This window comes from Passer montanus, unplaced genomic scaffold, assembly GCF_014805655.1.
Source record: "Passer montanus isolate IOZ18808 unplaced genomic scaffold, ASM1480565v1 scaffold122, whole genome shotgun sequence".
Lineage (NCBI taxonomy): Eukaryota > Metazoa > Chordata > Aves > Passeriformes > Passeridae > Passer > Passer montanus.
Genome location: NW_024358945.1, coordinates 101,074 through 1,254,506, shown reverse-complemented (window position 1 = coordinate 1,254,506; position 1,153,433 = coordinate 101,074). Strand labels below are relative to the sequence as shown.

The window sequence follows — 1,153,433 nt, the reverse complement described above, 5'->3', positions numbered from 1 at the left end:
CCAGGGGCCTCAGCACCCTCCCAGGGAGGAATTCCTTCCCAATATCCCATCCAAACCCACTCTCTGTCAGTGTGAAGCCACTCCCCTGTCCTGTCAGCCCCTCCCTTGATCAGCTGGAAAGCTAAGGAATAAACTAGATTCTGTGAGTATTTTACTGCCTCATCCATCTCAGACCAAGAGTTAATTTTCAGAGATTTCCTTAATCCCAGAAATCATAATTTTCCAGTCTGTTCTAGATGTTTGAAGGTTTACAGCTCAATGCCACAACTCAGAAATTGTCTCAGCACGTTGGTGTTTCCCCTCTTCATTCCAGCCATACATCTATTCTTTGCATAACTGCATTTTTTTTCACCAATTCTGACTGTTCTGAGGCTTCAGGTGCCTTCAGTCCCCTCATTTTAGCAACTGAAGAATTTTTTGGACATGATGCCAGAGAACAGTCAAAAAATATTTGAATTACCTGTCATACAGGTAGTCAGGGCTAATATAATATGAGATTTTCTTATGGGAAAAGTAAGCATAGCCGGTAAAATGCATAGAAATAAAATTTGTATTTAATTTGATTTCTTGTCATCTCCATATATCACATTTTCCTTTTCTCTTGCTGCTTCACTCCCACCTATTGTCTTAATCTGCAAATTACTTTAGTCTGAGATATTTCCTGTGTGTTAACTGCATTTCATTGGCTGCCAATTCAGTTTTCTGTTTCTGCACTTGCATTTGTATTTAGGAAACATGATGAAAATTAATATCATAATTATACCATTCAAGCAAATCATATGAATTAAATCTGTGTCTAGCCAGCCAAAAATATCTGTGGTTGCCATTGGAGTGTGCATTTTTTTCCTTCTCCAGCAGCATCATGAGACAACGTTGTGGTTCAAGGCCAGCCAGCAGCTGAGTACCAGAGTGCCCCATCCCTCTGGGAACTCTATCCCAGACGAAACCTGGGCAGACAGAGGGAAAAACTGCTCCCTGTGTCACTCCATGGGCAAGGACTCCATGAAGGAACAACACCCAAAATCTTCTCCTTTTTAAGCACCACCTTTTAACTTTCTCACTAAATATTTAATCTGATTCCCTCAGAGCTCTTGCAGAACTGTGGCACAGTTCACCTTGAACAAAGGCACCAAACCCACACACCTTTTGTGCCTGCCCAGCTGCAATATCCTTTTTACCTGCACATTCCTGTGTCCCAGCACCACAGGAAGGCTTCTCCTGCTCCCCCGAAGGTCTGCACAGTGCTGCAGCTTCCACAGGGATGTTCCATGGACTGGGCTGGCACCCTGCTCCTAATCCTGCCCCAGAGACTCTGGGGGCTCCACATCAGCCCAGAGACCTCACTGGCAGGATCACACCCTCACCCACTTTGCAGAAGGCATTTGGGCTCTGCAACTTCCTAATGGAATGAGCTGCAAAGAAATTAATGGAACACTGCTGGAATCTCCCCCAGAGCAGCTGTTTGTTATCAAACAAACCCATGCCTAACCCACCCAAGCCATTAATCACTCCCAGCCTCCAATGTCAGACTCCCTAATGGCTTGGGCAGCTGCTTTGAGGAGTCTCACATCATTTCCTGCCAGATTTATCTCTAAAGTACAGCCAGGGTGCTCGAGAGATCAGCTGCTTGTCCCACACACCTTTTTAACTGCAGAAACTCAGGACTTTGTGCTTCACTAAATCCAATAAGACAATGTAGTTGTTTTATTGAAGAGTATCAGGTAAAATCAATCAGGTTAAATTTGAATTATTTCTTGCCCTGGGATCTGAGCAAATTTCTGTCCAGGCTATTTTCATATTCTCATTTAGTCTGGACTCTGATTTAATTGCTGTAGTACAGACCCCTTTTATTTCAGAGGGGCCTGCTTGGATTTTTTCAGTTCTAACCTCTGAGTTCAGACAAATCATAACAAACCTTTCTTCCTAGGAAGTAAACAACAACTTCATTGAATCTGATGCCACTCTAATTAATTATTAAAATAACATCAGTTTATTTGTGGGATAGGTGACTGTAAAAAGCAATGTCCATGTGTTAGGATTTTTCCTTTGTCAGTTGCACAACTGACAAACAAAGTAGAAGTGACAATTTTGTGACTGTTTGCAGTTAAAAAATGTGTCTGTCACTTCTGGAATAATAATTGGAGAAGAATTAAAACTTCTAGATAAGAAAGCTGCTCTGTGTCTAAAGAAACCCTCTAGAGAAAGCTGTGACATTTAAACAGCTAGAAATGAAGAGATGGCATTAATGCTTCCATAGAAGCAACCACCCCTCTGAAGAGAAAACAATCAAACCCAGCTACTTTAGTGTGCTACTTCAGATATTTCAGCTGAATACTCATGCTGTATACAACTCTTTGGCCAGTCCAAGACCTTTTGAAGTTACTCACATTCTGCCATTAGCTACAAAGGGGAACTAGATTTGCCTTGCACAACAACCAAGGGCTGCAGCTACTTACAGGCAAATGAATTCATGGCAGCTTTGGTTGCAACAGCTACAGCATTTGGCAAGATGATTTAACTGTGTTAGTGACATGTTCTGGTAAGGGCCAAATTCACACACTTCACATCTAAAGGGTAATTAACCCCCAAAATAACAGAATTACAGGATCATAGAATGGTTTGGGGTGGAACAGCTTTAAAAGTTGGTCTGTTGGGAGGAGAGGGAGGTGATGAGGAGGTTGTTGGGTGCATGGTGGGAGTGGACACCTCCCACTGTCCCAGGCTGCTGAGCCCCTTCCAGCCTGGCACTGGATTAGTTCCAGGGATCCAGGGGCAGCCCCAGCTGCTCTGGGCACCCTGTGCCAGGGCCTGCCCCACTCATAGGAGGAATTCCTTCCCAATATCTCATCCAAACCCACTCTCTGTCAGGGTGAAGCCACTCCCCTGCCCCATCAGCCCAGGCCCTTGTGAATAATCCCTCTCCCCCTTTCCTGTGGGCTCTCTTTGGGCCCTGCAAGGCCCCCAGGGTCACCCCAAAGCCTTCCCTTCTCCAGCTGAGCATCCCCAGCCCTTCCTGCCAGCAGAGCTCTCCATCCCCTGCCCACCCTGAGCCTGCTCTGGGCCCTGCAGCAGCTCCAGCTCCTCCTGGGCTGGCCCAGCCCTGCAGGGGCTCAGCAAGGGGCAGAACTCCCTGCCCTGCTGCCCACGGGGCTCTGGATGCAGCACAGGACACAGAGAGGCTCTAACATGCCATACAAAAAAGACTCCTCTGAGGAGAATGAGGGTGGGACATCTGTAGTACATCCAGCTTACACATTTACCTAATGCACACACATTAAGACAGTGAATTTTATAAAGATATTTATTGTGCAAGAATGATTTTCATGCTCATTTACAATGAAATAATTAGTTTTAACAAATAATCATGCCATTGCTTAATTTGAACACTAAACAGAATATTTACATTCAAGTTTACATCTTTGTTCAAGTTCCATGTACAATGTTATCAGAATTGGGCAAGAATGCATCTTCAAATCAAAGGCTTTTTTGTTGTGGGTTTGTTTTTGGTTTTTTTACAATATAATATCATCACCTTTCAAACTTTTACTGGAAATGACAAATTTCCTGTCTTTGCAGTGCCCTGATTTCCCAGCTACAGCACTGGAAAAGAACAAAAAAATAAAAACCCCGAACACAAAAGGAACCTGCAGGAACCAGTGTCAGACACATAAATCAATCTCCAATTAGCCAGACATTCAAACAGGAAGGAGGCTGCAGAATAACCTCTGCACAACTGATTTTTGGGGGACTGTTTATGTCATCCTTGAAACAGATCCGGCCTCAATAAAATGAAGCTCAGGACAATTCTTTCACTAAGTTTTAGGTAACAAAAGACCTGCTTTGCCAACGCTGAAGTGAACATCTTGTACTAGCACCAGACACACCCTGGAATTTTTTGTGGTGGTCTGGGGTTTTATTGTCCCACCACAGGGATGCCCAGGATCACAGCTTTGTGGTCTGGCAGATTTTTAAAAACAACTAAAAAAAACAAACAACAACCCCCAGCTGCCAAATAGAAAAAAAATCAACAAAATAAGAAAAAAATACTTTCAATGAGCAGAAATTCAAACTAACTTTTTGGTACTGCTTTTTCCTCTTCACACTCTGTGACGTAAAGGAATTTCAGAGTCCAGCACGTTTCCTTGGCCTGCACACAAATCTCTCCCTTCTTCAGCAAAGGTTCCCAACACAGACTTCCCAGGCACCTCCCTCCCACCCTGACCTGAGCTGAGACAGACAACATTCAAACTCAGAAATGGCTCTGAGTGACAACTTATCAGGGTCCCACTGAACAGCTCAAAAATAGAACAGGATTTTTCCTTCCTTCCACAGTTCCATGAGATGCCTGCTATTCTGATCCATGTTCTCCTCTGAGTGCTTCACCTGCTGCCTGGTTTCACAGAGCAGTAGAAGAACCAGAGCACACCTGCCAGCTCGCTGCTCTGACTTACCTAAGTTATACGACAACAAAGAAAGAGTGATTGTCCTGGATTTTGGCTGTGAATGTCATGGAGAGAGACTGACTTTGAAGATGCAAACCTAACCATTCCCGCGTTGTAAATAACCTGTATATCCAGCAGGGACGCTGCCCTTGCTGTGCCTTCATGTGGTGACATCTCCAGCAGCCCCCGTGGGCTGAGCGGCGGCCGCAGGCTGCGGCGGCAGCACCTCCAGCTCGGACTCGCGCACAAACACCACGGCATCCCCACTGACGTTGATCAGACACTGAGCCTGCAAAAGACAACGCCCGTCACCAAACAGACACAGATTTTGTGTCTGCTCACAGCTGCTAAATATAACTGCACAGAAAAATCAACAGGGACAAGGACAAATTGTTAGAATTTATCGGTGAGGCAACCTGTGCCGCATTTTCTTTTCTATGTGCTCACTTGTGTGCTACCTAACATGCAGATGGACTCCTGGGAGACCACCACAATGAAATACCTGGACATCTGTATCTGCTTTCCTTACTGTTTTGAACATATTTAATTTACTGAATATTCTGTTATTGTCTTCACAAATCAAGGTTTGTTCCTTTATGTACAAAATGGAGCATTTTACATCAGCAACTCCAGGTACTTTCTCATGGAGTTAGGATGGAAATCTTACACTGCAACATCAGATATACCAAGTAAGTCCTGCAATTTAGTTATTCTAGCAAGTTTGGCTCTTTTATCCATCTGGGTATTTATGAAGCATCCTAGTAATTTTGTGTTAATACAAGAACACTCTTGGATTCTTCAAACATTATCCAAGATATCAAGAAATGTTGTGCAGCTATGGCTTTACAGCACTGCTGTTCTTTTAAGACTTAAAATGTGTATTTGTGTTATACTAACCACAACAGCCCTGTCATTTCCCATCCCAATGTACCTGATTTTTGTTTGGGTTCTCCATGAAAACACACTGCTTCATGATGTATGACACAACTGCATTCCCTCCCAGAGCTGCAACGTGGGCTCTCACCATGGCAAACACTTCAGCAATGAAAGCGTGCAGGAAACCACTGACACCACCCTCCTAGAAAGGAAAAATACACATTACATATGATATTAGTCTAGCTACAAGATGCTGAGTACTTCTCTTACATATTTATCAGCTGGAAATTCAGTGAATCCTAAATGGTGTGGAGAACTGAAAAGCCATTCACTGTTTGAAGGGTCACAGTTACAAATCAGATGCAGACAGACCATTCACGGGGGCCTGGAGTGACAGGACAGGATGGCATAGCTTCAAACTCACAGGTACAGATGGGATATTGGGAATGAGGCATTGTTCCCTGGGATGGTGAGGCCCTGGCACAGGGTGCCCAGAGCAGCTGTGGCTGCCCCTGGATCCCTGGCAGTGCCCAAGGCCAGGCTGGACACTGGGCTGGAGCAGCCTGGGACAGTGGGAGGTGTCCCTGCCACGGCAGGGGTGGAACAAGAGGGTTTTAAGGTCCCTTCCAATCCAAACCATTCCATGGTTTATGAAATTCTTGGAAATTCCCAGTGAGGAGTGACCATTACCTTTGATCACTGCAACTTCATGTAGGTTAATGACTGTCACTGGTTCCCAACACTCACTAACGAAATGATCCCCCAAATAAGAAGTAAGCAAGGGATAGAGCAGAGACCTGAGCTATTCAAGCTGTTCATTGTTTTTATTTTCCCCCCTTGAAGTGCAAAGGAACTTCTAGCCATCGCATTTCTTTTTTTTTTTGACTTGATGGTGCTTGTGGGGCATTTTTACTTCTATTTGCAAAAGTGAAGAATTTAAATTGATGTCTAAGGAGAAGGAAAACAACCAAATATAGATTTTCCTAGAAAATCCTTATGAAAGAATGTAAGCAATTACATTGTGAGGAAAAAATCTATTGCAAACAAACCAGGCAACTAACCAAAGAAATAAAAATCCATGAAAATGCTGAGAAAAACCGATCCATACAGAGCTCACAGTTGGTTTAAAATACATACAAAATTTCAAACTTCCAAGATGACCAGACTTCCCACATGACTCTGTGTATGTGCCACTGGAGAAAATGGAAGAGGCAGGCAGAAGAAGAGATTGAACTAAGCTGAATTTCTAAGGGCTGTGCTCATTCCTACAAGTATCATGTGCCCGGAACAGACTCATAAAGACATAAAAAAACCACATCTTGGATGACAATTTACAAACAAAAAGAACAGGTATAATTTTATCAAATCCAGCATAAAGCTGGAATCAAGTCAGCTGCAACAAGAAATCAAAATGCAATGCAAGTTCATAATTCTCATGGAATTTTGATTTTGTCCAAGTTTTTCACAGGTAGAGCAACTGATGGGAAAAAAATATGAATTATAAGCCTAATGCAATAGTGGATGGCAAGAGGTAACAAAATGATTGTAAACACCCATCTGTAAACAGCAGAGCCTAAGAACAATGGATGAGTCTGACTTGAAATTATCATTAATGTTTCATTCTATCATTGATGTTTTATTCTGGTATATACTTCAGCACTACCACAAGCAAAACATAAAGCAATACAGAAAAATGCTGGTCATTACTTTCTTGCAGGACCTGAAGCACACTGCTGGAGTTGGATATAATGATTGCTCTGTTCTGACTCCATTGTAACTTGAGGCAATCCTGTAGTAAGAGTAGTTTGTACCTTAGCCTGTGTAGCTGAAATAATTTAAATCAGCTCCCCTGGGTGCTGGAAAGAGCACAGTGACAGCATCCCAGGGACTGTGCAACATTCCAGCTCCAGGAAGGAATCACACACTTGAGTGCCCTATTCTTGCTGGGATCTGCTATCACAGATACCAAAGCTCACCAGCTATTGCATTTGTACCTGCAGAATCTGCACTTAGTGCAGGACTGTCCTGTGACCATTTCCCTGCTTTGACATCCATCTGAAAACACTGTCCTTTTCGCACAGGGATTTCTCAAGTTAAAAGGGCAAGTTAGAAGTAACTTGCAAGATCTAAACAAAATGTTTGTCTGATCCAAGTTTCTCTAGAGAGTTCACAGCCCATTTTCAGGAAGACTGATCATTTTTATTAACATCTGCTCTGTAATTTCAGCAATGTGTAATTAGGAAAAACCAGCAAACACTTCAGCACTGACAAACCAGGCAAGAGGTACACTCTGTGGCCAAAAGCAAAGATACAGCTACTTCCCAAAAGGACAGGAAAATTATAAGGAACATGGCTTGCATTTGGACATGCTCAGAGGATTATTTGTTCTCCCAGTGCAGATGGAGATCAGGGTTTGAACATCACCTCTAAGCTGGTTGTGTGGTCACGGACTCATTGTGTAACTTTTGATGTTCAGCACACAAAGTTTAGTTACAGAGAATGCACAGAATGTAATGTTAAAAATCAGCATAACATTATCTATGATATGGGCAATGTTATTTTAACCAAAGAATTAACCAAATACACTGTGAAGTTCCTCACCAAGCTCGCTAAATGAGAGAAGAATATATGATTTATTTTCTTCTTCAGCATTTAATTTGGGTTCAAGTGATCCCAACTTCTACCACTGTTGGTCAAAGACACATTTTTTCCATACACTTCTGTTTAAGAACTCACTGGTTTAGTGCTCTATCCAATTCAATAGCCATGGCAATTGTTAACTAACCCCTTGCTAACAGTGCCAAACACAAAACAGCCTCATGTGCTCCATGACAAGAGCAGCACAAAGGAACTTGCTCTGCACTCAGCACCTTCCCCCAAGTGACACAAGTTCTACTCCCTGGCTGTGCCACACTCAACTCAAACCTCTGATTCTTGCAACTAGCAAAAAATTGTTTCCTGACACAAAATGAATCCTTTTCACGCAGCTCACCTCACGTAAAGAAGTGGTTTCTCGTATAAAAAACATGTTGATTATCCCAAGGTATTTGGTTATCTTCGCCCCAGGGAGAAAGGAAAGAGGTGTCATCTTAACAACTGAGACAGTGGAATTGGTGCCCGATGGGACAGAACGGTGCCGCAAGTATCCCTCAGCCAGTGGACTTGCTTTTTCAAGGGAAGTAGCTGAAAAATGGGAAAAACCAGGAGAAAATAACTATCAACATCCATCATTGTTGCTCAAAACACAAAAACTCTTCTTTATGGTTTTCCAAATAGCTTGGTGACAACATTCAGCTGCCTGTGATGCTCAGCCATATACGTGAGAAAGGAAATCATCATGCAAAGCATGCAAGAGGAGACAAGAAGCTGAAATGGCATTTATTGAAAGAGTGGCATTCCTGCGAAAGGAAAACATTGAGGCGAGCAGCTGCACATACAACCATCAGTTATAATGTGAAGGTAAAGGAAAAAGTGCCAACATTTTCAAACATGTATTCTGCTGGAAGAACAAATTATAGAAGTGTGAAAGTTGTTGTGTTTCCCCAGTGCAGCATTTTCCATTAAAACAGGTATTAATCTCTGCTAATTTAAGCAAGATAGTCAGACCTGTGGCCAAAGAACTACTGAAAACCAACTCACCACTTGCTAATTTAGTGACCATTGCCTTGACTGTCCCCTTGGTGATTGCTTCCTGTTTCTCACCCCCAATTTTCCAAGATCATACATACACCTACATCCATGCAGTGGATGTTATACAATTAGTAGGCGTACACATGTACGGAGAACTAATTACAGCAAGACTTTATTTTGCTTTTTATGCTACGGTTCATCAACCCTACGCGAGGTTACAGAACAATGCCAGCAGTTTTCACCCTGGGGAATTCATTCCTCATGTGATCTGCAGTGCTACTGCTGGGCAGGGCACTCCACTAAGTCACCACTGGGAAATCAGAGATATGTCTCAGATTATCAGAACGTGGTAGAAACAGCCGCCTACTTGTCTTAATTGATCCGCGCCTTATGGTCTGAGCTTTCAGTTTAATGAGCTCTATCCAGCTGTTGCATCTGTCTGCAAAGGAACTGTAATCAACTGACGTTGCTGGAAACACAGACAGAAAAACAAAAGAAAAAAAACACAAAAAAAATATATGGATGATGTCTCTTGCTCATCTCAGTGCTCCTTTCTGAGGAAGCAGTGATTCCTGACTGAGAGAGAACAACCATCCGCCTGCAGGTCTGGCTAAAAGGAGAAGTTACAGGACAGGTTTGGACTTGTCCAAACCAAAGTACCGATTTCTGGTGATGTCCCAGCTCTGAACCAACTGCCTGAGTGGGACTTCAGCACTGAAAAAACATGCAAATACAGTCATTAAGGACTTACGCTAGATTAGTTTTTTTTATGATCTTAATTTAGGCTGCAAGTTATGACTTTTTAAACTTTATTTAAGCCTTTTTTAATTTTAATTGCTTTATTTTCCTTACAAAGAGCTGCTGATCAGGATTTAAATTTCACAAATGTCTTTAACTAACCTACAGAGTGAAAAAAACCCCAACCCTTTGGTGATGAGGATAAGAGTCACAAACTGAAACAACACCTCTGTTTTAAACACAAATGAATCTTCCTTACAGAACAGTCTTCCTTGCCCCAACATCCTCCCTCCAACACCCCTCCCACTGTCATTACCATAAGAAGTAAGACTTGTTTCTGCTATGACTTTTGGTATTAGTTGCAGGGGTGTTTGCATATCTTTAAAAAAAAGGGGGGGTTGCAAACACCGTTTCTTCATTGTCCTGAAGAAACGGGAGGAACACATGCTAACTTCAAATCAACACAGGCAAAACAGCTCTCTTCCCAGGGACTCATTTTCTGCCAGATAAAATTATATCAATGTACCTGACAGAGAGGCTGTTATTATTAACAAATTTAACTTTAATAATTAAAAATCACATCAAAATATTAGGATCTCATTAAGCCACACCAGAGCATGCACCCTCAGTTAAGTAGTAAACACTTCCTGGAGTAAGACACATCCAAAAAGAATATACCAATACCCCAAGAACGCTCATTCTGTTCTGGCAGATGGCTAAATTAAGGAAACTCACCTCTCTGAGCAGCAGGAATACCTGTGTGGGAGCTTGCACCCTCCAGGACTTCTAACAAAACAAAATTAATTGCGTTCAGATCATCTAATAAGCAGAGTTACAGGACAACAGCTTCCAAGAAAGATGGGGGGGACTACTTCCAAGGGCCTGGAGTAACAGGACAAGGGGAATGGTTTCACACTGACAGAAAGTGGGTTTGGATGGGGTATTGGGAAGGAATTCCTCCCTGTGTGTGGGGCAGGGCTGGCACAGGGTGCCCAGAGCAGCTGTGGCTGCCCCTGGATCCCTGGCAGTGCCAAGGCCAGGCTGGACACTGGGGCTGGAGCAGCCTGGGACAGTGGGAGGTGTCCCTGCCATGGCAGGGGTAGGAATGAGATTAATAATTGGTCCCTTCCAACCCAAACTACTCCATGATTCTGTGACCCCTATAAAAGATTTTAGAGTCAATGAGAAAACCCCACACGCTATATAGTATGCTGTGTATTTTGATAACAGAGTTAGTATAAATAATTCACTTTACTGAATCTACCTTGCAATTTTAATATGTTTATTCATCAAAGGTCACTACTATGTAAGACTGTAAAACAGTATTTTCAAAACAACAATCCTACAGAAAAGTATAAATATATTAAATAGCCTGTTAAGTAAATGTAACTACAACGAGGTTGTGAAGAAATGACAGATGGAATAATCTTCAGGCTGAACTGCTCTGCCTACAGCACGATGTGGGATGTGGAGAACAGCAGGAAAAGGGGTATGTGGGAACAGGCTGCCCTCCCCTGGTCACTGCCCAGCACACACTGAGCACAGCCCAGTAATTGCTAGACATGCTAGCAGAAATTTCCAGATAGCTTCTCTTTTTGAAAATAAAACATGTAGCAAATTAAAAGTTAAGCATTAAGAAAAAAATCAGTAAGAATCTTTTTGCTGAAATTAATCTGGCCTCTGAAAATACAAGGAAGTGCGGTAGGCACCTTTCTTTACATAAAAGTAATAGCAGGAAAAGAAGGGAGCTCAAACATTTACAGTAACTCCCAGATATTTAATTTCATCTCAGTAACAATTTTGGTAGATAATCCAACAAGGGAGAAGGAATTAAAGACAGCTGATTTCAATGAATTGAATTTTTAATGGAGTCATAGAAGAACTGTGACAACCATTCTTGAAATGCAGCTGTCTCTCAGGTGAAATAAAGCAGCTCTTTACCAGCTACAGTGTGCTGCACTGTACAGATTATTTACTATACAAGTTTAGGCTCCTTCACTTACAGGAAATCTGCATGCAACCAGTATCTGGTAGATAAAGTATTTCCTATCATGAAAACAATGAGATTAATTCTGTGAGGCTGAGAAAACATGGAGGTCCTTTATAAGGGCCATTTACAGTATGGGACAAGCCAAATTGTTAGGTAATTGATAGTTATGTCAGATGACACCCAACACCCAGTGGTATGCAGCATCTTCAATATTCTAAATGCAAAGATGGCAAATATAGACAGAATGATCAGCCAAGCCACCTTCTGTGACTCTCAAAAAACTTCACAACAGGAGTAAATATACCCACTATGCTTAGGCAGCAAAGCACATTTAAAGCCTGTGAAAGTACAGACATTTTAAAGCCTCTACAACTATGAAAGAGCAGAACTCAAAGTCCATAAAAAACAACAGTTTAATATTCTTCCTCTTAACTGACCTTTAGCTGGAGAGAATGGTTGAGAAGAAAGGGGATCAGAGCAAAGTTCCAAGGGGAATTGTAGCTGTTCTTCATTGTCTGTAGATGCTGCAACAAAGAAAACATGGCCAAGTGATAATTAACCCCCAAAACAAGATTTGCCAGTAATTACAAGCAGAGTCAATTCAGTCAGGTCTGACTTGAAGAGGTATTTTCAGCATGTGCAGAAAGTGATGCAGTTCTGCAGAAACAGGTGTGTGACAACAAATCCAGCTGCAATTTTGAACAGAGCTTGTGCTCCACTGAAGAGGATTTGAAGGTTTTAGGAGAAAGATGAAGTCCATTCATGCATTTTTGTTTTGATTCTTCTGTTGGATCTACATCAGCTATTATAATAAAAATTAGCACTTATTTCACATGAAACACTTCACTGTACTGAAGAAGTCAGCTATAACTCATGTTTTAGAAACATGTGGCTCTGTTTTACTAATTCCAGTCTGAAGAACTGGGTATCCTCAGAGTTCTGTCTGAATTCCCACTTCAGACTGCACACTTCCATTTCTAGCATAAGATGGTACTTCATTAGCAAGGTGACATATGCAGATCACAGCAGTCTCTTCCATCCCCTCCACGTGCTTCATTGAGCTCCAAAGCTATTACTGACCTGCTTAAGGATTTTCAGAAGGTGGGATTTTTTTAGCAGTATTACAAATACTTTATTTTCCACCTTCTTCAAGTATAGACAAAATTTCTACTTGGAAGAACAAGTATTCCCTGATGATTTACACATGTTCCAAAATACAACAGAAATAACATCTGTTACACCAACCTTTCAATCAAAGTAGTATCACAGAAGAGGAAAGTACTATAGATTTGTTGATTATGTAAAATAAATGCATAATACTTGATAAGTAAGTCATCCTGCTGGAGGTCAAGTACATGAGAACTCTAAAAAACCTCTATGTGTTGAAAGACCCTCCCTGAAAAATGTACCTATTTTCATACATTTCATGATCCTTGTGGGTCCCTTTCAACTCAGAATATTCTGTAGTCTGTGATCTGTACATGTAACAAATTAAAATCCAGACTCATTAGGCATGGGGGATAAAAAAGGAAAGATGCCTCACAATATTTACCTCTTTGCTGTGATTTTTCTGTAGGTGCTTTGTTGGCTTGTAGTGCTTGGTTTTTGTCATATGTGATGGCAACAGCTGTGACTGCAATCTGCAGATCAGAAATATTTGGCATATTAGGAAAGTTCATCTCTTGTGCAATCTGAAAAATAGTTTTACAAGCAAGCAGTTCTTTGCATAGAAACATAATAGGGAAAAAAGCCATGTAAGAATTCACCAGGCATAGCAGTAAATGAAATCCCAGCCCAGCTTAGCCAAGCAGCAAACATTACCTAGGGCTGAAGCTGAAGGCAGCAATTCCCTTACCTGAACCAGCTCATCCTCTGGCAGAGCCACTGTGAAGTTCACATGGCAAAGACAGCAGGGAACCATGGACCGCAGCTTAAAATACAAACTCTGTGGAAGACAGCATTTCATTCGGTGTTACTTAGGGAAAAAAAGTGGTTTATTTCAGAGAAATCAGGGATCAAAACTCTTTTCACAGTAGAAGTCATCTAATGATATTAAGTTTTTCTTGAAGAAGAATTACATGTGTGCAAAGTCACGACAGAATGCAATTTACTGCGGAGCTATCTTTCTATTTCTAGAGAATCCTGCTAGTCAAAGCACTCCTTCAGGTTCCACAGGCTCTGGAAATCCCGGATATACTAAAACAGGCTGAACCTATCTTTACAGAAACTCATGAGCTAATTACAGACACTTTGCAGTCTATTTCCAAAATTATGAGGCACATGTTATTTTCAGTATAGCTGAATTTTACTTGGCTCCCATTTGAACACTTAAAGTATTTGAAATAAAATTCTTACCTTCAACAGATTCTCACAGAGATCATTAAAGTTCTTATTGAGTGTTTGATTTGTTGGGTTAATGTTGCTTAATCTGGACACTCTAACTGCTGTGAACATCTGAATTAGAAACAAACATGGGGATTTTTTGCCAACATATGCAAATATATTTTATCCACTGTCTTAAACACAAATTCATAAAGAAGCAAAATAATGTAAAATATGTTAATATATAGGTTCAATAAGTAACAAAATAAGTTAGCAAAGCAACACAGTCAACAATCTGTTCCCTTTAAGAGGCTTCAAACCTATCCAAACCTTTCAAAAAGCCAAAACTTCGAAGTTTAAATTTACTGTAATTCCATATTTCTGTATTAGCTTATTTGTTACATGACAGCATTAAAAAAACAACAAAAGCCCAGGTTCTCATACCTTATTGTTCTTACCAAAAGACTACTTTTATTTCTGTCACAAAGGTTTCCTTTGAGTTTAGCTTTCAAAATATATATTTAAATTACTACAGCATATTTCAACACAGTTTAGCAAAAAGTTTCAATTTTGAATAACCTTACTTGAATTTCTGGTGTCCAGTTATTTATACCAGGCATAATTTCTGTGTTGCAGCTGTAGAAACCTGTGGAAAAAAATATTTGTGAAAAAACCAAAATCTATTTTATACACTGCAATATAAAAATACTTGTAAAGGAAACATATGTGACAAGGCTTCGCAAGTATTTTCCCTCATGTGGTTTTGAATACTGAATAATACACCAGAAATAAGATGAACATTCAAAAAACAAATACAGAATCTCGTAGGAGGAGCCAACACCCCAAATCCACAACTGCTCCACCTATTTCTTAGATAAACTATGCACCAGTGAGGAAATTTTTTAAAAAGGTGTGATATGAAATGTTATAAAGCCAACCTTTAATAGAGAGCACAGAAAAGGCTGTAAAGGAACTACTGTAGTGACTGACTGCAAATGGAAACCAGAATTATAGTGCCTAAACAGCAGAGTAAGTTATTAACAGCAGGTCAGCGATTCTGAAATCCTGAAGACAGAGTTAAATAAGCAGAAAAGAGGCTAATATGGTAGGACCTATATAAAAGCACAAAATGAGCTAGAAAAGAAATTTTGTAGCAGCTTACAGAGGGTATAAATATTAATGGGCTGTCTTTCAGAACATCAAAAGCAGAAATTCTGTTGAAAAATCAAAGATTTAGAAAGGATATGCAGAAACAATAGCATGAGAGCAGAAAACATGCTTTTCTTTTTACAGCAGTGTAGAGCTTTCCAGAACAGCAGAAAACCAGTCCTTTGTTTATTTATCTTGAACAAGTGTCTGAAGGAGATACTGAACAAAAAGGCAAAAGAAAGATTCCTATAAATCACAGAACAGGCAAAAGATCAAACAGCTCTGTGACACTGAAGTGTCAGCTTACTCCACTACCAGAGAGCATTGCTTGATCTCCAAGTAATGAGGTGCTAGTCACTGGTCCTCCTGCTCTCCTCAGTGCAGGTGTGTGTCACTGCTCACCTCAGTGCAGGTGTGTGTGTGTGTGTGTCACTGCTCACTGCTCTCCTCCGTGCAGGTGTGTGTGTGTCACTGCTCACTGCTCTCCTCCGTGCAGGTGTGTGTGTGTCACTGCTCACTGCTCTCCTCCGTGCAGGTGTGTGTGTGTCACTGCTCACTGCTCTCCTCCGTGCAGGTGTGTGTGTGTCACTGCTCACTGCTCTCCTCCGTGCAGGTGTGTGTGTGTCACTGCTCACTGCTCTCCTCCGTGCAGGTGTGTGTGTGTCACTGCTCACTGCTCTCCTCCGTGCAGGTGTGTGTGTGTCACTGCTCACTGCTCTCCTCCGTGCAGGTGTGTGTGTGTCACTGCTCACTGCTCTCCTCCGTGCAGGTGTGTGTGTGTCACTGCTCACTGCTCTCCTCCGTGCAGGTGTGTGTGTGTCACTGCTCACTGCTCTCCTCCGTGCAGGTGTGTGTGTGTCACTGCTCACTGCTCTCCTCCGTGCAGGTGTGTGTGTGTCACTGCTCACTGCTCTCCTCCGTGCAGGTGTGTGTGTGTCACTGCTCACTGCTCTCCTCCGTGCAGGTGTGTGTGTGTCACTGCTCACTGCTCTCCTCCGTGCAGGTGTGTGTGTGTCACTGCTCACTGCTCTCCTCCGTGCAGGTGTGTGTGTGTCACTGCTCACTGCTCTCCTCCGTGCAGGTGTGTGTGTGTCACTGCTCACTGCTCTCCTCCGTGCAGGTGTGTGTGTGTCACTGCTCACTGCTCTCCTCCGTGCAGGTGTGTGTGTGTCACTGCTCACTGCTCTCCTCCGTGCAGGTGTGTGTGTGTCACTGCTCACTGCTCTCCTCCGTGCAGGTGTGTGTGTGTCACTGCTCACTGCTCTCCTCCGTGCAGGTGTGTGTGTGTCACTGCTCACTGCTCTCCTCCGTGCAGGTGTGTGTGTGTCACTGCTCACTGCTCTCCTCCGTGCAGGTGTGTGTGTGTCACTGCTCACTGCTCTCCTCCGTGCAGGTGTGTGTGTGTCACTGCTCACTGCTCTCCTCCGTGCAGGTGTGTGTGTGTCACTGCTCACTGCTCTCCTCCGTGCAGGTGTGTGTGTGTCACTGCTCACTGCTCTCCTCCGTGCAGGTGTGTGTGTGTCACTGCTCACTGCTCTCCTCCGTGCAGGTGTGTGTGTGTCACTGCTCACTGCTCTCCTCCGTGCAGGTGTGTGTGTGTCACTGCTCACTGCTCTCCTCCGTGCAGGTGTGTGTGTGTCACTGCTCACTGCTCTCCTCCGTGCAGGTGTGTGTGTGTCACTGCTCACTGCTCTCCTCCGTGCAGGTGTGTGTGTGTCACTGCTCACTGCTCTCCTCCGTGCAGGTGTGTGTGTGTCACTGCTCACTGCTCTCCTCCGTGCAGGTGTGTGTGTGTCACTGCTCACTGCTCTCCTCCGTGCAGGTGTGTGTGTGTCACTGCTCAGCCCAGAGCAGCTGCAGGCACAGCACTGCAGGCACAGCACTGCAGGCCATCTGTGCCAGCTCCCCAGAGCAGGCACTGCCCACCAGCTCTCAGCAAGCACACACCAGAGGCACCTGCCTTGCACCACCCACCCTGGGCATCAGCAAGATCCCTCACCAAGGTCTCCTAACAAACTAACAGTGAAGCATTATCAAATGAAATGTAAATATAAGACTAGGAAAAGAGGGACAAAACTGCTTCATTTTCACAGTGGAAACATCTGTAATTTTGGATTTTGTGCTTCAAACACATTCATAACTTACATGCAGAAGAGGATAAAACAAGATGATGGCTGAGGGCCTTAATTTAGGGCAATAAAATCAACTGTAGCAGAACTGGATTATCAGTGAGGAATAAAAGACTTGGTGATAGTAACAGATAACTACAAGGACAGTTCTGAGCTTGACACGAGAAGATTAACACTGGTACCAGTTATTAGGAAGGAAACCAAGACATGGAAATTCACAATGACAAGAGAAAGGACAAGGACAAATCAAATGTCCAGAGCAATTTCTATATAATGGACACCTATATTTGCCTCTTATCCAGAACCAGCAGTTCTGTTAGGGAAGGTATGACATAGCCTTGCAAAAATAAATAGCATAAAGACAAGTGATACCAAGTAATATTTAGTTCTGTATTCTACTTTCATTACCCTGAAACCTACAAATCCATAATTCAGTCTAAAATTCTTCAGAAACAGTAATATTGTCAGTTGTCTTAGAACTTTTAAAATAATTTTTAAGAACACTAGTAATATTTTGTCATTTTGCAGCCTACAGCATAAATTAGGAAAATATGGTTGTAACTATACCAGAAGGTGGAGGAACATCTGTCAGTAAGGAATGTACATCTTCCATTGCATCTGTGTCATCAATCTGCAGAAAGGGAATAATTGAGAAAATCATGTTGCTGTGCCAGTAAGAAGTTTCCAAAAGAAATCAAATAACCTCCATTCCATTCAACCTTTAACACTCTTCTTTTAGATCAGACTGAGAGCCTTGCTACCTGCTGTAAATACTTCTGGTGTGTCTTTACATTTATCCTGTCCTACTGACCTGCAAGAGACCCACATTCACCTGTAACTCCCAACATTTTCTTATCAAGTGTTTTAGGAATGGTTTATAATTTAATTCCAGTATTGAAGGGTTTTCTGTCAAGTAATGGGTCTTCTTCTCCCTGTCCACGTAAAAGGGGTTGTCTTTCTTTTCCTTCAAAAAACAACCCAAAACTAAAGAAAACCAACCCAGATATCTTTACCTCTCATAACTGCCTTCTCAGGCTCTTTCAGCACATCCTTATCGCAATGAAATTTTCACTACTTTTTCCTATATAGCTCCAGTGAACAATGATTTTACTCTTGAAAGCTTTGTCAGGAGTTTAACTAAATTTTCTGTAATATTGTTTCTGATATCCAATTAATCATAAACCCAACTTGTCAAATAAGATAGTAGTAAATGATTCCACAGATAAAAAATAATTTTTTTCTAAAAATGCCTTACAAAAATCTTCAATTTTTTACAAAGGTATTTGACCCTTTTTGCAAAAGCAGCAGCCAATCTAAATTTATTATCCCAAACTCTCCCAGCTTGTTATTTTTTCACTGTCCTTTCACATCTCTGTTTTCAAACAAACAAACCCGTTAGAGTGCTCCCTCATTCTTCCTATCTACAACCTTTCTTCCAGATTATTTTCTATGAAGATGGTGATTTGTGAAGATGAACAAAGCCTTAGATGTACCTTAGGCTGCAATTACAGGCTGTATTTTGAAGTGGTTTTTAGTCAGTGATAGGTATTTGTACTGTCTGTATCTACAGGATTATCAAAACTCCAGCCCTTTTTTAACACTTGCTGGAGTATAAAAGACTTCAACACAGACAATGTTCAATAATCATATCTTTGAATTTTAGTGAATAGAGAGGTAACAGAAATCTATGCCCTTTATTTATCTGCAGGTGTTGCTCTTTTTGGTTGCAGCTGTAGAAAGAACTGGAAGGTATTGTCACAGGGTGTGAATCCTTAAATTGTGAAAAGCAATAGCCGAAATTCAGAAAATCTTTTATGTGCTCTCTTGGCACATGCAGTTTTTCAAATGCTTTGAATACAGCCCATTCTGGAAACTAATAACTCTGAATCTTCATCTACAAAGGTAAGAGCTTTGAAACAGGAAGAAAATACAATCTTTTTATTTGCTAAATATGAAGTGTGGCAACACAGAACCTCAGTGTTTATAAAAATAGATCTTGAGTTTTTGATTAGTCCGATCTGCTGCTCGGAGCAAGCAGAAGAACATTTCTTAACAGCTCTTAATTATTAATCTAGAGACTGCTACATATTCATGAACAGAAGGGCAATCTCTTTTCAGATACTCTGTAGACAGAGCTGTGCTCTAAGCAAACAGAGTAAAAAAAGAGAGACAAAGCAAAATTTAATACTTCACTTTTTCTATTGATACAAAAGGGAAAAAATCATGCACAATTTAGGAACTGTTCCTGGAGATGAGGAAGAAAACTTTTTTTAATACATATTTCAGGAGAAGACAAGTATGAACATGAGTAGTGAAAATGTTTATCACCTCCAAGACAAAAGCATCCTTCTTCCCATGTGAAAGGTCAAGCTCTGTAACTTCATCAGAGCTTTCTGACTGAGATCTCAATAGCCTGGAACGTTGTCTTGGCTCTGGAATGGGAGACCCAATAATTTCTTCAGGTAACTCCTAAAAACAATGTAAGAATTAAGAGATGTTCTGCCCAGCTTAAAAAAAGATCAACTCTACACAAATTGTTAACTATTTTAAAAATCAGCTCATTCTGAAAATCATTCTACTGAGAAATATATCTAAATAATACCAAAGTGATTTGGCTATGTGGCAAAGGGATCTGAAAATTCCAGCAGCTTCTAAAATCCAGTGAAAGAAGTCTGTATCTCTGTTAGTAAATGAACTTACATTCTGAAAGACTCAGTGAGAAAAAATGGATATACAGTGAATATATTGGAATCAGAATGCTTTATTTTTTAAGAATAAAAGATTTACTTACTGGAGGATTAATCTCATACAGTTCCTTGTTCTTTGCTATTGTATCATTTATTTTCTTTTGCATATGGGATATGTGCTGCTCATAGGTGCCATCATTTGGAGTCTTCCCAGCAATCTGAATGCCTCCAGGTGTTGGCAAAGCTGCTAAATACACACCTGTTGCAGACTTTTCAGAAGTCACAAAGAAAAAGACAAGTATATAAGCATGAATTGCTAATGTTTTCATACAAAGCTTTCCATAATGCTTATGCTAAAACAGCATTGTAACATGCAAACGACAGCAGCATGTCTTGCAAATAAACATATGGATCTCTCTCCTGTTTTATGAAACTTCACTATTCTTTTAGAAGACTCCCTCTTTTCCATTTTTCACAGTGGAACTCTAAAACTTCCCTAGAAATTCCAAACTAAAAATTAAGGCCTCTGCTCCAGTATGTTTTGTGTAAGCAAACAGATTGAGTTTTTGATGATCTAAAATTTGGCCAAACCATTTACATCATCAGTGAGGTTGTGATAACCCTATTTCTATTTACAGGAAACAGATAATGAAAGACAAAAGATGCCAGCCAGAATTACCCAAGCATCCCCTGATGCAGGAAGAAGCAGCATATTTCACTATTCTAATCTAGCATGAAAGAATGGGGTTAGAAAATATTGTTAATGAACATCTCCTGACTTTCTCAAATCTATAATTTATTTCTTCAGTTCCATCAAAAAAAGGCAACAGAACTTCCCCTCACTGCCAAATAACCAAAATATTTACTGACAGACTTAATTTACCTTATTCGTCATGGAACTGCAATTCAATGTGAAGAACAGGGATCTCTTTGACAGGACCTTTAAAGAATACCATCATTTTTCTACACTATGTGCCAATTAACTGTTTGAAGTGTCTCTTCCTCTCATCCCCTTTTTAATCATCTTGTCTTTTACCATTTTCAAGAGATCTGAATCTTCTTCTGCTGTCTTGATCAGTCTGTCCTGATTTTACAATAATTAAGATGCTTGGTTTTAAAATGATGTTTTGATGTCTGATTACTGTGAATCCCACAAGACTTGCATGTCTTCCTGAAAACATACTCCAGGAACGCAGAACCACCCCAGGATTCCAACAGTACTTACTGCCAAGCCCATCAGCATGTTTTCCCCCACAGTGATCTGAATTCTCAGCCCAAAGAGGGCATTCATTCCCCTCAGCTTGAGTTTGTTCATCAGCTGCGTGTGCACTTCGTACTCCATGAAGGGCAGCAAGTTACTGATGGAGGTTGCGTTTGCTTCAGCCTGAGCTTTCTTCTTCAGACGGCACAACCTGGCAACACAACCAGCACAGACAGAGCTCCAGTGCATCTGGGGAGGCTGAAAGGGACCACAGGCTATCTGCAATGCTTTCTCCTCACTCTATAACCTAACACAGCTTCTTTTCAATTTTCTAGATTGCTGCAACAGTACAATAAAATGCCAGTTCTTTACAAGAGCTTGTTGAGACAGTGCCATCTGGAAACTTCTATTTTCAGCTTTTCTTCTAAGACCCCCAATGCAAACATCTGTTTCTCTTGCTGCAAGCCTCAAACATTTCAGGCACAAGTACAGAAAATTACTACTGTAATTTCTAGTGGCAGAACTTTCAAAATTCCTACGAATACTGTTATTCAAGACACACATTGGAAGGGAGAAAATAATCCCAAAATCAAACCAAACCCCAGTGCCCTCACAGCTAAAGCATTAACCATATTTATCTGAAAAGAATAAAACAAAGAGCATAGCAATCCCATCTCTGACTATATGTTAGTCATCTCCACTCTTTGGGTTTAGTTCTACAAGCTGAAATTCAAAGCCCACACCAGTGCAGTGATACTTTCAGAGAGAAATGTTATTCAAGAACACAAGCCAACTGTATGTTTTATAATACAAGGTTTGATGACACATCAGATTTTAGCAACAGGAATTCTTTCAAAGGCCTCCCAAACTTTACTAGACTAAGGAAGTATTTTGATAGATACCTGGCTTGAATAAGACATCCCTTCCCAACAACTATTGCCTCTACAGGAAGGTCAATTGTGGTGAAAAGGACATCAGGAACTTTTTGCTTCCTGCAGTTGTAACAGTAAGTGAGGTGAGCAGGAAATGGCATGTTCAATTCATCGTATGGGATATGGCAAAATCCACAACCTGGTGGTGAAGCTTCTTCAATCCTAAAAATACATTATGGAGAGAATACTTAAAATATCTGCATCCTGGTAGCCACGCTCAGTAAGTGCACGTGTATAAACACCTGGAGAGACCTACTTAAATCATACACCACAACTGAACTCTGCTCCATTACACCAGCATGACAAGTGTTACAACATACCAACTACAAGAAGAAAAGGTTGCACACTACTTTGCTAAAACACTATCAATAAAACTTGCATTGATACTTCTTATGCAGGGATTGAGAAAAAGGACATTCAGTGACCAGCAATTCATAAAAAACTGTAACATCACTGAACTGGCTTTAAGCAGTGTAACTTCCAAATATAATCCTTGATACAACAGTTGTACAAAGAATTTGCTGTAACAAACACACCAAAAATTCTTTTTCTCATTGTGTCCAAAACCCCATAAGAGCAGATTACAAACAACAAACCAATCATCCTTCTGAGAAGCAGCAGAATAAGGTATCAGGTAAAATTAATTATTTCCTTATAACAGTCTCTCCCCTTCATGAGGAATACCCAGGAATGACCACTATAAAAATATAAACAGGGAAAGCACAAGCCAACTGCATCACTGCAAACAGATTCTCTTTCACATAAACAATTCTTCAGTGACTTTGAAGAGGTGCTTAAGCAAGTCTGTCAGATTTGGAACACTAGTTATCGTAAGACTTTGGCAAATAGATTTTGTGTTGAGCATGAGCTTTGTCTGTTTACCTGTTTTACCTCCCTCTGGCATTTCCAATCCATGCCAAGACTCTTAGCAGCACCAAAACACATATTTGAAAAAAGGTATTATTTTCTTTATATTATGAATATGATTATTTCTTCCTCTCCATCATATAGTGACTACAAAACCAAGTACTTCAGTTCTGGCTACAATTTTTAAAACTGTATCTACACCAGAAGACAATGGTCTTCTGCTGACAAAGTAAAAGAATAATAAATTCTAAATAAACCATGTTGACTGCTTATTACGGAAAACACAATGCAAGTGCTGAAGTGTAATGAATAGCTTTGCTTACAATTATAATTATTCCTTGAAATATTTGATTACTATCCTGAAGAATGCATAATAAATTACCAATAAGCATTAATTAATCTTTTTTCCCCAAAAATAACTTTGTGGCAATACTCATTCTTCAAATTTTATTTGCAAGAGCAGAAACAAAGGGGATCTTCATGTTTGGCCTTCAGTTTCATGATTTTGCTCATCAATTTCAACACACACCTATTCTGGAAAAATCAGGCATTGTATTTGTTTAATAACCAAGCTACTTTATCTCCCACACATAAAGAGTATTTAATGGAGCAGATATACACACATTATAGACACAGCCACTTTTGGCTTATGTAAGTTATCAAACATCTGTCATTTCTTATGGTGTGATACAAAATTGAGAAAAGAGACCTGAGGAGCAGTGAAGGAAAAAACTGAGTTATGATCTGTGTTAGTAGTCAAACATGTTACCTTATTGAGACTGTTAGAAATAAAAAGAGTATCTAATTGGGTGCAGAGCTCCATTACTCCTGTGGTGGTTGTTGTTAGTGAAAAGCAGTAAAGTGGTTGGTCCCGCATCCTGCACTGTAACACTGTAACCTACCCTAATAGAGAAGAACTATCTTGGCTCTGAGGAAAAAAATCAACCTCTCCCTTCTCTGACCCTATGGAAAAGAAGCCAGGCTGCCATGACAACCTTTGTTCCAAACAGCCTTCCATGGTGCCATCCTGAAGGAACCTAGGGTTCAGTACAGCTGCTGTGCCAGATGCGGACAAAATACAGACCTCTTCACTATAAGAGAAAAAAACAACAACAGAGTGAATTCCTACTACTTAGTGGCTGCTTTTATATCAAATTATCAGATTAAAAGGCTACTACAAGTGTCATTGAAGTTCAACATCACTAATTCTGTGCACTTGTGCAATTTTATCCATTAAAACTCACAAACAATCCTCTTCTGGTATTTAAACCATAACCACTGCATAAGTACAAGGTGAAGAAGGATTGAACAGAGACTTAAGAGCTTTGCGTCATGTTACAAATAATATAGCAACAGCAAGGCTAACCAGGTTTAAGTATGGTTTTCAGTTCTATGGCTAACAATGCAAAGAAATACAGCAAACCAACGAAACATTAAAAAAACCCAAGGCATAATTTTTTACCAAAGTAAAGGGGAAGTTGAGAGCCCCAGGATATTATTCAATTTTCAAAATGAAGTTAAAACTCAACACTGACAAGGTGCTTCTTGAAGGATAAAAAGTGGCAAAACAGTAAAATTTTACTAGGAAGAATTACAAAAATGGTACATTTTGCATATAAAATAACCAGCCATACTTAGGATTTAGCAGAGTTCAAGCTCTCAGGATGATCGCAGAGCTTTAGTAATTCTCAAGTTGTTAAATAAGAAACAAACCTCCAGTACTCAGTATAAAATACTATATTGAAAAAAATAAAGACAATCTTTCCCATTCATTTTCTAGAATGATACACGTGTCTTTTTTCAATTTGTTGTTTCTCTTTTCAAAATAATTTTTCACACATAACATGTCTGACAGACCAGTACTTAACACACACAGGCTTGTGCTTTAAGCATGGAATAAAGCTGAACTGGCAGTAAGTATGGGAACTCCAATAAATATTTTATCAATAATCAAACACTGCCACATTCAATTCCTTTAGAGAAATGCAAGCATCAAATAACCAATACCTGACTGCCTGTCTACGCTCTAAACATTCTTTCCCCATAGTTAGGGTAGAAAAAATAATGCAAACTATTTATGATTGTTACAAGAAGATTGATAAGCAAAGGAATAAATGCTTCATTTTGGTGTTATCATCCCTCAGTGATGGAGTAATTGAGGAAAATATGGCAAACCAAAACTTTTCCAACTTCTCTCCTTAAAAAAAGCAAATTTTTAGTGTTTTTACCTTAAAATATTTAGGCAAAATCAACTCAAAAGAAAATAAATTCAGATGTTTGAATTTGCTTGCTACTTCCCAAATGCAATTCAAAATAATGAACCAGAGTAATTTTCTGTTTAATATCAGCAGACACACCTCACTCCAGGGCAAGCTTTTTTTGGGCCTGAAATTTGAAATTTTCCACTTAAGTCCTGGTCTGCCAGTTGTTATCCAATAATGAAACTTCAATACATATACTTCTAGGAACAGTTGTAATTATTTAGGTAGATTAGGTTCAGAAAACTTCATGGGTAAATTAATATTGTTACAACAAAACAAATTGTAGGTTTTAGTTTAAAAGAAAAAATTGTAACATTCATTAGAAAAAACCTAAACCCCACATCTAAACATATATAAAAATACCTAATAATGAAATTTCATAATCTCACTTAAACTCTGTAAAGCAGTTATAGAATAGATGGTACCAACACTCATACTGGAATAGTTAACTTTTAACACACTGATAATAAAATGAAAAAAATTTCTGAGGCATTTTGAAAATCAAATCATCATCATGATTTACCAAATGCTGGTTGATTCACTGTAGCCCACTACAGCGTGACAACCCAATGCCTTGGCATGGGATTTTATTTCTTGTCTGATTTCTGCCCACCAGGCATCCCGTGTCTCTGGTTCATCTGAAAGACAAAGTGTAAATCAGTTCACTCTTCTGGGCTGTGCCGACACAAAGCTTCATGCAGTTAACCTGAAAAGCTGAGGTTTGCATATGCAAGTGCTTTGAATGTGGACACCTTCTTTCCTTCCTATTTGTCACACTTCAAGGAAACACTAATGGGACTTTTTCACTAATTAGCTTGTTTCTCCCCCAGAGAGCAGGTTCTCCCAAATTACTGCGTTCTTCTCCTTGTCCATATGACAGAGAACACTAAAATACTGTAGATACTGTTCCAATCTCTACCTGGTTTTAGTCCAAACCACACTCTCAGCTTCCAATACAAATGCAGTGTGTAACTTGCAACAAAGCATCACAGATACTCTGTAATGCTGAAAGACTAACAGTAATGAAACTGTATTTCTAGTAGTAAACTGATATTTTGCTTTGCTGTACACTTGGTATCTTTGAAATAACCTCAGTAAGTTTCCCTACTGGGAGCAGTTCTCTCTGCTAAGCAGATTTTGAAAATATTTGTTCAAAACCGTATCACTAATCAAATGGACAGTTCTGTGGCTCTCCTAACTGTGAGAAGCCATACAGATTTGAAACTACTTCTACAATTCCAACGTGAAGAAATACAGGATGTATGTTGTCAGTGCTTTTTTGAGTCAGTATCCTGGAAACTGCACCTTCCCTCCATGCCCACGAATAGATTTGAATTACCTTTACCTTCCTCAAGGTTATATATTAAATATATCCTGCCTGCTTTCTTGAAAGACAAGATACAAAAATACAAAGAGACCGTGCTGCTAGAGTAAGTTCATGCAGTCCATTTATTTTTTAACTGCTCAGCAATTAGTTCCCACAACTAAAGCTCTTGTCTTACAAGCTTTTTACATATGGAGCCAAAAAATACTGAATATACAACTAGAATTTGTCAGCTGTTTCTTGCCTGAGAACTTACCTGTTTCAATGAATGTAGTTAGCAACTGTGTTAATTGTTGATACAAAAAGGGAAAACCAGTAACAAACAATCAGCACTCGGATACTACCAAGGGTTCTGAGTAGAGAGATTCTTATGGAATTTCCCTGAAATTAACCCAACTTAGCACAGATACAAACTTCTGGCTACTGAGTTCTCCTTGCTGAATCATAATTTAAATATCAAAGTCAAAAACTGAAATTTATTTGGAACCAATTTTGTACTACCAGGAATATTTACCAACACAGTGTATGATAACCATGTTATCGTACACTTGGTTCTCTGACAACATGACAAACAAAAATGCAAGATGCAGATATACACATAATTTAAAAGTTACCGAAACAGAAATATTGTAAAGATGTATTCATTCATGACTTTACCTCAACTTTCCATTTAGAACTAGGCTCTAATTTTTCTAACTAAACTAATGAGTTTTTTCTAATTCAAAGGAAGAGCACAGAGGTCTGTATATTCAATTATACCTAACTTTAGATGGCAATGCTTGTGCAACTCACAGCACTGCACTGACCAGCAGCAGCCTGGATGCACAGACTAAATTTTATTCAACCTTTGCTTTAAGAAATGAACATTGAACAGAAAAAACTTTACAGTGAGAGTTCTTAGGAATGTTCTCTGCAACCAACAAAAACATACAGGTCAGGACACAAACCAAGGGATTTCTAAGAACTGTACCAATCATGTTCTGTAATCCAAGTTCACTTTAGCAGGTTTCAGTGCACTACTGGCAGGCTCTTGAGGTGCTGCACTTCACTCTCAGTGTGAAAACACTGTTTAAATCCTCTCAGTGACTGGGGAAAGAAATGCTTAAGGTGATACTCAGCAATCCTGACTCAGATTCCTGGAGCACCTGCTCTTCTCAGCTTTGGAATTCCTGAGTTTCCCACAGAAATCCTCCATCACACACAGGGCTGGAGCTCCCCAGCTCAGCTCTCAGAACCACCTGTGGTACAAAAAGTGGGAAACACCTTCTCTTTGCAGGTACCCCTCTGGACAGAGGCTGCCTCTGCTGCCAGCAGGGAACAGCAGCAGGGCTGGCTGAACTGAGGGAGAATCTCTGGAAATGGCTGGTAAGGCCAGGCTACAACATCTGACAAATTTAGAGTGCATGGAAGATGGGGGACCACAAGCACATTCTGTGAAAGTTCTTTTGAACTCTTTCTGGTGAAATGGACATGGATCTTGGGAGCAACTCCTCCTTTCCCCTCCAGTCATGGGCCAGAGATTGTTCTGATAAGCAATGTGTTTCTCCTTATTCATGAAAAGTCTAAGTAGCAGCAAAAGTGCTTCTCTGACCATGCAGAAAAACACCTGCTCAGTGAGACTGGATCACAGGCAGCTGGTTATAAACATTGACTAAAGAGCCACACAAATTCTTGTACTCCACAGAAAAACACCTGCAAAGAAGAAAATACACGTTTTTCTAGACAAAAACCGCCAATTTTCAAAACTACAACTTTTTACACCTTTTGGTTCCATCTGGCAAAAACTGCTTCTACTTATCAGTGACAATTCAATGTCAAAGTGCAAGAAAATGTGAAGTCATGATGAGGATTTGAGAGTTAGCAAGAGGTGAAGTGACTGAGGATGAACACAAAAAGTGCTGTGAAATAAAGGTAAGATTGATAAAGACAAGAATGACATTGAAAAGGAATGTAGCCACAGTGAAAACTGAAATGGAATGAGATGTTGAAAGGAAACAGGGATCCTTAAAGTGAACATAAAAGGTAGAAATAGTGACGGGTCCCAAATTCTATGCAAACATTTAGCTCTCCTCCACAAAAATTTATAGTTTAAATTATTCAACTTAAGAGACTTAATTTTCTCACCTACCATCTAGAAGGACACATTGTCATTATGGCAAACACACTGTTGTGAAGTTGCTCAACACTGTCTTGCTAAAACAATATTTAACCCTTTATTCTAAGAATCTGTTCAATAGCCTCACTAACAAAACTATTAACTACAGAAATGTAATGGATCATTTTCATTCTTTTGAGAGGTAAGAAGTATTTTCCAGCCCTTGTCTTCAGCGTTAACAGGATCAGACCCAATTCAAAGAATCTAACAACTTCTTATCGCACAAGAACAAATATTTCTATAAGTCATGCAGAAACAATTGTTTGTAAAGAAGACCATGACCTCTGCTTAAGATATTTGACTATTTTTTATTCCAGAAAGAGGCCAAAAATAATTATTATCTTTATATATAAATACTGTAAATTCACAGTTTATATGAACTTACCTTTGCGTATTAAAACACAAAATAATTGTCTACAATTAAAATCAAACACCATGACATTGCAATAATAGGTTGATACAAAACACTGAATGCAGTGCAATGTGTAGCATTCATATTCTTCTGACAAATATTTTCACAAGCAGCCTTTTTTGACACATGAGCCACACAATTTCACATGGGGATGCTGTCGTAGCATTTACAAGTTTAGTAAAGCTAAGGATTTACATAAACAATTAGAGGAGTTGGGGAAGCAGGATGGCATGTGTCCAGCACACTCCATGAGAGTGCCTGTTGGTTGTTTTGCTAAGGCAAAAGCTTAAGAACTAAGGGATTGCAAAGCAGATTCAGCAGACAGGAGCCAGAAACGGTGGGTACTTTGGCGCATGCTTGGATCAGGTGACAGTACAGACTGAAAACTATGGCAGCTCACTGAAATGGTTACAGAAAGTAATGGCCCTGGATTCTAGGTGGAAGCAAAAAGGCAAGCATACAGAGCACTCAGTCACAAGCTTTTCTAGCAAATGTACCGAGTAGTTTGGACCAAGGGTTTTCTACAACTCTACAACTTCTGACAGCAGGAAATTCCACTGCTAATTACGTCCCCTTTGTGGGAAACCAAAGGCTTAATACTAAACTTACTTTAATAAAATGTTTCCAAATTGGCAGGATATTTATAACCAAGTGGAAGCAAAGCATACTGTTTCTATGGTTGAGCACTTGAGAAACAATGCTGTCAAAAGTACAGCGTTCTATAAAAATCGTGAAAAACTCAAGCCTCCTTCAACTGAAACTTGTCAAACTGATTTTATTCAGCAGTTTTATAAGACACAAACAGAACTTCTGTACCTGGAATGTTCTTTAAGTTAGCTCTATCCACCAGCAGGTCACCCATCTCCTTTAGAATACAAGGTTGAGCCGTACTATCCAGGGGGCAATATCCTGTATGAATTGTTCACCTAGACACTATCACTTTCTCACTCATAAGAAGGGATTGCAAAGCAGATTCAGCAGACAGGAGCCAGAAACGGTGGGTACTTTGGCGCATGCTTGGATCAGGTGACAGTACAGACTGAAAACTATGGCAGCTCACTGAAATGGTTACAGAAAGTAATGGCCCTGGATTCTAGGTGGAAGCAAAAAGGCAAGCATACAGAGCACTCAGTCACAAGCTTTTCTAGCAAATGTACCGAGTAGTTTGGACCAAGGGTTCTCTACAACTCTAAGCAGAAAGGTTTGCAGGAAATTCCACTGCTAATTACGTCCCCTTTGTGGGAAACCAAAAGCTTAATACTAAACTTACTTTAATAAAATGTTTCCAAATTGGCAGGATATTTATAACCAAGTGGAAGCAAAGCATACTGTTTCTATGGTTGAGGACTTGAGAAACAATGCTGTCAAAAGTACAGCGTTCTATAAAAATTGTGAAAAACTCAAGCCTCCTTCAACTGAAACTTGTCAAACTGATTTTATTCAGCAGTTTTATAAGACACAAACAGAACTTCTGTACCTGGAATGTTCTTTAAGTTAGCTCTATCCACCAGCAGGTCACCCATCTCCTTTAGAATACAAGGTTGAGCCGTACTATCCAGGGGGCAATATCCTGTATGAATTGTTCACCTAGACACTATCACTTTCTCACTCATAAGAAGCAACACCTTTCCCAAGTTATTTGCTAGAGGGTCACATGTACAGGTTCTTTCAAGATTTAGCCAGAAGCTGCATTTTGATAGTCCATACAGATTTTTTGAAACTGGAGACAGATTAAGGAGAATGGCCTCTTGATGACACAGTTCACACCAAGAGTTGCTGTATCTTTAAAGCTGAATCCTTAGACAATCTGAGGAAATTACTCCAAAGTACAGACTGTCTGATTCACTTCAACCAGTTTTACGCTGCATAATTCAGTAAATATTTACATGTAGAAGGCAATACTCTGACAGGAGAACAATCATCCAAGGAAAATTTTCATGATCTATAAATGACTCATTGTTCTGTTGTTTCAAAAATGGCAATGGAGGTCAATATTCTTTCAAATTCAATCTTTGAATCTTTCATTAGGCAAAGCCATTAGCCACACATTCAATATTCCCTTATTTTTATATCTTCTTAATTAAAAACCTACTAACAGCTTATACAGAAAGATGTGTGGTATGCTTGTGTAGGTTTGGCTAGCTGGATTTTTTAACAGGCACCTTTGTTAGGTTTATAAGCAACCTTCCCTGGACCTTGAAGTTTTATTTAATCCTTTCTGCTTATCCTATTAACATTGACATTACCAATTTTCTAAAATATTTAGCAACTAAATAACTGTACAGAAACACAAATGCTCTGATCTGTAACGATTAACATAAAATTCAGGTAGCAAATAATTAAAGCTACAACAGATTAACCTAAAACTTCAAAAAAGTTTTCAAGCCACTCCTTGTTTAGAAATACTACTCCCTATATTAATCTGTAAGACTAGAAGATGTACAAATGAGAACTTTGTGACAGCGAGTGAAGGAAGTAGATTGTAGGGACATATCACAGGAAAACTAGGATACACTAAACTAGCAGGAAACAGTGTAACCACACCCAAAGGGAACAGGCACACTTACTGTTTACCAAGTTAAACCCCACATAAAACATCCAGCCTGCCAAATGTTACTGACAGCCAGAGCTCTGCCAGCTGAGTCAGAGAGCAGCACACACCTCACCTCCTCAGCCACACTGCTGAGGGAGCAAAACGAGACTCGAAAGCAGAAGGAATTCTTCAATTACTCAGGAGACTTTTTTAAGAATACTTAGATTAAACTGCATTTACAGGATGAGATGTTGGCTGGCTGATTAAACCAAACCCTTTCATCTGCAGGGCAGTTTTCCACTGGGTCAGTCAGGCCACATCACTACATGAGCAGCAAGTCTCCAAGAGAAACCATACAGAAAATTCCATATATCATTCCTTCAATGGCAGCTCACTGTTGAGGAGCGATAGCTTTAATCCCAAAATATACTCCAAGATGGAGAAGCAGAAGGGTTGTTCCCCTTATGGCTTAATACAGCCACAAGAGTGGCTGTAACTTTTAATTGTAGATAAAAGTCTGATAGGAAGAGCACAAGCTGAAAAGAGTATAATCTAAAAAAAAATCTTGTAATAATGTAAAAGCAGCAGTAATAATTTAGTGCAGAGCTAAAAGAAACAACCATGCGATACAACCTAATTTAAATGAAAAATATAACGTCAAAATATAAGGTATTTGAAGAAAAAAATTCAGAATCTATTAAAAATTAAACATATATTAAAAATCAAAACACTTAAAAATCAAGGTTTAAATTGCATCATACTTAGGATTATAAAAGCTCAAAAATACTGCCCAGAAACTAGAAAACATTAGATATAGGAAATAAATTTGCCTCTGGAAAATCATTTCCATGCATAAATATATGCCTTTGTTACTTCAGCTTTTAGTGATTATTTCAGTCATTCATCCTAGAATGGTGACTCAGCAGGTAATAAAGAAACTACTTATTCTATTTTGTGTCTCTGTTGCTTTGTCACCTTGGCACAATAAATACAACCTATTTTAAAACATGAGCAATCTTCAAAGAAAAGCTTGAAATGACTACAAAAAGGGGCTGTTACCCAGAGCTGGGGACACTGTGCTGGAGCAAGGCAGGCCTTTCTAAACCCCATTTTATCTGTTTTACTGCAGCAGGAAGGGGATGCCATTAGCTGGTATGCAGTGACGCTGTCTCTGAATTTCCTACTCCTTGTCTGCACTTCTCAGGAATGCAGAACCTCTGCATTCAATATTTCTGTGCACTCACAGCTGTTTATTCTGTCTTAAGACAAACTAGGCAGAGACACTTCTTTGAACTTCTGGATCCAAGGAGACTTAAAAACCAAACCTCCTGTGCCCCACATTTATTATTCATCAGCATCTATCAGTTATTCCTGTAATCCTGTTACAGTCAGCAAGGTGCTGGTTCAGGCAGAATCATTCTGGTTTTCTTCTACAATAATACACTTGGAGGCAGGCAGATAGTTCTACAACTGTATGTTTGCAACCACAGAAGCAAATACCAGAAGGCTGAAAAAACTCAATGCAATCCATGAAGGACATCTTATGAAGACAATAGTTTTTAGCCCAGCCCTGCATTTTAAAATTAGGACAAGTTATGTGCAAAAATACAATTTTTGCCAGACCAAGGTTCTCTCTCTTGTGTACTATTAATTCAAAACCAAAGTGTATTTGTGCAATAAGCAATGGCTTTTTTTGAGCACTTGTGCAAAGAAAAGTTTCTATTGGATTTCACACCGTTAGCCAGAATTTAGGGAGAGTTTTAAAGCAGTATGAACAGATGAAATAGCATTACTTAGGTAGGCAAAGAATTCTAAACAAGGATTTGAAATGCCAAGTTTATTTAGGAATCTCTAACAGAACATGTGAATACTGTTCTGTGCTCAGTGACAGTGACCACCTTTTCTTCAGTTACATAAATATCTACTTAGAACTCTCAAAAAAAAAACCGTACAGTCCCAATGAAAATTATTTCGTTACCATAAGGGTGTGTCTGCTTCTGGAAATAATATTCAAACCCCACTCATATTAACCATAGAAATTACTTGGGAATATTCACTCCTCAGGAAAGCCTGCAGAAAACTGGAGTCAGTTATTACTGGAGTCAATTATTATCACATCCCTCATTGTTTTCATAAAAAGCCTCTGACAACTGCTTTAACCTCCCATTTTCATTCAACACATACAGATGGGCAAGAAGCCAACCTGGAAATTCTCAAAGAAAAGGCAAGAGGTCGACCTCAAAATGCTGGGGCTTTTACTACTTGATCTGAAGGATAACCACATCAGACACCAACAGGCACATTCTGACATTTCCTACTGTGCTCCTACAACTGGGCCACACTTACACCCAGAAAGCAGCTTGAAATGTCATTTGCACATTCTCTGTATTTCTGTGGAAGAAAAACATTCAGTTACAGAAACAAAACACAGCCAAGCTTTGCTCTTGCATTTTCTCTATGCAAAACTAACTCTGGAGAATTTCACACTCCAACAACAAGACTGGATATCACACAGGGAGCTCAGGAGATGCTTAGGAAGTTTTTATCAGTCTTTTATCTTTCCATATTTCTGACTGCTGGAGCTGAAGATGCACTGCTGGAACAGCTTCCTAATGAGGAGTTTAAAATTCAATTATGTGAGTAATTATATATTGCTGTTGTGAAACAGCCATATGGAAAAGCAGCCTCTATTCAGCAAGTTCTTGCACTGCCTAACTTTGTGCTCTGTGTTTAACCTCAGTGCCAAACCTTTAACAAAGATCAGCCTCCTGGATTGAGGATTCCTTGCACGTTTTTATACTTGGAGTTCATTCTTTCCCAGAGGCAGCACCAGAAGCTAGCTATCTTCCACTGCATTATGTGCCCTCTTTTCTATCAATTTTTGCTCGACTCCCTACTTTCATTTTGCAAATTCATCTTCATATCCACCTTCTTGTATTTTATAAACATTTAAACAATTCTTCATTGAACTACATGCAATTCCCAGATATTTAAGCAGCTTCTTTTCCATTCATGAAATAGTCAGTCTTTACTTCCATGTCTGATTTTCAAGCACCTTCAAATCTCTGATGTTTCCCTACCACTGGATGCTCCCTGTTGTACTTTACATACAATTAAATTCCTGGCAAGACACAAGGAAAAAAAAAAAAAAAGCAATATCCTTCTGCACCACACAGTTACTAAGCAAGCTGAAATGAAGCCTGAACGTTTTCCAAAAGGAAAATAATTTTAGCCCACTTATGGTTGTGATTACATTCTGTGTCCAGCAGCACACCTAGCACTGCAAAGGCCCCATGCAAGCTTCCAGAACAGGAGTGCACCCTGCTCAGGCCCAAGGCAGCAGGGTTAACCAGCTCTCTACACACCTACTGACATACCAAGGCTGCAGAACACAGCGAGCTCTCAGGAGGGATTAACTCTACAGTTACTCTTTGGTTTACACCTCTCCACTCCAACCAACACCTCTAAAAAGCACCTCTGGTTGGGGAAAATGTTTTATATACACATAAATGCACAGTCATTTCCCTGTAATCTCTAAAAAATTTAGACAACAGTTTTGGATATACCATCAAGAAATGAATTCCTGACTTGCACTTCACGTCCAAATTGACATTGTGGATCGACTTTCTAGTCTAGTTCAAAGCATGTTTAGTGTCGGTACATAAACTCATTTACTCCATTATTCTAATAAAATTCTTTCAATAAAAACATCCACTAAAACTGGAAAAGCAACAATGAATTCCAACTTTTCAAGGTCATACACAGTACACAAAATTTTTGACACATTTTTAACACTTTGGATCAGACCATGCCATACCAGTCACAGACCCGAGAATTTCATAATAGTCTTTTCATACTGAAAGCTAATTTTAAAAGATTATCACTTTAGAACAAGCACAGAAAATCAACAAAGTCAGAAAAGCTCACAATCATAATATTAAAGGATGCTTACTGTAAAAGAAACAGCAAAAATGAGCCAATAGTTTTGAGCTCTCCCTATTTTTTAAAAATTTGCAGACTGAAAAAAGTCTGATTTTTAATAACTGCACATTCAAACTGAGTTTTAGAGCATGACACAGAGCTGCATGGCAAGAGTGAATTATCAAGAAGGAAGGTTTCTGGGGGAAGCGAGCCCTCAGAGGTCAGCTGTGTACCTTTTCATGGTGCCAGCTTCACAAACATCAAAGCCTGACAAGGCCACTGGCTGGGATGTTCTATGCAGGGAAGTCATGCCTGCCTCTCTTGCACAGCATGTCATCCTTCCACAGGGAAAACATGACAGAGCAGTCTTTGCTGCATCTAGACTGCACCAACTCATCCATGACTTCTACAGCTGTATGAGGAAGTTACACACTTTGATTACTAAAACTGCATTAAAAAAAGAATACTGGGGTTTTTTTCAGGCTGGGTAATGAAGTGATTAAAAAGTGATTCAAATAATTATGTTTTAAGTCCTGTAACTGGCTGCATTTTACAATTCAAGATTTATGAACTAACATATTCTGGGCTACATACTACTCTTCTCTTTAAACTGATAGTTATCTTTTTTTCTTGGATAATTTTTATATCTATTATTATCTATAATACAACTATTATTTTAGAGCTAGTATTAAGAACAAACACACTCATTGACTTCCTGAAATTAACAGGAGGAAAGCCTTTGTTAAAGAAAGTGCAAGCCCAGGCAAAACAACAAACTAACCAACAGTTAGTTTTGACCCAAATTGAACCAATAGGCCAAAATAAACACCCAAAACCCATTACATAAAAAAAAAAACCAAACCAAACAAACAAAATAAAATAACACCTGACATGATCCCAGCTGTGTAAGGAAGAACCCATTCTCTTAGCCTAAATTACTTCCTTCATGGATGCTGAGCTGAAAGTGGCTACTAAATAAACATCTGAACATTCAGCTTTCCAGATTGATATTAAATTATTCTTAACAATACTATTTTATACTAAAGCAATGTTTTGTAATTTTAAAGAGAGTCTTTAGCAACATGAAAACGTGACATTTAGGCATTTGATGATTAAACATATTTAAATTTGAAGCATTAACCTAAACATGCTAGAGCATTTCTAATAACTTCACTGAGCTGCCATAATTTCTGTCAGCATATGTAGTACTGAATGACTAATAAAATACCTGAATTGAAACTATTCCAGTCTAGCAGTTTGTATGATCTTGTGTTACCCATAATTCCGACAAAGGCTGAGTTCAAAACAGCAAATTAGTAGATCAGTTATAGCAGCAGAATAGTGAAAAAACTACCAACAAGAACACAATTGACAACACCACTCCACAGGAACTGGAAAGACACAGACAGCAGAGTTAATAAGAGGCTGAAATAGAAAGGGAAAAAGGAGCATGCTATAGCAATCTGGCACTAGGTGACTAAGTGGAAAATCAGCAGTTTTGTCCTACTGGCACATTCTTAATCCACCTGCAAATGTTATCTTCCATGTTTTCCTGATTCATGAATCTCCCAGTTTATTTGCTTCCTTTAATATTTTACAGACTTGTTTGACTCAAATGCTTCATGACCATAACTGTATCAGATTTTTTTTTCACTCCTCCACCTTCCCTCCCACAGCCACGTGCTTTCATTCCCCCTTTTTTCCCCACTATTTTGCAATGTGAGTTCCTAGGATCATGCATTTTACAGTCACTTGTCAGGAGCAATCTGCAAGTCTCACAGAAACACTGCAGCTCTGCAAACACACATCTCTTCTTGCCTTATGGCTTATACTGCTTCCAGTCAGCTGGTAAAAAGGAGGGAGGGCATAATGCAAGAAATTAGTTTTTAAATCTTCTGAGCAGAATTAATTTTTTTTTTTTACATTCTTACATCTATCACACAGTAAATTTTGCACATAAGAGACCTGTATCAGAAATCTGTTGAAAACAGAGAACCCTAAAATAGTTTTGTGGCAAAGAAAGACTCACATATTAATTATACTTTGACATTTCTTTTAATCTTCTCTTCACTGTGTAAATAGATCTTAGAATAGGAAAACAAAAGAGCAACATTGTGTACTAAAATACTTGAAAAGTAGGAGGATCTAATGTAAATTAAGTCTCGGATTTAATTTCATGTTGCCAGTTTACTGAACATTTACATCACCAACAATCTGATTTACCCGCCTGGAGAATTGCTTGCCTTGGGCCATAGGAAGAAAAGGAAAAGATTCAGTTTTTTGTACTTGTTAATGTATTTGTATATGTATTTGCACAGACTTCCTTTTATTACTCCTGACTAGTGCATGCATAATCACTACAGGTGCTATTTTTACTCTGCTCTGCATTTTTAAGTGCACTGTCAAGTCCAACTTTTTGCAAAGCATTCCTCATCTGGTCTCAGCAACTAAACCAACCAAGTCTTCAGAGGCAAAAGTCACTCAAAGAACTAGGACATGCAAAGCACACGTGTTCTCGTGCTGGGGTTCCCACAAAAACAATAAATAAAAATCTTCAAGTACTGTTCAGTAAAGGTTTCTAAGAACAGAAACAAAGCTGTAAAGGTTAAAAACCATGTTGTGAGCTGTAGCCATTAGTCCTTAAAGATTTCAAGGAGCTGAAAATGGGAAAACATTCATAGTTAAGGTCAAGCATTTAATCTTATTTTTGTTTGAATGGAAAAACTTGCATCAAGTTTTAATCACAAAAAGCAGCAAAAAATTAATTAACCCCTCAATAATTCAAAGCTAGTTTTCAGTGCAAAGTTACTGATTCAAAGCATTTTTATTACAACTTTAACTTGCTGGAACGTTTCTCACTAAAACCACGACATTTGAGTAAGTCATTCCCCAGGCCCCAGTGGCTCTCTGCAATGCACTGCTTGGGCTGTGTGCTGCTGGAACGGATCTGTCTGTCCCCAGGGGTCACCAAGCCTGCAGGGCAGGCCCGTGCCAGGCATTCCCATGCCAGGCAGGTATCCCCGTGTTCCCATGTTCCCGTGGCAGGCCCCGTTCCCGTGCCGACCTACCGGGATTGTGGATGCGATCCAGGAGCTTCACGGAGCGCGCGCTCACAACGCCCCCAACGTGGACCAGAAAGCCTGGTGGGAAGGTGGTCAGGGTGAAAAACGGGAATTCCTGTGGGCAGGAAGAACAAGCATTACAGGGCTGCTGCCCCAGCCGTGCCCAGTGCAGGACACGTGCACCGAGCTCTCCCTGCCCTGAACAGGAGCGAGGCAGCTCCGGGGCCAGAGGAGCCCCCCAGCCCCTGAGCACTGCAGAGCCACGCGTCCTCACGGACCCCCTGGATCAGGAAAGCACAGCTTCTGCACACTGAAACGATACTTTTCCCCCACAGAGCTGTTTCTCAGCACAACAGTGATAAATAATCAAAACTTTAGATATTTAGAGATTAACAACATCTCTATTGAACCACTTTTACCGTGGCTGCTAGACACCAGAATTCTTCTTTCATTAGCTGATAAAAAAATAAAATTTCTCCACTTTTAGGTGTTCTTGTTACAAGTGACTGCAGTTTGATTCTGAAGCACAGGGTGAAACAAACTGTAGTCTTGCAAGAATAAGGACAGTCTTACTACAGGAAAACACACCTCAAAAATATCAAAGGACTGCTCTGCTCATAAGCACTAAAAATAACAAGTAAGTATACCTCTTTTAAAATGAAACACAACAAGTGTACTTAAACACAAGTTTAAGCACAAGTTTTTCAACAAAGATAATTCACTTCCAGTTAATAAGTAAAATGAAGAGTTAACTTTCAGTAACTACTCCAGCTTTTCATTCATAAAAGGGGCAAAGTAAGTAATTATGGCAATTTTTCAGGACACATATGATGAAATAAAAGTCTTATTCAAAGAAGCTGAGCCCAAACCTAGTTTTTAATTGCTCCAGAGACATTCTGTGATATGTCTAATATATACATAATAGCACACTTATGGGGGAAAGGCAATAATTCATGTTCAGCAATTCCAAATGCAGAAAGCAAAAAAAAGATGAAAAATCATGCAATCATGTTTTGTCTAATCATAACTAATTCAATGGAACAAATAAACTCCATATTTTTATATGAGAGAAAGTACAGGACAGATTCCTTTCTCACATACTTGGAAAGAGTACAATTCAACCAAGCTTCTCCCTGCACAGCACACACGCTGCAGATTCAGTGAGGCTCAGATTGTTCCAGCAATACATGGCATGAAAAGCCATCTTACACTAAAGCCCAATGTAAGTTTAAAAATTAATACTTCAGGATTCTTGCCACCCTTCTTACAGGAACTCTGACAACTTTAAAAGCGTCCTACAAACTTCAAGTTCCCTGGATTTTCATTTGGCTTAAACCTTCAAAATTAAGAGGCAAACTTTGAAATCAGCAACCATAGCATCAATAACCAGAAGAAAAACAATCCCAAAAGCTAAAGCCTGCAGTTTTGCCTTAAGATGCAATTAACAAGCAGGAAGATTTCAGTCCAGGACTCTGCCAGCCTGCTTGACTGATGGGTCTCCAGGAGCAGAGATGGATTCTAGAGAGGGATACAGTGAAGATTCTCCCTAGGAGGTTCTAACAGATTGCAAAGTGCCTTGCAAGTTATCAGAATAGTCAAAATACTCAAAATACTTCCTTTTCCAGGACTGCAGAAATGAATAAAGGAGTTTTCTGAATGTGCCACCGCTATGAAATTCCACTAAGCCTTTACTACATTTACATTCTATGTATACACACTCACATTTACACCAGGCTGAAGCAAAGTTAACAATGCTCCATGCTCAAAAGCTTGAGCAAATCCAATGTTTTTTAATGTACATGGAAATTCAAAAGTTTTTCCACTTTCTGTTCCTTTTCATAACGCTGCGTACTGCAAGTAATTTTAACGTGTTCACACTTCCACTTTGCCTGATTTCCTGCACTAGAAACCAGGAGTAAAACTTCAAATAACAACTTGGTTTTATCTCAATAAATACATCAATACTGCCAAGCCTGTATTATGACACATGGTAACATAAGGTGTTCTGTCAGAACTTGCCACAGACAAATCTGGGTTACAGAATCTCTGTTAACAGAATTGTGTCAGAATGGTTCAATCTCTCATTCATTCTGACACAGATGGAACTCCATCCACTTATATGAAGACTTTTTTCTTTTTTCTATTTAATTTAGAGTTTTTAAAAAATTTGTTATTACATTACTCAAATACAAGTTCCAGCCTCAATTACACGTTGTAAACTGTAGTGTTCAAAATTATAAATCTACAGTTTTTTCAGGGCAAATGGAGATTTCAGGGAAAACGGAGAATTCAGGGAAAACCAGGTGCAGTTCCCACATTATAAATCCCCTTTATTACTGCAATTTGCAAAGGACTCCTTTACATCAAGGTGATGCAACCATGAAGTATTTCAGTATATGACAAACCAGGACGATTTCCAAGCTACAACTGAAGATGGACAATCATTTTACCCAATACCAATTCACTACTCCACTTCACAGTCACTGATTGCACAGGCCATCAAAGAACTTCACTTTAAATCCTTGTAACTACACAGAGATTCTATGAGTAGCTGTGTTTGGGGCAAGTTTGATAAGTTACAATCAAAGCGTCAAACACCTGCTCAGTACAAAGAGATTGCTCAAGCACCTGCAAAATGTAAAAACAGGAAGAAACCAGAATTTGTCCAAGTGGAAGTGAGGGACATGAAATACCATTGAGAGCAGCTTTTGTCCACTTCTACAAAAATGTAGGCTAATTTTTTAGGAGCAGAATAACATCAAATTTTCCTACTGATGGACATACAGAATGTTTGTGTTTTTTTAGTTAAAAACAGACAGGAAGACAGTTGTGCTGCAGTTACTCTTGCTGTCTACAGATGTTCAGGGAACTGTTTACAGTTATTAATGTACAATGTAACATGTACGTGACTTTTCCACAGCTGTATTTTCTACAGGTTTATTTTCAGGAAAGAAATTGAGGAATATTACCCTTTTAACCAACTCTGTTCAGTTTGCAGTTAGCGTTATTTAAGCAATAGACCAAAACCACATTTGGTTAAAAAAGCTGTTGAGACATGCAACTAAATCAACTTATTTTAAGGTACCTTAGATTATTCTGGTATATGGTAATGCTAAGACTCAAAAGAACTACCTGAGCAACCTGGGCTCATGGAATGTGTCCCTGCCCAAGGCAGAGTGGCTGGAATGAGATGACCATTAAGGTCCCTTAAACTCAAAGTGTTCTGGGATTTTATGATATATCTAATACATGTGAAACTGCACTATATATACTGAATTGATTCTTCCTTTTCCCAAATACATGCTATCTTAATTAATCCAGACAAGTAGATGTTTATGTGCACTGTTTATGTATGTCATACTAAAACAGACAAAATAACTTACAGATGTTATTCATTCCAGTTAACTCAACTTCAAGGTAACACCATAGCAAAACCACATCCTACATGACATTTTCAGAAGACAGAATGAACATTTCTTATCAATTAACTGTCCACATGCTTTGCTGCTACATCACAATCACCATCAATAACAGATTCAACATGCCTCCATCCCATTTTACAATATCTTTTTTCTACTAGACGATACACAGATCTTACCAAAATAATGTTCAAATAATTCAGGCTCTAAAAATATATTAAGGGCTCTTAATTTACTTTTTTTATTGTCTTTAAAAAGTTTCCTAAGGAAATAAAAAGATCAGCCATGGAACGTCTGATATGCTAGCAAAATCAAAGGTAAACAGAAAAAAGGCTTATTTTAAAGCATTCCATCAGCCAAATTAAAAAATTAAAAGCAAAAAGCCATGGATTTGTATTCATACCTAAATTAAAATGTTAACTAAAATGTATCAACATGCAAAATACACCGATCTAAAAAATGCTCTTAAAAACAACAAATTTAAAAAATTCTGCATGAACAAAATCACAAAGAAATCTGCAAAGCCTGACGAACCCCCCGTGTTTCAGCTGCTGCTTTGGCAATGCCCACCAGCAGAAGAAAGGGCTAGCAGAGCCACGCAGAGGTGCCACGTACCCGCCTTGCACAGAACCTGCGGGGCGACGCTCCCTTCGCCACGGCAACAAGAGACAGAAGAGAATCAGGCACTCACTGCCAGTGCAGCTCCCCACTCACACTGCACACCTGGGCCTGCTCCCAGTGACAAACTGCTCCCCTGTCACCGGCTCAGGGAGCCAGAAACTGCAATGAACTTACTTCTGATTTCAAATATACTCCTGTTTCTTCCTTCAAAACCTCATTATCAACATTTTGATCAAACCAGTATATAGCTTATAAAAAAAGTTACAATTACTCATTTCAAATGTGAACATTTAATTGAAACCTCTATTTTCATCATATAGTCTACTCAGTATAATGACAGATGGATTTTTACTCCAATAGAGGAAAAGTTTAAATCTATAAATGCTTTTTACTGCTTGGCAAGTAGTTCAGGTTCAAGTTCCCAGTTAAAGGCTTCCTTCTACTTCATGAAATAGGGCACAAGGTATCAACTCCATTCCCAAAACCTGAAACTTTTCCCAAACCCAAATGGGATTTTCAACTTGTTTAAAGCTATGCCAATGTTTCTGAATTTGGCTTCTGTAAAACCTTTATCATCATGTCTTTACTCAAGTGTTAAACTTAACATGCATCAGTACCTTTCAGAGACCACACAACGGTAATTTCTCCTGTAACTTCTTAGTACCACTGGAATTATTTGAGTGCTGTGCACAGTTAATTGCTCTACTTTTCCCAGTCCTCTAGTAATACATCGATATTTAAATAATTTCTGCATAAAAGGGCTATTAAACAGTCAATACTTGTAGTAAGTTCAGACCTAAAATTACATATTTTCAAACAGAAAGTAACAGCAAACATGAACTTACTACAATAGAAATTTTCACTTCAGTAGACCAGAAATTAAAGTATAAAATGCCTTACCCTTTGCTCCAGAGCTGACTGAGTCTGTTGTCTTAAAAGAGTTTTAAATGGCCCCCCTTCTTTTCCAGCACTCCCACTGCCCATTCCTGAAGAACATCAGTACAAATGACATTCAAAGAAACATACATTATAATTTGTAATCAAAGGGTGATTTCAAAATAGATAAAAATGAGCCATTGAAAACAGTCAAATTATCCCCATCAATTTAATTTTTAAGAAAAAAGCATCAAAATTTAATTTTGGTTTGAGTGTTGCTCTAGGTTTTCCTTTTCACACAACTAGCAGTGATTTTACTAAGATTTCTTCCTGCTGTCAACCTGAATTAAAATCAGCTTTAAAATATAAAAACTTAAAGATGTGGATTTAAAATTCTTTCTTATGACATTTTTTAAAAATTTTCTTATGACTTTTTTGCCTATGATTTAAATAGAGATCTAATTTTCACATTAAATTCTTATATAATCAGATTATTTGCCTCTATCAAAGAGTCCCTCTTTCAGACTACTGTATAGTTGTGTATCTCTCACTAATATTATTACAATATTTTTATTTAACAGAAGTAATAAAAACCTGGTTTTCAGAGAGTTTCAGGTAACTAAACCACCTTTCCTAACTGCAAGTAGGAAGAGACTGTACACATAATTACAGCAGCAGTTACATAATGCATGATTAGGAACAAGAAGAAAGTACAAAGGAAATGCATATCCTTTAATTTTAATATAAACTCTGAAAAGATTTACCAATTGTTTTACACTAAGAAATACTCATCTGATTCATTCAAATAAGCCAGGGGCTACTGCTGCTCAGCATTTAAAACTACACTTATTTGATGACTATATTGGCACACACATAACCTGCAGATTATCCGTAGACAAACACGGGACAAACTCCAATTGTGCACAATATGGTAACTCTCTCTTTCCTCCTTTCAGAGTTCCAGCTCCAGCCTCCCCTGCCCCCAGGTTTGTGCAGAGGAAGCAGATCAGGTCCTGGCTAGCAGGACGTGTTCCTGCAAGAGGTGCTGAGCTGCAGGTTATGTGTCTGACAGAGAGCTGGGGCTCCGTGCTTGCACAGCCCTGCAGCAAACACACGCCAAGGTCGTGCTTCTCCTAAAGCAAACACAGTGCTAGTGCTTGGCTTGGTCATGCCTAAAACACATCATCATTGCCATTCCTTATGTCTCAATCTGACAAAGCAAAACAAAGCCCCTAAGCAGCAGAGGAAAGCAGAGCGTAAAGAACAAAGCAGGATGAAATACAAACACCACAGTGCAAAGAGTTAGAAATGAAGCCAAGATTTGCTTTTCCAGAATTTGTAACTAATTCAACATAGTAATTCCTTGCTAGTCTTTTATTTCTGCTCAAGAATCTGGTAAGGACGAACAAGAGTGTAAATATACATTGAAGTGCAGTTATTTCTTTTTACCAGACTGGGAGATCTAGAAATAATACCAGACTTAATAATGTATGTAAATTCATTCCTAAATTCATTCATTCATTTTCAAGAGTTACTAAGCTACCATTACCAAGTAATTAGATATAAAACCACTACAACTTTCAATGAGTATTTTTAGCTGTTCTTGGATAAGGAAACAAAACTATTAGTATCTGTATAGTCCCATTAAACAAGATTAAATTGCTTTTACTATTTAGCATTGATTCTAAACATCACTGTCAGGGACTATACAAGACTAAATACAGACAAACATAGCATAAATATTACACATGAAACAAACTCAAAAAATACAAACTAACCAAAAGAGTTTCTACAAAAAAGCGAAGTAATACCAACAACTATTTAATTGAAATCTTTAAAAATAATCCATGTCAGTGAAATGAAAAAGTGGGCAGTAAAAATAAAAAGCATGGGCTTTGTTTAAAAGGTTAAATTAAAAAGCAGAGTTGGTAGCATCTGACAACCATTATTTCAGCAAATTATGAATGAACTCATGAGCAAGTGCAATGAGCATTTGCTCCATGCAAAATGCAGGAGCAACAACGTGAATGAATGGGATCACAAATAAAGTGAATTATTTCAGTCCAATTAGCAAAGGATATTTTTCAAGGGTAAAGAAGTAATTCTGTAGCATATATGACATTGTTTCCAATCCTCTAAGAAGTTCTGAAGGTGTTTCAAGCTTCTGGGGCAGAGGTGAGAGATGGAATGCATAGTCATGTAGCCAGCAGTTTTCAGAGGCTAACTGAGCAAACCCAGGGTTATAGAAGCATCTGTGTGTTAATCAAATAATAACATTTCCTCAAAAGTTTGTTTAAAAGGCCATAATAGATAGATCCTACCAGAAGCAGCCAGAAGCAGCTCTTCAGTGAAAGAAACACTTTTCCTCAGAACAACTGGGCTGACATGGCTAGAGTGTAGAGGTTTAATGCTAGAGCCCGAGAGGAGGAGACAGGACTTTTTAAGATGTGGGGAATCACAAGAGAGTGTAGGGGAGCTGGGAAACAGGAAAATCCTAGGTCCCTGTGGGGAAGGTGCTGTGGAGGAAAGTAATAGAGACAAAGATGTAGATTCAGAAGATGACTAAAGAAACGGACAAAAGAAATCAAAATGAAGCATTTTTGTTTTCTCTAAATGAATCAACACTTACTGCAAATTATTCCTTGACATACAAAGAAATGGAATGACAATACAACTCCACAATGTACATGAGAAGCGTGTTTTTAAAAATCATTACTTGATTAACTTTATTTTGAAATTAATTTTTTAGAGATATGGTAATTAAACACTTTAAATGTCAATCACAATTTGATAGCAAATAGCATGGAGTAAAACCCAAACAACGGAGTCTTTGCACACACTTCATCTGACTACTAGCATTATTTTGGTAGAGCAGGTTATTTTCCAAAGAGGTCATACATATATTTTATGATTTTCTAGAGTAATAAATCTTGTAGAATTCTAAGTTCCCATCAAGTAAAGGAGTTCCCGTCTTCCCCATTTCCTCCAAACATATGCCATGGCACATCAGAATGTATTATCTGATTAAAAAACACCATGCTTTTTGTCAGCCTGATTCAGTTCATTTGTAGTGGTATAAAATACATCCTTACCCACAGAATTCTAACTCCAAACCCAAATTCAGCAAATGCATTTATAGAGCAGAATGGATAACACAAGCACAACTGTATTTCACACAAGACATCAAGGTAATATTCTCCAGATTTGGAGCTATTGAAAATTAGATGCTTAAGCAGATCCAAGTTTCAGCCTGCAGTGTTTTGTCACTCATACTGGAAACTGTGGTATCTGCACTGTTTCTCCAGGTTAATCTCCACCTCAGACACGTCAGCACACTAACTACCTGGCTGAGAAATAAAGGAGAATATAATATACTGCAGAAATAGCAGAAAATACTTTTTTCACATCAGCCAACCTGAGTAATGGGTGTCTCAAACCTGGTAACATTTGATGTGCCACATGAGAAGTCTGCATTTCTTTAACTGCTAAGATAACCAACTTACACTCTGATATACTTGAACTTGCTAAAAGCCTTGGGAAATGAAAACAGTGGTCTAAACATATACAGTAATTGTTAAGAACAACATACTGAATTTAGTATGTTATGGAAGTGTCTTCTGCCTATCATCAAATTTTGGGTAAAAATAAAACAAATTACTCATGAGATGTTGTCCTTTTAATCTATTAAGATTCAAAATTGAGTTTGTCATAGCAAGATACAGCAGGTTTAAATGTAACTGGAAAATCCTCTTTGGAGAAGTTTCAGTAGCAGAGTTAAAAGCTGCCAAAAAGGCAGTGCTAATAAGCAAAACTATGCCCACAGTGTGCTTTAATACTAGAAAGATAGCCAAAAAATACCTCTACATATTTGAAAAATCCCTCCAAATGGGAGGCACCAATGGCAACCTGTTTCAGTTCTGAAGGAACTGACTAAAGACAGGATTTATCCACCTCCCTAATATTGCCAGGAAATACATAAGGCTGCTGCTTTACACCCTTCACATATTCACAGTGAGTTGCCACACGCCCAAATTCACAACACCTATATCTAGAAAGATGACCACTTATGTTACATTTAAATCCTTGACATGACATAGTCTTTACCATGGAAAATATGATCCAAGGAAACAGGTTTTCAAATATTCAGGAAGCCAAACACCTGAATTTGGGGTGCTCCCAAGTGATAAGCATCCAGTTACATCTGTAGGTCCTTTAAATGAGTGACCACCACAGGTTACCCAGAGGACAGACATCTTTTAAAAAGGACAAAAACTAAAATGTGCTTTTTTTGCTTGCTTGTTTTAAAAATGGGACAGAAGACAGCACTCAGAAAGACAGCTTGCTAACTGTGAATATTTTTAACACATCTAGGGAATAAACTGCAACAAAAATATTTATTACAACTCCATTTGGATGCAATATTCAATTTATCTGCTAGGCAAAATTTTTGAAAGGACTTCCATCAAGTAAAGTTGAATCAACTACCTTAATATGCTTAAAATTTGTCTAATTAAATGGAGCCAAGAATGTTCTGAGCTTCAAATACCACAATTTCAAACATTACTTGAAAACCAACCACACTTCTATAAATAATTCTACAAACACTTTGCCTTATATTAGCAAAATTCACAGCATTGGTCATATAATGAAAAATAAACATATAATAATTCTTTGAGTTTTGCTGACATTATTACTGTGATTCTAAGCACAGACTAAAAAATAAGGAGGGAAGAAAAAATGAGTTGAAGAAATTATGATAAAGCAATGGAAAAATAAAAATGCTTTTTGAAGATGGCTGGATTACTTCTAATGTAATTTAAGCTACTTCAAAAGTGTATACTGTGTATGTAAAGCTATTTCCACACACCAAGAGAATAAAAAGACAGTGGCTGCTACATTTCTAGTTTTGAATTTGCAAAAGGGAGTTCAAAATTAGATAAATGTATGCAGTAAACTTAGGGCACAACACAGCAGGCTTGAAGGCTACATAGTTTTAGTAACACCACCCTTAACATATCGTGGTGAGAAACACACTTCTATGATCTGTGATATGAAATGGAGGAAATAAGGAAAAGGCAATTACTTAGGACTCCCTTAATGCTCTGAGATGTTTTATTTTGACTTGAATACAGTTGTGTTACAAAAGTAATTTTCATGTTATCCAGGACAGTGGAAATACAGGCAGGATTGAAATTTTGAGGTGTGCTGTGTGAGGTCTCCAATTTTCACATCATTTTGATAACTTTAATGCCAAAAAGCAAAAGGGGTTGAATGAAAATATAAAAAGAGAAACACAAACAAAAAGTGGGTGGAAGTGCCTTACCAGTTTTGGGTGTCAAACTCAAATCTGTGTCAGAAGAAGAGGACTGTCGACTGTAGGACTTGGAAGGTGAAAAGGAATAGGTTTGGTTTTTCAGAGGGGTGGAGGGTCCTGATGAATATGTATTGGGATTGGGATCTTCATTGAAAGGAATCCTGCCAGAAGAAGGTGGAAACATATTCAGTAATCCTGTGCCAAAGGACCTGGCTGACAGCAGCATGATCCAAACACCAGGATGGGACTGGGGCAGGGCCAGCAGCTACTCCTTAGGTGCGAGGCTGGGAATGAGGCCAGAGGCAAAGAAATGCTGTTTTACCCTCTCAGCATCCTACAGACAGATGCTCGTCATCTACAATGAAACAATTAAGCCAAATGAAAGGCATGAGATGTGACAAAAAATTATATATATATATGCAAAATAAAAAAAATTGAAAAGTTTATGGCTTAAAAATCTGGTCAAATACACAATGCTTTGAGTTAGTTTAATAAAGAAAAATGATTTCAAATTATAGCTGTGTTTATACATATTTATACACTTATGTATATACACATATGCATTTTAAGGTAAAAAAAAAAAAAAGATATGTTTCCTTATCCTATAGCATCAGCAGCATGCCACAGCTAAAAACAGAGCAAAGAGGAGAATCTTTATGGGAACAACTCTATTGACAAACAGTTTATTTATGCACAGCTTGACTTACCTGCTCTCTAAAACCATCTCTTCCACAAATGGCACAGACCCTTCCTAGAACCACTTTAAAACCTACTGCATCTGAATTATGTTTGAAAGCAATTATGAGCTCAAATCAATGTTTCCCAGTTACATCACCTTATCTTTTAGTTAATTTCACAGGAAGCAAGAGAGTGCTAAAGTGAAGAGTGTGGCTTTGTGGAAGAGACTCTGAGGCATCTCCAAGAAACTATCCTGCATTTGCTCGAGCTGCAGCACCCTGGGTGCTTCTTCCCTGGTAACAGCAGGTGTGTCTGTGAGGAAAGGAGGGAGGAAAGACGGGCGGTACCTGCCTACCCTGCCTGCCTGCCTGCCCTTGGGAGCACTGTGCCTGTGGGCTGCCTCTCCCCAGCTGTGCAGTGTGAGCAGTCTCGTACCAGTGTAGATGAGAGTGGGAACAGACACAGAGAAGTTCTGAGTGAGCCGTGAGCCAGTAGCAGTGTGAATTGGGCTGTTGTGGGTCGAGCGGCATCCATGGCTCGGCGGGTGAACCAGCGGAGACCTGAGAGAGTTTGCAGCCAAGGCGGAAGAAAAGAAAACAATACATACAAACAGGTTGCAAAGTTATGTTATCAATGACTTCAGGGAGGTTTAGATAGAGGAGATCTCTAAGCAGACTCTAAGAATTCCAATTCCTAGCATGCAAGAGTCCAGATGAAATAAAAGGAGGGAAAGGAACGGCTTAAGCACTTGCTTGTGACTGCATCATTGATTTCTGGCAACAGGCCATCGAGTTAGTAAAGCCAAGAGTAAGAAGAATCAAATTAGTTGATTTTGCTGCCTTAGAGAAACACTTCCATTTTTTGAACTGAGACAATACCCATCACTGACTTGAACGTGGATAATTTGGGAGTTGGAAATTCCACATTTTGCTGCAGAGTGAAAGCCACTGGTTTATTTATGGGTGCTTTTTAAGTTCATAATTACCAGGTCTACCTTATTTGTTTTTAAACACCATGCTGTTGCTCTATGCTGCACTGTATCCTGAAGTTCTTTTAAACTTTAATTTTTTAAAATCAAGACAAGTCAAACAAGCTATGCCATGAAATAGGAAGCAGTAATTTGTAGAAGTCAGCTCATATTTTGCAAAATTTTGCAGAGCAATTGATGCCTGCACAACAAAAATGCCTCATCTCTATTGCAGTGACACAACAGTTCAAGTTAATGACAATGGCTACTTCAATGAATACATTCAGAAATACAGAATGTAATACACTGCTGGGTGCAGTTTTTCCCTTCCTGTATTGCTCTACCAAACAGAAAATAACTAGTTTACCCATGCAAAAAAGCAACAACAGTTGAAAGAAGACTGCAAGCATATTCCTATTAATTTGTATGCATATCAAAACACTGCATTCAAACTGTTTGGTGCTGCAGTACATATGACAAAAATCACAAAATTCTAATTCTCATCATTAAAAGATTTCTCTGCAAGTTCACTGTCTAGCTGTTTTGCCACAGTTCTTGTTGGACAACAGTAAAAAGCAAAGCACACAATAAAAGATGAGACCTCTTTGGGGTCATTGTCTAAATCACTGTCTAAATTCAAAATTTATCTTCTCTTATACGCTTATAAACATTTAAACTTGAACCAAAGTTGTATTTGTGAGAGGTCCTCACAAAGATGTTCATTGCACAAACACAGCATCAAAGAGAGCTCATTACAGTTAAACTGGTGGATCACAAGCCAAGGATATGTAGTACTACTGTTACATCAATACAAAGAAAGTCATCGTAAGTAAGAACTACCACTCCAGCTTCCACTGAAATAACTCATCCAATCTAAAACATTTCAGAATTGTGCAATAGAAAACTTATTGCAGACAAATAAAGCTACAAAAGAATAACAAATTCTGGGGAAAAAAAGAAATCACACTGGTTATGAAAAACTGAATGAGTATGAAAGGAAGGGAGGTGAAATTTCCCTACAAGCTACTAATTCATACTTACTCCTTCATTTCTTTGGATGGGGAGTTACATGCAGGTAAAAATGCTGATGTGTTACTTAATTTATCCAACGTGCAGGCTGTTCCTATGGCTCTCACTACGAGCCCAGACTCTCCCTCCAAATCAAAACACTGCAAATAACCAACAACAGCGTTTCCTCTCATTTCAAGCACCTTCAAGCCAATCTTCCTTTGCAATTCACCTACAAAACAAAAGGTAAAGAGCTCAAGGTTGCAGTGAACTTCTATTCTCTTTTGTGGTCTTTGACTCTGATATCTTTGAAATCTGTATGAATAGGCACGTGCAATTTCTTCATTTACCCATTTATTTAAGAATGTTTCAACTTAATTCCTATCTTTTGCCCCTCTACTGCAAACCAAACACTACCACTCCTATTAACTGCACACAAGGACTGAACGACTGTGACTGTAAGAAACTGGTCTGCCCTTAATACTTTTTAGGAGGACATAATAAAAATTGAAAGGTTCTGTGTAGCTGGATTGCCTTGGTAGTAACTAAAGTGGAAAATATCTCTTCTTACAAAAATGAAAGATTTCCAAAATCCTCACTGTCACAAAGGATGGCCTAACAGTCCTAATGTCACTGCTGCTGAGAAATCAAGTGGAATGAAATGGTCAGAGAATCACAATTTCCTGAGATGGAAGGGACCCACAAGGACCATTTAAGTCCAATTCCCGGCTCTGGTTTCTGCTGCTTTCTTGAAGTTTGATTCTAAAATTACCAGCACAGGTTACTCTTGTAAACTTCTGAACTGAAACCATGCCTGAACCAGTCTAAGGTTGAGATGGAGTATGAAAGCTTCTTTTTAACTTAACATATAATGACAAAGATTTGTGAAACAGCCTGGCTCACTCTCAGAAGTCACAGATTTAAAGATTTTTTATGTATGACCACCAATAACAATATTGCAGTAACACACATTTTGTTACACGAGGTGAAACAGTATTCCTGTGAAGATTTTTGGGTTTTTATTCTCTTATCTATGCCATGAATAAAATCTAGCAGAATACTTTATCCACCTGCACTATTTATGCAGAGCAAGAACTATACAAATATGGATTCTATAAACTAATATGGGGGCTATATTAACAAAAACGTCCTCATGTTACTTATAACAACAGTTTATTCCACTTTTTCCGTCACAGCATGCTGGCCTTCCCAATGAAGGTATATCTCAACAATCTTTTACGTTGCCCACTTATTGAAGATCACCTTCCACCAGCCCAGGTAGCTCAGAGCCCCATCCAGGCTGGCCTTGAACTCTTCCAGGGATGGGGCAGCCACAGCTGCTCTGGGCACCCTGTGCCAAGGCCTCCCCATCCTCACAGGAAAGGATTTAATCCCAGTATCCCATCCAAACCCACTCTGTGAAGCCATTCCCACAGTCCTGTCTGTCCAGGCCCTTGGGAACAGTCCCTCCCATCTTTCTTGTAGCTCCTTTCAGGCACTGGAAAGCCACCAAGGTCACCCCAAAGTTTCTCTTCTTTAGGCTGAATAATCCCAATTCTCCAATTCTTTCCTCACAGGAGACACCTGAGAAACAATGAACCAAGCCTGATTTAGAGATGGGATGAGTAACATAAGCACTGATGAACACTGTATCTGCCATAGTGCATATTTGTTCACATATTGCAAAAAGTTCAAAGAGGGTGAAGTTCATTACTTTAATTAAGTCAAAATTCTAGTGAGACTCCTCATATGGGTTAAGAACATCTTGGAAAAAGTTTCACAGGTTTTGACCTTGCTAAAACCAATCGGCAGCAGCATGGCCTCACCAAGAAGTGAAAAAAACCCCAAAAAGCCAGTCACACTGTCTATGGGTCAGAAATACAGAACAGTCAGGAGCAGAAGGGCTGTGGAGTGAAAGGAATGAGCAGAATGCCCAGCAGAGGGGCAGGGCAGTACCTGACATGAGCGAGATGAGCCTCTGGCGCGCCTCGTTGGACGCGCGCGGCGTGCGGATGCGGTCGATCCACTGGTACTCGGGGTCCTCGTTCACCACCAGCTCCTCCACGAAGCCGTGGATCACCACGGCCCGGTAGCACTTGGGGATGGACGTAGCTGGGACAGACACACAGCAAAGGGGTCAGAGACAGGGCTCTGAGCCGAGGACAGCAAGAAAAGCCTACAATTACACGTCAGAATGATTTCAGAAGTTTTCCGGACAATTTTCTGTGAAAATGTGACACACCCGGGAAGTTTTGCCCATGAAATCATGGAACCCTGTTAAGATAACTGTCCAGTGTACCAGTTACAGCATGTACCATTGTGAAAACTTCTCACTTGGGCCTCTTTAAAAGGATATGGACCCAAAATAACACCACGTGTGTATGCACGGGCACTGAAATGCAACTTATGGACATTAAAAAATCCCATCAGTTATTTACATTGTTTGGAAACATGAACAGTAAAAATGTGTTAAACAAAAGCAATTTGTGTCAATGCTGTCTCCACTAGGTTTATGCAATGAACTGGTAAGAGAACGGAGACAGAAGAGGCATAGAAAGGAAAGGAGGGAAAACATTTTTGTCCAAATAAGCTTTTTTCATCTACTTACTGCAAAAAAATTTGACTCCACAGGATGACTGCCTAAATCTATTTAAATCATTGAAGAGATCTACTTTCACCACCACGTTGATCTCCCCACGTATACCTATCAATAAAAAAAATGAAATACCAGAAGTTATAACAATATAACTGCATCAATACAAAACTAGCCATATAAATGATTTCCTGTTATTAGTAATTAATGCCAGAGGAGCAGGACGCCATAGCCTTGCCTCTCAGGTCTGCTGCAGAGACACTGGCTCAGAGGAAGCTTCTAGTTCTGCCAAGCCTGTGGGGCTGAAACAATGAAAGCAATGCCCCTCAAATGCCTATCTGCACCAAAGAGAACTTTATAAAATGGGACTGGGGAAAGAGAAGCCATCAGCCCCTTGATGCTGCAGTGGCCTCTGCTGCAGGAGGTGCTCCCTCTGCTCAATTTCCTCCCTAAAACAATTTCAAAACTGCAGTAAAGCTCCTCTCTGAAGTTCAACCCAAGGAGAAATATTTATGGTTCTTTGTAGAACCACAAAGTGGCACAGCAAGTGTTTGCAGAATACTTTAACTGTGACAAGAAATGTAGAAACAGTAAGGTATTATAGTTCTTCTAGACAACGATTAATTTTCAACTATGATTAAACCTTACTAGAAATAGAATATTTTCTAACACAGAACCATTCCTTTTTGAATTTTCTTTCCTGTTCTGAGCTTTTCCTTGTTTTTCCCCACCCAGTAACAAAATCATTTCACATAGTATAGGATCTGACATATTGAGGACTAAACTTCTTGAGGAGTCTGATCTCTCATGTCTTCAGAAGCCTTGATCACATCAGCATATGACACTGAAACAGCAGCACTGGATTTGTTGTTCAACTCAGACATTACAGCAATAAAACCAGCTGCATCTCCCTTCCAAAATGCCAACAGAAAGAAGCCTTCAGTTATAACAGAAAATGCCTCAGGGTTATATACTTTTATAAACAATCATGTTGAGGTGAAAGAAAAAAATTTAATACAAACTTATAAACATTTTTTATTTATTATTTTTTAAGAAAGCATCAATTAATGTTTGCCAAGGCTCAAGATAATTGAAATCTAATGCTATGAACATGAAAATATAAGAATTCCAATTTTACTTAAAAGCTGTGATAAACCAACTTATCTGGAAAAATACAGAGAAATCTAACTCTCTAACCTCCCAGCTGTACATCCTGAAACAAGTGCTTGCATAATTTAGCTCCAGAAGAAAATGTGTGATAGGAAAATGTGCACAGGATAAAAGGTAATTAAAAAACCCAATATTTTTGCAATATTTCTTAGTATCTGTTTGTTATAACTGGTTTAAGTGCAAAAAATACCATGCATCAGTTATGATGAGCATCCAGTGAATGCCACTAATTACTTTCCAACAATGAATTATAATTAGCTTTGAACATCATTAGGTCATTTAATTCACCCTGAATAATGAACGAGGGGGACAATGGCAGCCACAGAGATGTTCTGCACTAAGGTATCCAAGCAGCAAGTTAATTGCCCTAAACTGACATTGGCTCTCTGAGGCAAAAGCTGTTCCATTAAAATCAAAAGCAAAAATATCATTACCTTTATTTTCTCACACCTTCAAGACATTCTGATGAAATCTACCTAGCAGTGAGAGCACTTACTGCAGGGAAAAGGAATTTCATCCTGTTGAAGATATCTCACATCCTTGTCCCTTCACCTCAATGGAAGTTTATCCCAAATTCCAGGAAGGCACACTTCAAGTAACCCCAGCAAAATTACAATTGTTTAGCCAACATGTGGTAATTGGACAAATATGTCTGAGTCTTTTTTTTTTTAATCTGAAATTTGGAGTAACTAGTGAAGATTTTTTCCCACTTGTCACAAGTCCTATGGAAGGCATTCTGCCAAGCACCAGTCTTTACTGCCCTGCCAAAAATCTTCTCATGTCAGAAAATAAGGGGGGAAAAAAAAGCCAGGAAAGTAGTTTTCCAACTCCAAAGCTACAGTGATTACAAATTTCTGAAGACAGCTTACAAGATGACACGAAGCAGATGACATTTCAAAGAAGCCTGTTATAAATCAGCAAACCTTACCGTGAATGGTATCATAAATTGGAAACCAGCCCGAGATGACCGTGGCTGCCTCGCTGTAGAGCAGAGGGTCGATGTCTATGTACACTTTGCCAATGGCATCATTGGCACTGTACGTGTCGTGATCAAGAACTGTGATCTGGAGAGGCTCGTCCTGGAGCTCCTCATCATCCACCTGGAAAGGAAGCATTAACAGAAACCAGTGTTTAAAGATGTGCAGGGGAACAGTGCTGAGAAACAAACACAGAGGAGAAGAGAGTCAGTCATGGACAGTGACCTGACACAGATAATCCTGTAATGTCAGCTTCCTAAGCTAAACACTTGGTTTTATTCTTCAGAGACTGGTGAGATCCTGGAAACAGAGCTATCACTGGGAGAAGAACAGAAAAGCACAATTATGGAGATTATTCATCTTAAAATTCCACAATATTTTAAGTCACACTTAGAATATTGTCCACCTATCTCCATAATACACACTAATTGATAAATAAATAAAACAAGGAAGAAAGGAAAAGAAAGAAAGAAAATTTAAGATAAAATACTTCAGAGGAGTATTATGCTCTGAAGTTAAGATTATGGTGTTGCCATCACTGGTCAGTGGCTTAAAAGCAGATATTTTACACAGCCTGCAGTAAAAGTTCAGTAATTCTACACATGCAATAACCCATCTACAGACAACAACTATTTTCTTTTAGGACTAAGACAGCTATTAACAAATTTTTGTGTTCAGTGTCACAAAGCAAGAATTAAGTTTGCTAACTGCAATGGGATGACTCATCTAAGTGTTTGCAGAATTGTGATATTGCCTTAGAGCACGCTTAATTGAACCAGAACTACACATTCAAGTGTTTCAATAATTAATTTATTCTAAACATAATCCTCATTTTTGAAGTAGTAAAAAAAATGAAAGAAACATGTAAACACTTGTTCAGGGCATAATGTCAAAGGACATCAACAAATTAGATCCTGGAAAGCAACAAGCAATTACAGGAGAATGCTGAGTGTCCTCATTATTACATAAGGAAACGAGAAGAGAAAGTGTCCAGCAATTGTCCAAGCTCTTTATTTTGTAATCTTCACACAGGAATTTTCCGTTTTCTCCTTTGCATTATCTTTGCGACCAAATGTAAGACTTCAAACACCAATTAACTTTCCTTGCTCAAAATTAAAAAACCGCACAAGAATACCTGTACTTTCATATGTATGTATTTATTTACAGATAGTTGTACTGATAGCTGTACTGACAAAGGCTAACCCCTGCTGCACTTCCCCACCTTCACTGCAGCACTCTCTTTTCCAGCAGAACAACACTGAAGCTGGATCCAAGCTGGCAAGCTTTTATCTTCACAAACACTCCTGAGAAGCCAGAGACGCCCTCAGCAAACAAGGTCTGCCTGGAGCTGGGTCTGCTGAAAAGGCTTTGTGCATGTAAACACAAACACACTTCAGTGCTCCTGCTCACTCTCTGCTGGAAATGCAATTATTTAATTAAGGCAGCTAAACCACAGTGTCTATACAGTTACAGGCAAACTCTCAAAAAACACTTACTTCAAATTTGAACCACTCAGAATTCCACTGAGGATTAAGTGATTTGGGATACACGTCTGTCTTAAATGTTGTATTTCCAAATTTCACCTGAAAACACAAACATTCAATTAGCAATTACAAATATTAAGAGAAAAAAATTGAAACTCATTTAATTGACATATGCAAATAATTTCAAATACATATTTCAACAAATAATTTTCTTTTCACTGAATGGCTTTTAAATTCAATTTACATATATCAGTATCCATGTCAAGGACATTTCCAATCAATCTCTCTTTCTTCCTGTCATACTACTAAAATTGTTTCTTTTCCTCCTCAGTCATTTGAGAGACAAAAATGTCACTTTTATTGGCTATTCAAAGTCACTTTACATACACTCCTTGCCTTCTATAAGGAAAAATATTCTAAACGTTGATAGTTTATGACCTATGACTCTTCGCTCTAGGATTTCTAAATCAGCTTCACAGACAATTGATGAAATAAATAAAAAAACAAACTGGATTTGAGATATATACAGAGAGGACTACTAAAAATTGAATGTTTTCCATACTTTCACTGCTTATTGCACCTGTAACCACATAACAACCCACTTCAGCAGTACCCATATGGTCTCTGCAAGCGTCTAATTCAGGCTAAGCCCATTTGGGTTCTGTGGGGGCCTCTTGTTTCCTTTTTTAAAGTGAAACTGAATTTCTGTGATGCTCCATACATCAGGAAGCCACACAGCACCACCGAAAAGCCTTTATTTCACTGCAGCTTTCATCTCAAACCATTTCCCAACACCTGAATGCTGCCTGCACCTCATACCAGCTACTTACAAATACTCAAAGTTAGATTTTCAAATTTATTCAAGATTCTTAAGGAAAATAATGACTAGGCAGACAGAAAAGAAATGCTGGAGTTAGAAGTTTTGACAGCTTCTATCTTTTAAAAGGCTAAAGGCATTTTTGGAAACTAAATTTAGGCCTGGATTTGAACACTGAGTAGTAGTTCTGCTCAGGACAGCGTTAAGTGAGCACCTGGTAAATTTCAATAACAGTGACTATTCTGCACAGGTGCATATCTCCTAACACCCAGGAGATTTCACACGTGCTGCAGTACAGTGAAGTGATGGTAGCACTGGCTGAGCTACCAATTAAACACAGTTCTGGCTGCAGAAGCTGCCGGGATCCCAGAGCCCTGGGCTCCACCCAGCCTGGTTCAGGCGTTATCTCGGGAGTAAATCAGCTCCCCTGGAGCCCCAGGCAGTTATAACTGAATTCCCCAGAACTCCAGCTAGCTCACTGAAGCTGGTACAGACAATAAAACACCACACTGCTCACTGTGCCAAGTTAACAGCACATTTATGGAAGAAATTGTAATAAACATTCTGAGCTGGGGCAAGGATCATTGTGCTCATGCTAGTGAAGCCCAAGTTTTGCATAACCTGGGCCAAGTAAGGGCTCTTAAGTCTCTTCTCATTTTCTTTTCTAGTTCCAAGTTCATATTGCACTATTTACCAAAGAAATTTAATGTTAGTAAACAACTAGAACCTTAACATGTGCTTTTCATTCCATTTAAGGAAGAACACATTGCGAAGTTTTCAGCAATCTCACACAGAAAAATGAAACAATAGTTTCAATCTCAACTAATTTTGCAATAGATCTCACCTGCTGCATTGCCTACTCCATACACGGAAAGGGAAGTAACTTCACACTGCTCCTAATTAACAATCCCAAAAGCAAGGCCCCCATCTGCGTATTTCTGCACCCTTATCTGTGCCCAGGCACCCATGGCACTGCATGTCAACCCAGACAGGCAAACTGATCTTGATGAAAATGTCCATTTTCCTTTTTGCTACACTAGTATTTTACTACATCATTTCAACAATCTACTTTGCTACACTGACAGCAGGGCTGGGAACAAGTGACCCACAGAAGAGGAGAGCTGTTTCTCCTAACACAGAGTAAAACCAGGCCAAATGAAACTCAGGGAACTGCATTTCCTAGCCCTGTTTTTCCTCTCTCCTAGTAGCAAGCATCAGTTGTTGTAATTTTAGACTGGATTAACAGGCAGCCTACAAGAGAAGCTTTCAAAAATTAAAACCTGACCAGTGAAACAGCTGACAAAACAGTCATGTAATAAAATTATGTACTATTTCTGCTCCACTGAAAGGCTGAAATACATCCTCATTTACCACCAGCTTACTTTCCCATTAAGCAATGCCCTTAGAGTCTAACGTCAACCAAATTTTTAAGCAGCAAATTAAATCACGACTTATATACCCCAAATTTATTTTTATATTAATAATATAATATTTTCCAGAGTACACAGGCCTAGAAAGACATTCTGTCTTCCTTCCTTAATTCTAGTATCGTGCCAGCTTCAACCACTCAGTTGTGGTACACCTCAGTCAGTATTTGTGGCACAAGACACGCATTTCCATAGCACACCATTTTTAAATAGTTCTGATTTTTCTCAGAGCATAAGTCCCGAACCTATGGGATGCTTCTGAAATGTTCTAAGTCATTCATATTGGAAAAAAAGAATAAAAAAAGATAAGGATCGTGTGACGGGAATCATAAAAAGGTTGGTTTGGAAGGGACCCTAAAGCCCATCTCATTCAAACCCCCTGACACAGGCAGGGATGTCACCCATTGCTCAGAGCCCCATCCAACCTGGGCCTTAAATAACTCCACTTATTTTACACTTCAGCTTATTTTACACTTCAACTTATTGTACAATCCCTTCCTGAGAAGGGCCCTACATACTGCCTGCAAACTACGTGACTGCAAAGAAGGTTGAAGCTAGATACTCTGGGTGCAATGAAGTTATTTAAATACACAAATAATATCAAGTATTTGTTGACTAAAAGCCCCCCTTGAAAATATTTTAGCATTTCAAATGTTTTAAAAGGAAAGATGAACACTGGCCTCAAAAGTAAAGCCTGTACAACCGCTCATATATTCAGCAACATAACTGATTTAAAGGTGATTTGATTACTTCGCCATCCTCCTAGGCACACGTCTGTGTAACCAGAGGCTGGGTTAGGCTGGAAATGCCCCCTGCGAGCCCAGGCTGTGAGCGAGCACAGCCACGGCACAGCACTGAGCCCCGAGCGGCTCCGGGGACGGCGGCTGCACCGCCGGGCAGCCCGCTCGGATGAGGGATCAGCCTTCCCCGGGCAGCCCGCTCGGATGAGGGATCCCCCTTCCCCGGGCAGCCCGCTCGGATGAGGGATCCCCCTTCCCCGACCCCCCGTCCCCGCTCCCCTTCCCGGGCAGCCCCGCCGCGGTCCCGCTGCCCGAGCGCGGCCGGGCCCGGCAGGTGCCTCCCCGCGCGGGCCCGGCCCGCTCCCCCGCCGCCCACCTCCACGAAGGCGTCGGTCAGGTCGCTGGCGCGGTCCATCACCGGCAAATGGCGCCCCGCCACGATCTTGACCTTCAGCTTCCCCGGCATCTTCTTCCTCCCGTGTCCCCCCCCTCCTCCTCCTCCTCCCGCGGCCGCAGCGACAGCGCGACCGCGCCTGTGCCATGAGCGGCGGGCGCCAGCAGAGCACACAGCCCCCGGTGTGCGCTCAGTGGGGCGGGATGGCCCTGCCCGGCCGGGCACTCCCAGCTCAGATTCCCGGGCTCAGCTCCATGCCCAGCCCCTTCCTTCCCCGCGGAGCCGCACTCCAGCAAATCCCGCCCCACCCGTGCCGCTATTTGGGCTGTCCCTGGCCAGGTGCGGCCCCTAAGCCCGGCCTATTAAAGCCGCGGGACGGCCCTGCCCGGCTCCAAGATGGTGCCCGCGGCCTCGGGGCTGCCTGAGCGCCGAGCCATCGATGGTGGGACCGGGCCGCATCCCGTCCCCCGCCTTGTGCTCTCTCGAGAAAGCCGCCGCTGCCCCTCGGGATGCTCTGCCCTCCTCTGGAAGGAGTTGCTCCCATGGATACCCGCTCGGAGGGAGGCAGGAGCACGCGTGCATCCCCAGGCACTCGGTGTGAGCGTCCTGAAAAGGCTGAAATCAGCACCCCGGCCCCCCCCGCCCGTGGGTTTGCTTTGTTTTCTTAATCGAAAGACAAATATTTACCGTATTTGAAGGATTATGGGTAGATTAAGTGGAGTTTAGTTATCAGAAATAGGATTTGATACGGGTCCCGCAGCCAGGCTGTAACTTTGTGATGCCTGAAAAAGCTCTTTGTTCAGGCACCAGCGCCGTGGAGCTCGGCGAGGAGCGGAGAGCAGGGCCAGGATGGGGCTGGGGAGGTTCTCAGGCAGGGTACGGAACCGGGCTGCGGGAGAGCCGCGGGCGCCCGCTGGGCTGCTCCGAGCCCATAAAGGAGCCCTTGTGTTCTGGCTCAGCACTCAGTGCCGAGCCAAATAGTAGATCTGCTGGGATTATTCTCCCTTCTTTCTAATCTTACAAAAAGACTAAATAATGCTGTGGGCTGGAGTGTGATACACCAAACAAATCATGTGACTGGAATGCAGCAGGGTGTGGCGTAGGGAATTACGGTGTAGAGGATCTTTGGCTGCCTGCAGTGAGTGCCACCAACTTTGGGACCACTTTGTCTCTTGGGCTTGTTTGGAAGCTACCCTTGGAACAATCCAGACTGTGGCTGATATTCATCATAACCAAGTAAATTGCAAACAGGCTAAACACTTGTTTTTGACTCATCCATGCATTTTTACATGGAATACTGCAATGAGAGGGCAGGAAGAGACCGGGGTGCTGCACGAGCCAGCTGTGCCCATGTGGGCTGGATCAGCACTAGTGTGGCTGGCTGGGCCAGAGCAGGGACTGTCCCTGTACCTGGCAATGGCTTGCCACAAACCTGGCACTCCCGGCGGACCCGGCACAGGCCCGGCCCGGCTCGGCCCGGCCCGCCTGCAGCCCCGGCCGCGGCCGCCAGGCGGGGCTGTGCGCCGCTGCGCCCAGCTCCGGCCGCGGGATGGCGGCACGGCCGGGAGGGACGGACGGACGGACGGGATGGATGGGGGGCACGGCCGGGAGGGACGGACGGACGGACGGGAGGGATGGGGGGCACGGCCGGGAGGGACGGACGGACGGACGGGATGGATGGGGGGCACGGCCGGGAGGGACGGACGGACGGGATGGATGGACGGGAGGGACGGGGCTTGCACGGTGGGGATAGCTGCACCGAGTCCGGGAGCTGCCCCCAGCCCCGCTCCCCATCCCGAGTCCCGCGGTCCGTCCGTCCCTCCAGCACAACCCCCGGCTCAGTTCCAGCCGGCGCTCCCCTCCTTTCGCCTCTGAGCTATCGATGGTTGTGGTTTCTTTGCCACGGGTGGAACAACATTCCGTGAGTGAAAGAAACAAGAGGAAAGGTCCCAAACCCCGACATCAGGGCAGCTGTGAAGAGCAGAGACCCAGGAAGGAAATCGGGAGCACAAGGCATGCTGCTAATGTTAAGGGTTTAGTTTAGACCAGAGATGAGCTTTTGGAGTGGCACCTCCTGATCTCACCGGCTGAACTGTTGTTTTGGCTCGCATAACCGGGCTTATACAGCATATGGACCAAGAAGTGAGGCAGCACTACATCAAATACACCCTGTAGGTGTTTTAGGGCACTGGGGACGTGGCAGCAAATTAAGACAGGATTAAATAATCCACCAGAACTGTGGGTGGTGGGTCCTCAGCACTGCTGCACCCCAAAAATGGAGCCACTGGTGACTACACTACTTGTGAACACAACCATTCTTAACTTCCCTGTCACAGTAAAAACTACCAGCAGATGGGACTACAAAACCCCCCCAACATTCCCTGTTGTCCATGTTAGGTACAGCATTGTTTGGTATGTTTTCATTTCTGGTGCACTGTTGTAGAGCTCAAGATTGAGGGAATGTGAAATAAATTCTGGACTTCAAACAAGTAAAAACAACATTAAAGTAGACTTTGTCCTGTGTTCTTTATTTCTGACAAATTTGTGTTTATCTGCTGCTTTTGCTAACTGGCTTCACAGATGTTGTCTAGTGAACATCTCCCGTCCTCTGGGATTATGAAACACAGGGATTAATGCAATGCATATTTCTTTCTCGAAAGACTTCTGAGGATCCAGCTTTTTCAATGGAAGTTTCTGTTAGTTGACGAACTAGAAATCAGAAAACACCTATTGTGGACAGCCAGTTCCAATCTGGTTTTCAGGTACTTGGAAAGATGAATCAGATATGATTTAATGCAGTGCGGAATGTGCTTGGTGTATTAGACCTACCTTGGGGCTGAGGAGTTTCTGCACTGGCAGAAGGAGACCTGGCTTTCCATAAAATAGCATGTTACTTCCCACCTTTCCTGCCAATGGCATTCCAGTTCTCTAGGGCCAGCAGGGACTTGTGAAAGGTAGCAGGGACTCAGCTGAAAGTATACTCAGACCCCTAGAATTTATAAATTACCTGAGGCTTCCAAAATAGCATTAAGCTCCCGTTGGTTTTAGGCAAACAGAATGGATACACTGGAAACTAAAGCCATATGCATGCCAGAACTCCACAGAAAATACTGAAACGTGTTTTTCCATAATAAGGAAAAAATGAGATGTGATATCTGACTTTGCATTTCAGTATCTAGATTGTTCCTTGCTGAGGCTTTTCCCTTCTGCTTGGAAGTGATGCTTTAGTAAGTCATGAGAATAGAAGTCCTGTTTCAACTACTATGTACTAAAAGGACAGCATTGTCCTACTTGAGCAGGTGTTGTTATGTATTAAATGGCACTGTAACTCAACCAAACAACCAAGAATATTGCTAATTACAACATTAAAGACATTTTGTGTAGTACAGTGAATGTCAGAAAAATAGGAGAAGGTTTTTTTGGAGTCGTTTTGCCACTTAAAGGCAAAACTTCGTTTTCATTTTCAAGTAAGAGAGAGAGTTTGTGATAGCTATGCATGTTAAACCCTTAGTTTGGAAACTGACACTTCGGAGATAAGGTTTTCCTTGTAACTCCAGTCTCCTGACCCATCCCACCAGGGCAGGTTTCAGATATATTGGTTTTCCACCCAAGATGCAGATCAGAAGGTAGGGTCTAGGTTTTCCTCAGGTTACAGCAGGACTTGGGGTGTGGTGGGCTGTCCTCCGCCACAGGGAAAAGTGCTTTTGGATTATATTGCCTTGAGATGATTTAAACAGAAACGAATAAAAAACTTTTTGGAGGGGTTTTAGTTTGTTGAAGCACAGAAAAAAATGCTTTTACCTCTGGCCCACAGAAGATACTGGCTCTGTTTCTACTGCAGTTACAGTCATAAGTACCCTTTGAAAGAGGAACCTTTCAGCTACCATCAGCACAGGAAATTGCAGGGTCAGATTTTGGTTTCTGGAAAAATCCCTGTATTTCTCTGTAAAACTAACCACACATTTCAAATCAATCCAGCTCAAATCTGATGGACACCAATCCAAAAATATTTTAAATAATGCTCATAGGGGTTCTGTATCCAGAGTCATGGATCCTCAGTAAAGAACCTCTGCATCCCAGGAAAAATCCCAAACTTTCTTCTGCTCTGTGCTGTGTGTCCACTGCAAGGATTTGGGTGGGCAAATCCTGGGATAAGGGCAAACCCCCCGTCACTTCTGTTTGTAATAACCTGTGAGTGCCTGACTGACTCTGCAGCCCCAGTCCCCGTCATTAGACTGAATGTGTGAAATCCTCCCTCAGTAAAAGCAGCGAGCTGAAAGTGTCTCCCTGCAAGGAGGAGATGGGCTTCATTCAGCAAGGGCTCTGATTTACCCTGGAGGAGCTCTCTGCAGTTAGACTGCTTAAAAACAAGGCTGGAGCAGTATGAATGTCTGTTACCATCCACTGGAAGAAAATCCTGCTGCCACAAGAATCTCTAATATAGCAGTGTGGCATGGAAGCCTGAGCAGGACCAGTTCAAACTCAAATATGTACTTCATGTGGACTCTCAATTACCATTACACTCACGCTGCCAACTCTACCACTAAATTACCTAGTTCCACATCTATGTGTCTTCTAAATATCCCATAATGTGTGTGAAAAAAAGCTTACCCAAGGAACTCTCATTCCAATAATATTCAAAGTGATATTCCCATGAAGATCTAGTGAATTGAATAAAACCTAGTTGTTCTTTAAGGAAAAAAAAGAAGCCAAGAGTTATTCTCAAGGCTTACATTCAAGAGGGTAAAAATAAAACCCATATGTCATCGTCCTAAAATTATATTTCTGGTTTAGTTTTTTTTTATATATAATGTACACTTGTTTCCTGTATATAAAAGGAAATTATTTTCTTTGGAAATGAGATCTCAACACTTTGTATTCTTCTGAATGTGACACCTTTCCAGCAGTCTCCTCATGTCAATCTTCTGTGGATCTCAGCAGTTTGGAGTTTGGTCCATATCAAGCAGTTTGTGAAAATAGAGAGCCATTCAAATCATAATAATTATAATTCTGTTTCAATATACTGTTGCTGTCTGAAGGTCTCAATTTCCATCTAGACTTGAAAGAACTGGATAAAATACATATTCACTAACACAGGAATGAATGCAATTGCCTACAGGGGGAATCAAGCAACTGGATCCGATGCCACCTTCTCAGGCAGTAATTAGATCTCATTTCTTTTTCTAACAGTTCTGTGAGGGAAATAAGATTGCAAATGACTTGGTGCCTTTTATGAGTGGCAATGGCATAACTGGGATATCAGTTCACAGAGACTGAATCAGAACCATGTGCACATGCTCAGGCACAGATATTGAGTTACTCTAGAATAATAATAGCTACTCAGAGTCCTTCCATGTGCAGTGTCCCAGTTAATTAGTCAACACCTAGTAAATAATTTAATTAAATGCAGTTGTCAGCAGCAGTATTCATACCCTAAAAAAAAAAAATAGTCCTTCAGTGACACTTTCAGAATTTCTGCCTTTTTTCCTTTTAAGAGTCAAGACAAATGAGATATTTAATTGTGCCAATAATATGTATTACACTTCCACAGTTATTAAAACAGTTATATTTGCTGGTTATGTTACATTACATTTTGTTATGTTATGTTATGTTGGTATTTTCCTTTTTCCTGCCTAAGTGTAATAAATAGATCATTTATTCAGGTCCCACACCAAACGATGTACATATTAAAGAATGTCTGTATTTATATATTGAAATTGCTGTCACAATCAAAGGTGATGATCCTGCAATTCTGAAGTACTGTAATGCTCATTAAAGCCATTGTCCCTGTCTCATCAGCGACTGTGGCACAGGCAGGAAGAGCAGAGAAGTGCTGCTCCTCTGTGCTGCCAAGGAGATTATTTTAACTGTAATAGCTGCATGAACTGTCCTTAGAATAGTCTTCAAGATACTTCACAAGATATGCAAGTTATTCTCTGGTGCATTAAGGACATTAAATTGGATTATAATCTAAACAATAAATCTTCATATTCTAAACCATGGAGTGAATGAAGCTCTTAATAGCCATGTGATGCTTTTGCTTCATGTGTTCCATTTGAAATGGACATGGTGATGTGAGTTATGAAATGTTCAAGTATTAAATATATCAATATTAAATATATTTTAATATATTTAAATTTGATTAGATTTAAATTTGATTGATCCAGTTCAAATGTCCAGTTCCATTTGAAATGGACATGGTGATGTGAGTTATGAAATGTTCAAGTATTAAATATATCAATATTAAATATATCAAAATTAAAACTCATTAACAAAGCAAACTGCTGAGTTTTGGTTTTAGAAGCATGTAATGCCTCACATCCAGCTTCTTACAAAGGTGGAATTCAAGTTGGTGTCTACACAGTGATACCTGTTTGTTGTCAAAACATGATACAGAGGGGTTTGTGTTGTGCCAAGCCAAAGGAGACCAAAGAAGCTCAGGATCTGAATTCTGAGTCTTCTTATCCATGGCTGATGGGTTAATGGAACAAGAGGAATAATTCTAACAAAACAAAGAATCACTTTAGACCTGTTTTTATTCCTGAATGCAGTCCCACCTGAAGTCAGTAGGAAATATCCATCAATATCCAAAGCAGAAAAGTTCAAAGGAACTGCAGGATAACCCCACAAACCTTTTAAAAACTCTTAATTTATATATCTTTGTGGATTCATGTAAGTGAATTATCTACAATGGACAGAAGATAGAAGGATCATTCCTTATTATCCAACAGGAATTATACAGTTCACTTTCTTGATTATTAGCCATTTGAACAAACTCTATTTACCATCCTAATTCTCAAGTAAAACTCCTGTCCATGACAAGCTGGCCAAAGGAGAAACCTATCATTGGTGCTTGTTCTCTGAGTACTGATTTAATTCATACCAGGCAGAGCTGTCTTCAGTGCTGCGTTTGACCCTGTTAACAGAAATTTATGGGGCCTTTGAAATGCAAGGACAGTGGCTTCAGACTGCCTTCAAAGCACACAAATTCTCATTCCTCAGGCCTGGGCTGCCTTTCTCTGCTTTTATGTATGGGAGAATGATGGTCATCACCTTGGAATTATTTCTTGATAGCAGCTGAGGGAGATGCTGCTTTGATTTTCTTAGCCAAGATTATTATGAACAGCATGACTTGAGAAATACTTGCTAAATAAATTGCTTAATTATACAGATTTCTGCAAAATGACTGTGCATCTTCCTAGCACCAAAGCACCTAGCAGCTGGGAAAATTCTACCAAAATTAAAATTAAACTAATATTAAACCAAAATAAGGAGACACACTACTGTATTTTAAGAAGTAACAAAAAATAATCCCTCTACAGTAGGTACATGAGAGTTTTCATGTACACAAGTATATGACTGCCATTCTGTAAGAGCTGTATCCTACAATTTAGGCTCTTGGAATAAGAAAGATCTCCACTATCTTGCTGTTATTAATATCAGGACTAAGAACAGACCATCCTTTGCTAATTTTAGCAGTCTGAAAAAGGCAAGGAGGAATAAAAATATTCCAGTACATCCATCCTCATTTTTGAACACGTTCACTACATTTATGTCATAATTTTACACTCCCAGTCTTGAGATACTTCACAGATGGCTTTTCAGTAGTATGAAAACTTACTGGGCTTCCTGATCTTATTGCTGTGAGTGCTGAAGCCTCCAGTGAAGAAATGTATATAATCAGTTTGCAAAGGACAACCATTCCAAGAATTTGTTACAAAGCATAGCTGTGATCTGTGGGGGCCCAATTTTAAATCCAACAAATTAACTGCTAGTAGGTGGAGTTTCCTATTTTATCTGTGCCTTTCCTTTCCAGTGATTTATGCCAGAGATTATCTCAAAGCACTGTGTTAAGTTTGAGTGCCTCAAATCAATAGATTAATCACTTCATCAGCCTTCACTTAATTTTGGAGGATTGTTTTGAAATGAAGACAGATCTAATATTGTTTTAACCTCGTTTTTGTTTGCATGTGTGGGGAAACAGCTTGATAGCACTGATCTTCAAGTTTAAAAAAGCACAAAGTGTCTCAGATAACATTTGAACCGTTTTTCTTGAATACCTGCCATGTACAGTCTTGCCTGGCAAACACACGCACGCAGGGCTTGGTTTTGGTTTCTAGCTGCCTCTGAGATGGGAAGGTGTGAAGTGTCCCAGCGGATGGGCTGTACTGCAGGCAGGTTTGAGTCCATGTGCAGCCACTGCTGTGGGGCTGCTGCTTGGTGCAGTCAGAGTGCTGATGGCCAAGAGCTGAGCCAAGCCTGGGGAAGCTCTGCTGGGAGTGCCTGGTGTGTTATCCCCAAGGGGAACTCTCAGGGAATGCTGTGAGTGTTGGACACACACACTCTGTTCACTGCCACGACTCTGGCACTCCCCCGAGCCAGGAATCCTTACACACATGGGAGCAGGGGAGAGCTGAGAGGCAAAACATCTTTGGCAGTGATGCTGCCAAGGTGGGGAACCAGTGGAGAGGTGTGGAAAGGATGGTGACTCCCCCTGCCATTTTAGATACTTGCCTGTCCTTTGTAATCCATGTCTTCCAAGGTTTTTTTGCTCAGGGATTACTAGATAAGCAGCATAAAAATGGTTTCCATGGACACTTTTTGTTATCTGCTTGCAGCAGAGAAGTAACAGCTCAGTCTTTCAGATGCAGGTTTTGCAGCTCTGATCTTTCCCAGCCTCTAGCTGAGGCTGTGCTATCAGAGCAGGCTGTTAGAGAAGTTGTATTTCAAACCTCTCTCTGATACTGAGTGGCTCCCAGAGGAAAGGAAACCTTCCCCTCATAAACCAGATATGTGTCACTTTCATTTTCTATTCAGGGTAGTAGACATGCTTTTTTCACACAGCCGCTGGAAATGACTTTGTTATGTAGTAAAATGCAATCTTCACTCACAGCATTGTTAAATGGCAGTATCTAAATTGTGATGAACAAAATCAGGTTGTTGAAATTGGTGCAGCTAAGAAGTAATCTGGAAAAAGAATAATTCTGTTACAACCATATGGTCAGATGCACAGAAGTATCAAAACTCTTGGCTGGGGGTGGGCTGGTTGCATGCTGCGTTATGCTTCTCTGCATAACTCTCCTCATTCCAAATTGCAACAACTGAAAATATTGGGATGCTGAATTTAAAGTACAGCTCTGGCATTCCTGGGAATGTCTGGTATTCCTTACAGACGTTACACTACCCAGCATGAAAAAGCCTGCTATTTTTGATTCAGTCTCAAAGAGGAGAGAGTGATTAGGATTCTTGTGATTTAATTGTGCTTGTTGTTTGGTTGGGGTTTTGTTTTTTTATTTTGTTTTGGGGTTTTGTGTGTATGTGTGTGTGTTGTTGTTGTTGTTGTTTTTTAATTGAGACTTTTCTTGTCCCCTCTGTTCATATTTGAAGTCTGTTTCAGGACCTCTGTGCACAATTAGAAATTTCCAGCTAGAACTCCAGTATCAGTTTATGCCTGATTTATTTTTGGCACGCTAATGTTGTTTTATAGCCTAAATGTACATTGTGCCTTCGGGATACATCTGTGCATTGTGAGGAATGGTTCTGTCCACACACAGCTCTGCTGGTACTGGGTGGAACTAGCCAGGCTACAGCCTTCTCTCCAGGAGGGTGGGCATCTCCAATTACTTTAGGATGCCATTCTCCTTTATCCATACTTGTTTTCTTTTTCTGGTTTGTTTTTTAATGCATGAGGCCTGAATTGGACATGGTGTTTCATGTGAGGTCTCGACAGTGTTTGTACTACAGTCCCCCTACTTCTTTGCCTCTGGATTTGCAGGTAGTTCCTGCTGTACCTTTTCCAACACATCCTGGGATTCCCTGTGCCTGTTTGACAAGTGTATAACACGAGTGAAAGAGACCAGTCCATAAAAGCCGAGCAGTGCCCGTGCACAGTGCAATCAGAGACACGAACGTGCTCTGTGTGTGCTGTGCACACACGGATGCAGCTGTGCCTGTGCCTGTGCCTGTGCCTGTGCATGGAAAGCACAGAGAATTCTGCCTCTGGGGCCTTGGGCTGCCCCTGCAGCCCTGCAGGGCTGGCAGCTCATCAAGGCTGGTGGCAGGACGCTTCCCCTCAGATCTCCGCGCCAATGCTCAGCAGCACTTGTTCTGAATACTCAATGTAGGAAAAGGTTCCAGTGCTTACACAACACCAAACCAGGAAATTTAAAGTGTACTCAAGATGGTTACATGAATATTTTAGCATTCTTTTGAACACATCCACGATGCAATATATGGTTCTCAGTGCAAATTCCTGCAGAGGTGTGTTTGCAGGCCCAGTGGCTTTGCGCCACAGACACCAGAAGTAATCCAATGCCAGATGATATCAGTGACCCACTCCTCTATTACCAGCTGCATCCAAGAAGCAGAGGTTTCCAAAAACAGGTGAATGTATTTTAATATTCCCTAAAAATATACAGTGTGCAATAAAAAAGTTTGGAAGAAAACACTGCCTCCTGACTTTTGACAATTGAATTCATACTACATGAGAATGACATTTAATCACCCTTATCTTAATTGTCCTTACCTTGGTATGTGCAATAACTGCACTTATTATCATCAGCTCTAAAATTATTCAGCCACAAAATTTACCTAAAGTGCCCGAAGCACTATTTTCTATATGCCTATCTCAGCTAAAAAAATGCCTTTCTTTAATTTATTCTAAATTCACTTCACATAAATTTTATTGCATGAATTCCCTGTTTTGCTGATAAGGGTCACAAAAGTAATGACTGGTTTTTGGAAAAGGTTTCCATAGACTATACCTGTGGAAACAGCTTATCTTATTTTTTCAATGCCTGTTCTTCTTTCACTCAGCCTGTGTTCACATGGAGAAGCTTTTCCTCATGTAAAACTGGGATTACCTTTGGGCTTTTGTAGGAGAGGGTCAAAACCCCAAACCTTGTACTAATTACATTTCATTTTCTAACCTTTTTCTGATCTTGATTGTAGTTTCAGCAACTGCATCAAAAGTGCTTTGTTCTTGTATTTGTATTCTACTTTGTGATTGTTCCCATACAAAATTCAGATTTTGCAATGGTCTTTTGACCAAGTAAAACCTCTTATTTGTGATCTTTTCTATCCAAGAGAAGCCTCACTTTTTCTTTTTTTTTCTGTCTTTCTTTCTCTTTTTTTTCTATGAAAATATCTAGTGAATTATGAGGATCAAATGTGAACAGCTAACTGAGGAAAGAATGCTGAAAAACACCACAAAGACAAAAAGGGCAAATTAAAATACACCAGAGAGGAGCAGATGCCCAGAATATTTCTGGAAGCAGTTAAGGAGTTTGCTATATAGAAGAGTAAGCAAGGTAGATGTTATTATAGGGAAAATAGCTTTGGCCACAGGTTTAGGTTATGGCATCAACTTTGGTGATAGAAAGGTTTTCCTTCTTGGTGGAGGAAATGTAAATCCCTGACTGGCAGAAGGTGAACAAGCAATAAGCTGTGACCTGAATTTCGTCAAGGAGATTTTAAAGGTAATTTTTCAAAAAAAGTAGATGCTGAAAGTTCAGATATTTGGGTTTGTTCTACTTCCTTCATCACCCTGTGGTGCTGCCTTGTAAGGAAGATGTGATTGAGGCTGTGTCAGAGCTGGTTTGGGACACTTTAAGAAGCACACAGAAATTGACCTTGAACCAATGACTTTTTGCAACTTAGCAAAGCAAAGGAAAACAAAGATTTATTGAACTGGAAGTGATTGTCCCAGCTGCTATCTCACGAATTCCACTGGTGCACCACTGAGGGTCTGTGAACAGCACTGCAGGTTTTTATATAAACGCATCAATCTGGGCAATGAATCCATCAGATGACAGCATCAGTCACTCTGCCCTTCTAACATTCCTTCAGTACTCCTGCTTTTGTGTACTTGGGGTTTTTACCACTTGGAGCTTCCTGCTCCCAAAGACAGTGGGAAAGAAATACCTGTAAAGGTAGGTAGGGAGTTCAGTGTTCTCTGAATGGTTTGGAAGCTTTTTTGTCATAGAGTCATCATAAAAAGATCAGTGGACAGCTTTTAGCCTTTCTCTTACTAATACATTTTGATAACACCATCAACAACCACCTATTAATGGCTTCCCGCTGTTGCTTTCCACTGTAAGTAGTTGCTGGTGGGGCCAGAAAGATTATTTCCTGAAAAAAAAAAAAAGAAGAAGAAGGAGAAAGAAAGAAAGAAAGAAAGAAAGAAAGAAAGAAAGAAAGAAAGAAAGAAAGAAAGAAAGAAAGAAAGAAAGAAAGAAAGAAAGAAAGAAAGAAAGAAAGAAAGAAAGAAAGAAAGAAAGAAAGAAAGAAAGAAAGAAAGAAAGAAAGAAAGAAAGAAAGAAAGAAAGAAAGAAAGAAAGAAAGAAAGAAAGAAAGAAAGAAAGAAAGAAAGAAAGAAAGAAAGAAAGAAAGAAAGAAAGAAAGAAAGAAAGAAAGAAAGAAAGAAAGAAAGAAAGAAAGAAAGAAAGAAAGAAAGAAAAGGAAAAAAAAAGAGGAGGAAAGATTATTATCAGGAATGCTGTTAGAATGTAAAACACTTCCAGAGAAACTAAAAGCAAATCTCTCAAGTTCCCTACTTTTTTGCATTATAATGACTTGTAGCAGACATTCCAAAAAGCTGCTGACTGGCTGCTTTGCTCCCTGTAAGCATTCCTTTAATGCTGAAGATTAAATAAATACATTGCTACCAAGCATGAGCAAGTGATTTTTTAAAATTCTTATTGCTAAGAAGAGGGGGCTGGATTAGAAAAAAATCATTCCTCTGAGAAGTAATACCTCCAAAATAATCTTTCAGTGAAAACAAAAAAAACCAACCCCAAAACAACAAAAGAAAACCAAACAATACAAAACCAGAAAGAGTCTTAATTAGCAGAGCTAGCTGACATGCTGTTCTTTAAAAGTTAAATATGTACATCAGTTGGAGATAGGATATCAAATATCAGTAGGGAGAACAGCAGGAAACTTTTTCCACTGGATGAAAGGGAAAAAAAGAAGAAAAACAAGTCTCAGTTGCAGGAACAGCTGACTAAGCGCCTGACATACTCGAAATACAGCCAATTGTAACAAATACCGGGGAAATCAGTATCTTCTAAACAAAAATTCTCCTCACTTAGAAACTTCCAATCTAGATAAAAAGGGAACTATCTGAACAACCCTGAAGGCACAGACACATGGATCACAGAGAAGCAGAACGCTGCAGCTGCTTGCACAAGACTTTCTGTGCTCTGGGTGTGTTCAGCCTCCGCGGAGCGCGGGCAGGGAGGCCCAGCTGACACAGAAATGCAAAATTCCAGAGAGCCAGAAAGAATCGGAGGCACGGCTCCACACCTCCGGTGCGTGGGGGAAGGGGGAGGCCTGGGGGGAGCCGGAATGAATATTCTTTTCTTTTCACATGTTAAAAGCTCGGTGGATTCACAAAACCACAAACCTTGTGAGTGCGCCACATCTTCAAGTGCAGACTGCAGAGCTGGATCTGCTACACAGTCCAAAACATTTTACGGGAAGAGGAGCAAGGACCAGAATCCAGGAAAGCCAGTAAAGATTCTGTGTTGGCTCACACTGCAGTGAGACTTGTTTTCTTTCAAGATGTTTTGAGGAAACTTAAACTCTGAATTACGCTAGCACTGGGTACTCCTAGTAAGACACAATGTTCTTGTGGCAATTCTTGTATACCTTTCTCCTTGATTACCCTCCTGATTGCTTCATGCTGATGTCCAAGCTGCAGGAGCCAGGGAAGCAATTCTCCTCCCCTGCAGTCTCTGCGCTTCCTGTGGCTGTAGAACTCCGGAGCCCTGTGGAAGAGAAGATGGAGAATTAGGCAAAATTTGCCCCTTGACCTTTGGTATAGTTGCAATAAATTTGTTATATTTTATTTATTCTCTATCAAAATACTCTTTTACTTTTCCAAGAGGAATACATAGCTTTGTTGTCCTCAAACCTGAAATGTAATGTAACTAATGTTCCAAGATCTCCCTTAAGGAAAACATAAATGAAGCTGACTAATTTAGTAATTTTCTATGCTTAGCGACAGTTGCAAACAGACAAGTCTGTAAAAGATATTTACAACCTATGATTAAATATCAGGCTGCTCTGAGCTGTTCTTCTCTTGTGCCCACGATACTCCTTTTGCCAGCCCCCTGAGAACCAATGCCATGGGAGCAAATGAAATCTCTAAGGTGAATAATGAAATAATCCTGGAAACAATAATAACAATCTGTAGGGCTTTCAAAAGCACCCTGAGATGATGACCTACACATTTTAGGCTTCACCTGTACAGTAATTCCCAATTATAGGATTTGAAACTATCCTTGGTATTTAATGACCTAGTGAAATTCTAAAGTTGCTCCTTCTTGAACCATTAATGGAGGGCAGACACAAAATCTGGTCACATTAACCTTAATTTTGTAGGAATGGGCTTTGAACAAGGTTGGGAGCAAGACTTAGAGAGAAGTTGCACACAGGGGCACCAAAAGAGCATCCAGCTTGGAGTCTGCTGGACACACAGGCCTCAGCACACAAGTTGGAATGCTTATGGAAAGGATGTTGTGGTGCTGGCCCAGACTCCTCCTGGTCATCTGTCAATTTAATGGAAAGGAGCTGGTCATAAGCACAAGAATGCAGTGCAACTTTGGCATAATTTCTGGTTTGTTTAGTCCTTGACTTCTTGAAACTACCAAGAAAGTTGCTGGGAATGGTGTTTGTGTGAGGAAGACACATAAACCAGATTAGTAATTTCTTCTCTCATTAACACAGAATCGCAACAATTGCCCGCTCTTTCCCTTCTGTCTCTCATCTGCCCTCTTTGACACCCTTCTGTGCCTTTCACAGAATCACAAAATGGCTGGGGTTGGAAGGCACCTCTGGAGATCCTCTGGTCCAGCCTCTCTCCTCACCTGGAGCAGGTTGTACAGGATCAGGTCCAGGTGAGTTTTGAGTATCTCCAGAGAAGGACACCCCATGGTCTCTCTGGGCAGCCTGTCCAGTGCCCTGTCACCTTCAAAGTAAAGTTTTCCCTTTTCTTCAGACGGATCTGCCTGTGTTTGTTTGTGCCCACTGCCCCTTTCCCTGTCACAGAGCAGCAGCACGTTCTGCCCTCGAGAAGCACTGGTGATGTCCCCTCTGAGCCATCCCTTCTCCAGCTCTCCCAGCCCTTCTTTGGAGCTCCAGACCCCCATGGTCTCCACAGCCCTGCACTGGGCTGTCTCAAGCATTCCTAGCCCTTCTGGTCCTGGGGGGCCCAGAACTGGTCACAGCCCTCCAGAGGTGCCTCACTAAGGCTGGGGAAAGGAGGAGGACAGAAGCCCCCTTGACCTTCTGGCACTGCTCACTGCACCCCGGGATGCCACTGGCCCTCCTGGGCACAGGGACACAGTGCTGGCTCACGACAGCCTCTGGTCCCCAGGATTCCCTGGTGCTCCCTGCAGAGCTGCTTTCCAGCAGGCCATCCCCAGCCTGTGCTGGTGCTGGGGCTCTTCCCCCGCTGCAGGGACCCCATCTGCCCCTGTGGAGCTCTGCTGTGCCCAGCTGTCCAGGGTTTACAGACAGACAGCTCGGCTGCCAGGGGGATCAGCCACTCCTCCCCGCTTCGTGTCATCAGCAGTCGTGCTGATGGTCACCCAGGTCACTGGAGTGAGCTGAGCAAGGCTGGCCCTTGGGGACACCAAGCTACAGGCTTCCAGCTGGGCTCTGGTCACCAGCACCCGAGATCCGCCCCTCCGGCAGTCCGTGGGGTTTCTCTCTCCCTTCTCACTGAGTCAGGCTGAATTAAAGTGGCAGTCACTTACGTGTGATAACCACGCTCTCGGTCCCTCAAGACAATCCCCTACACAGTTTTTAATTGTTTTAATTTAGTTCAGCCATCTCCTCTCTGCCCCCCTCTATACTGTAAAATGGATTTAGAGATTTCACTAGAGAACACACAATGACATTCTGATAGTACCTTAGAAAGAGGTAAAACTATTCTAGGCTTCTTTTACAGCTTGCATGACATTTAAATGCATAGTTGATATTGTCCTTTTCACAGACTGTGTTTTAAATTGCTGGTGTTTATAACTTTCCGTTGTAGGAGGATGTTTGGTTAGCCAATAAAATGTTAGAAAAGCATACATTTCTAGAAAGTACAAAAGTCATTCAACTCCTCCTCCTGTATTGTTGCAGGAGATTTTAAATCCGCTGAAGTAGACTCTTTTTGGGTACTTACGCATTATGTGTACTTGTTGCCCTTGAGAAAAACACCAGGATAGGGTAAATCATTGGACACATGTAGAGTTCAAGTTTAGTCAAGGATCAGTCAACTTGTAACTACTTTTCAAATACAGCTTAATCTATTAAAATGAATACAGGCACTGGCCTTAATTATGATTTTGTGTTGCTTTGTTTAAGCCCTTATTTTTGGTACAGGTATTTTCTGAGTAGTGTAACTAAAATGAAGATATTTTTCTTCTTTCTTTTAACTCAGTGGCTATATTGCTTTATAAATAGCCCAAACAAACATACAGCATGCAGAAAACTGAGAAACTGCAGAATTCCTTTCTAAGCTGCTTGTTTTGATTTAGCACCTGCTTAAGTGCAAGCATGTCTTTGTTCCTGTGAGCTGGGCAGGTTTTATCAGGTTTGCCTCTGGCTGGAGTTGAGTTGAATTGGCAGGCCTGGCCCAGGGGCTAGTGAGTTTGCTGAGGTTTCCAGCAGGGTGTGACTGGGTCACTGCTCACACACAGCTCATGACAGCACAGAGGGAACCCACTGAGAGGCCCGGGGGGTAACCAAGGCCATTCACAGATGTCCAGGCTTCCTCCAGAAGCTTCTGAGACTTCCCTGTGAAACCCCGAGCAGCTGGAGGAGCTCCTGTAACACATCACATTGTGCACCACAGCACTCCCATGCTGGAAAAAGGGCTTAGGTGGTCAGGCACTAGGTTCTCATGTGGAACTGTCACATGAGTGACACCTGGGAGCCTATGGAAAATCAAGCTGGGAAACTGCAATGAGCCCTGAGCTTTTTACTCTGTCTCATATATCTTTCAAAATACACTTTAAAAAGCTATAACCTATTATTGTGTCAAGCAACTTGCAGCAGAGAGGACTTTTTACCATTTCAACAACATACCAAGCAGTATCCATCTTTAAGAAATTTCTAAACTGTCAAGATTTTTATAAAATAAACTATTTCAAACTCATCTTCCCCGAGATTAAAACAAAATCTGTTTACAGAATACAATAAGCATGACAGAATGATCAACTTTGTGTGTCAAGAGTTGTTGCTAGGATGCTGTTGGATGCTGCTGGGTGGATGCTAAGCCACCAGGCATTTAAAAAATTAATAAAATAAATAAATAAGTAAATATGTAAGAGCTGACTTACAGTTTTATATCCTGTGTACGGAGATGTGATTCATCCTGACACAAATAATACATGTGAGACAATGAACAGAAATGATATGCTTGAATGCACTGAAGAAATCCTGTGATCAAAGGACAGGACTGGAAGTCAGAAAATTGTGTCCAAGCCCACTGTCTGGTCTAATGGCAGATTTAAACCTTCTGATGACTCAGTTTTTTACTTGTGAGATTAGGACAATAAAAAGCATTTTGAAACACTACTATGCAAAAGGCCATTAAAATTAATTATGGCTAGAAGGGGTCCTATTTCTAGTCACATTTATGCAATGTGTCCTTCTGAAGCAATTACTGAATTACTGGCTCTGGAAAGCAGCCAGGTGAACTGCACCTGGGAAGTTAAAACTGGTTCTGATCCTGACGTTGCTCTTTATGCCTTTTCTTTTTTTTTCAAGCATTTATAAAGCATCCAGCACTGACATAAAGACCAGGTGAAAAGTGTAGGAATAAATTAAATGGCACAACCTGGTTCCTGAATAGCAGAAAAGGGAAAAGAGAGTGGCAGAACAAGGAGGATAAGCAGGTCGGACTGGTAGAGCACAGGCCTGGGAGAGAAGCAAAACATCCTGTTTTCTTCAGTTCCCTGCAGTGAACATTCTCTGAGCAGCCTTGGAATGAGTTGGTTTGGTGTGGTGTACCTGCAAACGTACCAAGCATTAAGAGAAAACACTTTTTTGGGGGTTTGATCTGGACACAGCAGATATTTGTGGGAAATAAAAGGTTAAAAGGGAAGGAAACCAGGTGAGTAGCTAACTATAACTTTATTGATTAAAATAACAGGAATTAAGAAAATAAGGAATTTTTAAAAATAAAAACCTAGGAATTAAGAATTGCCAATGCCCCATGAGGACAAGCCAAAAGGATGTGTTATCCCATGACCAGAAAGATGGGAGTGCCACTGCCTAAACATTCAAGGTTCTTTCATGTCCTATGTAAATATTTAGTATACAGAAGTTCAGCTCTCATCATTCCCAAACAATCTAAGCACCATAACTGCTCCAGCTTCTATGTTAAAAATACAGTGTATGGAAATCTAATCAGACTTGGGTAAATTCACAAGGCTTCTCAGAGTTAATAACTGAAACATTCTGGTGGGTGTATTTATTATTCTCAGCACTTGAAAGATGGAATCTCTGTTTAGGCCAGTTCTTGTTGAAATTAACATTTGGAAGCTGGAGCATTCAACCTTTTCATTTCAACAAAATATCTCTTTGGCCTTAATCTATAAATAAATCTTAGTTTATCATCTACCAAACTGCCTAAGCAGAAGAGAGGCCCTATGAATCACATGCTTGATCTGGTAGAGTGATATCATGCCTCTATGGCAATATTGACTTATAGGGCTAAACACTGTATGAAGGTGAGTGTCTTAAAAGGAAACTATTTTTCAAGGCATTTGAATTGAAAATATCCTTACTTTCAAAGAAGGAAAAGTGAAATGGGCTAATGGAAGAAATGGGTGAAATTTTCTGGCATTTGAAATTTGATTCAGACCCCGATGTTCTTTCCCCTTCAATGCTTGATAGAAAAATCCTATTAATGTAGAATAACAAACACTAATAACATAAACCCATAAACATAAAATTTTAATTTAAAATACAGCAGAAGGAAAAAAATAAAAAAAAATTTTTTTTTGAGCTCTCCCAGACAGATTCGTGGCTCTGAAGATTTTAAATACTTGGTCTGAATCAAAGTTTAGATGGAAAAGAATACTGAGATTAAAGATGCCCTGACCTGGGTCTGTTTCAGAGTAACAGCTCTCCAGGGGACAGCTTGACCACTGTTTACCTAGTTCTTGTGTCTTCGTCTAACTCAATTTAGTTCTTACAGAAGAACACCTTGGTCGGTGGGAAAAGCACAGAATATGAAAGGAGGCAGGTACTCGTAGGACTATTAGGGGGAGCATCAAAATATTTCTAAAAAAGATGTGGTTTTTCTTCTCCTTTTTTCCCCCCGCCGAAAATAACTTCAAGGCAACAATATTCCCAGCACAAAATAAGTGAGGGGAAAAATTAAAGAACGTAGCTGCTGTGTGCAGGGAGCGGCTCAAGGCAGGTGCGCGCCCTGAGGGGAGGCGCGGCGAAGGGTCCCGAAAGCCGGGACCAAACTAAAGACAAAAAATCAACCGCAGCACGCAACTCCGAGCCCGGCGAGGGCCGGGAGCTGCCCGCGTTCCTTCACGGCCGCTGTCCCGCAGCAGCCCCGGGCACATTCGGTGAATGCCCTCCTGGGCTGGGTGATCGAGGGGACAGCGGGGCTCCGCAGGGGACGGGCGGGGCCTGAGGGGACAGCGGGGCTCCGGAGGGGACGGGCGGTGCCTGAGGGGACAGCGGGGCTCGGGAGGGGACGGGCAGTACCTGAGGGGACAGCGGGGCTCGGGAGGGGACGGGCGGGCGCCTGAGGGGACAGCGGGGCTCGGGAGGGGACGGGCGGTGCCTGAGGGGACGGGCTGGCTCCGGAGGGGACGGGCGGTGCCTGAAGGGACGGGCAGGCTCCGCCCGGCTCCGGCTCCTCCCGCTCTCCCAGGCTGCTCCGCGCTGCAGCCGGGGAGGTGGAGCCGCTTTATCGGGAGCCCAAGTGGAAATTTCCCCGTCAGTAGCCGGCTCCGCCGCGGAGGGAGCACCAGCGAGGGCCGCCTACTCTCGTGTCCTCGTGTCTCGCCGCGTCCTGCCCGCTGTCATGTCCAACTACATCCACGTCCCGCCTGGCTCGCCGGAGGTGCCCAAGCTGGACATCACGGTCAGCGAGCGGGAGGGGCCCGGCTACCGCCAGGGCGCCCTGCAGCTCCTGCGCCGGCTGCGCCCGCACTGGAGACCCGAGGAGGTGACGCTGCAGGTACGGGGGTCCGCGGGCCCCTTCGCGCGGGGCTGCGGCAGCCCGGGCCGGCCGGGCGGGGAGCAGCGGGGGCGAGGGCGGGCGGCCATTGTGCGGGGGAGCTGCCGCCTTGTTTCCTCCCCTCCCTCCTTCCCCCGCTCGCCGCCGCAGCCCCCTGCGCGGAGCCCCATTTGCTGGGCGGCCCGGCGGCGGGGCGGGGCGGCGCGCAGCATCCCCGGCTGCCTCCTTCCTTCCCTCCCTCCTTCCGTCCTCCGCCTGCCGTGCCCTCCCCGCCGGAGCTCCGGAGCCGGGCCGAGGGAGGGAGCGGGAGCCGCTCCCGTGAGGAGGGGACGGGAGGCGCTGCCGGCGTCCCCCGCGCCGTGTGCGGCCGGCGGGGCGTGTTGGTGCAGCGGGGCTGCCGGAGCAGGCCGTGGTGCAGCCTGCTCGGGTGCTTCCCGCAATAAAAGCCGTAATGCATGTCTGTCTGGTGTTCGCAGCCGGGCTGGGTTCCGTTTGCAGCAGCCCCGCCAGGGCCCGTGCTCGCTGCTCCCGGCAGAAGCACCGCTGCTGCCTGCCGCTCTCTAGGTGAGCGGGCACTCGGACTTCTGACGAGTCATCTGCCGGAGGATGGGCTGCTTTTGTGCTTCTAGAATATGCTTAACATGGCCCCCGGGCTTAAAAACTCTAGCCAGTTTGCCTGGCTGAAGTAGCGGTTCAGCCTGTGGTTAGTTGAGCATTTTGTTATATGCTCAGCTGTGCTACTCAGTAGCTGTTATTACGCGGAGGTGTCTCATTTCAATGGAGTTCCTCTTCGGAGGGCTGCTGAACTAATTTGTATAGGAAAGCTGAGCACGTTGAGGTAATGGCATGTAATTTGACTGAAATGTTCTGATGTCTGGAAAGAAAAATGGAACTTGACACGTGGCAGTCCCATTGGCATGGAAATAAAGCTAATGAGCTTTTTCTAAATAATGTGTTTGAGGCAGTGGCCATAAGTTATGCACAGTCCCAATATTTCGAGGTGCAATGAAAATAGCTTTACAACGTGTAAAGGTAAACGAGCTTGTTAAAGTTCATGGAATATCTTGAGTTGGAAGTGGTCCAAAAACATAATGCAACTTGCTGCACCTTGCAGGGCTACATAAAGTTATAAATAGTTTTATTTTTATGGTTGTCTGATGACTGCAGGTCTCAGCAAAAAATTTATGTGTCTTTCATTTGGGATTGTTGAGAAACGAAACCAAAACATTATCTTGTTAAGCAGGGATGACTTTATCCTTTGGAAAAAGTGGTAGTAGCTTCTGGAAGAAATATGTTGCCTCCTTCTGCCACTCCCTTTGCAGGAAACAATTAACAGAATAAAAAACAGCAGTGCCATTGGTGGGGAGCAGGGTCTCTGTTGACCGGTCACACGGGAAGTGAAGTAGGAGCTCACTGTCTGTGGTTAGCGGTTTCTGTCGAAAGGATGTCTTGAGTTTCGTTTTACCAAGTTGCTTTAAGAACACAACTTTTCCTTTAGAACAGTGGAAGAGCATTCCATTCACAGGGCCCTTCAGTGGCCTTTTACTTTTAACACTCTGGCTGGTGCTGGGGCTGCGGTGAGCGTGTAGCAAGCAGGAGTGCTGTGGCTTGGGGCAGGCTCCAGCAGCAGTGCAGATGGATTCCTGGTGTGCCTGCAGAATGCACAAAGGTGCTGCCTCTTTCTGCCGCTGAGCAGGAGGATGCTGCTCTGGAGTCCTCCCTGTAGATGGGTGTGTTTAGCAGGGAGATGAGGGTGGGACTCCTGTGCTGCATGGAAAGTGTGCCTGACTAATCTGAAACAGCCAAGCGGACAAAGAATAGGTTTAATGATAGGACAAGGATAGGTTTAATGAACTGCTGCTTCTTCTGGTGAACTCTGCCATTTGCTACCTTTGCTCTTAGTAATTCTTGGGTCAGAACACTTAGTAAGCAGTTGAAGAGTCCAGAGTTTGATTTGAAAAAGTTAATTAACTTGTCTTGCAAAAATGTACTGTTATGTGTTAATTTGTTTAGTCAGCTAAACCACTTTGGAACTGTAGCTAGTGTAGGTTAATGCTTAATCCTTGCTTTCCCTGAGATTTATAAGTACCTGAAATCAGGAATATATTTTAACATTTAAATTTTTTTTTGCACCATAGCATAAAACAATAATGTAGGATGGGAGATGAAAATAGAATAATTTAAGCACTGAAGATTTGAATTTTTATTGTGTTATTTGTCAGTAAGGCTATAACATCAGTAGCATCACCTATTACTTTTTGAAATGGAAGCAGCTATACTGTAATGTATCTCCTTTATATGAAGCTACAGGTGAATTTTGTCCCTACAGGGCAGTACAAATGCTCAAGTTATCCCACATTGCTAGGGAGAAGCAGAATTTTTCTGCCTATACGCTCATCTTTGTGTACTTTGTGCAGCTGTCAGCTGAAAATGTCCTAGGAACTCTATAGAATGGGGTGCTTGATTTTCTAACTCCTGAACTTTGAGGTTTGCTTTCTCTGCTTTTTGCAGTACACACTTTTGGTTCTGGAATGGCTGTTTTTTTGTAAAAGCAATGTTGAGTTGGAAGCAAAGTTCTGGTTGGAAGGAATCTTTGGATATCTCTCCCAGACTTCTGCTGAGAAACTCACTGCTTGCTAAATTCAGAAACTGGCTGTTGTGAACATGAGAAATGGGTTTTCAAAGAAATTTCACTTTAAAATGCTCTTTTAGCTCAAAACAGGACTTCTGAGTTTTGTAAACTGCCTGAATTTTGGCAGTGGGTATTCCAGTTTTTATATTCTGCATGATCCTTAATGAAATAGAAAAACTTAATTGTTTTAACTCTTTACTCTTTTAAGGAGGTATTACTCTTCCTACGTAAAAATACACTCACAGATTGGATTTTGTTGCCTGCCTTACAAATTCCTTACTTTTCTCTTTTGTGGAGATTCAAGGAAGATCAATGTTTGCTTACAGTATGGGAGAATTAGTTACCACTTCAGTAGTGCTGATTCAGGATTCTTTTATCCCATGGCTGTGTGCCTCTTGTAAGTCTGGTGGCAGAGAAGGATTCAGTAGGATAATACACAATTTATTCTCTGCAGTGTAATGTTACAGTGCAGGAAAAACCATCAGTATTTCTTACCGTTCTGAAATAGTATTTAGTACTGAGAATAAAGGCTGCATGTCATTATTGGTGAAAAAGCTTAATACCAATAGTGTTAATTTATGCCATTCTTTGGGTAGACCAGGATGATATATGTGGGAAAAAAATTTTTTGAGGAATCATTCAAAGATCTAAAATCATAAATGTGTTAGGCTGGCAAACAGTGCTGCTGTCCTGGATGAAACCTGAGGAGAGGTGGAAAGAATCTGTTTTGCAAAGGGGATTAAATTTTTCATAAAGACACTCCATAACCTCCCCATGCTAATCCTGCAAGCAACTATCATTTCCAAATAAGTTGGATTAATTAGCTTTTTTTTTAATTCTGTGAAATATTTGGACCTTCCTTGTTTTTTAGTACTGTGGGTTTTTTGGTTTTGTTTGGTTTTTTTCTCCTAGATTTGTGTCTTTGCACTTATCAACACTTTGATGTGGTTTTTTTGGTTTTTTTTTTTTTTTTTTTTTTCTCCTAGATTTATGTGTCTTTGCACTTATCAACACTTTGCATGATTTTACTACTGCAACACTTTGTAATTTGCAAAGATTTGTTCCTGCAGCTACAAAATGTGAATGGGATGGACCCAAGGCTTATAAAAAATTGTACTTTCACCAGTGGAACAACCACCCACCTACTTCTATGTTTACCAGATGAGCATTTGTCTTTTTTTTTTTGATTTTTCATCCTGACTTGCACTCAGTGGCTTTTCTTCAGGCAGTATTTTCTGGCTGCTGATCTAATTTATTTGCTTGTGTTGATCATGATATTCTTTTTATAACAAACTGTCATTTGGTTCAGAGTTCTGAACTTGTTAGAATATTTTTTAGTTGATTTAAACAGACTGAGCGTGGGTTTAAAAGCATTGAAGTAATTGAAAATGTTAGTGTCTGGGAAACAAAGGAAACTGACTTTATTTTGTATCTCGGTGCTGTTAACATTTTTCAAGTGAGATGTTTATTGCTCCGCTGGTTTTGGCACATCACCCACTTCAGCAGAGAGAAAGCAGTTGCCACATAAAGAGGAAGGGCTGACTCCACAGAGAAGTGCTGATGGCTCCAAATGGAGAAGTGATGAGTGAGGAGAAGAATAGAAAAGTTGGGGCTGAGTCTGGGCTGCATTACTGATGTTTTGTGGAAAAACTGTAATTTGAGGTGTGCCTTGAACGCAGTGTCACAGTCAGGGGGAAATGCCAGCAGGATTGGATGTCCCTGGAGGCTGCGTTGGTTTCTCCAGACTGTGGAAGCTTCTGATGAAGCTTGACAGTCTCGATCCCCTGTTTCTGAAGGTTTGTGTGGTGTCTGTGTGGGGCAGACACTGCAGTGGCATTTCATGTCAGTGATGTGCCGTGTGTGCCTGATGTAGTTCAGCTGTGCAGGGTAGAGGGGTGCTTGTTGATGGCTGAGGCTGTGGTTACAGGGAATCAGTGTTTGTTCAGGCACAGCTTGGAGGAGTCCCTGTAAAGGGACATAACTTGTGCTGCAGGCTTGTAGCATTGGAAAGGAATAGTGCAAGACATTTTAGTTCCTGTCCCTCTGCCCCTCCCTCCCCAGCCCCCGGGCATTTCACGTCAAACTCTTCTGGGGGAGGAACAGCAAATTAGTTCTTGGATTTAGAATAAAGTGTTAGCTCCCTTTCCTATTAGGTTTTTTTTTACTATTATTATTTAAAAATCTGTAGCTGTTTTAATCAGCATCACAAAATTTGTAAAGCCAATTAATCAATTTCAAAATGTTAACTAGTTATCTGATGTTGACTGTTTTTAGGTAGAGGAATATTCTTCAGGAAAAAAAGTTGAAAAATAAATAACTTCCTTTTCTTTTTTTTTTTCTGGCATTGACTGTTTTTAGGTAGAGGAATATTCTTCAGAAAAAAAAAGTTGAAAAATAAGTAACTTCCTTTTCTTTTTTTTCCTGGCATTAAAAAAAAACCAAAAAACAAAAAAACCCACCAAACTCCTCCCCCCGCCACCAAAAGAAAAACCGCACCAAAAACTTTCACATATTGTCACTCATTCCAATCAAAACCAGCCCTCAACCCAAACCAACCCCCCCACCTTGCAGCTGAAGGGTGTGTGTTTGTGGCCCTGAGGAGCCGTGTGAAGGTTACAGCAGCTCCGTGTGCTGCAGGCACTGCTGTCTGTGCTGCTGTCCTGCACGCACCCCAGGAGCTCCGCAGGAGCTGGAGCTCAGCCTCTGGCTGAGCCTGGCACAGAGCAGTGCTGCAGACCTGCTTGCTTCCTGCTTTTTTGGTATTTTTAACACCAAATGGTCTCGCTCCTGATCATCTGACCCCCTAAATCCTGCAGACAGTGACTTCCACCTGCTGGGTGAAATGACCTGGAGGATGTGGCTGCAGAGCCTGGAGACCTCTGAATGAGGCTGGTCATGTGAGAATTTACCCAAGGCATTTTCCAGCAGTTGTACTTTGTCCTTCTTTTATGAATAGCTGCAGAAAGGCAGCTACAGTAGCTAAGAGAGAGAAAAATAACTAGCCTTGTTTCCAGGAGTTCAGCTCTTGACCTGTATACCTGTGGATGTGTCTGTGTAGACTATACTTTTCCAGAGAAAGCATCAACTCAGATGTACAATACAAAGTTAAGGTTTGTGAGCATTGAAGAAGCATGTTATTGAAGTATTTTCCTTTCTGGAGATCTTAAAGTCAGTCTGAGTTCAGCAGCAGAATCTGGGGAATTCCTGCTTGTTTATTCTGCAGTTTCACATCACTGTTGTGTTTTTATGGCATTGCAGTACTGTTTCCTGTGGATGTCATAACTCAGTCCAGAAGGGAAAAGTCAGCCCTTCTGAGTCATAAGTACTTTCTACTTTGCCCCATGACATTTTTGTTTCTGTCTGTTTGTTCTTGTTACGTGTGATTGCAATTTCATACTCATTTTTGTCATTCTTCTGAACACTTGGAACAAAGGGATTAGAGAGGAGCTTTTCATGGAACACCTGCTTATTAGATGGAAGATGCATCATATGCCCTTTCCAGGAATCCAATAACCTAATAGCAGTGCTTTTAGGGTAAGCTGTCTCAAAGGTGCTTCATGTCTTGCTTGTACCATGTGCTCCTCTCTGAGACTTGAGTAGCTGAAGCTTATTTGTGGCTTTCTCACCTTAAGTCTGCATTTCATTAAAGAGTTTCTTTTTTTCTAGAAAGCCTTGGATTCAAGCTAGATCTGATTGTGGGCAGTATAAATATAATTTCCAGAAATGTTTCTGCGTTTAGTTTTACCTTTGGATCACCTCATGTGGAAGTCTGTATTAAGCTGTGATAAGCACATATAACAGTAATTAACGTTTGTGAATTGCAGGCATGTCAGAACCTTGCTGCTGGAGTTTTTTTCTGTGTTGCATTGTGTTCTTAACCTCTATTGTCTCTGTAAATAAATATTTTTATTTGTTCTTAGAATTTTCTACTTTCATTGCATTCTGTAGATTCTTCCATCTTCTTCCACATGGCCTTGATGCTTCACTGATCATCTTATGCACATTGTCAGTTTGTTCTCTGCTTTTCATGCTCAGCTGATGTTTTTGCTATAGAACTCCTGTGTTGCTCTGCTTCATTTCAGGTTATGTTTTGGGCAAGGCCTTCTAAGCTGATTCTTTAAATGGTAAAGGCATTCTGAATAAAAGAGTGAAGTGACTATTATGTTCTTTTACTGGTGGTAGTAAACACTAGGTGTTGTCTTATGATGGAATATGGAAATTGTCTACTTTGAATAATGTTATTAGAAAAGTAAGTGAACCCTTCTGCCTTTTTAAGAAGCAAGGGCTAAAATGCTCCTGGGTATAAATAATTATTTGTAGCAGCATGTTACAAATAGATGCTAATCAGTAGAGTTCCTAAATTAACAGTTGAGGGAGTCCAATTTCCTTGTTGCAGATTTCTTTTTATTAGTGCTAATGAAACTTGTTTTAAGGGGATAATAGACCTATGACAGAAGGTGAAATGTGCCCAGGAGTTTCTGTACAACAGCATAACAACTCAAATTCTTACTGTTTCTTTGCATCAGCATTGTTAGCATATTTTTTTGTAGTATCACTTTCTGATTACCTTAGAGCTCTGTCTTTTTCATTGTACTTTTTTTTTTCTTTAAACTACTTTTTGGAAGTTTTTATCTAAGTATGGCAGGTAAGAGACTTTTTGACTTGAGCAGCTCAATGTGAATGACTTCTGCAAAGTGAACTTCATACTTTTTAAACAAATTAATTCTGGGTTTGTGTTAAAATGTATAAGGATCAGTACTTGTATGTTGATTTGCCATCTTTAGGTGCTTGTGTCCTGCTCTTGGCTCCCTAGTAGAAGGAAGACACATGTTCATTGAACAAGTCCAGCAAAGAAAGGTTCATGAAGATTACAGAGGGACCTGGAGAATCTTTCATATTTGGCTGGAAAAAAGGAGACTTGCAGGGATCTTAGATGTATAAATACCTGGGGAGGGGGACTGGAACAGACATTCAGACTCCTCTCAGAGCCCAGTGACAAACCAAGGCAATGGGCATAAAACATGGGAAGCTTTATGTCAACAAAAAATTTTTTTACCATGAGGGTGGTCAAGCACTGGAATGTGCTGCCAGACAGGTTGTAAAGGTTATAAAGTCTCCAGAATTCCTGGAGATTGCCCTGGGCACAGTCCTGGGCAGCTGGCTCTGCCTGGTCCTCCTGCTTGAGCAGGAGGTTTAACTAGAGGATCCCAGGAGGTCCCTTCCTCATCTGAGCAGTTCTGTGACTGTACAGATATGACTGGAAGGTTATAAATGGGCACATTTGTAGTAATTAGTGGTGTACAAGCATTTGAAGTGCCTTGGAGTACTGCCTGTTCAGACCCGTGAAGCGCTGCTCCAGCCCAGTATCTACGGTGCTAAGTGGAGCAGTTTTCTTACTTGCAGTGCTTAATGTTGTAACAGTTACTGTGAACACTGTTCAGGATTCTTCTTATTCATCCTGAGTTGCTAAAGTCATAGCTAATAGTAAGATGTGCCCATAAATTGTGAAGTCTTAATTTTGAGTCAGTCAAAGAGGCCTTGTAAGCAGCTTTATTTGAATTTAGGTTATCCTGTCTAGATGGAAGTTACGTAATTTGTTATACCTACTTCTTCAAGACTGAGTGTTTGTAACTGTTCAAGAAAATAGAATACCTTTGTATCTTCTGCATCTTTCCTCAGGAGCTTGAGCTGTTTCTTCTAATTTCTGATGACAACTGAAACTTCCCCACTTCTTTTCTGCGTTTATTGGTGAATCTGTTGACCTCATCAAATTAGGGGTGTTGGGGAAAGCAAGGCGTATGAGCTAAAACATATCTCCTGTGAAAGTCTTTGTCTGTTCCTAAACAGAGAGACTTGACCCAACTTCAGATTTTTTTTTTCTCTTTAGTAATTAAAAAAATTTGCCCCTAATTCTCAACATTTCTAAACCCCTGAGATTTGGAAATAATCTGTCACTTGTGTTTGAGTGATACTGCTTTTCAAAATAAAGGGTATATCTTGAAGCAGGGGGAGGGGAATAGAAGGCAAACTTCCTGAATTTTGTTTTACTGTTTTACAAAGCAAACAAAAAAATCCCCTGATTACCTTCTTCCCCCAGCCCATATCAAAACCCCACCCAAACTGTCCAAGGTTCTAAAGAATTGTGATGTCTGTAGGTATGTTTCCTCTTGTTGGTGTGTGTTTTTAGCAGAAGCACTTTTTCATTCAATACTATGGCTTAGAATAATGTCTGACAAAGGAGAGATCACTGTGTTTGTCAGTATTTTTGTTCTGGGCCTGACTTAGGGCTTAAAGCCAAAGTCATGTCAGAGGGTGCATGACTGGACACGAATACATAAGGAAATCAAACTGTTGTGGTTGAACGTTTAGTATTCTGAGCCTGATAAATAGGTTTCTTTTCTTCAGCTGACTTTCTGACCTCATTGCTATTAAGAATTAAAAAATGTTTGTTATCCAGCTTGAAGCTGCTTTTTGCTGCTTGCTTGTTTTACTGTGAGGATCTTTTGTGGGAGGGCTGAATTTAGAATTAGGATTTTGAGGGCACAGAGTGGAAGAAGAGATGACTGTAAATACAGAGAACCCACCACATTTATATTAAAGTATTTTTTTCATGGTATTCCTCTGTCTTTAAGATTTTATTTCCTAGCGCTCAGCCTGGTAAACCTTGGTGTTTTGGGAGCTAAGGGATAACTCGGCATTCCCTTCCTGCAGAGCTGAGTTTAGAGCGTTGTTTCTCTTGGCAGCTCTTCACCGACGGGATCACCAATAAGTTGATTGGCTGCTACGTGGGCGACACGAGGGACGACGTGGTGCTGGTTCGCATCTACGGCAACAAGACGGAGCTGCTGGTGGACCGCGACGAGGAGGTGAAGAGCTTCCGCGTGCTGCAGGCCCACGGCTGTGCCCCCCAGCTCTACTGCACCTTCAACAACGGCCTGTGCTACGAGTTCATGCAGGGAGAGGCCCTGGATCCAGAGCACGTCTGCAATCCTGACATTTTCAGGTGGGCTTTTAAACTCTTCCAAATCTCCCTTCATGGTGCGTTTATGAAGTTCTGCCTGGCCTCAAGGACTTGGAGCGGGGTTTGAGCAGAAAATGTGTATTTCTGTAAGCCTGCTCAAGGCTGATCTTCACGCTGCCTCAGTTCTGCTATTTCAGTGCTGAGCAGTGATCCCTGATGCCCTCACAGAACACCGTACTGATTAAAGGGCTGGTTGTTGTGCAAGAGCAAGAGACATCACCATCACGGAGGTCATTGCATGTGGTGGAGTTGTAGGGGGCTGGACTTGGCTAAAGTACTTCCAGCTCTTTCCAGTACATTCCTTTTGTGAATAGATACCAGAAAGTTCCACTGAGAAGTGATTTTTTAAATTGTTAGCAGTGAGCAGAAAGTGCTGATGTCATAAGATTTTAGTTTTTCATGCGTGCACTGAAATGAATCTGCCTAAAAATAGCAGCTAAGTTAAATCAAAACTTGGAAAAACAAGCAAGAGTAGGCTGTAAATGCAGGTGAAGTTTGTGTGCTGTAACTGAGCTCCAATCCTTCCCCCTTCCCTTCACACTGGTTGTGATCCTAGTGAACTTTTGAGTCTTGAAATGTGCTACTCTTGTTTAAACCCTTTTTCAATTCCTGAGCTGTATTTTTAAATTTTTTTTCAGTTAAATATAACATTAATTTAATTTTCATTTTTTTTTAGACTCATTGCTAGACAGCTTGCTAAAATCCATACTATTCATGCACACAATGGATGGATCCCTAAATCTAATTTGTGGCTGAAAATGGGGAAATACTTCTCCCTCATACCCACAGAATTTGCAGATGAGGAAGTCAATAAAAGGTGGGTATTTCCTTGTATTCTTTTCAGACTTCACATTCCTTCTGCTGGAATTTGTGTTTGTACAGTATCATCAGGCTTTGTATCTTGCTCAGAAGGCAGACTCCTTCTGAGACAGCTTAAAAATATTCTTAATGTGACTTTGAAATCATGGAGGCCCTTCTTGCTGTGTTGTTAAGAATGCTGTTAAGAATTAAAGAATGCTCTAGCAAAGTGGTTTTTATTTTACAATGCCAAATTCTTATAAAACTGAGTAAGCATGAATAGGTAACTTAAAATGTAGAGGACAGAATGGCCATTGAAGTGTGTACTGTGACTAGACTAAAACTTAGTGTTAATTTCCTTGGTATAGATACATAGTTGCCTGTACTGTTGTGTGTTCTTGGAGGAAGTACTGGAATGTGAACAGAAAGTGAATGAAATTCACATGGTAGTTCTTTTAAGCTCTGCACCTTTAAAATATGTGGGAGTGTATTCATGTCCTGCTCCTGATTCTTGGACTACTGTTGTGTTTACAGCACAGATAATCTTCAGAAGATTGTTTTCTGGGGAGGACAGAGAAAAATGATTGTCGTAATTTGACTGCTTTGTGCCTTGGGAAAGCATACGCTGATTTGGGAGAGGGTCTGTTGAACTGTTTGCAGGAAGAATGTAGAGAAAAGTACTTTAATTCAAATGCTTGCTATGGAACACAGAGCACTAAATGTTAACTCTGTTTCCTTATACCTGGAAAGGTTCTTAAGGGACATTCCGAGTCCCCAAGTTCTTCAGGAAGAGATGGCCTGGATGAAGGAGAGACTGTCAAATTTAGGATCACCAGTGGTGCTCTGCCACAACGACCTGCTGTGTAAGAATATCATTTATAACAAGAAGAGAGGTAGGTGTGAGTAGTGAGGGGCTTTGGCTGTGCTGTAATTGCTGTGCTGCATCAGTGGTGGTGTTTTACTCACTTGTTGAGGTGAACTCAGTTTGAGCTTGAGAGACCCAGTGTAATGGTAGTGATACCTGTGGTTAATTAGCTAATTCTCATCTGTATGCTACTGTATAGAGGAAGAAAATCAGTGTTCCTTGCTTTTCTTAATGACCTCATGAATTTGTTAATCCCCAGCTTGCCTGTATGCCTGGGCTGCAAAGTACGTAACTGAATGCTAATTCTATTCTGGTTGTATAAAGCTTTTGGGAAGAAAAGAAAATCATGCAAGTATAGAAGACAATATGAAAATTGTCTCCTGTAACATTTTTTTCTGGCATGTGATTGTGGGGAATACACTTTCTTAATGAAGAATCTTAATGAAATTAAATACTACATTCAGTAGCTCAATTTGTTTCCTGCATGACGTACACCGACAACTTGAAAGATTTCTTTTGTAAATACATGCTTTGTTTAAGCAGTTGTAGGCAGCACCCATCTTGGCAAAAATTAATTACAGTTTTGTTTCTATTACTATACATTTAACTTGTAGTTACTGTTATTAAGATCTGTTAAAGCTTCCATATAGACCCACAGTTTATTGGTTTTAGTGGTTTGGGGCTCAGCTACTAAGTGAATCAATCAGGAATTAAACAACGCAAACTTGTGACACTAAAATGGCCACTGTGCAGTAAAAATACACAATTTTCCTCCCATTTCAAATACCTGAGCTCAGCTGAATGTGACTAATCAGATTACAAGGTTTTCTCTTGAAATAAGGATGACGCATTCCTTCTAGTAGCTGCATATTTTTGTGCCAGTTGAGTAAGATTGTTGGTATGCAAGTTATGTGCCTTAACTCCTAAAGAAAAAGAACAAAACTAAGGTGGTGCTGGTTCTAGTATGAAAACTGGCTGTATGTGCTAACACATTTCTGCATCATGTGTGAATTCTGCATCACCATGTGAACTGAGGAAATAAATTCTTTTGGTGATTTGTATACAAGCTTCCCTCTGAGTAATGCCACCTTTGAAGGAATTGCTTTAAGTTAGGTATGCCTGTATGTGTGCATGCACCCTAACAATGCTATTAATGTCAACTTTACATTCTGTGAATTCAGTACCAAGCTTGAGAGGTTTTGCTGAGTTTCAGTGATGGACTATAGTTCTGCTTAAAAGAGAAAGGGGCTTTCGAAAGCATGACAGGTGTGCATAAGACCAGACTTGTGGTCTTCACACTTGGGGTTGTGATACTGCAGTACCAAAACTAAATCTGATTTTACCATGTGGGTTTTTTTAGTGCTGAAATGGAACACTGAAGCCTTGGGTTTTAGCATTCCACAGCAGACCCACTGAGATAAAAGTTATTTTTTTAGTCACTTTTCATAGCAGAACTATGCAACAAAAAGATCTGAGGAATTCCTTTAAAAGCTTCCCTGTTCTTGTCGATAAGCTTGAAGCACCTAATTGAAAAAACAAATGCTGTGTGCTTTTCTTTTTGTAAGCAGGATGGGGGAAAAAACAATGCCAGCAGTGCATCCCTTGTGAGCAATCCTACAGTAACAAGTGTGTGCGTGTTTAGAGCTTGGAGACTGGGTGGGGAGAGGGAGGTTTGTAAAGAGCTTAAGCTTCAAGCAAGCTGTAAACAGCTGGGGGAAACACTTGGAAATGTGAAGTAATAAATATATTATTAAACTTCTGTTTGAACACTGTACATGTACTGTGTTGTAAAATTTGTGCAATCTGGGTACAACAGGAACCATTTTCATAGTAACCAAACCTCAATGCCATCTGTAGAAAGGATGGTTGTCATTTGGAAGCTCTTTTTTATAGCACACTTTTTACAGAGCATCAGCAGGAAGCTCAGCTTTAACTGTAAAGAAACATGTATAACTGGAATTGTGTTCAGCAGAGCAAAAGTTTTTCTTGGTATAAAAAAAAATAATTGCAAGAGCACAAAATGTAATCTTTTAAAAGATTAGCTTCACTAGGAATGGCATCAAATTGTCTGAAGGTAGTTAACAGCTTTGGTGAATGCAGTACTCTGACTAAATTCACTCTTCCATCTAGAAAAGCTTCTGTGTGTCCATAAGATCTTGGTGACCCTAAACTGAAAACACGAGGACGTTGATTTTCTAGATTAACTACCGTATTTTTTTTTCTTTATTCCTCACTAAAATTTGTGCAAAACTGGTAGTATTGTCTGGCTTTTCAGAAGCTGTCACAAAGAAAACCTAATTTATTTGTTTTAGTAATACTGTATTTATAATTTACTAGTTGGGGAGATAATTAGACAAAGAAAACCTAATTTATTTGTTTTAGTAATAGTGTATTTATAATTTTGTTTTTGAATGCTTAATTTGCACATTTACTAGTTGGGGAGATAAGTGAGGATGTGTTTAAGCTACAGACTATCAGGACATACTAGGACTTGTGTCCAATGCAGTATGAGTAATTATGGCTTGTTCCTGAGCTTTGCCTTAGACTTGTCCTCTGCATTAAATTCACATAAAGTTTTCAGACTTGAAAGAAAAATCATAGTCATGCCACATACTGCTTCTAAGAAAAATCAGTCTCCTGTCCTTATTTATGAGCCTGGAAGAGCATGTTGAGTGTTAACTTCATTTAATGGAGTCTCACTCATCTGATTTGAATTTGTTCCTGCTGTGGCTGAGAGAACTCTGCCTCTTGCTGTTTTGTTAATGTCCATTCTCAGTCACTCAGGATATGGAAATCTGCAAGTGGTACTTTACATAACTTGTAATTATCACTGTCATCTACCCTTTGAAGGATATAGTTCAGCATTTCACATTTCTTTTTATTGCACTTTTGACATCAAGAATATTCAAAATATGCTTGAAGCTTGGTGCTGCTTATTTATAGACCTTATGTTCTGATGCTCCTAAATTTGATTGTTTTTGTTTTTCCAGCGTGACCTGGAAATTTCCAAAAATACCTGATATTTTAAGAGTATTCAAATACTTGCTATTCAACAAGATCCAACATCAGAGTACTTTTCTGTTTCTATGTGTGCTTTTTTTGCATATATGAAAATGAGCTGCAGGGAGTTGTGTGTAGGTAGATGGGTAGTTTTGTTCTGTTTATTCCCTCTGCCTACCTGATGTTTTCTATGATCTGTGGTAGGAGTCTGTGGGTGCTTAGTGCTTCTGAAGATGGAGGTATTTTTAAGGCTTCTGGTTTTGATCTAAAAACCTGTTTTGTTTTGCACAGCTCTTTTGGGTATTTATAGCTAAAATTATCCTTTGGGTGGGTGAGCTGTTTGTGAATTTTCAAGCATGTTCCTAGCACAGATCCTTGTCTTTGAAGCTGTTTTCCAGGGGCTCCGTGAGCAGTATGGGACAGAACTCAGCTCTGGTAGCTACAGCCAGGACTTGGGCAGGGGAAGTGCTTTCCCTGTGAAACCTTTGAAAAGGAAAATCAGCTAGGAGAAGAGGGTCCTCACCCTCCTACTTGTCAGATCCCTGAGGAGATCCAGCAGATGCTTTGTTGATTGCTGTTTGATCTATGTGAAAGTGCATTTCTGGGATATGGAATACAGTGAATTCCATTCTGTATGATCCTGTGTTTTTTTGTGGGGTATGTTGCATGTTGTCTGCCCTAGAGAAATGCCTGGAAAAAAGTCGTGTTTCAGCTTGAGATATTCCACACTCTTGACATGCCTATTTCTGTCAACAGCAGCAGCTTCTCCAGAGAGCTTGTTTGCAAATTTTCTCATTTCAATAAAGCACAAATACGCTTAGACCAGTGTCTCTTGCTCTCAGGGATATTGATGGGATGCACAATTTGTGGATTCCTTTTAGAAACCTTGAAACAACAGCTACCTGCTAAGCCAGTAATGTAAGCATAGCTTTTAGAAGTGGCTTTCTCGTCTGAACTGCAGTAAATCTTAAAATACACTGATTATTTAAACAATGACTGCAGACTTTCTTCTGCTTTTTCCAAAGGAGGGTAGATGAATGTGTGTGCACTTACATGTATAAGTACATCTGTTGCACGTGATTATTTAAACAATGACTGCAGACTTTCTTCTGCTTTTTCCAAAGGCGGCTAGATGAGTGTGTGTGTGTACTTACATGTATAAGTACATCTGTTGCACATTTTTGAAGCAGCAAACGTCAAAGTTTTCGCTTATAGTTCCACAGGAAGAACTTGCATATTTATTTTGAGCCATTGTGCAAAAATTAATTTAAAAGGTTGAGTTGCACAGTACTATGAGTCTGAAATGGATTCGTGTATGTGGAAAGCTTTTTTGCTTTGAACTTTTGTCTTGTCAAATGGGAGTTTGCCAGGTTTTCTCCATCTGCTACCCAAGGGCTGGGTATGTCCTGTTCCTGCTTTGTGAGGACAGTAGCCAGCCATATCTTGTTAGCTTCAATTTCTGCTTCTATGTAATATTCTTTATATCTGGAAGTAAGTTGTTTAAATGCAATTAAAAATTCATGATGACACATAGGGATGTTCTAGGTGAGATCTGCGCATGAAAAATTTAAGGGATTTATGTCTGTATTTTACTAGCAGGCTTTCACCTGCTGTGTTTGGATTTTAGGTAAGGAAGGAAGAGAACAAACCTCTCAATACAAGTGATATTAAATGTTTGGGGCGCGGAATGGGGACAGAAGAGCTCTTGTGGAGCAGAACATTAGCCAGGGCTGGGGTTTTAACTGGCTGGTGGCTTTAGAGGTGTCTGTTGTGAAAAGCAGCCCTGGAGAAGCAGTGGGAAGAGCAAGGCTGGGAATCTGCCAGTCAGGCAGAGCACAAGTTCATCAGTGACAGTAAGATCTTGCCTGCAGCTGCTGTAGGATTTGCTGCTTCAAAGCTCTAGAGGCCTTCAATTTTTTTCCACTGCCAGCAGAGTTTCCTGGAAGGAGCTTGCCACTTTGCAGTGCTGTTGGTTTGTTAGAACCTAGACATTTAGCATCATGACCTTGGTAAGCAAGCCTTTGTTTCAGTGGAAGTAAGGGTGAACTCAGACTTGGAGGATTTGTGGCTAAGTGATTATATTTGTGTTGTAGAGTTTAATTTCCATTTTAAGTGCTTAGACAAAAAGATTTGTCCATCTGGCAAACATAATTGTGTTAGGAGTTCAAGAATGGCAAAGATGAACTGCATAGCAAAGAACACTTCTAACAAACTTCTGTGCTAACTTGGTCAGGCCATTGGTGAAACTATTTTACTTGAGATGTACAATATTCCTAAATCTTTAGGAGGTAGTGTAGTAGGCACTTAAAATCCTTTGTCTAGGAAACATATACATAATGCACTTAATATTAACATTGTTCTTGATTGTCTTTTTAGCCTAGAGTTTTAAGTAATGTTAGAAGAGTTGTCATTATAATAGAATGTTTTTGTTAATTAAGTAATGTATGTAGCGATTAAAAAAATATTATAGAGAGGGAGAAGCACGCAATGGTGAAAATTACTGATTTCAGTATAACAGTGAGAAATGTAAGGTTTTCATTTTAGTGTTCTAGTGCAAACAGATGTTAGCCCATTGCTTAATTTTGTTTTTTTTTTTAGTAATTTTGCTGGTTTCCTGTAAAATACAAGAGTCTAGTTTTACCTGATCAATCTCATTTACATTTCAACTGTTCTGCGTGCTGTAGGCACTCTTGAGCAGCTTCAGTGCATTTTCCCCAGCTTCAGTGCAGGTGAACATAATAAGGAAACATTTGGGGCTGTGTTGTGCTGCTTTGTACATTTCAACTGTTCTGCGTGCTGTAGGCACTCTTGAGCAGCTTCAGTGCAGGTGAACATATTAAGGAAACATTTGGGGCTGTGTTTTGCTGCTGTATCAGCCCTTGCTTACACAATGCTACGTAGTTTGGTAACTTTGGGGACCTTAGTCTGATGGTTACTTGACGCTAGTTGAATCCAGCTTAAAAAAAGCAACAGTTACGAATAATCTTCCTGTTTCCTCTACCACTCTTACAAAGCAAGTATCAGCATGTTGCAATGTGTTAGTCCACTGTGGCTGCACATTTGTGTGATAAATAAACAGGACTGTTATTTTTTAAGTCAGGGAGAAATTGATCTGCTATTTTTACATAAAGTTTAACGAAAGAATGTGCTGCTGTATGTCTCGTTTTGAGAGTGAGGGAGGCCCTCATGTGGTAGAAGTTAAAATTGGAATTCTCCTACTCGGACTTGAAGCAGAGAGAATTGTAAGCTCTGAACTTAAGAGCTTTGCTGAATGAATATTTACCCTTAAATATCTCCTATCGTAGAAATCACAGCCTTACCCTGAAGTGTCTGAGCGCACACAACTGGGTATAAGTAGATCTGTGGTTGTTTTCTCCAAAAATCTTCCAAGGACACCAAAGGACCAGGGCTGGTACTTGATTTGATCTGGACTCTGATGTTGCTGCTGTTGTTTCTCACACAGGTGATGTGCAGTTCATAGACTACGAGTACTCCGGGTACAACTACCTGGCTTATGACATTGGAAATCACTTCAACGAATTTGCAGGTAAGAACTGGCCTTCTGAGGGAAGAGTGGACTGGTTTTTCTAAAAACCCCAGCAAACTCACTCTTGTTTTTGTATCTGGTTACATGCTTACAGCTCTCAGCTCAGGATGTGTTGGTGTGTCTCATTTTGCAGACCAGTTGTGCTCTTCCTTTGCAGATCTTCTAACCCAGAGCTGGAAGCATCATGTCCCGAGTTCTCATAGTTAGATAAGTTCAGAACACACAGCTTCTGTGAGGTGACAGCAGAGACAGCCCACTGTGGTGCAGTACTGTGCATGTTACACTAGCGGTGCACGTGTTGACAGTATTCTGTGGGATTCCACAGTGCCAAAAGGCAGGATTCTGTGTTTTTTAGTGGTTTGAATGTGTGCACGAAGTACTTGACCTGTCCTAAAACAAGAAGTAAACACTAAGACTATTCCATAGGGAAAAGGTGGGATTTTAGGAGTACGGTGGTTTTAGATTAATTTATTCACTAGTTCACATTTTTTACAGCAAATGCCCATTCCCCCTTACTCCATAAGAGAGAAATGACCTCAAGTATGTGCTGTACTATTTCAGAGCATGGGCCAGCAGGGAAAATCTACTTAATAATAAGAGCAGATGGAAAGCACACTGTGGTGAAATGAAGAGCCTTGATCTACCAGTTGCTTCACAGACCATGTTAAGTTTACATAACTTAAAAAAAAAAATCAGAGTGTGTGCTTGGTAATTTGAGTTGTATAGTTGGTAATTTAAACATTTGGAAAGCATGTTAAATTATTGAGAATTCCCAAATTCCCTGGGAGTGATATTGGAAGTGAACTGTGATCCAGGTTTGAGGCTCCCAGCTGAGTCCCTATAGCCTGTGACTAAGCACCTCCAGTATAGGAAGAAAAATAGGATAAAAATGAGTTATGGGCTCCTCATTCTACCAATGCCCTGTGGAGGAGAGAGGCAGACTCACAGCAAGTTTTCTTCAAACATGGGCTCAGTGATAACTGGGTATGCATCTGGATTTGGCTTGGGATATTGTGGCATATAAGTCTCTTTTCCTACAAAATACATAATATTTGGTCTATTTATGAGGGTTTTTGTTTCATAAAGCAGATGCTTTTTCTCAAAACCCAAGGTGTTGAATCCTAACGTAGAAGCAGACTCTATCTGGCTGAAAACATAAATTTGTAATGTGGAACACTGTGATTTGTATGTGGGAAATTCTTGGCAGCATGTAATTTAAGGTGAGGTCAAAGTAAAAATGGGGTTATTTGTTCACATCAATCTGTGCCTGTGTGTTGGGGTGGGAAGGGGCACAGTAGTGGACTACTAATGGTAGTACTAAAGGGTTTCTTGTGGTCTTTTTATGCAACATGGGGTTCTGATAGTGTTCTTGTCTTTTTCCTAGGAGTAAATGAGGTAGACTACAGCCTTTATCCCAACAGAAAATTACAGGAGCAGTGGCTGAGATCTTACCTCGAGGCCTACAAAGAATATAAAGGATTTGGCACAGAAGTCAGTGAAAAAGAAGTTGAAGTTCTGTATGTCCAAGTCAATCAGTTTGCACTGGTAAGTAACAAACACTTGATTAGAATATTTTAAATGATGCAGAGAAACCTGACACTCTGAACAAATGTAGTTGCTATTTTCCTGAATTTGATTGTAGTGACATGTAAAGAAAACTTCCATGAAAAATGAGACTTTGCTGTTTTATGGAAACTTGCTTCTCTGTTACATATTAGGTGTTCTCTGTAGAATATTCCTAGTGAAGGAGGCACTGCACATTCAGAAAACGAGGGGATGAGCTTTGAGTGAGGATTTCTGTTGGCTGTGTATTGGCCTGGCAAGTTTAAGTTTGCCACAGCTTATGGTGGGTCTTTATTGAGTTTTTGCTTGTAGTGGTGAGAAAACAGAAAACAAGGTAGTGCTTCATGAAGGCTTATAAGCTTTAAAAGCCTTTTTCAAAATAAGACGATAACATTCTGTTAAACTAGAATATATGGATTTCATTTTTAATTCTGCAGATAAGTAGGTCACTCTCTAGAGTCTCTTGCTGATCTTGTTTTGCCTGGATGATGTGACAAGAAATGTTACAGCAAAAGTGCTTGTATTTTTTTATTTCTGAAGAATAACATTCCCAGCTATTTGTAGGAGGAGTAAGGCTAAAGTAGCCACTTTGGCCTTATTTATTCCTCTTTCCTACTAATTCAACCACACCTCTGTTACTGTAATACCCTGAGTTTTCTGGCAAAAGCTACTGGCTGCAGTCAGGAAGTAGAGTTAACAGGAAGCTGATTATTAAACAGGCTTTAAAACCAACGGTTTGTGTGCTGCTGTTTTAAAATGTTAGTTGCTACTGTCAAATTCAGCTGGCCCACTCATTTAGGATACTTAGAGCTGCAGTTTAGCAGGCTGGTGGTCTGTTTGAAAATAAACAGCACTCCTCTGTCAGTTTCAAACAACGGCCATAGCAATGTTTAAGAGGATGGAGCTGTGTTTAGATAACAGGTCAGGACCTGCCTGTAGAGTACCTGTGATGCACAAACACCCTGTGACTCTTGTGTCAGTTCATGTGGGGAGCTTTGGTGAGGGAAAACTTGACATGAAGTTCATGGATGTTGATGTGAAGTGGTGAACTGCAGCTCTCTGGCCACGTTCTGTGAACCAGAGGTACAGGATTCACGTGGGCACACATCAGTTGCTGTTTTGAGGTGTTTTCAGGTGTGTCCGTGGATGTCCACTCAGTTCCTGGTCAAGTGTTCCATGCAAGCTTCAGGAAGCCATTTAGGTAATTCATGTGAGCCATCACTTACTGAAGTTCAAAGTCTGTCCAGAAGTGTCTTCCACAGGGACACTGTCAAGCTTCTGGCCATCACATGTTCATGTTGAAGTGTATTGACATCATACCATTAATATGATCCATACTTGGAATCTGAACATGAACAGAGGCCTCCAGGCTACTTCTCTCTACTCCTAATGGAAGTAAGTCTGGAACAGATGAGAAATTTGTGTAAATGCTGATGAATTAGAGCTTTTCTTAAAGCATTACATCTCCCTTTGTCCAAGCCAGCAGTGGCTGGAAAAGTGAGTGTAATTATACAGTCTAAGGGTGTAATTGAAAATTCAAAAGGAATTTCCTGTTTGCCCTGGAGTTCAATAAATGTGGAATAATAGAAATCTACAGCAGTAGAGGTGGTGGTTACATTTCTGTGCATTTTTTGAGCATGGTGTATATAGTCATACAACAAGCTACTTAATAGGTTACAGTTTGTAAATGGAACATTGTTTCTCTTGAAAAGCAGCAATCCATTGCTGCTTTCAACATGGGGAGGGAGCTAGACTCCAATGGATTTCCTTGTCTGCTTGTGAGTAATTTATTCTGTAATACTGCTTATAAATCTCTTTGGTAGAGAGATCAAATGACTTTACAAAAAGATTGGGGTTTGAGTGTTCTCTTACAGATGAAGTTTTGTCTCTGAGAATATGTTTGTGTGTTAGATTTAAGATAAGGTTAATTTTTTGCTGCTAATTTTTTTTTCTTTCAGGCTTCGCACTTCTTTTGGGGATTGTGGGCTCTGATTCAAGCCAAATACTCCACCATTGATTTTGATTTTCTAGGGTAAGTGTGCTTGCTGTGTACAATCATGAAATGCTAGAGGCTGGAAGGGGCTTGTGGTGCCATTTAGTCCAACACCCCAGCTATCAGAAACTGTGATCTGAGCAAAACACCTGACCTCTGTGATCATACGATAAAACCTTTCATTTTTAAGGGAAAACAAGGCAGTAAAAGCTGTCTGTCAGTGTTTTTTGTTGCGGAAAGTTCTCTAAATTGTGTGCCCCTGGGCTAAAACACATGGTTTACAAGGCAAGAAACATAATGTTTTTGGGAATCAAGTGTTTTCTGCTGGGGAGACAAAGGCATAAAAGGCAAGTTGGTCAGTGAGGTGTGCTGTCAGGTGCAAGACCTGCATGTCCAACAGTGAGAGTCAAAGATACAGTACAAAAGAGCTTGATTACCTACTGCATGGAGTGTTGATCCTGGAAGTTGCTGTTCTTGTTTTAAAGAGTCTTTGTACCGCCAATGAATATTAAGTTCTGTTTCAGGTAGATACCTGCATCTTTGGCCTTTTTAAAATGGTCTTTCATGGCAACAAGCAGAGGAATTAATTTCTCCATTGGGGACCAGAAAAGTGATACAATTGATCATTTTACCTGGCAGAAGGTCCCACTTGAGGATTTTTGCAGAGGCCGTTTTTCTGGGCTGTGTAATGCCGTTTTTGTGAGTAAGGACAAAGGTGACAATGTGCGTTCTGGTTGTCTCAGGCCGCAGTGCCTGGCAGCCACCGCGAGAGGGAGCGGCAGCACCAGTGACCATAACCCCAAAACCTGTCAGCGTTCTAATCGCCAGGATCACATTCCTCTGGCATTGCGCTTGTTGGACAGTCCATTAAGAACAGTTAAACACTACACCACTACCCTTGATAATCCTGGAGCAGCATCTCGTTTGCAAGCTGGGATTGGGGGGTGGTAGAGAAGAAGTTCTATAATGTCATTGCTCTGTTCCTGATTTCTTCCTTTGGCAGCTGCTAAGAGTCAGTTGTGAAAACAGGGTGCTGGGGTCGGTGGAATTTTGACTAGTCCTACTTAGCATGGCTGTTGTCATGTGAAGAGTTAGCTGTTCTAACCTGGAATGTCTCTCTCCCTTTGACCAGGTATGCAATTGTTCGGTTTAACCAGTATTTCAAAATGAAACTGGAGGTCATGACGTTAACCCTTCCTGAGTAATGAAGAGGAGGACTCTTACCAAGTGGATGGACAACCCCTGAAACTTTTCTGAGAACAGATACTGGAAAAAAAGCTAAACATTTGTTGAAGTGCTGTAATGCTCACTTGGTGGTTCTTGCTTTATAAATAATGCCTCTAGACAGTCCTTCAATGTTAAATTTATTATGAAGAACATACGTACTGCTGTTGATATAAAACGGATTAGAAACTTGCTAAATCTATAAAAAGTTGTAGAAATGGCAATTTAATCCTTCTTTGTAATTTAACATATGTTGTACGTGAATTATTTATTATATGTTTAACATGATTCCGTTGCTGCTTTCATCAGTTTCTGTTAAAGTTGGGTGCAGACAGTGAAGTTGTTCCAAAGGATTTGTTCAACAACTTAATTTATTGAAGTTGCATTCACTTATGCTGAAGAAGACATGTCAGAGACAGTTGTTCTTTTAGAGGCCTACGAGCAAAAGGAGTGACAGTAGACTTGTGAGATCTCTAGTGTGGTATAGCTAGGGAGAAGGGTTAGGATGATCTTTGTTTCTCCCTCCACCCCTTTTTTTAAAGGTAGCTTTCCATACAATGGTACTTTTCTTTTGCACAAGAATCAAGCAGCTTGTTGAAAGGATAAATAACATTTTGATTTTTTTTCATCTGGATTGGGCTGTAGAAATGTTCAAGTTCTGTGACCACAAGATTCTCTGAGGATATTGTACCAACTGCTGGTGATGGGCCTGCCATCCCCAACTTCCCTGGGAAAGCTGCTTGTTTATTACCTGTACTCTTAGAATCAAAAGACCACTATTCCAAATCTCTTCCATTTTGCATCTTGATTCTGGATTTGAACACCGTTCTGGTGTCTGTATCTGTTGTGCTCCAGTGGCAGAATGGACTGTTGGACCTGAGATAGGAGAGCAGAGGTCCTGTGGCACTGGGGAGCAAGACACAGGCTCATAGCTCCTGTATCGAAGACAACTTTCTGCTTTGTCCTCTTCTAACCTTGGACTCTTGAGTCTTAAATGCCTGGTCCTGTAGTTGTGCAAATTCTGGTATGTCTGGTGGTTCTTTTTTTTTTTTTCTGTCAGCAAATTGCTTTTCAAAGCCTCCAGTTTGAAGGAGAGTGTGGAAAAGTGTATGACTTTGGAAGTGAGGCTTTGATCATCTCACACTTTATTTCTTAAAGCTATTATACCAAGAGTGGTCTGGATTACAAAATGTTAACTGAAAACAAAATGTTTACCTACTGGAGCAATGCATAAGTTTGTGTGGAAAAGAGGCTTTAACTGTGAAAGGGAGGGTGGGGTTGGGGCAGGAGATGGGAAGGAACCCACAGCAGAAAGCTCAAGCCCAGCAATGCGGTTTGGGGCAGGCATGAGCTCGACTCTGATGATACTCTGACAAACTTTGCACTTTGGTCACATAAGTGCCCACGTGTACAAAGTCTGTGCATGTGCACGAGCACGTGCAAACACAAACTTAGCTGGGGAGTCTGTTGTACAGACTCCAGCAAAGATATTTATTCAAAATTGCTTTATGGCACCTGGCAGTGTGTGTATGTGTGTATAGCATGTACACATGTACATACACGTGTGCTTTACAAAAGCTTGTGATTCAGGACAAAGACAACTCATGTGAATGAAAAATCTTCACCAATAAAGACCATTTCCTATGGTATTCTCTTGTTTTACAAAAGCACCATTTAGGATTTGTTTTTCCTCTTGTTTATATTAATCTATGAATGTTTTCATTTTGTTTTTATTCAGTCAAAACCTTAAAAATCTTTATACAAATGGGAGAGCTGGGATTTTTTTGTAACTTGAAATGAGGTAACCGTTTTTGTTAGCTGGAGGCTACTATACTGGACAAACTCTCTTTTGATTTGAAACAAATAGCTTAAATAGACATTTATAATTTACTTTGTAGCAGTTATCAAGGATGTTGCTAGAGCTCATGAAGGCACTGAAGTCCTTAATCTTCTGTACTTTCTCCCTATGGACTTTATTGACATTTGATGAATAATACCCTGCTGTCTTGTATTTCCTTTAAGTTCAGCAAGATGTCCTTGGAACTAAGATTGCTGAAGATTTTTAAACTCTTTGTTGCTATTTTCTTCCAAGCAGCAGCTTTATTTCTGACAGTGTTGCTTTGTATTTATGAAATACTTTGAAAGAAGGCTGTGAAGTTCATTTGGTCTTGGGAAATCCAACAGCTGACAGATCCCAAGTTTCCCAATGGCTGGCAAAACACATTCCCTTTTCAGGTACCAGTACTACTTAGGTTTGGAGTTACTGTAATTTTTGTCAGTAGTATTTTGTTTGTATAGCTCAAGTAGCAATAACTGCAGGAGTGGAAGTTTGCTTCCGCAGAACCAAAGCTTTTCCTGAGTGCAGCTCAGTCTCATCCTTGTGCAGTGAATCCTGTGAAAGCACTTTGAGGCAGGTAGCAAATAGCCCAAGCTTTTCCTGAGCCACTTTGAAGGAGCACAAGGACCATCACAGGTTGCAGTGGTTGACTTTGCAGTACTGGTCAAGGCTTTAAGTTTGCACGTTGGAATTCACTTCAGCACTGCTCTGAATCTGCTTTCTCTCAAGAGAAGTGCAGGTTAAATCCATTTGTGATCACTCTGAGGAAATACTGTAAAGCATCTCCCAAAATGAAATGCCAGTTGCCTTGAGCCTTGTTCCACATCCGTTTGAGCTAGTAGCACTTGGATATCCTCATTTCCTGAGGAATATCTACAGGTGCATTCAGTTGGAAGTAGTAATTTGCATTGCAGATGGTAAGGTAGCTTGAAACTGTGAATACAGGACATTCTGAATGTAAGTTAGGTACTAGAAAACATGTAATTGTTTCACTTAATTTATCTTGGTCTCTGTAATAGCAACATGAACATATTGGAAGGAGGACAAAAAAATGACTGAGCTCTAGAAACATCCTGTAGTAGTTTTGACTGTGACTTGCCAAGAAGATACTCTGTTGCCTTTGTTAAGCTAAGGGCATGAATGCCAAAATTAATAATTCTTGCTGTAGTTAAAGCTATATTGTAAATATAAAGAGGATCATTAATCTGGGCATTCTTGCAGAAATAGCATCAAGTCAATAGACTGTAGTGGCCTGGTTGCTTTTGTAAAGCAGAATAGTGTGATTTTTTTTCCTTCTCATTTCTGCAGTCAGATCTGGCTAATCCAGACCTAATTTCTTAGGTCACTCAAGCACTAAAGGTTTCTGAACGGTCACTAGTCTCCTGTCACATAATTTTAAATACCTTCATTGACATTTGTTGATTTGCTTTTTAAAAGGACGTGAAATTTGCATTAACCAGGTCTGACTGTACGTGTATATACAACAGTGTAAATAACCATTTGTAAATTAGTGTGAATTGTACTCTATCTTGCATTTATGGACTTGTGTATTGCATTGTATTCTCTCCTATTTTGTAGAAATCTTGTTGTAAAGAAGAAATCTAACTCTGTGTGCAGACTTCTTTTGTTAAATTGATTTATAACGCAGCATAATACTTTCTTGTTAAGATATCCAATTATAGCCTTGGACACCCAGTGTCTTTTTTCCCCCATTAGCTTTTTTGAAATCTTGCTCTTGGGAATGATTCTGGGAATAAAGAGATTTATACAGTACTTAGATTAAGAGAAGATCTGTTCTAATAATAGGGCAAACCATGTGTCCGAGGTATATGCAGTACCAGTGGGATAGGGAAAGCTGTTAAAGTTGTTTCTTTAAACTTCCAAACATTTCCTATACATTCTTGAATGCTGTTGACTTCTAAACTGAGCGTGTTGGATTGAAGCACTCCTGAAGTGTGTGCTCCCATGGGGACACTGCTTGAGGTAGCTGTGATAGTCCCTCAAATGCTTTTGGTGGATATAGCCTTCTAATAGGATTAGTTGCTAACTTGTAAGTGCTTATACTGAATGCCCAAATCACTCATAGAGGTCTGTGAATTAATTACCTCAACTCTAGAACTATTGTACCCCTTTAGAGTATTTAAAACTTATAGCTGAGATATTTTCCCTATGTGTGATTCCTTCCCCCTCCACCTTGTGCCCACAATCCTATTTCTTTTACTGTAAACATGAATCTAAATCTTCTTTCCCATACTTGGCTTATCACTATTTCCTTTTGGACTAAAATTACATTCTGCTTGGTCAGTGCATGACTTCTCATCAGAATTTTTTTTTGTGTAAGAAGTCCCTTTCTGAAGAGGCCTTTAACCTTGGAAACACAGACATAACAAAGGTTAGTTTTTTCCCTGTGTTTCATCACTGTTGCCTTTCATCGTCTGTTGTGAACTCCATGGTGTCCTTCAAGCTCTCAGTTTATTCTTCTCACTGGTGTGTTGAATACCTCGGCTGGAAAATTCTGGTTTGCAAATCTTGATCTCCATCTGACAAATTGACCTTGATGCAGTTTTTACAACCTCTCAGCCTTACCTGTGTGACACTTGAGGTTACAAAGGTCCTGGGAAGTGAGTTTATCCAAGAAGTGCTAGTCAGGAGGAGGGATGTGCTAAAACTTTGTTCCAAACCGCAGTGACGCTGTGGTCTCTTGTTCTAGTTAGCAGAGCAGGTTGAGCATGTCACATGTGTCTGTGTATTGGGTGCTTGTATGTTGCTTGTTTTCATGTTTTTTTGTTATTTGTTGTGTGTTAAGATTGCTAAACTGCTGCACTTGGCAACTGTCTACTGTCATCTTCCACACCCAGCAGGCTGTAGTCATGGCAGTGGAGCAGAAAGCATTTTTTCAGACCTTAAGGGAAATGCAAGGCTGATGTGGAGCAGTCTTGCAGATGATTTTTCCTCCCTCTATGACTGTGAGTGGCAAACTAATTGTTTTCAATAGCTGTGAAAGATAGGAAAAACCAAGACCTTTGAGCTTGTGCAGGGTGGATGTTCTGTTAACCAGACACAGGGGCTCTCAGCAGTGAGAAATCACACCATTCCAGACGGAATGTGTTGGATTGAACCAGACTTTGTGGCTTAGAGACCTTCAGTGGGAAGGAAAATGTCTGAAGTGTTTGCACAGGCTGGTTGTAAGGAGGTGCTCCATCCAAGTGAAGTGCTGAGACACTGGATAAGGCATTGTTTTTGTAAAACTTTTTTTTCTTTTTAAGTGACTTTTACAGTTGGTCTGATCTGCAGAGATTATGTAATTAGAAACCAGTCAACCTGGGGAGAGAGGGAAGAAACTGTTCAAAAAATAATTTCTAAAAAAAGGAAGCACCTTTGTAGCTGATTAGTTTGCAATGCATTGTGATTTGGGCTTTTCTGTGTATTTAATAGTGTGGATGTTGCTCTGCACAGAATTCTTTCATGAAGGGTTTTATTGCTATTGGGAAATGTCAGAAAACTTGACTGGCATGGCCCTGAAGACCACTGGGACCTTAGATGGCCAGACTTGACCAGATGACCAAATTTTTGGTTCAGGCTTTCACACTCTCTTTCTGCAGCCTTCTGAAGTTGTCAAGCTGCTATCACAGTTTCCCTGTGCTGTGGAATTCAGTTCATGGACTTCCCCAATGTCTTTGATTTGGTGTTTATTGAGAGATGACACAGAGGGAAACTTCATGGAAATGAAAAGGAAAGGAAAACAAGTTACTTGAAATCTAGCAAGCCAACTTTGATGCTAAATGCTGACATAACTTCAGGTGCTGCACCAGCCTATTTTTGTGGCATTGCAACTGTGTTTTTCCTCTATTAAGTGGTTTTGGGTTTTTTCCCCACATAGAGACCCATGCAAAATGCAAATGAAAGAGACCTTGGAAGAGAAACATGAAAAATATAATATAAAATGGATAAAATACAGCATGAACTGGAGAGAAAGTATGTGTTTCTAAATTTTTGGTAGTAGTAATTCCTAAGTGTTGTCAGAAAATAAGTGTCCAGCCTTCAGTGTGTGAAAGTTCTTTTATTTTGTAGCAGATTTCCATTTACCATTTTGTATCACAGTGTGGTAGTTAATGCTGCTGCTTTGTACACAAGTGCTTTGGATAGTCTCAGCAGGGAGAATGTACCCAGTCTTTGAGGTGTGGCTTCAAGTCAGGGCCGTTGGTTCTGAGCCTCTTCACTAAAACCCCCTGAACACTTGCAGACACAGGGCCACAGCACATGAGGAATATATTCCATTTTGTGTCATTTTCTTTGTTACTGCGGATTTTTCAGTGTTCTTTTAAACACAAGTCCACTCGTGTCCTGTGAGTAAACTGAGCTCAATTTATAAAAGAGCCTTTGTCATCTCTAGCACTGTCATCCCCAAAGGAGTCCCCATGCCTCTTGTATGTTGTGGTGTTTAGGTGCATCATTTATTCATTGGAGTGAATTGTATTTCTTTTGAGCTAAATGTGATTGAAACTATTCTAAGGCCTTCTACCACTGATTAAATGAAGTAATGTATCTTTCAAAGAGATTTATATTGTGTAAATAATTTGAAATTGCAACAATAAAGTTGGTTTCTAATGGCGCTGTTGGTATATATTGTGATGATTTTGCTTTCCCCAGGTTTGAGAACTCTTGGTACAGAATTGTCAAGAGTTCTTAAAGGGTTGTGGCAGACGCCCAATGCATACCTCTCCATGGGATTGACAGTGCAGCTAAAAACACATATTTTGAGCCAGAATTTTGCTTGCACCAAGTGAATTGTTAACAGTTTTGCATGTTAAACAAGCTTGGTCATTGCTGAAATTTAATGTGGGAGACAGGAATGGATCATGGCTGTCAGGAGGCATCACTGCCACTAGGAAAAGGAGGAAAGCATGCAAAGTCAGGGCTGCACTGGAATTCAATTTATGCCTCATAAGTGCTGTTTCACCTCTGGGGGAACATTTTATAGGCTGATCCACGATGCCTGAAATAAGCTCTGTATCCATTGCTGGTGGCACTGGGCTGGATCAGCTGGAGTGTGCTCAAGGCCAGGCTGGATGGGGCTCTGAGCAACCCGGGATGGTGGAAAGTGTCCCTGCCCATGGCAGAGAATTGGAACTGGATGATCTAGGATTCCTTCAAACCTCATGTGATTTCAATTTAATAGGAAATAGACTGTGGCTGGGGTTACTATCCCTCCTGAGTTGCTGCTTGGAGCCCAGAGATGGGTGTTTCTCTGGCATCCACTGCCCAAATCCTCAGAGCTCCACAGGGAGGGCTAAGCTGTGGCTAATCATTGCTCACTGTTGTGGTTGCAGTGCAGAGGAGATCTGTGCTGGTGAGTTAATCCAAGGTAACCTGGAATCTTTCTTTTCTTCCCTAAGTAAAAATCCTTCATTGACAGGTTGGCTAGAGCATTCAGAGTAAGCTCAGGCTGAGATGGAAGCTGTCCATGGGAAGTAATGAAGAGGTTTTATGAGGCCAACCCAGAAAATAAGGTCCTGAGTAAGTTATTAATAATTCTTCTTTAGATAAAGAGCATAGTACAGACATAAAATAGGAGGGAAAACAATGGCATGTGTAGTGGACTCCGATAACTAGGATACTTAAATGTCAGCTGTATAAAGTATGCACTCCCAGGAGTTTTCCTGAGTGAATTCAAAATAGCACATTTAATCTTAATAACAATACAAAGCTGATTTGGGTTATTTAGGATGTATGTAGCATTATAGGTTAATATATTTGACATGAATACGTTGTTAATAGATACAATAATATCTATATATGTTTCCTTCCCATTTTTTGTTAATATTCCCTAGAACCAATAGGCAGTTTACCCTTATCCCGGTCTCTTGCTGTGCTGTTCAGAATTATGTTGCTCATCTGGCTTCTAGATTCTCAGGAGTGTGAAAGGATCAATGTATGAAACTGTTGAAGTAAAAGTCCTCACCTGAGAGGCCAAAGGTGATGTCTACTTGAAACTATTTTCTGGCTGACCAGGTGTTCTGCCAGTTGATGGGGGCAGTTTAAAGGACACGGATGCCAATGGAAAGAATGGTCTTATTTTACTGTGAATTTTAAGGCAACACAAAAGTGAAATGATAATTCAATAACACTACATGCTTGGCTTTAGCAGCAAGCAAAAGTAAGAAAGGTAATGCACCTCATCATTGCTGTACAAGAGAAAGGGTGGTGATTGAGAGAGATAGATACATCACCAATTGCCTAAATGCTCCATCATCCAGAGCCCACAGTGCCTGGGGAGCCCCATTTCACAGCCAGGACCTGCAGAACCCTTCCTGGCAATTGGGAAAATCCTACACAGTGCTTCCACCCAGAGGTGAGGTCTCCAGATTCACCCCAAAAGTGGGAGCAGCGTTTATAGGCCCAAATCAGCAAGTCCAAGTGGCTTGATTATATTTTATCACAGAAACTCCTGGAGCTGATGGCACACTTCCCAGCCAGCAGGGAGCAGGGCTTGGCCAGGGCCCTTGCCTTGGCTAGGAGGGTTTCCTGTAAAATACTCTACAGCCAAGTCTCTGTCCATGTCAGTTGGGAAAGGTCCTTGGAATGCTGCATTTCTCACAGATAACGACACAAGGTGATGTGAAAGTTTCCAAAGCAGTTGGTTTGGTGTTAAACAGACAGCATCAGCGTCTCAGTCATGTATTTTTAGCTGAACAATACTGATGGTGTCAGCCACAGTGCCCAGGGTCCATCTTGTAAGTCAGCTCTGGCTGAGGCTGCTGCTCGGGCTCAGCACATCCCCAGGGCAAGGTAGAAACGTGGCTTTTACTTCTCATCCTTCTTTTCTGTGGATGCTTTTTTCCCCCTGTGCTCTGGGAACTGAAGCAGGATGACAGACTCCAGCACTTACCCGCAGGTGGCAATGGAGCTGCAGGCTGTGTCTCATTGTTGGAGAAGCTTTTTCAGGACAGCTCTTTTCTGTAGTGCAGCATGTCATACATTGAGTTAAACAGGAAAAAGGGTATTCTTTTATCTCTCAATGAGTTGCAGCCAAGATCTGTAATTGCCTTGCTCTTAATGTTGCATAACTGTTAGCAAGACTCAAGCCAAGCATTAATGAATTTCATCAGAACTTCATTTTTTAATGAGCATCATTAATCATTAGTCATGTATGCTACAACCTACACTTTTCTAAAGTGGGGCTTTGCCAGTCCTGTTGCACTATAACAACAGCAGCATGTCCTCCCCAGACTTTATCAGTGAAGTAACAAGAAAAAACTGTGGAGAGGGGGAGACACACAAAACTTTTATTTGACCTTTTAAATACTTAAGCTACTCTCTGGAAGTTGTGCTGGAGCTTGAGCTTGTGAGCAGCTGCTGCTCCACTGTTCTCTGGGCTGTGGTGACAGTGTGAGAACTCTGAAGCTGCTCTGAGCTGCAGTGTTCATTCAGCCTCTGCATGTGGATTCACTGGGCTCCCCTGCCTTGAATTCACACAGCGCAGAATGCAGCGAAGCTTTGAAGGTATAACTTGAAAATAACTTTGGGAACATGATGTCTAGAGGTCTACTGGCAGGTCTTAAACCTTTGCAACAGGTTGTGTTGCAAAGCTGCAGAAGGAGCAGCGGGTTCCTAGCTGTCCCAGCACACTTGTCCAGATTTAGCAATTCTGGTGATCAGCAAGTGGCAGTGTTGTATCTGCACCAAACTCTCTTGAGCTCCTTGATGCTTCTTCTGCATAGAAGAGAGCTGTGTTAGGTCACCTCTGCAAGTTCCGTTGCCGTGCAGGTGCCAGCCTGGTAGAGCTGTGCAGGGAACAAAGGCTTTTCCTTGGGCTGTGTCCCAGGCACTGGCAGCTCCTCCCAGGCAGCCAGCCTCAGGGCAGGAGCAAATGGCCTCGGTGAGCCAGGACAGGCTCAGCTTGGACAGCAGGAAGGATTTCTTCACCAAAGGCTTGTCAGGCACTGCATGGGCTGCCAAGGGAAGTGCTGGAGTCGTCATCCTGGGAAGTGCTCTAGAGGTGACTCTACCAGGCACTTGTGCTTTAGTTGAGAGGGAGGTGCTCAGCCAAAAGGGAACTCCGTGGTCTTGGAGGGCTTTTCCCACCTTAATGGTTCTGTGACTCTGTGTCCGACCCAAAAGGTGCAGTCTCTCACTGCAGTTGCTGACTAGAAGCAAGATTTCAGAAACAGACTGAACCAAAGAAAACTAATGAAATAGTGTCTAATAATTCTGCACAAGGAAAAGCTATTTCCTCTATCTTATGCACTAGACCAAGAAAACGTTTTACTCTGGTCTTGACCTATGTGAATAGTAATGTTTGTGTTTAAAACAGAGTTGTCTGAGGTAGAGTTGTATAGGGGAAGGAGTAAAATTATGGAACCATAGAAGCGTTGAGGCTGGAAAAGACCCCCCAAGATCAATGAGTCCAAACTTTAACCAACAACCACCTTGTCAGTTGACAAATTAGAGCACTGGGTGCCAAGCCATCTCTTAATATATCACAGATAACATTATTAACAATAGTATCAAGGGATATTCATATATTGAAATACAGGATCTTCATTTGCAGGGGTCAGAAAGAAGAATGTCTCCCTGATGGGAAGAGCAGCTACCACTGTGGAGGAGAAGGGCAAGGAAAGATTTATGGGACAGGTAGTGGAGAAAATGGATTAATGAGAAGGTTCACTGACATGGGAGACAGTGGAGGGTTTAAAAACGGGGACATGAAATGATGAGGGACAAGATGAGGGACAGGAGATACTGAAGGGAGTGGCAAGCACATGCCAGCTCTGGTGCCAGGAGCTGTCAGCTGAGCCTTCCCCAGAGTGCTTGCTGTTGAGCTGGAGTGAGCAGGGCTTCTTGTCTCCCACTCTAACCAGTACCCATCATGTGTACATTAAACGGAGTAAAAGAAACCAGCTGGCTGGCAAATGTAATTTTCTTGCCATGGGAAACAATCCGAAATTGCAAAATGTTATCCCACTGTCACATTGTTCTGCAAAGAAACACATAGCATGCAATAAATTCATTTCTTCAAATAATTCAATATTTTATTTAGATATCTAATATTCGAGTCACGGATGGCAGATAAAATCTCTGACTTCCACTTCCTAGCTGTTGGCTGTATTTTTTTAAAATAGAGCATAGAGGGACAAGCATCATCTATGTTACAAATGAGCTGATATGCTGCTTACTTTGTGTGTAATACACCCACACAGGGAGAAAGTCTTCCACCCATGGATATAAAGGTAGAAGAAGCTCAGATTCCCATTTTACATTCAGAGAAGAACATAATAGAAATATAAATTGCAAACCTAGTTCTACACAATTAGTTTTGTAGCATGAGCAGGAATTAAACTGCTAGTGGAATTATATTGATCAAGTTTTAATTTCTTTCCTGATGAAATGGTGCTTGCTGAGAGAAAAATGTTTCTGCAGAAATGTTCTGTTTGCTGAAAATATCCTGAGGTCTTGGGCAGTGGAGGAGGCACCAGGGAAGCTCTGAATCAGTAAGGAAAGCAGGTATCCCTCTTGCATCTGTGTATCTTCCTGCCACCAGGGCAGTCATTCTAGATCTGCTCTCTTTTTCTATTCCTAAAATGAAGGTTAAAAGCTCAGTCTCATTAGATTTCATACCAAATTGAGTTAGAAAGGATTTTGTGAAACCATGTCCAGGACAGTGTTTTTAATCCTATCATCCACTTTCAACAACTGTTGACAGCGTTGATAATAAATTCCTGATTTTTGGCATAATTTGATTCAGTTAGAAAATCTTGGCTATCTTCAGATTACTCACCATGTTAAAAAAATTGATGTGTAGACTCCCATAGATTATAAATGTAGTGGATATTTAAAAAAACACTTATTCTGTTCTTTTCTGTAACTCAGGTTAGATAATTTTCCCCTTCTCCTGGGCTGAACCAAAGTAACTTGTGCCTTCAGTAAAGTTTTGATTTAAAGACATCCTGAAATGATGAGTTTATCATGCTGATAATTACCATATTTCTATTGTCACCAGTAAAAGAAATTGCTTTCTTTTTTCCCTCTGAACTTGTCTGCTTTAAACTCCTTTTTAAAACTCTGTCCCTGAAGAACCCCCAGTAACCTTTTCTCCTCATCCTCCCTCATCACTTTTCAGACTTGGATGGGTAAAATAACAAAGGGCTCTAACTGACTTATCCTTTCCTCAGTGAATTTTCCCACTCTCCCAGTTTTAAGTTGTGGGTGTCAGAGCAGGACACCACCTTCCTGCACTGGTCTCCCTCAGCATCTTTCTTGTTCCTCCCCTGCTTTCCTTCACTGCTCAGTTATTTATCCACTGGAACCCCTTGGTCCTGTCCTGGCAGGGCAGAGCTGTTTGTGGGGCAGTGCCTGGATTTTCCTGACTGGAACTGCTGATATTTGAGTCATGGGTCTCCCAAAGAGATCCCCATCACACCCTGATGGCCCTAGTCTCTGCTGCACCCCTTAGCACCTAGAAACTTCTCAGAAGTGTTTTTGTATTTATTTCAGGATCACAGGTCAGAATATTAAGTAGCACTGGCCAATGAACTATTCCAGTTCACCATACAGTTGACTCCCAGTAATAATTCACCACTGACACCTATTTTTGAGATCTGTGAGTTAGCCAGTTTTTAATTAGAGCTCAGAAAAACAATTCTTCTGTAAAAAAGAATTCTGTTTGTCAAAGTCCAAATGTTTTGCAAGAATGTGTCAATTTTGACAAATATTTTTAACAAGGAAAAGTCAAAACTTTTCATTTTTATTTTCTTGATTTATTTTAATAATATCAAAACATTTTTTTGATATAAGATAAAATTGTTTTGGCTTTATCATGTTTTCATTTCATTTTATTTCTATATTAATGCATCTTTAACATGTTTCATATTAAATACACCAGCTAACACATCTTTTTCACATAAGAGATGCTCAAATGAGATGGATAAACATTATCCAAATGAATTATTGGAAATATGTTCACTGTTCTAAATTAAATTGAAAGCAAATTTTAATCCACTACTGAATTTTGAATTCATAAGTTTTTGCTCTGATTTGGAAAACTTTCAGCTCCTCTCTACAGCCCTGAATTTTCCACAAGGTAAATTGGCAATCTTAAGCTATTTAACACCCTCTCTGGAAATGATAAGCAGTAACAGTGGTTTAGTTATAACATTTAACCACCAACTATCCAATAATATTTATCCACCAACTAAAGTGAGCTCATTTTGTCTCTTCATAATTGGAATAATATATGTTTTAAAGTTTTGGTTGTTCTTTTTCTTAATTTTTAGCAATTCAAGTTGTGTTCTTGCAGTTCTTCACCTCGCAGGGTGGTGGTTCAAGAGGCTGAGGCTGCAATCCTGACCCTTCAGGCCAGTGCTGAGCTTGGGGTCTGCAGAGGCCAGAGCTGGGGCTTGCACTGCTCTCCCCTCCTATAAACTGGCACGGGATCCCAGCCCAAGGCACACACTGGGCTCCTGTCAGCCAGCTCAGGAATGGATGGCCAGGCACAGTCCTGTCTCCTACTGCAGCTTCTGGCTGTCTTACAGGTTCTTCATTCCAGCTTCTGTGTCCCCTGTCTCCTCTCTTTCTCTGCCCTCCTCCTGCCCCTGCTGCAGCCCGGCTGAGCTGCCATGACAAAGGAATAAAGGAATAATCCCATTGCTGGGTGCTCTTGGGGCTGAGCCATCCCCATCTGACCCAGGCTGGTGCCCAGGAGCCCCAGGCACCTCTGCTGCTGCTGCACTGCAGGGCATGGCTGGGAAAGCTCCCATGGAACAGCTTTCCTCCCACACAAGAGCCTGGAAAAGCACAGTGAGGGCATGAGGGGCGCTCTGGAACCTGTGGATTGTAAATGACCAAGTGGAGCTAAGAGCTGACTGAAGATTTCACCCTTGCAGAGGAGCTGGGGCATCTGCTCACTAATGAATGTGTGAAGGAAGCACTTGCTTCTGTGGAGCTGTGGTGCAAGAGAGCCTGCTCTAAAACCAGTAATTCACCAAGGAGCCCCAAGAGAGGGGCCTGAGGGTGCTGCAGGGTGAGAGGTGGCTGTGCCTGGGCCCCCAAACGCTGGGCTGGGCTGGGCAGGGGGTTCTGCCCCTCTGCTGGGCCAGCCCAGGAGGAGCTGGAGCTGCTGCAGAGCCCAGAGCAGGCTCAGGGTGGGCAGGGGATGGAGCAGCTCTGCTGGCAGGAAGGGCTGGCAGGGCTGGGGATGCTCAGCTGGAGAAGGGAAGGCTTTGGGGTGATCCTGGTGGCCTTGCAGGGCCTGAAGGAGCTGCAGGAAGCATGGAGAGAAACTATTCACAAGGGCCTGGGGTGACAGGATGGGAAGGAATGGCCTCAAACTGACAGAGAGTGGGTTTGGATGGGATATTGGGAAGGAATTCCTCCCTGGGAGTGGGGCAGGCCCTGGCACAGGGTGCCCAGAGCAGCTGGATCCCTGGAAATATCCAGTGCCAGGCTGGGAGGGGCTCTGGGCACCCTGGGGCAGTGGGAGGTGTTCCTGCCCATGGCAGAGATTTGGAACTAGATGATCTTTAAGGTCCTTTCCAACACAAACTACTCTGTGATTCCCAGCAGGTGCCTAAACCTGATGGGGTGGGGGCAGCCAGCAGCTCTGTAACCCAACTGAAGGTGGGCATAATATGGAAAATAAGAAATTATAGTAGAGGTAAGAGAAAAATGGTCATGAAACTCCTCCCCCACCTTGTGTGTAGAAAAACAACAGCTTGGTCAAAGTGGAAAACTTGATGAAATGGACATTCATAGGGAAAATGTCTGTTTTTAATTCTGTGTCATGCACCAAGACTGAAATCTGTTACTGTTTTGGTTTTCTCAAAAAAAAAAAATTAACAAGTGTTTGATTTGTTTTTTCTTTAAAAAGAAAAAAAAAATATTTCAAAAGTACAGTTAAACTTTAAAACTCCTTAATAATAGCCACTAAGTATCCAGCCTGGTGAAATATTTGGCTAAGACATTGTGCATGCTATTTTCAGCTTCAGTATTTCAGCTTGTACACGTCCAAACCTTTTTGGTTTGAAATTTTGGACAAAAGCATATTTAAGAAAAAAAAAACATTCATTGCCTACTGTGTCAAGATATTTCGTTAAAAGTAACAAACTTTTACCTCAGCTATGGAACTGCTCTCCCTGTGTAGCAGTGACATTATACCCAAAAATATACTTTCTTTATTGTATAGTGGTGATGTTACTGGCAGTGACTAATCTCTCTAGAACTCCAAGTCCTCTCTCCATCTGCAGAGCTGAGATGTCACCTCTGAAGGATAAATAATCTTAACCCAAGCTGCTTTTGAAATACAAAAGCTTACAGTGTTCCTAAAATTTTTGCAGACATAGATACTTAGATCTAAACTACCATTTTAACTCGTTAAGTGACTCCTTAGTTAAATTAACAACTCCCCCCTTTCCTAATCAGTAAATCGTCTGTTTCTTATTCTGAGTCATGTTCCAAGTGACAAAAAATTGCTGCATTTTCTCTCATTAGCACTGCAGAGCAACAGTAGCAATGACTGACCTAGATGCTCTTTTGCTTCAGGAAGAGAATTTTACTAAACTTTATTTACATCCCCCTGCAAATTCAATAAATCACATTTTTGATAGAGAACCTAACTTTTCTTCAAGGACCTTTATTGCCAGTGGTGCATAAGGAAGATGCTTTGCTTACAGCACTCAGACAGTAAAGAACACTGATAGAACAGGAAAGTGATTGATTTTGATTCAGGTGCTTACAGAGTTTGGGACAGAGGCCTGAATTTTTGTGTTTAAGGCAGCATATTCAGTGCTGGTAGCAGAATACATGATCTTAGTGGCAAACTGTGCAGATGATAAATGCACAGTGCCATTTCTCTGGCTCTTTGTCTAAAGAGGACACAGGCTCTGCTTCTCAAACTACATTTCACAGAACTAGACAAAAAGATGCCTCACGAGATTTCCTGCTTCCTTTGTGTCCCAGAGCAATATCTAACAAATTCAAAGAAAGCAAAGAATGAAAGAGAATTAGGAAAACATTCAACCTGAACAAAACCAGCAGTCCTGTAGCAAGAGATACTGAAGAAACATGAGCAGAGAAGTGCAAGCAGGAAGGCCACATAAAACATATGAACCTCTTTATTGCTCAGTTTGTACTTTATCCTCACTATATGACCAGGTACATGCAATTCTCTTATTTTACTCAGGAGAAGCTCATCAAGAGAATGCTGCTGAGCAGCAAGGCTGTCACAGCACCACTCTGTCCACTGCTGCACCAGAGAGGGCCCAGCAGGCAGCCTGTGGAGACCACAGTCACCTGTCAGGTGTATTCCAGAAACTTCCAGGCTTCTGCTGCCTCCGAGCCTGTTCAGCCTGTCCAAGGAGAGCAAAACATGTGTGAAACAGTAATAAGGAATTAATTCTAAATAGAAAGTCTCCCTAAGGTCTCTGGGCAGTGTAGGAGCAGAACTGGTATTTTCAGATGGACACAGAAGAGAGGAGTTACAAATCACAGAACCACGGGATGGTTTGGGTTGGCTGAGACCTTTAAGATGATCTCATTCCAACCCCCTGCCCTGGGCAGGAACACCTCCCACTAAACCAGGTTGCTCAGAGCCCCATCCAGCCTGTCCATGAACACTTCCAGGGATGAGGCATCCACAACTTGTCTGGGTGAACTCTTTGAGTACTTCCCTACACTCTGAGTAAGGAATTTTTTCCTAACATCTAACCTAAATCTCTCCTCCTTTTGTTTAAAACTCTTCTCCATGTCCTACCACTACCTGTCCTTGTGAAAAGCTGCTCAGAGGACATTTTCAGTTCAGTCAATATGAAATGTTGATTACCCCTGTATGTAAGACCCTGCAGTTGTGAAATGTGGTGAAGAGCAGGGTGGGCACAGCAGCTTGTGGCAGACAGGGTGCCCTTGCATGCCCTGGGTGCTGAAGAACAGGGGTTTTCAGCTCACTGTGCTGGCTTCTCAGTAAAAGGATTTCACACCCTTCAATGAGAAGACTGATTGCATGTGCCTGAGGTAATTGAAAACCTGGTTTCATCTACAGCTTCCTTATTTCATGTCTCTAACTTTCTCAAATTTTCAGCATTTGGACTGGAATTTTCCATGCCAGCCTTGCACCCCAAGGTGATTATATGAAGATCACTATGATCAAAGAAAAGAGGGGGATTTTATGTTTCCTTGTTTGTTTTTGAGAAAGACTAGATTGCTTCTACATTTTTTCAAGGATAGCTCTGCTCCCTGGAGAACAACACAGCATTTTGCCTCCTATCCATGCAGACTTCTCTGGATTTAGCTTATTGGCAGTTGCTCACTGCTAAAGCTTGTTCAATGAGATGATGAGTTCAGTGTGCTCTAGGAGAAAATAGGACTGAAACCTGAGGCAGACTGGTTGCCACCCCCAGCCGTCTGCAGGATTTGGACAGGAATCTTCCTTCTACTTAATTTAGGATGTGACCCTGATCAAGCTTTTCAAACTAGTATTTTATTCCACTCTATCATGTAATCTATATAATCTTCCTCATGGAGCAGAAAAATCTCTGCATGGCTGAGATCTGACAGGCACAGGCATACCCTACCCAGGGGAGGGTAGGTGCAGGGAGGAAGTTTTCCCAGCAGACCCTGCAGGGCACAGCCAGTCATCCAGCTGGGTCTTGGGACACTCCAGTGACAGCAGGCTGGGCAGCTAATTTGGGAACACTGAGATAGCAGCAGTGTGTCAGAGCAGACAACATTATCTGCTTCCTATGAAAATAAAAAAAAAAATAGTGCAGGAAGAGGTCTAATGTGTCATACAACTTTCCCCTCCCCATTGCTCAGGGATTTTCTGAGCTGGAGACTTGTGGCTTTGTGTTACACAGCCCGTAATAGATTTTTCTCCATGAATTTGTCAAACTACATTTTCAACCATGTTATACTTTTGGCTTCCAGAATTATCTGTGTTTGAGCTTAATTATGTGCCACATGGAAAAGTGCTTCCTCCGCTCATTCCAGTTCTGTTGCAAGATAATTCATTTCGTGTCCTTAGGACTTAGATACTGAGAAGGAGCCACAAATCTCCCCCTCCTGTCCTTCACTGCAGCCACCAGCACATGGAAGATGAGGTTCCCTCTCCTCCAGGCTGGAGAGTCGCAGGGTGCCTCTGTTCCCCACACAGATATTGGTCTGGACAGGGATCCAGCTGTTGCTGCGTTATTTCTATATGTGCTGTGTCATTTTCAAGGGTTAAAACAGGGCTTTGAAGCAGACACAAGCACAGTCCTTTCTGTGCTCTCTGTCCTCCCTTGCCCCATGGCTCTCTGTGCCTCTTTTGCCTTTTCAGCCCTCCTGAGGATGTCCCAGTGGTGCTGTGCACAGTGACACCGAGCCCTTTCCTGAATGATGACTCCCTGCCCCAGTGCAGTTCTTGCTTTTCTTGGTGTCCATGTGCTTTTCCTGGCTACCTCATCACGCCCTCACCCAATAACTTCCTCCCACAGATGGACCTCTGGATTTCCGAGATGCTGCCCCTGCCAAATGTCTGTGCTGGCTCGTGTCCCAGTCCCAGCTGGGAGCTGCTCTGGGATGTTTGGGAGCTCGACTTGGCTACTGCTGCCTGTGAGAGGTTTCTGCTCTGTTGTCACCCTCAGCTTTGAAATGAGTCTCAAATGTTTCATAAATCCCCCCAGCACAAACGAGTTTTCCCTGGTACTGCCTCCCTCCCGCTCTGCTGAGGAGAGTTTCACAGCTTTGTGTATTGTCCTTCGAAAGGCACCGCTGTTTATTTTGTGTGTGCTTAGGCTGGAGCTGTTTCCTTTTCAGAGGCACAAATCAGCAGGCTGACTTACACTCCTTGATGGGCTGGTTAAGCTTAGCCAAGATCCAGAACTCAGTCCTGAACAGAATGGAATGTGACATTTTCTTTTCCAGCTGCTTCCCTGAGTTTAAAATGCCACACGCTTGTGAAGGAGAGTCCCAAAATAGAGCTGCTTATTCTAACCCTGGACAAGGCACTTTACCAACACAGGAAAAAAATGCGTTATTAATAAAATTCCCCTTTCCCTCCTCCAGGGTAAACAGGGTGTGTGTCCTCAGGGCTGCTCGGGCAGAGAGAACAAAAGCCCTTGAGCCATGTGTGAATGAAATATTGTGTCTGAACCCCCTGTTTCTGCTAGTCTGCCCACATGAAACAGTCACTGGCACTTAAATTCACAGCAGCACATACTCCAGTCATCTTAGCCCATGGCCCAGTGGCTCAAAGGAAGGCACTGGGCAACTGCTGGGGCAGGGCTCCGTGCTGGAGATGTCTCTGCCAGGATGTTTGCTGTTACTACTACCATCACTTCTCCTTGTGACAGGACAATGACTATTTTGTGCTGTGGTCTCCTTTCAAAACTAGAAAAACCCAGTACCCATAGAGTTGTTTTTATTTTGGGCAATAAAAGCTTGGACATTATGGTATTTTTGCTGAAGGAACAGTGTACAAGTTACTGAGCATCTTACAGTTCTTTAACCTGTGTGCAAAACCATACTCCCTGAAAAAATAAAATATTGGCAACAATTAATTCAATGCAGCTGGCAGTGTTAAAAATCCTACTCTACGTATTAAGTTTATGGTGTGCTGCTGCTATTGCTGGTTTCCCACATTCCAAAACAATACAACAATCTGTCTCCACGTTAAGCACAATAATGGTGTGAGGTTGCCATGACTAGGAGTGATTGTTAATCAGATCTCCTTATTATATATAATTACCTCACTGTCTAAGCAAGCAGCCACACAAAGTAGCTTAATTTTTGTTATATTTAATTCAAATCTGACAGTATTGCAAACTCTCAGAACACTGCAACAAAAGGACGTGGTATTCATAAAGTAATTTGTTGCTAATTTTGTCCAGTACCTTAAAAGGTTGATGGAACCAGGGGACCACAAAAGAATATACTGCTGTAACTGGGATTTTTATCACTTTCTAAATGACACAGTGAATGTTAGGGAAAAGCTTTGTGATAGTGCCTGAATGGGTATTGATGGTTGCTGTAGTGCTAAATGATGCATTGGCACCAAAATAGAGCCAAAAAAGAACAAATCATCAGTGACTTTTTCAATTTTACTCTTTCAGGGAGAAAAGCTCACATCAAGACTTGCAGAACCTGAATTGGCTGAAGGAAGCCTGCAGCAGACAAGCCCAGTTGTGTGCCATGTTCTCTCAGCCATCTCTGCAGCAGCCCCGTGACCAGGGGGCCCTGAAAAAGCACAAGAACAATTTTGTTCAGATCCCAGCTGTTCTTTTTACAAACCTGAAAAGCTCTGAAGGCTGGAAAACTGCTGGAAGGAGCAAAAAAACCACCAAACCCCCAGCTCTACCTCCTCCCCCCCAAAAAAAAGCCAGCCCAAAAAACTACATGGGAGGAGGGAACTACATGGTCCTTGTGCCCCTTTTGTACACCCAACCCACTTTTGTACACCCAGCTCTGCTGCTGATAGAAAAAGCTGCTCTTCTTCATTTGTGCATGGGGCAAGATCTTCCAGCTGCTTATGCAGGTGGGAAAACCAGGTCCCTCTGCTATCTGCTGTCCAAACCAGACTGAGTGCAGTGCACAATGCATGTTAAACCTTGTATGGGATGCTTTGGCTGGTGGTAGGGAGGGAGCTGGGAGCCCCTCTGAATACTCCATACATATTTCTCCATTTCAGGTTAATACACTTTGGGTCTGAGAAATGTGACTGACCTCTTTATTTGCCCTGTGGTTCAGGCACTCACAGACACCTAACACCTAAAATCTGGTGAAAACCAGCTTTTACTGGTGCACACACCAGTGTTTGTGGGACAGATTCCCAGGCTGGCCAAGCTCAGCTCTGTGGCACATCAACAGCTCAGGAAGTGCAGAGAGTAGGTGGATCTAGATTCCCTTTAAGCAGAGAGGGTACAGGGACTTATAAACACCATCAGCTGGTGGGGGTGGACTGGACTGAGGAGCAGTCTGGAAATTCCTGACCCTCTGTGTCCCTTGGCTGGCAGGGCTGAGCTCAGTGCCTGCTCAAAGAGCAGCAGTTGTGCTCCAAAAATCTGGGGAGCATAGGGTCAGGGTGGAGATGAGCTCACTGGTGGGATGTGGGCTCCACCCTCCCTTCTCCAGGCTGGGTGATAGCTGCCATGTGCATGACTGCGAGTGAGCTGAGCACCAGCAGTGACCTCATGGTCTTATTAATTCTTCTTACTTCATTTGCCTTTTTTTGGTTGAAGTTTTCATTTAGCCACCCAAAATTTTAATTCTCTCAGTATTTCTTAGGCCGCCCTTGGGTCTTATTATCAGAAAAAAAATAAAAGGGGAGCTAAGAATAATTTTGCTTACACTGCTAGGGTAGAGATCGGTCTTTGGCAGCAAAGATGTTTGTAGTTCTACTAATAAAAAATTACTTAAAAAAAGAAGAAGCAACCAATCAGATCTCATACAAAATAAGAGCTCATCCTCAACATCCCCTGTCTATCCAGGTTTGTTTCCTGGCAGACTTTTGAGGGGGCATCACACCTCACTGTGACATGTTTAGAGGGCATGTAGGGAAGGGAAGAGCCAAAAAACATCCAACAGTCCCTATTCACTAAGCTGTTTCTCAGGGGAAGAAGCAGCCCAGAGTGATGCATCTGAAGGAGTCTAAGGAAAACCCCTGATGCCATGCCTGCCCTGTGGCAGCAGCAGGCTGGGAGATGGAAATGATTATGCTCAAGCAGCAGAAGAGCTGTGCAGCAGGACCTTTGGAGAACCCTGGAATACACCCAGCAGGAATGTGTGGAGAGAAAGGGAAACACCTTCATGGGACAGCTGTGACCAGGGAAAGGGGATTTAGGAATTGCTTGCTTTATGGGGTCACCTGTTTTAATTGGAGTCTGTTAATCAATGTTCTCAAAACAAGAATTAAGGGATGTGTCAGTAAAAGTGAATGAGCAGCTTGGGCAGGTCAATGAAACTTCCATGAGTAAATCACTGGAGTTGCTTCAGTAGCATGTAGCAGCTCAGAAGTGACTTTTAGGGGCTGCACAGGTAATTGATAACCTGTGTACATGATACCCTGTGTAAGGTAACCTTGTACCTGTGTAACTGATAACCAGGAACACAGGAACTGCATTAATGGAGAAACACTCAGCCTTGCTTACTGGGCTCAGCACGGGTCACAGTGCAGTGTCTGAAGCCTGTCCTTTCACTCCTCTCCCTGGGCTGTGAGGAGACCAGAGCACCTGTGCAGGCACAGGGTTTGTGGTGCTTGGGGTGGGGCTGTGGCTCATCCCTGAGTGGCTGCAGCTGTGCAGCACAGGTGAGCAGCATTGCAGGGAACGAGCCATGGAGTGCCCAGGGGCACTGACCAACCACAGAGGGCACACAGGGCACACAGGTGCAGGGCATTGACTTGGGGGTATAAAAGGCTGGGCTGAGGGACAAAGAGGCCACACGCTGCAGTCCTCTGGAGTGGGATGGTGTTCGTGTGTGTGGGCAGGTGCCTGAAGCCTTCTGAAGAGGTTTGGTGTTCCTGTGTTTGGGGTGAAGCCTTCTGAAATTTTGTGGGGATATTCTGTGTGTTATGGCTGTCTTGACTGTGGCACAGCTGCACTTTGAGTCCTGTCTTTGGTTTTGGGACTGCAAAGTCCAAACTGCAAGGAAGACATCGGGGTGCTGGAGTGTGTCCAGAGAAGGCGACAGAGATGGGGACAGATCTGGAGCACAGGTTTTATGAGGAGAGTTTGAGGGAGCTGGGGGTGTTTACTCTGGAGAAAAGGAGCCCCAGAAGGGGCCTTTGTGGCTCTTTGCAACTCCTTGAAAGGGGCCTATAAAAGGAAGGAGGGGAGCAGGAGAGGGAAATCAGTCTCTTCTGCCAAGCAGCAGGTGAAAATGATCAGAGATAATGGCCTCAAATTGCACCAGGGCAGTTTGAGATTGGACATAAGGAAAAACTTCTACACTGAAATTTTGGTAAGTCATTGAAACCTGCTGCCCAGAGGACTTTTCAGAAGACAGTTTGATGTGGTACTTAGGATTGTGGTGTGGTGGTGAATGAGGGTGGTGCTGGATTAAAGGTTGGTTGTTAACCTCGGAGGTTTTTCCAGCATAAGTAACTCTGATTTTTGAGCTCAGTATGCCTACCTGAGAAACAAGGTGTGCAGCCATAGGGAGTGTGTTTGTTTTACTGGTTTTGCATTTTTAAATTACGTTCTAAACTGTAGATTTTCTTGTTGAAGCACTGAAAGGAGGTAGAGCTGTAAGGCAGAGGGTGACCATGCAAAGTCCTGCCTACAGCCATGAGGGGGAAATGCAGCTCTTAGGAATGGTGGATGTTTCTCTTTCCTGGTTTCCTAGCGAGTTTACCATTGCAGGAATATTACCCACTCATTTATGCTTCAAATTAAAAGTGCTAGCTGGAAATTTGGACCTTGATGTTTGGCTGCAATAAATCCTGGTTAAGAGGGGGTGCTTTATCTGCCTGTAAGAGGTAAAAAAGGAAAGTACCAGGTGTTAACTGCACTATAACATGCTGTATCTCTGCATCATTCAGGTGTCACTTTCCCAGCCTCCTTCCCAGGTGGAATTGTGTAGCTGTGATGGGAAGCTGGGACATGAGGCTGCTCTGGGGCTCGGTACAGAGGGCCACAGTCACACACAGAGCGGCAAATAACTCATGATGGGTTCACTTTTACCAAGTGAAGCTGTGCAGTTGTGTATGGAAAGGTGCTGGGATGAAATGAGTGCTGCCTAATGCAATCAGTACAAGAATAGCTGCTACTAATTTTCCACTACTATGACAGGAGACTGTGGAAGGAGGGAGGGATCCTCTTGCAGATGGGAAACCCTCTGACTCCCCCAGTTATCCCCCACTTAAAAGCTATCAATTTAGAGCTGTCCTGTGTACTGCCCCGTGAATTGAACAAGCCTTTTCAGTCTTTAATTAGGGGTGACAAACTCTTTGAACATCACAGCATTCATCTGTTCATGTGTGGAAAGCCTGGTATAACAAAAGAATTTAATCAAACTACAAGCCTAATAAAGACTACATTGCCTGAACTAAATGATGTTATTGCTGCTGCAGCTCATAGTTTTACATTTAAAAAAGCGGGTCAGAGTGTTCATTCATCTTGATTAGCAATGCCAACCTAATTACTTCTGGAGGAAACAGTAATTAGCTGGAGTCTCACCTCATTAATCATGACATTCTTCTTGCAGACTATTTTTATCTCATAAATGGCTTGGATTGGAACAAGGTGTATATTTGAATTCTAGTTAATTGTACACAGCTTGCTGCATAACATTTCACATTTTTATCATTTAACTGCTTCCTTCCTGTAAACCTCTCAGCTATTTTAGCAGGCTGCTCTTGTTAAACAAGAGGTGAAGGGCCCACATAAGATAAGTCAGCCTTAATTATGGGTGGAAGGAGATGAAGGTGTGCTCCAGCAGCAGGGAGATGGAGACCCTGCTTGCCCAGGAGAAGAAAGGCAGAAATCAGGGCAAAACTTCCATTGCACTGACACTTAGGAGAAGCCTGGGCCAAGATTTTCAATGGGAAAAATGATTAAATATGTCCTCATTATTAACACCAGCTTCCTGGGGATATCTCCATCACCTTGAAGTCAGTGCACCTGAGCTGCCAGTCACTTCTGCAGCATTGATTGTTACATGGTTTAAAAATGTGTGTTGTTAGCAGCTTGGTTTTGCATTTATTAAACCAATGAGGAAGCAAAAGCACTTTTTAGTCGTTTTGTTCTCTTTTTTTGTGTGTGGGAAGTTGGTTTTTAAAAAAGTTGCTTTAAAAGTCTTCTTAATTTTACAAATCATGATTATTTTTCTGAACTTTAAGGACTGGGAAAGAGAGAGAGCCTGGAAGACACAGTTCCAGATTTGGTTGACTAATAAAATTATTAGAGCCTCATTTTCTAGGGAGGATGGTTATGGGTGCATTAGTCTGGGAGCATCAGATGTTTTGGAGGTAGTAAAATAAGTATGCATATTTGTATATCTGCTTATAAGCTATATGCCAAGTGTGTCCCTGTTACTGGTCTGCTGTGAAGAAAGCTCTCCTACATGAGGCCGTGTTTTATATGTATTTATTTAAGGCTGAAATGAAGGGGTTTTCCCCCTTACCTACAATCTATCTTTTTAAGCAAAGCAGTATGTTAACCTGAAACAATGAGAGAAGAGTCACAAAGAAACATAGGAATAGTCTTTCATTTGTAACTAACAAATATTATCAGGTTTATACTTGGCATTTGTTGTATGCAATGTTTTACATATCCAGGGCACACAAATGTTAGCATCAGCTTTTAATTTGCTTTTAGTGAGTGATCAGCTGTATTTTAGATGTTCTGTGAGCAGCTTTCCTCTTGCATAATCAGGTACATTTACATTTCTACAAATGGAAACTAGTAGCTATTTTTAAGTGCTTCCTGCAAGAATATTTAGTTATAACTGCCCCACAGATTAAGCTGTAACCCAGCAGCCATTGGGGCAGTTCTGGAACCTGTAAGAAGACAGCAAGCATTCCTGCTAGTTTTTGGGAAATTGTTAAATTATTCTCATTTTAATAATTAAAGAAAGTACTCTGCATTTTTATGCAATTGTATTTAAAAAAAAATTTCTTGAAGTCTTCTTTCCTCTTTCAATTACCAGAAGTAAATGGAAAGCACATGAGGAGAAAATAAAGCGTCCCTAAAATTGAGCAAACACCTCTCCCTCCATCCCTTGACCTTGTAAAAATCCCAGGAAGGAATTTGATGTAAGAGACAAATCTAATTCCAAAAAGATGTCAAATTGCAATCGGGTCCACACAGTGACAAAGCAAAAGCTGCTGAACTTGTCTGGCAGAAGCAGCCCTGCTTTTTCTACATGCGAAGGATCTGCAGGAAAAGGGCATCTCTGACTCATGCATATGCTACATGTAAGTGACTTTTTGATATTCCAGTGACTAATTTACAAGTCTGTTTCAATAACTGGTATTGTTTCTAATGGTTAACTTTATTATTAGGATCCAATATGTTTGAGGCAGATATCTTTGATCACAGGTCCCAGTTACAGTGTTATGCTAGAGGCACTGCTTGTCAAGTGTTAGAAATGTAGGAGTTTTCCTAATGAGTATGTACTTGTAAATTAATAAAACCTTAATAAATATTTAATGGGAGTTGTAGGCTTGTTTGCCTGCCTATTAGTTGTGTAGACATCACTGATGTCTCATAATTTCAGTCATGGATCACTTCTAGAGGATTCCTCAAATCTGGAGAAAATTACTTTTCCACTTCTAATAGGCTAGAAGAAGCTCATACTGAGCTTTTGATATTTAAGTAGTACTTCTGACATCTCAAATGGATTTATAAAAAATTAATTAAGCCACTCTTGTACTTCTGATAGAGGCTGGCATTACCTGCCCATCTTTGAGGAGGAGCTGAAAGTGAAGTTATTTAAGGACAACTCTCTCAAATAAATGTTGTTAATGTGTGTAGGGCTCAGAATAACCAACCTTGTCTCTTGCTAGAAGTAAAATTGTCAGTGTACTTTAAACTTTGTGAGCTTAGAGGAGGAGACCAAGGTTCTTGTTATCAGGGCTGGCTTTCCAGCCATGAGGAGCAGACTCAGACTTCACTCTTGCCCTCTCTAGAGCAGGAATTTCACCAGAGACCCTTCAGTGCAAGGCTCGGCTGCTGTGGCACCAAATGGAACAATTCTGCTCCTGGAACCCAGAGGGAAGGGGGCTGAGCCTCCTGTGTGCCACTTCACTGGGGAAGGGAGGATGGCCAGGGTTTGGCTTTGTGCATCCTTGGCCCTGGGTGGTCTGTGGCACAGGGAATGCCCTCCTGCTCTCTGGAGCAGGCAAAGCTGAATTTCTGTGCCTTTGTGGGGCTGTGGGAAGGGCACAGCCCCCAGGGCAGCCCCTGGAGGCTGGCACAGCCCAGGCTGCTGCTCTGGAGGCTCTGGCACCTCCTGTTCCCCCGCCTGCTGTGCAGAGCTGCAAGGAGCCCTGGAGCAGGTCTCCAGCTCTTGTTTCAGTTTCCTGTGATTGATGTCCAGGCTCCCCTCTGTGGGGCATCACCTACAAAACCCTCCTGATAAATGTCATGTATCAGACATGATGTACAGGGTCTGGTTTGTGTGTGCTGGGTCAGACACCACGAGCTTTGTGTCTGCCCAGTCCTGGTACTGCATTCCAGCCCTGGGTCCTGCTCTTGGGGTTTCATCCTCTGTTTGCCTTGAAAGGGGAAACGTTTTAAACACTAAAATTTAATTGCAAGCTCCATAAAGTTATTCCAAATTGCTACTGCTTGGTGAGCAAAAAACAAAAATCCCATAGCTTCTGGACATTAAGTCTGAATGAGCCTGCACTTTTAAATACAAGTAAGGGACTTGAGTGGCATAACTTCTGTCACTGTCTATGCCCTTTGATAGCTCTGTCCTCCAGATAATCCTAAAATTAATTGCATTGCCACTGAGGTATTCCTGCAGGTCTTTTCTCTCATCCATTGCCATAGCTGAACAGAGAGCCAACAGGAACCAGAGCCAACTTCTGACCACTTATACATATATTTAAATAACTACAATTAATTTGGTTTTTCTAGTAGCATAAGGTGGATACAAATGGCACTGTGGGCAACTGGTTTGTGGGAAAAATAAAAGAATAAACCACAGTGCAGAGGCATTGGTGGCCATGCATTACAAACATGGATATCCTCCAGGGATAACCATGCACTGACATGAAGATAATCAGACTTTCAGTGTAAGGCACCCTTCTGGAAAAGACAAGTTATGAAGTATTTCTTCTTGCTGAGGACTAACTCGTGTTTCCTAATTTTATATTGGTTTGAAGTTATCTAACATGCATCAGAAAATACATGTAGTAAAACAGATATTTAAAAGTTTCTAACACATTTAAAAATAAAATCTAAGGCACAACCCTGTAACTGAAGGATTAAATCCTGCCCTAGCCAGTAAAAATAGATTAAAAGCATGGGAAACTATTTTAAGCACGGTGTTGGCTGTACTAGACAATTTTAGTTAGTTCTGTGTCTCAGCCTTCTCAGGGATTAGGATAGTCCAGAAGGCTGCAGTCAGTATGCCAGAAAAATGGTTTTGGCAGGGGGAATAAAATATTAAAAAATTTATAGAAAGCCAATGTTTATAAATAAAATGGACAGTAAACCTGTACCTGAAATGTGTAAGTGTGATAGAGATAAGCCTTGGAAACTGGTCACTGATTAAAAACCAGAAGTGTCTGTCAGTGGCAGCATCCAGTCCTGTTGTATGCAGTGGAAATTCTGCCCTTCCATCTTCTGGCCAGGATTTTTCACGTGGAATGGGCCCCCAGCTGGCCCAGGCTGCTGCAGCTCTGTGGTGTTCCATGGAGCTCTAACGTGGTTTAGCAACGTGGGATGGACCCGGTTTGAGGCTGTGCACCTCCTGCAGTCCTTCACAGCAATGTCAGCAAGTTGGATCATTCCAACTTTACAGGACAAAGGAAATAACTCAATCCCCTTGTTGCTATAATCCCTTTTATTGGCAATGGCAAAACTACTGGGCTAAGCTTCAGATGCCTGTTAGACTTATTTTTCCCTTTTAATTTTGTTAGATTGCTTACACGTGAGATTAAAATCTCCTGTTTTGTGAGGAATTTTCAGGTGATCTCAGATCCATGTGTCTGTAGCAGCCTGGTGTGGGAGCAGACCCTCACAGTGAGCACTTCTAGAACTGGCTGAGGTCTCCCTGCTGTGGTCTTCACCCCAGAGCAAGGTGCAGCTGTGTCCAGGGAGTTTGTGAGGGCAGAAAAGCTCACGGACACTGAGTTTAGGTTCATCCTGCTGAGTTATCAAAGTAACTGAGTATTAACATCATGGCCTCCAGAGCCTACAGCAGCTTGAAGAGAGGAATTTTCAATTCACATTTGAGAAGTCCCAAAGAACAATTGCTGTCCCTTTCTGGTGTGCACTTCTGTTCTGGGGGCTGATGGAAGTGCCTCATGTCAGGCAGAATGTGTGGAGGCCGTGTTATACCACAAACTGGCAGGGAAATTCCTGGTGACCTTTTCTCTTTCTAATAGTATGTCTTGGCTCAGGCTTTTTCTCTGTGGAGACATGAATATTTCCAGTTTTTCCAGGAAATGCAAAGAGGTTGGGCTTCTGCTGCTCTTGCTCTGTCTCATATGCAAAATCTTTGATATGTCTTTTCTTATTGTGACCTAGGAGCACCTCAGAGCCTCTGCCACACATTTGAATTTTGTCTTGACTTGGTTATTCTCTTCATTTGTAGACAGTGTTCTGTAATTATTCTTTGCCCCAGGGGTTTGTTTGTACTGAGTCACTGAAGCTGAGTGGCCCTTCCTTAAGCGTATTTTCTGTGCAGACATAATTTGCTCACTTAAATTATTAGTGTGTTTTTGCTCCTTATGTTTGATCTTGATTATAAAAAACGGCTCATTGTGGGCCTGAGTTGTAGATAATGCCTGGCATTGGTTAACCAGCTTAATTTAAAGAGTAATTTTAGACTGCTGTGCTGAGAGGTGGTGTGGGTTGGAGTGCTCCAAGTGAGCACCTTTTTCCTGGGATTTGGTGTGCTGGGGGGTGTGCAGGGCTGGGCACCCTGGGGCTGGTTGGCTCAGCTGCTGCCAGCGTGGTTGCTGCTCTGTGTGCCCGTGTTGGCACCATGAAAGCACTCGGAGGAACCCGTGGGACAGGAGACCTGAAGGGAAACACCCTGAATGGAGAGCCTGGGCAGCTCAGGGCCCTGCTGTTCCAGGTGCCTGCAGGTTCTGGTGGGACCCCCCTGGTGTCGCATGGGCAGCAGCTTTGCTTTCCTCTGCTGCAGGGAGGGCTGCCTGCTCCTGCTGCTGCCTCTGGGGAAAAAAAAACCAAAAACAATACAAACTTTTTCTTCTGGCTGGGTCACTTTTGTGTCCGGGTAGTGGTTCACTCCTTGAGGGGTCAGCCAGCTGCTGAGGGGAGATGGGAAATGTCTGGGAGCAGGTGAGAGAGGCCAGCAACACTTCTGGGGGAATGTTCCCCTCCAGCACTGCTGCGAGTTCCCCAATGAGCTCCAGGTAACTTCACCCCAAATTAGGGTGGGCCAGGCCAGCAGGAGCTCACCTGGGGGCTGGAGGTGCCTCTCTGCTGTGGGTTCTGCTGAAAGGTGCTCAGGGAAAGGAGGCTCAGGTCCTGCACAAGAGTGTAAATTAACCTCAGACAGCTCTGCTCTGGAGGTGCCTCTCTGCTGTGGGTTCTGCTGAAAGGTGCTCAGGGAAAGGAGGCTCAGGTCACTGAGGTCCTGCACGAGAGTGTAAATTAACCTCAGCTCTGCTGAGCTCAGAAGCAAATGTGAGCCTGGCTCCTCTGTGCCTGGTGCTGCCCCACAGCCTGGCCTCTGGGCAGGACAGGAGCAGAAACAAGGGGGAGTCTTGGCAGGTACGGGTTTGTGCATCCTGGTGCAGGTCTGATATCACACAATGTTTGTGTGCAAGGCACACGTGGTTTTCAGGTTTCAATTTGAGTTTGGGTAGCATTCAATAATCTCATTTTATTCCCATTTAAAATCCAGCTTAATTAAAATGTACGGAGTATTCCCACAATGAGTATTGTTTCTAAACTGTGTGTCTCTTTCAAATTCCCAGTATAAACAATCCTGTAAATAGGTAATTAAAGCCATCTGCTTCTTGGTAGCCTAGTTACCTTTGCAGCATCATTTACATTTCTCTCCGCTTTAACTCAGGGAATTAAACTGCCATAAATTCTTTCTTTAGTGGATAAACTCCTACAAAATAATGCTGATGGCACACAGTTTTTCTGGAAAAGACATATTCTATTGAATTCCTCTTCCAAATAAACTGTTCTTCACAGCCACAGAAAATTGTGCTGCCAGGTGATGGACATACCCATAAAGTGTAATCCAGTACAAGATACTTAAATAATGTGGTTACTGCCTGTGATCTTTTATTCCTTATTTTTCTATGAAAATGGTACTTTTTATCAAGTTATCAAAGGTATGCACTGATGTCTATGAACCCGTTTTGAGCTGAAGATCTGGCTCTTGTTTTAGGCCAGAAGAATAAACAGAAAGTCAATCTTTAGAATAATTTTTGGAGGTGAATCAGAGCAGAGCTCTGCCTGGTGGTCACCTCTGTGGGGTGAGAGGCACAGCAGCTCTGTGGCTGTGGAGATTGGAGTGCTCTGAGGTCACTGCAAAGGCCAGGCTACAGGGCCCAAGGTACCTGCTGGGACTCACAGCTTCTGGCAGAGCTGCAAATTAGTTTTTCCCGGTAGCAGAGGAGGAAAAATGTCTTCTGAGTCTTCTCCAAGTTATGCCGAGCTCTTGGGAACTTGTGTACGTTATTTCTGTGGGAGGAGAATCACTCTTCACTTTTTTCTCCCCTTTAAAAACAGCAAGTTCACTGCTGCTTGCTCACACGTGTAAGTTCTGAGCTGACATTGTAAAGTCTGGGGCACAATATTGCAATGTTCCACCTGACTGGTATGTTTTAAAAGCAGAATCTGCCTAAAAGGGAGTAGAAGGCACCTGCCATCCCCAATGACAAATGGAAAACCTGGTCCATAGTTCTCGTGGCACTTCCAGGCACAAAGTCAAGGTATTTGAGCTCTTTAGCCCCTGGAATTCTTTTGGGCATCCAAGCAAGAAACGCTGTTGCAAAATGTCCTATTAAGAGGGTTTTCTCTGGATGTGAGAAGGAAAAACAAAACAAAAAACCCCCACGAGAGTAGCCAGGTTCTGTCTGTGACCTTGGGCTTGCTTTAAAACTCGAGCTGGGCTTGCTGGTGAAGGGAGCTGATTGTGCACAGACATAGCAAACAGCTTACTGCCACTTTGAGTTTGTTCAGTAGATACTTAAGGCACCTAAAACAGTGTGTGAACACCTTTAGGAGAGGAACCTAGTACTGCTGGGTATGGTGATTTTCTGAGGATCATGACATGACCAGGCAGGCTCGATATGTACAGTCTTAGTCCCAAGTTATTAAAACATCCTCTTAAGTGAACAGAAATTGGGAAAGTCAGCCTAATTATGGGATTGTTTATTTTATAGAAATAGCCTTTTAATGGGTTTATAGAGTTGCATCACTGGGAGCTGAGACACATGTAGAGTATTATTGCATATCTGGACCATTAATCCAGCATTGTACAATGATAATCTACATTTGTCTTTTTCAGTTTTGAGCAGTTGAAGTTTGAATTGCATTTTGTTTGTGCTGCGGGTAATACAAAAGGGGCTTTTGGATTTGCCTTTTAAGAGCTTGTTCATAGTTCCTGAGTCTGTTGGTGTTTGTCCCACACAAGTTTTCTGTAAGAACATTCTGCCTTGCAGGCACATGGCATTTGGTGCAAGGAAAGCTGGTTTCAGCTCCAGTGGCTGTGGTTTAGCTCAGGAATAGGTGTAGAGGGAAAAGCCCACTAAGCTGAAAAGGTGAAATTTTCATACCAGTCTCAGGGGGAGTGACTGGTAGAGGGTGGGGTGTGTCCCAGGAGAGCAGGCACAGTGTGCTCTGTGTGTGCTGGAATTGCTGCTGGGATGGAGAGAGGATCTGGCCTGGGAGAAGCCCTCTGTGCAGGGGAGCTGCTGGTGGCCTGGGAGAAGCCCTCTGTGCAGGGGTGCTGCTGGGGGCAGGCAGCACTCACTCAAGGGCAGGCAGAGGAAAATCATCCCAGGGTTTTCTCTCCCTGCAGTTTTGGGATCCATATCCTAGAACTGAAATCTGCATTAGGAGATAAAGTTCTTCTTGCTGTCAGTGCAGATCAGGGTTGCAGGAGGGAGTCTGGGGGCTCTCCCAGCCCAAGCCTCTCCTTCCTCCCAGCGCCTGCAGGGACCAGCCAGGAGCACAGAGCTCCCCATCAGAAACTGCAGTGACAGCACAGGCACTGATGGCCTCAAGCTGAGAGAGGGAAAATCCAGGTGAGATACACAGGAGCAGTCCTGAGGGAGTGCTGAGGCCCTGGCACAGGAGCCCAGAGCAGCTGGGGCTGCCCCTGGATCCCTGGCAGTGCCCAAGGCCAGGCTGGATGGGGCTCTGAGCTCCCTGGATGGAACTGGATGATTTTCAAGCCCAGAGCAGCTGGGGCTGCCCCTGGATCCCTGGCAGTGCCCAAGGCCAGGCTGGATGAGGCTCTGAGCTACCTGGATGGAACTGGATGATTTTCGAGTCTCTTCCAACCTAAGCCTTTCTGCCATTCCATGGTTTTTGCCAGAGAAGGTGGAACTCTAGGAAAGAGCAGGTAGTTTCAGTGGAGGACAGATGATGGATGTGTATTCCAGGAACTACTGCTCCTGATGAAGAGGGAGGATTTAATGTGTATTATACATACATTTATATATCTTAATTTTTGTCAGAGCTGGTGGCAACTTCTTGTCATATTTGAAGCGGAGATACCACTGGAAATGCAGCCAGGGGTTTGGTTTTCTTAGGGGATATTGGCTGAAGTGATGCCATTTTGGGTTTAGCCTTTTTTCTTTAAGGTGTTCTGTGTTCTTCATGCATGTATTTGTAGCTCTATAGCCTATTGAATTAGTGGCTAATTTTCCATGCCCTTTCCCTGGGCAGAAAGACAAAAATTCCAGGGCTCCTGCGCTGCCTTGGTTGTCCCTGGCTGCCAGGGTTGGGAACAACCCTTGGAGATGGATTTCATGGACAAAGTCCAGCCAGTGCCAGGGGGGCTCCAGAGAAGGGGCTTGACTGGGAGGGAATTCCATCACCACTCATCCTGCTAACTGGTGCTTCCTTGTCAATTATACTGATTTGCTAAGAGGGTAAGAACTGTATCCACCCTGTGTGGGTGAGTTTTGTGGACATCTTTCCATAACTGCCCCTGAAAACCTTCAATGAGGATCCACTTTTATATTACCTCCCACACTGAAATTATCTGGAGCTTAATTCCTGGGCTGGAAAAGGCAACAGAAGAAATTAGTTGTTAAAACACCATGAAGATGAAAATTCCTTTATGAATCCAGTCTGTTTCCCCCCCAAGAGCACTGCTGGGATGGCTGTTCAGCCTTCAGCTGCTGTACATTAGCACAGCTACATGCTTCCCAGTGAGGCCGCCCTGCAGAAGATCTGGCTTCCTTGATCCAGTGATGCTCCCAACTTCCTGTGCATGATGCCTATTTAAAGATTGTTGTTTTTATAGCCTAGCCGAAGAATTTGTTTTCTTAAGGATAGCCACAAAAACACACGAGCCAAGTTCTTTGTTACCTCACTGCAAATCACAGTCCTTGCGTTGCTGTCAGTGGGTTTTATCTGTTGTCCAGCTGTGTTGCTGAAAAGAATTTGGTCCTGTTTGTCTGTAGGGTTTCCAGGGTGCACTTCTGCAAATATTTTTGCTCTCTATCCAGTGAGCATTTCCACATCAGTTTAGTAACCTTGACTACAGTGGAGCTGTGCCTGTTTACACTCATTTGCACTAAATTTGTGCAAAGGTTCTGGCTATTATTTAAAAAAAATAAATTATTAGGGTTTTTAACTAGAAAGGGGATAAATGGAGGTATTTTAAGTGGGAGCTCTGGCTTCTTTAAGGGAATTGTGTGATTAAACTCACTGGCATAATTGTATCATCCTCTGTAGGTAAGAGAAAGAGACACTTTTCCCAACGATATTCAACATAATTTTCCACCAAGGAGACTGTAGCAGTTTGCCAGGGTTGTCACATGCCTTGATGTCTTTGAATTTCTTCCTTGGAAGCTGCTGAAATCCTTCATGCAACTGCTCCACTTGGGCATGGTCCAGGAAGAGCTCTCTGCAGCTGCTTTGGTTGGTGCTGCAGTGGCTCCAGCACAAAGGGCAAATGCAGCCCCCTGCCCCTCAGGGACCCCTGGCTTTGGGCTGGGGGGGACAGCAGCCAGCAAGTGCCACGCTGCATTTATGGGACAAAGGAAAGAGAGCTGTAAAACCCTTCTTTTCTTTGTATTTGTTGTAGGGAGAGAAAAGCCCATTGCACATATCCTCCCTCACAGAAATGAAGTGCTAAAGCTGAAATCTTGGCACTTAGGAAAACAGGAAGGAGAGAGGCTGAGGTCCAGCACAGTGAGATATAAATCTTTGATGCTGCAAGCCTACCCTTGCTATTGCTTTTGGTCATATTTGTATGCTTTGAATATTTTTCTCTGGAGCAAATTCAGGGCATTAAAGCTTATCAATGTGTTCTTACGGGAGATAAGCTCCTTCCTTCAATTTGGTGAGAAAAACAGTGTCTTATTCCTAGGGCAGAGCTGTCAGGTAAAGGAGCACGATGGAGGTAAATGAGGTTTGTGTAGGTTGGAGAGGGCTCCCTGTTGCTGTAGCTGGGGTCGGGCTGGTGCCCTCCCTGCCTCCTGCACAGAGAAAAGCAAGGCACAGCTTCCCAAGGATATTTTCTGGGAATCACAGTGCAGAACCTCAGAGAAAGCACAGAGAAAAGCAAGGCACAGCTTCCCAAGGATATTTCTGGGAATCACAGCGAGGGACCTCAGAAAGAAAAAAAGCAATCCTTGCCTCAATTGCTGCTCCTCTTGTTGTGCTGATGTGGAATGTGCTCTGGAGGTTGTTTAACACAGGTGACCATTTCATCCACGTGTGTGTCAGGACTGTTGGGAGACGGTGACGAGGCTTTGTGCAGTTTCAGTTTAGATGTAGTGTAACACAGTATAGAATAATATAGAATAATAAAGTAATTGCTTAGCCTTCTGATGTCAAGGGAGCCCTCCTCATCATATCTCCGTGCCACAGGGGCTGCCTTGCCAATCCAACCCCCTGCCTCCCTTCCCCTCTGCCCTTCCCCTGTGCAGAGCTGTGCCATGGCTGGGTACAGGCTGACTGCTGTGAGGTGTTGGTGTTTGCTCCTCCCTGCATGGGAAGGGCGAGCCTGGGGCAGTGCAGAGCAGGGGCAAGGCTCAGGCTGGGGTGGCCTGTGTGTCCAGGCTGGGATGGCCCTGTTCCCAGGAGGGAGGCACACCAGGAAAGGCTTGGGGAGCCCATGAGCTGGGGGCTGCAGAGCCACTGAGCCCTCCTGGTGCCCCTGCAGTCTCACAGGGCTCTCAGCTGGGCAGGGGATGAGCTGGGGACAAATCCAGGCACCTGCAGAGGTGCTCTGGCATGGAGATGGTATTGGCTTTCTGCTCCAGAAGCTGCACAAGGCACAAACCCTGCCCACCACAGAAGAACCTGGAGCAGGAGGAGGTCTTGGTGTCCCTTGTCCTCCCTGGCACCACAAAGGGATTGTCTCAATATCTGGACACAAGTCTTGCTTGGCACTGCCCACGCTGCTGTTTCTGTGTGTGAGAAATTGAAAACTAAATTTGTTTCAGTTTTTCTGGTTAAAAAAACCCCAACCTGTCCATGCTGTGCTCTGATGAAGTGCTGCAGCATTTCCTCCAAGATGTGGCATGCAGGAGTGGGAGATGTCATGATTAGCTGTTTCTGTGTGTGAGAAATTGAAAACTAAATTTGTTTCAGTTTTTCTGATTAAAAAACCCCCACCTGTCCATGCTGTGCTCTGATGGAGTGCTGCAGCATTTGCTCCAAGATGTGGCGTTCAGGAGTGGGAGATGTCATGATTGCAGACTTCCAGGATTCCAGCCTAGCCCAGCTAGTGTTTAGGCATTCCTTTTGCAGAAATGAATAATCCCTGTTAATTAAGAGGATTCTTAAGTGCTTTCCTGAAATGTCTTGCAGGATCAAATACACTTTCTTCCCGGAGCTCTGTTTGGTTTTTGTTTCATTTTATTCTATCATTTATGATTTAAGAACAGTGCTTGAAAAACAGCTGCTGTGAAGACTTAAAGATCTCTATAATTCACATGTTCTAAACTCAGCAATTCTAGGATACTTATGTTCTTTTACAAGGCAGGGGGAGGAAGGGACATGCAAAACCTTTAAGATGCTAGTTAAAAAAAAAAAAAGACTTCAAAGGGAGAGGGAAAGATTTATCCTTTCATAGCTCAAGAAAAGTATGCCAGTTATGCAGATAATCAAGCATCTTCTCCACACTTTAAGAGTCTAGAATGTGATTTGCCTCTTTCAGTTACATCTAAACACTTTATAACTTGAAAAGCTGCAGTTGTGTTTTTAGATACATCTCAGGAAAGCTTAGAAGAGCTAACCTTAATTAGTGTATATGTGTTCTATGTGAGCTCTTGTGCTCTCTAGTTAGAATAAAATGGTTTTTCTGCCCATATGCAGGAGTGTTTTGTGTGGGGTCTGTCTCTGGCTTAGGCTGGCTCCCTCACTCTTGCAAGAAGAGCCCACAAACCCATTCCAGCTGTGTCCTGGGCTCCTGTGTGCCACTGGGAGGGACTGGGCAGCTCAGGCTCAGAGAGGCTGTGCCTGGAGGAGGAACAGAGTGTTGGGTGACTGTGGCCAGGGAGAGCAGTAGGGCTGAACAAGCTTTTTGGGGCTTTTTTTATTTTTTTCATTCTTCCTGAAACAGAAAGCAGCAAAATGTACTATAATCCTAGTCTTGACTGGTGAAGTCAATGGGAATTTTGCCCTTTTTTTTAAGGACTAGTTTCTCCTCCTTTGTGTGCTTGTCAGACAATATTTTCCTTGACACAAATATAGCTGCAGTTCCAAGTCTGAATATATAGCTTGTACAATGCTGAATACTTCAAGTTTTCTCAATTTGTAGTCATTAAAGTCTAGATATTGAAATTTGAACTTTGCTGAAGGTATTCTTACTCCTTTGTTATACCTTTTTCTGCATTTTTCTCTGCTTTACTGTTGTAATCAAGAGCAGCATGGACATTTGAATAAACAGGTGAACCATTTCCCAGCTAAAGCATCTCTTGCCTACCCCGTGAGCTTGTCCCAGTGAGAGGCATTCAGGGACAAGGAGAAAAGACATCTTCTTGTGCCTGAAACTTCCACCTCTTTGGGTTTTAGTATTTGCATTCCTTATCTAAATAAGAGATTTTACCTTTTGGTAAAATCTCACTTTGAATATATGATTCTAATTTGCAGCAGCAATATTTCTTTTTTGTTCCTGACTGAGGCAGTTCAGCTCCTCTTGCCACAGTTATTTTGCGCTGTTTACAGGGTTGAATTCTTGTCTTGTAACTAATATCTCCCAAGCCCATATGGTAATAAATATGTGCTAGCTCTTCCTTTTTTCCCTATTTTTCTTTACAAGATAAGGCCATCCCTGTCATCTTTCTGCAGACTATGCTCAAAGCACACTCTGTGCTCAAGTGTGATTATTTAAAAAACCCTAAAAAATTCTGAGAAACAACACAGTGTATGGAGGACAAGCACAGGTTCTGAACATGTGAATTGGAATCTTTTTTCCTGTTTCCATGCTGATGGACTATTGCATCTCAGACAGTTTAAGTGTTTTTATCATGACTTCACATTTGGTAGAAAGGCTTCAAACTTCTGAACTGCTCAGGGTGCTATGAATACTGATTTGTATACTTATTTATACAAACATTTCAGTGTGTAGAGACAGCACACACCACTCAAAGTTTCAGCTTCTTATGTACTTACCTTAAATTTAAAACCAGTGTGTATTGTTACTGAACTTCATAGTTACAGGATGAAAGCTTTTTTACATAATGTTAAGCCTAGATTATTAGAATTGGAGACCTGTTTTTTTTAATTTACTCAGCACTTATTCACATAATCAGTACTCAGACCTTTTCCTGTAGAGTTCAGCCCAGCCCATTGAATGGTTAGTTTCAGATGTTACCATTTTTCCCACTCACTTTTTGTTTTGTATGTTTCACCTTCAGATTGCAGCTAAAGGATTCCAGTACAAACCAAAAGGCATTTTTAAGATTGGATTGCTAATATTTCTATATTATTTATATATATAATATACTAATAATGCAGAGGCACAGAGAGGCTTGGGAAGCAGGCATTTTGGACCTGTTTTCTATATTTTCAGCTAACTCAGGATGCATCTCAGAACAGTTCTGCAAAAAAGGACTCCAAATTACCAGGCTGAAACCCCGACTGGATTCCTCTCATTGGCACTTTGTGGCTTTATTTGCTGGAGTTGATCCATTTTTGCTCTCACACCAAACTCTGATTTTCTTCCCTGTTTAGAATAGCTCTGGAGCAGTTGTGGGGCTGAGTGAGGCTGCTGTTCCCAGCCAGGTATTTGCAGTATTCCCTTGTCACTGTGCTTGCTGACAGGACTGTTTTGGGGCTGGAATTCCTGCCCTTCCTTGGTGTGACTGGCTGCCAGAAAACGAGCACCATATGCTGGATTTAGTTTATTAAAGTCTTTGGTGTGTTATCTGTGTCATCACTCCTTCCGTGGCAGATTTGTAATGTAAGATTATATTAGGAAATGGGAGAGCTGGAGAGCCCATGGAGATGGCAGAGCTGCTGCTCAGAAACAACCAGCAGAGAACTCCAGGGCCTGCAAACCTCCCCCATGGGGCTTTGTCCTTTCAGCTTTCTTTAGGTGACCATAGAGAACAAATCTTGTGCATCCTGACTACTTGGACACCCAGGGGGAAAAAAAAAAAATCCATTAGTAAGGAATAGGACTGGAGCAGATAAAAAAAAATTTTAGCTGAAACTAGGTGTAGTCAGTAGTGAGCTTTTTTTCCCTTGGCCTGACTCTAAAGGTGGAGTCCTGTATGCAACATTTGCTTGTCTCAGAGGTAAAACCCCCTTGTTTCATGTTTGTCTTAATAATGGATAATGTTCAGCTCCCTGGCTTGCAAAAATGTTATGCAAAACATTTCCTGTTTTCTAACTAGCTCTAGTTCTGAGCTTGGAGAAAGCTTTTGGCACTCCTCACCAGAGGAATTCAAACAGCTTCCCAGCATGCTTTTATGACCTGCTTAATACACAGGCACTTGGAAGCAAAAGTGGATGTAAACCAGGTTTTAGGGAACAGGCTTTACATATTTTTTTTCTTAGTTTGCCTGAATTTCAACAATTGATTTGCTTTCCAGAGTTTGTCACTGCTTAAGTCTTGCATTAACTACTGATGGTGGTAGCAAACTCTGCATTTGATTTCAAGCAGTTCTTTTAAGGTATCTTAAGTCTGTTTTCAGAAAATTAGAGACATCCACTTCCAAGACTTTTCAAAAATAAGGCACTGAAGGAATTGGAGCTCTGCAATGTGTGTGTGATACCCTGTAAGCTCTTGAGCTTGTTCTCTATCACAATGAAGCTGTTTTTGTGATAGAGTAATTCCAGTCCTGCTTGAACAAGAAGTACGGAAAATCTCAGTCTCATAAGGACCCAAGATTTGCAGTATTCCTGTGTTGATTTTCTGGAGAGAGCAGATGCTGGGAACGTGCCTTGTTAAGCTTTTAGATGCATATGTAGGAATGAAGAAGCCTTCATGCCTGGTCCTGGGCAGCATCCATTCATTGGTGGGTCATACATATGAGGGCAGGAATTTGGGAATTTCAGTGGAATTTGCAGGAACTCCCAAAGAGCCAATTGTTGGGCAGTCCTGCCCGTTACAGACCACATTTCTTCTTGCTTGTGAGCGATGGGTGCAGAAAGCACAAGGCTTTGCTGGCTCACCCTGGTTTTAACTCTGGTGTCTCTGCAGCACTCGTGGCAGTGCCCTCTGCACAATAACAAAGTGTTTGCCTTTTCTTGCTTTGCAGTCTGGGTGCTTTGCCACACCAGCCCAAGCCTGTGGTCCACCCCACGTGAGGCTTGCCGATGTGACTCGCTGGATGCCTCCAGCTGTGGTGAGCTGTGAGGCTGCACACACCATTCACAAGGCCAGAGCAAATAACCTATTAAAAGCTTTCTAGGATAAACATGACTCCCCAGCTGAAATTGGGGTTTGGAAACAGCCAGATCATTCTGGGCTGAGAATGAAGCCAAAGGTAGCATGAGCTGCAGCAGTGAAGCACGTACAGAACAGTGTGCTCCAGCTGACCACAGGTTATTCCCTTTGTGCCATCCCTAGAGTTTACAGCACAGCTGACCCACCAAGCCCCCAGCTGGGACTGATGCATGGATCCTGGATGTGGTTTGAAAAAGAGAAGGCTCCACAGCACTGTGGTGGGCCAGGGAGATGGGGTGTGCAGGGGAGCACTGGCAGGGCAGGAAGGGGCTGTGGCAGTGAGTCCCGTGCCATCCTGTGCCACTGCAGAGCCCTGGGCTGCATTTGTCCATCAGTCAGAGGCTATGGACAGCTCACAAGGGGCCTGGCATGCTCCACTGTACCCACTGCTGCTGAATGTGGCCCCTTGGAACCTGCTGAAGGCTTTGGGCTGTAGGATGCCTGCTGCAGAGGTCCCCTGTCCTCCAGCAGCCAGGGTCCCTGTGTGGCACTGGCTGTGACAGCTCTGTGCCTTGTGGTGGCTCTGCTGGACCAATTGCTAAAATAGGCTGTGACAGCCTTCTCAGGCTTATGTGCACACTGGGGACACAGTGTTGTGACCTCTCTGTGGCAGGCTATTGCCATTCCAGCCCATTTCAGTCTTTATTAGTTTTGTTTATGGTTTTAGTGGTGTGTTATTGGGCTGGGACTCTCCTAAAACTGCAAGCACCCATATCAGCCTGTACCTTCACTCAGGAAGCCCAGCAAAGGCAGGGAACTGCTCCCAAGCCCTCTGAGCACAAATAATTCCCCCTGAGCCCTGCCAGAGCAGTGGCAGAGGGGCCCAGGGACACCTGAGGAGTGACCTGGGGCACCAGGCCACCTCCAGCTTGTGGAGGCTGGTGCTGGAGGGACAAACAGGATAGGTTGTGATGGATCAATGAAGGGAGCAGAGAGAAAAAAAGTTTTTGTGACTGGTGTGGGCTCAAGTTTTGAGCCAGTTGCAAAATAATTCATGCAAATGTGGCAAAGAGGGGTTTGTCATTCTTGGGAATAATTTTCAGCACTGTGTGAGCACTCTAAAAAAAAAAAATACTTGAAGCTAGAGCAGATAGATGCTCTTTGAGACCATGAGTGATGCACTAAAAATCTTAATCCATGTCAGAAATTATACTCCATGCCTCTGTCGGTCAAGGAATCTCTGGGACCTCTTCTGAATGCTGTATGAGAAAAATCATAAATCAGCTGTGTTGGTGTAAAAACACTGCATTACAGGTGATGAGATCCTTTAAAATACAGAGCATGGAGCTTTCCTCTCTTGCTCTTTGAACACGAACCATTGGTGTCCATAGTGGATTTGGTGTCCTCCAGTTGCAAAACTTCTTGCAGTGGAGTGTGAGGGGGATTTTTTATTTTTTTCTTCCTGTAGCCACCCTCCATTCCCTCCCAAATAACTGCATTGTTGAATGCTAAAAGACCTGGGGTTTACAATGAACATCGTGTAAGATTTGTTATAAAGTTGCAGGAACAGGCAATATTTCAAAGTCCTCTGAGATTTAAATATTAAAAGCTCTTATGTGTAGATTCCTGCTAAGAATACTGGGATGTGCATTATGTTTTAATCTTTGATGGTGTATTTTTGATTATTAGAATGCTGATATTTTTAGAGGTCATTGTAAGCCTGCTGTAAAAGTGTTGTGCTGGAATTTAAATGTAAATTTGGGGACTGGCAGCGACTATCAGGCAGTAGCCTGATTTCTGGCCCCTTGGAAACCCCACTCTTTTTACCTTTTATTTTTCATAAAACTCCCTATATATGGGTAAGATTTACTTAATTTCAGCTTTCTAGCATCCAGCTGAAGGAGTCATCTGGATTCTCTCTGTAGTTAATGGAAAAAGATAAGCACCTCCAGACAGTGCCTTATCTCAGGAAGGTGAGATAAATCTGCTTTTGGAGATGTGTATCCATTCCTGCTGACAACAGAGGGATCCTGGAGAGGTAGCTCAGACTAGATGCCTATCTTTAGGTGGCTGAAGTCAGGTGGGATGTTTGCTCCTTATCCTGGATGGTTTTGAATCAGGCTTTGCAGCTGTGGACTGGCAGCAGGGAAGCAGCAGGGTACCTTGTCATGCCAGGGAAGCTGAGGGTGTTTCCCAGAGTGGGCTGGGAGGCCAAGAGCAGCAGCTCCCAGCAGGAGTGGGAAGGTGTGGCACTGCTTTTTGGGAATGCCTGCTCTGCTCCACGTGCAGTTCCAGGCTGGCCTGGGCTCCTCTCCCTGTGCCCCACACCCCTGGCAATCCCAGCTCTGCCTCTCCGGAGTCTGAGGAGAGCAGGGAGCACTGGCTGCCAGACACCCACCAAGCACAGCCGGAGTGCTGGGAGCGGGCAGGAGCTGCCTGTGGCCAGCCCAGCCTTTGCAGTGCCTGCTGGTTTAGGGACCACATCCTGCAGGAACCAGAACCTCCCCAGCCAGGACAGCCCTGCCCTCGGGCAGCTGGGGCTGCTCCTGGGGAAAAGGGCAGGATGGTTTGAAGGGATTGTGGTGGAGGCAGCTGCTCTGGCAGCAGGTGGCCAGTGGCACTTGTCACCAGCTCTGCCTGGCACCTGGGCACCACCCTGGGCTCCCAGTGCTCCCTGATCCCTGCCCAGCTGAGCTGTGCCGTGGGTGAGCCCGCCAGCCTGAGAGCTGCTGCACACACCTCTGGTGTTCTCAGTGCAGGAATGGACACAGACCTGTCCTCTTATTGATAGAACCAGACCAGGACACACAGGAGGGTGAGGTGTGGCTATGTAAGGACTGCTCCTCCATGTGTTACCATTCACTGATGGCTGAGAAATTGTCATCCCGGTGTCCCACAAAGAACACTCTTCATCTTCTCATGTGCTCTTTTCTTCATCAGGGCCTCTGCAAGCCAGCAAAGCTCCTGGAAACAGAGTTTCTTTCAAACTTACAGATATCATTTTGTAGTCACAGGAAATAGAGAGAAAAATAATTGAAAAACAGGAGTTTATAATGAACTGCCCCTTAATTTTTACTGACATGAAAGCAAGAGTAGCTGCCTTGCAGAATATAGAAACAATGGAGACCTTCCATCCTGCAGCATCCAATAATGCTTTTTTACTCCTCTGTACAAGATTTTAGTGGATCCTGAAAGGAGACATTTCAGAGGTGTGGGTTTTGTGGGAGTATCTGAAAAAGGTAAAAGAATACTTTAAAATGGAAGAGTTTAGGAAGGCTAGGTTTCAAACCTTGAAAACGTGAATTTCCCAAAGTGTGAGCACTCTAAAAAAAAAAAATCTTTGAAGCTAGAGCAGATAGATGCTCTTTGAGCATCTAATATAACATGAAACCCTATGTTCACGCTAAACAAATGTTGATTATAAAGATACCAAAGCATGCATTAGGAAATGAGTACATTTGTCAGTGACTGTAACATCAGACCAATAAATATCCAACATGACTGGCAGAAGGAATATATAAAAGTCTTCCTCTATTCCAAATTTCGAGATTACACTAGTAGTAGCATACTTGTCAGGATCACTTTTTTTTGTTGTTACCTTATTGATGTTGATGTCTGCACGATATGATGAGTTTCTTTCCTGTGCTCACTCTGTGCTATGAGGAGATAACACCGCGTTTGTAGCAGAGCTGCGAGCAGCAGCACTGGGTGAAAACACCACAAGATGTCACTGCTAACCTGGCAAAACGGCTGCTGTGCCGAGCCGCCAGACAGCATGCTATTAATTTATAATAAAAGGTATCTGACAGCTTTATTCTGATGAATTATGGGAATCCAAAGCACAATTCCAAGTCTTTGGTTTATAAATTGTCATTGATTTTAATGTTCTTTGTAAAGTTGTGGCACGCAACAAATTTTCCTGCCAGAAGCTGTTAAATAAATAGTCATCCTTTGCTCCGAGTGGTACCCTGAACTTGTTAGAGTGATGAGCAGGATGAATTGATGGTTGTCCATAAACCATTTATGACAGAACGCAGAGCAGCAATTCCAACAATTATTGAATGCATTTATTAGAGTTGTTTTTTTAAAAATACTCCACTGAACAGAGAGGGAGGGGCACAGGTAATACTGGAGCAGTTCGACGCTGCTCTTTGCCTGATGCCTTCTTGAATAACACGTGGCTGGGGCTGCCCCAGGATTTCTGAGCAGCACCTTTGCCTCCCCCTGAAATTATTTGATTTCCCAGCACAGGAGATCTGTCACTATGAGACTATATTTCCCACTCTCTGGAAATAGTAATTGTAAAGACAAGTTAATATTCCTTTCCAAAAATTAGCTACTAAGTCTTGTGTTTTGTTGAAAAACTTACAAAATGGTTATAATAATTGCAATTAATTTTAAACACAATTTTTAATATTTTTGATAGCATTATCTGTAGAGCCAAAGCTGTGGAAAATTTACTTTTTCTCATGTAGTGTCCTTTGTTAAAACTGACGACCACACGTAATTACCTTTGAGAGGGAAAATAACCCAAACCAGCAGATTGCAAACAAGCACATTTCCAAACCTTTGCCCTTTTTCTAGATCTGAAGTGAGATCAAATCCCTTTAGCAATTTAAACAGGTAGCAAAGTGTTGAAGGAGTTTGGACATGGAAGGACTGAAAGATTAGTTTAAAAACAAGAATCAGGTTGCTTGTATGATGCTGTTAACCCAAAATAGAAAGTGGAGGTGCTAGAAAGCTTACAAGTAAGCTTGGTAAAGTTTGCAGCACCATTTTGTAGAAGCAGGGACAGATCCACAGATTATATAAATTGATTTAGCTCAAAGTTTGGGAGAAAAAGTGGTTTTACAGCAGCTGAACACGGGGAGCTAAGTGTGTTCTGTCAGGTCACTGAAGCTGCATGTATGCAGAACTGCTGTGCTTGATTAAAGAAATTATACCCTTAAACTCTGGTATTTACAGATCCCCATTTTCTAAAATCTTGGCAAGATTTCAGTTCATATATGTAAAATCAGAAAAAGCCAAGTTCTTGCCTGATAGCTTTTCTTTTTGCAAAAGCATAACTGAACAAGGAATTTTCTGGGTTTTGCTTATTCGTGCAACTGTCATTTCCAGATATGGTACATCAGCCTTCAATTTGAATATATTTTGTCCAAGGGGCTGCCGCAATGTGAGTAACGTGTACTTTTTTTTTTAAAGAAAGTATAATGGAAAGTTGGGAACAGAAATAAAGAAACAATTAGAAAGTTTTTGTAAAGCTGGCTCCTACCGACAGCTTGTCTGGAAACATTATGGTCTGACATATAAACACTGTGTTTACTAACATTTCAAAATGCAGCCTATAATCTGTGTACACTTGTTATTTTATTAATGCTTTTTATTGCAAGTTACAGGCAAACACAAATGTTTGAATACAGCGTGGCTTGTAGGTACGGACAGATGTTGACACACTTAAAAAGCTTTTAGCTGGTTGGATTCAAAGTTTATTTAGGTTTTAGTTCTGCAAAGCCACAGCAGTGGGGGAGAAGGTTTGTCAGTACACATTTATGGGTGTTTTTAGTCCGGGGGAGGTTTTGGTGAGCGTGTATGAAAAGGGAAGGTTGGTGAGGGTTGTGTGAAGTGTTGCTAAGTGTGGTTTGCCTTTTCCTGGGAGGATCCCTCGCAGCCCTGGCAGGCACTGCAGGGGCTGCAGGGCCAGGGACCAGGAGATGCTTGCTGTTGTGGGGGGACAGGGGGGGTTTGCAGCGGTACTGAGTGCTCTGCCAGCAGTTCCGGGGTCTGTGACTGAGGGTGGCATTGTGCAAACCCTCTTGGAAATCCCTGTAAGAAATCACAGCTGATGCTCCCCATTTAACATCTGAAAATGAACCAAACAGAACCCTCCGATCCTCAGCTACCTCACGGCATAAGCAGCACAAACAAACCCCACGAGCAGGGGTGAGAAATCATTCCCCCACAGTGACAGTGGTTCTGGGGTCTCTGGGGAGTGCTGGGTCTCATTCCATTTGGGATGGAGCAGCCAGGCACACGGGCTGCTGGTGTGAGTCCTTCTTGCTCCTTGCACGCTGCTGGAGCTGGGCTAATTCACTCCAGCCTGAGCTCTGGCTCCCCCAAATGCAGTCACAGTTCTCTGTAAGTCTTTCAAGCTCGGGGAAAAAGCAGATAGAAATCTTTCTGTACATGCTTTCCCCTTGCTTTTGGGAAAAAAAGCAAAAAGAAGAATATATGAAAGGATCCCTAAGCCTCCCCAAAAGCTCTGAAAAAATGGTTCACACAATTTTTATGGGACCTCTGAGGACCTTGAATTTTTAAGTAATCTTTTTTGATGATTTTAGACAGACCATTAAGCTGAGGATAAAAGTCCCTCTGTTCAATATCTGGATACATTAAGCATTAGGCTTAAAATTTACAGCTTTCATTTTGACAAGAAAAATGGCATGTTTGGTCTCAAGTGCTACCTTGAACTGTTTTTCAACATTAAGACAGGTTGTCAGGCTGAGGGGAGGAGGTCTGGGCACCAGAGGCAGCTGCTGCTGCTCTTGCTGTGTGCACATGCAGGGATACAGAGATGCAGCATTGCTGCCTGTCAGGAGCTGCAACTTGAGATTGCTTTGGCTCTTTTAAAGTAAAAGGAAAATTATGCTGATCCAGGGGAAGGCAGAAAGCAAACGGGGTGTCATTTCTGACTGTAAAATGAGTGGTACATTCAAATATTTGAAAGAATCAAAACCAGGGGAAGATGGAAAATGGAGAATCATATTTCCAAGAAAGCTTTAGGGATTAGGGTAATAAGGAGTTTGACTTCCAGCTTCTCTGGTGCTGGGATTCCAGAATGACGTGCTCTTCTCAACATCTGAGCATCTTTCACCAAACAGCAACCACTTTGAATTTTGTCCTATGTCCGAAAGACACAGAAAAGCAGATATATTCATTGGCAGTGTCCTCAGCTGGCAAGTACAGCAAGATGTCACCAGGAACCTGATAGGGAGACTTTCACTGTGTTAATTCAAGGCACAGCCACTGAGCAGCTGGCCTTAATAGTGTTTTGTATGGGAGAAAAGCAGCCCAGGCCATTCAGCAGTGGAGGATCACCTATGCTGCCTGCAGGCATTTCTTCTTTTGGATTTGCCAATGTTAGCAGTTACTTTTGGTTTGGTGGATTATTAGGACCTTAAATTATCTAATTAATTAGATGGAAGGGCGGGGGCAGTGACCCCCCCCCTGTGCAGGATCATGTGCTGGTCTCTGGAAAGGTGCAGAACTGCCTCAGTTCAGGAGAGTGCCCATCTCACAAACCAGGTTTGCTGCACAACATCACATTCAATGACTTTGTGTTTTAGTGAGGCAAGTTTTGAAGAAAATTTGCCAAAATTTGCTTAATGGTAGTGGGTGAAGAGAACTCCAGGAAGAGATGAGCTTTCTGTTGCTTGGCTGAAGTCAGTGAGTTTAAGAGAACAAAAATGAATCCATTAATTGGTCATCTTCCAAATGAAAGCAGAGCTGGAAAATAAAACAACAGTAGAAAAGTGCCTCTGGGATTTTCCCATGCAAGCAGAGTTAGTAACTGCTGCAGCATCTATGTCCTGGTAATGGTCACAAATCTTAGGGCAAAAAGGCTTTGATAAGCAGTCCAAGAAAGATCTGAAGCACCTACAAAACTGCATCCTCTCTAGCTGCAGGAGGCAACACATGATCAGGCTGGGCAGAAGCAAGAGGCATGTGACTGCTCTGCTGGCATTAGTCTGCATTCATTGTCCCTGTTATTAGTAACTGCAAGCATCTTGTGATTTATCTGGTACTTGAGAAGAAGGACAGCAAACAAAAGGAGTTGTTGTTTGTTTATTTGTTTCTAGTTTTTTTCTTTGGAAGCAGTAAAATATTAACTCAGTGCAAGTACACTAGGCTGTTGTCTTCACACAGTCAAGAGAGAGATGACCTACCACCACAAATACCACTCACATGTTTTCCAGAGACATGAAATAGGAAAATATCATCTCTTGAGTCACAAGAGAGCTGAGAAAGTGAGCTGCAACAGGGTCAATTAAACAGGCTTAATTACCATGGATCTTGTGAGTACTTGCCACCCTTTGGGCTGAGGCTTCCAGCCTGACCCAGGATCACACACTGGGTCAGGAGTACTTAGAAATACTTCCATGCAAAAACTGCAATTTGGTGATCAATAATTCAAAGTGAGGAACACTCTTGCTGTCCCTCTCATTGCTAAAACATGACTGAAAATACCTAAATGATTTAAAGTCTGTGGTCTTGATGCACTGCTTCTTGGGCTGGGTGAAGTGCTCTGAGCTGCCACTGGCCTGCTTTTGGGACACAAAAACTCTCAGGAAAAGGGACTGGGGTGCTTTGGCCCTGTTGTCTTTCCTTTAAGTCCCAGAAAAATTATTGGGGAAGTAACCAATAAAATTCTTTGTGAGCAGAGAGAAGTTAAGAAGATGAATAGACACCAAATGGATTTGTCAAGAGAAAAATCATGTCAAGGCAATCTTTCTCCCTTTTGTGAGAGGCTATCATATCCTGTGGATAAAGGAAAAGCAGCAGAGGACATATTTTCACTTTCTGTAGGCTTTTGTCAGTGTCTTGTGACATTCTGATAAATAGCCTAATACTGGTGAAATTACTGTTGATGGAGCCAAAAATCAGTTAGGAGACCAAATGTACAGAATTATCAGGGGATTTCTGTCAAAACAGAAGGGTGGATTTAAGGGGTTCTGCAGGAGACTGTCCTGGGTGCAGAGCTAGCCAGTATTTCAGATGCAGTTTGGGTGACAGAGCACACAGTGAATTCCCATGTGACAGGGTGCTAGAGGAGGCTGAGAGCACACAGAGGACCTGGATTGGAGCAAAAAGTACCCCCTGTTAAAAGAAATGCAATTTGATAGGAAGGGGTTGACCACGAGTTCAGTGGGGGAAAGCCTTTGACAGAAGCTCTGTGGAGCAGGACCAGGACAGCATGAGTCAGATCTAAGTCCACAATGTCATGCTCTTGTGCAAAAGGCAAATATCATTTTGGAAAAGATCAACAGCAGCATAACCTCATGGCCCATGACACTTTTCTGCCTTTTTTGGCATCTGTAATACCTCAGCTTTAAGGCTATATCTGCTTTTGTGTAGTGCAGGTCAAGAAAGATGTGGACTTGCTGAGAAAATACAGAACAGTGATGGTGATCAGAGGCCCAGGAAATGTGACCTGTAAGGGGAAAGTAAATTAATTTCCTCCTAAGATATAAAAGCAATGACTGGGGGATATGTGGCAATGAGGTGCAACTGCAGAAAAGCAGAGGGACAATGCAGGAGAGGTTGTGGGAACTCCATCACTGGGTCTCAGAGAAAACATGAAGGGAAGAGGTGAGGAACCAGCAGGTTCCCTGGCAAAGGCTGGGACCACCACGTTGGGTGGAGCCTTCACAGAGACAGGATCTCAGTCGTGTCTAACTTTGTTGAATGTTAATTTTTAGAAAACATTTGATTTGATTGACTCATTTGAGGCTGCATGTCCTAGTTCACACAGGTAAAGCAACAGTCATCATTGTGTAACATTGAGAAATCAAGAGAGAGCTTATTTAATATACATGTATGCAGGGACTAACACAGGTAAAGCAACAGTCATCATTGTGTAACATTGAGAAATCAAGAGAGCTTATTTAATATACATGTGTGCAGGGACTAATAATCATATCTTATTTCTAGAAAGAAACCTTTGGGTCTGACACATGTGCAGCTGAAAGTTCAGTTTGGAAGTTTGACTTTTATATATCTAAATATTTTGGAGTGGAAAATAATGCTGAAGATTGTTGGTGTCATTTGCTCTGCAATACTGACCACAGGTGTCTGACTTATGCTTTTACTATGAGCAAAGACAGAAAAATGAGGATCCCAAATCTAAAGAGGGTAATATTTTAAAAAATCCTTCTAAATTCTGTCTTCAAAAGTGATCCAGGCACTTCAGAGTCTACACTCCACTGAATTTCAACTCACTTGTGAAAGCCTGATGGAGATGGGTTATCATCTTTGGATGGGAATAGCTCCTGCAGTCACTTTCATTGCAGGAGTTGTGGGAATGTTTGTGTTTGCCATCCAATTCCAAACTCACATTTGTAGGAGAATAAAGCCAGAGAGAGTGTGGGACAGCAGATGAGCCTGGCTGAGGGCTCTAAATCACCAAAACCAGTGGTGTAAAACAAAAAGGCTGAGCAGTCAATACTGTCCATCCACCTGTATCCTGCTGTTTGACAGTTTCACTCCAGGCACTGCAGGACAAGTGCCCCTGTTACAGAAAGGCAGGGGGAGGCTGGGAGAGGCTTTGAGCTCCTCAGGGCTGCTTCACAGGGCAGGGCAGCCTGCATAGAAAGCCAGGAAAAAGTAGCAGAAGTGGTAAACTCCAAAAAAAGTGTGGTAGGCGGGATATGAAAATGGTAGGAGCTGAAGGATCAGGATTTTTAACTGTGGATCTCCATCCCAAAATCTTCTCCACACTGAGAAGGGAAAATGGTTCTAAGTGAGATCAGCATAGAAGACAACATCAGAAATAGTGACAGGCAGGAAGGAAGGAAGTGGGAAGATGAGATTTTTACCTGGAGTATACTGTGTTGAGATGGAACAAAAATTCCAGCAAATTAAAAAGCAGGAGCAGGAAACTTGGAAAAAGGGGAGCTTTTGGGGAAGTCAGGAGGAGAGGGACTCAGGGCTGAAAAATTAGTCTTAGAAACATGTAAGTCAAAATGATTGACACGTAATTCAGTGAAATGGTTAATTCTCATCTGCCTTCACTGGGGTTTAAATACATCTTTGCATGTGTTTGTGAGTGCCCTTCCTGCACATTGTCACTGCTGTCTCTGCATGTGATGAACTGAACTGCTGTGAGTTTTCTAAAATCTGACCAATACCAAATTGCTGGAGCCAGGAGATAAATACCTGTCTCCCTTTAGAAACGTGCCAGCTTGTCAGGCTCCTGTTACAGCAACCAGCCCAGAACCCTGCTGCCTTTTAGGAGATGTGTTTGCAGAGTGGGTCTGTAGAACCCTGCACATGACAGCAGAAACAGCAGCACCTCCTTCTGTAACGTGGGTTTGAGTGGGGTTTGAGCAGAGCATTTCCTTTTCTTCAGGACTTTACCTCTTTTTCCTGATTCCATTGAGTGTAACCTCTTTGTGCTTTGGACAAAAAGCTGGGATTAGCTAGAAGAGTTTAAGTTGGCTGGCCATCGGTTCCAAATGGCAAAGAAAAACTATCTTCAAAGCAAAGTGCATTTCAATAAAAAAATTAAGGAAGGACTTTACTAAGGTCATGAATTAAGAGACAGAAAAGTAGCTGTGTCAACAATAATTTATTTTTAGTTTCTACCTAAATCCAAAGTATAGGAAAATTAAGGATCTGTAAGCTATGCCCTTAATGATTCAGAAATCCTTGTTGCACTGGCTGTGCAGTTTAGAGCAGCAGGACATGATGCAGGTCTCCATCTGAGTGATTGTCTTAACCACAGGTGATTGCATGGAAATCACACAACCACACCTATTGTAACTAAATAAGATTTACAGTGTAATTCTCAGGGAATAGGAAATAATGTTGTTTGTTTTATCTGTGGGTGAGCTGAGGAAATGGTGTACTGCCCATGGTGGCCCAGCAATTTGGGCAAGAGTCCTGAATGGAAATGAATAATGGTGATTGCTCTGCAATCCTCTTCAGTCACTGGGCAACTCTGCCTCTCAAAAATGCTGGGTAGCATCTTCAAACCAGTCCCAGTTTGGAATGTTTTAATGGGACTTTCAAAGAAATTTAAACATTCATAACCCAAAGAAATTAAAGTACTCTGGCAACTTTGAAATTCCAGCTCTCCCTCCTAAGGACAGCAGCTGTGTCATTCTTTTAAAATGCTGAAATGGAGTTTGTGAGTCTGGGCACCAACCAGGCTCTCAGAACCATCTCTGTTTCTGCCCACTAGAGGAGGATCAGGGCCATTGGGCATTTTTGGAGGAGACCTTTCATTAACCCAATATGTTTCATATTGCTTCAGTACTCTCACAGCAGCTTGCTTTCTTTTTTTTTTTTTCACCAACCAGGCTCTCAGAACCATCTCTGTTTCTGCCCACTAGAGGAGGATCAGGGCCATTGGGCATTTTTGGAGGAGACCTTTCATTAACCCAATATGTTTCATATTACTTCAGTACTCTCACAGCAGCTTTCTTTCTTTTTTTTTTTAAATTGGTATTGCATCTTTGGCATTGCCTATCTCATTGCTTGAGTGCCATGGGAATAGCTCTGCTGCTGCAAATAGTGACAGGGAAGATAGCAGCCTGTACTGCAGGGGACATCTCTGGTGACTCAGAGGCTCTTCCAGGCCAGGCTTCAGTGGGTGCAGTGCAGCCTGGCACAGCTGAGTTAATTCCATGGACAGTGGCTCGTGTTCCTGTGATCAGGAGCTGGAGGTCCCAGCTGCCTTGTCAGCACATGTATGTAGTTATACACATATTTTTGTTTGTTTGGCTCAGTAAGGCTATCAGAGTGCTCCTTTTTGTTTTAGTTTATCAGCAGCACCAGTAGAGAAAGCTCAGCTAGAACAGAGTCTTTGCTTGCTGGGCCAGCAGCTCTGCTCCTGGAAGGATGATTTTCCTGAAGAGAGGCAGAGGAGAAAAATTGCTCCTGTAGCAAAAATAGAGGAGAGATGAGTGAAGGGGTGATAATCCTGCAATCCAGAAAAGGTTCCTGGGTAGCTTTTTAAAAGAATATTAAGGAGTTAATCATTGGAAAGCTGGCACACGTGCTGGGTAAGGGAACCTGCTGTTGTAAATGTGTTCCTGAAGAAAGCTGCATTGGGAAAATGGTGTGGAACAGGGGGAAGCCACACCTGTGGACAGCCCAAAGGAAGCACACAGAGGCTGCACTCTGGGAAGGAGCAGCAAGCCTACCTGCACAAGCTCCACATTTGTGTGCTTCTCATTTTCTGTGCCTGCAGCTGCTTTTTATGACACATTTATGACTCACCCTTCTTGGGCACTGGCATCTACAGTGATGCTCCAAAATCTTGTTTATGAGAAATGGCCTTCTAGGCTCTGTGTCCAAATTTGTACCCTACCTGCAGCAAATGTTGCTAAACCAGGCCTCTTGCTGAGGAGCAGAAACTCCAGACAGGGAGATGACAAGTTTTGCAGGTGGCTCACAGGTCAGCCTTGGCATCCTATTGCTTGTGTTTCATCTCCCTATTTGGCATAACTTTCTTTTCTATTTTTCTCTTGCCTGTAAAATATTTAAGGGAGTTTTTCTCTTCAAGCAGGTTGAACACTAGAATGTCTTTTCTGTTCATGGACCAGTGAGCACTCCAGCTTGTCAGTATTCAAATTACTATCAAACTCTTTAGTACCTGTCTAATTAAAACAACTTACTTGCTGATCTCTTCATGCTAAAGCAATGGAATCCTAATAGGAAAAGCAATATATCACTTAGATCAAAAGAAAATTAGTAACTATAACTACCTCTCTTCTATTTTTTGCCTTTTTTCTTGAAGTGGGGGAGGAGAGTGGCAGGCGATTCCTGTTTTCAGATAAAAACATATGTTCTGTCACAACCTTCTTATTGATTCCCTGTACTAGCAAAATCCCTGCATTTTACTGTAGTGAGATGGAAATTTCCATAGCTGGGGAGAAGCCTAATTCCAGGGATGGAGCACGGGAGGGGAAGAGGAGGTGGGAAATCGAGGGAAGGGAGCACAGTGGGGAAGGGGAATGTACCCCTAGGAAGCTTGGGCTGAACATGGAGCTTTTGCAATTGCTTTGCTGACTAAAGGAGGATGCTCTGTGGAATTTCCCAGTCCTTTTGTTTGGTTCCATTAAACTGTCCAAGTATCCTTGGGGAAGGGGCTGTCTCAGCCTGTCTGCTACTCTTGGGTCATTGATAAAAATAGAAGAGAGAATACCTCCTTGTTCCCAGCCTATTTGCATAGTTCTTCCTGGAGCAGAATGGTCTGTTCTTCTTCCCCCAACAAAGGCTCCGTTTGTCTTGGGGTACTGGCTTGTTCCGTGAGCCCTTCCAATCTTTTCCCTTCTTTTCCTTTTTTTTTCCCCTTTCCCTGACCCTTTCTCTCACTGAGCTGTAACACACTTGCCTCTGGCTAGGAATATTAATGAGCATTTCTTTTCAAGAGCTTATGCAGATTCCACTTTGTGAATCAGCTGGCAAGAGGTGCTGTCCAAGCAACTTACCCAGAATGGTGCCCAGGGGCAGATCCTGTGAGTGCCTGGCATGTCTCATTCCCCAGCCTGAGAATAAAAGGTCAAGGAGTTGACTTTCAGTCTGGGGTGCCTTGCATGGCATGGAGGGCTCAGAGAGCCCTTCCTACAACAAAGGTTATTTAAATAACTCCAGTGTCTCCAAAAAATGTAAATCTGCAAAAAAAGGGGGAACTGGGCAGCTCAGGTGGTTCATTATTAACAGCATGAGCCTTTTCCTTTTGTTTGCTCAGATCTGCTCTGAGTCAGAAAAAACACAGAACATTAAAAGTGCCTGAGTAGGGTTCAGTAGCAGGCATGAAATTAATTTAGTTGGCTAAATGAGAGTGCATTTATTGTAGAAGATTCTTGACCACACTGCACACTTTGATTGGATATAAACAGACTTGGGCAATGAAAATGTAAAAATCCTGAGCAGAATGGCCCACAAAGGTGACAGATTCCTGCCTGCTGGAATGATGGGCCATTGAGAGGAGGGCTCTGGGTGGCAGAACAGAGGAATGCATACTGTTTTTTATTTGAATCCAAATTGCTCTTTGATAACACAAATCTGTGTTTGTCCTCCTGTAAGCTTGGCCTTGGTGGTGGCTCAGAACACTGGTCCTTAGGCTGAAATCTTTATTTCAGGTGGGTTTTGCCCACCACTCCCAGCCATGGCACTGGGCTTACATCAGGCAGCTTCTGGTTGGCACAACAAGTCTGAAAGGACAGATACCCAATAACCTGCTGGGAAATCTTTTATAAAATGGGGTTAAACCTGGTGCTAAGGGAAGGAGCAGTTTAAATTGCCCCAGATGTAATCCTTCTCACTAGGGTTCTTAACCCTGGGAGGAGAGGTTGGCATAATTTGACTGCAAAAAATGGGGTAGTATTTTGCCTGTAGGTGTACAAAGCATCATGACTTTGCCTAAGAAATAGAGAAGAGATTATTGCTAAAATCAGTGTTCTTAAAGGATTTGTATGGTTCCTGAACAGGATGATGTTCACATTTTTTGAAATATTTTGGTGGTTTTAACTGTTTGTCCCACTGAAAACAGAAAAATAGATAATTTAATTCAAACACAGCTGAAGAAAAGTAGAACTGGACTGTAACTGGTGGAGTTCCTCTTTCTCTCACATCCTCCCATCTCCCAACACAGGTCAGTTCCTCTGCAAACTCTGGGTTCATTCCTGGGCCTGGGGTACAGGGCTGATCAAATTCTCTCAGATTTCAGATAAACCCCTGCTCTGCAGTGCCGAGGAAAGAGGTGGTGACCCAAGGACTGGCGTGTTTGGCAGGCTGTGGAAAACTGAACTTCAGGTCTGTGTTCTGCAGGCTTCCACTCAGCTCTGGGCCACTTCCCTGATCTCTGTATGATGAAGCATCTCCCTCAAAATTCATGTTAATTGCATAAACAGGCATGTTCTGAGAATGTATAGAAACCTTCTGACAGGAATGGACTGACATTAGCAAAGTTCAAGGTTGAATTTCAGGGAAATTTCTATTAATGTGTCATCTCACACCCTACCCTGGAGCCAACAAAAATCAAACTTGTAGTGCTCAGTGTGTTAATGATCCCAAATCCCCAACAGGAATCATTGCCTAAGAAGTGGTATTGTTTGGAAGGGAGGAAAGGGAACTCTCTAAACCTTTGCAGTCCAGTGCTGGAAGCTGTTGCCATCCATTCAGGTGACCACTCCCCAGGCACATCCGCACAAAATTGCTTGACCTAAAGCTCTTTGGGCTTTTACACTTAACAGGTTTTCTTCTCTTCATGGCACAAGTCCCCAGTTGTTGTGGGTGACACTGGCCAAATGCCAGGCATCCAGGAAAAACTATTCACTCTTTTTATTTTTCTGCTGTAGGTGAGCAGAGGAGGGGGAAAAAACCCAAAAATGAAAGCGTGATGAGTTGAGGTAAAGATTGGGAGAAAACACTCTAGGGCAAAACTGGCTTAACTTAAAGGTTTTAAAGTGAATTTATTATTAACAGAGTCAGAGGAGGATAATGAGGAATAAAATCATTAAAACACTTTTCCCTCAGCCCCTCTCTCCCCATGAACAGCACAGGAGACAGGGGTGGGAGCTCTGGTCAGTTCTTCACTGGAAATCTTCCTTCAGCTCCCTCAGGGAGGGGAGTCTGCTTCTGCTGTGCCCTGGGGTCCTTCCAGAGGTAAACGAACATAAAAACTGATCCCACTTGGAAAAAGATTGCGTTATAGTAGAAGATACAGCAAAAAATGTAAGTAAAATGACCGAAACCATTATGGGAGTTCAGTGCAGAATGAAACTTTAGATATTGGCTGGAGAGGGGGAGATTTAAATACCAGTGGTGAGAATATGGAAGAAATATCCCTATTGTAACTGCCCCTTCCCAGAGCTGATATTTTTTCTTGTTTCACTTGAAGACCTTAATCTTTCTTCCCCATCTTCAAGATGTAGTTCTCTCAGGAAAACAGTTTTTCACTCCTACCTCAGATTTTCAGTTTGGTTCAGTTACTCATTGTGGAGCACACGCAGCATCTCAACTGAGAGGCAGTTTTGGAGGTGCTACAGATTTTATCTGTCAGCGTAACATATCAGAATGGCATTACTCTAAACGTGTTTCTTAGCATGACATAAATTTTCTGCAGCTGATTGTGACACTCGGGTCTGTAAAGTTATTGTTACTTTTTTCCATTTTGCTGAAAAGCTGTGGCAGGAAAACTGATCACTGTGATGTCTGGTAAAATCCAGGGCTTGTGTTTTAGTTTGATGTACACCCTAATGCCAATTAATGTCAGGTGAATCACACAATTAGAGATGGGAAAACACCTATTAGATAAAGGCAGGCCATGATTCCCCCAGTGATTTCTCAAGTGCTTTGTCTCTAGTTTTTAATTACCTGCAGTTGAGGTGTCTCTGGGGGGGCCTAATGTACCTTGCCATTAAGAAATGTTTGCTCCTATTCAGACTAAACTTTTCTGCTGCTTATTCTTATCAAATTACTTCTACTTCACTGCTTGCTGCTGCTAAACTATTGCCATTCCTCTCCCATATTTACTCTTTCCAGACTTTAGTCCGTAAACCAATATTCCCATCCTTTGTGTTATATGCCCATATCCCATTTCTTTCCTTTTGTATTATTCACAATCCAGGCTCCCCTCTTCCAGGAGCTCTTCCTGATGCCAGGCCCCCAGGCTGGAGTGGTTGTTGTGGGAGCAGTGCCCTCCACAGACACAGACCCCCGTGGTTTGTGGGGAGGTGCCACTCTGACTGACCCTGCATTTCTTGATCTCTTGGCACTGCTCTGTCCCACCCACTGGGGGCCAAGTGCTTAAAGACCTGAGTTATCAAAAAAGTTATAAAGTAAAAGTTATCAAACAGTTATAAAGTAAAAGTTATCAAATGCATCCTAGTTAGAAATATGTGAGGAAGAAGAGGCATTACAGAATTTGGGCAGGGTGAGTCAGGATGTCCAGCTAGGTGAGAAGCAGGGTAGGCACCTCCACACCTCCTTCCACTGAAAAAAACCCCACCATTTTAAAGCATCCTTTGTGGAAGATTTCAAGTGATCTTATGGCAGACTGGAGTGTTTGATAGTTATTTGTGGTTGAAAGGACAATTGTGGAGAGCCCTCTGCCAGTGTTTGCAAAGAGGCTCTTTCCTTCTCCGGAGCTCTGTGCTGGTCTGGAGCCCTTTCACTGCCCCAGGCCCTGCTGAGCTCTCCTGGTGCCTCTGCTCCCCAGGTGCTGATGCACTCCTTGGATTCTTTGCTGTGAATTGTTTACAACACAACCAACCTCCAGATTCAGGGCTGGAATCCTGAACCATCTCTGTAATTAAAAGAGACTCTGGTCAGCCCTGGGGTGACAGGTGAAGCTGAACACCAGCTAGTACTAATTCTTATGAATCTGCTCTTTTATGTCGTTGTTAATGAAGGATAAATGTTTGTGAGACATATTTCTTAATTTCTCAGATTCCAGGGAAGATTAGTATTTAGCCAACATAAAAAAAAAAACTTCAGGATAAAAAGGGAAATTGTTTTTTCCAGCTCTTCTCCTGGTAAGGAGGAGTGCTGTTTTGTCCTATTTTCTTTCTTTGCATTTAACCAAAGTTGCTATTGTTGAAAGTCATGGAAAAAAATCAAATTCTCTCCTTTCATAAAGTAAACTCTAAACATTCAACCCTAGTTTTCACCTCTTGCTGTAAAGGCTCTTTTCCAGACCATTTCCAAGGTTTAGTTAGAGAACAAAAAGGCAAAATTGTGCACATAGGAGACTGCAAATGCACTCTGTCTGTGAGAGAAGAGCAAATGATTGTTCATTAATGTAAATCTCTATCCAAATAGAGGTACCTTTTCATAGATCTTGAGAAACTCTTATCACAAATACAGTGCTTTGTTCATCTCTATGATTAATTTAGGAAGTTTTTTGCATGACTCTCAACAATAGCAACTTCAGGGAAATGCAAAATTCATCAAGAGCTGGAGGAAGCTCAAATAAAATGAAGGAGTTTTGGGTAAATAGCTTCACTTCTAGTCTGTGTCCTAAGCTGAAAGCCATCTCTGGCCCCTCTAGATTTGCTTGGTTTAAGTTGCTGTGTTTCAAAATTAAAGGTCTTAAATTGTGTTCGTTGGCCTGGTTTTGGATTCAGGCAGGTGTGCCTGTGTGCAGTGCTGTTACCTTCAATAATGCAGTGCAAATGGAGAGAGAATCCACTTCACTGCCTGCTTGTGGCTTGTCTTTCACTTGCTCCATGTGCTAGGTGGGGGCTGGATCTAAATTCTGCATCAAGACCCTCCTGGTCCTGTAGCACCCTGGGGAACCCTGTGATAAAATGGGAGTTCTGTGGCAGCTACAAATAAGTGCAGGTTCACTTCCTTGGTACTGAATTAAATATGCACCTGAATAATACAATTGGTACAGTAAACCTTGTAGTTTACACTAGCAAATAAAATTCTGAAAACGTGTTCCCTACACTTCCAACACGCCACCAAACTTTGTTTCAATAATGTGTGTCTGCACTGTAAGAGCTTTCAACAGAAAAATAGAAGATGGACTTTAGGTTTGTTATAGTCTGTATGTGAAATAACTTGGCTCCTGGACACCTGGCTCCTGTTACAGAATCAGTCACAGGATGGTTTGGTTGGTGGGAAAATCCAGGCTCATCTTGTTCTAGCTCCTTGTCATGGGCAGGGAGTCTTGTGCTCAGTCAGTGCTCAGAGCCCCATCCAGCCTGGCCTTGGCACTGCCAGGGATCCAGGGGCAGCCCCAGCTGCTCTGGGCTCCTGTGCCAGTGCTCCCCATCCCCACAGGGGGGAATTCCTTCCCAATACCCAATCCCAACCCACTCCCTGTCCGTGTGAAGCCATTCCCCTGTCCTGTCACTCCAGGCCCCTGTGAACAGTCCCTCCCATCTTTCCTGTGGGTTCCCTTCAGGTTCTGGAAGGCCCCAGTGAGGTTACCCTGAAGCCTTGCCCGCTCTTGGTTGAACAGTGCTGTTCTCTCTAAATGCTGCCTTTTACAGAGCAGTGTTTCACTTTCAGATGAGCTGTGCCTGTGTGCTGCAGTTGTTTGGGGCTGTCAGTGCCCTGTGACACCCAGCACAGGGGATGCCATGCAAACCCTGGGGCAGACTGTGATCCCAGCAGTGAGCCATGCACAAACTCATGCCCATGGGAAAGCTTCAGTGGAGAAGCAATGGGAAAGGCAGTGATTTGTTCACTCATGTCCAGGGGAAAGCTTCAGTGTAGAAGCAATGGCAAAGGCAGGGATTTGTTCACTCATGTCCAGGGGAAAGCTTCAGTGGAGAAGGGAAGCAATGGCAAAGGCAGGGATTAGTTCCCAGCTGCAGCAGCAGAGCTGGCTGTGCTGGCTCCTGGCTTCAGACACCTTCAGGGTGCAGCAGGGTGACACGCACGCTCCTGGATGGTGTTTTTCCCTTTGTTTTTAAGAATAGGTGTTGTATTTCACAATGACTTCCTCAGGGATAGTTCTACAATGTGTTCTGCAGTGTAAATTGCAAAATTTCTAGGAATATGCTTAAAAGTTATCAAAGTATCCCTGTCCATTTCCTGCTGGTACAGATACTTGGTATGTGCTGAACCCAATGGGTGGCCACGTAATTAATGAGCTCTTTCCAGGACTTGGTAATGGGCTCTATCCTTTTCTTCCTGGTTAATAAGAAAATGACTGGGCTTACAGAAAAATTCAGCTGGAGTTTTTCAGCTCTGGAGCTAAAAGCACAATTTTAAGTTCCCTTTTCATGTGACCATGAGTTTCAATGAAACACAAAAGCAGAATATGTCAGTCCAGCAATATGGGGTGTCACCTTTTATAATGGGAGACCAATGTTATTCTGCTTCTAATTCTTGTTCCAGGCCAAATTATCCATTAGGTTTTATTGTTCTGTGTTTTCCAGTATTATAGCAAGGCAGAGATTTGGTCAGGTCAGATCCCCTTGTTCATGCTTCTTAATGTGAGGAATAGCATTTATGTTGGGAAGGTCCTCATGTGAAGGAATGAGCCTCTTTTTCTGTAATGCCATTTAAAATGTTTCTTTCATAATTAGATTTAAATTTAGGTAATGAATTCAGGCAGAGTCCAGCTTGGTACACTCAAACAGAAGCCAGGAAGGGAATATTATTTGGGACGAATATCAGGGTCCATGTATAATAGTCAGGATGCCTGGGCTCTTACCCTGTTTACCCCAGTCTGCTGCTCTGTACATGTAATTAGTTCAAACAGCAGAAATCTTTATTACTGGGGCAAACCTGTCCTTTGTCTCTGTGGGTGGAAATTCCTGTGATTTCAGTGTGACTGCCCATTGCCTACCTGTGGGTGCATTTACTCCACAGTATCACAAGTGGGTGCTCAGCAGAGCCTTGGTGAGCATTTTTCACTCACTCTAACATAAAAGATGATACCAGGCAGTGGAACTGGCAGGACCTGCTCACACAGATGTTATTGGTGGTTTAGATAAACAGGAACACCGAGGTGCCAGATGTTGTGATCCATCCCTGGTGCTTGCCAAACTGTAATTCATATTCCATCAGGGGCTTCTGGTTATTTATTTCCCAGCCCACCAGAAGTTTAATTGACTCTTTCTCCACCTATTTTCCTTTCCCCCTCTGCTCTTTTTTCCTCTCATTTACTTTTCTTCCACCTTCATTAATATTCATTTTGGCCTGAAGCATGGAGAAATCCCATCAGTCACCCAGGGACCAAGTACCCGGGCCAGGGTATCCTACTTAAGGCTTAGTGATAGTATCCAAATAATTTTGCATTTTCCAGCTGAGAGGTGGGTGAGGGGAGCAGGTGGAAGCCTCTGCCAAGCAGCTCTCTATGGTGGATACCAGAATCAGGCAGGTAGCAGATGCCCAACCCGAACTTGGGTGTGTAATTAGCTGATTCAATATCCAGAAGAACAGGTAACTGTTGTGGTTTGTGAATCCTCTGCCAGGGCAGAGTTTACAGCTTGCAGATATTTCTCTGCTGAGGGAGGATATTGTGAGCTCTGAGCAGTAAAACACAGTTTTCTTAGTATTCAAAGAGTGGCTGTTTTTTTTGTTTCTTCAGGGATGTTCTTGGCATAGACCATCCTTGTTCTTTTCTTTGTTATTTCTTAGAAGTATTGTGAAAACTATTGATACAGTATGCAAATTCAACACAGGAAACGTAATGTTATATAAGTGTAATTATCCTTTTATTCCAAGTTGTTTTTATTTTTCCCTGCATATTTTAGTCCTATAAAAAAATAAACACAATTGTATACATTATCAAAAAAAGTCAGAGGAAGATGGTATAAAGATCAGAAAGTAAAAAGAAACTGAGGAATTGGAGAACCATTAAGAAAAAATACAGATATCACTGGAGAGGCACAGAATGGGACCATTTCAGGAGGGAAAAAGTGCCTGGCTGTTGCCATTCTGGGAGAACTAGGCATGGAAAGAAGAGAGTGGAAAATAAGATCAAAGCTCTAAAGCCATTTCTCCTCCCTTCTTTTCAGTGTCGTTTCATAAGGAGTGTGGGGAGAGGGGAAGGGGGCCAGGAATCCTAGCAACCAGAACACCATGGGTGCAAACACCTTTAACGTGCAGCTGCCAGCAAAGGCTCTGGGGGTCAGCTCACTGCTGCTGCTCCTGGGCAGGCAGGGTGTGCTCACAGCAGCACCATGGCTCTGTTCTCCTCACTTCCTAGGGTGGAAAATCTTTGTCTGCAGTATTCTGATACACAAATATTCCTATAGAATGTTGGGGAGTGAAAAGAAAACTGCCTGGATGTTAGTTTGAAGAAAGAGCTGGAGAAGCACAGGAGAGAGGGAAACAATGGTTTGTACAAGTCATTAGGGTTCTTTTTTAATACTCAATCAGGATTTCCCTTTCTTTTCTAAAATCTGTGTATTTTCTTTGACTTTTTTTTTTCCTCTCTCTGCTATGAATCTCTCCTCATTGTTTTTTTTCCAAACCTGGAATCTGGACAGAAGTCCCAGTAACTCCACTGAAGTCAGTGGACTTTCTCTGGTGGAAGAGATGAAATATCTTTTTCTCTTGATTGTCTTTGTTCAATTTGCCCCATTTTTTCCTGTCTCCCAGACATGGCATTCCCTATTGAACCACTTCTTCCTTGTCCTTTTTTTTTTTCTTCATTATTTTTCCTTTTTTCCCCCCTACCCAGCACTTTTCAGTAAATATCTCTGTTCTTCACTGCCAGTACAAGTGGCAGGCAGGTGTTGGTTCCTTCCATTCACTGGCAGGGGGAATATTTTATGGCAGAGCCCAGAACTGGCAGACAAGAAGCCCCCAGATGAAATCAGCCCACCACAAGCAGCAGTGGCAGTGATCTCAGTCCTGGAGCTGGCAGGAGGAGGTGGAGCCATAGCTCAGCACTGCACTCCATGCTTTTGGCCCTGTAATTTCTTCACCAGGGTCACGGTTTCAGGAATGGAACAGCAACACTTTGCTGGCAGTGGAAATGGACAGTGCAGTGTTGCTTGCTTTGGACAGGGCTCCAGCTGCACCCACAAATGCAGCAATAACAGCAGATTCTCATGGAAATGATTCCAGGTCAGTGTGGAAGGTGATTCACTGAGGCCAGTAACAGTTCAGCAGGTTGTAACAAAGAACAATGCAAGAAATTTCTGCAGGAATGACAAAATTGAAATCTGCTCTAAGTTTACCTTTTAAGGTCATGTAAACAGTGTTTTTCACATTGCTAAACCCCTCACATAATCTTTCAATCTGAATCCTTAAATTCCTTCTAGAATCCAGCCCCTATTTCACCCATAAAAATGCTTATATGTTCTCTAATTGCATGGAACTACTTGAGGCATTACAGGAATCAATCCACATACTTAACAACTTATCTTGTACCAGTTACAAATGTGTGTTGAGAGTATGGTGCAGCAGTGTTTGATTACCTTTGAAAGGATGACTGCTCCAGTGAGAAAGGATAGGACAGTCTTTGTCTGGAGGGCAGCAGACAGTTTCAGCTTCCACAAACAAAAGTGTGTCAAAAGCTAAATCTGGGGAGGCTGCACTCTAGAACAAAGTGATGGTGTGATTAGAACCTGCCTGCTCTCCTTGTGTTCTTGCTCCCAGTGGGGAAAGGTCTTCCATAGATCACTTGGGAAAGGTTAAAAAATTCCTGCCTTTTCCTGAACCAACAGCAGTGTGATAATATAACAAAGAAACAGTTTGGACAACATAAAAGTCTAACAGGGCTGAGGAGAAGGAGGCAGACTGAAAACAGATGAAAGCCAGGGTGGGCTTAGACTCAGCCACAGTTTTGTCTTGTGACGTGCTCATGGATAAGAGTCTGTGCTTTTCACTTTCTTCTGCTCTGCATTCCTGGGACAGAGCTGTTGTAAATGAACTGCAGCACAATGGGCATATGAGGGCACAACTGATACCTTGAAGGCACAATGCCTCCCAAATCCTCCTCCTGGATTCTGCAGAACCCTTTAGAAAAAACATGTAAAATTTTGGGTTCCTTTTTGATTTTCAGAATGCAGAAACAAAGGTGATCTGGGTAACTTCAGGATATGCAAGATTAGGTGTTTAAACAGAAGGTGAGGAAAAGAATTATTCAGGGGTTTTTGTGTTATTTTTCCTCAAAAAGGAGACTTTGCATCCCTGATTTTCTATGTGGAGAATAGATTTCAAGCTCTGATGGGCTATGGCACTCTAAGAGTAGCACAGGACAGAGCTGCTCAAGAGCCAGCAGTGCAGACCATGCCAGAGTTGTGTCTGGGGAAGAAAAAGGGGAGTGGGAGTCAATAACCCTCTATTGACAAACTTGGCCAGCACAGTCCCTAAGTGCAGGGGACATCTGGAGCACTGGCACTGGGGAAGAGCCCCCTGGATTACCTGTGCAGGAAGAGGGGTGCTTTCCAAACAGCTTCCCTGGCTCCCTTGCCATCAGTCACATCCACACAAAAAGCAAGGGGGAGCTGTTCAGATGTGATTTACTTGGTTGCAGGAATGGATTCTTGTCCATTAAATTGCTTGTGTGTCCAAATCAGGTCTTGGTGTGCTTTTAAGCCACTGACAATCTTCTTCATGCAGATCAAATCTCCCAGGCTGTAGTGCAGCTGATAGATATTTCCATGTACACAGTTGTTATGAGCATGATTAATGCTTGGATACACTGTTTGCATTTTCCAGTGCCATGTGTAGGATTTACAAAGCCCAGAATATCTCATGTATAGCCAAAGTCCAAATAAACTTTGGTTTCTCTGTTCCTGAAGAAGAAACTTTGACAATAGAAGAAACAATTGCTTAGAAACAGTATACACTTTCTAAAAGATGTGCTGGCCTACAAAATAATATGTTTTAAAAGTTTACACTGTTTTTACAATGCTTTTGGTGTTTTATGCAAGCTGTCATATAATGGAAATAATGACCTCAGGGACATGTGTTTATCTTGGGTTTAGCCCACTTAAAATACATTTAGCCTTTAACTGTTCCATAGGCCAAAACCACATCAAATGGGCCAAAGATGGAATAAACACACACACTCCTGAGGTCATTATCACTTCATTGTAGTTTTGCAGAAGAAAAGGAAAACAAGCACTCTCTCTTTGTGTTGCTTTTGGGACTCAGCATGCCCAAGCAATGGTGTATACACTAGCTTATAAATATTTTCATTTTAGGGATGTGCTTTGCTGCTTCTTTTTACTTTTTAATTTTTTTTCCCCCTGCCACTTATTAATTGTAAATTCTTCTCTGTTAATAATTTAATCTTGAGAACATTGAAAAGCTGGAATTGTAGAAATTAGAGCTGGAGTTGCCAGTGCAGTATTAATAGCTGGCATTCTCCACAAAGCGAGGCACAGATGGAAACGTTTGAAGAAGAGGAGGAATTAGCATGGAGAACCTACTATTCCTTTTATGAGCTGAGCCCTGGAATACTGGATGGGGTTTTGTTTGTGAACAAGAAAATGAACTTTGCACCCCAATGCTGCAAGGCAGTTACTGACCAGTACATGTAGACAGATCAAAGCTATTCCTATCACTCCAGAAAATGGTAGTGGAAAACAAACTCTGCCACCTCACTGTTAGGAAAGGCTTACTTTTTCTCTTGACCCTGTTTTTAACATGAATTTCATAGCTTACCCCATCGTGTTCTGGCATAGTCACTGTGGACTACAAGTGATGAAATTTTACTCATCTTTTCAGAAGCTTCAGTTTGCTTCCTAACCTTTAGCCAGGAAGGGGGAGGAAAAAAGATTTCTCTGAAACGTTCAACTTAAAAGCAAAATGCCAAATATTTGTTCTGTTGAAGTCATCAGCAATTTTAAAAATGTATTTAATATGGTGAGGATTTCACTCTTACACCCAAACAGTGCTTGGACCCAATGCTGTAAAATAGGAGCTTGTGGAAAGCTGCAGAAATTGTCTCTGCAAAGCCACCCAGAACAAGCTGAACTTCCATGGAAAAGAATGTCAGAAGTCCTAGGCTTTTTGCATTTTAGGCAAATTGTATGTTTGAGTGACTTCTTAAGAAATTTATTTAGGGTGTTTAAAGATGGGAACAGCATGGTTTGAGTTGTGGGTAGATGAGCTGACCTGGCACAGGGGAAGGGAGGTGGGGTGTGTGACTCTGTGTGTGTGACAGTGTGGCACTGTGTGTGTGACACTCTGTGTGTCTGTGTGTATGATAAAGGAGCTGCTGGCACTCCTGCCCAGGGCCAGCTGAGCATCCCCAAAGCTCTGGGCAGGCCAGTGGGTGCTGTTTGGCACAGCCTGCCCCAGCAGCTGCAGGGAGGTGGGGACATCCCCAGGAGTCCCTGCAGGCTGTACCTGCTGTGACCCAGGGCTCTGAGCAGGCACACACCAGGAGCAAACGTGCCTGCTGGTTTCTGTCACTGGCACTGCTTAACAGGGCACTCAGAGGGGCAGGGGTTTACTGACAGGTGACCCAAACTGCTCTCTGCCCTAGTCCATAAAAATGCCTCCTTTAGAGCTACTACCCACCCCTGGTTACTGGCCCTAATTCCTTCTGGAATCTTCATCACAGAGATGCTGGCACATGTGGTGTGTGTGGCACAGCTAGCCAAGGCTGAGTGCAGTGCAGTGCTCCCCTTGGAGGGAGAAGACCTCCAAGGGGACTTTTCCCTTTCAAAAATCAGGCAACATCTACTTTTGTGGTGGGTTTTTATGGCAGGGTTTTGGTTGTGTTGCTAGCACACTGTGTTGGTATCACAACTTTAGCTTTAGAAGAGCTTCAAAGCCATGCAATATCTGAGAAATTATTACAAAACACCATTCGAGTCTGAAAAGCATCACAGCTTGGCACGTAGCAGAGGAGGCAAAAAACACCGAGCACCAGGTTTCTACCTGCACCCAGAAGGGTGACAGATGTGGAAGGGGAAGGAACGAGGGTGTCTGTGACTGGGAGCAAGTTAAAGTGTGTGGGCAGGAATCTCTTACCCTTTCTTCCCTGGCAGTCGCAGGGCTGTGGGAATGGCTGTTTCACCTGGGGTGTGTTTGGGGCAGCTCCTGCTCCACAAAGGCTGCTCTCCAGCCTCTGCCCCTGCCCTGGCCTGACCACGGAGCTGGATCTCCCCTCCCTCCTTCCCTGTCCAGGGCTGGCATGGGCAGGAGGAGGGCAGTGTCCAGGGGCTGGGGCAGCAGGAGAGGAGCTGGGGACTCCTGCAGAGCTGTGGGAGGCTTTGGAAATGTCTTTACGTGTTGGACTCATTTCCATTCCCAAAATTCAGTGTTTCTGGCAGCACTTATTTTTAGTTTGAAGTTCTATTTAACAGTTTTTGAGATTGGGCAGTGTAGTAATTTAGCAGCCCTTATGTGAAGGAGAGAAGGCTGCAGCTTCTGCACCACGTTTAATATTTGTTTACCATTTAAATTTTGTAGCACGCTGACATTTAAATGTTGTTTGCTGTTTTTTTGACACCTTCCCTTTATTTGTGTATTTTTAATCTGTGAAAACATAAAAACTTGGTGCTTGCTATTTAGAATCTGGGGATTAGAGCTGACTTCTCTTTGAGAGTGGCCTGGGTGTACCTTGGACATGGGTGAAAAAACTGGGCTGGAGGTAACTGGAGAGTGTACCTTCCTGGGAGGTGATAATCAGTATTTTCTGACTTTAGCTAAAGTATGTATCAAGAGCTCTTCCCCTACCACTTCAAGTTTTTCTGGTCTAAAAGAAAAATGAAAGTAAAAATTGTTATGCTGTAGTAATAAAGGTTTTCAAAAAACTTACAGAAGCTGATAAACAGTTTTGTTCTAAAATAATTGTTTAGGGATTGAGAACTCATCCGCCTTGTCGCAATTCTGATACCTTATCTGTACTATGGAATGTTTTCACAACAAAACATGAAACCATATAGCAATGCAGTCATGAATCTCATCCCAAATGGTTAAAAGTATTTGCAAGCTGTAGAGCTTGGCATGGTTTTGGTTCTACAATTCCAAGTGAGACCAGGCAACTTTCAGAAGTGGAAAATGAGTTTCCATCATGATTCTTTGAAAACAAAAATTCCAAAGTATGAAATTCACTAGAAAAGGCACACTGAAGAAAATATTTCCACAGTTACCTGGAATGATCTGAAGGCAGAATTATTCAGGACTGTGTTTGTGAAAACAAAATCTCAAAGGATCTTAAGAGGCTACCAGACATATTCCCCTACAGGTGGTCAAAACCCCATAAGATCAACTCTTTTATTGTTTTTTTTCTTTTTTTTTTTCTTGACATATTATTTTCTGTGGAAATGATTATGGTGTTAGTGCTCTTTGATTTCTGTGCTGTACAGCAGCTCACCTCTGGACCATCTCTGCCTTCTCCCAAAGAGCAAACCTCCACAGTGTTCAGGAATTACCACAACCTGCATCTTCTGTGTATGAACAAATGGGTGAGAAACTGCAGCATGGCTGGCAGGATGGTGGCACTTCACTGTGGGCTTAGAAAAGGGCACATCAATGGTCTTGCATCCAGGATTTAACCACAGCTGCAGCAGCATTAGCTACAAAACTGAGTTTCAAATCTCCCATGGAAAGTTGGTCAGGGACAAACACATCAGTTTCTGGTCTGTGGCCTGGAACTAAAAATACAATTTCCTCTTCTTCCCAGAGGAAGCCTCTCCTGGTGCACAGAAAGGAATGGTCCTCTGTGAAAGGAACAAGGAAGTTGCATTAACTTTTATGATTTTATGGAAATGAATTTGATTGTCATGTGGTTTTCCACAAGGCAGTCCACATCCCAACACCAGAATCAGCTGGCACCTTTGATCATCTTTGGGGATGTGTTGTGAAAGTTTCACTGGGAATTCAGCTGTGTGGCCAGTGTGGAGTTTACAGGATCTGGATGGTTTATCAGCTTGCTGCTTTGAAAATTTATCCTGCTGTATTTTAAAATATGTTCTCTCATTACACAGAAATAGAGAGGATTTTTCTGATACTTTGAGATAGCAGATGTGGGGCTTTGTGTATTTTTGTTTTCACTGCATCTTCTTTTGATTAGCTGCTTATTTCTTGTTAAGCAATAATAGGAAAATATTTCTTCTGGGTTTTTTTCAGCTCCAGTCTTCTCTATGAACGTGAAAGAGGGAGAATTTTAAAGACCTGTCCTGTGAAACTGTTTTTTTTCTTTGATTAACATTCAAAATTCTGATGCTTGTTTTATCAAATTAATGTAACTTTGAAGAAAGGAAAAAGGCAATACTGATTTTTCATAATAGATTTTAATTAGGATGAGTGAGTCTCAGGAGTCCATCCCATGCACGTTTTAGATCTCTCTCCTCATCCCAGAATCACAACTCTAATTACCACCCATACAGATCTACTTGTATTCTGAAGCTATCAGAAAATACATAATGAAAGATTCTTCTTTTTAGCTGCATCCTCGTGACCCCTGCTGTAGTTCCTATGGCCATCAGTGCCTGCCCTGCTCCTGCTGTGGTTTTATTGCCTTGGTCAGAGGGGAGCCTGCTGGGTGCCTTGGGAGGATCTGTGCCCTCCCTCAGCTTCTGGCAGAACCCGTGTGCCTGGGCAGCCCTGGCATGGGTGGAAACTGAGCTTTCCCTTCTCTCTAGATCTACACCCTTATGGGAGTTTCTTTTTTACTGGTCAGATGCAGTGTTTTGTGGATTTTCATTTTTGCTGCAGCCCCGATTGCCAGGGCATCAGGACTGCAGAGTTTTGGTGCTGTGGTGATGACAGAGATCCCAGCAAGGAAACCTCAGGGTAACTTTTTGAGAAGGGCTTGCAGCCCTTAAGGGTTCAGTGTTTCCCGTTTTGGTGCTGTGGTGATGACAGAGATCCCAGCCAGCCCCCAGCAAGGAAACCTCAGGTTAACTTTTTGAGAAGGGCTTGCAGCCCTGAAGGGTTCAGTGTTTCCAGTGCTCTCTTGCAGTCTGCTAAAAGCACAGCGAATCAGGGAAGGAAATTGTCCATCCCAGTGAATTAGCAGCTAACTCTGACTGAAAGCCAGACTGAGTCAGGTGAAGTGCTGCTCTTCACAGAAAGAAAGAACGCTTTAAAAACTTTGTTCTAAGGGAAAGGAATGTAAGGAAATGGCACAAGATGTGAACCTTGAAATAAGCTTGTAAGCGGAGATTTAAAAAAAGGATAAAATGTCACAGGCAAAGACTGTCTAATCTGCGTTTTGGATTTGGCAGTTTTATATTGGTTGGCAGGAGAAATTAACGCATTAATGTGTTCACTTTTTTCATTTCAACTGATAGCTAGAAACAGGCAGTGACCACATTGCTATTCTTTATAAATACTTTTTTTCTTACCTCCATATATGCTGAACTGCTTTATGGCAAAAAGCTAAAGTTACCTACGTGTGAGCTTCTTGCCATGTGTTCTCATTCTGCAAGATTATCTAGGGTTTACAGTTCTGTGACAATATTCTCAATGCCTGGACTTTGGCCAGTCTGTGGAATTACAATTCTTATGACACTCTCATTCAGATTTCCACATTTTGTTTGCAAGTGGATGCATTTCAAGAGTATGGAACAATTCTGTATTACACCAGTTTATCTCCAGTCTCCATTTGGCACACAAAGGAGTTATTCCATAGACTTCAGGGGATTTTGCATAATTTTGGACTGCTCATGAGAACCATGGAGATATACATGAAAATAGATAAACACGAAAATGTACATATATACTTTTACATCACTTTTATGCCCTCTGAGGACAATGATCTATGTTCACCTCCAGCCAGCGTGGAAGAAATGGACTTTAAATTATTTTTTTAGAGGAAGTAGCTAGTGGAGAAATATGCATTCAGGAAACATTAATTAAAATTCTCTAGATGAAAATTTCAAAATGGACATTGAAAGTGTTGATGGCACCTTGCTGTCCAAGCCAAACTTCATTCAATTGTCTCTGTTTTCAAGGGAAATTACTTCACAACAGATTTGACTAGAGATTCACTAATATTCACTTCTTTTGGCACACTCCCAAAATCTTCACTACATCTCCAGAAAGTTGATGTGTATGTCAAACTCCTGAATTAGAGAGGTATGCTGAATGCCAGATGAAATTTATTTTTTTAATAATTTAAATTTAATACTAATTGCCTATGATAGGGCAGTCTGTATGATTCACAAGTACTTCAGGAATAAATGTGCTGCTGATACACACTGGACTTGGTTCCATTCATTTTTTCTTTCTTCTACTAACAAAAAGCAAAAGGATTGTCTTTTCTTATTTATTAATCCTCCTTTCAAAAGATTTTCCTGTCTTTTACAACATTTCTTGGTAGTTTCACATTTTTCATTGACTGGAACAGAAATAACTTGCTGCATTTAACTTGGGGAGTCAAAACAAGCATTGAGGTTGGCGGAATTATGGAGAAGATGCACTTTCCCTGAATATGTTCTTAGTTTTCTCTGTTAGCTGATTTAACAGTCTTGATAGCACCCATTTATGGATGTACTTGCTAGGCAAGAGGATATCCATAATTTTAGAGTCTTTTTAGCAGGCAGGTTTAAACTGTCTTTCAGGTTCTTTTTATCTCTGTGACTTCAGAATGTGACATGTACCATCAAATTCCAGCCCATTGATTTAAAAGTTCTCCTACTGGAAAGAAAACTTTCCATTGCTTGGTGGGGCTTGTGTTGTGCTGGGAATTTTGGAGGAAGCGTGGAAGGCAGGTGGGGTACAAAACCCGGGGTGATGAGCTCCTGGTGTCACTGCAGTGAAAGCCCTGAGTCTGGCTCTGGTTTTCCTCAGCCCAGGAATCCCACAGTGGGACAGGCCCTGGACAAGCTGGCTGCTGCTCAGGGACGCTGGCAGGGCCCCACAGGAAGGTGTTCCTTCAGTCTTTGTCACATTCTGTGCCTCTCCCCCAGACTTTGGCAGAGCGTGTCTGATAGCTATTAATATCTCTTATGTCATGCCTAAACTTTGACTTTGATTAGGTGTTTCATATTTGGAGGGTGTTGTGTTTATCCAGTGGCTTTGCTTGGCACATGTCACTGCCAGGAAGATGACTAAGTCACTTCTTACCCACAAGACCCCACAGACCACTTACTTTTACAGAACATATCTGAAGGGCTTGGCTGAGCTCAGCATGCCAGGGGAGTGCCATGAGACTCCTGCAGAGCTGGGGCTCCGTGTTAAAAACAGCAGCTTTTGACTCCCAGTCTTTTAAAGGACTTGTTTCTAGTATTTCTGGTAATTTCTGACTGCATTATGCTCCTGCTTCCTAGACTAATTATTAAGATAATTCAGAGCTTTGGGAGTTGGTTTCTGTTTGGCAAAGGGTTGCCAGCAGGTGACACAGAGCCAGTGTGCTTCCTCAGCGCCACTGCCATGAGTTTGGGATGCAGGGAAGAGCCAGACCCTCTGAGCAGAGGCAGCACATCCAGCTCACAGAAGGTTTTCTCTTTGCTGGTGCCTCAGGCTGGGCATCCTTCCCTCATCCTAGACCTGCAGTGCCTGTCCTGCCTTCCCTGCTCTCCAGAATCCATGCAGGCTGTGTGGGAAAGCTGTGGATTTGGAGATTGTTCATGGCAGTGTTTGCAGCCTGGGAAACCCAACTGGGTTAGCAATCCCTGCAGGGATTCCTAAATGCTCTTTCCAGTACCAGGAACTTACTGCTCACTGATTTACCTTCCTGTTCAGAGAGGCCTCCCATCCCCTCTGCTGCCAGGGCAGCCTCAAAGAGCAAAACTTGTCTCTCATCAATATTCAGCCCCTTGAGAAAGAAAGGGGACAGTTGGCATATCCAAGAGCACTTGACATATTGCCAGCATTTTTCCCCATGTGGCTTTTTGACCTGTGAACCAACACAACATGGGTTGTACTAAAATAAAAACACGTCCATTCCAGAAAGCTCTTGGCATTGTATCTTGATTTTATTTATGCTTTAATACTAACTTGTATTTTTATACTAACTTTTACTCTTGTAACTTGGGAATTATTTTTCATTTAATTGTAAAATGTCTAAGATACCAGATAAGTGACACATAAATATTATTGTTATGGATCTTTGTGTATTTCTGAGTACAAACTTGAACTTGCATTTGACAAGGAACATTTTGTTCTACCCTTTTGCACTGTTTGTTGGTAATTGCCATTTATAGAATTTTGTAAGGCCGGTTAACTCCTGGTTATAATGCCAATAAATGCACAGCTCTCAAGTGTTTCCTGCAGATGAGATGCAAACATAGGTGAGAGGTGAAGTTGGCAGAAATCTCATGGGGTTTCCAGGTTGGTTTTTGTCAGACTGGGCATTAATTGGTGTGTCCCCAGCCTGCAGCCCCTCTCCCCTGTGGTGCCAGAGCCCCCCAGTTCAAGTGCCAGCTTTGTTTTGGGTGGATTTTCAAATGGAATGGCATCAGAAGGCAGCAATTCCTTTGTGTTTTAAGAGATCAATGAGCCCCAAACCCAGCCTGGTTTTCACTTCCATTGATTTGAAAAAGTTTTCAAGGTTGAATTTGCCAAAAATAGTGACAGCTTACATTACCTGGAATTAATTCATGCTGCTCATTTTGCTGGTAACCAGGGGAGAGATACAGGCAAGTTAATGTCCCTCTGTCTCACAGTGATTCAGTGCAACCAGAAAACCTGTTATTTAGGAGATAATTTCAGTTTGCTGTTGAGGTTACAAGGCAGTAAATGGCTCCTTGCTGCACCCTCAGAGTTTACCCAGCTCATTTATGAGGCTATTTATTGCCCAGTGTACTTAGAACCAAGCTAAATTATCACTACAGTATCAAATCTACATTAACTCCCCTCCCTTTTAATTCATCCCTTCCTTTATTTCTTTTATATCTGTACCCACTACATACAGCAAAGTGCTTACTTCCTCTGTATTGCTTTTTCAAATAGAATCAGAGCAAATTATATTAACATCTTACATGTTAATTGTTGATGGTTTTTATTAGTTTCTTGATTTTAATTGGTTAAAATTTTGTAGGTGGTTTTTTTTTTCCTTGGGGGAAAAACTGTTCTCTTGGTACAATCAGTTTTGTTAGAAGCATAATTAATTGCTCATATGCAAAGTGAAGTGGTTCACTTATTCTGTTTTGGATGGCAACCAACTTGTAAAATCCTATTTGTATGAAAATTGTCTAAACTTAAGATTCCCTTATGATAGTGGAAAATATTCTTGTACCATTATGATAGTGGAAAATATTCTTGTCCATGTACCTTTGCTTTCTCTCAAGTTGGATAAACACAGCGAGTGTTGCAGGGTTGTGGTACTGTCTAAGTTTTACTGATACAAAAAGTTTCTTTTGTAGTTTGTAAGATTTTTTCTAAACATTTTATGTTGTGCTATCACTTGGTGGAAATTGTCTGTGTAGTTTTTCTTGTGTTCCACTTGCAGACCATAGTTTTAGAAGTTCATCTCCCTTGGTGTCTCTTGGTACCCCACAGCTTTGCTCCTTATTTAAATGCCTTTTATGGTGGGTGCCTGCCATGTACCTGGCATGGCCAAGTGATATCCAAAATATAACCAGACTGACAGGTGCTCTGGACAGCAGTCACGGAATGGAGCAGCAGCTCTGTGAAAAATCCATCTGGGATCACCTATCACTAGGCCCTAGCCCTTTATTTAGGGATATTCCAGAGCAGAACAACAACTTCTGAAGCAATAATGTTATTTTGGCTTTTACAGTTTTTGTTTTGTGAACACTTTCATTTTCACTTGGAAAAAAGAGAATTCTCTTCCTAAATCAGTTCATATCTGCAAGTGATTGCAGCAGAGCTGCAGCTGAAGCCCAGTCACCTTAAAAGCCTTCAACCTGTTTTAAAGCAGTTCTTAGCTGACTTTGGTGAGGCTGGTCTTGACTCTTGCAATTTATCCCTGACACCCAGCAAGTCCTGGAAACTCATTTGTAAAGTTTGGTCCTTATAAGAAGTAATTTAAAGTTATTTAAAGTCATGTGCTATTCATAATTGCACATCAGGTGGAAACAAGAATCAGACACAGGCTTTCAGATAATTTAACCCCAAAACAGAAGCCCTTTCCAAGGGGATCTGATGATGGTACATCAGTAACACCTTCCCAATGTCCAGACTTTCAGTATTCACTCATGGTTACAGTGGCTTTCTGTTGGGCTCATTTCCTTAGGTAAGCCCAAAGTGACTTGAATTTAGCAAATTTGTCTTTGTATTTTGCAGATTATGACGGTGCAATGTTAGGCAGAGGTGATTTAATGTCGAGCATTATTGAAACACCACTGGGAGATGCTCCTAAGGTGAATATGTAATGTCAAATACTCTAAGTGCCCACAGACAAAGCCAACATGAACTCTGTGTGTGTGTATAAAGGAGAGTAAACTGGAAACACCACAAGGGTGCCAATGTGGCAGGTTGTAACCCTTTATTTCAGCAACACTGACCTGCTAGTGTCAGACATGCACTCCATAGTGTGGAGCATACACAGCTTCAGTCACTTGGAGGCATATGTTAGCAATTACATTATCTCATTGGACTATAACTTTATGAAGTTACATTGAAATGTAACTGTAGGAATAATTCCAGTTGTTGTGGAGTTCTTTTTTTAAAAAGGAAGTGAAGAAATTGACTTGATGATTCATGGCAGGAAAGAGTGGGGGCTATTTATTTTGCTTTAATCTGAAAGAGGGTAGGTTTGCATTAGATATTGGAACATCCTTGGCTGTGAGGGTGGTGAGCCACTGGGAATGGGTTCCCAGAGCAGCTGGGGCTGCCCCTGGATCCCTGGCAGTGCCCAAGGCCGGGCTGGATGGGCTCTGAGCAGCCCGGGACAGTGGAAGGTGTTCCTGCCATGGCAGAGGATGGAACTCTATGTTCAGTGTCCCTTCAAAGCTGCAGCACTCTGCTTCTCTGCAAGGTGAGGGCTATTTCCACCACTGCTGACAAAGATTGTGTGTGCACCACCCAAAGAGTGAGCAAGAGGTCTCCAGAGCTGCCTCTGGAGGGGTGGGCAGGGCAGCTGCTCCAGCTCCTGCTGGAGCTCAGAGCATGGGTGTGACTGAGAGACAGCACAAGTGCAAGCAGAGTTTCACAGCCAGCTGTGGCTGGGGAGCCTGCATTCCAGAGCACGGGCATGGATGGTTTTTTGTCACGTCCCTGTAGTCTGTAATTAAATTTTCATTGAATGGCTGACTCTGACTATTATAATGTAATCACTTACAGCTCTTGCGTGTAATTCATTAGAACAATAATGAGTTTCAATGAACAGGCTCCCCACCAGTGATGAACTCTGAATGATTCCTACAATAGAAATTAATTTGGGAGGGTGGCAGACGCAAGGCAGATCATGACATGCTCAAGATCTGTGCATACCTAAGGATAAATAATAAACACCCCTCAGGCAAATGTAGAATGCTGCAGCTTTTTGTGAAATTGTCAGAGGATCTTCTCTGCATTCTGCTGCTTCAAAGCAAGAGCTGCCTCATCACTCGAGCTGTTGCATTTTTTGCATTTATTATTAGATTCTCTGCACCACAATTTTTGCTACTGAGATTTCCACCAGCCCTGCATCCCATTCAATGCTTTATCTCCAGATTGTCAGGCAGCAGATTTGTTGATGAATCCCACAGGTGACCAGGTGGACTGAAGTTACAGCCTAGTCAAACCTCAGACTAAACCCAAGGCCTTTTGCTTGGATAGATGCAAAGGAGAAAATTTCAACCAAATATTCTCAGGAGGTAAAAATACACAAAAGTTTACTGGGAGATTATAGAAAATTAAGTAACCTTGGCAAAAGAATAACTACAATATAATGCCACTTATCACAGCAAAGACTGAGCATAGAAACCCATTCAAGGTTCTGTGAGAAGAGGATCAGAAGAAGAAGAGAGGGAGAAAAACTGAAGGACAGGAAAAAACTATAAAAAACCAGAGCTGCCTGTTATCCTGCTTCTGGTTTTCCCAGGAGAACTGCTCCCTGGGTTCTGCATTTCCCCAAATGTAGAGAGCTGAGCAGCCTGCCAGCTGGGCAGGCAGGAGCCAAAAAATCTGAGTAGCATATTTATATTCAGATAGTTCTACCTTGGGAACATCTTGGAATTTTCAAACTAGAGCTGTTTATATGGGGGGAAAAAGGAAAAAAAAGCTTTCGGTTTTTCTGCTTTTCCATGTGTTGGGAGTTCCATTTTTCATGCAATCTCTGTGGTTGAATTATTAACACCTTGGCAACACAAGCTTAAGAAAAGACCAAGAATTACAACTAAATGAAGAGGCAAATTTCTTCATCTGGTTATCTTTGATTTTGCATGCAGAAATGGAAACAAAGTAGCTTTCAAAATTGCTTTTGTTGCAGAAAATTCTATTTGTAATGCATTTTTAAAGTCTCTGAAAAAAACCCCAAAAAGCTGAAAGATTCAGATTCCTACATATTTTGATTTTTTTTCTGTGGAAAATGGGAGTTTTGTACTCTGCCTTGACTTGATTCCCTTGAAGTATTAACCACAAGTTTCAGTCTTGCAGTGCAGAGAGCAGCCTTTCTAATGGGTGAGGAAGTCTTGGGAGGCAGACATGGGTTGAAATAATTCAGATTTCAGGTAGCTTGTGTTTCATGATGGCAAGAAAATTAGCATCCTCTACCTTTCCTTTTTGAGCTTTTCTGTGAGTAAAAGGGAGAAACAAAAGCCAGACAATTATTTGTTTGCCTTCTCTCTGTCTAACCAGGAGCTGCTCCAGTATTGTGACTGTGTGCAGAGCAGCAAATTCCCAGTACAAGTGCAAAAAGCCCCATGTGGGTCACTCTTTTGTGCAGTTCTGGAGCACATTTTGTGGCCAAATGCTGAGGCAGTTGAAGTGATGCTGAAATAAATTACTCCAGAAGTGTCAGGAGGGTGAATTCTGATGGTAGCTGATAATGATTAAATATTAGTGGTTAGTTATCATGGGCAGACATGGGCACATTCTTCTGGGCAGAGCTTGGATCCCTTTGCTGTCTGAGAGAGCTCACAGAAACCTGTTCTGGTGTCCCTGGACAGAGCAGATCTAAGGGGGAGCTGAAGCTTCCTGCAAGGCTGAAGATGTTTTCAGCAATACCCTACACATGAAACAGATTTTTTGGGTCTGAGGGTGGAACAAGGGTCAAGCAGAAGAAATCTCATGGTTTCATGTTAAGAGTAGAATTCAGTTCAATATTTCCCCACTCTACATATTTTTCTTTTTCAGCAGTACACTTTAATAGTTTCCGCACACAAGGTGTGATTGTTTTATGATTTTTCCTGGAAGTGGTATGGCACTACCAGCAGGGATTCTCCGGTGTCCCCATGTCCACCACTCTCAGAAATGCAAAAGTTTGCAGCAATAGGGGCTTCATACGACAACAAATCCCTTCTCTGACTGCAGCAAAGCCCTGTTATCTTACAGATGGATCAATAGAAATCAAGTGAACACATAAATATGCTGACTTCTTTCTGTCCTTCCCCATTTCATTCCCGTGTCTTTAGTGATTGTTTTCCTCCTTGATCTTGCAAGCAGGCAAGAAACTAACACTGAATTTTTGGGGGTGTTCCTGTGAGGGTTTATTCCATACACACTTATTACCATGGCTAAGACTTCAAACCACACAACTTTCACTGCCTGACTGGCTTTTCTCAGGTGTGAAGGTGCCCAGAGCCACCAGGTCCTCAGGTTTCCCTGCAGGGACTGAACTTCATCCCCCTGGTGCTCCCTTCAGGTTGCTGTGAAGGCACAGGGACAAAGATGCTTGCACAGAACTGATGGCTAAATGTTTTGTTGTTCTGAAATTGGGATCAGTTAGGGGATGAATTTAGGGAGAAATTCCTCCCTGTGAGGGTGGAGAGGCCCTGGCACAGGGTGCCCAGAGAAGTTATGGATGTTCCATCCCTCGCAGTGCCCAAGGCCAGGCTGGATGGGACTCAGCACCCTGGGGCAGTGGAAGATGTCCCTGCCCAGTGCAGAGGGCTGGAAGGTGATGATTTTCCCTTCCAACCCAGACCTTTCTATGATTCTATGAATTTTTATAGTTGAAAAATATGTATTTTTTCATATATCTTTGAGTGCCCAAGGCCAGGCTGGATTGGGCTCTGAGCATCCTGGGACAGTGGAAGATGTCTCTGCCCAGGGCAGAGGGCTGGAAGGAAAATGATCTTCCAGATCCCTTCCAACCCAGAAAATTCCATGATTCTATGAATTTTTTATACTTGAAAAATATGTATTTTGAGTCTGCAGTGCATCTCCAAGAAACAGCCCTATTTACAACATTCCATCTATCTCTGTAGGATCCTGATCTGTCCATTTGGGGCTGGACAGATGAGATCTTCATTTCAGAAAAATATTGAAGCAGATCCATAGGCCTAGGAGTTTCTGATCTATTTAGTGAAGAGAACACCGTAACTTTTCTAAAGGGTCAAGAAACAAGAAAGTAACCAAAAATCTTCTTGCACTTAATTCCCATAGATAATGTAAAACCAAAGAGTTGGGAACTAAAGCTCCATTTCAGGAATTCCTTCTTTAATTTTTCTGTCAAATAGATCTTTTGATAATGTTCAGAGAACTTTTAAACTACTTTATTTTCCTTTCAGGTCAATGTGAGGTTTGCCTAGTGGTCAGCTTTCTAAGCTATTGCACTTCCCACTTAAAAGGGAACATAAAGATCATTACATTGCAATTGGCACACATCAGGGTTCCCTCCTATTTTACCACCAGTTGAGATTTTAGAGATTTTTGAGCTGTTCAGGGGTTGAAAAGAAACCCAAAGAAATCATTTTATCTAGCTGAAGATAACTGATTTTTTTCACAGGAAAGGTAAATGAAACCAATGTATTTTGCATAATGAAACAGATGACAAACTGGGCAAACTGATCTATTAATGAGCTTCCTGTAAAGCAAGAATGCAGGAAAATGAGCAAGGAGCAGAAGAAATCACTCTGATCTTCACATTTAACAACCACTTCTAATCAAAGAGTATTCTAGGATGTGTGAATTTTTCAGCTCCCTCGAATGGTCAGCACTACTTGAATTAAAGAAGGTGTTGTAAGGTTAAAATGTAAACCTCATTACAAGCAACTTCTTCAGGTGTGCAGTATCATTATTTGGAGGGAAATTTATCAATTTATCTGTCAGGTGCTGAAGTGCTGTCAGTCAGAGATGGTGACTTGCAATGCCAGGAAAGAATCACAGGCAAGAAGAGGTGGCCACACAAAATCTGGCTCCTTCCTCCTCTGGGTGTTCATGGTCAGTGCTGTTTCTTCCTTTCAGCCACACGCTGTGTTGGCTGCTGGTTTCACTCCAGATGTGGCCACAGGTATCCTTCAGAAATGAGCTGTGGGTTTATCTGGGCTGATGTCTGTCTGCTTGTGAGTGCTTTTGTCTCTGTCCCTTCTTTTAGCTTAGCCATCTTCCGTCTTCTCAGGTACATATCAACTTTGAATTTAAACTGAAGCCACTGCTAGACAAAGAGAATGGGGCAGAATTAATTTCTAGTATAGGCTGACACCTTACTCCACATTATTTTAAAGGCCAGATCATAGGAAAGCATGAAGAAAAAAAAAATTATTAATCCTAGTTAGTATTCTAACAATTTAGTAGTAAATGTTTTATTGGTTTTTGCAATGTGATAGATTGTGACTGGGAGAGGAGGGGCTCAGTATCCCATTGAAAGGGAAAAGCAGCTGTTTAGGAGGACATGATATTTCAGCTCATTTTTATTTACTGGTTCTATTTAGAAGGCACAATGAGTTTTGCTTCTTGGTCCATTTTCCATTCAGAAAAAGAGAGGAGGTATATGAACAGTTTCTAGTTCAGGTTAAAGGTGTGGTTTGTCTTTTTCTCTAAGAAATTGTGGTTTTCCTTACTACAGGATAAAGAACAGCAGCAGCAACAATAACAAATGTTGGTTCTGGTAGTACCTGCCCTTAGTGATGCAGGGCTGGCTGGGACAAGGGGAGCCCCTTGCCCTGCAGGGCAATCCCAGCACCTTCACAAACTCAGAGAGGAGCAGCCCAGGATCCACCCTGGCCCCAGTGCAGGTCTGGGGAAGGCTGCTCCTGATGGGAATGGGCATGGTGCTCGGGTTTCAATTGGCTGAATTAGGCTGTGTTCATGTGTGGAACATGATTTCCCATCCCCATAACAGCCAAGTCATGCTCCTGCTGTGTGTCCTGTCCTCCCACAGAAGGGGAGCATTTCCTGCTTGCATGTCTTTAGTGTTGTAGTGTTTACTTCAGAAAGCACACAGTCAACTGAGAACATTTCAGAAAAGGTCACCTTTTGATTTTCTTTATGTTCCGGTGGTATGGATCTTTTGATGTTTTTATGTTTTTTTGGTTTTTGACTTTCTTGGTTTCCTTTAAACTCCCCAAGAAATCAGTTGTGCTTGTTTGGGTTTTTTTCCTAGAGTGAATTTCATGTCTGCACAGTTACATATACTCAAATATTCTCATTAGGGAATTATTATTTTTAGAATAATAATGCAAATTGAATCTCAGATTGGTCTGAGCCTCCAGCATAGCTGCATATTGAATGAAATGTCTCTACTCATAGGCCTGAATTTGAATATATCTTAGGCTTTGTATGTGCTTAATTCTACACAGGGAAGACCTCGTTGCTTGAGCGTGAAAGGAAATCAATTTTTACAGCGATTCTTGCATTAAAGACAGAGGTGTCAGAGGTCATTCTGGATCCATATGCTGCTATTGTTTATTCACGGGGATAAGGTAGTTCCTAAGTTAGAAGAGAAATTTGCCATTAGGATTTAATGCAGCAGCTCAAGATATAAAAGCCTAATGTCTCAGTGCACTCTGGGAAAGTGGGGAATTTAAGTTATTACAGAATCACAGCAAGGTCTTGGGGGCCTCTGTCACAATGATTTGGTGTCATCTGAGGTAAAATGGAAAGCAATTGTCCAGAAGAAGAACAAAAGCAATGAAACTCTAGTTAGCAATCTATACTATTTACACAAAGACCCAACCTAAATGGAAACTGAAGGTGAAGAATTCTGTATCTGCTTTGAACCTCAGTAGGAGTAATTATTTTTTTAAAGTCTAGATTTTTCTTTTTTTCTCTCCCATTCCTTCTTTAGATCTTCTTGTTTTGTTTTTACACTTGAAGAAAAAAAAAAGAATAAGAAAAAAAGCTATAACAATTCATTCATGTCTGTGGGGAATAGCACACAGGTCATAGACCAAGGAACTGTATTTCTACATTAGTGCTGAAACCCACCAAATGAATTAAATAAGCACTTGAAATGAAATAAATAAGGTACAACTTGCTACAAGGTTTCTAAAGAAGAAACCTTGCACCCAGCAGTGACTTTGAAGTTTTACTTTTTTTTTGTTGTTGTTGTGTTATTGTTACTGTTCTGTGCTGATGTGCTGGTGCTCGGAGTGCATGACCTCTGTGCAGTCCCTCGAGGATGTCAGAGATCTGAGAGCCATTGTTCACGTGTTCATTAGCTATGAAGGAGAAGGGACTGATCTAAGTGCAGCACAATGTCACAGCTCCCCAGATTCTGTTGTTGTTGCTGTTAAGGACAGAGCAAAATAACAATCTATAGCTGGTAAATTTCTGTCCTCTGTTTTTTGCAGAGTAAAATTAAATATCTCTGCTAAAGCACTCTGCTGAAAAATTAGTAACCAGGTGTATTTTGGGGGGGCTGATGGCAATAATGTTAAAAAACCACAGATAAATGAAAAGAGCTCTGCTAAAATATAATAGTTTTAATGCTGCTTTTACAAAAGTCCATTTCAAAACTAAAACCATTTTAGGAAAACACAGACTGGACCTAATTGTTCTTGATGTTTGTAATGACACTCTCCAAAGTGCTTTGTGAATATTCATTGTTGTACAGTAACTTATCTGCAATAATCATGCAGGACTGTTATTGCCAATTCTGCTGATTTCCTTGTAGTGAAATTGGCCTCACAACTCCCTTTGTGTTAATAATATTCCCAAAAACTATGGACATCGTGTGGCTCAAAGGATTGGGAATGTAAGTGGTATGGCAAACAGGGAGTATGATTATCCCTAAATTGTAGTTATAGTGTGAGCTACAGGGAGAGAGAGAGAGATTCTCCCTGCACAGCAATGTGAGATCCCCACCCACAGCCCCTGGGGTTCTCAGGGATGTCTTCAGCTCACACTGAAATCAACTCAGGCAGTTTTGGGTTCAGGGACAGGAAGAGGTCCCCGTGTCCTGTCTTTGCCATGTGGGTTTGCCCACAGCTCTGTTGGAGTGCCCTGGCTCCCAAACAAACCCCACAGTCCTTTGGTTTGCAGAGTTTTCTGCTAATTAAGGGAAATTTCGTTAAATTTTTGAACTGTGAGATGCATCACAAGGACTGGTATTTTTATATCTGTCTAGCTCACTGTCTCCTAATTCCTTTGAATGCACTTACTTCTTATGTTGCTCATTAAGAAAATAATCCCAATTACTCATTGTAAAGAAATGCAGAGGAAGTGTGGGGCTTCAGTACCATTTACTTGAACAGAAGGTAGGAAACATTAGTATCGATGCATTCCAGCACTTGCTAGCAAAGCACAACTAAATTTAGCAGCCAGAGATATTGATTTGATTAAAAATTGTTTTAAGACTTGTAAATGTCACTGGAACTTAGCAAAATGAACATTATTAAATCCTTCTGGTGATGGGGAAAACTAACAAAGGGATTTACAGTGGTTTCTGTAATTAATTGCTCTGTCATGATTTATATTAACTTACGGTACAACTCCATTAGCTCAGACCTGTCATCTCTGCTCAAGGAACCACCAAGTAATCACTACCACATTAAAGAATAAATTAGTTTTTGGCTTGGAGCCTAGTTGTAGAATGTTCCATTTGTGTCTGCTGTAGACATATGTACCTAATAAAGTTGGGAAGAATGAGTTAAACTATGTATATATCAATGTCAGCTGACTGTATTTTAGAGGAGATATGATCAGCATTGTTCATTAGGCCTAATGAATCATTTAATTTGTGTTGCTTGCCTCCTGTTTTGGTGAACACCTTTGGATGAACTATGAAGCAGGAGATGATTGAAAATAGGTAGGTCTCCTGAGATCCTCCTTCCTTCACATTCTGCGACCTGTGGTTGTAGTAATAACTTCATATGGTTTTTGTTAACACTTCATTACCCCAGACTTGGATAAATTATCCTCCTGCTTCTTCCCCAGTTGCAGACACATGGGTGAAGCCAAAGTCTTAGCTACTACTTACAGTAGATTATGGGATTTGTGAGGTTCTATCAAATTATCTCTGGCTTTGATAGTTTGAAGATGTTTTAAGTGGTTTTTCTGTTAGTGTGTTATGGCTTGCACAAGAAGCTGTTTTACATTTCCACATATGCTGTAATGCTCTTGGAGCCTGCAAGGGAAGTTTTCAACCAATTTATCCTTTTTTTCTTTCCCCCTGGATAAATGCTGGGTAAATCCCCTTGAGGCATATCAGCACGTGGCTGGGCAGGCAGCAGTGGCACTTTGAACATGAGGCTGGCTGCTCCTGCAGTGTCATGTGCTTAAACAAGAGTTGTGGGCAGGCTTCATGACTTGTGAACGGGGCATCACGTGTAACACCTCAAAGGGCTTGTTGTGCACTTGAAGCTTTTAGTCCTTAGACAAGCTACTGAAATTAAAAATGTGTCGTTTGTTAGCTCTGTTGTTCAAAGCAGCACATTATCCCTTCCCTCTAACCAACAATGGAAACCATGCTGACAGCCTTGCTAGTTTTATTGTTTCCTACTATTTATGGGGTGTTGCATGGGTCTCGGTTCTCCTTCCTGACCTCAGTGAGAATGTTGCCACTGGAGCTAAAATAAGGACATGAGTGTCAAAACCCTAATGCAAAATCCAGAGAGGTCTTAGCTGATCTTGTAGGTGGGATAAATTGGAACCTGAGCTGCTCAAGAAGGCCTAAGAGGCCTGCAAGCAAGAGCCAAGATGAAGGGAATGGCTTTAAACTGAAGGATGGAGATTGGATTGGACTGGAGATTGGGAAGGAATTCTTCCTTGTGATGGCAATGTGGCCCTGGCACAGGGAGCCCAGGGAAGGCATGGATGCTCCATCCCTGGGAGGGTTCAAGTGTTCCAGGCTGGCTGAGGCTCTGAACACCATGGTCTAATGAAATGTGTTCCTGCCCTTGCAGGGGGTGGGAACAGGGTGGTTTTTAAAGTCCTTTCCAACACAAACCATCCAGTGATTTCATGAATGTGCCCAGGCTTAGCAGAGGGAGGTGAGTCAGCGTGGCATCCCAAGCAGAGGGAGCCATTTGGCCATGCAGTGGAGAGGGGGCTGTTAAAGGGATGTTTTGATGAAGTGTCCTGGACACAGAAGTGATGGCTTGGGCTGATGTGGCATTCCTGCTGTCAGCTGCAGCTTGAGGTAGTTACAATGCAGCAGGGTCAGCTGCAGAGCACACAGACAGAGCTGCTAAAATACATGTGTTTTTGCAGGTTCTGCTGGACAATGATTGTAGGTAGTTTTAAACAATAGCATGTTTTATATTAATGGTAATTTCCTAATGTCCCAGAGAAAGTCAAAGCCATGCCTGGCATGTTCACAGAAGTGGCCAAGGCACAGATTTTTGTGAGCTCTCCATCTGTTGATGCCAACACAAGGACAGGAAGGAGTGTGAGTTTCAAACCTCCTTTCTATGAAGGGCTCTGTGCCACTCCCCATGTTTTCAGTAGAGAGCTACAGTAAAACTCAAACTTTTTTTTTTTTAATCTGTGAGTTTACCAGATCTCTTGGCACGATGACTGCTGTGCCTTTCTTTGAATGCCACAGCACAAGCATTAGGTTCAGTGGCAAGAGACACTGTCATTTCTAGTGTCCCAGACTGCTAATCTTTAAATATTGTTGTATCAGCCAGCTCTTTTCTACACATGCCATCATGACTGGCACTGCCAATCTACTATTTATGTGGATTATGTTCAAACCATCTGTTTTAAAATAATAGTAACGATCTCTTGAATAGAAATATGTGTGCTGACGTAAAGCACAGGGCAATGCTGGGGAAGTATTACAACATGGATGGACATTAATTTGCAAATGTTCAGTGGTGGAGGAGATATATATCTATTAAGCAGTCCCAGGAGGAAGAGAAAGCCAGGCCAATAACGCCCCCCTGTTATTTTGCTGGCCATAACTTGGACCAGAGTTTGTTCCAGTGTTTAGAGACAAGCCTAGTATTATTTTTCAGTTCAGACCTAGTGGGAGTTATTCAAATGGTGCAGTTGTGATTCTAATACTCCCCCCCAAACTTGCAGAAAGTACAGATCACTATCCAAACTTTGTGGTTTGGTCTCACATTTCTTAGGCAAGTTTTCAAAATTAGCCATGAAATGAGGTAGTGCTTTTGTACAAACTTGATGGAAAATGGGAGGTAGAAAATCTCAAGAGAATATCAGTTTTCAGGAGATTTCAGTATGTCCTGAATTCCGTGGGAATAGCAAATCTGTGACAATGGCTTTTCTTTTAAAGATCAGTCTAAACCTCTAGCTTTAAATCTAGTCTTCTAGACTTCTGGCTCAGACCCATCACAAAATATTTTAGCGCTTCCCTTTCTTGTGCCAGGCAAAATCAGGCGCTGTTGTCTAATTTGCATTTCCAAAGAACCTATAACTGCAGTCTCTCCAGTGGGTGTTGAAGTGCAGAGACATACAAAACCATTTTTGTTTTATATCTTATTTTACAAACCTCAGAGAATACAATGATCTGGTTTAGGTCAGCTCTTACTTTATGTGAACATGCTCATTTCTTAAGTCAGCATGGTTCTTGGCAGTACTTCTTTTCTGCTGAAGCTTTCCTGTTTAAGTTTGAGAACATATTTGCCAAGCCAGTGTCTGATGTGATCACAACAAGCCAAGGGGGCATGTTCTCCTCTCAGACACCTTCCAGTAACACCAGAGCACTTCCCACTTTCATGTCAAGGGAATCTATACTTGAAAGGGGATTAAATAATGACCACAGGCTTTGTCTGGGGTAATTTATAATCTTTCAGGCTGCCTTACTAGTAAGAACAAAAAATTCCTAGTGAATTATCAATACACACACCCGCTTTACCTATTGCTCTTAAAACAAGAGATTTAGTTTATCATCTGGGATTCTGTTGCATCACTTTACTGGCTCAGAACTCTTGGTGGGATTCTCCCCCTCTGCAGTCTTGCTCCAGTTCCAGACTGGTTACTGGTAGTGACTGAGCAGATTTGAATTCAGTGTATCCAGTGGTAAAATGTCACAGTGTGTGACATTTGCATTATCAGAAGTGCAGTTAGATGTGACTATAAAAGCTTTTGTCCCTTTCAGAAAGGGCAGTGCATGAGCCTTTGCAAGTCAGAAGCAAGAGAACATATAATCTTATGGCTTTCACATTCATATTTTAGTGTATGCAGGAATTGTTCTTGCAGGCAGAATAATTGATATTAATTTTGTTATTATAAATTATTATTCTGCAATCATTGCCTTTTAAGAATGGGCTGATGATTTATGCTTTCCATATAAGCACGGATTTCTTTAAATGAAAACAGTCAAAGCCCATCAGGTTTTGAACATATAAATTTAATCACTCATCACACAGTAATTGATAATCTCATACATAAATATGTCATATTACCTATTCAAAGATGCAAACCACATATGGTAAAAGGAATGGAGTCCACACTTAGGGTCTAAAGGATTAATCAACATTTTAAATACATTCCTTAGTGATCCTGCAGACCAATGCAATCTTTGGCCATGACCTGATACCAGGTCCTTTTCACTCTAGAGATTGCTCAACAGCAGCTTAATACTTTTGTTACATGATACTAAAATATAGGTTTTGCAAATGCTTCTCCTCTACTAAGACCAGCACTCCAACAGCTCAGAGATTAAGGTGCTGCCACCTGCCCAGAGCTCTGTCTTCTCTTTCAATCCCTTCATGAAATGACATTGTGTCTCTACCTTGCTCATTCTGCTCATTAGAACAAGCTTTATTGCCGAGAATAAAATAAAATCCCTGTGTAATCTCAGTGCATTCCCTTTGCCATCCCCATTCCCTCAACTGTTTCTGCTGTTCTAGTAAACAACCAGAGACAATGTACCTCCCCTAATTAACTCAATGGGTCCATTAAGTGTCTAAACTTGACCTGAGGAGCTCAGCAGCTGCTCAGAGCCCAAAGCCTGGGGTCATGGTGCAAGATTTGAGGCTAGCCCCTGGCTCAGTGCGGGGCATTTTGGCCAGCAACATTTCCAGCAGCAGTGTTATTTATCACCACACCACCCGCTGCAGTGCATCAGCAGCACCCAGCTTGGCTCAGCTCCTGTGGAACTTCCTGCTGCACAGCCTGGGTAGCCTTGCTGCTTTATCCCCTCCAGCCAGGGGTGCATCTTTGTTAGCACAGCTTCTGTCTCCAGGAGCTAAATTGCCCAGACCCAGACATTGCCATGCTCCACCCAAAGTATTTCTTTGTAATAACCTTTGTAATAACCTTTGTAATTTCTGTGTGAGCAACCTGACTGCTGCAAGTGTCACTACCTGCCAATTCTTCAGCTGGGCTAGTCCTCTGCACTGAGAAGGCAGCAGCTCTCTGCCAGGAAGGGCTGTGAATCAAATCAGCAAAATCAGCTGGGATCAAACGCTCAGATCCCAGCGTTCCCAAACATTGAACTAAACAGGGAACAGAAGCTGTAAATCATGCAGCTGCTCCTGAGCTTTGTGAAGGTATTCCTGCAGTGTTCTACCACAGCCTGTCAGATCAGATATTTTTGGACTTGATCTTGGAAAAATGAACTTAAAAAAATATTATAGTAATCTAGGATAGAAGCCTAAAACTAAAATAACTGGGAACACTGTGGCAAGGAGGCCTTTTAATGGTGTGTTTAATTGCTTTATATGGATAATCTTTGGCTGGTAGAGGACAAGGGGAAAAAAGTTTATACTGAGAGGCTTGCACAGAACCTCTGCAGAGCAGCTCAGAAAAAAAAAGCTACAAGTGGTCTGGCAAGTGACCTGGAAGTAAAACTGTGGCAAAATTACATGAACTGAAGCCTGAAAGGATGGAGGGAAATCAATGGGGAGAAGCTGTGCCCTTCCAAAGCAGCAGCAAACACAGAGACAATGGTACTGGGAAAAGCCAAAATAAGTCTGTGACTGCTGCATGGGCAATGGGAGCTGTGAGCAAAGAGTAAAGGATGGTGTAAAGCAAAGACAAACTGGCACTTATGGTGCTGTGGAAACCACTGCACCAAACAGGCTGGGAATGGCTCTGTGATGGTCAGCATTCAGAGGAAATGGATAACGGGGTTTGGAACTACACAACAAAGCTGTGTGTGTTACCTAGCTAGGATCTGCTCTTGGGCTGCTCCTGTGTAAGAGGGGTGGAGTGGTTCCATGGTTCCCAGAGCTCGTTTCTCCTCACTAAGCACTAAGTGCTGATCTGGTGGCACCCCCAGACCCAGCTGGGGGCCAGAAGGGACCAGCAAGGTTCCCCTGTGGGGGTGCAATGTGTGCAGGTGCACCAGCACCCTGGGACAGGCGCAGAGGGAGATGGGGCTGTCTGAGCAGAGGGAACATGCAGTAAAAGGAGTGAATGCAGAGTGAGCATGCAGTGCTGCAAACTTATCCCCTCCATCAGGATGTGCAGCTCTTCCTTACTGCTGTTATTAAAAGTGAACATATTTCTGACTGGCAGGAGAGTGAGTGCAGTACATGCTGCAGCTTTCTCTGAGGTGTTTCTGGTGTGTGGTATCACTGGCTAACCCACCTAAAAATTTCAAGGCTAATTTAGAAGTCACAAGTGTTTACAGAATTGGTTAGTTTGTGATTTTTGTGGATTTGTCTTTTTTTTTTTTGTGCATACCTTGCAAAATACTTGTAGGTTAAACATGCAAGCTTTTTGGTATTTTCAGAAACCCAACTCCAGCTCTCAGGGCTTGAAGTTTTGCAGCATCCAAAGCATTGTCAGCTAGGTTTGTGCCATTCCAGCATTCTGCCTGCCTCTGCCATCCTTGCCTGGGTTCAGGCTCACAGAGGCTTGTGGTGGCCAGCTGAGCTTTGTCGTGGCCATGGCACAGGTACCAGGCTCTGGTGGCAGCTCCACACCCACCCTCCTGGTCCTGTGCCAGGCATCATCTCACTGACTGCTGTGCAGGTCGCCACTTTGCCCAGCTGCCTTGGGAAAACAGTAATGCAACTTCTGAACCAGCTCTTGGTGTTATTTATTCATTTCCTCTGCGTTACAGTGAGAATGAGTGGACTTCAGTGCCTCATCTTGCCTGTCCCTTTATTTGCAGCTGCACTTCTGGCAGGGCGCTGTTCTTATCCCCCCACAAACTGCTGTAGCATCAGGCCTGCTCTTCTCTCGGGCACCAGCAATGGCTTGTCCCTTTCTCTGTCTCCTGGCCAGCAGTGACAGTTTCTGCTGGCTCTGTCTGCTGCCAGATCAGGCTTTACCCGCAGGGCTCCCTTGGCTTGGGCAGCTCTGAGCTCTGCCTCTGGCTGTCTCCCCTGGGCTGGGCTGTGCTCCAGCAGTGCCCAGCCCCAGATGTGGGCAGGGGCTCCAGGAAAGGAGTCTGGGCACAGACACCCTGTCTGTGCGTCTGTCTGTCTGTGTCCTCAGGGGCTGCGGGGGCTCGCTGCCCTTTGGGGCTAGCACTGCCCACAGCAGGGGAAGCGTGGGAAGGATGGGGAGCCAGAGGTGTGCCTGTGAGTCACCGTGTCCCCTGGGCTGCTGGGCCTGGCACGGCTTAGTCACTGCTGCTGGCTGGGGCTGGGCTCTGCCTCCCCCACAGCTGCCCCCTCCCAGCAGCAGCCTGCTGTCCTGCCCTGCTCTGGGTCACACCGTGCACACCCGCCCTGGCTGGGTGTTCCCTGGGGAGGCCAGGCTGGCCGGGTCCCACCCCGGTGCCCAGGCATCCCTGGGCAGGGGGAGCCTGGCCTCAGCTGCCTTGGTGCATCTCCTGCGCGCCGTGCTGCGAGCGCATCTTGTCAGGAAACTCGGAGCAAGCCGTGGGAGAATTTGGCAAGGGATGCTGGAGTGGAAAATATTAACAGTCTGTAAGAAAGTCTGGCTTGTGCTGCTGCAGGGAAATTGGCAGCTGCTGGGGGTGCAATTAGTGCAGGAAACTCCTGAGCTGCTGGGCCAGAGGCTGCGGTGGCAGCGTGCACTGGGTGGGAGTCACTGCAGCAGCGTCAGCTTGTGAGCACCAGGGACACTGGCCAGAGCCAGGCTGCAAAAGAGCACCACACTAACTGCTCCTCTGGCCCAGAAAAAGCCACGTTAGAAAAGGGAAACCAAAGTAAACCAGAGGGGGAAAAAAAAAAACCCATAAAGAAAAAAAAGATCCAAGCTCAGTTCTGTAAGGATGGCACCTTTAGGAAGCTGTGCTAACAAACTGGCACTGAATGGTCACACTAAGTGTAAAACACTGGGGTGTTTTACACTTGGAAACAATTGTGGATGGCTCCTCCCATATGAGAAGTTTGTGGCAAAGGTAAAACTGGTCTTAATATTGTAAAAGAGATATTTATCATAGGAAGAGTGATAGATTATGTCACAGCAGAGGGCCTGGGAAATCTGCCTGGCATTCCTTACTCCTGACAAAATTCTTGTGTCTTCTATGCAGCAAAGACAAACTCAGACTGAAGGAGGTGCTCAGGCAAACTGAGATTGTCTTAAACGGCTACAGAACACTTGCTTATTTTACTGAGAGAAATGAAGAGCAAGAAGAAACATTTTTCTTTTCAAGCCACCCCACCAGGAAGTCTAATACCAGGGGGAAAGGAACTACTTAAGCCAACACACAAAGTTAGCAGCCAGGCAGGTGATATGAACTGACCTAAGTGCTTGAAAGAAACATGAGGAGGATAAAAAGGGAGAAAAAGGCTTGTAAGTGCTGCTAACCATTGTAACAGGAATTGCTGTGCTGTTGGACACTGGAGCCTGGTGGGAGTGGCTGGAGCTGGGCAGGGCAGCTCCAGCAGTCTGGCAAAGGATGCCAGACCCAGCACCTTCTGAAGAAAAGGCTTGGATCTTTCCTGTCTGACATTCTTTGCTCTGAGGAAGCTCTCTTCTTCTCCTTTGGCCAAAGTAATTTGGCCTTTTCTGGTTATGTGGAAGAAATTGGTGATCATGCAATTCACCACTTTGTGAGGTACCCCCCTCGCCCTCCACACTGTGCCTAGGTGGGACTCAGTAGATAAGACCTGGATGGTGAAATCCCTGCATTTTTTGTTTGTTTTTCATTTAAGATGTAAGTATTTTAAGTAGCTGGTTTTGATTTATTTACATTTTTTAATTAAAAGAAAATTACAGATAAAAGATGCTATAGCAATCATCTTCCTACAAAAGCAAAATATTGCAATGTAATTAAAAGGACTCCTCAAATCATAATTAGATTTGAAATTTAATTATGACTAGAATACTTCATCCCTGTGCACAACTGACACCTTATTGATACATAACCTTTACTGTAATTTTATTACATATTGGCTGAGATCTTAATCTATGGACTAAATAAGATCATCAGATTTCTCTGAAGGCTTAGATTCAGGTGAAGAGAGCAGCATGTTGTTTGCTTCTGCACATTAGAGCAGAGTTTTGTATTTGTGCATTTCTTCACTTGGGCTCAGCTCCTCTAGACAGAGAGAGTTGGCTCGGCGTGTTCCATAACTGCAATACTTTGCTTTCAGCTATAACAAAAAGAAAAAAAAGAAAGGGACAAATGCCAGCAAGACAAAACTGGTTGAGGTCCTTTTCCATCCAACTTGCTCTCATTTGGTTGGCTGCTTCCTGTGGCTAAATCTGATTGTCACAATATGTCTGCATCTGCTCCACACACATTTTTCTTTCTCAAAAAGAAGAAAACTCTTTTCTTGTCTAATCCACTTCTTGCAGCCATCTCTGTAGATGAGATCTCAAGAGCAATGCAGTGTTGAGCAGGTCGCTCTCAGGTGGTGTTTGTCTACTAGTTTTGCTCAGGATTTTATCCATGTTAAAGATCATTCTTCTGTTAGTGATTGAGGTAGGAATGGGGGCCCTGGAAATCAGTCAGGTGTCCAGTTTGGGCAGCTGAAAGACAACATGAAAGAATCTCTGCTCATCATCAGTGCAATAACCAGACTGAGGATCCATGGATCTCAGTAGCTCCAGAAGGAAAAAAAAAAAAGCTGTTCAGTAGAAGAGACTAAAGTCCTAGTGTATGTCTCTAGTTCTGCACTAAAAACTTACAATTTGTTTTAACATTCCTTTTAATCAGCTTGTGAGTTGACATTTAGTCTACTTTTATAGAAAAGTTATGTTCATTTGAATAGAAAATACTGGAAGTGCCTATCAAAGAACATCAAGCTGCAAACTTTGGAGTAAATATACGTGCATATTCATCAAGCAACCAACACCATCCAAACGTGTCTGCAAAACATGAAGTGAAATGAGGTTGATTGATAGGCTGGAAATTATCAGCCTTTCTCCCCCAGCCGAATTTGGTGCAGATTAAAGAGAGTCTGGAGACAAAAAGCGTGGCTGACCATCTGTTTAGGTCATGTCATGTTCATGGGATGGCACTTGAGGTTTGTTGTCATGTAGGAAGGTCACCTGGGCAGGGTCTGGAGGGGCAGCACAGCCATGGAGACATGGAAGCACAGACCTCAAGAGCTGGACTGCCCAGCTTGGGAAGGAGAAGGGTTTGGGGTGCCACAATTGCCCCTCCCAGCGCCTGAAGGGAGCCTGCAGGACAGTGCAGAGAGACTCTGCAAGGGTCTGGAGTGGCAGCAAAAGGGGAATGGCTTCACACTGACAGTGGGTTTGGATTGGGTGTTAGGGAAACATTCCTTTCTGTGAGGGTGGTAAGACAAAGAACAGGCTGCTCAGAGAATTTTGGCTGCCCTGGAAGTGTCCAAGGCCAGGCTGGACGGGGCTCTGAGCACCCTGGGCTAGTGGGAGGTGTCCCTGCCCAGGGCAGGGGGATGGAGTGAGATGATCTTTGAGGTCCCTTCCAACCCAGAGCATTCTGTGGCTCAGTCTGCAGAAGGACACAAATGAGCTGTCCACATTATTGTGCCATAGTGGTGATGTCTCTGCATTAGTCATTACCTAAATCACCTTCAGTGAGGAACAATTTCAGCGTGTCAAGTAGTAACTATTTGATTATTATATCTCTCAATTTAAAGTTTAAGTTATCCACTAAACTTCTGCTGTTTTGTTGGCATTTCTTATGCCACAGACAACACTGACAACTCAGTCAGCATAGGACTTTTATTAAATGAAACAGAAAATTGTTAATATTATTAACAAGCTATTGCTACAATAATGCAGAAATAATTTCATTATTGAACTTTAAATGCCTGTGGTTTTAGCATTTTCTTCTTCAAATATATTACTTATGGTAAGTTCTAATAATTTGTATTTATTTTCATGTATCTCTCATATTCAGAGATATTGGAAGGTAACTTCTCCATCATATCTGGATAACATCCTAATGAGTTTCTCTTCTAGTACCCTAATTCCACGTTCCTACTTAGGCTAAACATTTAGCAACAAATACCAATTTTATTTTTTTGTCCAATGGTATTTATGCAAGCATGGAACACAGTTGTTGTCAGCAGTAGATCTGACAGCATTTTATGTAGATGGGTTATATTTTTGTTAACTATTTAGAAACTGGGCACTTCAGAATGACTCCCAGGAATGCACCTTCCTTTACTGTGCCTTGCCTAGGACCAGGCGATGACCTTCTAAAACCTCTTCAGGTTTGCCTTACTGCCACAAAAAGTCACTGACATAGAAGGAAATTTGCCCATTCTGTTCATCTTTCTTGCCTCATGGTGTGTGGGCATCAGTGTGAGGGTCTGGGTGAGGCTCCCATGCCTTCAGCTCCGTGTTCCAGACCACCATCTCTCTCTGCAAATAACCCACCTCAAACGTGAGGGCTGGCAGAAGGACCAGCTGGCTGTGACTTTAGGAGTCTCATTTAAAGACTTGCTCCTCTGCAGCAGGTGTAAAAACAATGGGCCTGAGATTTCATGTTGCAATTTAGAAGAATTATGCAATTTAAAATCATAAAACCACACATAGTTCAGGTTACCTGCTGGAAAGGTGTCAAAATGTAGTGTTGTTGCAAACTGACACAAATTATTTTCTGTGTTATATCAGATGAAGTGGGTTATTGGGTTATTAATTGTTTTTAAAATAGATTCCAGTGATTTGAAATGTTCAGCATGTCATTCCAGTTTAGATACTGATGTGAAAGGCCTTGTAAAGAACTTTCAGGTTGGAAGATGGTTACAGAATTTGGTTCATGTCTATGTATGCTAATCTCTTCACACCTGGATTACTTTGTCTGGTCATCTTTAATCCTCATTAGTCTCTTTCTTTCAAGTAATCCAGAAAGCTGAAGCAATGCAAATGCATTTGAGGTGAGCTATAATTTATATAATGTATTTATATAATAACTATAAATATCAAACAGCATACAGTAAAATGTAATACACTCAGCCAAATACAGGCTGAAATATTTTTCTCACTCCTTTTCATCCCAGCCACTCTCACCCAGGCAATCTTGCATTCCTGCCTTTCATATGAAAAGCTTTTTTTTTTTTAAATGCTTAAAAATAGGCATTTTGCCTTCCATCTGGTAGCAGCTGGATACTTAGCCTTACCTTGCCTTACAAAGTGCTCCTGAAAATGTGCTTTCAGTCACCTGTAATGCAGTGGAGAAACCAAGCCCATATACAAGAAGTGGCTCCTTGCTCTCAGCCCACCCTCAAGTCAGCGTGGTAACCACTGGGAGCCCTGCCCTGTGTTTCTTTCAGTGCTTTCTGGAAGCTCTTCTCATACCTGTTGCTGGATCTTTATTACAATATCTTCTTTTTGATTTGAGATAATCAACCATTTGAAATGCTGCTTTCGTAACCCTTTTGTATTGCCCTAATTGCAAGCTATTTGTGCTTTCTGTTGTCTCACAATCGCTCAAAAATTAACGAGTGTTCCTTCCAAAGAGAATGTATTGACCCTATTTTAGTCATGTTTCTGGCCTGCCACATTGCTCTTTTCAAGGTAACCTTGATATTGTTACAGACACACATCATAATTTTTTATGTGGGAACTATCTATATTGATTTGACTGTGGCCTTTTGTTCCAGTAAATCACAACATATTGCTGTCTCAGTTTGCCCCAATTTGGCTGAGTTTAACTGCAGTGGAATGGTTCTCTGGCTGCATTAGAGAGCAAACAGCAGTCATTTTGTTTAATGGTGTTGAATCTGGGGTGAAAGTGTTATACACAAAGTTACCTCAGGAGCTAATTAGAGGGCTTTTACTTTCGCAGTTTTTATTAATGACCTGTCAACGCCGTATAGTTCATGAAATATTCTGTACATCTACACGCTGATGATGTGACCTTATATACAGTAAGAGCACAGATAAGGTATCAGACCTTGACTGTTCTAACTCACAATTATGGAGTGGTTTTCACAATTTAAAGATACACTTTTCTGCAGAAATAAATTGGCTGAGAACCTTAGAAAAATATCAAACACATAACTAGAGGGGTACTCTCTTATACTACAAACAGATCTAGGTGAACTGCACTGGAAGATAAGATTCCCTCACCTCAGAAAATTCCTCTACCAGTGAAAGAGCCCAAGTTACCTTTTCTCACTCCTAATAGGAAATACTGATAAAGCTGGAAGGAGCTAGATCTAAATAATTGCAATTGTAGCAGCAGTCGTGATCATGATCTAGAAAACAGCTAAGCACATGAGTGCCAAGTTGTTTTCAAACCAAAGCAACATGTAAGGATTTGGGATATTTTGGTTTTATTTGTGTTCTTGTTTTTTGTTTGCAAGTTGTTTTTTGTTTTTGTTTTTTTGAGTTTTTTTAACATGGAAATCCCGAGTGACAGTATTATCAGTGTTTGGCTAATCTATTTGCAGGAAGGCAATTGATTTGACTTGTAATATTTGCTTTGTTTTTTTTTTTTTTTAAGACAGTGATATTGGAAAGATATCCTCAATAATAAAGCCAACAGACTTTGATTTTTAGCCTAACCCATGGGATCTATGCAAAGAACTATTCAATAATTACAGGTACATAAGGATCACGCATTTTCTGTGTTTAAGAATCACGCTTGGAACTGATAAACTCCTTCTTTGGAACTCAGAGGAAGCTGGGTCATTCTTTAAGTCTGATGGTAGATCTTGTTCATGAACAAATCCTTTAGCCATGCCAGGCTGATTCCTCTTCCTTCCCCCTGACAGTGTAGATTTTCACAGGGTTATGTGCTTGCTTCACTCAATTGCAGAGAAGATTAATTATTTTTTCCCTGAAAGCATCTGAAATTGAACATATGCATATGCTTTCCTTTACACATTCAGAACCTCTGGCTGCATTTTCTGGCTGAACAATTTAGGAGACAAGTTTTGATAACTCTTTTCAGTTAGACTTTGTTCCAGCGACACCACAGCAATTCTGAGATTTGTCTTTAATAGCTGCTTGTACAAGCTGTACTGCTGATGGAGGGAACTCTTCATTTAAAAACCAATATGCCAGTTCCTATCTACTCCTGCTCATCAAGGGATTGATCATTAACTTTCTCCTCTCTCTCTGGCCACACGGATTGTGTATAAAGATGTGGTGTTTACCTCACTACAGCCAGGATTCCTTCTTCAGGCAGTTCAGAGGCTGAAGCAGGCAAAGAGAGAATGATAGACCAGGTAGAAGTCTGCCCTTGTGGAAGGGAGAATGCAAGCCTAGCAATTATCTCCTTTTCAACAAACTTTATCCTCTGATTTTTTCAAACTGTGTTGAAACATGCCCTTGATTTGTGTCTGTGTCCTCTTCATTAGCACAGGTGAAAGAATTTACTTTTATGTACTGGCATCATCTTGGCTACAAATTCTTGTGTGATTTTGAGACTGCATCCAAGTCCCAAACAAGAGGGACTCTGACATAATAATGGTTTTAAAAGTTTTATTTATGCCAGGAGTTGCCCCTGTCTCATTGGCAGTACCAAATCTTGAGAGCTTTAGAGGGTGAAAAACACTTCTTCAGTTTCTTGTACTCAGGGCTTCTGCTGCAAACAAGAAGGAAAAGCAAGGTGGGGGTGGGGGGGGGGTAGAAGAAGAGGAGAAAGTATGTTAAAGGTGTGATTTACGTACTGAAAAAGTAGAAAGAGTGGAAAAAACTACAGGGGAGCAGTGAGCAAGATGTAACTGTGGGAGTCAAATGCATGGACAAAGTGACTTTGTTTCTGATCACATATTTCTCTTTCTACTCAATGTGATAATGTGTTCTTAGCTCCTGAGAGGCACACTTCAGCAGGAGTGCCATGAGAACTGAGACTGTTCAGGAGCAGCACGCCTGGCTGCTCACACAGCAGCACTTTTATGTAGAGCCACCACTCACTCCCACTAGTAAATCCTAGAATCCCTGTCCTGGACAAGGCAGCTGAATGCTCCATGGTTGTAACAAAAGCCCCAAGGTTTATTCCAAACACAGCTCTGTGTGTAAAGCTCCAGCCATCAAACGAGGTTGCAGTGGCCTGGTGTGTTTCCACGGAGGCTCTCTGCACACCTACTCCCAGCTGGCACGAGGAAAACTCCTGTTCTTCCACCCATTTCCCTGGGGTTTAACTTGGTGCATTTCAGCCACTGTGCTGTGACTCGAACTGTGCAATTCACTGCTCTGGCTCAGGCAGCAGTGGCCATTTGGCCATGAGCCCAGGACAAGGGGCATAACCAGCTGCAGACCTGCCGGGGTGCTCCAGGACACCAGGCACAGCTGTGGGCCAGGCTGCACGTGTGGTCCCAGCACACTCTGGGGTTAACCACTGGGAAGTTTTTCCAGGTTTCACAGAGAAGGAAGTTTTCAGGAGAAGTTTGAAGTAGAACACCAAAATTATTTTTTTTCCTGACCATGATTTTTTTTTGTTTTGATGTGGGGACAACCTATGTGACAAAGCATGCAAGTACTTGAAATTTTAATAGGCCAGACAGGAGGAAGCAACTCATTAAAGAAGAAGAGCTGATAGGAAGTGTGAGTGAGATCAGCTATGAGGTTATTCAAAACAACAACAGGTAGTTTTATATTTGCTATAATATGAAAATTATGCCAACAGAAGATGAAAAGACTGAGTGAAATGGTTAAAAGAAATAGGCTAGAAAATAATTTTTGCCAGGCATATCCTTAATGGATGGGAGGATGATTGGTTTTGTCAAGGCTAAGAAAATAATGTTGCAGTAATCAAGATGTGCTGTTATTAATGTATGGGAAGAGCTATATATTAGAGTAGTTGTGCAGAAAGAATCCACTAGAGAGAGACAAGACCTGAAGGGGTGGCTGTAGAGAGAGAGACTCAGCTCTAGGATGAAACTCTAATAACAGGTTAAGTTTACAGGTGAAGTATAGCTTTGCATTTATATTGGCTCCCCTAACAATGCTAATAAATCTTTGTTTATTATGCAACAGATATTTTTTCCTGCTCAAACCTGACTTTTGCCCTGAGGTTTACCAAAAATAGAGCATGCAAAAATTTATTCCTATTTATTTTCCCTTGCTTCCTTTGTCTTTTTATAAACATGTGTTTCTCCTTTGATCATAAACTACAAGGAACTTTCCTTTGTTGCTGCTCCTGTTGTGTAGCTCATGGGATGTGCATAGCAATGCTGACACCTCACATGTCACTCTCCTGGCTTGGTTGGATTCAGGGTCACCTGAAACTGGGTGTGACATGTACAAGAGCTTTGGGCTTGCAGGATCTGTCCTTACAGAGATTTGGGCTTGCAGAGCCTGTCCTTCCAGAGATTTGGGCTTGCAGGACCTGTCCTTCCCAGGGCTTTGGGCTTGCAGGACCTGTCCTTCCAAAGATTTGGGCTTGCAGGACCTGTCCTTCCAGAGATTTGGGCTTGCAGGACCTGTCCTTCCCAGAGCTTTGGGCTTGCAGGACCTGTCCCTTCCAGAGCTTTGGGCTTGCAGGACCTTGCCCAGGGAAGGGAAGCCCAGCTGAAGACAGGCCTTGGCTGGCTCCCAGATGAGAGGAAGGGAAATGAAGCATTTTAAAAGGAACAGATGAAATGAGGCATTTTAAAAGATTTCTGCAGTAAATATAGTTGAGTGCCTCGATGGCACCGTGAGGGAAGGATGTACAGGCTGTGCCAGGTCTGGGACCTGGTCTGGAACACCTGAGTTGCTGTTGGGTTTCCCAGCTCTCCAGATCCCAAGTCCAAAGGCATGGGAGGTTTTTGGCACAGCTCCTGGCACCTTTGCTGCCATGCTCTTCCCTTGGGTACCCACCTGGGTGCTGCTGTGGAGGTGCCCTGGCTCATCTGGAAGGAGCAGCCCCTGCTCTGGGCGGGCTGGCTCACACAGAGATCAAACATCATCAGCCCTGGTGCCCTTCCTGAGGTGCCCCAAGGACAATCTGTTCCTTTTGTATTTGTGCCAGTCCCACGTCAGTGGGGCTTGAGAGGTTTTAAACATTCAGACTGGGCTCTTGCCTGACCCCAGGACCAGAAAGTGCAGAAAACAGAGCAGTTTGAGCAGGATCAGGTTCAGGCAGCACTGCTGACAAGCACACCTTCCTAAAACTGGAATTAAAAGAGTGGCCAGAGCTGGAATTAATTTCAGCACAAACACTGAAGCGCCAAACATTTAACGCTGCTGAAATTCTATGTTAATATGAAATGTAAAAAGCACAACTAAATGAAGCAAAGATTTAGTTCTCTAGAATTTAATTGCTAAAAATGGAGGCCTAGAACTGCTTATCATGTTTGTGTGGATTACTTTCCATGAGTCAGACAAGCAGGATTTCAGCCCATGGGGGAGAAAAAGAAACTGTAATAACCATAAAAAGGTGTAGGACTACTTATTTATAGACATGCATATTAGAAATGCAATAAAAAGTGCCAGTACAAACTCAGTAGACAGGCTTCAAACACAAAAAATAGCCAGCTCTGAGTTGTCTCTGAATTATGGTGAGCCCTAAAGATGGCCTAAAACCAATTAACTTTTTTTTTTTTTGGTACGTTTTTCATGTTTTGAAAATGACCAAAGAGATCCCTTTGAAAATATATATTAAAAAAAAAAAGCTTCTAGAATTAAACCTTTTGTAAGAAGCTTCAGCCTGGAGCAAAATTTAACGGCTGAGCTATAAAGCACTGAAAACTTTCATAAAGGGGGTTCATAAAGGAACACCAAGTGACCCTAAAGCCAAGGAGGTCCAGCAAGCTGCCCTGCAGTAAACACAGGGCCTGGTTAATGTGGCTTTTGGGGTGTGTGACATCTGAGTGAGATGCAGTTGGCTCTTGCTCACTTTCAGCACCTCTGTCCAGGAGACAGAAATGACAGAGGGACACCCTGCAGCTGAGAGGTTTGCTGGGAGTTAGAGCTGGTACTAAATGAGGTTAATTAAATACTAAATGAGGTTATCAGCTGCCAGCCAGGCTTTGTTTTGCCATGTGGCTGTAAAGTGCCCAGCATGGATGGATGGTAAGACACTTATAATCCATGTTTCCTACTCCTAAGCCTCCTCTAGGCTAGGAATAGACAGTGTGGGTTGTGTGTACAGCTCATTTCCAGAACAGCTGCATTAAAACACAAGAACTACTGTTACTGCTGCTGTCACTTTACTGTCCAGCCCAGGCTAAAATCTAGGCCCTGATCCATACCTGATTAATAGATTTAAGTCAAATGTAGCATCTAGAAAAAATTCCATAACTGGGTTAAATAGAACTACCAGCATGCTCCTAGTGTGTGATCTGTATGAAGTACAGATGTACAGCAAAAAACTGTCATTAGTGCAAGAAACCATTTCTCTGTGTTTAATACAGGCACAAACACCTGCAGTGTGTGAGGCATTCATACAAGTCAGAGATACCCCTCACTGCTTGGAATTGCTCAGGCATCATCCCTGCTTTTGTAACACATTTTTTTTTATGTCTCAAGATGTTTGTGGTGGCTTGAGGACTACATTTTTAATCCAGAAGAGAGGCAGATTTATTCCAGGTCATTGCCCAGAGATGGCCAGTGAGAGATGCTCTTGCACCAACAAGACACTGTGCAGGGCCTTCAGCCTCATGCTCTGCCCCATCACCCTCTGCTCTCTGCCTTTTCTCTCCCGGAGCCCCAGCTATGCCTGGCCTGCAGGCTGGATCTCCCAGTGCAGTCAGGGCACAGCCACAGAGCAGAGGAGATTTTCAAGCATCCTGCAGTTAATTTTAAATTCCAGATCCTTGCAGTGGTCAGACTTGTTTCAGAAACAGACAGGAAAAGGGAGGAAAGGCAGATGTTTGTCAAGGATATATTTAGGAAGATGTTGCTCACATGTGAAAATCAGTTACACTTTTAAGTGTAACTTTAAGTGAGTGAGAGCCCAAAAAGCACATCCTTTCCTCTGTGTGTGTTTGCAGAGCACTGCTGTGTCCTCCACCTGCAGAATGTTGCTTTATGCTCTGACTCTGTGGTTATCAGTGATGTGCTGTGGGCTCACAGTGCTTTGTGGAGTGAAGCCATCCGTGCCCGTGGATGCATTGTCCATGAGGGTGCTGGTGAAAGGAGGGATGGATTTATTCAACTTTTCAGCACAATATTGCTGTTGTTCACTGCTGGGATGTGAGTAAGGAATGGCCTTTAGTGTAAACAGCTCAGGCACTGAGCTTAGTGACTGCTGTGAGGGGTTTTTTGAGGTGGGTTTTTCTAGTTCTTTGATAGATGAGTTACTAAAGCCTCTCTGTTTACAGTGCTTGCTGTGCATGTGGCTTGCATGAGTACCTGTCTGTGATTTGAAAGGTATTTTACATACACTTAGAAGTTTTAAGAGCCTGAACCACTCTTGCATTTTTGTTATGAACTATCAGCAGAGGAGTTTGAGGGAGCTGGGAGTTTCTTATAGCAGTAGAAATGGTCTTTGTCTCTACAGACTTCCCTCTGAACTCGCTGAGCTCCCGTCAGCAGAAAGAAAACAGAATAACAGCATCTTCTCCATTTCTCCAGTCTTTGGTCCTCCCCAGTGTTCAAAGGCTGGCTTTGCTCTCAGTGCTCCAGTGCTAACAGGATCCAGAGCTCAGCATGAGAGCTGCACAGCACTGGCATGGCCTAAGTTTGTTTCATAGCCTAGGTTCATAATGACCTCTGTGCTTTGACTCCTGCCTTGCATGACCTGGGCTGCAGATTGCCACTGTTTCCCTGGGCTGGGGCTAAAGGAGCCCATTGCTCTTGCTCAGAGCCAACCCTGCTGGATCATGGGGGGCTGTAAGAGCAGCAGGATCCATTTCATTGCTGAAATGCACTCCCACATCTGGGATGGGGCTGCAGTGCAGCAGAGGCCACACCACTGATTTCCTTTCCCCCAGCCCATGGGAATGGCAAGCTTAGTTATCTTTCACTGGAATACTTCTTGGCTGTGCTCTGCTCCCCGTGGTTAGCAGCCACAAATCAATACCTGCTGCCACGAGCTCTTGGCTTGTTCCATGCTGCTGCTTTACTCAACCACACCTTTAGCTTTGCCTTTTGGTCACTGTTTTTATGAGTTTAAAAAGTGAGCTGGTGTCTAGGAAAGCGAGTGGAGTAACAAGTGAAAGGCAAGTGGAACAGTTGAGAAGCAAGAAAAGAAAATATGTTCAGAGTTCTAGATTATTCCCCTGTCTTTCACTGTGGCCATGCTCCTGGAGATGGATTTGACCTTGAGGTAGCTACCTTCTGTTCTGCCTCCCCTGACCCTGAGTCTTACTTTAAGATTTCTCAAGGCTGGTAGAATGAATTCCTGGAGGAGCCCTCCTGTTCTGAACATCTTTGCTAGAAGACAAATCTTGTGTAGAAATTGCTTCATCATTCCCCAGTTCAAAGAATATATCCAGCTGCATGAGAGAAAAGTCTTTGCAGCCTCTGAACTCTAAAGCTTCCATATAGGAGTCAAATGTCATTAATGCAATTTTTAAATACCAGTGTGAGAACTCTTATTATGAGAATTTACTGCTGAAATGGTAGACAAAGGCCTCTGTTCAGGTAAATTGGGAATAAGCTGTTGAAACTTAAGTTGATTGCTCCAATACCTCTGACAGATTTGTCAGCATGGATTAATTGTTGTTCAGGAGAATTGTTAACCATACTGGGCACACATTTGAGGGAATGTTCAGAAGACAAAGCCAGAAGAAAGAACCCTGTCCCTAAGTTAAGTTTATGGTTTCCTGCCTCAAAAATGTACAAGTTTCTGAAGCTCTTTTGTAAGTTAAATCTTACATATAATTACTCACTTCTGTTGCTTGCAGTTCTGCTGAAGTTGATTTATGTGGACATTGTTACCAAGGCAGTGCTTTTTAACAGAGGTGAATGATTTTTAATGCATCTCCTATGTACAAGGCACAAACAGGACATTGTTTGTGTGAGACCTGTGAGTGTGCCAGTGTCCCCCACTGATCAATCATTAAAGCTGAAGTTTTTATTCCCCACATCACCTCTTCTAGGGCTTTTCAGTGTCCTGAATCAATACAGGGTGGATAAAACTGCATGAGGCAAGTTTCTAGATTACTTCATCACTATAGAATATTACTCACAATTTTTATAACCAGAAATAGCTGGAACAGGTCAGACAACATCTCTTTCAGTACACCTGAACTCCTGAAAATTCAAAGGCTTCTCAGGACTGGCCTGTAAATTCTAACAAAGCCCAGGCAACATTCTGTCTTGATTGTCTTTCTGAGATTTTTGTGCTTTTAATTTTGCCACTTCTGTGTTGGTTTTCCCCCTGTCTTCCCCCAGACTCCCTAGGATCTGCATCTCCTCATAGATATGAGTTCTCATGTTTTATTTCAAACCTGTGCAGCAAAGAAATATTGAGTCTGAAATCCTACACTAACCAGGTTTACTTTTCTCTGGCCATCTTATTACTCTTCATAGGTAGAAAGCATGTTTCTCACTGCTTTTGAAACAGAAGTTGGGGTACCAGACTGTGAATCTGTGAATAGTACCAGAGCTGTGTGGCTATATAACAACAACACCTAGAGTCATTCTTTACCTTGTCACAGCCTTTGGATGCACAGCTGCAGTCCCTCTCACAAGGGCTTTGCAGGAAAAGCTTAAGGCAAGAGTAAGGGACATACCTAAGGGAAGTGGACACCACAAATATTTTGGAATTACTGAGAATCAAACAAGATATAAAAAATATTTGTTACTGATCAAAGTTCACAGAATTCCTTTTATCAATTGAACATTTATGTGGTCTGTGCTAGGCAACTTTCTTTGGCTTCTGGAAAAGTGAAAGTACATCAAGACAATTCCTGTTTGTCAGCTCCTGTATCCATTTCCTTGCAAGGGGGGACAGGGAGGAGGTTCCCATGTGCAGAGTAGCAAAGGATTGGAACAGAATGAGTGCATTAGCCAAGACTTGCTGTTCATGGCTGTTGCACCTCATTCAGGGATATTTCTGTGGCTTCCTGTCCAGCTGCCCAGGAACACCAAAAGCACCTGCACTGTTACCTGCTGGCTGTAAGCAAAGGGCAGAAAAGGTGATATTCCTTCCTGTAATAAACTCCTGAGCTCTGCTCTCTGAGAGCAAATGCAGATTTCTGTGTGGATGTCACTGGGTCTGCACAGCAGTGGGCTCTTGTCCTCGTGCACTTATCCTGAGTTCAGAATAAGTCCCAGAATAAGTTTTGTGATGGCCTATGGGGGCAAGTAATTGGTGTTTGATAACCCTTGGTAACGCCTGACAACCTCAGGGACCACTGACCATAAAGGATTTGTCTCTGCAATTCCCTTGTACCACCAGAAAAGAGAAATCGTCTTGTTGTTCTGCAAACAATATATCAGAACCTGTCTTTGTGCTGGTTATGTCATTCTTTTACTGTACTTTCACAAGGTTTTCCCTTTTATTTTTGTTTTGCTACCACTGGAACATACACAGTCCCAGAGCTCTGGCAAAAAGAACCTGATGAAGGTGAACATATAAGAAAAATATTAGTAGCTGCACTCTTCTTAGCAGAGGTAATGGCCATTGACATTAATGGGAATTATGCATGTGTGGAGAGGAGTATGGCCCCTTTACTTCCCAGAGCCCTTAATATGTTTTAGTGAGCCATGGTGGTGTTCTAAATATCATGAAGCCCAAAGGAGAAAGGGAAAACAGCCTCTGGCACTGATGAGCTGGATTCATTGCTCCAACATAGATGGCTTTTCAGGAATATTTCTGTTTCTTCTCCCGTGGAAATAGTGGTGCATGCACTATTCATTGACATGAAAGAGGAAAAGGTAAGGGGAGTGCACAGAAAACTGGCAAAGGAAGTAAAGAGGGATCCAAGTTTTCAGATGTCAGACTGTCACAAAAACATGGAAGTCCATAATTAAGCATTGTACTCACACACACATATAATTTTACACATATAATGTTTTTGTCTGCCTTTTATTCAAATTCTACTCTAGCCCTGCTTTGCACTATGTTCTGTTTTGTGAAAATAAAATGTGAAAATCTACTGATAAGCCAAAATAATAATAACAACTTTATGGCAGTCAGGGCTATTTTTTTTAATTTTTTTTTAACCTTGATCGTGTTAAAATAGTGAACATATGTATCCTTGGCCTTAATCACCTTGTCAAGTTAAAGTGTATATTCAAGTTCATTTACATGACATATGATCTAATGCTGGAGAACAACAATGCCATTGTAGTGCTAATTGAAAACTGAGCTGAGAGCCAGAAGAAACCACTGGTCTGATTGCTGAGGGTCCCAGGGAAAGGGATTTATTCCCTCACCTGCAGTTGGTCCATAACACTAACATTGTTACCAACATCTGGGTCTAATCAGCACAGAGGCCTTGATATGCTGCTCCTGTGGCATATAAATTAAGCATTATGTTCATTTTAAAGGCCCCCTCTTTCAGTTTTTTAAGGACAAGATAGATTCATGGCTCCTCAGAGTCTAACAAAGTAGAAGCCACAAACAGAGTAAGTTACTGCCAGGTTTCTTAGGCCATACCTACCTAGCACACGCCACTTAAATAATGGGATTTTATGCTCAGCTCTAGTTCTCAAAAATGTATCTCCACAGAACGGCAATGTTCAGCTGAAAAACCATGTTTAGGGTAGAAAGCAGTCTTTGCCAATCCTCAGAAGTCAGTTTTCATGGTGATGTCTGAGCCACAGGGTGGCCACAGGGCCAGGGACAGCCCTGGTGGCAGCAGGGTTGGTGTCTGACCCCAGCCCCAGGAGGGGCTTGTCCCACAGTCTGCTGGCAGTTCAAACACCAAAGGTGCTGAAAGTATCCAGAGCAACTGGAAATTGTACAAAGAAAGGGAAAAAAACCCCCACAGGACTGAAAGCCAGGCTGCCCAGGCCAGGGGGCAAAATTTAAATCTTCATTGGTGGAGGACAGGCAGTGATTATTGTGGCTAATGCATCCCTTGGCTGTGTCTATAATTATCTGACTGGCTGCTTGCCTTTGTAGCTCCATGTGTTTTTCTGGGAACAATGGGACAGATACCCTTACAGAAGGAGGATTTTCCTAACATTTTTCAATATGTTCTTATCTTTAATATCTGCAAATGGTGAATGTAATTACATGGACAAATTTTGTTAGAAGACCCAGAACTTGACTTCTGATCCCACACTGATATTTTGTGGCAGTAGGCAGTTCACTTAGCTATTCTCTCTCTTACCTACTGTGCCTTTTGGGGATAAATAATGATGTAGAGGACAGTTTACCTAAGGTTTCAAGGTGGAAAAGTGACACAGAGGCATTATGGAGGCTTAGCATTTCACACTGATACAGGGTAATTGCATCAGTTGGTTGAAATCATGGAATGGTTTGGGTTGGGATGAAGATCCAGTTCCAAGCCCTGCACTGGGATGTGGGGTTCCATCTCAGTCACTACTGTCAGGAGGAATGCCCATTTCATGAGAACCTGCTTGTTGCAAAGGCACACAGTGAGCATTTTGTAACCCCTGCAGCCTTCCCTACCCCAGCAGGCGGCTGGAAGAGGGAGGAATTCCTTTTTTGCTTGTTGCAAAGGCACACAGTGAGCATTTTGTAACCCCTGCAGGCTGCTGGAAGAGGGAGGAATTCCTTTTCGTTACCAATAACTCCAGGTGGAATTTTTAAACTGAGGCATAACTTAAACCCAGAAGTCCTCAATGGAGACCTTGACACGCTGAAACAGATCCTCTGCCCCTGCAAATCCAGTTAGTGCCATTAATTCTGTAGAGCTGCATTTCAGCTCTCTTGAGGAAAAAGTGCATTATTTATGGTATGGCTGCAAAATCTGTCCCTTGATGTGCCACAGAAATGTGCTCTGGCCCTGGCAGCTGGTTTTGGTGGCACGCCAGCTCGCTGCTTTGAAGGATTTCCAGTAGCCAGAGGGGAATTTTAGCACCCAGTGCCTCCCTGCCCTGCTGTCCATTCCCAGGTCCCCAGTGGATTTGTCCCTGTCCCCTGCAGCTGGACCAGCCCCTGGCAGCTGCCCCGAGGTTCAGCAGAGCCAGGGGAGCACTCAGGGACCAGGGGGTGGCACTGGCAGGGGTGCTCTGTCTGTGCTGTCCTCGGTCCTGGTTCCCTGCCCTCCCCAGGAGTGAGCACCTGCTGTGCTCCTCTGCTCTCCTGACCAGCAGGAGAAACCTGAATTTCAGTTCCTGTGGCTTAACCGCAGCTTCCATTGGCAGGGAAACCTCCCGTGCTGCCCACGGGAGGTGCCTGCACAGCAGAAATGGGGCTGGGGTCCCCCAGTGGCTGTGGGGGTGGCTCTTTCTCTAGTGCAGCCTTTTAGTTCTCTCCATTGCTGTGCTATTGAGAGTGCCACTTCGACAAGTCAAATCCTAATTTTTGTAGCAATTGACTGGCCGGTTTCAAGAGGTGCTCCCTCATTAGCTGACTTTATAAATGGGAGAAGTCTGGCAAAGTTAACAAAACCAGAAAGACCAGAGAGATGCAATTTGTTGTTGATGCCACACAGAAATCTCATATTTGTATTGAATGCCGTAAAAATATTATAAGCAAAAAGAAACTTGTGTAACTCTTGGTCTGTAACTATGGGGAGATCTCAGGGGCCAGGCCTGTGTTTCCAGTCTGTTACAAGGGCATTACTAAAACTGTCATGCCTGACGGCATGACAAAGCCCTCGTGATGATGCGAGTAAAATAAAACAGCTGTATTGGAGAAATTGAAAGAATAATCAGGCTGAGGAGAAGGAATCTCACATCCCTTCATGTTTTTCAATCAAAGTGCAAAGGTCACAAGCAGGAAAAAAAAGGAGTTAAACTTGTGCCATTGGGAGGTCCAGATAATTTGATCATATTTGTTTTAATATATGAAATGTAAATAATATTATCAAATACAGGTATGTTATTATTTTAATCATAATATCTTACTTCATTTTATGTCATGCCTGCTAATGTGGTACCAGCAGATCTAATGAGCTATTTAGGTTTTTTTGCATTTCAAAGCATGACCTCCTAAAAATTAGGATATTTCTTTCATCCAGGATAATTTTGCTGAAAAACACCCAACTTTTCAAACATTAGCATATATTTGATGTAGAAAGAATGATTGGCCGTATCACAACAAATGAAATTATTGCAAAATGCATCTATAAAATACAGAAAAAAATCACAAATATTATTCTAGTACTTTGTCAGAACACTTGCAATGGCAATCTACAGCCAAGCCCCAGTTCTGCAAGTCATAATGTGAGATTCTGCTAGGCACAGTAGTGCACCTGTGTGGTGTTGATTGCAGACATTTTCCTGAGGTGTTTTCTAAAAAAAATAATATTTTTTTCATCATAGTTAAGCTATCTGACCCGCAGTAGTGCACCTGTGTGGTGTTGATTGCAGACATTTTCCTGAGGTGTTTTCTAAAAAAAAAATCATATTTTTTTCATCATAGTTAAGCTATCCAACCCTTTTTTCCCTCTTCATGACTCGTTCACAAGGTGAGGCTGTTCTGGCTCTGTCTGATGGGTGCAGTGGTGTAGAGCAGTTAATGTGCAGAGAATCTCACATCTCTCATGTGCCAGCCATCCAGTGGGGTGAGGCTCCAAAAGGAGCTGCAGTCATTGCAGAAATGTGGTTTGCATTCACCAACCTTTGGGTTAGGATCTGCTGCTGTCACTGACTCGCCCTTGAGGAGCAGAGCCTGGGCTGTGCACACTGCCATGAGCCAGGGAAAGCACAGGACCCAGCTTTTGCCCTCTCTGAGGATCACTGAAAGGTTTTAAGCATCAAAGTCAGGAACAGGAACACAAAGAGTGAAGTTTCATATCCATCTAAGGCTCTTAGCTCTTGCTGAATACTGTGGTGCTCAGGCATCCTTCTCTAGAGTTTTGAGAATTCTAGTTATTCTCCTGATCACTGCAGTGAGCCATTTTTAGATTCCAGTGCAAAGAAATTTATGTTCTTTAGTGCAAAGAAAAGCAAGTGAATGAAGATTTAAAAGTAAGTGTTGAGAGGTGTAAGCATCAGCCTCATTCATACATTCAAATACATATTCAGAGTTTCTGCAGGTATTTGCCCTCTTCTGAAAGTTTCATGAAAGGGATATTTCTATCTGTGTTCCATACAGATCAATGTCCATTCTATTTTAAAATATTTTAAGTTCTTCCATTGTTTACTTCTATGTTATTAACCACAGTGACACATTTTCAGTGTGTTCCAACAGGTTGGTTTTTTTTAAATACAGAAGATGACAAATTGCTTCGATTTGTAACATCAGTTGTCTTCAAAATGTCTTGATTTCAAACCAAGCAGATGATTAGAAGCTGAGAGATCATAACACTGATCACTGCAGTGTTTTTGCATTCCTCCCTTAGAACAGTGTCTGAAGTACAAAGGATGGCTGATCTAATGTACCAGTAAGAACAGAAGAAAGCAAATGTTTCCTCGTGATAATAATTCTTAAATGGTTTTTGCAGTCCCTCAAAAAGGCCATGCACCAGCCCAATATAGCAAATACTGCACGTTCTTCCTGCCAGTCTGTTACGTAGCAGTTTTACTTGCATCACACACTGATTTAATTGCCACATTAAATCATGCTTTCTAAACATCAGTTCACAGCAGGATCCTCCTCTGAAATCTTATCTCCTTTTTTCTTTGACCACGTAACCAATAGCGAAAATGCCTTTCCCCTTTGTAATCTAAATTCTGTTTTGTGTCCATAATACTGTTCCTGCCCGCTGCAGCAACTCACTACTCGCAGCAGTGCAGAAGGAAAAGTCCTTTTTTCCCTTGAATGTGCATATTCCTGGTGGAGCTTAAAAACTTCCATAAATCAATAAAGTAATTGCTGCATAATGACCTATTGTTGGTGAGCGTGCCCAGAATGATGTCATTGGGGGGTAATGGAGCTACTGAATCAAAAAAACGGCAGCTGTTCCCAATTTATTTGAGAGTCAGTTGGACAGAAAATTAAATAAACACATAGACAAGCAGGACAAGGGCAAGTCCTTGCACTATTCTTACGATTGTTTTAATTCAATCGCAGGAGTCAGCAGGCAGCTGATATTGTGGCCCAGAGTTTCAGTAATTGCCTGTCTCCTCTCTCAGTCAGGCTGCACATGCTCATTTCATCATTTTAAGCATTTGTGACTCATATTAAAATAAAAGAAAAAGTACCAATGAAACAAAGATGAAACTTAGCTCTTTTTCCCCCCCCCTCCCTTGTCAGCATAGCAGGCTATCCAGGAGATGTATTAATAGATAGGAATTTTCATTTCTTCCTCCATCTGCCTCTACGGGGTCCCTACCCTTTTTCCCTAGGATACGAAGGACAGTTTCCCTTTTTTTTAATCACTCGTCTGTCCTCTGGGAAGCCCCCTAAAGTTTCGTATTCGCTGGGGAGAGAAGAAATGCCACCCGGCTTCACTCTCTCCTCTCTGCTGTGCAGAGCAGCTTTGATGTGCTGCTTTGAAGCTGCTGGCTCCAGGCTGCACTGGGGAAGCAGCAAAGGCAGCTGAGCAGCGTGTGGAGGCTGGGAGCCCGTGTGTGTGCACGGGGGACCTGGGGCACCCTCTGGGCTCTGGGGCCAGGGCAGCAGGGACCACTCCAGGAGCAGCCCCCAGCACAGCCAGCCCTTCTCCTTTCCCTGCTCCCTGTCCTGCTGCTGGGCACTGAGGGCACACCAACATCCCTGGTGTTTCCCAGCTCTTGCAGCTTCTCGTGGTACCTCTGCCCCCTTTGCAAGCACTGCTGTGGGTCAGAGCATGGGGACATCACTGCTGACTCCAGCAGGGTTTGGTTCTTTGGTACTGTGCCTTCAGGTGCTGCTTCAACTGTTGTGTCTTTAAATCAGTTTCTTTTTATGTCAAAAGATATTTTCATGGACACTAAAAGAAGTTTGGGTCAGTGATCACTTGTCTGACTTGTACTATGAATTACAATGTCCATTCCTTCATAGCTGGATGCTTAATAAGACAGTTTTCACATTTCTAAACAAGTCTGGGTAACGTCCCTCTTTTTTTTTTTTTAACTTACAGATTGATTCTTTTGTGTGTGTATTTTCTGTGCCTGCATAACCAGACATGGTGAAGTTGATGTTTGCCTCCAAGATGGAGAAGTGCTTTTCCATATTTGTCACCACGGATCTCTTCAGATCAGACATCTCTTTGATCATTTTAACTGTGTTTTATATGCTTCATAATTTCCTTGCTGAGTACCTTATGTTGCATGTTACTCTATAAATCAATAAATAATAGCAATAATTAAAAGGGTGTTCTGCAGTAGGGAGCTAGATGAAAAATAGGTTATTCCATTAACCTTTTACCTCTGGAGACAGGAATTTCAAATTTGTGCAAGGTCATAGGAGCAAATCAGTTGGTCTCTGGTGAACTCCAGTCCACATCACCAAGCACTGCCTCACTTCTCCAGTCCCTCCTGACTGACAGCTTTGGGCTGGAAGATTTGCAGATTTTGCAGCTTGGAAGGCTCAGATGCAGGGCAATGCACCTACACCCACTGTGCCTTGTTCTCCAGAGAACCACCCAGGAAAAGGAAAACAATCCAAGCCCTTCCAATGCCTGTGGTCCCCACAGCCTGAATTAATACTGAAATATCAAAATTGCAACTGGTAAAAGCAGGAAGTGGCTTGTGCAAGGAGGAAGGTGGGGTTCTTCAGCCCTGTCCTATAAAGGAGATCCCAGAGGGCACAAAAAGCTCGTCACAGGAAAGTCAAGGGGGAGTTGGTGGTGTGCCATTGTACACCCAAGTGTAGACAACAAAAGTGTTAGTGAGGAGCTGTCTGTTCCATCACAGATCTCTGGCCACACAAACTCACAAACAGACCTTTACATTGTTGTTACTCTCATCTCCTTTTCCCCACTTCTGCCTTCCTCCATCAGTCGCTGGTGCATCTCTGTTGCCTGTGCTCTGAGTGGCCAAGTGAGGTGTAGCAGAAATAAATAACAGATATTCACAATCAGTGTCACAGTAATATGACTATTTTTTTCTGAGTTACTCTGAGAGAAGGAAGATGAATTATGAAGTGGAATCTCAGGCTTAAGATGGAAACTCATCTTTAAAGGTGGCACAAATTTTGGAAGAATGGTTTTTATGCTAGAAAATCTGCATTTTTGCCATTTGCTTGCTTGTTTTATACAATGAAATTAAAAAGGTATTTTTTTTCTACTACGTAATTTGAAAACAAAAAGGACCTGAATTATATTTTTTAATTTAAAAAATGAAGACTTCTAAAAGTTCTAAAGATTCTAAAAATTCTAATTTTTGACCAAGACATTTCAGTCTGTTACTTTGAGCAGTACATTTTGCCAAACCTCAATCTTTCCTACTATTTCTCATCTATCTGCAGGTCATTTATAGGGACAGAGACAGTGCTTTTGGATGACACCTGCAGGAGATGCCCCAGAGTGGACTGCGATTTTTGTCTATTCCTACTGCCAGGACCTCGCACACTAATTCCCAGCTGATTTGTGGTGAACACACTGGTATGTTCTTCAGTGAAAACTGATTTTTTTATGTGGTGGTGATAATGCTTTTGTTTGGCAGAGGGAAATTATTGAAATTCCCTTGGTGCAATACCTTCAGGGACTCAGCTCTTCCTCACATCTGTAGCTCCTGTTCCGGAGGGATGGCAGTGAGTGGGGAGGACTTCTCATTGCATGTTCTGTGTTGTGGCCATCCAAATGGCAACCTTAGGATGATATCCTTAGAGATAACCTGAGCAGACACCAGTCTCAGGAGGCTTTGTGGACAAAATCTACCAGAGAGACTCTGTGTGTTGCAGTTGTAGCAAATTGGACATTGTCTGAGTGAGGACACACAGCTTTTGTGCTGGGGCTGCTGTGGGCAGTCTGGTGAGGGCTCGCTGGGATGTGCAAGGAGCACAAAGGTTTGAGGTTCTAATTTGGAAGCTGAAGGGAGAGAATAAATTTTAGGAGTAGGAAAATAAGGATGACTGTGAAGCCTGCCTGCTGTGCTTCCACAAAAGTTATTTTCCTAAGAAACCAGTCCCAGCTTGAACAAGGAAAATTAAGGGGGAGCTGGTGGTGTGTGCTCTGGTGGCTCCTGTGCTCTCACTGTCAGTGCAGTCTGTGTGAAACAGGCCTCTCTCAGAGGTGAAAGAAATTCTCAGAAGGACCTTTTCACCATTCCTGAAGATGATCAGGTGCTGGGTAACACTGAGACTTCTCTGGAGAGTGACTTCCTAAGCTTTGTCAGCATATCTTTTGTCCAAGGTTTTTGTGCTGCTCTGTGCTTTGTGATCCCCATGGATGCAGGGGACTGTCGTGTTCCCCTGTGGGGACTGCGAGGAGTTCTTTTAAAAATGAATGGTCTGGAACAAATTAAGAGACAACCTTGCATCTGAAAACTGCTTATTGGTAACCAAAAATAACAGCAGAAGATGATATTTAGTAGCTCTTTGCAGCAGTTTCCTTTCTGAGCTGGGGGACTCCAGCCCTGTGTAGATCCCCTCTGCTTTGTGCCTCTGCCCAAAGGTCTCTGTGGAGCCCTAAGGGTGAAGGGAGTTTACTGATGGTGCCTTTCAAACCTACTTTGGGCCAAAAGGGAAAGCTGGAAATGGAGCAGTGCTGACAGAGAGTCTGGTGGGTGTAATGCCCTTTTAAAGAGTGCTTCTTACAGAAGCCAAAAGAGTTTCTCATAGTACTCGGGGTAGTTATTCTTTGCTGCCTTTTGCCAGGGTCGGGGCTGTATAGAGGGCAGCTGTAATATTTTTAGTATTTTTCAATATTTTTTCTTAATTTTTATGATACAGCTTATGCTCAGCCATACATGGTGGGACAGACTATACATTTTGTTTGCAGCTACAATTTTCTTTTTCCAGTGAGTTCCCTATGTATTCAGCCATCAGTGCAGCACATGGACAGCTTTTCACAGTGGATATGTGAGTCTAGCATGTTGGGTTTGCAGTCCAGGTTGATTAGCTGGTTCTTTGTGAGAAATAGGTCTGTTGCCTTGATTGTACAACAGCAAGAGGTTCATTTTGCCTCTTTTTTTGCATCCATGTGAAGCTGTATTGGTCCCAAATCTAGTGGTGAACTTCAGAATGTTTTTATCCAGACAAACTTCTCTGTATGTAAGATTTATTTATTGCAGTCTATCTGTGAGCTCTTCTTTTTGCCATATTTGCTTATTTTCTTCCCAGGTTAAAATTATGTACATTTAAACCAAGATTTCTCTTTAGTTTAAAACTGTAAATCCTGCATGTGAGATTTCTTGTTTGTTTGACAGCCTTGCCAACATTTTCCTGAAGAACTTGTGAAAAGGGACTGCAGTTTTGCATAAAGATGGGTCTGCTAGCAGGGGGTGTCTCCTCAACCAGAGCTTCTCAGGAAACCCTTCAACAGTAGCTTCATTTCCAGTTCAGCCTGAAACTGGAGAAAAGGCACTCCTTTGGGGAGAAACCTGGTGATGGGCAGCTCTGCTGGACTCTTGCAGTACGGGTGGAGAAAAGGCATCTCAGTGGCAGCACTTTCTGTGACACAGCCAAGCATTGGATCAAAGGCACAGAGATGTCCTGACAGTGCTGTGCAGGGCATCTGGCTCTTCCTCACCCTTAGGGCTCTGTCTGGCAGTCCTTATGCTGTCCCTAGAGCAGCAGTGCTGGTGAGGTATTTAGCACCTTTTCCTGCTGTCCCCAGCAACCCTGGTTTGAGATGTCCCTGCAGCTGCACAAATGCTGCCCAGCCTACCATCCTGTGCCTGCAGTGCCCTGTGGTGGCTACAGCAGCTCTTCTGCCCTGCTCCAGCATGTTCAGGAGGAGGGGGAGCAGTGCTCTTGGGGAGAGGGTGAATGGGAAGTGTTCCCTGAGCTGTTTTTCTCGTCCCTTTGGTACAGCAGCAAAGCTCTGCAAGTAGCACTGTCCCAGCTCCCTGAACTCCCCTGCTCAGGTAGGGTGCAGCTGGCTTGCCAGGACCATGGCCAGCAGATTTGGAATATAAACAGGGATGGAGACTCCCTAACCTCCCTGTGCAACCTGTGCCAGTGCTCAGGCACCCTCACAGCACACAAGGAAAAAAGGCACCTGACATCTTCTCTCCTTTTTCTTGCCCCTGGGGAATTGAAAGGCCACAGGCAGGCACCGGCAGGGATGTTGGGAGAGCCTGTTTGGAAAAGGTGAGCTGAGCTCACACCTCTTGATGATGACAGGGAGCCAAGTATTTAAAGATCTTATAATAAGACCTCAGAGTAACCAGCAAGCTAGAGGCAAGCTCCTGGGACCCTTATCCTGAGAGAAAGGCTCTGAAGCATCTGAGCCAGGGGCAGCTTCCTCCAGGTGTGCACATCTGGTCAAACAGCTTCCCAGTGGCTGGTGCAGATGGGGCTGGGAAGCCTGGCAGGAAAAGCTCCAGTGCAGGGATTGCTAGAAAGGAGCTGGAATGGGATGGGAATGAGATCCATGGGCTCATTTCCTGGAGGTTCTCCTGGAGGTCTTCAGTTTGGGATTTTTCATTTCCTTTCTTGTTCTGTGTGGTTTTTGGCTTCTTAAGATTACAGCATCTCTTCCATTACTGTAAGGACTATAAAATTTACTGTGCACATAAACACCCTCAAGCACTGTGTAGCCCAGACAAGGAACATTTCAAAAACTGATACCAAGTTATCTTTATGGTTAACTATGATGAACTCAAAATTACCATTTAAAGTCTTAAGCTAAGTGTTAAAAATAGTCAAATTTCCTTGAAAAAACATTTTAAGAGTAATACTCTGTATAATCACCCCGCATATGATACATCATCTTGAAGTTTCAGGAACGCTTTGGTTGAAATTTTAACAGCTCTCCTTAAGAAATGCTAAACAGCAAATACTCTTTCCAGAAATACCATCCACTGTAAACCTGTCAGACTATTACTTAGCTATTAACCTTTCTCGATGAAATTGTAATAGTGCTGTTTAAAAGAATGCTGAATATCAGAAATATTTCACTAATACATAACAGATGGATACCACAGCCAGAAATATTTGTACTGTAAACCAAAGCGCTAAGCAGTTTTACACTGAGAGGTCAAAGATGGGCAGGAAACAGTTTTCCCATCCCACAAAAATTTTAGTTTTCATATTTTCCTACTCTCATGAATATACAGAATATGAAAGAACCTGGAGCTTCCCACAATAAACTTTTTCTGAGTTTTTATTTGTTTGCTTTTTAATCCAAGCACTCATCCTCCACGCAGGCTGCATATTTGTTATTTACCACATCTTTCTTGGTACAGACATCCTGTCCTGAGAAGGCTTCAGACTGAACAGTCAATAGGTTTTCTTTTGGATCTCCATCTCCTTGACTGAAAACCACTTTCTTAGTAGGTTAAAGAGTAAAAGGAAGTGTTAGAGCAAAGCTGTGACCTAATTGATGACAGATTCCATATGTCACATACCTTTTATAACTCTCCATATGTGAGGATAACTGATTTTTCCATCCTGTTTACATTGCTGATTTCACTGTTGGACTTGGTCCTGGGTGTAACCTTCATTTTTAAATAAATGAGGTTTGGGAAAAGTTAGAGTTGCTGCTTTCCAACAAGTTACAAGTATGGGGAGTGGGACACTTGCACTTGGAAAATTTTTGTGAAGATGTGCTTTTTATTCATCTTGTATAATAGTTATAGCTGTTTCTTCATCTGAAGATGATGTTTCTGTAAAAGGATGGAATGTGTTTCCAAACAACGTCTTAGTTCAAAATAGTTCAGCACTTCTTGTGAAATGGAAGTGCAGCTGAAAAAGGCTCATTGTGTCTTCCATCGGGGAATGAGCAGGCATCCTGCTGAACGGTTCTGTCATTGAGCAGGAAGGTTGGGATGTGGGACAGAAGAAAGTATTATTGTGTGTGCACATAATAGCATATGGCATCCATAGCATGAGAAAGAAGTAATGCTGGTGATTTGTTTTTAATAACTAACTTTTTAAAAATAACTAACTTATTCTAATAACTAATAACTGGCAGTTTGTACAGAGTATCTCTCCTGACTGGCAATTACATGTACAAATAACACATTACCTTGAAATATATTCATTTATTCTGAATTGCCACACTGATTTCCCCTCCAGATTTATGGCCAGAGCTTTTAATTCATTAAAGCATGGCTTCACAAAAAATTTTGTTCTTCTCCAACAAGAACTGTGTCTCTTCTGTGCCTGTTCTTCATGAGGTGCAAATTCTACTTCGTGAACACTGAAATGATGAACTTAGAGGTGTTGTAACTTTCCTATTAATTAAAGGCTTTAAATCCAGACTGGCATCTTTATAAATATAACCAGACATTTACATAGATCCATGTTCAACTTTGTTGGTACCTTCCATACTTTGATTCAAGAATCACTAGATAAAATTGCACAGCCTATTCATCCAGTTGAGTTTTCATCAATAACCCTAAAATGTACCAATTCGTGTTAAAACATTTTACATTTTTACATAACCAGCTTGTCTTTATTAAGTATTTACTACTTGTACTGTTAATTAGTGGCAAGGATGTAATCTGCTTAATGTTGCTCTTTAAACACTTTGTTTTCGACTTTTTGTTTTAAAAAAAAGATTTTTTTCAATGACAAGAAACACTGAAAATTGCCATAGAGACTGTTCAGGATTTTAATGTAGCAGTAAGCCTGGATACAATCTTCCAATAGCTGAAAAAAATGAATTATATTATTTTTTAATTTTAATTTTTCTTGTCCTTTAAAACTCTAAATTCTTTAATTTCTTTGAACTAGGAAACCCAAGAAATATTTCAAGAAGAAACAATATAAGAGAAACTCAAGGAATATTATAATATTTATATATTATAATATATAATTTTTTTTAAAAGCAAGGAATATTATAATATTTATATATTATAATATATAAATTTAAAAAAAAATTTTATTTTTTATTTTAAAATTTATTTTAAATTTTTTATTTTAAAATTTATTTCAAATTTATTTTAAATAAATTTTAAAAAAATTATTTTTTAAATAAATTTTTTATTTACAAAAATAATTATTTTGTCCAAGAAAAATAGCTATTTGGAGACACTACTTTCCCCTGCAACATAGATACCTTTTTCAAAATGCCTTCTGATATCATTTTAAAAGACATCTTGTCAATATTTTTTCCCTTGAGTTATCTTAGGAAGACTTGTGGACTTATACCAAGTCAACCCGCTTAGAAAAAGCTGTGGTATGATTTTATTCTGAAAACCGACACTCTTGCCCTTCTCTGGCCACCTCTCAGAGGCTGTTAGGGCTCCCTTTATCTCTCCTTTCCAGGCCGGTGGGATGGGATGGGGTGGGAGGGAAGGCAGGGCTGCTTATTTCTTGCAGCTGCCTCCCTCCTTGGTTTCCCTTCTGCGAGGGTACAGGTGTACACTTCTGCAGGGAGCTTCCACAGCTCTCTTCTCTTCCTCCCTAGCAGAAAAATGAACAAAATGTCACTGCAGCACGGCCCATGGCACTGCCAGCAGCTGCAGCCTTTAACCTGATGCTGTAACAGGTACAGGCATGCCAGTTCCAGCTGATTGGCACTTTGCCTGTTTCCAATGTTTGTTATTAAAAATAATACAGTGTTTGCTGTGCCACACTAAATCCATGCAGAAACACATGCCCATGCACTGAACCATCCTTGAATTTCTAAGAGATTTGGCTATTCCAGACCAGCCTTGTTACCTGTGTTAATCTGTATGGTAGCCTAAGGAGGTCTTAAATTCTTGAATGTGGGTCAATTTTAAAGCAAATTTTCTTTGTGGCTCAAGAATGAAGTGCACAACCTTCCTGGAGCAGCATGGACTGTTAATTCCTTCTTTTTTCATGTACGTGTATCATTTCTCTCTTGTGCTTGGAAGTGCATACATATACAGACACTGTGAGATTTTTAGTTAATAGGGCCCTTGGCATTTTTAAGCCTTAGTCTTGACTAGACCTATTTGTTTTACTCTTCTTTCCTTCTGTTGCAGTTTGGTAAGTGTTTGAATTTAGTTTTAAAGCGAAGTTCCTTGTGATCATTCTGCATGAAGGGCACCACAGAAGTAACACAGGAATGATTGAACTGATTGAGTGACTGCACTCCCCCCTGCTATGTTCTCTTCACTGCTGCTTGAAAGGAAGAGGGATGGAGAGCTTTGTAGATGCTCTTTATAGGCTGTATGTTTTTGCTGGGTGGTCTTTCTGTCATTTCCGTACTTACAGCATCAAAATAATTAACCAGTGGAGTTAAACTCAGTGCCAGGATAAAAGATTAAGTGCATTTAACCAGACACAGAAACTTCAGGAAGTTAGAAGACAAAAGAAAGTCCTCAGACATTATATTATTGAAGTTTTGAGCAGCATCTTCTGGGATGCAGTGGGAGTAAACCTGGGACTGCTTGTAAAATGCAGTTTATTCTAGCTCTGAGTAAGAGACAGTGTGATGTGATTGTTAATGATAGCTGGATGGTTGTTTGGCCTTGATGACTCAAGAGTTGCCTTCCAATCTTATGTTAATGGACACATAAAAGAAATCTATTTCATGGAAAAATGGTCTCAGTTGGTGTAATAGAACAAATGGAACTTGCACTTTTATTGGAAAACCCTGCAATTTTTATCCATAAACTGTTGGACTGTTAGAATGATGCTCTCAATATTATGAACTCTGACTAAAATTTATGTTCAAAACATTTATGACTAAGTGAGCACCTCTGGAATTCCTCTGGAATTCTTCTGGCATCCCTCACACTGTTGTAGGTGGTTATCTCATCTGAATTGTAAATGGAGCAATTCTCAGGGAGGGCTGAGGTCAGATAATGCACACAGAGGATTGCCAAGTGAATCTTTGACCTGCCTGCTGAATCAGTAGTAGGCAAATATTTTGCTGAATAAATTATATCAATGGATCTGCAACTGCCAAGAAGGTACATTTCCAAGTAAAACACAAAATGAACTTCTGCTTTTTTATGGTTATTAAAACCAGTGGGGTGTTTGGACATCCTGCTAACCCGACCAAACTCTGTTATAGGAATTATTTTTCTGCTTGTGTTCCTCTAATTTCAACCAGGTTGTTCTCCTTGTTCTTCTCCCAAGCCAAGGGCTCACAAGTTTTGTGGATTGCTGAGCCACTTTTAGGCCTTTGCATGCCTCGAGTGCTTACCTGTGATAAACACATTTACCAGGTTTGGAATCCCTGGGGCAGCTCTGGGTCTGTACATTGCTGTGCACTGCCTGTTTGGATTTGAAAACCAGTGTTGGAAAGTTCCTGCATTGCTGGGACTATTGAGAAACAATCACTTTCTTTTGCAAGGCACCTATAATTTGTGATCAGCTGCAGCAGCCAATGGTTTAATATACTTAATTTTTGCTGTATTTTGGTGTATGGATACATATAATTTTTGTTGCTTATTTCCTTCTTTTTACAGAAGTGATAATTTTTCTTTATTAGTGTGTATTGTTGTTGCTGCTGTTATCCCTTGCAGCTAGGGCCCATCTTTAGGAGGAGTCACAAATGTGACCTGCTTCATCCCTGCTCTTTCCTGCCCTGTGATCAGGGCCATTTTCTGTGCATTGCCTCTGTTTGTGCTCTCCAGCAGGCTGACCATAACTGCACAGAGAGCTGCAAGGCCCACTTTGGTCCTCCCATCTCAGATGAGCCAAAAAAGGAGGAGTGTGGGAAGTTTGAGGCAGGTCTGTGACAGTGGGTAATGCTTAGTACCTATTTTTGAATCATCCTTTCCTGCCTGCTTGAATCAGACTTTTCCAAAGTCATCACTGTTAGAAATATTGGGCTGTTGTTACACCAGAGGCTGTGTCAGGTGTAAAATGAATTTTCTCTTGCCACATTCAGGCACAGTAATTTCTTTTGATGCATGACTGCATTTCCACTGCCACAAAGGGCCCAATCTTGCCTGGAGTATTTAATTGCCTCAATTAGTTCCTGATGCTTCAGACTGCCACGTGCATTTGATGGATTTGAAAGATTTCCTCATCTCTCCTTATTTCACACAGAGCTTGCTGCAGAATGCTGAAGTGTGTGCAGGAACCCACTTTGCTCCTGCACAAACTCCAGGTTTGTTCTTGGACATGAGTCTGTGCCTGGCCAAGCTCTGAGTAACACAAACAGATCCCCCAGGATGAGGAATGTCGTATAAATTCCAGGTGTTACTGCAGTAACAACATTTCTCAAATTAACAGATCAACAGCGTGTCAATAACAGTATCAGGTAACAATTGTCAGGTTCCAAGACAGCAGTGATAGTAGCTTTAAAATGGAAGTGAGTGTTATTTAATAAGCCTAACTCCTACTTCCTGACCAGCACTGAAAATTGCATTGATTTGAAGGACACTTATTTCCCAGCAAATTTTTTTATTAAAGAGAAAACAATGCTGCCTGAGAACAGCCTGGCTCTAGAAAGATGATTGTGGACCACCCAGACATAGCTTTTAGAAGGCCCAGTTTACTGAGGAATGCCAGAATATTATTTCCTGGAATTATTGAAGAAGAAATTAGTGTCTCTGCACTAGCGGTTGTTTGTGAACTTGAAATTAAAAAACAAAAAAAAAAAACAAAAAAAAAAAAGGGGAAGGAAGGATGGTAAATTAGTATTATTATATTTAAACTATGATTCTCCATTGCCTTTGCCAAATCTTTTAAGGAAAGTGCAGTGTTACAAATAAAATGCAGTCAGTAGAAAAAGCCACCCTACCCTGAGTACACCCATATGGCACACTGCAGTATAGCAAATATATAATTTTTATAGGAAAAAAGAAACCCAGACCACAGCAGCTGAATGATACAAGGGGCAGAGCTTACTCTTTTGTGAGGATATAGAGTGAGAACCTGCTCTGCAGACAGTGGAGCTGCTGCAGATGCCTGTGAGGCACTTGGCAGCCCTGGTGCACAAGGGTGGCACAGGGAGGAGGGACCCTTGGAGCTGGCTGGGCGCTGGGCAGGGAGCAGCAGGGCAGGAGGAAGGCTGGCATCTCTCACTGCTGCCTTGCACTTACAGCAGCGGCTTCTCTGGTGAGCTTCCACCTGCAGTGGTGCTGAGGAAGGGCCACAGAGGGTATTTGTTATTTTTGTTTGGAGGTTATTTGCATTGGGGGGGTTTGCTTATTTATAAATGAAAATTCCCTGCGTTTAGGAATACTCACCCTGCCCAGGCTGTCCTCAGTGGGCTGAGCCTGGTTTGCAGGAAGCCAGATCCTCCCAATCCCATCAGGTATCCAACACCTTTCCCTGAAGCTGCTTTATTCCTAGAATCATAACATGATAGAATGGCTCGGGATAGAAAAGACCTTGAAGATCACCCCTTTCCAGACCCCCTGCCCTGGGCAGTGACACCTTCCACTGTCCCAGGTCCCTCCAGCCCCATCCAGCCTGGTCTGGAACTCTTCCATGGATCCAGGGGCAGCCACAGCTGCTCTGGGCAGCCTGTGCCAGGGCCTGCCCCACTCACAGGGAAGAATTTTTAACCTAAATTTCCCCATTTCAGCTTGAACCCATAACTACTTCTCCTATCAATACTTCTACTACTTCTCCTATGAATACTATCAATAACTCTGAAGAAAATCAGAGTTATTGATAGTTGTTGATATGTGAGAATAATCAAAAAACAAAGATTTCTTTGTTTTTTGATTATTCTCACATAGCAACAACTGGTTAGGCTTATTCAAAACATTTACCTCTGAGGTGTCAGAAATTCCGGAAAAAATGTCCTGAGCCTCTTTTACACCTTGAAGTGCAGAGGCAGCCCAGCCATGAAAGATCCACTGTCACTGCTCACCCAGCAATACCTGTACCCAACCCCTCATAAATACCAGTTGTGGTGGTGTTAATAAATACCTTACCTGGTACATTTTGCAAGGCACACATCCCTAAAAACCTCAATACCAAAGGAAAGGATCATAATGCAAGCCAAAAACCCCAAACCAAACTGCACCCCTTCAGCCACCATCCAGTTTGAAATATTCATTACAGAGAATATGGGCAGGACCTGGCTGCAACAGCCCCCACCATGGCTTTGTCACTGCTCTGTGCGGAGTTAACAAAAAAAGGAAAAAATAGAAAGAAAAAAAAATCCACAGCAACAAACTTAGAGAATGTAGGAATCAGTCTCATTACGGAAGAAAGGGGAACTTTATGAAATATATTTACAGGAAAAGAAGGCGAGAGAAGGAAGAAAAGAGTACCATACCAACTCCACTAGGGAAATAAAAGAGACTACCACCCTTATACCAACAGAAAGAGGCATAGAATTACTAGAAAAACAACTATAAAGACATCGTAAATCAAACAGCATAGAGTTTAGAACATCAAAAACGCAGAAATTTTCATCTATTATTAATTATGATAAAAAATTCTATCTCAGAATATTTTACACAGCAGCTGTTGCCAAGAAAATCTACATCTTCTTGAGCTGAGAAACTTTAAAATCAGAAGCAAATCTTTGTGTAGCCAGTGGAGATAGCTTAGATATTAACACAGTATTTCAGTGTCTTATTTCCATTTTCCAGTCAATTAAAAACACAAATATGAAATACAAAAACTATTTTAATTTTATTTTGATCTTATTTAAATATTTAACTGAGCCCAAATATCCCGATGTCTATTTTGTGTGTGTCTGCATGTGTTATGAAAATCCAGTCATCTCTCTAAAATTGAGCTATGGCTGTTAATCCATGTGGATTAGTAGTTCTAAAAAGCAATTTATTTGTTGTTTTAATTCTTTCCCTTGCAGCAATCTTGATGTGGCTGAGAACTGCTTTTGGGCATGGAGTTGGAGTCAGGACTCACCAGATTTGCTGCCTCTTGAAGCCTGTTGGCACTGGCTGTGGCAGCTGCACTCAGTGACCAAATTGCTGCCATTACCTTTGCATTAACCTGTGTTTTCTAAGGAGCTGGCTCAGGTGCACAGGTATGGATGCATTTCCCACAGCAGGCATTGCCCAGGGAGCAGGGGCAGAGCTGCATTTTGTGCAGCTTGAGACTTGTCTCTGCTGCCCCTGCATCTCCACAAGGTTCTGTCAGGTGTTGGTTTGGGTTGCGCATTCCTCAGGTGGGGAACTCGATGGCTCCTTGGCTCCAGCTGTTGGCAGGGCTAAAGGAAAGGAGTGCAGTGGGCTATTTCAGCTGGGATCATCTCTTCTGAGTGTGCCTGGCCTCTTCAGGGCTGGTCAGGTTAGAGCACATGGACAGCATTGCCGCAGCCCTGTGTCTCAGTCCCTGCCATGCCTGGGGCACCTGAAGCACTCACTTCTTCCCCTCTGAGATGAGGATCTCTGGGGTTACAGCTGAGCTGCCCACCTCACCCTGTCCCTGGCTTTCAGTGAGTTTTCATGGCAGATGTGCTGCTCTGCACGTGCTCTCAGTGCCTGCCCTTCACCAGGGACTCATTTACACCCATTTGAGTCACAAACCCTGGCTCCTGCGAACAAATCAGTTATTATTTCTCTAAATAAAAGATAAAGCATACAAAAAAAATTTCTTAAACTCCAACTTGTTAAAACAGAATGCTCTATTTGACGGGGTGGGGGGGGGAGAGAATTTTCAGGGGAAATACCAGTTACAGCAAACAGCTATAGCCAAGTCATCTCTCGTGGTTAGTATTTGTCAACAGTGTAACACATTTGCATCAGTCAGGAAAGTCATCGAAGCTGTTCACTTGGAAGAATTGCAGTCTCTTGTTCTTGAAGCAGCAGTGAAATGACAACCTATAAAATGCTTGCAAAGATTTGAAAGGAAACATTTCAGGCACTGCCTGGAAAACGTGTGACTAAGGCTGTGAGAATAATTGTGATTTTTTTCAGCTAGAGTGCCGAAACTAAAAAAGAGGGAGGAAAAAAATAAGTTAGAGTCAAACCAAATGGAACTTCGTTTTTTGTTTTTCTTGCCAAAATGGAAATCTGAAAACATTTATTTAGTGTAAAATGCAAACATACATTCCATTTCATCCAAAACAAAAATGTTCATTTTAAAGCATGAGGAGGAGAAGCAAAGGAAATAAAGGACTGGGATCTGCCAGGTTTTCAGAGGTGACAGCTTTTTACCCAGCAGCTGGTGTGGGGAATGCTGTGTGTGTGTATGCACATGAAGTGACCCCCCAGCTCACTGTGGGCCTGGCAGCCAAGGACAAAACTCCAGTCTTCTTAATCTCAGTCCAATCCCTGACCTAAATTACATGTCTCTATTTTTTAATTGAAAGTTAACTTAAGAGAAGTATTTCACAGCCAGGGCTCTGCAGGGGCAAAAGGCTCTTGCCAAGGGCAGCTCTGTGGGGTCAGGATTCCCTCCCCATCTGCTGAGACCCTCAGGATGCTGAAGCCCCCTGCCCCAGGGGTGTCAGCTCAGCCTGTGTGGCTGCCCCCTCTCCTCTCAGAGCAGCTGCTGGAGGGCAGCTCCCCAAAAAGCCTTGGGATGCATTTCCCACAGCAGGCATTGCCTCTCCATGGCTTGCTCCTGTTCCTTGGCACAGGGGTTATTTAAGCACCTTGCAATACTTTAGCCTCTGAACAGCCCAGAGCAGCTGTCAGAAAGGATTTGGAGCTGCTTTCCTGGAGGCACAGGGAGGGCTCAGGGGTACCTGGCAGAGCAGTCTCTGCTCTCTGGCCTGGTGAGGTGAGTCGTGGGCAGCTCACATATTCAGTGTGTGTGCAATGAAACGAGCTGCATGAGACTGAGTTTGCAGGCACACTGTCAGTCCAACAGGACATTAATGAGGTCGTTAAACAGGTCCCATTGCAGGCACTCAGAGTATGACCCACTGCTCACAACCTCCTGAGCCTTGAACACCCAACCAATTTTTCAGCCAATAAGTTGTCTGTCTTTCTAGCTGTGGGATTTCAACTTGAACACAGGTGTACAGTGCTTGAAGTCTGGCTGAGTCGAAGTAAGTGGCATCTACTCCTCTGTACTTTTCCACAGCTCCAGCCATTTCATTGTAGGCAGCAGTCAAGCTGCTCAGACACGACTTACCTCACTGAGGGTTCTTTATTCAACTGCAACAGGCAGCAAAAGCAGAGCAAAATAAGCCAGACAAAGAGAAGGTGTCTTGTCCTGGACCACACAAAAGGTCAGTTGTGCAGCCAAGGACAAAACTCCAGTCTTCTTAATCTCAGTTCAGTCCCTGACCTAAATTACACGTCTCTATTTTTTAATTGAAAGTTAACTTTTAGAGAAGTATTTCACAGCTGAAAGAAAAAACCTCAAAACATGGAGCACATGGCAGATCCCCAGAGAGCACTAACAGCTAATAGAACATATTTTGCAACTGTTATATTGGACTAAATTCAACTAGGAATTGATTAGCTGTTCTCTTCAGAAATAAATGGCCAACATAATTTGGCCTTTACATTTCCTAGCCCATAAATGGCTTAGGAACTTTGAAAATTACACTTGGGTTAGGATAACAATAAAGAATGGAATGATCTCTTTTTATGGTGGAAGGAGGAACACAGTCTGTGTCACACCTAAGTGCCTACAGATACCTGACACAGAACTTGATAAGTGTAAGTAAATGTTGGCTTTAATTCTTTAAAGTTCAAGCTTATGGTCACTGCTAGTGAGGCTGGAGGCTGAGAGATGGGAGAGACAAGAGGGGGAATATTCCTCATGCACTGGAGTTCCAGGCTGTCCAGGGCTGATGCTCACAATTTTCATCAGAACTCTTCTGTCTCCAGCCCTTGTCAGGCTTTTGGCCTCATTTGTGAGAAAACTTTGCCCTGCTTCCTTGGCTGTCTTGAAACCCTGATATTTTTTTCAGTTGATTTGTGGATGGATGCTCTCAAAAACCCATTCTAAGGAGGCAGCTGAAAACTCTGACTCCTGACTAATGTCAGAGGATGCAAGATATTTTATAGAGAAATGCAGTTTGCACTGGAGAGCAATGTGCTTTGCTGAATAACAGCACAGAGCAGCCCTTCCTTGGTGGCTCTGAGCTCCTGTGTGAATGCAGCCTTGGGAGGGATTTCTGAGCTGTTGAGCTCCAGGCAGGAGCTGTAAGGGCTGGCTCATTTAACCTCAGGGCCCACTGTGAAACCTCAGCCTGGACTCTGAGCAGTTGTGGCTGGACTTTGTGAGTGAGCTGCACCACTTGAGTGATGGATGTACCAAAGGCCAGGAACAATTCCTATTCCATTTAGAGTGTGAAGAAACCACCCCTCCCATCTGTCTTTTAAACCTCTGTTGGTTTTTTTTTTCAGTTCTCAGGTAGCTCAGAAAATAACTGCATGTTTGTCAGAGGATTGGGGTCACGTTTTTGTGCTATTATTCAGTGATCATGGGAACCTCCATTAGGTACAAACACTTCCTGCAACTCCTATAGAAACTCCCTGTGCCATGGGCTGGCAGCATCATACTGCCTCAGACCATGATGTTCCACATTGTTTCCCAAACTTTTGGAAACCAAGCCCTGCTGCATTAAAAAAAAATAATTCTTCTCCTGCTAAATGATCACGTTGTTCAATACACACCCATTGTAAAGTACTCATCTTCTGTGAGCCATTGTCAGCTCCTCATGCCCCACAAGGGGATATGTCTCAGACTTTAGGAAACAATGATCTCTTGTGACTCATCTGCTTAAACCTCTTTTCATTATTTCCCACCATACACTTAACCACTTTCTATATATTTTTTGCTTGGCATTAAACATAATTGAATGAATGGTAATTTTTGATTGGTTAATTGATGAAAACTTCAGTGGTTTGAGTGGCTCTCAGGAGGCCACTGAAACATACTTACTGGTCTAGGAAAGACTGGAAAATGGGTTCTGCTGATTTTGGGTATAAAACTAGAGCAGTTCTCATTGCAGCAGGAATGAAAATTTAAAAAAACTGTTTGCTAATTCCTCCCACCTACACAGTAATGCAAGTTTCTACATCTTTCTTTCTTACCTTCTTAGGAGTGAGGCAGAGGGTGAATGTATGGAAAAAGAAGGTAAGAAAATCTGGAGAGGGGGAAAATTTGAGACAGAAATGCAAAAATACTACAAAAAAAGGCTTTGGTATTTCAAATCTGGCCTGACCAACAGTCATTAGAAATGTCAGGCATCAGTCTGTTCATGCAAAAATTTCCCACTCAGTGTGAAGAGGAAGAAGCTTTGCAGGATTGAGGAGCCCTGGAGCAGGTCCTGTCCCTCCTCACTGTGGAATTTGATCTCTGCTGAGGCTGAAGGAGCAGAGCTCAACCCAGAACCTGCTCCACCTTCTTGATGGTAAACCAAAACTTTTTGTGACCTTACTGTTGGGCAAAAAGAAAATTTTGGAGTTGGTTTCACACCACCTATGCAAAGTTTCAGTAAAATATATGAGTGTCTAGTTAAATTATGAGTCTTTTAGCACAGCAGCATTTCTACTGTGCAAAACAGCATTTTGGACCAAAGTCTGCATCTTCCTGCAAGTGGTGCTGATTTTATTCATCAGCTCTGGCTTTATCCCTAGTAATTGAGATGTTTTCAGTAATGTCTGCAGACAAGGAGGGCAGAGATGGAATCTCTGTGCAGTTCTGTGCTAAGTTTCCAAACTTCCTGCAGGCAGATCCATGCAGCAGTTTGGGGTGGAATTCCAGAGCTCTTCCAGTCCAGTGTCCTGCTTCAAACCCTTCTGTTTAGGTGAGGTGCTCAGGGGTGTGCCCACAAGAGTTTTTATTTTCTCAGAGGATGGAGATCCCACAGTTTGCCTGGCCAGTTGCTCCAGTGGCTGTTTGCTTTCATCTTGAAAAAGTTCTTCCTCAAATCTGCCTGAAATTTCCCAGGTTCTGCCTTGTGACCAGGGACTCTCTTCCTATGGAAGCTGGGAAATGTCTGGGTAATCTTTTAAATGTCTGGAATGATGAAAATGTAGCAAAAATGATGGCATGTACCTCTTACCTAATGAATCCTGCATATAAAATAAAGTGAAAATCTTTGTCATCAGCAGCAAAGCTTCTGCTAGACTCAGGAAGGAGGAAATTTTGTTCAGTCCCATTTGTGGCAAACCTTGGTTTGTTTTCAGATTAATTCCTGAAGCATCACAGTTGTGATGAAAAATGTGCTCAATTCAAACTTTCTATTTTGAGCCTACTTCTTCACCAGTGCAAGTATGAAAATGAGTGCAGAAAATAAGAAAGAAGATGTTGTGAAGTTCAGTGCCCTGAGCAAATGAGAGCTGCTAGCAAATGCTGGGTGTCTAGAAAGAAGGATTTTTGTTATGAAGTCTGTGTCAGAGAATGGTTGTGTCTCTGTTGCCATCACAAAGGTGCATTTCCTTCACTGTAACCCCTTCTAGGGTAGCTCTCGTTTTGTTATCATAAATGCCCTAACTGTGCAGGAGTAGTTTCATGCATAGGGTAGGAGTCCCTAAAAAATAGTTTGTGCTGTGGAAAGTTGTCAAGAGAAAATTTAATTTGGTCAGATTTCTATTTTATCTATGAAAGAAATTGAACGTGGAAAATCTTGTCAGATCATGGAGCCATTCCCATTGCAAATGGATGCAGAGAATGGCTCTGGTTTTCAGACAAAAATGCCTTTGTAGCTTTGTAGGGATGAGCACTGTGGCCTCTCCTTCCCTTGCAAGGCCTGGCAGCCTCACAGGCTTGGAGGAGAGGAGGGCTCTGTGGTGGGAAGGTGGAGAGGAGCCTGGCAGCCACCAGGAGCCCCTTGGGCAATTCAGTGAGGGGTGTGCAAATAATCCCACATCTTCCCCCAAGTTCTCCAGCACTCCCCTCAAGCAAGGAAAGGCACTTTTGCCTTTGCACTGGAGCCCATATAATTTTCATTTTCACCTTCATCCCATGCTCATCCAGATTTCACTGAGTCTTTTCTCGGTTTTAATGCCTTTTTTTTTACTTTAACCTTCTGCTGTGCAGCTGCAGTCTCACTTGCTCCTCAAAACAAAGCTGCCCCCTTTGCCTGGTCCTAGTCACACAAACAAAGGAAGACGGGAGAAGAGGCTTGTGCTAAACCCACTCTCCTGTTGCAGGGGTCTGATGTCTGAGGTGTTAATCTCCATGTTCTTTTGATCTGAGTAAGGATAATAGGTTGTTTTTCAATATTGTTTCTGGTTCATTAATATGTATGCTGTCTGCTCCTGTTTTTTATCCCCCAGAAAAGCCTTTGAAGATACCTTTGTAGCCTCTCTTCTGCTGCAGGCCTGACTTTGACTGTTCCGCTGCTCATTGTTTTCCTGCTTGTTTCATGTTCTCACTCCTCTGCAGCCTCTGCTGCTGCTGCTGCACCTCCTCCTGCTGCTGTCCAGGCACCTGCTCACTGAGTGCTGCCCTGGCTCCTTCACAAGGAGGGTCCCAGAGCAGATTCACTGGGATCCCAGCTCTGGCTGGCACTGCTGGCCCCTGGGCTCCCAAGTTTCTCCCACTGGACAAAGCCCCCACATGACCTGGGGTAAAGCCTGGCTGGTCTTGCTTGCAGACACATTTCAACCATGGTCACACTGCACCCCATGGAAGGATGAGACTCTCTAGTTTTAAAGGCTGCTTTGTGATGAAAAGAGCATTAGATCATTTGGTTGCTGTTTTTCTTTGGAATGCATCCTCCTACTCACCACCCTGTGGGCATCCATACTCTCTTTTGTTGGACTTGTTTCTGTTCATATGATTTCATGTGCTTTGGGGCATTTCAGTGTGCCTGCTGTTCTTTTTTTCCCCCCTGCCTTTTCTTCCTCTCTACTTCTCCATATTTTTGTGGTATATTTGGCAAAGCTGTGGGTTACACCCATGTTTCATCTTGTTGTTTTTGTCATTTATTCACCAGCTGAGCTCAGAGGAGGATTTGTTTTTCAGTAAAATCTGGGGACTTTATGTTTTTCTTTTTTGTCTTTTAATAATTTTATAGTTTTGTTGACTAGATCATAAGAAAATTGAACGGTTTGTCCATGGTCGCGCAGTGAGTCACTGCTCCTGTCAAAATAAGAATCTGCCTAGAGCTGCCATAGCTTGCACCTCCTCCTTCCAGCCATCAGAGAAACTTGTGTGACTTTGTCACAGATCTAGTGGCAGCTATTTTTTACATCTGGTTCTGTGGCACCAGCTGAATTCCCTGGGCACATCTCTTGACCCTGGTGTGTGGTAGGCAAGGGCAGGGCTGAGCTCTGAGATAAAGCAGATGTTGGCTCCTGGCCTCTAATGTGTGGCTTGATAAAGAGCTGCACGTCCTGGCCCTCCAGTGGAGCTGTGCTCCAGTCCTGGATCCACCTGGGAGAGAGTCTGGGACAGGGGAGAAAGGGGCTCTGAGCATCTCAGGGTTTTGCATTTATTTTAAATAGTTGATCTCATCACAAGCTGAGCCCAGAGCTCCCACTGTGGGAGCTGGCCAGAGCTGCTCTCCCTGCTCAGACCCTGGATCATGCTTGGAGGGCTGAGCCCTGCAGGAGAAGGAGCCCCCCAGTGATCCCCCTTTCAGTCTCCTATAACAGCAGAGAAAAGAGCAGCATTGCCTGCAGAGATGGGGGAAACTCTGCAGAAGGGATCTGGGAGCCTATTTTATAAAATAGAGGAGACAAGGTGGGAGACATTCCCAACATTCCCATTACTCCATCTCTTTTCTGGCTGGGAGTTCAGGTGCAGAGAAATGAAGGTTGTATCCAGGCATAGGAGGCCATTCCACAGGAGGGTATTTCCTTTTTCTGGACAGGTGCCCTCTGACTGACCTGCCTGACAATCTGTCCCTGCCAGAGCAATTGTCTAGAGGTGGTCTGCTCGTGGTACAAGCTGGCAGGGTGTTTGTCCTTCTCTGAGCCCGGGCTCCACAAAGCACAGCCTGGGGCTGCCTGTTCCACAGGGATTAGGGCCCAGGGAGGGCAGGGACAGGAGCCCAGGCTGGCTCCCTGCTGCTGCCTCCTGGGGCTGGGACAGAGCTCAGAGCTGAGCCCACCACCCCTGACTACCATTTCCAAGGGTAAACCTTAAAATACTCACAACATTTAGCCATGAAAGCCAAGAACAATAATAAAAAAAGACCCCAAACCAACCAACCAAACCAAAACCCAAAAAGCCTCCCAGAGAAAAACCAAGTGGAGAAGAGTACCAATGTACTCCATCATTTTTCATAGGCTGAAACACATTCCAGGTCTCCTCCAGCAGTCAAAATCTCATCTCTTGGGAGTGGAGAGCCACAGAAAGGTGAGACAAAGACATTAGAATATGGCAGGATATACAATAGAATTATCACAGGCCAAATGAAAGAGTAATTTAAGTCTTATTTATAGACTGTGGGTAACATTCCAATTTCTCTTCATCTTCTTTAAGCTTTTCACTCACTAATTCTTTGGAAGGAAGAATAATTAAGAAAAGGATCCACTTGGCAACTCATTAGTTTAAAATATTTCTTCTTTACAGATTTGGTCAACACCGCTTCCATAGTCTTTTGGAAAATTTTCTTCAGTTTATTGAAGAGACTTCAGTTGTCTCAAACCTTTTAATTTTAGCTCATTTAAATATATCAGCCAGTTTCAAGACTTGATAAAGATGAATGCAATTAATCTTAGAGGCCTCATAAATGTTAGGGAAAGAGCTTTTATTTTGAAAAGACAGCAGAGTCAAGTTAAAATCCTATCTGGTAACCCTCTGAAAATAGGAATGTGGGAATTTCTGACTGTAATTAATTTTGTATGGGGATTATAATGACTTACATTTACATACAACAAGGATTGCTAAAGAACTGGTGTAACAGAACTTGTGTGTGAGTGTGTTTGTGTGTGTATAGATTTTATACATATGGAATGCAGTGATATCATGTGGGAGTTATGTTTTATACTGGGGTTGGTACTGAGGTTCCATTTTCGTGGTCTGTCCCTCCACTAAAGAAATTAACAATTCATCATTGATCACCTGGTGTGACTTGAGGCTGTCCTGCCCAGGGCCAGGAGTTAGGCTTTGGTGACCCTTGTGAATCCCTCCCAGCTCAGAACATTCTGTGGTCACTACCAACAAAATCAGTGGGCAATCTAGACCTGGTGAGCACTTTTGTAGCTGAATGTGAGGTTGTCTGAAATGGCAGGTCCAAAAAGAAGAATTACTGAACACAGTAGATGGGTATCATTTGATTGAGTGCTAAAATATCTTTTAAATTATTTTAATTTTAAAGAAATAATGCCAAAAGCCATTTGGTTAGCACAAAACAGAAAGACAGTGGTCTTATGTTTTGGTTTCTTTTAGAAATAAAAGATAGGCTTCTCAAGAAAAAATATACTTTTCTTTCAACAACATCTGATAAGAATTCACAATATAAAGTAATGATTAGGAAGTGTCTGCCCCATTAGAAGCCATAATAAGATCAGGAAATCTCACCAGCCTGGGGTGGGAACATCCTTTCCCTCAACAAACCCAAAAAGGATCATGGATACTTCTGAAATGTTTATTTTCCCCTCTCTTAGGTGTTTCAAGTGGCAGATGATGCAGTTTTAGATTGCAGAGTGAAATCACTTGTTAATAATGACTTCCCCCATCTTGGGGGTGTGTGTGTGCATTTCTGGGCTCTGGGGCTGAGGGAGGCACTCGCACACCTTTCCAGCCCCTCCCTCTGGGCCATGCATGGAGTTCATATTTTCAGAGAAACACAGCAGCAGGACAAAGAATCAGGCTTTGTTTCTATTTGCTTCAGCCCAGCTCCCCACTTTAGCCATTGGTTTGAGCTGGGATATGCAAACCTGGGCAGGGAGGGGCTGGGCCAGGCTGCGGAGCAGAGCTGACCTTGGATGAGACACGGCAGCTCTGCTGGGAGCATAGCAATGTGTTACACTGAGTAACGTGCAGAAAGGTCTGGAGGTCTCTCCCCTCTCTTTAAGCATCAAAGATCAGATAATGTGTTTTCATCCCTCAACATGAGACATTCCCTGGCAGCCTTGGCAAAGGCGGGGAATTGTCTCCGGGATCCGCTGCTGCAGGAGGGCACGGAGTCAAACAGAGTGGCTGAGTCTGGAAATGGAGAGGAATAATTCTGTGACCAGCAATAAAATGTGTAGCTACAGATAGCAAAATAATGGTAGGGCCATAACCTGAACGTGGGGAGAGTCAGAGAGGAATTCCCCTCTACGCCACATGGAAGCACTGCAGATGTAAAGCGGGGGATTTGTGGGGTGAAGAGGTGGGATCACCTTGTCTCGAGGTGGCAGATAAATCAGAACTGATGAATAAGACCAATTAGTTTCTGACAGTATTTTTCTCAAAGTGCAAAAGTGCAAAGGAAGTTAAGAGATCCTGGTAAAGATCTGTTATGCAAATATTATTGGGGACACAATTTCTTTTTGTAAAAGCAGGGATAGTTTGAAGGCTGGAATTGTTTTTTGTGGGCCAATAACAACTTTGAGATGCTTGCTATTGTTTCCGGATTGTTTGTAGAAATCAGGAGGTGGAAGTGAAATCTTGGCTTTGCAACTTCCATGGAAGAGTTTTTCTGGCTTAGATGATAACCAAGAAAGAGAAACATGGCAGAGAGGATTTTCATCAGAGAATGGGAAGGGGATGGAGCTGGGGTAAAACGGGGACGTGGATGGGTGCTTTAGGAAAGAGGAGAGCCAGCTGCTGCTCAGTTTGCAGAGCTGTGTGGCACACGCCAGGAGGTGGGGATGGCTCCATCCAGCACCTTGCTGGTGTGATCAGGGGGGTTTGCTGCTCCAGCCAGGTGGTGGCTGTGGGGTGGAGTGGCCAGTGCCAATCTCTGGCTCCAAACCCCTCCCCAAACTAAACTTTCCTTTTGTTTCCCTCCCAGACCTCTTGGCAGCAGCTCTGGCTGCTTCATGCCCTGACACAATAGTGAGCACATCTTCTCCTGGTGCTCCGCTCAGATTTTCTCCTGTCCAGTGGGATTTGGCAGCAGAAATTTTATCAATGTGATAGTGTTGCCATCCATTTTCAGACCTAATTTCTTGGAGGGCTGCCTCCAAGAGCTGTAACATTCTGTAATTGTTCAGCACACCTGTTTCCAAATACCTCAGTGTAAAACTATTTGTTTTTTCCTGTGAGAAGACTATAGTACAAGTTCTGTTAAGTCTTTGACACCTAGCCAAAAACTACACCATTCATTTAACCTTGAGCATTAAAGGCTCTATTCACACACATAAAAAAAAGGGATAGTTCACAATTTTCCAGTCAGGTTTTAAATGGAAATAAGAGTGCATGAAAATCTCACCTAGTCCAGCGTTTAGTATAGGTAGGTATGGGATGATGTGTTGAAATTGAATGTACTGAAGCTGGAAGTAAATTAACAATAATAATAATAATAATAATAATATAGTCATTCTTTATAGCTTTAGAAAAATCAACAACTGCCTATACTCAGGAAGAACAAAGGAGAATGAAATAGCTTTTGATGACAACTCTGGTGACAACTAGTGGCTTATAACCTGGGGAAGACCACACAACTGGCCAACCCCATCAGAGCACGTGTCCTGATGTGAGGTTACAGAACACCCAGGATTGTCACTGAGTCTGGGCTGGCTGTGTGTCTGATGGAGCCTTCCCTTCACGCACCAGGGCTGCCTCAGAGGAGCTCAGTGATAAGTGAAATTATCCTTATATGCATATTGGGAAGTTTTTAGATCCTCCCATGCAAAGTTTTCACTTACACATAAGGTGGCTATTAGTAGTAGCAATACCCATAAAGTTTTCCAGCCTTTTCAATATTCAATCATGCTGCTTCATTTTGTCACCTCCTAATATAACAGAAGAAAAACTGTGTCTGTGAGGATTTACAATTACAGTCTCCCACATGTTAGGCATGCTGATGGCCCGAGGGCACAAAAGGGGTTAAATACCTGCCTATGTTTGCTCCTCCAATATGAAAAGAAAGTGAGTTAATTGGCTACCAGCATAGCTTAATTGCAGGAGTCGTTAGTGCAGCAGAAGCTAAACCAGGTTGCATATGAAATGTGCTTGTTAAACACAGGCATTTCTTCTGGCTGGGAGGATGACTACCCGTATACATTGCATATTTATATGTGCCCTGGAGCTCGTCCTCTTCCTCAGAGGAGGTTCTTGTAAGCCATCCTAAAACCAGTTACTTCACCCTGGGCGAGGTGCTTTTTCCTCTGTGTTCAGTAAACATATTGATATTTCAGTCACTTCTTGAGAACATCAAAGGTAAAAGGAATGAGGGGGTTGCAGATCTGCTGTCTTCTTAGAGCACAGACACCCTCCTGTTAGGTGCATAAAGAGCAACATGTATGCATATAGCTTCACCTTTACCTGAAGAAACCTTTCTTTCAGGCTGAAGACAACAGGAAAAAAAATGGAAAGGAGGGAAAAAAGAAAGGGAACAAATGTAAAACGTCTGTGGAAGGGTATTGATTATACTCCTGTTGCAGTCCATATTGAGCATATTGGGAGTAAAATGCCTTCCTGGCTGATCAGTGGGTAATGCACAAACCAAAAGGCGTTAGGAACTGACAGCTACATTCGCCTGCATAACCTGCTCAGGTGCTGTCCCATTGAGCATATTGGGAGTAAAATGCCTTCCTGGCTGATCAGTGCACAAACCAAAAGGTGTCAGGCTCTGACAACTACATTCTCCTGCATAACCTGCTCAGGTGCTGTCCTGAAAGCCAGCTGAGTAACTCAGCCTGATTTATAGTTTATATTGCTCAAATTTTTAGAATTAGCCTAAAAACTCTGTGCCTGGCAGACAAATTTCATTCTCAGGTGTTAGTAAAGTCAGTACGCCCTCAAGTATTGTAGCATAACCTCTCAAGAATTTTGCTGCACCACAGAATTTCAGCTTGTATTTTGTGCATCTCCACGAGTGGTGCACTTGGCTCTGGTTGCAAAGAAAACCACATGGAATTTGAATTGAGTGCCACCAGTGTGGAGTTGGCCTTTAAGAGAGATAAGAATGCATTTTGCATTTCTCTCCATGAAGTTTTAACTCAGATGATCAGTGCTTTAAAAATATCCTCATTGATAACGAGGTCATATCTTTTATAAGAAATTAGAGGGATGATCACAGACTTGCATAACATATTGCGCCTGGAGTTATTTTATGATACAAGATGCTGGGGGAAGGGCAGGTTTGAGACATCCTGCAATTATTTTCTTGACTAACCAAGAAGGAGTCGAGCTACATGGAAAATGCACAAGACAGCTAAACTCAGGAGTGAGGGCAAAGTTTGTGAGCCCAGCAGTCCCAGCTGACTGCACAGAATGTTGTGAGTGGGCCCATTGCATGTGGCCAAGGATGCAGCTTATTTGTCATACCTGCCTCTTTCTACTTTTCCACCCAGCAGAGACTCAGACACCGACAGAAAGTACAAAGTTATTAGGCTGAGTGCACATTCACCCCGTTCTGTCCTATTTTTTAAGCTGTCCTAAAAGATTGTGAAGTATTTGTCATACCTGCCTCTTTCTACTTTTCCACCCAGCAGAGACTCAGACACTGACAGAAAGTGCAAAGTTATTAGGCTGAGTGCACATGTTCACCCTGTTCTGTCATATTTTTAACCTGTCCTAAAATATTGTGAAATTATAAAATACAAGCTCATACCAGATAAAATGCACTTTGCATACAAATTATTTCAAATTAATAATACTAATACTAATAATAATATTGCAAATTATTATTTTTTTGTTGTTTCATGCATTTCAGAGCAGTGTTTTTCAGGACCAGTCCTTCTCAAATCTCTCTGTAGTAGAATGGAAGCCATTTAGTACTATTAAAGCCAAGTTCCATTCTGTTAAAAGGTCCTTTGGATGTCTCTACAGAGTCTGTGGGAAAGTAAGAGGAAAGCAGGAATCTTTTAGATGCATCTTGGCTTCAAGCTCCAAATGCTGCTGGAGATATTTTCTGATCCTTTGCATGCCTTTGTTTTCTAAATAAATGTAAAGTCATAATTGGAAAGTTTTCTTAACAAGCAAACAAACCTTTAGGTTGTTTATCCAAGAAAAAAAGTAAAAGGGAGAGAGAATAAGGAAAAAGGCTTGGAAAGTTTTGGTTGGAGGGTGGTGAAAGCTGAAGTAACTTTTTTAGCCCGAAACAGGTACAGGACTGCTCCAGGCTCTCTCTCCTGAGCCCCAGGAGGGGTGAAAGGGCTCCTCAGGAGCAGGGCCAGCCTGGGCTCAGCTTCCCCCTGGGACATCCCCATGGGGCCAGGAGTGCCAGTCGAGCTGGCAGCTCCTGTGATGTGGACAGGCACCCAGCAGGGAGCTGCCTGAGCTAATTCTGGTTTGATACAGCTCTTCTGGTACGTAAAACTCTGCTAAAAACTCCCAGTGCTATGGAATCAGCACTTTGAATCCTGGTGTGTCTGTGGAGAAACTGGTGTCAGCACAATGGGAAAAGAGCTGCAATCTGCTGAAAATCTACCCAGCTTGAGATGAAATTTTTTGCTCTCTGCTTTTATCAGATAAATCTTATGTAAATGTGATATAAATTTACACTGAGGCAGAGGATTTCTTACATGAGAAGGGTAATTGAGTCATCCTGCCAGCAGCAGATGGCAATACTTTGTGATGCAGTAGAAGACGGGGCACAAGGATGAAACAATGGAGGAATTGAGGAGACATTCTTCCCAAACCTAAACAATCAACACATGCCCTACGGCATGGACTTCACTCACCTCCCATAAAAATATGGAAGTTTGTTATCAGACAATGTCTTCCTCCCCTGTAACACATAATTCAAAACCAATCCAGCATTCTTCTCAGTTAGATTAGCTTCTATGAATCACAAATAATGATACTCAGCATTTTTCATCTTTAAAATGTCTTCCTCCCCTGTAACACATAATTCAAAACCAATCCAGCATTCTTCTCAGATTAGCTTCTATGAATCATAAATAATGATACTCAGTATTTTTCAGCTTTAGCTTATTTAATAACAATTTTTCCTTCATCCCAATGTTATGTGTTCATTGCTATATCCTGTAGGGAAACTGAGGCATAACAGTTATTGCTCCAGAGAGAAAAAAAAATAATGGACTAGAGTCAGATTTTAATGCTAATCCTTCTTGCCTAATTCTTGCTGAAAAGCAGCAATTAAAGCAACACAACAAGACTTAAGCATTTTGCTGTGATGACACTGAATTGATTTAAATTCCATTGTTCCAACAGGAACTGTAGGACTTCAGTCAGATCACCAAATTTAGCCCTGCTGTGAGCTTGTGCAACTCCCACATAAGTCACTGGGAGTTATGGCTGGTTTATACCAGGCCTAGACTTGGCACTGAGCAAACAGCCCTCATGATAATGAAGCGAGCTGATTTCAAGTGAATGCTAAAAATTCCTGGCAAAGTAACATTTCTCTCCCCCTGCCAAGTGTCATCAACATTATTTTTTGGGTGGATTCAGATCCCTGAGAGCAGAGTTTTCCATTACGTGTCCCTAATTGTTAAAGACTGGGCCTGCTAGAGTGCTGGAGAAGGAGTGTGTTTGGTTGTACTTGTTACCATAACAGCAGGGTGAAAAAGTGCTTTTCTCTCAGCTGGGTAAGCCACAGAATACAGTAGCAGCCTTCCTAGCAATGTCAAGGCATTAGACAGAGGCAAAGCAATCCACAGTCAACAGAATGAATGGAACAATTCACACTGTTGTACATAGATCTAGAGGTTAAACCCAAACACATGAGAAAGTGATGCTGGAAGCACTTGGGAACAGCTGGGCCAGATGAATAACTCAATTGGATGCCATGAGGAACAAATTAAACAACTGACTGGAGACCAGGCTGCTCGTGTGACAGACACTTTAATCAGGAAGTCAAAAGCTGATTGACAAGATGAAAAGCTGGATGACATGAAAAATGGAAACAGAAGGAACAACACAAGAAAAGGGCACCCTGGGTCAGCATGCTGACAAAAATAATCAAGTACGACAGGCCATAATCCAGTCTTCGAATGTTTGGCATGGTGCTAGTTATGAGAGTCTGCAGCCAAGAGGAAAGAAAACTATTATTAAGTGAAGGAAATTATCTGCCTCCCTAGAACTCACTGCTGGGTGTGCATCAGAGATTCTCTTTCTACCCACAATGCATTATAGATACACTAGAAATAGCTTATGTTGAATAACATGAAATAAAATTAAAATAAATCATGGATGTAGAAAAAAGTGCTTCTACAGCAATGTTAGAATAAGTCATTGCTTTTTCAAAAACCTACAGCTAAACAGGTGTTGACATGGAATAGGTGTGAAAAGTGAACTCTATCACAGTACATGGGCTGTTTTTTCCCTGAAATGTAAAGCTGAATATAAAGCTCAAACACATGAGAAAGTGATGCTGGAAGCACTTGGGAACAGCTGGGCCAGATGAATAACTCAATTGGATGCCATGAGGAACAAATTAAACAACTGACTGGAGACCAGGCTGCTCGTGTGACAGACACTTTAATCAGGAAGTCAAAAGCTGATTGACAAGATGAAAAGCTGGATGACATGAAAAATGGAAACAGAAGGAACAACACAAGAAAAGGGCACCCTGGGTCAGCATGCTGACAAAAATAATCAAGTACGACAGGCCATAATCCAGTCTTCGAATGTTTGGCATGGTGCTAGTTATGAGAGTCTGCAGCCAAGAGGAAAGAAAACTATTATTAAGTGAAGGAAATTATCTGCCTCCCTAGAACTCACTGCTGGGTGTGCATCAGAGATTCTCTTTCTACCCACAATGCATTATAGATACACTAGAAATAGCTTATGTTGAATAACATGAAATAAAATTAAAATAAATCATGGATGTAGAAAAAAGTGCTTCTACAGCAATGTTAGAATAAGTCATTGCTTTTTCAAAAACCTACAGCTAAACAGGTGTTGACATGGAATAGGTGTGAAAAGTGAACTCTATCACAGTACATGGGCTGTTTTTTCCCTAAAATGTAAAGCGAATGTAAATCTGTTGCTTTCAAGTTTTCCATAGGAACCTGTTCTACCTAAACCTAGGGACTGGCTGCACCTGGAGTCAGCTGCAAAATGTAAGAAAATCTGAAATTCCCTAGTAGTGGGCATTTAAGATATCCTGCACATCAGTTCAGTTAAATACCTCCCCAAGAGCAAGGGGCTGCAGCGTGGTAACTGATGGCTGGATTCAGCAGATTTCACTGGCTCAAGGTCCAGAAGAAAGGCATCCTGAACTTGGTGTCTGAAATTCAGAATTTGATACCCAAAATTGTAACTTTTTTTTTTTTTCAGAAGTTCTGAAGAGCTTTTGGCGAAGCCTGATTTCAAGCTGCTACTCCTGGAAATCAGCTTACCTGGGGACCTTGCTTTGCACATGGCCCTCCCACCCCAGGCACCACAAGGTTTGTGTTAATTGTTTTGGGGGATAAATGAAATCAGGTTCTGCTGCAAGTACAGGAGATTTCAGTCATTTTACACAGGCCTGAGAGGAGGGTTTGGTGACAAATTCAGCATGACTTTCTCCAAGCTTGGGATATTCATGAAGGGATGTTGGAACTTGAGCTCTAATCATGAAAATGACCCTACCTGGTGCGGGTGGCCTTGTAGAGAGTTTCTGTGCCTTGTGTGTATCATTGCACACTGAGGTTTGTGCTATTGGTAACTAAAGAAGAATTCATTGTGCTATTGGTAACTAAAGAAGAATTAGCCACAGCAGGGCCTGCCTCTGTTTCAGCTTCCAGCCTTTTGTCCACAGGGTGTGATATGTTGTCTCCTAACTGAGATAGTGACAGCTTTTTGTCACTGAAGGGCTTTTCTCTGTTTTAGAGAACAACATTAAAAATACTCTGAAAATCAGGCTTAATGTGGAACACTCTCTGCTGGGCAAAAAGCAACCAGTAAAAAAACACCATCAAAAACTGGTGGAAGAAGAGGAAGATTCTGAATTCGAGATTAATTTATTTCTGAGAGTTTTTGTACCTGTCTGCTTCTCCTTTTATTACCAGTGTCTTTGGGATTATCGTTGCAGTTTGGTGGCTTTTTGTGTGTCTCTGTGTTTTCCTTTTTTTCCCTCCCTTCAGCAGTGGTCTTCTGTTTCAGGGGCAGCACAGACCCAGGACCTGTTTCACCTCTTCCATGTTTGTTTTTCTAAACAACAGCAACAATCACTGGAACAACAAATCCTCTCCTGCTACTGAGCTGTGCCCAGGTTGATGTTTACCACAAACAATGGCATTATACTTCCTGGAAATCCCAAAACTGATGTTTCAGAGGATGTGGTAGGTTGGAAGATTGTGTTTTCTTCCTTTAGCTTTACCTGCTTTTGCCCTGGCATCTGCCTTTGTGATGTCTTTCTTTAAGGCTTTTAATTCTTGCTTGCGCTGTGATGTGTTGTAGAGGCAGGACATGCTGTGCTCTCCTCTAGGAACTTTGTATTTCTTCTTTTCTTGTTTTGCTGCTCTCCTACTCAAAGACAAAGGTCATCATGACAGGAAACACGGTATATTCTTGTTGCTGCTGGTGGTAAAAGCTACAAGAAATGAGCTTTGTTCTTGATTTAAATTCTGGTAGGCAGATGTTTCTGCATTCGAGAATCTTGCTGTACTTGAGCCAAGTGTTTCTGCTTTCTGCATGGAGAAATCAAAGACTGTTCATACATGGCCACGGTGTAGGAGGAGGGGCTGTGAGATGTTGCCCTGTGTCAGTCCTGACTTTCAGAGGAGTGAGATGAAAGAAGAGAGGAGGAAGGTTCTTGAAAGCAGGATTTATCAGCCTCATGAGATGAACACAGCAAAGCCTTGAACAAAATGTTCATAAAATTACTATGGCTGAGAGTCTGGTAACATTTTTCTGTAATAAAAAAAATCCATAAGCTGGACAGGCCATGGCCAGGTGGAAATGTGGCAGAGAAGAGGTGTCACAGCAGCACAGCCCTGCACACCTCTCCTCTGATTTACAGGGGCATCATCGAATCTAACTCCACAATGTGCAGTGAAAAATGTTCCATAATCAACATTTGCTTGGGTGAAAAACACTATTATCCTCTAAGCATGGAGATAGTTTGATATTTTAAGATCTTTTTTACATTTTGGCAGATAAGCAAGATGCAGCAGTCCATGATGAGCAAGGGATGGAGATCTTTTTGCAGTGGATTTGTTAAGTTGAAGTTTTACGTAAAAATTTTCAATTTTTTTTTCATTTTTTTTAAAAGATGTCTCTGTGTATCTACGTGTCTCTCTATGTATAGGTTTTTGTTGGCATTAGGCAGTTTTGTTAACATTCACCATGAGTGATGTAGGAAGACATATGTTTCCCCCCCAATAAAACACAGACACCTCTTTGTTAGACTGTATCCATAGCAGGGCTGATTCATAGCTCTCACAAAGCCAAGAAAAGAAATAGAAAATGTGTGTATCAAAGCTGAGGGAAGCACAAGTAGCCCGTGCCCTGCTCCCATTTCACTCCAGATCTCACTTCCAGAGTTTTTAAAGGAAGTTGTATTGCCTGTTTGAAGAATCCTGGTGGCCAGAGCCACAAAAGTGTTAAGTTTTCAGAGTCACCAGTGTTTGGTCCCTGCTTCTGGCTTTGGGTCTCTGGGCCAGGTCCTCAAGCAGCAGCATCATCCACCCCTTTTCTCCTGAGAACCTCCCAAAGCATCAACCTGCTGTGGCAGACTCCCTGGACAAAAAACAAGGAGTAAGGAGGCAAAACCTCCAGCTTTTGCAGAGCAGCCATGTGCATCACTTAACTTCAGTTTTAAACTCAATTTATGTGTTTTCAGTGGCTCAAGAAATGCTCCCAAGCTGGGGCTTCACCACCTCCCTCCTGCCACACAACTACACAGCATTCTTCATTTTCTGTGCAGTGCCTTCTTCACTGCTGGAAGGAGTTTGCCTTCAGTCTTGCATTCTTGACTTGAAGCTCTGGTTTTATTCTGCTAACTTTAATGTCCATGGCCTTTGTCCTGTGAGGCATTTAATTTAGAGCCACGCTCACTGTTTGATATCTTTGTTCTGCTTTTAATAACTATGTGCAAAGGCCTCTCCCTGTTGATATCCAGTTGTTCCTGGCTTACCCATCTATAAATATGCCAGGGCAGAGACTGGACAGTTTTCAGCCACAACCTCATAATACCACTCATGAATCATAAGCTGCAGGATTACAAATACCCCTCCCTAAGACACTGCAACCACTATGAAATAATTTTGAAACTCCTAGCAACATTATCACTTCAGTTTTCCTCTGAACTCGCCCATCTGCTTATTAGCTAGACACAGATCTGCTTACATGGGGAAATCAAAGAAAAGGAGGAAGTCTGGTCCAGAATTCAGGACTCTGCCTGGCTGAATGGACTGGCCCTTAGCAGGTGGCTTTGAGTTGGATGCAGAAAAGGGCTCAGGCAGCATAACATCCATCACTTGCTCAATATAAAGGCATCTGTAATTCTGTGTCAGGCTCCCTGCTGGCTTGTGAGGTGCTGTCCACACACCCTGGCAGGACAGGAGGTGTTCGAGGGGGGACCTGCCAGGGTGAGCTCGGGGAGCAGCAGGCACTGCTGAGGAGCCAGAGGGGGAAACACCTTCACCTGGAGGCACTGAACCCAGGGGCTCTCACCACAGCTGCACCTCAAGCCCTCCTACCAAAAATGCTGCCTCTGGGCTGCAGTAATGGAATGCTGATTGTCCAGGGGAAGGGGAAGAACAAGGGTGACTTCACAGGCCAGTAGTGATGGCAGCCTGTGAGAAGGATGTTAGAGAAGAAATCTGTGTCAGTCCCCACTGAAATGGCTTTTTCCATTTGATTTGAACACATATGTGTACACGTAATGTGAAGAGTGTTGGTATATTATGATATAATCTAATGGTAGATGGCCATCAGAGCAGGAACAAAGCTGAGGTCTCCTCCCTTTGGGAATGCCTTAATCACAAGGCAATGCAGTCATGCTTATTCCCTCACTTGTACTCTCTCTGGCCCAATGAATGCTTCATTAGTCCAAGCACACTGGAAGGGCTTCACAAGAAGTCTGCCAGAGCCCTCCCTGTGTGTACCGCATGGTCCCCTGGCTAGAGAATTCACAGTGGAAGGTGTGGATTCAAACCTTCCCAAGCAGAGGGGAGAAATAATTCTGAACTTACTAAAGCCTTGCTGGGTACCCCTTGCCACTGAGTTATGGGATATTTGGGAAAAATCCAGAGTTCCCAGCTTTTCTGAGGATGGTTTGAGAAAGCTTGATCCCAGAGGAATGCTCCAAAACTACTAAAGCCTTGCTGGGTACCCCTTGCCACTGAGTTATGGGATATTTGGGGAAAATCCAGAGTTCTCAGCTTTTCTGAGGATGAGAAAACTTGATCCAAGAGGAATGCTCCAAATTGCCATGTGAGCCCAAACCCCACTGCAGGGTGAGCTCCTCCAGAGCTCCATCCCATGAAGGCTTGGCTGTTTGCTGCTGTGAAAACTTGAAAACCAGGGAAGTCTAGAGCAGACCTTCAGATATGGAGCAGACTTGCGGGGAAAAAGCAGTCAACCTGAGTGCTTTGAACTGCAAGGACTGAGAGCCAACAGGAGATTTGGTGGCTAGAGCCTCCATCATTCACAGAGGCAATGAGGCAGGGTGCAAGCAGCTAAATCCTATCAGAAGTCTGCCATTATGCCATGGCAGATATTAATGCAGGGAACAACTGTGCACTGTAACAGATTGCCATCATTAGCCTGTTTGCTCTTTCTCTTTTTTGGTGTTACTGCCCTCATTAATTTCTGTGAGCACTTCTTAACTTGGAACAGGCAAATTTCAGCTTCCAGAGCTTCAAGAGTGGTCTCAGATAGCATGGCTGAACTCAAATGCCATAAAAGTGGGAACACCTGGTCAGCCAGTGGTAACTTCTGGTTGGTGTGTTTGAGAGCACCCAAGCTATGCTGTTAAACCACATCTGAATCAGGAAAAACTGTTTGTCTAGAGCCTCACTGTATCTCTAAGTTCTTCATTTGCAGAACAGGATAATAGATATTTCTGATTTCTTTTACATTTGATAGGTGTTTGAATAAATACACCAAGGGTCTTTTAGCAACAAGAATGATTTGGGGGACAAAAATTAACCATATAGTTCAAGCTGCTGTGGAAGGAGACTATTTTTTTATTGGGAATGGCCTTGTGCTTTGTGGAGATTTGTGTTCTCTGTGTAGAAAAGGTGTAATACCTTTCCTATGATGAGGACAAGCTTTCCCCACCTAATTTGCCACTAATTTGTGGTTCAAAAGTTTAGTCTGAGAATCCCTCCTGAGGTGCTAAAAATAATTGAAAGTGTGCCTGCCTCCACCACACTGCCTGACTGCTGCCAGCTGGGCTGCACAGGGTGTCCAGTGAGAGCAGGAACAAAGGAGCTGCCTGTTCCCAGGGGCTCCCAGAGCCACCAGAGGACTGGCACCCTCAGTCCCTCAGAGCAGCTGCTGGGCAGCGTGGACAAGCTGCCTGGCAGAGCTGTCCTGGAGGAACTCATCCTGTAAATAAGGGACAGGTCTGACTTTCTTCCAGGCTCTACCTGATGAGCTAAATACAGTAGAATAGAGGAGTACTGTCTCATCCCTGACAAGCTGAGGTCCTACATGAGAAGAAAAAACCAAAAAACAGCAACCAACCAACAAACCAACAGCAACAACAAACAAACAAACCCCCCAAAAACCCAAAAAACCAAACAAAAATAACCTTAAAAAACCTCCATCCTCTCTGATGGGGGTTTCAAGTATACTTTGAAAAAACACTTTACCCCATAAAAATCTGAAAGCATGTGGCCATTGGTTCCAGTGAAGGATCTAGAGGTTTGTCTGTGTTAGGAATTCACATCAGCAAGAATTCTGGCTGATGCAGAATGGTTACAGGGGATGTTACTGGCTGTGACACAAAGTCCTGCATTATTTTAAACATTTGCTGTGATTGTTTTGTCTTTGAATTGTCAAGTCTTTGATTGTTAAGTCTTTCAATCCCACCAGGGACTGAAACAAGCGGCCTGAGGGTGAGCTAAGGAAGATTCTACAGGTGGTAGGAATGCTGGCTTAGGTAAGTTACCTGCCCAGGTAAGTTGTCTTTGTTCCTGTTGCTGCAAACTCTGTACAAAAGGTGCCTCATTGGTGTTGTGCTTACAGAGCTTGCCTGGGGAACTGGTCTTTGTTTAAGTAAAAACTGCAGGAGTTATTTCTCCTTTTTGAGCACCAACTTGAGGTGCTTTGGGCCTGATTTTGAAAGGTGCTGAGACACCACCAGCCCCTGTAAGCAGTGGGTGCTGAGACTCTCAGGAGAGGATGGTTGGTTGAGCTTTACCTCTCCTGAAAGTTTTCCAGTTGGCCTAAAAGTTATTTGTAGAGTTCAAGAACCTTTCAGAACTTCAGCAGGTATATGGGGCCTACCTAGTTTCCTTCTTTTTAGCCCAGATTTGGCAGTTGATTTGTTCATCTGTTAGCATGGCCTCATATAGGCGTTCTTCAGTATTTTCTCAGTGTGAACCACCCCACCAGACAAAAATGTGCAAGCCACTTCCTCCCACAGAAGTTGTTTATGTGGAAAAGGAACATTAGGAAAGTATTTAAGGTATTTTTAGCTGTGTTTTAGTGGAAAGAAGGAGCACTGTGGTCCAGCTATATGGTGCTGGGAGCTGATGCACAGCCCTGCAGCTGCACGTGGGCGGGGATGGCCAAAGCCTTGGCCAGGTCTCATCCCCAAAACTCCCTGGCAGAGCCTTTCCAAGTGCTGAGGCAGCTCAGCAGGACGAGTGAGCACCCTGCAGCGGGGCCAGGGCAGCAGCCCAGACCCCTCAGCTCCCAGGGAATGGCTCCTGGCCCATCCCAGCCCCCTGAGGTGTCAGCCTGGCCTGGGGGTGCCTGGGGTCTGCAGAGCCAGAGCTGCAGCAGTGGGAAGGAGGTGACCAGGGTCCTGGGAGGGAAGAGGTGCTGGCAGTGGCATCATCAGAGAAAAGGCCCTCTGAGAAAGGGCAGAGGGCTGAAACAAGCAAGGCAGGCATTTTTTTTCTAGCTGTGATCACTCATCTGCATGTAATTTGCATTGCTGAAGGTTAGCTGCAGCAAAATCACGGGGATTTCTCAGTCAATATAAGTGATCTGTATATTTACATGGAGGTAGAGGTAGACTTTCCAAAGCTAAGAAACTGATTTATGCATTTATCTGAATGCAATTTTCCACCTCCACATCCTCCCCAACACTGTAACTACAGTAAAGTAGTAGAAGATCCTAGAAGGGGAAAATGGCACAGCAGAAACTGAAAATGGGTATTACACTGACAAACGCAATCATCCATCCTGGACCCGACTCCTAAAGTGACTCATAAAGTAGTTTCCCCAGTTCTCCCCAGAGATATCCCCTTTACAAGGTGGCAAGCCCTGGCTGCATTATTTCACAGCCCAGCACATTGTTGGAGGCAGTTTTTAAGTTAGTTTTTGATCACTGGGAGAAAAGTGCCAAGTGGTGGTGGAGTAACCCCAATAGTTCTCCCAACACGTGTTATTGCTTTTTATTGTCATTAACTCTTCTGAATTTTTAGATCAGCTGTTAGATCTGGGGAAGGCTGAACTTGTCTTTTTTTGATACATGGCAATGCTTATAGCAGCCTTGAGCGCCTTTGGTTTTCTGTTCTTCCCACAGGCAGTACCTGCAGCAGCCTGACATTAAATCCACAAATGTAAGACATTGCTGAGAGCATTGCCACGATGATATTTAGGCTCCCCAGCACAGATCAGGGAAAGGATTTTGATTCAGAGAAAGCTCACAAGAAATGTCCCCATTTGCCAGATTGCCACCACCTCTGGCAGTGACACCAGGGCTTCCCAGGGTGTCCTACCCAGGGTCACTTCCCAGCCCTGCCAACACAGCAGAAGAAGGCTTTAATGTACTGCAACAGCCCTGCCTTATTGCTTATGAACAGCTTGAGGGGCACCACTGGGTAATTGCAAAGTTCAGTGTCAAAAGATGCCTTCTGTGGGAAGTGGGAAGTGAAACCATCCCAATTCTGCATCTGTGGACTCTTCTCAGGGAAATCCTCTGCTGTTTGCCAAGTAGAAGCTGCTTTTCAAGGGAATGGGTTTCTCTTTCAAAAGGAGATGGAGGCTGAGAGCACGTGAAGGACTGCTACAAGGCACAGGTAAAAAGGCATTTCCTGGGGCTTTCCCTCACAATAATCCCTGCAGAGGGGAAGCAGAGTCTAGCAGCAGCTTTTTGGTTAGAACAACTATTTTGTTATTATAAACTCTGGGGAGAAGTTATAGGAGTTGATGGATCAACAGCTTTTATCAGGCTGCAGCAGCTCTTTCCATGGCTGTCTGAAAATGCAATCAACATAAATTGGACAGGGAGGGTGGGATCACATATTCCTACAAGTTAAATTTGTCAGCCTGTAATGCACATAAATGACATAAAATATAATTGCTTTTGAATTCGGGCCCCTTCAGGTTTCATGTTGATTGCAGAAAAAAAGAACCAGATGTTTCTTCAGCAGGAATCACAGAGGCAAGATAAATAGTCTCTGGGCCATGACGTTTTATAGGGTTTCCAAAAGGAGCCAATTAATTATTTAATTGTTGGGTGTGTTGATCATGTAAAATATAATTGGCCTAGGGCAAATGGCAGTCCAGCCCTGGGAGCTGGCTGACTGAGCTTACATAATACACTTTTTGCCAACTCTTTTTTCTGCTATGAAAACATTGTAAGATGAATTAATGCTACTTCATCTTTCTTCCATTCTCTTTCATAAATAGAAGAGTCTCAAAACACAGACTTTTCCTCCTTCCTGATCACCACCTTTCACTAGCAAGTAACTTGGAGAGAGAAGAGCCAGTAGCAAGCATAAATATTGTGATAGGAAAAGATAGCTTTGTTTAACTAACATCAATTTGAAGAGAAGGCAATCTGTTTGAAAGAGCCACATTTAATCCTCAGCCCTGTGAGGAATTCCTCATGGTGAGGACAGCAAAGAACCATTTCTTCCCCTGTCAGCACCCGTGGGGTGGGTCTGGAAACAGGAATGTGGAGCAGGATTTACTGGGGCACCATGGAAATGTAGGAAATTGAGCTGATTACACTGGGTTGAATTAGCAAGCTGATGCAGAATTTTCCTTTATGATGTTCTATAAGCAAATACACAAGAAATAATATGTAATTTCTTTAAATCAGCAGATACTTCTTAAATAATATTTGTGGTCTCCCAGGCTTTCTCTCTGTCCATGGATGTTCCTGCATTTGCTCTGTGGTAGCTATTTTCCTGTTGAGGGGCAGGAGGTAATTGGAGGGAGGACTGAAAGGAATTAGTGACTCATGTGCTCATGACTCTTCCATGCTAGCTTTCTTTTGTGCTTGTTCAGCAACATCTGCCATCTGGGAGTGACGTGCTGCTCCCTGTGCTTGCTGTGATGGGATCTTTGGGCAGCTGTGGGGTGCAAGTCCATTTGTCCAGTCATTGAGGAAAGGAACAGAGATAACACAAACTCTGATCCGTGCAAAAAGCAATTCCAGGTTCTTGAGATCTTCTCTTCCTTGCCGTTCCTGCCAGAAACATCCTGAAATATTTCTTTTCCTGTCTGAGGTCAGATCATTCCCTCACCTTTCCTCCAGTGTCCTCTGCAGACCCAGTGGTTCTTGCTGGATTGGATTTGTCCCGTAGCAAAGAAATGTGCACAGCCACCACCCCCTGAGGGTGGCCCAGCAGGATTGCCCCCTGAGCTCTCCCCAGGGCAGACAGAAGGTGTTTCCTGCCTGGCTTTGCCCCCCTGGTGCCGCTGTTAGAACAGCCCTGTGCTGGGTTCACAGCCCTCAGCTGAGCAGACTTCCCAGCAAGGTCCCCTCCCCTCATGTGCCCACAGCAAAGTGGGAGCTGTTTGCAGAGGACCCCAGCCAGGAGGAGGGTGAACAGGGTTTTATCCCAGCTGTGAGCCTCCATGGCCAGCCACGGGCTGAGCCCCACAAGTGACACCCTCAGAACCAGCATCTGACCCTGGAATGCACACCAGTGCCTCTTCTCCAGCACCCAGGGCACTGCAGGGATGGCAGAAGCCAAGGCCATGTTTTTTACTGGCTGATTTAGATCTGCTGTTTGCTGTCAGATCTCACTGCAGACACCTTGCTGCCCCAGCTCTGCCATCAAGGTGCTGAGCCCCCGGGATCAGGGCAGTCACAGCCTGCAGGGATTAATGCCAAGTTTAATCCTATTTGTGAAGTGAGCCCAGTGTGGGTACCTGGCCTTACCCAGGTGCTGCTCCCACCCTGGTCTGTGACACAGGAGCCCCTTGGCAGTGAAATTTTCAGTGTAAGGTCTCTTTCAGGATGCATTAAAAAATGGAGCTCTGCCTTCTCCAAGAGTTAAATGCAACTAAGCTAGGTTTCACTGGCCATGCACACACAATATGTCAGTCCAGCAGGCACAAACAAGGTGGGAGCTGCCTTCTAGATGGCTGAATTTTATTTTCCACCTAAAGGCCCATCATTGACCACATCATCTGCAGCTCTGTTGAGGAGGGAGCTGCTCTCCATTTTGCCCTATATATCATCTTACAGGGACATTTTCTTAGCTGGGAATTGCTTGGTTATTTGCCAGCAGACAAATCAGGGCAGGAAAGGGATAAATTGATCACATTCATCCAGCTCTGAAGGCAAAACTGGGATCCCAGCCAAAGCTGCTCCCATTACAAACCTGCCTGTCCACCTGCTAAAAAAGGTGTCTGAGGAGCAAAGGATATTAGAGTGGGGTGGAAGCAAAATATAATTCATATTGCTACAGCTAACCTTCCTCTTTAAATTATAGGTCCTGGTGAAGATATTATTTATGAGTTTTGAGCAGTAGTTCATGGCACTGGGACATTTTTCTTCTTTTCTACATATCCCTCTTCAGAAACCTCAAAGAAGTGGCACTGAGTTTACTAACTAAATGTCTCTCTGTACAACAGGACAGTAGGCATGGAGCCAGGGAGAAATATATCTCTCTGGAGTAATTTGGCTGAAAATGAAAGTCAGTCAAACAGGCGTGGATAAAAGAGAGGTATCAGGTTTAAAAACCATAGGTGGTTTTACCGTCCACAAGTAACAGCTTTTCACTCAGGTTTGGGTCACTAAAATTCATTTAAGTTAAGAAAATTTGCGGTAATTTGAATGCGAATTGATACCTTGAATTTTAGCTGCACGTGGTCAACTTTCTGGCTCTTTGTGGTGATTTGAATGATCACATTCAGCACTTAATACCTCTGAAGGACTGTGAAAAAGGAATTTGTTGTTACTAGTCCTCTGCACAGTGGGTACAAGGTGTGTGTCCAGCTGGCAGGAGATTGCACTGTGGACCAGCACAGTTCACTGACCTGCACACAGACATCTGGTGACCCAACAGCAGAGAGATATCTAGAAGGCACAGGTTTCACTAGAAACACTAGAATTTGCTCCTGTTAGCAGAGCTCCAGCCATTTGGCACAGTTACTTCATCTCCAGTGTCTGAGTGTGGAAACTGAGGCACCATGCTGGGAAAACACAGCTCTGGAGCTGCTGTGGCCCAGGGACAGAGCCAGGCCAGGGGCTGAACGCGGGCACCCAAATCTCTGCTCAGCTGAATGTGGGCACCCCAAACATCTGCTCAGCACCTTGTCAGAATTCCTTTTTGCAGCCCCTTTAGCTGACAGATTAATATGCTTTTCTGGGAAAGTTTAGCATACAAGATTTTCATGGTCTTAGCAAAACTCTAAATCTTGTGCTTTCACAGTGATTTTCTAGCAGTTAAAATGTTTATTTCCAAAACAGCCCATTGGGAATAGTGGTTCTGCTTCTTTGCCTTGCTGCTGGGCGGGCTCCCTGTGCCCCTCCTGGAGTTTTGCTGGAGTGCACTCAGTGATGCAGAATTTTGCAGGTGTACACTCAGTGATGCAGCCTGGATCAGGCCCTGGTGTTCTCAGTAGCACAAGCCCAGAACAGCACCAAATGACATGGCTTCACTTGGGCAAATGAAGTAAGGAATCTATTTGAACTGGGAATTAAAAGGAGCTATTAAAACATTCCCTCTGGTACTTTTATTTTGTTTACTCATGAGACCTGGCTTATGCCCCTCTGACTTGCACAGAGTCCATATTTGGAAAACTCTGAATTCGTTTGCATACTTACACTCAGGCAAATTTTAGAGATTTTTTTTTTTTTGTATACACAGTGCACTTTTCTTACTATTTCTCTTTTTTCTTAAACAGTTTAAATCAGGAGCTGCCTCTTTCATTTCGCTTTCAAAACATGACCAAAGAGGGATCTAAGTGCTTCCTTCAATTTCTTCAAGCTAACATTTCTCCCACAGTTGTTATTGCTCCCTGGCCATGCTGCCCCATCCTGCATCTCCTTTTGGAGGAAGGATGAAGCCCACATTGCCCTCAAGCTGCAGCAGGATGAAGAACCCCCAGCAGTTTAAATAAGGGCCAGCTCAGAGGAGCAGCCTCAGCCTGGCTGCTCCAGTGGGATGCTCTCCTGTGGGGCTGAGCAGCAGCTGCTGGGAACCTCTCCACATTTCCAGGACCCTGTTAAGGGCTGAAAGACTTTCTGGTGGCTGCCCCCAAGCCACTGCTCTCACCCAGAAACATTCCCCTGCCTGTGGGGGAAAGAAGAGCTGAAATCCTGAGGGGCTTATTGCTCAGGTGTGGTCTGTAAGCTCAGTTGTGGCTGCTCGTGCCTCATGCAAGCATTTCAGCTGTCAGAGATACCACAGCTGCACTGAACCTGACCAAACTGAGACTCCAAATCCATAGGAGTGGTCAGACCACTAAGTGGGGCTGTGCTTAGGGCTCTCCTGACCTGCAGAGCCCATCCTCTGCCATCTCCACAGACATCTGCCCAGCCTGGCTCCTCCTGGGCAGGGGACACAAAGAGGAGGGGGCCAGCTGTGCCTGCTGCCTGCCCCAAACAATTCCTGCTGGGGCTGGGCTGGGACACCGGCAGAGAGGAGAAAGAGGGGGCTGTAAGCAGGGCTGGGGCTTTAAGCAGGGCTGTAAGCAGGGCTGGGCTGTAAGCAGGGCTGTAAGCTGGGCAGGGGCTGTAAGCAGGACTGGGCTCTAACCAGGGCTGGGCTGTAAGCAGGGCTGTAAGCAGGACTGGGCTCTAACCAGGGCTGGGCTGTAAGCAGCTCTTCCTCCTGCTGTGCTCGTGGGCAGCCTGGCCTCTCACCTCCTTTGGAAGTGTCCCAGGTACTGCTCAAAGCAGACTTTGACCTCCAGATTTTTCACTATTGTTCAGCTTAACTTTTTTTTTTTTTTTTGTCTGTAGGGAAGAAGGGTGAGCACAGCTGTCCGAATAAAATGGTTTAAAAGAATTATTTGTGTATTGAGGGAAATAAGGGGAGCTGTTCACTGACTCCTGTCTTCAATTACATGTGGAAATGCACACAAGAAGTCACTCCATCCACACTGTGAGTATAAAGCAGCACTGCACTTAGTCCAAGCCAGGGCTGTGCAAATTGTGTTCTCAAATATGCTCTAACAGACTGCAGAGTAAGACTGTCACACCCAGACCAGTAATTCAATTTGGTACTTCTGTGTCTGCATTACAGGAGTTTCCTGTTGCCTCACAGTTCTGAGTACAGTTTTCATGTTGTTCTTTTTGTCCTGCAGAAAGTGTTTATGATTTCTTCTAAGGCTCACAAGGTTTGCCTTAACCCAGCCCTGAAGTGCAGTCAAGAAGGGAAATGTTCACAGCATCCCTGCCCTGCAGTCTGGGAGCAGAGATGGAGAGAGGCTCTAGTCCATCCAATGTCAAAAATGAAGTTTCTGACAAGCAGGGCATGAATTCAGCTCTTTTGGGTTTACACTTGTCTGCCAGGGTGAGCTGATTTTCTTTCTTCCCTTACAGTTTTTTTTACTGTGATTTATAGAAAATCTGATTATTATTCTTTAATAGAAAGTTCTAAACAGCTTGGTAGTTATTGTTTCTACAGAATCTAAAATAATGTCAATAACTTGGAACAAAAGGAGTGCCAAAGGAGCAGGAAAATACAGATGTAGATCCAAAACATGCCACCCTGGCTGTCTCTGGGGTGCGTGAAAAACTGGCAACAGGAAGATGGTTTTTGTTTCCTTTTTTTTTTCACAGCCTGGCATCTGAATTTCATCCAAGGAGAAAAGTAAAAAAGAGATAGAGATAAGCTCTTGTTGCCCATTCATCCTTTTTGTTTCCTTCTTGTTGGAAGCAGGGTTGGATGTAAGTGAAAAGACCATGATGAAGGTGGGAAAATACTTAAATGCACCAGCAAATGCCTCCTTGTCTGCTCCCTCTGTCTCCCTTCACCTTTATCCTATTTTCTCTCCTAGAGCAGTGCAGACCTTTAGCACAGACTCCCAGAGTGGGAGGAAGAAAAGCTGATGATATCATCACACTGAATCAGGGTTCAGCCTGTTTATTGCCTCATGCTTTTGCCAGGGAAATTTGAAATTACTTATGTCATGGAGGCTTCCACTCCTCCTCTGAAATGATCTTTTGGATGAAGTAAGTTATTATTCTTAGTTGTTCTTGCCATTACAGCCAGATTTCATTTAGCTTTGGCTGCCACTGGGATGGTGCTGGGGGATGCTCCAACCCCACCCCGGGGATTGTGGAGCTGAGGGGTCAGCTTCTTCCTCTGCTTCCCTTGCCCTCATCTTTTCCCAAAGCTGCTTAAAACCAGGCTTAACAAAGTTCTCATCTGTGCAAAGATGCAATAGGTGTCCCGTGGAAATGAGGCTGAGCACATTTCCCATGATTTCCTGGAGAACTTAGGCATCCTCTGCACTGATTCTTTCCACAAACCCGACTAGACTGTCATTTGCACTTTTAGATATACATGATATGTAAATCTTTTTAATACAAATTTGTGTGAGAAAGTGATAGGGAAAGAAATCACATCCCTAATAAGATCATTTACAGAGCTTCAGCAGAGGAGAAAACAGTGATTTCCAAACAAAGCCTCAATTAAGGATAAAAATAATTCTGCAAATAATACTGTATTTGCATGGGAAATATGCAAAGTACCATAATGCAATTCTTAATCAACTAGAGAGCTGTCAGACATACAAAAATAAGTTAATTCTGCTGTTAATATTGCTGCATGTTATAAATATTAATTGCATGCTATTCAACATTAGTTTCATTATTGTTTAGCAAGTGTTCTAACTCCCCCCACCTTTTAAGTTGTCAGATAATTGGCTTTTCTTCTGCTCAAGTCTGTTCTCACAAAGTGGATTCATGTGGCAAGGAAGGAAAATCTCAACCTAAAGCGCCAAAAAATGGTGTTTCCAAAGCCTCTGGGTTTGGCCTTTTCACCTGAGTTTGACAAAGTGTGCAGCAAAGCTGTGGCCGGGTGGCCAGCCTGGGTGTGGCTCTGGGCAGCTCCTGTGGCTCTGGCACTCTGTGCCCTGCTGTGCCCATGGGTGCCCCGACCAAAATTCATGCACTGCCTGCAGAGAGCCGACAGACTGCCTGTGGGAGAAGCTGTCTGCTTTTCTCATTAGCAGCAGCTAAGGGGGCTCTATCAGGGCCTTTCATGTGGTAAAAAGAGCTCATTAATTGCTTAATTCTGCGCTTGCTATTTATGTCATTATTTATGAATATTCTGGAATCTGACACCGGGGCAAATTCTAGTCTTAGTTAAATTAGTAAGTTAATAGTAAATTTAAAAAGTGGCTTGATTCACTATTGTTCTTTTGGATTTCTTCTAATTAAAATAAAACCCTAACCCATTACAGGGTTGTTCCCCATTATCACAAGTGCATGCACTACGTTACACTGCTGCTGTGCAAATTCCTTCACAGATATTCATGGTTTTGTATTGAAACAGGGTGTGAGGTGGATAAATACAAACCCATTTTACAGACATGAAAGTGAAAGTACCTAGGCATGCCAGAGAGCACCCTAGAGAGTCCCTGAAAAACCTGGGAAAGAAACCAGGATCCCAGTCCTTGCTGGAACCACCAACACATTTCCTTCGTCAGTTCCTCAGCAGATAAATTCTCCTCAGCCAGCCTTGTGCAGCCATAAACTTGGTCCTTCTTTCAAACACAGAAAATGCCATGTTCCAGGTCATGTGCATTTTATGGCATGGAGAAATCCAGTCGTCCCAGTGAAGAATGGTTCCTTTTGCACAAGTTTGGTCTGTAGAGATCTAAGCCAAAGCACTGGAAAAGTCTGGCAAAGAGCAGGCTCATGGCAGCCAGTGTGACATGGTGCAGGAGCTGAGCTCCACCCCAGGTAACAGGCAGCTTCAGCCCAATGTTACTGAGCACGAGAGCAGTCAGAGGAAAACATGGCAAAAAAGGTCTTAGTGTTCCTTTCCCCCTTCAGAACTGTGACATGATTTTGCCTTTGCCTTATGAGTCTGAGAGAGAAGAGTGATCCATATTCACACATGAAAAAATGCAGTGCTTTTGTCTTATTTTTTCCATCTCAGCTCTCTCAACATTGTAATAAGGTATTTATGTAACAGAGGGACAAAGCTGAGGCTCCTCAGGCTCAGTTCAGTGCTGCTCTGAAAGGGCAGGGCATCAGCTCCGTGAACAGCCTCAGAAACATGCCCAGAGTGAGAGCTCATCAGCTCTCATCGCTCATGCTCTCCTCAGTTCCAGCCCAAAAGCGTTCAGGCCAGACTAAAGCAGCTTCTCACTGCATCACTTTTATCATTTTATCATTCTAACAGCGCTGAGATGTGTTGGAGCAACATGGGAGGCAATTGAGGAAACACAGGGAACCCACTAAGTGTGATTTCAGCACCCAGAACACACAAAGTGTGGGTTTTAGTACAGAGAACACACAAAGTGTGGGTTTTAACACTATAAAAATTCCTCTCCTGAGTTCTTCATTGTCTTTGTACTTACAATTGAGGCATAGATATAATTTGCTTCTTCTTACTTTGCAGAAGAATTTATCAAGTAGATATTAAAGAAATGGAAAACCCCAGACAAGCAGGAAAAAAATAAATTAATAATAAAATGCAATTAGTTGCCCCCTATTTAATTAGTTGCCCCCTATTTAAACCCTGTGTGCTAATCCTTGTGGAATCAGATTTTACTTAGATTTGGGGTGCTGTGGCTTTAGTTTTGGTTGTGTTTGCTTACAGTGATGTGCAGGAACAAATGAAACACCTGTTGATGTGCTGGGAAACTTCTTTCAGCTCCCAGCTAAGGACAATGAAATGTTATTTTGCTTTCTCTGTCTTTATTTCTTCCCATCACATACTTTTAGCCATGTTTGCAAAAACTTTGAGGCAATATTGCTACAAATACATATTTAAGATTTGATTACTCATTCTCATCCACTATCATGTGCCAGACATGCAGCCTACTCTAACAGATTACTGTTCTTAAAGTTGTTACAGGAAGGTTAAATAAAATGTTGCTTTTATGACACTGAATATCTTTATGATGTTTTAGCTAAATTATAGGCTGCTTGGGGATGCCACAGATGTGGCAGGTATTTAAATCAAACTGGCTAGATGTCACCAGTCCCTCGGCCAATTCTCATGCTCCTGATTCTTGAGCACCTGCCATGTGCTGTGCAACACCTCGGGACCCAGCCCTGCCACACTTCCTTCTGCACACTCAGGGACACCAAGAAAATCAAAACATGCCAAAACTGCTCCAGGAGCAAAATCAAAGTCTGAACTGAAGCCACCAAAAATCCTGATTTTCCAAATTTCTGTCTGCTGCAGTCATTAGCCATCCTCTTTTAGGAGCCCCCTCACTAATTTATTTTGCTCTCAGAGTCTTGGAAAGAGACATGTACATTTCAAAGTGGCAGCTAACAGTGTGTGTATGCACATATTTACATTTATAAAAATATTGGTATCTATGAAAAAATAATTAAAAATCAAATATGTATCTTCCACCGCAGAAGTAGCACCACAAAATCAATGAATGACTGATGCTGCAGTTTTTATGGGAGATAAAGATAACCTCTGAAAACAGAGGTTAAAGAAGAGAAGGAAAGTTGAAAATCTTATTCTTTACAATAGAGCCAGAGCTGGACAGTGATGCTGAATGGGAAATTTTGACAAGTCCTTGGTGAATATTTCAAATTTAAATAAGAAGGATAGGAGTCTGAAATGTTTGCAGGTGCTTTTATTCTACTTGCTGCCTGCTGTAATTCCTTCTGTTAAAATATATAAATAAATGTGTACTTGACACACTTTAAGTGAAAATGGGATTTCTTTGGAAAGTACACAAGCAAGAAACTACAATGCAAGTACTTTGAGGAGTTTTAGGTCTCAGGTTTTGCAGAGTAATTCAAGCAAAAAGAGAACAAACTTATTTTAAATATTTTTAAGTCTTTATTTTTTTAGTGTTGCAATCTATTTTTCAGCATGTTTGAAATGTTTCAGGAGATGAAAGCATCTCATTCTTAAATCATTCACATTCTTCTACCAACCTCTTTTTTGTTTTTTAGGTATTCAAGGAAAATCTGTGCTGAAGCTGCTGGCTTTTAAAAAAGCTGTGTTATCAAGGTGCTGACAATAAATTGCAAGGTATGTTTAGATATACACTATTTTGAGGGTATAAGAACAGATCAAAAATTATCAATGGGTGCATAGACTGTAAGTTCTCTGCACCCCCTTTCAAACCTTTACCTTGTTGTATTGCTGTAAATTGGTCCCAGTATGTACTAAAAACAGGTCAAAAAGATTTAACTTATGTACTACTGTGCTGCCTTCAAATATTTGTGAATGACCTAGAGTATGTACCTGCCTTAGCCAAGAAACATAGAAATGTGCTTGGATTAAGAAGCTGAAACAAGAGGAACCTTTTTTGCCCCCTGAGCTGAAGTCACACCCAAACCTCCCATGAATGTTAATTCCTGCTTCACAGGGGGACCTTAAATCTGCTCTCAGGGTGCCAGGAGAGATAAAGGAGAACTCCACTTTTCTAGAATACCTGCCAAATTCAGAGCATGGAAGCACGGTGAGGATAATCACTCCATGTTTCAGAGCAGGAGAAAATTGGTTTATGGCCTGGAGATGATGCTTTTCCCCCTTGGCTGGGATGTTGCAAATTCCCCTCTCTGAAGTTCCAAGGGCTTGAGCGCTGGACATCATGAAAATTGCCAGGGAAGTTGTCAGAGCCCACATTTTAGGAGTGTTTGATGGTTGTTTTTCCCTTGGTCTGCACAGGGAAATAGCCCAAAAATTGTTTTGGCCAGCTCTCCTGAGTCACCCCACAGCTGCATCATTTATGGCAGGTGAAGAACTTCTGAGGGTTGTGTGCCAGCTGAGCTCCTATCCATCTATGGAACTGAAAAACCCTTTTTAGAGAATATTCTGCTTTGCTTCTCCCAGCCAGTAAGAGGTTGGACCCTCTTTGTCTCCTAAACCAGGACAAATATTTCAGCTGGGTGCAGTCAGAGGGTGAGTGAGTGCTGAGAGCTGCATCACTTTTGGAAGCCTTACCCCGAATCATTCCACCTGCCACATGCAGATTATTTCTGCTGAATAATGGCTGATCTATTTCCCCATCCTGTAATCAAATCAGTGCTCATTTTTCTAGTAGCTGTGAGGAAATCAGATACCTGTTTGCACAGAGAATCTTTACCTTTAAATACAATTAACAGAGGGGGAATCCAGCAACAAGGTGTTGACATGCAGTTGGAAACAGAGTGGATTTAATAAACCTGTGAATTTAATATGCACAGGAGAGTCTATCTGAGTATTAGGAAATTTTTTTTTTTTGCTGTGTGGGTGACTGAGCAGAGGAACAGTTTGTTCAGAGTCTCTATCCTTAAACATCTTCCCTCCAGACATGATTTTTGGGATGCTGGAGCAGGTGACCTCTGGTAGTTCATTCCAACCCCCCTTCTTTGATTCTGGGTGTCCCAGCACTGCTTTGAAATTATTTTTGGCATTGTACTGCCTTTCAACCAGCAGAGCTCTGTATATAGAGTAGGCCTTACTGATTTGATCTTCTCTTTACTCTTTGCCATCTGAAATATCTTTTGCTTTTACTTTGCTGTAGAAATCTGTGTTTAAAACAACTAAAATGTAGGAGCATCATTGTGAGGTTCCAGCTCATGGGAGAGAACTCTGTCTGCTCTGGTTTTATTTGTGTTGCTCCCCCACTGAATTTCATGTCCACAGACCCTGCAAGTTCATGTTCAAGCTCACAGTTTTCCCAAGCTAATTTAAAAAAGAAAAACTTAAAGGGGAAAACATATGCCATCCTCAGTTCTCTCTGAAGAATAATCTGTTGCTTTTTTGGAGAGGGCAAGTAACTCTTGCTCTAATGCAGCAAAGATGCATATTCCTACCTGCCATTAGAATGGCAAACAGAGAGATGAGCAGAGGCAGGGCTGGTGAAGCAAATATCCCTGACTATTTGCAAGCAAATTTTCTCAATTTCCAGCAGCTCACACTGCATTATCAACTAGCAAAGACTTAAGAAAGCAGAGCTATAAGAGCTATAACTACAATAATACCCTGGACTTGGAGCCTCTCATCCAGGACTGTGAAAACCCTTCAGGAAGGCAGGATTTGCCACTGGCAGAATCCAGAGAAGGAAAGTGGGGCACACACTTTGTGTGCCTCAGTCTCCAATGTCATGGAAACTCAGCCACAAATTGGAGAAACTTTGGGGTTTTTGTTTCCAGTCCCCTCAGCTTCCCTTGGTGCTGTAGCTGTGTTTACAAACAGGCACTGTGCAGATTATTGTGCTTGCTGAATGTCTGTCCTAGCTCACAATGAATAGGAAATTATCTGTGGAGTTACAAACAGTGGGTACAATAATAATGATGGCTAATTATGTATAATAGATCTGATCATTTATTGCTACAGGATGTCAGTGATAAAATTAATTTCAAAAAAGCCGATCAACTTCATAATCTTACAAAACAAAACATATTAACTACCTGTTACCTTCCTTTCATGGCTTGTTATTAATTTTCTATTGTTATCCAAATGCAGGACACAGCATAACACACAAACCACTCTTCTCTGATTAGGAAAGGTCCTTGTGTTTCAAGTAGGTACAGGATTATTGACTTGTACTAAACAGACTGAATTTTCAGGATAAAGGAAACACTGAAACAATGAAAAAGGGAGAAACGCAAGGAAAAAAAGCAAAGCTCCCCAGTAAGAAAATAAAAACAAGAAGATAACAATGTGATATTTAGTATTTCACTGCCTTCCAAAGAACCTTTTGTGCTACAAGTCCAGCACTTAGACTTGCATTTTTATTTCAACCCTTTAAACTTTGTGGGTCAAAGTTATGTTTAGTTGAGGACAACCTTACACAGTCAGGCCAACAGAAATTCATCTTTTTAAAGTGAGAAATCATGTCTTACAATTCTGCAGCTTCTTCAGGTCTGTATCTATTAAGCAGTAGACATCTTTGATTAAATTCAGTGACATTAATCTAAGAGAGTTTTTTCTCCTCTCTTTTTTTTTTTTTTTTTTTTTTTTTTTTTTGAACTGATGTCTGACAGCTTTTGTAACAAAGTTTTTCAGACAGGACTTCAAATTAGCTGTAATTTATAGCTGATATGAATAACGAAGTATTTACACAAATTTGCACAAAGAGCTGCCATTTCACGTTGAACATCTCTGCTTGTCCAGAAACACTTGGAAATGAATTTAAGGGAGACTTAGGAATGAGACAGAAGCTAATAGTGCAGGCTGGCCTGATTTGGCTTTAGTTACCTGATTAACTGTCTTTTTACTCCAGAGCGTTTCAAGTGAAAAATGTATTGGTAACCAAATTTGGACAGTTTTCCCATTTATGGTAGAAATCCTATTCAAATTAATCAACCTTTCAATTTGAAACAGCCTGATAAAAATTTAAATCATGAAAATGCTATTCTGTGTTTAGACTATTGTTCACTTGGCTTGTTACTGTGATCAAAAGTACCCCCTTTTTGTGACACTTGATCTTTTGAAAGCATGTCAAGACCTTCAGTCAAAGACCTTTCAAATTCAGAACATTTCTGTGGAAATAGTTATGTCTGAGCCAAATGAAAGCCTTTGCTCTCACACCTGTGCATTTGCCCAGAGGATGAAGTCCTGAGTGGAAGAGGAGCTAGCTCTGCACCCCAAAGCTTCTCAGCTCAGAGAGCACCTGAGCTGGGAGTCACCACAGGCACACCTGGGTGCAATTCCTGATCACACTGCTGCAGCAAAGGGCCTGAGTGCTGTTTCTCATCTCCATGGCTGTCACAGCACTGCTGTGCAGGGCCATCATCACAGGGCACTGTATGGCCTCACTGCTCATGAGAGGCAAACAGGTGGCTAATACAAACCTTCCCAATCCAGTGCCAGGAATAACCTTGTGTTTCATTGTCAGGCCCCTTATTTCTGTTACCAGTCCTCTATTTTGTCACATCTCTGTCAAAGCTTCACCCCGTTTCCCATTTCAAATGCACTCAGCACTGTGGAGACATTCCTATTCCTCTCCACAAAGTTCTCCATTTATTGATTAAGCAGCAGTTAATATGTTTCACTTGAGACAGGCAGATGAATGCTGGTGTTGCCCTGCTGTGGGTGCCCTTCCACGAGGGGATGAGCCAGAGGCTGTTCTTTGGGTGGGCTGTGCTGCTTTGCAGGCCATTCCCGTGCCTGGGGACAGTGTGGGGACAGTTTGGTTCCTGTTAGGCTGTTCTTTGGGTGGGCTGTGCTGCTTTGCACCCCCTTGCCTGGGGACAGTGTGGGGACATTTTGGTTCCTGTGCCATGTCCCGGGGCAGGAGCGGGTTTCCTGGCACACCTGAGGTGCTGCTTGCTCAGCCTGGCTCCACATTCCCTCTGCACTAAGAGCCCCCAGAGAAGGAAACAGGAGCCCATGGGGAAGCAGAGGGGCCGTGGAAGGCCAGGGGTGGCCAGCAGGGAGGAGGAAGGGGCTATGAGTGACCTGCAGGGCAGGCTGAGCATCTGCTCACCACCTGGGTGGGAACCTGCCTCTTGTCCCCTCCCTTTGGTGGCACTGTGGGGACAGGCTACCTTGCTGGGGTCACCAGCAGCAAGACCAGGATTTTGGGGAGGAGCAGCCTCTGGGGAGGGTCTTCAGGTGATGAGGGCATCACTGAGCTCCTGGGGTGAAAAGAGGGAGGTGTGAAAATCAGTGTCGTGGAGCAACATCTGGGATTTTCAATCTGTAGATAAATCTGCACTGCTTTCTGTCATAAATTTGCAGTGACAAATTATTATTCATTGTCTGCAGGGTACCCTGGGATTCTTCAAAGTAATGCAAAGTACCATTTCTGAGTGCATGGCTGGAAAAAAAACACATCTGAAGAAACAGTTCACATCCTAAAAAAATAAGCCTCACAAACTACAAAATGTGCCCTAACTTTGATGAGCATTCACTAAAACCACGTATTTGCCTCAGTTTCCCTCTGGAACACCTTACAAAAGCCTTTCAGCTGGCTCCAAAAACGCAGGCACGTACCAGAGCCGTGTTGTTCAGAAGGTTTGTTTATTTTAGGTTCAGTTGATTTGTTGCAGAAATATGCTAGACCCTTAATCCCAGTAGGAAATTGAAACTGTGAGAAAGACAAAGTCTGGCTGACCCCCTGCAAGAACAGGCAGCAAATCCTGCTGAGAAATAGCAGTAGCAAAAACAGGGGGAATTACCACAGAGTTTTGTCTTGGAGGATGACAACTGTTTAAAAAATGCAAGGACTGAAGGAGTAATTCTTCCACACCCTCCCACTTTGCCTGAATTAAGCGTGTGACAAATGGTGAATTGAAACCCGTACTGGTGATAGTGTCAGTGGGGGATCAGGATTAGACAGGAGACTGCCTCAATTTGTTCTGCCTCATTAGCACCGTGCCTCGCTGCAGGGAGGGACCCAGTCCCAGGCGTTCCCTGCGCCCTGCCCTGCTGGGGAATGGGAGCAGGGACAGGCAGGGGGCTGAGGGTGCTTCCCCTGCCCCTGAGTGCCAAATTCCCTGCAATTCATCATCCAAGGAGCTCCCCGTGGGGAAGGGGCCCCGATGCTGATGGATACACAAGTTTATGCTCCAAAAAAACATTTTCAGTGCCGTGAGAAAAGCACCAAGCGTGGTTCTCTGCATCCAGCTCCTCTCTGTGTTTGAGCTGCTCCCACTCACCTGGTTGCACCAGAGGCAAAATTCTGCTGGCATGTCAATTCCATGGATGTATTTGTCTTACCCAAGCTTAAACTTTAAAAATGGCTAAAGAATTGTTTGAAAAGGTGGGGTGGGTTTTTTTTTTTGGTACATGTGGAATCCAGATTTCATTTATATGACTTGTCTTTGGCACACCTTGGCAGGTGAGCTAAAAAACAGCCTCAGAACACGGCCAGGGCATTCTAAGGAAATGTATTTTCCTTCCTAGCTTATCCTGTGCTCCAAACTATATTAACAACAAGTTAGAAAGCAAAGGATTGGGATTTAGGAGAAAGGAATTTTTATCTGCATCCTCAGGATTTTTGGGAGAACCGGAACTTGAAGCTGGTAAGTGTTAAAATGAGTCAGAGGAGAAAAAAGACCTAAAAGAGCAGATGCATTATTAAGGCTACAGTAGGCATCTTGTAAGAGAAATAAAGTGGTAAGCATTTTTCATCTTTATCTGTTGAGAAGGCAAAGAGCAAGACTGGTATGAAACCCACTCTGGAGTAATGAAAACCAACCAAAAAAGAGAAATCCCCTTTCACCGGCATGGAACATACAAGCAAAAGGGTGGAAAAAAATTGAATTGAATGTATATGATCAGCTGAGCCACAAAAAAATCTGTACTCACATTGGTCCACAGGACCAATAGGATATATAAAAACCTCTTTTTCATCTGATTTTCAATACTCATAACTTTGTTTCCACTTCTTGTCACAACCAAGACAATCTTGGTCTATCTGCAGCTGGGCTATGCTTTCAAAATTGAAACTGCAAAGTTTCAAGAAAAGGAAATTAAAAGCCCTCCAACTAAAATCAGAAAATACAGACAGTGAGAAATCTTTATGGCACTAGAATCATCATTCAAAGCCAGTTCTTAAAGTAGCAAGAATAGCATTAAATGTATATCTAGATATCTTTTTAACCTTTGTACAGACAGCAGGAGCACTGCAAGCTACATTTGCATTTCATAGCAGGAAACAAAACCATCCCACAAAGATTTGATAAATCATCAGAGGAACAAGGAAGTGCCCTCACACATGCACATGTTTTTCTAAAATCACAGAGAATGAAGATAAGAGACACACAACCCAATCTCCATCTCAAAGGTTGATTGACTGTACCCAAGCCTGACTACCTCAAGAGCAGTATAACTGAAATTTGAAATATGGATTTGTTTCCAACAATTCTTCTCTCTTTCTTTATTTATTATTATTTTTGGACAATTGACTGTAACCTAGTTTTCAAATAAGAAGAAATTTTAAGACAATTCTTGCTATAGAGGTACAGTGGTGATGCAGGTTTACTTCCAGGGATATTTTGATTCCAGGGAGGAAGAAAAGTCTGTCATTCCTGCAAAGGATGTTGTGTAAGATGATTGCTCATTCTGGTTCAACTTTGTTGACTTCTGTGAAGGTGTAGCAGATAAAGGTTTGGACAAGTCAGGTTTCTTAAGTGAAACCAAATGAAAAATTTCTATAGAAACCTTATTTTGACAGAAGAACCAATTTCTTCAAGAGACATATACACACACAAAAAAAATTTGTATTCAATTTAAATTCTAATTTTAAAAGTCTATTTTTTTCCTATAGAAAATCAACATATAACAATTCTTTCTTTCTTATTTCCTTATTTTCTTTCTTCTTATTATTTTACTTTGTTTGACCAAGATTATTGGGGGGAAATGGCTTTGAAAACCAAGCCAGATTGTTTTGAATCAACTGACTTGGCATAAAACTGCATTTCTTCCCAATGTATTTCCCTTGCCAATCATAGCTTCAGTCCCCCCATTTCTTTTGGGCCAGCCTTCCTCACAGACCACATATTCCATACAGCAATAAAGGGTTTCATTGGCACATGGCTTGCCTGCAAGATAATTAATTCTGCGAGAGGAGGATCTGCATTTGCAGCGTGCAGCTCTGCAGCGCTGACTCTCCATATGGACACCCTAATTGCACCGTGCCTTCCCCGTGCCGAGCACACGGAGCTGGGCTCCACGGGAGAGAGCAGCGTGAGGGGCTGCTGCTCTCTGGGGCAGGGCTGCTGCTCCTGCTGCCTTGGCTCTGGGCTCCTGCAGGGATGGCAGAGCCCTGGGATGGGCTCACTAGCCTCTGGGCTCACTGGGATGGGCTCCCTGAGCTGGGCTCACTGCTCTGGGCTCTATAATGGGACATAAATCCACATCCACCTGCGCCCTGGGATGGGCTCACTAGCCTCTGGGCTCACTGGGATGGGCTCCCTGAGTGGGCTCACTGCTCTGGGCTCTATACTGGCACATAAATCCACATCCACCTGGTCTTCCTGCGCTGGCCTCTGCTCACCAGTGCTGCTCCAAACCTCCCAGCAGCTTCCTTGCTCTGTGCACTCTGAATTCCCAAATGCCTGCAGCCCATGGGGACAGACATCCCCACATCCCTGTCAGTCTGGGTTCTGGATTTGCATTTTATCCACCTGTCAGTCTGAGTTCTGGATCTGCATTTTATCCACAGGTGCCACACTGGGCCCTGCTCACCACTGACCCGTCTGGCCCGCTGGGGTTTGCTCCTGTGATTCCCAAGCTGTTCTGAGCAAGCCCCCGTGGAAGGCAGGGCTTTCCCTGTGCAAGCCCAGCTGTGGAAGCTCAGAGTCCCAGGCTCAGGCAATAATGGGCTCTCCTCCTCCTCTAGGCACTGCTCTTGTTGGTGTGCCCTGCTGAAATCAGCCCCTTACTGTGAGGAGGGGCTGCCAGGCCATCCCACGGGTGACCCAGCTCCCGTGCACAGGTCAGGCCACTTCCATTGCTGACTTGGGTTAGGTTTTCCATATCTGCTGTACCAATTGGCAGGATTTCTGGTGCTGCATTCCAGCCAGTACTATGCTGGAGCAGACCTCCTTGCCACTGCAGCCTGGAGCTGCTAGAGCTGGGGAGTTCAGAGGTGTTAACGGGGCTAGGCTCTCTCCTCCTTCAGGCAAATATTGTATTGAGCTGAGTAATAGCAAACTCAGTTTCATAAAGGTCTGTGTACAGTCTCCTGCATTCCTCCCCAAGGGTCTGGAGTCTGCCCTTGTCTCCAGAACCTTCTCCTGCTCTCCAAACGCCTCCAGGCTCCCTGGAAGCCCTGGTGCTCTGTGCCAAGGGACCTCTCTGCTCTCCCATTCCACAGGAGTGCTCCCGTTCTGTCCCTGGCACACACATTGTCCCCTCCAGGAGTCCTGCCTCTGGTTTTCCCTGTCACTCAGAAGGACACTGGCTGTGGGATCAGGTTTGGGGCTCCCTTGGCCTGCCTGTGCCACCCTTCGTGTCCCGAGCTCTGCCCTGTGTTCTCAGCTTGGAAAGGAGAAGTTCTCACTGATCTGACAGTCACTGCTGGCTTCTTTACTGCTGGTTTTCCCCACTCACGATCTTTCAGACTCCCAGCAGACCAGGCTGGCAGCAGGAACGTGTTCACACCTTATTGGGGAAGGACGTGGGGGTGGTGACAGACAAACAACTCGACAGATCCCTACGTGGGACACCGAGACAAGCCCCATTTCCTCAGAAAACGAGACCAAAAGTTCCCAAGATGTTGCTCATAATGTGTGAGTTTCTTTGTACATGCTAGGGACTTTCTTGAAGTTTGTGATTATGCTCATGGTATTTTTTTTTTCAGCCAGGAATCGATGCATACCTTCAGTGCAAGGAAAACGAACAAATTCCACAACAAAACATGTTTACTGCCCATCCTACACATGCAGCTAGACCCACACAATTATGAATTGTAAGGTGCTTCCAGTATGAAATTAGATCTCAAGTTTATATATCCATAAATGTCTGTATGTACATATCCACACATGTAAGATCTGCTGTGAGTTTATGAATAGAGTAAACCAACATTGCCAAACTTAAGGACAGCAGCCTGGTAGTGCAAAAAAAACCCAAACAAACAAAACCACCACCAAAAAAAAAGAACCCAAAAAATAAAAAAAGTGCCAACCCCCCCTCCCAAAAAATAATAAACAAAAAAAACCCCAACTAAACTCCCCACAACCAACCAACAACAACCCAAGAAAGAACCCCCAAAAAACTGCAGGCAAATTCCTTAGCATAATTTTTTCTCAGCTTTAGACCAGTGAAAGCGTGCAGCACAGCCCTGGGGAGACTTGATCAGATGGAGTAATTTGATACAGCACAAACATGCTATCAAATCTGAATTTTTTCTTCCTTTAAGTAGACCCTTTTTGTTGAAATAGATTGCAATGTTATGTTGTTTTATTGGAATAATCTACATAGTGAATATTACAGTTAGAAATTAGGGTTTGAAGCAAGAGATGCTCCGATAAATTAAAACGCCTTTTTCCCCCTCATTACAAAATTTGGGTATTCAGATTTTCAGCCTGAGGAGAAAAAAAAAAGAGTCTCCAGGAATTAATTTCTAATGCACTTGAAGAAATTTCGGTTCATGATTCATTCATAGAGAAAGAAACAGTGAAAACCTTTTTCCACATCAACTCTCAACTCCATTCATATTTATCAAGCAGCTCTTAATCCGTTTAATCCAGCCAGAGTGCCTGTGAAAGGGAGAGGTGTGGTGTGAAATGTGACAGCCACCAGAGCAGCAGGAGGAGTCTGCTCTGCACAGCCACCCTTCCCTGTGGCAGGGGCTCTGCAGCACTCCCTGCCTGCCTGCCTGTCTGTCTGTCTGCCTGGCCGCCTGTCTGTCTGTCTGCAGCTGCACCTCAGCACCAACTCCCCCGTGGCACTGCCAGGGCTGTCAGGCATGGGGCTGCTTGGAAGTGGGAAACCTTTGCTTTCACTATATATATATATATATAAAATATAGAATATATTATTTATATTTGTATAAAATAATTATGCATATTAAATATTATATATTATTATCTATAATATATATTACTTAAAATAATAATATTATATAATATATAAATCTATGATATACAAATAAATTAGAATTATAGGTTATAAATACGTTATATTATATTCTATTATACTAGATATAATATATAATATATACAATAATATATTCTATATAAGATTATAAATATATAAATAAACTATAAATAAAAAATTTTATATTATATATATAATATGTATTATTTTAACTCAATGTTGCTACTTCCCTTAAATTTGGACTTTGGAGGTCTAGTGGAGTGGCTTTGTCCCTGTGCCTGACCCATGACCTTTACATAATTGTTATTATACATATTATAATATTATATTTTATTTATATAGGTATATTATATATGATATATATAATATATAAATAGAATTATTATATACATGATATAAAATAATAGTATATATTTTATACATATGTACTCATATACCTATATACATATATATACACACACACATATATACACATATATACACATATATATACACATACATACACACATATATATATATTTAAAAATATAAAAATTCTATATTATTTTAACTCAGTGCTGCTCCTTCCCTTGGCTTTGGACTTTGGAGAATTTCATCCTTTCAGAGAGAAAAAGCTAAAAGTTATACTACTAATAGAGGAAACTCATGCTAAATTTGGATGCTTGCAGTGGAATTTTAGATTCTCCCAAGCCAGTGGAAAAAAAAAAATCACCTTCTGAGGCATCCAGATTCTAGTCCTGGCTAACCTATAGATTTGTTAAATCCTTATCACAACAGCAGAGAATCCTTTCAATGCAGTGGGAATGCCAGTGGCGCAATTCAGCGCTGGGAAGGACCTTTCACCTTCACTTCCCTTTGGCTTGGGGAGAGGAGGTGATGATGAACCCCGAGGCAGCTGCCTCTCCTCCTGTCTCCCTGCAGGGATGGATGCATTGGCTCTGCTGCTGCCAGGGCACGGGGGAGCATCCCTGGCTCCCTGCTCGGCCAGGGAAACCTGCACTCTGTCCTTCCCCAGAGCTCTGCCTCCTGGTGAGGAGGAGCAGCAGAGGACAGGGACAGAAAAAGGAGTCAAACAGAGCAGGTGAGGGCACAGCAGGGTTTGGTAGGGAAATGTGCTTTCTTCTCCCCCCTGGGACAATCCCCCTGAAGTGTGGAGAAGGAAAATGAAAACTGGGGCTTCACTTTATGTGGGGTGCAACGCCTAATGCTCATTTTCCAGAACTATGTCTGAACTCCAAGAAAATTTGCCTTCAGGCTTTTCTGTGGCCTCACATAGACAGGTCTTCCCTCCTCATTTCAGTGCTTTGCTGCTTATATTTTACCAAATTACACAGAGAAAGAATTAGTCTATCCACACTCAATGTCAGCTGATTCCAGTGCCCAGGTGTATTTTCTTTTGCAGGGAAGCAAACAATTCAGAGGTGCTTGGAGATGTTCACCTGGGCTGCCTTCCTGCCACCCCTGATGCAGCAGAGACCCACTGATCCTTGCCTTGTCTCAATTAGCCCAACACAGTCCCTCGGGAACACTTCTCATCTTCAAGGTGTTGCATTCACAAGAAAGGGAGAGGAGGTATCTTTGCTTGCCAGATAAAAGAAACTAATTAGATTAAGGATTTTTTTTAAAGTTCTCTAAAAAACAAGAAGTGGGTGTTAGTTCCATGCCATGCTACAAAGCATCAGCACGGTGACCTCATTTAATTATTCCCCTCATTCACAAAGCTCCTAAATCCACAAGATTTCTCGTATTTCACAGGGACATTGTAATACTCCAAAGACAAAAGATGATGTTTAAAAAGAAAATAACTAATTAGATGTCAAAGCCTCCTTTAAAAGATGATCAGCAGAAAATTAGTAGGTGATTTTTCTCAGATACAGACAGGAAGGGAATCCTGTTAACTCTGTACTTCCAATCTATGTATCCACTTGGAATATGAGAATTTCATCCTCAAGCTAGGCTGGGTTACATTAGGGAGGGGTTGAAGTCTGCCTGAGGGATGTTATTTGTATAGTTTGCCATACTTTTTTTTTTTGATATGTGGTAACTTTTCTGCATGAGTAGCTTTCCCAGGATAAATGCTGAAAAGAAATTTGGGTACCACTATATCAATTTCCCTGTATGCCTGCTACCTGTGCTCCTGCTTCCATAATGCTGCTGAATTTTTTGTTCATAATGCACAAATTTCTGCAGTTTTCATTGCAGTTCTGAAGCAGAGGGAAAGGGAACTGGAAAATCAGGTGGTACTAGCCAGTATCTTTCCAAGCACACACGTGTAAAGTGTGCACTTCCAAAACTTAAACCAACAAGCCAATTTTAAGACATAAAATCATGGAACCAATTTCCTCAACATTCAAGGTGTGGTTATGGCAGAAACTTGCCTGCTGGTGAAATATCACATATGTTGTCAACAATTCTGCAGCATGGTTGCAAGAAAAGTATTTTGTGTATTATTACATCAAAAGAGCAAAAAACTAGCTCTCGGTTTCAGGAGACCCTGCTAGGAAAACACCAAGAAAAGCTCCAAGTGGAGGAAGCAACATATAATGTGAATATATCTTTTCCAGGAAAAAAAAACAACCAAAAACAAGTGCTTGAGAGTAAGGACTTGTGAAGTGCTGGTAATACACTACATGCAGATACAAAAGTGCAAAATGCTACTAGATAGGAGATGATGACAGATCTTTGCTCTTGTCAGCAGAGAGACAGTGACTGTAGCAAGTCATTATCACCCAAGTTGTTACTGTGAAGTGTAAATAAAACAAAAATAGCAATGCAGAAGATTGTAAGATTGTTGATCCAGATTCTGGGTATTTGGAAATCAGCAACATAAGATTCAAGCGAGAAGCACCTTCATCATAAACTGGAAACAGAGTTTAGAGGAATGCTATGTTTTACCATGAAAAGAAAAAGTCATCCTGCATCCAGACAGCTTGTGTTAAACCTGACACAGATAATCTAGCACTAAAGACAGTCTAAAGCAGCCAATTCAAAAGAAAAATACCTTCAAGTGGTTCTGAGTAGAACAGCTTTACAGATGAGAGATGACATCAAAGTAGAAACTGTGAAAGAGTTGTTGTCTTCTTGATGCTGAGAATTCAATCACGGTTTACTAATTATACCTATTTCAGTCACAATCTTTCCTGCACAGCATTAGCAGAAGAAAGGCTTAAGCCCATCAACCATAATACTTCATTCACTTGAAGTTCTGCTGCCAAGATTTAGTTTATGCAGCTACCTGCTGAAAGGAATCCATCCAGCAGAGCACATTCCCCTGCTATTTATTTCTCAGTCTTTAAGAGGCAATGTGGAGCTTATTTGACTTGGAGATGGCAAATTTCGAACTAAAGAGGTTGATGCAGCCCTGTTTATTCCCAGGCTGGAATCAGGCTCAGAGAAGGAAGGAAGGGGCTGGTGCCAGGTCTGCCAGGTGTGTGGTGAGGAGGAGACAGCACTGCTCCTGCTCCCAAGGCAGCAGAGGAAACCCTCTGGGCAGGGCTTTGAAGGGCAGCATGGAGCCACAGGAGAGTCAGGAGCGTCAGCTGAAGGACACAGATTGGAGAGCCTGGTTTGGATGCTTCCTTGCTCACACACTGAAACATCCTTTGAATACTTCGACACCACCTTGAAATGCTGATTGTACTGATGGAATTGTTCCTTTGCTTGTGTACAAATGAGTCTTCTGGGTATTTGCTATTTGTTTATCCATCTCTACCCTAAGTGTGGAGAAGTCTTGGTATAGACCGATTCCCTAAAACTACCTGGGAAAAAAAGAAATCCAATCCCCAGTATATTAAATCCCTGAGGAGACAAAAAATAAAGATACCCAGATTCAAAGGTGTGCAGGGATATAGTATCAAATCAGGGGCAGCCTCTAAGTACCACAGTGGAGAAACTGAATAAAACTTGCTAATTTCAATTAAACTCAAGCACACTTTGAGGCACCTGGTATTCACTGAGCCTGAGCAGACAGTGAGTGGTACTTGCTGTTCCTGAGGAGAGTTGGACACACCAGGCAGTGCTAATTGGACAGGTTTGTCTGTCTGTCAGCTGCCTTGCAGAGCAGTGCAGCCTATTGATAGCTACTGATGGCACATATTGATTGGAGCAAGCATGCACTGATTTCCACAAGGGACTGCATCAATTATGACTTGTCTTCATAGAAATGTTATGAGCACATGTCCAAGCACAAACTTTGAATATTTCAGGCATCAGTGGTCAGACAGGTAAGATCTCAGGATGGGCACATATCCTTGGAATAGACAGGACCTTGAAATTTGACTGGTGCTCAAAGCAGAGATCTGGGGATGGGAGAGTCACTGGCCTGCCCATGTACATCCTGCTCCTGAGAGCTGGCTGTATGAAAAACTACTATGAAAAAACAACCACGGCAATTTAGGTACAGAGAAAAAAAATAAAATTCGGACCCTGCTGAAAGGATTCTCAGACCATCTGTCTGCATTTCTGTGAAATGAATGGTTAATAAGACACTTGCAGAGTGTGTCCTGTAATTAGCCTGCCCTGGCAGTGTGGAAGCTGCAGAATGGATGCACTTTTCATTACATCCTAGGAAATAACACAAAAGGTCTGAGAGAAACAGTGGAGGATCCAGCATGAGAATTAATGTTAAGGATGTAAAGCTGAGCACAGTTTCAACAGGAGGAAATATTTGGGTAGGGGGCATCACTAGCCAAGCCCTATTGAATTCTTTGCTAAGAAGTGTTGGAACAGAGCAGAAATAAGCTGTGCAACAAATGTTCTCCATTTCCCATGAGACCTGTACAGGTTTCAACTGGTGAGGACAAATAAGACATAATCAATTCCAAATTTCTGCACAGCATCACTGCCACAGTACAGCTTCATCTTGTCCTGTGTGTGCAGATTGGGCCATGGATGGAAACGAGTTCCACCTCAATTAGCAAGGCATGGTGCCACACTGGGACAGGGATGCAAAAGCTGTGCACAGAGTCTGGGTGCCTTTTCCTTGCTTCTGGTACTTGTAGAAGCAGAGGAAAAGCTGAGAGCCTTGGTATGAGATGTGAGGAGAGTAGGGTTACTAACACACCCTCTCAAAGCTTGGACAAACAGATTTCTTTCTGCATTTCAGACAAGATGCATGTGCTGTCTGCCAGTCCCCAAACGTGCAACAAGCAGCACCAGTGAATGTTGGTACCAACATTTTGGTGCCAGCTGGGGTAGAGCATTTGCAATCAGCTTCCCCATGTGCAGATTCCCTTTTCCAAAGGCACTGTGTGCCTGCTCCCAGGAGGAGTTGGAATAGAATCCTGTCTCCATTGAGCCCCAGAGCTGAGCTCTGCAGCCCTGGCCTGGCAGCTGATGCCAAAGGCAGCTGAGCCATCCAGAGCTGTCCTGGAGTCCAGGGGGTCCCTCAGCCCATGTCCCACCAATGCAGAAATGTGCTTGGGCTGTGTACTTAGCACAGCTGTACGAAGGAAGATGACTAAGAGCTCTCCAAAGCTGTTTTAATGGAGATTCAAAAGAGGAAGAGGTTGGTGCCTTCAGGAGTGTACACCTGCTGCCATGTGCATGGTAAACAGGGCACCCTCATGCAAGGAAATTATTGGTATTTGACTTTATTGATTCAGAAGGCTGAATAATTGTTTTGTTTAAACTATAGTATATTACATTATACTGTACTATTTTAAAGAGACACTATATTAAAGAGATATAAAAAATATTAAAGAAAAACTGGTGACTGAGATAGCCAGGACACAGCTTTGAGTGATTGGTTAATTAACGTAAACCACCATCACTAGAATCTAATTATTAAATTCTTTCAGGTAAATAATCTTTGTAATACATTCTACATGTGTCAAAAAACTAGGAGCAGTAAGTAGAGATAAGAGTTGTCTTTTCTTCTTCTCTCTGTGCTTTTCTAGAAAAAAACCTAGAATTATGTCTCACTCTGTTTAGAGAATGTGAATACTGCACCATGTGTACTCCTTCCAGTACCTCTGGTATTCTTAGCCAAGGGTAAAAAGACTCTTTCTTCATTACTTTTCCCCCACACTTTTCTTAAAAATATTTCTGAAGAATAAATTCATGCAAAATGAATTATAAGTAATTATAATGTATAATTGCTGGATAGCCATTAAGAACAAAAGTACAACCAGTAGACTACCAGTCACAGAAGAGTTAAATAAAAGTAAATGGATCTAGATTCCTTCAAAAAGGATTGTTAGAATTTACATGGCAATAGCAGCACGGCAAGCACAGTCCCCAGCCTTATCCATGGACTTATTTAGCAGAGATTTCCTGAAGACATTTGCATATAGAGTGTAATTAAGAGACAGTGATGTTTCTAGTTCAGGAAGAAGTTATGTTGGGTTGGTTTAAATTCTTTTTTAATTGAAAATTCGTCTGTATTTGCAGGATGCTCCCACAGCTCCTATTGGCAACACTTTTGAGGGTTGAGCTTGAGCCTTGGTGTTGTGTGTTCCTGGATAAATGCCTCCAACAGCTAGCACAGCCACTGCTGTCAACAAGGGCTTGGGTTTTTTCCCTTCCCTCTCCCTGCCCTCTCCTTTTTTCATATCTTGCACCGAGGAAAACTTCTCCAATTCGTTGGCAATACCACCAAGTGGAATGTTGAAAATGTCTGAGGAAGGAGTACAGGAAAGGAACATTCTAAATTCATTCCTAACCTGCAGTAACATTGCTATGAATTAATTTTTAAACCTCTGGAAACTTGTCTCACAAGTAATAATGGAGATGCTGTGAAAACCAATTTTCTCACTGGGGGTGGTCTACAGGTAAAATTATTCTAAAGGTGGGATAATACTAGAAAAACTAGTCAAATACTGAAACCAGGATTTTAAAGTCATATTTGACCTATTTCAAAACTCAATTTCTGCTAGATAATTTCTGCTAGATAATCCTTTGAAATGCTACAAAGTCTATCTAATTGCAATTTCTTGAAAATCTGATGTGCCTGACACCACTGGAATTTGAAATTTTGGGTGTTTATTTTGTATTTCATTCAAAGTAAGCTGTCTCACAGCCAAATGTATCATCAATGAAAATGGTGTGGCAAAGAAAAACAGCTATTGAATGCTGCTCTCCTCTAATTGCTTTCTCCAGCAGGTGGTGAGATTATTGTCTGCTGTAACATTATCTACTGTAAAATACAAATAGCACAGCTGTAACTTAATATGACATGAACATTTAATACTCTCTCCTGATGTTTTGACTTCTCTTTTTTTAATAATTGTGTGAGTAGGGGACAATAGATTTATGAGAGTAGGATTTAATTTAACAGCTACCTAAGTGAGATATTTTGCTTCAGGCATCCTCACTATCCCACACAGCAGAGTTTAACAGTGTACATTGTACTCTTTCACTGCAGGGCCAAGAACTGAGTGGCAGTGCCATGGTCTCCAGTTAGGGTCCCTTGATGTGATCTCTAAATATTACATCTAGAGTGACTTCCCTTTAGAAACCATGAGGTCACCAGGATCACCTCTGTGTCCACAGTTACACAAAGAGCCAAACCCCAAGAACTTCTGAACATGCCTGCACTGGAATCCCTGTTACTTCTTGTGCTTTGAAAATGGGACATGAGCTTTTTTGCTAAAATGATCATTATTCATAAGAACAGCACTGGTTTTAAACTGATTCAGAGCTCAGCGTTTCAGCCCTGGATGTGGGGAAAGAAGCCATCAAACAGCAGTGACAATAAAAAGAGATAAAAGTGTGCCTAGGCAGATTAAGGATCTGAAAAAAAAAAAAGAGTCAAGTTCATGAAGGGCTTATTCCAGCTTTGGTCCACCCAGATTAGTTACCCAGCTCCTGTTCTGAGTGATGCAGCTTGTTACTGAACCACGGTGAAAGAATTGCAGTGACAGAACTGTCCAAAGCTATCAGAACTCTAAAAATTCTGATGAAAACTCAGCAACTTAAACATGCAGACAGGCAAATTTCTATCCTCATTGTTTATGAAGGACACAGCTGTGAAATTCTCCATGAGACACCGATGGAAAGTTGTAATAATTGCATCAAAATTATTCATTAGTTACATTAGCTACCACTGCAAGCTTCATTCAAGGGGCATTGGAAAAGATGCAAAGTCAAACATCAATAAGCTGGGAAATGCCAGAATTAAGGTTGTCTGTGAAACTTCAGTTTAGCCCTAATAATGAGTATACCATATTAATTTTGTGTGATCTGCAATTATTTTATTATTATTGATTATGTGTATTATTATTATTAATATTCTTTTCTGTAGGTTCATTGCCTTGTTCAGTTCACAGCAAGGATTAAGTACAAGAATAGCCAAAAGGAACTGGATTTGAGGGCTTTCAGGACTGGGACCTGCTGCAGTTGAACTCAATGACGACAGTTTTCTATATTGCCACAGAAAGGTTCTTAGACAGGACTGTTAATTTTGTTGTGCAAGCATGGCTGGCAATAATTTGCAAAAAAAAAAAGATGGCACTGAAAGGGGACCCCTTGTCCTTCTTGCTCTTGCTGCTTTCCTGCTCCTCCTCTGGAGTTATGTGCCTGGAGTTATTAAGATAGGCACAAAAACAACTATTTTGAAAGAGGAGGCATAAACTTTCTACTTTATGAAAACAATAATCAGGACATTAATTGCCATTTCCCCACTGCTGCTTTCAGCTACCCCAGATTTCAGAAAGGCAGGTTCAGAATGGCAAATGTCACTGCCAGGCTGCACTTTGAGAGGAGCACCCAAGAAATGTGGAAATCCACGTGGAAATGTGGAAATGTGCACAGTGCCCCAGTGCAGGTGGGATGTGAGAACTGGTCACTAAAATGAGTCTTGTAAAGGGTCAATCTTGACTAAAAAAAGCCATGTGGCATTTTTGAATGGAGATAATGCTGTGAGCAGCTAGAGGTGAAGTTATGAGCATAATCTGCTTGGATTATGAAGATTAAATGGCTTTGACATACTTGTGCATATTACACTGGCACATAAGGTCAGGAAGCTCAGGACAGAAAGCATCGTCCTTTGCTGCTTACAAAACTGCCAGAGGCAGATTTCCCTGGGTAGCAGTTATGAGTCAGTAGCCTGGAGAGGGACAGGGAGTGGAATGGCACACACACAGAGAGATTCTGGCTGTTAAATCTCACAGGTGCCTCTTTGCAGGGTGGGCTCTTTACCTCTTTACCTCCCACCCTTTTTTCCAGCCACCCACAGCCTTTTCGTTTCTCTGCAGACACAGGGAAAGCTGCAGTGCATGTGGCTGAGGCTAGAGACTTTCTTAGCATTCATGAGACGGGAAAATTATCCCAGAGAGAGGAATTAAATGTTGAAAGGCCCAAGCAATAAAGTCATACCAGTCATAGGTTTGATTGGCTCCATGTAAGTGGGAAATTTGTGGTTGGGAAGAGGGTCTGAAAGGCAGGCACTGGATCTGCTATGCACTTCAAAGAGAACTCCAACAGCTTGGGAGAAGAAAGCATCTTGGAAAGACAGGAAAAATAGTGGAAAATTGAGGAGAATTAAGGGAAAACTTGAGGATATCAGCCAATCAAAACATTCCTGGGAAGGGTGTCCCTGTTTCCCCACGGGCACTGCATGCAGCACCCTGCAGTCTGCCTGGGCTGGCAGGGACAGGTCCTGTTAGGAGGCAGGATGGGAATATCAGGGACAAAAATGTTCCAAGTGGAGCCTTTAACTTGGATTTCCTATCACAGAGCAGCACAGACAGCAATCAGCAGCAGGAATATGGGAATGCAGCTGTCCAGGGAGCACGAGAGCCCCACAGGTTTTCACAGCTCCCTGCTTCAGTGGAAGCTGACAGAGACCCAGCTCTTGTGAAAAATCAGACTGCTTCTTACAAGTGCAACAAACTAATTTGAAGAGTCCATTTTTAGAAGACTGGCCTTTGTTTCTCCACCAGTTTTTCATTTCCCTGTACAACTTTAGCAGCAGAATAAGTTTAGCAGCAAGGAAAAATAAATAATTCTTAGCATTAGATGGGGATTTTTCCAGGATCATTTCAGTGACAGCTGTGTATAGTCCTAAAGAGTATGAGGGCATGAGGTCCAAACAAACTTTTGGGTTGAGACCAGCTGTTATGAATACTTTCTTGCTCTTTTTAGGAATAAAAAGAATTGATGTGTATATTGCACTCAGGCTGAGACTTGGGCTGCTTTTGTTTGCTTTTCATCATGTCCATGCTTATTCTCATTGTTATTGTATTGCTTTCAGCTTCAATAAACAGAGTATTTTTTTTTTTTTACAAAAAGCCCAGTGCCTCTTGTATCCTTTGCAAACCCAAATTCCTTGTGACTTGGCATAGCTCAAAGAACTGGAGTCTGTATTGCTGACCTAACTCAGATCTGCTGGTTTTCTGCTTGCTGCTTGCATTTCTCAGTGGTAGGGAAGTGACAGTAATGTATCTATAACTTGAGCTACTGGGGAGCTTTTTCATTCTGCTCTGAGAGCTGAGCTACCAAACGGCAAGTGGCAGAAACCAAACACAGCTAACAGAGAAAAGGGGAAAACATTTTAAAAAAGAAGGCATGGAATAAAGTAATAAGAAATGAAAAAAATATTAAATTCAGGAAAGAATAATAGAAGCAAATCCTAAAATAAATGGCAGGGTTTGATTGTGCAGTGCTGACTTACAGAAAGGTAACTGTCTGAAAAGTAAAACAAGTGGAGCAGATACACCTAAGGTAAAAATAATGTGCATACTTTTTGAGGAAAAGATGAACTAGAAGAAAACGACCCATCAGGAATGACAGAACTGTGGGACTTTAACCCTTTCAGTTTTTAGATTTTCTCTGTGTTGTTTTTTGAAGAGAAATCAGTGACAGCATGAGAGCAGTCGTGGAGGGAGGGGCTGGAAATGTTTGAGGACACCCAGGTGTGCTCCAGCTGTAATTCCCTGTGTCAGCAGGCCTTGTGCAGCCACTCCAGACTGACTGAAAACTTCTCTTCCACAATTCAAGTGCTTTCCTTCTGGTTCCAGGAAACCCCATAAGGCTGCTCCCAGTTACATGGGTAAAAACAGACTGGCCCATAGCAGGGGGAGCCACCTCACAGGAAAATATGCTTTTCCACCCACCAACTTTTGGTAGTAGCTTGTTTGGCTTTTGCCACAAATGTTCCAAGAGATTTTTAATCTTAATTCCTTCTGTCCTACAGGGATTTTATATTTCCACAATTGTTCTCCTTGAAAATTTTAAGCAGTACTCAAAATTAAATGGTCCTCATGTTTGTTTTTTTTTTGAGCAAAAGTCAGTCCTAACATGATAGCCAAATCTAAAGCAACTTTTCTAAGGCTGGAAGAATTCCACAGAAGATGTAAATGTTACTGCTGTTACTGTCAGCTGTCAGCTGATAGCAGTAGACTGGTGAGGAAGAAGCAGGCAAAGAAAAATTAAGGTAGTCTTCAGTCATAAACCTATCCTTTCCACACAGATCAATGAAAACAGGAATCATTTTTCTCACACAGGGTTTAGTTCCCATTTTCTGGGTGCTGACTGGCCACAGTTTGGGTACAAAGGGACCAAGTTCCAAATGAAGTCCTTCCCTGTACAAGGACTCTTCTGCAGTGAACTCTGCCTGCTATTATTCTAACAGTGATAAAAGAGGCCAAAAGAACTCCTACAATCCTGATATGAAGTAAAAGCCACTTACATGCCTCTGAAACCACTTTGTAGTGAAGATGGGCAAACTTTGCCTCCTTTATGGCTACTGCTGTATATATTTTCCCCTTCTCTTGCTGCAGAGTCTTGGCGTATCAGAGTGTAAATAAAAGCAACCTATCCACTTCCCCTTCAGATTTCCAAGGAAAGTTACAAGGCAATTAGCTTTGTATCATGAGCTCCATTGGCAGCAGGAAGGCAGCATCACAGGAACATTTGGTTCCCAGGAATTTGGATCTCCTCAGTGAGGGCCAGTGCCAGCACCAAGCAGGGTGCATGCCAGTTGTTCTCCACAGCTACAGCTGGCTGCCACTGCCAGCAGTGCTGGGGATGAGAGACCAGCAGCTGGCCAGGCTGACCTGGGGACAGGGCTGACAGCAGTGGGACACAGTGAGGAGGGATTTGTGTGGGATACAGGGCTGTTTGTGAGGAAAGAGCTGACCCATCACTCCCCAGTCCCACAGGGACACAAGTGAAAGAGGCATGAGCAGAGCTCCAGCACCTGCAGGGAGAGCTGAATTTGAGAGCAGGCTTGCACTGTCCCCTGGCAGAGGTATGACATCTGGAATCTACATACCATGAGAGTATATCAGTCCTTGGGAAACTACATCTTGTAGCTCTCAGTAATGAATCCTGCACAAAATTTGCCATCTTCTGTCTTGATCTCAGGATGCCCCCCCTGCAGTCTTATTTTCTCACAATGAGAGTGACATTTCTGAGACTGTCACAGCTCCTGAAATATGTCAGAACATTATTGTTGTAATAACTGCATCTCAATATTCCTCCTGCGTGGTCTCCTGGGATATAGAAAATACTGCCTAGGAATCCTTGTTTATTGTCTCCAAGAAAGAGCTGACCCATCACTCCCCAGTCCCACAGGGACACAAGTGAAAGAGGGCTGAGCAGAGTACCTGCAGGGAGAGCTGAATTTGAGGGCAGGCTTGCACTGTCCCCTGGCAGAGGTATGACATCTGGAATCTACATACCATGAGAGTATATCAGTCCTTGGGAAACTACATCTTGTAACTCTCAGTAATGAATCCTGCACAAAATTTGCCATCTTCTGTCTTGATCTCAGGATGCCCCCCCTGCAGTCTTATTTTCTCACAATGAGAGTGACATTTCTGAGACTGTCACAGCTCCTGAAATATGTCAGAACATTATTGTTGTAATAACTGCATCTCAATATTCCTCCTGCGTGGTCTCCTGGGATATAGAAAATACTGCCTAGGAATCCTTGTTTATTGTCTCCAAAGCAGCAGGGCAAGGTTGCAGCTTAGATGTATGAAGTGCCCATCTTTTGCCTTCAGTGTCCCCAGCAATTGCCTCAGCAGAGCAGCAGAGAAAAACATTAAAGAAATAAAAATGTCCTTGTTTAACTCTTCGGGTCACTTTTTGTACCATCATTATACCCAAGACACCACCATTCATCTTTGGCCCCCCTCACCCCCACTGCCTGAGTAATTGCTGCTTCTCATCCCTGAGAAGGGCTTGGAACACTTCTCCAGCTCTCTGGGACAAGGGAGGGTTAGTGGCTGCATGCAGCACACTCAAACACAGCAGTCTTTGTGTGGGCACCAGTGCCACCAGGGAGCTGCTGCTATTTCCCTTCCATGACACAGCAGTGATCCAAAGTGAGGCATTTTTGGGTAGACACAGCTAGGGCAACGCAGCCAAATGGCACTGGAGCTGTGCAGCTCAGTGCAGGTTTTGGGCCTGACTCAGTGCCTGGAGCTGGGTTTGTGATTTCCAGGGGAGCAGGGCTCCCCAAGCCTCCCTGAGCAGCCAGGAGCAGCAGCACTGTGCCACTTCTCACCAGCAGTAACTGATCCAGCAGCAGTTTAAAACAGCGTAGGGCACTGCCAAGGGTGCTCCTTGTGCCCTTAAATCCAGTTCCTCGAGATGGATGACATGCTAAGCACATGCTGTATCAAAATCCCCAGGGCTGTTTATTGCCCAGCAATTTATGGGGGCCCTGGCAGAGCCCTCGTGCAGGAATCTCTGGAGTGTGGGAAGGAGCAGAGACAAACAGCACACAGACTGCGCTGAGCAATTCATTGCACTGCTCTGCGCAAACCCGAGCACAGCATGCAGATAACCCTTTTATGGATGCTGCCTTATTGAACAATAATCACTGTAATGTTTCGGATATTTAAATCATATTTATAATCACACATTTTAACGCAGCATCCCTCATAAAGTTCTCAAGGCATTTTACAGGCCGCATAAAGCACGGGAAAATACAAAATTTAAAAATGCAGATGCACCTACCACAGGTGCTGGAAGTAGGCTAATGAGGTAGATATACAAAAGTCTAAGCTGACAGTTTAACAGTTTAAGTAGTGTATATAATAATTCAAACACATGTTAAGGTATCCTTAGTTATAAACCTGTTCTTTAACTAAATATTTGGGCTAGGTTGTATAAGTGCTTATTTTCAGTTTACAATTATGGTGAGAAACAGCAACATTTTTTGGTTCCTTATTTAGAATCTTGTGCTTAAAAGCTTTCATGGATCCCTAGCTGGAAGGTGAATCACCAGGGGAGGTTTCCAGTGTGCTTGCTGAGCAGGGCTGTGTGTAACAGCACCTCTCCAGAGAGGGCTGGAACCTTTCCCTGGCTGCATATTCCACGAGAGCATGAGCCACTTCCTCTCTGGTTCTGTGTGTGCATATGTGCACATCAATTAATTAATGACAGCATTCCACATTCACTGGTGCTACCCAGCCAAGGCTCAATTCCTTTTATTCTAAAACAGCCCCCGAGGATGTTCCTGAGATGGTGACCAGCCCAGCTGTGAAATGTGCAGTGAAATGATGATCCTTCAGCACTTTGCATACAGGCATCTGATGTGGACCTAGTTTGCCCAATTGTATCTTAGTTCTGATTATATATGTGCTGTTCTTCTACCAGACAGGCAGCAGCAAGCTAATTCCATCTCGTTGATTTACACTCTTTTTGGTAGACCACAGCATCTGAAAATCAGGGTTAAGTTACTGAACTCTAGTGGAAGTTTTTCTGAGGAAAAGGCATGTTTAATTCTGTGCCTGTTACTGTAGAAAATTCTGGAGGTAGTTGTGACTTTCTAGGTTTTTTTTTTTTTAAAATTTTAACATATTTCACTATGTCCAGAAATAATTTTTAATATGTTGTAATGTGTAAAAAGTGTGGGAGGGTTGGGATCTTTTTCTTGATGGCACTATGTGCATGTGTCTATATTCTCATGGCATATTTGTGGCTTGGATTCAAACTATAGATCAATTCTCATTTCTCTGCCTCGAGACATTTCCCTCTTCTTTTGAAGTTAGAACTTAAAAATTGGAATAAAGTGTCAGGGAACTTTAAATGAAAATATATGGTATTTTGATGTTTAAGGATCTCAAAAACAGTACTTGAGAGTTTGATGGGATATAATTAAGGAAACAAACAAAAAAACCCAAACAGAAGCCAAAAACCTTATGGGAGAAATAGAACAGAGAGAGTTCCTGTGGTGGGAAAAGAACTGGCTAATCAACAGTGTCTGTGGATAGGAGCATATTTGGAGGATTCGTGATTCTTCGTGATTTTTTTTTTTTTTTCCAAGACCATAATTCTATTTTTGCAAACTCACTCATGTCCTGGGAGATGGCTGAGGAAGCCCAGCAGCCCCCTGCCCTGGCTGTTTGCAGGCAGCAGGGAGGAGACCTGGCCAGAGCTTCCTCTGGACTGCAGCGAGCTCCTGGGTGGGAGCATCCTGCAGAGCCCCCGTGCAGGAGAGCCTGGAGCTGCTGGGCTAGCCCAGCCTGGCCTTGCCCACGCTCACAAATCCCCTCTAGAGAAGCAGAAGTGATGCTACAGCCATCCAAAGGGGCTGGAAGGGTGTTCCTGTGGCCAGGAGGGTGCAGCTGGCAGTGAAGCCCAGCACATCAGTCCCCAGCAGGGTCACCGAGCTCAGCCAGCTCTGGGCACCCTGCACAGTGCTGTGCCTCATTCCCCACCTCTGTGCCAGCCAACACCACTGCTGCTCTGGGGTAAACTGGGCTGAGCTCCTCTCACACTGCTCCCCATGCTTCTGTCGTCTCTTTTCCCAGTTTTCACCAGAACCAGCAAGTGAGGATGGTTGTTAGTGAGTGGCTTGAGCACACAGTGGGCTGTGGAGCTGCAGTCAGAGGCTGCCAGCCTCACCTAATGGAACAGCAGAGAGAGGGCAGCAATAACAGCTCCCCTGTCTGCTGCTCTATTAATAGAGGAGGCATCAATACTGCAAAATGACTGGTAATAAGAATATTTTAAGGATGGGGGTGAACCTTGGAAATAAATGAACTTTCATTGCTAGCTGGATTGCTGCAGCATAAATTAAATGCTTTTAGGGATTGTTTGTTTTGTTACTGGGCAGAAATATGGTCTCAAATGTTAGCTATTGTTGTTATTTTGTATTTTTCTGCTTTTTAAAATGTTTAGTCATTCTTTTTCCCTTTAACATCCATGTCCAAAAAACACACAGAACTTCTGACCTAGGAATATATTTATACAACATCACAAATCTTTTCCATGGCAACAGGCCTTGTCAAGCTGTCACAAGCACCATAATGACAGATTTCCAAGCAGTTCCCAAATAAATATGATTTTAGCATGTTACTGGATAAAAATTCTTTCCTGAGGTGGTGGCTAGCTCAAAGCACCTGGCCCAGGGAAGCAGGAAGAGTTAGGAGCCAATCCTGCACCATGAAAACAAGTAGGAGATTCATTATTCAGGTAAGTCTGAAGCCTTTCTATTTGGAAAACAAAGGAGGATAAAGGCTGGTTCTTCAGACTTTTTGTCACAAAATTAAACATGACTGACCTCCTAAAAGGACTCCTTGAATGAATAAAGAGCACTTCTCCAGAGCTGGAGGATATAGCTATGGCATAAAGGATATGCAGTGTTCCCACAGACAAGGAGAACTGCTAGAAATACACATGTACTTCTGAGTAATACTCTGGTGATGCTGTGTAAAATCTTATCACCACTAGAATTAGACCATGATTATACAGAAAAGAAAAACTACAACTGTGTATTAAACTCATCAAACTCAACTGGACCCTCCCAAGTCAAGAAATGTTTGGAGCGACAGCTGGCATGGACTCTGCAGTGCCCAGAACTTCAAAAGGTCCCAAAGAAATAAAGGAATTCAGAACTGGGATCTAAACTATCTCAAAGTCAGATTCTGCCTTTGAGATATTTTCTGCTTCTTGCTGGATTCCACTGGAGTCAGCAGCTAGTAGGAATAAGGAGCTTGGGAAATATTTTATTTAGAAATGAGCAGCAGCAATGACTTATGAGAAGTGGGTTCAGGCTGTCCCTCCCCTTGATATTTACAAGCAGCTAGATTTAAATAGGATATCTCTTAAGGAGGAACAGTTTCATCCTGGCTCCTGCCTCTGTCCTGGTACCTGTCCACGAGGTACCAGAGCATCCCAAGTGGTGCCAGATGCTGTTCCGTGTGTTTTTTCTTAGGAGTGAAACTGATTTTTGGTACTATTTGGTTTTTTTTAACTTCTCAGAACACCCTCCAATAGCCTTATCTTGCTCTTTTTCCTCCCCTTACTCTCTGCTTTATGCCTTCACTCGTGGTGCCTCCTGACACATTAAACAGTCTCCATGACCTCATCTGTCAAACATCCTTTCATTCACATCCAAAAATCTCCTAAAACCCACCTCTTCCACTAAGCTTTCCCCTGTTATAACTTAGAATTTAGAATTTTGTGTGTGTCTTTTTTTTTCTCCTTGTCTCTCTTTATTTTTCACATTGTAATAGACAGAGCTGTTAGTATCATCAGAACCCAAAATTGCCTGACATTTCCCATTACAAGACTTTGTTTTTAGTTGCTTTTAATTCTGCAGCTTTAAATTACTCAGACTGAATTTTTCCATGCCAGGTGTCTCAAGCAAAATTTTTCTGGAAAGTTTCAGCTAGACTGCTTTAGACAGTTCTGAAAATGCAATTAAGGAGGAACACCATGGTTTGGCCAGTGGAGAGAATTCTTGCAAGCACTTTGTTCAAAAGCACTTGGGTTTGGAGCAGATTTCAGGGAAGCCTTTGCTCTGCCTCTGTCTGTACCCCAGAAAAATGTCAGTCTGTGCCCATGCCCAAAATCTCAGTTAAAACTAAAACCTAAGGGGGAATTGTGGCTCTTTGGCAGCTAAAGCTCTAAGGCAGTAGGGACTGGAGTGGAAGACATGAGGAAATTCCAGAATTAAGGTTGCTTAGGTAGCCTGGACTAGACCCCACCTCGAGGGTGAGCTGCTGTGGCATTCTGTGTTTAATTCTGTGAGCCCAGAGAGGTTTCTGTCCCCCCTGTGCAGGGCACAGGACAGACCCCTGCAGCCTCTGGGGAAGAAGGGCTCTGTGTTTGCTGCATCTGAGAGGCACCAGGAGGAGGAAAAATTGTGTTTTACACAGTCAAACACTCCCTGGAGATTTGGGTGTTGCTTCTGCCCCTGCCATAAGAGAGGAGATTTTGAGGCACTTAGCTGGGCAGCTCCATGGGAAATAGTCAGCACCTAGAGTGGAGTGGAAGAACTATGGATTTTAGAAAAATAGGGATCTGATTGTATATATGAGGGCAATATGAATGTATACACTTGAGAGAAGTCTGAATTACAACTTCTGAGACTTAATTAGGTTTTTGTGTTGTGCTCTGTAGCTTTTAGCCTCTTTTCAACTAGAAAAATGGTGTATTAAACTGTTAAGCCTCCACGGCTTGTTAGATTGGGACCCCATCTCTCCAATCCCTGTCAAGATAAATCAGGTTAAGACCTGCATTTCTGAGTGGCACCTCTCACACCCAATATGCCCCAAAATAATGACTGTCAGGATCTGGACCTTGTTTGGGACAAAGCTGGGGCTCAGAAAGCAGCTCCTCCCAAGCAGCAGAAAACCTCAGCATTTTCACACAGCATGGAGCAGAGCTGGTACCAGCCTGCCACAGAGATGGGAAGGAAAGTCTCACTCTGCTCTGCAAATCCAGCACTGGCAGCGACCAGGGATGACAAGGGAGGATGCAAATAGGGTGTAATTCTTGTGTAAATAGGAGTCTGCTCTGAGGGCAAATGCTCATTTGAACAAAACCCTTGGGGAGGAAAAAAAAAAAGAAAAAGGAATATACTTGGTGCTCTGGCAGAATTTTATCAATCTGCAAACTTTTCCAAAGTTTTCCATGAAGCCCTGGACATGCTGCATACACAGCAAAGCAAAATAACAACTACTGGTGTTTGGTCAGAGCAATATCTCTATCTCAGTAGATACCAATTAGTTGCCAAAACCTACTGTGCACACATGACAGAGGTTAAAATCTCTCAGAAGGTTTTATTTCTGAAGCTGTTATCTTTTTAACACAATTTATTAGTCATATCCAGTTAGCACTTCTCTAGAAGTGAAATCAACATCATCACATTAAGAGCTGAGAGTAAAAAGGATAATTAACCAAACAACTAAACTGCTTCCTACAATTATTACTCAAATTCTTAGTAAAGCATTTATGTTTCTTAAAGCATAATCTGAGCATTCTATCTTGAAGTAATTCATTTTTATAGAAAAGTAGCAGGAAAATCTTCTAAATGGGTCAGATTCCCATTGCACTGAAGTCAGCTCCTTGTTTTAGGAAATGTGTGGATTGATGTATCCCTCACAGTCACATTTCTGTACAGGAAGGCAGAAGAGCTCACTCTGAGTTAAGAAAAGGTGAGCCTCATCCAGGAAGGCAGGAGTTTTATGAACCTTTGAATTTATTTCATGTTTGTTTTCTTTTCAAGATTTAATTACAAAAACAGCCTAAAAAGAATCCCCCAAAACTCCACCATCAAATCAACTCAGGGCTGCACGTCTCTGCTGCAGCACAAATATCCCTTGGAAGTGTTAGACGTTGTGAGGGGGGTGGATCTTTTTAAAGAAATGATTTTGCTGTGCTCGATGTGACCTTTCCTTGCCGGGCAGTTTTCCTTGTCTCTCAGGCTTGTTTTTGTTTTCCCGGGTGTCTCCTGAGCAGCTCGGTGCAGGCTGAGCAGTGCCTCAGACCCTGCAGCCTCCAGGGGCTCCTGGCTGGGAGAAAGCTGCTCCCCAGCCTTGTCCTGCAGTGCCACGTGCCTGCAGCTCTGGGAGCTGGGGTGGAGGGAGGCTGCACGTCTCTGCTGCAGCACAAATATCCCTTGGAAGTGTTAGACGTTGTGAGGGGGGTGGATCTTTTTAAAGAAATGATTTTGCTGTGCTCGATGTGACCTTTCCTTGCCGGGCAGTTTTCCTTGTCTCTCAGGCTTGTTTTTGTTTTCCCGGGTGTCTCCTGAGCAGCTCGGTGCAGGCTGAGCAGTGCCTCAGACCCTGCAGCCTCCAGGGGCTCCTGGCTGGGAGAAAGCTGCTCCCCAGCCTCGTCCTGCAGTGCCACGTGCCTGCGGCTCCGGGAGCTGGGGTGGAGGGATGGAGCTGGGATGGATGGATGGATGGATGGATGGATGGATGGATGGATGGATGGATGGATGGATGGATGGATGGATGGAGATGGGATGGAGCTGGGATGGATGCAGCTGGGATGGATGGATGGAGCTGGGATGGATGCAGCTGGGATGGATGGATGGAGCTGGGATGGATGCAGCTGGGATGGATGGATGGAGCTGGGATGGATGCAGCTGGGATGGATGGATGGAGCTGGGAGGAGGCATTGCCCATTCCTGCCTCTCCTGCTCAGCTGCCAGTGACTAAATTGTATACCCACATTGCACTTCTGCAGCTTTTGGGAACTTTTCGTCAGCTTTTCCCTGATTTTGGCACTTATTGAGAAGTTCTGATTGGCTGTGCTGAGATTCCTGGAATTTTTTGCTCACTATCCCCAGAAACAGGAGATGAAAAGCAGAGAATTCATTAACAGTGCTTTACAGATGGCAAGGCTGAGGAACAAGCAAACCAAAGAGACTTGTGCAGAGTCATGCATGAAGCACTTTCACCATCATCTCCTGATTCCTGATTCTGGGAGCAGCCTGAAGCTCCATGACTGCACACCACAGCCTGGGGCTGCTCTTTGATCAGGGTAACCTGGCACTCCTGGCAAGCACAGGGTGTGCTCCTTCTCCCCAAAGATGGCACAGGATCTCCAGCTGGGACAAACAGGACCCAGGGTCACAGTGATTAAGCCCAAAGACCCTTTCCCAGTGGGTTATCTCAGATGATGTTGTCTAGAAAACCACTCCACATCACACATGGACCAAAGGTCACACAGCTCTTCCTCTGGACCCTTCCCTCTGTCCCTGTCTTTGGTGACACCAGAGGTTTGGTGTCTGGGGGGAGCAGTGAAAGCCACAGACTCTGTGGAGCATCAGGGAGGAGCAGAGAATGTGACACAGCTCTCTGTGTCTCCTCATCTGAGGTGCCTCATGCACTGCCATCTCTCCACCTAAGGGGTGGAATATTTTTTCTGCATGACACAGTCTTCACTTCAACAGATTTCCAGACAGGAGAAGCCACATTTGTGCTGTGAGCTGGAAGTGCCAGGCTTTCGCCTGGGTAGACATTCTCTGGGAGATTTCTGTGATCCAGACACAATTTCTGTCTTCTTGTCTGGAACACCAAGAGTCTGGAGATGCCACGTAGCCATGGAGCAGAACAAATAGGTTATTAGGGGCTTGCCTCACATAAGCCATGCAGAAAAGACTTTGACTGTAATGAATCGAGGCAAAGGATGAATAAATGAAGGTCCAAGTCTCTGGGTGACCTACTCTCTCATATTTTTGCTTCAGCTTGCAGGAGCCCAAGTCCTGAACCAGCACATTGTGGGGAAGGTCTGGAGCACAATTCCTGTGAGGAGCAGCTGAGGGAGCTGGGGGTGTTTAGCCTGGGGAAAAGGAGGCTCAGAGGGACCTTGAAAGCTCCCTGAAAGAAGAGCCAGGTGAGGGCTGGGCTCTGCTCCCAGGTAACAAGGGACAAGATGAGAGTAATCAGCCTCAAGCTGCACTAGGTGGGGTTTAGGTTGGCCACCAGAAGGAATTTCTTCACAGAGAAGGTGATCAGACAGTGCAATGGGCTGCCCAGGGAGCTGGGGGTGTCACCATCCCTGGAGTGCTTGAGGAAAGAGGGGATGTGGCACTCAGTGCCATGGACACGATGGTGTTGCTGTTTTCCAGTCTGATTCTCTGATTCTGTGCACTTCTGTGATTTTCATGCCAGTGTGCTGTTACAAAGATGATTTTAACTGAATTTTTTAATGCATTTTTTAAGAGGACCTTTCTGCACACCTCACAGGCTGCTCCTGTGTGTGCAAAAGCCCCTTCCCTTGGTGCTGCACCTGAGCAGACACAGCCTCCTGCTGCCTCATTCAGGATGCTCTGTGCTCTGTTTCCCAAACCATTTCAGTGTGAAAAAAACCCCACATTTTCTCATCTTTCCAAGACATTCACCAGGAGAGGAAATCCCATGCTAAATTTAAGCATGAGACACAAGTGGGCACTGGCAGAAGATGTACATAGCACAAATGGAGCTCTCAAACTGCCAAAATTATGTCCACTCCCTATTTTCTGTGAGTCTGGCAAACACAGACCACTCTCACCTTACAAATATACACGTGCATGATATATTTTAAACCAAGATTTAATTTTAAACCTTGGTTTTTGGATAATTCTGGAGCAACATTGCAGATGGGCACTACATCACTAAATAGCCAAGCTGGAGGCTCCCTGCAGAAGAATCACATATTAAATGTATATGTGATTTACTGTAGAATTTTTCCTATTAATGCACATTATATTGACATTTACTGTGAGAATTCATGCTTCATAAACATGGAATTGTTCTGTTTTCTCAATTTGTGCCAGTTTCCTATAAATACAGAAATTAGGTAGCTATCACGAAAGCTATCTGATAGAATTCAAAAATAGATAAACAAAGAATAGCAATGCAATTTGGTCATTAAAATTCTAAAAAAACCAAACAAAAATATATCTGCCCATTATCCTTTTGATGAATCTGGCCTTTTGCCTCAAAAGCACCACTAATTTTGGCTGGCATAAGAGGAGCATTTGATGAATCCTACCCAATGTTTGCAGCACTGAACTAGAAATGCCAGTCAATAACAGCTCATTATCATTATCCAGATGAGAGGCAAATTAAACATGGGAACGCTGTTCTGCTGCAATGTAAAGCTTGAAATTCAAAACAGCACAAGCAGGAAAAATCTGGACTAAGATTATCTGCACAAACACTCAAGGATTATCATGGCTGGATCTGAATTTGCATTTTTTCTCAACATGCTGGAGCATCCTTGCAAAGATATAGGTGGAGCAGTACATAGTCCTACAGAATTCCTCTGTTCCAAAGAATTTTGCTAACCAAAACAAAAACTTTCTGCAGGAAAGACAGAATTCACCCAGGGCTCTGCCTAAAATCAGCCTTCTGCCTTGGTCACCCATCTTCCCCTCACTCTGGCAGCCACTTGGATGGCCAAGTTCCCAAGACTGTTTCAGCCCCTCCTGGCACATCTTGCTGGGATGCTGTCAGTTTTGCCCCTGAGTGACTCCACAGAACCCAACTCCCATTCCAGCCAAGATTTCAACCCCCAAATTCTTCCTGCAAAGCCTGAACTCCTCAGCACTTTGGGTGGGGGGAGAAGGACAGTGTGAAGCTCCCCAGAACTTTGCTCTCCTGCTGCTTTGGAGAGCTTGTGCCTCCAAGGGGGTGTCCCCAAATACCAGAGTCCAGGCACTCAACCTAAGCACACCAGCAGAACTTTGGGACAATTTAGAAACCTTTCTTTGGAAAGATTCTTTTGGAATCTGGCTGCTTAGAAGACCTTTGAGATGGAGGCTGTGCCTCCGTTGTGAACAGGGCAGGTGGGCCCAAAATGCACAGGACACATTTCATTTCCCCTGGCAGCTGAAGCATCCCTGCCCTGACAGAAACTGCCTGACAATTCGGGACATGAAGGTTTCACTGACATTGCAATGACCTCAGAGCAAACAAGAAATTACTTGGAGCCAGAGTTTAATAATCCTATACTTAAGAAAAAAAGAGAAATTTATACCAATTAAATTAATTTGGGTATGAGACCACATTTTACAGAAGTGTGAATCGTGCTAGGTTATGACTGGAGTTTTTTGGGCATGAATACCATACATTTATTTAAAAAATATTAATCTGGTTTCCCCTCAATGATTTCCCCTGATCATAGGTGGTTAGAACTCTGTCTGGGTGCACACGTGTGTGTGCATGTAGCCATGTATTTCATAGGCAAGTTTGTTTAATTTCTTCAATCCAATTCTTGGACCTGCTAAATCTAGTGTGGATATAGCTGGGTTGGTTTTTTTTAGTCAAGGTTTTGGATAAAATCCATTTTTCTTCTGAATAACATAATCCAGAGGTTAAAAAGTCAGTGGTAGTGGGCTTGCTTATGGCAAGTAAGGGAAGTGTTAATGTGAAAAACCCCCCAGATTAGGCTATAGGGTAAATCTAAATAAAAAAGACAGTCAGAGTAAAAAATGACAACACATCACTGTGGAAGATGAGAATCAATGCAGCTCTTTTACATGACAGATTTTCTATTCAGACTAAATATATTCTGTCTTGAGCATATTGTGTATTGCCCTGACATCATTTTGCCTTTATTCACATACTGTGGTAATGCTATCTACAGCATATAGACTCCCATTGACAGCATTTTGCCTCTCCTCAAATCACAACATTGTCTCTGCAGACATCCAGTGACATTGTTTTGCCTGTGTTTGCCACTCTGACTCACAGTGACACTGCTGCCACTGCCTTGTGCTCCCTCTCAGCAGGGCTCGGCACCAATCATCAAAAGTTGCAGCCAGGCTGCAGGATGCTCTGATAACACAACTTGGCTTCTAGTGATCTTGGGGGATCACAAAATGGGGCTCTCTTTGGCATTTATAGGTTTCTTAATTTGGGAACGCTCTAACAGCATGATTAGTGGGACAATCAGAATTTTACTAGTTCAGAGGGAGTTAATACATCTATATAATAACCTATAACTTTCTATCTGTCATTTAACAACTGTCAAGTCTTGCTGGCATGCTTAGACAAAAAGAAAAAGTTGTCAGCATGAAGTGACACCAGGGATCTGGTGAGTATCAGTGTTATTTTATCAGCTGCACCAGGAACCTGTGGCCAGGGCTGCCATGTGCTCTGCAGGATGGGATCTCTTCTCCCAGCTGTCCTGGCACATCTGTCCATGCAAATGGATGGAACACAAGCCTGGCTTTGCTCTGCAACAGGTGTGCAAAACACTCGGTTTAAAACAGGGTTTAAGATTAATTTTGTAGCATCTCACTGGGCCTAGATATTTGTGACAGATCTGGAATCCCTTCTGATACACTGAGTGAAAGTGCAGATGTGGAAAATGTGAATTTAGTGGATGCAATGCTATACTGTTATTTTCTAACACGTGTGAAGTACTATCACAGTTCAGGGATGTGTGCATCCATGGGTTAAAGAAAAGTCACATAATTTTGTTTTGAAAAGGCTTCTGGGGTTTTATAATGCATTGCCTCTATCTGGTAAACAGAAAGCTGGTGTTACTTCTTTTTATTTTCTCTAAGCAAGGAAGCCTTTTCAAGGCACAGAAACCATTTATCTGTCTTAGCCAAGGTGATTTCCACACCAAGACCATTGTCCCTGCACTGAGACTGTGATTGTGTGAAGAGTAATTGTGTATGTGCATATCTGTATACCTTTACATTGTTTCCAGATAAAATTAATGAAAAAAGCCCACGGTGAATACAAGGAAATGTGCTTTTCCTGCCTTTCAGAGAGGTATTAGTAGCTACTTCCTATTTTAGTGGATGGCTGTGCTGGTGGAAGCTGTGTCTGTCCATCCTCTGCTGAGCCAGTGCTCCTCATTACGTGCAGACAGTTTGCTCCCATGAAATGCAGCACAGACTGAGGCACCACCATCATCAGGAGCAAAAGGAAAACTTGTCATATACAATTCTGACAGCAAAATGGAAATGCTTGGAAAAGATGATTATCTATTGAAATATATATAGTCCAGAGGGCAAATGTTCATTCAACATATTGACAACAAACACGCAGCATCTTTTATGAATGCTGTCTCTCCAGTTCCCTCCGTGCCTTTGGATCTCTCAGCATATGTACAGGGCATTATTTCTCCTATCAGCCCAAATCCTGACAGTGTCAAGTGCCATTGCTCTGCAGACTTTGCAGATGCAGACATCTCACAGTGGGTGACAGCAGTGCCTGGAATTTGTGTTGTGCACGACACTTTGCTACTCTAAAGTTCAAAATAAATTTGTTTTGTTGTTATGGTTTTTTTTCCTTAAAACATTTCCATTAGCAAGACTGTTCTCTTTTAGTTCCTTTTCTAAGACTGGAAAGTTTTTGAATTAACTTTTCCATACAAAAGCCTGAAGCCCAGATGAAACAACATTGCACAGTAGTCGTTCTTTCTTTTACTGCAGCCACAAGTAACCGTGGCAGAAAATGATTAAAACAAAGTGAGACTGTCTGACTTTAAAGTGGGTTTAATTTCTTTATGAGCTTTTTCTATCATTTGATTCATAATTATTTTATTTCGTGCTCTCATCTTATGGGAACTTGTCAAAAAGCTTTTGAAATCTTAATAAGTAGGTTCACAGGGTCTTCTTTGGCCACAGCTTTCCTAACCTTTTCAAAGAATACAGAAAGGCTTTAAATTAAGCTGATCTGCAGGCAGCTAATTTTTGTAGTTTCAGAAAATAACTGATTTCTGTAGTTTGGGCTATTCTTTCAAATATAAACATTTAAAAAATAAAAGTGGAACAGCTTTTAATGCAATCTGTGTTTATTTATATGAGTTAATAAAATCGCACAATATAACTTAGTATTGTGTTCATGGGTATTGCTTTATGCTATATGCAAACCACGTTAATTGATGTTTTACATTGCTATGGCACTTGCTGTGCAGCCCCCAAGAACAATTCTTGGTTTTGCTAACACAGTATTTACCAAAGCTGTAAAAAACCCCTTTGGAGACACGAAAATGTGAAAGGTGATTGAAGAGGTTTATTTGCTCTGGTTGGCATTGAAGTGCATGGATTTGGACTCAGGATGCCATGGGAGAGAGCAGCCTGCTGCCTGTTTGGGAGAGCCCAGGTCTGTTCCCATGCAGCTCCTGGGAGTGACACTGCACCTCAGAGGAGCTGCTCCTGACACCACAGTGAAGAGAGGGGAGCAAAGCTGATACCATAGAAAAAAATTAATACATTAACCAAGACCTTTTTAAACTTAAAATCTTAAATTAACAAACCAAAACCACTCCAGACCTTAAAGAACATCTCGTTCCTCCCTCCCTGCCGTGGGCTGGGACACCTGCCAGAGGAGCAGGCTCTGACCTGCCCTTGAAAGGGGCAGCCTCAGCTGCCCTGGGCACCCTGCACAGGGCCTCAGCACCTCCCAGGCAGGAATTCCTGCCCAGTATCCGACCCACACCCACTCTGTGCCAGTGTGAAGCCATTCCCCTGGCCTGGGCTCCAGGCCCCTGGAAACAGTCAGGAAGAAGCAAACTCAAGGATTAGAGTGCAGAGCTATCCCAGCTGAGGAGGTACCCAACAGTGTCCAAGGGCCAGGTAAAACTGCAGCACACAACAATTATCTCTGCACTGAGGCTCGGAGCACTGGCTGAACCCAGGGCAAGAAGTGAGCTCAGACCTGGCTGAAAAGAAAAGTGACATTTTCCCATTAAAGCCAAGTGCTGAGGAGGCAGCCATGGGCCAGCAGGAAAAGGATGACACTGGGTGTCACTGCACACCTTTGTGCAGAGCAAAGAAGCTCTGGGGAAGGCCAGAGGCCAACTTCAAAATGTCAGGTCTACAGGGAGTCTCAATTTATCACTGCAAGGATAATTTAAAAAGAAAGAAGGAAAAGCCTCTTTTCTAAATAAAAATTAATAATAATTTAAAAAATCCTAAACCCAGGTGCAGCACAGCACAATAACAATAGTTACTTCAGAACAGACCTACATCCAACTCACAGGAGCAAAGGGATAGGGAAACTTTGCACACCAAACCCCTGAAGAGGATGGAGGTCACCTAAATCACTTTTAAAATGCCTGTTCACTTTTGATGCCATTTTCTATACCGTGGATTTTGAACCAGCAAGAGTTAAGTAGGCTTTTCTGAGATTCATTGTGAGCCTCATTGAAATGCACACTTGTGCTGAGCAGGGTTTGAGAGCTCCTGGAAACCTCTGGTGGCAATGATGTAACCTGACCTATTGCCTTAACAATTTTATGTGCCCCACCATGCAATTCATGCCTGGAACCACTGGCAACAATTACAGGAGCACTGGGTGAGATATAAAACCATGCAATGTGACAGCTAAATGGTAGTTTTATTTGTTTGTTATCTTGAAGGGTCCTTTTTTAAAAGCCACTTTGCACTTCCTTTCTGCATGGAGCAGCTGTCACACTCGGATCTGTGCTGGGATCCTCATCTGGGCAGGGGCTGCTGACATGTTTGACTTGTTTCAGTTCTTAGAACAGAAGGATGAAACCAATGCCCTTTTAAAGTACAACTTCCCTGTAAAGGCACCAGAGTATCTCATGGATAGCTCTGTTGGGCAGCTTCCCACCAAACCTTGATTGTTACGTCTGGAACACACGATCCCAAACAAATGGGTGCCCTGCTCGTTGGCTGCTGCTCAGAGCTCTCCTGCCACCCCATCTAAATAGTTTAAGTGAAAGGAATGGCCCAAAACCATGCTACCTTATACACCTTCTCTTGATTGACTGCAAGAATGTTTAAGCAAGACCTGTGTTTTACCACCCAGACCTCAGAACAGCCAGCAGTGCAGTGGGAGCAATGGTTGTGCTCCAGGTGAGGGACAGCCCTTTGAAACCCTCTGATTTTAACGCCACAAATAGCCAAGTGTGCCCAGAAACCCATCTGTGTGATAGCTCTGACTGAATGGCACAGTCCTTCCACAAGTTAAAAACCATCCATCTGCATTTTGGGTTACCAGAATATTCTGGGTACCTTGAGTCAGCACAAACTCCTGTGCCACAGAGAGCCATTATTCAAAGGATAAGTGCACCTGGATATCTCCAGCTATACACTATTGTGTTTAAAGTACTGCTGCTTTTCCTCCCCTTTGTCAAGGGCTCTGGAGTGCAGTGCCAGCAGATAAGGATTTGGCATCTCCAGAGATAAGACACAGACCTTTTCTAATTCTGCTCAGCTCCATGTTACGTGGTGAGGAGTAAATTAATTTTGCAGCTCCAGATCAGAGATCAGGTGAGTGGCAGCAAGACAACCACAGAATTTTTAGATCAAGGGATTCTTGCTCTTTAAATATGCACTCCATGAAAAATACAAGCGTTGCCTTCAGAGCAGTGATTCATGCTTACCCAGATGTCCTTATCTGCATCAGAAAATATGCCTGTCCTCCAAACCCTCCTGTTAGGTATTTACTGTGTGTTTCATGGCCTGGGACTGCAGCAGTTGGGCAGGGAAGGGAAGAGGCAGCCCATGGGCAAGCACTCTGATTAATTTGCATTAAACCACAGGATGGAGCCTGAACTTCTCCAGGCACATCAGCGTGCATCAATCAGCCTTGTTTGTTTGTCTAGAGTGAATGTTCAAGCTGAACACTTGAAACCTCCTCAGCATTGGAAATATTCCTTCTTGCAAGTAAGCCTCCATAGGAAAAAAATTGTCCTTTGCTGTTTTAGACTTCATGGTTGCCTCCCTGGGTCATAACAGAAAGCAAGAGAAAGAAATGCAGCCAGTACATGAGTAAACAATACTGAGAAAAATGCCCAAATATTACAGACAGACAGAGGGATTTACAGGAGCTGAGGCACTGGAGGCACTGATGGAGGTCCCCAGCCCTGGTACCTCCCAGACTGCTGACACAAATGTGCACCTCTCCAAAACACACATTGCTTTAGCTCTCTCCATCATGAGTTCAAGACACACATTGAGCAATCTCCCTTCCAGAAGAGATTGGTTCCAAAGTGGTGGTGGGGGTTTTTTTGTTAGTTTTTGGGTTTTTTATTTTTTTGGAAAGAGGAGACAATTTTTTTTTTGGCTATGGGGCAATGAGAGTGAGCAAGCTAAATTAATTTGAAAAACAAATTGTGTTAAGGGCAGGGGGGAGCTGATAGATAAGCAGCCATGGGAAATCCATCTAGAGGGAGGACAAACGAGCACAACTTGACTCTCATGTAACCCCTAATCTATTTATAGGGGGAAGAGTCAGGAAATGAAGTACCTTTCAACAGCAGTTTAAGTCAACAACTGAAATTAATTGCCTTCACTTCCAAACTACAGCACTTGTGCAGGCAGCACATGAACAGCCAATTTCACACTCCCAGACTCTGGCAAAACATTGCCAGAACAAGCTCCACCTGGAAAGGGAGACAAAGGCAGCCCTGCCTCTCCCAGCCTCTACAAGGATGCTGTTTGCAGGGAGAGCAGGAGTGCTGCAGGGCAGGGCAGGGGATGGGACAGCACCCGGGGCTGCAGCTGCAGCATGGGAGTGCCACCATCCACACCAGCCTCCCAGGCAGAGAAACCTGCTGCCAGGCTCTGCTCCCCCACACGGGAGCCCAGCAGGGCTGGCAGGGGGTGGGCATGGAGCTGGGACCCCGAGAGGTGACCCCAGCCCCCAGGCTCCTGCCAGCCCCCAGCACCTCAGCTCCAGGCTGTGGGGCAGACCAGGGGCTCACCAGGGAATTGAGTGAGCCACTTGGTTCCCCTACCTTTGGTGTATGGTCTATTAAAGCCAGAATTGCATTTCAAACCCCTTCTTCCTAATGTTTAACCCTTCTTTTGGACTGAAGGTCAGGAAAGTCATCAGCTCTTTGGATTTTTCTCCCTTTGCAGAGCCCGGTGGCATACCTGCTCTCTGAATGCTGTCCTGGGGGTATTTTTTTATTCACCAGGACATTTATCTCCTTCCAGTGTTTGAGATAACAAAGAGATGGGCTGCAAGCCAGCCCAGCAGCCAGGACTTGGGCTCTCCCCCTCACCCACAGCCCAGCTCTGGCCAGAGGGCCCAGAGCTTCATTTTCCACACGTGAAAACTGAGCCAGGGCCATGTCAGCCCTGTCTCCAGCCCAACTTTCACACTGTGTGTGTTTATTTCTGCAGGCTGAGGAAACACAGGCTGGACACAAAATAAGCTCTTTTTCATTTAGCTGTTAACTGAGACGTCTTTTGATTTCCCCTCAATCTGCAGTGGGAAGGAAAAGATTGTCTGTCAGGCCAAGTCTACCTCAGAACTACCAAGGAACCCTTAAAATAAATGCCAGTAAACATGGGGTATGTATATGTTTGTTTGGATGCTGTGTTTGTGAGAAGTTTTGAATTCTATCCCATTGTTTGTAAATATTCTATATAACTCATCTGTTTTTATGTATTAATTTGTATGTGTTCATGTATTTCTGGTAACAACCTGTTTCATGGAAATATTTTAATAAAAATCTGTGAACATGAGGAAAAGTAGAGCACAATACAGATGCACAAACACTCGCTGCATGACTCTGAGGAAAAAAAGTGTACAAGGAATTCACACATCATCTAAACAGAGAAATGCCTGACTCAGAGAGGCTGGAGGAGCCGAGTGTGTCAATCCAGGCTGAGCAGGAGCACTGCCAGCCCTGCTCACCCAGGGTGTCCCCCACTCCGGGGAGCAGGGTGTGAGCAGCAGGAGAGGGCTGAGGTGGCTGATGCCCCAGGGGAGCCCTGGGGATGCAGCAGGACCCGAGGAGGCTGAGCCCAGCCCAGCAGCAGGGGTTTGGAGGGCACTGCTGGGCAGAGGGAGCCTTTCCCAGCACGCTGGCAGGGGTGTGACACCCCAGCAGTGTCACTGCCCAGGGACAGCCCTGCTGCCCTCCAGCCTGCCCTGGTTTCTCCCTCGGGCGGGTCCAACCTGGCTGTCACACCACTGCCAGGCTCACTGGGCTTCATGTGTCTTTAATAAGTTTGCTAAGCATTTGGAGCCCCTCTGGTGCTAAATGCCAGGTGTCTTTTCCCCTTTCTGCAGGTGCACTCAGCGCAGTGCCCTGCTTTGCTGGCTGCACACAGAGGTGCTCAGTGAGAGGTGTGCATCAGCCCAGGGGCTGGAGAGCCCAGGGGCTGCTCTGCTGCTCCTTTTCCCCTTTCTGCAGGTGCACTCAGCGCAGTGCCCTGCTTTGCTGGCTGCACACAGAGGTGCTCAGTGAGAGGTGTGCATCAGCCCAGGGGCTGAACCAGGGGCTGTGCAGTCAGCCAGGGGCTGGAGAGCCCAGGGGCTGCTCTGCTGCTCCCTGGGGCACGGAGAGCAGCTGGGGCTGCCAGGAAAGCAGCCCTGGCCAGGCACAGCAGGACCTGCCCCAGCCCAGCACTCTGCAGGACTCTGCCTCCTCCCCAGCCCTGGCAAAGCCTGGAGGCACAAGCAGGGAGCCTTTCCTTGCTCTGCCCAGGTGATGTGGAAATCCCACATTGCCCCAGGCTAAGCCCCTCTGCCAAAGAGGAAAGCTGGGGGAGGTTCCTGGAGAGCTGCTGCTGCGGTTTCCACATCTCCCTCTCCACCTGGAGCTCAAACACTGCCAGGGGAAGGCAGGAGTGACCCTGAAGTTTATGGTGAGGAGTGTTTTGGAACACAATGGCAGATTTTGTAACGAAATGCCAGAGCTGTTTACACTTCAGAGAAAGTTTTGGACACAGTTCCACATCCAAGGTTAATAATAGTGTTTCGGGTGCAGGAGTCATGCAATAAGTGAAAAGTTGGCTCAGAAATTAATGATGAGAAATGGGGAAACAAAGAAAATAAGTGATATGAGATGAATTATAGCAGGAGGGACCATAAACTGACCAGAAACTATTGCATGAAGACAGAGAGGATAGCAATCACATAAAGGTTAAGAGATAAATACAAGTCCCTCAGCATGCTTGCTTTGCATTAATCTGTGTGTGTCATGAAACACTGGAGTGAAAAAGAAAAAAAGGCAAGGCTAAGGCTTTGGTCAATATAAGTATGTATCTGTTAAGAAAAAAAAACTATTTGAACTTTTGCCCAGAACTTAGAATGAAACCATCTGCACCATTTATGAGCTTCAGGCAGTTAGGTAATATTTTGTTTTGTATTTCAGCTCCTGGGTGATAACAGAGGTGACACATGAAGTGGTCCCACATCCCCTGGTATCACGGCACAGTCACAATACACAGAATGTGCCCACACAATTTCAGAAAGCTAAACCAAACACAGTAACACCAAACCTCTTTGGAAGGTTCACCCCAAACACAGCAACACCAAACCTTTTCAGAAAGCTTCACCCCAAACACAGTAACACCAAACCTCTTCAGAAGGCTTCGGGCAGCTGCCCACACACAGGAACACCATTCCACTCCAGAGGGCTGCAGCGTGTGCCCTCCTGGTCCTCCAGCCCAGCCTTTTATACCCCCAAGTCAATGCCCTGCACCTGTGTGCCCTGTGTGCCCTCTGTGGTTGGTCAGTGCCCCTGGGCACTCCATGGCTCGTTCCCTGCAATGCTGCTCACCTGTGCTGCACAGCTGCAGCCACTCAGGGATGAGCACAGCCCCACCCCAGGCACCACTAACCCTGTGCACCTGTGCCCTCCCTGCTGGCATTGCAGCAGAGCTGGAGGAGAAGAGGGATTGCTCACCAGTGCTTGAGTGGTGCTCACACATCATTTTTTCCTGGTACATAATGAGTTTTGCCTCCACTGAAACCCCAGCTATGGACATTTACACACATTCTCACATCAGGTAGTTTCTGGCCCTCTCACTATATTTCAGGCCCCATCATCAAAATAACATGGGGTTTGTGAAAAACTGTTTGAAAAAATGTTAGCCTTAAAAGGTAGAACAGGTGGATGTTTGAAAAGCAGCCACCTCCTACTCCCATCCCCCCAATCAACTTTAAACTTTAACTAAAATGCTTTTGGAAAAAAAAAAAAAAGTAGCTGAGAATGTAGAAAACTTTGTTTCTTTGTTTGCCAGTATGTAATTTTGTTAGAGGAGCTTCAACCCCTGCAGGCCAAGGCCCCAGTTCTGTGGTGTGTAAGTGCATGGGTACATTCCAGGGGGTACTGGAGACTCAAACACCACCCATGAAGACATGAAATGGGTAAAGAATGGAAGCCAGTAATGCTTTCCTGCATGATGCTCAGAACAGATGAATGAAGCATGAAATTTTTGTGCAGTAAAAAGCCCTGCAAAGATGTTTCTGTTTGGTTCTCTTGGAACATGTCTGTTGGAAGGGCAGGCTATCTGAGACACAGGGAAATGTCCCTTTTCAAACCTACATGCTGCTCTTCTTATTTCTGTATTTTTCTTTCCCAGAAGAGTGCCTTGCAGCACAGGGTTACCTTTCAGGCACTCTCACTTGGGAAGGAAGATAAAGTGGCCCACAGCACGTGTCCCTTACAGCAGGGTCAGTCAGGAGTTACTCCAGGGGCACCACACTTCCAGTGGTGTAAATCCCATCCAGGTGAGGCCAGAGTGATTTCAGAGCAACAAAGAATGTGACAACAGCAGCTTTCATCCAGGGACTACTGGTGGCCCCCGCCTCATGGGCTCTCAGGAATCAAAGCCCAGTGTGTCTGAGCCCATGTCAGCTCAGACAGGGAAATAAAGCAGCCTTTCTAGGCTGCTTCTCAGCATGATAACTCTACTACAGCATTACTCCAAGGCCCTCTGAGTAGCTGCATTTAATAATGCTTTACAGTAAGGTTCCATTTATAAACACTTCATTATTAATAAAGCATGGCAATTTGTAGCATGCATAAAAATTATTTATATTCATGTGCTAAGCAAGCCCATAGATTTAATAATATTGACGTCTCCTCACACGCGTTGTAACAGCTTGTCACAGCATCATCTGTTCAGCATTTCTTACTAATGCCTTTCATACCATGCCTTAGAATAATTTGTTAAAGGATGCAGCTGCATCTATTAAGCCTTTCATAAATATGAATAGCACATTTTCTAAAATGGCACCATATATTAAATTATTACTGGGCATTCTAACTGGAACCAGGATTTCTCTTTCTCGCTTTCCCCCTTTCCCCCTTTCCTTGTTTCTTTTTTTCCTTTCCTTTCCTCTCTGACCTCTGCTCCTTGTTCCTGGTGCAGCACCTTTGAGTGCACCCTGTACAAAATACACAGTTATGCTTTGCACAGTTCACTTTTCCACTTTATTCCTATTCAGGCAATGCCTCTTTTTATTTATTTTTTTTTTCACTATTTTCCTTCTTCTGCCAAGTAAGGTAAAATTGTAGTGCACTGAAATGTTATTAGAGATCAAATTCATAATTGTGAATTTCCTTCCTTTTGTAAGTTTGCCTCAGATCTTTAACATTTTTAATGCATTTTTTAATGTGAATTTCCATGCTATTTTAACTCATTAGTCATGGGCTATCATTTCTTCATGTAATTACTGTAATTTCATCAAGTGACATAATTACAGTAAATACTTTGAGTAATTACTATTCATATGGAAAAAGATATCTGGAGGTGTAATAATGTCATATAATAAAATATTTATGATGTGTAAAGACAAATTATGATGACATATTTACATCACATAGTGGCGTGACAACATTCCATATTTACCTTGGGTGAGGATAATGACACAAAAATAAGTTTCAGTGATGTCATCTCTTGGTAACGATTGCACAGAGTTGTTCAGCATCGAGGTGCAGCAAATTCAATAATTTCTGGAAGGTAAATCATGTTCCCTCACCCCTGGAAATGCCACTAAAGCCAGGGGTTGATCTGCTGCCAGCTGAGGGTGAAAGAAGGATTTATGCCTGCCTTACTGCAGAGCCTGGTCACAGCAGGGTGTGGGAAGGAAAGACTTCCAGCAGGTGGAAGGATCATGAAAGAGGAGCCTGAATTCCTGGCCCACCTGAGCTGTTCTTGGCAGAGGAGGCAGGACTTGCACTGGCTCATAACCCTCATTTTCTGACCCTGGGTCTGCACCTGCCTGGTGGAAAGGCTCCGTGCTTGGGGCAGCAGCTGGCAGACCCAACCTGCTCTGGGGCTCGGCCACCTGTGTGCCTGAAATTAGACAAAATTGTTACCTTTATTCACCGTGCATTCACAGCAAAGTGGTGCTTACCCTACCTCTGGCCTCCCAGAGACCTGAGGACAGCAAGCAGCAGAGAAAATGCAAGTTCCACAGCAAACAGCCAAGAAGAATGCAAATTAAACAGCAAGCAGCCGAGAAGAATGCAAGTTACACAGCCAGACGTGCCAGAGGGAGGCAGAACCTTTGTCCAAAGAAGGGGGCACATGTGCCAGGTGTGGGGCTGGCACCGTGGGTCACACAGAGACAGCCTTGGAGCTGCAAGGGAGGTGCTGCCTTCAGACTCGTGTGGAAGTCAGAGCATCTGTGTCTCTGTGCTAAGCCAGGGCCCCAGGAAGGAAAAAGGAAAAATAATGTGTGGTTGGAGACAAAATATAGATAAATCAAATAAAATATAGTGCATGAGGAGAACCCCAGCTGGCACAGATAATGCAATTTGTGCAGCTTTGCTGCTGTCAGCGTGTCCCATGCTTGTCTGTTAGGGACACCACACACACCTGATCTGCTCACAGCACAGGGATATTCCATTTTCCAGCTCTGTGTGGGCTGTGCCCTCTGTGTGAGCTGCCCTTGGCCTTTCCCTGCCACGTACAGGGTGGATGTGACTCCTGGCACAGCAGTGCCATGATGTGTCACCACCCCTCTCACACCTTGGCCCCAGGTCCCTGAGCAGCCCACACAGATATTTCATGCTGAGGATTATGACAGCATCATGGTGGCTGGAGGCACACTAAAAATAGAACCATTTACTGATTTCTGGTGAACTCTGAGGGTTACATGTCCCTGCTCTGCTGGGAAGGCTGGCTCAGTGGGGCTGTGCCTGTTCCTCAAACCTGGAAGAAAACACTGTAAAATTGGTGTTATTCTCTGTGCATCTGTGAATGCTAACAAAGTCATCTAGAACAGAGATAAAAAGTAAAAGAACTGGGTTTGGGAACAGAGAAACTCTTCAGGGAGATCTCAGGAAATGATGCCAGTGCTGTGCTGTGGATATTTGGGATTTGCCACGTTAGAATCAGGTGTCAGCAGTGCCATTTCTTTGTGCAGCAGAAGACCTGGCTGCTAAGGCCAAAAGCAAAAACAGCTCACTTTTTTTTTGTTAAAAAGAGAAATTCTGAGGATCTGATAGATGGCTCAGTGGGGCTGTGCCTGTTCCTCAAACCTGGAAGAAAACACTGTAAAATTGGTGTTACTCTCTGTGCATCTGTGAATGCTAACAAAGTCATCTAGAACAGAGATAAAAAGTAAAAGAACTGGGTTTGGGAACAGAGAAACTCTTCAGGGAGATCTCAGGAAATGATGCCAGTGCTGTGCTGTGGATATTTGGGATTTGCCACGTTAGAATCAGGTGTCAGCAGTGCCATTTCTTTGTGCAGCAGAAGACCTGGCTGCTAAGGCCAAAAGCAAAAACAGCTCACTTTTTTTGTTGTTAAAAAGAGGAATTCTGATGATCTAATAGAATTTTAGATCTGTCTTGCCTTTCTCTGGATTTAGCTTAATAAGTGCCAATGCCACCATTGGGACACAAAGCAAAGAGCTAATGCCACTTAAATATAAGCATATCCATATTATACACACACAAATGTTATCATAAATACCTGTCATTTCTGTTTGCATAAATGCACAAATTGTTATTTCTGTAGAATGAACTACTGCTTGGTTTACAACCTGCAGAGGTTTTGAGGTTTTGAATGGTGTCAGTAAGGCTCAGTGCACTGTAGCCACTGTTCAATTGCTTGCCAGAGCCCCAGGCTCAGCTGCTCTTATAAATCTTAAACCAGATCCTTGGAACTTGCAGACAAATCCAAAGACCAAGACCAAACAACCAACAAAAAAAAAAAAAAAAAGAAAGAAAAAAAAAGAAATTAGAAATCAGATGCTCAAGAGAGAATATTCTTGCCAGTAACATGACAGAGTCAAGTTAATTCAAAGTGATTCAAACAAGAGAGATGATTTATTTTTTTTTTTAGGATATTGCTGGCCAGTTCTGCATCCTGAATCTGATTGACATATGATACTACTAGGCTGAATGAAGACATTTTGCACATGTTTTTGCTTTAAAGAGCAATTGCTAGGGGTAACACTGGTTACTTACAACGTGGAGACAAGCCAAACTATCTGGAGTTATTCTGAATGAGAGTGGATTGCTGGCTATCTCATGCTTCAAGGTTTGCAGGACTGGGTGCATAATTCAGCATTCCTCACATCACCATGTGAGCACATAAACTCAGAGGGCTGCAGAAAGAAATGAGAAGCTCAGGTTCCTACCAGGTGTGCCATTCACTTCTGAGAATGGGCTTTTCCACTACAAGGACTTGAATGAGCTCCTCAGTAGATTTTATGGGAAGATCTTTGACTTTTGCAGTAATTTCACCACAAAAAGGAATGTTTTGATATAAATTTTTGACTGGGGTTTTTGGACTCCTGTTTTTCTAATACCCATCTCTTTCCACTGCTGCCTTTAAACATTTTCCTCAGAGTTTTATTATTTTTAGCAATCTATACCTTTCTGAATATACTTTCCATATTTTGGGATTTTGGAAAGATTTTTCTGAATGGAAGCTCCTCTGTCCCATGAGGTGTCGATGCAATATTGAGAGCAATAGCAAATTAGTTCATTAATTCTTAACAGCAGCCTGAATCTGTAGAGGCAAGCTTGGGTGGGAAAGTCCTTAAATCTGTCAGGATTTAATCCCTCCTTTTGTTTGTTTGCTTGGTTTTCAGGCAGCACAGCTGATCCTCCTGTTACAGCCTGTTCACACTTCTGAGTAGCTTCAGTTTCCCTCAGCCTTGCATCAGAGAGCTGAGCAACAAAATACTCCCCAAGTTCTGCTCAAAAAAACCAAAACAGACCAACAAAACATAGCTCAAACCCAACCCAGCTCTGTTTGAACTATCAGCCCATTTATCAGTGCACATGCCAAGTTCCCCCCAGCTGGGGAAGAAGAACCTGAGTTTCTGGAGCAGCCCCGTTTTCCTGAGGATGGCATGGCATTAGCACAGGGAGGGAGTGGGAGAAAACCCCACAAACTGAACCACCTGGTCCAAAATCCACCTGGCAATCCCACTAACACCTGAGACTGGCTAATCTAGGTTTCCCCACGTTCAGAATGAAGGTTTTCTAGCCTTTTCCAGGCACTGATTCTACCCTAAACCAGACAGCTCAGGCTCCCTCAGTCACCAATTCGTGTTTTCAGCAGTTCCGTGTGTGGTTTATCTCCACATCACTCGTGTTTGATCACTCTGTGCATGTGTGCATGGCAGTGCTCCCTTTTGGGTGCTTTTTGTCATGTTTTGTCACACAGGGCAAGCTGAGATGCCCCTGCTCTGAGCCAGTGAGGGCCCAGCACCTCCCAGGGATGCTTTTCCTCAGGGCACACAGCGTGTCAGAGCACCCTGCCTGAGTGTGCTCCTCATGTGGCAAGGCACATCAGCTGCTGAACGTGTCTCAGAGTGAACAACAGCAGGGAAACACGGGGGGAATGCAGAGAAACAGGCAGTGCAGAGATGGAAATAGCCTGCACCAGCCCCACTGCTGGTGGCCGGTGCCCACAGGGTGGGCATTGCCAAGAGACTTGGGAATAAATCCAGATCCTGGCAGCAGACAGTGCCCACCAGGCCAGCAACACTTGCTTCCAGTCCTTTGCAAACTGTGGTTTGTTAGCTAGCTACTAAAACTTTAAGAAAGTCTAAATGGCTGTAACTGAAACAAGGCAGAACTCTGTTTCAATAAACTTCAAAGTGGCATTGAGGGTTTTTTATGCATTGTATTTTGTGAAGGCATTTGCCTCCAAATTGTGTTAACAAAAATATGTTGTTTGACAGATATCATCTCAGCAGACAGGTTGCCTAATCTGTTTTATTGACAAATTGACTTATTATTTGATCAACTTGAATATAGTCTTCAAGATATACTTCCATTATAAAAAAGTACATGGAACAGAGAATAATGTGTTTAGTCCATCATCTGCTTTCAGCTGTCATTTAAACATTGGTGTGTCTGTAAGAAAAGAAAAAAGTTATCCAGTTGTTTTGATCATGCTGTCAGAACCATCTTTATTGTCTGGGGGGAATGCCCATGTAATTTCTTCTTCCTTGATACGATAATATCTTGACCCTCCTCATTCAGTCAGAAGAAAGCAGGTTACAATGGCTCTACCCACCACCTACATGAAGTTTCACATTCTATCAGAAGAGAAACAAAGCATCTCTGGGAGCCAGAATCACTTATACTTCACTTCCTCTGTCTTCTCTTTCAATGGGACCAGGAAACAAAGTGAAGTTTAAAGGTTTCCCTCACTGCAGTCAGAAATGCTTTTAAAAAAAATAAAATTTAAGCTGTTGTGTTGCTGTCTATTCATTAAGGGGGGGCGAGGGTGGGCTGTTGGTTATATTTATTTTTAAGTCAATAAGTTCCACTTGAAAAGTTTCAAAAGTATAAAGAATAAAAAAGAAGTAAGATCCGTATGGATTCAGGTAGCAAGGCAGATGTGGCAGCTTTAAGAGTGCTCCTCAGCACATTGTTGTGGGGACCTTTCCTGTGTCCTGGGTCTGATGGGGGAAATCCTGCTGATCCCTGCCTGTGGGGCTGATGCTCAGGCACTGAGGGAGTGAGATCAGACAAGACTGAAATCTGGACCTGCAGAAACAACCTGCTGCCTTTGGCTGTTTGCTCCTGAAACTTAACATCAGAAATAAATTCATACTTGGGAGCAAGGCAGCCACCAAAAAACATTCCTCCATTTAGTCCATTTCTGGGTGTCAGTCCCAATTTGTCTGTTTGCAATTACACTCACAGTAGGTGGATCAGCTCCACTAGAGATAATTAAAAAGACCCCATTTTGTGATAAAAAAAAATCCCTCTGGATTCCAGATAATTACCAGTATTGAAAATCTTAGCCCTTTAAAATCAAATGGAATAGACTTTTCATTGGGAAAGTAAGTGCACAAACTGAATTAAAAAACCCCTTAAGTTGTCAATACAAAGGAAAATTATTTTCTTTTCTTGTTTAACTCAGTGGGTAAATATATCCTTAGAGGGAAGCTGAATAGGCTTTTGATGCACAAAAGCTGGATTTTGATAACATGAAGCCCCTAAAAGAAGCCCCAAATCCAAACAGTTGTGTTAAAAATGTGGGAGCTCTGGAAGTGACAATCAGAGCCTGAGCTGTACCATCCCTGTCTGGTTTAGCAAAGCACAGATCTGACTAATGGAAACCTGGCCACAGAGAAAAAAACAAGCCCAAACCACCCACAATTTGCTCATCTTCGGGGTTTTTTTCTTCCTATTTTTTTTAACAGCAGACATTTAATGCCATGCTTGTCTGAGAGCTTTTCCTGTAGCTAATAATACTTTGCACTGTAGTGCCTTTAATCCAAAGATCTCAAAGTGCTTTGCAGGCATTAATGAATTAAACCTCATAACACCCCTTTGAAGTAGGCATTATTATGGCAGTCTTAGAGATGGGCTGAGTAATTTTCCTGAAGTTGTAGAGCAAGTCCCTGACAGAGTCAGGAATAGCTGCTGAAGTCCTGCATCTCAGCCGCTTCTACAGCCACCCTTCCACTCTCCCGGATTAACTCCCTTAAATCATTTTAATTTTAAATAATTACTTTGATTTACTCGCCGTATTTAAGCCGTGTCTCTGTTAAATACAAGGGGAGGCACTGCTTTATCTGGGGTGGGTGAGGCATTCAGCCCTGTGCAAGCTGTGCACTTACAGTGACACAAATCCCCGTGTGGGGATGCTCCTGGGGGGCACAGGAGGGGCTGGGCAGGGCTCAGCGTCAGCCCCGGCCTCAGGCAGCCCCACTCAGCTGTGCACAGCCCCATCAGCTGGGCTGGCACCAGGGACTGCCTGGAATCAGCAGCAGCATCACCCGGGGGGGACCGAGGACTAGAAAGGGTCCTTATGGCACTGCCCTGCCCATGCCAGCAGGGTACTCACATTTTGGGGCACCCCAGCCCTCCTTCCTCCTCCTACCAGCAGGGTACTCACATTTTGGGATACCCCAGCCCTCCTTCCTCCTCCTGATGGTGCTAAGACTGAACACACAATGGAGATCCAAACCAAGCCTAACTTCTGCCAAAAAGCCATTCAAACCTGAATGGCCACCCAGGGCTGGCAGAGTGTGCACTAAGGCTCAGATTCCTGCTCTTATTTAGGTTTTCAATGGTGTATGTTCCATTCTACTGTCCTTTAGGCCCAACTCTCCTGGAAGTCTCCCTGCACAGCTGCTGCAGCAGGGATGTGCTGCAGCTGGGGCCCAGCTGATGCTCACAGGGCTGCCCACACCACCAGCCTGCCCGAGTGAGGCCAAGGATGCTCCAGTGCTCGCTTCTTTTCCCTGTCTTTGTGGTTACCTCTCAAGAACCTCTGATTGCAGTGCCCAAGTGCCACTGTGACACCACCAGACACCACTGGAGCATCCCAGGGACTGAAAAGAACTCTTGGTGGTCTGAGGCAGCAGAGAAACATGTTCAGAGGGTTTTCTGTACCTCTGCAGCATGTGTTCTCCCCTGGCTGGCCCGACAGACGCTGCCTGCTCCTCTCCCACGTTGCTTTCCTGCAGCATTGCTGAATATTTATTAAGTGAGAGCTATTGACAGGCTCCCCTGCACCCTGTTCTCAGCGATGCCAGAGCCCAGCTCCGAGCTCCTGGTGAGGCACATACGCTTCCCTTAACCTTTCCTGCCTCCTGCGGGGGGTCTTTTCACTTTCCTACACACACAGAGCCCGCTCTGTTCCTTGCTTGGGAGGAATGCGCTAATTGTCACACGTCTTTCTTTTTAAAATAGTTTAATGTCATAATTATCCTCATTTTCTTCCTTCCTGCTGCAGGCAATTGCTGGAATGTTTTAGAAGTTTTTGAAAAAAAAAAAATTAGAAAAAAAAAAAACCCAGCCAAAACCCCCTCACAACTTGTCTAGGGAGAGAATTTGTACCACTCCCAAGGCTGGGCAATATCACTTAAGGACACTAGAAACTTTTTTTTCACCTCAGCTGCATACTTAGGGTTTAACTAGTTGTCATTCCTGGTTTTGCAAAGCCCAGCCTTATGCACACATATTACAGTTTAGATGTATCTGCAGCTTAGATTGTGTCAGGTTCTCCTTGACATTTTTCCACCACAGGTTTAGGGAACATTTTTGCTTCTGTCGGGTACCAGCCACACCAAAAAGGAAAACAAAAAAGAAAAGACAAAAAAAAAGAAAAAGAAAAAAGTTCTAAGTCACTCCATCTCTGTGTAGAGTGGTGAGAAGACGTCACCTGCTGATCCAGGTGGGCAGTGTGAGCCATGTCCCTCCATCACATGCTGCTGACAGTACAGAAAAAGGCATTTTGAGGAGTTAAACATTCTGACCTTTGCTGGCCTGAGCCAGCATCACATGGCTCTTCTGAAGCCCATTTCCTGGCCAGGTGCTCCTGGCTGTATCAGGGGGCTGCCAGAGCAGATCTCTGCTTTGCTCCTGGGAGCTTCCAGGTGCCCCCTCACTCACAGGAAGAGCAGAGGACAACCTGGCAAAGCAAAGCACTGGGGACAGGTTCTTAGGATCTCCTGCTTCCCCAAATATTGCCTTTTCCCTTTAGGAAATCTGGAAGCACAGAGTGGCATCTGTCAAGCCGTAGGCACTTGAGAGTAAGCACCCATCAGAATAACTTACTGTCAAAACCAGGTACAAATTCATTTCATCCCACTTGGTGCCATATGCTGCTGTCAAAACTCCATGAACTGTTTAGGCAGCATGTTGGGACATTCTGACTAACTCGGAGCTGAGCTATTTTTTCCGTAGCTCGGTGTCACTGTGCTTATAATTGGGTATTCCCTGAGCACAGCAGGCTCAGGGAGAGCCCAGCCTGGGCAGGGCCATGGCCAAGCCCTGCCCGTGGTGCTGCACACTGCCCTGGCCACCCTGCCCAGGACCTGCTCCTCCCTCTGCTCTAAGGCCAGGGGTGATTTTTGTGGCTGTGGCTTGATGAAAACCTTGAATCTCGGAGCAGAGTGGGGAGCTGAATCTAAATCTCATTTTCAGCTGTTTGGTTCTCTTTGCAGGAAGGCTGGCTAGCACGCCCTTTGCTGTAAGAAGTGGGAAACAGACCACAGGATAGGTAAAGAACACATTTGCTGTTTTATTGGTGCCTTGCAGGGCAGTAATACTGAAAAAGGGGAATGCAAAAGAAACAAAAAACCCAAAAACCAAAACCAAAAAACCCAGGATGGTGGCAATCCACATCGTATTTTTTTTAAAGAGTACATCAACTCCTGTTTTTTTTCATTTATTGTGGCATGAATGATAACATAAAACCAAAACATGAAAATATACAACTTATATTACACTATGTGTTATGAACAAAATATAAATCTATAACTCTATGTTATATTTACATAATTATTTCTTTTATTAAATTTCAAGTGAGATGGTAGGTTGCACATACTTTGTTTTAAGCTCCAGGCATTTGATTGTCTCTATTTCTTTTCTATTTTCATTTCACTTGTAAAATCCAAAACGTTAGAAGGAGTAAGAGCTTTAGAGCCAATGGAGCTATATAAATACTGTTTCAGCAAACCAGTGACAAAAAACACTGGGGAGTAGAGAAATCAGTCAGTAGAAAAAACGAACTTGACACGTTCTTCAATCTGGGAAACTGACAAGTTAAGATAAAGTCGAAAAAATGTAAATATAAACCAAGCTAAACAGACAGCCCATGCCCTGTGAATTGAGGATACACTTGAATCCACACTGAGTGAATGACAGAGTTATTTGCAAAATGGAAGGGACGGTTGTACCCAGCAGTGGTCAGGCACAGGGAGCTCCCATCCCGCAGCGCGGGCCCCGCACGTCCCGGACGCCGCGCAGCTGCCTCTCCTCGCAGCAGACGAGTTCTTGCTCAGGAAGACCTACATTTCCACCGAGTGTAATTATTTCTGATGGTACAAATGTGATGTCAGAGGCTTCTTCGGGGACAATAACAGCTCATCTCTTTGGATTAAAAAGAAAAAGCTCTGAAAATGTGCTGTAAAAAGGTTAAAGACAATTTACTTTCTAAAAAATGATTTAATTAAAGACAGTCTACTGCAGTAACCAAATCTTTGAAATAATGTCTTCGAAGAAAGAATTTCTTCCATGTGCATTCATAATAAGAGGATTTGGTTACAAAACTAATTAAATGCTATAATAATAGCTAGTGTTCTTTTCTGGGGGCCTGATTAATATAGCGGAACGGTTAGATAAAGATGTTAAATGCACTTAAAAATCCTATTTTACTAATATAAGGCATGAATAAATGGAAAAAAGGATATACTCTGTGTTATTTAATTGAGCTTAGAAGCAAGTGCCTCAGTTTTTTCCTTTCTTTTCCCCTTTTCCCCACTGCTGGATGTTCTTTCTCAAGCTCCCAAGATGCATGGTGGCTTCCCCCATCCAGGAGGAGGTGGCCTTCCACCCCAGGCAGCTCCCAGGGAAGAGGGAACAGAGCCCACCCTGGCACTAGGGCCTCAATGAGCTTCTAGGGTAATAAATCCTAATCTCTTCTAACCTGGTTTTTCTACGTGCTCCAGGGCATAGAGCCCAGTAAAAAAAAAAATAAAAAAAATAAAAAGAAAAAAGACAGGAAGATAATTTTCATAAATGCATATTTTGCTTTTTTGTTTTTTAGGTATTTTTTTTTCCCCCAGAAAATCAAGAGGGACAACAGTATCCTGTTTTCAAATCTGGTCTTCTACTGCTGAAGGACATGTGGGTGCTCATCCTTGGACCTCAGAAAACACTAGCATGGGTGTTAAGCACTTTGCTGGTTTGGAACCCCAGAGCCATTTATTTATGTCTTCATCTTTTGATTTTTTTTTTTTCCTTTTTAACATTTCTGCATGGGTTCCAACATGCCAAAGGTGGAGGAGGGGGACAGTGTGCTACAGCAGCCCCTTCCCCCAGCCCCAGGGCAGGACAGGTGGGGCACAGCCTCGGAGGGAACGAGCATGAACAGCCTGCCCTGGCTGGGGCTGGGGGCTCTGGGGGCACTGCCCTCTGTGCCAGGGACCCCAGAATGGGGACACCAGGCTGGGGACACCAGGCACTGCCCTCTGTGCCAGGGACCCCAGAATGGGGACACCAGGCACTGCCCATCCCTGGCTGCCCCCAGCCTCTCCCAGGAATTCAGGGCCAGAAGTTGGTCCCACTGAAGCCCAGGGGCCCCTTCCCCCTGAGCCTGGCCAGCCCAAGGCTTGCTCCAACCCCAGCTGGCGGCCAGGCACCTACCTGGAGCTAAAACAAAGTATCCTGGCGGCCTGAAGTTAAATTAAACCAGAGGGTCTCTCAACTGCGGTGGAAATCAAGCATCCAGCAAATGTGAGGTGAACCCACAAGAGTCAGAAGTAATTTGTTCACAAAGACAGGGAACAAATTTAAAAGTTTTAAAAAAATAAAATAAAAAGGAGCAAATATCTGTTTTCACATTGTACATAATAATGATATAAAAACAATTGTCTATTTTTTTTTTCCTTCTTATCCAAACAGAGTGCTTCAAAAAAATTGGCTCTAGATGACTGGTGTAATTAAATAACTAAAATGAGTGATGAGAGAGCAGAAGTTAATTAAGATTGAAAACAACACTCCCATTAATTCACTCCATCATAATAAACATCAGAAGTTGACATGGCTGGGGCCAAAATTAAAATAAAAGAAAGAGAAATGGTGTGAGCAGAAGAAGAAGCAATTTGTTTTCATATGTATATATATATATATTTATATATATATAAAAAGGTAAGGTGGGGAGGGGTATCCATTTTAAATAGCCTAACAGCTTCATTTGCTGCACTGCCAAATTAGAACAGAATAAAATAAAGTTAAAAAGGGGGGGAGGGTGTAAATAAATTATACATAATTTACTAATCTGGGAACAGCTGACCATTATTATTATTATTATAATTACCATTCAACACTAGCAAGAAGAGGCAGTTCAACTGAAAAAAACAAACCCCAACACAGTCATAAAATACAAACAGAAAAGAACCCTCTCTGACACGGAGGATATGATCAGCTACTCCAAGCATAATTTCAGAGCAAATCTTCTGAGAGAGAGAAAATAGAAAAGAATGTTTCAAAGCAGAGGTGGAAATCAAAACGGGGAAAACAGAGAGAAAGAAAAGAGATGTAGCAGGGTGCAACTGTCACATACCCAAACATGGGAGTATTGTCCTAAGTGCTCAATGGCATTTGCTTTTTGCTTTGCACGAGGTCTGCAGAGCCCAAGTTACACTTCAAGTGGGATTTCCAGAGGCAAAGAAAAGCATTCCCTCCTCCTACCTGTCCTGTTCATCGTCCTGCACCTGGCACCAAGGGCTGAACTTGCCTGACTGAGGGACTGCTTGCAAAGTCAGGGCTGCCAAACAGTGCTGAGCATGTCCTGGGCTGGGATCTCGCTGCCACCAAGGTGTGTGGGGCTAAATTTGTAACTTACAGGGGATAACACCAGCAGTGCAGCTCCCTCTGGGAGTAGGAATTTACCAGGAAACAACCCAGAGCTGGCATCCTCAGCTGAAGAAAGAATTAGGAGGAAGGTTTCTGCCTCAGCACGATGCCGAGACCTTCCCTTCCCTTCCTGGGCACAGAGCAGCTCCCAGACACCTTCCTGACCCTGTGGCTGCCCAAGGAAGGCAGATCTGCCCAAGCAGTGGGACTGCTCCACGACAAGACTGCAAATGCTGAGCGCAGAGAATGATTTTTCAGCTGTGAGAGGCAGCAGCGAGGGGAACTCAGCACTGCACTGGTCTGAGTTCTTGTAACCCCCCTTGGAATACAGAAATCTCCTCACAGTTATCAGCCTTCCTTCCCACACAAATATCCCACAAGTAAAAGAAGAATTTCAGCTAGTGCACAGGAGAGAAAGAAGTCAGTGAAAAAAAAAAATTGCCTTTTGATTCAGAAATAAGTACTCAACCACCCTGAAGGGACGAGTTCATCAGAACTGGGCCCGCTTGGTGGTAACTTAATTATGCTCAGCACCTGGTAACATTTCCAGCTGCTGGGTCCCGTGCAGAACAAACCACATTTTGGACAAGCCTTTTATGTTGTTTATGCTGCCACTTGAAGTGCAAACTAAAAGTAAAGGTTTCTTATAGACCAAGTTGCTTGGAGGGTGCAGGACTTGATTCTGGAACATGCTTTTTGCTCACGATAGTCCAAGATTATTCTTATTAGTACCATAAACACGCACACATGAAAATCCAAGACCATAAAATATTTTTTCTCTAAATTTCTTATGTCTCTCTCTCTTTTTTTTTTCACCTGAGAACAGCACCTACAGTTTCCTTTAAAAAGCAAAAGCAAAAGCAAAAATATATGTCTAATCTCACCAGCTGCTGGTATATCAGGTTCTTCAAGGGATTGTCTAAGATATAACACTGTCCTAACTTCAGACAGAGCAAGAAGCAAATGAAAAACCAAAGAAAAACAAAACAAGAAGAGACCAACCTAAGAAAAGCAAATTGGACTAGTTCAGCGCTTTAGTACAAATTTGGCACTTGCTCAAAGACTCAGTATGGTGTGCAACTGATGAAGAGAAGTCCTCTCTTGAAAGGAAATGCTTGTTGGGGTTAACAGAAAGACTCCCCACTTCCTTCCTTGCCAGCCACGCGCACAGGCACGCACACACACACACTTCTGACCCAGATTTGACAGGGAGGAGGAGGAGAAGGAGGAGGAAGAGGAAGAAGAGGAGGAGGAGGAGACAGAGGGGATTAAAAGGAATTTTATCTTTTTTTTTTTTCCTGTCAGGTGCATTACCAAAAAAAAAAAAATTATTTCTCTTTAAACTGTAGCACAAAACAACAAAACACATTCACAAGCCACTTGTTGGCACTGTGTACCTGAGTGAGAATTTCTAGAACATTGTAGAACAAACAGCCATAAAGTTTATTTGAAAAAAAAATAATAATAATAAAAGGTCAACGGGTAAGACTTCAGTGCTTGGGTATAGCAGCTGAATTACTGGCATTATTTTACCCATAGCTTATATCATTCTGTTGTTGTTGTCGTTGTCCTTGTTTCCTTTCTTCTGAGCCTTTTTCCTTCTGATGCAGGCTGATGTCTATTAGTCAGCTGATGTCCCAACTAGTTAAGACTAACAGTTAAAGTAACAGTCAGTGTATGAGAAAGTTAATGTGCTTGGCCACTGGCAAGGATAAACCAGACGGGCTTTATTGACTTTTGTTTTCCTTTCCTCCTTGAAGTCCTGCGGGCGGCGGGGCCCCATCAGTTGGCCTGGCCCGCCATGTGGTTTTCACTGTCACTGCCATAGTCTGCATCGGGGTCCTCCTCCTCCTCGTCGTAGTCGTCGTAGACGTCGCCGTTGGCCTCGTCGGGCTGCAGCTCCTCCTTGACGTGGGGCTCGTCGCCCTTGGGCCCGAAGGCGCCCGGCAGGCCGGGCAGGCCGGGCTCGGGGCTGCTGGACACGCTCGAGTGCTCCGAGGGCAGGTGCGGCGAGGGCATGCCCGCCATGGCGATGGCTCCCGGGTACACCACGCCCGCCGTGGCCAGCGGCAGCTGCGCCTGTTGCCTGCCAGGAGAGAGTGCAGGGTTGGGATGCTGCAGGGAGCCCCAGCGGGGAGGGCTCGGCACGGGCATGCACGGGAGTCCCTGCTCCAGCACTGGGAACTCACCGAGCGATGCTCACAAACTAACCCCAATCAATTCCATGGGAAGGAAACCCCTCTAGCTGCACCTGGGCTACACGGCTTCAGCTGGCCTGCTTGTGGGGGAAATGTCTTTGTTTCCATCAGCTTGGTGCCACCCAAAAATAAACATGCTTGCCAGCTGTGGTCCACCTTTAAACCTGCATATTTTGAAAAGCTTCCCTTAAAAAATCCAGCCTGCTGTCAGGAGTGGACATGAGTCCCAGTTAGTAGACATAAACTGCCAGTAGGAGAGAGGCAGCAAGATCTAGGCAGACTGCACAGGAAGGGGAAGGTGCTGCAGGAAAATGCCTCTGGGTGAGGAGAAAGCAGAGACAATCCTTACTCCACATTCCTTCAGGGACCTGCCCATTACCAGGGAGAGGAACAGTGGGCTTTCTGGAGCCAAGGTGAGTTTACAGCAAGGATCACTAAAGGCCTCCCACTGGAAGGTGAGTTTCCACTGCCCTTGTGAAAAGCAGATTCTCTGAAGGAAGGTGGGTAAAATTGGGAAAAGGCAGACTTAAAATGGAAGCGGGCACGATTGAAAAATAAATAAAAAGCAAGGAAACAACATGAGCATTTGAGAAAATCTCCTACAGGATGCCTTTACACAGCGTCTAAGCCTCGGAATCCTGTCTGCAGTAATGAAAGAAGAATTATTCCAGGCCACAGAAATTCCCTTTGCATCAAGAACACTAGCTGTGTTATACCAGTGTTTGTTTCCCTGAGAAGCTTCAGAGTCCCGACAAGCCCAGAGGTTTAAAATTCATGCTCCTTTTGTTGCCTTCCTGCATGAAGTAATTCCATTGCAGTAATTCTGCTCAGTACATGCTGCACATTGTAATGTCATCAGCGGTGTGTCCATCTGCACTGAAAAGCCTTGCCACAGGAGACAGGGCAGAGTCTCTTGAGATGAACATTCTTAATTAAGAATGAAACCCTTCCCTGTTCCCCTGCCTGCCTGTGCCCTGGCTGCACAGTAAGCCTCACACAGTACAGTGATCCTGAAAGACTTTCCTCTGCCAAGCAGCTTTATATTTGTTTGGAATTGCTTGCTGCATTTTCAGATACTTCCTGCCTGCCATCCAAGCAAGGCCTCCCTCCACAGAGCCCTTATTTCCACATTTCTGAAACAACCCAAGTTGTCTCAGCTGAAGATGCAGCTCTTAAAGTAGGGAGCAGATCTAATTTGCATTTTATTCTTAATTCAGTAGAAAGGCTTTTGTTTTCTGGAGTCAGCATCTCTGCAACAAGATTCAGCACACTTAAACTGGTTTTAATATTTAACAATAGGAACACTTTGCACTTAAATGGTGCTTTTCAGAGTGCTTTTCAAATATTGAATAATTTAAGAATAGTATTTTTCCACCTCTGTGGGATGTCCAGCCTAGAGGATCTTGCAGCAGTCCTCAGGTACTAATGTATTAGGGCTCTCAGCAGGCCATGCCTGACACGCTACCGCTGGAGATGAGGACACTGAAATAGGGAACACTAAAAAATACCCAGTCCTTCCCACTGGGAAGAACCTAGACCAGGAATGCAGTGTAGTGCTGTGACTGCTGACTGCAGCCACGGGCCACTCCGTCAGCTGCTGCCAGAGAGGTGTCACCCTGGGTCCTGCCCCAGTGCAAATTACCTCCAGAAATGTCTTGATTTCAATGTCAGCCCTGTTTGGAAAGCTGAATTTCTGTAGGCAGAATGTTACAAGGTTAATTTTTTTCCCTGTGATGAGGCATGCATGCTAACCAGATAAGCAGCGTTTTGGGGGCTCTGTTGCCACCTATTCTTTTTCCATAAGGCCCCCTCCTCTTTTTTAATCTCTTGATGCCGAATGTTGGCTGACTTCCCTGTGTTTGTTTCAGTGCTTACCACTGGGATCACTGGACCTGCCAGCACCACCGGGTTAAGCAGCTCAAATTTCTCTGCTGAGCGGCTTATTCTAACAATGCACACTGTAGCTGTTTAAAACACAGTCTGCTGACACTTCACAGCCACTGGATAGATGTTCTCTCCTTTACTGCTACTTCCAGCCATCAACTAAAGAGATGGGCAACCCAGTTAATACCAAAAGGATTCCAAACTCAGATGAAACAGGACACAAATTCCATTATTTCAGAGGGTCGCTCTTGTTGCTGGTTTTGCTTTTTTTAGGATCTCTGGGTAGCTTTTAATTTTCTCATGTGAATACAGAACTATTGTGGAATATTTGATTACTTCAGATTCTTTTTGATCTGCTGTAACTAACACCAAGGAATATCTGCAGAAGGAAAATATATGCTAGTCTTCTGGGCATATTTTATTCTAATCATATCAAACTGATCTGTTAGCTGTTTATCAGAACTAGTCTTAAAATTTCTGCTCAACAGAAAGCATTTAACTCGCTGGACTGTAAGACACTCCCTGGAAGGACAAATGAACAATGCAGACAAGATATGAATACAGCCTGGCATCAATCAACTGAGCCATGTTCCTATTTCAGCTCAAGCTCAGTGTGCTCAGCAGTCCTTTTGCAGACCACTTGCCACAGATCCTACTGAATGCAGACTTCCTTTTTTGGCTTTTGGATCCAGAGGCACTACCATGGATTCCTTCAGGTGCTCTCTCTCAGGCCTTGTAACAGTTGTAAGGCTTTACTAGCAGACTTATTTCATTAGAAATAAGTTTCATTAGAAAGAAGTTTCATTAGAAAATCTTAAAACCTTTTTTTTCTCATGATCAGAGTGAAAATGAGACAGTTGGCTGAGGTGTTAAGATGAGTGCAAAACAGAGCCAACAAAAAGGTTCCTGAAACTGCCCAACCTCCTCCTGGAACACCTTGCTACGAAGTACAGCTCCCATTTTCTGTTAGCAACATCTAACATTCTCACTAGTCAACTACGATTAAGAATTAAGAATTCCCCCTGACTGTTGCTAGTTTTGGGACGGAATGAGTGCATGGAAGGTGCCTTACCCGACGTTGAAGTACTGCCTCATCTCCTGGCGCCGGTTGCGCATGATGGCCTTGTACTCGCCGATGCGCAGCTTCTTGCCGTCCACGAGGCACGTGCGCTTCGGCCTGGGCTTGTACTTGTAGTCTGGGTACTTCTCCAGGTGCTGCTTGCTGAGCCGGGCCTGCTCCTCATAGTATGGCTGCTTCTCTAGGTTTGTCATAGCTTTCCAGCGAGATCCTGTCACCAAAAATTAAAAAAGAGAGAAAAAAAGAGATGAGAGGCTACTCATCCTCAAACGCCGCAAGGCAGGGAAACAAGTAGGTCACCCAGAAGAAGACACCTAAGGCCATTTGGCTTTGGGCTGGGAATCTGTCAGAGCTTCTAGACAGGGTTCTGGTCTTGCTTGTATTTGACTCATAAACCTCCTGGGAATGGCCAAGATGCAGAGAGAAATTCTGCACACTGGAAATTCTGACTCAATATGTTACTGAAATTTATCTACCTTCCAAAGCCTTTCAGGTGGGCAGTAAAACCACGATCCTGACAACCTCTGACACTCTGTTCCAGGAAACAAGGCAGTGTGTTTTGGAGGGATGGACACACAGTCTGCTCTGCTGTAGATACGTGCCTGTTCACAGCTCCTGCTTATGGGAGGCTCCACTCCATGTGCTGCTGTCTGTGATCCACGGCTGGATCAAGGCATCAGATCTGGATATACACAAGCCCACAGCCTAATCCTTCCTGACAAACCCCGGGTCTTCCTGGCTCCCAGGCTGGTGGTCAGGAGAGGAGCTGAATGTAAATGCTCTGCAGTCAGGTACAGGAGCCTGCAAAGACCCTAAAGCAATGCCTCTAAAAGCTATAAACCATCCCATATGTGTCAGGGGGGTTTTAACTCCAAGACCAAGTGCTGGGAAACACTGCCAGCCCCAACCTAAAGAATTTACTGCGTCATGAAGGGAAAAGCACTGGGCTACTGGCACTTCTCTCCCAGGAGCTGCACTATGGCTTCATTGCTGCCAGCCCTGTTTTCTGACTATGCCAACGTGGATATCTGAGATAGGGATATAGTAAAGACTTCAAAATTGTTTTTAACTGCCTGCTGAAAGTTATAAACTCATATTTCTTAAAGGATATAATATGGGAGCAGAAAGTAAAAGTTCTTGAATCAGTTGCCCCATTTTATTTTGCCATTAAATATAGAAGTGCTTCAGGGTAAGATACATTTCAAATAACAGGAATAGTTCAAGCTGTGAAACCTGTGGCCTAGAAAGAAAACTTTATTGGAAAATACTTAAGTTTCCCACTGGAAAAATGTTTGCATAGTTTCTCAGTTTAATGGGTTCATAATGCCATATGTCATACTTGACTTCCTCTTGTTCCTCATTTTTTATGGTCACCTCATGCTACTCCTCAGGCTGGTCTTATCCCACTTGCAGAAGAGGGAGCACAGTTATGCTTTCCCCAGGAAAGAAAATACTTTCATTCCCTCTAGAAAGGCCCCTTCTGATTATTGACACCATTTTCCCCATTACTCTTTGGATCTTTATTCCATTATGCAGTCTGGGCTTCCAGAGAGAAGAGCTGGTACCAGCTGACCTCACATCCAGAGATAAGCAATGTTCAAACAGCGATGTCTTTGTCCCAAGAAGGGGCAGTGGGCATGCCTTTCTCAGCAAACACTGCTTTGAAGTCAAACCCATCATCCTTCATCCTGTTTGCAGCATACAGCATGCAGAGATCCCCCAGCTAGTCCCAGAGTGGGCAGGAGTTTAATAACACTGATTTTAGCTTAGGCCCAGCACCATAACAGCCTGACTAGATGGCTTTTAGGGCCTGGACTGAAAGCCCTGCACGTGCCCTCTAATGCCACACAGAAGGAGTGTCTGTGCCTGGGGACTGCTGCCAGGCCTCTGGGATACACAGGGCAGCACCCCTGGGGCCAGAATCCTGCTCAGCAGCTTGGTCTCCTGCACAGAAATGATTCCCAGCTTTTCCTGGCAAAGAGAGTGGCTGGAAAAATGACACTGGTGTTCCTCCTGGACTTGGGGATGAATGACACAGTGACTGTCACAACAATGCACACCAAGTGATGCTGCCTAAGAGGGAGACACAGGCTGGGCCTGGGCTGAACAACGTTGAGAATACACAGTAAAGCAGATGAGCTCTGGAAGATGCCCAGATGTGAGGGTGCTTTCAAATTCTGCATGTAGGCACTGACACACTGGTGTTTCAGCAAAGAAAACCCTAAGAGTTAGCCTAAATCCAGAGCTGTCTAATCACAGACCTGCTGAAGTCCTAACAGCCCAGGGAAACAGCCCAGCCCCTTCTTCAGGTGCTGCATGAGGTGTTTTGTGTGAAAAGTTGACAAGCTTGGTCTTTACACAAATCTTGACATTTGCTCTATATGCTGTGAAGTGATCTGCAGTGCAAGGACTCACACATATTTTGAGACAGACAGATGTACAAGAAGGTAGAAATTAAGTTCAGATCTCACAAAATTACCATGAAAATGCTCTGTTCCAGCACAGTTTCTCTTCTGCTGTGCCATTTCCCTTGCTGCAAACCTGCAGTCAGACCTGGGCAGGCAGATTCCTACCCTACCAGGTGACAAGAAGTAGTGGGTAAAGGCACGAGAACAGGGCAAGCCTTTGCAGGATCAGGGCCATAGAATGTGAAATTTTGATGCATAATATCTGTACATACAGGTACACCTACAGTATTGATACATAAATGTCATTCATTGTATTTTTTCTTCCCGAGCCTGCACACTCAAATACAACAAAAATCCGGGTAGTTTCACCTCTCTTCCCAGCAAATTTTTAATAGCTGCCTTCTGCAGTGATGCTTCCTCTTACTACGACTTCATTGTTTTTACAAAATATAGTAAATATACTTTACTAGTATGTTTTGAAGTATCATACATAATTAAACAAACAATGCTGTCAAAATGAATTTTGTAAAAGGGCATATTTTCTGATGATCAACCATTGCTCTTTACATTTGATCATTTTCACTTATCTTTTTAGTAATTTACATAATCCTATCAATTATCTGAACCATCTTGATCTGAAATTTTGAAATTTTGAAGGGCATGTAACTCTGATCTTGGAATTTCCACCCACAGGGTAAGCTATGAATGAGTACCATCAATCAACATATTAGAACTTTTTAAAAATACCTTATATTTGGACAAAATATGCCTGTAATAGCTTTATTTGTCATTGTATTATGTGTCTAGAAACACACACACAGGCAGGCATGGGCACCTATGCACAGTGCCAAACCCAAGCCCAAACAAGGTATGATTGCAGAAATGTGAGAAACCTTTATTTTTATGGGAAGATTTGCAGTGTTGAGTGAGCTCCCTGCTCACATCTGTGCTGGAAAGCTTTGAGTGGGTCAAGCATGCAGGGCTTTCCTCCTTGACTATGTAACCAGAGCCCATGCCCCTCCCTGGATGCAGGCAAAACCACGGGCAGGGTTCCAGCACAATTCACCCTGATGTGGTGGCTGAAGTATTTAGGAAAAAAAAGCAAATTCAAAGACTTTGCAGCACCAAGATCAGCCCCCTGCCCCTCGCTGAGCTGGGGCAGTCAGAGCTGTGCCCACACAGCTGTGTGTGACCAGGAGCACATCTGGAGAGGGCAAACCTTGGAGTCCAGGGCAGAAGAGAGATGCCCTCACCCATGCCCAGGCAGTTGTGCTCCAGGCACACACGTGCAAGGTTCAGAGCTCTGCTCACTGATGATTTTAAGCCAACTTTCTCTGACAAGAATTTTCAGCTGTTTGCAATATTCTCTAACTTTCAGTGCATTACACTGACATTTTTCAACCTGAGTACCTGAATCAGGCTGATTTTATGTTTAAAAAACATTCTCACATAGACAAACACTTGTATAATGTATAGGTATGTGTACACATTTGTATAAACACAAGTATACATTCCAAGAGAATTTCTGAAGCTAGTAATTAACTTCATTTTTTCCTAAAATCTTTTTTCTCAGTGAAATTAATTAAAATATTTACCAAAATATCTAAACAATGCATTATTAAATTGACAGGGTCCAGCAGTCCCATTTTAGCACTTTTTTAACAATTTACTAAAAAAACCATTATCCACAAGTTTAAGTTGCAATGAACAGATGGATGACAAACGTATGCACAGATGAATTTAGTGACAAATCCGTGTATCTAATTTTTATGCTCAAAACATAATACCACAGTGTCAAACATAATCCCTAGAGAATTCTAGTGCTGGGAAGGGCACCTCCTCTCATTTTGCTATAAAAATGACCCTCAATTGGTGAGAACTCTATCTAAGTTACTCTGAGTGACAAGCTCTGTGACCTCAGTGTGTAGCAGTGCTGCTGGGAAAATGGGAAGGAAAAATTGTGGCTTTCTAATAAGGATACCTTAATACCTGGTTGAACTGTGAGCTTCTAATTGGTCACCCTGTGCCAGTTAACAGACAGCTCCCTGCTGACTTCAAAAGAGTGGCCTTTTGCAGCTGAGGGAAGAACTTTGTAATGTTTCTGTCAAGAAGGAAGATGCCAGGACATCCCTCTCTATTGCACACGTAGAATGAGAAAAAAAATCAAATGTGATGCTGTAAAGAAATAGAAACATCATCTTTCACTGTCTCAGACCTTGCTTTTCCCCATATCTGGCAGCAAAACAGAGAGTTTGGAGTCAGCTATACTGTCTGTCACCTCAACAGGATCTGTAATGAATTTGCACATTTTACTCCAACTACTGTATATCTAATCAGAAAAAGATGTCTCCATATCTCCCTGATCTAGCGCCAAATAGTAAAAGGTGATTCCTTATGTTAACAATTTCAGCAGAATGGCTTATTAAAACCAGATTTTAGGGTATTATAAAATGCTTAGAAGCCCTTTAAAATGTCAACCAGGATCCCCAGAGACTGCGTAAAATGTCAGCCCAGCTCAAGCGCCTGTTTTAAGCAGAATGAATTAGCAGCGTGCTGTCGGAGGTTGTTATCCAAAACAATCAGTTAAGAGGGAAAACATCAAGCTCTCTTTGTACTTTCTATATGAAAAGGGCCATTCAGAATGATCTTGTAGATTTCTGAAGCTGATTACTTCAAAACAGGTTTAACCAGGTCTACTCTCAATTTAGAAACAGACCAAAACTATTACTGCCCTGTCCTCCGGCTAATCACATCATACACCTCTGACCAGTATAATCACTTCTAACCAGTATAAGGCTCTATTGCCATCAACATAACCAATTTAGCCTTCTAATCCTGTTCCCATAACTAATCTAATCGTCTCGTACCACCCTTTAAATCATGGGTTAATATCATCACATCTGCCATCCGTGGCAATACATTTTGCTTCTCCAACCAATTTATCTCGTTCCCACTTGCCCCCTGCTAACTTTTCATAATACCACTCTAATCAAGGTAAGCCTCTGACCAGTCTAAACCTGGCATATTTACCAGCCCTGCTGCCATTAGAACTGCGCTGCATCTCTTGAGCAGCCTGCAAAACCAGTGAGATCTGCAGCACAGATAAACACCTTCCCTGCTTAGCCACTGCTTTGAGGGATGCTTAGGTCCTGTAGCTGTTTTTATTGGTAAAAAATACAGTATCTCTAATTTGGTCACAGATATATAATTTTTCTGCTGAGAAGTAATTACTGGCCTCATCGAGCCTCACTAGTCACCTACTGCACCATCCAGCACAACACAGAGGAGAAACCTTGACAGAACACAGTCCTGAGAATCTGATCAAACAGCGACAAGTTGGAAGAGTTTGGCATGAGATTCAGTAGATGATGCTCATTACAAATATTAATCAGGAGGTGAAGAGCAGACAATATGGAAATCAGGGTTTTTAAAAAGTTATTTTCAATACATGGAAGAATGAAGAACCTCTGAGTGTAGGAGATCAGGTTCAAGAACCTGAATGTGCACAAGTCTGTGGGGCCTGCTGAGATGCATCTGCAGGACCAGAGAGAACTGACAGAAGATCTGGCCAAGCCACTGTTCATCCTGTTGGAGAAGCTTTGGCAGTCTGGTGAAGTTACTGCTCTCTGGAAAAGGAGAAATGTAACCCTCATGTCTGAAAAGGAAAACCTGGGAACTACAGGCTACTCCATGTGCATGGCAAAACTGCCACTACCATCTCAATAATTACAAAGAATATTTCAGGCTGTGGTTAATACACACTGCTGGGCAGCACAGGGGAAACTCCTGTCACTGCTCTTGGTGCAGTGACTAAAGAACAAGAGAGAAAGAAGCAATTCTGCTCTGTCAGGCGCTCCGCTGAACTCGGTCAGAATCTTCTCCAGCTCTCTCTTACCTAGAATCTTGCTGATGTTGGAGTTGTGCATGTCAGGGAAGGCCTGCAGGATCTTCCTGCGCTCGTCCTTGGCCCACACCATGAAGGCGTTCATGGGGCGCTTGATGTGCGGCTCGTTGCTGCCGCGCCCTCGCGACTCCCGGTAAATCCGCGACTCCGAAACCCCCGCGCTTCCTGCAAGGCAACGGCAAAATGGTTCCAGCTCGTGGTGCAGCAGCAGCTTTCTCTGCCAGCAGTACCCAGGCCAGCTGCTGCATGCTCCAAGAGTCAGCATTCACAGCAGGTTAATGGTTAGTGCATTGTGTATGGCCTGGGTCAGTTATTCTATTAATTCAGTATCACACAATATATGCCTGATAAGGAGTTTTGATTGCTTTTAAATACCAAGTATTACACAGCTTTTCAAAGCCATCTTTTACTGCTTAATTACATAAACCAAATATATATACTTATCAATGCAGAATTACTTTTTATTTCCATCCTTTCTTGCTTACAGAATGCTGGTCATATTATGTCACCTTTCTTCCACTTTTCCATGACAGAGAGGGCGTGATAGATGACAACACTGGGCATTTCTTCTCATGCAATTCTCTAACTAGCAAATGAATATTTACATACTTGCCTGTTTTTGTGCCTACATCTCCTTAACAATATATGCAATAGCATATTGAAACAAAAAAACGTGCTTGCTGCATCAAACCAGTAAAGCCCCCACAGATGCAGAGCACACAGCACTTATGGAGGATCAGGTCTACACTTCATGGCTTCCCTGTGTGATCTCACTTACCCTACATATATTTGCCTCCTTTAGTCCCTTTTATTATCAAAAATACATTTTTGGTCCCATCTTGAGATCTTCAGTGGACAGAGGGAAGGTTAAAAATCATCTCCAGACTTAAAACATCCCACGATGAATCACTTCCTCCTGCCTTGTTTCATGGCCACTTATTGCTAACAGCTCATATTTCTCATGGGCTTCCAAAGCACTTGGATTCTCCCTTAGATCCCACTGACACACACACAAACCTGGAAATCAGGAAAAGCCATTTGTACTGACCGTCAGAATCTCCACTCATGTTGAAATCCATCATTGCGTGGCTGAACTTCCCATCTTCACTCTGCTTTACTGCCAGCTGCTGGGTCAGGGTCTCCAGTGTTGTTTTGTCCTATATGGGCAAGATGACAGGATTTGGATCAGGAAAATAATTAAATATTGTAACTCCAAAGTCTGTATGTTATTTAGGAGATTTACAGGGAATCTAGATAACTATTCACATGAGTTTACTGAGCCATGTATTCAAGAATAAATAACTATGCTTCTTCTGGAAGAGACAGGGTTACAGACTCTGCCATAAAGTCCTTTTCAAAACTTGCTCATTAGCTGGTGATAAGCAAACTCTGTAGGGTTGAAATGACTGGCATGATAAAACTGGCCGCACATCTGAAGAATACTTCAGCTCTCTGTGTTCCTGGGACTGCAAAGCTGGCCTGAAGTTTAGGTGACACATGCTCTTTTGCAATGCATTTACTGTAGCACTCTATTTCTAGCCTGCAATCCAAGTGCAGAGACATGGATGGCTTTGCTCTGTTTCTTTTTTAAAAGGCAGTATTTTAGGAAGCAGCCCATAGGGAAAGAAAAAACACCCTACAGTTCAAACTTACTCAGGCCTTGGGAAAGGTTCAGCCTGAATTAAGCATGATCCCTGGGCAGCAGTTTGTGTTCTTGTCCAGACTGTTTTGTCCAACCCTACTAACACCCCGTCCATCACTCATCTGGTCAGAACTAACTGTGAACCCTGGATTGCAACAGGCTGCTGTGTGCTGCCAATTAATCTGTCAGGCTGCAGCAGTGTCTAAAGACTGCCAGAACAACAAGCTAGGGCAATTAATTCCAATGTCCTCTTCAAAACACCTCGCTTCCCCCTGAATTGCTTGACTTTACAAACACAAAGGTGTTCCATTTTCCAACTGTTTTTGTTTTCCCAATGACTTCTGCTCCTGAGCATTCTTTCTTCCTGACAATCATATGTTTAAAAAGAAGTCTTTTAGGGAAGCAATACTAACATTTCAAAATCTCAGGCACTGTGCCTTTTGCAAAGCTAAGAAAATGAAATGATGTGGCATGATAATGAAGTGGCTCCAGTCGAAAAAATTCTTTTGAGCTTCTTCCTGAAAGGAAAGATTTCTGTTTCCTTGCTCTATTCTACTCCTGTTGGCTGTAAAAGATCAATAAACTAAAAAAAAAAAAACTTTCAGTTTCCACATGGCAACTGTTTCATGTAGCCTAATAATGTCACTGGGATGTGTTACATAGGAAAACAGAAAAGAGAACAATGTGAATACAGAAATGCTTCCTGCAAAGTGATGTCCCTGCATCTGCAATTCAAAGAATGGTTCAGATTCATGTAAGTCACTGCATAAAGATTTTCTCAGGAAGAGTTAGAAACAAGGCTAATCTGCTTAACTTTGTATTTTCACAGAGTTTAGGGAACATGAAGTTAACTTTCCTATTCCTCACATTCATTTTCACCACGAATCCCTTTCACACTCCTGGGGCTTTGTCTACACCCTGACACTTCTCTATGGAAAGCATGCAAGAGGAGTTCTCCTCTTGGTTTTTGCAGGAAAAGCTCATGCAACAGGCTCAGCCTATCCCAAGCAAAAGGGTTTCCATAACACTACCAGGCACAGCAGATCCAGAACGCTTGGAGAAGCTTCCAATAAGCACCTGAACTATTCAGGCATTTAGCTTCGCCAAACTCTTTGATCCAGCCTTTTAAACTCAGCTCTCATTTCCAAAGCAGACTGTCAGAAGTCAAAAAGTCAGGACTAAGTTTACTTTGTATTTCTTCCAAATTGATTGCAGATATTGCAATCAGGCTCAGGCTTGCCTGATCCTCTGCACCAGCACATCTCCTAGGAGGAAAAGCTATGAGAGTTGGGGTTGCACAGCCTGGAAAAGAGAAGGTTTTAGGGCGATCTAATTGTGGCTTGCAGGACCTGAGGGGAGCTGAGGAGACAGATGGAGAGAGACAATTTACCAGGTTTAGATTAGATGTCAGGGACAAATTCTTTGCTCTGAGGGTGGTGAGGCTCTAGATCAGACTGCCCAGAGTTAGCAGTTATGGACACCCCATTCCTGGAATTGCTCAAGGCCAGTCTGGATGGGGCTCTGAGCAACGTGGTCCAGTGGAAGGTGTCCCTGCCCATGGCAGGGGGTTTGGAGGTCGATGATCTTTAAGGTATCTTCCATTTCAAGCCATTGAAAAAACCCCAAACCCAACTGCCCCCCTCAAACCCCTGAACAAAACAGTATTAGGAGAGCAGAAAGAGATCAGAGCACCCTGGCAGGATGCAGAAGTCTGACCATAGGTCAGCAGCATTGTGATTTCCTGTCCTGTGCTCTTCCCATAAACACACAGCAGCTGATTTTCCCCAATCCTGACACAGAGCAACACTTTCACAATCACTAAATGTCTGAAAGGGGCCAAGCAGCAATCCCATGTGGTTTTGCTGGAGAGCATTCAGGTGGTGAGTTACTGCTTTTCATTTGATGGAAGTACCTATTTACCTTTTTTACAGAGTCTTTCTGTTTATGCACAAGTATTTATGGAACCTCCAAAGAAACAAAGGAGAAGATTTTTTTCTTCTCTGACCCCAAATTAACTGGCAACCTGCTGACATTGCTATCCCAGCCTCCCCTCACAGAATCACAGAATGGTTTGGGTTGGAAGGGACCTTAAAGATCAACCAACTGCACCCCCCCAACCCACAACAGACAAGGACATCTACATCATAACTTCAGACAAGAAATCCACAACAATTTGAAGTTCATACAAAACCAGGATCTATGTGTCACCATTATCATAACTCAAAACCAAATTACAAAGTTCCCAAAGCTGCCACCACTCTGCTGTGCTGGATTAGCTGCTCTAACAGCAGCAAGGTGAGGCCCCAGCCAGTGCCTCAAGTGGGTTTAAGCATCTTGGGCCCAGCAGAACATCCCTTTCTTTCAGGCAGGAAATGCTATTTACCCTCTGAAAAATGCCAGGTGGCATCTACTGCAGCCTAGATCTAATACTGCTGGGAACAACAGGCAAGGTTGGTCCAAACCCAGGAAAGAGTTGTGAAGAATTGCTTGTGAGACAAGCAATTCTAAAATGAGACAGCATAATGCAGCAAAAACAAACAGCAAGGAGCACTCCTGTCCTTCCAGAGAAGAAACATAGCCATCTCTTGCTAAACATGAAGGGATTCCAAATTTCTGAGTTTTCCATCAGACCTCAGAAGGCTGAAAGACATTTTTAAAGTATTTTATTTTTTATGATGGGCTTCCTAATCATAATTTCTATTGGCTTGTAGGAGGGGTTCTCTGGAGGGGGAGCAAGAGCTCTGTTGACTGGATCATTTAAAATTTTAATGGGTAAACCAGAGAAGATAATACTGTAGAGACCATTCAATCTCAAAATAGCCCAATTGTTCCAAGTGTAACTGGAGAGGTTTCATCAACAGCCACAATGTGATGAGAAGTTTCTAAAACTTTATTAATCAAAGAAATTAACCTGCCAGAGAAAACTGATTTGTACCACAACTCCTAGAAATGCTCTAATTATATTTAAAAGAACAAAAACACATACACACATGGAGTATGTCATGTAAAAAAAATTACAAGAAATGACTAAGCACCACAAGTCAGACTCAGTTTTGTGGTCAGCTGCAAAAGTTAGTTGGCTCTCTGTCATGGATAGCTGTCGTAGTTTAACAAAACACTGATCTAAAAATGACAAGAACTTGGTTGCAGTCTCTTTCATACAAGAAACATAAAACAAGAAGAGTCAAAACATATGTAGAACAGCCTGATGCTGCTTGCCAGAACTCCTCCCAGTACTCCATGGAAGTGAAGCAAGCCCTTGGAAGGCCTGAGAAACGCAAACATCCTGCTGGGTTTGCCTCCTGCCCTCCCTGCTGCTCCCAGCACTGCTCGGGGGGCACTGGGACCATCGCACCCGGCATCCCAGAGGGACTGCAGGCTCTTCCAGAGCCCTGGGCAGCCTGGCACAGCCTGATCCCTGCTGGGCACGGCCTGATCCCTGCTGGGCATAGCCTGGTCCTTCCTGGGCACAGCCTGGTCCTTCCTGGGCACTGCCTGGCTCCCAGCTCCCCTCTGGAGCCATCCTCCTGCCTGGCAACCCCTGTGCGCTCTGGCAGGAGCCATTTCCCACGGCACAGTCCAGGTTTGCACTTCCACTGGAGCAGGGCACGCTCCCCTGTGCTGCTCCCCTCACCCCAAACCTGCTCTCCCTGACACGAACACTTCTCCTCTCCGATGCCTGCAGAGAAACAGCCAATTCCAGACGAGTGTTCAGGACCATGGCTTCACCTTCCTGCTTTTCATATCCCAAGGGACTGAAGGGCTAGGCAAAAAAACCAAAAAAAGGTGGAGAGAGCCAAACACAGTTACCTAGGGACAGCAAGGAGAAACTTGCTGAACATCTCTTGCACCTAGGAATTCCACACAGACAGATGGACACAGCCTGCTACCTTTGCTCAGTGTCCATAAATTAAAATGAAACAGATGGTTGCCTGCTACTGTCCTTTTGTGTGTCTCACTTCTTCCCTTCAACTGCAGTTTGTCCAGCTATTTCCCATATCTCAATGCTAAAGGTGGTATGTTCAAATAGATTTCAGTTTTGAGGAGGTAGATTGATGAGCAGGACCTGTGACAGCATCTGATGTGGTTTGTGCTACTGAGACACATCTCCTTGCCCTGTAAACACCAACCCTTCCAACACATACCCTGCTCAATATGCACCAGATCCTAAAGTTTTGGGCTATGACTGCACAATAAAAGTTCACTTTATAACAGAAAACCACACTGAATTATTAGACAAGCTGGTGGCACCAGGTGTTATCCATTCAGCCCTGTGGTATTTTCCTCAGCTCTCCAAGAAGGTGAAGAGTCCTGTGCTCCATCTAACAGGAATGAAGACTTTGTAAAGGTAATTTTTCTGTACAACCCCTCTGCCTCTTGTGATAACAAACATCAGAATAGGCTAAAACTTTCACCCAGAGCCTCAGCAAGTGTGGAAAACATGAGGTAGGCAGGCATGAGGGATGGTGGAGAGCTGGGAGAACTCGGGGGAACAACTGGCAGCAGCGAGAGCTGTGCCCAGGGGTTTGCACATGATGGATTATTTGCATTCCAGACTCGGCTCCTGCACATCACTGCCATGGTACTCCAAACAGGTACTGTGCACACGGTCTGTGTCCCAGCCAAGCCTTGTGATGCCCAGATCCCGTTACTGGAAGAGAATTCCTGCTGTTTTCACAGGGATCTATGACTTGGATTTGGGTTTTTCTCTGTCATCTTGCCCAAGTGTTCTCCACTCATCACTGAACTACCCACAATATTTCACAAAGAAAGGCAGGATTATTAACTGCTTACCAGAAGGGAAACTGAGTCACACGTTATGGGATTTGCCAGAGGCTCCCTTAGTAAGGCTGATAAACATTTCAGTAACTGAAATTAGCACTCCTGGATCTTCCAAAAAAATTACCATCTCAAGCTTGTAATTTCTTTATGAGTGTGGAATTGTGACTCTTGCTGATGGCACATGGTACCAAGGAAAGCAAAATAAAAATAAAGCAGTTATAGATCCACCACTGCAATGGACCTTGCTTAAGCAACGCCTGCAGGGCTGTAAAACTCATAAAAAGCACATGCATAAATGATAAAATAGAGTGAGACTTTCAAATGTTGACTCAGTAATTGTTAAACCCCTTCTGGCTGCACAATTTTATAGTCTTCTACTGTACTAATGAAAAAGCAAGAAACAACAAAGAAGGGGTTTAGCCTTCCAATTATATAAACTCTGTGGACCACCAAAGAAGATGAAAGATTATTTATAATGTCACAGCAAGTTATCATTTGGGAGATTTTTTGTTGTTGCATCAAAGTTGAGTATGAAGAAACAATGCATTTACCACCCCCTCAGCTCTTTCAATCTTGCTTATCCGAGATCTCTATTTTTCATGGAATAATCCACCCACAGATTCTAAAAGCACTAGAAACAAGAAAATAAAAGAACACTCTTTTATTTGTGGCTTTTCCTGATTTTATGGTACTTCTTTCAGAATTCTGACATGCAGTCTAAGCTGGGGCTACATCAGTTGGTAGAGGAACCATTCCTTTTGGTTTGCAGTACTTGGTAAAACCCATACTGCCTCAGTGCTGCCTAGAAATCACTGCCCCTGCCTTGCAATCTACAGGGAGTGTCACACACACTCAGCAGAGAGGTTCCTCATGAGGAGTTAGAGGGAAAAGGTCAGGATGACCATGAAGACCTGGATATTTAATTACTGTTCTCTCAGGAACAGTCCCCAATTCACAGAGAGAATTTGCTGAAACTTGAACACTCATTTTTCTTTGCTGTGTATTGTGGATACAGGGCTTCAGTTTCTAAAGGTCCTCAAGTCAGTATCTTTAAAAGCACTGAAGGCATGACAGAGTCCACTGAAATAAAAAGAGGAAAATCTGCAAGGGTCAGGCCCCTAAGGTGGGTGTTTTTTGTGTTTTGGTTTTTTCTTTTTTTTTTCCCTTTTTCTTTTATTAAGTTCCATTTTGTTTTTTGGGTTTTTTTTTTTTTCCCTTTTTCTTTTATTAGTTCTTTCTTTGAGAAAGAATGAAAGAATGACTTCATTCATAAAGTGTATTATTTGGCCTGAAAACAAATGGATGGGAAGCAGCAATTCTAGAGGACACTGAGGTCCTGCTTTTCCCTCGTTACGCTCTCTTGAGAGACAGACCAAGTCAGGGCTTTCACATGAAAATGCACATAGGACTGGCCCAGCCCATTTTAAAGAAGGAATAAAAAGGAAAAGAAAATGAAAGCAGCACGATGAGATGCTGCTCCCTTCTCAGGAAAGTTGTTAGAGCATGGGCAGAGGCACTGACCTCAAGCAGATGCAGCTGTAATCTGCTGACTGCAAATAGGTTAAGAGTTCCATGACCCAGTTTCTCATCCAGACTGCTCCTTGGGCTGACATGGCCTGTAACTCTCTGTGAATTGTTCAGTCACTGCACCTTAATTTCCTCAGCTCCACAGGATGGAGACAGTGATGCTTTCCCACCACTGTGAGGAGTTCTGAGGTCTCTGGATGAAATGTGCCATGGAAATTTTAATCAGGGACTTCCCAGCGAGCCAGAAAGCTGGTACAGCTGATCAGCCTGGAAAGGAAACATCCACTGGGGGAGAGGGGTGGCACACTACAAATGAAACAAGAGGAAAATCACAACCCACACAGGATTTCCTGGGAAGGAGGGTCTGCATGCATGCAAAGAGAGAGCAAGAACACAGTCTCTGCTTTCCTGGCAATTGTTTAATCAACAATGGGTGACTCAACTGCACAGCAGCAATACAGCCATTACAGAATACTTTTCTCCCTAGAAGGAATTCGAATTATGAAGGTATTCAAGTTATGAAGGCTGTTGTACCTTTGCTTACTCTTCTTCCAGCCCTGCTGAGCAGGTCAGGCTGACCCCTCAGGAGCCCAAATGGACACAACTCACAGAAGAGAGAGAGGCTGGAGAGAGGCACTGAACTGATGCTGAGTCCACAAATGAGCTGAAAGCCTCATTTACTTGAGACATGTGATCACATAAAAACAATAAAACATCTCAGGAAGTAATAAGATCTCATGGCTGTGGGGCACAGCTTAGAACTTAAACCCAAGGACTCCAGAAGCTCCAAAGTCGTAACAAGAACTCCACATCACTTGTATGGTTTTGCTTTCAGGAGGAAGCTGATCCATCTTTATTGGGTTTCATAAAACTTCCACAAGAGCACAAACAGCTGCAGTCCCCCCTGAGCCACACTGGGCTGTGAATGTTCCCAATCTCTGCCCCTTGGAGTGAACAGAGCCTGAATTCCCATTTGGACTTCAGCACCTGCCTGGGCCTAGGGTTCTCCCCCTGCCTCTCTGCTGCTGCTCTCCTGAACCTCAGCTGGACTTTCACACTCTCACGTCTGTGGGCAGAACTCATCCCTCCCTCTGCAAGCTTTGTTTTTATTTGCTAACTCTGCCCATGCATCCCTGCCACCACAAGGCACTGAGGACACCCATAAATACCCACAGCTTGTCTCTGAAAAACAGAGCATTTAATAAATGATGGTCAGTCAGGAGGGGAAAAAAAACAGTGATTTAAAATGAAGAGCTAAAACCTTTGGGGGAATAAGAGAAGTCCTCCCTGCAGAATCTCTCCCTCTTATGCGTAGGCACTTGCTAACTGAGAGTTGTGGCACTGTGACAAAGGCAGCAAAACCAAAGGCAGGCTCCACTAAAGGAAAAGGGGGAGGGGAGTTCTTCCACTGGCCATCTGTGAAAACAAGGCATGTGGCCATTAAATGCAGAGGCTGTAAATATAAATATACACAAGTTCCACAAAGCAAATGGCAAAAAAGAGAAAAAAAAGAAAAAAAAAAGGGGGCAGGAAGGGGGGAACAGATAATAAGTGGATAAACTTTCAGCTGAAGTAAATCAAAATGTTTGTTGCTTTGTGTTGGACAAAACCAATTTTGACCTTTGCAGCGTGCAAGCCTGAGCTATGTTTTTAAAATTAAATTTGTGCAAAGTTTCAGGAGAAATGGCAGTGGGTACAGCAGCCCTGTTGAACAGGACTCCCTGACCATGCATGATCTCTTGAGGCTGCTGACTGGAAGTCTGGAAGTCTGACACCTGGGTGATGGATGGGTGATGACAGGATACCTGCTTGACTTGTGACACACTTTGAAAACTTTGTGCTGTGTGCTGATAGCACGGACAACGAGGACTGCAATCCCCACACAGGGATTTCTGCTGGCAAAGAACCCCAGTGAAACAAACCTAGACAGAGAGGAGGGTGATGTGCAGCTGTGAGGGTAGCACACTGACCTGGTCCCACACTGTGCACAGGGATCTCTGCCCACACTGCACAAGAGAACAAGAACATCCCACTGACCAGCTCTGCTGAAGTTTTACAGGCCAGGGAGGAACAGAGTGGGCTGCAGGGTGTATCCATCAGGCCTGCTGGACTTGCAGGGAGAAGTGTGCACGTGTGTACTATCTGTGCCTGACACAGCCTCTGCTGCTAGCCCTGAGAATGCTGAAGTAAAACTTTCCAGTAAAATACAACGGAGATTATTAACCTGGGCAGGTTTCAACTCCAGCAAAGTGATTTGGCTTATGATGTTAGCACTGTGCCTCTGGGGTAGTTTTCAGTGGGTTTCTCCTGCTTGCCCCAGGTCCCAGTTTCAATCATCACAACTTCCTCAGCCCAGCCTGACCCACGGCCTCTCAGTGTCTGCAGCAAGCCCAGGGCTCATCTGCTGTGCCAACCCTCCTCTTTTCTTCTCCTGCCTGCCCTTCTCTCCTGCAATTTTCTCTTGACTTTCTGGTTCAAATCTAACCATTAGGGAAAGGAAAAAAAGTTATTGAAGCGACATTCTCTACTGCAAGAAAAACTTAAAAGTCATGTGTTAAAACAGCTGCTCCATATGTGTTCAGTAAAGTGAGCTCCAGTGTTTTATTTCTCAAAGGCAGCAGGAGCTGCAGGTTTGAGATTCTTAATATTCCCCTTCTTCCCAAGGGGAGAGCAGGGCCAAAATCCATTTCAGCTCAGCAGATCACAGTGGTTTCCTAAGAGTTAACTCTGCTATCCCCATCCATCAGGCAGCCAGCGAGGCATCAGAGGGAATGATGGATGTAAAATTATTACAGGGCTGCCACCCGATATACTTCCTGCCATTTGTAACTAGCGCTGGAACTGACACACTTTTTTCATTATTAAACATCCACATTAAGTCAGCATTGGTCACTGTCATTCCACGTTTGGCACTTTCTTAAGGGGAAGAGGGAGAGCTGGGGAGGGAGTGGGAAGGATGGAGGAAGGAGGGGGAGACAAGACATCCTGAATCCCCTGCTCCATAAGCACCAGTAATGGGCTCCGGCTCGCAATGCTGCAATAAATATTGTTACAAACAGCTATTTAGTCACAAGCCAGCAGACAAGTACATGTCAGAGCCTTTTAAAAGGACACACTCCAAGCAGTGTAACATGGAGAACTTGCAGCACAGGTTCAGAGCCAGCCCCAGCAAGGGAAGGGATGTACTCAGCTGGAAGTGTGACCCCATCCCTACACACCAGAAAGGCTCCTGGGTGTCCTCACACAGCTGTCCAGCCACTGCCAGCACTCAGAAATCAGTGACAAGGAGGCAGAGGTGCTGCCTGTGTGCCCTGCTCCTCCTCTGTCCCAGGGAACATCCCTGAGCCTGCAGCAGAGGGGATCTCTGCCTGGCAGTGTGCACATTTGGGCTGCTGCCCCTGCAGAGGGCACGGCAGGCTGGGGTGCACACACTCTGCTGGCTCTCTGTGCTTGTGGACACCTCCCTTGCTGTTCTGGGGCTGAACGGAGAGGCCAGAGCCCCCTGGCTGATGCTGCCTGTTGTGCTGTTTACCCCAGGTAACACTGTTTATGTATGGTGTGTGTCAAGCTATAATTAACTGTAGATGACAATTACAAATAAAGCTATGCACTCGGGTTTCCAAGAAACCACAAAAACACACTCTTCTCATTTATACAAGGAAATGTTTCCAAGAAAAGTAATGTAAAAATATGTTTTACTGCATTTGCAATTAAAATAGGTTTTAGTAAAATCCGTGTTCATAGTGATGCTCAAAGTTTTTACTGTAATCCTCTGAAAATCAAATCCGTCAAGATGGTCCAAGTTGGATGCCCAAAAAGTGACTCACCCAAATCATCTTAGCCATTTTAAAAAATCTTTTCTTATGTATGACTCCCTTTACACAGCTTGTCTCTACTTCCACAAAATTCCTGTCTGACTCCTGCCTCGGCTGGCATGTCTGGCTGTCCACAGGGATCAACCCATCTGGGAACACGAGCAAGAAAACAGGACACATCTGAAGAGCCCCAAGAGCTTCAACAGAGACTCCCAAAGATGATTTCCAGCCCCAGGCCTGCCCAGCAACCCCTGGCAGAGAAATCCCCAGCAAGAGTCTCCCACAAACGCTGGGGAGAGCCCCCAGAGCCCCCCTCCACAGGAAGGCTGCAGAAGCAATTCTTGCAACAGAGAGCTCAACAGGGAATCAATCACAGGCCTCCAAAGTACACTGCCCACTGCAGCAAAGAAGGGAGGAAAATCTGGGATAGCCCCAACAAGTGTTTGTTGCCTATAAATACTAATGTGCATTTCTAAGTACTAATATGCCCAGGGATACATAGATACACATTAGGATAAAAGAGAATAATTACATCTTAATTTCACCCCCCGCCTCCAATTCTCTGGTCAGGAGGCAAAAGTGACAGACAAGATGTCACAAAAGTTCAGGGGCTGCCATTAAGTCCTGTGTTGGGACCTTGAGCTGCTGAAAAGGGAAACTCTGTAAAAAAACTACAGCACTATTTCTTGCCAACCAAATTCCCAACTATCTCATTCTCTGTCTCTGAAAACAGAGAAAACCAGAATAAAGTTTAATTTAAAATGGCAGCACTCGCTTTCCTCTCAAACCTTGCTCCTAGTGAGAAAACCTTAATGTCCTAGAGCAAAAAGACACAAACTTTAGAGAAGTTGGATCATTTGTCTGGATATGAACTTCACATATTAAAATAAATCACAGAATCAATTAGGTTGGAAAACATTTCTGAGATCATCGAGTTCCAATCAGTAAGCCCCAATAAAGTTGTGGCATTAATTGTATCAAAACCCCCAAAGCCTGCAGTTGCTTTAGAAAAATTCTCTATTGAGCAAACCATTTTTAATTCCTGCTACCTTGTAAAAGAACTCCTGTCTGCCCTCCACGAGCCTACCAGGAGGTATGAATTAGAGAGGAAAATAAACTTCAACTGAGGTTGAGGGTGTGAAGTGAAAACAGAAGGAATAAGGAGAATCCCAAGAATAGGCAAGTAACAGAATAAAGTGAATGCAGATGGTTCCACTCCTGTTACTTAATCAAAAGGCTGTGCAGAGTCACTAGAGCCAGCATAAAGTCATGTGTTAGAACAACAGCTGATCTGTATTAAAGAAGATTAACTGGCAATGCCATGGTGGAGGGCCTGGGATTATTTTATGTGCTTCTACTGCTGAACAAGCCGTCAGCACAATTACTGCCCTCCGATGTGAATGACTGATCTGTAACCACAGCTAAACAGCATGCTGCTTAGGGGCCTGGGTGCTTCATGAAGATGAATTTCCATACCATCAAAGTGCTTTTAATGGGCTTCCTGATCCAACCACAAGGCCTGCTTTGCAAGTATACAGAACTCAGGATGAAGGCTTCCTGTCCAAAAGGATTTGGTCGGTTGTCACTTGACAATTCCCAGCCAGCACAAGGAAGGAGAGGGGGGAGATAGGTAGAGTTGTCTCTGCTTTGGTGGATTAAAAAAAAAAAAAAAAGGAAAAAGAAAAAAAAGGGTACAGATGCTTTCTGAATGCAACCAACTGCTGTATCCACAGCTGAATTCAATGCGCTTAACAAATAAGGGCAATTTAGCTATGCTTGCGAGGAATAGCTGGAGTCACTTTGCATTAGCATCTGCCTGAGTGTTAAAGTCATCTCTACATGGGGAGCACAGAAAAGGAATTTCTGCTCCGAGCATCCTTTCAAGAATGCTTAAATATTTGAATATAAATTCCTTTGTGCTTGTGATCGCTTCTTCTTATATCTGACACTCTGCTTTTCCCTTTTCCCTTCTGGTGCTCTTCTCTGTGAAATGCCATAAATATGCTCTAGCCCTCTCTTTCTCTGTCCCCATGGCAGCACCCTGAGACAGAGGGTACTGCTCTCCTGAGACAGAGTGTATGTACTGCCAGATACCTACTACACTGACCTCTTTTCTCCTTCCCCTTCCTCTCCAGTAGTGCAGGGAACTGGAGTCATTTCTACACCACTGACACCCAGGACAGGCCGATGAAAACAGTGCAGCGGTGAGAGGCTCACACGTACACTTAACATTCATTACACAGGCTGCTGGCTTCTCACAGCTTATTGATCAAACTCCATCTAAAACCAGGCAAAATGGAAAGCCATCCAAATCAGCAATCTGCTCATTCTGGACAATATTGTTTGACTCGCAAGCTTCCCAGGATGACTGGGTTTCAAGTTTCTGCTAAATAGCTGATCATCTTTATTCAATCCATTTATCTGCCTGTCTCAGTGAACTGCACAAGACCTTACAGTAGAAGTGGGTTCAATTAAATGTAGCTGACACCAAATGTGACAACAGGAACCTTGTACTGCACAGCGATGGCTGTATCACCCCAGAAAATACAGCAGGAAGGAGAGAACAGGGAAAGTCTTGCTAAGCACACGATGCTGAGGCACACGCCAGAGCTGAGATGTGTATGCTGGGTGGCAGCACTGCAAGGACAGCTCACAATGAATGAGGCAGCGAGCACTGGCAGGTCTGTTTATCCTCCATAAGGCAAGGCAGGGCACACAGAGACATCAGGCACTTACTGCGGAAGGAAGCAAAGCACAGCCCCACGGACACGCACGGCAGTGAGAGCACACACATTTTACTAGAGAATATCCGCTTTGTTGGTATTTTGTATTTTTGTATCTTTGTTGGTATTTTGGTATAGCACAGCCTCACAGGCCAGTGCAAGAGCAGACAGTAGTGAGGCCCATACGTTCTGCTGCCTCCAAGTTTCACTGCAAATATTTGGTGCAGTTTGTGTTGTCAATTCTCTGCTTTTCAATTCTGTTCAGTCATCTAATGTGACATGACAGTGCTACATTGCAATGGTCACAAAATATCATATATGACGACCTCACAAGGCTAAATACCCAGAAGCTGAGCCTGAGTATCAGCAAAGCTTATGTTCCTAAAGAAGCTTGAATATTTCCAAATCCAGCTCATCTCACAAACACATGTAAGCATTTCCATAAAGCAAGATTTCCACTTAGACCCAGAGATTTCCAAGATCACCTTCCCTTAATATGTGTTGACAGGCTGGAATAGAGAATTAGTGGTCTCCAAAGTTCTCGTGAGGGCTTTAACTATCTCTGCCTCCTCCCCACTCTCCCCCAGGGGTCTCCAGGTCTCTCTGTCATGTCATCTTTTGGCTTTTCACTTTTTTTGAACTGTTCTCTTTTCAAAAACAGGGAAGGAAAAATAGAATAAGAAGAAGGAGGACGAGAAGGGAGGAAGAATCTGTTTATCTGTGGGGAGAGGCAAAAGATCACTCTGACCCCTTGCAGAAGGCATCTGGGAAACTCACTTTTTCTGTCCTGCAGTTATTGAGACCCAGGCTGTTGACCACGGCCACCTTCCCATCCAGCACCTGCTGCTCCCTCCGTAGCTGCTCCTTCATCTGCCGGGCCTCCTGGATGGCCTTGGTGACAGCATCGTGGTCATTTAAATAACCTGGGACAGGACAGAAGAAAGGACGTCTTAAAAACCAGAAAGTTACAGGAAAACACTTCAGCTTCCCTCAGTGGAATGCAGTTTATCATTATTAATGAGAAAGAGCTAAAAGGCAATGCCCACAAACCTGCCTGTGCTCTGTAATTCTGCTGTTGTTGTGATAGAGCCACCTGGACACAAAGCCTGAGAAACCTCGGTGCCAAAATCCTCACTGCTGCTATTTGATCCCATTAGTTTTAATATTTCCCTGACACTGCAGAGGTTGGCCCTGTGGTTTGTATGCAGCAGGATGGCACTGGGTACGAGTTAGGGGAAGCTTTGATCATGCCAGCAATCCCAAACTCTTAAAAACAGAGCGTTTCATTCTTCCCCTTCTCCAAACTTGTGACTGCATTAAAATAAACCACAGGTGGCGGTGGTTTGCTATACATATGAAATGCATAATGGCTGAGAAGAAAAACCTCATCCACTGAATACTCCCCACCACCACCTGTCATTCATAAATGTACAAGAAACCACAGCTACATGGACCTACATTCCCACTCCTATTCATGCTGCTAATAGTAGGTCAAATGTCCACTGTTTTGCTGCAAATTCACAGCCTAGGGCTTAGCCTTAGTAGTCACTGAATTATTTCCTTTTAAAATGTTACAAGCATCACCGGCACAGCTAATACTATTTAATTTTAAATGTGACACTTTGTCATTTTTTTCCTTTAGCGTACCGTAGATTATACTTATTATGATCTGCATGTCATTTGTAGGGTAGAATACTGATGGGAGACTCCAAGCCCCAGTCTATTTTTCAGATATTAAAGTAGAGGCTAATATCTATCAACCTCCCTCTCCCCTTCCACATCCCCACACGTGCACACACACACACACACACACACGCACGCACTCTTCTTTCTGTCTTTTAACTAGGGCATAAAAACGGCATAAAATGAATCTGTAATATGAAATTGCCCAGAAAAGGGACTTCTGTTTGTGACATGAGGCTAAATCTAACCAGATCCATTGGTGAATTGTGACAGATGGAGGGACTGTGAGACAGAAGGCAGGCACTAATCACACACAAAATGACCGGCTTGCCTCAACATGTTCCATGGATTCCAGCAAACTTTACACCCTAATCCATTTTTAGAACAAAAAACATCTGGGCCATAAATCCTCTAATCTGCCAAAACACGCTATTAAATCCCATGATTTGTTGAAAAACACTAAGATTAAAGAAAGGAAATATAAAATGGCTAACTGCCGTGTTAGGAAAGTGTTATTAATACTCTTTCTTTGTCTCAATTATGAATGTTCTGTTCCTAAAGAGCCTTGTCTAATCATGTCAGATTACACATCCCTGTTGTATTGCTAGACTCTTCTATCTGATCTGCTGATTGCCAAAAAACGCAGGACATTGTCTTGCTGCTTGAAACATTTCTGGGGAAGAAGCTGATGTCAGATTAGTTCAGTGCTGTGCTGCTGTCAGGATTTCAGCTTGGTCTGGGGTTTTATTGTTGGTTTTTCTTGACTGTGGATAGAGTGGGACTGATATTCCCATCTTCTCTGGAGGAGAACAGCTAGAAAGAAAAGTTCCTGTGCAGTTTGACTGTTGCTAATTGTACTAACAGCTAGCTTTTGGCTAAAACCCCAGGAACCCTGAGAGTTATGTACGAAATAACTTGATCCACATTGCTTTTATCAAATGACCCAGTTCGGTAATTCCCAGCCAATGGAATTCCAGTAATTCCAGTTTTCCCAGTGTAAGGAAGAATATAGCCTGCACCAGCACAGCTGATTTTTCTTTTTTTAATTTTTAAATTTTTTTTCATCTCCTTTTCACCAACTTGCCTGGTTTCTTCCCCAGTTTGCATCTGTTAACCTTTGCATCTGATCAACCTTGCATGTAGTCAGAATAAATTAAAAGGGAAGCAAATAAACAAACAAACAGCAGTATTAGTGCCGCTTTTGCTGCTGTCTAGGTATAATACTTTCAGTCTGTAACAGAGCCAAATTTGCCTAGGAGCTGGAATTCATGCCCTTCTCCAGACTATTTGGCTTTTCCTGAATACTGCTATCTTTGAGACAGTTTGGCACATGACAGTGAATAAAAGCAAGCACTCCTTATGTTTTTCAGTAGCTGCCAAGATGCTGGTGTGCAGGGAAATGATTAATATAGAAGCGAGTTGAATGTAAATTATTGTTGTTTAGGGTAGGTGGTGAATTATTGACAGAGAGGGGAACTGCATTACATAAAATGAACTTGGTTCCAAGGATTGCCAAACTAGCACAGAGATGTTGCAGATAATGGCAAAGAGCAGAGAGAAGTTGTTTCTGTTTTTAGTACACGGACATATGCCTGTTCCCAAAAAGAAATGCTTGGATTTAAAGTCATACATGAAGCCATGACATTTGTGACTGCTCAGTCTGTAGCACAGTTTCTGAGCTATGGGGATAGCTCTGGAGAGGGCTGTGGAGCTGCATGCCTGAGTGCAGCCCTGCTGACAACCCCTGAGGCTCTGAGTCGTGTCCCCCACACAAAGCTGAGCAATACACAGGCATTTCTCCAGCCAAGGGGCCTGGAGGGCTTCCAGAGAAGGGTTTGATCTGAAGTTAGTGGTGCTGAGAAGGGACAGCCCAGCTGCATGGCAGCAGGGTGGGCAGGCACACCTGGGACAGACAGCTTGTGCCTGGTGCTGACAGCTCCAGTCACTCCAGAGGTGGAGGGGCTGACAAGTGGCTGAGTGTGCCCAGGGGCTCTTTGTGGAGGGATTTATTTATCACTCAGGATGAGAAAGTGACCCAGCTTCCCTAACACGTCAGGGACCTTTGTGGCTTGGCTAAAAACCCTACCAAAGTTTCTCCTGGTGCAGCTCCTGTGGAGGGTGAGCTGGGATTTCAAGCTCACTTCAGGCTCACCAGGGTTTCCCCATGGCAATGAGCCCTGTTTGCTGTCCTTGGGCTGGACCTGACCTAGCAGTTAGCAGGAGATTCTGCAGGGAGCCCAGGAGCTTCTCCTTCCTGTCCTTCAGTGCTCTATTAAAGGATAAACCTCTGCTAGGAGTGTCCATCCAGCTCCTGCACCAGCTAAAGACAGCTTATCTTCCACATACAGCATGCACAGAGATACTGCTCAGCAACCTCAAAAAGTCACTTTCTATATTTGTAGCAGAGAGATATACAGCAGTGAACTCGATGTCATTAACAATAACTTAAATATGTTATCTTTTGCTCCACGGTTTTCCATGGTTTATTAATGGTATAACACATTAATTCTTCTTACAAGAGTGACCTTTAAAGCTCTGTTCATCCTCACAGCTTTTATCCAATTACATTATCACTCATTAAAGGTACAGCATTTCAAAATCTGCACCTTGTTAAAAGAAGTAAATTGCAGGGGTCTCAAACCTATGGAAAATACCAGGTGTGCAGGCAAAGAGGATTGGAGAGGGGAGAACAAGAGATGTCTTGCCACTGAAATGTGAGTCAGATGCTTAACTTCCCATGGAAATATGATGTTCCCTCTACTTAAGGACAAAAAATCTAGTGTGAAAAAATAAAATTCCATGCATTGTGCATGGAGAGCAGCAGGGTCAAGCAGACTGAAGATAAAATACATTACTATGCATCACAGTTAAAGAGTATAGGGTAAATAACAATACTGACATTAACAATTAGTAATGTGATATTTTAAAAATATTTCTATAATTGTAATGTGTCATAGCAAATAAATATGACTGCATAGCACTGCTGTATCACAGACATAGCTTTGATAGGTTTGACCTACAACTTCTTTTGGGGTTTTCTGTGCTACCCCTGAAAGTAGCCAGGCAGGAGATGCTTTAGAAGACAGCAGAAGAAGTACAGCTGCCTCACTCAATTCCCAAAACAGAGCTTGATTTACATAATGGAACCTTGATCCAGGTCATACTCAATTATTTCATGGAATACAACATTTCAGTTAGAAGGATCAGGAATGGGATGTGTACACATTTTCCTTACACACACAAAGGACAGTCCCTGTAACACATCAGATTTATGAAATTACCAGTAAGACTGTTACTATTTAGATCATCCTTAGGCAAAGACATAATTTTGGCTGGAGGAGGAACTATCACTATTTTCTGGAACAAAGTCAGTCAAGACTTTTTGCAACACAGAACAACAATTTGGGGTTTTCTAGAATGAACCTGATGATTGTTTTGCTTATTACACCAAGGTGAAATACTATTCCATTCAGCATTCGGATGGACTGAGAATTAAACTTGTAACTTTGGAAAGACGCAGACTTTTACCTTAAAGAGATGTTTCTGAAAGCTCATCCATCACTTTTAGATGACACAGGACAATATCATGGGTCTCCAGTGCCCATCATTCTAGGTCACTGTGTGTAGCGTGTGCCATTAAAAACCAGCATTTATCAGAAAGCAAAGCAGATTCTGAAATAACACAGGCCTTTGTTTTCTGAGCCTGTAAAAGTTAATATACCCATCCTGAAGGAAAGTCTCTGAGTTTGTGCACCCACACCAACCAGCTGCAGCAGGACGGTCCCCCTGGGCCAGCTCTGGGCACACTGCCTGGCACTGGCTGATAAAAACCCTTCCCAGCAGGACAAGGGGGACACACAGGGCTGGGGGGGACACACAGGGCTGGGGGGGACACACAGGACAGAGGAGGACACACAGGATGGAGAGGGACACACAGGACTGAGCTCACCTATTGTGTTGGCTCTGGCTGAAGGACTCGCTAATGTTGCTGGCACGGAGGACTTTAGTGAACTGGCCCCACTGTTTATTCTCAGAGCTGGCATGTGAGGAGAGGTGGGGGATGTGGGAGATTTGCCATCAGATGTCTTGGGTTTGGCTGAAAGGTTCAGAGGCTGGGCCACTTCATCCTGTGAAAGCAGAGGAGGAAAGAGGTTATCACCCGAGCGCTGCTGGCACAGCTCTGCCCAGCCAAGGCAGTGCTTTCAGCTCCCTTGCACCCCCGAACCTGAGAGCCTGGATCACACAAATGAAGATCAAATGTGATACCTCTTGTCACTCCAGTCTGGAACTGCAGTGACTGATAAACTGGAAAATGAGTGTGACATGATCAGAGAACATCATCCATTTGCACTATCTCTGAAGAAATTATTCCCATCAACAAGACATTTGCCTCTATCAAAATAAAGAGCAATTTTACAGTTACATTTTATTTTGAATCTTATATTCATTAATGAAGTAAAAACTGAAGACCATTTTCACTTAACACTCAACCACCACTAGCCAAACTGGGCAAACAAGTGAATGGGGGTTCACTTGGATTTTTTTATGGTCTTTTTTTTTGGGGGGGGTGCCTTCTCTTTGGTTTTTCTTTTTTTTAACTTGCATTTTCCCCTGAACTTCCCAAACTTAGAATTCTTGGTTTTTTTTTTTTGGGGGGGGGGGTGCCTTCTCTTTAGTTTTTCTTTTTTTTAACTTGCATTTTCACCTGAACTTCCCAAACTTAGAATTCCAAGCACAAAAACACCATAGGAAATAAATACTTCTCCTCGACCTTAACAAAACCTGACACAGTAACCTGGGTAATTCTGCACACACCCCTAGATGTTTTTATCTGGCGCAAAGCTGAACTTCTAGATTTCACAATTATTATTATTATTATGTGAAAACAGAAAAATTGGGTGACATTTTTTGCAGGGTAATGGTATTATTCTTAAACCTGGCTTGATTACAGACAAGAGTGCTATAAAAAACTTAAAATGCCAAGTAATGTATTTTTGTTCGACCAAAGCAAAATACAATAAAAAAAAAAGAAAAAAAACCCAACAGAGAAGGGAGGAAAGGATTTTCAACAAGGGGAACATTTTAGAAGTGATTTTAACTGACTTTTAAATAAGCAGAACTAATGGATGTGATATTAGATCAAATCATCACGTAATAGCTTGGCTCTTGTCTGACACTGTGACTTAGGAAAGTCATCCTTTAGCTACGAGAAGTGCTTCATCAGACAGCTGGGCTCCAGCTCCAGGCATGAAGAAACTGATTCTGGTCTCCCTAAACTGTAAGCACATTTAGTTTTATAGAATCATTCCTGACTTACTTACAACAATGCAAAGCTGAGTGAGATTAGACTCAGCTTTTGGTTTTTGTGGGGTTTTTTTTGTTTGAGTGTTTTCCTGTTACCACTGAAGTCTCTGTAACTATCCTGTAACAGTGGTTCTTCTCCACACAGGGGGCTGTGCTGCAGGAAAGAAGGAATTTTACAGCTGCCTATTGCTCATGGAAATATGGTGTAGATGTCTCCACACATAAAGACAATTCTGCAAAGCTCTGTCATGCAACTTTCCCATTGCCTCTGAGCAAAGCACCTTTGTTAGATTTGATTATATTTCTGCATTTGGCTATATTTCCAAAGTTTTGTGACAGTCATAGCAGATAAACATTATCAGAGGCATAGTGGACAAAGCTGTCATCCTGAAAGTGATGTTGAAGCCATCCTAGAGGCAACTTGTGCATAAAATAAATGGGAAAAAAATCAGTGCATAGAATTGCCTTAGGAGCCTACACACTATACTCCCAGAAGTGAATTAGGTACCTAGATGGCAGAGTTCTGTTATCTTCCCTGAGATTTAGGCTGCAGGGTTAAAAATGTCACCAGTAAAACTGGCAGTCGACATTTTTAGAAGGGATTTGTTACTTTACAGTAATACAAATCCATTGTAGTAGAATACAACAGAGAAAGATAAAATTAGAATAAAGTAAAATACCAGACAAATGGAAGAGGACTTGCTTTGCTGCTCCCCTGATTTCAATTAAAAAACAAAGAAGTCTCACAACAGTCCAACTCTAGTGTTGTCAAATCGGTGCTGAGGTAGTTGCATTAAAGTTTTGAGTACAAATGAGCCAACAAACCAACCAAAGACAGCAACCCCGTGCCAGACAAGGATCCCTGAACAGCAAAGCCATGTAACTATCTGGAAGGAAGGCAGCCTGAGAAGCAAAGTAAACCTGCCCACAGCCTGGTTTCAGCTCAGTCCAAGAGGTTTTGGTTTCCCTGCACGTTGGATTCTTGGCCTCTGCTGTAAGGCTCAGCAAAAGGGGCTGATCCGTGGCAGATGTGGAGTAGAAAGCTGCAGTGTGCTCCCTGCCCAGCAGAAATCTGACAGAGCAGCAGCTCAGGAGGAGCAGGCAGTCCTGGTGGGAATGGCTCTCACCCATGGCAAAGGCAGCGTGGGTTCCAACCCACATGCCCATCGTGACAGGCTTCTCAGCCTCATCCTCAGTCCTCCAGCCATCCTATCCCTATAAAGCTTATTTCCTTCCTTCCTCTTGCTCCTTCTCCCTATTCTCAGCTCTTTTGTTCCCTTTTTTTTTAACCTGGTGTGAAGGCAAGGTCCTGTCCAAGTCCACTACTCAAGGGTGGCTCTGATCTCGTTTAATGCAAGTTTTTTTATCCCTATTGTAGGCATCAAGCAATGAGGCTGTTTGTGTTGCAACCATTCTTGGTAGTAAGAATGCTCCTCTTCATTCAAGTCAGCACAGCCTTCTCTGAAGCCAAGGAATATAAGGCCTTGTGGAAATAATAGAAGTCGACAGCTCCAGAGCTGATAAATGTCATTCCAAATTGCCCCTTCATTCACTTTCATTGTGTGCTCAGGCTAATGGTAAATTAATCGGAGGTCACAGAAGCTTGGTTCTCATAAAGGAGGATAAGTAAACAATTTTCAGCTATTATATATATTTACAAAATGATACTACTTCACTGTTTGGTCTTCATAACATTTTTACTTCTGTTATTTCAAAGAGCATTCTCAAATCCTCGCTGGAAGTCAAATGCATTAAAAATCCTGCGTTGCATCACGATGTGGTAATAACTTCAGTCATTTCCTTTACAATAGTGGAACTACAATAATTTATTCCAAAGGACTCTAAAAAATATCTGGAGGACAAGTAATAACATACAATTGTGTTAAGTGTGAAGAGGACTGTTAGGATCTTCAGTCAGTGAAACATGTTACTCTTTTCCCTTTCTGCAGCCATAAATTCAGAATCCTCTGCTCTTCCAGCTTAAATCAAGAACTGTACTGTCTTCGTTATTGATCTGAGCCTGTGTAACCCAAATAAGAATTAGTTAGTCTACCTTTACTTTTTAACTATAAAATCTTCCAGCTAACATTCTGCCACATGACAGATTAGCAGAATTTTCCCAATTATGCCAGACTGCTCGGGCAAGTAAGAGACATAAAGATAAAGCCCAGATGTAGCATCTTCAGATAGACAGAATCTTTCAAAAGCCAGGAGATTTGATTTTATGCAGTGGATCACAGAATCCAGAATTACTCCCTGCACTCAATTTTTATTAGAGAAAGCATTGATTGGTCCCTGCCCTTTTTGAAATGCAGCTATTCTAAGATGACATTGATGAGGTGGGTTTCTTTCCCAAGCCAGGATTGTTTGAAGAGTTAAAGTCAAACATTTATTTATATATCAGCCAAAACATTAATGCTGAGACCAGAAGACGTTAATACCCAAAAGGCTTGTAATAATATAAACACAGATGTGATGAAAATAAAGTATGATCTTTATTAAAGGTTACGAAATGTCTCTTTAAAAGTAGCACATTTGTCTTACAAAACAAAATACACACACACACAAAATAAATGTAGAAAATAAAGCATAAGCAAAAACAGAGGAAGAGGGGCTAATAAAATGTACCCACACAAAGCAAAGCACTGGCAAAGAGATTCCCATCCCCTGGATCACAGCTGGGTCACAACAGTTGCTGCTTTAGGGAGAACTGATGTGCTCCCCAGGACTGGAAGACTCATTAACCAAAACTTGAATTCAGGGAACTTTAAATCCTTGATTTCCTCTAGGTTTTTTTTCCCCAGGTTGTATCTAGGTATTTGAGGAAAGAAAGAACCCTCCACCTACACCAGGATTTGGGGGGGTAAGTAAAATATTCAAGAGCTGTATTTTTGCAGCTTCACTCAGCCTGGATTAGTGTAACTCTGAGCTGTCACACTTCAAACTTCAGACACAGAAAATCTCCAAGTTCAAGTGCCTGACATGCCACACAAACAGAAATGCTGCTGGCAAGCTGAGCGTGGATCACACTGGTTTTATAAGGTCTGCTGGGTCCTTTGGAAAGGTAAAATGCTACAGGTTAACACAAAGTGCTTATTAACGTGGGAGGAAAGATGAAAGAGAGGGCAAAGGAAGGGATTTGGCCGCAGCCAGGCAGGGACAGCAGCAGAGCTCCAGACAGACCCAGGAATTCTGACTCGCAGTCACCAGCCCTGGAATAGCTGGCTGCAGTGATGTCTTTTCTAATCTTGCCATCATGCTGTCTCTATTTACTTCCTCCTAGGATAAAAGGTTAATTCATCTCTACGGAGAATAGATATGGAAAAAGAAGGGGATAAAATCTGATTTGGAGAAACTCTCTAAACCATTTATTAAAAATGGCACTATTTCAACACCAAGAGCTGAATAAAAGACTGATAGCCCACACGAATGAACCAGTCTCAGAGAATGAAAAAGGGGGGTGGGGCTGCTGGTGAAGAACCCAGACGATTCATTAGAATTTGATAATCTCACTTCCTTTCTCATATTTTAAGGTTAGTGCACTATTAAAATAGAGTTTCTGAATTATTGTACTGTCATTTACACCCGAGTGCTGGATCCCACTGTGGCACACGCTGGAGGCCCAGGTTGCAGGGTTTATTACAAAATCATGAACTGCTCTGGGTATCATCTGACTGGCAACACAAATGTGCTTAAATGACCTGGCTTAAGCACAGCCCAGCCTGCTCTGCTAAAGAGGCTTTTCATGACCTCTGGGAACACATTCACCACGTCTTGCTGCCTATTGAAATGACCTTGACAGTACAAATTACAGCCAAATGAGTTAGAAATAAGAAGCCAGGGAGGGGGGTTTCTACAAGATTGCCTCTGCCACCTCAACAGAAACAAAGCCTCATCCCCCCACCCTGGTTCTGTTTCCTGGAGATCTTAATTTCAATAGAAATGCAAAATATGGAGCACTTACTGGCATGTCTGGGGCAGAAGACAATGATGCTATTGTTGCCCACTGAACAATGCAGCCACTCAGTGGCTTATCCAGACTCCTGCTTATCCAAAAGTGTCTAACCAAAATAAGAACCCGAGGTACCACAGCAGAGATGCAAAGAAAATCCTCTGGAATCAGTGTCCCTCAAGACTACAGCTGCCCACACACTCATACAGACACTGGCAGCTTCCTTCACATCCCCTCCCCTGCTCCTGAAGCCACTCATGGTGGAACTATCAGCACTGATAATAAGAAGCCAAGAGGCAAAGGCAGTGGTGAAACATGTATAAATGAATCATGCTGCTGATATTATCCTCACTGATGAAATAATTGTATTAAATTAAGCAGGGGTGTTCACATGACAGGATGGGTGAATTAGATAATGCTCATCTGCAGCTGTACCTCCTCCTGCCACATTCTCAAGTTTTGATTAAGAATAATGTGTCCCTTCCTGCAAAGGTGGAAATTTCTCTAACTACGCAGAAAAACACATACGAGACATGAAACCAGGTATCTTGGTTATGACACTGTAATAAACACAACAGAATTATCCTTCACTTCATTGTATTCTTGCCCACAAGTTTCAGCAGCAAAAGCAGCATGACCAGGCTCTGGTTAGAAAGGAAAAGAAGAGAAGGATGAGGGCAGGTATGAGGAACAATGGTGTTCCTTCCTTCTGGCTCTGCACAGACCTTTACTTCTGTGATGGTGCAGAAAGATCTCTCCCTGGGTTTTTTTCTATACCCAGAGCAGCAATATCTAATTTTTATTTTTTTTAAATGATGCGTTGCTTTGCTTTTCCTGCATGAGTTTCTCTCAGGAGGCAGGTACTTTCTGGACTCAGGGCATGTTATTCAACCCAAGTTAGTCCTTCACTGACACTGCCCAAATACTCTTATTCATGGGACTCAAAGGGGGAAACTGAGCTGCCTTACACTAGTGACAAATACTCTTTTTGTTCTCTGCTCTGCATATAGGGAACTACTCAATGCATAAATTACTCCCCAAGGGTGATTTACACACTGGGAGGATTAGTGCACAGCCTCCATTCTTGTTCATGGAGAAAAGTGGTGCAGGAACACAGCAAGTGAATCTGCTCCGTAGCACCTGTGACAGAGAGGACTTCTCCCCCAGTCTTCCTCTGCAACAGCAGGGACTCTCAGTGAGGATATTCTGGGATTTCTTCCTCTCAGAGAGATCCCTAACATCCTCCCTTTTCCTTTTTCCTTACAAGTGGAGTTGCCAGGAAAGATGTCAGCCACCCTGCAGACTAATTTACTGCCCTGCAAACCCCAAGCTCTGGTTTTGTCTGCTCTGCACGTTGTCACAGTAAAACCAGAGGGCTGCTGGGTGGTTTTCACTTCGCATTTAGCAGCGCTGTTTGCCAAAGCAGAACTCCCCAACAGGTGCGGGAAGGACAGAGGAGGAGCATGCAGAATGGCCTGTCTGTGAGATGGCAGACTGCTCCCCTCCAGCCCACACCTCTGTGTGACACACAGCACTCACTGCAGCACCTCTCCTGCCAGGCACAGAACACACAGGCTGCGGTGACAGAGGAGAAACCACACAATTGTGGGATCACTTCAGTCCTCCTGCTGCCTCAGACGTGGGGAGGGGGATGTTTCAGCTGCGGGGCAGCCTCAAAGCAGTGTCTGGAGAGAGAACCAGCACTGCCCTCCCAAGTCTGTGTCCAGGGGTGACCTGGCACCAAGGCCTTCCCTGTGCAGCACCTGCTCACACCTCTGCTCACAGACACAGCTCTTGAAAGGTCTTCAGGGAAGGCTGCACTGGGACCTTGCCCTTTGGGGTGCTGTGGAGCACAAGGCAGACTGCCTGGCCAAGAGAACACACCAGGACGTGCAGCTGAGCAGAAGGAACAGCCTGGTACGTGTTTACCCAAAAGTCATTTGTTCAGTGTCACAGATCTTCAGAGACAAATCCTCCCAAGCACACTGGCACTCCTGGCTGGCTTTGGACTGTCAAAGTGCCCAACCATCCTTGTGAACTCTGCTGGTAATCTCCACAGACAAATAGCACAATGTGTTTGAGGAAAGCAGCCAGTAGGAGATTTCTAGGCTCATTTTCCTTGAACACGAGTTTTCAGTCCCACCAGCCTCTAGGGAAACCTGATGACTTATGGATGCTTATCCCAATGCGGATCCAAATTTCAGCATTTGTTTTCATCCACATAGAAGTAAATTACTTAGTCCTATCACCATTATTCTTCTAATTGGGCATTTGCTCTTCTGTTTGACTGGAACCAGCAGAAGTGAGAGTTGCTCACCACCTTGCTGAGAGGACTCAGTAAGAGGATTTTCAGTACAGCATGAAAATAAACTGCAGGAACAAAGAGCTTTTAGCATTTACTTGCACCTCATAATGGAAAACCTCCTTCCCATTCTGCATCTCTGAGTGAGTGAAAATTTAACTCAGCAGCCTCATATAGAGAAAAGCCTCAGTGAAGCTGAGCAAATCTCACCAGGCTGGTCCTGAAAAGAGAAGGGAAAGGACTCTTCCTATGGAGACTGCTTCTCCCAAACTGCCCCCACTGAAATACACAGCAACCAGTAAAGTACAGAAGGGGAAAAAAAAAAATCACTTCTCCAGTGTACCATAGGAATTATTAATTAATTAGAGCTCATAATTACTCTGACAGCTTCTGCCTTATTTTACAGCTGGGAAGAATAAGGCACAAAGTGGCTAAATGATTTGCCTAATCTCACACAGTGAGTAAACAGCTGAGTCACAAGGAAGAGCACAGCCACTCTTCCTCAGAGCAGTGTTTGGGAGTTCCTTTGATCCTGCACTGAACCTCCTAAAATGTCCAGCTGCTTCAAAAGAAGCTGCAGAAAAAGCAGACAGAGGTCAGACAGCTTGATCTGTGGTTATCTGTTCCTGAAGCTGTGCTGGGTAGAAACTGTAGTGCTCTGTGCCCCAGTTAATTTTGTTTTTTAAAATCCTTTCTGCATAATTCTGAACGTGTGGAGTTAATAGCATGCAAACCTCTTCTACCTATAACGAGGCTGTTTAAAAAATGGAAACAGGCATTGGACTGGATTTTGTTGCTGCCTAAACTGCACCTGGAGTCACCACCTTCCAAGGAACAATCCCCAGTAAATGTTAGGCAGAATGAACAGCAATAAAACGACAAACCTGCAAGGATGGGGAGAGACTTGGAAGGAAATAAAACAAGGACCTGCAAAGCCAAACAGCATTACAAACTGGTACATTTTAAATGAACAACAAGAAAACAGAAGCCACAGTGATCAAAGCCTCCCACCTCCTCTCTGTGGTGGATGACACCTTCGCTGGGAGCACACCACCACCTCTAACCCCACACCTGCAAAAGGAATTAATTTCAAAAAGAATACACACCAAAGAGAACCATATCAAAACAAATTAGCAACAGACCCCTCATCCTGCTGTGGTCAGGCAGGAGAGACAGGGATGCTCACAGTTGCTAACATTTAGGGGAAAAAAAGACAAAACAAAACCAATCCTCCCCCCACCCCTCAAAAAAACAAAAAAACCCAAACAACAAACCACCCAAAAAAACCCAGCTGTTGAAAACTTTAGAAGAAACAAGTCCAAAGACCTTGAAAGAAAAGAGATTTCAAACAGCTTGGACAACTGGCAGGGGGCGAAGAAATTCCTTTTCAAAAAACACCTGTGCTTTCTCTGACTTTGGATATCTCCATGCAGCCTAGGCAGATTTCTCACTAGGAGAGGCAGCAAGTACAGCCCAAGGAATATGTAGTGCAAAGATAATACACACTGTATTTATGTACAGATACACACAACTGCAACCAAAATGCCAAGATGTGCTTTGCAACTGTGGCCATGACTTGCTTGAAAATTTTGTTTTTCCAACTAATAGCTTGTATTATCAACACAAAACTCATCTGTCTTTAATATTTGCATGCTATTAAAAACATCCCAGACCACTACAATTAAAATGAATTTACACTCAATCCTGCTCGATATCTTTATGTTTCACCTCCTTTTAGCAGCAAGATGAAATCTAATCAGCAGCTGCAGAAACCGGAGGGAGTTTAAGGTACTCTAGGGAACTGAAAGCCAACACACAATTCAGTAAATACTGCACTCACAGAAGAATTTGTTTAATATTTGTACCCCATCCATGATCCCATATGTGGGGTCAGCTACTTGAGAGAACATCTCTTGGGAATGGCTGGGATTGCTGCAGCCATGCCTTTTGTCAATTCCTGATCCCTTAGGTCATGCCAGAGAGAGCCAGGCTCTGTTCCTACTTTACAGAAAACTTCCTCTGGGAATTTGAGTGAGCCACTCCTTACCCAGCCTTCTGTGCATGGCCACTAACATCTTTGTGAAGCCACCACAAAGTGCCACCAAATACAAATTCTAGTGTTTTACACAAGGCTCAGAAAGCAAAGGGTAACCCCTTTGTCCCAACTCTCACAAAACTGGGGACAAGACAACCTTTCACCTCTGAAAAGAGTTTATTCTGTGCAAACTGGGCACATCAGTGCCCAAACAAACATCAGACATGTTGCTGAAACTGCATGGCAACACCAACATTTGCAACCCTTTAGGTTTAGGAACTACTATTCATGTTATAGATTTCTCTCTCTCTCTCTCTCTCTTTATATATATATATATATATATATATATATATACACACACATACACACATATTGACCCTACCTATGTTCATTACTATTTGCTGCTAAATGCAGAATACAAGCAGAAGAGTGCTGAAGAAGTATTCAGCCCCCCTTGGAGCACAGACTTCAGATCCTATTCCTGCTTCACACCAGCAGAAATGAAATCACCACCAGGACCAGTACTGGGGCCAAATTGCTGGCAGGCACAATGAACTACTAATTGCTGGATTCATTAGTAAGACTCATAGTTTGTCCCCATGAGATGCTGAATACTTTCAGCTCCTTTTAAAACCTTGCATCTTAGAAATTAAAATTAACAACAGCAAACTAGTATTTTTGTTACACTGTAGAAACTCAGCAGGAATTTGAAGTCAGATCACAGGAAAGCTAAAATTCCATTATGTAAAATTAGGCAGATTTTTATCTACCCCTTCCCTGTTAATTCTGGAGAACAGGCATGCAACCACACACAATAGCTACTCCATGCTGTTCCTCAAGCCTAAACAATTGGTTAAAATAGTTTTTGTAATGCTGACAACTGCCTCACAAAATACCTTTAAAATCCCCCAGTACCACACTATTAAGACCAACCTATTCTTTTCAGGCATAAAACAAATGTCTATTTAAGAACACATCCAAAAGCATTTCCATCACTCAGCCAGAACACTTTTACCTCCCAGAAGCTGACACTGTCAGAGATGGAGACAGAGAGAGAGAAGAGACCTCCAGTGCACCTACTGGCTTCACTGAAGGCAGGGAATCCAGCTCTGGCTCATTTCCAGTGGGTTCAGCTGTGTCAAAGGTTACCCACAAGCTATTTCTTGATGATTTATAGCTGATGTCTACAGATCTCCTTTTATTTTAATGACGACTTCAATACAGACGTTAAGACATTCTTTGTCCTCACAGAAGAGTATGAGAGGGAAGTTGACATCCTAAAAAAAGAATTCTAAGAGACTGATTCGCTTTTTCTGAACAGGGCCAGCTCTGGGCAGTTTTCATATCTTATCCAGAAGAAAAAAAAAAAAAAAAGAGAAAAAAAAAAGGAAAAAAGCCCCCTTCACCCTTTTCTCCTATGCTAAAACTGCTGTGTTTCTGTGACTTATTCTGGGCACAAATCCTAGAGCACTGACTCAATGTGTATGTCACCAGTTAATTACCATCAAGACAAGACACTGGGGCACTTGGAAAGCACAAGATAATTTTATCTCTCCACCAGCAGTAACACGTCTTTACACAGCATTATTTGCTCTGCTTGAGCCCAGAGGGATTTCCAAAGTGAGCCCCAAAGATACCATCATGGGAACCCTGCCAGCACTGAGCCACCACCACGGGGTGAGGAGCAGCAGCACGGGAAAGGCAGGAGCAGGACACAGCACATCCACTGAGACTGCAGATGTCACTGGAACTGCTGAGGCTGCTGAGAGCTGGCCAGATGTGAGGTGGTTTTAACCTCAACATTCATCTGTGTGTGTAAGTGTGCACAAGGTCTGTGTGTGTGCATGTGCTGAATTGTCCTGACCCCACGTTTGGTCTGTGCCTTTACGGAAAGTGTTGAAGGTACAGACTACCCACTCATTTATGACAAATAATGAGCAAATAGAGATAAATTCATTAATTTCACAGTTTTAATTGCAGACTCTATTTTCTGTGGACATCTGAAACTAACAGGAGAGTACCCAGAAAAGGAAAGAAGGTAATTTTAGAGAAGACTAAGAGTATTGGATTTAAGCACAAAAAGGGGTCATTCTGATCTGCAAGCAAAGCAGAAAAAAGCCAAGAGTTGAGATTAGCAGAGCTCAAGACTGACCGAGGCAACCAAAAACCTAAATTCAAAATATATTAACTTACACCTGCAACCTGAAGCCTGTACAGCTCTTAGCATGGCTAAAGATAAAAATAATCAGTGACCTGGAATGACTGCCCTCCCTGACAGAGACACCTTTGGAAAGGAAGACACAAGAACCCACACAGCAAAAATGCTCTCCAGAATTGCTACAAACATGTTTTCTCCCTAACTGTACACTGAATTAAAGCTGCTTTACTAATCCTGCCACTGCATTACTCCCCTGTATGGTGCACTGCTTCACAGCTTTCTCTGGGGATGGACAAATGCACCTGGAAACTGCACTCTGGAGACTCCCTGTGCCCATTGTGCCATGGAGGTCTGACAGCATCAGTGGATGAGGACAGTGGTCAAGAGTGAAATTTAACACCACTTTCATATGGTAGATCCTGTCTCATCAGCTTGTCTGCCTCTGATGTTCTTTGGATACTCCTGAATTTTCTCTCTGGACACTACTGAAACACTTTTACTGGGAGATTCCACACTAGAAAGTCTAATTCTGCTGTGAGGTATTTATGTCTTAGCAGAACTGTCAAGATGAAATCTTCTATCATTTGAGACTGAAAATTAATCCCACTTTAATAAAAAAGTAACTCATAGATTAATTTTCTTAGCTGCTTTCTAAGCCTTTGAGATACATTTATACCAATCTCTAGGTTTCAGGCATGACAACATGAAGATTTTTGTTTAAATGAGATTCTTCCATACTCACAAGACTTCAGGACCTTGTACCTTCAGGAGGCTACATTGTAAAATCAAACTGCTTTGAAAAATATGTGTACTCTAAAGTGATGCTTTCCACATAATGTCTCTGAATCCCTCTTTTGCAACAGCTCATTTTACACTGAACAATTCAAACTGCATTCTGTACAACAAATGTGGAGAAACCTGAGTGAAACACTTGCCAAGCACTTCATACAAATCTAAAGTTAATACTAATCCAAAAGAAACTGTCTTGTTGAATTTGAAAATAAAACAGATTTTTCCACTCTGCTGCTAAATTTTGCTTCTCTTCAGATATCCAGAGCTAGCAGGGATTAGAGATTAAAATGTTTCAGATTAAAATATTTTTGGAGCTCCCTTGTTATGTGATTATCGTTCGGCTGTGGGTACAGGAATCCTTCTGCACAACGCATCTCTCTGCTGCTTACTTTGAGCTGCATGCTGGCAGAGCGTGTCAAGAGGAGCTAATTTCAAATCCAGCATGGAGCGTGGATACCAAGCACCCTTCTGCAGACAAAACAAGCAGTTTCTGGGAGCTGTCACACTGATCACACTGGGACTTCATTCCACCACCCCAGAAATTGCCCTCCTGTGCTGGAAGGAGTTGTACATTTGGTGAGAAGTGGCTCTGCTGCTGCCCACTCCACACACCTGCCAGCACAGCCCTTCTTCTGGCTACTGACACAGTGAAATGCTCAAACACTCGATCTGAAGCTGCAAAAGGGATGATTTAATTTCCTTTTAAGATTTAATTCCTGATGGGAAGTACCTGGTTCCTCTCTGGAGTACCTGGGAGAGTGAGAGCTCCCCGCTTGGTTTCCAGCTCCCTCCTAACCCCGGGACAGGTACATTGCTACACTGCCATCACCTGCCTGTGCTCCTGGAATAAACACATCCCTTGGTTCAGAGACTCTCAACAGCCCAGAGTCTGAAAAACAAATCTCTGGAATCAAGGATGACCTTTAATAAGAATTTCACATTCTGCAGAAAGGATACATTAATCTGATATTGGCATAACTCCCTGGTTTGTTATCTATATTTAACTCAGAGCTAATATTGGTTGCCCATCCTTTCAGGGCTGCTACACTCAGCAGCCCACAGTGAAGAAAGAACTTCGTGTATTTCTCCTCATGGCTCGTTCCCCTTCTCCAGCACAAAGACCTTCTGCTAAATATCTTTTAACTCTCCCCACAGACCAAGGCCACCCAAATGCAAGGAGTATCAGCAAAAACCACTGCAAGCAGAAAAATCAAATTTTTTCCCTGTTGCATTATGCAGCTCCAGATTGCATGCTCTCCTAAAGCCCTTTAATGCTATTTTTGGGACTTTGTGGACAACTGGCACCATCAGCTCAACAGCTCTCTCAGTGGCATTAAAAAACCCTTGACTCTGTGACACTGTTTTCTTATTTGGGACTAATCCAGTCTCTTCTTGCTCTTTCTCATCCAAGCTCTTCGTTCCAAGTGACAGAAGAAGGGCAGCTCTGTCAAGAAAGCTTCTGAGGAGTTAATGCTCAGGTATTTCTGAGTAACAGGGTAAAACACTGAGCAGAAACCCAGTGCCAGATCCCAGCACAGTGAACACTGAGGGGCTCTGGGAACTCCTCCTGGAAGTCTCAGTGCCTGCTGCAATAAATGCCTTGGCGCTCAGCATGAATGGGGATCATCTAAACAAAAATAATGAGAACTGCTACCTGCTGCCCACCCCACCAGTTTTATTTATTTATATCAGGTTCAGAAGGCATTAGCAGCAAAGAACAGCAGAGAACTAGTAAGGACAGTGAAACTAGTGGACAGAACCAGTAAGGAGAGTGAAACCAGTGAACAGAACCAGTAAGGACACAGTGCCTGTTTTTTACCCCTTGCTTCACAGCTCTGCTGCTCCCTGTCTGCTTTCTGAGGATCTCTCTCTCAGGAATAAAGCAGTCTTGCGCGAAACTTGTGTATCTCACTTTTGTTTTGCCATCAGAGATTTTGGAGGGTTTTTTTCCCTTTTTGTTGTATTTCCTTCTGAGTTTTCACTGTAAGAAGTGCCAGCTGAGCCTGACAAGGGTTAATTGCCTGGCAGCTCTGCGGGTGAGGCATGCTCCTGCCAGAGAGACAGGGATCAGGGAAGAGGAGCTGTGGACAGCTCATCCTAGGAGCCTCTCCACATATCTAACTTATTTTTAGGAAAGCAAGGAGGGCTGTTAGGCAGCAGAATGGTGTGCAAGGCCCTACACTGCTGCTGCTGTTTAGATGCTGCTATTAACACTGCTTTTATTGCTTGGAACCCATTTGCTATATTAGGAAAGCACCTTAAGAAGCTCCATTAATACTCATCATTTCACTGTGCTCCAGCAAATGGTTTAAAAAGTCATTGTTTATATGCCTGCATGTCATGTACAGGCAGAAGAGCAAGGAAGAGGAAAACAACTTCAAAGATTCTGTCACCAACTCCCCATTTTGCTACTTAGGATCAAAAGCATGGGCAGCAAATGAGAAAGGCTCCCAGGTAAAGAGATTATTAACCACAAAAATGGACCAGGAGACTGAAGAAAGAGCACAGCACACATGAGGGCTCAGTTCACAGCTCCCTACTCATCACTGCATCTGTACTGTAAACTTTCCCTTGATTATCTTATAGCTATTTCTGACCTGTTTGATGCTCTGGCAAGGGGATTGGGAAATGCAATCACTGAAAAATGTTTTGGATGTACTGATGTATAATATTCTACTGCTAATTGTTATTCCGGTGCTGAAAAGATTAATAGATTAATTTAGCAAGGATTTTTTTTTAAATCAGTGGCATATGAAGAATTGTGTCCAGCCTGGAAACTCTCAAAAATAGAAGAGCTTGCAAATGTTGGAGATAAAGTTCTGTAAATATAGCCCAGTGTTTTATCAGGGATGCTGTGTCTTGCATCACTTTAAAGGGAAATGCTGTCCTTCTAAAATTCCTCATTGCTCTACTGAAAACAGGGATGCCTTCCTTTCCTTGGCCAGGCACTCAGCAGCTGCTGAGCCCTCCAGCCACAAACAGGACAAGGACTGCCAGCAGTACATGGGGCCTAACATGTGCTGAGATGGGGTTAGCTGCAGACAGGTTCCTCTTCTCTGCTCTTCAGGGATAGGAATCTGTCCCCCTCCAACACAATCATGCCCTCTGATCACCTGTACACAGCCATTTTATTAATTTATATTGGATGCTGTCCATTAGCATGTTAAAAAATAGCAGCTCTGAGGGTACAAGGAGTGTGTGTGCCCCCTTTTCAGCCAGGCTTCTCCACACTCACAGCCATGTGGCAAGTGAGCAATGCAGCTGTGCACATAATGCTTTCCCCAAGATCTCCCCAGGACAGAATTCCACATTCTGCACCACCGTGTGAAAGGGAGAGATGAGAGAAGGGGAGACAAATGTACCCAACTTAACAGGGCTGCTTAGGGTGGTCATTGAAAATGAACTTCAAGTCAACAATTTGCCTGAATTAGAATCAGAGATATCATACAGATGAGTTTTATGGGCCTTTTTACTCTTTCAGGGCCTTTTTCCTCTTTCCTTCAGATGACTTCCTTTTCTTTTTTCCACTATATTTTTATAAAGAAAGCTTTCCTACCAAAACCAGATAGTCCCATCATCAGTTTGCCTGGGACAGGAAAATGCACAACCAGCTCCCCACAGCTCACTCACCTTTCCTGGTAACATAGCCCGTGGTGTGTCTGAATTAAAATGCCCATTCCCAAAGGCTCTTACTCTTTATTTTTCCCGTGGTCCCACATTGGTGGGAGTTGGTGAGAAAGCCAAGAGCTGCCCATTCCCAAAGGCTCTTACTCTTTATTTTTCCCGTGGTCCCACATGGAGTTGGTGAGAAAGCCAAGAGTGGCTGTGCAGCTCCCTGCCCTTCCCTGGATGAGGATGGAGCAGGCACACCTCGCTCCCTTTCTGTCCTTCCCACTGCAGAGCCAGGACACAAGGCACAGCTGGTGCTGCTGGCAGCTGCAGCACCACCAGCAGACTCCTCAGAAATGGAAGAAGTTCTTCTGGAGAGACTCTGGCCATCCCAAGGCCAATCTGCCCAAGCACTAGAACTTTCAAAGGCCATTTAATTGCTTCCCCTAGGTGACACCAAGAAAATCCCATCAGCAGTGCTCACTTTGGTGATCAGATAATGTGAAACTAAAGCACCCTCTTCAGTTAAAGATTCAGATCGATATTTCTCTGAATACTGCAGCTGAGGAGAAACTGACTGTGTATATCCAGCTGCTTAGTGCTGCTTCTGGCTTGTCTGAAACACATTTCCTTTCCTTGTCACAACTCCCAGGTGCTACTGTGGAGCATCACTGCCAGAAGCATTTGAATGGAACAAAAAAAAAATTGATTTGGACAATCTGTGTGCTCTTGTCATTGATGGAGACACGACTGTGAGGAGGGTTAGGGCTGAGGCCACAGCAAGGTTAAAAGAAAAGTGGCCGGGAATTCTCTCCTGTCACATTTCACACTGAACTGCTCCTGTTTTACAGCAGATGCTACAGACAATACACTGTGCTCCATTTAATAGGGGGAACGTTTAGCTACATTTACAAGCTGAAAACTCACTCCAGAATCACTGCACTTGAAAGGCATTACATGGAAAGGGCCAGAACACTGCAGCATGCAGGCACTAGGTGCTATATTTACCCACGCCACATAAAAACCAAGACACAAAGGCAGGAATGAACAGGGCCCTGACCATTTCCAAGTGGGGCTGAAGCTGCTGCCCTCAGGCAGGGTGCACAGCACCTGAAGGCAGGGAAGGCTGGAGCTGTAGGTGGGAGCATGGCAGAGGTCACAGCTCACACAAACACAGTGTCTACAACGCTGCTGTATTTTATCCTGTACAAGAGGCTTGAAATGAGCCACAGGAGGGGCTGGGAAGCTGTTCTGCCCAGTGCCTACCTGCACCTCTGCCTGCCCTCTGCCCACAGGCAGCTCCAGCAGCCGGCAGGGCAGCACGCAGGCACTGACACCATCAAAGGCAGAATGCGCTTCAGCCAGAGCCTGAAAAGCCAGCAGAGCTTGGCAGGGTGCAGGGATGGCTGCCTTTGGAGCGGCTGTGGAGGGCTGGGTGGCTGTGAGTGGTCTGATTAGCATACCGGCTGTTTCTGAGCTGCTCGGAAGGAGCCGCGCTGAAATCCATTTCCGCAAGACACACGCTTCTCTTTTGGACAGCCTCCACCAGCTCTGCTCCTTAAATCAGCTTTTCTGGCAGGGATCTCTTCTTGGAAGAAGGCACAGCACCAGCTCGGGTTCCCAACCAAAGCCTGACAGAATGTGTGCAGCCCCACTCCAGGGCTCCCGAGAGGCAGAGCCCGGGAAGGGAACGGGCTCTTCCAGGGCAGGCCAGGCCAGCCCAGCCCGGCCAGCATCAAACACTGCTCAGGCCACTGATAAAGGCCCTGCCAAAAAGGACTCGCCAAGGTCTTAGACGAGTTTCAGGGATGTTTTCAAGTCTTACTAGATTTAAAGGATGATCCTTGGCAAACTCCCCCTGATGCTTCTCAGCATTTCTAGAGCCAACAGTTGTTCCATCTGCTGCTGAGGCTGACTTTGAAGAATCCTTGCAAAGAGCAGCACACTGACTTTAACACTACACAAGAGAAGAGAAAGCCACAGCTTTTCTGAAGTGACCTAGATGTTTGCCAGTAGCTTGACACGCTCTCAGGTAAGGCTGTCTCCTTGTCTCCAAACACTCGAGGGTATTACCAAAGCTGTGCCAGTGTAAACTGTGGGCTGGAAACAGAGATTCAGTAAACAGCATCTACTGAAAGCTATTCTAAGGCATTAACTATTCATCTGTGGAGGTCTGATGTACAGTAAGAGTGAGAAAGATCACCACAAACTAACTTCAGGAACAAAATTGCTTATGGGGATTTAAAAAAAAAATAATTTAAAAAGTCTGTGAAACTCAAGACGTATTTCCTGACGACAGTTAGAAAAAATTACATATAAAAAATATCAGCGAAGAAAATAAACTTTTGGAGCTGTTGAACACAAACAAGCTTTGAAAAAGCAAAGAAGGGTCCACACAGACACCAAGGAAGGTGTTTAGTTCCAACACATAAGCTTCAGTTTCTGCCATTATGATGGATTTGCCAATGTGTTTTCTGAGCCAGGCCACTGCACTATTGTGTAAGCTTTATTCTAATTACTGCGGGCTCTGTAAAGGTTTCTTTACCGTTTAGCATTATAAATAACTGTGCTTCCAGGCTGGGTTCAGAGCTCAGAGCAGCAGTGGCCCAGCAGCCCAGGCAGGTCAGGTGCCCTGTGTGCAGCTCCCAGCTCGCTGGTGCTGGGGACAGACAGAGGGACATGTCTGTCATACACCATTACCATTGGAACAGAGCCTTGTTCTTTTATTCCAGCTGAACTGCGCTGGGTCTCTCAGCAGGAATGCTAAGTGAAATCAATGTCTTGGATTTCCAGGCTGAGCTTGGAGGTCACAGCCACTCTATCATTTCTCAGCATTATCCCTTCCCTTCCCTCGCGCTCTCTGCGAGCCTCCAGCTGGCACACAGCAGATTGAAAACAGCATGCAGCACGGGACTTACTCTGCACAATTTCACAGCCTTTTGGAGCCCCCTTCCTTTCCTTTGGGCCCACTTTTTTAGCTTATTTTTTCCCCCCACTCTGCAAAATAAGTTCTGTTTGTCTCCTACGGAGCTGCAAGCCAAAGGCACTGGGACACCTGAAAATATGAAAAAGCAATAAAACAAAGGGGAGAACAGAGCTGATCTTGACAGCTGCCAGCTAAAAATGGTTATCTTCGGTGTTACCAGCAGACATGGCAGGCCTTGGAATCCTGCAATTGCCACAAAATACATGCTGTGCCCTTAGATCTCCAGAGAAACTCTCCTGCTGCACAGGAAAAGCAAATTCAACCCTGAGACTGAGTGCAGGAGATCTACAAGCTGCCAGCCACACACAAGACTCCCCCTCTTTTAAAATGCACAAACTGGGTAAACAAACACTTTTTTAGAAAACCCAAAAATCTACAATCAATTATTGCACAGATTTGTGATTTCTTGCTCTAAGAGAATAGGTCAAGCCAAGTAAAAGCCACAGGAAGTCAGAAACTCTACAGTAAGGAGAGAGAGAAGAGACAACCTAGAGCTTGATTCATCAGCACAGCAGCTCCTGCTTTCAAGCCATGTCTCATTCCCTGAACATGTGTCTCACTGGGCTGACAATGGTATTATTTATTTGTCTGGTTATTTTTAATCTGTGCTGCTTTACTGTTAGGGTAAAAACAAGACACCACTGTCAATTCAAGGGATCCCTCCTGACCTGATAAAGGACATGGACAGCATGCTGGAGGGCACTAACAAAAAGGAAGGACACATTTTTCACCCAGCTCTTCCTGTCACCCACACAGGACTGCTTTGTCCCTGCATTCCGCAGGAATTCCTCAGCTGAATTCTTCCTGGATGTTTTAACAACGTCCTCCCATTCCAGGGGGAACAAAAGCCTGGAACAAAGCCCCTGCAGCCCGGGCCCAGGTACAGTACCTTGCTTTTGGGAGGAGGGCTGGTTGTGCTCTTGTCTGTGTGGATGCTGGTGGGGGACACGGCAGCACCAAGGCTCCCCTGGGCAATGCCAGGGATCTTCCCTCCCGGAGACACCTGCATGGCAGCAAGCTGGGCAGCATACAACTGCTGGGGAAACAACAAAACAGAGACAGAAACATTGGCGTGGGCAGGGAGGCACCAGAGAAACCACCAATCAATCAATCAATCAATCATCTTCCCAAAACTTCTCCTACGGGAGATGAGACGTTTTCCTTCCAATGGGCATTTTTTATTTAGCACATGTGTGTTTCAAGACGTGAATTGTCGTCTTCACTTTTGTGACTCATTCCTCCAGGGATGAAGGAGAGACGTCACCACGAGAAGTGTCCCAGCCTCCCTGTGTGTCCAGGGACCCAGAACAGCCACAGAATCTGATCCCCATGGCTTGCCTCAGCTACTGGACCATCCGTCCTTTCCTGAGACGACACAGCCATAACAGCATTCCTACCAGTAATGTGCACCAGCCCCTTGAAGCTGCTGGATATGATGGTGTCTCTGTGCTACCATTTTATGTTTTGTTATTTTAGTTGCTGTGTTTCCCCTGTTTTCCCCCTGTAAGTAATGTGCACCAGCCCCTTGAAGCTGCTGGATATGATGGTGTCTCTGTGCTAACACTTCATGGTTTTTTTTTATTTTACTTGCTGTGTTTCCCCTGTTTTCCCCCAGGCTGTAAGGTGTCTGGGTCAGGGAATGCCAAAATTTTATTTATAATTACTGCAGGAGTCCACTCTCAGCTGAGTTGTAGGGAACCACTGGAGTCAATATAAATATGCATACATTAATGGTAAAGTGCTGTCCATTAACTATTAGAATCCTCAGTTAATTCTAAGAAGCCTTTCTGTGATGGATGCAATGCAGACACAGAGTGGAAATGTTTTTCTCTTCAAAACTAAATCAGTAAGGCACTTTAAATATGTATTTCTTAGCATGTGAATACTTATAATCACTGTTTAAAGCTAAGCACTACAGTAAGAATTTAAGGGACAGAGGTCAAAAGCAGTTAGAAATCAGGCAAACTAGAAGTGCCTGGAAGCTCCCCTCACCTCCTAATAAGACATAAAAAGAAAGAGAAAATAAACGTAGTGGGCAGGAGAAGCAACAATTGCTGCTGCTTTGTGAACAGGGAGGAATTCCCAAGCCAGCTGCCTAGGAGAGCAGGAATGGACTAACAAAGATGGTCCCTGCTCAGCCCCAGCCCCTTTCCCAGGAGCCAGCCCAGGGCTGAGTGCTCAGTGCTGGGCAGCACCTGCAGAGCTCCTGAGCTGCCCTGTGACAAGGGAGAGCAGGTAGAAACATAGAGCTACTTCCACACAGCTAAAGTACTGCTCTTCCACTGCTCTTTCAAGTGTAATCACACACCAAGTTCTTACTTATTTCTGTTTCACTCTATTCTTTTCTGACTCCCTATTATTTTCAGTTTTGCATCCTTTTTATTTCTTTTCTCTACTTGGATTACTGCTTGATCCTTATTTTTCCATAACACAATAACCAATCCAATAATAATAAATAATACAACCAATAATCCATCCCATTCTGCCTAGTCTCCCTCTCCTGCCCTGTCTGCTCTCTTTTTGCCTTCCCCTCTGGGGGAGACAGAGCAGATCCAGGGAAAGCTTTGCCTTTTCTTCTGCTCCCTGGTGAAAAACTGACAAAACAAATTCAGGCAACTATGGGGAAAAGACAAAAGAAAGTGAAATGACCATTAGGCAGGAAAGGTTCAAGCTTGCTGCTAGTCTATAGATTAGATATCAGAGTATGTGTCCAGTCCACATAAAACAGGGTAAAAGTAACAGCCAGGTTGGACAGCTGGGGATTCCTGACCGGCCATACAAGGCAGGAGCTTTAGAGAAATTTGGAGGGGGGGAAGGACTTTCCCAAATGAATCTTAATCCAAAGATGGAATCACAAGAACTAAATGACATGGAATTCACTCAGAGCACCATGCCCAGGGATCTGCACACCTCACACCCTCCAGTGGCCTGTGAGCGATGGCTGGGGTTGGAATGGCTGGGAGCTCCTCCTCACAGCTCTGCCACCAGCCACCTTCCTGACAGTGCATGCAAACACCAAGTAAGCACTGGGGAGGAATTCTTCCATGCAACAGCCCAGAAGAAAGCCTTATTTTCAGGAGAAAAAGTGGAATATAGGAAATTCCAAATGTATGCTTTACTCTCACTTCAGGGATGGACATACCTGAACAGAATGAAACAGTGTGGTGTGGAGTAACCTGGAAGGAGGGGTGAAACAAAATCTATAAAGCCTTCATTCATGCTTTTTAAAACCTTCTGTCCTCCTGTTATCAGATTCAACATCTCACCTCAATTTGATTTATTTTGAGAATTAAAACCAAACATTCAATAAAATTTTATAAAAGGTCCCTTGTTAGAGTTCTCTCTTAAAAGTCTCTGTCTGCAACACAAACCAACTATTCTACAGAAAAAGCAGTATCAGGCCCAGCTCTCAAAGGAAAAGCATGTGTTTATGAAATCGCAAGGGTCTGAAACCTATTTAACCAGGAAGATTGCTCCTATTTTAAAAAAAATGGAAAGAAATACACAACACGCACCACATTTCTTAAAGTTTCACTATTTTTGAGCTTTTGCATTGTTGAACTTGTCTATTAATATTTTAAAGTTTCAGGACATCTCCAGCTTATGCCCAAGGAAAGGCAATGATGTGATCAAGTGCTGTGCAACAAGATGGCTAAATGACAATAATCTGTGCTAAACAATAATTTGTGCATTCACTTAACAGACAACGTGAACTCCAACAAAAGAACATTCCTCCCCTGCTCCTCTAATGGCATCAGATTTCTGATCAATAAATCTCTGCAGAAATAAATATTCAACTATCATCTAAAATACACCTCAAACCATGCAATATTGCACATGGGCAGGGGAGATGAAACATAATCATTTTGCTATAAACAAACAATAGATGCTACTTTTTAATTGCTTTGTCAGAAGCCCAATTCTGCCTTCCTGAAGAAGTACTATATATTTTTTTAAAATTCACAATATTACCCTTATTTATTATGTGTAAGAAAAATAAACCTGCCCAAAGCTGTAGTGCTCCACTGATTGCCAATGAATGCCTTGGCCACAACAAAGCAGTCAAAGCCCTATAGATAAAAAGTCCCTATATCCCACACAGGGTAAAGTCCTTACACCTTGCACAGGGTAAAAATTAGGAGGCTCAAACCCGGTGTATTACAGGAATGATACAGAATAACACTGTTTTCCTTGCACTTTTTAAGGTCTTGGTTTCATTACTGTGTGGGATATAAGGACTTTTTATCTGCAGGGTCCTGACTGCTTTATTGTGGCCAAGGCATCCACTTGCAATCAGTAGAGCACTACAGCTTTGGGCAGGTTTATTTTTGCTATACATAATAAGGATAATATTCTGAATTAAAAAAAAATATACAGTTTAAGGAAGGCAGAATTGGGCTTCTGAAAAAGCAATTAAAAAGTAACATCTATTGTTTGTTTATAACAAAATGATTATGGTTCCTCTCCCCTGCCCATGTGCAGTATTGCATGTTTTGTTAATCTTTTCCCATTAACCTCTTATGAAAATCTGCAAGGAAGCAAAATCATCAGAACAAAAGCACAATGTGATAAACTTTAAAATGAGCAGGAGGTATCGTTAATTTTTTAATGCTGCCCTCCTATTCTTAAGGCATTAAACAAGAAAACCCCTTTGTCCCTAGGTCACCACCTAAACCATTTATAATTCTTCCAATATATTGAGCAGAAACATTCAGCTGAAGTCTCTGCATGGAGCAGGTCTGAGAGCTCTTGGCTGGATGACTCTGTAGCACATCACCAGCAAACCCTGAGGTCAGGCCAGCTTTGAAAACTTCCCCCTGGGCATTGTTGTACACGTTAACAATGCTCATTACTGCTCCGAGGGTACACTAAAAATGAATTCTTGTTCTATTAATACACAAAATGAGAATGAGATTTAATAGCGATTTTCAAAAGGGCTGAACAAAGTGCTGGCAATTACACAGGCAGAAATAGTTGATTCAAGCACCTATAGGCATTTGGATTACAATATTATCTCTTATTAAAATATTTTTATTAGTGAACAGTGGAGATTAAGAGCTGTTCATAAAAAAAAAAAAAACACAGAGAGAGACAGGTGGTAGTGGGAAGTGAATCAGTTACTGCAATAAATTTGTTTCTGATAAAGTGGTTTTTCAGTGAAGACACCACAGGATGAATTTACAAACCACTGTGCCTGAGTGTCTGAACTGTTGACTGATCCACCACTCCAATTTCTTTGTCATTCCGAGACCCATCATTAAAAATATACACATGAATGGCCTTGCTCTTTGTTTTTTTGTTTGGGTTTTTTTTTTTTTTTGCATAATCAGGAGTGGGAGGGAGAAATGGTATAAAATGAGACTCATTCAGAATACATGAATTTCATTTTTCTTTTTGTCATTCCGAGACCCATCATTAAAAATATACACATGAATGGCCTTGCTCTTTGTTTTTTGGTTTGTTTTTTTTTATTTTTTCATAATCAGGGGTGGGAGGGAGAAATGGTATAAAATGAGACTCATTCAGAATACATGAATTTCATTTTTCTTTACCTCAAATTTATGCTTACAGAAGGCATGAAAACTCAGATTAAGGCAAAAAGAATTTTGCAATTTTTCCTGATTTTGAATCTGCTCAGGTGGTTTTCCAGTTGAAAAGGAAAAAAGAATTAACTGAAAACAAACATTTGATGTAGATCATACTGTGAGACAGGTTTTTTAAATTACTGGCAACATAGATAAAAGCTACAGAAATTAGAATTAAAGCTGCACTTACTAGTGATTGGTAGCAATGCTTGCTAGATATTCTACCAAAAAAAAAGTTTTTTATTTACATATTTGAAATGCCAGATTTTATTTTTGTCTGAGTTTCCTTCCAAGATTGTTAGTCAAACATTTCCAAGGGACATGGTAAGGCTACATTCAAACTTCAGCAAAGGCTTCTCAGTGCCCCTTGCTTGCATCAAATGGGAGATTTTCAGAAAACAAAGGTAGTATTTGAACACAAGGACTGCAGGCTCCTTTAAAAACTTGCCCAAGCAATGTGAATTTGCTAGCTTTCACTTTGGAGTAATTTCAGATAATAACAACAGAGCTCAGGATCCTGAGGTGCACTTCACGGTATTTTGGTTTATTTGGGGGTTTATTTTATTTTGGGTTTTTTTTATTTTGGTCCCACAGAGCTGGGAGTTATTACTGCTCCACCTCACAGCTGCCTTCAGCACAAACAATTCCATGAGGAACTGCCCCCTCCCAGTGCTGAGGTGTGCAGACTCCCTGTGGCCAAGCACCTTGTCTGCACCAAAGTTTCCTTTATTCACCAACAAAAACCAGCAAGCTGCAGGAATTCACCCCAAAATGTGCACCGCACAGAGACTAGAAGAAATAGGCTAAATACAGAAAAGCTGCACTGCTCCTCCCCATGGCCTCAAAAAGCCAGCTGACTTCCTTTGGGAACTCCATCCTGGCATCCTCTGCATTTAGCCAAAGAGAAGAAGACAGGTAAGTAAATCACATATCAAGGAACAGTAATAAATGTTAGAAAGCTGGGACTGGGCTAGTTAAGAGATAATTAATGTACTGTTTCTAATGAGAGAGCCTTGGTGACACGTGGAGGAACTACCTAGAGAAATTCTGACTCATGATGTTTCAGTCAAGATCAGATGTGTTCCACGAAGGGGAACTTTAAACAAGATTTATTGTGCTCAGTAATATTTTACATCTTGTTCTGTCAGACTAGACAACATAATAGTCTCTCTAGCCTTAAAAAAACCCTGAGACTCAGAAGGAAAGGTTGAGGAAAACAAGTTCTCATTAGAAAAACTGTGAAGCATTCACAAAGAGAACAAGGCTTCATTTATACACAGACACGGCCTCAGCAACCACCATCTCTCTCATGCTAGAAAAACATCACTTTTAGATCAGTGACCACAAGTCTCCACAAAATATGGTTCTGGTAGCTGATCTCCAGGGTTCCAGGCCTGCAGCCCTACTCCTGAGAACAATCCTACTGCAGCCACAGGCCAGAACAATGCTTGCTTTGACTGCAGTAATAAAGGCAAACATGCATGTGCAATTTATGGTAGCTCAGAGTTTTCTTAGAAACTGGTGTGCTTTTGATGGGTAGGACACACACTTTAAAGCACAACTCTGTTTGCATTTGTAGGAGCTTCTGTGGGAAAGACATGAACTGTAACACCCTCAAACATGAAGAAATGCAGTTTTCCTTGGAAAGCAGTCTTTAATTCTGGCAGTGGATAAATCCTGTTCAACTATTAGCAAGGTGAGAAGCAGCACCCACGACACAACTGACAGCTCCTGGGGACACAGGAAGACTGAAGGAAACTCCTGATTAGAGCCTAGACCTCGTGGCTCCTCTGTCCCAGCCTGAACAAGAAGACAATCCTTCCACAGGATGTAACTGTAGGAACTTATCAATAGACACTTCCCATCAGAGACCAACAAGATCTGTTAGTCTCTGTGATAAAATATCATTGCAAACTGTGGATTTAAGATTGTCTGCTCCTCACAAGCAAAGAGATTTTAACTGGAAAACTGCCCAAGTGGCCTACATATTCATACATACCATGTTCACACCATGTGACACTAATTGAAATAGAGTGACTACATGGAATGCAATTGGAGAGGAAATTTGATAATGTGAATAATGTGAAATTTGATAATTTGAAATTTGATATGGAAAAAGCCTGTTGGATGAAATGCTGCAGTTAAAGTGTCCCCTTCGAGGAAAGTAATTAATATTGTACATATTCTAAAATATTAAAAAAAATAAGCTGGCAGGAATTTATTCATTTAGTTTGCTGTGCAGCACCAGAATATAATGCATTCTTGCTGCCACCATTATTAATTGTTTTTATGCCAATGGCCCTTCTTATGTTAGAAAGAATGGCCCAAGAATGTCTTTAGAGTAAGGACACACTTTTGACAGCATATTCCTTACAGAGGATACAATGAAATGGGCAGAGGTGACGTGGAGCAGTGACAAACGGGCACGGGCAGCTTCAGGAGGGGCATTTCTTGTGTAAAGTGCCTTGCCTTTATCACCAGCTCCTCTGTAATGCAGAACAGAGCTGACCGCTCTGTAATAAAGATGAAGTGCTTGAAGGAAGGTTCCACATGGACACTGCTGCCCCTGCACAGCTCTGGCAAATTACAAGCCTGAAGTCACTAAAGTGGCCCAGACATTTTACTCCATAGGAAAAACCCCCACTACTGCCTGTTTGTTTGCCACAGGTATGCTTCCCAGGAGCTTTGTTCTTTTATACAAATATCCAGATTTTTGGCAACTAGCTCAGAGCACCTGACTCTTTTAACAAGTATATACTTGTTTATACTCTTTAACAAGTATAATTTTTCATTTGAGAGACCAAAATTCTGTGAGTGGCCGTTTGACAAAACACTTATTTCATATTGCATTGCTTTACTTGACTGGTACTGTACAAAATCATTCATTGTTATCCATTAAGTGACCAGAGTAGTTAACAAGCAAGCACTGCCAGCAGAATTACTGTAAATAAGGCTCTATGTATTTCAGATTGCCGAGCTATAATTAAGGCATTTCACTATTTTACACACATTTCCTTAAGCAACTCTTTCTCCAGTTTTTATTTATAGATTTTCTGTTTGCATTTTAAGTTGTTGTATTCAACAGGGAATTAAGTCAGGGAAAATCTGTGCCTGCTTTAGGACTGATACTGAATTAATTACTCCAAATCTGAATACTCTGTGTCTCCTGAAGTTAAGTGTAGAGCTTGTAGTAGAAAGATTAAGGTCAACTGCATTTCTTATTTTGAGAACAAGGATTTGCTGACTTGAATGCTGATATGGTAACAGGTTCTTAGATATTGATCATATTCTAGGATTCCTTGGTGACTTGTCCCTCTTCTTCAGACATGCAGTGGTGAAATAGGTATTCTGCACTCAGCCTGCTCTAGAAACCTTTTCTTGAAAAGCTTGGGTAGGAAGTGAGTCCTAAAATACTGAAGTCTCTCTTTAAAGAGGTGATAATCACCTACCAGAAGCAACAATGCCAAACTAGTTTGTTGGAGGGGAGAAGAAACAGATGTAAAAGCTCACACTTGGATACTTTTTGCCCCCCTATAGTTGTATCTTTATCTGTTAAGTATGATATCAAACAATCAAATGAGAAACATTTTCTTTCCTGCCTGTTTCCCTTGTAACACTAAGAGCATATTTGAACCTTAAGTACCCTACAGTTGTATCCCATGTCCTTGGAGGGATAAATTAACGTTGTTCCTCATTTATCTGACACATCCAGGAGTTCAGTGACATCTACTCAGCTCACTGAGAAATGTAATTTGTGCTTTGACCTGAGCTGTACTGCGTGGTCAAAGGCTCTGGATCGAAGTGCAGGGGTAGAGAGTGACAAATGCTCAGTCCCAGCTCTCTCCCAGCCTGGCAGAGAGGAAGGAAGATGATGTTTGTGCCTTGAAGGGAGCTAAGGACTGTGTTTGAGCTATTCCATCGTGCCAAGCTCCCTGGAAAGAGCCCAGAAAGGAGGAAGTACAGGTAGAAGAATACTGAAAGGCAGAGGCCAGTGATGGATAGACCAACCAAGCTGCAGAAGAAAATAGACTTGAGAGCTAAACTAATCCAAACTGATTTCTAGAATAGTTCTGAAGAGGTTTTTTTCTGTTCCCCATTTTCCTTAGCAAGAAACACTAATAGAATGTGACACAGCATCTTTATTCAACTGTGTAAGTTATTTAATTTAATTTATTTTTTATCTTTGGAGGTGGAGAAAGTAGAGCAAAGTTATTATTTTGGGGGAGAACAATGTCACTCCTACAGTGTACCCTTTCCAGTTTACGAGTTTCTGTGCCACAGAAAATTTTCAAATACATTAAACTAAATTTACCTCTCATATATTTTTTTTCATGTTCATTGCTTTAAAGTGTCCTCCCCCAAGTCCTGAAGAAAGCCAGCAAGCCCCAGCTCACCCTGCGAGATGCTGCTGTGAGGGTGAGGTGTCACTCCAGGGCAGAAGCTGTTCCACAGCAGCAGAATACTGCACAAGGACTAAGGAGAGCTCCAGCTCACACCCACCTTTCCTTTGGCCTTAACCTGCATGGAATCCCCTCTGCTGAACAGAGCTCTTCTGTTCTGGGCACTGCTGGAGACAAGGCTTGTAGAAGAAGTCCATCAGACTCACTAGACCTGTGGGAAACTGTAATTCCAATCCCTGGCAAAGAGATTGCCCCAGTTTTGAACTGGGATATTTTGAACCTCACTGTGTCAGAGAAAATCTATGCTCCAAACCAGAAAGCAGCTGAGTTTTGCTCTGGTCAGAATTCTGATGTTCTCAACCTGAACCTCATCGGAGTGCCTGACTTCAAATCAGCCCCATGCTGGAAGCTGGGTGACTTGGTTGCTTAAAACCACAAATGTGTGTTTGTTTAATTAGGATACCTGAGCTTGGGAGGGACAGGCTGTGAAGAGGAGATGTTAGAGTATGGGAGTGCCATTATTTGAACACAGAATTGCTGAGACAGCAGAAAGCTCTCAATGAATGTAACTATTTTGGAGTTTGCTCATTATAGTAAAGTTCCTCTTCAATAAAATGAACTAGCAGAAACAATAGCTGTTCGATTTTTTTATTCTTTGATTTTATGATAAAATGGGTGTGGTCTGTAAAACTCCCCCTCCAATGGAGCCCATAAAACTCCAGAGAGCCTGAAACCTCTGTGAAGCTTTGGCAAACTCCTCAGGAAATAACATAAGAAGATGTTTTCTGGTTCATCTCACTATTTCCATGCTTACACTGATGTAATGGGAAAAGTGACACTTTGCATGCTCCATCAGGACACGCACAGAAGTTCAGTCTTCAATTCTTAGAGAATTTGTTCCCTCAAAATGGTCTCTGCAAACATCTGAAATCCCTCGGGATTCAGTTTCTGACTCCCACCACCAGAAACTGCAGACAGCAAGGTCCAGTCACAGTGCAAGGCCATGCTGCAAATGCACAAAAAGCTGGATCTTACCCCAAAATTCCTCTTTGGCACATCCTGTACTGGAGGCTTAAGGAGCTATAGGCACAACAACATGACTGAAATTCAAAGGGAATTTTATCCTTATTCCACAGTAACTACATCAATGCTGATTAACTACCAACAAGCTCTACAAACCATTAGTACATCTGATCCATCCCCGATTATTTATTAAATTGGGTTTCACAACTGTTTTTGAGACGCTGAGTAAACTGGGAAAAAAACCCCAAACCATTCCTGAGTGAAAAGAGTGCTTTTTGGAAACCGTCCTCCATACCAATTTCCAGTATGGAATTTTTTGTAACAGAAAGATGGATCTGCTTGTACAAAACCATGAAATACTGAAATTATCTTAGGAGACATTTTTCAATTGTTAACAATACAGCTAGGTTATAAAAAGAGCTAATCCATATCTTTAAATTGTTCATCTGGAAATTTGGATTAGGAGGAAAAAAACCCAGCAATTTTCATGTTTTATAATGAAGTATCAAAACATGAAACTCTTTTCAATCCAAAAAAAATGAGTCAAAATTGATGTAAAAGCACATTTTAAATTGCTTCTGGCTGAGTAGCTGTCTACAAAGAAGAAGGGGTGGGAGCACCAAGGAGTTTGCAATGGAAACACCAAGAAGCTTTTACTGCAGTCACACCAACAAGAGCTGCTATCATGAAGTAATAACATTCTCCAGAAATCTCTGTTTATTACCTCATTCCCAATGCCATGTTTCACTTGAGTTGCTTGGGTCTGAGGATGGGGTTAATGGAAGAGGAGGTGTCTGAGTGGGTGTGAATTAGGGGTGCTGCTGAAATAGAAGCTATTTTAACAGTTCTGTGTTTCATTTAGTCTGGAACTCAGTATTTTTTTTTTTCAGGTAAACTACTCACACCTTCCAAGGCTAAGAGTGACTTTGGCAAAGCACAGACAATATCTAGATTTACTTGTATTATTATTATGAAGTATCACAGAGGAGCTCATGCTTCTGCTCCTTTTGCACCTTCACCATTCTGCCCACCAGTCTAAGAGAGATGGAATGCTCTTGCTTTCACTTCCTAAGTTCAGAGACTCCTCAAAACTTGGATATTTCCAGTGCCAGAAAACACCAGCGATGGGTGCTCCCCCCCAGCCCTGGCTCCACAAGCCATGCCCACAGCAGCCCATCACAAATGCTCTGACATCTGCTTCCTCAGGGGATGCTCAGCCTGTGTGAGTGACCCTGGTGCTGCTCAGGTGACGCTCAGCCTGTGTGCCTGACCCTGGTGCTGCTCAGGGGATGCTCAGCCTGTGTGCCTGACCCTGGTGGTGCTGCTCAGGATGGCTGCTCCCTGCAGAGGGAGGATGAACAGCACTCACTGCCTCCTCAGTTAGCAGCTGGTGAGTTTATCCCCATTCCACACTGGGATGTCAGGCAGGGATTCTCCTTGCTTCCCTCCACAGAGCAGTGCTGCCCTCCACGCAGTCCTTTCCTTGGTAATTGTCAGGGACAAGGAATCCAGAACAGCCCAGAACAGGGAAGGTCTCTGGGCCCTGCCTTCCATTGTCGACATCTGAGACACTCCTGCCAGTGGAACTTTTCTGTGACAAACACCAGCACTGCCCAGGGCTCGTGGCTCCAGCGTGGGAGGCATGAATAAGGCAGGGAGCAGTCCAGTCCTCCATTACACAGGGATACTCCTTGTTTTTGCCAAAGTCAGCAACTGCAAAACATCTCTCAACTTCTCCAGCTCGCACCGTGGCACAGGACAGGCCTCTGCTCAGATGATCACATTCACCACAGGAAAAGCAGGGCTAAAGCAGCAGAAATGCACTTGCCAAAGTCACAGCCATGAAACACAGTACTCAGCCTCACCATCTATATTTCTGTCGAGTGTTTGACAATGTTACCATCAGCATCACTGACAACTGCCCAGAGCCATCAGGCATGCAATGGGAAGAGCATGGCTATGAAAACACAGGGAAGCAATGCCCTGAGAGCAGCACAAACGGGATATCCACACTTCCCAGAAATGGAAAACTCCACTGACACAGGGAGGGGGAAGTCCACACTGACTCCTACTCCGTGACTTTCCCAAATCCCAGCTGCTGCAGAGCTACAGAGGCAGCTGCTCTTGCTGCTCCCTGTCCCACCAGCCACTCCAGAAATATTCTGTTTTATGGTCCACCATTACCTGCTTACTACCTGGAATTACCCAGGAAAATGGAAAAGGAACCTGGGCCAGAGTAGAAAAGGGACATAAAGTGGGAATAGTCTGAGCAAATCACCCTCATCTTGCTTTATAAAAACTGGAATGGAACTTGCAATGCTATGCCAGATGATTTATACATGTTAGGCATCCATGGCTAAAGGTTATTCTCATCCCACCATCCTGAATTTAAAAAAAAAGAAAAAAGTAGCTAGTCTGTGCCCAGCACATCTTTGTAATCTAAAAAAAATTTGTGTCAGCAGCTGAATTGAAAGTGAACTATACAAAAAACACACATTTCCTTTTTTCTTGTTACACAAGTCAGATGGAGAGTGGCTTTGTCTTCCTCCAAGTCACCCAATGGGTAAGGCACAGAGCTGCACTTTCAGGATGGAACATGTGGGGAAGAGCACTTAACTCCCCCAAAGTTGCTTGCAAATTACTTTGGCTTTGTGTGGAGAACATATATGTTAACATAAAGTGGAGTGTGAACCCAAGGAAAATGAAGACAAACACTGACAGCTGGCCAATCTTGCCCTTCTTTACTGTGTTTGCCTCAAATATAGTATGTTTGTAAGAATGTGTGAAACACTTCTGAAAATAACGGCTCTACTCCGTTCAGTTTTAACAAGCAAAGGAACATACAACTTACAACCCTCCTCAGATCAGAAGGATCTGATCTACTGAAATTCATGGAGAGACGTCAGCACGTTTCCAGGAGGAGTCAGAAACCTAACTTTGTCAATATCCTGTGAGTTTTGGAACCTGTCTATTTCATTTGATGGTTTTTTCTCGCGTGGCCAAGGTTACAGAGATTTTATTTAATAATCTACTTTTCATTTTTACCTTCAACTTAACGTCTCCCAGAAAACCAGACCGGTGCATGTACCATTTCTCTTTTAGCAGTGGGGTGTTCCCACACTGCAGAAGGAGACTGAACAACAATTTCTCTTCCCCATCAAGCCAGGCTGTGGGAGAGGGAGTCCTTGCCTCCTGCACCCAGCAGTGACTGGCAGCCTGTCTCTCTCATCCTCCTCCCAGGGAATTTTGAGAAGGAGATTCACACCACCAGGATACAAGGGACATATGCTGCAGGGCTCATCCCCAATTAAGGAAGACCAATTATGGCAAGTTAGATCTTCGTCCTCCAAATACACTTCTGTTATGCAACTCCAAGCCCTGACCTCAATATTTAATATACTGCAAGCACAGGGAGGGTCCACTGGAGCTTTCAACTGCAGAAACAGAAACTTTGACTGAAAGACAACAGTCATCCTGAAGGGCCTTTTGCCTTAATTTATTGTCTGAGAGGATTATACTGATTTTAATGAGCTTAGGATAAGCAACATCCTAGAGGATGTACATCACAGATTTTCTCATGAGATTGGAAATATCCTACCTTTCATTATTGCTCATAATTAGTGTCAAATGGCTCCCTCAGAGCCATTGTTCTCACAGATGGCACCTACCAGTGCCATCACTGGCAGCTCTTTAGACTCCTGGCCCTCCCTGCGAGTGAGGCATGGCATGAGCTGGGAATTGCTTTGCCTGACGAGGCTGGCAGCAGGCAGGAAGTGCTCAGGGTGTCCAAGGTGTCCCAGCAGGATCCCATGGCATTTGCAGGCCTGGGGGGGCTCCCCTGGCCCAGAGCCCATGGTCAGCTGTCCCCCTTGACACCCAGTGCCACCTGGGCACGGTGAAAGCAGCACCCACGGATGCTCTCTGCTCTCACTGGGAGGAAAACTGGCCCAGGAAATCTAAGGAGTTGTCAGAGCATCATCCTTCCCTCTGCCCCTGCCTGTCTGCCATATTCTGATGGCTGTTTATGAGCTCAGCTGTCACTCTCTGCACCAGGGAGAGATGGATGGGACACACCAACCCCAACCTAAGTGACCTTTGGATGTGACAAGATTTTTAGGTCAGTCCTGCTAAATGGAAGCCTTGGTGTATGGAGGCTCGCCTCAGGGTGAGATTTCCAGTGAATTTATTATCTCCCAATGCCCTTTGGACTGCTTCCCACCATCAAACACCATGGCAGCATTCAGAACAGGAAGAAATACATTAACTGGAATCTGATCGTTTTAAAAGGTTACAGCTGCCCAAATATAATTTAATTTCATACTTGCCCTTTGAGGGTTTGGTGTATATTTTCATTTTATGACTGCAAATGATAAAGCTCTTAAGATTCCAGGCAATAAAAAGGAAAAGGGGGAGAAAGTATTTTAAGGGTTAGACGTCTATTCAGTTCATAGTCAATGAGGGAAGTGACAAATCAGCTTTTTTAAAAAAATGGAACATTTCCTCAGTTTTTAGTAGTCATTTCTCTCCACACTTGATGGGGAACAATACCTCTTAGTGAAAGCAAACCTGTAATGCCACCCAGTGTGACAGGAAAGAAGCATTTGCTGTGCAAGCATCTACCTATCCTACATCCCTGAAGGACTTGCTTCAGAGGAGCAATTAATAGGAAGTTAAATAAAAGTAATCTGAGTGAACTCTTGGAAAAAAAAAAAAAAAAAGGAAAAGAAAAGCAATCAGACTTGAGAAATGCTTAAATCTAACCAGAATACTTTTGAGTTTTGACTGGGTAGGCAATGTTTTTTTCTAGAATCTCTTCTAACTTTCTGAGCTCAGGTTATACACAAATCTCCCCGTGCCCACACAGCAGGGTAAGAATCAGGATAAAAACACTGTTTTTGGGGCAGGGGCCAGTTTGGTTGGGGTCCCACACCTGTGTAACAACAACATTCTGCAGAACAAGTGTGCAGGACATGACGCCCTATAGTGACATGACATGCTGGGAAATGCTGCTCACTCTCTTTTTCCCCACTGCAAGTGAAAGCAAGACTGAAACTCAGACTGCCACACAGATGTGGCCTGGACTAGAGGCAGGAAAAGCTAAGCACGTGTGTCTTTGAGTGCATCCCATGAAAACTGTGCCACCAAATGAACACCACCATCAGAGAGTGACAGAATTTTGACAATTTTTTCCTTTCTGTACAACAAAACATGGGGAAGATGAAACAGCTGTGGAAAGGAGCAAGGATGAGGTGCCAGGGCTGCAGATCCCATTTTCAAAGCCACCGTAGGAAATGGATTCTTGCTGGGCTCCCAGATCCCTTCAGGGCTGTTCAGCAATCCCTCCCGAGCTCACACTGATCCCCAGTGCCTGAACTGCCTCCCCACCTCCCAGCAGAGCACAAAGCACAGCTGCCATGGCAGGGGGACCAGCAGGGATGGCACCCCAAAGAGCTGTGCTCCTGGGCAGCCACGGGCACAGCAGCACAGGGGTTAAAGCAAATTGTGCCCTGCTCAGCTCCTCCTGCAGCCCCAGCACAGCACTGAGCCCAGGGCAGGACACAGAGGGCACTGTGGGCACGGGGCATCCCTCCCACAAGGAAAGGCTGACAGAACTGGGATGTTCAGCCTGGAAAAGAAGGCTTTGGAGTGACCCAAATGAGCCTGGAGGGAGCCTGCAGGAAAGATGGAGCAGCAGGGAGTTACAACACAAGGGAGAATGGCTTCAAACTGATAGAGAGGGTGGAAATTGGGAAGAAATTTCCCAGTGGTGAGGCCCTGGCACAGGGTGCCCAGGGAAGCTGTGGCTGCCCCAGCCCTGAAGTGTTCTGGGCCAGGCTGGATGGGGCTCAGAGCAATGTGGGACAGCAGAAGTGTCCCTGCCCAAGCAGGGGGGTGGAAATAGGTGATGTGTAAGGTCTCTCCCAACACAGGCCAGTCTGGGGTTCCATCATGCTGTGTGTTGCTTACCCTCAACACCAAGGAATCCTAGTTTGTAAAAACAGGGGGGTGGAAATAGGTGATGTGTAAGGTCTCTCCCAACACAGGCCAGTCAGGGGTTCCATCATGCTGTATGTTACCCTCAACACCAAGGAGCCCTAACTTGTAAAAACAAAATTGGAATACTGAACAAATACTAATGCAGAACTACTGTGGAGCAAGTGAGAGATTTTTAACGGCAGTTTCACCTGCTGTCATGTGGGGGATGGAATGTGGGAGCACAGAGATAGTGCAGAAGGCAGTCTCACCCCTGAGGAGCTGCAGCTGTACTAATTACCAAGGATTAAGAACAGGCCTGTCCTTAACAGGGCACAGCTGTGCCCAGTGAGGATGGGTGTTATAAAGGAGTGGGTTGGATGGTTGAGAAGAGGGCTGGAGTTTGTTGGCTGTGCTGTGAGGAGCTGCCCATGAGACATCACCAAGGAGGTGTGGAAATTTGCAATAAGATGGCAACACTACCAAATGCAGCACACCTATTAGTGTTCATAATATGAATTTTTCAGTTTTTAGAAGTTCAGAGTTTAATGGTAAAATCTACATGAGAGATGAACTAGGACTTCAGCCATGTTCTTGTGCCAAATTCAGCTAGAACCATTTGGTTCCCTTAACAAAATAAATATGCTGCTGTGTTCTAGAGGAATGGCCCAAAACACTTTAATAACACTACCACAAGCTGTCCTGCTTTGGTGTATTCATGGAGAACACACTGTTTTAATTTACAAAGAAGGTTTTGAGCCACGGAAGGGGAAAGGCAGAGAAAAGGATTTGCTGCCAGGTGCAATTTCCCTGCTGCAGCACGGGCAGAGGAGTGACCTGCAGAGCTGACACCTCCCTGCAGAAGGGCACAGAGCCCCTGGTGCTGCTGCCCAGGGGTGCTGAGGGACCAGCAGCCCTGCCCTCCAGGGAGACACGGGCAATGCTGCTTTTCTGAGCCCTGAGCACAGCAGGCAGGGCACAGGTGGCCCCTCTGAGGATTTACCTCGTCCCCCTGAGCACGTCTGGCAGCCCCAGCCCCCTCTGGGAGGGACAGACACTGTGCCCATGGGGAGGAGCTGGAAAAAGCCACTCCACAGCAGCCCCCAGACACAACCTGAGTGCCTCAATATGCCACAAACAGCTTGCCCCTGTCAGGGGCTGCTGGTGCAGGATGTGGCACAGCTGTGGCTCCCAAGGCACAGGACAGCTTGCAGTACAGAGAGAAGCCTCTGCTGCAATGCAGGCTCTAAGCAGAGAGAGAAATACAAATACCTCTGAACAGCAAGACACACAGGTGCAGATCTAGGCAGAAAATGCTTTTGAAAATCTCACCTTCTACTGCCCTGGCAGCATTTAAAACTTCCTTACTGCTTTCCTGATGTATTGGTAATCATAGGATACAGATTCTAACCTTCCCTCAGCTTAAAAACACACACTTTCTAAAAACCATTTGTCTTGCATACATGCCTTTTTTTTTTTTCTTTTTATTATTTTTATTTTGTGCCATTTGTATGTTTGCCCATTAAGGAAAGACAAGTCACCCAGCAGCTTCCTGACAGCCCTGCTCCCTGCAATTCAGTCTGTCAGCCTCCCAGAAGGACGACTGAACAAACCTGCAGCACATTTCCAGGCAGGTAACTCATCTGCGATGTGGCCAGTCCTGTGGCTAAGGGGTAAGGAATGCAAATCCAGCAGTCTGCAGTGCTTTTCTCCTGAGTTGTCCAGTGAATGGAACAGAAACAGACCGCTGGTGAAAACGGCAAAGAAATAAGGCAGCAACACAAAGTTAAAGGGCTACTCTAGGAATCAGACTCCAGCAAGCAGAGCTCATCCAGACTGCAAAGTTTAAATGCTGGTCTTGAGGACTACTAGGAGCTACAGGTACTGCTGCCTCCAAATTTTCTTGTTCAGACTGATCTTACAAAATTCACCTGAGCTGAAAGCATGAAGAACCTCCAAAAGCAGAAAAGGAATCTGGGGAAACTGAGCCTACGTATTGGGGAAAAACTTGCACTTAACTTCAGGAACAAGCTTCTGCCATCCAGGCACAACAGAATAATGAAGTTTGACACTGGGAAGTACATCTCCAGATACTAGGTATCCTCTATTGAGGAAAGTTCAACTGATGACTTTGGAAAGCAAAACAGAACAAGCCTCCTGACCTCATTGGTTTGTTGTCTAACACTCTGATCTACAGCCTACAGTAATTAGGTATTTCATAGTTTCAAACTGTGCCTAATATTAGCCCCCATTCATAAAAGGGTGATTAAATACCCTGGCTGCTCACAGTCAAGCCTGGCAAGGAATCAGACTTAATAAAAGAAAGGGTAAGAGTTCAGAAACTTCTAAAGGCTTGCCCTGCTCTTGCCATATGCAATTTTTGTCACAGGCCAGGGATGCACTCCTCGTGCACACATCTACTATTCTGTTTGTTTACTCCTATCCCCTTCTGCCCTGCCTATTGAAAGTGACCTAAACTTTGGACAACAAAGAATGGCCATGAAACAGACTGCAGGGAGAAATAAATGGAAATCCTTACACATTCATCTATTACACCAATCTAACAGCAAACCATGCCATCTGATCTGGGTACAACAGAGAGCATTTCCTGTGCTGTGCTTTAGGATGAATTTGCAGTAATTTGATTAGTGGACCCAAAGCAGTAAGCACTTATCAATAAGCATTATTTAGTGTAGGTTTGTCAGAGATTGCCCCTGTTGTTATGCACAGCATTGTCCCACAGGCACTGGAGTGTGAGCTCATCACTGATTTGCACTTTTCCTGAGTGCTGCTCTGTCCTGCTGCTCTGCTGGGGACTGTCAATGCACACTGCTGGCAGAGCTCAGCATGGAGACAGTGAACTCCAGAAATACTCACAGAAATTTCCCAGTCTGACTGCAGCTCCCAGGTTTTCCAGGAGCCCCATTAGGGCCTGGTTTGTGATCTCCCCCCAGCCAGCCAAGCTGCACTCAGTGTGGTTTCCCCTCCTCTCCCCCCTCTGGACAGTTTGCTCAGGATTATACAATCTGATTTGCATGATTATATAATCTTCTTTTCAGCAGCATCCCTCTGAAAAGAGCAAACAACATAATAGGAAAACCAGTAGCATAAGCCAACTCTTTCAAAACCCAGTGTCTGGAATGTGCAAAGGACACAAAGTAAGGGGGGGAAAAAAAAAGTTTTTTTGGGTCTGTTACCAGATTTTTCATACAGACCTTTCCCAGGAGCACTAATTCCCAATGAATGTAAGCCAAGAAACAATGTGAAACACAAACACCTCACAGACCTGCACAGTTGCCAGTGCAGGAAGGGAAGCACCTCAAGGTGTGTACAAGGGTTGTTATTTCCCTCTTTTACAACAGAAATTACTCTGGGGCAGTGTAAGAACTCTCAGATGTTCTTTCCCCACCCTGGCTGAAAACACTGGCAGGCAGGTGCTGCCACTGCTGCTGTTTTGGCACTGGTTGTGCCTTGCAGCTGGCTGAACTCACAGCTTGGACACCACAGTTCCACTCACCTGGAATGGGGGTTCTGTGGCACAGAAGCACAAAGAAAGTCCTGGCTGGCACAGGTGCCTCCACTCCTTGTCTCTTCCTTCAGACTGTGTCTTAGGACACTGCATAAGTGAAGCCTGTCACATTCCAATCTGCAAACAGGCTCTTCTGCTGGCTGCTAAAACTACTTATGATGTCAGTTACTTCAGCAATATTCATCTAAAATTAATGCCTTATAAATAATCAAGGAGTAATCTGCTTCCGTCTGTCAGGCTAACCCCAAAAAGAAACAAGTGTAACATTTTTGCAAGAGAAAAGAAATTAAGGATGACCTGACCTCCCAAGCACACTTGCCAGACAGGCACACACTCCTCCCTGCATGACCTATTTTATTTTGCCTGCTCACACCACAGAGATGTCTCATACAAATGGCCAGTGACCCACGCTGCCTGAGACACACAGGGCTGCCACCCAAGGCAGCTGGGCTTCTCAATGCCTTTGTCAGGTTTCCAGAGGTTTTTAGTGGCTTCTCCAGATCAAACAGAGCTCTGTTTAACTAGTCCATGAAGGTCAGTGCTCAATGTCTCACCTTCCCAAAAACTGGGATACTGGGTATGGATCCTGGCCCAACATTCTGTAGCACCTTGCAGTGGCCTGTATGGAAAGCACACTGAGTACAGAGATGGTTTTTAGTTAAAACACCAAGTTAGGGAATAACTCACAGCTAAAAAACCTTCACTTACAGCTTAAGTGCTCCTATAGCATAAGCTCCAGTGCTGCAGTGCTTCCAACCTGCTTTTGAAAGCTGCTCTAAACTACTGCCTAATAAATTCCTGTAAGGCTCAGAGAACATCTGTTTCTGTCACTAGAATCAGATTCTGTACCAGTTATCAAGTTCCCCATCAGCTGCAGGATGAACCACTGAGCACCTGGGGGTTTTCATCTTTTCCATTTGAGAGCTCCACAACTTTCTTAGCAGAGACAAAGAGCAATGCATCCTGATAGAACAGGTCCACACAGAACAGGTCAACTTCTCTGAGACACCTTTTAGATCCATTAGAAGGATTAACGGTCCCCTAGCAGAAAATCACTGAATGCCATTGAGATCAGATATACATGGTCACTGCAAGAAAAAGGCACAGAAATGGCTGTTTTGTGCTAATTCATGAGAGGAGAAATCTTGTGGCAGAGAAGGACAAAGCCAAATGGAAACACAAGTGATGAGGTGGAAGAAGAACAGGATAAATGTGTGCATAGGGAACACAAGGCAAAGGATTTGCTGTCCTCATGCTGGGGCTCATAGGTAAAGAGACAGCAACATGGAGCTGAAGGCTGGTAAACAGGAAATAACAGGGAAAATATGTGCTATTTCCACTGTCCAAATGTATTCCAGGAAGCCAGGGGGTGGGGCAGGAGGAGCAGTAGCTGTGTGAGCATCTCCTACCTGGTTTTCTTCCTTCTGAGCACTGCTGAGCCCGTGTGAGCTGAGGGAAGCCAGGGAGAAGGCTGGCTGCACTCCTTCCAGGCTATTTGCATATGTTCCTTAGTATGCAGAATGGCTCTGGATGTAATTGAATTGTTGTTTTTGCCTCTATTAATACATATGCAAATGAGTCACTCCTGCAGCTGTGCTGTATTAATCATATGTGTGCTTCTGTCTGTCTGCCCTGCAGACCCAGGGCTGGAGGGAGGGGGGAGAGGGAACTCAGTCTCTGACCTGGAGGAAAACTCACTCATGCAGACAGAGGTCTGCTAGCAAACAGCAGGCCTGAGCTACAACTGCAAGGCACACTGGCTGGTCATTTTTCAGTCTTTTTTCATTTTTCATAGATATGGATGGAATCTGAGAGTTGTGCAGAAAGGACTGTTAATCTAGACAAAACGAATATGCTACCCCTGCTAATTCTTTCCCCTGGAGGGGGGAGGGAGTTCTAATTTGACAAGGCACAGAGTGGCCATGGTATTGTTTTACCATGTGTGTTTACTGCCTGCAAATGTCCACTGTGCCTGGGCTCAGATATCCACAGTGCTCAATAAAACACAAAGCATTTCTATGCACTCTTCTGTAATCACTGTCTTCTAAAGTGACTGGGTTCTGATAAAATGATGTGACCAAGCTTTTCCAAATCCAAATATATATTTTTTTTTTTACCCATAACGTTTTACCCATAACGTTGTGTAAGATTCTATCAGAGGCAAGAATGGGCTATTTAAATGCCAACTACAAAGCACATTTACCCACCATGAACAAGATTTATTTGAGCTGTGCTCTGTGGTTCAGGCTTTTACACAATCTACCACAACCTCTAGCTTCCCAGTGACTGTGGATCCTTAGGATACCTAGAACAAGGCTTTCCAAAGGACAATTTGTACTGAGCTGACACCCAAATAACAGCAGGATGAACAATTCTGCAAAGCCCTCAAACTCCAAACTGGCTTAATTTTTGTCAGAATCCAATCTGTAACATCAGTGCCTGCTTGAGGCCCAAGTATTTCTGAAATTGTGGTCCAGTTTTTAAAATTCCATTTAAATTCCATCCCTGGTATGCAACCTACCACACAACTACGAGAACAGGTCTGCAGTAAAGGCCCAAGTATTTCTGAAATTGTGGTCCAGTTTTTAAAATTCCATTTAAATTCAGTCCCTGGTATGCATCCTACCACAGGTCTGCAGTAGGAAAAAATCAATTGACCCAAGTACTTAATATAGGAAGTAGAGACTAAGACCTTGGCCAGACTGTTTAAGGCCCAAATGTGCTGCTCATCTTTATACAAACAGAGAATCCAGGACTGTCCCAAGGACTGGTGTCCAGAACTGAGACCAGCTAAAATGCTTTCACTCTGAGACACTGATGGGAGGCTCTCTTGGTTCACACACTGACAGATTTGGACATGAGGCTGAACACAACCACAAATAATTATGAAGCCCTGCTTCATGCTGAGATGAAGAGGGAAGAAAGTTTGAATGCTGGCACTCCCAACTTTTTGGGGTGTTTTTTTTCCAAGAGCAGATGTTTGCAGGAAGTCTGTATTACATCAGACTGCTCTAGTGTTTTGACAGGACACAAAATGTCCATGCAGTAAGACTACACAGGCAGCTGTCATTATTCATCCAGCATTATCTTTCAATGGAGTTATGGTTACATACAGCATTTGTGTTACTGCCAATTAATCAGTTGTTGTCACTATCTGGTTATCAAACAAGCAATCTGGGAAATCTGAACCATTCCCACTCCCAATGGTGCAGATTCCTCTCAGTTTTCACGTTGTGTGATTAGTTCCCCTGTTTCCTAATGCTCAGAAACTACTCACAAAATACTTTTTATCAGAAAAGAAACTTTCAAATACAATTTTGTAAAGAATTTTCTCAGACTTACAGAAACATCTATTTCATACTTAGCTATGCCCACGATGACTGGCACCAGAACAAACCCTGCAGTTTAGTTTGTGCAAAATTTGTTACACCACATGTATGTTTGCAGCTTTGAATGCTGATCTTCAAGACTGAATTCCCTCATCTGCTGAACCATAGAGGAAAACACCTATAAGGCATACAGCAGTACTTTGAGTCATTAGCCTTATTCAGTAGAACACAGTGACAATTTATGTTCAGCTTTTCTCCCATTTGATGCATAGCTGCCACCATAGCTGCACCACTCTTGAAGAACAAGACCTGGTGATGTTTATGAGGGGAAAAGTTGATGTAAGGAACCCGTGTGCTTGCCCAGAGGGATTTCACCACAGTAACATTCAGGACTGACTTTCCTCAGTAACGGGAAAGCTAAACCCACTTTTTTCCCCCCAAATGGCATTTTGTCATTAAAAGTGGGAATGAGTGAATACAAGGGGCTGATAGACAGTGCTTTATCAGAGGGCAGGTTCAAGCTTGCACTGTTCCAGCTTTTCCAACACAGCCCCATCCCTCTATGCCTTTACAGCACCTAGCAATGCAAGGTTTAGCTCCCAATCCCCTTGAGCCATTAGTCTCTGTGGATACTGGAGATCAAGGCGATCCCACATGGCAAATATCAGAATCTGTACACCCCATTGGGGATTCAGAGGAACAGGGGGCTTCAGATTCCACATCCATCACTGCCAACCTACAGGGAACTCAAAACGAGGGGCTGCATTTTCACTGACAAAGAGCTAGTTTGCCACAGGAAAGCAATCAGGTGCTAGCTCTTCTTCCATAAATACAGCATGCATTTCATTTACACAAACAAAAATTTGATTTTGACAACGAGGGATAAAAAAAGTACTTCCTGTTGATCTCACAGTACACTACTAAGCCATGACCCAACTTAAAATTCTCTAGTGAAATAACAAAGACGTGTTTATTGTTCCATAAACAAACAAGAAGCATTCCTTGGCTTTGTCTTCACTGAGATAACGTTGTGTATCGAATTTTGCTGGGAGCAACAAGCTGAGCATTGTGTCAGGTCCTTTGATCTCCCCTGCTTTAAGTACACAAAGTCTGAAAGATGAGTGATAGGGAGGATAGAGAAAGAAGGAAAGAGGGAACATGCCACTCTTCTGACCTTTTCCTGTCTGATGACCAGATGACAGAGGGTGTGCAGGGAACACCAGAATTTTAAGTTAAGCAGGGGAATGTCTGAAGTAAGAAGAGCTCCTCCTTGAAAGAGACTGCAAAGCCATTTAAAGGTGGGTTTAAAAACATCATGAATCTTTCTTTATGACTCAACAAGTCATCACTGAGCTAAACTGGATTTGAACAGAGTTTGGAAGGCACAGTCTTCTAGTCTAGCACCTAAGCTGAGCTCCATTCATGTTAGCATAGGTGGGCATCTGCTTTGAATCCTGTATGATGAAACCTTTCCAGAAGCAAATCTAGCCTGACTCTTCCAAATGGCACCAGAAGTTAAAGAGGCATGTCCAATTTCTACCAGATAGATTGCAATGATAACTAAAAATCACTGGTAAGATGTGAAGAAAAATCAGCTTCACTTTATTTCTAGCATATACATGGCCTTAGAGATTGGATCTGAAAAATTTAAGAGAGTCTGCTAAGTCAGTACTTTGAGCCTCTCCCACTGACTGGCTGCCAAACTCTCCCTCTAATTCCAGACATGTAGCAAAACAACATAGGTGAATTTGGTCAATATTTTCATTTTAATGTTCTCTGCACAGAAAAAAGAGGCCTTTGAGGTTCTCAACTTTTCCATAACCTAAACTCATCCTAAGATCCTTATGACTTCAGTCACTTTTGCACAAAGCCCACCTTTTAACAAGAAAACTGTTATTGTGATAAAGCCTATTTTAACCAGGATACTTCAGCCCACAGCATGCATAGAGATACAGCCCAAAACTGGTCCTGAAATGAAAGTAAACCGTCCTACCATCTTACTGGAGCACTAAGGCATTATTTTAGGACTAGTTTGAATGACTGAAAAGATAAGAATTAGAATCAGTGTTGTTTTCTCATTGCTAGCTAGCTCCATGTTTGCTTTTCTTTTTTCCCTCCCTCTTGCTTCCATATGTCTGCTCATGTGTGTTTGGCTATTAAAAGCACTTTATCAATACTGAAATGCCTCAAAATTCATTTCAGAGGGGTGACTTCTATGGCTCCCATGATTCCTAAGCCGCCTACAGTATTTGTAACTCAGAGAATCAGAAACTAACACACAGACAATGTTGCTTTTCATCCAAAGGCACAATAGGAATGAATGTATTAACCTCTGTGGTGCATGGAATGTGTCAGCTTACACACTGGCAGCTATTTCTGTGAAACTCAGCTAACTTCCGCTGGCTGCGTTAAAATAAAATAAAATAAAAGTAAAAAATATCTTCCCCAGAACTGTGTCCCACGCTCTAGCCCGCTGGCCACAGCACTGAGATATCTGCTGTCTGCTCCAAGCTGAGCTGCAGAATGCATTTCTCAGAGCCCAGTCAGAAAGGCTGAGCTGCCCAAGCAGGTACAGAGCCCTGTGCTCCACGGCACCTGGCAAACAACAGTGAGCAGGGAGATGCATTCCCAGGGCAGAGCTTGGGGCTTTGTGTGCTTCTACAAGAGAATGGCAGTCCAGACTTTGCAGAATTAGAGATTATCTGGATCTTGATTTCCCCTCAGTCCCAAATATCACTTGGCTTCCTCCTACCAGCCCAGCACACACAACAGGGAGAAAAATCGTGCCAATGGACACCATGTTTGCTTAATTCCAATGGCTTGACAAGGGCTGTGTGGCTAATCAGGAATACCCAAGGACTTGCTAGCATTGTCCATTGCCATGGACAGCCTAATGCCTCCAAAATCCAGAACACTGACAGTCTCAATCAGATACATCTGGCTACCAGGTCAACTCCTTATATTGCAGCTGAAAAAACCTCAAACCCTTCAGTGTCTTTCCACCTGTTCTCTAATTGTCCATGTTAAATCAGAATAATCACTAAATTATCTGCAATACAGCAGTGCCTAAAATGCTCTGGGTACCATGAAACACAGTAGGAGGGGCCAGTTATTGCTCTGAAGAACTTATGGCCTAAAAGGACATAATCATGTTAAGGACTCTAAGCAGTTTAAAAGTGCTTGTCAGGACAGAGCTCTTCTGCCTGACAATCCATTCCCTTTTGGTATTTCACAGCCTGCAGGAGAAGGATCTATTGGAAAAGTGTCCTGGTTTCAGCTGGGATAGCACTGCCTTTCTTCTCAGTGGCTGGTACAGTGCTGTTCTTTGGATTTAGGATGAGAATAATGTTTGATAACTTATCAATGCTTTGGCTGTTGCTAAGTAGTCCTTACCCTAAATCAATGATTCCTCAAGTTTGAGAAGCTGCACAAGAACACTGGGAGGCAGCAAGGCTGGGACAGCTGACCTGAAGTGGCCAAAGGAATATTCTACAGCAGAGAACATTGTGTTCAGTGATGAACTGGGGACACTGGTTCAGGAGGGGTCAACCACTGCCAGGGGACAGGCTGGGCACTGGTCAGCAATTGTTTTCTTGGGTTTTATTCTTCTCTCTTTTCCATTACAATCGTTGCTATCACTACTATTGTATTTTACTTGATATCAGTTATGGAACTGTTCTTATCTCAACCCTCAGGTTTCACCTTGTATTTCCCAGTTCTCTGAGCCACCCCACTTCTGGGAAGTCAGAGTGGCTGTGTAGTACTGAGCTGTTGTCTGGCCTTAGACCACGTCAGCAAGAAAAGTAAACCTACTGCTACGAGGAAATTCAAAGTACAAACCTCAGAGCAGTTAACTTGACAACAGGGACACAAAAAAGTAACAAAAACTTCCATCGAGGTGAACGTAAATCGCGTTATCATTTGATGACTCTTGTGCGTCAGACGCAAGTTCAGCACGGAGAGAACAGCCCCAAGACCCCTGTTAACTGCGTTGTGTTCCCAAGGAAGAGAAAACTGTTTTTCATATTTACTTAACCTTCGCCTCCTCTGCATTGTGCTGGACTTACCTGCAGTTGCAGCGGGCCTAAGCCCGGAGTTGCTGCGGCAGCAGCTGCCATGGTAGTTGGGATCAGCTGAACGGGGTAGGGGTCACCTAAGCAAGAGAATAATAGAGGCGTCAGCACCTTTTATCTACTCTCCACCTGCAAATTAAAGTCCTGCATTCACTCTTTCCAAAAGCCTTCTTTTGTGTGCCTTGTTGAGGCCTAATGAAAAGCTCTATTGTGCAGCCTTTTACTAACACTCTTTTCACAATTCTGGCTGGGAGAGGAATGTGAATAAAAGGCACAAGCAATTAAGGCGGAAACCTCATCCTTTTTCATGATGTATTTAGGGAAATGGAAAAAAAAAGTGCACATTGATCAGAAGGCTGCACTTCAAAAAAAGGAAAGAAAGAAGATGGGGGTGGAGGAGAAGAAAAGGAAAACAGTACAACCTTGATAAGATCACAGCATTAGAAGGGAACAAATTTACAAGCTTGTCCAAAATATGAAGTTAACTAAACTCTGCTCACTGTTAGCAAACTGAGCCTCACGCAGAGTGGAAATGGTACTCAATTGACTACTGTGTTCTTTCAGGAGAGGAAAAAAATCTCACTTTAGTGGCAGGGTTTGATCCTGCAACAGGAAAAAGCACGTGAAGCTAAGGAAATCAGATACAAGCCTTTGAAATCCCTGCACCAACTCCACCTCATGACTTGAGATTCAATTTTGCTTCTGAAGGAAAACTACTTCAAGTTCTAGTAAGAACTGCATTGTGCTTAATGAGATAAAGGGAACCAGTAAAGGTTTTAAGAAAAATTGCAGGCATTTATGAAGGAAAATTATCTGAAATGGCAAAAACTGAGATGAAGACAGGCACCTTTTAATGATATGGAGAGCTCACTTTTGGTCAATTCTAACACGTCTGATTTATTAAAATAAACTTCATACTACCCCATCCTCAAAACCACAAAGAAAACTAACAAAAATAATAAGGGATGTTACACACATTATATTGCTTCTTCAGGTGATAAAATGTTTTAACACTTTCCACCCAAATAAAGCTCACTAGAGCATTTCTGCATGTCCCTGTGTTCTGGTGGCATGCCCAATTTCTGTAGCACAAAAAGCAGAACATTCTATCATGAAAATCTACCTAAATGTTGTTGTACATGTTATTGAAAAGGTAGATTAAAAGTTTTCCCCTTGATTGTGCTTTTTTGAATGAACTGGGTGAAAAAATAAAAAAGACAATTAAGGAGGTAATGCAGGGTGTTCTGTACAATCATTAATTATTATTATTTAATTAAAGTTTCAAATGTTATCAAAGCTTAGTTACAGGAAACAGAAAACAAAGGGAAATAAATCTATGTAATTTTTTTAATGTTAGAAATAAGCTACGTTGGTGTACACACATTCAGGTAAGTGGCTAATGTTTATTTTCCCTTTTTATAATGCAACCTTCTTCAGTTAGACCTTGTCACTCAAGGATTTTGATCTCCTCTTAAGAATTAAACAGCACAAGTTCTAGTAATAGAGGACAACAGCACCTGGGCTGGCAAAGCATCTTCACAGATACTTAACTTAAATAACCGTGCCTGTTTATATTTAAGAACATCTTAAGTAATGCCTTCTTGAGTGCAGCCTCACAGTCATTCAGGGCTGAGCAGCCAAGCAATGCAAACCAGAATGTCCACCAGGCATCCCCATTCCCCGGTGTCCTTGCACCAGCCTCAGGCCACAACAATTCCATTTATTTATTTGTCAATGGGCAGCAGATTTCCTGACAGGCTTGGCTTTCTTTTTCTTCCCCAGAGAAAGCCATTGTTTCACATTTTCCAATCTTATTTTGCTTTCTGAGGCACCCACCTTCCTTTTCCTACCATGGACTGAATCAAAAATCCTTCTGACTTGACATTTTCTGGAGAGCTATCTTGTGACCTGAGCAGTGGGCCTTAGACACACAGAAAAAGGAAACAGTGGTCAGAGAGCCAGGGACAATGGTGTCCAGCTGCTTCCACACCACCACAGAGTCAGCTCAGCATCATTCCTAAACTCCCTCCTAGAGAAGACATTCTGATCAAAAAACAGAAAGAAGATAAAATTTCTGATTTTTCAACTGAAAAAAAAAGAAAGAATGAGGGAAATTTTCTCAGTAGGATGCTGATTCTTACAGCCCATTAATTTTCTAGTTTTTAATGATTTGTATTAAAACACATCTCAAAAGATCAGCTTCCATGCACTGGAAGCTGATTTTCCATGCACTGGAAGCTGATTTTCCCACATTTTTCTCCACACACAGCCTCAGACCATCATGCTAATTCATAAATCCCACTATTCCCACCAACAGCCCAGTGGAAGAGCCAAGATCAAAACCCACAGACAACTCTTCAGAGCCAGGGAAGGTTCTGGGACTTGATCCATGAACACTCAGATGCTGACACCACACAGTGCAGGAGCACCTGCCAGCCCTCAAAATACCAACAAACATCTCAGGTCTTATCTATAAATGCAATTTTTTGCTGTTCCTCTAGAACATGCTACATCTTTCTACTATCCTTGAATTTATTCCCACATCAGAGTGAATTTATTGACTAAACAGTTTTAGCTAATTCTGAAATCTGAGAAATGCATGTCTTTACATTACATCTTCAGGAAATATCTTATTTTTAGATGTAAGGAGTAGCTACATTTTTTTTTTCCAAGCTCTATGAACATTTCAGGAATGTGAGACAAGACATACAAATCTCAAGGTATTTCCCAAGCCACTCTCAAATTTGTACCACTGAAAACACCAATAAAATCTCAAACAACCATATTACATTTCCATTTAAGGAATTCATCATTAATCAAATGCTGCAGGCAGGAGCATCTTTCAGCTACCAAAAGAAACATTTTGTGCAGTCACTTCATGTTCCAAACTACCTCTCTTGTTATGTGTGAACTTTTCCTACAAACAAAGCAGCAGAGAGAAGTTTTATTGTTGTTTCTCTTTAGGAGGCCATATGGTAAAATCTGGAGCAGATCAAAGGCTGAGGTTTTTATGGTGACAACAAGGTAAAAATCATTTCATTAGCTGGTGTATTATTGCCTAATCCATAATTATTTCCCAGCTAGCTGGTGACATCACTTTGAAGAACAGAATTATTCAAGGCTGGCTATGTAAAGAGAACCCAGGATTTATGATTTATTTTACTGGTGATGCAGCAGCTGCAGAAAGGAGGGGGAAATGTCAGCCCGGGGGAGCTGAGGGGGGATATTAGAGGGGGAATATCAGAATACAGAGGAATATTATCAGTGCCCACTGTGGGCAGTGCCAGGGGATCAGGGCAGAGCACAAGGCTGAGTCCTCAGTTCTGTGCCAATACTTTATTTATTTCTCTATCCTTCTTCTGGTCCATCTTCCACAAACATACCCAGAACCTCTTTCCTGATAATTTATGCACTGCAACTTCTTTCAATTTCAAATCACACCTTCATCCTTGCCCAAAATAATCTTCCAAGATCTTGCTTACAAGAGGATTTTTCATGAAGCACATTCACTTTCAAACACTCTTTCTACGAACTCTCCTATGATCCTCCACTGAAAACCCATTTCTGCAGAAGCTGAGCTGTGCTGCAGAGCCAAGTGGACATCCTGTCCCAACACACAAAATAACAGCCCTGTGTTTAGGAACTTGATCTTCAACTGACTGGCTACCAGCTCACAGCTATGAAATGATTCTGTACTCGTGGAAATACAACAATGGCTCTAAAACCATTTATATGTTTTGCAAAATTTTATCTAAGGAGTTTTTTTTAAGTTAAAAAACATTAGGACTTTATTTTTCTTCAAGTGAAAATAAAGCATAAGAGTTAACATTATGTCTGTTGCACCATTCACCAAAACCCTGAAGATGTTTTTTGTATTCCTTTTTCTGTCACTCATCTCATTTATTCTCCTTCATGGTGAAATCCCCCCCAGTGTCTTGTCTTGTCTCCTGACAGGCTGCAAGCTCTTCAGAGCAGGCACAATTGTCTTACTTGCTATATAAATCAAGTTACATGCTAATGTTAAATTATAATGTTTTGACAGGATTTTAAAGTTGAACCTGATTATATGAAACAATAGAACACTGATTTTTTTTTCCTGAAATTTTCTTCTCTTAAAAAAAAGATACCAGAAGAGAAGTAGGGCATTTATTTCCCGTGATTTTTTAAAAACTCATTGTTTTTCTCCTACCTATTTTTCAGGGACAGCAAACGAAAAAAAGTTGGAGATCATGGAAGAAGAATAAACAGTGTAAAGAATATGAAGAATATGAAACAAAACCTAACTCTTACATTATAATTTCCAAGACCAATATGCTAAACTACATTCCATGAAAAATACCAAAAGAAACATTTTCTTATCGTATATTCTGCTGAATGAAAAGGAATGTTCTCTATGTTCTCTTTTCCCCATTTTTGACAAATTCTAGAAAAAGCCACAATAATTTTACACTCCATTTCTCACATAAGTGTATTTATAATGAATAATCTCAGCTGATGGCCAGCTGACAGGTAAGGCATGCATCTCTTCTCCCCACTCATTTACTCTCAACCTCATTTTCCTCTCCTTCTCTTGCTGTGATGTTGGACATGCAGGAGAAGTAATGGGAGGCTGTGGAGGACATGAGCAGTGCTCCCTGACTTCCGCCCCTACAGATATGGATTTATGTTAATAAGAAAAAAGTATGAAGAAGATCCCACCAGTGGCTTCCAAAAAGAAATGCAAACTGGTTGAGATCCTCCCCACAAGGACAGCCAGATGCTGAGAGCTGTGCAAACAGCTGTGCTCTCTGTCCCTGGAGCTTGGCAAGCCCCAGCTGAACACAGCCCTGAGGAATCTGATCCCACCTCCTGGGTGACCCTGCCTGAAGCAAGAGGTTGGACTGCAAGCCTTCAGAAGTCCCTGCCAGCCAGAATAACCCATGATTTCAGGACACACATTTTTTAATGTTTTTTCTATACCTGTAGAATAAATTACACTCATTCAAAAACTCCAGCTTCCAAGGAAAGCCCAAGTACTTCCACGAAGGTTTGTACATGCTCATGAATTTAAAAACCAGGACTTTATTCTGCTGCCCACCTATGGATAATGGTGGAGGAACACCAGACATCTTTCATGGCCTAGCAACTGAGCTGAAACCTGCCTGTTTTTCCAGGTCCCCACTGTTTTGCCTGCCTGCTTTGTTTGCACTGGAATTATGAGGAGAAGCCACACAGAGATGGGGGCTGTGGAACTCTCATTTGGAAGCAGCCTTCAGTTGTGTTGCTCCATTCTGCAGCCCTGCCTCCCTCCCATCACCTCTGCAGCCCCACAGAACCATCACACCCCCCTGGATGCTGAGGGGCAAAGCTGCACCAAAACCTCCTCCTTCCTGCTGTGTGTATCCACAATGTGTATCCACACTCTTAATCCTGGGGGAATATGAGGGTTTGGCCAGGTGCTCTTTCTTGTCTCAGGCATGAACAGCAGCCCTGGAAGATGAGGTTTTCACAACACACAGCTTCTATTTTTGCCATCCTGATAAAAACACAGCAATGCCAATATTTTTTTCTTGTGATTTGGTGATTGTGAATGACCTGCATGTCAGCTGACACAGTTAAATAAGAAATCAGCACTCAATTCTCTTTAGAAGACAGAAACACGGACACGGAGCACAAGTAAAATTATAAGACAATCCACATGATACTCCATTAAACATGAAACATGTGACTGACTGAAAAACAGAGACACATCAGCATTTCCCCTGAGGAACTTTATGGTATTTAGCTCCTAAACATTAATTTTATTGTATTATGTGAGGAACCAATTAACTGAGAGTTTCACTTTTATCAGACATGAGAATTATTGTTCAGAACATAGATGAATGGTAAATTCAGCATATTTAAATTTTATTAGGCTTGACTTGCTCATCTCTCATATTGTGCCAATTTTAAGAGGTAATCAGATATTTCATCAATAAATTTCTGTGAATTATTTAGAACACTTCCAGCAGCAAGAAGCTGATATGTAAGACATATTAAATGTACCTATTGTATATTGAGATTCTTCCCCCCCCAACTGGATATGGTTGAAATACTGATTAAAGTGCTTTCAAAAAACCCTTGTGTTGGTGACATCTGACTGCAAACTCAATATGATTTGTTACAACAAACTATCCAAAGGGCACAGGACAAATGGGCAAAGAAAAATAAATCTTGTTTCCAAAATTGTTTCATAGTTCCATAAAAATAACACAGGTATCAGCAAATAAAAGGCTATCTATTCCTGACAACTTGCCAGTAACCTGGAAAAGTACTTGGGGTAAATCCCATTTCTGGAAATACAGACTTGGCAACTATTGCTCCCCAAGAAAACAAAACAAATCCTAAAAACCTCCAAGTAACTCAATTTCTTGTGCACCTTAGTTCAGAAAACTTGGCACACCTTAGTTTAGAAAACTTGCACACTTAGTTTAGAAAAGATTAGTTGGTTTTCATCTTCTATGGAAGAAACTGGGTGGAATTCAAGAGCTACAGTCATCCTGGAAAGCCTCAGGACTGAGAGAACTCACCCCACTGCTTTAGTCCAGTGTTACAAGTCCACATTTTCTCCCCTTTTTGCATGATGACCAAATGTTTTAATAAGTCTTGGAGTGCAGTTTCCTAAATTAATCCTACTTAGCACCACTAATTAGGGAAGACTCACCAAGATTTGGGCTGCTCTGTGCAGCTGACTTGGAAACTCCTGGCAAACAGCTCTGCAAATGCAGAAGCATGGAAAGGCTCTGACCATGCTGATCCTTGGATTGCTGATGAAGACCCAGAGAACTCTGTTCTCCTAACTCCTCCTGCCTTTTTTGTAGCTCAGCCCCCAGAAGCAGTTCCTTGTGCTTCCCCAAGTCTTTATTTCACACCCTTTAGTATCTCTTGCATAGGAGACACAGCCATGCCTTAACATTCCACATACAGATCCATACATATGTGCATTAACAAGAGGATCATACTACCTACAAATGACAAGCAGCTTGCTCAGAGGCAGAACCATGCAGCTTTCAAAGGGCACAATACAAAACTTCTTCTCTTCTATCACTTGCACCACTTTTATGCTTTCAAAGCACTTCTCAAATATTAATTAGCTCTAAATAAATTCTAATTATTTCTAAGAGTGGCCCTAGCAGATCTGTATCATCTGGTGTGAAATCTGACTTCAGTGAAGTCAACAGCAACAGCTCCTGAGACCTCAGCAGAGCTGACATTTCCCTTGGCATTGCTAAAATCCTGGGAGCTGTGTCTATTATCTGCTCAGAACCACAGGCAGGGCTGAGCTGGCAGCAGCAGGAGTAACAAGGGATAGCTCATGGAAGGAGAAGAAAGGAAGGGTCACACGACCTGAGCCAATGTGGGGAGCCCAAACGTGGGAGAAGCTCTGGGAAATGCAGCAATCAGACTCTGATTTCAGCATCAGCTGAAACGGAATCTGCTCTCCTGCTGCTAAAACCAGTTTCAATAGTTGGGATACTGGGTCAGCTCCTCAAATCTGCTCATGCTGCCAGTCACTAACTTAGTCAACAACTAACCTTGAAACATCAGCCCTTTATAAAAAGATTTGCATCTAAAAATATATTTTATGTCTATATATTTGAGATATAAAATATGTATTTGATATTTTATATCTATAGATAGATACTTTACATCTATCTATCTAAAATTACGTATTATGTGTATCATAAAATACATATAAAGGAAATGAAAAAATTTGCATGACAAATCAAAACATTTAAATTTCAAATAGCACACATTGCATTCATAACTAAATACAGGACAAATAAGTATAGTAAGTATATAATCAGTATTTACCTTCCTAACTGGGGACTATACAGCCCATCACATACTGCCAACTTTTTTTTTCCTCATAAGAAAAAGTACTTCAGTTGTAAATAATAATATTAAATATTTTATACATGCAATTATATCTAGGTATGGAGGCTGAAAACTAACTGGAACCAGAGATTATGAATCTTTTTCTCAAATAGAAATGTAATCCTAATAGAAGTTCCTCCCTTCATCTCTGCCAACTTTACCACCACACAATATGCCATAGAGAAAAAAGGGGAAGTGTCAACTTGTGTAAATTGTCCCTTATGTAATGCAAACCATCTGTTTAAAAAAACAAAACAAAATGAAAACCCAAGCCACTCCCAAGCATGATCTGCTATGGAGAAAAAGAAAGAAAAGGAAATGTAGTACATCAAATTGGAAGCCAAAGACCATGACCTGCCATGTAACCACGGAGAAAATATTTACCCCTCTCCTCCCTTTATTTACCCAATTTTGAAAAATATTTGGAAAAGCATAATTGAATCATTTGCTCTGCACATAATAGAGACTGATACTGCTGTATTTTTTTGAGCGTTTCATCTCTCTAGAATGTTTTCCATCAGGCTGGAACCAAGCAGGGAAAAACTCTTTGTTTTCAACACCACATCTCCCAGTGATGCCACCACTGGGTTAGAAGGGCCCTGAGCCCTCAGCCACTGCAGCCTGGCAAGGGAAGGGGATAAAGCATCAGTGCACTTCTGCCCTGCTCTTCCTTGGGTATCTGCCATGAAAGGAGTCTAAATGGACCACTGCTATCAACTGCTGTGTTATTTTTGTGTTCTCTTCAGCCTAAATGCTCAGAAAACAAAGAATGTGTAGAGAAAGCAATGCTCTTCTTCTGCAGCCTCTGTGTGGTGAGTCAGGAGTCCTTGGCTAAGCACTGCCTCAGGAGCCCTCCCACTTACACACCCTGAAACCACTGGGGGACTCACATTTCACCCCCTCTTTGGAGGCACAGGTGGACCAGAAAGCACTGAATAAGTTAAATGAGGTTTTGTTAGCTAAGCTGAATGAAAATAAAACAGCAGTACAGCTCTTCATTATTTCTCCTCTTTTGCACACCCTGAGCCTTGATCACACATCCTAGCTGGGCTGAAGAGGCCAACAGCTCCCACCACAGCCCCTGCAAAGGCTACCACTGCGGCCAGGCTGCTCTTCAATCCCTTCCCAACAGCTTTCCATGGAAAAGAACCATCTCAGTTTAATCAATTGTAACAGAGAGTCCTTCCTGTCCCGGCTGGACAGAAGCAAGTTTGAGAATGCTTAACCAGGAAGCCTGGCCCACACATCTCCTTCTGGAGACCTGGCTTCTCACAGGGGCAGGTGCAGAGCAGCACAAATGTCCCTTTGAATGTGTCTCCAAAGTCAAGGAGCTCTGCATCTCTAGATAGTTATGAAAATATTTGTTGTTGCAATAATTCTCTCTTCCTTCTCCCGCAAACTTTCCAATCTCACTTTTTTGAGGAACAGTATGTGAAAAACTTTCATAGCTTTATGTTCTTTGTGACTGAAACTGAACTGTCACATGGAGTTTTTTATCATTCCTATCTGCAGGTTGTTAATGCTAATAAATAACAGAATCATCACTAGAGAATTTCCATCAGTCAGCCACGGAAAACAATTCTGAAAAATGCCACCAGTCCAGAAAGAAGAGCAGGTTTTCCAAAAGGACTGGGAAAAGGCAGAAGTGAGGCTCCATTTTCACAAGTCAGGCACATAAACTGATTTTAAAACACAGAATGGCAGCCATGTACACATGATGCTGGTTGGGTCTTTGGAAGTTCCTAGGCTTTGCTCCCAACAGCAAACTCAGTGAAAATCAGGCATTTAACCCATTCAGAAGCTGAGCAAGTTAATCTGCTGGACATTCTCTGCTGCAGCATGATGCTGGTACTAAAACCCCCTCCAGCTCACTTCAAGGCAGCACAGGTGACTGCAGTGAAGCTTGCAGTACAAGAATTTGGTAAATACCCCTAAGGCTTAGATCCTAGTGCCTTTATCACTTTTAAGAGGAAGGTTTAGTCTCCTAAATCACTCAGGTGCTTAACAAAATTGTACCCCAAGCTCTCTGGTTTACAGACTTTGCCAAGTGGACTGGTCCACAGTAGGGCAAGCAAAAAAATGAGAGAAACATGTTTTAGTGGTCTGTGAAAAACATGACTTGATGTGAACACATTGTGAGGTGAAGCTTTCCAGGTGTAGCTAAATGTGTGTGTGAGTTTGTGTTTACTCTAGATGGTGAGTGAAAGGAAAAAACCCTTTGGACTACTTATCCCTTCTCCTCAGCTTCTCAGTCCAACTCAGCCAAACATGCCAGGCAACCACCAAACACAGAGCTGTCTTTTTCCACTGGCTCCTGCTCAGCCCTACATCTTGGCACACTGTTAATTCCAAGCCTTGCTGCCAGAAGCAGCAGAAACTTTGCTCTTTTTGCCTTTCAGTTTTCAGGGTTACACAAACACGCAACGTCACATCCATTTCACAGATGTGAGGAACTGCAGGACCATCATGGAGTTCATGTGCACGCAGAACAAAGAAGGGAAAAAAACACCTCAACTCCTACTCAAACTGGACTTGACTAACATGGAAACAGTATCATCTGCCAGATCTATCTGTCTTTGCTGACCTTCTGCAGCCCCACAGCCACGGCAGCATTCACATTCAGCGTGGCTCACAGCTACACGTTCTGTCACTGCTTCTCCCAGCTGACAGAGACTGTGTGAAATCACTGCAAGAGCTCAATGAGAGCATCTTTTGGCACTGCAGCTGCTGAGGGATGTGAAGTGTTTGGGACAGTATTTGCAGTAGTGGTTCCAGTCTGTGAAATATCAGGAAAAGGTGTCAGTGGCCAAAGAAACTCAAGTACTGTGTCTGTGATGTTCAGAAGCTGAGAGAAGTCTGAAATTGTGGGCTAAGCCAGCTTAACTAAAGAAATCTTTTTATGTTCTAAGTTTACAAAAATGCAGCAGTGGCAAGTGCTGAGTAACTCAAACCAACTGATGAATTAATGAGTTAGTCAAGGATACAGATGGATACAGGGACATGGACATAACAAACACCCATACCAGAGACAGAGAAGGGTGGAACAAGCAAGTCCTGGCTAACTCAGTAGAAAGCTGATGGCAGAAGAGTTCTACAAGTGCACGGAAACAAGTCTATGAAATTCATGCTCTAGCTAAGTTTATTCACAGAAATAAAGTTCCTTCATTATTTCTTAACTTGTATTTATTCTCATCATGTTGACAGGAAGATGAAATCCTATAGAAGGCTTAAATAAAATATAAAAAAAATCTGCAGAATGTAGAGAACAATACAAATCTTCCAAAGATTAAAAAAGTAGATGCTATATTTTTAAGTGTTAGGCTCTCACAAATATCCTCAGAGTTTGTGTTAGTCCATCAAACTGAAAGGCATATGCTATCTTTGATCTCTGTGCAGAACCTCCGTTGAGATTAATGTGAGCTCTGTGTGAAGAAAGAGACTAGAATAGGCCCTCAGTTCACAAATAGCAAGCAGTCTGCTTCAGGAAAAAACATGTTTTCTTACAACAGTGTTGAAATTTATTGGGAAGTTTCAAATAGCTTCTCTTCAGATGCAAGTTTGTGGTTATGAGCATGTTCACTTGTCAGAAAGGCCTGTCAGAGAGGAGGTGCACAAATCCACCTCTTGTGTCAGATGTTTGGCTGCTATGTAGGAACACATCCCTCATCTCTGACAGGCTTTTCTCATGCTGTAACAACTAATGCCCTGGTTCACACTCATCCCTGCAAGTTCATGGCTTTGTCCATCGATAGGGTGCTGTTTTCATACATACTGGAAAGTGTGCCCTGTAATACCCACTTCCAGCTAAAAGAATCTCCAGGACTTACTGCATCCCGCCTTGTAGCTGAAACCAGGAGGAAGGAGGAATCCTTGCTGTGCAGCTGCTGCTAGGGTTCGCTGGTCTGGAGGGAACACGGGAATCATTAATGGAGGCAGCTGACCCTGGACCTGCTGAACAGGAGAGGGAAAATCAAACACAGGATTTTGGGGGGGACAATGTCTGGTCATATGCTCTCTTTCACTGCTGATCTGAGAGGTGTGGTCTGAACACACCTCCTCATACTGGGGTGTTCCAGCAGCATCAACCGTGGAGCTTCATCTTCATCACCAAACACTTCATACGAATCACATGAATCCAAAACAAACTGAAATATTTCACTAAGGCATATCTATATCCCACTTAATTATTCCCCCCACAGCTCATGATGACTCACTTATCTCTGGCTGTAGGGGGGTACTTCCTTCTCTTTCACTGAACTGTGCAGCAGTATCTGTTTCAGACAGTAGCTTTCACCCTGACCAAGCCCAAACACAAAGACACCTCCTCAGAAAGGAAAAATAAGTGCACAAGCAGCACACAGCACAGCCAATGCTATTTTAATGCTCATACACGTGCACTTATTTGTACATGTGAAAAGATGAAGTCTCAGAAAAGAGGCTGAGACCCTTTATTCACAAATAAAACAGTCATGTCTGAAGTGCTAGGCGTTCAACTTTGCACAGCAACCCTACACAACCATGCAAGTCAGGAAGTGGAAAATATTATATTGTAAGTGGATCCTGCAGGGGACTAAAGCCATGCAGAAATTAGTCATCAAAGCTGGAAGTGGGCCATGGCACAACATCTACTGCTGTTGCTTTTACCCAGTTCCGTTAATAGCTTTTATAATTGATAGAAATGGAAGCTGTCCCTGTATTTCACACAGATGAGAAACACAAAGTTTGCTGGATTAAAATGCTAAATGTCTAGTTTCAATTTTAACCCCCCTCCCTGTACTGACCAGATCAGTCAGTCAAGAAGGACTGGCTCTGTTTTTAGAGAGCTCATCTAGATTTCAATGGCGCTGTACAGCTGAGGCACTGGAGATGGAGACGTCTTTGAAAACTACAATTTATTTTGTGGCCTTAAGTAACTCAGAAAATCAGAGTATCAAGAGACAACCTTCTGTGCTGAGGGGCACAAGGTGTTACTCCCTTCACTGCTGCCTGACAGCAGAACTGGGAAAGAGAACCTGCCCCAGTCCCTTGGCTGCCACCGCTCAGAATACACCATTTGCAATTAATTCTATTTCCATTTATTCTCCTTAAAATCCAGGCCATGTCTTGGTCCACCCAACACCATTACCAGGCAAAAGAGTGATACAAAATTTGGGATTACCATCCCTTTTAATTTATGCCTGGAGCCAGCAACATCCCTGTGTGTGCTGACTGTGTCTGTATGGTCTGAAACAATTTTCAAGGATAGAGTTCAAGAGCACCGTTGACAGAAATTCTTGCAGTGGGAGATTAAGATTGGGGCTGAAACACAGAGTAGATGTAGCTCCACTCACTGAACTAGCTTGATCCATTTTTTTGTTACTTCAATATTTGTCTTTCTATTCTGATCCTGTTAATTAGAAGGCATACATATTTTCAACTGAATTACGGGAGAAAAAACAATATAAAATGTGATTTGTTCTCTGTCTGCACACAGTTATCCCAGAGCTGTCCAATACCTGCCTTTTCTTCACGTGTTTATTTTTTGTTTGTTTTCTTTGAGGTTTTGTGGTTTGCCTTTTTTTTTAATTTTTTTTTTTTAAGACAAAGACAAAGTAACTGTATTCTTTCAGAACAAAAATGAACAGCCATGCGGAATTTTTGCATAGTACTCTTCTTCGGCAAAAAGCCACAGAACTTTTTTTTTAAATGGTTTCCAAGGATGAAAGTGACTTTGCCAAGCGAAGAAGCTTCAAAACAGGACTCAAAAACACTAATAGAAAGACAGATGGTTCTACTAAGTGCTTTGCTGCCAAAAAAAATGTTAAAAAAAAGTGAAAAAAATGGAGTGATGTTATTGAAGCTGACTGCAAAGTTCTCTGATGACTGCAAATACTCTTGTCCCACTGCAAGTGTTAACTCTGCCTCCAGGGCTAATATAACTAAAGCACCACACACACACAAATTGTCATTGCCAAGCCCACAATGTAGCTTAAGTCTGCACTTGATTCCAAGTGACTGCCAAACACATGAGCAAAACACCACACTGAAAAATTCCCATTTAGGAAAACATTTACCAGGAAAATGCCCTTTCTTCCTAAATCTGACTGCTGTGTTTCATTTTTTTTCCAAATTGATGCTCCTCTGCAACTCTCCAAGGGGCCTTATAGCCCCTGATTTCAAATGACACAACCCTATTTGCATTAGGGAGGTAAAAGCTATGGAGTGATGAGGATGGTTTGCATGGATATAGAAATAACACAGTCAAAACAATGTGATTTTCATTCCAGGATGGAATGTATGTAGCAGCACTCAGCTACACTTCATTTTCTCCTAAACACAAATAAATGCAAACATTAGTTTATTTTAATCCGATTACCTGACACAATATCAATACAAATTATGGACTCTTCATTTTTATGGCTCATTTAACTACTACGTTTTAACTCGTTATGTTTATTATTATTATTAACTGGAATTGCTAGGATACAACTGCTTCAAGTGGCATTGAATACAGGCCCTCCTTCTGAGTTTTACATCTAAGGTGTTTCTCTTTTTTCCCTCTTTTCAAGGTATTACTACATCAGTTAAATCCCTCAAGTGTTTTTTATTATCAGTTCAATCAAATATATTTTATTTTTATTGGAAGCTTACATACATTCCAGTATTTTCTGGACTGTAACTTCTTGATACTGCATTTCTAATTTGAATATAATGGACTGCAAATCAGGGCTGTTTTCCAGGCCCTTCAATTTGTTCTGCTAACGGACATATATCCGTAAAAAGAAATACCTGTTCAACAATCTAATAATTCACACAGCTGTCAAGATTCTCCACTGGCCAGCCTCTCTACGTGATGACCTCTTCTCAGCTGCAATCTCACAAAATTCCCAGTGGATTTAACGAGCTACAATTTCACCTTGCAACCTCTTACCTACCTTGTGGTGTTGGTCTGGAGGACGCAGACACAACCCTCCAAGGCCTGGTTTTTCACACTGCTGCCACTGGCTCAGCTGAGCACGCTGTGAACCCTTCATTGATTTTTCTCTCTCCTCTGCCCAGCTGTGGCAGGGGAGGGTGAGTGAGTGGCTACTGTGGGTGCCTGGTGCTTGGCCAAACCAAACCACCACACCAGGAAACCTTCATAGCTGCCACTGAAAATCCAAAAAAGTGCCCACCCCTAAGGAACTTAACAATACAAAAACCAGGATGAGCACATGACAAGCACCTCATGGTAATTCTGCTGTCCAAGGGGGAAACACCCAGAGCTGCCTTCGGAGATTTATGATTTTGAAAAGTGCCTCAATGTATCTTCATTTGTTTCAGTCCTTTGAAAAGTCTGGCCCTGAATGGCTTACCAAATCAAAGGGAAACTCTGGCAAACTTGGAACCAATTCAAGCTGTTGAAGCCTGGGCCAGCATCTTCACAAATCTGTGCGTGCCCTTTATGACCATAAGAAATCCAAGCACACAAACACACTGCATTCACCACAGTCACAGTTAATATTTCCAGGATTCTCAGCTTCATCATAACTGTAGTATTTGCACCTAAATTCTGCTCTCCTGTCTACTTTTAGGAACATACTATGGTTACCACAGCTACCTAAGCACCAAGAATGTTTTTAACAGTTACCCCCACTGTTTGTTACTAGCTCCTGCTGTGACTTCCACAAATTTAGATTGCAAACACTCGACAGCTACAGTTCTATTTTCTGTAAAAAGTCCTGTGTGCTTTGGGTCACTATGTAAATAGCTACACAGGGAAATAGTTTAAAGGAACATTAAGATTGCAAAGTTAGACATTTGTGGCTTAGAGAATGCCAGGATCAGGGAAGCATCCATGACTTTATTTTGGTCCTTTATAGCCCCTTCATCCAGACAGAATTCTTCCAGTTCAGAGTTTTCCCTTGCACATCGTGCTTAATTCTAGAAGGCTTATACCATTTCTCAAGTAACATAAATACATACTTTCAGCAAACCTAAGCCCCTAAAATAGCAGCTGCTATTAGTTCTATCTATTTTCTCTTCATGCACTTCCCCCAATTTAATTTCTACAGCTGTTCATTACGTATTTATTAGCATCAACTTTTATATAAATTTTCCTCTCTCCAAGGTAAATATCTCAATGCATTTCCCAGCATCCATCCATCCATCCACCATCTATCTATCTATCTATCTATCTATCTATCTATCTATCTATCTATCTATCATATTTTCCACTGAGGGACAAATACTGCTAATGCACTCACCTCTAGCTCTTCAGAGGCAATTCTAGAATTCTATTAGTTTTGGTGAGACTGGATATGGATAACAAATTACTGAGTGTGGGTAAGAGCAGCTGCTAAAAGCAACACTCTCTTCTCTACAACCTGGCCAAACTCTGCTCAGTACATTTCTCCTGAACTGCTCAGAAGAGGCCCTTCAGGAGCTGCATGAGCATCTCTGCTGAAGGGGACTCTTAGGTGGTTTCTTCATGTAGAAGTGTGGCTACTTTTTATTTTCACTGGAGTTATTCTCAGCAGCCCCTAGAACGGTGGATGCACATGAATGATTTGATTAACTTCAAACTGTTGTAGGAATATCTTCCTGCTTGTGACTTGCTTGTAAGTTAAGCATCTCTTCTACTGTTTAGGGAAGAATGCAATGCACATTTCACATGCAGCAACACAAATCTGTCCTTCAAAAATGACATGTTTAATTGCATTTGTCCCCCTTCCTCCAGAAACACTTGGCTCTCAGTGACACACACTGCTGAAGGACTGCATTCTTTAATTAGCACATGTGTTGGCCCTCTTTCCCTCTACCTCACCCCCCTCCCCATGTCTATCTTAAGGAAAATAAAAATATATGTCCCCATATAACTACAATCTGCTATTTTCCCTTTCAGTGATGTTTAAAATAAGAAAATGTTTTTCTCTTCTGTGTATCAGTTCCCTAAGCTGACACAAGCATGTCCTGAGCCTACAGAGCAGCAAGCCCTGCCTCTCCAGGTTATGGAATGATCCCTGCTCCTGCTGAGCCTGAGGTGCCTTTTCATGGGGTGCTTATGATGTCCAGGATGCAAAGCAGAAGTGGGTGCCATGAACTAGAGGTGCATTTTTTCTTCCTAATTCACCACCTGCAAGCTCTTCTGCAGTGGATGATTTGGGTCCTAAATATTATTCTTCCCTTTGCTGTGCATGAGGCTTAGGCAATTCATACCAGAACTTGCCAAAATCTGCCTGTCCAAAGAGCTGAGCTCCCTCAGCAGCTCCCACTGCTCCCACAGCTGACTGCAGGCAGTGACTGCTGGCAGAAAACATGCTCCCACAGTGGTGGTCTCTGGGGAGAATGAACGGGGGGATTCAGGCAGAGCCCATCACCCCACACACACAGGCTCCCCACCACCACTCTGCTGGCACAGCTTTGTTCTGAGAGGTGGGGTGCAAGAAATGGTCAGTTTGATGGAACAGGGACACAATCCCTAACAGGTATGCAACTTGGCACATGGAAAACACAAGGAACAAACTTTCAGAATGCGTCACAGGGAAATACATAAGCATTTTCCATTTTAAAAAAGCAAGGCTTTTCAGGCTGGAAACTTTCCACCTTTGCTTAGTCCTGCAAGAGAGCCCAGGTGTCACTACCAGCATCCATCTCCAATTCATCTCATCATAGTCTGTAAATTAACACACACAGCTTTTTAAACTAAAGTGCAGCAAAGTGCCTTAAACTGCCAAGAAATACAGACACTAGCTGTTTCCACATTGATAACTTCCTTCCAAGGCTTTCCTCCTCCAGTTCATGCCACAGAACAAAATGCAACGTTGACAGACAGACCTCCAGCAGCACTTGGCAGGACAGAGGCCAAAAGGACCTTCCACATTAAGGAACAACCCTTGGACACTTCCAAAGGAAAAAGGCAGTTCATGTGTTGTTCATTTCTGTAACTAAAATAAAAAACAACCCTTGGACACTTCCAAAGGAAAAATGCAGTTCATTTCTGTAACTAAAATTAAAAACAACTCCAAAACATTTTTTAAAATATTTCATTTAGTATGGAAGAAACATAGAGAGGAGAGGACAGCAGTAAAATGACTTTTTTTTGCACGGGGATGAGGTTTAACAAGTATTCTTGCTTGTGCAACTTGCATGTAAATTACCCACAGGGCAGCTCTGCCACAAAGGTACTGGAACAAACAGCCTACCTGAAATAAAAAGTACATAAACTAGAATTCATTCCAGCTGTTTTAAGACAAAAGCCTAAGAGTTCACACAGGGAGAGCTGCTCCAGATTGTAAAAAAAATGGAGCGGGGTTCTCTGGCCGAATCAGGACCTTCACAGCAAGTGACTGTAATTCAGGTAACACTGGGAGACTGAAGTGCACTCTCAAAAGAGCCCCTCCTAATCCCAGCTCAAGAGCAACATTAAAATAATTTGCCCTCTCATTTTTATATGAGAAGTAGATTCATTGCTTGGTGGATTGAGCTACTTGTTTCATGAAGAGGCTGAAGTTAGCAAATGGGCTTTTGAGGCACGCTGACCACAGTTTTGGGCAATTCATCTTATTTCACCTTAATACTCACACAAACACTGAGTTTCTCATGGCATTAACTTCCAAGTACCTGAACACCTTGTTTAAATGTTAGTGCCCTTCCTAGAAGAATAAACCAGGACTGTGAGGGAAATCTGCCACAGACTTCTGGCTGTCAAAACTGCTGTGATTTAAACACTGTATTGTTCTTTATTTGTGTTTTTGTTGGCTACCAGCGAGTTGCTCCTAAGTGCAACGATCAAGAGTTAATCCACAAAGTCACTTCCCTCAAAGTGGAAAATCTCTGAACTTCCATGAATGCCTGGTGCTGCCTTGCAGCATATGACAGAGCACAGCTTCCATATGCCTGGCTAATGCTCTCCCCAGTGAGCTCTGGGCCAGTGCTGATGGCTCCAGCACAAAGCTATCCAGTGAAACATTTGTCAGGGAAAGGAAAACAGGTGTGAGGTTTCCTGATGTGATTTAGAAGACAGCATGTAGGATAATTCCTTGAGCAGCACGTGTACTCTTTTCTGCAGTTAGCTGATCTATGATAGATGGGTTCAGTTATTCAAAATATAATGAACTCTGGGCTTATTTGTACATGCCAGAAAGAATCAGGGATACAAAGCAATACACCTCCCTTGTCAGTGCTGACAGCAGCCTTTCAGAAGTCATCTGTGTAATTTTCCTTCTGATTTCCTACACCCTGGTCAGAAGGGCTGAAGGGGCTGAGCTCTGCCATGTGTGTGCTAACCCAGCCCTGGCTCCTTTCACAGCCACTGCTTTGGTGGCTCAGTGCTCTCCCTTTGCCAGACCCAAAGTTTTTGTGCAGGAGCACCAGGGCCTGCTGTCCCAGGAGCTCTGGGAAGCAGGACTGGCAGGGAGCAGGGACAGCACTCAGGGCAGTTCTCTGACAGGGGATCTCTCTATTTGAGGATGTCCGAGGGCTCCAGAGAGGAGTGTGGAATCAAGAGGACTTTTCCTGTAGGAGCACAAGGTTTTTTCAAGCTTGACTCTACAAATCTTAAAATTATAAATCAATGGCTAGAGTATATAAACAGGGAGAAATTGGTGGGAAGGCTCAGAACTGGCATGGGCTCCTGTAGGAGCACAAGGTTTTTTCAAGCTTGACTCTACAAATCTTAAAATTGTAAATCAATGGCTAGAGTATAAAAACAGAGAAATTGGTGGGAGGGCTCAGAACTGGCATGGGGTTAAAAGAGAGGGAGAAGAGGAAGAGGAATAATCCAAAATTGAGTTTTCAAGAAGCTCCATGACTGTTGGAAGCCAACAGATTCAGTGGAGGATAAGGAAATTAGTAAGAAAATGAACAGGAAATAAACTATGGTGTTACACAGCACCTCAGGCAGAAACCTGGCTGTTTTCTGACAGCAAGTTCTGTGACCCAGGAGAAATGCCCCACCCTGGCACCTTTTCAGTGCTTCCAGGGCACCTTTGGCTCATCCTGACACCAAAGTGTTGTCAATGTTTTTGTGCAAAGGATGCAAACAGGACCATACAATGCTCAGCTATAAAACTGCCCAAAATGGTTTTCAGGTTGAGAATGCAGCTTAAGTAATTCACTCTAAGCCATTTTTTAAAATAATATCCAAATTGTTTCTAAATATTTTCTAAATTGATTCTAATCATGGTTCTTACTCCTGTGTAGACTGAAGTAATGCAGCTTTCGGAGAATGAGCCTATTCACAAAAGATTTCTTTAGTGCATTTTTCTGAAAAAATCAAGAAATGGGTGGCAAGAGCATGACTGATGCCATTACACTTCGAAAAGTGGTACTTTTTCTCATTTGAAGTTATTCAGAGGCGTCTGTCTTAAGGCCAGCTGTTAAACCTCTCCCTTTACTCCTTGTTGATTTTTATATCCATACATATCCATAATATATCCATATATATCCATAATATATCCAAACACCAGTAACTAATAATTTTGATGCATAAATTGCAGCAGTATTTTTCCTGTTCCAAACCCCCAGATTCTTAAACTGAAAGAGGGAGAGCAGTTCCAATGAGGAAACCACTGCACTCAAGAGATGATGGCCAGTTCCACAACCTCCTTTTTGACACAATGCTAAGGGTATCCTTTCAAACAAACCACTAAAGTTTCAAGATGCATTTTTCACTTAGTATCTCTCTGACAAATGGAATATCATTAATTAAAAAAAAAAATACAGCAATTTCAGTGTGTAGGCGACGGGGAAGAAATAAGAGGTTATTTAATATCATGTAGTGGGCAGAAATTCAAAACCCATTCAGCTGCTGAATAGTGCAATGCTATAAACAAACAAGAAAGTCTTATCAAAGTCATCCACTTAAAATCATACCATCCAGAAAAAGGGAGAAAAAATAGACTTAAAGGACTAAAAAAAAAAGTGTCTGCACTAAAAGTCTTTACCTCCTCTTGCCTTCTTTAAACAGGGACATAGTTAATAAAACTGTACACAAACTAATGAACGACAGGGGAAAAAAAACATCCTTCATGGTTTGATCAGTGTAGGCTCCTGCAGAACTGGGTCTGCTCATAAAACCTTAGACTGAAATCCACAGACTAAACCCTTTGAGTGACCCCTCTTCTTCCCTCATTACTATTATTATTATTATTATTATTACTATTATATCAGATACATGTTTCAGGGTAAGTGTGGTCTCCAGTGACATCATTTTCAGAGCACAAGTAGTTACAACAGCTCAGTGCCATCCTTTTCTGAAGACAATATATCATCATTATTATTATTATCATCATCACTGTTGCTGCTGTATATTGAGTTTCATTGCTTTCTGGAAGATCTGACAAATCCCTGCACGATGAACAAATGGCCAGGAAAACTGTGGCCACATGTTATTAGAAACCCTTGCAGCAAACACAGCTTTAGTGCTGGACAGCCTCTAATTACTGCCCAGGGACATGCATAATAAAGACCTCTTTTCAACCCCTCAGCTGCTCAGCCTTGTTTCTCACTGTCTCTTCTGCCAGTGGAATTGTTCCTCGGCAGAGTCCAGGTTTGCCACCAAAAGTTTGATTTCAAAAGCAAAATAGATTCAAGTTGCAGAACAAATACAATTTCAGCAGAAACGTCACTGTTCTTCCATTCACGTCCTGATGCTTTTTGTACCCCTGTTACCAAAATCCTCATAAAAAAATGTTATTATTCACGAGGATTTTGTTTGGGAACATTTCTTGAATAGGGCTGAAGACAGTCTCTAATTTTGTGCCTACAATCTAGTGACAGCAATACAGTCAAAGCACAATGAGCTGTAGATAGAGTGATAAAATTTAGACATCTCATCATCTGATTTCTGTGTACAGCCAGGTAAGCAGCTAGCCAAATTCTGCAGCTTTTTACTCCGCTAAATTGCAGCTACAAATATTGTGATTGCCCAAAACATTGTATCTTTTTCTCCTTTGCTGTCACCTTGAGTTTTCTCTTGTCTTCCCCCACCCCTTTTATTATTAAAAATATGAGGAAAACTACAAAAAGGAAGAAAAAACTAAAAAAAGGAGACTCTATGCAGTGGTTTTCTTGGCACTTATACAGACCATGCAGTGGAGAAGAAGATTGTCTACTCCACAAGGGCACCTACCACCATAGACCAGTTTTTAATTTTCCTGGTGGATCCCAGCAGTCAGATGAACACTTGCTGCTGAAATGGGCATGGCCTGGGTGTGGCTGGGCGTGGCAGCCCCACCTGCCCCCCCAGAGCACACCTGACAGGTGCAGAAGGGGAAACAGAGCCCAGCACATGCATGACGCATGAAAAGCAGGATCTCAGCAGAGGGGGCAAAGCACAGCATAATGAACATGAATAATCTTCGGGTATTTTCTTCTTAGTCTGAAGTACTTCTTGAATGTACAATCTTTTTTTTTTTCTGGCTTGACTGCCTTTAAATATACACATACCATACTCCTAGATCAATTTTTAAGCCACTATAGGTATTAGAGGACAATTTACATGTGATTTGCATTTTTTTCCCCTCTGACTGTGGTTTTGGTAAGTCTTCCAAACCTAATGACTGTTCTTTTGGCCAGCAACATAAATGCTGTAATCACACAATTATTGTGCTGGGAACAGTTTAATTCAGCATTTTGTTCTCAACCACAGAACAATTACTCAACAATTTTGGTTAACCATACTCGCTTGCTGCCTGGAGAGGAAGCAGAATATTCACAAAATCTATTGTCTTCCAGAAAGGCAGTGAGCAGATTCTTATCTATTACAACTTTCCAGCATCTCTGCTCTTTGGAGTGCTCCCACATACTCCCCATTAATGGAAATAAACACATTCTATTAGCACATTCATATTTACCTGTTTAGTTCTTTTAATTGTGCATTTGCACAGCAAAGGGAAGGTAGCTGGGATGTGTCTGGGGGAGAAGGGAGCACTGCAAAAAGCCCTGAGATCACCTCAGGGATGTTATCCATCTCTTCTGGCCACACACCCTGGGCACTCAGGCTTTGTTCAAGCTCTGCTCTTGAACCATCCACTTCTCTTTAGTAATAAAATGAATTTGCTGATCAATTGGTTTACTCCTAGCCCTGTTTGCATGGAAAGACCAACACTTCCCAGGCTTTGTGTGCTGGACCTGACTCCCAATAAAGTGAACAGAAGTTCTGAGACCTCAGCAGGAATGGATTTAAGTTAGCAAGCCAAGCTATCGGGATCCTTACAAATTTTATGCTCCAAATTTCAATTCTGGAAGCATTTTACCCAAGCAAATAAAAATATTTTAGTAATTCCATTTCCACTTTTGTTTTTTGTTTTGTCTTGCCAGTCACTGGGAATATTTTCATTCAGAGCTGTGAATCTAAAAAGTACAACTCTGGCAGTGCTGCTGAACAAGTAAAATTAAACCAATTAAACAAAACTGACTCAATAAACTTAATTTGACAGTTAGATCAGAAACGAAACCTGCAGTAAGCATTATGAAAACATCAAGTAATAAATGATTTTTTAAATGCCTTTAGATTTTAAGAAGTATTCAGCTCAGAAAAGGGACTCTGTAATAATCATAATTTTTTTAAGGGCAAAATTTGACCGGTAGGAACTTTGGGTTGAGTCCTTGCTCTGCTGAAGTCAATACAAATTGATCCTGATGGCACTCAGCAAAAACAATGAAAAAAATAGTTTCTTTTAATATATATATATAATTTAATGTCATTTAATATTTTTTTTAAAAAGGACAAGGCATCTATGGAGCAGAACACAGGTTCAAATGTCCTCACCAGCAGGACACTGAGCTATTATTATTATTATTATAGACACCTATTCTAGACACTTATTTTTTCCCTCCATTCATGACATGAGCAGTGCATCTTGCTTTGCTTAAAGCCCAGTTTCAGCAGATGAGGAGACAGGCCTTGTCTCTCATGAGGTGGGGGAGACACAGTGGGAATTGCAAGAAGGACACACAAGTCCCAACCCAGTTCCTTCAATTTCTTAAGCTTGCACCAGGATACTTCATTTGATAAAATAATAATAAAAAAATAAAAAAAAGGGACTATCAACCCAGGGCACAACCAGGGCATGCACGAGAGGACAAACACAGAAAGTTCTCAGATGACACCACCAGCTCCCTCACAGCCTCAGATCCAGGGCTCTTAAAGGCTCTGTCCAGAAGAGCTTCTGGATGTTCCCAAGGGCTAGCTGAGTACTGCAATCAGAGAGAAGATTCTCTTTTCTGATGTTACCCTAAGCCATGCAGAAAAATACCAAAAGACCTGCAACTGTGTCAGGGTTCGTAATGATGCCCTGAGAAGGTTGCCCTCGAAGCACAGGCTGGGCAGAGCTCCAGAATAAAGCAGGGATTTACTCAAAGGATCTCCTCCATGGATGCACCTTGGGCAGCACCAGAGCCCAGCCAGGGCTGCACCCAGGATGAACCCAAATGGTCCCAAAATGCACGAGCGCTGCCGGGGTCTCTCCCTGGGCTCAGCTCTGCTCCATGTGCACATTGCAGTTCAGTGTCCAGTTCCAGCTGCAGCCCCTGCAGTCCCATCCTGCTTGTTTTTCTCTCTGCAGCCCACGGGGTTTGTGCTCCTGGGCTGAGATTGGGATCATTTGTCCTTGGTGCCCAGCTGGAGCAGGAATTGTTTTGTGTCCCTGCTCTGTGCACAGAGCTCACCATCCCCTGACATGATGCCCAGACCCACACACTAAAGCAGCAGACAATGTGAAAAATAGAAAAGCTAAAGCCTGAGCCATCACTAATACTGTTGACATATCCTTTGCACTAAAAAGACAGTGATGCAATACAACATCACATTTGTATCTGTGCATGGACATCATTCACAAAATACCAGCTGCCTTCCTGCAGCCAAATGATTTTTAATAAAACAATCATGGAGCTCCCTGGCACCCAAAGGAATGGTTCAGGACTTAAATTGCTGGCTTACCTAGTGGCCTTGAAACCTGTAATGTTTACACAAGCACATTAGCAACACTTCAGTGTCTCATAAAAAATCAGTAAGTAAAGATACATCTAAGCTGTGGTAAGGCAAATGAGAAACTACCCAAAGTCTTTGGGTTCAATACCTTTCTCCAAAAGGAAAAGGATTATTTTAGCAGTTCAAGCCTAAAATATTTTGCCAGCAGCGAGTTTGTTCATTAAAATGTGACCCACTCTGAACACACTGGGTCCCTTCAAGACTAAAAGTCAGAGCTGTGTGCTCTGAGCCTTTTCATCAGGATGACTCACTCATTCATGGGCAGCCTGGATTGTATGGCTGGCTTATGGCAGCACTCTAAATTAGTACTCACACAATGGAGAGCTTATACAATTGCAGTAGTCCATATCCAGTAAAACTGCCCTGGTGCCTTGAATAATGGGCCCTGCTAAGTCTCTAACAGTTCAGTAAGAACCTCCAAACAGCTGCACACAGCACATGACCTGTGCCATCCTTACAATGCCTGCTAACCATGAAAGCAAGCTCTGGGAGCTATTTCCTCCTCGCCCTCCCCATTGGGCAGCATCAATCCCTTTGCTTTTTTGAGAACAAGGGGATTTTATCTTCCCCCTCCTCTTTTTTCTTACTTTGTTTTTTTTTTTCCCTTTTCCTTTCCAATCAGCTCTCTGCTGATCATCCTTCACACTTTAGCCTCTGCCCCAGCACACCCTGGACAATAGTGCTGATTCCATCTGTGCTGCCCATTAAAGCCCTGGTAATCCTCCTGGAACAGCTGGGGCTGTGGCTGTGAGCACACACACTCCTTCTCTGGCACCCTTTGGCTACAATTCCGCTGAGCCTGGGCTTGTTTCAAGGTCCTGCCTGCAAATGCCTTTCCTGGGGTCCCCCAGGGCTGCAGGGCACAATGTCCTGATGCAACAAATTGAGCAGTGTGTCCAGACACAGGGGCCAGGGTGAAAACAGGCTGCTGGCTCACCTCTGTGCCCAGCAGCACCTGCAGGGCAGGTCACAGACAAATGGCAATATTGGTGACAAGCTTCAAATGGGTGAAAACAGGCTGCTGGCTCACCTCTGCAGGGCAGGTCACAGACAAATGACAATATTGGTGACAAGCTTCAAACTCCCACCACGCCGTTAAGGAACCATGAAGAAGAATCTTCAGTTAATCAGATGGTTTCAATATTTATTTTGCAGCCAGAAGCGCTGCAGTGCCTTAAGTTTAGCTTAGAAGCCTTTTTTTCAAGAGCTGCAGTGATTTGGCTCTGGAACAGCATCTGGTCAGGAGAATGATCTGACAATGTCTGTCCTGAAATGACTGAACACTGAGCACACCCACAGGCTGGTCTAGCTGTGTACCTTGATTTTCCCAGGGATTTAACTTGCCTCAGATTCACCCACTGGATTAAGTCTCCATGACATTTCAATATGCTCGATATGTAGTCAGAAAAATGCCAGAATAACTAAGTTAATGATCTTTACAAGAAGCCTCTGCTGGTATTCCAGTAAAAGTTCACAGTGAGCCCTACAGATTCGAGTGCACCTAATGCACTGCAGCGTGATGCATGTTTGCCTGTTTCTGTAGCCACACATGCATCATCTGTGCCCACACAGACACATAAACACACACGTTCCTCCAGGAGAAGTGTGTGCACACGTCTCACACATCACACAAGGGAACGAGAGGAGCTATCTCCGAACCTCCTTTCTGGTATTTATTTCCAAATGTAAATGTGTGTGTACGTGCACATGTACTGGTATTTACACATATATTTATACACACCGTACCCACGAAACAGATGCCCCGTGCACAGGAGTGCACAGGCATATGCAAAGCAGGCAGGCATGTAGCAGAGCAGAGATGGTGCTGCCCAGGGGAGGATGCACCCAGAGCACAAGCAGCATGCAGCACCAACCTGGCAGCTCTGCTGCAGCTCCCTGCAGCTCTCCCTGCAGCCCCCAGCCTCTGCAAGCGCATTTTCTCTGCAGCCCACTGACAGACACGTGCCTTTTCCTCCCCAACTTCTCATTGATGATACCCACACCCAGTCCCAGGCCAGAGGCACTTTGGAGCTTTTCTGGATGCATGTTTGCCTGTTTCTGTAGCCACACATGCATCATCTGTGCCCACACAGACACATAAACACACACGTTCCTCCAGGAGAAGTGTGTGCACACGTCTCACACATCACACAAGGGAACGAGAGGAGCTATCTCCGAACCTCCTTTCTGGTATTTATTTCCAAATGTAAATGTGTGTGTACGTGCACATGTACTGGTATTTACACATATATTTATACACACCGTACCCACGAAACAGATGCCCCGTGCACAGGAGTGCACAGGCATATGCAAAGCAGGCAGGCATGTAGCAGAGCAGAGATGGTGCTGCCCAGGGGAGGATGCACCCAGAGCACAAGCAGCATGCAGCACCAACCTGGCAGCTCTCTGCAGCTCTCCCTGCAGCCCTCAGCCTCTGCAAGTGCATTTTCTCTGCAGCCCACTGACAGACACGTGCCTTTTCCTCCCCAACTTCTCAGTGATGATACCCACACCCAGTCCCAGGCCAGAGGCACTTTGGAGCTTTTCTGTCCTGCAGCCCACAGGAGGTGAAATGGAAGCGTTTCTGTGAAGTGCCCTGCCAAAAGATGGAGATGGCTATTTACAGGAGCATGCAGTGACAGGACAGGGGGAATGGCTTCACACTGACAGAGAGGAGGTTTAGACTGGATATCAGAAAGAAATTGTTCCCTGTGAGGGTGGTGAGCACAGAGTGCCCAAAGAAGCTCTGGCTGCCCCATCCCTGGAAGGGTTCTAGGATGGGGCTCTGAGCAACCTGGGACAGTGGAAGGTGCCAAGGCAGGAAGCTGGAACCAGATGATCTTTAAGGTCACTTGCAACCCAGATTAGTCCATGATTCTACAATTATTAAAAGAAATAGACTTTTCAGAGCTTCCTAATGTGGCCCACAGCAGGTGCATGTAGCTTTGAGGCAGCTCACACATTAGACTCCATCAAAACATTATCTACAGAAAAGCTAACCCATGTAAGTTTGTTTGACAAGTACTGTACATGGTACAGTAAAGTATAATGGCAGAAGGACTCAAAAATGTACCCCAATAACTCTCCTAAACCACTCCAAAACCTATTTAAACAGATGTTTAAATTAAGCTCCTGTCATACAATATGTTACAATAGGCAGCATAAAGGCTTCATTGCTATTAGTTGGAGACATCAAGCAAAACACACCAGTGGCAAGTAACACATCTCCCCTAAGCAGGTCCATACACCCTCCCTAGAGCCTCAGTGCAGATTCCTGGTCTCCCCCAAGCTTCATGCAGAACACAGACAGGCTGCCCACAGCCACCAGCAAGACTGGCTTTTTCTTGTAAACCCAGGAATCCAGAGGGCACGGTTCAGAGCACAGTTAAATGCCTAGATTAGATACTTTTTGACTAGTTCCTCCTGTCTCTGGAGAGGCCATTTATCCTCCAAAGCCTTTACAGGTGGTCAGCTGTCAGAGAACATACCTGCAGCTGAATTACAGGCAATTTGGCCAAGATCTTTTTGTGATATGGGATTTAGAAAGAGGTGTTAATCATATTTTGAAAATTCTTCTAGGGCTCCTTCATGCCACATTACTGTGTCCTAGAAACTTCAAATGAGGTTTATACAAAAGATCTTGGCAAGATCTAGCACAAGGAAAGGCATGTTTGGGAAGTAACTCTCAGGTGCATTGAGAACACCACAACAGTCCGTCAGGCTCCAGCAGATTTTAAGGAGTGCCAAATATCTGAGGAGGAACTAAGTTTTTATTAAAACAAAAAAAGGAAAAAAAGAAAAAAAAAAAAAGAAAAAAAAAAAAGAAAAAAGAGAAAAAGTGTTCTCTCTCATTTTTCCTTGAAGAAACAGCTTTAAAACAAACAAGTTCCTAAGAGTTCTGTCACAGCATTTTTGCTGGATGTCTTTTATTTGCTATCATTTACCATTGCTGAAATACCATGCCTAATGTGGCAAAAGTAACTTAAAGAGCAGTCCAGCTGCCCACAGAGGCTCTCCAGGCTCCTGTTCCCATTGTTCTTAGAACCAGGACTCCCTGTAATACTCCAGCAGCACCCCAGTACAGGCTCTTCAGCCACGACCCATCTCAGTTCCCTGGATAAAGCAGTAATATCTTGTTGCTACAAAACAAAATAAGCTGTATTTTGTATAGCTCTATTTTGCGGTGGTATAGCTACTTTCATAATGCTTTACGTCTATCAAGAAAGCAGAAGGCCACCAAGGTAGAAATTCAGCAGTTGCCTGAGCAGTGATACCAGGCTCTTTTAACACAGAGTTCCAAGTCTCTATCCAGATCTCCAATGTGAAATCAGATCTGGCATTTAGGCTTGGCCTCCCAGAAAAGGTCAGCTCCTGAGAAAGTTGTATCATAGCTTGAAGGCTTTGGTTCAAACCTTCTCCAAACATAATGAGTCGTTTCTTTCACGTCAATATGATCTGTGAAGTTCATCTATTATGGCTCAGCTAAAAGTCTGCTTACTTCAGCTTCATTAAGAATTGTATTCAGAGTCTTTATTGATAATACTGGAATTGTACTGGATTCTGCATCCAATCTAACACCCATAAAATGGGATGTTGCAGAAAACAATGTTTTTATTTAAATTAAATCTTATCTTTCAGTTTTGGCTGTCCTGCTTTTTCACTCCTATTGTATGGCCAAATTCTGCACTGAGGTATGCAAAACCTGACCATACTGACAGTGGAGGGAAGTACACATGGGTACAGAAGAGGAGAGATTTCATCTTTCCTGCTTATGAAATAATCTTACTTAATTCCTCCACATTTTCTTTGATACTGCAACCAGCATGGAGAGAAACCCTAATGCACGCAATGTGCAGACCAGGAAGATAAGGTGGCCAAATGGCAGTTTTCTGCACACTTTTTTTCTAATAAATTAGTGAGACCGCAGCTTAAAACAACCCTTTTAGTTCTAATGTCAGGGTAGCTCAACAGTTTACAGAAGACAAAACCCTTAGCTCACAGGGAGGCTGATTTAGGTAATTTTTGCCTCTATGGACTGAATTCTTACATAGGGAAGATTTCAGTCTCCTCTTTCTACTGATCTAAAATGAATGGGATGTCACATACGTTCCCCTTATCTTGGATAAAAAGAATTTCTTTAAGAACTTCACACAAAATGACCAGTTCACCAGGCAGTGGAAAAGCACTAGATGATGATGTGGCACAGGACTCCCTAAGAGTCACAGCTGAAGCAGCCCCTTTAACACCCCATATTCTATACACAACATTAGCCAGGATCAGCCATCAATTGTCTTTGATTCCCCTGTAGATGTGCAGTTGGTATTCATAAAATTCTTCATGCAAATCAAGGACAGTGTTTTATCTTTAGAAGACACCACATTTCTCTGGGTTTTATGAAAATATGCTCTATTCTAGGGTGTGAAAAAGGATCATTGAGAACTCTGGAAAGATGCAATAGACCAAATCCCATGAAAATTGTCTGGTTTAGGCTGCAAATCTGAATGATCTGATTTGCTGTACTTAGGTTGATCCCAGGGCAAATCAGTGAATCCATCCATACAAAGCTCATTGATGTTTCAGGCCCTTGGACACCAAAAGCACAGAGAAACAAAACCAAAATCACCAGGCACTGAGAAGGCCTTGGGACTTCCAGGGGAAAAATGCAACGAGTGATGGATGTACCAGGCATGGAGACAGAACTGGGTGAGGGAAGGAACAAAATTAATGGCAAATTACATTTTGGTAAATGGCCTCGTAGTTCCAATTACAAAAGAATTTACAATCCACTTAACAGAAAAGACCTCACTGCAAGCTCTGAGAAATAGTTAAGGAAAACCAGGAGCTCCTTATAAACTTGGAATTGTCCATGAGTAACCAACTACGAGCCTGAACTCTTGAATCTTGTAAAGAGAACAAGATAGGCCCATATTAAAACTTTTAACGACTTTAGTTAAAAAAAAAGTTGGAATTGTCCATGAGTAACCAACTACGAGCCTGAACTCTTGAATCTTGTAAAGAGAACAAGATAGGCCCATATTAAAACTTTTAACGACTTTAGTTAAAAAAAAGAAAGGGGAAAAAAAAGGGAAAAAAAAAAGGTGGAACTTTGCAGCCAGCTGGCTCCATACCGAAAGCCAGGCTGCACAGCTTGAACTTAAAGCTATCTTAACATAATGAATAAGTGCCAATAATTAGCATATGTAGTGTGAACAGGTTTGCTGGCACAAGCAAGTGAAAAACTCCAAGGTAAAGTTATTATTAGGGAGTAATTAGCTCTGTGAAGTAAATGAGTGAAACAATAGCTGCCAGCACTGACAATATGGCTAACATCTGACTATGTGGAAGATAACATTGTAAAGTATTGCTCCCTGAGCTAGAATCTGTTAATAACCATATGTTAGTGTAATTAATGCAGAGTCTTTCTGACCTGTTGTCACATAAGAACAATACTTTCTGGGAAATATTCAAACAGGCAGCTCTAAACTTGTGGATGGCAAAAAATAATTTGGGAAGTTGCTTACAAACACCTTTTCTTCAGCATTTCTTTAAAAAGAGCTAAAAAACAGTAAATGGGGGAGGAGGGTAGGAAAAAAAGAAGCCCCCACACTTATGAACCAACTTCTTTTATGCCTGATGACAGAGAGGTCAAACCCTGGACTGGGGCTTTTCAGACCATCTAAATAAAACACTAAAAAATGCTATTGCATTTTAAGGGTGCCTGTAATCCATGCCCAGACTAAAATCTGCAATTTGATTAATCATATGGAGTGGCTTAAACACTTTATGCAAAAAAAATCCTTGAACTCAGGAGTGTGCAAACCTGAGACTGGGCTCTGAATTTTTTGGCTTGAGCCCATTTCTAAATTGAATAGATCCCTCCAGGTGTCTGACATTCATCAGACATTCTGCCAAGGTCTTAATATCCTGCTAGATGGGGAGGGTCTCTGCTTGTCCCCCACACAGGACATTCACACCTCCAAATGAGTGGATTCTGACACTACAAAGGGCAAGGCTACAGATAATTTCTCTTGAGAAGGTACTAAAAATCATGCCCAGAATTTCTGAATTTTTGTAATAAATGGCACTGATGCAATATTTGCCTCCCATCATATCAACATCTCAAAATGTTTAAAGAGGTCTAGTAAATACAGTTTGCTCAACAAGCCTTACATAATTATTGCATTTCCAAGTCATTGTGCTGATGCAGAGAACACATATCCCATGGAAAGCCATTGTCTCTGAAGCATCCTGGTAAAGAGACCTCTGTAATTTAATTTGAATATATCTCTGCTCCATTTCAGCATCTCCCATGCACCTTGGCCATTAGAGCATTCATAGCCTTGGCTCACTACAACAGTTTCCTAGAGAGGACAAAGTGGGGTCATACATCCCAAAAGAACAGCCTTAATTTCTAAAGGAATAAGTAAAACAGCTTCAAGGACCTGGCCATATTTAATTTCAATTAAAAAAATTACGAAGTTTAATGCAAGCTAGTTAGTAGGAACCCTTTTCCCTTCTTAGTGGGGCAGCTAAAAAGAAATCAACAACAAACCCAAAAAACCTCCACATTTTTTAATGCCTCACAGCCTATTATGGCCAGGCAAAGGAGTCCTGCATGTTTGAGATCTCACACATTCATCTTCTTGCTAAACATCTGTTTAAGGCTTGTGTGATCTACCTGTCAGCACCAGTGATCCATAAAGTGTTTGAACCTCCTGTCACAAGCCCCGGTGCTGGTTTGATCAGAGCCTTTGTGCACACTAATCACGCCCTTTATCTTTTCTAATGCTAGGAGAAAAAAACCACAGCAAGGCTGTCTTCCAAACCTGAATGTAATTAATCTTTCCAAGGGGGAACCTGCCTGGTTTGAAAAAGCAAGATCTGATGGGCTGCTGCTCTTTTTCTGCGAGGGCCTTATTTTTCCTACCAGGCGCCTTTCCACTTGAGTGGTACCCTTTACAAAATACTTTAACTGTATCCCAGTGACACTGAAACAACCTTCAAGATCATCTGGTGAATGAAACTGCTGGTAACTTTGCTGAGAAAAAGAGGCCACTGAAAGGAGTCTGATAGAAGCATGTTGAAACGATTCTCTCTTTTTAACTGCATGGGAAAAAAGGGAATGGGGATAAGAACTGGTCCCCTTTTCATGTTTCTCCTAAGCTGCTCTCTTCACTAATAATCCCACCACTACCTTTCTTTGCCTCAGCTGCACACAAATGTTCTGAAAGCTGCAGGAGCTCCAAAAAGGGAACAGGTAACATCAGGTTGGGTTTTTTTACAGTTTTTATGCCACTATTTGCTTTCTGTGGCATAAGGGGAATGAGTGCTGTGTGTGACAGAGACAGAGACAATTCAAAGTGCACTTGCACTGAACAGGAATGGGACAAGCGAGTTTAAATTTGGTTACATCCCCTCTGAAAAGAAAAGCTTCCTCTGCTCCTCAGCATTCCTGAGTCCAGGCATTAGCAGCAACATAAATTCTAGCGAGCAGATGGTGGGAAGCAGTGAGAAACTGATGCTGCAAGACCAAATCTGAGTCCAGATTTCACAGCAATCCCCAACCTAAATAATGTCACGAGCCTTGAACATACATGGACGGATCGATCCGTGCGTATGGAGATGGAGCTCGTTTGGGTAATTAACCCATCAGAAGGAAAAACTTCAGGAATTTATGCAGTAAAGTAGCAAGTAATTGGTGGGATGTGACTCTCACCATCACATGGCTGTGCTGTATTACACACAGAAACACTCTCAGAATCCAGCTTGAGTCGGAGAGGGAAGCAAGTGAAGTTAAATTAATCTATCTATTACTGTCACCATATATTGTGGGACTGTGAAGAAGTTCAAAAGACTCCAGAGGTCCAACATCTGACTGTGCATGATCAAACAGAGTCCTGCATGGTTTATATCTTTTTTTAAGACAAGATACCACAAGCGGAAAACATGATCTAAAACAAGATAATATATCTACTATATATATTATAGTATTATTTAGGGTTCTGTGCTTTGATCAAATTTAGATTTCATGAGCTTGAATATTGTCTGTAGGCAACAGCAGCAATAACATTTGATAAATAATTCGGGCAATATGGAAGGTTGGACCCTTCTGGAAAGGTCATCCAACACAATTGAGGTACTTTGGAATGAAGTATAAAACAGCACAGAAAAGTGAACAAACAAAACAATGAGGTGTGGGGGTGTGTGTCTCACCAACAGAGCAGATCAGAATTGGCATAAACCATGGAGAGGAGAAATGTAAGTGAAGAACCTATGAAGAACCTTGGAGAAACAACACCAAACTGTAATTTCATGTTATGGAAAACAGGGAGTAATGCCTAAGCTGAAGGAAAGAGCTGGGCCCAGTAACACCAACAGTAGTGAAGAGATGATGGTGTTCGGGGAATGTCCTGCCAAGAGAACAGGGAGATAATGGAATGTCAGAATGACTCAGAATGACAACAGAATGATAACAGAAGACTCAGTAATCAAGTTGTGAGATTGACAAAAAAGTGGCTGAAATTTTTATGCAGAAGAGAAAGCTGGATTTTACAGAAGATTTGAGAAAGCAGGCAAAATGGCTTCTTGGAATATGGACCTGCTTGAGAGGGAGGAAGATGATGTTGCTGCAAGTTAAAGAACAGAGAAGTCAGAGGAGCTTTGGGAAGAGATGTAATGAGTTCATTTGAGGTTGGTGACTCTGTCCAAGATTTATGTTCCCTCTAGCTAGAGATTAAGGCACTTGAATCACAACTAATTTATCACTTTTCCTATTTGCTGGCCATGAAAAAGCACCTGGTATTCCAGACTGGTGCCTAATATTGAACCTTGACATCTAACTGTCTACAGAGTCCATCTGAATTTGATGAAAGATACAGGGCAGCTTTCAGATAAACTCTGTCCCATATAAACTCGGATTATGGAGTGAGGACAGGACTAAACTGGTATCTTATCCAGTACACAATCCAATTGCTTTAAATCTGTATCTCATTGAATAATTAAGAGTTCAGAATGTCTGAGACTCTACAGAGGCTATAATGTGCTGCAAGCAGCAGTGTGGATAGGATTATAATGTCATTAAAGAACATTCTGTGTATTTCAAGAAAGAAAGGGAAAATATATCAATTCTTTAAAATGCCATTAAAAAGCAACGATGCAGCCAATGAAAATATTTTTCTTACAGATTTTGCTATCTTATGATTTCCAACCCCTATCCCATCTCACCATGGTATGGCCACATTGCTTGACAAAAAGGAATGATGGTAGAAGAGCTCCTTCAGAGATCATTTGGATCAGTCTCATCTGAGGAACAACAAGGTCTTGCCTTGCTTAGCTGTAAGAATCAGGTTGCTGTATCACATCTTAAAATCATTAATCATTAACTCCTCCAAACTTCACCTTCCCTTAGGTGTGAGTATAATGCTCAGTGATGTCTGGGAAGTTAAAAATGGTTTTGCCTTTTCAGATTTGTGTGCAAACACACCTGAGGACAAGGGGGCTCTCCTGCTCAGGACCCTGTGAAATCCATTCTCCTGAGGTCCACTGGCTCTGCAGATGTACTTGCAAACATTTATCCAAAACTCCCACCCAGGTTTGCACCTGTTAACTGCAAGATGGCATTTCTCAGGAGAGCTGCTGCAGCCTGCCTGCAAAGGGACAACGTCTAGCCAAACTGGACCATATAACAGCACAGCACAGTAAAAAGATGCTTTCCTGCAGAATTCAGCAGATAAAGAAGCTACAGTCACATGAACAAAACCAACAATAGTTTTACTAGGATATAATCTAAGGAAAAACTAACTCAGCATCACTTGATACACTCTGGGAACTATTAGAACCAAAACCATTTCTGTCCTAGTGCCTTGCTGAACTGCCAGTGCTGACTTACACATGGCACACACACAAGTTTCAGTGGAGAGGTATTAGCCCAGCTGAAAAAAAGGCATTATTCTTTTGGTGACATGTACTTTTTTCCAGAGGCAGCGATGAACAAAGCACTCACAAGTGAATTCCGAAAGGCTGGAAATTTCAGTAAACATCTAAGCCTCTCCAAAATCAAACAGGCAGTCTAAGAAGATTCCAATTTCTTTCATATGTCTAGCTGCTTCTGACACTAACTGAACAAGAAATTAATTCTCATTCTGTTTTCCCTCTGAAGTCCAAGAGCACCCCTCTCCTAGAGTATGTGAGGCTGCTAAATAAAATCATCAGATGTTGTAAAGCAATTCAGCGAATTCCAGAAATGCAGAAAAGTATGTTTGTATGTGAACACAAAAAGGAGCTTAAAGAAAGTGATAATCTTTAACAAACACCCAGAGACTTCTGCCTTGACCACCTGTCCTACAGAAATTCATTCTCCTGAAACAACATGTTCTAAAGACATAAAATTTTATTAATTCGTGTGTAATGGGTGCTGTAACAATTCCTTGCTAAGACCAGCATTATTTCTGCATCCCTACTTTCTGAACCATCAGCCAGCACTACCTTTGCTAAAGGTGCCCCTTCCTAAAGCAGCAGCATATGGAGCAAGTACAGAGCCTGAAAAGCAGAAAGGAACAAAGCAGAAAATGTAGTGTCAACCTCAATAACCATTTCACAGGGCTAGAACAACCATTTTATTTTATTTGCCATTCAACAGCTTAACTTCAAATAGGTGTTTAATTAACTCAGAGTGGCAGTCTAAACGTTTAGCCTGAAGCTGCCTGGCAGAGGGAAACTATCTACTGCACTTGCAGATTTAGAGCATCGGGCTGAAGAAGAAACTGTTAATTGCATAATGCAGAGAATTCATGTGACACACACACAAAAGTGAAAAGATCAAACTCCCACCATAGCAAAGTTTCTTCTACGTAAAAAACTTCATGCAAGTCTAAAAAGTCTAAAGAAAAATGAGGGCACTTATGGCTAAAACCTGTTTTCACAAAATAAAATTCTACTGGTTTTGGAGTAACAGATTTATTAAAAAAAAAACCCCAAGAACAGGAAAAACAAATCTAGGAAAGCATTTTTATAAAAATACAAGCACAATATGTTCAGAGGAGGATGAACAGGATTAAGGATTTTTCAAACTTAATCCAAAACACTCTAATATTGGTTTAAGAAAGCACAAGGGCTCCCAATTGCCTAACAGAAGCTGGGCATCTTACTACAGAGATGGGAGAAACAAGGAAGGCACCAGGCACCTTGCCTCCACTACCTGACACCCTATCCAGTGGCAGAGGCACAGCTTTAAGCAGTTCTCCCTCGTTTCTTGGGGTCTTTACAAGGGACCAAGCCAAATTAGAAGGAAATGAATGCCCTGGCAGCTGATTGATCATTTTGAATGTTTGACTTCTTGCCCACCACCCTGCCAAACAGGTACATTCCCAGCATGCAGTGATATATGGTGTCCCTTAAAATGAGATGGCCCTCAAACGTTTTCTGTTCAAGTACCCTCGATGCCTTGGGGATGCAATAACCCTCCTCCCTCTTTAGTTTATTATACCAAAAGTTGTCACACTGGGACTGTTTTAATCAGCAAATAAACCAAGTGCCCAGCACCTGCCTTGGCTTTTATTATCATAATAATCCTGTTTTGTTTTTTAATTCTAAACCATCAGCAACCCAGCCGTAGGTGAGCGTGTGTCTCTGCCACCCCTACCCTCATCTTTGTGGCTTCATTATTAGCAAGCCATTAAATGAAAACCAGGGGAGGAAGGGCAGAGATGGGAAAGGCAGGCCTGAGGCACAGCCAGTTGTGCCTGTTAACACACCAAGCTGCCCTTGGGGAAGCAGAACATGGCACCAAGGCAGGGTAAGCACCAGGAACGGAGAGAGCACCAAGCAAGGCAGCCAACAAACCACCGCAGGCTGGAGCAGACCAAGGAGAAAAAACCACACAGGCAGGCATGGCACTGGCATTGAACACAAACCCAGCAGTGCTCCAGGGGAGTGCACAGTGACTGGTAAGGGCCCTACACTCTGATTTGTTTGGGCAGCTCTCATGGAACCGAGGGGTGCTTCAAAAGGGAAGGTGTGTGCTGACAGAGTCTTGGCTCTGTTACAGCGAATGGATCTGGAAAAACTGAAACACAGCAAGTGCTAAACATGCAAGGAAAACTGTTTTCTTACCTTGAAGAGGACAGAAACAGACCCTCATAAACTTTTCACCACTTGTTCACTTCCACTTCACTGATGGAGCAGATCAGTTTTTCTGCATTAAACTCTATTGATGTGATTCAGTGGAATGGCACCAACAAAAATCTGACTCTGGGAATAAGAGAGTCTTTTCTGCCTGCTTCCCTGCCTCATTCTCCCAAACACTGCAGTCTGCATTCAATTTCTTCCAGTGCAATGGGAAATTCTATAGAAAAGCAGCAGAAGTGGAGCCAGAAGATAAAAACCTAGACGGCCTGAATCTTTGATAACTCTGCACTTCAGTTCACATTCTGTATTGTGGCCCAATGGGAGACGCCTGACAATCTGGGTTCTGTTCCTGGTTCTGGCAATGAGCTGCAGCCTAACAATGTGCAAGCTGCTTCCCCTCTGTCCTCAATTCCCCTGGTCTGAAAAACAGGATGCTTTAAAAAGAAAGAGAGAAAAAAAATAAAAAAGATGAAAGAAAAATATTCCACGATCCAGTGATGACGGTGCTGCATAAGATCTGGATCATGCACAAATATCTGTGCAAATAGACTGTGAAATGCAAGTAAAACTCGGTGATTTAATGTTATTTTGTAGAGCTAAAAGTAACTACAAGGGATGAAAAAGCAGAGAAGAATTATACCTGGCAGTTATGAAATAAGGGATGATGCTTCCAGAGCAAAGTTTCCATGCACAGGGAGTAACATTTGATTTTCAAATCATTGGAGTATTTTGACATCTCTTTCTGCTATTTAATAGGAAGTAACAACAATTTATCACCGTTCCTCTAGGAGGTGTAAAACAAAAATAGCCAAGCATTGTGGGAAATCTACATTGCCAAAGCTCCTGAAATAATCTGAGCAAAGACAAATCACAAGTTCAAGAAAGTGTCCTTCATGTAAGTATTTCAGTTTCCTTCTGAAGCAGTAAGAACCTTAGAGATAAGGACCAAACTTCCTACCCTAATCTTTATTTCTAAAAAAAGGGATTGGGCAAATAGGCTCAACATCTTAAGGCCCACTTTTCCCAGGGACTGGATAGAATTAGATCTGAGTGGGTTTATCTCAATCGAACTAGGATAGTTTCTATTAAAAAAATAAAAATCCATATTTTAACCAGCAAAGTTTAATCCCTTCTTTTCCTGTGAAAACTCAGATAAGTTTGATTTTGCGCCTCTCGCTGTCTCCATACTCCAGGTATTATGTCACTGCACATTAGACTGTGTCAACACACCGTGACTTCGCTCCCGCTAATGCAAAACCTCAGCAAACATGGAGCCAGCAGATAATTTCAGAGTGCTTTCTTCCCCCTGGTTAATGTAACTCGCTATTTATCCTCCCGTTTTCCTGACACTTCCAGTGAGTGATAGTCCCAAAACGAGGGAAATCAGCCTTTTGCATGCAAAGCCGTCTTAAGGCAGGCTGGTGAGCAGCAATCTTCCTGGGCAGGTGAGCTTCACACACGTCTCAGGAAGCATCTCCACCCTGGGAAATGCAGGGACAGCGGTGACAGGCTTCCAAGGAAGCCTCCTCGAGTCCCCCTTGGGTGGAAAGAAGGCTTAACCTCCCACAAAAGGGCACCTCCTGAAGGAGCAGGGAGATGACGTCTCACCAAAGCCCACGGGTGTGAGGCTCTCAGAACATGTGCCCACACTTGAAGTGTGAGGGAAGCCTGCATGCCTGAACTTGAGAAAGGGCTGCTTTCAGAACAGCCTGCTTCTTAAAAACAATCTATCTTCTCCTGCACTTAAGTATTAAAACAGTGGCTCAGGTTCCTTAAACATTAAGAAAAATAATACAGAGAAGAAGCCATGTGGAACTTGATAAAACTACAACATCGTGTTAGGCTTGTCCTCATATTGGTAATTTATTTCAGCACAAAGTGTCTCTAAATGCTCATGTTTGGATTTCATGCTGTTTTGTACAAGAGGAGGGAATTCCAGGCTCCTTCAATCAACATGTAAACATTTCACCACAGTAAAATCAAGTAAAACTTCATAGGTTTTGAGTCAATCAGTAATGAAACACCAAAAGCAGACAACGTATTTCATGAGAAAGAAGGGTTTTAGGAAATAGTATTATATAGCATTATTAAAGTCCCATCTTCCCCTGTTAACTACTGCATGCTAAAGCAAATGTCAGCCTGGGGGGGGCTTAATGTTTCTAAATTAAACACCCTTCAAACAAGCTTTCTGACAGTTATCTTCACTTTTTCCACAGATGCTGCCACTGCCAGTGCCATGGAGTGAAGCACTAAAATAGATCCAATGCTAGTGTCACATCCAGGCTGTGCTGACACCCCTGCCACTGTAACTGCAGGAGGAGAACCACACTTCGTGCAGAGGGCAGCTGATGGCACTGTGGATGACACTCTGGAAGCCTGAACCACTGATCAAAGCAACAGAAAGTCACCAGCAGAATGTTCTGTCCCGGACTGAAAGCGAGAGTCCATCTCTGCTCATTCCCTAGATATGCAGTGCCTTTTGAACACTGAAATCATGGAAGTCATTCCACTTCTGCAGATTCCCAGGGCAGCCTGGACAGATGCAACATTCTCTGGAGGTTTTGCTTACCCTGTAAATCATCATGCCTATGTTCTTAATTGTTTGGCACAGCTCCCAGGACATCCATTATGTCTCCTGTGACTAACACAGCTTTGTATCTGTTCACCCCTGGGGCTTCCAACCAATAAATGTCTGGGCACAGAGAGAAGGGCTTGAAAATAATGCATTATAGGTCAGCAATATTCTGTCAGGACACCTGAACAAAATGAGCCAATGAACCAGCCAAAAACACAGTACAGAGCTCTTGCTCCTCTCTGGTTTTCCCTTCTCTGCCTTTCCTAACACCCAGAGAGTCAGTCACTAGGATTGTACTGGAGTGGGGAAGTCCTACTCTAAACAAGAGCTAAAAGAATACTAAATGCACACTAGTGAAGGTGGCATCAGTGCTGATTTATGTACTCAGGTACTGAGCCTATATTCTGCCTACTGCACACCTCAGCTTCTGCCACTCCAGACCTCCCCAAAGCATTCCCACAACTTGGCCACAGAACCGGATGAACAGCAGTGGCTCCTGCTCCACTCCAGGTGAGGCTGTGACAAAGAAAAAGCAGGCATGCAGGAAAGTATCTGTGGTACCTGTAACCCAGCAGAGCAAGCCCAGCTTCAGTGGCTGCAGAGGAAGGGCTCAGCCTCTCCCCACGGCTTCCACGGAGGAAGCTTCTCTGAGGATGATGGTATTTATGGGGGCAGTGACAAGGAGCACTGGGAGGAAAGCAAGCTCTTTTTGCAGCAACAGTTTGCTCTTTTTAAACCTTTCCCGTGGCTGCATCCAGGCTCTGAGGGCAGCACAGCACTGGGAAAGTAAAAATGAATCTGTTCTTGGAGGCCAACAGGAGAAAAGGCAAACACACCCACACCAAAAGAGCCAGAGAAGCAGTGAGGGCAGAGGGATGGAGGGCATTTGTGCAAATACACATTTCATGTGCCATTCATTTAAAGGCACTGGCATTTTTATCACAAAGAAGAGTTTAATCAAAGTCTCAAGAGATCTGCCATAAAGGAAGCCCTTCCTTGCTGCCTGGGCTGCCTGAAAGAAACACCTGTTATGCACAACAAAAAAGACAAAACAAACAATAGGTATAGAAGGGAGGCCATGGTCCAAACAATGGGAATTGGAGGAGCACAGTTTTCTCTAAATGCAGGACTAGAATCCTATCAAATGAACAGCTGGGGAAAGCACAATTCTTTATATTTGCAGGGAAGTTGCACAGATTATATGATGGCAACAAATACAATATATGTATCTGAGCTCTGCTTCCTAGGCACCAGAAAGGACAGGAACCTCCTAAGATATCTCTGAGTGGAAGGATAAACTTGCCTGAGCCCAGCTCCAGGAAAAAGATAGCCAGATTTCAAAGGAACACAATGGACAATTTTCCTCCCACGGGATCTTTGCAGGAGTTTCTGCTAAGAGGACACTGAGCTCAAACAACCTTCTCAAAAGGTGCAGAAAGCAAACTTGAGATTTGCACAAATCCACCCAAGTACACAAAGGGGATGTGAACAATTCCCAAAATGGATGTTCTGTTTTAAATAAGAAGTGCAAATATTCTTAACAAAGGATACAGAATTCTGTGTCAGTATAGCATTTATAATACATGTTTCATTATTCTGATTGTACCAAAAAGACAGGAATTCTGGACTGTGCACAAAGAAATAATGCAAGGGAAGTGGACTTAAAACACACCCTGAAACTCATGACACAGAAAGCTAAACATCTTGAAAAATATAAGTTCAAGCCTGCCTTTCATTTCCAATGAAGAAAAAGTGCAAGAAATAGAGCACACTTCTAATTCTGGTCACTATAATATATCAGCTCTCCAAAACTTTGCTTACCAATACAATGACAAAGAAATTCCAGGATCTATCATGTATCTGGTGAGCTATCCTACCCAGGGAAACCTCCTGCTGCCAGAAACAGGTTCTATGGAAAAACAGAACCCACATTTATGGGGTGTCCACACCCACGGAGACATTCAGAGAATGACAAAAGGGAAAAATAAGAAGTCTGAAAGTTTTTGTATTTTTTTCTAATTTGAAGTAATTAAGAGTCCATTTCTGCTTATATTGCATCTTGTTTTATATGCACCAGTCTGTCTGCATCCCTGGGAAATTCTGTGATCATCAGTGCCTTGCTCTAAACTAAGAGTTCTCTTTGTTTGCCATGATCTCAGATGAACTGCCAGCATGGCTGAAGAGTTCATAAAGCCCTGAAAAATTCACAGCTACCATCAGCTGCCATTTAGTAACTATTCATAACCTGCAGCCCCCACTTGGAAAAAACATCCTTCCTTCCTCCTAAATTCCTTTAGAGCCATTAAAAATCAATGCTCGGGAAAGTAAAGCAGTTTGTTATTGATATCTAAAATGGGGCATTTCAGATGCATGCACAAAAACGTGCATGAGGCAGCTCACATGTGTGTGTAAGGTGAGAATGGAATCAAGGAGCTGCTTCATAGATGGACTACAAATCTGAACTCCGTGGTTAAAGAAATTGGAAATTATGCCCAATTTAGATGTGTGTGATTCTTAGGGATATTACTAACTTAAAACTTATTACATACAGTACAAGAAAAAGCCCCTCTTGCTTAGTCACAGCAGCTCAGAAATGTTTAAATGGCAGACAAGATTCCACACACAGTTTGCAAGATAAGAAAATATATTCTCACCACTCAGAGCTTTAAAGGGACAAATGCTGCAAAAGCTTCCATCAAACACTGTACCATCAGCCTCGGGGGTTTGGTTTTTTTACTAAAGCACAAAGAATTTGGTAAATTAGGAGAAAATAATTGATTAGTGGCACAAACTGATCCAGGCCCAACCCCACTGAGGGAGAATGGGAGGAACAAATGGAGGGTGTGAAAAAAAAGAGTCAAACTCAATTTTTAACACCACCAGTCCAAATTCAGCAAAGGCACTCCATCCCTCTTCTGCCTTCCTGAAGAGAACAGCAATAGGAAAAAAAGTCTTCTCTATTTTGATGGAGACCAAAATGGGAAAAAAAAAAATAAACTCAAAACTAGAGGAAGAAAGAAAATGTGACACAGAAAAAGAGGGGACTTCACAGGACAGGCTCTTGTCCACCAGAGCCAGGGAACGGTCTGTGGAATTCTGTCTGTCTGCCCAGGAGAAGCCAGCATTTCTCCTGTAACTCCAGTGCCAGCTGGCACTTCACCCACACTGACACCCCAGGGTTCAAACTGACTGCAAGGGGCTGTGTACCTGCATCCTGAGCTTTTACGGCCATCAAACCACACAGAAAACCAGTTAAAAGAGTGCCACACTGCATGGAAAGTCAAGGAAACGAACAGTAGGGAATGTCAGAATTAAGGCTGTCGAGATAATTTTAATTTTCCCACTTGTGATTTCAGTTTACAATTATATTATCATGTAATTCTGGAATACAATTTTTTAATTCAACATGTATGACCGAGACACATGAGAATAAAATAAAGGCATCTATTTCACTTAATTCTGGCACTTATAACTTTCAAATGTCTTACTTTGTTTCCTAAATAATGCATTTCTTTGCACACAGTGTTCACAGCACACAAGAGTATAGAAATATTTCAATCATTTCTGTCAAATCCATTTTAAATTGGTATTTTGTTGAAACTACCCAAGTTCCAACTTCAGAATACTTTGCTGAACATTATCACTCTCATCTTTTAAAGAAGTCAAAGTTGGTAAAAAATGTTATAACACACACATTGTATAATTATTTTTTTGGTAAAATTGTACCAAATATTTATTAACTCCAAATGCTGTGAATTACATTTGTCTTGTTTCATTATTATTACTTTCCATCTAAGTCATAATTTTAGTTTTTATAACTTTATTATGCTTATCTTGGAACGTAAATTCTTTTATTTAACTTCTAAATACAAGAAACTCTGACATATACCTCTAAATCTCTTCGAAGCGTATTTTAATATCTTTGAATAAAAATCTGAAATGGTTCCTTGAAATTATTTAACCATTACAAATTTATACAACTTTCACGTGAAAAGTGAACTTAATGGAGTCCCTACACAAGATGTGAAGTAAAGACAGCTGACAGGAGATCCACAACCCTCCAGATAATCTTTGTTCCACCAAGACTTTCACAAGACAACTGCACCTTTCGCTCTCTTCCTCCAAAATTTTAAGCTGGAGGTCACTCACATCACCCCTCCAAACACAACCCCTCAAGGAAGTACAAAATGTTTCATTTGCTCTTCATTAAGAGCTGCCTGCCCCTGTAATTTGCACATTGCAATTCAGCAGCAGGTAGGTGACAAGAAGTGGACAGCCAAATCTAAACTGCTCCCCTTGGCCTCTTGCATGGTCTTGCCATCTCACCCTGCCTCCCAAGCCTTGCAGGCGAGCTGCCTGCCCCTGTAATTTGCACATTGCAATTCAGCAGCAGGTAGGTGACAAGAAGTGGACAGCCAAATCTAAACTGCTCCCCTTGGCCTCTTGCATGGTCTTGCCATCTCACCTTGCCTCCTTGGTAAGGCACCATCAGCTTCTGGACACCAGGGAGAACCCAAGGTGAAGACACTGGTATGGATTCAGTGGGTGGAACCAACTTTTCCCTCTGGATCCTCTGAACCATTATCCCAGGGGAGAGTTTGGAGGGCTCTGTTTTGAATGAGCCATCCAAACAGAGCTGAGACCACTTAACGTGGCAAGTGTGAATCAGAAAAGCAAGTCACTGGCAACAGGAACTAAATGAACTTCCTCTTGACACAGGTGTGGGTGCTGGTGGCAACCTTGGAATGCCAAATATAATTCCTATCTCAAATATAGCCATTTTTGCTAGAAAAGCAACCACTGCAGAAGGAATCAGCTGGGCAGAATGAGATGCCCAGTGCTTAGAATCGTAACAAAAGATAATGATCCTTATACACCAACACCCCCAGTGTTGGTAAGAGTTGTGAACCTGGCAGCAGATTTTTTGTTTGAGTAGTGCTACTGGATGCTGCCTTTTTGTTTGAGTAGGGCTCATGGATGCAGACCGACACTATGTTCTGTCCAAATTCCAGTTTGGGATACGGCACACTGCTTGCTTTCGTCTCCCTGTCCTCCCACTGGAGATTCCCATCCCATCTCCTGTGCTTGCACATCTAACAGGTGAAACATCACCACAGCCAGTGAACCAGCCCAAACCCTGCACTGGTGACACCACTGCTGTTACAGTCAGGACAAGAAAATGTACCCTCACATGCCTGCACGTCAGACTCTCCCACTACACACACTAAAAATAACATTAACAAACTTTGACCCACAAAATTACACCCTCTGTTCATGTGCATCACTACAAAACAGGGTAAATACCAAAAGAATCCTTAACCATTTTCTGAGTAAGAGCCATGCAATCCCAAGCATATTCCATAATATTGAAGAGGAAATAAATGAGATCTGAATGTAGCTTAGAGTTTCATTCTCTTTGGGATCCTTCAGGATGTCCTGTGCCACATAAACTAAATTTCACTTGGCCAACAGAATCAAAACCCCCCAGTTCAGAGAAATCACCAGAATAATATACAGTTGTGAATTTTCAAAAATTGCTTTGTTCTGGGGGGTGAGACCCTACAAAAAATGCTCTCCAATCGTGCAGCCATCTGAGTAATTCTGCAACTGGTGACCCCTATGAGGATGTTCTTGTTTCCAGAGCCAATGTGATGCCACACAGCGATTTGTCTGTTCAATTGAGTTCTTGCCTCCAGATAGATAGATAGATAGATATAAAGTTTATTTTGAAATGTCTCCTAGTGCTTCTGAGCCTGACTGATGTGAGATGTTATTTTGAACATGCCAAAGCATCTGAACGGCTCCAGTCCTTTCTTTTCAGCGTGCATTCCTTGATAAGTGGCAAAGCTTCCCACTTATCAGTCACTCAAAGTGACTGTGGCTGTCAGTTGTGTACAAAGCGCAATCAGCCTGGAAGAAGAGACACCAGCATTTTTCTTCTCAGTTTGAAGCAAACACGTTTTGACTGCTAGTCATTCAATTTTAAAGCATCTTCAATTAGGGGCGGATGAAGATATAAAGAAAACACATCCTAAACACCTCTGCCAGCCAGCAGTAAAAAATTTATTGTTATCTCCTGCTTCACCTCACCGCAGAGGCAGCAGTGGCAGCCTTTTTTTGGCTGTACAACAGAAGTGCTCAGGATTGCACACACTGCACACAGACAAGAGCAGGGCATGGAGAGCTCGTGCTCGGCTTCTCCAGCCACTTACAGGTGGCACCTTGTGCCCCTGCTGTGCCAGCACCTGCACGGGCACAGAGACAGGCAGAGGGCTCCCAGGGCACCCCACGCCACCCACTCTGGGCACAAACACCCACAGAATGACACTGCTGCTCTGCAGCCAGCAAAATGCCAGACTAAACCATGAATAAGGCCATGGAAACACAGACAAGGGAGGGCTGGCAAAGAGGAGAAGCTGCTGCAGGAAAGGGTGGGCAGCTGCATAAGAAAGGTTACTCAGCACCTGGGAGCTGAAAGTGAAAGAAAATGGTCAAAGATGATGATGAGAGATGCAGAAATTGGAGAGGGGATCTGAAAACAAACAAAAGACAGGGTCCTGAAATGCCTGCTGAGATGAGGCCGTGGGCACAATGCTGCCAGCTGTGATGACTGGATTTGACCATTAGCCTTTTCCTTACAGTCTAAGATGCTGGATTATTTTGGGTGTTTCAGTGCTCTGGTTTTTAAAAAAAAAAAAAAAGTTTCTGGCCTTCCCTTGTGATTGTGTGAGAGAACTGGCAAATGAGAATACTGAAAGCTCAGTAACAGAAAGTAAATTAAGAAAAGATGCTAAAATGGCAAGAAAAAAAGTCATGAAGTTCAAAACAGTGTTACAATTTGAGAACATTTGGACCAGTAACACTGGAGAAAACAAGTGCTATTGCCATCAAGTAGCTCAGCACAGGCAAAAAAAGCTGATTTACCTCAATCAAACATGCCCTTGCATTTCCAATAAATTCAAGTTCACAGAATACTCTGATTTTGAAGGGACCCACCCACAAGGGTTCAATTCTTCAGGGCATGGCCTATATGGGGATCAACCCCCAACCTTGGCAGAGTTAACATCATGCTCTGACCAGTTGAGCTCATGCAAGTTTTAGAAGATACTCCTGGTCTGCACTGGCACCACAACACCACCAGTCCACAAATTTGGATGGCAGAAGGGCATGGAAATGGCCTGAGATCAAACTACTCAAACTACCTGCAGAAACATGCTAAGGTTACCTGTGGAGTTAAAACCATGGTGCAAATGATCCTCTGCACTGAAAGAAGTACACATAAGGACCTCAACAACCTTTTACTTTCCTCAACAACTTAACTTTCCTGGTAAGGGAAGAAATGAAGGCCCACAGGTTACTCAAAATCCAGTCTACCACAAATGCTATTAGCTGAAGCTGAGAGGACAGAAAGCAATTAGTTCATTCTGACTGATTTTTCTTTTTTTTTTTCTTTCCCTTCTTTTTCCTATTTTCCCCCCCAGCCCCAAGGGTTTGTTTGTTTGGGGGCTTTTTCCGTTGTTGTTCTCTTTGGTTTTGTTTGTTTCAGGTTTTTTTTGTTGTTGTTGTTCTCTTTGGTTTTGTTTGTTTGTTTTTGGTTTTGCGCATGCCTGTGTGTGGTTTTGAGTAACTTCTTTCCCAGGGGATTTCTGCTGCTCGAGGGACAGGCGAGCTCCTCTGATAACTGATAGGAGATCAGCTGCAGAGCTTTGTGAGGAACAATTGTTCTGCCTCTCTGCTGGCAGCGTCAGGGCTTTGGGAAGAGGTTGCAAAGTCATGGGAAAGGCTGCAGTGTGACTCCTCCTTGCAGCTCACTGAGTGCAGCATGCCCTGTTTGTGAGCTCTGGGACAACAGCTGCTCCTGACACATGATGGATTTGGACAAAATGTCCCCACATCCACCGGGACTCAAACATGCTCAGTCTGACTGTGCACTCACAGCTTGTCATATCCACACAGGCAAAAAACCCAAAAAAATAACAAAGGCAAAAACAAACCACTTCAGTGGACAGAGCCTGCTCTAAAAATATTTTGGAGAGCGAGGAGGAAGATACTTTCTCACAGTTTCCTGCTGAAGAAAGGTCCCATTAAACTCCTACTAATGTGAACAAGAGCCTTTTCTCCATGTTCAGTGGGAGCTGGATCAGGCCCTCACTTCAACAGCTTTATTGTCTTACCAAGGAAATCTTTTGTCCTCATCTCACTTCCACATGCAAAGAGGACTCCAGTTGTGGAAAAACTGAAACTGCTCTGCCTTGCAAAGTGACTGCAGCAGCACAAAGCACTGCTCTGCCGCCACTGACTTCCCAGAACAGCAGAATTCCCAGGGAAAATGGGAATCCAGGAGCAACAGGCATTACTGACTCTGCAACCAGGCCCTTGTGCAGCAGCTTCTCATTTTTGTGTCTCCAATGAAGGACTCATCACCTCCAGCCCTTTAAAACCCCTGGAGAACTCTGGTTACAGACACAGGAGAGGTTGGGAACCAGAAGAGATGTCCGCAGACCTTGTGGCTGCACTGAGGAGACACTGACAGGGCAAAGATTAAGAGTAAGCACCTCTGCCCTCCTTATTATAAGCTCAAAGTTCCCCAAGTACTTAGCTCATAGTGGTCTGCTGGAGGTTTTCTTTTTTTTTTGAAGCAGCAGACAGAAAACAAAAGGCTTAGCCATGTTGGAAATACAATTTAAGACTGCAAACTTGTTGGGGCAGGGAAAAAAATCTTCAGTTTCTTTTTGTACAGTCAATTAATCTGTGTCTTCTCTCAACAGGAGAGAGAAACTGGTACCTTCTACAAAAAAACAAGAAGAACACAAACGGGCCTAGATATCCTGAAGCCAGCTTTGGGTAAGAGATGATTGCTCACCTGAGGAGTGCAAAACAAACAACAAACCTGAACAAAACAAAGCAAAAATTACTGCCATAACTGGAGGGTAGATGATGGTATCTCAAGCACTCTGGAAGCAGGTCTCTACCACTGTTTTGGAAGACTGGAATCAGTCCAGAACCTCTCGCTGTTTGGAAAGTTTTGACAATAACAACTGTGTCATTTCAAAACTTTGCATGTTAAGCTTAAGAAATATTTTGCTGAACTTCTGTGTAACTCAGAAACCAAATCCCTCTTTCCTCCCCAAAAATACGGCTACGTTTTGAAAAACAGATCTGGCTGAAAAACGGCCTAGCCATCCTGCAGGAAATTCTAAGTTCAAGACTTTATTACAGTCCAAATTGGAATATGTTAAACCTCAGAGGGTACTGAGAATGGCAATATTCTGGTTGGAGAAGCAGCAGCAGAGCCAGGCCTCTTCCTCTACCCACAGAAGTGATGGGGAAGGGCACACAGGCAGCTGGCAGCGGGTGGGAGGATGGAAACCTGCATCCAGACCCCAGGGAAAGCCTTCTGTGGAGCTGGGGGGACATGCAGGGCAGCTGGAGAGCCAGGACAGGCAGGCTGCAGCCCAAGGCCCCCGGGGCTGTGGTGCCCACACTCCCCCTGGACACGCTGCTGGGGTCTGCAGGGCTGGAGGCCACTGCAAAGGACACACATCCCCCCTGGCAGGGGGATGCTCAAAGGGGGAATGCCATTTTTACTGCGCCTGTGAGACCTCCAGCACTGCAGCAAGGCCTGCCAAAGCTGCTTTCAGCAAGCAGAGCTGGGAGGTTAGAAGAAGACATGTGGGCCAGGCATGCAGTGACAGACACAAGACCTCGGGGTGGGATTTGTAGGGTTAAGTGTTCCGTGCATGGAGAGACTGCACCTGAGGGACCCCTGGCAGAACCTCCTGCAGGCACCTTCAGGCCTGAAGGAAATTGCTCCCTCTTCAACACAGCTTTAGTGCTGGAGAGGTTAATTCCCACATTTCAGGCATTTGGTACCATCTGGAGCAGGCCAGGGACAGTGGTTCCAGCTTTGCATCAGAACTCAGCTGGGATCCCCTCACTCTCAGAGGCCCAGACTTTCTCACAAAAAAAGGGTCCTATTCAAACATCTGCTCTAGCTCGGAAGGAAAATGAAAACCCTCTCCTAAAACAGACTGCTGTCTGGCAGGAACTGCCCTCAAGTTTCAGAAAGCCCTTGGTTCTTGGGCTGAGTATGTCACTCAGAAAAGAATACCAATTAGTAAGCAATTACTGACAGTATTAAACCAAAAAAGTCAAACAAAACCATGGCCTAAATGTTAGAAACATTGTAAAGCAGCATTTTTGCTTCCTGCTGCTTTGAGATCTTAGTTTTACATTATTGGCAACCTGAAGTGTTCCAAGATCTTGAGCTGGGCTCTCCAAAAAAAATTTTGACTAAAAATCAGAACAGATTAGAAAACAGCATTTGGCCTCTGTTTTGTTTGCCTTCTAATTTTGGAACTTGTAGTGCTCATGGTTTCAGATTTTGCCTGGAAATATGAGAGTTGGAAGTTTACATTTGGGAGAAATGAAAGCTGGCATTTTTGTCATCACATGACTCCAAGAGCTGGGGCTTGAGGGAAAAACATAAAACATTGTCAGGTTTTCTACAAAATTGTGAGATTAGCGGCATCAGTTTTATCACAATTTAGGCTGCAAGGTTGACCTATTTTATCAACAGTGCCCTACTGAATATGAATTGCTTTATGAATTTTAACAACCATATTTCATTTTAAATACAGTTCAATTAAAGTGACATTCGTCACCCAGCTTCAAAGCAAACCCTTCCATCACATCCTGGGCCAGACTTTGTCTCTGAACTGCACGACCCCTGCCAGCCCCGTGTCTCAGAGACACCCTTTGAAGGGGACACCTCTGGGGTGAGCCCAGCTCAGCACCATGAGCACCTCCCAGCCTTCTGCCACTCTGCCCAGCTGGCAGGAGAGCTCAGAGCGCCCCAGGCTCCAGAGCAAGGGCACCAGGGAGCAGATTGTGGCCCCACAAAAGATGAGTGGGTGACCAGGAGAGCTCCCTTGAGGCCCTGGAGGACAAAACTGACCTGAACCCAAGAACTTGCTGAGCTCTACTAGGTGCCAGCCTGTTGATTTGATCTTTTTTAAGATTTTCTAAACCTTCTGATCTTTATATTCTTTTTCACACACTTTTTGTAAACAACTTACTGTTTTGTATTCCTTTTGTCTTCTCTTTTGTAAGAGAAGAAATTTGATAAACTGTTGGTTTGTCCAGTGCCATTGGAGAGGTGGCAGTTTCACCCCCCAATCCACTGTCACCTTTAGAAATCTATAAATGTTGGAGTCAGAAAACAAACTCCCCCTTTTTGCCTTGAAAACAGCAGCGTGTTCGCTTTTCATGTCCTATAGTAACACCAGCCTGCCCTACAGCTGCCAGCCTAAAACACAACCTGAAACCTTTGGGGTGCTGGTGCACAAGAGCTGTCAGATCACACGTTCCAGCTCCATTTAGGGCAGAACAGCAGCACTAGGAGTGCTGAGGGGAAGAGACCCAACACTGAGCAGGCAGAAACCTTACAGGGAAAACCTTACCCACACAAAGATTAGGCAGAGCAGAAAGCAGGGTGCATGGGGGGATGCACCCCAAAGTGGCACGAAAACAAATGGGGGAGGGTTAGTTAATTATTCAGAGAAACTCAAACCTCTTCACAAATTAGGTCTAGAACATCATGAAAAGTAGAAAAAAAATTATAAACATTCTCCAAAACACAAAATCCTATCTAGATCCCATTTGATCATTTTGAGGTCATACAGGTTCTCAAATTTAATCCAATCTGCAGGTTTTCTGCAATTTACTTAACTCTCTATACAAACCCCTTGTTTTCTGTTTTAGTGACACCACCTTCCAATTAATTCAGCAGAGATGGGCTTGGAAAAGACGTGTCAATTAGAGACTCACATGCCAGGCACATTCTTCTAAGCTCAAGGAACTAAAGCATCTTTCTCCAGCATCCCAGAAGTGCTGGTTTAATTGAGCTGCAGTTGCACTGAGCATCTGCAGTCCTCTGAGGAGGAGAGGGAGTCAGAGTCTCTCCCTGGTTATGGATTGTGTATCACTGATTGTGTGATGGGCTAAGGAGAAAGGGAACTGTTTCCAAGTTAGCACACTGAGAGAAAAGACTCATAAATCATGGGGTCAGCCAGGTTATGCTTTTTTCTAACCTTAGGGTATTATGCTTTCAATACAATATTTCAATGGCTTTTTTCTGTGTAATAATTTATATGGAATTATGGCAACTCTTACAAGCTTAGAAAAAAATTGGCTCAAGTAAAACGATTCCTTTGTCATAAATAAGTTGAGTTCATAGCTACAGCACAATCATTCAACTGCACCTAAGTCAAACAGTTATCCACTCTTTGTAGGAATATTTCCCTGTCAATAAATCTAATGCTATTTCAAAACTTCAGGCCAGTGTGACAGAAGCCTGTTAGATTAATTAGGGCAAGGTCAGAAAAGCTGAACTCTCAGCTACATTCTTGTCACACTTTTCTTCCACCTACCACAACCCATAGGCTGTAAACTCACTGACCATTTTAAACATGGCCATGTTAGGGGGGCTTCATTGCCCTAATTAATTTACAAAGGATGATTTCTTTAAGAATTGTTTCTTCTCTGACAGTCACTATAACTGTGGAGAAATGTTTTGCTTTGCATTCACTGTCAATAAGGAATTTTTTTTATTTTTAATTTTTCCCATCAGAGTTATGGGCTTCAGCCAGGGTTCATGAGACTTCAGGATCATACAGGCATGGAACTGCCCAGACGCCTGTGCAGTATCACCCAAATTTCACTACAAACACACATCAGCTCTGTGGGAATGAGAGAACAGTGCTGTCTCTCTGGCTGCTCCATTCCTGACCTTTCTTGCCTGACCATCCAAAAGGAGGGTGCCACAAATCTGATGGGGTCTGTGTGAAGTGGGCCCTGGAGGTGAAATTCTGACCTCAGCAGGGTCAATATTTCATCTGCAATCCCTTGAGACAGACCCCCAAATCATTTCTGAGGATTGCAGCTTCTATCAGATGGTACTTGGCTGACTTTCATTTACTACTGACTCAGGTCAAACTTGGACCAGGGATCAAGAGATGAAAGGCTCTATATCTCATTATCAATAACCAGGGTTTTCTTCACTACCCTAAAAACAACATACTTCATTCTTATCTACAAGGCATTAAAACTTAAAAGGGTTGGGGTCAAATTACGTTACTTCAATTTATTTTTATTCACTGCTTATAAAACAACTTCCTCTCTCGCTGCCATAGCTAAATGCTAAAAATACAAATATTTTCCTTGCTATTGTACAGGTTTTGCTATTGTTTTTCTTTTAAAGTCTCATTAAAAATGCAGCACTAAAGAAAAATCCCTCCCACACACAAATTAGGAAGCAGAAAAGATTACAGAGGTCGAGGCCAAATCAAGCCTTACCAATCTCAAAATTATTTTCAGCAAAGCACATCCATCTTGTATAGAAGTTGCCTTAAAACAGAGGGATGGACCTTCCCAGGAGATTTTCATAAATGCTCAAGCCCAGATACAGACAGAATGTCCTCTGGAATGACAGAGCCAAGTTTCCTTCCAGTATGAAGCCATACAGCTCCTCTGATCTGGTTGGAATTAGGTTTTCTTAAATGGCTTAAAATTGTGATTGATAACTTTAGGCAACTCCCTCTGAAATGCTGATGAAAAGCTTTGGAAGGAGAATCCTGCTGCTACTGAACAAACAGAACACAGTCTACAGCAACTCATAATGCTCTGTACAAAGCTGCATGATTAAACAACCAGAGATTCCACCCTGGTCCAGGTATCTGTAAGAAGTCAAACCTCTCCTCTGTCATTCCATGGAAACCTTCACAGGCAAATTGATTTGCACTGTTCCCAAAACAGGGGCATGCACATGGAAGAAAAGTAATGAAATACACTCAATGGCATGAAAATAAACTTCTGAGTACAGTATGGGAGAAAGAGGCTAAATGAAGTTTACTGGTTGTCCTGGTTTAACAACATTTTCTACTCCTGGAATAAACCTGCAGGTACCTGGGACTCACACAGCTGCTCTCCTGATCTAACCAACCTTTTGGCCAGCTTCTCACTCACACAATACTTCTCCACAAATAAGAATTCCCAGTCTCCAAACACCTCAGGCAGAGGGAAGAAGGTGCACTTGATTATCAATCACTGAAGAGAACTGCTTCAGCAAAGCCTCAAAAACAGAACTGTAGGACACTGGTTCCAAACAAAGTCTTTCTGGCAATGCTTTTGTCACTCCTGAGCAAAGAGGACTGGCCCTGCAAATGCCTGCTTGCATGACCAGCTCCTCTAACAGCCTCTTCCTGACCCTACAAGAACCATGTTAATCATGTAAGGCCCTCCAGAAACTGACCTTTTTTTTGCTAAATGACAGGTAAAATCCTCCTGTGTTCCCATAAACAAAATGCCAGCCAACCACAGAGATTCTTAAAGAAACTGAGGCAACAACGGCTGAGGGAAAGAGTGGGGAAGGGAAAGGAAGAATAACAGGGGCACGGGAGGAGATGCGTCTCTGACCTGGATCTGCTGCTGAAGAAGGTTAATTTTGTGCTGCTGCTGCAGAAGCTGCTGCTGCTGTCTTGCAATCTGTGAAGAAATTGCACAGAAGAAACATGAGATATGGATCACCATTCCCAGAGTCCATCCACAGGAAGCTCTGACCCTGCTTAGCTCTTTAAACCTCTCCTCTGAGCTAAGGAACCTTCGGGGGCAGGCGGCAGCAGCCTGGAGACTGTTACTGAAGCAAAGGACACAGGAGTTCAGGAACAATTCATTGCTAACACCAGGGAGAAAGGGAATCCTATGGAAAATGCTGTGCTGCACAGAAGACAGGGACCTATGCAAAAATCTTACTGAAATGGCACTGCTAAAATTCCCCAGGAGAGAGAACAATACCAGCACAGAAACCAAAAAATAGTGGAGGAAGGCAGAAAAAGCAAAAAAGCAGGATGGCCAGAAATACTCTTCTGTTTGGCACCACCTGCTTAAATTTTTTTTTTTTTTTAATGGCCATCTGACACCATGGAGGAAGGTTCTTAGTGTACTTTTTTAATGTAGAAACAGGCACAAAGAGACTGGAACTGAGCTTGGAAAAAGCACTGGCTCTCCAATGTGTGTATCAGCTGCAAGGAGCTGAGGAGGCAGGCAAGGCCACAGGGCTCAACATGAAACTGGTTTATGGAGGTGCATGGAGCCCTCCTCCAAGCCTCCTTCCAAAGCCAAGGGCAGTTTTCCAGAAGGACTTCCACCCTCCCTCTCCCCCAAAGGACTGCAGATGCTGCTGTAGACACATTTTACACCCCGTGAAGGGAAAAAGCAGGCATTAACAGAACGGAGTTAAGAGTTCTAAAGGCTGGAGGGAGATAAACCATTCTTGAACTTAAAAAGCAAGTTCGAAAAACTTTCACTGAAGTTGTCACAAAAGCTCTGCTCCCACGAACAGCCAGTGCAGCAGTGCAAACATCAGAAAGAGCTCTGCTCTTCCCCTGTGTCCTGTATACACATCTCAGCTGGTAACTTAGACATATTTACTGGGGGAAATGTGCTTTCTTCCCCTTAGGTAGCTTCCTTTCTTTCTACTATTAGACTATTTGCATAAGAAACACTCACTCATAGTTAGCTCCACATCTAACAGATCAAATGAATGTTTTCTTTTTGGAGCCTTTCTTTAAGAAAGAAAAATAATTTTTATCACTACATTTTTTTCAGAGTTTGGAAATTTTAATTTCTGCATAATGCATAAGTATACAGAATTTCTTCAATTAAAAGAAATCCTAGCTATCCTAATTTCTTTTTCTACTGTCTTCATTTTCTTTTTCACTTTCAAATCCCCGTGGCACTAGTGACTTTAGGAGGCAAGGTAAAGGGAATAGCTCATACAGGATGTCTCCTGGTGAAAGATCTTGCCAGTTCCACCTTCACTCCTTCCTCTACCTTTGCTGTTCTAACAACAGCAGGATACAAACTCCCCAGCTCCAGGGAAGTCACTTCTGCTCTCCCCATGTGGGATTTCAGGCTGAGGCCAAAATACCCTTTGTTTAAGATAACGTTTTTAAATAATTAAAACCAGGGAAAACCAAGGCGTGGCTTAGAAATCTTAAGACTTGCTTAAGTACAGTACCAACCCTGAATCTGACAACTATGACAGATTTCAGAGAAATTTGTGAGTTTCATAAAACTCACAGAGCTGCAATTCTGTGATAAAATTTTAAACTAGATATTTAAATATTCTCTGCTCATGTTCGATACAAAAGCAGACATTAATTTCTGTTAAAATCTGCCCAGTGAAATCTGTGAGGAAAGTTATGTTTCCGCCCAAAATGTTGTGTGTCCATGTGTGCTCACTGGAAGTGATCACATGTGAAAACCATGTTTGCATTTCCAGTGAAGGGCATATTTGCATGAACTGAAAATCAAGCCTCTCAAGTGTAGAAGGAAAAAAGCCATACTTGTTCACTGACTTTATATTATTCTCTGCTTTCTTCCACAGTTGGCAAAACCCAACCTCTTAATTTCTCAAGTTACAATCCAAGTGCTGCATTTTGTTCTTTTTATACCTGTTCAGTATTTCCGAATTAAAGCATCTTTGGGAGATTAATCAGGAGGGCTGGATTTGCCTGTTTATCTACAGAAAGTTCAAAAACCCAAAGAGTATGGAAGGATAGCACAGAACTGCAGAATATTCTGAGCTGCAAGGGAGTCACGGGGAGCATCCAGTCCAGCTCTTGACTGAATGGCCCAGGCAGGGGCTGAACACACAGCATTGTTGGCAGCAGGCTCTGAACAGCTCCAAGATGGATATATTGCAAATCAAACCATTCTCCTGATGCGTTTTTGTTCAAACTCTTCCACCTCGGAGAACGAGCGGAAAAGATTTTGGGTGCAGAGCAACTCTGAGAAGCTGAACTGCTGGAAAGCCCTGGTAGAAGGTGTCTGAAGCTGAAAGGCCCTGCAACAGCCACTCACCTGCTCCTGCTGCTGCTTAGCCAGCTCCATTTGCTGGCGTTGTTTCTCGATCTGAGATGCAGCCAGCTTCTTCTGCTCGTCGTGAGCTGCCAGCAGCTGCTCCCTCAGACTGGTCAGCTGATTGATCATACCCATGAGCTGCCTCTCCTTCTCAGCCAGGCTTTCTGGAGTCCCTGGGCATCAGATGGTGGGGGAGAAAGAAAAAAAGGGAGGGGGAAGGAGAAGAGAGAACATTTAGAGCGATCCAGCTCTTTATTTTGCAGCTTTATTGTAAGCAAAGTTTGAGGAGAAGCAGAGAGCAGCAGCATATTGCAATGTGCTGCACACAAAGACCTGCTCCTCTGCATGGAGGATAAATCTCTGCACAGGCTTTGATCTGGTGCTCCCCTTCAATGGATCTTTGCCCTTTCATCTGTTTTCCACTGCCCTTCTGTCAGATTAATAGAGTGAAATAATGCTGCCTATTTTGAGGAAGCTTCAAGTTTTAAACACTGGGGAGCAAAAAATCAACCCTTCCAGGTTTGTAAGGTAACTACATTTATGGCAGAAACTTAGGGAAAAGATGCAGTTTCTGTAAGTGTCAAAGCATTGATGGAGGATAAGCATTAACATCCCTCTATAACCTGTTATATCATCTACATCCCTCATTAGGATTAAATTATACAGTATTTAAATTGTCAGTAACTCCTATTGCTGTTACTGCCACCAAGGTGCAATTTAAAAGGAAAAAATTATTTTATAAACATACCCAAAATGTGAGTTAAACACACTCACCATCACTCTCATTTGTACTGTTCGTAGATGTTTTTTTATAGTGGAGTTTAGCAGACACAGACAGAGGAACTCACTACCTCACTTTCACAACCATGCTGAAGAAATTGTTTTTTCTACCCAGAAGGACAGTGGTTATAAGGGAAGGGAAGAAAAAATTCCAAGAAAAATCAAAAGCTATGAATCATACATGACCAAAAAAAAAGGCACTTTTAATATACGTAGGATCATTTGACTGTGAATTTAAAAGACCTGAAAATATGTGTAGCAGCTAATCCACAGATATCCCCAATACCACCACACCCTCTCACATGAGTCAGAGCCTAGGAAACCTTTCTAAAAAGCCTTTAGGAAGGGATTAAGGCTATCAGTGTCAATGCCTCCTCTGAAAATAGCCTGCTTTTGGGACTACCCTGCCATCCAAACCCCTTTCAAACACAGGAAGCATTCTTCTGCCAATGTCTGCCAATGTCACCAGTGCTCTCCAAGTGAAAATAAAAAAAAAAAAAGAGGAAAAAGAAAAAAAATTGGCGACTAGAGCAAGCATGTTCCTAGCCAACTATCAGTCAGACATGGAAAAGAGCTACTGGTAATAGCTCATTTAGGCTGCCCCCCTGCCAGTGCAGGAATGCTCCCTGCAATATATTTCATACAGCTCTCTAGACTGGATTGAAACGTCTGTAATGGTGAATCATCTGCTCTTGCTTTGAAAGGCTCTACCACAGCCTTTGGGGTGGCACTGGGAGGGCTCTCTGCTTGATAGTTAGCTTAATTTACTTTTTTTTTTTGTTACTTTTGCCTAATTTCAATTATGTGATCCCAAGCAACATCCCATTTTCTACATTAGCCAAGCCCAAGCACTTAAATGCATTTGTAGACAGCCATGTGCAAGTGGAAAACCACAGAGAATCAGCAGAAAAAAAATATGACAGAAGAAATGTAACTGAATTGTTTTTCATTAGGGTTCTAGAAATTTCTGTGAAAATATTCTCACCACATAACAAAGAACTACAGCAGAATATTCTCAGATAAAGCCTCCAGAAAAACTGTGGTACAAGCTGGAAACTTGAGAAACACACTGAAACAGAAAGCATAGGACTTTAAACCTGTTCTGCTACAAGCTGTGAGAAAGAATGCAAGCCAGTGCTAAAACACGATCAGGGCTGAAGAAAACACTTCTAACTAGGATTTTTCCTTCCAACATTAGAGACAGAGAACTGCTACAAGTAATGCATTTGCCACCTGGCCACGGAATTAATCAGGAGTTGCTATTGCCACTCTTCCATCCTTTATTTGTTTTTCCCTAGGAAAAAAGGTGCAGTGTTTCCAAGTGGTGCAGAAGAATTGTTCTAGGAGGCAGCCCCTGCCTTGGCCTGTCTATGTGGGTCTACCATAAAGCTCCTCCAATGGAGACTACTATGCACTGCCACACCTGAAAACAAAATATTCTGGATTTATTTATTCAACAGATATTTTATTCCTAACTTTTACTGAGGGGTGGATGCAAGCACGAGAGAGAGGGGAAGCAGGACCTACAGAAAGAAGGAACACACAGGATTGCCTCAGTCCTTGAGTGAGGGTAAGCAGAAAGGAATCTCTGTCAAATACACCAACACACATCACAGCTCCTCACCACTGCTGCTTCATCCCTGGATTTTCAGCTCCTACAGCAGCTTTCAGCTGGGAATCAAAAAGCCCTTTGTAAAGCTAAATTAATCCCCATCTTTAAGTTAATCTGAAAGGTGGAGAAATGTTTCCACATGTGCAAAGTGACAGGGAGCTCAGAGCTCCCAAGAGAGGCAGCAAAGCCGTGCTGCTCTCCAGCCCTGAGCGCCCAGGCTCCCCAGTGCCACTGACCTGAGCAGGGCACAGGCAGGGACAGCCCCATCAGCCTGCCTGGCTGGCACACAGCAGCAAAACCCTTCCCCAGCAGGGACAGGGCAGCCTTATCTGAGCCCCAAGAACAAGTGCAGCCTGCAGCTCTGGGTGCTGAGCACAGCAAGGACAGGGACGAGCTGCAGAGGGACAGGGCAGGCCACGGGCACCATCAGAGGGCTGGAGCTCCTCTCTCTCTGAAAGGCTGAGAGAGCTTGGGCTGCTCAGCCTGGAGAAAAGAAGGTTCCAGAGACACCTTCCAGTACCTAAAAGGGGCTTTTAAAGATGGGGACAAACCTTTTAGCAAGGCCTGCTGTGACAGGACAAGAGGCAATGGTTTAAACTAAAAGAGGGCCAGTTTAGCTAAGATATAAGGAAGCAATTGTTTACAATGAAGGTGGTAAAATACAGAAACAGGTTGCCCAGAGAGGTGGTGGATGCCCCAAACTTGGAAATTTTCAATTCACGGGGCTTTGAACAGCCTGGTGTAGTGAAAGATGTCCCTGACCATTGCAGGGAGACCTGATAACCAAAATTATGACTCTGAACTCAGAGCAAGCAGGCAGTGCAGTGAACTGCCAGTGCAGACACCAAAACCACTCTGCAGCCATGCAGCCAGGAACAAATTGACTCGGTCTCTTCATTATTATTCAGTTTTTAAAGACAATCTGAAATGCCCACAAGGGGTGTTTTATATCCTACTTACTAAGTACAATGCATAATTCCTGGGGTTTATACAGCTGGAGTGAAAGTAGTCTGACAAAAGGCAGACTTCTTGCATTATATTTCTCAAGCTATTTCAGTTTGCTAATACACCAAAAGGGAAAATTTATCAGCATCAGCTTAAAAAAAAAAATCTCTTGGAGAATACTTCCTGGAAAACATGGCTTAGTAGGTACTTTTTTTCACAGGACTAAGCCATCCTTCCAGTAACTGGAATAGTACTTAATGATAATTTCAATTCTTTGAGGTAATATTTCCTTGCAAAGTAAGTACTTGGATAGCCATACTCTCAAGTGACCTGCAGAAAACCAGAGGCAAAAAAAAGAGATCAGCTATGTGGCTCTAATGAGAGATGGTGAGTTCTGTGCCATTTCCCCTTGTCTTACTCACACATCTCTGGAAGCTCCACTGGTGATGAATCATAGTTTTGATATGAACTGATATATTTTGCAGGTAACTGGTGGCTTGTAAATGTGTGAAAATGAAAAAAAAAGGGAAGTACTTGAATCAGATGGTCTTGATAACAATGTTAAGTGTTTGCATTTAGTTTAAGTTTGGTATTTTTTATGTCAGCCTTCTTACCTAGCACACCTTTCCTATAATTATCTCCCTTGAAATAATCAACAAAAGTGCCAATCATGTATTGCTGTGCATAACACACAAAGGCCAAAGCATGGACAGTGTTATTTATTTAATGGTGAGGTGAGGCCAACGGGGGGGGTCACTACATAAGTACAGCCAGTTCCAGGATTTTTTTCCTGGTGTATCAAAAATCACTGCAGAGTTAAGAGCTCCAGCTGGTTTTTGAACCCTTTTCTGGATGCTGTAGGCTGGGGGTAAATAAGGATGGTGGACTTTTGTCCTACCCTCACTATCTTCATGTTAACCTGCACGAGATCTAAACCTGTATCAGGGTGTGAGGAATCCTGGCAGCCAAGGGATTTCCACTTAAAGAATTCTGCAGCTCACAGGGCAAAACACATCAGTATTTTAAGCAACTAAACCAACAGCAAATAAAGACAGTTGCTCAAATTACACTACTCACAAATTAATGAACTATGCACATGGCTGCTCACCCTGCCTGAGCTTGGGAGGGGGTGCAAACCCCCGTCCCCAGCAGCCAGCTTCAGCTGTTTCCTTCCTGGACTCCCTGGGGGCTGCTCCAAGCATGGAGTTGGTGCATGGCTCTGGGGCTGGAAATGGGCATGGTGCTGGGCATGGGCACGGTTCTGGAGCTGAGGATGGTTCTGGGGCTTTACACCTGCCTTTACACCAGCAGTGATCTCACTCCAGCCAGGCAGCAGGCTGCCAAAAAACCCCCAAGTGTCCCTCACTGCAGGGTACAGCCTGACAGCAAGCTAGAGCACTCCACAGAAATCCTGAGTGAGAGCCTCGAAACAACGCCTGCCTCAAGAATTGCTCTTCTTTACCCCCAGAGCCACGACAAACAGAAATTGCACATTTCATGCCTATCAAAGCCTTTAGCCACCAGGCCACCTGCCCTTCAGGAGATTGCTGTGGGTGCTCTCTGTGCTCCCTCACTGCAATGGCAAAATGTGGATTTTCTACAACTGATGTGAACAACTCAGGCAAGGGACCATCAAAGCACACACTGCAGGTTGGTAGCTGCATAAAAAACCAAGAAAAGATGCTTTCCAGATGTATCAGATTGTCCTCTATCACCATGAACAGAAACTCAGAAAAAACCCCGTGTTTGTGGATGCAACACCCACAGCAGATGGCAATAAAAGAAGACTCAAATTAGTGGCATTCTGTATCGCCAAACCTAAACCTCATCTCAGATCAACACTACCCATAATAGTGTTTAAGTAGTAGAAGAAATTTACTCAAATGTGAAATAAACTATTACACATTCTTAGTTCTGATTCACAGTCTCAGACTGGCAGTGACAGTAACATTTTAATAAACATTAGAATGAAGACACCAATATGACCAAATGACACACTTAAAGTGAGAAAACGAACAGGAGAAACCTTGGCATACCCACCCAAAACAGAACCAAAGCAAAAAAAAGGCAGAGAAACTGCTTTTGCGATCAAAACAGTAAATACTTTATTATAATTTATTAGACAGAATGGGAATGTAAATGAGAAATTGGGAAAGCCAATATTTTCTTGAACAAGCATGTTAAGCTCTTGCTGCAAATGCTCAGGCAGTGGGAGTGTTTGCTCCCAGGCAGCCCAGGGATGGGCATGGCCCAGGGGCAGGGCTGTCCCCAGGCCCTCTGCCACCTCCCCAAGCTCTGGCAGTGGCACCAGCCAGGGGGGCTCAGTGCACACTCACCCACACAGGCAGTGAAATCCCCCTGCCCAGCCAGTTTGCTATCACAGAGACTGCTAAAGAGCTTTTTGAACTGTCAGAACCTGTCTTTCAAAGGGAAATCAAAGAAAACAATGTGCAAGTACAAAGCCTGGAAGACATAATAATATTGTATTATGTTCGTATCATTAACTGTGGTTACAAAAGAAAAAAAAAAGCCTCCTGTATCTACAAAGTTTTCTACAGGGGAAAAACTCATTAAATGGAAATAAGAATATTTTGAAGTGCTCTGTATTCGAATAATGCTAAGATGTATAATAATAATTAGAGCATGCAGAATAAAGCATTTTTTAATTTCAAAGCACTACCTAATTGATCTTCTTAAAGACTGTTTGCAGGCAGAAAGGTGATGGTATGCATTATGTTTTTCAAGAGCAAACCAAGGCACGAAGTTTTTAACAACTCACCGAAAGTCATTCTGAACTTTATGTGGTGTAGGAGGTTTTATTGCTGCCTCGATGAAGTCACCAGCAGAACTATTCCAGCAAGGCCAAGAATTTCCCCACTGACTTTTAACAGTAATACACGTTAAATAGATAATTAAGTCTGTGTTTGACCCAGTTGGAGACTAGGTAGGGTTTCAGCCAGGGGGACCCTTATGAATGAAGCAATTATTGATGTCATCCAGCCCAGGGAGCCCTGCCACAGCACAGCCTCTGTGTGACTCTGATGTAACAGCCCTGAGCTGCAGCCCATGCATGAGCTAAAGACTGAGTCACCTCCCAGCGTTTCCTGCAATGCTGTACCTTTTCAGCAGGCTTTTTAAGCCAGCAAAGGTTGCAGTTTTGATACAAAAATGAAGCTTTTTCAAACTGAACAGTCTATTAACCAAGCTGTCCTCAGAAAGAATAACATCCTAACTGTAACAAATCCAAATAATAAATCAAATTACCAGCAGTTCATAAAATATCTATCTTTTCTAGAGGTTTTTTTTCTTACAGCATCTTTCCTTCAAGTATCATTCTCATGCCTGTGGCAATTATTTTCCCTCTCACTCCTCGCCCCAGTTTTAACCGTGACATTTTAGAAATCTAAACCCAACAATAGTAAGGAAACCAGAAAAGTAAAACGGACAGGCCACCTAGTCTTCTTCTACTTTAGAGCAAACTAATCTGTGCCATGCTCTCCCTAAATAAAAATCTAAAAATCTGTTTATAACCTAAAATGGAAAGAGGAGTATTGCCATTCGTGCTGCTGCCATCACCTGAAGTCACACACAAGGCCATGGGGAGCTGATGTTTCCTCCAGGAAAAGCAGGTGATAAACAGATCTAACTGGCTGAGGTAAGGTCAGAATTTAACATCTTCCCCCTGCTTCTGAACAGCAATGTGACATGTTTCTGGCCAAGCACTGGGACTGTACTTTAGAAAATGTACATTTAAAGTGTACATGTAAAGTGGGTTTGGGTCTGTGCTTGGGAACTTGTGCTGCCTCCCCTGATGCTTCCCTAAACACTTCAGAGCGCTTTATTACGGACTAGAACAGAGATGAACAGGCCACTAAATCCTGGAGCTGTCAGGACAAAAACATCTGAAAACTGGCATTTTTCGTTAAGTATTTCAGCCACCTTTGCGACACAATGGCTGCCATCTTACAACTACCCACCTTGCTAAATTAAATTATTTCATCTTACTGCTAGGGCGAGTCAGCAAAGAAAACTTTCTGACTGCTTTTTACTTGGCAAGCCACAGGCACCAGAAACAGAAACAAGGAAAGAAAAAGTGCACAATTCAAACTCATCTGCCTGTACTTACAGATTTATGGAATGGATCTTCTCTGTCTGACAAGTAAAAATCCATTGTAGGACAGCGAGGTATAAGGAAGGTATTTACTTCAGCAGACAGACATTCTTAATCTTTTATGATTTTAGAGCAAGGTGAAGAATGAGTAAAACCAAATTATAAGCAATTACCCTCTTTTGCCATTACTAGCCTCAAGAACTGGTACTCTGTGGGGAAAAAAAAAGCTCAGCTGCCTGCTCTGTACCAAACCAGCCCTTTGGTGTTTCACGAGGCTGGAAAGAAGCAGTCACTGAGCACTCCTTATTTGCTGTCAGGAAAAAGTTTTGGTAGAGCAGACCACAAACAAAGCTTGGTGTTCAACCAGGTTAGCAACTCACTGTCAAGGTTACAAAAGGAATAGACAACGTTTGTACTGTTTCTCAGAGGTTACTCATTGTTTTACTGTCTAGACAACAAGTCAGAACTAGGCTAGGAAAATAGCGTTTGCTGCTGGAATTTTATGCAGCAGCTTATAGGAAAAAGTAAAAAGTGTGTGTGTGTATTTGCTTTGTTTTGACAAACTGGCAGTTGTAGCTCAGTGACATTCAGCTCTATCAGGTAATTTTAGAACCATGAAGCACAGCTTTAGGACCCTTTTGTCAACCTACTCTCTGAATAATTTTAAATATAGTGGTTTGGCCCCCATATGTTCAAAGTCATTGGCATTTACTACCTCAATTAGTTCAATTTTATTATATTATCTCTACCAATAATCTCATCTTAAAAATAAAATTAGAGCCTGACTTTTTGAGACCAAATTAAGTACCTTTATTTACAAAAATCCGGAACAACCTGAACTTGCTGCTTTACCATAAAATAACATTTTTAGATGCTTTAAAAAAGATTCCTCCAACCCTCCCTTCCACACACACAACCCTCAACTAACCTCCCATTCTAGTTAAAAGAGGAGCAGCTCCACGCAGTCACAGCCTCTCCCTCAGGCTTTCTTCTGGCCTGAAGAGGTTCTGTGTTGGTGTGGCTCAGCTAGCCCTGGCTGCCTCTGCAGGGCACCACACTGCCTTGAGATCAGCCTGCCCAATTCCCTCTGGAAACTCAGGATTCCCTGGGTGCAACTGGGCAGATTCCCATGCACCCCAGCACTTCCGGAACCTCAACAAGGACTAAAGCTCAATTTGCTACTATTAAACCCCCCAAAAAGTAAACACAAAGAAGAAGATACCAAGTAGGTTGCAACGAATACTGAATTTATGGCAATTAAAAGCTGACAATCCAACATACCTTAGCTCCTTCACTCATGACTCTCACCCTCCTTCTCTTGCCACTCCACAGACAATACTGCTCACAAAAAAAAAAAAATAAAAAAAAATGCAGAACATCCAGAGCTGACACAAGTTTTCAAACATTTCTGAACCATTAATTTGCAAATGCAAAATTCACACATCTCCTGGGGATCTGTGCTGTATTAGTCAAAGGTTTAAACCCAGTGTATTCCCCATGAATAATCTTTCTCCCTTTCCCCCTCCTTCTTCCTGTCCACATGTAAATGCAGAATTTCTTGTCTTTAGTTTACAGATTATGTGATCCAAAGTGTCACTCACTGGATTACTGCACATAACCTGAGCACTACCCAAAGCTTACTTGTCTTCAACTTGTCCAGCATTACTTAAATGGAATTATCCATCACAATCCATACACCGAATCTGCACAGCTCACTTATCTCAAGATTCTGTGTGTCACCTACCAGATTATCCCTTTTAATCCATACATTGAATCTACATAACATATGTCTTTAATTCATGGGCTCTGATGAGCTATAGTATCGCTGAATGGATTATTTCTCTTTAGCCATTATTGGCAGCCCTAAAAGCGTTCACTGCCTCCTCTGCTGTGCCCCATCTCCTGAGCACAGGAGGAAAAGCAGAGTCTCCAGCAAGCACAGCTCTGTGTCACATCAAGCCCAGCCTGACAGCACCTCCGTGGGATCTGGAACCCGGCTGCTCACACAAAACAAACCTCTGTGCTACCCTGAGCTGAAGATCAGGGTTGGTAGGTAATCTCACTTTCCACTGCCTCCATAAATCTGTGGTTACTCCAGCACAGCCTCCAGAGTCACCCAGACTGCAGTGGAGACAACGAGGAGCTGATTTTAACCCAACCACAATCCCTTTCACAGGGAGCGCAGAGAACTTCACCTGAGCTGTTTACAAACTAATCCACACAACACAAAAGGTTTTTCAAACAACAACAAAAATAGATCAGATTCAGACCTGCCCAGGCTTTCTTGAGAGATTTGGCCACAATCACTGTTAACAATGCCTTCAACAGAAAACCAGCTCAGAAAGATTGGAAACAGAAGTCTGTTCAACCTTTTGTTCCACACACCTATTCAAAATTAGCTAAGTGGGGAACATAAAAAATATGCAATGCTGTGTCTTGCCAAGTTTCAGTAGAGAGATGGACAAGATTAGCAGCAAGGCTTTGTGCACACACCAAGGGAGGTTTTAAGAAGAGTTCTCATCGTGGTTAAAGCTGCCTCCCTCACCCCAGTGTGAGCAAGGCTGGACAAGCCATGATGCACCTGAGGCCCAGCACCAGTGAAAAAGTAACTTCATGTTAACTTCACATATATAGGAATGATCACTGATAATTAAGGAATAAATGTATTTTTGATACCTTTTCCTAGTAACACTGAGGACAGCACCCACTTTCCCACTGCATTGCACAGCTACCAAGGCAGTTACACTGACAGCAGAAAAGGGGGATGATTTTCCTCCCTGGTGGTGACCAGTCTGAGACCTGAAGATCTCTCTGCTCCACTGAATCCACTAAAATGCATTATCCAATAAAAATCCAGTGGCCTTTTGAGCCCTGGTTTTGAATAGGATGGATATAAGTAAGTTTGAACAGGCTTTAACCAAGTCAGTATACAGTTTACAGCTTCACTTTAAAATACATCAATTAAACAGCATGTTTTGTTGTATAGCAAAGTGTTTTGAGCAGAGTAAAAATTCCATGGGTATCAAAACAGAATTTCTTAAGAAATCTCCAGTGCCAAACTTGTAATTTAGCCCCAGACTATCCCTCTGAACAAGCAGAGGTATTTGAGTTACAATTTCTTCAGACGTGAAAGGTTCTAGGCTTTGCCCCATTTTAAGAGCATTCCCTTGCAGCACCTTTGGGTCCAGCTGTGGAATAAAACAATCCATTTCCCTTTCAATTAGTAAGTGGATAGATACAGACCCTCCTAAGTGTGATCCTGACGTCTGCAGCTGCCTCTCTGCAGACACTCGGTGATGGCTCTTCTGCTTTACGGGCGTGCAGATGAAGAAAGGGGGGCTTAAAGGAGCAGCCAAAGGTGACAAAGCAACCAAGAGAAACAACTGAATATGGAACATGGGAGCCTGGTCACTTCCAACCACTCACCAATTTCCCTGTCTTTAATAAAATATTACTGCTTTCTAGCTTAAAAGAAATCACGCTAATAGAAAATAAAGTCTTCCTCTTCATCTCCCGTTCTTTAATCTCTCCCAGCTAATAAAACTCAATAGTAGTAACACAGACTTGGGCATTAACAATATGTAGCCTGGTGCTGAGACTTTTTGCACATGATGCACTAAAACTCCCCCAGACCTAATGAAAAGCACAATGAAATTTTGAACAGTTAAATGGAAAAAACTGTTCGGTGTGCGTAAGAGAGTTGGGCAGCACGGCTCCTAGTGCTGTCCATGTTCCAGGGTGTATTAAACATAAGACAGTGCTTAAATGGGGGTTTCCAAATATCACTAATAGAGAAATGAGGGGTGGAAAAAACGCAGCTGCCAGGCCAAGTACAGAGAAAGAAGTTAATTAAAAAATCACAACTGGAAAACTTCGTAACTATAGAATGACAAAATCATTTTGTAGCATAATATATGTGTGTTTGTACACGTGTGAGTGGGTACAGAGCAGCTCAACTTGCACACCTTTCCTGCTGCCTCACTAAATATAGCTGCAATACAGCTGAGCCATTGTTTGTTGGCTGCTCAGGGCTGATGGTGCCATGAAAACCACATTCCTGGGCACTAAATAATCAGCCTGCCTGACCCCCCAAGAATCTGTAAGTCAAATTCATTTACCCCCAGAGGGCAATGCTCTATTGTATCCTCCCTCCTTTCTAGCCACCTAGGAACAATGGACAATAATTGCAACTGTCACGGCAGTCAGTAGGAAAAATAAACCAGTGCCTGTTTTCACAGCTTACTGCCAAACTTGATCCAAACACCTAATAACCATGCCCCCAACCACAGAACCACAGTCGCTCTAAAAAGCCTCAGATGTGAGGCTTTTGAACAGAGCTACAGAACAATAACTCAACTTGTGTTCAAAATATAAAGCTAAAAACCAAAAATTAAAGCAAAGAAAAGTCTTCTTTGAGGCTGTGCTGTTGCTCCCCATCCTTTCCCCCAGGCACGACTGAAAGGACTGTTGAATTTCTCTGGTGGTAGCATACAGCTGGCTGCTGCTGCTTTCAAGTTTAGCTTGTGAAAGGGAAAAAGGAAGGGAGAGAAAAGATTGCCCTCCAAAAGAAAAAGATCACAGGCAGTGGGAACAGACCACCTTCTCAGTGCACAGCACTGCTCAGAGCAGCTCTACAGAGTGCAAAGGCACTGCACAATCACTGGGAGTCCTTCTAAAGGTTCCAGTGAGTCAAGAATTAAAGAGGCTCCACACACTGTGCAAGACCTGCTGAAATACACACCCAAAAGTAGGTATGAAAGTTGTCTCCCCACACTCTGTTCCTGAAACATCTTAAAGATGCATCAGACCATGGCCAAGGATGATGTCATTTCCAAACAAAGTGCTTTTAAAACCCAGAACTGCCAGGTAAGCCCAGTGGCTGCCCTTCCTCTTGAAGACCTGTTGCTTTACACACATGGAGCAGGAATGAAGAACCCAGGCTTTGGCCCTCTGGAGCCATCATCATCATCATCATCACATCTCAGCCTATTGGGAGCACTGCATTCTGTTATAAAGTTATTCTACAAATGTAATGAATACATATATTTGAATTACAGCCTCCTAGGGAGAGGCCTGGGGAAACAAGGGGAATATTCCCCTACTTGGGTAAGCCAGTGGAACAGCACAGGCTAATGCTGGTGGCTTATCAGTGCCAGGCTGGAAGGCCCACAGAACTAAAATAACACTTTCTCTGCATCAATCCACAAACCTGTGAGAGCATCTTGTACTGCGTGCCTTACTGAAAACTGCCCACCTCCTATGCACAGGGTCCTTAAACCTGCCTTCAGCCAGGCACAAGGCCTGGGAGCCTGCCTGAGCGAGCATCTCCAGATCAGGGACAACATTAGAAAATAAACATTCCAGAAGTAATGGACAGAAACTAAACCCTGCCTATCAACACAGGAGGAGAAGGGCTTAATTGCAATTTCATTCTACTTTCACATTTCCAAAACAACATTGGCTTGGGTTTTGCTACTCCAGATGTACAGTGATATAAACGGGAGAAGAATCAGAGTCACTGCTTCTTTTCAGAGTGATAATGGCTGCTCTGAAAACTTGCAATTTTTGACATGTGTGTTTTGAGTGAGTTCCTCATCGTAAGCTCTGCAGAGGAATTATAAAAATATTAAATTACATGAAAACAAACAACCACAGGTTCCCTAAAATGACCTCAGATATATAAAATGGGGAAATATCTTGGCAAAGCAGAAACTACTGCTGCTGGAGAGTGGTCAAATTCTGTCATTTTCCTTCTGGAGTACGGCTTTAAAAGAACATGCTTTAGTGCACAGATGTTGTACGCTGTCTTTTAAAATCTGCACTGGCTAATTTCAGTACCTAGAGGTATCATTACACAAACTTTGCTCTTTTTATTCTTCCCTACATGCAAAAAAAGTAAAAAAAAAAATCGACATCATCGAAATCTGTCCAAAAATAAACAAGGAAATCAAATCACCCTCAGATTTCAGAAGCTGAGGTCTGCTATGCTCTGATACCACACGTGTCTGATGCTGACTTTTTTCCCCCTATCCAGCAATAGGATGTGCTCGTTTATAACACAGAACGATATATGCAACAAAAGCTTAATGTAAATTCATTCACTTAGGGCAATACACCGTTTCATTTATTCGTATTACCACAGATGGGAGTGCATACATTTCATTTAAACCCCAAATTACCACGTTTGAAGGGGAGGGGAAGAGGAGCAGACAAAGTTCCACAAAGCCAGCGGTATCTGTATATTCATTCTTAATTTCCTTTAGCAGAGAAACAGCGTTACCTTTTATTTCTCCAAAGTTCCCTGATCCCATGGCAAGAAGCTTGTCTTTCCAGTCCTTTGATAGTAGCTTTTCAATACTGGGAGTTTCTGAGTGAAGGGGGGGAAAAAAAACGTAAGCAAATCAACATGACTGTCTCCACAATAGAACTCATTAAAAGTCTATCTGCTAAAAATAAGGCCAACCCTATTCTGGGCCCCAGTTCATAATGACTTCATCAACAAACTGATAAGAGGGGAGGGAAGAGAAAAAAAAAAGGGGGGGGAAACAAAAAAGAAAAAAAACTGAATGTGTTTTGTCACCTGCTGTTTCAAAACCATTAGCTTTTTCCTCTAGTGGAACAAAGCTCCGGTAATTCTGTATCACAATGGGCACATATAAACCTGCAGTTCATTGTTTTTCAATTTGGTGAACAAGTTGCTGCCTATAATGGATGCCTGTCAGTTTCTGGGTGTTAGTCTGCAGTCAAAAAATAATTATGTTGATAAAATGCGGAGTAAAGAGAGAGAGAGAGAGAGAAGCAAAGAATTAGCTCCTAAATCTGCTACATGTAATTATATCCCTCTGAGTCTTTACAATTACATCCACTTTATAATGTGTGTTTAAACATCGTGTGGTGGTAAGCACACTGTGGAAAGATTTTCCGGTAACACACGCATTATAAATAATAATAAAAAGTTGGGTATGGAAAAAAGCTTTAAAAGACTGCAAAATCCAGAGGGAGAAAAGGCATTGCTTAGAATGGAAACCCATTATTTGCTCATTTCAGATTCTATCACTTCCTTTAAAAAATAAAATAAAATATATTCGTTCAGTATTTTCAGGAAAAATGCAGCGAGGGTGTGGATGGGTCTGATATTTATGTCTGCAACTCTTGTGTTCTGACCTCTTTTTGTGTAGAATTTTAATGCATAAGTAAATATAAATGCTAATAAAATTCAGAGAACATTAAACTCAATTCCAAACAATGTAATTGTATATTCTTGTCAGCATTTAGATGGGTACACAATTACAATAGCTTTCAATCCCACGATTAGCACTGCATTCAGTTAGAAAATGGAGTGTACTAAAAGATAAGTGTCCCAGTATGTGCCATCTAAATAACAATACCCACACTTATTATCTGGATCTAAGACATATACTGCTATTCTCCACATTCGTGTTTATGTGTATTTGTATTTGCTCAGGCATTTGTTTACCCCCTACCAGGAGCATAAAGGGAGTACACGTTAACTTATCAAAGGGACCGTCTGGCCTAGAGACCATACAATTATTAGCAACTGGTTAACTTTCCCCACAGTAAAACCATTACGAGCAGCCCTCATTATCTCGCTCGGCGGCTGCGGCTCCTCTCCCGAGCCGGAGGCGCTGCGCTCGGGGCTCTGCCGGCTGCGCTCCCGGCACCGCGGGGACACCCGGGGATCCCCCGGGCCGGGGGTGCCCTCCTGCACCCCGCATCCACCTGTGCGCACACGGACGGACGGACAGACGGACAGGCGAGCGGCGCAGCCCCGCGCCTGGCCGGGAGAGCAGCGACAGCCCCGGCAGGAGGGTGATGGGGTGCGCTCCGGCTCCGTTCACCCGGCGGCACCCCCGGGTGAGATTCCTGGGCCGGAATCCCCGAATTTGTCCCCGCGCTCAGGAAAGCCCCGCGGTGCCGCTCCGAGCGCTCCGCTGCTGGAGCCCGTCCGTCCCCTCGGAGCGCTCAGCAAGGAAACCATTCCCCACAGCGCGAGTAGGTCAGGCAAACACTGCCCCTTCTCCTTGTCTCTTTTTTTAAATATGTATACTTTAATCATTATTCCTCCGTGCTTTTCCGACAGCGTGTAAACAGGCCGGAGCAAATGCGGCGTTTGCGGCGGAGCGCCGTCCGTCGTTAGAAGCCAACAAACCTTTGCGAAGCAGGAATGCGGCAGTAGGGACCCATTGTGAGCTGACAGTGGGCTCCAGAGCCTCCCGGCACCAAAAGCAGCCCGCCTTACTTTTAAGTCCATTGTCAGCAAAGTCCGCGACAAAGCTTTTCCCCCGCGGCTGGACAAAACACTCGCTGGTGGAGAAGCACAAGCCTCCTGCCTAACTTGCTGCCTTAAAGCTACAGGAGCCGCTCGGGAGCCGGGGCTGCCGGAGCCCCGCTGCTGTGCTGCCTGCCGGCATCCCTGCCTGCCCGAGCCCCTGCTTGCCTGAATCCCAGTTTGCCGGCATCCCTCCTTGCCGGCATTCCTGTTTGCCCGAACCCCAGTTTGCCAGTATCCCTGCCTGCCGGCATCCCTCCTTGCCCTAACCCCTGCTTTCCCGAACCTCAGTTTGCCTGAATCCCAGTTTGCCAGCAGCCCTGCCTGCCCGAACCCCTGTTTGCCGGAACCCCTGTTTGCCAGCATCCCTCCTTGCCGGAATCCCTGTTTGCCGGCATCCCTGCCTGCCAGCATTCCTCGTTGCCCGAACGCGGGTTAGCCAGCATCCCTGCCTGCCCGATGCCCTGTTTGCCTGAATCCCTGCCTGCCAGCATCCCTGCCAGCCTCCCGGCTCCCGCAGCCGCTGGGAAGGGCGGCCGGGCCGGTGCCACTCTCCGGGGCAGCCGAGCCGAGCCGTGCCGGGCCAAGCCCACCGGGATCCCCGCAAGGCGAGCGGGGCCGGCAGAGCCGCGGACGAGCAAGGGGGGAGTGATGAACGCGGCCATGTATCAATGACTGAATTTCTGCGAGAACGGTGAAGATCGCAGTAGGAAATCGCGATTAGGGATGTGAAAGGCCAAATGGCAAAATCCCAATAGTAACAATGCATCTGTTCATTAATGTGTGAATATGAGTAATATGAAAATTTAACACAATTATAAGCCCCCTCAGCAATCCTGATGGCATAAAATAGATTGTGGTGATCTAATCAGTGCTTCCCCTGTTGAAATACTGTATGTTAACTATTCAAAATAATATTATATAGATTTTTTTCCCTTTAAAAACCCCCAAGCAATCATATTAAATTGATGTCCTAACTTAGTCTCAAACCTCTCTTGATTTGAACTGCCATTTTTATGTAAGACACTTCAACACAATTCTGACACAGAATCAGCAAATAATCGTCCTTCTGTTAATACTTAAAAAGAACTTTAATTCAGAAAGACAATAGCTTCCCCGCCCCTATAGCTTTACGGAGCCAAAGACCTAGATTAGATTACAGCTTGTTTAATTCTATTATATACCATGTTAACATCTTGTACTTACATAAAATATGCTATTCATATACTCAGCCTATCACATTTCAGTAACTGCTTGTGAAATACCTTATGCACCATGTCTTGGAAAGAAACATTTATTATGTCATTTATGTACCCCATTAAAAAAAGATCTGAAATTTACACATCTTAAAGAAAAATAACTGTTTAAAAGGTTACAACAGTAGGGGTTCCATGAGTTACACAGAAACAAAGTCATCCTTTGTTCAGCTTTTTTTAGACTTGATTGGGAAGATGATGCTCTCAAATTAAGAGAAGAAATAAATGCTCTCTCTTGTTTGTGAGGCAGGCATTCTCTGGATTCATTGCAAAGTCACTAAAACTTTTAATGCTTGCACATACAATGTGCAGCTTGGAACAGGGAAAGGTGGCCTGCACACAGGAACTGCTGCTCCTGATCCCTACTCCAACCTTTCCTCTCCTCAGATTCCCCAAGCCATGGTTTCTACGTGCAAAATCTGAGCTATATCGTGACAGATTTTGGATGTGCATCAGGACAGCTATGCACTACAGTGCTCTGCATTTCCAAAAAGCTACACATGGTGCTCTGAGTATTCATAACATCTCCTGACTCACCCTTTGAGAAGAACCCAGAGCTGCCCCTTTCCTTCCTCCAGGCCCCAGTGAGCTGAGAATCCTCCCAGTACCCATCTGCAGTGCAGGTCCTCTGGCCCACAGGAAAGCAGTCCAAGCCACAGGATGAACACACCTGCAAAGCTTGTTCACAGGCGGTTTGTGAACAGTAATTCACTGATGTTTGACACGTTTGCTCCAGACACACCACGGGGAGTGTTACATGTTGCTGCAGAACAGGATTACAGAGAGGGCACCAAAGAGAGGGACTGAGATGGAAAGAAGACAGGAATCATCAACTAAACGTTGGCCCGACTGAATCAACAGAGATACAAAATGCACAGGCGGTTTGTGAACAGTAATTCACTGATGTTTGACACGTTTGCTCCAGACACACCACGGGGAGTGTTACATGTTGCTGCAGAACAGGATTACAGAGAGGGCACCAAAGAGAGGGACTGAGATGGAAAAAAGACAGGAATCATCAACTAAACGTTGGCCAAGAGGCGCCCGATGAATCAACAGAGATACAAAATAACCCACAAAAATGATTTCTGCTGTCTCTATTTAGCACACTTATCAGTCATTAGCTCTTTCTAGAGATATTTATGGCACCTTTTGTTTTCCTTCTTTCCCCCTGCCTCTGTTGCTTACACACACTTGTCTGCATCACTGTGTCTGGCAGTGCGCACTGGTGAGTGCCCCAGTGCCTGTGCCAGCAGCTCTCAATGCCCCCCAGCCCTGCCACCCTCCCTCTGCTCCAGGCTGACTCCCTCATCCACAGCAATGAGTTCTGGAGACTGATCTGGAATCCTATACAAGCCTTGGCACCATCCTTGGAGCTGTGAGAGGCCCACGTTCAGTGCTCTGCTCGTGTGGATGTGCCTCTACATCCAGGGAACTGCCCTTGCACTACTGCAAAGCAAATCAGCTCAGTAAATGAACATTTAAGGGCTTTTTAATCTGATTTTTGGTATGCCAACAAGCACGTCACTGTCCCTCTACTCCTGCATGTGATATTTAAATACAGGTTCATTGAGTTACTTGCTCAATAGCCCTGAAGTTTTCACACTGGGAAGGGAGCGGTTTGTTTCCAGGAAATGGACGAGGCTACAGAGCCATAGTAAGACAGAAGGACATTTTTATCACTGCAGGACTTCTGCTGAATTTAGTCTACTTCCTGAAGTTAATTTTTTTCAAGCATTTTAACTCCCCTTTGGGAGTGGAACTAATCCTGCTCTCAATTCAGTGGCAGCACAGATGCACATGTACCTGGAATGCCTCAGCAGCCTTCCAAAAACCAGTCCCAAGGGCACAGCTCTCCCTCCAGGCCAAGCCTCTCCAGGAGCCCTCTTCAATCCATGCTCCAGGGTCACAGTCCTAGAAATCCACTTACACAAGCTCAGAATGGTGCTCGGTGCCAAACCTCTGTTACCTCTCTGCTCCTGCTGATCATTCACTGAAAGCAAGCTTTGGTCTCCTGCAGCTGCCCTGCTTCCAGAGAAAGGCACACAATTCCAACGTGCTGTCACAAGGTGAGGAACAGGAGCTCTCCACATGTCCAGAAGAGCCATATTTGAAGAAGAAATGGGAGAGAAAGCTCTGGTGCTACAAAGAGACAGCCACAAGGAAGGGCAGCAGGCTGGTGTAAGTCCTTCGCAAGTCAGATGTCCAGAAGAGCCATATTTGAAGAAGAAATGGGAGAGAAAGCTCTGGTGCTACAAAGAGACAGCTATGGGGAAGGGCAGCAGGCTGGTGTAAGCTGACCACAAGTCAGGAGAAGTGTGAGTCCTGGAGCCCCCCACTCACAGGGTGTCTGGGTGTCCAAGGAGGGGTGCCCTCCCAAGGAGGTGCCCAAAGCCTCCCTCCTCTCTAACCACAGATCTTGCCCTGGGCTGGGAGACAGACACTTAGAAAAAAGTAAAAGCAAGATGTTTGGCCTTGGCAAGGATGATGATGACACAAAGTGCAGCAAGAACAGAGAGAAGCCAAGGGTTGCTCAATGCCCAGCCAGAGCACCAAACATCTCCTGCCAACAGGAGTCATTCCTAGAGGAAGGAGTATTTGGTTGGCACAAATTATCATGAATGAGCTTCAATATTGCCTGATACACCTCCCACTTCTGGCAAGCACCTTCTTTTGTATTAAGAAAGCACTGGCAAACACTGAGCTGGCACCCATTATTCACCTTTTCTTATGCTGTGGTCATAAATACGTTCCACCTGTCAGTCACAGCTCCACCCAGCCTTCCTGCAACCCTCCCCTACCAACATGCCACTCCACTGGCACCCTGTTCTCTGCTCATGCACCACAACAAACCCTCTCTGGTCTGAATCAGGAAACGAGATAAAGGGCAGGTTTCCACTCTGCTTTTAAAAGAGCAGAGAAACACGGAGATAGAAGAGATTTCTCTGTTTATGCCCCCATTTTTTTATTAAGAAGCTCTTATCTATACAAAATGAGAACCAATTTTCATAGCAAGGAAAATAAAGCAGCTATTATGAAGAAAGGGTTGGTATCAGCAGGTTACATAGACATGCAGCATCTGCATACACATATGGTTCTGCATCAACAGAATCATGCTTTGAGGGAACTACTTGCAGCTAGGCAAGACACTATGAATCATGAGCAGGCACAACACAGAATGTATTTAAATTTGGAAATCAAAGACCACAAAACATACATTTTTCTCCTGCCTTCCAGGAAGCACTGCAATTTTTCACCAGTCGAGAAGCAGTTTAAGCTTTTGGAGCAAACACTAGGAAACACCTCTATAAATGTAAATATTGTTCAAAGGTAGGACAGGGTTGCTCAGGCGTGAGAAGCAAAAATGTGGTGCTGAGCACAACTCTACCTGGGGCTTCTGTGACTGGCCAGAAAGCGGTGTGCTGTTGGGTTCTGTGGGTTTTTTAATACCCAAAATGTTTTTTAGTCATTGGGCACAAACTCCCAGAGCTGAAGCAACATCCAAGTTACAATATTAGGGAGCTGTGGTGCTCTGGCCAGCACATCACAGTCTGACTCTCACTGCACCACTCCATCACAGCCACTGTGCAGAAAACAGCTGGGCTGCATATGGCCATGGGCAGCTTCCAAGCCCACTAAAAAGCTCCCTTCTCTGGCAGAGATAACCAGCCCTCCTGCTCCTGGAATCTCCAGCCCCATCCCAGCCACATGGTAGCTCACATGGCTTTGCATTCTGGAGGACAAAATCAACTCTGTATCCACAGATGACTGCAGTCACCTGTGGTGCACAATGACATCAGGTTACCACTGCATTCACACAGTGCCTCATTTTGTGTATGCTCAAAAATACAACACTTATTTTCAAGTTGTTTGCTCCCTTTTGCAATGCCCATCATGCTGCTTTGATGAAGAACATGCTGTACAAATGATATTTTTGTTGTAATTTCTGGTAAAAGAACACTGCTTTTTTTGTGTTTAAAAAAATAATTCATATAGCCAGAAAAAGTTCCCCATAGCACCATCAATAAATTATTTAATATTTCAATATCCAAATCCATAATCTGTGAATGCCCCAGAAACACAATTCTACCCTACCCAGAAATATATAAAGCAATTACTTTCACAACTGCTCATGAATGCCTACTGCCAGTCCCACAAGAAAGTTACCTAAAACCACAGGGATGTTTATTAGGAAGGAAATGTTAAACAGCCTTCAGATACACGGAACCACCAGTTGATAAAATAATTATTGTCACAGCATATTGTGCAGTTGAGATGGCCACAACACACAGTGTGTCCCCACACAATTTCAGAAGGCTTCACCCCAAACACAGTAACACCAATTCCCTTCAGAAGGCTTCGGGCACCTGCCCACACACAGGAACACCATTCCACTCCAGAAGGCTGCAGCATCTGCCCGCCTTGTCCCCCAACCCATCTTTTATACCCCCAAGTCAATGCCCTGCACCTGTGTGCCCTGTGTGCCCTCTGTGGTTGGTCAGTGCCCCTGGGCACTCCATGGCTCGTTCCCTGCAATGCTGCTCACCTGTGCTGCACAGCTGCAGCCACTCAGGGATGAGCCACAGCCCCACCCCAAGCACCACTCACTCTGTGCCTACAAGTTCTTTCTTGGGATGTATCTCTTGGGCAAACCCCAGCACAAGGCAGGAACACATGTCTAGGCAGGACAGGGAAGAGCAGAGGGACTTCTTAAGCTAGACTTGAGACCCAAACCAGCATCTGAACCAATGCCACCCTCAGGAACAGCCAGGCTGTTGTCTGAAATCCTGATACTCCCCATCACCTGACTGCACTGGCAGCTGCTCCATTACCTGTGTGCTTTTCAGGCTGCCCTGTCTCACTGAGCAGTCACCACTCACAGAGGAGATGCTCAATGTCAGGACATCACACCAGTCCTTCAGCTCAATGCCAGGACATCACACCAGTCCTTCAGCTCAATGCCAGGACATCACACCAGTCCTTCAGCCTCCCTGCAGAAGAGCCCATGCTCATTTGGGGGTTACACAGCCACAGCCAAGATTTTCTCAGCTTCCATCCTCTGCTGGTATACAGCCTCAGGACAGAGCCTGCTTCCAGACATGGCCATTACTTCCTCTGCTCTGGGGACAGCACGGATGTCACACAAAGGACAGCACAACTTCTGTCACTGCAATCCGCTGGGATTAGGTGCTCTGGATCCCCAGAGGATTCAGGAGCAGAAACCCCATTCTGGAAAGGCATGAGGGTCCAGCTGCCTTTGGAGACCCAGGCCAGAGTTGCCCAAAGAACACACTCTGCCAAATGAGGCCTTTCACTGGCACAAGCCTTGCTGGAACACCTTCTTCTGCACACACAATATTTAGGATGATTCCAGCTCCCTGCTAGCACCATCTTCTTCACCCCTAATTAAACTGACATGCAAGAATGAAGTAAGTTTTTTGAACTGTATCAAACTTTAAATAAAACAAAAGTGAAATTTCTAAATGTGCCTCGTTCTTTCCTGATGTACAAAAAATAAATACATGAAACAGAGTAACTCACTTTCAAACACCTGAGCAGCAACCCCTTCCTTTTTAATTGAAGTTCCACCAGTAGGAATCCTTAGGAAAAGAAGGGCAACAGTGAAATTAAAAAAACCCTCTCCTACACATGAAAAAAGAAGAATTCTGTCTTATTCTGTGTTCTTCAGCTTTCTAATGCCCCTTTAATTCCTGGCATCTCTAAATGAAAGAAGGAATTGAATTTCTCAGGAGTGGTCCACCCAGCAATAAAAGTGTGTCAGATGACAGAAGGAGGTGGTATTCTGAGCTTCACTGAAATCCTGAAACCACAAAGATATTTTCATGTTTACAGAGACTATTTCAAGAGTAACAGCATAAAAACAAAGACATCTATAATTAAATAACAGCAAATTTCACTTCAGTTTTGTTTTTCTGTCTCAGCTGGACAGAGATACTCCACCAGAATACATATTCCCCAGAAATACATTTTTGTGTTAGTGCTACCAAGTGAGCCAGTCTCTAATTAAAGGGCCATAATATCTTGTTAATATTAACAGAGGGCCATGGTTTTGGTCTGCTAATTTTTCACATCTTCAGCACATCCTTGACAAGAGCGATTTAAAAAAGGCATTCAATGGGATGATTAGACACTAACTTTTTTATAGGTATTGACACACCATTAAGGATGTTCTAGGGAGATTCCATGGTTTATCCTTTGACCAAAAAGATCTTTATGCTGATCTGTCACTTTTAAAGTAATTAAATTCTTGAACAAACCCTAAAACAAAGCACCAAGAGCCCCCGAAAGAATGTAATCTAAATAACCATAAAACATAAATTGAGAGCTACAGTGTTTGGCTAGAATTCCAGGGAAATCCTTGCAAAGCTCATCCACTCCACTTCTGAAGTCCTAAATTCAACAGCAGCAATTTAACCCTTCACATACAGTTACCACAGCCTTCCTACCTGAAAACCTCAGAGCAACTTACTTAAAAATGGAAAAAAAATTGAGTCCTGAAGTGCTGGTAATTTTCCTCAAAATGAAAAACGCGAGGATTATGTGTGATGAAGCTGAGGAGACAATTTTCTAAATAGCCCATCTTTCAGCCCTGGCCAGTGCTGCCACTTGCCAGCAGCAGAAAGCAGGCAGCCCTGGCCTCGGGAGGAGGGGCTGCCAAGGGAGCTCCTCAAAGACTCTGATTTGGCAGTGCAACACAGAGAAATAAAGGGGGAAAAGTAAGCAAAACAAGCACCCTGGTCAGGAAGCTGCAACTTGCACTCTCGAAGGCTTTGGGGTTATTCTGGGATGGCTCTCCCTGCTCTGGGAGACAGAGCCCCCAGCTCCCACAGGGCACCCCGGGCTCCTGTGCCCACCCCGGGGAGCAGCAGGGCATGGAGCTGCCAGGGCAGGGCTGCTTCCCAGTGGGAGCCAGGAAATATCCTGCTGCAGCTGTGCTGGTTACTGGCATGATCATCAGCTCCCACCCTCCTCCCCCACCCTGTTTTCCTTTTTTTTCTTTTTTTTTTTTTGACAGCTGTCTTCCTATCTCCCCAACAGGTGCTATTAGGCCCTGAACAATGGCAAAGGCTTTTAAGCCACTGCTGTTGACAAGTGAAAGGGAACAACAAATGGCTCAGTAGTGCTCTTCTCCCAGGGTCACTCAACCAATGGTAATAGTTATTATTTTTATTTATTAGCTCTGTGGCACTGTCCTCCATTGTACCTCCTCCAACCTCCCCTTTCCGTGCCAGCAAGGAGCTTTTTAACTTTTAATAAAAATGGGCGAGCGCTTAGCTCCTGAGCTGGCTCTTTCTGCAAAGTGCACAGCTAATGAATGTTGTCCATTTGTAGCTGGATAATTTATGATGTCAGCAGAGCAGAGGTGGGGAGGGCTGGACCCAGATATGGCCATTACTTACTCTGCCAAGAGTGACAGTGGGAGCACGGAGAGGGGCTCTGGATTTGGGGGCTTTTCTCAGGATAATTACAAGATTAGCAGATAAACATGACATCCCCTCTTTTGGGGTTGATGTAATTTTTCTCTTCCCTCCTTAGCATTTTGCTGACTGCATCACAATCCTCTTCAGAGAACAATGGCAGGTGGAAGAAAAGTTCATTTTCCCTTAAGTGAAAATGACTGCACCCATTTAAACAATGCACTCACAAGTGTTACTGCCAGGAGAGAAAATTGTGCCAAAATGTTTTCTGATCCTAATATATTTCTGATCCACATATATTTACTAGATGAGGTTACTCAATTAATAAATGGAATGGAGCAGATAAACCCTACCAAATGCAAGCCCTGTGTTGCCAATGTCCTGGCAAACCAGGCAAATATGAAGGAAAATCAGACAATTCCATGTCCAAACAAAATCAGTAAACCAGCAAGTGACCTGGAAGCACAAATACACCTGAAAGTTGAAAACGTAAAGCTAAAAACCATCAAAGTATTGACATATTGTTGAACTGGTTGGTTTAGTCATGTGTATCTCTCAAATTGAGGTAACATAGCATGTACATCTTTGATCATCTGGACCTATTTATTTAAATTATAAGTTGACACAACTGGGTAGTGAAAGGGCTACAGACATCACGCTGTGGATGTACTTCCTAGAGAAAACCTGTACTGTTATAATTTGAACCTAATATAACATTGAAAGAACCAGAAAACACTCATTTGGGATGTTAACAACACCATTGAAGGAATTTTAAAAATTGAAAACAGAAAACTGGAAAGCATATCCCCCTGAAACAACAAAAACCCCACACATTAGGCCCAGACTTCTATTCTTTTTCAAAACATGACAGACTGTTTTACCACTGGAAGTGAGAATTAAAGCACATATGCCTGATGCTAAACAACTACACATCCTGAATTCCTCTTGCACAGCATATGTGACCACAAAATCTCAATCATCCATTGCCAGATGCCAGAAAGACAGGAACAACAATAGGATTAATAATATTAGAAAAGGTGCACTATAAATCAAAGCTTCTGAAGTGCAGGTAGTTTCAGAGTAAATCACACTACTAGCTGTGGTGTAAATGATATTTGCATGAAATCAGTATGTCAACTTAGATAGAAATTATTAAGGCTAATGCCATCCTTGGACTTGCCTAAAATAATCTCCCAGGACTTGCCCCCAGGTTTCTCCACTGAAGTATAGCATTCCATCTGCCTTGACAACTTGTTCTGTTTGTTCCCACTCGTCTCCGTTCATGGATCTTTTGGATTCTGTTATTTTCAGCATAAATAGGGTGAGGAAATACATTTGGTTTCCTTTTGATCAAGCATTTTTCCTTCTGAGTTAGGGAATAACATTGAGATACACGGGTGGTTCAGCCATGTAACAGCTGTGACAGGTAATCCCCAAATACCCAAAGAGAAATCAGAGAAAGTCTATTATGCACAGCTCTTTAACATAACAGTTCTAGACAAGGGGAAAGGAAAGTCAGAAAGTAAAAGCAGAAAAGTCAAAGAGGAAAAAAGAGAAGGGAGACAAAGAAAACAATGCTGAGAACAAGGAAAGAGCAAGACTGAGAAAGGGGCTCATCTGTCAAATCCAAAACCTACTTATATTGCACAGTGCACTGCAGGAGAGGAGAGTCGGGGCAACTCTGCAGCCACTCCCTGGCTACTGGAAACTGTCCCCAGCGTGGAGCCACCCCCCAGATAGCTGCACAGCCTGGGCAAGGTGAAACAGCTGGGAAACTTACCAGAAAAGACAAAGGGATTTAGATTGAAGCACCGACTCTGCCTTCAAAACACTGCCAGCACGCCAAAGAGAAAGCATCTTTTTTATCATAGAGGAATCTCACTCATACCCTGCAGCAGAACTTTTTCAGACTGCTTCAGAAAACTTAAGTCTTCCTGCATTCACCTTAGGATGTTAAAGCTTCCTCTGTGGATTATCCAGATCCACAAGAAAGCTCATCTGCATTTAGGATGGCTTCAGGAATCACCAAGGACCAGCAAGGAGAATGCAGGGCAGGAACAGAACACCTTCCCAAGGGCTAGGGTCATTCACTGGGCAGCTCTTTACACAATGAGGACAATCAAGGAGCACTACATTCCCCCTGACAGAGAGCACAGACCCCAGACAGACAGAGAATGTCAACATCTCCTCTGACGAAGTTTGAAATGAAACAATTCTCTCACTCCTGCACTGCCAGTCTCATCAATGGCCACCCAGAATTAGCCTTCTCCCTCTTCATCCAGCAAACCTGTCCCTGTCACTGTGGGACCTGATCTTTCATTAAAAACAAGTCAGGACTAGGTGTGCTCATCCCCACAGATTTCTCACCTACCCATCTGAGAGGGCCTGCTCTAGTGCCTGGTCTCTAGAAGTTGAATTAGGAATAACTCCTTTCTGCAATTCCAAAGCATTCACCTATGTAGCCCTAATAACACCAGTGAAGGGGAAGCTCAAACCAAACTGAAGCAGGAGGAACACGTTTAGATGAAGACAGAACCACTTGGAAGAGACCACACAACAGATCTGCAACAGCTGTAGCTCAGGATCCTGCTCATTCTTCACCTGTGTGTGGTGGGAAAGACATCTGGGTTCTGCTGTGAATGGGCAGAAACTGCACTTTGCTCTATCAGACAAACCTGGTACCTGTGATCTCATCTGGATCACTTCTACCTTTCACGCCACAAAAGCAAAAAGGCATCTTCTGAAACAGCTCTGTTAAAACAAGGTGCCTCTCCTGAGAGCCTGGCCTCATAGTCAAGATGCTCAGTGGGACATCCACCTCCTGAGAGAACAGCCAGACCCAAGCTCCTGTGTATGATGGTGATCTCAAGCACAACTGGGCTACAGCTGACTCAAGGGCTGGGAATACTGGAAAAAGAGCAGATCTGTGCAGGGAGGTAAGCAGCTCTGCTGCTGGGATTTCTGGCTCCAACTCTTTGTGTCTTTGTGGGGTAACTCTGAACATTGACTCAAAGCACCTCCAAGTCCCTAGGAAACTCAGCTAAATTTTCATATTTGCATGGAAATCAGTCAGGTAACTGTTGGTGCAGCTATGAAAAAAAATCAATCCAAGTCCAGTATCAACTGCACCTCAATTTTAACAATGAAACAGCTAATGCTGATGGACTCTGAATAGTAACACCATTATCAAACTGGTATATGGAATCACATCTTTTGTGATTTAATTCTGTGACTAACACTGATATCTCAGTATGGTACCTACCTTTGTTTTCAGACACAATCCTCAACAATATGGAGTTTACACTGGGATTTATTTCACATCTAGCAAGAGATGTTTGGAAAAAGAACTACACGCAATTCAGCTTTTCTTTTTCAATGCTGAGATAAACCTAGGGCTGAGACTGAAATATTTTCTCTTAAACCCACCTCTCAATGAGTAAGATAGAGAAATCTTTGAATAGATGTATATAAATGTCCCTCTGGTATGCAGATATGAAGGAGAGCCATACCAGATACGTGTCAGAATGCCAGAAAAGGACCCAGAGTCAGTATGAGAAGTGCTGGAGTGAAGCAGAGGGATGTGGGGCTCCTGTGGAGTGAGGCAAATGACAAGGGTGAATTCCCAGAACGCTTGAGCACAGGGTGCCTGGGAAGGGGGGGTGTGCAGTAATTGCAGAATGGTGTAATAGGGAGTTTAATGGATCAGAGAAGGCTGAATAGGGTAACAGGCCCATTGTTCAGAAAGTTCTCTTTTGTGGCCAGGCTTCAAGAGAATGCCAGAGAAACAAATGGCTTAATCCTGGGGGGATGCTATGGCATAAATGAAAGAAGTCTATACCTTGAAAGCCAGTGGAATAAATTTCTGTATCACATAACCACACTGACAACTGCAGCTTCAGCAGAGCCTGAAGACTTTGCAATTGGCAAAACCCTGACAATCATGCCCTCCCATGCCCCCCTTCTCTCTTCAGCAGCATTTTTCAATGTCCTTTGTGGGCAGACAGAATAAGTCACATGGACGTGGTCAAATGCCACGTAAAACACGATGGTGACAGGGCAGATCAGAGGGAAGGAATTCTTCAGGGCTGCTTACCTTCTGTGCCGTGCTCTAAGCACTGAGCTCATCCTGGAGCTTCCTGGCTCTGTGAACACTGAGCACAATTCACACAGCTAAATTCTCATTCACACACCCTCTCCTTGCTGAAGGAACTGCACTGAGTGTCCCTCACAGCACTGCAAACTGCTGGCCAACCTCCCTGAGCATCACCTGTCTTGAGGAACTCTCCCCTTTCCTAAACCTTGTTACAGCAGGTGATGGAGATGCAGGGTCCTGGGACATCAAAGACAGCACTTTTCCAGTTACTTTAACACAAGCTGAATCAAGAATACAGAAAGGCCAGCCTAATTAAAAAAGTAAAGGTCACACTCTGGGGTGTAATATAGAATACCTTATACCTTTCCAGAATATATTGCACTTTTCCTTGCAGGGATGGCAGAGTTAAAAGTGACACCATCAGCTTTGGCTGTATAAATAACAGAGCAGCCAGGATATCATGTATTATATGGTTCAAGGATTAAGGAGAACATAAAACAACTGGCTTTTTTTTTTTCATAGGAAAAAAGCTAGAAATACACATTTCTCAACTACCCATAATTTCTTAATGCAAGTAACAGATTCTTAATTAAGACAAAAAAAAAAAAAAAGCTCATTCTTACTCAGGCAGAAGAGGGAAATGTAGAAATGTAATGCAGCAATCCCCAAACCAAACTTTTTCCAGATCTTTATGAAGCTCAGTCTCTAGTGCTCAAATTCCTACTACATCTAGATGAAAGCTATCAGGTGGTTCTAAATGTGGCTACGGAAATTCTAAAATACTCTATGAGCCTTTTGAACAAAATTCCATTGTAAAACAATTAACAAAGAAAAATTAATTTGTCTTCCAAGAATGCAGGGCTGGAGATGTGTAGCTTAGCTGTGACTTGTGCTTTACTTGGTAGACAGTGTGTTGTACTTTTTATTCTTCTCCTTTTGCCAGAGGGGAAAAAAACCCATCACCATAGGTACACATTTCTTCAGAGCTCTGCACAAAAGATAGGCTTCTGCAAAGCCCTGGTCTGACTTTAATTGAAACACTTGTTTCCATACGCATTACAGATATTTTTTTTTTTTGAGAGTTTAAAACATATAAAAGCAGCTATTACTGCTTTGAACATTTCTAACTCAGAAAAAAAAAATCAAGGCACAAAAAGTTTCCTCCATCCCATTTAAATTACATTTGGGTAGCTCTCTGTGGGGCTACTACAAATTCCTTTAACCCCACCAGTCTCTTAGCTCCATTAAATTAATGATGCATCTCAAGCACTCACTCTTCTGCAGGAGAGTGTGGGATCTCCAGTCAGACACCTACAATCCACTAAATTGGAAACACTGACCTAAGGGAGACATCAGTGTGCTCTGCCTGCAGCCAGTGCTGCACTGTAATGCAAAACACAGAAAATATTTGGAGGAGCTGAGAAGATGAGGTGTCTGGTGAGTGGATTTTTCACTGTCAGTGGGGAGAGGCTTCCCAACGCTTCAGAGCAGCTCTCCTGAGGACTAAAGCACTCTAGGCTCACCACACACAGGACCACATCCCTCTGTGTGAGCACCCCAAGCACCCAGATTGTTGCAGCAGCCCCTGCTCCAAGGTGCTCCTGCCACTGTACACAACGCTTCAATTAGGGCCGAGCGACGTTAACTGTGATTACCAAAAAAAATGTATTTCCACAATGGCCTTTTTTGTCCACTGTTATAACTCCTTGCTCCCAGAGCTGTGTTTATAATGAAACGCGTGGTGTATTTTCCATTAAAGGCCTTGGCAGCAGTTTCTGTAGTTTTTCTCATGTATCGCAAGTTCAATACTCTTTCTGCATTTGCTTCACAATAACCAGTCCATTTCCAAGTGATTAATTTTCTATTCTAAAACAATGCATTCCTTTCCCCTCTCATTTTGCTAGTGTGGGGTTTTGTTGTGGGTTTTTTTTTCCCTTTTCTTACCAAGAGAAAAAAATTCTTTTTCAATGACATCATGGTATAAAATTTTCAAAGCAGGTTTTAGCGGGAGATATGCAGATTGCTTTGAAAAGTTACCCTCATAAATAACAACAAAGTACTGAATTATCAGGGCTGTAACTCAGTCAAGAGGTGCTGTAACTATTTAAATTATATGACCTCAGCAGAACCTCTTGATTGAATTGCAGCCTTTCATTAAACCGGGCACTCTTGTATTATTTTCTCTGAACTAGAGTAAATCAGGATGGTAAAGAGATTAGCCCCCAAGCCCATCTCTTTGCGATCTAGAGGCATATAATTTTTAACCATTACCTCAATTTTGTAACTTAAAAAGCCTGTGCATAATCTACTGTGTCAATAATTCCCTTTTCCATGTAGGGAATGACGACACTACAAAAATACTGCTGTGCAACCCAGGTACACTGAGAAACTGAGAGGCTTGCAAAGGAGCAAGATCCCTCTGCTGAAAGCTAGGGAAAAGTGGGGGAAAAAAGGAGGGAGAAGAGAAAACTGTAGCTTCGTAGCACTGTTGCTTCATTCACAAAAAGCTGCAAACCAGAAGGGACCATTAGCTCATACAGGCTCATCTTCTATATATATTACTGAATATTCATTATTTCATCAACCAAAATCAAACCTTCCTCTGATTTATTTCTAACTACCATTTTACTAGAAGAGAAACAGCTGGCCTCTGAGTCAGGACATTCCATAAATATCTCCTTGCTTTTACTGGAAAGCTGTGTGTGTAGGGATGAGGGAACCAGGGTACTTATAACACTCTCCCTGTTCATCTCCAGCTGGCTGATATGATGCTGCCTCCGTATTTGGAGAGAGACAACCTCCACACCAGTGGTTCCCAAACAAACCCATGACAACAACATCGGCGTTTGGGAACTTTTCAGGGAGTGGGTCCATGCAGGAGCTCTGTTGATACAGGGGCAGCTCAGACATGTGTGAGGGAGAGACAATGATGCCTCTGACTCCATCATCAGCAGGTTAAATAATTACTTTATTATTCTACACTATATACACTGCATCTGAAGTGAGTCTGCCTTGCACTCGCCCTCGCTCACAACTGCACAGAGCTGCACTCCTCCTCGATTGTCCCGTGACTGTCCCGTGACAGTCTGACACACACAACTCTTGGCCCTGACAGGCCAAGGCAACAAAACATCCTCATTTTGGGTGAACAATCTCCATACTGCATTCTACTTTGGCACAGCAAGAGAGGTAAAAATTATGTTTTCCTCCTTCTCTGCTTGTCTCACAGCTTCTCTCTGCTCAGAGGGCATGAATACCACAGGAGCTTCCCTGCTCGTGCCAGAGGCCCCTGCAGCAGGCACAGGGATCCCTCATCCAGAGAGAGCTGCCCAGGCTGCTCAGCAGGGCTTGGGGCATGATTTAGGAGGAACAAGCTTGTTCCTACCAAACCCTGGAAGACGATGGCGCTTTCCTCACCCGGCCATAGCGCGCCTCAGTTTTCCTTATTGCTCCTCTCTGCCTCCCTTTCCAAGCCCCTACATTTAACTCGGGGAGAGAAAAGCTACAGTAAGTCCCTTTTCCCATTTTCTTATATTTGTGTAGCTGTGAGACGTTTTGCAAAGGAGGGGAGCAGCAGCCAGCCCCTGACAACAAAAGGGCCAGTGTGGCTGCGCCAGTCCCAGACATGGTGGAAGGCAGCCCACAGGAAAAGGGCTGGCTCCAGCGCGAGGCTCCGGCCGAGCACAGGCACTGCATTCACTCAAATTGGCAACAGGTCCCAGTGTTCCTGGCTTTGAGCTGTGAACAAGGCTTGGGATTGAATAACCAATTATACAACCGCTGACTGAGTTTATCCAAGGTTTGCAAACTGCTATAATAGCCCAGTATTCACTGACTGTTTTATCCTTTTCCAGATATAGTGTCATATCTCCCCTTGTGCTCCATTTACATGTCACTTTATTACATACATCCATTAAAAAGGTTAATACAATGTCACAGTCAATGCCTAAATGTTGCCATTCAGTATCCTCGCCTCGCTCCCCGCTACATTTCACATTCACACGTTTCTTTCTCTCCCCCTCTCCTGCGGGCTTTGCTCACTCACACTCGCACACTCTTTCCTGCTGCAAGTTAAATCAATTTGCTGTCAAGAATACAGAGCAGAGCACGAACAAAACGGTAGCCAAGAGTCAATAGAGTAAAAACTGCATGCTCCCTAAAGTTGCCAGTCATGGTGAGCGCTCCGTACCGCCAGTGACGGGAATAACCTTTAAATCTCCCAAAGTTCAGAGAATCACTTCAATCTGCAGACATTGTTGAGACTCCTCGAACCACCTGGGCCTCCTAAATTATCAGCAAAGTTCACTTGCTAAGAAAGTCTCTTTAGTGGCTTTTCTTACTTTTAGATAAACTTTAAACATACCACTGAATGTTCTCTGATTTTTAACACTTCCCAACTTGACCCCACCTACAACCCAGACACGTAGGAGGCTGGAAAAGACTGGAAAAAAAATTAGAGCCAAAATTTTCTACATCTTCCTGTCAATTACTGATAGAGATCTGGCTTAAATTTGTTTGTGACTTTTCTCTTTTGCAAAAGATTGTCTCTGATCAAACTGAACATCTCTGCACAGAATTTAGTTTCTGAAAACAGTAAGAAAAGAAAATTTTTTAAAAAATGAAATCTTCTACAGGTTCACTTTTTGAGATAAAGGGATTCATGTCATTTATTAAATTTTTTTCTACTGCCCTATTAACAAAATTTGGTGCAAGAAATCAAAGACAAGTTTTTTACATTTTGATTTTATGCAACACAGCTGACTGCTGTTTGCATACGTGGTACCACTTGCAGGAATAGAAAACTTTTGAGTAAGGTGCAGCTTCTGAGATGATCAGTTCAGCAGGAGATCTTCAGTGGTAGCACAGCAAAGCTACATTTATTTAACAAAGCCCAGTTTCATTCCTGATCATAAACACTGATTTTCACTTAACTTTTTGGCTTTTTACAGTTAGGAGTAGGGCAGTTCAGAAAAAAGAATTTGATCCTGGCAAGTGAAGAACCTGAGGATATTTTTCATTTGCCCTCAATTTCCTGGGGCTTGAGACTTCATCTTTTTGGTCTCTGACTGTGAAAGCCATGGGCACAGAAAAAATATTTTAGAAAAGACTACTTCCGTAGAACCTAATTGTTTATTTACTCATCAGTCAAGAAAGTGCACAAATATTTGAAAATCATCTAAGCCGAGGGTGTTATCAACTCATCATCAGTATGTGAAGTTTGACTCCAATAATGGAAAACACAGCATTTTTTCCCAGTATGCCCTCCTGCAAAGGAAGGTGAAATACACTGCTCATGTCCACTGCACACTGGTCTCAGACAAAGACATTCACTGGGGTAAGACTCTCAAAATATATTCTGGTTTACTTTTAAAAACACCTTCACACAGGTTTTGGATAATATCTATTTCTATTTTGAGGAGCGCTCAGGCTCCCTACACCAACCTTTGATCCTCCCAGAGATGAATTAATGTAATGGAACCAAACTGCTGCAGGGAGCCTAAACCATCTCGTGTGCTCACCCTTAGCCTGGGAAAGGGATCTGGGAAGCACTGGGATGCAGTGTCAGAGCAGCTCAGCAGTCCTGACACACCAATGGGAGGGACACCCAAACTTCACATCATTTCTTTGACTCTCAATAAAACAACCAAATCCTTCAAAAAGTCCCATTACTCAGTTTAGGATTCCAAACAACAAAATTACTGCAAAAATCTATTTCCAATGAATCACTTTCCTATCTAAGGGCCTGTATGCAGAGTCCTTGCTTTTGTTCTTTTTTCCATATAATGCCTTTTGAGAGATTCACAATGCAACTGGCCACTTTTGCATCATAAAGGATCTGTAGGCACCACCACATTGTTCAGCTATCAGTAATAGACTCTTGATTGAGTTGGACTCTGAATGACACATGGTAGCAGCAAGTGATAAAAAGATTGGGGAAAAGCCCTCCCCTCAATTTACTCCCAAACCAATTATTTGCAAGCTTTGTGCACCCTGAAATTCTATTAGAAACAAATTATATTAGCACTGTTTATGAATGCTATGGCAAGTTGTTGTCCAAAAATGGGAATTACCTCTGACCAGAAGAGAGGAATGTCATAATTCTTTTGGCAAGTGGAGAAACTTCTGTTTCCTGCTCTTGTCTAATTGTACTAAAGAAAAAAAATTGACACTTAATTTTGTTACCACAGTTTCTTACAACTTCTTAAACTTTGGTGACCTGACTTGGTGTTAACCTAACCAAGCCCAAAGCAAGGAGCTTCAAAATTGTTTAAGGAAGAATAATTCGTCTGAGCTCCTTTGGAAAAGGACATTCTCCTAACTCTGACTTCTTTTTCCTGCTCATTCAAGCACAAAAAGGAGAAAATGGGGATGGAATTTCTATGGCCAGAAAAAAAAAAACAAACAAAACAAACCCACAAACCAAAAAAACCCGAAACCAGGCCATGAAATACCTTGACAAATTTGCAGTCTCTCAGGCAGGGAAGGATGCAAAACTGCATCATATTATTTCAAATAGACACAACAAAGAAAGGCCTAACTTGAAAATATAGTTATAGAAGTGCCCTTTTTTTACTGTGAGGAAATTCTGAAAGGGAAAATTCCTTCCTATCACCCCTTCTGATTCACAGATCAGCACCTTGCAAGTGTCTGCAGCTCTGTCACCACACAAGCCACTCCATCCAGATGCAGGGCTCGGCAGGAGGGCATCCTGACCCTGTGACAGCCCAGGGGTACTCTGGCAGCCCTGGGATCTCTCTCACATTGAAGGATGGCAGTCTAGAGCCCTGCAGTGTACCTGAAACAGCCTGTGCTGTTCTCTGTTTGGAGGAAACTGATATTCCCTGAACGATGCTCGAGCAAAACCATCATATTACTGATTTGTGGAGTGCTGCTTTTATCCCACTTTTTGGTGGCTTTTTGCAAATACTTCTGTTATGCATAAGCTAGAAACAGAACATAGTACAATACTGAATGATTGCTAACTAATACTTCTGTCTCAGACCTCAAGCTCTCCTGAACAACGAAAAGGCACGATTGAGAATTCATGAATTTGAACACTAATCCACAAGTGTGAGAAGCCCAGTCTGTCCCACAGTTCACAGAGCCTGAGAGACTGGCAAACACTCCAGCGAGTGATCAAACTGTTTTGTTAAGCTATTTTTAAAAAAATCACAAAAATAGTAGCCTTACTTCCATCTAAGCTTAAGGACAGAATCTGACTGGTTAGTTTCCAACCTTCTCATCTCTTTTCCTTCCAAGACCTCCTTATTGTAAGCACACAAATAATCTCCATTAACATTCTAAGTGAGATAGTAATTAATACCTAGCTATTCTATTCCTGACAGAAAAGAAGAATAAAGCAGAGTTTGAGTCACTGGCTCCTTGAAACAGATTCTTAGGGGAACTGAAGACATTCAGAGAGCAGAACAATTTATATCTTATGGAACTCATTCTTATGGTCACTCTGGAATTATTCCTATTTATAATTGTATCTTCTGGTATTTGGGCTACTTCCCTGACCTCATCAAAAGAGAAGGACAAAGAAGGAAATGTGCGGGCAGAGTTTTGTCTTCCATCAATTCTAGGGGCTAGATGCCACAATAAGGCACACTTTCATTTCTGTTGCAGTTCACTTCTCAGCCTAGTGCTAGCAATAGCCAGCTTTAAGGCAGGTACAGTAATTGCAGCTTGCTAATTGGTTATTTCAGAATCGTATTATTACTGTACTCAAGAATCAGAATGCTAGTGCTTTCATCAAGCTTTGTTTAAAAAAACAAAGATATGAATTTCCACCTCTCCAATTTTGCGACTGCAGCGCAGCGCTGGATTGCCAGTGGTTGGTAGATAGCTTCTATTTCAAACACATATTTATCTGTGTTAGCTGCAAAATGATAGGGCTGTGCAGAAGGAACGATTCACTTGTTTCATGTTCCTAATCTTCTGCTGAATAGCCCTTCATAACTTCACTAGAAAGGGATGGATTTATTAGAATTTCATTTGTGATGTCACGTGAATTTAAGAGCATTCCTAAATATACGTGAAGTCCAAAAAACCTTTGCAAACTTTTCTCTCTGAGCATGCAGTAGAGAAATGTAGCTTAAAATATATCAGGCTATTAACATTTTAACCACCCTGAAGTCATATTCACGTTGCTACATTTTCAAATTATTTTCCACTTTACAAGAAACATAAACATAAGCTCCTTTGATATTTTAAACCCTGACTTCGAGACTGTTTCAGCCTCCCTCTGTCCAAGTGTTAACTGACTAATAGCTCTGCAGCTGTGGAAGAAAACATCTCTCATCTCCCCCATGGTCCGGCACCTTCCATTTATGGCTGGAATGATTTCATTATGTTTTACCACTGCTGGCTCCCATTTTTTCCCTCCAACTCTCTCCCCGGCCCACGGCTAACTGTTCTGAAGCTTGGGAAGGATTTGGGAAGCTATCACTCAAAGCACCACTGAGCAAGAGCCAATCACCAAGGCAAGGGAAGCCTTCTTACCTAAACAAACCATTATCGGCTCATCTCATGTCTTTGTACTCTTTTTTTGCTATTACCTCACGGGATTAACTTTTATCTCTAATCTCTGCTCTGGCCAACTGTCAGGGAGCCTAAAAACTGCCCGTCTTTTAATCTGTGTGTAATAATACTGCTGTTACTAACAGATAACTGTGAAACAACACGGAGGGAAGGACAACACACAAACACACAAGGGCTGATTGTTAAAAACTGCTGCGCTTGTTCCTACCTGAAAGGAGGGCAACATCACGCCTGGTGTCCCTATTGCACCTCCTTCTTGTCCTCTTCCATGTTTTTCTTTTCAATCCAAAGCCACCAAAGTGTATTAAATTGGGGGATCTGTTCCTATTAACCAGTTTATCTCCTGCTCACCTGAAATGGCCAGGTTTCTAGGAGTGTGCAAGAAACCTCATCTACTTGTAAGTTTCCATTCAACAAAAAATCAGGATGGGAAACATAACAGAAAATAAAAGAAAAAAAAAAAGGAAAAGTAAACAAATGATCCTACTGTAAAGGGAAACAGCCAAAGCTTCAAAACAGTCAACATTTTAAAGCTTGCCTAGAAATAAGCAAATCTCTTACTGGGTGGCACATTTACCAGGCAGTCAGGCTTTCCTTTACTTTGAGTTAATACTTTTATAAGCTCTCCCCAACACTACATTACACCATGTTTTGTAAAACAAGAGCAAGACTGAAAGAAAAACAAAAGAGCACTTAATTATGGCCAGGTGTGTAGGGGAGCAGCTCTTACAGAATATGGGGTCTTGAGGGTTGGAGAAAGGAGGCAAGCCCTCGTAAAAACTGCTCCTCTAGGGGTGTTGGTGGCATTTTTTTTTTCAGATTTTATTAAAAGCTTATTAAAGTCAAAGACATGCCCTTTCATTCAAATCTAGTCCTTTGAGTAGGAAAATCAACAGGGGAGAGGAATAAAGGAGCCCTACCAAAAAATACCAGCAGGAGAGCTATGGACACAGAATTTTAAGGAAATAGTTGTAAGGACAGAAAGGATACAAGTCTTGCATGGTGTAGCAACAGAAATGAAACCAAGAGGGTTAGTGATAAATACATTTGAACCAGGTAACTGCTAGGACTCTTGCTCAGTACCTACTACACCTCTCAAAACCTATAAAGCAAACTGATATGCTCCAAGCACTCTCCAGATAAGAAAATTTAAGGATTAGGCACCATGCCTTGGATGACTAGCACATTTAGGGAAGCTGGAGCTGTAGAACAGCACAGGACAAAATTTTCTCCTGGCAGGTCCAAGACAATTCCTTTGAATCTCGTGATGATTTTGGACATCTTAACAGCTGTATGATTTTCCAGCTTTAGTTGAAAAGGCATCATTATTCCCAAGTGGGAAAAATAAGGCAGGAAAAGAAATGGCTGGCTCAAAGCCACCCAGGAGGGCCCAGAGGCAGAGGAAGGTCACACACAGAGCCAGTGAGGTTGGAAAAGGCTCCAGGATCATCCAGTCCAACCTGTGACTAACCAGCACCTTGCCAACTGGACCACTGCACTCAGTGCTGTGTCCAGCTGTGTCCTGAGCTCCTCCAGGGAGGGGGACTCCACCAGCTCCCTGGGCAGCCTGTTCCAGTGCTCAACATCCCTGCCTGGGGACAAATCCCCTCCGAAAGCAGCTGCCAACAGCAGCCTGAAGGGAGAATCTGGCTGCCTTAGGAGAGGGGTGGCCAGGACACGAGCCCCTGCTCCCCAGCTGCCCTGGTGGGGACAGAGCCAGCTTCAGGTGCTCTCCCCAAGGCCTCTCTGCTCTTCACAGCTTCCCAAAGCCCTTCCCTGGCAGGCATTTCCTGACTCCTGCCCGCAGAGCTCTGCCCAAACAGGCCAGAACACTCTCCCCCCATGGCAGGGAAGCCAACAGTGTCACAGGGAGGTGCCCAAAGGAGGGCCAGGGTGTCCCCTGTGGCTAATGCCATCCCTAAGGAACCTGGAACACACTCAGGAGTGATTGTCTTTGCAGAGCCTAAGCCTCACCCCTCTGCACATTGTGCTGTAATGATTTCAGTCACCTATGACAGTGACAGATTACAGGTGTGGGGTCCAGTACCAAAGGCAAGGCTGCAATCCTTCAGCCAACAAAACAAAGGAAGCTTTTAACTGAAGCCACCTGAAACTCTAGAAAGAGACAATGGACCAGAGACATCTCAAGGGTGAACTTCCTGGCAAAGGAGAGAAAAGTCCATCATGAATGAGGAAGGGGGGTGACCATCCTTCACCCCTCAGAGAGGAGTGTGAGGGTGCCTTCCAACCCAACCCATTCTGTGATTCACCAAACCTAAACCCCTTCCCCTACTGCTCTCCCCCCAGAGCTGGTTTTGGGGGTTTGTTCTTAACTCCATGCACTCCTTGACCACAAAGATGTCCTGGCAGCCAGAGATGGACATCCTTGCACTGGAACTCAAACTCCCTCTGACACAAGTCATCATTCCTGAGAATAGCTTAAACCCTAATGAAAAAAACCAAGAAAAATATAATGAATTCTACTATCCACCAGTATAATAACTGATAATCTCAGTCTGCATGCTGTGGTCTTTATCCTATCCTATCTCCAAATGGTTTTCCAGGAATTCTGAGTAGATAACAGTAAGGAAACTCAAGACACCTCTTGCCAAAGGAACATATGACCACAACTGCCTGGGATTATTTAGAATCCAGAAACAGAGAATCACCCAGAAGCAATACCAACCACACTGTACAGGGATTACTGATGGTTTAACACTGCTGTTCAAGTATCAAAGGCTGCTGCTGGATTTAAACAGGGACTGTGCTGGTAAAAAGATATTCAAAAAGCAAAGCAGCAGTGTTTCCTCTCATGAGGATTTTGATACTGAACTAAAAGGGACAAAAAAACCCAGGAAGCCAAATTGTTCAAAACTTTGTCTCTCCCACCTGTTTCACCTGACAACATGAAGTTGTTCAGACTTGCCCATCTCACCCTAAGATGCTTATACTCAGCCCCAAAATATCTTTGCAAACATTACAGTATTTATTGTTCAGCTCAGATCTGAAAACGAAAACAAAACCCTGGATCTTCTCCCTGTCACCTCTGAAATTCTTCTTCATACCACTGTCAGTGCTGGTCCCTCATTTCATTTCATCAGAGTAAAAATCTACATCTGTTCTACATTTGAGACAACATTCACAGTTTTTCAGACTGCCAGCACCAAAAACTCACAACCAAGTTCTAATCAGTGACAGAGCTGCGCCCACACTCGCAGCCCACTCCCACTAAAATAAGGAATCGGGGACACGAGCACCAGCTTTGACCCAAGAGCCCAGATTAGCAACCTCCCACCTGCCCCCCTCAGAAATCAATACACTGCTGCACTTAAAAATGCTCTCCTGAAAACTTCTCAGGAGCAGCCTGGTGAGGGTGATTATCTGAGGATCTTAAGTGAGGCTTTAATAAGGTTCTGCTGTATACAGTACATCTAAAAAAGAGCCCACTAAAAATAAACAATGCGAGGAGATGATTGTAGAGGATCTCACTCTCTCAGCATCATTTCTAGCCTGTGCCCACAACACTCCAGTGAAATATCTTGTCAGGCCAGGAGGGCTCGACAGGCCTAATCAATAGCTGTTATTTTTTCACAAGTGCCAACAAAGGAAAAACTTAATTTATGCCACACAAGATGCTGAAAATAATTCATACTAATTGGACTGCCTAAAATTCCCCTTCTGTCCTTCTGTTTTCGATTGCTTTTAACTTCTCAAACTTCGACTGTCCACACTGAAATGCTCAGCCTCTGAGCTAGGGAAAAAAACAAAAACACAGGAGTAACAAGGGCAACATTACTTTCTTGCTATCTGACAGTTTAAGCTGCCATTTTTAAGCAAAATTAGCATTGGGTTTTAGTGTCTAACTTCCTTCAACTGCTTTGTCAAAGACAGCTACACTGCTTGAGAATGCCAGGTTTTGTCAAGTGAAGATTAGATGAGTACAGACTCACTCAGTATTGTCTTCAGAGGAAGTCAGAAGACTGCAGACAGCTTTAAAACCTGCAATACACATTCTAATATTCTGTACTGTTATTGAACCCTGGGACTTGGAAAAGCCCTTTGGAAGTACACAGAGTATATCTTAAAACTTCTGGGGTTTTTTCTCTTCATAACCACACACAGACATGGAATAGTGCAACAGCACTTTGTGGGGTCTTCCAGGTTGTACATCCTTCAGGTTATTATCCCTAACACTGGTAACATTTGAAAAAAGCTAACATAGCAAGTGAAGGTTATTCATAATGAGTGGCAAGATTTTTTCAGAAAAAAGCCATCTACTGCCATTTGTCTACAAAGCTGTAAGAAGCACTTGCATGAACTGTGTATTTCAACAAAAAAATCAAAACTGAACAGAAATCACTACCAGTAGCTGTCATGCATGTTATCACAGGAAGAGGTTTCCAGCCTCTGTCCTGCCTGGAGAACTGTGGCTCTGGAGCACAGCTATCTAACAGTGTTTGGTTCTCCTGCTGTTTTTACCTCTGGTAACACAAAGGAAAGGCTGGATGCTTTCCCCAAACAAATGAAGAGGCATTCCAAATCCTGAAACACAAGGTTCCAGCTCCAAAAGAAACACAGAAGCCTGTCAGGCCAATGCTGCCACTGGGGAAACAGACAGGTAGGAGGAATTTGCTGTGGGAAGGTGAGCCAAGCAGCAAAATGTTCTGCACACAAGGATGAAGGAGAAGCAGAACTAAGGAGCAGCAAATGCAGATGGAAGAAAGGTGGGCACGGGGTTTTTATGAAGGTCCCTGTTTCTTTAGTGTTTTTCCATAATTCCACAGCAACCAAGCAGAAATATGTGCAGTAAATATTGCAGCAACTGAGACTTTTCTTTCTTCAGTGATCCAGTCTGACTCAGGTCTTACAGTTTTAGACCTAGCTGATGTGAATTCTCCAAAGAAATAATATTTGCTCTATCCTTGACAGGTCTGGAGGGAAAGTCAGCCTGCTCCAGAGCAGAATGAAAAGGAGAAACACAATCAGTCAATAGAACTGCAGAGTTTGGCCCCAATGTTATCTTAAACCTTGAGCTTGACAGGATATAAGCACGTCAGAATCTGAATTTAATTAGACCAAATGTCTGATGACCAACCTGTGACTGCACAGCAGGGCTCAACTCTGACATGCATGTGGAGACACCTGAGAGATAGGAATAAATGTTCACATAGGAAATGTTAAATGTTGCTTCACTCTGACATGTGGCTGTGCTGTTAGAATAGAAGCAGCACCAAAGCAATGCATGGTATAATGGAGAAGCTTTTTTACCATTCACTCGTAACTATCAACTTTCAAAAAGGTTCATGCTGTTATTTTGTCCAAAATTTGCATACACACTTCCAACAGATTATTAGTATTTACCAAGGATAAGGGAAGTGTAAGTATGATAGATAAAGCTAATGTGTACTTCTGTTCCAACATGAAGGGTTTAGTGACTATGACACATCCTGCCCTTGCACTACAGTAATACCCATCCCATGTGAACAAGAGGGGAAAATGTGGGGTCTTTTTTTGTAAAAGAAACATGTTTTACACAGATTTAAGATATTGAGACTTTCAAGTGCATCACTATATCTACATGTTTGTAAGTGGAAAAAACTTTATGTTCTTACAAGGACTTCAGAAATCAAGCAGGACAATACTGCTCCTACTCTGAACAAGAAAACATTTTACAAAAGAAAAAAAAAGTTATGACTGAAAATATTCTTTTGTGGCTCTGTGGAACTGTTCTACCTGACTTTGTACCAGAGCTAAAACCTCCTAGAGATATACAGGCAGATGATCATTAAACTAATATCAGGACTGAGCTGAGTGTTCATTCACCCAAACACTTTGTCAGCTCCACGAGCACAACCAGCTGAGTGACAGACCCATGCACAGGAGCAGAGTGGAGTTATTCCTGCAGAAGTCTGAAGAACCCTCAAATCCACACCCCACTGGGCTGACTTTGCCACAGTCACTGTTAGAATCACAGATTAATTTACCTGTGGAGAAAAGCAACTTTCAAAAGATCCAAGGAAGAAGATGATATTTACACATGCACCAGCTTTGATTTCAAGGTCTACAAGATTGCAGGAAAATAAAATAAAAACAGAGGATCAGTTTTCCTATTCTTTCAACTTATGCAGCAAATCAAATAATCTTCCAGATCCAGATTACATATCTCAGATATGTATGAGAATGAAAATAGGGAAGATAACCACAGACACTGAAGAACAGAGAAGAATCATCAAATGCATCACCATAGTTTTGAATGATGACAAAAATGGCACTTGAGTGAGATATTACCCTCCAGCTTCATCACACTCAACGATACATTTAACACCAGACTAAAATTTATAGGACATCAAAGCAAACAAAACCATGTTTAAAGCAATGTTCATGTTACTGTGGTGTTTATACACAAACCACCAGGAGTTTGCAAATTTAAACTCGACGCACAGACCTTCATCTGTCCTACAAACACAAATCTGCACCAAGTACCTTGATTTGGGGTGCAGCTTTAATTCCATGTATGGATTTCAACTCAGATTTTCACCTCCCTGTTCAGCAAGGACCTGACTTCTACTCATGAGATGCTGCAAAGTGAAATATTGAAGCTGCAAGGCCGCCCAAAGGTTCTAGGAACTTTTAAGGCCAAGGGTAATATTTGGGGCATGTGGGCTATGCCAGAAGTGATGGAGTGATGTTTCAGACATGGAGGGAATCCTTCCAAAAAACAGCCTGGATTTCCTCCCACTCACACAGTGCATCTCTGTCTATGTAGGTCCATCAAGCATTTATCTCATCTTCTCTTCCCCTGCAGTTTCCTTCTGTGATAGATCTCTCTGCTCATCTCCAGTTATTACCAGAGGCAAAAGCCAGCAGGTCAAAGATAACCAACCTGAATATGTCAAATCTGTTGTTTTCCAAATTTAAATAAATCCAACAAAGTCCTTCTTTTAGTGTAGCCACTGAAATATGTATACTGCATATTTCAGTAGGAGAGTTCAGTTTTTAATTCTTCAGCATTCTCTACACCATGAGAAAACAGCTACCACCACTCTTCTGCTGAGTATTTCATGGCCCATATTCATAGTTATTTAGGATGTGCTAAATTTAACATATGGCCCTAAATCCACCTTTGCAAAGCATGGTCTGAGTCCAGTTCAAGTGAATTTTATACTACACTAATGTTGTCATATTTTTTTTTAACCAAAAATGCTAATCTAATCTGGTTGTTACAAAGATGCTGTGAAAAGCACCACTCTAGTATTTTATGAAGAACCTCTCCTAAAACTGTTGTAATTTGTGAAGAAGGATTTGGGGGATTTAAGTGAACTCTCTTTAAAAAACCTAAATTTCAGTTTACAGAAATAAAATTAAAAAGAGAGAGAAATTACATGGACAGGTTTTCCAGTCCATCATATTAGAAATTGGGTAAATTATGTTCTTTTTTGTTAACTTCCTTCTGTTGACTCCAAATGGGACAAACAGAGTAAAGAAGAGCAGGACTGATATGTGCTATCTCTCACAGGTTTACTGTAACATCCTATTACTGGCTGAACAATGAAGAGACAGAACCACGTTTCTAGAATGGTGCTGATTTAAAACAGGCTTTTTTTTTAATAGACATTTAACAATATTAGTTTTGTTTCTATTTCTAATGCAAGCTAAACATGAAGTTGCACTTTGCTTGAAAGAAATACTGAAGAACCATTAGAATGTAACTTTAGAATATTTAAATAACATGGGGAACCAAGTCCAGTTTTAAGGTAAATTAGAGGACTCCTGGTCCTGAGTTGCACTGTAAGTTGAAATTGCTTCAATAAGCCCACTAGCCTCATCCGAAAACTGGACACAGACTTTTGAATCACTACCTCCTTCCAAAAAACTTGATATCACCTTACTCATTTTTCTTACTTTGAGGTTCTAGGTGCTTCTTTTCCTTTAGTTTCCTTTCTCTGAGAGTGAAACCAAGCCGTCTGCATGACACCCTTTGTGCTTTCAGGAGGAGATGTGACTGCTGCAAAGGGATGGCGAGTGTTTCTGTGCCTGCAGCAGGAGCAGGGCCAGCACAGTCCCAGCGCCCAGGAGAAGGTGGGGCTCTGGGAGCTGTCCCAGGGATCTGCAGAGGACAGCCCCACAGGAAACCAGGGCTGTTCTCTTCCCCAGGACTGCAAAAGGAAGCCCTTCAGCCTGGGGGTCACTGCTTGCAGAATGAAGTGATCAGATCTGCCTGTGAGATCCAACATCCACACCAGTGGGACTTCCTGCACTGCACGTGTGGGCAGAGACCAGACAGAACAAAAATGCTCAGGAACAAACCAAAATGAAACACGGATCTAGCACTGGATTGAATTCTTCTCCCAAAATCTTTCTGGAAGAAGGTTCATGTTGGCTTCTGAATTGCTGAGATGGTGTTTAACTAATACACAAACAGAAAGGAAAATATTCTAAAAGCTGAGAAGTGAGTGCTAGCAAGGAGAGTGTAATTTAATAGCCTGAAGCTGTCTGATATACAGTCTGAGCATAACCACATTAAAAGAAACCTTGTAAACCTTCAAACTGTTAGCTATCAGTTCCGAAAGGCACACCAAATCCTTTTAACTACAACTTATTTTGGCTGAATTCTGTCAAGGCAAAATTAGCCCATGTTGTTTTCAACTGAAATTACACACTGCCATTTCCATTCAAAGCAAGACTCAGGGTCTTGCCTCCCACATTATTTGCATTTGAAATAATCCAGAAATTTCCTCAGAACTCCACTGGATCAGATTTGAAGATTTATGCACAGAATTATTTTTAAGACAGAGTACTGCGTCTTAGCAGCACCCCTCAAGTCTGTCCATGTCAGCTCACAAGAGCTTTTGCACAGCAGGCTTTACAGGTGCAATACAACTGTGTTACAGGTGTAATACAATCATTCCAGGAGCCATGCACTGGCTGAAGGCTCCACCCCTGCCACAGAGAAAACAGAGAAATCACTTCCCAAGAGGGGAAAAAGCTTCACAGCTTCCATGGCGCTGCAGCCCTGCATGCAGCACAAGACAATTCCAGCAGGAGACCCCCTGGCCTTCTGATCCAAAGTTCACTGACATCCTTCGTCAGGCTTAGACAACCACTGAATGTGATCACTGGTACAAATTCTGGGTTTGCTGGATTCTTGAAAGTGTTAAAAGAAATAAACTCTTCATTTTGTTCAGGCAGAAAAACCAACCTAACACCAGTGTAATGCTGGGCAGCAAGAACCTTTGAAGGAGAGGAACTAAGGGGAGGACACACCACAGCAGCTCTAGGTAATTTTCTTCCCTTTTTTCACTGAGTTTGCCAACAAGTGTGCCAAATAGGCTGGATTGTTAATGCTTTATTTATTTACTTAGTGCCACAAGGCAGCATGATGCTGCCATACCATGCAATACAGTCAGTCTGTGGTTTCTCTGTTTCTTTGCCACAGATGACTGCATGAAAAATACAGAAAAAAAACAAACCCAAAAAACCCCACAAAAATCCCTCCTGAAGTACTCACTGTTCTAAAAAAATTAGAGGATCCACAGAATGTCAGTACAACCAACCTCCTGTGCCCTCTGGTAACTCAATGACTTATTTAATCTTTTGTAGTTATTTTAGTGCTATGAATAGTCAGAAATCACCTATTACAGAAGATAAATGACAATAAAGTTCATGTTCAAACACTGAAATCAAAGAAAATGTTTGCATTCTGAAGCGGTATTTTTCTATCACACAGTCTCAACAAGTCCCTCAAATATGATTCACTTCCCATCACCATCTCCATGGAGGGGCAGGGCTGGGACAGGAGAAAGCCCAGGAACCCAAGCTGGAGTGAGATGCTCCAGCAGTGCCTCTGCCAGCTCTGATGTGAGCATCAGCATGCAGGGACAACTCAAATTTTAGATTTAGAGTTACCATTCCTAATGGCCAGCTGAAGGGGGAAGTGTGCTCAGGCTGCTCACTGCAGACTCCTTTGTGCCCCTCAGCTGCTACCCAGGAGTTTCTGCCTGGCTGTTCCAGGGTGTTTAACCTCACATGGACTTCATCCAGCAGGGCAGGTGTTCACAATTTGAATTAGCCCCCTTCTCAAAATATGGGAGAGAAATATGGAACAAAATGTCAGAGTTTTTTCCATGAAGTACCTTCATCTTGCCATACAGGGTTTTATGCTTAATGGAAAGGGTTAAATGGCTTCTTCTAAACCACAGAAACCCTTTCCAATACTTTGGTTCAGTGCAATGGAAGTGGGGAGAAAGAGAGAAGAACAGGGCAGGGGCAGCTCTGCAGGAAGGAGCTTAGGTCCAGAAAGGGGCTTGTAACTGACTTTTTAATTTACCATTAAATTTCTTTCAGCTAAGTCCAAAAAAGCAGTGAGAGAGTTCTGACTAGACAGTTTGCAAACGTTATGCAGTTATGGGAAAAGGATCAAAGGAAAATTCCTACATTTTACTGTTTGCATTGCCTGTATTTCACAGTTTCACATCAACCTTCTTGTTTGTATGAGCCTTCCTTCCACTGACACTCAAGAGCCCTGCTGCAGATCCCTTATCAGAGATATCACCAACTAAGCCTCCTCAAACTGCTCCAGCCACACTCCCTGCAGCTGTAAGAATATCTGAATGCTCTCAGAATGTCCAGCAAACATCCTGGTCCCTTAAAACCAAAGATGTGACAATTGTAAACAAAGATGTGACAATGGTCAAACATACCAATGAAAGGAAATATTTTACACAACAGAACTGAACTGACCAGCTGCTTCTCCAGCAGGACAAAAGTGAACTGAGAGGAGTGTATTAAAGAAGAGCAGCATTCATTCTGAAAGGTTCATATGGCTGATTTGCTAGGATAACAGCTTCACTTAATATCTCACAGCAACCTCAGAGGAAAGACCCCTGAAGCAGCCGTGGATTTTCCAAATAAAAACCATCTCAAGTTCTCCTCAGAGGACAGGAGCTTGCAGAACACAGCCACTCCTCACCAGTGACTGCTGGGACACCCCCTTACCCAGAGCCCACCCTGAGATCCTGAGAGCAGACAGCACCCCAGCAGCTTACAGCAGGTAAAACCATGCAGGAAGCATCAGAGAGAGCTGACGAGCTGAAAACTTGTATATTTACTTTATCTCATGGTTACTGCCTCATAACCATACTCTGAAAGTGAAACAAATGCAGTAATTATACACTGAACTTGTTTTAAAGGGATTCTTCTCACCAGGGAAAAAGCTGCACTTATTCCCCTACCTTAGCATGAAACTGTCTGCTCTATCTTGAGGTGAAATATTTATAATATTAACATATATTATACATTATATAATAATATATAATACATGATTATATTACTAAATACACATTACTATAATATTATACATAATATATAATAATATAATATATCATATTAATGAAATATATACATATATAATTTTTAATATATTTCTCTTACTGAAAAATATTTATGGGTAAGTCCAAAGCTTTTGGCTGTAGAAAAAAGTAGGCAGAAACGGACTGGGAGAAAAGTCACTTGGAATTATGTCTCTTGTGGCTTCTTCACAATTTAAAAATAAAATCCACTTAAGAAGATAATATTCAAGGTAAAATTCCAGCACTACTTTGTCACATCAACTGTTCATAAAATGCTATGATTTCGACAGTTTTAAGGCAAAATTTTGAAGGAAACCATAGCGAAGCATTACCTTTACTAGGGCACAGTAGGTGAGCTAAGCTATTTTTTCAACTAACATTATAGTTACTGGTAAAGAAAACACGAAGTCAGCATCACCTCTGCCTCTAAGAGTTTGCAACATAACACATTTTGAATAATGATATAAGTATAAGAATAATGAAAATAAATAAAATAATGATAATAAATGAAATAATGATATTAGAAATAATGTGAATGTGGGGCTTTGTCTTTGCTGTCCTCCACAGAAAAGCAGAAATAGGCATCTGTTTACATGAGCTTCTCAGAGGAAGATAAACACATGCACATGTGTAGGCACACAGAAAATCCTGAGTCCTGATCTTAACTCTGTTTGGGACAGCCCACCAGGGCCACGTAAACGTGCTTAATCTCCTGTGTTTCTCCAAAAATTCTGAAAAATGTCATTTTCCCTGACAGAGATGGAACCAGAAAAAGCCACACACACGACCACGGATGAGCAGTGCCCCTGCAGAGGACAAAAATACTGAACTGCATTGTCAGGAACACTCAGCAGCAGCACGTGAAGGAAGCTTTGTTCAGAGGCACCCCATCTGCTTTATCCTGGAAAGTGAAAAACCTCCTCTTCCCTCGTGCTGGAAGCAAATCTAACCGAGGTGTTCTGAGTGAAAACATGCAGTTACTTTGAGGTACAGCTATCAAAGATTGTTGGCAATAGTTAGCAGGACAGAGAATTTCCTGCTTGTTTACTTGGGAAAGTTTTATCAACTTGAGCAATACATTTACCATTACAGCCTGGAATACAAATGAAGATTTTTTTCAGCTTAACTTACTCCTAGACAACAAGCTGAATTGAAGATGTCACCGTTTCTCCAAAATAACAACAACCACACAGTGGGTCATGGCAAAATACTGATAATTTTAAATTTGCTCTCCTGGCTTTATGAACACAGGAACTTGAGAAGCACAGCTTATTGCATACTGGGGTTAGAGATCTCTAAGAACAGTCAAGAACTGCATTTAATACCTCATCTAACACAAATCACTGCTTAATTAAAAGCCTATCAATATTCCACACTATATTGACACTGCAGTGCACTTCACACAGTTATGTCCTGTTGATATTAAATCTTCACTACCTTTTTTGCTGCTCCTGTTGCTTTCCCTGCTTGTTCACGCTCGACAAATGCAGTTAAGAGATGCTAATGAGCTCCTTCAAGAATACAAGTGGAAAGACTGGACAAGTTAGTGGGAAGAAAGGAAAAATAAGATATGGAACTGAAACAGAAAACTTAAACAGAAGAGGAATAAATAAACAGAGCCTGGTTTTCCTTGCGTTAGGTATTTTTTGGTCAGTGGTGAAAAGCAATGGAACAATCTTCCCTCTCCTCTCAAATCCTGCCCTACTCAGTCCATGTGCACAGGAAAGGAACAAAGGGATGAAAAAATGTTCCTGCAGCCCAGATCCCTGGGGCTCTGGCCTATGGAAGGGCTTCCCTGGTCCCCAGGGATGGGAAGAGGTTTTCTGCATTCAGCAGCACCAATTCTTGTGCCAGACTCCTCCTCAGCCAGGCCAGAGCATTCCAGAGCCCCCACCCTCTGGATGTGTGCTCTGCCTATCTTCCAGGAGATTATGGCTCATGTAGATATCTCCTACACCTTTGGATTGTCAAACACAAATCAGTTGGCCACAAAACTGTGTCATGCAAAGTCACGGAAATTTAAATATTGACTTGAGTTGCAAAATTCAGATTTTGAATACCCCTAAATTTAGATGTGTCGGGTCAAGAGTTTAGGTTCAGTCCCTCACCCACGGGAAAGCCAGCTGAAAAATGTGCTTACCTGTTAACTCCCAGAACCACTAGTGTGAATTGACAAGGTTTTACTGCATACAGATAAGATTAATGGAATCTTTCACATTGCACAAAGCCCCAAAGGTTTGGAAGTACCGTTTAATTTGAGCAAGCAAAGCAGACACACATTTTGGATGTTGAAGATACTGGTTCAGCCTCACTTTGATTTTACACAGAGGTAATTTCACTGAGGTCACTGGAATTACCTGACTTTTGCAATGGTGCCATGCCAAAGGAGGTGGAAGCAAGGAAAGAAAGGTGCAGAAGAGAAAAGATGACAATGAAAACATGCACAAATTGGACTTTGCAGCATTAAGGTAACCACCACCTAATCCTAAAAAATGCTGTACCTTTAACAGTATTTAGCACTGAGGGGATGGCAACAGCTTGCTGCAGAAGCCAGGAGTCCAACATACCTGAGCTTGTGCTGGGGCAGAGACGTGCAGGTGAAAGCAGCAAGGAAACAAATTCACCTCAGAGCCCACAAGTGCATCTGGCTTCAAAATTCAACTGCTTTCCACACAGCTGGGGGCTTCCTGCAAAGCAGAAACTGAACCTATACTGATAAACCCTTGTCAGCAGGAACATTTGGAAATGCATCCTCCAGAAGGGCTTGGTGCAGGTTTAAACAAAGCGTTACACACTATAAACGAAATTGCATCAGGGCCTGAACTCTTCAGCTTCCCTAAAACAAAATGCTTGTAATTCTGGGGAGAAGTCCATCACAGTCTATCTTTCCTTTATTTGTATTTTCAGCCTTTTCAGTCTTTTTTTTTTCAAAAAAGCAGTATTTTTTACAGGAAGTACTTGCTTTGTTATAACAACACTCCTGCCCAGTAGCAGCTTCTATGAAACCACAATTTTAGATTAATACGTTATTGATCAAATTCTTGCATTAAGGAAATGTTAAACCATACAGAAAAAGGTTTGGTGTACCACTGTAACTCCAGTATTTAGCCATGTAATATGAGCAGAATTCAAGACAAGGAACCCCAGCTCTTGCTAACAGTCATAGCAATGGCAATTGCATGATGTCTGTCTCTAATTTGGTCCTACCTATCCACACTGTGCACTCCAGAGCTGCCTTCCAGATTTCAGTACTAAGAGGGGCACTGAACATTTCACATTTCACTGAAAAATTCTACAGCTGTTCACTAAGAACCTCCTGAGGAAGTTGCTTCATGTTCTACTGAAATGACACCACTGTATGAGAAGCAAGATAACAATGGCACACCCAAAGACTGGTGCACGTGAATCCAGTTATTTCATAAAGAATAAAATTTTTCTAGGAAGATGTTAATGTGGGGGTCCTTCAGAAACAGCCAGAACTGTGCTGGAATTTGAGATGTTGTTCAGATAGCTACATCTGTGTATTACAGAACATGCCAAAAAGCAGAGATACATTTTAAGGTGGGAATTAGATCAACACCTGCCCTGCTGAATTAGATGGTACTTGAGAATATTTTGATTTTCCATGTTATTGGTGAAGTTTTTGATTTTTTTTTCCTTAAATAATTTTTTTTTTATCTAAGCACAAGAATAAAAAGTGAAAGGCAAATAATTAGTCCGGTGATATTGGGGGAGTGTCTCCTATTTTAGCAGAATTTTTGTGAAGAAATTAAAAAGTAAAAGATAACGAAAAACATAAGAAAGGAGGTTTTAAATAGAAAGTCTTTATTTTACTAAAAGATGTAGAAACACTGCCCTTATTTATGCAGGACACTATATAAAACATGGGATTTTCTTAAAGATTCCCATTTATTTGGCTACTTGGTCTGCTGAGAAAAAAATGACCTATAGCCACTTCTTAAGCACATCCTTTTCTTAGGAGCTGGTAAAAAACCTCCTGAATAATCCTTCCCAGTGTTTAAGGACAGCTTGCAACAACTCCAGGGAGCAGCCTGAGCTCTGCACCAGCTGCAAACGTGGCCAGACAAGTGCCAGGAGTGGAACCTTAAAGGCACAGAGAGCCCTCCCTGGCAGGACTGGGGGCAGGCAATCCACAAGTGCTCCTGATGGAGCACTGCTAATGAACTTAGATCCTGGCCACACAGGGGCAAGCCACACCAGAGAGTGTCCACTGGAATCAGTAACACGTATCCAACCTCATTTTATTTCTTTTCTCCTACAATTTTCACACGTGCCATGTCTATGTCATTAATCTAACAACTGAAAGGTATTTAAAATGTTTTCAGTTCAGGGTGCCTCCTGTAAATTTAGTCATGAAAATTAAATGCACATTAAGACAAAAGGGAAAAGAGAGACCAGTGCTTCTAAAATGAAAGCTCTATTTTTGGCAATAAAAATTTAGAGCCCCTTCTCTTCCTCCCTCCCAAACTCTCAGGTTGATTCATCTCTCATTCAAATTTAAAATGCACAGAGAGGCTGCAACAAACCCACAGAAGATTGATATGCACCGCACTCCACACACGGTTTAGCTCTTTATTCCAAAGCCTGGCAGGATGATGTTGGGTTTTGTGATGATATTATTTCAATATATAATAAACAGGGCTCGCTGTAAAAACAGTGCAATGCAAGTCCCCTTTAAAAAAAATACAAATTGTTACTATAGCTCTGGGAGAGAAAGGGAGCGAGAGACTCACAATGCAGGCTCAGAACTTGGCAACCTGCAAAAGTGCCCAGTCGAAAATTACTAACAGCTGGAGATGACAGTTGTTTTAACAGCTGAGCTGACAGGATTAATTTAAATGCACTGAAATCAAAAGTAGATAACACCTGTTTAGTCTTCCAGGGCCATTCAGAAAGGTAGGCCAGAGGAAAGCAGCGGAGCCAAGGCTGTCTGTGCAGGCACGTGTGCATGTGTGCAGCACGTATGTGTGCATGGCTGCATGTGTGAGCGGGACCAGGAGGGCTCCAGGGAACAGGGACATGCTTCTGAGTGCAGGGGAGACTGCTGCCCTGCCACACAACAGCACAGAGGCCAGACCCCCGCCAGCCTGGAACATCTGGTTCCCATTGTGCCCACCCTGCTGCTCACCCCTCTTCCCCCTTCTCTTATCCAAGGTCTGTGACCCAAACCCAGCCATGGATAAAGATCACTGGGTTTAAAGCTGCAGCTCCTCACTCCTGCATCCCAGCCATCCCCCTGGGTTAATTAATGCATTCTCTTTCAGCTCCCCCACGCTCCCTCCCACCCGCTCCTTCCCCAAACTAAAAACAAAACAAAGAATTCCTCACCTTCCTGCCATGCCACAGCTCATAACTCGCATGTCCACAAAACAGATAAATTAACTCTGCAAGGCCTGTCAGGAGCAGCACGTGAGGCAGTAAGAAATGTTTTATGTGGCAGGCAAGGAGGGGCTGATTTTCTCTCTGCTTTTCAGGCCACCACCCTGCACAGTGTCCTGCAGCAGGAGACCACAGCTGGATGTCCCAGCACAGCCCTTGCTCCGGCTATGAGCATCAAGAGATCCACCAAGGAGAGCTGTCTGCTCCAAGAAAGGACAATCTAGGACAACCTATGGAAACCACATCTTCTGGTAGTGCAGCCACGCCACAAGGCCACTGTGCCAGCTTGTTCCAGGCACAAGAACCCTACGAGCCAGACTCTGCAGCTGCTCCACTTGCAGCATTGCCACTGGGGCAGAAGTGAGCTCTGCTGCTGAGCCTGCCTCCCAAGCCCAGCCTGCAGCTCACTTCTGGCTGTGCAAATGGGGCTGAGCTGTACCAGGCACTTCCAGGGAGCTTGCTTCCTCAGATCTGTGTCTGGCCCCTTCTTGTAAAGCAGGGTCTCTGTCAGGCTGTGTCTGCCAAGCAGCAATTAGGCTGCTGTGAAGAGGCACACAGCTACTGTCACTGTCAACCATACCCTAAAACCACAGACACTGGACACAGAGAGTGAAGCTTGTGGGGGAAACCTGTGAGAAAACACCACACAGAAAAAAAAAAATCGAGAAGAAACTGTGTTTCCTGAGCCTGCTCTGTGCTTTTCACCACTGGACTGGTCTTTTCTGCCAATATTCCTCCAGGGATGAAAGAACCCCAGCCCTACAACTGGTACAGTGCTGCACGCTTCCTACAAAAGCCTTCAGCTCTTCCTTTGTGGCCCGCAGCCCTCCAGCAGGGTGAAGGTGAACTGCACAGAGCTCACTGGGCTGGCTGCACCCAAACACCTCCAGACACCCAGCACCACGGCAGGGACAGCACCTGCTGGCTTTGCAGCTCAGGGGAAAAAAGGGTTTGACAGAATGGTTCAGAAAGATTCATTGATATCAGAAGCTGGAGCATCACAGTTCCCTTCGGCTGCAGCATGAGCCACTGCCAGAAAGCAAGAGAAAAAGAAAACCATCCGTGGTAGCTGTCCCTTAGCTGCAGGTTTCAGCGTACTCAGCTTGGATTCTCTTTACATTTCCAGCCACCAAAGCTCCCACACACTCCCTCCCACCTTCCTCTTCCCCAAACAGCACAAAGCTTCATATAGGCTAAATCACCGTGCCAAGAAAAACAGAACAACCCTTGACTAAGCTGCATTTATTTACTTATTTCAGAATTTCAAGTCCTTTTCTAGCATTTGTTGTCCAGGGAAAACTACTTACCTGGACAAATGTAAATATCAATAGCAATTCTGAGAGAAGAAATAAGACCCAAATTCACCTGTGTGTGAGCCCTGCACGCCACAAGCTGAAGTCAAACCACAATAAACATCAATTTACACAGCCAAATTCCAAGGCTGGGTGTAAAACTGCCTTCATTCTGTTTCACAAGATAGTACCAGGACACTTTTAAACTCAAGCCACATGAACCCTTCTCTGGAGGGTATACTCTGGCCACTGAATGAATTTCAGTGAAGCTGGGCAGTGCTGTGTGATGGGCTGTACCTGAGTTTTATTCTGCAGCCCAGGCTGTGTCAGAGGATTTAATGCACAGGGCCACCCTGCCCACCCTGCCAGCTCTGTACCCAGGCTGGGAGAGCCCTTCTGAAGGACACATACCTACACCAGCTCTCATCTACTCCTGGGTAAGAAAGGGAAAAACTTCAGTATAATGAGATATAAAACTTCCTTACTTGCTGAAGCATTGAACTTTACCAGCAAATGAACCCAGGGATTCCCAATATGTTCCTAAAATATTGGGCTAATACCAGAGGGCACTTTCCCTGTTATTTTTCATGTCCACGAACCTCTGCATGTCTGGATTCTGCCCAAGTCTGGAAGCAGAAGTGCCAAGGAACATGTGAGAGGCTGTTCTCCTGACAATTCCGATTTGGCTGGTTGCTGGAAACGACAGAAATCCCCAGAGAAAACCAGCAATAGCTCATCTCCTGATATGCAGCACGAGATCCCTACTGCCTACCACAAATAGATCAGGAAATGTTACAGAAATGGGGGGGGGGGGAAATGGAATAATATTGAGAGAACGTGCATTTAAAAAATAAATAAACCCTCTACTCCCTATAAATACACATCAAAGCAGCAGCAGTGGTAGTCGTAGCAGCAGTAATAATGATGATGTCAGGAAGGTCTGATTACCCTTGCTTACATCCATACTTTATTCTTACAAATTTTATAAAGCCTATCTGCACATCTAAATCATTAATTTCCATTAATATTTCCAGAGGAAAAGAAAAAAATCTCGTATTTTAAAGTGCTTTTTCTAAGTTTTCAGTCTACTGGGCATGCAATGATAATTGCTGCTCTGTTCTGCCTAATGACAGAGTCCTTTCCCTGCACAAAATAAGAAGCAGTTTCTTCCCCACTTTTTATTTCTTTACCCAACTCAGAGGCTCAAAGAATAATGACAAACAATGCCTGAAGAACGGTTCAGTTAATGTTAATTTATACAACAAACTAATTACTACCAAATGGTAAAAAATCACATGTGGAAGTTCCTGTCTCCCACGCACACAAGGAAACCAGCAGCCATCTGTCTCAGCCTGGGAGCTCTCAGTGACAGGCGAGGGAACGAGGCAGGGGATGGATGCAGGCACTCCGAGCTGCTCCCTCTGACACCAGCCCATGGCACTCCAGCACCATTGTCTCTGCATGGTGAGCTTGGAACTGGCATTTCCCCCCCTCCATTTATTAAACAAACAAACTACCTGCACCACCGACTGCCTTGCTGTCTAAATTTTACCTCAACCCCAAGAATTTAGGATGAGGTCGAAAATATCTCCATCTATCAGCTGTAACCCTTCCTCCCTGCCTTTTCTCTACAACACTCTTTGCAACATCCCTAACTATCAGAAAGCAAGATGTGAGACAGTCTTTGAATCTGCTTACACTACGTTAGACAACATGATGAGAAAATGTGCTTTTTTTGTTTCAACATTTTTTTTCCCCAACCTGAGAAAGCAATTTTCCACCAAACCTTGAAAAATCAAAGTCAGTACAATTGTTAAACACTTTTATGGGATGCTCATTAAAAACTGACAGGGACAAAAAAGCTAGGGACAAATCATGAAGCATTTGTTCAGTTTAAAGTCTCACTGAATTCCATGTGAGTGTTACTTTATTGAGGACTTCAATACCAGATCCTTCACATGAACGAGGACCTTGGCATTTTGACTGTTAATTATTCCCTGATTAGCTTGCATCTAGTGAAACAAACTGAACACAATATTATCCCCTAAGCTCTGTTCAGGAAATCTCAACTCCAATATTCTCTGCTCTCTGTGAGATCAGAACTCCAGCAGTCATCAAAGAAAGTGCTGCACATGAATAGGAGCAAAATATCAGAGTTTAGATTCACAGTACATATTTCAGAGGAAAAGTGTTTTTCCCCTAACATTAAAAACTTACAAATCTTTCTTTGTTTGAATATAAGGCAAAGTTTTAATACTGCAGAATTATCTCTATGTATCTCATTTGAATGAGGCCCCCCTCTTACGTTTCTGTGAATCCCACAGAAGTGCCAAAGTGCAGCTTTCATTTCATTAGAAAGAGACAAGCCAGCATAAGGTAAAGACTGAGGATGTTTTAGCAAAGATGAAATGTCTATGAACTTGTGCTTCTGAGTGTTTCTCTATTCAAAAAGAAAGAATATGTTTCAGATAGCCTGAAATGATCAGAGAGGAGGAACAAGTGGCACAGCAATCTCACCCAAGGTCCCTGCAATCTCATATTCATGAGGTAACACAGTCATTATTTCTACATGGCCAGAACAGCACCGACAGTTTGAGCAAAGTAAACAAGAAAGAATCACAGGAGAGTCCACACAACCAAACAATAATGCCTAATTAGTCTTCATTCAGAGTCCTTAACAGAATTATGATATATTAAGAAAAATTACAGGGAAATTATTCTGGTAAAATTTTCCATAATAGAATACATCCAGTGAAGTGGAGGAGGAAGAAACTATTTTTCTGTTGCTCAGCCCTATTTGGCCTCATCCTTTTTTTTTTTTCTTTTCATCATCAGGAGCTGCTTTCCATGAATGAAAACTTAGACTCCTTCACAAGAGTTTCACTTCGTTTCACATTTCACAATGTTTTCACTTTTTTAAGGTGCATTTTACAGGAGACTGGCTACTATTTAAGGGGGGAGGTGGGAAAGGGGAGGGCATGGGAATTACAATCCCAGTTCAGCAATGTCCAGTTGTTGGTGTAACAATGAACTAAGACAGCTTTCACCATGGATTTGGAGTGTGAAATGAACCCCTGAGTGCTGTCTCAGTGAGTGGGATAAACAGAAAAAGGAAGGGCCACTCACCACAGGGTGTGGAGCAGAAAAACCTGCAGGAAAACTGCTTTTGGGGGATGCTTTGGACCTCTCACAGCCCCTGGACTGTGACTGACATCAGGTCTCTTCCCTCCTCTTTCACCCCAAGTAGCCTCAAGCAGCTCTCACAGCCAAAAGTCTGCCTCTAATTTTAGTTCCCACTCCTGGCACATGTTGTGTCCTAGATCACTGAAAGCCCTGAATTAATACATTAAGACCCAGTATTAAGCTACAGAAGTGACAGCTTTATGGACTGCATTCAGCCTGGGAGGAAAGCTACCCAGCACTGCTTAAACAATCCCAGTGCCCTCTCCAAGCAGGAACAAGATTTTCCAAAAAAAAAAAAAAAAAAACCAAAACAAAACCAAACAAACTAATCTCCACTCGTATTTTGCCCACCCAAAGATGAATCAGATTGCAAAGGTGTATTCTAATGGAGAAAGGAAGGGCTGAAGAATGTCAAAGCACAACCTGTAGCCTCCTTATACTGAAAAGCTTGGAAGAATTGTCTCCCTGTTCTATTTTCCCCCAATGCTGCCTGATGATGCAAATCCAGCAAGCATCTCCACTCTTCCCCTCTGGATGCTTTTTCACCTGCCTGTATGTCTGCAGGGACTTGTCTGCTGACACAGCTGGGGCAGGTAAGCTCAAACAGGCAATCTGCACCCTGAGAACACTCAGGACTGCCTGGTGCCCACAGCCCACTGCTGGGGAGCATTTACAGTGCCCAGCACAAGCAGATCAATTGTCAGCACTGACCTGAGAGAGCCCAAGGATGAAATGGAACTGGCAGCTGAACTCTGCAGCACTTCAGTGGCACTTTGCTCCATGCTACATCTGTGGCTACATCTCCATGCTACATCTGTGAGGCCAGAACAAAAGCACCAGCCAACAGCACTTCAGTGGCACTTTGCTCCATGCTACATCTGTGGCGTGAGGCCAGAACAAAAGCACCAGCCAATAAAACGAGTTTACAGAGAACTATCAGGAACATTTTGCAGTCTGGCAATGTAAGAAAGCACCTCTCATGGTTTTGTCTTTGTGAGCCCCATTACTTTAAAACAGTGGGTCATGTACACTGTGCAGCACCCACTGGGTACCATGTTCTCCCACCCAGTAACCTTAACAATAAAATAACAGTAACAAAAAGCCCCATTATTGGCTCAAAAACATTGCATCTGTTTTTCAGCAGAAAGAACAAGGTCCTAAAGCGCTATGTTATGTATACTATTCATCTAATAGCTTTATGCTTAGTTATAGAATGACTACCAGTGAAAGCTCCCTAATTCATCTGAACTCAGAGAGGACTGACTTGGCCAAGTCAGTAAGAGAAGAATGCATTTTGTTGGGAGAGGCATCCCAGACATCCCATACCCAAAAGCTTCAATGTGAATCAATTAGATGACACAGCAAGAGGAAATGCAGAAAAAAAAAATACTTAAAATAAAATAATCTTCAATGAAATGTCTCCATATTTAGTTAAACACCATTGCTGATTAAAGCTGTACATGAGATCAGTGTGGAACCCAGAATTTTTGCAGCTGACAATCATTAGCAAGAGCCTGCTGTCCTCTAGTTTCATCTTCGTATATTAATTTCATATACATGGAAATATAACTATTTGGAAATACATGACTTTGTTTAGGTCTTGTATATAGATATCTCAGCAAAAATGCATTAACTTTGTAACAAGCCAGCAAACCTACAGAATCAAATGAATACACAGTAATCACTGCAGTTGAAACCATTTTTCTGGTTAGTTGCTGACTTTTTTTGCTTTTACATTTTTTTCCCCCTGATGCCTGACTCTGTGGGAGATATAATGCTCAGTTACTGAAATGGGATATGTGTTGTGGACAAAACAGAAAAGGAAAAGAAGTTCAGCATAAAAACATCAGGGTGCATAAAAAACCAAGAGGCTTTTTTCCACGTGATCTTCGTCTCTAGACTATTTACCTTAAGATTGTGTGGGCTAATCTACAGTACAAGACTGATGCCACATTCCAAACTGCACCGCAAAAACAGGACACTGGGATAACCACTTCCAAGGCAGGAGAGCCACTTTCCTTCCTGATAAAGCACTTGGACACCATTCCCAACTCTGAGGCTTTTGTATCTTTGGCTGTTATCATTCTTGTTTATTGGCAGTGCAGTACAATAATTATTTGGGTTTTTTTTTTTTGAGATGGAAATCATATTTTCCTTTGGGCATATGGGCTGGCCTTTGCAACTGCAATTCCTAGATATTTAGGAAAACAATGATAATTAGTAGCCAAGTAGCATGTCCCATACACAACCAACAGCCCCTGCTGGACTTCACATCCACAGAGCTCATCTCCTGTGTGCCTATTATTTATCTGCAGATTCAATAATTTAATAAATTACAGCTAAAAGGCTCAGAGGAACAATGGAGGTTGCTTGGAGGTTGCAGTGTAGGAAATTGCTTTTTCTCCCTGACAGGAAGAATCTGGCTCCCTATGTCACACATCTGTGCTTCTCCTTCCTGGTGCTGCCTAAGCCAGTACTTTCTGTGCCCCAAAAGGCAATTAATCCTGTACTGCTGTGCTTAAATACAAGTATCTTACCAGCTAGGCAATAAAATTTTCCACCAATGAGTGACCCCACGGACTTGGCTGCTGTTGTTACCTTCCAGTTCTTTTAATCCTGCTCCTTCTAGGAACAGGCCTAATCCCTGTCTGTAGAGGGATAGAAAAACAAGTCACGTTGGGTTCTTCACCAATCCTGTCCTAGGTCAAGTGTTGCTTTCCTAAAGCTCTTCCATATTCCCTGGGAGTAATTGACTCACATCTGAGAGCAGAATTTGGCCCACATCCCCCTGAAGTGTCCATTAACTCTTCCACACTCAGAAATAAATCAAGACAAGATTCCTTTCCAGCACAATGAGCCTAAAATATAAACCCTGCAGCTCACAACAGGGAGACCAGGAACTCAACTCCAGTCAGATGGCTTTCTCCTCCTCCCTCCAACCTGCAGCAGTGAGGAGAGGGCAGGATGCTGCTTCAGTCCCAGGATGTGCCCTGATCAGGGCTCCTCCAGAACACAGGCCAGCACCAAAGGTGCACGTGTTCCATCACACCAAACTTCTGTCATGCCCCAGGTTTTAGCTTTTCTATTTTTCACATTCTGTGCTGATTTAGTGTGTGGGTCTGGGTTCACATCAGGGGATGGTGAGCGCTCTGCACAGAGCAAGGAGACAAAACAATTCATTCTCTTGCTGGGCACCAAGGACAAATGATCCCAATCTCAGCCCAAGAGCACAAACCCCGTGGGCTGCAGAGAGAAAAACAAGCAGGATGGGACTGCAGGGGCTGCAGCTGGAACTGGACACTGAACTGCAATGTGCACATGGAGCAGAGCTGAGCCCAGGGAGAGACCCCGGCAGCGCTCGTGCATTTTGGGGCCATTTGGGTTCATCCTGGGGGCAGCCCTGGCTGGGCTCTGGTGCTGCCCAAGGTGCATCCATGGAGGAGATCCTTTGAATAAATCCCTGCTTTATTTGTTAACTCAATCTCCTACTCTGTTCTTTAGAATAGAACTAGAACTCTCGTTCTAGGTCAGCCTTCCCAAGGCATCACCCAGAGTGGAGATGTGCAGGGCACAGCTTGTTCCCCTCTGCTCACTCTGGAAGCAATCCTTGCTTCCCCCAGCCCCAGAATTCCTTGGAAAACCTTGAAGCCACCACTCCTATTTCCACCTTTTACCCCACCACAGCCCCGTGTTGCAGCTGCCAGTCACTGCTCCATTTGTCTCCAGGAGGGTGAATCAGGAGGAGGAGGAAGGAAGAACGTGGGAGGACCTCTGCATTGATTAGAAATGTTTGGGGTAGGAAGGAGAGAGGGGGAAAGGAGGGAGAGAGACACGGAGATAGATTAGAGGGCAACAAAACTGGAGAGGAAGATAAACAGAGCCAAAAAGAAAAATGTCCTTTGTTCATGTAAATGGCTCTGTGCTCCCAAGCCCTCTGCATGACTAATGCCACGCTGTGGTGTGTAAACCTCCTGGGCACATAACACAAACAAAGCATAACTCGGCCTGAACAAACAAAGGCCTAAGCAACAGTGATTGAATTCATCTTAAAACAACAAATCAATTCTTCCCTATTAATGCCCTAAATACCAGCGTAGGAGCACTGTCCTGTTGTAATAAACAGCCATGTGTTCAATTACCGTCTGTTTTCCCAACTACTGCTCTCTCCAGTAATTACACCATGCAATGCATTCTACAGTGACATTATATTAATGCGCTGGGAGGAGAAATCTTAAATACGAATTAAATCAAGGCTAAACATCTCAGAAAGCCTTACCCAGTCGCACAAGTGCTAACAGGGCATTCTTCAGCAGAAAGCAGAGCCTGATTTTTCTCCTCATTCACTTCTCACTTTCCTCCTCTGGATAAATAAATATATTGAAATGAAAGCTTGAAAGAGCTCTATGGCCCCAAAGACCAGAGCAGCAAATCTCTCCTAAGCTCTCTCAAGCCCACTTCACCTGTACAAGAACGCTCCCAAGCAGAAGCATGACGTGAGTATCAGCTTACCTCACATCAGCCAAACAGCAGCACCAAAACCCCTTCAACAACAGACAGGTGACAACAAAATGGGGCAAGAAAAACAAAAGCAGAGAACTTCACGGACTGAGACAAAGGCAGGAGAATAAAAGTTTAAGAAAAGGTTTCCTACCCCTTTGCAGAACCGTCAAACAACTCCTATTGACTGCTGAATAGCACACAGCAAACAGACCAAACAAAAGATATGATGAAAGACATATTTACTCGTGCAGGGCTCCTTCCCCCCACCTCAACCTTTCTTTCCTTTTCACATACACCCACACTGCACCGTTTGCATTGTGTTGTTAAATAACCAATAGCAACCCAGAGGAAACACTGGAAGGGTTTCTATGATGCTGTCAAGCACCAGACAGATGCTTGGCAGTGTCAATATGTTCTTTACGTTTGGGTTCTGCCAAGGTTTACAATTAAAATAGGAATAATAATACTGGGAGAGGAAGAGAAAGATGGCAGTGAGTTAGTGCATGGACGTACAATAAACTTTTAAATCGGTGGAGTATCATCCTACCTACCTGCTGGGTTTTACTTCAGCAATTTCAACTGTTATGGAAATAAATAAATAAATACAGGTTGTTTTTTTTTTACTGTGTACTGGCTGCAAGAGTTTTTATAGAAAGCAAAGTAAAATTCTGGGGTGCACCAACTGCAGATTCCCAGGTCCTCTAGAACTGACTCAGAGGTCTTGGCTGCAAAGACAGGCCAAGCACATCTAATGTTGTGTGTTCTAAAATCTGCTCCAAATTAAAATGCCCTAGGTGCTGCAGAACTTTGCTGACTTGAGGCTTCAGAAGGCACAGAAATTTGCACATTTGGAGAAAACTGAATTTTGAAAGCTTTTCTGACTAATGTTACAGATTGCCCTCAAAACCACAGTGTGTAACATTCAGATATATTTAAGTGTCTGTAAAACAACTGCTCATTTGTCCCTCACAGGTCATTACATACAAAAACACCCCCAAAACCTCACCAGGTTTTGCAACTCATTTTTGTTTGACTAGTTTGCATTTTTTCATTTCAGCTGCCAAACCAAGTCAGGGGAAAAGCTGTTTCCACCTGACCCAAAGTGTTTTATTGAATCCTAATTGAAATGTTTTCATTTCTCTTTCAGATTAATCATCTTAAACATTTAAAAACAAAAAATATCATTTCCAAAGAAACATTTTGTCTAAAAATGTTGACTGTTCCAAATTTTCTACTAGTTTTTGGCTAAAATTAACTTGTTGAATTGCTAAATGCTAGCAGTCCTTAATTACTGTGTAACAGGTTTTAGGGCGCTTAGGGCAGAGAGTTCCCCCCAACTCTCCTTTTATTTGATGCATCAATTGAAAAAGTGCTCAAAAACCATAGAAATCACACACATATAGCACGTTTCTCCTGAGGCAATGCAGAAACCACAGGACAATTAAACCGTATGAGAAGGGAAGGTGCTGAAAGGAATTCTGCCTTCCCAGTACAGCCTGTGCACAGTGCAGGAGATGCGCACAGATGCATAAGGCTGGCAACCCTCAAGCCACCTTAAAAATACCAATGTTAAGCAGACATGTATCTAATAAAGCTCAGCAGCAGCTCCAAACTTAGGAGTGTTTTTACAAGGCTACTTCATTAGCTAAACAAGCAAGTGGGAGTTGCTGCAAATGTTGCTCCTTGCCGTACTAGAGGCTTTCCCTTGCTTCTGGTAAACAGAAGACACAAGACAGCCTTGTGAATAGCTGATGGCACAGACTGAGAGCTAAAGCTAATCAGACAGGATGACAGGTCATCTTAATCAGCTCCAAAAGCCAGTGCACATGCTCGTCCCAGCTCCTCACCTCCCCTTCCCTCAGCTCTCTCTCATTTGGCTGGATTTCCCCCTTCCCCCTCCACTCACTTCCCACAAATGGTGCTGTTAAGAAAGAACACAGGGAGCCCTTCAGGTCTCAGCATCCAGGGCGCAGGTGGTGAGGAAAACTTTGAAGTGAGCTCTCCACTAACTCTAGAGCCGGCCGTGCCTCCTCCGTAAGCAGCTCTTATTAAAAAAAAGACCAAGCATCCACTAGAACAAAACCAAGCAGGCCTATTTAATTAGGGCAAATACTTGATATCCACTTCTTCATGTTAAACCACACAGTCACACAAGCCTGGGAGGTCTGATTAATTTTAAAATGCACGGTCGTGACAAGCGCCTCAGGGGTAAGAGAAAGGGGAAAAAAAATCCCACAAATCCTGCTAGCTCGACAAATAGGTTCCAGCTAAATGGTGTGCATGCTGCCCAGATTAAGATGTTACTATTCAGCGAGGGCTTGAACCTTTAATATGAGGGACAAGAGGCCTGAGAAACAGGTGGCTTGCTCTCCACTCCTGAATAAATGACATCCCGAGAGCTGCGGCGCGCGAGGAGCTGGCACACTCCCCACGTACAGCTGGGCTGCACCAGGGGCAGAGCCTCCTCCAGCCCTCACCCGAGGACCAAAACCAAGGTCAGACAGCTCATGGCTTTTCCAGGGAAGGGGAAAATGAAAATAAAATAATAATAATTAAAAAAAATAATTAAAAGAGCACACAGAAAACCAAAGGGTAAATGCAGGCTGATCTAGGTGGAATACAACAGGGGAAACTCATGGCAAAATGATGTGGGGTCAAAAGTGACAGCAAATTTTGAAAAATCCCACCGAAATTAATCACAGCTGGTGAGGAGTCTGGGGGATAAAGGGCAGACAGGAGCCCAAATAATTATTTTTGCCTTTCTGAACCACTCGGATGTTGTGCTGTTAAAGATGAGAAGTGAAAAGAGAAAGCATTCTGCTTTGGCTCCTGCTTGTTCAGTATTATGGAGTGAACATAACCCAGAAAGAAATTTTAATTGTAGAGATTCATCAGAGGAGACTTTCATTCTGAACCAGGGAGGGGGAGAGAGGGACTGCATCTTCTCTCCAAAAGGACTAGTTTCCTGTATCTCACTTGACCATAATGCTTTCTTCTATAGTCAAGATGCTGTATCAGCACCTCAGATGCCTTTATCAAAAGGAAGAAGAAAAATCCAAAAGCTAAAAACCTTTTGAGGATGCAAGAAGAGAGAGTTGGAAGGGAATCTAAGCAAATTTTGAAAACATCCATTGAAATAAACCGTGACTATCAGGCTAAACTGTTGGGAAGGAAAACACTTAAAAACTGAAGGCAACAAATGAATAAACTTCACTTTGAGCAAGTCAGAGCTGGCAAGGCTTCAAACTAGGCTACCTCTGTTCTAGAGTTAAAGCACTTGTTAATAAAAATTTAAGCTACAGTATTTAACAGGGCCTTCTCTTCACATAGGCCTATTTCACAAATAAAGTTTCAAATGTTTTAATTATTTTTTATTTGTATCAGCAGTATGGGAAGGCATATTTCCATATGGCAGGGTCTTTGAAAGAAGCAATGGAAGTTTGATGCTGGCCTGCTGTACAAGAAAAGACACATTTTTCTGGTGACAGACTGCAGAGATGAGCATGGAACCACAAGGCACCTGAAGCATCCTTCCACAGCAGCAGCAGAGCACCAGCAAAACTTGAAAGTACTCAACTGCAAAATACCCTTGCTTGTCCTTCAGTGGAAAAGCATTACAAAGCCTCTTCAACTGTACTCTGTCAAAGGGGCAGAGAGGAACCAAATAAAAGAACTTTAAACCTCAACCAATTACAGTATCCTTAGGCCTTTGCTGAAGCTGTGCACTTGATTTCCATCCCTTCCCATCAGAAGTTATTTAAAAACAAGAGTCTGCATTTCAAAGACCACCCTTCTTGTGCCCATGAATGGCCTGCTTTGGAATCTGTGTTTTAAAAAGAGAGATACAACTTGATTTTTTACAAGATTTGCTGATGAAAAAATTGATAATGTTAGGAGATACCCCAGCTAGAGAGTCTGAATTCAGCATGGCTCACTTTTATAGATTACAGAACTGCTTAAACAACAGTCATTTAAATTACCACATTAACAGGTGTTGTGATTTATAATGTAAACTTAAACATCAAATACAAACAGCCTTTGGGGGATGTTCAGAAGACAAAAATCATGCCCAAGAGGCTCTTCTCATCCCTTTCTTCATGACAGGCAATTACTTGTACTGCTGCCTACTATAATACATGAGGCTCTAGTACCCACATTGTCTGTTAAAGCTCTGCACACACACCTATTCCCTTCTTACCAAACTGCTGACATTAACTGCTCCCTCTCTAAAGACCTAAGGACTGTAAGATCAAAATTCTGGAGCAGGATAAATATGAAACACAATAAATGAATAATTTGTGAGAGTGTGTGTTCATATATATTTATGTCTAAACACATGTAATACATTATATATATGTGTGTGTGTGCATGTATGTACGTGTGTATATCTGTGCACGTGTCTTTACGGAAAAGTCAAAATATTCACTTAAACAGCCCAAATGAACTGAGTTTCAGAGGTGCTTCCCAAGGAAGAAAGAGCCATGCAGATGAATGACTGCACCCACACAAGCTCATCAGGTACATGTTCATAGGCTCCTTTATACAGAATTCCTACAAATTCCGTACAACAACACGGGTCTGGCCTCAGAAGACCCACTATGAAGGTCTTAAAGATGAACAGATACATAACCTGTAAAAACTGCCAAAATGGAAAAAGAGGATTGATTCTTAATGAAAAGTTAGGAGATGTAAAGAGCCAAAGAATACGCCAGCTTATTCTAAAAATAGGAAGGAATTTACTTGTTTGCCTCTTTCCTTCCCAGAAGCCAAGCCATACGTTTAGGGGAAAGGCTACAGAGATTTCAGAGATTTAATTTTCCACAAGCACAGGCCATAAATTAAAATACAGCAATCCAATCACATTAATAGTGCAAGGAAAAGCTAAGTGGTTGCTTTGGTCTTTTCTTTCACAAACTTGTGTCAAGCTCAGTGACTTCAAAGAGATTTCCATTTCATTTCTACAAATGAGGAGAACAGACAGACAGGGAGTCTCTGCCATCCTCTGATGCCTGAAGAAAACAGAAGAAAAACATGCCTGTATCTCATTCTCCTAATGATTTTAGCTGCAAAAGGAATCCCATGGTCGGCAGACGACCCTCAGGGCAAGGGCTTGAGGTCTGTCACAGTGTATAAGGCTTCTCCAAACCCACTCCATTATCTTCATTATTGTGCACCAGGAATAAAAGGGGACTGACTCCTCTTCTGAAGCTCAAGTTAGAAAGGACAGAATGTTTCATGTAAAATAACATTGTGTGACTTCAGTAATAGGTTTATGCCTTTGGGGGCCTAATACTAAAGCTGCATATAAGGATTTTCCACAGAATTTGAGAGAAGAAAAATGAGCACTGTATTAGTAATGAGTAAAACTCGGCGAGGTTTAGATCCACTGGAACACTTATGTCTCTGTGTCAGCATGACTCATTGTCAATCACACACTTCCATCCAGCAGCAGGAAAATGGCAAAAATAGGGGCAAAAGAAAAGGAGCAAAGAGCTTTGGAGCCAAGTACAAACCCCTATAAAAACACCCCCCAATCCCCCAAACTCGTATCCAAGGAGGAAAAGGCAGTGCTGAGCTTCTGGAAGAGCAGGCAGTGTGGGTTCCTGCAGGGTACATATACAACAAATCTACATGAAAACCATTTATGTGAAGAGTGATGCTCCCTTACCAGCTCCTGTGTGAGTACAGGGAAGTGCTCACATATGTGCATTGTTGCACTCTGAGCAGTATACTTAAAATGTAAAGATTCTTGTCCTTTACCAGTAAAGCTTACTATTTTTACTTTTATTTTCTAACAAACAATTTTCTAACAAACAGAAAACTGTTTCCTTTGTATCCAGTAAGTTTCCTAGAAAGAGTCAAACCTGTTATCAATATTTTTGAGTATCTTCCTCTACTTAAAGCCTGTTTCAGAAAAGAGAAGCCCTTTCCCTGACTGCTACTGGGCCTGAATTGAGACCTCAAGTTGTCTATGAGCCCTTCCCTTTTTTTTTTCTGATTTTGAGGAAAACAGGCCATTTGAGAGAATGCTTGAAAAGCACGTTTCCCACAGCAATTCAGAGGACTATTTCAAACAATAAAAAGAGAGCAAACACAGCCCATTGTACAAGTTAAATAATATATAAACTTTTGAGTACATAGAGAAATGGGAATCTGGCTCGTATCTGGTCCTTGAAAGATTCACAGGAAATTGATTTAATTAAACCTCAACTACTGGTGCAAATGTTTCCCTTTCTTCCCAAAGGGAAATAAAGTATTATATTATTCTTGTTGACATAATGCAGCAAAGCTTAACCAAGATTCTTGATCTTCATCCCACAAAGCTTTACAAACTAGCAAGACTAAAAATCATTACTGAAATATGCATTTATCACAAATTGCTGCATTTTTACCTACATGTACTATCAAAGATTCCCACTTGTAACACCTCATTCACAGGGAAATTCATTAATATGCTAATTACCTGACTAGCAACCAGTGATGAGTGACAATTTTACTTTAGCACTACATGAAGAAGACATGACAATAATTTTCTGCTGGAGTTCAAACAGAGAAGACACTGTGCTGTATCAGTATATAACTCATTTAGGGAAAAGGCTCATATTTGTAGAGGACCTCTAAGAACAGTCTAGCCATCTGCACCCAGAAATATATATTTTTTAATTAGCCACTCTAAAAACAACCATGTTGGCTGAAGGGAAGGGGGAGGGAGGCTTGTCAAAATGATGTATTTGTCCCTCACCACCTTTCAATGCTCTTATGCAAGTCTAATTTTCTTCCTAGCCACCTCACCTCTCTGGCCTCCTTTTGTTTCATGTCCCATTTCCCATTCTCTTCTAACTTCTGAACTTTTGTTAGTTCGCTTTTAAGGAGAAAGGGAAAAAAAGCTCAACTCTTTCCTATTCATTTTTTCCTGGATGGGGAGTAAGCAGAGACATGAATATGGCACCCTCATAATGATTTAACTAGGGCTTAATGAAATTTTCATCACAACCTGCTGTTCAATTTAATGGCCTTTGAAAGACAATAGAACAATGGCTAGAGGGAAGAAAAGATTTTTTGTTGCACGCATTTGCAAAGCCCAACATTCAGTTGCTCCCCCTCCTCTCTCTCCCAATCTCTTCACAAAGCTGTAGATCTTTTGTTTGTACTGTATATTTTCATTTTAGTAGAGCTGAGATAATGCACAAGCTCTGTAACCATTCTCATGTCTATCTGTGGCCTTTCCTTAATGGAGTCTGTGCAGCTTGTACAACCTCATACCCAGCAGAGTATTTATACACTGTCCAGAGCTCCTTGTTCTCTCCTCTCTCCGATAAAAGCCTGGTCTCCTTCCCACCCATTCCCCCCGCAATCTCTTCCATCCAAAAGCACAAGGTATGCTATGGCACTGACCATTACATCAACCTAAATACAAAACTAATGTTGTAAGTAATATTAAAGAAATGCTCAGACAAAGAATTTGTTTCCCAGCAGAGCCTTACTGCATGCTCCAGTCAAGAAAAGCCTAATTTACAATCCTGTCATGCTCCTGTACGTGCCAGCATGTTTGTGTCCATACTTCCATTCCATTATGCAGGTTCTCCTGAAATGTTCTTGCAGGTGCTGTCAGTCCATGCTTCAGCACTGAGGTGGGCCCTGAGAGCCCTGCTTTTAAACATTTGGAATAGTTTTCTGTAACAGGACAGGTGAATGTAAATGAAATTGGAGTACCTTTGCTGTGCCCTGGGAAACAAGGCTCAGTATGTTCTCACAACTGGCTCACAGTGCCCCAAAAAGGCAGCTGGAAATACACATGAGATAGCTACAGAGAGCAAAATGAGAGCCTCACCTTCCAGTCAGGGCTTGGAGTCTGCCCCAAACAGGCAAAAATCAAAAACCCTCATCTTTGGTCTTTGCCCCAGCCCACAGAGCACAAGTCCTATCACCACCAGCTGGAGAGAGCGTCTCAAAAAGACCCTCAAAAAACCTGTTCTCCAGAAAGGACACCTAGGAGCCACAGGTGAGACTTGCTGGCCACACATAATGCAGGGAACACCTGCATTCCCTGCCTGTACAGCACCTGCACTACACATGAACAGACCACAATTTGTCCCACACAAAAGCTTTCACTAACTCTCACTTTACCTTCTTACCTTTTAAACAATGAGCTGTCCACTAGATCATTCCACAAAAACACTGACACTGATGACAAACAATAAAATATTGATAATATTGGTGATAAATAGATAAAGAATTTAGTTCTAGAAATGGGGAGAGGGGAGCAGTGGTGCAAAAGCCTCAAGGTGATTAAAATTACCTTACTGCAGTAACTCTAAAAAGTAGTGGTGTAAAAGCCCCCAGGTAATTAAATTTAGCTTACTGCAGGCATATTGAGGAGGCTGCCACTGTTACAAAAACACCACTAGACTCTTTTTTGGGAGAAGCTAAAAACATTAGCTGCGATTGGACACTGATAAAATTCACCTCTAATGCAGAAAAGAACTGTAAGATCTTTAATTCTGCTGGCAAGGAAATGCAAGCAGAGCAGAAAACGGCACAATTAAAAAGTATACGTATCCAAAGGATCTGGAGAAAAGAAAAGAACACAGAAAATTTTGGCCAGCTTCCCAGGCCTTACCTTCTGGCTCGTTTTTGATGAGCTCTTCCATTTTCCTCTGCTTCAGGGTGTCCACGACATCTGCCAGGCTCCCCTTGCGCCGCTCCGGGGTGCCCAGGGCGGCGCTGGACAAGGACTCCCCGCCCTGGCGCCCACCTTCTTCTGCCTTCAGGGGTGAGGTAGATGAGTTGTGCGGGGCAAACGAAGACATCACTTTATTGCCATCAACTTCCTGAAAGGGGAGAAAAACAAGATGAAACGTTCCTTGCGTTTCTTGAAGAAAGGGGGGGAAAAAAATTGACGGAAAGAAAGGAAGAACAATCCTTTGTTCTTTGAGTTCATTGCTATTTGTTCTTCTGTTGAAACCTTTAAAAAAGGCAAGCAATGTTTCAAAAACACCCAGAACAAAGCCTATCCATAAAGCATAAACCAAGATTACAGGCTGGAGTGAACAAAGATCAGCTTGCAAGAGAGAAACATAAAATACAGTTTTTCCCTAATTGAGAAGAAGTGTTGTTCTCACAGGTTTCCTAATAACAATGGTATTGATTACCTGTAATTGTTTGTTCTTTTACAGCTCTCTTTCTAAAAAAACCTTCAATTTTTACAAGGACCATTAATTTCCTGACTTTATAAAGTACTTAATGCCTTGATTGGCTAGTTGTTTTAAGAAATAAAATAGCAACTAAACATTAAATGTCCTTCACCATATGACATGTTTTTACTCACAGTTCAAGCAGCTCTCCCATCTATAAAGGATGAAGCAATTGCTTTCTGTTTTCTAATTCTATCCTCCTCTGTCTTAAACCTTCATTTCTTGTAGAAACAGTGTTTTTCACAAAGGTGGTCTTAATGACTCTCCCTGGCAGCACAATGGCAGAACTCTGTGACTTCCTGGAACATGCACACAACCCTCCTCACGTGAGAGTCCACACAGGTCTACTCATTAATTTTAATGGAAAGCAAAACTGGTTCCAGCATCTTCAAACCTGCCTTCATTAACGCAAGAGCCTTCTCCTCCACATCTCCTCCAACCTAAAGCAACGTTCTGTGCACATACTCCTTCTCCCTTCATGTCTGTTGTACCCTACCCTCCCGTACACATCTCCCAAACCCCTTCTTCCCTCTGCTAACATATGCCATCTCTACCTGAAAAACTTAGGTCAACGTCTCCAAACAAACATTGCAGCAGAGTAATACATGGCACAAAATATAATGTTGTAAACATCCATGGTTTTTATTTTGATGTGATTTTCCAGGGTGTTTTTTCCCACTATTCCATTTTTGTACTTTAGCTGTCTAATGAATATTGTTTTTTAAATAAGCCACTGGATCATCTTGTTATACGTGTTACAGACTTGGCTGAAAAAGTCTTAATTTTTTGATTGGTTTCATTTTTGCACTTCATTTCAGAGGGTATAAAGGTGCTACATATGTCTATAAATATGCACACTGTGTTTAGTGATTTCTGTTATAATTTTATATTTTTTGAGTAATTTTGATGTCTGCTCTAATAAATCACAGTATTTCAGAAAAAAAATCCCACTTTTGTAAAATAACATAGCTTGCTACAAATTATTTTAATAAAATCTGAGTAAAGCTACATGGAAAACATGCAATACAGAAAATGTATTTGTTTTCACAGGCTACTTTGTTGTGGCAGAAAGATAACCTACAGTTAAGAAAACTTTTAATGCAAACAGTTTTGAGCAGATTGAACGTGTTACACTAGTGAATAAATTCCCTAACAGAATCGGATTTAACTGAGATTACAATCTGGGCCATCATATGCCCCAAAAACCAAACCCAGTCATGTTAATGAGAGACTTTCTACTGACGTCAATGAGCTTTTGACCAAGCCCTAAAAAATTTTCCAACTCCAATCAACAAAAATGCTCCTTTTTTTCTTTTCCTTCCAATTCCCTCCATTTTTGTACTGCACTTGAAAAATTCCTAGTTGCTAACACCGGACTCCAAAACTTAGTTGAAGCCAAATGCAACTTTTTTCACATACAGACTTGAGTAAACTAATTTTTTAACACCAATCTAAACAAGCAAAATTGTTAACTTCAGCATAATTTCAGATTTTATCTAAAATTCAAAACCATTATCGCCAAGTGGCAATTTTTTTCCCTACACACAAGGCTAAAAGAGGAAATATCTTGAAAGCTGCTTTCTTATTCACACTTTGAGACAGATAAGCCAAATATCATCATCCTTAGTTACAGTTCTTAAATCTACCTATGTCACCAAGCATGTAAAGAACAGCATGTTTCTTCATTTTACCTGAAACTCGTTTCTTGTTTTAATCCAAAGCAGGTCCCAAAACTCCTGTTTCTGTATGTCATACATTGGTCAGAAAGTATTTGTAAAAGTTGCCTAAACCTCAGGTATTCTGAGTATAAAACCAGTTTGTCATAAGAGAAGAAGAACAAGAACACAAGGATTGAATGATTATTCAATAAAGTAGTATAAGATGGTTTTCAAAATCACAAATTGCTTGGCTTGCAAATGAAACTCACAAGTATTTTTAAAACTCTGCCTTGCTTTCTGGGGAAAGGGAATTGTGAGGGGGACAATGCAGTAGTCTGTGAACAAAGCATCATGAAGGGACTCTGAATACTCAGTTCCTTGTTCTTTCAAATGCACTGTGAAACCACAGAAAATACCACTTTTTTCCCTGCATTTCAGCTTCCTACCTGTAAAACAGGCACAAGTAATCTCTTATATTATAAAGGTCTTGGGATGATAAATTCATTAATAACAGAGACACCCTCCTGCTACAATGTTGGCTAAAAGCATTTATAATACCACAGTTAGAAAGACTTCACAGCTGGCTAAGAAAGGAAAGGGAAGTGTTCTACAAAGATTTTTTCTGTAAAAGATGAATTAGATACTAAAATATACAATCAAGAAACCATTCCCCTGCAAAAGTTTCTTTAGAGCTCGTGGTTAGGTGTGCATGTATGCAGTGTTTGCATATCACATACATGGCTATTTATACACTTGTGGGATTTAAGCCTCAATCAAAACACATATACAGTAGGGAAACAGCTGCAATCACATCTCAGTGGGCTAAATTACAGTACACCAGTGAATTATTCATTCAGAAAGATCTGTAGCAATCACACATCCACTGCGTGAGCTGCAATCCAAGAGGAATCCTCTCCTCTCTGTGCTGGTGGAGGAGAGCTCACCAAGCTTCTGCTGCTGAGGACACTCCAGCATGAATCCTCCAGAGCCTGCTTCCCCACAAGCCTAGATCCTTTCATTCTGCCATTCACAACAAAATGTGCAACAGTACCTTGGCTTTCACTTCATGTCCCTCTCTTTTATTTTGTTCTTCTTTATGCCATGAAGACATGAGAAAGCTCTCAATGGGTCTGGATTTTTACTACCAGCACATAAAAAAGAAAGGACACTTCCACCACATAAAACCTGCTCTTGTCAATGACAGCATGAAGCAAAAAAACTTTGAGTACAGAAAAATCCTCTGATATTGCATACAGAAGTTTAACTGTCTCCCTGAGAACACTCACATAAATTCTTAACGGCAAGAAAGATATATCAGCAACAGTTTAAAATCAATCCCCTGAGAAGAAGTTCCCTCCCAACAAGTGAGCTTTAGCAGGTTGTTTTTTTAAAAGGACAAATTGACATTACTTTCTCCAGTTTCACTGAGAGACAAGCAACAGCACTGTAAAGTGGTATTAAGAAACATCAATATCTACCACTGACGTTGTACAATTAAGTCCATCAAGCCACACACAGGACCCATCTCTCAGCCAGCAGAGCAGTGGACAAACACTTTTCCTGGAGAGCAGCCTCTCCCAGCTGCGTAACCATTTCACCTGTTCAAGTTTGATTACATTCCAGCCTCTGGCACTGCTAATCCTGGTGGCAGCTCCATGCAGGCAGCAGCTGCGTGCTGGACGGGCTCTGCTGCTCACCTGCACTGCCAGTGCCTCTGCTGACGTGTGCTGGGCCAGCTCTGGGCTGGGGTGGTACTCACCAAACACCTGAGGCTGCTGCTGGATTTCCCCTTCAGAAAGGCAGACAAGGACCTGCACAGATCCTGCTGAAGCACACACTCCAGCCCCTTCTCTCCCTCCCAAGCAACAGCAACACAAAAGGGACCAGCCCACGTTTCGTGTCTTCTGCTTCTGCTCCAAGCCAGAATCCACAGGAAGACCTGCTCCTTTACAAGAAAGTTGCCTCGATATTGCCAAACAGCTTTCCACCTATGGAGGAAATACCTCTTCCAAGGTTTAATGATAAAACAGGCTTCTGCCCTTTCAGGATGAGGTCAATAATCTTCCTTTGTTAATCTTGGGCAAGCTTTACTTAATCTAGCCCCCTTGTCACCTTTGTGATTGACAGGAAAAGTCATGCCACTGGACAATGGACTTGTCCTCGCTGGGCAATATCTTTTTTAAAGATTACACAATGTTACCCTTGCTCTCATAAAAAGTGCAAATATTGTGCTGTTAAAAGAAACTCTTCATTCCAGCTGTATCTTTCAAATTGTCTCCCTCTGTTTCCAGGGTCCAAGGGAGGCATATTTCAGTTCTACAGGGGAACATTTAAAGGCTTAATGAAAAGAAACAGGTTGTACTCGGTGAGATTTCCAAAATATCTTAGAGCTCTAAATAGATCTCATCTTCTCCTTCCTCATCTAGAGATGCACATTATTCCTGTCTGCAATTAAACTCAGACACTCTGCTTCTGTGACATTAAAATTTTGTCCCAAACCAACCAAGAATCGAAGCAGAAGAAAACTGAGAACTAAGTCTGAAACTGTTAATTACCACCATATGGTATGCATGAAGTCTGCATCTGCAGGGAAAAAAAAAAATATCATGAGAATCAAGCTGCTGGTTTTGCAGCCAAAAACACCTGGAATAAAATCCTTGGGTCTTTAAAACAAGCACAGATATTGTCTGATTTTAAGAAGCCTGTGATCCTAAAAGCAACCAAAAAGGTTCTTTTTATCAAAGCTGGAATTTTGCCCATGTTTCACTCTTTCAGAATGTGTAAAGAAGACCAAAGGCAGGGTTTTTTTCTCTGCCTTCTACATTAGACATGTAGGCCTATCTATTTTATAGTCTCCATAGTGACCAGGAAGCTGATAACCGTATGACATAAGAGATAATCAGAAAACAGAATACTTCACTCTTCTGAAGACAAATGATTCTCCAGCAATTCAGTACTGTTTCCTATTTTTTAGAATTTATTTTCCCCAACAATATTTTAGGAAATGAGTATCTATGTGTAAGATTCAACAGCACAGCTACTTCAAGTGAAAATCTGGAAGCTCATTGCCCGCAGGAGGCCCACCAGCCTCCTGAAAGAAAACTCAACTTGACATTTCCAGTATTGTTAATGTTTAAAAGAAACAGACACACAATATTCACAAAGCAAGAGCCATCTTCAAATTTTACTTAACCTTCCATTTACAGTCTTTGCCTCAATCAATGTAATTAACTTACTTCAGGAGCTTGAGTGGCATTGCCTTTCAATGGGAATCATATTTTCAAATCACTTCAGTGGTTTGGAAACCTGTCCCCTTCTAGATGCTGTGTCACAGGGGCTGCAGAGCAGGTATCACCACACACCTGGCTCAGGGGGGCTGTCAACCTGGCACCTTCGGGGAGGTGAAACCCATATTCCACACCAGGGGACACTGTGCCTGTCATTGTAGGAACTTCCTTCCTTCTGTCTTGTATTTAAGTAGGTCTTTGGTCTGTAAGCCTCCCCCATGGAGGAAAGTTTCTCATCAGTGGTGGAGAGGAATGATCCCAAGGAGATTGAAAAGGAAACAGCGGAGGACTCCATCAGCAAACAGGAGACTACAGAAGGTCATGGAAGGGAAAAACAGGTGGAAGAGGATAAATACACTCTTAGGAGTAAGAACTGACACATAACCCATAGAGGGATAAAAGGGTTAAGGGCATCATAGAAAGATCCAAAGGTTATGGATCTGCAATCAGATCCACACAAAGCAACCACTGCCCTGATTCTGATTATTTATTGCCCTAGGACTGTGGTTTGAATGATGACAAGGAAATCAAACACAGCAGAGTCTGAGGAAGTGAGGGAATGGATCAGAAGGTCAGCTGAAGAGGCCATGGTGGCAGAGAACTTTCACCTGAATGAGGTGAACTAAACACAGTCAACAGAGATGCACTTACTTGTTTTCTTTCTACTGTGACCATGCCACTACCATCAAGAGAAATACATTCAAGTCAAATACAGATTCGGCTTTACTGACACAACATATTTGGAACTCTCCATCATCCATATCTTGGAGGTACTACCAAGGCTTATACAATCCTGATGACACCTTGTTCTCCCTCTAAAATGTTAAAATTTCACAGTGTAATGGAATATTACTCATTTCTAGCAATCATTACTAGCTCTTGTCCTTCACTTTGTATGTATTTGACATGAAGTGCTGTATCTAATTAATGACCTCTTCTCAATGAAGCAGAAGATACACTGGCAGAGGGTTCAGTGGGAAGGCTAACAGGTATTTTCAGTGCTTGGTATCCATGAACCTGGCTGGAAATGGTTCAAAGCTCAAAAAGATCCATCTGCCATAGGAACTCTGCTGCATAGACTCTTTCTTTTCTTTTACCTTTTTCCTCCATATGTAAACGGAGATATTAATGAATAGTTCCTGCAGCTTGAGGCATTTTATATAATTGATATAGAAAGCCTAGAGATTATTGACTAAAAGCCTCGCAGTGGTTGTGTTTTAATTTTTATTGATGCAATAAATACTCAGCCCTTATATTACCCTTACATTACTCCATGGGGCACCACAGCCCAACCACCTGAAACCGGAAATTGGGAATTCTCTCATATATCAAGTGCCACCCCACAATATCTGACAGGAACACCAGAATGTACCTTGATTTTTTCCAAACACCACAATACTCAGACTGCTGCCACAACTGCACGAGCAAGAGAAAATCTCAAACATTTACAAGGTTTAGAGATGAGCTGCAAGAAACTGTTTGGTTGCATTGACACAAAAGGAATAACTTATAATCCGTTTTGCACTGATTTCTAACTTTATCCTCTGAGATTTAGACAGCATAGGAACAGATTTTTCAAGGATTTAAGTATCTACAGATAGAAGGAGGTGCCTAGTGGGATTTCTGAAAATGCACAATAATATGCATATTCGTTTAATTCTCCCTGACTTAATTTTAAGTGCCTGAAAATAAAGAGGTGGAAGCAGCACAGGGTGGCTGGGTGACTCTATGTGCCTCTTCACCAGACCATTATCAGACTATCTCCAGCACAGAGCACAATCTGATAACTGATGCCTTAAAACAAACATTTCTCCTCTGGCTGTTCTGCATTCCAGCCCATCCCCAAACATACAATCCAAGTTTAGTATTTCTTACTGCTTAGCCCATCATTTCTACTTGATTTATTAAAAATCAAAGAATTATATGCAAACTGTGGATCTGTTTGTAGTAAAAATATATGAGAAAATGTTGTGAGCGAAATTTTAGAACTTTTTTATATTGAATGCCAAGCATGGGCTTTTTAAATTATTTTCTTCTGTTGTCTATACTTTGGTTTTATTTTTAGCCCACCTTTTTGTCCCATTTCTTGCAATGAAGTGTTCCACATATATAAAAGCAATTTGCAAACATTTAGATATTAAATACAGTAAAATTGTAAGAACCACCTTGTAATGGGTAAATGTGGTTAGTGACATGATTCCTGACACCCACACTCAGACCAGATCTCTCCTACTGCTTCTTCCTCTGGCTAAACTCATTTCAAGAAAATAACGCAATACAGGATTACATCTATTTGCTCTCAAAACACTTAACAAACAAAACTGGCATTCTGAGAACTCCTAATATGTTAGCTATAACCTGCAAAAACAAAGAACATGTTGTACTACAAGAGCCTTGTTATCTTTGTGCTAGTAATCTTCATGCTTAAAAATAATAAATAAAGCTCTGCAAAAGCACTTTTAAGACTTTTATGAGCTCTTCCCTGAGGGACTAAAGATCGCCCGTAAGACCTTGCTAAACAAAAAATAAGGCTGCTTATCAAAACAGCTTGGTAGGGGCTTCAGCATACATTAAATCCTTCTAATAGTTTGGAAATCATGCAGTATAAAACGATTATCTTTGTAAAAATACAAGCTTACTAACCAGATACAACAACTCTGGCTTGTGAGTGTAATAAAACCTATGTTGAGTGTCAAAGCCAGTTTGATCACCAGCTTTGTTACTATGAAACAAACCCATTGTCTGTGCTAATTCCTTGGAAGGAGGGGAGAGGACTATCTGAACAGAACTCGGGATAAAGGGAATGCCCTGGGCCAGCAGTGGCTCCTGGACTGCTCCCAGCTTTCACACTTCAGTTCCCTGCAGTTTTCAGATGGAAGGGGATGGCAGATTACTTCATCTGTTCTCTGGTAGCCTGCAAAAACTTGCACCAGGCAGATTATTTCACTTCAGTCCTTTGGCTGGGTGGCTGAGAGAAAGTAAGGAAAAGACACACATGAAATAGTTATGATGCCTCAGGTTTTATCTTTTCTATTTTTCAGATTCTGTGCTGCTTTAGTTCGGGGGTCTGAGCTTCTCATCAGGGGATGGTGAGCTCTGTGCACAGAGCAGGGAGACAAAACAATTCCTGCTCCAGCTGGGCACCAAGGACAAATGATCCCAATCTCAGCCCAGGAGCACAAACCCCGTGGGCTGCAGAGAGAACTGTTCCAGGGCAGCCTGCACAAGGCATCAATTCTGTGAAAGGTATGTGGCTAAATCCACCACACTTTTTAAATAATCATGCTCTGCTTCATACACGTTGTGTATTTTTCATGAGCCTTCTCAATTCACATCTATTAATCTACTTTTACTCTGTATTTGTTCTTTTGCTTTTCAGAAGATTATAACGAGACTTGCAAGATGATAACCATCAAAATAGTCTTTGCCTCACAAAGATTAGCATCCCGCTATTTCTTTCTTCTGGAAGTTTTCATTTTCAAGAAAGGCCAGAAAACATAACTTGATTAAAATGAAATAGCAACTTGAGAAATGGCCTCACTGTCTCCACTGGAGTTTACTACAGTGTAAGAACAGGAATTAAAAAAAAAAGAAACTCTTTTGGTTCAGAATGTTAATTTTATTTATTTTTGCAATGAATATCATCCAGCCCAAGGATGGATTATATTCATTGCAATGGATCTGCTTTTACCTAAATTCTCTCTTCTGCTACCTGCTTCTCACAACCTTCAATTACTTTGTCTACTACTAACTCTTAAATTTCCTAAGTTATAGGACTTTTCGAAGCAGTAACTGGTTTAGTCTTCTTTAACAGTTATTAACAGACTTGCTTTCTCTCTCCAAAATTCACATCACCTATTCTGCTCTTTTATAACTTGATTTTCTTCCTGCCTACAACCATTACACAATTTTAGCAAAACAGAATTTGGAATTCTGGTGTAAACCAAAGTAGTTTTCTCACCTTTGGAGGAAGAATTGTACAGGATATAAAAAGAAAAGTAATATCCGTATTCTGTGCTTATGAATAATGAGAATAAATCCTTTCACAGAAAGACAGATCCACAGAACATGCTTACAGAGTAGGAATCAAACTTATTTGGATCTTGCACACTTCAAAGGACATTATTTGATCAAAAATGCCAAATAGAATAATTTTTCAAAATTAATGTGGCAGAAGTCAATCAATGTAAAACTGATATATAAACACAATATGGGTTAGAGCTTATTCAGAATTTAGTTAATCCCCACGAAATACCTTTGTGGTATTGCACATAGGACAGGCCAGGATGTGGCATGAGCTGCTTGCCAGGCTCCAAAGCACAGGAAAGGCAGAGCACTCTCAGCACCCAAGGGTTATCAAGAACCAATTCTCTCTCACTCTCCTAGCTCTTACTGCACCTCAAATGGTGACATTATGTTCTACTCCAGGAAGCAGCATGATGTCATTTTACCACTTAAGTCCCATTCTAAAGCTTACCCAAGCAGAGCTTAAACAAGATTCAAAATGTACACAGCCCTCACCAGTTCAGACTGTGGTTGAGTGATGCAAAATACCCTAATAAATTCCAATTTATGACAGATTCTCACTCCAATTTATGACAGTTGCTCTCACTGCAGATGAGTTATTCTTTCTTCTGTTTCTGTAAACTGCAGTCAGCAGCATACAGTGCCTACTATGAAGAGACCTTTGTGATAAGATGATATCAAGGGATGTTGTGACATTCCTGATTAAGAATTACACAGTAAGCAAACTGTACAGAAATGCTAATTTCCCTCCCATTTCTCATCACTTACCTAAATTATTCTGAGTAATACAAATGATCTTTATTAGCTTTAAAGCAGTTCATTCTCATTCTCTTATATCATTTCATTAAGGAAATCAAATTCCTGTAGATGACTAAGTGCACAACGTATTTTCCTCAACAATTAATGTCGTGCACTGATGTACGTCATGTTCACAAACAAACCAAAAAAGCCCCAAGGAACATCAATTCTTCTACAGTCACAGCCAACTACCCACCACCAGCAGAGAATGAATAACTTTTGCTGGAAATAGCCCTTCTTCTCCAAATTCCTCTTTGAATCACTGATTTTTGAGTATTCCCTGTAGTTTTCAGTCATCATGAAGTGATGCTGAAAAACCCACAGAATTGCCCAACCCAAATAAGAAAGGCACAATTTTCTCCACTTTGACTGGAAAGAATGTAAGGCTGCTTTATGGTAAGGAAGCATTGCTTGGCTAACAGAGAGCATGGTTTCATGAAATCTCACTCTTTCTGCTCTTAAATTTATTAAAATTGGGTTTCAGGATGTGATCCAACCAGGTACCACTGTGCCTACCAGCACTAAGCTGATCCACTGAAGGTTTCTAAGAAAAAGTTCTCTGCAATGCATTCATTATACCCAGCAACATCAAACAGGGAAAAATAATTAAAAAGGCCCTATTGAGCACAGAGAGGGGGTGAACACAAAGGGTATTTGGTTTTGAGTCACACTTCATATATATATATATATATAAAAATACATATATAAATATATATATGTGTGTGCACATATATATATGTACTTACACATATTAGAAGACATTACAGTGCATTTTTTTAGGATTTTCTTATTTTCCTCTTCCCTTCTATCCCAGTCTATGAGTGTCTACCCTTACAGTACACATATTTAAGCATACTCAGAAGAGTTACATAAAATTTTTTATTTCAGTTTTTTTTTAATCTTTAGATGTACATTTATGTGGGGATGACTTATTCAAAAAATAAATTGCCTGGACAGATTCAATTACGTGAAATAAAAGTGAAAATCACATACACATGACATATAAAGGAGAACTATGCTGAGAGCTTATTTGTATGTTACAAGGGGGTAAAAGTGAGACATGTAGGACTGATCCCTCTGAAAGTCACCCAGTCCTCCCCACAGCCCCTCTGGCAGTACTGGAGGCTGCACTCTCACATTTATACAAAGCTCTTCTCAATACACTTTGATTTATTTGATTTGTTGATCAAACACTACAGAGTGTCTCGTAATCTCGGGTTCAGAGAAACTTTCAAAAATAGAGGCACAAAAGATGCTACAATGACACTATGTCACAATTTCTGATGTAAACTATATCCAACCAGTTCAGACTGGTCCAAGCAGGTTTGAGCTAATCAGAACTGGTTTGATGCGGTTGGATCTGGTCTGAACGGTCCAGAACTGGTCTGAACCCACCCCATGCTCATCCAGACTGGGGTGTATAAACCACAGCCACCCAAATTAGCCAAAACATCCCCTTCAAAGGAGAACACCTGTGAGCAGGAAGGCCCATGGAATCAAACAGCAATACCTGAATCATATTTCCAGTGACTGAACGGAGAACTTCTGATGTTTGCCTAAAATACCCAATCTTTTTGTAAATTTAATTATCAACACGCTTTTCCAGATTTCAGCACATTTGTTTTCTACAGGAGCTGGCCAGAACACTGAAAAACTCAGCAAGAGTTTCAGGAGATCCCCATGAACAAACTGCATTTAGCTCCACAAGTTATTTTCAGTGAACAATGGGATCACATTTTCAGAAGACTAAACTGTTCTGGAAATCTCACTTCCTGAACACATTTGATTTCAAGCCCTTGTGTTTATTTATTTTCATGTCAGTTATTATTCACCTCAATACAAAGTAAAATTTTCTTCCTTGGAAATAACAGAGGAAATTAAGAGCTCAGATATGCACAGTGATAAACAAAATACGGTCAGAATTAGCTGTTGAAATGCCTCAAATTTTGGTAATTAATCTTGTATTTTATTTTAGGGCTTAAGCACTACTTAAGTAAAAGAAAAGAAACACAATATCCAGTGAAAGCACTAAGGAGAATAAACTGGAAAACAGACAGCAACAAACACCTTTGGAAATTGCTGGTCATTCTTCTGACTGCAGGGCTGAATTAATTTGACACAGATTAGCAGAAGTTTAGATGAAAGTATCTGTGTTCTGCTTCTGAAACAGGAAAGCATCCAGCTATGGATGGGCATAAACAGAACAGTGCCTTCAAATTGTCACCTATATTCAACACAGTTGTTCCCCATGTATTTTCTGAGTCATGTCTATCTGCTTCCTTTATTGACCATTTCTTTTTAAGCCCTCATCACTGAAGATTCAATACAGCTACAAAAAGAAAGGAACTGGACTCTGCTGTGCAGACATATCATCAGAAAAATAGTTAAGTACCATTTGCAAAGTGTTTATTACTAGGGATGATGTGAAGCAAAAAGAGACACAGCATATTTCCAAACCCTGGGTTAAGTTATAGCATTATAGGCAATTAATAGAAATATCATATTTTTATGCAACTAAATTTGACCTCAAAAGCCACAGCAAGACAGAAAACATAGGACCCTTTAATGTCATTTTTACTGTCATTTATCTGACTATAACCACACTTTAAAGCACTAAGGTCAGCTGGTCATGAAGCATGACCTACACTTCTGACTAGCATGCACTACATTTGACTTGAGAGTAAATAAGGGACTGACACTCCATTAACCTTCACAAGTACAATTATTTATCAAAACAGTTCAAAAGACTACCCTACAGAGAACTGATAAATCTGGAAGCAAAAAAGGAAACTGTAACAGCACAAACTGATCTTTTGCTGGTGATGAAGAGCCATTTCCTACCACAATTCCTGTAGCAAGTCCTCCAGTTTTAACACAGCCATCCATTTTAAAGGTCTGGATCTTAAATCACATTGGCTTTGACAAAACCTCAGAGCTGTCTTTTTTTATTTTGTGGGGTTTTTTTTTTCATCTTCTTTCTCGGAAATAACACATGCTAATATGTATATGCAGGACCTCAAAGACTTCCCTCAGAAATACATGCAGAATATTCAGAAGAGTTCTGCAGAGTTGGCCCTACCTGTCACACGTCACAGTCGAGATGGCCACCATACAAGTTCAGAAGGCTTCACCCTGAACACAACAGCACCATTCCACTCCAGAGGGCTGCAGCGTGTGCCCTCCTTGTCCTCCAGCCCAGCCTTTTATACCCCCAAGTCAATGCCCTGCACCTGTGTGCCCTGTGTGCCCTCTGTGGTTGGTCAGTGCCCCTGGGCACTCCATGGCTCGTTCCCTGCAATGCTGCTCACCTGTGCTGCACAGCTGCAGCCACTCAGGGATGAGCACAGCCCCACCAACTCTGTGCCTACACCACCTATTCTTCTGCACTGTTGGTTACAGCCCAAGGTTGACACCTGCTCCCAATATTCCTGTTGGCTGACGTGACCATCACTTTCCCACCACCATGTGAACTTTATCTCTTTTATTGGAAGAAATGTGCTGGTTGTCAACTCTGTAAAATTTCTATAACATCTTTCTGTTGTGACATTCTACCTAAATTCTGCACTGAAGGAGGGGGTTGAGCTGCTCATCAGCAGCTGTCATCTGCCACCAACTACTTTGACTTTCTGACTGCAGGAGCACTTTGCACTTCCAAAGATCGGGAAGTTTGTTCAAAATCCCATACCAGAAAGGGTCAGGAGGGAGAGTGAAAAGAAAGCAGCCCTACCAGAGGAAGATTCTGTCAAGATCTACTGGAAATGTTGCCTATCACTGCCACCCTGTCCAGAACAGTGGTTTTCCTTTGGCAGTACAGCACACCCTCCTACTGCAACTACACCCTGGACTCATCTCCAAGAGCCCCAAAATGCAAAAATCAAGTGATAAGGGAGAAAAAAAATCATTTAGACAACAGAGAAAAAAATCATTTGAAGGGGAAGAGGCTTTTCTCTTATCAAGTAGCCCAAAACACAGCAAAAGGAACAGGAAGTGCTGACTGACATCAAGGTCAATTTCTACTAAATGTCATCAATTAAAGGGGAGAGATTGACTTGATAATGCCTTTTTAGCAGAGGATTTATTACATTCACAACATACAGAAAAGCATAATCCTCATTATATTAGTTACCTTATTTCAGCTAGTACAAACAGTTTATTCCTTGAAGATAATAAAAGGAAATGGATTATGATTTTAAACCTTTTGCCCACTTTACCTTATACATAATAAAATAATCATGTTTAGGGGACTGAGTACTTTTTAAACCTGACTCATAAAATTGATATCCTGAGGTCTAATGTTTATTTTTTTCCCATTGACTTCCAGATTAAATGCCTTAAATTGCAAATACTTCCCCCTTGCCAACTCCTTGTTTTCGAAATTCAATGTTTCTTTTTCCTCCTCCCACTAAGAAAAGATTCTGTAGCCAGACTTTACTAACCATTCTTTGGATGTGCAGGAGGCACTATAATCCGTTTTTCTATTTGAGAGCTCTGCACTCAGAGCTCAGCAAAGCTAAGCAGCCCCAAACTTGTCCTCTGCCAGGTACCCAAGCAAAAGAGAGCAGCACACAAAGCCTTCCTTCCAGCAGAAAATGCAGGAGAGAGGATTGAACTGCGAGTTAATTGAACAAATTTACACAGCATCATTTATGAAATGGTGCCTGAGCCACCCAGAGCATGTTTTCACTGGGGATTAGAGCTTTTCAGCAGCATCTCAGATGCACCTGCTGCAGACACCACTGTCCTTAATGGAAAAGCATCCGGTTTTAAGCAGGAGACATAGCCGTTAAAATGTGAATGATTCTACTCTAAGTAGTTCCAGAGAAGCAACAAAACACGAAAAAATTTTTAGAAAAACATGCTGGAGACAGGAGTCCCATATACTGAAGGGAAAAGTTTGAGACAAGGGAATGTGGTATCACACTTCAAATGCAAAAACACTTACTGCAGAAAAGAGCATATTTCCTTTTGCTGCAGTGGCTAGGACAAGAACTAATGAGAGAAAACCGATGCAGGAAGGATTACACAGGAGTTATTTTCTAAAGGCAGAGACAGCAATACCCTGGGCCAGACAGACCAGGAGGTTCTGAGCCTCCTGTCTTGAGAAACTTCAAGAAGTCAGACTATTATCTGAAGGAAATTACACTGGTACAGCTGATCCCTGGGTTGGGGTGACCTCTCCCAGTCCCTCGCAGCCCCACAGTTCCATCAAGTGCAAGGCTGACAAATGGTGAGAAATGATGTGCTCATTCAGTAGGAGCTCTATAGATCTGCAAGGGACTTACTCACTAAGCTGGATCAGGGTTTTTTAGTTGTGTTTTGCCCTGGATTTTTTTTTTTTTTTTCAGATAAATCAATAGGCTTGGGCCATTTTCCAAAGATGTGATTTGGTAAGTTTCAAGCCAAACCTCTCAAGCTTTACTCATGAGATAAGTGCTAAACAATGAGCCAGATTCATCAAAGCTTTATAGACTTACTTAAAAGAAAAAGAAACTGATTCAGCCAACTCATTTCAAGCCAAATCAGGCAGTCAAAAATCTATTCCTGAGATTCGGAAAATCTGTCTTTTTTTAAAATATTTTAAAAATATGTTTTGAGAGTCCCTCTTTTGCAAGAGCCTCAGGCAACTCTGTCAAGAAACTGTTTTTTGGGATTTTGCAGTCTGATTAGGAGTGGTGTATTCCTCATGTCTAAAGGAGATAGCTGAAATACATGTGTTTGTACATATACACCTAAATATTTTTACATATATCCTTATATATACAAGCAACATAAGGATTCAAGAACATTTTATCAGAAGTTTGGTAATTAAAGCAGTCTTTTTTATTTTTCAAAAAGACTAAAAATGAACTTGCTTCTTTACCACAAGAAAAAAACAAACAGTAGTGCTGGACACCAGGATACTCTACTAATGCACAGAGCTAAAACCAGTTCCCTGCTCTCAGGCATGTTTATGAGCCTTAGCACCATAACATCTACCAAACCTCTCAGTACTGACCCTTAGAGCACCTCCTAGAAGAAGGTTCATCCCATGTTTTTCAGTGCTTGCTATCTCCACCAAGAAGGATAACAACTGAGCCGAACGAGCCAGTTTTTGTGCACACCCACAAAAAAACCTGCCAGAAGTCACCAAAGCATTTCAAACAAGGCATCAAATGTTACCAGGAGAGGGGAAGACACAGGCCTGGTGTTATCTAACCAGGATGGGTCACAGTGGGAATGGAGCAAAGGACATCCTGCCTCCTGGCCAGCATTCCACACACAGCTTCTGAGCTGGAGGAAATCTGGACTGAAAACACTGTGCTGGTGATGTAGAGATTTCTATGCAGAAACACAGGAAAGGCCTCTACCCTCCTCTTCCCATATACACTGTTAATTGCCCAGTAAACTCAGTTTCAGAGACAGAAAGTTGGTGTCCCTACAGTGATGGACACAGGCTGAGGCCATTGGATGGCTGCCCCTCCAGCCCAGCATTTACTGTAAACATTTATGTCAAAGTCAGGGGAAGACGTTCAAAACCTTGCCACGCTTTCTTTTTCTGCTTCTGTTCTTCGCAAGGGAACTGCTCCTTCTGAGGACACGGAAAAAGCATGTGACTTTGAACTGGAAACCCTGAAAGATCAGTGAGCCTACCTGCTAATGAGCAACTTGCTATTGAAACGAGCTCGTTAGCTTTCATTTTTGCTGGCTGCGGATCGATTCATGAGCCACTTACGTGGCCTCTCTAAGCTGTACATAAATTATCAAACACATTGATTTCTCCAAATAATAAATCAGGAAGTCAGTCCTTTCCATATCTCTAGTGCAACTGCTTAGCTCAATGGCCTTCAAAATTCAACCAAAGGAAACAATGATAACATCAGTGTTCACAGATCCACTGCATCTGAAATGGCAAATATTCTGCTGCAAAAATAAGCTGTGCTGGCATCCCAGGGAAGCGAATAAAAACTTGCCTCTGAAAATGTTACACACAAAACGCACAGAATTTTGCATCAATCTTTGTGTAGGTGGCAGCTCAAGAAATTCACAGTAAGGAACAATTGTCTCCAGCAGGGAAAAATCCAAGATAGATCGTCATCTTTTCCCATCTCACATAATTAAATTTCTACAGCCATCTTCATCTGACTGAAGTGGTCAAAGTCCTGTGGTATCCCAGAGTCAGTGCTGAGCTTTGGAAGTGAAAGCATTTTCTCCTGTCCACTGGCCACCCCAAGAGCACAGGAAGAGAACCTGTTAAACACTCACAGGAGGAGGGAGGGAAAGCCTCCTTAGCCCAGACTAGCACCCATAACATTTCCACCTTCAGCACATATGGATACCTCCAAGGCCAACCTGATTCCACCTGGCCTCCCAACCATTTCTTAAAGTACATCAAAAAGTAATGCTTTGGACATGTATGCTTGCAAATTTCCAAGCACTCCATAACACTGATTTGCAATAATTTGCCTAAGGTCATGTGGGCCTTGATCCAAAGCCTATTAAAGACAAAGCAGTCTTTATAGTGACTTCAAAGAGCTTTGGATTGGACCCACGGTGAAGCGCTGCATAGTAAATAGAAAAACCAAGAAAAGAAAACCTGGTCTAAAGAAGAAATGTCATCCTCTCCTTAACTGACTCAGTTTACTGAAAAAGATGGGAACGTGGGATTTAATTTTCCTGTTCTGTACCACACTGCCAGCCCAATGAAATGGCTGTTTCCCTTTTCCCACACAACTGCACTTCTGGGAGCATCATTCAGTTCTAAAATAGAGCCCGACACAGGAGCTCGACCACGCTGCAGAGCTGTTTTCATCCCCTTGACCCTCAAAAGCAGCAGCCCCAGAGCAGCTCCCTGGAGCGCCCCTGGAGAGGGCTGTGGCATTCCCTGCCAGCCGAGGACGGTGCCAGGAGCCTTGGATGGAATGCTCGCTCCAAAAGAGCAGCAAGCTTAGGACTAAATGCAATAACAATAAGGAGTTAAAATGTGCAGACCAGAGAACATCGCTTAATCCCAGTTTACTGAAAGGACATGTCATTTTTAGAAAGTTGTCCAAACAACTGTCTTAATATTCTACACCAAAGTGGCTATTAATCAAACAACAAAGGCCCAATTAACACATAGCTGTTGTCACCTTGATGTTAAAAGCCTCTCCCTTCCCCCTTCTTTCTTTCTTTTTGTCTTTAATGTTACAACCTAACCCAAAAATGCCTCAGGGCCCTACAGCAAAAAAAAAAAGAAAAAAAAAAAAGACAAGATACAGAGAGGGAGACAGGGAGGAAGGGAAGAGGATGGAGAAAAGTGGGGAGGGGAGAAAAGGAGAGAGAGAGAGGGAGAGAGAGAGAGACTTAAATACCATCTCTCCTCTAGGCAGCAATTTCCACAGATGAAGAGGTCACCACTGTTTAACAGTGTGCTGCCACGTTAATTTAGTATGACAAGATAAAGCAGTAATCTCTGCTTGAAGAGGCTGTAAACCGCCTGCTATCCAGGGACATGCTCGAGTCGATTTGCACTGTATATCACTTTATACAATTGCCGTGACAAAGCCCCCTGAGTTCCCTCATGTAAATCTCTCTCTCTGCCTCTCAACTTCGCTGCCAGTCAGGCAGCAGCGGATCTGGGTAAGCCATGCAAACTTGGTGTTTTACGCATGCCAGCGGACCCCAAAGCTCCCCGCCTCCCCCCGTCCAAGAAAAGATGTTTAGGACTTTGATAATCCATTGATCCCACTTCCATATCGGCTTGTATTTTTCAATCTGTCGTGTTAAGTTGTCAGGGAGGGCGATTAAACCGATGTTTCATGTTCCGAGATTTGCGTTCCTGGGAATGATAGTTTTCAAAGCCTTTCTTGCTAGGTTCTGCTTAAAGATTATCCCTAAGAAAGCTGATGTGAATATTATTACTGGCATAAACCTGGTAATAAAACCATAAAGTGTTTTAGGTAAAGACATTTTAGAGATATTCAGGGTTATAAACATAAGAGTTTAAAGCTGGATAGAATTTGGAGTGCTTAAAAAAAAAAAAGGAAAGAAAAAAAAAGCGCCCTGTCAGGCTGTGGAGTTTTCTCAGCATGAAGGAAAACAACATATGTAAAAGGGAAAAGGGAACTCGCGTGTCTGTGCGAAGTAAATATAATTACAGAACCACAGAAGAGGGCAGAGCAGAACACGACCTGTGCAGTCAGACAGGAGCAAGGAGACAGAGAGTGTGGCAGTGGCCGCGCTCGAGCCTCCAACGGAGCAGCCACAGCTACTGCCAGCCAAAGCCAAGGATGCTGCAGCAGCCTGCACAGCTGAAAACACGGCCCTCTTGTTGGGGAAATAGGGGGGATTTTTTGCAATATGTTGCAACTCTCAGATGCCATACTGCATCTCTAGAACATGCAAGTTTTAAATTATGTCTCCCTCTATTTCACATTTAATTTGTGTCGTTTTCCTATGGCCTGCAGGCACGATACAAGTCACAGCACACAATATACCAAACGTGGTGCCAAGATGTGAAGCTGTGCACATGTACATATACCCATTTTCTGGATTAAACACAGAGGAGGACATAAGTCGAATTAAAACATGCGCAGCAGCCACGTTTCTACACAGTAAGGCTGGAATTTTACTACAGTTTCTTAACCAATACATTGCTACGCCTGTGCATAGCGTTTGGACTTGCAAAAATGACCAAGCAAGGCTAAATCAAATCTTTAAAAGAGGTTACGTACATTCTCTGTATCAATTAAACTAAACAATAAAATCTGACGTTCGTTGCAGCTGATACTAAGACAAAAAATGCTTTATTAAGCATTTTAATAACATTTGATAATTTCCTAAATTTTGACGTGGAACCCCACTAGAATTAATTCCATTTTTCAATACTAAGAGAACCTTCCCAAAATAGCCCTTTTAAGGTGTTCTGTATTTCTTAATTCTCCAATACATGTTGCTAACCAACACATTATTTATTATCTGAACTTAACACTACTGAATAGACATACAATAAAAGGTTTGCTTTTAGGGAATACCCAATTCTTAAAACCCCACTAAACACCTTCAGTACTGGTAAAAAAATAATTCTGATAGAATATTCACACACAACACCCCCAGCCCCTCCCCAAAAAAAGGATGACCTAGAACATGGCTACTTCTCCAGAAAAAAAAGAGAGTTTTTGCACAGTAACATGTGTTACTCCTTTAACACCACGTACTGTGAATGGGATTACTCTCACCTAACTTGAGCCCCAAATTTGACACCCAGTCTAAACCAGCCATCAAGGCTCCCTCCACAGTCACTAGACAATCACTTTCAGAGGGTAATTAATCTTTCTTGTCCTGGGTGCTTATTTTAAGATTGGAAATGTTGTTCCAGGCGGGTGGTTATCTTTTCACACAAGCTGTGAAGACAGCCCAAACACCCAAACTCTCATGTGCCTAAACTTTGGTGAACTGAACCCCAATCTCACTGTATGGCACTCAGTCTCCATGAGTGTGGAAACCCTGATAAATCATAGACCATCATGGATGAACGGCAAGTACAATTTCCATTGTACTGGCACAGCTATGGATGGCAGAAGTGAATTGCCCATGATAAATCAACAACCTGGAAGCTGGAAATAACATCTAATTTCACCCAGAAAACCAAAAACTTGTCATCTTTGTTAATATTTATCAAATTACAAGTCCAACAACTCCATGATATTTTACAGAGCAATATAAAGATACGGGTCCTAAATATAAAAATAAGTTTTTCAGTCAAATCAGTTTATTCACAAGGAAAGCTCAGGAATTCACTGTGGCCCTGTGTCAATATATTACCCAATACTTATGTTGACAGCTTCAAAACTGAAGCTATGGTCACTGCCCAAAAGCTAAGTTTACACTGGCCACAAGCAAACAGGAAAAGTACATCATCTGCCACAGATGTATTCTTTGCACGACTGAATGACACTATTTGCAACTCTGCTTGTGGATCTATGAAATTCTGAAAACTGCTTTCCATAGGAGTTTATCAAATAGGTTTAAAGAGAATTTAAACAAGTCTTACACACGTAACTATTCTGCTTGCCCCCACACTCTGCTACTGTCTCTGTCAAGTCAATATGAATTCAAGAATTTGGGGGGGAAAAAAGGGGGAGGATGGTAGATTTAATATTTACAAAAGTAAAGAATATACCATGTACTCACTCTCTATCATTAGTCAGATGCAGACCACAAACTCAGGTGAGTTGAGTGGTTTGAACTCTGAGATGCAGAATGTTTTCTGTTCCCAACAGAGCTAAGCACTATACAGCAAACCTGCACTTATGAACAACAAATTATTAAATGCTCTGGCCAGGCAATTACCTCTCACTCAAAGCTTTTTTGGTTGAAGTTATCTAAGCACAGATTTATAAACTATAGGGATCAACAGCTGAGCTTAACACCCTAAGCTCCAGCTGTAACCTATGAAGGAAAATAGGCACTTCTAGGGTGTGAGTTCCCTGACCTACTTACTGGGTCTGTTAGGACAAAAGGAATCACACTCCACTCTTCTCCATTCACTTCCATTAACCATGAAGTTAAAGCTGAATTCACTAGCTCACTTCTAAACACACGCTTTTTAAACACACAGTATGAGGAGACTTCATCCTTGAATATTCACCCCAAAAGTGGCATTCAGATTTACACGGCTTTGTGTTATGTGTTAGTGGCCAACTCCATTCTATGAGAGGAAGTAACTTCTTTCCTCTATGAGAAAAGCCAAAATGTCCCCATGCTGCACCAAGGCTCCAATGATCACCAGAAGTTTATCACTGAGACTCCATAAATTTAACTGAAAACTGTACAAGAAATGAACACTCTCCTAGCAGAGCCCGAGGTCCTCAATGCCAAGCTCTGCACTCGTGTCTGGGTGTTTTCTGGAAACCTGCACATCCTCAGCAAATCTGCTGAACACAGAGGGATCCAAAGCTGAGCAGGTCTCCTGATTACAACTGCAGCAGTCCAAAATGAAAGGAATGGGAAAGAGGAAGGTTTCACTTACATTTACAGAGATGAAAGACACACTTTAAATTCAATCTGAAAATCAGCACAGAGTCTGAAGCACGGATGTTTTGCATTATTTCTGGCTAGCAGTATTAACAAGCAATGCAAGCTTCCACTTCTGACATGACTTAGTGTAGAGATACACATACAATCTACCCCAGTAATTCAGACTTGAGATGTCAGAAGGATTTTACCTTTTGCTATAATATTTCTTATTTTCTGTCATCAAAATCCAATCCCACAGAAAGCTATGTGCAGAAGGAGTTATAGTCAGTGACCTCTCCTTCCCTCCCTCTTGCTACCATCAGCATTAGGTTCCAATCAACCAGATTATTTTGCAGGAACAGGGTCATAAGCTAAGCATTCTGGGGCAGGAATGTTTCTTTTTTCTGGCTCTATAAAAATAAATCATGCTCTTGGTACAACATAAATAAAGATAATAACAGTCTGATATTAGATTTTACTGGTCTATGCTTTAGACAATCTATGTAATTTGCTTGCTGCCTGTACAAACTACAGAAAGTTAATCCTTAGAGCTCTTATTTTTTCCTTGGAGGGGGATTCCGTTTTAAAAGCATAAAGAAAGGATGCTGAAGCAGACTATTTCCATGTATAATTACAGCCTTGTTTACGCTGCCCTGGCAAAAGCTATCCCGAGTTAAACTGGGCACAACTCCACTCAGTGACTTTTGCTGGTTTATCTAGTGATGCTAAATTAATGGGATTCACCAAGTCTGCTTCTCCATTGCAAAGAGCAAAAATGCCTTATCTGATCACACAACTGCAACTAAACAGAAAAAAACAAACAAAGAACGTGAGGGTGTTAAAGAGAACCTGGAAATGAGGCCAGCCAAACTATTCAGACATGCTTGCTACCCCAGGCATAAAGGACTCCTTTTACTTCAGAAAGTTTGTTTCCTCCATTTCATTGTCTTTCAAACACTTTGGAACATTGGTTGGTTCAGAGACATTGCAGCACATCAATCTCCTCTTCTAGGGAGGGCTCTGAACACATCTTAGGAGCTGACCCACCAATGGTAAATGCCCATTCCTAAGTAAACACATAATGAAATCTGCACTCTAACTTGCCAAAGGTCCTTCTTCAGCCATGAATTTCTAGAGAAAATTAACAACCCTTTTTATTACAGCAGAGAAGGAGGTGGTATTTCACTGATGAACTGAAGACAAGAGGATGCAGTTAGCTCCATGAAAGGGAAATAACATCACTGGATGACGTGACAGTTTAAATGCCATTTTCATTCCCACCACAACCACCAATACTTTTGGTGAATCTGGAAAAGCATTAGCAGTGGGAATAAAAACTAGAGAAAGCAAGCTGGCCTTGGCACAGCCTAATCCAAATGAATTTTGCATGACCTGGAAAATCACACTTCAAGAGACAGTGCAAAAACCATGAGCACATCACTTGTCCATTGAAAGGACAGAAAATAAAGAAATGCTTCAAATCCCAGCTGCAGTGGGTAACTTCCCATGGACACAAACCTCTGACAGGGAGAGAAGAGACTGTAAAACATGACTGAGAGCACTGAGTGTGGCAGAAGGTGCTGGCACTGCTGACAGCCAGAGTTTACAACCACAGGGATTCCTTGCAACCCTGAAATCCAAGAAACCATGACCAAGACTTCACAATGCCTTTTAGGTTTGGTATATCTCTACTAAGTAGAGCTGCATATCACAAACCAACCATCCCCTACTTTATTGACATTCTGTCCAAGCAAATAGCTCAACACTCACTCTTACTGTGCAACCTCTTCATATGAGCTATTTACTAAAAGGCTTTAGAATGGATTAAAAAATAAAAATGACTAAGCTCAATATGACTACAAGGAGAGGAAGAAAATGGGCAAGGGAGAAAAAGGATTTCAGAGGACAACTGCAAGCAGACAGGACCTGATAGAGGAAAGCTGGCTCTTAGAAGGCTGGAAACAGAGAGAATTCACACCTGCACTGAAAAGAAAGGGAGAAAGCCACACCAGCTGCTCAGGAGATGTACCATGGGTATGAAAAGTGTGTGGAGCAAACACAAAGCACATGAGGAGACTGTTCTGGAAGTTCTAAATTAATTAACAACTACTGAAGCAAAAATGAGTCAAGGTGGTGTGCAAAAGGAGGAGTTTGTACTATGTAGGAACAAAACATAATCAGCTCAGGATTCCCACATGCCTTGCCTTGGAGAATATGTCAGATAAGAGTATGGAAGCCTGGTATGCTGCTCTCTACTCTGATAATAGTTCCACTGAGCCTAAGGCCAAAAGCTTCTCATGAGTGCAGCAGCTTGGCCAAAGGACATACAGTCACTGAAAGGAAAAGCACAAAAATTTAAAACTACATTTCTCTGGACTTCTGTTTTCAGAACAATGGAAAATTGGGTGTTTAAGTGGCAGCAGAGTTTGTGTCTCACTACAACACCAGAAAGACTCACTGGCACCAAAAAAGGTAGAGTTTCAGAATAAATTTGAACAGAGTGGCACAGGAGACCTGGACTGCAGGAACTGCACAAATTCCACATTTATTATTTGACTTCAACAGGATGGAGAAAATCCCACAGATACTACCTGTGTTATGTCACACATAGGGAGTGACTGTTGGAAGCAAAAGATGTATCAAGAAGCAGGAACATTTAAACATAGTCTCTGGATTGCTGCTATAAACTGGTCTTGCAGCCTCAGTGGGGCTTTCTCCATATCCTAGACCTGAGCAGTGCTCCTCAAATTGATAGCACAGATTTGAAACAAAATTTTGAAGTTCTCTGTTGCTTAGAAAGATGACCAAGTTTTCTGCTTACACAGTTTTTTGATCGGGCATTTAATAGTTCTTTTTCTCATAAGAGAGAGCATCTGGTTTGAATATCCCTACCAAATGTGGGCTTTACAGTTCTACCTATCTCTTTTTTCTGCAGAATTTTTCAGCTACTCACTTGAATTAGATTTTACAGGTATTTATACAGTAAGTTTAAATGAAGACATTTTCCAGTGTGAAGTCAATGAATTGATGCCTAGGCACATAATCACTTGCAAACAATGGACACATACAGTTCCCAGCACTTCCATAAAACAAAGGTGTTTACTTTTCTGTTGATTATTTTCTGCTTAACTGAATTCAAATGAATCCATTAAAAACATGACTGCTTCACAGTAAGATGGTCTTCAGCAAAAACAAACAACTGCTGTTTCCACTTCTCTTCATGGCCTTTAAAAACTAGTCATCTGCTCCCTGTATTCCAGGCAATATATATTATAAGTCTGGTATTGATTTGTCAAGTTATTACTTTAAATGTAGTTTTAACCCTCCTGCTTGGGGATGAAAAAAAAAAAAAAAAAGGGTTTTCTTACTTCATTACTTATTTAATATCCCTTTGGACCTTTCAAAGTCTGATCAAAACTCCAATGGGTCACCTCAAACTTCAGCAGGTGTTTCTGCCCACTGATTTCTGCAGGGAATAATGTATCCACCCCGGTTTTCCATGGCTACTAGTGTGCAAAAGCCACGGTGTTAAAAGGGCGGTTCAATAAACACGGGGAAACTTCCATAAAAGCACACTGCTCCTGAACTGCACCACGGCTTTGGTGCCTGCTGCACCTGAAGAATGCAGACAAGCAGACACCTTTCTTGTTTCTTTATGTGCCCTAGACCTGCACTTGCAGCAGGTGATGCAAGCAGGGATCACACGGCTGGGACAGGCTGGGAGCACACGGATCAGGGCTGGGAGGACACGAAGCTCAGCCCAGCCTGAATGCAGGATGCTTGTCAGGCACACAGCAGAGCCACCAGAGCTGCTTCTGGCTCCAGCACAGCTCATTCTCAAGGACTGCAGAGTTTTCCAGGGTCTGGACTAAACAATGCAGTGGCAACTTTCACAGCTCTTTGATGGGTCCTGAGTGATTCTTTTTCATTTGTTCCCCTTCCTAACAGCCCACACAGTGATTCCCTGAAATTCTGCAAGGGTGAAGACTGAACTCTGGTAAAAGCCTAAAATTGTATCTGCAGGAACTGTTTCCACGAGCCACTTTTGTGATGACATTTATAATGCAGTGTTTGCAACAATGAAATTTCATCATCTTATAAATATCAATTTACCACTAAGAGAGGAAGGAAAGAACAGCAGACAAAGGCAAACTTACCACTGTTTCTGGTTTATTTTAATTGAACTAGTCCTGTTCAGCTAGGCCTATCTCTTACAAAAACAACAGTTTCTAGTTTAAACTGTGAAATTGTGTGCGTGTGTGTGTTGTAATTATGGTGCCTGCTAACAATTTCATACTGCCACACTGCACATATGGCTTCCAAGCTAGCTTTATCTGAATCTTTGTGAATCTATTCTCCATGCTATTAAACTGAGCACATTCCACATCGTTCAAAAGTAATTACACTTTTGTCTAGAGTGTAGGAGACTGCTCTCCCCAAACAATGAAATTCTCATTATGAGAGCTGGCACAGTAAAGGCACTGGTGTTCACAACACTGTGCATTGTATCATCACAATAACTTATCCTAAGCTTGATGCTCAAAGGTACACTGGAAATTAAAATTTCTCTAAAACCACTGTGAGGTTGTTTTTAGGTTGGGTTTGTTTTTTTTTTAAATATGCATTCTTTAGCTCAGTATAATTAGAGTCCTATTTGACTTTTTAAAAAGCTATATGCATTCAGATTTCCATTCTCCTCGGAAGGTCTGAATAATAGCTAAGTGCTCCAGTGCTTGTTGTTCTGATGCACCAGCATTCATATGCTGACAACTCCAGACCAACAGGTGAAGCACAGGCCAGGACAGATGTGATAAGAGAATCCAAATGAAGCATTAAACAACCTTTCACTTCGAACAAGAGGAGGAAAAGCAAAAAGCAATGTGCTGGTAAGCTCTTTGACCAGCAGCACTGCTATTCTTAATATTATTCCCAAGTCACACAGGAGTGACTTCATTCACCACAGAAACACAACTTCTTTTAGTGTGAAGCAACAAAGTTACTGAACAGTGCACCGTAATATTTCCTATCAATTTAAAGCACTATTGAAAATGAATTCTAAATCCCACTGGAAATGCAGGACAAATGTGGGTTACCAGTACAGTCACAGCCACCAGTTTGGAACAACCAGGGAGTGGCAAAATTACAGTTTACCAGCGTGACCTTTTCTTCAGTACTTCTTTTATTTTTTTTTAATCCCATCCTGCATTTCACTGATATTCTGTAGTTAAAAAGGATGGTCTGATTTAAGCACACCATGCCTGTGGTATACTTTAATCAGTACTTTTAGCCTTGACATTTCTCATTTTCAGAATTTAGCACACAGACACCATTGGTGAGATCAGTGGTCTTGAGAGTTGCAAAAGCAGACAAATAGAACATAAAGGCAGGCAAATAGAAACAAGTAAAACAAACCTTTGTAACTTAGGTGAGCTAACAACTATCTGTGCTACCCAAATACTGTAGCCTTAATAGGTTTCTTCAAAAGAGCTATTGACTGATACTGTAATCCTCAAGTGTTTCCCTGCAAAGCTCCTGGCCTGCCGCAAACGTCCCAAGGGAACTCTCAGATATATTCCAGGTCAAACTATTTGTCTTTTATTTTTACTGAGCAGTGGCTTTAAATCTGATAAATTATTGTTTCTTTTCTTATCAGGAGAAGAGTTTTCCTACTTAAAGTAAGTATCCAGTTTCTTCTATCGAGAGAAAGTTTGAGCTAGAGTCAGCCCTGCCTTGGCTGAGGCTGGTAGAGATCTGCAGAGCAGACCTGGCCCAATCCCCCTGCTTGAGCAGCCAGGACCATGGCCAGATGACCTCTCAGCATCTCCAGGGAGGGAGACTCCACAGCCTCCCCAGGCAACCTGCTCTATGCTCAAAAAAAGCATTTCCTGATGTCCACAGGGGCCCTCCAGTTCAGTTTGTGCCCACTGCACCAACCTTTCTGTGGCTGCACTTCCAACATCCCCAGAAATACCCTGGCTCATTTTGGTGGGAAGCTGGGCTGTGCAGATTTTTGCCAATTTTGAAGATGTCCTTATAGGAATTTTGCCCTCCTCTTATAAAAATCAACACAGAATTTTGAGCTGTCTCACTAAGTTAGTAAAACTTGGTAAAGTGCAATAGCGTGAATTTTCAGAAGTGTAAGCTGGGAAGTGTGAAGCTCCTGGAACTTTATCAATAAAACTCTATCAGACTGCACTCTGTGGTGCTGGTGCACACCTGCACACACCTGGATCTGCTTCCCAGAGATGACAAAACAGCAGAATGTCAATTCAAACAGTACAAAATTGCCCTCTGCCATGTTAGAAAGGGAATTTCCCTTTGGGAATGATTTTTGTCACTGCTGTGCACACAAACTGAAGTCATCCAAATGTTATCCAGTGATTTCCTTCTGATAACTACATACCACAAGAGCAGAGGGAGTGACAATGTCTATTTTGCTCATTTAGACCAATCACTTCCTTCCTTCTGGAGACACTTAGGCTACATCCTTTCTGAACTACCTGAGCGATGATTTTTGCAACGCATCTCACTAAAAGAGAGATATTACTAAAATGTTACATTCATACAGGCCGCCAGTATTCTTAAATATGTACAAAGACAAAGCTAGACCCTTGCAACCCCCAAACACTGCCTCAGGTAAGCCTGCAGTGTGTCACTGCTGCAGCAAAACCATCTGAAGCATCCCACGATCCAGTATCTTGTACTGTAAAAAGACAGAAAACACTGTTCTGACATCACATTAAATACAACCTTCATAGCAGGAAGCTACACTAGATGATCAGCTAAACCTCTAGCTCTTCCAAACTATAATGAATAAAGAAGCAAAGGAGTTAGTTAAAATCAGTTATAGAGCAGTTAAATGTTCCAGTGAGGTGCAGCTGAAATATTCCTGCTGGGCTCCTTAGGAAACAGTATGTTTGTATTTCATTAGGGTCTGACTCCACACTACTGGTGCCATCACAAGTTTATCTATTGACTTAAATGCTGTCAGAAACAATTCCTTATCTTCAAAACACTCTCTTGAAATAGGCCACAATATAGCAAAGCCCATACATTAGTTACATACCCTAACATCCCCATGGCTGGAACTGTTACATTCATGAATTTCATCTCCATAAAACATAAGATAAAGGATGAGAAATAAACAAGCTCAAAAAAAGATAATGACATTGTCTGCCCATGAGTAATTTCTCCAGTGATGTTCTTTCTCCATGTAGAGTTGCAATAGCACAAACTAAAATTATGTATTCCAAACCACTGTCTGAGCTTAAGCATTAGCCCAAAAAAGGAAGGAAAATGGATCAGGATCAATGAGTTATTCTGTCTAGGAGAGCAGCTTCAGTGAATATCCAGTGACTTGGTCCTATGAGAAATAATAATCCCTAAGGCTTTTTACTTAGGGCTTGTTACATATGCATAATGAGCTGTAAGGGCTTAAATACCACTGTGGAGCTCTTGCAGGCTTTTATGAGAATACACTATCACCTATTTTGCAATGCCTTTTTAAAAGCCTTCAAATATGCAGGTCCACTTATTATCTTCCCTTCCAGTGAAATTACCAGTGCCCTAGTCGAAGAGGGGGACTAACAGAAAAGTTACAGCCAATTTGTAAACAGGCAAGAGCTGTGCAAGCTCTGTGCTCACAACAGAGCTTTGTCCAAGTGCCTCAGTGCTGGGGGGCCTTTCCCTGCACCTTTCAACCTTTCTGAAAATGTATCAGTACCCCATGGCAAGGGCCCAAACGCAGAACAGTGACACTACAATACTAGCAAGGAACAGGGCATTGTTTTGTCTTCTTTAAGATACAGCCAGTTCTGGGCTTCCCCTGGACTGCTGCCTGCCATGAATTAAGTGCTCAGCCTCAGTTGCAGAGTGGAAACTCAAAAAGCAGTACGCTGATTTAATTTCATAAGCACAGTAAATGTTATTGTGGGTATCTGTGACGTGAATTACACATCAGATGTAAGTTTTTAAGTCATCAGAATTCAGTTTCTTTTTTTTTTTTTACCCTTTATACAGTCTTTCAAGCTTTACTGTTGCACAAACTTGGCATCAGGGTGATGTTCCAGACTCCATGCCAAACGTGACTCTCACTTCGAGCGCTCCAAGCCCGTTTGCTGTTTGCTGAACACATACACTTCCAGCTCACATCAGTGCAGCTAACACACTTTTAGCACCCCAAATGCCACCAGGCAAAGGTGAGGAAAAGCCTGCAGTGCCAGAGGCTCAGCCCTTGCAGCGAGGGCAGCCCAGCCCAGCAGGGCAGGTTCTGTACGTGGGGCTGAGCCCTGCACACCCCAGCGAGGGCAGACCTGGGCGCCAAGCTACTGCAGAGGCAGAACTCAGAGAAGGGATGCAAGCACAATAGAGCAAAGCAAACCTACCATTGTGTTGTGCTGGGAAGTGGGAGTCCTATGGCCACAGTTCTCTTGCGTCAGCAGAGAAACTGGCTGAAATTCCTCAGAGTGAGGCTTGTTGGGAAAACTCACATGCAAGGGAAGGTGAAAGGCTGGGAGCCCGTCACTCTCCTCTTCTCCCACTTTCTGTCTGCTTGTCACCATGGCTACCTCTCCATCTGCTTCCCCATACGGAGAGGCTGGTCGCTTGGAAGACATCCTGGAAGGAACAAAAGAGGAGAAAATAATGAAACCTCCAAATAAATCCTTAATGCCGTCATTGTGTGGTTAGGGGCCATTGTAACAGAAATGCCTTTTTTGTGCTGGCAGAGAGCAGGAAACCATCCAAATACCACTGCAAAGCACACACAATTGGGAACAATGGCCAAGCAGGTAGCAACAGAACAGTGCCTTGTTTGTTGTGAGAATAATACACTAATATAGCACTCTCTTGTATTCTGGCTTCTTAAACATGAAAATTCACCTAAGACTGCATAATGAAATGCAATTCCTTTTAAAAAATACCCATCTAGTTTTGCATTTGCAAGGGACTCTATGAAGATAGAATGTCTCCCGATAGAAGCTATTGTCAACCTAGCTTTTAAGGAATAATCATCTGCATCTCATTATCGACCACAACTGATAAAAAAAACCCCACAAAGTAAAATAAAATACAATACAATAAAAGAACTTGCTAGCAGGCCAAAACGTCTGTGTTTACAAAATTTCACCCATGTGAGCAACTGAGTGTTGCAAGGATCTTTCCAGGTTTGCAGAACTGGTATAGTTAAAAAATTAAACATTTGGACATTAATAATCTAAGCTTTCTGACAACATAAAGTTAGGGGCTTTAAATGAAGGTCAGGATTGAATGCAGACCTGCTATCAAATCCTTCCATCTATATATCAAATTCTTCCTATCTATAGATAGATCAGAAAAAAAATCCCATTAAAATGTAATTTATATCTATAACTACATAAAAAAGGATACACAAGGAAGATACCTAGAGCACACACTGGAAAAATCACATAGAAATATTGACTTGAAATTCAGGCCTACATTGTGAAGTTTTTGATAATGTCTGATAGGACATGTTTACCTTCAACTTTCAGAAACACTGGAAGAAACCTCAATCATGGGCAAATTCAAGTATCATTCAAGACAAGCACTACTGAAAATCATACAGAACCCAGAATGCTTCCAGCCTGGTGTCTAAAATAGAGGGAGGTACAGTGAAGTCTTAAAATGCAGACCAATTCTGGGATTAATTACAGCAACCCTGTTAATGAAAATCAGGGTTATGCTCATCCCTGTGCTAACCAGGGGCATCTGCAAGGAGCAGAATGAGGAGAAATCCTCCAGGCACAGCCAAAAGAAGAAATTAAAAATATGGAAATATTTCACAGGGGGAAAAAAATAAATTTATAACCAAGGAAACTGAAGGCTATCTGTATGCAAAAGTTAAAAAAGGGGCTGAAGTAATATTGCTCCTCCTCAAAAATCTGGTATTCATGATTCTGACTAGCCCATTTTTTATTTTCCACTCCACAGTTAAAGGGCTGCATTTGAAGAGCCCAGCAGCCTCCTGGTCCATGTGTGGGGCAGCTGGAGGTGGAGCATGTCCACAGGATCTAGGATATTGAGCACAGAATGGTTCTTAGCAGCAGTCAACTGGGTCTGAAAACAAACAGTGACTTTAAACAGCCCTTTGTTAAGACTTATTTTGCTTCTAATGATCTCATTTTGAGCCTTGCCTCCTGAGCCAAGTTAGATTATATTGAGAAAAAAAAAAAAAGGGAAAAAAAACAGAAAAACCAACAAAAACTCAGACAAAAAAATCCCTACCAGAACCTCCATGCAGCTGCACACTGCCTGTTCTGATCACCACCTATTGCCAGTGCTGAGAACCAATCTGTATTTTCTATTAATGTCTGACTTAGTCCAACAGACTAACACTTCATACATCCTACCTGAATTCTGTCTTCTAGGCTTTCCCACCTACGTGTCTGCAGCAAAGCATATGCACAAAGACAGAGATCACCAGATAGACTCTTACTGGCAGTTTTCTATAGCCCACTGAATTCAGCATTTTACAGCTATGTTTGATGTGACAGATCTCAAACCCTTCTGCAGAAAGCACACAACTCCCTTCTAAAGTTAATGTGAATTATTCATATTTTGCATTGTACTGCACTAAGACTGACATTTGCTACTGAATTTAAGTTTTTTGGTTACTCATTTTAACACTACTTTAATAGAAGCCTCAGCATTTACAAAATCTCCCTGAAAATCAGCACCAAGCAGTTGTCTCAATTTTGGCAAACAAAAAGGGATGGACACAAGATCATTACTCAATTATTCCACAGTAATTTTCTATACTTTAGAACATTTATATTTGATAAAATGACTGAAAATATTGTAAGCCACGCACAGAAGTCCCCACTGCAATTCACTCTGACAATAAATTACAGAGAGAGAGGATGCCTTGTTCTGTATTGACGATTTGGATTATATATTATATACTCAAACTGTGTCAAGAACTCCTACTGCTGTTAACCTAGAATAACACAGATTCTGTCACATTGCTTCACAAGGAAAGTTGGAATATCACGCTGAAATAAAGCTCTTCTGTTAACTTCAGATGCGAATATAGAGTTTCAGATCTTCTTCCTCTGCTTGTCACTGTTCCCAACAGGGATGAAATAATTTTCTGCAGGGAATTTATATAAACAGACAAGGAAGATAATAGAGGTGTCCACCTCCACACACTTGCAATAACAGAGATTATTATGCTTTTTGATCTAAAACGAAAAGCTACAGATTGGATTGTAGGCCAAACTACAGTGAAAGCAGAAAGGGTAGAAGAAACTTTTCCTTTTGTCTCTAAAACACCAATTTAAATTACAAGCCACATGCCCATCCTAGAAGACTAACAAATCAGTAAAATGGCTAAGGCAGCAAAGTTGAGGCATTAATCTGCATTAGTCTTCCGAGGACACCCAAAGAAATGGACACACAAACATGGACAGCTCAGACACCAAATATAATTTGTGTTCAGGCAGCTCTGTCCGCAGCCAGCCTGAGTCAGACAAAAATCAGTTTCACCAAAATTTCTCACTCTTATGAGCATCTAGGAAATTTCCATAGGGAAATGGAAGACTTAAATAAATAAATTAATATATCCACATCTACTTTTGGAAATATCTTCCTAAAGGATAATAACTACCAAAGGATCAAATCTCTGAGAGGTTCCCAAGTAGAAAACATGAAACAAGAAAAAGTCATCTACAAATGTCTTTCACCATTTCTACAGCTTGACTGGTTCATTTCCCAAATTTGATGTGCCCCCACATCATGCATCCTCTTAATACTCTTCATAAATCTTGCTTATCCTACTGAGCTAATACCAGGTCTTAACAGATTCCACATCTAGGATGCAAGCAGAGTTCCCACCACAAACAACAAGGAAAGGGAAACAGCTAATTTCTGAGCAGCAACATTATCTGAAACTGAGCTCCTTTAAACAGATCTAGATCTAATGAAGCACTGGAATGATCCCATCCTAACAAAGGACTGCAAACATCCTGGATCTGCCCTCAGTGATAACACCACAGTTCACAGCTCACGTGACTTCCAGATCTTTTCCTCAAATTTAAACTGAACGGTTTTCAGTTACATCACTCTGAAAGAAGATTTACAATGGAACATGAAGCATCAATTTATGGATAGGATTTAAAAAAAAAAACCCAAACCCCAAGACATAACTCAGAAACGTACAAAAGTACAAAAGCAATACAGCACACCAGTGTAAAAGGTGTCACTGCAGATGAAATCTGATGCAACTTCATTGTTTCAAGAAGAATTGCATTTTGAAATGCCATTAATCACTTCTACTGAATAAAAACAGGTAGGTGGCAATTTTGGAGAGAACCTAAATCTGCCAAGTTCTGATGCACTGGGACGCAGGCTGTACCCAAGCCATTCCACAGGCACATTGGAATTATGAAATGCATCTCTGTATGATTTCATCAGTGGTTGGGATGAAACTGAAGATTTAATTCTGGTGATGAATTCAGATTTGATACTGTTCCCTGTAAAGAGACCTGATTTCAGAAGGGCTTTGTAATATGAAGAAACTGCAGTTAAAAAACCCAAAAATGCTCTTTGTTCAATTTTCATTAAATAATGCTTTTCCTGGTAGGAAGAATGTTTTTTTCAGCAAAGTAAAAACCTCATTGTTCTAACTCAGTCTTATCCAACAAATATTTTATGTGATTCATATTACAACATTTTCTCCAAATATTTCTTTATGCCCTTCAATTCGTAACAGACTCTTTGCAGCCTCAAACTGATACCCTGTGTCTATTGATCTCGGAGTTTTTGCATGGACTTCAGCATGGCTGGATTTTCCCACTGGAGCAAGTAAGAGCTACACTACATCCACATGAATTGTTTCCTACACTTACTGGTTCCATCCAAATAATTTCAGGCTGCTAAATACGACTGTTTTTCTTGTTTGCTTTTTCCCTTGAATTTAGTGTCGCACAAAAGTGATATTTCCATAGCTATATTTTTTATTATTACTATTTTTAACAGAACCTCACTTAAGTGTCCCCCACTCCATCTCCATTTGTTCATTGGTTCCGGTTCATTTCATCCATGATTGTACTCCCAAAATAAATCTGAAGTGGTATTCAGAACTCAAGGAGATAGTGCCCTCTAGCACACAACCTGCATCCTTTCCAATTCGATTGTTCGTGTCATAAAATTTAATAAATTTTGTGTCATAAAACTCTAATCTTGTTACATTAAGCAAAATACCTCAGAAACATTTCAGATACCTACAAAAGCTCTTGGAGAAGGGGCTTATCCACGTCTTCAAAAGTGTCAAACACAGATGTGTCAGGAGAAAAAGATATGAGGCCATAAATCTTAACTTGTTGGGAGTTAATTAAGGGATTCATCAATCATCACACAGCTCACCCCATACACACACAGGCAAAATCCCATCACAGCAATCACACAACCCACAGCAATCTACAGGTTAAAAACTCCCCAAGTCCCTCTGTTCTGACTATTTATACATGACTTTCTATAATCTAGCATTAAGACCTGTAATTATAAACCGGCATTAAAACAGGCCTGCAAAGTTATGGATAATTACAGCTGGTACACTTTTTTAAAAGAAATAAAAAGCTTTTCCGTTCAAACACAGGCTTTGCCTCTCTGACAGCTCCAAGTCCACAGGATGTAGAAAGATGATTTAAACTGTATGTCAAAACTCTGACTGTGCAAGAGGCTCTTTTATCAAGAGAGGCATTGTTGTTTTCTCACCATAACCAGGCGTGACAGCGCCCGACTGCAGCGGCACAGCCAGTTCTGAGCCAGCAGGGAAACATTCACCCCCTGAGCTCCTCTGGCAGCCCCAAACCCGGCTTTTCTCCTGGCCAGAGTCTAAATCCCCCAGCCCCGAGTGCCAGGGATGGGAGCAGAGGGTGAGGAGCAGACCAGCAGCACCAGGAATCTGCTCCTGAACACAAATCCTGAGTGCTAAACCAGCCCAAGAACTTCACTGGGATTCAATCTGACTCTCTGCAGGGATATTTACCTCTAATTGCAGTACTTGCTGGAAAGCTGCAGACTGCCTTTCCGCAGGAAATAATTATGATTACAGACAGCAGCACTGCTACACGCATCTAATGTATAAGCACACACACACACACATATATAGATGCATAAACACAAGCTTATACAAAATGTCAGCAATGCATCTGCCTCATCCCTGACCACATTTAATTCTAATAGACCAGTTCTTCTTCCCAGGTTCACTCAAACTATGATCTCTCCTTGCACACAGCCCTGGCAAGAGGTGCCAGCTAACACTAACAACGGTTTCCATTCTGTTGTGGCCCCAAAGTAATTCATTATTTATGTACACTGAATAACTAGTACCTCTAAAAAAACCAACTCTATTCATTTTGACAAGATTACTTGTGTAATAAGGTATTACTCAACATGAGTAAGGGTGGCAGACTCCCACACACTGTCCCACTGGGAACTGCAAGCCTGACTTGTTTCTACACACACCACTAAAAACAGACTTCATTTGGCAATATCTTTGAGTCATTTACAGCCTGGTTTGGAATTCTTCACACAAGTAATTCTACAATTAAAAAAAAAAAAAAGGAAAAAGTCTATAATCTGCTAATCAGTAAAAACTGTGTGTGAAACGTGCTTTCATCTGTCACTCACACTGAGGTGGGATAATCTGTTAATTATTACTTTCTAAGATCATATCAATCACTTATCTTTCAAAATACACTATGCTACGAATAACGTGTGCTATTCAAAGGCAGCTTTGGTGAACAAGTCAACTTTGTTCACACAAACCAAGCTCACTACAGCACAACCTGAGTAACATTTCTGTGCAGAGGTCTATCATTAGAGCTGCCAGAAGCCATCCTATGCTCAGGGGCACCCCATAATTTCCATTTCACCCGGCCCACCTTCTCCCTTTGGCTTTCCAGATTTCCTCTCTGTATGGGGTAACTTGAACAATTTTGGACAGTCCTCCAGTTTAAAGGACTCTGAATATAAAATGGGAAGGGAATACGTAATTCCCAATCCATTTGAAATTTTACTGTAATATCAGCAGCCCAGCTCATAAAACTGATATTCCACATAAGGTGGAAACTGTTTTTTGAGAAAAGCTACTGCTCCAAGTACTAAATATATATAAATTGTTTCAATTTGATAAGATTTGAAACTCTCAAATAATAAAGTTACAAGTGTCCTTCAAGAAAATGTTACCAAGACCCTTTTTTATTAGAAAAATGAAAAAATAAATAAAAAAAACTTTCTAAAAATTCTATGCCATCAACTAAAATTTTATCATCTCCATTTTCTTGCACTTGCAAGGAATTTATGCACAAAAAACCATTGTAAAATCAAGTCTAGTAAAAATCCACTGTCAACAAAAGTTCATGCTGAACATTCCCACCATGTGCTACACAAAGCTTTTCAGGGACTTTGTGAAGCAGGTAACTGGGAAAGACTGTGTACAAGCAAGTTTTTAGTGAAATATTGTGGCCTGGAAAAAGCAGCCTTCAACCAAAACAGAATTTGGAAGGCAATGAACACACTTGATATATATAATAATAACTACTATTATTCCTGTATGGAATATTACCTAATTCTTCCACAGATCTCACAGAGACTTTGTATTTCACTGGTGTGTGCTAAGCAGGAATATTCAGCAGTTCACCCAGAGACACACATTCAAAATCAGCTTCAGCAGGAGAACCTGGGTTCTGCTGATTTTTATTTGGCACCTGCCAACTTCATCACCCCTTTGTTTTTCACTCATCCTGTATACAAGCTAAAAGATTCCAGTAAGACCTTTACAAACCTGGAACCACGGGACGATGTTTTCTGAAAAGAGTGTTTCTAAGAGCTCAGACTCCCAAGCCTGTGGGTTTGGAGCAGTTCTCCAGAGCAGCAGAGGCACGCGGTGGTGGTGGTGGCACGGCCACGGCACCGGGCGCGCAACGGCGGTGCCGCCGTGTCAAGGACGATAAGCATCTACCAGCACAAACTCTGAAACAGCAGGATGCAGTCATTGTTGATGTTTCAAGTAAACTGAGCCTGATCACTGGCTTCTTTCATGCAAAAGACTCTGCTTGGATGATTTTGAATTAAATCCACAAGCTCATTTATTTTCCAGTGCATCCTCAAATTAACTCTGGCTTCCTTTCCTTCCAGCCCCCAACCTTTCTGAAATGTACCCTGACTCTTCAGCTCCTCACGCATCGTGGTTTTTTATTATTTATTTATTATACTTTTTATTATTGTGTAAAATTTGTCACCATGCCACCACAAAAATAGCAGTTTTGCTTTTATTTTCGTGTAAAGTTTTAAGAAGTGCTTGCTGCTGAAAGCACTACCTCAATCACTGTGACATTAGGTAATCACCACTCCTCTGCCTGCTGAACTACAAAGAGGATCTAGTGAAATAATTAGAAATTCCAAGCCTTGAGATTTCACTGCACAAACTAATACCTGAAAATGACAGGAAAGTGTCAGTCCTGCTGCAGACACTGAGTGGGAGAGCACCAGGAACCCACACATCACACACAGACGTGCACACCTAATTCCCACTGAGAGAAACGAAGGCAAGGACTTGAATCAGCTCGAAAATTATGACAATTATGACCGACTTATTACAAAGAAACATGAGGAAGATGGGCTCATTTTGGAAAGTCAGTACATATTAAAACTTCTGCATTCTCGGTCATTCGCAGTATTTGTCTAATCAAGCCGACACAAATTTTTCTTTAAGCATTGTTAATTACTTTCAGCCAAATCAACACTAATAACAAGAATTCTCCCCCAAAAGATGTCCAGATTTCAGTGTGAGGAGACATCATTTTGACTGAGACCTTGGTAGAATATGACACAGCTTTTCCCACTCCTCCACCATGCCACTGTCTGATGTGCGTGCCAAACCAGCAGCCACTGAGCTTCAACCCCCCTCTCCTTTCCCCTTTCTTTATTTAAATTTTTAATTCAACAAATTGTATTTTAACTATTTTCTAAGCAACATTTCCTCTGCAGTTTGTGTGTAATCACAAACAAACCAAAAACATGGAAATTTTTAGAAGTTTCTTTTTTTCCACCACTTCACTCTCAGTTTCCCTACTGTTAAGTTCAGAATAACAACTTTATATTGCATGTATGTTTCCTTCCAGTAAATTTGCATATAATCACACTCATAAAATTATTTTCAAGGTAGCCACTGGTGTTTACACATCTGAATTTGCACTATCATTCTACTTTATCATCCAACTTCTATGTTTCCTGGCTAAACTGATTACACCAGTAAGGCAGATAACCACTGATAGCACAAACTTCCATCAAATATTTGGCCTTAATGAAGTTCAGTGGGCGCAGAACTGAGGCCTCAGTGTACCTTTAAGAACTACAGACAGTGAAATCAGTTTTGCATCTGCGTGTGTGGTGAGGGGTGGGGGGGGGAAAATAAGCAGAGCAATGTCTCTAATGGATGCAAACCTTTTCTTCCCAACAGGTTATTTCCATCTGCCCAGAATTTTTATTATTCTTTTTTGTTCACATCCATGTGCATGCTCCTCCCTTTCTGGAGGGTTTGTACATGACAGGTGCGTTCTTGGCCCAGGAACAAATAATCCTGGAGACCCCAAGAAAGAAAAATCCAACTGAACTTGAAGATAAAATCACAGGGAATAAATGCATCATTGCCTTTCCATTATGCTAAAAAAACACCACCAAAAAAAAAATTTGAACATTTATAACGTACAAGCAATTTGAGGTAGGATTTTCAAAGCTGAAAAGAGATTGTTCCAAAGCCCAGATGTTGCCTTTCAGAAACTAGTGAAAATTGCTGCCTCAGAAAATTACTCTGAAATACCAATAGAGTAAAACAAAAATTGTTTAAATAAAAATAATTCTACTCAGACGTTCTGCTATTCCAAGAGAGAAAATGAACTTTTTTCAAGTGCTCAGGCGGTTTTGCATTCCTATCTCCTACTTCAGATGGTCCACAGTCATGGATCATCTCTGGCCCAACAAATGAGGGACAGAACAGGAAAAAATTATGGCATGAAGTGAGGGCTCCTGCCTCACTGACTGTGCACACTGTGCTGAGCAGTCTGCTTCACTTATCTCATGGCTGTTGTACTCCTTTCCCAGCTTTTATTCAGAAAAACGTCAGAATTAAAGATCTACATCAAAAGCAGGGGTGGTGCAATCACACATCTGTTCACTCACAGCTGGGCTGCACAAGCCCCTTTCACAGCTGTAATTTGCTGATTTCTGAGCACCCATATTCCATTTCCAGCACCACTGCACACTTTCCAGAACCTGCCTGCACATGCTAACACACTTCCCCATGCAGGCACATGGACTGACTTCAGCTGCCTGAAAGATGGTTTTTGCTTTGTCTGAATCCAAGAGATACCTGTAAAACTGCAAGAGAAAAGAACAATCATAACCAGCTGATAATTACCCAGCTTAACAAACTAACTCTAGACACTGCTGGAGCTGCTAGGTAAGAAAAACACAGCTCTGAGTCATTGAACACACGTTTACCCCTGCACAAACAAATGCAAATTGGCAGGCAAGGTAAAAACAAATAGGAAAAGGGGAGACCCCTCTGAACTGACAACCCCAAGAACCATAAAGGGCCTCCAATATTCCTTCAGAAAGGCTGCAGTGGCAGGCACAGCAGCACCACTGCGAGAAGGGGTCTACTTACAAAAGCTCTGGAAGCTGTGGAGTGGGGTAGAGAGGAGAAAAAGCCTGAAAGGAACATCCTTCCCTCCAGGAAACTCGGAGGATGCTGCTCCCCTTTGGAGGTTTTCTCCCAAATCTGCCCTAACCCAGGACAGCTGGCTAACATGCTGACCACTGCCTGAGCTCAAGGATAAAGAAGCCTTAATGGAGAGAAGTAATCATCCATTGTGTTTGTTTATTTTACCTCCTCCACCACACACTGGAACCTTTTTTGTTTTTTCCATTACCAAAACCATCCCCCACTGAGAGGCCTTTGTGATCTAAAAGGGGCAGAGCCCCTCTTTCTTAACACTGGCAAATTTATGTAGGAAGATTCATTCAAACACATCTTCAAATAAACATTTGACTCTTCCCCTCCATCACACTCTCCACACACTGCCTTCAAAGAGACTTAAAAATCCCCATTAAAATGCCCTCGCCTGCCCTGCTTTTACTGAGATGTATCAGAACAATTTAGCAGTCTGGGGCACACATTGCCACCAAAGTCCAACTTCAGATGACAGCAACAGGCCCTGAGAAGAATAAACACACGTTACAGTGAAGTAAACTGGCTGCTATTGCCATAAGCAGTGGCATAGCAGCTTTCTTGGAAAGACTTCTTCTACCAAAAACCCTGCTGGGGATACAATTAATTATACTGCAAGTGAATCTGAATCCAGATGTTCAGTCTAAAACCCAGGTCCGAAGGCTCATGAGGAAAGTGACCACTGCGTGGGAAATGAGGCATTCCAAAGGCACCACTGGCCCCCAGGAAAAGGAGGATTCTGGATTCCTTCAGGGAGAAGGTGCTGAGCACCCCAGAAAATTAACTTACAGGCACCACTGGCCCCCAGGAAAAGGAGGATTCTGGATTCCTTCAGGCAGGGAGATGCTGAACATTCCAAAAAATCAACTTATTTCTTAACCAAAAAGGAACAACAAACTTCCTTACTTCCCACTTTTTTTTTTTCCTTCTACACTCCCCACACATATATCAATTTTTGGTTTTCCTACAGGAGCTACATGGATTTGGCAGTGAGAACACTTCAGGTGTGTAAAAATCAGACCATTTTGACATACCTGAATTGTATGTAAAAAGGGCAACAGAAAGCCTTCTGATCTATCTGAAGGCAACACCAGAAAGAAAACTTCTTTAGTGGAAGATGCCTACAGTCACTCTGTGGCATAGCTGCTGCAGCCAAAGCAACTGATCAGGAATAATTACAGTCACAATAAACTGGGGCATGGGGAAAATTCATGGATTCTTCAGCACCACAGATTAACAAACACCTGGTTTCACAGGCTAATGATAATTTACATTTTCAAGGTGAACAGCCACAACTGGCTATAAAACACAACAGGAAAGGTCCACTACCCTGTTTGTTATTTGAAAAAGGTAGTAAATAGCTTTTGATTTGGGTAAGTGGTCACCTGGCAAGTTCTAGAGCTGCTGAATGAAACCTAGGAGAAAGGACTGACTGCAATACATCAGAGAAATTTATTTCTGGAGTACAGCAGTGGCCTTTGGCATTGCTGATTGCCAAAGAAGCACAAACACTGGAACTCTGACCAGACTGATTGCTCCTCAATGCCTTCTCTGCCTCAGGATGGACCAGGAAAACCAGGACTCAGCACTAAGAATTCAGAAGACAGCAACGTCCCGTGTGATCCCACATAATTTATTGAACCTTTCTGGCTCCCAGCTTTTCTATTTTTACATAAGAGATAAGAATGTTTAACTGCCTTTATAAAATGCCCTGCAAGCTCAGATTTTCCCTTTTTTAAAGGAAATATTCTATTGGTGATTGCTGCTTGCATTGCTTACTTGTATCATTGATTTACCCTGTGGGTTTGTGTGCTCTGACACTTCAGTGATGACAAAAATTAAGTTCTCTCATCAGCTACTGCATTTTGAAGCTGCAGAACAAAGTTTCACAGAATCACAGAATATTCTGAGTGGGAAGGGACACACAAGGTTCATTGAATCCAACTCTCAAGGAACTTCCCACGTGGAGTCCTGCCAATAGACTGTAATAATGTTTTGTTTTAATCTAATGACTATATTTACATTAAAATCTATTGAACCCCCTTTTCTGGGCAGTGATAATTGAAACAAAACAACCAAACAAAAAAAAACCAACCAAACAAACAAACACCAAAACACCACCCCCAAAAACAAAAAAAATATCCCCCCTAAAAAACCCAACAAAACAAAAAATAAACAAAAAAAAACCCCAAAACCTCCCTAAACAAGCAAAAACCCCTAAACCCAGCACTCAGCAGGAGAATGTCACTGCATCCTTTCCCTCAGGCCCAGTTTCACTGGCAGGCATTTCCAGCAGTCTGTAAACCCTCCCTTGTAAAAGACTTGCAAAGGTTTTTACCTTTCTCCTCTCTTCTCCCTCATCCTCCATCTCCATGCCTGCTCTACAGGGGATGATCAGAAAGTGCAGCTGTTACCAAGCTGCTGACCTCACTCTACCTCCTTCCCACCCCACATGACAGGAATATAAAGCACAAGCCAGATTTTAAAAGATGTTAGAGTGCCAAAACCTTAGTTTGCTTCGCTGCTAAGATAATTTCAAATATGCTTCAGATATTAAGATCCCTACAGATTTCTGAAAATCTGACTGGGAGCCCATCTCTGTCTCCAAGCACCTTCACAGATCTGTAAACCTCATCTTCCTCCTCTCCTTTCTTGTACCAAATTTATTAGCAAACATTCTATACTTGCACCACCCTTTTCATCATCCTTAAAAGCACTTACAAATACTAATTACTCTTCACATATCCCTTCCCCTGTGAAGTAAATAGGGATTATTATCCCCTCTGAAGTAAATACACATTACTAACTCCTTTCTCCAGTCTGAGGATACACAGAAGGGGCCTTAAGGGGTCTGCACACCACAAAGTGAAGAGGAACTACTGAAGCACAGACACAGAAGTTCTCCATCCTGTGCTCAGGCTGTGACAATCTAAATCTCACCCATCTATTTGCAAATGATACTCTCAGCCCAATTGTTCCTCTCTGCTGGCTGATGATCAAATATTTAATGCATGCCATAAAATGAAAATATGAACTCTACAGCAGTGCCTCTTATTTGTCATGCCCCATTACTTAGACAGGGTGGTAACGTGTCCACGTGACAGTTTTCAATTTTATTATAGTCTCTATTTGCTCACTCACTTAAGATGTTTAAAGAAGAGTTGTATGGATTATCAGGCAGTCTGAAAAGTTCAGTTCAGAGCTCTTCAAACATATTCATTTTCATCTTATTAGCACAAGTAAAGTAAAAGCCTTAGGCAGGTAATTTACCATCCAGTTTATCCAAAGGGACTTCTAAAGGAAAAGTCAACCTTTGTAAATTGTTGGTGATAATCTCCAAATTGATCATTAATTATCAGCTGCTACTAAGCGTTTCTTCCATCAGCAGCACTGTGAAAATAATAGATTTCTCAGAAAATCTACCATTGTTGTCACTGCCACCTGTGCAATCAGCCCTTATTAAACCCAGCAAAGTTCCAGGGCAGGCAGCTGCCTTGCTAAGGGAATTCTGTGCAGCCACTGCACCTTCCAGGCAGCTTAAAAAATAGTTATCCACCAAAAGAAAGCATTCCTTATTAATGTTATATTTTACATTCTTTATCTTCCCATGTATAGCAGCAGCCACAATTATTTTAAAGCCATTCAACTGTACTTAATAAAGAGGAAATTGTTTTGTACTGCCAAAGCCAAGCTGACATAGACAAACCTTCACCCTTCCCTCTATGATTTTCTTCTACTGCAAGTCAATGCTTATGACCTAAGAGCAAAACTTTGGAAAGATCATTCCAGACTTGGTCTGTGAAAAGGAACTCTGGAGCAGACCAAGTGTTCACCATCTCAGGTCCTCACACAGAATCAGAGCAGGACCTTTCTCTGCATGCCAAAATCCAATTTGGCCTTGTTGCAAATATTCTGATAACTGCCCTGCAGGATTGCTGAGTATATACATTAAACAGAGTTTTCAGAATTTTGGGAAATACTGTGGCCAGAGCACAACACCTGACACTGCACAGCTCCTACCTTAATCCCCTTCAGTGGGCAGTCCCAGCTGACTTTGCTGGACAGCCATGGATGTCACACACCCCTCACCTTCAGGGTGACCAAACACACCTGGCACTCCATACTTTGAAAAACAACCAGGATCCCAAACAGGAGCACAATAAACTGTGAGTCTGACAACCATTTAAGTGAGTACTGTCACACCATAGTGAAAAGGAAGCAAAGAATTCACATTGGAGAGAAGATAAAGGCAGACAATGGAATTTTTTTAGAAATACAGCATCTGGAAGTAGTATCCAGAAAAGGCTGCATGGTTACAAAGCACATCAGTTTACTTTAGCTTGAAGATGTCTACAGGTAAAAACACCCTGAACCAGGTGATGGGTTGCAGGTGTAACACAGCAGCTGAAGCCTTTTACACCTGAGAATGGCAGCTCCAGCAGCCCTGCAACACATTTCCCTGGTTCTGTACAACCTGAATGCAGGCTAGCTCCATAGCTGGGCAATCACATCAAGAAAACACACACAGAGTAAAAGAGTTCTGCTCACATTTAACAGACTGACTGCTCACTGGGCTCGTGACCTCTGTCCACTGGCAGCAACTGCACACTGAGCCCTGATAATTCCAAATGCAGTGGGATTACAGTCATAAAGATGGAAAAACACAACAGCACCACAGCTGAAAGAACCATCCCTTAAAGACAGTTTTGCTCAGATACTCTCAAATTCACATAATTTAGGTTTACAGTTGCAGCCCAGGAGCTCTTAAATAATAGATATGCAATTTCTAGTTCAAAGGGCAGGAAGCCTGAAATGGAATAGAACCTTCCAGAGAGATGAGACACAAATCTGGTAAAAAAGAAGGGAACAGACTTGTATTTTTATCAATGAGATGGTGCCAGGGAACGGGCTGCTGCTCCTACAGGAGCCTGAGCTATAAATACTGTAATCTTGAGTAAAGAAAACAAAGGAATCCATCCAAACTATTAAGGTGTGCTGCTGTTCTGGACAGGGGTAGTGCCAAATCACCACCTCACTGAACAGTCCTGAGCACTGAGAGCCAGAGAACTGCCTGTCACACCCTGGGTTACACTTTCAGGACTGAAAATAAATTAAAAAAAAACAAAAAAAAACCCCAAAAAAAACCCACAAAAAACCCAAACCCACACTCACAAGTGCAAGTAAAACACAGTTTAGGGAGAGAAAATAAATGCTGTGATGTGATTTACAGGTAATTCTTTTCAGGAGAACTACACCAAGACTCTCAATGTATGTTTAATGTTGGAAACAAGAATTGTCATCAGCAAACAATTTAATAATCCAGTTACAAGAGCAGTAACAATTCCTGGGCTGGTAATGAACACTATGATATCAAAGTTGTCATCTCTTAAACAGAATCTTGGTTGATTTTCTGTACATGAGCAGTCCTGATTAATTCCATTGTGCCCTCAGTGTGTTTAGTGCCTGTCTAGGTACGGGAGAAGAGAGCCTTGCAAAGGTCTCTCTGAGGATTGAGTGAGCTTTGAAATTCTAACTTGGGCCACGTTATATGAAATAGAATCCAGCTCACTTGCCAGGAAGCAATAAAAGAGAACTCAGTGAGCCTGCTCATGTGAATACATCTTAGCAGAATCAGGGCCCACTCGAGCCACAAGGGAGGAGAAACTTAAATAAAGCATTTCAGTATAACCATTCTTTCAGCAGTTCTTAGTCTGTATTAGCAGCTAACATCTGAGGAAAGGAAAGGTTTGCTGCTTGGCAATGGTGTGGTGTTAATGTAACACAATCTGTTAAATGAAAAAGCAAAATTAATTCCAATTTGGTGTCTTCACATTTCACACTCCAGAGACTCTCATGGACTGAATGAAAGACAAGAAGGGGAAAAGAAAATTTAGTGATTTAAAAAAAAAATTAATTGTCTATTTCTTTGCATTTCACCCAATTAAGTCAAGAGGAAATCTGAGGAGAAAATAAGAAAGGTCTGTTATTTTTGTAGGTATTTCTCCCCATGTGGCTGCCTGTGTCCATCTTTCACTGCCCACTCCCCCTCTTCCCCTTGTCCCCTCCACAATTCAAATGTTTAGCTTTCCTTCATCCTCACAGCAAGCAATGGATTAAGCAGAATTATTTACTGCTATGCCAATTAGGGATGAATTAATTACAATCTTGCCTCCTGTCCCTCGAAGGTTGCAAGTTTGTCTACCAAGCCCAACGTGAACGGAGTGAGCTGCAGAGCTCAAGCACCCAGGAGTCTGCAGAAACCAACTTTTCCTCCTGACCTATTCAGGCCTCTCTCTGCACTGGGGGGATTTGATTGGAGCTCCTCTCTGCAGGCCAAAGCAGAGCTGAGCTCCCTGGGACTCCAATTCCCAGGACCATAAAGGGGGCAGCAATAACACCTATTTTTCAGGGGCATTGTGCAAGTTAATCCCTTAATATTTGCAAAGCACCTTGAGCCCAAAGCACATGGGGCACAACAGAAGCACAAAGTGTTACCACCATCAAAATAAACTGGGGCATGTTCCAAGCAGACTGCTCCCTGGACCTCCACTCAGGACACTTCTGGTTTCCAGAGTTATATGCACACACTGTCCAAACCAAAAAGCTGGAAAGCCACACAAGACTCTTCTTCCTCAGCAGCCCATTTTTTCCTTATTTATTTTTTTTCTGAAAAAAATACTTTGCCATATCACCCAGCACCCAGCAGCCACATTCACATCCAGGCTAATTATACACTGAAGGACAAGCAGCATCAGGATGATGATAGCCTACAGAGTCAAGGGAAGGCCTAGGCAAACAAACAGGATCATTTCCTCTGGTCTCTCACTTTTTTCCACCTGGTGATGAATCTCAAAACCTGTACAGCCATGCACCTTAAAAAGACTAAAGCAATCTTTGTCTCCCTTGTTTCTCATTTTTACTACCCCTATATCCTTCCAGCAGCACCCTCCCCAACCTATAAATTACCAATCACACCTTCCCCTTCACCCTGGTTACAGAACAAAATGAAGCAATTCTGAGTGACCCCCTGCCACCACTTAAAAAACCCAAAAGAATTAAAAAATAATCCAAGAACAAGAGCCAAGGGCCCAGTGTCATGCCACCTTCCATTTAAAATTCCAAAGAGGGACAGAAAGCAGGTAGCTGTGTCTCTCACACAAGCTCACCCATGCAAGCAGTCCCAGCCCATCCCTCCTGTGTCAATTCCTTCTTCCACTCCCTTTTCACTGCCCAGCAAGACCATGGATGTTCCAAGAAGGAGCATTCCACAGCTCAGGGCCAGGCTGGATGCAGCCAGACCCAGCAGTGCCATCCCTGCTCTTCACAGTGGGGTGGGAACGAGGGAACTTTCAGGTCCCTTCCAGCCCAAACCATTCTGGGATTCTGTGAGGCCAAATGACCCCCAAGAGTTAAAAATTCCTTTTGACTCGAGCAAGATGCCCAACCCTGCAAAGATCCCAGCACTTCCAGCTGACACTGATTGCAACAGAAACTCTGGACATTTAATTCTGAGCCTTACAACATAAATTACTAACAGCTCCTCTTTGATTAATCCATGGTGATTGTCTAGAGACCCACACCCTGTCAGTCTAACTGCTCTGCTGTGCTAGTCTGGCATCACCTATGACATTATAAAGGACATTCTTGTGCAAACAGAACATGAACCCAAATATCACTTTCTTCACAGAATAAATGTAATGCTGCACATTTGGTCAAATCACTATATAAAGTGGTAAAGGAGGCACCCAAAAAAAGTACACCACGGACTTGATTATAACTCATTTTTTTTGTACAATCATTCTGAAATTCTGGTTTTTTAACACACCAAAAGTTGCCACTATCTACCTAAAGGAAAACATTTTAGTTCAGGTCTCTGCCATGATTTGTTCTAGTCTGTTTTTCACATCTATATAGCTTGTATCATTATTGACACAGCCACATGAGTAATAACACGTATCATGCCTCTTTCTGTACACAACTCATATAAAGAAGAATAGGGTAGTTCAGCCCAATGACTAATTATTAAGGGTATATTTTCAAAAAACAGAAATCAATTGCACATCAGTCACTGACTGTGGTCATTCATTACATCTGTGCTGTAGATCCTGCTCTGCTTTATAGGAGACATGTCATTACCAAGAGGCAGTAAGGAAATACTGCAGAAGCTGTAGCTTTCTGAATGAAAAATATGTTAGTGTTTTGCAAAGTACAACAAAAAAGATGAAAAAAGTCACACAAAAAAAAAGGAAGATGGAGCAAGTAACAGTGCTGGTTTGCTGGTTGAGTGCCATACTGTTCCAATGCAGCTCTTTTGGCACCCATTCCTCATACAAACACTCCTAACTAAACACAGAGATTCTGACTTGAGTATCTAACCACCATGGAACACCCCAAATGCAGATGAAGCAGTTTTATAACCGAAATATTCACACACCTAGCAGGCATATAAAATTTTCAAAGTAGGATAACAAGAAATTTTATACACCTACGATGTTAAAGTGCCCTGGCCATAATGTGTTGCTTTAATTGTATACCCTTAATAAACTAAAAGAAAAAAAAATCCGTAAAAGGTCCAAGCTTTCAGTGGACTAATGTCTATTGCCTGAAATCACGCAAGAAACAAAAATAGGTTGTGTAAACAAAGTGGAAACAAAAACAAACAAACCAACCAAAAAAAAAAAAATCAAAAATTATTTCAAACCTCTCAGTCAGCATAGCTGGGGAACCCAGGAGTTCAGCCTGCCCAGCTGGAGGGTGTGAAGTGACAGCATTAATCTCCTCTTGTTCACTTTCTGAGTGCCTTACCTCAAGAGCAGATGTGGAGAGGAGTGAGTCCATGGCCCTCCTGCCTCTATCTACCTACTTGGACATCCTTCAGTGACTGCAGTGCATAACTGTCAGGTGTTAACCACGTCCCATTCCCTACCCCACAGCAGCAGCAGTTACCTTTTTTATCTTTTAGGTAATACTGCCTACATTTCACAGGACAAAATAACAAAATGGATTATTAGCCATGTGAAAGTGCATCCTGCTACCCACTGAATTAGCAAGTAATAGGGATGCTAAAAAAACCTGAACAACCCGACGCCAAAATAAACACAAACAATAACAAAAAACCTAAACTATACTCAAATGGCCCAAAATCTATTCTTTAACTGATGTCACGTACACCCATTTCAGCGTTTCACAATTGCTTCTTCATTCCTGACTCATGAAATCATTCCAAGGGGACTCCAAGCTATGCTGTATTTTCCATGTTTCACTTCAATAAAATATTACAAATACGTTACTATGTAGCTGGGATTTTTTTCGGCAATCATCATAACAAAGCAATGTTTTCATAATACCACCACAAACCACATCTATTACCTCACACAAGAGCACAATGTTTTGGCCATGCAGTGCAAATAGTAGGAACAACCTCAGCATCATCCTCCAAAATAGTTCTTTGAACGCATTTCCACAGAACAGTAGCGACAGAAGCCCTGCCACTTCATTCCCTCCAGCCCAGGGAGGGTGGGAGGAAGGCACGGAAACAAGCACTGCCCTCTCCCATCTCTGTGCTGGGAAGAGGCTCTGGATCACAGTCATCCACAGCCAAATCACTCTGGAGTCAACAGGAAACATTCCAAAACCTGGAGAAACTGCATCCATCGCTTCACCTGAGCACTCCAGAATAAGGTTTAAGAAAAGCAGGCTGCTTAACCTTCCTGTCTCACATGTCTTAACCAAGTCATGGTGAGGGCTGGTGAAACACCTAAATCATACCAGAAACATAAGCAGTGCCCCGTTTTAATGTGAAAATGACACTGAAAATTACAGCAGAAAAAATTGAAGATGAGGTGAAAATTCTTTTGCTCATGGCCTGATGCTTTAGCAAGTCCAAAACCTACAGAACTTCAAAGGAATCAAAGTCACTCAAAGCCTAACAGAGCTGGCCTTTATTTATGTGTTCAATCTACTATATTCCTTCCCAGACTTTACCCAAAATGGTTTCAAGCAACTTACTGTTAATAAGGATTAAACCTACTTAACTGAAGTATTTCCAGAGATCACATCACTATCAGGCCTGATTAACAGGTCTGGAAGCCTACAGCAGCGAGGCTGCACTCCTCATATATTCTAAATATGACTTTATATTTGTATTCTGGATTCCTTCTCAGCGAGAACCAGTGCATGCAAAATAAATTCCACAATCCCACATCTTGTATACAAAGGGCATCACACATATCCTGCGACTTAAGCTATTCTCCTGAAATTATCTTAGTCTCACACAATCACACTTCAAATACCCCATATGTCCACTTTGGTTATCCCTCCTTTGAAAAGCTAATAAATGTAATACTTAGATGCAACTGCATTTCATCTAGAAACAATTATCTGCAGTACTTTGTGCCAGGAAAGGCATCAATAGGCATCGTTAACAACACTTCCACTTTATTTTCTTCCCGTCTAATGGGCCCAATCCAACACCCAAGCGAAGTCAATGAGAGCCTCACAATTGTCTGCAGTGGGAGCTGGACAGAGCCCCACGGTGGCACATGAATGTGAGGTTTGTGCAGGGAGGCCGAGTGACAAGCACAGCCTCTGTTCATTCACACCACGACACTGCAAAGGGAGAGGAAGAACAAACTTCCCGGGATGTTCCCACTACCCAGAGCTGCTCGAGAGCCAGCAATAAAAGCTCTGGAGGTGGAAGCAAACACTGCTCTCTGGACTTACTCAGCCCTTGTTCTCCTTTCTAAAGCTGTCCACAAGAGCTGAAAACTGGACTGACACAGGCACCTGGTAAAATCAAACATTTACCTGCTACTCTCCCCAGGTGTTTCTAAAATTAAAAAGCACAACACAATACCCACCCCTGGTGCTACACAGAGCCTCCTATTCACCCGGGTGGTTTTCATCTCAAAGGAAAAACAGGAGATCTGCACAACAGTTCTCAGCTACAATGCACTTGTCTTGCTTTTCTGAACTCTACCTGATACAGGGTTTAAAAACCACAAACAATTTATTTCAGGCAATCACTTGGATGTTTGACACAGATAAAAATAAGGAGAGGGAAAAATGAGCTCTTGTTTTCCCCTAAAATACCCATGGAAGGGGTGTATTTCCAAAGAGACTGCATGAGCCAAACGATTAAAAGCACTCACAAGTGCCCCATAATTCTAAAAGGACTCCCAAGTGCTTTGTACTTGCTGGCTCACATTGCAATGTTTTCCCAAACAATTTTTGATTTCTTTATGAAAATCATGTTCTCTTCCTACACGCACGCTCATGCCTTCAGCGTTAAATATAACACCAGAATCTTTCAAAGTACAGATGTGATGCTGTGGGAGATAAGAAATCCTGCTCACTTCTGGTGAGCAGCAGAAAGCACTCTGGGAAAGGCTGACAAAATAGGTCACCCAGCCAGAGAAGGGCTTGCCTGGCTGGCGTGTGGTCACCTCGTGCAAGGGGCAGTGATTGTTTGGGGACACGTGGGGACACCAGGTGATCCAAAAGCTGGCTGGGTAAAAGGATGTGTGAACAGCGACACTGCAGTGGCAGGCAGCCAGTGAGTGCTTGCTTTGGGGTAAGTTTGGAACATAAAAAGGCTTGGTTTTGCTGCAATAAATGATGTTCTTCCAAGAAAGAGGTCTGTGTGTCTTTGTTCCCCATTGCTACATTATGCAGCCTTCGAAACGTAGGACACAACTTTTTCCTGGAGACTTTCAAATCTGTATCTGTCTGGGGCTTCCTGGAAGGCACAGGATGCATGCAATGCTCCAAGGGATTCCCAAAGTCCTGCACTGACAAGTGCCTGATCTCTGGAGCGACACAGTCAAACACTGGCAGGCTGATATGCCACTGCCATTTGGCACCTGCCTACTGCAAACCCCACTTTTATTTGGGATTATGGAAAGGCAGGGTTTAAGTCCAACCATTAAAGCTGGTCATTTGCATCCAGGTTTAATGCAGATGCAGCTGTAACCTGATGGCATCACCAAACTCACTGAAAATCACAAGAGCATCCTCCTCTGAAAACCAGCCTCTCTCCATCTCCAGCTTTCCACAGGTCAGAGGGCTAAACTTAGTGGGAAAGGTGATGGAATGCAGCAGTTTCCTTAAAACCAACACAAAGAGACCAGAAAGAGACAACCAGAATTTCAGTGGTGGAAAAGAAAGAAGAAATTTAAAAAAGAAGGGAGAGGGCAAGATATTTGCTCATCTCGTATTTAGAGCACTGGGGAAACTCAGCCTTAACAGCGTAAATCAAATTAAACATTTCAGGGGTCTGGCTTTAAAAGCTGCCATTTTAATAAAAAGGGGGACAATTGGAGGGTTGTTTAAAAACTGTAGCTGCATTCTCCTACCCTCTGCCTCCTCCTTCTCCCAACCCTTCCTCCCACACCACCAACTGCCATCTCTAATTTACCTTGCCATGCAGTCACTCCAGAAATCCCTCCCAACCACAGAGGACTGGAGGAATCTACAGAAAATAAACTGACAATAAATACGACTATATTACCTAAAGGGAGGAGGGGAAGCAACGAAAATTACCAAACTGTTGACATTGGTCAAGAAAACTTTCCCCTCTAAAATTTCAAAGAGCACGAAGGCTGAGCAGCAAAGGTCTCATTATGAATTGACTCAAAACTGGGTTTTTTACAGAGCTCCTTCTCCCCCATCCCTGAATACAGGAGCCCATTCTTGTGCAGTGCCCAACGGCAGATAGGCTGCTACTTCCCACTCCTGAAGAAATCCATGTCATGGCACGCAACAAGATGAGCTCTCCATCAGTCCCATGGTTAAGCAACTCCAGTGGAGCAGCTTCAGGGAGGCTTGGTGACACTGTGGTGGCAGAAATGGCTTTCTTTCCATCTGGATCATCACTGAAAGGGCCTCAGAGCTTCCTTAAACTTAACAGGTTTATTGGTTTAATCCCTACCTCAGAGAATAACAGGACCGCTCATAAAAACATTGCAAGTGGGGAGAATGTGAAAGGGAAGCAGCTGAGGAACAGAAAGGATGGGTATAACACACAGAGAGGGCTGCAAGTCTGTCTTCTTGCTGGGACTGAAGTAAGTTAAGGCTTATTTCACACACATTTTTTAAGAGTTGGATTTTTGCTGTCCACACATCACGATTCAACTAAAACTACGCAGAAGCTTTTAAGTTTCCAATATTATCATAATTTTATCCATAGAAATCCAACCTTATCTGTCTTTCAGTATCTCAGACCTTCTCCACAAAAAGCCAGGCTCAGGCTAATAAAATGCAATAGCTAAAACAGCACTTTCTTGAGACCCTGTAACCACAGAAAATTAGATTTTTATTAAAATGAGAACGTAAATATCCATCAGTCCTTTCATTCACCCTCCTGACATCTTGGGAGCAAACAATCCAGCTCCACCTATAAATCAGCAGCACATTTACTGAGGAAAGCACCCAGAAACAAGATGAACTGACATCAGCAGCTCCCCAGACACAGCAGCAAGGAACCCTCAGCCCTGTCCAAAGGTGTTACCAATGCAGGACTAATGTGATGGCCAAGCACAGAGGCTTTGGCACATGCAGGAGGCTGCACTTTTGCCATCTTTTTCCAAACATGCACCTAAGGGAAAATACTATCAAGCCCTTTCAAAGAGGGACTTTCAAGGAAGAAAAGGAAAGAAGAAACTGTTTTGTCCTGCATATTTTAAGGAAAACTGCTAATAAAGAGTGAAAGCTCCACAGATTATTTCTTTTTCTCTTATGGTGGATTTTCCTCTGCTTAACTTAAGGGTAAAACATGAACTGGTAAGAGTACCAAATTCCCACATACCCAAATCTTCTAACTTTCATAATTTATTTTCTATAGCTATACATTTCATAAATAGTGTTTTACCAAAGGTTTTAGTCAGCCTCATTCATTCTCAACCTTTAAACAGATAAACTGGATCAAAATGATTGTAGTATATTCCTGTAATTTATGGCATCAACTTTACTTTCCACCACTGCACCACTAAAGGGAGACCGTGGTCCTGATTTAAAGCTGTAAATTCCGATCAAATGGGAAAGTGTTAAATTCAGAAGAGCTTTTGGTCCATTAACTTCCATGCTGATTTGACACGCTCTGCAGTGCTTGGGCAACAGACTCTGCCATACAACGTATTCCTAAGCAAACAGTGCTTTGTGTCATAAACCATCTGGGGTGTCAGTTCCAAGGGCCACTCATGTAGGCTCCTCCAATACACTTGGAAATGCTGAGGTGCAGAACAGAAACTTCTCCTCACCACAAAATATCTTCTGCAGGGGTAAGGGAGATGCTGCCATCAGAGAAACAACGGCACACACAAAATTTTGGCTAAGGGTGCTTTTTTTCATTAATCCACCGAAGAAAACCACTGGACAAACAAGCTTTCTAAAACACTGGGATTTTTCTAAGGTGCCAATGAAAGTGATACCCTTCATAATCTGGACAGTGCTCCCTTTCATATCAGAGCCTATAGTTGCAAAGCTAAGTGCCAAGCAGATGGTTGAAATCTGTTTTGTATAAGAAGTGTGTGCGCACACGCATTTTTTTTTTAGATGGAGTTCTTTGTATTCATATTCAGGCCTAGGTTCTAGCCATCAAAACACTGGCACTGAAGCAATCATTAGCTGCACTTTAGACAACTGGCAACTAAGGTATTCACAGTTCCCCACAAAATGTTCAGCTAATACCTCCCAGATGTATAACTAAGGCAAAAGATCATCATCTTAAATTGGTATCAGTGCTTTGGATGGCCTTTCAATAGACTGCACATGTATGTAAAAAGCTATTGTATTTATCTCCTTTTAAAAATAATTCTCTGTTATGCTCTAAGTGTTTATAGCATCTTTTAAAACACAGGCTTCCACATCAAATTCTACCCAAATACAACAGCAGAAACTCCATTAATCTTGTTTTCATCTTCCTAAGAAGCATCTAGCAGGAAATTCTGTAGGTAATTTTAAGACAAAGACTTTATCTTTCTTATCTGATAACCATTTAGCTTATTTAAAAAGTAAATATAAGATAGGCTCAGCTGCTCTAGAGGAGTCAGTTCCAGACAAGATGAACCTGTTCCTGCTGCCCTGGACAACTCATGCACGTCACCTCAGCAGAAGGCACCTCAGTCAGTTTCTAAGTGGGTTGCTTATTACCACAAACAGCAAAACCAGAAATGCTTACCAGCATGGGGCTCTGCTGTCTGCCTGGGCTTCTCATGGAATCAGTGAACAGGTGACAATAATTTGCCTGGTGACAAATTAACAGAGGTCACACTTTTGAAAACTGGGGTTATCAAACACACGTATATTTGGAAGAAGGCATTTTTGTGTAGCAGTCCCTCTGTGGGCCTTGGTGGCCACTACTGGGAATTAGTACCTTAGGAAACACACAGTTTCAAAACAAAGATTGATTTTCTGTGCAGTGCCAAGTCCACTAAGGGCCAGATGTTAGCTCTGGCATAATTCAGGTAAATGTTCATCATGGCCATTCAGATCATTCTGATCTGCCAGGCATACTTGTTTTTTAGGAGAAAAAGACAGCTAGCTGTCATCAAAGCACAGGAACACGGAATTCCCGAAATGCCCAGATCTGCTGAAGCCTGCAGAAATCCCTCCTGATGCTTCAGAAACTCTGGTGACATTGCAACCCATGGACGTTTGCTGCAGTTAAGGGAAGTCAGGTTCTGCTCACTGATCTCCTCACCAGTCACATTTCTCATCGTGGAGGACTGGGGTGAAGAATACCAGCCTTTTTCATGGAGTTCAGCAGGACGTTAATTAATTAATTAGGCCTACGTTTTTAGGACCTGACACTGAACTCCAGTGCTACTGAGCCCAAATGCTCAGAATGAATGGGCACTTTTTTAAAGGATGCCTTGACTGGCCCTATCACAAAACAGGTCTTTGTGAACACACTGCTGAAAAACGACGACTGAAGCACTATGGAACTGGCCTGATCATAATCCATTATCTTGAAAGGAATATCACTCTTAAAAAGCTCATCAAAGAGAATAACTTAACAGCTTAGTCATGATATTCAAAGGCAACAGAGATCAAATCCACCCAGGACTACCTCGGTTTATACCCCTTTTCTCAACAGTGTGTAGTAAAGGATGCAGCACAGAGCCTAGATGTAAAGCTACCTGCAGACCTCAGCATTTCAGCTCTACTCTTACGGAGCATGCAGTTGGAAACAAGGAAAAAAAAACCCACTAAAACAGACTAGAAGAACTTTTAACATGAATAAGAAAATAATTCCTCCTTTTTAATAACCCTGTATAATTTCCTCCATTTCAGATCTCATTTAAAAAGCGGATGTCAAACGTTTGGGGAAGAATCACGGTGCATTTTGTGTTCTGCAGAGGGGTTTTTTGCTTTTAGGCTGGTTGGTTTGCTCACTGTGGCTGCCTACATTGCCACTTCCAGTGGAGTCTGCTCCTCACACCAGTGCTCTCCATGTGAACAGTTTTTTCCTGGGCTCACCTCACACCTGGTCCTTAGGTTATAAAATATATGACAGCTCTGGTCCATACAGCTGAAGATGTTAAGTGTTCCCCAGTACCTGTTTGCAGCACACCCAGCTTCCCAAATTACTGCTTAAACACAGCAGGCACTGCTGCCTGACTCCAGCTACCCAACCTGCCTCCAGGTAAGGAGCTGGTTTAGAAGCAACTCAGATAACTGGAGGGTCTACAAACAGTGTTCCCTCCCAGCCCTCAACGATACAACTGTGGCTGCAAACATTGCTTTAATTTATTTTATTAATTATACTCCACAGTCCCTATTTTACATACTTAAGCGTTTTGAATACTATAGTTCATCTTGCTAGAATGAGACCTTTAGAAATTATAATTGGACAGAGAGAAGTCTGTAATTTGCAGTTCTTAGGATCTCAAGAAGGAAAGAGGAGGGTGTCTCGAGGTTAGAAAGCAGGACTACCAGTCAGCATCGCTACTTTTTAAACTCACACATGCAAAAGATTTTGTGACAGCATTCCTCAGTTTACTCATCTATAGGTTGAGGCTAATCTCGCTTCTCAATCTAAAAAGCACAGAAATTTTCATGATTTGTATATCAATGCTTACCAAACGCTCTGAATTCCTAATCAAAAGACTTTACAGGAAGTATGAATCTATTATTAATAATATCAGTACTTCTAACAGTAAAGCAACTTCTCCATATACGCGTCTGGAAAAAAAAATACCAGAAAGAGAATACCCATACACATATATTGCTCAATTTATAAATTGTTAAGCATGGCTTCAGGACTGAAATCTCATTCATGAACCATGCTAGGGATCTCTTACCTACTCGCTGTTTCTGAATTTTCCCCATACAAAGACACATTTATATTACTCTAAGCTCTAAGCACAAAGGCTGCTCTGTGGAATGGAAAGAAACCTTCTTTTTTTGTGTTTGTACAGTGACAAGCATAATGGGGTCCTGATTCAGGATGCTAGCACTCTACAAAAACACACTAAATCAATGACACTAATACACATGAAGATTATCTATAAAAGAGATGCATGGCATACTGAGAGTGGCACGGCATTTTCCCTATGATTTGCCTGGCATTTCACGCCAATGCCTAATGTGCATTCCCGAGTCACACAATTCATTGCAGACTTTAGGCAAGAACAGAAAAAGTGAGCAGAACTTACAAAACATAAGCAAAGCAGGAGAGCCTTCCACTGAGAAATTCTGCCAAATTCTAATCTCAGTTGTAAAACCAGAATCAGCCCGACGTTCATGGGGTTTTGACAAAGATGAGAACCAGTAGCCTTCTTTAAAACACACCATAAATTTCTACTTCAGTGTCCAAAACCCAGGAGCAAAAAACAAATCAAAGCCTGAACCTGAAGAGAGAAATGTATTTTCCGTGTCCCTGTTATATTCAAATTCAAAATCCTAGATATTTTTAACAGACATGGAAAAAAAGAACTATTTGGCTTTACTCAGCAACTGCAGAAGGAAACTGTACCAAAAGAATAATGTTGCATGTTCTGTTTTCAGTCGATTTCATTTAGCCTTTCAGTTCTATTTCAGTTATGTTTCATTTAGCCTATTTTTTTTTTAAATAATCATCATGTTTTGGTGATTCACATTTCACACCATCCCAGGAACAAGTCATGTAAATACAACACAGCAAAATGACCCAGTTTGTTAATAGACATGCAAAATGGGTAAGAACATCCTTCCCTCCGCCCTTACCAACCATCACCTTCCCACACATCTCATGTCTATCCAAAAAAGCCTCTGCCCCGGTGAGGCCATGGTGTCAAAATTTAGGGATAAAACCCGATGAACAGAAACCCGACTAATTCTTGGGAGAAGATGTTTTCAGTCTTGTTTTACAAAGTGACTGCAATGAGGACACTAAGGGAATTTATCTGGAAGCAGAAGACTTCTCTGCAGTCTGATAGAGCACTCAGAACCACAGCTCCCTCCCAGCACAAAGCTCTGCTCAAGGGCTTTAGTCTTAACCTAGGCAGGCCAGCCCTAAAGGTCAGAGGACACCACATGCTTCCTGCCCTTCATTACACATTCTCTCTCTTAAATCAAGGACTACTCCCAAATTTATAAAAATGGTGTGCAGAGATGCACTCTGGTCCTTCAGACTGTGATGAGTTTTGCTCCATCACACTCTGCTGCAGCGTAGTCCCTCCATGCCCCCAGCAGAGACTCTCCAAACCACGGAGGGCAAACAAGCACAAACGGGTCTGCGCGGATGGGCGCGCGCGCTCCCGGCATTCCGGGAGGCTCGCTGCTTTCAACGGCAGGAAATTTCAGGTGAAATATTTCCATGTAACTCCGGTGAAAAAAAGGAATAAAAGCATTAAAAATTGTTTAGAAACATTCGTATTTTCTTTAGTTTTGGTCTTCTTCGCTGGCAATGGCGAGTAAGCCCAGCTCACTGTCAGACACATTAATTTTGGCCATGCCCAACCTCTGAGATGAATCAATGGAACTTGGGTCAGTTTTTTCATGGCCACATTCTTAAAACAATTAAGCCCAGCACCAAAGAAACCAAGAGGATGACAAACTGCATGGGTTTCTCTTTCCATGAACTACACTCCGAGGGCTTTTTCCTCTAGAGCTACAAAGGTCCATGAAGAACATTACATGTAGACAATGCTCTTAACTACAAAAATAGCACATATCTCTCCCACAAGTTCCTCACCACTAAAAAGAATTCTAAGTAGTCACACAAGAAAATTGAATATCAATTCACTCTGCTTATATTTTTGCCCCCAAATGTAACAAAATTATGTTATGACAGAAACAAATGACTAATGATAAAACTATAATAAAATCACACTAAAAATTAGCACTAAGGCAACATTTTATGGTATGTTTAGGTCTAATAGCAGTCAGACACCCACACCCTAGAAAAAAAACACAACCCAAAAAACTGAAGACAGTCTATATGAACTCGAGAAAACACAAAACCAGAACTGCATGGCAAAACAAAGAATTCTAAGTAGTCACACAAGAAAATTGAATATCAATTCACTCTGCTTATATTTTTGCCCCCAAATGTAACAAAATTATGTTATGACAGAAACAAATGACTAATGATAAAACTATAATAAAATCACACTAAAAATTAGCACTAAGGCAACATTTTATGGTATGTTTAGGTCTAATAGCAGTCAGACACCCACACCCTAGAAAAAAAACACAACCCAAAAAACTGAAGACAGTCTATATGAACTCGAGAAAACACAAAACCAGAAATGCATGGCAAAACAAAATCAAATTATTATAGATCTCAAAAAGCATATACCAAAATGAATTTCAATACTTTGTCTTTTAAAAAACTGAAGTATGAAAAGGAAATCTGGAACACTAAACAAATTTAAAATACTAAACATAAATCTTAAAAATAGCAAAATATAAATACAATTTCAGAATTGAGAAATGTTACCTGATTAATCCCACAGTACTTTTAAGGGAAACAAGGTCAAAATCATTTCAAACTTCCAAAGCGAGCCACAAGCTTTTCCTCATTTTCACTCTACCTCTGAGTCCCAGAAGTCAAAAATAATATCATCATGTTGCAGTTTTTTTTTTTCTTTAAACGAGGTGACAAAAGGCCAAGTTCAAGAGAAGTGCCAAGCCAGATCAAAACCAGTACACTGGAAAATGCTTGCCAATTTCTTTCAAAACAAACAGCTCCCCCAATACATGGGAAGCACCTGAATTTCATATCAACATCTGATAATTCTAGCAAACGGAATTCAACGTTTCCTTCTTAGTCTGTTCAAAACAATTGAATAAATAAATTTCGCACCTATCCTAAAAAAAAGACAGTCAGCTTCTCTGAATTACCACTGTACACCTCACAATTTCCATCCACTTCTCACATTCTTTCCAAGCCCCATGGCCCCTGCAAGCAGCGCTGGCTCGCTAAAATTCCTCCAGAACCTCGTCTGAATTTGCTGTCTCCCAAGAACTACTGCACATGGAACTCCACGCTGTCCCAAGGACATGTGGGCTCAGGAACAACTTTTGGGGACTCCTGGTTCCCAGCTGGCGTGGAAGGGGTGACCAGGGCTCAGCATGGGGACGATGAGCGGCGTCGCTATGGCGCGTTGGGCTTACCGCGGCACCGCCGGGGCCCAGCCCGGGCACGGCCACCTGGAGCAGGGCAGCCCCTCTGGAGGGTGTGGGAGAGCTGAGACAACACCACCACCCTCGGCACAGGGCGTGGGTGAGGACTTTGTGGCAGTGGTGTTTTGACAACGGGGCCGTGGGAGGAGATGGGAACGGGACAAACGCCGCCAGTGAATCCCTGCGGCTGCCTGCCCTCGCCCGCTGGCCACAGCCACCCAAAGCTCCAGAGAAAAACAGCCCATGCCAAAAGTTCCAGAAGTTCTGGTTTGGGTAAGTCAGTAACACGACGAGGATTCGCTTACTTGGCAACCTTGTGGGTTTTAACATACTCACATACAACATAATTTTACCTTTTGTAAGAAGGAGACTCTGCAAGTTTTCCTCATTTGATAAAAATCCGTAGAAACTTTAAGAGGGAAATACTCTTTGCTTTTACGGATGCTACTTGTTAAACAACAAACTCCTCGCCATCATCAGAGAGGCACTACAGCTATTGATTAATTGCTGTGAGCATTTCTTTTCTCTTGACTACAGTAACAGAATTCACAAGCATTGAATATTTCCAGTCTGGTAAAGCACGACAGCATTTTTCCCTTTCCACTTCTGAGTTAATTATGCTATAACCAGGCCTGAGCAAGAAATTAACAAAACAAAACAAAGTCAAGAGGATGTCAGACTGACTGCTGCAACAGTTGTGAAGGCACAGGTATCTCACACAAAGAAAGTTACCCTATATTTCAAGTCTAGTATGAAAAGCATGTGAAGAAACTGTAACTGCTCCTTGGGAGGAGACATGCTTTTTTCCGTATAAATATTGTTTAAAGTGTATTTTATACACCTACAGATATATCACACTGCACAGACACATATTCCTATCCTATCAGGCAGCTTCACATTTAAGTAACTCAACCAGATACTCTGTGCCTCCTAAATGATAAAGCCATAAATGCTCGTTAAAGCTCCCCGAGAGGCAGTAAATATTTTGTAAACTGGTTATATATTTAAGATCTCTGGACAGAAAGAGAAGGAAAAACAATTCCTCGCCCATGTAAAGGTACCAATCAAACACACTACGCACATAAACACCGCAAGATGCTCGGTGGGAGACTGTGTATGTGTTTGTGTGTGTTTTAATTAACTCCTTGAATGCATATGATGAGCCAGCCACCCAGAATTAGTAATGCCAAACTCCCAATTTGATTCAAATGCAATGAATACAACAGTCGAATTGTGCAGGCTGGTGTGTCACTCATCAGCTCTCTCATTTGGGCTTTTGCCTTCCAAGACTAGTTCACAATTTCAGCAACTGGTAAATTATTGAGATGTTCATTAAAATCTGTAATCTGTAACAGTCAACTTCTTCCTAGCCAAGCATAAGCACAACAAATTAAATTAGTGCATGCAGGACATTAATGAATAGTCTGCAAAGGCATTAATTCCTTCAGACTTATCCCAGGGAAATAATACTGTTCATTTTTGTCACTGTGAAAAACTAGTATCTGCAACTTTACACTGACGCTCTATTTATTCTTAAAATCCCAGCTCCCTAGAATCATAAACTTAAGCAATCAAGTCCTCTTCCCAAAATGTCTCAATGAAGTTAAAAGATCTGCAGCTCGATAGGCATCTTTTAAATGAAAGAATCTACTTCCACAGGTAGATTTTAGGACAGTGGGACAGCATTCTGAGCAAGCCGAGTAATGGAAAGGTGTTATTCTTTCTCCAAAATTCTCAGCAAATGCAGCAGAATAAAGCTTTTAGGGTAACTTTAGCTAAGAAAAGCACTTAGGAATACGCAAAGTTTCCTTTTAAGAAAATGACTTCTCCATTTGACAGTGTTGGTACAACCCCAAAATAAATTCAGTGGGAGTCTGAAATGACTCGTGCAGTGCAGCAGTAAAGCAGCTAAGTATATTTTTTTCCTCCCAGCAGAGGCTTGCTTTACATCCTTGAGCCTTTCCCTTCTCCAAGCTATTCACTAGGACGGGGAACGTTCCGAGAGCACGCCACCAGTGACTGCCACTGCTGAACTTGTCCCACTGTCCCCATCCCCACTGCTCCCATCCACGCCTTTTGTCTTTGCCAGCTCTGCCTCTTTTCCCTACAGAGGCTCCAACCCACCCGTCCTTCTTCTGCGAGCACTGCATACCACTTCACCTTCCACTGGCATGTTGAAAATAAAGACCAAAAAAAGTAAAGGAAATAATGAAGAGAAAGGATGTCACTCTGTCTGGATGCCTAGCATAGCCTCTCTCTCAGCCTACAGAGAAATGTAAATATGCAGTCATTAATTTGGGTTAAAGAACATTCCGTACACTAGGGATATTGTTAAGCAGTCACTTTATCTATTTTTCATTAATCAGATTTTATTAAGACATTAAAACTTTATGTTGGACATTTCTGAGTTTTTATCATTCTGTAAATTTCCTAGCTGTCTGCGATGGTTCTGGCTGCATTGTCTCTACCTTATCCTCAGTGAAGTAAACTTTCTATTGTGGCCCGACTTGTTATATTTAAGTATAATGGCCCAACTTAAAAAAAGGAAAAAAAAAAAAGAGAGGTAAAAATCAAACAACAAAAGACTTATTCTTTCCAAGACCTTTAGAGCCAATGCAGGGTGCCACAGGCGCTCGCACAGCACATCCCAGAAGTTACCCCTTCCCTGTGAAACACACGGAGTGCATTCCAGTTATAATATCTCCCCACGATGTTGCTGCAAACATCATCCCCCTCACCGTACGCATTCTGATGCTCCTCTCAATCAGGCAGCTCCACAACCACTAACAGAAATAAAGGCGTGCAAGCAACTTCTCAGGGAAGGACCAAAATCCTCACAATTTTGACACGGTAGTTAATTATACCTGTGAATTCACAAAACCTACTGCAATTTACCAGTGATGCTGAATGAATTAATGAGTGTTTATTTGTCTGATACTGCAGATCATTTTCATTCTAAGTGCGTACCGTAAATTCCCCCTGCTGATGGCCACAGACATGGAAGAGAAGCCCCCTGAATTCAGCTCTCTTCAGCTGGGGTGACTCAAAGTTTCTCAAGTGTTTGAAATTCACCGAGATCCACCGAAACCTCACAGGAAAGGCAACGGGGAGAGAGGAGCGACCTCCTGAGAGACACACGGATGCTCTGAGACCTGAGCTGCAAACAACTTTGCCTGACAAATCTTTACCTCCCTGTCATTTGCTGTTCAAGTTTCAAAGCCAGCAGTGGGAGACGGGTAATAGTAACAGAACTGAAGTGGGACACGCTGATACGACAAGCTGGACCCCAAGCGACTGCGGAAATGCGCTCCAAGAACTGTGCTGACTGAGAATCCAAGAAAAAAACCTGCCACAAACATCTAGAAAACAAAGATCTGTGCATCGTGCACACACACAGCCCAACTCTGCAGGCGTCTGTGCTCTGAGGATCCCTGTGCAGGAAGAAGTGTGTCCTCGTGGCTGCTCCCTGACAAACACACTCGTATGACATGGACAGTGCCTGGGTCTGTCTATGTGTGTGTGTGACTGTAGTCAAACACACACAATGTAAACAAATGGTAATGATTAACAAAGGTACCGGTCTCTATCCCCCAATTTCAACTGCAGAGGGAAAATTGTTTAAAAAAAAAAAAAAAAAGAAATTTCAAAAAAATTGCACGTCCTGAGGTTCATTTTTATTGCTTCCCATTTCTACTGCTTGCCATTATCTGCATGGCAAAAGGAGAGCAGCGTATTGATTATTTAACTAGAATGTTTACAAGAGCAAAGCTGGGATCTCTGAAAATGAAACGTATGCCTAGGGGCAAAAAAAAAAAAAAAAAAAGAAAAGAAGGGAGTAGAGAAGCTCATTCTAAGGATGATGGCTGCCCCAAATGACTTGTTTATATATAAAATTTATATAAATATCTATATTTATAACGCAGAGAGACTTCAGCTAAAGAAAAAATCCCCCAGCAGGAAAATGAAAGGACTTCTTTCTGCTTCAGAGAGTTTACAAGCATTGTGTTCATCACAAAGTTCAAAGAATAATCAAAATCGCTCGCTTATAAATTTCTATGTGTAAACTTAGTGAGGCACATGAAATACTTGAATCTATCGATTTCCTGAAAAAGACAAATACATGAGCGTGATGCCAGATCAAATCTGACATCAGAAACAGTAACAGTTTCCTCAGGTAGTTGAACTAAGTTAATGCAGTGCACGTGAACAAAACCAATTTTGTCCTATTATTGTAATGCTAACAAACCGAAGGAAAATGCCAAGTATTCCAAGTCTGGAAAATTAATTGCATTAAAGACAACCTTGGAGTAGAGCAACCTAGCCAATTTCACTTTCTAGTAAGGAAGCGTTCTAGTTTCAGAACAAGGATTGAAAGTGTTAAAATAGTTCTTTTCTGCATTTCCAAATTTTAATTTTCTCCGATCTTTTAATTCAAGTGTTCTTTCCTGTCCTTCCTTTGCATGCGTGTTCCTCAGCCCACTTAAAATGTTTTTATCTTGCCTTCTTTTCTATGCCTTTACTATCAAATTCAGTAGGTTTGAACGATGAACAGCTTGACTTAGCATATTTTTAACCAGCTGGTCTAGCACCTAGCTTGTATTGCATAGTCAGATACAACCAAATGTTTATACAGGAGGTAGCTTTCACGAAGATGAGAAAAACCTCAGTAACGCGCATCCTGGCATTCTTTCATTTACTGCTTCGAAATGAAAGTTTGGATTGTTTACTGCAGCCGCACCGGGGGCTATTAATAACCTTTAAAGAAGGTGCCGGAGGGGAGGGATGCGGGACCATCCACGCACGGACGTACGAGAGCCCGAGCACACGCTTCCAAACATCTCAGGAGAAGCAGATCCTATGGAATAAGGACCGAACTCTCGGAGGTCACAAGCCACCACCAGTGACAGCAAAAACTCGATTCCGAGCAGGGAAGGCTCCTGTTTCGGGCAGGGGGAGACGGGCACAGCTACGTCACAGCCGAAGCCCGCTCGTCATACCCAGACCCGGCTCCTGACACTCCGCGGGAGAGGCGACGGCCAAAACTTGGGAGGCAAGAGTTTCACTTTTTCCCTTTCTTCTTCCCTTTGGGTTTCTTCCCCCCCCACCCTCTCCTCAGGCAGAAAGATGTTCTCCTGACGGAGGACTGCGATGCTAACTTGCCTAAAAATAATAGCTCCTGCTAGATCAACAAAAGGTCATGTGCTCGGCAGAGCGCCTTCCCAAGTTTGACGGGAGCCCGAGGCCGGGAGTTGGAGGATGCCCGGGAGCCGGGCGGCCGCCGGGCATCCCCGGGCCGCTCGGCGGGGGCTCCGCGGGCAGCGGGCGGCCGGGCTGGGCCGGCGGAGGGTGTGCAGCAGCAGCAGGGCACGGCGGCTCTGCGGCCCCGGAACAAAGCCGGGGCTCGGCGGAGCCCGCCAGCCCGGGGAGCGGCACGGCGCCGGGGCAGCGCCTCCGCGCCCGGCCTCCTGCCGGAGTTGCGCGCCCGTGCGCCCGCTGCCCATCCGCGCACACGCGGAGAAATTAGGGGGAAAAAAAAATAGAAATAATAGTGCAATAACAAACAAAGCACGAAGCAGAACGAGGAGAAAAAAAAAAAAAAAAAAAGAAAAAAAAAAAAAAAAGGAAAAAAAAAAAAGGAAGAGACACCCCCGCACGCATACACACACCCCCGCCCCAACAACTCGACTCACCTTTCAAACTCCTGAGGTAAATCAGGGTCAGTTAGCATGCTGGAAAAGCACAATTTCCCTTTGTCACAGCAGCCACCTATGGTCGCCTCCAACTGAACCTGTCAAGTGAGTCCAAACCTTCTAAACCGATTGATTTTCTCTCTCGCTCGCTCTCTCCCTCCCTCCCTCTCCCTCCCTCCCTCCCGGCTCGCTCGCTCTGAGCGAGGGCTCCTTGACCAGTCTCTTAAAGGGGCAGCGCGCTCGCAGCGCTCGCAGCGCGCAGCTCCCCCCGCCGCGCGACCCCCGGGGGCCCGGCCTTTCCTCCCGCTCCTGCTCGCCCGCCGCCGCCAAACGGGAAAAGTCAACTCCTCCAGTGTCCTAAAAAAACGTGGAGGGGATCAAGGGGAGGGGGGGCGCGGGGGGAGGAGGGGAAAATAACAAAAAGCAGTCCGACAATCCACCTAAACCGGCAAACCAGGAGCAAATCCCCTACGCTGAGGAAGATCAGTGGAGAAAGAAGATAAAACAAGAGCGGACTGATTAAATTGAAACAGTTATCAACTCTCGGAGTTGAAATAGGGGAGAAGAGATTAAACGCATAAAAATGTTACCAAAGGCATTTGTGCTCCCAAGAATTTTCATTCCTTTCCCCCCACCCTTCCCGGTCTCTCGCTTTCTCTCTCCCTCTTTCTCTCTCCCTCTTTGGGTAGGGGAAGGAAAAAAAAAAAAAAAAATCACCCGCACAACAATCAGGCATTGTTCTGAGGGAAGAAAAGCAACTTTGACAGATTGAAATATAGCAGAGGCCCCTTCAAGGAAACCTGTAAACAACTTGTCACTCACTCTGTCGGTCTCACTGTTAGCTCTTGCTTTCCACAAAGTGCTGCGAACCGTCCTGGCAACAAACCCAAAGTTTCCTCAGCTCCAAACTCCATCAAACAGCCCTGTTGTGTGCGAGGGAAAAGGTAGCCACATGCCAAAACAGCGGGCGCGCACACGGACGCGCACACACGGATGTTCGAACAACAACAAAAATAAACTTTCCGTTCATCTGTCGGGGCTTTTTCTCGTTCTCTGGTTAATCACACCGCCCTTTTTCCCCTCCCCACTCTCCGGGCGAGCAGAAGTCCCTGGCCCGGGCTCCCTCTCGTTTCTCCCTGCCCGGACCATCGCTGAGAAGAAGTGGACGAGGCGCGGCCGCAGAGCCCTGGGCTGGCTGCCCGAGCGCAGCCCCGGCCGCTCTCAGTTACCCCGGTAAAGATAAAGATAAAGATCTGCCGGCCGGGGAGGGCGGGCAGGTACCGGGCCCCGGCGCATCCCCGGGCGCTCCCAGGGAACGGGGCAGCGCCGCGGGGAAGGACATTGATAAATGCCCGTCCGAGCGGCGGGGACCAGCCGGGCTGCCGTGCCAGCGCGGCGCACAATGCCGCGACAGTCTGCCCGGGTCCGGCCTGGCACTGAACCCGCAGCGAGGGGCGGGAGGGGAAGGGGAGAAAAGAGAGAAAAAAAAAATTGGGCGCCCTGTTCTTCCGCACACACGTGCGCTCACACCCACACAGGAGCACGTATCTGTGCCCCATTCTTTCCAGTGCCCCTGCCCTGATTCTTTTCTCTCTTCCCCCCGCTTTCATCTGCAGCTGGACAGCATTAAGGGCCTTTAAAACCCACGTGGCTGTGACCCCACAGCCCCCAGTGCCACCCCTCTCATCCCTGCCTCCCAGTGGCACGGAGATGGCAAGTTTACTTTTTCAAATATATACACATATTTGCACGGAGCATCCATAAAACTTTCAACATTTCCATGCCCGCTGGCTTAAGAAAAACGCCAAATAGAAAAGCTTATTATTTTCAATATCCAACAGCTACGCTGTTTAATTTGCTGCTTTTTGCTCCCGGTGCATGTGCTAGAAACCAGCAGGCTGATGCAGAGGCCAGTCGGTCCAGCCCTGGTGTAAAGGCACTGCCAGCTGGGATCGGGGCTGCTGCCTTTGATCAGCAGGAGAGAGCCCACTCCCAACTTGTGGGAGCGCGGCACACAGCGCCAGCATCCCCGGCACAAAGGGGATGAGCACGGGCAGCCCCAGCCTGCCTCCCCGCCAGCTCCAGCCCTCCACAACTGAGATCCTGGCACCAGCGAGATCTCCTGGCTGCTCACCGTGGGCCAGGGTGAACCACCTCCCTTTGGTAGCCCCCAGCTAATAATATTTTCCACAGAGGTCCATTCATGCGAGCCTGACAAACCTGCTAATATCTACACGGATTTTTCATTTGTTTTTTAGTGGCTATCCCTTTTAGGACAGCCATGAAGTAGACTTTGAAAAGGCAGCAGATGATTAAAAAGAACAATTGCGAATACTTTCTCTTTCATCTGAGGGTCTCAAACCATGTTAAGTATCACATTACTCCTCTGCAGGTAATAAATATAATTAGGGCCGATTCCAAAACTTTATTTGTATTGAAAAGTATCTCACTCTGCAGGGGCTCCATTCAAATCAGCAAATCTCTGTGTGGAGTAGGAGGCTACTTAGTAAGAGAATTTGGCCTCAAATAAGGAAACTGAGATGCAGGCAGGCTTAGGAGCTTGCCCAAGTTGACACAGTTAGCCAACTCCAGCAAAAGGATGAAAAACAAAGACCCCACATGCCTCGCACTCAACAACAGCCCTTATGCTGCTGAAACATACAAATATATTTTTTAATATATACATATATTTGAGCTTTTTTCCCCTACAGATTTTTTTTAGTTTTACTGTTTTGTTTAAAACATGCTTCATTTCTGTATCCCCATTCTGTAGGGCCCCTCTTCTTGGTGTTTCATTTTCCCCTTGATGCACCACTGCCCATCCATAAATGCTGCTCCTCCTGTCCCAGCTCTGCTTTGCTTCCCCTGTTTCTATTGCTCCCCTCACGCCTGGCCCTGGGAGAAGTTTACAGAGTGCAGCTACACAGTAGCCACATCTGGCAGAAAATCAGGAGCACCTTTTATTAAAAGAAGTATAAATCTTGATCATTTGGGTAGAACAGGAATACCATGGTACGTTAGCTCCATGAGCTCTAACCTCATGTCCTTTTACCAACTCAGCTCTGCTCCACAGCTGCCCTTCTTCCACCATGTCCTTCCTTTGTCTGTTCACATGGATTTTCCCCTTTCCCATATCATTTCCCACCTGAGCTTTTCCAGGACACTGATCACACCCCCCAAGCTGGTACTATTCCTGGCACACTGGGGCTCCTGGTCTGCTGGCTCCCAGCTAATATGATTAGAAACCAAAGCAACCACCATCAACATCAGGGATTATAGAAGAAGACATGGGCTAGATGAGGAAGAGGCAGAAAGAACCATATTAAAAGGAGGAAAAAATGAAAAATAAAAGTGTGTGGGAGAAAACTAAGATAACTGAGCAAAAGGGAGAGCTGAGGAGGGGAGGGGAAATGGAAGTAAGAAAGGAAGTAGAGATCTCTCCCCTGAATGGTTCTGACAAGAACTCTTCTTTTACTTAACCCAGTTTACAATTACTATTAGCCCAATACATTTTGTGCTCAGGTACCTTCTTCCCCATTACCTTCATCTAATGTTTTCTGTAACTACTGAGCTCCTGCTCCCAGATGACTGGGGAGTGGTGTCCAAAGAGGAGAAAAAACCAACTTACTGTTGCTGTTGTAGTAATTTGGTATTACAGTATCCTTGTCCTGTACTGGATTATAAGGATAATATAGATATTACTGGAATATAGACAGTTAAGTATAGACTTTCTGATGAAATTACTTTCTCATAAGAAGTTCAGCTGCAATTGCAAGATGGAGAAAAGGCAAGTTAAGTGGTTTGAGGGAGTCTTGAAACCCTTCTAAAAATCATTTCATATTGACTTTTAGCTTGCTTTTTAGAAATTGCCAGGACATGTCACAAAGTCTGCTAGCACATCAGAAAGTGGAAAAACTGAGAAATTCAGATAACTAGCCACTGAGAAAGAAGAAAATGTACATAACATGCAACTGTCCAGTTTTTAACGTAAGAAATTTTATCTGGATCTGAAACTTTTGACTAGTAATAGGAAGCTCTTTTTAGGTGGCCCTTTTTACTGAGTGGGTGGTAGCTACAAAACCCACTTGCAACCTCCAGCATCCACATTTAATGCTCACAGTTCTTTCTTCTCAAACTGAGAATTCAGACACAAGTTCAAATGTTTTTAACTGATGAGAAAAATGAAAACCCTCTTATTACTCCCCTAGCAATTCAGTGAAACTGCATTTCTCTTGCTTTGCTTCCTTTAAGGGGTGCCTAAATAAAAAAGTAAAAGTAAAAGAGGACAATTTGGGTTGAACTAAAAAAAAAAAAAAAAAAAAAAAAAAAAGCTCTGATTTTCATTTGGATGAGGGCACACAATTGAAATCATAAACTTCTATAAGAATTTTTGTGCTTAACTGTTTGGGTTTTTTTTGGTATTGTGGTTCTCCAGTTCAAGAAGTAAACAAAAAAATCAATTATCCACCCAGCTCAAGCTAGAAATCCTGTAACTCTGGAATATTGCACAGGCAGAATCCTCAAGTCTTTACACAAGCATATTGGAAGAAGGAAAACCTTAAATGAATTTTTTTTTTAATCCTTAAATGATATCACTTCAGTCTAGTGCCTTTGACAGATACTGCAATACTGTAGGCAAAGGAAGATCTGGGGGGAAAAAAAGAGCTTTTTGGGTTTTGTTATTTCCACTGTAGGTTTTAATAATAGAGACCTACGAAGTCCAAGGCAATGTAAGATGTTCCACAGAACGATTTACTGGAAAATTCTCACAGAAAATATGCAAAACTCTGAAGATCCTAAATGGATTTTCTTTTTTAGGCACACACTCAAAACAACTGCAGCATTAAGAATGAATCCGTAAGACTCCTAAGAAAGGGTGTTTTGCAACACACTATGGGAGAGTGGAGGGAGAATAGAGCGGGGCTGATGCATTCATTATGAAAAATATCTTGCAAATAATGAGTGCTTGCTTCAGAGCATGGAAATGTTTAGCTACAATGCAGTTTGGATCATATGCTCAGGAACAGATTTTTCCTTCCAGTGTGCATGCCTAGCTGCCATTTCCATTAATGGGAATTAAGTACATGTGTCAAGAGGAGAAGTTAACTCTTAGAAATAAAACTAATCTATGCTTTTTTTAAAGAATGTAAATGCCACATCAGGCATGTTCAGTGTTGGCAAAACTGAGTGCTGAATATAGTATAGCAAAATCTGAGAAGGAGAAGGCGGTCTGGAGGACTGAAATTTCTGTGCTATTTAGAGTTTTTCAATTTACTGCATTTCTTCAAGGAAAAGTAAAACCATCTCATTTGTAAGTGGGAAGCCCTCATTTATCAATTATTCACTTGCACTTTTAGCAAGGCCCTACCATCTGCAACCCTCCCTGCAAAAAAGGACTGGTACTACCCTTAAAAAGAAATCTGAACCTTAATCCAAATTCAAACTTCCCTGAATATTACAATAAAGTCCCTATTTTTTTAAAGGAGATTGAAACTCACTCTTTTATCCTGCCCACTCTGAATCAACCAGGGTAAAGCAATCTCAACATTAACATATTTTCAAACTCTAATATAAGGAGGGATTCATAGAAATTAAAACAGTACACGTAAACACATTTAAAATTAAATTACATGTCTATTTTAGCAATGAGTAACTTTTAATTGTAAAACTGAGAAATATTAGTGAGGTGGCACAGTCCTGCTTTTGTGTTGTGTGTTGGTCTCTCACTCTCCCAACCCCCTCTGTTTTGGGGGTTATTATTGTTTTATTATTTCTGTATACAAGGTCTCTACTATTTGTCTTAGTATCCTTGGTCTGCACAGAAGCAGTTTGAAAAAAAATAAACAAAACCAGGACCATTAAAAAAATAGCCATAAAAATAGAGAGCATACCCATGGATAGGAGCTGTGATTGAAATTATTTAAGAAGATAATGAGGAACTGTAAATTTGAAATCCAGTTAAGGTTCTGAACATGAAATGTTACTAAAATAGGAGCCTATTGCTTTGATTTTTTTTTTTTTTACTGTGCTTTTTCCAGTGCAGTTATGCAGCATGGGCCATGCCATCCCGGAGCCTATTGCTTTGTTGTTTTTTTTTTTACAGTGCTTTTTCCAGTGCAGTTATGTGGCATGGGCCATCCCATCCTGCTCGCAGGCATGGTCCTGTGAGGGTCAGGGCTGTTCCCTGTCCAGCCTTCAGCCTGTCCAGGTGCAGTGCCAGCAGGAATGCTGTCCCTCAGTGCCATTCCCAGCCTGCTGGGAGGGTGGCAGTGCCTGCCACCACACCCCAGCATGCACACAGAGAGCCAGCCAAGGGCAGTGACTCCCTTCCCCTCCGTGGTGCTCCTGCAGAGGAGGGCTTGGCAGACATCAACACTTAACAGGCAACATCAGCTTCTCAGCCTGAGCATCCTAAACCCACAACTTTTTAAATTTGTAATTGGAATTTTTGTCTATCTGTGATAGTAGATAATAATTGTCGAGCTGATTCCAAATTGAATCAATCAATTGATTCAAACTGAAATTGAGATCTCCCTGCTCGACCCCTTGGGCCTTTCTTCATGGCTCTCACAATTCTTATCCCTCCACATCCTCATCACTCCCACAATAACAATTCTGTCTCTTTTTTTGACTGACCCACTGCACAAGGTTAGTCATCACATTTGGTCTCTGTGTTTCTAATCCCACTGCTTTTTCCACTCTGGTCTGCTCTAGCTTGTACAGCAAGGACAAGGGTTTAACACAAACAGCTTTGCTTCCATGGATCATCAAGCAACATGCAACCAGAAGTGCAAGGGGGTTTTTGGAGTAGTCCACATCACCCAGAAATGTGTTTTGTGAAGGCATTCCAGCCTTCCTCTTGTGGTCATGAGGTTTGCCCTGGTGTTTGCCATCCAGATTCTCCACACCCACACACACGGACTGTCTGCTCCTCCTGCTAGAAGTGGTTTCCCTGTGGTGCCACTGCAGCCATTTGTGACACTTTTAGCACAGAGCTGCAGCCACCCTGAGCTAACCAGACTGAACTCTTTGCAGGTGTGCATGACTCAAGCAGAGTTTAATTCATGGTTGCCCTCCATTTCATATGCTTCACTGGATTACGAAAAGTAGCAACATAAAGTTCTTTCAAATAATATTAACATTAGGTATTCGCTTTTTACTGGAGGAACAGTGACAAATTAGGCCTTTTGTAAGAAATATCCTCTGTCTGAACCAGTTTACAGTTTTGACTGCAATTGTAATTAGAGAACACAAAAAGAGGTACCATTCCTACATCCTGTAAACTCCTTATCTATTCTATTCTCTTTTAGTCTGTATAATCATAAGGACTCGTGTATCTGGTATCTAGAAAATGTTTCATAAATAGAAATACCGAAATGTCAAATTCAGAACAAATTTGGAACTATATTCCTTTCTGGTATGCCATGCATGAGATCCCTACATTATGTATATAGTCTATGATAAGATAAATACAAATCAGTGTTTATTAAATGTAGTCTATTGATATTTAACTTGTTATACGAGTCACTGTGAAGATCAAACTAAATTAAGCAGTGATTCTAATGACATTAAATGCAAGGGAAGGAGATATAAAACACATTGCCATCTTACACCTTGAACAGTGATCAGCAATCAATGAGTATGTAGAGTTACAGCTCATTTTTAAAGTTACAAAGGCATCTGTAACCCTTAATTTATTTTAACGGTGCTCTGATGAAGTTTCATAAGTGATTTTCCACTTCTGAGTAAGAGCAAAAATCTAAACTCCTACTTTCAGCACACAGACTTCAATTCAGCCACCATTACAGAGAAATAAATACCTAAGTATGGTATAAAGCAGACCAATGGCTTGTTATTGCTATTTCTATGGAGGCTTAACTCTTGCTTCTCATCTCTCATTACTTGGGACAGAAACATTGCCGGGGTAGAACGCTCAAGGCCCCTGGGAATGCTGCTGTACCTTGTACAGGGAAAAAGGCAGAAAATACTGCCACAGAGTTCTGAAGCATAAATATGGGAAAATCCGAATATCTGGGGACCCTCTTCAGAAGCCCTAATGCAGCCCAGGCACAGGGCTGACTGCCTTCTAGTACCAATTAGCTTGTAAGACAGATCTTCAACAGTTGCCATTGAGGTATATTCAGAATATAAAAGAATCAGAAAGGAGATATAAAAGAATATAAAACCATAGGAATAAAAAAAATAAGACCACGGGACTGAGACAGACATTCATTAAGATAAAAACACAAAGAAGTTTCTCAGGAATGTTTATCAAAGAAAATTTATGTCATAAATTTGCCTCTGCCTGGAGAAGATCCAGAGCTGAGTGTCTCTTCTCTTGCCATGTAACGTTGTACTGAATCCAGACTGCACATTTGGTCACCCACTTTTTGCTTTCAATAACATTTTCTATTTCTAATGTGGCTTTTGTTTTGTTGTACAAAGTTTAATTTCTCTTTCTTTTCAATGCATTTTCTTTTTGTCATTATTTCAGAGTTGTGTTAAAGTAATTAGTGACACGATGCCAAGGATTGAACCACACAAGCAACCTAAATATTTTGATTCACTGAGAATGCAGTCCGTAATTTACAAAGTGCCTGACCCCATCCAATAAATAAAATAAAATAAATTAGGCAACTTCTGAATGCTAACAGTCCGAGCCATACAGAGAAAAACATCAAAATGCAAGAAGGAGTGTAATACCACCACATCAGATATAAGACAGCCTTTTAACACTTTTTCAAGAAATGAAATCACCTTTGGACTTACCTTTTTAACATTTGCCCCCACAGGATCAGTCCTGCCACCCATTTCTCCTGGCAGTTGTGGCTGCTGCCCTTTCTTGAGAGCAATGTGGTTCAGACTCTGGGCAGGGCTTTCAACAGGGAGAATGTCACAGGTGAAACTTGTTCTCTTAGCAGAGTCTGAGCCAGCAACAGAACGGCAGCAGGTGTTTCCAGAAGTGCAAATTGGGTGGAAAAATAAAAGGAGAAGGAGACAGCAACTTTCTTCTTCTTCAGTTTTTTTGTTTGTTAGTTTGTTTTTTAACTGGCCTTGACTTTTTCAGTTATTTTCCAGCTTGCCATAAATTTTCCAGAAGGGTCCCAACACTGCAGTCAAAGTTAAAATCTGCTGTATGCAGCCAGGACAGGCATTTGGCACAGAGGCAGCCATACAGAGCCTTGTGCCCATAATCTCTAAAAAGATCACAGCTTTTAGGGTGATTCGTGGGCCATGACACACAGGGCCACAAAAACATGACTTTGCCAGGATTTGTGTTTCATTGCATGAAAAAACTGTACATCACTTAGTAAAAGCAATTTTTTCTCATGTTAGTTTGAAAAATCCCCACTGAATTTAAGTGAGGACTCTGCCTCAGACACAAAGCCTGCATCAAATAAGAGTCGGGTGTCCATTATATTATCTCCTAGGTATTTAAACAAGGGGGCCCAGACTGGACAGGTGTTCTGTGATGAGGGGGGAAAACCTAGTCCTGTCCCTCACCTCCTGCTGAAAGCTTTAACTATTTTACTACTTCATAAAAGTATATAAATCCAAATGTATGTTACTTCTGAGCCAGATGTAAATTACAAGTTACATAAAAGACTGTTTCCTATTTTGTGTGTTTGCAATTGACTGACTCGTTCTTGTAACTGAGAAAATAAAAAGTAACTGTTCTCCCTTTCTTTTATTTAATAAACTTCTATTTTTGTTATCTTTTCTCTAAAAAGGCTCGTAGCTTTTTTCCTCATATGGAAGTCAATCTATTCAAGCACCTTGTTGAGGTCTTTTTCAAAAACTGCCATTGAAGGGAAAAAAGTCTAATGATTGTATTTCATTATTTGTTGACAAGCTCAAGCAATTATCTTTATACCTATTTTTCTCTACAAAAGCTATGCTGATGGATAGCCATTGTATCACAACACTCATCTATATGTCTCCTAATTTTATTTTTTATTACCATTTCAACCAATTTATCAAGTAAGGAAAGAAAAGTCATTAGACTAATTCTCAGCATCAATTCTACTGTTCAATTAAAGAGAAGCAGAAAAATGGCTTTCTCCAACCTTACAGGTTAGAAGCCAGTATTAAAAGGAAAGGATACATATTAACTTAGCAGCCCTATTTCAGCTCATCATCAATTTCCAGTCGCACATTTTGATATGTCCAACTTTACCCACTGCTCTGCTGCTCTTCACTTGATGAGTTTAGCATCTGCTTTTCCTTCACTTTTTTTCTTTGACAGTAGCCAGTCCTTAATATTGCAGAAGAATGGCTACAGGTTAGATTTCCCTCTTAAGCCTTGTACAATTGAATATGACTAGGAAATAATTTGGTTTTTCACTGCGTTTTTTAAAAAATTGAAATAAAGACATATTTCTTTTAAACCTTATGAAATATCTCATTGCACTAAAACTTTACTTGCAAACACAGTTTCTTTACTTGTAAATGTTCAAAATCTCTGTCACTCTCTCCAGTGTCCAAACAGGACCTGCAGCCTGTCCCTAAAGGAGATAAATGAAAAATTCCTAAAATTGTGTTTTAAAGGTTGTTACACACGAGATCTGTGTACCACAAGGAATGCTCATATGTGAATATTCAGTCATTAATATAACACAGGGGGTTACTAAATGGGGAGCAAACAGTGAGCAAACCTCTGAGGAGCAGTTTGTTGGACTGCTCAGATTTTCAGGTGCAGGAACAGCAGGAATAGCAGGAGGAGGCTCATCCCTACCAATCCCTGCCCAAAGGCAGCAGACACCTGGCATACACTAAACTGGATCCCACATCACGTGAACAGCCAGTCCTGTGCACCTCTGCCTCATTTATTTTAGCCTGACTACACATGACCACTCTGCACAAACCAGGAGCAGCTGCCCAGCATTTTCAGATACTCAGCATCAGTCACTGAAGCCAGCTGTTGCTGAGCTGCTTCTGGCTGTCCAAAAATGTCATAGGTATCACTGAACAAGGCAACAAGGCAGTAGATTATCTCTGAGAGGCACAGCATGTGCTAATTCTTTGCAGTTTGTGCATCCAGAGAGGTTCCAGGCTGAGAGCATCTCCTGAGTGGCTCCAACACAGAGCAGGAGCCCTGGGAAGCCCTCTCAGATCACTCCAGACTGGACAGATCTCTTCCAGTCCCATACAGTGAATGAAAGCTTCCTCACACTCAGAGCACAGACAATTCTTACTTGTTGTGATGTATTTTACATGGCATTTGTGGTCATTTCTGAGAAGTGTGACCACACTCCTTGCACTTGGGCTTTTATTCACGTGTAACCACCTGAGTATCACTGCTTTCTCACTGAAGGAAGAATTCAAAGAAAGTGTTCATTTTGGGGACTGAGATATATTTCAAACACCAAAACCCCCCAAAAACCCCATAAACCAAACAACCCAAGCCTAAGAAAAATAATGAGAAGATTTTTACAAGTGCCTTTATGACTATAAAGGATCTGTAAAGCCGTCACTAGGTGGGTCCATAGCAATGGATTAGACTTTGAGAGATGTTACATACAGAACACTGATGATTAAAACAGATGCAATATAGACTAAGAGAGGAGGAGGAAATGGGAAAGTGAAATGGGACAGATTCTCTCCTGCAGCTGCAGGGGCATCAGGCCTGGAAACCAAGGGGCTGAGGAACTGTGTTTTGCACTGGCAGCCCATCCTTTAGATGGCTTTTGTTAAGAGGAGAACAATTCATGTAACAGCAGAAATTACTCATGTTCTCTGGTAAGCAGGTCCAGTAGCTCACACGAAAATTCTCCTTTGTGTAAGAAAAGAAGGTTAAGGATAAAGGAAGGTGTTTTTCCAGACCCAAACCTCTGTACCTTCAAGCCAAAGGAGGAGCGTTCCTTACTCATCCTAGAAAATATTTATCTGGGACACTGAGTGGAAAGGAAAGTGTCATTTCTTAATTTGCTTTCCTTTTGAACTGCCATAAGAGTAAGGTGTTGGTTCCAGGCAGAAAACCCTTTATTTTTGGTCTGATCACATTTATTCAGCTTTAGTCAGACTTCAGCCAGGAGGAAACAGCCTCAGTGTGGCCACCACGACAGCAAGGAAGGAATAACAGGTATTTTCTCATTTCTGCTAAGCAGAAGCTCCTATCAGAACACAAAGATGATGAAAAACGTGGGTGGATTATTTGGTTCCAGCTGGCTCCACATCACACAGTAAGGAAATGCCACGATCTTTGACAGGTTCATATTAGCAAAAATCAAGCAAAAGATTATGGGAAAGCTTCCCATTCCATTATCAAATAATTTGGGGGAGGGAGAAGGATGGGAGACTAACAGTTTTTCTTTCTAAGCTCTCAGGAAATGCCTATTTTTATGACCCTTTTAGTGTTGAAAGCATTGTCTGAAATAAAGACTAATCTCAAAGGATGTGAAAAGCAAACCCATCGTTAGGCTGCTCAGAAAATGCAGAGCAGCAAGAAATGAACCCTTTTCCTCTGGTGCAGCTGCTGCCCAGCAGGTTTAGCTCCAGGACTGGAGAAGGGGCCTGGAGCACACCCCAGGGCTCCCTGCAGCCCACCCAGGACTCAGCACCCCATTCCACCCCAGGGCCATCAGCCCCAGGACCCCATTCCACCCCAGGACCCCATCCCAGCCCCGGGGCCATCAGCCCTTGTCCCAGGGATGCTGCACATCACTCTCAGCTCCCACAGCCCTGCCAAGCCTGCCCAGCCATGGCCCCACATCCCAGCCCTGTGGATGGAGCTGGAGCTGCCCTGCTCCTGCCCAGGCAGCCTGGGGGGACCCCCAGAGCCCCAGGCCCTGCTGGCACCCTGACAACAAGCCCTACTTCACCACCCACCTGTAACAAACCCACCCAGCAGCAAATAAACACCAGCATCTTCCTCAGGGAGGTGAGGGTGGGAGCACGGCCCTGACACATGGGCACTCTCCCTCTTACACCCTGTCTGTGAGCTGTCCCTGCCCTCTGCCAGGCATCTTAGGCATTATGCAGTCTGCCCTGTGAAGGAAGCTCATTAAAGAGCGTGGGGACAGAATTTAAATCCTACCCCACCGGTGTTTGAATTCACTGCTGCCAAGAGGCTGCTCCTTGTCTTTGGACCACACAACTCAAGCCTGTCCTGTCCCTTTGGACCTTATTAGCTGCTGCTTTTAGGGTAAGAAGAAGGATGCCCTCGTTGCTGTGGGTGCTGCCAGGGAGGAGGGAGGCAGGGCAGTGCCCAAAGAGCTCCCTGGCTGTCACCTGCAGCGGGGACACCAGGGAGGGCAGCAGCCAGGCCAGCCCTCCTCTGCCTTAAGGCTCCAGGCTCATGTCCTGCTCTTCCCAAAGGTTTATCCCAACCAGCAGGTACTCAAGCTGCAACTACTGACCCAAAGTCTGTCTAGAAACTGTGCAAAAAATACATTGGTGGGAAATGTAAGTAGCACAATGACAATGTGCTCGCCCCTGCTCTTCCCAAAGGTTTATCCCAACCAGCAGGTACTCAAGCTGCAACTACTGACCCAAAGTCTGTCTAGAAACTGTGCAAAAAATACATTGGTGGGAAATGTAAGTAGCACAATGACAATGTACGCTGCAAGTAAAACACACAACTGGGTAGATGGCCCTCGCATTTCCACACTCTCTTCCATGGCCTCTTCCTTCATTTTACATGAAAATGACCACAGATGAAGCATTAAAATTGTTTCATTATCTAATTCATTAAGCTAGAAGAGAAATATCTTTCTGCAGCCAAATTACTCTTTCATTCTTTCTGGCCAATTTCAACAATTTCATTAAAAACATGACAGATCCCAGGCAGCCCCAGCCTCCCCTTCATTCTGCTGGTTAGGCCACTCTCCTCAAAAGTGGGAAACACTGTCTTGTCCCCTGTGGCAAGAGGAGAGAGCAGCCCCCCAGAGCAGCACTTCATCCCTGGATCCAGAGAGATCTTGGAGGGAGATAAGTGCCACGCTGCTCATTTCAACCCAGAAAGCTGCACTTCTGAGTGCACTTTATTTGCAGTTAAGGATCTCTCACAATTGGGAAGTTTCAGCACAATCAGGGCAGACAGAAGCTAAGAGGAGGTTCTTGGGATCACAAGATTTCATTTAGGCACTTAGGCTCTGTCACTGTTCACATTAAACACTTGCAGATCTGAGCCTAAGTGCAGCTCCAGTTCAAGGGAACAAGATATTCCCTGTGTAAAGAAAATGGATGTGGTTGGAATAAAACTCCCTGACAGGAAACAGGCTGGAAATACGTGTAAACTCCTGAGCCTGAATCTGCTATTGAGAAATCTCTTGGAATTACTATCTTTGGTTCTGAAAAATATAAACGTGTGCTACACCTTAAATGTCTGCTCAAAGCCAGCCAATCATCAAATGATTAAGGAGAGGCAAAAGTTAATCTTTGTTACGTTTTACTGTCAAACCACACCAGTATATGTGCAGGACTCATCACAGGGTCCTTGCAGCACAGTTAAACAACACACTGAGCCAAGACAACATCAGACAGCAGCACTCTGTGCATGAGCTATGGGATTATCAGGGCTCTCAAACAACACTTCAAAGACACTTGGTCATTTCTGAACAATTGTGACTACATAATGAACCCTCTGATTCCAATGTGCATCACCAAAACCTACACATCATGTCATCTCTAGGTACAGAAACATCTGAATAAAGATGAGCTGCCTAAAGGTACAGAAACATCTGAATAAAGATGAGTTGCCTAAAAAATCAAAATCAAACAGGTGACCACAGGGCAGCAATTTCCCAATTTACAAGGGCACTCTTGGTCCAGCTCCTTTCAGATAAAGATGAGCTGCCTAAAAAATCAAACAGGTGACCACAGGGCAGCAATTCCCCAAAATTTACACGGCCACTCTTGGTCCAGCTCCTTTCAGCTTTTTAAGGTCTTGCCAACCCCAGCACTAAGCATCCCAAGACAAAAAAAAAAAAAAAAAAAAAAAAAAAAAAAAAAAAAGCAAGCCAGTTGTTGTTTTATGAGGCTTCCAAGACTAGTCAATTTTTTTTTTACAACACTTTCAAAATAGGGAATAGTGCATAAGTGCAGAGAATTGCTACAAAAACTCACCAATGGGTCTTTGGTGAAACTGTTGTTTCAACAGGCACAATTTCTGTCTTTGAGAGGCTATTTTCTTTGAGTCACTGTTAGTATGTTATTGACTTCTCTAATACTCAGCAAGGAATGTAGAAAATAAGACAAAAGTTCAGACTGGAGTGGATTTCAGTGGGACTACATTCTGCACCTTCCTCTGATGTCCTCTCATCAATCATCTGTTACTAAAATGGCAGAGATGGTGCAAGGGATGGAATACTACTTTCTGGATGACCTGGAAATGTTGTAAACATTCATTTGAAAAAAGAAAATAAAAAATCAAGGTTTGCCCATACCTGGTTTGCCTTCTTGGGGATTTATGGCTGTTTGGAAAAGATGAGACTCACAGTGGTGGCCATTATAGCTGACATGTTCTTTGGGGTGCTATTTGGATTTTGGTCAACAGAGCATTTTGCTTTATATGCATGTCAAATATCCAAGATCTTAAGTAATGCTGATAAACCAGAAAAACTATTTGTTGCAAATCTGATAGATTTCATGACAATAATAGGGCAAACAAGCCTCTTATCTTGAATTGTATTGCTATTTGCTTTCAATTAAATCTGGAAAGAGAAAAGCAAGGAAGAAGGCAAAAAGACCAACAGAACTCAGAACTTTTTAAGTTCTTCAAAATGGTTCTGTTCAAACAGCAGATCAAAGTATAGACTGGTTCTTATTTTATCCAGAGTTGGCTTATCCCTCCACCATAAGGACTTCTTTAATTCCTGTAAAACAACTGTGTGTTCAGGAGAGTGTCTATTCTGAAAATGTTTCTATTCATAAAAATGGTATTGCTGAGTTCTAGCTCTCCAGTATGTTTGCAACTCAATGTGAGATTTACTGGCTGACAGATAAAAGATGTCTTTTTCAAGCAGCAGTCCTGAACACTCAGTGAGGGATCATAAAATCAATCTGGTTACCTAGTGGCTCATCCAGCAACAATAGGCAGAGACAATTTGTTCACTGTCAACACGTGGACAGCTCCATTGCCCTGGCTGCTTTCGGGGGAGCCACGCTCAGATGCCCGCTCCTGACGCCCTGAACAAAGGCAGCCTCATCCCCCTGCGCTCCCAGCCTGGAGCAGGGGTCGGCAACCTTCCAGCAGGGATATGCCAGATTGTAATTTTCTTTCCCAAATTAGAGTTTAAGAATGCTGGCAGGAACTTTGCAGGAGCCAACAGACGCTGCCTCTCAGAGAGGCGACGTGCTGCCAATCAGCTGATTGGCACTGCCTTGCCTCTGTGCTCTGTGGCTCCTGGGGAATCAGCATCCCGGCAGGAGCCCACGCTGCTCTGAGGTGCCTCCTGCACTGGCCTGCCCGTGGGCCATCCTGTCCTCTGACCTGTTGGTGCCATAAGCAGGCAGCTCGTAGCTCCTGCTCTGAAAAATCTGTCCAGAAATCAAAGCTGTGCCCCACTGATTCTAGCACGGAGGCAAAGGACCAAAGGAAAATAGCATTTAACATTCCCTGAAGCTTGCAAAGTGATAGGAAATACAAACTTCCTCAGTGGTGCCAGTTTATTTTTAACTCTTGAATTTCTGTCTAGAAGCGTGTGGGCAACTCCAGTGCTTGAACACACACTTGAGAGAAAAGAAACACCTAAAACACATGGCCCTTGCTATGGGCTTGTATTTTGGGCTCCTCACACATGCCCTTGCACTTGCTACAAATTCACATACCTCTTTCACCTTCAGGAGCAGACAAACATTTTCAATTAGTCAGAGAGTAAATACACATAAACACAACACAGTGGTTAGGGCAGAATAGATAGTGGAAAGCAACCGCACATTTTAAAATTAAAGATGCCTGAGAAAACAAACAGTAATTTTCTGAGGTTTTTGGCAAGGCAGTTTTTCTGAGCTTAACTGAGACATAAAAACTACCATCCCTGCTCTCTCATTCAAAAAACTGTAGAAGGGGAGAGGAGTCATCCCACCTCTTTCAGATCTGCAGCGAGTAGCTGTCATGTTTTGAAGGCACAAACTGTGCACAACCAGCAGCACTGCTGCCAGCAGCCAGGCACGGAGCTTTGCTCCCCTCACTTCTACACTTCCCAGCCAAACCTAGCAGCACTGCCACTGGTGGAGCTGCCACCAGGCCCTCTTTGGGGTGTTTGTGAGCAGGGCAGCCTGCTCCCCCCTTCCTGCTTCCTTTTCCATGCAGGCTGTGGCTCACACTCCTCCAAGAATAGCAGTGGCCCCAGCTTCTGCCCACTGGCAGTGCTTCCCTGGCTGTTGTTCAGTAAATACTCTGATTCTGCTGAGCTGGTAGCAGCTGAGGGGGCTGGTGATGTATTGTCCCAGCATTAAGCACAGTGTCACCTGGCAGGATGATTGACTGGAGCCTGCATCTTGGCAGAGCAGTGTTTTGCAGTTAGTTTGGCATTTCTTTATTAAGTTCAGGTTAGATTCACTTAAGGAATGGGCTTGCCAGCTATGCCATGTTTTCAGCTTTATATCCATCATGATGATAAATGGTCTATTTACAAAGATACTCATAATTAAATTCTTACCTTCTTTTCCCAGCCCATCATAAAACACACCTATCATTGTGTTGTGTTGAAGCAAGCCAAATTCCATTAGAAACATTTTCAGACATCAGCACAGGATCCTTCCCTACTCTGCTCAAATCCTGAACTTTCTAAAGATGAGTGCCTATTTGTAGGGCTTGAGATTGTTAAAAAAATGACAAATTATACAATAACACCCTTCACTTCCTTCCCTTTCCCCCTTTTCTTTGCCTGTGTATTCCTGCAATTCTGTGAGCCATCTAGGAATATATGAAATTTTGAGCATCTGCCTCTTTACCTATGCAATTATCAGAACAGAACTGTTATAATGGTAGTGCCTAGGAAGCTCAGCCACCAGTGGATGGTAGCTGCTACTATGAAAAATCATAGCTCCTGCCCCAGGCATTTGGCAAGTTATGAAACAAGACGCAGCAGTCAGACTGCAGCAGTATGGAAGTAATGAAATACATTTGCTCAAGATTATTATGCAGTGGTCTCACAGAGACCTAACAAGTTATTTTAGATGTTAAGACAAACCATCAGTCCAGCCAGAGTTTCAACAACTTCATCCACCTCTTTGTCAGGCTTTGCAGCCAGCCCTTGTTTTGTGGTTTATTGCTTGGGAAAGGCTGCATGGCACCATTTCACCTCCTGCAGGAGGGGACTTCTGTCCAGGGCTGTCCCTGCTGCCCTGAGAGTGAGAGTGCAGCCTGGGGGACACAGCTGTGCTGTGAGGCAGCTGTGAAGTGAAGAAGTTATTAATCCCTACAAGCATATAAATCACTGTGCCCAAATACACTACAGTTTCTCTAGCATGTTTTACTCCCCCTCTGAAATAAGAATTTCTCTTCAGGCTGCCTTATGATATCCACAGATTTTTTTTTTTTTCTGAAGTACCTGGGGACAGATTCTGAAAAATGCCTTAAAATGTAACTAGACAATCACTCTCTAGCATTCAAAACTGCTTACAGAAGTCATGCTTAAGCACATTTTAAAATTCCAGATGAACCTTCCTGTGGTCCTGACCCTTCGTGCTAAAAACTTTGCTCCAAAATTCCTCCTCTCCCCATGCACATCTCAGTGCTCTGTGACAATAAACCCTTTCTTCCTGGGCTAAATCTGGTAGCAGCCAAGCTTTCCCCTTAAGTATTTAATTAATCTTATTGCCAAAGTGTTCTTCTTGAAACCTTGATAGAGAGCCACTTAGCAGTCAGAATTAAAATGTATGGGAAGGGAAGCTGGGATGGGATCTGTCTCACCTAATATTACACATCCTCAGCATAGCTGTTAATATCAGATCCACACTCCATTCACAGCTAGCAGAGAGAAGTGGGATCTCACAGGACAGAATTAATTTGACACCTCCTAAATAACTACTAAAGGGTTTAGTGAGCTGCATGTCTGCTTTGACCAGAAAGAAAGAAGAGGTAACTCATTTTGCCACAGCACCTGCTTTGAAGGCAGCTGAAGTTAGGGGAGATGGATTGCACCACTGTGTCTGGAGGTTAAAGCAGGATATTGATAGTCCAGTTCTGTGAATTCTTTCCTTCCTATCATTGACTCTGAACATAACCACCAGCAAATCATTTAACTTCTCAATGTTTCAGTTTATATATCTATAAAAAAGGTATATTATAGTGCTATTACATTCTAGATAGGCTGCAGAGTCATAGCAGGGCAAAAGTAGCTCTTGAAAGTGTGCTGAGAACCTCAGAGGGAATATATTAAGTATGTGCAAACCATATTAAAGAGACTACTAAAGAATGGGGGGAAACAACTGACGAGACTTGGAGCAAGAAATAAAAGAGATTAAATTCCACTGGCTGCACATAAATGTTGTGAATAGCCTACCTTACAAATGTTTAGCATGTTACACGTGCTCAAGAGAGCTAATATTTCAAGGTGGATTTTCTCCACACCACGAGGAGAAGGGAAGAACTTGGTTAAATCCTCATCTGGAGTTCAGGAGCATATTCCAGCCAGGAGAGTTGATTGTGCCACTAAGCCTGGCAATACTGTAAATGAAGCTCTTGTTGCAGGGTGCTAATCTTCCCAGAGCTCTTATTAAAAATGGATGTGCTTCCAAACAGCCAGGACATCAGTTTTTTATTTATTAGTCCTATGAGCATTGCTCCTGGTGCATTTCTTCAAGCTTTTTCAGAAAAGCGAAAGGGGGAAAATGGTGAGTTAAGATGGGCACCTGCATGGCATTTTTTTACCACCTAAGAAAGTCTAAAGGAGGCACATGTTTAACTTGTTGGTCAGGACAACACAGCAAATTTGGTTCTGTATCAGGCACTCTCCTGGCCCATGTCTGGCAGCAAATAGTTAATGTTCCACATGCAGCCAGAGGTGCTGTAAAGGAGGGAGGAATTGAGCACCCGAGGTGATTATAGCTGAAAACATGACTCTAATGTAGGGAAATAATTCATATTTAAATAATTGATTATTATCTACAAAGTTATCATTATAATCATGTTTATAATGAATGCATGTTTTACCAATTTGAAATAACTAAGTATTCTAATCTTAGCAAGCTTAAAGAAAGTCTGTTAATGAGATAAGAATATTTTCCTTTCTGCATATGCATTAACTGCTCTTTTTTTTTCACTTCAGAAAAGATGCTTGCAAATGGATTACTCTGGGATCTGTTCTTGCCAATTCACCAGTGGGAATGCAGGTAGATACACTGCTGGGAAAATCTAGGATTTAAACTGTGCCTGCTACTTCCAGGTGATATGGCATTTCCCTTCAGTCCATTGTGCCTGTCTATTTAGCTCCATGCCACCCTCACATCTATATTCCATCAGTGCCTCAGCCAAATTGCACTCCTGAGCATCTGGGAGCACTTTCAACTCAAGGCTGTGGGACACAAGACATCCTCTTTTTTGGTGGGAACAGATTATGCACATCCTTTGAGTTTCCTCAGCTGTCGTTTTTCATTCTTCCCAGGCAGAGAGCAACCTCCCATTTCAAATGAAACCTCTGCTATAAACATCAACACCATAGCCACTTAGAAACCCATGCTGACACTCTGTTAGGTGCAAAATTACTAGAACTCAGGAATTTAAATCATAAAATCATAGAACAGGTTGGGTTGGAGGTGGCCTTGAACACCATCTCATTTCAAACACCTTGCCCAAGAGAGGAGTGGAAGAGCAATGGGAAGTCATTTCCAGTGTCACAGCCACCCTGCTTTTCCTGGCGTCCTCCCTCCCTTATTTTATGAGCTCCTGCAAAGGAGCAGTCTGGGAACAGGCCTTATCAAGGAGCAGAGCTGCTGTGGGGTCCAGAAACACCAGAAACAAAACAAAAGCCCTGGAGCCTTATAAACAACATGCAGCCTCTGTGGACTCTCATGCACCTGGAATGATGACTTTAACAAATCCAGAAGGGCAGAGCATGTCCTGATATGAGCTCCAGCAGCAGGGACTCTGCCTTTGCCTCCGCAGAGAGCAGATGGAGCAGCAGTACCCTTCAGTGAGGTCTGTGGAGACAAAGAGAAGACATGCACCAGACATGTCTCAGGCTGCCAGCCAATCCTCCTTCCAGCTTGGTGGGGAAGGCAGCTACCCTGTGCTTCCCTTCAGCTCAGTCACAAACTTCTCCTGCCATTTAGCTCCTCTAGAGCATCAAAGAGCTGCTCACATGAAGAGCAGTACAACACCAGTGTCCTGCAGCCTTAGCCCAAATGCAACTGACTGACTATTAATTATAGCTGGTCAGCCCATCCCTTTTCCTAAACAGTAATGCTCACCTTCAAATACCCTTAAAATTGTCTTTGGAAATGAGTTCACATTGCTGCCATGATTAGCTCAGAAGGTCTATCCAACTTCAGGATTTTCATGTTTATTAATTAACAGGCGACCAAAAATGACATTATCAAAGTCTGCATTAAATTGCTCTCTTTGTTTTAGGATGGTTAAAGGTCCCCAAATAGAACTGAAAAGGCCACATGTGTTACAATATTATTATTATTTTTTAAGCAAACACTACTTTGTCATAGACTAGATTCAAAGCTCGAGGCCACAGTGAAACACACAAAATAATAGCTGGCTTTTTTCTCCTTCAAACTGTTGATATGAAAGGGACAGGACAAAGTAATTGTTTAATCACTGGCACATTGCTTTAAATCTCATTCTCAGTGCACACAGAGAAAACAAAAATGGATGGAAAGGGCACTGAGGCATTTGAGCTGATTGATGGCAGGTCAGTGGCCAATGCACAATAGATATAAAATGCAGCAGATCAAGAGCACCACCTTTGAAAAGCATTGCATGAAGTTGATCTCAACCAGAGAGGTGGTTAATGCAATAACAAGGTGGAAATCCCAGCCAGTGTGCAATAGCATGTAATGGATTGCACGGGGAAAGAAAAGGTGGGAAATTGAGGATGACATCTATTTTTGCTGCTCTTTAGAGCACTCACTTTGTAGCAATATTTGCCCATTTTAATAAATGTTATGCTCCAGAAGTTGACCCTTTCAGATGAAAAAAGTGGCAGTGTTACTCAGGAGAAGCAGTCCCTGTGCCCTCAGTGGGGCAGGCAAGACATGCTGATTTCCAGCTGAATTCCTGTGCATCCCAACAGCACAGGCCAAGCTCATGGACACAGCAGGTAACTCTTTACATAGCTAACATTTTCTACCTGCTTTGCATGCACAGCACTCTAGCCTGGACAATCACCTGGTTTGTGGATTTTTCTCCTCCTGAAGAGGCAAGAGGAGACTCTTGGTGGTTATTACCCTCTCCCAGGTTTCCCAATCTCCTCAGCAATTCGCTTCACGAGGATTTAACACGCCTCTCTTGCTCCTGTGATGTGCATTAGATTTTTAACCTAAATATTTAATGTCTGCAGATCACAGGAGACCACGCAGCTGAACAGATTATAAAACATTGTAAAGTTTAAAGCAATACATAGCAGTGTAGTAGCTGGCACTCCGGGAGGTTTATGAGGATAAGAAGCCCCCGGTTTTCTGATTGCCCTCACTGGAGTTCTGTGTCAGAGTAGCATGAAAGAGCAATTAAAAAAAACTTAAAATGTACTGTTAGGTTCTGGTTTGAATGGGTGCTATAGGAGAAAGTCACTGTCAACAGCTGGAGAGTTAGCAACTGACAGAAGAATCAACAGAATTCTGGAAAAACTCTGGAAGTGCAGCTGGAATCAGGAGCTGTTCAAGATAACTGTGGGAATTTGGGGGATAAATCTTTCCCCTTTTTTTTTTTTTTTTTTATGATGTAAGGTGTCACTGCTGAGGGCTATAGTCCCAGCTACTTTTTATATCCACGTGAAGCTCTGTGGGCTGCCAGGACTTGAATGCTCAGATCTGAGAACTCAAGCCACACAGCCTTTCATGCATGTATGAAATGTGAGTTAAGAAGTTCCTTCACATTAAAGTCCCTGTGAATCTGTTCATGTAGATGGAACCAATTTGGCTACTTACCAAAATGGTATCAGAATCTGCCCTTTGATTGCCAGGCAGAAAAGATCAGGCAGCTCACTGACTGATCCAGTGATTTGTTATGACCTAATTGTATATTTAGATGTAAATGTTGCCTTTGGATTTGCCTGTAAGGGCAAAGTTTGACCCTTTCCTTTTTTTTTCCAGCTGAAATGAAATTATGCCTAAGTAACACATCAAAAGAGGTAGGAATTTGCAGTTGGCACCATTTAAGGATTCGTATTATCTATTGATATTACATTAATTAGATATTCCCCCTGCTCAAATGATTCAAATCTTTTTTTTCAGGACTGAGAAAAAGGAACGTGGCTTGTACTAGAAATTAAGATGTGACACAGCATTCAGCTGCTGTTGAACCTGTCTTGCACAAGTGGCAGCACTGGGAGAAAGCCTGGCTAAGAGCACTCCTAGATCAGGGAAATGTAGAAAGCAGTGCATCACTGTTCTGAGCAGTGATTTCATAAGGACAGTTCCTTGTTTGCAACATTCAGCAAATAATTTTCAGGACTGGGCCTGACAAGCATGATTTTGTGCAAGGAGCTAAATGGGCCAAGAAATGAATCATACTGAGAGCTACCTATGTAAGGATATCAGAAATCCATCACAAATTCAGGCATTTCTGTAATATACAGTGGCTGAACTTTGCTGCTGAGTGTGGTGCAACAGCTCTGTGAATGGACAGAGAATTTCAGTTCCTGCAGCTCAATTCATTAGCCTGTGCAAGCATTAATGTTATTTCTTTGAAGTGGAGGAAGACTATTCCACAAGTAGTATTTGCCCCATATAAAATATACAGCATTTGTGTATTTTAGTTGGATATCTGGCTATTAACAGGGAATATTTACCACCAAAAACATATTACCCTTGTCAAGAAAGGTTCTGATTTAACAATTGAAGATTTTTTACAAATCATCTGGAAGTTTAAGACCCTCAGAAAATTATCACAGCTCACTAACATGTTATCTTCTATGACAGCTAGCTATTTCACTATGTTTTTATAAAATTATGAGGCTTTTAGGAGCAAGTTGCAGCCTTACTCCCCACACACACTGGTTTCCTTTTCAACCAAAACTGCAGGGAAAGCAAACACTGTCAAATCAGCCAGTGCTCTGAACAGCCATCATGACAACTTCATCCCAGTGTGTCAACATGCCAGGGGTTTCTCCTGGATACTCCCTGGGCCAGCCCCAGGGAGCCCCGAGCCAGAGGAACTCCCAGCCCTGGAAGCAGGTCTTGCTGCTGGCTGGATAAGAACAGCAACAAAGTGGATGCTCCTCAGAGAAAATAAGGGAGGCAGAAAGAAGCAGGGAAAGAGGGAGAGAAATTGATGTGCAGAGAGGGATGCTGGAAAAAGCCAAAATGGAAATTCAGAAGGAAAGAGGTTAAAGGAAAGCATGGGACGTGTTGGTGGCAAGGAAGGACAGGACAGGAGTTTGAGCTGTTAGTTTATACCCAAACCCATCGAATTTTCAGTCTCTTGTTTTGCCCAGCCTCATAAACACACAGAGATTGTTCTGCCATTCTCCTGCCAGACAGAAGCCTGGCTTTTCCCAAAGGGATCCCCTGCACTACATCCAGAGGCACGAAGGCCACCCAAGATCTTTTGCTTCAGGCCTAACACCCCGAGCAGCTTCTTTTCATGCCAGCAGTTTGCCTTTTTTCCTTTTTTTGTGTCACACTATTAGATTTCTGCAGCTGCTCTGTAGCAATGTGCCATCCACAGGTGGTGCAGAGGAAGGAGGGGAGACACCAGGAAGGAGCCAGGTAAAACCATCACCTTTTGCCAGATGCTTATCTAGACAATCCAGGAAACCACAAGCAGCCAGCTTTTGCCAATAAACACTACTGCAGTAAATTTTTTGCACTGCTTCAGATTTGGAAAAGCCTGAACGATCAGAAAGTATTTTTGGTTTTTTATTTGTTAGATCCAAGGAGACAAGCTGTTATTTTATTGCTCTGTGTAGATGCTCCTACTTTGATGGACAAAATGTCTAGCACAATTGGACCACAAAGTGACATAAATCCCAACAGAACAAAAATATATCCATTACCTACGGTATGTCTGGAATCAATCTCTGTGAGGGATGATTATGGTATTGACCTGAGATCTGTCAGTACATTTTCCTCTGAGAAGTCCCTAGTGCTTGTAGACAGAACCCCTGTGGGGGTTACCCTTCATGTACACCAATATGAACTGAAGAATAAAACTTGCCTTATGCATGTGCTTTTCATAGCCAGATTAAAACCATTAATGTCTATTGAATTAGTAGCTCAATACAATTGTGCTAAAAGCATAAAGGAAATTAATACATATGGAACAAGGAATCTGTGTCACCGAGTCCTCAGCAAGTGATTCCATAATACAAACTTTCACACCTCAGTGCTCCCCATACCTGGATAAACCTCAGTAAATATCTGCATACATTTGGTAATTAGGATGGCAGCAGAAAGGAAGCAAGTGCTGAACAGGATACAGCCACCAACAGGAAGCCCTCAGTGCCTAATGCACTGTAGCTTGTGTTTATTACAAAGACCCTCATGTTCACCTGGAATTAATGCAAGCAGAGCTTTTTTTTTTCCAGATTGTCTTTCAGTCTCTGGGGAAGCTGCATCCAGTTTGAGTGCAGTAATTAACCACCCAGAATTGCCTGCAAAGATCACATCATCACCCAGACCCAAAAACCCATCCAAAGCTAAAGAATTAATTCACGTACAGTGCCAGTGTTCGGCCAGAGGGAAGAAAACCCTACAGAACACACACCTTGCCATGTGTGCTGTAGGTGGAAGAATCATTCTCTTTATCCCCTGGACACTAACCAAAATAAAGTCAGGAATTTCAGTTTGCTGCTAACTAATGGGATTAAAACCAGGTACATGAAATTTGAGAATGTCTCCCGACACTCGAGGCTCCTTTGGCAGTTTGTGCATCAGGACAGGAGTGAAACCATACCATGAGAAGCAATAGAACAAGCTGAACACCATAGCCCTGGGCCTTCATGCAGTCAGACTGCATCATGCCATTTTCTCATGCACCCAGGAAAACTGAGATCAGCTGAACAGGCCACAACAAAGTCCTCAGCAGAAAGGCATGAGCTGCTTCAAGGAGTCCGAGCCCCGGCTCTCCTCCAACATGAAAACATAAAAGGGAAATTCAGAGTCAGTTCCTCTGCTTGTGACACTCATTGTTGCTGGGATGGCTGGACCTCGCCCTCCAGAGCTGTGTGAAAAAATCCTCCTCTGGCCAGGCTCCTCAGCACTTTTATCAGAGATGGAGAGCCACAGAAGGAGAGGCTCACAGACAGGAGGTGGCAAAGCTCCACAGGAACCCCAGCACCCTGTGCCCTGTCAGAATATGAGCATGTGTGAGAGCCCAAAGACACCTGGCCATGCCAGATTCAGGCTGCTTTCAGACCCTGTGAGAGTGTGCCCCTGTGGCTGATCCCGTGACACAGCTCAGGCTTGGAAGCCACAATTCTTTTTTTTGAGAATCAGTGGTTACCCAACCTTACCCTGGGGAGAAGCACTTGAAGAACACCAAGTTCCTTTGTATTTGCATTTTTTAAAGCACTTCAAGTTTGTCTCAGAAGTTTTATAAATTAAAACATTTGCCACAGAGACTAGAACTGTTCATAATCAGCATAAAGATGTATAACTGTCTTAAACTCTTACATAAAAAGATGAGTTTTACCTGGCATTCTGCAGCAATTCCAGGTTTCAGCATCATAAGAGTTTAAAGGATGGGACATGGATTGCACATTACAGTGTCTGATGCATTTAAAAGGGGTTTTTCAGTCATTTTGTAGTGCAACTGCAGTCAAGCTGGGACTATCACCCCACCAAACTGGAATAAATAAATATTTTGCGTGCTTATAAGCGCCCATAAACAAAGTCAAATATGCACTTCTCTATAAGAATGCACAAATTTTTTCAAGCACCGGTTGATTAAGCACAGAAAATTGCAGAGAGGGGCACAAATGCTGCCACCTGCACTCTGCAGTGAGGCTGAGCCCCAGCAGGAGGTGAGTGCCACTGTCAGGAGCACGGAGGGGCAGTGCTCAGCCAAGGGCTCACCCTGGCTCTGCTGCTGCCCAGCACTCCCACGGAACATCCACAGAGCACTCACTCCTTTTGTACCCTGCAAGTACTCCGGGATCTGCAGGACCAAGCCTCCATGAAATATTTAGGAGATGTGCATGCAAAAACAAAGGTAACATCAGGAATAGCCAGGGAGTCTAACAAATGGCTTTAAAAGAAAGGAAGTCTGCATAATGGTATTAAGTGAAAAAACAAACCTTCAAAGAGAAAATCATTCAGATATCTTAAATTTGAAACTGATAGGATAGCAAACCCTGAAAATACGTACAACAAACATCACTGCAACAGATGTGGGGAGAGCCAAGACAAGCACCTGAAAACTCAAGTTGCACTGGGGAGCGCTGAGGTAACCTCAGCTGCAGCAGCACAAAGGCTGCTCCTGTTTACCAAGTCCCATATAAATCTCATCAAGCTAATGTTAATTTCAAGAGTGTTTTAGCACAGCTGGGAAAAATTCATACCATAGAAACCTTGGCTTTACAAAAACAGTAGTTTCTGAAGTATGCTAATTATTTTATAAGTATACAATGACTGCAAATACTTTAAAGGCAAACAGAAACAAGAGTGGATTGAAGCTGTGGGTTAAAAATGAGATGCAAGACCTTTCAGTAGAAGCATGCAAACATTTTCAGCACAGATTTTGATGGCTTACTACATTCTGCTTCCTCTATTCTCCCCCTCTCCAAATTCCATTAAAATTTAATGAAAATAAATGTATGGGAAAGGAAAAATAATTATGGATACAGTTAGACAGAAAACACTTAGTGGCCAAAAAAAAAAAAATCCAAAGATGCCATTATTACTATTTATATTACATTAACAATCACAAAATAATGCACACATACCAAACACAGAGATACAATCTCATCCTACAAATAAAAAGTTTACATTGCAAGACAATGAGCATGAGGACCTGGACCTCCTTGCTGGGCTGGGTTTGTAGCCAGCACCTGAGGCTCTGTTCACCCCTGGGATGTGCAGCCAAACAAGTGAACTCTCTAGTGGTACAACCATGGTTTTATGGCATGGCTGTTTCTGCCATGGAAATACATTCACTCAGGTATGCAATGGAAGTTACAAAATATTTTTTAAAACTGGTTTTGTTTTTTAAACTTGTTTCTTCCACACTGCTGCTGGAGAAAGAAGTTCCCAAAGTCCCTACATTTCTATAGGCTCTAAAGAGGAGTAGAAAGAAATAATTTAAAAGAAAATTCAGGCATTTTACTGTGGATTGCCCTCATTGCTGAGGCTGATCATTCCCAGCAGCCTTCCACTCCCTCCCTGAGCCCTACACAAACCCAGGAATGGCAGCACAGAGGTACTCCTCACACAAAATGTCCTCTCCTTTGCCCAATGTCCCAAGCATTGCAGAATCTTGGAGAGAGGTTAGTTGGAGAGTAAAAGAGAAAGAAAATGATTGCAGAGTAGATCATCTCATCATTTCCCTCATGTTGACTTTTCCAGGCCAGTTATCAATATCATCTGCATCATCTGAAGCAAGCTGCAATTCAATATGCTGGAAACTCAGCACAAATACACCCCAGGAAAAGAAAGGTCCAAAGAGAAACTCACTCAGGAATTCTGTCAAGTGGGGCTAGAGGCATTGCTGTGCCACTGCAGCGTGGGGACAGGATCCTGCTGGAGCAGTCCTGCTGTGTGAGCACCAGGAGGCCAGATCTGGCCAAAGCCAGCACCTTTGCTGGAAGACAGCAGCTGCTGATCCTTAAATGCACAGAAAGTGACAGAGAGCACAAATCACAGACTCCTCCTTCTGTCCACCCCAGCAGTTCTCTCCTGCTTTTGGCTGGACAGAGTTAATTCTCGTCCCAGTGGTTAGCACAGTGCTGTGTTTTGGGTTTAGGCTGGAGCAGCATTGATAGCACAATGAGTTTTAGTTCTTGCTAAGCAGTGTTTACCCTAAATCAAGGACTTGTCAGCTCCTCAGTGCCCTGCCTGGGAGGGGGCTGGAGGTGCACCAGAGCTGGGAGGGCACAGCCAGGACCTCAGGAGGAAAGGTGGCTCAGAACCCACCCAGCATCTCTGGCCTGGTGTGAGCAATTGAATTTTATTTGCATCTCTTGTTTTCCTTGGGGTTTATTTTTATCTCTTTCGTTACTTTCCTTTTCATTACAGCAATTGATTATTTCACTTTAATTCAATTATTAAACTGTTCTTAACTCATGAGTTCTCTCACTTTTCCCATTCCCAGCCCCGCTGGAAGGGGACAGGGAGCCTGTGCAGTGATTAGTTGCCAGCTGGGGTTAAACCACAACCAATTCCCTGCTTGCTCTTCGGCAGCACCTGGAGGAAACTGGAAGCAGAGTGACTGCTCAGATGAGATGATCTTCAATGTCCAAACAACAACCAACATAAAATGTAATTCAAGCTACACTACAGGGCATGTTTTCAGCAATTTTTCTGGGGAGGAAGATGATGCTTGGGGAATTAACTGCAAAACTCCCATTATTAATAGAAGTCACACAGCTAAATCCCCACAACCTATAAGGAAAATATTGCCTTACATTTCTGTCTGGTATCACTCCTGATCTGTGCTGACAGCACTCTCATCATGAATAACATTATGTCAGGCTGCCCAATGATTCCTGAAACTGTCAACAATGCTTAAAGTCAACTTCTCCAAACTTTTTAAAAGTTAATCATCTTCACTCTGGAAGCATAAAAGTTGAATGCAATAGAAAATGTGCAGATTCACAGCAAGTTTTATTGACTTGCTGGCCAAAGACTTCATCTAGCTGCTGAAACATTTACATACGACAAAGCACTATCTATAGAAAGGGTGTCCTTAAAGGCCAGAATATACATGAGATGGCAGAAAGAGTTCAGAAAGTGTGGAGAATAGTGCACAGTGCACTTGACTTTTACACTAAATTATAAAAGGCTTCAGTCAATCCAATGTCTGCAATCAGCCCAGTTTAGGGAGTTTCACTGTAACACCATGTACAAGCACAGCTGAGAAGGAAAAACTCTTGAGAGATCTTAATTTCCTTGTCTTCTTCTGTTGCAATCTGACTTACAATGCCACATGAAAAACCATCAGTCCTTCAATTTCCCTCAATTTATTGATTTTTTTAATTACTACTCATCAATGTGATGAGAAGTTCCAGAGTGAAAGCCTGAAGAAAGAGCAATCAATGTGCTCTTTACCAGTGGAAAATGTAAATTTTCTTTACTAGTTCCCCCTAGGCAGGTCCATAGGGGGCACTAGCAAAGGAAATATCTTTCTTTCTGAAAGGAAGCCAATCAACTTTGCACTTTTAAATGGTTCAATTACAAATAAATACATATATAAATACGTATATTAATTATTTCAAATTGAGTTCCTTATAAATGCTGTACACACTTTAAACACCTGTGTATAACATCTTTTTCTTGTTAATTTTGCCCTTCTCTTTTATTGTCTAAATGGGTGTTTTCAGCAATAATGACATTAACTTGTACTCTCCAGACCTCTGAACTATTGACCCTCACATAGCCAAGATTGCAGGAGTGGATCCAAACTGGACTGGCTTTCTGAATCTTCTATTGGCCTTCATTACTCACATATCTTCCAGTCTGTGCTTCTCTCAAAGCTGCAGCTCCTTCAATCAAGTGATCACATTAGATCACATTGGGATTCACTTTTAAAAAGTTGAAATTTACTGTTAATGCCCAGCTGAATGCACTGAAGAAGTCCAGAAACAAAAAGTCAAAGAAAAAAAAGATGCAGGAATCATTATTTTATAATATCAAGACTATTATGCCAAGCTTGCATTTTGGGGTTTAATTTATTATTTTCAAATTGCACTTGCTGGCAACACTTCTGTTTTACTCTGTGCACTGTTGAACCAAAGCATTTCACAAAGCAGCCAACAAGATCTCTGGGCACTGGACTGAAGTCTTCTTCAAAGATCCCCAGCCTATTTTTTTTAAGAAATAGAGGGTGTATCTGTCATCTTCTCTCAAGAGGTAATAAGGAAGAACTCCATTTGCAGAGGAAGGCACAGTTTTTCTGCTGGTTCCATATTAACCTTAGAAAACCTTTAAACCATGGATATTTCCTCATAATCTGTTTCTACTGGTCTTTTTCACTTTTGAAGGAACAGAAAGAGGATGAAGCAGAATGGAGAAAGAGTCTCATGGAATGCCCACATGATAGGGCCTGTCCTAAGGAAAGCTCTTATCTATAAAAAATTTATTCAGTCATGAGAATCTAAACATAGCTCCCTGCTCACAAAGAAAATACACACAAAAGCCCTCTCATTTTGGGACTGGGTAACCATGGATAAAATAAAGCAAGGAAGAAGTAAAAGTGGTCAGAAACTGTTTGCTTTCAAGTCCTTTCAAGTGCCCCCAGTCAAGCCATTGATGTGGTGTGGCCCAGAAAGGGATAAAGCACAAGGAGATCTACAGCTCATTTGTATATTTGTGTGTTGAACACTGGTGCCTTAGACTGGACCTGCTTCCTAAGGAAAAGGAGGATTTTCTCTCTCTTCTCCTCCCTCCTTTCTTCTCCATGGCCAGAAGCCAGAGAGCTGTGCTGGTGAGAGGAGGTCACTCATGAGCACCACGTCCTCTGACAGCCAACCAATAATTCTGTCATCTCAGGGGATCCAGCCACAACGAGCATCTCCCCTGTTTGCCAAAAAATGCACTCATGTTCAGTCCTGTACCAGGTAAATTCCCTCCATCAGATACATCTGACATGGTCCTGAAACGTGACTGAAATGTTTTTAGATCCAGCCTAGGCTGTTCAGCAGTGCAATTACAACAAAGTAAATAATGAAAAATATATATTTTAAAAATGGGAGTGAGGGTGGCACAGCACTGGACCAGGAGCTTAGAAATGGAACAAGATCCTGAACAATCTGAATTAACTTCCAGCTGGACCTCCTTTGAGTGCATGGTTGAACCAGATGGCTTTCAGAGGGCTTGTTCCAACATAAATTCTGACTCTAAGTGTGGTTTAAATGGCCAAACTGCCCACTGCTGGTGGCTAATTGAGGGTTGCTTAAGTGGCAAACGTTTGCCATGCATCCCATTCTCCCAGGGAAATTTCTCATTAAGGTGAAAGACAAGGTAAAATTGTTTAAAGTGCCAGACCAGGAACATGAACTACTGTAACTTATCCTTCCAGGTTCTTCACTCCTTCTCAAAGTCCTATATGAAAAATAATTACCAATTCTTAGAATAAACACAGATCTTCATACTTCCAATGATTATTCAGAAATTATTTTAGTGCAGGAGCAGGTTTGCAAAGACAAAATTCATTCAGGGGGTGCTTCAAGCTCTGCTTGAATGTTTATAGCAACTTTTATGCAAACTGACATTCCAAAAAGAACTGACATTAATGGACTAGAAACACAGGGAAACTATTACAGAACACAGAAAGAAAAGCTTCAAAAGAAACAGAATTTAAGAGCTAAATTTCTTTAACTGGCTCTGATAAGGGACTGGCTGAACAGAAACCCTTTGAGGAGCTTTCAGACTAACAAGATGACACTCTGCATTGCTGCAAAACACAACACAAAAGTTGGGATGTGAGGCTGAAGACATATTCCCCTCTGGCTTTTGTTTTGTCAGATTTGATGGAGCCAAGCAGACTTTGCACCCATCAGCAGTGGAGATGGAAAGGCCTTCCAGGGAAGCATTAAGGTCCCCAGGAAAAGCTCCTGGAGCTCACTCTCTGGAATCCTGTCCCCATCCCATGCTCCAGGCTGCTGGTAGGGGAGCAGCATTTCCTGAGCCACAGCTCCTGGGGCTGCAAGGCTGCACAGCATCTCACCTTCACCATCTCAAAAAACCAGCTGGCTGGGGCATTAAGAAACCTCAGCTCTGAATCAGGTTGATCTGGGCATTTACACAGTATTGCAGGTCATGGCAGCAGTGCCAGGGCATCAGAGGGGGTTTTCCCTGGGATAACACATCTCCTCCTCTTCAAAAGCACAAAGCAGATCTAAATGTGTCCTTAGACATTGTTGTGATGACAATAAATGACTAAATTGACAATAAATGCTCCACCTTTTTGCTGGGGCTGAAGCAGACATTGACCTTTCCTGAGACTTTCACAATTCCCTGTGAATATTCTTCCACCTCTGTAGCTTCAGCATTCAGTAAAGCTCTTGGTCACCCTTTAGAAATGTTTTCTAAAATGCTTTTTTTGATTCTTGAATCCTGGTCTTTCTTTTTTTCTTTCCTTGATAATTCTTAGCTGGAGATAATGCTCTTTGGTGACCAAATGCATATGTAGCACACCCCAGGAGGAGTACCATGACTTTACTTATACTATGATGTGTGTTAACAAGTCATGGGCCCCATTACTTGTCCACACCCCATCACTTTTCCACAAGATGCAAGAGCAATGTAGGCCAACAAAAGTTACTAAATTCCCACTCTCCACCCATCTTTAAGAACTGGAAGGCTAACTCTGGAGTCGCCTCAAATTATAATGTAGTTCAAAGTAACATTTTAAACTTGTTATGTGCAGTAATTCTGGTTCTTTCTAATAATGGGTGAAGATTTCTACCCCTCTCCCCCTTACAATTTTGGAGCATTCGAAATTTCTGGTTTCTTCAGAATTAACATTGCTACTGAAATAGAAAGTTGCCATTTAAAAAGCTTACAAAATATTCCTCTTCCTTTCTTTATACTGCTAAGTCTCTGATTGATACCTCACTCTCCAAATCTTTCCCTCACACGGTGCCAATTTTGTCCTGAAGAGCAGTGTCCTTCTCCTTTTTGCACACAGGTAACACAGAGCCGTTTTTCCTCCCTCACCTCATTTCATGGCATTGCAGAATTACTGTGGACATTTTCCTCAGAGCCTGGAGAACCGGGCTAATTGTCTGGGAGGTGACAACTGCTCCATCCACACATCTGCAAAACATCTCAGCAAGTCACTGCAATTAACAAAGTCCAGCATGTTTGATTTAATTCTCACTTGAGAGTTCTTCTGACAAGAACTCGTTCGGGTGTACCCAGCAAGGCATGAGCTGAAACAGAATAGGTAAGGATTAAATGTCTTGCCTGTACCCAGAGCCCTGCACCTCCAACTCTTCCCAAAACACTAATTAATTAATTAAGACTCAAGTTATTCTCCATGGTGGAGAAATACAGCTTTGCCTGCTTTATGTAGGTCAAGGTCCGAGGCAGAAATAGGCCAAGTTAATTGGCCAAGATCCAAGAGAAAGCACGCAGCAGAACTGGAAATTCAACTATGACTTCACTTCCAAGATGTCTCACATTCCCCACCCAAAAAATCAGTCGTACCTTCATTCATTCCTTCCTCCTGAACACTTGTAATTTTGTAACTTGATGACCATCATTTCCAGTCAGTGAGCAACACATCACTGAAGCAGCTCTTAGAATCTTCAGTAAAGGAAGAAAATATAAGTACAGTACTCCAGAGCAATGCAGAATAAGAGGTTTAGGGTTGTTAACCTGATACTTGCTCTGATTTGATCAGCACAGTCCAGGCTTGGAAAGCTCAGACAAGCTAAAATTGGTAACTTTGATATTTTTGTGACTTTATGTCATCATCCATAACACTACTGTACAGTAAAACATTATACATGATGACATAACACCTGGAGAAAGCATTGTGCTTATCAGAAAGGCTGTGGGTTTAGCCAATTCAGCTCAAGACCTCGTGAGCATTTCTGAGCTCTAAGCCAGGCTCTATCAGCTCTGGTTATTACCTCCGTCCTTTTTCTGGCAAGCTGCTCCAAAACAAGGAGCAAATAATGTGCCCGCATTGTCTACCCTATGCAAAAGCCACACAAGGGTTTAACAGTTTGATGCACAGCAAGAAAGATACAGGTCGCTGTTGTCTGTTCTGGCATGACCTTGTGAAGGTGACCAAAAAGAAATTTAAAATAAAATAAATAAAAAAAAAAGAATGCTCTGCCTTCACAGACCTCTGCCTTTTGTGCGAAGGCAGCTCTAAAACATGTGTCAGGGTAGCCACAATAGTGCTAATGAAAGAAAGTGGAAGGAAAGTTGTCTGTGTCTCTAAGAAAATCCCCATCACATCTACAGCAGCAGCTCTGAGCCAGCAACTGTTCGGTCCGAAGTTTGAACCGACTCCTGAAATTCACCATCTCCGGGGCCTGGCTGCTTAATAAAGACTACAGGGTGTTGAGAAGCACAGTATATTATTTCATTAAGTGCTTTTTCGGAGAAGGAGATTTAGAAGCAAAACTGCTGGCTTTGTGTGGCAAGGTTATGACCTTTGACAACTTTGGAGCTTATCTCTTTCATCTTCCCACTCCCCCGAGACCCCGAACTTGCGGAGGGATGGAAACGGGTAAGCCGGGGCCAGACAGAGTCCAGCATTGTTGTGGGGCTGCCTCCTCTCCCTCTCCCTCTTTCCCCTTCTCTCTCTCTCTGCCTCTCCCTCTCTCTCTCCTTTTTTCCCCCCTAAACAAAACAGATCTGAACTGAGCCAAGGAAACAAAAATGTATTGTTCCTCGCAGATGGAAGCGAGTGTCGCCTAGGTAACCAGATTAATCTCCTTTTTCTCTCCCTTCCTCTCTTGTAGTGCGGTAATCGGTGGGCTCTTTTCACAAAAAAGCCAGCCTCAAAGCTGGGGCTCTAACTAGGTTCCTAATTAGCTGCAATTTACAATGAAGACAACATGATGAGATAATAGAAATTTGCAAAATAATGACATACCTCAGCAAAATATTCCTCCTCCTAAGAACCATTTTTATACAAAAACAATAAAGAGGGCCCTTCTAAAGCAAAGCTGGAAAATGGTGGTGTATTATGTGACACAGAACATTATTGTTCGCCTCTTGTTCCCCCAATCAACAGCTTATTGTTTGGCATCTTAAATAAAAATGACTCAAATACAGGCCACATAATGATCTCCATTGCGCTAATACACTGTATATACAGAGTAGTCAAAAATGTACCCAAGCCAAGGCCAGTGGGGCTGATAAAGTAGCAGGGCCCAGAAAGGTAATTTACAATACAATGCACTAACTATTATTGCTGGCCTTAATCACACGTATCTCCCTGATTTCTGTCAGGATGCGCTCCGACATCAAAAAAGGGCACTTGAGCGGGGGGCAGCCAGTTAATGAAATATGATGGCTCGCATTTGTTTTCATGTGGTGGTTGGCTCAAACGAGGCAGCTCCAGACTGTTAGCCAACAGTCTTCCCTTGTGCGACATCAAAGGCTCCCATTGATGGCAGAGAGGGAGGGCGCGGGCAGGGGGATCGCGGGAGACAGCGCCGAGGGAGGAGCGCTGGGCAGCTCAAAGGACCATTAAATCCTAATCTCTACCTTATGTCCCGAGGAGCAGAGCGGGCTGGGGCTGGCCTGGCTGCCCAGCTCCAAGGGGAGGAGTGCCAGCAGCTCCGCGTGGGATGGAACAGCCGCGGATGGGCACGGGGCTGCACGGGGCTGGCTGGTGCACTTGTGGGGGTACACTGGGCTCAGGGCAGCTTTGATCTCCACAGAAAGGTTCCATAAACAGCAACAGATTGCCTAAAACCATCAGGAAGAGCGGCAGCATCCAAAGTCACTCCTTATTTGATCTGTGGGCTCAGCAGTGTTGGGTACAGCTGTAGTGTTGATGACCTACAGCTTGTCAAGGGTTGTCCCTCAAAGTGCAACTATGGCCACTTTGGACAAGGATGGACAAGGATTATCATGCACCCTGACATGGTCTTTTGGTTCCCGAGAATGGCAAGAAGCCTAATTTCCTTCACAGGATAATTGGAAGGATTGAGTAATGTCATGTTACACAGAGCAAGCCAAGTGCTGAAAGCTACTGACAGGAGACGTGGCTCTAGCAAGGTCCTGCAAGACAGCTTACAGCAAGGGTTAACCACTTCAAGAACCACTGTAACTCCACTGCCATCTGTTTATGCAACTTCTTTCATCTTTCAGGATCTCAAAGCACTACATGGTATTGTAAGTTTGTTGAGGAGAGCCACTGAATACATCAATGCTGAACATTATGCTGTGCAAGAATGAGGAAAAGAAGATTTTAGAAGTGTGCCAAATATACCATTTTGAATAACCACTGCCATGAGGTTTAAACAGGACACAGCGCAGACTGGGTTTTGGGGTTTGTGATATTATTCAAAACACTCACATAAGAAACATATTGATCCCGAGAGCCTTTAGAAGTGTAATGTGACACCTTTAAATCAACAACAGTGAACATTCAAACAATAATGCAAAAAATAAAAAGAAGGATGCAGGTTTAAGACACAGAACAGCACTGAAAATAGATTTCAGTTTTGGAATTGGGTCTGCTGTAAACAAACACAGCAAAGATTTCTAGGAAAAAGAGAACAAGGTGGACAAATGTGAAGCATTCAGTCTTTAAATAGAAATAAACAGCAAGCAATAGATGGTCAGATCCTTGTGTGCTTAATCCTATTCTCTCCATGCAAAGTGTGATTCAGCTGCAGAATAAGGTGTCATTTAATGTAACAGCATCAAAACTGCTTCTGAAAAACAAAATAATGTGTAAGGTACTTGAACTGCTTGTCAGGCAGCCCTACTCCAACTAATGCTGAGCATCTTCTTATCCCATTGACTTCTCCCAGCACGGGAGCTGGCAATCTACCAGAAGTATGCTGACACACAGGATCAGGCAGCACCTAAGAAAAGAGCAGGAAAGTGCAGAAAATGGCTTTGAACCTGTGAACCCAGTTCAGTGTAAATCCCGTGTTGACATTACTGATCACAGAAGTCACTAGTGCTTCCTTGCACCAACTGAAAGCCAGATCTAAAGACTGGTGTGTTAGCTTGTTGGTTTTCCTTTTTGTTTTCACATACTATATACGTTTCTATGGAAGGCTAAATATAGCCTGTTCCTTTCAGGCTCATCTGAAAAAGCAGACCCAGTTTAAAATTTAGATTTCTAAACACAGAAGTAAGCTTTTTACCTGGCACATTTTTCTCCTTTGGAGCTTACACCATAGTTTTGCTTAATCCATCTAGAGGTTTCATCACTGCATGCTCAGATAATCCTGTGTGGAACAGCCTCCACACACCAAGAATTCAGAGAAGTGGGAACGGCGTTGTTGCCCTGTACGTGCCATGCCAGAGTCAGAATAGCAGCTCTGTATCTGCAGCCTGGGATGCCCAACACCAGCTCGCCATTTGACACAGAAAACATTAGCTCTTCCAGCTCCTTGGATGGATGAAACAACTCAGTGAGAGTTAGTACCCACAATTACAGAGCTCTAGCTGATATTGCAGGTGCATGGTACAAATGGAATTCAGTTGGATTTCCGTATATTCAGTATCTGAAGGTTTGGGAGCCTAAATATTAACCTTTCCTCCACAACAATCCTATCCAAAGCATATCACCATAGGAGGTCCAAACACTGGGCATAAACCTGCAATATGAATCCTCTTATTCCTTCCCTTCTTTTTCTTTTTTTTTTTTTTTAAGTTAACAGAACTGTTTGTGTAAATAAACCTTGCAAGGCTGGACACAAAGTGTGCTTTCTTTTCTAGCATCCCAAGTGTCTGGCACAGACTGTGTTACCCAGGGTCTATCTGAGATCATCTACACCATTCCCCTGGAATAGCACCTGCGTCCTCGTGGCCTTGAATGGCTCTCACAATACAAATTTACAAATGGCTTTTGAAAATTACCCAAACATCCTTCGGCATGAGCAAAATCTGCTGCGACACAACTGCCTGGCCTTGATTTTATTATGATATTACCACTCCCAGCCTTTGGGGAGCTTTGTGTGTGTCAGCACATTTCTTTAGCATCTCTGGTAGCCTTCAATCTTCCTGCCTTTTATACCTTTGAACCAGTTGCAAACAGCAAGAAAAACTGCACAAACAATGGGTTCGCTCAGGATGCGAGGAAATCCCCGCATCTAACTGAAGTTTAATTCTCTCCAACTCCATTCCTCCTTCTCTTGCCCCTGCCCCCCAGGGGAGGTGGGAGGAATGGTTTAAATCAATAACCAAAGGCTCCAGTTTTGCAAACCCTTGAGCCATTAGAGCTCCAAGTCCTCTGCACCAGCCCCAGCCTCCCCCAGCACACACACACGTAACACATATAGAAAAGAAATGCTGGCAGCCTGGCATTAACAATGTTCATTCAGTGCTCTTTACTTAAAGGAAAAAACAATTAAGTGAAACCTTGAAGTAATCTCATTCTGCCTATTTAGCCTCTTCATCCCTCAATGTGTGGTTAGTAAGTGTTGCAATCAGGGGCTAAGGCCTGCTATCATTCGGCCTTAATTAAAAAAGACACAAGCAGTGGAGCTGTGAATTAGAAATGTAACAACGCACTACCCCTGATTAATTCGAGGCTCATGTTGGATTAATAACTCCAAACAAAGAACAAAAGGAAATTGTTATGCGAATTGCAGTCCTCCCAGGCCAGACAAAGGTCAAATTTTTTTTTTTTTTTTTTTTTTTCCCCCCCATTATGACAAAAGCCCTTCATTAGGGCTAATGATTAAGGAATAATCTGGAGCTAGGACAGGAGAGTATCTGTGGGAAAGTGACTTTTGTGGCTGCTGCCCCGTGGCTCTCCCTGCCCATGCAGCTGCAGAGGCAGCTCCTCATTTGGGGGGGGTCTTCTGTGGCAGCAGCAAAAGCCACAAACTGCTGTGCTTCATTGCACACCACAGAGTCAGTCACCCCCAAATTGGGGGTGTAAAACAGGATGTTTGGGACACACTCAGTGCACTGCCCACATCTTCATGCAGAGGTCTTTTGGGGATGTCATCTGAGAAAGAAGGGTACTACTAGTCTGAAACCCCATCTCCAACCAAAACTAAGCCACAAAGAATAAAATCCCATATTTTCTTGCTGTTGACACCCCCAGAGAAATGATGATGGAGGACAACAGCCTCAGCTTGCATGATCTTGGATAAACTGTCCTTGCAGTGAGCAGGAACAGGGCACGTCCCCCTGGTCCCATGAAACATGACTTTCTCATAACTCATATGGCAGAGCATTTTATATGGACTGCACAGTCATTCTATATAGAGAAAAAAGGAAAGTTCGGGTCTACTTAGGAATCTGGCACCTCATGCCAAGAGCAGGCCCACAGAAATGAAAGAAGAGCAAGAGAGAAGCTTCAGGGGGTTCATCCCCACCCTCAGTGCCTTCTGGAAGGGCTCTGCCCATCAGCTCAGGAACAGCTTGCCAAACAGCTGCCAGCAGCTGGCCCAGCCTGGGTGGGCAGGTACCTCTCTCAGCTAGACCCCTATTGTTTGTACACATCTCAAAAGGCAAGCTGGAATGTCTCAGGGTTTAATTCATTGGGGGTTTTGTTGTATATTCTGTAACAAGAACACAGTTTGGGACCAAATTTATGTGCCCAGGAATTGGCTCCAGCAAGCAGCTGGGAGCCAGCACACTTCCCACCTTAACCTAGACCTCTTGCTTAACTCAAATAAATCTCTCCTGATTTACATAGAAATGAGATACAAAGACTCAAGCAATAGTTCTCTTCTAATCTTAAATTCAGGTTGAAATAATATTCTGTGAAGAAGCTCCTTGGTGTAGGATTGCTGACAAATGCACCAGGACTCTGACCTGATGTTACCAAGAGCCACCTTAAAGCCTAATAAAACCACACAAAACCTGCTACTAGCACCTGGCACTGCATCAGCAGTTCCCAAACCTGCAGGCACTGAAGAACAGGAGTTATGGGATATTAAAACACCTTGGGATATGCAGGTTCTGTGGAAATCTCTTACCTGTGCTAGGTGCTGGAATGAATTGCAGGTTGCTCGGCGAACTCAAAGGAAGATCCTGTTCTGACTTTCAGCTTGGGATCATCTCCATTCAGTTCTGGCACCAGCTGCACTTGGTCCTCTTGCCAAGGGGCTGCTCACACAATTGCGGCTTCTGAATTAGCTGTTGGAGGGGAAGAGGTGGTTTGTGAATTGCCCAGTTCTGAAGCCCTTTCCTACTCAGAAATATTCCAGTTTTAAATATTAACCCAATACATGACTATTCAACTTCTCTGATGCTTTCCTTTTAAGTATCCATGCTCTCTTGCTTTACATATTGATTTCTTAGCATGCAACCAAAAATTAAGATGAAATACCTACTGTGCCATGGAAAAAGAGAGTCATATACTCAGAAACCCTTTTGCCTGCGTTATACCACGTTATTAAATCCAAATTACATGGAATGCAAATTCTGTTAGAAATGAATCTTTCAAGCATTCCACCAGCTCCAAAATGTATTCAAAAAATAATTTTTGAAATCTGTTACTATTAGAAGCTCAGCAACAAATTAACTTGCATGCACTACCAGCTATTTTAGCTACTTCCACTCTTCAGCACGAAAGTAAAATGCAAGTTTTAAGTATGCAGCTCCAAAAGTTTAGCCCATTTATTCATCTGTCAAAGAAGGAAACGAGTGCATATATCCCAGTAAGAGCAGTAGGATGACAAGATTTCCCTTCCCATTCATGTTGAGAGCCAGTTTAGGTTGTAGCCTTCAGTCTAACGGGACAAAGACTGGTCACACATTTCTCATGTATTCTAATTACCAAAGACAAAATCAGTTTCTTCTCCAAGAGTGAAAGAATTGCAGAACCATTTAGGTTGGAAAAGACCTCTGAGATCATCAAGTCCAACCCTGGATCACCACTTTGGCAACTTGACCATGGCATTAAGTACCACATGCAGTGATTTCATTAATGCCTCCAGGGATGTTGACTCTACCACTTCCTTGGGCACTTGGGCAGCTCATTCCAATGTTTAACAACACTTTCTGTCAATAAATTCCTCCTGATGTCCCACCTGGACCTCCCTTGGTGTAACTTAAAGCCATGTCCTCTTGTCCTGTCACTTGCCTGGGAGAAGAGGCTGAGCCCCACCTGGCTGTACCTTCCTGTCAGGGAGTTTAAAGAGTGATAAAGTCCCCCTGAGCCTCCTTTTCTCCAGGATAAACAACCCCAGCTCCCTCAGCTGCTCCTCACAGGACTTGCTCTCTAGAGAGCACACACTCAGGAATTTTTTAGGCTCTCACTTCACAGTGTTAGTCCCCAGGTCCATGAGATGACATCACTCTCAACACAGGACATGCACCTCTCATTTACCAGACAATTGTGTGCAAATAAACAAAGAAAGTCCCCCTGAGCCTCCTTTTCTCCAGGATAAACAACCCCAGCTCCCTCAGCTGCTCCTCACAGGACTTGCTCTCTAGAGAGCACACACTCAGGGATTTTTTTAGGCTCTCACTTCACAGTGTGAGAGCAAGTCCCCAGGTCCATGAGAGGACATCACTCCTCTCAACACAGGACATGCACCTCTCACTTACCGGACAATTGTGTGCAAATAAACAAAAGATGAAAGCTGATGTGCTAAAAAATAGCTCAGCACAGTGATTAAATACATCCACTGCAAAGGAATTCAGGATAGTTCCCTTCTGCTTTCTACAGAAGAAGACAATCAGGGGCATCTGCTCTCTCCCAGCCCAAATGCCAGCACAGGCCAGGTAAGTAAAGGTTCCTACAGCCTACATCAGCTGATAACCTACAAATCTGCTAGGGATGAGGAGGAAAATAATTTATTTAAGTGGCTTCAGACCCAACCCGCCCCACTACTAAGTCTGGCACGTGCATGCTGAGTCTTGAAATCAAATTATGCCTATTTTCATAGCTCCTGCAAACACTGTGGCCAAAAACAACTTCCAAGGAGCTCCACTGGATGGGACAGGCATAGCCTAAAACCCATTGCACTGTGAGCACAAGTGCCTCCCCCTCTGACACAGCTGCAGGGTCAGGTGGGACAAGGCACGCCCTGGGTAAGCTACACCTGGGGACCAGCAGGCTGCCCTAAATTCCTATGCAACCCCCAAAACTGCCTGTGCTTTGGAGCCCATCCCACTCTCCTTGCTCCTCTCAGCTATCTCTAAAGCCCTATGGATTTTTATAAATCCCAAAGCATCAACAACAGGCAAGCATTGAAAGCTGCCCTCAGCTTGACTTGCTCTTTTCTTTGTGGCAATAATCTCAGAGCTGTGTACCTGTATCTTTAAGCAAATAAACCAACAAATTTCCCTGATTTTACTTGACATTTGTTCTTATCCTTTCCCTTTATGTAGGAGCCGCCTCTTTCTCTTCCTTTCCACTCAAACTAGCCACCAGTGAGAAACATTCCTCCACTCTAGCTCTTACCAAGTGTGAAAGAGCTTTCACATATCTTTACCTCACTGACCCTTCATCTCTTTTCAAATCACAGATAAGAAACAACATTTTCTTATCTTGCTAAGAACTGGGAACACTTTCCACTTCTATTACAGTGTTTGCCACCCCTATTAAACACTCTAAGAGCCTGCACGAAAAAAAAATTATGCATAAATATGGTAGTTCTCTGATAGATTCCAAGCAACCAGTTTTTCAGTGGATAGTACTCCAAACCGTACTGCAAGCAAGCAGCTGTGTCAAAAGATTAAATATGATGGGATGTGCAGAGAAAACCAGTTATGTCAAGCCCATTTGTCTCTCCCAAAGAAAAGCAAGCCAACCAACCAAAGATAATGTGGGTTCTTCTATTCACCTTACCAAAATGCCACTTCCACTGGAAAGATAAAATCACGGCACAGCAAATTAGGTTTTACACCTGGATAATTTTTCCAAAGAAGTCCAGCACCTTTGTTTAAGCTCAACTTAAAGGACTGCACACCATTGCTAAGTGTTCCTGGGTAGCTGCTGCTCTCCCTCTTAGAGGTGCCTGCTCCTCAGTACTTGGCATTAAGCAGGGCAAGACATAATTTCATTGAAAGATACAGCTTACATTCCAAGACGCAAAAATATTTCATGAAACACATTTTTTTCCCCCTTTCATTTTTGGCCAGCTTTAATGGTAATTATGGGGATTGCCAATTATTGTTATAAATCTAGAAACACTGCAGTAACTTCCTTGTAAAAGAATTTATAATACACTTCAACAAAGTTATCAGGAATCTTATCTAATTCTTCATTACTGTGATGAGATATTGCATAAAGGAGTAAGACTAAGAGTCTATTCATGTTGTATAAGCCTGGAAAGAGGTTCCAGAAGCTTAAAAGAACTGGATCCCATAAATAATTTCACCTTTGCCTTTTTTTTTTTTAAATTTCTTGTGAAATCTGTCTCCTTTGCTTTGATGCCTTTGATTGAAAGGCATTGTGTAAATGACTCACATTTGAGCCACTCTGAAACACGAACACCAACAAAAGCCAAAACATACAATTTGGTGTCTTTGCCTGCTGACTAAACACTTTTCCTTGTATCTCCCTTTGCTTGGAGGGTAAATTGTTAGTTTCAAAGCTGAATGACTGCTTCAGTGAGTTGGGTAGCAGACTATTGGTACAGTGTGATAATTAAGGGATCTTAGTTCTTAAACAATGCTGATAAAACAGAAATCCCTCTCCCTTTTTTCTGGATTACCTTTAGAACTGAAATCAGAGCATGTAAAATGAATAATAATTTGCACCTTCTGTGAATGATAAAAGATTGAATCAAATTTTAACTAGAGTCTATTTGTAAATCCCTCAGGATGACATAATTACTATTCAACACATACCTTAATTAGCTGTACACATCTATTTCATAGTATTTAACAGGTTTAAACAGCTCCTATTGTCTGCTGAATGGATGTTCCATTCTTATCAAAACTATTTATAATAGGAAACTATTCTGAATTTCCTAAACTGGAGGAAATTTGCTCACAGAAGTTAAGAAATCATCTGGAAATTACTGTTCCTATAGTCAAATAGTTTTTGGTTGGACTTGTTTGTTTTTAATTTTTAAAGTTGTTTCAAATTCACCAGTGGTACAAAGAATGGCATTGCACTGATGTAAATTATTGTTGCCGCTGCTTCTTTCCTTTTGATGAGAAAAGGTCATAGTTGCATTGTCTGAGAAAGAAAAAATCTATTCAAACTTTTGCATAGAATTTGAAACTAATAACAGGCTAGGCAAGGACATGATTTCTTCTCCTGGTTTGGATTACATGGCCTCACATCCAGAAAGCACTGCTGCTTTCATTGCTCCATCATGGTCACAAACAGGCTGAAATTGGCAAGCCATGCCTTCAGGTGAAGGTGAGGAATTTGAGCACTTGGTGCCCATGCTGAGGAACAGCAGGTGCCTGCCCAGTGCAGAGGCTGCTCCCAGACCAGTGGCATCTGCAGAACAACGAGCTTTGGCATACCTGCAGCTGCCCTGAGCTCGGCTTGGTGCAGGTCACAATCACTTCCCTAAAACCAGACAATCCCAGAATCTTACAGGCTGGAAAAGACCCCAAAAGTCGTTGAGTCCAAGCATTATCCCAATGCTGCCAGGTCCACCACTGAGCCATGTCCCCAAGTGCCACATCCACCCTTCTTTTCAGTGTCTCCAGGGATGCTGAAGCAAATGAGAGTGACAGTGATGGTGCACAGCCACATTTGTACATGGTATGTTTTCTTATTTTGTCAAACTGCCCCAAGTGAGATTGAAATGCTTGCTTAAATACTTATTTTATACCCTGTGCCACATGCCTTCTGTTCTCCTAGAAGTAAAATGCTAAAGACTCTTCAGACACCTCACTGCCCCAGAGCCAAGGCCAAATGAAGATAATCCACACCCAGGGAAACGATGGAGGCTGGGCTGGGGGAGAGGGAAAGCAGGACTAGAAGTGCCTTGCTCTCCCAGACACCTTTTCCTACTGGTTTTACTGGGACCACAGAGAAGCCAAGACCTCCACAGTGACAGTAAGGGAGCACTGCCAGGACCCAAGAGCCCAGGGAAAGGGAGAGACCAATCACACTGCTTTGGCAGAGGAGAAACTAAACAACCTGAGGAGAAGGTCTGAAAGATACTGTGGGTACTACCCCTCCCAGATACCCAAAAGTCATCAGACCAGGCTTGAAGTCCTAAGATTTACCATAAACAATAATGCTTAGAAACATACAAACAAACAAACCCCCTAAACCAATGCCTCCCAATGCATGTGAGATCCTTTTATCTTTCTCTTACTTCTCCCCCATGTCATATTTTCAAGTTTTTCACTGCAATTCCTTGTAGCAAAAATGTATTTTTCTTATAAGTGGAGGTAGAGATTCCTTCACATTCATATTATCTCATAACAGAGCTTTGCAAGGCTTGCTACATATTGTAAGCTTTGTGATAAAATTGCAGACACTGTGTTGGGAAGCTAATCTGTTTTGCCCCTGAAACAGAATGAAGTCAAACAAAATAAGAACAAATTCATTCAGCTGGGAATGCTTCTTCCTTCACGGTTATGTTTCTTCTTCTGTGTATGATGAAACTAAATGTCCAATCATTGAAAATTAAAATTATATGGATCACTCAAATGTATCAATCTGATCCCTGATCTTTCTCAGCAGATTTAGGGATGGAGGAGGAAAAAGAAAAGGGGGGTGTGTGGTATATATGCTGAGGTGTTTTGTACTTTACCAGCACCTCTCTTTGAACCCCAGTTTCCACCCTGCCTTGCTGTGGTCTCAGCCAAGACCCAACAAGAGCAGGTAAGAGGGTTCCAAACCTTATACAAGATATAAGTATATATATTATATATTATATATAATTATATCATACTAGATCAATTATATTGTTAATAATATAATTTATATATTATTATATTATGATAAATTATTGTTATTATTATTATTATTATTATTATTATTATTATTATTATTATTATTATTATTATTATTATTCATATCCTACTGGAAAGAGAAGTAGTTTGAGCTCAGCTGTTCCAGCTACAGAGGAAAAAAACTACAGGAGGCCAAAGAAAGATTTACAATTCTCTTCCACTTAAATGACATCACATGTGAGGAAACATGCATTTTAATAGAGCACTGTATAGAAGAACTTTGTGAGAGTGAAAAAAAAAGCCTGATAGCAGATCCAGGCAGCAAAACCATGAGATTTTGAGCATCATAAAAAGGATGGTGGTACCAGCTCACATGGACCACCCAGTATGTTCCATCCCTAGCTGATTCCTACTGTCTTACAATACTGATACTGCGTTATTTATTATTTGCATTATATATTATTTGCATTACAGTATCCCCAGTAAGGCCTCCAGGAAGGCCCACAGGAGTATTTCCATGTTTGGTTGATTAGTTTTGCATCTGCATAAAAATATTTGCCTTGTTGCCTGAAACCTCGACTTCAGCACGGAAATGCACAAAAAGCAGGAAATAAATCTGATCTTTCTGCTTTCCAGCTCCAAGCTGATCAATGTTTAAAGTAATTTACTTATAATAATTAAAGACGAAGTTGGTAATACAAAGAATGTCTTAAAACCACATTCAGCGTGTCAGATTTCTGGAAGCTCTTCTGAGTCCTGCTGGAGCCCCAGGTAACTGCAGACCTGTTGAGCAGTGAGCACAGGCATCTGAGCCAAAAATGCCCTTTCCAAATCTTAATTACTGTATCTGTGGAATACCTATGAAAATCACCTGTGATGATGTCTGTTGTGCATGGCTGTGGTTTCACTACGAAGGCAGGAACATTTACACGTGAAACTCCTTCTGTGGGTAACACTTGAAAAAATAAATATATGTATATGCATCTCCAGAAGAAAGAAAACTTGACAGAAACATCAAGCTTGCCGTGTTGTGTTTTCTAAACACACAATATTGTAGGCAGACACATTGTCCCTACATAATACACTTTGGCACAATCACAGCTCATTCTTGTGTAAATAATTTGGGATAGCATTAAAAAAATTGCAAATATGGCACTCAATTTTATTAAGAAAACAACTGATGCAATAGCAACTATTGCAAAAATGGGATGGTAAATAGGCTGAGGGTTTACCAAATTTCTCCTTGGGCCTTTCTGATAGTTAATAAAGATATTTTATTGAAGCCATACAGTCAGGCTGAAGGAGACTCTACATCCCACAGTAGGAAAGGTAGATACAACTAAATCAGCTAAGCAATTTGGCTTTATTAATTCCTTTGAGGGAATCCAAAAGATGAATTTCTGAATTTTGATTATTGTAGACCTGGAATAACATCAGTGGATGCAGAAATCTGTCAAACATGGAAGAAAGGAAGGAATAGATCAACTTTTACCACCCATTTGTTCAGTGAGCTTGAGCTGATGGGCATTACTTTTTTCTCAACAAATTAAAAACACCCACAAGTCATGCAGTGGGAAAACATGAATGACATATTTGGGATCTGCCAAGTAGAATATAGCTGGAAAAAAATTTAGTCCTAAGTCCCAAAGTATAGCAGATCTGTGCCCTGATTAGCTCACATTCATCCAAACCTCCTTCTGTGCCCTGTGCTTAGATTAGGTTGTGCACACAACCTATTTTCTATTTATGCAACATCTGCTCTGCTTTGAGATTGTGAGCAAGAACGTTTCCAGGCTCCAAAGCAGGATGAGATTACAGACTGGCAAACTGAGCTGGATAAAACAAGGCCAGAGCCACAAAGATTTAGGTTCAACTCAGATTATTTAAGATTCCAAAAATGTCTCTATTTCACATTAACATAAGTGATTCCCCATATTTATACCTCCTTCCAGTTTTGAGAAGGAAGAGAAACAGAGTGCTTAATTAGTAGAAGTTCATCTAGTGCTGTTCTTTCACATGACCAGAGTGACAAATCTTGTGGCTATCATGTGTAGTGCCATAATTAAACCTTCAGCCCTGATTATTCAGACCTTGGAGAGTCATCTAAGCCCTGTCATCCAGACACAGTGATGTCCTCCTACCACTGGAATGAAGAGGGAGGAGAGGAGGAGAGGAGGCCTCCAAGCACAGCATGAAAAATGTTCACCTTGCAGGAGCACTGAGGGACTGTGAGAGGGGAAGAAGTGCAGTGCTGGTGAAGCAGGGGGAGATGGCAGGGTAACACAGGGCCTCCCTGCTGATGAGCAGCTCAAAACAAAAAGGAGGGTGCTTTTTTCCTAAAAAGGAACCAGAAAACCTTCTCTTAACATCTGCAGTAAAATTAAGAGTGGCTCCTGTGAAAGCCATCTATCTCTGTGAGCAGCGAGGCCAGGGTTTGGTCTGCAGCAGCAACAGCCATGATGCATGGAAGATCTGCTTAATTTGTTTTAATGGCAACAGGCAGAAGGTAAAACATCTGCCCAACCTCAGGGTGACCACCAGGACCACAGAGCTGCCCCTACCTTCCTGCTGGACTGGGCTTTCCTGACTGCATCTCACACTCACTGGCAAAGCGAGCAGAGATGCTGCTGCTGCTGGGCTGTGAAGTTTAACAGCCCCACTGGAACTCTGGAGTCCATAAACTCACAGAAATCCCCACCCCAGCTCAAATTCACGGGCTGGTCAGAAAGATAGCGCTTCGCCAGTCTGGGTATCCAAGGGCTTTCAGCTGAGTTCAGTGGAATAATAGTTCACTGACAGCCTTTAAATAAATAAATAAATAAATGCATAAATCCCTCTTTACTTGGCCGTGATTGAGGGCTTCTTCCTCCCTTGGAGGAGGCTGCAACACAAGGAATGCCATTCAGCTAGGAGGAACTGGCTGCATCAAAAGCCAGCCAGGATTTCTCCCTCTCCCCATTCTTCCCCTCCCCAACACAATAGAACTGAAAACAAAAGACAGATTATTAGGTTTAAGTATGTAGCCCATTCTCCACATAGCCTTTCCTCCCTCCTCCCACCCCTTCTCCAGCACATCTGGTAACCATGTGTGGCAAGTGCTAATGAAGACTTTCCTGAGTGAGCTACAATTAGTTCCGACTGCTGTACGCCTCTCTCGGCTGTGCTGAGGATAAATACCAAAACAAAACAAATATCTTCCCCTCACTGTTCCTGAAACCTCCTCTTGCCCCTGGGATTCCCCTTCCTCATTTGCTGCTGAAATGAGAACAAAAAAAACCAAAAAAAACCCCAGTGTAAGCAAATACTTTGAGGTGGTCTTCTGCCTGATTTCTTTTCTCTTTTTAAATCAGTATTTTATTCATTTTGATTGAACACGACAGGCAGGCAACAGTGTTTCTATGATCCTGTCTACAATGGAGAATTGTTAAACAGATGTCCATTTTTTTTCCCCTCCTAGCCTGGCAGTATTATACACATAGCAGTTTTATCTGCTTGAGCAGATCAAATTTGTGTGTGTGAGTGTGTGTGCTGCCATTTGGAGTGATTAGAATAAGCCGCACAGAGGCAAGATGCATTGTGCACAATTAAGCCCATCTCCAGACCGCACATTTCTGTTTACTTTTGCTCTCCTCTCCTTTCCCCAATCAAGCTACTAATAGAGCTGTTTCAAGTTTCAACAAGACCACATGAGCTGCTGGTCTCCACATGAAACAGACTGTCAAACCCCAGATCTCAGCACCAGCCACCCTGTCCTGCTTTACGTTTCTCTCTGAAACTGCCTCGGCCCTCACCTCCAAAATTCCCAGTGATTCCCCCCGGCAGACACTCAGTGCAATGGGAAATTTCACTTTCCATGCTCTTTGCCATTTCTCTCGGCTGTGTCACGCCACGCGGCTGCCACTGACCAAGCCCCAGCTGAAAGTATGCTCCCACTAAAGAAGCAATCCAGATAATTGCTGTGGAAGTGATGGTATCTGCATACATCATATTTCAATTATACCTTATTCACTCAAAAAATGGCTATGACCCTCCTACGCCTTGTGAGCGGCACTGTATGTTGGAATGTAAAAAAAACTAAGTTCTAAAAGCAGAACAAAAGCAAAACTGATGCTTAAAAAGGAGTTATTCTCCTAAAATGCACATGTTTCTACTTGCCAAATGATTTCTCAGAGAAGATGATAGGCTGGAGTAATGCAGGGAGGGGGGAACAAAAGGGGTTTTAATCATGGTTGGGATTAAGGAGTTGTGTAACAATTGCTCTGCTTCCAGGCACATATACTGTACAGGCTCACTGTAAATGATCAGCACTAAAAGAAACAAAGTGCACCGTGACGCATTTCACATCAAGACAGCTGCATATACATTAACACTTGATTAATCAAAAGACACTGGTTATCTTTCTCCCTCCTGATAACCAGGAAATAGCACTTGTGCACACAGGACTGACAGCCAAAGCCAGGCTTCTCCCCTACCCCAATTAAAGTACATAAAACCCACAGTGAGGGGGGAAAAAAAAAAAAGAAGCACAAGACTCTTTATCATTTGATACACACAGGACTGACAGCCAAAGCCAGGCTTCTCCCCTACCCCAATTAAAGTACATAAAACCCACGGGGGGGGGGGGGGGGAAAAAAAGAAGCACAAGACTCTTTATTATTTGAGGGGGCTCTTTCAGGACAAAAAAAATATTGCTTCACAGAGCCTTGTTTTCCTCTGCACCAAGCAGGGAGTAGAGCAAAGCTGTGGTACTTCTAGCAATATTTTTCTATAAAACATAAGTTTTACACTTTGAAAAAAGGCTAATTTTATTGGTAATGAATACCAGTAATAACTTAATGAGTCACTGCAGTACACACTTTAAGGAGGAGCCGGTGCTAATGCGTGAATAATTATTGACACAATTAAGTGCCCAACACTGGGCCTGTTAAACTGCTTCTGGCACGTGAGGCCTCCTTAATGGCTCCATGGCACCATACAATGACCCTGAAAGGTTTAAAGTGCAGAGAGCTCCCTTTTGCTACTGCAAGGGATCCTTGCATCTCCAACCCGTTCCCCGCCAGATAATGCTGAATTGGCAAGGATTTACATCCTGTGTGGTGTTTTGCCTGCTGCCAGGCTGAATAATTGCCTATTTACCGATTTTGTAAACAGCAAGCTCGCCCTTTGACCTGCCTTGGGAGAGACTGTCTGGTCCACAGCCCTGCCGGGGGCTTCCTCCTTCCTAGCAGCCCCTCTGTGGCTGCTGCTGCAGACCTGGCTGCGCCCTTCCCAAGGATGCCTCCAAAGCAACAAGGTGCCAGCAGCACACAGAATCCTCAGAGTGTGTGTGGGGATTAATCTCCAACCCACCCACAAAAGCTTTCCTGGAAGTGGAGAAGAGTATTGGGCGCAAAATCGTCTCTTGGAGACTCCAATACTCTTGGAGTGGGAAAATACTCTTGGAGTGGGACAATACTCTTGGAGTGGGACATCTCCAAGCTGTTTGGGATGCGCTCCCATCCCATCCCAGCAGACTCGAGCCCCCCAGCTGCCCTGCACACACTCTGCTCCCCCTTTCTCAGCATGCAGATGCCCCAGCTCTCCGGCCCCGCCGGGATGCGCTCCCATCCCATCCCAGCAGACTCGAGCCCCCCAGCTGCCCTGCACACACTCTGCTCCCCTTTCTCCGCGTGCAGATGTCCCAGCTCTCCGGCCCCGCTGCGCATACCACGCTTATCTGCAGCAGAATGGCTGGAGACACCCGCAGGTTTCCTGCAGAGCTGTGTGTGAGGCAACACCACCATCCAGAAAGCCATAAAAAAGTCACCTCTGGCAAATGTTTCACAAGAAGGGCTGTGGTTGTCTGGGAGTGGGACAGCCTGCCAGGACGCCTCATCAGTGGGCTGCAGCAACACATGCACTCACACACAAGCTGACCCTGTCCTCTGAGCTCCTGAACTCCCTCTGACCTTCCCCGAGCTCTTCCTGCATGCATGTAGCTCCATAAGGTAGATGAACAAGGAGGAAATATTTTGTGTTACAAGCTGCACAGCCCGAGTGCTGCACCCACAGAGTTGTGCCCAGGCCAGGGTCAATTAAATGGCTGTATTTTGTATTTTCTCATCTGCACAGTGCAAACACAGATGCTGCCATCTTTGTAGGGTGCTGTAGGCACATATCCATTTTGAAAACATGCACTGTACTGGATACAACAAAAAAGAACAGGAAAACAGGGCTGACTCGAAAAATACATGGATTAGGAACTATAAACACAGTCTAGTACTTCTCACACAAGAGAAAGCTTGCAAGGGAGATCCACTTCAAAAACTAAGTAGCTTCATCAATTTCCTTTTATTAGATAATGGTAGACAATAAACCTCAGTCCTTGTTCCTGACAGACACCACAGGCCAACACCCAGCTCACTGAAAGCTGGAGAAGAGCCACCCATTGCCCGTGTCCCAGAGGATGCCACATTCCCACCAGACCTTCTACAACATAAGGCTTTTTCTGAAACACCAGGAGTAAGGGTGAGCTCCAAAGAAGGCTGGCATCATGCATAAGGAACTGAGGTGGTGTTACTTTCAGCTATCTGATTTCTGAGTAGGGAGGAACAGGAATCTGCCCCCATATCTGCCCCCAATAGGTCACAGGAGCTGACAAAAGGGCAGTGAGAGTTCCACTTGCCAGCTCAATGGAACCACACTTCATAAATGCTCCTGAGCCCTTGCCCTGACTTGCAGCAGAAGACACTGTTCCAAGAGGGGCAGTCCTGCAGAGCCAGGCAGGGTTTGTGCTGCTGGAGCAGGAATTCACTGCTGAACGTCCAGTGCTGCCCACACCCAAAACCAGGAACCTCCCAGGCTGCCCTTTCTGCTCTGGAACAAACCAAATGTGCAGCAAAACACTGCCAATCCCATGCCTATATTGACACAACTGGGACTTCAGCCCCCATCTTGCTTTGTGTTTTTCAAGTGGCTTTGTTTATATGAAGATAAAGCACACGTTCTGGCCTGATACAGGGGCCAGCCACGCCGGGGAACAGAATCAGTGCACCGGGCACTGGGTCGCCTCAGAACAGGACCTCTCCTGAAGGGCTGACTTGTGCCAGGAGCCAGAGGACCCTGAGACACCTGCACAATCAGTCCCCTTCAAAAAAAAGACAAAAAAATGATGAATTTTTCATGACTTGCAGCCCGAAACGTATGTTTTGAAGTCAGCTGGTGTGAAAACTGCAGGGAAAAGGAATCAAACTTTAGGCTGCTGGTCATAGGTTTTTATAACATGGAGAAGAAAAAAAACAGACATTGTGTTTGCATTCTATTTCTGGGCCTTTTAAGCTGTAACAGCATGAGTGGTATTTGCATCAGGAGTTACCATATATCATTGCAAGCAACATATGCATAGATGGAAAAAAGATGACGGCAGCAGCAGGTTCAGTGAAATCTCAGGATCTCTCTGTGATAGGGACCTGCTAAAGGTTTGGTTTTATTTAGCGTAGCTTAAAATGTCATTGGCATATGTGTTTCTCAATTAACACCAATTTAATACACTCCAGAAGTGTTCTATTCTGAGAGCAGGCTTCAGAGTTTACAAAGGATCTAACCTGACATTTTAGCACAGGATATCCAGACCCATTTACAATCAGAAAGGCACACTATGGAGGCTAGAGGTTTTTTTTCCTTCCACATTGTGTAATGATGCCTCTAATGATAAATACAAAAGTCAGAAAATCCTAGCAAACAGTGCTCCACTATGGAAATTATGAGTCCCTCCATCCTCCATGAGTCACTCATATCCCCCACTTGAAATGGTGCCTTGCAGCAAATGCAGTTTCAGCAAGTGCAAGGTTGATTTTCCTTCCCTGTGCCTTAACCGTGCTGTACATTTTCCTCAACTGATAAACTGCCAACTCACCAACAGAATAAGTGATGAATATATTGAAAAACCACAAAAGCAGACCCCAAACTCAATGAGAAGTAGTCAACAATCCTGAAAACCCTGGGTCTTATGACAAAAACTTGAGGAGGGAAAGATTCGCTGATGATGACTTCCTAAATGATAAATACAGATGTCCCACAGAATCCCAGAAACCAACCACTGAAAGGTTGAAGGATTATTTATTAAACAAAAGAATGCATTAAGAGTAGGCAAGTATCATTTCATATGAACTTTACACAGACTATATGAATGTCTACAGTCTATTTAAAAAGAGCACCCAGCATTATTAATATTGATTTTGGAATATACAATTCATTAGATGCAATGGGCCAAATTCATCCCTGATGAAACCAGTAACTTCAGAGAAGCTGCAAGAGACAGAAATACCTCTTTTCAGATCTGGTTAACTGTTTATTCTGAAATCAATGACAACAGAAACACTGGGGGAAAAACATTCAGAAAACATTGGGAGAAAAAGGTTAAAATCAAGCATTTTAAGGTTAGGAAAGACCAGTTTTCAACTTGCCCATTAATTCTGTTCCCTTGTGTGTCCATTGCTTGCACTGTAGAGGAAAAACCAGCCCAGGTTTTTGCAGTTCAAAAGTGTATCACAGGCCACTCACACAAGAGGGCAGGAGTGTGATGGAGGGACAACCTGAATTGGGTCTTAATTACCAATGTTTGGTTTTGCAATTTGCATGAACTTTCCTCCTTTTCTAAAGGGGGTGAAAACAAAAATAAAGAGAAAAGCTAAATATATTACGCTAAATGTATTATATACAACAGCTGAAGCTTCCCAAAACACACCTCCCTGGCAAGGTTTAGCCTCTGCACAAATGTCTGCTCTCTGAGCTTCAGGGTATGAGCTGGAACCTGCAGACAACCAGGTCCAGCCTGGTCTCCAGCCAGGAGACCTCACCAGTCTTTCCCATTTCCCAGCCACACCGCTGGGGAAACTCCAGCTGCTGCCAGGGTGGGGAGGGAGGAAAGAGGAACTGATGCCCAGGGAGGAGACTGGAGGGGAGGTGCTCCCCATGCTGCTCCAGCAGGCCCATGGATGATGTCCAGCTCAGAGCTCCTGTGCTGCAGGAGTGGAGCTGGTCTGGTCCAGCTGAGCTCAGCTCCTTTGACCTCAAACTGAAACAGAGACTTTCACAGGCTGGTGTCATCACCAGCTTTGGACAGAGCTTCAGACAAAATTCTACTGCTGAAGCCTGGAATCCCATGGCATCACAAAATTCTACTGCTAAAACTTGGGATTTTTTTTCAACAGCAAATTTTAAAGCAAGCCCAAGGCAGAGCAAACATTACACTGTCTTGGTCCAACAGGATAATTTAAAATTAACTGAAGCAATCTAGACTTCTACTGTCTCCTGCAATAAATAATTTGGAGTAATCTTTCCTTGTAGCAACATTCTCACCTACACACTGTCTAGAGCATGTGTGTTTGTATATACCCGTGTATATATAAACACATCCTTGAATACAAACAGTTGGAAAGGCTTCATCCTGAGCACGACTTGCCAGCAAATCTGGAGAATTCTGATATATGATGAGTTAAAATATTAACAGATGTGCACATTCAAAGTGAGAATTTAATCCTGAATTTGATCAGGAATCCACGTTGAACTCTGCTGGAGAGAACTCTGAAATTCAATAACATCATCCAAGATGTTCTTTGTTAAATCATGGGAAATCTTGTGTTTCAGATTCTTCAGTTCCTGGTTCCAGTGCGAGCCTGGAGCTGCTTGTGCAGTTTGGTAACCCAAAGGACAGGACTCCCTCCCAGGCACCCAGTGGGTGTCACATCCCTCCCTCAGGGATCTCACTGCTCATGGAGCCAGGGGAAGCTCCCAGTGGGGCTGCTCTGAAGCCCCTGGGATGGGCCTGCCTGTCTCCATTGATTACACAGATGGCTTTAGCTCCTAATTTGGGTACCTGATTTAGAGGAGGCTCCACGGTGGCACAATTTTATCCTCAAACCTCACTGTAGCACACATGTTAGTTACTATAAGCTAACTGGGTCCCAAAAGATGTTGGTGCCTGAGCTAAATTCAGTTTTTTGCTAAAAATGAGCCCACATGCAGATCTAGATGCCCTTAAGCTCCAAGAACCAAAGATCTTCCAGGTGGAAGTTTCTCAGACCTAGCTATAGCTTTGCCTGCAAATCTGGATTATTTATAGCTTATATATTTATAAGCAATAAAAACCCTGTCAAAAGGTTCCTTTTTTATTTCATTCCAATTATATGGTAATATTTACATGCCTTCAGTTATCACCACTGAAGCATTTTTATGCTATGCTTCATAAGCAGCAGAGAACTTAGAGAAGTACAGATACCTTGCCTGGAATTTGCATATCGTTCCTCAATAAAGTGAATAAAGTACCTTCCTTTTCCTCTCCAGCTTATAACACACAGCAGTGGGAAATGAGCAGAAAAAGGTCCTGTTAGAGCTGAAAAGAAAATCCTACCTACATGATGGAATCAGAATCACAGAATCATTTAGGCTGGAAAAGACCTCTGAGATCATCTGCTCCAACTTTTGACTGATGATCATCTTGTCAACTAAACCAGAGCACTGAGTGCCACATCCCATCCCTCCTGAGCACCTGCAGGGACAGGGTCTCCATCACCTCCCTGGGCAGCCTGTTTCAAACTTAGCAACCCTTTTGTGAAGTCTATCCTGATGCCAGCCTGAACCTCCCCTGGCGCAGCCTGAGGCCACTCCCTGTCCTGTTCCCTGGAGCACAGCCTGACCCCTGGCTGTCCCTCCTGCCAGGAGCTGTGCAGAGCCACAAGGTGCCCCTGAGCCTCCTTTTCCCCAGGTTAAACACCCTCAGCTGCTCCTCACAGGACAGGTGCTCCAGACCTTCCCAGCTGTTTCCTTCTCTGGACACACTCCAGCCCCCAACATCTTCCTGGTCCTGAGGGGCCCAGAGCTGGACACAGGACTCAAGGTTTGGCCTCACCAGTGCTCTGGTACAGGTGCTCCAGACCTTCCCAGCTGTTTCCTTCTCTGGACACACTCCAGCCCCCAAGATCTTCCTGGTCCTGAGGGGCCCAGAGCTGGACACAGGACTCAAGGTTTGGCCTCACCAGTGCTCTGTACAAAGGGACAATCACTCCCTGGACCTGCTGACCACTACTTTTGATACAGTTCTCACATTCAGCCAGGCAGAGGGCATGCCTGCATGCAGCCTCTCCATCTGTGCTGGAGGTACAGCACCTGAAAGGGTTAAGAGAGGGTGGAGAGCTCTCAGAAATACCTGGGAGCAAGGATACCTGCAGGCTGTGCTCAGTGGGTTCTGAAGATGCCTTGTTCCAAGGCTGCTTTTGAAGCTATGCTGTTCTAGCACTGGAGGAGTGTGCTGCTGTTTGACACCCTGCTGGACAGCTCTGTGGCTGGAGTCCTGTCAGGCCAGTAAAGCTTCCTGTCAGGATGCTCATTGTGGCCAGAATCAAGCCCTGGGCAGGCCAGGCAGTGGTAGGGCTGTGCTGAGCACAGACCCTGCAGGTTTCACCCTCCCCAGGCTGCCCAGGTGAGGGGACAGCTCCACGCTGTGCCCTGTGGGACACCCTGCACAGAGGGCACAGGCACTCATCCCCTGCTTGCCCTTCTTTCTAAGGCACTCCTGCTCCAAACTGCCCCTTCCTTTTCCTCCCTTTTGCATCTTTTCATGCTGCCTTCTGGGGAGTTAATTTATTTGTTTGTTGTTTTTTTTAAATCAGATGACAATCTGATTTTAAGTCACATGCTCTCCTCAGGACAATATCCAGCTATCCTCCCAGTCTTCTCTCTACCTCTTTGACACACCTCCTGAAAATGGACAAATTCTCACGGAATGCCTCACAAATCCCCCCCCCTCAGTACTGAATTCATCCAAATCTGTTTCATCATACAAAGTGGTGCCTCTTCAGTACGTTTTCAAGACCCATTTCAAACTCTCAGCACTTAAAGCTGAGGTGCTCAAATATTATCTTTGTCCATAATAACACTGCCTGCTCTTTGCTTCCTGCCTCTTCATCCCAAAGGACTTTTTTTTCTTGCACATTCTAAAGTAACTGCATCTTCTTAATGGCCTCCTGTGAAGAACTTTATACAAAGCATTTCAGCACTTAAATAAATCATATCCCCAGTTGTTCCCTGACCACTATTTTACAAACCCTTCCTATGAAGGAGGAAAAACAATCTAATTCGTTAATCTTTGCACAGTACTTTGAAGAAGAAAGTGCTGTCTCTGTTTGAACATTCTTACACCACCTGGCGTGCTGCTTTTGGTTCAGTCTTCAAAACAGGCCAGGCTCCAGCAGCAGCCCCCCCAGGAGCATCCCAAGGAGCCACCCTCGCTTTCTGCCTCCTTGGGATGCTCCTGGGGTGAAACCACTCTCCAGACACACACATCAATATCCAGAAAGGAAATAAATGCCCTTCAAATCCTGACTGTGTGCCTGTGTACTGCAGGCCCTCTGCTGTAAATAGACACGTGCCCAAAACTCTCACTGGTCTGGGGGCTGAGGATGAACCCTTTACCCATGGATTCATTGGTGCTCCCCTCCCCAGCTGTGCTGGGTGAGTGTCTGCCTGCTGGGACAAGGGTGTCACAGCACACAGTTCTGAGATTTTTATGGCTCTGCAAACCGGTGAGAGAGCTACGAAAACACAACAAAGGCAGCAACAGCTTCTAACCAGTGCATGTCCATGGCCTGGAAGAGAGCTTGGTGAAGAAGCAAGCCAGAGACAGATCAGCCCTCTCTAATTTACAGCACAAGCTTTCAGTGAAATCAATTAATCCATCAGTCAATGTACAGCAGCAGGAAATCCAGGCCCTGCTTGTGCAGCTCGTGGCCTGGCTTTGAGGCTGGCTGGACCCACGTCATGAGGTTTTTATTGCTGAGGAGCTGGTGCTGCTTCTCTCCCACCCAGCGCCCTGGCTCTTTGTTTTCTGTCTCTCAGTGAGGCTTGTGGTTGTTCTAACCCATGTGTCTCTGGTTCTGAGCCACGCGGTTTGCCCCCTCTGTCTCTCATCATTGCTTTTGGCCCAGTTTCTTGACAGGAAATGCGAGATTTATTTTGTCTGGCCTGAACTACATTGTTCCTTCCTGGCTACCGGTGTTACTGCTCTGGAAATAACACGGCTTTGTGCTCATTGCCCGTGCAAGGTCACAGCCTGAGGGGTACAGGCACACCTAGCAGCAATGGGGAGAGGAGGGGATGAGGCTTCAGGACAAGAAAACAGACTAAAATGCAGGGGGAGAAACAGGTAAGAAATTAAGACACTATTTAAAAACTTTTGGTTTGGAGGAGATCCCCTTCAGGCAGCAGAAAGCTGAACTGCTGCTACAGAATAACTCTTGGATATAGATTCAAGCCAAGCTACTAATGCTAACATTATCATATGAAGCAGGATACTGCCAGGTAATTTTTACCACAAATTTAAGGAGAAGAAATGTTACCAAAATTGACACAAGTAATTTTCAATGTGCTGCTGAATATTTCCAGCCTTGGTCACTCGGCAGTTCAAGCAGCACAGGAACATGGAATGAATCTGGTTCAAAGATGAATGAAAACAAACATACAAATGTTGAAAACCAAGCACCAGTTCATAAACAAATTATATTTGAGTTCCTCTGGTGCTTGTAGAAGGATTTGTAAGTCTTTGCCTGGTATCATTAAGTACATAGTAAATGAACTTGTAAAAGGTCCAGGGAGGAGCTGTGCCAGGCATTGCTGGGCTGCTGGAACCTGTGCCACTCAAACCTAAACCAAGGGCAGAACAGCCTTGTTACAAAACAATCAGTCTTATTATGCACAAAAATAATATTTGAGCACAGCAGCCAAAAGTTGCCAAACTCCTTTTTGACTCATCAAAGGGCTAAAAACGCCCATCTCTCCCCATTTACCTGATCTGAAATGAACCCAAAGCCACAAACAGAGCTGATTCTGCAGCCAGTGATAAAACAGGGCTGATTCTCCAGCTGATTCTCCTGCAGTTCATTTACTGTGAGTGGGAATGCAGCTCCAGCCTGCCCACATTCTTGCTGTTATTCCTGAAATTGGATTCAAGGAAGTTGCCCACAACTTCAGATAAGCACAAGGGTAATGGGCACCTCTGCCTAGAACACATCCAAACACAACAGTAAGTACCTTTTTCACACTAAATTCTTCATCTTAGGCTGCTCTCAAACTTTGTTTTGTAGGATCCTTTTGACAAGGTCATCCCCACAGCATTTATACCCTGATGGTTCAGGAGGAACCCAAATGCCTGCTGAAAGCCTGCAGTCATAAATCACCACTAACCAGCAAGTCTACAGAGGTTCAAATGTCCTTGGGTAACTCTGCAGGTTCTGAGGCTTTCGTGGCTTTTGTCTGATACCAGTCAAAACAAATTGTCCAGGATGGAGCCAGGAGCCTGGGAGAAGGGAAGAATGGCTTTTCAAACAACCTGAACAGGCGCTGCCAGCACTGAAAGTCAAAAAGCACTCCAGGCCCACCCATGGCAGCCTTTTGCTACCTGAAACACTGAATCACATCACTGCATCAGGGCCACATCCCTGCACATCCTGGCACCAAAGCCAATGCTCTGTCCTGGGATCTTTGTGTGGCACCAAGTCCAGTGATCTGTCCTGGGATTTTTTGATCCGCACAGGTAAGATGTTCAGCAGTATCCCAGAATTCTGCTGGCCAAGTATCACATCACATTCCCACACATTATCAGCCATCTTCCTCTCACCAAAGGGAAAATAATGTTCCGTACCAGCTGGAGGGGGTGTCTCAGGACATGGGCCTTGCTCCTTATTCCAGAAACACAAGGCCTGTGTGCACACTGATTCAAACAACTAATTTACTTGGTCAAAGCTAGGTAAGTGCCTAAAAAATGTGGTACATGAAGAGTGTGGGACCAAGTGAATCTGCATGCTGAAGTTTCTCTCTTATGCCATTACCTCAAATTTCTTATCCTCATCAAACTGGGAGGGTGCCAGTGTACCAGCTGAAAAACACATGGTCAAGCTTTATGGTCCAGTTCTACTCCTTTTTTGCTGAGGTCTGAAGAGTCAAAAGCTTCTCAAGTTAAGAATGACCATTTAGTAAAAAACCCGATTTTAAATTGAATTTAAGTTGGCAAGAGCTTTTCAACAGGATGGTGAGGAAAATATGCCCAGTGCCAACTTCCTGAAGTTCACCCCCATACTTCTCAAGGGACTGGCTAAAACCTGTGGGCTACCTTCACCAGTGCTTTGTACCCTTCAGAGCCTCCTTATTTTGTTGCAATTAGGGTTAAATGGTGTTTAGCATTCCATGATTGCCCTACTTTACAGTCCCTTCATTTCCTTAGCTTAAAAAATAGCGAAGTTGCAAGGCTGTAGTGTTTCTGTTGTGATTGTCATGATGGAAGCAGAGCCAATGCAATTTGCCCGTGTTTTACTCACCGCCATCTGGCAGGGATATGGTGACATGCTAATCTTCACAGGACTCTTGTTTTTCAACTATCTGCTGGACAACTAAGGAGATCACCAGGCTGCTGGGATGAGTGCCAGATAGGAGGCAGGTATGTTTATGAGTTTAAGATTCTTATTTTCTTTCAGTGCTTTCACATGCTGTTCATGGAGTGGCAGGAAAAGTGAAAAGGGGGAGGAGGGGATGAGTCAGTGACTAGACTACAACTGTTCAAAATCACACTGAAGTTCTGCAAAAAGGTGGTTGTGCACAGTTCACCTCTTACCTGCTGTTTGCTCACTTGGCCTTGAGGTCTGGATGGGCTTTTTGGAAGTCCTTCCCAGGGCTTTGCCCAGTGCTCTCAGTCTGACAGGCAAACTCAAGTCTGAGCACACATACAGTGCTCAATGGAATGGCCACATTTTCCTCTCTTCCTCATTTTTGTAGCTCTGGTGAGCTCTGGGGTGGTGGAAGGACAGTCATATGCTGCCTCACTAGTAATTACAGGCAGCTGACATGGAGCTAGCACAGCAGCTGAGTCTTGCAGGGGAAGGAGAATTATGGCAGCTTTGTATCAAGGGTGAGAGAAAAGCCTTTGTTCATCTCCCTGAACTTCAGGGCTGCCTAAAAGGCAAATATTGCTGTAACAAGATGGGGACTGGGCCTTGCTGCTGCTGAATGCCAAAGTAACCCAAAAGATAATGATAGCATCAAAGCTGCACAGATACTTTGAAGTTTATGTAAAAATCCCAACAAGAAAATCCATCAGGTTGTGAGTTGTGAGAGGACAACTGCAAACAGTGGATGAAGCAGCCAGTAGATGACTGCTCCTCAAGTGATCCAGACAACAAGCCAGCTCTGTCTGGAACACATTCAGGTCTCAGCTACATGCTGCTGCCTAGGTTTCCCTCCTAGACCCCACATCTCTCAGTCCCTTTAGCAGGGGCCACAAGTCTCACAGGGAGGAGGGTGTGCAGCACCCACCCAATCCACTGGGGCTGGAGCCAGTGCCAGCTCCTGCCAGCATCTCAGAAGAAATCAGCAACTTCAGCAAATTTATTTAACAAATGCCTTACCCTGACTCACCTCCTTGCAGTAGGGCCAAAAAACAGAGTCTAGTTTTAGCCTCTGTAATGACTAACATTCATAATGACTAGCAAAGAATTACAGCTAAAAACACAAGCTGCTTCAGCTCAAACTAAACAGTCATGGCTCACCAGTTAGGACTGAAAGATTCATGCTCAGCTCAAGTGCAGAGGAGTATCTGTGGCACACTCTCACCAACACGTGACATTAGCAGAGCTGAGTGCAATAAATCCTTATTACAGTAGGCTTCTCAGAGCAAAGGTTCCTGATGAGGGGGTTGCTTTGGAAGAACCCTGTGTGGCATCAATTAAGCAAAACAAACAACTCCTCACAAATTTCCCCCTAAACAAAAAACAGAGCACAAACAAACAAACAAACAGATCCCTCACCTGTCACTCTCAAATTGGAAATGAACTTGTGGGTCCAGCCAAGGGTAAAGCACTGGACGTGCACAGGTACCTCATCTTTCTTTCCTCACCACAGGTAAGACAATCACTATGAAAATGATCTGCCCCATTATTAATTAAATATCTATAAATTCACACACTCACAGACAGTCTCTCTCAATAGGCCTTGGCAGAAGGGTGCACACAGAATTTTGGCACTGAGCTGAGAGTGGAATAGGCGGCACAACCTAGACATGCCCAAGCCTTCTTGACACAGGAACAGCTTCTCTTCCCTATGCCAGTGGTTTGCTCAGTGCCAGCTCCCATGCACACCCCCTTCCAGGAATGGCTCTCATCCATGCTGGCAAACAAAATGATAGAGAAGAAAATACGAAATTACTCTTCAGAATGTAAGTGGAAGGATGAGCACGGCGCCAAGTGAGAAGTATCCAAATGTGAGATCCCACACTGCTGCATGTCACTTGGGAAGATGACACACGTACAGAAAGTCAAGCAAACAGGTTGGTCCACAAAGGGAAGCTAAAGGAGACCATTTCCATTTTGTGCAGCAAAATGTTTAAACCAGCACTGCCCAAATGATGCACTCACTGCAGCCACCAGGAATGCAAGCACCCTACGTGGCAGCTGGCCAGCAAACCCTTTATTAAATACAGAGTGATGAGAAGGAAACAGGAAAGTGGCTGCCGACCTCTGAAGGCCAGCAGGTAATGCAAGCCAATTGATTATTCAGCTCTAATGAAGGGATCCAATAGTTATTTTGGACTACTCACAGGAGAATAAAGCGAGAGTTCAGGGTGAAGTAAAGTCGACTTTATTTAACAATCTGTGACTGATTATAAGGGAGCAGCAAGTTCCAGATGGGTGGGAGTGCTTACAAAAACCCCTCTATTTTCCTACAACTCACAATCAATGCTTTTAGTTTCCATGTATTGTAATGTTGCCACTTAACACGACAAGCACAGGAGAACAAAGAAACATGAAACTAACTTTGCACCAAAATTTGGAGACTGAATAGGACATGCTTTCCCACTCAAAGGATGTAGTTCAGGATTCTAATTTTAGCACCTTATTCAAGACAATATCTCATTTAGAATGTTCCTTGGTCGAGCCCTCAGCTCTGACCTAAGCCTAAGAAACTTTAATTCTGTTATGTAAAATATGCAGGCTTTTTGAGACAGAAATCATGCCTCATTCTATGCTGTGGAAAAAACATCACGCAGACAGTCTTTTACAATAACATTCACTTTAGCCATTATTTATTTTCAACTATCTGTCTTTAAGAGCTACTATAATTTTGAAATGAACAATTGTTTTTCTTTTCAAATTAATCTTATGCATGCCCTCATAACCACCTAGATTTATTGCTGCGGGTGGGCAAATCACATGGAAGCATGGAAACCCCAACAGTTTGAAAAGTAATTAGTCCCTTTTCTGTTACAATTGCAAGTTCAAGAAACTGTTCATTTTTACACTCAGAAAAGGCACACTTTGACTTTATTGTGATTCCTGTTCCGTGCCTTTGCCCACCCAGTACCTAATCCCCACTGTCTTGGCACAGCAGTGGAAAAGCAGCAGGACCATGAGTAATGGTGAAAGCCTGGGACTTAGCAGCCTTAATTGATTCATATTCAGTGAAAAGCAAAAGAAAAAGTCTGTGTTTGTGTCCTCGCAGGGCTCCTAAGTACATCCTGCTCCACAGAGGAGGTGCATTAGACCCTCTGTGTGCTCCTGGCTCATTGAGATAACACTGCCCGACTTCCACCCACCAGGATTTCTCCAGGCAGCAGCTGGGAAAGGGTTAATGCCCGATGTTTCCTTTAAACCTGACCTACCTGACTGCTTTGCAGCAGCCTGAGAGAATCCTTGTGTGGCAGATTTTTCCCCTGGACAAATGGAGTTGCTCCGTGAAGAATAACACTCTAACAAAAGGTCAGTTAGTTTCAAATGGACACACACAGCCCTACTTCTGCTTCAAACAAGGCCTGCCTGCTCCAGGCTGCTTCTTCCAAGAATCAAAAGCTCCCTGTTCATCTAACAAAAGGTCAGTTAGTTTCAAATGGACACACACAGCCCTACTTCTGCTTCAAACAAGCAAGGCAGGGCAAGGCCTGCCTGCTCTGGGCTGCTTCTTGCCAAGAATCAAAAGCTCCCTGTTCACGACCTCGTGGATGCAGAAGGTATCTGGAGGCACCCATGGGTACCTTGAACAGAAATCAACAGTGTCACCTCACAGCTCCAGACAGGACAGCACCCGGCCTCCCTGAGCTCTCCAATCCAACACACCCACCATCTCATCTCCAGACTTTCAAGGACCAGTCACAGCCTCCTTTGCTGGGTATCTATAACCATTAAGGAAGGTGTATAACCATAAAGTAAGGTTTACAACCAAAAAGTAAGGTAAGAACAGCAGCAACAATAAAAAGCCCACAAAAAACCTTTCTAAAGAAAGTTGTTTTTTTTTACCTAATTTAAAAACTCAATTCTGAATTAATTTTCAACACCAAAAGGTTGAGGATGTGTTTCTAAGGGGAGTGATTACAGGATTTGCATTGCTTTGGTCAACTGTTTGAACATGCCAAAGGCCAAACCAGACCACATTAATTGGTCAATATTACACAAATCCACAAGGATCAGAACTCACCTTGTGAAAATCACCTTTCCGAACAACATTAGTTGACTCTAACTCAAGTATGGGAAATGAACTTACTCCTAAGAGGTGTTTCACCTGACCACATTTGCGGTAGCTCTGTTGGGAAGATAAAATTAGGAGATTGCAATGGTGAACATCACATCATCCAATATCATATATTTCCTACAGACTTTACCACCAGAGTTAAATACTTTTACTAATATCAGAAATACTTTGTATAGAGCACAAACACAAATTGCTCAGAAGGTGAAATTACCACAGGCTCCATGTTTCTTAGTTTGGGATGTTCAGGAACTGTCTGCTCTGGTTTTCTTTGTGATTGAAAAAATAGCCCTCACTAAATCAAAAGTTTCTACAGGAAAATTTTGATTGTGCCAAAATACTCTAAGTAAATTAAATATTCTGGGGAAAGATAAATGCTATGCAAGTCATTTCAGTAGACTTAAGATACCTGCAAGCAACTGAAGCAAGTTTGCAGCAGTTAGATAAAACTTATTAAGGGCAGGGGAAGTATGGGTCAAAAAGAGCAAACTAGTACCTGGCTTCAAATAAATTAGAATTATGGGAATTACAAACTTCAGTTCACTTTTAGTTCCCAGAAAACAAGAAAAAAATAGGCAAACTTTTTTAAGCACATGAGTGGTAACAAGGAGAACAATAATGCACACATCAGTGTTGATTTGTCAAGAAAATATCTAGCTAAATTAATCTCTTTCTGCTACTTCTAATTCTTTGCAAAGCAGCAGTTGCCACACTTGGTTTGTGGTTCACTTTTTGAACCTCTCTCACACTACCTTCACACAAGGAAACTGTAAGATATTCAAGGGAAAGGATCTTGCTGGAACTACCACAACACAGATTTGAAAACGATGCACAGCTACAAGGAAAACAACAAAAACATCATTAATGGCTCATCACTTAAATGGAAGAATCCACAGAGCAGCTTTCCACAAGGATCTGCCCTACATCAGATGCTGCTCAGGATTTTTATTTACAAAGACAATGGAATAAAGAATATTCCTATGAAATCCACAGACAGCATCAAACTGGGAGAGACAGCAAGTAGGAAGGCAGAATCAGAATTCTAAATAATCTTAAAAATTGGAGGAACAGCCTTAAAAAGGTGCAATGAGGACAAGGAGATGAAACCATAATTGGGTAGAACAGTTAAGTGCACAGATGCAGGAAGCAGGGAGCAGTTCCTTGGGAAAGCAGATGGGTGTTGCAGTCAATTGCAAGCCAACCACATGATGGTATTGTGGAAAAGCCCTAGCACCACAGCAGGATGGTTCATGAAGGTACATGAAAAAAATTTATCATTCTATTTCATCACTGGAAAGGTCTCTGGAGGGAAAAATTTTGGGGCACTTCTCTAGAAAAGGGATGTGAACTACCTGTAGATGGCTTCCAATTTCCACTTGAAATTTAATAATCTGTATGTATGAACACATTTTTTTATTAAAATGTTCTTCCCTTTCTTGGAGTATTAATACCAAATAAATAATGTGATACCTTTAAACACACATAAATGCAGCTGTACAAAGCCTTCTATGTGAATTGTACAATGGCTTCCTTCCCTCTTGTGCTGGGAATACCAAACCCGATACATCCTGCACTCAATTTGCCTTTTTCATATTTTCACATTTAATATTTCAGAGTAATCCTGTGATCACCTAAATACCCAGGACTTTCCCTCTCACTTTGAGAAGGGAGGAGATGACAAGGTATAGAAAACATCGTTAGTCCTTAACCAAATGACCTTGTTGTTTGTGCTGCAAAGTTTTATCCATAAATCCCCTTCAAATTCATGTATTTTGGCATTATGACCTTGTGAACCTCCCATAAAATGACAGTGCCTCTCAAATTTTATGGTTGCCTTCTGTTTAAAAAACAACTGTAAGAACAGTTATTGTTCTTTCTTTATTGGTCTTCTTTCCCCCTTTCATTTAGGTATATGAATGATGAAAATCTCACGGTGTAAATCTCAATTTGTTCTTGTGTGTTTGCTTTGTTGTTTTCTTTTTTTTTAACAGAAGTCAACCAGATGAGGTTCTGATTCATTAAATTCCATAACTGTCATGACCCAAGCCTCTATCTGTTGAAAGACTGTTAGGTTGTTTATTCCTTTTAACCCTTGTGATACATTTAGATTGACTGAACATTTTCAAAGCTGACACTGCAAGGGATTACAATTTTTAAAAAAGCTTCAAATTGCTGTTCCCAATCAAGCAAAAGGCTTTGCCAAAGGTCAGCTCTATATGAGAATTCACAGTTTTAAAACATATTATTTTCTCTCCAAATAACATGCAAGATACCATTCATGATCTACTATGCCAATACCTTTCACAGTGCTATAAAACACACTCTTTTCCACATAATGGGCTCCTCAAACATACATTGGAGCTGTCAGAACGGTTCTAGGTTATGATGTGGAATTTTATGGCCTGTTGTAAAGAGCAGATCAGGCAGGGAGGATATACGGCCCAGGTGATGGCTCTTCCTGGCCCTGCACTGATCTCTGCAGCTCCTCATACTCACTGACTAAAACAGGGACAAACCCATGATCCCAAAGAGACAAAGCAAACAACATTTTAAACGCTATTACAATTACTAAAAACGTTCTGAATGTTTGTCTGCTTTAAATGGATGAGATCTACTGCTACTGGCACTACCATTAGTACAAAATAATCTGTGTGAGTGTGTGATGGGGCAGGATGAGGGAGGCTGGGGCTGACCTGAGCACCAGAGATGAGTCTGAGTCTCGTGGTTGTTGCTCTGCTGGGGTTTTCTGAACCAAGGATTTCAGATGTGGCTGCTGCAAGAGCCCAGGGAGCAGCTCCCAGCTCCCATCCCAAGGTCCTGAGGAGCTCAGCAGGCAGATGGGAGCGATACACACACACAATGGAGCCACTGTCCCAGCAATGTGGGAATGCAGCATCCCTGCAGCCCAGCCTGCATGCACGGGGCTGCAGCAGCTCCAAGGAGCTGCCTGTGGTCTACTGACTCAATCCTCTCTCCAGTGAAAAATCCTGGCTGGCACTACTGTCTCTGTGGCAGAATGCTTAAAAAGTATCAGCTCAAAAGGAGAAATAAAAGGAGCACACCAAAGCCACGCAAAAGTCAGAGAAATTTAGTTACTCATGACAGCAAAGCACAGCAAAACTCTAAACTTGACTCCAGCATGAGTGAAGACAGGGTTTGTGACTTTTACTGAGTCAGGATCTTAGCACTGAGCATTACCTAAAATTGCCCTGCTGCTGAACACGCTGGGCACATTCTTAATCTAAAACTGATATTTTATCTTATCTTACACCCCACTGCTGGCAATAGTGGGGTAATCTCATCCCCACACAGCCAGCAAGCTCACAAATTCCAATGGCAGAGGGCTTTTTCGGGCAGAAACCTGTGTGATTTGTTCTGCACACCCCCAAAAGCAGCTGTTTCTCACATCTGTGCACTTGGCTTGCTCAGCCTGGAGAAGAGGAGGCTGAGGGCACTGCCCAGAGCAGACCCAGAGCTTCCTCAGCAGGGCAGGCACTGACCTCTCCACTCTCCAGCAGCAACAGGACTCCAGAAAGGTCACAAAGCTGCTTTGGGGAGCTGGAGGCTGGATAGCAGAGGAAACCTTTTCACCCAGAGCGTGTTTGGGCACTGGCACAGGGAAGTGGCCACAGCAGCAAGGCTGGCAGAGTACAAGAAGTGTTTGGACAATGCTCTCAGCATTCCCACTCTCCCTGGAGCTCCCAGGGAGGACCTGGAAGCAGAGATTCCCCACCCAAGCACAAACTGCACAGAGCTGCTGACAACTGCACACACAGCAACCTTTTCCCATCGTGTTAAATGTGTTTAAAGCACATGTACATCAGTTATTTTTGAGGATGAAAAAGCTCTCCTGGGGCCGGTAGGGAGATTTTTTTTCCTGCTCACAAGTGTTGCCATGGGACTGAAGGAATGGCTGGGGAGAGGCTTACGTTTGCAGCCTTAAACACCACGTGTGTGAGAATAAAGGAGAGAAGATCTCTGCTAGAGTACAGGAGGATTTGTTCTTCCCATTCACTTGAGAAAAGGACATTGTGGGGCAACCTCCACCCCCACAAATAAATTTTTTAAAAAAGAGAAAATAAGGAAGGGCTGATTTGGATGTCAGAGCAGAGAGAGTGCAGACCTCAAAACTACTTTATACTGGTTGTCAGCTTTCCTTATATACAGTGGCAAGAGTAATTATAAAAACAAATAATCAGACATTAAAGTTGGATTAATCCTTGCTTAAGTACTGCAGACATATAACTCTGAAAGCATGCACAATGTGATTATAAATAAAGCTCTGGTCTGTCACTACATTGAGCTATTTCAGAGTTTTTAAAGATGGCAACTGGGGAATTAAGTCCTGATGCTGTCACAACAACACCAGCCACCAAACCTCAGGCAGAGTCTGTGCTGAGTTTCAAGGTTTTTCCTCCACCTCCTGAGGCTGATTACCTCCCCTTAGTCCCTGAATGGAGAGGGCACCTCAGGACACGCTCAGTGTGTCAGTATCTAGGAATGTGCTTAAAGGTGCCCTCACACAAATGGGTGTTTCTCCCGGCTGGGGTCTCCCTTTCCTGTAGCCTGCTGCAGACTGGGGTCCCATATGAGCCTGTATGAGGGGACTGGTGATATATCAATCAGAAATGTTTAAAAAACTGTCACCTGGCTAGTTTTTTCATTGCATATTTACCGACACACAGGAGTGCAGTAACAGACACTTCACATTTTTGCATAGTTAAATTAAAAAGCCCCATTAATTTGGAAGCTATGGTCAAGTGCTCCTAGGTTTTAAACAAAAGTGAGAACTCTACACAAAATCACCTGTGTGCTTTTGTATTGTACCCACAAAATGCACAGAATCAGCAAGACTCACATAGCCACGATTTCCTTGGAAAACATTAAGGTCCTTATCTCACTTGAGACATCAAGTCATTACTACTAACCTCCTTCCCCACTGAAAAACCCCAACAGCTTTGAAAAGGATGATTGCTACAAGGGAAAAACAGAGTGCTCAGGGGAAGAAATCCTCCTTGGGAAAACGAGTGCTCTCTCCTAGCTGGTGATGAATACAGCCCAGTGCCATATTCTGCCCTTCTGCAAGCCAGGGGATGCTCTGAAACCCTCCTGCTCACCAGGGAGGACTCAGACAACAATCTCAGCCAAGCTGCATCCATGCCCTCTTGGCTGAAGCCAGGAATCCCACATGATGAGGGAAGGTTTGTTGGGAGAGTGCTGCAGAGCAGTTGTAGCTGGGGAAAGCTGCTGGCTTGGCTTGGTGAGGTTGGGGAGGAGCTGCAGAGGCTCCTGCTGCAGCAGAGATGGATTGTGCTCCAGATGTGGCAGCAGGGCTGTTAAAGTGCTCTTTATCAGCTGGTGCAAACACACAGCCACACAGAATTGTTTAGAGCTCTGTCAAAGTACCTGAGGCTTAGGATCCTGCAGGACATGGAGCAAGAAAGGGTCTTTATGGAGTGAACAAGTGGTGAGCTGTTACCCAGTGTGTTTGTTAGCACTTCCAACGTGATCCTGTGTCCTGAGCCATGATAGGAAATAAAGGGCCTTTTCTGCTAAAGAAAACCCTCCTCTGTCCCAGAATTTGTAATAACACTTTTTTCCATAGTCAGGATTCATTACATCTGGCTGGGTTTTTCCCTAACCTTTTTGGCTCATTTAGTTGCAAGGCTACATTCAGGGTACCTCTGTCTCCTAAAGGGGATCAAGTTTTCCTTTATAGGTTGAAAGAGGAATCAATGAAAGCTGATTATTTTTAAATGTTTAATTACTTCAGCAGATAGTCCCCATCTTTGCTTTGCTGACTCGGTCTGGGGCTTTTTGGTTTCCCTGGGCCTCAACACTATCGAAGTACAAATTACTGTGTGTGCTATTTGCTGACATTAGAAGAGAGATCTGGCACTGAAAGCAACTTCAGTGAGCTGAGATAGTGGCTGTGACAGATTAGTGCACCAGCAAAAGGAAAAGCTCTTCTTTAAGGAATGCAGGCGGCTTTTGTCCCTCGCATCACGTGCTAGTTCAGTGACCTGAAACTCTTGATGATTCCTCAGCAGCCAGGAGAATTGCATCCTCATGTTTTCACAGTGCAAACTTTTCCTTTCCAAACCCCTTAACCCTTTTTTCCCACCTCAGTGCTTTGCAACACGGAAAGGAGAGAAGCAGAAGTTAACATGCTTTAGCAGTCCCCACAGGCCGCTTAAACAAACACTGCGATTGCAATTTAGACAATCTGGAGTCCATTCAATATTAAATCCCCATCCCAGGCTACAACTACCAAACAAATAAAGGATTCATGGAGTACTTTACGCTGTCATTTACTCCCGCAGCCATTGTCACTTGACAATCCAGAGGAGGAGCCTGCAAAGTCTGATAGTGCACCAGCTACATCTGTCAGCAAGGAGGCAGAGAGCCCTGCTAAGCAAACAGGCTTGATCCTGCTTTACACAGCCTCCCTTTGTCCTGCCCCAGCTGAGCCCCCTCTAATCTTCTCAGCCTATCTTCAGCAGCACTAGCAAGAACCTCTCCTGGAAGCAGGCAGACAAAAGATGCCTTTTTGCACCCCTCTGCACTGTTTAAATGTTTGTGCCACTTCAGCTCCCTCCCTGCACCTTTAGCCCACGTCCCCACCCACTGCACAACTGGAATGAACACTTGTTATTTATGACTGCAGATTCTGCACGGGTTATACCAGCACACTCGTGTGTGTGTGTGTGTGTGTGTGTTTGTGGGGAATCCAGATTTATGCACTACACATTTTACTCTCCCCCAGCTGTAAATTGTTTCAGTTATTCAGAAGAGGCACCCAGATCAAACTCCCATTATGCTACTTCAAGTCAGGATTAGCTGGTTTGGCTAGAGAGCTCTTGTTTGTCTGCTTTAGAAACCCCCTGGTATTAGAAATATTCACCACTTCCAGAAAATGAATCCACTTGGGAACATTAAGGTAAAAATTATCAAGGTATATTACTCTAGAAGTCCAGGCTGGAAATCTTGCACTGAGTAACTTTTTTTCATAGCTACACATCTTAAATAAATAGTACCCGAGCAATATCACCAGGTAAACCCATAGGATACACTTCATCTCAAGGAACATGAATGAATGCAAGATTTCCAGCTGTTTCAGCATCAGGAACTGCCATATTTATTCTGGAAGGAGCAAACAACAGATGTAGCTGGATAGCAAGAGTTCATCTGGTTTTCAATCACACTCAAAATAAAACTCAATTTGCCATTATCATGTCAAAAGCACTCGATAAATGTCAGGAATCTGGGGGAAATCCTAATGTGCAAACCTCGGACTCCAATTGCTTAGCCAGGTTAGAAGGGGCCTCACAAGACAAAATCCTTTATCAACATCTGTTAAAGCAACTATTAGCAACAAGTGGTTTCCCTGACTTGTGAAATTCCCATGAAGTGTATTTATGATTTTTTCCTCCTCCACTCTGAGATGGAACCCCTCAATCCACCACCTTGTACTGCTCCTGCCAGGGCCGTGCCCCTGCACAAAGATGGGTGGAATGGGTCCTGGAGCCCAGAGCTGCCTTGGCAGGGTTTGTGCTGATTGCTTTTTAAAAAACAGATATTTCAGGAAATGAATGGGCATTGATACAACCCCACCTTATCACTGTGCCACATCCAGGGAAGCAGCAGTGCCCAGTGCTGGCTCCAGGGCTCAGAGGGCAGCGCTTCCTCAGCCCAGCCCACGCTGCAAATTCCTCAATTTGTACTTGTAAACTTGTAAAAAGGTAAAACTCTGCTTGGAAACCAGAGCCTTCAGCTTCTTTGTGCTTTGATGGTGTCCCTTAAAAACACAATGGCAAAGAGTCAGAAGGGATGCATAAACCGAAGTCCCAGTGGGATGGGTTACTTCCATCTACACCTCACACCTTGGGACACTGATGCTTTCTCCCCACATGCACCATCACCCACTGTCAGCAATCTGACTGGGCAGTGCAGCAGCCCTGAGTGGCAGAAAGATCTGCAGAGATACAAACCTAGGGAAAAAGGGAAAATAAGGAAAGCATTGCTGAGTGAAATCTGATGTAAATGTAGCTACACCAGGAGTGAATCGAGCTGGTTAAATATCTATTTAAAAATGTGAATATCTCTTTCAATCTCACATTCATCCCTCCACAAAAAGGGAAGAAAGAAATTCCATTATCTCAATAGTACTTGCTGTCAGCAGCTTTATTCACTACTAGCAGGAGCCACACAGCTCTCTACTCCCTCACCATGAAGCATACTCCTAACTTTATATCCAGTTCTGTTTAGCTGAGTTTTGATTACTATGTCTCTGCCATGTTGGCCACAGCATTTTTTTTCTCCTCTTGCCTGTGAATTGCTCCACACAAATGGATTTTTATCCTTGATTGTAGCCAGGCACTACTTCCTCACAAATAAATCATTCAGACTAAAAATTTACCTCCCTTCCCCTCGTGTTGGCACTCTCACTTTGTAATCCTGTAAGCTGAAGTACATCAGAAATAACACAATTTTCAGGTCGAGGTTACAACTCACATTATACACTGAGGCCACAAATTCCACATTCACTCTGTGCTTTTTGCCTGCCCTGCCCTGGGCTGTGCTGTCCCTCCTCTGAGGTATTTGTCACACATTTTTAAAGGCCCATGTGAGCCCTGGCAGGTTACAGCCAGCAGCCTGTGTGACCCTTGCCCTTCTACCCCCATCCAATTCCTTTTCTTCTCCTCTCCTCTTTTCTTCTTGCTCTCCAAATACCATCTTGCGTGCCCCTGCTGAGCTATCACAGCAATGCTCCTCACCAACATACAGTGTCATCTAACACATGGAGCCTGCCAAGTTCTCATGTTGTTATCAGGAAAATATCCCCCAGGGGCAAGGGGAGAGGAAGGGGTCATTTTTCATCTATGGAAGAGTGAGTAACCCTTTTCCTTTGGGACTAAGAGGGTCTTAATTTAACAAACCCTCTTCCCTGTCACACTGCTGCTGCTCACTTGCACAGCATGGCAGCACGGGAGCTGCAGAATAAAGAGCTGCTCTTGCAGGAAAGTAGCAGCTAAACTTGGCTTGGCGTGCTGGAATTCAAAATAATTAAATGCAGAGTGGGAGAGGAGCCAAAAATATAGGAGTTTCCAGTGCAGAGGAGTGAAATTTGTCTGGTTTCCAGGTGTGATGAGCAATCCTCAGAAGGCTCTCGTCAGTTCAGAGAAGGCAGCTCAAAATGTGAGCTCTTAGGTGGACTTTAATCAAACTGTATAAATCTTTTCAGTCTTCAAAAAGGTCTAGACCCAGGGACTGCTTGGAAATAGGCTCCTTCAGGGATGGAGTAATTTATTTTTTTTTAAACAAAACAAAAACTAAAAAACCCCAAACAAACTTTTGGCATTTCTCATTGTGGGCAAACCAGCAATAACACAGTGAAGTGCTCCATGACCAGCTAAAGTTTTTGGTTGTTTTTTGTTTTTTTTTTCCTTGGGGTTGTAACCCAAAAAGGGATTCAAGGGCTGAGTAAATAATCATTTTGGTTGTGGGCATCTGCATTGGAACTGGTGCTTTCTCTGCTGCTTGGGCTCAGGCTCTCCTCACCCAAACACAAGAGAAGCAAAGCTGCAATACAAAACAACTCTCCAGCAGCTTGATGAAGTGGTTGCTGGCTGTTTTTTTTGGTTGGTTTTGGGTTTGGGGGTTTGGGATTTTTGTTTGTTGGTTGTTTGTTTTTTCGGTTTGTGGGTTTTTTTGGTTTGTTTTTGTTTTTTTGTTTTCCAGAAGAATCTCTGCTGCCTTTATAAGACGCCTCAAGACCAGGAGTACAAATGACATTTTGCGTGTCCTATGCAGACAGGTGCATTTTTCGAATGAAACAGCTGAAAACTCTTACCCTGCCCACAGAACTACAAAAAATTATATCAATGAATCACAATATGAACTGGGTTGAAGGGACCTTAAAGATCATCTGGGTCAAAACAGAGGTTTACACTAAGATCCCTCAATATGAACCCCTTATTAGCCTACAAAATGCAGACAATATCCAAGACAGTACAGGTGCATTTTCCAATACTGCTATAGATAAAAAAAATTAAAATGCTCCTCTCATTAAAGCACTTCCTGAAAGGACAGGAATTTAATTATAATAGTTAGCCCTGAAAACCAGAAATCAGTCCAAGTCAAGAATTCTGCTTTTTGCAGCTAGAAACCAGCTCTGCATTTGCAGCAGTGGTGGCCTCTTATCTGAATCAAACCTCCAGCTTTACACAGATTTGAAATCATCCTCTCCATTAATTTCTGTGACATAGTCTCGTTTGATTTAGAGACATTAGGCAATAATATCCTGTTAATACTTGCCACTAGTGATCTGGCTATAATGATGATAAGACAGAGCATGGAGAACTCTGCAGGCACTGCTTTTTTGCCTCCCCTTTCATCCACACTAGGCAAAAAATCACCAGATGGGGTAAACACCATGGTCCCTCACACAGGGCTGCAGAGGAACACTCTTGCTTGTTTTTTCAAGTCCCTCACACAGGAACAGCAGTGTTCCAGCAATTCTAAATGCAGCCAAAATTTTCGACAAAAAGCTGTAAAACTTTAGAGACCTTCCTCCCCCTTCTGATTTTGAATCATCTTTGTACTCTCAAAGATGTCAGAGAGAAAAAGAAACTAAAAATCTGTCAGAGATGGCTCCTTGTGTGTCTTTACCCAAATCATCTTCTTTTTCACCTAAGCATCTTCAACCTTTTTCTTTTAAGTCAGAAGTGCTTACAGTCTGATAAAGATTGGTGGGGTGGCTAAAACAGCATGAGAACTTGTTTTCTTTCTTTTTTTTCCTTCACCAAAACCTTCTCTCAGCCTTTTGGCAACTTTTTTAGATGATGCCAGCCAGGAAGGAAAGCTATGAGGAAATACTCTAAGCCAGTTGTCTGGAGATAATAACAGAGCAATCAGGTTCAAATTCTATTGCACCTGCAGGCACATTTTCTTGAAGTGCAGCTTCCTGAAAATCTTGGCAGAGAAGAGAACCTTATTTTCCAGCTCAGGATCATCTGCCCCTAAAATGAATTCACTGATTCCATTCAGACTATTATCAAAAGATCCAAGCCAGGCTCCAGGCAGAGTGACAACCTCTCCTGCTCCCATTCACATTTTGTTTGCCACCATGTCTTTGGACAGGTTCTTACTGCCACTCCAGGCTGTGCCCAACATGAACAGCAGAATGAAGAACCTCTTGTTTTGTTCCAACCACTGAGATAAAAGGGGAACAGCAGCAAACATCCCTTTCCTTTCAGATGCACAGCAGTTATTCCCACTGTAAAACCTGAGAATGAAGCAGATGAAGGAGAAAGAGCAATGGAGCAAATCTTCCAAAGGTGTTACAGGCACAGAGTGGGCAAGGGGCTGTCAGTGATGCTCAGCCCTGTTCTCACACTGGGAAGCAGAAGTGATCTCTGTTATTCCTTTACTGTATGCGATTAACAGGTACCAAATTATTAAAAAAAAACACAAACAAAGAAACCCAAACACAAACCAAAGCCTCGGGAAATTTTCAATCATATTCTAATGGCAGAGGACCAGAGGTTGTTGAGGGATTCTGCTGCCTGCTCCTTTGCAGAGGTATGGCAAAGTTTATGATTTTCCATTCTGTCTACAACTGCAACTCATGCAGAAACTGTTCTTCACCAAAAGATGTCCTTCCTCATTTTGGGGGGAAAAATGAAAGTGTATCCTTGCTTTCTTTTACATAAAGAAACTCCTTACCTTTTACCTACGTTAAGCCCTTTGGAGTGGAAAACAGATATTACTCACTGAGTGTTAAAAGTAAACTCTAAAAATTGGAAAAACAGTTCCATATTAGATGCCTTGAGTGCTGGCAACAGGAAAGAAATTATCGTGTTCTTGGTACACTAAATACAACATGAATGCTTAATTCTCAGAAAGTCCCACCTTTTAAAAATATTTAATAAAACATCAAAGCATCCTATTGCTTCTGAAATCCACACCAGATTCAAGCACAGATATGCAATTAAAAGCAAGAGCTAATTTCTGTAAGGAGGTGCTCTACTTTTAAAAATGTCTTTATGTAAGCAGTAATTTTTTCCTTCTGAATTCAAATCGTAACTCTGTGTTAAGTGAAGAGTAAAATCTCTAGCTTGGCTTCAAAATGGCAATTTTTAGTCTTAATGACCTTCACACAGCACTTTTGAACATCACATTAAAAAGATAAGCCTTTGAAAACTTGAAAATGTGGGTAAGTAGGAAATATTTGAATAAGTAATTATGAAGGCTAAAGAGAAGAATGATACATATCATCACTAGCCCATATTCAAAGAAATATATTAGGTCTTGGAGAATCAGTTGTTCTTAAAAAGACCCAGATCAGTAGGGACGTGTGCTGCAGGTAATGAGCACAGGCACACACATCATCCCTAAAACTCCTCCAAGGGCTCCTCAAACACAGCACTGCTGGAGCTCTGACTCAGCAAAGCCCTTTTGTTTCAGCAGGATGAACCAGATGAAGTCATGCTCAAGTCAACTGTCTGACTCGAGGAGAGCTCTCCAAAATAACCACACTTCTGCCATAAACAGATGCCAGCAGGGTCAAACCCAGCACTTAAACCCCAGCAAGATGTGACTTACTCTATGGATTGAGTACCTAGCTAACACAAAGTGCTTTGGGAGTCAGAAAAGAGTTCTTCACTGCTTGAATGGCAAGAGTGGAGCATGGCAGAGCTGCCTGTGGAATTTTCTATCTAAATGCCCAAATAGTTTAAAACAAGGCCAGGGACTTCAAATTCCACAGGCAGCACTGGAAATTTCAGCCACAATTCCTAGAAGGTTCAAGTCAGCGCTGCTGTGGTTTATTTTCAGACACTGGGTGCACTGTGATTTGTTAGACTTTGTTAGATTTGTTAGGCTGCAAGTTGCAGCCTCCTTTAAATGAGATGTAAGTGTGTGTGCTTGCATGATACCCTCATAAATGGGATTAAAAACCAGTCCCTGCTGAACACTGCCATTCATAATTTAAGGGTCAAAAGGAAAGCAAAGAGATCCCTTTCTGCTGCGTTTCAAAGCAGAAACAAATATTTATTTCAGTCTGCAAGCTGCTGTGCTGCCGTAACAGCACATTAACAAGAAAGTATTCTGAAAATGGTCCACATTTGTCTGTTAGGGGCTCCTGTGTATAACTTGGGTCATTTGGGGTTTTGGTAACAGTAGAACTCTAACAAGGTTAACCAAATAAGGTTTTAACCATGACCTCCAGGGATATCTAATTGACTCTACCTATCAAGGTTTCCTGTATAGTTTTAAATTTACTTTTAGTATTTCTATAAACTTAAAATTGTTCTGAAAATAATGGCTACATTAAAAAAAAATTACAAAGCTAAAAAATAAGGAAAATAAAAAAATGCTGTAGTTAAAGTTAACCAATGCCTTCCACATGGGAAAACAGTGAGTTCCCACAACATTTATGAACTTTAATATACATAAGCAAGCTAAACTCCTTAAAGAAAGATAATCTATTATCAGCTCATGCAGTCAGACTTATGTCTAGAAATCATGTAATTTTCTGCACCATTAAAAAAAAAAAAAAAAAAAAGCCAAGCAGACAGGATTTCTCTAGTAGCCTTAACAAGTTTTGAATGTCTCTACAGCGTGGGCTAAAATCTCCCAATCAAGATCTGGGCTTTAAATAAAGTTTGGTTTGTTTTCGGTGGCAGACAGATAGCTGCTTTGAGAGAGAGGGCTGCAAAAGGAAAATGTTCCACTTAATTTCAAAATGCAATGGATCAAATGTTTTTGATGCCGCTCGACTGACTTTGTTTGGCGAATTGGGACACTGAATTATTTTATTTTCTTGTATTTTTTTAAATTGTTGCCAAGAGACAGACTCCCTTCCCGCAGTGGGAGCTGCACCTATTTACACCAGCTAAAGGAGTCCATCAAGTCATATTTCTGAAGAGACATGAATGAGCTGCACATGAAAAAGAATGTGAAGTAGTGAATATAAATGTTGCATGTGGGGAACTGGCTTGTCAATTTTGAGATGTAACAATAAAACTTCATCCACTACTGCAGTAATTAATAATCACAGCACAGCCTACCTTCCAGCTTACCTTTGCCAACACCTGAACTTTAGAACTGCAGAGGGTATGAGCCCAGACCAAATCCAAATTTGGGTGTTTGGTTAATAATTAGTATATTAATTCATTTCAACATTTACAGTAAACACGGTGGGATTGCTGAAAATCTTAATTATAGAAATCAGTAAAAATTGCAGCACAATAATTACCCCCCTTTGTCTGAGGCCATTCATTCATGGCTTCTCCTACATAATCTCATGAGCTGCCCAGGCCTCCCCTCAGCCTGCTCTTCTAAATATCTGAAGATCACAGAGGTGAGGTCACTTCACCACTCCTCGGGAGGAAAGAAAAAAAGAAAAGAAAAGGAAAGGGGAAAAAAAAAAGGGGGAGAAAAGCAAAGCATCTGCTAAAATCTGACTTCATTTGATTTACTCTCCAAGACTGTTTTTTATTAAATATGTTTGACTGCTATCTCTAATTAAATGTAGAATTAATTTTGGCAAACTAACCACAGATGCAGTTTATGTTCAATTTTATCAGACAGATTTATTTATAAGCTGTCAACTTCTTGAAAGACTTCATTTTGGAGCAGTTTTAAATTGCTAACAGTAGCTGTAAATGGGGCTACTGTTCTCTGGAAGACTAAAGAAGAAGTATGCTATAAATGTCCATTCCATCTGCGAGGAATCATAAAACAATCACATTCCTTTATATTTTTTTTTTCCTTCCCCCCTCCTTCTTGGGACCTTTATTAAATTAGTTCAACTCAATTAAAAATAACTTCAAAAACATTTCAGGCCCCTTTGTTTCAGGGAATACTTGGAACTCTCTGCACGGAACGTCACCCTTTTAACTAATCCCTTTTGGGGAGCGGAGGAGAATAGTGGTATTGTGACTTCAGACAGTGCTTTCAAGGGTCTCTACTGTACCGAATTGAGGTCAGGGCCAGACAATGCCCAACACCCAACAGCCTTTCAGGCCTTCTTCACAACTCTATCAAACGTGTCTTTCTTCGCTGCGCGCGCTTTCTCTCGTGGCAGAGTCACAGGACAATGGGGAAAGCCTCCAGCACCATTTATGGTCACTATATTTGCACATGACAAAGTCTATTCTTCCTGGTTTGCCAGTTCCCTGGTAAAAAAGAATGAACCCTGGATAGATTTTCCCACCATTACAGTTGTTCAAACTTAGCTCAGATTAAGAACAGAGAACTCTAAAAACAACAAAAAGCCCGTCTAAGAACAGTAAGTGCTGCTTGAAAGGGTGGCTGCTCCACTCCTTGCTATTTTGGTATTGAGAGAGAAGCTGCAGAGATGGAGTGGAAGATTAAATATGCTACATTATAGGCTGCATATGCATGGCTGAGGATACATTTTAGTGGAAATGAGGGATAAAGCAGAACTATTTTTCACCCTATGCTTTGCCCTTGGCCCCGCTGGAAAATCACGGTTTGAGCAGCAGTGCAGGAGCTCGTCTGCACCCCTTGGTTTTGCTGGGGAAGGTTTCACTGCTCCAGTCACAAACAACAACAGCAGCAAACCAATTACTGCACATTTGTGCTGGCTACTGCTGCTATTTCTGAAGTCTTACCTCAGAAGTTTTACTCTTTCAACAGATGAGGATGAGAGAGAGACAGAGTGAGAATGTTGCACTAGATACGGCGAGCTTGCTGCCAGGAAGATTTCTTTTTTTCTAAATTTTAAATATGCGCTACAGATACAGTATTCTTCACAACCTAAAAAGATCTGAATGAAAATGTGCTGCTGTTTAAAAAGACTGTTTATAACCAGTACTGAACTTGACATTTGCACTGCCTCACCCACGCACCTCCGAAGCACGCACATCTTTTTTTAGTTAATGGGAGAGGGTGAAGCCCCCACCCCTGCCTGGCAACAGGGAGCGCAGCACCCAACCTGCAGCCAGAAAATGCCATCAAACCATGGCTGGAGAGTCACTGCACACTGCTCCATCCCACCACGGGATGATGCCTTTTCTTCCTTTCTATTCCTGACCTTTTTGGCGATTTTGTCCCGTTTGGCGCCGCGCTATTTTCACGGCATTTCGCGGTTGCAGGCTCCTTCCCAAAAACAGATCCCCAGGCTCATGAGGCAGATCCCACTGCTGTTAGGGGCTCATCCTGCACACAAAGGGCTCTGCTTCCCTTCTCTGCCCCTCACAGTGCTGGAAGGGACAGCCAGGGCAAGGCGTGCTCTGATCTGTGCCTATCCATATCCACAGGTCCTGTGTGCACAGCCAGCCACACCTTCCCTTAATCACAAATCAAATTCAGCAAACAATTACAGAAAAAGGGCTTCAAACTGGTGACTCTGGGATGCTTTGGGACTTTTTCCCCCCCACCAGGATCTACCATAAACTGAATTATGACACTGAGGCTCCCTGGAACAGTTAGTTCCAGCAGCCAGTGTGATGCCAGGCACCAAATTCTGCTTTTTGGCTCACAAGGAAAACAACCAAGTACATAAAGCCCAACCTGCTTTAGGAAATCCCATAAGTATTAAAACGAGGTCTTCATTTTAAGAACCTCCCCCAGTGTGAATGTCCCTCTGAATCAAAGGCTAAATGTCTAATTCAGGCTGAAAGCAGTGGTGTATTAAAATATTGAAGAACCTCAAGATCCATCAAGAATGAGTTACTCACTTAACTGGTAAACCTACATGAGACCTTTGGATGAAAAAAATTCTACAGAGTGCTAAACCATATTGTTAATATAAAAAAATAACTATAGCATGTTCCACTCAAGCAGCAAAATGTATGTGTTGGAGTACTGACTCATGGGTTCCAGACATGTGGAAAAGAAATACCATTAAGTTACTTCCAAATTTCCTCCCCACATTCTGATTGTGTGCAGACCCAGAAATGAGTCAGTACCATTAGCACATTTTTATTTAACAGAGTAAAACTTAAATATCTGATTGTAGATGTGAGCATCATCTACAGGCTGATAGCCAAGGGCTTCTGCCTGCAAATGGAGCCTATGTCAAACTGCAAAAACAAATTAAAAAGCCAGAAAAAGGAATTTGTGAGAGTTTGCTGGTCAATAGCATTTCTTTATGTGTTCTAAAAAAACCAACATAAAGTGTTAAGGAGGTGCATTTAAGAAAGAAAGACTCTGCAATGAAAGAATTCAAAAAACAAAATCTACTTTGGCAACACATGACAACACAGCATTTAACAGGGATATACTGTTGTATACCCGCCTTTAAAATTACTCAGCTAGGTAAATAAATGCTAGGTAAATATTTTCCTAATGTGTTTTACTTGAAATTGCTCACTTTTCTTAATAAAAAACCAAGATGGTGTCTCATTATCTTCAGAAGATGGACCTTTAGAAGTTCCATTTCTAGAAGTTTTATATTAGGTCTTCTTTTAAGACATGATAAGGACTTTTTATTAACTACCTAGTGGGTAAGTGGGCTTTGAAATGTCTCCTGACCCCCCAAAACACATGACAAAACCCAAATTACCTAGCTCTTTGTGATCTTTTACTAAATCTAACATGTTTGCAGAAAAGGATGTATTCAATCCCAGTAGGTTAATCTGGGTCCCACAAAAAGCTTATGAGGCTAATGCTCCATCTAATAATCAGAAACCAGAGGGACAAGGGGAGGAAAATGCAGGGATACATGGACAGAAATCTAAGCATCCTATATAAGTTTGGTTGGAGTTTTGGTTGTGGTTTTTTTTTTTTGATGTTTTTTTTGTTTGTTTGTTGGGGGTGTTTTTTTTGTTTGTTTGTTTTTGTTTTGTTTTTCTTTTGTGTGTGGTGGTTTGTTGTTTTGTTTTTTGGGGTTTTTTTTGTTTGGTTGGGTTTTTTTGGGTTTGCTTTGTTTTTTGGTTTTGTTTTTTTTCAGATTCTGATTGTAAATATTGAAAGGACCTTACAATATTTAGCTAAAAATATGCAACCAGTCCTTGCTGACTTAGTCCTAGCCCGCAGCTCTGTCTATAAAGGGGCAGACATGCTCATAAGTTCCACCCCAGAGAAGAGTTGCCTATTTTCTTAAAACCCTGGTGCTGTGCATTCCCAGGGCTGAAGATGCCTCTCATCCTCCAGGTGATGGACTCCAAGCTGCAGCTCCACCCTGGAAAAAGCCCCTGTTGGCAGGGCTGAGGAAGCACCCTTTTCATAGCAACTGCTGAACCTACTGATGTTATTTATCTTTATCATCAAAAACTAACGTGGACCACATTCAGATTCGAATCACACATTTAAAAAAAGCAGACTAAAATTAATTACAAGTGAACTAAATAAATACAGAGCCCCTTATCAAGACTGTAGCTGCTTTGAGAACTCAGGTTTTAAATCTCTTGTTTCAACTCCTCTTTCCATTAAATGCCAGCACTGACAAGTGGGAGGAGGCAAAGTGAGAAGTCCAGCTTTGCCTCCTGGCAGGAGATCCTCGTTCCTGAGAGAGAGAAAAGCTCAGCTGAGGTTGCCTGGGCAGCTCCTGGGAGAAGCAGCAGCCTGGCAGGGGAAGGAAATGATGCTCAGACAAGACCCTCAGGTGAGGAAAAGAATTTCCTTGTGTCCCCGACTGGACTGTGGACAGATTGCTACAAAAGGAGGAGCCACTGCATTGCCAGGCTAAAAGAAAGGCTGAAGGGACAAGTGTAAACCACAGGAACCCATCTGTCAGAAGAAAGCTGATCATGAGCCAGCTTTTCTATGCCATTTAATGTAATTATTCTGCTATCTTTTCCTTTTTCTTTAGCATAACTTTATTTGTATGTACACACACGTAAAAAAAGGGTCTTTAAGAAAAAGTTTCTTGAAGAAAAACCTGGATACAGAGTTTGAAAGCTTTTTCTACAACCCATTCTTTGCTTGAAAAAACAGTCAGCAAAATCCAAGAGGATATCAAGCACCACCAAGACAGACAGATAGGTGCACAAACTGATTGAAAGATTTTTTCAGTGTCTCCATGCACAATGTCTGTGTACTATGGAACACTGAGACACCTTTAGAATCACACATGTATAATACACAGTGATAGGTGAAGAAAGTTAAATTCTAAATTAAAAAAAAAAAAACAAAAAAAAAAAAACCCAAAACACATATTGTGGAGTGAAAAATATATTTGTGAGTGTCAAACTGCAATCTCAGAAGTGCTTTTGGGCATGAAAGCCCACCAGCTAAGCTAGAACAACATGAATTTCAACCCTCCACGGGGTAACAAGGAAGGTAACAAAGCTTAGTTTCAACTGCTTTTACTCTGCAATGTTTCATTGCAGAGCTGTTGGGAGGGCAACCACACCCACACAGGGACCAACAACAACTTTTACAGGACACTGGCTCAGCCTGGCAACCTGATGAGTTACAGCAAATAACAGCGATAATTTGGGTCTGAGGACTTGAGTATTTGAGTACACAAGAACATATCCACATCCCTGAAATCTCAGTACCACTGTCTCAGGGAGAGCCAGGTTTTCAGCAATGCTGGATGAAAATGCTCCCTGGCACTGAAATCATCCCAGCTCCACAAGGGTGGCAGGATCTAATTCATACACACAACTTTAAAATTCATGCTTTGAATCCTGAGGTCTTGTTTTGCAGCTGGATAATACAATGCACTGCTTATTTCTGGTTTGATAGCACCCAAAGAACTTTTGGACTGACTTTTAGGTTTCTGGAAAGCATCTATTACAGCAGACCTTTAAAATACAAATTAATGTGATCCCCTGTAGAGAAAACACACAAGATCATGAGTCCCCTTAATAACACAAAGGGGATACCTGAACATAAGTATAAAGATATATTAGTGCTATGTTTTCTTTTTTATGAGAACAATTTAGTTTTCTCTGTCCTTCCAGCCAGACTTGGCTAGTGTGATATTGAGAGAGAGGAATCATATACCTTCAGAATGGCTGACAGCCTGCTTTAGGCATTATATCTGAAAGCAAATCAGCAGCAGCAAGAAAATTGGCATTTAGAGAGAGAATAAATTACAGGACATTGAAATATCTCTACTAGAGCTGTAAAAAGTAGAAAAGGAAAGAATAATAAAAAGATCACCTGATATTTGTGGCAAGGCCAAGGAAGGAAAGAGGAAGATGAAAGGAAGAAGATTTTGTTGTAACCACCATGTGTGGTTTGAGAAGACTATGATACAAAATGCTGGAAAGGCTGCAAAATCTGGCACTCAAAGGTTAGGACACAAAGAATAACAACTGCCTGTGCCACCTGTGTTTAGCCCCACCATGTAGATAAGTGCAGTGCAATCCCTGCACAATCACAGATTATTTTTTCCACAAGATCCCTGCACCACTGCCCAGAACAAACATTCTGGAGGAACGAGCTGGGGCTGTCAGTGAGAACCTGGCATTTTTTCCACAAGATCCCTGCACCACTGCCCAGAACAAACATTCTGTCAGTGAAACAGAGCTGGGGCTGTCAGTGAGAACCTGGTTTTGGCTCCTTTTCTGCAGATTCTGGAGGTGTGTGGAGAACAAGGTGAGGGGTGGAAGGAAGGAAAGAGAAGCTCACTTTAGCAGCCAGACAGGTGGATCCTGCTTGAGCAGGCTGGATCTCCTTCCCTGCCACAGGATGTGAGGTCTCTTTGTGAGTGAACTTCCCCAGGTATCCCTAACTCTCTTTTTGTCCTCTCTGTGTGGGGAACATGAACCTGCCTTGCTGCTCTGTGCTGTCACTCACAGGGGCCACATGAATCATTCCAAGCATTACTCTGAGCAGAAGAAGTGCTAGATAATATTTACTATTGAAAAGGAATAAATAAACCCAGCTATAAACCCACTAGTATCCCCAGATTCCTGGACTCAACATGTTAGCAAAATTCCTGCTTCTTAGTTTCACATATATGGAATTGGGATGCTCTCCTTTCTCAGGATCTCTACACACCCTTTGTAAAGAGAAAATTTGTGAAGTTCTCTTCCACACAGCCAAGCAAAAGACTACAAATAAGTAAGTGATTGTATCTCCAGAGCAAGAATGGTATGTGATTGAATTGTAGGGATAGTGCTGCACCCTGTACCCTAAGGAATAATCAGGAAGGGTAAGGGAAGATTGAACAGCTGCTCATTTGCTGACCACCTTCATTCTGTGTGGTCAGTGAGGTTCCCTGTAGGAGAAAAACTGATCACCTAAGTGCAGGCTGCATCCTGTGTACAGATAGGGGAATCCTGAAATGAAGTTACACAGCAATGGAATTGGCGTTCACTTTGCAAGCAATGCTATTTTAGCAGAGCTTTTGTGCATGCAATTTCCTGCATTTTTCAAAAAGGCAGAGGAAGCAGCAGTTTCACCATATTTATGGCACTGTCAACATCTTTGTCACCTGGCTCAGAACATCCAGCACCTTGCTCTGTGCTAATGACAGTAACCAAGGGCAAAAATAAACTTTTATTGGTGTAGTTCTTGCACAGTGAACCTTCCACCAAACTTTCATAGACATTTGATGCCAGTAAAAAGGGATCCATCCCATGGCCCCAATGAAAAGTACTTTTTCTGCCCTTTCCCCTAAATCCTTCCTACTTTATTTTTTCTCCACTTTTCTTCCAGTTCAGTCCCACCTTCCTATCCACCAGTATTAACTCACAAACTTCACTGTCCAAGACCAAATCTTTCCCTCTACTCCCACACCTCTTCCTCAGCTTCTCTCAAAAGCACTTGAAGTAGATAGGTATGGGCACATGCTGCAAAAGTCATGGCAAATGCAGAGTCAGTCACTTGGGAAATTCTGTCTTTGCCTCACTGCTGTGGAATATGAAGAATATTTCCAAAAAAGAAAAAAAAAAGCCTACTGGGTTTATTTTGTTTGTTGGTTTGGGTTTTTTGTTGTTTGGTTTTGTTGTTTGTTTTTTTTTTTTCAAATGGATGAAGCAATTATTTTATCTCATATCATTCAATATCAGAAAAGCAAACAAACAAGAATAAGAGTGTGAGGTCAGACCAAAGGTCCACCTTGCCCAGCATCTTCTCTATAATTGAGTGACCAAAGCAGATGTCTAGGGAAGAGTAAGTTTAAATAAATCAATAAATCTCCCTAAGGCAGATAGTCAACACTTTACAGTCTTATAGCAGGAAGTGTTTGACAACCTCAAGAATATTTTTGTTCTGTAGCACCCAATAAATTTTGGATACGTTCTGAAAATCCCAGTGGAGAAGCCTTAATTCCTGAGATAGCTAATAACACAATTGGAGAAAACAAACAAGTTCCTCAAAGAATACAAATAACAACACTTCTGGCACATCACCCCTCCTCCTGGACTGTCATTTTTTTCTGCTTGTGCAAAACGCACTGGTAAGAAGTTACTTCCATCCAAATTTATAATCTCCCTCCCCAAGATGCACAAAATTTCACCTCATCATTCCACTCCCACAGAATCCATATCAGCCTGGTTTTAAAGGAAAAGCTCTGTTTGTCAGAGGTCTGGTTGGAGTCTTGTGTTATGTATTCTTATGCTGAAGATGCAAACTCATCCACTGGCTAAGTGCTAAAATTGCAAACCTGAGCTACTGCTGCTATTAAAGTTCTTAAGGTTCTCAAAGGTCTCAGTTAACTCAGAGGGATTTCTCACTAAACCTGGCCTGCCCAGCAAAGAAATGTATTTTTTCACATTTGCCACTGAACCTTTATACCAGCTGGTATAAAGATTTGCTTTCAAAGGTTTTGGGCACTCAGGATACAGACACCCTACCTGTGGGGGAAATTCTTCCTCTCTCACACCACAGCTGGACCTTCCAACCAAGAACTGCTCCGGTCCAGCATCAGCAGGTGAAGGTCAGATTAAAAATCAGGGGTTTGTGTGTACCAGAGTTTCCCAAGCTCTTTTCCTTTGGGAGAGTAGTGTCCCCCATCTCAGGAAGCCAATACTGTCACCAGCAAACACACTGATTTCCCTATCAAACTGCATCTGTAAACATCTGCCCACTGAGCAGCTGGAGTTTCTGTCTGGTGAGTTATTATCCAAGCAAAGCCTCTCAAGAACCAATTGTGCTGAACTTTTTTAAAGCAGGCAAAATGCTCTTCTGCCAGGGTCTGAAGGAATCTCCAGGGATTCCACATCTCTGAGTCAGGATCCATGGTGCACCTTACCAAAAAACCCCAAACATGTTGCATTTTCTGAACCTGATGCCAACCACAGTGTCATAATTACTGGCTAAGCACAAGCAATTAAACCAAAGGGAATGGATGGGGAGCAAGCAGGAAATGAAGCAAGAGTTGAGATTATCTGTTAAAAACAATAGCAATGTCCCAGAGGAAACAGCAGAAAAGTCATTAATTGTAGAATGCCCCCTCAAGGTCTGAATCTAGGCCAGCAAAGTTCATTCTTTCCAGGACTGAGCACAGGATCAAAGGCACGGCAAAGCTCACAGCCTCACCAGAGAGGGCAGGTATTGGAAGGGAAAATGTTACTCAGGGCTTCTCTCAGGCAAAAAGCAGGGATTTTAGGTCAGCTGGGGTTTACCCCAGCCCTTCCCTTTTTGTTTCATCACTTTTGTCTCCCTGCAATTTACCTTTCTTTGCAAAAATAATAGCTTTTAAAAAGCTGTTCCGAGACATTTTAAACAGAAACTGCAGTTGGAAATGGAGAAAATAGAGGAACATGTAAACAAGACAGTCACTTGTATAAAAGAGGCAACTGCACCTGTCAATAAAGGATGCACCGAAGAAAAATAAGTGCAGGTCTTTTTGTAAGACTGTGAAAGAAGAAAACTTTGTCTCAGATTTTCCAGGAGTCTCTGCACACTTCTGTAGATTTATTTCTGTGTACAATAACAACACCACCGAACAAATGCAAATCCAGGCCTGACCTTTGTGGGTTTCCCCCCCCATCCTTAAAAGCAAATCCATGCAAGCCCATACAAAACTTGAACTTTGTGATGTGAAAGGAGGTGCCAGGGTTCAGCCAGCACCTGAACCGAGCGAGTCAATCCTTTGAGGCTGGCTCTTCTCCTCCTCTCCCACACTTGTGGCTGATATTTCAAATCTATCAGAGGCTCTGAGATAACATCTCCCCAACAGTGGTTGTGGCCACCAACTTTCTTTATAATCTCTCTCCATTTTTCCTATGTAAGAGTCTTAAATGAAGTTTGTTCCAGACTATTAACCTATGACAGAAGACTGCAGAGATAAGATTTCACTGACATATAGAACAAAGAAAAAGAAAGGGTGTGAAAATTGCAATGACAAGGTTGCCTTCATAGTTCAAGATGTATGAAATGAAATGAACTAAAATATCTGACAAATGTCTGGATAACACACGTTGGGCACTACTCACTGAAGCTGAGTCAATCAGAACTGCATTTAATGGACAGCACAAAAGATTTCATTTACAAACACAACTCCCTAACTGGAACATCTTAAATTTATCCAATATTGTACTGCTTTCAGGAATAAGTGATGTAGCCACTGCTACCAGGACATTTATTCTCAAATCACACATCTCTAAACCAGGCAAAATAAATATTCCATTACACTGAGACCAATTCAGACTCTGTCTGTAAGAGGAAAAGCCATGGCTTTGGGACAGCTCCTATGTCACAGTTAACCTGATCAAGCAAGCCTCATGGGTTGGACAGCACCAAGCCATCGTCTGACTGCAGGCCAAAGATAATCTTCCACCTTTGGCTGTGCAAAAAGCTTTCATGTATTCTAAAGGGAAGATGGTTTCAAGCTGAAAATGCCACAATTCTGCAGGAAAAGGAAGAGGACTGAAATTAGGGACAGACTGAAGGGAGCGACTTTCATAGTTGCCATTGTCGAGCAAGAACAACCATCAAAAGCAAAAGCAAGGAATAATGTGAAGCCCTGTGTGCAAATCTCATCCTCTGTGGAGAGTTCCTGCTGAAGGGCCTGTGGTAATGCCTCGTTTGACACCAAGCTCAAGTTTCCTTCTGCACAGCCACAGCACAGAGGGGTAGTGCCTCCATTGCCCTGAGATTTGGCCCAGTGAGTGACACCCTCCCTTTCTGCTGCAGGTCAAAATCATCTGTTAGTTCACGTCCTTCACACCCTCCCTCTGGGAACCTCCTCTTGGGATCACCCCCAGGAGAAAGGGGATGCTCCAGGGCTTTGTAGCTCCCTCCAAGGGGCACCAGGATTCCTGGATGCCCCTTGCACCCTCAGAGATCCAAAGCACTCCACCTCCTGCTCTGCTTCCTCTTTTCCATTCCAGATTGTCACACAGCAAGTATATAAATGTATATAAGCCCGTGAAAAACACAGGAAAGAGAAAACCAGAAAGCAGCAAAGCAGCAGGGTAGGAGAAATACTACATTGTTTGTTTTTGCTAGGGAGCAGAACACAGTCCATGGGAACAAAAAAAAAAAAAGGAAAATAAAGAAAAAACCTCTACATGAATGGGTCTTTTTTTCCATTGTTGCTCATGACCATAATTTAGCAATGCATTTACTAGCCACTGTAATCATCAAACAGGCACTGACAATTAACAAAAAGACAAAAAAAAAAAAAAGGAAAAGAAAGAAAAAACCCCTACATGAATGGGTCTTTTTTTCCATTGTTGCTCATGACCATAATTTAGCAATGCATTTACTAGCCACTGTAATCATCAAACAGGCACTGACAATTAACAAAAAGACCATGAAAATGAAAGTAGTGAAATGGAAATGAATCACAGCTTCACCACAGCAGAAAACATCTTTCTGAAGAAAGGCAGACTAGAATGAACACAACTCCAAGTAAATTACATATTAATTAAGTGAATTAGCAGTGTTGCTATTGTCCCATTTGGCCACTCACAGGCATTTTACAAAACAACCCTTGCAGCTTTACGAGCTTCTGTCTTTTCACCACATCCTTGTGTAATGCCTGCTTCCTCACTGGGATTCCTATTTCCAGTGGCTGCTGGATGGCAGCAAATCCCTCCATCCATCCCACACCAAAGCAGCCCTGCACAGGCCAGCTCCAGCAGTTCCTCTGAGCAGAGCCCCTCCCTCGTGCCAACCTCTTTTTGGCAGAGGGCCTGAATAGAACTGGTGAGTGTGGACAGGATAATGCATTGTGACAGAAAAGGGGAGTGTGTTCCTCCTGTTCAGCTTTGCAGATGCCCTTTAAGATCTATATGCTTTCATTAGAAATCCATGTTAAACGAGGAAAGTGTTAGATAAAACCAAATTCCATTTCAAATACTTAAAATGTCTGCTTTTTAAAAAAGTTCACAAGAACTTCTGGCTTGTATAAGTAATCATTCCTGTATAACTGCAGAGTGGCAAACAACCTTCTGAAACCTGCTGTAGGGCCCTTTGCATCATTGCCAAGGGGCCAGACAGATTCTTTGTATTTTTCAGATATAGGAGTGTATTCTATTAAAGAGCCTGGCTTCAGGACCTTTCACATAAAAAAAATCAAATGCTTAATGGGAATGATCTTAAAAAAATGTTTAAAAACCTGGGGTCCTTGTGTAGGCTGTATATCCCATTTCTTTGCTGTGTTGTCAACAACTTGTCAATAACAAAGGCAATATCAAACCAGTGTTTAGAGGCAAAGGAAATAAATACAACCAAACATGCAACTTTGGAGAAATGTACAAGCATTGTGGCTTTGCAGTTGACAGTTCTCTAAGGGAAATTGGCCTCCTGATGCTGAGCAAATGGGTGGGCCAATTACTAATCTGCTCAAACAATTTTCATTCCAAAATATTGCTAAAATCGCTGCCATAATGGAGCAAACATCTAATATCAAATAACTGTCAAGAAAAGCTCAGAAGCATGCAGGTGCCCTCCCTAGAAGAGGTGGGAGAAGCCCTGCCCTTTCAGCTAGGTTTGCTGCAGAAAAGGCTTACCAGGATGAGCCCAAATGAAGACAGAAAGTTCTGACCTACTGAGCATCTAGTCCTGGCTTAAGCTGGATCTCACAGGCTGTAATTCATTACAGCACACAGCACCCCTTCTGCAGCCCTGCTCTTGGCATAAATGGAGTCACAAATCACCATTGTTTGGGATTATTAGAGGTCTTTCTACATCAGTGTGATTATTAGCATTTGGGTTTAAATGAATAGTCTGCCATTTTTAAGCTACAGTCAAACAAACGAGACTCCTGGTTCTGCAGCCCCACACTGTCTCTCTTGAATAGAAGGCCAACATGCATTTTTTGGCTGTGCCTGTCAGTTCTCCCTGACTTGATAAAGAAAATTCAAATGCCTACAGACAAATTAAAGTGGGAGCATAATGCATTAAAAGAGTACTTGTGGGATGTTGACATTCAGCTGTGAACTTCACACCTTCGTTCTCTCCTCACGATGCAGCAGAGCACAGTCCTACATCCTGAAACACAGCAAACTCCAGGGCTGCCACTGTGCAGCTCAGCACTGCTCTGGAATCTTTGCCTGTTTCATAGGAAGGAAATATCTGTGTTGTTTGAAACACTTACTGAGGCCACAGCACTGGTGTATTTTAAGAGATCACATCCCTTACAGGTAACAGAACAGTGGGTTGGGCTAGGGTCAGTCAGTGTTTTACTCTTCAACCTCAATTCTCAGTTGAGGTTGTAGATAACAAGAAAAAAAAATAATTTTCCTTCCAGTAAAATATTTAGCAGATTTTTCTATGCTTTTGTCCTCCTCTTAGACAACAAACACCAAGAACTGCCAGAGACAGTGTTTACATGACCAACAAAGTGATCTGGACTTCCTGGGCCAACTGAGAAATTCTGTTTCACACTCCAAAAGACAAAATGCTATGGAAAGAAGTCATGTGCACTATATACAAAGCAATTCATGAGCCCAAATGTAAATCTTGTTTCATCAGATAGCTTGGCTCTACAGCTGAAGTAATTATTTTTTTTGAGTGTTGTGGATGTGTTAGAAGGATGTGTTTCATATGTATAAATTACCTCCTGCCTTGTAAAGCTATCATGAAAATGAGATCTTGCTCCAACTCAAGCAAGCCCAGAGATAAAGGAGACAATAACAACAACAAAGACTATCAGCCCTTCCACCTCCCTGTATAAATAGCTTGAATAGCCTCCTGCATTTCAAGGGTTCTTGTCACTGATGATCTTTAGGATCTTGTAGCTGAACTCTACACTTCAGCAATGAGGACATCCAGTGGCAATCACCAGTTAACTTATGTGATGTGAGTGCTTTCTGCAAGTCTGAATTTGGTATCTGACACTATTTTTGTGCTGCTTACATCTGCATGGGATGAATAATATCCCTTTTCTTGTTTGGTGACTATTTTTCTTGAGCTAAATTGCCTATTGACTCTAGCCTGAAGCTAAACAAAAAGGGCAAATAATACAGCAGAAGCCATTAAATAATGTATTTTTTTTGCCTATCATTAACATGAATACCATGTGCAATTTCAATCCCTACAGAAAAGCCATAACAATCTCTGACACTGGTGTAGAGCAATTGCTGATGAAGACTGACTGCTCCAGCGGCACTTTTTCTTTATAAAGTATTTTATGCATTAAAACACCTGGAGAAAGCCCAATTATTTTCTGCAACAGACAAACAGCTATTCTAGTGCTGTTTCATAAAGGGGGAACCTAAGGCAGAGAGCTGAGGCTGCCGGGTGGGACAAAGGCTGAAGCGGGATGAGGGCAGGAGACCTCCCTGAGTCACATCCAGCCCAGCCCCACCTGCCTGGCTTGTTTGGCAAGGCTGTGCTGTCCTGACACAGTGCAGGGTGAGGGTGGAGGAATGCAAGCCTACATTTCACAGTCATCCTCTCTTCAGGACCCTGTGAGCAAGACCCTGCTTGGCACTGTTTTAGCAGAGGAAAGCCAGAAGTTTCCTGTCTCAGGCAGGAGCATTCATCCCTCTGTACCCACCTTGCTAATGGAGAAAAGAGATTTTAGCTGCTCTGGAGCAGCCACTACTTGAAACAGTCCCCACAAGGAGATTCTGGAAAAAGTTCCTGCTTCTCTAAGCTAAACAGAGGCAAGACCTTGATGGGAACAAAGGACAGAGCTGGGACTGCTGAGGGGAGGCAAGAACAGAACAATTAGCGTGTTGATGTCAGCTTAAAGAGGGTCACCGAGAGATCAGCTTTCCCTGCATCTGCTCTTTAATTAAAGACAGAAAGGTGGCAGTGTCCACTGCCCATCACTATGGAAACACTGAAATGCCACGCAGCTGGAGCTGCTGCCCGCTCGCCAGGAGCGGGACCAGAGCAGGATCAGGTGTGGCTGAGGGAGAGCAAGGCAGGGCCCCTGGCAGCTGTCCCACAGCTGGGAGAGAGCCCCGGGGCTGGAGGGATGGGGCACACGCACACCCTGCCCGCTCCTGCTGCAGCTCAGCCAGGGCTGCACTAGCCACGGGCTGGTGGTGCTCTTCTGGCTGTACATCGGGTGTGTAACTGCATTATACACATTAATACAGCTTTTCTGCTGTACATCAGGTATGTAATTACATTATATACATGAATACAGCTTTTCTGGCTGTACAACAGGTATATAACTACATTATATACATTAATACAGCTTTTCTGGCTGTGCCTCAGGTATGTAATTACATTATATACATGAATACAGCTTTTCTGGCTGTACATCGGGTATATAATTACATGATATACATTAATACAGCTTTTCTGCTGTACATCAGGTATATAAGATACATATATAACACACAGCTCCTGCTGAAGCTCAGTGAGTGCTGCACTAGCTGTGGGCTGTTGGTGCTTTTCTGGCTGTACATCAGGTATATAACATACATGAATACAGCTTTTCTGCTGTACATCAGGTATACAAGATACATATATAACACACAGCTCCTGCTGAAGCTCAGTGAGTGCTGCACTAGCTGTGGGCTGTTGATGCTTTTCTGCTGTACATCAAGTATATGACACACATGAATACAGCTTTTCTGGCTGTACATCAGGTATATAATTACATTATATACATGAATACAGCTTTTCTGGCTGTACATCAGGTATGTAACAAACACAAATAACACCCAGCTGAGCAGCCTGAGAGTTGTAATCCATTGGCAAGGATGGAGCAAAGACTTTGAGTACTTACATGCCCCCTAAACCACTGACCCCCACAGGAAATTGTGCCACAGGAGGGACTGGACCAGAGCAGGAGCTCTGTCTGCTGCCCCATGCAGTGCCACAGGGTGCTAAAGAGACAATACAGAATTAGGGCCCAGCATTTCCTCAGTATAGCCTCCTACCCTTCAGCAATCCATCAGTGGGTTATGTTGGTGTCCTGGTGGATTTTTTTACCTGAAAGCCCAGGAATGCCATGCCAGGAGAGGGGAGGATGAGGAGTTTGGCAGGTTTCTGCTGTGGCTGTGTGCCTGTCACCCTCTGCCCACTGCTGTCTTTGATCATCCCCAGTACACTCACGCTGTGCCTTGTCATCTTCATTGATGATTTAAGTTGCTACAAAAATATTTGCCAAAACTATTGTTTGAGTGGTCCTAATAACAGTGATTATAACATTCCTTCAATTAATTACAGACAGCTGCACTCCCAGCTTTTTCCACTTTCTCTTCCAAGTATTTCTTGCATTATCAGCACTGACAAGAGTTTTGTCCACAGAGATATTGGTCTTAGGGGTTTTTTGGTGGGGTGTTTTGAGGGGGTGTTTCTCCTTCTGGTTTCAGTAATTATTTGTGCAATTGCTTTCCTTTTCTTCAATCTGCGGTTCTAAAATAACATGAAAATGATAACAAGACCAAAATAACATAATATCAGTGCAATCAGAGTAAAACATGTCTAATACATTTTGCAAATTAATTTACAATCCTGCAGCTGAGACCCTACCATATATCTTACCTTAGAATTAAAATAATCTGTGTGTTTTACTCCTTGAAAACCATTTCTGAGCACCATTTCTTCTCTCAGCTTGAGACCTGTCTCAAGAATCAACTGTGCTGCATGTACATACCCAAGAGTCTCTGGAGCCCTCTCCAATTAGAGTCTAGGAGCTGAGGAACGGAAAATAAGTTTCACTGCATGCCAACATGGCAAAGATCCTTCCATTCTTATATTTTCATACACAGTTTCAACATCTTGCCTTTCAAATATGACAATACATTAACAAGATTATGGGAATATATATTATCCTGCATTACTATGTGAACAAAGCAAAAATGATATTCCCTTCAGAAAGGAACCTGTTAAAAGCCCCTATTACACCAGAAGCAGAACCATGAACAATGAGTTAATGACTGGGTAAAATATAAAAGACATTTTCAGTTAGGTGATGAAAGGTCCTATTAACATAGATGTTTTTAATGAGCTATTTTAACTTATACCTGGCATTTCTCAGCTTAGATCTCTTTTAGATCTTCTGGTCATTTCTCTCTGTTTCTCTACAAACTCTTGGATCTAAACCTTGATTTCTTCATGTTTCTTGGCTGTGACTATTATTATAACACATTGGACCACCAAAATACTTCATTTAACATTTAGTTTGCATGTGTCATAATGTTTGAAACCTCTTATCTTCCAAACAAATAAAGGTACATTATAATAGACTAAAATTATTTTTTAAGTATTGCACTAGCTGTGGTCTGTTGGTGCTTTTCTGGCTGTACATTTGGTGTCTAACATACATGAATACAGCTTTTCTGGCTGTACATCAGGTATGTAACACACACTAATAACACCCGCTTAGCAGCCTGAGAGTTGTAATCCATTGGCAAGGATGGAGCAAAGACTTTGAATATACCTACATGCCCCCTAAACCACTGACCCCCACAGGAAATTGTGCCACAGGAGGGACTGGACCAGAGCAGGAGCTCTGTCTGCTGCCCCATGCAGTGCCACAGGGTGCTAAAGGGAGAATACAGAATTAGGGCCCAGCATTTCCTCAGTATAGCCTCCTACAAATTTAGCAATCCATAAGTGGTTTATTTGGTGTCTTGGTGGATTTTTTTTTTACATATTTTCTGTTGGGGAGAGAGCAACCAGAAAGGAACACAGCCTCCCATATGTATCTAGATCATAGATACAACACTAATGGATGTAATAATTATGTAAATACAGTGGCATGATACTGTTCACTGTTCCTCTCTTGATAACTCTTAGCATGCTACTTGTTTTATTCATTGGTACTACACAGTGAGCTGACACTCTTGAGAGGGAAACTAGTTTACAGTTTACCACCCTGTATGCAAAATTAGAATTATTTTTCCCCATATGCATTACTTCACAATTTATACACACAGATTTTTACCTGCCATTAATTTTTCCAACCAGTCACTCACTAATGTGAGATCCTTCTCTGCAATCTGTCTTGGTTTCAGCGAGATCCTTCTCTGCAATCTGTTTTGGTTTCAACTCCTTGAATAACCTGTTAGAAGCTGCAACCTTTTATAAATTTTCCCTTCTCAGATAATTTATGGTATCTGTTGAGCAGCAGATACCCTAGCAGCACAGGCATTCTGTGAAACTGCACCACTGGTTCCTCACCCTGTCAAAACTGTCTGCTCATTACTGCCCTTTGTTTCCTAGCCTTTAGCCAATTATTTATCCAGAGAGACTCTTACCCCTCATCTCATGACAGGTCAGTTTTTCTGGGAGTCCTTGGTCAAAGACCTGTTGAATCCTTTTCAAATCAGAGTAGATAACACCAGGATCTCCCCCTGACTCCTCTGCAGAGCTGCAGCAATCTGTGAAACGCAACTTCTGTTTGCAGAAACCACATTAACTCTTCTGCAACATAACATATTTATCTTTGTGTTTACTAACCCTATTCTTTGCTGTTGTTTCCTCCAAATGGTCTGTTAGGGTGTCTATTTCCCATCTGAATTCCTTTACAAGTCATGGATGAATACTGCCTGGTCCTGGCAATCTGATGCTCCACGTTTTGTTGATTTAATTCTCTCCTTTCCCACTGACACTGGGAGTTAAGTCAGCTCCTGTGACACATTCCCCCACCCCTCATTTTCCCAGTAGAGTTCTGGCAGACAACATCCAGAGCATTTTCTGTCAGCAGTACAAGCAGATTTGTGTTCACAGAATCACCCTGTAGAATCTTATCTGGTGCATCCCACACACTTAGATAAACAGACAAGACCTCCCCAATACAGACAAAACTAAATCTGGGTGCTCAGAATCTAAGCCCAGTTATAAAATTCAAGGTAAAAATTACTCCTGACTTTGGCACAAGCCAAAGCATACTGCATGCAGGACAGCACTAGTGGGAAAAGCCTAAAACCATGCAGGCTTTGTCATGCAGATCCCAGCTCAGTTCTTTGCACCAGCTCTATTTCACAAAGTTTGTCTGTTTTCAACAGAGCACCTACTGCAAAATAACACTGAGCAGACTGTATATTAAAAAGCCATCCCACGCATATTTATAACTAATTTATTCTTCATTTCTTCTGTGTTGAATAACTAAATTACAACAGTGGCTCAGTAACCCCTTTTAGTTTAGGAAAGGGCAGCAGCTTCATTTGAGTAATATTTTAGCCCAATTAGTCCATTAGTCTCCAGTGGAGACCAGAGGAGAATGGAAACCAGTGAAACAGGAGTCCTGCAGGATTCCTTTTAAGTAACAGACCTCTGACTCATCTGATATCATCTGGCAGCCCTCATGATCCCTTCAAAGATATTTCCAATTTTCCCAGTGTTCCGCAGAGGCACGAAGCAGGCGTGTGCGAGGAAGAAGCAATGCATTAGCATAGGCCACCATGGATAAATCAACCTTACAGAGGAGTTTCCAACTCCTCATGTGCTCAAGAAGATTCAAAGTCTCTGAGATTTTTGGCTTCTACCCTTTCCCAGGCCCTGCAGAGAATGGGTTAGTCACAAAATAGCACCTTGCCTTTGCTCAGGGATGTTGTCTGAGTGGACATGCTGGGTGTAGCTGTCCAACTCTGGTTTTACATGGACTTAAGAAAAAGTGGCTTAAATAAGACATACAACTTTCTATCTGAAAAAAAGAAAACTATTTCAGGGCTTGTTTTAGACTCCTTTCCTTGTAACATGTATATGGCAGAAGGTAGGACCTGCAGAGAATGGGTTAGTCACAAAATAGCACCTTGCCTTTGCTCAGGGATGTTGTCTGAGTGGACATGCTGGGTGTAGCTGTCCAACTCTGGTTTTACATGGACTTAAGAAAAAGTGGCTTAAATAAGACATACAACTTTCTATCTGAAAAAAATAAAACTATTTTCAAGGCTTGTTTTAGACTCCTTGCCTTGTAACACGTATGTGGCAGAAAATACAAACACTGGAGATGAAGAATCTGAAGGACTTTCCTGGTTCTGTCAAACTGACAATCTGAAAGTTTCAGTGAAAATTACCAATTTAGTGACAAGTTTCAGTCAATTACCCCTTCAATGAATGCAGAGAAAGCATCCAAGAAAACCAGCACCTAAGGCAGGGAAAATTGTTTGCTTCATGAGCATATCTGTATTCAGGAAAAACAAGTTTAAATTATTAGCTTAAGCACCTGGAAGAAATTTACTGGACCAATGAGAGATACGATACTTATGACAAAAATGACATTTCAGTATCACAGTATCAGAAGGCCTCCTCATTTCTGTCACCTTGCAGCACCATCAGCATGAGACCAGGAATGTTTTCTGTCTGTACAGGGAAGAATTCAAAGTCCCTGGAAGCTGAGGCAAAGAGGAGTATCATCCTCAGCAAACACATCACTGAAAACATTCATGCAAAACACATCACCAAAAACATTCATGCAGCCCAAGCCCTCTACTCTTTGAAAGGAACCTTAAGCCTTGGCATGAGCATGCAGGTGTGCATATGTGGTCCCACCCACATTAAACAGCAAGTTTAATACTCCAGGATTGCCCTTTATACTATGATTTCAAAATATTTTCTATAAGCAGGTCTCCATATGTAGAAGACTGCAGGCACACCTACACTGCTCCCAGCACTGAGATAACAAATTCAGGGCTTGCAGGAAAATGCCACTTCAGCACAGTGACTGAAGAGGTGCCTCAGCAAGGGGTTGTTCCCCAGTTCTGTGCTTTGGTTTAAGGTATACACACAGAGCTTAAACCAGTAGTCACTGGCAAAAGGCAGCACTTCACAACAGGAATGAATTTCCCATTGGTCTCATCTTTTATCTTTTTCATTCAATACTACGACCTGTCTTCTCAGCTGAACAAATGTGAAGCCTTTTGCAAATAAATGTAGCACATATAAAAGCACTGAAATAAAACTCAGCTAGTGTGAGGAAGGACTGATAGTCTCCCAAATAAAAATCATCATTGATAAAATAAAGCATCAAGCAGTCTGATGCCAATGCATGAAAGATTGGACGCTGATTTTGTATCTCTCACTCAGAAGAAATGCTAGTTTTAATCTGCATGATACTCCATTTATCTGTCTCACAGGGCTGAAAGGCTAAGTCTGTTCTGATGGGATTTGAGTATGAGATTTTCATGGAGAGTTTATTTATGAATCCCAAATAGCATTTTCACTGGATGTTTTTGATTTTTTTTTCTTATGTTGCTGTTTGCATTTCAAATTTTGAGATAAAGAGCAACTCTACAAATAAAACCATTGTTAAAACTTTTATTTTTCAAGTACTCACAAGCCTGAACTGCTTGTGAAGTTTCTCCCTGAGATGCCTGACTTCACGTGACAGCAAGAGAGGGAGAAAACACTCATCCCTCATCTCCCATTCATCCCGCTGCCCCTGAATAAGGGCTCTAAAGAACAAGAACACTGATCTCACTCCAGTCATCATCCAGAGGGTGCAGGGGCTGCACACCTCCAGCTCCTCCCCCAGCAGAGCTGCTGCACATTGCACTGACAGATACACGTGTAGAGAGGACAGCTTCCATTTGAACTGCCTGTAAGAACTTGACCCAAATCCCACTCCAGCTGGAAAAGCTACGCCTGCCTCTGCCACTGCTATTGTCACAGACAATAAAACCTGCTGTTTTAGCATCATTCAGATGAAACAATGTCATCCTTCTCTGCTCATCCTAAAGAAATGCAAAGCATTTCCAGGATGGTGTATAAGTTACCGTGTCACAAAGGCAACCAGAGGATGCTGCTCTGTACCAGAGAGCTGCTGCCGACAGGAACAGGTAACATGTTATTGTAGGCAGAGCAATTAAGGCAGACAGATAACAGTCTGGAAATTAAGATACCATGCTAAAATTAATTTGTGCTACTACAAAAGCCGTAAAGATCACAAATAGGATTACAAAAAGAATCTGCTGTTCAGCTGTATACATCTTATATTAATACTTAGATTACATAACAATAACCCTCTAATTTGCTTAGTGGAATATGCCAATAGCTGCAGAAAAACTTTTTTTCAGTATTCTTTGTAGAGTTATGTGAATCTATAATAATATATTTTTCCCTTATTACAAAAGACTGTTTAATATGTAATTTATTTTGACAATTTTTTTTTTTTTCCACAAAGGAGCCTTATCTTTCCTCTCAGGAAAACACAGCCAGCACAACATGAATATTGGACATTATGCAGTTTCAGCTCACCTGAGAGCTTCTCAAGAGTAAAATCTCAGGACTATTTTGGTGCCAGCATTTGGCTGGGCAGTATTTCGGGGTATGGGTGTGGAACCCCAGCTCCTCCCAAGGATATCTCCTGATTTATGGCAGTAGGTATCTGGACAAGACAACAGCAACACTTCGATGGAGCTGCACATCAATATAACTTACAGTCTCCTCTGCAGACACAGAATGGAATTAAACAGGAGGAACACAAACATGTGAGCTGTTTCACACAAGCTTCTGCATTTCCCTGGAGGAAGCCAGGGCACCTGAGAGGGACACACAGCACAAGGGGAGATAATGACCCAACCTGCACCTGAGGCTGGCACGGGAAGAAAACCCTGGGTGTGAGAGGTGAGCAGGCACATTAAGGCACACCAATCCCTGTATCAATAAGGGGCTTGAAATCAGATTAATTTCTGCACAATTAACAAGGCTGTTGAAAGATCTGCTTTACAGCTGCTGCCGCTGCCAGGAGATGATGACAACTGAGGAAATGAAAATCAAAGGAGGAAACAATTACAACAATACTCGCTGAAACTATTTAGAGTTCTCTTAATAAGTCAGCGAAACAAGTAATTGAAAGAATGTATTTTATTGCTGATTAAGATAATAGTTAATTTAGGTCTTGTTTTTAAAAAGAGCTCAAATTAACAAATCAGGTCTTTCATCTGAGTGCAAGTGAGAGCTCAGTGCATTCTCCTCATATCACAGAGTCTGGAGATTCAGAGGGTGTGCTCTGGGGGAGAACAAAGGTGGGAAGGAGGTAGGAGGCATTTAGGGAGAGGGGCCAGCTGGAAGGAGTAAAGTGCCAAAATACTAATATATAATATATTGACTTTTACTCAAATATATTGACTTTTACTCATTCAAATCTAGCAGCACAGCAGTAACTACACCTTGCTTTTCTACGCATTAAGTTACATTAGCATTCTCCAATTCTCCAACCATCACACAAGTGGTAATGCTAAACCTTAAGCCTGACATCTAAACTTGTGGGACTTGAAAATAAAATGTTTTATAATTAGAAATATTGCTAGCTTCTTCTCTAAACAGCAACAACAAAATCCATACATCTTTTTTTCTCTAAGTTCATAGAGCCATTATGTCACATGTCTAGATATTATCACTGAGAGATAAGAAAAAATAAAAGAAAAATATGTTTGCTGTGACTGTTATGTCTTTGAAACTAAGTGGAGTAGCTCAGTTAGCTGCCAGATTGCAAGAACAATGGGAGCCACTGCAAGATTTTTTCTTAAATTTCAAATTCTACACCAGTATCTTTCTCTTTCTTTTTTTTTTTCTCTGAAGGATGAAATAAAATAAAAGGTGAAATGTAAAGAGGACTTTCAAGTTTGATAAAGAAAGGTAGGATTAATAAAAAAAGATGAGGATGGGCTTTTAAACACTATGTTATAACCTGATAAAGTTCTGAAAAACTCAGACATATAAAAGTTAATAATAAAAACACTGGCAAACCTGCCTTTGAAGGGAAAGGCAGCAAAAAATTACAGAACATCAGAGCTCGGAGGGAAAGGTAGAAAACATTGGAAAAGGGTTAAAATGACAAAGATTAAGAAGGTGCATGACAACCACTCTCAAAGCCCTGATCTGCGCTAACAAAACCATATCCCATGCTTTTGATGAGACACTCACAAATGATTTAGCAAGAGGTGCTTTTGAATTATACCAGGGCTTTTTTGGCAATAAAATGTCTTTTTTTTGAGTTTTCATTTGTATCTGCCCTAAGCTGAAAACATCTTTGCTAGAAAATAATAACCAGGTTGAAAGTATTTTTTTGAAAGCAAAATTTCTCTAAAAGGGAACTTATTGCAAATTTTAGCAAAACTTGATTAAAATAAAATTAATAATCCAAGAAATACTAAATCTAAGCAATCAAATATGATGCAAAAGAGGCTCCAGATTTCAAGCCCTTTAAATCAAGACAGAAAGGCTTGGATTTCAAGGAGCTATGAAGCTTATGAAGGCAGAAGTTCTACATTTACCTTCTGCTAAAACTAGGTGACTTTCCTGCTTTTCCTTTTTTGTGTGTTTTAAAGTAGCTGCTTTACAATATAAAAATACCTATCTTAAGCGGTGTGTTAATTAAAATTCAGACTGTCTTTGACATATAATCTTCAGTAAATTTACAGTTAATTGCTCTAAGGTCTGTCCTCCAGTGCCAGCTGGGCTACTCCAAAGGCTGAGCTCCCACTGGGAAATTGCATTATCCACAAAAGTCACTTTGCACCCTACAAAAATGTAAAACTTCCCCTTCTCAGGGAGAACAAAGTGATGACTTTGCTGGTTACTGTCAGAAATAACCCCCAAACCATCCAGGTTCTGCACGGTGGGCAGGAAGAGTGGGGAACCTTGTGGGACCAAGAGAACCCATGGCAGCCCCACTGCAGCCCTAACTCACACCATCACTGAACAGTGCCATGATTCCCAAGGAAAGCACCTCGTTCTTGCCATGTTTCACATCAGCACCACCAAATTCCTCATCCAAAGCTCTGTGGCATTAGCAGCAAAGCTCCCATTTCTCTAGCCAGCCTTAATTTGGCACAAAACTGTCACTTGGTAGTTAATGTCTTCAAGAAATGCCTTTTGCCCTGAAGAAAACACACATCTGAGTAATATTCAGGTGCCACATCTGAAACCAAACCTTCACGTACAGCAAAGTGTTTCAGTTTTCCATCTGCCAGGTATCCATGAAAGAGGAAGGTGTGTGATACTCTCATTCCTACACTACAACATCTACCTAGAGAAATGTCTTCAAAGTTATTAAAAATATTGCTGCAGCCCACTCACTTTCTGGTATCCTGAATTCTTTTCCTCTCTTTCAAAGGACTGCTAAGATTGAAATTCCAATTCAAGTTGAAAACAACTCAAATCAAATGAATAGACACTAGCTCAGACTGAAATCTCCGATTTCTTTCCTCTAAGAATTCACAAGGACTTCAATTAACAGAGGATACAGGATGTTCAGAATGAGTGAAAAAATGCATAAGACAGACCAACATACCCTACCCATAAACCTAAACCAGCAGCCTTTTAGGACATTACCTATTTGGGCAGTTTCTGGGAATGAAATCATCCTCAGCACCTCTAAAGGTCAAAGCACCAGCAAGATACAAACAGCACATTCAAGGGCAAAAACACCTAACAGAAATCAACATTTTTAATGCAAATGGTGGTGAAAGCATCAACCTTTTTCATGACTGGTGGTTCTCTGCTCTCAACCACACCTGCCAGCAGCACCAGTGTGGGACCTTCCTGTGCCCAAGACTGACACAGCCCCAAAAAGTGCAAGGGACCTTGAGTCTGAATGCACAGGTGTCCTGGTTCTGCATCATGGAAGTGATGTGTTATGAGAAGTTGGCAACAGTTTACTCTGTGTCTGACAAAAAGAATTTTAAAAAATTCAAAAAACTAAAAAAAAAGCTCAAAATCTCAAATCAGCTCACCAAACCCACTACAACAGAGGCCACCAGCTGTGTCCAAAATGTCCTTTAGCTGGTGCAGGACATAGCTGGAACTTGAGAAGTAATATCTGTACACAGCTTTGCACCCACAGAGCTCAGTTTGGGTACATGGCACAGTGAGTGCCACACGACAACCTGCTCCAGTTTCTCCAGTGTTCTGCTCCCATTGACCCTGAGCTGGGTCTTCATCCACTCCCCAGAAAACCTGCACTGAGCACTTTCAGAGGGCCCACAGAAATGAGCTGGCTTTGATTCAGGCTTGCTAATTTTAAGCTGGTTTTGACCACTTTGCACAGTTTTGTGCCATCAGCACGGCCCACCCTGCCACAGAGACAAGTGGGATTCAACCACGAGGTGGAACAAAGAAATCCCAATAACTCCTGCTCATTGCACTGCAAGAAATGTTGCCCCAGGAAAGGAACTGTGAGCCATGGAATGGCTCATTGGCTGTACACCAAAGATGTTGGTATACACTGATGCTTTTGGTGGGTCAACACTATCAAGTAAAATAATTAGCAGCAAGATACTGGATCTTCCATCTCTCGGGGAGCAGTGCAGTTCTGCATGCTGCTCTCCCCAGAGAGGCTGCAACCATCAGACACAAAGAAATTAGGAGTCAAAGGAAAACCAAAAAAAACAAAAGAAAAGAAAAAAAAATGTGGAGGATTTCTTTCAAAAAATTTGTACAGCATAATTGTTTTATTAATTGTGAAAGGAGAAGACATATTAAGCACCGTGTGGCCTGGGAGTGAGAAATTCAAGAGTATCTTCTGTATTTAGGGAGATAAAGAGGAGATGACTACGGTGTGAAATCGGGAGGAATAAGAAACTGGCTTCCCCTTTTAAGAGCAGCATCAATTAAACCCAGGGGAGGCGGGTGCAGTTTACTAGTTAATTAGTCCAGGGATGTGGTCCTTTCATGTGTAATTCAGAACAGGAACACCTGGTGTGCGGCACTTCAAAGCACGGGGGAGGAAAAAAGCCAAACAATGCAGGATAGGTCACAAAAGAAAGCAACAGCACAAGAACAAAAACTGTTTATATCTGACCTTCACCCTGCTGTAAATAAAGCAAGACGGTAGGGCCCCCTCCTCCCCGCCCGGGGAGAACAAACAGCTCTGGGCGCACAGGGGGAGTCACAGAAAAAGAGAAGGAGAGGGGGAAGAGAGAGACATGGTGGTAACTAATTGTTTTACAACCTAATTAAAAGGAAAACAGACAGCACGATATAGATAGGGATATAATGATTTTAATCACGTTCTGATATGCAGAAGCAGAGAAGACGGAGAAGGGAAGCGCGATCCAGGCAGCGGTGGGAGGCTGGAGGAAATGCCACCTATGGGCAGGAAAACTTGGGCACATTTGGGGCACCAGACTCCCAGCTGGGCCTGGACCTCAAGATTTGTGACTGGATAAGAATCTGGGTCAAGCTAGAAAGCTACAGACCGGGAAGGAGTCATGATGTACAGACCTGCCTCTCCAAACCCAGCCTGAATTCCGGCACGCTCCAGTTTCCCCATCCCTTCCCATGCCTGCTGCTGCACAGAGAAGCTCCCCAGTAGCATGCCTGAATCACGCTGAAACTGGAAGCAGATGCAGTGTGATAAAACTTTTACAGTGCTGTATCTCATCAAACACAATAGTACTCATTAAACCCAAGTAGGTGTTATTTCTGTCTTACAGAAGGAAAACCAAGAGGGAGATTAATTTAGCAGCCAGAAGTGACAGAGCAATCAGTGGCAATGATCAGCCATTGACTTCTCAGCTTCTTCGGTGACTTTGCTGCTCAGTCAGCAAAACCCACCAGATGATGGCCAGATCTGGTACTATTAACAATATTTTATTGGATGTGGTTAGCACAGGAAAATCTCTGAAGAGGATTGCTCAAGAAGAGCACAAGCATGTGTATGGTGATGCAAGAATCTCAGATGAGCCTGACAACTTCAAAAAAATGTGAAAAAATAGTATAAAAATTTAAAAAATCCCAATTTCTGAACATATATTTGAACCAGATTCCTTTATTTTATTGGTGATGATTTCATTCACTCATTGCTAAGCTTGATCTATCACAGTAAAGAAAGATGCTGCTATTTTCAAACACTGGACTGCAATTTAAGAAACATGATTTAGTCTTTAATCTGCTGCTATCTTTCTTAGAATCCTACAGCAATTAAGCTGAGTCTCATTTTGCCATCTGTAAAAGAGAAGTGGTGTGAAGAAACTGGGTTTGTGGAAAATGCCCCACAGAAGGGAGGCATTATTACAGAAAAAGCTTACTTATGTTTAAATAGCGATTTTTATGTTTCATGAACCATTTATGAAAACCCCACGTCTTGGCCTAAACCACCGTCTGTTCCCCAAATAATTTTCAAAAATTACCAAAAAATGGCATAATCAGGACTTTTTGCAAAACTCCAACTTATGATATAGAATTCTGGCCAGCACAACAAATAATTCTTGATAACTTTCTGGACACAACACACAGAGCAGCCCCATGTTAATATCAGCAACAGCACAGACACCCTGCGTGACTGATAGTTTGGGAAACTATGGGAATAAAACAAAAATAATCCCTCTTCTTCTCCCTTCTTTTCCTTAAGAAATAACACAGACCATTTTTTTTTTTCATAGGTATAAAATGAGTATATTGAGCAGCATGCATGAAAACACATTTCAGAAGGGGATCGGTGATAATTGGGAATAAAAAAATAAATTATATCTATTTGGTGACTTGTCTTTGCTTGCTTCTGTATCATTTATACTCAGGTTGGAGATCAGAAATGTGGCAGTATTTTCTAGAATGAGCTTTCCAAAACAGTCTGAAGAACTCTCAAAGTACTCCTCTTCACCAATGCTCAGATAGGAAGGGCAAGCCCTCTTATTAAAAAGAAAAAAATAGTTATTTAATGAGCAGTGACCTCTCCAGAAGCCGTATTTGTCTTACTAAAGTGTGGCCATCATTCAAGTTGCCATATAACAGGAATTCAGTGCTGAAATATGTTTTGGGGTATTTTGGGGTTGGGTTTTTCATTTTGTTTTGTGTTGTTTTAGGAAGGGAGGGGGGATTGCAAAAACCATCCAGCATAAATCTCATGGGAGTAATGGTAATAAGGTGACATAAACGTTCAGTCAACAAGGTTTGATTAGGTGAAGCCATTTAACAAAGAGTAGATCTCTCCAAAGTACTTCCATGCATGGCTCGTGTGCACTGCCAAAGCAAAACCAGCCCAAAATGGATTTGCTTGTATCTTTCACCAGCTCATCCCAAAATCACTCCCACTCTGCTACACCTGGGACACAGCTAACATCACCTCTGCATGGCAGCCCGTGGGATGGCACAGCAGAGCTCTGTGGGCTCCCAAGATCTCCCAGAAACAAGGCCTGGGTGCATCTCTGCACCCAAGAGGGGAACAGGTAAAATGGATGGAAAGCACTTGGTCAGGTCCAAGTTAAATGTGGGGGAAAAAAAGAGTGGTTTTGCAATCTCACAGCTCACAGATACCCTTGGCTAATCTGTGTGAACCAAGCAAAGTCACTGCTAAGTACATAAGACTGTAGAGCAATATTTAATTCCAAAGAGGAGTAAGAGAGGAAGCAGGTAATGAAAGACAAGGGCAATGAAAACTGAAGGGGATAATCCCAGGTCACAGGACATTGCCAAGGCTCGAGCTCTCACCAGCCTGGCACTCTCTAGGTGATTCTAGGTTAGGTAAGAAGTCAATCAGCTACAGAAATGTGCACATATATCATTATATCCAGCTGTTCAGACAGAACTACAGCATTTATTTGGCTTTGGTTGGGGTTTTTGTTTTATGATTTTCTGTTTTCAATTTGCAATTACAAGACTGTTATTAAGTTATTGCTAAATAAGCCCAGGCTTTGCCTTAACATGAAATTTGTGTTCTGTTGTGGTTCAAAAGGACCTGGAAGCAAACTGACAAACCCTTGGTACTCCTGTCTTCCTGAATGCAGTGGCACAAGAAGAGCATGTTCTCAGAAACGGAGGTTTGAGCAGTATTTTCTTAAAAGCAACAAGGAGTGGCTAAAAGGGCTTAAGAGGGCCTGATGACAGCAGTTAGGAGATGTTTCTGCAGAGGGGGAATAAACTGCAGTCTTTCCTGCAAGGAAAGAAAAATGAAGATCTGGAGGCCCACCCCAAGAGTTGGATGTGTTCTTGCCAAAGGGTGATTCTCATACCAACATCAATTTTTTTTGAGGTTACTTGTTATGCATGTAAAAGACAACTCTCTCCTCATGCAGTGCTTGACTCACTGCAATAAAAAACAAAACCTCCACCGATTCTCATACCAACATCAATTTTTTTTGAGGTTACTTGTTATGCATGTAAAAGAGAAACTCTCTTTGTGCAATGCTTGACTCACTGGAATGAAAAACAAAACCTCCACCAGTTTGAAAAAATAGAGGTGCCAATTTTACAGAGAAACTTCAGGTTTTTCTGTGATCTGTGGCTCCTCAATGAGGATCCATTTGACCCCTCCATTACTAAAACTGCCCAGGGAGCCATTCTGTGGATGATTCACCTGGGCTGCTTTAGGACCCAGTGCTGACTGGATGAACTCCCAAACTGCCTGCTCTCCCTGTGGATCAATGGGGAGTCCCAAAAGCCAAATCAGAGTGGAGGTTCCCTGTGGGGTTTGAAGGAAAGGCACCTGATCCCAGGTCAGTGAGGCCACCATGAGCTGCCAGGGCAGCTCTCCCACCATCACAGGTGACCCCAGCAGGGAGATGAGCACCTGCCAGGGATGCAGCCCCTGCTCCTGCTGTGCCAGGCTTGTGCTTGCTCCACCAGCATTGCTAACTTCAAGCTGTGCCCATTCAGCCCTGCATGCAGCAGGTCTGCATGAAGTGAGTGCTGCCCGAGTTTGGGATCTCGGTGTGAATCCCAGTGAATTTGATTAACACCAGTCCCTCTTACAAGCACAGGACCTTCTACCAGAGCTCCCTGGACACACTCACACAGTGCCCAAAGGCCCTGAAGGCATTTGTTTGGATGAGACCATAAATCAAAGGACAAATTTATATTTCTAAACCATGGTATCTTCCTATGCCAAGCACCCACGAGAACAAAATCTCTTCAGTGTCTTACAGGAAGGAGTAGCACCTTCTAAACCATTAGCACCCTTCTAGCTAGCACAGCCATGATAAATCACTGGGAATGAAAGTATGCACAGGGCTTTTTCATTTGTGGCACTTCTATTTCCTTTAATGTGTGCCTGATAAAATGTTTTCTAAGCATTGCCTTTAGTATGTGTTTATCCCAAAGGGACCATTCCAGGAGGACAAAAAAAATGCAGCACCCACTACTGCCAGGTTTGTCTTCAAAGCCATGAATACACACTTCATTCACTTGAATAAATTTCCTTTTTATCTAATACATCCAGTGATGCTTCAGGCTTGTGCTTCACGGACGTGTCCTACCTTTCAGCAGAAACTCTGAAACAGAAGTTAAGTTAGCCAAGAACAAAGTTACCCTCATGAAAATATTTGTCTGGAAAGCTCATGCTTCAACAAGAACAGCGTTTAATTTTTAAATATTCTTACTTTTTAAGGACAACTCAACTTTTTGGGGTGCTAGTCCCTTGAGGTTGAGAGGTGCTAAGTGCCTTCAACTCTCAGGAAAGAAAAGGACACACTTAAACAGAGGAGCTGTGCTTGTGCAGCTGAAACAAACACTTTTCTTCCACCTGTGTCTTCATTAAAGGGGAAAAAATGGCGAGGTCAAAGAGTACCAAGAATGTGAGCACACTTTCTGCTTTAACCATTTGCAAATTAATGACAGAGCTCCTGCCTCAGCCTCAACAAAATCCTTCCTGCCCCATCTCCAGCCACTGCTACGTATGTGTCCCTGGCTAGGCAGCAGATTACAGTCCCCACTCCTTTAAAGAGCACCCTGATAATATGCAGGGCTAAAATGTCAGAAGCTATTAGAAACTCTCAGACACACAATATATCTCCATCCCCACGTTTTCCCCTTACACTGTGCAATAACAGACAACAGGCATGCAAACTGCTCAGCTGCAACTGTTCCAAGTCGAATAATTACAACTTGTCAGAAAGAATTAATTTTCCCATTTCTCATAAAGATGTGTAAAAATTACCATGTTATTATACACTGACACTCTCTGGAGGCAGACACAAAATTTAATTTTGAATTCTTTCCGCATATTAAATTAAATCCATAAATAAGAGTTTAGGCATTCACTCGGAAGCATATGTTCATTGGGAGCGAAAGCCAACACGAGCCTGGCTGTAATGGTTGTTGTAATGTTTTAATAGCTCGCTTCTTCTAAGCACCAATAAATTTACATGATCATAACAGTCGTGGGCATACAAGAAGCCCATTACTGTCTGGGCACAGGCAGCAGCGTTAACAGGATGGAAAAATGGAAGGGGGGGGAGAACCCTTAAATAAAATTAGGCAACTGCACTTGTCAGCTGCTCCATGATTGAATTTTTAATATTGTGGTCAATTGGTCAAAACAAATAATGGGATAAAATATTTTAATGTATTTAAAACCTGCTTCTGTGGTTAACAGAGTTTATCTGTCTCTTTCTGCACACAGCTTCAGACTTGTCAGGCTGCATTTCCATCCTGTGAGCGTGCTGACAGGAGGAAGGCTCATCCTGGCATCCTCTCCCCGGCTCCTGCTGGCCAGCAGGGCTGGGTCCGAGGCTGCAGAGGGCTTGGTGACAGCCACACCCCTTCCCAGCACCAAACCACGCAGCCCCAAATGCCTTGCAGCTGATGCCAGTGGATTTTAAATAAAACTCATGACAGCAGTTGATCCCACACCCTTTGGGAGGCTGGGCAGAGCAGCCCTGAAGATAAGTGAAGAAGCAATCTACAGATCTCCATCTGCTTTCACCTACCTCACCAAGACAATCCCTGTGTAACCACCCCAACATCCCAGACTCCAGTGCAGGCGTCATGCACACAAACCCAACCTACACACGTGCTCCTTCAGCCCAGCCTGCACTGCCCTGCTTGCCTGTGTGCGTCTTCCTCATGCCCCTTCCTTCTGAATTTCCAAGGATCTGTCATTTAGATACACTCACAAGTGAAGCTGAGTTTTCCAACAGGGAATTTGAATGTGATATACAGGTTAGCTGTAAAGATGGGCTCCTGAAACTTGTTTTTAATTGTGGGCAGTGGAAGATTACAGCTAACCTTACGCTCTGCTTAAATCAGGCCACCCCACACTGTCTCTGCCCTTCTTGCACATACAGTCAGATGGGTATTTGAAAAATTAATTATTAAAAAAAAAAAAGGCAGTTAGCTCCAAACCTCTGCTCACCACCACCTAAAGTGGGAACATACTGTGTGTGTGTACAGCCACACACCTCAGGGAGTGACCCACACTGCAGGGTGAAAGGCAAGCCAGCTCCTCCACAAACCCGTGTGGATTACAAGCCCTCACAACATTTTCTTTCCTATCAGGATAGGCAATGCACGTAGATGTCAGTATTATCTCTACAATCACACATTTGTTCAAAATAAGTTCTGTAGTCCCTTACAGGCAGCAAAAAGCACATCACAGACAGCCAAGCATTTTTCATCTGCAATCATACAACATTTTGAGAACAGTACTGAAAACCCATCTCCCACTGCAGTCAACAGAGGAGTTGAACAGGCTCCTGAGCCCTCACTTATCTGCCCAAGGCTTCACTGATGCCCAAACATCCATCTCAGCACATCCAGGTTGGTGTAACTCTCCTGGGGCACACCAGCCCAGTGTGCAGCCCCAGATTGGTGTAACTCTCCTGGGGCACACCAGCCCCAGAAGTGGCTGCAGGGACACACCACGAGCACCAGCACTGGCACCTGGAGCAGGCAAGAAGAGGCCAGCAGCCAGCAGAGCACAGGCATCCTTCTTCATAACATCTCTCACTTTTCATCCTCAGAGAGAGTGAATCCAGCTGAGGTCAACTGAGAGCAGAAATAATTATTGTGCTTTGAAATCTGCCGGGTGATGTACAGCACACAACCCAAACTGGGGGTTTTGGGCTAATTTCCAGGAGATACCGCCATAAATACCATGCCAGGCAGACAGCTACAGGTGATGCTCACACTATCAGTGTGCTGTCTGCCTCGCAGCTGCTCCCAGTGCTCAAATTTGCCAGAATTTCTCTGCCCCAAGTTGAGCCTTTAATAATTGGAGATAATGGGATGGAGCTAAAGAGAGCCCAGCAGCAGTAATGCTGTTTTGGAAAGGTTTAAAAAAGTTTACAAGTAAGCAGAGATGGCTTTGTACAGACTCCTCAGAGGTACAGGTGATTCAGAAAATGAGCATGGCAATCAAACCAGAATACAGCTCTTTGAAGCTGAGGAAACGTGGAGTTTTTCAGTGATGCATTTTTGACAGTGCATTTTCAGTGCCTTGGCCACAAGACCGAATTCTGAAACCAAAACTTGACAGATTTTGAAAGTATCTTTCAGTGGTGTGGTGGCACTAGCTGCAAAAACCCACGAGGCAGCAGGATTCCACCTTTCACTGACAGATCTCGTTCTTACTCAGAGGTGAAGAGACTGAAACCCTTCTCACCTACTGCCTAGCAGCTTCTCTGAAATGAATTTGCAACCACAGCCTAGATCCTAGTGGGCAAAAAAAAAAAGAAAACCAAACCACCCCACAAGCCCAAACCCCCTAAAGCACTTGGTATTAATTGGCCATCCTGGCTGGTGGTCTCAGGGCTGAGGCCACGGGCATGGAAAATGAACGAGCTCCTGACCTTCTTCTGATCCTCTCCACGAGGGCTGAGACAATGACTGGGCTATGCACTGCCATTTCCTATTTAATTAAATGGCTAAATGGAAGATTTCCTCTGTGGCTAAATGGGAGGTTGCTTTTTCCAGTGCTGCTCTCTCTAGTAACTTGCAGTCGTTTAGGTTGACTGTAACATTTAAAGGAAATAATTCCCCCCTTCAGCTTCCCTAGAACAAAGGAAAGAACACTGCACCAGAACTGCAGCTCAGCTTATGGAGAGACAGATTTGTATGTGTGTCTTTTGATTTGCATCATTCCTTTCTTTCTAAAGGGACAACCCATGTCATTATTCCCCTTTAAAAATAAGGCAGGTTTACCTCTAAAGCACTGTAGAGAGAACTTCTGAAATGTGAGGGCGAGCTGCTTCCATGTTCAGATGTGCAAACTCCAGCTACCTGACGGTGGTGAAATATGCACATTATATAATACATATATGTGGAAAACAGCCTTGATGTGACAGCTGGGTCCTCAGGCATCGGAGTAGTCACTGCATTTGAAAGACAGCTTCTCTACCAAACCACTCAAACAGTAAAATGAACACAATATACTCTCCAGCTAGAACTATGCCCTAAAGCTTCAGTTGGAAGAGGAAAAGAAAACTTCTCATTGAAGTCTATTTTAATTAGGGCTGCAGAGAACCAGTTTGAATGAAAGCCTGCCTTCCTTTTTTTTTTCCTCCCCCTTCTTTTTTTCCTCCTTTTTTTCCCTTTTTGAAACCCAAGGTAGAGTTTAAAAAATTCTTGGGTAGGGTGAAAACCAAAAGAAACGCTGAAGTAAACTTGCATTTGAACATCCTTTAGCTGAAGAAATTCCTCGTAAAAACTTGGATTTAGGGATGACAAAGAAAGGATGGGTTCTTATATTCAGTCTGCTTCTCCCATATGATCTGCAGACTGGCTCTGTCATAAAAGCTAGAAAACACTAAACAAGTTATACAGCATTTGCTTAACTGACAAAATATTCACTGATTATTACTGCCATTAGCCTGTTCTTTTTGATTTCCCTATGTATTTGTTTCTCAGCTATTTGGATGTTTAGTATCCTGACATGATGTGTCTCCAAAGCTCTGTCAGATGCTATCTTTCTAGATTAAATACATACAGAAGGAAAAGCTCCATGCTTGCCTGTGACAACTGCCTTGCCTAAGCCTGGACTCCCAGGAAGGTCACAGATCCTGCATCCATCTGTGCAAGCAACCACAGCTCCGTGGTACCTGACTGCCCCCACTCCTGCTGGATTTAACCATGGGGAGAAGTTGGAATCACAGCACAGATAGCTGAAAGCCTCCTGCGTGGCATGCACCCACCTGCCAGCACTCGTGGCTGTCTGGAATGCCCTTCAGGGCTGCAAGCAAGAGGGCTTTTCCTATTTCCTTATTTCCCTTTTCCTATTGCCCTATTTCCCTTTTCTGAGGTATAAACTCACCTCGTGTGGCTGGGGACTGTGTGCCGAGACTTCAAATACAGGGACCTGGGCTCAAAGACTGTGAGTTCATTTCTGGGCAAGGGGAGCACAAAGCCAATTTAAGCAGACGCAAAAATGATTCTGAAACAACAATGCTGCAGAATTCAGTGAGAAGGAGAAACGAGAGAGCTGCAGTTCCAATCCAGCACAGGCATAAGGAAACTGTAATCATATCTAATTAGAGTTAAAATAATGTTTCCCTTTGAAATGTTTAATTAGCTCTGTTTTATTACATAAACATTCTTGATGCAGAGCATACTGAGCTAGAAGAGTCTGATGAGTTAAACAGTGCAAAGTGCTCAGGCGCCCAGTGAGGGGCAAAACCTGACAAGGAGTGGCTGTTGTTACCAGATGTCTGGACCATCAGTGGAGCCATGATGCTTGCTGCAAACAGCAGGCTATCATTTCAACCTTTGTTGCCTCTACTGAAGCCTCCCATCGTGCTTTCAATTTAACAGCATCACAAGGAGACAAAGAAATTTCTTACAATATGCCTTTCAGTTCAGAGACAAATCCCATTTAAACTTGTTCAACCTCTCATAACGTATTAGTTATTGTTGCCAGTCTGCATGTCCTCTGGCTACACACTAGTTGTTCTGGAAAAGGGAAGCTTTTTTTCCCTCTTTTTTCCCTCCCCACACCACCCCCCCCCACCCTTTATCTCTCTCTCTATTTTTTTTTTAATTCTTGCCCTTCAGTTTGATAAAGCAAGACCAGATTTACTGGCAAACTTACAACATGCTTGTCACAAGCTTGCAGCAAATTTAATTAACCTTATTACAAATATGGTTTTCTTGAAGATTACATCACAATCTGGTTTCACATCGCCTGCTGCTGATTCAACATATTCTGTGCTTTGGAGAATATGTTCATTTTCTGAAAAAGGTCAAAATGTTAAAATAGCTAAAACTTTGCTATTTCTTCTGAGTTCCTGCTGAAATCTTGTGGTGTACCAACACTTTGTCTTACAAACAGCGTTGTTCCCCTGCCGTGTGCCAGTTGTAGATGGGTTCACTTCACAGGACCCTTTACATCCTTTTAATAACAGGGACAGCCAGGTGATGGGAAATTTGTTGCTAGTTTAAGCCCTCATCAGCACACTGGGACAAAATCCCTAAGAATGTATAACTAGAATGAGTTTTGTCCAGCAAGTGGGAAACGAGTAACATTTAGTTGGATAATTTGGAATTTCAGCTGCAGACTGTGTTAAGGTATTATTTCTGCACAGAAACACTGATACTGACAGTGAAAATGCATTAATAGGCTAAGATTAACAAAATAAATTAATAACTTTTAAATTCAGCACAATTTTTTAAACCCTGAACTGTTTCACTAAAGTATTTTTAGGTCTCAGTTTTCAGAAACCGGAACAAGAAATTCCCTGTGACAGAAATCTTACACCAGCAATCTCTATCAGCATTCTTCAAACTTGAAGGAGCTGGATAAACACACCTTGATTGCTTCCTTGAACTACACCTGAATTTGGAACCTTTACCATTTGTAGACTGAGTTAGTCTCCTTGAAAGTGCATGCTCTCTGCTAAAACTCTGGGAGAAAGATGATTTCTTACATGCTTAGTTTTTTCATTTAATGTCTAGAAGAGAAATGCCCTTGTCTGTATTCATGCAATAACAAAGCAAGACTTCACAGGCTGATATTCTCTTATGGTGTGGGAGGAAGCAGAGGAAAAAAAGTCACAACATCTGTACTAAAATCCTCTTTAATAAAGCATAAAAAGGGAGTGTAAAAGAAAGACACCTTTGCTAATCACTAACTCTGTAATTCTATTAGCACACAGGTGTTATCAAATCAGTGAGGAGTGGAAAGATTATGCAGAAAAAAAAAGCCCCAAAGCAAACATTAGCACAATGGCAGGGATCTAAAAGCCTGGCACATCCCATATTGTTGTGGCTCCCACACAGCACACAGATAAGGTGGGAGGCCAGCACAGTGCAGGTGCAGCAGAGCCATTCCTGCAGGGAGAGCAGCTATGCCCTGCAGGAGACCGTCTGCAACAGCACACTTGTGTGGAATCTGGTTAGAATCAGTACTAGAGTGTGCAAACATGGTTAGAATCAGTACTAGAGTGTGCAAACATGGTTAGAATCAGTACTAGAGTGTGCAAACATGGTTAGAATCAGTACTAGAGTGTGCACACACAGGGTTAGAATCAGTACCAGAGTGTGCACACACGTGATTCTAGCGCAGTGGCTTTTGCAGGTGCCAATCCCCCATGCTTTTTTCCTTTTACACTTATGTGTAGGTCACAAATTTAACTTCCGTATGCTTAAACCAAGAGGTCTGAACACTCCAGTGACAACACTTGTCCAAGAAACACAAAAAGGGTCTCCCTACCAAGGTCACTTTTCCCCCCTGCAAAATAAAAACAAAACAAAACAAGAAAAACCCTCCATCCTGTTCCAATAATCAAAACCCTCCACACTCTTCTGCTAAACCAAGTAATCTACAGGTCATTTCAGCACTGCCACACATGGAGGTTGTGCGTTATTTTATGGATTCACTTTACAACCACACAATACAAATATTAGATAATTTAAACCAGAATAAGGTCCTTGGTTCTCTCAGGAATGTATTTGCCATTAGGGACATATTTTGAAATGTCCCCTAAAACAATCCAAAGAACTAATTAGGAAATGGATGATCCAACTAAGGAAGATGTTCTGCTGAGCCTGCTACTCAAGAAGCATCAAGAAGTGGTGAGGGATATGAAATTCATGGGGAACCTCAGCCTCAGTGAATAGGACAGGATGAGCATTCAGGATTTTAAGCTTCTGAGAGGAGGGAGGAAGACATAGCAGAAGCACTGCTTGGAGCCCAGGAGAGCTGATTTCAGATTGCTCTGGGATTGACTTGTCAGGATCCCAGGGACACTTCCCTGGAAGGCAAAGGGGTTCAAGAAGAGTTGCTTGATTTCCAGACCACAACCTCCTCCAAAGAAAATGCAGTCTATCCCTGTCTGTAGGTCAAGCAAGGGTGGCAGAGGGCCAGCATGGCAGACAGAGAACTCCTCAGCTAGCTCAAATGCAAAACAAGGTCTATGGGTAATGGAAGAAGGCACAAAGAACAAATTGAGATGTTGTCTGAGCACACAGGGGGTCAGAGATGTGAGATGGAGCTAGAAAAGGAAGTGAAAGCTGCAAGAAGAGTTTCTCTAAGTCCCTTAGAGAGGAGAGACAAAGCCAGAAGTTTCTCAGAGACACGCAGCAATAGGACAGGAGGCAATGGAAATGTCAGATGGGTATAAGATTTTTTACCAAGAGGATGGTCACCTCTGCTAGCACCTGAGCTGGGGGTTTGTGGAGCCTCCACCCTTGCCAACATTAAAAAGGCAACTCCACATCCTGCTGCAGGAGGTTAGGCAAGTCTCTCCAGAGCTCCATTGCAGCCTGAACTATGCTGGGATTCTACAACTGCATGAAATGTGGATCAGATTGGTCTGCCACCACTTGAAGTGAACACCAATTAAAGAAATATTCCATCATTAACTGAATTGTTTTTGGTCCTTTGTGCAGTCTGTAATAGTTCCAGCACTGACTGATTTACTTGGCATGTTTTAACTTCTATTTCTAACAAGTGTTAGTCCATCTGATTGACTCACATCCTCCGTGCCTTACACTGGTGCTGTACCCAAACACCCCCCTGCAAATGGGGTAATAAACCTGAACACCATCCCAGCACTTCAAACTAATTTACTTTTGCTTGCTTCCACCCATGTGTTGGCCATGTAGGTTATAAACCAGAAATCTTTCTTTAGGAGTCTGTGCCTGGAAATTGGCAGCTCACCAAAGCTCTCCCTGCCCCCTACTTCTTACATGATTCCCTTTCCAAAAGCCCTTCAACATCACAGGAGTGGATCCTGCTTTTTGCAAGCACTAAATCCTGTTTAGATACATGGATTGTTTTGAGAAGAATATTTGCTGGACTGAGTGCTGCTGGCTTTCACCTTCATGGTCCCTGCAAACCCACAAAGCTTTTGCCAATGGGATAGGAAGGTTCTGGAAGCTTGTCAGCACATTCAAGTGCTGTTCCCTGCAGTTATTCTGCTTCCTTTGTACAGCTTTGAGCTCTTCCTCGTCCTCCTCACAGCTTTCCAGGCACTCTGACAGAGGGGGATTGAAGCAACCAGAATAAATTCACTGAAGGAGACAATTGCTGCCCAGAGATTTTGGGTCCCCCCACTTTTTTGGATGCTATGTGACCAGAGTGCAGGAGGGGAACAGGAAGGGGAGCTTTTCTCTCTAACAATTCTACACAATCCTTTGGAGTACTTGAAAATGATGTGCCCTGTATAAAAAGGCTTGTTATTATAAAACCAGTAACATCACCCCAAAATAAATACTTCAAGATTTATATCATTTCTGAACTCTCAACACTTAGAACACAACCAGAGACCTTTAGACAATTTTCCTGCTACTACTGTTACCTGTAGTAGCACTGTAGGACCTGAAGTTACCTGTACTGTTACTGTTTAGATGATTTTCCTTTTAAACGATTTTCCGGCTACTACTGCTACCAAAAATCCTAAAAGAGAAGACCACTACTGATTGCATTTAAAAACTGCAACTCCTGAAAGTAGCAGTCAGCTCTCTTTATCACATGGACAAAGCACCTGTTTATGCTGACAAAAATTGAAAAGAAAAAAAAAGAAATTTTCTCTTGTTCAGTAGGTCCATGCATTATTACAGTACATGAAAGACCTGCACACAATCTTTCTTAACATTCTCAGATTTAGCTGGGCAGGGAATTCCTTCTCCATTCTTCAAAATTCAAGTTCCAAAATGGGAAAACACCATCAGTGTTAGAAGTACAACATACATGAGCAACCAGATGAATCAACTGCCCTGGCAGAAGCAGTTAGAGAACTCACTTTGAACATAAATAGAACCTTCAAGTTTCCACCAAAATTGATTCAGGCAAAACCTGTATCACGTTTTGGGAGCATATGCTGGGTCTCTTGGTCCCTTCCACTACAGCCAGACAGCCAAACAAGTGAGAGATAAAGGAGTTTGTCTGGTATGAAGGAAAACAAAAATCACTTCTAAAGTTTGAATCAGGTGGGGCAAGAATTTAGCCAGCTCAGTAAAGCTACAGTGACTTCTCAGAAGATTAGAATAACTTACAGATTTCTCTCATCTGGTTTTGATGAGAAAATAGAACCTGGAGATAAGAAACTTTTCTCCACAGAAGTTTCATTGGGCTTGACATATTCCAACAGAAACGTATGGTTTCACTTGAAAAATTCCAGAGGAAAATAAGTTTTATTTGGAAAAAAAAAACCCCAACCTTTTACCACCTCTAAACTTTAACCTTAACTTGTGGTAGATAATGATTATATCTGCACTGATGCACAGAACAAAGTGGAAGTAAACATTTTTAGGGATGTGCAAGTAGGCTTTCATAACTTCTAACAGTGAGCTGAAATGAAGATGGACAGGAGATGAATTGGAATTTTCAGTGAGTGTACATAGCAAATTCCAGAAGTATTACTGAAATTCATGATTGTGAACCAGAAACAGGAAACCTAAGATGAAGCACTCTCTAGCTAAATGTCTTGGTTCATATAAAAGGAGGAAAAAGAAGAGTCAGAAGATGACACACAAAGAGGGAATCTTTTGACAATGGTGAGGTGGGAAATTTTCTGCCCCAAATTTGATGATCTAAACACACAGAAAAAAACTGTTTTGCACCACTCACTGATGTCTTCAAGGAAGGTGCATCTAATAGCAGCTCCTCTGTGCTAAATCAATAGCTTGGGAAATGCCCCCACACACCCTCTGAGATGTTCTAGGTTAAATGGGCTCAAATTTCTCTTGTGTGCAGCATAAACCTGCACTGCTCCCACAGCAATCTGAATGGTGCCAATGCCCATGGAATTTCTGGTAATTCAAACAAAAAAGAAACACAAAAATCTTATTCTCTGCTCTCCCATTTGGTCCCCTCACGAGCCAGGCAGTGCCAGAGCCCTGCATTCTTTGAACAAGGCACCCTGATTAAAAGTGAGACAGATTTGTTACACAGACCACATAATACTCCAATATCTACTCAAAGGAGAACTCAGGAGAAGCCCATCACCACCCAGTTATTTTCAATAAGTTTTCCAGCTAATGGAAATACACAAAAGTGACTGGATGGCTGCAAAGAGCTGCTTCAGTGACATATGCTGCACATAAAAGCCAAAGGCTGCATGTGAAGGTAGCAGCAGCAAGCTAATGAGGAGAGTTGCAAAGCCAACATCTCCAAAACCAGGAAACACTGCTTTCTGTGCAACTGCATTTTTTATTGCATGGAGGGTGCATTTCCAGTCCAGGAACTGCAAACAGTGTGAGCAGTTGTAGCTGCTACCTGAGAATTTATAAAAATATCAGTATTGGGCCTCATGTGAGGTTTGAGCAAGATTTGTAAGAGGTTGTCTGCAACAATCTGGGAAACTCTGAGGAACACTTCAGAAATAGGGGTTAAAATAAATTATAAGCTCATAGGAATAGGAGAGGGAGCATTCCTGACAGAAGTTCCTGTCCATTCAAAGAGCCACTACTGTTATATTTTAGGTTTCTGCGTCAAAAGCTAAAGGTGACAATTATCCAAAAAAGCAAAAACTTTTCAAAATTGAACACAACTGGCAATTATTCTGTACTCCTCCAGGATGTCTGGGATGAACTCTTCAAAAGAAAAAAAAAGACCAAGAAATTTGAGGTAGAAAGGAAACAGTTTTGCACAAATGTATAAACTTCCAATCACAGCTTTTCAATATGAATATTTTAATAAATTAAAAAAAAGAAAAATCACCAAAAACAAACAAAAAACCCACAACAACAACCAAAAAAAACTATAAAGAGGCACTTTACCCATCTCTAGGTTAAAAAATCCTTTTACCTCTTTCTTCACTTCCATTAGTGATTCCATCAAAAAAGCTAACCCAAATTTTCTCTAAAAATTTGATAATTCTATATGGATATTTAAACAAGAAAACTATCCCTTCTAACAAGGACTTTAATATTTAAAATTTCTTCTCTATTTTCACAGGAGTAGCAAAATGCTTCAAATACAAGGAAGAACCTTATACATATGTAAACTGATCGTGTTCTCTAAAAGCTGTTTTGTCAGGAAAATTCAATAGCTCCAAGGGAAAGGCTCTCATCTGAAGTTTTCTGGCCCAGTTCTTTGGGACCATGAGATTTACATAGAGTAAATAAGGGTTGTAAATCCATAAAAGTAGTATCTATTTATAGTAGAGCTCAGTAATCTTCAAGCACTCCTCATTAACATGACAGTGACATCACTTTTGATTAATATTTTTGCTATTATTTCTAGCTCCATTTTGCTGAATAAAAACATAACATCAGTACCACTGGATTTATAGGACATCTCCCATTGCAGAGTGATGTTGGCATGCTTTAAAAAATATCCAACATATATTCTTATCAGCTTAACTCTGAAATGAGCCACCTGTGGTGGGCAGGCAAAGCACAACACAACACACGAGTGAAGGGGAGAAAAAAATGCAGATTTTTGTTGGCATTAAAGCACGACCTCTGTATTACAGAACAGGTCAGGGATATTTTAAATCCCCTGGAGGCCAGGAATCTCTGGGTGGAAGTCTGAGCACAGGGAAAACAAACCAGCTGGGTCACAATGGCAAAGGTAAGCCATGAAGATGCCTCGCACTTGTTGGAATTTGGGGTTTGCTCCAAAGGCCTCACATGTTGCTTTATGATGATCAATCATAGTTTGACTCAACGAAATGAAGCTCTTTTAAAAAAAATTAAAATTCCTAAACACTGTAATTAGTACTAAAAATGCAGGAATGGGAATGACAATGCCTGAATGAGTCCTTGATGTACAGCCTTGCACACTTGGCTCCTCACTGATTTCAGCAGCCCTCACACTTTAAACCCACAGCTCCAAGCCAGGGACCTGCCGTGTCACCCCAGCAGTGGGAAGGGCTTGGATGCAGGGCTTCAATAGTTACTGAGCTCCAAGGGCAGCACTCAGCCCCTGCCTTGGGAGACCCCAGCCCTGTGATCACTGGTACTGACAAACTCGGCCCTTTATTGCTCAAGAAGGGTTTTTTTAAAGCTTTTTGTCTCTAATGTAGGCAAATGAGGTCTGCAAATATTCACCAGAGCCAGGCATGCTGTGAGCATCGTCTTAATGAGACCATAAGGATGCAAGCAGGAAGAGCTATTTCAGCAGGTCTAAAACATAATACCCAACAGTTAGATTTCTTAATTCCACCTAAGTGTGAGCAACTGAAAAGTAGGGGCAGAAAGCATTTAAAACCAGGAACCAAGCAACCCAGTAACTGCCACCATGGATTTAAAGAAGACAGGACAGCTTTCAAGAGCTGATTGAATCAAGCAAATGTCCCAGATAATCCCATGGGTATGTAGCTCCTTTTCTCTTTTCCAAGCACTCTGCCCTTAGAATAGTTTTCACTGTTTAAGAAACATACTGAACATTCTCTACCAACAATTCTCTCCACATTTAACGTTTATCAACAGGCAGAATATCATTTATACCAGGAATCTTATTTGCTAGACAGCACAACAAATAACTGGCAGCCTTGACCCATCCCTGTGTGCCCAGGAAAAGTCTCTTCAGCTCCTCCTTTATAATTCCCAAAACTGTGCTTACCTACAGTTTATCAGAATGACTGTTTCTTTCAAAAGTAGCTGAAGATCTCTTTCTGGTAGAAGTCAGGATTTAATGCAATTCTCTTCATGATAATTGTTAACATTTTTGCACAGAACTACCCAAAACCTCATCTACCTTTTGACCAAAAATAAAGTGAGGCTATATATAAAAAACCTATAAGAGCTATATAAAAGCTTTATATTTTCAGATGTCTTGTCAATCAAACTGGCTCCTCTGTGGTGTAATTCAAAGTGCAGTTCCACTACAGATTGTTTTCCACCTGAGGATCTCAGGTGTTTTCCAACAAACCCATGGTGTATTTTGTGTCAGGAGCACAGGGAGCAGATGGGAGCACAGGGCTGGTGCAGGGTCACACAACAGGGCCTGCCAAGAGCCAGTTTTGTCACTTAAAGATGGCTTAAAGATGACTTAAATACACTTTTTCCAGCCATGCTGTTGGTAGGACTTTGTTAGAGAAAGTTCTACTGAAAAGCAGTATTTTACTCAACTTAATAACCTCAGATTCTCATCAATATCCCTACATAAATAGAGAAAGAATGGCATCATTGTGTCTGTGCAACCAAGATCTCATTTCTGCTGAAATGTATCAGATTACTATAGGGTCAAAATGTGCGTGATTATCTCAGACAAAAAGAACAGGTGCTTTCTCGGTGATTTAATTAAAAAATAGAACTAGGGAAGGATTTTAAGGTTTGTTTTTTGGAAAATAATTAAGAAAATATCTCAGAATCTTTAAACATTAATCTGAAAATTATACACATTGTGGGAGAACACCTTCATGGTCAAGAACAAGAAACCTCTCCTTAATACCAAAGGTGTTTGCAGATCATTAAAACCGTTTATGAACAAGTCTATTCCTCTCAGTTGATTAACTTGACTAGGCTGAAGCAAAGCCAACACACAAAATATGCCAGATCAGTAATAAAGTTTGATTTTTTCAATGAATGACAACGTATCAGCAATTTCTATTTACTCCTTTAACCTATGGACAACTAAATACAAATAAAGCTTTCTGTTGTAAAACTTAAATGGCTGAACCCTGTGACACTGCTTCAGAAACATTCACCAACTCCTCTGCTGCTGAAGTTTATTTTGTTGGCTTTAAAGTCACCACAGTTGAAAGCTGACAGTTCTATGACAATGAACATTTTCTTACTCTTCTTTAAAAATAATGCATGCCTTGACCTTGGCACAACTATGAACTGTGTAAACAGAAGACCAGAAAACTATTTTCTGAATTATAAAGAATGTCCAAGAAAATAAAGGAATTATCAAAATCCAGTATTTCTAAAATCCAGTATTTCAAAATTTTCAGACTTATGTAAAATAAAAATGCCGATTCCTACTAAAGACCCAAAGTTAATTTAAATTTCATATTGGGTTGATCGAGTCACGCCCTCTCCTTTTTTATGTTTTTAATAGTTGTTTTTGTTTGGGTTGCTTGTCTTCAAAAACAAACATTTTCACGCCCAGGGCAAACCAGGGCTGTCTCCAAATTCTCTCCTCAAGAACACGTTTCCCTAGGAGGATACCAGTGACAGGGGAACACTCAGCCAACAGCTTTGACAACATTTCAGTAAATCAAACTGCTTGAAAAGACACCAGCCAGTTAAACCTGGGCCCTGCCCAATAAACAGTGCTCAAACTGCATCATTTCCCAGCCAGGGAGCCAAGCTCCTGTGCCTCTGCCCACCTGTGCCCCACCTCCTGCCAGAGCCCCTTTGCTGCACCAGGGCTTCAGGGGGGCTGCCAAAGGCTGCAGAGCCCAGCCAGGCAGGGTGGGTCAGGCAGGGACTGCTGGGTGCCCAGGAATATCACCATGTGTCCAGGAGCATCCCTGTGTGCCCAGGAGCATCGTACCATGCCCAGGAACCGCCCTGGGTGCCCCGGAATATTACTATTTGCTCAGGAGCAACCCTGTGTGCCCAGAAACAGGCCTGGGTGCCCAGGGAGGGATTCCTGTGTGTCCAGGAACATTGCTGTGCCCAGGAACAGCCCTGTGTGCCCAGGAACACCATGCTGTGCCAAGGAACATCCTTGTGAGCCCAGGAACACTGTGCTGTGCCCAGGAGTATCCCTGTGAGCCCACGAACACCGCGCTGTGCCCAAGAACATTCCTGTGTGCCCAGGAACAGCTCTGTGTGCCCAGGAGCAGCTCTGTGTCCCCAGGAACACCGTGCTGTGCCCAGGAACATCCCTGTGTGCCCAGGAACAGCCCTGTGAGCCCAGGAACATCTCTGTGTGCCCAGGAACACCGTGCTGTGCCAAGGAATGTCCCTGGGTGCCCAGGAACACCCCTGTGAGCCCAGGAATATCTCTGTGTGCCCATAAACACCATGCTGTGCCCAGGAGCATCCCTGTGTGCCCAGGAACACTGTGCTGTGCCCATGAACACCGTGCTGTGCCCAGGAACACCGTGCTGTGCCCAGGAGCATCCCTGTGAGCCCAGGAACACCGTGCTGTGCCCAGGAACATCCCTGTGAGCCCAGGAACACCGCGCTGGGCCTGCACGCGCTCCCGGCCATAACTCTCGGCGCGGCGCTCAGCTGACAGCCTCACATGGACATGAAAGAGCTGTCTGCAAACAAGATGGTTTCAAACCACTGCTGCTGACCCTGAACAAATCAGGGCCCAGTTTCTTTTGCAGCCCGCGTTTCTCCCCTTCAATCACTTAACTGGGCAGATTGATGTGACACGGCAGAATTACCCTGAGCTCCAGCACAGCCTCTCCCTCCCCAGCTCTCCTGCCTTCTGCTGCTCACCAGTGGCTGCATCTGCCTGCCCAGCATAACTCCAGTGCCAGTGGCCAGGGTCCTTTGGGTGGCAGAAGAGCAGCTCCCTAAAACCCAAAGTAACAACCTCCAGCGCACACACAAAAATACACTCGCTGTCTTTTGTGTTTTCATTTATGATTTAAGGACTTTTTCTTTTTTAAAGCATAAAAAAGCAAACGTCTAGAACAATGCAACCCATCTCTCCATGAATGTAACGGTCTAATACTTCGTGAAAACACAGTTAGAAAATTGTACACAAGTGAACTGAATGCTCAGGGAATACCAGAGTATTTGGCACGGGGTCAGAGATGAGAGCCCTTGCTGGAATCCCTCTAAAGCACCTCCACCTTCCCCTGCTCTTTAAAGGCACAGAAAGCACCTAAACTCCTCCTACCCTTTAGTGGGGGTACAAGCAGAAAAGATGGAAGTGACTTAGCACACACAACCCATGTCTGTGAGTAAAGAAGACATCAAATGGTTTAATGATGATGCTTTCTCATGGCAGAGAATGACCATCAATCCAGACATCCTAAATCTCAGGGTAATAACCTCTCTCAAGAAGGCAAAAGGAAAGTTAAATAGTTGGCATAAAGAGCAGATAAAAAGCCACTAAAACAACCAATTGCTATCATTTTCTTTCTTCAGGATTTCCTCAGGATACCACAAAACAAAACAAAAATTAAGAGTGAGTAAAAATGTATGTATTTATTCACAAAAGATATTTTTATACTTACACAATTTAAATATTAATATTCTTGCAAAGGTAGACATCAAAATCAACACAACTAGAGAGTACAGCAATGGCATCTGATGGCCAAATTTTTTCTTTGTTTTTTATCTCATATCTGAAAGCCTGATGTTGAGGCACTGGGGAGTTTTCCCTGACAAACAGCTCGTCTCCAGCAGGAGGTGACCAAGATGGTGATCATTGCTTCAACAAGGATCATGTCCCACTGGAAATTCTGATTTAATATTTTCTACTGAAATTTCCCAAGTGTAATATTAGCTATAAAGCTCCTATAACATACTAAAATCCCTAAATCTTGTGTCTGAACTGTGTGACATTTCCATTAAAAGATGTACTAAATTTAGAGCTGATGTGATTCCTATGCAACCCTTGTGCCTGGAGAGATTTGCACTTCGGTATTCTGCTGCAAGTTCAGAATATTTACACTGATAAATATTTTAGAATCAAGAATTTTCTCATCTCTCTCCTTCTTTTTGCATGTTAAAACAGAAGTGGCAATGTATGGATAGATTTTTCATTAAAAGTAGTCAAACTTCCCCCTCTCCTTTGAGTGTGACTTTGACCCAATAATTTACACTCTCAGAGGGTTTTTTTTCTTGCTTCAGCTGGGTCATGCAGACTGTTTTATATCATTGTTTGCACTTTGCATCAGTCTAGGGGAGACTGAGATCCCTCCCATATTGTCCCAAAGTTGTTTCTGTGCACCCCACACACACACACACTTCTAAAACACCCCAATGAATACAAAGCCCAGGAGAAAGCTATCCAGAGGGTGGAGGGGGAAAAAAACCAAACAAACAACACCTCAACCACAAAATCAAAAGCACTGTAACCAGAGATGTGGACAGAAGAAAGTTCTAGTAGCTTGCTGTACACAAAAAAAAAACAACCCACAAAGGAAAAAACGGAAGAACATATATAGTATATGCAGCCTGCTGAGAGGGCTATTTTTCAAATGTCCTCAGCCCAGAATGGCCTATTTGCTGCTTTGAACTTATTTAATAACATTAAGCAAGAACACTTAACTATCTAAAAGAAGGATCAGTGGCATAAATCAGACATCATTTCACATATTTCAGGATCAAAGCTGCAAGGCAACATGATTTGTGAGGACATTTGAACAGCTCTAATATATCACAGCTCCTTTTGAAGGATACTTAGGCATATTAGATGCCCAAATGATGATTTCTTTGCATAGTTGTAGCCAAAAAGAAAAGAAAATTGAAACTTTTCATTCAGGAATTGGTTTCGTCTATAACCTTGATTTATGTCTAGCATCAAACAAAGCAGATGAAGAACACCATGAATTTGAATTATCAAAATTAAAACCAGGAGAGTGAATTGATTTTTTTTTTCCAAATGATCAAGGCTAATCGAAGTGACCAGCACAGAAATTGCATAATCAGTAGCCAATATGAGTTAATAGGAGCTCTATAACCAATGTCCAGGATTACAATCATATTTCATTCCAACTTCCATGAACCTGTCAGGACGGAGCAGGGTCTGCAGAACTGTTTGGTTCAGGAAAAGAATAAGCTGTACTGCTCAATTCTAAAGCATTTTCTTTTTCTTCATACTAAAAACTGCTTTGCCATGGTGGACTGCCCCAAAATATCTCATCTTAAAACTCTCTAATGAGGAAGGCTGAATGAGATGATTTTTCAAGCTCCCTTCCACGTGGCATTGTTTTGAGATTCTCTGCAAAATGGTAATCATAAAACTGCCCCACAGGCTAACATTTAAGATCAGAATCAAACTTTTCAGGCTTGTAGCTGCTGAAGGTGCAGTTATAAATGTGGAATTTCAACCTCCCCTTGTGAAGAAAAAGGTAAAGCTCTTCTTTGGGCAGTCTTTAACACACAAGTCAAACAGACCGATGTGTGTCAGTCCCTGGAGCCAGAACATTTCCCACTGATTTCCCCTAAAAACCCAAGATTCTCTATTTCCCCCTCATGTTTCTGCAGTGCACAGGTGTTCCAGGGTTTTGGGGATCTGGGGAGAGCTGCAGCTGCCAGGGTGCCCCACTCAGGGCTTACAGCACCCCCTTGGTACCAGACTGCTGCAAATTCACCTCCAGTTGGTGCCCTCATCCTGAATCCGTGCTCACAGGGAGCATCTCCTGCCAATGAGGACAGAGGTAAAAGCCACAGGGAGAGGGGGACAGGACAGGAAAAGCCAGGCACCAGCGCAGAGCCAGAAATCCCCAACCTCTGGTGTGTGGAGGATGGATTATCAGGCAGTCTGAAATTACAGCAACAAGGAGGAGGCAAGAAAACCAATGGGAAATTAATATTTTCAGAAAATGTGTTTAATGTTCACAAGACATAATAGCATTTAATGCTTTATAAAAGTCTGTTTAGCCTGCAAGTTATTTAAATTAGCAAGTCTGGAGTCACAATTCTAATTCCCTGTGAAAAGGAATTCTATTTCTTTGTTAATAAGTAATCCCATATCCTTTTCCCAAGACATGCACATGTACACAACCTTACCATAAATAGCATTATTCAGTAATTACAGCAAAGAGGAACGTTAAGGAATACCTGTTTTCCTCATGATTTCCATTCCATTAGCATACAAACCCTATTACATTCAATTAACATCCAAAACATTTTTGCTAAAGAAAACGAAATGCTCTTAGGTTCCACATTCTCAGCAAACTAATAACAAACTTCTGCAGGAAACCAACAGGAATCAAAGCTTCTGCAGTACCACAGTATTCTTAGAGTTGCTTGCTGTACTTTTTTAAAAATAAAATCTTTCACACGGAGGCCAGATCTTTAAAACAATTGTTGATAAATTTGAGGTTCAATATGCACTGAAATCTAGAGGAAGACTTATGGAGGAGGGATGTCTGATACGGAGCCTTCCTCAATCACAGGCTGCTCTCTGTGTTCAGCAGGTCTTCATTAAAAGTTCCTGCAACAACTTTTAATACTTAGAATATATTGCAACAAAGGGTACCACAGTACAGATCTGCTCACATAAGAGCTCTGAGTTTCTCTGCAGACAACACAAAGAAGTGGACTTCTGAGGGAAATGATATACACAGGGAAACCTGATTTACGTGTTTAACAAAGCAAGAATACACAGGTTTGGTGTTTGTTCAGAGAACAGCGTTTGGAAAAGCTTCACTTTCATAAATGGTGTAGAGTGAACTCTGCCCTTTGCTGAGCATCATATCTGAAAGGGTTTACTGTAGCACAGATCTCAGCTGAATGTTTAAAATACGCCTGACATATGGGGAAACTTTCCACAGATTAAATGATACTGAAAATAATGACTAAACACTGAGTCAGAAAAAAGAAACAAGAAGATATATGCATCCCCTCCATCGTTCCACCCAGCCACCCTAAGTAAGATGATAAAGAAAAGATAAATTGCACTATTCCATAAATTAGAAGAATTACAAAAAGGTCAGATATCTAAAAAGAGAAATTATATGCTGAGAAAGAACTGAAAGAGTGTATAGCTCTAGTGCAGCAGTTAATATTTTATGTTACAATAACTCAGAAATGTAGGAACCTTAAATTTTATCTGGAAATACAGCTCTTGGGATTCAAATAGAAGTGAAAACCTCATCAGTCTCGTTTTGTTTCTTTTTGAACAGGATCAGGTTGGAGGACAGACTCTGACCCTCTGTTATCCAATACCCCTGCACATGAGCAGTCTCAGTTGGGAAGTACAATCCCTCTCAGAAAAAAACATCTCTGTTTGAGAAATAAATTCAGCACATAGGTAATGCTAATTGTTATGAGTCAGGGCTTGGCATAAAAAACCCAGCCAAATCAATCCTGAAAGCAGTGGAGCAATATGATGTTCCAAGAATGAAATGGTAGCACTACCAAAAGCAATGGTGTTTTTGCACAGCTTCAAAAAGACATTTTTTGACAGATTTTGGGAGGGATACATAGTAACAAAAAGGAAAGCGAAAGAAATTCATTACCCTAATATAATAACTTCAGCAAATTCATATTTTAGCACTGACAATGCAAACCTGGAGAGGGAGTTCGGCAAAAAGATCAGAGAACACCTGAATTTTCTGCAGGTACAGACAAGACTCAGAAGATACTCTCAATGAAGGAAAAGCAGGGGCAGGAATCAGGGCAGCTGGAAGTGAGGCTCACAAGGACAACAGCAGAGAGGCAAGTGATGGGCAGGGTGACATTTCTCCTCTTTTCCCCACCAGACATACATAAACACTATCCAGGCTGCAAAGTAAAGAACCAGAAGAGAGAGCCCTGGTATTTATGTGCACTGTGCAATCTTAACTCAGTTGTCTTGTGCAGATGTGTCATGGTGGGATATAAATACATCACACCAGTCTTTTCCCCATCAAATGTCACCCACAGGATAGAGTCTGCTTGCTTAACAAACAGTCACTTCATATTTTGTTTATTTTCAGCACTTGCTGGAAAAGCCTGGCCTTATTTACTCTGTATTGCTCTGACTCCCTATTGATAAAGCAACTCCTTTTCAGCTTTTCTGAAGTCACCCATCAGCATAATCTTTATCCTGTATCAAATGAAGCAGTCTACAAACAAGCTTAAGCACTAAATTAAGAGGACTAAATTAAGGTTGGACAAGTTAATTAAATTATGATTTTCTCCCTGCTCCCTCCCCCCAGTTTCTCAGTGCTTGGCTTTGTGTCTCAGCCATGCAATCAGCACTGAGTGCTGTGGTTCATCCCTGAGTATCCCTGCAATGCACTGAAGCCATGGCTTCCTTAGCTACTGTAAATTTTAGATGAAAGTTGCATTAAGATAAGAAACAGAAAGGACGAATAAAAACAGTAATTAGAAATGTAGATTACATCCTTGGAATCTACACATGAATTACATTAGAACAAGTATCATGACTATTCAATGGTATAATAGTCTTTGGAGCACACACTTATAAAGAAATTAAAAAGCAGCCCTATGTTTGAGTGTTTAATGGTATAAACAGATCAGACTTGCAAAGAATGGGAGGCAAACAGATGGAAATGAAACTCTAGAAAAATACCACTGCACACTCCAAAATCCCCAGAGCAGGTCACTGGCAGAACTGGGTGTCCTAGCACCACCTAAACATGAATTGTGGGACAGAACCAAACTCATCTGCAGTACTTCTGTGAAAAGTCAGGAATGCAAATCAAGATCTCCTGTATTTTAATGTCTAAGCAGTTCTAACATTCACTTTCCACCCTAATGTACTGGTATTAAACTTATCATTTTATCATTAGGATTATTGTTTTCCCTGCACATTTGCAATAGCATCCATCATGACAGCATTGGAGAGCTTTCAACATCTCCATTTCAGTGAAATGAATTGCATAAATTCTCCTGTTTCTACAGAGGCCAAGAGGCACAGAGGATGAGATTCTTAGCAGGGCTTCTGAAAAGGTAAAGATACACAGCTCTATTGAGTTAAAGATGCACAGATTTGCCTAAATCTGATTCATTCTCTTCAATAATACCAAGCAGCAAGTATTAATGTAAAATCTTTGGGAAAAAACAAATTACCAGCAAAGAGAAGCATGTAACTTTGACTGTTTCTATGGATTTTAATTGATTTTTAATCTGCTGCTGGTAGACTGTAAATAACTGCTGAAAGCACACACGAGTGCAAGTCAATGGGAAGTTTTATTAGTTTGCTTTCAGAGAATTATAGCAATGATGGAAGGGCTCTCAGGCAGGCAGAGCCCCACAACCTGAATGGTTTCTCTTCTCCTCAGAGGCCATTTGAACAGTGCCTCCATAAGGGTCCAATTCAGCCAGAATTGACACCTGATTCCACACCACAGGGGCCCAGGATGGCTGCAGAGGAAGTGCTCAGGTTATCATTTTTTTGGTAGGATAGGGCCCTAATTCATTGGCAAGGCAGACAGAAAAAGCTTTTGCACACAGCACACCTTGTCTGCAAATCCTTTCAGAGTCCCAGAAAAGGTTCTGAAACAATCTTTTTTTTCTTTGTTTTACCAAAAGAAAAGCAGTTTGCATGTAAAACTTTACTCTTTCCACTTGTTTGCATCACTTTGAATGTCCTGCTGATTATACTTTTATACAGGCACACTCTGCAAGTTTTCCCAACACCACACTGCCTTGGTTTTTTTCACATCAATTGTCTTGCTGACTTTTACCCTGCACTAATTTTTGTACAAAGGACAATTAGAACCCCAGATATATTCTTCTCAGGTGGCCCCCAAACCTTCACCTCTTCCCCATCCCCCTGATCTCATTCTGCCATTTGAGAAGAGGTCAACAAATAAATCAAGGTCAGAAGAGCTAAGCCAAGAAATGCTTTGCTTTCAGTGAGCCCAGGCTAGGAGAAGGAATGACAGAGGTCCCTTCTTCAAACCTGCCTGGACAACGGTCAGAAGAGCTAAGCCAAGAAATGCTTTGCTTTCAGTGAGCCCAGGCTAGGAGAAGAAATGACAGAGTCATTTGTCCCTTCTTCAAACCTGCCTGGACAACACCTCTGCTTCTGCCCCTTCTGCCCAGCAGTGACAAACAGCTCACAGGAACATCTGTGCCCCTGCTCTCAGGAGGGATCCTGACAACACAGACCTCATGCCACACTCCCAGCTCCACAAGCGTGGCACGAGGCACTTGTGACTTGATATTTGTGTGACTCACCTGACGTAGAAAGTGAGAGAATAGCAGAATTTACTGTCAGCTCATCAGCCACCACAGACACTTCAGAGGCTGCTTCAGCATCCTGCTGTCATTATAACTGACTACAGAAGAAATATTTGCATACTTTGAAAAAAAATAAATGACCCAACAAAAACAAAAAAGAGAAACCCCAAAATCCAAAAAAACTCCCAAAAGCCCCCCAAAAGAAACAAAAACCAAACAAGCAAAAAACCCCAAACAACAACAACAAAACCCACAACAAGAAAACCCCTCGAAAAAGCCAAACTACAACCAAAACCAATAGCCAATTTTCTTAGCTGACCTAAAGTATTTTAAGGAAGGTGACACCCCCATCATCTGCTCATATGAAGAAAACAGAAAAGGGAAGCTCTGCACTCAAACTTGTAACTCACAATAGCTTAGCAGAGACAAATGGAAGGAAAAGGCAAAACACAGTCACAAAAACTGCATGTATATTGAGTGCAGGACATTTCTTTGAGAGGATTTTAGAAATAAGCCCAGAAATTACTCACTTCACTGTCCATCCTTTAAACATCAGCTCAACCTGATGCACAGGTCCTGTGCATTATCAGATTTGTGGATGCACTGTGTAGCAGTGCAAAGAGGGCTGAAATCCCCCAGTCTTACTTGTGCCACTCACATCATCAGTGTAAAATTTACATTTACCCACTTGCATGTCCCTCACCGTGGTGGAAGATGACTCATTTTATCAGGCATTACAAAGGCACAGGGCTCTTCTAGGCAAAAAAGGGAATCCTACCATCACAGGAAAAAAAGCACAAAATGGAAAACCAGAAGCTATTGAGAGTAGAATATTACCCATTTAACCCTCTTTATCAAGATAAATGTGCTACCTAACAATACAGAGAGCCAGCCTCTTGGTTCCATGCCTAATTTGAGAAGAAAATATTTAACAGAAGTAATATTTATGAAGATACATCTGGCCCAAACTCCGTGAGGGTATCACGAGGGACCTGGCACACTTCTAAGGTGAACTGCAAAGAGAAAAAGCAGTGGCAACCTCACAGGTTCAGGTGGTTTGTCCTTCTGTACTTCTTGAGAATGCCTTTTTAGCTGGCCATTGTAGATCTGGCACAGCAAACTGAGCCCAAAGAAGTGTTCACTTGGGTGACTACCTAAATGCTGTGGCCAGTGAAGTGTTACTTCTGACTCCTGAGGCAGCACGTATCCAGAAGAAAAACACCACACACAATGAGAGACTTTCCAGGGAATTACTGAGTACACCAAAGCCCTCCTCAATTTTAGTGATGGTGGCTGCTGCAGTGGTCACCAGACAGCTGCCAAAACCCTCCCACCCCGCAAGTTCCTTGAGTGCACATAAAAAACCAAACTCTTGGGACAAAACAACCTCCTGATGACATTCTGCATTATTTGACTGTCTCAGGTTAATCCCTTGGGTAAATTCATACACACAAAGACCCTCCAACTAGGCAATTACTCTTCTGTTTTGACTATAAAATAAATGGTTAAATCCACTAGTCACTGGCTCATAAAATAATTTGTTGAAATAATGAACTCAAATGTACTAATAGGATACAGAGGTTCACCATTAATTGTTTAATCCATAGCTGCATAATACTGTACTGAATTATTTCCCCCCCTTTTACCCTTGCTAGGAACTGACACAAGTACAATAATTAAAATAAATTTCAACACAACCATTTGGAAAATTGCCAACATTTTCAAGAACTTATAATTTTCTTCCTTCCCCCTTTTCCCAAGATAAAATACAGTTTTGACATCTTGGTAAAAAAACAGTTGCAAACTGTTACTTACAATTTAGGAAAAAATCACTGTTTTAATCATGACCTTTCATCTGTCCTTGATTTGGAGCGAAAGGGTGGGGGAAATTGGCCACTTACAGAAATAATCCTACTGGGCTTTCGTCTCACTGATTGACAGCCTCATGTGGCTAAACACATTCACAATTATAAATAAAAACTACCCCTCTAAAATGGCAGAACTTATCCTCCATCAAGCAAGATGTGCTTGGAGCAAGTACAGCTTTTAGTGGAGTTGGTAAAAATGATCTTTGAAAGACGTGATAAACATCAATTCTGCATTGTCCACCTCCAAACCTATTTGACAAAAGAACACTCCCAAGAAGTGTTTGTGTAAAGCCCAGAATAGCTAAATACTGCCCATGTCATTAATACACAAATGAAAAATTCATTAATAAAATCCAGTGCTAATAATATAGTAATAATTAATATATGCCAATAGCCTCTTTTCAATTTCCCATTCCATCTCAATATGGGCTATTGGAGAAGCACAGCTGCACTATTGGCTGCAGCATCCTCACAGATAATTTCAAAATGTGACAGATCACATTTGCTGTCTAAGACTCAAAGCCAGAGCCTTGTTGGCATTTGTCTGGGCTGCCAATGAACCAACTGAGTGAGCTACACCAGCAGAAAATGCTTCTAAAGTGAATCTCACACCCCTCTGCCACAGGCAGAGGTGGATGCACAGCCTCAAAGTTGTGAGGGTGACTTGTAAATCAAAGAATTAGGTGACATTAAATTATTTCAGACTCCTTCCAGCCCTTCCCTAGACACTTATTTCCAAAGTCCAAAGCCAAAACCAGAGCAATTTGGCAGAAAAGGCTGTGCAATGATCACACAGGACCCAGCCACTCTGCAGGGGGAAGACCTGCTCTCTTTCCCCTTTGGTGATCTCCTGTAACCACTTCTTCCTCTTCTGCTTCTGCACCAGAACCACACCCGGGGCACCAGGAGCTTGTGGTGTGTGAGACTCCTTGTACTGTCCCAGGCTCCCCAGCCCAACCCCTGCCTTAGCAGAACATTCCCAGGAGCATCCCTTTTCCCACAGCTGGTACAGGGGCTGAGCTTTGCTGTCTCCAAGAAGGTTTAGAAGTATCCCCAGGCTCTGGAGACACGGGCAGAGCTTTCCCCTCTCCCTCCCACCAGCACACCACCCCCTGGAAGCTGCGAGGCACCCAGCCCAGCAGCCTGGCACAGGAGGCAGGGCAGGAACAAGGCTTGTCTGGCTAGGTGAGATCCCTGCCAGCCTCCCTGCTAAAATTAGAAAGCGGGCGACAGCACCTTGGCGCCTGGCGCGTGCTGGAGACAGATCTTTAGCTCTCTCCGCAGCCAAAGGGTGGCATTTTGATTGCTGCCTGCCAGCTCCAAGTCATGGCAGTGCCTTGCTGTCAGCTGGGCTCTTTGGTGGCAAAAGCCCTGCCTGCCACCAGCTGCCTCTGCTCCGTGCCCCATCGCCATCCTTCCCCAGAATGGCAGGAGCACGGCTAAAACAGGCAAAACTTTTACTCAGAAATCAAAATTCCAGCCTGGGTAGGTCCAGAAGTGAATTCAGCATGCAAACAGGAGCACTCATAATTCACACAGTTAGAGCAGTATCACTTTTTAATCCGAAGATCTTAACCTCTTTCACATAGATCACAAACACTAAGTGTCACAATATTCCTTTGACAGAGCAAGGAATTATTGTGCCTGCTTCTACTGAAAGTGTTTAAGTTGATCTATTACCCATGGAGGTTACAGATATATCCTACTGCCACAATCTCATAGAAATCTTCTCTGAGGTAGGGAATGCTATTTTCACCGTTTTGGGTAATTGCAAACCATGGTGCAGACCATGGCCAGATGCAGATGATCTAAAAATCCACCTGATCCTGGGGCCCTCACTTCCAATTGGCTAGGAGGCATTTCTGAAGGCACAGACACATCCAGTAAAACCTCTAGGTTAGGGATTAGCTGGAATCCAGGCCTAAATGGTGTTGAAAACTGGCCTTAATGCACTTGGGTGTCTTTCCTGCTTTGCCTCCTTGCAGCCAGAAGATGCCAAGGGGCTCTTGGCCAGAAAGTGAGGCTGCAGCAAGCTTCACAGGGGCTCAAAGCAGCAGCCCTCCCCTTGTCCATACTGAAACAGAAAACATAAATACTCATAAACAAAAGGAAAAATAATAAAACTTTCCATTGAAATAAAATGGCCATCCTTTCAGTCAAAGACCCGAAACAGAAATGTTTCTCCTTCAAGAACAAACAAAGCAGCAGCCCTCCCCTTGTCCATACTGAAACAGAAAACATAAATACTCATAACTAAAAGGAATAATAAAACTTTCCATTGAAACAAAATGGCCATCCTTTCAGTCAAAGACCTGAAAAGAAATGTTTCTCCTTCAAGAACAAAGACCTTGTTTTCCTCCCTTATTTGTTTCATCTTCCTCATAATAAACTATTTTGTGATCATTAGAGAGGTTTACCCTGTAGAAATAATGCTGAGAGAAACACAGAGGCTGAGTTTTTAATGTAATTTTTGAAAATGGAAAATCTCCCAGTTAAAAAAATCATACCATTTTTTCCTAAGCTATATATGGGCTGAAACACTTAGGGTTCGGCTGTGTCTGCATACACATTATAAAGTTGCCACAGTGTTATGGTTTTATTGACAAATCTCTTCAAAAGAATTGCATTTGCTATCAACTCTCAAATGCAGCATGTTTACCCAAAACAAAATAAAAAGATGCTCTTCACCCTCCTGTTTTAAGTCCACATTTTAGAAAACTATCATTAGATTGTTATTTTGCTATACAAGGTTGGAAAACGAAATGCTGCTCTCAGAAAATTATACAAAACCCATGTTGTTGGATTTTTTTTTCAGAATATATATTCAGGTCTCATTTACCCTTATATTTGACACAAATGAAAATAAAACAGCATTTTAAGCTCCTGGAAATGACAGTATCATGTTATCTAGATAAGTCACACAAAGCTATTATTGAAATTCTGATAGCATTTGGTTTACTGGTAAAGGAAAATTACCTGTAATGCATAGTTTAAATAATTACTTTTAAACAAAAGCTTCTTTTCTACAACACTTATTTATCTTCTGCGACTAGCTCAGCAGGGTTATGTATTTTATTCAAATTGCCTTCAGGCTGTTAATGGTGGGGTGTGTGTTAGCACAGGAGAAGGGATGCCCGTTGGACTCCTGCTCCTGGCGCTGGGAGCTGCTCCAGGCTCTGAAGAGCCAGAGCTGTGCATGTGGATATGTCAGAAACACTCAGCCTGCCTCCCAAAAACTGGCAGCAGCATCTCAGGGCACCGGGGCAGACAGACTGGAAGCTCTAATGGTGCTTGGGACAGCAGCAACAACTTCCACCAAAACTGAAATGTATTTCAGTTTTTGTATTTCAGAAAAAGATTTCACTTGATTTCAAGTCTCCCAACATGAAATTATTTTGTTTCCTCGTACTCATCATTTCTCTGTTCTCTTTCATGCTCAGCACTGGGTGTTCCCTGTGTCAAACCAGCAATATAACTATATAACTCTTACATATTATGTATGTTATATATGCATTACATATATATACACATATATGTGTATTATATATTACATATTATATAACAGCTATAGAACTATTACATATTATGTCTGTTATATATGGACTATATATTACATATATAACATATATACATATATAATACATATATACACATATATGTATTATACATTACATATTATATAACAGCTATAGAACTATTACATATTATGTCTGTTATATATGGATTATATATTACATATATAACATATATATACATATATGTATTATACATTACATATTATATAACAGCTATCTATTATATATGCATTATATGTATTGTATATTACATATATGTAATACATATATTATATGTAAAACATTATGTATTATGTATATATATTATTATATAATATATAATACATATATACACATATATGTATTATACATTACATATTATATAACAGCTATCTATTATATATGCATTATATGTATTATATATTACATATATGTAATACATATATGTAAAATATATATTATGTATTATGTATATATATTATTATATAATATATAATACATATATACACATATATGTGTTATATATTACATATATAACATCTACATTACACATATATAAATATATATGTATTATATATTGCATATTATATAACAGCTATATAACCATTACATATTATATGTATTACATATGTTATATATGTATTATATATTCCATATATAACATCTATATTACACATACATACATATTGCATATTATATAACCAGCTATATAACCATTACATATTATATGTATTATATATGTTATATATGTATTATATATTCTGTATATAACATCTATATTACACATATATATTGCATATTATATAACAGCTACAGAACTATATAACTATTACATATTATGTTATATATGTATTATATATTACATATATAGACACATATATATGTAATATACATATCCTATAACAACTATATAACTAACTACAGCAATATAAATGTATAACTTTCTGAGCTGCTCCGTGGTGAGTTTGCGTGGCAGATAACAGCACAAATCACCCAGATGATTTTTGATCTTGTTTCCTCCCTGAGGAAGCCACAGTCAAAATGCACTTTGGATGCACAAAGCACAGGCACTGAAACCTGGGATTGTCCCTCTGGAGAAGCCCTGGAGCAAACACCAACCCCTAAGGAATCCCTGGCACAGGTCAGGCCTGCCCTGTATGGCTGAACAGGGGAGTTCAGCCTGGTTTGGTGTCACCATTTCCACCAAGATTTCCCCATGAAAAACAGGCACATCTATCTTCTCACAAACTTACAACAACCAAGTCAATTTGCTTTATTAATTCACTCTATTTTTATATATGTTTACTTACTCATATGGCCCCATTCATCTCTTTAACATCTTTGTCTTTAAAGGGATCAAAAATCTAGAAACTAAAAACAATGATTTTTTTCACATGGGCAAACACCAAAAATGCTACTTACACTTCAGAACTGAAATTGCTACAGGAAGTGGTCTCTTTGATTAAGTTGAACAAATATCTGACAAGAAGCAGAAAAGGAGGCAAAAACTTCTCAAAGTTTTGTCATGATACTGGCCAGGAAGAGACAGCAGGATTTGTCCACTGCATCAAGCCTGACTTTTAGAGAAGCTCAACAGCTCCACAGAACTGACATTTGTTGAAATATCAACTAACTTTGAAAAGATGCTTAAAGAAAAGCATGAAACATGTTCACTAGCTGATGTTCCCGGGTTCTGAGCATCACAACACCTTCAGAAGGAGAGCTAACTCATCTCCTCAGACAAACAGTCCAAATGCACACCATGTCCTGGCAGGCTGGAACACCTCCCAGGGGCAAGTGACACTACTGAACAAGCATAGAAAGCAGAGCAGACAAATAAACAAAACTACATTTTTTTTTTTCCTTGAATAAAGAGCATTTCCCATTTCAGAGAAAGTGAACAAGAAGTGAACACCCACACACAGCCTCAAAGGCAAAGAAAAACAAAGATTTCCAGAAACGCTGCCCTTCAGCTGGCCCAGAAGCACCAGGAACAGCCATATCCTGCAGATCAACACTGGCAACAGCAATGGGACTTGTCACAGCGAAGCACAAATTAAATACTTGAGTTTTTAACTGCTGATTCACTTACTCCCACTATCTAAAGTAAGAAAGAAAGGAAATGATGTACCTAAAAAAAGTGCACCATGTGCAGGGCACACGTATATATAAACCCCAAACTGGTTCACAGGAGAATGGCAGAGAAATCATGTACCATCAGGGACAACTAGGCTTTTTAATTGCAGATTTTTTTGTTTGGAAAAAGCCTTTCTAAAAAGAAGCCAAAACATTACCAGAAAAGTGACCAGGAGCATTCTGACCTAAACTAAACAGGTGAAGAGAACCCAGCCATGCACATGGAGAATTTGTTCACAGAGGAAGGCAGAAGCAAGCAGACAAACCACTGGGTTTTAATTTCAGATCCCAAGCAGATTGAGCCAAAGCATTTCTAGGTTTTCAGCATTTCTCCAAAACTCTGGGGCCCCTTCCCATTCCCAATCTCAGCTGCCTTCTCTCACTGCTTTTAGGAAGAGGTAACATTTCATCAGTTGGCTGTTTCTGGAGCCACTTGATTTTCACTGCTTGTGATTTTTAGGCAAGAGGATGGTCTCCCACCCTACCTAATGATACCCAAACACAGGCAGATTATGGTAAAGAATCTAGTCTTGGTTGCATTGAAATTTTTTTGTAAAGGGAGAAGCAAACTTGTAGTTTCTGCTTGTCAGAACAGGCAGAAAGGACATTTCACACATCTTTCTGGTGCCCTCAGCTTCTTCAGTTATCATTTCCTGTTTCATCCCATTTTCATGGATATGTGGACAACGTGCATGATTTTAACCTGTGTTCTCTGGACTATTCATCCACTGAATCTCAGTTACCCAAGCAACTGCTGAGTGCAAAATGAAGACATAAAAAAGAACCTTATCCCCGGCCTCTTCAGTGCTATTAAACCATCCTAATTCCTTCTTAGGTGACAGCCCTTGCAGCTGGCATAAGAGTAAGCAAACTGACATATGAACACTCCAATAAAATACCACATTATGATTTGGACCTGCTCCCTCATCATAAATATGATCCTCTTCAGACCTGGTGGGTCTAACAAACACTCAGAGGCACCCACCCAGAAGTCATTCTTGCAAACAAACCTCAGTGTTGGATTGTTACAAAAACTGGCACAAAAAGCCCCAAAACCAGAGCCATTAATGCAAGTAAGAGATTCAGGTCTCAAAGTTCAGGATGACACAGAAAATAAATGATGTGCAAGAACGGGAGCTTCCTCCCTCTCACACCCATGCTCAGAACTGCATGCAAATATTGTGAGCAATTTAGCAACTGGTTTCATTTTGAGACCTTTTTGGAGGGGAAGTAATACAGTAACAGCAATTCCTGCCAACCCACTTCCCATTGTCACCACACAAACAGACTTGAATTCTCAGGTTGACAAAAACTGTATCTGCAACAGAAAATGGGATTATCATCAAAACGTGCCCAAGGAAATGTATATTATTTACCCACTGGAAGTAAAATCTGAGGCAAGAATACAACCTGAGACAAACTCCCCTTCCTTATTTCATAGAGCTACTCTCTCCAGCCCACACTGGGTGTACAAGTTGCAGACCACAGAGATCTAACATGCTTCACCACATTTGTGTGGAGGAGGTTTCTGAAACTCTACTGATACTCAACCCTTTCTCATCAAAATCATATAGAGGGATAAGTCATAAAAATTCCTACTTTATTTGGAAAAAGGTTGAATAATTTATTTTTAAGGATTTTAAGACAGGCTATGCTTTAAAAAATACCAACATTCCCACTCCTTCAATCTCTGGCTGCTTTTCCTTTTTATCACGAAGACAAGTTCTGACACATGGTTCAAATTTTGTATACATTGACCTTCCTATTGTAATTTTTTTTTTTTACTATGATGATAAATTAAACTGTAGGAATAAACAAGGGTATCTCCCTCTCTAAGTACATTTGTATATACACAAACATGCTGTATCTGACAGCTGTCTTCTCCACCTTTCTCCATGTCATTTGTTACCACTAACTGCAACATCTTTGTAGTGGGATCCATGTCTTTCTATTCTTACCTGCACTCCCAGTTCAAATTTGATCAGAGTTTAGAGTAACATAATGTTTACATGCTAAGGAACTATAATAAGAAATCACTCACAGTCCCTATTGTGTGGGAAGGCACATCTACAAAAATCAAAAGCAGCATATGAAAAAGTAATTTATAAATAATATTTGAAAGTCGAATGTATCGTGATCAAAGGCAGTGGAAACAGAGGCTGAGCCTAAAGAATTATCTGCAGCCTGCCATGCTTTAACTACCAGCTCCTGCAGACAGCTGAACTGTTATGAAAAAGCCCAGAAATGGAGCTTTAATGGTAAACACATGAGCCAGCAGGGACAGGGAGACAGCCTGATGCATTCCACTGGTTTGCTTGGAGATCATGGAACTTCACAGCAAAAAAACAGATGCCAATATATGGGATTGAAAATTGCAAAAAAACCCAAGTAAGCAATGGCAAATGAAAAAACCAAACCAACCCAAATATGCAAACACAGAAGATGAATTCTTCCAAGTTACACGTCCAGCTTGTCACAGGTCAATAAGTGACATACACTGAAAACAAACACTTTATTCCCAGACAAAAAAATTTTGCAAGTAAATCTACATTTATAATACTGGTGAGTCTTCTCCTAAGTGCTAGGGACCAGATTATTTCAGATTAGAAAATTATTTATTCTCACATCAGCCACAAACTTATTTTGATCTGTGAGTTTGAGCCAGGCTCGCTCCATGTGCCTGCAAACTCGCAGTCAGGGGAGTTTGGTATTTTTCTCATGACATGTTGCTCAAAGCTCCTCCAAAAAGCAGCCTAAAGGGCTGTGGGGATGAGTAAGGCAGGCATTTACTGTCCCACAGAGCTTATTATCCCAACATCAGACAAAGCATGACAGGTGGACCCAGCAGGGAATTTCAAACAGGGCAACACTTATCTTAGTGCTATTTACATCACTGGGGCCTCTGAATATTAAAATTTAAATGCATTCTCACCGATTTAGAGGAGGGGGAAGAAAATCCAAGATTCTGACTAGAGTGTGGCACAGAGAAAAGGCAGAGAAGCAGAAACAAATCAGTCCCTCCCTGTTTGGGTGAGCTAAGACAGTCACAGTACTGCAGTTGCACACACTCACATCGTAGGTATCAATAGCTCTGCCCTGAGAGCCCAGGAAAGGCAGCAGGACAATTTATATAATTGACTGGATCAGCAGCCATACCTGTTATTAAGATTACTTGACACAAGAGATTAAACAACTACCTGCAGTCGCTCAAACCCCAGCAGTATTGTGCCACTGGATTTACCTCTGGTGCATGGCTGCCCCAGGCTGTGTGCTTTGGAAATGGGACAGCTTCTCCAGGAACAGGGGTACACAACATACACTGAACACTCTTCAAGCTCCTCCTCTGAAAAACGCTTTGGTGTTTCGAGCTTCAGAGGAAGGTTTGAAAGCTGGCAGCCTGGCTGTGGCTTTTGTTCCCATGAAAAGCCTCTTGTCCCTAGATGTGCCTCGAGTGAGCCCTTAGGAACTGTCTTTGCAAACTGCAGTTGTCCAGTGAGCAGTGCTTGGCTGTCCAATGTTGTTATTGTACTTTCAGCGTGGTTTTTATATGAAAGCAAGTGTTGTGCCTTGCTTATACTGTATTTCACCTTCACCCCATTTAAAGCCATGTGGAACAGGAAATGAGAGTAAAGTAATCAAACGAGGCTTCAAAGGAGATAATGCAGTGGAGCTACAGATAGCACACAAGCCCCTTAGCAAAACATTTCTTGAAATAATGCAAACACCAGCCCAGCTGTGCACACAGCACAGCTGTTGCCCTCGAACCAGGCACCTTTGTCCAAGTAGCTCACATGCTCTGCCACCTTTACACCAGCTGGTTACTCCAGCCCTTCCTGCACTTCTCCTCGAGCTGCCCTCCTGCTGCAGGGAAGCCTTTCTGCCCCTGTTGCAGGCGAGAAACCAGCAAAGCAAAGCCTCTGACACAAGAAGACTGGAGGATCAAGGAACTCAGCTGGCTGTGCAAGCCCTGGACCAGCCTGGTCTTCCAGAGCGGAGCCAACACGCTGCCAATTCACATCAGCACCTCCAGAAACGCCTCCCTGGCAAGGAACAAACACACCTCTTACCTGCCAAGTCTCCCAGCTTCAGTTCTCAACTCCTCTTTGTTTTCTTCTGCTTCCAAGTGCTGATGGCAGCAAGGGGAAAGAAAAGAAAAAAATATCAAAGGATGAGTCACAACTATCTCATTCAAAACCCTTTTCATATTCACTACAAGTGTCCCGAGCAAAAATCTCAGGGAAGTTTCCTGGGTTTCTCTGCTGAGTTTTCTACAGAATTCAGATTAGGCTCATAGCAAAGCTCCCCCTAAAATATGAGATGCTGAACCTGAGACCAGCACCTGTGGCATGAGCAGGAAAGGGAGCTCTCATTAAAGGAAAACTAAGCTGAGGGAAACAGTTGGTATTAAGGAAAATACGGGGATTAGGATTCCGGTACAGCAAGGTGCTTATTCACAAAACTGCAGGAATACATGTAACTTTAATTAATCAGACCACAGACTCACACAGAACCCTTCAGGGGCTGCAGAGGGGCAAAAAGGAGGGAGGGACAAGTGGGAAACTGAACCCCAGTTAGACTGACAGCCATTTCAGTGGACTTTGGATCATACCCAAAGAGGCAGAAGAAAAAAAAAGATGCAGCAGGAACAGGGGAAATAAATGAGGGAGCAGATTAATAAGTCAAATAAATGTTATTAATAGCACAATTTAAGAACAGCTGAGGAATTGCAAGGGAGGAAGGACAGATTTTGCTCTTCAGGCTCATAAATGGTGGCTTCCTCTACCAATATCAGTGGAGCAGCTTTAGATTTACATCAGTGCAACTAAGAACAAAATCAAATTAAGGAGTACGGAGTAACTGGAGACAAACCAAGCCTTATTGAGCGTTCCAACACTGGGAGGCACTCAGATACTATAGTGCTGAAGGCCATGCTACCAGATTGATTAAATGTTTGATCCATCAGTAGGAGATTTATCTGATATAGGAAAACAGAGAGCTCTCACTCGAGACTACTAATCACCTATTATTTATATTTTCTGCATGCTATAAACACACAAAGAAGATGCTTTGTGGAATTTGCAGTAATTATAACTCACAGTTATTCCCACTCCTGAGATTAGTTCTAACAGATTTCTCCAACATTTTAAAGGTGCTTTGTAAAATTATTTTGAAAGAAGTTTTCATAACAAAATCCCAGGACTTTCTTTCCTGCTCTCATTTAGATCCTAAAGGCTGGTATCAAACAGTACAGAAACTAAGCCCAGAGCCATTTATACTATTTTTTCTTGCATGCACTGTTTTTCTTGGACGAACAAGGGAGAGTTTCTCTACGCTTCATTGCCAGGCTCGTCGGGAGTTTTATGTGACAGTGTGAAAGTAGCAGTTTCTTTTCAACAGTTTCATGCTCCCACAAACACAGACTAGTTTCTTTCAGACACCTACTTTCACTAATGCACTGCCATTCCTTATGTCATGTCACTCTCTGTCTCTGTTCTAAAACCACAAACCTCAATAAAAATTAAAGCTCCAACTCAAGAAAATCTTTCTTTTATTTACTTCTAGTTTCCCTCTAAAAGCACTGAAACAATTATATTGTACCCAAGCCTTCACCGCTGGGATTTCAAATTCCTTGAACATAATCATTTTATTACAAATAAAGAAATTATTCCATCCAGTCTGCCCCTCATTTCCATGCTGACTCCACAAAATTCACCAATGTGTAATGATGCCTAGACCAATGCCAGTCACATTTTTGTGACATTTCTATCCCCAGCATGTACAAGCATTTTTTTCACTTTTTAGTAGATGGCCTACAGGCACAGGGAAGGGTACTACTGGTAACCTGGGGAAATCTATTTAATCTCAAATTGTAGAGATTTATGTTTAAATAAGTGAAACACGGTTCCATCTGGTTTCTGCTCCCACAGGTAAACTTGGATTAGTAATTACTAGATCTGTCCTTAAATTCCAACTAATAATGAGACCATTAAAAAAAAAGTGACACGTTTAAACTTTTTTCTTTTGAGTAATGTCTTAAAATATATATTAAAAAAATTCAAGTGTCTTTAAGGAAGAATACTGATTTCCTTCCAGAGAAGATGATGTCCTTGGCTGGATGCTAGTCCAGTAGGATCTATCCAGACTCTTCAAAATGTACAACTTTAACCAGAACAGGAGGGTTTTTTTCTACAAAGCTGGGAAGGTGTAAGTGAAAAGCTACATTTCCCATATGGAAGGTCCATTTGTCTTTCAGATATGAACATTTGTAACAGGTTTGCATTGAACAGAGCAGGACACACCAGACACTGTCCAGCTTGGAAAAGACTTGGATCCTCTTCCAAGGTCTAATGACAACAAGTGCTGTTATTATCATCATTATTACCCCAATCTTAAATACCGTTTCAGAAAGAAGCAACATTTCTGCAGCACTTCCCCATGAGTTACATGCAGTTTTGATTCCCAGTGCTTGGTTGTAATGCTGTCAGAAAAGGTGTGGAAAGGAATTTCAGAAGGTCCACCTTTATTTGAGAGTGTTTGCTCAATGTCACTCACAGATCAGGCTCTTAACTATATTACAGCAAATTTATTGGTGATTTCAGATAGGTAAATAGGCCTCCAGTGCATGCAGGATCAAAAATTAGAGCTCAGTGTCTTGGGTGTAGCACCATTTGTACTTGAGATTTATCATCTGCTACACAGGGGAAATGGAGCAGAGAAACTTGTCTCTAAGTCACTATTTCCCTTTCTTCCATCTCCCAAAAATAAAACAACTTAAAGACATTGTGAAAGCTTCACAGTAAGACCCATGCAAAACTTTTGCCACAAAATGTAAAAATCCCTCATGCTTCATTACAAATCTGAAAAACAAGACAGTATCTGCAAACAACTTTCACACAATCATTATGAGTGTTAAAACAGACTAAAGAAAAACTTGAATATTGAGAAAGGGCTATGGTTTTAAGACTAAATTATTTGAAGTAGACTGTTTTCATATGTTGTCACCAAAAGGCAGGGATAAATTAGTATTTTCAGAAACTGAAAACCATCTCAGTGGACAAGGACTCTGGCAAACCAGTGAAAAAAGTAGTTTACACATAATTTTGCATAGTCCCAAATTTATGTTTAGGATCAATAAGTCTTTATCTTCAGGTGAAAACAACTTGCCTCAGCAATTGAAAACACTTTATAATTCAACAGTAATTCAGGGGTTCTGTAAATATTTCAGAATTTATTAGACATTAGAAAAGAAATAACACAAAGCAAGTGACCTATATTACCCATCTACAAACACAGCATTTGCCTTCCTGGCTCTGTTTTTGAGGTCAGCAATGAAATTAGTCCCATCCCTTCAGCCACTCCCCTCCCAAACGAGTCTGTGATTCTCATTTTTATGGTTTTTAAGTCCTTTAAGCAGCCTCCAAAGGGCAGGGACTGTTTCCATGCCTCTTGTCAGTGGTCCTGCAGCAGGACTCCCCCAGGTGCCACCTGCAGCTCCAGGGCAGTGGGCAGCAGGACACACCAACATCCCTCAGCTCTGCACCTCCTTCAGCACTGCCAGCCTGGATTGCAGGAGTGCAAGCACAAATCTGAGCGCTTGGAATCACGGAATCATTGGGGCTGGGAAGGACCCTGAGGGTTTAGGGCTGGACTCGGCGGTCTCACACTGCCAATCCAACACTAAATCCTGTCCTTGAGGGCCATGTCTACATGTCCTGAGAGAACCTCAGTGCATGGTGACTCCAGCATTTCCCTGGCACCCTCTTCCAGTGCTTGACAACCTCTTGGTGGGGAAACTTCAACATGCCAAAGGCTGGAAGAGCAGCTCAGGAGGCATAAACTGCACTGCTCGCCGCAGTGAAGGGTCAACACAGAGCACCCAAAAATGACTGTAACAGGGTTGAATTTTAAACTGTTTCAAGACTTCTACATGAAAAAAGAACTGTTTGTACAAAACACTGTGTGACTTCCCACTCTGATGCTGCAGGCACGTGGCATTTGTTTAGCCTCCTCCCTTCTAACAAGAAACCATCCTGAGGGTGTACAACAACCACCCAAACAAGAGGGAGGAATTCAAGCCCCTCAACAGACTCCTAAAATAACAGAAGGGCGTTTCCACCCTTTACTACCCTCCGAGTACAGAGGAGGTACCTGTACAGAAATGTCTTAAATCAGATATGGCAGAAGCACAAATAATCCATTTGCACTCTGGGTGAGCTTGGCTAATGAATTCAAAGGAGAGCAGAAGCAAGCCACAGACAGGCAGATTTTTAATATCCTCATATTTTCTAGTAAGGCTGTAATTGTATTTAATGTTTCACTTTGTTGTGCACTTTATTGTTGAGACTTTAAAATCATCTGAGATCCCTTTGGGATATACAGCACTATATAAACGTAAGTTGTTATTATCAAATAACAATCAGTGGCCATTTAAATTATACAATAGCTACCTGATTATACTTAACCAAGTTAAAGCTCTAATAAAAAATGATTATATGTAAGCTAAATTAAAGATATTTTTTTTTTGCCAGCTCAAAGAACCCAAAGTTTTTCACATTGGATATGCAAGTGTCCTGCAAAACCTGGAGCTTGATCCTGCAGCACTGAGATCAGTTAGCTCTGCTGTTGCTTGGCAGAGAGTTAAATACCTTGACAACTGGCATTTTTCTGAAGCAGCAAAATCAAGATTTACGTTGTTTCCCACAGTCATTTGAGAGAGCATTCACCTGCACCTCTAGTATTGATCCTGCAGTGTCTATATCAGTTTTTTGGCTGTATCACCAGCTATATATACACTATAAATCTGAGAAATCATTTCAACCCAACACAGGGATCTCTGAGCTCACACTCAAGCAAGCAGCAAACCTGGTGTTTGTTCTGTCAGCTGGGCACAGTGTGGAACACAAAGACAGCCAAGCTTGCCTCTCTGTGCTCAGAGGTTCTGCCCTGCTCCTGTGACACATATTTTGGACTCGGCATCCAAAATATCCACCTGCAGCCTTGTGCATGGGATGGTCCATGCAGCCACAGGAGATAGTTTGGGATGCTGCAGATTCTGCAGGTGCTCTGCCTCAAAATCCCCAAATCCTGCAATCAGCAATAAGGTACAGTGACATTTTATCCAAAAATTCTTTTAGAAGATTATTTGCTTGGCTTGGAACTGCTAGAAATCACATCTTCAGGCTTCCAATCCACCGGGGAAGAAGCTGAAAGTCCAACACGACTCTAGGATTTTAGGTTCAGAGAAGAACCTCCTTTTTGTTCTTTCCTAATAAATACCACAAGGCCAGGAACATGGGGTGTGGGTGGAAAGGTGTCTCTCCTGGCTGGCTTGCCTTGCTTTGGGTGGCTCCTCTGTGGAATGAGGACAATGGCATTAACCTTGGTATTGATGCAAAGCACTGTACATGGGGCTCTGTTACATTTCAGCGATAACAGCTCATCTTGGGGACCTCTTAGCATCAAAAAAATTTTTAAAAATTAATTCCAGAGTTAATGACCTGTTGAGAAGTGATGACTAACACAACTCCAACTCAACTGGCTGAAGAACACAGCCAGGAACCCTCCATCAGAGATGGACAGGCTGCTTCAAGGGTTGTAAAAACCTGATGGGGGCTGAAACACTCCAGCTCTGAAGAGGCAGGCTCAGGTGACAGTGTTCAAAATCTAGTGACCTCAGACGAGTGATTAACATTAGTTAGGATGAGCCTGGAGCTGTAACCTTGATTTCAATCAGTTCTGGATTCTTCTGAATTATTTAAAAAAACCCCAAAAATAAATCTAAGGTTTGGCATGAATTTCTCTCCTTTTCCCACTTCCTCCTCAAACTATTTTATTAAAGTGAGAATTTGGTGAGTTGATTTTAAGTGAAAAATTTACCAGAAAGCACTAATATCAAAACAACCCCATACATTCCTCCCAAAGAGAGCATAAATGTTTTGCTCTGAAGCAGATTTTTTTTTTAAAAAGTGTTCCATTTTCATGTAAAAATTGTTCATTTTAATTTAAAATGAAAATAACTGAAGTGAGGAAAGGCTGCATATGCCTGAGAACTGGGTGTGAGTTCTTCAAGGCCTGGGCTAAGATCACACTGGCTGAAGATTCCCTCTGTCCAGCAATGAAATAACAATGACATGCCACAGACCCTTCCCACACACTTGATGACCTCAGTGGCATTCTGCCAGCTTGTGGCAGCTGAGGATCTGGGACAGGAGCCCCACTGAAACCAGGGCTCCCTGGCACACAGCTACAGACAGCCCTCACAGCACAGTCTGTAATTCAAAAGGACAGCAAAGCCACAATATGAAAAGAGATTATTATTAAAAGGGAGTATAAGCATCTGTTGCAAAGGGACAAACCTGAGGAAAAGTAAAAAAAAACCACAAGGCATGATTTCTTGAGTTCTAGGCTCACAACTAATAACTCCCTTTCTTAAGGCCTTTTCTTGGAGTCAGGATGGAAGTAGAAATGTAATCAATTAATAAAGCAGTGTAAGAGCACAGTAATGACACATAAATATTAGCTAACTTTGGTTTTGAACTGTTACCCCCTGGTGTCCCCTCCTCACTGGAGCACACTGCCAGGAATATTAGCTAACTTTGGTTTTGAACTGTTACCCCCTGGTGTCCCCTGCTCGCTGGAGGACACTGCCAGCAGTCCTTGGGCTGCCCAGGGTGGTGGCTGGTGCCACCCGTGCCCTGAGCCACCAGGGAGCTCTGCCTTTTGTTTAACCCGTGTCTCCTGCAGTGTCTGCATGGACACCAGGACATTCCTCTGGCTGCCCTGCATGAGGTGAGACCCTGGCAAGGGGCTCAGAGACCTTGGCACAGAGTCAAAAACACCCGTGGCTTCAATTTTAGCCCACAGAAAAAACTACCAACTTTGTGTGAACATTTACAGGCCACAAGAGTTTGAGCGGAATGATAGTTAATTTGTCACAGGGTGAAAAAGTAGAATTTTGGGGTTTTAGAATGGGGGTGCAGGAGACAAGATGGAGGAATGTGGGCATGACCTGTCCTTCTCCTCCTTCTTGGCCTCCATCTTCTCTGTGATTGTGACACTTTTGGATTGGTTTAGAGTAGAAACAGACTAACATAGGTGATAGGTATTGGAAAATTATTATAAATAAAGTACACGTAGTTTTTTGTATAAAAAGTTAACACCACCCCAAGGGCAGGCAGTGTGTGCCACAGCCAGACCTGCAGGACAGATCTCAGCTGGTCAGGGAAAGAATGTAATAGATAAGGAAAAATAAACAACCAAAAAGCAGAACCAACGATTCTCGACTTCTTTGATCATGGGGATGGGAAAAAAGAGACTTTCCAACACCTTGGGGTCATCTCAACCAGCTTGGCCTCCATCTTCTCTGTGATTGTGACACTTTTGGATTGGTTTAGAGTAGAAACAGACTAACATAGGTGATAGGTATTGGAAAATTATTGTAAATAAAGTACACGTAGTTTTTAGTATAAAATGTTAACACCACCCCACGCGCAGGCAGTGTGTGCCACAGCCAGACCTGCAGGACAGATCTCAGCTAGTCAGGGAAAGAATGTAATAGATAAGGAAAAATGAACACCCTTGAAAAGCAGAACCGACAAATCTCGACTTCTTTGGTCATGGGGATGGGAAAAAAAGAGACTTTCCAACACCTCGGGGTCATCTCAACCACAGAACCCCATCATCTGCAGAGCACAGGGTGCCATCCACCGTGCAGCCAGCACACAGCCTGGCACCCCAGCCAGCTGCAGGGAGCTGCTGCCTGAGCAGGGTGGCACCCCAGGCTGGGGAGGCAAGGGCAGTAGGGCAGGGTGCCACCAGACCCATGGTGTGGTTTCACTGGCAGGACACAGCCTGCCACGAGGAATTACCAGCAATTTGCACGAGCAGCACAGCCAGACTGAGAGCAGCAAGTGGGGATGGCAAGCAGCACTTGCAGGATCACATAATGAGGGGGCAAGGCTGCTTCACTGGAGCCGCTTCACTCAATTAGTGGACAAGGCTTTTAATGCTGCTCTGCACAACCAAAGCAATTTTGATTACTTAGAGCTAAGTCTCCATTTAGAATGAGTCAGAAGCTGAAATGTCTTTTTTTTTTTCCCGTCTTTCTTTCTTTTAATATAATTTATCTCCAGAGTATTTGAATGGTAATAAGCTGACTGAAGGCTGGACACACTGGCCTCTGTTTGTGGCCAAGTGATGTTGAAATATACTTTTTAAAATAAGTAAGTCCAAAGAATATCTATTCCAGCAAATGAAACTGATAAAAAGGTAGCAAGTAATCAATACCGTGCCAGAAGTAAGGGCCAAATTTTGCTCTTTTTCACTGTAATTTAGCTGAATCTTTGAAAGGGGATTTTGGTAGAACAGCCAAAATTTCATGACAGTACACAAAGAGCAGTAGCATTCTTGGCTTGCATCCCCATGTGCTAGGTTTACAATTCCTAATGTGATTGATTCTCTTAGCCAAAGACCACAAGTGGACTACCTCCTGAGTAGGAGGTAAAACTTTTTTTTATCATTTAGCATAGATTTTAGTTGGTGTTTAGGAAGTGCAACTTAATCCCAAGAAACTCACAGAAACCTGAGCAAAGTCTGCTAATATTAACAATATTTCTGAGTTATTTTTGCTGCCTTGGGTCCAAACCTGTGTTTCCCTTGTTGAAAGGGGAATTGTACAAATAAGTGTGGATTAAGGAAACTTTTGCTGGGCAGAAGAACCTGCTGCCAGCAGTTTAAAAGTAGCTCCTGTGAACAAGATGCTACTGTCAAACCCTCCTTACCATTGTACCCCAGGGATTCAAGCATTCACTGAGAGCAGGACCTGAACTCAAATTAAATATGATTTAGAACTGTGTGTGCACCATACTCAGATCTGCCCTGACCAGTGGTAAATCAGGATGTCCTTGTCCATCTTTTCAGCCCGAGTTCTGGATAAGCCCTTACACACTCCCTGGCACTAGGAGTGCTTCAGCACCAGATAGCTGCTTCACGGGGAATAGCCTGCTCACACTCCTACAGAATCATTCTATTTCTCCTTCCATGACATCTATGCAGGGCTGCATGTATAGATGGGCTAAGAATAGCATGCAAGGTGAAGAAAAATTCCATCCAAGACTTTCCTTTAGCTTAGGAAGGAAGAGGATAAGAACATGAGTACCTGGGAGCAACTCTGAGCACAACTGTACAGTTAATGAGGCTTCTGAAATCTCAAGAAATCAGAATACTTTGTTTCATGTGTATTGAAATGAATCATTTTGATGTTCAGAATTTTATTTTCATCTTTATTTTGGCTGAAACTACTTATCAGATTTGACCCAAATTCCTGAAAAACTTCCGCTGCTTGGAAACTGAATTTCTGGACGCATAAATTTGTTTCTGTGGGGAAAATCTTTACCAAATATGCAACATTTCAGTACTTCATCAGGATTTCTTACGAGTGGGTGGAGGGGACTGGGGGTGCGTGCTGCAGTGGAGAGAAAGGGATTCCTTATCAAAGAAGCAAGAGGGATTATTTATCACCCACACTTCTCCCTCAATCTCACCCAGTGCAAAGCTGTGTTTTTCCATTGGCCTCTGAAGCACCCAGCTCCTGTGGCAGGGCACCCAAACCCACAAATGTCTGATGCATTAAGGACACAGAGTGGATGCAGGCTTTGCCTAAAGCACAGAACCAGGAGCATTTTAAACTGCTTCATTTCCCAGCTCCAGTACAGCTATGTATGTATAATTTATTTAAGATTTGACTCGGCAGGGTAGCTGCATGCAATCAGCATATTGTTTTTGTGAAGGTTCCCCCCTATTGCCCCTTAGACAGATTTTAACTGTCAGTATATTGGCCTTTTGAATTTTTGTTTTCATAATACCATAAGCTATTTGAACATACATTATTATATACTAATCACTGCTTGTCCAATTTTTTTTTGAGTCTTACAGGCGACAGCGGAGAACAAGAAATGCAATTTAGTTGGAACTTCAAAGCAATGTTTCACTATCATCCAAACTGGAGGTCTTTTATGCCTCTCTCACTATTTGGTTTTAAAAGTGAAAGGAAACCAGTTGCTTAAATTTGTTCTTTCAAATTTCCACCCACTTCCCACTCTCAGAGGAGGGGCTTTATGATAATAGATAGGCTGATCTTGAGATCAATCACAGATAGAGATATATTTACTGTCCTCACATAGTCATAGTATTGCTTACATACATGAATTAAAGATTGCCTAAATTCTTCCTTTGAACACTTCTAAACTTTAAAAAGATAGAGATCTATATTTGAATTTCATATCCATCTCGTATCTCTATACTGGGATGAACAAAAACACTCAATTCAATCACACCTGAACTCCGCAAAAACTGGATCTTTCAAGATTTCCTATCATCATGTGGACTTGTGTACATAACAAACTAGCCCCAAAAAGCTAATACTGAACAGCTCCACTCCACACTCACCCTTATTTCTTTTCAGGAGTGCCGCTGTACAGCTGAGCTTTGCTTTTGAAGTGGATTAAGGTACAGCCCATGTGACACTTTTAGTGGTGAAGCAAAGTGGCACAACAGGAACCAGAAACATATTCAGTGGCACAACCAAGCTTGTCCATTAATGGCCTAACACAGGGTAAGCCTGAATCATGTCCTCAGGTACGGTGAGATGCTGGGTGCTCGATGAAAACATCTTAGTGAAAAATTCAGTGGTTCACAGGTGCAAAAGGTTGTATTCCTGTAGATGTTATGAACAGTTAATTTGTAAATTTAAATCCCCAAATTGGCCAGATTCCCTATTTTTAAACTTAAATCCCTGTGGAGTGGAAACAGCATCTTAATCAGGCAAGGAAAGGCATAATGGACTGCCACTTTCCATGCAATGGCTCTCCAACCATTACTAACACCCGGGATCCCCCTTCTCCCTCATCCCTTCCTCCCTTCTTTTTGACCAAACAGTCCAGTCTGGACACAAGACAGCTCTTGTTAAAATCCACTTAGTTTTGGGAAAAGAAAAAGAATATAAAGTCTTCCAAAGAAAAATTTTAAAAGGAAATCAACTAAACCTTAGAGATTTAACTAAGAAACTTTCAATAAAGCAAAACTATTTTAAATTTTAACACAATAGGAAAAGTTCATCCCAGCGGAACGATTGGTAGTGGAGCAGAGAATGAAAAACTGAAAAGGTTAAGGTTTTCCTGGACAAAATTCGTAACTCAAACACACACTCAGGGGGACAATTATACATATGCTTTTGAACAAAAACTCTAACCTGGCATGATTAATTTTGGCCTTAGCTTTGTCAAAATATTGAAGTCCATATGGCACAGAGCAAATAATTTTACATTTTTATTTTAAACCCCTGTGTTTTCCTCGTCTCTTCCCTTCCCTTCCACCACACACACTGGCAGCCGCTACCGATACGCCAAATGCCAAATCAACCCCGCGAGCTGGCTGGCACGAGCGCTCCACAATGCTGGCACACGCTTCCCTTTGCAGGGGGATTCTCTCCGAAACCCCGTGGCACATCCAAGCATCCCTGCCTAGCAGCTGAGCACCCTGTCCATCCCAGGCACAGCAGCAACAGGGTGCCTTGCCTGTGAGCGTGCTGCCCATTTCACCACGCCAAAATCACATCAAACAGCCTCCCTTCGCTCAGTGCACCCGTCCCCCTCCAAAGAACCAGTGCTCTGTAGTATCTCTGTGTCCAGCAAAGGAGAGCTATGGCTGCTGCAAAAGCACAGCATGCAAATCACTGCAACGTGAGGAAGAACAAGGAGAAAAAGACATCACTCAAGCACGATGAGCAAACTCCTGCAACTACAGCAGACTCCACAGAACACTGGGCCTTGCGTGGAGCAAAAGGAGGCCACTCCTTTACCTCTTATCCATGGAGTCTTCAGTGGGCTGGAGAAAAATCAGGAACACTGAAGGCTTCGCTGACCCTGTCAGGATCTAAACTAGTATTTGGGGCTCAAATACTAAACCATTCTCTTTCATGACCTCCCTGTTTCGGTTTTCCTGTCAGGACAAGAGTGGAGGCACAACCAACACCCAAGAAGACTTCAGGCATCTGCAGCACTTAATTGCCCTTCAGCCCAGCCTTTTATACCCCCAAGTTAATGCATTGCACCTGTGTTCCCTCTGTGCCCTCTGTTGTTGGTCAGTGCCCCTGGGCACTCCATGGCTCGTTCCCTGCAATGCTGCTCACCTGTGCTGCACAGCTGCAGCCACTCAGGGATGAGCCACAGCCCCACCCCAAGCACCAAAAAACTGTGCCTACAATATTTTCCCTATGTTTTTTCTCTATATTAGAGCATGTTTCTTTAATGTATGGCATTATATAGCTATACACATAATAACATATTTTAAATATATATATCTATATATAATAGTAATATATAAATAATAACATATTTTCGTTAATGTTTATTTAGAATATAAGAGAGTAGATTCTTTAAATAGGCAATTAATACTGTTTTTAGACAAAGACCAAGACTGGGAAATGGACAGTCCAGAAAGCTGTGCTGAACCAAAGGTGCACATACGTCCTACATAATTTCCTACACGTGTACACTAAGTTCATGGCCAGACACAAATCCCACCTCCCAGCGTGATCAGCGACCTCTGCAGCTACAAGAACTGTGCTCAGGATCTTCCACAAAGCCCTGATGAAGATCAAAACAACACTTCTTTTTCCCTCATGGCAGACAGCAGTGGATCCCTCAGCTGTGAGAGCCTGTTCTGAGGGAGGTCTGGAGCATTTCTGGCAGAGACCCATTGCTGGAGCTGCAGCACGCAGGCTGCAGGAGACTCTGGGCAAAGGCTGAGCAGCCGCAGTTGCTCAGAGCCCTCACCCCAGCCCAGCTCCTTCCACCTGAGCATAGCCCCATGCTGAGATGTACCGAGCAGCCGGGGACTGGGCGAGGGCCCAGCAGTGACCCATCACTGAGGGCAAGGCCTGCCAAGCGTGGCACCAACTGGAGATGCCAAAGGGCCAGACTCTCCCTCCGAGGGTGACCCCGGCTCTCTGCAGCCCTGCTGGAGGCTGACCAAGGAGCTGGCCGTGATTTGATCACTCGCTGCCACAGCGTCGTGGTCAGAGATGGCTCCTCTGCAACGCCTCGTGCAGAGGGGACACTTTGGTCTCCTGCCACTGCACAACCACGAGACGCCGGCTGCGCCTTCCCACATTTCCAAGTTTCTGTTGGAGCAGCAACTCCACCTAACAAATGTAACTTTAACAACAGTAAAACAAGCTAATAGCTTTGCGTGCCGGGGGGCTAATGTGGTGAGCCATTTAACGCTGCACTAAATAGCCGTGGCTTGGTTCCCTCTGCCAAGTGCTGAACTGAGAATTGCAACTGCAGGAGCAGCCCCCGATTCGTTACTTAAAGGGGGTCATTGCTCATGGGGTGGGGAAGAGGAAGGAAGGGGGGAATATCAGACAACTCTAAACATTCAAAGTCGACAGAAGGTTGCACTCCTGAGAGAGGCAGTATTCAGCTGAAAGCCTGACAAAGCTCCACAGCTGGGAGGCCTGTGGTGGTTTTACTCGACACTAAAAAACTTGCCATAAGATACTTGTAACCTGTATAATAGGCTTGGTGGAAATGGGGAAGCTGGGAATGAAAGGAAGGTGAAAACATCTTGCTAATAACGCTGCGGTTTCGTTTCAACTGGCCCTCAAAACCATGCACCATGCAGGCTGCCAGCACAGCAAAGAAGCAGCAACACAAATAAACGGCTTTCCCATCTACTATTCCTGAAAAAAAACCAACCAAAACTCCCTGACAGATCTGATTGCAAGGGACATCACTTAAAAACTTAAAATGATACAACAAAACAAGCCCAAATTTACAGGGCACCTCTGCAAAGGGAGAGCTTTATTCCTGGATGTTAGAACCCTAAAACAACAGTTTTCTCTAATTTCTGCCATCACTCAGATTGGCCTTGAATTACCTCCTGATAGGCCTCCCATGTGCTTGCAGATGAGAGAGTGTAATGGGGATCTGTTAATTAACTAGAAGCAAAGTTGCACGGTGGGGATCAAACACTGGATGCGTCCTAAAACTCCCACAGAGAAGATGAAATGCAGCGCAAACTTTAAAGACTTCCCGTCATTAGCCAAGACCTTGGCTGCTCCTGGCCCAGACCCCTCCTGTTTCAGAGAACAATGAGGACAATGATGGCAGAAATGAAATAGTGCAGCAAGGAACAAAGGAATTAGCTATTTACCCACAGAGAGAGAAAGGAAAAGAGGGGCAGGGGGGAAGGGGGAAGGGAACTTGCTTTTTTCCTAGGGTTTCTGTCTACTTTTAATTAATTTACGGCTGCCAGGGACTTGCACGCAGAGCACGCCCAGGAGCATTGTGCTGGAGCTCGGTGTTAATGCATGTACCATCTACTGTTTGCTCCCAGGCAGGAAGGAGAAGGAGCTGGGGCACAGGGGCAGTGGGGAAGGAGGAGAGGAGATCTTCCCTCTTCAAAGCTGCTGGAAAGAGACAGGCAGAGATGAGCAAAAGGTTGTGCTGCTCTCTAACTTCTCTGAACCTGCTTCCACGCAGGCTATTATTCTTTAAAAGAGCTGCAGGTAGGGTGGATCACCGTGGGCACTGAAATGAAAAGGGAGGGCTCTGGGACAGGGACATGGAGGTGAGGTGACAGCAAGTGCCACGGTGCCACAGGGACAGGTTTAATGGGCTTCCTCAAGTGCCCCAGATCAAGGGAGATTGGGGCTGGAGGCTCACAGCCCAGCAGGGCTCTGAGGACACAGCCAGCTCACTCCCCTGGCCTTCCAGAGGACTGGGAGCACCACAGGCACCGCACTGGCAGCCAGCTCATTCAGCAGTCCCACAGGTAAATGCTGTCCCCAGCTTCAATGGATGAAACTCCAGCTGTGGATAAACCGTGCCTGTCCCCCAGATACAGGCACCGCACTGGCAGCCAGCTCATTCAGCAGTCCCACAGGTGAATGCTGTCCCCAGCTTCAATGGACTGAAACTCCAGCTGTGGATAAACTGTGCCTGTCCCCCAGACAGCCAGCACATGGCACCAGGCTGAGACCTTACCACACAGGCACCTGGGTGCAAGACTGGGTACCCTGAAACACTCAAGCTGGCATGGTAAGCCTGTGTTTGAGTGGCTCACCTGAGCACCAAATGATCATTTCCTTCATCTTACCTTGCATTTAAAAAAAAACCCAAAAAAACCCATCCCCAAACCATGAAACAAAACAAATTAAAAAAAAAAACCAAACAAAAACAACAACAAAACAACCAAACAGAAAACCAAACAAACAAACCCAAAACATACACACAAAACCCCAAAACAAAACAAAAAAAAAAAACACCAAAAAAAACCCTACCCCAAACAAACCATGAAACAAAACAAATTCAAAAAACCAAACAGAAAACCAACAAAACAAACCCAAAACACACACAAAACCCCAAAATAAAACAAAACCCCAAACAAACCAAAAAACCCCCTTTGTGAGATGGCTGTTTTCATGAAGCCTGAATCCCAGGATGCAAAGCAGCACTGCATTTCCACTGAAAGCCTGGAGAAGAAGGCTTAGAGAGGTCACGCTGCACAAGGAGTCCCTGCATTAGGAATCTACAGCTCCCCCTACAAAACCATCAGACCTCAGAGCGTGGGGTAATGGGTGCATCATGAGAAGCTGAGGGAAACGGCTCATCCTCCTAGCAGGGTCTTTGTGAATGTTTCTCTTGGGCTTTTGTCTCTCTTGAAGAAGGAGCAGGAGAAGCAAAGGCTCCACTGAAAAATAAAAGTCTGCAGCTGATCAGATTTGTTCCTGGCCTAAACAGCGGCCTTAGGCAGCAGTGGTTTCAGTCTGTGCTCTGCACATGACTGCTTTTGATAAGGAATGAGAGCAGGAACAGGAGCCCCAGGTGAGGATGAAGCATTTAGACTATTTTCTGGTTGCTTAGGAGAATATTGGTGGAGGTGTCAGTCTTTTTCAGAGGTAAGAGCAAATTACACTGCTACGTTCTAAAAACAAGAGGCATAACCACTTGGTTTCCAGACAACCTGCTCAGAAGAATCAGCGTGTGCTTCACAGTTCAGCAAAAGAGACAAGACCTTCTAGGCTTGCAGTTAACAACACCAAAACAGCAGCTAAAAATCCCTCTGCACATCAGGTATGTTTGGCCACGTAGGAGAAAAACACAGAAAACTTCCCTGGCATTCTGTCCAGGGAGGCTCCACTCACCAGAGAATGAGGGCAGGGGACACTGAGGAAAAGTCCTTTGACAGCATAACTAGTGTCTCAGCACTGTCCTACCTCAGCTAACTCCACAGGTGGGAAATAAAAGGTGAAGGGAAGGTTGGATAATTTCATATCTGGTTTGATGCATCATAAAATATAGCCAACTATGTTTTCCAAGGGGGAAGTGAGGTATACTTTTTCAGAAAGCATCTAATTCCTGTGTCAGACAGTGACTTTTGCACATAACCAGCATCATTTATGCATTGCTTATCTATCACTCAGCCCCAGCTAAACTGAACTACTCAAATATCAGACTTAAATATCTTGGAGAACATCTCACTGCTCCTTCACTCTCCTCTTCCAGCAGCTCTTGCTTCTTCCTCCAAAAATTGTTGCCCACTACTTGGAAGACATTGCCATCATGATTTCTCTGTGTGATTACATTTTCCTCTACCAAAGATATCCAGAAAACCACCTGGATATAAAAGGAGAGAATAAAGGGGACTCACTGTATGGAATTTGTTCAGATCTCAAAGAGAACACTCAAGATTGTCACTCCAAAGGGAAAACTACTCTAACATGGCACAAATACATGAGATTAATCCTTACCATAAGGTCTAAAGCAAAAAGTAACAGAGTCCAGGTTGCAAATTCTTTGCTTTTATGCACCTCTGACAGGAAAATGACTGTGTTAGAATAAGTGATTTTTAAAAATCTGTTTTATTAATTCATTTGGCTTCTAACACAGAGAGAATCATCCCATCACAAAATCTGCCAAAAGGTTCAGTTATTATTAGCCTCTAAGATGCAAGCTAATTGCTTTCTGTGTTTTTCACCAAAACCAGCTGGGATCCTGAGGTTCACCAAAAGGATACTGCACATGCTCAGAAATTTGCCTGTCCTGGAGATTTTTAATTACAAATTTGACATTATTCTTCCCCAGTGTAAAATCTGAGGCTTGCCTCTTACAGAGGCTTCTCAAGCCTGTGACTCTGCATGTCAATAGTCTTGCTGAAGGTAGAGAGGAAATTCATGTGCATAAACCAATGTATGAATTTGCCAAGCCTTTGCAAAATCAGAGCCAGATTATCACAGCGAATACTACAGACTTTGCCACAACTGCCTGAAATGAAATTCCTTTTCCAAGAAAGGAATATCTGACACATCTGACAGAATTTTTGTGGAGAAATAGTTGGGTCTCTCTTCTTTAAAAAAATTATCAAAACACATCTCCAAATGTCAGTACTGCACAATCTCTCTAGTTTTATCTATCTCCTCCCTCCTTGAAGCCAGTTAAGGATGAAGGTAATCCAGAAAAGCCAAGGGGGTTGACTTTTACACTCCAGCAACTCTCTGCTGCCACTGCTATTTCTTGAGAGAACAGCATCTTCACACAGTGCACTTTGAAACAGGCACTGTCTGCTCCAGTTTATTCTGGGAGCAAGAGAAGGGAGAACATGTTTGGTGCTTGTTCAGGGCTGGAGCTCAGCAAGCTGATTCTGCTCAGGGCATGGTCAAAGAGACACCAGAGCAGGCTCAAGTGAGGGGCACAGCTCTGGCTGGCACTTACCTCCTTTTACATCCAGGAGGACAAATGTGAATGGCTTCATCCTGACTGACTCATTTTACTCCACTAGTTTGTCTCTTAGAAAGAAAACGGCCTCTGTTTGCAGCCAAGCTCTGACCTACCATGGCCTGCCAAGCTAGAAATTAGCAAATTTTGCTGGATTTCTCCAAAACTAAAGCTGCTAGAAACTAGGCCCCTGCAAGTCCTCAGAGCCCCAAATGCCACAATTAATCTGATACCCAGACCCTGGGGAAATGACTTTTTTTTCCCTAGAAAATGGCCTCTGTTTGCGGCCACTCGCCCCAACCCACCGTGGCCTACCAAGCTAGAAATTGGTAAATTTTGCTGGTGAAAAAGAGTTGAAATTAGCTGCACAAGTAGACAGTACTGCAGCACAAAAGAGAACAAGGGTTCACCCAGATTTTCCAGACAGAAAAACAGCACCTATTTTTAAGGGTATGATTCTCAGCCTACTGACATCCTCCAACAAGCTGAGGACTGCCTCGTTTGCCAGCACAGCCAGGCCACACATTGCTCAAGCAATGGATTCTGCACACCTTCACATGAACATATTCTGATGAACACATTCAAATGAACATATTCTTCATTTCTCTGTAAATGGAAGCAATCCTAATTTATCAAATCAGCAGGACAGAGGTCTCTTCCACCTCTAAAATGACAAATCACTACAATGAAGTCTTATCAGTACTGCTCCCCATTTCCAAGTTATCTATTCCAGCCACAGTAGCTCACCAAACATTTTACTGGCTGCTTGGAAGACAGCCCCTCCTTCTCCTTTGTGTCTTGAGCCAAAGCAATGCTGTAGAGGTACCAGCAACAGGACATTGTGCTTTATTTTCCCATGGCACAGGCAGTGTTGGGCCTGAGCTTTCACCTAAGGTTTTCTACAGAATCATGGAAGGACTTCAGGTTCAATGGGACCTCAAAGATCATCTCGTTCTACCCTCCCCACCATGGCCAGGGGCACCTTTCACTGTCTCAGGCTGTTCAGAGCCCCATCCAGCCTGGCCTTGAACACTCCCAGGAATGGGGCAGCCACAGCTTGGCGTGACCCCTATCTACCTCTTATATGTCAAAGGGCTGGATGGCAAACTTGCAAGAACTGTCCCTCTATTAACTAAACAATGCACATTCCATTAGAGCTGAGCAAACATAATTCTCAAATGAGAAAGGTCCAGATTTCAGGCTGACGTGCAATTTTACCTTCTTTTCTCTCCCCTAAAATATTTTTTCAAAGGAGGGTATTGCCATGAAAAATTTTTGTTTTGACAAACACACAAACTTCTTTAAAACAAAAATATGTGTCTTTTGACTACTTGACAGTACTGCTTATAAAACATTGCCATACATTTGCTGCAGCTACATGTGGGCCAAGAACTAAATATAGAGTTTAGTTTTCAGAGTTGTCAGTGCCCACTACCTTACCCTCTCCTAAATGCGGAGGTGAGCACACACTGCAGCATCGTGAGCCAGCTCACCCATGATGTATGTGCACTTCATCATGGGGACTATTTATAGGGCACTGCATACCTCTAGTGACTTGCTTAATCTTCTCCTGAGTCTCATTTTATAGGGCTGCTGAGGAAAAAAAAACCAACCCAAACAAAACAAAAAAGCTACAAAAAACAAACTAAAACCACTGCTTACAAGCGCGGGGAGAGACTATTAAAGGCAGAGGTCTCTCATGGAAGCACAACATAGGATTGGATAATATTGTCTGGATTAGCAGCTTTATAACCTAGCCAAGCCCCAGGGCTACAATTATCTGGTTGCATTAAACTGAAATCACCTGCAAAACCTCGCAGTGAATGAACCCTTGGAAGTGTCTAATCTGCTGGTTCACACTTGCAAGCGAAAACAAAATTCACCAGTGGTGAAGAGAGGAACAAACACCACAGAGCGAGATTTTCCAACTAATGCTTCTAATTTTGCTTCAAAAGGAAGGTCTCTCCATTGCTTTTGGCTCTTGTTTGAAATACTTTCCATATATAGCATTATAATACGTAAAGGATAAGAGGATGAAAGTCGCAATAATAGCTACTACTAATTTGCCCTTTTATAAACGTTTTCATTCCCTTAATCTTGGAATTAAGGTCTGTTCTAAGGAGGAGCCAGATTAGACAGCACTCCTGTGATTCCTACTGGTCCCAACTCTGTCAATAGCTTGAAGGTTCTCAAACTACATTGCAAGTTTAAAGAGAAACCTTCCAACAATAATTTCATTTGTACTTTCATCTCCTTCTCCTAGTAATTGACCAAGTGTAAGGAGGAGCCAGATTAGACAGCACTCCTGTGATTCCTACTGGTCCCAACTCTGTCAATAGCTTGAAGGTTTCTCAAACTACATTGCAATTCTAAAGAGAAACCTTCCAACAATAATTTCTTCCTTTGTACTTCCATCTCCTTCTCCTAGTAATTGACCAGGTGCCACAGAAACAGGAAAAAGCAATATCTAGTACCTGAGGTTTTTGCTCCACAGAACTTCTACAGCCCTGCAGTCTACCAAACAACCAGACCCACAAGGAAGGGTCATTTTGGACTCTCTGGCCAGCTCTCACTTTCTACAGCCCTGCAGTCTACCAAACAACTAGCCCCCCAAAATGAAGGGTCATTTTGGACTCTCTGGCCAACTCTCACTTCAGGCACTCCCTTCTGGCTATCTACAGTTCCCTCTGGTTACACAGATGGACACAAAAAGCTCACACCACCAGCTGTTGTACATCAAGATTTACCAGGAGTTTTACTAAAGCAAAACTGTGAGTTGATGGATGGAACCATAATCAGGTTACACAGATAAGAGGAAAGCCAAAGATAAGAAATTTAAACTTGTGTGGTCCTAAGAGTTGCCTAAAAGATTGAGGCTACTCTGCCCCACCTGGGGCATGTGAGCTGAGCGTGTGAGCTGAGTCCTGGATTTCAGGGAAGCACACAGACAGTGAGCTACCTCTCAGCCTTCTGCACACCTATGAGCAAAAGACACTTCTTAAGAGAAAATGATGTAAAATCATCAATAAAGTCGTGAGGATGGACAATTACACTCATGTTGTAGGATGAGTGTAGTTACCTACACCCATAAGTGAGAGTAGTGGGGTTTTATTACATATCATAGCATGAGAAGCTCTGCTAAAACACCAGTAAAAAGTCAATAATTACAGAGAAAGTGACATTTGAGGAACTACTCAGGTACTACTGTGTGGGAATTAATGGTACTATTTTTACTGCTGATCTCTGCGAATCTTCAATTTCTCTGGGCTGGAATATGCAAGTGGGAAGAAAACTTCTAACTAAATTAATTTCCATGCAAAGTTTAGAGACAGTCTGGAAGATGTTCTTTAAAAACTAACAATGAAATTTGAAATAACTTAAACTGAACTAATTGATTTTGGATTTTCTCCATGTTGAAAGCTATTTTTTGATATAGTGTTGGGGAGAAATGTTTAATGTGGATATGACTGCTAAATGCTACTATACTTTTATACCAGCATCAGTTTTTTTTCTTGAAAATTAATTTCTTGCCTGAAAAGGATTAAAATCATTTCCCTTTAAAGGAGGCTTTGCTAGATTGCTGCTCTATCTACACTGCACCATCCAGTTGTGTATTTATGTCATGACTTGCAAAAGCTTTTCAAGGCACTCCTAAATGTGCTTTGAACAGATGGGGAAAGGTAATGCATGGCATTTTGTCAGCACAGACACATGCTGATTCTGACGCAAAAAGTGACATCGTAGTGGAAGGATTTCACATACATTTCCATATGCTTAAATTGTTTCAGCCTGCATGGTACTCAAGCATTCATTTTAGGATAACAACACTATTTAAACTACATTTTTTCCCATTTATCTCCTCATTATCAGAATCCATATTTCATTCCAAATATAGCTGCTTGGGGAAAAAAAGACAGATCAATCAATCAACCTTCTCATCACCCAATGTATTGACAAGGCAGGTATCTCCTAGGCCACACGAGGCATTAAGGATGCAGGCCATCAGCTGCTTAGATGGTTTTCTGTGCTTCAACCCAGCTCACACCTCCCCCAGAGGTGGGCTCAGACCTCCTCTGCCCCCAGGTGCACACACCTGACCCCAAATCCTCTCCCCCCATGCACACACCTCTTTCCTTGCCTGGCTGCCTGCTGCCTCAGTGAGGCAGGGAAAAGAAAATCTGTAATTTCCACGCTGAAAGGCTCAGTGCCTGCCCACAGGAGGGATGTCTCACACAAATAACAGGTGCCCCAGGGAAGAGGCACACTCCTGCTGCTGTGACAAGTTCCATCAGAGCTCTCTGAACGCGTGCTCCCAGCTTTACCAACTGCAATAGTGTTGTGCTCTGCCTCTGCCAGCCGCTTATTTGATTTTATTTCTCTTTCACAGTTCACTGCTACTCTCTTTTGCTCTCTCTCTATTCCTGACCTGAACTTTAGGAGGAAAATGACACGTCTCATCTGGACTAGAAAGGAACAGTTCAGTTTAGGTCAAGCTTAGCCAGTGAAGCCCTCAGCTCATTCTGTGGCTCAAATGCAGCCTGAGTTTTACTCCAGCTGGATACGGTTGTACCAACAGCATTATCCTCTGTTTAAAAGAGAAAGGGAGATGTAGGCAGATGGATTTAAGTAGTCCTAGCTAAGCTCATCTTAACCATGACTTCCCAGCCACCATCCCAAAAATAAAGACAGCAGAGACATGAAAGCCAGTGGGTTCACAATCTAGCAAAAAACTCTTCAGGCTAGGTAAACCTGTTTAATTTTATCACTCAATGAAGTTGCTACTCAATACACAATTTAGCCTTTCAGAGGCTTGCAACTTGGGAGCTGAGCTTTCCATTGAGACAGTGAGAATATTTTTAATAAAAGCAAAACATCTTTTTTTTTTTCTCTCTCAGCTTAGGGACAGCTGAGCCATTTTGGCTGAAAAATTATTTTAATTTTTTTTTAAATGTCTGAGGCAAACACCCAAAATGGAAAATATCAGCCAAAGCTGAAATCGTTTGGCAAAGATATGAACAGCTGAACTGAGAGTTTTAGGATGGAAAGCATCAAGCAATCTTCAGCACAGACATAACTTCCTATACCTGCTGCTGCCGATTTCCCCATTCCCTGTGGTGGTCAGGAGAGGTGGTCTCCCCACCAGGCTCCAGAGGTACATAAATGCTGTGGAGCAAGACCCACCTGGGATTTGTGAGTCTTGCCTTGAGCCACCTACCCCCCCAAGCTGTTGGGAAGGAGCTGCTGAGCTGAACAGACCCCGGAGAGCTCAGCCCAGCAAAGCCCTCAGCACAAACTATCCAGCAACAGCAGCCAAGCACAAACCCCGGGCCACCATTCAGCCTCCTGAGTCCCATCTCTATTTGCAACTCATGTATGCCTATTACAGGTTCTGTGTAAAAAAATATGCTCCATTTTTACCTTGAGCAACCCTGGCTTACAGTCACTGGAGGAAAAAAATTGTTTCACTAGAAGCACGAAGAAGGACAAAGCTAGAAATGTTAACAAGTAAATGGTTTATCTTTTTTCCTCTCTTTTTAACTCAGTGGCATGCATGCTCAAGACCCTTATAAATACCAAGTAGATTTCACAAGCTGGCATGAGTGAGTTTTTAACAGGAACATTTTGAGGTGCAAGCCAAATACTCTGTGTTAAGGTAAAAGGAAATAAAAAAGTTGACCATAACCTGAGGCCTTGGCTCCTGCCAAGTGCCTGCTGTTATGAAAGCAAGGTGCTCCACACAATCTAATCATAGCACTAAACCTTGTTACAAGCCCTTTTACAGCTCCAATATCTGGGTTACATGGAAACACGCTGGAGAGCCTCCTTGTACTATGAAATAAATGTCATTCTGACTGGCATCCTCTCTTCCAGCGAGTAATTTCCCTCTGCTGATAAATCGATACAGCAAAAACAAATGAGAGTGCACAATGGGCACATTGAGGATTACATTTTTATTCATTTCAGAGCCCCTGCAGCAGAGTTTTTTTTAAACACAATAGCAGAAAATGATGCACTTGAGCTGGGGGCAAGGGGGGAGGAAAGCATACCTTAGAGAGGAAGAGAGAAGGAAAAGCGCAAGAAATGAAGAGAGAGTAAAAAAGGGAGGAAGAAAAATAACCTCAGAATTTAGAATACAAGTCGACATTTGCAAGCCTCAAGTTTGGGGTGCATGAGTGTTCAACAAGTATTTAGCTTGGCTTATTTCTAAGTTCTTGTTCTTTGTTAAAGCAACAATATTTTGCCTTTTCCTGCCTTTTTAAATTGTAATTTTAGCTATTCCATGCTTGGCTCCAAGGAGCTCTTCTTACCCCTTCCATCTGAGCTGCTGCACCCATACACACAGGACATCCATACAGTGCTGCCCACATCTGCAGTAACTCATCCCAAAATGCTCCTGTCAGGAGACACACCTCTGATATGGCGCAGATGGAACTGTCGGAAAACGGACCAAACCAGAGGCACTTTGGCATTTCAGCTCAAGGAACTGATCCACCATCCAGGAAAGATATTTCCAGTGACCTGTAGCAGGCTCTGACCCAGCCTGATCACCTCCAAATATGCACATTTTGCCCCCAAGACTTGAGGTTTCAGTCTTTCCTAGTTACGAAGTATAATTTAAAAGAGAAAATAAAATAAACTTCTTTTCTCCTTAAGGCATTCAGCCAAAAACAGAGGGTGCAGCCATGGGTTTGCTGAGGTGCAAACCCAAAGGCAGGAGCCCAGGGTGTGGAGTTGGCCAGCCCAGATGCAAAGAGAAACTCGAGGGCACAACAGACCACCAGTGCTGGTTTTTGGGATTCACCCACTGCTGTTGAGGCCAGACCCCACCAGCCCAAAGCCTGGAGACCACTGCACATCTCCAGAAGACCTGGAATGAAGACAGCCAAGGGAAAGCTCAGGGAAAGACATCAGACATTTTTACAGCACAACCCTGAGCTGAGCATGCCCCAGGCAGGGAGTGCAGGGAGGACATGCTCCTACAGCCCTTGTCCCTGAGAGGGACTCCTGCAAATGCAAGCAGGGCTTCCATTTCACCACTGTAGGGCCACCAGGAGCTGCACCAAAGTGCCAAAACCTTGTACATTTACTGCCACATGACTGCTGGTTTGTGGCCACCACTGAGTCACAGCCCCAGTCTGAACCAACAACCTCAAGGTGAGAGGCTGCTCAATCTCGTTACTAGTGCCCCATGCCTCAATACATTTGCATTTATTTGGTTCACCCTGTTAGTTTTTCCTACAATGACCAACTAGAAATTGCACAGAAATGTGCCTTTTTTTTCCTCCTTCCTTTTTCCCCTCCCTTTCTATTTTTTTTTTAAGCCAAAAGGCCGTAACACAACAGCAACATAATGAAAAGTGAAATCCTTTTACAACCCTGGGAAGGCCAAGATGTGTGCCCAATAAATGTAAGCAGACATGATATTCTTTATAATCACAGCGAGATGAAGATGTGAACTGAATAAATGCTTTAAAAACATCATAGATTTTATTAGATGCAAAAGATTGAAGCGTTAGGCACCTTTTAGCTCAACTTTCATTTAATTTACTGCTTGCTGTACTGTAGTCTAAAGGGAGTGAAAAAATCCTCTCTCTAATTTTTTTTTCCTTTTCATGAGCTGACCAAGGAGATGAAATCTGGGTACTTTAATTACCATTCAGAGCCAAAGGCCTGGCCTTTGATATGGAAATCCCACTTCAACTCCAGCTTGCTGCTGCCTTTCCCTGTCCCCTTCTCCTTCCAATCTCACAACATGAATTTTAAGTAGTCTTGTCAACACCTGACCGTGAAAGCTAACAGAAGCCTGTGCTGCTAAGTTGGTGCTGTTGATAATTTTTGTAATTTTTTTTTTTTTAATTCTACTTTTCCTTAGGAGGGAGAGAGTGGGGTGGGGAGAGCCGGGTCAGGAACTGGACAAATCTGGGGAACTAGATCTTCTCCTTCCTTGTCTGCACGTGGCCTGGCCCGGCTCATGCAGCAGCTCACATGAAAGGGTAAAAGAAAGGAGAAGCAGGAGGGGCAGGGGGGAACGGATGAAAGCTGTCATGTACAGTTACCCTGTTATTGTCATCTGCCTGCTGCATGACTCCCAGCTTTGCTATAATTATTAATTGCACTTGTCAACTGTCATTAATTCCTCTTTAGCATCCCTGTCTTGGAGTAATTAGACAGAACAGCCTCACTGCACTCATTGTTTTGAGAGGCCCCTGAAAGAGCCCAACGGGCCTGTGGAGACACAGCCATCATTAATACAATAGAGCACCTCGGATTAACCCTTTCCAAGGTGTGGAAACCAGGAGCTGATGGCTCTCCCATCCTGGCAGCTCCAGCTGCTGAATTCCCCCTTTCCCTTTTCCTTAGGAGGGCTCCCATCCAATGGTCAGGAGCAGCTGGAGGCTCCAGGTGTCACACCCCACTGGAGACTGAATTTTATGAGGGGCTTAGCACCCCCAGCTCTACCATGATCTTCTGCTGGACTCTTGGAGGAAGGCACAAAACACCAGACTTTATGAAAAGTCACCTTTATCTCTTTTCCCAGAGTTTAGGGGGAGCGACCAAAAATCAGCTGTGATATCAGTGTCCTTTGACGCTGCTTTGCCCCCTCACCTGAGGAAAGGGACGCAGAGCATCTGTTCTGGCTGCCACTGCTGAGATCTGCAAGCCCAGCTTTGCCATCTCTGCCCCCACATCACCTTCCTAAGCCCATATATTCACTCCCAAAGTCCTGAATTGCCCAAGGCAGTCATCCCTGTGCTGTCACACAGGTGTAGGTGATGTCCACAGCCTTCCTCACACCACTGATTTGGTGGCCACAGGAACTGGCAGGGTGGGGCTCTACTCTCTCCCAGGGCTGCAAAGGATAAAAACTCAGGGATGTGGGGAAGGGACAGTAGGAAGGCCTAATTAGGGAGCTGCTGAGCAAAGGGGAAAGCAAACAAATGGGTTGATGGAGTACTTGTATCCCCAGTCTTGGGAGCAAAGCTGCACTTCCCATTGGTAATACCAAGCTGCTTCTGGGCAGGAAATAAAATGGAGGGGAGGAAAAAAAGTGTTCCCTTATTTAACTTGAATTTGCTCTGGTGTCTGACTATATAAATGGTCATTAAAAAAAAAAAAAAAAACACCACCAAAAAACAAGGAGGAACCAGAGCAACCTGTTGCTGCAACAAGAAAAATATCTCTGCAGCTCAACTCAGAGTTTTCTGCTTAGGTTCACCAAACTGTGTCTCTGCAGCTCATCCGCTCTCCTCACCTTTTTAACTGTAATGCTGGAATTCAAGTTTTAACATAAAAAAGAGAAGCCAGTAAGGCAGTAGCCAGCCTGAATTCTACTGTCACTTGGGAACACTCCAAGGAGCTCCTGGGCCACTGGGCAGACCTGTCTGGGGCTAGGGAAGCCCACACCACACAGCCTCTCCTCCAGCCCCACAGCTGGGAGTGGAGGGAGCACAGATATTCTTTTCCCCTCTAAAAATTCCAGGAGAGACTCTTACTCACCCCAGGCGAGCAATTTTGCCAAATCTGGTCACACCAAAAAAAGATCAGCAGCAGTATTCATTGAATGATATATTTGAAGTAAGAGTACATATTCCTGGTTCAAAATCAGAACCCAGACTACCGAAAATGAAAAGGAACTTTCTTCAGCCTGTTAACTTAAGGGCAACAAGAGACCTTTGTGAAAAGGGGTTTTTTTCCCCATTAAATTTTGCCTATCTCTTCAATGCTTACCCAACTGAGATCAAAGCCACAAATTAATGAAGCAAATATACTCTAAACCAGCGTTTCAAAGTCATAAAATGTTAAAGAACCTTATTCAGAGCTTCAGCTTCTTTGGATCTGGCTTAGTAGCTTGTGACTTACTGAAATAACAGAGAGCTTTGTATAAAGCCATGTGGAATGTATTTATAGTACATATAGAACCAGAAAAATATTTCATAAGCATATGCATCAGATTTTTGGCACTGTGCACCCTGCATCAGAAATAAGAATTTGGCCACAGACCTAATCAGAAAACACTTATTCACTTTTCTCTATTGTGGCTGCAGTCAACCACTGTAAAAATTAGAGCAATTTTTTTCAAAACAGGGCCCAGTTCAGCTGCATGCTAAGTACCATCACTGATTATATTCCTTCTGCATTTTTTAAAGATGGATTTCAGTGCCCCACAAAACTGGCTCTGCCTTGTGTAACAACAAGATCCAACAGCCAGATCTCATTGTTACCTTATTAGAGAGAAACTCTGCTAAATCACCTTTAAATTGCTCACAAGGCTCCATTTCTCTAAAGGTCAACACGAATGCAGCACATGCATATTATTACAGATTTCTGAATGGCCAGTGGTACTAATTCCTCAAGCAAATAAAGCCATTCTCTTTTCCTTTGCCAATTCCAGATGTTTATTTCACTTTCTCACACGAGTGTGCTCGTGGGGCAGATGTAAACCAAGCCCAGCTGCTGGCAGGGAAGGGGCCCAGGATGGAGCCCTCTGATGATTTCAGGTTTTCAGTGTGATCTGCTGAGACGTTTCTGTGGTTCAGCCAGGAGCTCTGGTCAATTCAAGGGAACAATAGGTGGCCAACAGGGATTTCAGAGTGAATTCACGTGCTTTCTGTGGTGAGCTTCTGTCACCAGTGCATCTTGAGGCACGGCTGGGAAGTTTTGCCAATTAAAAAGTACAACTCAGCAAGCAGCTCTTTATCAAACGGCTTCAGCTGCAAACCCATGCATTCCTCTGATGCATAATGCCTGACCCCTGTACATGGGGTATTCCCAAATCATCCCAGCCCATGTTTTCTCCTCCCTCCCCTTTACAGGCCACACTGGCTGGAAAAGCAATTAACAAGAGCCCAGAACATCCAGCACGCACACAACCCTAAAAGCACAATATCATCACAGATAATAAATTCTGTTCCACAGTCTCTCCAATGAAGAGTGTTCAAGTGATGATTAACCAACAAGCCAAGTGTTCAGCTGCAATCTCAGCCCATTTTGAACAGCTTTTGCTCAAGGCACACTAGGGCAGAAGATTAAAAAGCCCCTCCCAAATGGATTAAAAATCCCTTTAAATGACCACCTCCCAGGTCATTATGGCAATAAAAATATATCTATATATACACATATATATTACATATGTAAAGAAAGCAAAAAAAACCCTCAGACAATCCCTCTCTAGAGGATTACTTCAACACTTTTGACTTCAGAGAGACTGAAACTGATTCTCCTAAGCAAGCAGCTTTAACCCAAATCAGAACTCACCTCTTCACCAATCAGAAAGAAGCTTTTTCAGAAACTTATACTTCCTAATAGTTATATGGGCCTTAATCCTCTTGGAAACAGTTTTAAGTCATTATTCCAGGAGTTATTAGGTTGGAAAACAGCTTCTAGGCAAATGATGCTATTCACAAACCTTTTACACCAGAAATAATGGTTGGATTATTTCTGCCTCAAAAGTAGTCTTGAGGTCTGATTTCTGATTTCCTTTATATCTGATGCTCCTGAGGACAAAAAAAAAAAAAAAAAAAAAGAAACACAGCCACTTGCACATTCCAATAATAATGTAAATTTTAAATATGTAGAATTAATTTTATAAGGATTATAACAGCAGCAATGAGAGCAAGTTTGAATTTTAAGCAGAAGCAAAAAATAAGAAAATAAGGGTTTGTCCTCTGGCTTTCAGAGCAGTACCTTTCACCCCAGTTTCCTCCTTGTCATTAAAAAAAAAATACAATTACGTATCATATGAATTTTCAGTAAGAAAATAATTCAGCCCCAAAGCTGTTTTATTTCCAAAAGGCTCTCCTGATCAGTTGGCTACTTCTCCATTTTATAATGGAAGTCAAATGTAACAACACCAAAAAGCACCAAAAAAGCAGCACCCCCCCAAACACACAATGCCAAGTCCAGACCATATCAATTCATCTGTTCTGTACTGCAAACATGGCTTTCTTCAAGCAGATCAAATGCTGAAACTTCATGGCAATTTCTGCCTGAATAAGAGCATCAGGATTTACCCCATCACTTTTCCATATAGCTGTATACGCATGTGAAGTACCCATAAACTTCCTTTTCTCAAAGAAAATAATTGAAATATTAGCTTAAAACCCTACCTGTTTAACACAAGTTATTAGTAATTTTTCACCCATTAATTTTACCCCAAAGATGAATTTCTATTCTTTGCTGAAAAGGGGGTCATAGTGGAAGACAAGACTCCAACAGCACAAAAAGAACAGCAGCATCTCTGACTAAATTCTTCACTGAAGAAGTGATATCACTTGGCCAAAGGATTATGTGGCATCACTTTCTGAAGTGTATTAAAAATGTATTAATTTGCCTATATAACAACATCATCACTGCTCAGGAGAAATCCCTAAACCTACAGGAAAGGCCTTCTGAGGTAAACAAAAGCTAGAGAGACAAGGTAATTAAAATAAAATAAAAAGAATTGTTGCATTTGTTCTCCTTAGTTATATTAAGAATAAAAACCCAAAACTAATGTAATAATGTATCCCAGCAGTTCAAATCTTCTAATTTATGTAGAATGGATTATTACTTAGACAATCTGACCCTGGGCAAAACTTCCTCAGTTGAGAAGATTTACAATCTAATTATGCAGGAAGTTCTGCTGAGACAGTTTGGGTGCAATGGCCTTCTATTACATTAGCTTAGCTAAAATTGCTGCTTCTTCACTTGCTTGGGCTCCCAAGTACTCACATGGAAACTGAAAATCCTTCCTTCGTGTCCTTCCCTTCCCTTCAGTGTTTCTCAGCATTTCTGTGTGCACGGGCACTTGTTCTGCACTGCAGCCAGCAGTGAGGGGCTGGGGCTGATAAAAGCCAACTCCAAGTTGCCTTTCAGGCTTTTGCTTTGGCCCCTGTTTAGTGAAGTGACTTCAAAAAGGACCATCAAAGTGCTTCTCATAATTTTTACAATGATAGTTGCCGGGTTGTTCCTCCCCTCCCCTATTGCAAATGCTCCTGAAAAGAAGCCTGGAGCTGAAGTCTGTTCCTGTACACTTGTTTCTTCATCCTGCACATACAAAACTAGTTTATTTTTGTAGGGTGGCTCAGAGATGTTTTGCTGCTGTCTCAGACACCTGAATATTTTTAGCAATCTATATCATTAAAGAAAAGAAAAAAAAGTTCCTCAACACATACAGAAATAGCTAGAGCTGTATAAGTCTGCAGAGGAAACGATAGGAAATTTGGGGCTAACATAACTGGAAGTATCTTTTCTCCTGGAGCTCTTTTAGAGTGTGTCAATACAGCTGAATATACAGACATGTCCTCCATTAACATAGATGGAGAAATCAGTGCCTTTCTTCCTTTACAGGAAGTGTTTTGATTTCAAAAGGTCAACGGATCACATCACAGCCTTTGATCTTGATGATTACCATGTGCAGTAATGCACATTTTTATCTACAGGTGGCAGACCTTTTAAAATCAGCTTCAAATTCATTAGACATTTTTGTTGATACCACCGCCCACATCAAGAATAAGAATCTGCAGCATGAAGTTCTAATTAATGCTGTTCAATTTAGAGGACAGATTTGTCAACAAAGTGGCTCAATTCTCAAAGGCTAGAACCCCTCTCAGAATTAAGGCCTTAAAAAAATAAAAATAAATTTTAAAAATTAGTTGCTCAGTACATAGCAAGCTTTTGTTATTTAAAAATCATTCAGCAACTCAGCAAAAGATTTTTTTTCTGTATAATAGAAGTTTCACTTCCTTGATTATCAAGCACTGCCTGGCAAATTAGTGATTTCTTCTTTGATAAGCTTATTTAGAAGAGGAAAAGATGAGAATGTCACAACTGACTTCTGGCATTTAGAAAGATATAAGTGAATCGTACAACTTCTCCATATCTGAATCAATCATGTTAAAATACCATGACTTAGACTGTCATCTCAGATGTGTGTCTAAGGCCTCACCACCAAGCAGAAAAACATCGATTTACACCATAATATTATCAATCATTCACATAATACTGCATTCAAATTTAATTAGAATTTTTTTTCTTCTGAAAAGCAGCAGTGGAATAGCCCTCTGCAGGTGGACAGAATCCTACTGAAATCAAGCTGGCTGTCTCTGGGTTTTAGCTTAGCCAGGCCTAAAATCTCAGTTGCACAGCTCTTCCACACCTTCTCCTCGTTTCCACCCAGGCAAACTGGATGTGTCACCTGTCCCCACGGCTGCATCTCTAACCCTGGTGTTTGAGCAGCTGCCACTCCTGGTACAGAAACAAGAGAGCAGCCTGGTCACAGCCAGGTGCCACCCAACCCCTGGCAAACTCATCACAGCCAGGAATGCCAGCCTCAGCTCCCCTCCCTGAAGCCCACAACGACACGGGTAAGGACAAGGCCACCCAAAGGAAGTGCTTGTCCTTGAAAGCCTAATTCTGCAAGTGTTCACTCTTCATGGAAATCAGACTAAGCACAAACACTTCAGGGTTGCTGCCTCTTCAACCCCTAACATCAAGGGCCAGCAGGGTGAGGTGACAAAATGCAGTTACATTGATGAAGGGTCCCTCCAGGTGCACAGCACCCCAAAATACATGCCAAAAATGTGCTCAACCCCTAACATCAAGGGCCAGCAGGGTGAGGTGACAAAATGCAGTTACATTTTTGATGAAGGGTCCCTCCAGGTGCACAACACCCCAAAATACATGCCAAAAATGTGTCAAAAATGCACTCATGACATAGGGCAAGACATTTTGTAAGTTTAGGAAAGGAGTATAATTGACAAGAATCTGCAGTTAGAAAGACAGGCAATGAAGTAATTCCCCTTCTTGGTGCAACCTCCTCTGAAGCCCCCCTGCTTGCTAGTTGTGACTTATTACATAAGAAGGGTCTTGGCAAGGTGTCTGGTCCTTGATTCCCACAAGAAACAAGGTTAGAACAGACCCTCAGGAATTTGTCTGTCTAATAGGAAAAGTGCTGAAGTTAGGAAATGAAAACTGTATAACAACAGTCAACAGAGCTACCAGTATACATGGAGAATATATTAAAGCAAAAATCATTTTGGCATCAGGATCAACTGATGGCAAGAACTGGTGGGATTATCTGCATCTGAGTCTCCTGTCAGGCCAACAGCATTTAACCAGATTCTTCCCCATCCAGACTCCCTATTGACAACACCATATTTGTAAAAATTAGTACTTGGGATTAGATATTTACACAGCAACACTACTAAAATATTGCACATATATCCACAAAACAAAAACAAACAAAAACAACAAAACCAAACAAAACAACACTCCAGCCCCAAAACACTCCCATAGTTATCATATTGAATGTTTTGAATAGGTTGAAATAGAGCTGCAAAGTTGAATGAGTAACAGAAAGTACAAACTTACAATATTTACACTGAGAATGCACACCCTGGAGAATGCTTATTTACTGGCTGACATGCCCACTCTTCCCCCTCCTCCCCAGTCCAAGAGAGGGTGAGAAAAGCGGAGCACACTAATGTCTTTTGTGGTAACCTAGTAACCTTCTCCTTTTCCTCCACAAGCTCTTCCTTCACACCACACTCTTCCTTACTGCCAGCCCTCCAGAATAATTGCACTGTGTCTTTACAAGGCTTTGTTTTCCTACCCAGTGCAGAGGAGTTGGGGTTATTTTCAGTCTTGGAAAGCTTGTAAACAGGATCAAACAGGAACCCGGTCATCAGCAAGAGGAAGGCTAGAAAAATAAAAGCAAATGCATATCAACAATTTTATTTTAAAAAGAAAATGCATCCAAAACATGAAACAAAAGCCTGGGCTCTGCTAGACATCCCCCTCCCCATTCCTTTTCATTTAGTTCATGAACTCTTTTTTGCAGAACAGAGACTGGTGTAAATTAATGTGTGACCCAACATTCATCACGTGGAACAGCTGCCATAGAAATATGTAATGGCAAAAAAAAAAGTAGACATTATTAGAACTAAAGAAGCACCTCTTATCATGATAAATCAATACCAAGACTAAACTGGGAGAAAGATATGACTCCATATTCCTGTTTCTCTGGAGTGTTTAAGCAGCTCAAGTGCCCTGTCTGACATGCCTGCACAGTTAGCGGTGCCAGCGCCGTGCTGGGAGCAAGGAGTCCTCTGCACTGCTTCTGCTTTCAGCTGCCACTCTGTGGGTAGGTGGGTTACTCACACACTTACTCCATGACTTAGACACTGCCCTGAGGTTCTTGAGCTGCACCTGACCCTCCTGCACGGGAGCAGAGTGGCATCTCCCCAGAACAACCCAGCCCAGGGCTCCAGGGACTCGCAGTGCTCAGGGACCTCACAAACCCACTGCACCTCCACAGCTCAGGAGCACCAGCAGCTCAGAGCTCTCTGGGCACCTCCTGCAGTTGTGGTTGCAGTTTGGGGCTTGGGTCACCCCAGTCCTTCAGCAGGGAGGGGGGAAATGCAGCAGAAAGTGGCACAAAGTCTGCATGTGTAGGACGCAGAACAGGAATAAATCTGAGCTTGTGACAGGATACCCTGTGCTCACACAGAGCAAAGCTCATCTCAGATGGGGAGTGGCTGTCCTTCTAGCCAGGTTTGGCATCCCCAAGTTTTATTACAATTATTATTATCAAGTTAGTCTAACCAAAACAATTTGTAGTATGAAATATATGTATGAACACCAATAAGAATTTCTTTTATTTTTCAACTACAGCACACACACAAAGCCAAATTTTGCAATCAACATCCTTAATATAGAAATCCAGGAGCTTTTTCCTACTGATTTAACTTGAGAGAATCACTTTTCCAGTGCTACAGCTCAGAGAGCTCCAGGAAAAGCAGCAGCATGTAAGACCCCACCAAGATCAGGCTGGTGCATGATCAAGGTTCAGAAGACAACCACCCCGTGTTCCCTACTGAGCTCTGCATGCAGGCAAACTTGGTGAAGACAAACCTCAAAAATAAAATATTTTTGAGCAATCAGATGAACAAACAGAAATGTGTCTTCTGTATATTTTGTATAGAAATATCCTCAGTCATGAATTTCTGCTCTTGGAAAGATAACTATCTCTAAAGTCTGTGCTGAAGAAAGAGTGGGGGAAAGTCATTCCTCAATGAAGAGAAGTTATCAAAACTTTCTCCTAGCAAGATAGGTCAAGTTTTGTGGGACCTATTATACTACCTGTTCACCAGCATCACAAAGAACTGAAATACACCAATTTCCTAACTCTTATTACTTGTTTATCAAAATAACCATTCATTAACTAAACAGCATCATATAAAACCTTTATCTTCCTTCCCTGACCCACACATCATCAATGCAGCAGACATGGACCACGAGCTGAGAAAAGAACAAGCCCCACTCAATTCACTCCTAATTAGGATGAAACCCCAGGACAAAACAGGTCACAGGACAATCAGAACAAGTAACACTTGTTCACAGAATATTCCCCATTATGTTTTCAGCCTTTCCCAGCAACCTGGAACCACGTGCTGCCCCTGACCTCCTCACAGCAGCAGAATCCAAGGAAAGAGTAATACTCAATTTGCTCATTCTCTTGTTTGCTGCCACCAGCTCTGACCAGTGATACTTGCTTGTCCTTGTCCTGTCTCCTCCCTTAACACTCTTTACACAACTTATGATTTTCCATGGCCATAGATATTTCTAGGTTTTTGGAGAGGCTTTTCTTTCTAATTTCTCTGTACTTGGAAGTGACCTTCCACAACCTGGGCAGGCATAGACACAGAAAAACCAAAAACCAATCCAGTAGCATTAACAACCACCACCACCTGAATTGGAATCTCAGTTTTATTTGGGTTAGTCTACAACACTGTGACCCCCAGTTTAGTCCCATACAGACTTAAGCATTTTCTTCCTGGTAATTTTATCTACATACAACTTTCTAGCTGGTGTCAAGCAGCTTCAAAAGGGCTGTTTTATGACTGTTAGAAAAGACAAAGCAAAACTCAGGCTAACAACTGCCTACAAGCTTTGATGGGAATAAGATGATTTTTTTTTTCCGGGAGCAGAGCTGGAAATAACTGTATGGAAAAAGACCCTTTGAAAAAAATCAGATTTATTTGGACTAAGCAAACTTTAGTTAATTAGTTGAAGTAAAAATAAAAATGTGTTTTTAAAGATAAAAACCTACCTAATTCAACTGTTTATTAACAATGCCATGAAGCAATCACCAAACATTAACAGAGACTGCTGAAATTATGATTCTTGGCTACAGCCTTGAGTGGAGAGACAGAACCAGTAAAAACAGGGCCTGCTGCCATGTGAAGTAACCTAGAGCCTACTCTGCAATTAAACTCACTTTCATATTTACTGCAGTTTCCATAGGATGGACCTAAGAAAAATTCTGCTTTTAAACTGTTTCTTTGACTCTCTCTCTATTTCCATAACTAGCCCTACAATATTTTTGTTTCTACAGCAACATGGTTGGGAATCATTATTTGGGAGGACTGTGAGTGCACCATTCCAGAAACAAGCAACATCCCCTTGTACAGGAATTAAACTAACCCCTTCCAAAAAATTCTAATAAGAGAAAATCTTAGGTATAAAAATCTTGAATTGCAGCACACACCCTTACAAAGACTTTTACAACATAAGAGAAAGTGATACATTATATAGTATGTAAGATCTCCTAGAGTCAGTCTGATGTATTGTCTTATATTTGAATAAAGTATTTTTATTTAAACGTTGCCCAAATTTTAATAGGGGTGAAATCACAGCCATAGCCTTGAGTAGACCAAAGTCCTGCCTCTGACCACAACCTCCCCACATTCATCTCCACACAGCCCTGCCTGAAAATCTTCCACCATCTGCAAGTTCCATTGTTCCTGTCCTGTTTTTACCGAGGCCATCAGGAAGATGGCACAGAGTGACAAACACTGTGGTGACTTTTCTGTGATGATGACATTAGCTTGGGTTATATTTTTAGGAAGCAAAGAGAGCAAAGCCCCAGAATTGCTCTAGCAATTATCTGCTGGATATTTCTCAGGGATAAAAATAAAATTTAAAAATCAAACCCCAAGCACAGCACACGTTTTGCACAGAAAATGCAACATTTTACAGCAACTGTGGCTCACAGCTCACCACATTTCACCTGATGGTTAAAACTCCATCCAGTTGTGCATTACAGAGAATGAGAGAAACGGGAAACATGAGGGTTTGTGCATTCACTTTCATTTTCACAACAACTCCTCGAGGCTTACAGCTGTTTGTTTTTAACTCTTCAAGTCTTAAATCTGCCTATTAAAGCTTGAGCTGAATTAGTCAAGTGTTATAAAGAAAACTCTGTTGCTGCATGTTCTGCAAGTGAGATCTTCAGAATCTTGTAAATTCTTCTTCACTCTTAAGAAACAGAATGCATAAAAGAAAAAAGCATAAATGCGTTTGAAAACCTGTTGTCTTCAGAGAACTTCCACATTTCAAAAGCTGAGCTCTCATTTCACAAGCCAAAAGTCCAATCCACACAATGGCCCTTCAGAACACTGGTGTTGACAAGCCCTAGGAAGAATCACAGGCTGGCTCTGGATGCTTTTCCCACTTCAAAACAGTCCAAACTAGTCTAAACAGAGTGGGCTTGGGGGTTGTTTTAGAGTTGGGTTTTTTTGGTGGTTGTTTTGTTGTTTTTCAAGTAATTTTTGTGCTAGAAAAATACCAGGTGTCTTGTGCAAGACTCAGTACCTACCTGTTCATGTGGCTGGGCTCTAAGAGCAAAGTCAGTAGGTTTTATTGCTTTTGGGGGATTTTTTCCCTAGTTTTTCCTTTTTTTCTCTCTATTTTTTTTAATCTATTTGCCAAGCAGAGTCATTTATCCCCTATTAGATAAAGTATAATAGACTATACCGAAAGGGTCACTGGCCTTCCATTTAATGATATTGCCAGCACCAATCTACATTTTCCCGACAGTGTCCCTCAACACAGAATAAATGGCTGATCTCTTCACAATAACAGCTGATTTCTCTTTATTAAGCTAAAAAGGTCACCATTTTCTACGGCTGGGCCGCCCTGCACTATTGATAATTTTATGCATAAACAAATGGCAAATTTGTGCCACATAAATATGCATTAGCAATTACTTTTTCCTCGGGCAACGCTCGCCGCATGCAAATGTGTCCCTCACAGGGCCTGGTGGCTTTTGTTTTAGCTCTTGAACAGCCAAACAAAAGAGCACAATAAACAGTTTAAAAATTGTCAATCAATAGGAAATGCAAATGCAAAGGTAAATGGCAGGAAACTTGCCCAAACAAATAAAACTAAATCAAAAAATAAAAAAAGCCAAACAAAAATCATGCAAAGAAATACAGAAATAAATGGAAAGGACTCTCTCTTTTCTCCCCACTCTCTATCTACAACTCTGTTTTATTTTTTTTTTAATAGAGACACGTCTAAGGTACTCTTTGCACTGCGCCCAAACAAATAAAACTAAATCAAAAAATAAAAAAAAGCCAAACAAAAATCATGCAAAGAAATACAGAAATAAATGGAAAGGACTCTCTCTATTCTCCCCACTATCTACAGTTCTGTTTTATTTTTTTTTCATAGAGACATGTCTAAGGTACTCTAGCAGTGGAACCCACACGGAATCACCTAAAATGTACACATGGGTTGGGTATGTTTTAAGCTGGACCCACACTGGCAGGCAAAGGAAGCAAAAGAAGGATGTCTGCAAAAATTCATAGTGGTTCCACGACTTAGCTTCTCCTGGCTACAAATTTCCATTAAAGATCTTTAAAGAAATGTTACATTCAGAAGAATCACTGAAAAAAGCTTCAGTATCTTCTGCAAATTAGTGATTTGGGATTTTATTACTGGGCAAGTGCTCAGAAAATACCAAGCTATCCGTAACTACACACAGACATCTGTAGTGACTGCCTAATAAATGTTGTCACTTGAGAAAGTTGAACTACATGTAATTTCCTTTACCCCAGGGACAGAAAGCTTGATTTTCCCTTGTCTTATCCTTGGGCTACTCAATTCCGACAGCAAGTCAAAGTTGTGTGGAAGAGGCAGGATAAAGGGAAAACATCAGAGCCAGACACTAAATTGGTATGACCACAGAAAACCAAAGCTGACAATTTTAGGAGGACTGATGATTCCTTTGAATTCTCCCCTTCTGCAGAGGAGCTCCAGTGCTGCAGAGGACAGAGTGTGACACAGGCAGTGATTGTTATTGTTTGTAGGCAGGCCACTGCACGTGGGCAAGGAACCCAGCTCAGGGATGCAGGAACAACACATTGTGCACAAAAATAGGCCAAGGGCACCTCCATGACCCAGCCAGGAAAGCTGCTTTCCTTCCACACAACTTCTGAGACAGAAACTTTATTTTTATGACTCGGATGGGGAAATGGAAAGGCATGAGGGATAGCCAGCAGTGTGAGCTGCATCTCAATCTACAAGTGCTTATGAAGAAGCCAAACTTAAAATAAGTAGGCTTGCCTTCTGGTCTTATAAAACAAAAACAAAACAAAGCAAAAAAAAAAACCAAACAAAAAAAAAAACCAACAAAACACCAAAACCAAAAATGCAACGAAAAAAAAACAAACCAAACAAAAAAAAAAACCAACAAAACACCAAAACCAAAAATGCAACGAAAAAAACGAAAAAAAACCCCCGCAACCCCCCAAAACCAACAACAACAAAAAAAAACCACACAAAAAGAACCACCAAAACACAAAAACACGCATGCCCCAACAAAGCAAACCAGGAATATAATGTAGTTCAACAGAAATTGAAGAGATTAATCATGTGCTCCAAGTGTTTCCCATATAGGGGATATCATACAGCAGGTAACCCACATACACAAATTTGTCTGATGTTACTGTCCAAGGGTTTTATTTTTAGCAAATGGGAATGTTCCTGTCAATGTAAGCATTCAGCAGCAATCCTACGTTTTTCCCACCCAATCAGCTGTCATGGAATGACAATTTCACAGAATTCATTTCCATGAATTATACTAAAAACCAACAAGCTGATAAATATAAGTTTTTTTGCCAGTTAATTCAGCTCGTTTCTTGCCTTTCGCTTCCCCTGGTTTTGGCTTGGATGATTTTGTAACACCACTTTACAACAGGACTTTTGATCCTGATAGAACCTGATAGAAGTGTTAAAGGCCACAGTGGCAGTAGTAATTTTATTTAATTACTCTCTTTCTAAGAGCACTCTTCCACATGGTCCAGTATAGGAGAAGCTGCACCAAGCACAGGACAAGATATGCTCTCCCAAAAAGAAAGTCTTCATTTTAGGCTTTGAGCCAAGAGCACTCCCACACCACTAACACGTTGCAGCCACAAATCCACAACTTGCAATTTCTCTAAATGGTGACAAGATGATCAATTCAACATAGTACATATGTGAGATATATAGAAATGCCCTCTTGCCATCAACCTTTCTTGGCTCTGCTTTTTCCCTTATCATGCACCAAGAAAAAAAAATGTTGATAATAGCACCTCCTGCTTTGGGTAAGTCAAGGCTCACCCAACAACTGCATCCCAAAGGGAGCATCTTCAGTAAAAAAAACACTCTGCCTTCTCCACCTGGCCTTGGAGCTGCTCCTTAAACATGCCAATGCTGTCCAGGGGCACCCACCTGCTGGCAGGCTCCCTGCAAATCCCAAAGACTTCAGAAATAACATCTTGCAGAAATTTGCATACCACTTAGTTAAGCTGAATGTGATTGAGAGACCCATGGTTATACACAAAGTTCTCCTGAGGTCATCAAGAGAGTGAAAAAAGGCATAAGCAGGTATGCTAAAGCAAGATCAAATAAATTGTTTAAATGTCACTGCAAAGGTAGTTCTCACGAATGTCTCTGTGGCCAGACTGCTGCCATTAACACAGTTAGAAAGTCTGTAATAGGAAGGAAATTATTACTACATAAAATATTCCTACAAAGAGAGACTGCTGCAGAATTGAAATGAAAAGATGTAGCTCAATCTGTTAATGCCCATCCCACATGTGTGAATGTGATGAGCAGTGGAGAATGAAATGCCTGTTAAATCTCTGTTAACAAGGGTATTTTAAATAGTATACATGGGTCCTTCTGTATTGGTTCCATGTCTTAACAAAATCTGATAGGGTTATCCATGTTAAACCCCAAAACTAGCAGTAGCACTATCAAAACAAGACCTCCAAAGAACATACCAAGAGATGGCCATTTTCTACAACAGTGGGTGGAGTTGTTTTTGTGAGAAGGATGCAGCTCAAGAGAGTGAGAGAGGAATAGAGAAGAAACTATTTTTGTCAAATTCAAGCTCTCTAGCTGTCTCTCCCAACAATTTCAGCTTCTACTCTTGTTTTCTAGCCCCCATTTTCAATAACAGTTATTGTCACTAGTGGTTAAAAGAAGTTTTTCTTTTAAAAAAGTCAGAAATGAGCACTCACAACTACAATCTTCATAGAAACATGCTTTTAATATCAAGGATTGCCATTAAAATAAAAAAAACTTAACAGCTTTCCTAAAAATTTTTAAAGTTAAAGCTTTCTGGCAACAACAAGCTTCTTTAAGAACTTTAATACTGCACAGAACTGTCATTGATAGTGTCCAAATACTTACTGAGTATATTTTTATGTGTTCATACACTTGGGAAAAAGGTAACTAGTTGACAATACAGATGCTGACACATCTGCATGCCAGGCTTTTAGAATTTAGCCATATACCCACTCTTCCCTTGATGCCATGGTATTACATCATCACACACGTGCACACAACACACCTGAGGGTACTCAAAAGGAACAAATTTCAAGCATTACAGATTAATCCTACTTCTTCCCCCCTCCAGACTAAGTATTAGCACTTGAAGATGTGTCCCCCTAATTCAGCTACAGCCCTCCTCTTTGATGCTTCATTCTTCTCCCTTCAATTCATTGCTTTCAGTTGTTTTGAATTGGGAAACAACAAAAACTGTCAGCAAGAATTTAGTGTGAATTAGTATCAGAAAATTAGTGGGTTTTTTTTAATTAAAGAAAATGTGATGTTTTTGTTCTCCAAATCTCCTCCTTCCTCTTCTCTCTCCACCCCAAGAATAATCAAAATGTGCTTCTGCAATCATAAGACTTGAACAGACTTCATAAGACTTGAACAAATGAACTGCTTGGCTTCATATGTTGCCATTCATGACCTGAGCCACTTTTTTTTTTTTTTTTAATCACTCTCATTTACACAGCTTAAATCATTCTTGGATGACCTTGAAGTGTGCATGGAGGAAATCACCTCTTGCCCTTTGCAAGCACCGATGGGAATGCTGCCCAAGGCTGAGGAACAGGGAGCTCTCCATTTACACACAGGCAGAAAGGGCTTGCTGAAAATCACTGCAACAGACTGAATGGCCTCGTAGGATGGGCATGCTACCCTCATTGTGCCAGCCTGCTTCACGAGCCTCTTCCAGCAGCTCCTGTGAGTCACGGAGCGCTGCCAGGTTCTGCTCTGGGAAGTGCTGCAGAGGCAGTGCAATGTCACACCCTTCTGCTTGCTGCCAGATTGCAAAGGAACTGAACTCCATGCAAAGACCTAAAGCACAGCAAAGCAGCATGATTAAAGAAATGGAGTAATGGGCTGGCAGCAGCTGAGGAGAAACAAGTATGGGTGAAGATGAGAAAGACAGAAATTACTTTAGGACATGCCAAGACTGCCAGAGGCCACTACCCTCACAGCTGGGAGTAGCTGCTGGATTTCTGACTGACTCACCCATCTGCTGCTGTCCACAGCTGGCAGAAACCAGCAGGACTCTGCTGTAACTATCTGTAAGTAACAGCCCTCTGATGACCTAAGTGAGAGGAAAGGGGTGGTAGACCTCTACAACATTTTCAGCTTAATATTGTGAAATTCTCTGCTGAAAAAATATTGAGCCAAAGTGAGCATCCAACAAAATACTGTGCTATAAGATTTCACCATCATTCCTTATTTAGCTGTTGGAAGCCCAAGCAAAGATTCAGTCTTTGTGCATACAGATTGCAATACTCTCTAATTATATGACCAAATTCCATTTTTTTTCTAGGAGAATATCACCCCAGAAGAGCCAGCTCTGGGAAGGAACATGAGCTTTCATTTCAGTTGTCAGGTGGACCATGAACTCATTTGTTTTAGGTACTGGAACACTAGAACTGAAGGCAGCAGAGATTTGCAAGCCAAAAGGAGAACAGTTCTGCAGGAATCCAAAAGCTCACAGGAAGCCCTTTGTGGTCCATGCCCCACTTTCTGACCGCTGCACCTGAACATATACTTTGCTATATTTTACACTCAAGTGATGCTTTATTTTAGAGATATGAACAGCTACAATGAAGTGAAAACAAAGTTTTGAGAAGTCAGATCTGCCCCAGCTGCCTTTAGAGCCTGTCACAGGAATTACCTTCCCTCCACATCAAATGGAGGTGGAGGTACCTCCAGGGACTTGCACAGGGAATTTAATTCCAGGTAAACTCTGCATTTCCTTCTCTCTGCTGACTGAACAGAGGCTGAAGCAAGATTCCTCCAGTTATCATCATGGAGAGCTCACAGAAAAGGCTAAATGTGGTATTCACATTCTCTGAACAGAGACAATTTTCTCTCCCAGGATTTTTCCTGGGGAAGGCAGTGAGAAGCTCAGAGAAGAAGAGGAAACAATTCTTATCTTTACTTGCTGCTCCTGTTGTTTGGCACATAGAGAATGTGTTATGGAGATTGTTTACCAAGAGTGATTTGTTAATTGGATTCTGCTGATGATTATTTAAATAGATTGGCCAATTAGGTCAAAATTGTGTCATGGCTGTCTGAAGCAAGTCACAGGTTTTTCTTTAGTATAGTACAGTATCTCTTTGATACAGTGTAGTATTAGTGTAACATAGAATAGCTTAATAAAGCATTTGTTCAGCCTTCTGAACCATGGAGTCAGAGCACATCATTCCCTGCATTTGGGCCACCCTGCATCAACAGCTAAGGGCCTGCATCCACCTGGGACCAACCACTCCCCTGAAAGCCCAATCCTGCCACAGTCTGCCCCAGGCCACTTTGGAGCCTGGACTGCCACAGGGCTTGGCCTTCCTCGTGCACAGCAGCATCACTTTGGAAGAAGGGTAGAAAATACCTTTTTTTTCTCAGGTTTTCCCTAAAACAAGTGGCAAAGGCACAGCTCTGGGTAGCAGAAGTTCAGACACTTTCACATAATCCAGCAACTCCCTAAGGCAGATAAATAGTCAGAATTAAGCAGGCTTCAGTGAACTGGATTGCTGCCAGGATTTAGGATGACTGTGGCTATACAGGTAGAATTTGACTGAACTGTTTTCTTCCCCTCAAAAAACTTCCCTCATCTGTAAAACAGAGTACCACCAAGATAGATGTTGTGAGAATCAATTAACATCCTTACAACACACAGATTACACAGTGATAAGCATCACAGAGGAGGCTATAGGAAGTTATTAATTTTCACAGCTATTGGTTGTACCAATAATATTACAGAATTTCTGTTTTTAAGCTGGGGTTTGGATGTGTACAGAATATGCCTGCCACAGAGACACACAAAAAGGATTAAGAAAAATATGGAATATCTTCTCGTTCTGTCAGCACTGTCATTTCAGTGGTCTGATATGTGATCATGTAATTAAAGACTGTATCATAATGCATATGCACAAAGGGGCTGAATTAAGGTTGTGCAGGCAAATCTAATTCTGGCATTTCCTATGCTTTGAGAGCCTGACTTCACAATCTTAGCGTTCATTTATCCAACACTTTCTGTATGTAATACCATACATTAGATACACGTGTCAGGAGCACCTTCCCCATTGCTGCTCACTCTGATTTTGGGAGATATCATTTTATGAACACGCACACATTGCAAAAGCAGGACAATGCAGAGCCATGCCCAGTGACCATCTTCCCTCCTAACTCATGGCATTGCTCACTGCCATTGATTTAACCACAAGAACAACCAAATGCTTTTTTTCTCATGTGCCACTTCAGTCTGGCTTATCCTCAGGGAAAGGCACTTTTTCTCCCCTCTTACAATTTCAGTATTTTCTCTACTTCCCGAGCACAGCTTTCATTCCAGCCCTTACACAACTCGCAGGAAGAGCTCCATTAAGGCACTGTGCTGTGCTCTCCTGCCCTGGCACTGCCTGTTTTGTCTGCCAAGCTCTGGCCATGCACTGGTGCTTACTTACCCAGTTCCTGCATTTTCCAGCCTGCACTGCGTGCCCTCCCAGCCCCTGGAGCACTGATTCTAGCTGGGATCCTTGTAACACACAGGTCATTTTGCCAGCTAAGCCCCAAGGGAGGTGCTTCACTCCCAGACAGGAGATGTGCCAGCTCAGTCCATGTGCACCATTTATTCCCCACTCACTGTCCATGGTTCCACACCTCTGTTAGTCACTGATACCTTAAACACATCATCCAAAACAAACCCCAAAACCTCACATGATCAGCTTTAAATACTACCACACTGCTGCAGTACACACACACACAGTCTGCAGTGAGAACCAGGCGCTCTCAGCTAAGCTTTTCCTACAGCCCCACGTGCAAAATGCACTGCTTGCTCAGGTTTTTGCATGTGTTCTCTGGTGTACAAATACTGCACTCTTTCTGTACCTTGTGAGGCAGGTGAGCATGCCCTCACTGAGGGAAAAATCACCCTGGTTTGCACTAATGACAGCCACAGTGAACTCCAGGACTGAAATAATGGGAATTTCCTCTTGCACAGTTCCATAAAAACAACGTTGAGCACTCACAGACACTGAAATCACCTTGAATCTGAGCTTCCTGAGAGGCAGTTTGCAGTCTCACACAGTTAACAGTCTAGATCCTTTCCTCCTCCTCACACCAGTTTTCTCTCTCAATTTCATAGAATACAACCTACAGTTGTCCTAGAATTTCAGAAAGTGATAATTTTCTGTAGAGGTAGTTTATCTGACATTGGGCCTATAGCACAGGAGGGCACTTGTAGCTTCTAATCATCTCCTCCATCTGTTCACCATAAGCAATGTTGATCTTCAAATTACACAACCTACACAATCCTGAAGGAGTCTCTTACTTTCCGGGAGGACAATCTGCTCCTTCCCTCCCCGTTTACTGCAGCCTGCAGGAGCCTTGCACTGCTGCACATACGGAGAGCAGGAACATCCCAATCCACCCCAAACGACCCCGAGAGGCTGAATCAGTCCACCAAAATAGGCAGAGGCTGCAGCTCCCCAGCAGACTCCCCTTCCCTGCAGATCTGTGAACCCATCCTCTGCAGCACAGACCCTGCAGCGAGGCTCTGACCATCAGCGTGGTCCTGGACACTGCTGGGAGTGTCAGTGCCTTGTGGGGTCTGACACGCTGCCCCAGCAGCCTGTCCTGAGCCATGCTCAGGCCAAGAATACTTGGCACCTTCCTCTGATTTGTGGTCAGTGTGTGTCAGTCCACCAGGATGGCTCACACCCCTATCATGTAAAGAGGAGTGCAGGAATCTTGGATGCTGATACCAGCAGTGGCAGTGCTCTCGAGCCTGGATTCAGGAAACAGATTAATTCCTCTCCCAGGCCAAGCAGCCTGATCCTTGCTTCAGGCATTCAGCCTTGGAGCTGCCCCAGCCCAGCATCACAGCACCCACAGCTCTCCCCACGCTCTGCAAGGTGCTGCACCAGCCAGGAGCCAGCTGGCAGCAGCACACTCCTTTGTCTGCCCAGGAGACAGCCATTCCAGAGCTGGAAGGCAACGGGGGAGGCTTCCAGGAGAGGAAACAGCAACCACCACAGGAAGGGGTGAATTTGGGAATTCTAACGCCCGACCACAGGTGCCCCATGAGCTCAGATCAAATGGGAAGCAGTTAATACAGTTAACACAGAGAAAAAAAACCTCAGTTATCTGGCTCTCCGGAGCATCAAATGAACCTTTTACATGAAAGATTTTTAGTGATAGAGGATCTTGGGATGTTTTCTTACGGTAGAGAAAGTTTACTTGTGGTAGCATGTGTCCTGTTCCATCGCTACTTGCTGGTTACCACCAGCCACTGAAGGCAGGAGGATGTGATAAGTGGCACAAAAACTGCAAAATATGTTGTGCTGGCTGCGCATTAATTGATATTTGGGGAGAAGGGAAGAAGTGAACCCACCACACGTGTTAAAGTTGTGCTGGCTGCGCATTAATTGATATTTGGGGAGAAGGGAAGAAGTGAACTCACCACACATGTTGAAAAAAATCCCAAACAAAATAAAGCCCCAAAAAGTCACCCAAAACCAAAGCAGGTCCGTGTGCCCTTTAGCCCAAAGATGCTCCACAACACGGAGCTGAGCCAGGGTAAACGAGCCCAAGCAGGGACAGACAGACTGTCAGTGACACTTCAGAGTTAACAGGATGTAGTTAGGGGCTGCCACCACAGAACTGATGTGGATGTTCCTGAGCACAAGCTATTGCACCTTTCTTAAAGCCCCATCTCCTGCACATCTATCAATGCACAGAAATTCAGCTTTCATTGCATCTCTATTAGGTCTCTATCCCTCCTGCTTCTGGGTAAAGCTGGCAGAAGCTCTACTGACTTAAGGCCTGAAGTAAAACAAAGACATCATGGTGGTTTTGCTCCAATCCCAATGTTTCTAAATCAAGTCTTGGAATTTTTTTGACTAGGCACTTAAAAAAAAAAAAAGATCTGGCCTTATATTACAGAAAACTCCTCCAGGTATTTGAAAGTTGAGGCATAAACAGCCAAGGACACCAGGCATGAGTACAGAGGGATGACTAGCAGTGTCTTACCCCCATCTGCCCCCAGTCTGGCAGGCCCCAAGGACACCAGGCATGAGTACAGAGGGATGACTAGCAGTGTCTTGCCCCACATCTTCCCCCAGTCTGGCAGGCAAACCCAAAAATGTGGCACTATGGCTTTTCCTCTGCTCTCAGCACCATACCCATACTACAATGTACTTTTTTTAGTTACTTCTGCCTTACAAATGGAGCCTTTATGCAGAAATGCCTGCAAGAAACAAAACCTTCCAGACATGCTCTGGTCTTGGGCAGTTTTTCTCCAGGCATGAGAAGCAGTGTGGAGCAGGCTGTACCCATCTACAATCCCAGTGCTCAAAGCCTTTAATTCAACCAACATTGTGATGAGCAAGGATTTGATGTCCAAATGTTTCTTTGTCTGCACTGTTTTTAACTACTGGCTGCAACAACTAAGGTGTCTGTGGGTCCTCTTAGGTTAAAATTGAATTTGGTTTGCAATGGGCTTGCAGACAAGAAGCAACATAGAATATGCATTTCATTATTCTTGCTTCACATACATAGATGTTCACACACTCTATTTATATGGTCAAAGGCTATAAAACCATTTCAGTAGCTACACAAAACAATTCCAAATCAAGCAGATAATTATTAAAATTTCCAGATTATCAAAATACCTTTTTTTTTCTTTTTTTTTTTTAATGTCAAGATGGCTAAAATTCAAAACGGGTCAGAGCAGATTTGCTTTTCTGGGGTGTTAACTTTCACAGGTAGCAGTGACTGACAGCTGCTACTGCCTTGGCAGGGATATCTATGGGTCCAGCAGGTTTGCAAGCATGTTTTAAGCAAGGGTTTGTACTGCAGCAACAGGGAAATATTAAGTTAGGCTGAGGCCTAAGCTAGGCTCATTGGTGAGCCTTAGCTACAAAGGAACAGGTTCCTACACAGCAACTTTTTCAGTCCTTGGCTTAGGAAGAGCTGACTAATTCTGAGAACAAACAGGACATCAATAAAAACACCCCAGCATGGGGGTTATCTCCAAAGGACTAGCTGAAATTTCTGATTTTCAGTTCAAAAGACAACGTGGCTTTCCCAGTGCCCAGGGAAGGTGACCTAGAGACACAGCTGTGGTGGGCACAAGTCACAACAGTCCTTCCCCTGCAGTCCCCACAATCCTGCAGGGAACACAATCCTGTCTGTCCTGTGCCCAGCAGAGCCAAGCAGAGGTGGTTCACTGCCTGGCCAGGGACCAAGCCTTCACCCTGCCAGCTCCAAACACACCCCACTTTAAGAGCTATACATTAAAATGAAAAAAACTTAAACCCCAAGTTTCAACACTTTCTGCTAACTATGCTGCAGCACTCGTAAGCTAATCCTCTTTTAATATTTTTAATTAATATTAATTAATGCATAGAAAGTCTTCCAAGCCTAGTAAAACCACAACTTAGAAACATTCCAGCACTGCTAGGCAGAGACCAAGTTCCACTGCAAATGGTTGTACCTTTTCTGCTTTTAACAGCACAAAGCAGAAATAGAAAGAATCAAATGGCAAGAACTTCAGGGAGATAAAAATGAATTTTCCAAAAGGTAAGAGTGTGACTACTGGCGTGGAAAACAGTAGCAAGACAGAATAAAAGCTCAGAAATAAGTCTGAGAAGCTTGAATGTTGTTGCAGAAGAGAGTGGAAACCACTCAGATGTGGTTAACTGTGGTGGGATGTCTCTGTGTGCCAGGGATGCTGGTGGCAATACAATTAATATTCCAGGAACAAAAGCAAAAGGAAGTGGGTTTCAGTGTGGTTTTTAACTCAGACCCTGGGGGAAAGGTATTAGTTCAAGCCTGGAACAAATCTCTGGAAATTAATGATAAATCAGACAGAGGGGTCAATGTATTATAAGGGACACATCTAAAGCCATTATTTTATAACAGCTGATGGCAATAGCTGCTCAGGAGGGAAAAAAATAAAATGCTGATTTTACAGATATTTGGAGGGGGGGAATTAGCACTCTAGGGAAAAAGGGCAGGAAAGATGGCAGGATACAAAGGTCCACCAAGATTTATTGAAAACCAGAGGGGAAATGTAAGCTAAGGGGAATGAACATTCAGTGCACACAAAACAGACACCACCAAACACAATAATCAGAGAGAATACGAACACAGCCTCTATAAAATAAAAATAAAACCAAAATTTTAGAAAAGGCAGCTCACCAACAAGAGCAAAAGCATCACTGCAGTCCAAGAGTGAAGGGGCACAGAGCAAGTAGCCCTGTGATTCCAATCACAGCTCAGCCATACTGACTAGACATTCCCCCCTGCCTCCTTCTGACTACCACTGGCTAGGTAATAGCAAGCTTAATACATCTGGATTTATGATTAAAGAGTACTTAGAAAAGATTGATTTGCCCTGCCCGACAGCAAACATGAATAGCCTGGAAAAAAGAAATAAAGGGTTAGAAATCACACAGACTTCAGAAGACATGAAAAGGGACAAAAGTACTGGCCTTAGTGGCTTTTATTTGAACAGAATAAGTCCACCCCCAACCTTCAGATTACATACCCCTTTGTAGCAGAGGCAGGATAATAAAATGCTGTGTAGAATGATATCTACATGAATCTTGCCCGAGAAGAAATTACTGAATGCATAAACAAACTTTTCCATCCTTCCATGCCTTGCATACTACACTCTTTAAACACATGCATCAATGCTAAAAAAACTTCAGTGGAGCAGGTTAAAACACATTCATGGGGCACCATACTCTATTATTTACTTGTCAAACATCACATTCAGTCAAGAGGGGTTGGCTTTCAGAGAAGTCAGATAATATTGAATGTCAGAATCCAGTTCATAATAAGTGGTATCTAAGTGCAACAAGCCATTACACCACTAAGCATAAAAATCTCCTATTCAGTGCTAATCAAAATACATAAAAGGTGCTAAATCTTGGCACCTGGAAGAGGAATTAATCTGTTTCCTGAATCCAGGCTCGAGAGCACTGCCACTGCCGGTGTCAGCATCCAAAATTCCTGCACTCCTCCTGACATGATGGGGGCTGTGACAGCCATCCTGGTGGACTGACACACTGACACATGCTGACCACAAATCAGAGGAAGATGTCAAGTATTCTCTACCAGCCAGCTGTCCACAAAATAAAATGCTGCTGCTCTGGTGATGGAAAGGGAGGGCTCAGCTGGTCGTGTGCTGAGTGATCTTCAGCTTCCTTTGGAGAGGGAGCCGAGCAGCGCGGAGCTCTGCAATCCCCCACCTATCATGTGCTGCAACAGCCAGGACTTCATCCTCAGCAGCTGTCAACTCAACATTTTCAAGAGCAACAAATTCATTAAAATGGCATAATTATGGCTGAAACTTTCCGTGATACCCAGGACATTTAATCACACGGCTCCGCTTCAAATCAACCAAGTCTCCAATACTTCAACCGGTCTTAAAAAATCCAGACTACATATCTGGATATTTGTCAAATGCCACAAATTATTCAGATTATTAAAAAGGTCTTATCCTTAAATTACTCTTCTACTTTTGAAATGCAGATCCCATAGTAACAAAACTTCAAGAGAAAAGAATTCAGAAGAACAAAATTAAAAAGGACTACACATGGTATGATACCGATCTATCGGGAGAGATCAGATGATAAAAATTAAACAGCATTGGGAACCAGTCACTGGTAAATTAAAATCAAACTAAGCAAAAATCCCATTAAAACCCATCAACTTTCACAGGTACCCAGCAGCAGAAGTACTATGGGCCACAACCTGAGGCACCAATTTTATTGGAGTTAGCCAAAAGCACAGAACAAACACAACTTGGATGGTGAGAAAACACAAAGCAAAGTGTATGACCATTTCTTCAACATTTGCATCCAAATTACAACTGCCCAAACAAACCTCCAGCTCCTCATGTCCTTTTTAATTTGCAACATGAACATTTCCTGCAGTCCAACAACCTGTTTTGCCCGAGCACTGAGCACTAAAATTTCCTATTAGAAAAGCCGATGGCAGTTCTCATTATTTATTTCCTCTTAAATTCAAGTAGAAATCATTATGTAAAATTTCATATTTGGAAAGGATAAAACACATCTGAGACAAGTTGGGGTAAAATAAACTGGTAGTTACCTGCAGCTGCTCATGGGTGTATGAAACATTAGGAAAAATACAGGAGATGGAATTTAATGGGCAAAGTGAAGGCAAGACTGCCAAAGGTAAGTGGGAAAAGAAAAGATTACACAGGGTTTGCATTTTCTCCCATCAATATCACTGTAGGGCACTGGATATATATGAGAAAAATATCTGCAATTCCACAGCACAACCAAATGTCACCACTCCCCTCTCATTGCTGGTGTCACAATGAACAGCACACAGCCTGCTGTACCCCTGTGCTCCTCGGGTGGGATTTCCCCTCCGCAGAACTGGTTGCATTATTTAGTCCCTTTCCCTCCCCTCCTTGCACGGGCAGCCTTCTCTGAAATCTCAAGCAGAAGCCTCCAGTTTCTCCTTGCAATCTGATTATCAATTTGCACCTCAGCAATGGAAGGCCAGAACTCTATTGTTTTGTTAATTGTCAATTTGCATCTTTGAAAGGTGTTGTGCATTTTCTACTTTTGGCAGGTTAGGACTAATTCTGTATGTTAACATATATGTGGGTGGTTTGGGTAAAAAAAAAAATGTTTTCTTTTAGAATGCATTTTATTTTAAACATGCTGCTTTATTTATTTTCTTTTGCTAAGTTTTCTTGGACAATCTTGTTCCAAAGCTAGTAGGGACCACTCTGCCTAAGAAAGAGCTAAAAGGATAAAGTTCCTTTTCCAATAGGTTTGTAGAAATTTATTTAAATGTTACCCTGTAGAAAAGGAAAAATTATAAAGGAATATTTAGTTACGCTTTCCACATATGGCAAACAATCAATGAGCTCCTGTGACTCCTGGTCTTCAGACTCAAACTTTTTTTTCATAAGTAAAATAAGCAACCACAAACATTTTTTTTTTCATAAATAAAATTCCTTTTACTCCTGCAAAGCCCCTTTCCTCTGTTAAGAAAGTATGAAATTGATTCATTCATGAACAGTACAATTGCTAATTGGTTTTCAAATGCAGGATGGTTGGAGATAGGAGCTTTTCCAAACTGCAAGCTGCAAATGAAGAGGTGGCCAAAGTCACTCCTGATGAGCAACAAGGAAGGCCTCCTCTGCATGGAAGGAGGTTTTAAAATCATCCAAGCTACAAAAAGTAGGTAAAAAGTAGGAAAATAGTAGGAAAATCATAGAAAAAAAAAAAAACAGACTTAAGAATGGATTCTGAATTCTAGAATGGTTTGAGTTGGAAAGGACCTTCTAAAGATCATCTAATTAGAACCTCCCTGTCATGGGCAGGGAAACCTTGCTGTGATACTCAGAGCCCCATCCAGCCTGGTCTTGAGCATTTCCAGAAATAAGGAATAATGCTGAAGTGACAAACCAAGTGGAAATTCCTGCTAAAATATCAGACAACCACCAAGACAAACAGTCGAGCTGAGACTACAGGCTGTCCAAACTCAGAAAAATCAGAAACAATAATCACAGGAAGATGTAACAGGATAGAAAGTCTTAGTTTCAGAGGTCCATGTATTATTATCACTTTTTCCTAAAGCTGGACACAGAATGGGGAGCGAGAGGAGGACTACCAGAAAATGATGCATTGTTTCTGTACACTTGTCAGCATTTCACTTAAGGTCGTGTTATTTTCTTATTATAGGATTCACCCATGTAAACTTAATCTGCCAGCAATTTTTAACTGGGAGCTGATAAAAAAAAAAAGTACCCCAACCCATTTTGAAACAAACAAGAATGAAGCAAGCTGAAAATCCTGACCATTGGATCTCCTGCTGAGCCACAGAATCTCACAGAGCTCAAATCTCACAGAAGACTCTGAGATCAAAAGGGAAGAGTTCATGAAATTTCTATTACTAGTCCTAAAGAGATGAATCCAAGCTCTATTGGCAAAAGTATCACAAGTAATAGACTTCCACATTCTTTAACACTCTGTGAACAGCTGCAGGTCCTGGCCAGCTCTGAGCACTTAGGACCTGTAGAATCAGGACCAAAATCAGTTGTGTTCTCTCAACTTTTACTTCCAAAGGAATCTGGAAAGCAGGTTAAGAGGAACTGCAATGTTCAATGTGTGTTAAAGCCATATAAAGGAGCAGGAAAGTATTTTATTATCCACACTGGAAAACATTCTCAGTTTTACAGACTTCTCCCAGCAAGCCGAGACTTGTTATAATGCCCACCAGCTATAGTTTGTGAAGATCAAGGACATTTATGCCCATGGTATCAGAAGAAATGTGTGTGTCCGAGGAACGGGAAGAGAAAGTGCCTCTGGCTTTGGGGAAGCCTCTGTCATCAAATCAGCCTGTTTTACCTATAAAAGTAGGCCCAAAAGTTAAAAGACTGTCTAAGTTTGAGCACTGGATAGTTGGAGGTGTGAGTAAAACATTTAACTTGGTTCTGTTATATCACTGAAGAAAAAAAAAATACAATAATAACCAAAGGCTTATTTTAATTTTAAGTAAATGAAATGTTTAGTGAATTACAGTTCCTGTAATTGGGGTTGAAATATTACAAGTCTGGACAATTGTGGAACTCCTGGAACTTCCTGTTTTCATGTGATAGGAATGACAAAAGGCTCTTCCCTTAAAATCTTTGGAGCAGACCAGAGTGAAGCCACAAACACTGGATTTAGACCTAGACTCCCCCACAGTGTCAGGATTTGATTCTCCTTCCTAGAGAGTTCCTTTCCAGCTGCCAGCTGGAGAAAATTTAAAAGATTGGAAGTACTGAAAGCCTTCTCCCAAGGTTAAAAAAAAAAACCCAAAAAACCAAAATCAACCAAAATCTCCAAAACAGTAATACAAGCCTTTCAGTGATTAATCCAGTCACATGGGCAGATCCACCCAAATGATCTAGACCAAAAGGCCTGTTGACATCCCATTGTGACATTAAAGAAGGAGCAGAGACACTTTTTAATTTGAACTTACTTGCCCATTCTTTCATGATGGCCAAACACAGAATACATAGTAAACAGTGAATTTATACATAAACAAGCTTCATTACATAAGGAAAACCTGAGACTTGCTGAAATTTTGGTATCACACACACAGACTAGGAGACCCAGAAGGAATTTTGTTGGATGCACCCCTTAATAATAACAATAAATCTCTTCCTGTCTGATGGTTGGGTGTTCAGACATACCTTTACTTTGGGTTTGAACTAAATTTCTCTTAGTCTTTACTAAAGAATCAAAACTGATAAGGCAGTGGTTCAGCAAGTTGACATGCTTCACATCCACATATTTAATTATCTCACCTATTCTCCCTGTGCCATGCCCTGGAAGAAGAGGAAAACCTCCTCAGATGGCACTGAGCATTCCAGCTGGTGGCATTCCCTACAGGGACAGCACAGTAAAAAGCAAACACTTGCCAGAATTGGGCATGTAGGGATCCTGCAATCATCCTGTGCTAATACAATGGTGGAGATAGACAGTGCTCTAACACAGAGATACAAGAAAAATCTCTCAAATACTCCACAGATCAATTCAGCACTTCCAGTAGGCTATTCCAGTATCTGGGAAGACATTTCCTGGCTCAGTGGTGAAGTACCAATAAAAGATATTAACTAATCCTGACCTGACAGGAACACTTTTCAAACAAACAACACCAAGGATTTCAAAGACCTCTCTCTTTTTTTTTTTTTTTTCCTTTTTTTTCCTCTTTCTCCTCCTGTCTGCTCCAGACCAACAGTTCAAGTGTGTTTGCTACTCTCCATGATTTACCCTCTGTCCCACTCCAGGGCAAGGACCCTGCTGTGTTCTCCCTCCCAGAGTAAGTGCCAGACCTGTTCTCCCACCGAGTGCAACGCTGCCCAGGAAACAACAGCTGGACCAAAAACCTCTGGGAATCCAACTCAGCCTGAGGCACACGGGAACACCACAGAGATCACCCCTTGGAAGCGCCCAGAAAGTCCTCTGAAAGATCAAATTCTGACTTCCTCCCAAAATCCAAGTAATAAATTTCCAACAATTTGACTACACCAAGAATTTCACCAACTCAGAAAACCGCCAGATCTCCATTGTTATCCCTCAGATAAGGACTGGCAATAATTCTCCAAGCACCAGAACAAAAGATCAGAAGTGGCAAGGCCTGGGAGTTCCACGAGAGCTGCTTTGAGTGTATCACTGGCAGATCAGAGGCTTGACTCTGACCTCTGCAGAGCGTGAGCTCCCTGGAGCAGCACTCCCTCCCTCTCTCCCAGGCACAGCTCCTGCTATAGCAACGAGCCAATCTCCCTGGCAGAGCAGGGACAGAGTAAATGGGGAGGCAGGGCTGAGCTTTTCTGCTCGTGCACTTTTAAGTCTCGTCAGGGCACAAAAGAGTTGCAGGGTTTAAGAAGAGAAATAACTGTGCTGCTCTGCCTGCAGCCCCATCAACAGTGATTCCACTCTTTAAAAAGTCATATTAGTACCACAGCTCTATTTCAGCACTTCTGGCCCAAGCCAGGACAAGACATTTTCAAGATCTGACAGAAGGTGTCTAGAGCACCAGGAGACCAGAGTGTATTTGTTTCCTATTACTTTTTGTTCTGTGAAGAGCTCAGTAAAGCATTACTGTGATTACATCCCCAGTTAGAAATACTAATTTACTTCTGCTGGCATTAAAACAGCCTGTCAAAGCCAGTGGGAGTACCTGCCAGGACATGACTTCCACCACTTCCTTTCAGCAGTCCTGTTACTTAGTTTTCAAGTATTTTATGACATCCACGATCTATAGTTGTAAGCCCATTTCTAGCCAAACTCCCAATCAGGAAATTTTCAGTTTATTCTTCTGATGCTTTCCTCTCTTGGATTCACTCTCCTGTGTCTCAGCTCTAGCCTAACAGCAGTATTGACACTCTGATTTATTATGCCATCTCTGCTTCAGAGAAAGATGAAAGAAACCCTGTGTTCAATGAGTGCTTGTCCACAAAGTCAAGTTTTGACCCCCAAAAATCCTGTGTTACTCTAGGAGTAGAGTAGTGAAACATACAGTATTTTAAATATCAACATACCTCAAACTGTTTCCTCTGCTGTCCTTTTTTCCCCATTTTTGGGGCATCTAACCCCAAATCCCTCAGCTGCTGCTTTGATGGCACCTGCCCACTGCACACACAGCACAGCAAAGGTCTCAGTGACATCCCCTCCCTCTCCCACATCACCGAGGTTCATTCAGAACCCAACAGCTACACAGGTTATTTGCATATTTTCAGTGTCCATACCCCTCCTTCTCAGCTCCCCTTCCTCTCAAACACTTGCCCAGTTATTACATCCCCACTTATCCAACCAGATCTAGACAAATGAGTAAAACAGGAGGGAGAGGAAGGGAAAACCCCTGGAGATAAACCTCTCCCTGCCCTCTGAAGCACTTATTTCACATCCCCACTTTCCCCACCTGGAGACTTTCTGGGGACTTGCAGGGAAGAATGTGTTTCCACTGGAGTTCATCTAAGGAACAATCAGCTTAAGCAGTTGTATTCAAATACTATTAATGTTTTCAAATCGACTTCCTATTTTCCTGCTGGAAACCCTGCCAAACACACTCTTCAACAGACACTAAAATAATTTGGATAGTTGATATGCAGTCCAAATTTTTAGTGGAAAACTGCCAGATTTGACATCTGTGAGAAAGTGGGTAATTTTTATTATCCACAGAGAGCATGCACTCGGTCCGATATTTTCTACCTCTACACATCTCTTTCTACTGGAACTGCTTTATGGTTTTACATGATCAATGGGCTGCCAGAAATTATTTAACCCCTTCATTGCTACCAGGACCCAAGACCCCACTGCCACCATTTTAACAGTGCTCATCTTACTTTCAACTGCAGGATGTTCTTATCTGTTACCTCTGATCCCTCTAGCTACAGCAATGCAGATTATTTTTAATTTTTCTCCTTTTTTTAGGTAGTACATTCTGATTGTTATTTGCCAAGCAAGAGAAGGAGCCTAGTCTCTTCTAGGCAAAGGGTTAATTCCCCTCTTCCTCTTGTCCCTTCTCTTGCTGGAGGAGAGGGTCTCTGAGCACCTGCTGAGGGAAGCAAGGATGGGAAAATGCCTTTGGGAAAGTAGACCTTCCTGCTGAGGAGCCAGCCCAGCTCCAGCCTGGAAAGGTATTTTTGCTCAGGGCACCTTCTAATTTATTGATGGTTATAAATATTTGGTTCTGCCCCCACCCCACCTAACAGGTCAGGTCCTCCAGGACACTGAATTGGAGTTGTGGTCATTTCCATGAGCATGTGACCTGTGTGACTTCCCAAGGCTTCCAGTCTGACTTCTTCCAAGCAACATCACTTCTGGTTTAGAATGGATTTCACTGCCTCATTTGCAAACCGTAGGAAAAGCAGAATATGAAAAATAAAGAAGAAATCAGATCATATACAGACCTTTCACCATGGTAGAGGTTTTGTTTGTTTGCTTTGGTTTTGGGTGTTTGTTTGTTTTTCTTTCAATAAAACAAGAAAATGCAAGATTTCTGTTTGAATCTGCCTGCTGAGGTTCCTTTAAATAAATGAAAACAAATAGTCCCCAGCTGTCTGGGCTGCACTGAAGCAGCTCAGCCTCTGAGTGATTTGTAATGCTGAGATGGTTTACCTCATTCACTACAAAGATTATCAAAGTTCACTTTGTAAGTGCACATGTATATTTTATTTCTCAAAGATTACCAGTTTTCTTCATATCCCCACCTCATCCTGCTGGGAACAGGTGGCAAAACTCCTGGCACCAAAGCAATCTCAAAACCTACACTAAACAGGGATAATTTGTTGTTGCTGTCTTAATGATCAAAAAGGAAGATCCTCCCGGCAGCTCTTTTTTCTTTTTTCCTTTCCTTTTTTATTTAAATGTCGTATTTGAGGCCAAATCCAAAGCTAGTGAGTGAGAGCTCCTGTGCTGCTCCTGGATTTTTACTGGACAAATACCAGTGGCTGGGTCACAGTGCCTCTGGAGCACAGATCCAACCAGTGCTCAGTGATTCCAACCAGCCTGAGCAGCAGACAGAGCTAATGGAGATCTTTTGATCTCTGGCATTTTTTTCTGTCTCAGAAATGAGCAGAATGCTGATTAAGAACCAAGTGGCAACTGAGAAGCATCCTATTGCTGCACTTCTAGAAGACTTAAGACACAAACATTTATTTTATGATTCCTCACCCACACTTTTAAAAAAAAAGAACCCAACAACTTCTTGCTGTTATGTCCAATTTTCCTAATGCCTAAAAGAGGGCAAGTTTAGATGAGAAGTTAGGAAGAATTCTTGACTCAGATGTTGGTAAAGTACTGGAGCAGACTGCCAGACAGGCTGTGGCTGCCCCATCCCTGAAAATGTTCAGGGCCAGGTTGGATGGGCTCTGAGCCACCTGGTCTGGTGGAAGAGCTCCCTGCCTATGGCAGGGGGTTGGAACAAGATGATCCTTAAGGCCCCTTCCAACCCAAACAATTCCATTATTCTAATGCAGACTGTTCAAAAACAGGGTCAAGGAGATTTCATTTGCATTCATCTCACTGTCCTAATGCTGCCCAAAAAGGAGTCATTTTTCATGTTTCATACCTAGATTCATCCAAGGATCTCACAGGACTCAAATGCCAGTGAAGTAAAGCTCTGCTCCTGCAGATGGAAAGCTCTGCTGCAAATCATTGCAGCCTTTAATTGCTATGTTGCCAAATGCCCTAAACTAAAACCCAGACCTGATAGATGGGAGTCTCCGTCTGACTTGGGTGGAGTATGGATCAGGCTGTAAATGCCCGGCAAATTTCAAGATCAATACCACCAATACCAATTTTTCAGATTGGTAAATCAAGCAGCAAATAAACCCCATGGTGACAGCAGAGCAGAAGGGTCAGGACCTGCTCTCCTGGGCTTCTGCTTGGCTGGAAGAGCTCTGGAAGCTGCTGCTGAGCTCCCTGTTCCACAAATGCCACTGAGAGAAAGACACATTCCCACTAAGGGCTGTGGGCTCACACTTCTTGCACTGGAGACCTCCAGAGAACCTGGCACATGCAATTTTTAGCCCAAGCAGCAACATATTTGGCAATGGCAGGGCCAGGAGAGAATTCATGCCCCAGCAACTCCAGCAGTTGACAAAATGAATAAGGAATATGAAGATTGCCTTCAATCTTTGTATTGCCTTCTTCCTCCCCTGGAAGGAGAACAAAGAAATCAATTCTGGGATGGAAATGAAGCTCTATTCTGTATGTTGTTCCTTTACTTGGTATTTCTGGAGAAAGGGACATGAAAGGACCACTGACTTCTTTTTTCTAATAGCTTAGTAGCTTCCTACTGCACAGAATTATCCAGAGATGGATCAATCAGAAATTCTAAAAGGTTACCACCAACAGCACCTTTTTCTTAAATCCCTAAAAGAACATCTACAAAACAACAAAGATCATCTACAAGATGTACAAGTACACCTACCAAAAAAAAAGTTATTTTCTTGGCAAACTTGCAGACCTTCTGCATTAGCAGCTTTAGGATGAGGGCACAGCATCACAAGCAAGAGCTGCCAGGGTGGAGTGCAGCATGAGAGAGCTGAGAGCAGCAAAGCCCTCTGAATTCCCCACTGCTCCTTCGCCAGGGCAGCCCCAGGAGAGCTCTGAAACATTTCTTTACTTTGAACTAACAGTGCTCAGCTGCTGCCAGAAGGGAGATGCCAAAACGCCACACTCTTCATGGACACTCCATAATACCTAAATACAGAGTGGATGGGTTTTCTAAAGTCATAAGGCTTCAAAGTAGTTTTGAATTTCAAGGAAGAGTTAGTTTTTAGGACTTTTTTTAAACTCTAGGAACCAGCAGAAATGCCAGAAGAAAATATGCAAACAGCCAGAGTTTGTGACAAATTTGGGGTTTGTGATGACAGTAACTTACATTTAATTATGAACCCCCTTTTTTTAAAGTATCTCTATATATAGAAACTGGTAAACAATATGATATAGGATTAAAGCTAAATTATTCCAAAAGGTTTTTATTGCAGAATTATTCCTTTACTCCTAAAAGAAGCAAATAATTAAGAACAAAGGAACATTAGTCTTGAACAGTTGGCATTTCCTTAGATCCTGTGTAGATATACAGATCACATCTTCATAGCGTAACAAAATCTTTCACTACATCATCACCTTCTACATATTAAAGTAGTATCTCCCCATGAACACCTTCACATATGAAATCTTATAATCTTATGTACTTGTATTAACTTTGTCTTTATAATAGTCGAGTCTACACAGCATGAAGGTTTCAATATATCTCAAATAAATGTATTTGTGCATATTTGTACACATACTGTGTGTGGATGAGCTTCAGTTGTATGAGCAACAAAATGATACACAATAATTAACTCTGTGCCCACACAGAGCTCCATTACCTTCAAGGGTACTTCACATGATCTGTATTTTTGTACTTTAAACAATACTTTTTAAATTACTTTACCAGATACCATCACACTCGTAGTACAGCCACAATGGAAAAGAACAGTAAGCATGATAAATACATCAGCTAATGGGTAATAGGCTGTACAGCTCTGCAGAAAGATTATTACAGGCACAATGCCACAGATTTATTTATGGCTTAGAGCAGTGCCTGTCATAAACATACATAGTTTTAGAAGGTGGAGTCATCTGACCCAATCTGGCAGAGCTTTCACATGGGAATGGCCAGGACTCCACATTACCCATGAATTAATGCTTTTATTGGCAAAAAGTGTCTCCTATGTAGATTCCTGAATGAGAACAACGTGAAGCAGTTTCCAGGGATTCACATAAACTCTCCTTCCTTTGGAAAAACTGGCTGAGTAACAAAGTCACTTCTTTTTAGAGTTCTGCTTCATTTCTTCAGTCTGTCCAACCACGCAAGCCTGCACATTGCTGAAGTGGCCAAATGAGCCCAAAGAGCCTCAGAACTCAGGGCTGAAACACAGCTGTTTAATACTGAGCTCCCAGAACAGCTCAGCAGAGCAAGGCAGCTCACGTGTGCATCACAACAGCATGGAAAATGTAAATACAGAGCCACACATTGCCTCTGCACGCAGACATCAGTGATGCTGCTCCAGGTCTGAGGTGCAGCGTGCTCCTTCCCACGGAACACGAAGAAAGGAAGGAGGGAAAGCTCACTGGCAGCTCACAGAGCCCGGGCACATCACTGCACATGCACCAAGCAGGGTTTGATTAAATGTGCATTAAAAAGCGTTCCTATACTCTGCTGACATCGTGTTTCTGAAGTTTGAGGGCTGGGTTCAGACTTCATCCTTTCAGCTGGCCATATGATGACAGGGACAAGTAAGTAACACCTCTTCCTAAGGGTGCTAAACCACACCACTTCCAATGCCATGAAGATTTCAGCTCCAGTCCCACCACAAAGCCATAAAACACATGATGCAAGCACACAGCTACCTCAGAGTTCATAAAAGCAGTCTTGCCCTACTCTTGCCACAGCAAAAGTCATCCTTCTCATCCCCTGCTCTCCTCATTTCCTCCCAACCCAATGCCATTTTACTTTTTTCTTTTCAATTCTGCACAGCCAGGCTGACTCGTCTCTCAAGGCAGCACCACCCTCCAACACCTAATAACTATTTTCAGAAATGAACACTGAGTATTCTTCAGAGCCCTGCTTGTAACCAAAAACATACTATAAGGCTTCAAAGACCTTCTATATTATCTTTCAGAACTCGTTTTAAAATTCTCCTCCACTGCAATGGCTAAAGAAAAACTGACAACTTGGACTATTAACGTAATAAAACCTCTAAATCATACTGAAGACTATTGCACCATTCTTTCCTTATTTTAGTAATTTGTTTGACCTAGATAAATTTTTTAAGAAGCATTAGGCAAAATCAACTGAAAGCTACTTGAATCTTGCAAAGTAATTAATTAGAAATGTGAATTTTGATGGAACATACACAACTATTACAACAATGACCTGCCAAAGGAAAAGTGATTTTTCCCATGCCCAGTTCAGATCCATACCTTGTCATGCTGCATGATACCAGAGTGGCTTCCCCTGCAAAGTTGTGGCCTCACAAGTCCACTGATATGGTCATGGTCGAGCAATGCCCAACGATTTCCTCCAGCTCAAAACTACACATCCTGAGGTTTAATCCCTGTCCCTGTTCTGGGCTCTGCTCTCAGCCTCAATGCACAAGGGGAGGATTTTTTTGTTGCTCAGGTTAAGCCACAGCTGAGCCAGGCACTCCCCACAGAGCCCTCAAAGGCTCAGCTTTGTCGTTTATCCCTTGGGGACAGGTCCTGCCTGGCTCCCCAGCTCCCAAGGGTGTTCCCTAGGGCTGGGAACCCAACCCCACCTCCCATGGCAGAACTGCTCATTCCTCCTGCTGCCAACCCCCATGAGCAGCGAGGCAGAGAAAACAAAGTGTCATTTTTGCCTAAAGTACAGGAGTATTTTGTATTATCCTCCCCTGTGGTTACCGAGCCAAACAGGCATTAAACAAAAAAGAAATTATTTTTACTCTTGTTCTGTTTCCATGCGATGAAAATAATACATAATATTGGCTTGGCCTTAGAAATACTTCTTTTATGAAATACATTCCATTTGCACTGACTTTGTGGAAGGTGCGTGGGTGTGTCAGAAAGAAGAATTTAGTCCCAAACCCTTACATTTCCCTGTATACTTAACACAGAAACAATGCAAGCCTTGTTTGTTTAAAGGAACAAGTCCAGGTACTGGCAGTTTGTAGAACAACACAAACACCTGAACCCCAGGATCCCAAAATCTGGGCAAGCCAATTCCATCTTGCTCAGTTTGGATGCTGCTTCAAGCAAAGTACACAACTGAAACAGGATATGAAGCCATGCTGAAGTGCCTTTCAGTGCTACCACAGCAAAATTAATCCAGAAAAATGAAGTTATCCCGTGCAGCGGGTTGGGACATTGATTAATTCACACATTTCCTTGGAAGTCTGAGCAAAGCAGACCTTTGAGTTTGGATGTTCGTGTCCAGGGCACCATTATGCCTCGGTGCCTTGCTAATCTCTCCCAGTTTTCCTTTCTTCCAGACTCCACAGCACCTTTGTTTCCTTCCATTTATCCTCCTCCTCCCCTCCCTCCCTTCCCCTCACTCTCTCCTGGTGGCCATTAACCACGCTGACAGTTTGACAGGCTGAAATAAGGAAATAAAACACTTAAACATTGTTTCCCGATGTATGCATTCATCTTCTGTGCCAAACACAGATATTGAGGAGATACTTCACTCCTCCTGTCAGCTCGCTGAATTATAGCCCAGCTCTCACAGCGACTCAACTCTCCAGTCCAGCACATTCAGGCTGATCTCTTCCATCAGAAGGCCACACAAAGGCCATTGCCATCTCTTCACCAGGAGCTTCTCATGTTTGTACCCTGCAGTACCACATTTCCATGTGCCTAGGGTTGAATTTCTGCTAAGAACAGAATCTCGTGTTTCTTCTGCTGAAAACGCTCACATTATCATGACAGCTCCACTGCTTGCTTGGATTACAACGAACCTACTTCAGGAACAAAATAAACTATATTGCATTAAACTTTGTGTCATTCTCATTACCCATTACAGCAGCTGAGCAAACCAAAACCCAGCTTCGCTTTGACCAGGTTTATTAGGCTTTTTTATTTAAGCATTTTCTCCTGGCTGACAGGAAACATGCTGCTGGAGACTGGAGGCATCCCACCCTTTTTATAAAAACCACTGCTCCCAGCGTCAGCTTGCAGGAGCCAATGCTGAGCAGCTCCCCAGGGGAAAGTTGCAGTGATACTGTCACTGCTCATTACCTCCAGTGGGTGTTGCTGTGAACAAGCCTATGGGAAAAATCCAGGGAGAAAATAAACCAAAGTATTGCAGACACTCATAAACATGTCCCATGTCTGGGAAGTCTGGCTCTTCCACACAACCAAGAAAGAAAAGCTTGGTGAAAAAGCTGTATGAGTGTACTTCCTTGCCACTTACCACCATTTTCTACTCTGATAAACATAAGTATTTTGTGTGTTATCTGCTTGCAATGGAGCAAAATCATCTTTTTGTAATTCTGGCAGCTCCTGAGGTCTGCGTGGAGAAGCACAGCACTGTGACTGCAGCTTCTAGGGATGCCTGAGGGCCAAAATCCACCACAGAGTAGCCCAGCTTCCATCCCACCCTTCCCCCTCGCTGAGGAGCTGTGACAGGCAGGGCACAGGGATCCCAGACACCCTCAAAGCCTTGCAGGAGGGAATGTCACACTACAAACACACCAGTGCCTCAGAACACATTGCCACTTTTTCCTCTGACCAACAGGAAGGTGGGCTCAGGTTTCAATTGCCAGGTGGGAATGTAGCAGAAGGAACATTTTGGACATCTGAAATAAATTTTAAGAAGCCACTCTTTACACTCCAATGCTGTAAATCCCAGCAGAACTCTGCTGTCTTCCTTACCTCCTGATTTCTCATGATTTCAGGGATCTCTAACCATGAGCCACAGATACAGCCTTTGAAGTAACTGTGTGATTCACCAGCACTTGGATTGAAGTGGAGGTAAGATGAAATAAAACCAAAACCAACACAATAATATCCATAAGGAAAAATCTGTGTAAGTGACACTGTGAGATTTCATTCTCTCAGTAAACATTTTTTTTTCTAAGAGTTGCTATTAAACCACAGAAAATACCAAAATTCAATCACCCTAAAGAGCAAGCAGAGCCTGAGTGGAAAAGTAAAAACTGTGTTCATCTAGAGACAGTAGGCTTAGCCACTGCTTTTCCATCTTGACCATCCAAGAGAGCAGTATTTCAGCCTGCTACACCCATTCCTTTTGTCACCCTCCAAAGAGCATTAATAAAAACAGCAGCCTGCTAGGTGCTGTTACTCACTGAGAGGGTTTGAATGCCACAAATGAAAATCAAAGAAATCATCAACCAAGCAAGAGGAAACACGAGTTCCTCACCATTTCCTCCACACCAGCATACAGAAGAGCCTGTCAACCAAACCTATCATTAACTCTTTACTGGATATCTGCAAGGAGCTGCCTTCAAACACCCAAGATCCACTTGGGTTTCATCAATGGCATTTATAAAGAGCTCTCAGCAGAGTGTTGGGAGCAAACAGAGGAATACTGCCAGAGAAAAACATATCCCAAGATCACAGAATGGCCACAGATGATCTTTGAAGGGACCTCAAAGATGACCTTGCTCCAGCCCCTGTTCCATGGGACACCTTCCACTAGAGCAGGGTGCTCCTTGGGGATCCCACCCACATGAGACCAATGAAAATCCCCTCATGTTTGCCAAGGAGATATTTCCACCAGGAAGGCAGATTACGGCTCAGGGCTGTGCCATGGGTGGGTGATGCTGGAAAATAAGTGGTTCTTTATGAAGAAAAAAGGTCTCAGAAACATAAATTATTGCCCATTCCATCCTCCAAGTAGCACAAAGCCAAACAAAATTCAGCTTGCCTACACTTCCATAGTGCCTCAGTGAAACTGGCACTTGTGTGCCTTTTGCTTTCCATTTCCTTTAAGGGTCCAAATGCCCAATATAGACCACACCTTCATGGTGCAGCAAAATTTCAGTTTGCATTGCTCACAGTTTTTAGAAGAGATCCTTTTAATTTTCTCTTCTCTTTGTACTTTCACATCAGAACAAGCAAAATCTTCAAAAGTAACTCAAACCATGATAAATGCCTGCTTAAGATTTGATTAGGAGAGTTAGAAGTAAACTTTTCAGCAACAATTCATTTTGACAAACATTAAATTCGGAAAGGACCATTGCTCACAACCAGTAATGCCCAAAACATCAGTATTATCACTCCTGCAAAAATGCCCTGTTGTATTATCAATGCCAAACAGGTTTTCAAAGTCAGAATGGTAAGTGAAATGAATCAGAGCTTTATAGTCCCTGTTGAAATCAACATTACTTTTCATAGCAAACATCAACAATTTGCAGTATTAATTACAACCATCATCATCCCCAAAAGAACTGGAAGGACAAAATCCATACAGCTGGAGGGGGTGGGGAAAAAATAAAACCATAAATCAGTGTTCAGAGTTGAGTCTCAGACAAAAAAGTGTCTGAAACTGCAGGAACTTAACAAGCATATAAATTTATTTCACTTTTTCCTTAGGACTTCACTCACTGCTTTAATTTCCTCTTTCCATGGCTTACCCCTGCTGCTTCTCTCCTCCTCTTTTTCTTCCTCTTCTTTTTATCACAAGGCTGTACCGGTCAGGATTAGAAAAATAAGGTAGAACCAGTTCACTTCTTCCTTCTCTCTTCACACAGTGGAACTTTTGGATGCAGGGAAGAAGCAAACCTTTTCCCAGGTGGGACCACTGAGCTCTCTGAGACCCTGGAGGTCGCAGCAAGCAGCAGTGGTGCCCTCCTGCAGGCTGGGCATCCTGAGCACACCCCAGCTCTGCACCCTGTGCAGCTGCAGAGAGCTGCACCCTTCAGAGCTGGCTATAACATGGACCAAAACCCAGAGATGCAAAAATGTGTACGGACAAAATAAAGCCTCTTGCCCAGAAGGCTGTTTTATATGTTTACAAGTATTTAAATTAACATGACTGATAGAGTAATGAGAGCCAGGTAGAAGATGGCACTTCCCTCTGATGGCAGGATAATTAAAAGGGCAAGCTATTAACTAGCTTTGGAAAGAAAGTTATCTTGGTTGTTCTGGGGATTATGGCTCTGTCTTGATCCTACCTTCACTAATCACTGCCTTTAGTCATTAGACACTTTGCCCATTCCCTGGAATCCACATCTGCTGATTACTGTTTGCTGATCTACTCTACAGACAGGATTGAAACACAGGGATAGTGCTAAAATGCCCTTTAGAAAGGGCAGATAATGCCATTTCTGGTTTGCACTACAGGAAAAGAAATTCCTTCAGAGATACTGGTGTCAGCTACATCCTCATCATCTTTTTGCTAATGTGCTCCTCCTGCACAGTGGAATCCTGCAGATCAAATGTTTTATTCATCAGTCAAATAAGTATTTACTACTTTTAAAAAAATACCTGAGGGGAAAAAAAAACAAAAACAGGCATAACACCACCACCTCCCTCTCCTCCCAAAAATAATTCTGACTTAAACATTATGTGGTGGTAACAAATGCTGGCACAATGGACATGAAGCACGAGTCACAGAATGATTATTGATGAAGCAAATAATATTAGTATACATCCATCCAGTTAATACATACCTTATTAGCATACATTTATCTGAGCTGAAAAACCATGTAAACATGCTATATTTTATGCAAATCACAAGCAGATCTCAAAGCTTCTGGGAAAAAATGTCATTACAGCCTTCGGTACTGCAAGATGTAGGTGCTGCCTTTTCACAGTCATTGTATGCAATAATGCTTACAAAAGTGAGCTGTTGGAAGAAATGAACTCACAGAAGTGATGTACCTCACCCACAGCACATAAAAGAAATGGGGTGACAGGCCCCTGTGCCATAAATTCATCAGTGCTTATATATTCTATATAATGTAGCTGGTAGCAACAGTATCATTTGTGTCCTGTAGTCCTCTGCAATCAATTCAATTTATAAAGTGCCTATTGTGTCTACACACAGAAAACTATCATAAATTCTGGACACTAATAGAGGAAAGCCAACTTCCCCACCATGTTTTGCATGGTTTTTTTGCATGTTTTTAAAGAAAAGGCAGCCACAAGGGAAGGGTCCTCTGAATTCAGCTGTTTACTCATGGTGGGGACTGGTGACACCAGAAAATCCGTAAGAAATTTAATACTTCCTCACAATGAAAAGATATTATTAAACTAATCTGGAAGCATGGCATCCATCCATAAATTTTGCCATTTTTATTACTGAGCTTCTTTATTAATTTACAGAAGAACTAACAGTGGGGGAAATTCCCCACGTTAGAGAGAATCCCATTGCATAGAACTTCTCTCCTGCCTTTTGCCCTAGTGACAGCAAAGGTAGGTCAGTGACAAATATGTACTCATCCTTATCTGCCACCCTGAATTAACAGTTCTGAGGAAAAGCCTCTCAGGAAGGCAGGTGACTGCAAACATGCAGATTTGTCCTGATGCTGCCTGGAGCACCTGGATGCTGCCTGGAGCACCTGGATGCTGCCATGCACAGCCAGCTCCTGCTCCCACCAAATCCACACACGTTGGCTGCCTCTGCTTCCACTCCACAGCAAGGTGTCCAGGAGCCATTAAGTCATCCCAGTTTTAGAGTAAAACATGTAAAATACATGGAACTGATCCCACACTGATCTAACCATCAGGACCTTGGGAAAGCTGGTCTTCCTGGGGGGTTGTTCCCAGAGAAGCAGTGGTCTGGAGGGAATAGAGGCCAGAAGGATATGCCCTGGGCACTCAGCAGCAGCACACTGCCTTTGCTGGGGGCTGGAGTTACAAGATCTCCATCTCCACAATCCAGCTGATCCCTGGTCTTTCCTCATGCACAATCTTAGCACTTCCTAAGGGCCTGGCTCCACTCCTCTGAGCAGCTCAGGCCTGATGTGAGCGCCAGTGGAAACTCCAATTCACTGCTGGACACGGCTGCTTTCTGCTCCAAGACTTCCTGCAGAAAGCTGCCCATCCATTCCCATGGCTCACTCAGCTATCACATCTTCTTAAAAGAGCAGGGCTCATCAGGACAAGCTCTGTCTCGTGAGATTTTAAATATTCTCTCTGTGTTTCCAGGGCAGGAACATGGCAAGACATATTGTTATTGCCTCATGTTGTGTGACAGCTGCTCCCTTGGCCTGCACACAGGGGACTGCACCAGGGACCTCGGACTGAGCATGAGCAAATACAGCTCAGAGCAAAGGGAGAGAATCCTTGCTAACTAATGCTAATGAAGATTTCTATGCCAGCTCATGAAACAATATTGTTACTGAGGAAATGAAAAATAAAGATGTGTTCTGTGCCCTAGACTAAGTAGTGCCTTCAGTACCCTCACAGCAGAGAGAACCTAAAGCTCAGAAGTGTAAGATATCAGTATATTGCAGTCTACCCCTAAAATACAGCATTCATCAACACAAACCTAAATTTATTAGTGCTTTGTATCTACACATGGATCAAAGGGGAAAGGGAAAAGAATCTTCTTTATTATTACCAAAGAAGAAACATGTCAAATGTTCAGCTGTACTTTGGTTGATGCGGCAATATTAAATATAACACAGGTAAGATATCAGTATATTGCAGTCTACCCCTAAAATACAGCATTCATCAACACAAACCTAAATTTATTAGTGCTTTGTATCTATACATGGATCAAAGGGGGCAGGGAAAAGTCTTCTTTATTATTACAAAAGAAGAAACATGTCCAATGTTCAGCTGTACTTTGATGTGGCAATATAAAATATAACACAACCCAAGGTGCCCATTGTGCCAATGATAACACTGGTACAGGACACATTGCTTTTTTTTTAATCTGTACAGAATATAAAAAGTGCCTTAGTAATAAAATCTCTATTTAAAATATTATTTATCAAGCAGTTATTGCAGCATTAATTTCAATATGCTTCCCTTAATCAATATAAAATAAGTTCATTCTCTCACTCTACTCTTTTTCCAGCTGACTGATAAGCAAAGAGTGCCTCCCCTTCAATGTAAGGCAATGCCTTTACAATTAATTTTTAGTCTTTGAGTGGCACAAAGCTGTCTCACCCCTGCGAATCCAAGGAGGAAAAATTCTGACTCAGATTTTGAGCTCTTCCCTGCTTTTCTATCCCTGACAAGAAAAACATTTCCTGCAGTTCTGAGTAAATGCAGCTTAATGTCCGCTAATATTGATGGTTCCAGAAGGAGAAAAAAAAGATTTGGTAGTACTATTTCCTCAGAAAAACAGCAGCAATCACTATCAAGGCCACAGCTCTGACCACAGTTCACTCACACAAGCCATCTGCATGGTTCACAAGGAAGAGACAGGCCCAGAAAAAACACAATACAACACCCAGATCCTGAATTCCCTTCTCAAGTGACTGAAAAACATTTACCCAGTATGTTTGGCTGTTGCCCTTTGGGTCCTTAACCTGTAATTTGGGGAAGAAAGACTGTCACATACCATCCTTAAAATACCACTCCTCCCATGAAACCCCAGAGCTGCTCCCTAAATTCTGTGCTGACTCCAAGGAGCCTCGCTCTGAGCTGTTCTTCTTGCACTGATACCACCAGTTGTCTTAGCTGAGAAATCCAATTATCATCACGCTTCTGAAAATAAAGTTTAATTATAGGCAAGTGTGATGATTCTATAAATTTTGATGATTATCAGAGTGAACTATAGCATAACCAATAGCATTAAGAATATAGCTGAAAATTCTCATAGGGCAGGGCCCAGATCTTTGAAGTTGGTGAAAAGATTCTCATTGATGTTAAAAGTCTTTGGACTTTAATTAGACACAATGACTTAAAGTAATTACTGCATTTCAAATAAATATTTTATCATTGTTGTTACAAGTCCTATTAGCAATAATACAATTAGAGTGCATTAAAGATTCTTTGAATAAAGGTACTAAAGGCAAGTAACAAGAATAATCTTAGAAATAATGTAACATGTTAGTCTGCCACCACAATATTCTGTCAGTAATCTCTTGCAACACTAGAAAGTTGTCCCAGTTATTTACATAATATTTTTCTATTCATATTTTTATATCAGAAAAATTGCAGTAGCAAAGAAGTCAATAAAATATTTAAAGTCTAAAGAGTTCTCTCTTTGTTTTAAAAACAAGACTGCTAAGCTAGAATAACAGCTTTATTTTTATTTATTTGCTTATTTTTGCAGTCTGACATTGTGCTCCCATGTTGCTATTGAAAACTTCTCCAGCTAAGGAAATTCAGTAGAGATTTACTTCCACTTTATTCATTCCTTGACTCATAACTGTGATGTTTCCTGGACAATGAAGAAAACCCAATCACCACCATATCCAAAGGAAGGATCTGCCTTCTTATCCATCCCAATTTAGTTAATGAGAAAAGGTGACTGTGACTCTACTGAGAGTAAATAATAAACTGCTGTAGATGGTAGGACTACTAGTGCATGGCCTCCTAGCCATTACTTAGGCTACCTAGCAGGTAGTGCATTATCTTTGGTTTTCTTTCTTTTCTTCCTCCAGGGCACAGCCATGGAGTTCTGCTCCTCATTATTCTTTAAGCTGTAAATTTAAGTATAAGCTCATTGCCTCTGCAGGGGTTGCAGCTGAGTAACATGCAATGAGATTTACTCCATTTTTTTTCCTGATGAATCCTGTATTTTTTAAAGGTTCTCCTTCCCCAAAATCATCCTCACTAACTCCAGATTGTTGGGACCTGCTCTGCAACCCCTCTGGATGCAGAAATATCACTTGCTGCACCAAGGCACCCACACCTTGGTCCCCAAAATGATGTGGGGCCACTGGAGGATCTCCTAATCCAAGTGAGGATGCTCCTGGGCAGTGGTGGGAGCAGCCAGAAGCTCCAGGCACTGCCTGAATTCACTCCCTGCACTTTTATTGGCACCTGCTCCACCACTGCCTGCAGCTCCTCAGTTAAAGGGAGCAAGGAAACCTCAGCAGGTTGAGGGAGCTGCAAATACCTCAAAAAAAAAAAAAAATTGACCCTTTTATTGCTAAGGAGGTGCTAACTCCACCTTAAGCTTCAGTTCCACTTCTTTGCTTGGTCTTACCATTCAATAAATTGTTGTGGGCAGCAGTGGAGACCCACATTGAAATACATAGCATGGAAGTATGGCATTTGAATAAAACAGGGTTTTATCCTGTCTGGTGGCTTGGGGAGGACTTGCAGTCCCTCACCTGATCTTTCCACACCCAAGAAGAAAGAAGGAGCAGAAAAGAAGGCTGGGAGGAAAGAAGTTGAGCACTAAGGGCTGCTCATTTCCTCGTGGGCTGGCAGAACAGAAGAGGGAAGAGATCCCAGTGCAGCTAAGCAGCTATGGAGACAGATGTAAGCTGCTAATTAATACAACCAAAAGTGAACCACAGAGAAAAGGATGCAAGAAACTTCTGTGGAAGACAGAGCTAATGACTTGGAGGAGAGGAAGCCACCTCTGATACCACAAGAGACTTTGGGAAGCAACCAAAACCTCTGACCTGCAACCACTGAAATGAGTCAAACAATCCTGATGAGTCCATTTAGAAACACCCCCACAGTCAACACTACTGTATGAATGTGCTGCTTTGGAAAATTAAGTTTACAGTAAAAATATTTAAAACAACAGTACTCTTGTTTGCTTAAAAAAAAAATCAGGCCACTATTAATAGCAATTTTGATATTCATTCAAGCAAGTACTAAGACTGCAACTAAATATACTGAATAAATGTTATAAAGGCTGCAAAGCATCAGTGTCAGCCAATTGGCATTAGGAAACACTCTTGTTAAAATGTAACTGATAGCAAATGACTTAGCCTGTTATATTGTCAAGCTTTAATAGTCTGCTGTATTTAGTCAAACTGATACAGCGTGCCTGGGAGAGCCTTATGTTTGGTAAATATTAGTCCTTCAGCGGATTCACTGGATTACCTGTATTTTATTATTCAGCACAGCCCAGCTGCACTGCACTTGGCTGAAAATTGGCATTGCTAGCAAGGAAGAGACATGTAGCAACGCTGAGTTCTTAGCTAATATTTCCTTGCCTGGATTTACACAAAAGAAAACAGCTGCAGGTCAAACCAACTGGATTTATTACTGTGGGCAACCAAGAGCTCACTTATATCACAAAAACTCTCAAGTTAGCTTAGTCTCAAATTAGGTTCTCATAATCAACTGAATTCATAGGGCTAAGGCTTTCTTAAAAAACCTCCAAATAATTGAATCACATTCTTGCCTGGGCTAAGATGTTCAAATTTAGGAACTAATTCCAAAGTTAATTTCCAGTTTTAACCAAATGTATCATAGCTGCACTTCTTAAACTCTGCATAATACTTTGGTGATTTCATATGTAAATCCAATCAATCAATAAGCCCTGTGAAGCCCTATATATGTATATATACAAGTATATGACTTTAAATCAGAACTCATTGAGATTTCTGATATTTATAATCTCAACCTGTTAATCTTTAGACTTTTATTCACAGAATTTCACAATGAAATTCATTATTGGCTATGATAATATAACAGCATTATTTTCTTCTTAGAAGTTTGCCGTGTATAAAAAAGGAATTGATTACCAAAAAAAATTATGGTTTTTAAACACTGCACTTCACAGCACCCAATACAAGAACAAATACAATACTTCAGGTCATGTATGTAGTCAGACAGGCACTTTAGAAATGCAAGGGATAAGATTTTGAAATGAATCAAGAACTTGAAGCATGAGTTGAATCTGATTTTCAGAGAGTGCTGAGTATCCCTCTGAAACACAATTTCAGTTCATGAGCTTTCTTCCCACCATCATCTTAATGTATAGACAAATGGTTTTCCAAACCTGTTTGGACCTTGAAATACAGCAGGACTTGCTGAGTCCCCAGCAGGAGAATCATGGCTGGACAGACATCACAGCATTAAAATTACAGCCTTCTTGTCATGATATATCAATAACCTTTCATGCAAGAAACATAGATCAAGTGAAACATTAGCTAAATGAAATAACACATACACCCAGAACACTGGTACCTCAGGCTATAAATTTCACAAGAAAAATAGATCACAAAGCACTTTTTTTTTTTGCCCAAATCCATTGTTTTCCAACAAGCCTGCCATTCCTAAATTATTCCCAAGTCATTTTTGAAATGGGATTTTGGCTTATAAATCACATTGCATCTTGAAAAATGTTCTTGGTTCCTCTGCCAAATAATTCATCATTTGATTGATGCAAAACCAAAGAGAAGCAAAAAACCCCTAAATGGACAAGTGACTTGGGAGAATGAGGATCACTATTTGTGAGTACACTACAACCCACAGGTGATTCAGAGTTGTCAATGCTCAAGCTCAAGTGTATTTTTATGGCTTTGTTGGCTCACAAGAACAGAGCTGCCTTAGGAAAACACAAGTATACACACTAATGTTATAGGGTCAATAGGCTTATACTGACAGACCAAAGCAGCCTACAAAAAATCCCAAACCTCAGCCAGAAGCAGCAATTCTCAAATACACACAGCACAAGAATAGCTTGTCAAGGAAATATGTCTTCTGCTGACAATAGGATCTTAATGAACACATCAATATATCCCAGGCCTACTACAGAATCACACCCTGGAGTAGGAAAAATAATTGACATTTCCTGTCAATTTCATAGGAAGAAAGAAAACAAAAAACCTGACATGCAAACCCAAGGACACTCCTCCTTACTCCTGCCAACACACTCCAGTAGGAGATGGGGCAAAAGTCCCAAGCAGGAAAGCCACCACTCCAGAAAGAAAGTGCCACAAGAACTAGGTTGGTTTAGCCTGGTCCTGGTGGGGAATGTTCCACTCACATGAGCGCTTCAGTTGGCACAAGCCACGAGGCATTTTGGCTTTCCCAGGAACAAGATTGTTGGAAACTTGTGGTCTGACTCCCTCAGTTCTGGTTGTTGCACTTGACACAGCTACAGGACAGACAGATGACCTGGTCTTGTTCAGCTGAATGTCCTTTTTTTATCCACAAAGCATCAACTTCTAAGGATGCCAGTCAATTAAGTTTTGGTTAACTTCTGGCCAAAAAAACCCTATTCCCAGCAACCTTTAATATATAATGATAATCCCTCCTTTGGGTGAAATTTCTCTGTACTGTTCAGCTGCTGATCAAAAGCTGAACAGGGATCCTCCCTGGATGGACAGACACACTAAATTCTTCTTCAGGGGCAGGCCAAGTGAATAGCTACAAAGTCCATGCAGACACAACCACTGCTCTGCCCTCATCACTTTGCATCAAAGAATTTCCAGCTTCTTTTACAGCCCCTCAGCTCCCAGTGCAGCTGCAGGAAAGGACAGCAGCTCTCTCCCTTGGCTCCCCTCTCCTGGCACCCTACCCACATTGACCTACAAAGCACATCTCCATTTAGCAGCAGCACATTTCCCCTCCTTTGCTCAAAAACAGGCTTCAGAACTGGACATGGGTGAAATATTTTGGTGGCTTCCTCGTATCTTCAGGGTATTAATTAAAATCCCTCATTTCTCAAATATCTTGTAACATCTGTGCTTTGTTCTTCCAGGGGAAAACTCGTGCCCAAATCTGACCACATCAAAGACCACAGGCTTGCTGCAAAGTTCAAAAGAGCATTGCTCCTGCTGGCAGAGACAGCTCTCTTTGCACAGCACTTGTGGAAAACCATGAGAAATTGGGACTGCAGACTTCTTACCCCAGCTCCATTTTCAAAATAGCTGTAGGAGAGAAAAGGAACAACCTCCATTAAAAATGCCGTGGTTTGAGTGCCACAGGACATTTCCAAGAACTGCAGCTGTAAGTACTCCATGTACTTTGGTGTGCAGAGGGTAAGGCAGGCCCCTGTCTCAGAGGGCATGAGAGGCTTGACACAATGCCTGCAAGTACTCCAAGAATTCTGGATGAAAATGCTCCAGAAGGGCAAACCCTCTCTACTGCAAGTTCAACATCTGAGTGTGCTTCCGACCCCTTCTAATTGGAAATAATACTTCTTTCCATTATTAGTTTAGGTGATGGTTAAGAAGAAAACCTTTTTTTAAAAAAATACATATATGGCATAGAGAAAATTTGCAATTCAAATTGATATTTTTAATCTTAACAGTACTTTGGTGGAATGGAGTGAAAAATAGAAAGAAGAACAAGTCCCATAAATCTGTCACTCACACAGCACATCACTCACAGCTTTCCCCAGCCCACTGAGAAGGAGAGCCATACAGCTTTAAAATGACTTCATTCCCATATTTACATATTTTTTAATAGGGCTATGATGAATCTCCTTCCGCTTGACTCCTATTTTGAGCTGTGATATTTTAATCTCCATTCTTGCTGCAACTTAGCAGATGAATGTGCAGTGTGACAGAGCTCAGAGGAAACAGTATAAATAAAGCAAAGTGGAGCTATGACATCTCACATTTTATAGCTTTTTTATTGTAGCCTAAGCATAAACAGAGCACAGCTGTGTTATACATACTGCTGTGAGCACTCCCCCAGCTCCAGCCCCCCACTGCTTTTAAAGAGACACACAGGATCCTCTGGGCACAGCCACTGCTGCTCCAGGCATGGCTAACAGAAGCAAAAACACCCCCTCCGCCCCTCTCACTGCCTCCCTTCCTTTGTTTTTTTTTCCCTTTTCCTCCTTCTACTGGTTTGTCCCCTTGCCCAGGGTGTGACCCCGTGGTCCCCAGCATGCTGCTGCCTACTGAGGGATGCCTTTCTTCACCCCTAGCTCTAATTTGCCCTCTTTAAGTACACTGACACACGTGCAACCTGCAAAACAACACTTTGATAAAAGACTTGCAACTAGCAAGTCAAAATATTGCCATCTCTCAGTGGTGGTACTTCACAGAGAGAACTCTCCCATTTCTCATCAGTTCTTGAGAGGTTTTTTTGCTCTTCACAGAAGTCAGTCAAAAAGAAAGGAGGAAAACATACTAACTTTACTCCTACCTATTTAAAAACAAACTACCACGATGAGTTCCTAGACAAAAAAAAAGTCTCTTTTTACCTCAGTAATTTACGAGATACCACAAAAGTTCTCAGCATAATCATCACCACACATGCCACAAAAATGCTGCCATTTGCAGCCTTAGACAAGAAAATCACAGTGCTCATGGACACTTTCATGACTATAAAAACATAAGGGCAAACCCAATAGCCCGCAATTTCCCACGCAGTCTCCAAGAATGCTGTTTACCCTTGAGGCTCGTTGAAAAGTTTTATGGCTGGACTAGATTTTAAAGATTTTAAACGTAGATTCTAAAGACTAGATTTTAAGCCTAGATGATTCTATGGGAGCGCTTCTCCACCTCAAATTTCAATATCATTAACATAGGCACATTTAACATAAAATGTGTTCTGCTCTTTTGTTCTTCCTTCCTCTACCCTTAAAAAAAAAAGGCAAAAGCCAAACCCAACACAGGATGGCATTGCAATAGTCCCAGTGAGCTTGAGAACCGCCTCCAGCTCACCCAAATCCAGGGCCAAAGGACACAGGGGAGCTCTTTGGCTGGGGAGAACCACAGCTCACCTCACCAGCCTGCTGCTCACCCTCTCCAGCAGGGAAGGAAATTCCAGGGATCACCAGTGCTCACCTATGGGCTACAACCAAATTCTTCTGGCCATCCTCTGCTCTCCCCTCCACATCCTGCTGATTCCTGAGGGGATTATATACTCCACTGCTACCTCAAACATTTTCTGCAGCTTTTTTTTCCCCCCCTGTCTAGGGTTTCCATATAGGCTGGGATAAATCATCAAGCAATGCTCATGCAAGCGAAAGTTGTTAAAAATAGCACAATAAAACTATGCTAGATATTCATCAACAACTGCATTTAAAACTTTTTTTAAAAAGAGATAAATTAAAAGCCACCCAGAAAGCCTGTTGAAATTGTTTACATGTGGGAAGCTGATTAAACTAACAAGTTTTCAAAGCTGGGATCTCGGGATTCTCAAGCCTGCCTGAAGTCATCCCTTGACTCAACTCATGGATTACTAAGCCACCAGCCTCATATAAAGTTCTGGTTAGAAAACTGCACTTTTTGTTCTTTTTTTTTTTGAGAAAATAAGTGGAATTCCTTTGTTTTGCAAGCGGATTATCACATGTTAAAAAACCCCAAAAACCAACACCAAAACAAAACGAAATCACCTCAAGCCTGCCTGAAGTCATCCCTTGACTCAACTCATGGATTACTAAGCCACCAGCCTCATATAAAGTTCTGGTTAGAAAACTGCACTTTTTTTTCTTTTTTTTTGAGAAAATAAGTAGAATTCCTTTGTTTTGCAAGCAGATTATCACATGTTAAACAAAAAAACCAAAAAAAACCCCAAAAACCAACACCAAAACAAAACCAAAACCAAATCACAAAAAAACAAAAAAAATCCCACAACAACAAAAAAAACCCTAACTAAAACAGGTGTAATCTCATCACGATTTCCTTGTCTGTTCCCTGAAAACTCCTTGAGCTGGAAAGGGAGCAGGAGAAACCAACCTCTGACCCAGAAGCTCAACAGGGCCCAGCAAAGCCCTCAACAGGAGGTTCCTACAGGCTTCCCACCACCACCATGCAGGCAGGAAATAAACAGATGTACACTCCATGCTGTCACAGCAAAACTTGCTCCCTCTGAATAAGGGAAGACTGAAAGAGGAGGGCCATAAATTACTTTTACTGAGTGAGAAAATAGACAGGAGAAAAGATTTAAGAAGAGTTTAAAAAACAACAGCCACAAAATAATTTTTCTCTATGTACCAGCATCTACCTCCTGTCAGGTTTTTAACTACACTTTTTCAAATTCCTTTATTTAATCTTCCATAACAATACCAGCACCAGCTTCACTTCCCTGAGGACTGTTCCTTGGTGTTTTCCAAGATTGCTGCAAAGCTCAAATACCTGAAGTACTGGTCAGTGCCACTGAAAATCAGTGCTAGAAGTATTAGAGTGAAAATAAACAAGACATTGCAATGAAGCCTGGAAATCCAGATTTCCTCACAGCCCTTTGAGGCTCTCTGAGCTCCAGCTGGAAAAGATGCTGAAGATACTCACAACCACAATAGTGAACATGTTTTGAGTGAGTGTGACAACACTGTGGTACAGATTTAATGACACCAGTGGGAGCTGACCCCTTAGGTACTACCTTCAACATCATCTCTGACAGGGACTCAGCATTGGGAGCTTAATCCAAGTCAAATAATCTGCAGCTCCAAGTCAGACCTCCCCCTTCAGAACTGGCCTAATGGGAAACTACAATCAATGGGATACAACCACCTTTGAGCTTCCAGTTAATAGTTCTGATCTCAAATTCCTTTGCATGAACTTCCCACCCTTCGCGGAGCTGTTGGTTTGCTTAGCACAAGCTAAAATGCCTCACAAATTAAAAAAAAAAACCAACAACACAAAAAAACCCACCCCCAACCAAAAATCATAAGCAGACAGAAAATGAACAAAAATCTCAAAAGAAAAAAAAAAACCAAAGCCTCAGAAGTCATGGCACATGCAACACTTTATCAACACAGGTGTGGCAATGTTGAAGCATCAACTCACTCCCCGGCTGGTGCAATATTGTGTATTGATGGTGTAGCTCTCACCCACTGATTTTGAAGGATAAATACAGCTGTGATCCCAGTTTCTAAAGAAAAGTTTTGAGATCATGACAGAGATTTTCCTTATAAGCCACAGCACCTCTCAGCAAGAGCTTTCAGCCAAATCAGGTGGAAGAGGCTCCAGGCAGGAGCTGGGGGTACCTGCTCTGACAGGCAAAGAGACAGAAACAGGCTCTTATTTTTCCTCTTTCTTGTTTAGTTTTCAGTCACAACAAATGAATGAAATGAACCAAAGAAAAGAAGTAAGCTGAGAAAAAACAAAGTAAAATTAGTAACAGGCTAACAGCGTATACCCACTGCCTGGGGCAGCATACGGCTGATGGATGATGACAGCCAGCAGACAAATCCTCATTCCCTGTCTGCTAAACAAATCAGTAATCTCATCAATATCCTCGCTGCATCCACCTTCCTGCAGCTGCTGCTGCAGCACAACTGCTGCTGAGCTCCAGGGGAAGGGCTGGCTTTGTCTCCTAGCCTGCCAGATCCTGTGGGCATTTAGGGCTGCCACCCTCTGAAAAGCACATTTCACCTGATAACGAGATTTTTGTTGTTGTTGTTTCTACCTTTACATTTTTTTAAAAGCCTGCAGAGTTGTGTTTAAAGAGGATGGCCAGCTGCATGCACAGTCTGAGCTCCTGGGACTCTGCAGAACTGGAACCTTCAGGGCCCTCCCAGCTGTCAGGGGCTTGCCAGTTAAAGTCTGAGCTCAGAGACCCTAAGCTTGAAGAGGACAAGAGGACTTCTCAGCCTGAGATCTGGCTCTAAACTCCCTTTTGCTCATTACTCCCAAAGTTTCTATCCTAAAATGACCACAAAGCAATGAGTTTCAAAAATAAAATTGGGTATCCAATACCTCTTGATTCCCCCCACCCCCAGACTTTTCCGAGCCCTGTGTAGTACTGGCACTGGCAACACTGCCAAAAAAAAAGACAGCATCATTATCTTCACTTCCAAAACTCCTCAGAACAATAAAGGGATTCAAACACATTCCAGTCTGGGAAGACCAAATTCCAAAAACACTCAGCACAAACCAGGGCAAAATGATTTGTTGTAAGAAGTCTGGATTATAAAGCACCCAAGCAAACACACACCAATAGCTACAGCAAATTTTCTAACTCCAATTTCACTGTAGCTGGAATTTGGGGGAAAAAGGGGGAGTTTAGAGCCTTTGGAAGAAGGAGAGGCAACTCAGGAGGACTACAAGGATATTGTGAGGTTATATCAAAGGTCTTCAAACAGTAAAGCTGGCTACAATTTTTCATGTCAGCAGTTACACTAACAAACTTATCAATAACTTGCATTATTGAATATTTGCCATTTATTTCAAGTTATCACCTTCCACTTGAAAATATGCAGTGTATGGAACAACTTCCTTCTGCAGCAACCCTCTGTATCTGTGTGCTGCTGATAGAATCATCAGGGAATGGCTTGGCTTGGAAGGGAGCCTGAAGACCATCCAGCTCCAAGAAAACCCCACCCTGTCATGGACAGGGATGCCACCCTCTGGAGCAGCTCAGGGTCCAGCCTGACCTTGCTTGAATGCTTCCAGGAATCCACAGCTTCTCTGGGATCCAAATCTCTCTTTCTTTAGAACCATTCCCCCTCATCCTATCACCATCAGTTCATATAAAAAAGTCACTCACTCTTTCAGCAGGTATGGGAAGGCTGCTGAACAGCCCCAGTTCCCCAGCCTTTCCTCACAGGAGAGCTGCTCCATCCCTCTGACCATGCTGGTGCCCCCTCAGGACCTGTTCCAATGGTCCCTCCTGTGCTGGAGGCAGCACTGCAGGGGGGTCTCAGCAGAGCAGGGCAGAATTCCTCCCTTCTGCCCATGGAGCTTTTCCTGCAGCCCAGGATGCTTTTTGTGTGTCACTTCTCCTTCACCAGACTCCCCAAGCCCTCTTCTGCCTGCTCTCAATGGGTTTCCCTCTGTTCAAGTCTGGATTGCCCCAGCCCAGGTGCAGGACTTGTTGAACTCCATGAAGCCCCCACGGGCCCAGTTATTGAGTTTGTCCAAGCTCTGTCTGGATGGCATCCCTTCCTTCTCTTGTGTCGGCTGCTCTGCTCACCTGACATCATCTGCAAACCTGCTGAGGGTGTGCTCAATCTCACACTGTCACTGACAAATGGGGATGTTAAAGAGCCCAGGTCCCAAAGCAGAGACCTGAGGGACCTGTGTTAATGCCTTAATTGCAGGAATTTACCGAATGTTCTCTAGAAAGCTTCATGGTTGCATTAGACTTTTTCATCCCCAAAAAAATCCAAAGGTGTTCACAGCAGTGACTGATGATTAATTGCACTGACCCAGCCTCTCTAGTTGTTAACAGCTAAAATTAAAAGTCTCCTTCAGGACCAGTGTCCTCTTGGGGTCAGCTAAACCAACAAAATATGTGTTTTCTCCTGTTTCCATAAGTGACTTTGTAAAAAATCCACAGCATTTCTTTGTGCTCTAGTGTAACACACAGCTTCCTTCTGTATCCTAGTGTAACACACCCTTCCTTGTGCATCACTTTGGCACAGGGTCATGGTTTGGCACTGGCCAAGCACCAGGCACCCCCAAAAGCCACTCACTCACCCTCCCCTGCCACAACTGGGCAGAGGAGAGAAAAAAGATTAATGAAGGCTCCATGAGTTGAGATAAGGGCTGGGAGAAAACACTCCAAGGGCAGAAGAGACTGAAGTTAGAGATACAAAGTGAGTTTATTACTAGCAAAGTCAGAGGAGGATAATGAGAAGTAAAAAATAAACCCCACCACCAAAACCAGGCCATGCAAAACCAACACACAGACACACATTCCTGGAACTCCTTGAGTCACAATCAATACTGGATTTATGTTCTAGTTCACTAATTCATGTGCAGAGGAGAGACTTCAGGAACAAAACTTAAATACTGAAATATCTTCACCAGCCAGACTGAAATATTTCACATTTGAGACCACAAACTCCCATTTACCTACTGTCCAACATTAAATATCTTGAGTCTAAGTAGGCAGTTACTGCTTCTCCTACATAATATAAAAGAAATGAAACAATACTTTCGAAAAATGTGTCAAGTAACAACAGAAATAAACATTTTGCTATTACAGGTGATTTTCTCCTTATCTCACTCCCCCTTTTTTTTTTTTGGTGTTCTGTCACATGTGCCATTATCATGTCCCACCCCCAATTATTTAACCATATCATAGGCATATTCCCTTTAGCACTTCATCATACACAAAAATGTTCTATGGCTTCATGAACTCCATCACAATGAACATAATCCTTTAGTTAAGTGCCAATTAATTATTAAAAACATTCATTGAGGATTAACAATCATGAAATAGATACAGTTCTATTATGTAGTTGTTAATCCTCAATAAATCTACTTGTAATAGACAGCATTTCAGTAAGAGAGCTAGTCTGCTTAAACTAATGCCTTATATTTAATTAGATAATTATTGCATGTTAAAAAATACATTCATTAGTTTTATAACTGTGTAATAAGCATATTTCTAATAGAGAGATTAGCAATCCTCAGAAACGAGATTTTTTTAGTAATCCCTTGTATTAGCACCCAAGAGCTACCCTGCAACATGAAGGCCACTCTGCTGCATCCTCCCTGCTCACACACAGGCCAGGAAGGGGTTAATGCTCCCTAATCCACACTGTTTTGGGCCCCAGGGGAGTGTGAGAGAGTAGAAAAAAGAAGAGAGTAGAAAAAAGAAAAAGAAAAAAGAAAAAAAGAAAATAAAGGAAAAAAAGGGAAGAAAAAGAAAAAAAAGTGAGGCATATCCTGTTGTTCTCCTGGTACCAAGCTCCAGTTAGGCCCAAAGCCTGTTTCTGGGACTGAAGCTATGACAATGATCTATGGCATAAAAAGCACTGAGTGGCCCTTTCAGGAAACGAGGGTAAGGTCCCTCTCAGCCCAAAACGTTCTACGATTCCATGACAAGGTGATCAGTGGCCCCTCAGGTGAAGCTATCTTGTGAAACAGTACAAATATCAACACGTCCTGCACCTCTGGAAACCTCCCAGCTGATGGCCAGTACCATTACCTGACAAAGGCTTGTGGGATGGAGCTTCAGATGAGCCTGATCCACCTCATAAGCTGAATTTGTCTTGCCTTTTTCCCCTTGCACTTCAGAGATGAGCTGATTTGAGTGAGTGAAGAGGTGTTAGTTCCTGAAGCAGAGCCAGTGCATTGCAGCTCAGCAATAGTAGACCTTGTTTCCCTATGGTGTAGGGGATACATCTGTAATTCTGTAAATCTGTGACTGCTTACACCCCCTTTTGGAAGCAAAAGTGGAGAAAAAGGAAGACAGTAGTCAGACAGCATCAAAAGCACAGATTTTGGCTACTATTTTTAGGTTTGTATTGACACTGTAAGTGATCTATGTTCCTTCTTTGAAGTGCTGCTACAGCAGCTCAAAGTTAACTTCAGTATGTTTTTTAAAATGTCACAAAAGTCCACTTAACTTGGCAAAAGTAATCAATCCGTAATATGAAGATGGAACTGCTCTGGATTTCAGCTGCAGGGTTATAGTCACTGGCCTGCTCATTCTGATGCAAACATTCATTTTGTGCACTTCATAAATGCCCTAAATTTTAGGAGTAACATTCAGTAATAAAAGACAGTAAACAGCATGTTCTGAATTTTCAGCATAGCAAATGCTCCAATAAGATTAGCAAGAATCCTTTCAGGATGAGTAGTTTTTTTGTAAATTCTGCTGCTAGACCAACGATGGGAAAGAAACCTTTTCTTCAGAAGAGAATCCTTCCCCCATTTCTCAGGCCTTCCCTATTTCTGCAGGGTCTGACAGGTCCCCTATTGTCCTGTTCAACTCAACTCTCCAGTTATCCCACACTTCCTGTAATGTTTAAGATGAGAGAGAGAGAAAAAAAATTGCTGGAATAAACAAAGTGACCTTATGGTTAGAGTAGAGGGAGAAATGGAAGAATCCAACCTCCTACTCCACAGACCCCTACCCTGGGCACAGCCTCCTCATGGAGCACAGGCATTTATTCCTGCAGAGAGGCAGTGCCCAGAGCCCAGGGGGCTGTGGCACTCCTGTTTGTGCCTCGGGGAGCAGCCACACCACCACCAGCAGCAGTGACAGCCTCTCCACAGACCATGGCACAGGGGCTCAGGACATGGGGATGCTGGGCTGAGCCTCCCTGCCTCTGCCCAGCAGCATCCCAAACCAAGGACCTGCTTTGAGGTGAGAGCACAAGGACAGGGACATCTCCCAGTTACAGTTTGAGTGGTAATTGCAGCCGGGGGCCTGTCATCCCACGTCACACAGAGCAGGAAAATGGGTCAGATGCAACGCGTTTGGTTAAGTATCTAAACTGAAAAGGTGCTATTTTATTTTAAATTATATAGTCTTTACTGGCAGTAAGGTTACTGGTGCAAGGCTTTCTAGCTTTAAAACGTAGCAGGGACATGCCCTCTGAGGGTCAGGCTTTCATTTGCCAATGCTGATTCTCAGCTGCCTGTTACTCGTCCTTCATTGTAGCCTCTGTCTCAGCTGGGCACGCTCCTGATTCCCTGCTCCATCCACACGGTCCATGTAAATAGTGTTTATGTTAAGGAAGTCATGTTCTGTGTGACTGGAGCACACAGAAACTGATGTTGTTGTCACTTTAGATTAAGCTCTCATTTTAGCAAAGGAGGCAATTGGAGCAGGCAGCTGAGTGGCCGAATGAAATATTCAGCTCATTTCGTTTAAAGCTGCCCCCGTCTCCATTGTTCTGGCTGGCAGGGCTGATTAACCCTTGCTGGTGCTGTCACAACAATGCTCACTCTGTCTCCAGACCCAAACAGGCAGGTTTCAAAGGTCAGCAAGGTGATATTTGTCAGGGCTTTTCCCTCACAATTAATGAACTTTAAGGAAAAGGCATGTTAACCCCTCAAGTCTCCACCACTTTGTAGAGAGGAGCAATAAAACAGAACTTAGCAGTGGTCAAGGATGCTCAAGGCAAGCAGGAACACTGCTCCCCTCAGCCACAGCTTGGCACCTGACACCTGTGAAGATCCTGCCAGCCTTGAGCTGGCCCCCAGCACTTAATGAGCTCTTCCTCATGCAGAATTACACACTTGGGGGCTTTCTTTTTGCAGAAATTGTTGACAGTAAATCACAAGCCAAAACAAACCTAAGATCTAGGCAAGAGAAAGCCGTGGCCAGTGTTGCTGTGGATGTTCAGCTGTGGCCCACGTCTGTCTGTCTGTCTGAGCACAGCAGCCCAAGGCTTCCAGCACTGCTGCCATGGGCTGCTTGCCCACAGCCACCCAAAACCTCCTTGGGAAACGCCTCGTCCACAGTATCACCACTGCACAGCCTTCCCTCCCAGGGAACAATCTCAAGGAGTTTGCCAGGCTGCAATGCTTGCCACAGGAGAAGCAGTGAATGCTTAAATGCACAATGCCCAATGTCACAAAACAAAAAAGAGAATTATTAAATACTTTCCCTTCGGCTTGACTTTTTGCAGAGACTATTTATGGAGTGCCCTAATGCTGTTCCATGACAGGCACCTTCAAAGCCAGTTCTGGTTGTGCCCTGTCACTTACTGCCCTGTGCTGAAGGGCCTGATGCTTCAGAGAGCTCAGCAGCACCTGCTGGGGCACAGGGATCAGGCTCCTTACCTCACCACAGAACTGGAAACAAGACACAGAATATTCCTGGCAAGAGTGTTAGTAACAGCCCCAAACACTGTAAGGCCATCATAAACTGCAATATCAAGGGTAATGGCATTTTATTTTTCATGGGAGGTTTGGTATTTTAAGACAACAGCTCAAATACAGGAGACAAATTTTCTAATAATCACACTAACAAGTACTATACCAATTTTTCCATTTCACCTGTATTTTGAACTAAATTGCCAAAAAAGGGTATCTATTAAAAATATCAGTAGCTATACAAACTACAGTCATACTGGCAGCAGACAACCACAGAAGTAACTCCATTGTGGAGCAGCTGAAATCACAACTCCCACCCCCCTGAGACACTGAACTATGTGTATGTACTTGTCTCTCTCTACTGCTAAGACATTTCTCTAGGATACAACAGACTTGGGTACCACTGATAAATGGATAAACCTCATAAAATAATACTTATACTACCTAAATTACTAATTTCCAATAGCCTTGCAGCTACATTTTAGTGTGACATTTTGCAGCGCAGTTCATATGAGAATATCCTGTAAGAGCACTCACACTAATACTCTCTACTTGCATATATAGTATAATATTCCAGCTTTGCTGTAATGATTTCTACAGAGTCAAAATCTCATCAACTGTATGTTTGCTTTACTGGTTATTCAGATAAATATGCAGTTATCTATGAATGACTTGTGAATGCAGATAAAAGTAAGTTAACAGGAGAATATGAACATTAAACATCATTTCTTAGGTGTAATTACTGCACACACAGTTTAACTACTAGCACTTTTTTTTTCCCCATTTGGTACATTGGAGAGAATATTGCCCGATTCCAATACTCCATCTATATCAGTTTAAAATTTAGGGTCCAACTCCAGAAGTAACTGTTCAGTGCTGTTTAAATACATAAGTATTCTAATGCTTCCAAATAAAATATACATCTGTCATAGTGAAACAAAGAAGTGCTACATGTTATAATGAGACCTATTTCTTCAAAGGCTAACCTCTTAAACCTCACAAGCAATGAATGAAAACACCTTTTAGTAATCCCTTTTGATACTTTCCTGAACAAGAAGTCATGCAAGAAGTACACAGACGTAGCTAAGCTCCTATAATCAGTCTAAATATGAGTGGTTGTAAAACCAAGTTTATGTTATGCATGAACATATTTTAGACCTATGCACTGGGAACAGTGAAGTGCTTGACATCTGGAGTTAGACAGTGGTGAATTGTAGCATGCACACATCACTCTCATCTGCATAAATATCTATTTTCAGAACCACCAAGGCTCAAACACCCCCAGCTTTCCACTAATTTAAAAGCATCACTCATTTGAAATGTTAGGATAAAGCCCAAAAGGATAAACCCACCAAAACTCAGCTTTGACAGTATTGTGGTTTCATATTTCCCCCTCACCACATTTTAATAAAAAACCTGGAAAAACAACCCATAGACAAGCAAAACTCACCCACAAAAACATGCCCTGCTACCCTGACACCTGCCCACCCACCCCTCCAAAAATCCCCTAACTCAGGGTGGCAAGAACAGAGACGGGTGGGCTCTGCAGAGGGGAGGAAATAAACCACAAAACATCAGAGCTCCTGCAGAAAGCAGAGTCCCAGAGGCAGAGCTGTCCCCTGCACAGCCAGGCAGCATTCCAGCCCCAGCATTCCAGCAGGGAGCCGTGGCAGCCACAGCCAGAGGTGCTGCTCTGGCAGGAGAGTCCCAGGGGCTCCCAGAGCTGGTCATTAAAACCGCGGCACCTTCTGAAGGCATGGAGTCATTAACCTCCCTGACCCCAGACAAATTTAAACCCCACTGACTGCAGATTTCTCTGAGGAATCAAGGCACGTGCTTGTAAATTGCTTGGATATTCAGCGTGATGAAAGATGTTACATAAATGACAGTTATTAATATAATAGTGGCAAATGGGTCAGGAGGAAGATTTCAGTACTGATTTAGGCTGTTGTTTCTAGCCAGCATCAAATATTGCTCAAGTTTGGATACTGATGTCTTAAAAGAATAAATATGGCAGTCACCTCCTTAAAACTACAAATCCATTTGAAATTACAAGTTGTTTTTCTAGTTTGAAGAAAATCTTGGGATAAACTCTTCAAAGAAAATGTTCAAACCAAAATAGTAATAATTCCTTATATTTGGTACAGCCTAGGATTAAAGATTTGAGTTTGAACTCTAATATTGTCACCTACTGATTACTGCCAAAGAAATCCCGCAGCAACATTTGTAAAGCAAATTTTCCCAAAGCAAAGAGAAAAAGGCGTGGCATCCCCATTGCCCAGGAAGATGCTGTAATGATATCAATTAAACTAACATTTTTCTGAAAAAAAACCCAAACAAATAAATAAAAGCAACCTGAAGCACGCACCACAAATGAAGTTTCTCATTGCAACCCAACTAGAGATCTTGTGTCCCTACAGAGCATTCCACTGGTGTGGATAGAGGTGCAGAAGGGCAAGTTCAACATCCAAATTCACCAAAGATCCTATCCCTGGTGTTATTAGCTTCATCAGGACTGTTGCCTGGCCAAGTTCAACAACCGTATGTAAACAAAAATATGTGAGCATATCCACAGCCACCGACTCCCCTGCAATCCCAAGCACCCAGCAATCATTTACAGATAATTTACAGACAGGCAGCACTTCCCCAACCCTGTTCTGAAATAGATTGCAACCATCAAGCAATGGCACCACTTCACAAAAAGAAATGAAGTGGATTTGCTCCCAGATTTGAAGTCAAAGAAGATACCAAAAGTAAAGAGCCTGTAATTACTCAAATGGCAATTTGCCAAAGCAGAAACTGCCTGAGCCCATGCCTCCCAGCTCAGGGCTGGAGGCCTTGACAACTGGGGTCACAAGCCTCAAAAAAAATTAAATCAGAGAAGCTGGGCTCACAGAACAAAATGTGACTCCTGGGCCTGCCAACGGGGAAAGCTCTGGAAGCTGGTCCAAGGTAAAGGTCTGGCTCTTGGTGGGTACAGGGAGTTTTACATAGATTGTGAGAAGTGGGGCAGTAACCAGTTATACACACAGAGAGGGTGCATCTTTGTTCAACATTTCTCATGGAATGATTATCCAAAAGCACCAGCAGTCTGGTCACAACTGACTTTTTTGGTGGAAAATGGGGTAAGGAAGAAGATGTCAAAAGTCAAATACTGTTCATCACATTATAAACATTAACTCCCAGAAGACTGTAGTACTTTCAATGTAAAAATGAACTCCCAGGAGATTATGTTACTGTTATGTTACTCTTAACTCCTTCAAGAGGTTCCCTGCAAGGTAAAAAAAGGAGAAAAAACCTTTTTTCAAAGATCTCACATACCTATGCTCAAATCTGAGGTGATTCACTGGGGCATTTGAGAAGAACCTGCACTTAGCACCCTTCATGTCACAGGAACATGGTGAGGGATGTTTCCTGCTGATTGTATTTCTACCAAACCATGCCAGAAAGAAAGAGGCACTTCAGAGACATTTTTCAGGCCAGCTTCATCAATTTTCTAGGTCAATAAAAAAAAACCTTAGCACCCAAAAGTCATCCAAGACACTCAAGAGCAGTTCTGGAATTTTGTGACTATACTTCATCCTCAAAGCTGTATATAGGGATGTATGGAAGGCCAAGGAATCCAGGTTTACAGAACATTTAGTAAGGCTTCAGAAACTTCTTGGTGTAACCAGGCCTAGGACAAAGTGAGCCTGATCAATTTATGGGTTTTGGTAGAAACTATGCAAAATGCGGTGCTGGTTTCAGCTGAGTTTCATTCTAGGGTTTGGGGTTTATTCAAAGCCTGAACTCTCAGGGAAATCAGAGGGAGATGAAACCATGAAACATGAAACTGAAATAAGGCTTGCATGAGCACTAAAAAGACAATTTCATGAAGTGGGGAAAAGGGCAACAGCCCCAACCAACAACCAGGCTCGGGGCTGCAAATTCACCACACATACAGTGCTAATTCCAGTCTTCACTATTGTTATCTCTGAGAAGTCATTCCTCATACTTCACACCCAACTGAGAAATTCAAGGTCAAGAGAAATTACTTGCATTCATGAAGGTTTCCAGATTTTCAGCTGGGAGGATGTGGCTCCATATAATCCATTTTCAGTCAGGAGTTAAGATTAAAATAACAGCATTTTATTCATTTAAGTTTAAACTTATAAACATTTATACCTCACATCCATCTTTCTATTGAGCTATACCCAGTGTCATCATCCTTGACTACAAGTGAAAACAATGCATCATGAATCTGTAATAACCTCTTCAATTGCTTTGCAACATGGATTTTTGTCTGGTTAAATGTCTCAATTACTCCCACTTATAGGTTATCCACATATGGACTGAGAGCTGAACCCATTTGAGAATTAGCTTTTAACAGCTGACCTGGTGCCTCAGCAAGTGTTTTGCACAGTCTCCTGGGAAAAAGCACATTCATGAGCAAGCCTGGAATCACAAACCTGCTCCCAGGAAAGGCAAAGCACGTCACTACTTCTCACACAGAGAATTCAACTACCCTACTGCTACAATGCTGCTCAGTGGCCAAGTGACAGAACAGCAGCAAATATTATTTGCAGAGAGAGCCATCTGCCTGCCATCACACAGGAGGGTGAAATCGCCTACCAGCAAGTGAGAATGGAAAGAGATGGCAGAGTTTCATAGGAGAAACACAAAGGCAGAGGAAAGATGAAAGCCAGCAAAAAGTAAAATAAAATTAATTATTTCGAGCTTAGCATCCGAGCTTGCTATTGGATCTATTAACATCGTATCCCAAATAATTACAGGGTTTCCCACTAGCCTCACACTAACTGCAAGTGGATTTTTATAAATTGCTATGTTACGTAAAACACTGTGTTTTTAATATCCCTCTAGTATCTGAGCAATTATATGCATTATAGTTCTGTATTTTCACATCATTGAGGAATGATGGCTTCAATTCACCACCTCTGTGCTGATGGCTCCCACATCTCACTCCAAACCAATCCTGTTCCATCTAAACACATATTTCAGCCAGTTTAGTTCAACTTACAACTGTTAAAATCTTTTTCACTGTCTGCTACTGAAGGCTCAACAGCAGTGACTTCAGACATGCTGATGGGACAGAACTTTTCCTTTTTTTATATTTGCATTTAAAAAGAAAAAGACTATAAAATATCTAATGGATATCTACAGTAACAGTAAAAAGTATTAGAAAAGATCAGAGTGCTTCTAGGTTCAGTAAACTACTCAATAAATGATTTTTTTAAAAAATCATCATTATGGGTTTTAACAGACAAATCAATGAACCACCTCTCCTTCCATCTGGCTGGTAAAACCATGACCAGTGAGTTCAGCTCATTAAAGACCACGACCACATTTACACCTCCTACCTAGCAATGGCTAGCCAAGACTCTGCAACAGCTTTAAGAGACCAACACCAAAACAAACCCAGGGAAACAGCAATAAATTGAATTATCTGCATGGTCCTGCTGCCATCCACACTGCAAGCCCTCAGTGCTCACCCATGGGGAGAGCCCACCTGAGCCAGATTTTAGGAGCTCCTTTCAGCTCAGTTTTGGCCTTTAGCTAAATCAGTGACTGCAGCCCTTGCTGCTCTGGTTTCCCCCAGACTGGAGAGGAGCACACAGGGAAGGGAGGTGTTTGGCACAGACCCTCAGAAGAGGTGGGGTTAAAAGAGGTGAAGATACAGCCAGCTGTTGAGGCACATGAAGCTTGAGGAACCTGGAAACCAAAACGGGTGGGTTTCATTTCTTCTACTGCTCTGATCTGCCCCCAGCATGGAAAATCACAGCCCTTGTCACTCAGTAAAGAGGAAATGCAACCTTGGTGAAGCTGTTCATATTTCATCAGTTAATTCATGCAACTGTGGGATCCCCATCACCCTATCAGGTGTGCTGATGCTCCAAGGATGCATCACACAGGCCACGGCAGAGACAGGACATGTTCTTCCCTAGCTACCAATCCCATAGGTTTTCCACCAAAACAGGGTAAGGAGCTGCTCAAATTTAAGTTCCTACCTAAGGAATGCTTACGTTGTTCCCTCATCAATTCCACCATGCACAGCTTGCTGAGGAGTTCACCCTGTTCTCAACCTGGAACTGTCAGGGAAGAGCAGACTCAATAAAGGCTCTGAGGTTTTGTTCAAATGGGTGCAGAGAGAATTTAAGCTTCACACATCCTATCTAAGCGGTCCAAAAAGAGAGAAAGAAATCTAAAACTCTGGACTTGCACACAATTTTTCCAGCTCTCCCGTCTGTTACACAGACTAGACATTTTGCAGATTTCTTGGAGAACTTCCTGGCAACCACAAGCAATCACCAGGGCAGGATGCATATGTGTTAAACTGAAATCTTAAACAAAATCATCTTTTTGAGCTTCAAACATTTTTTTTTTAACTGTGAGTTCTGGAAAATGGCTTATTATTTTATTTCACTGCAGCTAGCTCAGCCATTCAGAAACAAGAATGTTCACCACAGAAACAAGAGGGCTGCAAAGGCTTAGGGGTCACCAGTGGTGTTTCACATGGCCCTTCCAGGAAGAAATTGCACTGGTCTTTTTTTTCTGGCCATCTTATTTCTACTGTGGTGATTTTTCTTTGACCCCACGCTGTTGGAGTTCAAATCCAAATAAAGATTACAACTCATTTTTTCAGGCACACCCACCTGAACACACAGGCTCTTCCTGATTATTAAATCAAACAACTTGGGGTGCACCAGGTCAAGGGCTCAGTTTGTTCCAGAGCACTTAATCAAGCAAGAATTAATACCCTACGCATAGGGGAAATTGTCAGTGAAGAGTCAATAAAAGGACTTCACCTCTTTGTGGATCCCTAATAGGTGAACAGCTTTCTCCTGGACGGATTGCAGGTGCCATGGAACAAAGTGTGACCTCACTGATAACGTGTAGCTTGTTGTTTTTATGTCCAGGGACATGGTGGAAGTTCACAGCTTTCACCAAGATGTCATCCTCAGCAGATGACACAGCCCCATCCACTTCCAGGGGGTGATGGGGGCACAAGAAAATGGATTGGGAATCACCTGTACAAAATATAAATAAATGCCCTCCCCTGTCACAGGTAGCACCTCACAACTGCTGCCACAAGAAATACAAAAGAATTCACAGTGTTGAATTCTTTTGTATTTCAGTCATGGAATTGTCAAAGTATGTTGTGCAAAATTACTCAGCATTGTTAATAAACTTATTAATTCATGAAAAAAATCACCTTACAAGCCCTGATGAATTTATGGGTTTTTTACCAATAAACATATTCTTAGTGTGCTGTTATTGCAGGTAAACATGAGAGAATATTCCTTCCTTTAACTGCACATAGGATTGGTGAATTTCATATACTTACATACCACTTGCACTAAAGAAAACAAGTAGAAAATGATTGCAGAAAGCAACACAGAGGAAGCTGCTGCCTGTGATGGGATAAGAGCTCCAGTGAAAATTCTGTGCCCACTCTGGCTCTCTATAGCTCTGTACTTTAGTGCCTTTAAAAAAAAACAAAAGGGGCAAAAAAGACCTGCAAGTGCTAAAACCAAGTGTAATCAGAGCCAGCCTTCACCACAGAGCGGGAGAGCAGTGAAGCAAAAAGGGAGAAAGTCAAGAGCCACCTGGAATCATTATGAAAAAAAAGACCAGAGGAGCACTTCTGTCCAATAAACAAAATTTCTACAAATACATGTTACCAAGGACTCACCCTGAAATGAGGAAATTCCCATTGGCAGCCCAGTCTTAAACATTCCCTCTAAAAATCAAGGACACAGCAAAATGCCAGCAGGCCTCTGGTGGATCCCACAAAAGCTACCAAGGTCTCCAACAACAAAAAAAACCAAATTCTAAGCTCTCCCCGATTCCTCTTCAAGGCCAGTACCCAGCCAGTAAGTAAACTTGAATAACTAATGGAAATCAGGAAATCTGTAATGAGCTGCTCAATAATTCTTTGCTAAAGGGAAAGGAGAAATAAAATAATTTATGAGTATTCTCTGTGATCCCGCTGTAAAAATCTCAGGCAAAACACACAAATCATTATTTTATTTAAAAGAAAGAGGAACAAAAAGGTAATAATCACAGTTATTTGATCTAATTATTCCTAAAGGAATCCATAAGAGACTAGAAAATGTTTAAAAACCACCAGCCCTGATTTGCTACCTGGGGAGAATAAAAAACATCCTAGAAGGAAACACAGGTGAAAAAATAATGAAATTAGCATCTCCAAATTGTTTAAAAAAGGATCTTCAGCCTAAAGAGAATCGACAGCATAGCTTTAAGGACAGATAAATGGCTGCCTCAAGGATCTGTCTTACCTCCTCTTTTTTTTTTAAGTAATACCTTAATTTGCATAGTAATAACCCAATTATTGTAAGATTAAGTGACAGAAATCTCATTATTACCGTTCCCACAAAACAGTCGATATTCCATTCAGTACCTTTTAATGTTACACACCTTAAAACATAATTATTCCAATATATGCTCATTCATCTTTAATGCAATTTCTTTAATAATAATAAAAAAGACTCTTCTGTAATTGTTAGGGGTTTTTTGGTGGAATATATTATTGTTAAAACACAATTTTCCTCCTCCAGGCTGCTATAGAAACAAGCAAAGCCAACCAGCTGCTCAGGGGCACGCTCCCTCCCCTCTTCCCAAGAGGGAGTCCACCAAGAGGCCTAAAGCACATATGTTAAAATATGTTGCAACAACTCTCTCTCTCCATCTCCCCGCTCCCCGCTTCTTCCCACGCTGAGAGCTGGTCATAAGACAAGCTTGCAAACAAAATCAAATATACAGCAGCTCCTGAGAGCTATTTGTGTTCGGGGACTGCTGCTAGGGGAGAGGGGGAAGGGTGGTGGGGCTGTGGGAGGGGGGCTCAGCCGTGGGGCTCACCTGCCACAGGCATCCTCAGCTCCAATTACACAGAAATAAATGGCATAAGTGGCCAGTTACCAGATTAGCAGCAGAAAGGAAACGGGGAAAGGAGACAGGGCTGGCTCCATCAGGGGGACACAGCCCCACACGTGTTCTGCTTCAACAGCACGTCAGGAGCACTTAGGGGAGGAGAAGCTGCAGCCACCACCTCGACAGCCCCATCCCGCTCAAGGCAGGGCTGGGGAGCCTTGCACAGGCAAATCTTCACCCTGCTTCTCCAAACCCTATGAGGCTGGCAACAGCTGAGCCTTGGTGGCACTGGGTGCCAGTCAGGAGCAAATTCAGCCCTGCTCCCAGCCCTCCATGGCCAGGGCCACTGAGGGGGCTGGGAAGGGAAGGATTGCAAAGATTGCAAACAGCCACCCTTGAACAGGCAGTCCCCCTCCCAACACACCCAGAGCAGCTCTCCAGGAGAAGTTGGTGGGAGACATTCTTTGTGAAAACACAAATTCAGCTCGCTTGGCGCTCGCTCCTTCGCTTATCCCACCACCGCTACAAGCAGTAAATACAAGATGCAATTTCACAGGAGTTATTTACTGTTTAATTTTTGTGAAAGCCTTCTGTCAAAATGGCACGGAGGAGAAGTAATTTGGCTGAGCTCTGCTTCCCAAAGTCCTTTACCACCACTGAGACACCGCGGGTCCCTTCAGAAAGGGGAAGTGCACGCAGCCATCCCTGGGGACAAGAACTCCAGGGATGTTCAGGGCTGGGAACACAGCCTGCTGCTCCTGGAGGTGAGGGAGGCAGCCCCTCCTGCCCCCAGTCCCTGTGGGGCTCCACAGGGCTGAGAACCACCAGGCTGCCCCTTGGTGCTGCCTGGATCTCACAGGAGGGACAGGACATCCCTGGCACTGCCCACATCCCGTGCCAAGGCAGCAGGGACAGCACCAGCACCATCCCTGGCACTACCCACAGCCCTGCACAGAGTCTGAGCTCCAGGGCAGAGCAGCTGGGCTTCTGCTCTGAAGATTTTGACCACTTCCCTAATGGTTCTGGTTATGAAAAGTTTCCAATTATGCCATATTCTGCAGAAAGCAAATTAAAATGACTGTCTTTACTTGAAAATAAAATAAAGCAGTGAATATGCTAATGATTTTTTTCTTACTTCTTATCTCATTTCATGCCTTTAAACAGAACCTTGTGAATCTTACTAGGAAAATTATCAACAAAGACTAAACAGCCTTCCATCTTACACCAAAACTTGGAGGGCTGAGTTTATACCATCCTGACCCAATCTGACTGAAATTGAAAACTTTTCCTCTTCCATTAATAGCTTTTCCAATTCAGCAGTTCAAAGCCACAATCCCTCACAGCCTATGCAAGGATTTGGGATCATTTTATAAATCTGTGTGGCAAATGAACATGAAAGAGAAACTCTCCTTATGGCTGGGAACTATCCTTTGGGGGGAAAAATGTTATTAGCTTTTTAGAGAGCATTTGCAAGGGTAATTTGCACTACAGCATTTCTTTTTATTGGCCTTGCAAGCAAGTGTTGAAACAATTTGTCTTATCATATATATTCACTTTGAATAGGGACCTCATGTGAAATGCTGCTCTTGAAACAAGGAACAATGGCTTCGAAAACCAGCACTAAAAATGGTTAAGTGTGGCAATAATTTATTTCATCAAAAATATTCAAAAGGCAAGAGGAAAGCAAGAAGGAAAGGATAAATGAATGAGGGAAGGAAAAGCTTCTGATTTAGTCTGTCATAACTTAAGGCAGCTATGCCAAAGCTCCCAGTTCGGTCCAGCAATTTCACAGGTATTAGAACAGGAGGGGAAATTGCTACTCCTGGACATCATTTGTATTTTATTACTTCTTAAAAAGTCCTCAACCAAAGCCAGGGCCTCAGCCTGTGAGACTGCACAAACAAACAGCCCAGAAACACCTTCGCTACCCACAGCCAATTCCCAACAGACAGCTCCAAGTCAGGATTTCCATGAGCTCTCAGGGACAGCAGCTGAGGATGCAGCATTTGATACAGGGAGTACAGAAGTCACTGAAAATCATTCCCCTCTTTCAGGGTGCAGGGAAGAAGCAAAGCAAAGCAGCAGATTGCTGCTGAGAAAGTAAAACTCAAACCTCTGAGTCGCCTCTCCCTGCCCTGTGGGACAGCTCTTCAGTGCAGACAGAAACCCTGAGCAAAGACAATTGATCTCCTTTATGTTCTTCTGGTACAACAAAATGCAACCTACAGATCTCCACCTCTGAAAGCAGCATTTCATTCCACCAGGGCAAACAACTTCCATGGAAAGGAAGGAAAAAACTACCCATGACAAGGAAACAATACCACATTTGCAGTGAAGTTACACATCATTTGAATTGCAGTACTTTCTTCTGCATCAATTCAGTCCAAAAAAGGCCAATGGAAGTACAGTAAGGAATATAAAATCAAAGGTCGCCAGTTACATATGTTTCCAGTGCTGATTCATCCCTACAGCAAGAATTCAACTTGCAGATGCCAGCCCCAAAAGGCACTTTGCTAGAGCAGCTCCCTTCCCCTTCTTCTGGAGCCCAAGGGATTCCCAAGGGGTGGCGAGAGCCTGCTGCTCACAGGCTAAAACAATTTACTCCTTCTGTTGCTGCAGCTCTTCTACCTCCCATCTCAGTGCTGTACTGGGTACAGTGACTAAAATTTAGCTAGCAGTACTACTTCCACTGAATTTTTCAATTAAATGCATTTTAATCAAAAAAGAAAAAATAACAGAATCTTGCTAGTTTCAACAGCAAAGTTCTCAAGCCCAGAACAAGTGAGTAGGGAGAAGAAAAAAAAAAAAAAAACCAAAAAAAAAACCACCAGAAAAACCCTCCAAAGATGCCACAGGCCAGGATGGATGCTCACCCAAGCTGTGTGTTCAAAGCCTGCTTCAGAGAGACCACAACTGCACATGTCTTGTGGGAGAATGTTAACCCCTGGGCTATGAACTGCTCCAAAGTGGTGTCTTTCTCTCAAGGTTACATTTGACTTCTGGGAGGATGACCTTTTGGGGTTTTTTAAAGTGAAGATTCCTGAAAGCTTTCTTTTCATTCTGATTCAGAAAGAGACAAGAACAGAGGGGATTTTTAGAGGTTATTGAAAAGTACAACAGGCCAACACTTTCAACTTTCACAAATAAACACAGCAGCATTTCACCTAGTATAATCCCCTTGATTTAACTATTTTTCAGCTTAACCCAACAGAAACAGAAATTTAGACTTGTGTTCAATGAAAACTGAGAAGTGAAGCTGACCAGCAAAAGAGAACAATTAATTTTTTCAAAAATTCTCCTGAGATAAGAAGACAAAGTCCCCCCAAACCCCCCACATTCAATTCTTTAAAACATTTGTCCATGTAAAGCTATTGACTCAAGCCCCAAGTCCTAGCTGAATCCTCACAGGCTCCTGAGAGGTGTCTATGGTGGCTTTTCCCCACCTTCAAGGACACTTCACTGCATTACACTGCATGCACAGAAAAGGCCAAACTCGGCTTCACTTGCTCATGACAGAATTGCCACTTTTTAGTTGCAGTAGTAAGGAAAGGCTACTTGGCCTCGTGTCATCAACGTGGAAGCAATAATTTTATACACTGACATCCTCATTGAGGTTAACTTTGGGACAGAAACTGTCTCTCAAACTATATGAAATAAATATATGAATATATAGAATGGAATATATGAAATAAAGCAAAATGCAGACAGCTGAGAGTATGGGGAAAGGCAGACTCAGTAAAATGAATGAATAAGCCCTTAAAACACTGTATACATTTTTTAAATTGATGCTTTGGTAAGTACCATCAAACTGAAAGAGCAGCTTTGAACAGCTGTTTAAGTCCAAGAGTCACTTATAATTCAGGTAAAAAGTCAAACTGAACTGCACTTTTAACCAAGTTTGGATTACACTGTTCTGACTGCATGAACTGTTTCCTGCCACTCTCAGGGCCACCATCAGTATTTAACTGCTCTGCTGTGTCCAGATGAAAATATATAGATAATATAGATTATACATACATACTTGAGCCCCTCTGCTCACTGCCAACATCACACCCTTGTTAAATATTGCACTAATATTCAGCTGTGACACAAACAGGCCCCTATCCAGCAAGTTTTGGGGTTTAAGCATTTGAGTCAATGCCTATTGAAGTCCTCAAAGTTAAGCAGGTGTTTAAACACTGCTGAATCAGAGCCAAAATGTTGACACGGCATGATGTAAAAGCTTAATATCAAAGGAATAACGACACCAGCACAAAGCACATTCAGCTCAATTTCCCAGTCATTAAGCTACACATATACATGTAATTTCTGCAGACTTCTGATCTAATGGAATCCTAAGGTCAAGCAGACTGCTCCCATCTATTTCCATGTGAAAACAACATTCCTGCTTTGTGACTACTGAAGTTCTCCCAAGACTAAAACTGCTTGAGACAGACTTGTCCACATGTACAGGGACTTAAATGCTTATCAAAAAATCTGAACAAAAAAATTACCTATGACCCTGACAGCTGTGATAAAAAAGTAGAAGAATTAATAAAATCCTACGTGACACTCTATTTAAATTTGCAAATGAATTGATAAAAATCTATCTTTCTATATCTCCCTTCTCAGATGATTTCATTACAAAAAGTAAGACAAAATCCCTCCTTATTAAATGTCTCAAAGCAAACTGAAGAGCTGACAGAGAAGGCTGAGCTCTGACTGTTCTGAATATCCACAGTATTTGTACAATGTGTCGTAATTATTAACACTCTAACTACTCACATGTAGCTGAAACATTTATGTTTGACTCGCACAAAGGACAATTTTGATACAATATATATATTCTTACTAGTGCATGGCTTACATCATGATCTGGGGAGTTTGGTATCACACAATGTGTCACTTCCTATCAAATAAAATCTGGGAATTATTGAAGCCATTGTCATTTCATATGACAAAAATATCAATGTTAACTGTGCCTCTAAAACATTTATCAGTCACGTGTGTCAAGAAGCAAGGGATGAGGAATATTTCATGTGAGTAAAATGCAGATAAGTTAACTTGACAAGAACATGTATTCACTTAAGAACAGGCTATGTCCCTCTTGGCATGGACATCATACTGTGCAGAGCCTCCAAGAATTTAATTAGAGCTGTAATGTAGTAATTAACTACTGTATATTGAAACCTTTTGCGGTTTTTTAAAATATTTTTTTTCTATAGTTGGTGAAGAAAGAGAAATTATCTTGATGAAAAATAACCAAACCAACAGGACAGGAAAATAGAAACCACTGTAAATCCACAGGCATTTGGGCTTTGCCATCTCTTTGTTCCATCACTGACCTCACCCTGCACCCAACTACTTATCACACCTTCTCTGAGCTACTAAAATGATGCAATAAATCCTAATTTATATTTGATAGTTATTCATAAATAATTTCACTTCTTTAAAGGAAATACCCTGGGGTAAATTCTCCCAGACTCTAAAAAGGTGTATTCCACAACTTCTCAACCTAAGTCATCAGTATTGCTGGGTTTATCCAGATAATAAAAATAATTCCAAACCTGGGTCCAAACACAAAAAAACAGGGACTTGAAAGCACTGAAAGCCCTTCCTTTTACAAGGTACCTGTCTCTCAGGCCTTTGCTTGGCTTCCACAAACACCAGCACAGAGTCTTGGGGAGATTCTCTACATAATCCAGACAAAGGGATGCAGTGGGAGTGAGCCTGACCCAAGCCAAACCTGAACTCCCTTTTCTCCTGCTCATGCCAAAAGCATGAGAAAGGCAGAGAGTGTCCAATCAAACTTTGCATGTGCTCCAGGAACCTGCAAGTTCACCTTGACTTCAGGGGATCTTTGTACTCAGCTCTGATCCCACACACTACCAGTAAATCCTGGATTTAGGCCTCTCCTCAGAACTCCTCAAAACTCCATGAAAACACTGTCAGGATTCAGTGGAGAGGATAATGGATCCAGAGGAAAACCAGAGACGTGTTATTCCAGCTTGGTCCTTATTTGGGTGGGTGATCTTAACCACTCCGTAACTAATTTCTCCACCCTCAAAACAGGAATAACAGTAACTTACCTCTTTGATAAATTATTTTTTGTGAGTAAAAAGCACCATGAAGGTGCTGAATTCCATTACCATGTGCTGTTATTGTTTTAGTGGCATTTGGCAAAAATAAAAAGAATATAAAAGCATCCATGCTCTGATTTGTTGCAACTCAGCTCCTGGAGGTATTCCTTTGGACTGCCTTCGCCTTCTTCACCAGCAGCACAAAGCACAAACGCAGCATTGCAGCGTGAATGTGAACAGGCTCAGACAGATAAATGCACCTGTGAAACACTTGCAGATGTGACAGTGACACAGAGCACAGAGGAACAGGCACCATGTGTCAGCTGAGCTGCGTGGATGCTCCCAGCCTGCTGAGACTGCCTCTGAAAACCTTTTAAGCTGTGATCACTCACTGAAAAAGTAGCTCCTGCGTGAAGTTTTCAAAGCCAGAATCCTCACTGATGGTGGAGCGTGGATGCTCCCAGCCTGCTGAGACTGCCTCTGAAAACCTTTTAAGCTGTGATCACTCACTCACTGAAAAAGTAGCTCCTGCATGAAGCTTTCAAAGCCGGAATCCTCACTGATGGTGGAGTCTTAATCCACACCTTGCCTGCTGGGATGGATGTGCTCCAGCCCTTACCTGGAATGCCAAAACCAGACTTGGTGGTGGTTGGTGAAGCAGGGGCAGAGTTAGAAACAAAAAAACACCTATCCAGTTTCCCCACAATGATTCCCATCACTCTTTTTATGTTTCCTTGAGATCAGATTTCCCAGGACAAGAAAAGTAAGTGCCCATCAACAGAGGGAAGGAAATTCAGTGGCACCACAGGGGGAATTGGAGGCTTGCTCAAGGGACTCCCCAACCAGCAGGAGCCCAAGGGGGATGGACAGAACCCAGGGGAACAGACTGCCTGAAGGATGCTGAAGGAGATTGTCAGTGTGCAGGGACACCTGAGCTGCCTCTGGGCCCTTATGGGGCAAAGGCTGCTTGGCCTGGGCTCAAACTGTGCCACTGCCTTGCTCCAACAAGGGAAGGCACTGGGATCATGGAAAGGGGGTCACCCCATGACCATCCTTCCTGAACCCCCACTGCTCATCCCTTCAGAGCCCCTCTCCATCCTCTGCCTCCCCCTAACTCAGCCGTTTCCCACCCTAAAAACAAATGCAAACAAAACCTCCCACCTCTGTACACAAAACAGGATGTACAGGGAAGTAAAGCATTCCTGATTTCCTTCTCAGGGGATCAGGACCAAGGCTGTTCCTTTGACTTTACATCAAAAGCTAATCCTCCCACCTCCTCCTCACAGACAGGCAAGTGCTCCAGACTCTTCCTCATTACATAAGGCACATGCATAATCCTTCCCCTCCCACGGAGCATCTCCAGAAACACAATCCTCCGCCTCCCCCTCGATCACACCGAGCCTAATCCCAACACTCCTGACATTCCCAGCTAAATAGCCACCAGCACAGGGAGAGCCAATGGCACCAAGCACAAACTCTGCACGTGGCTCAAACCACAGCCTCACAACTGCCTCTCTGTTTTCTACTCAGCCTCCACATCCTTCTCCATGCTTGCAACTTATTTTTCTATATAAATGCTGTCATGTTTTTTACTTTTTCTCTGTAGTCTCTTCTGTGAAGGATGAGAGGGTGTTTTTTATTAGTGAATAGCAGATTTTGTTTGGTTGGTGGCATTTTATGGCCATGTTTTAGAAATAAGTTCACAGCAAGTTCAGAGGAAAGGAATTTTCAAAGAAAATCTAGCACAAAGCATTGTGGGGAATGATATGGAAAGTTGACAAAATTATGATAAACAATGAAAAAGAACAATTAAGTGTGGGGAAACACTACATCAGTATTTATCACATTGTTAACTTTTCCTACGGAAAATACTTTATTGTCTGCAGTTTCTGAAAGAAATCTTAACCCAGGCTATGAAAGCAGAATTCTGCATATATAATAGGTTTGAAACATTTTTTATATATATGAGGGGAAAAAAGAAAATGGCAAATATGTCTGAATGAGATAAGGCTTTCAGAACAAAATATAATACATGGAAATCCTTTCTTGAAGTGCTTTGTGGTCTTAAGGAGGTAGGAAACTTGAAACAGTCACAGTAAACACAAGTCTAAACAAGGTGTGAAAAATTGGGGCAGAGGCAGAAACAAAACCTGAAGTAAGCAGCTAAAAGAAGTAAGAGAAGTGATGTCTTACATGGTCATGGCTAATCTATTTAGAGTTACTTTAAATTCCATTTAAGAACTCAGCTGCACATAAATAGAGAATGTCCATGCCCAGCATTTAGCAAAAGTAGTTAGAAAAGGGAGAACAAGTGGAGAGACAGGCACTCAGAAGTTCTAGCTCTAATTCCAGGCTGAGCTGTACCACCTCAGAACAGCTCCTTCCCTGAACAATGGTGTGAGAGAATTTTCCTCTCAAGCACGCCATCAAAATTAATTAACTAAATTATATTAACTAAGGCCCTCTCACTGTCATCCTGCAAGTCTTCTGGCAGGGCTCCTTACTTGCCTTGATGCCTACAAGGTTGTCTTGGCTGCTGGTGTGTTGAGAGACCAGCCCATTATATCTGTGTCTCCACTAGAGAACAGTTTGGGGCAGCAGATCCCTGCAGTTGGTACCAGGGCACCTCCACCTCTATTCTCTGGGCCCACATTGGCTTTTGACCACATCCAGCCTCATGTGCAGCTCATTGTGGTTTGGAGGGACTGGTTCAGATCCCTGTATTTCTCTCAGTGCTCAGAGTGTTCCAGACAGGAAGACTGCTTTGTTTTCCTCCAGAGGAATCCAGTTCAACACAAACCCAAACCATCCTTCCATCCAAGTTGACATATGCCAAGTAAAAAAGACCAGGGAGATTTTCTTCAAAACCACAGGAGTGGTGCCAACCAAAATGCTAAAACCAAAATGCTAATAACCAACATTGGTTACTGTAATTTTTTCTTTATGCATTCCCTCTATCTCCTTATCCACATCCTCATTGTTTCCTCCATTAACCTTCAAGATACATAAAGGTTTTACACCATGCAGGGTTTTGGTGGTGAAGCCACTCTATGAAAATTGCTCCTGGCTGCAGTTCACAAAGACTCACAAGCAGCTGCAATGGAACAAGGTGAATGTGCAAAAGCAGGAAGAAACCTGTGTTTATAAACTAGTTTCCCCACTGCACTGTCAAGTGGTTTAAGACAGTAAACTTTTGAGATGCAGTCAGATACTGTGTTGAAGAATTATTTGGCTTATTATCTATATTATTATAGATAATATATATAATAATATCTATATTACATATCTTATTTTCTGCACTATAAAATTACATTTCTAAACAATAAAGCATTTAAATATTAGCATTGATAATTTGTCTTCTTTTGCTGACATGTTTTATCTTCCACCTTATTTCCTTTCTGAAAGGACATTTTACCTATGGTTACAAACCCTGTTGGCAGGGTTGTTCCCATCTGTTGAAGGAAGAGACAACAAATACAACTGTTAAGAGTATTGTTAGCTACGTTCTATTTCGTATATGAAACAATTACTTGGAGAGTGACTGCGTAAAAGACATTTGACAATGAAAGGCTAGAGAGTATTTAGTAAGCAAAGAAAAAGGACAACTCCTCGCTACAAGCCAACCAACATTTTAAGTAGTAAAACTTCAAATTTTTTTTTGTAACTGTGCTTTTAATTGCAAGAGGTGTCGACTTCTATTCTTGTGGAGAAATCAGTCAGGAATCGACAATAATGAGGAGCATATTCAAAAAGGTTACTTCAAGCACCAGGAAGCTAATCTTCTTTGGTTATTCATAACTACTAAAGAGATAAAAGCTTATTCACAGAATAATTCAGAGCACCTAAGCTAAACACTGTCTCTGAACCACCTTCCACCCACATCCTTCCCCACTGAGAGAGGAAGAGATGAAAGCCAGCCTGAAGTTAGTCTTTTGGAATAACCCCTGTTTGTGAGCACCATTTCCATATACTTCATCTCTTTAATCAGAGGGTTTAAAACACATAGTTTTATTTTGAACTGCAAGTGTTTCAATTTTGTCAGTCAAATCCCACTGAAATATTCTCAAATTTTAACACTTCATTTGGCCTTGTCGTTAAAAATGCTTCAATAACTCTGTAAAGTAGAAGTATTTCAGCTCTGAGAGGTATAAATTTATATCCATTTGCAGAATGATATGATTTACTTCACCTATATTCTTGTGGACTCCTGCTACTGATACTCACCTAAGGTCCTCATAGATACTGTTTCAGCTTAAGGTAAATCAGAACTGACCCGATTACAACCAGATTTCAGAGATACTTTGCTGTTATTACCTTGTAGCCAGTCCCTGTGGACTCATATATGAAGTTTATGGTTAAATAGTGTCTTAATACCTTAAAAACCTTCTAATGCCCTAGACAAATATTGTGTTAATGTGTTGTACCTTAAAGGTAGATAGAAGGAACAGTGAAATCTTGGAGGTGCTCCTGGTGGGAGCACTGTGCCAAAGATGAGTGGCCCTGTGTTAACAGGGAGCACCCAGCAAAGTCAGTGATAAGCAGTCAGCAAAACTGTACCCCTGGGTCTTGGAAATACTATGTTTTAGTTTGCTTTGGTTTGGGGATCAAGTTATTTTCTGTAAATATTTCTGTAAATAAGAATAAATTATCATATTTAAAGTAGGTATTAAATTAACCACTTTTAATCTCCTAGGGACCTAAGAAGCCTTAAAAAGCAGAGGAATTGTAAAAAGTATTTTACTTTCATGTTTCTAATCATTGTCTTTCTTGCTTCTAAAACCAAGCCAGTTTTTCCTCATCATTCCTTGAGAACTCAGAACAAAATATCTGCGTTTTAGTTTGCTTTGGTTTGGGGATCAAGTTATTTTCTGTAAATATTTCTGTAAATAAGAATAAATTATCATATTTAAAGTAGGTATTAAATTAACCACTTTTAATCTCCTAGGGACCTAAGAAGCCTTAAAAAGCAGAGGAATTGTAAAAAGTATTTTACTTTCATGTTTCTAATCATTGTCTTTCTTGCTTCTAAAACCAAGCCAGTTTCTCATCATTCCTTAAGAGAACTGAGAACAAAATATCTGAAGACCAAAATCCTTGTGTGACCCAGAAACATCAGTACTTTCCAAAAATGTAATGACATGCTAACCTATTAATGCAAACCTGATGCTTTACCTACTTTTCACTAAATCACACCAAAAGGGTCCATTGTGGCAACCTCACTGAACTTGCTGCCAAACCTCCTTTAGTACAGACATTCACAAGAACAAAACCTCCAATTAATTAAGTATTAAGTAATCACCTCCCTGTCTAATCAGATTGTTTGCACTACTTAAAATAGTTATTGGATCTGCAAGGCATGGCTTTTCCCTATTTATTTTATTTTTAATTATTATTACTTTTTATTTCCCATAGATAACACAGGGTCCAGTTGACTTCTAACTCTTGAGAGACTCAGTACAACAGTGATTTGGTAAATGTGAGGTTTGAAAAATCTGGCCCTAAGTGTCCATCCCTGTACTTCTCCCACAGTTTATCAAGCTTTCCCTCCATTGAATTAATGTCAGAGCTGAGCTTTTAATGCATGGCCTTGGCTTGATTTATGAGTACATTTAAGGAATGTGAGGTCACTCAAGCTAACAAACCAGCTGGCCTCCATGAGACAGAGTACAACAAAAACTTTTTTCCCTAAAGTCCCCCTGGACTTACTTCAAACAATGTATAAAATAAATCTTTAAAATTTTACTTTAAAACACATAAATAAAACTATATTGTCATGCTCGAAAATGTAGCCCTATTTTAAATGGTAGCCACAGATGCACCAGAGAAAATGGGATTTTTCCCTGTTTTGTCATTACACAGCAGTACCCACAGTCATGGGTACTTTATTACCTCTAAGAAGAAATATTTAAGGGAAAGAGATGTCCTTCAAACTAAAAATGGATAAAATATTGCCTGTTCTGGGACACATCATCATCTGGAACAGTAGTCAAAAAACCTTTCCAATACAACACAACACACCCAGTTGTATGTGCTGCTGTCTGCAAGGCTTCAGCCAGGTGAATGTTTAGGGACACTGAAGGACACGGATGCCACCAGCTCCAATGCACCATCTCCCTGCAGCTCAGGAAAAACCAGAGTCAATCTACAGCGACCACAGGGCAGGCTGGAGGAAATCAGCATTTATGGGCTCCTGGGCACCCAAGTGAAGAAAGAGACACAGTATGAGGACAACATCAGTTTTTTTCCCTCTTCAATTTACAGGTTCACTCCAAGCATTCCAGTGAAGAGCAGAAACCTCACAGTGAAGCTGCCTCAGTTTCTGCAACACCCTCCCAAGACAACAGTCAGTCTGCCAGTTTCCTGATAAACCAGCCCTACGTGGCCAGCCACTCTGGAGCTATACATTGCCATCCAGGGAGACAGCAGAGGAGCTCTAGACAGCCCTGCTTCTCCAGAGACAAAGCACTGCACGGAACATACATATTTACACAGACCTAGTGTTGTCAAATATTGTGATTTTGCCATGAGATTCAGAGCAGGCACTTCTCTTACAGCTCTGCTCTGCTTATTGGAGAATATCAGCTCCAATTTAACAAAGAAATGGAGCTACAAGCTGTGATGCTTAAAAAAACCCACCCCTGAAAGTGTGAACCCTGACAACTCCAATGCAAGAAAAACATAGAAGGGGATTGGGGATTTTTTTAATCTTACAATTTCGAAATGATTTTGTGGCCTGCTTCAACTGGTAATATTCACACAGATGGGTTAAATGTCATTTTGCACTCTGAATTAACTTCCCTAAAATCTGTTCTCCAAGCCTTGTCACTCACCTGAGTAATCCTCCTGGTTTTAAATGGGCCTCCATAAGTGACCAGACTAGTTTACTTCTGCACGCTGATGAGCGTTACGTAGGAGGTGCCGATACTCCCACATCCCTTTAAAAAGAAGATTAGGCACCAAGATAAGTGAAAACTTCTGTTCAAATTGGCTCAAATCCTTCTCCTATTTAAATTGGTGGCAGAACTCCCACTTACTTCAAAGGTCCAGGACAGGCACACTGTATTAATTAGGACAGTGCAAAAACTCTCATTACAAAACCGAAGCGTGTGGCGCTCACCTGATTTAAAACAAAACAAACCAAAAAAAACCCAGCCTTGGATTTGCATCTCCGAGAACACTGGGCACTAAGACTTGGGTAGAGAAGTCCCAGGCATTTTGGATTTTGAACTAAAACGACGTAAGAATGAGATTATGAGTTTGTTCACTACTCATTTGTTGTAAGCTTGAAAGTAAGGCCCTTTTACAGCAGCTCTAAATGTGTTGGATTCCATGTAAATGAGAACAAAACTTGACCAAACATTAGGTCATACTTGCCACAGCTCTACTTACACTGAAGAGGGCTGCAGCTTTTTAATTTTAAAGGAACTTAGGCCTTTGCACCACTCTCTGCAAAAGGAAAGAGCCCCCTTAGCAGGACGTGACCGAAATTCCCACAAAACAAACCAAAAAAAACCCAGCCTTGGATTTGCATCTCCGAGAACACTGGGCACTAAGACTTGGGTAGAGAAGTCCCAGGCATTTTGGATTTTGAACTAAAACGACGTAAGAATGAGATTATGAGTTTGTTCACTACTCATTTGTTGTAAGCTTGAAAGTAAGGCCCTTTTACAGCAGCTCTAAATGTGTTGGATTCCATGTAAATGAGAACAAAACTTGACCAAACATTAGGTCATACTTGCCACAGCTCTACTTACACTGAAGAGGGCTGCAGCTTTTTAATTTTAAAGGAACTTAGGCCTTTGCACCACTCTCTGCAAAAGGAAAGAGCCCCCTTAGAGGATGTTACTGAAATTCCCGTGTTGCCACATCAGGCTCTTCTGACAGCAAACCCCCCAGTGTGGGGCAAGTACAATTAATTTAATTCATCCCCTGGCTCATTCCCACTCCTCAAAGATGGTGCCATCAGGCTGGTCCATGTGAAAACATCTCTGCCACATCAGCTGAACCCGAGAACTGCACTTGGCAGGGCAGCAGTGGTGCTTGCTCAGCCCTGGCAGTGCAGGGGCTGAGCCCAAACTGCTGCTCCCCAGACCAAGGGGTGACACATCCAGATCAGCCTTTCTAAAAGAGATCGGGGAGCAAGCAGGCTAATGTCAGGCTGAATATTTTTAATATTTATAATGAATAAAATTATATGCTTGGAATGCAACATTCAGCGTAACAGCATTAAAAGTAAAATTTTTATTTGGATTATATTCATGGTAATAATAAGGAATGTAGGGGTTTTTTGTGACATAAAGGTTAAAGAGTCTGTAACCTCTAATTTGACAGGAACTCTATTATCACTCTCTGGAAAATTAGACAAGATAGAATATTAAGACATCCAAAAACTGACACAAATAGAAAACTAGGTCTCTCACTTGCTCCTCTTCCTTTAAACAAGGAAGATGATTATATGCTGTTTGACATTCCATTTTCAGGGCAACTAAAGAGATGCCGGGAGTCACACTTCATTTATTCTTCCAAATGCCACCACTGAAAAAAAAATGTGTTGGTATTTGAAGGCACCATACTCCCACAAACAGCGGCCAGAATTAACCTTGTCTTCCTGATGGGTTCATTTGTGAAGTCCCTCAGTTTAGTTTCTCAAGATGAAATTAAAAATACCCTCATGGCTGAGTGTAAGCACTTAAAGCACACACACACTGCATGGTGGGCCAAAACTCCCCAGGGTGCAGCCTCGCTGAACTCATTGTATTAGACAAGTCAAGGGGAAATATGTTCTTGTAGAGATTTCCAGCCTCAAGATATTTGGATTTGCTTAAGGTTAGCATCTGAACTTTTACATAACTATTCTGACTGAACCTCACAAAATTTTGAGGTTCACAACCAGCTCTCGAAACTAAGGGAAAAAAAAAAAAAAATCACTTTTACAACTCTTTCATGATTCCCAGTAAGATGTTTTGCTTTACAGCGTGCATAAAACAATGTTGTTTTATATCTTGTCATCCCAGTGAACAAAGGCATAATGTTGCACATATTTCTGTAAACAAACAAACAACCCCCCCATGTTGTTGTTGGAATTTTATCAATCCAAAATAGGCAAAAATAAAGTTCAATTTTTGAAAATCTACTCAAAGCTGACACAAAAAATTAGAATCATTAGTGAGTTTTTTAGTCTGTTCTTACTCAGGCAAAAGTCCCATTGAAATGAAGCCAATATTACTTCAAAATCTGAATACTGTTTCATTCAGCTTTTCAGCACCAAGATGAAGCTTTAGTTACAACCATCTGTCATGGGTATAATCTCATAGCACTGATACCCATTTCTCTTAAATATAACCTTTCTGCATAAACTCTTTATCTACCTCTGGGGCATATACAAAGCCCAAAAAATACCAATGAAAAAATCACTATTTTCACTATTATTCTACATGAACAATAATAATACCTTGCAGAGCAATAAAAAGGCATCCCAGATAGCTTATCTGGGCTGAAACACACACTACAATACAGTATCTTGAAGACAGAGATTAAGACTTGTTTTGGCACATCCTGAAAGAACGCACGAACCAGAGGGATGGTGGAGGAGAAGACAATGTTGTATTTTTAGATTTCAACACATTGTGAGGTTTCTCAAATGGCAGTTCCTCCACTGCCATTAAAAATCCACTATGTATGCAGATTTGACTATTAAAAAGTTTCCATGTACTTTCAATGGGAAAAGTCACAGAGACATGGAGAAGCAGTGTTAGAATTGTGTCCAACAACAAAGCATATCCAAGCATTTCACACTGGTCTTCCTAATGGGTGACAAAAAGCTCAGAACTCTGGGAAAAACAGAGAAATAGAGGTTGATGGGGGCTGAAATGAGGAACAGCACAGGCACTGAACTGGGGCTGCATTTCTGACTGGGCTACTGAGACACTTCTTTCTCTCACACCAGGTTGTGCCAAACTCAACTATCCAAATGCCTGTGCAGTTCAGGGTGTGCACAGAGACATTTATTTGCCCTCTGACCTGTCTGGCTGGAATCCATCCTGGCCACATTAGCAGGATGCTCTGTCCACCTGCAGTGCTGGGACACAGTAATTTAGTTTGCTACTTCCAGGCTAGTCTGAGCATGCCCCTCACTGAAAAATAACTGGTCAAGGTCAAAAGAGAAATTTCAAATAGTGTTATATTATGTGCTATATTGATTGGTTGTTTTTATTTTCACACCTAAAATCCTAAATAATGTATTATCTTTCAGCATACCAAAATCTAAAAATCACCACCAACTGCCCAGAACAAAAAGCAAGACAAGAGTTGTTCAAGGGAAAGAAGACTCATGATATTGGGCATGTCTACAATTTTTGACTCAGATTATTTTACATCTGTCATGATTTTTGGAGACGTGGAATGACTATATTGTTAATGACAACTTTTGGAACCTAAAGGCCTGGATTTCATCTTCAGTGACAACACAACACTGAAAGGTTGGTTTGGGATTTTTTTGCAAGGAACATCATTTAGAAACAGATACTTCCAACTCCCCAAGATGAGCAGCTGCAAAACCAGAGTGCTTTAATTTTAGAAGTCCATATCAGACATGATGCACTTCCTGAGGATTCTGGGAAGTGTAGTCTCCTAGCTTAGTTTTTCTCCTAAAATATAATAAATTTAAGACAAGCTATCCAGGTATTTCTGTTGGTGAACACGAGGCAAATATTGGCCCCTGAAATTATTTTCACAGCTGAAGGGAAGGAAACCAAGTGAGCCTATTCCTCTGGTGTAAACAGATTATCCCCTTGTTTAAAGGGGTGAAGTTGTCTCTCCCTTTTACTGAAACATATAAAAAAATACATCTTCTCTATTTCCAGAATACTGGGTAACATCTCCAGGCCTGCTTTAATTGTTATCCAGTTTTAAGTCAGGCATAGGAGAGGGGGAATTTGGTCAGCACTGAGTAGAGGGCAGGAGGAGAAAATAGGTCAGATAGCTTACAAACGTGCCAGGAACACAGACTAACAGTTCTACTTTTTATTCTATAATAAAATTAATGTTGCCCCAGCAGCATGCTGTTTGCTACATCCATCTAATCTATTAAACAAACAAGAAGACAAAGGGTTAGCTCAAGATTGTACTCCTGTGTATTTGTGAACTAGTTTCTCGTAATTAACAAAATTGATGGTAAATATAATTTTGTTTTTACTTTCTCTTCATTTTCACATACAACCATGCAATATTATATATCAACTAGAATATAATCTGCTAAACTGATTATGAAACTACAAATCTATGATTTATTTATATGTTTAGTAACAGCATTTTCCTTTTTGCTGGTTCCTTCACGTACTAAAAGGAAAGGGCAAAACAGGAGGAGATATGCACAATTTCACCCACCAGAATTTCACATTAAACCCCACAATGTGCACACAGCAAAGCAAACAGTGCAAAAAAAAACATGAAAGGGGAGAAAACGCCGGACAACTCTGAACAAAAGCAATCTCAAGTACAAAGACTTGAGATCTTTTTAAGATCTTTGCAAGCAGAGAGGAAAATAAGTGCTTCAAAATAGGGGCAAAGTGAAGAGGGTTCTTTACAAACACTGACTTGAAGCCTTCAGACATTAAAGACTCACATTATAGACCAACGCCATAGACTCCCCCAAACCTCATCTCTCCAAATGCTCGAATTAATTTTTCTCTTGTCACTGGGAATTAAGTTTACTTGGTCAATCAGAACTGTCTGATTCCCTGCAAGAATGTTCAGCCTTCAGTGCAGTTTGTAAGCAGCTCTGCAGAACAGGCCCTTTGAAACCACAAAAGAAGACGGGGGTAAATGGTACTACTGCAGCAGGGAGGGTCCTGCAGGGAGGAAATCCAACAAAAGATGCATTTTGCTATTAACAATAGGAAAACAGCTCTATGATTTCCTCTTATTTCTAATATTTACATTGGCTTGGTGCCCCAGAAATCCCAGTAAGTCCTCCTGCATCTAAAAATCTGAATGGAGTTCAAAGGCAAAATTTAAAGACAACAGGTAAAATATTTTCTCTAAAAATACTATTACTGGCATTTACAAAATCCTCTTCTCCCTGCTTTGCCTTATAGGAATACTGGACAAGTATGTTCAGTTTAAGATTCCCAAATTTATCATATCTGCTGCAATGACAGCATACTCACATGATGACAGTAGCCAAGATATCAGTGCTGATTCATATCTGCATGAAACTCACTCTTCAGTTCATAAAATTCTTCTGATCTTTTTGTTAAGTTTGAGGTCTGCTGGAATCTAAAAGCTCAAAGTGAAAAACAGCCTGTGTCTATTCTGGGGCTGAGCTGGAAGAAAAAACTGAGTTCCACAGCTTTCCCCCCAAACAGTAACACATTCAGTTTTATTTATAACTCTCACCTATTTTGGAAATTTTTGTGAACCTGGCCTGACATTCAAATTGGAAATTCAGCTTAAAACTAGGGAAGGCTCCTCTCCTTTTATGCTTTGAGGAGGTTAATACACAACAAAGGTATTAATAGCACACCATGACATGACCTATGAATGCCACAATGTGATTATTGCACTCTAAAATCCAGGGGTAAATAGATAAAATCTGCTATTAACTGCTCCTGCTAAGCAGCAAACACAAGGAGGAAAAGATAGTGTCTATGTGCTGGAGACTATAAAAGGTTCTGAAAACTGCAGTGTGACTTTGGCATGGGTGACACCGAGTTGCAAATGTTTGCAAGGAGGTCCCACCAGACCTTGGAGCTAACGATCCTCTTTCAGATCTGTCTGCTTCCTCCTTTTCATCTTCCTTTTCTGTTGTTTTTGCTTGAGAGAAAACAACAAGGCATGATGCTGTGGGAGAGATGCCAATACTCAGCTCCTGCTGAGAAGTGGAAAAAAAAAATGTGTTGGAGCTGGAGCTGCTGAATCCTGCTCACTTTGTGCAGAGGAATTAAACAGCATCTCCCTTCCCTGCCTAAATAGGACAAATTTGGTTACCTGGGGGAGAGAACGTCTCCCACTGAGGGTGTGGAGAAAAATGGTGTTTGAGGTGGAAAGGGAGGTGCCAGTTTGCCTCTGGCTGCCCCAAGCAGCCCCCAGGGAGAGGGGGATTGCCCTGCTCTGGGTGGAGTGTCCCTCACACCTGCCCCAACAAGGGGGCCAGCAGCTCCTCCCTGCTGGAACACCCCCAGGGCTCAGACCAGGAGCCACCGGCACTGCTGGTGGCAGAAGGAGCAGCTGGGTATGGACAGAAACCAAACCAAAAATCCATTTTTCTCATTTCTGAGCAAAAATTTGTGATACAGCATCAAATGGAATTTTCAGAATTCAGGTTTTAACTTTCTCCACCTGCTTTAGGTTTTTAATACAGCATTTTTAGCTGAGAGGATGACACAGGAGACATCTGAACAAAGCCATTTGCTGTTCTTCTGTCTCCATCAGAGGGTGTGGCTGGGAGCTTGGAAAAGGGAATTTCTACTGCCTGGCACAACTGCTATGAAGAACAAGCACCACATTCAGTATTTAGTCTTAAACACTGTTTTTCTGAAAAGAACCTCTTCATAAATGAACAAAAATTAGTAGTACTGTCATCAGTCATGTACTCTGAAGACCTCAAATTGCTTTTACACAAGAAACCAAACACCATGATCCATATTAAAAATCCTAAAGTGCACAGAGAAGTCAAGTATTTTCTCCTAATCTGATTTTTTACCATAGTCCCACAGTTGCTTCATCTCCAAACACTGACTCAGAGTGTAAAAGTAATTATGAATTTGGGAGGTTTTGAAACATCACTGCAGAAGAACTCATCTTCTGTGGAAGTCCACAGCATCTGCATTTACATTGTGAGAATATTACCATGATTCTGCTCCAAAGGAGAACTGACCACCTTGCCCTAAAATGGGGTCCTTTCCAAGCAGTGAAAAGCCCCAAAAGTGGCTGTGATGCCTAGCCAGAACCAGACACACACACAGAGCTCAGAACTAACATTTTCTTTTACAAATCCAGGCTAAGACAATGGAGCACATCCAAAGCAGCATCCCAATTTCTGGGGCACCTCCATGAGCCAGTGTCCAGGCTCAAGCACTGCCAAACCCCTCCTTCCCCACCATGGGCACGGTGACAATTTGCATGGATAAGCAGAAGTGCTCAGCAGCTGCTGGATTCCACATCCAGCATTCCCATTCCCCCAGACCCAAGGAAGAGCAGAAAAGCTCTGTCAGAAGCACCATCCCCCTGGGCTGTCCAGGGTCACTCCAGCTTCAGGAGGGGTTTTCATCTTACTGCTTATGTAGGAAGCTACATCCTTGTGACTCTCCTTTGCTTCTTTCTCCCACCAGTTATTGGTGTAAGTTTTTGGTTTCCTTCCTTCTCCCACCAGTTACTCGTGTAAGTTTTTGTTTTCCTTTTTCCCACCAGTTATTGGTGTAAGTTTTTGGAAGCAAACAGAAAAGGAGGCAATACTTGCAGGAAGGGCACCTAGCATGGAGATTTTTGCCCTCCCTGTGACAGTCACCCCAGCAGCAGCTGATGACAGAGCCACAGCCCCAGCCAGGCTCTCGCCTGCACTGCCAGGGAGCTCTGAGCTGCAGTGCTGGCAGCTGAAGCCACCCCCCTCCTGTGGCACACAGCAGGAAGGATTCCCCCTCTGAAGACCTTTCCCCAACTCAAGCCCTCTCCACTGAGCCACGCAGTAGGAGCAAAGATGCCTGTAGCATTTACATTTTTTGGAAAAATTTCTTTGCTTAGGATTTTTCTCTTGGGAAGCTGAAAAGCCCCAGAGAAAAAGAAAATAATTCTAATCTCATTTGCTTCTGTTGTGCTCACGTGTAAAACATGTTCAGAGATTATTTACCCACAGGTAATTGTTTCATTAAATTCTAGTGTAGGTTGTTTTAATTCTTTGGCCAGTCATTACCAAGCTGTGAGACTCTAGAAAGAGTCACGAATTTTCATTATCATCTTTTTAGCATTGAGAAAGAATCCTTTCTGTATCCTTTAGTATAATATAGTATCATAAAGTAATAAATTAACCTTCTGAAGGCAGAGTCAAATTCATCATTCCTCCCTGCCACAAAAGTCCCTACAAATACAATAGATGACCATCCCAGGGGTTTGCACCCTTCCAGGGCTGGCCCTGACCACCCACCAGGGGATGATGTCCCTATAGAGGGTGGCCCTGATGCCCGATGCTACATGTCACAGAGACAGGAGCAGAAATCAGTAAAAAAAGTTCAATTCATTCCCTCCCTGATACATGTGAGTTATTTCTCCATCCTGCAGCCAACACAGGCTCCAGAACTGCAGTTTTCTTCACACCAGTTCAGCCCTCCTTTCCAAAAAGAAAGAGGCTTAATGTGAAGCTCAGCTCAGTCAGGAAAGAAAATCAGTCCTTCAGCTGCAAAGATTTTCAAGCCATATGTGGCACTTTGGGGTTTGAGTTTCTGCTTGCATTCTTTACCCTGTGCCTGGTCAAACATTTTTTTCTCCCTTGACTTTTCCAGGCCTCTTCCTCACCAGCCCACCAGTTTGTACTCACATGCCTGTTTTAATGAGCCTTCCTTGCATCCCTCCCTTCAGACCAAGCTGTTTTAATACTTCTGGTTTATTAGTTTCTTTTCAAATTCTAAGCAACTAAACAAACTTAAAAAGCAATTATCTGCAGGACTAGTAAGAAGAAGCAAAGTTTTTTAAATGAGCATCTGATCTATTTAACAAATAGCAAAACACATAACTATAGGACTTACCTTAAGTTTTGACCAAGCTAAGCAGGAGGAATCTTAACTTCAGTTATCATGCAATATGCAAATTTCAAGATGATATTTTAGCTGATGTTTAGTTGAAGCATGTGGCAGAAAAGCTGGCTCACAGCAAAAAGCCAGCTTGCCAGGAAGGCTTCTGTGCCTGCTAATGGAGAGATGCAGACAAAAGAGGCACCCGAGGTTGTGCAGCACCTAAATGAACAGACCTAATTTATCCAGGTCCTTGGCAGCCCACACAGCACAGGTCTTGGGGCAGTAAGAGGGGCAAGGCTTTTCAAATGCAGCACCATTTGTTGCACCTCTGCATTCTGCAGATGGGCTGTACTGCTTACAAAGGTTGAGTGCCTCGGACTGGGAATGAAGAAAACCACAGTAGTGACTTTAATTTGTTTGCCTTTAATGAAGCTGCCTAAAGAAATCCTGGCTGCTGCCTGGTTCTCCTTTGGAGCCTCCCATCCCAACACGCTGCCATTCTCTGTTTTACACCTGTTGCATAAAATCTGCAAGTACCAAACTAACTGGAAAGAGCCTGGGCAGAAGGGTACTGCACACACAGCTCCAGTGACTCCCTGCCCCATGGAGCTGGCAGGCATTCACACACCCCAGGGACAACAGATTTTGGAAAAAGAGGTGGCTGTCCTCCTTCCAGCATGGTGGCCAGTGCTGGATAATTGAATAAATCCTATTTATTTTTTCTGGGAGGTGAGCAGATGTCAGGAAAGAAAAGAGAAACAAATTCCTATTTTTTAAAGTGCTGTAAAATTGTCTGAGGAAGCTGCAGGTTAGCACCACCTCAAACTGTTGCTGCATTAGTTTTGCTTTTGCTGTGGAACACCATGGGGTAAAATCTTAGTCTTCCTCTGGAAAAAAAAAAAACAAAAACAAAACAAACCTATACTGGTATCAGAAAAGGGTGGGGGGAGAAAAATGACAGCCACTGGCCTGCCCTTTAACCTTTCTAACAGAGCTGGTGGCCGCAGTGAAGCTTAATCAATGCAATGGAAGTGACATTTCACAGTCAAATCAAATTAAATGGAAATGAAAGGAAAATCTGAGGTCCAACCTAAAGGCTGTTCCCTCTTGCACCGAGGTCATTGCCATGGCAACTAAATGCTACAAATGTGTAGAGTAAATCCTTAACAAATCTGTAGAAAGCATGTCCAATTGAGTATGATAGTTTCTGTCACTGTACTTTGTACCTCTCAAAAGGAAGGGAGACAATAAAACAAAGCACATCTCTGAGCCCATGTAGCAGAAAAGAAGTTCTGCCAGCAAGTGCAGGGCACAGCAGTGCACTTCATCCTCCTCTGATGCTTGGGCACGGAGAAACCCAGCAGCTTTACTGCAAGACAGCAAGTGGGGAGCTAAGGACAGGGACCATATTTAGTGGAATAGGGCATGGTGTGTTACGTTTTCCAATCTTGCTCCCACTGGAGAGCTGATGACAAAGCTTCCTTGTGTCACTGCAAACGCATTTCATCGTGGCTGGGAGCAGTTCCTACAGAGGAGTGCCCACTGCTTCCCCATCCCACCCAGCTCCTGCAGGCACCTCCCTCACCCTGCTGCTTTCTCAGAGGCCTTGGGCTGGTCAAGGGCTGATAAGAAAAAAGCAGCTGCCAGGAAAAAAATAAAAATCAGGGATGCTCCCACCTTGCTGCTTGCAGCCCTTTCTCAGCCCAGCTCCAAGGCAGTGGGGCTGGGGCAGTGCCCGTGGCACTGTCTGGGCACAAAGGCTGCTGGAAAAGGGGACACGAACCCATTTCAGCCCCTCCACACCCCAGCCCTGCTCTCTGAGCATCAGCTCTGGCTGACACGTGGGCAAAGCCCGCACCTCCCGTGCCCCTGTGGAGAATTAAAGGTAATTACCAATTCCTGCTGCCACTCAAGGAGTGCATTTCACTCCTCAGCCTAACAGCTTCTGACAATGAAGGGCAATTTAAGAGCCACATCAAAACACAACAGCAGCACGCTCACCCTCGCCCTGCTATTTCATTTCAACATTTCCACCTGTGTAAGCAAAGAGACAGGAGCAGGAAAGGCACTGTGCAGGGTATGGGATTTTTCTTTTCCTTGCAAGGTGTGGAGGACTTCTCACACTGAGCTGTGACCTTCCCCAAAGTTGTCATTTATCCGAGCTGCAGAAGGTGGCACCCATTATCGTCAGCTCGCAGGCAGTGATGCTGCTGTGGTGGGGCAGTCACTGTGCATTACAGGAGAGCTCAGAGATGCCCTGCCCTGGGCCAGCAGGGCTGGAGCACTGCCAGCCTGATCCGAGGTGACATTTCCTGCTGCAGCACAGACAGCCCCGGGACAGCCCACACCTGCCTGCCGAACAGCCACGCACACTAATGAACTCATTGCTGGGGGAAATGGGTACTTCTGAGAGCTTGGGGAGCAGGCTTCCCCAGCACTTCAGCCACAAAAGGATTCTGGCTGTCTTGCCATCCTCTGCTGGCTATTCCAGCTTTTACAAGCAGTGCTGTTCACCTGCCCACACATCCCGTATTCCCTGGGAGCTCCTGAGATCCCAGCTCTGCAGGAAGGAGCCCCAGCACCCCAAACATCCCCACAGCCCCTGGGCAAGCAGCAGCCTTGGCTCTCACTCGGGGCTGGCTCTGGAATGGGTCAGGGCACCCAACAAGAGAAACCTCTGCAGCAAGGTGCTCACCAGGCCTGCCAGCCCCTGGGAATAAGGAATAAACCATCCATCTTCAGCCCAGGCCATGGACTCAGGATCTCTGGGTGATGCACCCCACACCCTGCACATGAAATCACACACACCCCTCTGCAAGGCAACAACACAGAACACCCACATGCCCCACCATGCTCATATCATACACCAGGAAATAAATTTACTCCAAATCCATCCTGGTATGACATTCACTCAGCACTGCTGGGTATTCCAACTTAGACCAGCCAAGCCCTCTTTTTTGTCACACGTAACAGTGACATTTACAGATCATTTCACATTTCTTTTACCCTTTGAGTGCTGCTGGATGCTTGTGGTCATTTATTCGTGCTCACATGACTTGTAAATGCACTCAAAAAATTTGGCTGGCAGACCAGGCAAGACGGTTATGCTGGAAGAGCAGAAGTGACAAATTGCTGTAAAATCTACGTAAGCTCTGACTCAGGGGCACAAAAGAGCAAGGAAAATTGTCTTTATATTACCACTATTGTGTTTTTTCTTGAGCTTCCATGGAAAAATAAACTGAAAAAAGTATTTTAGAGGAGCAGGCAGATCAGGAAAGCAGTACATGAAGGTATGGAGAGGGGAGATACAAGTACAAAGCTGCAGGCACAAGCACTTGGTGCTGAGACCAGTGTTCTACCCACACAAGTGGCTTCTCAAACTTGTCAGTAGAAATTGTTCATGCCAACACTGAATTTTAGAGGGTATATAATCCAGAAACCTAGTTTTTCTCCTAGCAAGTGCCTGTGATATGCAGCTGGGCTGGCAGCCAGGTGAGCACCATCACTCAGGGCCCATCAGAACATTTTACCAGAGTAAAACACAGTGGTTAATGGTCAATATAAATGACATTGTGATTTACGGTGGAAATAACTATTTTCAAGTTCGTTTTTAGTCAAGGTGGGTGTTTTATTAGTGAATGAAAGAATAAGAAAGGGCATATAATTAAAGAATTAAATAGTTCTGGAGAGAATGGGAGTTAAGCACTGTGGTCCGTTTCATCCTTTATTCAAAAACAGGGACATGTTCAATGAAAAAAACAAGGAAGATATTTTGATAAAACGGGATTATTAGGCACTACCTGCAAGTAACTTGTGGATCTAATACAACTATTCTGATTAAAAAAAAAATAAAAATCAAGTTCTTACATGGATTACTGAAGTCTGAAGATAAATGAGATGTGCTTTCTGTCTCTATTTTCTCCTCCTTGCCTCAGAACATGAAGTGCTTATGTTTTATGGAGATGGTTTATGAGAAGCCGCCTAACCAGAGCACAACGACCACTGTAAAATTCAGTGTCAGGTCCTTAATCTCTGCTTTGGGTTAAAGGAAATGGAGAGGGTCTGACAAAGAATGGAACATGACAGAACAGACCCAGGGGAAGGAGCAAGGAGAAGTGAAAAACACTGAGTACAGAAAGAGAGGAGCTGCTGGGAAGAGACCCCTGCTCCTGTCTCACTCCTTGCACCCACTTGTTGTGACTAAGAAAGCAGCAAAGCCCTGTGGGACTGACTGACAGCTGGGCAATGATCTACTCAGCTCTACAATTATATCAAAGCAAATTATTTTAAAGAAATCTCACCTTTATTACAGAATTCAGTGTTAATAACAAATATAACCTTTTTTTTAAATTATGACTTGAAAATTATAACTTTTTTAAAAATTCCTGTATTTCCATATACATTTCTGTAATATCTTCCCTAACATGGATTGGTCTTCCCTTCTTAAAAGAAAGGAGTGTCACAAAAAGCAGAATCTACAGTGTGATGGACAATGACAAATAGGGATTTTGAAACAATTTTTATGCATTTTTTCAGTACTGTTTGATACATATTTTCTCATGTTATTTCTTTTATATTATTTTTGAGATCTAACAACTGCTTTTAATAAGCAACTGTTATTGCAAACATATAATTATACTAGGCCACAATCCAACAAAGCACTTAAAAGCACAGATTAAAGACACTGAAAACAATGGGATTATTTATGTGCTTAAGGTTAAGCATCTGCTGAAGGACTCGGATGGATCAAAGCCCCATTTCTATTACATCTACAGACAAAATATTATATATGTTAATTAAACGTAAAATATATGTAAATTAACCAGCACATGAAAAATAGCACTTGCATAAATGTTTTTAACCCTATATAATTTGTAATCATAGAATATTTCAGTTAGTCAAGATGAAAAATAACTGCTAATATCAACCATTTTATCACAGTGACAAATTCCAGGAACTGAACAACTACAAAATAACTTGCCACAAGAGACTTCTCCTGATAAACCAACTCCTGAGTAAGCATTCACGTTCTGAGGCAAGGGGGAGAAAATAAAGAGACAGAAAACATCTCATTTACCTTCAAACTTCAGAAATTCATCCAAGGGATTGATTTGTTAATTTTTTTAAATCAGAAGAGTTTTATTAGGAAGATCCACAAGTTACTTGCAGGTAGTGCCTAATAATCCCATTTTATCAAAGTACCTTTTTTCATTGAATAATTTGTTCTTGAATAAAGGATGAAATGGACCACAATGCTTAACTCCCATTCTCTCCAGAATTTTTTATTTTCTCTAACTGCATATATTTTTTATTATTTCATTCACTAGTAAAAAACCCACCTTGACTAAAAAAACTTGCAAATAATATAACTGCATATATTTTTTATTATTTCATTCACTAGTAAAAAACCCACCTTGACTAAAAAACTTGCAAATATTTCCACTGTCAATTACGATGTCTTTTATATAGACCATTTTAAACAAATAAAGCAATTTTTATGATATTTCATTTTGAAAAAAACCTAGAAAAGGTCTCTTAATCAAGTTGAAAATTTTCCATTTTAAACATTAGCCTTAAAAAGCACTATTTGATATACAAAGTCAAATCACCATCTGAAAATTACTTTCACCTGATGTTTCTTTTTAATTTCATGGTGTTAAAATAGAAAAGGCCTTTATTTTATTTCAGTACAATGTTGTGACAGATGAAACCAAAAAATTTTCTAAAAATGGTTCTCCACTGGAAAACCCAAATGTATTTAATTTCTGTTTAACTTGGAAATTCTAAGTACAACAGTTAAAAATGTGATTCAATCAGAATGACACTAAAACTTGCAGTACTTTCAATTTGTTTTCAGATTCACTTTTTCTGATCTTCTATTTTGGTTTTTTTTTCCCTTGAAGGGAATATATTGCTACTACCTTAATCTTCCATAATAGCAAGCAACATTTCCTTCGATATTTTAATATGAAATTGTGTATGGCTTAACACTGAAATATAACCACAGGAAAAAGTATTAATTGTCTTATGTCTTTAAATTAAACATGTACTTGGAGAATTACAGCCAAGAATTACACTCAATGCAAAGTTTTAAATGACAGTAAAACCCACAAAATGGCCTGATCACACCTTCTCTTAATCAAATTTATGCCAGCTCACTGACTTTGCTTATGACTTGACTTCAATTTTGATTTTCTCTATGCAAATAAGGATTTTGCTTGAATCCTTCAATAATGACCAACAGATAAAACAGCAGAGAAATAATGACATACCTGAATAATCAGCTCCTCCTGGAAATATTGGGTCAATTAGGCCTTGTGTCAGCACACAGAAGAATTTAACATAGAAATGGCTACCCAAGGATGCAGGGAAACTTCAGTGATGGGGATGTGTGCATCCCTGGGAAATAAATTCTGGGAACTGCACTGCAGCTCCCCAGTGGTGACAAGAACAGAGGATCCTCTGATTAATTCCAGCTCTACATTTTCTACATTCTAGCTCCAGGAGCTGTTTCTGTGGCCATCAGAAGCTGCCCAACCCAACACAAAAACCAGACCTTCCTGACCCTCTGAAATGAGCACCTCCCCTGCAAAAATAAATGTCACAGTAATAAAAAGAAAGCACACAGAAAGTGCACTTATTTGTTGCAATGTCTTTTGGTTTTTTAATTTTTTTGTCATTTAGGACTCACTGTCATTCAGTTAAGATGACAAGTCTACAGATGGGAATCAGGCTTTATCACCAATATTCTTAACTTTTTTCTGTCCAAAACAAAGCAGGGCTACACTGATGGATTGCTGTGGGCATCTTCTCCCAGACATTATAATAAATATCAGGCAGTGATGGAGGCAAGGAAAAAACTGGGGAACTGCCCTTACTCTGCTTGGAAGGGATGACAAAATACCCCGTGCTCTCAGAGCACTGTGGAGTTAGTGCTGAAACATCTGAATGCAACTAGAGAAGTGCATCTCAACTTGTTTTGTGTACCACAGATGTTGTGTTTAATTAAGCCATCAAAAAAAAAAGAAAAAAAAAAGAAAAATGGAAACAAGGGGATACAAAAGCGAGAGAAACTTCTCCAGCAAGTTAAAGCACTCTTAATAAGTAACAACATGACATTAGTCATTAAGAAACAAGAACTCTAAATAATGCATTCCGAACCTATAGATCTAAACCAGAAGATAACAAAGCCTCATAAATCTGTTTGTTCATTAAGTTAAAAAAAGGCAGGCTCTGTGTTGCTATCATGTCAGCTGGCACCAAACTGTATGCAATTTAGTGAGACTACAAAGTGAAGCCCATAGTCTACAATGGCAGGGTTTTTGATCACGCTAATTAACAGCCATTTTGTTTAAAATAAACAGATACGACTCTAATTGCCTTTTTTACATAAGAAAGGGAAGATCTTAAAAGTGAAAGCACGCAAAAGGGAAGATCAGACAGTCGCCTTTCAGACTGATAAGCAAACTCTGTGTGAAATGAGCGCAAATGAAGTTTGAGACGCTCTGGATTGACAGCGGGGAGACAGCAGAGCCAGAGGAGGAATGGCTTCCAGAGCTGGAAAGGCATGGCCACGGTGGAAATGCTTCCACGAGGAAATGCTTGTTCTCTCATGCTTTTTCTCTTGTTTTCTCTAGTGTCCCTGCCTTCTGGATTGACAGCGGGGAGACAGCAGAGCCAGAGGAGGAATGGCTTCCAGAGCTGGAAAGGCATGGCCACGGTGCCTTCCATGAGGAAATGCTTGTTCTGTCATGCTTTTTCTCTTATTTTCTCTAGTGTCCCTACCGCCTGAGCACCTGGCAGCAAGGAGTTCCCTCCTGGCAGGGCTGGCTCTGCCCAAGGGGTACCCCGCTGAAATCACCTGATGATCATCCTGGTTAGGATGTCTGTACAGACTGACAGGACTGGAAAACGTGGCAGGAAAGGAAGGAAAGAAGCATGGAAAAGGTAAGGGGTACCCCGCTGAAATCACCTGATGATCATCCTGGTTAGGATGTCTGTACAGACTCTGACAGGACAGGAAGGAAAGAAGCATGGAAAAGGCACACATCCCTCACCCAGCCCTGGCAGACAGCATGGCACTGCTATGTGCCAGCCCCAGGGACACACAGAAGGACCATCCAGGTCCCTGACAGTCCTGGTAGGGAATATGTTCATCATTTTCAAAGCATCTGTTTGACTTTTGAAGTGCTGGCACACAACTCAGTGTCCTAGCTAACTTCAGTGAGCCTGCACTGCAGCCTGGAGTTGCAGTGAAGGTTGTTTTTTCTTTTTCTGCCTCAGTGTTGGTTACTTCTACTAGAGGAATTTATTGCCTTTCAAATCTAAATTCAAAGATGTTTTTAAATTGTCTTATAACATTCACAGAATTCACAGAATGACTAGGTTGGAAGAGATCTTAAAGATCATCAACCCATGCCCTAGCAGCTCAACTAAACCATGGCATTGAATGCCACATCCAACTGCAGAGTAAGAAAGTAAAATTTAAAGAACTATTTATGTAAAAGTCCTCTCACCTTTCTCCCCACTAATAAAATCCACACTCCCCCTGCCAATAAAAACCCCACTCTGATAGGTTTTAGGACACAAGCAAAGAATAACACCATTCAAATTACCTCCCTGTACTTTAAGAGGTTGATAACAAAGCCTCTGTTGCAGCCACCTGCAGCATCCTTCCCCAGCAGCACATCCTGACTCTTCCCCAGTACTTCAGAGATAAGAGCAAGCTCCTTATTTTGAGGACACCACACGGACTGCATGTTTTCAGCATATTCAAAACACCACTGAAAGTTCTGAAATCACAGTAAATTGCTCTGCTTAGGCACAGCAGGCTTCCATGCCATTGTGCTAATGGTACAGCAGGAGGCTGAGGTTTTGCAGGACCTGGTCAAAGACGTGGCAGCAGCTCTCGCTGGAATAAGGGCCTGTGAAAAACCTCTATTTCCCATTGCATCTGATGGATTAACTTCTCCTTGCTTTTCCTCATGCCTCACACCACAACTTGTACATCAAAAACAACAAATGAAGCCCCGTTTGAGGATTGGCAGGTAACAAAGATTAAGCAGAGAGAAGACTGCCACACGTTAATGAACGTGTTGCTGTAAGAAATTCAGATACAACAGTGAGAATCTGACAGCACAGATTACCTCTGCTCAAACATTGTTAGTCCCTCTTCTTGCTGGGACTAGAGGAGTGAGTAACTCTGGGATGCCCAGGCACTGAACACACAGATCTGCTCCCATGAGGCACCACAACACCATTCACATACAAAGATTTTTCCGTCTTCAGCTGAAACTGTGAAGTAAAAATTATCCTACATGCATTTCTCAGAACACAGCTTTCCAAACCCAGTTTTACACCAAACACTTCCAGCCAGCTTTAATGATAACTACATCAGAGAAGGATTTCATCACAAGAGCAATCTCCCTGGCCTTCAAATATTTAGTTAATATAACTCTGAACATCAGACATATTCCCTATCAAAAACAAGCATCAGTATATACTGCAGGGGAATTGCATTACTACTGAAACAGTGCAATGTACTGTACTGCTGGCTGGGGATCTCTGCCTAAACAACTGCAGCTTTCAGATCAGCAGCCAGGACTCACTGCAGCTGGGCTAATTTGATTTAGACCAGGCCACGTTGCTGCTTTTCAAACATTAAAACCCCACAGAGTCATAAAAGACCCATGGTGGCAGTGCCCGAGAAAGGGCAGGCAGAAAGATGCAGCAGCTTTCCAAGCACAAACCAAGGCTGCCAAAATACCCCTTCAAAAAATACACTGTGGGAATCAAGACATGAAAAGGGCAGCGAGTTAGAAAACAAGGTGGATTTTGGCATTTACCCAGGACTAGAACCAGGTCAGGAATGGTCCTGGAGAGTGACACACATGTGCAGCTGGTTTATCACCTCCCAGTGGCCAAAGTGACACTTCCAAACACAGACATGTCTGTGTAGCAGGTTGTACAACAACTGGGAAAGGCAGGAATTACTAGTGGGAATTAGTGGGAAAAGCTGTCACAACTTTTTGTACCAAAGGAAAAAATAATTTGGCTGAAATTACAACCTCAGCTCCTCGATGATTCTTGTGGGTCCCTTCCACCTTAGGGCATTGTATGGTTCTTACAGGTTGTACAACAACTGGGAAAGGCAGGAATTACTAGTGGGAATTAGTGGGAAAAGCTGTCACAACTTTTTGTACCAAAGGAAAAAATAATTTGGCTGAAATTACAACCGCAGCTCCTTGATTCTTGTGGGTCCCCTTCCACCTTCAGGCATTCTATAGTTCTTCATTTCAAAGCATTATTTGAATTTTGAATCTAGAACCTACCAACTTTTTCATTTGATTTCAGTGCCTCCTGCCTATATCACATGATGAAAAAAAAAAATTACTTACCTGAAAGGGCAATTTTAGCAAGCACAGAACAAGCACACAACCTTTGCATGCAGACATGCACATAGAGGAGAGAATGTGACTCTTCTCTCTTCTAGGAGATATTCTGAGGGACAATTATACCTTAAAGTCAGATGTTAAACCCTAACCAACCACTGCTATCAGCTGCACTTGTAAAAAGGCTCTCTGCTGCAATTTTATGCAGCACAACAAAACACAAATAATTTGCCTTCAAAGACCTGACTGCCCTTCTTAACTATTATACTTCTTGGAAGTAAAACACAAAAATTGCCCATCATAACAAGCAAATTCCTAAAAGTTAAGTTCTGGGGGAAAAAGTGTGGCAAAACTGGGCATTAAAAATTTGAAATAAAAATTTTATTCAAAGAATTTAGAATTGAAGTCTCAACTAAGTCGTGCACTTCACTGCAATTCTGTGTTATGACTGTGTGTTAAAATCAATTGCATAATTTACCTTACCAAGGTAAGGCAAGAATTGGGAATATAACACAAGTAAGATATGATTAAAACAAACTACAGGCAATCAATAAACAATGTATACTGCAAAGCAGGATTTTTTTGTAGGTAAAAGCTTTTCAAAGAATTCTTCCCATAGCAGAGAAACACTCCACAGTTACTTAAAAAAAGAGACATATGTTTGGAACTTTGAAATTCCAGAATACAGAATTTCCGCAAAGTTCTAAAGAGTATCACTGAATTTTTCATATTTAATGTTTTCCATTGGAAAAACCTTCAGGTTTAATGTTCATTCAAACCCTAAAAGCAGTAAATCATGTTTTCATTCCAAAACCTAAATAAATAAGAGGATTTTATTGAATGCAGAACAGCAAATGTGATTTTATGAAGTTACATCCACTACAGTGTCATCTCTGTCAGGTTTCACATCAACACTGGAAAGACTGTGCCTATTTCTGTAATGGCCATTTTCATACTGTGCTTGAATAAATCCATCTGGGTGACACACCAATCATGGTACAGTTTCAGAAAGTGGAATAAAACCAAGTTAGCACAGTTATTTCTGTCATGAGAAAACCCTATTTTCATCTCAATTTCTGTCATGAGAAAACCCTATTTTCATCTCAGCACTACGGCTGGATGGTTACTGAGCCACCACCATGGATAATCTGTAAATTGTTGGTGTGGAGACACAAGTGGAGGAAGGACACGTGCCCCCTCTGCAGCTGATATATCCTGTGTTCTGCACTCAGCAAGGACAAGAAAACACCTGTGGCACCGAGCCAAGCCACACGTTAGGGCTTCACAGAGAGTTGGACACTGCACAGGTCCTAAAAAAGGCCAAGCCATCCCTGCTGCACTGTGGAACCCCACAAAGCTCCACCAACATGAATTCAGCCACAGGGACCTCTCCACCCCATACACATCCTGCAGCACTGCATTGCCACTTGTCTTAGGGGAAGTTTACACCATCCTGCTGGTGATATTTGCTGTCATAAACATGTTTTCTTCAGTTCCACCATTCAGGCTCTATTTTCCACAGAACATGAGTTTTTGGCATAGGACAAAAGGAAAGCAGCAGCGAGCTTCAAGTGCACATACCAAACTCTCTCATGACAGCAGTGGCAGGATCAGCAACAGAAGCAGCAGGTTTCATTTGCAAACCAAGACAGTCAGATAAGCAAGTCATGGGAAAAGGAATTGCACTGTAAATCATTTATTGGCATTGTATTTCAGCTCAAAACTATTGCTTAGTGAGCAGTTTGGGGTTGGTTTTTTGTTTTGTTGTTTTTGTTGGGGTTTTTTTTAAGGAATATTTCAAAAGCAAGTCTGTGAAGATGAAGATGCTTTCTTACACTGGGGAGCAGTGTCCTATCAAAACCTCACAAAAGCTCCAAAAGAAAAGGGACAACACAGGCCATTCCTGACAGCTGGATTCACAAAGTGCACCTTTCTTACACTGGGGAGCAGTGTCCTATCAAAACCTCACAAAAGCTCCAAAAGGGACAACACAGGCCATTCCTAACATCTGGATTCAAAGTGTAGAGCTGAATCAAACCCCAACTCCACAGCTTACAAGTTTAATCACCAGCAGTTCACCGTTACCTTTAGTGCTCATAATCTCCAGTATGACACCAACCAGACTCCCCTCTGCTGATGCTACTGTAAAATGCAGCACTGCAGCCACTTCTGCTCAGTGTCCTTTCCCCTCTCTCCAGCAGTCTGAATTACTCATAGACCCTCATTGTCCTCCTGCTCTTCTGGAGATACAGCTCCCAGTAAATCCAATCCAGCATGGAATGTTTGCTCTCATCACTCAGCCAAGTGAAAAAAAAAAATCTGAAAACAATTTGTACTGTAAGCAATATTTTTCTGAAGGAAAACCAGCAGGAAAAAAAAAAAAGAAAAAGAAAACAAGTAATTGAACAAAGTCAAGGAAATGTTTTTTGTCAGGAATACATCTTTGGAGTCCCTTCTAGGTGGCTGGGCATGCATCACAGGTGGCTTCAGCAGATACTTTGGAAGCAAAACTATTTATTGTGAAGTATAACAGATTTAATTCTGGGTTGTTTTTTTCTTCTTTAATCTTTTCTTACATGAAAAATGCTTATCCCTCTTACTCATATCATTTGGATTAGAATGCCTAAACATTTTGGCACTTCAGATATTTTTCATATGGTTTAAAACAACTTAAACACGAACATGTGAGAAGATTCATAGCCTTAGACCACACCTTCAGGCAACAAAATTAGCTTCAATAGAGTTGCAGAATCTCTGCCTCTCACTGAATAACACCAGAAATACAGCAAATACCAAAATAATATGTGTCTGTCACTGTGTGTATATACACACACAAATATTTATATGCACTCACATGTATACACTGTACACACACAGGTTTCTTGCACATTCCTCCATGAGATGTTCACAAACTTCAGAAGCTGATTTGCATTTTAAAGATTTATTAAAATGGGCTTAATCACAGTGATCCAGAGCTCTCCAGAACAGCACTTAAATAGGCAAACTGAAAAGACATTCTTAGAGCACTTCAGCAGCACCTCAAAGGTCTCAGGAAAGATTGATTCTTCTACAGATCTCAAACTCTCTCAAAAGAACCTGAGCATGTAATACAGGAGCAGCATTTTGCAGCATGTAAAGTCAAATATTAGTGAGGCTGCTCATTTTGTTTCCATACTTTCAGTGTAAGAAAAAAATGGAAAAATTTTAATGACCTGCATTTGCATAAGCATCGTCTCTTTAATGCAGTTCTGGTTACACAGAAACATTTCTCACTCAAAACAGTGAGATTTTACATAGTCCTCCTTCTCCTGATCTCATGTTAAGGTTCTTAGGTTTGAAAGATTTAAGATTTAGCTAAGTTAAAATTACATATTCTGTTCCAGGTAGCACAAATTTCACAGTATCTCATCCCTGAAAATGCAGCCCCTTCCAGAGGGGAATGCAGGAGCTGACCAACAGCACACAATGCTGTTGCAGCACAGCTCACAGCAAGAAATTAACACATTAGACATAATTTTAAAACTCTCATCTCTAAAATACACACAAGTAAGGATCCTGAGGAAAATAAAACTCGACCTATTTTACCCGCATGGCTCTATGCCAACAACTGTGTGACCTCTGTTCAGCTCCAAGAGCACTTACATGAACCCAAAAAGCCTGGTCCATGCAGGCAGGGGCAGCTGTGTCTGTACAGCTGAGGGCAGAATTCAGCCTTGCCACCAACAGCAGAGATGGAGCCAGCCCCATGGACAGGCAGCCAGCCCTGAATCCACCCAGGAGGGTGCTCCTGCCCTCAAAGAGGCTCCCCAACAAACAGTACAGCACTCATCTGTCATTTCAGTGGTGCTCCTGCAGGAGAGGGGGAATCCAAAGGGCAGATGCTGTGCTTGGATGGCTCACACTCAGAAAGGACCATAAGCAGTGCTGTGCCTCATGCAAGAACACATCTCTAGGCATGCACGGGTGCATTTTTCTGAGCGTGAGAGGCTGTATTACAGATGCAGCCAAAGCCTCAACTCTGGGATTTCTGACAACACTCAGACCCTGTTGTTATAGGTGCCTCTTCCAGCCAGGTCTCACGAGCTCTTGGAGGTCTATAGCACACTCAAGATAGCTCAGCTACTTTTGGAGGCATGAAAATCAGCAGAATGGTTTCTGCTGCAGTGCTGGAAACAAAAAAGTTTTACTAAAAGGCAAAATAACAGACAGACAAAGAGATCCTTGCTCCTGGTAAAACACCCCACAAAAGCAATTAGTTTCTTTGTTCACTTTTTTCTAGTAAATTACTTAGGTGGGATTTTTTAGCTTCTGTCCAGTTGGCTAGCCTTAAGTTTGAGGTGAAGTCCCCAAAGTCCTATGAGGTGGCTTTTCACTTAATCAGAGAAAAACTTTTAGGCTCCTTTCTTTAATGGGACAACAGATAGTTTTGCACTCCAACAGAGAGCACATTCCTACACCCTGTTCACTTTTGTGCACCAGTCATTGCAGGCAGTACTAAAAGCTGTGCAAAAAGAGCAGACAGTTAGTATTTTGAGGGGGAAAATGAAATAAGACCTACAGATCTTTCTTCCGACTTCTGTATTTATTTATTTGGATGGTAACCTCTTATCACTCACACAAGGACAAACAAGATCTGCAGGGCAAATGTATTTGTGTTCATATAGAAGGCATGGTGCTGCATATGAACCTCCCTGAGTGTGAACCATCTCAGCACAGCTCCTTCCCTTTGAACTTCTTCTCCTTTCAGGTGCTACTAAACACTGCTGTGGCTTGTAGATGCTGTCAAGCCCAGGATCAGCACATCACACCTCTTCAAACCACAGATCACCATAGCACATCTGATGGGCACTTACTGAGTGCCACTGGAGCTTCACTCATATCTCTGGAATTGGTATGATTTGTGCTGGCAATGGCTCTTTTTTTTGTAATTTCAAGCAATAGAAAATGATGTTGGAGTTGTCAGCACGATGATAACTAATACACTCTGCTTCTCAGAGCTGAGTGCGGCAATGGCTCTTTTTTTTTTTGTAATTTCAAGCAATAGAAAATGATGTTGGAGATTCAATCAATAGAAAATGATGTTGGAGCACGATGATAACTAATACACCCTGCTTCTCAGAACCGAGTGCTGGCCTGTTGTCTGTTATTAACATGACAACATAGAAGTAACATCCTTTTGGAGCATACTGCAAGTTTTGAGCGCATTTTAAAGATTCTCCACTCACACACGTAATCAGCATATTCATTTCTGTCTGCAGTAGAAGGGCCCCATGTTAAATGGAGAACTGTTACAAGTCCTGTTCCTGATCTCCAGCATCAGCAATGCATTTCTCTGGGGTGCAATCCCCACTGAGAACTTCTGGCAGCTCAACAAGCAGCTTTAGGAACTGCAAAAGCTGACCTTTGAGTGCTCAACACCTGTGTTTGTACCTGGGCCAGCCCAGTGCCTTCCCCTCCAGCCCTTGTTTGAGAAGGGGCAGTGTCTCCTCTGTTCCTTAATGACATCTATTTCTGCATTTCAGACAGCAGTCCCCTCCTGTTATTTCCCAAAACAAGGAGCCAGGTTTCCAGGAAGGGTGAAGCAGAGGGACGTGTGAGCCCTGCATTTCAGCCCAGACCCTGCACAGCTATTCTGGGACTGCCACAGCCACGCAGCAGAGAAGCATCAAACACTCAGGGGAATCCCCTTCTGTCACTTTTATTATCACCCAAAAAAGCAGTGGTGATGTGTCTGCTTAGACACGGTCCTGGGCAGAGGGTGCTCTTTATTTTAAGTAAAGGCAGGAAATGAGTAATAGATTTCCTCTGCAGTCAAACTGGGGCTGGGGACTGGTTGGTTGAGTGAGCTTCAGCCTCTCAATATTTCAACTTTGTGCTAAATAGGGAAAATAGTTACAATCCTAACTGGTTTTGTCATTTCAAGTTCAAAAATATTAACTACCTGTGAGCCCAGGCCTGTTACTCTGTAAGGAATATTCTGATCTCATCAGCTGGGAAACTGAGGCAAGGCATGGTCTACTGAAACACATGGAGGCTTTGGGAAGTCACTGTTCCCTCACACAGCACTAACACATTTTCCATGTAATTTCCCACTATTATTAAAAGGAGTTCTGTTCCCCCAGTGGCAGAAGTGATGAGATTGCTCTTAGATGCAATATGACTGATGATTTTATCTATATAAATGTTGTTCAGAACTGGTCCAGATGCCCTTGCAACCAAGTCCCCACACGCAGCCACCTGTGCCTTGTTTACACTTGGCGTCCTCCTACCACTGCTCCCACTGATGAAGCCACACAACTCTTAATAAAGTTTGAGAAGGGAAGATGTTTTTGCATGCAAAGCAGCTGTTAGCTCCCAGCACCAGCTCATGTTCAAGACTCCTTTTCACCTGGGTGAGAGCAGCCCCATGTCTGTGTGTTTAAACATTTAATATTTCCTGCAGTACTGGCAGTGATGCCTTTTTGCCTCACAGCACTGAAGAGCCACGCCAGACAACTTCTGTGTAGAAAATCAAGCCCCTTGCAACCAAGTCCCCACACGCAGCCACCTGTGCCTTGTTTACACTTGGCGTCCTCCTACCACTGCTCCCACTGATGAAGCCACACAACTCTTAATAAAGTTTGAGAAGGGAAGATGTTTTTGCATGCAAAGCAGCTGTTAGCTCACAGCACCAGCTCATGTTTAAGACTCCTTTTCACCTGGGTGAGAGCAGCCCCATGTCTGCGTGTTTAAACATTTAATATTTCCTGCAGTATTGGCAGTGATGGCTTTTTGCCTCATAGCACTGAAGAGCCACGCCAGACAACTTCTCCATGTAGAAAATCAAGCAAATGGAAAGAATAAAAGCTTAAAGAAGCCATCAATGAAAAGAGACTGCACAACTTAATTTAATAATTAACTTGCTAAAGAGAATCAGATGAACGGGAAAATGAATTTGCAAAGAAATCTGGAAAAAAAAAGAAGTTGTTTTCATTTCAGAGGAATTTTAAATGTTTCCTGAATGGGTGTATTAATTCTGTTTGGGCAATGACTGCTTAAACCCCAAGTGTAACAGGATTCCCCAGCAGAGCAATAGTTAATTCTGACAGTATGGATTTTGCACTCTCTGCTCACACTGAGGCACCCTCCGTGTGATGACACTCTCCCACACTGACTGAAAGGTCACTCGGAAGGCTGTGCAGTTCCTGCCACACACTTCTGTCTTGCTGGAGCCCTCCCTGCCTGCCATGTCAGTGCTGACTGGTTTGACACCAGGCTTACACTTCAGACAATGACACTTGAGTCATTACCAAGCACTTACTACTGTCATGTTGCTTATTTACAGTTCTGCCACTTATTTAAAAAAAAAAACCACAATCCCAAGTTTTCTCCTGAAGTTATGCAAAATACAGAATTTGGGAAATATTAGGCTGATTAAGATTTTGTTTGACTTCCTCTCAGAAGAGCAGTCTCACCTTCAAGGTGGCAGCCCCATTTTCTACCCTCGTTCTGTTTCACTCTTCTCTGCTTGCACGGCCAAACTGGGTCTGTGGGGACTGCCTTTGTCCCATTTTCCTCAGAAGGTCACTGCACATTGGAGAACAAAGCTTCAGCTTCTCCTGGGCATTTGCACTGGATATTCTCTCCTGTCATTGACACCCCTTTCCATAAGAACACAGTTTTAACACATTTCCAGTATTTCTAGTAATCAAGTATCACCAGCTTTCAGCTTCTTCCCATGACCAAGCAGACACCTCTTTTTTCTGGATTATTGTCTATGAATCAAATTTATAAATATTTCTATCATACTTGCACCAGAGCTTTCTTTATTTCTTAGTCCTGAAGGAAAATTATTCTTAATATGCACATTTAAACTCCACTTAAAACTTCCACAGACTTTTCATAAACCAAAATTAATACTGTTTTTACTTCACTTATCATAATTACCATCTAATGTTGCTGCTGCCTAAAAATAACTCAGTAATGACCTGTAAGAAAAGCAGTGTTGGACTTTGAAGTAAAATACCAGAGATGGAGAGCTGAACTGAAATTAAGACCTTCAACTGCACAAATAACACGTGCAGTATAAAAAAACCTAATTCCTAAGAACAAGAATGACATGGAGAGCATGAAGAGGCTTACAACCATTCATGAGCTTTGTGCTGCCCAAGCAGGAACAGAACCACAGAAATATCTGACAACACACAATTTCTCTAAGCAACAAAACACCCCTGACATCACCAAGGTGGGGTAAGGATTGGGACACAATATGTCATTAAAAACAACACCCCAGCCTCACTGGGGTTCATCAGAGCATTGTAATGGTGTTCCCTGCACAGGGAACTTCAGGGTGGCTTCCCCCAGCTCTGCTGTAGCTGGACCATGGAAATATTGATCAATATCCACTTTCTTCTCTGCACACACCATGGAGAGGGAAGAGAGAATGGCTGGGGAGGGGACTGAGAGCAAGAATCATTTTGATTTTCCCTCTCAGTTTTTCTTGCAAAAAAAAAAAAAATGCATAGCCTTGTGTCTACTTCAAAGAGCTCATCTGAAAAGCCACATCCAAAACCCCTTTACAAAGAAAGTCAGAAGCCACCAGCGAAGCAGAAATCCTCAGTCTCACCACCATGCTGGTGTCACTTCCCTGTTTGCACTGCTGACCCAGGGCTTTCTCCCCTCTCCTTCTCCCTTCTCACACCATGAGTGCCTCAGTGAGGCTGCTAGTCAAACACATCCTCAAAGCTCCCAATGTTGTTCCAGAAGAGGATGAATAATCAAAAGAGATCAGCAAAACCTGCCTCAGGGGCTCTGGGACAGCCAGTAAGAGCAGTACATAATTTTAAACTGATTAGTTTCAAGTAAAATTTCTCCTAAAGGTGCGATGGAGGAATTGACACAAGGAATTTTTCAGTTTTCATCCATCTTTTCTGCTACACAAATACAAACCAGGCTCCCTGAGATGGTAACCAGGCACACAGTTGCAATGTCTGAAGAAAAATCACTCCTAAAAACCTTCTAAGAGTGAACTCTCTCCCAGGACTAAACACCAGCGTGACAGAGGCCACCCAACCTTTGGGATTTCTTATCACAAGCCTACCAAGACTGAGTCTTTTTGTCCAAGTCCTTGGATTCTGAAGCCACCTGATTGCACAGGAATATCAGTTTCCATTTGAAGAAAATAAACACCTGCCAATGACACCTGAGTGATTGCAGGATTATGCCCATACCATTCACACAATTTCAGGAATATGGATTGTATGCTGTGCTTTTAGAGCTACACAACCTGAAAGTTTAGATATTACTAAGTTTCTGTTTTTCAAAAGGTCTTTGAGTTTTAACTTCCTTTAACTTTTACATTGTTGTATTTTCCTTTTTTTCTCCAGGTAACTACAAAACCATAAGTAGCCAGGAGCATCAGTAATTCCTAAAAATAGCCATCCTATCCTCCTTTCTAAATTTAGAAAGACATGGCATTTCTCATGAAAATGGAGAAATAAAGCATTCACTAAAGGTGGAGTGTCCTATTTTTGGCCTTTTAGTCAGGTTTTTTTTTTTCCTTTTCAACTCCCCTTTTCATTTTCCTATCCCTAATCCTTATTTCCTTGCTCCTATTTTTTACTCTGGGGAGTAACTCTCACCATGACTCACATAGTCCACCTCTTTCCAGTTTTCCCCTCATTTTCAGTTCATTCTGCCTTGCTCCCTTCCACTCTGAGCTCCTTCTCCCCAGCTCAGCTTTTCCCTACTAAAGCTGCCTTGGAGCAGCACTTTTCCCCAGCTTTAGTTAAGTCCCCCTTCAGTGATCATAAAAGGGCATAAACATATAGATGGGGGAAAAAAAAAAAAGACTGTTACAGCTCATTAGAAAGAAATCAGATGATGAATTTGTGTATAAAATAAGGTCAAGACTCAGTTGTCAGTCTGATGAAAAATAAAAAACAAACACTTCTGGAAATGTAGAAAGGCTATTTAAACTTAAAGTATTTAAATTTTTCATTTCCAGAGGCTTTGCTTAAACATTCTTTATAAGCACACTGTCGGTGAGTTTCCAAAGTATCCATGATCCTAAACTGAAAAGACAGCTTTCATTTTTGGTTCTGGAAAATAATTTCTGTTCAGCTGAAACAAACCACTGTCCCCACATCAAATAAAAAGCACCTTCTCCAAAATGTTTTTATTTGATGTGAAACAACTGTAATCCTCAAACCAATCAGCTAGTTGAAAAATCTACTGTTGTGTGAAGTGTTCTGGATCCCTTTGGGATGAAGAGCACTGTGTCAGCCCTAGAAATAATTAACCAACATTTATGGGATGTCAAATGAGCCTCTGCATCAGGCACTAGATCTTCCTACCTTCCAATCACTATTAATGGTAAGGAACAAGTATCTTTGACCCCAAGGGATGACAAATCACTGTACTTTTCTAAATATTTTCTGGTTGTTGTGCCATCCCTTGATCTGCTGTCTTTCCACCACCACCACCCTCTCCCTTCTTCCAGGCATTTATTGCTAGTGTGACAGGGACACCTTTGCTGTCATCCCTTTGACAAAAGTTTACAGATCTCTGGAAGCATCTCAGTGCCCACCTTCTGTTTTTTAGAAAAGACAGCACTGCATGGAGGAGAGCTGGTGTTTCCCTACTCCTTGTTTTCTGCTCTCCTCCCCCAGGTGACCTGCACCAGCACAAAGGTGGAGATTCCCTTTCTTCCACCACTCTGTCAGAGAGCAGCAGCTGCCAAGCCCCCATCTGAGCAAGCCCAGCAGAACTGTGTGTGCCTTTCCACACTCACACAACCAGGGATGCACTTTCAGGTCCTCCAAGAGCTCTTGGCAGCAAGCGACACAACAAAGCCTGGAAACCTTCACTGAAATAAAACTAAAAACAAGCATGGAGAAGAGGGACAGCCCTCCATTTCCCCAAACAGTCAACATGCCAAAGTCCACATCTCCTGCCTTCACTGATGTCAACTGAAGCAATTTCACCTTTAATTTTCAGTCTCATTTCTGTCTTCACATGCTAAATAAGCTCTGTCAAACAAGAAATATACTCACCAGCACTGTCTCTGAACTGTTTGTCCCTTTGCCTCCCTTTCCTCTGCCCTTGCAGCAGACGTGGCTGGTGATGCTTGTTAACTATCCCCTCCTTCCCTCACAGATCCCCTCCATCCTGACCACTCAGAGCAGATGAGCACAAAATGCTGTCCCTGAACAGAAGGAAATTCACTGTATAGCCAGTAATTATCAGTGAATATTACCAATCCCACAGAGAACAAGGAAATCTCTGTTACAAAATCAAAGTATGAAAGTGCAGTCCTTTGTGTAAAAGGGAGAGGGAAAAGTAACATTTCTAATTGAAAATTAAAGCAAGAAGCACGATACTAGCAAAGTCCATTTATTGTGTTAACGTACCATTTGTCTTCTGGGCAAGTTACTAAAGGTCATTTGTTCTTCATAGCAAGTGTTGAAAATAGTTTATGTTGTGGGTCTAACTTAAAGGAACAATGTCAAAACCCTCAGGCCCAAAATGACCTTTTTATGCCAACACAGAGATCTAAATCTCTTACTGAGGACAGCAGTGATGTTTGCATTTCAGCCTCTCCCCCTCCCTTCCCCACATCAGCTCCCCCTGCCTTCGCAGGAGATCCCTCGGCACAGAAGCCAGCCCAGGCTGCAGAGGGAACGTGCCCACCCCACACCTCTGCTCTGCCCCTGCTCTGCCCATCCTGCCAGACACCCCAGACAAGCTGCCTGCTGCTGGGCCTGGAGCCCAGCCTGCCCTCCAAGGCAGGCAGGGAAAGGGGAGGGCAGCAGACCTACCCCTGCCTGCTGGAACAACTGCAGAACACGCTCTAGAAGGTACAACATGGTCACACTTACAAAACCCAGTGACAAGGCTCCCTCCTGCCCACCTTAGCTGGGTGTCTCAGAAGGGCCTGGCTGTAAGAGAGAGGATCATGGTGAAATAATAAAATCCATGTGTGGATTATCACAAAATAAATGGACATACACACAGAGAGGCAGACACATATACAGAGGGATTTGATTGAAAGGCTCTGAATGGTAGCAGACTGGCAAAACACATGGAAACCCATGTGATCCATTTAAAACCAGCCCATCTTTACTACTGTACAGGTGCTCTCCCCAAGTGTTGGTGTAAGATCAAAGTGGTGCCTCATTCTTCTGCTCAGCGTGGTTACATTGTCCTCAGTCCTACTCTGAGCACCTGCAGATGTGGGGCACAAAGAGATCCTGAGCAGAAGAAGGAAGAATCCTTCAGAAGAAGGAATGTTCACAAAACACATCATGGAACTGTAAGCACCTTTTCACTGCCAGGGAGAAGTGCACTGGCTGGGCTGCACCCCTGCTGCTCTCTCCTCCGTGGGTGCAGAGAGCTTTTCTGTCTCCACAGCCCTCACTCCCACTGTGCCTGCCGAGTCACACCTGGGGCTCCTGACCTGTGATCCATCCCATCCACGAGCCATGGGAGAGCACAGGCAGCACAGCACCCTTCCCATCCCACACAGGGCCCCCTACATGTACAGAGGGATTTGAATGGAAAGGCTCTGAATGGTTGCAGACTGGCAGAACACCTGGAAACTCATGTGATCCATTTAAAACCAGCCCATACAGCTTTCTTGCTGTGCAGATTTTGGCCTCTTCTGCCATACAATTACCACCCAAAGGCTAAAAGCATGAACCCATGCTGCTGCAGGGGACTAACATTTGTTCCCCACACACAAGGAGATGCACACCTAGATTCCTTCAGCACAATTCTCTCACACTGATGTCTCCAGGGTCTGACTGGTCTTGTATTTGTGGGGATCCCAGACAAAGGAATGATGAATCTGACTGCATGTTCTCAGAAGGCTAATTTATTATTTTATGATATAATGTTATATTATATTAAAGAATACTGTACTAAACTATACTAAAGAATACAGAAAGGATACAGACAGAAGGCTATAAAGATAATAATGAAAACTCCTGACTCTTTCCAGAGCCCTGACACAGCTTGACCCTCATTGGCCAATAAGTCAAAACAATTCACATAAAACCAGTGAAACGATCACCTGTTGGATAAACAATCTCCAAATGCATTCCACATTTGAGCACAACACAGGAGAAGCAAATGGGATAATATTGTTCTCCTTTTTCTCTGAGGCTTCTCAGCTTCCCAGAAGAAGAATCCTGGGCAAGGGGATTTTTCCAGAAAACATGCCTGCCACACCCCGGGGCTCCATCGAGGAGCTGCTCTTTCCCAGGCTGGATCCTGCAAGGTGAACGCCTCCCCTGGCTCAGTGTAACCTTTCAGGAGGCACTCAGCACTTTGCAGGATTTAAATGCAAAAGCCTCAAAAAGGCAAAGCTCATTTTCCTGAATTCCCAGCTCTGGCTGCCATTTGTGACAGACTTCACACATTTATGTGCTGCCCTGTCACATTTGGGTGGCAAAAAAATGGCAAAGTATAGATGCCGTGACAAGTAGATGAGACATGTTTTTCCTCTTTAGTGTTCTTAGGCTCAGATTTCCCTTCAACACATAGAGGAAGGGAAAAAAACCCTTGGGGCAGACAGAAACAGTTTAAGAGTTTAGTTACTCTGTTATTCTGAAAAGGATTTAAAAAAAAATTAAAAATCAAACATTATGAAATATAGAGCAGTGTTGGACTTTCTGAAATTCTAAGTGGAGACTTTTGTATGAGTAGCCTATTGTAATAAATAAAAATACGTATAGGTATATACCACAATACATATTTTTATAGAGAAATCTTATGACTCAATTTCTATGTTAGATGCATGAACTACATTAACGAGTTTCCTTTTTTTTAGTTGGTTGTAAATAAATGTACAAAAAAATACAGGAACAGCTCAGACAAGACTGTCATTCCTTTCCACTAAAGGCAATGTTTATTTTCATTAATTTAAGGATTTAAGACCAAACCACTTACCTAACTACCTAACAGGTTCTCTTTGAAGTACATTTAGTATTATTTCTATTTGAGGTATATTTAATACCAGACATACACTTTAAAAAAAAAATATAAGGTGCAATTTTAAGTGTGGGAGATACAAGCAGGATATCCTATCTGCATCTGGTTCCTAAGTAGCCAAGATTCTTGGTTTGATTTTGCACTTGATTGTGGCCATTAATGTTACAAGAGAAGTGCTCAGCTCACAGACAGAAAATCTCCCCACAAGGGCTCTATGAGAACAGTCACCATCAGACTGCTCAGGGTTCACTGGCTGGCTCACAAGAGTATGAAATACTGCCCCATAAAATACATGTAAATAAATAAACCTAGAGTTAGATTTAACCACACAGTTTGTGTCCTTTCTGCATGCACTTTTATTTGTCACAAGCAAGTAGTGACACACATCAAGATTCAGAGTCAAGAGTTATCACTGGGATGGGATCCCCTTGGCTCAGACATGTCACAGGATTTCCTTTAATGGGCAAATCACAGACTTCAGTAAAACAGTCACCATCAGACTGCTCAGGGTTCACTGGCTGGCTCACAAGAGTATGAAATACTGCCCCATAAAATACATGTAAATAAATAAACCTAGAGTTAGATTTAACCACACTGTTTGTGTCCTTTCTGCATGCACTTTTATTTGTCACAAGCAAGTAGTGACACACATCAAGATTCAGAGTCAAGAGTTATCACTGGGATGGGATCCCCTTGGCTCAGACATGAGGATTTCCTTTAATGGGCAAATCACAGACTTGAGCAGTCTCTCCTCCACAGCCACAGTGTACATCAATTATCCAATACTAACTCTGACCTAAATAAACTTCAATATGGAAATTTTAATTCACCTTAATCTCCTATGTCTGTAGTAAAGCAAAATGTCCAAGTCAAATGCAAGGACTGAAAAGAGGTTATTTTTAATGGTGAGATATTAAATATTCTAGCTGAAATCCTGCTCCTTTGAGTACCACAGCAAATATCCCATTCACTTCAATGCTGCCAAGACTTTTACCATGGAGAATGGCCTGGAATTCAGTTTATAAAGGTGAAGCAATAAAGAGTCTGAATCCAGTCTCACTGAAGGCCATGGACAGACTCCTATTCATAGCAGTGGAGTGGATCAGAGTCTGTCTTGGCACAGTCAGGAGCTGTACCCTCAGAGATAGTGAAAGAATTGTTGTAAATGCCAGACAGAATTAGGAAGTACAAGAACACCCAGTACTTTATATGGCATTTTACAACAAGTTCAAAGCTCTAAACTGGACATAAAGTTAAACAAATTGCAATTAGATTAAGAATCAGTCATTTCAATGTATTAAAAACCCAAGTTAAGTTTTCCTGTAATACTTGAAGTAGGCAGTGCAGAATAACAATTTACTTAAATGTAAAAGTAAACCTGTAACAGAGAGACAAAGACAGAAAACAGAATAATCTCAGGGAGGGGTGGGGAATAAAACCATAAATTAAAGCAGTAACTCTAGCCTTCGGTGGTGGCTCTACAATTTCAATTATGTTTTTGCTTTCTACGTCCATTGTAGTGAATTAAATCAAGTGAATTGAATGGTGAAAAATGCTCATGTCTGGATTAAGAAAAAAAGATTCCCAATTGACACTGCCATGAAGAATATTTGCAACACAGAACCGAGTTTCCAACCCTGGTCTATTTATTTAATCTAAAAGATAGAAAGAATTATCAAGAATATTTCACGATGGGTGGCTTTGCTTGCAAGGGCTTCCCTGTGGCAAAGCAGACTGTGCTGCTGTGCTATTTTGTGTTTCATGATTTTGGTAGGACTTCCCCAAGCAAGTGGCCATATGCTTGGAATTCATTTCATCCTCTTCATCCTGCTCTCCATAACAAATTTATTGCTTTGAAACAGGGCATTATGAATGGCAATGGCTACAGAATGCAGCTGACATGTGACAGCAAGAAAAGAAAGGAAAAAGACATGTGGAAAGAGGATTGAAGAAAAGCAGAGGGACAAAACACTGAGCACCAAGCCTATAATTTGTATCTTATTAGGAAATAACATGATCCCTGCTAAGATCTGACATGTATGTGCAAAGAACACTTCTTCTGGAACATGCTGTAAACACTGAGTAAACTCTTCCAGCTGGGATCAGCAGTTAAGGACCACAGAGGGACCATAAACTCACAGCAGCCTGCAGGATGGGAAAAGCAGAGATCTGGGAAAAGCACAGACACTCTGTGTCTGTGTGGAACAGCAGCTGACCCACAGAGCACTGAGAGGTGATCCCATCTGACCTGGAGGCAGAGCAAAGATGATTTCCAAGAGATTTTTTTCTCAGGGCTGTGGTATAGGTGAGCATTAGTCTGTCATTCCTCACAGCAGCCTGGAACTATTCACAGGGTCACAGAACACCTCAAGCTGGAAGAGAGCCATCAGGATTGCTGAGTCCAGCTCCCTGCAGGGCCACCTTACACCAAACCATGGCCTGAAAGCATCATACAGACACTCCCTGGACTCTGACACACTCAGTACCACGGCCACTCCTTTGGGGAACATGTTCCACAGACTGACCACTCTCTAAGTGAAGAGTCATTTCCTGGTGTCCAACCTGACCTTCCCTGGCATGTTGCAACAGAAGAAGAGGCCGTGAGCACAATCACAAAATCACAAACACAGAAAGCTCTGGCTTGGAAGGCACCCTAAAAACTATCTCCTTCCAAGCCCTCCTCAGTGGGCAGAGACATCTTCCACTGCCCCAGAGCTCCATCCAGCCTGGCCAAGGGCACTTCCAGGGTTGGAGCACCCTCTGCTTCTCTGGGCAGCCTGTTTCTGGTGCCTCTCCACCCTCACAGGGAAGAATTTCTTCCCAATGTCCAGTCTAAACCCACTCTCTGTCAGAAGCCATTCCCCTTGTCCTGTCATTCCAGGCCCTTGTAGATAGGAATGATGGAGAGAAACTATCCTTTCAAGCACTGGAAGGCTGCAAATAATCTTAAGAGGTTTATTTTATTCCTTCCCCCTTTTTCTGACAGCCTGGTTTCTAGTTTCCCACTGAGGAGCTCTATTAGATTAAAAGATGTTCTCCCTTTCAGCTCATTCAGTGTTTAGTGTTGGGTTAGTTCCCTCCTTATATGTACGACCTGCCTGCAGATGCAAGAGCACACACAACTTGTGGAAGCCTGACGTGCCCAGCAAGTGGAGAACCCCATGCACAAGAGTTCAACATCCCCTCAGCTGAGAAATTCCAACCAATGCCCAGCACTATCATGTGCCAGAGCACACAAAAAGTCTCCCTCCTGCTCGTGGCAAGGGCCGCCTTCCTACCTCGATCCCCTGTGTTGGCTCCCTCAGGGAAGCAGCACCCCAGCCCAGTTTCCCATGACAGAGAGGACAGCACACACTGGTACCCAGAGTCAAACAGATGTCTGCAGCCAAGAATCCCATCTGAATACTCCACTGAAGGATAAAAACTGAAAAAATGTACAACTCCATAAAAGGAATGTACCACGCTAACAAAGTCAACCAGAAAGGGCATAGGGGAAATTGAGACAGCTAAGAAGGAATCTGAAATGTACATGTTTGGAGAGGTTAAAAAAGGAAAGAAAAAGGATAAGCCAGTCTTCAATTTGATATAAATATTAAAAATATTTCCTTTTCCCAGTGGCAAAACAATTTTCAGGAAAGATGTTTGTCTAACAATTTCCAACAAAAAAAAAAAAGCAAGAGGAAAAAAGTAAACTTAATTCAAAATGTAAGCAAAACTTTCAATTACAACTATTTGAAATTTCAGCCTCAGGACCTGAAAGAGGGTCCAGATGCATTTTTTTGTCCATTTTTCAGAACACTGATATCCAGCAAAGGCAAGGAAGGGTACTCTCTCATCTGCTAAGTGCACTTGGCAAAAACAAATGAAGACACATAAAAGAAAACAGAAAACTCCTCCCTGTGCATAATGGACCAGGAAATGGTAAAGGACTAAGTTGTTTATTTGGGGATCTGCATCTTTTGAGCAGCTGTTGCACTCCCTGATCCTTGAGGCTAACCTCTACTGTGGCAGTGGTGGATTGCACGTGGGGCCATCACTGGACTCCAGGGCTGGGGATTTCCAGGAGCTCAGAAAAGTCCATCTGGCTCTGAGGTAAAGGAGGGCTGCAGCAGTTCATCCCATAGCAGCAGAGGGAAAGTGAGTGCTTTCAGATCACCAGCCCCTATTGTATTTGCAGGGTTCCCAGATGAAGGAAGGAATGATGAATCTGACTCCATGTTCTTAGAAGGCTAATTTATTATTTTGTTATACTATATTATATTAAAGAATGCTATACTAAACTACACTAAAGAATACAGAAAGGATACAGACAGAAGGCTAAAAAGATAATAATGAAACTCATTACTCCCTCCAGAGTCTGACATAGCTTGGCCCCAACTGGCCAAAGAGTCAAAACAATTCACATGAAACCAATGAAACAACCACCTGTGGGTAAACAATCTCTAACCACATTCCAAAGCAGCAAAACACAGGAGAAGCAAATGAGATATTGTTTTTCTTTTTCTCTGAGGCTTCTCAGCTTCCCAGGAAAAGAATCCTGGGCAAAGGAATTTTTCCCTAAAATATGACTGTGACAAGCCCCTACTACAAAACAAGATGAGAAATGACCTCTGAAAACTGCCCTAAAAAACTTCAGGAGAAAAAAAAAAAGTCAGGCTGGAACCACCCAGGGGACTGGTCCAGGGTTCTGACCATTGGTTTGCTGAAATGGATGCCTGATCTGTCTTTAACAGCTCTGGGAGGACATTCCTGCAGACCCTCCAGACTTCCACCACTATCTGCAGTGGGATCTTATTATGAGACATGGCTGGGAGAAATGAAAATCACAAAAAAAAAATCAAATGCAACATAAAGGAAATAAAGTTGAGCTGCACAGGCTCTCCCACATGCAGCCACTGCATATTATTTAAATTTGAAATAGGCCAAATTACTGGCTACATGGCCTGAGCAGCTGCTGAGCAACCAGTGATAATCCTGGCAAAAAGATTTACCTGAAGGACACTGATTTTAAATGGTATTGGCCAACTTTGCTGCTTTTACATACAGGGAAGGGAAAAAGGAAGACGAGGACTGTGCTTTACATCAGCAACCCATCATACAAAATTGTATTCCCAGGTCAAAACCAAAAGGAAATGAGGATGGATTTCAGCATTGATAGCCAGAATGAATCTGATTTTTTTAATTCTTCCTATTTTCAAAACATACTTCTGCCATAATTGATGAGAGCTCAATGTCTTTTACTTAATTAGGGGTAAGAAAACCAATTCTAGGATGATTTACCAAGAATAGCCACAGCCAATTTAGCTTTGCTGGCATGGAGGTCAATGGGGATTTCAACACTGACTGCAGGCTCAGGGCAGTCAAGTACTGGCTTGAAACACTTTGAAGAGCACCCACCCTCCTCCCTAAGCAGCAAAGTGTGGTGCTACTCTCTCTGTATTTCTGTAGCATGGCCCAGCTCTGAGTAAATAACACTACTTGAAACACTTTGAAGAGCACCCACCCTCCTCCCTAAGCAGCAAAGTGTGGTGCTACTCTCTGTATTTCTGTAGCACGGCCCAGCTCTGAGTAAATAACACTAAACAATAATTCTTGGTTAAGGATTCATTATACAGAAGAGTCCAAATAAAAAAGTTAAGATAAATAAGTCTCTCAAACCTAGCCATTTACAGTTGTGCAGCATTGAAATCACACCTAGTAAAGCTGCATGCATTAAGGCTAATAATAATAATCTGAATTAAACTAAATAAAACTTGTCAGAATGGAAAGAAAACAAATCCAAAGCCTTGACATCAACATCCAAATAAAAAAGTTAAGATAAATAAGTCTCTCAAACCTAGCCATTTACAGTTGTGCAGCATTGAAATCACACCTAGTAAAGCTGCATGCATTAAGGCTAATAATAATAATAATAATCTGAATTAAACTAAAACTTGTCAGAATGGAAAGAAAACAAATCCAAAGCCTTGACATCAACATAAAACCAGATTTCTGCCCATTCCCTTCATAATGGCTTTTCTACTGCACTTTGTTCTGACCTTTTATTACTTTCCCAACATTGAAGAATATTGCTTTTCAAAACTCTTCATGTCTTTGCTACCCCTGCCATTATTTCCACTCCTATTGTTGAGAGCTCTTAGTCACTTTTGTTCCAAGGTGCACAGCAGCACTGTACCTTAAAGGGGCAAGAATATTTGTACTGTGTGCAGAGAAAAAAGAGCAGAAAACACTTGAGTTTTTCTTCTAAAAACCAAAGCTCAATTTTGTTATAAAACTAAATAATAAAGTAACTAAATGAATAAATAATAGTTTAATAAATATACTGGGAAACTGAAAAGCATGAAATCAATTTCCTTCTGGTAGGGAAGGGAAAAGACACTTTTCTATTACTTGACTGGACTTAAATAGACATTGTCCTGATCCTGTGATTGTTCCAGGCTCAGAACACCTATTGAATTCAGTGTGAGCTCCAAAACCAGATCAATTAGAGTACCAGAGCTGTAAAACCAGATCAATTAGAGTACCAGGGCTGTTAGGGAAAGGCCTGCCCATCACTCTGAGAAAACAAACCAGGCAGACATCGGTGAAGGATGTAAGCCCATAAGCAGTGTACAAGGTTAAACAAAGGGGTCTGTGCCAATCCCACAGCCCATGAAGCAGCACTCACCCCCCTAATGAAGCACTTAAACCCAGGTTCTGCTCGCAGATGGGAAGGGCTGTGTCACCAGCTCCTCTGCACGAGCTAGAATGGGTAACAAGCTCCAGGAGGGAGAGTTGAGCTGTTGATGCTAACTTAGAGACACTCACTTAATTTGCACACTGTGTTTAAAGCCTCCTTGAGGAGCACACAGCCCAGCAGCTTTTTGCACCACCAGAAGCCATGACAGGACAATTCTGTCCTTAAGCAGCAGCAAAACTCTGGCTCCAGCCCAGAACAACTGAGACCAACACACAAACAAAGTCTGCTTCCAGGCCTGCAGCTGGATCCTCAGGGACAAACCCCTGTGCTGCTCTGCAGCCCTGCTGAGCCTAGCCCTACATAACCAGAGACACAACTGCAAAATCCAGACCCTTAATGCCTAGGAAATCATGTAAGAGCTCATTTATAATTAAGAACATAAAGGTAAGTTTAAAAAAAATATTTAGTTTAGCTTTTTTGTCCTGTTGTTTACAAATGGCAGCTAACTGCAACAATCATTAATCCCTTATCAGTATTTCCCTGCTGCACAGTCAGTTGTGTGGATCCATTTTACAGAGTCTTAAAAAGTCTCACCTTGTTTTTATGAAGGCCTCAGAGGAGCAGTACTCATACCTGAGCACACTTGAGTACAACAGCAAGCAGCCTCAGAGGATATTCAGTCTTCAGCCCATTTTAATGGACTCTGACTCAAGCAGTCAAGTTCTCAGTTTGCTTTTTAATGACAGCTGGTTCTACAAACATAAGTCTAATAATAAAAGATAACAATGGCATTTAGTATACTTTTTTTAATGGCAGCACACGTCATCAAGCAGTTCAAAGCTATTTCAACTTCAAGTAGGAAATTCTCACCATGAGGAGTATCAGCAGTTCAGCCCCACTCCATTCTCACAACCATATAAAGCAGATTGCAGAAGAACTTCAAGGGGTTGGACAAAAAAAAAAAAAAAAACAACAGCATATGCAGTCAGAAAAAAAAGCTCATGCATTCCCTTCTCTGGCAATAATTGGGAACATATACCCAGGGAAAGACCAGGGAAGGGAGTGATTCTTCCTTGGGTCTATCTTCTTGCAACCTCCAGTTCAGATTTCCTGAGTACTCCCAGACAGAACCTCTGTTCCCATCTTTGTATGGACTTTCCATCCATCCCCTTGTCCATTTGCTTTCTAAGTTATCACAGACCATCCATGGTCTCATGTGGCAAAGCTTCACAGTGTACAAAAATACCACTCAGTTCTTGGCTCCAAAGCGGATCCAGCCATAACTGTACATCTGAGGCAGGGTAAAGCCCCCAGGGAGGCTCCCCCAAAGCCTTTTCTCAGGTATTGATGCAAACAGGCATTCACAGCTCCTGCTGGGCAGCTCCAGGCACCACCACTGTGCACTTGGTGTAGTCCCTGTGCAGCACCAAGCTGCAACAAGGGCACAGATGCAGCACTCTAGGAGTCAGTTCTGTGTGCAGGATGGCTTTCTCCTCTGAGGAGGAAATTATACAAGCAGAATCCATGGTTTTTATTCATCTGACTGCTAAAGTCTCCTCTCCATCTACTGTAGACATTGAAATTGGGAAAAAAACCAAAACAAAACACCAAACAAAAAACAAAAACAAGAACCCCCCCAAAAAACAAACCTAAAACCCAAACTGAGCTAGCTATTTTAAAATGATGCTGCAGTTCTGCAATTGCTTCTGTAGGGTCACAGAAAAACAGGTTCTGAGCAACCTCAGCTGATGCTCATGTGGCAGAGTGTCATTAAAAAACTCAGACATGAGTTTGTAGCCAACCAGCCCCTCACTCCTAGGAAGGATGGGGACTGCTGTGCACTGTGACATCCCATCCTGGTACCTCTGTAAAGTGCTTACTCAGGTGCAGCTTGCATCTTTCAGGATTCTAAACCACACTGGTACTTAGCAAAATATGTTATGACTTTCATTACTCTGTAGAAAAAAAACTTCCCAGTCAAATCTCAGCCCCTGGGTAAGTTCAAGCCCTTTCAGAACCCCTTGCTTTTCCCAGCTGCTATTCACAGGCTCTTTGAAGGAGCCCATATTCATTCCCCACTTGTTAAAAGGCTGGAAAAAGGACTCTTGTACCATGATTGTACCTTGCTGAAATAAAAGAACTGGCAGGACTTCCCATCAAATCCTGTGTGGACTAAACCCCCTGTTTTAAAAACAATGTTTTCCAGTGGTGCTAATTATTCTATTTTATCTATGATTATTCTATCTTAAAATGGACAAAATGGAAAGAAACTCTTTCCTCTCATTCCCATACTTGGCAGAGTGGGTACGTTTACATGACATCCTGAAAAAATGCAGTTCACAGAGGGCATTAATGCAAAATTGCAGAGATCATTTGCTCGTATTTACTCCTCCTCTTAACACCAGACACGCAGCTAAATGTCATACAATGCATTTAAAATTAAAACACTTTTTCAAGAACTATAAAAAAGACCCAGAAACTCTGTAACATGTAATTAAATCGAGAAAGTAGCTCAAAGAGCTTGGCAGGGCTCAGAGAGATTAATGAGTGTGTGGATGAAAATAACCCATCTCTGCATTCAAAGGAGAGTAAGTTGGACCACCCATTTCAGCTGTGGACTCCACAGCAGAGCCACAGAGCACTGAGAGTGAGAGGAGGTGCAGGAAGCCCTCGGCACCTGAGCCCTTGCAGGGATGTTAAAGCAGGATAAGAGGATTGGCCAAATGGTTGGGATTCTGCACTGTATTTCCACCAAAATAGTCATTTGCAGAAGAGGAATAATCTTAGGAAATGTTCACAGGTGTTCACAGACATCTTACAGACACAAAACACAGGAGAGTCAGTAACAGACAGATCACCTGAGCCAGCTTTGGAACTCTGAAAAACAAGGGGCACTCACTGAAAAGTAAAATCCAATGACTTCTTATTTAAATATGCATTTCCAGTACAAATAGAGAAGAGCAAATTTGCACCAAAAAAGACATTTGGGGTTTCATTTCTGTGAGTTCGCACCCACCTTGGTGAGTGGATTACAAACCCAAGCAAACTGAGCCCAAGGCTAATCCAAATGCAGTGGAACTGCAGCAGAACCAACCATCACTGGTGTTGCTCTCACTTCTTTCCTTCAGCACCAAAGATAGGATTAAGGCAGATAAGAAAAGAGGGGAAAAAACAAAACCCCTGACCATTTAAAGTCTTAACTTCCAGCATAGCAACTTCCCGAGTATATGTACTGCTGAGGATGATTTTTATACCCACCAGCAAGAGGGAGGATAAAGAAGAAGGGGGAAAAAACAAATGGAAGCAGAGTATCAGGTGTAAAAATCTGACATGCAATTGGGTCATCTCTATTGGAAATCAAGTACCCTAGAATTTGAAAATAGTGATATTTATTGCTCACATTTCTAAAGGGGGGGAAAAAGCACATAAAAATAGTAAAAGTCATTTCTCACAGTATTAGCTCAGGCCAATAGCAGCATACTAGCAGGGTAGACTGCAGCTGAAAGATAAAAACTTGACGTGTATGAGGCACAAAAAGGGGACACCACATGAGAGGTGTGGACTGGTGAGGAAGTTGATAAAGCAGAATAGGTGTGACAAATTCATACAGTGTCAGCAGTGCTCCAAGAAAGTTCTTCCAGCCCTGACCAAAGTAACGCTTAAGTTTCTTAAAAAACCTGATCTTTCATTCCTTTTTTTGGAGAGATGCTGCACAATTGAAATTTTCTGTGCTCAGTTCTTCAGCCAGACTTTTCTTCTGCCCTTCCAAAAGCACCCCTTGTTTTACAGGGATACCACTATGTTCAGGTGAGCTCAACATGGGCTCTCAGACCAAGGGCCAAATTTGTGAGGCCAATTGAAGGAAAGCACTTGTAGCTGCAAAAACAGCCTGAGATCAGCTGCATTTCCTAAATATCCTACCTTATTTACTGAGAGGTGATGACAGATAATTTAAATTACCCAATTTATTATTATGCCCACCTCCAACCTAATTGTACCTCCATGGAGCTCTGCACATGGCACACAGCCCAAGTCCTCCCAGGACCACAGAGATGAGAGAAAACAGGCTCTGAGGAGAAAGCTGCAACTCCTGCAGGCTCCTTGGTTTTATCCCCCACAAGATGTCCCCTCCACCTGCTGATCCCACACTGCTGTTTGTGCCCACCACAGCCAGCACTGGGCATCCCCTGGCACCTCTCCAAGACACCAGGCTACAAATCATCCTGAGATCCAATTCTGAGGCAGACATCACTTGCCATTCGAGCCAAGGAACAGGTTTTTTTAGTGCAGGTCACATTATTGCTCCATGGCAAAGGGACTGGGTGCAGGTTTCCAGTCCTCAAACCTCTTGGCCATTTGGATCCAGCCCAACCCCACCACCAAACACAGCATTTTTCCTCTGTGAACAAAAGGAGCATGGGCTTGGAAAGGAGTCATTAGATTGTTAGACTCAAATAAAAAAAGAAGTGCATTGCTTTTCTCCGCTCATGATTTACTAAAAGATAATTTTAGTTGTTCACATCCTTCCAAAGCACTGCATCATGAAATACTCTGCATGATGCAAAGAAAGGGTGAGCAAGGTTCAGAAAGATCTGCAAGCCCATAACCCCATGAGCTGTCCCAGGACTCTGTACATACAGAAAACTGGGTGTCAGTGCCAAAATCCCAGTGAAACCTGGTGTATGGAAACCTTCCCTGCACTGCACTGAGACCATATGTAGTCAAGAATCATTTGGAACTGCTAAATTCCAGGGAAATGTAACATGCACTCTTAGTATTCCATCCTCTCTCAAAAATAAATTCTTTTTTGCTCTCCCTTGTTTAGTAACAATCACTGCTTATGCCAGATATGTCAGACCAGAAAAACAGACTATTTGCCAAACTTGACTTTGAATGGCAAACTTACTGACATGAAAACTTCAAAAAAGCCTGAGCTGCAGCAACGTGCCTCGTTTTTGCTTTGGTTTTTCTGGTACCTTTCAAGTGATACAACTTCTCCCTTTTTTTAAAAAGGCTCATTAAATCATTATGAAATCTAATTGTATAGTACCCAAAAGCTCTTTACCTGCCATGAGGAATCTGCAGTGGTGTTGAATTTTTCATCCTATTGTTATTTTACTATAAAGAGCCATTAACTTTGAGCTGATCTGTGCTCCCATGTGATGGCTGCCCAGTGTGTGCATCACAAGGGGCCAGGCTTTCACTGAGCCCTGCTTTCCTGTCCAAGCCAGGTGCTTCTGACTGCACCTTGGCTCCTCTGCTGTCTCAGGGAAATGCGTGTGTGAAACTCTTCTAGCAACCCCTGAAGCCAACAGCCAACACAGAGGGATGGGAGGCTCATCCCTTTAAGGATTTAATGCCAAGATGTTTAGTGGGTTTTTTTCTCCCCTGCTCTAATTGGGCGTTTTGGTTTAAATCCTACTTTCTGACTGATGAATTTTTCGATTAATGCAACTCATTTTCAGCTTGGTATTTTGCCTAGTTCCCTTCAAATTGAAGCAATTATAGAAAAAATTAAGTGCTCCAATAATTTTAAACCTCTCCACACACTGCAATATTATCAGTGTACTTCACTTTTTTTTTTAAAGGTGCAAGCTCTTCAGGAGTGCTTACCATTCAAGCACACAGTCTATGAACTGATTAAATATTATCAGATAATTTGAAATCTTTACAAGAGCTTTGGCTTTCCAACACTGAAAGTAAGTGCTGTGCTAAACTTGGAAGATGCTAGGACATGGTATGCTCTGAACACAAGAGGTACCAAAAGTCTTTTTGAACAAAGGCAATCTCAGGCTTTAAAAATGCAACAGTGGGAAAGAAAAACAGCCTCCTCATGAATGAGGAAAAAAGCAGACTCTTCCTTCCCAGATCACAAGCCAGAGGAGTTGGGTGAAGTCCTGAGAGAGTCCAGGACTGGCACAGGGCTGCATGCCAAACCTCCTGGACTTCCACACTGCTACAGAAGCACCCATGAAGGTTTTCCCTGGCAAAACAACTTTTGGGCATTAACATCCACACCTTCCTTGGAGAAAACCCCCCCCCAGGCAGACAAACACTGACCTGAGGGGATGCTGGGGTTTGGGTGGCTGCTGTAGCACAGCAGACACGTTTCTCCTGCCAGGAGTTCATGGGTATAACTTTAAATGAGCTCTGGAGCAGGAAGTTCTCATCTTGCACACTTAAATGCTGTCTTAAGGAGTCCACTTTTACAAATCTACAGCACTCAATCATCATTTTAGTGCTCTTTTTGTGTAAGGTTTTCAGAGTAGATATAAAGGTGATACACCTACACACAAAAACCTTATTTCTTTAAAATAAAAAACAACACTGAGGCAAAGAGAGGGGTTCTCTTCTTGGCTAGTATTGTTAAAAGACTAACACAAAGAAATATACAAAACACAGACACATGAAATCAACACTGTCAGTGCAAGATTCAGCCTCTTCCTATAGGTTACACAGCATTTATAAATTTAAAAATGTAATCCTGTGTTACATATGATGGTACAGGACTACTGAAAAACAGGCTTATTGCATCCTCTAACTCAGCAACACTAAGACTGCACCTCACAATTTTTAAACCACTCAATAAACAGTAACACAGCTACAGCATGGCACACTTCTGCCAAAGTCAAACACCTATTATTTATTCCTTAAAGAGAGGAAAAAAAGCAAAAGCAACACAGGTTAACTCTTTTTGTTTCATTCCTGTAAAATACCAAAAAGTTAGTAGGATCAAGGGTAACTTGGGTTGCTTAACAAATGCCATTGAATTCCACACAGATTTCTCCTGATTGCCCTAAAAAGCAATCCCCCAGAGACATAGCCAAGCCTGATCAGCCTAAGCACTTTTTTGTCCCACCTTTTTTTTGTGCCATGAGAACACCAGGTATTGCAGAAAGGAGACTACTGGTGTAAGGGAGGAACTTCTGACCTCATCCCAAACACTTGGTGAAGACAAATTCTCCAAATTTAAATCCACCACCTAACTGCCTAACCCAAAATCAGCAATTCGCTGTTACAAAAATCCTTTTTACCATGTATTTCAATATGTATGTGGTAAAACCACACTTTTTACCATGTATTTCGATAAATACTTAATGAATACCTGTGACTGTGGAAGCAAAAGGGATGGCAAGAGAGGAAGGGAGAGATTGCAAATCAGAATATTTTATCTGTTCTACCTGTATCCGTTTTCAAACCTGTCCTCCCCTTCTTTGCTCTTTGGAGGCATTTTTCAGCCCTGCCCTAGCAGAGTGCAGAGATCAGTGTCGGTGCAGGTCTGAGGCACAGCAGCCCCTGTGCACACACACATTGTCCATCCCTGCTCCTGGGCGTCAGACACGGATCAAGGCAGAGCAGACATCACACCAGAGGTCCCTCCATGGATCAGCCTGTCAGACTGCTGCAGGAAAACGTGGATCCTCCATCAGCATGAGGACAGGAGGGCTGTCAGACTGCAGCACAGCCTGGAGTGCCAAGGGCTGGGCTCCTCTCACAGCAAATCATGAACTCCCCATAGGGCTGCTCTGGCTTTCCCTGCTTGAGGCAGGGGGGCTCTGCTGGTGATGTCCTTTGGGACTGAAAGGTGCTCAAAGGAACAGAGCGACCCTGAAAACCACTCAAACAGCACTCCTGAACCCCACAGCCGCCCACAGAGCTTCTCAGAGTTTTGGGGTTTCACAGTCACAACTTATCTTTCTTAACTACTGTTTTCTCCTTCTTGATCTAACACCCACAAAAATACCAGGGGAAACAATGAAAATGACCATTCACTGGGGACAGGGTTATAAAAAAAGCATTTAACATCAGCCTCATTCTGCTCCCATTGACGTCAGCTGTAAAATTCCCTTTGCCTTCCAGGAAGCCAAGAGATGCCACTGCAGATCACTGTTGGAAACAGCAATCCAAGAGCAGTCAAATGCAAAAGGATAGACTGATGGATTTTCCTTTTCCCTCCTGTTGCTTCTAATTATAGCTTTATTTAACTGTACCCCATCATCTACATTCTGCTTCAGGGAGGGGGTCCCCAGGACCAAATGGAGAGGTCAAGGCCTTTTGCAAGACTGCTAAAATTGATGCTGGCACCCCAACCTAGCTTTCTCATTTCTCATGGAAGAGTGGATGTGTGCACACGATTTATTTAGTTCATTTTGTATTTTACTCCTGTGCTGAGGTGCCCCGATTGTCCACACTAAAAATTTTTTTTAAGTTTTCTTCTCCCTGTTCCTTTCTGGAACAAACTGTGAGGACACTCCAAGCAGGAGCAGTCTGACAGGAGTCACCCCAGCATTCCTGCAGCATGAGGAATTTTTCTACATGGAATGCCAAATTTGGCTCATTCAACCTTTCTGGTGGACCTCTCATCCTCTAACACCCACAAACCAACAACTCAGGACATGAAACACACAACTCAATGGCATTTTGTAGAAAAATCACCCCCCAAGCACTCTGCTGTGCTATCTACCCAGTAGCTCAGGAGTTTTGAATTGCCAAAATTCAAGATGTGTCACAAAACCATCACAGGGATACCACAAGAACCAGGAGAAACACAGACCCAGGCTTTGCAATGCCCAAAGCATAATGGGCCTAGGCCAAGCCAGAAGGCAGGGAACTTCTGAAATGAAGCTGTTTCATAGTATTTTTACCAGCAATCACATCCTCTTCATGTCCTCAGCTCCACCAAACAAATGGCAGCTCTAAGACACCACCAGTGTGAAAACAATGACATACACACTCAACCTATGGAATTTCAGAAGGGAAGGAATTGCTGGGGGAGAGGGAAGTTGTATTTTAAAATGCCATACTCGTGCCTGCACTGTATCCAATTATGAATACAAGTGACAAAGAAAGAAACACAACTTCAAACAGGAATTGAAGCCTGAAGTCTGGATCTCCACAACCCCAGAGGGGGAGAGGGAAGTTGTATTTTAAAATGCCACACTCATACCCTGACTGCATCAAATTATGAATATAAGTGACAAAGAAAGAAACACAAGAACTTCAAACAGGAATTGGAGTAAATGAAGCCTGAAGTGGATCTCCACATCTCTGCAGCACCTGAGTCCAGCCAGGACCACAGAAGTGCTCAGTGGTGAAAGAGAAAAAAGATTGCATGTGCCAGTACCAATGGATGCTTTCTTAAAGTAAAATCCCAGGGGTCAGGGAATCCAGGGGTAATATTCACATGAATGTACCTGCATTGGTTAAGCCACACACCTCTGTTTTGATAAGACAAAGATGCTTCTCTCCCTCCAGGAACACAAGCAGCCAAGGGCATGCCTGATTCTGGAAGCTTTTTGAGTAAAATTAACAGCAGACATTAAGAACTAACATCTTAATGATTACTTTTTAATTTATTTTCATAAAACTCAGACAATACAAAGATTTCTTACTTAGTTCATGTGTCTACACCAAGACAAGTAGTAAGTACTTTTGGAATACACTTCCTTTCTTCCCTTCCCTTAAAAACAGGTAGAATGCTTGGAGAAATCACACATTATTTACATGCAGTATTATTTTATGGAGTTTTTCAAGGTGTTAATTGAAAGTTTTAATGAATGTTAATCATCTGTCATTTTCATTGGCAATCTCCTCTCCACCATATGCTTAACTTTTACACCTGTACAGATTTTGCAATTGGGTCTTTTAAATTGTTTTACTTTTTCAGTGTAGTATTAGTATTAATATTTAGGAAACAAGCCAGCTGTAACAGAGACTGCCATTGTCTGCAGTTTATTTACTACATATAATGCCCTAAGTGGAACAGAGTAATACATTGGACTAGTTTTAAATATCTGTGTTAATCTTGTTTGCATTACTCAGTACTTAAAGGAGATGCTGGACTGACACCTGTGACAACCAAAGTACAACAAGGCAGGGCAAGTGCAGCACTCACAACATCTGCCTAAGCCTCCCTATATACTGTCCCTATTTCTGTCCCTTGCCTTTCACCCCACATCAACAGGCAACTGATGCAAACTCCAACAGTCATGTCTCAGTTCTGCTCTTTTTCAGTAACATGGAGATTTGTTTCTGAAGAGATTGGGCTGAGGAAGCACAAGCATGCAAGTTATGAGGTCTATTTTTGACTGACTGCAAACATTCTGTGTGAACCAAGTCACCCTCAGCACACATGGCACACATTTAAAATGGACATACCTACCAGGCTCTTCAGCTTTTACCCTTTTCAACAGGGCTGTCATCCCCTCTCCTCAGTAAAGAGGCCTGATCTTCAAAACAAGACTTTTCTCTTGTACATTTTAACCAACAGTAATACAACAATAATATTTATCCTTGGGATTTAGCATTAAAATAACAAAGAGATGAATGAATGTAGCTTTAAACTCGTCTTTTCTTTTTCATCCATCACTACAAAATGGCCTAAGAGCTGAAACAAATCAGCAAGGTCAGGCAGTGCCACTGCTGCAGGCCTGGTAAAAGTGAGGAGATGGTGAGCAGCAAGCTGAGGATTTTGAACCCAGGAACAGGGAATAGTCAGGCTACTGTGCATCTTGCTAATTGCCTGGGAATGAGAAGCAGGAGAGGTGAAGGAACAGCCTGGCAAGGACTGCAAGCCCCAACATGACTAGCTAACACTGGAAAAGGGGTGGAGGAATTTTGGTGCAATTCCTAGGAGAGGTCTGTATGCAAACAGAAATTGTTACAGAAAAACAGCCGAGAAAACAGTTTCAGAACACACTGGCATCAGAGACCCAAAGATCTGAAGCAATAAAACCCAGAATACTGACAATGCCTTGTGCACTGGGAGGTGAAGAGCCCTGCTGGCTGAGCATGGCTGATTTCTGCAGCTCTGGGAGGGAAGGAAACAGGGAAGCAGAGAGGAGGTTCTCTGTCCTGCCCTCCTGAGGATGCAGGCAAAGAACAGTGGAAGGAGCAGATCTGGAGAGGAATACTCCTTCCAAAGGCACAGCTCTTCAGAGCCCAAGCGTCTGAGCAATTCACAGTACAGAAATGGGTGCAGATTTCTACCTCTTCTTGAATTAAATTTTGGGGAATTCACATAAAACATGGAGAAAATTATTCTTCAGATAAAGTTATCTAAGCAAAAAGACCAGAAGTGTTGCCTTCATTAAATGCAGCTCACCATGCTCAGGATCCCTCTGCTCCCAAATCTGCTGTATGGAGAACAGGGATGTGAGAGACACTCAAGTTTTTTCCCTTTGGATGTCACGCACCCCAGGAAGCACCACAAGGTGAAAGGATGTCTCTGTGTTAGGAACACACAACCTTTGTGGCCCCTTCTAATGGTGTGTTCCAGGGTTACAAACACCCATGAACTTTTCCTGTTGTCTTGGAATACCTTAAAGCCTCAATGCTTGTGATCATATGAAAATCTCAGTTTCTTTTTTTTAAAAGTACTGAATTTTACTGTTGAGAGGCAAAGAGCCTGAACTATAAAGACTGAGAGCTAGGGCTAATAGAGAGGAAAGCAGAACATATTCCTTTTAAAACCCCATGATGCATAACAGCTCTGACTTTCTAACACTAGGGATGGACAGAAACACCATACAGATGATGGTGGACAAAGGACAGAAAGAACACCAAGAGAACAAAGTGCACAACAACCTCAGCTAACTGCCAAGTCTGGATTTCCTGTGATGAACTGAATCAGAAGTAAAATCCTACAACCCTTCCAAGTGTAAAATGGAATAACAATACAGCAGGTAACCCAGTAAAACACTAAAATCTACCCATTCAAACAATTTCCTCTATAGTAGAATTAATAATAATGGCAACCCAGCACCTGAGCAGCCTTGAATTGAAACCTGGTGCAGAGGTGCACTATTAGGGCAGATACTACCATGGAGGTACAGAAATTAGTTCTCTTTCCATCTCTTGTGAGTCCAGCTCACATACAGCACTCATTTTCTATGTACCGTAGTGCCTATTTATACAGCTGTTCATTGAAGAAAAGCTGTTTGAAATAATTTACAATGATAAAGATACCTATTTCAAGTATTAAATAAAACTGCTAGGAACTTCCTAGAAATTTTGTTAAACAGCAGGAAGCAAGTTTTTTATTTTCCACATCACAAGCCTAATAACACAAAAAAACCCCAACCTGTTCTTTGCACTACTGCAAATTTTACAGTAAGAATTGAGATTGCCGAAAAGAAAACCAGATGGAACAGAAGTGCTGAATGCTCTGGAAATCCCAGGGTTGTGCACACAGCATTGGGGCCTGAACTGGGATGGACTACAGGGCACATCCTACTTACTTTCCAGAAGCAGCTTCCAGAGAATGAGAAGTGGAAATGAATTTGCATTTTCTCAAATGTAAATGATATTCATGAGAATAAAAGGAAATCTCAGAAGTTAGGCTTATATATAGCATATTCATGAATCTGAAAGGGGTGTTTAGATGTCTTGATTTCTTGAGCTTTGTTTATATTCCTATTCTGTTGATTTGTGGTGGCAAAAATATGTTCCCACTGGTCCCAAATGTTGATGTCCAGCCAGTGAGATGGACCAGCAATGCATCACATCCATGTGGCAGAGACCCCAAGCTAACAATGTCTGGTGCACAGATTAATTTGGGGTTCATTTTGGAGCTTTTAGGGTGCAGCAAGGAGGAAAGGGTACAGCAGAGAAGTGCCAGAGCTGCAACAAGAGCTGGGAAGGAGAGGGAATGTGGGAGGGCAGGGAAGGAAAGCTCAAGATTCAAGGAAGATAATAAGAAAAACTTCCAGCACAGACCTGGATCCCAGCCTCAGATCATCTGCCTTTCTTTCCTGCCCCCTGTATGCAGCCAAGATGGGAAGGTAGCTCTGCTCCACAGGACATAAAATGACCTGGCAGTGCAGCCAGTAACATTTGCTCTCAGAGATTATATTCCCTCCACAATGATTACTCTTACTTCACATTATTCCATTAAACACACACAGAGTACTCCACTCCATCACATCTTTCTAAAAGAAACAAATATTTTGTTTCTATGCATCAGACTTAAAAATCGTGAACTGTTACTCTTAATATGTAAGCAGAAGAAACAAGTAACAGCAATGGCAGGCTGCAAAATGCATGTGTTTACAAATTGACAATTCTCAGTTCACTTTTTAAAAAACCCTCATGAAAAACTGGCCCTGTCTTTTGAACAGAAAGGCAGCAAAATGTTTGTATTTTAGGTGTTACCCTACTGAGAGCTCAAGAGACAGTTCTGGACCAAAGGATAGCATGTTCCCACTTTGCCTGGGCCACAGCAAAACCCTTGCTAACTCTCTGCTGTATCCTCAGGGCATGCTGCATGCATGCTGCCTAAAGGTAGCTTTGAAGACCTAGTGGGAAAAAAAAACCACATATAAATAATCCTTAGGATTTCAAATTCATTTTATACCAACTGTTTTCCTCCTGACTGTGCTTGGCCAAAACATTCTCCTGTGTTAAGTCTCTGATGGGAAAAAAACCATTTCAATCTTTTGTGCTATCAAGAGTTTTTGAAGTGTTTTGATAAGCACTGGCTTTTGATCAAGTATTACAACATCAGCAGAGAACTTGACGTAGCAAGTCACTTCTGTCCCTTGTGCACACAGTGTATATTTAGTCTCAAGGCACCTCTCCTGCCCAGGGTGAGCCAGGCCCCCGAGACAAGGGCATCACCATCCCAACAGCTTTTCTGTGAGCTGAGAAATGAAATGGGTGACAGGCTGGCATCACCCCGTCCTCCTGAACACACAGTGGGGCAGTACCCAAGTGAAAGGGATCTGCAAAGGATGCCACAGGAGCCTGGCTTGTGCCCATCCAGTGTTCTCATGTGCAAGCTCCACCTAGAAATATTGCACTAAAAACATCACCATGGTCCCCAAAATGGAAGACACTTCACAAAAGCAATCCCCTAACCAATTCTGCACGAGGAGGATAATCCTCACGCCTCCCTGTCTTCCCCCTGCTGCAACTCGGCCCCAAAAGAAATCCCATTTTCCTGCAGGAGCAGCATTCCCAACAGGAATATTCTCTCCTGGCAGCGGCAGGGTGCTGAAGGAGTAAATCCAGACAGACAGCTCCTACAGAGGAATTTAAGAAGCACCATTTCCCATGGGGAAACTAAGGCAGAGGTGCACAAGGAACATGTCTGGGCCACTCTGTGGATCAGTGCAAAGCCGAGATCAGACCCATCACCGTGATGCACTGGCAGCTCAGAAAAAGAAAATAGAGGAGTCTCAACGCTTTCGATGACAGGAAGAGAATTAATTTTCTGATGTGGTGTTTTGTTGATTCTTTCGTCCTGTCATGTACAGCAGAAATAATGTTCGTAGGATTAGAGTAAACTCACAGCAAAAGACTCTTATGATTATTAAGCATCTCAGCTTCAATTTGATGTTTCATCACCTGCCAACCTCGCACATCAAAAATGATTTTTGTGTGTATTTGAAATACAAAATTTACAAAATATCAGCCCAGAATTTAAAACACTCCTTAAACATGTTACAAAAGTAAGTTTAAAATGTCACTGAAGCTACAGTGAGGAAAAAGCTGTCCATTGCTCTTATGCAATAATTAATTTTCATCAGGGTCCTTATTATGCATTAGTTTTTATAGAGCAACAAAACATAACTGCATGCTATTGTTTAAACATTTGCTGCATATGCCAGAACAGTAAAGGCTGGAAATAAGTGTAAAGGATAATACACAAAACGTAGCTAAATGTATTTTATATTATGGACCCATAATACAGAATGCAAATGATTCTGACTAAGCATTCACAGGAGACAGTCTTTAGGGTGCATGCTGTGAATGTATATTATGAATAATGCATAAAACTTGGCTAAATCTTAATGAGTCCATTGACATCCTATGGGGTCCACAGGAGCCTTAGATCCCAAAGCATGGCAGTGGCACACTGCTCTCCTCCCCCACTTCATTTAAAAAATACTTTCTTAAAACAAAGGAAATTAAAGCACAAAAGAAAAAGCCCTTAGCTCTGAGTTAACTCCCATACGATGGCAAATGCAGAGTCACAAACTCTGACTTCCTTCACTGTTGTACCTCCATGTTCCACATCAAACCAGGGCCCTGTACGGCCTTTCTGCAGGGCTGCATCAGGTGTGGGACAGAAGTTACTCCTAATTCCCAAATTCAGACACTCAAGGGCTTCCCCACACACAAAAGAAAGAGGATAAAAGGTGGTAAGCACCCCATTACATTTTTTCTCCATTCTCCTTCCCTAATTCCCAGATTCTTTAAGCCAAATAATTAATGCAGAAGGAGATGGCAGGAAATATGGGGGGGGAAAGACATCCCATCTACTAGTTAGAGCTACTCCAAAAATCAAGTTCACATGCTGAAGGACATTGGCAATGGGTGCAGTCATGAGGACAAAGAACTAGACCCAAGAGAAGCAGTTTCTAAGTACAAAACCACAGTAAGAAAAAAATAAGCTCCACCTCCCAAGCAAAACCGTAAGGTTGTGCCATTCAATCTGAGTGTATGAGTATACCATATTCTCTAGGAAAAAAAAAAAGCCTTGGCATCAAGCCCCAGTTCCACTCAGAAGTGTGAAGATAGTTCTTGTGTGTCATGTGCTTGGAAATAAATGAGTGGATTTTTCCTATAGCATAAACACAAAGAAAAATAACTGATTAAGTTCTTGCTTATTTAAGGTTACAAGTCCTCAAATTGGTTGAAATGGTAATTAATTAATTCTTGCAAAACCCGTGAGTGATGGTTAAGCCCATACATCCTTAAACACAAGAAAGCCAAGGAACAAAAGGTCAAGAGTCCTCCCCAGCACAGCAGAGAGGGACTGTGCTCCTGCTCTCTGCCCCACACTCACCCCTGCACCCGGGTGGGCTCAAGGACCACTTGGGTGCTCAGCCAGGCAGCCTGGGCAAGGCCAACACAAAAACACCTGTGCAGGGCTCAAACAGGACGAATAGAGCCCAGCCAGCCTGGCCCTGCCCTCCCATGGCACTGAAGCCAGCACACACACACACTCCTGTACCCCCAGGTGCTCACTGGGCACCCAGCAATGGGCAGGAATTCTGTTCTCTGCCTCATGCCCAGTGAGACCCCAGGTGCCAGCACTCACAGGGGCCAGCAGATATGGGGAGCACTTTTCACCCCAGCCAAATTTCAGCACCTGAACCTGCCAGACTCGAGCAACAAGAAGCACACACAGAACCACCAGGTTGGAAGAGGCCTTCAAGGTCATCAAGTCCAAGCCAGCCCCAACACCTCAACTCAACCCTGGCACCCAGTGCCACATCCAGGCTTTGTTAAACACACACAGGCATGGTGAGTCCAGCACCTCCCTGGACAGGCCATTGCCACAACTGGGAGGGCCACAACACACAGAATATCCCCACAAATTTCAGAAGCTTCACCCCAAACACAGGAACACCAAACCTCTTCAGAAGGCTTCAGGCACCTACCCACACACAGGAACACCATTCCACTCCAGAGGGCTGGTAACTCATGTCATAAGGTCACCCTGAGTCTCCTTCTCTCCAGGTGAGCACCCCCAGCTCCCTCAGGGGTTCCTCACAGGGTTTGTGTTCCCAGCCCCTCTCCAGCCTCGCTGCCTCCTCTGGATGGACTCAAGGGTCTCAAAGTCCTTCCCAAAGTGAGGGGCCAGAGCTGGGCACAGCACTCCAGGTGTGACCCCACCAGTGCCAGGGGACAGAATGAGCTCCCTGCTCCTGCTGCCACACCATACCTGATCCAGACCAGGAGCCATTGGCCTTTTTGGCCACCTGGGCACACTGCTGGCTCCTGTCCAGCCTGCTGTCCATCCCTTCCCCCCAGAGACTGAGACAGCAGGACGGTTCCTGCCACAGGAATTGTGCAGGGACAGGGGCAGAATGAGCTCCCTGCTCCTGCTGCCACACCATTCCTGAGTAAATTCCACACCATTCCTTTTTGGCCACCTGGGCACACTGCTGGCTCGTGTCCAGCCTGCTGTCCATCCCTTCCCTCCAGAGACTGAGAGGGCAGAACAGCTCCTGCCACAGGAATCGCCCTCCTGCCCAAAGCAGGGACCAGGGAGAGGAGAAGGAGGTTTGGGACAAATTTGACATAAGCAAGTTTTGCAAAAAAGAGAAGGAAAAATAGCAACTGCCAGGAAATTCAGAAACACGAGTGTTTTGTAGGCTTTGTTAAAACCTTCCTTCTCCTCCCACGTGTGCTTCCAATGGAAAATCAATGCCAAGGAGAGAGAAACTATCTGGGTGTTCAGCAAGCATTATTGACCACAAAACAACAAAACAAAATTGTTTGATCCTGCTTTTGTATGCCTTGTTCCAACTTGTTACAATAACAACAAAATATCCAAACATGATTTTTTTTTTACGTGAAAGCATTCAACAGAAAGATCCTTGAGGAAAGTAAGTGATGGAAACAGTTCCACTGGATCTACAGCAGGATACGGCATGAAACATGCACGGAGAGAGCAGGGACACACGTGTGCTGACCTTTGGGCACAGCTGCCTGTGTGTTTAAGCATAAATACACAGTCTCATTTTACACCATAACAACACCCCTTTTCTTTTGGTGACAGGTGAATTTTTGTGCATGTATAAAATAAACCCAACTTTCTTCTTGTCGAGATGTAAATTTGGCCCTGATATGAAAACACATATTTACACACACACGTAGACATATTACAACCAAAAGCAAGGGCCAGACTTTCACAAGAACAATACTCAAAGCATTTTACCTCTGCAACCCATCCTGCTGCTATTTATACTTACTGCTACAGATATCAGCAATTGTTTCCTCGCCTCCTCACCCCTCCTGGACACCAGGGGAATAACAGAGAACAGAGTCTCCTGGTAGCACTTTCATTCCCAGCAGGAAGCTCCAGCGTTTGTGATATCCATTTTGATACAAAACCTAAATTAGGCCTCTGGAAATAGGTAATGCATAAAAAGAAGCATTTTTGTGCCACGAGATTATTATTATAGGTTACTGTTAACCCTTGGGAGATGGAGGTGAGTCCTGCAGCTCCCCACTGGGTTGAATATTTGCTGAGAAATCACAAGCACTGCCTAAGCAGATATTTCAGGTGTGCTTCATGCTAAACAGAATGATCCTGTTGACCCATCATATTCTGATAGCCAGTTTGAGAGCAAAGCATTGTGAGTTAAACAAAAAGGATCAGCACAGCATGCACATGCTGCAACTCTCCTGTGCTAAGAGAAGATTAAAAAGGGGCTGGATGCAAGGACAACTGTGGAATTACAAATGCAGAGTTCAAACAAACACAAAAATACCGTATTTGGGAGCTGCCCAAAACACATTTTGCCTCTTGGCTCCCTAACATTCCTCCTTATGGCAAAGTTTCCACTGGGTTACAATCTGGTGAGAAGAACCACATAACTCAAAAAGGAAAATATAAATCTGAGCCTTTAAGTATTTTGCAGTTTTCAAGTTTCAAATCACTGCAGATTAAAGTTTCAGAGCTGGAAGCCTGTGTGATTTATCCCACCTTCACAACTGCAAATCATAAAGCTATACAAATCATAAATTAACTTTTTTTCTTCAGAACCACCATCATCCCTGAAGTCTGGAGGACTGGTCAATAATTTGGATTCAGTGAACCAGGCTGTTCTGCACTAAGGGTGCACACCTCCTGTTGTGATACAAGTTGGCCTAGCACTCCTCATTGCCTGACTTACTCCCAAAGCAAAATGAGCCACACAGGAAATTCAATCTGGATCTGCCTCCACAATTAATTCAAGCTCAGCTTCTCCTAAGCATTCCTCTTTCCTTCAGACACGCAGACTTCAAAGGGCTATAAACTGTGATCTTAAACACACAACCAACTGCGTGGCAGTCAGTTTTCACTAAATATAAATAAATATTTTAGTAAACTATGGTTGCTACTTGTTAAGCCTGGGAAAAATGGAGCCTTGCTGTAACCTGGAAGACAAATTGCATCTCAGAGCCTCACACACTCGCCCGTTTAAATCCCTGTGCCTTGTATACCTGCAGGAATAACACGGGAGAAGCATTCCAATAACTTCATGTAGTAGCAAGGCAGGCTGCTGTTGTTCTAATAAATTTCAGCTTTATAGCTCCTTCACTCCAAAAGCCACATTCCCAGCTATTCCTACACACTGAAGGGGAAGTCCTGTGGAAGCAGTGTTATTTCACAGACCTTTCTGACCATTGCACTGGTGACCAGAGCACACAAATCTCTGCACCCTGCGTGGGCAAACATTCATAAAAATATCCTCCCATCAACAGAACAGTTTGCATGAGCTACAGCTCACCACGAGCAACAAGGAGCTTTCTGTCTGGCCTGGAGATTTTCCTCCAGCCATGGAAAGGCAGAGGGAGGAAGCCAGAAGTCCTGGCTGCTCCTTTTCCACTCCACCAGTAGGTTTGGCATAGCTTTTCCTAGACAGCCCTCTTTGCTCTAGCAGCTCTGACATCTGCACATTGCATTTGCCCTGTTGTGCAAGCAGGACTATTTCCTCAGAGACAAACAGAGATCACCAAGCCCACGATGCCTGACACAAACAGAGCTCAGATCCAAGCTTCCTTGGGCAGCCCAGACCCATCCTTTTTTCACTTGCAAATGTAAAGCAAACTTGGCGAGACGCAAAGGGGAAAAGAAGGAAATGATCCTCATAAAGCAATGGGAAGGGAAAATCTCCCTCCCTCTCGCAAGGCACGCTTTTCTGAGCAGCTCTTTGAATCATCCCTGCTCACAGACAGTCCCACTCCTTCAGCGGTGCAAAAGCAGTACAATGGTGCTGTCATTCGATCCCCAGCCATTCTGTCATCCAGGGAGCAGGCTCCTCGCGGGGCTCTCAGACAGAAGTTTGCCCACACGCCTTTCAAAGTACGTACCTGATGCTGCCTCTGTCTGCTGCGCTCCTTTTGCAGCTGCATTCCCAGGAAATGTTCTGTACCCCCTTTGCCCGTGATTCCTACAGCCTGCTCAGAGATGGATTCTCTGCTGGCTCTCGGCAGTCACGCTTCTTCCTCAGTTGATGCTTCCTTTGTTTATTCCGAAGTTTCCAATGTCAAACAAACAGGAATACCACCTTTCTAAAATTACTGCTATCCCACTGTCCTCCAATGCAATATTCTCCAAAGCTATGAAGCATACACTGCCCTAAATTACATTGCAGTCGCTGCCCTGAGCTTACACATTTTTGAATAGGAAGGCTCCCAGGGATCTCGCTCTCTGTTCTGACTGCATTTACTGCTTTAAAATATTTTTAACCCAGACACTGAAGTGCCAGCCTAGCAGCCCTTCATGCTAATCCTAGCCTGGGTGGCTGTTCTTAAGGGAAAGCATTCAAAAATTGTAGCAGTGCATCAACTTTGACCCTTTTCATTTAAAACATGAGACTTCTTTTTTTTTTTTCAGGGAAAAAAATTAGATTCCAGAGGGAATCACTGAACTCTGACCTGCTTAAAATTAGTTTTGTTTTAGTGCCTGTGTGGTGACTCAACAGGCCAATTTTCCAGACACTTAAGACTTCTCTGCTCCTGAAGATTCCAGTTCAAGTCCTGGACTCACTGCCTGGGGTCGGATCAGAACACTTTGTTCCAAGGCTTCAAGCAGTGAATTCCCAGATCTCCGTACCCTTGCCAGATGCTGGCATGCTTGGTAATAAGTAGGGCTGCAACCAAGCTAATTATATTTTTTTAAAAAATCTGTGAAGAGTTTTGCTTGCAATACATATGTTAGACCAAAAGAATTTCCCTGCAAAATTCGGCAGTCGAGAAATGTTTATATGGCTCTGATAAACATTTCATGATAAGCTGGATTCCTTTGAGGGGGAGGGGGAAGATGTGTACTTTGGTCTTAACAGTGCAGCAAATAATTCTCAAATAGGGTCTGGCTGAGTGTATCCATCTCACTGGGAATAACTGATTTCTTTTCTTTTCTTTTTTTTTTTTAATCTGTCACAGGCATTACAAACACTAAATGAGTCACCATAGACTCCTATGCTGTAAAAAATAGCATCACAACACTTCATTTGCTCTTCAACAGGACTTCAAGTGTAGTGCCTGGTATCAAAAAGCCTTGTCAGTTAACAAATTTAAAAATCCCAGGAAATGGCACCCCAACACAATCTCTGAAAAAGTTACTTCCTGCAGAAGTTTAACACCACCCAGCAAAGCAAAGCTCATCTAGGAGCAGCGATTTTCCTCAATCTCAACAGAATTTTTCAATTTAATCTCACCATTAATGCTCTAGCATATACTTCCTATGTTTCACCAAAGAATCCCAAATGATTTACCAAACAGCCTCAGAAATCTCCTGTAAAGCAAGTGAGCACTATTATCTCCATTTATAAGTCCTGAGGAATTAAAACAAAAAATATATAAGAAACTTCGGCCATCAGGCAAGAAGAGGCAGCTCCAGAGGCAGAACCTGGGTGCTGGTCCATCCTCAATGGCATCTGTTCCATTTCCATCCCTGTTTCACAGCGATTCTGGGAAGCAGAGCGATGCCAGCGCCTGTAATCACTTATTTGACAGCTGCTAACCCAACCAACACGAAGGCAATTTATACACCGTGCCCTAATCTGCCTGCATGTGATCATGTATGAGCACAGCTCCAGTGTAATTCTGTGGTTCTCCAAGGAAGAATGTAGCTCTCTTCCTTTTTCAGGAAGAAAGCGAGGCACTAAAAGACAGAGTTTTAACACGCAGTCATCAATATGCTCCTCTTACAAATACAAATGTAAAACAGTAATAACACAAACAGTGATGCACGCTGTGCTGCATCAACAGCACGGCTGTCTTCTGCCCAAAAAGCCCTCCTTCAGCCCAGACACCCTCCCAGGGCACACAGCACTGGCCTGTCCCCAGGTGACACCATCAGCCCAGCCAAAGGGAAGGGAAATCTGTGACAACAGACAGGGACTCTGCTTTGGGAGCATCCTCCACATATCCAACCTCAAAATCTGCCTGCCCCTGGTGATCACAGCTGGTGATACCAGGACCTTAAAAATATATCCAGTGAGGGTGAAAGTTCTGGAGTCAACCTGCTGAGCCATGAGCAGAGTCAAATGTAAGAGTAACTCATGCATGGTGGTGCCTGTCAGACGGCCAGGTCGTGGTTCCTCTGCCTGACAGGACCTCCCAAAAAACCTCCCAAAGGTCCCCCCAGAGAGGACCTCCCACCCCACATCCCCAGCAATGAGCCCAGGCTCACAAATTCCCACCGTGCCTCCTCCCAGGAGAACTGTCACCCGATGGAATCAATGTGAGCTAACTAGGTTATTCATCACCTGCAGAAAAACCATGCTGCTCAGAGCTTTTTGGATACAATGGTGAAGTGAAGAAGGCTTTCTTCACCACCCACGCAGCCTGGGCTCAACTCTGCAAAACAAATTGGAGCCGCAGTCAGACTCAATGTCAGACTTTTGCCAGCTGAGCTCCCTCTCACTTCCTCAGTTTCAGGTCATCTGAATACCTTGACAACCTGTGAGGATAAATCAAGCACAGAAGGTGTTTAGGAACTAAACACACATGTCAGGTGTTTCTACAAAACCTACACAAAGTTATATCGAAGCATCCCAAATTCCAAATCCTTAACAAATATATCACACATTTTGGAAACGGTGGGCAGGGACTTGAAACACAGCCTCGCTGGTTATAAAAAATGAAAGGAGACAGAGTAAAGCTGGGAGGAAAGCAGGAGAGAATGCACATTTTTTGCTCTGGAGGACAGCTTATTTTCACTGGGGTAGACTCTTTGAACAACACTAATCTAAAAGCACATTAAAAAGCACATCAATACATGGGATCTGTTGATCCCATACCAGAAAGGGACTGCTGGGGCTCCCTGGTCAGGTCTCCTGCCTGATGGAAGGACCTCACCCAGCAATTCCCTCTAACCTCTGGCACAGCAAAACCAGGCACAGACCCTGCTGGTCCTCATCGTGCATTGGGAGCATTAAAAACTGAACATTCCCATCTTCCTAAGCCACAACCAGACTGGCACCAACGTGCCCACAGACCAGTGAAGAGAGCCACAGCCACAAACCATTCCCACAGCCTGGCTGTGCCACCAGATCCATCCCACTGTATGGTACAGAGAACTGACCACGTCCCTGATGGCTTGTGGGGAATTATTTACTCCAAGATCAAAGATCTTCCTCAGCGCCAGTAAAATTAAAGCTCCCATTCAGCAAAGGGCTTGAAGCTTTTCCCAGTTTTAAGCACCAAAGGAGTCCAGTGGGACTGAGGTGTTCAGAGCCAGGCTCGGGGCCACAGTCCCCACCCAGCCATTCCAAATGCATCCAAGGCTTGCGCTTTGCTTCTGGAAACTTTGTTCTCACTTTACATATAGTCAAAACCTGACAAGAGCTCACTGTCGGATTATGCAGGAAATCTGCAAGTTTCACCAAGGTGTGATCTTATGCTTTTTCACACATTATTGTATCATGCTGCGCCAGAACACTAACGTATGCACAGTTCTAAAATAACTTGCATTATTACAGCCCAGCATGGCAAATGGCACCGAGAAGAGACTTGCTCCTCAGTGACTTGCAAACTGATAAGGGGTCACAATTCCTTTCTTATGGGGAGGATTTAAAAAAAGAAAGGGGAAAAAAAAAGAGAAACAATCCAAACCAAACTCAGCGTTTCAAAACCTTTCCCCCCATTTCTCTCTCTCTCAAATGAAACTGTCAATTTTCAGATTTGTCTTTGGTCATGTCAGGGTGGGAAAATGGGATTTAATAACATTTAACTGACTTGCTATCAAGAAGGAAACATATTTTTCTTCTTTCAAATTTGAAACCGACACTTTTTCTTTTTTTTTTTTTTCTGCTGGCCTACTTTCTTTTAAGTTGCTTCTCAATTATTTATGAAAATGCAATAATGCATTACTTTGCTGTGCAAATGTTTAGAAGAAGGAGATAGTGTCTTTCAAGTGAAAAAACCCCATCCATGGCCGTACAGAGGTTTGTTCAGAAGCGCATTGCAGGTGACACTTTGTAAAAAACAATATGCTTTCATTTGCCTCCCAACACACATCCCCATTTTCTGTGCACTGTGTGTTTGAGTCAATACAAAGAGGTGCACAGCTCCTCCACAGAAACACCCCACTCATTGCTCTCCTGAGCTGGAGCTGTAGCAAACAAAAGCTCGACACGGGAAACTGTACAAGGGGCTGAACCAAAGCCTGTTAGGGCACTGAAAAGGCTCCACGCTTTCTGAGCAGCCTAAGAAGGCAAAACCTTGTCCTGCTAAATAAAGGAAACCAATAGCAAAACACTCAATGGTTCACTCAGGGTTTTTTTAAAGTTTTTTTGCTATTTTTCTACTTGAAACAGCTGGATTTGGAAACAGAACATCGCTGAACACTGATTGCTGAACTTCTTTCTGCACTTTCGGAAATCCCATCTGGATGCACACTCAAGTGGCTAACCACAGGCTCACCACCTCAAGGTTTTAGCATCAATAGATTAAAACAAACAGCAAATTCTGCCTTGACAGCAACAGGAACAAGACCAGGCCCATAATGCTCAGATGTTCTTAACAAGAGCGTAACGCAAACTGAAATATAATCAGGGAAACACAACCCACCAAAACAACCCTAGCAAACCCTAAAACACCCCTAAATAACTCTAAACAAATACAAGCTACCAAAACAACCCTAGCAAACCCTAAAACACCCCAAAATAATTCTAAACAAATACAACCTACCAAAACAACCCTAACAAACCCTAAAACACCCCTAAATAAACAAATACAAGCTACCAAAACAACACTAACAAACCCTAAAACACCCCTAAATAAAAACAACTCCAACAAAAACCAAAACAGCTCTGAAGAAACCTCCATCCTGAATGTTTTCAAGCCTCAGCTATACAAACCCATGACTGTCCCAATCTGGCACTGACCTGGCCAACATCCCCAGTGATACAAAACAGAACAAAACTGTACAAGGACCAAGAGAACCCAATCTATTAAAAATTACAATGTCCACAGTATGATTCCTTAGAGCTGGGATCCATGTAAATCCTACAGTCACTGGAGGTGCTGGAAGACACCTCTCACTTGTCACAGTCCCTGCAGCTTTTCTGAGCAATGTTTAACAACACAGGTAACTTAGGAAATGAACATTTTTCTTTTCCCCTTTGTTAGAATGACTTAGGCACCTAAATCACCCTGAAGGGCAGTGTCTGCACGGTCTTCAAATGCACAGCTGCATTGTAATCTCATTTATCTAGCTAACACCGTGCTTGTATAAACTCATATTTTGCCTAATTTAAATGAACTAAGGCACATTTCTAAAGCTAAGGCTATACTTAAATATTGTTCCTAAGCAGGGCCATAAAGCATGCCTCTACAACTCACACTCAGGTGTTGAGGTAAAAACAATTACAGAAAACTGTACAGTTATATGAGTATATATTTTCCTTTTCCTTACATGTAAAACCACAGAATTTAAAAGTAAGCAAACCAAGAAGAAAAATCTCGCATTCTTGAAACCTTTTACTATTGTGCAACAGCATTTTTCTTCCATCTTGCCTCTTACAGCTACTTCTTTATGCTGTGTTTGCATGCATGGAGAGGAGCTTGGGTATGAAACTACTGCTGCTATTCACACCACAGGACCCACGCCTCTACCTCCAATCTACTCTAAGGATTAGAATCTGTTGGTTTCTCCATTTTCTACCCCATTTCAGCTTGTTACCTCTCCCTAGGAGCCCCTTTCTGTGCCAGCACAGTGCATGAGTCATTAAAAGAACAGTGGGGCATCTGGAGAAGGTGCTAGAAGGTGCTTCCCTCCCCTCCAGGGCTCCTCATGGAAACACAGGCACTGCTCTCATTCAGAGATTCTCATTCTGCCTTACACAGAGTGAGACTGCTCCAAGGGCATCCTGTGACCAGGGTGGGAGGCAGGCACCCACGTGAAGCACCCAGGCACAGGTTTGGAATGTGCTGGAGAATCCCCTGCACAGCTTTTATTGAGTCTCGAGGGCTGCAGAGCTGAGCCCCAGCCCTGCTTCTAGGGGCTGCCCACATTTAAAAAAAGAAAGGGGACCTGCACACATCCCAGGGATCCCTGCACACATCCCGAGGATCCCTGCACACATCCCAGAGTATCCCTGCACACATCCCAGGGAATCCCTGCTCACATCCCAGGGGATCCCTGCACACATCCCAGGGATCCCTGCACACATCCCGAGGATCCCTGCACACATCCCAGAGGATCCCTGCACACATCCAGGGATCCCTGCACACATCCCAGGGGATCCCTGCACACATCCCAGAGGATCCCTGCACACATCCCAGAGGATCCCTGCACACATCCAGGGATCCCTGCACACATCCCGGGGATCCCTGCACACATCCTGGAGATCCCTGCACACATCCCAGGGGATCCCTGCACACATCCAGGGATCCCTGCACACATCCTGTAGATCCCTGCACACATCCCGGGGATCCCTGCACACATCCCAGGGATCCCTGCACACATCCCCGGGGATCCCTGCACACATCCCAGAGGATCCCTGCACACATCCCAGGGATCCCTGCACACATCCCAGAGGATCCCTGCACACATCCCAGGGATCCCTGCACACATCCCGGGGATCCCTGCACACATCCCAGGGGATCCCTGCACACATCCCAGGGGATCCCTGCACACATCCCAGGGGATCCCTGCACACATCCCAGGGGATCCCTGCACACATCCCAGGGGATCCCTGCACACATCCCAGGGGATCCCTGCACACATCCACTGGGCTGCTCCCCTCCACGGCACTCAGCTGGCAAAGAGAGGCCTCCAGAACTGACAGCTGCCCTTCAGCAGCACCAAACTCTCACACACACATTGGTGCATATTCATCAGCGTTTCCTCATTTGGAGCCTCTCATGAGGATTAATATTATTCCTCTACAGTGGCAGAACTTCCATCATCCTGTGCAAACTGCTGCTTACCTACGGCAGCCCTGTTTATGGGAATGCCTCATTACATATAATTTCAGGTTTCAGTTGGAAACTGTTTTGCAGAAGTGACAGGCACTTCACCGTCTCCATCCCAGCCCTGTCTTTTCTGTCTACAGAAAAGCAACAAGTTCCACCAAGAACTCAGTGCCCACGACAGTAATCTGTGTGCGACTCCCAAACCTGAATTAATTAATTGTCCTGCATTTGTAAACATCAATCACAGCATGGTGAATGCACCACCAACCAAACCCACGCTCCTGGGAACTGAACAAATCACTCAGTTTGCTCCCAATCCTCCTGTCCTGCTCCTGGCAGCTCCTGCACACAGTTACAGACAGCAAACCAAGCTGAACCACAGAAAAGAGCACACTATCTCCTACTGAACATGCTCTTCTCCCAGATTTGAATTTGTAAAGCAGAATATTGCATTAACACGTTCCCTTTTCTGTGACTTAATACACTTTTTATATGTTTTGCATAGCTTCCTGGCAGGTGTGTGGAATTTGTTATTAAACAGAAGTGTAATTGACACATAGACTGCATTTCTGGATGTTATTCATGCACTTGCCAATATATCAACACGAGCAGCATGATCTTTAATGCCACAGCATAAGGAGCAAGCTCATCCCAGTGAAAAGCCAGTTGTGTGTTCCTGGATGCCGTAGGGACAGCACAGAGAGTGCCACAACAGCTGCCTTTCCCTGGGTCCCCAGGCTCCTTCCAGAGTCAGTGGAGGGGACTCCACCAGTGTGTGATTTGGTGGAATAATCACTGTTACAGAAGAGGTACTTTCTCCAATTCACTAAAAAAATTCTTTAATACAGAAGTGAGCATCTGGCTTTAATTCAATCTGCTCTGAAATCACTTGAAAACCATTCATTTTCTATCATTTTCTAATTCTCTTCTCCAATGGTTTCTGAATCTTTTGCAGTATAAACCTGGTCTATTAGGACTAATCTCCTGCTAGAAGGTCGGTTGTGACATTAAAATGGTGTTCCCAGCTAAGAAAAGCAACTCTTCTATTCACTGACTAAAGGCACTGACTTAGCCATGTAATAGGTATTTTGCTTTCATTTTTTAAAAAAAATGGATTGTGAAATTAAATTCTAGATCCTTTTTAAGTAAATATTTAATTGGTTAGCTGGGGATCACAAGTGTGTCCCCCAGCCTTTTTCATTACACTGAAAGCTTGCTCATACCCAAGGATTTTATAGCAGTGTAAAAGGTAGACTCCATAGCCCTAGTTTAGAAATTGAACCAGTTTAATTAAATGTATCTTTAGTCCAACTGCTACAAACTACAATATGGCACTCAGTTTAATTTAAAGCTGTTTTGTTCACTTACTCCCTGTAGAAATTGAAGGTATTGCAAGCCATATTTAAATCTGTTTCAAAGCTTCTGAGCAGAGCAAGCTCATCTGAATTTTGTCCCCTCTCCACCAAAACACGGGCAAAGCAACTTAAAGGAGAAGGAGTCAGCTATGAGCTGGCAATTTCACCTATCCCATCAGCTCATTGCTGTCTAGCCATCCTTCCAACCTGCTTAACCCAAAAGCTGAGAATCTGGGTTTGAATTAAATTAAATTAAATTAAATGCAACACCAAAATCACTGCCATAAGAGCAGTAGTATGACCTTAAATAAAATTTTAGTAATACTCCAGTTATACCTTGCACATCCCACTAGGCCTGGACTGGTAAAGCCAAGTTCTGTGTACATGGGGCAAATCTAAGCCTAATGAGTCAGACATGAGCATCTCTAAAACCTTTCAGACCCATTTCAGGTAAAACCTGGATTACCTTTCTAGGCACCAGGAGACAGCAATGGAAATCACTCCTCTATGAGATGAGGTCTTATTTGGCTCTGCTCCTTGCAGAAGCTACAAAATGTCACCAAACTGCTCTGGCCCACTGAGCCTGCTCAGATTCTCTCAGGACACGCTCACAAACCAGAACAGATTGGTCCAAGTGTTCAGTGTCCTTTCTCAGACCAGGGCAGCATTAACACAGTACTGACTTTCCTGTGTATTTTAACTGAAATCATTAAAAGGATCAAATACTAGTACAGAAATATATAATTTAAATAGTGTGAGGAATTTTCCTTGAGATTTTGCAGTAGTGAAGAATACTACCCTTGTAAAATAACTCTGACCTCCACTTCTCAGGCAATTAATTTCCTTGAAATATAGACAAATACTTTATTCCTCAAACAATAATGACAGAATACACTTTAGCTTTGTCACCAGGATTTCTTTTTATTTAAAAGAACAACAGGAAATGGGAATGGGGGGAGGGGAAGAGTTCTATTAAAGGACAATTCACTGAAAGGTCTTTTAGCTGGCAATTGTCAGCACAGCTCAGGGCCAATGGATCAAATTTAACTCTCAAAAGTGCTGATGGTTGTATGAGTCTTCACAGTAGGGGCTGGCGCTTTGGGCCACTCAAGTTCAATTTTTGGTGTTACCATGGGATGTAGGAACTGGGATCTTGGTGAGCAAAGATTTGCTCGGTATTTGATGCACTGGGTAAAGTGGTATTCTTAAAATCACTAGCCTCCCAAGCAGCTAGTAAGCCAGCAGGAGGTTAGTAGGAAGAGAAAGTAATTGTCCTTTGTGCCTCCGAAAATAGCCAATATTAAAGGATCCTCTTATGTATTACCTGCGTTTCAATCTACACTTGCAGCTCAAAGGAAAAGAAAGAGGCTGGAGGAGACAGAAAATAAAGCTGTCAGAAATATTACAGGAGACCCTCCTCAGGCTGTCATCAAGTGTATGGTCTCCTCACCCAGACACCTGTGCAGCCAGAAAGGACGAGTGCTCTGTAAGCAATAAAAACCTTGTTCAGACAATGCACTTTACATACAGAGTGTGCTGTGCATGTCCCTGAGCATTCAGCACGAGCCTGAAGAGGCCAGAGACCTGGGGAAGGCACTGCAAGAGTGATCCTCAGACACTTATCCAGGATGGCCATGGTGCAGCCAGCACCGTGAGGACTCCACGGTGCATAAATCACTGGAAATCCACTTTACCTGCAGCCTTTGCTCTCCACACAGCGCCCAAAGCAGGTGAAGTGCAGCACGACCAGCAGCCCAATGCATGCCTAATGCTCTGATCTTGACCTGAATGGTGTTATCTGTTAGTAAATTTCCCAAAATAAAGCAGATCTGGCTGCCAATTTCCCCAGTCCTACTGTTTGGTCACAAAACTGAAAGGAAATTTACTTTGGGTCTGAGCACAATGTGAAATAGAAAGAAAACTCTCCAAAGCCCCAGGGCCTCAGTGCTGCTGGAAAGGAGCTCACTCTTGTTTCAAGCCTCAATTCAAACCAAATTTGGGTCTGAACTTGACTATATAATGTATCCTGAGTGATTAACTGGACTGTATCTAACTCCTTGAAGATAAGGAGAATTTAAGCAAAACAGATTGCAAAAAACCCCTGAACTTGCAGTACAGGAGACTTAAAGGCTTTACGAGGGCCATTCCAGTGGGTCCAGATGCCCACTTCCTCACCAGCAACATTCCCACTGCCTTCTCCATGAGAACAGCTCTGCCTGCTCAAGGAACATGTGAGGATCTTCATGTCGAAAACAGGAAAAAGAAAACTTCTTTGCTAATAGGAAAAAAATCCTTGCAATAATACTAATCTATTTATAATGGTCAAAAAACATGACAGATTACAACAGCGTCAGAGCAGTGCTTTGGCAATATTTTAACATACTGCTGTATTTTTAGAAGGACTGTTCATTTACTTTCTCCTAAATGCTGCAGAGTCCTTATTTTTCAACAAACGATCTATGTTTTTTTGGTGCATCATATGCCAACATCAGAGTGTTTTATCTCAGGGTGAGTAGGAACTGCAGGCAAAAACAGAGCTCCTGCACACAGGCTGCTGTGCAGCAGCACTGCCGGGGATGCCAAATCCCAGCTCCTCCCGTGCTCCGTGCAGTGAGAGCTCTGCCACTTCCAAACCTCCCTGGAACACTCAGCAGCAGCAAACTGCTGGGTTTCTTCACCCTGAGCGTTGAGGAACTGTCCCACTGTAAACAACAGGGCTGGCAGTTTAGTGGTGTTGCTCAACCTAACTGGTTCTAGCAAGCAGCGCGTACGATAAGGGTGCAGGAAGATGTGTTTAAGCACTTTTGTGTTTTCTCAGCACAGGGTACTTTACCATTTCAAAATTCATCTGCAAGCTACCCTCAGTGAAAAACTGTTCAGTCTCACCTGGGCCTACAAGACTGTGACAACAGGAGGGTCACAGTCCCTAAGAGCCTCTACAGCTGCAGCTCCAAGAGCTACAGACAAAATCCTCAGGCTCCTTCTTTCTTTCTAAAAAGCACATATGAGCTTCCCTTGCTTACAAAAACTTACACTAGGCTAAATTAAATACATGTGCACCCACATGTTAACTGAATTAACTTGAAGCCATCAATACATCTCAAATGTCCATCTGTTTACACAAGCCACTTGCAGCTTTCAAGTCTTGTGCTCCTCATAGCGTAACTCTCAACCAAAACAGTCTAAGTGCAAGCAGAAAGCTCTGCTGTGAGATTTCCATGCATAATGACCATGTGTTTATTGGGTTTTCATGTTCAAATCATGTCAGAATAGACATGCTATCCATTTGCAAGATGCAACACATCGTGCCAGCCTCTCCCTCTTCAGCTGCAGGAGCCTTGTAAAACAAAGCTGGCTCTAACCTGGACAGATATTATAGCTAAATTTAAAATATCTCCCTCTGCAATTCCAATTTGATGGCTGTAAACGGTACAGCTTGCAGGACAAAGAATTAATTTCTGAGGCAATAATGTATCTTCCAGGCCCGGGAAGGATTAAGAACAGCAGATACAAGTAGCCGTTTCCACGTAAGTTTCAGGTGATAAAATACTTTGATGAAAATCTTTGTACCAGCTCTTGGTAAGAAAAACTTTGTACTAGCTCCTCATCAGAAGTCGCCTTTTAATCTGAGTGGCTCACTTCAGCAAGGCTGTGCACAGCTAGCTGGATTTAAACTGGAAGGATGAAAGCCAGGACACATTATCCTACAGTTCTACAGCTGGAATCAAACTTCCTTTCCCAATCTGAACTAAACTTAGTATTTCACTCTCTGACAGAGATGGAGTGAAATGCAGCTCTGCTAAAAATAATAATTAAAAAAAAAATCAACCAAAAAACATTTTCTCTCTAATTTTAGGATATTGCTGGCTTTCCTTTTAGAAGAGGTCAATGTTTCAGCAATGATAGCAAACGCTACCTGTGCCAGCATGTGATAGCAGCCTCTCAGACAAAACGGCTCTCATCAGACACCATCCTCCCGGACGTCCCTACTGTATTGCTGTTGTTGATGATGATGATTGCGATGTTGAACGCCTACAAATCTCCCACGTGCCTACTTCGTTGGCCTGTTTTGTTTTTTCTTAAAAAAAAAAAAAAAAAAAAAAAAAAGCTCGAGGCCATTATTCATGAGCAGTAAGAAAACAAATCACTCTTAGACCTACTCCTCTTGCAGATTCCCACACTTATTACCCAAAATCCCACAGCTCGCTATTGGTTGTACCCTTGACCAAAGTACAGGGCTGAGGCAGCGTGCCATCCCCTGGGAAAAGCCGATCACGTTCCTCCCGGCGAGCGGCTCCGCTTATTCCAGGATCGCAGTCGGGCTGGAATAAAGTCCCCGAACTTTTCAGAGAAGGCAGCGCTCGCTGCCAGCGCCGGGAACCCGCGGGGCCGAGGGAAGGAAAGGAAAATCGCTTTTCCCCCCGACCCGCTTTCCTTCCGAGGGGGAAAGAGCCGAAAGGAGCGAACCGAGAGCCTTCGGCGCCCTTCCCCAGAGCCACCCTGCTGCCGGGCAGAAGCGAGCGAGGCGCCCGGCAGCCCCACGCAGCGATGCTCCCGCCGCTGCCCCCGCCCCGCTGCCCCCCGCTCGCCCCGGCGGGCTCGGCACTCACGCACGGAGAGGCAATTACAATAATTTAAAGCTTCCTGTCCGCCGGGATCCCGAGGGCTGAGCCATGCCCGGGCAGGGCGCGGAGCCGCCGCTGCCCCGCCGCACCGCGGCCGGACCGCCCCCGCCCGCCCCCAGCCCCGGCAGCGGGGCAGGAACGGAACGGGAACGGCAGGAGGAGGAGGAGGAGAGGGGGGGGCGTGACAAGTTGTGCCAAACTTCGGGAGGTGTGCGAGCGGCCGAGCTGGGCTGCCGGCCGGCCCCGCCGCCTCCCCCGGCCCGCCGGCGCGCCCCCCGCCCGCCCCGGGCAGCGGCAGCGACAAAGTTAGAACAGCGCACCTACCCGCTGTCTGTCATGTCTCCTCCGGGCGCGGGGTGCTAACTGAGACACTGGCGGGGTGGGGAGAGCCAGAGGTGCGGGGAGGGACCGGGAGATGGGTGTTTGGTGAGCTCTTCCTCTCTCTCCCCCCTTCTTCCCACCCCTTCCCCCTTCTCGCTGTCTGTCTCTCAAGGACGAGGTGAAATCCCTTGGCTGGTCATGAGGCGGCTTCAGAGACAAACAACACAATGCGAGTGCAAATAACAAAAGGGGAAAAAAAAGAAAAAAAAAAGGAGAGGGAGACCGGGAACAATGGGGGAGGAGAGGCTCGCCGCGCCGCGCCTGGCCGCCGCCGGCACCCCGGCAGGCAGCGGCAGCAGCAGGAGGAGGAGGAGGAGGCGGAGGAGGAAGGCGATATGGTGACAGCGGGGAGGGGGCTGCGCGGGGAGTCCCCCCGGCTCGGCGGGGCTGCCTCACACCGTCCCCGACCTCCTCCCGCCGGTAAGTGACGCGCCCGCCGCCCCCGCGCACGGCCACCATCCTCATCCTCGTCCTCATCCTCATCCTCGCTGCCCGCCGAGCGGGCGGGGCGGGGCTGTCCGCCGCCACGGCCGGCGGCTCAAAGCGGCGGCACCGAGCCCTCCCCGCCTGCTCCGCCCGGGAACTTCTTCCCCGAGCGGGGCTGCCGCGGGCACGCCGCTGCCGAGGTGTCCCTTCCCGAGGAGCGCTGCCCCCGCCCGCCCTTCCGCGGAGAGTAAACACGCCGGGAGCTGCGTGTCCGTGTCCGTGAGCGTGTCCGTGAGCTGGCACCTCCCGCACGGCCAGCCCGTGTCACCGCACCGCATCCCCAGGAGCCGCGGCAGAGGCAGAAGTTTGGGCTGCCCGCCCCTCCGCGCTCTCCGCAGCGCCGAAGATGAGGTTCGGAGCGCAGCGGTGTCCCCCAGCCCCAGGGTTACCTCAGCGGCCGCGGGACCGCGGCTCCCCGCGCTGCTGCAGCCCGTGCCCGTGCCCCGCCGTGCCCCCGGGCGGGCAGCGAGCGCTTCTCCCCGCTCCCGAAGGGTCCCTCCTGCTCCCGCCGGGCTGCAGCCGTGCCCCGCGGCCGGGGCTCCGCGGAGCGGTGCGGGGGAGCCGCGGTTCCTCCCTCCCTCCCTCCCTCCCGTTTTCCTGCCGCCGCTGCTGCCCCTCGGAGCCCGTCCCGCTGCTGCGGGGATGGAGGGTGGCCCTACCCCGGTCTGCCTCTCGCTCGCTCTCCCGCTTGTTTACTTACGGGGTCTTTTATTTTTAACGGAGCAGTTCGTACACGTGCTCCGCCGAAGCCGGCTGGACGGGGCTGGAGCCTGGGAGTGGGAAAGGCAGAAATCTGCACCCTGAGCCAAACTGCTCAAAGAAGAGCAAGTTCGGTTATTATTCATCTCCACGAGGGAAGTCTTATCTTCTACAAATATTTGATACTGGGACAAGTCCAATAATTAACAAGAACAATCAAACAATTTCACTGCCTTCTTGGGGATTTAAAAAGTCATCATCTGGAATTCATGAACATTACAACTTTTTTTTTTTTTTTTTTCCCGTGCTTGGATATGTTACTGTATGTGATCTTTTCTCTGTGTGTGTGTGTCCCTAAGTGATTTTACCCTTTCATGCAAAAAGATGCAAACCATTAACAGCATGGATAATATTCACAACTGCTGATTCAGTGAGACTTCAGACCTCTCCGTAGGAGTGGTGAGAGAGGGTGGTAACTCTGACGGGAAAAGGAGAAAAAAAGAAAAGAGCTGGAGGAATGTTTCTCTCTTGGCTTCCTCCCTACCTCTGTGGCAGGAACTCCCACGGGAGTCCTGTGGGTGGGACGGGAGCAGGGCAGATGGGAGCTGGGCCAGCTCTGGATGGGCGCAAGCATCAGCTCTCCCAGCCGGCCCCATAACTGCTCACACCAGGGAAGAAGCCAGGCTGGCAGAGGAATGGGGCTTCTGAGCTCTGCAGCAGCATTTCTGCAGAGGTGCCAGGGAGCAGCATGGCTCTCAGGCCTGCAGTGACCAAGCAGGACAGACAGGGCCATGGCCTGATTGTACCCAAAAACCCAAGCACTAAGCCAGCCTCAAACTTGCCTCTTCTGAATTAAATGCAGGCTTTTGAGAAAGGTGTCCTCAGTGCAGGGTGCAGGCTCTGGGTGTCCTCCCCACATCCTTCAGAGCTCTTTTCCCCTCATACCCTGCCCACACCTTTTTTTCTTGCATAAGCACTTCCCCCCCCTTTACTATTACTTTATGCCAACTCCTCCTTCCAATCATGATAAAGTTCCTTGCAGTTCAGCACAAGAAAGGAATAAGGGTGGCTGGGTCCAAAACTAATCTGGTGCAAAGAGAAAAAGCCAAATGCGGGTGCATTTTATTTAAGATCAAAAGCACAATGGTGTGAGATTGTATTATGCTCTCCACAGGAGCTGTATTTTTCTAGTTCTACAATAGGATTAAGGTGTTCAGTGGAAAAGAGAATTACAAAAAAAAAAAAAAGATAGAAAGGAAGGAAAAAAGCCCCATTGGACTGCTAGCAGCTGCATTTGAGTTTGTCTAGAATAATGAGGATATTTCATTCCTCAAAGACTCTAGCATCCTATTTCCAAATACTTTTTTAAACAATTGTGAACGCCAATAATCATTTAATTTTTACTATTTATTGCAAATAATTAATTCTAGGGGTTTATTTATTTTTTCATTTAAAGGAAGGATGTTGCCATTTCTCCATTGACTCATTTCAACATTTTCAGTCAACCAAATGCTTTTTAGTAGAACCTAAAGACATCTCCTTATTTAGCCCTGCATATTTGAGTGCACAGGATGTTGAATGTTAGCACACACGGGCTGGACACAGCTGGGAGCACAGCTTCAGGCCACTTTTCCACCCTGAATAACTAAAGAAAACACAAAAGAAAATTTTCAGTGCGACTTACCCAGTGAAAGGTAGGCTACTGGGTAAAAATTGCTAGCTATTTTAAATGTGCAATTGGCAAAGCTCTGGCTAGCTCCCAGTTTCCCAGCACCAGGGAGGCATGGCCTGAGCCTGGTGCTGTTCTAGTGCTCATGGAACATGGCTGTGTTGAAATGAAAGGTATCACACATCTTTGCAGTGAGCAGTGTGCACCTAAAAATCAGTTTGTGAAGGTGTTTTATGCACAGCTCTACGTTGGTTCCCCCCATCCACCCCTGAACCTGCAAGTTAAAGTTTTATATATGATTCTAAGGAAAAAAAAATACAGAGAGATCTCTCTGCTCACACAGAGCTAATCTGTCTTTAGTTTTCCCTGTTTTTTTCCCTTCACTACCACTATTCACAAGCTGCTTCTTGCCTCATCCTCCTAGAAAATTCATAGCTCCAGTTTTCTACTCCATTGAGCCTTGGCACACTCATTTCACAAGAGCTGTGGTCAAATGCCACCTTTCTCACATGGAGATGGTTTGTTGCTACCTCTCAGAGGTATAAAGGACAGCATTGAACAGCAAAGCCTGAGTCCTATAAAACAACATTATCTTTGTGCCAGAGTAATCCAATTATTGAGGTACTGAGATAACCTTAAAGCCATATCGAAATGAAGAAACCCCTTAGGAACTTACAAACATCTGTTTTCCTATCAGAGAGCATCAGCACAAGAACACCCTTACGTGGTCCCAATCAGTCCAAGCACCACTCTCATCTTTTACATTCAGCATGCCTTATCTGCTCCTCTGTAATAAAATCAGGGTGATGCTTGCACTGATTTCTGCCAGTAGGAAAAGCCTCTGCTGCTTAAATTAAAGCAATGTGGTTCTATGAAGCTCTTGTCTCTGTTCTCCCAGAGGCACTAGAGAATCCCATCTATAATATTTCAAAAAGACATTAAAATAACTTCCTAGGGAACATAAAACATGCTGCTGTTGTGTCCCTGAATAGGGCACTCTCTCCAGTTTCTCATTAGCTGGTTCCTGAAATTAAATGATAGAATCATGTTTCAGCAGAGCAACTGGCAGTGTGGGTCCCACATTTAGGTCCTATTAACTAAATAAGGAATATATTTATTTTTAGTGGAAGGTGCATACAAAATCTAAAAGAAACAGGAAATGTTGATTAAATTAAATGTCAGTGTGGCGTTCTATAATTTAAACTACTGCAGGCACGTGGAATGATAAAGAGAAGAGGAAGCCAGCTGAAAAAGTGAAGATACTTGCTTTGAGTTGTCCATGCTGAGCAAAAATTAAGTATTACAAGAATCTGTAAACAGCTTTCAGCTTCAATAATGGATTAAAGGCGTGAGCCACAACCATCTATCATGCTACCAGTGGTAACCCATAGATTTCAATGAGATTACTTGTATATATAAAAATAATCATAATCTATCAGGACATGCAGATGAATAAAGACAGTCACAAGGATGGATTTAAGAAGCAGGCTGGAACTTCATTAATACAATATTTTCACATGTCAAACAGTTAAGTGGGCCCAGCTCAGGGATTACAAAACTACAATTTAGGGCAGATCTTCCCTAATCTCTCTTTTACAATGAGCTCACGTCTGAAGCCCGCCCCTCAACCCTTCCCCAGGAAAAAGGAGGAGGACCTGAACTCCACAAAACTTAACTTAGGTTTGCTTCTTTCCTAGGCACAAATCCAGTGGCAAAGTTCCAGATTTATTTTTTAATTTCAGCCTTAGTCCACACTGAACATTATCAAAAGCTTTCCATTATTCCAACAGATGAATAAATATGTATATTCTCATATATTCCATTTCCAAATCCAGCTTCTTAGCCCACCCCTGACTCTGGTGCTACAGAGGCCATCAAAACATTTAAGCCTCTCCAACTCTGCCCTAATAGAAGAGCAGGATACCAGAATTGACACTGGAATTCTCCACCAAGAGGCAGCATCCTAAAATCACAGATTATCTATTGTGATAGAGGAGAGGATTAAGTCCCAAACATTAACTTCACTTTTGTGCCTGCCAGAAGTGAGAGAACCCACCCAGGATGATAGCTGGAGGTCTCATGCATACCTTCTGGCTGTCCCCTTTCCTTCTTGGCTGTTTACCCCACCACCAGGTTAATTAGTGGTGTTTGCCATGGAGCCTCCTCTGGAGGAAGCCCTTGCAGGATGAGGAACCATGTGGTGATGCTTGCCTAGGTGTGGGCACCATCAGAAATGGCTCAGTGAGGGTCACTCAGGACTAATTAATGAGGGCAGACTATTAGGATGATGCCTCAGGTTGTAGCTTTGATATTTTTCAGATTCTGAGCTGCATTAGCGTGCAGTTCTGAGCTTCACATTAGGGGAGGTGAGCTCTCTGCACAGAGCAGGGACACAAAACAATTCCTGCTCCAGCTGGGCACCAAGGACAAATGATCCCAATCTCAGCCCAGGAGCACAAACCCCGTGGGCTGCAGAGAGAAAAACAAGCAGGGTGGGACTGCAGGGGCTGCAGCTGGGGTTGGACACTGAACTGCAATGTGCACATGGAGCAGAGCTGAGCCCAGGGAGAGACCCCGGCAGCGCTCGTGCATTTTGGGACCATTTGGGTTCATCCTGGGTGCAGCCCTGGCTGGGCTCTGGTGCTGCCCGAGGTGCATCCATGGAGGAGATCCTTTGAATAAACCCCTGCTTTATTCTGGAATTCCATCCAGCCTCTCTTCCATGTCAGCCTTCCCAAGGCATCAGGGGCGGTGCAGACGTGCAACTTCAGACCATGAAGGAATCCAGGTTGTGCACAGTGTGCACTTCAAACTCAAACCAAGGCTGCAGCAAGGTTTTCAGGGTGATTTCCAAGAGTTTTGGGCACTCTACAAGGTGGCAAAAATTGTGGCATAGACCTTTCCAAAAGGAAAGGTGTCTTTCATTTTTTACATCTAGCCACGTTTTCTAAAACTGGTGACTGACTGAAAAAAGGAGGTAATCAAAATAATCAGTGACTTCTGAAAATAGAGGCCAGTTCCTGTGAGTAAGTTTTAGCAGGACTGAGCAGTTAGTGTCTTATCAGTAGCACAGGAACAGGGATTTGTATATACTGTTTTATTAAGATCATTATCTCTACAGTGCTCCTTAAATGAAAACAAAAGAAAAAAAAATGCCGTAAAAGGACAGAAAAAATGACTCACTTTCCCGTCATTGCCAAAAACCTCTAATTTTCAATATAATCAAGGTTTGTGCCACAAGATAGAGCTTTTTTTTTTTTATAGGTATTTAGGTGCAGTAATTAATATTAAAATAAGTGTGGAAAACAAATGGTGTGACCTTGTTTAAAATTTAGCACATTGCTGTATGATTATTCCCCAGCATGTATGCAATAAATAGTACCCTTAAAAAAGCAAACAAACATAGCAAAACCAAACAAAATTAAGTAAAAATGGCCAAAATTCCAACCAAAAATATTCTTTCTTAGTACAAAGTTTGTTCTCTGAATTTGAGATCATTGTTTGAAAAATCAGAGAGCATATACAATTTTTGCTACAGCATTTCTCATGCAAAGCTGTTTTCTTGCACTACCATCTTTTGTGGAGTAACACAGCTCCTAATATCCTTAAATTACTATCATAAAAACAAAAAGGAGAGGAGGTTGTGTTCGTAACAGGGCAATCATTGATTTAAAATTGGCATTGGAGCTCCTTTTGTGAAATGATTGCTGGGTTAGGAAAACAACCCTTTCAACTGGCAACATCTGAATTTCTAAGGAGGGACTGGGGTTTAGCACTTGTTCTGGTCTGTGCTGACTCTTAGACCTGCACATATTTCTATGTGTGCATATTCTATTGCTCTGGATGTATCCTAGAGGAATGCTCATAAGATCACTGTCTGGAAGGCTCAAATAGCTTTATATTTTACCTTTAAAGAAAACAAAACAAAACAAACAAACAAACAAACAAACAAACAAAAACCCACCAAAAAAACCCCAATGGCATATAAATAAAATTTTCCTAAGAACTCAAAGCCTGTTTTACCTCACACACCTGCTCACGTGGCTGCAGGTCTGCAGTGAAGGATAAGCAGTGCAAAATCTTCTCTATTCTGCTTTTCCAGTGTGTGGGCATTCAGGCTGCTCACTACAAATGGCTGCACAAGGTGAGAGGCACGGGGAATCAGGCCCCAAAGATTTTCTATACTGGATCAGATCACTGGTGCATTAAGTGTGTCACCTCACAGCTGGATGCTCCAAAATGAACCTAGCTATCTGTGCAGTGCTGTGGGAGCTGCTCTGGCACTCAGGTTGCATCCAGGAGAGGAGATTGGGGTTTTGCCTTTTATTTTCTCAGTGCATCTAGTCAGAGCTGCCCTTATTTGGGATCAAACTGTTCAGACTTCCTCAGCAGTTAAACAAGAGTATCTGACTCTGGTTGTGAAACAGGATGTAAGACATGGCATTAGAAATTATAAATAATAGCATGAGAGAAAACAACACAACAAACATTGCTTTCTCACTGTTCTCATGTGCTTATCTGGTGTAAGAAAATAGTCTGCAACATAAGAAACACAAAATCAGTATTCCATGATTTACATCAGGGCATTATGCACTGCAGAGCTAATTTGTGGAACTTTGCAGCTTCGTGTAATTGATTCATTTAGATCAGAAATGTGAGTTAATATTACATGAACAATAATCATATACAGTATTAGGAATTTCCAGATATCAGCAACACGAAGTAGCACAAATATATCAACACACAAAGCTGTGCAAACCTTTCAGAGCTTTCATATGCTGAACCCAGTGAGAATCAAATCTCACACATCAAGTCATAGGCACAAATATTCCTAAACCACTTCAACATGTTGATTTCAGCATCCAAAACATCCAAAGCAGGTGAGCAAAACTTAGCACAAGTGCTGGATACATTGATCCTAGATGTCACATATTCAGAAGTATTCAAAAAGCAATTACATACCTGCTATCTGACTGAAAGTCAATAGCACTTAGAGGTGCCCCTGAACTGCTTCTCTGGAGCTCAGTTTCAGCCACCAAAAAACCCCAACAAAACCCACAAAGAAAATGCATGTGCCTCCACTCACAAAAAAAAGATAAAAATTAAAAACAACCCCAAACCAAACAAACTACCCAGCCAAAACCCAAACACTTATGCTGCAGGCTTACGTGCTATTTTTTTTTAAGAGTTTAATTTAAATAATATTTTTAAACATATGCCATGTGACTGGTGATCCAGCTTCCCCAGTTCACACAGCAGAACATGAAAGCTTTCAAGAACAGGTGTCCCACCATCCATTCACTCTTAGTCATTCTGAAACATAACTCTTGGCTGCAAGTCTTTTGCCAAAAAATTAAGGTCATTCAGGAAAATATTTTTAATCCTCCTTTTTTCTTTTTTCTATTTTGATAGAACTGCCTCTCTTCAGACAAAATAAAGTAAGAGATGAGTAAACCAATGATCTCTTTCTGCAAATGTTTATGTGAAGAGCTGTTATTGATAAATTGAAGTTTCACCAGTACAAATCAGCTTTTCAGTGGGATCGGTTTAAGTGGGCTGATTTTCCTTCCTGGCCAGGTAACTGAAACACCTCTTGTGCCTTTCTGCTGCAGGTGAGGAGCCCATGGGCCACGGCTGAGCACCAGACAGCCCCAGGACGTGCTGGGATACAGGGAGAGCTCCTGGCAGGGACACCTGAGGTTCAGCTCCTGCTGGCACCAGCTCAGGGCCCTGTGCAGAAGAGTCAAAGCAGGAAAGAAGGCCAGAAGAGAAGATGGCCAGCCACGAGGATGAAACCAAAATAGAAGCAAGAAGTTAAGTGGCACACTGGGACACTCAGAAAATTATCTATTAGACAAAAAAATTTTTTTTAAAATCCTCACTAAGAACCTGTCAGACAAATTAGAAGTCTCTGAATTAGTGTGTGTGTGGTGGGGGGTGTTTGCATTTTTGTCTTTCAACTGACTTCAAAACAAACCAAAAAGTTTGGAAGAAAACAAAGGTCTCTAGTATGGCCTTTTGTTCAGAAAGAAATCTGCACTAAAACCCTATTGTATTCATCCTCCAAGCCAGGAGCGGGGCTGGTATTTGTAAATCCAGGGCAGGGATTAGAAGCCAGGCTTGCAGACAAAGAGCAAATCCAGGAGTTCACAGCAAGGACTCTCCCACTGTAATATTCTTGGAGTCCTTCTCACCCAGACACCAGCTGTTTATACCTGGAATTACCTTTTCTCTCTCATAGATTCAAACTGATACTTTCACAGTGAAGGCCTTGATGCAGTTGATTAATAAATTTCCTTTTTGAGTAAGGAGGTTTTCAAAAAGAAGAGTGACTATGAGATAACTGGTATCCTTGGGGAAGGAGGGAGAAGGGTCAACACCAGGTGTGGGACAAGAGGAAGAGGCACCAAGGGAGACACAAAGGAGTCCTGAAGAGCATCACTCATCAGGTAGGGAGTTTTAACACCGATAACACCATGTAGGCTGCTTTTGGGACTTTTCAAGGCTTTCAGAATAATTAAATATGTTTTTACTCAGGAACATCTAGCATTCCTGAAGCACTCCCGAGCTGGAAAAGCTATCTTTACCTATTTCAGCTCTCTTTGTTCATAGTTACAATCTATTTAGTGCCTGAATAGTTGGGATGGCACTGAAAACTAATCACCTTCCTACTCTCATGTTACCTTCCCCTACCACCTGTTTACCCTCCTTGCCCACTTTTCCTAAAAATGCAGCTTGCTGACAAGTGGCAGGATTCCCATTTCTATGGTGCCACAGCCCAACAGAGAGCAATGCACAGAGATTAATGTCATTTTTGAAGTAATTTTTTTTTACTTGTAATTTCTGCCCCTACCACCTGTTTACCCTCCTTGCCCACTTTTCCTAAAAATGTAGCTTGCTGACAAGTGGGAGGATTCCCATTTCTATGGTGCCACAGAGAGCAATGCACAGAGATTAATGTAATTTTTGAAGGAATTTTTTTTAACTTATCATTTTTGAAATTTTGTCTATTTTTTTTTTTTGAGACACTTATACCACAGAGGTGGTAAATGCAATCTTGCTTGTTCCTGTGATTCACAACTCCTCTTCACCCCTCTTGGTGTAATCAATTCCCTGATGATCAGTGCTCAGCCAGTGCTTGTGTGTGCCTCTGTGTGTGTGTGTGACAGGCAGCAAGTGTGCAATGGAGCTGGAGTTCACCCTGCTCCATGCAGCATGTGAGCATCCTGTGACTGGAAATATGCTCCCTTGCATAATCCTGAGATTAGCAAAGTTCTAGTAAAGGATGTCAGACAGAAAAGGGAGGAGGAAAAACGCTTAAGGTAAATACAGAGGGAAACCCAGCCTAAGAAATTAACCAACAGGGTTCCTGCTCAGTTCCAGCTGCATCTCTGTCATTGCCTGTGTGAAGTGGAGTGAGGCATCACAACTCCTCTGGCCTTAAAATCCCTTCTCTTAAAAACAGGAACTGAAGTAGGTGGAGCTATTGAAAGATCCTTGGCTGTTTAGAAGATGAGTTGTGCCAGTGCCAATCGATGATAACCAACTTCTGACAGACAGAGGAGGGAAGGTTAGCAGATCATAAAATACGCCCTGCTCGAAGTGTGACATTCATGGAAAATGTCACTGGCTGGAAGTGATTATCATCTTGGCAGCTGTGCTAGGTGGGATGAGGCACTGCACAAACCAGCACCTGAAAGGTGCTAACTGGCCTTGCTCAGGTGCGTTCTGGCTGCTGGCATTTTTGATGCTAAAAGGGGAGGTGTTTCCCAGACATCCCTCTGCAGGAAGGTGCCATGGGCGTTTTAAGAGTTGTAATTCCACGGCTGATGTTAGCACTGCCTGGCAGGGTGACAGCTGGAGTTCCCGTGTGCTTCTGGCCAAGAACTCACCCCACAGCCTTTGTGCAACTGGGGGCTCCTGGACAGGATGGACATGTCTTCACTGACAGAGAACATGGATAAATTATACCAACTACAAACTGAGTCCCCGTGCCAAATCCTCGTATTGCAGACTTGGGGCCAAAATGAAGTTTTTTGGTTGGGGATTTTACAAGGAAACCTATTACCAAAACTGTCATAACAGCCTCCACTAAATCCAAAAGAGGAAGCAACAACTTACAGAATTTCAGGTGAATATTGGAATTGAATATCAAACCTGAATACAGCTCTATGGGCTGCAGAGATCTCCTGCTGATTTTATTTCTAAAGACAAGACAGTTCACCCCCAGAGGTTCTTTTGCTTGTATAGAGAAAATAATCTCTCCTCAGATCATCTCTCTGTCTGTGTGTAACCCATAGAGTTTGCACCAGCAGTCCTTTCATTTGTGGCGAACCCTATTTTTGGTTGGGAGCAGAGGGGAGGGAGGTAACCAAGAAAAAGCTTCAAAGAAAGCCTCAGCTCGTGCCCACAGAAGCTTTTTTCCAGATGGGGTGTCCCCTGTGCTCTCCCCAGACCTGCTGCCCTGCCAGTACCCTGCTCAGGCTGTGCCCAGGAGCTCAGGAAGTGGTGGCATCTGTGGGGACAGCTGGGGACAGCCCGGGGCTCCCCGCAGCTGCATCAGCCCTGGGCAGCCTGCCCTGCACACCTGGCAAGGCACCAAAAACCCATTTGAGTCTTTAGCAAAGATATTTCCCTCCCTCGTGGTGTTTTGAGTCCTTTCTTCGAGCCTTTGTTGGCTGTCCTTGGAAGCAGTCCAGGCAGCCCACAGGCAGAACAATGCAGGACTCCAAGCCCAGGTTGAGTGGTGTGTCAGGGCGGGCTCAGCACGTTCTTCCCCTTCCAGAAACCCCTTCCCTCCCTCCTCGGCCTCCTTGCTTTGCAGCAAGGTGAAACGGAGCAGATCATCTACTGAGCTGGTGGAAACCCAGTGGCCCTGAGTTCATTGTTAGGTGAGAAAGGAGCAGAGTGGAAAAGTCAGGAAAGGAATTTGTGTGTGTACCTACGGAGGCTCCAACCCACCCTTTGTGTGTGCACAAAGAACACCAGGTATTTACAGACAAAAGTAATGAATCTACAAGGGTGCTTAAACCTTGTCTTTTAATTCTGGTTTCTTTACCAGCTGAAGTGTTTGTGGTTGTGAAATCCACATTATCACAACTATCTTGGTCTCAGTGATCCCCTTCCCAAAGTAAGTTACTTGTTGCAGAAGTAAATTACTTCATATCATTTTCTTAGAAGATCATTAAAAGAATTTCTCATAGCATTCGGGTTGCCAGTTTGAACTGGGTGGCAAAAAAGAGGTGGCAAACTAATTAGCACCTCAGAGATATAACAGATTAGAAGTGAGTATTTCTGTCTCATTTTGAACCCGCTCAAATACAATGGATCTGTAAATTCAGCTCAGAAGCTGTTGGGGCTGAATTCTTCTCAGAAGAAATTATGTTCAGAGAAGCCAGAGAAAGCATGACAATGAAAAGTAAAGCACAAGACAGGACAGAAATCTGATAGGATGAAATGTCTAAAAGATTACATGGAAACTAAACAGAAATAGGAATGCTTTTATTAAAAGAAAAGCGAACGAACAGCAACAACAACAACAAAAAAAACACCAAAACAAAACAAAACAAACAAAAACAAAAACAAAAAAAAACAAACCAAACCATACCAAAACAAAAAAGAAAAGAAAAGAAAAGAAAACCCCAACTTTACAACAGCCCAGCCTGATGGAAGCCCTATTTCCATATATACCATAAGGGTTAGTTTTCCTAGAAAATGAGCTACTTCAATTGCCATTGCAGATAGGAGAGCCTTGCTATTCCCCTGCAAAAAGTGGCAAGCCACTTGAATTCCTCTCCCCAGTAAGTAATTCACAGAGGATGTGATTCTGCAAAGCAGTTATCTGGGCAGTACTAGTGCTGCACAAAGTGCCAGGGAGATGGTGAGGGCCCATATGTCTGCAGATCCCCCCAGCACAGGCACCTCCACAAGACGTGGGAGGTGGAAAAAGCAAAGCTGAGTGCAGTCCACACCAGCACCCTTAAATCTTAGAGCCACAAGTGTTTATACATCTGCTAGTGAGGATTAGACTGTCCAGATCATTAAAATTCAATGCATAAGTAGAAATACTTAAAATACAAAAGAAAAAAACTCTATATAGCAATTTCCCCCCTCCCTCTGAGCTGGTTTCCCTGTCAGTGTAACTCTGCCAGCTTTAATGCCTGTTATTTTTAATTTGCTGCACAAGAGGAAAGGCAATCAGGGAAGTTCATGTGCTCACATACTCTCATACACATGCGTGCGTCGATAGATATCATACATAATTTCTCAAAGTAAATATGTGGTGATTAATTTAATAAAAGAAATAATTGCAAACAGCATACGGGGTCATGGGTGACAAATCTAATCATTTACTGAGAGTAATATATGCAGAAATAAACAAGATATAGCTTATAAGCAATGTGTGGGAAGTTAGCTATGATTCAGGCAAGCGTTTGGATTTCTTGTTTGTGGACAGAAGGTTGCAAATTTAACCACTTAACAGACACCTCTCTAATTTCCTGGTAATTAATGATTTTTGTAATGATTATTAAGGCCTCCAGCCCTAGTACTGGCAGCTCATTATTGTATTTGTGAATTAACTGTAGCAGTTAAAAATATAGGTGGACAAGAAGCAGCTCCATCTTATCCTGGGCTGCTGCAGCACTCTGAACTAGAACATGTAACCCCTCTAGTGGAAACTGGGAAAAGTGGAAAAGTGGCTCCAAAGAATTGCCCACAGTAAGACACGGGCATCCCAAATTCCTCCAAGATCCATAAATGAAAATTTCCTTGATTGTGCATCCCTTCAAATGCCCTGAGCTCAGAAAAATGCAGCGTCACTGGTGTTTTACTGCAGGATGCAGGAAAAGTGCTGGGAATAGAATGGGGTGAAATGAAGGAAATAAGGTTTGGGCCAAGCATCCTGTTTCACTCCAATGAGAACACAATTAAGCTGAGCCACCCTGAGAAGTTTCCTTTCAATAAACAGCCCCGTCAGTTTCAAAGTCCTTTTGGAATATGGGTGCTGAAACAGTACAATCAACAGAGAAAAAAGGCTGTATAACTAAGGGTATAAACTCAGGGTACCCTCATTTCTTCGACACACCTTTGGGTGGGATGCATTCCCACTGCAGAGAAAGGGACTGTTGAGTTACTTGAATGGTCTCATTTTCCTCCACAAAATGGACTGAGCCTTGTTATTGGTGCACAGGGCTGTGGTTGCACGCTCTGAGCACTGAGCTCTGAGCCCCACAGTCCTGAGCCAGCCAGGACCTCTGGCCCCATTCCAGCCATCGGCTTTCTCCCATCTCAGCTTCCCCGCTTCAAACTAGGGAAAATACTTAACCCTGAGTTCCTCAAAGCTGAAATGTACACTCAGCAGCATAGGGAAGTTATTAAGTCTATATACACAGCACGAGTGTGTAAGCACACAGCACCTGGCTTCCCAAAATCCCCATCTTCACACACAGACAGAAACCGCCCCAGACACACCAAGCACATCATTGTGTGCTCCTTGTCCTCATCAGGAATTCTTGTAGTGCAAAGACAGCCACTCTTTCATCGCTACATCATCTCCATATCAAAATGAAAAGAGTCAATAACTCTTTAGACATGCTACCAAAAGGTCACTGACCTGAGGTCGTCTGTGTTGGGGTGAGAGCAGAAAATACTTTTTGTTCGTTGAGCAGAACGATAACTGTGAAAGAAAAGCTTAAATAAAGTCTTCTCTGTAAAGTAAGGTTAATCACGTTGTGCCTGTGCACAACCCAAATGAAGTTAGAATTAGGTGGTGGACAGGCAATGCCACAAATTTGTCACAACAGGACAATAACTTTCCCTCTTTAACAACTGTCCTTCAGGGGGAAACTGAAGCCCCCTCACAGCCAAGCTCAAGTCCCCATGCAGTTCTTTTAAGCTCTTCCTTTGCACAGCAGTCTGGACTGGCTGAATTTGAGCGTGGGATGATGGATCCCCATTGCACATGCAAATTGCAATATGCTGTGTGGCCCTGGAGTGGCACAGCTGCTGACAGGAGGAGCAGGGACACCTCTCCTCGTCCACTTTTGCAAAATGAGGAGAAGCAGAAAAAAGTTATTTCTGTGAATCTGTCTTGGACCCTTTTTTGCCCCCCTTTTTTCCCATGAAAATTAAGGATCGCTTTTTCTCATCTTTCTAATTTTACAGGATTAATATCAACCATTAAGATGTAGTTGAATGTATACAATTATATATTTTTTCACTCACTGTATACTCAAAACTCTATTGATTTACAGACTTTTCAAGTGCTGCTTGCACATGTATCACCATTCTGTGACACAGGAGTATTAATCACATACTTTTTTCCTTTTTTTCATTTAAATATTAATGTGTGCAGGTAATTTTCCAATACGCAGTAAATGTGGTCAAAGCATAAGTGCTGAAAACTCGTCAGATGCTAGAAAGTGTCATGCCCGATTCTAGAAAAGCTTCTCGGAACCGACACAGCTGGTCAGGAAATACCCCTGCCTGCAATCCAGGCTTGGTTAGCTTTTTAAAAAGGGGCTTTTAAGGGGTTTTATTTTAATATTTTAATGCCAGCAGGTTGTGGTGCCTTACAGTAATCAATCCTTAAAACTGATTAATTCCGAGGATGCGCTAAAGGGTGTGCTGCTATATAAAAAGAAAAGGGGATTTTACCCGTTTATTATTTGCATAATGATTGAGGACTCCCCTCAGTTGAGTGCTGGCTAATTTGCAAGACAAAAACCGAATGCTCACTTTCAACGTGCACCTAGTTAAGTCCTGGTGGAAACCCAGCCCGGGACTTCTCCTCGCGTGTTTGCATACAGCTGAACCCGCACCTTCAGAGGATTTTAAAGCGCTGCCACCGAGATTCTCAAATCAGCCCGTGAAATTTAACGGGATTTTCACAAGCCAGCCTCCAGTCTATTTTGAGAAATCGAGAGTAAGTGCAGGTGCAAACAAAGACACTAATGTGAGCTCTAACTCAAAGTTTAAGAGTTGATATAAAATAATTAGAAGCCAGCAATGAAGTACGTGTTGTCTGGTGTTTTCGTGTTAGCGAAAAGGAGAAGTTCAGGATCCCCGAATAGCCCAGCGCACACCAGGACAGCGCTGTTCCTCGTCTGCACTGAGAACTCATCATCACATCGGAAATGACCGCAGGTCCTCGCCCGGAGCTCTCCGAAGGATGCAAACAGCGGGGCGGTGCTCAGTGCCTCTCCAGGAATTCCTCGGGGCTGGCACTGCCCGCAGGAAAGCCCCGGGGCTCAGCATCGCTCACACGCCAGGCGCTGTCCCGCTCACTCACGGCAGCAGGGAATGGGATATTTCTGTACCCCGGCGCGCTTTCAGCCCGAGCAGGCTCCCCGGGTTTGCCACGGCTCGGTGCTGCTGTGCTCGGGAGCGCCTGGGCAGGCTCCGCGAGCAGGAGCGCAGCTCGGAGCTGCGGCACTCATTTATCGGGGCTGCTCCGGGGAGTTCCACCGCAGTTTCCAGCCAGCCCCGTTCTCCTTTCCGAGCACACCAGCACCTGTTCATCTCGGGGCTGAGCAGCCCGCATGAACCATCCGAGCGCTGGGGCAGCGCTCTGTCTGCCTTAAAACACCCCCGGTCTGAACAAGGCTCTCTGGAGCTCAAGGGTTTGCAGTAATTCTGTGCAATCTGCCTCTCCATCCTTCTGTAAAGCCCCAAAAATCCGTGTGCCTGCCCAAGTGCCGCGCTGCAAGAAGTTACCTGCATGGGCTTGATCAGCATTGCCCTGCTCCACCCCAGAGCAGTTAACCCTCACTTCCCCCACTGCACACACTCAGATTTGATTGAAAATACAGAAGTGTAAATGTGACACCCTCTCCACACCATTGCTGAGGTGTTTTGGAATGGCCTCCTTGGAAGTGCAGCATGTGATGCCATCATGGGCCACAGTTCCCAGAGGTCTGATCAGGGAGCCCATTCTGTCACTGCTCCAGAGGACAGGACAATTTGCTCTGAGTGAGGTCCCTGCATATCTGGAAGTTTGCTGGGTTTGAGTTAACTGAACACTTAACTCTGCAGTAGTGTTCATTTTCTTCGTGGTGGCTGGTGTGGGACTGTGGTTTGGAGTTGTGCAGGAGGCAGTGTTGGAAACACAGGGACGGGATGTTTCTCACACAGAGCCAAGGCCTTTCCTGCCCCTCATCCAGCAGTGGGGGCACAGGGAGCTGGGAGGGGACACAGCCAGGACAGCTGACCCCAATTAACCAGTTGTCCCAGAACATATGGGTCATGATCAGCACATAAAGCTGGGGAAGCAGGAGAATGGGAGGGGACACAGCCAGGACAGCTGACCCCAATTAACCAATTGTCCCAGAACATATGGATCACGATCAGCACATAAAGCTGGGGAAGAAGGAGAAGAGGGGTGTGTTTGCAGTGATGGTGTTTGTCATCCCAGCTCACTGCCCCAATTAACCAGTTGTCCCAGAACATATGGGTCATGATCAGCACATAAAGCTGGGGAAGCAGGAGAAGAGGGGGATGTTTGCAGTGATGGTGTTTGTCATCCCAACTCACTGCCACATGTGATGGAGCCCTGCTGTCCTGGAGAGGGCTGAACATCTGCCTGTCCACGGAAAGCAGGGAATTAATTCCTTCTTTTGCTTTGCTTGTGTTTTACCTATTCAGCTTTTGCTTCACCTGTTCAACTGTTTCTACCCAAACTCAGGAGTTTTCTCTCTTTGACCCTTCCCATTTTCTACCTCATCCCTCAAAGTACAGCAAGTGAGGGGCTGTGTAGAACTTAGTTGCCATCTGGGGTTAAACCACGACAGCAAGTGAAACATTTCACTTTACTGCATGGGATAATGTCTCTCTCTAGTGGCTAGGTACAGTCACTATAGCCACATGCTTTACTCGCATTTCGGATGGCATTTCTAGTTAAACTATCACTGCCATAATCAAATCCTGTGTGAAAGGTCCCAGGTTAAAGCAGTTTATTGAGCACATCATCAATACACAGTCCTGACTTCACTAAATCCAATTAGAGAATGTTCATTTTGCAGGAATTGTTAGCTGGTTACTTTCACAGAAAGAATATTGCTTACCAAGAGGCAGAAGTTGGTGAAAATATCCAAGGCCTGGGAATTTGTTTCTGGCTAAGTATATCTCAACCAAACTAAAGCTTTTGGCACTGTTTGTCTCAGGACACTCTCAGATCCCAAGGACATACAATATTTAGAGGGAGGTGAGAACTTTTCCCTCAGCTCCTGATGTATTTCAACTTCTTGTTCTCCTAAAAGCCAACAGGATATTTAAATGGGGGAAATTCTAATAAAAAAGGGTGATGTTTGAGTGTTAAAAGGCTGCTAACTTGATAAGGTTCTCTCGTCCTCTCCACTTGCTCACAAGCAATAATTCAGTTCAAGTGGTCAGTGACCAAAAGCCAGATTTTTAGAAGTAACTGGATGGAAAAAAGAGAATAACAATGCACCTAGAAGGAACTTCTGAAATAGACATTTTCTATTGTGCATATGGAGAAATTCTCATTGAATGCCTGCCCTGTTATAGAAACAGCTTTCTCTAAGCAATAACTGGCCTTCACCCTTACTGATATGCAACAGCTGTTTGGTAAAAATAAAGTAAGGATTTTTTTTTGTAAAAATGAAGTAGAAATTTCAGTCCAGCCTTTAGTGTCCAACCAGCACCAGGGTCATTGATGATGTCTGGGGTCAGAACTCGTCACAGCAAGACACCAAGGGGAGCCAAGCAGCACATGCAGCCACTGTCCAGGTGATGTGCATCAGTGAGAGATTTCCACCTCTGGGCCTGCCTGTCTTCAAGAAGAGCCACTAAACCTCATGGCTGAAAAACCCTCCCTGCTCTGTACAGAGCTCACCATCCCCTCATGTGAAGCTCAGAACTGCACACTAAAGCAGCACAGAATGTGAAAAACATAAAACTAAAACCTGAGGCATCATTCCCAATGCAATGCGACTTTGCTGCAGCCAATGGGAGGGATGGGAACTGCAGGAGAGAAGGAAATCCTGGATCAGGAGGGGATGTGTTCCAGTGCTAGCAAATAAACTACTGCTTTTGCATGTGGCTAAGCCAAGAAGGGAAACTTTGGGATGGGGAACAGCAGGGAAAGCACTTCCACCAGATTACAAACAAGACATTAATTGGGGATGGGGAAATAATGTCCTCATATTCTCCCAGGGCTGCCAAACAAATCTGTGGCAGAAAAACAAGATCTGAGATCACATTCCAGTTTTCTAATCCCATTCTGCATTTTCTAGACCATACTATTTTCTGCTTAGGACAAAACAGACCAAACAAAAAACCTCAAACAAATTAGATCCTCATCAGGGATGAGCTGTGGGACTGATATTTTAATATTAACACGTAGCTTGCTGTATCCTGGCAGGCTCTGGCACTGCATTTATTGGGGGGCAAACAAGGTTTTACCTATAAAGCCAGAATGAAATGGCAGAATTTGAACTTCTGCAATTGCCTGAAGAGCTATCACATGCAGGGCAGTTTGCTGGCCCTTCTGCCAGGACCGGGACCAGGAGATAACCAAGAAGGGCCAGGCTGTCCTCTGCTGTGGCAGGACAGTGGATGCACCTAGGGGACAGCCAGGAATTCCCGGCACTGCCAGGGGTCTGTCCCACTCCGGGTGAGCCCTGCCGCAGCTGATGGCCCATTTCAGCAGGGAATGAGGCCTGTGAATTGCAGCTGGGCATGAATATTGATAATAGCCGCCAAACGCTGTGCTTTCCATCTCCCCTCCCAGGAGGGGTGAAGTGCTTTCTCAGCAAGGGTGAGACAGTGCTCCCAGGGAGGCAGGAAGGGGAAAATTGTCTCCCGTTTCTGCTGCCTCAGGCCTCGCTGCTGCTGTACAAAAACAAGTGGGGAAGCTGCCATTTACTTGGGAGGAGGCAGGATCAGACCCTCATTTTCCTGCCAGACAACACACCCTCCTAATTATATATTCACACCATATTTTGATAATGGTTCCTTACAGACTAATTAATATGAATGCTTAAGAAGTCTAGTTGGTACTGAAGGGGAGACTGCAGTCCTGTGGGAGGCTATCCATCTTTCCCACTGATGAGTACCTTAAATCTCAATGCCTGTGAAGAGAGGGGAGCACAGGAATCTACAGAACCAGACACAACTGCTTCTTTTACAGCATGGATTTCATACAATTAAAAATCAGTTTTCTTGGGAGTGACAGCGAGGATTATTTTTAGTTCCTAATAGATGTCTCTCTGTTTGAGGTCTAATATAACATGCAAACTCCGGAGCTTTTCCTGCCATCTAGAGGTGTGGATTCTCTGGTGACTCACTGAGTGAGTTGCCTTTGTGGCACGTCTCTCACCACAGCACTAACAGGGGCTTTTTCTTCTCTCCAGCCAGCACTTTTCATGAACGTTGCAGGGACTTAGCAACTTTGAAAACACTGCCTTTCTTGATGATGAGCACAAAGGTTTCTGGGGAAGGATGGGCAAACAGAGATCAATTACCAGGTAAGACCTATTTCCTTATGAAAGTGGTTGTAGAGCAAAAACGGTTGTAAAATGAAAATATCCCCTTTCTTAAAAAAAAAAAAAATCAAAAAACCCCACAAACAAACCAAAAAGCCCAACAACAGCAAGAGCAATGGAAATGGAAATCAGTGCTAATGATGTGACTCAGAGGGGTCTCATCATTAACAGGAACTGACTCACTGCATTTCCTAGAAATTGCCTGATGCTGTTTTATCTGCCCTTGATGTCTTGGGAGGGAGCAGAGCGGACAGAAGCACTTGCCCCATGCACAGACCACGGTGGCAGGTCTGGCTGGGCCCAGGGAAGGAGCTGCACCTGGCTTTTTGCACACTTGATGTACGAAATCCCTGCACTGAAGGCAGATTGCCATGAGAGATAAAGCCTGTTGTGAGTCCTGGAGTTACCACCAGTGCTTTGATCAGTTCAAGGATAGTTGTGACCACCTCAACAGTTTAGATCAGTGTTTCTGCTTCTGGCCACAGAGGTTTCTGCTTCCTGCCACAGGGGAAACAAGCACTGCAGCTCAGGTTTTGTTGTTTTCACCATGTGGATCTGCAGGGTACCTGTGAGCTGTTTGATGAGCTGTAGATAAGTGGTGTACAGCAGTGGCACACGGTCCCTGTCACACCACACTGCAGTTGAGGGCTAGAGCACAGCAAGGCAGCTCTGAGTGAGGGGCTCCTGCTCCCTGGCACTGCTTCCCTCCTTCCAGGAGAGCCACAGCACAAGGACCAGCCTCATCCAGTGCCAAGACACAGCCAGAATAGCAGTGCCAAAAGTCTGCAAAAGCTGGATTCTGGAGTGGAGGGCATCATTATTTCTGATCCCTCTTCCCCCCAGTGCAGCTCAAGTCATGCTTAGTCATTTTTCCCAGCGCATTTTTGCCATCTGGTGTTCTGTCCTTTGCAACAGCTGACAACAGTGCAAGGACATGAGAGCTTCCATGTGATGGTTGTTTAAAAACAAACACACATTGTGCTCTGCTGCCAAATATTTGTGTTACTGAAGGAGACAGAAGCCTTGGCTATGGCTGAGAATCTATTGTTTGAGGTGTGATAAGAGCAGAACAAAAGGATGGTGTCTAATTAATAATAAAACAAAAGCCTAAATATAACACCAAAGACAAAAGATGAAGGAGTAGAACAACACAAGGAGGCAACGTATTTATCTTCATAAACAAAGCAAAAATCACCTAAGCAGAGTTAAGTCTTTTTGCAGCCATCACCATAAAGAATGGTTTTAATCTAGAGCTGGAGAAAGATAGCTTGTAAAACTATGTAAAGAATGTTCCCTGGGAGCTCAGGAGAGTTCCTGTGGGACCACAGAGAAAAGCCAAAGTAGGGATGGTGGCACTGTGGGCTGAGCAGAGTAGAAGGTCCACCTTTCTGGCTGTGGTTTTATGGCAGCTGCACTGCAGCCAAGGAAAACCCTTGGATCCCTCATGTGACACTCTGAGAAGGCAGGCAGCACCCAGAGAGTGCCAGTTCTGGTGCTGCAGTCAGCTCACCCAGGCAGGCAGTGGGCACTAACTCAGCAGCCCCTGGAGAAAGGGGAAGTGACAAGTGAAAGTGGAAAATTAACTGCTTTGCTCACCTCTCAAGGTAATCCTGGCAGATCAAAGCTGAAGCACAACAGAAGGCAGCTCGAGGAAATTTAAACTCCTTTACTACTTATCCCCTACTTCTGCAGCTGAGATCTGGGTGGCTGGCAGAGAATTCCCATGAACACCACTTCCCTTTGAAATGTGTGCCCTTAGTTAATCTGAGGGAGCCCAGATCTGCAGACATTCTTAAAAGGTCCATCTTTTGAAGGGATATCTTTAGAAGGGCAATGCTGCCTGGAAAAAAAATGAAAGCTAATACAGAAATAAACCTTCGTTCAGGTTTTGCTGAATGATCTTCTGACTAACACGAGTGGTCCAATTTCCAGCTCTACCACCAATTTCCCACATGCTTTAAGCCAAGAGTAATTTTTGTTCATGTGTTCCCTTATATTAAATTATTTACCTATGTTGCATCTATAAGATGTGTTTTATCCAGCTCATGTATTTCATAAATGCATTATACTGCATTCATCTCACCCACTGCCTTACCTGTGCAGCCCATCATTTCAAGAGGATGAATTTCATAACAAAGCCTTTACCTTTACAGGTTATTAATTTAGTTTGCTCTGGAACTGCCACTGAAAATGGCAGCAGCTGCTCCTGGCTCTGTGCTGTGCCATGCCTCAAATCCCACCCTCTCTCCAGCTGTACCACAGAACATTTAATCTCTGGGAGCTGTGTAGAGAAGAAGGGGTATCCCTGAATAATTCTTCTCCTTGTCCCCAAACAGATCCCAGCTCCACAAAACTGACCCCCTTACCCTTTTTAGCCCATAGTATTCTGCCAGGATTAGCCTGTTCCTAAGGAGGTCCAACCTGCAGAATTTGGAGCTGCTGTGTGACAGCAGCCAGGTTGTTCATTTTATCTCACCCAAAAACCTGCCTGCCTCAGACAGGTAACAGTGCAAATGAGTAGCTGCCAGACCCCAAGCCAGAACACATAAAAATGGCGGGGATTCTGCCTTTTTCCATTTTTTCTGGTAGATTTTATGCATGCCTAGGAGCAATAAGCATGTATGAGGTACCCATTGGGGTTGATAAGGCAGAGAACAATCAATCATAAATAAAGTGATTTTTTTTTTCCAAAAGGGCCAAGATTTTTGGGTGCATTTTAATGGTCTAGCTAAAGGTTACACAAAACCCATTATTTTGAAAACTATCATGAGGGACCAGGAAGGAAGGATCCTCCCAAAGCCTTCAAGTAGAGGATGGAGTTCATCCTAATGCAGCACTCAAAGCCCTGCAGAGAGTGCATTCAAGGGAATAATCCTGCCTCAATATGTTAGCTAGAATGTGGAAGTGTTCCAGGCCAGGCTGGAGGAGGCTCTGAGGAACCTGATCCAATGGGTGGCATCCCTAGCCCTGGCAGGGGGTGGGAAATATAAGATCTTTAAGTGGCCTTCCAACCCAAACCATTCTATGATAATGGAAATTTATCAGGGATAAATAATCTTCACTTCTGTTCTACTTCATTAAAAAATGAAAGGGACCCAGGGGAAGAGAGCCACACTTTCAGGGAGAAGTTTCAATGCCTGAGGAAAGAGAAAGGAAGTTGCTCAACCCTTTGTTTTCCTGCCATGGACTAGCACCAGAGTCTGGGAAAATACCACTGTGAAGAAAAGAAATCCTCTTTTCCCTTTATGGGAAAAATGGGAAATCTCACAGAGATTTTTTGGTATACAGGTAAGATTTATCTCCACTGCCTGAAAATTTTGGTTTCCTTTTTGTGGTACATCTACAACTGCATGGATTGCAAAGCTGTCACATCACAGAAATTATAAACCATTGAAAAAGAAGTAAATGAACAAAAAAATCTCCCAAATACTGCAACACTCAGAAGACTAAATTTTTTTATGGAATAAGGTGGAGTGAACCTAGTTCTTGCTTCATTCAACTTGCACCTACTTTATGTGACAAAAAACATTTCTGTCAGAATTAGCTACAACCATCACACTTGTGTGTCCACCTAACCAACAAATCAAATAACACCAGTGCAGCTGTCCTACACCTAACAAACAAATCAATTTGAGAATCAAATCAACCAAGAATTCTGTGGGACACACAGTGAAGTGTCACACTAAATAATTTATTTTACCTATAGCTGTATTTAAGGATGGGCTACATTTTAGGTAAATGCTGATGAAAATATATTAAAATCCTGTTGTATAAGTATTTTTTTTTTCTGATGTTCTTTTTCTTCTAGCAGGCAGCCTTATTTATTTGCTTAAAAAAAGCAAAAGTGCCTTTTTGTTTCAGAGCTGAAAATTCAGATTTTCATTTCAGCTGCACTTGTACCTTGTGTACTGGCATTTTGCTGTCTCTGTGGCATCTCAGATAATCATACGTCCTCTCAGCCCCACAGAATTAATAACTATATCCTGCTGATGTTGAGGGTATGGGAAATGAGGCACGAGGAATGGAAGGCCTTTGTTTCTGGAAGCACTTGTGTGCAGTGGATGTGTGCTCCTGGTATGTCTTGGAGCCTGCCACTGGGCTGAGGTGAGTCACCCAGAAAACATGTGCTCCAGCAGCCTGCAAGATGAAACTTGTGTGAGGACACAAGGAAAATCAGTGTCAGTATGGGGAATGGATTTCATTTTTTCCTGCTTTAATCATCCATGACATTTTCTGAATACTCCTTTGTTCTGTACAATGTAAATAATGACACAGCCATTTTTCAGATGTGCTGTATAATGTGACCAACTCCTTAAAATACTGGACACGGTGCCTTAGTACCCATTACTTCTCCTAGGCAAGGGATTCAAGAGCAGATACACAACTTTGTGTCTGCAGGATCTCTGTTTACCTCTGCATCTGTTTTCCCCAAACAACTTCAGTAAAATTAAATTGAAAAAAAAAAAACTTAAATGTTAAAATGTTTTACTGTTAATGAGCAGTAAAATTTTAAAGTACAAGTCTGAACCTGGAGAAAAATAAACTCATAGAAAAGCAGATTTTGGATTTAAATGTCCAAAAGAATGCATTATTGAAGACAAATGTAACTCTTCCTTTTTTTTTTCCTTCTCTGTTACAGTTTGAATTATTATTCTGTTCTTGGCAGCAAAGACACTGTACTGTGACCAATACCTTCCCCTTGAGAGATACACAGTCAAACCTCTGGATACACAAATCAGTTTAATCTTTGTAATGTCTCTAAGTGCTAAATTCTCCAGGTTCAGAGTAATTGTCAGTGTTCAGGCAGTTCTTTGAAGCTCTTGTCATGGCCTGAATTGTTTGGAACCAGCACGAATTGGTTCACTGGTTCAGGCTGAAGGAGACTCTCAGCAATCCTCTGCCAGCTCTTTTTCTCAAGAGCTATTGACAAACACTTTGGACAGAATTCTGTCCTGCAATCATCCCATGAATTCCTGTTCTTCTGCTGAGCACGATGTGCTTTGAGAAGAAGCCATTGCATCCTGAAGGACAGAACCACAGTTCTGACCTTGGCATCCCACAGTACTCGCAGTCTGCCATTTCTATGCAATTCTTTAACATGGAGCTGTGCAAAATTGTTGCTGATATTGTATTTCATGTTATTTTGAACTGACAATGCCTGTGGAGTCTAAATGTCCTGGAACCTTTGTACCAAGTCTTATGTATTGCAACATAAGCATACCAGCAGCCCACAGACATGGAAGTGGAATTTCTTCATTTGTTGTGTCTGAAGAGGAGCCCCAGCACCCTTGGACAACAGGCTAAAATTTAACTGGCTGTTATTCACCCTTTAAATCTTTGTCACTTGAGGATAACACATCCCTTGCAAACCCAGTGGGGATCCCTACCTGGTAAACACACTCAGATGGGATTTTCATATTTCATAGTGTAGCCTTTTTCACTTACTCCATATTCAGTACATATTACATCTATGAAATATATAAAGTACTATGATATATAAAATGCTAACAATATATAAAATGCTATGTATTCACTTCTACTATAGACCATCAAAAGGCCTTTCCTGCAATAGTCTCTTCAGGATTTTTTTGCCAGCTCTGTCATGCTGAACACACACATGCACATTCCTAAAGCAACCAGCCTCTTTGATTTTGGGAACAGATTTCTCTCTCCACGGGGTTAGAGTCCCAGATAAAAAGGTCTGGAGAGATACGTAGGGATATAATGGAAGCAAAATCCAGTCCATCAACTTGCTCAAGAGAAGATCAATACAGAAAGATTAGGAAGCTGGATTTTTCCAATACTGTCACTACAAAGCAAAGTTGTACCTGTTTGGTTGCTCCAATATGGGAAAAGGAGCACATGCTGTTAAAAGCATATGTATATGTTGCTAATGTTGAGCAAGAGTGAAGCTGGACAGTGCAACAGTCACCTTTCATTTGGGAAAAGCACAAAAAGCACATGAGATATGGAGTGAATGGCAGAAAGAGTAGGGACCACTACTACTACCAACTCCTTAGCACACAGAAATGCAGGAACAGCAGGGGAACCACATGGCTTCAGGGCTCCCTGAGGAGAGAGACAGCAAATGCTGGAACTGGGGCAGTGGCAGGTGCCCCGGGGACATAAAGAATGTGAACATCTTCTTCAGGTAAATAGAAGTTGTGAAAGAACACAGAGAGCTATCCTTCCCACTTTCCATGTCTTCCCTTACTCATCCAGGCTGTAATCTTAGATGCACACAGTGTGTTTCCCATCAGTGATACCCCTGCTTTAAAAAGTTGTGCAGTTGCCTTTTGAAACCTGCTGGGCACACCTACAAGAGCCCAGTGACTGTGGTGCACACATTCCCAAGGACACACAGAGCCAGGGTGGAGGCTGGTGTGGCAGCAACCTCCCCTCCCGTGTGTCACACATGGCCTGGGTTCAAAGAGACCTTAAAAACCATCTCCTTCCAGCCCCCTGCCAGGGGCAGGATCCCTTCCATTACACCAGGGTGCTCAGAATCCCCTCCAGCCTGGCCTTGGGCACTGCCAGGGATCCAGGGGCAGCCACAGCTGCTCTGGGCACCTGTGCCAGGGCATCCCCACCCTCACAGCAAAGAATTTCTCTCTACTATCTGTTTAAACTCACTCTCTAAGTCTGAGGCCATTTCCCTTGTCATTCCAGATCCCTGTAAAGGGTCTCTCTCCATCTTTCTTGTAGACCCCTTTCAGGTACTTCAAAGCCACAATAGCTCACCCCAAAGCTTTTCTTCTCCAGGCTGAACAATCCCAATTATCCAGCCTTTCCCCCCAGCAGAGCTGCTCCATCTCTGTGTGTTCCTCCTCTGGACTGGCCCCAGCAGCTCCAGCTGCTCCAGTGCTGGGGCAGCTCTGCAGGGGGGGCTCAGCAGAGTGGGGCAGAGGGGCAGAGCCCCCTCCCCGTGGGGTGAGGGTGAGCCCTGCTGCACTGCACACCACCAGGTTTACAGCAGCCTGCACAGTGTCAGAGGACAAGTTTTCTTGTTTCATACAGCCCATCTCAGAGACAGGGCTGGGGTCCCTCCCTTGGTGTTCTCTAGTGCCAGGTCGTGCAGGTGCCTCCGGGCACAGCTGCTCACAAATTCAGACTGGTGTGCTGAGCAAAGTGCCACTTCCAACTGCATGGGCACAAATCCTGAGTAAGTATTTATCCCTGGCAAAGCATCCAAGAAACATCACACTACTGAGTAAGCTACTCCAGGAAGGCTGTCCTTAAAAATAAACACATTGTAATGCAATGCACTTGCACTTTGGATTCTTCAACGTTAACAGGTGCAACTAAGCATTGCAAAATTTTTCCTACTTTGCTCCATTAAAAAGTCCTCACATTTAACTCAATGCTGCTACATATTCTCAGTGTCAGTGCTTTCTTTGCTGTCTTCCAAGGGACACAATCCTAAAAATATGAACATTTTCTTAACCAGCCCTACTGGTTTCTATATTCATAAACCGAAGCACGAAGTATGTCTAGTAATCTCTTACTCAACTCTTTTACTTATGTCATTAATTCCACAGCATAAATGCTGCAAAGCAGAGACAGATACTTCTAAAGAGGAAAAATAAAAATAATACAGTGATATTCAATTTTATAGTGTGATGTCACTGTGAATAAGCTTGCCTTTTTGTATAACCTTTCTATATATCTCTACTTATGGAATCTTCTCAGAGAACATAAAGCTTTTTGGAGGAACTAAACACCATCATTTAGAAACACACACACATATATATATAAATCTATACATAAAAATATAAATTCATATATATATATATACACACATATAGGAATTTTCTCCTGGCCTATATATCTCTACTTATGGAATCTTCTCAGAGAACATAAAGCTTTTTGGAGGAACTAAACACCATCATTTATATATAAACACCATCATATATATATATTAATCTATACATAAAAATATAAACTCATATAAATATATATATATACACACACACATATATAGGAATTTTCTCCTAGCTGGAGGATTAACTTTAATCTATCTTGCTAGTAAAAGCTGCAACCCCTTTTCTCCTGATTTAAGGAGGAGACTGCAGTTTTGGGCAGAGGTGTAGCAGTTTTCCAGGCTCTGAGCTGCTGGGCAATAGCTACCCCACACAATGTCCATGGGCAGTGGTCAAAACACGATTGACCTACTTGATGCATATTTGGTGAAAATGACATGTTTGTACTCACTAGTCAGGAATTTAAACCCCTCATTATGGACAAGTCACATGTGGGTGCAAGACAGGAAATAATCAAATACATTTTTAAAAACCCAAAACAAACCCAAGAAGAATCCACAGGTATTTTTGCAAACCCAACCTACAGAGCTCTTAAACATGTCCAGAAGCATTCAGATCCCTGCCTGGAGATATTTGGGGGAAAAAACCTCTAAGCCCTAAGAGCTCTTGCTGGTCCTCACTCCTTTCCTTCTGTGTATGCCACTTCCATTTTTATCCTCCAAGCCTTGCACAATGGCCAGTTTCCTGGATGAGACGTGCTGCTCCTAATTCCCCACAAGAACAATTCTTTTCACCTGCTTGCCCCCATAAACCTGGTATTTATCCATATTGCCCTCCCAGCCCAGCAGGAATGGATCAGCTGCCAGCACAGGGCAGCCACATCCTGAGCAGCAGGACTGCAGAGAGCAGGTCAGAGGAGGGGGTCATTCCCCCTGCCTGGCATTTGTGAGAGCAGTTTTGGACACCAGCAAGCAGGAAAAGTATCAGCAGAGAGGCATTGGGACAACCAGGTGCTGCAGCAGCTGCCCTGCGAGGAAACACTGAGGTTCTGCCCCAGAGGAGATGGGTTTGGGGGTCCTGCAGGGAGCTTGGGAAGAAAAGGGAGCCAGAGGTGCACAGAAAAAGGCCTAGAAGCAATGAAAAACAAACTGCTTGCAAGGAAATTCTAACTGGACCAAATGAGAAAAAAAAAAATCATCTCCTTCTGGGGCCGGTACAGACCTGGAAAAAGTGCAGAGGAGCTGCAGGAGACTTTCAAAACTTAAATACAGCCCTGAAACAGTGATCACAAGATGGCCTTGAATTGAGCAGGAGGTCAGATTAAACAACATTTACAAGATCTGAATTGTTCAGATTTTCTGATTAATCTGTTCCAATTTTCCCTCCCCTCAGCATGTAACAACTTCTACATCATAGGCACTGATACTTTCTGTGTTACATGGCATAGGAATGGTGTCAAATGAACTGTGACTTCTCTAGAAATTACAAGGCACGTGTCACAGCATTATTAGTTGTATTTCAGTGCCATTGCACCTGCATGCATTGAAACATAATTCCCAGGTTCCTCTAAGTTGATTTTAATCTCCATTCAGAATAAAATTGCTGGGTATGATGGAGGACAGGAATATGAAACTGGAGATGCTCCTTGCAGGTGGCTGAAGATGTCTCTGCCTTAAATAACTCTGTGATAGATAGCTGAAGTGTCTATATACCAGGGGTTCTCAAATATAGATTCAACAACTGATCACTCTAACCTGAACCAAACTAAAAGGGGGTCACAAATGGCCATTGGATTTCTGGAAACTGAGGAAATGTCATTCATCTGCACATGTACGTTAGCTTCCTTACTGCGTAGAGGGGAGAAAAGCCAGTCTTGATTGAGTCAAGACAGTTTTGCTTTTGTGAATACAAAGAGTCAATTGAAGAGAAAGGATGACCTTTATTTGGTCAAGAAATCTTTGATACATGTTATTCAGTAACAGCAGGTGGCTTGATGCTAGCTTTTAAAACAGAAATCTTATTGCCATTTCTGCTTGCTTTAATGATGATGTTTCACTTAGTCCTGGGCACTGGAAGTTCAGTACCTCCCCAGAATTTCATACTTTGCCTTTTCTCCTAGGCCCTCATTGCAGCAAGGCAATATTTTACTGCAAATGGAGGGAAAAAGCCAAAGGCCTAATTTGCTAAATGCACAAATTAGAACAAATACAACATCCTTAAATGTAACAAACAGCCCTGGGTTTGAGCTTGTGCGTAGTTTTAATTCTGAGAGCCTGACTGATTATAAATTATGTCCACTCTTATTCAAGTACGTTCTCTGCTGCTGCTGTTGCATTGAGCTCAGCAGCCCTTTCCACTCAGCCCTTTCCACAGGAGGAGGGATGTCTGCTTTGGGGGTTACAGCTCTCTGGTACAAATCAGGCCACAGCAGATGGCTTTTCGACCTCAACTGAGCTGCAGCACTTGTGCACCCCAGTATCCATGCATGGTGTGACACAGAACAATCCTGCAGGCTTGCTGATCACCAAATATGTACAAAAATACCTTCTCTTTTACCCCAGGATGCTTGGCAGCCCTGACAGCTGCTCCTGCTTTGGCTGGAGCGTGGCAGGGACGTGGCACACTCTGGTTCTGCTGGTACTACAAATAGCAGATCCCTGACAGGAAAATTGAGTTACATTATCTGTAATTACAGTCTCTGGAATTCCATGCCAGGCAAAAACTGATCTCTCAAGGAAGACCTGCTGCTTTGCACGGAGGGATCTGCTTCCCAGTCCCCCAAACAGGAGTCAGACTCCACGAGCTTCCTTCAGGGCTTGTAAACAAGCAAACACCTAACTCGACCCAAGAACAGCAAGGTTGTCAATGCATCATGGTTCCTCTTTGTTGCCTGGCTTGGAAATTATTGCAGAAATTTCCTAGGCTTGTGAGCCCCAATGCTCCATTGCTTCTGTGTGTCTGCACAGAGAGTTTTGCACAAACACCCATCACCAGTGGGATTTCTGCATTTGCCTTGCAATGCATCCGGATTATGTCTTCAAGTACTTTGGTGCTTCCTACAAAGCACAATTGTGCTGTCCACTCTTCACTGCCAGATTTTCATGTGCCTATTCTAGTCCTTTGTGCATTCACAGACAACGTTTAAAGTCCAGGGATTCCCCACACTACTATAAATCTGCCATAAAGAAAATCTGTTTAATCATTTGTTAACCTACTAAGGATCCTGGAAGAGCACATCTCAGCATCTACTGACAATTCCCAGCAAGGGCTGGCAAATTCACTGTCTTACACTCTGCAGGGCCTAAAAACAATGACAGCTTCTTACCTTTGGGCATTTCAGAAATTGCAACAGAAGAACGCTGACACTACACAGAGTTTGAAATCTTGACAAGCTGCATTTGCTACCATCCAAGCAGTCAAAATCAATGCCTGGAAGTTATATAGGTTTGCTATTCCAGAACAATTTTAGTCTCTTGCAGAAAACATCACCAAATTAACTGCTGTAAATGTATTGCCCTGTTGTAATCCTTCTGCTGTTAGCATCATGACAAAATTTACCACTCTTCTATGGACACTGCAAAAGAGTTTCACCTTGTGGACTTTGGATACCAACCACCACTTAGATTTGCTAGGCTGTGAAGGCAATTAGAGACCTGGAAGAAAGAGACTGCACTGCAGCCCTGAAGTGATCACATAAAAACTCTGCAAATTCAGCTCATGGCAGAGATCGCAGACTGAAAACCTTGTTAGGTCCAAGATGAATGAAGAGTAAATACAGATTTAAACCTGGCAAATCCAGAATTGTTTGAACACTCTCAAGAACTGGACAAGACATCTGTGAGGCTTTTAAAGTTTTAAAAACACCAGCAAATAGAAGGGTACAAGGTAGGGTTTGGTGTAAGGATTATTTTAAAGCCACTTAAACAACTTCAAATCACTTCTATTGACTGCACTTCCAGGCATGTGTCTTGCTATGAGCCCTCCTCCTTGCTTGCTTCATTTGTGGTATATTTATCCCAGAGATAAAATATCTTTAGTACAAGTGTGTTAGCTGCCACGAGCTTGGGAGATCAGGGAACAAGCTGAGGACCTTCTGCATTAAAAACAAGACCTGTTAGACCTGTAACCACCCCATGAGAAGAGCCCTGTCCCTCAGCTAGGGCTGCAGCACCTTGGTGTGGTACCCTGGAGTCTGATTACACCAGGCTGTTGTGTAATCTGCCATTTCCACCACTGCCATTTTCAGCAAACTTTCTGCACTGAGACATTTTTCAGCAAAGTTCATGCACAACTCCTTCAGCATTTCACATCAGAGAAGTTTTGCTCCTGAAGAATGTAACAGTGTAAATAGAAATGTCTGAGTACAGATGGGAATTTAGATGATCATGGGGGAAAAAAAAAAAAGTGTTTCCTTTAAATGAGTTTTACCTGCCAGGATCTTTAGTGAATAAATTAAAGGAAGCCTTTATTCTGTAAATCTTGCTCCCACACACTCTTCCCTGCACCATTTTGAAGGAACTGATTTTGTTTTTGACCAAAAAAAAAAAGGAGAGAAAAGGCCAGTTCATGAAACAGCCTACTGATAATTTAAAAATTTAAAAATTTATATTTAAAGCTAGTTCATCTCACTTATTTAAAGCACAGCCTATCTCTAATCAAATCTAAGGAGTGGGATTTCTTCCATAAATAGCCCCTTTACACAATCATTTTCCAGCTCCATCTTTGAAACAAAATTTCATTTTGTCTGATGACTGCATTGGTTTCACTTCAGATTTGGCTTCCAATCTGTGTATTCTAGACAAATGCCCAAAGCCTGCAGAAAATAACCATCACGATCTTGTTATTTGTTCCTTCCTAGGGGTGGCAGGTTGAGACTGGTGCTGCTGGTGTGGCTTACACTGCTCACCACAATTTGCTCACATTGCAAACATTTTGAGTCATATTTTGATGAATATTGAGGAAATGGTTATTCAATTTTACATTAAAACTGAACCTTACTGCTTTGCTGTTCTTTCAGTCCATAGAGCTTGACAATGGACAACAAAACCTTTAGAGCTTTGGGAGAGTATGATTCTTATCTTTTTTTCAACATTCTTTCCACACACATATTCAAGAGCACAGTATCCTGAATTATTTTGGAGAGGTATTTTGGGAAATACCCAAACATGTTCTCAAGGTGACTGACTTTAGTCTCCAATTATGATGCACTGAAGTAATTGCATATTAGCTTACCCATGGTCTAACACTTCACATTTATTTCTCTCTGGAACACAGCCTATATTTTCCCTCTGAAGCAGCTAGTTAAATCCTATTTCTATTTTTTTTTAAATAAAATAAAGTAGAAAGAGCATGTCCTGCCAGCATAGTTCAAGACTTTGCTAGTATCTCCTTCCCTTTTGTAACTTAATGAATTTGTTTAAATAGGCTGCATTTTGTGCTGGATGAAGACTCAGGTTCCATAATGACAGGCAGTGGGAATTCATCATTCAAGGGCTCTGACCAACTGCTAAATAACAAGATGAAAAACTCTCCTTTGTTGAAACTGTCCAGGAAAATAAAGGACAATAAGGTCTTCGTCAGAGTTTCTTCATGTAAGTTCAAGACTTTGCTAGTATCTCCTTCCCATTTTTTGGGAATTCAATAATTTGTTTAAATAGGCTGCATTTTGTGCTGGATGAAGACTCAGGTTCCATAATGACAGGCAGTGGGAATTCATCATTCAAGGGCTCTGACCAACTGCTAAATAACAAGATGAAAAACTCTCCTTTGTTGAAACTGTCCAGGAAAATAAAGGACAATAAGGTCTTTATCAGAGTTTCTTCCTGCGCAATATGTATTGCAATCACCAAACAAATATATTAAAAAACAAAATGAACAAAAAACCCCCACGAAATAAAAACAAACCAACCCTTTCAAGATTACCTTAAATCTGGCAATTTGTACTTATGAAAAACTGTGCATGAGGGGAATTTGAATATTGCATTTTACTCCTACCTACAAATGTAGTGACAGGACAAGGGGGCATAGCTTCAAACTGGGAGTAGGTTTAGATTTTGTAATAAGAAATGCTTTTATGTGAGGGCAGTGAGACACTGGCACAGGCTGCCCCATCCCTGGAAGTGTCCAAGGCCAGGCTGGATGAGCTCTGAGCAGCCTGGGACAGTGGAAGGTGTCCCTGCCTGTGTCAGGAGGCTGGAGCAAGCGGAACTTAAGGTTCCTTCCAACCCAAACCATTCTGTGTATTAGAACAAGGTACAAAACAGGAGAAGCAACACATGAGTCTATAAATAATCCAAGGTTTATAGAAGACCTGGCCACCATCAACATATTCTCCAGGTAAGTCATGTGATCTATTCAGTATTCTTTATGGAAAATCCAAAGTACTGAAGGAAGAGACCTGGACAGAAAGACATTTCAGAGCTCTTTACCTGGTGATGCCTAAAGAGGTTACCTGGAACAGAGGCTGGACAGAGGTAAAGGAATAAAGTAGGGATTTATCAAAAGGCTTTCAAAGGACCTTTGGCAGTACAAGAGCCCAGCCAGGGCTACACCCAAGATGGACCCAAGATGGATGGCTAGTCATAAATTTTCACACTTTTATAAGTTTTGGTCCATTTCCATACTGGGGATCATTGTCCAATTCCAGCTCCAGGTGATGCAGTCCCACCCTCCCACTTTGCTTTCCTCCATTCCCTGTTGTTTGCACTTTTTGGGCTGAAGCTGCAGCGGTGTCCTTGGTTCTGGGGCTGGAAATGGATTGTTCTGTGTGCCTGAGCTGTGAGGAGAGCTGCTGACACGTTATATAAAGTTCAGAGGTATGTACTGATGCAGCACAGAGCGTGAAAATTATGAAAGCTAAAACTGAAGGCATCAGTAGGATTTAAAAGAAAAAGGGAAGCAAGGTGATGATTGGGAAAGGACGAAACCACATGCAGGTGAACATTTCAGAGTAACTGCCACAAGTGAACACCCTGCCTGGCATTTGCCACTGCAAGGGATTGTTTTTTGCTGTCCTGAATGAATGATGCACCCCCACCTCTGCCAAAGGCAGCACCCTGTGCAGGACACAAAGGTGACACACAGGGCCAGTCACTCTGACAAACTCTTCCTACGAGCAATAGTTAAACACCAACCTTCTCTGCTAAAATTTCAGCTTACAAGCAAATGGGCTGCTCAGTAATTTCACACTGAAGCATAAGCCAAGTGCACATCATGAGATGGAGAAGCCAGCTGTCAGAAAGGTAGAAAGTGGCACACCTCAGAGCTTGCAGGTACAATCCTGTCCTCATCATTTTTATGGGAGAGGAAGGTGGAAGAGGAATAACTTGCAATTCTGCTAAGGGAGGAGGTGTGAAATCCAAACATATTAAGCATTCAACAAGGTGCACTTCTTAGAGGGACCTAAAAATAATAAATAGATGTTGGAGTCAGACTTCTAATTCCTGGAAGAAAGAGTAAAAGCAATGAACCATCCTGCAACTCAGGCTGCTGGGAAAGACTGAGACTGAAAAGAAGAGCTGGATGTGTTCACAGTGTGGAATGATAGAGGAAAGAGGAAGAACCAGGGAGGTAAATTCCCTGAAGTTCACAGTGGGGGAGAAAATGAAGCCTTTCACATGTGTGTAGGCCCAAAAATTATATAAATATGTTTTTAAAAGGGGAACATTTTTTACCTACAACATTTTTGGACAGTTGTCCAGTGCCAAATATTTTCCTCTGCTGAAAATGTCAGCAAGGTTCTGGCAGGTGCCTTGGAGAACAGAGCCCACGTTTATGCACAGTCAGCATCCCCTCTGGGACACTCATTTCCACAGGCTGCACTCAGGTTGTGTTTGGCACCTGAGGTATTTCACAGGAAACAACAACAACTTTTTGATGGTATAGAGGGTACTGCAGTCTGAAGAAATGTTTTAGCATTACAGGGGTAGAAGAGAGTGGGTGTGGTATCAGAGCCTCTATGCAGGTTTGGAAAGAGCCACAGGTCTCCTAGCTCAACCCTAAAATTAAAAAAAAAAAAAAAAGGAAAGAAACAACCACCCCTATATAAATAACTGGCAGATGAGAAATAAAAATTAGAAATACAGAAAACACAGAAATAAGAAATACAGAAAAGGTAGTAAAACAATATCATCAGTGATGAGGAGCCACCACTGACAATTTTTTGTCTTCTGCAGTTTCACAAATCCTTCTGAGGTCCAGCCCTGTGTGATATCAAGTGCAAAAGAAAAAGAAGGTAAAATAGGCTACTGCTTAAGCACAAAGAAAGGAAAGAGAAGCCTTGGCTTCTTATTGCTGCCTAGACAGGAACTCCTCTGTAATCAGTTATGACTCATTTACCCCATCCTAACACTAAAATATTTCCCTAGCATGTAAATACAGCCTGTATAAAACCATAAATTCTGCTACTATCAACTCAATTAATTTACTCTTGGGGAAGAAATGGACTGGCAAATTACAACCTACCACACTGGCATTTTTCAAATGAGGAAGTAGAGGTGCTTGCTGGAAAATTTCCAAAGAGGGGCAATGCTGCTACAATGCAGAAAAAGTGGACAAATTAGACATGTAAAAAGAAGTCTGTGCAGTGACAACCATAGGGAAAACTTGTTAAAGTATGTGATTCTAAGCAGGAGAGATGGGTGTTGGGCCCTGGAGAAAGCAGGACTGTCTGTCTGGAGCCAGGAGGGGACAACAGAGATTAAGGCAGGACACAGGCCTGGACCTGGATGGAACCAGAAGTTTCATGGTGGTTCTGCTCTTCAAAATTATCTTCAAAATAGGCCTTTTGGGCAAGGGGGTTTTCAGGACTACAGGAACACGCCTAAAAAATCTTGACTCAAATATTTCTAAGTATTATTACAGATTAGCAGTCCTAAATGTAAAAGTTAGAGTTACAATAAAACATGGCCAAGAATATTGAACAGAGTTGAAGAAAAGAGAGATTACATGTGACAAACTAACCAACAGCACATAAGCCTGTGTGATTTTCCTTTCAGTGTTTCAGTCAGACTGAAAAGAACTGGTTTTATACTGTGTCTATGTAGGTAGTTGAACGCAGCTGGGATCAATGCAGATATCACATCAGATATGATATCATCCCAGATCAATGGGGTTAATGTTAGTTAAAGCAATTCTCTTCTATAGGTATTCAGCATCTTCCTCAAGTCAAGAGACTTCCTTCCTCCTCCTCTGGAGAAAGCTCACCTACATACATATCTACCTGCCAATGCTTTAATGTGTGCACCTCTGTGGGTTCCCTTACTAATCACTCCTTCTGTCAGAAGTATTTGAGAAAATTTACCTGTGATATTGAGGATAGAGGTTCTGAAAGATCTTAATTTTTGCAGTTTGGTAACTTTGACCCTTTTCCATTTCTGTTTTAGGTTGTATGTGTAAAATTGATGGCTCTGTGTGATTTTTCCCCCTATAGCTAGCTCTCAGTCTGCTTCAGAAGAAAGTAAGAGTTTTCCCTTGACAGCAATGGATGCAGAACCAAATCCTTCAGTGTGGCATGCAGGAAAGGTGATGTTCAGCTGCTCCTGAGTTCACACTCTCTCAGCATCAATAAGGACTGATTCACAACTGCACATGGCCACCACAGCCATGGCCTTTGCCTCTCTGGAAAGCCAAACCCTGCACTGTTTGAACTTGTAGCTGTTATCATTGCACTGTGGGATCATTTGTGTGCTGAGCAGGTATGCACAGAAGAGTTTGGAGGAGGGATGTGGCTCCCTCTTGATGGGACAATGCTCCCTGGCTACATCTCTGTCAGCAAATTCAGCAGTGCCTGGGAACTTCCCTGGGCCTGGGAATGTGATCATCTCTGCTGTTACACCAAAAGAGTGGTGATTTTGGGCCGTGCCAGCTGGCACTCCCCCAGACAATTCCTGGCCACGCTCTGTGAGCCAGCACGGACATGGCCCATTCCCAACGGGCATTTTGCATACAGAAACCTCATTTTTGGGAGCCAAGAGAAGTGCAGACAGAATCCATTATCTGCCAGGGGGTCTCAGTGCCCAGGAAATAACAGACAAATGCAACTTAGAATTACAGTTTTATGTCCTTAGGGACCACTTCAACGGGAAGAGATAAATATAAATTTGTGACACTGTTCCGAGTCCTAATGATTTAAAATGCACTTCCATATGAATTTGCTGTAACTCAGAATCATTATAAGCTTCTCATTCCTCTTTTTTATTCGTTTATTATTTTAAAAAAGGAACCCAAAACTAAGCACATCATCTACTTTTATTGGCTTAAGTGAGTAATTTTTCAGCTTCGAGTTAAAATCAAGGGGAGAATCAATATGGGCATCGCTGTAATTGAAAACCAGTGGGTGATAATTCTGTACTGAAAACAAGATAATAAGTATAGAGATGAAACACTGGCAGGGGAAAAGAAGAAAAGATTAAAGATACGATCTCAATTAAATATCAGCTATTATTAATATTATATTTAAAAACTTCCCTGTGTTCTTTTCATATGCTGTATACTTTTTCTTTTTTCCTCTAATAGATGTTAAAGGAAAGAATAAATGAAATTATGTGAAATTATTATAAAACAAATTCAGACAGAATCAATCAAGTGTGTCCTTAGCTGGTAATTTATTCCTAATATCACTGAATAGCCCCCAAAACATGAATATTTAAATCTAAATCTTCTTTCTCACCACTCTCTTTACACAGCCTTCCCTTCTACCTCCAGCTAGCAAATCTAGCAATAAGGAATTATCTCCCCATTGCTCACAATGAAAGGAGAAATAAAAGGAGAGAGTTCACCTTTACTCCTTATTTCTAACAGACCTGCTGGTTCTAGCTCTGGACTTTAATACTAAGGAGAAAGGAGAATTAATTCTCTATCAGGCCAACAAAACTATTTTTTCTCTGGTCTAAACTGTATTTCAAACAACACAGTGATAACAGTTTAAGGGAGAATCCATTTTGCTGTCAGTCCTTTCACATTCAAAGTCAAAGGGGGGACTTCTAAAGCTGCTGAGAACAGATGATGAGGAGGCCTAAAAATTAGTTTTATTCAAATAATTTTTTTAAAAAAAGAAATTAAAATCAAAACCTGTCTCCACAATGAAAAGTATCATTCAACTTTTAATAAGGCAGCCTGCCAAGAAAGAAGTCAAATCTTTCTCATTACTGCTTCTACTTGCAACAATACAAGGGGAAGGAAAAAAAAATTCTAATTCCATTATTTAATAAATAAACAATAGAACATTGTTTATTTAACAATAAAAAGTGGATTGCAGAAGGAAGACACAGTCCAATGCCTTTTCTTTCTGTCATCTTCACACCAAATGTCAGTCGTGAAGTGTCCACAAAATTAACATTAATAGCAGAATAAGGATAAATGTTAGATTAGAACGAGTTAAAAGAATAAGTACATTATAGGTATTTAAGCCAGGTCCCCACGTGCAGTTTGTTTTGATACACCCACAGATCCTACTGTGGCACTTTCTACCTTAGAGGGTGTGGAGGATGGGAAGGGAGGAGAGGCTCCCAGGTGATTGATAAAGGCCAGCCCCTTCCCTCTGCCCATTTTCTAAACCTCAAAACCTTTAAGAGAGCTTAATCCTCGGTTCTTCTGCACACAGAAATCACCAAAAGCTTATTATCATCACTGGTAGATTCACACTGTTGAGCCAGTGGCTCATAATCCTCCTGAAGGGCACAGATTTGGGGTGTAAAGTGCCTTTCCCCCACAGAGCCCTCCAGGTGTGTCAGCTCAGTGTAACAGCCCCAGCAGAAGCTGCTCTTGCAAGAACAGCTTGTCATTCAGAGCCAAGCACGAAAACAATTCCCCAAATCCCTGTCTAGCCACACTGCCTACCCAGATATTGTATGGGTTTGCAGTGGAAAATGCAGATATTGTTCTCTCCTTTTGTGCCTTTGCACATGAATGGAGACTAAGAGGAATTTGCTCAGGCCATGCTTGCCAGGGGAGCCATAGACAGGCAGGGGGAAGTAAACTGCACCTTTTTTGTGGTTTTTTCTGGCCTGGGAGAGCAGAATGGGACAGCATTGTGTCCAAGACATGTTTCTTTGTCAGCCTTGCTCCTGGGACAGCACAATGGTCTGTGGTCCCACAGGCAGGACCCAGCCAAACACGGGCCTGTCTGCAGCAGGAATGGCCATTAAATAAGACAATAGTGGTATCAGTATATCTGAACCTGCTCTTAAGTACCAGATAAAGAAAATAATCTCTCAAATAGAGTTCAGGATTTTAAAATGTACGTTACATATTACTGATTTTAATTATAGATTCTTTGAAGCCTCTTTCAGTCACTTCAGGTAATCTGTGCTTTTAGAATATGAGAGACTTATTGCTTTGAATATTACTGACACGGTTGCTATTAACAGTACAATCAGCTTTTAATTTTTACAAGTTGTGTCAAAACGGTTTAAGCATATTTGAATTTATGGGGGTTACCTTTTCTCTCCCTCCTACAACTGTAACACAAAGTCAGGAGTCACATTGTTAATGTCACACAGGAAAAAAAATTACTGAGCCGGCATGAAAATACCAAGGGATAGGTACAGAAAACTCTTATTAAGGTTCTGAGCATGCCCAGGGCAAACAAAATACCTGTAGTGACTTAGTTGGACACTCCACTTGCCCCTGTGGAGTTAGTTAAATGGTATTAACTGCAATAGTTGTAGCCATGGTAGCCCAAAAGCACTCATGAAGATACAGCTTGCAGGGTGAGATGCCTTTTCTGAACAACCTGTGCCACTATCAATTGTTTTGTTCCGCTAGGAGCACATCACAGGTGGGACTCATGGCAAGATTTTTTTTTTACATTTTTGCAAAAGGAAAAGGCCACGCAGAGCTGAAAAGGTGAATATTCTCTCCCACGCAAAGAACCACAGAATCAAGAGCCCCTGCAAAGCTCAGAGATGCATTTCCTATTCCATCTCAGCTCCCTGCCAGTGGCTAAGGACACACTGAGCACTGCAGAGATTCCTGGTTTGGATTATCTCACCTCCTCCACTGTCACCAACATATTTTCTGGAAAAATCCCTTCACCCAGGATTTCTCTCCTGAGAAGCCTCAGAGAAAAAGGAAAACAATATTATCCCATTTCCTTCTCCTGTGTTTTGCTGCTTTGGAATGTGGTTGGAGACTGTTTATTCAACAGGTGATTGTTTCATTGGTTTCATGTGAATCATTTTGACTTATTGGCCAATCAGGGTCAAGCTGTGTCGGACTCTGGAGAGTCATGAGTTTTCATCACTGTCTTTCTAACCTTCTGTCTGTATCCTTTTGTATAGTTTTAGTGTAGTATTCTTTAATATAATACAAGTAATAAAATAATAAATTAGCTTTCTGAGAACATGGAGTCAGATGCATCATTCCTTCCTTCATCTGGGATCCCCACAAATACAAGACTCCACTGCTGCCCTCTGCAACTACAGCCCTGGGACAGGAGAGGTTCATTCCTTCAGATGAAACACTTCTCATTTTTCTGGTTACACACACGACCTACCCAAACCCATTTCTACCATTAAAAGCAACGCTTTCACCTGCTGAAAACTCTTTTTCAGCTGTCTGCAGTGAAATATTTATTTATCAATGTGAAACTCTGCTCTGAACAACTTCTGGTGCAATTTACATGAAAAGCAGCCTCATAAATAATTCGCTAAAGGGTGTTTTAATAATCAATTGCTGGATAATTACTGGTTCCAGCAGGACAATTGCTGTAAATCACAGGCATAAGGAGCCAATCTCTAACACCTCCCAGTAGTTTCTGCCCATGCTAATGATGTCTGACTATGTTAGCCCTTTCTTAACCATTTATAAACACGCATAAATATTACATTATGGAATACAGATTTTTGCTGACAGTAGCGTGGAATTAAGGTGCAATGTTTTAGAGCTCTTTCTGGTAGAGAGGTCTCGTTAGGAGGGATACAATTATACCTGCATAAAGACACTTGCTTTGATACAGTTTTCTCTCACATATTTCCTCTGTGAAAGCAAGAATAAGCAATTTAAGCAATAAGGTCTTTGGCTAACATAAGTTTTCCCCAATGTCACATGGCAATCTGGAAATGGCAGCATCTCTTCCCATTAAAACTAACCTTACATGTACAAAAAAAGGTAAGGTACATCCAGGCCTGAAACATCACCTGTGGCCTACAGAGCTGTGGTGCACTGCAGTGTCCCCAGCAATTAATTTCAGTGTACTCAGATGCTTTGGTGTCAGGCAGATCATTATGGACATGTACCCTCAGGAAAATAAAGCAAATGGAAACTGATTCCAATCATCTTGCCTTGCACGCACCCTTCACTCTCGCTCACTCTTTTTTAATTTATTTATTTTAATTGGGAGGTTTTAAAGTGATATTGGTTGCTTTTAAATGCCTAATTATCTTTATATAAATTGCACAATATCATCCTCCATCCTTGAAGTGCTGTGCTTGGTGCCCTGTGCTGTTTATTATTTTGCATTACAATTATCATGCAAAGCATAGAAGGTGACTTTAAGCAGCTCATTTGAAGTGCTCTTTTCCTCAAGACAATATCTTTTTGAGGCTATTTACATAGATGTTTATCTCCTCATTTTAAGAAAAATCAGCTCAATTATAACTACACAAAAGTTTTTATTATGAGTTTAATCCTGAAATGTAAATGGGCCATTGTAAAAATCCACCCTGAAATGATCATTTGTGTTTTCATTTGTGTCTGTGGATTAACAAATCATCCTGTGGTGAAATTAATTATACAGATACACAAAATATTAACTAATAGGAGAGCGTATGTGGCAAAATAACTCAGCAGTTTGAAGAACTGTAAACTCTTTTGATTTATGCATCATGGCTGCTGAAATGTGTGCCTACTGCCCAAAGAGAGGAAAAAAACAAAACAAAAAAACCCATCTTGTGCAGCAGATATGTATTCCATTTAATGTTGCTTTCTGTTGCCATGGCTATGATAGCCTTAATATTGTAGGCTCACAGCAAGGTTGCAATTAGTATTTGGATTTAGAAGAGGGGAGATAATGATTTCATATCAAAACTTCTCACTTAATACTCTTCTGGACATAAAACTGCTTGTGGGTTTCAAACCAGCTATTCCCATGCTAAAACCAAATGAAAGGAAAGAATCTGTGTTATTTGGCCTTATACCTGACAATTCATGAAACTATTTGGCCTGGCCTCTTCAGAACTACAGCTCAGGTCACATGTATATGTATATATATGTATATACATATAAATGTATATATACACACTTAACCTCCTTTGCCTTGTCACAATTCTGACATGAACCACCTGACACTCTGGGAAGTGTCTTTACCTGGTTCTTCCCAACCCCTCCTCTTACAGAAGAGTGCACTTCTCATCCTGAAACATTCTGGGTCAGGTACCCGCCCTGACTGGGAACTTCTGCTTTCCAAGGCTCACTACAAAGTGTTATTTTCAAGCATTAAACCCTTTTTCACAGCAACGCTGCTTCTGCTGTCTTTGACAGGAATTGTGCCTTAAAGCTTCAGAGGAAAGGGCAAAGAAACCCTTGTGGACAACTATAGAAAGATTCACCCAAAAAAAGAAACCTCTGCCAGTTCCTGTCAATTTGTGCTTAGATTTCATCTTCACGATCCTGAGTGCGACTCTCTGTGGTTCTGTTTTAAATCTTTTAATCTTCCCATCCCTTTAAACATGCCCACTTCTCTTTTTCCAATCCATTAAAATTCAGGGCTCATAGTTATCCCACAGCAATGACTGCCATCAGTTGACTGGATTATGTTAAAACCAGCCTTTCCTTTTTAGCATACTTTAAAAGCTGTAGTAGATTTGCTGAGAATGCTGCAGAGGAGAGTCATCTGTTAATGTTCCCATATCACTTTGCATCTTTGTCATCTTGCAACTTGCTTATTGTCCTTCCAGACCAAGCACAGAGGGAAGGGATTTGTGACTTTTGAGTGGTCTGGCAGCCCCATTGCCTTATGCCTCTGCCATTACTGTAGGAATTGTGCTTGGCTGTCCTTGGAGGCTGGGCTTGATTCACATTGAGGTCTTCCAGAAGGGATGGATTTTTTCCTTGGCCCTCCTTTTGTTGTTGATGTATTTATACCAGCAGCCCTTCTCTGTGGATGAGCAGCAGCTCCAGCAGGGCCCCACCCCTGCAGGGCTCATTGACCACTTGTGTTGGGAGTTCTCCTCCACACAAGTGGAAGGAGAGAGAAGAGCTCATTCCAGGAGCTTCCCAGCTGCTTCCTCTCTGCTGTGTTGAATTTCCAGCAGACAGCCACCAAGGGCAAGCCTCACGCAAGAGCAAGAGATGGCAATCCTAAAACAGCAGCCAGGCACTCACAAAATCCTTCATCTGCCTCTCCATCCTGGTTGGGTGGCCTGTAACACTCCCAGCAGGATATCTACCCACTGCCCTGCTCTGTCAAAGCTGGTTTTGCTGACTGTAGAAGCCTCTTCCCATTGCCCCTGCACAGATTTTACACTTCTCAGTAGTCACCTTGGAGGGAAAGTCACAGGTAGATGAATTTGAGCAGGAGGGAAGGAGTTGCAGGAAGAACAAATCTTTCTGGGCTTTGGTAATACTTTTTGTGGAGCACAGGAATACACTCAGGGTTTCCCTGAACTGACTGACCAGGTGTTGCCAGCAGAATGGATGCAGCAGCACAGAGCACATGTGTGGCTAAAAACTCACCTGACAAGCAGGGTAGGCACCTGGTAGACATCAGGTGCTCGTTCCTGAAAAACAAGACATGAAATCTGTCTGCCTGAGCAGTCCCTTATTTCAGCACAATCTTACAAAGACCTTGTTCCTGGAAAAAATTGTAGAAGCAACTGCTTGTGTATTGCTGTCAGCTGTCATCAGCAGAAGCTTCTGGCAAGTCCTGCCCAGAGCTGTGGATGTCTTCTTTCCCTTGTGAATGACTTTGAACCTCCTTTCTAGACACCCGATTTTTCCCCTGACTGCACAGTAATCCTGTTTGCTTTTTGGTCCAGCTTTACACGGTGTGTAGCTGTGCAGCAGCCTTGATCAGATAAACAGCTGGATTGCTCCTGCTGGATGGGAGCAGGGGCCACCTATTTAACTCCTGTGGTAAGAAGTGTGCTTGTCCTCCGTGTTGGTCATTTTCCAGGGATCACCAAATTTGGATGCTCTGTCCACTGTAATCTGTTATCTCCTGATGGCTCCAGAAACATAATAGCATCACTTCAGGGATAGCTGCCCACACTGGGGATGCTAATGGTGACCCTGCTGCATTAGCAAAATTTAACTCTTCTTATATGGCCTCCTCCTCTTCAGACAATCCCACTTCTAATAGCCTTTCCCTCCACATTTTCTGCAAATGTCATCTGGCCTGTGATTCCTGGGAAACACACTCTCTCATCTGACCCAGGGGACACCCATGCTCAGTCGGAACTTGGGTCCCTTCCAATTCACATTTTTCCCCCCCCTCCTAATCCACATCACTAGCGATTGTTTTTTTGAAATGCTGCATCTGGTATGAAGGAGTCACCCAGAGGCTGGGAAGGAACAGCTGATGCTTGTCAGAAAGATGCACAGCCTGATCCACAGGTTATCACTATCTGTGATTCCATCAGCTGTGCCTGTCTCCAAAGATGATTCTTCCCATGGCTTGCACTAGGCACAGGTCCTTATCTGCCTCTTCCAGGGCCAAGTTTAGATTTGGCACAGCAGATTCTCCCTCACTTGAGCTATGTCCAAGGTACATGATGGAATGAAAGCCTTCATAAACAGTCTCCTCAAGGCTGTTCCTCCCCCCATCACTACCATCTGATTTGCTATTTTTGCCATTATTTTAAGAGGGCAAATCTTCCCTCTGTCTCCTTAGGAATGGCTATGAAAATAAAACACATGCAGGCATGCATTGTGTGCAACATAAAAAAAATTAACAATTTTATATAGACTTATTTTTATATATATATTTTTTTTTTTTTAAGTGCCTGTAAGCCCCAAAATCTGCAGTGGAAAATTCTTGACAAAGATGCTTTGGTCTCCAGCTGACAGGAGCCACCAAATACCAATATTTTTTTAGTTTAGCCATTTACAGAGAAAGAAGTGCTCAGAGCCCATCCACTGTCCCCAGATTCCAGGCCTTTTCTGTACAGCTAGTAAATATTTCCTCCACCAAATAAGCTGCTGCCATTTTACATCTACTTCTACCAGCTGAAGAACTTGTCTGTGGATTTCAGAGAGTGATTGAAACATTGCAAATAACAAATGCCATTTCCTTCTCCAGCTTTGTTAGACAGAACACAAGAGATTGTGACAGGACAGACAAGAGGACTCTGTTCTTGGGGAGCAGCCAGCCTGTGCAGCTCCATACACATCACAAGGTGCATGCCTAATAACACAACTCTCAGATAAACATCTGGGTTTAGGAGGGCAAATATTGAGGATCAGGGTACAACATCTTATTGCCAGTCCTTTTAACTCCAAAACAGAAATTGAAGTGTAAGTAGTACATGATCATCTGCCTAAATCTGGTTCCCTTCCTACTTTGAGAGCAGTCATGTCCTCCACTGGTTCTTCAAGTGACGTGTGCCCAAAAGTACTGGAGTGGAGTTCAAAGCACCCAAACAGTTCAACCCAAAACAACCTTCCCCTTTGTTTCTACCAGCATTGTAAAGGTATTAGACACCCATGTCAAATTCTCACACAAATACTGCTTCACTTTCAGCACAAAGGAATATTTATTGCAATTATTTGGCAAAATAACTTTGCAAAAACAAATAGCTGAAAGGAAGCTTTGATATATTTGCAGACATTTTATGAAACAAAAGGAAACGTAAATTCTTTGATTTAATCATACACAATGAATTATTCATCCAGCCCTTTTCTGTGTTAATCAGTTAACACAAGGTGATATCATGACTTCAGAAAAAATGAAAACAAAACCTAAAGATTTGTAAGAAGGTAAGCATTATCTGAAATATGAACGAGAATAAAGCATGTATAATGAGATAATGAAGGTTCCTTTTAAGGCAGAAGAGGCAAAGCCAGCACACTTTCTGAACAAGGAACAACAAATTCATCTTTCACGACCTTCATTATGCTGACTGCAAAGGAGAAGGTGTTTGCTGAGGACAAGCAGAAACCCTAACCCAGCTGCAGTTACCTGCACTGTGCTCACTTTGACCCTGCCCCTGGGAAGGAGGATTCAGTGCTGAGACTGAAAATGGGAAAACAGACCCCCAGTTTCATGGTCTGACTGAAGGAGTTGGGGCAGAATGTCTCACCTGGAAAGCGGGTGAGGACAGAATCACAGAGGTACTGATGCTCCAGCACACGGTCCTGCTCCTGGGGCAAAATCTGTGCCCCAGTTAGACCAAGGCTGCATCTGATCCTGGTCAGGGCAAGAACTGGTTCTCACAGAACTCTGGAGGGGCTCGCTTTGGGCTTCACTTTGTGGACCCCTCTCCCCAGCCACTGGCTCACCCCCCGAGCCACAGCTTGCTGCAGGAGCCCTGCTCCAGAAACACAATTCCCTACTAGGCTTATTTCACCAGAAGGCAATGTCCATCTCATCATCAGCATTTAATTTCCCCCTCAGAAAAAACCCATATTCATCAACATAGCCATCGCTCACCCCCCGAGCCACAGCTTGCTGCAGGAGCCCTGCTCCAGAAACACAACTCCCTACTAGGCTTATTTCACCACAGTGCAATGTCCATCTCATCATCAGCATTTAATTTCCCTCTCAGAAAAACCCATATTCATCAACATATCCATTACTACTTTTCTATATTTAATTGAAATTTCACATACTAGAAGTACCAACAAAATATCAAGGTAAATGTAAGTTTTTCTTCTTTTATCATCACACAAAAAGTTCTCTGTATGGATTTAGCACTCCATGTATACATATTTCTTTAAAAAAACAACCCATACTTTCATGGAATTTACCATATTGGTGAATATTTATCAAGAATGTTTTGTGATTTTTCCAGACTTCTTTTGCCTTGACCCCTAAACGTCTCAGCTTGAACCTGCACAAAATATATGCATACAAAAATAGAAAGACTCCAAAGACAGAAAGAGAAGTGGCACTTGGAATTCCAACCTGCTGAGAAATATTTACTCTTACTTCACTTGACTTAAAAGTAGCTGAAGGGAGCTGCTCTGAACAGTAATTTTGTGCCTTGTAAAAGCTATCAAAGCTGCACACAGATGCATTTTACAGACTCCAAGGAACGCTCACACTTCTTGGCAGGTGAGTTAAGCCTGTGGCACTGTCTGCAGACAAGGTTGCAAGGGTGAATCAAGCAGTCCTGAGGATCCAAATCATTACGTGAATTTAAACATTCTCAGCGTCTGTATTCCCCCAGCCACAAGTGTGCTTTTGTTGGTTAAACCTTTCAAAATGCTAATGCCCTCTGAATGGCTGCAGCTCTAAATCCTGTGGTGCCCCAACCAGATCCAGCACAGGCCAGCCTGCAACCTATAGCCCTGCCCCTGGACTGAGCAAAGGCAGGTCACTCCTGCAGCATGGAATATTTATATTCCTGTATATAAACATATATATATTCCTATATATACATATTTTATATATAATATTTATAATTATATATTCATATATGTAGAGTGTGCAATTGTAAGCATACACATTCCTATATATATAATATTTTTATATATCTTATATATTTCATTCATATATATATTAAAATATATTATATATATTCCTATAACATTTATTTATTTCTGCAGACAGGAAATGTGCTGAAGAACTGCTCCTAGTTTTTTTTTTAAAAACCCCAAAAACCAGCAACAAAACACACAGTTCTCTAAATAAGGTGGCAGCAGGTGCTGAGTTAAACTCCTACAGGCTGCAAATACAAATTTCTGTATTGATGCAAACACAGCACAGAGCAGTGAAGATGCAAGCCCTGGGAAGATTGCAGGAGCCATGCTCCTTTGTAAGCAGGCTCCTATTTTAATACATTTTCACTTTAAAGCTGCAAGCCCTGGGAAGATTGCAGGAGCCATGCTCCTTTGTAAGCAGGCTATTTTAATACATTTTCACTTTAAAGTCCTACCTCCTGTTACTGCTAATCCCCCTCATCCATAAGAAGCAGCTGTGAGTTGCTAGAAATGTATTTGAATGCACTTACTGTGAGATGCCATGAATATCACCACCAGAAATTATGTACTGTGCCTTCTTCCCTGCCACCTTTGCCCTGAGCAGCTTTGGCTTCTCAGCCTACATTGCAGTAGTTTCTTTTATCTGACACATTATTTTGTGCTTTATTTCTCCGAGTTCCAGAGGTCAAAATTAACCTGTAGCAAGAGAAATGAAATAAATATAGGTCAATCTATTAATTGGATGACCTACTAAGAACTTTACAATAAAATCTGAAGGCCAAGATTTTTCAACACCAGATGAAAATGAGATTTTTGCTTGTATACCAGTTATGGTAAGAAATCACCACTCTAGTTCCTGCAGTCAGTTCTAACCTTGAGTTTACTTTAGAAATAAATAAGTAACAGTAAGCCCAACAATAAACCTGCGTGAATGTCTTTAATATAAAATATACCCTTCTAAGAGGTGGATGGACAGCAGTAAATTTATAGGGAAGCAGAACTCACAAATAAAGATCCTGAAACTTGTGATTCTAAGTATCATTGTCTAAGAGAATCCAATGGGCCACTGAAGGCCCTTCATAATTAAATGACTGACTCCCAGTAATATCCACAGGAATTCTAGGACCAGCTGGCAGCATGAATTAATAGGAAGTGTTTCTCCAAAATCCCCTTTTCATTTTCTAAGATGTCAGCCTGGCACTCCTATGCCCAGTTTGGTTATTTTTTCATAGGTACTCAACCTATCTGAAGGTCACAGGTAGCTCCACAATGGCATTATATGCAACAATAACATCATCAGGAAAAGTCTGGGATTCACAGGTTTTGTAACAAAAATATTCCACCCACAACAACCAGAGTGAGCTGCAGACCTTAATTCAAGCGTTGTTGTTCATACTCTGATTGAAAACATGAGCCTTGGAGCTGCTGGCCTCCACAGCTCCTTCCTCTGCCCTGTCAGAATTGGGATGGGATGGGTTTAGGCTCTACCCCTGCCAAAATATTAAGTATCAGCAAGCTGTGCAGGCTGGGTGTCCCTGCATGAGGCAGGGGACAGTCCAGTGGGATTCCTCATCAGTTCCAGCTTTGAACTCCATCATCCCAGAGCTTCTCCTCAGAGCCAGCTCCCTAAAGATGACCAAACTGAAATAAAAAGCCAAATTTAATTAGATTATGAACTAATTAGCTGGCTCTAAGTGGAGAAAACTCAAAAGAGGGTAGGCAAAGCAGAACAGAAATAAAAAAGGTTTATACCCAAGTCTTCCCCTGTTAGCTACATTCCTGCAAGTAGGTCACTGCTTCCAAGCATGTACCCAGGAAATTCATGGCTCTGCTTTGCAGCAAACTGCACAGATAAAGTCCTCTCTGGTGCTCAGGAGCCATTCCCATTTCTAGAGACCTGACTGTGGGGCTTACACACTGCTCCCTGCCTTTTGAGCATCAGTCCCATATTCCTGCTCCTCACTCACACTCACTGTACTTCCACCTGACCACTGCAGGCTGCAAACTGCTCTCCCACACTCAGCTGCTCACCTTAAAAGGAGCAGCCCCACCTGGACCACATTTTACTTATGGATAAAATTACCAGCTCAATTAAAAAAAAAAAAAAAGCCACCAAATTATTGCCAGTTAGCTCCTTATTGTACATTCTCTTTAAACACTCTGAACATCAGGCTTTTCCCTACACACAGTCACTCACAAGGACATGAATGTTCATCCAACTTGAAACCAGTGCTCTGACACATTGCTAGTGCAAAGCACTGCAAAGGAAATATTTTGGATTAGTTTCATAGCTTTAGGTCTCTGCTGAACTCCTTTGCTTCCATTTGGGGAAGTTGCATTTGGGAAAAGGAGGGCCTTGGGAAAAACTAATGAAAAAAAAGCCCTGGTCACAGCTTCTTGCTGAGTGCCCAAAAATAAAGCTAAGCCATGACCCACAGTTATGCAGAGCAGTTGCCCTCCTCCATCTATGCCTGCCAGGAACTACGTCCAGAAATTAAGGAGCTCCCCTCAACTCACTGATTTCTCACCCATCCTGCTCCTGTCTAGTCCCTTGTTTGTAAGGGATGCCTACCACATCAAATGGAAATTGATGCTGGGCATTATCAGCTCACAAAGCAGCCTGAAGCAGGTTCTTTACTCAGCCTCACAGGGAAGTCACAAGGAATGCAGGATCCTCCCCTTTATCAACACAAACTTGAAAGTTTCCAACTAATCCCAAATCCCAATTTCCTTCTCAACACTAGAAATTATCTTGGCAGTACAAAACAGCCAGTATCTTCTGAATTTGAGAGGTCAGCTGGGATTTGAAATGTTCTGGATTCTTATTCTTCCTCTGTATGATTAAATTCTGGAATTCTAATATGGATTACTCCCTGTCTAGAGGGGTAGTTCAAAAAGCTACCTCCTAATAGGCTTGATCTTGTCTGTGGTGAGGTGTGGATACAGAACTAAAGGCATGGATGCAGAACTAAAGGTGGGAGAAAAGCTGATGAAAGGGATACTTGCTTTTCCTTTTGAAAGTTTTGCATTTCCCCCCCATAATTATAAAGTCATTCATAGCACTGGAGACTCAGCCTCACAGTCTGAAGGGCACCTGACTGCTGAAATGGAGTCAGTTGCTCTCTGAAAAAAAGGGGTTATAATTTAATGGAATCAAGTGCAACAGCTCCAAATAGCAGCAGTAGAGATGGATGCAAAGAGTGCACTGGAAATACTGGAGAGCTTCCAAATGCTTGGCATTTACAAAAAAAAAACAAAACCAAAACAACAAAAAAACCCCACCAAACACATATCATAGCAATATAAAGCTATGCCACAAATAAAAAATTTTTTCCAAGTTGCTTGCAACACTAAAGCTGAAAGCTAAAAGTACTAGAGGAAAGTGGATAGGTCAGTCCTAGCAAAGTCATGCCTTGTTTTGTGGGATGGCTTTGAGAAGGGCAGCTGCCACAAATGGATCTGGTCTCAGCCCTCTCAGGGGCTCTGTGGAGACACCTCCCCTTGCTGAATGGTCTGCATCAGCTTTGCAGAGGAACTGCAAGGCTTTGGTGAAACTGAAGCCATCAAACTGCTGGTGGTGGTGACTCCAAACGTCTGACACTTAACAGAACCAGAACAAGCTGCAAGAGGCCTCCTCTCCGCTATCAGCTTTCCATTCCCTTATCTATATTGACTGGCAGAGAAGTTTTGGGTTATATGTTGCCTTATTGTCTGCTATCCAAATACTGCCTGCACTGTCCTGCAATTCCCTCCTGATGGTGCCATGTACTGGTAATGCTCCTGTAAACTACAAACCAGAGATAGCTCGTGTTGATGCTTATCTCACCACACCTCTGTTTTTATCTAGGCTGAGGCTCATAACTACAGCAACTTATTATTCTGGATACACCAGGTTGACCAAAGGGATTCTTTTGGATGGGAACTATTGTATTTTTTTTAAAGTAAAGAAAGGCAAAACAATGTCTGCTCTGAATTTTGCAACATACCACAGATAAGCGTGCCTTCAGGTAGTCTGGAAAGCTGAATTATTCTTGCATTAAAAAAAAAAAATTGTTAAAAGAATTTTGGTAGTCACAAGAATGAAGCCAACAAGGTAAAAAGTAAATTTAAAAGAATCTGTTCCCTTGTGCATAGAGAGTGATGTTTTAACTACTCTGGTACACTTAGAATGCTTCTCAAAAACCCCAAATATGTTTATCTAACACACATCTAAAAACATGCCTAAAAAGGCAGCTATTTTCACAAAAATCAGAGGCACTCATTCTGGCTTCTTCACATGGCAACTGTGGTGCACAATCATACAAGACAGACTAGAACAACGTGGCCATTTTTCTGCAGATACTGCTGTAGATGTCATGGTGAAGGGGACTGGGAACTCTGGAAAACCTGTACAAGGACCTTTTTAATATCCCAGCACCCATCAACACTGCTTTGATTTTTTTTTTGGGGGGAGTTCCTTAAGCTGTGTCTTTGGACCAGAACCCAGATGACAAAATGTTCCTTAGCTTTTTGCATATTTCTTTCCTATCTTTCTCTTTCCTCTGAACTTCACAAAACTCAACGATAGTCTAGATTGCAGCATGCAATCACTTTCAACCTCCTCATTTAAACTTGCAAAAATAAATAAAGGATGAGTGAAGGTAAGGGTGAAGGTAAAGGAAAATATTTTTCCTTCCTGATGTGCAAGTTGCTGGATCTTGAGGATAACAATTATTGTAAGGCTTGCAAACACATAATGGGTAAGTACCATTTGTCACCAGCCTTGTGCTTGTAACAAAAGTTCCTGTGTGGTACAGCAGAAAAAGAAAAAGCTTCTCATGGTGCACTTCACAGTCCTTCATCCTGATGCTGAAGAGACAGCCCCAGATGTCAAGTGTGCCCTGCAGAGTCATACTGACTGGAGTCCTTCTCCTTCAATCCCAGACACTGACACAGATGCTATTTGTACTAATAGAAGTGCTTGATCTATTTACTGAAAAATAAAAATGGGTTCTGTAAACTATTTATTTGCCTCAGTGCCACCCCACAGCAGCCAGGTTTGGGTACTTGTAGACCTGCACTCTGTTTCTTTCATGAGAATCCAAGCAGGAGAGGGGGGAGAAGAAGAATGTCTACAAACATTAGTAGAGACCTGGCAACAAGGTCAGCAGGAAAAACCTGGCATGGGAGGATTAAGCATTTCCAGTACTTTTGGTGCAGCAACTCCTATTTTTTTGTTGTAAAATAATCAAAGGAGATACAAACACATCAGAAGGTTTGAGAGCGAGGCTTATCCCATTAGGAAGGAATGTTTTGTCATTCTAATTTGGCAAGGTTGCCCTTGGACATCTGAGAGGCCGCCTTTACAGCAGCTTTTGTAGCTGGATTATACAGTGGAAAGTGCAGAATATATAACCTTCGAGTCAAACCTGCAATTTGCTAAGCCAACATCTCTGTGGTTTCCCAAGGAAACAAAAATAATCCTACAAAATTTGTTCTAAACCTGCTTCTCTCCTTGCTCAGATTCATACTACATGAGCTGGCTGTCATGGAATATGAACACTCAAAGAAGGGCTCTGAAATAAGCAAAGTTTCTGCATTCTTAAAGATTATTTCATTTAATTCTGTCTGTCAAGTGTGATGGGTTTTCTTTTCTCAAACTAGACAATTTTTCTCACCATCATACATGAATCACAAACATTGTATTACAAGCAACAGTGTTGAAGAATGCTATAAGGCTAGAGTCTTCATTATTTCAGCACTAAGTGGTGTGATTTTTTAACCACCAATAGACAAACTGGTCCTAATTTTCTACCAGAATACCCCACAGGGAATTGGCTGTTGATGAACCAATAGAAAAAGATGATGCTTGTTCTATCAATCACTTCAAACCCAAGCTAATTTTAAAAGTGCCTGTCTTCCAGACAGCAGAACACAGCCCATTTCTGATAGATGGCTTTGACACATCTCTGCAGTGGGAGCTTTGGCAAGGGGCACTGTCCCTTTGGCAAGTGGCTTTAACCCTTCATGGGTCCATTTTTGCTGGGGGAGTGTCACTGTCATATTTTCTGGAAAAGTACCTTGCCCAGGATTCTTCTCCTGGGAAGATGAAAAGCCTCAGAGAAAAATTAAAACAATATTATCTGATTTGCTTCTCCTGTGTTTTGCTGCTTGGGAATGCAGTAGGTGATTACCTCATTAGTCTGCAAGGTCACAGCCTTGGCACCCCCAGCTACCCCCTAAATCCCCCACCCTGCAGGGATTTAGGGTTGACTCTCAGCCTTTTCCTGTGTGCCCCTAAAATCAGAAAGTCAAAAAGACCACAGAAGGAATGTCATTCAAAACTTATTGCTTTTCACCTGGAAAAGAGCTAGGCCCAAGTTTGCCATCAACTCCATCCTGAGCAAATTTTGGCCACTTTGGAGACCAACTTGAACTGGACTCCTTTTCCCTCAATGACACCTGCTGCACAAACTTCCCAGGCATGTTTGGTAGCAAGTTATTTAAATTTGTGATTAAAATTTGGAGGGGAAAAAAAAAAGAGAATGTCAAAGCATGTATCTTATCTCACTTGCAACATTGCACTGGGTTTATTTTTAAAGCCCTGCAACCAAGAATGCCATGTTCTCCTCAAAGCACATGCAAAGTGTACGTATTTAAAAAAAAAAAAATATGAGTTCTCTCTAACCAAGAGTTATTTTTGAAAAAAGTTAGCAAAAGACTTTGATATTCCAAGAGTAGTTCAGTTTAGCAAGGACAAGTGACTAAGAGAAATAAAAACCCCAAAAACGTCCCAAAGGTTGTTCTCCATTTTTCAGCTTTGGATTGGAGCTTGTGGCATTGCATTTTTATTTCTGTCACTGCAAGGCTTAGTAGCTGCCCTTACAAGACACCATACAGCAACATTCATGCACAAAACAACTGAAATAGCCATTTGGGTAGTTAAAAGTCAGACTTCAGAGCAAGAAACATCTTTAAAAAACAACAATAATTTTGAATGTCCACTTCCTTTTAACTCAGGAACAAGGAGAGGTGACTCAGTTTTCCAGGGGAGTCCACCTCAGAGCATTGGCTGGGTGCTTTTGGCAGGACTGGGAGTGCACAGGGGCGAGTGCCCAGCCCAAGGGACCAAGCGGGCAGTGGGGATTTGGCTTCAGGGTTACACAGACCAGACCTGCAGCAAGCCCTCCCTCTGACCCCAACACCCACGGCAGCACAGCTTTGCGGAGGATAGCATTTCAATAAAATGATGTATGTGACAAAGTTTTGCTTGCCCAAAGTGCTCCAGATGGCTCTCTGGGGAAGCATTAAAGGGATGAAAAGAGGTAATGCTCCTTGGAGGTGGAGGATCCACAGGAGCCTTTTCCCTTTTCCTCTGCAGAGGGACATGACTGGTGCCACAGTATCAGAAATGCTGCAGAGCCCCCTCACTCCCACTGCTGTGTTTTAACTGGCACATTCCATTTAAAGATTAGACTCCCTTCAAGGCCTTTCCTTTTGTAGTGCACAATTTAGCCATGAGTATCCACTAAATCTAGTGTAAGTGTCAGTTTGAGATAGAACAGCCAGGGTTCTGCAAAGTTCTTTTTCAAACAGCTAAGGCTGTGCTCCTAAAGGACTGACAGAGTGTAGCATTAAAGAAGCTCCTTCACCCTAATCAACTTTGTAAAAATCCAGGGAAATGTATTCCTGGATAACTTTGACCAAGGGCTTTGAGCTCTGTGTGGTGTAGAGTTTTCCACCCCCACTGCAGATGAAGGCAAGAAAAAAACCAGAAAGTAGAGCTTTATAGACCTGTCCCACTAATCTTATAATTTTCATATTATACAGTCAAATTCAAAATAGATTTCAACACAGACTCTTAGGAACCTGACTATAATTTTTTTTTCTTCCATAAGAAATTCCTTAATTGAGTTTTTAAGAGGGGGGGAGAAAAAAAAAATCAGATTTTGTCCTGCCAAGCAAAGCCCTCTTTTTAAAGCCCTGTTTCTCCATCTCTCATTGGAAAAACAATAAATACATTCTTTCACACTGGGAGTTAAGAAGTATATTATTCACTGTAGTCAGGAGTTCCTTTCTCACTGTATCCTGGATATGAGCTCATACCACATCAACAATCAACAATAGCTATTGTTCCTGGAGGTTTAAGGAAGTTTCTGTGCCCTGCTTTCTGAACGCAGTATGTAAACTAATACACACAAAAAAGGTGTTTCATATTATTCCAGGTACACTGGGCCCCCTCCTTGTCAGCCAACCATGCTGGCCAGCATTCTTGCAGAGAGCTGGAAGAGCAAACGTATTCTTGTGTTTATCCATCTGTAAATGGAAACGGGTACTTCTATCACAAACAACATGGAAACAGAATCCAAAGAAACACAACAATGTGTTTAATTTAGAAAGAGCACCTTCTAGCTCTTGGCTTGTAAAACTGTCCAGCCTTATGGATTAGTTCCTCAGGTAATTCATCACTTCTGCATTGATGAAGAAGGCTAAAACCCTCAAGCTCCATGCACATCAGGAAGGCTGATGTTTGTTACCACATGGCAGCAGAGAAGGGAATGAGTGGGCTGTGACCTGTTTGTCCCCCTAAGCCTCAGGCCAAGTGTTCATGGAGGTGCAGACACACCTGTGGTAGATGCACACCTTGTTCTGCATGACACAGACATGCCAGGACCATGGTGTGAACAGCTCCAGTGTCACCATGATATTTTATGAAAAATCCTTTGCTTGGATTTTTCTCCTATTCTAGCTGAGAAGCCTCAGAAAAGAAATGTAAATAACTACCTGTGGAATGTGGTCTGGACATTGTTTACCAACAGGTGCACCTTTGATTGGTCCATGTGAGTTGTTTCTACTTAATAACCAATCAAAGATGCAGCTGCATCGGACTCAAAGTCAGGAGCTTTTGTTATTCATTCCTCTCCTGTCCTTTTCAGTTTTCTGATGGATCTTTTCTCTCTATTCTTTTAGTATAGTTTTAGTATAGCATTTTAACATAATATAATAATATAATAAATCAGCCTTCTGAAACATGGAGTCAAGATTCTCATCTCTTCACTCGTCCTGGTACCCCCAAACACAACCATACTCCAGGATGCCCAAAGACACATGAACCTTCTCAGAATATTCCAGTGTGTCCACACAGGCCAGACCTGCCTTGCATTTTTACCCCTTCTTGGCAGAGTTTGCCTGCCACTGCTACATATTTCTGTCAGAGAAGGCAACATTTGTTGGGTTTTTCTTTACTGTCACACCTCCTCACATCTCCTAAAGGAAGGCCAAGGCATCCCACCAGTATCAGAGTTTCTGGTGGTAGCAGAAGTTACTGTCACTTAGCCTCCACAAATGCTAGCCAGCCCTCAGGCAGGGAAGCTGAACTAAATGATCTGCAAAGTCCCTTCCAAGCAATGGTTTTTTATTTCCCCACAGCCTGCTGGACTCTGAGAGGTTGCAGAGGTTTCCAGCAGGGAACACTTAACATCCCAAAGATCCCACCACGGTCCCCTGATTATGGTGCTGCTGGAGCACCACAGTGAGCAGAGCTTGTGAGAAGGAGAATAGAGAAATTCCTGTCCTGACCTAGGGAACTTCACCCAGACCTCTCCTTCCAGCCACCAGTGACCATGGTGAGGCCCTACCCTCAGTCCTCCCAGTTTAAACCACTGCTGCATTTACAAGGCAAGCCTCTAGGAAAGGAGAGTCTCTCCTGGAGAGGATTGATGACCGTGATCTGAACCTTGAAACAGAAATAAAGACATGATAAAGGCATTAACAATGTATGGTTTAATATATCAAGGCTGGGCAAGCCAATTAGGACTGAATAAAAAGTAAGCTAAATCTTTTCCCACAACTCTAATCCTTTCTGTAGGATTTGAAAGAGAATAAAAAGCTGCTACTGCTTTAAAAGTTACTTTCATGGTCATTTTTATACTAATACTCATGCTCCTGCCAGGAGCACAAATGAAAGTGCTGAAATACCCCACAGCCTTTCCTGTGAGATTTACAGGCTAATTTTACAGATCCAACAAGTTTGAATTATTGGGATAGGCTTCAAATGAGCTTCTAAATTTGGGAGTCTGAATCCAATATGAGATATTTACCATTTGATTTTTCCTCAGCCCTATGGGAGCCCCAGCCTATTGTTGTGCTTTTACTACATGTCCCATTTAAGATTTTAATGCTGGCTCTCAGATATTTTCTTTCCAGGCAATCTGTGCAGTGTCCAGTGGACTCCTCTGACTGCTTCTCTTCCCAGAGCATGACACTGGCAGTGCTCAGTGAGGGCAGGCAGAGCGCTGGGATGGCTTCTCTGAACTCCCATAAAACTGGAAGAACAAAAGGTAGCTTAAAGCCCCCTCTATCCTTGAACTTGGCCTCTTATTTCCAGCTCATCAGGCTAGTGCTGAATTTTAAATGCAATATTTAACTGTCCATTTTTTCATTACACCCAAAAGTGGAAGAAAAAAATCATCAGTATTAATAATCAAAACCCACACAAAGAGAAACTTTAATACATATATATTAATTGTGCCCTTGTAGGCAAGGTTGCTGCTATCAATTGCTCCTTGGTTAACAAATTAACCTTCTGATCATCATCAGCTATGATTTCACTCCGTGGATGTCATGAATTCTGTTTCCAAAGTCTGTGGGGACCTGATTCTGCAAACATTTTGGAACATTTAAGTTTTGACCCTAAATCTGTAGTACTTAACCCCATGACTCCATCTTATTTGAGAATACTTTTAATGGAATAGCTTTAGAGTATCTGCAAATGTGGGTGTTTGTGGTATTAGTGTGGATGTTTAAAAACCCCTATGTCAATATAGCTATTTCCCAAGTGCAATTGTCAAAGTCAAGGAAAAGTAGTTTTAAAAAATTCTTAGATAGAAATACAAAGAAAAAATCCTAGTCTTCATCTTTCTAATACACCCTTTTCACTCTAGGTTTTAAATAACAAACCCCTTAATCTTATTAACTAAAAATCATGTCTCTTTTTTTTTTTAGTGTCATTCAGCAAAAAAACCCAAAACATATTTTGGGGACCTAAGCCTATAATCCATATTTGAAGGCTTTGAAGACCAAAATCTATAAACACAAAGGGAAAAGGCTAATGGGGAAGGAGCTTCTCCATTTCCACTGTTCTCCCTCCATCCTCACCATGACACACACCCATGTCTATGTGCACACACTCACACAGAGTTTAAGGACTGACTGGCACTTGAAAGCAGCTGCTCCACACAGGAAACATTACAATAAAACACAAAAAAGAAGACTGCAAGTGAACTAGGGCTTTGGGGCTTAGAAAGGCATTTTAAAATATTTTTCCATTCAGCTATTAATATTGTATTAAAAAAATAATAGTTTTAGTGCAAATTCCCATGTTTCAAAGCTCACACAGCTCTAACACTAAGGTTATCTTGTTTGGCATGAGAACAGCTCATGTCTACATTAAAGCTGGGAGCTTAGAAGTGACATAAACAGGCCTTTTTCTATAAAGATAAAAGGCTAAGCTTTAAAGAATTTTATATTTATAGATAAACGTTTCCATAGTAATCATTACAGTGAAACTTGCTGGTGTCAGCAATCCTTTGCATACAAAAATGGCTTATATTCAAATGAGCAGGAATCACAGAATCAGATCCCAGCTGCTACCTGAAAGAAGGGCTTACAGAAAAAGTGTCAATGGGGATCTCTGGGAAGGGCAAATGCCCTTATTCTGGTCACCTCTCTGCTCCTTTCTGCCAATACATAAAACAGGAGATAATGATGTAAGAGGCAAGTTTGCAGCAAAAAAAGCAGAAAGATCCAGGTGTCCTTTTCCATCACTAGTTTTTAAGTTTCCATGATACAAACACAGATAAATTAAAGCATAGGACAGGTAACAACCAGAAGGCAGCAGTGTGGTTTTCTCTTACCAGTGACTTGAATTCTTTTACAACATGGTGCAACACCCATCCCTGCTTTGGGAAGATTCTTGAAGTCCATTTCTTGTGATCTAAGGTAAAATCTCCTTCTCACACCCCTCATTTACCAGAAGAGCTCAGCAAGGCTCAGGTAAGAATTGTGCCAGTGATGAGCCCTGCTGGGCCAGGACTGCCTTCCTCTTACAGCTGCAACAGGCAGACTGGCACTCACAGCGATGGAAGTTATTTAAAGCAGAGAGGTTACAGTAATCATGTAAGATAAGACCCAAATCGCATGTTTCTGGAGGTTTCTACCATGCCCTGAAGTAAATTAGGTTTTAGTTAAAATGAAAAAAAAAAAAAAGTGATGTGAAGGCTTTCGGTCTATGAATTTTTAAAGCACTGCCAGTTAATTAAACAAAGGAAGGAGAATATCACACTCTTTTTTACAGGTGGCAGGATGAAGGAGAAGAGAGGTGAGGTGACTTACTCAGGGACAATGTGGCAAGTCAGTAGTGCCTGGCACAGAACCAAGCCTCCTCACTCTGAGATTACATCCTACTCACTCCTTGAAGTCCCAAGGAATGGAAAAGAAAAATAGCTAAGGGAGCTGTTCAGCTTTGAAATGAGAACTCCGTGTGTGAGCCCATAGGCGCAGGAACATATGCCATGGGAGAGACGCAAGTAATACTCCCTGATCAGCAATAATGAAAACCTCCCTCCTCCACCTTTTTTCTTCTAAAAAAATTTTTTTTAAAAAGGCAAACCAGGGAGGAGGGTAAGTCTGAGTGGTTTGCAATTTATATACAAACGTTTCCATTGTAATCTGAGCATTAATGGCTGTCCCCACCAGCACCTCTTTGCACAGGGGGCTTGTCCTGTGTTTCTCTTGGCACTCTGACACAAGGGATTGCTTTCACAAGGTGCCCCTGTGCACCTCCAGTGGCTATTCCACCAGTTAGAGACACACACCCACTTGTTTGGCTCCTTCAAAGCTCCTGAAGTATGGGACGCAGCTGGCAGAAAAGCAGCCCCCAGTAAATAATGGAAGTCTTTTGGCTGGGGCGATGTTTGTGTTCACACCTAGCAGAGGGGAGGGAGCGGGGCTGGGGAGAGTGGCCGCACTTCAAAGAGGGTGCCCCTGGCTCCAGGCACGGCTGCCAGGGCCTGGCAAGAGCCAGGGCTGCCCGGAGCAGCTCAGCGGGATGGCTCCCTGCTCCCAGGAGCTGCCACAGAGCACCAGGGCCTGGGATAAGCTGAGAACACAATGGGAAACACCAAAGGCAATTGTAGGGCCTGGGTTAAGCAGAGAACATGATAGGAAATGGCAAAAGGAATTGTAGGGCCTAGACAATCAGAGAACACAATGGGAAACACTACAAGGAATTGTAGGGCCTAGACAATCAGAGAACACAATGGGAAACACTGCAAGGAATTGTAGGGCCTGGTTGAAGCAGAGAACACGAAGGGGAACACCAGGAGCTGTAGGGCCTGGGTTAAGCAGAGAACACAATGGGGAACACCAAAAGGAATTGTAGGGCCTGGCTGAAGCAGAGAACACGAAGGGGAACACCAGGAGCTGTAGGGCCTGGGTTAAGCAGAGAACACAATGGGAAATGCCAAAAGGAATTATAGGGCCTGGGTTAAGCAGAGAACATGATAGGCAATACTAAAAGGAACTGTAGGGCCTGGGTTGAGCAGAGAACAAAATGGGAAACACCAAAAGCAATTTATAGGGCCTGGGTTAAGCAGAGAACATGATAGGCAATACTAAAAGGAACTGTAGGGCCTGGGTTGAGCAGAGAACAAAATGGGAAACACCAAAAGCAATTTATAGGGCCTGGGTTGAGCAGCAAACACATCAGGAAACACCAAAAGGAGTTGTAGGGCCTGGATTAAGCAGAGAGCACAATGGGAAACACTAAAAGGAATCGGAGGGCCTGTGCTCCACTGAGCAGTGCTTGCTCAGGTTTGATGGTGGCAGGGCAGTAGCAGCCTCATACAGATAATTTTTCCTATGAGATTCTCAGGAGTGAAACTGAAGCATTTCTTCTCCCCTCTGCCTAACTGAGGCTCAAGCCATTAGAGAGTCTGGACAGTGTTACAGTGCAATTGTGGGATGTACACATCACAAATGAGACGGCCACAGTACACAGAATACCCTCACAAAATAACAGAAGCTTCACCCCAAACACAGTAACACCAAACCTCTTCAGAAGGCTTCAGGCAGCTGCCCACACACAGGAACACCATTCCACTCCAGAGGGCTGTAGCATCTGCCCTCCTTGTCCTCCAGCCCAGCCTTTTATACCCCCAAGTCAATGCCCTGCACCTGTGTGCCCTGTGTGCCCTCTGTGGTTGGTCAGTGCCCCTGGGCACTCCATGGCTCGCTCCCTGCAATGCTGCTCACCTGTGCTGCACAGCTGCAGCCACTCAGGGATGAGCCACAGCCCCACCAACTCTGTGCCTACACTCACAAATCATTTGACCTAAGCCAATACTGAGGAAAGTCAGTGGGCTTTGGATCAGGCTCTACCACTGGGCAGCAGCATTCATTTTTGCATTTCTGCAGCACATCCCATCCCAGCATACAGTGTTTTACAGGCACGGAGTTTTGAGGTAGGGAAGAAAACCAACCATTTTACAGGGGAGGAACTCATGCTACAGCAGACCTTTTACTGTGTGGTAATCAGGAGTTTATAAAGACAAAACTGAGGATTCTCTGTCGTCGCTACACTTTCACTCTTGGTGGCCACCTAGCATTCAAAGCCCACAGAGGTTGTCACAGTGGTTCTCTGGAAGCCAAACCCCCCAGCACACACTCTGGGAGTGACCTTCCTTCCTCTCTGTGCACACCAACAGCTTCCAAAATCACACAGCAGATGCAACTGCCCGCCGCCTCTGGGAGTATGTGCACATACACTCACCATCTTATCAAAGTGATAGCTGATAGCTATCAGCTAGGAGTTTAGCATTTTACAAAAGTGATAGCTGTTCATTATTCATCACACACCAGAGCCTGACAGACCACTGGCTCCTCTCAATTGCTTTGAACAGGAAATAAATGCAATTACTTGCCATGTCTGCTGGCAGATGGTGATTTTTACATTTTTGTAGTAGTTCTGTGTGAGTGTGCACACGTATGTGTCAGAGGGACATAAAACTTTGGAGAAGAGCAGACACTTTAGCTAAATACCCTGGAATTCCACTCTAATCTCTTGTTATTGTGTGTTTTAGGAAATAAATTCTGCCCTGAAATGTTCCATGTGTGGTCTCGATGGTAGGTAGCATAGAAAGTATTAGAAAGAGTCTGCTTAAACATTTTATGCTAGAAGAGTAGGATGGAAAAAACTCTTGCTGCAAGTTTCAAATGCCCTTTTAAATAACGGCCAAAGTTAGATGCTTAAATTGCATTTTCCTTCAGTTTTTTAGCCCCTTTTGATTAAACGAAGTCTGAGGCAAATTGGCCAAGGGGTTTTTGAAGGACCACATTTGCAGACACCAATTACAAAAAACTATGTCATCCACATTCCAAAAGATTGCAGACAACATTCCAGGGGCGTTAAATGGACTTACTTTGCCACCATTTTTTGATGGAGAAATACATATTTAGGGAGAGAGTAACGAGAAACTTGACTGCTCTGAAATGCCATCTTAAATTATTTGAATAAAAGGTGAGCTGATGTAGAACTTCACACAGCACTTCATAGTGGCAGAAATGCCAAAGAGTATCCCACTCAAATTAGGGAAAGATGCAGTTCCCCTTATGTTCCTTCTATTTCTTGATTTTTCCAGCTCTTTTCTTTTCCTCCCCATGAATTGCCTGTCTCCCCCACCATCCTCCTTCACCTTCCCACACAGATCCTTTTCTGTGAGTGACTGTGGAAGGTTCCAGCTACGCTGGGAGCTGATGCAGTGCCACAGAGGGAGAGGCAACATCAGGAAGTCAGAGATTGGAAAAGTGAAGGGGCTGAGCCTCTGGCTTCGGTTCAGTCGATAATCACTGTGCTCCTGGCCCCACGTTTCTCCTGCACCATTAGCTCAGCCACTTTGCACATACCTCATCTTTTGCATCAGTCTGTGAAAAGTAAATTTACTGTTTGCTGAGCCCCAGTCATGCAGGATGGTGACAAAAATCTCACTGATGGCAGCACAATGAGAGATTCAGTACAATGGGTGCAAACAAACCCCGAGTAGGAAGGTTTGATTTTCAGGGCACATTTTGAGTGTTAGATCAGCTAACAGTTACAGTATGAGACTTTTTCCCCACTGGAAAGAAAAATTCCCAGAACCATCGGGGTTGTAAACCAGGGAAGTAATATTAAAAGTGCAGGATGAGTGGGACTGAGCTGCTCTGTTGCTGTTTTGGGAAGGAAGCTGTTTAGGCAATGGCCAGCCATTGCCTGCTTGCTAGGACAGCTACCTCAGTCATTTGTGCCACTGGGGAGGATTTCAGCTGCAAAATAAATTGTCTCCTGGTCCAGAGGTGACCAAAACCCATGCAGAAGGCACAAGTGCTTTGGCATGGAGGTGTTTGGTGCTGCTACAGGCTATGCCCAATCTGCACTGAGCAGGCTAAAGCAGCAGAGCTGGTATTGGAAGCACAAACCAAAAGCAGGCTGAAGGAGATTTTCCAATTCTAGCTTGAGGTAATAAAAAAAATACACATGTACACACATACAACTTCTTTCTTGTTTTCTTTTTCCTTTGCCTTTCTCCACATCAATCCTACCAGGAAGGCAAGGTGCAGTTCACCTGACGTTTTATCATCTGGTATCCATCTCAGCAAATATTCTAATGGCCTTCCATCTGATCTTGTTCCTCATTAAATGTTCCTGTACATGTCACAAAATCATGTGACAGAAAAGGATGTAGCAAAGGAAAACAAGCAGTGATGTTCATGACTAAGGTGATACTTCACTTTGCTAAACAGCACAACTCAGTTTTTTCTCCTAATTTTATATTCCATTTTTTCTCAAATCCCATTCTACCTGAATGCACCCTTCATTTTGTTGACATAATTATTTTTTAAATTATAATTGTAAATGAAATTTAAGATAACAAAGCAAAGCACTTCAAACAAAGAAGTCAAAACATTTCTTTCTGAAATTAAAAATTTCAATTTTTTTTGACAGATTTGTGAATTTGTTTCTTCTGGAGCTAAATATGCAGAGCTGGTAAGAAGTTTCACTGCAAAAATTCTGCCTAGCTCTGAAGATGAGTGGTTTTGTGTGTGCCTGCATTTTTGCATGAGAAGAGAGGAGCTGTTTAGCAGGCTAGGACAATGACAGAGCTGCCAGCACTGCCCCTCTTGATTGCCATTGTTGGCTCCTGCCTGCAATCATTTTGCTGTGGATCATATAATGTCCCAGCACCACTGCCAGGGTCCCCAAGGCTCGGGGGTCTAGAGCTCAGTCAGGCATAAAACATTGTTCTTACTCAGCTTGCACCAGGCTGGAGCAGCTACGGCAGAACAGGAGAAATGATTACAGAATGGACCTGTAGTTTAGCAAACCCCCACTAGATCCTTTTCCCTCCTCCCCACATAAATGAAACTGAACCAAAGTGATGCTGATCAGTGTGTGCTCAGAGTCAAGGCCACTTTCTCAGCTCAGCCCAGCAGAGCTCTCCTGGCTCCCAGTGCAATGATGCTGATTTATGCAAAACAGGCACATGGCCCACAGTTTATGTCACACATCCAAAATCCCATAGAGACTTAATTTTGCTTTTCAAAGCCCACAGAAATCCACAAATTAACACCTTTTAGCATTATTCACTCCGAGTTTGTCAGTTTTTCTGCAGTAATCGATTAACAGTTGTTTTCAAGTTAGGGTTTATCTCTTGTTGGCGGGTGTATTTATGACACATGGTTACACCTACAAGAATATATTAAAAGTTTTTTCAGCAACTTGGAACTACAAAGGCAAACTAGTGCCTTGCAGTTGCTGGAATCTTTGATGTCACTAGGAGACTGCATTCACCAGAATCAAGCAAGAGAATTCTGTTTTCTACAACTGAAACAATCCAGGTTAAACTTTTAAAGAAGCCGAGTCGACACAAGTAACTCACATAGAGACGTTCAGAGATATTATTAATAGTGCCATGCATAAAACTTTTACCTGTAGCTCTCCTCCCCCTTGATTAACTTCTTTTTCTGAGAGAGGGAATGCTGTTTGTTACACAGCATCCAGCTGAACAAAAGAGAAGCAGAGCCTGAACTCTGTGCTCTGGGCACCAGAATCTGATGCAGTTCACTTTCATCTCAGTGTAGCTTATCTGGTAGGCAGACCCCGTGGAGGCATGAATTCCTAAGGATAAGTTATATTATACAGCATGTGACTGGATTCAGCCAACTCACCAGTGATGAATTTGCCTTCTCTTCCAGAGTTTCACTTGTTTTTAAACAGAAACCTCTGCAAATCAATGAGTCTGTCACTGTAATCTTGACCATAGTTAGACATGATGTAAAAAAAAGAGGATACAAAATATGCAAGTTACAGACCCACAGTCCAGCCTGATGTGATTGTAATCGTGCATACAGACACATACATAAAACACACACAACCTGAGGGGGCTTCTCTTTCACGACAAAGAATTGGGACTCCAGAAGAATTCAGTTCCCAGCCTTGCCCCTGAATTCTTCCATGCCTTGGGCGTGTGATTCATGTAGTATCTTAGTCTCCATGCATTTATGGGGACAAAACAGTCCTTTGGGGGCAAAAGCTGTCCTTCAGTGCATGATTGTCTATTGCCTAATGAAATAGCCTCTGACACGAGTTAGAATTTAGTCATGTCACAAGTAAGTTATTGATAGTTCTTTTCCTTTTTTTTAATGCCAAAAATGGATCACAATGAGGGCAGTGTTGAGCAAATTCTATAATTAAGGAACAACATGTTTCTAGTTTCATTTTCTCCTGTTGTAATGAATACTGCAAACACTTGTCTCACAGCACTGGTTCAAAGCATTCCAGGTTGCAGTGAGCTACTTGTCTGTTGGGGGGGTATCAGTATAATCCATGCTGCTATTTTGTGAGGGTTTTCTTCAGACACGCAGAAATTTGAGACAGAATTCATCAACACCTTCTCCCTGACTGCCAACGCAGAGCTGTGGCTGGGAGATGTGAAATGTTCTGTGAGAGTGAGGGAACAGAGGACCTGAGTGGGGAAGGCAGTGGGAGCTGCACGGGCTCCAAAGCCACGGCAGGGCCTCGCTGGAGTCAGGTGCTGCCTCTTGAATCATTCTGCTGGAAAGGCAGCAGCTCCACTGCCTGTGGCACGGGGCATTACCCACCATCACCCTCCTCATCCTCCTGCAGGATACACCCACTCCCTCAGGCCACAGAGAGCTGCAGAGCCCTTGGTTTTGTTGCCCACTAAGTGCTGAGAAGGGACTCAGCTCTGCCTTCCAATGGTTATTTACCTCACAGACCTCTGCTTTTAAATATGTGGTTTAATTTCCTATAATCCCAGGTCCCACCATGATTATGTGGAATTCCATTTATTCTATTTGTTCTATTTTAAAAGGGATGAAGTCATCTGTGCTGGAAACTATGACCTGATTGAAAGTACTGAAACACTGCAATGTCTCAGACACAGCTCTGGCACATGAAGAAGTATAAATTAAACTCTTCTGCAGACATTTGATCTCTTGCTATGAAAAGGGATATTGTGCTTCCTCTGTTTAACAGTATTCTCTGCCCACTGTGAAAAGAACTCTGTTTGCACTTTTTTTTTTTTTTAAGTGTGGCATTTTTTTCCACTCTAAATAGGATTGCAAATTAAGCTTCAGCATGTATACACACAGAGTCTACATATTCCTGTCTGCTGTGAGCTCAGGGATGCCAGTGCCAGATCTGCCAGCCTCATTAACTAACTGGTTCAGTGGCTACCAGTGAATCCAAGCTACCAGTGCATACCAGTGAATGGCTACCAGTGACTCCTGCTCCAGGACTGTGCACAGTGCAGGCACTCCACAACTGCAAACCATTTTTGGTCATGGGTAACAGATCAGCAGAAGCCAAGGCAGGATGTTAATCCAGTCGACAGCCATTGCTTAAAAGTTGTCTACAAAAATTCCAGTAGCCATGCAAAGTCTGCTCCTTTTGGCATCAGGTCACCAGTTACAGATACCATTCCTTTTTTCAGGGTAATTCTCCTTGCAAACTCTAATACAGCTCTGCACAAAGGGTTGGGTTTAGAGTTTTTTACTCTAAAATTTTTAAGGAAAAAAATGTATAAACCTGGTCTCATGCCACATGAGCTATAATTCAGCATGCTGTGGTGTAAAATAATTCAGTAAAATTAACCATCTCTTGCTATACATTTGCTACAGAATTAGCTCCATTTGCCTACCCACTTCTACAGCTAGGGAGGCTTAAGTGAGAAAAGCCATGCTGAAAAATAGTACTTGAGTTGCTGCAGGGTTAGCAACAGTGAGGTGTGTGAACCACAGCAAATTCCCCCTCCTTTCCACAACAAGCCAGACAACTCATATTAATAGTTAAGGAGTTTTTTGTGTCAGCAGGATTCATATTAGGGGCAATACACTTGTTCCTACTTCAGTGGAAAGAGACCTCAGTGATTTCTGTACCAAGTGTTTTCAATTCACAACAATACTGGACAAGAGCTCAAAATGCTCAATCCTGACCTGCCTTTGATCCTGTGAAAACTGAAAGGGGAAAAAAAAAAATCTCAATTCAGGCAGTGGAAACAGAATGAAAACAATGGAAATATTCTTCTCATAAAAAATAATCAATTTTTTTTGTTTGTTTTTGTTTTTGTAATCTAAGCATGGCCAAAAGCAGCCTGTATAGTGGTAGTTGAATTATTTCTGCGCTGTGTGTGGCTACCACAGACAGAACAGCATTTCCAGTGTGGGATGGACCCAGAGCAGGGCAGGGCTGTGGGGATCTGGAGAGCAGACCTGCTGTGGCACCACTGGGCCATGGTCAGAGGGGAAGGACTCTGGGCAGGGAGCCTCAGGGCCCTGTCACCAACACAAATTACCTTAATTTATGATCTTCTGCAAGGGGCACAACATCCAGGGGCAGGATCTCCTCCTGTAGCTGCCAGTGCAACTCTCACCTCCAGAGAAAGGTGTCATCCCTTCCATTTTAGTGCTAGGAACAGCCTCTGGCCCTGCCTCATGTGCAATTGTACATCTTAGCTAGCCAAAAAACCTTTGCTGTTACTTCTGTGTTAGCAGAATGACTTTTTTGCTAGCCAACATGATATTTCGTTAAAAGAATCTGAACTTTGTTAAAACAAAAAGGTCTTGAGCATTTCAGCCACAAATATTTTGGGGTTACCTATACTAGACAGACTCTACTTTTCCCTATGTTTTTTACTGCTAATGGAGCCTTGCAGGAAAAAAAACCCCTTCACTGTACATTCCCTACTTCTTTCATTTCAGAATAATATGATGCTCAGTCATTGCTCTTTGATGTTCCTTCGTGCTGGGATTTTCAAAGGAAATTATCTTCCAAAATATGATGGCACTCAGCAGAAGCTGAGCACGGAACTTCAGTGGGTCTCACTGAGCACAGGCTGCAGCTCTGATATCGAAGACATGTTTCACCTGTGACATAGAGACTGACCCCTTTTGTGGCACTTAGTCCTGTCAGAGACAGCCAATAGAAGGAAAGAAATGAAGTTAAAAACTGCTGTACATAACAGGGGTCTTTAGGGGTTTTAAATCCTTAGTCCTTGTGTCATCTTTGAATGCTTTGATAGATATGATGGGCTGACCCTGCCTGGATCCAGGTGTCCACCAAAGCCACTCAGCAGGGCAGGGGAGAAAAACTACAACAAAAGGTTCACGGCGCGAGATAAACACAGGGCAAGATCACTCAGCAATTCCTGTCACTGGAAAAACAGACTTGGCTTAAGGAAATCAGTTTAATCTATTGCCAATCAAACCAGAGGAGGGTAACAGGAAATAAAATCAAATTTTATAAATGCTTTCTGGCCACTTCCCCCTTTCTCTAGGGCTTAGCTCCACTCCCCATTTCTCTGTCTCCTCCCTGCAGTGGTGCAGGGATTCTGGGAATGGGCAGCAGCAGTTTATTGCTCCTTCTTCCTCAGGGGGGGATTTCTCAGCCCTTCTCCTGCTCCAGCATGGGGTCCCTCAAACAGGAGACAGCCCTCCATGAAATGTCCAACCCGAGTTCTATCCGCAGGCTGCAGTTCTCCAGGGGCTTTCCATGGTGAGGAAGTTCCTTAAGGAATGGGCTGCTCCAGCATGGGCACAAGTCCACCAGCAACTCTGCTCCAGCATGGGGGCTCCTCTCTCCACAGGACCTGCCAGGAGCTGCGCCAGTGCAGGCTTCCCACAGGGTCATAGCCTCCTTTGGCATCACCTGATCCAGTGTGGGGACATCCCTGGGCTGCAGGTGGATCTCTGCTCCCCAGGAACCTCCCTGGGCGGCAGGGGCCCAGCTGCCTCAGCAGGGGCTGCAGGGGAATCCCATCTCCAGAGCCTGGAGCATCTCCTGCCTGCCCTTCCTCCCAGCCTGCAGTGAGTACAGAGCTGCTGCTGTCACACACTGTCACTGCTCTGTGTGAGTGCTGCCATGCAGTTTGTCCCCCCTTTCTCAAATGGGTTATCCCAGAGGTGCTGCCAACATTTCTGAGGATCTTGGCCTCCCCAGCTGGCATTTTCTGCATCAGACAAAGGTGAAGCTTCAGCAGCTTCTCACTTGTGGAGCCCCCTGCTACCTCAGCCTTGCCAGGCAAACCCAACACAATATGCAATGTAAAATAAAAACCAGGTAATGCAATCAAAACAGTGCAATTCACACTGGCTGTGCCACTTCTGCTTCATGTTTGCAGAGTTGTTCCACCTGCCTCTGAACATCATTTGAGTGCTCTGTTCAGAGCTGGCTGCTCTAGTGGAACAGCCTTCAGAAACTGTGTTTTCAGTGTGATGGGATTTGTTTTGCTTTGCCAGAGAAAGGCATTTGCAGTAGTTGCAGCCAGGCAATTCTTTAACAAAGGGGAGAGTTAGGATCTGGTCCCCCTGTAAGGACCAAGTTTTACATGTAATAATCAATCCAGGAAAAGGAAGGGGAAAAAATGTTCTAATCAGCAAACTGCTACGTAAAAGAAAGCGGGTGAGGGTCATCTTTAAATGCAAACTCTGCATTTAAAGATGACCCTTTGCAGACTTTGCAAGCTCATGCAGAGTGGATGGGTGCATGGCAAGGATCCAACTCCCAGAGGAGAGAACTCCAGGGACCAAGGCAGGTTTTTATGGAAGTTGATATCCAGCTGCTCATTTTGGAGCACTTCTAGCAAGACAACCAAGCTGAGATATTTTACTTGAAATGTAAATAGAAGAGGGCAACACCAGAGCAGTTTCCTACAGCCCACATTTCCTACAAACTAAAATCACTGTCCAGCTTCCCAGGCTGCTCCTCTCTATGTGGCTGGTACAAGTACCTGCAGAAAAGGAGGAGTAATAGTTCACCACTTTCTGAAATATCCTCATCTCTTTGTTGGGAATATGAGCTGTAAATTCCTAACTGAAATACAAGAAATGTGATGAACAGATTTCCTGGTTTTCCCCCAGGGCTCTGGCATTCCTGCTGGATGAAGGCAGCTCCTCCCTCTGCTCACACATTTGCAATCAGCCATCCAGCACCTGAGATGCTCACAGCAGCACCACATCCAAGCACAGTTTCAGGGTAAGAGTTTCTCTTTGGGTGTCTCATTTCCTTTACTGGCTGTGACATCCCTGAGAGCCCTGTGGGTGCCCTCCAAGCAGCATTTTTCCAGCTCCTGCAGCTCTGGCTGTCCCAGCCTTGTGCCACCCCTGATGCCAGGATGCAGCCAGCCTCCCAGCTGTGCCTCCCTGCTGCCAGGCTGGAATTAGTGCACCCCTTTTTGACAGCAGAATCCAACAGAATTCACCGGAGATCCTAGAAAGGAGAAAGTAGGGCGTCCTCTGAAGATCTCCAACCCTGGAACTCAAAGATCTATGGAGAATGAGCCCATGTCCTCATAGCCAGGAACTCATCCATTAGATTATTCCAGTTTTCTGCTGCTTTAATATGGCTTTAGCAATCCAGGGCACAGAGACACAAAAACTTCCTAGAGTCACAATTTTTTTGTACCTTCTTCTGTCTAACCAGCCAGAACATCATGGATCTGTCCACGAGGATGAGTAAAATGAAATAGCTGTCTTCTTAACAACACTTTGGATTCAGTGCTGCTAAAGACTTTATAGCTTCCTGAGCTGGAAAAGCATTAAAATCCCTCTGAATCTCACCTGAATTCATCCCATGTGACGTGTGATTCCCTCAGACCAGTAACTGTGAAGGCAGATATTTTCTGGCCTCTCTAAATCTCACGTTGCACTTGTTGCATTGCTCTAGCTATGTCCATAGGAATGAGGAAGGGACCCCATTTGTCTAGAAAGAAATATCCCAAAGAAATATTAGTAAAAACCCTGCGGTGGGTCAGATATCTGGGGCCCTACCCTCCCTCAAATAAAAGGAATAAAAGAAATTGCATCAAGAGAAGGTGAAGGATGTTGTGTCCTCTGATTTCCCTCCCTTCTCAGGAATGATGTGGCAATCAGGTTGGCTTTGCCCAGAAATACCAAGAAGTTATTAATAATATTTATTATTCCTCAGTGTTTTTCCACTCTCCCAGCAAAGCTGGTAGCCAGCTGCTCTTGAAAGGTGCATAAACCACTTATCATCAAACTAGGAGAAAAATTCCTAGTATCTAATCTGGACATAGAAAGACACTATGCAATTTTCATCAAAATCTACCGCAAACACTTCATTTGTTTTGATGTTTGAACTGTGATGATCAAAGTTCAAGCCGTGCTTATTATGCACTTGTTGAATGTAAAGAGAGAAAGGACCCACATGACATTATCCCTGTACCTGATTGTCTCTGATGAACAAGTCTCTGGTGCAAAAGTCCCAAAGAAGAATAAATTAAAATTCACTTTGCTTAAAAATTGGAATGTCCAAGCCTAGAATCCATTTCCTATGAATGCTTATTAAAATTCAACTCATGGATGTTCATGAAAAGTGTCCAGAGTGGACAAACTCTGGCAGTGGGGATTACAGCTTCAGATGAATATTAGCCATCCTTTTGGAAGCATTCATTAAACCCAATTTTACAGTATTAATCATAAAGGACTCTGAGAGATGTCTTTAAGCTCATTAATGAAATTAATCCATTAATCGATGATGGAATATATTTACATCTAGAAAAAACCATAATATTCCAACTATTATTATTATTATTATGACCATTATTATTTTCTTTTTTAAATCTGTTGCACCTTTTAGAGGCACTTCAGTAACCATGTCGTTTCAGGATACAAAGGGCTACAGAGCATTGCCCACTCTGAAGAGTCCTCTGAATGGGGCCTTTGTTTTGTGTGCTGTTTTGGTAGGAAATGGTTGCTATTTAGGTCTCCAAGAGGGAATATAAAACTATGCTCACCTAATCAAACAGACCAGTAAATACAGCAGTTAATCTGACAACTTCAAATTCCTGAATTGCGTTTGGAGAAACAATTTAACACAAACAATCATTTAAAGCCTGCATTAATCATCCACCTTGGGTTACTAAGATGCATAATTTGTTTTCATTATTGCAAGCTCTTGGTTCTAAGTGACATTTCTAGCAGTTGGATGTTTTATTAAAGCCAAAAGAGGAAAAAAGTGCTGTTAATCTTTTCCATCAACAGAGCTGTAAAATAAAAGCAGGGTTATCACAAGTATCAGAAGATAGACCTGTCAGAGCTCCATGTCTGAAAAATGTAACTGTCTTAAGTATTTTACATAAGAAAAACACAATTGCTGGTGAACTGAACCTGCTATTGTTCTCCACAGTGGCAAAATGTTCCTTTCTGAGCAAGCCTGCCTGGTGAATGTGAATCAGGAAGCGTGGCTTGTTTGGATTGGATTATTAACATATCTACAATAGCTTCAGAGTTACCTTGAACAGGTTCAGTGGGCGCTTTGGAAACAAAAGGGAGAGAGGGAAAAACACGCGCAACAAAACATTCCACCTGGCACTTCAGTGCTACACAGAGTGGCTCTTTAGAGCAGCAGCAGAAAAAGGCCTCTCCATGTGGATGCAGTCAAATGCAAAGATATAACTGCTGTGGCTGTGCCTTGTGCCTCTCACAACAATAGCAACCTTTTGCAATCTTTTGCTTGTCTGTCCTTGCAGTGTTGCAAGGTAGCTTGGCCAAAGCTGGCTGTGTTTGTAAAACATTACACAAACTCTTTCTGTCCCCTTTCAAAAAAAAAAAAAAAAAAAAGAAGAAGAAGAAAGAAAGAAAAAAAGAACCTGGCTTTTAAAAGAGCCATTGTCACTTCTAGCTGAATGTTTATTTTACTGTCTCCTGCACAGCAGAGGACATTCCACCTATAAAGAGCAATTATATAGCACTGGGACAATTTGAATACTCTAATCAATGCTAGTTAAAGTGCAGATAAATAAATTTTTATAGTGCCAGGGCTCCTACCCTCCACGGAAATTATTGTTAATTTATTGAATCAATAATCTTGGAACAATAAATTATAATGCCTTTTGTTTTACTAAGCCCATCTCTCAGCATGTTTAAAAAGCACAGCTTTATAAATATTGCAACAGGCTAGGGGGAGATTTCCAACCAAGACTTTGTGTTTGTCCCATTATGGAGAAGATTAAATTGTAAAAGCAAAAGAAAAAAAAACTCAAAACAAACAACAAAAACTTGAAGGTGCAGAGACACTGAAAAACTAAATCCTTAAATGCAGAAACTGCCTGGGTTGTAGCTCAGCCCTTTTGGGACTGCACTTTTTAACTCCTCCGTTACTAGCCATGCTTTTATCAATTTCTTTTCATAAAGTAAAACCCCCTGGATTTAAAGGAACACATGTGGTTTAAAATACAAGAGCAGAGCCTGGTCTCCAGTGCAGCATGACTTTGCAATAACCATTGACTTCAGCAGCACAGTCCTGGCTCTACATCAACCTAACGGTGATCACAGACCCACCCAACAACTGAAAGTATATATATATCATTTTAGTAGCAATATCACACCAAAATATATCAGTGGAATTATTTTAATCCTTAGAAAACACCATCCAGGCCAGCAGCTATCCTGTAGATAGCATTGACTTCTTCATAAGCTTTCCTACTCTTATTTTGGAGCATATATTATATTTTCCTTCCATAAGGAAACACCTCCTTGGCTGGTAAGGTGCTAGTGCACACAGTTAATCTCATTATGGTCTGGGCCCTGTGGAAATGTTCCATGCATGTGTAGCTCACTGATTGCAGTTTGTATCAGTTCATCAAGGCTCAGACCTCTTCTTGTGAGGAGCTGGCAGCTTCTATTTACCTTTTCCAGATAAAATGAGCTGGAGCAGGAACTGCTGGCTGTTCTGGTGGGAACAGTTTCAGGACAGGAACAGAGATACACAGCAGGGTCTGTCTTTTGCTTTGAATAGCTGGTTGTTCTGGGGTAAGGTGAGGGTTTATCTGGTGGTAATGAGAAAATTCCCCATGAATTTAAGGTGTCAAAATTCCATCCCTGTTCTCTTTGACTCGTTACTGTCGAGATCTCAACACTGGGACACTTATTGATGAGAGCCAGGCCTTCAGCAAGGTGTAAATTAGCTTAGTTGAACAGGAATTAATGATTCTGCCCAGCTTTGAAAGAGCTGAGCATTTAGTCCAAAGACGGTTGGTTCTGTATCGGTGCTAAAGGAAAAAATTACACGAGTTGTTATTCTGCTTCCAAACTCCTATTTTTGATGAAGGTTTATGGAGCTGGAGCCACAGTCCCCAGCTTATGTAAGTTTCACTTATTACACAATGAGCTAAACATAAGTAAAAGTAGGCTGAATCATATGGGGATGCAAACCTGGCCAAAACCCCCAGAAATCTCCGAGGTGGGTGTGAGGAAAATCAGCTGCTGTAATTATGATGGTGGTTGTGGGGGATAAGGGAGCAGCCAGATTTGGCTGAGCTTGAAGCAGTACTTTTTGATTTACAGACAAGGAGTGTATTTTGACTTGTCCTCAGCTTGTTAATTTTTAACTCTTGCTGTTTGCACGAGTGCCAGCACGCAGACGGGAAGCATCCCTTCAAATGCTGCCCACAACTCCAGGCAGCATCCATCCAGGGATAATTTTAAAATGACTCTGTAAGTCATTGGCAGGCTGTAGCCATTTTGTCTTGTGTGTCTAACCCAAGCTCACCACTGCTCTTTTCCTGCAGTCTGCCATCAGCACCTGGCACGCTGGGGCTGGAAGCTCCATGGAATCCGGTCCTTTTATCCCCGTGCCATGTGCTCCTTGGTCCCTGTGTTCTGACACCCCACCCACACAAAGGGCATCGACACACATACCACCCACAAAAATCTGCTGTGGGAGGTTTTTACTGACACACCCACACGTCTTTTTTTGGACAAAGTTTTATGCTTGGTCTTAAGAATCCCTCATTGTGGAAACCCAGGGCACTGGGAATATTTCTCTGTCTGCTCTGGGGTGCCCTGACCCCCAGGGGAGCACTGACTTTGACCCTCATTCATAGAGAAAGTTTCCTAGACTTCAAGATAGACTGGAACCCACAAAAGTGTGAAGTAGGTTACAGAGAGCAGTGTAGGTGTGTCATTTGGTGAAAAATTTAGGTTTTGAGATTTTTACTGTGTTGTGGATGGAAGAAGGATGGAGGGAACAGGATGCTGTCCTGGGTTTCTTCTTCATGCTTCTTCTGCCTTCTTCTTCATGGGTTTGGGTGGCATTTTGTAATTGGGCAGAAAAGTCCATATTGTGGGCTCTTTGGGATCAGTTATTAGGTTAAAAGTGAAAATAATCCAGGTGTCAGTTCTTAACTGGATAGTTTGGTCTTAAAAGACCTTGTAACAAGAGATTGTTGGCCATTTTGTGCCTTGCTGCTGAACTCAGGGTTGTGAGACTCTTTTACTGATAAGAAAAAATAAACACCTGAGTCTGACCATGAACTACTGTCTCAAGTGCCTTCACTCCAGACCCAGAGACACTGATACCTCACGGTGCTGAACTTGGCTCATGTAGTCTGGGGTGCTTCAGGAGTCTTTGGATGACAGAAATTACATCATTAAAGCCATTTTCAGCAAGAGCAATATGGATTATTTGGGTCTGGAGACCACGTCACTAAAATCTATGGAAGCTCTGTCATTGATTTAATCAAGAAGAGGAAGCCCAGAGTAGAAAAGCTACATCCAAAATATAAATATCTATCATTTTTTAAATAGAACATGTAGGATAATGCACATTTGCAGTAATTTTGTGGATGAGAACTCACAAGATAAATGGAGGTCCAAAGCTACTATTCCAAACTTTGCCCATATTTCAGATTAAACTCCTCTACTGTCTCTGCAGCAACTGCACAGAATTCTCTTCTCTCTAACAGCATCCCCCAAACAGATGTAATTAGGGATCTTTGAAGCCAACATATGCATATCTTAATTACAGAACCAATATGGGATACTGCTTGTTCCAACATTAACCATTTAAAAAATATCATGGACATTTAACTTAACAGATACTTATTGTCATGCTGGCTTTGATGAAAATGTACTCAGCTAAACTGGTCACTCTACATATGACACTGAATTATCACCAGGGCAGGGGAGCACCATCCAGCACCTACCCTAGCTCAGAGAAGACAAGAAATCAGATTTTTTCATCACATTGCACACCAAACAATCCCTTAGAACAAAGTAAGCATCTAAATATTACAGGATCAGAGCTGTTCACATACAGCAGTTGTAAAATTATAAATTTACATTATCAATGGGAAAAAAAGGTTATAGCGTGAGAAAAAGTGTTCTGAAGGGTTTGTTTTAATTCCTACTACTTTTTTTTCCTTTTAGTTACTGTTAATAAAATTTTCTTTATACCCTTCTAAGGTTTTAAACCTACTTTGCCTTCCTCCTAATCTTATCTCACAACAAGAAGTGAATACACTAGCATTGGTGCTGGTGATTAACCAGCACCAAACCCACCACACTTTTTAATACATTAATCAGGAAATCTCAAAATTAGTAAAATTTCTAATTAGCAAACCAAACCCACTATAGCTGCTAACTAAGAAGCAAGGGAAAGAAGAAGAAGACCCTTGGCTGCATAATTTAATAAACTGTTTGACTTCTTGAGTTACAAAAAAGTTTTCAACAATTTAAGAAGCCTTAATATACTACCTGAAAGGGGGAAAAACAAAAACAAAACAAAACAAAAAAAACCCCAAACAAACAAAAAAAAAAAACAAACAAAAAAAAAACACAAGGAGAAAGAGTTCCCGAGTGGTCAAGCACCTGGGTTGTCAAGATCCCACACTTTTCTGATGAATTAAGAAAACAAAGTCAACATGATGTATTGAAAAATTGCATGAATGTATGACATTGGATTGATATAAGTGAGCAAGGCAAAATAAGGCAGATACTGGGTGTGTAATTACTTACTGCTCCCAACATCTGCAGGCTTTTTCCTTGAGCTGTCATCAGTGACTTCTCTGGAAGCCTTTTTGCATCCTGCACTTCCTGTGGTGGGAAGGACATCTCCATTCCATGGGCTAATGCCTGCAGACAATGGCACAGGAAGCAGAAATGCTGAGTTTTCAGGATCTAGTCTGAGACTAATCTCCTCATTCTCCATTTCTCCCCGTGAAATTAGGAAATATTAACACTTGCTTTCCTCAACAGGTGGTGTTTGTAAGCATTATCATTCCACAGTCATCATATGCTTCACAAATGCTTTGTAAATTAAACAAACCATTTTTACAAATCCAGCAGGCTGCTGCACAAGAGTTATTTTTGTTAGGAGTGAGTGAACAATTATAAAAGCCTCGGTTATTTATCTCTTAGAATAAATTAAGACTTTACAACTGATACTCCCAATCTCATTTGTTGTTTCCTGGTTCAAGCTCTTTATCCAAATTTCCCGCTTTCCTTAATCTAGATGTTTTCATAAAATTTTCTTTTTTTTCCAGAATTTTTAATATTACTTGCTACAGAGGAGCCATGGGAGGACCTTAGGAACACTGAATAACCTATGTTTGTCTTCAGTGGTAGAAAGATCAATCTTTTTGAATATTTAAGTGGGAAGACTAGATGTACTAGAAGATGTACTAGAATAATGTTCACTAGGTGATATGACACAGGTATTGGTGTATTTTTCTTATTTTAAAATAATTTCTGATTATTTCTAAGGAGTTTATTTGTTTGTGGTTTTTTTCCTGACTGGATTTCCTTTCAACAGTGAGGGACCATGCACGTCCTTCAAATGTCCAAATCTCTCTCTTGGCTGCCATGGTGGGCTGATCTATGAAAATACAGATCACATCCAGCAGAGGATTTCATCTGAGTGCTGCCTGGGCACTTGGAATTGGATGAGAGCTGCAACCTTTTCCCTTTTAACCGCAAGAGCAGACAATGTTCAGGTCCTTCATCAGGTGTTTACTTGTCAGGACTGAGCAGAAAAGTGCAGGAATTCCAGGTGTCCCTCTTGTGCCTTTTCCCTAAGCAGATACCTTGAGATATTCCTTATTTACCAGCCAAAGAAGTTTTTCAGGGCCCAAGAGCACTCTGGATCCCTGGTGCACTGAGATCCTGCAAGCCAGTGAGGGAACCCTGCATTCCCATGGATTTCAGCTTCCCACTCACACAGTTTTGGCCTTGAGCATCAGCCACTGCTTATGAAGGGGCAAGGCCTGGGACAGTGAAGGAAGGAGCCCCTTCCCTCAGGGCTCTCCCCAGGCTCAGGAAAGCTTCCTTCCACTGGGATGAAGTGATGCTGAGGCACACCTGAGCACCCTGAGCTGCCCAGCGTGCTCCTAGCTTCTCCTCTGCCCTCAGGGTGCACTCTCCTGCTTGGGCTGCCCCAGCCTTCCCTCCAAAACACTGCCACGAGCTCTCTCCAGGCCAGCACGCCAAAAAGCTGGAGCTGGGAAGGGCTGCTGGCCATGCCTGAGCAGAGTCTGCTGCCCTTCCCAGCTGTGCCCTGGCCAAAGGGAGCCCTGACACTCCTCCCAGTCATCCAGCTCCCCGTGGCAAATGTTCCCCTCTAAACCTCCAGCCCAGATCTGTTTTTAACACAGCTTTGCACAAGGGAAGAGGGCAAAGCAGTAGGAGCTCATGGTGATATTTCTTCCTTAATATTGTTGTGTTAATTCCTTGTTTGTCCAGCAGCTGAATCACCTGTGCCTCCTCTGGGATGTGGCTCCATCTGCTGCAAAGCCCAGTGGCAAAGGCAGAGCTGATGAACTGCAGCTCTCCTGCTGCTGAATCCAGCCAACAAACCCAAAAATGGGCCATGTCCCCAGCAAGATTTGTCTATTGAAAACCATGGCTGAATGTCCTTGCTCCCTGCCACAGGAGAAGCTCCCGCAGCAGGATGGGGTAGGGAACCCAAAAATGGGCCATGTCCCCAGCAAGATTTGTCTTTCTATTGGACAAACTGGCTGAATGTCCTTGCTCCCTGCCACAGGAGAAGCTCCCGCAGCAGGATGGGGTAGGGAGGGCAGCAGCAGGAGCTGAGCCTTGCTGCAGGTGCCACAAAGGGAAGGGGAGCAGCATGGTCTCACCTACTGTCTGTCAGGGTTATGTTTGAAACCATCAGGGGAAGGGCCCCAGAGGAGCCCTGTAAAGACCCAGACAGCCCAAAAACCCCCAGAGTCTCAGTGGGGAGCAGCACTGAGGCCTGGGACACACCAGGTTCAGTGGCTGAGGGCATTGCTCAGCACTGAGCAAAACAAAACCAAACCTTACCAACTGCAGCAAAACAAAACCTTACAGACTGCAGCTTGAGGAGCGCTGCATGGCCTGCCCTTCCTTGCACAGGAGACAAAAAAATAAATCCCTGCGTGATGCAATTGTTTTCCTTTGGGGCCTGCAGCTGGTGGCATAACAAACTTCCTCACCAGACAGACAGACAGACAGACAGTGACCTGTGGTGGTCAAACTGGAGATCAGGGATTGCTCCATTCCTGCTGGTCAAGAGGGCCCATTCTCATCGCCACAAGTAGATCAGGAGCTGTTATGAAATCTGACTGATCCAGTGACTCAGCTGCCCAGAACTGGGCTCTGAAATTCCCAGCCTGTTTTTGGAAATGACTGGCACAGAGTGCCAGTAACCCCTGTTTGATCCAAGGCTGCCCCTCGCCCCTCCAGGCAGGCAGGTGATGTACAGCCAGGTCAGGGAAAGCAGCACCAGAGCAGGCAGCAGTGGAGGTAAGCTGCCTGCAATGTTTCATCCTGAAGGCTGGTTTTTTACTTTAAAAAAACAAAAAAAAAAAAAACAAACAAACAAGAAAACAAAAAACTTTTTTTTTTCTTTAAAAATCAGAGCATTTTGCAAATAACTGTTCGGCTCTTTAAAGAATCTTCAGTTTAAAGGAATTTTTTTAGCTGTTGGATTTCCTCTTTTTTCCTTTTTTAATTGAAGAATCAGGTGAGATAAATTTTCAGTTAAAACTAAATTTTGTTTGTTTTAAAAAGTGATAAAAAATAAAAACAAGTATGTGTGGAGAAAACAACCAAATTCCAACCAGCTGCAGAGCCACCAGCTTAGTTACACTGGCTGATGTGCAAACACATAGAGTACTCTAAATTAGTTTGATTGTCAGATACATCATGATGTAGTTTGAACATCAAAAATACTTAATAAAGAAAAGTCTCTTTTTGGTAGGACAGCAAAGAGCATCTTTGCACTCAGGTAAGCTGGAAAGGCCAAAATGACCATCAAATCTGAGGAATTGCAGCAGCATCAGGCCTCAGCATCCCTGCATCACCCTGGTGGGTCCAGGGTGACCTGGTTGTGCACCTGAGCTGCTGCATCCACAGCTGAATCGAGGTGCAGGCTCTGATGGAAGTGCACTGGAGTCACACAGCCAAGCAGCTGAAAGTCCAACCCAACAGTAATGCTCATGGCACTCATTATGTCCCCACAGAGAGCAATTAGAGGGGCCTAACAGGCAAAAGGAAAGGTGATGGCCTCTGTCTCAAAAAGCTCTAATTTATGGCAAGACAATAGATGACAAAAAAATAAATTAGAAGAGAGACCCATGGCTGGAAAAAGGGGAACTGGGAAATGATTTCTATTCACATCCTTGGTACGACTGTGATTCTCGGTCACCTCAGTTTCCCTGACTATCTCTGTGTTTTCCAAAGGGAACAGAAATCTTGCAGTCACTTTTTAAGGATTGCAAAGCAGTTTTGACAGGGGGGAAATCTCGGTTGTCACAAAAGGACCACAATAAAGCCCAGCTGTTGGCTCAAGGTTACCCCGATGTGACAGTCTCTGCTGGGGGCAGGTGGCTCTCGTTCACACCTTTGGCCCCTGGCTTTGGCAAAATGTCACCTGGAGGGCTTCTGGAGCATTTCTGGAATGTCTTGAATGCCAATTGCATTTGAGCAGTTGGTGCAGAAGCCCCAGTAACACCTGAGACACAGAGCAAGCCACCAGCAGCTCCAGACACCTGGCAAGCACAGCACTGGCACAGCCCATCCCAGCATTTCAGCTCTGCCTGCAGAGACAACCAGGCAGGGCTGGATCAAAAGGATTTTAAATGCTGTGCTCACACAGAGCTCTGTATCGTGGGGACAGAAGATCATCTCTAGTGGATCTGTAGCAGAGATCCTTTGGTTTTTTATGTGAAAGGGTCACAAATATTTTATGCACAAGACCTTTGAATGCTGGCCACAGGAAAGTGAGAAGTTTAAATGGAGGACAACAGGAAAAGCAAAATGTGACGTTGTGTTGCTTATGCAAAGCCAACTAAGAAGGAGCCCAACAGTTCCATACAAAGAACAGTTTATATCAAGCAACACTTTGTTTCAAATTTCCTGTTTTAATCATTTTTGGGTATCTTTTTGTCCTGTGTCTTTGTCACTCTCCACCGAGCTGAAAAGCATTAGCATGATCATGTTAAAAATACTCTTTTTTCCTTTGTAAGGAAACCCTAGTGACTCCAGATCTCTACATAGCACCATCAGGAGCACGCCAGCCACCAAGAACTGAAGCTGAAAGGTCGTGCCAAGGCTTTTATGAGTTATCTGGGGCTGTGAAAAAGAAGGGACTTGCTAACTCTGAGGAATAACTTAACTGCATACACTTGCCCCAACCCAAAGGTGCTGCCTTTGGGAATGTTTCACAGTTTGACACAGAACTGCTGAGCATCCAAAGACACCAACCTGGCTCTCACAGTAACAGAACAAGCTCTGCTGCTCCACAAACCAGGCTTTCACTGCATCACTCTCTGCACCCACGTACACTTGGCTTCTCCCTGAGTGCTGATAGCAAACAAAGCAGCACTCACTCGACTTCTGTGATGCCTGGAGTAACTTCTGACAGACCAGCAACACGCCGTGCTCCAGGAAAACCAACCTCTCCCCTTCATCCACAGAGACCAGCCCTACACCAAGGTGCTACACTCACCCCCAAGAACCCCACAGGGAATTCATGTGCTTAGGCTAATAGCTTTTAACAAGAAATTTCAAAAATCAGGTTTGTTGCCACACAATACAATAAAAATGCATGTTTTTCTTCTTAAACACATTTTAGCCTCTGTGAGCTTGTGTGAAAAGACCCCATTATTAAGCCTGAGTTATTTAAGCAATATTAGAAGTGCCCCTGCCCTTTTGTTAATTTGCTTGGCTTGGTGCACACATGGCATTTGTTTTATATCATGTGTGGAACTTGCTTCTTTAAAAAGTCTGCAGGTTTCAAATTCCTCCGCTTTTGATAGATGTACTGTATGTACTGTTAGGTTTAAAAAAAGTTACAGGTGGCTGCTATTTTTCCCAATTCAGTCCACAAAAGCCCCTTTCTTAAAAGAAGTCCTTAATGAAAAAGAAAAGTAGAGCTACTGTATGTGAGGTTGCAAAGAACTCCGGTGGAAATATTTGGTGTTTACATTTTGCTGAACTATTTATACTGTGGACACACACTACACTAAAGGCTCTCTTTTCCCTGCATAATAGAAATCCTTGTGACTGGATTCTATATACTTAGTATGGTTTACATTTTTTATCCAGCCCCACCACATTTTATTCCACCGTGTTCTGCAGGGCTCTGTGGGTCTGCAGCAGAGCTGTGTAACAGCAACACCTTCTGGAAGAAGGGAGGCACTGGAGAATCCTTGCTGATCCTTGCAGCTTTTTGCACTCACCAGCCAGTGTACGCTACTAATAAGGAAGAAGCTGAGAATAATAATTAAAATACATCACTGGCTGTATGTGCATTTGTTGCTTCATTTAGCAGTAATTGAAAACTCCGTGTTGTTTTGGGTTTTTTTTTTTGTTTTTGGGGGTTTTTTTAATATCTCTTTCAGAGCCTTTTAATTCAGAGTACTTTCAACAATTAATATTCAGTGTTTAAATTGCACCTGATTTATGGGTCCGAGTCTCTGCTGTGTCCACCTTTTGTCTGGTGAGATGAAAAAGCAGAAAAAGCAGCAGCCACCTCCTGTCCCCTCGAAGCAGCACGAGCTGCCAGCACCCAGAGGAGCATTCCCAAACCCTGCAGCAGAGCTCCCGCAACCACAGCCCGGCACATGATGTGCAGTGGCCTGCATTTAACATCCTACAACCTCAGATAAGCACCACAGCCTTCCTGGTGTCTTTAAAAACAGAACTCTGCCCCTGAAGAGCCTTTAGCTGCCTTTGGCATTGGGGCTCTTCAGTTTTTGCCAGAAAAGACAGGAGGCCCTTTCAGAGTGTTGCTAGAAGACAGCTTTGCAAGCACAAGTAGGAAACAGAGGGTGGCTGGCAGGAGGACTCCTCTAACTGTCTTCAACTTCAATCTATGGCAATATTTTCTTTTGCAAAGTACTGCAGAGAGATGCCATTAGAGCAGCAGTAGCAGTAGTAACAGCAGTAATAATAATAACCATACCAGCTCTAATTAGATCTTTGAACAGAGGTGCAATCATTTTCACACCACTGCTGGAAAGATGAGTTCTGCTAGAGAAACAGGGAGGGAGAACTGGATTCCTTGAAAGGCACTACCAAAGGACAGGAGGTAAGGAGAGGAGCAAAAGAGCTTCCACATTTAAACTTTGACAACATTTCAAGAACAAAATTTGCTTTAACGGTACCCAACTGGTGAATGGTGTTATTCCAGAACACTGGGCATTATTCAGAAGAAGGATTTTTAACTCCTGCAATACTCAGTTGGCTTGGAGGATGCAGGACTGAGAGTCCAGATGAATATCATAAACCTGGATGCCTTTCCTCAGACAAGGCAAGGCACAGGCTGGTTCTGGTCTGGTCCTGATGAGCAACCCATTGTCAGATCTGATAAGTTTTGCTGATTATGCAAAGTTAACACAAGATTTCCATTTTGTTTTTAATTTTCAAATTGGGTGTCTCTGAGCAAAATTTGCTTCATTCCTTGCTTTGACACTGTGTTTCTATATCTTCCATGCCTTGCTCACATCCTTGCTCAGGATTTAATTTTTTGGGCTGTTCCTTTTCTTTTGGCACACCCTTCCTTGCGTTGACTCCTGCAGTGCCAGCTCCTGCCCACCTAATAAAGAAAGCAGTGTACTGCAAAGCGTGCACTGTGCAGCCATCATCCACAAAACACTCTGACTTAGCTCACTCCATTATGCAAAGCAGCTCTGAGGAGAAGCCTTCTGGGAAATTCAGAAACAGATTTTTCCATGATGGAAAAAAAAAAAAAAAAAAAAAAAAGAGCCCTGCAAGGTATGTTTAGGTGTGTCAGGGGAGGGAAACTGTTTAAGAAAACTAGTTTGTCAAAAGTTTTCACCATATATCTGATTTTTGCCAAGCATTTGAGGGCTCGTGGTACCCACAGCATGTGGTACACCCCCAGCTAATAATGGCAAACACACTCCACATCTTTCTGAGTAACTCCACGCCCGTGCCTCAAAAAGCAGGGATCTGGTGCATGGTCCTGCACGGGGGCAGACTGCACAGCAGTGAGGAATCCATGAGGGGCTGTGGGCAGCTGCTCGGGTGGCCAGGTGAGAATAGCTATCAGAGCAGCAGAGGGAAGGCCATATGGCACCAGCTGTGCTCCAGCTCCCAGCAGGACAACCTCTCCTCTCATGAATATCATTTCCACAGCGTGCACAAGAGTGATTTGCTATTGCAATAAGCTGTTCCTCTCCTTTTCCTCACCTGTACTCATCACCTTCAGGCTATGGAACAAAAGAAAAAGACAGTGCAAGGAAAACTGCGAGCTCTGAGCCCTGCTCTGCGAAGGTGCTCCAAAATGAGCCACCAAAAAGGAGCACCAAATTCTCTAGGGAAGCCTCTTCCCTGCCCCTTCTGCTTGCCACACCTGAAAATGCCCAGAGCCAGGAGGTGATGGCCAGCAGGACTGTCACAAAGCTGCTTTTAGTGACAAAACCCTTTTGTCACAAACCCTTCTGTCTGCTTCTGCCAGCCCAGCCTCGGCCAGCTGACACAGCCCCAGCATATTCCCCAGGCTGGGGAATGGTTAATCCCAGAGGGGCCTTAAGCAGCTGGAACAGAGGCTAGACAGAGGTAAGGGGAATAAAAAGGATATTTATTGAAGGGCCTTCAAAGGCCACACCCTGGCAGTACTGGAGCCACAGTCCTGGCTCCAAGATGGAAGCAAAGGAGGGCTTGGTCACAAGACCTCACATTTTTATAATTTTGGTCCATTTGCATATTGGAGTTAATTGTCCAATCCCAGCTGCAGCCCCTGCACTCCCATCCTTGTTTTTCTCTCTGCAGCCCACGGGGTTTGTGCTCCTGGGCTGAGATTTGGATCATTTGTCCTTGGTGCCCAGCTGGAGCAGGAATTGTTTTGTCTCCCTGCTCTGTGCAGAGAGCTCACCATCCCTTAATATTAAACCCAGACCCACACGCTAAAGCAGCACAGAATCAGAAAAAAAATAAAATAAAATAAAAGCTAAAACCCGAGGTATCACCAGGACGAGGGGATTTTGTGACAAACCAACAACTAGACTGAGAATCCCAAGCGGAATTTTAACGTGTCTGGCCTGGGATCCTCAATCGCTGATAATGACAGGCATTACCTGACCCAGCCAGCTCGGGGATCGCGATAGCTGTTCTCAAGAATTTGCAAATCCTTCTCCAGTTCCTGGCTCCTTCCCTCTGACTATCTTGGCAGCCTGTTCTGGCAGCCAGACTATCTCACCTAAGACTTCTCCAGCTGGTGAAGCATCTTGGCGCTCCTGCCTCTCCATGCCCACACACTTTCATCAACTTCAGCAGTAACCCTTTTAAGTGTTATCTCGCAGCCCTAATTACTTCAAATACATTTTCTGCCTGACGGCGGCGGGCGGGTGGAAACTGAGCGCCATCTATTGCTGCCTGCTGAAAGGCGGCTCTGCCAGGGATGCGGCAGCAAAGCAAAGGGAGCCCGGGATGCAGGAGCCCTGCGATCCGGCAGCAGCACCCCCACGGCAGCCAGAAACAATTCCGCTTCCAACTGGTGCTCAAAGGCTTTAAAGGTTTTCCTTTAAACCTTAAAAAAAGGTTAAAAACCATTGAAACCTTTCGTTTAAACCTTAAAGGTTTTCCAGAAAATACATCCGTAAGTTCGGCATGTGTCCCTAGCTAATTTCTTCAGCCTGGAAATATTGTGAGAAGCAGCTTTCCTGTAATATTTGTATCACTATGTAATTCGTTTTGCCCTGAGATATTACAGCATTAACCTCTCTGTGGTGTTTAATCTGACAGGTGAGCTACAGAGCTGGTCTGTACACATTCTGCAGTCCCAACACTGGCTGCACCCCCTTTGCAACTGTGAGCAACTGATATGGAAGAAGGGAGTAATCCCCAAGGCAAGCACCTTCCCCCAGGGAAGCTCCTTCCATTTTCCTTGGCTCCTTCCAGCCAAGGAGCACCCCAAAAAGCTGAGGAAGAGAGCAGTGGGCAGCACTGCCACTGCTGGGAGGAGGATTTGGTTTGTAACGAGGCATCAATGTGAAGCTGAAGGTAATTTTCTTGCTACTGGTCTTGGGACTTCCCTGTACAATATAAAATAATTTACAAACCATCCCTAATAAGACAAAAACTCTGGAAATACTATCAAGAGTCTAGGGTGGGTAGATTTCCAAGACAGAAGCAAAAGCTGTATCTTTTCCGAGTCCCACACATCTTTTGAACATATCTGAAGGGATGCTAATTGTTAGCACTGGATGATGATGCTGTTAATTTCTGCTTCTCACTTTAAGAAACTATTGCAATATTTTGCACAAAAATGAAAAGGTTTTTAGTGAGGAAAAAGTTAGGAGGACTGATGGGTGGAGATCTGAAAACACAAAACCAAAGTGCTGCTGTACACAAGCTGCAAAGACCAGGAGCGTGGTGCCTACCTCTGTGATGTTTCCAGTAGATCTGGCTGCAGAGAGTCCTGAGAAAAGGAGAGGGTAAAGATGACAAAGAAGATGAGCAACACCACTTCAAATTGTCTGCAGCAAAAAAGTTGGGACATCTTCAAACTCTTAGGAAAAAAAAAAAAAGTCCCTGATGAAGTGCAAATAGCTGTGTTTGTTGCAAGCTCCATAATACCTGCTACAAATTTTTCCTAAAGCTCTACATGCCTTAGAAGGGAATAAATTATTTTTAAACATTATTTTTTAGCACATATGATGGAGATGAAAGGTGAAATATTTGTATCAGGCAGTTTAAAAACAGAAAATCCGAGGAAACAAGATGTTTGGTTTATTTTGCAAAATATCCTTAGAATTTTCAAGGTTGTTCAGAAGAGTTCTAAGACCTGGCTCATGATTTTGGGTTAGGCTTTGTTACTGATTAGTTACTGAAAAGTTAAGTTAAACTGTGTAATCAGCACGCTAATGACTCCTTGCTTTTTGTACATGAATAAAACTGGTTTTCCTCATAAATAACTGAAAGGGGAGAAGGAAATAAAAAAAAATAATTAAATCATTCAAACTCAGGTGTGTTCTTGAGCCTCTGGGATTCCCTGCATTTAACATCCCATAGCCCGGATAATGATTCACTGCTGCCTAGAACGTAGCAGACCACTTTCATCTCCCAAAATGTGTTAGGAAAACATGGCCTGGTTCACACTTGCCTGGGGCTGAGCCTTTCCAGCAGCTTTGACTCTGTTCCATGCCCAGCTCCTTCCCTCTCCCCAGAGCCTGGCAGCAGTGGCAGCAATCAGATTGTCTGTCAGCGCTGCCAGGAGCAGAGGAGCACAGCTGCTTTAGGGGCAGCTCTCACCCATCCACAGGGGGAACTGGGAGCAAGATAAAGGACCAGGCAGGGGTGAGCACTCAGCTGCACTCAGGGCATTTGTATAAACACCAAAGGCAGCTTCGCTGGGTGATCTGCAGGGGAAAACTTGTTCCAGTCTGGTTTTGTCCCAGTCTGGTTTTGTCCCAGTCTCTAAGTGGCTGCTGCTTCTACTCCAGGAAAGAGTGGTGGTCCTTAGACCACCCAGTGGGATGAGGAGACACTGGAAGGGAGGGATTTGTCCTGGCAGGACACCTGGACACTGACCCACAGCAGGCACACCCTCACAAAGGAGCTTGGCCAATCCTTCTCCTCCCTGGAAAACAAGCACAGGGGGCTCAGGAGCAGCAGCCCCACCCCGTGCCTGCCAAGGGCATCCTCCCACCAGGAAAATGCCACTGAACAGACCATCAGAAAGGCTGAACTTGGCTGGAATCCAAACGGCAGAGAATTTAAAATTACTTTGTTTTGACTCTGAGTACTGCGGGTAACAATCTGGGGAGCAGTGATGAAAAAATAGAGAATGTGGTGCAAGAAAATAAATTTACAAGGTAGCACTCTGGGGAATAGGATGATGGTGGTTGTGGTCCACTCTTAGGTAGACTGTCCCCAAGGCTCCTCTTTGTACATTATTTCAGTATAAGAGCAATTTTATATCGGTTTTTATTTTGTTTGGAAGGAACATAGTACTAAAGCTTTTAAATAAGTACAAAATTAATTAATACTGTTGTGTTTCTTGGCAGGACTAATATAGAAGGTTTCATGTTGAAATACACTACCTCTGTTCTCTGTATTTGGTTTTGCCTTTTTTATTTTTTATTTTTTTATTTTTAAGAGGACAGGGTGCTGGATGGCAGGGGAAAGAGAATATTTTTTTTTTGTTTGGAGGGTTGACCTATTTTTTTTCCTGCACCACATTTAAAGCCAGGAAAGTAACCAGAACAAGATCCAATTTCCCAGCCTATAGCAGGCTTCTGGTATCAGATAAATAAGTAGTTGTGGGTTAAAGCAAAAATGGATACAAATTACCTTCTGGAGAGGTACTCCAGTCTTGTCCAAAAAGGAATATGGTGGGAGCAGTTAGGGATGAAGGAAGGATATTCTAGTTTAACACAAATCACAGTACATTAGGAAAGCTCTGCAAAGCCTGTTCTAGCTCACACCAGCTCCCAGGGCTGTCAAGAAAGCACCCAAGGCCCGAGTTGCCTGGGATCAGGAAGTTTAAAGGCAATCTGTTCTTCCTGAGCTGGGAGAGCCCTGTGAGACTGGCACTCCGTTCCAAACTTCTGCTAACAGCAATGCCAGCTAGGAGCATGGTGAATTGTGATTTCCCCAGCATAGCTGTGCCAGCCAAAGCCCCAAATGACTCCGTTGTTCTTGCAGAAAAAGAAAAATTTAAAATAAATAAATAAATAAATAAAAAGAACAAAACCCCAGTGCATTTCCTTCCCCAACTTTTCCTGTGCAGGGCTGTGGCCAGGTGTGGCTTTACTGTACAAACACCAAATGCAGCTCCACGGGCAGATCTGCAGCCCTGATGAAGTGGCCCTAAGCACAGGCAGAATGTCACACTTGGGCTGCTCAGCAGGGCTGAAGGCTGATTGTGCACAGCAGGTCTGAAAATCCTCACAGAGGCTTTGCTGTTCTCTTTGTGGGTGTTGTGCTGTGAACTTAACATATGCAAGGTTATTCTGTTTTTTCTTTTGTGCATGGAAAACAACTTCTTTCATTCCCTACAAATTCCAGGGGGAGGGAGAACTGCACCCAGCCCTCCACGGATGTCTTTCTTCAGGTGGAAGAGCCAAGCAGGCATCTCAAGTTAAAGGAATAATTTGCTCAGAAAGTTAGAATTGTGATAAAGAACCTGGAGTCATCCTGCCTGTGGAAATCAGAGGGGTCACAACATGATTGCTGGAGACAAGGCAGGTTTTAGGTGCAAGCTGAAAGGAGAAAAGTTGGGAGTTCAGCTTTTTATCAGGGAACAAACGCTCCTGCAGCTCAGGCATTTGAAAATCGCATTAACCTGGAAAAGCAAAAGCAGGAACAAGACACAGACATGGACATAATAGATACTGACTGCCGTGGCTCCAGGGCACATGCCAGCTCTTCCTTCTGCAGTGGAGGTCACAGAAGAACCTTTTTCATCCTTTTTTCCCCCTTTTTCTTTCAAACATCATGCGTTTAAGCAACAAAGTGAGCAGGAAGGAAGAGGCCAAGCGTGGGTCTCACTCTGTGTGTCTCAGCCAACTCCCCACGTGTTGTACCCCCAGGGATGACCTGTCAGAGGGACACGTGTGGGGACACACAGAGCAGCAGGAAGGCAGCTGCGGAACAGGCAGGCACAGTGAGCAGAGCCAGCCCGGCCAAGAGGCCACGATGCCAAATTCTTCACCAACACACTGGGGACCCAAGGGCTCCTGCAGCTCCTACAGCCAGGCAGCTCTGGAGCTGACAGACTGGGTAAGGCCCTGAGCTGCAGCCCAGCCCATCCTTTCTCTCTGAAACAATAACTGAAGTGGTGTTTTTTCCTCCTGTAGTGCGGGCTTGGGTCAAGATCGCAAAGCTGAGCACAGTAAACGCTTCAAGTCTCACCTGTGTGGATGCCTTTATGCTGGTTAGTGACATAAAGGAACTTTGTGCTTGCAGAGCAGATGGTCCTCAATTGGGAAAAGTGCACATGCAAAAATTATGGCCAGTGGACATGCACAGAAACCTGAATTTCTGGAATAGACTCCAAAGTCCTCCTTGCAGCTTGCCTTCCTCCCCTGAGGTTCAAGATGTGTTTGGTCCCCATGCATAAAGGAGAAGGGGTTAAAATGGACAGACACTCTTCTACAAAAATGTAGCACTGTGCCCAGATGCCTGCTGCTTATATGTATATTTATATATATCATATTATATATATAAAAATTAAAAATTTATTATACATATTTGTTTATATATTTTATATATTTAAATAAAATATATTTATATATATAAATATACATAAGAAAATATTTTCTATATTTATATATACTATTGATATATCAATATATTTTATTTATATATAGACATATATAAATATATTTTATATATGTATATATATAAAAATAAGAAAATATTTTCTATATTTATATATACTATTGATATATCAATATATTTTATTTATATATAGACATATATAAATATTTTTTTTTTTTATTTGTATATATATATATATTTGTATGCTTAATTTGCTCCTGAGCCCTCAGAATCCCAGAAGGTACCACCTGGGATTTGCAGCAGAACATTTAGACAATGTAAGCTCTTCCAAGGTTAGGTGAGAATGAGCTGGGTGTTTATTTGTTTAAACCAGAATCCATACTGTAGGCTGACAAGGCCTGGAATTCTAGAGGGTTTGGCCATGCATAAACTTGATTTTTCTCTCATTTCACTGTCACTGTCAGCTGCAGGCAGTGCTCCAGCTTGTGAAGTTTCACTGAGGCTGGAGGCAAGGCTGCACTTGGCAGCGATGTGCTCACAGGGTTGAACTGAAAGAATAAGCCTGCTATTCCAAATTAATGTGGAGAAGGCAGCCGTGGTGGAGCCTGAGTTCAGCTCTCCTGGGTCAGCCGGCCTGCCAGGCGTGCACCCCGTCTGCAGGGAGCTGCTGCCCTGGATGTCACAGCTGGAACTGCAGGGTCACCCCCCAGACAGGGACTGGGCAGGGCAACTGCTCAGCTCCTCTTCCTTCCCACACTGCTGCGGATTTTCCCCTAAAGAAAATCACTTCTCTGATAAATGGGCTATAGAGAAGTGTGTGTTGTGCACACTAGGAGAACCAGTGTCTTTTAAAAATAAATCATTACAAGACACCCTGGTTTTTGCAATTTACTGCAATTGCAATTTGATTTTCCGTTTTCCTGTGAAAGATCTCAAACTTATCATCTGATGACTAAATAAAGAAGTAACTGTTACAATATTCTTGGTTGATTACTGGTTATCTGGGGGTCATAATGTTATTTTTTTCCCTGAAAAATTACTTTTATTTTTTAAGATAAAAAACCATAACACATTCTGGCTCTACACAAACACAAAATTATTTTTCCAGATGATATCTGTTTTCTCAGAGGTATTTTTTCCCTGAAAATTTACTTTTATTTTTTAAAATAAAAAACCATAACACATTCTGGCTCTACACAAACACAAAATTATTTTCTTGATGATATCTGTTTTCTCAGAGAAAAAAAAAAAAAAAAACAGGTTAAACAACTCTACAGCAGATTAATTTTGCCCTGAACTTCAAATCTAATTTGATGAGAGTTTCATTGAGTCAAACATTGGCTCTCCTTCATGCTTCCTAAATTGCAGTAACAGATAATAAAGCCTTGTTCATGCTACTTTCTCTTTCCAGGAAAAAGTTGCCATAAAGAGGCTGTGAGGCTTGGCAGAGACATACACGTGTTCAGAAAATAAAGCTGGGGTTTTAATATGATCTTATCCTGTAAAACTGGGAGAACTTTCCCTTTTTTCAGGCTGAAATTTTCCCTTATTGACATCTCTCTTAACTCCTGGGTTGTGTTTTCTTAGTACTGAAAAGCTTGTCAATATTACACGTATGCAGAAATGGGTAAATAGGGCAGATGTTGATGTTTCGTTGCTGTTGAAATTGAAGGAAATGTGGAATAAGGAGTCTTCCTTTGTGTCACTCAGATACAGCAGCAGAAGGGAATCCTGCCAAGGGACTCTGAGAGCCAAAGAGCCCAGAGGAACCACCAAGCTCTGAGATTCACCCTAGGAGATGTAGGAAATTGCAAGGCAGGAACTCAACAGCATTTACCCCTCAGAACCAGGCAGCCATCTGACCTAAAAATGGGCTGGCTGCTTATGGCCCATATGCACAATACCAGTCTCAGTTACAAGGCTTTCGTGCACATATTGTTAAAGAAGCCTCTGCCCAGGCTGCCAGATTGCAATCTGGATTCCCTGAAGTCAAAAAATAAATATATAAATTGTGCTTTGCCTCTTTAGGAAGTCAGACTGCACAAGGGGAAAATGGAGCATTTGGGGTCTCACTGGATTCCTTCCATGACATCGAAAATACAGGCAGCCAAGTTAGGTAAGCTGTGCCTTCATTTTTTAAAAAGAAGCCTTATTTCAGCAATGTGATGGCACCAAAAGGTTCCCCAGTCAGAATTCTTCCAGTGTGCAATGCAAGCAAAGCCTGCATCCCCAAACCTGTGTTTCTTTGGTCCTGAGGAAAACACAACACACACACAACACCAACTCTGCTTCCCGCCTCAGCACACACAGAGCCTACAAAGCCAGCAGTCTGAGAAGCCCCTGAGAAACCTGAAGAGTTTTGGATTAGTGACTCAGATTTGGATTGGTGACTCACCTGACAGCAGCCATCTGCTTCCCACCTCAGCACACACAGAGCCTACAAAGCCAGCAGTCTGAGAAGCCCCTGAGAAACCTGGAGACTCAGATTTGGATTAGAGACTCAGATTTGGATTAGAGACTGAGATTTGGAGTGACTGGATTTTGGTGACTCACCTGACAGCAGCCAGCAGCACCTCCCAGCCAGGAGTTGTCCCAGAGACACCAATGGATGATGGAGACTCCAAAGAGAGCCCAGGGAAATGTCATTTCCCTCAGCACTGTCCCTCCAAGCAGCTCTCCCCACAGCTCCACCAGCCAAAAAATGACTTTGCAAGGGGAACACTGTGGTGATTGCTGCCAGCTGACAGCAAAGTAAACGTTCTGATTGCAACAAACTGAGCACAGGTGGGATCTGTCCCCACTGCTGAGGGACTGACCCACTCCTTCCCCTCCATGGAAAAGGGATTAGAGGGTTTCTAACCTTAAAACCTTTCTAATCTTAACCTCAGCCATAAAAATATTCTACCTGCAAAAGGAGGGAGTAGCAAAGGGTACCTGTGCTGGTATTTGTGGGAGTGCACTTTTAAGACAGGAATATGAACACCTGACAAACTTCCCAGATTTTCTGTTCTTTGTATGATACAAGGATAAATTCTGCATGGGGGTGGGAATGGTATGAAGTTTTTAAGCATTTAAGAGCAATGTGATTCTTAGCTGGGAGGATCCAGAACAATAGGATGGTCTGGACCCCATCCCTAGAGGTAACAAATCCTAGGGCAGTAGGCTGAGCTGTGACATTTTTCTGCCAGTTTTAAAGCACTGAGGTTTCCTAAATAGATGGGCATATTTTTCACTGTCCCCACTGCTGAGGGACTGACCCACTCCTTCCCCTCCATGGAAAAGGGATTAGAGGGTTTCTAACCTTAAAACCTTTCTAATCTTAACCTCAGCCATAAAAATATTCTACCTGCAAAAGGAGGGAGTAGCAAAGGGTACCTGTGCTGGTATTTGTGGGAGTGCACTTTTAAGACAGGAATATGAACAGCTGACAAACTTCCCAGATTTTCTGTTCTTTGTATGATACAAGGATAGATTCTGCATGGTGGTGGGAATGGTATGAAGTTTTTAAGCATTTAAGAGCAATGTGACTCTTAGCTGGGAGGATCCAGACAATAGGATGGTCAGAACCCCATCCCTAGAGGTAACAAATCCTAGGGCAGTAGGCTGAGCTGTGACATTTTTCTGCCAGTTTTAAAGCACTGAGGTTTCCTAAATAGATGGGCATATTTTTCACTGTCTGCTCATGTTTTCAGACATTCCCTCATGACACAAACTCTTCAAAAAGTCCTTTCTTATCCAACCTGGGACTTCACAGTAAAGCAAATATTACAGACTTCACCCAGGCACAAGGTTTGTATGAGTTAAAGGAAGGTCAAAAAAAAAAAAAAACCCAGAACTCAGCAATGACAGCCCCTGAGAAACCTGAAGAGTTTTGGATTAGTGACTCAGATTTGGATTGGTGACTCACCTGACAGCAGCCATCAGCACCTCCCAGCCAGGAGTTGTCCCAGAGACACCAATGGATGATGGAGACTCCAAAGAGAGCCCAGGGAAATGTCATTTCCCTCAGCACTGTCCCTCCAAGCAGCTCTCCCCACAGCTCCACCAGCCAAGAAATGACTTTGCAAGGGGAACACTGTGGTGATTGCTGCCAGCTGACAGCAAAGTAAACGTTCTGATTGCAACAAACTGAGCACAGGTGGGATCTGTCCCCACTGCTGAGGGACTGACCCACTCCTTCCCCTCCATGGAAAAGGGATTAGAGGGTTTCTAACCTTAAAACCTTTCTAATCTTAACCTCAGCCATAAAAATATTCTACCTGCAAAAGGAGGGAGTAGCAAAGGGTACCTGTGCTGGTATTTGTGGGAGTGCACTTTTAAGACAGGAATATGAACAGCTGACAAACTTCCCAGATTTTCTGTTCTTTGTATGATACAAGGATAGATTCTGCATGGTGGTGGGAATGGTATGAAGTTTTTAAGCATTTAAGAGCAATGTGACTCTTAGCTGGGAGGATCCAGACAATAGGATGGTCAGAACCCCATCCCTAGAGGTAACAAATCCTAGGGCAGTAGGCTGAGCTGTGACATTTTTCTGCCAGTTTTAAAGCACTGAGGTTTCATAAATAGATGGGCATATTTTTCACTGTCTGCTCATGTTTTCAGACATTCCCTCATGACACAAACTCTTCAAAAAGTCCTTTCTTATCCAACCTGGGACTTCACAGTAAAGCAAATATTACAGACTTCACTCAGGCACAAGGTTTGTATGAGTTAAGGAAGGTTAAAAAAAATAATTAACCCAGAACTCAGCAATGACTTAAGCAAAGTCTGGTGCATTAAAATTTAAGAGCCATAATAAAAGTGTCTAGCACCTGGGATATAAATCCTGATGTTTCATAGGAGCTGATTTCTGAACTGGCTTCAGATCCTTACAAATGCTGCTGTGGGTAGGAGAGCAGCCCTGCTTTCCCTGTGTCGGGCATCTGGGCATTGCTTTTGCCTTCCTGGCCAAGCAGGGACCTGGGCACCCTGCAGCAGGGCCACGGAGGGGAGAGCAGGGACAGGGCAGCTGGGAGGAGTGGAGCTGCTCCCTCCATCACCCTCAGGGCACAGAAACCACCTCGAGTGGAGCTCTGAGCTGGCACCAGCTGCAGTCTCTCTGAAACTGGAGCTCCCAGTGGCTCTGCTGGTGCTGAGCTGTGCACATGTCACCAAGGGCAGCGAAGCCCCGGTGTGTTTTGAGTGGTGTGGCACAGTGGGTGAATTCCAGCCCTGCCACAGTGAGGGTCAGAACTGGCCTGGTTCACAGGGGTTCCTGGCAGGGGCAGACTCCCAGCAGGTATCTAATTTGCACATTATAAAGGGCAGATATAAAATCAACTCCCTCACACATAGCAGCCTGCAGAGCACACATAACAGATCCTGCCACAGCTTCACCTGCACATCTGGATCAGGGCTGTGCCACAGCTTCACCTGCACATCTGGATCAGGGCTGTGCCTGCATCTGCCTTGGGCAGACCCTGGGGCTCCCTGAATGAACATTGCTGGGTTCTGAGGATGGCTGCTGTGCTCTGGGCATTCACACAGTGCCGCTCCATAGATCCACACAGAAAACCAGTGTTGGCTTCATCAGCTTTGTCTTTGAAAGGCTGATGGATATCCAAATATTCACCATTGTCTTTTAGGCTGCAAATATCCAATTACTTACACAAGCAAGTTAACTCAGACAACTTAAAATATTACATTACTTATGTAGTATTGAAATTTTAAGTGTGGGTGCACTTTACAGTCTGAATTTTTTTTGTCATGTGTTTCTCCTTTAGGGTTAGGTAATTATTTGTCTCACAAATACTCAGTCTGGTGAGGATCCTTTCATTGTGTGTAAGTTTTCTTTACATCATTCTAAAAAAAAGGGGTTAACTTACACTCCCATCAAAGTCTAGGATAGTTGTCTAAATACCACTAAGAGCTTGAATAAACCAAAGCTGAATCTTCTGAAATAATTACGTCATGTGCAAAATGAGAAGTGTTAATAAACAGAGGTTATTCTGAAATAATTTCAGAAGAACAGTTTCCTTGAAAGCTCAGAATTTAAAATCCCTATTTTGTATACCGATACAATACAGTATCATCTGCAGGTTAAGCACAACAAACATTCTCTTACTGGGCATTAAAAACCATTCCCTTGGGAGAGAGCAGTAGACACACCTCCACATTCCTGTGTCTCCTTTCACAAGTTTGTCATTGGAGAAGCATCCAGAACAACAAAGGAATTACTACAGAAAATTCTGTTCTTCTTGGCCAACAGGGTAATTCATTAGCAGCTGTTAAAAATCACCACTGTGATGCCACAGTAAGAAAACACTGAGCAAAATTAAAGGGAGAAGAAAAGCTTCAATTCAACACTTTTGTTGATATGCTCTTCAAACTGGCATTTCTAATTCTGACTGCCTATACTGGAATCCCCAATGTTATTTCTTTTTTCTCGTGCCCTCTTTATATGAACACTGTGCAGGTTATTTGCTTTCTGCTTTGCCCTCTCACTGAATTATTTTAATTAAAACTCTGGGTTTGGAGTTTTTCTGGTCACATCAACTTCACAAGTTTGTTTCCTGAATCAAAGCCCTGAGATTTGGTACTTTGCAGCCCCAGCAGCCCAGTGCTGGTGGTGATACTGCAAGTGATTTACTGGACAGAGATGTTGCCTGCTGCTGGCATGTTTCAAATGGGAGGGAAAACAAAAAGTATTTTAAAATCTTGCTAAAAGGCACAGGGCAGTCTCTGAAGCCAACTCAGCACCTTGCATGATCAGTCCTCAACCTATTACTGGTTGGGATAGGTGAGTTTTGAAAGCTGGAGTTACAGTTAAAGCTTCCCTTAGAATGAAAGGGGGAGAGGCCAAGACACAGGAAAAAAGTCAGATTCTGACATGTTAGGTTCATTCTCCTAGAAGTAATTAATAACTCTCAGTACTTACCTATCTACAGCTTCTTTAGTGTCCTGTGTCCATGCCAGCTTCCCCTGGAGTCACCAAGAACCAAACCAGGTGGAAAATGTACCCCGATGCTTACTTTACCACAGCACAGATCAGTACTACCTTTAATGACAGCATTCCCTTCCCTGGAAAGGGGAACACGCAGAGGGTTTTTGTAAATACAGCCACCACACATGGCAAATGTCAAGACTTTAATGACACTCACTTTCAGTACTTTCCATCTTCAAAAGGCTTCCCGCTGGTTAGAATATTTGGGAGTAACGACTGTTCAAAAATGCCCTGTGAAGTAAGTGCTCCAAGTATAAAGCTGTTTTCTGGCATTCTCTCCCTTGACTTCATCACCCCCAAAGCCTTAGAATGGGAGCTGTATTCAATCACTGTTACACAGTCCTGGCATAATAAAAACTCTTTAATGACTCCATGGTTAGCAGGTAGGTACTTTTGCTGCTTAATTTGTCCAGCATTTTACTGTAAGTGAGATAACTGGCTCAGCCTCCAGGCTTGGCAGGGTAGGTGCACGTCTGCCACTTCAGCCTTGCTCTGCTGTTCTTACATGCCACACTTCATCCAGGAGATTTTATTTTTTTCCTTTTAATCCAGTCTAAAGAATTTATTTCATAGGAGCTCCCATCTCTGGGATAATTGCACTCAGTTAGCTGTACTCAACACCGATGATTTCATAACGTGCCACAAACAGGTGCCAACTCAATTCCTTTATTGGAGACAGAAACATTGAATTTGAATACAGAACATCTGAATAGAGATTTGATGAAGGAAAACTGCAAATAGTATAGACTGCTTCTACTGCCAGCAACACACAGTTCTTGCAGGATGTACAGACATACAAATATAGTGCTTCTCTCGTGCCAGATGGTCGCTACGTCACAATGCCATTAGGAGCTCCTAATTGTGCTTCTAAAAACCTTTAGAGAAGAATGAGGTAGAGTTTCCTTTCGTTTATCCAGTACTTTTTCACACATCTGTCCTTTACTGCTTTTATATGCTTCAGATCCTTGTAAAATACCCAGTTAACTTTCAGCATTTGGGAAAACAGAGACCCTTCAGAGGTGTTTACTTCTCCCTCCCTAAGTTGCTAATTTCCCTCTGCAATTGCAGTAACCACCCTTCTAAATGCCTCAAGGGTCAGGTAGATCGGGACTTCTGGCTTTCCAACAGAAACTGTCTGTAAATAGCTTCACATTAAACTGTAACTCCTCTCCATTATGGCAAAGAACCTTCTGCCTTTTGTCACTCGGTGCCCAAGGTGGGTCCAAGCCATGTCAGGAGACAAAGGGAGCAGATCCACCCTCTGTGAACATTCTGGACTGTGAAATACTGTTAGTGATGTGTTTGTCTCCTGCTTGCAGCTCTAGTCCACCACTGGGCTTAGTACAGATGATGGGAAGAGAATACATCAGTGACCTGTTAGACGGTGTGCAGCATCAGCTGTTTGACCAAATATCCCACTGTTTCACAAAAAATAAAATAATGCAGCTTTCAGTGAAGATACAGGGGCCCAAGTCGAAAATGCAGGCACAGATGGAGGTGTTTAAGCAAGTGAAGAGCATTAACACCAACTTAAACACCAACATCAGCCTCTGATCCTGCTGGACCTGTGGTGGTCCCTCAGCGGGCTGAACAAGAGTTCTGCTGGTTGTGATGTGCTGCTGACCTCCTGTCTCACTCACCTGATGGGTATTTGTTTTCATTTCCACTGCTGCTCCTGGCACACCTCTTCCTGACAGCAGATTTCCACTCACTGCCCTGGCCTTTGCTGCCAGCACTCAGTGTAGCACAAGCAGGGTGCAGTTATTTCACCCGAAATAATCACAATTCCATTCTAGTGGTGACCAAATCACAGTGACCAGGGGGTTTGGCATACACAAAGAAGGTGATTACAGGAAGAAAAGAATGTTTGCTTTCTTCCTATAAGCTACTGCAATGTGACAGTGTAAGACAACAGTTCAGCAACGCTGTATCACAACTCTAAAATGAAAACCAAAGTTTTTATAAAAAGGTGCAAAGTTTAAAAGAGTCCATGTTCATACCTCGATCACTTTGATGGCAAAAGGACAGAAAATCTGTTTCTGCAAGACAGTACTGCCTGAGAAAAGCTTCTGAGCTCCTCTACCTCCCCTGAAATGACTGCTCTAAGCCTGACAGAATCAGGAACTACACAGAGTTAGTGTTCAGAGAACCAGCTCTTAGGAACTTCCCCAACTCCTGACTAGAAAAACAAACTATAACCTTATTTTATCAACTATTCCCTGCATACCTCTTTGGTAAAAACCAAAAATGGCCAGTGCTGGTAAACCATTTGGAACACGAGTCAAATGCTTGCACAAAGTTGTCTTCCCTGTTTCTACCTTAACTTTACCCAGCAGGCATTTTAAAGCTTTTGAAATTTTAAATCAAAGTCCTAAGTCTTCCTTAAGATCTTCTCATGAACATGAAATTTAAGAGACTCTTTTATTTTTTTAAAGCACAGCATGAAAATGCAGGATTGTGCTAAAAATCAGATATGATAAATTAAATTTTAAGATAAGCTAAGAGTATAAATTCATCTTCAGAGAGAACCATGCTGTTACTACTAGTGAATATAATTACATTTTTTAGTATATTTGGGAGTGCCCAAAATAGTGTTTTAGTATATTTAGGTTAGCCTTACTAGTATGATTAATAAGACTTCTGTTAGTATTTGAGCTACTAATTCCAAATCTGACTAATCTTATTTCAAATCTATTTATTGTTGTAATTTAGTTTTGCTCCTCACCTGCTAAGTCCCAATGTGCCTGACTGTTCTAACTCAAGGTAATGGCAAAGTTAGTTTTGTTTACGGAGCTGGGGATGTATTTGCCAGTATATTGCCTATATATATGTATATATATATGTATATACATATTTACTACAGATGGCACTCAGATTTTGCACAGAGAAAATATCCTGGAATTGCTATAAATAAGAATCATGCTCACAGCAAGGCATGTACAGGAGAGGACTGCTACAAGAATATTTTTTACCAATGCAATGCCAGTATTCTCTTCTGCTCTTATGGCTAAAAATACAAATAACTTAAGAAGTTTTTGAGCTTAAATTATTTAGGAGCTATGAATTATTTTTTCCAAATCTTGATATCGAGACAAAATACAGTAAAACACAGGTCTTTCACAGTTCCAAACTGGTAAGCATTGCAGTTCAGCAAATTTTTGGTTAAGATGGATAAAGAGGTCTGTCCCAGTGCTACATGACCAAGTGCACCCCTAAGATAGTCCCATGCTCGTGACTTTACATTGAGAGGTGTCATGATTCCTTCAAGCATCACTTTTCTAACAGGACAGCCCAGTCTGAGATGAAATTCTCTTGTCAAGATCATTCTGTAAGCTATTTTTTACATTCTGAACTACATTTGTTACACATTTATGGGTTTATGCAGCAAACCCTGAATGCATTTCTCATTTAAGTAACATTTTTCCTTGCATGACCAAGTTAGTCTAATGTAATCCTTGAAATACTGGACTCTACATGGCACATTTCCTGCTGCTTAAAAAGTTTTTTCTGGAAAGCTTAATTTGATCTGTAATGAAGTAAGTCTGTAAGCAAAAGTTTGGATTAGAGTTATAAGTGGTGTAAGTGGTAGTACTACTGCTCTGCAGTCAGAAAGAGTTCAGGTTACTTGTCCAGGGTCACAAAGTCAGTGCCAGTCTGTTCAGGGCTTACATGTCCTGGTGGTAAAGCACAATTCTGATCCTTCAACAGCTGGAATATGAAAAAAACCTACATTTTTGTTGTTTATTTTTAACTGTCACTTCTGCTAAAAGCAAGAAGAATGCAAATTTGCTTAAATAGTCCCTTTTAGATATGAGACAACAGTAGAAGGCTGGGAAAAAGGGGTGCAAGTCTGTGTGAAAGGGAGAAAAAGACAGCAAGGAACAGGGACAACAACTATCTGAGGGCAAACTCAGCCATCATTTCCAGCTGCCAGCTCTCAGGACACCAGCCTGCCTCCAGAACACTGAAAATCCCCTCAGCAGGGTGGATCCCAGGCTGCAGGGTACCACAGCCTGCCAGGCTGGGCCAGCAGCTCTGCACACCTCTGTGCTCTACTCCACAGCAAGGCACTGACAGCTCAGGAACCCAGGAACCTGCTGGGACCATGCAGACTATTTTGGAGAGCCACTCAATTCAAGAGGGTTCCTCCTCTAATTTAGCAGCTCTGAGATCAGTCCCAGCTGTTTTTTCTGTCTACCTCTTGGAAGACAGACATTTCAAGTAACTTGCACTCCAAATGACTTTCAGGTATCATGTTTTTCCAAATTACTGAGGATAAATAAAAATAAGTATACAGGAAAGGATCTACGGTATCTCTATGCTGAATTAGGCAAACCCAAACAAGAGGTTGTGTACAACGAGGAGGAGTGGCTGACAATTGCTTCTTGGCTTGAGATGGTTGAACAGGTGTGAACAATGGCTGGGCACAGAGATCTCATTACCTTGCTTTTGTCTTATCAGTCTTCCCTTCTATACCCCACAAAAATCCTGTTTGCTTTGCCCTGCTATGGACTGAATAGATTATCTACCCTAGGAACCTTTATCAGCACCCTCACCTGGCTCTGTCCCTGCCCATTCCCAGTAATTCTGCCCTCACTGCAGTTAACAATCTGGTTAAGTAATGCCAGTTGCTGAAGCCATAATTCTTGGCACCAGAGCAGCTGGTATGAAATGCCAGTTTCACAAAAATTCTGTTATTTGAAGGACTTTTCTCCTCGTCATGAATCATGCTAACCAAACTGAAAATTAAGGACACGCTCAATACTGAAAATAATAATCAAAAGAATGCAGAGGAGAAGAAAGAACATATGAAAATTAGATTTCATTATTATCATCTTAAAGTACCAGTGTTTGTAAAACATAAGCATGTGAAAGGCTGAATCTCATGTGATCAACCCAATTAAACATTAAATAATTGCAGCCAATTATGCAAATATCACACAACAATATTAATTTGTTGATCTTTTTTGAACAGTTTCAAATTTTCTAATGTTAGACTATCTTATGTCTTAAATGATCAATTACCAGAAGCATAACTAAGTGATGAAGAATGGATAATTGCCTAGTTATGATGTACCATACTCTTTCTATGTAAATCTGTTGCAATTAAACAAATAGGGCACATGGAGAAAAGATGTGCAGATGTTCTTTTACAATCTGTTACTAGCTCAGGGAATACCACAGCTCCCTCCTAAATTTTACAAGTGAAAACAAGGAGAATGCAGTATCAAATACTGATTGTTATTTACACATGCTATTTCTTTCCTCTGGTTAATGGGATAAAATGCACTGCCAGAATTCAGAGTAGGACAGCATGCAACATCAGAAGAATTTCCTGTACTATACTGACCTGTCAGCTCTCTTATTTAGGCTTCAAAGTTTAAAATCTAAAACCTATTCCCCTGGATTCCACCTGGAAACAAGCACAGCCTCGAGCTGACACAGAGAGCAAGGCAATTAACCAAGATGTGAAAGACAACAATTTACATACACACACTCCACGTTTTCATTCTTCCCTGGAAGAAAAGACCACTCACTTCTGTGGGTCATTCCACTATCAAATCTCCTCACTTTGAGTCTCTATCAGCAGAAAAAAGAGAGGTGTCTCTCTGGTCAGTGCAGGAAACAGGGCAAAACACAACAAATGAAACCACCTGGTTCATGTTAAATGACTTGCAACCAATTTAACAACCAGTTTAACAATTTAACAGCTTCCAGGTTTACATTTCAGTAAAGTAATTCTTCTACCTGGTCCTTATTCCTTCTGCCTAGTGAACAGATTGCTGCTGGTATACTGAGGCCTTCACGGGGATTTTTGATATGTGGTATCATTTATCAGCTCTGTCAAAGCTGAGATGTTCAGTGTTGCACAACCACTCTGCCATGCACCTGAACTTAGGTATCTTCACTTTTCATTTGCTGCTAAAGCAAAGATGAACTTAAGGGAAAGAATAGATTGTTCAGTACCAGTAAGCCACAAATGGTTGCTCATTACATCATCTTTAGAGAACTCCACTCCACACTCTGGTTAAAGGCACTCTTTAATTTCAATACTGGTCTCTACCCCATGCTGCACCTTGACATATTCCCCATGTTTATATTTCCAGCCATCTAACTAAATAAAAGGAAAGATTACTAATTAAATAAAAGGAAAGACTACCAGCAGCTCATAACACATAGTAAGATACTGAACAAAGACCAGCACAGGATATAAATTCAAATGGTCACAACACTATGGCTACTGCGAGTGAAACAACATTTTGTGCTTGCAGTTGTAGCCTAAAGAAAAAATTATCCATCAATGTTTAATGATAGTTACATTGTCAGAGAGAACCTTCAACTGTTCTTCATTAAAAGATCAGACTGGACTGCAGTCAAAGACAGGAAAAATCATCTGAGGGAGCAGAAGAAAGTGATGGCTAAGGAGGCGTCTTCAAAAGGTGACAAAAAGTGAACAGGAAGCCATAAGGCTGCTCTTTAACAGCTGTATAAGGCATGGATGGTCCACTAGAAATTATATTTTGCATTTTTAAACTAGGTTAATAAATGCCAGTAACTACAAAAAACTTATTAAGCATGGGAGAGATACTGTTGGTCTTAAAAAAATTAAAGTGCTAAATGTTTCCCTTAATACTGGTGCATCTCTACTGCAAACTAGAACAAGAAATGTTTCACTTTTACTTCTTATAGGACTTCAACAAAGTGTCAATAAAGTTCCACCAGTTTTATACTGAAGTAGCACTTTGGAACATGGATACAGAATATGGTTATCCTTTTTGGCAAGAGGTATCTTAAAGCTGTTCAACAAAGCTGTGTGCAGAAGGAGAAAGCTAATAAATATTACAGGATGGTTGTCAGTGAACATTTGCAGAAGTTACTTCCCCAGCTATGGGCTACATGCTCTGTATTGCTTCCAAAGAATCAAGGCTGCATGTGGGAAAGCAGCATTCTATGGATTATCTGCTTAACCAGAATGAAATCAGGCTTTGAACCAAACCTCCTTCCTCCCAGACATTTTCTGCTGACAACACGGCTTGTTCCACAACAGGGAGGCCCCTCCACAGCACACGTGTCAAAGGAGGCTGGACACAGCAAGTATGGGAAAGGGACAAGGACAACATTTTTCTGATCTAAATGATGTGAGTGGGCGATGGAAGAAACTCCTCAATCCAAAGGTCTGGTTGCTGTGAAGAATGGCTGCACTTTCACAGCCAAAGCTGTCTGATCTCACTTTCCAGACACTCACCTGGAAGGCAGCAGTGTGTCTGCAGAGCCCAGCTCTGCCAGGCCAAAGGGGAACGTTATCTTGTTCTGAAAAGCCTTTTAGATGATGTCCAGAAGGGTGTACTGGGCTCTTAGAGGGGAATGCACTGCCCAAGCAGCCACTGCAAATCCCCAGGGAGGGAAGGGCAATAGGCCCACAGGGACCATCCTGCAGGCCAGACTGACCCAGAGAATTTTGGGCTAAAGGCCAGAGTTACTGTCAGAGTATGAGGGCACCTCCCAGGCTATGCAACTCAGGAATCTCCCACACCAGCAGAGTATGAAAGGATGGAGTGTATGGCTCAATTTGTTTCCCAAACCCAGAGCAAAAGGCAGAATAATGCCAACAGAACCCTGTGGGCAGCTAACAGGCCACATCCTCCTGTGACACATGTTCTGTTGGTGGAGGCAGTAAACAAAGCAATCTGAAGAGCAGTTGAAGAGCATTTTACAAGTTTCCAGACTCTATATAAAGGAGGCACTAAGAAAACCATTGGGAAAGTTCTATTGCTAACATTTAGCACCTCTACCAAGAAGACAGGCTTCTACCAAGAGGATTACAGTAGAAATCAAAATGATTGTGTTCACGTTTGCCAGATTGTGGAAACAATCACCCTGGGGAGCAAATTGATACTGGGACTATGCACTGGCAGCTACGGAATTTGTCACTGTTCAGATGTCAGGTCTGTCTGCAGGCTCTGAACTCTGCCACCTTCATGACACCAGCACTGCCCAGTCGCTGTCTTCTCTTCCATACTGAAACAAAGCAAAAAAAAAAAAAAAAGAAGTTTAAGAATAAAAGTTAAAAGAATCAGTGCATGTTTGTAACAACTTCTTAGGTCTGTCCTCAGAAAGGTTAATTTTCACTGCCCTGACAGTAGTTTACATTGGTTTTTATGCCCTTATTTGCCCTTGATTTGGGCACAGACTGAAGATAGCTGGCCTTACCCATATTACAATAGCTGGTTCAGGAAGGAGCAGAGCTGATACTCACTACAGATGACACAGAACAGCCCTGCTTCACTTCCATCAGTTTAATGCAGTTACTCCCCGAGGCCTGCTCACTAATTCACTCATAACTATGCCCCTGCTCAAGCTCCAATAAACAAACACATTCCAGTTTATTTCTTTTTATTGTCAAGGTGGCTTTTTATTACAACATTCTGATTGAATGTGAAATAAAACCATCACAAATACCGCAGAGTACAATTAGGGAGAATCGTAAGCCAAAATAAAACAAGTTGTCTTTCCGTGCACAAACGAATGGGATCACCAAGCAGAAATGAAGGCAACCCATGGCATGCAGCCACATCCACTTCCAGGGGAGCACTCAGCCCCCAGGCAGCACTTCTGACAGCCAGACTGGTTCCATGCTCTACAGCTCTGTCACCAGTCCTGTAAACAATGCCCCAGAGAGGCCCCAAACACACACAGGGCTCCAGCAGGTAAATAATTCAGAGGTGGAGGGACAGCAGCAGATGGGAGTCCCTTCCCTTAGAGTGTTATACTTGAAAACACCTTCAACCAAGAAATGAAAACTCATTTTGGAGGCTTTATGTAGGCTAAAAAGATCACTTAATTTCTCCAGAGTGGGAAAATACAGGTGGGAGTGGGAAAATACAGAACCTCCCATACAGGTTCTGCATCAGCAGGAAATGTGGTAACAGGTCACTAAAGCAGGGAAAAGACAACAGCTCCACATCAGGATGAGCCAGAGGAAACACACTTCTAATCCACAAAGGAATGGTGCTCAGTGGGTTCATGTTTTACTCCTTACTCCAGCAGGCAAGGCTCTAACTGACCCTCAAAATTATCAAATCTACTACTTTTTTTCATTATTAATTCTGCTGCTCCTGTTCTGCATTGCAGTTAATTGTAAATTTTGCTAACTTTAGGCAGCAGTATCACCCAATGCTCCACTACAGAAATTGTTGCAGTGGCCAGTCTGAGTTACCATTTGACTAGAGTTTGCACCTGCCAGAATTAAGCAGGGAATGAAGCTGCAATACCACAATGAAAATAATTTCCTTCTACAAATAAAAGCACATTTAGCTTCCATTTTTAATTCTGTCAAGGGCTTTGTGATCTCAGACCAGTCAATCTGATCCCTCTTCCACTGTCCAGCACCTCCAGGTCATTCTTTGTAAAAATTAATACATACATGGTTCTTTCCTGTATGTTTTAAATTGCCCAGAGTAAAAAAGGGGCTTTGATTAAATGTCTCTTCTCTGCTCTCTTGCCTGCAGTGTTTAAATGTATTTAATAACACATAGCATAAGCAATGTATCTTATTTTCTATCCATCCCTTCCAAGCTGCAGCTTAATCCATGTCTTAAAGGGCACAGCAAAAGCTTGTTTATTCTCAAAGCATGGCTGCAAACCCACAGAAACATGAGTGGCATTTCAGTGAGTGTGTTCCCAGAGAAAAAAACTCCACCCCTAAATCCTGCAACTCAAGCAGCCATGGAAGAGTGCACTGTTACTAATTCATTCATAAGCACACCATTAATTTATATAATGTATGTTCTTTAATTTGAAGACTTCATCAGCCTTTAGTGATCATGATATCTATCCAGTGACAGGAAGGGAAATGTCTCTCTCAACTGGCATGAGAAATTGGATCAGTTCTGCCCATGAGCTTCTGATTTGTCACTCCAGCTCTGCTTCCACTGAGCAGCTGCTCACGTCTAAAGGCTTCCATCCCTCCGAACACTGCACACTTGCAAGAGATCAGCATGAAACCAGACTTGGAAACACAACAATGAGAGAACATGAAAATTATAAAAGCAGCGTGTGCTCTACACAAGGGAACTGGTGTAACAACAGCAGATATGGAGCCAGCACCTTCTGGTCACAGGTGCACATGCGGGACATGGTGGTGCTGAGAATTTCCACTTTTTTACAGATTCCCATGGCTCAACATGAAATGGGCACACTGCCCCAGTTCAGGCAGCAGAACAGCAAAGAGACCAGAGCTGTGTTTGACTGCTATTTCCATTGCACTTTATGCTTCAAAACTGGAAGATTCTTCGGAATTACAGCCTCAGATTGTCCAAATGATACCACAATAATCCAATGGTAATGCAAAGAGACCTGTTATTTTTTTTCTTCTGGTAGAGGACATAGAGGAGAACCTTTGATAAAGATCTTCTAACATTTTTAGGATTATTATATAGTCCACTTTTTGTGTCACAGCATTGTTCTCTGTGTGACATCATGGGGTCCTTCTGAATATGAGCCCAGCCCTCCACAGACAGGAAGGTGCAGAAACACAACCAGGAACCACTGATTGACTCTTAATGGGGAAGCAACCACCAATCTCTTTAAAATCAATGATTTTAAAAATGGTTTTCAATGGTTATGTGTTCTAACTCTCCTGGGTTTTTTTAAAGAAGGAAGAGAACCCAGAATTAAGCATAGATGTAATAGCCCAGCAATTTCCAGAAGTAACAAATTTAATCCTGGCACATAACTAAAGAACACAGACTAGGTACACACAGCTGAAAGGTGGAAAGGTCCACATCAACAGCTAAATAACGTGAAAAGGTCCCAGAAAGAGAATGTTTAGTAACAATCCACACTTTTCCAGCCTTGGCTGGTGGAGGAACACCAGGGTGATAAGGCAGGAGGCAATGGGCAGGAACTGATGCCCAGGAAGCTCCACCTGAACATGAGAAGAACTTCCTCACTCTGCAGTGCCTGAGCACTGGACAGACTGTCCAGAGAGAGTGTGGAGGCTCCCTTACTGGAAATATTCCAGACCTGTCTGGACACAGTCCTGGGCCGTGTGCTGGAGCTGGGAGGAGGCACCAGGTGACCACTGTGGGCCCTTCCAGCCTGACCCACTCTGATCAGGGAGGGAATCAGCCCTTCCCTCAGGGAAAAGCCTGGATACCTTTGTCTTGCCCTGCTCACTGCCTCAAGGGAGGAAGACACAGATCACAGGATTACTGGCAGGAACATAAAGATTTTAGTGGCATCTAAGAACACTTGGAGCCAAAAATGTAGAACGGAAACCATCAGAGTCAATTTGAAGAAATCCTGGCAACACTGCCAAGCAACTGCTATCAGATCTTAAATAAAGGGGCTTTGCAACTTGCCAAGCTCTTCTCCTATCCCCAAATCCCCCACACCATAAACTACACTAAATAAGCAAAAAACCCAGGCAACTTTAACAAGAAGGGCCCTCACCTGCTGCTCACTGACTTCACCTGAAATGGTCCCTGAAATGCCCAGACATGGAGATAAAGCAGATTCCACAAAGACTTTGATATTTAGCACATGAGAGAGGAGGGAACTGCTTTAAGAATGAGAAGTGATCATGTGATTGGAAAAATAATGAGAAATGGAAATGGTGATCAGCTGGCTGTGCCCAGTGAGTGTTTAATTGCCTTACTGATTAACCTGTACTCATTTGTGGCTGTGGTTAACATGTTTCATAAATCCCATCTTGTTCCCTTAAAAAAAGCAACCTCTAACAACAGTATTAGATTTCACTGGTAACAGTTGTATCTTACAACTCTCATCCACACTCCAAGAGGCAGGAAAAAATGACACTATACCTCATCTCTACCACACTTTCTCAAGGAAAGAAAATTGGCAGAATAATCACACTAGACAAAAGGGTCTACATTATTGTATGATGCCATCTGTAGCATCACTATCAAAAATATTTTCCACTCCTTTCAAACGTTCACCTTTTATTATTTTACATGGTTATAGCACAGAAAACACCTTACCTGGATATCAGTTAGCTTATTCAGGAAACGGGTTGTTACTTCAGGCCCATTCTCCATGGTTGGGATGTGCAAGTGCTGGCATTGGAATAACAGAGAGGGAGAAGGGGAGAGAAAGAGAGTAACATGTAATAACAGCTTCACATATATATGAATACCTTATGGCTGCCAGAAGTTTTAATAAGTATTTATCAATATTTATATTTATCTAGCCCTCCTTATGAGTAGGAAAGGGGGGTTAGTTTGGGGGTTTTGATTGGTTTTTTTTAAACAGGAGGGTGCTGCTAAGCCAGTGAAAAGGTAGAGAGTTAAACTGTAAAGCTCCTGCTCAATAAAGGCTAATCCAAGCCTCCCAAGAGATCTGTCCAAAGTGGAGGGAATATTGTGCAGGCAAGAGAGGTAACATTATACACAGCATTTCATTTCGAGGTATATTGTGTAGAAACACAACACTTATATTTACAGTACTTCTCACTCAGCACCTCAATGTCTCAGATTAGCTTAGCATCAGGCAATATCAATACATTTATTCTATTTTATTCATTCAGGAAGCATCACCCAGCAGACATTTATTGTGCTTATCATGTTCAGTGGACAAAGCACAGCCCTTCATGCAGCTGCACTGCCCCTGGTCACTGAACTAACTCTGTGCTGACTAAATAGCACCGAGTCAGCTAAACATTCTGAATGCCTGGGGAGCTCCACCTGTGCAGGAGAGATCTCCCAAATGGTGAGCAGCAGGGGAAGGCAGCTGTGCCCTGCCTGGAAACAGCTCTTCCACCAGAGCTGGGATCCCTGCAGTGAGGGTGAGCAACAGAGGAACCTGAGAGGGAAGAACAGCAGTGGCTCAGAAATTTGGTTCCCTGTGAAATTCTTCTCTCCTCAGCCTCCCCAGGTACCTTAGCAAAAAATACTGAATGAAAGAAATGTGGAAGAATGACATTCCTACATTTGCAAACAGGCTGAGAACTGTTCTTTTTCCTTTTTTTTTTATGTTTTAGATTTTGTTTTCAGCTATTAGGAAAAACCCCAGACAACAAAAGTTTCCTTCTGACAACCAGCAACTCACTTGGGAAACAACACACTGACACAGTTCACCCTTCCAGGCAGTGCACATTTTCTATCTCCCTTGGTTTTGGCTTTCATTTGCAATTAACTGTGATAAAATTCAGAAGAAAGAAGGGTTTAAAAAAAAAAAGACATTTCCTTACCTTGCCCTGATATAAAATTTTAGAGATGGGACATACAATGCAAGCTGTTCCAGCACCAAACATCTCCTTTACTCTGCTCTCTTCCAAGGCAGCTGTCAGGTCACTCATGGTGATGTATCGCTCAGACACTTTGAATTCTCCCTGCACAAGAAGCAGCAACCATAAAAATTGGAGAAAGTTTAAAAACCATAGAAACTTTAAAAACATTACTGGTTTTGTTTTCTACACTGAACCATTTCCAATAGGATTTTAGCCTAGTGACAGTAAGTCAAGTTCTGACTCTGATCTTGTGATCTTTTCAAACATGCCAGTATCACACAAGACGGATTTTCATCAAAAGAATGCCCTACAAAGCTGCCAGTGGTCTGCCAGGTGCAATGCTGATGATTAAGTGGCACTTCCCTCTGGTTTGGTGCAGGGTATCAGTATCACATTAGGGAATAACAAAGAAGAATTGTTATGGGACACTGGATCTCTCCACTCATGGTCTCTAGCGTGTTAGAGTTTGCCCAAAAATTACTCAATTATATCAAGAGAGCCTTTGCATCCAACTCTCAGACAATTCCTAAGCAAGATATATTCTGTTGATTAATTTCACCTGCCAGGCCAATTAATGTGATGTATTTTTTTAATCCCTAGTGAAATTTCCCACTGTATCCTGCAAACAGCTGTCACATACAAGAATTGACTGTACTACAGGTATGAGTAAAGCCATTTGCACTGCAGTCTTAACACTGGGAGTGCTTTACCTTCTACAAGAGTGGAAGAATGCACAGGAATCAATTGAAGGGATGTGTTTCAAGAAAAGAAATAAATGTCACACTTTGAAATTTGTATTTCACATAAATGTTTATTTGAAATTTGAAAAATTTCATGTTTGATGTGGTATTCCTGTTATCCCACTCTAAGCACAACCCCAGCCAAATCCAGGAGACAGGATCCTGGGCTTGACGAGCCTCTGGCTGTGTAGCATCCTTACCCAGGCTGCAATAAAACCTCTGAATACAGCAAGGCAGAGTTTGCTGCATTTCCAGATATGATCCAGTCCCAAGTGTCCAAAAAAGGTCTTGGATTTGCACTACAGAACAGGAACCAGACTGTGGCTGGGCAGGCTGCATGCTTGTTAGCAGAAACAAGGCTGGAAGCATGAGAACTAAATGCAGAAATAATGAGCTGATGACTGAAGTGCAGCTACGGTCATGCACAGTAATTCTTTGTTTCCTTGCTCTAAGTGCTGGTACCAGTGGATTTAATGAGAATTTTCATGTTAAATACTGCATGGAGCTACTGTAACAAGCTGGGTATTGTTCTGTGTGACAGGTGTGGGTATTCCTGAGAATCCCTGAATCAGCACACCCCAAGTTCCCAGCAGGTTCAAGGGACAGTGCATGCTCAGCCAGACTGGTCAGCAGCACCAAGCTGTGTGGCAGGGCTGACAGGCTGAAGGGAAGAGGTGCCATCCAGAGGGATGAAACCCCTGAAAGCAGGGTTTGTCAGGCTGGGCACACTCTGAGCCTCTGATCTAGTGGAAGATGCCCCTGCTCCCTGCAGAGAGGCTGGAGTAGATGGCCTTTGAAGTCCTTTCCAAGGCCAGGCTGGACGGGTTCTGGGACAGTGCCAGGTGTCCCTGCCCATGGCAGGGGCTGGAATGAGATGATCTTTAAGGTCCCCTCCAACCCAGGCCTTTGTATGATCCCAGGAAGCCAGACTGATCCTATCATTTTTATCAAAGCAGCTGAACTTTAGGACACTGAACACCAGAAATGCTGACTTCTGCTGAAGTTGTGACATGACAATTGAAAGCATTCCTGCCAAAGCACTCACCCAGCTGCGTGCCAGATCCAAAATGCTCTGCCTTGTCACTCCTGGAAGGATGATGCCATCTAAAGGTGGCGTTGCCAGCTCATTTTCTGCCAAAAGAGAAACACTGGTTGAAAAACAAACAAACAAAAGTTTACTGATATTACACCAAACATGTGGGTCCCTTACAACTCAGGATATTCCGTGATTCCGTGGCACCAAAAACAATCCCTACCCTGTAAGATGCAGCATTTCTCAGAGTTCTCTAAGAGCACAAACAGATACTCAGCTCAGGCTAAGTTGTTGCCGAGTGTTTGGAACATTTTATATTCACCTTTTATTATAACTTCAAGGTATTAATGTATTAAATATGTTTTTTCCCCACCTTTTGGGCAAGGAAGAAACACATTTAATACATGAATTTACACATGCCTAATGCCTTGGAGGTGGTTTTATTCCTCAGTGCATGACACCTATAACCATGTAACTGCACTGTGTTACTACTGCAAACCATTAAATGGTTCAGTCACCAGATTCACAGCAGAAAAGCAGAGGGAAAGTCATGCCTAATAATCCCAGTGCACATCACAACTTTCCCTGGAATGTTTTACCTAATTCAGGAATATGGGATTTAGCATACCCACTGCAGCAATAGGAAACATTTACCAAAAATTCTAAATTTCATTAAATGAACCAGCAAAGCAGTGGAAATCCTGCCAACCCTCCTTGGAAGGAGACTTCCTTAATGATCTTTGTTGTAATCCAGGCACCCTTTTTCTGTGCTAATTTTCTCTTTACACAATTAGAACAATCCTAAGAAAAATCCAACACTGACAACAATAATTCAAATTGTTCAGCTGGTTTGGTTTGTCAGTGTTTCTTGTTTGCTTTTGAAGAAGAGCAGTAGATAAATGTTCATCTAACAAAACTAATGAAATGGTAAATAAATGGCAAACAATAAACACTTGGTTAAACAATCCATGCTTGGAAAATACTTAAAACACAGGTCTGTACGTAGACTTTGTTCTTCCATCTGATCTCTGCAGCAATCAGAGGAAATCTTTTTCATTTTAAGCCATCACATAGTGCACCCACTGGCCCACTGGTTTCTATCATCAGAGAAGGATGACCTTTTACTCTTTTCAGACAGAGACTTGTAAGGCAGTGTCAAATCTGCACTGAGAAGTCCAGACATCCAGAGTCCTTCAGTAGTACTCCTCATATTTTTTCCTAACCATTTTATTTCCCTACTTATAATCCTTTTTTTCTTTACCTTATATACTATCCCTGCTCAATAAATCCACAAACCACGAAGAGCTTTGTTTATTTTTTACCTAGGTCACATAAAAAAACCCAATAAAAACATGAAGGTTTATATTTTACGTCCCCTTTCTCCCTGGCTGCAAGATCACTGCATCCAGGCCTGACTGAGCCTTTCTCCAAGGAGAACCTCTCATGAAGGTATTTCTAGAGATCCTGTGAATATTTGCAGCTGGGTAGAAGAGAGGAACGCGGTGTTTGTCCTTGGTGTGTGGGAGCAGGGTGAGCTCAGCTGCTCAGTGCTGTGTTGGGCACTCCACACGAGATTTCTGTGCACAAACACTGCCTGCCAGCTCTGCCCTGAGTACATCCTGGCTGCCCACTCTGCAGGAGGGGCACTGGGAGCTGGGATGGGTCAGGGGAGGTGGAGGATAAATTCACTGGATCTGCTACTCACTCTCCACTCTCTCAGGAAATCATCTGTTACTTCCTCATGCAGCCACCCATTGATTTATTCTCCTACCAGTGCTTCCATGTTCCTTTTATGAGGATCTATGCACACATCAGTAATAGGTGTAAAGTGCCAGGCCAAAATGTACAGAAATGCTACCCCTAGGACAGGCTCTGGTTTGACTAGCCCAGTGTCATTCCCCAGCCTACCCCAGACTTCTAATTCCATCAGCCCTCTCTTCTTCCTCACACAGTCAGGAATAAAAGCATTTCCTTTTCTCAGTCTGTCTAGTCTGTCACTCCTCTTTGTGATGCATGTCTGGTCCTAATTCTGGCACAGCTATCACAAGGAGAAGACTTTAAAACTCTCCATGAGCCACGGGGCTCACCTGATTCTAAACACTGAAAGCCTGAAATTCTGCATTTGTGACCCAGAGTCTACTACATTCCTTTCTTTAAGTGAAAACTTCAGATACTGTGGACTTTGATACCAGAGATTGTGATTACACTTCTCTGACTGGTGGTGTTGCCACAGATCTTGTCCAGGACCTGTTTAAGCTCAATAACAGATATTAATTGATTTGAGCTAGTTTGAAAAGGGGCCAGGCCAAGCCAGCTGCCAAACAGCACTGAGCAGACAGGACATGGAAGCCTCAAAATGTTCCAAACAGGCTGCTCTGTAGGATTTTGTCAAGTGTGCATATGATGCTCCCAGCCTGGGGCCAGCCAGGGAACATCTGCTCCCCCGGGATCCGGCAGGATGGTAACACCATCCAACACGGCACGCCAAAAGCTCATCCTCCCTGGGAGCTGGTGCCAAAGCAGCCTCCGTATGACATCAGCGTGTCCATCCCCCAAAAAACAGGCTGTGGGCTCACAGGCTCCACCTGCCTTCTGAGTTATTTCGATGGGCTGGAATGCGCAGCTGCAAAAAGCGGGAGGAAAGCGTTTGAGGGGAAATGTCAGGGTGCCTCCTCAGCTGACTCCTGTTGTTGTCCTACCAGCAGTACTGCCTGCCCAGTGCCCTGTTCCACCTGCTACAGGCTTGCTCTAACAGCAGCATTCCATCAGTGTGTTTAAGGGGGTTTTTAAATGAGCTCTTCCACGTTACACAAGAGCAGCTTTTGAAGACCTGTGCCTATAGAGCACAGAGCAGGTAAGATGCACTCCTGGGACACCCTCAGGACTAGCCAGGCTGCAACAATGCTGAGAAATTCACCCAAATATGTGTTTTAGCAAAGTGATACAATCCAAGTGAACTTCAGGATCCAGCAGAACCCAGAAAACCCTGTTTTCACTGACATTAACAGCTAATTTCTTCTAGCAGCTTGTCCTGGGTCTTCCTCCTTACTTCCCTCAGTCTTTTCTTCAACTCTTCCCTCATGCAATCACTGCCTTTGCATCTGTTAATTTGCTTTCCTCAATTACTTTTCCATCCTTTGCTTTGTCCACCACCTCATTCATTTGCTGCTCTCCCCTCCACTCTATTTCTGGGGCTCTCTACTAGAAGAGAAGCTACAATCCTGGTTTTGTTAGCACTGTAATTGTACAAGACACTTCTGCAGCACAACTGATGTTCCAACTACAGAATAACTAGCAAACTTGCCTTAAATTTTACCCGATTGCTCCAGAGAATCTTTTAACAGATTTACTTTTTAACTTATGTAATTTTGAAGTGGGGACTATTAACCACCATTTCAAATGCAGCACACAAATATTAAATAATGCCCAAATGCTATTCACAGTGCCTTAACATTGAAGACAGAAGTAGAGCCCAAACGGCTGCAAATAATTTTGAAGAAATGGAATTTTTCAAAACTGCACACAGATTTCACAGCTAGCATCTTCAGGCTGGACATGTGTTTAAATTTTAAGGTTTTCCATAAAGCCAAGCCTGTATTCTAGGCAGAACAACAGACTTTGTGAGAGATTAAGTGAGTTTCAATGTCAAGAGCTTCCTGGGATAGTTACACACTCTGAAGAGGCATGTGGAAGGGACAGTAGGGTGACTAAATTTTTCACTTAGTGAACATAAACTATAAATAGGATTTGATGAATGAGGATTTTAGGCAACAGCAGAGATCCAGTTTTGGCCATATTATAAGCCTCAGAGCAGCAGTGGGAACACAAGAACAGTATGGAGCCAAGTCCTGCTGTTTTACCAAAAACTGAGCAGTTTTCTTCCCCTACTCCCTCCTTGATGTTACAAACAAAATATTTTTTCAGGCTCATCCTGCCATGCAGGACAAGATGTCACCTTTAGGCACAAAGGCTGCAGGGAAAGCCCACTCCCACTGGGAGCATGGCTCTCCTCCAGGCCAGGCTTTTCTGGGATAAGCCTCTGCTCACAAACCAGGGAGAGCAGCTCAGCTCCCAGCAGCGAGCTCAGAACACACAAAGATGGGCATTTGCTTCTGATGATCATCTGCAATTTCTGCCTCACTTTTTTTGATCCCTCTCAGCTGCAGCATTTGCATAAGAAAACCAAAGCACAGCCTGAGTGGGTGTCCTTTGTGAAGTGACAGAGTGACAAGCACATTTCCAAACCCCCATGCAAAGCCACAAGCAGGTATGTGATGACACAGGCTGGCAGCATGGGTGATTCTCAGCCAAAAATGCCACAAATGAAGAGTTACTCAGCACCCTGCAGACAGCAAAGTGCTCCCAGAGGGCAGTGCCCATGCCCTGTGAAAGGACAGGTCTGCCAGCAGCCAGCCCTCTTGGGTGGCAGGGATTACAAGCTGCTTGCCACAGCCACCTCACAATAGCAGCATTGAGCCCTGCCCTGGTGGCACAGTGATTGGCAGGTCCTTGGAACAGCACCGTGCTGCAGCTGCCTAATTCCAGCATATTCCTGGTTTAAGGACAATGAGAACATTGAATTTTAATTATGTCCCCACTTCAGTGTCCTTCCCTGAGCAGAACGAGCCAAAATCTATTTTCATGTTTTTCCAGCTAAGTTCCACCAGGCAGAAATTTGGCCATCTATCTACACTGACAGATCAACTGCTGCTGCAGCAACAAGAAAATGTCTAATTTTTGTCACTTCATTCATAAAGCTTCACAGACTCATTCAGCACTGAGGGACTATTACCCTCTTCTTACAAATGTGGTATAAAGATTTTGCAGAAGAACAAGCCCAGCAGTTTAGTCTCCTTTCAGCAGGCAGCACTCACAGCTGCTCCAGAATCCCCTCTCTCACAACTAACACTCACCCAGTGACTTTCAGAAGAGAACAGGCACTTTCTTTGTTAAACCATCTTCATTAAAAAGATTGTGATCTGCATTCTAACAGTCATTCTGTGGATTACAATCCCAATCATCTCCTCTGTTAAAGTTTTCACTCTTTGTGTTACCATACCTCCATCTTCATTTATCCAGTACAGAAACAGATTCATCGTTCCAACTTCAGTTATTTGGTGATCTTCTCCATAGAGCCACAAAACCTGCTGGCAGCCAAACTCCAGGGCTTCTTGCTGGGCATAAATAGAAGAACCATAATTCCTTCAGGAAAAAAAAAAAAGAAAAAAAATCAAAGAGTTATGAGTACCTGGTTGGGCATCTTCTCAATTTAAACAAGACTTTGTGCACATGAGCAAGTGCTCTGCAACAGTCTTTATGAGTACCTGGTTGGGCATCTTCTCAATTTAAACAAGACTTTGTGCACATCAACGTCATGAGCAAGTGCTCTGCAACAGTCACTGCTTGTCCCTGGGATATTTTCACTGGAAATATTCCACCAGTATTTTACTAGATTGTTTGTACCTAAAACCCAAAAACTTTGAAGGGCTGAACAGCACTAACAACTCAAACATATCCATCCAAATTGTATTAACATACCTCTTGTTCCATATTCTGGACATTGTAATTATTGCAACTGAAAATCCTCAGAAAGCATTTATCTTTATTTAGCAGTTGGCATCCTGGAGAGAGGGCAACAAATCCCTTCCAGGTTTTGGGATTTTTTGGTGTTTTCCTTGGGTTTTTTGGTTGTTTTTTTTTAAATTCATCTACCTCATGTCAGATGGGGTAATATATGTTAGATGAAACTCTTGGAGAACAAGTAACACCAGAGGTGAGGGGGTATATTTCCTAATAAAAGATATTAAGAGAACTAGCATCTTCAGGAAATGCAACTATGTCTAGATTAATTCCATATCCTTTAGGAGCAAATTTTTCTAAAATGCTGCCTACAGAGTGAACCTGACTGAATAATGCCTGCTGCTTTGAGGGGAAAAAAAAAAAAAAAACCAACCCTTTTTGCTTCTATCTTCAACAACCTTCAAGATGCAACGTCAGCAGCTGAACCTGACTGAATAATGCCTGCTGCTTTGAGGGAAAAAAAAACCAAAAAAAACAACAACCCTTTTTGCTTCTATCTTCAACAACCTTCAAGATGCAACGTCAGCAGCTCCAAAATGCTGACCACACTGAAGCCAAGTTCTCACCTCTGGGCACAAATCAAGTCAGTAATGATTCCAGACTACTCTTTTTCACAGCTGATGTATGAAGGATCCACAGGAAACAATATATTTCCAGAAGTAAGGAGAATCTCATAAAAAAAGTCTCTTTCAAAAACCAGACCACATTTAAAACTGCAAGAACAAATCTCATTTAAAAACATCTTTTTTTTTTTAAGAAAAAAAGCAAAGGTTCAGAACATCAGTGTGAATGAAGGAAAGTTATTTTCCTGATCTCTGACTTTTTTAGCAGCTCAGCTGAGCAGCACTTGACAGCCACTGACTCCTGCCTGGCAAAGAAACTCCTGGCTAGGAGAATCCAAGGAAGGAGGTGAGCAGCCAGAGCTGGCAGCAGCTGCTGCACTGATGATGCAGCACAAAGTGCAACTCCAGTGCCAACTGCTGCAAGGGCAAGAGCCAAAGTATCTCATGGACACCTTCCAGGTGCAGCTCCTCAGCCTGAGATGCTGCAAAAAAAAAAAAATCAATTGGCTGTAATATTTAAAAAAAAATGCAACTGAGTTGCATAAATAATATTAGCAAAGCACAATTCTGAACTCTTTGTTGTAGCACATTGTTTATTTAACCACTGCACTTAATGTCTCTGTTTATGCTGGATTAGATACTTCACTAAAATCCAAATCTGCTTTGTGAGCTGTGTGGAAAAGGCAGGATGATTTTCCTTACCCTCCCACTTTGCAGTCTCCTGTTCCCCCTTTCCACGCTCTCACGTATTTTGGATCTGCCCACAAGGATATTGGATTAAAGCTTCCACTTGCAAAGTAAGGGCCCACAGGGCTCAGAATGACATACAGCAGGGCTTTGGTCGGCTTCTTCACTCCAAGGGAAGGCTGAAAATAAATGTAAACAAACCCAAAGTTACTGCTGTCCTTCAAACATCAGGGGCTGCACCACCAGCTTTTCAAACACTGCTCTCAGTGGGACTGCAGCACGAGAGTGCTTTTACCAGCACAGTGCAAAGTGCTGCAATGAATAAAAAATACTTCTATAATTCCCCCCATCCAAGCAACACAACCCTAATTTTATATCCTGTCACCATTCACTTACAGCCATTCCATTTATCTATATGTTATCCTAGCACTCTCAAACAGTTTCAAGTTTTTGAGAATTCAAAGATCAGCTTAACAAAGTGCTATACAATTATATGAATATAATAGAATACAATACAAAATAATAGAATAAAATACAAAATAATTGAATACAATACATAATACACTATAATACAAAATACAATATCATATATAATACAATATATGAATATAATAACATGAATTAATCATACCAGAAGCCCAAAAAGCCTTCAGGGGAAGGAGTGGCAACTACAGCAGTAACAGCAGTGAAGAAACCACTGTCAGCTGCATTAGTGAGAAGAACTGTGCAGTGCCAGCTGGCATTGCTGGAGTTGAGTGCTGGCTTTCCGATTGTCTGTGTGACAGCTGAAATTATTTGCCTGCTAAAAATAGCTCAGACAACAGCCCAGGAAATAACCAACAATGTCAGAGATTTTTCTGCCCCTCCTCTCTGAGAGATGGCTTCTCACACTCCAAGTCATCACCATCAGTACTTGAAGGTGCAGGTAAGAATTCTGGTGTTGGCCCAAGCTCTCCAGGTGCTGAAAGGGCTCCTTTGATTTCTGTCTGCCCTGCTGCTTCAGAAAGACTTCTAACAGGATCAACCAAGACCTTAGTATTTTTGCTGATGTGATCATTTAAAAGATTGTGCTGCCTGAGTTTCTGATTGGGGTGATTGATAAACATGCAACCTGGAAACAACATGTGATAGTGGAAAGGCCACAAGGGCTGACTATCCTGAAACAAAGCTCGGAGCAAAAGAATTTTCAAAAACAAAACTGGGGTAAACACCCCAATTCTAGTATCAGTACCTTATCGTCACTGAGTAGAGATTCTTTAATCTGAAAATCTGCAAGTAGTTTAACAGTATTAAATTAATGGAGTCCTAGAACCTATGTGAAATGTAAAATGCTCACGTATGGTAACTACTCACAGACAGGGATATTGCAGGAGTTTGGCTTATCTAGCGTGGAACCTACATTCTTTAGCTTCCTTGTCCTATGCTCTACCATTGTGCATTTCTCTCTTGCTACTGCTGAAAAAAAAAGAACCCTGAAGCATTCAATAAAAACTCTAATTCCCTTTATCAACACTACAGAACTGACTGACACATGAAACTCAGAGAGGACACATAAATACCTATTTGCTAAGGAGCCCCTTAGAAGGTCAGTTTGCAAGAATAATTGACAGAGAGGCTAGTCCTTAGCTCTGCTGAAAGTATCTCTTCTGAGACATCTTAATTTACAGAGCAGAATCTTCCAAAAACTCCTATGTTCAGATATGACTTGAAATTAAAAAATGTACACTGCAAGTTGTGATCCATCATGTTCTCTCAGAATTATTAGTATTTTAATATTATCATGTCAGGTACAACTGTCCTTTCAGCACAACCCACATTAACAAGCATTGCTCCATTCCCACTGTGAGTAGTGGGAGGAAACTCCGTTTATTTTCCGTGCTCTGAACCAGTGTGCCCACTGAGTGGCACTGTGGTCAACCTTAAATTCGCGCTGTGGACTCCCAAGTAAAACCACAAATCTACCCTCAAACTTCATCCTGTCACCTACTGACTGCTGAGTATCTCCCTGTATGGATGGAGGGCTTTGCCTCATACCTAAATAAACAAAAGAATAAAAAGAGAGGGGAAAATAAACGTTGCACACCTCAGTTCCAACGAGGGTAGGACGGATATAGAGGCTGGCAGAGGTTGAGTAGGGCACCCACTCCTGCTCCACTTCCACCAGCTTACGGATGCACTCCAACAGCTCCTTCTGGTCAAAAGACTGGCAAGGAACACAAAGGAAAAAAAGCAAATGGAGAAATAATGCTGGAACACTTTGTGGTGCTCACAGATCCACATGCTCCAGGGAGCAGCTCCTCAGGATATGCAACAGCGACACGCTGCAGTGGTTCACATCTTCCCTGGGTTCATTGTTAACAGAATTTAATATCCCGTGGTCTTAGCTACGGTGCCTTTTTGTGCAGTATCCCAAGTGGCCTCCTCTGCTCCACAGTGTCCTCCTGAGATGGTAAAAAGGAGCCACTGACCCTTCTTGCCCCCAAGGCATGTGGAGAACTCCCTGTGCAGCCAGCTCAGCCGGGCACACAGCACCACCTCTTCTACAGAGGAGCGCTCTGCTTTACAACTCCAAGGGCCAGCAAGTCCCCCAAAGTTCCCAGGTTCTTACAGCAATTAAGCTAACAAGCCTGGGAGGAAGTCCACTGGCCAAGATACAATGGCTGAAAGCAGTGTTAAGTTACTGGCATGACCACAACCAAAGGCACTCAAGAGGCTGAACAACTGAACTGAGGTGCAAAGAGGAAAAGGGAGAACATCAGCACCAGAGCAGGTCAGACAGCTGCCTGCATGCAAACATCTGCAGGACAGCACCCATCCCTCAGAAACACGCTGAGGCAGCAGGGAGGCAACAATGAAAGCAAAACACCCACTGTTCTGATCTTAAAATAAGCACTTAAAGGGTTTCCTTCAACAAGTAAGATCTGTTAACAAAGTTTTACTGCGCTATCAAAGGCTTAGGAGTGTTGGATAAACATTATTAGTGAAAAGCTACGGAGATGTGCACTCTGGCAGTGAAAAGCTGCTCTGAGGAGCCTGTTTGAAGGAGCAGGAGCTGCCCTGGGTACCTACTGGCAGGGTTGTCCTCAGTGCTGACCGTGCCATCCTGTCCATGTTGAGGGCCGGCCGGAACAGGCGGATCTTGCCGTCCACTCCTCGGTAGGCCTTCATCCCCTCGAAGAGCTGCCGAGCCAGGAAGGGGGAGAGAGCAAACACCAGCTCAGACACCTCAGCCCGGGATGATCCGTGCCCATGTGCAGAGAAAAGCCTCACCCTCCTGCTCACTGCACTCAAACATGGAAATGCTAACTAGTGCATTCTGGCAATGCACTCCAGTGAGGGATTCATCTGCAGCACAGGCAGCTCATCTTTGTAACATCAACTTCAGAATCCCTCATCACAACATCTTTTTTTTTTTCATAATTTGGTTGCAGCAATTAAAATTTGTAGCATGTGTTCGGCTTAACAATTCCCTCACATCCTTACTAATACCAAAGTCAAAACAGCAATTCTGCTTACATAAGGGATCTACAGAATTTCATTATATATATGTATGTTAATTATTCTTAGAGCTCTGTCCAAAACACATCTGTTAGGAAGTATAGAATAAAGTAATTGAGAGCATTCTTGTGAAGTTCTTGCTGTAGTTGTAGCAGGAGCTGGCCACTTATTTCCCTCTCATACTGTGGAATGGGATTTAGCCTGCATGAGAGAGATGTAGCCTTACTCTAAAGATAAAATGCATGGAAATATTTTCTTTATATACTTTACAGGGAATTTAAACATAGTTATCCCATCAAACTGCAGGATCCAGACAACTGGTGTTGACAATCAGAAACCCTTATATTCTATCAATGCCCTCTCCTAACCACATCAAAAAACACACCCACCAAATATCCAGTTATTTTCAGTTACAGACTGGTAATTTCTGGTTATACTTATAGACAGAAAACACATGTACTACATGAGCTCACATTAATATATATATGTATACACAAATCTTATTTAGATTAAGTATTAAAGGCTCACTTATGCTTACAGACAACAGCTCAGATTCCTAGAATTTTATCTTCCAAAGCATTTCTTGGTTCATTAAATTTCAGTGTTACGTTCTATGAATTTAACTGCATCACTGCTGTCAGTCTCCTCAGGCTTCTCCTCCTCTGACTGTTCCACAGAAAGTGGCTGGAACTGCATCCTATGTGGTTGGAAGTCTAAATATCTGTATTATCTAAATATCTATATTAGCTGTAATATTATCTAATATTATTTTATTTGGAAAAAATAATCCTGTATTTGTGCCCAAGTAATTTGTTAACAGAGTTTCACTGTTGCCAAATTCTGGATTTTTCTGTTAGAATCAGTGAAATGCAATCTTTGGAAAACTTGTGTGCAGTTCCATGGCAGAGCCAGGTCCTTCCACATGACAAATTTTAATTGGGTTGTAACTGCGTTGCAGAATCCCAGCAATTTTCCTCAGGCTGTGTGCCAATTATGTAGCAGAACCAGAATTAGAACCCAGAACTTTCTGCCTTCAAAATCTTAGTCCTGTGGCAATGCCAACCTTATTAAAAGCTTGGCACAATTTTGAAAAATAAGCTGCTGCTAGGGTAGACACTGTAGCCACAAGAAAAATAAAGTCTTTAATAAGGGACAGCATAGCTGGTCATCTAGCTGATATTTTGATATGATTTTTACTGATAGCACATGGTTGTAATGCTGCTTTCTTATCACAGAACACATTTTTCCCGCCCACCCTTCTCCCAAACACATTCACAGAACTTTTAATGAGAGGGAAAAGGGAGGAATGTCACTACTAAGAGTCGATCAATGGTTTGACAGAAGTAAGAATCACATCATTACTGAAACACAAAGCCTTCTCAAGATGTTAAATTTTTTTCTCCAAAAAGAAGCACTTTTCATCTTCCAGAGCTCAGTAAAGCCTTTCACTCGTTAAAAATGGGAGACAGTGATGTGTTCCAGAAATGTTCAGCTTTAATGAAAGCAACTGCTGTGGTTGCTGGATGGTTGGTTGCTACAGTGGTGTGAGAACAGCATTATCTGTACATCACAGGAGCTGGATCTGGAGTTCAGCAGATCCAGATTAAACACTGCACCATGAAGGGCAAGGAGAAAGGGGAGGGAATGCCAAACTCATCACTTTCATTATACCCACTGTGTATTCATTGAGCCACAGCAATGACACCAGATTCTCCTCTCTCTCTCCTCTTGGCTAGAGGAAACGTGATGCAATAAGGGTAAAAGAATAAAAAAAAATGGGAAAAAAAATAAGAGCATATTCATATTAGCAATGATTTCAGACCAGGCCAGAGGCCAAGCATTAAAGCAATGTGCTACTAAGAGTGAAATACAGATTTGGGACTCCAGCGTGGTTTCTCACTTCCCGGGCAGATCAAGAGCTCAGTCACAGGGGCCTGCTGTAATTTACACAGGAGGCTTGGTGACTAGATGAGGAAAAATTCAGTCAAAATAAAAATGGTGAAGGAAGGAGCTCAGGGACAGCAAGCAGGGGAAGCTTCCCTTGTACCAGTGGTTAAATCAAAAACAAAAACAAAACAAAAAAAAATTAAAAATAAAAAAAGGAAAAATAACTGCCACCTACCCAGAAGTGGGAGAAGTGGGCTCCCATTTCAGGTTCTGTGCCCTGCTGGGGCTCCCACACAGGTGTGAGCACAGCCCAAGCTGCTCTCCAGGCACCGTGGGCAGCAACCAGCTAAGCACAGAAACTTTAACCACGCTGGTTTCTGACTTAACACTCCACTTCCCAAAGTTCCCTGCTGTCTGTTCCCTCTTCAAATCCACCTGTAACACTGAGTGCATCAGCTAGCCCTGAGCTCGAGGGACTGGCTCAGTTCAAACAAGCACCTGCCTCGTCTGTCCTGCGTGTTCAGCCCCCAAATTAAAGCTACTCTGAGAAGCCCATGGTCTGACACACATCAGAGACAGCAACTGGACCAACCCACTGCCAGTGAACAAGAATGGTTTTTAAAATAAATTTATTACCACTCAGGAAAGAGCTCACCTTCCCTAGGCTAGGACTTTAAGTGGGCTGGCATCCCCAGGCCACAGCAGCTTGTGTGTAAATAACCCTGCTGTAAATAATGCAATTACTCTGGAAGAGCACCAGTTAACAGAACAAGATGTAACTCAATACTAATAAACTTAAGGCAGTAATACTCCTTATATTGCAAAACTGTGGCTAATAAAAGAAAATTGTGGTTTCCAAATCAATGTACTACTCACTTCCACAGCATAATGCAGGGCTGAGGAGGCTGGATGTAAGGAGAGGTTCTCCAGAGGCCTAATACAGGGTTTCTCCCAGCCTGAATCCAAGGACCATTCAATTGTCAGCATGTTATCAGTGAACACAGTTCCAAATACCAGCCCAGTGGGGTCTGGTTTCTCCTTGAACGTCGTAGCTGGGGTGATAATCAAGTCGGAAGCCTGAAGGAACACAGAGACAAAAATGAAGTGTATCAAAATAATGAAGTCAGACTGATTTAAAATTATTCTACATCAGTGAACAAGGACAAGCCTTAGTATTTTCTCTGTAGGGATATTTAATGACATGATGATTAACGGCAACTAACCTCTAAGTAGCTGGCAAAATATTCATAAAGTGCACACAAACATATACACAGTGCTGTTACACAAGAAGCAGCATATTTTGAAATTCTGTTTAAGAATTAAGTTAAAGAAGCAGGGCAAGGTACAAACCCAGAAAATCAGCACATGAAATCTCTTGGACACTTAGGTTAACACCCCTGTACAAGTTCCAGAAACACCCAATTGCTGAACCTCAGAACATAAGCTGATCATCAGAAATTGATCACCATCACAACTAAGCAGATGTTACACTGATTTTCCTTTAATACAAAAAACCAATGTGAGAGATCAGAGCCAGACAAGTCACTTATGCCACAATAACTTGCTCCTTCAAACACTTATGATGCTAGGAACATCCCATTAGCAAGGAGGCTAAATGCTTCCCTGCACCAGGGACTGCAGAGACTCTCTTATAAACCATAACAAGCTGCAGGTATGTGCCACAGGGTTTTGTACTGGTTTTGGCTGGGATAGAGTTAATTTTCTCTGTGATCGCTCCTGTGGTGTGAATCATCCCAAAGAACAGCAGGGAAATAAGGAATGCAGACCTCTGGCATGTCACTCCCCTTTTATTCACAGGTAGGGGCTGGACAACCAGAGAGGGCAGAGCCTTGATTCACCCTCTCCTTTCTCTTCCTGTGCTTCCTTCTGAGCATTTAAACTGCTGCTCAGAGGCCAGGGAGAGTTCAAAGAATCATATTCAAAGCTGCATTTTCCTTCCTAACATAACTCAGAAAGCACTGGCCCTTACTGCAGACCCCCAGGTAGCTGCTCAGAGGCCAGGGAGAGTTCAAAGAATCACATTCAAAGCTCCATTTTCCTTCCTAACATAACTCAAAGCACTGGCCCTTACTGCAGGCCCCCAGGTGAAATCCTGCTCCTCTGTGCTGGATGCTAGACTGGAACAGAGGTAGTCCAGAATACTGATCAAGTAATTTGCAAAATTATTATTTGATCTAAAAAGGTGTTTCTGCAAGAGATTTATTTCACTGTCTTGGACATCGCATCCCCTGCATGCATTTTGAAAAAGAGACAATATCAGTCCCAAGCTTTTGAAGAAGAGTACCCCCCATCTCTGTAAATAACCTAATTTTCAAGATGTCTTTAATGAACAAAGACCTGTTGATTAGTTGTTTTGGTTTAGGTTTGGTTGAGGTTTTTTTCTGCTTAATGGTTTAGATGTGAAATTAACTCAGAGCAGGAGTACATGAACAGCTAAAAGCTTGTTTCAACTATCTGCAATTATAAGGCTTGTCTAGATATTAGAGTGCATTAGTCTAGTTGAATTAATACAAAATCTGATGAAACAACAATTACTCTTCTTAACTCTTCCCTTTATTCTTCTGACAGTGCATGCTCCAATGGGAGAAGCACCAGCTAATGATGTCCTGAAACTAATTTTACCTGGCAACCTTTTAGCACCCTTATCAAGCTTTAGGAAAAAAAGGTATCACAGAAGATGTGGATCAGAATAAAAACTACAGAGAAGTGTTTGCAATTACCCAGGGCAGGACTCTGCGTTCAAGAAAACAATTACAGGGGAGCAGGGATGTCAGTGGGGTTTAAGTGAGTGCACAGAACACAGCTGTATCCCTGGGTTTATCTCTTGCTAAAGAACTCCCCCTTCCCGTGCTATCAGCTGCTTTCCCTGGACTCCAGGCTCCTGCCCCTCAGGTCACTTTCATTAGGGTAATTATGGTACAATAAAGTGGCCTGGGGACCATTATTATCATTTGAAGCCTCTTCTCCTAAAACTCCCATCTGTGTGCTGATTTCTGCTTTCATGACTCCCTTTGCAGCCTCCTCAGTGGTGGTAGCACAACTGTTCAAAGGCATCACTTCAAACAGTTTGTTAAGTTTGCTGGGGTTAACAACAGCTTTTATTTAAGGATGGGGAAGGATTTTAACCTGGCTCTTCTCATAAATCCACAGGCAGTGCAGAGGGAGCAGCAAGCTGAACAAGTGAAGAAGCACACCCACTGTGTTTCACTTGGAGCCCCTTGAAGGCAGAAAGCCCAGAGAGGCAGGAAACCCCGACCCTCACCCAGAAAAGCAGCAGCCAATTCCCAGAGCTTCCTGGAACTGCACAACCTGACTATCTGCCCTTCCTCACTCCCTCAGAATTTGGGCAAAGCAGCTTTCCTGCAGACACAGTGCCAACACCTGAGTCAACAGCGTCAGGTACAGCAGCTGACCCATGACAATTCCTTCAACAACAGCAGGAACAGCCTGGCCAAGACCTTGGAGACAGGCTGAACTGCACAGACCAGCAGGGCAGCAATCATTCAACAGGCAAAAAGGCAATTGTTCTCATTGCTAGTCTTTTCCCATTATTATAATCCTGTTAGGCTCTCTGGAGATCAACTTTTTTTGGCCATTACTTCCTTAATATCCTTTCTGAGTACTCTATTCCTTCACCCATTGTCTTTTTCTCCATTTTTTTTTACTAAGCAGTGTAAATAAACAGTGTGCAACAGCACCCAGATCTTTCAGAATGTAAACGCTTTTCACGTCAAGGCAGCATCCAGTGCTGCAATGCATTTGGTTTTCTTTTTCCATGGAGGAGAACACATCAGGAGGAGGTTTTGGAGGGTCATCCTCGGAGTACTCTCTCCCACAGCGTGGTCTGCATGAAGCATTAGCTCAGCCTCTTCTGGGTCCCTGAGAAGCAGGACACTCTACACAACACCTCACCTGGCTCACAAACCCCTTGGGATTCAGGGAAGAAAAGCAAACACTCAGAAGAACCCACAAAAAGGGAGCAGAGCAAGGCCAGCTGACAAATGCCAGGGTCTGATTAATCTGATTAATCAATCAATGCCTATTATGTTAACATCACTCTTTTAAAGATTGTCACAGTGCTATCACCTACGACCTTCACAAACAGCAATTTACTTTCTTCCTTTGCCAACATTCCCAGCATGTTAAGGATGCACTAGAGATTGGCATTACCTCCCATCCAGATCTCCACTGTTTGCACTGCCAACACAAAGGGGAATTTTCAGCTAGGCTTGTGTTTTGTTTGCTTTGTTTATCAAACATGCTCTCAAGCACCTCCTGATGCTGTTGCCCAATAAAACCATTAACCTGGAAGGAAAACTGGTAAATGCTGAACCAAAAGGATAAGGGAGATTAAAAAAAGACCTTGTGGCACATGGTCTAAGAGTGCAGCTATTTGGCACCTGTTTTCTAAAGTAAAATCACACAGTCCCAAGCCTGCAAAACCTCCATGTCACAGCAGAAAGGGATGTAGAAGATGTCCCTCCAACATCCCAGCCCAGGACACTCTGGAAAGGAATAGGAAATATCAAATTGCCCTGCCTGTGGTAGGCAAAAGGGAGTTGTAGGGAAACCAGGCACTTATTGTGGATTTTCAGGGCTCATATGGCAACATTAGACGTACACAGGGCTGCTGGCCCCAAGAGACACCTTCTGAAACCCCCCAGCTGAAAAGTGCCTGCTCATCCCAGTGCAGTTTCTTCCAGGGCAAAGCTTTACCCAGCCCAAGTAAAGAAGACATATTGTGACCTCACAAAACCAAAATTCGTCATTTGACCAACACAGATCATCTCAATTATGAGCTGGGCCAATTAAAGGTGACCTGCTGGTCCATGTCAATTTTAATCAAGGCTGTGACAAGCCATCCTGGTGCCTGGCTGAGCTGGCACTTCAACGCTTGTTCCACCCCACCTTTGCCATGGCTTTACATGGATTTGGAGCTGACACAGCCCCTGGCCAGAGCTGGTGCTCTCCTTGTGGCACTCCCACCTTTCTTACCCCAGGTAGGTGCAGATGGCAAGGGCTTGTCTTATGCTTTCTAGGAAGTTTTGTCAATGCCTTCCCAAACAATCCTTTGGCTGCAGTTACTTGCACTGCACTGAAACTCCAGACCATAAGCTGTGACAGGTCTAACTCATTTGACACAACCAAGCTTTTCTAAGCACTGTGCTAGGCCAGGCATTTCTATCACTTAATTGAGTAAAACCAGACCTGGCAGCCCCAGCTGTAAAATAACTCACAGGTCACCCAAAAACAGCAGCAAGTTTCCGCAGAGATCCCCAAAACATGAACATGTACCCAAGCGAGACTGCCTGCAATCTCCTCTGATGAAAAAGTAACCTCCCTGACCTCCAGTCCAGGTGATTAATTCAAGATCACAAGCAACTGCAATAATTTTTTATCTTATGCTGAATTTGTAAGCATATCCTAGGAAAGATCAGGGCCTTCTCATGCAGAAACAAACACAGAAGCACAGGCAAAATCAAATAACTTGCTTTGCCCTTGCACTTGAGAACAGCAGTGGAACAAATCCTGAGAAGGAGACAGACTACAAAAAGCATAAGGAATTACTGTGATGGGGAAAGGTAACAAAGCATAGCTGAGGAGAGTTGGAGAGAATTAATAAAGTAACATTTATGTAAGCTATCCTATAATCCCTTTACCATCAATACTATTTTAAATTTACAACAGAGCCTGAGGCTTGAGAATGGAAAGTGTGCCAAGATATTATAATAAGATTTGAGGAGGAAAAAAAGCCCTATTTTTACTACTACTACTATTATCATTTTTAAAAAAAATTCCATCTTCTGCAATCCCATGGTAAATATTAAAAAAAATCTTTCAACATAAAGCTTCCTTGAAGCTTCATCTCAGAAGTATGCTAGCACATGTAATAATTGGACTGAGTCCTGGAATCATTGCATCAGGTTGGCTGTACATTGGGTAATAAACCACAGAACAAATGACAAAGCAAAAGAGAGTCAAAGGCTCTGAATCAGCTGTGAGACACTCATGGAAACAGCAGGAAATATGGCTGGAAGGACTGTGTCCAGTCCATCCTCTGCAAGGCATCTCCCCCAAACTATTCACAACAGATACTTCTCAAATATTTGTCTCACCAAAGAATGAAATTCTGCTGCACTCTGCAAGAAAAGGAGGGCAGCATAACCTCCTGCTGGCTCCTTCAACCTTTCCCCTGATCTGCCAGAGGCTCCAGCTCTGCTGCAGCAATGTTTGATCTGCAGCAGTAGGTAGGGAAGTAAACCTGTTCTGACAAGAAAACAGAAAAGTGGTTGGAATTGACATGAATTTCTTGCCTAAAGGAATGAAAAGGGCACCCAGGGCAGCAGCACCGCTGAAAATATATTCTAAAGCCCTCAAAACACAACAGAAGGGAAATAAAGATGTTGGAAAGCTACAGTCAGGCTAGATGACAGAGAAAGCATAAAAGAATTTTCTTTTTCCCTAAAAACATTCATTTCAATGGCACTAACTAAATTTTAAGAGTTCTCCCATGTTGCTGAAATGCTGCCTGCATAACTTCCCAGTGATTTGATCCAGAGACCATTTGAGTTAATCAAGACCCTTTCTTCCAGCTTTGTAGGAATCTGGATTGTAATGCAGGAAAAAGTACTTGAATCTCACAGCCTCATCCCTTTCTTCTGCTTTAGGAAAATTAAATGGATTTATAATTGTCAGGTTTGGGGCTTTTTTCCTCCATTACTCACATTAGTTTCTTCTCCACTGACATATTTCAAAAGATGTGTTTTTAAGGTTAAGGAAGATGCTGGTTCCTACAGGTCCTAAGGAATCCTTCCACCTGATATTAAGGACAACTTAAGAAATAAATCAACTTGATTTTAGTGGGGTCTGCCTCCTCTACTCTAGCTATTTGTATTTTCAGATCTACAAAAAACCAGTTACTTAGTATGTCTCCTATCAAAAAATTCTCTTATAACATTTCAGATATGATTCTCTCTATGTAATTCAGACCACGAAGAGGTTGATGAGTCTATTAAACATTGCAATAAAACCAGACACGCTGGCTGTATTTTGGTCCCACGAATCACTTGTTTGGTAACAGCTGCTCCAATCAGCTACGTGGGGTGAGCAGTGTGAGCAGGCTGAAATGCAGGCATGGCACTGCTGTGAAAACCACACTGCTGTAGGCTCTGTTGCCTTTGGGCAAGTGAGCTCTAAAAACCCTCTTTGCAGTGTAGGCACACCTGGGATTCAGAGCAGAAAGAAGCAATTCCATTTAGGGAAACACAGACTGCAGTTCCCTAACAGCAGAAAGTCCTCTCATATGTTTGTGAGCAAACATTAAAACAGAAAAATAAAAAAAAAAATCAGAACTAGGACCATTCTTCACTAATGGCAGGCATAGCCAGTTACCTAATCCATGTGGCTCAGTACTAACACAAACTGCTTTTCTCAGAGATCTGACAGCTGGGTTAATGCAATTCCTGATGCTGTGCTGCTCCTTGCCTCACAACCTCTGCATTTCTGCACAGCAGCACAAACACAGTGTTCCATTTTTAGAAAGACTTTGCCTGGGAGAAGGTTTGAGTCTAACACAAGCTGAGGGCTCACACTGGCCTGTGACACAAGACTGGAACAGAGAGGTCTCCGACATTTCACCAATAACACATCCTTGCACCAAGATTCAAGACACTACTGTCTCCTGGTTGGGGAAATATAATTTGTATTTCACACAAAGCAATAGAAACAAAAAAAGATTATTTTTTTTTTGCTTCTGACCTTCTCTGAGAGAGGTAGCCATGCTGAAGGAAGAAATGAACTGCAAACCTGAATTTCAGACAGCCAAGTTGGAAGTATTTTGCCTAAGTGGCCTGGCCAGTCACAAACATGTTGTGTGGAGTAGCCAAGAATAGAATCATAATCTCGTATGTCCAAGCCCTGCGCAGTTGCAATTAAATCTTCTTACCCTGATTTTAATAAGCTTGCCAACAAGCAGGGAAGTGGATTCATGGAATGCAGGCATTCAAAACCTTTTGGAAATATAAAATGCTTTCATGGTACAGTCTCTATATTGTACAGAGGTTATGGGAACCATTTCAAACACTCATTAACCACATCTGACTCTTCCTCAGATTCCATCTCCCTTTCACACTGGCAGACAGAAGGTAAACTTAAATATTGCCATGAAATTCAGTGTCTGATCTGCCAGTGAAAATGCCACAGTTTGCCATTTTATTCCACGCAGTATTTTCTTAAAAAGAGGGACTAAATATGGGATTAACATAACTTCCAACTCTCTAAGCTGTGAATTCATGAAAAGTTAGGATATCCTTTCAAAAGCAAGCAGGAAGGCCAAGAGAATCCTATGGAAAAAAACCAATCCAACTTAATTCTCTTCCTAAATTGTAGCTTCTATTCAAGTGTGTTCAGCAAAGAAAACATTTACTGGGGATATGACATCACAACGACATTAAAATTTAAGAAATCTTGGAAATAAGTATGGACACTATGGATTTTTTAAGTTTTGGAGTCAGCTGGTAAGTTGACTTTGATCACTGACTGGTGCTAAGCCTTGCATTTTAAAACCAATTCTTTACCTTGGAAAAAACAAATCCAGAAACTGATACAAGCTAAATGCAAGCCCCAAAATTCAGTGCAATTTCTGTACTGTTACAGACACATCTTAAGCTCCTAGTGAAAGAAAGTGATAAAGGATCACTGTGCTATAAATCAACTCAGCCAAACTGCCCCTGGCTGTTTTTTCAGCAGTTTCCTTTTATCTTGGCTAAAAGCTCCTATACTTGCCGAAGACAATTAGCTTTATTTGCAAATCCTTCAGCTCCAGATAACAGGACAGCCAGTTCCTCTATTACAGCTTAGAGAATCTATTTGCTAAAAGCCTGTAACTGTTTGAAGAGCATCACCCACTTGAAGAGAAACACAGAACCACTTGCCATCGGGCTGAAGCTGAAAGGAGCTGCCAGGGATCCCAAATTCCTTCCTAATAACTGGAATGAGAGCAGCAGATATGTGTCAGTCTGGTGCACCTATTAATAGCAATATCCAAAAGAGTTTGTGCCATGCCCATGTGGATGCAGAATATCACAGAAACCACTCAGCACTGCTTATCCTGGAACTGGTAAGGATGAGGGAATGGATTTGATGCAAATCACCTGAAATAATTCTGTAGCCTATACATACCTGCTAGGTGATGTGAAAGCACAGTGATTGAACAGTATTATACTGACCAATCTTTCTAAATTCAACACAAAAACCAAATAGGTTTTGTTTGCTACCACTGACAAGAACACAAAGCAAACAGATTCTGCCAAAATCAAAATAAAATCAGAATAAACTTTTCTTAAGCGGGGCCCAGCTCACACATGCTAAATACTGTTATGACAACAACAGAGCTGGCCTCCAGCTTGGCACTCCTGACCCAACAGCTCTGTACTTCCACAGAGTGACGCAGAAATGAGCTACCAAATGGTAACTTCAGGGCTTTAGCTGAAGAGGATCAGGCTGGACACCAGGAGAACAGGAATTGTTCAGGAGAGCAGCCCAGCACTGCATTCAGCAAAGGCACAGAGAGCCTGCTGCAGGGCTGATGGGAGCCCCACTTCCAAAGCATTTACTCACTTACTGTATCCTGTTACACACATATCCACTGGGCTGTTTCTCTTTTACTGCTTCAAGACAGTTTATAGAAGAGCAGATTTTCTATACACACATTCCAGGGAGCTACTGCTCATCACAGCATCAAGATGTCATTACGATAACAAATCTCCCCCCTATCATTTGATATAAAGGAAATGTTCTATCTCAGCAAGCAAAATTTTTAAATGGAGTCTAATATAGAATTTAAAATGGCAATGCAGGGCATTCTTCTAATATCCCCCCTGACACTCACAACCCCTGAAGAATCAACAGCTGAATATGTCAGAAAGCCTCATTGAGTGCGCATATGCTTTGGCAGCTAAATCATTTACTGATGTCAGCAGAAAATGACAAATTGAGGACAAGCTGGGGAGAAAATAATATATATATTTGAAAATATAGAGATCATGTAAACTGCTTTATATTTACTAGCCTTGTACGGAATATGGTAACTATAACTGTGTATTTCCTCATACCAAAAAATACTTGAGTGTTCCCCTGGTCCATATGCTCTAAGCATGTCAGCAACTTTATCTACTGCTCTATAAAATGAAAATAGAGGAAAGCTGCTCAGTACCTCCTAAACTCTTCCAGAAGTGGAACTTTAACCCTGTCACACTAATGTGCTAATATGATAAAGTCAAGTAGCTTGGACTTTAAGATGATGTTTCAAAATTCAGACTATTCAGTATTTTATGTACTTTGATCTTTGCATTGGATGGGAAACAAGAAAATTTGGTAAAAAAAATTTTCATCTTTCATTAAAAAACCCCCAGGATCAAAGAACTGTTTGTTATTTATCACTGCCAGCAAACGTCTCACATACCATACAGTTTTCTAAAATAAAACTTAAAACCATCTATTTTCTCAAAATGGATTGTTTTCTCTCCCAATTCCCAGAGTAAGGAATTCTATACCCCACTGCATTTACCACAAATCACAGGCTCCCTTAGTATAAAAATGATTATGGCTCACAGTAATGTAAAACTTTCACTGGCAATCTCTCAATTTAAAACAGGAATGGAAATTTGAACCTGCACTGGAAAAAGAATTCCAGTTTCTTCTTGTGTAAATGCACAACAGCTTTAGATTCTGCGGAAAAATTGTCAGAGATTTTTTGGCTGGGGTTTTTGGGGGAGGTTTATATACGTAGAGTGGAGAAATTTGAACCTGCACTGGAAAAAGAATTCCAGTTTCTTCTTGTGTAAATGCACAACAGCTTTAGAGTCTGTGTAAAAATTGTCAGAGATTTTTTTGGTTGGGGTTTTTGGGGGAATAATCTTTATATTCACATTTGTACAATACTTAGCACAGCATCACCTAACTCACAGCTTAAAAAACATTACAGCAATGGAAGAAACAAACACCAAGCCATACATCCCTATGGAAAATTCAGTGTATCCAGCACCTCACCTGGCTGGAGGGGAGATGGGCCTGAAGCAGAAGCCCTGCAGGTGCACCAAGCCATACATCCCTATGGAAAATTCAGTGTATCCAGCACCTCACCTGGCTGGAGGTGAGGCAGCCTGAACTGGAAGCCCTGCAGGCACATCAGCAGAGCACTGCAAGCCCAAGATGCTGCAGCACAGCCCTGCTCCAGCCAGGGGCTCACATCCCACTGGCTCAGAGCCTGGCAGAAAACTGTGGGAGCACTCACAGATATTCAGAGTAGCACTGTGGCCACATTCCACAGAGAAAAGCAAGGCACAACCTCCCAAGGATATTCTGGGATTCACATGCTCTGAACCTCAGGGAAAGGAAAAACAGTTCTTTATCTCATTTGCTGCGCCTGTGTTTGTTCACAGGTGGAATGCATTGCTCACCTGAAGGGAATTGCTCACTGGATTCTGGTGTGTTTTGATTCACTGACCAACTGGATCCAGGTGTGTGTGTTTTGGGAATGTTGGCTGACAGGAGATGCTGTGCAGGGGAGCGCTTGGCAGATCCAGTTTAGATGTAATGTAAATATAAATATGTAAATGTAGTATAGAATAATACAGTATAATAATGTAATTAATTAGCCTTCTGATACGATGGAGTCCTCATCATCATTCCTCCCAGACATCGGGGGAAAATGTCACCAATACAGCACAAGCACAGGAGTTAAAGAGTTAAACATTTCTCCTTCTGCCACCACAAGCCTTCCCAAGAGCAACTCAATCCAGGTCCACCTGTAAGCTACAGCTACTCCACTCTGCCTCAGTGTGGCAAAGCAGCCAGCATTCCCTAGAAATTCCCTAGAAAGTCTGCACCACCTTGGTACACTAAACAGGCTGGTAAAAAGTAAAACAAAAGAACTTTGCACCATGACAATGCCAATTTTTCCAGACGTTCAGACCACTGGAACTCAAGAGAAACATTACAGGACTAGGTAATACCTTTTTGAAGTACTCCATGTATCAGTCTCAAAGGGAAAACAAAGACAAATTCCAAGACAAAAGGCTACATTAAATAATCTTTTGTGATATGAGAGAAATAAAAGGCATCACAGACACCTTTAGTTTCTTAACATCAAGGGTTAGAAATTCCAAGTCAGAACTCACACATCAAAGAAACCAAATCAGAGTTACATATGGAAACAGACTGCTGCATTCTCCAAACAACGTTCATTCTCTCTTGTGACAGCACAATGAGCAGAATGAATGCATTAAAGGAACTACCAGACTTTTAGCCATAAAAATTAAGTGCATTAGACATAATTGTGTGCTGTTTCATGGTATTATTGGATGCAAGTGTAAGAACAAAACTGGGTATGTGCATTTCTTGATCCAGCTTCCCAAAAAATCATTCAGCGGCACAAAGGATGACTGTAGTCTCCATTACTGTGTGATATCCTTAAAATACACTTTATAAGTGCATTCAACAGTTGAGGAAGGGAAGAAGATTTCAGTCACATGGAAGGAGCTTGGTAGATAAATCCTAGAGATCTGGCACTTTAGAAAGTACACAAAACTGCAGCATAATCACTATTTCCCTTCAATGTTTCTCAGCTGTTCCAGGATCACTGCTCACAAGGCAACTCTAAATGCCATATATTAAATGCCCTGTAAACCACAGACCTGCAAGATGAGACTTTTAACTGCAGAACTGAGTCAAATCAAGGTAGCTCCGTGGCAGTCAGGATGGAGGAAACACCAATTCTTACCTGCTGCTTTTAAAAAGCATGAGAACAGAGAGCAGGCAGCAGTCAGAGGGGCCCACTGCCAGAAACTGTGCTAACATTCATGCCTTCCCTCCCAGTGTACAAGGACTTTCTGACTCCACCTTTCCAAGCCAGGCAGAAACTGCAGCACAACTCAAAGCAGCTCTCCCCACCTAAAAATAAAAAGCTCAGCACTGCATTCTGAACAGAAACGTCTTCAGAGGGCTGAGCTGGCATTCAAATGCTGGCCGTGACCCACTGTGAACAATATGTTTTATGTAAGCTTTAACCAAAACCATACCCTGTTTGCTGCACTCCCACAATCCTGGACTGCTTAGGTCACTGGCACAAAACTGCAGCTCTGCTCAGCACAGTGAGCCCCGTGGGTCAGCTTGATTCCTTTGAAATATTATTAGCTATAGTTTCTGAAATTGTAACCCCATAACTGTCTTCCACAAAAATGTTTGAGAAGCTCCCTAGAATGAATCCAGACTATTTTATTTTCATTTTCTGTTGCTGGTTTTGTCTTCATTGATGAAGTTTTTCCTTCTTAATTTTACTGTGAAGTTTAAAGGCTGAAAAATAATTATTATAATGCACAATACTATAACCAGGACCTATGTTCTCACCTTAATAACTTTCATACACACACTTCCCACAGCACAGTATTTTCTAGAAATCTCTACATTTCTAGAAAATCTCAGCTCACCTTCAGAAACAGAGCCATAAGGCAGGAATGAAGTCTTACAAATCAGACTTCAGCCTGAGCCAGCTGCTTTCTCCTAGCATTACTCTTTATGACCATCTGTCCCACCTGCTAATGTGCTTTTCCCCTCACCCAGCCTCTCCCCTACAATGATTTGCCATTCTGGCTGACACACAAATATCAGTGCAAAGGAACCTGGACTAAACCCAGCTTTGTGCCACCCAGTATTTGGAGCTTTGGTAAGGCACATGCTTGACTGCTGGTATAATTAAATCTGCCTTAAGTCTGGTTTAGTTTATGCCAAGCTCACCTGGGACCCAAACACAAAAGTTTCTTGTCACTGCCTTCCTTCCGGACTGCCTCAATGAGTGAAAGTTTGCTTCAGTTACACAAGAGTGTCCTCTTGTGCAGCAATTCTTGTGTGCAAATACCCCAGCACACTCTGCTGAATGAATCTGCTGAGATCTATCTGTTCATTGAAGGTGAATCCACAAAACAGCCCCTGCACTCCCCACTTGTGATTTCTTGTGGTTTCAAAACTGGCTGCGTGCCTGGTTTTGTCAGCTTTTTTCAATCAGACCTTCTAGCTGAAAAGTCATCCTGAATTTTCCTCCTTGGGCAGAATTGCCAGAGAGACACAACACGAAGAAACGAGGAAGAGAAAAACTGGGAAGGGCTGAGAATGAGGAAACAGAAATTAAATGGCATGCTGCTACACAGTGAAATTCTGCAGTCGTGGACTCTCAAGAATTCCTTGCTGTTTTCAAAGAGACCAACAACAGAATAAACCTTATCAAAGATATTATATCTATGTGTTATATAGATACAAGATATTAAGATATCGTAAGACATAAGACATTATATATATAACAATATATTATCAAATATTGATTGCAGCATTAATTTTTCATATCTGTTTAGAGCCTGACAACTGAAGGGGAAATAATCACTTAAGCATAGTTCAGAAGACTGCACAGCTGTGGCAGTGCCCAAAAGAGTCAGGAAGAACACAACACTTCCAAAGCACATCATTCTAATTTCATCTCATGTACTGCTGACAATAGTCAGAAATAACAGGAAGGGAACTGCTGAAAAAAACATGAGTTTTTCTGAGTACTACTTTTATATTTCTGCAAAATGTAGATAAGACTTTTTAAAAGACTTCAAATCAGGGAATAAGAGAGAAAAAGAATTACAGATGTGTGACATAAATAATAAAGGCACAAGATGCAGAAAAGGCAGGAAAAAGGAAATTAGGACAGATGTGGAATTCAAAGGAGCACAAGCTGACAGGCTCTGCACTCTCAACAGAAAACTGGAAGCTGACATCTGTACCCACACAGTTTTTAAAATGAGCTCCTAGTTACTAGCACTGCATTCAGGAAGGAGGCAAAGAATGGTACCTTAAGTGAGCTCATTTCTAGATGAAAATAAAAAGAGAGGGATGCAATTTCATGTCAGCTCCTGGCAGCTGCTCAGCATTCCTGACTCTCACAGCCCTGTTTGTTGTGGAGTGCTGATAATGTTCCCAAGCTGCAGTGCTCTGGAGCCCTTCTGTGATCCTTAGTTTGGGACCCAATGGAAAAAAAGCCTTCTCCTGAAGGCCACTGACACGTACCTTGAAAGATTCAGTCATTTGCTTTCCTGTTTCACCCGTGTACTCATTCTGGCAGCCCTAGGAAAAATAAAACCAGAGCACATCAAATCCACTGCACACTGCAGGAAAGGTGGTACACATCCAGTTCATTCATTTCAGGGACAGACTGTACTGAACCAGCAGACACTGCCATCAGTAAATACATTACCAAGAACTTTGTGGTGAGTTTTTAGCACAACTTTCCAACTTCTGGGCTCTCAGTTTTATTTATTTCAGCTGCTTTATTTTGTGCAGCTGCATGTCAGGGCTTACATATATGTAACATAAATACACACAACATCCTAGACTAGATTATCACTCTGTAGTGTAGAGGGGTATGGACAACATCACACATTTTTCATTCTGAATAAATAAATGGGGTTTTTACTCAAGTTTCTCTACTAAAGTATCCACCTAACAGGTTTGCTTTTGCCTTTTTAAGAGAAGGCTCAGTAGGCAGAATGGAACAAAAAAGAAATAATTGGTTTTGTTAAATCCTTCATTAACCAAAGACAGTAATAAGGAATTATTCACCTATATGAATAAATAATGAGATTATTTTGCATTTTCTATAATGTTGAACTTCAGGCTTCTGCAAAGGAACTGGGAGGGGAAAGAAGACAAAAAAAAAAAAAAAGGAGTGGTAATTCCAGTCATCCTTCTGTTCAACAACAGAGGGGTAACAGACGGGGAAGCCATCTACCTAAAAACAAGATTCCCAGTTCCAACAGCTGGGAAAGGAGTGGTAATTCCAGTCATCCTTCTGTTCAACAACAGAGGGGTAACAGACAGGGGGAAGCCATCTACCTAAAAATAAGATTCCCAGTTCCAACAGCATCACCTTAGCATCTCTGTGGGCCCTCCTGCAGTCCCTGCACCTTCCCTGCCAGTTACACCCAGCAGCAGGGAACACAGGAGACAGAGACAGCCCCAGCAGGCTCCTTGTGTCCCAGCAGCCTTCAAGAGGATCTGAAAAGGTGCAGAGGCTTGGGAGAGGGAGGAAGGACCAGGAGCAAGGGGCTGGGGTGATGGGCCAGGAAGGAGGATGGCTTTAGGCAGCACAGCTGGAAGGAGGGAGAGGACTTGGTGCTGCATCTCAGGGGGGAGCTCCCAGTCCAAATGGGAAACCCCCAGATCAAATATAAAATCCCTGATGAAAAGAAGCAGAGAAAACCTTTCATGGTCAGGCTGTGAGCCCCAGCTCCTGACAGGAGCAGCTCTCACTCCCCAGGGATGGCAGTGTCAGGGACACAGCAGCCACCAAAATGTGGGGCAAGGCTGGCACCACATGGATCACGGATAACACAGAGGGCAAATATCATGATCTTCCCCCCTTTTTAGAGATCTTGGGAATATGGTAAACATACAACAAAAAAGTAAAAAAGCAGCAGTATTTTCAGTGGACGCTCCACAGATCACAGCCTTGCTAGCAGCAGAAAATAAAAGGCAAACTCCCAGCCACAGCAGCTCTCACTTCCTCTCCCCTTCCCCCCAGGGAGCCCCCCACATCCCTCCTGCTGCCTCTTCTCAGCTTTAACCCTTTTGTTCCTCTTTTTTTGTAGCTCTCTACAGCAAGGCAGAGAGGCTTGCAGGCTACAGGACCCTACATATGCACTAAAAGAGAACGTGCCAAGAGATCATAAATCTCCTTACAATATCCTTCATTAGAAATATGTTTTATTTGCCTTGAAGCTGAGGGTTTTCTACTCCAGAAGGACAAGACACTGGCAGACTGGCAGACCCAAGCAGGACTGAAGTGTTACCCAAAGCCAAGGAGACTGTACAGTAACAGCTCCTTGCTTTACCTGTAATTTTCCAAACACTTCCAAACCCAGTGGTAAAATCCTAGAAAGCTGCTTTCCTGACACCATCAGCTGACAGCAGTGAAGCATTCCACAGATGAATGGAGGCAGCTGATTTTTCTCTGCACTGCAATGAATCAAGATGGAGAACGTGCTGGTTACCAGCTAACAGGATGGGAATTGCCAGCTCTGGAAGAAAAACATCCTAAAGCCATCATCCCAGCTCTGGAAGAAAAATATCCTAATGCCATCATCCCAGCTCTGGAAGAAAAATATCCTAATGCCATCATCCCAGCTCTGGAAGAAAAATATCCCAAAGACGCCAGCTCCACTGCTGGCTTTTGTCTAATATCCAGCATGCCAAGCTGGATTTGCTAATGATAATTACTGGTGACAGCAAATACTGACAAGTGCTCAACCATTTTGCTTCAGTTTCTTCCTGTTGCTGCTTCATGGAGCTGCCCTAAAGCAAGAGCTGGCATCAGCACAGAGGACTGGAGCTGGAGACAGCTTCACATTCTCTTTCATGATCTTTTTTAAAGATAGCAAGCTTGCATGTGAATTTGAAGTGCAGACCACCTACAGAACAGCCCCTGGGGCTGCATCAGGTTGCCCTTCAGTTCAACATCACCACTGAGCTCAGTGAAGTCACCAGCCCCATTTTTGGGCACCTGCCACGGGGCCAGTCCTGCTCTCCATGAAGTCATGATTAATTTTTACAGATTTAACTCCTATTTAAAGCAAGTAGCTAACTGCCTCTGTTAACCACACCGAGATTAAACTGAGTTAATCCCTCAGCACCAGAAAGAAACACCACAATTACTTTCTAATTAATGGAGTCATATTTTAATGGCTCCATGCACTACAAATCTGAAACATGTTGCTAAGTGCAGTAGGGGAAATTGCTCCCTGGTTTGGTGCCAGAGTTGCCAAGGGAGATATGCCAAGCATAAATTTGCCCTTTGTGTTTAAGAGCATGGTAGATTTAAACCTGCCCCCATTAAAACACTGATGTTATCCTAAAGAAACATTTGAGCCACTGGGTCAACAACTTCTTAAAAGTCACTCAAGAGTGTCTCAAGTAGCTGCACAATTACACAAGCATGACATTATTTCCTATATTGTGCTGTAGAGATAGCAGTGTTTTCTCTGTGGTGTATGTAACTGCTTTTTCTAAATAGGAAATAGAAGAGTATTTCAAAGTTTTCCTTTGGAAATATTGAAAACACACACTGATTTTCACATTACTGCAAAGCCTGTATGAGAACAAGGTGCACAATCTTACAACAGATTACACTTGATTAAAAAATGGGGTTTAGATGTCATTTCATCACTGTGAAACATCACTAAAATAAAGACCTGCTCAGCAGTAAATCTGTTATGACTTTTACTGAAGATCTCAATGCTCTAATGACCACTACAAATCCTTTAGCACTGACAGAGTAATCCCAGTACACACCACTTCTCAAACAAACTTCCAGTTACCTCTATATGTCATGTACTTTGTCACTCTTTCTCAAAGACAACTAATTCTTACTTGAGTTCCCTGTTCACTTAATTTTCCGTCTTATTAGAAAACTCTCCTGAGCACCAGGGAACAGAAAACTTTCCCTAACAGCAGGCAAGAGTAAGGAAACAAATTGAAAATGTTGTCTACACTTTCATCTAGGAAATCATACTGGATGCTTTTCAAAACAAGTCAAGTTCTGCAGCCTCACAAAACCCTTAATCATCATTTTTGGTTTCAGCAGCCACCTGTGTGAAATTCCCCCAAACAGCTCCAGTGTCTCCACTCTGAGGGAGATTTTCACCAGCAGCACCAGCGCCCTGCTGAGTACTACAGTGACAGGGAACACCTGGAAACCTCATTTTGTGCCCATGAAAGAACTGCAGACAGTGCATTTTTGGGCAAGCACTGGCTATTCATGGAGGTCCAGAACCTAAATAAACCAAATAAACCACAGAAACACAGCAATGGCTGCACAGAGCTCCTCCCACCAAAGCACACCCATCTCCTGCTATAAACACCATCCTATCCTAGAAAAGATGGATCAGAAATTGCCTCTCAGTCACAAGTTACATGAAAGACAATTGTGTTTTTTTTTTTCCCAAGGAAGAAAGTCCTTTCTGAGACATCTCTCCAAGACAAAACAGTGTCTTACTGCTTTTTGCCCATGCCTGCTCCTGGCTACTAAGTGTCTAAGAAACATTTTGTGCTCTGATTTGCACTGGAAGGATAATGCAATCAGAGCCCCTGCCAGGCTGCAGGAATACAGCAGATCAATAAATCCAATACAGGAATCACACTCTGGCACAGCAAGCCAAATGAGGTGTGTGGTGACAGCACTCTGTCATTCACAGCCACACAAACCAGAGCTGCCCTCCTGCTCCAGGATGAAACAGAATCCAAAGGGCACAAATGCCATCTATCCTGTACTGCTACAGCCAGGCAAGAACACTGCCATGGCCCCAAAACAGCTTTTATCTGTCCCTAGGAAATGTCAATACAGTTTGGCAGCCACATCACATCAAAGATGAATCTGCAGAAAAAACCCCACTAATAATGTTCACAGCTTAACAAATAAAAAAACACCCAAAAAGCCAAAAAAAAAAAAGCCCACCAAAACAAAACAAAAAATCCCACATACTTTCAGACAGACTGTACTGCTACAGCCAGGCAAGAACACTGTCGTGGCTCCAAAACAGCTTTTATCTGTCCCTAGGAAATGTCAATACAGTTTGGCAGCCACATCACATCAAAGATGAATCTGCAGAAAAAACCCCACTAATAATGTTCACAGCTTAACAAATAAAAAAACACCCAAAAAACAACAAAAAAAAAGCCCACCAAACAAAAAATCCCACATACTTTCAGACAGAGAAAAGATGCTGAAGGGCCAAGGGATATGATGATATTTCTAACATAAACTAATTTATTTTTATTTAATGACACTTGTGAAAGATTTCCACAGTTTAAGCAGCTCATTTATGGAAGCCAAGAGCTCTAAAAGCACTTTAATCCTGTCTCTATACTGCAGGTATGTGAACATGAACATACACAACACATGTCTGTGCCACCCTGCAAATGTCACCAAGTCCATTCATTGGGCTGGGCCACTTACGTCTCTATACTGCAGGTATGTGAACATGAACATACACATGTCTGTGCCACCCTGTAAATGTCACCAAGTCCATTCACTGGACTGGGCCACTTACACAATTTACAATTTTGCTAATTTCTGCACTTCCAATGTATTTTTAAGACTGTTTCATCTCACAGAGATCTTCCCTGATGCCTTGTCAGCATGGCATTATCACCTCACTGCAGCTGCTTGTCCAACCTTGGGCTGGCACTGATGTTAGCTAAACACAGGCTGTGCAATGACAGCACACAACAAAGAAAAACACAAGGCAACTAGTGTAGCAGAAAAGGAGGGCTTCCACACTGTTTAATAATAAATTTGCCTCGCAGTGAGGGCATTGGGGCTTAGAAAATACAAGAGGTTTTATGTCCAAGAAAGCTGCATTGTAGGAAATAAGGTTGAGTTGAAATAGATTGTAATCAAATGAGTCCAAAAAACTGTGCAGGCACTTATCCCTTGACTTGAGCAGTTCACTGGCTTTTATTTAAACCAGTTTAATTGGTCTGACTAAAACTGAAATATGTTCCTCTTAAAACAAGCATCACTGTTTTCAATACACTTAAATAAAAGACAATTCAGATTATATGAGCCCAACTTGCTGGTTAGAACAGAGGCTATCTAGAAGCAAAAATATTCAGTTAGTCCACCCCAGACTCATGTTTAATAACATTTATAGCTCTAATCACATATCTAAAAGCAGGCAAACTTGGTTCCATGAGAACAAATAAATGTAGAACAATGTCTGCAAATTAAAGCCATTACAAGCAGCACTCTGGTGAAAAACCTCTTCCACAACTACTGGCAATTTTTGACTCAGTGCTTAAATTAGTATTTGAGTAGTTCAGTAATGCCTGAACTGATGCAGAAGAAAGCTTGTCTCAGTTCACCTGAAAGACAGCAAGGCTAGGCAAGCTGAAGGAGATCTGAAGTCCAAAAAGAACGTGAGCTTGACAAGCTACCAAGAACTCCAAAGGAACAAAGACACCAGCAGAAGCAGAAAACAAATTAATTTGCTGAAACTAAACCCAAGAACAACCTGGCCCGGGATCTACCCAGCTTCAGGGTGAATTTGTCACATGCTTCAGAAAAATTTACAACTTGACCTGTGAATTACCAGGGAGTGCGAAGTGTGATCCTTCCCAGCTGAAAAGCACTGCAAGCCTCCCAGCACTCCCATCCAACACAGGACATAAAGCAGATGTAATTTCGGTGTGGGGTCCTTTATTCAATGCTCACTTTGCTCTTAATACGCTTCCTGCACATCCATACAATTCTCCTCCTATTCTCTTAGCAGAAGCAGGCAAGTACTCTAAAGAAACCCTCTTCACCAACAACATCCAGGTGCTGTGTGCTTTAACCTCAATTTCTAAATGCCCTGCTCTTGATTGTTTTCCTTCCCTCCCCTGACCCTTGTGCTGCTCCATCTCCCCAGTGCCATTTCCTCTGTCTCCACTGCCCTTCTGATTTGGGACAGCAGCCTGGTACAATGGGGGGAAGAAGGAGATGACCTAATGGGCTCTTCCCTCTCTGCCTCCTGTGAGCAGCGCCTCTAAGTGAGGCTTTTGTTGGCTTGTTTGTCCCGTCTAGCATTCATTAGGTCTTTAACAAATGCATTGTTTGCCAGAATGGCGTGAAGGAAAACATGTTAAAGCAACCGGCTGGATCTGGTTGACCTAAAAATGCACCTGCCTGTTTTCTAACCAGATAGTGTCTCATGGCTGGATGATACAGTGACTGTTCAAACAAAAATTCCGAAAGACACCACACTTTTATTGCATTTAGGCCCAGTTCTCTGATATGAGATCTTCTGCATCAAACTGGCAACAAGAAAAACATAAATGCTATTACATACTTTCCCCTACCACTGTAGCAGGGCTTGGCTCTTTATAACAAGCTTGTGCTCTTTATGTTTTCTCCAACATATCTCTTTTTATTCTAAAAGCCAGGTACTAAATCAGCATTTTAAGAATTTATAGCAAAATTAAGCAGGATGCATTTTAACTGCACTGTTATACCAGAAAAGATGAGCCTAAGCACAATAAAAATTAATCTGTTTATTTTCCTTGAAGATTCAGTTACACTATTATTTTTTATTCTGAGACAGCTGCACAGATAAATGACAGATCTGATTTAAAGATGCATAAAACGTAGCTTGCAATTTATTTGTGAAATTGCCTGATAGTGGAAACTCCACACAGATTCTGCAGCTGATGACCAAGGCAATTGGCTTTATGTAATTACCAAATGAAAATATAAATAACATGAAGGCATAGAGAGCAGAAACAAATCAAATCATTGTCTGAAGAGCTACTGACGGCTTAGAACTGGAAGCAAATAATTTAGTGCGGGAGACCAAAGCCTCTGCAGTTTGCAAATAAATCACTGTAAACTCCTTAGGGGGTAAAAAACCCAACCAAACCACAGCAGAGACAGTGATGGATTCCAAAATGAGAACTGACATGCCCAAAGAAAAAAGCCAGCAGACAAAAAACCTGTTTTTAAGGACACAGTCCTGTGTGCAGGCTCACCCGTAACTCCAGCAGCAGCAGGAGAAGCACGAGGGCAGCCCTGAATCACTGGCCTGTGGAAGGGTCACGGGGAGCTATTCTCAGTGCTCAGACCGTGTCCCATTTAAACCCATTCTGCCCTGGAATAAAAGTTTACATAAGACACTGAGGAAAGATGAATGGCACACTGAAAACAAAGGCTCTGTGGAAGAAAAGAACAGAAGAGCTTCTGGAAGAAGGAGGAGTTGCTTTTTTCACCATAAGTGCTGTGTGAGTGCCACTAGAGATGACAGAGCTGTCACTGGCAATGCAATACACATGTGGGGCTGCTGGTGTGCACAGGGCTGGCACCACATCCAGCCCCGGTGACTTGGCACAGCCTATTTAACCACAGCCCATCATCAAATACCACTGCTGAGGAGCACAGGGAGCATGACTGCGCAGTGTGCTGGCTGCTGCTCCCTGTCCCTGCTTCCCAAGAGGCTGCTGTGTCCCCAAAGTGTCCAGCAGATGAGGCTGATAAGGCATGGCAGCAGCTATCTCACCTGGGGATCTGAATGGCTCAAACCTGCAGGGACACTGCCCCCTGGTCACACAGAGTCCCATAAACAGGTTTCCCTGTTCCCCTTCCTCTGCAGGGTCTGAGCAAAGCCCATTTCCCTGCTTGCAGGCTGAACCCTGCACACCCAGATGCGGGCTCTGCCTGGACCATGCTGCAGCAGGACCCTGACTCGAGTTTCAGGCTCACAGTGATTTGTAGATCTTGTTAAGAGATGCACTAAAGTCATCCTGCATCTCTTTAAACAGGTCATTGTCCTGGTTTGGGGCAATTCTGGGAGAAATTAGGTTTTAACAAATTCATTGTTTGCTAGAATGGCATGAAGGAAACATGTTAAAGCAACCAGCTGACCTAAAAATTCACCTGCCTGTTTTCTAACTAGATAGTGTCTCATGGCTGGATGATACAGATTGCTCAAACAAAATAAATTAAACTTTAAAAGGCACCACAGTTTTACTGCATTTAGGCCCAGTTTTTTGATGAGATCTTTTGCATCAAACTGGCAACAAGAAAGGGCATAAATGCTATTACATGCTTTCCCCTACCACTGTAGCAGGGCTTTGCTCTTCACCACAAGCTTGTGCTCATTATGTTTTCTCCAACATTTCCCTTTCCTCATGTATTCTAAAAGCCAAGTACTAAATCAGCATTTTAAGAATTTATAGTAAAATTAAGCAGGATGCATTTTTCACCTCACTGTTATACCAGAAGGACAGGAAGAAATATTGCAAACACTGTTGTCTTGGATTCTGATGGGCTGGAACTGTTTGTTCCAGATAAAGAACCAAGACCTTCGTTATTTATAAGCTTTAAAGGACTCTTCTCACTGTAAAGCCTGGTTCTGCAGTCCCAACAGCCAGGTGAAAGAAGGCAGAAATATCCATCTCTTCCACAAAAAGGAAACTGAGGCATGGATTGTCCCACTGGCACACCTCACCCTGCCCAGCAGCTGCTTCAGAGAATCCCCTGGGGTGCCAGAACAGGCTCTGCACAGCTCCCAGGAGCTAAAACATCAAATCCATCACAGTTCTTCCCAAGGAAGAAGAACAGGTGCCAATGACTGATTTACAGCGGGTTTGGCTGCTCACTGCTCACAGCTGTCACCTGTTCAGGCTCCTTGCTGACAGCACACAGGGGGTGGCTGAGAACACCTGCCCACACCAGCTCCAGTGGGTTTAAACCTGCCACGATTGGTCTGAAGTAGTGGCAGAGCTCTCCAAAGCCTGCCTTGAACCCCTGAGATGTGTGTTTTGCTCCGTGCTCAAACACTGCCCCGATTTGTTTCAAGTGGACACAGTTCAGCAAAGCAGAAAGGAAACTGAAGCTTTCCTCTGGATGTAAAGGGCACTAGAACAGAGCTGAGCCAAAGGGAAAATCCTTGGGATCTGTTTGAGGACAGCATCTACAATAATGCTCTTGCTCCAATAACAACAGAGAGGGAGCACATTTGCACGATAGATCTTCACCTCAGAATATTCTAGGAACTTAATTGCTTTACACTCTTTATGAGTTGCAGAGGCTGCCACAGAAGGTAAAAAGCACTATCCACCACACCAAGCAGATGTAGATAATCCCACGGAAGCTCACTAACAAGCCAGGAGAAGCTGGGCACAACTACAGCATCACTGCAGTGTCACACACTGCTCTCTTCAGTGTGGTACAAGAACAAGATAGCAGCCAGAAGAAGCTGCTTTTCTTCATATCATCTGCTCAAAGAGGTGAAATATTCCAAACTGGCGACAGAACCAGATATCCCACCTACTTAATATATATTCAACAGTGTAACAACTCCATGACAGGAAAAAATAATGGATTATAAGGCTCCAAAATTCTGGAGCGGCATTAACCTTATCCTGTGTCCTTTCTAAGCAACGCAAGCAAGTCCTTCATCTGAAACGCCCTATCATTTGTTGACAGTGCCCAGAGCAAACTGGAGGCTGCCCAGGGAATTTGAGAGCAAAATATCACTCAGCACGTTAGAAGTGTCCTTGGAAGAAAAGGGTGGTCACAGATGAGGTATCTGTAGAGGTGGCAGCATTAAACACACACAAAGCACACTAAAGGAAGAGAGGACCTTTGCCCAAATCATAGCATGGTTAAAGTTGCAACAAGCATACATCAGGAGTGATGCAGTCTCCATTAGGAAAATGACAGCTTTGAAATGGTAAGAAAGGGAAATGAAGACAATAAACTGGCCCATGGCACATACTGTAGCCTCGTCTTCCTACAGTTCAACACCTGTATCAATGATCAAACAGCCCTGCTCAGCTCCACCAGCCTGAACTGACAAATGACTCATTTATAACATGAGCAAAGGGTCTGTGAGGCTTCAATCAATGTTTTCCACATTTCAGAACATATGCAGCTCATCTTGAGCCCATAAAAGCTTAGCATTGCATCTGATTTGTCCACTGCTGAAATCCAGTTCACCTGGAAATGGCAGGACAGAACACTCACTTCATACGTATGCTCTAAGAAATATTTTGCCCAATTAACATGATGAAAACATTGCTGGCTACAGCACAACCCCTTAATAGAAAATCCAAAAGAAAATGCTAATTTTCAGCATAGTGAACAATCAGAAAGGAATGCTGTTACTGAACTTCTATCTTCAGGTGCCAAGAAGAGAATCAAAGTGTAAATGCCAAAAATGGTCTCTGAAAAACTGTTGAAATATAAAGGGTAATATTAAATATACAGGTAAAGGTAGTATTAAAAAAACAGACAACATACCCAAGATGGATAAATGCCTCAAACAGATGAGCATGTGAACAGTTATGTTTTTTTTTCTGCATGCAGCTGTAGCAAACCTGTGCCTGTGTAGCCACGACATGTAGTAACACCCTGTGCTAAGACTACTTCTTTATGCTTATTCCTTTTTTCCAGCTGTTATCCTCTATATTTCAGGCAATACTTTCTAGCAGTTAGGAAGGGGTTTGTCAAATTTTAAGCAGGCATTGCCACAGGGAAGAATGCAGGGCTGTGATATTGATAATTCAATAATAAATCTTCATGTTCTGTTCTCAAAAAATAATTACAGTACTCTGAACTATGAATGTATAAAGACAGTTTAGAACAAACAAAACTATAAACTAGACAGCCTATTAAAAAATACTTAAACTTCTCTTCATCCAGGATCAAAAACTTAGCCTCTCCACCAGTTTCTTCAAACTTTAAAACCAGGGAAATAAAACCTGTATCCTGCATCTGGTAAGAAAGTTACATAGCAACTGACCTGCCAGCTATGTTGACAATAACTTCATAGTAAATGCTAACACTTGAAGTTTCTTTTCCATACTTGTTTGATTAAGAGTTTCCTTTATTTTAGTGGAGATTGGGAAACTCTACATCAAAAGAAATTGTACTGTTACTGCTGATTTTAGGTGGACTACCTGTAATTTTAATTAATTGTGTGATGATAAGCAGTTGTATCATTTTATAAGAGTAGAATATGCAATTTCATGTGGTAACCTTATAGACACTATTTCAGATGCAGCAATTTCAAGTTCACATTCCTGAAAACCAAAAATATCTCCTTTTATTCAGTGCTTTACAGTTTCCCAGCTTAACCTCTTCTGTTAAGCACATGGACTTCCTCAAGGTAATAAAGAATATAATACGGCTATACTGACATGTTAAGAATATACCTAATTCTTAAGCAAACTGCCTACAGTGGTGCCTTTAGACTCCACCTTTACACAGACTTCTTTGTGCTGTTAAAAGCCAAGCATTCAGGGCTCTGCACAAATACGTGCTGGTCCACACCACTGGGCGTGTCAAAAAACTAAGACTAGATTTAAACAATTTAGTTTTGAAGCTTTTTCCTCAGGATCACAGGAAGATCCAGGCTAGAAGGAAGCTGAGGATGTCTTTAATTCAACCTCCTGCTTAAAGCAGAGTAGGCTCTGAGCTCAGACTAGCTTTTCAAGGCTTGATCCACCTGGGTCTTGAGAGCTCCCAAGGATAGAATCTGCATAGTCTCTCTTGCTAACCCACTTCCCAGCTGTGCTTGTGGAGACTGTGTTTTCCTTCTACCCCACAGGAACTGTTTTGTCTCAGCTAATGCCATTATCTCTGCCCTCCTGCCACACAGCCCTGCTGAGCCTAGTCCCATCTCCATCATCTAGATGGTCATCCTCTAGATGGTGGAAGGCTGCTGCTGCACCACTCCAGACTGAGCACACACTGTTCTTTCAAATTCTGAGTGCTAAAGGTTTAAAAACCTCCATTTCCAGTAAGAGTAATGCAAACTCAAACATTTATTATGGATGTCATGATTCAACACAACAGTCTGAATGACATTAAACAAGTGGACATGATGTCTCTAAATCCTAGTAGAAATTACTGCAATCAGAACCTTCTGGAATTAAACCGGATTTGTATACCAGGAAAACACTTTTCTGTGCTTACTAGAAATGTTTTTATCAGTATGGTGTGGGATATGCTCTAACAGGCACACTGAATTAGCAGTAGCTGTGTACCTGCTGAGAAGTTATATGCTGCCCTTCACTAATGCTTCAGGTATATTCTAAAATAAAACACTGCAGACCTCAAGGGAAGAAGTAAATGAGTAACTCAGCTGGAATGGAATTATGACATTAGTTTGCAAAACTAGTAATAAACTATGGGCCAAGATGCACAAAAAACCCCAGATGGATAAAACTTACTGATAATTTTTAAAGGCAGTTTCAACCATTCTTATGCTAAGTTTTGGGTCTTCTGATGTACACAGCAAAGGGTGCTTTACATAAGTGCAACACTGGATTTTCCTCTGCCACAGCATATGGTAATACTTCCTAAATCGCCTTTCTGCAACAGGTGCTCTGTTTTATGATGCAATTTTACCTGGACCTTTAATGTGTAAAGCCATAAAATAATGAGGCTGTTTCCAAGGTAAACGGGGCCACCCATTGCCTTCATCCTGTGTTAGAATGGGAGGCATCAAGGTGCACACACAGAAGTGACCACAAACACGACAGGTTAGGGTCACATACTGCTTGGATTTATGCTCAGCCACCACCTAAAGCCAGGCTTTAAGATGCAGTTTGGGCATTTCATCTCTCCACTGCATGTGGGTAGCCACAATTTATTATCAGAAGCCACAATCAGTGCAGAGTGCCCGGAGCTCAGAGCTTCCCCAGCAGCACCAAGCACGTGGTGTGTCACTGCGGGGATGGGAACGTGCCAGTCCCCACATCTGTGCCCTAAGAAGGCTGATTGTGCAAATTTACAGGGAGAATTCACAGCTTGGCTCCTTCCTTCTGACACTGAAGGTCCTGCCCTCAAACCCACTGGAAGTTTTCAGCATTATAATGAATAAATGAATGATCATAGATTAATGAATCTATGATTATTTATTTAAGAAAATGGCCTAACACAGTTTCATTGCTTCCCTATCTGTTCCAATTCTTTACCAAACCCACGTCTCCTAATTTGTTTTAAAATGCCTGAATAAATGCAGAGCACCTGAGTGTTTACACAGTTAATTAACTGATTTACCTCCCTTCCTAACATTATCCTCCCAGGGATAAATTAATGACTAATGAAACCCACCTGAATTATTTTCAGGTATCTAATTAAACAAAGGATACAGCCTGTGGACTATTTTAACAAGATATCTGTTGTTATCTCACGACTTTGCAATCTTCTCCTTTACCTATGGCTCTGCAGCATATTTCAGTGCTCAATTTCCATGGGGAAAAACCAGCATCGCCACTGGATCACACACAAGTGCCAGGCCTGTCACTAACAATCAGTGCATTAGGTGGACAAGGCAGAGACTGCAGAAACTGGAGGCGTAATTCATTTCTTATACATTACTTTAAACAGGACAGAAAGGGAGGGTTGTGGATGAGCTGGAAATAATTCAAGGAAAAATGGAGGGTTGTGACTAAACACAGAAAATCATGAAGGGAGAGATGAAGGGACAAGGAGGTGGAATAATGCTGTTGATTGGGTTGTTTATACATGTGTCAGGTTTTACGTCAGTATGGTGATAATCAAATTGTGATTTTCTGTTCCTTTGAGAAATGGTCTACAAACACACAGTGACAGCCAGAACCCTGGAGAGCTGACAGTCTGAACAGATGAGGCAAATAAAGGGTAAAGGGCTCAGACAGCGCTGACTGCCTCAAGGCTACATCACTTCCAAGTGGCCAGAGAGTCCTTTTACTGCTATTGCTAGAGCAGGGACCAGGAAAGGGACCAGGAAAGGGACCAGGAAAGGGACCAGGAAAGGGACCAGGTGAAGGTTGGGTTTGTGCAGGTGAGAAGAGCCCAATGAGAGGTCAGTGCTGCTTCGAGCAGACAGGTTGGTAGGTCTGTGGTTTCTCTGTTAGGGGTTTTTTTTTAAGGCTGTATCAGAGCATTCCTGTCAGGAGGACACTCTGGAAAGCAGAGCCCTGAGCTGTTTCCTGCACACAACAGAAGTGATATAAAACACGGGTCTGCCCCTTCCTTGAGATGCTCCATTCTGTCTCTGAGCATTGCCGTGGGGGAGCTCCTGGCTATTTTCCCCGAGTAGTTTCAGGCCAGTTTCCTGCCATGGTGGTCTGCCTTTCTCCAGTAGGGAGGACAAACAGGGCTGGGACAGCATGCCAAGGCTGCTCCATCCTATCCCTGTCACCGCTGCAGCGCTGCTGGATGTGAGGAACACCGGCCACCAGCAGCACAGAGGAGCTGGGGAGACACCTACCAGCCACTGCTGTGCCTCTACCCCACCTGCTAACGCGACCCAAGGACAGCAAACACCTCTGCCGTGGGTTTCCTCAGCTGTTAAATCTGGCACGGACTGCAGCTCGCAGCCAGCCCTGCCCCAAACCCCGGGTATTGCTGGGTGGAACGCGGCTGGGATGCTCCCTGGTCCAGCTGATAACTCCCTGCCCTTTGCCTTGACCGGCAAGACTTGTGTTTAATCCCCAGATCAGGTCACTAAGCCCAAGAACATAAACATGGCATTTATAAAAGGACAGTGCCCACAGATGCTCGTCTGCCACGTTAGTGCTTGTTACCGAAAACTCCTCTTCCATGAGTCAAAGTTTTCTCTGAAATTACTCAGAACCTCCCAGCACGTGTTACTGGATTTTACCCATAGTCTATTTTAGTACAAGGGCAGACATAAGAGCTTTAACCAACTCGCAGGCAAAAAAAGGCTTGATGTCTGCCAGGAGACCGTAACCTTTGCAGTCTGTTGGTTTGTTGGTTTTTTGTCAGTTTTGTTTGAGGTTTTTTACTCACTGAGAGTCCCATGAACAAGAAAATCGCCCCGAAGGAAATCAGACACCTTCCCTTCCCCTTCTCCATCCTCCCTCATTATTTCTTCTCCACACATGCTGTCTGCAGTGAAAGAGGTAAAACCGCACACAATCTGAATCCCAAACAACAAATCCGCCGGGGACAGAAATCCCCTCCGCAAAGCACGAACAAACCGGGGGCACTGCAAATACAAATGGGCGAGCTACCGAGGCGAAGCCGCTGTGCCGCCGCAAGGATGGACGGGCGGGACTGGGGCAGCAGAGCCGCTCTCCTTACCTTGATCATGCTGGCGGGAGACGTTCCTGCGGGGCTGCGGCCGGGATGGAGCGGGATCGCCGAGCCCCGGGGGCCGAGGGAGCGGCGCTGCGCGGGACCGGGGCCGGCCGGGGCTGCTGCCGCTGCTGCTCGGATCGCTGCTGCTGCTGCCGGTGCCGCTGCTCGGGGCTGCTGCTGCTGCTGCTGCCGGGCTCTCGGATTGCATCAGCGGGCGAGGGCGGCGCGCTCGGCGGGCGCTCGGGGGGCAGCCGGGGCCGCCCCGCCCCGCCGCTCCCCGGCACCCTCACCGCCCCCGGCATCCTCATCTTCCCCGGTATGCTCACCCCCCCGACACCCTCACCGAGCCCCGGCACCCTCACATTCCCCGGTATCCTCACCTTCCCGACACCCACACGGCCCCCCGGGCCCCGGGCAGCGCCCCCGCCCTAAAATGGCCCCGCGCGGTGCGCGGCGGGGCCAGCGCGGGGCTGGTGCCGCAATTCACACCGAGCCGCGCTCTCCTCAGCCGGCACCGAGCGGCTCAGGGTGCTCCGAGTCATTTCCTCCGTCTGGCCGTGTCCCACACGCCGACACACCAGCACCATCAGCAGCACAGGGGCACAGCAACCACTGTATATGGGATTAGTGGGGCTGCCAATGTGTTTCCCTGCTCACCTACAGCCACCCAGCATGGGCACAGCACCCATTGTACCTGGGATTAGTGGCGTTTCACAGATGTTTTTCCCTGCTCACCCAGCACAGGGGCACAGCACCCACTGTATCTGGGGTTACAGGGGCTGCCAGATGTGTTCTTTCCTTGCCCACCCGTGCTGAAGGTCTGGATGTACCTGCAGAGCTCCGAGCCACCTCCACGTTCTGGTCCCTGGCAGGCAGCTGGCCAGCAGCCGGAGACAATAAATACAGCAGCCTGTCCACTGGGTTGCTTCTATGCGTTCCTGTGAAACTAATACAAAAAAACAGGAAAAAAACCCACAAATTTTTCAGAGAAAATGCTGCTGTAATGTTCACAAAGTGCTTACTTTCATCATAACTGATGAAACATAAACAACAAACATTTACGTTTAAGTCTTTTCTTCCTTTACTAATGTATTTGTAATGGTTTTCCCCTTCTGATCTCCTTCAGAGTTGTAGGAAGCTGTTTCATCTCCGTGTGACTGTCAGAAGTGCCAGGTTCTGCTTTGCACTATGCACATGAATTATTCTCTGTTGTACAGTGCCAGAGATTGGTTACAGGAGTAGGTTTTTGCTGCTGCTGCTCTTCAGCCAGGTAAAAAAGTGCTGTTTAGTGGATTTACAAGCATTTTGGATGCCAAAAGAACACAGGTGAGCAGCACTACCCAAAACACAAGATCACATGAACAGTGATATTTCAGCAGCTATTTAGGAGAGGAGAAAGATGGAGCAAAAAATTGATGAGAGCAATTCAATCCATTCACAAGGAGATATCTTCAGGTTACAACCACACATAAAAGCCATAGGAACATAAATAAACACCACAGAACAGCCAGGCTGGGTCAGGCCACTTAACTCAGTATCCTGTCTCTGTAATAATGCCTGCAGAGGAGTTTCAAGGAGAGAATAAGCACACAGAGGCACTTTGCTCCAGGTACTCTTTCCACTAAACACTCTTATCCTCAAAGGATTTGTGCCACATCAACTTCCTGAAAGATGAATTCTCTAGGCTTAACAGCTCCTCATGGCTTTTTGCTCTCTTAATTTCTTGCTACATAAAATTTGATATCTTTCAGATCTTGTGCTCATCAGTTCCACAGTTTAGCTCTGTTCTGTGTGAAACCTCATAATTTTGCTTTGTTTTGAATTTGCTACTTGAGAACGTCACATCATTCTCCATTTTTCTGATACTGAGAGACTGTAAACAAAAATGAAGAGCACTTTACCCCCTGCATGTAACTTGTGATTTTACAGGCAATTGTCAATCCTCTGTCAGCCATCTCCTTTCTCCAGCTGAGGAGCTCTAATCTTTTTTATTTACTATAAAACAGTTCAATAACCTTGATCATCCTTGATTTAGGATGGGGATGTGAGCTACAAAACACTCTTCATCATATTTACTTCTAATTTCCCTTTTTCTTCCTCCTCTATTTTCATTATAGTTCTGTTTCCTGTTTGGGCTGATCGTGAGCACTAAAGATGAACCAATCTATTTCTGAATCTGAACTATTTAATTCTAAGATTTCTCTGCTGCAACACTTCATTAATAACCCACCCATTTACATAAATTTAGCTTTTTTTGGTTATGTGCATAATTTTATGCTCACACACATTGTTTTTACAACTGTACATTCAGTTATACAACATTATATTCAGTTTCATAAGGTCCTGCTGCAGATAGCCCTGGTTTGGCTGAATTGTTTTAACACCCTTTCCCTGAAGGCTTTCAATCTCATCCCTAAATTTGTCTTTTCTCTGTTTGCCTCAATTTCCCCTTCTCTCAAGGACAGACTCTCTCATCTGTTTCTCATCTCTTACCAGTTAAAGAGAGCAACCATAAAAGCACCTTTCTTTTCTATGAGCCTTTGCTAAGGCACTTTGTCAAATGCTTTGGAAATCCAGTTGGATTATATCCCTTGGACCTTTCCTTCCTCTGAAGGAGTTTACAGATAGGTCAGGATTTCCTTCCAGAAAAGTCATGCTGAGTCTGACTCTCACTGGCATATTTACCCATATATCTTTGTGCATTTCTTGTTACAGCTTGTGCATTTTCTCACTTCAGTAGCCTGAATCCCTTAAAAAAAAAAGGCAAAAAAATGAAAAAAAAAAAAAAAGCTGTTTGATTGCAATTTGACTGTTTCCAGAGCTCGGTTTACCAGTCTGAACAATCAGCCTTTTACCAAAGTTCTCTGCAACATGCTCACCACAGAGATGCATTTAAAATTATCCTTAAACTGCTGCCAACTACTGAGGTACAGAGCAGAATCTGTGGCCTGGGCAAAACTAAGAAACAGGAGAAGCAAAGGGAAAGAAGAAATATTATCTGAACTACAGAGCACTCGTGCAAAGCCAGATCACCACTTATTGCATATCTAGGATATGTTAAAAAATAAAAAAAAAAAAGAGATCTTTGTATTGATCTTTTGCTTTCATTCAGGGCCACGCTGACCCTGAGCTTGCAAGTAAAAGTCAGAAAAAAAAAAAAAAATCAGAGAAGCTGCAGAACTTACTTGAAAAGCTGCAACTTCCTGCAATGTCCCCAAACCTGAAGCTGCCATTGGTAAATGGGCCAAAAAGATGTATTTTTGCAGGAATAGCTTGCATTACCTCAGTCTAGCTACAGTTCTTTATGTAACACTCCAGAAGTTACAAGGCAAAGGACATGAGATCTTTATCTCTGGTGATTCACTCAGTTGTGTTGCTCCATCAGTAACAAATTACATTTTCTACACTCTGAGCATTTAATTTTCATAAAACATTATTCATTTCAATGCTAGTTTTTCCATTAACACCAAGAATTCTGTGAACGCTTGACAGCACTGTTAAACTTTAGAAGTTTTAATGAGTAAATTTTTCACACATATGAGAGAATAAGGTAATTTATATGCTCCAAGTCCAAAGTGTTTCCACAACTTGTACGGATTCACGAGGGGAGGAATTTGAGTCACACACATTTTCCAAACCAGACCTGAATAAATTCACCTTTAAGCCACTGAAATATAAGGAACTACTGTTGTGGAAATGAAAAGGCAGTATGATATAAAGCCAAATGGGAAGTGGTGAAAGAGGAAGCCTGTAGATCTATAATTCTGTAAGAATAAAGAGCACAAACCCTTCTTGATACACTGCAAACTTTCCTCTACAACCCTGGCTGCATCCTCTGAAGAGGATAGGGAGAAGGTGGGTAGAAACCTGGTTTTCCATGCAAGAGAAAGCTAGGATTCTGTGGTTTTCTTTGTAAAATATGTAAATAAAGAAGCATCAGCTTTCATCTAAAATATTCTCCAAATAAAACCTGTGACTGATTTCAGCCACAAAACTAAAACTCTTAAGAATGATTAAGAAGGTAATTGGAGTACAAGATCTCTATATAGCTGCCTTGCACATGTGGAAACATAGTTGTGGAAAGCTTTTAAAGTGAGGGAAGGACAAACCTTTGGTTAAGGAATCAGGTTGGTGCTGCAGGAATTTCCTAACAGAGAAGATAAATTATTATGCAATTATTGTATGTGTATATAAATTACTATGTAATTATACACATATACGTGTTCAGATATGTACAAAATGTTAGGGTGGGATGATTTTTAAAGTTGTTTTTATTTTGGGGAAGGAGAGGTCCTTTAAAGACTGGTCAGGTCCTTTAGAGACTGGTAATTCAGGACTACAGCAGTGACAGGAGAAGCTGATGGTTGCAATTACTGCTCTTCTGTCAGTTTCTCTGGGTCTGGATTGAAGGCACTTGGGACAGTAGCTCCTGTTCAGACTCAGGTGTTTATTATTTTTTGTCAGTAAAGCAATCTCATTACTGTGAGTTCGGCAGCTTTTCACTAGAAGGCACAAAATGGCCAACAATCTCTTATTACAAGGTCTTTTAAGACCAAACTATCCAACGAAGAAGTGACACCTGGATTATTTTCCCTTTTAACACAATAACTGATCCCTAAGAGCCTCAAAGAGGACTTTTCTGCCCAATTACAAAATGCCACCCAAACCCATGAAGAAGGAAGAAGCAGCATGAAGAAGAAACCCAGGACAGCACCCTGTGCCCTCCACCTTGCTTCCATCCACAACATACTAAAAATCCCAAAACCTAAATTTCTCACCAAGTGACACACCTACACTGCTGTCTATAATCTATTTCACACTTTGGTGGGTTTCAGTCTGTCTTGAAGTCCAGGAAACTTTCTCCATGAATGAGGGTCAAAGTCAGTGCTCCCCAGGGCAGACAGAGAAATATTCCCTGGGATTCCACACTCTTCTTGTATTTGTGGGGTTCCAGACAAAGGAAGGAATGATATAGCTGACTCCATGCTCTCAGAAGGCTAATTTATTATTTAATGATGTGTATAATATTAAAGAATACTATACTAAACTATGCTAAAGACTACAGAAAGGATACAGACAGAAGGTTAGAAAGACACTAATGACTCTCATGACTCTCTCCCCAGAGTCCGACACAGCTTGGCCGCAGTTGGCCAATAAGTCACAACAATTCACACGAAACAATCACCTGTTAAATAAACAATCTCTAACCACATTCTAAAGCAGCAAAACACAGCAGAAACAAATGAGATAATATTGTTTTCTTTTTTCTCTGAGGCTTCTCATCATCCCAAGAGAAGAATCCTGGGCAAGGGGATTTTTCCAGAAAATGTGACTGCCACAGTTTAATTTAACTCTTCCTTTGGAAAAGGAGGAGGAAGGACTGTTTGCACAAACAGAAAGATGAAAGCAGCGTGGTCTGGCTCCTCGTGGAAGGGCTGGGGTGGGATGCAGGGTGTAGGGGATGCTCTTTTCAGAGCAGCAGGGTCTTTTTGCGGCAGCACCTTTCCCGGTGCTCCTTTTTCCTCACTTCCACCGCCTGGGCCGCGCCAGCCCCGCAGCGTGCGGGCTCTGCTGCAAACCCATCAGCAGAGCGAGCCGGGGGTAAAATCCCGACAAAAAAGGCCGGGAGTAGGTAGGAAGCGATTGCCGGGGATGCTGAAGGGCAGAAAGCCTCGCACAAAGAGCACGGGCTGCACCATTAACCCCGCGGAAAGAAACACCACAGAGCGAGAGAGGGAGAGCAGAGGAAAGGGAAAGCGGCCACACAGCATCTGACAAGCGGGGAAATGCTGGGAAAAGGCTGAAAGGGAAAGGTCTGCATGTGTGACAGTAATTGGAACCAAACGCATCTCCCCCCGTTTCGTTCCCACCCTCTAAAAGCAGCATTTTACGCATTCCTCCCAAACAAGCACTTTGTGAATGTGTCACTTATTTCTGCCCGGAGAGGCAAGAAAAACACCGCGCTACGGGAATTAAAAATGTTTGTTCCAACATTTCCTCCAGCCCTTCGTTTTCCAGCTACTCACCTCACCTCCTCTGGGGCTTTTCCAGAAGGTTCTGGGCGGCTGCACCACGCTGGTAGAGCAGGACAGGCTTCCTTCAAGTGGTGTCCATCAGAGCACGGCCTTCAAAAGGCTTTTAAAGGGCTTTAGGTGCTCCAGGGCTGGCATGGAATAGGCACAGCACCTAACCCACCCCAGCTGGCCCTGTCTGAGCCTTCAGCACCTGGGTCGTGTCAGTCCCCACCCTCCACCAAAGTCAACGCCCTCGTTCCCCTTTTAAAGGGAGCACCAGGAGCCCTTGCTGGCCTATTTTTCCTGTCCAGTGTTGCTCCCAAAGTTGCTTCTTTGTTCCCCCCACTCCTTAGAAACTAGTGGGAAAGGGAAAGTGGGGAAACACTCCGTGTTTTGTGCAGTTCAGGGGGGAAGAAGCAAGTGGAGCATAAATCTCCACCCAAGTTCGTAGAATGACAGAACTTTTTAGGTAGGAAAAGACCTTTAAGATCATTGAATCCAACCATTACCCAACACTTCCCAAGCCCACCACTAAACCCTGTCCCTGAGAGCCATATCCACGCTTGTTTTAGATAGCTCCTGGAATGGTGACTCCAGCGCCTTCCTTGGTAGCCCATTCCAATCTAATCAATCTAAGTCTAATCAATCTTTCTCTGGAGAAATTCTGCCTAATGTTGAACCTGACCCTGCTCTGGTGGTGCTTGAGGCCATTTCCTCTTGTCCTATTGCTGGTTACCTGGGAGCAGAGCCCGACCCTCTGGTCTGGCTACACCTTCATGTTGGGTTGTTGTGATAAGGTCTCCCCTGAGCCTCCTTTTCTCCAGGCTTAACACCCCACATCCCTCAGCTGCCCCTCACAGGACTTGTACTCCAGCTCCTTCCCCAGCTTTGTTACCCTTTGGAGCACAGAGTTTGACACGTAATGATAAAAGCCACTCAGCTGGAGCATCTGGAAGATTCAATGCAGAACTGCTTGGTTTTGTTATAAAATCAGTATTTAAAGACTGACCTAATGGGTGTGTGGGTTTGGTGGTGTAAAGCATTTGGGTCCAAAAAAGCCTTTTATTTCAAAGCAGTAGAATTAAATGGTAGGAATCAATGTGAAATCTTGCTTTCTCTGATGTTACTGGAAGAGCTTTGGAGTGCCTGGAGGAAAGGAGGCAGTGAGGCAGCTGGGCTGTGCCCAGGTGGAAAGCCTGCTTTCCCAACTTCCCAAGTACAAGCTGGCTGCTCCAAACCCTGCCAGCCCAGAGAGGGGCTCATGTTCAGCCTTTCGGCTCCAACGAGGCAGCTGGGCTGTGCCCAGGTGGAAAGCCTGCTTTCCCAACTTCCCAAGTACAAGCTGGCTGCTCCAAACCCTGCCAGCCCTTTCGGCTCCAAAAGGGCTCTGTGAAAAGCTCAACATCCCCTTTGTGCTCTAAAGCTACACTGCGGTTCCCCAGCCTTAATTAAACTGAGCCTAAAAAAGCTTCAGAAAATGCACAAAAAAAAACCAGGCAGGAAACTTCAAGCTGTGTGAAAAGCTCAACATCCCCTTTGTGCTCTAAAGCTACACTGCGATTCCCCAGCCTAAATTAAACCAAGCCTAAAAAGGATTCAGAAGGAATGCACAAAAAACAAACAGGCAGGAAACTTCAAGCTATTTTCCAGGTCCCACTTACCAAGTACAGGACTCGGAGCTGTTAGTGTGCACTGGGGCTGACTGAAGAGAAGACAATAAAAGGTGTGTTTGTCCTTGAGCACGAGCCGTCCCCACCTGCCCTCGTGGTTTGGCTCCCTCCTGGTGCTCCCAGGGAGCTGGGGACCCCAAGTCCCCTCCTGCCATCCCTGACCCCAGGAATTTCCCTTCCTCCTGGTGCCCATGGGGAGACCCTGACTGCAGGACCAGCATGGCCTGTGGTGCTCAGCTCTGAATCCAGAACTTCTGTGAGCAGTAAGATACCCCAAAGTTATGTATTTCTATAGGAGATCCACCACATTCCCTGGAAAAGCTGTACTCGGTGGAAAATGGTGCTTGATAGAAAGCATGCAGCAGCACAGATGCTTTTTGGCAAGCACATTTCTGGGCATGCACCTCCTCAGCAAGTGAACTGTTAATTAAACTACCCCTAATGACTGGTAACCAACACATAAATGCATTCCTATAAATAGATATTGCTCCATATCCCAGGTTATCAGTCATAATACTTAGTCTGAGATAATGAATTCCACACTAAATTACCCACAGTAGCCATGTCCTTTTTCTGTAAATTGTTCTCTGTTTGAGGAGGATGCTTTAGCATATAATTGTGGTGAATTAGGCTTGGAGAGGGATTACAGCAGCTGCAGAATCTCTTTGTTGGGCTGAGCATGACATCCAGCTCTTCCAAGAGATGCTTTAATGTGCCAAGATCAATACTAGAGGGGCAGAACTTGGAACAGATGGGCCACGAGGGCCAAGTTCTGCTGGTAAATCAGTCTGGTAATGACATGCCAGTGATGTCACAGCTGGTACTGGCAGTCTGAAGGGCAGAACAGCCAGAGGAGCAGAGCTGGGAGCCCAAGGGCTAGCAGTGACCTCTGAAGAGCCAGCTGGGAGCCAGACAGGTTTAGGGATGTGGACTCTACTCTCCAGCCTGACTGATAATCAGTCATCCAGAAAGGCAGCAAGGAGATGAGGCTGTGCCTTGAAATCTGGTGAGTAAACAATTCAAAGTAATCCCATAAAACCTTCATTTTGACATCTGCCACAGGGACAAGATTCCTTTCTTTGCACTGCTTTTGACAGTCTCTAAACTGTATGTGGTACCACATGGTGAGCAGTAGCAAAGCCAAAATATTCCTGGTTAATGAATGGCAACTGAACGTAACTGGCCATGAGCTACATACAGATTAAAATTATACCTCTCCTAGTTTAACAGATGTAACCAGACATTGCTGTGGGGGCTTTTTCCTTTCAAATTATAAAGTGCCAGTTCTTTCTATACAATTAGGTTTTTAGGGTACTAACTGGTACACAGCTCCAACACAACACCTCAACAACCTGTTAAAAGCTTTGCTTTGCTGCTCTTGTGGCTCTAAAATCCTCAACAACGAGCCACAACCTTGCAGGACACCACGGAATGGTAAATCTGCTTATCAGGCCACTTTGTAGGATACACAGAACTCATGGTCATAGCCTTGAGCTAGGCTAAAAACCTGCTCCAACATCTACACACCTGCTCTTTTTCTCAAGTTTCACAGTTATTTCCTCAGAAAAAAAAAAGGAGGTAGTTTCCCCTGTAACTGAAATTTTGTATTTTGTTGTGCTGTGTCCAAAACTGGAACTGCAAAAATTAGGGGGATGCTTATGGAAAAGGTTTGTTGTAAAAAAGGGGAGGAAACCTTTCCTTTTAAGATTAATCCAAGCGCCTATTTTCTGTAAAAGTGACAACAGTGTAAGACAGCCAAGCAGTAACTCCTGACCCTCTGGAAAGGAAAACTTGTAAACAGACTTTTTTAAAATGTGCACACCAAGACACAAAGACAAATTATAGAAAAAGGTTCCCATTTATTCAAGGTATGACAAGGATATTTACAGTATTCATCTGCTCAGAATAAGATCCATCCTTATGAGTTTTAAAGCAGCAATTATAAATTACATTTAAAAGGGGAAACATTCCAAGCATGTTTCTGTTTGAGATATTTTTACAAGGACAGAAACACTTTAAGGCTAAGTTGTTTTGACCTTTGCTGCCACCCACATTTATCTTGGCAAAACCGTCTCAAAAACATTACCTTGAGGGATAGACTATGCTAAATTCAACACACAATTCTGTTCCCTCAGATGCTTTCCACAACAGTTGACATGTGACAAAAAATTGACTTTTGATTGAAAACAATGAATTAAGTATAAATGAGATGACCTGCCTACACCCCAGCTTCTCAGAGATGCTGAGATCATCCACAGCCACACATGCACCACCTCCAAAAGACATCATCATCATCATTTATTGTGATGAAGGTACTTCAGCTTACCAAGACAGTTACTGCAGCCAGAGAGCCACAGTCATGTGGTGCAATCCACCTTTTCCATCACATCATTTTTCAAGACAAGCACAAAAACGTTCAGGCAGCTGATTTAAAAGGTGAACACTGTCTGCTTTAGACAGCATTTCCCACAGCACAGCCCAGTGCCCTACCACAGCAAACAGGATGAGTTGGCCAAGCTGCTGGAGTGTTATTCTCTAGTCATTGTAACACACAGCAAAGCTATAGGAGCAGTTAAAATTGGGTTATCTAAAATGGTTTATCTCTTGAGGTAGAGCCAACAAATAGTATTTACTCCTGTCTCTAAACTGTAATGCACATGCCATCAAGCAAATATAGCTATTTATAAAATAAACCCACTGATTTTTCAGTTGTTATTAATTGCAAAATAACAGGTGAGTTTTTTTTTTCCTGGATCATTTTTTGGTGCCTGTTTTAGAAGGAAGCAAATTAAACATTGATAGCAGTAGATTGTGGCTATTTATACAATGAAAAAACCTTCGTTTTATACAAATAAACTTCAGAGCAACTTTCAAAACAGTTGGTATACAAGGATTTTTTAAACTTAAAACTTACATTAGAAAATTCCAATTTAAACTGCATAATATTAAAAAAAAAACCAAACCCAGTCATTAGACCTTTAGGCTACATAGCTACCTTTAATACTACATTGGGTAATTGTTTCAGGATTACATGAAAGGGAAAAGAAAATGCAACACAACAGAAACCCCCCTGCCTGCACAACCACAATTCACTGAACAAGCAGGGTTTGTTAGGTGAGGACACCGGAACTGAGACCATTGCAAGTGCACAACATTTAACATTCCAACAGGAGCAGAAATGTGACCCGTGCATTAGGAGGGGACATTTATCCCAGGTTAGCCAAGAATCCTCAGTAACAACAACAAAGCTGCTGCTGTAACCAGGAGTTGTCTGAAGATAACCAGATAACCCAGCAACAAGTTACAAACACCTGGAGATTGGCACTTGATCTGTAGTCAGCCCCAGCAGTTTTCTCCCCAGAGACTCACGTACACAGAACTTTAAGTTTCCATTTTATTACCATAAAAAATAAAAGTCAATTCGTAGTTCCAGAGTAAACAAAGAAAGCTTAGTTGGAAACAGTTTAAAAACAAAGCTCCAAATTCTGGTAAGTTACATGTCACAGCGTTCACATCAGCACCTCAGCCTAATGCAGTTTCTTGTGAACTAAGCGTATTTCACAGAGTTTTCACGTTAGTGACAAGGGGCTACATTCTCATCAGGATGCACATGGAACATGGCTCAAGGAGAGCAACCTGGAAGGCCTGCAAGTCAGCTTCCAGAGTTCCCCACTGAGCTCTGCATGTTCAGAACCAACATTTAAGACCAAAGTTATTAAAGATTGACCTTTTGCATATTCCGAAACGGAAGGCAAATACAATCGACTAACATTTGTCTTTGAAACATTAAGATAACAATGCTGTATTTCAGCCACATATTTACAAAAATGTTTACAACAGAACTGTGTAGGGTTTCCTTTTTATTGTCATAATACACTTATAGATGAATAGTCATCTTAACCTTCATGCAAAGATGCATCTCTTGTTACACAAGAAGTTTCCTGTTTGATTTTTTGCACTCTGAGGATAGCAAGCAGAGGGTTGGGTACGTTTGGGTCACCCTTAAAAATGTAGGCCTGTTTGCTCTACTGCACCTTCAAAATAAGGAGGTAAAGAACAGGCACCGTTAATTCCACAAGGGTTCATTGCCTCTAGCATGTTTTCCAAAACCAACAGAAATAGTCTTGAACAGTTGTAACAGGGATTATTCCATGACTTTTCCCTCTTCAGTTTACTTCCCGAATTCTGGAGTTACTTTCCTAGAAGCATACTTGCTGAGCTTCTTTTCTAATGTATATTGTTGACTATACATTTTAAATTAAACTGTTATGTAAAGAATGTAACAAGCTTTTTCCTTTGTACACAACTTAATCTTTGTGCTGAGTATTCTTCAAAGGGATTTTATAAATAATACAGTAAAAGTTTAGATCAGTCTTCCACCCTCTTGTCATTATACCATGTTGTTGCTTTCTCCAACTTTATCTACAAGCTGTGGAAAAGGAGACAAAAAGGTTTTAGGTTGATGACATTCATGTGGAGTGAAGCTGCTCTCAAATACTGCTTGCTACTTGCACAGTTAGTATGTGACTGGAAATGAGTCAAGTAGTACTCACCGAGGCCTCATGGTTTAGGTTTGTGAAAACCAAAATTATTGCAATTGTGTTTCTGCATAACATGTTTTTCTCATATAGACATTAACAGTGCAGCATGAAGATGCAACAGAATGAGAAAGGAAATAGAACAATGCAGATAACACTGCCAGCTTAATGATTAAAACAAAACAATACAGTCTCAGCCACACATGCATTAGTAGACCAAGGAAGATATTTCAACTGACCATTACTGTGGATTCTCTTCTGAGCCTACGTAGGCTTTGAATAAAACATTAACAATTATCTTTTAAAAACAAGACTTAACCCCTTTATGATCAAATTAAATATGATTAGGATCAATTGACAGATGAAACATTCAATTGATCATGAATTATGAGGCACAACTTGGCCTAACTGTGAGACTGGAACAGATGATCTGGAACACTCATTTTTAAAAAACAGCCTGTATGCATCTATGTTATTCCCACTATTAATTTTCAGTAGTAGCTATTAAAACTGTTGCTTTCAAAACTAGTATTGAAAATGCTTGTGTTCAAATACATAAATAAATTAGCACAGTAAAAGTAGTTGACTGAAACACCCTAGTTTAGCATCTTTCTGTTAATTGTCTTCAAATCCCCACCCATTTGGTTACAAAAATGGAAAACTCCACTTGAAAAAACACAAATCTTAGTAATAAAAATACGTAGCCTGGTGCAGTGAACCTTAATAAATATATTTGATGAATGACTATGCATGCTGAGAGTTTCTGGGTTCAGCATACGAGCTGCAACATAACATTGAGCTCCACTGTTTGCTTTTAGAGGCCACTTTTCCTAAGTTCACCCAAATTCTGCACCAGGAATGGTGCCCTCCTCGTTGTACAGGCAGGAGAGGCTCAGGGCAGTGGCAGGATTCCCCTATGATTACCCATGGCCAAGAGTGAAGCAGAGGAACCCCAGCATTCCCTGCCACAATGCAGGGCTCTTCCCACTTCCCTGCCCACGAGCAGGGGCAGCTCCTGCCAACACCTCCTTTTGTTTCTTTTATCCCTGGAAGTGTCTCCCTGGGAATGAATGGGATGTGCATGGTGCAAGAACTGTGCAGGAATGCATTTGAAGTCATTGCTCCAAAGTTATGTCTGCTTTATTTCTGATGCATTTCTACAGGTGCTGTATCAGTGGAATGAAAACCAGAACATGCTTTGGTTGTTGCATGAAAACCAAACTTACCGAGCTTATACCAGGTAAATTCAAGAGATAGCCAAGAACTGGAACTCTTCTAATAAAGCCAACCACCACAGGAAAGAACCCCCTTCAGGTAAAACATCAGAAGATTGTATTAGTTTTTGTAATTAGGCTTTTCTCATATTGCTGTAACATGGAAAAAATAGCAGGTAATTTTAAAACCAAGATTACACAAAATCTTGTGACTTCTTAGCAGCACACTTGTTTACCCAATATATCAATACACATTCATCAGAGAAAGGAGAAAACCAGGAAAAAAATGGTGTATTTTTAAATGGATTTAATTTTCCTCATAGCTGGCAACTCTCAGTCAACTCATCAAAAAATAACTCAAGTGAGAATAATTAATTTAGTCAGCAAAACTGATTTCTCAAAATTAGCATACATATTTTGATATAATTTGTCTTTATGTTATAGAAAATACATTCAAGAACAAATGTAGAAACAAGTGAAGTTAGTTGTGAGTAATTAAAACCACATATGATACTCTTTACATAAACTAAAGAAAATGAAGCATGCCAGAGCTGTGTATTCATTTGTTTCCCAAATTTAGGTCAGTGGTTTGAATCGTGACCCCGGGGATGTTGCCTGGCACAGACGCTGTGGTGCAGCCCCTGCACTCTCCACCTAACCTCTGCAGCACAAAACCAAATTTTGTGTGGCAGTAGCTGAGTGTCTGCAGGCAGGTGCTGGCATTCCCAGCAAGCTCCAGCTGAGCATTCCCTGTGTGGAATAAGGATTAAAGTGCAGTGAGGCCTCAGCCACAGTGCAACAGTGAAGTGTCACACGCCATCATCCTCCTCACCACCCTGCTAAGAACTATTTGCTGGGTAATATCCACACCAATAAGGGGGGGTTTGAGTTTGGTTTTTTTTTCCTAACATCAGATCATTTCAGTAGCTCAGTAAATTGTGAGGCAGGGCACACAAACCACTTGTAACAGATTAAAACAGCTGCTGTGTCCAAGAATAAGGACTAGTCAGTACAGCAGGGATAAAATTGTCAGCCCCAACTCTGCAAGGCTGTCATCTGAACAAGGCTCCAAAAGCACCTTAGATTACAACAGCTGTCCCATAACAGCAGGGCAGTTTTCTGCTATGCTACCAAGCAGCAGGATCCTGAGGAACAATACAAAATGGTGCTTGAGGAAAGACTGCATTTGTAACTTCTTCAGAAGGGAACAAGTTGCTGACAAGAGGAGGATGGTTGAACTGACCAAGACTGAAGCAAAACAAAAAGCTTTGCTTGAAGTAGTCACTAGTCAGCCTTGTAGCAAGGGATTTAGATTTTATCAACTAATAAGCCCTGGAAAAGATGGTCACAGAATCATGAAATCAAGGTTGGAAAAGACATTAATATCATTCAGTCCAACTACTGGTCTCCAGGTACTTTAAATTAAAACAGATCAGCTAAACATTCACACCTGGAATTATCCATCCCTTGTTGATTCCCTTCAGGCTAAGGGACAGTCCTGGGGATAACTGTTGATCTTTTATAAACCTCTATAAAACATTGTTTTACCTTGCAAGCACCACTAGGTAATCCAGAACCATACCTGCCTAGACAGACTAACTTATAACTCTCTTGAGATCTTTTAAAAGGAGGGTGTTCTGTTGGAAACACATTCTACTTGCTTTGTGCTGGCTGCTTAAACCAAGCACTACATGCAAGTGACAATGTATTCAGTGAAATACTGAGATTATCACAGCACTTGCAGTGACAGAATTCAGAGTAACACAGAGCAGAACAATAAGAAATACATTAACCCCACTAAATTCATTTTCTGAAATGTCACTGTCTCCAGTAAGAGCCAAGTTCAGATTTGTTTTCAAAAATAAACATTTTATCTGAATTAAACACCAGATTAACCTACAATTTTACTGAGTACAAAAAAAACTCTATGAGAACAATGGTTTCACTTTGATTAACAGGAACAGTGTTATTCAGCCATTCACAGAACACTTCAGGGTCTGAAACTGATCAATAACCATTAGAGAAACAATCTGCATCTGGACAGAAGTCCAAGAACAACCAGAAACCTCCCTTTCTACTTTTATGCATATTTTTTGCTTTGTTCCGTAGGGAAACATAGAACTTCAACCATGGAAATAGAGATAAAAATACAGATATCTATGCAGGTTGTAACAAGTCAAATTCTTTCACTATTACAGTTGCATTTATGAAGAACTTAAATGACACATTGTGAAAGTTATAACATGTTTCAAGATTGCTGTTAAAAAAAATAGAATTTCCATTTTTCCTTATCTCAGTCTAGATACTGCTAATCCAAACAAGCAGTTCTGACTCCAAGGCACAATTGTAATAAAACATGACAGAAAACAGCTTTTCCCTGGGCTGCCATAGTGATGAAATGGTAAGGCTACAAACCTAGGATGGTTGTAACTAAATATTTTGCCCCATTTGTTAAAGAAAAGAACAAACTCCTGACTGGAAAAAGTACTAAGTATCCCTTTTCCATGAGGAGATATTTAAACTTCATACTGCTAACAATTTGGGCTCCCACACATTTTGAAGCTTTGCAATTCTTTGGCTAGACATCAGCATTATCAAAGTCACTTTGGTAAATGCCTCACCAACATTAGCAGATTTGAGTCTTGGAAAAATACTCACCAACTTGTAAATAAACAATTTCCTATAAAATCTGTCCAAAAGGAACATTTAAAGGATGCTGCTTTGTCAACTCTAGCACAGAAACATTACACGAATGCATTTATTCCTAGACAAACAAACACAAAGTTGTTTTCAGACAAGACTTACCTGAACAATAGGAAGAACCCATAGATTTCCAGGATCATTCCTATTAAAGGCCAGCCAATGAGAACTATGAGCACACCACCCAGGAAGAAGCCCGTTGCTTTCATTTTGTGTTTTTGAAAGAAGAATCTGAACGTTCTTTCTAAACCGATAACAAAAGACAAGCCAGCCACAAATAAAACCTAGAAAAGACAAAAACAAACCAAAGAAAGAAACCAACTAATTATGTTCCCAAGTATAGGATGTAAACACTTATATACACATATATATTTTATAAAATGACACTGCTTCTCTTGCACAACTTATTTTAATACCACGAGACAGTTGGTGAGAATGTATTTACTATTGATTTTCTTTTGTAAGGTCCATCTTAAAGCACTTGTAGCTGTCAGCTGCTTGACAGTAAAAGGTCTGTCCTTTGTGGTCTCTGCCAAACTCACTCAAACAGAAAATCTGCTGACAACAGTTGTATCTGCCCTGTCACATCTTCACCACAGGTGGTGCTGAAGCTCGGTCCTGCTGACAGCAAAGGTTCCTAAAAACTAACAGCACACCTAACAGCACCTCAGTTCTGTGCCACTGACACCTTCAACAGCTTCTGCTGATCTACTCACCGTGCAAAGCCAGAGAAGGAAAAAGCTGAACAGTTGTTTTTTACTGTGCAGAGCCTTTTTATTGTTTATTTATTTGTTCCAGTAGCGACTGAGTGCTATCACACCAGTCCCAACTAGTCAGAACTATTTCTGGTGTCCTGTAGCTACGGGCCTTGGAATTATTTCAGCAACATTTTTGCTCAGAAAGCAATAATATCTCTGAGTTTATTCAAGATTGTTTTACTCAAGTTTTGGATGGTATTTAATAAATCACTTTCTTAGAACCTCTTGCCCTTTCTGATATATATATATATATTTTTTTTTTTTAAATAAAAACAATTCTCTGCAATGACACATAGCCTGTCATGGTCTATATATATATATATATATATTTATTTTTTTTTTAATAAAAACAATTCTCTGCAACGACACATAGCCTGTCATGGTCACTTCCTACCTACGTTTTCATTTTCCCTAAACAGGATCTTGTATTTCCACCTTACATTAGGAAAAGAAAAAATAAGCATTATTTAATTTTCAACTCTCCCACTGCACACTTGATCTGATGGTTCATAACAATGCTTCAACTAATGCACCCAAATTCAGATCCACAATTTTATATTTCCCTTCAGGGAATCTCAGTGTTTGAGAATGAAACTGATCTGTTTGGCTGCAGACTTTTAGGCATCAGCAGAAGAGGGGGTGAACCTCTCCCCACCAGGCTGTGCTTTGGCTGGCTGGCACAGCTGAGAACAGCAGAGGCACAGAGACTGGCACATGCAGAAAACACCCTGTCATTTGATATTTGGATTGGGAATTTCGTATACCAGAACCAGGATTTATTTTCTGTGCTGCTCTGAGTGACAACTTTGATTTGGTAAAAGCTGTAGATACCAAATCTCTATTTGATGAAAGAGGTCTGGCTCTTCTAAAGCCAGAAGTGTCAGCAATTCATGCTTCTTTCTTTCCTCCTGCAGCACTGCAAAACTACATTTGCTAGCATGTACTTCAAAGATTCTTATCCAAATAGATACATAAATTGACAGTGATCTCAGAGGATCACAAAAAAATCACATTTGCAGCAGCACAACTGTGGAACAAGCTGCTTCTTGTCTACCAACATCCCACAGGCCTGACCCTCGGTGATATTCACACCAGTGTGAGCTGTTCTAACCTCAAGCAGGAAAAATGATTCACTCCTATCACTGAGCACAACTCCTCCTTTATACCAGATCACCACAGTAATCTGTCATGAAGCTTCAAACTGATAACGTGCTGTTCTAATTTTAGTTTATCTTTAAGAGATCACATACTTAATTCTAAGCAGTGTAGAAAAGTCACTTACATTTCCAATAGCCAAAAGAGCTTTGTCAAAGAAGAGTATCATTCCAAAGAAGAGGAAAAACACTCCAAAGCCTGTTAGTCCCATTCCAATCTCTGAAAAAGAAGCAAATTTAGGCATGTAACAAAACATGGTACAAAGAAAAAGTCATGGGTAAAAACTGGGGAAAAAATGAGAACATCCAATCTAAAGAAATTTTAAATTTAGAAACTTCCTTGAGTGTACAAATATCGTAAAACTCGTAGACAGCAATTACTTCAACAGACAGATCTTTGGAAGCTGTTTATCAACAAAGTCCATGTTTGGAATGAAAGACACTGAAATTGAATGCAACCATATCTATATATATATATATATATATGTACATGCAGCAAAGATATACATCCCTTTGATTAATTGCTGGTATGGAGAAAAGGATAGTCTGTAAAGAGATAATGAAACTTTGTTATCCAGATTAGATCAGTTGGTCAGAACATGGTACAAATAACTCCAGGATCATGGGTTTAATTCCCATGTGAGTCATTCACTGAAGAGTTGGAGAAGGATCATTGAGTGGATCCTAGTGATCCTCCTCTTTTAATTCAGAATACTCTGGGATTTTATGATCTTAATTTGCAGATTTTTTTTAAAATACCTTTTGTACTTCATATATTTGCTTATATTATGAACTGGCCAGTGCTGGATTAACAGCTGGACTCAATGCTCCTAAAGGTCTTTTCCCAGTCTAAACAGTTCTATAAACTTTTAGTTCTACAAAGGATGCTCAAGAAATACTGGGAAGCCAAGAGTAGGATGGAAGGTTTGTATGGGAAACAGGGCTAGAAATGTCAAGCTAGAATTAAAACCACCATTTGACAATAACCTCTGAAGTATCAAAGACTGCTATTAGAAATACATCCTGCTTTTAATTTTAATCTCTAAAGCCTTCCTTTGACTCTCACACAGACAAATGAGAGAGAAAAACCAGGAGCAGCAGCCACAGGGCTGCAAACACATGCATTTATTATTGCTTTCACTGTGACCCGACACAGAAACCTACAGGTTTGTAAATAGGGCTGCAAACACATGCATTTATTATTGTTTTCACTGTCACCAGGCACAGAAACCTACAGGTTTGTAAATAGGGCTGCAAACACACGCATTTATTATTGTTTTCACTGTCACCAGACACAGAAATCGACAGGTTCATAAATTGCAAAACAAAAACAGCTTAGCAAAACCCACCCAAATACTATGCCTGTGTCTATGTGTATTTTGAAGTTCCAAGCCTGTCCTGAAACAAACAAAACCCTCATCCACAATCACAGCCCTTGCTGCTGCTGTTGGCCAGACCTGCCTCCATGTATTTTAATTGCACTTGGTTGATGTAGTTGGTCATTTGCTGCTGCTTGATGAGCTTGGGAGTAAAGGAGGATAATTGTGCCTGTTTCAGGACTTCCAAGCAGTGATTGGAAATAGATTTCAACACAGCTCAGAGATTTGTTACAGCAAATTCCACTCCCCAGACTCCTCCGAGGGCTGGGCTTTCAGCAAGGCTGTTAGAGCTGTAGTTCCATGGTGTAGCCTGCCACTTTAAACTTTTACTGTGAGCATTTTAACACCCCACAATTAAAAGCACCAAGTAACTCAATCCAATCAATTTACTACAGGCACTCTCCTTACTTGTTTACAACGGCAAACAGAATTGCAAATTGTACTTTCAATGGCTCTGCTGACTGAAGGCAATGTAACAATCGCAAGTGCCCTTTTCTCCAGTACTCTTTACTTCAGAAGAACAGAAACAATCTGCATTCTGGAAGGAAAACACTTGGAGGCAGGACTCCAGAGGAACTACCAGCTGCCAGCAAGATAAATATGCAGTCCTGGAAGTGAGTGTTTGCTCCTCCCCAGGCACAGCCCAAGGTGTGGATCTGGCAGGAGGCAGAGCCGCCTCCCAGGAGCTGCTGCAATCCCCTCCCTGACACCTCTGATCACCCCAAACCGGTCTGTGAGCACTGCTGCCACAGTGGGCTCTGATTCACTGCACAAGTCACCCATCTTCCCTGCTCAGTGGAGGGAAAAGGGAAAAAGAAAAAGGAACATTATTCTCATTATCCCAAAATAACTGCTGGAAGAAGATGAATGGTCCAGGACTATTATCCTCCAGGGCTGAGATCTCAGCAGAGGGTGTTCCTGCCTTCATTTGGATCAGAATTTGTAAATATATTTAACTACACTTCTCAGAGGAAGGAAAAGAAAAAGTGCTGGCATTCTGTAGAAAATCTTTTCAACAACAAACGATGAATATTTATAGAGGGAGCAAACTATTTTAAAATGTTTTCTCCTGTGCCAGAAGAGCTTTCCCACATTAGTCAAATACAACATATCAATGCCTAGAAATGCAGGAACACCCACTGGCCAGGTTGTATTTATTCTGGATGATTATGATTTCCTGAGACAAGGGAGCAAATCTTCATCAGTGTTTCTGCAGAAATTCCATAAGCTGTGCAAGACTACTGCAGCACTGTGTCAAAACAGCTCAGTAGATTCTGAAATTCAAAATTAAGACAGATTGCTTGTGAAAGATTAGGGCAGACAATGCACATCCCCAGTCTTTTTTAGTGCATAATATAGTGCAAAATAAAATGGAATTGTGTGCTATAGGCTTTCAGAAGACAAAAAACAAATACAGCTTATATTCAATGCATAACTATGATTTTGCTAACACTGGTTTTTAGTATTGAAAATTTAATTTGGGAAAAGCTAATTATTTTGCAACACCATTCAATGCACTGCTTAAAATGATGTTCTAGACTACAGATGCAGAATGAACTTTCCAAACATCAGCAGTGGTTCTGCAGTGGTTCTCTCCAGGTATTTATCACACTACTCCACCAGTGACCTATGGCCAACTCTGTATTTTTCCAGACAGCAGTGAATTTTAAAATATCTGACAAACTATCTTCAGAATTTCAGAAAATCTGAAAAAAACCCAAACTCTTAAAGCCCCTAAATGCCAGAGTGTTTTATTTAGTACTCCTGTCTCTGACAGTTAAAACCAACAGTCTTAGCACTGGAAATAGCTGATGGTCCCACATAAGGAACTAAGCAAAATAAAAACAGTGAGTCTCCTCCTGAAGAGATTTTTTTTTTTTTTGCCCAATGAATACTCCAGACAGGAAGTTAGGGGCAAAAGCAAAGCCCACAAGGGTTTAATCAATCAGAAACCTAAAAGTTAACTCCAAGGGTTAGTACTCATCTCAAGAAATCATTGACCCTGAATGCTGCTAGATCTGCTGCCTGTCTTCATCCTTGGCCTTATCTGGCTCTCCAATTTCCAGCACCCTGCTATCAAAGTTATTTTAATTTTTTTTCTAGATTTTTCACACCCTCCTTCATAACTGATGCTGTGGTGCTTATCAGGCAGACTCATTTCCTTCTGTGGCAATCATACCAGAAATGCATCATACATGAGATGGCCATTTCAATCAAAGGCTGTCATTGTCCTCTACCCTGCAGCTTAAGCTGTTATCAGGGAATCACCATGGTTAGGGCTGCAAGGATCCTCTGGACACCACCCTGTCCAACCCCTCTGCTAGGAGGGTGACAGAGGAATGTGTGCAGGTGGGCCTGGGATGGCTCCAGAGAGGGAGACTGCATCCCTCCCCGGGCAGCTGTGCCGGGGCTCTGCCATGCAGTGTAAGGAAGGTTCCTCACGCTGAGATTGAACTCCTTGTGCTTCACTTCATGGCCATTGCTAAACTCCTTGTGCTTCACTTTATGTGCTTCACTCCGTGGCCACTGCTCCGCGTTCACCGCTGGGCACCACTGACGGGTCTGGCACCTCCTCCTGGCACCCATCTGAGATGTTTACATGCACTGATGGATCCCTCTCGGTCTTGTCCGGAATAAACAGGCCCAGCTCCCAGCCCCTTCTCCCCAGCGCTGCCCCAGAGCCCTCTCCATTGCCGTGTCCCTGCTGTACCGGGGAGCCAGCAGGGCACACAGCCCCCGGTGTGCGCTCAGTGGGGCGGGATGGCCCTGCCCGGACACCCCCGGCTCGGGACACACCGGGCAACTCCTTCACTTTCACTTCTTTGATCTCTGTTTCCAAGCACTTTGGTAGGAAAAAAAAACTATGATCACACACAAGTATTTTTACTTTTTTCCGCTCCAACGCCTCAGCCTCACTTGAAGCCCCCTGGGCATCACCTGCAGACGCAGCAAAGCTATTCACTATTTATATAATTAAACCTCCCAGAGCACTGTGTCCAGAGGGAGGTACGCGGCAGGAGCGGAGTGTGTTACTTTGTTTATCGCTCAGCTTCCATTCATTCATTCTCTCGCAGCGCTCAAAGTGCCACGGGCACCAGCCCACAAACCTAACAAACCCTAACGAGCCCGGGTCAGGTAAAGGAAGGCGTTTTCTCTGCGAGGCCAGGCAGGCACGGAGCAGCCTGGCTGTCCCTGTGCCAGCTCCGGGCCGGGCGGGCAGCGGCCGGGGCAGCGCAAGGTGTCCCACCACGGCGGGGCCGCAGTGAAAGGATGCTCAGGGTCCCTCCCAGCCCCTCCACAGCAGGCACACCGAGCACCTCTCCGAGGCCCTGCCGTGCCGCTCCGTGCCCTGCTCCCCGCGCTCCCGGGCACGGAGGCCCCGCCGCGGACAAAGGCGGCGGGCCCGGCCAGCCCGGCCGCCGGGCTCGGTGGGAGCGTGAGGGGCGGGAGCGGCAGAAAGGGATAAAAGGGATAGAAGGGATAAAATAGACGGGATACAGGGTGAGGGAGGCGGGAGTGCGGCTGGCACTAGCGCTGGGGGCTGTCGCCTGGGCCCGCCGCACGGGAGGACAGGGCAGCGAGGGATAAAGGGATAAAAGGGATAGAAGGGATAAAATAGACGGGATACAGGGTGAGGGAGGCGGGAGTGCGGCTGGCACTAGCGCTGGGGGCTGTCGCCTGGGCCCGCCGCACGGGAGGACAGGGCAGCGAAGCGCTGCTCCCGCTGTTCCTGGCGGCCTTGGCCCCTTCCTCCATCCATCCATCCATCCATCCATCCTGCAGCCGCCGAGCGGGGCCTTCCCTGCCCGCCCGTCCAGCTGTCCTGCCCCTACCGAGCAGCTGCTTCAGGCCTGGCAAGCGCCGTGCCCGCGGCTGGCGTGAGGGTGAGAGCGCTGGGGGTACTGCACTGTATATATTCACTGTGTTTGTATCCTATTCCCACTGTATGCCCGTAAATATTCCCACACTGGGGTGGGTTGCCCGGGGAGGTGGAGTCGCCACGCCCGGAGGTGATTGAGAGGTGTCTGGGTCAGGCCCTGCGCGATGCGGAAGTGTTTTATTCACACGTCGTTTTTAGTGTGTATTTCCCCCTCTATTTGTAGGATCTGTGTTGTAGTGGAATCAGCTGGTAGTGAGGAATGTTTTCCCCCAGGATTTATTGTAATGCTGAATGTGTTCCCTTTCATTTTCCACTGGACTTTGTTTCCATCCATGTAATATGTATCTCAGAGTGCAATAACAGAAAATATCAATTTCTTGAGTTTGGTGTTATTAAGATACAATGTGACAAAGACTGTTGTTCAAGTAAGGAGCCAGTAAATTCAATTCTATGTTCATTTCACTGATGATTATTCAGAATCAGTCCCCTTCTCTAAAGCAAGCCACGTTTTCATTTCCTCCTAACAGATCCTCTAGGTGTTTTGGTGACTGCCTTTCTAAGGGGCACAATATAATGTGCCCAGACCTTTCTGTAAAATAAGCTTTGAGGAGATTGGAAATGGCAGTGGGCACTTGGTGAGTGACTGGTCTGCCTTAGAGCATTCCTCTTGCAGGAAATGAATGACTTGGTTAAAATTCACCTGGGTTCATTTAGAAGAGCTGTGGCCTTGGGAACTGGATGTGAGTTTGTGTTTATCCATCTTGCAGAAGGGAAAAACCAGTTGTCATCTAGTGGGGCTTCTTTGTGTGAGCAAAGTAAATTAACCAGGACTTAAACTGTTACATTAACAGCTCTGGTAATGAAGACTCTCCTGCAGTAAATTTGTTCTAAGTTGAGAAGGTTTACTTATAAAATTTATTTTAAAATGTATTTATTTCATTTTCTTTTCAGTGACAGTGGCTTGGTTAAATAAGATCTCCTAAAGATAACATTCTTTAATCTCCAGAGATGACAGCTGTAGCAGGTAATCCATAATTAATATTCCATATGTTCATTTAGCTAACAAGACACAATCACCTGATGTCACTGATTGTTGTTTACATGATTTGTATACATAAAAGAGTTTGTGGGATCTATTATACATAAGATTTGAAGAAAAAAAAATCTTTTACTGGATAGCTTTTTATTTCTTAGGTGAAACTAAACCAAAATTCCTTGTTCCTGGAAGTGTTCAAGGCATGGTTGGATGGGGCTCTGAGCACCCTGCTCCAGTGGCAGGGGAATTGGAATGACATGAGCTTTAAGGTCCCTTCCAACCCAAGGAAATTACTTGGTTTTCAATATTTTCAAAAGGTGCTTCATATTTTAAGACACTCTTAACTGTTTTCTGCTGAGTAGCAGTGGGCACATAGCAAGACGCCTGTCACCATTTTGTGCTGTTTGAGATGAAGATATTTTTTCCATATCACACATTTTTGTTCCCATAACCATATTGCCATAACTGCTCTGGATGGGCCAGAATCTCTTGGGTTTTCTGGGTGTGGGGGAGGCAGAAATTCCTCCTGGTGCTTTTGTGACCTGGCTCTGGGATACGTGCTTGGCAAGCAGGTGTATGTGTTAATTATTCTTTTAAATCCAGGGATTGGGTTCTAGGACACAATCTGCAGTTCACACACGCGTGCTTGGCAAGCAGGTGTATGTGTTAATTATTCTTTTAAATCCAGGGACTGGGTCTAGAACACAATCTGCAGTTCACACACTTGCACATTGGGATGGAAAGAGACAATTCCTGCCAGAGTCACTTGTGTAGCCCCAGCTTCTGGGGAGCACTTCCTTCACTTCTTTCACGTGTGAAGGATGGCTTGTGTTTGTAAAAGCATTCTCCCTCTACATCCAAGCCCTGTTGTTCAGCAGCTCCCCTTGTGTGCAGGAGGGACCTTGGTGCATGAAACACAGCTTGGTGCTACTGGCCCTGTTTTCAGCCCCTCAGGAGTTCAACTTGCTGGGGTTAATGTTGCTTCTCACCTGTAAATAAATGCTGTCTATGAACAACTTGATCATTGGCTGGAGTTCAATTAGTACAATTAAAAGTGGCGTCAGCACGTGGCTGTGGTCTCAGTTGTGCCTTCTCCTTGCTCCTCCCTGCAGTGCTGGAGGAGGTGCTGGTGTCCATTGAGAATGAGCTGCAGGCAGTGGAGATGCAGATCCAGAAGCTTGTGGATAAGCAGCAGGAGCTGCTTCAAAAGAAGATGAGAGTGAAGAATCTGATAAAACAGTCCTCAGGAGACTTGGAGGCAGGTGGAAGTAAAGACACTGAAACCTCAGCTGAGGAATGGAACAAAAAAGGTTTGCAGAGCCAAAGTCTAATATTTTAACAGAAATGTGAACTAATCCAGTAGGGGGAAGTGCACTTATACAGAGTTTTGTTTGGATAATGATATTGCCCTAATTAATTTTAGTCAGCTGGCTGACATGCCAGGGTAATGTTTGTACTTGTCTCACTGGACATTGCTAAACACTAATCTTGAGCTGTTCTGGGCAGAATTATCTGTTCTGTCAGAATGGCCTGTTATAACTGCTTCAATTCTTTGCTTGCTGCAAAGTCACAATTTGATCTGATTTGCTCTTACCATCCCAGAGTAAATTTTTATTGCAATACTTGTATATTAAATGCTTATATTGCAATACTTCTCCTTGTTTGTGTTCTAAAACGAATTGCTCTGGATTTTCTCAGGATTTGATAATGACAGTTTTGCACTTAGAGTTGTTTTTTTCCTGGTTTTGTGTTTCCTCTTGCTTGAGTGGGTAGGACATTGGTGGTGTTCGTGATGGGTTATGTAGCCTCACTGTCTTACCAAATTAATGCAGATTAGATAGATGCTGACTGCCAAAAATAACCTAGAATACATTATTATTGTAGAATGAGTGCAAGTGGCAAGTGCCTCGTGGTGGTGGGAGGGCTGCTGTCTTTCAAGTTGGACATTAAATGCAGTCCTGAATAGTTGTTGCTTCTTGGCCATGTTGTGCCTTGCCAAATTTGACTCAGATATTATGATTTTTTTCTCATTTTTAATTTAATTTTCAATTTGTAAATGCCTATATTGCATATATAAGCTTTTTTGGCTTTTTAAAAAATGAAATTAATGTTGTAGTTGAATCCATATTTATCTGTATTTGAGGAGTATTATGCATATGTAAGAATGCTGATACTGTATCATTGCAAGTTATACTAGTGAACAAATCATTTGGTTTGTGTAGGTCTGTGCTTAATTCTCACCCCCTGTGCTTTGGAAATGAATGTCTTTGCAGTCAGATGCTGTGTGTGTATTAAACAGGAGCAGCAGCTACATTTGCTGCCAGTTCAAAGCTCATGGAAGTCAGTGGGAGGCTTTCTTGGTTTCACAGAGCCTTGGATTTTAACTGTGCTCTTTGCAAATTTCTCTGCAATGTCACCTCAAGTCCCAAAATTAATTCTTGTGCATTGCACATGTTGTAACCTGAAGCTCCCACAGCTTTTCTGCATTTTAATTTTAATAGTACCAAAAAGATGCATCAGGAAGCATAACTTAAATTTTTACAGCATTGCATCTTTTAAAATGCAGTCTTTAGGTCTTTATTGAAGAAAAGAAAAACCTATTATAAACATGTTGGGGTGGTGATTTTGGGGAAGATTAAACAACTTATCCCCTCTTTGTTTTAATAAATGCTTATTATTGATGGAATATGTGGAAGAATTGTATCCCTCCTTCTTTATGCTATTTGTAATGGATGCATTTGAGTAACTATTGTAGGGCTCAGTGTCTGGTTTTATTTATTTTCAGGGTGGGATTCTAATTTCTAGTTACTTTGGACTAACGAGCTAACATGCTCATTAGCACTCTGAGGTTTATCTGTTTTCAGTTTTTCACATTAATTCACATCCATGTGCAATGAGAGCTTTGGTCTGGAGGTGAATTGTGTTTACAATTTGAGTTTTCCAAGGTCCACCCTAGAATATGGTGTATCCAGACTCCGGTTGTGTGGAGCTTTTTCTGTGCCATTATGAATCCTGAAACACTTCCCCAGATCTAAAATTGTGTCACTGCTAGATTCAGTTATTCAATATGTAAATTACCCCTCCTTCTTTTATTTTAATTTGCTTATGAAATGTGTTTGTTGAGTTGGTTTTTTTCCCTTAACAGATTTTCCATGGTATGAGAAGATAAAAACTGCACTGCAGAGCAAATTTAAACTCCAGAAGTTTAGATCACTGCAACTTGAAACAGTAAATGCTGCAATGGCAGGGAAGGATATATTTCTTGTCATGCCTACAGGTGGTGGGAAGAGCCTTTGTTACCAGTTACCAGCTGTCTGTTCTGATGGTATGTGAGGGGGAAAAAGGACATAATAAAAAGAGTTAGAGTTATTTTCTCCCTTTTATAGTTATTTGGAGAATGGACATTGTTTGGTGTGGTTTTTGCTTTGTTGATTTGGTTTTGTTTGGTTGGTGTATTTTTAATAACTCATCCAATTGCATTGGAAATTTACTTATTTACAGAGGCCAAATTTACCACTCCCTGTCACTGCTTAGTTCTGTAGCAAATCAGTGCCTCATGACACAGATATCCAGCTTGTTTTGTATATTTTCATACTCTGTCTGTTGGAGCTCAGTTGTGTTTGTGGTCTAGACCCTGAGAGGAGGTGTTTGTTGCGGGTATTTAATGAGAATTATCCCCGTGTGATCTGGCACTCACTTGTCAGCAGTCTGGGAGGGGAGTCCCCTGCTGTGTATGAAGCTTAAGCTCACATTTGGCAGCTTCTTCAGAGCAGGGCTGATGCATCAGTGTAAAGAATTAGAGGAGATATTTGTGACATCTGAACTGCACAATGATTGCTTGTTACAGGTTTCACACTGGTGATATGTCCTTTGATATCTCTCATGGAAGATCAGCTCATGGTTTTGGAACAGCTTGGTATCTCTGCAGCTTTATTAAACGCCTCAAGCAGCAAGGTGTGTTTAAATTCTTGTATTTTGTGGTGAGTGTGCTGGTGTCTTCCCTCTGTGTACTTACTTGTGAATGTTGAATGGATGAGACAGATTTACCAGCTAATGCTGTTCTAGCAGCAGTATCTGGCCAGGAGGGTGCTGTGGTGTGGGAAAGGTGGTTAAGTGATTTGTGTTCATGTTTTAGTGACAACAACACACGGGAACCAACACCTTCTGTGGAATAAATAGATCTCTTGGGGCTGTTTAGAGGGTGTGAAGTGCCTTTGGCACCTACACCTCTGTTGTAGATTTTTACTCAGTTTCTAGACTTGAAGTAGGTGATTTTTGTCTTCTTTTACCATGTTGAGCAGTGCAGGCTTGTACATATAATTATTATTTATCTCTTACTTTAGGGTGGTGAGCTGTTTGATCCAGAGGCCAAGAAGCAACTCATTTCCCAGTCTCATACTAGGCAATTGCTTTTGTACAGTTATTTTCCTGACTAGCAGGAGGCCATGGTCATTAACTTGCACATGACACTGGATTTGATTGATTGGCTTGATGTAATGTGCCAGACTTGAAGCCTGCTTTGATGCAGAGCGCTCTGCAAACTCAGTAAAACCACTGTAGTGTGCAAGGAATTATTTTACACTTGTAGTATCACAGGGAAGTTTGGTACATCACAGTTTATTGGAGAAGTATTGATACCACACAATGGAGCAGAGACACATATTCAACATTTGCTTCTTCAAAGTTGCAGCACAGATTTTCTAAGTATTAAAATGACCATTTATATACAGTGATCTTCTACAATGGCTTATAGTGCTCAATACCATGGAACACTTAATCAGTCTGTTGATTACACCTCATGAATTGCTAATCACCTCTTAAGAGCCTTAGCAGTAAGCAACCTCAGTGTGTTGTCCCAGTTTGTTCCTCCTATCTCCCTTTGTTTTGAACAGGAGCACGTGAAGTGGGTCCACATGGAAATGCTGAAGAGGAATTCCCCGCTGAAGCTGATTTATGTGACCCCAGAGAAGATTGCCAAGAGCAAAATGTTCATGTCCAAGCTGGAGAAGGCTTACCAGGCCGGGTGCCTGGCCCGCGTCGCTGTGGACGAGGTGCACTGCTGCAGCCAGTGGGGCCACGACTTCAGGCCGGGTATGCTCCTCTGAATCCCTGTGCAGGGCTGGCCAGGCAGCTGTCACTGATGCATTGGGGCTGAAATAAGGCCAGCTGCTTCCTTCGTGTGTTATGTGAATTCTTAATGTGTAACAAGTACCTGTGTTGGCTCAAGGACTTCAATTCACAAATCATCTAATGCAAATGATGATTTCTACATAGATTTTGCTGTCAATATTCTGAAAAATTACTTATTCTGCTTACTTTAACTGGAGCTTTATAAAATCAAAACTTTCATTTGGCATCTTTAATATGGATAATAGTTACCCTTAATCTGCTACATGAAAATGTCATTCTGTACACGACTCCCTGGCACTTCTGATGAAAGAGGTAGAGCATTTTGTAAATTCATGAGATATATTTTAATCATCTCTAAAGCAAGTGGAAACAAATGGCCTTCACTTGTAGGGAAATAAAGTGTGCTTCAATCTTTTTCCTGTCTTGGAGATTGTAGAATATTGTTGGTTGCTGTTTGTCTTTGAAAGAAAACCTGATTTGAAGCAATATTAACTGTAAAATCACTCTTAGCAGTTTTGCTAAGAAGTGGTGCCTGAGCTAAGAGCCAGGCTAGTTCAACAGGCAGTGTGGAATTTGGATGTGTACCTCTGGCTTCACCTCTCTTTGAAGGCAGCAGGTGATTGTCAGTACTGAGCCTTTACAGTTTTTTATTATTAAACTCTGGTCTATGTATCCAAATTCCACGTTGCTTGTTTATTAGAAAAGCTCTGTTTACTCAAAAGCTGTTTGTAAAAACAGACCTGCAAAATAACCTGAATGTTGGTTAATGCAATGCCACACATATTTTTCTAATTTTTAAGAATTTCTATTTTCATACATTTTTGCCTTCTGAATTGTGGCTGATAATTGCAGCCTTTCAGTGCCTGGAGGAAGCCTAAAAGAAAACTGGGGAGGGAGTTTTTACAAGAGCTTGGAGTGACAGGCCAAGGGGAATGGCTTCAAACTGAGGGTAGGTTCAGATTGGGTTTTAGGAAGAACTGTGAGGGCAGTGAGGCACTGGCACAAGCTGCCCAGAGAAGTTATGGATGCCTTGTCCCTGGGATGTGTTCAAGACCAGGCTGGATGGAGCTCTGAGCAGCCTGGGATAGTGGAAGGTGTCCCTGCCCATTGCAGGGGGTGGGAACAAGATGGCCTTTGAGCTGGCTTCCAACCCAAATGATTCTGTGATTGAGTCTTTAAAACACACTTAGAATGCATCTCTTTTGCTAAGTGCAACCTGCTTGTTACTTCCTTTGGGTGTATAAATTAGTTCTGTAGTAGATAAGCAGTGATAACATTTATTGCAGTATTACCGAATTAAATAGTGTCTACATGAATGCCTTTTTAAATTTTGTATTTGTGGTATGAGGAATCTTGTTCTTTCTCCTTTTCTTGCTTAGACTACAAGTCTCTTGGTATCCTGAAAAGACAGTTTCCCAATACTCCCTTGATTGGACTGACAGCAACAGCTACCAATCATGTTCTGAAGGATGCACAGAACATTTTGCATGTTCAGAAGTGCATTACCTTTACTGCTTCCTTCAACAGGCCCAACCTTTACTATGAGGTAGGTCTTGTTACCTGGTTTGTGCTGTCTCCTGCAGGGAGAGGGGCAGGCAGCAGGCTCAGACTGCTTCAACCTGTTGGAAAATGTCTTATGAATTACTCTATTGTGCTGTATTTTCACTTTGCCCACAGGTTTGTTTATTGTTCTTGGTGGGGAGAGCTTGCCAGCTTTGTTTTGGGGTTCATTTTTCAATGGACTTTTGAGTTGTAATCTGACTGTTCATAAAAAGAATGTAGTATTTCTTTTTAAATGGCAGAATAGTTGTGTTTATTATACTGGGAAAAGTAAAATAAGGATGTTTGGCAGACTGTTTGCCCACTTGAACTCTGACATGTGCTTAATGTATTTTTGAGGTTCGGCATAAGCCTTCAAATAACGAAGATTTCATTGAGGACATAGTTAAGACCATTAATGGAAGATACAAAGGACAGTCAGGTAAAAAGTGTCACAAAAGACACGTGTTATCTTCCATAACCTTCATTACTGCAAGGATGCTGGGATGTTTTCAAATGATCTTGAAGCATGTAGAGAGATTCTGCCTTCACCATACATTAAACTTTCAGTATTGGAATAAATGAAATTTAGTAAGATCCATACCTTGAATAATTTCTCTTCATTCATTACTGTTTAAATATCTTTACAGTTTACTTTTATCTTCTGAAGTATTGAACTGGAATGTTGGTAACTATAGAACAATGTTTACATAGGTAATAATAGGAAGGTTTAAGATTGTAAAAGCAAGGCTCAGAAAAGATGATCTCTGTGTTCTTAAATCACACATTGTTTACTATCCATGTGTCAGGATACTTGCTATCTCTAACATGATTTTCATATTTGATCAGAAGAGTCATCTGTTACTCAGTGGCCAGAATGGGTGTTAGGGGGTGAATTGCAGATAAAAGCAGAACTGTAGAAGCTGGACTTGAGTAATCAATAAATTCTGTAGTGGAAGTAAAGAGGAGAGGCATCTTGCCAAGGCAGCAGAACCCAGGTTCCAGAGCAGCAGTCTGTCCCTGTCTCTGCTTGGAGCTCTGTGGCTGTGAGGAGCAGCTCCCTGAGCACAAACTGTGCTAAGATGATCAAAAATGACATGGCTTTGTGTGTAATCCCTGACTTAGCCCAGCCTGACTAGTGACAACAGGCAGATTGAACTGAAACCTCAGCTGAGATGCCATAGATGTCATAAGGCACAGCACCCCTTTAAGAAGCTTTAATAAGCATTGTGCTCCTTGAACATTAACAGAATGCTTCCATGGTTCTATGGATTGGCACCTGTATTTCCTTTTTAGCCTTCAGGTCCAAGCTGATAACTGATTTTTCCTTCATAAATACAAATACTATGGACTAAATAGGCACAAAGACTGTATAATGCTTTGTAATGATTTATTTCATAAGCTAATAAAACTTTCACAATTGTTTTTAACTATTGGGGATTGTTTGGCTTTTTTAAGGCATTACAATGAGGTCTCTTTCACTTTTGTGCAGGAATTGTTTACTGCTTTTCTCAGAAGGATTCTGAGCAAGTTACTGTGAGTCTGCAGAAGCTGGGAATCAAGGCAGGGACTTACCATGCAAACATGGATGCTAAATATAAAACCAAAGTTCATAAAGGATGGGCAACAAATCAAATCCAGGTTAAGTAAATACTTTACATGGACTTAATGTCTTATGTAAACAAATTGTGGTTTGGTATATTGATGATTCCTTAATATTTTTTCTTTTTCACAGGTTGTAGTGGCAACTGTTGCTTTTGGCATGGGAATTGATAAACCTGATGTGAGGTTTGTAATTCATCACTCTATGAGCAAGTCCATGGAAAACTACTACCAAGAGAGTGGACGTGCAGGTATTGCAGGAAGTGGCTTTTGCAAAATTGCCATTTACATCCATTACACCAGCAAACTGTCCTTCAATTTCCCTGGCATTTGTGCAGTCTCTTGCCTTTGAGACAGTTTTCAAAGTGTGTAATGAAACTTGCCTCTGTAAAGAGGCTTTAAATATAAACTGCATTCATGACCTGGCCTCTACTGCAGTGTAACAAAGAATGTCTGGGTATCTACACCACCACTCAGCATTTTTTGAAATACTTGATTTTCTCTCGAATCTGTGGTTTACCAGAATAACATGATACAGATTTGATATACAATTTTAATTTTTTTAATATCGTATAGCACCTGGGATGTGTGATTTGCTCAGATTGTCTCTATATGTTTAATCACTATATGAATTCAGAAATACAAGTAGGACAGGGAGTCTGGAGCAGGGAATTTTAAGGATTGATCAATGTTTAGTAGCATGAAATACCTGTTATGGCCAAACTCCACCCCCAAAAACATTTTGCAGTGTTTGGGGGTTTTTTTGGTCTTGTTTATCTCATTACTTTTCTAAAGACAGATTTGAGTCTGTTGGGAAGAGCTTGTCAAGGAATTTGAGGGGCAATGGGTTGAGATTGTAATTATCTGTTCATTTGAATGCATTGCAGGTAGAGATGACCAAAAAGCTGACTGCATTTTGTATTACGGCTTTGGAGATATATTCAGAATCAGCTCAATGGTGGTGATGGAAAATGTTGGCCAAGAGAAGCTGTATGATATGGTATCTTATTGCCAAAATATGAGCAAGTAAGTTACTGTGATGGCTTGGTTGCTTAGTTTTTAAATGGGCTAATTTTTGTTGGGGGTTTGTAGGGGGCGTTTGGGGAAAATAAAAAAAAAATTAAAAAAAATGAAGCCATCACCAAACAAAACCACCCACAAAAACAGCAGCAAGCTTGCCAGCTTCAGGATGTAATTCTGGAAGTGGTTGTGTGGAGGTGAAGTATCTGTCAACAAACACTGTTTGGATTTCAAATCCCAGTGAGAGGAAATGCTGGAGTTCTGTGGTTTAATGGCCACACAGGAATCCAGGTGTATTTGCTGCTTCACCTGCTTCACTGTGATATTTCATGGAAAATGTGTATCTGTGTTGGTGACAGCTGGTGCATCCAGTAGAGCCTTTTGTGGCCTCAGTGTAAAAATGAGTTCAGATTCTTACCATTTTTCATTCTCTTGAAACTGCAGATTATACTCTTCTGCTTCAACCAAACTGTTCCTATTGGCATAGCTGATAGGGAATACTGGTGTTGCTGTGTTTGTTCTCTGACTTTTCCTCTGGTAATTCTTTGTGCTTGTTTTGAGACCTGAGCTGTCCCTAGGACCTTTTTTGCCATTTTCATGCTGTATAAGGCAGGTGTGACATATTCACCTGGGATCTATAGCCTCTCTGCTTTCTGCTCCTCAGGTGTCGCCGGGTGCTCATAGCCCACCACTTTGATGAAGTGTGGGATTCTGCAAACTGCAACAGAATGTGTGATAACTGCTGTAGAGAGAACGGTAGGTAAAGGACAGGGAACGTGGGAAAAATTGATTTAAAGAAATACCTGGTGGAGAAAAACTGTAAGCAGATTTTGTGACCTGTGCTTGTATTACTGACTGTTTTCAAGGTGCAGATTTTGTTATGAATAGCAGTTTTTGGTGGCCAAGTTAGTTTAAAAGCAAAACAAAAAAAGCCTTGCTATTATATAGCACAAAGATATGTATTCATAGCTACATATAACTCTATATATAACTACAAAGAGCTTTCTATTTAAATGTTCCTTCACTTTTACTTGCAGCGTGTGAGAAGATGGATGTAACAGGATACTGCAGGGATCTAATAAAGATCCTTGAGCAAGCTGACAGCATGAGTGAGAAACTCACCCCACTGAAATTAATCGATGCCTGGTCTGGGAAAGGTGTGTCCAAGTTCAGGGTGCCTGAAGTTACTCCACCCAAGCACCCTCGAGAGGAGCTGGAGAGAATTATTGCCCATTTCCTGCTGCAGCAGTATCTGAAGTATGGAAGATAACTATTTTGTTTTCTTTGTTTTGGTTTTTTAACACTTAGTAGTCATTTTTCCTTGCTCTCTTGTTACTTCTGTGTAACATTAATGGATACATTCTGTGGTATTGTTTTCATTTTCGATGCATTTAATGTATTCTTAAAAACCCTTCAAGTATTGTTATATTTCCATTTCAAAAGTTGGAGAAACAATTGAAATGCTGCATCTTGTGCAATTTTAAAAAGCTGGGGTCTTCTGTATTCAGGCAGAATGTTTAAATCTGCAGCAGGATTAATTTTGGAGAAGTCTGCAGTTCATACAGATCTCATTCACATTCCATGGATAAGGAGAGCAAATGGGGTTGCCTACACAATGTCTAAGTCAGGAAAGACTGGCTAATGTGGAAAGTGATACTTAGAAATTTTAAGAAAGGATAGTGGAACTAACAACAATGCTGCCTGTGTAAGCTGTCCATGTGCTGTGTGTTTTGTCTTCTATGAGAAGTTCAAGTTCAATTAAGTTCAAGAATATCTACAAATATCTAATCCCTTTGACTTAATTTTTCTTTGCATCTCTCTGTGTAGCTTTTTAACATTATAGAGGGTGAGCAGATGACTTTTACATCTTTTTTGCTGCATCTCCTTTTCTTCCATGTGTTTCAAGAGATTGACAGGTGTGCATCTGAGTGTTTTTGTGTGTGTCAAGGTCCACAAACTGAATTATGTTAAGTGTTGATCAGAGTAGCTCTAGACCTGACTGTCTACTTGAATAGATAAAGCAGAATGAAGCTGCTCTCTGAAACATCCATCAGAAGGGTTCATGTGTCCCTGTCCTTATGGAAAGAGTTGTTGAGATGGAGGCAGGGAAGGGGTGGAGTCACCTTTCCTGGGACTACTGTTGACACAACATGCAGATGTGGCACCTGAGGACATGGTTTAGTGGCAGTGCTGGGCTGATGGTTGGACTTGATCATCTTGGAGGTCTTTTCTAACCTTGATACTATGATTTTTTCCCCCTGCATACTCTGGCCTGTCTCCAACCTTCCCTTGTAACAGTGATTTCATTCATGCAGGGAGGATTTCAGCTTCACAGCCTTTGCTACAATATCCTACCTGAAGGTGGGACCCAAAGCCCGGCTGCTGAAAAACGAGGGACATGTCATCACCATAGAAGGGATAACAAACAGCAAAAGTGTTTTCAAGGTATTTACATCTGTTCTGATCTGCCATATAGGTATCTTCTCCATTAAAGCTTAATTTAATAATTTGGTATCTGCTCAAAGATACCAAATATTTGTAATATGCTCATGTTTTGTAATAATGCAGTCAACCTCATAAATATCTTCTCTCTTGTGTGACAACATGGAAAAAGGAGGAAGACAGTGTTAGAATTTTAATTGAACTCTTCTTAAATCTTACAGGTCAAACCATCTCCATCTTCAAAAGGAAGCAGAGAAAATGCCCAGACTGGATCAAAGACTGTCCAGGATTCAGTGGTGAAGAAATCACAGGAACATAAACGGCCCAGCTGTGGTCCTAACTTAAAAGCAAAGAAGCCTAAGCTTCAGGCAGGTGCAGATGACCAACCAGTACTAATTGACTGAGTGTCACAGACTAAATTTAGGATCTAATCATGGTTGCTGCTCCATGGACAATGCAGTGTGTAAGTTCAGTTTGTGCTTTAGTAATGGTTTTTTTATTTAATAAACACTGAACAGGGAACAAATATCTTAAACTGTCAAATCGAGAAGGCTAATGGAGGAGGAAGTGTTTCATATCAAAATAATTGGTGCCAATCTTAGGATACAGCAATGATTACAAAAGCTATATAATGACCATGTTGCCTTTTTACCTCTTCTGGAAGTGTAGTAAACAGTAACACTGTGGTGGGTTCTTGCAGTCTGGAAAGGACTGCCAAAGGTGCAGAGGTTTCCAGTCTTCTCTTCTGTGGGAGTCTCCACCCACTGCTCTCCTGAGAGTCCTCTTGAGATTTGTCTCCTTTGCAGCACAGGACTTGGTGGTCCTTAGCTCTGCACAAAGACCCTGTCACCTCCTGTTCCTTCTGCCTGCTGTGCAGGTGATTTTCCTCTTCACCAGTGACTCCACTGCAGTCAGGGCACTGCCTCCCCAGGGTAGCTGCTGTCACCAGCCCCAGGGAGTGAGAGCAGACAGCTGGAGACTGGGATGCTCCAGCATTCTTCCTCTGGAGCCCTGGCTGGCTCAGAGCTGCTGCTGTGCCAGGGCTGGCTGTTCCAGCCCATGTGGGCACTGTCCCTACCCCCACTGTGGCATGTTTGAGTCAAATGCTGTATGTATTTATGAGTGAAATATTATGTCTATTTATTCCTTTGAAATATGTCTGTTGCTCTTCAAATTGGACTTCTCTAGATTGTTACACAAATAGAAATTTATGACTTCTGTGCTTGGCAGAAGTACCTCAATTTAAGTTTACAAACAGACAACCTGCCAGCCTAGGAAACACTCAACAGCTACTGCTGCCTGCAAGCATTCTCAGGCACATATGCTGACTGCTGGATTCAATTTTGTTTTCTTACTTTTAACATCTTAGCAGCCAAAGATCAGGAAGGCATGTTCAGTTTCATTAATAAATGCAAGTTCTGGGTGGTTGCATTTTAGTTCTTCTCCCTTACATGTAAAACAAATATACAACTAATACCATGAAGACCCAAAGATCAGGAAGGCATGTTCAGTTTCATTAATAAATGCAAGTTCTGGGTTCTTCTTAGTTCTTCTCCCTTACACTTAGATGTATAAGAAACAAAGATAAAATTAGTATCATTAAGAACATGCTCTTCATCTTTATTTTTCTGGTAAAATTGTGACAGTGACTAAAGCCTATAGTCTTTAATCCATCCTTTAGCTGAGACCTTTGCCAAAAATTGAAAATTTAGTTAAAAAGTCATTCTCCTAAAAAACATTAGGTGATTTGTCTGGGACAAGTCTCAGTATGTACTGCCAGCTTTGTATTGAGTACAATAAATGGTTCCCAATTTGACCCAAAATAAATAGCAACTCTCAGGCAGCAAGTGTAGAACAAAATCAAAGCCAGGATGAAACAGTTGCTGTCCAGGGCTGGCACTATCCAGTACAGTGCAGCTCTACCCCAACACCTGGACTGAAGGGACAAGCAGCTCAAAAGCTGCTCTCAACTGACATCTCATCCTGGCTTTCATTGTACAAAGCTTGTGTTCTCTACTTAACTGAATAGAAAATATATTTATTTCAGAAGTAAACTTATGGGGGGGGGAAAAAATGGAGTAAGGCCATGAATTTGCAACTTACATTCTAGGCAGCAAGAGCTCTGAGCACCCTGTGCCCTAAAACTCTTCTCTGTTCATCTGAGCCAGCTCAACAGAGATTGCACCATTAGCTGGTACCTGTGGCAGTAACCCGTCAGTATTTTGGCAAGATCAACCCAAAGTCTTTGCATTTATCCCCAATCCCGAACCCAAAATAAATAGCAACTCTCAGGCAGCAAGTGTAGAACAAAATCAAAGCCAGGATGAAACAGTTGCTGTCCAGGGCTGGCACTATCCAGTACAGTGCAGCTCTACCCCAACACCTGGACTGAAGGGACAAGCAGCTCAAAAGCTGCTCTCAACTGACATCTCATCCTGGCTTTCATTGTACAAAGCTTGTGTTCTCTACTTAACTGAATAGAAAATATATTTATTTCAGAAGTAAACTTATGGGGGGGGGAAAAAATGGAGTAAGGCCATGAATTTGCAACTTACATTCTAGGCAGCAAGAGCTCTGAGCACCCTGTGCCCTAAAACTGTTCTCTGTTCATCTGAGCCAGCTCAACAGAGATTGCACCATTAGCTGGTACCTGTGGCAGTAACCCGTCAGTATTTTGGCAAGATCAACCCAAAGTCTTAGTAGAGGATTGCATTTATCCCCAATCTCGAAAAAACAGTTTTCTAAGGTGTATGACTTGCTAGCAAAGCTTCATACAAACAGGGAATGGGGTATTGTTCAATCAAAGTAATCTTCTATGTCAATATCTGGATTTAGGAGATCTTCACCATAGGCTGAAAGATCCATTTGATTTAAAATTAAGTTTTCAAAGGTCTCTTCCAAGTCCGTTTCACCGATGAGCACAGCTCCCATCATGCGGCCGTGCTGCATCACCACTTTGACATACTCGTGTCCCTTGGTGCACCTCAGCATCAGCTCGTGCTCTGAGCCCAGGCCCTGAGCGTTGTACTTCCCCAAAACCACCACCTAGCAGAAGGAAAAGGGAAAAGCTCTCATAGCAACATTGCAGTGGCTTTCAGCATTTCTGCTGCTAACAGTTCTCAGCCTCAAAAATGATGCAAACAGAAAAATATTCGTCCCTAGGGTCCCTCCCCCATCACTGGCCTGCAAACACACAATGGACTCAAAAATCTTCCCCTTGAAATATACACTTAGTACAAAGTGAGAAAATCTAAGCTAGGATTAATTGCTATATAAAGAAACCTGTTTCCTCAAAGCATCTGCTCACTGTCAGCAAGTGAATATAAGCAAGCAGTATGTGTTAATCAGTGCTTTACAACTATCAGACTCTACTGACCTTGTAATTGAAAAATTTTGTTATGTGAGCAAATAGTTCAAAGCTGAAATCCATATCAATAGATTCCCCTAAGGCATCTGCTGCCATGCACTTTGCTGCATACCATCCCATCTGCCGAGCCTGGGTCCACAGCCTCATCTGGAACAGAAAATTGGGAAGCGTGAAGCCACAAGACCATCAGTGTGCCACACCACTCACTGCAGTGAGCACTCAGTGCACACGTTGTGTTAATACTCAGAGGGGCTGGCCAGCCGGGTTTCCAGCCACCAACCCCCAGGATTACCCACAGTTAACCCTTCCCTCCTCAGTGAGAGCACTGGTGGTGACTCCTGTGGGTCACACGTGCCAGGACGTACCTGGTGCCACACGGGGCTGGGCTCCCACGCTGCTGTGCAGATATCTCCAGCTGCAAACACATCTGGCAGCGACGTGTGCATGTGCTTGTCTACCTTCAGCCCTCCATCCTCAGCCACAGCAAACTGCAGGGTTCACACATCAGCAGTGAGACAAGGCATCAAGGCACCCAGCTCCCTCCACCTTAAGCCATCAGCTGTTCCTTTATTATTTACTATCCTGAGTGGCAAGAGCTCCATGGAAGGTACAAAGCATTACTGTTGTTATTATTTCTAGAGCACAGCACAGGTTTTTAAAGGACTGATACTGATACCTAGGCAGGGAAGTCACAGAGCTTGCCAAATTCCAGATCACACTGTGTGTTACACCGAGGGACACCGAGTCTTAAGATCACTTTGTATTTTTGCCAAGAAAATACCATTGCAAAAACTTAATTCCTGATCTAAGCTTATAAGCATAGGCCTGGAAATATCTCATGTCTCAACATCAGATCTATGTTTTCAGCATTTCCTACTTTAACCAGAGCACAGCCTTTTACTTCCTAATCAGATGGCACCACTTAACCTGAAATAGCTGAACCTCCTGGTTTGTCTGGGATCATTTTTTAGTAGCAGCTTGTATAGGGCTATTTGTTGGATTTGTGATCAGTGTTAATTAATAACCCAGGGATGTTTGAGTTGTTGCTGAGCAGGCACTGAACACAGAAACAAAATGATCCTGAGGTTGGAAATACACATGGCAGTTATCAACTCCAGAATCACCATCCACATTTAGGTGCTGACCTCCCTCAATGAACATGAGCACTGTCACAGCTCAGTGTCCCAGATGGAAAGGACTGGAAATAGTTGCTTCCTTTCCAGAAACAAATGTCAATATTAATAAGGTAAGAATATGGTACAGAACTAACATGGAAATTATTCTATATTTTTGCCATTTTAGCCAATTATACAGAGGATTTTCTCTATTTGGTTAAGCTTAATACTGTATATAAACACCTGGGAGCAACATAATAAACCAAGACACAAATCAAATACACTTCTATCATGTTGGATATCTCACTCTCAACATACCCTGCCTTATGTTGAGATGGTGCACAGCATTTAAATCTGCAGCAATCCATGTTTCATGTCAGAACAGAAGCATAAACCAACTGAAAAGGTTTCTTTAACCTTACTTGAAAAGCTCCAGAAGAAATCAGGATACTTACATTATTGCCATCAAGAAAGGGTTCAACATTTGGCACAACTCCAGTTGCACTGACAATGAAATTGCATCCATAAATTTTTCCATTAGTTAATTCCACATATACAGGCCACAGCACTGAAAAAGGAGAAAATTTTGCCCCAAGAATGTAACCAACAGAAGTTATTTTATTGATTAGGTCTTATGATAAGATATGAAAGAAAAAAAAAACCACAAAACCCTTGAGGTAACTGAATAGGTAAAGAAAGGTTAAAATTAAAAATAAAAAGGAAAAAATTATCACAGATTATATATAACCTTTCTTACCATCACTCAGAACTAAAGAAAAAAACTATTTTGGATCTCAGCTCCAACTCCTACCTTTCTTCAGAAATTTCCTAAATTAAAGCCCTCATTTCTAGGGGCGTAAATACTGTGTCCTGTGGGATGTTCTCTCAAGTATGCAATTGCCAAATATTCTTTTATGTAGAAATTTACAGATGCACAGAAGTGCCTCAAAAGCAAAAAGAATGGCAGAGATTTGATTTGTGCTGAAAGTAAATGATTACTAAAATAGTATTTTAAAAATTCATATTAATTAGGTGGAAATTATAGGCATAATTATTCATTTTCCAAAAAGGGGTATTTTCCTCTACTTGGAAGGTTTACTTCAGTTTTGATACAAAATGTTGGTGGTTTTTTTTCTCCTGTTTTAACTTTACTATTAAAATATTAAATGATTGTGTTAGGATGGAATATTCTGCATACAGGATTTTGGTTAATTTGTGGAAAAAAGTGTCTGACCCAAAAGATTTTGTAATTTAATTACAGCCCATAAATTTCATTACTGTAAACTCCTAGACCTCAAATGATAGAGATAAAAATTTTCTTTTTCAAATCTGTATTTGTTTTAAAACAGCAAACAAGATCAAACATGCCTCAGCACAGATTTATCTTCAAGGTCTTATCAGCACTGGCACTCACCCTCATCTGCTTCTACGTTTTTCTCTCCTTTAGGAAAAGTCAAGGAAGTCAGCTGCAGTTGGGTAAATTCTTGCTGTAAGTATATTTTCTTTACTTCACACAGTATTTCAATATGTACTTTATGAGAAAACTAAAGAAAAATTGACAGAATTATAAACATAATTATTAGTGATCACAAGATTGATAATAGCAAGCATATCTTCACCTAAAATGATATTACTGAAGTGGAAAACCCCCCACCATATATCCCAGCCCACTCACTGCATTCCCACACTTTCCTCTTTTTGGCACAGATCTAATCATAGCCAATGGCAATTTACCTGCTTTTTCAGCAGGTATCTCATGTTCCTTGAAAGTTCATAACAATTACATTTTTCTGGCATGCCAGAAAACATAGGTTCCCCTAAACTTACAGGAAGAGACCTAAAACCTTATCAGAAACCTTATCAGACCTTAAACCTTATCAGAACAGAAAGTAAACTCATCTTTTCTGTCTTTCAGGACTGCAAATCCTTTGCTTTTCTATCATGAATTAAATTCTGGTAACAATAATACGTTTATGTTCTAAACACTGTAAAAAGAAAAAATACTCTGTACCATCAACCCACATTTCAACCATATTCTGAGCTCCAGCCAGAAGTTAGAAAGTTGCCCATTTCTCTAAATTGTTTTGTGAGTTTGAGCCTTGTTTTATTCTCTAACACAAATACAGTTCCACAGCCTTCAACAGCCAAACCACCACTGATTAAGCTGCTAAATATCCTGAACATCCTTTAGCTGGTTTATGACTGATCACCCTTGACAGGTCATTTTTTAAATGCAAAACAGATGCAAACACCTAGCTAAGGAATTCATTTTAAAAAAGTGAGGATTTTTGCTTTATTGCAAAGATGGAACTCCTCCCAGTGCTCATGCCCACAACACCCAAATAAATATGGCAGCGAGGTTATGCCCATACCTCCTTAGTCCCTTTAAGGTGTAAGCCCTCGTGCCAGTCAGGGCCTAAGGCACTGCCCAGCTTGTCAGATGCTCCTGCAGGTCTTCCTTTCTCCTCACTTCCTGAAGCAAAGGGATGGAGTGTATCAGATTAGTGTGCATCCTTCCTTGTCCTCAGAATTCAGAGCAAGGATTCTCAATTAATAGAAAAATACCATCTAGGGTAATATCCTTGTTCTTCCTGCCTAATGTCTAGAACCATGCTCTTCTTTTTGTTATGACTTTGGTCCTACATATGTTTGTGTGATGTTTGTTCATGCACTCCTAGTTAATTCTGAGACTGCACTTTCACTCCATTTATAATAACCTGTGCAGTTTCATCTGCTCCTCAAAAATCTTACTACATGACAGCTCCTCCCTATATAATGGTGAGTTCACATCAAAACATTACAAAAAACAGAACAAGTTGTTCAGCAGAAGGAATACAGGGAATTAATATAAATTTGGCACAAAGGTAAGCACTTTTTACAGCTCACAAGAAACTGTGTCTGTTTCTCACAAGAAAAATTGGGGATGGGTTTTTATGTTGCGTTTTTACTCTCAGTTTTTGAAGAAGGAAATGTCATTAATGATAACAGTAAGCCTTATTCCAGGCTGCTAAATTGCCTGATTTTAAGACTGTCTTCAATACGACATGCTGCTGCTGCAGTGTCAGGAAGATAAGCCCATACCTTCCACTGTGTACTTGGTTCTTTTACACTCGATGGGAGTCTCCTGGCCTTCAGCAGTGAGCTTTGGAAGGAGGAATTCAGCTGCTCCTGCATCAAAGAAAGTGTTCCCGATGGCTTTGTCTTTGATAGCCCAGATTACTTCACAGCCTTGAATTTCATACCTGAATTTAAACAAGGGATAAAGTGACAGACTGCCTGCAAAGGATCTGACTGTTAGCAGCACAAGCAGAAGTGTGTCAGCTTTCCTTCCAGAAGCCAGAACCAGGAGATCCAAGACTGGATCCAAGACTTTCCAACCTGTCAAATCCACTTCTAAATATTTACATAAGGAACCCATTAAAAATATCTCTTCAAGTTCACAAGCTATACTTTCTCACCAACACAACCCCTGGGGCAGGGGGCAGATCAAATTTATAATACTAATAATTAGTATTTGTATTTCCTGCTCCCTGTAATGAATAAAGTGACAGACTGCCTGCAAAGGATCTGACTGTTAGCAGCACAAGCAGAAGTGTGTCAGCTTTCCTTCCAGAAGCCAGAACCAGGGGACCCAAGACTGGATCCAAGACTTTCCAACCTGTCAAATCCACTTCTAAATATTTACATAAGGAACCCATTAAAAATATCTCTTCAAGCTGACAAGTCATACTTTCTCACCAACACAACCCTGAACTGGGGTAGGGGGCAGATCCAATTTATAATACTAATAATTAGTATTTCCTGCTCCCTGTAATGAAAAAAGTGCATTTCTGCCAGACTCCCACTGTTAAAAACAAGCATTTGGATCTTGTTTGCACTATGTGGAACATGAACTGTATATTCTTGATGCCCGTGTGTCAAAGCTTCTTCTGGAGCTTTCCTAATTTTATGTATCAGTAAACCCCACTATGTTGCAAAAATAAAACAAACCTGCAATCAGTTTTGCTACTAAATGCTCTAAGAGATAAAATTGTGTTTGTCAACCTTCTCCCAAACTCATTTACACTAGATTGCATTGCATTGGTAAAGATTTCATTCATGTATTTTTTGTTCACTTACACTAATTCAAGGGCAATCCCACCATTTCCTACCACCATTATTCTCTCAGCTTGAGCCAAATTCTTCTGAAAAGCCTGCATTAAGAAAGGAAAAATGTCAATTAGAGCATGTTCCCTCACACTCATCAACTATATTCTTTTCAGTATTTTCTTGCTCTTAGTCTTGATTTTCTCAACTATTGATAGACATCTGGCTAGGCTGAGACTTGTAACAGAAGCTGTTGTTGTAACAAACAACAATTTCAGTGTCACTTCAGATTCTTTGAAAATGTAACTCCTTTTTTATCCTCAAGGTCCAGCTTCTTTTGATGAATGGCAGTTCCATGTTACAGAGCACCTCTAATTCTGAAGACCTGTAGCAGTGAAACTTCATCTTTGCCTTCCAAGCTTAATTTTTAGTCAATTAAGTAATTTCTCAGATGAAAATTCTTCCACATCTTTGACTATTTCTACCTCTTTTCTGTACAAAGAGGAAAAGCTACAGTAGAACTACAAGAGAATAAAAAGTCATTCCTTCAGTAGCTTTCCACTGTACGAAGCAGCCCTTTGTACCAGGTACCACACACACCTTCCCAGGGAAATTTCTTTATATTTTCCAATTGGATTCTGCCTGGAGGGTGAAAAAATGTCATTTATTCCATATTATCATGTTAGAAATAATGCATATGAGCCATCTATAAGCTTAACAAATATAGTGGCTAATGAATTTAGTGACATTATAAGGCTGTTTTTTTTGCTTGTGAAAATGTTCCCATTTAGGAATATATAAAAACAAACATTATTTTCTGTTTCTCCATTTCCCTCCACAATAATTCTGGTATTTTGGCACCAGATGCAGGAATATATTACACATTTTTAAGTCCCAAACACATTTACCTGTGCACTGTCAGTGTCCCGGATTCCTAATACATATGGGTTCCCTTCCACAATTAATTTTGGTTTGGCTCCAGCACACAGGCAAAGTTTTTCATAGATGTATTCTTTCCCATCTTCAGTGTAAATTTTCTGTTAACAATGAAGAGAAAAATTAATCCACCTAAGAGAATTCATCTAAATCAAGACATCTAAGAGACATCTTTCCTTAATGTCACAGTAATTAGCAGATATGATAAGCTGCAAGGGCTTCTGAAGGAACAAGGCTTCATACTCTTCATGGCTGTGTGTCATTTATTCCCACCACACTCACCACAAATATGTGACCAATAAAATGGGGAGTGCACACAGTGCACTCAAAGCAACATCAACCACTTGGTGGCACTTGGTACTCACTGGCTGTGCCTAGAATTCTCTGTTTTCTATGTGACAGATGTCCCTCAGGCCCAGGAACAGAACTATGCACTGCTGGACATCAGCAACTGAGAATTTCATTCAAACATTTCATCAGCAGTAGCTGTGATCTGTGTTAAGCAGGCACAGGACAAGACACAGTTCAGAAATCTGCAAATCTGTTCTTTGCTGAAGAAAAAGTGGAGGCACTCAGCAAGCTACATCATTCTGAGAAAGAAGACCTGAAATTTTAACATTTTATGACATTATTTGTTGTTCTACAAACTTCAAGCTGCATAGTTTACAGTGGTTGTGGGCAAAAGATCCTCTAAATCCACATAGATTAATTATTTGTGTCCACCAAGACATGTATTAAAACGCTATCCTAGTAATGATGTAAGGAAAGCACTGGATTCAGAATGTTAGCAGAATCTACCTGGAATTACATCTCCAAACCTTAAAAATGAGCAAAAGCAGTCTGGGATGTGAATGTGAGTTTCTCACACATGCTGAAGTGAAAATAACATGCTGACACAGAGCTAACAGGTACATGCTGCCCATTGCTCATATTTGCAACGTATTTCCTGCTAAACAGAAGGAAGAAAAGGTGGAAATGTTGGTTCTTTCAAGATTTATTTTGTCCTCTGTATATATTTCTACTTGAAAAATAGTGTTAAGCAGTAAGTGAAATTAGAATAAGGAAATATTTTCTTGTAATTTTGGTAACTTATCCATTCAATAACCATAATGTTCTTGATCAAAATTTCTCACCCAAAACATTCAGCTACCTCCTAAATTATTTTTATGTACATAATTTGAAAAAAAACAAAACAAAAAAGAAAACCTTAGCTTACATGTTCATCACTTTTCAACTGTTTCACTCCAGACTGTATAACTCTAATATTGGGATATCGTTTTTCTAACAGGGAACTTGGTTGCTCTTCGACATCAAATTCCTCAAGTGTTTTGGAGACCTGTAGGAGAAAGAGAAGTATTTAAAAATATGGATCATTTATCCATCTCTTCTTCTAAAGCTTTTGACACAAGGTGCTGTGTTCATTTATAGTAAAAAAGTCACAATATAAAGCCCATATTATCTGAAAATGTGTTATCATGTAACTGCTGAAAGTTTCTTTTTCAATACAGAATATTTTCATGCCTGTTCCTGGTTGAAGAGTCAAAGTACTACATGTTAATACTAAATATAGAGATTAAGCAAAAAATTGAGAACCCTGGCAGTTGCTCTAACTGCTACAATGTCTTATTCCATAAAGAAGTCTATTATCAGAGTTGTTAACACTGATTTTTCATTTATGTGAGGTATGTATGTATTTTTCATTTATGTTATGTTAAAATCCTGGTTTTTCTCCTTTTTGTAACTTTGATAAAATAACTCATCCAGAGCCACTATCTGATATTTCAAAGACCTCAGGGGAAATGGACAACATCCAACAGAAAGCAAACACAAACAAAATAAAAACCCCAAAGAGGCAAGCCAGAACTTGAAAAACATTCAAATGAGTGATGACAATTTTGTGTTTTTTTCCAAAAGAGAGTGGCTGCATGGAAACCTCCAGGCCTGCTACTTTATTGAATATTCAGAGTTTGGAACACAGCTGGGAACCAGAAGCCACACCGTGCTTGCAATTCAGAGAGAAATTAAGATGCTTATGTCCAAAACTTAGGTGCTGCTGCCTTCCAATAGTGCTTAGCTATTCCCTCATTCTTCAGCTCTGTAAATTTCCACTGATGTGAATTACAGACTTTACATCTCTGCACTGTGCAGGTGACTTTGCTGGACACAGCACTTTCAGAAAGCATTCTGTAGTTGGGTGTTACCCCATCAATCTCAGAGATCTCTCAGACTCAGCTTCATCACCCTACTAGCCACAAATCTGAATTCATGCATGCATTTGATTTTCTTTTTCAAACCAGCAGGAAAGACGTCACTGAATCAGCAGCTGCTGGAGTAGACAAAGCTCAAAGCAATTCCCCAGAAGCCTCTCCCTTCTTTTGCTGTTTCTGCCCCAAATTCAAACATGAGCAAGACTATGATACCTCAATTCCAGTGCTTCAAAGTGGTCACTCACTAATAAAGCAGTGAAATAAAGCTTCAGTAACTCAGAACACACTTCAGTCATGTAAGTACCTGGTTGAACCTTTGCCTGAATGGTGTGAATACATTCACAATTACTGATCACTGTAAAATAGCCTGTCAGTGTTACTAACACCACTGCAGTCACACTAATATGAAAACAAGCTCAAAGTCATGAGCATCTTCACCACTGGGCTCTAAATTATCTGCACAATTAAACTTTGAACATGTCTTAATGTAAGAAAAATGAAGTCTCTCTTACCTGCTTGAAATTAGTTACAGCTTTTATAACTGGGGAAGCTGTCACTAAAAAAATGTCTTCTGATGGGAATTCTGCAGCCAGCTTGTAAAGAAACAGAAACCATGATGAGAGACTTGAACACAATAAAACCACTGGTGAAAAGCAGCATGTTAATACATTACTTTGGTTTTGCAGAACCTTATTGAAAAAACACTACTTGAGCACAACAGAAGGATAAGGACTGAAGAGAATATGGAGACACAACATTTATTTCAATCACACATAAATACACCTTCAAGAAGTGCAGCCACAGTGCAAAGGACTATTGTCACAATATTCCAAAGGCCATCTGATGGGTCAGACTGTGACCGTGGGATTTCTGACACACCCAGTTGCTGGATACATTTATTTTTTTTTTTAACTGCACAGCAGTGACTAATTCCTTGCAGGTTTCATTTTCACAGAGGAAATGTTGATTTCTCCTGGATATTTTATACCCTATTTAGTAAACTGATCATCTTCAGGGTGCTATGAAGCAATGCAAGACTTTTAAAGCCCCAAGCCAAAGGGAAGAACTCCCATTTTAAATGGGCACTGCTCAGCAAGGCACAGACCAAGACAAGTGGTGCTGTTGAGGGGAAGGGACACTACCACAAGGACCCTGACATCACCAGAGAAGAACTCCCATTTTAAATGGGCACTGCTCAGCAAGGTGGCACAGACCAAGACAAGTGGTGCTGCTGAGGGGAAGGGACACCAACCGGAGGGACCCTGACATCACCAGGGAACACGAGCCTCCAAAACAGTCTGTATGCTGCTCTGCAGCCCTAAGAGATAAAATATTCCTCACCAAACTAACCCCCACCTAATTTCATTCTACAGGTGCAAAATTATCTCCAGTTGCTGTTACTTTAAAACCATCAAAATTCTTGAGACCAAGAAACAGACTGATTTACTTTTAGAGCTTGGGCACACAGAGGGGTGGATGAGGTGTGGAGATCTAAAACATGGAGCCTATATAAACTGAGCAGCACTAATAGAAAGGAGCACATCCCAGCAGCCTTCCAATAATTCCTGCAGGGATCCTGAATCCCTGACCTCTGGACCAGGGCACAGAGAGACAGCTCTCTAGTTATTCATAACTAACTCTTGTTACAAAGCGTTTCATAACCTGCTTCAAAACAACCTTATAAACTCTGAACCTCTGGAGACGTACTTCTACACAGACAAACATCCTTACATCACAGCACGCTGCCCTGGGGCCGCGCTTGCCTTGTGTTTTCCCCAGCGAGACAAGTTATTTTTAATAAACGGCGATTAGGGGTGTGCAGGAGGGAGCACGGAACTACGGCACCCATGACTATTTGCGCAGTGACAGATCTGCGGGTGAGCGCGCAGCGCTCCCAGCCCGGGGCCGGCACCCGCGGCTGCAGGCTGCCTGCGGGCAGTGCCCGGGGCAAGGACGGGGAGAGCCTGCGGGCAGTGCCCGGGGAAAGGACAGGGAGGCACAGCCGCGGCCCCGGTACCTTCTCGGCGCAGGTGACCCCCGCGATGCCGCCGCCCACCACGGCGAAGCGGCCCCGCTGCGCTCCGCCCGGCCCCGCCATCGCCCGGCACGGCCCGGCACGGCACGGCGCGGCCCGGCACGGCGCAGCTCCGCCTACGGAGCGACGCAGCTTCCTCCACCCGCGGGCAGGAGGGGCCGTGTGCGCCCGCTCGGTGCGTGTGTGCCGGGTGTGTGCCCGGCCTGTGCCATGTGTGTGTCATGTGTGTGCCATCCGTGTGCGGCTCTGTGCTAACCGCGAGGGTCAGACCCCCCCCAGGGCCCCCATGCCGGGATTGAGCCGCAATCCACTCCGGGTTTTCCCCCATTCCGTATCCTGGTGAAATCCAGTCCGGGTTTTCCCCCACGCCATACCCTGGGTCCTATCCCGGCAGCCTCTGGAGCGGCGGTCCTTAGGAATTCCGTATAAATCCCTGACAATTCCATATAAACCCCTGTCTGTTCCGAATCAATCCCTGTCAATTCCATCTCAACCCCTGTCAATTCCATATAAACCCCTATCTGTTCCGAATCAATCCCTGTCAATTCCAGATCAACCCCTGTCAGTTCCATATCAATCCCTATCAATTCCATATCAACCCCTGTTTATTCCATATAAACCCCTATCAATTCCATATAAATCCCTGTCAATTCCGTATAAACCCCTATCTGTGCCGGATCAATCCCTGTCAATTCCATATCAATCCCTGTCAGTTCCATATCAATCCCTATCAACTCCATATAAATTCCTATCAATTCCATATCAATCCCTGTCAATTCCATATTAATCCCACTCAATTCCATATAAATCCCCATCAATTCCATATCAATCCCCATCAATTCCTTATAAACCCCTCTCAATCCCATATCAATCCTTATCAGTTCCAGATAAATCCCTGTCAATTCCGTATCAATCCCTATCAACTCCATATAAATCCCTACCAATTCCATATCAATCCCTGTCAGTTCCATATCAATCCCTGTCCATTCCATATAAATCTCCATCAATTCCATATCAATCCCCGTCAATTCCATATTAATCCACATCAATTCCATATAAACCCCTATCAATTCCATATAAATCCCTATCAATCCCTATCAATTCCATATAAATCCCTATCAATTCCATATCAACCCCTATCAATTCCATATCAATCCTTATCAGTTACATATAAACCCCTATCAATTCCATATCAATCCCTATCAGTCCCATATCAATCCCTGTCAATTCCATATAAATCCCAATCAATTCCAAATAAATCCTGAACAATTACCTATCAATCCCTACAAATTCCATATAAACCCCTATCAATTCCATATCAATCCCTATCAGTTCCATATAAACCCTGATCAGTTCCACTTTTCCTCATCCTCAGATTTTCCATGTTAGCCAGCTTCACATGTAATATGAACAGCAGCAAGGTGTGCTCAGTTTATTAAGAACTGCAGTGGGATTTAGTGAAATTCCTGTGAAAATCAGGGTCCAGGGCAGCCCCAGAGTGGTCAGTGAGGATGAGGAGGGGTGGGACATGGCTGGGGAGGGGATGATCCAGAGGGCAAGGGGTGTTGTACAGGAACAACAGAGATTTATTTGGGAAAGTAATGCCATGATAGCCCAAGACACTTGTCTTGACACTGAACGAAGTGTTTGTCCTCTTGCAACTCGTCCTGATCATGATCCAGAGGGCAGGGGGTGTTGTACAGGAACAACAGAGATTTATTTGGAAAGCAATGCCATGATGGCCCAAGACACTTGTCTTGACACTGAACAAAGTGTTTCTCCTCGTGCAACTCATCCTGATTAAACTGCTGAAGCTGTGTGTAAGTGTATGTTGGAAAAGGATGCATTTGTGTACAAACCCTCTGTGATTTTGCATTTACAGACAACACCGCTGGGGAGACCATGCAACCACTCAAATCCTGCTTTTGTAATTTTACTGAAATTTAAGTGTATGTTGGAAAAGGATGCATTTGTGTACAAACCCTCTGTGATTTTGCATTTACAGACACCGCTGGGGAGACATGCAACCACTCAAATCCTGCTTTTTTAATTTTACTGAAATGACAGCATGAGAGTCCAATTACTGCTTGTGTCACGACCCTCCCTTTGCTGCAATCCAGTTTGGGCATTTTGTGAAGATTTACTGCCTGCTCCCACTGGGATGAGTCTCACCTTGGTGAGAGAATGGTGATCTGAGCCAGGAGGAGGGGACAAAGCCCTCCTGTGATTGCAGCCACCAGCACGGGGATGCTGAATGATCTGGTGCAGGTGGCTTGGTCTGCAAGCTGCAGACTGAGCCAGGGACAGGGGGCCAGCAACTACCAGCACTTTGTTCAAGGAAAGGTGTGGTGAGGAGACTCAGCAGGAGCAGAGTCCAGAGGAAGACTTGCATGGTGCTTGGGCTGAGGGAGGATGAAAGCCCAGACCTGTTTGGGGTCTCTCAGAGGCAGTGTGCTCCCCTGATCTAGGCACCGTCCTGCCTCCCCACTGTCCTTTCAACAGCTGTGCCCAGGTGTGAGCTTGCTTCACAGAGCTTGAGCTGTTCCTGCATTATTGTGCTGTGGAGAAATGGCTTCATGGAATGAGAGACAGCTGAGACTCTGCTGAGGAAAATTCAGCTTGAACTGTCCCCAGATCCACTGAAAACTTGTTGAGTAAGACAGCTTAACACCAGTTTAGAGCTAAGGAGGACATCATTTATTCAGGCACCTGGTTACACGGGTGATAACTGCTAGCTTTGTGTGCACACACAATTTCGCAAGTGTGTTGCTTGCATATTACAATTTCAATGTGTTACATGCATGTTACAATTCGGCCATTGCCATAAAACCCTCCCCAAGCTCCCAAACTCAGTCCTTGTTTTGGCTATTCCAGCATTCCTGAGCCAGATGCCTTCTCCTTCTCTCCCAGCTGTCCTTGCTGGCAGAGCAGATTTTGCATGCTTTATTTCTCAGCTAAAAGTTCACAGGCACAGGAGAAACTGAGTTAAGCTTCATGACACCAACTCCCCCCTTTGAAACTCCTCTACTTTGGTAAGATGATTTGGTAAATTTCAATTCAATTTCTATCTACAATCGTACACATTCTCGCAAGACCACAACTGATTGTTTTGTAAATATGACCAGTAATTACTACAATTACAACTGCAATTACAAGGGTATCCAGTATTTTAGCCAGCCATCCTCTCAGGGACCATCTGCCTGTTCCTTGGAGAATTTTATTGAACAAATTCATTGCAGAGGCCTTCTGGATAGCACTGCTGTCTTCAGCAACTTGCCATATTTTCTTAAGCAGTTTTTGGAGATCTTTTGTGTTTGGGATGTGTACACAAGAGTGTTCTCTATCCAGTTTTAAATATCCACAAAGCCCTTGTTCTTTGGCCAGCAATAAATGTAAGACCGGTCTGTTTTGTAAGTCAGTTCAATGTTTGCTTATTTATAATTTTAAATAACCTTTAAGGAGCTTCAGATTGTTAGATAATCTAATTTGGAAAGTAAAAAAACTAAGTTTGTGGGGGTTTTTTTCCAGAGCATTTGCTCCTGGTGAGATAAAACTCAGCAGGGCCCATTCAAACATTGAGGAAGCTGAAGGTCCTGAGGGCTAGAATATAAGAAAATAAAGACAGCGCAGAAAGTAATCTCAGCCCTAAGGAGTTGCAGCTGGGCCAAGTACCAAAGATTAGGAGCAGGGCTGACTTTAACAGGCCACAGCTGTGACCAGTGAGAAAAAGAGTGTTATAAAAGAGTGGGTTGGCTGCTCTGTGAGGAAGAGTCAGTGCTTTAAGGAGTTGTCCATGAGAAAACACCAAGAAGGTGTGAAGCTTTTGTGATAAGGAGACAACAGTATAGAGCTTTTGCAATAAGATGACACCATGCCCCAATACTGGGGTTTTATGGGGCTTCTTTTCCAAGCTGGGCATAAGGTTGATGATCCTAAGGTAACTTGTCAGATGTGGGGCCAGTGAGGTGGATCAATATTCTTGGGTACCCCAGTGTAACCTGGGGAAGGAACTTCCAGGGACTTGACACAATTTAAGGGCTGGTTACCAAAGTTTAGAACTAATTTGGCCATCCAGCCTGTGGTGCTGGATTGACTTTAATTGTTTGTTTTTCCTCCATACCTCTATTGACCCTTACTTGGGTGATTAATAGGTGTGATTCCCCAATCTAGGCACCATCCTGCCTCCCCTAAGTGCTCTCATTGTCCTTTTAGGGGCTTTGTCTAGGTTTGAGGATTGTTTCAGAGAGCTTGTTGCTTGGGCAAGTCTGAGACATTTTGGGATGTTTCATAATCTAACATAAATCTATCAACCTGGCTGCTTGGCCTCCAGAGGCTGCTAAAGCAAATTCTAAAAAAAATTTGGGTGAGACTATGGGGCCCTGTTGGACACTCCTTACCCCTTTGTCCCATTAACCCCTGGCCTCCAAGGGGATAATATGATCTTTAATACCATCTCTTTGTCACCAGCATCTTTGCTTCTCATCCAGGTAGTGGGTGACATTTGCCTTTGCTATCACCTTAGTCAGATTATTATTTTGAATCACCAGTGACAGATCTCTAAGGACAATTCCCCAAGGAATGTGTTCCCCTGCTGATGGGGCACAGGGAGGCAGGCTCTAATGCTGGACACATTGCACATTTCACCAAACCCCTGGGTTAAAGTCAATATTAAATTTTCTTCAAGCACCCCCACCTAAAGATAATGTGATTCCCATAAGTATTACATTTCACTGCTCATTTACTGATGTCTTCTGGATTTTCAGCTGCAGGGGTCTGTTTTTTTCCACTGGCCACTCTGAGTCAGGAGCCCTCTTCATTCAGGTGCAGTGTATCCAGGAGTTCATTCCTTTCACTTTCACAGTTCTTGTGGTCCACACAACCAGATAAGGTCCTTTCCATGCTCCTGAAGTGGCTCCAATTCCCAGGTCTTCGTGTGTATGTGATCCCCAGGCTGAAATGAATGAACAGGGGTATCTAGGGCAAGAGTTCAGAGGGAATGGTACATTTTTTTAGCCCATTCAAGGATTTCCCTAATGAAATTAATCAGGAAATGGAACAATTAAGTAATTGTTCCATTTCCTGATTTCCAATCTGTTTCTTGGACCCAGGGAAGAATACAGAATATAGTCTCCCAAACATCAACTCATATGGACTCACCTTCAGCTTAGTTTGGGGCTGTACTCTAATTTGTTACAAGGCTAGTGATAACACCTGTAGCCATTTCAAGAAAGTTTCCTGACATATTTTGCTGATTTGTCTTTTTAGGGTTTGATTCATGAGCTCAGCCCTTTAACTGGACTGCATCTCCATGGAGTGTGTAAATCCCAGTTTATACCCAACTCCTACTAAGCTGCTGAAACACTTCAGATATAAAATGGGGTTCCCTATCAGGTGACATCCCTCTAGGCACTCCAAACCTGGGTTTGACCTCTTTGTGGAGCACCTTGGTGACTTCCCTGGCCTTGTTGGTGCAGCAGGAGAAACTTTTATTGCATGGTCAGAAGCTGTCTACCAACACTCGGAGATACTGTCTCCTTGTTGGTGTGGTAGCTCAGAAAAATCAATTTGCCTCTTATCCTTGGAAGTGTTTCCTCTTTTAGTGATCCCTGGAGGAGGTCCTTTTGAATTCAAACAATTATTTTCACATATTGGGCATTTTTCTGTAATAGACCTGACATTTTTTGTCATAGGAGCACTCTGCAGACTGGGCACCGTAGCATTGATTCCTTTGTGGTCTGCTGCTGTTTGTCCTCCACAACTTGTAACATCAGTTGTGATGGAGCTGTGACCTGGTGATTGGGAGTCACCAGCCACCCACCCTCTTTATTCTGGGCTTTTAGGTAAGCAGCTAATTTTAAATCTGCCTGACTATACCCAGGGCTACCTGAGATGCCTTTGTCAGGAATTAATGCTGGGATGCCTCGTTGTGCAGCCTCTCAAGCAGCTTTACCTGCAAGTCTGTTTCCCACACAAATCTGGGAATCCCCACGCTGGTGTGCCCTGCAGAGTGGCATGGCCACTTCTTTGGGCAGTTGGATAGCATCAAGGAGGAACAGTATTTCTTGTTTATATTTAATTGGAGAGCCCTGTGCTGTTAATAGGCCTCTTTCCCTCCATGTACCCCCATGGGCATGGACAGTGCTAAAAGCATGTTTCAAATATGTTTGCTCTTTTTCCTGCTGCCTCTTCCAAGGCTCTCTGTAGTGCTGTGGGTTCTGCCCTTTGTGCTGAGGTGTCCATGGGCAGCAGTGCAGCTCCTGTTATTTTGGTTGATGAATTTTCTGCATAGCTGGCTTTTCATCTTCTTGCACAAGGCTGCTTCTGTCTGTAAAGAACTCTGCTGGATCTCCAGTGGGTGCATTTTGTAGGTCTGGTCAAACAGCACAAACCTTCTCAGCTGTCTGTAAGCAGTCATGGGTCAGTGGCTCTTCTCCTTGCCTTGGGGTGTCCAGGAACTGGACTGGGCTTACTGCTGTGGTTACTTTAATTTCCACATCTTCTTGCTCCATTGGAACAGTTTGATGCTTCTGCATGTGACCTGGGGGAAGCCAATGCCCCACTTTTGTCCTGATGCAGAATGCAAAGTGTGCACCAATGTCTTTTGTCCCAAGTTCCTGGACTCTTGGATGAGAACAGTCTCAGCTGTGGCTAACAGGCATCAGGGCCACCCATGGCTGACGTTTTCTAGTTGTTTCCAAAAGTGCCCCACAGGCCTCTTGGAGTCTCCTACCTTCTGAGACAGAGCTCCAAGGGTGAGGGGCTGTTGTTTATGCACAAAAAGTTCAAAGGTTTTGTTTAGTCTGGGAGTCCTGAGGCAGGAGCAGACATCAGGGCCAGCTTTAGGTCACAGGATGGATGTTCACCCTCAGGAGTCCAAATCAAAGGGCCTTCCCAGGCCTCCTTTAAAAGCTCAAAGAATGGTTTGACCAAAAGTCTGCAGTTTGAGACCCACAATTGGCATCACCCAGCCACACCTGAGGATGCTGCTAAATCTTGGGCAGGCACAGGTTGGAGTACGTGACAGATTCTTCTTCTGCCCATTCCCAACCTCCACTGCTCTGGTACTGATGCAAATCCTAGGTAGGTAACTTGCTGCCTCATGATTTAAGCTTTTTTTCCTGAGATGCTTGGTAACCTCCTTGGAGTAGGAAATTTAGAGCACTCACAGTAAATTCCATACATGTTTCATTAGGTTCAGTTGCTGGTAAGATATCATCAGCATACTGCAGGACCAACCCTTCTGGGTCCTCTTTTTTCCACACTTCTTATTCTTTTGCCAGTTGGTTCCCAAAAAATCATTGGACTGTTTTATATTTTTGCAGTAACACAGTCCAGGTAAGCTGGGCCTTCCAATCAGTTTGGGGGTTTTCCCATTCAAAGGCAAAAATGCCCTGACTTTGCTTATCAAGAGGCATGCAAAAGAAGGCATCCTTCAAATCTGTCACTTTAAACCACTAGTGATTTCCCTGAAATCTTCTGTTAGGCTCTTGGTTTCCCTAATTTTAAAGGATGTGATTTCTGCCTTACCAGTCTTGATCCAGTTTTTAGAGTAACACAGGCTGAGATTGTTGGGAGGGGATAGCCTGGAGTTCCACTGGCTCACACCAATAACCAGGGATGTTACTGCATTTGCTGCTGCTTCTGGGTATCCTTCTAGAATTGTCTGGTTCTGGTGTTCCCTGCAACATAAAAGTCCTTCCTTTGATGGCTTTAGTCTCAGGTACCAATAATTGCATTTTTCCATCTTTAAATACAATCTGAGCCTCCAATTTTTACAGGTCTCTTCCTAAAAGAGGAACCAGACACTCAGGCATATATAAAAATCAGTGTATTATCCACTGTTTTCTGAATTTAATGGGGTAAAGAATGTTCATTTTTTCCACTTATCCTGTTGCACCAACAATATTTACAGTTTCTTGGCTTATTTTTCCCTGGTTTGTATTTAATGCCAAGTAAGTGGGCAGAGTGTCTATTAAAAAGTCAGTTTTCCTCTTCCCCAGCTCTGTTGTGACCAGGGATTCAGCTGTGGATTCTACCCCTGGTCCCCTTCATTCCTGGCGCAGGGGTAGGTCTGTTCTCTCTGTCCCCATGTGCCTCTGGGGACATTCCTGTTTTCAATGCCCAAACCATCTACAATATGCACATTAATTAATCTTCAGTCCCCCTAGTCCTGGGGGACTCAAACCCCTTTATTGACAAATGGAGTGCCCACATGGCACAGGAAAAAGGGGTGAATAAATGCTAGATATTGAACTGTCAGACCTTAGTCACTCCCCCTCCCCACCCACCAACAGAAAAAAACACCCAAAATTCTACAGAAAGGAATAACCCACATCAGCTGGCCATGTGGTAGGAAAAGTTTAGGTTTTGGGGTTTTTTTAACTGTTTCAAGGAAAAAACAGCCAACTAAAAAAACAGGGTTCATGCAGTAGTTTGAACAAAAGCAGATGGGAACCTGGTGAATCCCTGATGTTGGTCCCCTCTTCACAGCAGCTGAAGCAGGTGGATTTGGTGTCCTTTTCTTTCACTGGCTCAGGTATTATGAGGTTAGGAGCTGAGATGGAGCAGCCTTCTCTGGCCAATTCTTCTCCCACTGCTCGTTCTCTCTGATCTCAGACCAAAACCAAACTGTACAGTTCCCTTTGAAGAAAGCTACCAAGTGATCACTGCCACAGCCTCTCCAAGGCCAGGGAAAGGGAACAAAACTTCTTGCCTAAGCTAACAGAAACCAAGCTAGCCGAGCAAAAGAGAAAAAAAGAATGCAGTCTGCACAGCACCACAGATGCCTGGGGAGTGATGCTTTGAAAAAGCCCAAGGAAGGGGGGCTTACCCTCCCACCCCCACCCCAGACCCACCTTAGAGGTACAGCAACCATTTTGGGCATAAAACAGATGATCAGGGAATAATTATAATCATAAAATCACCCAAGACACTGGTTTACTTTCAAAGCAGCACCAAAAAATGAAGTTACTTGAGTGTAACCAAGGAATAACAATATAGGTTTTTTGCAAGAGTTGCTCATATTTGGATGTAAGAGGAATAGGCATTTTAAACATGCATTGGTGGCCTATTCCAGACAATATGGGATACCACTGGCTTAGCAAAAATCAGGCTAGAAAAGCTTAACCCTGTAAATGGAAAGGAATATGCACTTGTAGTTGGGGAATATTTTTATTGGAATTCCAGAAAAGTTCTCAAAAGGACAGCTGGCTACTCCAGCTTGTTGCCTAGATGGTGCTTATCACCTTTGTTAGGGTACTAGGAAACTTCAGTTTCATTAGTGATTGTTGCATTTTTGATGTCGTATAAGTTTCTTTTTACAGACTGTTGCCAGCAAATTTTACTGAAAGTTGTTCCCCACTGACCTTTTCCTCTTTCCCTGGGTAGAATTTCTGGGGATCTCCCTGGAACCTGGTTGGAGGGAGGGATAAGGGTGGTAATCTGGGATATGTATAATTAGTTGGGTTCTGGTGGTACCTGAACCTGTAAGGGTATGGCTCTAAAAGGAAAGGCAGCCTTAGCTGAACTCACAAACCTATTTTCAAGCCAAGCTTAGAAGTCCAACAAGCATGAAAAATATTTTTGTAAAATTGTCTAACATTTAAGAAGGCTGAAGCTCACCAAAGAACTGTTACATATTGAGTGAGTTAGGTTACAATGCAAGATGTAACCAACAGCATGTGTTATATCACCATCCTCACAAATACATTGAGTTAGGTTACAATGCAAGATGTAACCAACAGCATGTGTTATATCACCATTTTCACAAACTGTTAAAACCGGGTGGGGCAGTGTTCTTTATCTCTTCCAGGACTCATCCCTGATAACTCCCCCGGGGGGATATCTTCTGTTAATGGGCCATTGAGTGTCCCTGCATGGCTGATAAAATTCCATCATCCCATTGTGGGATGCTCCGCCCAGGGGGAGGAGCCAAGCACTCCAAACTAGATATATTCTGAGCTGTGGAACACCTCAGGCAGCTTTGCCTCCTGGACTTCCAGAGGACAAGAGCCACCCCTGGACCTTCAGAGGAAGAGCAGACCCTTCTGCAGGATCCCTGCTCCAACAGAACCACAGCTGGCACTGCAGGAGGGCTGCAGCCACCATTTAACGGGACTGCTGCCACCACCCTCACCCGCATTCTGACTTTGTCAGATTAAGCTGGTGTTTCCTGCCTTTATTTTGCAGCCAGCAGCAGAGGATGGCGGAGGAGGGCAGTGTGTGCAGCTTTGTGTTCAAGAAGCGGGCGCGGGCCGCGGGCAGCGGCCGGCGGACACGGCCCAGCAGCGAGCAGGAGCGGGACAGCAGTGGGGACGAGGGCAGCACTGTGGTCAGGAGGAAGCTGCCCAGGAACACCCCCAACCCCATGATCCAGAGGAGCAGGCGCTGCATGAGGGAGAGGCCGGAGTATGCGCGGAGCAGCAGCGAGGATGAGGATCCTGCCAAGGAGATCGGCGTCACCTACAAATCGAGCAGGTCGGCAAAACCTGTTGGCCCAGAAGACATGGGGGCCACAGCAGTGTATGAACTGGACACGGAGAAGGAGAGGGATGCCCAGGCCATCTTTGAGCGCAGCCAGAAAATCCAGGAGGAGCTGCGAGGAAAGGAAGATGATAAAATTTACCGTGGCATTAACAACTACCAGAAGTATGTGAAGCCCAAGGACACATCGATGGGAAACGCCTCCTCAGGAATGGTCAGGAAAGGCCCCATCCGCGCCCCGGAGAACCTGCGGGCCACGGTGCGCTGGGACTACCAGCCTGACATCTGCAAGGACTACAAAGAGACCGGCTTCTGTGGCTTTGGGGACAGCTGCAAGTTCCTGCACGACCGCTCGGACTACAAGCACGGCTGGCAGATCGAGCGGGAGCTGGACGAGGGCCGCTACGGCGCCAGTGACAGTGACAACTACGAGGTGAGCAGTGATGAGGAGGACATGCCTTTCAAATGCTTCATCTGCAGAGGTTCCTTCAAGAGCCCCGTGGTCACCAAGTGCCGGCACTACTTCTGTGAGGGCTGTGCCCTCCAGCACTACCGCAAGTCCCAGCGCTGCTACGTCTGTGGGAAGCAAACCAACGGGGTCTTCAACCCTGCAAAAGAGCTGGTGGCAAAATTGGAAAAACACAAAGGGGAGGACGAAGAGGAGCAACAGTCAGACCATGAAGAGGATCCACAGTAGCAGAACGCATTCTGTACATAACTGAATAGAGCTTTTGTAGGAGGAAAAAAACCCCAAAAAACGGAGTGTGGAGTGGCTGCATACCTGTCATGAAGTCTTGGGTGTTCTCATGTTTTTCCATCACATTCAACATGAGCTAGCATGCTGACAGTTTGTCAGATGCAGAATGCTGTCAACAATGGCAGGACAACCTACCCATCACCCTCCTTGAACCCTGAGACTCAAAATTTGAGAAACATCACCACCAGAAGGATGTATTTTTAATTGAGATGGTTTTGAGTTGAATAGTTTTTAGTTTGTAGAGTTGAGTTGTAATTTCTAGATATATTTGGGATATGGGGGAATTAAGGATTGTATCTATTTAAGGACATGGGTCATAAACCTGAAGTAAAACTGTTTCTTCTGTTAGTTGTTTTTTTTTCTGACAGTTCTAAAGTTGAATTGTTTATTGTTTGTAGTGTTAAGTTTTAATTTGTAATTTCTAACTAGTGAGCCTGCAGCATGCTAGCCTGGAAGATTGTGTTGCTGGTGATCTCGTTTGGCAGCTCCTGGATGATACATCCCTGCCTAGGGTGGCTGGGCTGGTCCAGCTGGGTGGAAAGCCTTATTTGAACTGGGTTTATCATCTGTGGCATCATGCTGCCTTTGTCATCCTGATCTGAAGCTGCCTCCAAGCTCAACCAGCCTAGAAGAAAACAAGTGCCTGGGTGAACAAGGATAGGCTAGATTCAAATGTACACAGGGACCCTCAGCCAGTGTCATTCAGCCCTAAATGCAGATGTAGCATTAGCCAGAGAGCTGGATGGTGCTGAGACCTCAATGAATCACATGTGTAAGCTTGGGAAATTTGCAGCTCCCATAAAAGGAGCCGTGAGAATAAACTTGAGGCTGTTTGTCACAAGGACCTTTGAGAGTTGTGTCGTTTGTATGTCTCTGACAAATGACCCCACTGTAACTCTGTCTGCAAAGGGTCCTGCAGAGGATGACAAAGAACACTTTGCCCTTTTTAGGCAGAGAAAGGGGGAACTGTCACAGCCACAGCTGGCCTGTGAGCTGTACAGATAAATTTGCCATAACAGACCTCAACCTGACCAGCCTAGCTGTTACAGAGTAGAAGTAAATGAGTCCCCAGGATAAGACAATCATAGGCTGGATTTGACCTCAAACAGGGACCCCAACCAATCTCATTCAAGCCTGAATACAGACAGCTAAGTCTGCGCTGAGGCCAGTGAGCTGGGTGGTGTTAAGTCAGATGTGTAAGCACAGGAATTTGGAAACCCCTATAAAAGAATTGAGAATTTATTGACATCCTTCAAGCCTGAATACAGACAGCTAAGTCTGCAGTAAGGTCAGTGAGCTGGGTGGTGTTAAGACCTTGACAAGTCAGATGTGTTAGCACAGGAATTCTGAAACCCCTATAAAAGAATTATTGAGAATTTATTGACATTATTTGTAAATTTAACAAATCAGCATAATTGACAGTTAGACCCAGTTAGAAGTACAGTTACTCAAATAATTCCCCCTCTAGGTTTGGCCCCCTACTGAAGCCTCCCCTCTCCTTCTAGCTCCACATTATTTATATCTAAATACATGGGAAAGTGGAATGGCTTTGATTCACTGAAGAAGCAAGATTAGAACAGGATTCCAGGAATGTGTTTGTCTAACACAATACTGGAATTAGCTGAAGAAACCATGTAACTATAAAATAATAGTCTACAGAGCTACAAATATATGAAAAATATGTAAAAAGCAAAAATCTTTTGGCATCAATGGTATAATTGGATAATAAAAGAAATTACTAGTGATGTTATAATTTGCTACTCTCTATTAAATACATGTCTGAAGTTATAGAAGTGAATATCAAAAGTGGGTTTGAGTCTTGGTGCCAGGTTAAAAGTCTAACATTTTCATCATTGCATAAGAAATGACACAGACTCACCAGAAGGTTGGTTTGCATGAAGTGTGCATCTTTACTTCAGATCCTCTTTTATACATTGTTCCAGTACAGATAGACCTGGCTGGTCAATTAACCACTACACATGATTGGCTAATTAACAAGACGCATTTCTTATCAACAATATTTGAGAAAAACAAGAACAGAGAGTAGAAAACACAACCTGCAGGTTGTTTATGGTAATAAGCTATCATTGTTTATCTTCAGCTCCCCTAAAATCTCTCAGGCTGATTCTGGGAAATCATATCTGGTTTTCTCACTCTCTGACCAGGCTGTCACATCCCCCTTTTCTTTAAAGGAGGAGGCAGTGTTTGTTATCATCTGCAGGGTCCTTTGCAGAAAGGAGAACAAACAGAGCTGCAGAGGTTCCTACAGCAGTTGCTAGTTAATAATCAGAACCTCAATTGGACGCTGATTTAAAATGGTCAGAGAGATTGGATCTTGTGATTCCCTCTTACAAAAAATACACTATTAATCCTAAAATCAGTTACTTATTCTAATATAATCTCAATGCTAAGTCTAATATAGTAACAACTTATCATTAACTTGTTCAAAGAGCTGACAGTCTTAGCCTGTCAGCAGTCCTTTTCAGAACAAAGAGAGGATGGAATGTCCACTCCCCACTTGTGGAGGGACCATCTGATTGATGGCTGACACCTCGATCATTGCTCGGGGGTTGCCTGTTGGCCACATTCTGGTTTTGGTGTCACAAAGTGGGGTGGACACACCTTGCAGGTATCCGTGGTACTCCAGCATCTGTGGAAACACATGCATACCCACGGCCCCAGGTGATGTGAATCTCACAAGGCCCTCTCAGTTGGTCAGGTCCCGTATCCAGATTTTCGCTCGAGGCAGAAGCCTTGTGGCAGTCCTGTGGATCTGAATCCACCATTCCCACGAGCTGGCCAGTCCTGGGGACACATGGCTGAAAAGGCACAAGCTGAGCAATCCAAGTCCCTGCTGGGATAATGATTGGGGGGGGTGTGCCATAAAACCATGGCACAAATCTGACCTGAAAAGCCGGAGTCATTGACACCTGGGTGAACAAAGATTCCTTGGTGGGTGACAGTAAATCTTCCCACAAGCAGCGTGCTGAGTCCTTGTCCCAAAGGTCCAAATATGTCCAAAGGAACCTTATGTTCATGACAGGATTCTAAGATGACTGTGTTGGTGGTACATACATCCACACCAGTGGAGCTGAGGGTGATGCCTCTGAGCTGGCTGGGGAGGCCTGAGCCAGCGCCGTGCCCTGAGGAATCGCTTGTGTCAGGGCGTAATTCCCCTGTGCTCATTGTCCTGTTCCTGGGCCTGCCAAAGGCTGGCCATTGGCATGAAATTTAGCCTTGCATTGGTTGGAAAAATGACCTGCCCTTAGGCATCTAGCACACGAGAATAAGGGACCCGTCCCTGTAGGCTGGGGTGTTCCTTGCTTTCTCTTGCCCTTATTCTTGCTCACAAAGATTCCTTGGTGGGTGACAGTAAATCTTCCCACAAGCAGCGTGCTGAGTCCTTGTCCCAAAGGTCCAAATATGTCCAAAGGAACCTTATGTTCATGACAGGATTCTAAGATGACTGTGTTGGTGGTACACACATCCACACCAGTGGAGCTGAGGGTGATGCCTCTGAGCTGGCTGGGGAGGCCTGAGCCAGCGCCGTGCCCTGAGGAATCGCTTGTGTCAGGGCGTAATTCCCCTGTGCTCATTGTCCTGTTCCTGGGCCTGCCAAAGGCTGGCCATTGGCATGAAATTTAGCCTTGCATTGGTTGGAAAAATGACCTGCCCTTAGGCATCTAGCACACGAGAATAAGGGACCCGTCCCTGTAGGCTGGGGTGTTCCTTGCTTTCTCTTGCCCTTATTTTTGCTCTTCTGTTGTCCACCCCCTAAGGGCATCTGGCCAGACACTCTGTGGTGTACAGAACCTGCCCTGGCACATGCAGTGACCATGTCTACCAGCGACGGGTCGCCTGGAAGATCATCTATGATCCTCCGGCACTCAGTGTTCGAGTTGAGCCGGGCAAGCTGCTTGCACAAAATATCCCTTGTTTCATCGTTCTCAACCTGCCTCTCCAGGGCATCAGCAAGCCTCTCGACAAATGGCAGAAAGGGTTCATATGCTCCTTGAGTTATTGTCGTAAATCGTGGCCCGGGGGAGGCCAATTCAATAGTTCTTAACAATGCCTTAAATCCTACCCTTTGACCCTGCTCAAGAACAGCAAAGTCCCAGGCCTGAAAATCAGGATTGGAAAAGGCCTGTTCTCCAAGGAGAACGTCCGCCCCCACGTGAAACCTAGGATCTTCCTGAGGCAAAAGCCTGTTGCCTTCTGCAGCCTTTTCAGCGGCCTTCCTCCATTTGTTCAAAAAAATATCAAACAGGAAAGGCTGGAAGAGTACCCGCGCTATATATCTAATATCAGATGGACCCAGCAGGTCTGACTTTAGCACTCTGAGAGCCCGAATAACTTGCACGGAGCCAAGGCCATATTCTGCAACCTTTTCTATCAAACTTATAACCACCTCCCAGGCAATCACATTATGCCTGACGGTGTGTCCTAAATGTGAGACAGCTTTGTAGGAAAAGGAGGGGGAAGCCGGCGGGGGGTGTGATGTCAGCTGGGACAAGCACCTGACGGCAGGTGCTGACGATGGCTGTGGCTGGGACATCTGTGTGGGCTCTGTGTCTGATGACAAGGGAGCTGGCGCAGCGACCTGCATGGCTGTGACAACTGCTGATGGCGGAGATGGCTTCACCCTCACCTGCGATGTTTGGGGAGGATCTTGATTTGGGAGCCGCAGCTCCTGCTGGCCGTGAGGGATTTGGTCCCTGGCGTGCAGGGGAGGAGAAGGCGAGGCTGGCCAGCAGGCTTTTGGGGCAGTGCAAGGCTGTCCCTCTGCTCGCTGGCAATAAAAGATGGGCATCACCGCCAGGAAAACTTATCTAGTTCTGTCACTCTCTGACCAGGGTGTCACATCCACATAAAATGCAATTGCACGGTGAATTCTAAAGTCTTTGGTGCACACAACAGTTTGGTTTTAGTTGCAAAAGATAAAACAAGGGTTTTGGTGTGGAGATTAGGGTTCCTTCTGTAGGAACTCACAGAAATTTGATTTGTTATAAAGGGTATACCAAATCTTGTAATTGCCTGGGTGAATTGTGAATTTTGCAGCTGTGGTTTTGTGGGGTTGAAGTCCCCCCTTGTGCCTTTCTGCGTGGTTTGTATGGACCTGCCAGAGAGTCCTGAAGCCAATTCTGCAGCTCTTGCCTCGTGGGATTCAGTCCCCTCTGTGCTGTTTAAGTCTCAACTGTGGGTAAAAGAGAAAAAAAAAGGAATTGCATGTTTGAGTGCTGCAGGGTATACTGTCAGTTTGTTTCTTAGGAGCTTATGTGTCTGCATGTGAGCAGGAATAGGTTGTGTGTGTTTAGTCTCACCAGTATATGCAAATTGGAACAGGAACGCCTGTTATATAAAAGATCTTCTGCTGAAAAATTGTTTGTCTTAGGTTGCCATGCAAGATGTAACCAAATGCATACTATAACAATCTGTTAAAACCGGGCGGGGCAGGGTTCTTTATCTCTTCCAGGACTCATTCTCCCTCCAGGGGGATATCTTCTGTTAATGGGCCATTGAGTGTCCCTGCAAGGCTGATAGAATTCCATCATCCCATTGTGAGATGCTCCGCCCAGAGGGAGGAGCCAAGCACTCCAAACTGCATATAAAGTGAGCTGTGGAACACCACAGCAGCCTTTTCCACTGGATTCCCAGAGGAAGACCAGACCCTTCTCCAGGACCCCTGGACCTCCAGGGTAAAACTCCACCCTTCTGCAGGATCACTGCTGCAGCAGAACCACAGCTGGCACTGCAGGAGGGCTGAGCCACCACTGAACGGGACTGCTGCCAGCACCCTGCCCCGCAGGGTGTCACATTGCTCTGTCAGTGCATTTTATTTTAATTTTCCTAGTGAAGACCTGTTATTCCCATTCTCATATCTCCTTCTGAGAGCATGGCGGTGCTGCTGGAGACCACGGCGGGTGACCTGGTCATCGACCTGTACACGGAGGAGCGGCCCCGCGCATGTCTGAATTTCCTGAAGCTCTGCAAGGTCAAGTACTACAACTATTGCCTTATTTATAATGTCCAGCAGGATTTTGTTATACAGACTGGTGACCCCACGGGAACTGGCCGTGGAGGGGAATCCATATTTTGTCAACTGTATGGTGATCAAGCCAGATTTTTTGAAGCAGAAAAGGTGCCCAGAATCAAGCACAAGAAGAAGGGAACTGTGTCAATGGTGAACAATGGAAGTGATCAGCATGGGTCACAGTTCCTCATTACCACAGGGGAAAACCTGGACTACCTTGATGGTGTACATACAGTATTTGGAGAAGTGACAGAAGGCATGGATGTACTGAAGAGAATTAATGAAACCTTTGTAGATAAGGATTTTATCCCATATCAGGATATCAGGATAAATCATACAGTCATTTTAGATGATCCCTTTGATGATCCACCTGGTTTGTGTGTTCCTGATCGCTCACCAGAACCTACAAATGAACAGCTCGACAGTGGCAGAATAGGAGCAGATGAAGAAATTGATGACATGAAAGGACGGTCTGCACATGAAATAGAAGAAGTCCAGGCCGAAAAAGAAGCAAAAACTCGTGCTATTCTTCTGGAAATGGTGGGAGACTTACCAGATGCAGACATCAAACCACCAGAAAATGTGCTGTTTGTTTGTAAACTGAACCCTGTGACCAAACAAGAAGATCTGGAGATAATATTTTCACGATTTGGCCCCATTAAGAGTTGTGAAGTGATCCGAGACTGGAAGACTGGTGAATCTCTTTGTTATGCTTTCATTGAGTTTGAAAAGGAGGAAGACTGTGAGAAAGCCTACTTCAAAATGGACAATGTGCTGATTGATGACAGACGGATACACGTGGATTTCAGCCAGTCTGTTGCAAAGGTTACATGGAAAGGAAAAGGTGGGCAGTATACCAAGGAAGATTTCAAGGACTATGAGAAGGAACGTGACAAACCTTCGAAATTTGCTCTGAAAGAAAAAGTAAAACCAAAGCGAGATGCCAAGTATGACCTAGTGCTGGATGAGGATATAGAGGAGTCTCACACAAGTCAGTCACACTTGGCTAAAAAACAGAAGAAGAAAAAGCACCACCATTCTGAAGAAGATGACAAGAGGACCAAAAAATTGAAGAAGTCTGACCAAAAGCATGAAGAACACTGTAGGGAGAGGACCAAGGGTGAGAAAAGAGACAGGCATAGGAGTCACAGCTGTTATAAGGAGAGAGATTATACTTACAGTAGACAAAAACACAAGTACAGATGAAGGAAAAAACAGAGGGGAACTAAATAAATTTAACTATTTTCTTTAAAAAACCCAAAAAACAACAAAAACCCAAAAAAAGAAAAAAAAAACCAAACAAAAAAAACAAAAAACCCCCAAACAAACAAAGAAACCACAAAAAAAAAAGGAAAAAACCCCAAAAAACAAACAAAAACAAAACAATAAAAAATAAAACCAAAACAAAAAAAAAGGCAAAAAAAAAGCAAACCAGAGCTGCAGGGGCCAAGCCTCAGAAACTTCCTCCTGTAATTAAGTTGTTTCCTAAGGTTCTGTCTGTTAAATCAGTGTCTCCATTCATGGGAAGGAGATGTGTGTTGTTACCAGTTACTGTGTGTTTTGATCTGCCCCTGTTCATGGGGAAGATAAGCTCTTGTGAAGTCATGTTTCTCACTGATATTAATAAAGGTTTGCTCATAGGTATTTAGGGAAAGCCTCCCAGTCAAGGCTTAGGCCTTGGCCAAGCCCTGGCCCTGGCTGGTTGGCAATTATGCCATCAGACCCAGGTGACTGTACTAAAAATGTAATCAAGTCACTTTGTCTTGCTGATTTCGTCTTATAAAAGCTGCACCCCCTTTTGAGGTAAACTTGGAAACCTTTCATGGATAAAGTTCTCCAGGTCCTCACTGTGAAATGGGGAGGATCCTGTCCCCCTGTCAGAGTCCGGCTGGAAGCTGCCAGACACCTGAATCACAGACACATGTGATCACCCCATAAAAGGACATTTAGAAAGCATGTTGCTGGTGTGGAAATGTTAAACACCATACAAGGAAATACTGTGTCTTGAAGAAGTGTATAAAAATGTCTCATTTCTCTCAATAAACATCTCGGTATCACTGCAGGTCTGAGTCCATTATTGGTTGTTACATACATACACACACTAGTAAAGAACTGTTATTCCTCTTCTATCTTTGCCTGAAAGCCCCTTAATTTCAAAATTATAATTCAGAGGGAAGGGGGGGAATCCAGTTAGTGGTTCAAAGGCCGGAAGCAAGAGTTTTTCCTGGGCTTTGTTTGCTTTCAAATGTGATTTTCACAGAGGCATGGTTGGCTTTTTAAGTGGTTTAACAAGGTATCAATAATCAAAACTAGGCAGCTGATTGGTTCTGTCAGGTCCGAAGGAAACTGCCACGGTCCTTACAGGGAATTACTTCCACAGTTCACAGATTTTTTTCACCTTAACTAGAAACCAAACTATGTTAAATCACGATGGGGGGGTCATATTTTCCATTCCTTGGGAGGCTCCCACCTTCCTAAGCAGTCAGCTGTTTGCAGAGTGTGGGATAATAGTACAATATTTCAGAGATTACTAATTACCCGATTTCACATGTGTTATCAATTATGTCTATTATCTGAAATATTCATAATTGTTGTATCTGAATTATTCCTGATTGTGTTAAGTTTCTAGTTTCATTACATATATGCATATTTATATATTCATATCTATATATGTGTATATATATGCATATATGCTCTTTTTTTTATAGTTGCCTTCATGTTCCTAGCAAGAATCATGCATGCTGTTTTTAAAACAAAAAGGGGAATTAGCTCCTGAAGAAGTCTGAATGATGCAATATTTATACAGAATTTTTTTTTAAGGGTTTTAGGTAAGAATCCTCAATTGAATGTGAATGACAAAGCCTAATTGATTTACTAACTTAAAGAGAAGATATGCATGTGTTTTTATCATCAACAGGTTCAAAGTAATCACCTCATTTAATCAGCCATCAATTGCCTCTGAGAAAATGAGCCCCAGTGAGAAGAGAA

The 1,153,433-nt window shown here is 42.7% G+C and overlaps 10 protein-coding genes and 1 long non-coding RNA gene across 53 annotated transcripts; 5 read left to right on the top strand and 6 right to left on the bottom strand.

Moving 5' to 3' along the window:
* Positions 1-3,285: 3,285 nt before the first annotated feature.
* C2CD5 (C2 calcium dependent domain containing 5) lies at positions 3,286-61,240 on the bottom strand. 20 transcript variants are annotated; one of them, XM_039698207.1, is made up of 28 exons: positions 61,099-61,240; positions 57,751-57,837; positions 56,206-56,377; positions 54,123-54,218; positions 53,471-53,626; positions 51,548-51,746; positions 48,871-49,022; positions 45,869-46,063; positions 43,572-43,657; positions 38,638-38,746; positions 36,798-36,863; positions 25,748-25,862; positions 23,866-24,054; positions 22,067-22,258; positions 21,189-21,375; positions 20,068-20,232; positions 19,605-19,745; positions 17,844-17,907; positions 14,583-14,644; positions 14,032-14,130; positions 13,532-13,621; positions 13,229-13,316; positions 12,114-12,200; positions 10,422-10,472; positions 9,316-9,417; positions 8,311-8,501; positions 5,374-5,520; positions 3,286-4,731 (listed from the first exon to the last, which is right to left on the bottom strand). In XM_039698207.1, the coding sequence occupies exons 1-28, from the start codon at positions 61,186-61,188 to the stop codon at positions 4,603-4,605; spliced, it is 3,507 nt and encodes a 1,168-aa protein (XP_039554141.1). In that variant the 5' UTR covers positions 61,189-61,240; the 3' UTR covers positions 3,286-4,602. The 20 variants fall into 20 exon arrangements, with proteins under 20 accessions (XP_039554141.1, XP_039554142.1, XP_039554143.1 ...); XM_039698208.1 differs by having other exon boundaries at positions 9,316-9,387; XM_039698209.1 differs by having other exon boundaries at positions 23,926-24,054.
* Positions 61,241-72,722: 11,482 nt separating this feature from the next.
* On the bottom strand, positions 72,723-78,488 carry LOC120497134. The gene is made up of 3 exons (XR_005626437.1): positions 78,453-78,488; positions 74,767-74,885; positions 72,723-73,245 (listed from the first exon to the last, which is right to left on the bottom strand). It is a non-coding gene; the product is annotated as an uncharacterized LOC120497134 (long non-coding RNA).
* A 2,532-nt stretch (positions 78,489-81,020) lies between these two features.
* ETNK1 (ethanolamine kinase 1) lies at positions 81,021-110,414 on the top strand. Its single transcript, XM_039698229.1, has 8 exons — positions 81,021-81,322; positions 90,698-90,957; positions 91,652-91,792; positions 92,524-92,666; positions 99,102-99,185; positions 100,570-100,730; positions 102,707-102,780; positions 103,874-110,414. The coding sequence occupies exons 1-8, from the start codon at positions 81,167-81,169 to the stop codon at positions 103,944-103,946; spliced, it is 1,092 nt and encodes a 363-aa protein (XP_039554163.1). The 5' UTR covers positions 81,021-81,166; the 3' UTR covers positions 103,947-110,414.
* Positions 110,415-319,433: 209,019 nt separating this feature from the next.
* Positions 319,434-926,895, bottom strand: SOX5 (SRY-box transcription factor 5). 16 transcript variants are annotated; one of them, XM_039698241.1, is made up of 18 exons: positions 926,877-926,895; positions 777,906-777,992; positions 744,605-744,663; positions 638,599-638,758; positions 561,079-561,310; positions 530,376-530,586; positions 472,691-472,777; positions 458,963-459,135; positions 456,515-456,583; positions 413,213-413,336; positions 401,484-401,569; positions 374,467-374,613; positions 354,389-354,566; positions 349,534-349,679; positions 335,316-335,424; positions 334,259-334,432; positions 327,950-328,166; positions 319,434-324,881 (listed from the first exon to the last, which is right to left on the bottom strand). In XM_039698241.1, exons 5-18 carry the CDS (start codon positions 561,307-561,309, stop codon positions 324,578-324,580), a joined length of 2,256 nt encoding a protein of 751 aa, XP_039554175.1. In that variant the 5' UTR covers position 561,310; positions 638,599-638,758; positions 744,605-744,663; positions 777,906-777,992; positions 926,877-926,895; the 3' UTR covers positions 319,434-324,577. The 16 variants fall into 16 exon arrangements, with proteins under 16 accessions (XP_039554175.1, XP_039554173.1, XP_039554171.1 ...); XM_039698239.1 differs by lacking the exon at positions 926,877-926,895 and adding an exon at positions 926,566-926,760; XM_039698237.1 differs by lacking the exon at positions 926,877-926,895 and adding an exon at positions 925,295-926,038.
* On the top strand, positions 925,358-934,416 carry LOC120497133 (formin-like protein 20). Its single transcript, XM_039698259.1, has 3 exons — positions 925,358-925,642; positions 926,036-926,527; positions 934,157-934,416. The coding sequence occupies exons 1-3, from the start codon at positions 925,358-925,360 to the stop codon at positions 934,346-934,348; spliced, it is 969 nt and encodes a 322-aa protein (XP_039554193.1). The 3' UTR covers positions 934,349-934,416.
* A 98,979-nt stretch (positions 934,417-1,033,395) lies between these two features.
* On the bottom strand, positions 1,033,396-1,089,526 carry BCAT1 (branched chain amino acid transaminase 1). 6 transcript variants are annotated; one of them, XM_039698253.1, is made up of 13 exons: positions 1,089,380-1,089,526; positions 1,084,184-1,084,299; positions 1,083,357-1,083,502; positions 1,067,798-1,067,854; positions 1,053,551-1,053,751; positions 1,050,359-1,050,469; positions 1,049,373-1,049,492; positions 1,047,305-1,047,468; positions 1,045,519-1,045,661; positions 1,040,472-1,040,557; positions 1,038,648-1,038,788; positions 1,037,440-1,037,514; positions 1,033,396-1,033,456 (listed from the first exon to the last, which is right to left on the bottom strand). In XM_039698253.1, the coding sequence occupies exons 3-13, from the start codon at positions 1,083,363-1,083,365 to the stop codon at positions 1,033,415-1,033,417; spliced, it is 1,149 nt and encodes a 382-aa protein (XP_039554187.1). In that variant the 5' UTR covers positions 1,083,366-1,083,502; positions 1,084,184-1,084,299; positions 1,089,380-1,089,526; the 3' UTR covers positions 1,033,396-1,033,414. The 6 variants fall into 6 exon arrangements, with proteins under 6 accessions (XP_039554187.1, XP_039554188.1, XP_039554189.1 ...); XM_039698254.1 differs by having other exon boundaries at positions 1,083,357-1,083,536; positions 1,084,184-1,084,291; positions 1,089,380-1,089,450; XM_039698255.1 differs by having other exon boundaries at positions 1,083,357-1,083,533; positions 1,084,184-1,084,291; positions 1,089,380-1,089,450.
* A 3,350-nt stretch (positions 1,089,527-1,092,876) lies between these two features.
* GOLT1B (golgi transport 1B) lies at positions 1,092,877-1,105,844 on the bottom strand. The gene is made up of 6 exons (XM_039698258.1): positions 1,105,791-1,105,844; positions 1,105,322-1,105,622; positions 1,101,530-1,101,621; positions 1,099,595-1,099,773; positions 1,096,802-1,096,883; positions 1,092,877-1,095,466 (listed from the first exon to the last, which is right to left on the bottom strand). The coding sequence occupies exons 1-6, from the start codon at positions 1,105,842-1,105,844 to the stop codon at positions 1,095,428-1,095,430; spliced, it is 747 nt and encodes a 248-aa protein (XP_039554192.1). The 3' UTR covers positions 1,092,877-1,095,427.
* Positions 1,105,845-1,106,372: 528 nt separating this feature from the next.
* On the top strand, positions 1,106,373-1,130,131 carry RECQL (RecQ like helicase). Of its 4 annotated transcripts, none has more exons than XR_005626436.1 (17): positions 1,106,373-1,106,664; positions 1,107,612-1,107,684; positions 1,108,809-1,109,006; positions 1,110,842-1,111,021; positions 1,111,544-1,111,650; positions 1,112,589-1,112,787; positions 1,114,206-1,114,372; positions 1,114,726-1,114,807; positions 1,115,858-1,116,006; positions 1,116,101-1,116,218; positions 1,116,855-1,116,993; positions 1,117,652-1,117,743; positions 1,118,025-1,118,244; positions 1,119,303-1,119,432; positions 1,119,651-1,119,892; positions 1,125,359-1,125,400; positions 1,129,336-1,130,131. XR_005626436.1 is itself a non-coding variant. In XM_039698230.1 (15 exons), the coding sequence occupies exons 2-15, from the start codon at positions 1,107,669-1,107,671 to the stop codon at positions 1,119,831-1,119,833; spliced, it is 1,980 nt and encodes a 659-aa protein (XP_039554164.1). In that variant the 5' UTR covers positions 1,106,373-1,106,664; positions 1,107,612-1,107,668; the 3' UTR covers positions 1,119,834-1,120,909. The 4 variants fall into 4 exon arrangements, 1 of the variants encoding a protein (XP_039554164.1); XR_005626434.1 differs by lacking the exon at positions 1,129,336-1,130,131 and adding an exon at positions 1,123,934-1,124,042 and having other exon boundaries at positions 1,125,359-1,126,260; XR_005626435.1 differs by lacking the exon at positions 1,129,336-1,130,131 and having other exon boundaries at positions 1,125,359-1,125,459.
* On the bottom strand, positions 1,121,033-1,133,280 carry PYROXD1 (pyridine nucleotide-disulphide oxidoreductase domain 1). Its single transcript, XM_039698231.1, has 13 exons — positions 1,133,158-1,133,280; positions 1,131,653-1,131,733; positions 1,130,150-1,130,269; positions 1,128,906-1,129,034; positions 1,128,031-1,128,104; positions 1,126,993-1,127,153; positions 1,126,284-1,126,384; positions 1,125,326-1,125,455; positions 1,124,367-1,124,479; positions 1,123,162-1,123,284; positions 1,122,806-1,122,943; positions 1,122,158-1,122,474; positions 1,121,033-1,121,696 (listed from the first exon to the last, which is right to left on the bottom strand). Exons 1-12 carry the CDS (start codon positions 1,133,236-1,133,238, stop codon positions 1,122,226-1,122,228), a joined length of 1,500 nt encoding a protein of 499 aa, XP_039554165.1. The 5' UTR covers positions 1,133,239-1,133,280; the 3' UTR covers positions 1,121,033-1,121,696; positions 1,122,158-1,122,225.
* A 9,619-nt stretch (positions 1,133,281-1,142,899) lies between these two features.
* Positions 1,142,900-1,144,550, top strand: LOC120497139 (E3 ubiquitin-protein ligase RNF113A-like). The gene has a single exon (XM_039698276.1). The coding sequence runs from the start codon at positions 1,143,377-1,143,379 to the stop codon at positions 1,144,352-1,144,354; it is 978 nt and encodes a 325-aa protein (XP_039554210.1). The 5' UTR covers positions 1,142,900-1,143,376; the 3' UTR covers positions 1,144,355-1,144,550.
* Positions 1,144,551-1,149,797: 5,247 nt separating this feature from the next.
* LOC120497136 (peptidyl-prolyl cis-trans isomerase-like 4) lies at positions 1,149,798-1,151,666 on the top strand. Its single transcript, XM_039698266.1, has one exon. The coding sequence runs from the start codon at positions 1,150,308-1,150,310 to the stop codon at positions 1,151,649-1,151,651; it is 1,344 nt and encodes a 447-aa protein (XP_039554200.1). The 5' UTR covers positions 1,149,798-1,150,307; the 3' UTR covers positions 1,151,652-1,151,666.
* Positions 1,151,667-1,153,433: the final 1,767 nt, after the last annotated feature.

Coding starts and splice junctions, on each gene's coding strand:
- C2CD5 (XM_039698207.1), bottom strand. CDS start 61,188: ATGCCGGGGAAGCTGAAGGTCAAGATCGTGGCGGGGCGCCATTTGCCG. Junction 22,259..23,865: donor GATAGTTCTTCTCTATTAGG/GTAGGTTACAGT, acceptor ATGTATTTTTAG/GATTGAAGAAGCTTCACCAC. Junction 5,521..8,310: donor AAACCACTTCTTTACGTGAG/GTGAGCTGCGTG, acceptor TTTCCTTTCTAG/GAGGGTGGTGTCAGTGGTTT.
- ETNK1 (XM_039698229.1), top strand. CDS start 81,167: ATGTCCAACTACATCCACGTCCCGCCTGGCTCGCCGGAGGTGCCCAAG. Junction 92,667..99,101: donor CATTTATAACAAGAAGAGAG/GTAGGTGTGAGT, acceptor TTTCTCACACAG/GTGATGTGCAGTTCATAGAC. Junction 99,186..100,569: donor TCACTTCAACGAATTTGCAG/GTAAGAACTGGC, acceptor TCTTTTTCCTAG/GAGTAAATGAGGTAGACTAC.
- SOX5 (XM_039698232.1), bottom strand. CDS start 597,780: ATGCTAACTGACCCTGATTTACCTCAGGAGTTTGAAAG. Junction 459,136..472,690: donor GAACTTTGGAGAAATAAAAG/GTAACGCTGTTT, acceptor TCTGATGCCCAG/GGACTCCAGAAAGCCTGGCT. Junction 354,567..374,466: donor GCCCTCCTCCCAAAAGCAAG/GTACTGTACCTG, acceptor CTGCTTTCACAG/GATGAAGTGGCCCAGCCTCT.
- LOC120497133 (XM_039698259.1), top strand. CDS start 925,358: ATGCCCGGGCAGGGCGCGGAGCCGCCGCTGCCCCGCCGCACCGCGGCC. Junction 925,643..926,035: donor AGCGCACCTACCCGCTGTCT/GTCATGTCTCCT, acceptor ATATGGTGACAG/CGGGGAGGGGGCTGCGCGGG. Junction 926,528..934,156: donor TCCGCAGCGCCGAAGATGAG/GTTCGGAGCGCA, acceptor TTTCTGCTGCAG/GTGAGGAGCCCATGGGCCAC.
- BCAT1 (XM_039698251.1), bottom strand. CDS start 1,086,632: ATGCAAGCTATTCCTGCAAAAATACATCTTTTTGGCCCATTTACCAAT. Junction 1,084,300..1,086,538: donor AGGAAGTTGCAGCTTTTCAA/GTAAGTTCTGCA, acceptor TTTTTGTATTAG/TTTCACAGGAACGCATAGAA. Junction 1,083,537..1,084,183: donor GGTGGCTCGGAGCTCTGCAG/GTACATCCAGAC, acceptor GCCCGGCAGCAG/CAGCAGCAGCAGCCCCGAGC.
- GOLT1B (XM_039698258.1), bottom strand. CDS start 1,105,844: ATGAATGAATGGAAGCTGAGCGATAAACAAAGTAACACACTCCGCTCC. Junction 1,101,622..1,105,321: donor CCCGTCAGTGGTGCCCAGCG/GTGAACGCGGAG, acceptor CTTCTTTTTCAG/AGATTGGAATGGGACTAACA. Junction 1,099,774..1,101,529: donor CTCTTTTGGCTATTGGAAAT/GTAAGTGACTTT, acceptor TGTCTTTTCTAG/GTTTTATTTGTGGCTGGCTT.
- RECQL (XM_039698230.1), top strand. Junction 1,116,219..1,116,854: donor CCAAGAGAGTGGACGTGCAG/GTATTGCAGGAA, acceptor AATGCATTGCAG/GTAGAGATGACCAAAAAGCT. Junction 1,119,433..1,119,650: donor ACAGCAAAAGTGTTTTCAAG/GTATTTACATCT, acceptor TAAATCTTACAG/GTCAAACCATCTCCATCTTC.
- PYROXD1 (XM_039698231.1), bottom strand. CDS start 1,133,238: ATGGCGGGGCCGGGCGGAGCGCAGCGGGGCCGCTTCGCCGTGGTGGGC. Junction 1,127,154..1,128,030: donor GGGATTGCCCTTGAATTAGT/GTAAGTGAACAA, acceptor GTTTAAATTCAG/GTATGAAATTCAAGGCTGTG. Junction 1,122,944..1,123,161: donor CCAGCCCCGTGTGGCACCAG/GTACGTCCTGGC, acceptor TTTCTGTTCCAG/ATGAGGCTGTGGACCCAGGC.
- LOC120497139 (XM_039698276.1), top strand. CDS start 1,143,377: ATGGCGGAGGAGGGCAGTGTGTGCAGCTTTGTGTTCAAGAAGCGGGCG.
- LOC120497136 (XM_039698266.1), top strand. CDS start 1,150,308: ATGGCGGTGCTGCTGGAGACCACGGCGGGTGACCTGGTCATCGACCTG.